Genomic DNA, 1,153,433 nt, shown 5'->3' on the forward strand with positions numbered 1-1,153,433 from the left:
CTGAACAGCAGACCTGTTTCTAAGTACCCAACCTCTGAGCCTTAAATATCTAGATGCATGTCATATTCATGGTGATTCATACATAAACCGTTTCTGTTTCTGATCCCTCCAGCTGCCTAGTGTCTGAATGAGTTGTCCCAGAGAAAAAATAATAAATGAAACATCAGGCAAAATGCTTTCCCACTCTCTTGGCTCATACCAATCTTTATTGCTCCAGATAGTCTCAATATATATTAACAGAATCAGGGGCGCCTGGGTGGCTCAGTTGGTTCAGCATCTGCCTTCAGCTCAGGTTATGATCCCAGGGTCCTGGGATGGAGTACCGCATCAAGTCCCACATCGGGGGGGGGGGGGGCCTTGCTCAGTGGGGAGTCTGCTTCTCCCTCTCCCTCTGCCGGCCACTCCTCCTGCTTGTGCTCTCTCTCTGTGTCAAATAAATAAATAAAATCTTAAAATATGTATCAGATTCAAGACACAGGGCTCTCCTTCATAATTTTAACCACAAAGAAGACTTGCTTGCTCCCTTTCACTATTTCTAAAAGTAACGTGTTTCCCCTCTAAGGTTCTTTTATTTATTGTTGGGGGAATCATAGACAAGTAATTGTCTTTTCCAAACCATGAAATGTGTATTGCCCAACAGCCTGAAAAACAAGAAGACAGAAATAAAGGTCACAAGATAAAAGGGGCACACAAAAAATCAATTCTAGGAACAAGGAGTGTGTTATTTTAATTATTCTACTTGACTCAGCTACTGACCAAAATTGCTGGATGTCTATCTTACTTACCAAGTTAAACAATCTTCCAAATGCCATTCTGAATGGGGAATGGCTGCTATATTCTTTTTTTAGCTGAAATAAGCTGTGGTTCAATTTAAAGAAAACAGTCATCGTAGAGCTGATACAGCTGCCAAAAGTAGAATGTTACATATAAAATTAACTTTTAGGAAAAGATTTAAGATCCTTTAAAGACAAATTTATCTGCCCAGATAGTAAGTTTAAGAAATTGATATTAGGAATAAAATTACTACCCATAAAAATAAAATGTTTTGGCCCCTCAATGGAAGATATACAATTATATGAATAGCATGCTGTGCCTGGAACAGAATCCAGTAAAATAAAGCTTTTTATACATTATCTGGAATATGAATGTCTATCATCACTCTGGTTTTTTTAAAAATAAAAAATAAAATCATATAAAATATAAAGTTATATAAAATCCAGGTGAAAATGAAAATAAGTATAGTTTCTTTCTATAAAATAAGTTCAACACAAACCAAGTTAGTTTACTGGACAATTGAATACCAGAGACAAAGCCAGATGAAATAAGCCAAAATTGAAATGAAATTGACAGCAATCTTTGATGTTCCCATGTTAGTGGTTCAGTTATTTTTTTAAATGCATTATATTGAATAACACATTACAGTAGTCCATGATTATTTTTCATTTTGAGCCTCAGAAACAAATAGAAATATTTGATTATACATTCATTCATAAATTCATTATACATCTCTTTCTCCTTTTACTCTTCTCTTGATATCTAGCAAAATCTTAGTAGCTCCTAGTATTAATGGTGTTTAATAAATATAATAAATAATAAATATATTGTATTTGCCCTCTAAATTAATTTCCAAATGCTGGGTATTTTCTATGAGAAAGTATAATTAATACAACCCTGTTTTTTTAAATTAAAACTGTAACAGTCATGACCAATTTCTTTTTTAGTGCCTACCACTTAATGAGCATTTACTATGGACAAGGCACCATGCTAATCACTTTACTAATATTTGTTGCATTTAATTCCCGTAGTAACCTTATGCCATAGATAGTACTATCAAGGATACTGAAGTCTAGAGAAGTTTAATGACTTAGAGGTAATAAGCCCCAGAACTAGGATTTATTTATTTTTCTTTTCTTTTTCTTTCTTTTTTTTTTAAAGATTTTATTTATTTATTTACTTATTTGACAGAGAGAGACAGCAAGAGCAGGAACACAAGCAGGGTGAGTGGGAGAGGGAGAAGCAGGCTTCCCGCGGAGCAGGGAGCCCGATGCGGGGCTCGATTCTAGGACCCTGGGACCATGACCTGAGCCGAAGGCAGACGCTTAACGCCTGAGCCACCCAGGTGCCCCTCTTTTTTTTTTTATTAACATATAATGTATTATTTGTTTCAGGGGTACAGGTCTGTGATTCAACAGTCTCACACAATTCACAGCGCTCACCACAGCACATACCCTCCCCAGTGTCCATCACCCAGCCACCCCATCCCTCCCACCCCCCTCCATTCCAGCAACCTTCAGTTTGTTTCCTGAGATTAAGAGTCTGTTATGGTTTGTCTCCCTCTCTGGTTTCGTCTTGTTTCATTTTTCCCTCCCTTCCCCTATGATCCTCAGTCTTGTTTCTCAAATTCCTCATATCAGTGAGATCATATGATACTTGTCTTTCTCTGATTGACTTATTTCCCTTAGCATAATACCTTCTAGTTCCATCCATGTCGTTGGAAATGGCAAGATTTCAATTTTTTGATGGTTGCATAATATTCCAGTGTGTGTGTGTGTGTGTGTGTGTGTGTGTGTGTATCACATCTTCTTTATCCATTCATCTGTTGATAGCTTGGCTATTGTGGACATTGCTGCTATAAACATTGGGGGGCACGTGCCCCTTCGGATCACTACATTTGTATCTTTGCGGTAAATACCCAGTAGTGCAATTGCTGGGTCGTATGGTAGCTCTATTTTCAACTGTTTGAGGAACCTCCATACTGTTTTCCAGAGGGGCTGCACCAGCTTGCATTCCCACCAACAGTGTAGGAAGGTTCCCCTTTCTCCACATCCCTGCCAACATCTGTCGTCTCCTGACTTGTTAACTTTAGCCATTCTGACTGGTGTGAGGTGGTATCTCATTGAGGTTTTGATTTGGATTTCCCTGATGCCCGGCGATGTTGAGCACTTTTTCATGTGTCTGTTTTCCATTTGGATGTCTGCTTTGTGGAAATGTCTGCAGAACTAAGATTTAAAACCCTTTATTTTTCCTGACTCTAGATGAAGTTCTAGCAACCAAGGTTAAGCAAACAAAAGCAGTACCTGGCAAAGGAGAGACTCTAGAGTGGTATGGAGAAGAAGGGGGGCAATGGATGATGACTTTCTTTGGTATCCTTATGCCTCCCTTTATTTAGCCCCAGTGACTCTATGCAACAAAACTAAGTACTCCCAGGGCCCCTGGGTGGCTCAGATGGTTAAGCGTCTGCCTTCGGCTCCAGTCATGATCTCAGGGTCCTGGAATCGAGTCCCACATCCGGCTCCTTGCTCGACAGGAAGCCTGCTTCTCCCTCTGCCTGCCACTCCCCCTGCTAGTACTCTCCCTCCCTCTCTCTCTCTCTCTCTCTCTCTCTCTGGCAAATAAATAAATAAAATCTTAAAAAAAAAAAAAAACTAACTACCCCTAAGGGACGCCTGGGTGGCTCAGTCAGTTAAGCATCTGCCTTCGGCTCAGGTCATGATCTCGGGGTCCTGAGATCCAGCATTGGACTCCCTGCTCAGTGGGGAGTCTGTTTCTCCCTCTCCCTCTACCCCTCCCTCCCCCTTCCCCTCTTCCCCTTCACCCCCACTCGTGCATACTCTCTCTCTCAGATAAATAAAATCTTTTAATAAATAAATAAGTAAAAATAAACTACCCCCAAAACTCATTGATTTAAAACAATAAGTATTTATTTAGCTTATGAGTTTACAAGATAACAGTTTGGGTGGGGTTGGGAAGAGCAGTTCTTCCCATGTTCACCGGGCTCATGCATGTGTTTGGTGGTCTGCCGAGGGTTAGCTGAAGCAGCGCGGTGATGGCGCCATATGTCTTCAGGAGGTAAACTGGTGAACACAGAGAAACAAGGGAGGGCACATTCAAATGCACAAGCACTCTTCAAGGCTGTCCTTTGTCCTATCCGCTAACATCCCCTTGGATCAAGTAGGTCACACGGCTGATAGAGAGTCACAGTGAAAGAGCCCAACAAAATTCCATGGCAAAGGGTCTGAATGCACAAGGTTGAAGAATTAGGTCCACTAGTGAAATCAATATGCCATAATCTGCAACTTTGAATCTTACTTTGGAGATTCTCTTTCACCTCTGGCATTCTAAGTCTATGATTCCACAAGAACAGCGATCTACGGTAAATAGAGATGACACAAGGGTATAAAAATGACCTTCAGTCCTGCCAGGGCTCTAGCGGTGAAGAAGCATTCATTACTTTGCTACTCAAAGGTGGTAACTGGACCAGCCGTATCCACATCTTGCAGCATCTTGTTAGAAATTCAGAATCTTGGGCCATACCCCAGGCCTAATAAATCATAATGTACATTTTAACAGGATATCCAGGTGACTTATATTAACATTAAAGTTGGGGAAAAAAGCACTGGCTATTAGATTTATGAATCTGCTCTTAAATTTGTTCTCAATTGTGTTTGCGATGGAAACAAAACTAATATAGTTGGAAGGATTTTTAACTGAAAGAATGGAAACCAAAAAAGGTGTTTGACTATCTAATAATAACCTAATTTTTAAAACAGGCAAGACTTGGCACTTCACCAAAGAATATATACAAATAACCTATAAACACATGCAAAGATTATTAGTACCATTAGTCATTAGGGAAATCCAAATTAAAACCATACTGAAACCCACCAGCATGGCTGAAATTAAAGAGGCTGAAAAAATTTTCAAGGATGGGGAGCACCGGGTGCTCTCATAAAACTATCTTTGAAAGTGGTTTAGCAGTTTCTTATGAAGGTAAACTTGTACCTACCCTATGACCTGTAAATTCTCCTTTGAGTACATGCCCAAAAGAAATAAAAGTATATATCCACAAAATTACATGTACAAGAATGTTCATAGTAGTTTTATTCATAATGCTAAAACTGGAAACAACCCAAATATCCATTAACAAGAGTATGGATACACAAAATGTGGTATATTCATGCAATGAACTACTCCTCCACAATAAAATGGAATGATAAACAAAATATAGATGTATCTTGCTGACATTACATTAGAGAAAGACATCAACTACAAGAAAACACAGAGTATAGGATGCCATTTATCTGGCATTCAAGGACAGGGAAAATGAATCTATGGTTATAGAAATCAGAATTATGCTTTCCTGCATGGCTGTGGAGGATGTGGTGTGGATTCATCATAAAAGAACGAGATCTGTCTATAGTAACAATCAGCTTTTGTATCTTGCTTTGGCGATTGGTTACACAGGTATGTATATTCGTCAAAATGTATTGAACTTCTCACATTTTATTATTTATAAGTCAAACACCAATAAAGAAGCTTGCATCCCTTCATAGTTTCAAATCACATATACCCATATATCATCTCATTTGCAAACCCCCCTGGGACCAATGGGGCAGGTATTATTAGGGAACAATAAAGCTCACAGAGGTGACTCGCTAAAGTCTCCTGAGTGACTGGAGGCCTCTGGCCACTGTTTCATTTCTGTATGCTGCATTTCCATTCCCCCCCCCCAGCAGCAAGTGGGAGCAGGGCCACAAGTCCTGAACTAGAATGAGTTCATGGATTCTAGAATGCTGAGAAGAACTTTTCTGCTGGAATAGCAGTATTTGAATACGAACCATAGTCTCTGCATATCAAATGTGCACTTCCGTCTCTTGCCGGCTGTTATAGAATATAGGAGAAGCTTTCCAAAGAGGGAACTGGAGAAGACCCTAGAGAAAGGAGACTACTGTTCTAGGGGAGTGGGCTTCCTTGTTTGGCTGGGAGCTGGTCTTTCCTGTGGTTCACCAGAAGCATGAGGGAGAGAGAAACATTTTGGACCAGTACTGAGAGACTCAAGGAAAACTGCGAAGTCCTGTATCACAGCCAACCCAAAAAGAGATCCTGAAGAAAAGCCATCATAGGAGACTTGGGTCAGGCTAGCCAGTGTGATTGGTGATTTCTATAGCCAAGGCTATGGAAAGAAATGCAACTGTGGCCTGGTTGCCAGAGGTCAGGACAAGACAGGTCGGCTTTGGATAGGACAGTTTCTCTAGGCTCACAGGCTGCTTCAGAACACCAGATCCACTTCTAGTCCCCTGGCTGAGCATCTAGACCCACAGCCTTGAAGCTAAGGGAATGGCCCATTGGCTGATGCTAATAAACTGTCCCCTGCAGGAGAGATCGCTGCATCCTTGAATACTTAGAACAAGGCGTCCTTGAATACTTACCACAATTAGATTTACGTAGTAAATCTGTATATTGTTCACCTATATTGTTGTTCTGATTCTTCTCAGTAAAATCCAAATTGGGGCTGGCTAGAGAAAACACATGTAGATACAGGGAAGGGAAAGGTGTGAAGAGATGTGTTTCCTGTGATAACTGAAGGGTGGAAATCAATAAGCTCAGTGGTTCTTTATCCTGGATTCATATTAGTGTCATATCTGGAGCTTTTAACAAAATCCCACCATGCCTAGATCCTATTTCCCAGAGATTATCATTTAATTGGTCTGAGGAGATGGAGAAGGGAGGGGAGCATGACTTGCAAAAGCTCCACAAGTGGGTCTAATGTGCAGTCCAGGGTTGAGAACAACTGAGTTAGGCAAAGGAGAGAGGATGGTTATTCAAAATGAGGCCCAAGTGCATAGACCGGCCCTCCAAAATGGGTTGGTGCCAACAACTCCTACAGAAAGAAGAAAAAGCACTCAAACAGGTTGTCCCACTTTCAGGCCAGATGGCCAAAGGGAGAGACACCAGAGAACCCAAGGCCAAGAAACTCTCCCACAGGAAAAGAAAACATGGCCCCATGAGGGCTTTCATTGCTACAGTCTTTGCTCCCAGCACATCTCATGGTGTTGCCATTTCTTATGGGAAATAAACATGGACACGAGCTGCTGGTATGGAATCTCTGAGTTCATTACTGCCATACATCCCACTTCATCTTACAAAATGTAAATCGTGACTTTCCCACTTGGAGTCACCTTGACCCAAGTTACCCAGAGAAGCCCTGAGTACCATACTAAATACATTCACTTTACTGATTCTTCTATACTGTGAAGTTGCATATTCATATCCTACTAGAAATCAGAGAAATATAAACTATAATAATAAGATGTTCTTAGAATCAGATTAGAAAAGATTAAAAATATAATACCCAACACTGGCAACAATAAGGGAAAGAGGCTTTTTCATACTCTGCTGTTAGAAATCTAAATTTGTAAAACTCTCCTGGAGGACATTTTTTTTTTTAATCTTGAGAGAAAACTTAAAAGTTCAGAAAACCCTTAATCCAACGTACCCCTCTGGAAATTTATCCTAAGGAACTAATTATGGATACATACACACATTTATGTATCAAGATGATCATAACATTAGAACAGCCTAAATATTAATAAAGGATTAAGTAATTAAATCACTAAGTCCATTCCATAAAAAATGTGAAATGATATATGAAAGAATATTCACAGAATTAATCTATGATCAGACAAACAGTAGGTCATAAAACAGAATGTACAATAGAATCCTATTTTTTGGCTCTTTCCACAGTTTGGCTATTGTGGACATTGCTGCTATAAACATTGGGGTGCACGTACCCCTTCGGGTCCCTACATTTGTATCTTTGGGGTAAATACCCAGTAGTGCAATTGCTGGATCGTATGGTAGCTCTATTTTCAACTGTTTGAGGAACCTCCATACTGTTTTCCAGAGGGGTTGCCCCAGCTTGCATTCCCACCAACAGTGTAGGAGGGTTCCCCTTTCTCCACATCCCCGCCAACATCTGTCGTTTCCTGACTTGTTAATTTTAGCCATTCTGACGGGTGTGAGGTGGTATCTCATTGAGGTTTTGATTTGGATTTCCCTGATGCCCAGCGATGTTGAGCACTTTTTATGTGTCTGTTGGCCATTTGGATGTCTTCTTTGGAAAAATGTCTGTTCATGTCTTCTGCCCATTTCTTGATTGGATTATTTGTTCTTTGGGTGTTGAGTTTGATAAGTTCTTTATAGATTTTGGATACTAGCCCTTTATCTGATATGTCATTTGCAAATATTTTCTCCCATTCTGTCGGTTGTCTTTTGGTTTTGTGGACTGTTTCTTTTGCTGTGCAAAAGCTTTTTATCTTGATGAAATCCCAATAGTTCATTTTTGCCCTTGCTTCCCTTGCCTTTGGCGATGTTTCTAGGAAGAAGTTGCTGTGGCTGAGGTCGAAGAGGTTGCTGCCTGTGTTCTCCTTTAGGATTTTGATGGACTCCTGTCTCATGTTTAGGTCTTTCAACCATTTGGAGTCTATTTTTGTGTGTGGTGTAAGGAAATGGTCCAGTTTCATTCTTCTGCATGTGGCTGTCCAATTTTCCCAACACCATTCATTGAAGAGACTGTCTTTTTTCCATTGGACATTCTTTCCTGCTTTCTGGAGGGTGTTATGCTGAGTGAAATAAGTCAATCAGAGAAAGACATGTATCATATGACCTCACTGATATGAGGAATTCTTAATCTCAGGAAACAAACTGAGGGTTGCTGGAGTGGTGGGGTGTGGGAAGGGATTGGGTGGCTGGGTGATAGACATTGGGGAGGGTATGTGCTATGGTGAGCACTGTGAATTGTACAAGACTGATGGATCTGTACTTCTGAAACAAATAATGTAATATATGTTAAGAAAAAAAAAGAAGAAGATAGCAGGAGGGGAAGAATGAAGGGGAGTAAGTCGGAGGGGGAGATGAACCATTAGAGACGATGGACTCTGAAAAACAAACTGAGGGTTCTAGAGGGGAGGGGGTGGGGGGGATGGGTTAGCCTGGTGATGGGTATTAAAGAGGGCACATTCTGCGTGGAGCACTGGGTGTTATGCACAAACAATGAATCATGGAACACTACATCAAAAACTAATGATGTAATGTATGGTGATTAACATGACAATAAAAAATTATTAAAAAAGAAAAAAAGAATCCTATTTTTTATAAATATGTATGCATAGAAAAACAAATGGAGCTTGACAGGAAACTCTTGGCAGTGATTATCTGGGTGAGGAAGTACTTTCTCCTTTTGTGTTATATCTTTCTGTTATATTTTATAACTTGAATTTAATTTTGTATTCCTTATATAATTAAGACAAATGCATGAAAACAAATAAAGAAAAAATACTAAAAGCCTATATGACAAAATACTAATAGTCAAGATGCAATCTTTGCATCTCTATAGTTTCAAGATTTATAGCAATGACTGTGTATTACTTTTATAATAAAAAAATGCCCCCAAGTAATTTTAACTGGACATTTACTGATCTCAGACATTTCAGATTCTTCAAATAATTCAACTGTTACAGCTATTGTATCTCCTTTTTTGAGCCCAAAATTATTTTTAAAAATAACTGCAAACTAAAGCACCAATCGTTAACACCAGCTTATTTCTGCTTACGAGAAGAATAATCTGACCTTCCACTACTGACAGTCTGTTTGGGTTTTGAGAACTGTCCTTGCCATTATGTATGGCTTTACAACTCCAGAGCAGAAGGCATTTGAACTTTTGTTCTGCTTAGATATCCCCCCCTTTTTTTGCATGTTTCATTGTTCATTTAGAAGCAATCCCAAATTTTGCTTATAAATTCAAAGTTGCTAACAACTTTGTTCACTATGCCTTTTTCATTCATATTTTTTATTGATTTTTTTCCCCACATCAAATTGCCCTAGTTCTTGATAACCCATACCCTATTAGGATCATGCAATATTCTAAATGCATTGCAGTCTGCAAATGTTCAGGTACCATTTAGTGCAGAAAATCGCATCAAAATATTCCCCTTCAAATTTCATATTCAGAAAAAGAGGAAGATATTTCAGGATTTCCAAACCTATCATCTTGAGGTGCCGAAGCCATGTCTGCTGAGAAAAGCGTTCATCAACTATAGTCTGAGAATATTGTTTATATAGAAAGTTAACACTCCTTCCTCACTTCCTTCTGTGGAAGAACAAGATATCATTTCCTGTAACAGTTACCTGAGATGTCTGCCTCTGAACTGGAAACATGTCTGCAGTCCTCAGACTCAGGTGCTCTTGTAAGAAGTGGCATTGTAATATTGGAACTTATTCTTAAGAAATAATCTGTCATGAATCTGTATGGTGGCCTTATTTTAATTTTTATTCCACCTCTAATCTTGTGCAAATTCTTATGTATAAAGGTTTATTCTCCCTAAAGAAGTCCATTAAAATTCATTCACTCATCCAGCCAGCCAGCCAGCCATCAATTTAGGTTTTTATTTACTTATCCTGCAAGTATTGTCAAACACTTCTGTATGCCCAGTGCTGAGGACATGATGGGAACAAGTTTTAGTGTCTGCTCTCAGGGAGCTTGCAGAGAGTGATGTCATTGCCTCTCTGGTCAGCTGTTGGGATTGGGTGGACCCAGAAGTTTCCTGAGATATCCTTTTATTTATCTGGATGATGCCTAGGTACCACTGTGAAATATTCCCAACTGGGAGTGTGATTTAAATGTAGACTAACATAGGTCCTAGTTTAGATGAAGGGCATCTAAAACTCTGACAGACAAACCACAATCTTTCTGGCCTAAAGAACTTGAGGACAGAGTTTGGGATAATCACAGCCACTGGAAAGTGTACATATATGTGTGGCAGGTGGGGGCGTGGGGAGGTATGAATCCTGAAAAGGGGAAAGCTAAAAAAAGAGAATCCCAAATTTTGCTTAAAAATCCTGCCCAAATCTCTAGCTGATCCCAGAAGCATTCATGCACAAAACAGTCAAACCAAAGATAAAATAACTAAACTGATACTAGAATTACTGCCTAAGATACAAAGTTTGCAGTTTTAGACCCTTCATTTAACTGTCTGCTAAAGCAATGAAATCAGCACCGTTCAGAAGAATACAACAGAATCCAGAAACTCCAACACAGTGTTCACCAAGTTTAGGACACAATCCAAAATTACTAGACATATAGAAAATAGCAAAATGTGACCCATTCTCAAGAGAATATATAATCAACAGAGATTGACTTCAAGATGACCCAGATGCTAAAATTAGCAAACAAGAATAGCTATTATAGCTCTGTTCAATAATGTGAAGGATGATGTAACTTGACACAAACTTGGCTTTCATAGGTATGTTAGGAAATAATCACTATCTTCTCTTAGTCTATTATCAGATACTGCGTAATAACCCACTCTTTTCTGGAAATTATATTTATTTGTGTGGGATATCATTTTCTTCTCTCACTAAAAGCAATTTCTGACCCCAATACTCCAGTCCTCTGGCCACAGGTAGGTCCATGGGTCATCATGTGATCCAGGCCAGGCCAACCTAAGTCTCTGCCTATGATTTTTTTTCATACTGAGCTTTGGAATAGAGATTCTGAGAGACTTAAAAACTGTTGGCAGCCAACTTCCATGCAATGGGGAGAAAGTCACTCTACAGTGGAAGCAGACTAGATGAAGCTTCCTCCAGACAAAAGCAGAGTCCATAAGCACATGAAGAGACTCTTGATAGCGTTTGAATCTTAGTCCCAACTGTCCCTGAGTCCAGCTGTACCCACTGGTTAGAGGACCCAACCAATTTCCACATTTTTGTTTCATTTAACTCAAACTTGGATTCTCATAACCAAAAACTAAATTTTTGTAAAATACAGACCTAAAAAGCAGAAGATAGGCAAAGAGAAGAAATCACGGTGTCGAGATCATTCGTGCCTGAGCACTTTCAGGACAAAGGGTAGCTTCAGAGACAAGCCAGAAAGCACAATGAAAAGACTTGCTTAGCCCTTGCAAATGACCTTTTCTTTCCACTTGCACTGCACTTGAGATAAAACAGGGGCAGGGCTGGGCAAGGAGCAGCAGTAGGAAGTGAAAAGTCTTTGGGAGGTTGCCAAGGAGACCACTCACTCATTCATAACTAATGACTTACCATAGTGGAAGGAGTATATAGGTTGCTGAGGATATAGCAATAAGCAAAATAGTGTCTCTTCTTATGGAGCTTCAGCCTAGTGTTGTGTTACTTTGGAGAAAGAATACAATTACCGTGGCACACCTTGAGCTAAGAAAGGTGTCAACACCAAAAATCACAAGATCCCTATGGCATGTGAAACCAGGCCATACACTAGACAAGAAGTTGCTGGTACAGTGTCCCCAAAAGAGAGATTTCCAGAAAGATCAGCAAATAGCGATATAAACACATTGAATCTTATGACACGTCTTGATAAGGGGGAAGAGATACGCCTCAATGAGCAGGAGCACAAGGGAGGGAAATTGGGAGGATTTTGATTGTGCTAGAAGACACGTTTCTCCAGGGATTCAACTATCAAAGAAGCCATCTCCACCCTCCTATCTGCCAGGATTGGAGAAGAGGGGTAGTCTACAGATGGGCACGCAACATCCTTAGGATCTGTCAAAGACACTGATACACTGCTGTGTTCACGGTCACAGAGAGCACATAATTAGAACTTAGAGGTCTGAAAGCAGAATTTCTAATGGTTTGAAAGATCCTTCCTTTAACAGGATAGTTAAAAGCACTGCCTCTCACAGCCAAACTGAGCACTTCTGTGGTCGCATTTTACAAATAAATGAAATTTCACTGCCATCCCATGGCGTCAGCTCTCACCCAGGCCATCACATTCTGCCTGGCACACTGGGAAATGGGGGGCAAAATGACACATTCGGCTTTCACCAATGAGCGCTGGCCCTTGGGCTCATCAGTCAGTCCCGGTGTGACTGCGAAGCATTCCTAGAGGGGCTTCCAGGACCAATGTGTTTTCTGAAGGCACAATTCTATACAGATGGTGGAGAAAGTATCTTGATTTTATTTATGTGTCAGATGGCTTAAGATCATCAGAATTGCCTGTGTTGCTAACAAGCCCTGTCTCCTGTCAAGGCCATCTCCCCGGGCATATCCTCAGCAGTCCTCAGAGTCTACAAACTCTAAGGTAAATTAACCTCAACCAAAAAAATAAATAAATAAAAACAAAAATTATCTATCTATCATCTATCTATATCATCCATCTTATCTACCCTAACTATCCATTATCTATCATCTATATATCATCAATCTCTGAAGGGAGAGAGAGAGAAAAGAAAAAGCAGCATTATATAGAAATGAAAGTAGGATACAGAGGAAATCATTAAACTTTGGGGCCATTGTTGTGAGTTTAATACCATCTTCAAAGAAGGCACTTCTAGAAATATGCTCCAGATACATGTAAGTACATGTATGGGTGGCTGAAAAACAGATCTGAGCTACACAGGTCTTACCGCTGCACAAACAGGATGTCATGGTTTATCCATAGGATGAATATTGTCCAGACATTAAATACCATGTTTTGAAAAACTTAATAGTAAAATAAGCTTCTTGTATAAAGTTAAGTTTAAAAAGCACTCATTTAAAAAAGCGTGTTAATTTTGAAAGTATACACACTCATACACACCCATATACACATGTGTATATACATTTTTCTATGTTTTCTATATTTAACAATGTGTAAATATTGGTTTTGAAGATTTATGCACCAAAATATTAATTCTGGGGGTTTTTTTCTTGGCAGATTTAGCAGTAATTGATTCTTCATTTCTTCTTAACAATCTTCTACATATTTAAAATTCCATGTAATGAACACATGTTATTTCATAATCAGAAAAATATTACCTGCTTTTACCATCCCTTGGCTTTCACTTGACAAGGAGTTTGAATTCATAATTAATTGGAGAAAGGGAAATGAAACTTCATAAAGCTTTCTGGTTCATGCAACTTTCAACGTGAATGAAAAATGAATACCTTCCAAAACATTTCTGAAATGCTGATCTCTCTACTTTAGATCCTCAGTTTGTTAAGATGAAGGTGAATACAGAGAAAAGTGAGGACAGACAATGAAGGGCTGGTTTGGCCACATCAGATATTTGGGGTTTTATTTTATTGAAGTGTTTTATGGACCCTGTGACTTGAGGTTTCTTTTTGGAGGGGAAGAAAAGTCACTATAGAGTCTAGAAACTGGAAGAGTACAGCTGACAGTAAGGAAAGTCTGTTAGGAAACTTACATAATCTAGGTGAGAGCTAGATTAGCATAAGCAAGGGCACAGGCAGTAGAGACAAACAAAAGGGGCAGGTTTGAAAAAGCACTGGGAGGAAAAAAAACAAAACAACACTCTTCCTAGTGGTAGATCAGATACTGAGGATAAAAGGAAGGGAAATATCAAGATTCACTCTTGGGGTTCTAGAACCACTGAGACAGGGACCACTGGAGGAAAAGAGTAGATTTGGCAGATTGAGCACGACTTTGAACCCAAATAAATTGAGTTAGAGATGACTTTCAATCCTTCAAGCAAAAATGTTAAGTAGGTAAGTTAGTTATATCTGGTTCTCAAGGAGATTGCAAGGCTGGAATAAATTATCAAATGCTATTGAGAAATCAACAAAGATTGACTACAAAATGTCCAGATTTAGCAACATGGAGGTCATTCCTGACCTTAGAAAGATTTTTTTCATTACATGTTGGTGATTGATTAAAACTAAATTGGAAAATGTTCATTATGGGGTGGGACAATGTAAAGGGATAAAAACATTATAGATGGAAATTTTGGGGAAAGGAAGGCTTTCTGGCTTTGTTTTAATGGAGAGGTTCAAAAATTGTTAAGAAAGAACTATTTGAGAGGAAGATGTTAAATATACAAAACAAAGTATAATCAATATCATAAGATTTCTAAGTAGTCAAATAAATGAATTAATCTTTTTTTTCAAAAAGTTCTACTTTTTTTTATTTTATTATGTTATGTTAATCACCATACATTACATCATTAGTTTTTGGTGTAGTGTTCCAGGATTCATTGTTTGCATATAACACCCAGTGCTCCACGCAGAATGTGCCCTCTTTAATACCCGTCACTAGGCTGACCCATCCCCCCACCCCCCTCCCCTCTGGAACCCTCAGTTTGTTTCTCAGAGTCCATAGTCTCTCATGGTTCGTCTCCCCCTCCGATTTCCCCCTCTTCATTTTTCCCTTCCTGCTATCTTCTTTTTTTTTTTTTTTTAACATATAATGTATTATTTGTTTCAGAGGTACAGGTCTGTGATTCAACAGTCTTACACAGTTCACAGTGCTCACCATAGCACATACCCTCCCCAGTTAATCTTAAAGAAAGGAGGAGAAGACCTTTATTGAAATCAAGAGAACAGGAGGATAAGATGGATCCAGATGTAGGCCCCTAGCATATTAGCCACTTCATGCTCATCCTACCCAGTCAGCTTATTAATGTGATGTTCTGTGGGCTACCCAAACCATCCAGATTTCTTCATATCCTATTATGAGAAGAGGATGAATTAACATAGCCATAGGTAGGGCAAACCAATTAAGTGTCCAATCCATGAGAATATGAACTACTGCTGATCCTCTTTTCTTCTTCTTCTTTTTTAAGATATATTTATTTATTTCAGAGAGAGAGTGCGAGCACACGGCAAGGAGGGGCAGAGGGAGAGTCTTAAGGAAACTCCATGCTGAGTGTGGAACCCCAACACAGGGCTGGATCTCACAACCCTAGGATCGTGACCTGAGCTGAAACCAACAGTCAGACCCTTAACCGACTGTGCCACCCAGGCACCCCCCCGCTTCTGGTCCTCTTTTCTTACCAGAATACTTTAAAATGCATTCACAAAATTAATGGCCCAGTGTCATGTAGCTGAGGCTTTACGTATCTCCTGTAACAACAATGAAACATCTGACACAGCATCTGCGAGAAGGGCTACCAGTGTTGGATCCTGCAATGACCGACAGTTATTCCAAAGGATCCACCAGTATCTGTAAAGGCCAGACTAGCAGACTAAGAGGAAATAAGGAAATGATAGGGACCACTGCCCCACAAATCTCTGCCACATTCTCACTACACCCTTTCCCCACAGTGCATTAGCTAGCATGGGTGCTTCCAGCATGGGGGCAATTTCAGAGATTTCTGTTTGGCCTCCCTCACTATACGACCTCTTTACCTAACAGGCAAGGACCCAGTGAAAGAATTATTCAACTATCAAGTATGTCTATCTCAGTTATGCAATCGGGAAATGACCCTGGACACAAGGGACCCATTGAAAACTGGATTTTAGTCAGAACTCCATTCATTTTCCGAACTTCATAAACCACCAATCTAGCAGGGAAGCCATGATGATGCTTTGGAGTGGGACCAGACAGATAAGGTTTCTGTCTTCAAGGGGTTTATATTCTTGTTTGGGGAGATATGTAGATTTATTTCTTTTAAATGTAAGAAAATTCATGGCAATTGAAAGATTGTGCCTTCAAGAGAGTATTTCTCTCAATAGAATGCTAGACATCAAATTATGTGTTTATGGAATCAGCAAGTTATTTAAAAATGGAGCTAGTGGACATAGAATGTTATTGCGAAGAAGTCACACAGAAAACAGAACTTTAAAGGGAAGATACAAGTGTGTTAATTGGAAGAAATAAATGGAAACAGTGCTTGAAGATGTAAAATAAAGGGAATAATTAATGGAGTGAGTCCTGCAAAAGGGATGGTATTGTGAGTGTAGAATAAACCACTAGCCTTGAGAAGAAAAATGGACCTTCTTTTTTCTTTATAAGAACTGAGAATTTATAAGAATTAAGAACAAGGTGAGAGGGGTTGCCTGGGTGGCTCAGTTGGTTCAGTGTCTGACTCTTGATGTCAGCTTGGGTCATGATTTCAGGGTCCTGGGATCAAGCCCTGCATCCGACTCTGCACTCAATGGGGAGTCTACTTGAGATTCTCTCCCTCTCCCTCTGCCTCTCCCCCACTGACACGCTCTCTCTCTCCTTTGCTCTTTCTCTCTCTCCCTCTCTCTAAAATAAATAAATGAATCTTTAAAAAAAAAAAGAATGAGGTGACAGGTGAAAATACAAAGAAAATGTAAGGTGGGAAATACCTGAGAGTTGAGCTTTCCTCAGATGGTGCTATTTATCTTGGTGAAGATGAAAGGGGCTATGGATGGGTATTTAGGTGTGAAGAGAGGGACAAAAATAATATTGGAATTGTACCTCTGAGGACCATGACTCCAAATCATAACAGCTTGCTCACGGGCTTTGCTGAGGGCTCATCAAAGGTTACGTGCCATGAATTTTTAGAGCACCTAATCAGCATGAGTTTCTCCAGCAACCCAAGAGCAGAGAACATAGAAAATTCAGGTTGTAAAGCAAACTGAAATAAAAGTAAGTAAATAAACACATAAAAAATAGATGGCAAATACGATGGAAAGTCAGGGCATTTGATATACAAAAGTGTTACTGAAATGGATGATGACAAGGTCCAATATAGACAGAGAATTCAGAATCTAGGAGAGAAGTCATGGTCAGTTCATGGGAACATGACAAGCCGATGCAGAATAAGGCAGTTGGAAAGGTAGGAAGTAAAAAGATTGTAGACAGAAAGGAATTGCAGACTCTGGATATGGGGTTACAGAAGTTCCTAGAAATAATATAGTCAGGATGAGGCATTGAGCCTTAATTAAAAGTATTGTGTACAGTGAGGGTTTCAAAATATACTTTTCGAATCTCAATCCACCATTTATTACAGATCTGTATGTGAAATCCTAAGGTGCTAATTAAAGCCTTTGTAAACATTTGCACATAGTAATTTCACAATTCTTTGAGGAGATATGAAGAAGCACTTCATCCTTTGAGCACAGTTTATTTTTGCAAGTGGTTGTTATCAATGTGAAGTTATAAAAAGGAAACTTCAGATGCCTTCTCTGTGCTGTTGGCAACAGTCTCTTTTTGGCCAGGAAAGGAGGAGGATGTGATTGGATTATAGACTAGAAAATTCCTAAATGTGCCTCATGCTATATTTATGATGATTGAATTAAATTTCGTTACCCCCAGGGTTTGGCGATCAACTTGGAGAACAAACAAAAAACTAAAGAAACTGAAAAGAACATTTTCTCCTAATGTTCTGCTTCTTAGTAGAGAAAATGAATCTTAGGAGCTGTATTATTTTGACTGGGAGAAACAACTCGGGCAAGGCAGCAGGTGGTTATCGTTTTGAAACAAAAAAATAAACGCAAATTCCCATACCTTAAAGTTCAAAATGTTCTTTTGAACTTAATCCAACTGAGTATTAATGTCTCCTGAGTATTGATGTCTGTGGGTGAGCTCTGAAATGCGAATACAATGAGTGACTTCATCACGCTGGATCACATATTCAAAGTCCTAAATACAGAAAAACCAGGGTAACTTAATCCCCCTCTTAGCCTATGAGAGTCACATTTCTGGAAGCAACATCCCCCGTCCCCACCCCCGCAGCCCCACTCGGAAATACTGAAGTGATCAAAGAACCAAAGCATTTGGTTATATCGATTCCCTGAGAGCAATGTTACCTCACCTGAGCAGCTCACACAGTACACTGAGTTCTCCCCAGAATCATCTGCCTGTTTTAAACGAATTGCAGAATATCAAACTGACTACATCCTCAGTCCAATTTGGTCACATCTCTACAGATAGAATACTTGTTTAATTTGTTTTCTTCTACAGTGGAACTTTTTTCCTCCCCTCTCCTTTTCCGGAATACAGAGAGGAAATTCAGGGTCTTAATATGGTTTGGAAGTTCTGCAGAATACTTGATGGACTGCTTTGATAGGTATAAAATGTAAGCAGACGGATTAAGTCCTCCGAATTACACAGCACCAGGACACAGCATTCTCGCAGAACGCCAGACTGTGTCCCAGGTGGTGTCATTCACATTACATTCTCTGTTGTGCAACATGGTGGCCCTGTGGAGAGCAGATGACAAGTGAGTTTGTCAGGTATGTGTGCCTGAGCAAATATTTGTGGGCAGAACAGGTTGTCTCTTCATCACACAGATAATAGTAGGCTAACACATAGCACTGACTTGTGCCTGGCACTCTTCTAACCCCGTGGGAAAGATAATTTTATTATCTCATTTTACACATGAGGAAGCTGAGTTAAAAAGAGATTAGGTGCCTTGCCCTTGGTCATAATGCTCATAAGTGGCAGAACCAAGATTTGAAAGCAGGTAGTCTGCCTCCAGAATCTGGGCTTGTCTGCTTTTCAGATTGAGGAAATAATAACCAGGACAACAACATAGTTCGTGAGATCTGCAATGATAGAAATATTTGGGAGAGCACTTGATTTATTATCCAGGCTGGGTCTTTCAAAAGCAAGCACTGGATATATTTTCTAGGAACTTGTAAAAAATATAAAACAAAAGGAATTGTCAGTGGCATCTGAGAGAGCAAATTCAATCATGGAGCAATTACTCCTTTCCTCTCAATATCATATCAAACCTGCACACACACAAAAAAAATAAAGAAACCAGCTTTCTTTAGAGAGGGTTATCACACTCTACTCTCCATTTTTCCTTTTTTTAATGGAATGCAATGAAAGAAGGGTATGAGCTTTCTTTTGCCATATGTTTCTTTACCTTTACTATAACAAAGTGAAAGTCAATAAATGATGGAAATGAAATGCACAAAAATCTATATTTATAAAAAACTAAGAAAATATCTTAAAAGGAAGGGTATCACTCTTGGAGTCATTTTTCTATTGCTTTTATTCAGGTGCTTCCTGATGGTGCTATTTTTTATTTTATTTTTTTATTTATATGATAATGTCCAATTAAAGTAAATTTCTCAGGAATATGAGAGAACGTTTCAAAGTGTGTTATACAGAATTTTTAAAACATCATTCAGTTTTATCAAACACAGAAACTATTATCCTGGAGTTAAAACAAGGCATTACTTATTTAAACATGCCAGGCAACTACATAATATAGCTTTTTTTTCTACAAGATTTATCTTCTACTTGACAGTGTTCATACATCATTCTCAGATCCTGACAGATAACCTGATTGTAAAGATTTTACAACCGAGCTACTAAAGTATGCCAAGGTTCACATAAAAGAAACTCCAGCAATTGGTAAAAGGCTTCTCAATAAAATGGAACACGCTTACACCTCAAATAGCTCTGTGAAAGATTGAAAGATAAAGACATTTGGATAGAAATTGCTTGGCAAAGTCAAAAGTAGCATGCAGCTTGGTTCTGCACCTGAAAATGAAAGTCACAAACATGAGTAAAGACATTATCTTTGGAGAGCAAAGATGAAAGTTCCCATCCTAAAAGCTTTTAAGAACCAAAAAAAAAGTGGTTCCCACCTCGGTTTGAAAGTGCCCAAAGCAAATCCATTAAAGAAAACTAAAACTGTTTCTAGAAAATGTCCTTATATTTTCTGGAGTTTGAACAGAGCCACCTTCTTGGAGAGCTGAAAATGCACATGACTGTTTCTATTGATCAGCAAGAAAAGCTGAGGCTGCTTGCAATTTAGTTTGCCATCTTCAGGAGGGCACAAGAATATTGCACTCGAGGGTATTGAAAATAATATGCAGATTCTTTAGGAGGGAGCGACAGCAGTCTCGCAGTCTCCAGTTGTGAGGAAGAGTCTACCCTGCACCTGCAGCTGGGCTCTCTACCCCAAATAGCTAGGAGAATTTTTAGTTAAGACTGGAGAGTCAATTTAAGAAGGAAAAAAAAAAAAGAGGAGTGTGTGTGTGTGTGTGTGTGTGTGTGTGTGTGTGTGTACTTACTCTGCTTATCTTTTTATTTGTCTAGCTGAGCCCAGGAGAATGAGAGAGATACATGACTTAATAAAGAGATGTAATATCAATAAGAGCTTGTCCTTCAAATCCAGGTCAGTGTGATTTGAAGGTCAGTGTGAACAAATGCTGCCTGTGAGAATCCATGGCAGAAAACAAAGATTAGCAACAAGGCACAAACAAAATGGGAAATGAAGGAGTGAGCAGCTCTCACTCCTTCTCCCTTGGCCCCCTTCCCACCTCCTAACCTTGAGCCTCCCTGCCTGAATCTTGTGGACAGACGGCCCACAGATGTTAGGGCTTTGTTCTTTTGTTTTCAAATAACAAAAAGCCAGCTGGGTTATCTCATCTAGGGAAGAGGGGCCTGGACTATAAGGTAGCTCATTTGAAAAACTGAAGCTGCGGTGCAGACTCTTCTTTCTCTTTCCTTCCGGCTCTCGTCATCCCTGGTCCACTAAGCACGTCAGTTCTCTTTGACGCCCTCCACCTATTTTAATCTTTTCTGCTCCTTTATAATTTCAGTTTGTTCATGGCTTTGGCTAGTTACAGTCCTCATCCATGACATCCTCTCAAAAGAGAAAACTCTTATTTTACTTTGATCTCAGATTTCCAAGATAGAGATTGTGGTTGGCTCCACTCATTCTTTTGTGTCTGGTCATGGTTCATAAATATTTGGTCACTGTTATGGCTTGAATTGTGTCCCCTCAAAAGATATATTGATGCCCTTACCCTCCTAGTACATGTGAATGTGACATTATTTGGAGATAAGGTCTCTGCAGATGTGATCAAATTAAGATGCAGTCATTGGGGTGGACCCCTAATCCATGATGACCGGTATCCTCAGAAGAAGAGGGGAATTTGGACACAGACACAGAGGGCAGATGGCCCATAAAGGTGGAGGCAAAGATTGGGGTAATCCTTCCATCAAAGAAGGAATGCTAGGACTACCAGAAGCAGGAAGAGACAAGGAAGGATTCCCCCTTACAAGCTCCCTGCTGACACCTTAATTTTGGACTTCCAGCCTCCAGAACTGTGAGAGAATATATTTCTGTTATTTGAATGTATTTCATTACAGCAGCCCTAGAAAATTAATGCAGTCTCCTTAGTCAGTTGTCCAACCCTGATCCAAATATTGGGAGGGTGTCATATGCCCAAAGTATGAAACTTTTGCACTTTAGCTGAGCTTGCAGGAAGTAAATAGCTGATGTCCATATCTCTTGTCAAGAACAAACCTGGTGACTATTACTAATAAAAATCTTCTCAAAAAGTGAGGGGAGGGTCTGTTCCTTTTCGTGAGAAGTGCATGGTTTATTTTCCAATTTCTGGGAAAGGAAAAATTTTCAAAAGGAAGAAAAATCAGTGCTTTCTTCTAAAACTGAAACTAATGAAGTTCCTTGAAAATGTATTGTTTTCTCCCCTCTAGCCAAGTTCTCGTATTTTTCAAGAGAGACTCTAAATATAGGAAAGATTCCATACTTAACATTGACCATCATTTTTTATTTTTTTTTAAATTCTTCTGTTCTCATTAGCATCATGGAAGGTACTATAACCTGAAATAAAGCCCAAGAAAGAAACAGCCACAATGTGCTATCCAATATATTTCAGTTAGTCCCTATTATTTTCTTGTATTGAAATGAAACTGATATATAACATTGTGTAAGTTTAAGGTATACAATGTGTCAATTTGATATATTTATACATTGCAATATGATTACCAGGGAAGCTTTAGCTAACACCTCCATCACACCACGTGGTTGCCCACATGGCAGTAGAGAAATCTGGAAAGTGAAGATGTGGGGCAATGGAGAAGAGAAACAGGGGGGACCCTGAAATAGCTCTGTGAAGGGCCCAATAGTAAAGGTTGTTGACTTTGCAGGCTGTGCAGTCTCTGCAACAAATTTTAGCACAAAAGCTATGCTAGGTAACAAGCAAATGAATGGGCATAGCCCCATTACAGTAAAACTTTACAAAAGTAGGGACGAGGAGGGGATCTGACCTGCAGGCCATGGTTTGCCAACTCTGTTCTAGAGGATCAGTGCAAACACCTGTGGTTTCTGATGAGGTTCTTCATTGGTCAGCATCCAGCATGGAAGCGTGTGACATCATATCCGGGAGGACAATGCCTCTAATGACCTCTTCCCTGTTTCTCCATAGATGGGTCTCAACTACAGTCAGTTACAAGGTATAGGAACACATGCAGCCAATGATAGCACTTGCAAGGCATTACCCAGAGCAGCCTGGTGCTCCTTGAAGATGTGTTAGGACCTTCCTCTGCCACTTGGGACAATTGAGAAGCCCTCAGAATCTCAGTGTCTGTCAAAGGTCACACTTTACCATTTGTTGACATATTGCCATACAAATATTCTTTCTCAGAAACAATAGTAGCATGTTAAGCAAAAGAAATCCTTACCACAAGTGTACCTAGATGCAGAAACCAGTCAGGTCTACAGCCCCACAGCAGCTAATAAATGCAGTCTGATGTTACCACTGAACAAATGCTTAATGACAGCAGAGTGCATATGAGTGCCCCCTCATGTCTTTAGAGGCAAAAATAAATTGGCACCCCATTCTATAAGGACAGGACACAATATATACTGTCGCTGGCCACGGAGAGACGTAACATGATGTCATCCTGGCCAATTCTCAGAACCATTCACACAATCCATAAGTATCACAATAGCCTTGAACCTACCAATACATGCTTAGAATGTTACTAATTGCCATAATTCCTGTATAAGGTCAAAACAGACCAGAAATGCCACAGTGTCCTCACCTCCCAATGTCCAAATGTCTCCAGGACCCTGTGCCATCAGGTTGCAGCTCAGACCTCAACCACTTCCATTTACAGTGGAGGAGTCCATCATAAAACAACAACAATAACAACAACAACAAACCCAGAAAACAAAAAACCTATTTTAGCCCCTATCCTGCGAATGATGTGATCTGCTAGATCTGGCTTATACCAGCTTGTCAGCGCTAAATGTCAGATTTTCAGAAATTTTGTGAGCCAATTGACATCACATTGTAGTTTAAAATCAGCCTTACTGGGAATATTTATTTCACAAACATCAGCAAATACTACAAATCAGGATGTTTCTTCTTCCACGGACTGATGTCAAACAGTTACCAGAACACCACTGACCCTGTTCCTGCCTTACTGCACCAGCAAAATGTCCTTATGTTTTAATCAGATGGTCCATCTTGGACTGTCCTGCCTCTTGAACACCAGCTTTCAGCATCTCAATGCCTTCCATTTCAGAATCTACCTGTTTAATCGTCCTCCCTTTGCCACAGAACGAGAGAGAAAGGAAATCAGCTGTTACTCCTCCTGGCGACAACACATCTGGCCCACACATCAGAGAATCCATCTCGTAATCACTCACGATACTCCTACAGCAGTAACAGCTGTTATCACCGCGATCATTCTGTGATCCGACCCCACCACCCATAAGTCCTCCAAAAGGATGGATAAAATACTTTTAAAAGATAAAATTTAAACGTGAGCAATTGATGAAACTAAGGTAGCATTGTGTGTCAACAATACTTCAATCAAAGAAATAAATAGAAGTGGGCATTTGAAAATATTGAGTGATAAATATTTTAATTTCAGACTAAGCCAAAAGGAGCACATCCCCCACAAGAAATACAGAGTAAGACTAATTCCTCAGACAAGCTGCTTCTGCAAAGTTGAGAAGAAAGAGCAGCTGTGCATTTTGGCTTCAGTCCAGCTTGATAAGTTAGAGATGGTCTGCGGCTGTTCATGGAAATTTTAATGTTCACAACTCCACTCTTTAAGATCTATAACAGGGATTGTTTATCCCTTGTGGTTTGCAATTGATTTCTCTCCCATAGAAGGGGAAATAAGCCTTGTTCTAACAGTAAACCCTTCTAGACTGCAATAATAACATAAGATGATAAATCCTATTCTTTCATTATTTTTATAACTGCCCTCTCCTACCCTCTCCCTTATGCTTTTTGTACCTGATGAGACAGAAAAAAATATTGATAAGAAAGGGCAAATTTATCAATAGATCATTCCTGAAATTTACACGTAAAATGCTATTCTGACTAAAAGAATCACCCTCAATAATCAGCCACATGTATACATTTCCACCATTAGAGAATCATTCCTTTGGTTTAAAAAATTACTGTATTAAACCATCCACATTTTAAAATGAGCCCAATTATTCCAAACTGGAAAAACTTACATTCTTCACACTATAGTCTTTGGGTGCCCTGAGTTAACGAGGCTCTGGATTGCATTAAAGGAATACATAAATGAGCTTAGACTTGCCCAAGAGAGATCTTGATGAAACAGTTCCCTTGAAGTGTGTCTTTTTTTAAAGAATTTAGTTATTTGTTTGTTTGTTTGTTTGTTTGTTTGTTTGAGGGGGGAAGAGAGAGAGCATGAGCAGAGGGAGGAACAGAGGGAGAGGGAGATAATCTCCAGCAGGCTCCGGGCTTTGAGCACCAACCCCAATGTGGGGCTCACTCTCATAACCCTGAGATCATGACTTGAGCTGAAACCAAGAGTCAGATGCTTGCTTAACTGGCTGTGCCACCCAGGCACCCCGACGTGTGTCTGAAGATAGTACCAGCACACGTTTATCTCCACGTCCCAAGGTAAGATATTAGGTAATATGCCCAAGATCACACCACTAGTAAATGGTAGAGCTAAGAGTTGAGCCAAGATCTAATTTCAAGACTCTAGTCTTTGTCATATAATGTGTTGCTCAGGGGGTAGAAAGGAGGGATCAGCCTCTGGTAATATGCAACAATCTCAGCATTATGGCATGTTTTTGTCCTGAATGACAGCTACCATAGTCTATGAAAGTGTTAACTAGTCTTTGGCAAAAATCTTTGGCCAAAGCATGATCTAAGGATTTCATTTTCTATTTCTTAAAATCCATGTATTAGGTATTAACAGAAAGGTGACATTGATGGTTTTCATTTACTAGGACTTGTATTAGTTTTCTGTGGCTGCTATAACAGCTTATCACAAACTGTGTGGCTTAAAACAACAGAAATTTATTTTCTCACAGCTCTGGGGACAGAAGTTCAAAATCAAGGTGGCAGCAGGGCCATGCTCCCTCTAGAGGCTCTAACAAGGAGTCCTTTCTTTGGCTCTTCCAGCTTCTGGCACCTGTGGGCATTCCTTGACTTATAGCCATATCTCCATCTCTGTGTAGCCTTCTCCTCTGTTTGTCTGTATTATTTTTCTTTGCCTCTCTATTATAAGGATATTTGTGATGACATTGAGGGACCACCAGATAATCCACAGGATTGGCTTCTCTCAAAATCCTTAACTTAAATGCATTTGCAAATACCCTTTTTTCCAATTAAGACCAATTATAAGTTCCAAGGATTGGTACTTATTCTCTTTGGGTAGTCATTATTCAACCTACTATAATATCATACTTGGTGAAACCTATTTTTCACTCCCATACAGGAGAACTACATGTAGTGGTAGTTAGATTGTCAATCTGTCTTTGCTTCTTTGAACAAAATAGACCAATTACTACTCTTTATTCCTTTCCCTCCCCATATCCCTACCACTCCCTGTTATCCCCCACACCAACCCCTGCTAATTGGACCACATTTAGAGGGATCTGTTTCTAGAATACAGGTGAGCCATAGGCTATAAGTAACACTGTCCTTAAACCTTGGCTACTAGGGTCCTGTACATTGGAGGCCCTCACTCTGGCCTCACTATGACTGTATCCCCCCCCCCCCCCGGGGAAAGAGTCCATGGTTCAAGGAGAAGTGCCAACCTAGAGCTCATGCCCTCCCTCTCCCATTGTAGATCACATTCTGGGAACCTGCAATCTCAAAATTCCCTGCGCAAAGAGCCCCTAAGTCTTTCCTCCCAAAGATGGACTGCACTGCCAGTATGGATACCCGCAGTCCAGAGAGATGCCCAAGATGAAGCTATTTCAGGTGTGGATTCACTTGGATGAAGAGACGGGGACATCTACACACATGCACTCCAGGCCAGAGCCAGGTGTGGGAAGTGAAGGTGGGAGGCCTATGGACTGAGAGCATCTATTCATTCTCTGACCCAAAGCCCTGAAAATGTCCAAGGTGGGCCTTGTGGTGAGGATGGGGATTGAGGCAAAACCAGGCATGGCTGAGAACTGCTCTTGGCTTCATCATGATGTGTTAGGAGACCAGAGAATCCCAGATCACTGGGAATAGCCAAGCAACTACTCTGCTGATTTAATATCCACCAAATGCTAAAAATATATAATGCTTGCTTTAATATGTTAATGGTCTTAATAATGTTCATACTTTTTGACTCAATAATTTTACTTCCTAAAATTTCGTCCTTGAAAATATTTCAAAATACAGAAAAGGTGTTATATACAGATGTTCATGCCCCCATGTTTTAAGATAATAAAAAGGAAGCATCCCAAATGCCCAGTGACAGACAGGTGGCTAAATAAACTGTGGTATATTGAAATCAATGTACCAGAGCTTATAAAAACAATGTTTACAAGTTGTTTTATGACATGGAAAATCTTTACGACTTGGAATAAAAAATAAAAGATATATGATACAAAAATTATAACTATAAAATGGTCCACCTGTGTAAAAACTAATTCCAGGAAAAAAAAATGACTTCAAGGAAATAACCAAAATATTAATTACACACAGAAAGGAGTGTTCTGGATTCTTTTAATTACACTTCATAATTTAATTAACAAATTGTTAATTTGTTGCAACAACACACATTACTTTTACAACCAGATTTTAAGAAGCAACACTAAAAATAAAACACTGAGACCACTTACACATGGTGTTAATCAGTTTCTTCCCACAACCACATGAGATGACAGTTGAGAGGTGTTTTTTTTTTTTTTAAGGATATAAAAAGAATAAGAAAGGGGACAACAGCAACACAATTTTGGAAAGTAGGAAGCTGGTGGATAAGAAGTCACTGACGATGTAAAGCTGAGGAAAATGACCTTACTACCAGCAGCATGGAGAAGTCAGACTGATCTATAGAAAAGCTCAGGAATTGGAAGAACCCGATTATGTAAAAGCAGGAATACAAATGGGCTGTAAAAACTAGAGGATCAATTGAAAATCTGCACATAATTTATTTAGAACCCGGGAAGTCTCTCCCACTCCAATAGAAGACAAGTTTACTCTCTACAGAAGAGTGAACCAGAGGGATTCAGAGCTGGAGGCATAGGCAGTACTGAGGGTCAGTCTGTTGTATTGAGAACGGGGGCATTAAGTCGATGGTGAGATCCTTGCTTGCTTCCTCCAAAATGCTGGTGGATAGGCTTACGCTTTTCAGATAGGAAACTGACCAAACCAAGAGAAAAGACACATGTACTGCAGGTGGGGGGGGAAGGGGGGTCCCTCAGTAAAAAAGCCATCCAGTGACAAGCCTTTCCCATATCCATAGTTACATGCCACCCTTTTATTTCCTTATTCTAAAAAACGAGTGGAAACCAAGGATTATAAGGCTTTTGAGGAAAAGTTTCCAACATGAAAGAGAGAAGTTAAGACATCTAAAAAGTAAAAAATAATTCAAGGGAAACAAAAATATTGCAGTAAACAGAAACTTTGAAAAAACCGTAATTGAAACCTTCAGAGGTAAGATAGTATCCTTAATCCACAAAATCAAAACACAAGGCTAGATTTCATTTTTCTGATGGCTGAGTAATATTCCACTGCATATCTACCACATCTTCTTCATCCATTCATCTGTCAATGGACATCTGGGCTCTTTCCGTAGTTTGGCTATTGTGGACATGGCTTCTATAAACACTGGGGTGCAGGGGCCCCTTTGGATCACTACATTTGTATCTTTGGGGTAAACACCTAGCAGTGCAACTCAACCATCAAAAAAAAAAAAATGAAATCTTGCCATTTACAACGACATGGATGGAACTAGAGGGTATTTTGCTAAGCGAAATAACTCAATCAGAGAAAGACAATTATCATATGATCTCACTCATATGTGAAATTTAAGAGACAACACAGAAGATCATAGGAGAAGGGAGGGAAAAATAAAACAAGACAAAATCAGAGAGGGAGACAAACCATAAGAGACTCTTAACTATAGGAAACAAACTGAGGGTTGCTGGAGTGGTGGGGGATAGAAGGGATGGGGGGCTGGGTGATGGACATCGGGGAGGGTACGTGATGTAATGAGCACTGGGTGTTATATGCAACTGATGAATCACTGAACTCTACCTCTGAAACTAATAATATGTTTATATGTTAATGAGTTGAATTTAAAATTTAAAAAAGAAAGGAAATAAAGTAAAATAAGTAAGTTTCACCCTTAAAAAAACAAAAACAAAACACAAGGCTATAAATCTAAGAATATTAAGGGGAAAAAAGATCTTTGCACTTTACAAATAGTATGATAGCAAAATGAAAATCTCAAACAAAAAGATTTGGAATCAAAGTTAACTGTTGGAGATTGAGTGGTAGAGGTGATCCTCAAACCTAACTTCCCACTATTCCTCTCCCTTCCTTCCATCGATGCCTGCCCCCTATGCATTCTCATGGATGGCGGCTGTGGTTTAAAGAATTCATCCGTAGCATTCTAAGCCTCCCTTAGAACTGTTACATAAAGCACTCTCACTTCATGAGCAATAAAACTTTATTGTCAGATTCTGCCATTTATCTGGAAGTAGAAGAATAGATTTCCCCTGCCCCCTGTTTCTCTCTTCATTCTTAAATGCATTCTATGCAATAATTTTATAATACCAATTGCCCACTGGGTGTTTTACTTTTCCAGGCAGCCCACACAAAATGGACTCTCCGTTATAGCCTTTGGAAATAGTAACTTGAATTAGAAAGAGGTATTGACATGCTCCCAGAGGCAATCCACAGCTCCAGCAGTAACTTCCACTAACACCAGCCAGCTCCATCTGAGGAAACTGCAGCCCCACCCTGCACCATCCTTCACTCAGCCCTCCAATCTCTGAGATCATTAATTACCCACTCCTTCAGCACATTTGCGCTGTACTTGTAGGTGCTGACAACACAAGCCTGTCTCCTTTCATGTGGTTGTTTGAAACTTTCACAGCAGCCAAGGCTCTGATTTAATCATTTGATTCTGATGCACTTTCTTTAACAAATTGTAGCAGCATTTAAGTACAGTATTACAGGTCTGGGACTGTGACAACCCTGTTGATCAGAGTTATTCCCATCATAAATTCCTGGCTTTACAAAACTTTTAGACTTCTAATTTGGTGGTGCTGAAGGCTTTTGCTTGTTTTTGTTGTCATCTGGTATGTCCTAGAGTTCTAGAAAGACCAAATGAACAATGATCAAACTTGTTTCTAGTTGCACTGAATCAGAAGCATTACAGAAAACAAAAGCCCAGTCAAATAGATGTGCTTTAAAAACTGCTATGAGAAAGTTCAATACCTAGACTCATAAAACAAATGTATTTGAGGAAGTCATTCATACCAGTAAGATGTCTAATCAATTAGAATTTGCCAAAAATGAAATCTTTTGGTCCATCCAAACTACACACACATACTTTGCAATTTATGACCTATGTACTTTGGAGCACATAAGTTTATCTTTACAAGAGCTATAATATTTATCAGACATAATTCCCAAAATAATTTTGCATATCATTATCTCATTTGATCCCATGTGTGACCCTGATGAATATGCCCAGCAGCTCTTATCGCCAACTTACAGAGGATGAAATCACTTGTTATAATGAATGAAAACAGGCTTGCTTCAAATAAATGTTCCTCCTTTGCATATACCAATGCTTCTAGCAGTAGCTAAAAGCTCGTAGGAGCTCAATAAATGTTCTGGGGGAAAAGAAACATAAAACTCAAGAAAATATTGATTTTCAAAGTTATATCTTAAGGGATTTCAGGGAGAAACGTTTGCAAGACTAGCACACATGGTGAGGTAGTGCCGCAGCAAAGGTGTTGAGTGCCCAGCTTCCTGAAAGAGATAAAAAGTCTCTTGACTCATCCTCTTTAACCTAAGTCTCTGTGGGATGACATGTCAGCCTGGCTTGCTGTATCTTTTACAATATCCCTGGCTCAGAAATCAACAAGGCAAATAAGGTAAAACCTAACTAACGTTGGGCCTCTTGGCAAATGGCTATTAAAGAAATAAAGTCAGTTCTGTTTTTGAATAACACAAAGCAACTCAAAGAATGCCAACACTATGGCTTTAGCGGAAAAATAAGTAAAATTTATTATTAGCAAATAAAATGGTCCTTATAAGGGTTGTAGTGTGTCTATGGCCCTGTGACAGAGGTGGCCCCATTGTTTGGTGATCATATGTTTCCATGTCTAATCACCTCCGCCTCCCACCCCCAGGGTAAGGTCTGGGTCCTATTCATCTTGGTACTGCCAGAACCTATCTGATCCAAGTATTACAGGGACTCAATGAATGTTCGATGAGTAAATTAATGAATGAATAAATAAACTGCTGTTGAATGGTTGTTGGATGCATCTTGGCAGAGAAAACAGCATAGACTGTAAACTCAAAAAAAACTTAGGTTCACATTCCAGCTCATCCAAAAAGAAGCTGCATGATCTTAATTTTCTCAACCACTCTCCTCTTGTCTCAACTATAAAAGGAACATAACAGTGGGAAACAATGCCTACCATGTAGGGCTGCTCTGACAAGGAAATGAGGGAATGAAGTAAGCATTTTACCTGTTTTCTCTGACACCTTGGATGCTCTATAAATTCACTTTAACTATGAATTTTTTTTTATCAAGCAAGCTAAACTTCAGATCTCAAAATACCATAACCCTAAATAATTAAGTTCTGAAACAGAGTTCAACTAAATTCACTGTCCTCTCTCAATACACAAGACAGGGAGTGATTAATTAAAAGTGTATGCCAGTGACCACCAATTAAAATAACAAAATGAATAGTGCATATGTTACCAGCCACCAAAACATCTCTGTGAATACGGCTTTGATGTTAGATTATTAATTTTATTGAGAGCGAATATTCACTTGACTGCTTTAAGATTAATAAATTTATCTCAGTAATTTGTTGGAATTTGGACTCCAATGTGATTTAGCGACAGCAATTTCTACATAGAAAAGGTTTGGCTCATGAAATAGCTGGGAAACCAAGATTAAGGCTAAACGTGATTGAAAGAAACAACAAAAACAAAAAATATTTCCAAAACCTCTGTGGGAATTCCCTACTCCTACTGCTGCAGAGGATCAAAACCTGGCCTGGTGTGTTTTCTAATTCCCTGTAAGGCTTTCCACAATGCAAATGTCACGGTGAAAAATTTGGCAATCGCTTTCAGGAAGGTAAGTTGCCCAGATCACTAGAAAATGTTTTGACATTTAAGTGACCCTTCCATTCTGTTTTATAAAAGAAGTTCCAATTAAGCTCAAAGCTCTCCTCTTATTTACTATCCTGGCCCTAAAAATGAAGGCCATGAAAAGTTGAATGCTAGTTTTGCTGTGGGAGCAAGGCTGAACGCTCTGTGAGATGGAACAAGAACTCTCAGCCACCTCCCAAGAAGACAAGAACTGATGAAAATTGCATTTTGTCTCGAAATTTATCACCATTTCCCCACAGCATTGTTTCTTTTCCCTTGGCTGTGGCCCAGTACAGATGCCCAGTGCAGCTGCTAGTGCTTGGGGAACAGTCTAATGTTGGAAAGCTCTGGTCTTGGTTTTGCTACAGATTTATCATATAATGTCAAATAAGCCTCTTCATCCCTCAGGACCTCTGTGTTAACACTGAGTGTTATATGAAAACAATGAATCGTGGATCACTACATCAAAAACTAATGATGTATTGTATGGTGACTAACATAATAAAATTAAATTAAATTTTAAAAAAAGAACCTCTGTTTTCTTATCTATTAAATGAGGGGGTTGCACCAGATCATTTCTGAGGCTCCTTCCAGCTCCTTCCAGTGTGTGCATTCCTGGTCAGGAGTGATGGAAGAAGGCAGAGCTTGTGTAATGAGGGGACTGCCCCAGGGCGGTCCGCCATCCCCAGCTTCCAGCAGAAACCCAAATGCTAAAGCGGAACCCCCAGAGTGAGCTGAGGCTGAAGGGGGAACTCCACAGTTACTCAACTGAAGAGGCCAGAAATGAGACACAGACCTCAGCAGGTGCAGGCGGGCTCTGGCAATCTAGGGAGTTTGGGTTCCAGACTTATTTGAAATAATACTGGACAAAAGACACTCATGTTTTCTCTCTAGTGCTAATTAGTATTCTCTCCTTGCAGGCTGTCATACCAAAGTAGTTTGAGGAAAAAGGTGGAAATGGTTATATGAATAAAATCTGGACCTAGGAAAAAACTGGAAAGGTGAATCCTTCAGGAACCTAGGAAGTAGTCTCTTGCTTACTGTCTCTTGTCACTGCTTCCTCCTCCGTATCTGGTCCTCCCCCATCCCCCCACAGCTCTCCTTTCCATCTTCCTTCCCCTCCCCCTTCTTCTTTTTCTCCTCCCCTTATCCCTCCCAGCAGGCTTTCTCTACTCTCCATCCACATAGAGAAATAGGATCCAGCGCTCCTGACTTTAGATGTTAAAGCTCTACTCATATCGAGAAAAAAAAAAACTAGATTTCCAATTTCCCTGGACAGAGGTGCAGAATGGACCAGGCATCTATGCCTTGTCCAACTGTGGCCAAAAACTGTTGGCAGGGATCAGTGTTGGGGGGTACACAGGGGGCCATGTGAATAGACAACAGTTCTAAAACTTCAACTGTAAAGTCTAATCTTGTTAAGCCCTCCTCAGATATAAAGCAAACTTCCATCACTGGATTCCTTTTGTTCATTTGAAATGGGTTATATGAATGTTCAACCTCACTCACCTTCATGATGTAGCTAATGACCAAAATAGTTTTTCAACTGTTGAGATTGATATTATTTTTTAAGTAGTGCTATGCAATTAACCATAATCATATTTAAAATGAGAGCTCTTTAAATGCCTTTCAAAAATCTCACTTAATTTAATTGCTGTTACTTTGTTCACATAATTCAGAATGTTTGACTCCAAAGATGATTTCCTCTGGAATTTCTTTTTGAAGTAATTTCCTTAGTCAATAAAAAACACTATGCTTCAGTTCCCTAATAGGTGATGTTTATAGCTTGCATTGTATGGAAATTCCAAATTGATGTGAGGACACTGAGGATAGCTTCAGGAATTGCAAGAAGGAAGAAAGAAATGGCCAGATATATTTGAACACTCCTCAAGGAGGATCAAAGAAATGATTGTTAGTTCCTATGAGAGATTTATAGAGCCTTTCCTTTCTTAGCTAACAAAACATATCAATTTATTTCTACTTACTCATTTATTCCCCCAGCAAGTAGTTATTTGCTGTCTACTCTGCAAAAATAACAATTTGCTAGATTCTTTTACCCACATGTAACCAGATTGGTCATTTGTTACCAAGAGAAAAATGTGTTCCACTATGCCCAATTATGAGTTGCTTAAGAGTTATTAAACATCTACCAGAAACACATTTTCACAGTTTTGTAAGTTTTTTATTCCTGGGTAAAGAAGCACATGTAAAAAAAAAAAAAAGAATTCAAATGATAGAGAAATAAATAAAGCAGAAGCTAAAATTCTCCTGTAATCACATCCATTCCTCTGTTAAACAGTTTGCTTGTAAATTCTGGTAGATTTTTTCCTATGCGTGCACTGATACAAATTATATATGCATGTAATTAACAAACATATAAATGCACATAAGACACATACACATTTTTATAATAAAATGTACATACTATTCTGCAATTAGCTTTGGTCACTTGCCAGTGTATTATAAATACTTGCTTTTAGCTACCTCAACCCTTTAAAAGGCAACAAAGTAATCCATTATTTGAATACAGCAAGTATCTTTCAAACTATCTCCTAATTATACTCATTGTAGGTCATTTCCAAGGTTATTTCCACTTTTTTTCTGTATGAACGTTGCTAAGACATTCTTATCTGCATATCTTTGTTCACTTGAGTCAGCATTTCCAAAGAATGAAATCCTAGAAATGGAATCACTACATCAAAGTATATACAGTTACCATTTAAGTAATAGCTGCCAAAGTGCTTTCCAGAAAGCTTTTACCAAATTATAACCTCACCTAGAATTCATGGCAATACCTGTTCTCTACACCCTGGCCAGTGTTAAGTGTCTAATAAATCACTGCTACTTGTCCAGATGAAGAAAGGTTATTTCAATGTTTTAATTTGCGTTTCTTAGCAACAAATATTTACCTATGTTTTTTGGATTTCTTCTGACACTACCGATTTATTTTTCCTTGCTCACTTTCTATTGGATTAGTCTTTTTATACTGATTTGAGTGTGCTTTTGACAGAGTTGCTGTGAACCCTGTGTTGTCTGCCCATTCATTGCCTCTTGTGTAACCTTTCTCCAGTTTCAATGGCCTTTCAGCGGGCCTATGATCTGAAACTAATACAAAAACTGAAATACCTGATGTAATCAAGAACATCCTTTTTTTTCCCCTTTGTTTCCTGGTTTCTACCTCGTATCTTCTTGTATTAGCTTTCTCTGCTGCTGTAACGAATCACCACAAACTTGTGGTTTAAGACAACACACAATTATTAGCGTGCAGTTCTAGAGCTCAGAAGGTGTTGGCGGGGCTGCATTCCTTCCACAGGTCCTCGGGGAGAATCCATTTCCTCTCCTTTTCCAGCTTCTAGAGAATGCCTGCAATTTTTGGCTCATCCCCCGATGCTCCTTCATCTTTGAAATCTAGTGGTGGAGCATTTTCAAATCTCTCTCTCCCTCATCTACTTCTTCCAGCATACCTCCCATCTCTGTCTCTGATGCTGACCCCCTGCCTCCCTCTGATTAAGACCCTTGTGATTACATTGCACCCACCAGATAACCCAGAATAATCTATGCATCTCAATTAATTAAACATCTACTTTAATCAATCTGCAAAATCCTCTAGTTAGTAAGGTAACATGTTAACAGGCTTCAAAAAGTGGGACATGGACAACTTTTACTGTGGGCTTTTATTCTGTCTACCATACATCTCCATCAAAGGATTACAAACATTACTCCCTGTATTATCTTCTACTGTGTTGTGATTTTGATTTTTACAATTAGAAAAATCTAGGCTTTATTTCAGTATAGTATGGTCATTTATTTAAACCTCATAAAACGGACGTCTGGCTGGCTTAGTCAGGAGAGCATGTGACTTGATCTCAGGGTGGTGAGTTTGAGCCCCACACTGGGCATACAGCCTACCTTTAAAAAATAAATAAACTTCATAAAAAATATACAAATAAACCCGCCTCTCTTTTATTTCTAGTGCTTTCCTTCTTTCTTCTATCTAACCTATAACCTTGCTGAAGTCCCACACATTGGACAAACAAACGAAAAGTGCTCTTGACCCTGCACCTTTCTAGTTACTGCCCCCCACCTTTGCTTCCCAACTGAGCTGCTCTGGGCTCTAGCCTCTGCTCCAGATAACACAACCTTAGTTTGCACTCCTTGGCCCATGGGAACGAGGCTTCTGTCATCTCACATCTTCTCTCCCTGGAGTTCCTAAGTGTTCTCCCGCCCCTCCCCCCCCGCCCCATCTCATTCTCCATCCTCCTTGAGGCTGCCAGAATGTTCTTCCCCAAATTCAAACCAACCATGTCACTTCCTCGCTGAAAACCTATCAGAATGTCCCCATTGCCTGCAGGATGCAATGCAAACTCTGTGGGGAGGTGTACGTGGCCCTACAGGTTTGGACCAGTGAGGACCTGTCCAGGTATCCCTCTGCCAACCCCTTGTGCTTCATCACACTGAGTGATGTGCGGTTCTGAAGATTCCTGATGTCTTCTTTTATTTCAGCCTTCTGAGCCTTGTGCTCCTCTACCTGAAATACCCCACCCTTCCCCATATGTGCCAACAAAGGGCCACCATCTCCCAAGACCCAATTCCAGAGTTGCATCCAGAGTCTTCCCTGATGAGCCTCCCTACCTCCCAATCTACATCTCATAGACCAGATTTATTATTACCTTATCAGTTTCTTTATTATTCTCTGTAGCTTACAGAGACTCGGGAGATAGCACAGGGATTGTTCGGGGTGGCTTTTATAGTCTCTCAAAGTTGATGTGCTTCTCCGCCTTAAGGCAATCGAAATAGACACACAATTACTAAATTACAAGGTGCTTGCCATGTAAATGACTTCTCCAGGTAAGTTCAGAGGAATGTGTTCAAAGGAAACAGCTCTTCTCCCTAAACCTCTTTATATCTGTCAGGCATGAGGGCAGGAAATAGATCCTTTTCTATGTGTATAAATGAGAAAGGGATTGATTACAAGAATTAAGTGCTCATAAAATTGTTGGGAGGGCTGTAGGAGGAGCCAGGGGGTGTCCTTGGAACTACTGGGTTCGAGAACACTCTACCATAGGAATCAGGCAGACACTGCCTTCAACCCCACTGCTGCAGGCATTACAACTGTCTTATGAATCCCACAAAGCAAGTGACAGATAGATTGATTTCAGCTGCTGTACCTGCCTCTCAACATTCACTACTCTGAGCCTTGCTGAGGGGTACGTGGCTTCTGCCTCTCCTTTCCAAGTCTCAATCGGCCGAACCTATTTAACATGGAGAATGTTAGCTGCAAGAGAGTCTGGGGAAATTAGACTTAAGCTTTCTAGCCTTTTGTAACATAAGACAGGACACAGAAAGAGGTGGAATGTTTCGAGGTGGGGATATTTAGAACCAACTGACCAACCCAAATTGCCCCTCTTCTATAAATATTTCACAGCCACCATGCTTCTGTTCACATCTATCTGAGTACATGGAATATTCTCCTGAGGTTGTTTAGTATCTGCCTCTCTTCACAAGACCTCGAGGATGGGGACGGTGTCAGCTTCATCTCTATCTCATAGCACCTCAAGACTGATCCCCAAGCAATGCACACAATGGCGAATTAATACATGTGCACAGAGGGCCAAACAATCTTGTGTACATATCCCTTCCTGCCTCACTACACACCCCTTGTCTTACTTACCTTTAAGATACATGCTCACAGCAACAGAAGGAATCAACCTATCTCAAGAGCACAGATTTTAGAGTTAGAAAGGTCTGTGTTGCAAGTCTAGATTGTGCGGGATTTTGAGAAATGTTTCCTCACTGAGTTCAGTTTCCTTACCTTTCCTTCTTTGAGGGGCTTATTAGAAATGTTGAAGAAGGTGGTGCAGGAAAAGCCCATGACAGATGCTGAGCAAGGGCGAGGTTTTTGCCCCCTGCTACTGAGTCCTACCCTATCTATGTCTCTTCGCCCACCTCACGTATCTGCAATCAGGAGGATAAGAACTAAAAATAACGTAATATGAAAGACACTACACAGAACATCAACTTCAACTTTTTTCTGCTGTAACTAATCATCTTAATTATCTTGTCCCCTTAGAGTCTTTTATCTGAATATTTCAAAGGATGTTACAGCATGATTTATGATATATAATTGATAACTAGAGTAGCTGAGGCTTAGGGACTGAGAGATTTGTCAGTTGTCTTGTGATCCTCATAAAACCAGCAGCCTACTGGGTTTTTGCTATGCTTTTTTTTTCCTCTTCTTCCTTCTTTTCTTCCTCTTCTTCTTTCCTCCCCCTTCCCCTACCCCTCCCCCTTCTTCTTCTTCTTCATAGTAGTAGTAGCAGAGTGTTCTGACCAAATTTACATGTTTAAGGGCAGAGAAGTGTAAGAACTGGGGAGACAGGAACCCAACTATAGGATCACTTTTCTGCTTCTAACCTGGTAAAATTTAGGGAACATTTGCATTTTATCATATAGTTTATTTTTTCCTCAGATTTCTGAAGCTTCTATCTTTAGCACATTAACATGGTGTTGGGGGGCCATAAAGTCAGTTTTATCCCCAACCCTTCCTCTAGTTCACTCTGGGACTGGATTGAGTAAGTAAGATTGACAGCCTCTGGCTTTTGAAGCCTCCTGTCTGAATTGATTGAGCTGAGCGATGTCCAGTCCAGCTCAGTGGCTCTGTGAGCCTTTGTGCATAACTCTGAGGCAGTGACAATGAGGAACAACAGCACTTTTCATCAGTGGTGTATAAGAAGCCAAAAATACAGTCTCTGTGCCTTCCTTTCAGAATAGAAGCAGCAGCAGGTAGCAAAGAAGAGTGAATCACGACTTGTCCTTGCCAGGGCCAGGGCAAAGAGTTGGGAGCTGAGAGTGCCATGCAGAGGCTGAGCGAAGCCGAGGAGGAAGCTGAGAAGGCAGCTGACAGCAGAGATGCTGAGGTGCTCACTCCCAGCCTGGCAGGCACCAAAACCACTGAGCTACTGGGGATTCTGTTTGGTGAGGCAATCTGCAGTTCTTCACTCTAATAAGATGCCAAATACTTGAAATGGGATTTTTATGCAGGAGTCTTCCATATAATGACTTGGGCCCTTCTATGAGTACATCTAAACTGTGTAGGCATGCAAACTAAAAAAAAAATGTAAAAAAAGAAAGAAAGAAAAGAAAGAAAGAAAGAAAGAAAGAAAGAAAGAAAGAAAGAAAGAAAGAAAGAAAGAAAGAAAGAAAGAAGGAAAGAAAGAAAGAAAAAGAAGAAGAAAGAAAGAAAGAAAGAAAGAAAGAAAGAAAGAAAGAAAGAAAGAAAGAAAGAAAGAAATCAGAACGTGATTACACTAAAAAAGAGACCTTTGAAAATGGGTAATCCAAACTCTTACCCACCCTTATCCCCCTTCCTTTTTAGGGATAATAAAAATGAGAATGAGAAGAGAAATTAATGATTTGCTCAAGGTCATCCAGCTTATCAGAATTTGAGTTAATTTAAGCCATCTGATTCCTAGATCAAATCCCACTAAAGTATAGGTTATATTTGTATATGCCTTTGTGAATTATACTTGGCTACTTCTGGACTCGATTGGAATCAGAAAAAAAAGGCAGGAAAAAAACAAAAATCAGTGTGCCACTCCAAAGTATATATATTCAGACTGGACTTAATCCAGTCTATCTGGTCTAAACTTGCCTCAGGAGGTCCGGGCTGAAAGCACCAGGGGTCTCAGGGACTCCTGTTGTGAAATCTTCATTGGTCCCTTTGTCTTCTTTGGTCTTTCGGTCAGCTGTTTTCTACAAGTGCCTCTTTCATTTCAAGCTCTGCCCATGGAGTTTCTGACCTCGTAGAGCAGTCCAGCTGGGGGAAAACAGACATTTCTAGCCAGATTTGGCTAAGTAATAATATATTTTTTAAGAAAGCCTGAAAATCCCAGTGGCTTACTCAAAAACAAGTATTTATTTTTCACTTATGAGTCTACAGGTCAGCTGGGACTCTGTTCTGTGTGTGTTCTCATTCTGAGACATGCCACAGGCTGAGAGGGTAGCCCCTATCAAGGTCCTGTTCTCATGGCAGCCTGCAAGGCTGAACCAAACCACACAGCATACATACATACATTGCTGTTTGCAAGGGCATAAATCATGTCTACCCACATTCCATCAGCCAAAGAGAGTCACATCGCTCATCCTGAGTATGGGACATAAAAGCACCATCTACTTGGAGTCATGGCAAGGGTGGAGATGTATGATATTCTTACAGACGGAGGAACAGGTAGTTGGAAACAACAGTGAAACATACCGCAGCATAAAAAGGCTGGTAGGTGAATGATGTTTTCTTGAAGCAAGAGGCAACCAGCTGTACCTGGGGCAGATCGGTTAAAGAAAGTGAAAAACATAAAAACTTGCTCCAGGGCCTTGGCAGGGTGAATAGGAGTTTTCCAGTCTTAAAAGATTTAAAAAGCATTCTACATAAGAAAAACACCATGAGCATTAACATGAACGCGTTAAATAATGTATTGTATTCAGAAAACTGTGAGTAATCTTGTAAGAATGAATCACATTTGTTTTCCTTTCATCCTAGATAGATAACAAGATTCTTCAGAGTATAAAACATACACACAGTTGAGATTCAAGAAGGATCACAAGAGAAAGGTAAGGTTTAGGAGATAGCGTTGCTCACCTAGATTCTCTAAAGCTTTCTGAAACTTTTGAGACATGACAAAGTGGCTAAGGATTCCAAACACCACAGAGTAATGGAAGGGCAGGTACAGCTTAGCCCAAACTTGGCACTAAAGGTTCTGAAAGAGAAACTGTTACTTACATGGGTCACTATGTTCAGAATATAAAAACAAACCACAAGAGGGTTCAGTTTTAGGTAAAATCAAGTAACTCTCACCACCCTGTCTCTCCCACTGAATGCAGCTATGAAATCTGGATGCAGCTATTTAAAGACTTTGAAAAGTAGAAGGTATATTAGGAAAGCAGACCAAAATCCAAAGTATTGCTAAAGTGGTAGTGAGTTTACCATTGTTTTTCTCCAGTAGCTCCAGCCAGGACTTGAAGGAAACACTGCAAGAGGCAGGTATCAATGAGGACAGAGACAGCCCCCAGAAGAGGCCACTAGTTCAGCTCAGTGAGCAGGAAGGAAGTTTACTGGTACCGACAGCAGCAGTATCCAGAAGAGCACACATCTAAAGCTCTGCAGAAGGAAATTTCTTCCCTGGTTGGAGGAGTTGGGGTCCCAAAAGAATGGAGTAAACCTCTCTTGCTTTTTTTTCGCTTCCTTTCCTTCCACCTCTTGGCCCCAGACACAAACACAGTCATGGGAGTGCGTGGCAGTGTGTGGTAAATAAAGTCCTAAGTTCCTGACTGAAAGATTGAAAAGAATATCTCTAGAGAAGTGGAAAGCACCAGGGAGGTCACTGAGACGGAAGAACTCAGGAAACTGATTCCATAAGGAAATTCATGATCACTGAGGCTCACCTTGAGCTGGACATGGGTGGGTCTAATCCTACACAGCATAGTAAAGACTTTAAGAACTGAATCAAGATATAGACCACCCCCCAGGACCCAGAATTAGCCACTGGGTGATACACATGTGAGACAGATATGAATAGCACTGAATAGGCTTTGAAAATGGAAGAATATTTAACCACGTCCAACAGAGGATTGGTGAAAATGGGCAGCCTAAAGCCAACTGGGCTGATTCCAGGCTAAAACAAAAATGCCAACACATTCCCTTAGATTCAAGCAATAGGTACAGTTTCACAATATTCAAAATGTCCAGAATACAATCCAAATCTACTCAGTAGATGAAGAACCAAGAAAATCTCAACTCACATGGGAACAAGAAATAAACAGATGTCACCACCAAGGTGGCGTACGTGCTGAAATTATCTGACAAAGACTTGAAAGCAGCTACTATAAAAACACACCAGTAAGAAACTGCAAACACAGTTGAAACAGAGAGTTAGAAAATTTTGGCAAAGAAATGGAAGATTGAAAGAAGAACCAGATAGAAATTTTAGGACTGAAAAAATATAGCACCCAAAAGAAAAAAGTTACTGTATGGGCTTAAGAGCAAAATGGAGATGACAGAGGGAAGATTCAATGAACTTGAAAATAGATCAGTAGAAATTATCCAGTTTGAACAACACAGAGGAAACCTGTTCTTTAAAAAATGAATAGAACCTAAAGGACCTATGGGACAATACCAAAAGGTCTAATATTTATGTCATAAGAAGTCCAGAATAAAAGGAAAGAACATAATGTAAAACAAAATATTTAAAATAGAACAATGGATGAAAACTTTCTAAATTTTATGAAATATATAAAGTACAGTGAACCCCATATAGGATAAATATAAATAAATTCATGCCCAGACACATTATAATCAAACTGCTGAACACTAAGCACAAAGAAGATATCTTGAAAGCATCCAGAGAAAAACGATGCATTGCTGAGAACAATGATTTTAATTACTATGTATTTCTCATTAGAAACCATGGAGGCCAAAAGATGGGAACACATTTATAGAATACTCCTCCTGGTAACAGCAGAATACACATTATTTTTAAATGCCCACAGATATAGTAAGATAGAACATATCCTGGATCATTATAAAATCTTCAACAAATTTAAAAGAATTTAGTTCATTCTAGAGTCCTCCAGAAAAATATCTCCAAGTTCATAGAGTTGCACGGGTGAATTCTATCAAACATTTAAAAAAGAAATAACATCAATTCTAAAGAATCTTTTCCAGATAACAGAAAAGAAAGAAACACTTACAAATCATTTCATAAAGCCAGCATTACTCTCATACCAGAAGCAAAAGACTGAACAAGAGAGACAACCACAGATGCAAAACTCCTCAACAAACTATCAGCAAATCAAATATAGCAATATATAAAAAGTATGACACATCACAACAAATGCAAAGCTGATTTAACATTTGAGAATCAGTCAATGTATTTACAATATTTTAACTCCCTATGGAAGAAAAAGCACACGTTCACATCAATTAATGCAGAGAAGACATTTGACAAAATTCAGCGCCCATGGTGATAAAAACTCTAAGCAACCTAGGAACAGAAGAGAACTACCTCAGACCGATAAAGGACATCAACAAGAAACCCACAGCTAACACCATACCAAACAGTGAAAGTCTAAATACTTCCCTCCTAAGATAAGGAACAACACAGAAAGTCCATCTTATCATTTCAATTCAAAATTGCACTGGCCTTCTTAGCACAATGAGACAAGAAAAAAAACTAAAATGCATATACCCTGGAAAGAGAGAGAGAATATTCTCTCTATTGATAGATGGCATGACTATCTGCATAGAAAATCCCAATGAATCTACAATAAATCTCCTAAGACAAATATATGAGTTTAGCAAGGATCTAGGATACAAAGTCAACACACTAAAATCAATCATATTTATATTAGTAATAAACAATTAGAAAATGAAATCTCTTAAAAATACCATTTGTAATAGCTCCACGAATATGAAATAGTTAGGCATAAATCTAACCAAACACATACAGAATTTGTATACCAAAAATTACAGAATGCTGATGAAATATAGCAAAGAAGACCTTGATAAATAGTCATATCATGTTTATGGACTTGAGAACACCACATCTTTAAGATGCCAATCCTCTCCAAACTAGATTTAACATAATTTTAATAAAAATTTTTGCAGGATTTTTGGTAGATACAGACAAGCTAATTCTAAAATTTATATGAAAAGCAAAGGAATTAAAATAGTTGGTGCAATATTGAAAACTAAGAATAAAGTTGGAGTAATCCCACCACTCTATTTTAAGCCTTACTATAAAGTTATAGTACCAAGACAGTGTACTGGGGAAAGGATGACATAGAGATCAATGGAACAGAATAGAGAGTTCATAAATAAAATCACACAAATATGGCCAGTTCATTTTTGACATATGCAAATGTTACTCAATGGAGGAATGATAGTCTTTTCAACAAATGGTACAGAGCAACTGGTCATTCATAGGAAAAAAAAAAAGAATCTCAATCAAAACTTTAACCCTTATGCAAAAATTAACTCAAAACAGATTTCAGACTCAAATATAGAGTCAAAACTGTAAAACTTTTAGACAAAAATGAGAAAATTTATGATTTTTATGGCAAAAGCAAAAAGGGGCAAAAATTCTTAGATATAATAGAAAAAAAATAGTAAACTGGACCAAATCAGAAATAAGAGTGTTTGCTCTGTGAAAGATGCTATTAACACAAGGAAAGACAACCCACAGACTGGGAGAAAATATTTGCAAATCACATTTTCAACAAAGAACTTTTATCCAAAATATGTCAAGAGCTTTCAGAACTCAACAGTAGGAAAATACACAATCCTAGGGTTTTTAAAATGAGCAGAAGATTTGAGCACCTCATAAAGGAGGATATACAGAAGGCAATCAGCACCTGAGAAGACCCCGGACATCGTTAGCCGTTAAGAGCCACCAATGAGGATGGTGATGAGATTTAGAACACATCTATTAGAATGTCCAGAACAAAACTTCCTGACAGTGTGAAGGCCTGGCAAGCATGCAGAGCAATGGGAACTCTCAGACATTGCTTGTGGGAATGCAAAACAGCGCAACCGTTCTAGAAAACACTTGGTCTGTTTATCAGGAAGGTAAACATACCCTTCCTATATGGTGCCCACATTCTCACTCCAAGCAATTTCCTCCAAGAAACAAAAACATGTCCAAATGCTACATCAATGGTCACAGCAGCTTTATTTCTCATAGCTAAAAACTGAAAACAACCCAGATGTCCTTCAGTGGGTGAGGAGATAAACAATGTTGCATCCATGTCATGGAATACTACTCAGCCAGAAGAAAGAAAGAAATTAGTGATGCACGCAACAACCTGGATGATCCCAAAGGCATGATGCTGATTGAAAGAAGCCAGTCTCAGAAAGTTCCATATTGTATGATTCTATTTATATGACATTGTCCAAAAGACAAAACTGTAATGACTGAGAACAGATCAGTGGTTGGGGATTAGGGAGATGGGAGAGAGGTATGACTATAAAATGAAAGCCTAAAGGAGTTGTGGGGGGTGATGGAAGTGTTCTGTATCCTATTGTGGTGATGCTTACCTTACTATGTATTAATTTTTTTTAAAATGTAAAAAAATACTGGTAAAATACCTCTACTTTTAGTACTGAGCCCTGTGTGGAATTTCCCTCATCATCTTAATAAATGTAGTGTAACGAACAGTAATGAATACCAAATATCCTGAGGATGAACCTATATAGTTACTCATTCACTAGTTTATTCATTCATTTATTCATTCCCTCGACAAATTCTTACTGAGCACCTACTACTTTTCTAAACACTACGAGTCACAGGATTTAGCAATGTGTATTATAAGACCTTAGTTTGACACATCTGCCAGTGCAGGCGGAGGGCACAAGGACAAAATACAATTGTAAAAGCAATCCTACATGAGCTGAAATAATACAGTCCAGGAACTCAGCTACCCTGTGCTCTGACTTGAATTGAGGATGGATTTTAGAAAATGTAGAGGAATAAATGGTTCGTAATATGTAAGCATTAGTTCTCTAAACTGAGCATTTAATAAACAGTAAGTGGCAGGGAGTTTGAGATAATATCCCTGCTAAGTACCTGGAGTGCATTATTCTCTATTTTCAGTTAAATCCAGAGCCACTTGATTTTTGAGTCAGCCCAGCTGGGGGTGGAACCCCTTACAAAAGCTGAGAAGTCTGATAAGTGCTCCAGCCCTGATAGAAAGCCGCTCTGCCTCAACCCGGAGAGGCTGAGGGAAGTAGAGATGGGAAAGGTCGTGAAAAATCTCCATTAGGGACTCAGAAAGTATAACCTTGAACCATATAAATTTTAGGTATACCCCACAGAACTTACTGTATCAAACATTGAACCATATTCCAGCTCAGTATTAGGAACTGACCACCAAAAATTATTATTTGGGTTTTGGGTTTTAAAATAGTTAATCTGTAATTCTTAAAAGGTAATGCTACTAGTATGAACTGAATTTTGTGCACCCCACACACAAAAAATTCATATGTTGAAGTCCTAACCCCCAGTGTGATGGTATTTAGAGATGAGCCTTTGGGAAGTAATTAGGCTTAGAGGAGGCTCTGAGGACAGGTCTGCCATGATGGGATTAGTGCCCTTATGAGAGAAGACACCAAAGTTTCCTCTCTCTCTCTGTCTCTCTCTCTTTCTGTCATTTGAGGACACAGTGAGAAAGAAGCCAGGAAGTGGGCTCTCACCAGAACCCGACTATGTTGGCATCTTGAGCTCAGACTTCTAGTCCCCAGAACTGTGAGATATAAATCTATTTAAACCACTCAATCTGTGGTATTTTGTTGAGGCAACCTGAGCTAACACACCACTCCTAGATCATGACAAGAGTAAAAATCATTATAATTGATAAAATATACTGAGTGCTTAAGACATGAAAGATCATTTCACTCAATCCTCACAACATCCTTATAAATTAAGTGACTATCATCATCTCCATTTCATAAACAGTGGAATATCTTTCCAAAGTCACCCAGCTAGTAATAGCAGGTGTGGGGTGTAGACTAGACACTAAAAAGAGCTCCAAGGTGTAGCTCTCATTTACTCACTGCAAACTGACATAAGAACCATCCGAGATCTTTACTATTGACCCTGAATTAAGGTGCAAGTTCTAAATAAGTGTCAATACCTGAGTGGGAGTGGTCTCTATGAAGATCATAGAGTTAATCCATAAACTATTCCTATCAACGACAGCAACAAATAACCTATGATTCCTGGAAGATTTCTCCCAAATAAAGTGCATAACTAAAAGAGGTTAATGGTGGAATACAGTGTACTTAAATCTTTCCTCTAGTCGAATAACTAAACCTTGTCAGTGCCCTCCAGCCAAAATCAATGAGGAACACATCTATATTTAAACACGTTAGACTTCTTGCTCACTGCAGTAAGGGAGACCACACACCACGAGGAACTAGTACATTTCAGTAAGAGGATGTCAAAAAGAACTTGTAACAGGTATGAGGCTTGGGTTAGGTGACTTTGGGGGAAGTTTCAGGGAGTAAAGCTTTGCTCAGGATTGGATACTTTTCGGAAGCAGGAGGAACTCTGTAATTCTAGAATCACGTCTTAGATAGGAGAGGAGTACAAAGTCAGGCTAGAGCTGTGACTGGTAAAAAAGCAGAGGTCGCTCATAGCAGGCGGGATAAGGGAGTGTTCGGTATCTTGTGGTTTGCAGTGACCTTGTTTTGTTTGTGGGCGGACAAGATTGCAGAGCGGTCTTGTTTTGTGTCTCCCTTCTGCATGGTCACAAAGCGCCCTGGTCTGATGGTACTCTGGGAGGTTCTTGTTCAATAGGACGGTCAGATTCAGGCCAGCTCCTGGCAACAGCAGCGCCCACCTGACAGCGCCAGGCCAGTTCTGAGCTAGCCGGGGCTGCTTTGCTCTTTCTCAACTTAAACCTTTTTTTCTGCACTCAAAAAATGTAGGCCTGGGAGAATGAAGTTTGCAATAGATCAGTTAGGAAATTGGCATTGAGTTGCCACTCAGATGTAGCGTCTAAGAAACTAATTAGCATATAGTTGTAAGGGAAGAGTGTTGTCCTTTAACAAAAATGAGATAGATCACTCCCTGAATCAACGAGCTATATATTATGTAACAGTGGGTGCCCTTTCAAAAAGAACAAAATCCCTTTTAGCCTTCTTCCTTGGCACAGAGATTACAAAATCATTTTTCATGTTATCCAAATGCATCTAAATGTTTCCTTAGCATCCACGGAGTCTTTCCAAGGCAAAAAAGGAAAGAGATCATGGAGGCCAAGGGAACATTTAGATTTTGGCTGCGGGGCTTTCCCAGTGGCAAATACAGTGGAAAGAGGATGGGTTTTGGAATTAGATTATCCTTGTCTAAGCAGTGGCTAGACCACATTGCTTGCATGACCTTGAGCTTGTTGCTTAAACCTGTAAAACAGACGTAATAATTATACCTGCCATCACAGGTTAAAGATAATTGAGATAAATAAGAAAACACTCTATAATCTCTAAAAGCATTCTAAATAACTGGTCATCTTGTTACTACATATATAAAATACTGTGCTATTGATTTTAAATGCATCACTGATGTCTTAGAAATAAGGATAATGAGTGGCGCCCGAGTGGCTCATTCAGTTAAGTGTCCGACTCTTGATTTCAGCTCGGTCATAATCTCAGGTTTGTAAGATGGAGCCCCATGTGGGGCTCTGTGGCTGGCAGGGAGTCTGCTGGAGATCTTCTCTCTCCTCCGTCTGCCCTCTCCCTCCCACTTGTGCGCACGCTCTCTCTAAAGTAAATAAATAAATCTTAAAAAAAAAAAAGAAAGAAAGAAGGATAATGATGTAAAAAATAAACTGATCATACTAGGGCATCCCTTTAAATTAGGCATAGAATGTTTTCAATTTCTAAAAATCTTCTAAAATTCATAGCAAGTTTATATAAGATGTTTATCTCAGGAAAGTTAAAAAGATTCTCTGAGAGTCATCTCATCTACTATCTAACTGGCTCAAAGCCATTAATGTAAAATAAATGACCCATGGTATCATATTGATTTATTATTTCATCTTGTAAAAAAGATTCTAGTCCTTAGGGCATGTAATTTTCAAAGAAGAATAAATAGTGAGACTAACTCGAAATTAAAGGTACAGAAAATGGCTACACTCCGTGAAAGCGGGTTAAATAAGTAGTTCAATCGATATGCACATATAAATGGAGAATTAGAAGTAGGAGTCTCTCCTTGGCTCTCAAGGTGCAAAATCTTTAGGAACAAAAGAAACAGCTCAATGAATAGACGATAGATTTGAAAGAACATGTGATGAGCAAGGATCTAAACGAAATTCACTGGGCTGTCTTAAGGAAGCAAAAATAGAACACATGGAGACAACACCCGGTGGAGCTTGGGACTAGAGGTCCCACTGTGAAGGGACCGTGCAGACTGAAGCCAAGTCAGGATGCAGAGATGGTCCAGCCTCCACCCAGCAATCCAGGCCATGGCTAACACCCAGAAGCACCATGGGTACAATTAGAGCCCATAAACCAGCCGGTCTCCTCATGCCTACTCCAAAGAGCTATACCAGCTATCCTCCCCGTTGGAGTTCAACAAGGACTTTCCTTTGACAGCAGCGTGCTTTGATCAATGGCCGTTAACCAGCCAGTGTAAGTGACATCCATCAGAGTCCCAAGACTCTGCTTGGTCTCTATCAACCTGACATCTGTGGAAAATCCCCTTGTCTCAAGGAATTCACAAGCCCCAGGTCTGTATGGGGATGTGAAGCATGACATCTGGTGAAGTGGTCAGAGTGCTAGAGAAACTCCTCCACATTAGCTGACACTGAACAGACCTGGGTGGCTCAGGTGGTTAAGCATCTGCCTTTGGCTCAGGTCATGATCCCAGGGCCCTGGGATCCAGCCCCTCGTTGGGCTCCCTGCTCAGTGGGCCTTCTCCCTCTGTCTGCCACTTCCCCTGCTTGTGCTCTTTCTCTCTCTCTGACAAATAAATAAATCAAATCTTAAAAAAAAAAAAGAATTAATGAGGGAGGAAAAAAAAGATTTCCCATTCTCCTCCAAATATCCTTGAGGATCCCAAACTTCCAAGATGACCATTAGACCAAAGAGATTACCACACCATTTTAGTCACTTATAATCCTTACTGAGCCCCTTGATTAAAAAGGTCAAGTGTTATTTGGAAAAAGTAGAGCATAATGGAGTAGCTTTCAACTGGCATTTGTAGATAATTAGTTTTTGTGGATGGATACACATTTAATGGACTGCCCCATGCTTACTCTACCATTCCTCACTGTGGATCATCAACACAGTTGAGAGACTTGCCCCTGCTCCAGAGTGAGCATTAAGTAGTCTAGACCAAGAATGGAAATCTCTTCACCCATACAAGCATTAGGAAGCCCTCCCAAGCCAACAGCTCATTTCCCAGGAAACAGCCATCAGCTCAGGAATAGGCATGTTACTCAAACCAGGACAAAGAGCCATCAGGGGCAAGTTTTCAGAGAGAGTCACAGGTAGAAATGCTTTCTCTCTCTTCTGCCAAAATTGTTGAGAAAACAGAGAGCTTCATTTGCTACTGGCAGGACTTTTATGACTGTCAGGGATCCAGCTTTAGTGTGGAGCCTACGCTGTGAATGGCAGACAAAATGAAAAAATCTGGATCTTTAATTGCACCCTAGGCTGCTGGATCAACCTCTCCCGATGCCAGCTAAATTCCCCTATACATTTCGTCAACATTTAAGCCAGTTAAGTTTCTGTTACTTGTGACCAAAAACAACTGAACTGATACATATGGCTATGATGCTAGTTTAAGGAAATACTATATCTGTGGCTCTAGAGGCCGAGATATTTCCTAAACATAGAGTCAATTTTTACCTGAAAATGTACCCTGTTCTGGCATTCTCCTAGGTGATGGCTTGTCCCTCAGATTAGAAACCAAAAAGAATTAGAAGGCTTTGGGAGAGGATCAGAGTTAAAACACACTTTTTTGACCTTGTAGCAAAGAGACCACATGAATAAAGGCATTTTCTGGAAACAGAAGTGAAATGTAATCGGGAAGCTGGGAAATGAGGAATCTGGCTAAGGTGTTCTTTCTGGAGCAATGATCAGGTCAGCCATAGCAAAATTAGGAAAACTAGGAAAATAAGGAAAAAATTAGGAAAACCTTAGGAAAAATTAGGAAAACTAGGAAAATTAGGAAAAAATTAGGAAAACCCTAATGCTGTATACACTGGCTGTAATTTTCTGCCTAAAACTTCTGTATTTTATACCTCTGTTTACTATTAGTACTTTAAAAAGTCCTTATTGAAAGCTCTTATCTCTGCTGTTCTACGAGAAAACCAAAGTCCCTCTAAGGGATTGAGTGTATCCCTAATTGTAATAGGAATTAAAGTGAGAAGACTCTAAGAGAAAAGTTAGAGCTCTGAATGCTGACTACTCCCCTTTGGAGATTCTCTTGGGTTTGGGCTTACCCAAGAGGTCCTAAGTTTTATTTTACTGATGAACATCACGTCCCTTTGTGGCATTGTGGTGACCTTGTGGCTATGTTGGATTATAAATGGACCAGACTCAGCATCTAGATGGTCTGAGCAGTCACATTGGTGACAGGTGCATAGTCCCTGTGTAGTGTTTTCTCACTTCAGGAATACCCAGGTTAACAAGAGTTGCTGTCCAGGGTGCTCTTAAATCCTCAAGCACCATGAACACCCAATCTGCAGGGTGAACTCGTTTCCTTCCATGAGGCACCCATGAGTCTCATATAGCTTGAAAACGGGAGATTCTCTGAATCGGTACCAGCACACCACTTTGTAGATGTTAAGACCCTGCCCATCCATTTTAGAGGACCTTGCAGATTCTCATTTCAACAGAAAATCAATATATGGAAAGTAATTCATGTATCAGCACAATCAGCAGTGCACAAAGCAGAGACTAGTAAAGTAAGCATTTTTTTTTTTTTTTTTTTTTTACTATTTGGACTAAAAAATAAGTTATGGCAATTTTTTTCTCCCAATTGCTCAGCAAAAGAAAATACCATTTTAGGATGTCCACCTTTACTGGCTGGTTGTAAATCTCTTTGACTTTAATTGCCTTTTTTGGAGCGATTTTAATCTATTACATGCACATACCAGGCTTACTTACTAAAAAAGCTGTAGAACCTTTTCATCAGGAAAACAACAAAGTTCCTGAAAGAACACAAACCTAAGAAACAAAATACCATGGAAATTACAATGTAATTAATGTTTTTTTAATTTGGTTGGGTTTTTCTGCATGTCTCCAAGCAATTGCACAAATTATCAGTTGCTTCTTAATTTTAATTCAGACTGACAAAACTATTTTTAAATTCTAAATCGACTTTAAAAATTAGCTTACTGTCTCACTTTTGCAATTTATTTCAATTCCAAATATATGTTTTATTTGAGCTCTTTAAAAAATTATGCCATGCTCTAAAATATTCAATCATTGCCCTCAAGTTTTAGTCTGTGGTTATATTTTTGTTGTTTTGAAGTTAGAAATCACTCAAGAGAGACACAGCAGCACTCTCCCTTCGAATGGCTCAGCTATGTACTGTATTTGAATGTTATCAATATTATATAATGTTTTTGAGTTCTTTTGAAAATAAAAAGTCCAAAACATCAAAAGGAAATCTCTTAGATATGCACCACATGCCACTCCTTTGGTTAAAAATGGAAAGCTAATCTTTGGAGCAGGAGTTTGTAGTGACACCAGATCTCTGCTTTTGGTTATTATTATTTTCATTATTGCTCAGTAATTGGTTCATAGGGCAGTAAAATATAGGACACCATGAGACCCATTTTCAGCACAGCAAGCAGTGACAGGGTTTCACCATGCAACTTGTCATAGCCTTACTGTGCAATGAGAAATACATTTCCACCTCCATGCTGAAATTCCTGCCAGTAGGACTGCACTCAGAATACAGTAAAACTGAGACCAACAGGCTACACCATCTCTGGTTGGACAGGTAAAGCACAAAGGGAGTTGAAGATTTGACAGCGATCAGTTAATTTGGATAAGAGATACCACCTAAGTGAAATCATTTAAGTCCTAGTGTGGGTCTAGGAACGACTCTTCTCAATGGTCAAATTAATTATATAATTGCCAGATATTGTTTACAAGAGTAAGCAGTGCTGTTTGCATAAGATGCAAATGAATGTGATTCAGATACCTGGTATTTCTGATTTACTAACATTGCCAAGATGGTCTGTGAATAGTGGATGAGGTAGTTTACTCCCCTGATACTTCAAAGGCCATTATATGACAACTAACAAATACAGCCAACAGAGTCATTGGTTACATCTCATTCCTTGAGGAAGGTACAGACTTGAGGTATGCATTCACACATCCATTTATTTTTCCCATGAACATATAGTGGGATGGAATGAACAAGGCACTGTTTTAGGAACTGAGGATGATCACGAGAAGAGGCAGACACTGAGGCTGCTGTCCTGTGGCTGTCCACAGGAAGAATGACACGAGCCAGACACCTGTCCATTCTGTTTCTATAGTAATCACAACACGACCTTCAGAGCCAGACAGACTTGGTGCATAATCTGGGCTCAACTCACAAATACCTACCACTTGTGTGCCTTTGGACAAGTCATTTAATTTCTCTGAGACTTTGTTCTCTTATATGTAAAAAAGGTTCTCTTATATGTAAAAAATATCTTCCTCACAGAGATTTTTAGGATTCAGATAATCTTGGAAAATACGAAGGCAAGTGCTCAGATAACAGTTCTTAATCAAATGATGACAATGACAACAAGGATAATGATGATGGCAGTGATGACAAAAGTCTTAGATGGGGAAGGAAGATAATTATTAGACCTTTAAACAGTTAGAGTTGACCACTATTTTCTATGTATAACTTGAAGGATATCAGAAAAATCTTAGCACGAATCACTAATGGAAATACGCTGCATCTTAAAAATCTGCCCATTAGGAATTCACGCCTGTGAATTAGGACCTTGTACCTGTTAAAATACAAAGGCAGGGAAGAAAAAACATGGAGAGATATTTTCAGTCATTAATATCTTAGGATGAATTATCTCATTATATCCCAAATGGAGGACCTACTTGACAGGGTTTTCATTTGTGGATAAGAGGAAGAGTAGGTCCAGAGTACAGGGCGTTGTTATCATACATAATGGGATCTGCACAGTCACGAGTATGAAGACATAGCACATGTGGTCAAGAAAGAGCAAGGGAAGGGGCACCTGGGTGGCTCAGTAGGTTAAGCATCTGCCTTCGGCTCAAGTCATGATCTCAGGGTCCACACTGGTCTCTCTGCTCAGCGGGGAGCCTGATTCTCCCTCTTCCTCTGCCTGCTGTTCCCCCTGCTTGTGCTCTCTCTCTCTGTGTCAAATAAATAAATAAAATCTTGAAAGAAGAGAAAGAAAGAAAGAAAGAAAGAAGAAAGAAAGAAAGAAAGAAAGAAAGAAGAAAGAAAGAAAGAAAGAAAGAAAGAAAGAAAGAAAGAAAGAAAGAAAGAGAAAGAAAGAAAGAAAAAGAAAGAAAGAAAGAAAGAAAGAAAGAAAGAAAGAAAGAAAGAAAGAAAGAAAGAAAGAAAGAAAGAGACAAGGAGAAATGGCAGCAGGTGGGAAGGTGGGAAATTTTTAAATAATGGCTAACATGTGACTATTCTAAGGACTATTCTAAAGACCTTGCATGCATGTCGCATGTGGTGCTCACAATAATCTTATTAGGTACAACTATTCATACTCCCAGTTTACAGCTGAGAAATTTGAAGCAAATCAATGTTAAGTAACTTCCCCAAGATGTACAAGTAATGTGAATGGCAAAGCCAAGATCCATACTCCATCAGCCTGACTCCAGAGCGTTCGCTTAATGACTGTCCCCAAAAGGCTCTTTCAGCTCTTCAGTCACATGACTGGTGACATTCAGCTCTTCAGTCACATGACTTTGTGACATTTAGCCAGTGTATTAGTTAGAGTTCTCCCAAGAAACAGAACCAATAGTGTATATTTAGGTATATTTAAAAGGATTTATTATAAAGGATTGGCTCACATGATTATGGAGGCTGAGAAGCCCCATGATCTGCCATCTGCAAGCTGGAGGTCCAGGAAAGTCAGGGGTGTAGTTACAGTGCAAACCTGAAGGCCTCAGAACCAAGGAGTCAGTGGTGTAAAGTGTCAGTCCAAATCAAAAGGCCCAAGAACCTGGAGCACTGATGCCTAGGAACAGGAGAAGCTTAAGCAGAGAGCAAATCTGCCCTTCCACTCTGCCTTTTTGTACTACTCAGGCACTCCCTAGATGGGTTAATGCCTGCCAGCATTGCCGAGGGCCATCTTCTTCACTTAGACAAATGCTAATCTACTACTGAAACACCCTCATGGACACTCATCCTCACTACGCCAATGCTAGCCTATTACTGAAACAGCCTCATAGACCCATCTAGAAATAATGTTTTACCAGTTATCTGGGCATCCCTGAGCCCAGTTAAGTTGACACATAAATTTAACCATCTCAGCCAAGATTCTCAAAGTTCTTGGGATGTTTAAGTCCACCCTCTGAATCAATGGGAAGGTCCATTTTGATATCAGGAACTTTCTGAGCATACAAAACAAGTGGGGAAAGTAGAAATAAAACCAAAGGATTCTTGTGTCCTAATGCTTTTATGGAGAATGTCTAAAGAGAGTACAATATGTGCTGACCTACAGGCAAGGCATTTTGGAAGCTCTTTATAAGGAAAGGACAATTGCTTCCCTTTGAGCACAGTTGTTAGAGTGTAGTAAAGAGAGCTTTTTTTTTTTTTTTTTTGAGACAAGGCCAGACATTGATACTTAACAAAACAGGGCTCCTAAATCAATCTCTTTGGTAATAGATGGAGTAGGGATACTACAACCCTTACTTTCTGGCATTAAGTGCAGCTGTGGTTGTATTTGGCATTGGCAGCCCAAACCTTGGCAGAAATTTCTGTGATGCAGGAGTTTGAGAACGTGGGCAGGGGGCTGAGGGACAGGGAGCATGTGAAATTTCTCTGCCGAAAACAGGGGCAGCTGAGGAGCATCTTGTGGGGACTGAATCTTTTGCTCCCAACTTACGATAGTTCTCAGGGGGCTGGCCTGAATTAAAAGTAAAATGAATTCCACACCCGGGAGACCAAGATGTCCTTTATGGTTTCCAGCATTAGCTTGGGACAACTTCTAAGTCTTATTACCAATGTTCCTCTTTGCCTTCTAAGCTCAGCTGGCAGAGATAGCATGTTAGCTCCCATACTGAGGAAGGTTATGGAATGAAAGACAGGGATCAAAACGTGGGAGAGGCCTTTTTCCTCCCCGTAGACCAATGTTATCTTTTAATTTTCATCAGTGTTATGACTGTGGAGGAGGGTAAAAAATCAAGAAAAAGAATGGAGGAAGCTGGCACTTCTAAAATGACTTCCAGACCTATTAAAACATCAAAGCCAAAATATTCCCCCAGGAATGATGACAGTTTAAAGGAAGACATTTCAAGAAATGTTTTTCTTCATATTCACAAAACCTAAGCTCCCCATCTCCATAGCATTCTGTGTTTTTATGTGTTTTAGCAGCTTGTAATGACTTCAAAGAAAAAGTAAAATTATGAGCATATATTGTTTTTAAATTGTATTTTAGATTTTATATATTTATTATAAGATTCTATATATTTAGATTTTACATACAATATATATTATATATTATATTACATATGTATAACATATATAATCTAAAACATAATCCTTAATCATTCATTATCACTCTAGTCTTATCCAGTAGGGACAGAATAAAATTTGAAGTTGTCATGCATATTAAAATAGATAAAGAACACTTCTACAGGACTATTCTTTACGGGAATATTTTTTATTGTCACAAAAATGTTTCTAACCACTGGAACACAAAAAGGTGCACAGATACAAAAAAGCTATAAAAGATTCTGAGGACCTTTTCTGAGTAAAGAGGAAATCTACCTCTAGAGAAACACACACCTCTTTTTAAGTGTATAGCTCTGTGTGAATTCCTTTCAAACAAAAAGAGAACAGTGATACAGTAAAAATCAAACAGAAAGAGCACAGTGATACAGTAAAAATCAAATTTTAATCAACTTCTCAATGCATAGTAAGGTTAATAGGATAAGCAGTTTTGAGCTCCTGGTAGACTTATGAATAATTTCCCGACGTTTTTACATTAGAAAACCCAGTCATCAAACATCTCAACTTTGTGGGGAGAGTTTGCTCTCCAAAGCATGCTGCAGTTTTCACAGGAATGGGGGAGTAAGTGTCTCTTCTCTGCCAGTACCCCCTAGCAAGAGTGGAAGGGTTTCATCCTCCCCAAGGATCCATTTGTGCCCTTGGCAGTGGGAGTACCTAAATAGATTCCTTCTTCTAAGGCCTGTGTGAGACTAGAAATCATGATGCAAGCCAAGTGGTCAGGAGTACAATATATTTGGCATTACTGTCCCCAGATAGACATATACAGGCCAGACCATGTGTACTGATAGGCCATGCAAGAAATATGGTCACCATATGTTCAGATTTCCATGTTTTCCTAATTCTATTTCCTCTCCACCTTTCTTTAGCAGTTTATGGTTGCTTTTCATTGACAAATTGCCAATTCTTAATTTATAAAACAAACTAAGTGTAAAGTCACCATAGTGAGGAAACCAAAACAAAGGAAAAAATAAAGCAAAAAGAAATACAAGATCAAAATATTTCCCATCACCGAGGCATGATCTGTTTTCAAGCTTTGAGCCACTAGGACACTCAAGGGGAGCAAACACTACTCAGAGGTGACCCGACTACGATATTCTATGTTCTCTATCCATGTGGCTGGGGTGGGGAATGTGGGAGGGATACTTGTTCAATTTACAAACAAGCCAGCTTTCTAAAACAAGTGCAAAGGAACTGATAGGTTACTGAGCATTTTTAGAGAGCACATTTTCTTACTCTGGCTTTATCAAAATAAAAAGAAAGCATCTTGTATTAGAAAACCCCAGGAAACTGCCCAGTCTGCTTTAGTATCTAAATGTCTAAATAGGATCTTATGAAAGTAGTAAGCAAGTACCTTTCATTTGAGGTTCTCTCAACTCCCCAGATACTTCGAGCTCTCTCCCAGACTGTCCTTTTAAATCTGCCATCAGCTAGAGGCCCCAGCCCCAAGGCCAAGTCACTGCCCTAATTGAGGATTATGAGATTCTCTGTTCAAGATTAAGTACTTGCCTATTCTGACTTGCTAAAACTTTATTTGTCCAAACCCCAACTCCCCTAATTGAAGATAGACTTGATTTTACAATAAAAGCAGTTAAAAGGCTTCCCGTATCATAAGGAATTTTCTCCTTTCCTGTAGCTTACCAATGATATTAATCTACCCAAGAATATTTGCTTAAAAGGAGATGACCAGAACAAGGATATGGAATAGAATTTGCAGAATTGATTGTCTTCCCAAGTGGCTTGGTGCTTGGGATAGTGTCCCCAGTAAGGGTCATAAGCACTGGAAAGGAATGCTTCCTTCTCCAGGCTTAATTTCTACCGCTAGTCCTCATGACTGGCTGATTGGGTGTTTTGATTGGTATCAGTCCATCCCTGAGAGTCTCTGGAAGTACTAGTAATGTCAAGGTCTTCGAGCTACAGAAATAAAGATCAGATCTGATTTCAATATCTTCACTAAGGCTGGGATACCGTGAATAAAAGAAGCCTACTGGTGAAGAGCCAGTTGGTCAATAACACACTTTGGCCTCACAGAACACTTTTGTTCAAAGGTCATTGAACTGTGTTCAATCAATATTTTATAATCTCTTCCCTCCTTGCTTCACCCTTTCTTCCTTTGCCCTCACCATTCCCCTAACATGCCAAGAATATTCATATCTCTATCTTTTCCTCAAATTGTTCTTTCTGTTTGAAAGAGTTCCTTATGACTAACTATATCTGAGAAGTAAGCAAAAGAGAGCTTTTCCCAATGGTGCCCAGTCCAGGTGGATAGAAGGAAAGCGGTGCCATTAACTGAATTGAGATGCAGGCACAGTGAGGAACAGATCTGGGAGGGAAGGAGATAGTGGAGATAATAAACTTGGGGACCTGTTGTGTCTTTTAAGTATCTATAAAACATTTCAAAAGAGAGCTATGTAGCAAATAATTCAGGCAGAGTTTGGGGACAGTGATAGATACACGAGAATCATTAAAGCAGTGACAGACGAAGAGATTTCCAAAGGAATGATAGTAGAGGGAGAAAATAAATAAGATGAATGAAGACAGCACCTTGGTAAATGTATGAAAATAGGGCACACACAAAAAATATAAACAGTATAATTAAATTCCCCCCAAATGAAGAGAGCAGGCAAGTAGGAGAACCAGAAGACTTCTTGGTCACAGAAACCAAGGAAGGATCAATAATGTCAAGTAATAACAAGATGCAAAGCAACAAAAGAACTGAAACAAAAATCATTAGATATGGTCATTAAAAGATTAAGTAAACCTTGAGTAGGAGGCAGCCCAGGTAACCCTGGAATGGGACTGCCTGGGTTTGCATCCTAGCTGAAACTCTGTGACCTTGGGCAGATTATTCTCGCCTCCATGTCCACATTTATAAAATGGAGATCACGATAGCACCTACTTTGGAGAGTTGACATGAAGATCACGTGAGCGACCATGTTTAAAGTGCTGAAACCACCGCCTGACACAAGCTCTACAAGGATGTTTGCCGCTATCATTGATTATTATAAGATTTCAAGGAGTCAGAAAGCAATACATAGATGGCCAAGCATATTAATCTTTGAAGAAGTGTGGCAATAAATCAAAAGGGAGAAATAGGGCACTATCTTCAGTAGGAAAAAGTACAGGCACTTTTCCTTTGACTTTCCCCTACAACAATACTAAAGGTAAAAGAAAAGAATATCAAATTCATGGATAGTTACATCAATACTAGTAACATGGAAACTGAAGTTCTTGTCAAATACTGGAAAACACCACCAAAGTTCTTATGGGTACTTCTAATCTGACATTTTTAAAACATGGAGGTCAACAACACCTACTGGTCTGATTTGCTTAAGGTATATTTTTATTTCCACCCACTCTGTGATTATTTACCTCGGTTAATCAAATAACTATCAAGTATAGTCCTTTCTCATTGTCTCTAATATGGTTTCAAGAAGTAATGGTTGCATTATAATAGATTTGTAAATAAAAAATTCACTCTTTCCAGAGAAACATTATAGAATAACTAATCTAAACAGCACGTGTTATTACATTAAGTAAGAACAAATTATGCTTCCCCAAATAATTTTACCTTAACTCTGGCCATAATCATCTCATAATTAGTAAACAAAATAATTCTTCTCTTTAATTATATAAATCCTTATATCTGTGAGTGAGAAGTAGGAAATAAAAATTTATTATAAGGAATGTAAGGCACTTTTTAAAAATTAAAAATGACTTTAGTTTTTAGTTTTCCCAGCATTTGGTGTCTTTCTGCTAATACAGTATTCTGTTGTATTCTTATTCCTTACCCTTACAAAGCTTCCATTCACATCAAAAGTATGTTCAAGACCCTGACCTTGACCATGAAAGTTCTCTTTGTCTGTATGATTACATCTGGTAGAACTTAGCTGGCCACCTGCTATCAATTATTTTATTTAGTATCATAGAATATTTTGGCCTGTTCCACAGAGCCTTTCAAGTAAAGTTTGGTTGGGATTTTTTTGTTTTGTTTCTTTCTTTTTTTTTTTTCTTTTTTCATTTTGAAGAATGAGAAACTAAGATAACAGGGAAAGATTTTTAATTTTTAAGCCCATTAATGACTCACATTTGGGAAAGGAAAACAACCAGGATTTTCACAAGCAAGTTACCAATTGACTATACTGGGACCAGCAGAGGCCTGGTAGGCATGGTAGGTCTTGTAAGTCACGGTTTGCCAATGTATCTATGTCATGTTCCGTCAATCATTCTATCAAAGAATCTTAGTCCAACAGTGAGCTCCCTTTTTAAAGGACATTTTTCAGTTTCCAAGAATGTGCAAGGACACAAGTTTAACTTGGGAAGCAAAACTAATAAACACGATTGATGAAATATCAGCCGAGTGTCCAACAGCACTGGGAAACTGTCCATAAGCGCAGTCAGAGTGGGGAAAAAGGACATCAACAGTAAGGAACAGAAGTGAACATCCACCTGACTGGAAAGGTATTAAGGGTGAGGAAACTCTCTTGGTAGCAAAATTCCATGCAAGAAAAATCCCAGCAGCCAGTTCTCCCCAGAGAGAGCAAAACCGGGTGCCTGGGAGGATCCCAGTCACTGGCTCAAGCACACACCTGCCTTTAGATGGGCCAATTTCAGTCCATACACTTCTCGTTTTATCTGGAACAGAAGACTTTTTTTTAATGACTTGACACCTTTTATAACTCTAGTAAATTTATAAGTTACAACAGAAATTTCTCATATGGCAACCTAATTACTGGACTCAAAAAAAAAAAAAAAAAAGAAAAAAGAAACATAAAAATGTGTGTCCTCCCTAGAAAGAAATTCCTGTTCTTCCATGGTTTATTATGTGTAGTTACAGACTATTTTCCAAAGATGTTTGTGCTTCCGGTCTTCTCTCCCCCAGAATTATGCTGCATGTAACACCGAGTCCTATGTGGCCCCAAAGAAAACTGCCCACAGTCTCCCTGGTGAGGGGTAACCGCAGCTGCTGCCTGCAGAGCCTGGCCTGGGGAACAGACCTGATTGGGGCCGTGTGTACTGGCTACACACCTGAAAGTGTCATCCACCTTCCTAGATACTGTTGTGGCTCACTGCAGGTGTTTAATTCTATTGATAAATTGACTTTAAAATGACATAGCTGATTAAGCCATTTCCAGGAAATTAAAAAAAAAAAAAGAGGATGGGTTTAGATTAGATTGAACATCATAGAAAAAAACCCTCTGCCCTGCATCACTGCCAATCTTGCCAATTGACTTGCTTTGTTGTGTGTGGAGGGGTGGGGGCTGGCCAGCCTGACGGCCACTCACCAGTTCTCTGGATCATTGACGTGGCTATAAAGAGTCCCCCCACGCTCCTCAAGCCTGTGACCGCTCACTCCACACCTAGACCTGCAAGGACCTTGAAGGACACTTCATAAACTCTATTCTATCCCCCATCACGTACCTGGGTTGATCCGAGCTGCTCCTTTTTGGTTACTGCTTATTCCAATTTTCTATTCAGCCTTTCATTCTATGACCCAACTGATGAGTCAGTAGAAACCGCACAAATAAATCCTTTAACGCTCGAATGTATGTGGCCAAATTCAGTGAAGAATATTGAACAAGTGCTTAATGTGTTTCCTATAGTTAGCTGCCACACAATGGTTGTCATTTTTAAAAGGTAAAAGGGAGAGGGAACGGTGGATTGAAATTCTGTTCCTTGATGCAGAACAGATACTAATAACTTACCAGAAAAGTATTCGGTTCTCACACAGGTAACTCAAATTCCTATAAATAAACAAGCGTGTCAACCTTGTTACCTTTTTATCTTAATAGTGGTACCAGGAAATAACCTTTCTAATCAAGGAACACCAGTCATTTGAACTATGCCAATGAAATCTAGATTTCTTATTAAATTTATTAATACGCCTCATGACCAGACTACAGCAAATCACAAGTGTTTTATATTACTGACTCATTAAGAAAACATTTTACATGTCCATTATGGAGGCGTGCTATAGTCATCAGTAAATGTGGGGTCAAAATGCCTCACAGTCAATGTATATAATATGTATATAATTACAGCTTCATTATACAAGAAAAATAACAGAAGACAAAGAATGTTTTTTCGTATCATTCTAATCTTGGCTCTTCCTCAATTTAATGTTAGCCTAATAATCTCTCAAGGCCACTTTCATATTCTGAAAATGGGGAGATTAGACTAGATGCTTGCTTAGACCTCTCATAGCTCTAAAATGTCAATGAGTTTAGATTAAAAAAGCATAAATATCTAAAGTCATGGGAATAAAAAGCAGAGCATAAAAAATAGTCAATAATATGGTAACAGTGATGTCATGGGAGAGATGGCAGAGAGAATGTTTCTTTTTTCACTCACTACCTGTGGTGAGCATAGCATAATGTATAAACTTGTCAAGTCACTACACTGTGCACCTGAAACTAATGTCACATTATGTGTCAACTATACTCAAATTAAAAAAAATTTTTTTTAAACATAAACTTCTAGACAAGGTAACTTAGGCTAAGTGTTGAATAACTATAGATATTAAGGAGGTTCAGAGTAGAAGTCAATCACGGCAGCTTGGCCAGGGGAAGACACCCAGAAGGAATGCAAAGCAGACCAGGCTCAAAGGATTGAAGTTGGATGGGGTGACTGGAGACTTGAACCTGCCTACTGAGGTGAGGTGATACAGAGCTACATCAGGTGCTGGAACCAGACTGCCTGTGCTGAGGGGACCGATGAGCCCAGCTGAAGGGAGAGAATTATAGAAGCTGAGATGAAGCTGTTATGAAGAAGCTGTTTCTTTCACATCATGCTAACTGCTTAAGTTACTGGTACATAATTTTTAACTGAATATAAATAAAAAGCCAAATCTTATTTCACAATAGAGCATATAACCTTCACTTTCTATTGAAACAGTTACACTGGATTCTTCCTATTTTTTTTAAAAAGTCATTTATTTTATTTTAGAGAGAGATAGAGCAGGGGGAGGGGCAGTGGGAAAGAATCCTCAAGCAAACTCCCTGCTGAGTGCAGAGCCTGTCACAGAGCCCTACTCGGGGCTCAACCCGGGGCTTGATACCAGGACCCTGAGATCATGACCTGAGCTGAAATGAAGAGTTGGACATTTAACCGACTGAGCCACCCAAGGAGCCCCGGATTCTTCCTATTAAGTAAAGGACAAAAATACATCATTCAGGGAAAATAGTAATTTTGAAATTAGATAAAGGATCTAAGAAAATAGGCATGCATGTATTCCTTTTCCAAGCCCAAATAATCCCCCAAGAAACTAAGAATATGAATATCAGATTCAACTCAAGAGTTCTGCACTGATAGGAGATTTCGTCCAGGATTTCTGGGTCTTTAACCACATAAGGTCAGCTCCCTGTGTCCAAGCTCCTCTCCAAAAGTGAAGATTGAAGATTTCTATGCTACTTGTTCAACCCTTGCTGACCTTTCAGTTAATAAGCAAGCCCTGACATCTGCAGGAGCTTTAGCCCCACCCTTAGTCTGGCTGCCCTGTGGATGTTATGCACTTTGTCCCAAGTGAACCGCTGGAGATCTGTTTGCCCTCAAGCTTCACGTTTATGTCTGAGCCCTACCGTGTGTGTGCACCATTCACATGATAGGGCTTCTTCTCTTATTCCTAGTCGCTACTCAAGTTTCCCTACTGATCCTTGAATTTTACGCGGAAATCCAATCTGCTTGTCTGGGGCTCTACTCACCTAACTTGTGGCAATCCCCTATTTCAAGAGTAATCATATAAAAGACTAGAAGTTTTCAATTGAAACAGTCTCCATTGCTTCCAGTGATAGCCCCATCAATGTTTATTCGGGCACTCCCAGGAAGCAACCCTCCGCCCGGCTCAACAATGGTTTCAGGTGCCCATTAACAGAACAAAAAGTTCTTTAATTGTCCCTTAGCTCCCAGCAGATTCCAGGATCTATTTCCACTGTTAGTCATAGTCTGTACCCCAAATTTGATTGTATCAATAGCTCTTTTAAGGTAGTGGGAACTTAATGTCATTTAAGAATGGCTCTGGATCTCAGTGTGACTCTCTTAGGAACTCTAAAACACTCTGTACCTTATGCATTTTTTTTACTGCTGTATAAAAATTACCATAAACTCAGCAACTGAAAACAGCATCCATGTATCTCACAGTTCTGTGGGTCATAAGTCCAGGTGGACTTAGTTCTTTCATAGAGCCAAAATCAAGAAGTTAACTGGACTGACTTTTATCAGAAGACTCAGAGGAAGAATTCACTTTCAAAACCATTCAGGTTGGTGGCAGACACTCCCTTCCCTGGAGCTTTCGGTCTGAGGTCCCTTTCCTTGCTGGCTGCCAACAAGAGTGCACCCTCAGATCCTAGAAGGAACCCACGTACCTTGATTCCTGGCCCTCTCCATCTTCAAGCCAGCAATGGCACATCAAATCCCACTCATGCTTCAAATCCCTCTGACTTCTGCCATCAAGCAAAGTTTCTGCTCTTAAAGCCTCATGTGATTACATTTAGGCCCACCTAGATAACCTTCCTTTGCTCAGGTCAACTATGTCTATGCTATGGGTTCAGTTGTGTTACCTCCCCCACACACACACCAAAAAAAGGTATGTTTAAGTGCTATCCCCCAGTACCATACAGTGTGACCTTATTTGGAAATAGTGTCTTTAAAGAGGTAATCAAGTGGGGCACCTGGGTGGCTCAGTCGGTTAAGCATCTGCCCTCGGCTTGGGTCATGGTCCCGGGGTCCTGGAATCAAGCCCCAAGTCGGGCCCCCTGCATGGAGGGGAGCTTGCTTCTTCCTCTCCCTCGGCCCCTCCCTCTGCTTGTTTGTGCTCTTGCTCCCTTTCTCTCTCAAATAGTTAAAATCTCTTTTAAAAAAATCTTTAAAGATCTAACTGGTGTTCTTATAGAAAGGGAAAAATTAGACATACAGACTGGCACAGAAGGAAGAGATGTAAGGATACATAGGGAGAATGTCCCGTAAAGACCGAGGCAGAGATTAGACTGTAGTCCAAGGATCATCAAGGATTGCCCTCCTCCACCAGAAACTAGGAAGAGACAAAGAAGGATTCTACCCAAAGTCTCAGAGGGAGCATGGCCCTGCCCACACCTTGATTCAGACATCTAGATTCCAGAACTGTGAGTTTCTATTGTTTTAAGCCATCTAGTTTGTGGTGCTTTGTGACAGCAGTCTTAGCAAACTGATATATCATGTTAACATAACACAATCCAAAGAAGTGATAATATTCAGAGGTTCCAGGGATTAGGGTGTGTGTGATGTTGAAGAACTTCCCAAGAAGCTCCCTACCATACTTACTCTATAGCTCTTCCACAGACTCTGAAGATCCTGTGTTCTGAGTTCCCCTGGCATCCCCTTCTCAGACCACACTCCTTTTCGCTCCCAAGGCAGACCACAGATCCACTGATTTTCTTCAACTCTTTATTGAGATGTAATTGAAACACAAAAAACTATACATTTTTAATGTATATACTTGATGACTTGGGACATATGCAAACACCTGTGAAATCATCATTACAATCAAGGTACTAGATATATCCATCACCTCCAAAATTTCCTGTGTCCCTTTGTTTTCTTTTGTGTGTGTTGTAGAAACATTTAACATGAGATCTACCTTCCTAACAAATTTTTAAGGGCACAATGCACTATTGTTAACTCTAGACACTCTGCTATATGGCCGAACTCTGGAACATACTCATCTTGCATAACCGAAATTTTATACCCATTAAATTCTTCCTTGGCTCAGAGTATTTTTTTAACTTCCTTAAACAGACTTCCTTTTAGTAGACTGAACTGGAACTATTACTCCCTCCTAGCAAAACCCAAGAGAAGACACAGGAAAGGCCCCTAAATTCTTTCTCAGGGGTTCCATCACCAGAAGTTGGAAAGACAGTTATGTAATTCAAATACCAGGAGCACTTTAGGTAGTTCCAAAGTGCTCAAAGTAGCTTTGTGAACAAAACCCTAAGGACGACTCTGGATTACACCAGAGGAACACATGCACAGCTAGTGCATTAGGGAACTACTCCTCTGTACATAGTCTACCAGAGGTACAGCTGCTGCAAAAGCTCAACACGATGTCTTCATGAAAGCAATTTGTTCTTACTGACCTTACTTGTTTAGAACAAAACCCCGAGGTCTGAGCATCGTCTTCCCAATTCCTAGCCCTCTCAGTACATCTCCTCTCCCTCTCAAAGAAGGAGTGATTTCCCTGCAGCCACTCAACCCCCTGCAGTGAATAACACAGACTTTGAGAAAGCTGGGATTCCCGAGGTTTCTCTTGATCTCCAGATACTCTGTCCTGTCATCTCCTATCTAAACACAGATTGCTCCTCTTTCTACACCTTTTCTCTCACTTTGCAACACTGCTCTCTCTTCCTTCCCCAGGAGAGTTTCTGCCAAACATTTTCCCCATATATAGACAACTCATCATACTTTCTGAGAGCCACAATATCCATTCATAAGCATGAAATACTGTAGGCTCAGGGCCCAGAGATCAGCCTTGACCCAAAAGCCTTCCTCAGTAGGCGAGAGGGGAGAGAGCCAACAGCCTCTGTCGAGTATCAGGCCCGAAAAGCCTGCCAAACACAGCCCATTCTGAACTGGTATGCGAGCAGAGAAACTGAGCAGGTCTTTCCAGCGACTCAGACTGTAAAACATACTGCAGGCAGGAGCAGAAACCGAAGGAGTCACCCGGGGCAGAGGTGATAAGCCTCAGTCATGACACAGAGGAAGGCAGGACTGAGTAGAAGCCACGGGAAAAGAAAAATAAATAAATAAAGGTAGTGTGAGAGTGGAAGGGAGGGAAACGCAGAGACAAAAGCGGAAACTGCAGAACGGTAAGGTACCCGGAAGAGGAAGTGATGGGTTCCACCTCTGAGGACAGAGACCACAGGGTCTTTGCCTCCCGGGTGATGACTGCAACAATCATGATGAGCAGTGCAACTGCCACGTAGGCATGCAGAACCAGTGTCCTTAGTTTCCTTAAGATCATTCCCCGCCATCTAAGGCTATGGAACATTTTACTTCATTTTTTAAATTGTATTTTCTTCCATGTCTTATACCCTCAAATGGACTTCGGCTCTATTACATAGTTTCAACTCAAGTTATTATGTGTCATATAAAGAACATATACATGCCACCATGACTTGTCCTCTTAAGAGAAACACTACTGATATTCTAAGGCAGACTTGGATTTTATGTGCAAAAGCCAAGTTACCTATGAGCAAGTTCAAAGCGTTTCACCAAAATGTTACAGTATATGAACGGAAAAAGTATCTTCCTACTGATCTCCAACTATTCTCTATGTTGTAGTTGGACTGAAATACTTTATCAGCCATACCAGAAGTGGAAATTCCAGGCAGATGAAACCTGCAGTGACTCTTTTTTAACCTCTTTCCACTCAGCCACAAAGAGCATGGGAATATATTCATGGCTTAGCATATAGACATAGAGTAGTGAACTTGACCCCAGTATTTTATCTTCTTTTATATTAGGCTACAGTCTTCTTCTAGACATAGTATATAACACTCTGACAGCATTTTAAATTTCAACTTACCTTCTAAACACTAACTGATTATTTAACTACTTAATTGAGGGATTCTAGTGCTTATCCATTCAACACTTGCCTAACCAAAATGCTGGTTTGTGCTCATTTATGCATTCATTCAAATATTTATTGATGGTTTCTATGTGCCAAACACTGTTCTAGGAACTAGAATAAGGCAGGCAAGAGCTCTGCTTAGGAGACATAGACAAAACAAATACTCGAATAAGTCAGAAAATTGACAAAGAATGGAATAAAAATGATTATGTATTAAGAAACATTATGTGAGGCGGAGCAAGATGGCAGAGGAGTAGGAGACCTGGATTTCGTCTGGTCTCAGGAATTCAGCTGAATAGGGATCAAACCATTCTGAACACCTAGGAACTCAACAGGAGATCGAAGATAAGAGTAACAACTATCTGAACAGAAAAGCGACCACTTTCTGGAAGGTAGGACGTGCAGAGAAGTGAATTCGAGGCGATATTCGGGAGGACAGACGGTGGGGGACAGGGCCTCCGGCGGCTGCTTCTGACAAGTGATAGAGTCGCGGAGCACAAAATCGGAACTTTTAGAAGCCGGCTCCGCGGAGGGACGTCGCTCCAGTGGCTAAGCGGGGGGTGGAACCCTCGCAGGACAGTGTGGTCTCAGGACCTTCGGGGTCACAGAAAGACCGGGGGTGCCTGAGTGCGGCAGAGCTCCCAGGTATCGGAGCGGGGAAGCCGGCTGCAGAGACGGAGAGGAGGCACAGGCTCTCACCTCGGGGTTGCCATAAACTGTGATCCGGGCCCAGTTGGGCCACTGCTCCTCCAGCAGGGACCCAACAAGCGGCAGAGCCGGGGAGACTCCCCTTCCTCCCCGGGGAGGAGCGGCGCGGAAGCGCACCGCAGGGATCTGCCAGGTTTGGAGACTCCGACGGGGTCGGGTGCCAGACATAGAAACGCTCGGTCACAAGCTGGGTGAGCACGGAGTGTGGCCGGAGACCGGGGACATGGGAACGACTGCTTTTCTCTGGGGGCGCACTGAGGAGCGGGGCCCGGAGTTCTCAGCTCCTTCGGGCGGAGATTGGGAGGCCGCCATTTTCACCCTGGTCCTCCAAAGCTGTACCAAGAGCTTGCAAGGAACAAAAGCTCCCGAGAGCAAACCCAAGCAGATTACTTAGCCCAGACCGGCAAGGGCGGAGCAATTCCGCCTCCGGCAAAGACATTTAGGAACCACGGCAACAGACCCCTCCCCCAGAAGATCAGCACGAACAGCCAGCAAGCCAAGACCAAGTTTACTGATCAAGGAGAATGGGAGAACTACAGCGCTAGGGGAATACTGCATATAGAATTCATGGCTTTTTTACCATAATTCATTAGTTTTTCAAAGTTAATTTTTTTAACTGTTTTTTTTTTATTTTTTCTTTTTCCCTTTTTCAAACAACATCTTATCAATCCCTTTTTTTAAAAAGAAAAACTTTTGGGACGCCTGGGTGGCTCAGTCGGTTAAGCGGCCGCCTTCGGCTCAGGTCATGATCCTGGAGTCCCGGGATCGAGTCCCACATCGGGCTCCCTGCTCAGCGGGGAGTCTGCTTCTCCCTCTGACCCTCCCCCCTCTCATATACTCTCTCTCTCTCATATTCTCGTTCTCTCAAATAAATAAATAAATAAATCTTAAAAAAATTTAAAAAAATAAAAATAAAAATAAAAAATAAACTTTTTATTTTTCATTTTTAGAGTCATATTTTTATCCTTTCATAGTAGTTACCCTTATTTTTGGCATATATATATAAATGGTTCTCTCTTTAAAATTTTGAGATACAATTTCTTCTAACAGATCAAAATATACCCTAAATCACTAGTGTATGGCTTTGTTCTATTCTCCTGCCTGATCACCTTCTCTCCCTTTTTTTTCTTTTTTCTTTTTCTTTTTAAATCTTCTTCTTTCTTTTTAAAAAACAACTTCTTATCAATTCCTTTTATAAAATTTTTTATAATTTTCATCTTTACAGTCATCTTCCATCCCTTCATTGTATCAACCCTTATTTTGTACATATATAAGCCTTTCTTCCTTTAAAATTTTAGCAGGCACTTTCTTCTAACAGACCAAATTATGCCCAAAAGCTAGTGTGTGGCACTGATCTATGCACTAGCCTGATCATATTTGATCATACTCTGGTTTTTTTTGTTTTGTTCTGTTTTTGTTTGTTTTTATCTTTTTCTTTTCCCTTTTTTTTTCTCTTCTTTCTTTCCCTTTCTTGTCCCCTGGTTTCAGATCTTTTCTGATTTGTATAGAGTATATTTGCTGGAGACGTTGTTAACCTGTTAGCATTCTGTTGTCTCATTCATCTATTCTCCTCTGGACAAAATGACAAGACGAAAAAAATCACCTCAGCAAAAAGAACAAGAGGTAGTACCGTCTGCCAGGGACCTACTCAATACTGACATTAGTATGATGATGGACCTAGAGTTCAGAATCATGACTTTAAAGATACTAGCTGGGCTTGAAAAAATCGTGGAAGTTATTAGAGAAACCCTTTCTGGAGAAATAAAAGAACGAAAATCTAACCAAGTAAAAATCAAAAAGGCTATTAATGAGGTGCAATCAAAAATGGGGGCACTAACTGCTAGGATAAATGAGACAGAAGAAAGAATCAGCAATATAGAAGACCAAATGATGGAAAATAAAGAGGCTGAGAAAAAGAGAGAGAAACAACTACAGGATCACGAGGGCAGAATTCGAGAGATAAGCGATACGATAAGATGAAACAACATTAGAATAACTGGGATTCCAGAAGAAGAAGAAAGAGAGAGAGGGGCAGAAGGCATATTGGAGCAAATAATAGCAGAGAACTTCCCTAATGTGGGGAAGGAAACAGGCATCAAAATCCAGGAGTCACAGAGAACCCCTCTCAAAGTCAATAAAAATAGGTCAACACCCCGACATCTAATAGTAAAACTTACGAGTCTCAGAGACAAAGAGAAAATCCTGAAAGCAGCTCGGTAGAAGAGATTTGTAACCTACAATGGTAGAAACATTAGATTGGCAACAGACCTATCCACAGAGACCTGGCAGGCCGGCCAGAAAGGACTGGCATGAGATCTTCAGAGCACTAAATGAGAAAAATATGCAGCCAAGAATACTATATCCAGCTAGGCTATCATTGAAAATAGAAGGAGAGATAAAAAGCTTCCAGGACAAACAAAAACTAAAGGAATTTGCAAACACAAAACCAGCCCTACAAGAAATATTGAAAGAGGTCCTCTAAGCAAAAAGAGAGCCTAAAAGCAGCATAGATCAGAAAGGAACACAGATAATATACAGTAACAGTCACCTTACAGGCAATACAATGGCACTAAATTCATACCTTTCAATAGTTACCCTGAATGTAAATGGGCTGAATGCCCCAATCAAAAGACACAGGCTATCAGATTGGATTAAAAAACAAGACCCATCGATATGCTGCCTGCAAGAGACTCATTTTAGACCCAAAGACACCCCCAGATTGAAAGTGAGGGGGTGGAAAACCATTTACCATGCTAATGGACACCAAAAGAAAGCTGGGGTGGCAATCCTTATATCACACAAATTAGATTTTAAAACAAAGACTGTAATAAGAGATGAGGAAGGACACTATATCTTACTTAAAGGGTCTATCCAACAAGAAGATCTAACAATTGTAAATATCTATGCCCCTAACATGAGAGCAGCCAATTATATAAGGCAATTAATAACAAAAGCAAAGAAACACATTGACAACAATATAATAATAGTGGGGGACTTTAACACCCCCCTAACTGAAATGGACAGATCATCTAAGCAAAAGATCAACAAGGAAATAAAGACTTTAAATGAAACACTGGACCAAATGGACTTTACAGACATATTCAGAACATGCCATCCCAAAGCAACGGAATACACATTCTTCTCTAGTGCCCATGGAACATTCTCCAGAATTGATCACATCCTAGGTCACAAATCAGGTCTCAACCAGTACCAAAAGATTGGGATTATTCCCTGCATATTTTCAGACCACAATGCTTTGAAACTAGAACTCAATCACAAGAGGAAAGTCAGAAAGAACTCAAATACATGGAGGCTAAAGAGCATCCTACTAAAGAATGAATGGGTCAACCAGGAAATTAAAGAAGAATTAAAAAGTTTCATGGAAACCAATGAAAATGAAAACACAACTGTTCAAAATCTTTGGGATAGAGCAAAGGCAGTCCTGAGAGGAAAGTATATAGCAATACAAGCCTTTCTCAAGAAACAAGAAAGGTCTCAAATACACAACCTAACCCTACACCTAAAGGAGCTAGAGAAAAAACAGCAAATAAAGCCTAAACCCAGCAGGAGAAGAGAAATAATAAAGATCAGAGCAGAAATCAATGAACTAGAAACCAAAAGAACAGTAGAACAGATCAATGAAACTAGGAGCTGGTTCTTTGAAAGAATTAACAAGATTGATAAACCCCTGGCCAGACTTATCAAAAAGAAAAGAGAAATGACCCAGGTCAACAAAATCATGAATGAAAGAGGAGAGATCACAACCAACACCAAAGAAATACAAACAATTATAAGAACATACTATGAGCAACTCTATGCCAGCAAATTAGATAACCTGGAAGAAATGGGTGCATTCCTAGAGATGTATCAACTACCAAAACTGAACCAGGAAGAAATAGAAAACCTGAACAGACCTATAACCACTAAGGAAATTGAAGCAGTCATCAAAAATCTCCAAAACAAAAAAAAGCCCAGGGCCAGAAGGCTTCCCAGGGGAATTCTATCAGACATTTAAAGAAGAATTAATACCTATTCTTCTGAAACTGTTCCAAAAAATAGAAATGGAAGGAAAACTTCCAAACTCATTTTATGAGGCCACCATTACCTTGATCCCAAAACCAGACAAAGACCCCATCAAAAAGGAGAATTGCGGACCAATATCCTTGATGAACATGGATGCAAAAATTCTCACCAAAATACTAGCCAATAGGATCCAACAGTACATTAAAAGGATTATTCACCACGACCAAGTGGGATTTATCCCTGGGCTGCAAGGCTGGTTCAACATCCGCAAATCAATCAACGTGATACAATACATTAACAAAAGAAAGAACAAGAATCATACGATCCTCTCAATAGATGCAGAAAAAGCATTTGACAAAGTACAGCATCCTTTCTTGATCAAAACTCTTCAGAGTATAGGGATAGAGGGTACATACCTCAATATCATAAAAGCCATCTATGAAAAACCCACAGAGAATATCATTCTCAATGGGGAAAAGCTGAGAGCTTTTCCCCTAAGGTCAGGAATGAGGCAGGGATGTCCACTCTCACCACTGCTATTCAACATAGTATTAGAAGTCCTAGCCACAGCAATCAGACAACAAAAAGAAATCAAAGGCATCCAAATTGGCAAAGAGGAAGTCAAACTCTCACTCTTTGCAGATGGTATGATACTGTATGTGGAAAACCCAAAAGATGCCACCCCAAAACTGCTAGAACTCATACAGGAATTCAGTAAGGTAGCAGGATATAAAATCAATGCACAGAAATCAGTGGCATTCCTATACACCAACAACAAGACAGAAGAGAGACAAATCAAGGAGTCGATCCCATTTACAATTGCACCCAAAACCATAAGATACCTAGGCATAAATTTAACCAAAGAGGCAAAGGATCTTACTCAGAAAACTATAAAATACTCATGAAAGAAATTGAAGAAGACACAAAGAAATGGAAAAACATTCCATGCTCATGGATTGGAACAACAAACATTGTGAAGATGTCAGTGCTACCTAGAGCAATCTACACATTCAATGCAATCCCCATCAAAATACCATCCACCTTTTTCAAAGAAATGGAACAAATAATCCTAAAATTTGTATGGAACCAGAAGAGACCCTGAATAGCCAGAGGAATATTGAAAAAGAAAAGCAAAGCTGGCGGCATCACAATTCCAGACTTCCAGCTCTATTACAAAGCTGTCATCATTAAGACAGTATGGTACTGGCACAAAAACAGACACATAGAACAATGGAACAGAATAGAGAGCCCAGAAATGGACCCTCAACTCTATGGTCAACTCATCTTTGACAAAGCAGGAAAGAATGTCCAATGGAAAAAAGACAGTCTCTTCAACAAATGGTGTTGGGAAAATTGGACAGCCACATGCAGAAGAATGAAACTGGACCATTTCCTTACACCACACACAAAAATAGACTCCAAATGGTTGAAAGACCTAAACGTGAGACAGGAGTCCATCCAAATCCTAAAGGAGAACACAGGCAGCAACCTCTTCGACCTCAGCCACAGCAACTTCTTCCTAGAAACATCACCAAAGGCATGGGAAGCCAGGGCAAAAATGAACTATTGGGATTTCATCAAGATAAAAAGCTTTTGCACAGCAAAAGAAACAGTCCACAAAACCAAAAGACAACCGACAGAATGGGAGAAAATATTCGCAAATGACATATCAGATAAAGGGCTAGTATCCAAAATCTATAAAGAACTTATCAAACTCAACACCCAAAGAACAAATAATCCAATCAAGAAATGGGCAGAAGACATGAACAGACATTTTTCCAAAGAAGACATCCAAATGGCCAACAGACACATGAAAAAGTGCTCAACATCGCTGGGCATCAGGGAAATCCAAATCAAAACTTCAATGAGATACCACATCACACCAGTCAGAATGGCTAAAATTAACAAGTCAGGAAACAACAGATGTTGGCGGGGATGTGGAGAAAGGGGAACCCTCCTACACTGTTGGTGGGAATGCAAGCTGGTGCAACCACTCTGGAAAACAGTATGGAGGTTCCTCAAACAGTTGAAAATAGAGCTACCATACGATCCAGCAGTTGCACTACTGGGTATTTACCCCAAAGATACAAATGCAGGGATCCGAAGGGGTATGTGCACCCCGATGTTTATAGCAGCAATGTCCACAATAGCCAAACTGTGGAAAGAGCCAAGATGTCCATCGACAGATGAATGGATAAAGAAGAAGTGGTATATATACACAATGGAATATTATGCAGCCATCAAAAGGAATGAGATCTTGCCATTTGCAACGACGTGGATGAAACTGGAGGGTGTTATGCTGAGTGAAATAAGTCAATCAGAGAAAGACATGTATCATATGACCTCACTGATATGAGGAATTCTTAATCTCAGGAAACAAACTGAGGGTTGCTGGAGTGGTGGGGGGTGGGAGGGATTGGGTGGCTGGGTGATCGACATTGGGGAGGGTATGTGCTATGGTGAGCACTGTGAATTGTACAAGACTGATGAATCACGGATCTGTACTTCTGGAACAAATAATGCAATATATGTTAAGAAAAAAAAAAGAAGAAGAAGATAGCAGGAGGGGAAGAATGAAGGGGAGTAAGTCGGAGGGGGAGACGAACCATTAGAGATGATGGACTCTGAAAAACAAACTGAGGGTTCTAGAGGGGAGGGGGGTGGGGGGATGGGTTAGCCTGGTGATGCGTATTAAAGAGGGTACATTCTGCGTGGAGCACTGGGTGTTATGCACAAACAATGAATCATGGAACACATCAAAAACTAATGATGTAATGTATGGTGATTAACATAACAATAAAAAAATTTTAAAAAAACAAGAAAATATGAACAAAATGCAGACTTTAGTTAAAAATAATATCAGATTTAATCATAAATAAATAAATAGGGGCTTTTTAATTCAAAAAAGGCACATAAAAAAAGAAACATTATGTGAATAATTAATATAGATTGATGTGAGAAAGTGAAGATGCGAATCATGAAAGGCTTTCCTAAGGAGTTGCTACTAAAGCTCAGATCTGAATGATAAGAAGGAGCCACAGTGTGAGGTCAGAGAGAAGAGCACTTTAGGTAAAGGGAAGTGTTTCTGCAAAAGCTCTGCAGTGAGAACAAGCCCGATTAATTTAAAAAACAGAACACAGGCCAGTATGGCTGAGTATAATGAGTGAAAGGGAAGGTAGTGTGAATGAGGTAAGAGTCACAAACTGGACCCAGATTAGGGTGGGCTTTGTCAGCCAGTATACGGAGTTGATATTTTATTCTCATTGTGATAAGTTTTGGGGAAGATTTTAAATGAGTTTAGGAAAGGAGAGGGAAGGTGGAGTTGACAGAATCTAAGTTACATTTTTAAAACAATTTCTCTGGCTGTCGTGTGGAGATTATGCTGTGTAGGTGTAAATTAACCAGTGTTAAATAAAGAAATGCTTTAAAAAATTACTTAGGCTCTTTTAAACAAAGGCTATTTAGTACTAGGAATTGGTTACAGGGGCGCCTGGGTGGCTCAGTCGGTCATGATCCCAGGGTCTGGGATGGAGCCCCTCAGCAAGGAGCCTGCTTCTCCCTCTGCCTGCCGCTTCCCCTGCTTGTGTTCTGTCTCTCTCTCTCTCTCTGTCAAATAAATAAATAAAATCTTAAAAAAAAAAGGAATTGGTTACAAAGCTGATAGAAGACCTAAGATTTCAAACAGGGTATGATGAAGCAACTTGAGATTCACCAAAGCCTCTACTACTTCCAGGAGTGAAGGAACCAAGAGAGGTAGTTTGACAATGACCCAGACCCTTGAGTCCTCCAACAACAGAACCATCGTCATCACCTCTTGTCCAGGTCAGATTGTCAAGCATGGAGGTATCAAGTGTGTGCTAAATGAAGGTATGCCAATTTATCATAGACCATATGAGAAAGGTCGCCTAATCATCGAATTTAAGGTAAACTTTCCTGAGAATGGCTTTCTCTCTCCTGATAAACTCTCTTTGCTGGAAAAACTCTACCTGAGAGGAAGGAAATAGAAGAGACTGATGAAATGGACCAAGTAGAACTGGTAGACTTTGATCCAAATCAGAAAAGACGGTGCCATTACACTGGGGAAGCATATGAAGATAGATGATGAACATTATCCTAGGGGTGGTGTGCAGTGTCACACCTCTTAAAGCAGCCAGTGAATAACACTGCTGGCAATGTTATTATACATATAATATGTATATTATGTATAATATATATGCATACATAATGTATACATATAATATGTATAAATGTAATGTATACATTACATATGTATACAAAAATGTAATTACATTTGTATTACAATGTACATATAATTACATATGTATTACTAATGTATATATATAATATGTATATATGTATAAGATGTATATTATATGGGGTAGTGAATAAGTGATGGACTATAATCATAGCTCACTACTTGCCATTGTTTTTGTTTTAATATTCAACTATAGTCATGTTTTAAAAGTTAAATGAAGAATAAACTCAAATATAAAAGCTCAAAAAAAAAAAGTCCATATGTTACCATGGCAGGATCCTCCTTTAGGTCTACAGAAGATGGGACTATCTCAAGCAGCTAGAGCTACAGAGAAGATGTGGTACAGGAGCCATGGCAGCAAGCCATCTTCTACCAATTCTCTCTCTATTAGGCAAATCTACCCACAAGTCAGAGGGCAAGGGAGGCTAGGAAATTTAGGTTGCTGAGGCACAGAGCTGAACAAGAGATCAAAGAACAAAAAGACAACTGACCAGCCCACAAGACAAAAGCAGAAACAAGGAGACCAAGAGGAGGCCGATGCAGTAGGTCAAATGAAAATTACAGTTGATTGGAGCAGGAAGGTGGAAGTGGAAATGACCACAAATAAATGGAGTCAATATATTTGAAATATGATCAATAAAACTCATTTGGAGAGCAGATGTAGCAAGTGAGAGATAAAGTGTAAACTTAGGGATAACTCCTAGATTTTTTACTTGAACAACTGAAGAGGTAATGATACCTCTATGAGGATGAGAAAGACTAAAAAAAAAAAAATTAGTGGGCTTTAGATGTGATAGAATTAAAAATTCTGTTTTGGCCATGTTAAATTCAAAGTGCCAATTAGACATCTATGTGGAGATTTCTGGTAGGCATTGGATATATGAATCTAGAATTCTGGGCAACTATCAAGACTCAAGATATAGACTTGGGAGTCATTGGTATATACATTGTTTTAAAAAAGAATGGGATGGATGAAATTACCAAAGGAACATCTATAGACCCAGAGAAGGATGCCCAGGAACATTCCAATGGTGAATGCTGTTGACAGGTCAGCAAAGGAAAAAACCAGAGAGAGGACAATTGTATTGGCAACCCAGTGATCATTTATGATTTTGACAGTAGCCACCCCAGTTTAGTTGAGGGTATAGAAGCCAAATTAGAATGGGTTGAGAAGAGGATATAAATATTACATGGAGGGGGTTCTACTTTGAAGAAATTTTGTTCCAAAGAGGAGCAGAAAAATAGAGCTATAGCCACAAAGGAATGAATTTTTCATCTTTTTACAGACAAGATATTTAAGATAGGAGGAAAATTTGATTAGATATTGATGGAAAATTATCCAGTGGAGGGATACAGAAGATGCAAGAGACAGAGGAAGAAAATTGATAGGGCCAAGACCTTAAAAAGTTAAGGAAAATATGATCCAAAGCACACAAGTTGAGGGGTTTGACCCTTGATAGGCATAGAGACACTCCATCCACAATCAGAGAGGACAAGTCAGAATTGGCTACAGAAGCAGGTAGGTTGGTGGCTGGGGATCTTGGAGGGTTTTGTTTGATTACTTCTGTTTCATGTGAAACATGAGACAAGGTCATCAGCTAAGAGTGAGGGAGTAGAGTACATAAGAGTTTGGGAGTTTGAGAGAGGGCTTGAAATTGTTTTGAAAAATGAAAAATAAATATGCAAGGGATGTATATTAGGGCTGCCCTCTATAATAGTGCCATTGGAGCAGATGACTAACAGAGCCTAACTAGGCAAGTGCAACAGAGCAAATGAAGGACGTTAGGGCAGTTATGGGTTTATGATGGTGAACTATGGAAACAACGTAGGGTCAGGTCAGAAATGAGTGGCTAACTCTCTCCTGAGTAGATATATAACACACCTAGCTAATCACCTACATGACAGCAGCAATGCAGCTTTCTTTCAGTATCACAAAATGTGTGTATGGCAGAGCCTCTGCTCAAAGCCAAGAATGACCAACCTGACCACACCAAGGAATCGAATCCAACCTGACCACACCAAGGAATCGAATCCAACCTGACCACACCAAGGAATCGAATCCAACCTGACCACACCAAGGAATCGAATCCAACCTGACCACACCAAGGAATCGAATCCAAGCTGACCACACCAAGGAATCGAATCCAAGAGTTTTCAATAAAAAACTATGAGTGTCTTCTACTCTGGGAGTTCGTTCTTAATTCCTTACAAAATAAATATTTGCATCATTCAATTATTTCTTCATACAGGGTAACTAGAGCAGGGATTGTATTAGTATTTTTAATTACTGACAGTATGTGCGCTTTTTTAAATTTTGGTCTTGAGATCCCTAAGTGAAGCTCTGTAAACCCTACTAAGCTTGGTCAAATGAAACAGACTCTGTCTTAAACAAAGATGTCCTTATTGTACAGACTAGTTTATTTTCATCAAAATATGAAGCAGCCATACATTAGGAACATTTTTAGTAACTAGATCATACTATTTATTATTTTAGTAAATAGATCATAATAAGAAGCCCTAGGGGAAAAATCATTTTAAATCCATTTTATAGACTGTTACAGATAGACAGCATATCCAAGTTGAAAGATTTAAGGACTAAATTAACTGGGTTATATAACATTATGTAGACCTAACCATCGTAATGGGAGTCTTCTTTTTTCTTTCGGCAATTTAAGCAACTGAAAAATTTTCCCAAGCTGCATAAATATGGGCAACATTCAACATTTTAGGGTCTTATTTTCCTCCTCTGTGAAATGAAGGGTTACTCTCATATAATCTCAAAAATTATCATATGGTTCCTATCCTTTCTTTTATTAACATGGTGTATCATGCTGACTGACTTGCAAATACTGAACCAAACTTGCAGCCCAGGAATAAATCCCACTTGATTGTGCTGAATGATTCTTTTAATGTACTGTTGGATTCGATTTGCTACTACCTTGTTGAGAATTTTTGCATCCATGTTCATCGGGGATATGGGCCCTTAATTCTCCTTTTTAATGAGGTCTTTGTCTGGTTTTGGAATCAAGGTAATGCTGGCCTCATAGAATGAGTTTGCACCCAAAAAACAAATAATCCAGTTAAGAAATGGGTAGAAGACATGAACAGACATTTTTCCAAAGAAGACATACAGATGACTAACAGACACATGAAAAGAGGCTCAACATCAGTCATCATCAGGGAAGTACAAATCAAAACTACAATGAGAGGCCACCTGACACTTGTCAGAATGGCTAAAATTAACAACACAGGAAACAACAGATGTTGGTGAGGATGCAGAGATAGAGGAACCCTCTTACACTATTGGTGGGAATGCAAACTGGTACAGCTACTCTGGAAAACAGTGTGTAATTTCCTCATAAAGTTAAAAATAGAACTACCCTACAATCCAGCAATTGTACTACTTGGTGAAATACTGATTGACAGGGGCACATGCACCCAGATGTTTATAGCAGCATTATCAACAATAGCCAAATTACAGAAAGAACCCATATGTCCATCAACTGATGAATGCATAAAGAAGATATGGTATACACACATATTATTATTTTAGTAAGTATACACACACACACAATGGAATATTACTCGGCCATCAAAAAGAATGAAATCTTGCCATTTGGAATTACATGGATTGAGCTAGATAGTATTATGCTAAGTGAAATAAGTCAGTTAGATAAGGACAAATACCATATGATTTCACCCATACGTGGTATTTAAGAAACAAAACAAGCAAAGAGAGAAAAAGAGAGAGAGCAAGAGGCAAACCAGAAAACAGACTCTTAACTATAGAAAATAAACTGATGGTTACCAGAAGGGAGATGGGTGGGGGGATGGGTTAAATAAGTGACTGGGATTAAGGAGTACACTTGTGACGAGCACCGGGTGATGTATGGAAGTGCTGATTCACTATACTGTACACCTGAAACTAATATTACACTGTATGTTAACTATCTTGGATTTTAAATAAAACTTTTTAAAAAAGTAAGCCCACTTAAAGGCCTTACCCTTATGCCTATGTCTTACCCTATGTCTTACCATATGTCTATGCCATTGTCAAGAGTGGCATTATTTGCAGGAGGTGGGCTTAACACTAGTGAAACCAAAATGCAAATAACTAACAGAATATAGTATCAGTGGGGAAAATAGATGCAAATGACTAGGAAAGGGGAAGCTTTTTTTTTTCATTTGATGGACAAAGCAGCAATCTCACTATTTCATCTATAACTAACCTAATATAATAAGCATAATGGACAACTTTCATATTCAGCGTTAACATATTTAAATAGTGCTGTGTTGTACACCATACCTAAGACCCAATGAAAGAGCAAAGGCTTTGTAGTCACAGAGCTGAGATCATCCTCTAGCTCCTCCTCTTACTGTGTAGCTTTGAACAAACTACATAAACTGCTGAATTTTGGCATCCATGTCCCTCAAAGGGCAATATTCTTCTAAATGTCATAAGAGTTTAATGATGTTGGATATTGTGAGTACATAGTACAGTGCCTGGAACTTATTAGAGTTGAATAGATGATAGCTATCATCAGACAATAATAAATAGGGCAGTGAACCCTGTCTGCTAAAGTGCTCCGAATTCTGTTAGTATAGAATATAGAAAGGGAGTCATGTAGGAAGAGAGTCAAGGAGTCATGTGAACAGATTGGAAACAGGTGCCACGCACATCAAAGACAAAGTTTAAACTATTCTTGGTTGTGGCATCCTACACCCAGGAATCCAAATTCCCAGGAAGCCTGTGGAAACATTTCATTTGAAGCCTTCTGATTCAAAAGGTGAGAGGCTATAAACACTTTTTCTCTAACATAGACAATTCTGCTTGGTAAACTGGCAGCATCAGTGATGACTCCATAACTCAGCCTGTATAAAACGTGCTCCAAAGAGTCCTAAAATACAAGATAGGATTTCTAGTGGATGTGAAGGTTATTGGCTCTAAGGGAATGATTTCTTGAACCAACGGAATACTATTGAAAGATTTGTCAGAAACCAGAAAAATAATTTCTTCTTCTGCAGTTTCCAAGATCACATTGCAAAACATTCCATCTAGGAATCAGTAATGTGACAAAATAGTTTTTGTTTTACTCTAGGTAGACAATAAATACAATGCAGTGATTTAACACAACTGCATGAATTTCTTTCTCCTTTACTGATATGACATATACATCTTATTTATCTACCATGCTGGCTGCTATTATAAATGTACTGATTTTGTAGTCCTTAAAATAACTCGTTTGACATCATTTGTGTGATATACACAGGAAAAACAAATTTGACATAAAAACCAAATAACTACATATAAATTTCTATTGCAGGAGTCCATTTGGAGACTGAAATTTCTAATGAAGAACTTTAATCAATTTATAATTCTGAGACACTGGAACTATAAAGGATCTCAGAGACTATCAAGACCAATCTCCTCATCTAAAAAATAAGGAAACTGAATCCCAAGAAGGACAAATGTTTCATACAGGATCACACAACTAGTTAGAAACAGAACAGGGACAAAAACCCAGAGCTTCTGACTCCACAGATGGTGCTCAAGACACTGGGCTTGTTATCAACTTAAAATAGATATTCACTCCAAGAAATAATAGATCCACTGAAAAACATCTTTATGTAAAGTATGAGGCAGCTCTGTAAGCAAACAGTCAGAATCTTAATGAAGTCAGGATGAGATTAATGAAAATTAAGAAGGCAGACTAATGAAGAAAGGCAAAAATTATTCAATAGTTAATATATTTAATTCCCCACACTTACTTTGTGTTGGCTTACTGGAGACTTAAACACTGTATGAGAGCTATATACAGATGTCTTATATCTTTTATTCTAGTCTTAAAAGATCTGGAGAGAAGCCACAAATGCCAAGAAGTAGGAGGAACAGAAGTAAATATAAATGGGCAACCATGTTAATTTGAGAAATTTCAGGCAAGAGTTCATGTACCAAAAATGAGTTTGAGGACTAGATGTTCTACAAACAGGAAGAATTTAGGCATCAAAATCCAATTTGATCAAACCACTTTGTACAAACGAAAGGAAACTGTATGCAAGACAGTTTGCAATGAGGTTGTCTGTCATTTCTGAGAAAAAGATTTTATATTCATACAAGATTCATAAGCAAAATCATGTCAAGTATGATGGTGTTGTTAAAGGATATAGCTGTAAAGTCAATGCATTCACCACAGTAAAAATTGTGTCTCATGTAAATATTGAGAAACATTTTAAAATGTGAATTTTAGTTACTAAATTTAAACATCCGCTGGGAAAATGGCTATAATAAAAGAAATTGAGCCTATGACTTCTGTATTCAGGCACCAAATGCCACCAGGAAAGCACCCCAACCCAGTCTCCTGGCTCAGTTGATTGTGGGGTGAACAACATATATCACTGAGAGGACCAGTAAGACCTTCTTAACATTGTAATGATCTGTATACATTTTAATCTCATGGTCACAACCTACAAAACCAAGACCTATACAAATACCTGAAAATTTAAAACTCAATATATGCTTTATCTCAAGAAAGAGAACTCTAAGATTGTATCCGATTCACCAAAATCTTGAAAATCAACATTGTTGACTATGAATATCAGTTCCCATATCCAGAGATCAGTAATTCCTATGTTTATAAATAATTTTTACATAAGAAATAATGCGTTATTATAGAAAAGTAGAAAATACATACATAAAGACAAAAAAAATTACAAATGATAGGCAGTGAGAACGAGGCAAGGATGTCTGCTCCCTCTATCTCTGTGTAATATATTGGAAGTCCTAGTCTGTCTTGCTGTAAATCAAGAAAAGGAGAAGGCATTCCAATTGGAAATAAAAAGTAAAACTTGCCTTGTTCATAGATGATGTAATTTTATATACAATAAGTCTTAATGACTCTACAAAATAAACTATCAGAACTAATAAATGAATACAACACAGTCACAGAATATAAGGTAAATGTGAAAAATCAACCATATTTCTATAAACCAACAATGTTTATGTTCCAATAAACAATTGGAAATTTAAAAAATTTTAAATGCCATTATAATAGTATTAACAAATGAAATACTGAGGATAAACTTAAAACACAAACGCAAGCTCTCTACACCGAAAACCATAAATATTGCTGAGAAAACTAATGGAGACCTAAGTAGGTGGAGAAACATACCATGTTCATGGAATGATTGATTCAAAGTTAAAATATCAATTCTCTCCATACTGACCTATAGATTCAATGCATTTTCAATAAAAATGCCATGAAGCTTTTTTGACTTGACAAACTGACTCTAAAAATCATCTGGAAATGGAAGAGACCTAAAATACCTGAAACAATTTTGAATATGAAGAACAAAGTTTGGAAATGTAAACTACCGGATTTGAAGAATTACTATATAAAGCTACAGTTGTCAAGACAGTGTGATAGTAGCACAAAAAGAGACATTTGAAAAAAATGGAACAAAATAGTGAATCCAAATATAGTTCCACAAATATCTGCTCAGTTTGGGGTCTTTAATTTTTTCTTGGTTTGGTTTGGCTTTTGGTTTTTGGCTTTTTAAAAATTTTATTAGAGTAATCTTTCCATCCAACATGGGGCTGGAACTCATGACACTGAGATCAAGAGTAGATGAGTGTGGAGCCTACTTTAAAAAAAGAGATGTTTGGCTAAAAAAAAAAAAGTCCCCAAGGTTATCTGGGGAGAAAAAAAATGTTTTTTCAACAAATGGAACTGAAGAGTTGGATTATCAGTGTGAAAAAAAAGATGAACTTTGACCCTTATTTCACATTGCAAACAAAAATCAACTCCAAATAGATCATTACCCTAAATATAAACTTTAAAACTATAAAACTTCTAAAAAATAATAAAACAAGAAATAGAAAAACCCTTTGAATTCTTGAGGGAGCCAAAAATTTAATAAATAGAATACACAAAAATGAGTCATTTTTAAGGAAATGATTATATAGATTTTAGAAAATTTGAAAACTTTTGCTTCTCAAAAAACACCACTAAGAAAGTTGGAAAGCCAAGTTAAAGACCAGGAAAGATTTTTGCAATACATATACCTGACAAAGGACATATGTCTAGAATAATAAAGAACTCTTACAACTCAAATGGATGATAGCCCAATTAAAAACACACTGCTCACAGTGTGAGCACTGTGGTGCCTGGATGGCTCAGTCAGTTAAGCATCTGCCTTCGGCTCAGGTCATGATCCCAGGGTCCTGGGATTGAGCCCCACATCGGGCTCTGCACTCAACGGGGAGTCTGTTGCTCCCTCTCCCTCTGCCCCTCCCCACCTTTTTCTCTCACTTTCTCTCTCTCTTTGTCTCAAATAAATAAATAAAATCTTTTAAAAAAATAATGTGAGGAAAAGATTTGGACACCACAAAAAAGACTTATGCATGGCTAATCTGTGCATGGAAGGGTGTTCAGCATTCTTAGTCATCAGGGAAATGCTGATTAAAACAAGATACTGCCACAACCCCACTACAATTGTTAACATTAAAAACACTGATATTACCAACTATTGACATGAATGTGGAGCAACTCATACATTCATTATTCATGGCAGTGTAAATGGTGCACTCGTATTGGAGAATATTTTGACCCAGCAATTGCACCCTTAGATATTTATCAGAGGGGCGCCTAGGTGGCTCAGTTAGTTAAGCATCATCTCTTGATTTTGGCTCAGGTCATGATCTCAGAGTTGTGAGATCAAGCCCCCACATAGGGCTCTGTGTTGGGCATGGAGCCTGCTTAAGATTCTCTCTCGCCCTTAGTCCATCCCCTCCCTAAAAAAAAATAAATAAATAAACCAAAGAGCAATGGAAACACATATTTATAAAAAGTCTTGACATAAATATTCACAGAAGCTTTATTAATAATAGCCATTAAATGGAACAACCCAAATGTCCATCAAAAGATAAAAGGATAAACAAACTATGGTTTAAGCATGCAGTTGGGTACTGCTCAGCAATAAAAAGGAATGAACTACTGATACATACAACAACATAGCTAAAATCTCAAAATCATCATGCTAAGCAAAAGAAACCAGAATCAAACAATATGTACTGCAGGAGTCTATTCATATAAAATTTTAGCGTATGCAAAACTAACCCATAGTGACAGAAAAAAAATAGTGGTTGCGTGGGGCAAGGAGTTAAATTTTTGACTGTAAAGGAGCGTGAGCAAAATATGGGGGGATGATGAAAATGTTGGTATTTGTATTGTGGTAGCAGTTACATAGGTTTATACATCTGTCAAAACTTGAAAGTATAATAGAACTTCCAGACTGACAAGCAAATAAAAAAGAAAGAAGGAAATTTTAACAAGTCAACAAAAGTAGGGAAATGGAGAGGGAAAAATAAATAGCAAATATCAAACAAGAAGACATAAAATCAAGTATATCACATGACCTGACCTATTTTTAAAGGACATTCTGGCCTCTGTTTTAAGAAGAGGCTGAGAAGGTATAAACAAGTTTTCTTCTAAATATTGCCTCTACAAAGGCAATTTTCTTCTAAAAATTGCCTCTTCCCTGGCTTCCTTCTCTAAAGCAGTCACACACATCCCATTTATGATTATAATACATAGAAAAATGCATAAATGATCAGAAAAATTACTAGAATTAATGTGATATTAGCAAGAGTCTTGGATACAAAAATCAATATATAAAAATCAATTTTGTTTCTATACAATAGACAAATAATTGTAAAATATTTTAAAATATCACAATAGCATCAAAATATCAAAAACCTAGGAATCAATACATTATGAAATATTACTGAAAGAAATTAAATAAGACCTAAATAAATGAAGGCATATAATCATTCTCATGAATTGGAAAACTCAATGTTATAAAGATGTCAACTCTTCTACCTCCTACACTGTTGGTGGGAATGCAAGCTGGTGCATCCACTCTGGAAAACAGTATGGAGGTTCTTCAAAAAGTTGAAAGTTAGAGCTACCCTATGACCCAGCAATTGCACTACTGGGTATTTACCCCAAAGATACAAATGTAGTGATCCAAAGGGGCACATGCACCCCACTGTTTATAGCAGCAATGTCCACAACAGCCAAATTATGGAAAGAGGCTACATATCCATCAACAGATGAATGGATAAAGAAGATGTTGTATATATACACAATGGAATATTATGCAGCCATCAAAGAAATGAAATCTTGCCATTTGCAATGACATGGATGGAACTAGAGGGTATTATGCGAAGCAAAATAAGTCAATCAGAGGAAGACAAGTATCATATGATCTCACTGATATGAGGAATTTGAGAAACAAGACAGAGGATCACAGGGGAAGGGAGGGAAAAATGAAACAAGATGAAACCAGAGAGGGAGACAAACCATAAGAGACTCTTAACTACAGGAAACAAACTGAGGGTTGCCGGAGTGGTGGGGGGTGGGAGGAATGGGGGGCTGGGTGATGGACACTGGGGAGGGTATGTGCTATGGTGAGCACTGCGAATTGTGTAAGACTGATGAATCACAGATCTGTACCCCTGAAACAAATAATACATTACATGTTAATAAAAAAAATTTTTTAAAAGATGTCAACTCTTCTAAAATTTATCTGTGGATTCAAAATTTGTTTATGGATGAGAATTTCTACAGCTTTTGGTAGAAGGTGGCAATCTAAACTCCATATTAAAATGCAAAAGACGAGGGCGCCTGGGTGGCCAAGTCCATTACGCATCTGCCTTCAGCTCAGGTCATGATCTCAGGGTCCTGGGATCAAGCCTGCTCAGTGGGGAGTCTTCTTCTCCCTCTCTCTCTTCCTCTGCCCTCAATTTGTGTTCTCTCTCTTTCTCTCAAATAAATAAATAAAATCTTAAAAAAAAATAAAGTAAAATGCAAAAGACCAAGAATAGCCAAGATGAAGAACAAAATGAGAGTACTTACTTAACTAGACATACAACTGCAGTAACTAAAACAGCAGGGTACTGCCTCAAGGATAGACAAATAGACCAATACAACTATTAAAGAGTCCAGAAAGAAACTTACACATATTTGGTGACCTGATTTATGATAAAGATAACACTGCAGAGCACTAGGGGGAAAGAGATTATTTCAATAAATGATTCTGGGTCAATTGGATATTCAGTTCTAAATAAATGAAATTATATCCCTACATTCTATTATATAGAAAAATGAATTTTTGGTGGATTGAAGACTTAAATGTGAAATGCCGAACAAAGTCCCTAGATTAAAATATTTGCATATATCTTTAGGATATTGAAGTCATTTCAACTGAATATAAAAGTCCTAATGATAGGGAATAAGATTGATTAATTAGATTATAGTGAAATTAAGAACCTCTACTGAAAGATCCAATACAAAAAAGTAAATAGGCAAGTTCTAGGATTGGAGATGATGTTTGCTACACTTATAACCAACAAAGGGCCCAAACACAGACTGCAGAGCTACTATAAGTCATCATTAAAGATACAAGTCTACTCACTTGAATAGGATAATCAAAAGGTCCAAAAAGGATAACCACATGGTCAACAAAGTTATGAAAACTGTCCAACCTCAGTAGTAACCAAGGAAACGCAACCTGAGATCATAAATCAGTATCACTATAAATGCACCAGAATGACAGAAATTTAAAATCCTGATAATATAGTGGTGCTAATTCACTAACCTATGTATTTATGATTTGCATGTATAGTGTACTCCACAATAAAAGTTACAACTAGTTAAAAAATAAATGGTGGGGGATCAATATTAGAAAGTCAATTAGAAGAGCAGACAAAAATATTCTAATGAATGCACAAATGTCTAAACAATACTTACAAAAAGTAGAAGCTTTTGTCAAATATTTAATTCAGCCAATATTAATTTCATGCAATTTTAGTTAGAATCCTAATTTTGACGATTCTGTTGGGACTTTGGTGGGGAGAGAAGATGCATAATTTTTTTTTAGGATTTATAAGATAAAAAAGTGTCAGTGATAGAAAAAAAGATTGTGAACAAAGAAAAATGATAAGGGGAATATATGCATTACCAGATATTTAAATTTATTATAAAGTCGCTATTAACTCTGGGGCTGACACAGAAATAGATAAATATATTTGTGGAACAAAATAGAGTCCAGAAATAAATCCACAAAAGTGACATTTTAACTTGGTGGGAAATAATTGGTTTATTAATAAATGATCCTGGCATAATTGGCTATCTGTCTACAAGAAAACAAGCTAGCTCTACCTCGCACCATATGCCAAAATGAATTCCAGATGGATAAAATTTTAATGCAAAAATATTTTTGAAGTTTTTAAAAATTAGAAAATTAAGAAATTTTCACAAACTTGAGGTAGAGAAAAACTTTTTATGCAAAACATAATTGTCTGAAGCCATAAATAAGAGACATATTTTGACTTCACAAAATTAAAACATATATATCTATGTCAAATCCACTGTAAACAAAGTCAAAATAAAAAATGATAAACTAGGAAAACATTTGCAGTTCATGTAACACAGGACTACTACATCCGACAAGCAAAAAGAATGCCTCTAATTTGAAAAATGATGAAGAAATGAAAGAAAAATGGACAGGGGTGTTGGGTGGCTCAGTCATTAAGGGTCTGCCTTTGGCTCAGGTCATGATCCCAGGACTCTGGGATCAAGCCCCATGTCGGGCTCCCTGCTCAGCTCTCCCACTCCCCCTGCTTGTGTTCCCTCTCTCGCTGTTGTCTCTCTCTGTCAAATAAATAAATAAATAAAAATCTTTTTAAAAAAAAGAAAGAAAAATAGACAGAAGCTATAAACAGGCAATTTATAGGAGATGAAACCCAGTTGGCCAATAAATGTGGAAAGATGCTTAGCTTCATGAGTATCTAGAGAAGTGGAAACTAAAGCACAATTAAAGTAGCACTTTTCACCCATATCAGTAAAAATAAGATGTATGGCATTCGGTGCTGATGAAGACGTGGGGAAAGGAGTACTCTCGCATTTTCTTGCTGGGACTGAAGCTCCTCACAGTAAGCTAACGTTAAGAGGCCTGGCAATTGCTATAAACATTCAAAATATACATACTTTTTGACCAAACAATTTTTCACTTTGGAAAACCTATTCTATAGAAACAAAAATACCAATGTGTGATGATAAATACAAAGATGATTGTTGCAACAATTTTTGTGGCAATAAAAAAGGAAAAATAGAAAACCCTGGAAACAAATGCATGTCATCAATATAGAAATAGTGAAATACATTGTGGAATATCCATTCTATAGATACAGCTTTTGAAACAAGAGAGAAGGGAAAGGGGAAATGGGGAGGTGCTAATCAATGGGTATAAAGTTGCGGTAAGATGAGTAAGTTCTAGAGATCTGCTGTACATTATGCCTCTAGATAACATTGTATTGTCATCTAAAAATCTGTTAAGAGGGCAGATCTCATGTTCGGTGTGCTTACTACAATAAAATAAAATTTTAAATTAAGAAAAGAAAGGTAAACATTTAGATCAGTACCTATTCACTTACAGATATCCAGGATGCAATTCTAATTGGTATGCAAATAAGTATAGTATGATAACTTCTTTGTAAAAGAGCAAATGAGATCCTGTAGATGTGTATACATTTCTATGAGCACTGAGAAAATCCTGGAACTTTAACATCCAACATGTATATCAGTTTGAAACACCTGGGGATAGAGGGAATGAGAAAAATTATCTCTTGATACATCTTTACATTGTTTCACTAATTTCAATGAGCACATATTTTGTAAATACAGATTTTTACCCAACACTTTTTATAGAATACTTGGTAACTAATTGAAAACGGACATTTGACCCTATTCTAGTATAAACTCACACATTCTAATTAAGATAAATCTTTTCTCTTCACGTCTCTGTCACTCTTCTTTCTTGACTTGGCTTTTGCCCCCTCTCTATCCCTTCCCTAGCTCCCTTGTTAGCACCTTTTGGGTGGCTCAGTCGTTAAGCGTCTGCCTTCGGCTCAGGTCATGATCCCAGGTTCCTGGAATCGAGCCCCGCATCGGGCTCCCCGCTCCGCGGGAAGCCTGCTTCTCCCTCTCCCACTCCCCCTGCTTGTGTTCCCTCTCTCACTGTGTCTCTCTCTGTCAAATAAATAAATAAAATCTTTAAAAAAAAAAGATTTTATTTATTTGAGAGAGCGAGAATGAGAAAGAGAGAGAGAGAGCACATGAGAGGGGGGAGGGTCAGAGGGAGAAACAGACTCCCTGCTGAGCGGGGAGCCCGATGTGGGACTCGATCCCGGGACTCCAGGATCACGACCTGAGCCGAAGGCAGTCGCTTAACCAACTGAGCCACCCAGGCACCCCTTTCTCACTCATTCTTGAAATAAATCATTTCTGATCATCCCTTCCCATAGCCATTCCTTGCCTGTGTGTTTATGGTCTTTATTTCATTCATTCATGTTCTCGAATCCCCACAGATTCAGAGAAATGTAAGAGACAGATAAGGAAATCGAAAAATTAAAATAGGCTGAGATAATCTCTTGATGTAACATACATTGAACTGCTAGAGGGAAGTACATGGAAGTCCGTTTTGAAACACCATAAAGGTACCAGCCACCTGGGGCTAAGCTTTTCGAGCAAAATCCTGGGGAAGGATAGGCCAACCTTCCTGACATCGCAAACGGTGGGTGTATGTTGCCATTCATTGATTCTCTTTTTCTCCAGCAACATTCAATGTTCAGATCAACCACATGAATTACAGAAGACTGCCTATTGGATGAAAATTGTGCTAAAAATACATTTCCTGTTCTGAAAAATGTAGAGAAATAAAGATGTTGCCAGGCTAGTAAAATAGGCCAACCAAAAGTATCAATTTGGAAATCAAATTCAGCAGGAGAAATAAGAAGCATGCAAATGCTACCCTACTCTCCTCTAAGTTTCCAGCATTTATATTTTTACTCCTACAAGACAAACGCAGTGCCTAGCTTCCCAGAGCCATGCAGGTATGATGAGTGCAAACAGAAAAGGAGCACAGGATGCTGTGGTAGTTCATACACTTGTCATCCTTTGGTTTGATTAATTAATTTTAAAATATTTTGTTATATATGTTGAGTCACATGATTTGTTGGGGGGTCATTTTTCTTTAAGGTGAAAGGACGATGTTTGAACTGAGGAGTGAAGTGGAAGGAGGCACTGGAACATGACTGCTACTTGCAAGGGCACTGTTGGAAAAAAAGAACCTGGAAGAATTCAGGTAGCTCTACTGCTGTCCCCCCTTCTCATCACACCACAGCGCATGACTGCTACCTGGATGGGAAGGACAGACATGGGAGGTTGTGTTCGAATTGGGCAAGCACACCTCTTCTGCTCTTTGGCTGGGTCATCTTCCAGAACACAGAAATATATTCCTTCATTAACATGGAAAAAAAGTTTACCATCTCGAGAAACTGCCTTGTATGGAGCAGAAGCATACACCTATGGAGAGGATAACTGGAAGCACTCTTAGAAACATCTGTCTCAGCTCTTTCTTTTTGTAGATTAAATCAGAGCAGAGCAGTTAAATAAGATGTTTAAGATCTCACAGCTACTAAGTAGTCTTTCCTCTCCATAATTCTACATCTCTATGGCAAGTCCTTTGAATGAGAAGCAAGCAAATATTTTTTGAATTTCCACAAGCATGAATTAAGATCTTTTTGAAAATTTCTACAGTAGGAATGCTACTTTAAATACACAAAGAAAAGGGACACCTGGGTGGCTCAGTCGGTTAAGCATCTGCCTTCGGCTCAGGTCATGATTCCAGGGCCCTGGGATCGAGCCCCACAGCGGGCTCCCTGCTCAGCGAGGAGTCTGCTTCTCCCTCTCCCTCTGCCTCTCTCCCTGCTCATGCTCTCTCTCTCTTGCTCACTCTTAAATAAATAAATTAAATCTTTAAAAAAATACACAAAGGAAATTTGCTATTAAAAGAAGTTGAACGTAGAGGACCACAGTAGAAGGGAGGGAAAACTGAACAGGAAGAAATCAGAGAGGGAGACAAACCATGGGAGACTCTGGACTCCGGGAACCAAACTGAGGGTTACACAGGGGAGGGGGGAGGGGGACAGGGTAACCAGGTAATGGGTATTAAGGAGGGCATGTATGGTGATGAGCACTGGGTGTTATATACAACTAATGAATCGTTGAACACCACATTAAAAACTAATGATGTACTATATGTTGGCTAATTGAACATAATAATAAAAAAATAAAATAAAAAAAATAATAAAAATCACAGACCTGTACCTCTAAAACAAATAATACATTATATGTTAAAAAAAAAAAAAGAAGAAGATAGTAGGAAGGGAAGAATGAAGGGGGGGAAATCGGAGGGAGAGATGAACCATGAGAGACTATGGACTCTGAGAAACAAACTGAGGGTTCTAGAGGGGAGGAGCGTGAGGGGATGGGTTAGCCTGGTGATGGGTATTAAGGAGGGCACGTTCTGCATGGAGCACTATGTGTTATACGCAAACAATGAATCATGGAACACTACATCAAAAACTAATGATGTAATGTATGGTGATTAACATAACACAATAATAAAAAAAAGGAGAAAAAAAGAAAAATAAATAAATAAAAGAAAGAAAAAATAAAAATAAGAAGAAGCTGAAATGTTTTCAGTGAAATAAATATCCTTTCATCAATATTAGGTTTCGGTTTTTAAATACTACTGTATTTTTCTGAGAGAAGGAAGTAGTGCATTATTTTCTTAAACCATATCAATGAAAAATCAATGCTCTTGTCACAATAGCTAGAGAAAAATCATTGCAATGATCCTATCAACTCCACCATTAGATAGTCACTGAGAAATGTCTTATGTTTCTATTCCACTACATAATGTGCCCAAGTGTGTGTGTTTTTTTTTTAAAGATTTCACTTATTTATTTGAGAGAGAGAGACAGAGATAGCGAGAGAGAGCACGAGCGGGGAGGAAAGGAAGAAGCAGGCTCCCGGCTGAACAAGGAGCCCAGATGCAGATGCGGGGCTCGATCCCAGGACCCTGGGACCATGACCTGAGCTGAAGGCAGACGCTCAACCTACTGAGCTACCCAGGTGCCCCATATGCCCAAGTGTTTTTAAAAATAAAGGAAATCTCAAGATTGTTCTGTTAGAATAAGGTCAGCACATTTATTCACTCCCCACCCCAGGAAGTTCTGTTAATTCTGACTTGCCTTTTGTTTCTCTGCCTCCCTCCTGTAGACCTTTTTTTTCCTGGCATTTTAATTTTTTTATTAAACGTTTTTTGTCAGCTGCAGGGCACCACCTGTTTCTAAGCACTTGGCATTCATGTCTAATAAATTGTTCTATAAATACTTTGGAGCCTTTCTTTATAGTCCTTGTCAACATTTCCCTACTACATTTTTCAATCTTCAGTGATTATATTTGCAATCATACCCCAAATAAGAGAAGAATATTTAGTCACAGTCTAAGAGAGGGCACAAAGTTTGTAAAGGATGGTAAGTGCAATCATGTCCATTTTGGAAAACGGATGTGATGTACCACAGCATATTCTCTTCTCCCTATCTTTATCCAAGTGTCGCTTTCCCTTTAGTGATTGTACCTCAACTATAACAACACCCTCACACCAATGCAACGTTTTAGTTCAACAAATATTTCAGTGCCCAGTGTGTGGCACGCACTGAACATCACAGACAAATGAAATGTGGCCGGTGCCCTGGGAGGGGAGGTTCCCACATGGAAGGAAGTCGGAGTTCAGTTACTACATTACAAGGAAGTTAGTGCTTCGTAATAGAGGTGTTATCATGCGATCGAAACTTTTAAGTTGTTCTTAAAATGCACATATGGAGTAAAGTATATGAATCATGTACACATGGGAAATTAGAACCTAAGCGACTAATGGAGGAAAATGTTGCTTTGAAGACTCTGGTGGTGGGTATCTTGGGTCACTGAAGATTAGCCTATTCTGGAATTATGTCCTCCCTCTCTGAATATCCCAAAGTGTTTGGATCCTCTTTCGAATTCCAACTTATTTCTGCCCCTTCCACAGGCCTGGCTTAGTCCACCTCCCCTGGGGGCTCTTTGAGGTATTTATGCATCTACCTAATCTAGCCTCCAACCTCTTCACCTGTCCCAAGACCTCTTCCCCTGGCTGGAAGTTCCCCCTAGAGAGCTTCTCCAGTTCCTACAGACTGTAATGCCTCACTCTCATCTCTAAATATTCACTCGGCGGCTGGAATTAACTTTAGAATCAGCACCAGAATCAATCACTACTCAGAGAAGACGAGAGCAACCCCCACTCCCACCCCAAAGGGTAACGGACATGAGCCCAGAGAAGACATCGGCCTTAAGAGATGGCAAACTCGGGGATATGAAACCAGACAAAAAATAAAGATGAAAGAGACCGAAAAAGAACCAAAACCTATCAACCCAGAGCAGAAACAAGATCTTAAATAGAATAGCAAAGTCTGGGAGTATTTTCAGGGGATTCTCCAAGGTCAACTTGGAGAATTGCTTCCCTTTCGCCTGATTTGCAGTTTGCGTTGGAGTTTTGTTTGGTTTTGTTTTGCATGCCTCCAATAGTTTCTTCCCACATCTTGATCGCGCAAAAGGAAAACTATAGTTTTCTCATCATCCAAATGCCACATTTAGCCACTTCAACCCACACTGAAAGCACCAAGAATTCTGTTTGGAAAATTGAGCGGGGAGAAAAAGGTAAGGGTTCTGGTTCATCTGGGTTCAATCAATCCCAGTCTTCCAGGGGGCACTTGAAAGAAGGAGGCTTTTAAGTCTCAAAATACTTGAAGAAATTCTTGCAACTTCAAAGGAGTGTCAATGGGAGCCTTCTCAGAGCATCTTTTCTAGCTTCTCTGTGATGTCCCAGTCGAAGCTCTGAGGTAGAACCTGGTGTCTCCAGGCTCCCGATTTTAGCCCAACCCAGGAAACACACAATCTGAGTTCTTTCTGTGGATGAAGCTAATCTTTCCTGTTTGGCTTGGACTTTTGTCTGGCTACCTCATGTCTTTTTTGAAACTATAACATCTTTGGGCAAAGAATTTCCACATGTTTTCTAAGCAAGGGCTTAAGCTTAGGTCTTATCTGAGGGCAAGATCTCTGGGCCTGCTTCTCACACAAGATGTGTTTTGTTTGAAACATCATCTGGTCTCTCCTTTAGTCTTATTCATCATGATAATATTTCCTGTGTAAACTGTACCATGAAAATACTACCTCATGAATATTAAATAATGAAGGTGGAAAGAGAAAACTATTCAGCATTTCCTCAGAAAACCTTAACATCTTGAATAATTTCAACATATTTAACTTGAGAATACTTATATGAGTCCTATGCATTTCAGACAAAATATAGACTGGCGTGGGCCTAAAAGATTCTTGTGAATTATTTAGAATGTAATGAATTTCCTCATAGAGACTATGATATAAATGATGCTTAAATGATGGTACCAATCCTCATTAGCACATCTGATTCCATTTGACACTAATTGCACCACCCACTGTAGCAAACCTCCACGCATACCAGAGAATCCCAGAACATATCACATACTCCACCATACCTCCTCCTCACACCCAGCCTCCCTTGGCCTACCTCCAGGAATGCACAAAAAGGGAGAACAAAACTAATGTTTGTCTAGCAACTACTAAGTGCTGAGATGGGGCAACATATTAAATCTTACTTAATTTCCCATCAACAAGACATTCGAAAAGCCAGCCTGATAGGAGCTATAATTATATAATCATATGTTAATGTTGCACAATTTCCAGTTGCAGACCTACAGCATCCCTTTCTGCACCAGGGGACTATGCTTGGTGATAGATGTAAAGAGGAATAAAATGCTGTTTCTATTCTCAGTGGAGTTTATAGAAGAATGGGCAAAGGAAACACCTAAACAGATAATGCCCTTACCACGATATTGTTTTCATCCTGCATCTTCATTAGTAGCGTGGGTCTAATAATACTGACCAAGAGGGAAAAAAAAAAAATACTGACCAAGAGGTTGGGAGTCAGAACTAGCTGTGCAAAACAGTTTTGTTAAGTATTATTAGCCCCAGCACTTTAACGCATCACGAAACCTAACTTCCACCATGGCCATGAGGTTTCACGGGAGACCGCATGGAAACCATGACTTGCCATGTCCTGCGTGAAATAAGAACTGTAAACAATGCTGGCGCTCTTCCCTCCCTTCCTTGATATTTCATATTACACGTAGAATTTTAAAACTCTTTTTAAAAAGATGAAATTCCAGATTTCTGAACCACAGAGGAAACTGTTCAAACTAGGAGCATAATTGCTACTGTGTGGGGCAGTCTACACAGTCAGTGGATCTTTCTGGTTTCTTACTTCTTCCACTGTAAACCGCTTTCCCTGTCCAAAGAGCAGTGAGAATGTGGGTCATCTCTACAGGATGGGTCTCTCATGATCACTTAACGCTGACCCCAGCTTGCTTCGCTATGGAATCCTGCATACGCTTGCAAAGCCTGTGTTGCTACAAAAGGACATACTTCAAAGCTGGTGCAGTGTCGTTATTTAGAAATAAACGTCTATTATCTCCCTTTATCTTCTTGTTCAGTAAGTGTCCCTTTGTTCAGAGTGACCTGGCAAAGTGTGACTAACGGGAACTTGCAGCCATTTTTTAAAAATCCATTCAGAAGTCTCCGTTGAAGGAGGGGAAAACTGAGAGCCTAAGAACATTTGAGAAAATGCCAGGGGCTTGTTCAGAACTTGCTTATTAAACCTCAGACCTAGTTAGCAATGAGTTCTTCTCTTTTAGGTGCATAAGGAATGATCTCTAAGGTGCCTGCCAGCTCTAAATTTCTATGATTTAAAGTGAGCAGGGTTTCCTTAAGAGAGCAATCTTTTTAATGATATGAGCAGTGGATCTGAACCCTTAAGCTCTTCTTCAGAAATTCATTTCAAGGGACTGATTTCTGCTTTCAGAATTCATCAAAGACCAAGCCTGTACTTACTCCATGGAGGCGAGTTTCTTTAGGGGAATGTGCCTTTATGTGATGTGCACCACCAAAGCAGCATGCATTTTTAACCTAGGTGCACAATATTGGGGGAAGTCCACAGAAATGTTTCCAGCTGATGAAACATCCTCTCTCCTCTTCGCTCCAGCCTAGGAACAAGGAATGAAATACAGTGTTCTATGCATTTTAGGTCGCAATTAAAATTCTTATTTGTCCTCGGTCTAAATTCTTAATCCAGGCTCATCTTAAATTCTTTCCAACACAGACTCCTGAACTGCTGGGGACAACTGAATACACACAAAAATCTCCATTCGTGTCTGGACAGTCTTCTCCAACAGGCCCCTTTAAGAGGAAGAAACTAAGCTAAGAGGGACTAATAAGAGCTCACATGCCCCCCCATTCATCTAAAGTCTTACACAAATTCATTTAATCTTCATAATTAACCTATAAGGAAGAACAATTAATGTCACCATATTACAGCTGGAGAATAATAATAAGTTTCCCCAAGTTACACAGACACTGAGTGATAGAGACAGGTTACAAATCCAGGAACGAAGCATTGTGTTACAAGGGCTCCGTATGAGGGCTTTCCTTGGATTGATCCTCAGAGATTCTGAATCATTTGTGGTGGGGTGGGATGTGAGAGGAGAGGAGGCAGTGGAGGCTGGGGTAGCTTCTCAGGAACCAGCACCCCCCCCAACAACCCCACCCCCACCGCCACACACACACACACACACACACACACACACAGCTGCTTGTTGAACACAGCAGCTCACCACTGGAGGGAGAGCAGGTACCAGTATTTTTTAAAACTCTGATAATTCTAATACATGGGTGGGATTGAAAACTACACCCTGTAGACTGTTAACTCTAGTCTCTTCAAGGAGTGAAATCAGAGGAGAGAGAAGGTGGCCTCGTTTTCAAGGTGGCCTCTGTCTCTTACTTACAGATATAGAAATAGCCGTTGGTGTCATGCTTTAGACTTGGCAGTGGGGGTGGAGACAGCAGGTAATGAAGAAAGGTTCTTACCACTGCCTATCCAGGAAAGTCAAGAGCAGCAGAGTCAGTGGTGTGAACAGCCAAGGGCCGATTCTCAGCAGACAGAGCACAGGTCCAGGGAAGAAACTCGGGGAGTTATCAGGTAGGAAGTAAAGGTCAAGGAAATCAGGCAGAGAGGTCTGACACCAAAGAGCTGGAGTCCAGTTGCGATGCCTGGGCTTCAGGGACAAGAGAAGAGTTCATACCTGACAAGATTGGCACAAACCAGGGAAAATTTTGGTCATGGAGGAGCTGGGATCCTAGGCAGGACGCCCAGTTGTAAAGACATTGTGGAGAAGTGACCCTGAGGTGCAGTCCCTGAAAGACCAGTTCACTAGGCCAAGGTTCTGAGAAGAACAGAAACCAAGCTGGCCTGACTATGAGACTCTTCCTGAGCTTGCTAAATGTCTGGGGTCTTGGCCATGTCCTTGCCATGTTCTTAGAAACAAAGATGATCTGACTCCTGGAACTGAAATTCCGCAGGTGTGCCAACAGATGTGATACACACAGTGTCACTTTAGCAGGCATGACACTGTGAATTTTTATAGTATTTCTGGCTATGCAACTTCAGTTACATAGACTGAAAATAAATAAATAATCAAATCAGAATGCCATTGCAATTGAGCAACACAATGAGGCCACTCCATCCCCATTGCAAAATTTCTTACATAACACGAATTCTCCATCTAGGTCTAATTTCCTGATTTTTAGCAAAAACCAAAGAGCATAGTAAAAGTGAAAAATAAGTAGAAAGAGTAAGTATCCACAGAGCAGCACAGATGTGAAACATAAGGGATATGTATCATATAAAACCCAAAATAGGAAACAGAGGACATGGCCCTATTATGTTCATATAATGATTCAGTTATCCTTAAATTTTTCAGTCAACACAAAAGAGGAAACTTTTGAGAATGAAAAATGGCTCCTCATGCTGCCACTAAGAAATATGTGGGTACCATACTGTATACCTTAAACTTATACAGTTCTATATGTTGATTATTTCTCAATAAAACTGGAAAAAAAGAAATATGTGCCTAGACAAGAAATCTATTGTATTGGCAAAACATTTTCAACAGCTTAATTCAGATGCAGTCTTTGAAAAAATATCATTCTTTCACTCTGACCCATTTGCTTAGAAGTGATGATGATAGACCACACACATACAGTTACTGTTCACAAAACCTCAGATTCATGGAGCTCCTTTGGGCAGAAACTCTAGTGGTGCCTAACACATAGTAGATATTCAAGGATATTTATTGAATTGAAAGGATGGTATACAATGATCTCAATATTGCCTATCACTGGGGTGGCAAGGGTAGAATTTTCAGAAGGAATTTAGATGATCCACCAGAATGCATTCCTGATGAAGGCTTTTTAGTCACTAGCTGGAGTAAAATAGGGGTCTTGTTGGTTACATTTACTAGGATGATATGTGCTACAGACATCTACAGTCTTTTAAATATTAGAATTACATCATACCACACATGGGAATATATGGACTCATTTCCTTTTTAATCTCTTTAATGGCACATTTACCTAAAATCCATTTTTATCGTAATTTATTATTTTATCTAAGCTAGATCAGCATAACTCCTCCTAAGATTTTTTTCCATCCCTTTAGTTTTCTATCTTGACAAACTAAACTTCAAAACCGTTTTTAACCAACCTGGAGACGTTCTGTTTTAATTTCTTATTTCGAAAAGAGTTCAATAGATTCACAGCACTTTGTGTATGCTAGCATGTTCTCAGCCTCTTTGACATTTCTGTCGTCCCTTCGAAGGTATTCTTATCTATTTTGCTCATGTTAAGGATTTGTTTTTGTCTAATTTATCTAAGACAACTTTCATTTTGTTTAAATTTTTCCTGAGCACTTAGTTATGTGGCTGTGCTAAGGTGCTCAACCTCGGAAACTTTGAAGCTACACAGCCAAAAAGACACGAATCACTCCTTTGTGCCTAATAATCTTGAATTAGTTGGCAGGCAAACTTGAAATGGATGCGTTGGCAAGGAGCTCAAGTTGTTCGACAGAGACAGAGAAGAAGAGCTCTCTGAGGTATTCTGCCCAAGGCTCTCCATTCGCCCCATGCTCCACTCCAGAGAGGGTTTCCTCTCTATAGGAAGCCTAAGGACACTCAGACCTCTTTTAAGGATGTCACCATGTACATTAGTTTCCTATGACTGCTGTCACAAAGTACCACACATTTGGTGGACTAAATAGTACCTACTTATTCTCACAATTCCAGAGACCAAAAGTCCAAAATGGTTTCATTAACCTGAAACCAAGGTATAGGCAGGACCACACGCTAGAGAAGAGTCCATTCCTTTGCCATCTCCCAGTTTCTACAGCTGTATTCCTTATATTGTGGCTTTGGCGCCATCTTTCATCTTCAAAACCAGCATCATAGAATCTTGCTCCAGTGGTCATTGCCTTCTTTGTCTGGATCAAATATCCCTTTGCCTCCCTTCTGTAAGAACGCTCATAATTGCATTTAAAGGCCCCCTAGGTGATCCAGAATAGCTCTGTCTCAAGATCCTTAATTTAATCACATCTGAAAAGTCTTTTTTATCATATAAGCTAACGTTCACAGATTCCAGGGATTAGGATCTAGATATCTTCTGGAGCCATTATTCAATCTATCATGGTCTGTTATCCTCCTTTCCGTATTTTAACTTGTTTTACTAAAACAAGTTATTTGTATATGTTTTTAAGCCTTTGTACCTCAATAATAGAACTTTCTGTTATCCTTATTTATTCTATTTTTCATTCACTTACTCTTTCCACTTAAAGTTGAGTACCTCCTTTTTGCCAGACAAAGCAATAATCAGAGCAGACAGATATGGCACAGATGTTGAAGTGATTAGACAGGAAATTTAAGATAACTATGACTAATATACGAAAAGCTCTAGCGGAATGAGTAAGCAACATGTGAAAATAAATGGGTAAAGTGAGTGGAAAGACAGAAAATATATTAAATAATCAAAAGGAAATACTACAAATCAAAAACACTAGCAGAAATGAAGAATGTCTTTGTTGGCCTCATTAGTAAGCTGGAACACAGTAAAGAAAGAATCAGTGAGCTTTCATATAGGTCAACAGAAATTTCCTAAAGTGAAATCAAAGAAAAATAAGTATTTTAAAAAATAGAGCAGAACATCCAAGAACTGTGAAACAATATGAAAAATATAAGTACACTTAATTGGAATACCAGAAGGAAATGAGAAAAAGAACAAAGCAGAAGAAATATTTTAAGTACTATTTACCAGGTAATTTCCAAAATTAGTGACAGACACCAAACCACAGATTCAGGAAGCTCAGAGAACACCAAGCAGAATTAAAAAAAAAAAGAAAGAAAGAAAGAAAGAAAGAAAGAAAGAAAGAAAGAAAGAAAGAAAGAAAAAGAAAGAAATCATCTTAAATGTACACATATCCTTCAAACTGCAGAACGCTAAACACAAGTAAAAAAATCTTGAAAGAAGCCAGAGGGAAGAAAACACCTGACCTCTAGAGGAGCAAACATAAGAGTTATAGTGCACGTGTTGCTAGAAACCATGCAAGCAAGAAGAGAATGGAGTGAAATCGGTGAAGTATGGAAAAAGAACCCCCAACCTAGAATTCTATACATAGCAAAATTATCTTTAAAAAGTGAAAGAGAAATAAAGGCATTCTAAGAGTTTTTGTCAGACAAATAAAAACATGGAACTTACCACCAGCAGAACTGTAGGCAGAAAGAAAAGGATATGGTCAGAAACTTGAGTCTACATTAAGAAAGGAAGAGTGTCAGAGAAGGAATAAATGAAAGCATGAAGGTCGGTTCTGTGTGTCCACTTGGCGGCGCTCTGGTCTTCAGTTAGTCAATCAAGCACTAATCTAGGTGTTGCTATGATAGTATCTTGTAGATGTGATTAAAGTCCATAATCAGTTGACTTTAAGTAAGTGCGATTATCCTAGATCATCTGAATGGGCTGATTCGATCAGTTCAAAGTTTTGAAGAGCAGAGCCTGTTTTCCTAAAGAAGAAACCTCACATGTGGACAGTGGCTTCAGCTTTAGGTAGACCAGAAATTCCAGCCTGTCTTTCAAGGCAGCCTGCCCTGTGGATTTTGGTCTCGCCCAGCCAGTATAAAATACATGTCTGTAATATGTATGTATGTATCTGTGCATATATATCGTTGGAATTTTAATTTGAATGTGTTTGTGAGTGAAACTGATTATTTTTTCATGTGTTTAATTCTTGGTTTACAAGGGTAGCTTTTCTTTGAAAATTGGTTCTTGGTGAAAGGAAGGGGAAAAAAGGAAGGGAAAAAAGGAAAGAAGGGAAGGAAGGAGGGAGGGATGGAGAAAGACAGGGATAAGGAACACTGAACAGAGAGTGGACTTCTCATTTTAACAGGTTTAATTGTATTTATATTATTCCTAAGTTTGCTTTAAAATTTTTAGTCTAGGGACACCTGAGTGGCTCAGTTGGTTAAGGGTCTGCCTTCAGCTCAGGTCATGACCCCGGGGTCCTGGGATCGAGCCCCAAGTCAGACTCCTTGCTCAGCGAGGAGCCTGCTTCTCCCTCTGCCTCCGTCCCTCCCCCAGCTCGTGCATGTGTGCACGCTCTCTCTCCCTCAAATAAATAAATAAAATCTTTTTAAAAAAAAAATCTTTGTATCTAGTTTTTTAAACTTCTACTTTTAATCTTTGTAGTTTTAATTAATATTAACGTTTTAACTGTTTTCAATCACTTCATTTTTTAAATTACCATTCTTAACCTTTTATTCCCCCCAGGGAACTCCATTTCAATTTCCTCTTCTTTTATACAAACTTTATCTATTGACTGTGTTTCCAAGGAAGCACGTTCTGACTGCAGCGGGAAAAGCCAGCAAACATGAGCGGTGGGGAAATTACCCTGCTGCCTGTATTATCTGCTGCTGCATAATAATCACCCAAAATTGCAGTGGGTTAAACACCATAGTCATTGCTTATCTCTCATGATTTCTGAGGGTCAGGAATTCACACAAGGCACCCCAGGGCAGCTTGCCTCTACTGCAGTATGTCTGGGGCTTCACCTGGAAAATTTAAAGGCTGGCACCTGGAATCATCTGAAGGCTTGCTCATTCGCAAGTCTGACATTTGATTCCAGCTGAGACCTGAGCTATGGCAGTTGGCTGGGACAGGTACACATGGCCTCACCATGTGGCCTGGGCTTCTGCACAACAAGGTGGCTGAGTTCTAAAAGTGAGCAAGCTGAGAGAGAAAGAAAGACAGCACGATAGAATCATACTCCCTAATTATAACCTAGACTTGAAAGTCACGCAGCATCACTTCTGCCACATTCTGTTGGTCAAGGCAGATGCAAACACACATCTAGTTTTAATGGAGAGAGAATACTGTCAATGTCATATTCTCTGAAGAGCATACCAAATGGGATATATATTGGTGAACCCATATTAGAAAATATAGTTTGCTAGAATGCCAGATGCATCGGAAACAATCCTTCAAGTTCTTCCTAAATGAAACTTCATGCCTTCCAAGTTTGGCTATAAAAATAAATAAATAAATGCAGGAATAAATGAATGAATGAATGAATGAATGAATGACTTCCCCTGGTTAACTTGGGAAGATTTGGGGTAATACAGTTCTCTGCCCTCCATTTGGTTCATTGATGATTATCAACCACTCACACATTCTACACATATTTGAGAGTGCCTGTCACATCTCAGTCACCATGCTAGGGTCTGGAGAAATAATGACAACATTACAGAATCTCTGTCCTTAATGAACTACAGTTTTGTAGGAATTACAAAGAGTAAACCAGAAATTATAACTCAAATATGTTTTGTATGAGAACAATGTGAAATAGTGTTCTATGGAAGTATCTGGGAGATACTCATTACCTAGCCCTAGGAATTGGGAACAACTTCCCAAGGGAAGTGACATCTAACCTAGAAAGAATGAATAAGTAGTAGGAGTTAGCCAGGAAATATGTATCCATGATGCAGGAAGGAGTGGGGGCAGAATTATTCAAAACAGAAGGAAGAACACATTCCACAGTTCCAGAGGCAAGAGAAAGTATGGCTTGATGGCAAACAAGCAAATAGTTAGTTTATTATGGCTGAAATGTTTGTTTTGAAAACAGTCATGGAAATAGTTGAGATTAAATTGTTAAGAGCTAGAGCGAGAAAGGTATTGTGGGGACACCTGGGTGGCTCAGTCGGTTAAGTGTCCGCCTTCGGCTCGGGTCGTGATCCCAGGGTCCTGGGATCAAGTCCCGTATTGGGCTCCTTGCTCAGGGGCTGCTTCTCCCTCTGCCTGTTGTTCCCCCGCTTGTGAGAGCACTCTCTCTCTTTCTCCCTGACAAATAAATAAATCTTTAAAAAAAAAAAAGGTATTATAAGTCTTGTTAAGGAATTTGGATGTACCCCATCAATCAGATCTTTTAATCCCAACCTGTTCTACCCAGGGCTTCAGATATTCTAGGCAAAGCAGCTGGGGCTATGTTCTCCAGTACAAATACTCCTTCAGGCTCTACTCCATCCTCTACTTTCCCCACAGAGGGCAGGAAGAGACCAAAGAAGGAGGCAAACCATCCCAGATTGGTAGGCCGCAGTTTTAACAAGCAAAGGAACTTACTTACAAGGCCTATCTTTGGCAGCCATAAGACAGGTAGACCTCTCGATCAGCCAATCAGAATCTTAAAAGTATACGATGGCCTTAAAAGTATACTTATAAAAGTATATAAAGCCACATATGTCATCCAGATAGTCGAAACAACACATTGCTCTCTCAAGGCTGTGTCCTTGAAAATCCCACCCACTTTGGAAGAGGTGGACAGAGCCTACACTCTAAGGGTGGGGGAGGGGATGAGGAGATCTGATTGCTTGGATCCAGCTCAGGGTCAACCAACAGTCACATTTACTTGATGACCTCCCCCAACATTTATCAAAATACAGGAGATAACAACTGTTGGCAAGGATGTAGAGAAAAGGCAACCCTAGAATACAGTTGGTGGGAATGTAAATTGGTACAACCATTATGGAAAACAGTATGGAGGTTCCACAAAACATTAGAAATAGAACTACCATATCATCCAGCAACCCTACTTCTGGGTATATATCTGAAGGAAATGAAATCAGGATCTCAAAGAGATATCTGTACTGCCATGTTCATTGCAGCACTATTCACAATGACCAAGATATGGAAACAACCTAAGTGTCCATCAACAGACAGAGGAATGGATAAAGAAAATGTTTTGTATATATATATATGTATATATATGTGTGTGTGTGTGTATATATATATATATATATATAGCCATAAAAAAGAAGGAAATCCTGCCATTTGCAAAAATATGGATGGACCTTGAGGGCATTATGCTAAGTGAAACAAGTCAGACACAGAAAGACAAAAAGACAGATACTCTATGGTCACACTTAACATGAGGAATCTAAAAAAAAAAAAAAAGCAGACCTCATAGAAAGAGAGTAGAGTGGTAGTTGCCAGCGGATGGGGAATGGAAGAAATGGGGAATTGTTGGTCAAAAGGAACCAACTTCTAATTATAAGAAAAATGAGTTCTGGGAATCTAATATTCAGCATGGTGACTCTAGTTAACAATACTATATTATACACTAAAATGTTGCTGAAAGAGTAGGACTTAAATGTTTTTACCAGACACAAAACATATTGTAATTATATGAGGTGATAAATGATCTAACCATCACATTGTGCACCTTAAATGTACATAATGTTATGTGTCAATTATATTTCAATAAAGCTGAAAAAAATTCTACTTTAAAAAATCCCCTATATGGGGGCACCTGGGTGGCTTAGTCAGTTAAGCGACCAACTCTTGATTTTGGGCTCCAGTCATGATCTCAGGGTCATGAGATTGAGCCCTAAGTCGGGGAGTCTGCTGGGGATTCTCTCTTTCCCTCTGCCCCTCCCCCACCCCCACTCATGCTCTCTCTCTTAAAAAAAAATTCCCTGTGCAGTCTTGGTGTGCAGTCGGAACTCAATGAATGTGGGAGGATTTCTGGATGAGAAGCAGCAGGTCGTACCAGAAAGAGTACTGAGTTCTACCATTAACTTACATAAGTCACTTTTCTTCTGAGTCTTAGCTTCTTTTTTATCAAATGAGAAGATTGGTCCTTTAATCAGAAACCCTAGTGTTAAATAATTTGGTGCTAGCCCTGTACCTTTAAATCCAGCACACTCATATTGTTTTTTTCTCAGAAGGAACATATTGCTTTGGAAGAGCCCAACCAGAGAGCTATAGAAAGAGAGAAATATTCTACTTATTCAACATATCAGTTTATATAAAAATAGAACAGACTCAGAAAACACTAAAGCATGATAATATTTTAAATGCCTAAGTGAAAATAGTATGTATATGTTAAAACCCTGAAAGCAAAGAATTAACTTCCTCTGATATCTGGCAGCCCCAGAAAAGGGTGCTAGATTATGTATTTGCTTGTTTGGAAAGCCATTTATATTCTATTCAGTGCTGGAAGATTTAGAACATCATGAAAATGTTTCAGCTCTTAAGGAAGAAGAAAAGGAAAGAAATAATAAAGTTAATCCTTGGATTAAATGAAAAAAATTAAAGGAAGAAGAAACAAATCTCAGAATATAATAAAAACAGGTATCTCCCAAGAGGAAAGGGGAGTATATCATGCAGGTAAATGCAAACTTAATAGGAAGAAAGATAAATTTATAGTAGATTTTCCACATTACCAAAACACACAACCAAACAAACACCAGAGCTTCGCTCTATAGATTTGAATACATAATTGTTTCACGGTCCTGCTAAATGAATTCAAACCTATAATTGTTTAAGTTCCTATTGTATGCGAAGTTTTGCAAACTCTCAAATACATTTGGGGAAAAAAAAAGCTACACTCAGCTGTGGCTTGAAAACAATCAAAAGACATTCAATAGCATTTCTCAAGTTATAAGAAAAATACTCAAGTATGGTTTATTCTAATTTAGACCAGCATCCACTTAAACCCAAATCTTGCACAGCTCTTCATTCGAACATTAAAACTTACTTTTATTAAAAACTTCAAAAAGCATTCTTTTTGCATTTTCAATATTCCCAGCGAGATGCATTATCTGTACTGAATTTATCATTCAATGTAGCAGTAGCAGGTGGTCCCAGAGGCTTAATGAGGATTTGCTTATAAGCGCAGGGGGAAAACTGCAAGGAAAATGCCTTCATTCTGGACACTTACCTTTCTAATCTGTCTCAGTATGCTACCTTTTAGCTAAAGTTTCATCTTTATCCCTGACAGAGATCAGGCTGAAATAGCGGGGCTTATCAACAATGACTGGAGAGAACGGTGTTCGAATCTTACTTTGGCCCCGTTTTCCCAGACCATATCCTCTATAAATGGAGAAGTTAGGGAGCTTCCGTCCAGAGGCGACTCTACAGATAAACAGGCAGGCGACATCCAAATGGTTCCAGATGGGTTACTATACCATGGAGTCAAGTTTTTAAGATAATTTTAAAGGGCGAAAGGCTATAAAAAGGAAAGAGGAAGGGATTTTTTTTTTTTTTTTTTTTTTTGCAGCTGATGTTCCAGAAAGGAGAGCTAATGTCGTCAAATATGACATACGTTTAATAAGTCACCCTCTGGCCAAAGGTGACTAGTTACTTTAGAAGGTAATCCTCTCTGAATTTGACTAGAAAAACTTTTGACCGGCTAGTATCACTTAAATAAATTTTGGTTTTAAAAAATACAAGCAGAGAAACACTGGTAGCCTGGTGATCTCCCATTCTCCCCTAGCTTCTCTATTCCTGTGTATATTTCTCTTTTCTGCTACGATCCCCAACTGCTATATAAGGAAGTGAAGCCTCCTTTGTTCTGCTGAGTACTTTTATGAGTTTAGGTTATGCAAGTTTTTTGGGGGGGGGATGGGGGTGAGGGATGAGAAATGCTTTGCAAAAAGCAGGAAAACGATTTTGAACTCTGTGGTCGATGTGGAATTAAAGAGAGGCAGAAAAATAGAGGACTATATGAGTAAAGGCTCCAAAAACTAACAGAAATCATGAGGCAACTTTTAGATGCTCAAATCCATGATTTTGGCAAGAGTCTTAGAAAACAATATTTGGATATCAGGAGCATGAGAAGCTTTATTTCATATCTGGGTTACACACCAAAATAAGCACTGGAGCATAGAGGGGTCTGAATGTAGAGACTGAAATCACTGGCACTGAACAAGGTCAGCTGGAATTCATTATGGGAAAAGGTCCTTGAGACTTTGGTCTCGAAGACGTCTCTAGAGTCATTTAGCCCATCCCTGCCATTGCACTGGGACCCATTCAAACCACCACAAGCAAACAGCATTCCTTAGGCACCCTTCCTCATGAGAGAAGAGTCCACCACCTTCCCCACAAACATCTCCCAATTCTCACCATGCAGGGCAATATCTACCAAGGATCTACACAACTGAATGACTCCCTAGTGCTTACAGATTTACCTACCATTTAAAATCAGTAGAACTTGTCAGCTTTAATGAATTAATCCGTTTTCCTAAGAAACGTTTTAATAATTTAGCTATGAGATTAATAATAGAAGGTATTGCTAAAACTACAGCTAATCTGTTTCCCAGAAGGAATTAGCAATTATTTCAGGACTTCCAAATACCTTTTCTCTTGACTTAAGGTATGATTTCAAATTTGGTTTCTCCTAGAGTGAAGAAATATTTTATGAAAATGTGCTGGCAGAAAAGTCTCTTGTCAGCGTCGTTTGCAGTGTATTGGGATAGAATCGCTGCCGACTGAAATGGGTCTGCTGTGCCCCTCCAGACCAAAACAGCCAAGAGGCTAACACAAGCCATTCAAGCACATCATTAACATTTAGTGACACTCAGGGTTGGAGGTGGCCTCAAACGGAGACAAGGCCAGGGTGACTAAACTGTATTTTGAACATGATTTCATTTAGCCATCACAGTTAGTTCACTCTTTTTTAATCTTTAACTTGTGAAGTGACAAAAATGAAGGCAGGTTTTAAGAGAGAGAAAGGAACTAAAATAATTCATGAGCTCAGCACACATATATTGAATAATGCAACATTTACCATAATTAGAAATAGTCCCCTTTTTTGTTTTAAAAATGCTTGCTTCTTTTTAAATTGAAAATAGACACACGAGTGCTACAACAAAAACAGTACTTCTGTACACTTCTGAGGCCCCAAATTTTTCTTTCATTCACCAAAATGAAAGAGATAACAAAGTTTGGTTTTTGTGTACAAATAGCATTCATAAAAACATAATTATACTACATGTTAAATAATGGTCTATTTTAATTAATAGCTGAAAAGAAACATTTTAATTCTCATTTTTTTTATTCACACATGACTGGGAAGTGTCCTACTCTGATTAATTTTATGTCACTGTTTTTCTTCCTATAAATTCGCGCAGATCACGCACTACAGAATAAAGACGTTTACTACCTAAAAAGCCTTTGCAGCAACTGTCCATGGAGATGAACTTGTTCACTTTAACTATAATCAAAGCATTGATAAAAACCAAAACAATTTTGGAATGAGAAAGAGTTTAAGGTGAAAATAGAAAAAAAAAAAAAAAGCTTACTTTTCCAAATGACTCCAAACAGGTAAATGTTGATACAAGGCCACATCTTCATCCATCCGGGTTTAGTTTCTAGATGTTACTTCCCCATCCTGGACCATTCGCTGAGGAATCCTCCCAACCAAGTCCACGGGTGGAGAAGGACCTACAGGTGTTTCCAATGGAGTCAGTGCAGTACCAGCCACAAATGGAGGCCATAAGAAAACTCAGTACCGTTTGATTTAATTCATTTAGAACATTACTCTTAGACTACAATAACATAATTTAATAGAAATAGATGTATTTATGACAGAAAGTGTTTGGTCTCAGATGTTAAACGATTAATGGTCATAGATTTTGTTGATGCTGATGCCATTATCTTATCCTGACTGCGTATATTACATTGACCCATCTCCAATTGATCGTGCCCTTCTCTCCTGGAAAAGCCCTACTTGGAAGCTGGTAATTCTGTTTGCCTCCAAGGAATGGTTTCTGGTTTTCTTTTTTGTTTGTTTTGGTTACAGTGGAGTTTGGCTTTGTTCGCGTCTGTCCTTGACTGACTTTATAATCTTCAGATTTTCTGGTATGTTAATGTCCTCGTGTCTTTAAAATACAGTCTCTTTTGTGAGAAATTCTATGGAGTAGCTACAAAAAGTCAAGAGGAAATTAACTTTTAATAAAAGTTAGCCTAAGGGGAATGTCACTTCCTTTGTTAGTGACTGCTTCATTAACAGGATTGTAACTCAGTTCAGACCAAAGCAAAGTATGAAGATGCCTTCTTGGGAGCTTCTGGGAACAGTGCGCCTGCCTAGGGGAGCTACTAGATGGAACAGCATCTCTTGCTCTGGACTTTGTCATGTCTGGAGACTGCTATGGCATATTACTATCTACACAGAGAGCCAACACTAAGAATTGCAGATCACAGATGGAAAGAATACGGATCTCTATAACCTCATTGAGGTGGGACACAACCATCCCTTAAGGGTGGTAACCAGTGTCCTACTGCTGGTGTTCCTGTTTTATAAGAAAGTGAACTTCATTAGTACTTAAGCCAGTTTGAGTCAGAGCTTCTATTACTTTCAGATGAAAGGACTCTAACTGATGTAACACACTTAACCACATTGATTTAGTTCTTATTATGAACAAGACCCCATGCTACTTCCCTCAGATTCTCATGAGCTTCCCCAAAAGATGTGAGAAATAATACAACTGACTTTGTGGAAAAACCAGTGGACTGTGTAATTTTTAATGAATAAGCTCTACTTAATGTTAAATCACAATTTTAGGGCGCCTGGGTGGCTCAGTTGGTTAAGCAACTGCCTTCGGCTCAGGTCATGATCCTGGAGTCCCGGGATCGAGTCCCACATCGGGCTCCCTGCTCAGCAGGGAGTCTGCTTCTCCCTCTGACCCTCCTCTCTCTCATGCTCTCTGTCTCTCATTCTCTCTCTCTCTCAAATAAATAAATAAAATCTTTTTCAAAATTTTTTAATAAATAAATAAATCACAATTTTAAAATGGAAATATAAACACTGCTATAATAGCACAGAATATCTGGAGCTCCTAACCAGAAAACAGGAGTCTTACACCTCTTTTGCTTAAAGAACACAGAAATGGTCAAACAGTATAAGACTCTTTTTCCTCTTGAAGGGACTGTTGATCTATCAGTCCTGTTGATGACCAAGTATTTGGGTGGGATCAGAATTGGATTCCCTGGGCTTGAATGGGAACAGGAGAGGCTGTGAATACTCACAGCCAGAGGGACAACCAGACCAAAGACCACTGGCGGGGCGGGGGGGGGGGGGGGGGCGTTTGAAGGTCCAAGAGACAGAAGCCAAGTGTCAAATCCAAGGGTAAAAGGCAAGAATCAATGCCAGGACCAAAAAGCTAAACAAACTTGAAAGTCAAAATTCAAACTAATTAGAATGAGCCCAACAAAACATGGTTTCCAGAACTGTCTCCACCACTTCTGGGTGTTCATACTTCCTTGACGGAGCCAGCAGGTGTAGGATGCTTGGAAAGATGAAAATGACTTCAAAGACTAAGGCTGGGCAGACGGCCAAGGGTCTCAAAATCAAAACCAAGTTTTAAGCACTTAAATGTGGATAACTATAACGGCATGAAGCAAAGTATCTGTTGCTGTGGAGAAAATCTGAAAGCAGAATTTCTCTCTTGGTGCAGCAGAGGATCTCTAGTGAGAAATAATGCAAGAAGACACATGTGTTACGGTAATTATAAAGGTAAATAACCCTCAAGTACGTTCAAGGATCCTAAAGTTCTAATAATGCTCGATCATTGAGAAAGAGCAGAGATCAAGTGTCTTTTGCATAATTCTTCCAACAAAAGACATCGAGATTAACTGAAATTCAAGTCTGGACTGGGGGACAGCCATCTGGAAAACACCACTGCAGATCTACTGCACGGCGCGTCAGTCAGCCTGCAGAGATGAAGGGAACTGTCGCTTGCCGGGGATGATGTTATGTATTGTGGGCCATATCTATCGGTGCATTCGAATGACTGTCAATATCCAAACTTGAAATAATTCCAGTGACAGGAATAAACATTAAATATTTACCAGCCAGTGCACCACTGGATCAATGGGCTCATCTTCCTCCCTTGAGTACACACAATAATAAATGAATAGGCTTGGACCAGCAAGAACGGTTTGCCATAAAATTGGAAATCAATGATACCACTACGGTTACATGACTAAAATAAGCAATAAATGGAGGCTGCTGTCATTTTTTTTAGAAAATACTACAATAACAAGGAAAGGAAAACAAGGGAAAGGGAAATTTTCCTTGTATTTGCTTTATTTATTTTGAATTTTTTAAATGAATTCTTACAGAAGTCCCAGGCTATGTGTACTTTTCAAAACGACATATTGTCCCAAACTAACAATGTCTCCTAATCCTAAATCAAGTTCTTGTCAATCTGTCCCTAAAAATATTTTAGGTTCAGATTCTCAGTTCTTGTCTCTGCCGAGAAAATGTCTGATGACTAAACATCTTGAGGAGGAATGGAAGACAGAGTTGCAATAAATAGTGTCATAGGAAGAAAAATATGTGTGTTTTCTTTTCATCTTTATTTTATTCTATCAAATCTCATGCCTTACAAGTTCTGCTGAACCAAAAAAAGTGCTCAAGTCATGACTTATACCGTGGAAAATTCTCGTGTCGATGCCTTCTCTCAGAAATAACGAGAGCGGGCTCTAGGAGCTGATCTAACTAGTCTTACAAGCTTACTTGAGCCAACGGTTAATAGTAAGATTGTGACTACAGTACTGCGTCCAGTCAGCAGACCGGGTGAGATCTTCCAGCTGCATGACAATAGCACCTTCAAGGCCCAAATCAAGTGGCTAAGTGATAAAACCAGATGGAAGACATACTGGAGAAAATGCCGCGGCGAATCAGCCAGAAGCTGCATCCGTGACCAGTGCGTTCTTCCTCCCCTGAACCAAAGAGTTGGTCCCAGCCAACTCCAAGGAGGAGACAACAATGGCAGATGAAACTAAGGGGACACATTGGTACAATCAGAAAATACGTCTCCTCTTCCAGAAGAGAATTGGCGCTAACTCAAGGGAAAGATAAGTTCCAATTTATTACAAGCCGGGAGCCCTACAAAGTTGAAAGCCAGTTCAGGGGCCTAAAAATACTTTGTTTCTTCTGTTGCTAATTTTGAATGTTGCTTTTCCCTGTGCGATTATATTCAGCAGGATTCAAAATATTTGAAATGAACAAAGGGACTTGTTAGCTCTTTTCTTTATCATAAAGCCCATTCTTTACCATTTTATGTAGTCTGTTTCTCTATTTTCTATTTTCTTATGTACAAAATTTCAGAAAGCCCTCTAAATGTTAGATTATTTTCCTATAGAATTTATCTTCTTGTGAAAGTTCCAAAGCCTGTAGAACATACTTCTGAAAAGATGTGAAAGCATACATATGTCAACAGTAGGAGTTATTCAGTTCACAATGCCCCTATGATTACTCACTGAAGTTGTCAATAGGTAGGTCCATTCAGTGTCAGGGTTTTTTTGGTTTTGGTTTTTCTCTTTTCTTTCTTTGTTCCTCCAGTCTATACAGATTCTGCAAACCCTCTGAGGAGAAGGCCCAGTCAGTGAGTGCTTCTTGTAGCTTCTATGTCAAGCCAAATTAACAGTGTAGATACCAATATGCCACCCCTTACAAAACTACTAACTTCATTTAATAAATCATCCATGTTCATTTATTGAGCCTCTAGTTTGTGCTACTACTACTGAGCCAGGAGCTGTGGAGACAAGTCACTAGTCTGGCAGCAAGTCGTGCAGTCCCCAGGGTTTTCAAGTCAAGTAGGTTCAAATGTGAAAATGTGCGTGTCAAGAAATGGAGGTAGAGAATTTTTCAGCTACCAAGATTCTGCTTGGTATAAGCATTGTACACTTTTGCAGAACGAAATGCTGTGGAGAGCCACTGTAGTGGGATTTGAGACACGAAAGTAAAAGGCTTTCATTAAAGAGCAGAGGTCAGTGAAATGTGGTCAGAAGCTCCTAGATCCCGTGATGGATGAGAAGCCAGGCCGGGGTAGAAGGAGAGAGAGAGCCGCATGGCACTATGCAATAGAGGGCAAAGGAGCTTGAAGACCTCTGGGGAAATCCGAAAGAGCAAAGAGCATCCAGAGAAGGGGGAGTAAGGAAAAAGAAAGTAACAGCCACAGAGACTTGGTAGAGGCAAGGCCAAGAAAGAAGTCCAAAGAACATAAATTATCTCATGTGATACTTTTTTTAAATGCTTTGTTACATAATGTAGGATTCCCACTCCTACTCATTTCTGGCCACCCTCCTCCTACCCGCACCCTCCTGCCAGGTCTCCCCACTCAATGTCTTCAGTAAACACTACCAAAAAAAAAAAAAAATACACATACAGAAATCCTTGATGTTTACTGGATCTCTCGACAAAACCACTGAATATACAATGTTGCAGATCTGGGTTGACATAGCCTGCAACAGAATCAGGATGTGGCTGAAGGGATAGCGGATGTTGGGCTGGTTTCATACACAGAATCCATTAGCAGGGCAGATCCAGGTTTTCTGGGGCCTAAAGTAATACTAGGAGGATTACATTTAAGAAAAAAAATTCCACAAAAATACAAATTTAGTCACAGGGGCTTGGAAGGAGTCCATACAAATGAGGGTTACCAAAACTAAAGCTTCATTTTCTTCAATGTCAACCTGCCTATGAGTCCGTCAAATTATGGGGACTTTTCCTAAAAGAAATACAAATATTGTGTGAGACTTTTCTTCATATAAGACAAGAAGCTCAGAACTCTGGATAGAGTGGAGAAAGGATGGGAATATATAAAAATAAAACTTTATAAAGTCAATGTTTATCATTAATTATCTAAATCATTTCCTATATGCCCATCATTGACACATTCTTTTAATTAAATGCATGTCTGATACAGAAACCATCTCATTATGTTACTATAATCAGATAGGAGCAGTTTATGTCATTACATTTAAATACACGTTAATTCCCAGTGTCAAAGTAAGTATATATAGAATGTTGATTGCATTGGTTTCCAGTTACTCTTATTAAGACCTCTGAATAATCTGCATGAATTATAGAGCATATTATTATTATAATTATGGGTATAAGATAAACAGAAAGTATACTGTTCTTGTTTTATAAAATCCCCCTGACAATGAGGAATGCATGTCTAAGAAAGAAGAAAGGGGTGTTATCGCCGCCAGCATGCTTTAACCACACAGCTACCCTAATCTGTGCCCTTCCTTCAACTCAGTGCCTTCCCTACCAGAATTTCCCACCGAGAATCCATACAAAAACATCAGGAGAGGAACAATAAAAGCATGTCAAAGATGCAGATTTTTAATCAGAATATTATCTTTCTACCTGCATTCATGCTGACTTTGCCCTAGATGATAAGGCTCAAAGGACAGCAGGAAATAAAATGCCATTTGACGGTTCTACTTTGGCACAGAACAGGGAATGCTGGGCCTAGTCTCCCTTTCCCCTTCTTGGCAACAACCTCGGCTTTGCCTTTTAAGGACTCTACTCCGTCCAGTTCTTGTGGTCCGTTGAGGCTCTCTCAAGGGTATTGAAGGGACAGCATGTGACCCAGGCCAGACCAATTGGTCTTGCTTTCCTGGGAGGCTGCATCTATTTGTAACAACATGAAAGGCAGATGGAAGCCATTGGGGCTGAGTTTTTCCAAGGGCACTGTCCAGAGAAGACACAGCAGTGAATAGCGAACAGTTCCCTGGAGCCGGTCCAGGTCCTGTCCTTCCACAGGCTTGGTGACTCAGCAATTCCTTAGCATCTGCAAGCTATCCAGAATCATTCCTACAAAGTCCTTCTATACTTAGGTCAGAATGAGCTGGTCTCTGGATTGCTAGCAACCAATGGGCCCTAACATGGGGAGAGAGGTGGTGACCTCCATGAACAGAGCAGTCTATCACTAAGTTAAGAGCAGCTCATTTTCTGATTTTCCAGTCATGTTCATTTCTCTCTATAATCTTGGAGCTACACTGGAAGGAAATCTGAACGCAGTCTTAAAAGCAAAAAATCCCCTCCCCTCCTGGGGAAAAAAAAAAAAAAAAACTTCCATGAAAAATTTAAAAACATTAGTTCCTTTCATACTTCACCAAATCTGCCATACCGGGTCTAAAACTACAGGCAAATGCAATATGAGAATTGTAGTGTCTTATATGGAAATTCCCAAAGGGAAATGTGGGGGGTTTTTTCCAAGAGCTTATAAGACTAAATGAATCTTGGGGGTTAAAAAATTATCTCTTGTGGTTTGAGGCCTCACTGAAACTTTTCTTTAAACTCTCTTCAAGGCCTATTTGCAAACTTACTTTCATTCTTCTCTCAAACTATTTAAAAATAGTTTAAAAATGTTTAATTTTTAAATGTGTCAAAAATATTTTCAACAGATTTGTATTTTGTGTTTGTTTGGATAATTCAAAAGAGATTAATTTTGACAAATTGAAATTAGAAAGCCAGTTACCTCTAAAGGCAGCCTAATTGATTTATCTACTTAAACAACAAAACAAGTAGATAAAGTGAATTTTCCAAGCACAGCATTCTCCTAATATGTTCACTACCAGCCGAAGAGGTTACCATAAGACACTCGAATATGCACAGAAGAAGTGAGCCCTCCGTGGAATCACTCAGAAGAGATCCCCAATTACGTTTCTGTATGGGATCCTGCTAGAGGTAGGCCTTTTCTCACAAGACAGGACTTAAATACAGCCAACTGCAGAGGTTTCTGCTCTAATGTCTTTGTGTAAATTTTCCAGAGGTGGACCAAATGTATTTCTAGACTTGTAAAACAGCACAGTAAATCTACTATGTCCAGCGTAGCAGTATGTTACATATTCATAAGTTGCTAATAATTACAAAATAACCTTTGGCTTTTTCTGCCTATATTCTGGATCATTCAAATTAGGACAAACTCAAGAAGCAGTCTATCTGATCTTACGGAGATTACTTACCAACCATATTTCAAGCCAGGGTGTGGCAGTGGATAGTTTACAGTTTTAGCAAGACCTATAAACCCCTAGATAACATTTGCTGATACTAAGATTATGGAGATAATGTGTACTGCGGTGTCAAAGAGAAATGCAAATGATAAAAATCTTGTTAACACCCATATTTTGGGTCCTTCTTAGAAATCAAAGTTGAAGTAGAACATTAATTGAGTTTCATTAAAAGAGCAACATGAATTATGGGGTAGGGAGTGGGCCACAGACAATGTGGTTTTGCGGCTCATATAACAGGGAGGGTACACATGGCCATGTTTCTACATGCCCCTTCTCTGGGAATGAATCTTAGGTTGTTTCTCCTCAGTTCTCCCCCAGTAAAGGTGTGAAGGTTTTGTTTTCTATGTCCCACATTGTCCTGGGTGTCAGAGACCTAAATTTTTGTTTTTGTATTCTGTAGATAGGGTTGGGAGTGACACTGGAATTTGTAGGCGCTCTGGGTCCCTATAAAGGGGGAGATCCATACCCAGGGGTTCAGACAGAGCTGAGCAAGCATCACTGTTGCCCAGCACATCAGCCCGTGATGGAAGTCCCCACTAGGTATCCACTAGAAAACCAGCTGCTGTGGCTCCGGGGTAGGGACTGCCCGGGCCACCATGACCTCAGTAGTGTTCACGTGGCAGAAGCCCCCAGAATCTCAGTGCTCCTCTGCTCTCCTTCCTGTGGTCCGTCCAAGCCTGTTCCTCTCATTGCGTGGCCCACTGACTGCCTCAAGTGTCACAGTCCATGTCTAATCCTCTGGCACGGCCTCCCAACGCTGACTCCCTAATCTAGTCTGCCGAGGCTCTTTATCTGTTTTCTTCCCTGGTAATGTGGTATGAGTGTGGGTGTGTGGGTGTGTGTCACCCTGCTTCATTTCTCTCTTAGCAAAGTTTTGGTTTCCTCTAAATGATGTATGGTGGCATCTCAGTGCACCCCACACAACCTGCTTTTCCCAGAAGGTGGCAATGAAGTTAACATCCGGGATTCCAGATGTACTGGGCTATCCAAGAGCACATAGGTTAGACCTAAATCCTGGTCAAGTGCTCATGTGTTTCCACTAGAGAATCACTTTGTTTTCTCAGGATGCTCTCCTTTCTCCCGGCATCGCTGCCCTCACCCACCCCACCCAACCCAGATTGCTCAGCCTCAGATGTGGTCATGGCTTCCCTTGACAGCTAGGTAAGTTTCGAGGAGTCTTTGCTCAATAAGGGCAAGCAGTTGTCCTTATCTAAGCACAGAGAACAGGTTTGGGTAGAATATCAACCCAATCTCCTGCATTCCCTCCCCTCCCCAGAGTCACTGCATCTGTGAGGTGTGGTCATCTCATTTGAGAGGTAGTTTTGGCCCCACTTTCTGGATCTTCTCTCACTTCCACCAAGGAGATCTCCCAATTCCTAGCCTTAAAATCTCTTCCTTGCCTAATTATGGAGGCATTCTCTCCCTTCAATGTGAAGATCCTCCAATATCCCCTAGGCCTCCATACTTCTCATCAAAGATGGTACAGCATTCCCTCCCCAAGAAGAGATTTGATACTTTTGGCACCTTGGTGTCTGAAGTTGGGGTCCTTCCAGGCCCAGCCTTTTCTATGATACACTCTCAGTCATGGGCTTATGGCAGCCTCTGTTCCAAAATCAGCAGAGATTTCTGAGCATTTACCCCTTTGCCACACGCCATTTTTCTCCTAGGGACACAACTCTGATTTCAAGCTGACTTGTTCCAATTCTCATGCAGGATTATATTAGTTTGTGGAACAGTGTGCTTCAAGCAAGGACTCTTCAGAATTCCAGACAAGTGTCCCCGTGTAAGGGATATGAATTTTAATAATCACAAAAGATGAGTGTGCACAAGTAGAGATTTCTTTCTATCTTCATAACTAAACACAGCTCATACACTCCTTCTTTTCTGCTGATGATAAAAACATAATCATTCCACATGGATATTAAAGAATGTCAGAACAGAATGTTTCAGTCTGAGTTATGGCTGAGGCCCCAAAATCATAGACACCAACCATGCTCACATTTCACTTCCTATCGTGGGGGTAGTGGAGAAAAACCAGTAATGTGATCACTGGCCCCTAACCCACTGGTGATTATAAAGGGGGGAGTATGGAGCCTTTCTTGTCATCTCTAGTCAAGTGAGAACAACTTCAATGGGACCATTGACAAAGCTTTCCAGGCACAATGGGATCAAAGAATTCAATTAAGTCATGTTCTTCTCTCATAACTTTCTTGGCGTGACCATTCAGCATGGTGAGAGGCTTCGTCTTACTGCTTTAGGTGAGCCCTAGGGCAGGCCCCATAGGTTGCCTGACTGTTCTCAGATAACATCTAAAGTAGACTTGTTTTAGTAATTAATGTGTGCTTGAATGTAATCACCAAAAACCCAGATTTCATCCAGGGTTAAAGCATCCACCTTCCCTAGCTCGAGCCCGTGGTGAGTGGGAAGCCAGCAGTGGGAAAAGAAGGAAGAAGGCAGATTCCCCCTTTTTCATTCTGTCAACGTCTCCAGAAACAAGCCCCCCACATTGGCTACAGCTTCTGATCCCTCAGGGCTTGGAGCATGGAGAGCAAGAGGAATTAAAGGCAGGACAAAATATTGCTCAAGTGGCACTAATCTGGAATTGGTTTCCACAGAGATTGGCAGGTGTTTAAAATGGATTTTTTCTCCCGTGGGTGTTTCTTCACGGGCTCCTTGGCAGCAGGGCTGATGCCTGTCCCACGTCTGTTTGCTCTCAGATCCAGCCTTTACTCCACCTGCTCTGCATTTCCACAGAGCTGGTTTCTTGGGGTTTGGCTAGTTGGAGGCACTGAATGGGGAATAGAAAGTGGGAAGGAAAGGAGAAGCCAGAGAACTTCTTTCCATCTCACTTCACCTCTAGCGGCCCCTCCAGCTGTGGCCGTGCTGCCTCAGAAGCTCAGCTCCCACTGAAGAGCCCCACTCAGAGTCCAGATCCCTCCCAGTGGTCCCAGTGCAAGGGCTCCAGTAACACCACCTCTCGCTTTGTCCTCCAACCTAAGGACGTAGTTGCTTCCTGCTCTTGCCAGTCTCTAGATTACCTCTCCATTCCCTGTCTAGTTCCCAGTTCCTCTGTCACCCATATAAACAATTCGCTGCAGTAAATTCCCACCACTGTAGACACTGGAAGGTGTCTCTGTTTCCCTAGTTAGACTAATGATGTCCTCCTACACACATACACACGGCTGCCCCATGAATCAGGACCTCCCCTTCCGTCCCCTGACATGGGAGAGTAGTCGGGCTGGCCACTTGCAGTTTACCGCTCAATCCCTGGTCACTGGGAACACTGGAGCATTTTTCAGTGGAGGACTCCTCTCACTGCCAATGGCCGTCCAGGCTAGAACCTAAGATGAACTAACTGCATATGTCCTAGATGTGGTCCTCAGGGGAAAGACCCACCATAGAAATGGTCAATGGAAATCTAATTATTCCCTGTCTTAGCCAGGGTTCCCTCAAAAGCAGACTCTGAGACAGAGGCTTCTGCACGAGCACTTAATTTGAGATTGTGGTCCCAAGGAACAGGACTGAGGGATGAGGGGGTAAAACAGGATGCTGTACTAATTCCCTATTACTGCTCTGTCTTATAACAGTACAAATGTATTATCTGATAGTCCTGAGGCCATAAGTTTGAAAGGGGTCTTACAGGCTGAAATCAAGGTGTTGGCAGAGCTGGTTTCTTTTGAAGTCTCTGAAAATAAAATCCATTCCCTTGGTTTTTTTCAGATTCTAGAGAATGCCAGGATTCCTGGGCCCATGAGCCCTTTCTCACATCACTCCAAACTCTTGCTTCAAACATCATACTTGCACTATCTCCAAGTCTACTGCCTCTTTCTTGTAAGACCCTTGTGATTACATTTGGCCCGTCCAGATAACCCAGTATAATCTACCCATCTCAAAATCCTTAACATCTGAAAAGTCCCTTTTGCCATATAAGATAACGTACTTACAGATTCCAGGGTAAGAACGTGCCCATCTTTGGGGTGTCATTATTCAGCCCACCACAGACACGCTGGCCACTGCTGTGGGGAGTTCACTCCCGCAGAACCTTCTAAGTGGTCTTACAAAATCCATCTTAGAACTAGCCACCTAGAGGAAGAAAGGGAGACAAAGTCACCAGCAGCACCCATCCCCTGTTGATCAAGGTTGTCTCCGGGGCATTAACTCCCACAGTCACATCTCATGAGGGTGGGGGGGGGGGGGAGGAGAGAGAAAACCCTTCAAAAGCCTAAAAAGGAAAAAATCAGAATTTATCTCTAATGGCTACTACAAGGAAGTGATACAAAAAGAAGCTCCAAAGATTGGACCAAAGCACAAGAAAGGCAGTTAAAGAAATTATTCTCTGCCTAGCTAGAGTTAGTTCTTACTGAGAGTTCAAACTCTTCTCAGAACACACAGGGGATAGAGCATCTGAGCCCTGACTGGGAGATTTCTAAAATGTCACCAGAGTGAGAGAATCAGAAGGTAAGCAACATAAGCTATTCGGGTCATTCATGTTCTCAAGAACCACCACCCTTTAACGAGCAGGCACTTGGACTTATAGAAAACATTAGGGCTGACTTCTCTCTTCCACCATTTATCAGAAATGGAAGAAAAGGATCTGTGTATGGAGACTGCCAGTAGCACAGAGAGTAACACCACCACACCGGGAATCACGAGTGTAAACTAAGACAATACTGTCTCACTTATCAGAGAGGCAAAAACTAAAGGAGGAAATAGATACAGTTTGGAGAGGGGATGAAAAAATGAGCATTCTGACAATTTCTCTGGAAGCGTGAATTGACAGTTTTTTGAAAGGCAGTCTAGCCTTATCTACCAAAATATAACAGGTGCAGCCCCTTTGACTCAGAATTCTGTTTCCGGGGGAAAAAAATATCTTACAGAAATACATAGACAAATAAGCAAAAAAATCATATGAAAGCATGACTGTTACAACATTGATTTGAATTAGAAATCGTCTGAGAAGTTGTTTTAGAAAAAAAAAGTAAGTTAATTCTTTATGTACTGATGTGGGAGGCTCATGATACATAAAGACAAATAAGCAAATTGCAAAATAGTGGGTGTGGTATGACCCAGTTTTATTTTACAAGATAGCATTTGCATGTGTGAAAGCTTAGTGTGATTTGACTAGCAGGTCGCAGCCCTGCCATGCTATGGAACAGCCTTCGCATAACATTGTCCCTCTCACCGCCAACATGGGCTTCACAGAACAGAAGCTGTAGCACCAGAGCTGCTTCCTTTGTGGACTTCCTCCTTTGTTTATGAGTAAAATGGGTGATTAAGATGACGAATGAACATGAAGTCTGTGTTAATGAGAATGCGGACAGCAGTAAGAAAAGAAAATCCATTCTCTCGAACAAAGCTGGATATAATCAATTATTAGATGTGCCCAGTGATGTTTAAGTTTTGTTGCTATTCTTAAAAGAGTTACTGAAACCCCTATAGGTAAAAAAATAATTTTGCTTTAAAATTCTAAACCCTGGGGTGCCTGGGTGGCTCAGTGGGTTAAGCGTCTGCCTTCGGCTCAGGTCATGATCTCAGGGTCCTGGGATCGAGCACCAGGTCGGGCTCCCCGCTCAGTGAGGGGAGTGCCCTCACCGCTGCTCATGTTCTGTCTCTCTCTCTCACATAAATAAATAAAATCTTAAAAAATAACAACAAAAAATAAAATAAAATTCTAAAATCTGTACTTCTAATCCCCTTTTCTATTAAAATAATTTAATACGTGATTATTTTTAAAGCAAGACAAAATGCCTGAAGAAGACAATTATTGAACTACAGCAGGACAAATTTATATATATTCCTAAAAACCTGGAACGTCTGACAACTTCAGGCTAAACATGGAGGATGGGATACAGATGCTGCTCTCTTGCAAAGCCCCACTGAAATAAGACTGGAGGAATAAAACCAAGATAGAAACCCACAAGGACCGAGAGAACATAAGAGGATACAGTAGTGAATGGAAAAGAGGTGTCGACACATTTTTGGAAGAGGGAAGAGTGTGAAGGAACTGAGAAAGCTGAACAACAAGGGTTGGTGGTGGCGGCAGGGGAGGAAGCTAACAGGAAGTAAGTCACTTCATTCAACAAAACCCAGAAAGTCTCAGGCAGGCACTGGAGGCACAGCTGCCTGAAAAAGTTAAGCAGGGAATTGCAAACAGGAGCATCTGCGAGCCTGTAGGAGGGAGTCAGATCTCTAGACCCTCATCCTCAACCAACACTATCAGGCCATTGCTGCTGAAGGGAGCTCAGAAACATATGGTAGCTTCCTTGATCACTTTCCTGATCACTTTCCTGTTCACTAGATATTGAGCTTCTCCTGTAAGGGAGTCAGGGGTAAGATATTCTCTGCAGGGAGCAGAGCAAAAAGCTTGGGACCGCCGAGGCTTCTTCGTGATCCTGGGAAAACTGCCACTATCTCAGTAGGAAGTAGGAGGAATCCAAGAGAATGGAAAGGGCAGAGGAAAGGCTTGAGATCTTCTACAGGGGAGGCCAAAACCTTCTCCAGGGGAGCAAGAATGTGGCTCCAAGACTGAGAAAGTAAAGCTGTTTAATGACATAATGTCCCTTTGCAAAGCACATACCACAATTTTGAGAGAGCTATAAAAAAAGAGAGAGAGAAAGAGAGAAGGGGAAAGAAAAAAAAAAAAAAGACCATTATCTACCCTGGCAGAGGGAAAAAAAGTATTTTGTATTAATCTAAGATGGCTGAACACATCAAATTTAAATTCCAGACTTATACCCACTGCAGTCAGCAGAAAGCCCTGCCAACACCGACAGCTCATTTGGGACATACCCAAAGCAGCAAAATGCTAGAGCAAGCATGCTAAGATTCCTCATCCTGGGAATTAGCAAGAAAGAAACTTAGAGACATCTGGTAGTGACCACAACTCCAGTCAATATTCACAAGCCACTGACAGCACAGGTTAGAAAAGCCCCCAGAATTGCTCAATGTCATAGGAGAAATGTTTTCCAGGTATGAATTTTCTATGCAAATCCACTCAGCTCAAGAGAGGTGGATCCTATAACAAGTACTCACTAAACCTAGATACAAAAGTCTAAGACGAGTCCCAAGAAGATCCACAATCTGAAAGAGTTAACAAATTTAACCGAGCTCATTAGTGACCATGAAACCTGAGTCACCAGATGGCCAACATCAGGATCTATCCTGATCCAGCTATATCAGTGACCTCTTGCCACCATATAGTTATATAAATACAACCACAAAACCTCAGTGGCTCACAATAATAAATATTTATTTTGCTCACAAATCTAGAGGCCATCTGGGTAGTCCTGTTGCTCTGGGACAGGCTTAGCCGATCTTGGCTGGACTCATCATGGATCTGCAGCTGGATGGGGCCTGATTGTCTAATGTGGCCTCGATATTCAGTTGGGATATCTCCCCTCTGATTCTTGCAGTTCCTCAACCCGGCAGGCTGGCTCAGCCTTGTTCTTATGAGGGAGGTTGGGCTCCAAGAGAGCAAGCAGCACCCTTTAAGGCCTCTTGTGGCCAAGGCTCAGAATGGGCTCATCTTCGTATCTGCGGCCTTTTATTGGCCAAAGCAATTCGCAGGCCAGCCCAATTTCAAGAGTGGAGAAGTAGACCACCTCTTTATAGGAGGTGCTAAAATTTTGCATTGCAGAGAGCATGGGAACAGAGAGGGGTGATAAATGAAGGCCATTAAGGTAATTAATCTACTCCACCCACATCTTGACATAAGAGAATTAGTTCCCCGAGTAAATCAAAAGAACTTGGTTAAAGGCAATGTGATATCCTAGAAGGAAATTAAAAAAAAAAAAAGATATCAGTGAGAAAACTGCTACAATCTGAATAAAGTCTGTATTTTAGTTAATTGTAATATTAATTTCCTAGGTCTGACAAATTCAGCATGGCTCTAAGGTATTAACAAGAGAAGACGCTAAGTGAAGGACATATGGAAACTGTACTGCCTTTGCAACTTTTCTATAGAACAAAAATTCATTCAAAATAAGTTTATTTTTAGAGTGCATTACAAAGAAGAACCTCGAGAGCAAGGCCATTTTGGCGTATGGCCCCCAAAACTGGGTGTACCACTGAGTCACGGAAAACGCTCCATCCTAGATTAGGAAACTCCTATGTGGCCTGGGAAAATTTGTCAGCATGCAGGGCACGAAAAGCCTGGGCAGGGGGCTTGGCCAAGGCCGTGTCTCTGCAGACCTCCCGGGCAACAGCGACGCTGAGCCTCCGGCTCCGCAGGGCAAGGGGCCGTGCCAGTGGCCTTTCTCAGGGTGTCCGAGGGGTGCTGACCCAGCTGGCTGTGGTGGCAGGAGCAAATGCCGCATGGCCACAAGCCTGCAATGCCTGGGGATTCTCTTTTTCTCCCTTTTCAAGTGAGTGAAATCTGGGCTCAGCCGTCTCCTTCTGACTTTGTTAGAGTGACAAGTTGCGATCTTCTTTGGCCTCCTTATCCCTGAGTCTAATGGGAGACCAAATGAGACATAGAAACACAGGATTACAGTACAATGGGATAAGGTCCATGGAGTACGCAGGTTCCCAGACCTGGTTACTCAGAGCAACCCTCCCTCTGGGCACTGCAACTGGTCAAGGGAGAGGCTTTGCCCAAGGTGTGCTATTCAGACCCTCTCTGCCATATTTGAGATAGGATCTCTGGGGGGAAAAGAGGGGTCTTTCTTTCTTTCTTCGATACTAGAAGCAGATTATAAAAATACAGACTGTCTAAAGCTAAAATTACCAGTGGGAAGAACCAGGCTATGGAAAGGGAAAATCATCACAATGTAGCTGGAACCCCTGGATACAGCCAAGCCTGAAGCCAGAGACACCTCTTGGACTTCCATACTTCTGGCCATAATCCACTTTTAGCTGGGTATTCTCTCACTTGTAGCCACAAAACCCTTACCTAATGCAGAGATCAGGACCTGCAAGTGGGGCTGGGAATTAACAGGCATCACAATGAGGATTTTGTTGAGAACAGGTGGGATGCCAGTCAGGGAAAGTGGCCTTTCAGGTTCTGGGAGGACAACAGAGCTTGGTAAGTGGAAACAAAGCAGCTGGGCAGATTTTTCCTATTTGTGTTTTGGGACTCAATGCAATTCATCTCTGTCTGGGGTGTCTGGGGAGTCAACTGTGACAAAGTTAAAGTCGGTTGACTCCCAGTTTCACAGACTTTGGGACAGTTCCTAAAAGTCTCAGACCAAGCTGGCTCTCTGACGGCGGCAGAAAGTGAAAGTTCCACAGAGCCTCACCAAAGAGATGACTTCTCCCCGCAATCCTTATGAAGATACAAAAACTGATTTTCCTATTTCCAAAGGAGGTCATATCAGGATGCAGGAAGAGCTAGAGCACAGGGGAAACCCAAGTTCCCAGGTCTTTATCAAACACCTCTACAAATACACTCCCTGCCTCCAAAAAAAGCTATCATTTCCCCCATTTTAAAAAGACATCCATGAGGATGAACCCCCATCATTATCCCAGCCCATGGTTCCAAGGAGAGGGACCAAGAGGCACGCAGGTAAAGACTTACTGCTAAGAGACAGGAACTGAGAAAGCAGGTAGGACTCCAGAACCGTGCCACAGTAGGACAGCTGGTCTTCATAGCCAGCCCACTGAATTTCCAGAAATTGAATAGGCTGGCCTCCCCCTGCGATTTCAAGGCACTGTTATTTCCACAGACTCCCCAAGCCCTGCAAACAGGCTTGTGATTGATTGTTCAACCCCTAAGGCAATCCCCAGGCCCCCAAACCTGCACTAAAAGAAAATGGGCTAGAGTTCCCCAGCTGTTCTTCCTGAACTTTATGGGTAAATTCGAGGAAAGGATTACAGGAAGTCACACTTGAGCCTGCCTCCGGCCCAAGCCCCAGTGCAGCATGACCGGCAACAAATCGGATACCACATTCTCATCCCCAGCTGGCTTGTGTCTAACCCACAACTGATTCAGAATTAGGAAGGAATAAGGGTAAGAAATTAAGCTCTGCCTCAAGCCCCAATACCAGGGGGTTGGTACTTTTATCCCTCAGGCTTTAGGGAACAGGAGGGACCTGTCACCAGTTTCAAGCAGGATTAAGGCAGGGGAAACTCATGGTGGGGTTTGTGAAGGTAACCGTGACCACACGGTGGATTGGTAGAAGAGTAAGACTGCAAAAATGAACCAAAACTGAGTAAGCGACAGCAATAGGAAAATGAATAATGGCTCGAACAACAGAGTTGCAACGAGTATGGAGAGGCACTGGGGGACACGGAGGTTGTGCAGAAGATGAAAATCTCACCAATAGAGGAAATACAGCAAAAGGGCAGGCACATCCTGTACGCCAGCACCCAGATGAAACTCTGTGGACTGTAAATGGAGACAAGCCACTCGTTTGGTTTTCGTTGGAGGGAAGGGAGCAGCAGATAGCTGGAATTCTATCTGGAGCAGAAGGAAAGACTTTAAAATCCCTGTTTGGTTTACACTTGAAAAGGATTTGTCCTGAAAATTGCCAAGCTGTACAGATGCTCTTAAGGGATCTTGGCAAGACATGCACAAAAGAACGTCTCGGTTGGCTCACCGAGGTGCAGCCCCCTGGGACCTGACACAGGCGCCTAGGTCCCACCAGCCCCACTAGGTTAGATAACGAGGTTAATTACATTCCTTCTGGGTTCCCTTTGACCTGGATGAGAGCACAGCGCTAAGCTAGCCTAAAGGATTCACCTGCCTGCAGAAATATGCAGACCAGAAAGATCTGAAACACACTTCCATGATTTATAAAAGCTGGCAGAGATTACCTGCCCAAAGGACTGTAGCATCCGTCCAGTTCCTTCAATATTCCTTCCCTGACGGGGATTCTATGAAACACTGCATTTCTTTCCATACTTAACCTTCCCTCCTCTGTCACAACTTGATGACAGTCCCTAAAGAGTTCTTTCTACCAAGGTGCTGACTAAACACCCACTGGTCTCTCAGGCAAATGCAGATTTGGTTTGGTAGTTATAGTTTGTCTGTCATACAGCATCAATGGGAGGATTAAATGAAATCTTGTGGGGTACGTGCTTAGCTTAACTCCTGGCATGTAATGAACAATCACATATGGTGGCTATCCCCAGTTACATATAACATTGAAAAGTCTGGCTTTAGCTACAAAAGGATTTAGCAAAAAGACACTTTGCTGTTCCAAGTATCCAGTAACCCACCCCTAATTTCACTCCAGTCTATACTTCTTCCTCTGTTGATGCTTCTCCAGAATTAATATATCAGAAGAATTCAGGCACATAGATCCTTAAATTTAATTTAAAAAAAAAAACTTAATGGTAATCCAAACACCACCCAAGCATTCTTTGGCTAAGTGCAAGATTATTATTCACTAGCACACTTAAGCTTCTCACCCTTTACCAAGAGTAAAAATTATTTCTCATCATCAGCAGGAAGACTTAAAGTTCTTTCCCAGAAACAGCTTAGAGTTCTTTCCCTGACTTGGCCAGCTGCACTTGAATGCAGGGTTTCCGCCCTAGAAAGAATGTGGTTGTGTCCAAGTGGGATGAGTCACTGAATTCTAAGCAGAGAAGTTTTCATCTTTTTAAGAGGAGCAGTGGAGAGTTCCATGTTTGTGGTGAAACAGTGTTTGAAGGGAACCCGGATGAGAGCCATCCCATGTCACATCCTCTCTTCCAAGCCTTGCAGCTAGGAGAGGAAGGGACGAACTGACCGGAAAGAAGAATAGAACTCTGGCAACAGGCCACTTGGCCTTGTGGATTTACCAACTAATCTTGGCCAAGAGAAAAAGGTCCGATAGAGGGAGAGCTGAGAAGGGAGGCTGATGCAGTCTCGATCCCAGGACCCTAGGATCATGACCTAAGCCGAAGGCAGGTGCTTAACAGACTGAGCCGCGCAAGCGTCCCTCTAGTAGCTTTTAATCAAGAGGAAAGACAAAGCAAAGTGAGCTATGAAAAGCTTTGGGTTATTTCCCATAAACTCATGGAAAAGCATGGAAGGATGGTAGGCAAGAGCATGACAATCCTAATGGCATTTTAGAGAGCTCCCCCTGCCGGCAGGATGGAGAACAGATTTAAGGGGAGCAAACAAGTCCGAAAGCATCAAGAGGCTACTGCAATGGTCTAGGCAAGATACAAAGGAGCCTCAACCTAGTGCTCGGAATCCAAAGAGAATGCAGAGAACGCATTAAAGGATTTTAGTCAGGGAAAATTAGTAGGACTGGTGGCAAATGATCGATTGATGGGGGCTGCTGAGGGAATGTGAAAAGGAACATCACACCCAAGCCTTCAGCAGCTGGGTGGGAAACAGTGCTGTGGCAGAGATGGAGAAGGGCGTTTAGGCCGGGCCAGGACAAAGGAGCTTGGGAAGGCTTCAAGGAACAATGAGCACAGCGGACAAGGCTGAGAAAGCAGGCTAGTGCCGTCAATGCCAAGCATGGAGTTTGGACTTCAATTCAGTGAGCAATGGAGGCTTTTAAGCAGTAGAACCACAAGATTGAAGCAGTTCTCTTGGAAAACTACCCTGATCAACAAAGAGACTGAGGTTCCAAAAGGTTAACTGGTAAGACAACAAGTTAGTGTCAGAGGGGAATCTAATATGCAGGTCTTTGGACTCCTGGCCCGATCCGTCAGAGGAGGAAACTTGCTGGCTTCTCAGAATTCTAAATATGCACTCCTGTCCCCAAGAAGTCTTCCGCCCTTACTGAATCCTGCAGGCTTTGTACTCAGCTTCGGCCTGACATTTAGCATACTAAGAGAATGGGTGGCTACTTGTACCTAGTATCAACCGAAAAAGGTTGTTCTAATCACAAATGTGCAAAAATTAACTATAACTGTCAAATGTAGATAATAAGACTCCTTCAAAGGTAGGAATCTAGTGGGAATTAAAAGGGTATGGAATACTGTAAAAATAACAAAATGGCCTGCAAACACAAGTTCTTATTATAAGACAACAAAAGTAAGAAATACATCTTACGGAAGTCTTATTCTGTGATAGCAATTACTTGAGCCATTATTTTGTCTTCACAAACAGCCATGTGGTAGGTGAGGAGGCTCAGGCAGGCTAAGTAATCTCCCGGCGGCCACATGGCGGAGCCATCATTTAAGCCCAGCCCTAACTCCACGCATGCAGCTTTTAAATAGTCTGCTATTCTGCCCTTCCCGATCGTTTGCTAGGGAAAGTTCGAAAGAAGCTAGAAAGAGCAAGAGAGCTCATTTTTGTCCAGGGGCACTGAGCAGTGATTTTCTTGGGGCTGGGTAGGCCACCGTAGCAGACAGCTGTCTTTTACCTGGAGCCACAGTGTGGAGCCACAGTGAGAACCGACCCACTCCAGTCACGTCCGCATTGCAATCTCCCCTACTATTTAGGAAGACCAAGATCCTGTTACACTGGAAATAAAGACTGGGGAGGAGAGTAGAATGAGAGGGGAGTGGGCTGCCATTGACGTCACTTATTTTAAATAAACACTGTGATGAACAAAAACAACCCGGAAATGAAAATAAACGAAATTCTAATGAGTGCGTGTGTATGCATGTGCTTGTGTGCATGTATGTGCGTGCACAGAACTAGAGGGAAAGCACTGGAAAACCAAGCAGCCAGAGTCAGCAGCAAGCAGTGGGCTTTCCTGTTCACTTCTCAGAGCTGTTATTTTCATGACATAAAATGCTGTGTGTTGGTGCTTCCATTTGATTAAGGCCCATGCTTAGATTATTTTTTTATGAATGCCATTATTTGCCAAAGTAAATTTAATAAAGAGGTTCCCATGGGAGCAAAATGATGAGTTTCTTAAGTGAACATTTTGTAATATAACTTTACCTCAACATCTCCCTTTACCATGTTTAATCATGACCAGGCAGTGAATTTTAAATCTGTTCCTTTCATAATCCATCTCTTGAGAAGAATGAAGGCTGGGCTTAATAAGAAGGAAGGTCTGAAGGAGATGAGCTCCTATGCTGGGTTAAACATTCATGCTGGCTGGGAAGGAATTATGGAAAAAAGGAGCCATAAGAAAATACCCAATCAAAGCAGCATGATAACAGCATGCAAAAATTAACTTTTTCCTAGAAATGATTCTTTAATTTTTGCCAATTATTGAGCTAATATTCTCAGTTTCATAGCACTGTCTATATTATATCAAAGTATTGGTCCATTGTAATATCAAACTAGGGATAATATGGTCAATGGGAGTCATACGGTCAATCCAATCAGTTGCAAAACAATTCATTATAAATTCATTATAAATTCATTTGAGCAGTTCATTCATTTGACGACTCCAAAATGAACAAGTGTCAATTCAGGGGCGGAGAGACAGAAGGGAAGGATAAGAATGAAAGAGTAAGGGCAAGGGCAGGGGAGGAAGTCACCCCTAAGGCCTAGACATGAGTCCTTATGGAACAAGGTACATGTTTCATTTTTATATTTAAGCTGTTAAAAACAGATAAAGCAATAAAGTAGTTTAAGAAAAAAGAAATGAGTAGTCAATCTCAAAGATGTTGTTCCTATAGCCATTTAAAACTAGAGTTTAAATAGATAGAATACAACAGTGAAATTAAATGCTTTAAAAAAAGAAATGGAAAAAAATCAAATAAAGCAACATGACAATCTCAATATGTGTTGATGTTTAAAATATTTTTTAAGAAGAGATGAAGACTTAAGGGTAGTTTATTCTAGGATACTCAAATCTAAAAGAAAAACTTTTTATTGACATAACAGACTTATCTAAGATCATATGAACATTGTTCATATTTTTTTAAGTGAAATATGGATCTTGAACAGAAAAATAAAAGAATTTTTATCATCAGTATGTCAAATGAGTTGTTAAAGAAAATAAAAACTCAGTCTAGGAATCACCAAAGAAATTACAAAAAAAATATTTACAATACCTCTTCCTTCCTGCCTTTTCTATAAATAGTAGTTTTACATTGGAAAGTTGGAAGGATTTACTATAGAATCACAGATCTGGAAAGAACCTGTCTAAAACTTCACATTCTTCTAAACAGGAATGATTTCAGACCAGGCAAAATTTTTTTCATTTAACTTTTTCTTAGGAGGCTCAGAAAAGGAGACACTACAGTCTTGAAAATGCCAATCAGTCTATTCCCAACAACCTTGAAAAGTATTTTTAACTCTAACATGAGACCAATAAAAACACAATAATCAGCTTTCAGAAAGGACATTTTTCCTAAATATTGTCTTTGGAAATTATATTTTTTCCTTCTTCTCCTGATTAAAAAAATACAAATCAAGGTATTTGTAACCTATTTTCCTAAAGCAAAAAAAAAAACTTTTTAGATAAGTAAAGGGGCCAGATGGTCCACGGAGGAGCCTGAGAAAGGCCCAGACAAGCATCAGTCTGGCTCCAAGGAGACCCTGTGTCTGCAGTAAGCAAATTATGAAGGGACTAACTCACCTGGTGAATCACCACAGCTAATCTGCATCTGGAAATGTCAATGCAGGAAAAATTAACACTCCTGTGCCTGATCTATAGTCGGGACCTTCAGCCCTAGACTTGAAAAAGGCCCTCCACAGCCCAGCCTCTTTGTGTCAGAGAAGAAGAAAAGCTAAGAGAGCTCTCCCTCTCTTCTTAATCAATGCTCTGGTGTGAGGTGATGGACGTTCATGAAACTCATTGTGATGGTCATTTTGCAATATAGACATATATCAAATCGTTATGTTGTACACATAAAATTAATGCAATGGTACATGTCAATTATATCTCCATGAATAAACAAACAAATAAATAAATAGAACTAGGCTTGAGCAAACTATGGATTTCAAGAATCTTAACAATAGAAAGATTCTAACACAAGTAATAATAAAAACCAGAGGATGGAAAAGCTGGAGGACATGTGCTAATTTTATAACTTACAGAGCCAGGAATCCATCATACTGTCTAAAATTTGAACCTGTAGTTTTAAAAAAAGGACTACCTTCTATTTTTTTAGCAAGGTGCCTTGAGAGCCAATTTCCCTCACAGTGAACATTTCTCTCCAGTTCCTGCAGCCTCTGCCTGTGCCAGCATCTCTGACTGGGGGATGGGAGGGCGGGGAGCTTGGCAGGCCAGGTTGCCCCAGGAGGAAACCTCAACGAATGGTGGGCAGGAGCACGTGGGTAATGCTGGTCAGAAGGAAGATTCTGAGGTGTGTTCTGTAGTCCTTCAGAAGCTGCCTGATTCCTCACAGCCCTGGTCCCCTCACTGGTTTTCCTCCCTCTTTGTCTCACCTCCCCCCATCTCACAGTGCTCCTGGGATCAGACCTCAAAGTATCGGCGCACTCAAATCCTTGTCTCAGACTCAGCTCTGGGGAGAAGCCAGCTGTATTAGTCTGCTCAGGTGGCTATAGCCAAATACTACAGACTGAGCGGCTTAAACAACAGAAATTTATTTTCTCACAGTTCTGGAGGCTAGAAGCCCAAGATCAAGGTGCCACAAGGGTTGGTTGGTTTCAGGTAAAGCTTTGTTCCTGGCTTGAAGACATCTGCCTTCCTTCTGTGTCCTCACACGGACTCTGCTCTGTGCACAGGCAGAGAAAGAAATCTCTTGTGTCTCTTCTTTCTCTTAAAAGGACACTAGTCCTCTTGGTTTAAGGTTTCACCCTTATGACCTCGTTCAACCTCCTCACAGACCCTCTTTCCAAATACAGTCGTATTGAGGGTTAGGGCTTCAATATACGAATTGGGCTTTGGAGAGGACACGACTCAGCCCCTAACAGCATTCTAAGATAGGACCTCGCTGGGAGGAGACATCAGCTCCACGCAGCTCCCACAGGGACTCTCCATCCCAAGAAAAAGAGCTGCTGAGCCAGAGTCGGTAGAGGGTTAGGTGAGATGTCCCACTGTCTGGCTGAAACGCTTAACTGAGCTTCCTCCGGTACCACGGTCCAGAGCCACAGGTGAAGACTCGGGATGGCAGGAACACCATGGTTTACAGATCTCCAGCCCTTCTTAGGCCCTCAGTGAGAGGAGAAGCATCCACACAGTGGCAATGGCAGGAAGTCGAGGGTTTCCGTGTACGCTCACAGAAGAGAGGAGGTGGCAATTCCTCAAAAGACAGCCAAGAATAGACACCTTAGGTTTGAATCCAAGTCCCAATACCCAACAAATGGAGGCTAGAGTTCAAAAACTTATGGTACATACATATTCTTTTTTCCTAAGTGATAAAACCATGTTTTCCTCTTTTGCCTAACACTAATAACAACACCTCATTTCAAGGTCATGGTGAATAAATGAAATTGCAGATACCACGCATTCAGTCCAGTGCCCAAGCCAGTTGCCCGCACTTGACAAGCATGACTTCTCTTTCCCCTTCCACAAATGTGAGCATCCTTCTCCCCCTGCACTGGAGACTGGGACGTAGACTGGTCTCTGGCTTAGCCTGAATATATCAGTCACAGCGGTTTTACTGTTGTTTACTGTTGTCAGTTTTTAAAAACTACCCCTAGGTTCTTATGTTTCAAATCAAATTTTGTTGAAATGAAAACAAAAAATTTCTCTTTTTCCATGGACCACTTAAGCTTTCAGATTTCTACTAAAATGAAATTTTGGGGACAAAGCTATCCTTTAACTGATTTGGGGGCAAAAAAATCAAGTCAACTTCAAGTATGTATCAGTGTGATTGATCTATCTGGTTCCTACACTGGAACAAGGGCCTACTTCCGGGAGCTTGGCTCGGGGGTTGGTCAGATAACACCTTTCACCAAAGGAAGCTCTGTTTCATAGGGAAGATGAGGCACAACAGGAAGAGAGGCTGACTCCTAGTTTAAACGAGACAGAACTATCTCCATTGCTTTTCCTCTTAGTTAATAGGGATCTCTGTTTCTATAAGTCAATCCCATTTTCCAGTTCTTTGATCTGTTAGCATCCAAAGAACATCTACTTTTCCTTTCAAACTATTTCCATGTTTTAAATTCTCATCCTGCAATGATTTCTCTCCTCCTCTCAATACATCCATGTATTTCTCATACATTTCTCTCCCTCTCCAAAGCCCACACTTGCCTTTTCTTTTCTTCCTCTTAGCTTGCTACACCAAAGCCATTCCAGGACCAGGCTGTCTCTATGATGCCTTCGTGACAATTCAGTGAAAATCTCCGTGACAGCTGGCTCCCTGGATGACACACAGATTTTAACCGATGTTTGGTATTCCGCTCACACTGTTTTCGGGGCCTCGCTGAGAGGGTCTGTATCTTTGATAAGAGCATTCCTTGACAATCTCCACAAACACTTCTACCTTCTACCCTCCTGACTTCTCTAAAATTAGCAAGAGGAAAACTGTTGTGATTCTAGTGGAAGAATAAAATAGGCCTGATAACAATAAACAAATTCCCGCATCGGTTGACCAAACAAAATATTCAACCCGGACTTGCTGGGAGCAGCCTGGTGCTCCTGGCAGGCTCCAGCAGCCCACTCTTCTGGTGCACAATGACCGGGGACCACAGCCTCACAGCGAACAGGAAGGAAGGGGAAACACCACATGAAATGGGATGAGCGCCCCAAGGCACCAGAAAAGCTCAACGCCAGACTTCCAACATCTGCCCCAATGACATCCTGTGCCTTTGTCAACTAAGCAATTTGAATTCTCTCCATTTCTTTTTTTTTTTATCTCAAACAATTTCTTTTTTTTTTATTAGCATATAATTTCAGGGGTACAGGTCTGTGGATTCATCAGTCTTACACAATACACAGCTCTCACCACAACAAATACCCTCCCCAATGTCCATCACCCAGGCACCCCATCCCTCCCGCCCCCCTCCACTCCAGAATTCTCTCCATTTCTAATGGATGGACCACAGATACCACCTGCCCCATGCTGTCACCCAGTGAGAGAATTCTGTTTGTAACATTCCTGAAGCTTAGTCACCCAACTTCTGCTAGACTATTTCTAGAAGGCCTTGAGGGACAATGGACAGTCTGCTGCCTTTTTCACATCTCATTTTGAGCTCTTCTTCTGCAAGCTGAACAGTCGCGGGTCCTTTCCTCACTCCCAGTTAGACATGTTTTGTGGGCCCTTCACTCTCTTAGTTGCTCTATTCTTATTATATTTGGGTTTCAAAGCTGGTTTCAGACTCAAAGGGGTTCACAACTCCAGCTGGTATTACTGACCATATCACTAATACGATATTATAGATAACATTATTATTGTCAGCATCATGGTAGGCAAATGGCCAGCAGCTTTAGAAGTGATTATTTAATATTCCTCATTACATCCTGGGACACATGTTAGCCTCTAGTTAGCTCCCACTTCCTGATTTTTCTCAAATAGCTGGGCAGGCACTGAAAAAAATCACATTCATTCTCTTGCAAAATCAAAACATGTCTTATAAATGTCAGATTATGTCTCAGGAATGTCTTGTTATCTAATATTACACCACTCCTGAAAAGAATCATCAGCAAGAACTAAGGAGCAATGAAATTTAATACAACAAGGACTGGAGGAAAATGCATGTTAAAATGTGTGGAAAATCTATGTGACAAAATGAATCATATACTACAGAGAATAGCCTTGAATGACGTAAACATGGAAACCAAACTTTTTTAAAAATCTGGTTATGTGTCCGTAAGCTAAAGCACAGCTCTGGAAGTTGGTATTAACAAAAGCAGCAGACCCACACCCATGTCCTGCTTCCTCTGTTAAGTGGGCAAATACTGGACACTGCAAGGTCATTATGCTTTAGAATCTCTGCATAGCAGGCTGAGAAGAAGGGGCAAAAAATAGAAAGAAGGCAAAAAGGAAGGAAAAGTAGGAAGGATGAAATCAGTAACAGAACTAACCAAGCCTACTTGCCTCATACAAAAGGCATTTCTGCCAAGAGAATAGAAAATGATGATAGAGCGTTTCCTTTTCAATAACCCATCTATCAACAACCTCTGCTGTGTAGCCGCTGTAATGATTCACACTGTAATTAGTAAAACCTTCCCTATCTATATTCTCTAATGTGAATGTGCAAGGAAGAACATCATGTAAATACCCTAAAATAAGACAGCTCTCCAAGACGTAAGCACACACCCAAAGCTACCGCTGGACAACAGAGAAATAGAAAGAAGTACTGCTCTTTTCTGACTTCAGAGTGTGCTGGTTTGGTACAGAGAGGGGGAGTGATCTGTGGTTTTGTGCTTTTTTGTTTCGTTTTGTTTTGTTTTCCAGAAGATAGCATCTGCTGAGAGCCTTTTAAAAATGGAAAGAGAAGCTCCTGCAGGTTTCGTGGAGACAATGTGAAGAGCCATCTTTCCTGAATCACAAACATTAACAGATAAAAACGAGACAGTAACTAAAGGTCATCACACACTCACGGCCTTCTGAGTTTGGAGCTTTCCTTTTTCCTCTGGCCACCACACTACAGTCCATTTACGTGTTGTTTTCTTTGTGGAATTGAGAAAAACAGGCAAGCCAAAAGCGATTATTTTCCAGAAGCTTTGCTTGTTTAGTGTCATGGGAATTTGACGTTGTTATCTGGTACATTTGGGAGTCAGAGCAAAGGTTCCACAATGTTTATGGATTTCTTTTCTAGTTTGATGTTTCTACCATCCTCACTCTTCCGGATGTATTTTGGTTGCACCTGCCCGCTTCCCCGTGGACCTGAAAGGACAGCTAATGTTCACTGTCCGAGGCTGCCCTGCCCTAATCCCAGAATCATATGAGCAGAAAAGTTTTAAAACATAAAGGAAGCAGGGCTTTTCTCAAAGCCTTATTAATCATATTTTGAAAGGGATAAAACACTTGACAAATGTTTCTTATTTTCTGGTCAAGTAAAAAAGAAGCATCAGATAAAATATATCCAATTTACATCCTACCATGTGCCCAGAACTATAACCAGGCACTGTAAGGGATGTGGCATTTTAAAAATACAAGACATGGCCCTTGCTCCTACATAGTTTAAAATTAAACTGAAAAAAAATTTAGAAGATAACGAAAAGGCCACAGGAAAAAGGAAAGTCTCAGGAGGGACAGAAAGTCCAGCAAGACCTTGAGCCAGCAGATTCGTGGTGAGCTAGAGAGAGAGGAGACTGCGGCCTGATAAGAGCATGATTAAAAGCAGGAGGGAGGGACCACTCTTGAGAATTTTCAGGCAGACCCAGCAAACCTTAGAGGAAGCAAGAGGAGAAACCAATTAACATGCTAAAAACAGGCTTCAATTATTTTAATTCTAGGAAGGGGTCATTTTTCTGCTCATTAGGGCATCAAATGCTTTGGAATAGATGTTTTATTTTCTTCTCATTTGTCTCAAGTTCTATTTCCTTTAATGTACAAATTCCTGGTTGGGGGGGGCGGGCGGTGGGGGCGTTGTTTGGCTGGTTGGTTGGTTTGGTTTTGGGTGGTAAATGGCTTGCAGGACCTGAAGTAGTGCTTCCTCATAAGCAAAGTACAACCTCTTTTTCTGCAGAAACCACATGTGAGCAGCCTGGGTTCCTCACACCACCTGCCCACCCATACTGCCCGGCCTAATAATAGCTGGGGGTTGGGGGGTGGGGAGGGGCTGTGGGTGGGGGAGGAGCACTAAGGGAGCAGGAGAGCCTGATAGACTGGGTTTGAATTGTTCTGTTTTCGGGATTTGGTGGGGAATCGCTTGTTAGTATTTTATAAAGGATAATGTTCTATTAATAACTTCAACTCCACTGGAAATGGAAATAGCACCAAAACCCATACCTGGAGAGAAGGACAATATGTATTTCACTAAGGTTTGATAACATCCACAAAAATAGCCCCTTCTAAGATAGTAGGAAGGGAAAAATGAAGGGGGGGACATCGGAGGGGGAGATGAACCATGAGAGACGATGGACTCTGAGAAACAAACTGAGGGTTCTAGAGGGGAAGGGGGTGGGGGGATGGGTTAGCCCAGTGATGGGTATTAAGGAGGGCACGTACTGCATGGAGCACTGGGTGTTATACGCAACCAATGAATCATGGAACACTACATCAAAAACTAATGATGTAATGTATGGTGACTAACATAACATAATAAAATTAAATTAAAAAAAACTAATGATGTAATGTATGGTGACTGACATAACAATAAAATAAAATTAATAAAAAAAAATTAGCCCCTTCTCTCTTAAGGCAGTGTATCTCTGAGGAGGCACCCTGTTTTACTGTGTTCAAGTAATATCCTGCAGGTTATTGCAAAACTGTTGGTTCTGTTGTTTAGCTTTGAAATTCCTTTTCAATTCTCCTCCTTCCATTGAGCCAATATTCAGGTAAAGCCGTGAAACAACCTGAAGACAAACAACAGGAAGGGATTTGTAAGTGACGGTAGATACCATTTACTATCCTTCATATGTCAGATCTCTGCCAAGAGTCTTACCTGCATTATCTCATTGAATCCTTCCCACCACCCTAATCAGGTAGGCGTTATAATCCCCATTTTATAAATGAGGAAACTGACACTCAGAGAGGTTGGGTAAGTTTTCCAAAGTCACATTTTAGCAAGTGGTAGAGCTAGGATTCAAGGTCTGCCCTTGACCATTATGCATATTTCAGTATGGAGTGTGGGGTAAGTGAAAGGGAGGAGGGGCCACAGGAGGTGTGAAATTAACCCTTCAGGGAGGAACTGAAAAGACGGTCCTGGTGTCAAAGTGGCTGATCGCTCATTCTGAGGCAAGAGGGTAGCTGAAGAACCAGGATCAGAGTTTAGAACAGACGAGAGATCCAGAGGAGATGAGCAACACCCAGAAAACTAAAAGCGTGGTCTTAGCCAGAAATCATCTGAGCCCCCACATTCTCTACTTTTATCGTGAGTTATCTGAGTGGGCTCTGCTCTGCGTGGTTATGGACAAGCTGGGGAGAGAAACCTTCTCAGAGATACCAAAGACTAGAAACCAGGGGCGTTGCCCGAGAAGGAGAAATGGTCTCTATTTTTACACGGGGGTGGTGACAACCTCCTATGTGGAAGTAGTAAGATCAGTAGAAGAACCAAGTAGTAGACCAATACACTCTCACAACAATATCTGCTCATCTTCAAAGCACATTAAATATCTAGAATATGTTGTCATTTTTTAGACCACCAGTGTTGAGAAGACACTATTTAGAAAGACGATAATTTAAATGTGACAGGATGCTTTTTTGTAGGCTGGGTCTTCTCCAAAACCCTAAGAAAAGGTGTCTTCCACCATCATAGGATGTTTGGGGACAAGCAAAAAGGCTCTAGTCACATTTCCATAAGAACGGATCTGAACGGTGACAATGATATTCAGGTACATTAAAAATATGTCTGCTGGAAAAGTCCAGAGAAAGCCAGATGTCAGGGAGGAAGAGCCTCAGAGGAAATCCCAGTAAATGGAGAGAGAATCTGGTATGGTGGGTGAGAAGTAGCGCAAGACCTGAGTGTCCAAAGGAAAAGTGCTGGTGGGTACAATGCAAGGCAGTACACTGATACCCACCCTTTGAAACTCAGTCTCCTGATGGCACCTAAGGCCTTAAACCCAAGCAAAAGGAATTCACTAAGGAACACTTGGGTATCTCTGTCTCTTGTGATCCAAGACTCAGAATTTCACACAATCCGTAATCTTAAGTATTCACCCTCATTACCAATGCCATTCAAACCCCAGGGAAACTCTTCACATTCTAGCCCTGTCTTTGAAGAAATGACAACTGGATCCAAATGCCATGAAGGTTTAGGAGCTATGCCACTGCCCATTTCAGTGACTGACAAGGCTTCAGAGTGCAGGGAGGATTCGAGCAGCCAAAAGGATTTAAGTAAGGGAAAAACAAATTAAATAATGTGTCATAAACCTGTCGAATATTATGAAATAATACATTCTTGCATAATGAAGAATATCATTTCCTATCACTACTGAGCATCCATTGTCTTCCTTCTCTTCATGTTCCAAATTGAGTTTCTGGCGGCACTCACAAATTAGCACCCCATTCACAACAGTTGCATGTGGAAAATGAGGAACAATCTTCCATATTAAGTAGTTCGTGTTACTCTCAAATTATACATATATAAGTTTATACTTTTAAACTATACATAGGATCTAGACATAACATGCATGAAGCAAAATATATTTTCTTTACATTGGCAACTAGATGGACATTGAACACTAGAAGTAGTAATAGTTTTATTTTTACAGACAAATTTAAATGATTTAATTTATAGTCAGAGAATTAAAATACCAGCTCTATTTTAAAAATTGATTGCAATTTGGGCGCCTGGGTGGCTCAGTTGTTAAGCGTCTACCTTCGGCTCAGGTCAAAATCCCAGGGTCCTGGGAATCGAGCTCCTCATCAGGCTTCTTGCTCGGAGGGAAGCCTGCTTCTCCCTCTCCCACTCCCCCTGCTTGTGTTCCCTCTCTCACTGTGTCTCTCTCTGTCAAATAAATTTTAAAAAATCTTTAAAAAAATTTGATTGCAATTTATGATATTCATTAATTATAATTTGAATTTTATCTCTTAATTTCAATATATCTTTTTAAATATTTTAGAAAAAAGTAGTCTTTGAAAATATAAAAAAAGATTTTATTTTTCAGGATTTGCATTTATTTTCATTTATTTTTTAAATGTGTTCAAATTTTGTACACTGTTAATAAAACTATATTTTATACTTTAGATCACTGAGATTGAAAACAAGCTAAAATCATGATAAAAAATATAAAATATGTTCAGAAAAATTAAAAGGCTGAAATTTTAAAAATAGAAAATTTGTTGTAATAAGAGATTTGTAAAAATCAAAGGATAAGCTATATTTTCTAGAACATCTTCGCTTAATTTATACTCTTAAGTCTTTAGACTTCAATATGTGGGCCTCCATTTTTACTCTTCTCCTGGGCCACAATAATGTTGGTTGCAGGACTGCTATGCTCCCTAAAGTGGAGAGAAATGTATAGAAAGACTTTTTTTAAATGTGCAAAGCTGTATTTCTAAGACCCTAAGCAAATTGTGCACTTTGCCCTTGGAGAGCTTGGTAATATAACCGAAACAGCCGTATGTCTTAGAGTCTCTCTTATGAGACAGCTCCCACACACCCACATGACCAGGAACGGGCTGGGCTCCAGAAGGAGAGTCATTTTACTTGTGGACAAAGGGTGAGATGAGCACCAGGGGTCAGGAGGCAGAATTCCAGGCCATGGCAACTCCAAGGATAAACACTCCAGGTCATCAGAGATCAAGGGCAAGTCATGCGTGCCAAGTGGTGACACAGCAGCCACTTTACTGGACCAGAGAGGCCAAGACAGATGGATTCCCTAAGGAGACCAGCAGCAGCCAGAGCACAAGGACAGCAGCCCCCTAGGCAGTGACTGTATTACAAGAGTCGCTCTCCTCCTCTGTATTCTGGAGGATTCCCTGCATAACACAGTAATCATGACACATCAGGGACTGCCTCTTGAAAGAAGTGGCTGTTGATCCATAGATCAACCAGAGGATTACTACCAGGAAAGTCACCTGGCCCAGGTGACTCCAACAAGCTGATGAAATCTGGGAGATAATCAGGTCCTAGAGATACAGATGAAAATATTTAGTGTGAATATTATTAATAAGCAATAATATCCCAAGGCTGGTCCTCAAGGAATGTAAACTTAGAAATAAAGACATTATTAAGCAAGATTAATCCATTAAAAATTTTTTCCTGAATAACATAAAATACTATTTTGAGATACACAGTTAAAAATCTGGGATTTTCAACTTTTTTGTCTCAAACCTGAAGTATGTAATATAATATATGAGGCACTTTAAGGAATCAAGACACTTCAAAAGACAATTTGGTTGGTTAGTTTTTTTAAGACATAACAGATATGTTTTACTCTTTCAGGCTGCAAATGTCATAGGCGCCACTTAACCAAAAGGAATAAACACACTTGAGATAGATGCTGCCTGTTCTAAATCAAACATAGCAAAGAAAATGCGTCGGGAAAGGATCCTTCCCAGAGAACCATAAAACGTATTATGCTTTTTCGGGGGGAATGAGTCCATTCTTTTGCAACAGTCAACATTCCCTTAAAAACAAATGGGAGTGACCCTCTCAGCCTGGAATTTTTGCCCTTGAAGGACAATTCTAGTTGAGAACTTATGTGTCCAGTCATGGGTGAAAGTGTGAGAACTTTCCAGAAGACTATGTTCTGTAATTTTCCTATCACGAGGAAACTTCAACTCCCACAGCCACATTCAGGGCTTCCCATTGACTCCAAAGGTCCATGCAGGAGGTGGCCTTTCCCAGATGGGTCCACCTCAGGCAGATGAGGGGAACCGAGGTAGACATCAGTGGAATTGTCTGAATGGTTACTATTTCTCCCCCCTGTTACAAAGAAAGATTTTCTTCAGGCCATTTAAATAGGCATAATATTTATCACCCATGTTAGCTCTTTTGGAACATTTTAAAAAGGATTCTTCCAACTGACCTCCTTTAAACAAATGATGCCTCTCTGTGTAATCCTTAAGAGACAGGAAGCAGAGATGCAGAGAAACTGTCATATACTCAGAGTAGGCTAATAAATCCCTCTCTGCAAAGATAAATAAGTCAGCTGTCACCCATGAGACTTGGAAGCCAAAGGGACACGAGCTACCACAATCCACTGAAGTCCAAACCACAGGGCAGCCTGGGTGAATTGGGGACTTGAGGTCACCCTGGAAGGGCAGCCACACTTGAAATCCCTGTGGCTGCCCTCAAGTCCAGGGAACATTTCTTCCAGCAGTCTGGAGAACACATGCTGAAGTCTCAAGCAAGGATCCAGTAGGCTCCTGTATGAATCAGAGCTCTCCAGAGAAATGGAACCAATAGGGTATAGACACATACAGGGAGAGAGCAATTGCTTTTAAGTAATTTGGCTCAAGTGACTGTAGGGACTGGGCAGGTCCAGGACAGACTGGCAGGCTGGAAATTCCAGCAGGAGTTGACTTTGCAGGCAGATTTCCTTCCTCTTTCAGGACCTCAATCTTTTCTCAAAAACCCTACAATTAACTGAAAGAGGCCCACCCATATCGTGGAGGTTAATCTGCTTGACTCAAAGGGTACTGATTTCAGTGTTAATCACATCTAAAAAATACCTTCACAGCCAGTATTTAGGCTTGTGTTTGGCTAAACAACTGGGCACCACGTAGCCAGGTTGACACATAAAATTAACCACCGCAGGTTCCAGAAAGCCTGGACTCCCCACCAAGGTGCTCCAAGCTCTAGAACCAGGTACTTAGCATGGGAGCTAATCCATCCTGCACAAGTACAAAGTCACCCACCATAGCCCCATCCCAAACACAGGTAAGGATCCCATAGCCCCAGATACTTCTCAGCCACCTCAAATCCTGAGGGCAGGTCTCTTGTCTCCAGAGCACCGCACCCTGTCTGAACATGCAAAATGGGCTCTCATTTTCTGTATCTGTGCACAGATCATAACAGAAGCCCCTCGTCTCATGATTGCCCCAAACACAAGCGTTGAACTGAACCATCAGTGCAGTCACAAAATCTACCTGTCACATACTTTTAGGCTGGGTCTCTCAGACATTCCGACAGTCTGAAATATTTATAAATCACTCAGAGATCCCCAGATTGCTATCACTTTGTGTAAAAACTGGGTGACTTTTAGCAGCTCAACACTTATACATACTAGGAAACAGGTTCCTTTAATCTCTGAGCTTACTCTTAGTTTTAGAAATAAAGCCTTTCCCTACTGCTTTTGATAACAGAAATTATAGCAGAGAGAAAACACTGATGTAAGAAGATCCATCTCAGGCTCAGGAGCCAACACATGAAATGGGTCCCTGATGCCACAGGGCTCGTCAGGAGGCAGAGAACAAAAAAACAAAACAAAACAAAAAACAAAAAAAACAAGAGGCAAGGCATGGAGCACTCATTTCCTTACAGTTGGAGTCACTTTTACACACACAGACGCTTTGTGGAGAGTTCTGGAGGCTAAGGGAGAGGAATGTCATACAGCAGAATGAAAACCAATGAATAACAGCATCACCACAAGGGATGAAATTTTCCAAATTCTTATTCATTCTCTAGTAAGACAATTGCAAGCAACTCTAGCATCATAAAATGAGTTACTGAAGATCCTGGTAGCTCTATAGAAATTAAATTAGTTCTTCCATCCTTAGTACAGTAGATGATTCACAAGGTAAGGGACGGCTGCATCGCCCAGGGAGCCTTGTTTTAAACAGGGAAGTGGCCTCCATTTCTGCTTCACGTGGGTCTGTCCCCTAAGAGGGAAGCTGAACAGCAGGGACAGCTGATTTTGTGTACTTGTTATCATCACTGGTAATTAACATTTACCAAGCATTAAGGAGACACTAAGTGCCTAGCAGACACAAAGGCTGCCAAGTGGGCCCTCGGCCTAATTTCGGCCCCCAAACATCAACAAAGACCAACCACTAAAATCAATAGCAAGAGGATGCAGACTTGCCTCATCACACCGAGAATTGCCTGATTACACAACAGGAAAAAGAAGTGGCCAGAAAAGAACTTGAAAGAGGAAAGCTGATTTTTAGAAATGTGTCATTTCTTTCCTTTACCCATGGACCTCTTCTGTAGGACTTTGTAACAAAGGGATAATTATTTACAAAAATGGCTCACAGCACGCTAGAGAAGAGACCTGAAAATTATTAAAGATTCCTTATGGATTAGAGGAGGTTTTGGTTTCGGACGAAGGAACAAGTTCTTCATCATTCAAGTTGTAGTTATTAGAGTCACCGGTAGAACCAAAAGCTTACAACAGCCCTGTTGCCACGTCTTGAATTGGACATACAAAGGAAATTTCCTTATAACAAATAGGAAATCTGCATTCCTGTTTTATACTAGATCATTTTTGGCCTCGGTCAAATCCCTGGAGGAAAGTAGGGCACAGAGGTAAAGGGCTTGCCCGATGCGTTCACATGAGAGACAGGAACCCAAGCCTCCCGTTGTCTTTCTGACCCGGGGCTCTTCCGCGGCTCCCCAGGTCCCTGACAAGTTGTGCAAACTCTGATCCAGGTTTAGGCAGCAGGGAAAGGCAGGCTCAGTGCTGAGCCTGACTCACTCACCGGGGGCTATCACAGTTGGATCTACCAGTAAACTGATGTGCTTCCCTTCTCTCCTTGTTTCCTTCTAGGGCAGTTCCTCTTTCCCTCCGAAGTCCCAGCCAGCCTTGCAAGAAGATGCAGCTCAGACAGGGCTTTTGCAATAAAACCCAGGGCCCAAGGTCAAAAGCTACTCCCACCCACCTCCTCTTTTCCTTACTCACCCACGGTTCCTCTCTGTTCTGGCCCTTACATCAGGGCTTTTTGACCACAAGCCCTACAGACGGACTCCCAAGGAGGCTTTACTTCCCTGCTTCTCTCCCCTTCCACCCTGTCATCTTTACTCTCACCTTCTGCATGAATATCTTCTTCCCTCCCTCTCCCTATCCTGGTCACCTGACTACCCCTCCCTCCTCCTGTACATCTCAATTCCAGCATCCCGAGCTTGGCATCCTTCTGAATCACTCCCACCCACTGCGCAGATGGGATTCAAGTGCCTCCCTTGCTGGTTCCCAAATGTGTGTTTCTATCCTTGCTTCCTTGCACTTACCACACTTTTTAGATTTCTGCTTGCACGCTCTTCGAGGGCAGTGACCATCTGCTTTCACATCCCTGGGACATAGCACAGCGCCTGGATTCTCAATAAATATTTGTTTGAATGAATGTAACACAAGTAAAAATATCCCAACTATTTCATTTAGCTAAAACTGCCGTTGTTTGCATGTTAGTGACTTAAAACCCTTTCACAGGTTCCTTAACTGATGAAATAAGCAACTGTCCTGTTTTCTCTTCTCCTGACTATGATGTCCATACCTCCCCTCATGAGGCAGCACCTCTTCTACTTTGTTCTTTCCTCCAAAATCTACAATTTCAAAGTCAACCTCTCCACTCAAAGGGTTAAGAGAGACTTGAGGTCCCAAGGGTTGCGTGATGCGGAATCACCGACTACTCGGGAAGTACAGTCCCTGCAATGACAGATACACAGAAATCAGAGGAGAAGAATCTCACCGTGAACAGAACACACGCTGCCGCCGAGCAAAGGTGCGCTTGAAAACGCCACTGCCACACTCCTTGTCTCTCACCCCAACGGGCAATTTGTGCTGCCCAAGGAGCACACGAGGTTCCCCTGGTGCTTCCTTCTTCTAGCTTTCCTTCCCACTTTCTCCTTTTTCCCCAAATCTCCATCCCCACGCACTCATTCTCACCCTCAGCTTGCCGTGACCTTCCACTGGAAAGAGTTCAGCCCAAAAGACCTCCCATGAACTGGCACCTCCACACCCTGCCCCTCCCATCTGCTCCGCACCTTCAGCCTCTCCTCTCCTGAGAAAGGCTGATGCTGCCCCCTGTGCACCAGATCCCAAGCTTTCCTGCCTCTTCTCGGACATTTCTCCAGCTCTTCTTTCCTCTCTTGTGCAGCATCCACTTTTCCTTCTTACACTGGATACTCCCATCAGATACAACATACTCTTTTCCTCCCATCTTAAAAAAAGGAAAAAAGAAAGAGAGAGAGAGAGAGAAGGAGAGAAAGAAAGAAAGAAAGAAGAAGAAAGAGAGAAAGAAAGAAAGAAAGAAAGAAAGAAAGAAAGAAAGAAAGAAAGAAAGAAAGAAAGAAAAGAGAGAGAGAAAGAAAGAAAGAGAGAAAGAGAGAAAGAAAAGAAAGAAAGAAAGGAAAGAAAGAAAGAAAGAAAGAAAGAAAGAAAGAAAGAAAGAAAGAAAGAAAGAAAGAAAGAAAGAAAGAGAAAAGAGAGAGAGAGAGAGAGAAAGAAAGAGAGAAAGAGAGAAAGAAAAGAAAGCAAGCAAGCAAGCCTCTACCCAGTTCCTTCCACATTTTCTCCTTCCCTTTCTAGCACATTTCCCAGGGAGCCGTCAGGAGCAGTGTTTGCAACTTAACCCTTTGTGTTGTGACTTGAATCTACACCAGTCACACTTTTACTCTCAGAAGTCCCCCATGCCCTCCACATTGCTAAAGCCATGGCCAAGTCTCTGGCTTCGTCCCATTGACATTTCAGCAGATTTTGCGAAGGCAGTAACTATCTTTTTCTAATTCCTCCTCACTGGCTTGGAGGACACCTCACACTCCTGGTTTGTCTCCTACTTGCCTGGACACTCCATCCTGATCTTCCTTCCTGGTTCCCCTTCATCTCCCAAATCTCTAAATGTTAGAGTACCCCAAACTCAGCCCTGAATTCTCTATACTCACTCCCTTGGTAATCTCATCTAGATTTCTCATTTGAAATACCATTTTATGCTAATGGTTTCCAAAGATATTGAATAGCATCTTAAATTTATCATATCTGGAACTAAACTCTCAATACAGACCCCCAAATTAGCTCCTTTATGGTTAATTGTAACTGAATTCTTCCAGTTGCTCAGGCCAAAACTCTTGGAGTCATCTTTAGATCCTTTTTCCATTTACCCTACATCAGCTCTGTCAGCCAATTCTGTTGACTCTGCTTACTTTTTGCCTTCATCAGCATCTTCTATTATTATTAAAGGGCTCTAAGCCTCACACAACTACATAAATTGAAAAGGAACCACAAATGCTATTAGGAATGCCAAAGAAGGCAGAAGATCCCAAGAAAAAGCCACAACACTGCTTAACCCTCAGAGCCCTGTTCATTCCCTGCTTCCCCTGATGTGTCTCCCCACATCTGCTAATATTATTTCATTTTTGTACCTCTCACCCAGTTTCCATCAATGTTGTGTCTTACATATAACTGTAGCACAATGTCAAAACCAGGAAATCAACACTGGTGCGCATGGATAGTAGTACCATATCATTTAACCATATATGGAGATTCCCATTAAGCACCACTGCAAGATACAGAGCTATTCTATGACCATGAAGATCTTCCTCGTGCCTCCCCTTTATAATCACGTTTACCTCCCCACATCCCCAACCCCTGCAAATCACTAATCTATTTTCCATCTCTTTAATTTTGTCATTTTGATAAAGTCAGATAAATGGAGCCATATAACATGTGATCCTTTGAGACTGGCTGTTTTTCACTCAGCATAATAACCATGAAGTCCTTAGAAGTTATTGTGTGTATCGATAATTTGTTCCTTTTTTTTTTAGAAAGACACACGTCTTTTTGTTGTTGTTGTTCCTTTTTCATTGCTGAGTAGTATTCTATGGTATGGCTGTTCCATGGTTGTTTAACCATTTACTTATCAAAGGACATTTTGGTTGTTTCCAGTTTTTCACTAGTATATATAACAGTGCTGTGAATAATCCTGTACAGGTTTTTGTGTAGGGGCACCTGGGTGGCTCAGTCGGTTAAGCGTCCAATTTTTGATTTCGGCTCAGGTCATGATCTCAGGGCTGTGAGTTCAAGCCCCATGTCGGGCTCTGTACTGAGCGTGAAGCCTGCTTGAGCTTGTCTCTCTCTCCCTCTGCCCCTCCCTCCTTCTCAATCTCTCTCTCTCCTCTCTAAAAAAAAAAAAAAAAAAAAACAAGATAAAACACATAAGTATTCATTTCTCCGAGATAACTGCCCAGGAGTGCAATTGCTAGGCTATGTGGTAAGTCTATGTTTAGGGTTTCATGTTTGTTGTTTTTGTTTTGTTTTAGAAACTGTCAAACTACTTTCCAGAGTGACTGTACCATTTTACATTCTGAGATATTTCCAGAATCCAATCACTTCTCACCACCAGGCCCGCACCCTGATCCAAGTCACAGGTTCTATTACTCCTCTGTCTGAGAGCATACACTAGCTTCCCACGCCAACCTGAGTAAAGCCAAATTCCTTACCATGATAGAATTTCGTTTTCCCTCTTCTCTGACTCTATTCCCAGTTATTCTCCCCATCAGTCACTCCTCTGCAGCTCAGACAATGGCCTCCTTGCTCTGCTGACACGTGGCAGGCACTCTCTTGTCAACTTCACATCCGCTGTTCCCTTTTCCTAAAAGGCTCTTCCACACAGTTCATTCCCAAACTCCTTCAAGTCTTTATTCAAACCCCCCTCCCAGTTAGGCTTTCCTGGCCATTCCACCTCCCCACCAACCTTCCCTGCTTTGTTTTTCTCCTTGGTGCATTATCACCACCACACACGGGACGTGCCTTGGTGACGGTCTCTGACCTTTCACTACAATGCAAGCACTTGGAAGGCAGGGATTTGAGTCTGTTTTGCTCCCTGCTGAATTCCCAGTGTCTGAAATAATTCTTGCCACACAATAGATGCTCAATAAATATGTCTTAGGTGAATGGATGAATAGATGAGTGAACAATCGTAACTAGAAAGCGGACTGCCAGCATTCCACATCTGTTCACAATGTCCCTATAAAGAATGCCATTCTAAGCACATAGAAATGGAGGTCAAAACAAAACACCAAAAGCATTTACAAATGTTCCCAGGAAATTACAACAAGTGCATATTTGTAAATGTCCACATCAATAATGCACTGGGCCACTGGGCTAGAGTCCTTGCATGTCTGCATCTCTAGAACAAAACTCTGGAGCTGCCCCGGTTCTGAAATGTCGTATCAGAACACACAGCTCAGGAGGCCACAAGCCCATTCCCTGATAACCAGGAGAAGAAGGACACGTACAGTTTACAGCCACCCTCTGGTTGTCAATCCAAACACAAAGATAGACTCCTTCACTCCTGTAATGACTGATTCTCAAAGCCTAAAAGAATAAAATCCTGCCTCATTACCCATTGCATTCCACCTTGAGCCACACTTAAGCTTGGTGAGACAGAGAATTTAACCAAAAACAACAGGCAAAGAGTTCACAGAGGGTGTAAGAAGGTTCAAAGCCAATAAGGAGAGCTTGCTAATAGGCTAGCAGGTACCATTGCATGGCATGCACTTGGCTAGAAAAAAATTTTAAGTAGGCTAATTTATACTTCGCTTACTGATGTCAACTGCTTTTTTTTTTTTTTTTTTTGAGTGCTTGCTGTGGAAATAGCCAGTAATTATATAGTACATATTATGTACCAAGGACTATCCTAAACACTTTACACATATTAACTCAACCAATCCCCCTCAATAGCATGAGAAGGTAGACACTGTAATGGGCCCCAGGTTACAGACAGCTTTAGCAACATATCCAAAGACACACAGCCAATGAGTGAGGCTCCGAGCCTCCTGAACCCCAGCAGCCTGGCTCTGGAGTTGTGTTCACACTTTGCCCCTTCACTTTGTGTTAACATCTGAGCTAAAATATGTTCCCCTCATTATCTTGTTAAATAGTTAAGACTACCCAAGAGGTAAAATAAGAGGGAACTGAAGAGCTGAAGTAAGTAGGCTGTTAAGTGGTAGGGAATGTTTCCAACTCAGGGGACCTGACTCTTAAAGGCCATCCACATGGCCTCTTCTGGCCTCTCCCTCTACCTTTTCCTACACCATACCCCTGAAGGGAGGGGAGGGTGCTCTCCGTGGGCTGCCCACCTTCACAGCCTTCATCCCAGCCTACAAGGCTACACACACACCAACCTAGCCTCCCCTTCCTCCTTCCTTCAAAACACCTTTCCCTCAGTCATGTTGGAAAGGAAATGGATTCGGCTATGACTGAGACTCCCTTTAAGAGAGTCTACTACTTACCTCAAATGAAATTTTTATCTGTCAGGCTTCAGATGCCAAGATAAGAATCTCAGAGAGCCTTATGGAAATACTTTTGACTGGTATGGGGGCGGGGAGGGGGGTCTCTTTCTGGTAGACCACAGATCACATCCTCTGAGCGCTTGTCTTTATCTCTTGTGGCAAAACCACAGTAGGCCACGCTGCCTGTGTGATCTCTGACAAGTCATGTCATCTCTCTGTACCTCAGTTTCCCACGCACGAAAGGAGATTAAAGACATAGCTACTCTGTGGGGGGTGCGAGAGGCTTCTTTGAGCTACATACAGAAAGCAGTGCTTGGAAAAGTTCTCAGCACAAAGTGAGTGCTATGTAAATATTTGCTATTATTACCACTTTTATTAAATGCCCTGCGTACTGTCCCAACACGGTGGCTGGGAGGAAGGAGGAACGGGACTTTCTCCACTCCTCCATTCCCAAACTCCTCTCATCCAGAAACACTTCCTGCCACTGGTTTTCAAGAAAGCTTGTTTTCTGCCTCGTGGAGTGGAGAATCGATTTGACTTAATATTACTTGCTATTCATATAGTGTTTTTCTTCCTTAAAAGACCTCTGTGCAACCAACATTACTTTGCATGACACTAAACAAAGAAAGATTCTTTTAAAAGGAAGTTTTTGAAAGACATGTTTTGAGCCTCGTTTTCAGGAGTGGCCAACCTGCTTAAAGTCTGCTTACTGGGAGAAATGTGACACAAACCCCCAAAACAGGAATTTCCAGGGGACAAGGAAATGGACTTTGTTCAAATGAAAAAAAAAAAGGCTATTTTACATTTATCAGCATTTGAGAGTAAATTTGCATTATTCTGAATGCTTTGCATGCTGCTCCTTCTGCTTCTTTTATAAGGAATTTAAAAGAAGGAAAAGAAAAGAGAACAGGGCAATAAAAGGAAGGCCTCCTTTGCTTATATAACTCCCGCCATGGAGATTTAGCGAAAACAGACGGCTAAGCAATGTTATCCAATCTCATTGCACAATCCACTGATAATCTTCACCTCACCTGATGGAAACTCCTATGCTTCCTCCTACTTTTGCATGGGATTGTTCATCTTCCTCATTCAGAATCTATTTCCCAAAGCACGAATTTTAAATTATTCTCATTTAACTCGTGCCTCACTGTGCTCTGAGAGAAGCTCTGAAACTTACAGACAGGAAACATGTCCTGTTCCCTATTCCCTAACTGAATATATGCTTCTGTAATAATTCATTGCAGTGACTCCCAACACCACAATACGTGTTGCAACTTCAAATGAAAGGATTTGCTCGGGTAAGTATGAAAGAAACCAGATCAACGGTTAAATATCTGCATGGTCAGAGATGAAGAGATTTTCCTAAACAAGATATCCTAAGACACTCTGCTTCCCGTGGGCTTGAGGACAAGGGCTCTTGCTCCCGGTGCCGAGGGATCAGTATCTGGCCAACAGGGACTCCCCTCAACTTACCAGCTTGATTAAAAGATTGGCTTTTGGACCAATACACCTTTCCGTTCCATATGTCTGGACTATATTTGACATAGAAGACACTGAACTACTAACTGTTGGGGCCCTATGATTCTGCCTCACAAGTAAGACATGCTCAGCTGATGTCCCCATCTCAGATGACAAGTCAGCAGGGTCTGATTGGAGCCACGGCCTCCTCTGGCAATGGCTCTCACACATGCCTTTGATGGTTCCTTCTGTCTGCTCTGAGGAGACTGCCCTCCTTCGGCAAACAGTGCAGCAATTGCTTTGACATCTTGTTATCACACATCCTGTTCACAAGCACAGATAAGAAGACCTGTGTCCAAATAAGCAGAGTGCTGTCGCATTTTCTTCATTAGATTGAGTGATTCAGTTGCCTAATTATACGTGTATCCGTAAGCCCATGGTGGCCAGATCTACACACTTGGGCAGGATTTGTGCTGCTGGTTGAATCCAGAGAACACATACACTAATGTTGAGTTCTGCATTTTATCCCTATAGCTCTCCTTGGTTCCAAGAGCTCTCTTTGAAGTCAGCGCTCTTGGGTTTAGATCATTAGCATGCTATCATAACAACGCCAGAGCCATTAACCGGTTCATTTGTCAATTAATGTCACTCAGTTCTGTGGCACAGACTGTACTCCTTCTACTCAATTTTCTCAGAAATAACTATAGGTTACCAAAAAGACCAACTTAAGAACAAGTGGCTAGATCAGCATAAATCCACCACCCCAAGAGATAAAGCAAAGTCACCATCCTACAAAAAAAAGGCGGGGGGGGGCTCATTTTTCTTATGTAAGCAGCTGCATTGCATACAGAATTGTTCCTTAAGAGCGCCATTCACCTAGTATTTATGTAAAAGCATAAACCAGCACCTGTACTAACACCTATTACATGTAATTAATATCTACAGTGTCAAAAGTTCAGAGTCTAATGTTCACACAAGTAATGACATCACCATAACCAAAGCTTTTGTGGATTTACTCTATGGTCTTGAAGCATAAAAGGCAATGAAACTGGTTCTGCCCCCAGAGTCATTGTGACAACGTTTAGCATTCCATCAGAATGTATTATATTAATAAACTAGGGATGAAGGCTGTTCACAAATATAGATCATTTTTAACATGAAAACATAGAGCCTGAAGTTGGTATTCCTCATATCAAAACAGCCAGAGGGGTGGATGTCCCTGCCCGAGTGCATGGCCCATCTTGTCCCAGAGGTGGCTATATCCATATCAGGAAAATGAATTAGTCCAGCTCCCTTTGGCAAACGCCATGGATTACTCAAATCATGCAACTAAATTCCCTGGTTCTAAGAATCTCTGTAGCTTGTCTATAGGGGTAAGATGCACTTGCTGCTGACACTAGCACTCATCTATTTATGGAATTCAACAAATAGGCATTCACTGTCTAATTCAGGCTTTTATCCTCCTGGAGCTTGAATTTTAGACAGACATTGATCAAAGAATTATATAAATACATATGAAATCCCACTAGTGACAAATGCTATGAATGCAAGGTGTCGACTCCTAAAAGAACAGAAAATAATCTGAACATATCAGTATTGTTATTATGGTGATCAGGTAGAAATCAATGTAATATTTAACTTTCAGAATTCTTGTGGAGATTAGTTTGATATACACAAAAGCATATTTTTAAACTCTACATACTTGCTGAACTCTACCTCTGAAACTAACAATGCACTATATGTTAATTAATTGAATTTAAATAAAATAAATTTTTTTAAAATTAAAAAAACTCTACATACTTAGATTAAAAAATAAGGATCGGTTTACTATAGTGGATAGGCTAAGCTATGTTGCAGAATAAGTAATAAATAAAATCTTGGAACTAAATACATCAAAGGCTTATTTCTCACTAAGGCAAAAGCACCAACAAATGTGGCAGCTCTCCAGGGCAGCTCCCTTCAAGCAGGGAATCATCTTAGAATTCCAGAGCATCTCAAGGTGTGGCTTCTAGATCACCATGGCAACAAAGACCCATAGGGCAAGGGACTGAAGGGTCATGCACTGGCTCTTGTATGTTCCATCTTACCACGAGGGCACTAGTAAATGTGGGGGAACATGGATGTTCGGTAAATATTTCTGCCATGAGTGGGAAAAGCATGGTTCTTGAATGAGTGATCTAACTCTTTTGAGACCATTTTCTCATGGATCAAATGGAAAGGGTCCCTCAAGCTATCTCGCCACGTTAAGAGGAGCTGTGAAGAAGACCTTATTTGCTGCAAAGAGCCAGAGAAAAGACTATTACTGCTATTTCTACCACAACCACCAATGACAGCAACACCAAAGGAAAGAAGAAATACTGAAGTGAAGCATGATGGGCCTGGACTAGTTTCTGCCAATGGAACAAGCCAGCCAGTCTGGCTGGGCACCCAGGGATCAGCAGCACCCTGCAACCATGTCACTTGGGGACAGACAGAGTAGGGTGGCTGGAAACAGCACTGGAGCAAACCGGTGCAGACCCTGGCCCATCCCCAACCTCTCGGAAAGCACAATTTGACTTCTGGGTCCCTGCACATTTACCTAGTGAGCTAGTCTAAAATTGCCTAATTGGGCTAACAGACCCAGTTACAAAAAAAGCTAAATATACCTAGTACTTTCTCATCCTGAATAATATTATCCTGGGTCAGAGATAAGGTATATTACTTGTTTAACTGCCATTATTGGTCTCTGTCTGACCATTATGGAGCCAACAGCCCTGATCTAAATTACAGACCCTTCTTTACCCAACTAAAAACCAAGAAACCCATAAAGAAGCAATTCCCGGTTCTCATTAGGGCTCCCAATTGTCTTTGGTAAGATGGAAACTCAGGTGGTGTTTATCTATTTGAGAAATATTGTATTTACTTAGACTCTCCTAAGCGTCCATCCTCAGCACCAATACATCTGCTTAATATGCTCCATTTATTGCTTTGGTGATGGATACCACCATTAGGCGCACAGCATGACAAATGTTTTTTGGACCTTGTGAAAATCATGAGTTTTAGTTGTCTGTCTCCCCGTGCAGCTATTCACAGCCAGAGCAAAGAAGCAACATGCAATAATATTAAAGGCAATACTAAAATAAGAAAAAGAACGTTTCTATAAAAACAAGTAGAAGTGAAAGAGAATGAACTGAAAGTAACTGATTGTAAGAAAAAGTCTCAGAGATTCCAAAGATCAAAGATTAAAAAAAATCCAAAGGCTTGGGAATTAATTTAACCACTACAGAAAGATAATTCTGAGGAAAAACAGCCTACAAGACCCGTTGAAAAATAAATGGCTGTCCCAGAAAATAGGATAAAATCGAGAATGTTGAGAAGATAGAAATGATATGGTAAACAAAACTGCATTTATGTACTTTTAAAAAGGTTTATAGCCACAATGTGTATCATTATTAAAAGGTACTACGATGACCCAAAGCAAATTAAAACGTGAAAAAAATGAAAAACAGAGACACTACATTCCTGTTGTCTGTTAAGAGAAGTTAAAGAATTTTGGAGGCTTTCCTACAACAATAAAGCTTAAGAAATCACACAAAGAAAAAAAGAGATTCACTACGTGACCTTTTCATTATTACTGGTAGAGATTCGTTTTTAACTAATAGTAGATTGTCTGCTTTTAGTCTATTTTATGAAAACTGTCTATTAATATTTTGTCGTATTATGAAACTAAATACGTTGAGATGTTTCCAAACGTGCCTGTGAGTGTGCTTCTATATGTATATGTGGTGGGAGGTGTGAGTAGTGTGTGTGACTACTGTGTGTGCACAGTGTGTTTATGCACAGCTGTGTAGTTCAAGTGTGTGCAGGTCTGTGGTTGTGCGAGAGGGTTATGTGTATGGGGTGGCATGTGGGTGAGCATGAATATGGGAGTCTGTGTGACTGCATGCGTTGAGCGTCTGTGGGGAGTGTGACTGTGAATATGTGCGAGCCTATTCAAGTCTGTGTGAGCGTATGTGCCAAGTATGTCTGTAAGTGGGGATGTGATGATGCATAGGGTGTGATCGGTTGTGTGCACCCGGGCACACGTGAGCATATGTGGGAGGCTGCTGCTCACGGCAGAACACTTCTAATAAACCCAAGGAGTGAGGCATTTCCATGGCCTAGAAGGACACAAAAGACAAGCGTTAAGGGGTAATTAGCATAGCAACTTGCTTCTTATTAGATCGCTCAGACCAGAACCACATTCACCACGAAAGTCATTTCCTGACTAGTCCCCTAGAAGCTGGGGCCTGTCTTCCTGTCTGTCCACTCACTGCTCTTTTTATCCTTAGCCCAAGAAGGCAAAAAGAACTCCAGGAGTGAACCTCACGAGCTCCCAACCAGGTAGCACCTTGCCACCTCTGTGAGGAAGATGCGCCCTCCACCTGTTCCTCCAGGCCCGTGACGTCTTCCAAGCCCTGATTAAAAACAGTGTCATCGGGGGGCGCCTGGGTGGCTCAGTCGTTAAGCGTCTGCCTTCAGCTCAGGTCATGGTCCCAGGGTCCCAGGGTCCTGGGATCGAGCCCCGCATTGGGCTCCCTGCTTGGTGGGAAGCCTGCTTCTCCCTCTCCCACTCCCTGTGCTTGTGTTCCCTCTCTTGCTGTGTCTCTCTGTCAAATAAGTAAATAAACTCTTTAAAAAAAAAATGTTCATTCAAGAAACCTTCCTTACCCAGCCTCCGCCAACACCAATCTCCCCCTCAGCCCTTAAGAATAACATTTACATTTTGAATGACGTATCGAATGAAATTAACTGTACAAAGAGATGAAATCACATGGCTACCTACACAGGATGATTTTAATAATTATAATAATTAACTTTTATTGAGAACCTACTATATTTGTGCCAGCCACTCTACTAAGCCTTTTATCTACATCTCAATTAATTGTCACCACATTCCTTTGATTTGACTGTAGTCACGACTTTCATTTTAAAGATAGGAGAGTGAAATTCAGACAGTTTAAGTAACTTGTCCGAGGTTTACTCTCTCTTTCTCTCTCTCTCTCTCTCTGTTCTGTTATTCATATTCAGTACATTCTACTGATACGTCCTCAAATTCACTGATTTTAGTCTGTCTTCTCTAGTCTACTACTGAGCCCACCCAATGAGTTTTTGCCTTGGTTATTGTATTTTTCAGTTCTATAATTTCCACTTGGTTCCTTTTTTATATAACTTCTGTTTTTTGGCTCAAATTTTCTAACTTTTCATTTGTTTCAAAAAATTCATTCCTTGTGAAGCATTTTTACAGGACTGCTGTAAGTTGTGAGATCATTTCAAAATGTGACTCATCTGAGCGTTGGCATCTGTTGATTGTCTTTTCTCATTCATGTTTTGATCTTTCCAATTCTTGGTATGAACACGTGACTTTCTATTGAATGCTGGGCATTTTGAATAGTTTATGATGAAACTCTGTATCCTATATTAACTTCTGTTTCTAGCAGGCTGGCCCTCCAGTGAGGTGCAGTGCAAGATGAGATGGGTGTGTATGTTCAAATGCCCTGTGGGCCCTGCCAATGCCGCCAGAGCAAGAAAAAAGGACCGACTCACACCGCCTCCTCACAGACAGGGGTATTCCTATTCAGCTCTCCTTCTACCTGATTGACACCTTCTTGGTGAAAGTGGGGCACTAACTCCTACACCCTGAGCTCAGCTGCCACCGGTGGTGGGGGGGAGGGGGGCTGACTGCAAGCCCTGCCTCCCAACATCTAATCCTGTCTTGTTGCTACTGGATGGAGTGGAGGCTCAGCTCCCCACTGGGGAAAGTAGAGTGCTGATTGGCCCCAGGGTGCACTGTCTCTGTCTCATTGTTAGTGAAGATGAAGACTCAGGTCAGCCCTGGGTCCTACTGACACGCCCCTAACCGATTTGCACTGCCTGGTTCCACTGGGCAGGACATGGGAGATCAGCGGCCCACTTGGTCCTGCCAACACAAGCCAGCGTGAGAATCGAGGCACTGCTTGCTTCCTCCAGGCACAGGACAGAAGGTTAGCTTCCTACTCGGCCCTGCTGAGGCCTCCCTGTGGGGTTACGGGAGCATGCTGCCTGCTTCCACACAGCAAGGGGGTAGAAGATAGAGGGGTCATTCCTCCATTGGTGTTTGACACTTGGCTAGAGTAGGGTAGATGTTTTCAAAATGCTTCCTGGTCCTTTGCCTCAGGGGAACAGAATCTTCTTGGAGCTTTTCATGCCTGTGCCTATAGGTGGTTCTGGTTTGGAGGCTTCTGAAGCACCTGTCCAAAGTATAGAGATAGCAGTCAGGTATCCCAGCAACTCACCATGTGTCATTCCTCAAGTCCTGTGGTCCCAGGCAGCCCTTTTTCATTTACCTTTCAGAGACTTCCTATGCTTGTTCGTTGTATTACATCCAGAGATGTTTAGTTGTAAGGGAGGGGAGGAGAAGGGGTAGAAACCTTATAGAAAGGAGGCTACCCCCTCTTGGTGGAATTGGAACATTCCAGGGTATTATAAACTCATAAATGGTGAGGCCAGAATTTGAATCAGGAAATCTAGTCATGAAATTATTATTTTAATTGTCATGGTAACACTAGTCATAATAGAAATTATACGGGTATTAGTTTGCTAGGGCTATCATACCAAAATACCAGAGACCGGGTGGCTTAAACAAGAGAAAATTTTATTTGCTCACAATTCCGAAGCCTAGAAGTCCAAGATCACGGTGTCAACAAGGTAGGTTTCTTCTGAGGCCTCTCTTCTTGCCTTACAGATGGCTGCTGACTTCTCCCCGCATCCTCACATGGTCTTCCCTGTGTGTGTGTGTGTCTGTGTCCAAATGTTCTCTTTTTTAAAACTTGTCATACTGGATTAAGGCCCACAGCAAGGACCTCACTTAAACTTAGTCACCTCTTTAAGACCCTATCTCCAAATACAGTAGCATGCTGAGGCACTGAGGATTAGGACTCAAACACATGAATTGGGGAGGGGGGGGGACTGAATTTAGTCCACAACAATATGCAATTGTGTATAAAGCAATATATTACATAAAGGTAAGATATTATAAATGTATATTATACATGAGAAAAGTAGCCTAAATGTATAGTAGGTTCTTGGCATCAGGGTGAATTCACCAATCTGTACATTAACTGTAATTAATACCCACTTGTCTGGTCATTCTCCTTGGTATTATGGCAGGCATAGATTATAGCTGATTGAAGTTGTGCAAAGGAAGGAGCTAGTGCCCTCTCTGAGACACTCTGGTTGAGGAACAGGAAATCCATTGGCTCAACCTGCCCTTTTCCTGAAAATACACCCCAGGGCTTGGCTTCTCACCCCCTGCCCTAGGAAGGGAAGGTTGCTGGAGACTGTCAATGCTTCTTCACAGCTTGTGGGGGTAATTGGCAAGCTCAGCCCAGATCCCGGTGCCCCATTCCCACAATTACTCCAAAAACTCCATCACCTGAACTACAGTGACACCCAACAACATGGAAGAATCTTAGCAATGTCATATTAAATTTAAAAAGTAAGTTCCAATACCATACTGTCTTGATGATTACAGCTTTGTAATAGAGTTTGAAGTCCAGAATTGTGATGCCACCAGATTTGCTTTTCACATAGATCAGTGGAACAGAATAGAGAGCCCAGAAATGGACCCTCAACTCTATGGTCAACTAATCTTTGACAAAGCAGGAAAGAATGTCCAATGGAAAAAAGACAGTCTCTTCAACAAATGGTGTTGGGAAAATTGGACAGCCACATGCAGAAGAATGAAACTGGACCATTTCCTTACACCACACACAAAAATAGACTCAAAATGGTTGAAAGACCTCAATGTGAGACAGGAATCATCAAAATCCTAGAGGAGAACACAGGCAGCAACCTCTTCGATCTCAGCCACAGCAACTTCTTCCTAGAAACATCGCCAAAGGCAAGGGAAGCAAGGGCAAAAATACACTATTGGGACTTCATCAAGATAAAAAGCTTTTGCACAGCGAAGGAAACAGTCAACAAAACCAAAAGACAACCGACAGAATGGGAGAAGATATTTGCAAATGACATATCAGATAAAGGGCTAGTATCCAAAATCTATAAAGAACTTATCAAACTCAACACCCAAAGAACAAATGATCCAATCAAGAAATGGGCAGAAGACATGAACAGACATTTTTCCAAAGAAGACATCCAAATGGCCAACAGACACATGAAAGAGTGCTCAACATCGCTCGGCATCAGGGAAATCCAAATCAAAACCTCAAAGAGACACCACCTCACACCAGTCAGAATGGCTAAAATTAACAAGTCAGGAAATGACAGATGTTGGCGAGGATGCAGAGAAAGGGGAACCCTCCTACACTGTTGGTGGGAATGCAAGCTGGTGTAGCCCCTCTGGAAAACAGTATGGAGGTTCCTCAAAAAGTTGAAAATAGAGCTACCCTATGACCCAGCAATTGCCTTACTGGGTATTTGCCCCAAAGATACAAATGTAGTGATCCGAAGGGGTATGTGCACCCCAATGTTTGTAGCAGCAATGCCCACCAATAGCCAAACTATGGAAAGAGCCAGATGTCCATCAACAGATGAATGGATAAAGAAAATGTGGTATATATATACAATGGAATATTATGCATCCATCAAAAAAAAAAAAAAAACGCTGAAATCTTGCCATTTGCAACAACGTGGATGGAACTAGAGGGTATTATGCTAAGTGAAATAAGTCAATCAGAGAAAGACAAGTATCATATGATCTCACTGATATGAGGAATTCTTAATCTCAGGAAACAAACTGAGGGTTTGGGGGGTGGGAGGGATGGGGTGGCTGGGTAATAGACATTGGGGAGGGTATGTGCTATGGTGAGCGCTGTGAATTGTGTAAGACTGTTGAATCACAGACCTGTACCTCTGAAACAAATAATACATTATATGTTAAAAAGAAGAAGAAGATAGTAGGAAGGGAAAAATGAAGGGGGGGAAATCAGAGGGGGAGATGAACCATGAGAGACTATGGACTCTGAGAAACAAACTGAGGGTTTTAGAGGGGAAGGGGGTGGAGGGATGGGTTAGCCCGGTGATACGTATTAAGGAGGGCATGTATTGCACGGAGCACTGGGTGTTATATGCAAACAATGAATCATGGAACACTACATCAAAAACTAATGATGTAATGAATGGTGACTAACATAACATAATAAAATTAAATTAAATTTAAAAAGTTCCAAATATTGCTTACAGCATGCTGCCTTTTTTACAAAGTCAAGAAAATTACAAACTGCATATGCCTTTTAGGAACACAACAATAACACATACAATCAACAGTAACACATACGATAAATTATATAAAGAAAACAGTGAACATAAGACTCAGGATGATGGTTACCTCTGGGAGGAAACATCCAGACAATGATGGGGATGGAAGAACAGGTTATATTCGACAACAACCAGGGTCTCAGCTTCTCCTCTGGATGGTGGACACATAGGTGATCATTATGTTCTTTTAAAATAATTACCAAAAAAATTACAAAAAAATAAAAGAAAAAGAAAAGAATTACAGAAATAACTTATTAAATGAATAAAAGCAGTAAGAAACTGGATCATTAAGAGCTGACCTTAGTCGGGGCACCTGGATGCCACAGTTGGTTAAGCATCCAACTGGTGGTTTCAACTCAGGTCTTAATGTCAGGGTCCTGGGATGGAGCTCCGTGTAGGGCTCTGCGTTCAGTGCAGAGTCTGCTTGAGATTCTCTCTTCCTTTCCCTCTGCCCCTCCCACTCATGCTCTCTCTCTAAAATAAATAAATAAATCTAAAAAAAAAAAGAGTTGACCTTAGTCTTAAATTAGCTAAGATTCCAGATTATTGATCGTTTTCCTCTTCTTTCCCATTCCTCCCATTCGTGAAGAATGAACTGTACTTCTCAAAGGATGATGTCATTTCCTACTTCAAAAAGTTTAGTTTCTCACCACCCAAACTGAAAAATCGCAGCACGGTAATCATTAAGGTATATCCTCAGCATTTGCTACCTGAGGAATTTTCCAAACATAGGGACTCCCAGGCCTCACCATAGAGATTCTGATTCAGTAGCAGGAATGAGGTCTGAGACTCTGTATTTTATGGTCTGTGTCCTAAGAAGCCGTCCTGCCTTCAGCGTCTTGGTCATCATGTCTGAAACACTCCTATCACCAGCACCCTCTAAAACTTCTCTTTTATCATATTACTCTTTCTTCAAAAACCTTTACTGTTCCGTTCTTGCTTGCCAAATCTAAATTCTCTGCCTACCGGCCAGGGCCCTCTACAATATGGTGCCACCCTAATGATCCAAATGTATCTTGCACATTTGCCGTAGGCAAATCTAAATACAATCAGGCCGGTGCTCCCTGCCACCAATGTGGAGCTTATTAGTGCCTCTGGCCTTTTTGTGTAGTCCTTGTCTGGAAAGCCTTCTCTCTCTTCTACCTCTCCAGATCCACATCCACATCCAGATCCTTCCAGGCCAGATTCAAATCTTTCCTTCCACATAAGCCATTTCTGATTTCATCTCACTTCTTCAACAGCACATGGTAGCCCTTAATGAATTCCTATGAAGTGACTAGTGTATTTCCTAATTTCTCTCTTTACAGATAGTAAACCTCCCTGTGACTAAAAGTTATTTTTTTCTTCTATATCACTTATAATTTGGATTATGTTGAAACTTGTGGACACTTAGGATACCATCAATCCAATGCTCCCGTCTACACACTATCTTTGTCCCAGGCTAATGCCTGAGCCTTCCTGTTGATAGCAAGACATCACACTACTGATCCTATTCAATGGAGCAAGACTGACTCTAATCTGAACTTGGCCAATGAGATCCTTCTGTGGGATTTTTAGACCCAGTGCCCAGAGGTTTGAGGCCTTAAAAAGAAAAGTTTGGATGCTGACATCTCAATATCAGTCATGTTTCTTACTATGGGTAAAAGAGAGGCAGAAAAATCTAATGTTCAAATAGAGGAAGGCACAGCTGAACAGAAGCAGAATCAAGGACTGGAGGGAATGGGTGATTGTTAAGCCTCTGCTTCTAGTTAATTCCAGAGTTTTAACTAAATTCCTGCCCCCGGGTTTAGCAAGACCCCCTCAGTAATTAATAAATTCCCTGTCTTTCAGTTCAGCTACTTTAAATAAACTTTCTACCGATTTCATCCAAAGAATCAATCTTCTTTATGATCCATTCTCCATGAGGCTGACGCATCGTACCTGCCCCTCATTGTCCACCTTCCTGAGCCCTTTCGGCCTGTTAGCCAAGAAGGAATAATATGTGACTGCTATTAACTAGTTTAGGCAGGATTTACTGAGTGCCCCGTGATGCTGGGTACTAGAGATATTAGACTCTAGCCCCCAGGAGTGGGGGCTACTCCCAAGGAGAAGTTGGCAGTCAACCATTGGTTAAGCTCACTTCAGCTCTGACCTCCCCCAGAATCTCCCTTTGTTTCTGGAATGAACACCCCTAACATCCCTGGAACAACATTTCTTGGTCTCAGAATTAACATTTATTAATTAAAAAAAGAAAAATGCAAGGTTATATAGATTTTAACACATTCTCTCAGGTTTGGCAAAATGGAAAAAGGACTAAACCCTCTTTTTATCTCCTTGCAAGGAATTCATACTCTCAAACTTCACAGAACAGACTATTTCCTTAATATCTGACTTTCAGAGAACAAATCATGAAAACAAATATCAGGTCACTAACGCTTTGACTGTTTTAACAAGTCTGCACATTTATATACATCCTTAAACTATGGATTTCATGAAGCAATGTGAATTCTGAGCGCATTTCCAATATCTAAAATAAATGAGTTATTTATTTGCTCTGTGACCAACACAAGGATTTTGCACTGCTATGAACCTGCTTTTCACAGATAACATTGTAGCTGGTGTCCCAAGCCATGCAGTAGCCATAAAGAAACGTTCCCTCTTACTTTGCGCTGAATCTACAAAGCACATATATTTTTGCCTGCCAAGCATTCGAGCCTTCCCCTCGCCCCCATGTCAGAATTATGAATTCTGTGGTACGGATGGTATTCTACCACACAAAATAAACAGTTAGTGGTGGTAAATGATTAGCAAGGGAATACTGCAGGTCCCACAGAAAAACTAGAACAATAAAAAAGTCAAAAACTGGTCTCTTGGACACTCCCGGGGTCTCTCCCCATGGACCAATTAACCAACACTCAGATGTTGGCAGTCCTTTTTATTTTCAGAACCACGGGCCCAATTACGGGGCTCCAAACAGCTACATTTTATAGCTGAAATGATTTAGAGCCAATGTTTTCATTGCACAGTACGTGTTCCTCTTTGTTAAAATGAAAGTTCCCAGAGCAGGCCGCAACTGAGGCGGGGAAGGGAGGCAGGCATGCAAAAAGATCCGACAAGCAAAAAGCCAAATGCAAATTAGGAAAAAAAAAAAAAAAAACCCCAGCAGTCTTTGGACTTCAGCCCTTATTCTTTGGGATTCAATGCCAAATGGGTATTTAAAGACACCCTGAAATATCACCAATTTAGAATTTATTTTTTGCCTTTGTTGAAAATGCTGCTCTGCCATAGGGTTTGTTGAACAATAAGCCTAATTCGATTACCAGAGGACAAGAAACTAGCCGTCCATCTATTTTTGCTTTGTTAATGACTAAGTCAGGTAGACGATCAGAGATTCTATTCATTGTTTAATGCTCAACCATTAAACATATTTGGAGTGAAGGGTTGGGAAATAGGCTTTGATTTTTTTTTTTTTTTTTAAAGTAGGCTCTAAGCCCAGTGTGGAGCCCACCCGGGGCTTGAACTCACAACCCTGAGATCAAGAGTCAGACGCTTAACTGACTGAGCCACCCAGTTGCCCTAGGCTTCAAATTTTAATACAGATGAGGACAAAGCCTCAAACCTGTGTCAAGCCATCTGCTGAGGAGGAGAGTTGACCCAGTCTCACAGGTTTGGCCTATGTGGTTTAAATAAAGGAGACATCTCCCTTTTTGATTTGATTGCATAAAATCATTCTTCCCTGACCATCATCTTATAAATGAATCTTCTGTTCACAGTTCTACCTTGGGTAATTAAGAAATGACATATGATAAAAAGGGACTCTAACTCTGAGAGTGGTATGGATTTAACTGCTGTAAAACCTTTGTACTCAGTGGTTCTCCATGAGGTGAGAGAGGGATAACGCCCTCCAGGGATCGTTCGACAATGACCGGAGACATTGTTGGTTGTTACTGTGAGGGTGAAGGGTGCCCCTGGCATCTAGTGGGAAGAAGCCAGAGATTCGGTTAAACATCCTACAATGCACAGGACAGCCCCCCGCCAGTCAAGAATTTTCCAGTCCATAATGTCAATAGCGCGAAGGTTGAGAAATGCCATTTTATACTTCCACACAAATTAACCATCAGATCTTTCAAAAGTTGAGCTAAGAGCAGGTTTCCATAAGATTTTATCTCATCTGAACAGGGTGTCTAGGGTGAGAAAGAATTAAGAAAAGGGTAGAAGGTAGCAGAGGGCAAGCAGAAAACTAAAAAGGGCTGTTACTGGAATTGAACACAAAACTTCCCTCCGTTTCACTTGGGCTTAAAAACTAACTACCTACTGGAGCCTTATTCATAATCAGCCTTGTTACCTCATCTCTGTTCTGAGAGATAACTCGGCTTCAATCCTCTTCCCACAAGTGTTCAAATTCTCCATTAACTTCTTTACATGAGGAAACAAACTTCCCTTCTTCCTCACTCTCTTGGGGCTTCTCTCTGGATGTTTACATCCTAGAATTCAGCTTTTGATATTCAAGACAGAAAATGGGTCTTGTTTCTAACAACCTTTGAGTACTATATTTCAAAGTCAATTTCATATTAAGCACCCAAAATTCTATATATTTTCTCTAGGAAACAATACTGGGAGAGAAATATCAGCCAACTTGGAGAATTCTCATGACATCATGGGTACCGGCTCCCTCAGTTCTTTAAAAGTATTAATACAGGTCTCAATCTATCAGATCAGCATTCCCCATCTGGTTTCCTTAGAAGAGTAGTCTCTCGTGTGTTGCCCCCAGAGTCATGCATTCAAATAAGATAATGATATTATACTAGAAACAAGCAACTGAGTTTGGACTCTGATCCTGGCACTCCACCAAATGTTCTACATAACATTATATTATTTGCCATACACAATAAGCCCTATGAGCTGAAACTCATTATTCCCACTGCTACAATGGGGTTGGAAGATTCCCATCAGGGGCGCCTGGGTGGCTCAGTTGGTTGAGGGTCCGACTCATGATTTTGGTTCAGGTCATTATCTCTGGGTTATGAGATCAAGCCCCACATCAGGCTCCGTGCCCAGCAGGGAGTCTGCTTGAGATTCTCTCTCCCCCTCTCCCTCTGCCCCTCCCCCCACTCACACACACACACACACACACTCTCTCTCAAAAATAAATAAAATCTTTAAAAAAGAAGAAGAAGAAGAAGAAGATTCCCATCGTACAGGGAAGCAATTTGCCCAAGTTTCATGGCTAATAGTGAGCCTGGGATTTCAGTCCAAGTCTGTGCTCAAAGTCGGCACTCTTAATTACTACATCCTACTAGTGGGTTAAAGAGAGTTTAAAGAAGAATTCTTTACTGCAGAATTTCTCAGACCCTTTAATATACCATCTCTAATCATAAGCTCTAAATTTGTTTCCCAGCCTGATTTGTCCCATGCCACCTTTTTCACCATAAAGCATCCTGCATGACCAATTCTCCACAGAACCTGTTGAGAACTACACCGTGTTCTCCATCCGGAAGAGCCTGGTCAGAAAAAAATCTGAAGGGAAGCTCGCACCAGTTAGTTGTTCTCTAAGTGACCTGAGCCAGTGACCACAGGACCACCACAGAAAAGCTCTGTGAAGCAGTACAAGTGTCACGGGGCTGATGAGAGAAGATCATTTCCCAAAAGCAGAGGCCAAAGAGAGTCGGGTTTTTTGTAGAGTCTCCTTTAGAATTTAAACCAAGCATGGTTTTCTCCCTATGAGCCTCCTGTTGAGGTCTTTACCAACGAACAGCTGGAGAGCATTAAAAGCTGTGTGAATATTTTCTTACCTTCTAGAGCAAAAGATATAAACTGCCAAGGGAGGTTTGGTGACTTATGAAGTGTCCTGCATCATGAGCAGTTTGGTCGGCTGCAAGATTGGTTCAAAAAGGCCAAAAATGAAGTGTTACTATTGAATGAATTGCCACATTTTCATAATAACATTGTTAGTTTGTTATGCTTTTCAAAACTTTCCGCTGTGTTCCTCACTTTTATAGTCAATATTTAAGTGGGATCATAATTCTAGGAGGATTCAGACCCTGGGGAACAAGGCAAAGTCAAGTAAAGAGCATTATATTCCATAAGTCACATATACTTTAGGGAAGCCAAGAGGAGAGACAGTCAGCAAAATAAAACCAGATGTGAATTTGATATGATTATACCAGCCCTTCCAATGGGACGAGCACTTTCAAATTCACATTTTTTTTTTCTTGGAATCCGTTGCATCACGGGATTCTTTCAAATAAGTGAAACACTGAGCATCTCTTGCCCAAAAAGAATTACATGAAACCCACACAGGGCTTTTGAGAATTCATTTGCATTTGAATGATGCAAATTATAATTTAGTATAATAAAGTCTGGAACTGAGAGCGAGAAATTATATGAACAACTCCACTTCCAGTCAAGTCTACTCCTAGTCCTCATTCCAACCTTTGGTCAACATGTCCCATCAGAGATGTTTTTCTGTAAAATAAGTCATATCCTTGCTAAAGGGGCTGCACCTGTCTGTGGCTGACAGGATCAAATGTGGTGTACACGTGTGGCTATTTCCACCTAATAATGTATTCTCAAAGATTCCCCATGAACAATGGACGTTTTTGTCCGAGTCTTCCTTCGTACGATAGCTAAGGGATGATGATGCCATAATAAGAGTGAACCTCTCTATGATACGTTCAAGTTCTGATGTGGAATTAGCATAGAAACAAGTCTGTATTATAAAAGATCATATCTTTGCTGGAAAAAAACAATATTCATCAACTGTACACTATTAGACTACAAACAACTGTAAATATACCTCCTTATTTTCAAATTCAAATCAGATAATAATGCAAGAAAGATTGTCTGATCTATCCTCGGAATGGTTAACTCATGGAATTTCGAAGCCTGTAATATTACAACGTGGGGAAGGGAGACTAAAGCATCACTATTTGGGGACAGCATGAAGGGGAAAGACCACTTTCCTTCACTGTGCATGCGTGCTCTGTCACCACAGCATAGTACTGTTCCCTTGAAGCTGAGCTTAAATTTGGCAAAAACACTTTCATAAAAAGTATGCATTTATAGTCTCTTTATCAACTCTCAGCCTTCAGAGAATCTTAGATGTCATCTAGCATACCCACCCAGCCCCCTCCAATCAGGACTGACATCTTAGCTGGTGCACCTTTAACAAAGAGGCAGCTGTGGATGCTTTGAGGTGATTACATCCCATGTTGTGTTTCTACTCTGAAAATACTTCCATAAACAAAGCAGAATTGACTTCCACAAAGTTCCTCGGGAACAGCACAAACTGAATCTAGTCCTTCTTTAAAAAGACTGAAAGGGGGACGCCTGAGTGGCTCAGTTGGTTATGCATCTGGTTTTAGCTCAGGTCATGATCCCAGGCTCGTGGAACTGAGCCCTGTGTCAGGCTCTCTGCTCAGCGGGGAGCCTGCTTCTCCTTCTGCCTCCCCCCAACCCCCTGCTCATGCTCTCTCTTTCTCTCTTAAATAAATAAATAAAATCTTTTAAAAAATAAAAAGACTGATGGGCGCCTGAGTGGCTCAGTTGGTTAAGCGACTGCCTTCGGCTCAGGTCATGATCCTGGAGTCCCGGGATCGAGTCCCGCATCAGACTCCCTGCTCAGCAGGGAGTCTGCTTCTCCCTCAGACCCTCTCCCCTCTCATGCTCTCTCTCTATCTCATTCTCTCTCTCAAATAAATAAATAAAATCTTAAAAAAAATTTTTAAAAAGAGGTTGAAGTTAAAAAAAAAAAAAGACTGAAAGGCACACTATTCCACCCTCGAAAGGATCTGCTCTCCCTAGAGCCAAAGTTGACCCAGTCACTTAACCATTCCTCATGCGATGGGTGTGGAGACTAAACACCCTTGCCTCCCTTCTCTGATACTTCCATCTCCCAACCTCCTCCTCCTTGACCCACCCTTTTGTTTTTGGGTTTTCTCATTTTCCTTCCTTCCCTTCCTTCTCTTCCCAAACCACACACTCGCTGCTGTCTCATAAATGAACACTACCCAGGCTGAATCTTCAGTGCAGATTTCCATTTCAAGCTCAAGTCCTAACTGAACCACAGGCATGGATCAGAGGCGTCTCAATCTCAACGTGCCAAAGTGACATCTTTCCTCTGCATCCCTGAGCTCACTGAATGGAATTGACCATCATCCAAGGAAGGCACTTTGAGCCATAAGAAAATCCTCTTTCCCCTCTCAATACCCCCTTCCAATAAATCCATTTCCTAGAACATCCTTGAGTTCTGTTCCCTCTTAGCCATTCTCCTCCTGTCACCTTCACTCACAAGGTCATTGCTCTTCCTCACCCATTTCCCTCACTCTGTCCCGAGTGATCTTCCCAAAACACAAGCATGTCACATCATTTTAATTACCACAAAAGAAACTAAATCTAACTAAACCCCCTCTCATATCATGTAAAAGTGCACTTACTGGCCATATTTTGTAGACAAAAGATGTGCATATAAATGGTATTCTTTTTTTAATTGAAGTATGATTGACATACAATGTTATATTAGTTTTGGGTATACAACATAGTGATTTGACATTTATATACAATACAAACGACCAACTTGATAAGTCTAGTTACCATCTGTCACCATGCAAAATTATTATTTTATTGGCTATATTCCTTATACTGTACTTTATATCTCTGTGACTTATTTTATTAACTGGAAGTTTGTACCTCTTAATCCCCTTCATCTATTTATTTCATCCATCCCCCACTCCCCGCCCCCCGGCAATCACCAGTTTGTTCTCTGTATTTATGAGTCTGTTTCAGTTTTGTTTTTCAAATTCCAAATATAAACACCATACAGTGTTTGTTTTTCTCTGACTTATTTCACTTAGCATAATACCCTCTATGTCCATCAATGCTGTCACCAAATTGTATTCCTTTTAAGAAGAGGTTTGAGTTAAAAGAAACAGTTGTCAGAAAGGAAGAGCGGCAGCTTTACAAAACATTTCCACACAGCTCATCAGGTCTAAGCTGTTAGTTGACAATAAACATATGGGAGGAAACAACAATGTAAGACAGATTTAGAAAATACCTGTAATTTCAATAAGACATTTTCTAGACCCTCATACCTGGGTAAAATCAAAGAACATGTTCTGTGGTGCCTTTCAGTTTTTAAGAAAGAAGTTAATCTTCCATTTCTCCCATCATTAATAACTCCGTCGTATTTTTATGCCTGTTTACCCACACAGATTACAGGGGGGCTCTGATAGCGCTCTCTAGTAGGAATAAATGCACTGGGCTGAAGAGTTTGAAAGGACTGTGGTTCAGTAACAGAAACAGAAAACTGCATTACATTTTTTTCATGAGGCAGGTTAATTTCTATATCATATGAATTGTCTCTATCATGAACAGCATCACATGAGAGATGGAAAGTGGATTCTGTTAGTCCTCAGTCACTTTTATGAACAAAGCAGAGTGATTTAATTATATATTCTTGGGCTCCTAAAATTGGCACTCCCTTTCTTGGCTCTTACAGTTTTCAATAAATACACACTAAGAGTCACAACTTTGGAGTTTCTTGACAATTCCCCAACAAAATATTTTAGATTCATTCACTTGTCTAAATTTATTTAGAAAAAAATAAAGAGTGATGATGGACTGGACCTAGCCACATTCCAGATGAGCAGGATGTCCTAGATTTTCAAATTTACTTATTTCTTTCTGAAAAAATCCACAGTACATTCTCAGTTAAGTAGTGCAAAATTAAAGGAAAAGCTCTTTTTTATTATTAGTCTTTGATCTCGAAGACTAATCAACTCTAAAAACAAACAAAAACAAAAACACTAAATCGTGAACAATAAATGATTTCAATTAGGTCCCAAGCCGAAAGTCTGACTTTTCTCATGTCAAAAGAACTGACATATACTCTAGAAACAGAACTGGTTTCCTTGCATGTTTGTAAGTGTTTATGTAAGTATAAAGCAATGAGTTCTCTTCTCCTCTTCCTTTAAAAACAGAAATATTTTGATTGAGATTTTTATTTTTCATTGTCCCTTTGGAATCTGACACAAATCTGCAGACCCAAGCAGTTAGGTGTTGCCAACAGCCCCTGGAGAAGTTAATCTTTATTTAGCATAATTTTAAAGAATTATTATTTAAATGGGTCCATTAACAGATATAATTTGAATTCAATTTTCATAGTCCTGTTGGTAACCAGAACACATGTTTTGGTGGCTGTATCTCAAGTTCGTCAACCTCCCCAGAGACTTGTCAGCGTGGATATGTTTATGGCCAAGTCACTGCCCTGTCTGGCTACACAAACAAGATGATTTGGGTCAAAATTATATAGAAAAAATGAGGTTTGGTTCTCTTTCAAACAAGGAAAAATAATTGCAATAGTTTTTGTTATGATTATGGCCATAAAATGATTTTTTTTTAACCCTCTCCAGGAAACATTTCAGATGCAACAGAAAACTTGAAAAAAAAATGGAATGGGAAAGCCACTCTTAAATATGACATTTGTACAACATCAATTCCCTACCTAAATGCAACCAAAAAGAGGAGGACAATCTCTCTCTACGGTGGATAAAAATGAATAAATAAAACTTGGGAGTGAAAAAGGAAAGCACTCTGAGAAGATACATTAACAGAGGATTAACCTCTGAAACGCTAATAAGATAGGGAAGGAAATGATAAGGAATTTCGACCACATTTCTCCCTGCTGAGCCAGAGATAACAGTTCATCATTGCCAAGAGTTTGTTTATGTATTGTCATCTATGAAAATCTATATACATTTCACCCTATTTTTATGTATGTAGAATATAAGCATTTTTAAACACCTCAAAACAGCACTAATTGAGGATATTTTCTTTAACTTTCACCTTTTAACAGGATCCATAACTCATTATGGATTCATCTCTATATTTCAGCTCTTGGTTTAAGGCCCCCAGTACCGGATATGTCAATCTACGGCTATCTAGAGCATTAACTGAAAATGTCAAAAGTGTAATTCTTCATCACAGAGGAAATAGAATTATAAAAATTAGATCTTTCAATTACGACTGACATTTACTACTCTAATCAAGGTTAGCCTTACATGTGGTTGGGGTCAGAGGTCGAAGGAGAATGATTCTGTACTCCAAAATAACTCAAGCACAGGTCTGCCATTAAGGTTTTGTTTCCACCATCAGTAAATTCTTCCATTATCTTGGTTCTCACTCATAATAGCCACAATAATAGCCATACTTTGTTGCCGATTTCCTATGCACCAAATACCGTGGTCAGCCCTTAATAATTGACATAAAGGAGTCCTGAAGTATGGACACTAAAGTCAGACTCCATGTACTTGAACCCTGGCTCTTGGGAAAATTACCTAACCTTGCTAAACTCCTGTTTTCTCAAGTATAAAATGGACTTGATTGTATCTATGTCATAAGGTTGCTATAAAAACAATGAAAGATGATGACCAAGAAAATTAAGCATTTTTCCTAAGATCACACTCAGCTAAAGAGATGGAAAAATGAGATTCAAACATAGTTCTTATAATTCCAAATTTCCGAGTTCCCAAAACCGTTCACTGTATCACACCACCTCTGAGGGTGACCAGAATGACATGCAGACAAAAGGTGTCAAAGAGGAACCAGCCACCAACACAAACAGTATTTCCATTCCTGGGAGGAAATCCAGACCTTTGAGGTCCCAGGATAACGTAAGCACACAGAGCCTGTTTGACACTCAGAATTTTAGAAAATTATGTTGGTGACATGTTGTTCCGGCTGGACATGATAGGGGCAGATACAGAGTTTCTGACCAACAGTGCCTGACACACCATAGAACACACACACACACACACACACACACAAAGCATTGAGGGTAAAGAATGAGTCAACTAAAGAATTCTAAGAAATTCTATATAAGGTAGAGAAAAACTCCTACTCCCAGTGAAACATTTTATACTCCTTTCCCAACTTCAGCACCCTTCAAACACCTTGATACCTACATTTTATGACAGATGAGGGTACAACTCAGGAAATTTGGGATGAGTTATGGTGCCTCTTGATTGTAAGCTCCATGAAGTTAGGATGAACATCGGCTTTTGTGACCACTGTACTCGTACTAGCTAGCACATGCTGTGTTAACACTCAGTAAGTACTCTTGAATTTAATTGAATCAAATTGCTACTGTGATCTTCCTCCATAGCGCACAGATATTTGACCCTCCTGTTTTGTCTTGAACTCTCAATATCTAGCAATATTCAATTTGACATACATTTGGATCCCTTCCACATTAAGCATCTGCAAGGCAAAGACCCAAAGCCACACAGATCAGACATATCAACTCAAGGAAAATGGAAATATTCCACATCAAAAGGAATGCACATTATTCTAAATGGTTCTGTTTAATATATAAGATAATGCAATTTGATAGAGGTCTGTAATATTACGTGATACTAATCTGGATTTAATATAGACTTTCCTCCTTCATGGTGGTTTTTCTTTGCAAGACATTAGAGTCATCTGAAGACCTAATTGGGACAAAAGAATCCATTTTCAAGGTGATTTACTCACAAGTTGGTTCTCATTGGAAGGCTCAGTTCCTCCCTAAAGAGGCCTCTCTGGAGGCTGCAGTGTTCCCTTAACATGACTCCTGGCTTCCTCTACAATATGTGGTCCAAAAGAGCAAGGTGGGAGCTGAGATTTGTATGACCTAGCCCCAAAACCACATGCCATCGCTTTGGATCTTTGATGCTGTCTTGCCGGCTGCCTACCACAGCTTTCCTCCACAAAGACAAGTTTAGGAAACCGAAATAACATTGTTCATAAGCCTATATAATTTCTGTAAAGCTTTTTGGAAATGTATGTCAAAGACCTTAAAAATGTTTATATCCTTTGACTGAATAATTCCGCTTCTCAGAATCTATCCCAAAGAAATAGTCACCAATGCAAAGAAACATTTGTATTATGAGAGAAAAAAGTTCGTTTTTTATAAATACATAACTTTTATAAATAAAAGACCCAGGATAACAAAATGATTAATTAAAATTCAGGTGCATCCATTGATGCTAAGATTCACCTTTATCCACATGTTAACCTCTCTGAACTTGAACTATGTCTTATAGTAGTCAGCCAGCATCTTACTATCCCCATCAGACACGCAGTAGGCAAAAAGTAGCTGTCAGTGCCAGGCAAGCATGAATATGGTCACAGATGTTCATCTTGTCATTACCTCAGCTGAATTATGTACATTGTTGGTACTACCCATGTTGATTTCACCACTACTTAAAATGTCTTCGAAGTAACACTGTGATTCAGCATTGTGATGAAAAGTTTTGTGTACACAGAAAGGCATGTAAACAGAACAGCAGTGGGTAAATTTTATATTGGTGAGGCAAATATTCATCACAGGAGGAATGATCACTATTCCACATTTTGTTACAAAGCAACAAATCATGTGAGTACTTTATGGAACATAAGTAGACGAAGAGATGTTACACTTTGTTTTCTGAGGCACATGCAAATATATATATATATATATATATATATATATATATATATAGCATATGCAAATATATATTTCTTTTACATGCCACATAATGCAACTAAAGGCAAAAGAATTGCCAAATCCCTGAACTAGAAAGAAATGTCAAAGAACTGAAAGGCTGGTATGACCAACAAATTTTTCATGGAAGGCGATCATTAAGGCTTTGTGTCACAGCTTAATTAGAAACATTTTTGTCCTTTCATAGCAGTATATAAAATAATAATGTGTCCTAAAGTCAATGGCATCTTAAAATCACATTTTTTCTTAAGATTTTATTTATTTATTTGAGAGAGAGAATGAGAGATAGAGAGCATGAGAGGGAAGAGGGTCAGAGGGAGAAGCAGACTCCCCGCTGAGCAGGGAGCCCGATGTGGGACTCGATCCTGGGACTCCAGGATCATGACCTGAGCCGAAGGCAGTCACCTAACCAACTGAGCCACCCAGGCGCCCTTAAAATCACATTTAAAAGACAGACTTCCTGGAGACTTGAGAAAACGTTGGGCTTAAATAAAAATATAAAAGCAACATACAAAACTGCAGTCACAGCCATGTTAAGATGATTTTAAAATAGTGTGGAAAAAGTGAAAGCAAATACATTAAAATGTTAAAAGTAAAATGAGATTATAGTTAATCTCTATTTTCTTCTTCCTTTTCATGTTCTCTAAATTTTTAAAAGAATGTGGGTTTTTTTTAATTAGTTACAAATAATATTTAGAATATTATAAACAGAGATGGGAATGTACCCTCCCAACACTTAAAACATCCTTTATAACCCATTATTGTTATCCACCTAAATCTTTTTTGAATCCATTTATATTTCATATCCTTCTTCTTCTGTGAGAAGTACATCCTATAGATTCAGAAGCTTCAAGTTTTACCTCCTGCCTGATGTTGCTGGCTTGGCCAGTGCAGGTCAACCCAATCTACATTCTTCACACTTCCATAATCTTCAGTAAAACTTTCACAGCTTTGCTATTCCAGCCACAAATGCTAGTTTATTAGTTTTTTTTTCCCCCCTCCAAATATTGGAGCTCTTTCAGAAAACTTTAGGACCTTTCCAACTCATCTTTCTCAGTACTTAATAATTATTCTGAGCTCACCACCCGAGGCCAGCCTGAGATCAGGTCTATAGCAGACCAAGTATATCCCCAATTTATTTATCCAATCGTGACATCTTTCCATTTCTTTCCTATGTGACAGAAACTAAGAGAACAAAAGAGGATACACATCTTTTCCTGGGCATACGAGTGATCAAAGGGCCTTTTAAATGGCATATTCTGCAACCATGGGCTTTTGGATAGCAACTTTAACATCAAACATGAGAATTTCTGAGATCATTGAGAAAATGAATGAGGAGAGCAGAAGGCGAAGATGGAACGGAAACAAGGAGATATGGAAGCTGAATTGAACCTCAGAACCAGGAGACTCTGAATGAGCTGGATTCACACTGGGGAATGTATCCCCAGGCCCATCTTCCTCTCTGCCCCGGATCTTTCTAAGTGTTATTGCATTTGCAAAATCTTTCTCTTTCTTCTTTTGTCTCTCTCATGCTTCTGTAGCCGAAATAAATTGTGACCCATTGCCACAGGCAGTCCTGGGTTGCAAACAAGAAGCAGGATGAACCTAACCTCCCACGCTTGGGCTCTTCACCCTCAACACTAACAGAATACCTCCCCCAAAGCAGCATCTCAATTTGTCTCTGCAGTTCCCAAGCTTCCATCCTTGGGCCTCATACACTCTTCTGTCACTTACCAAAGCTGATGTGGACCTGCTGCCGAGGTGGCAAGAATATCAGAGGACCACCCATCAATTCCACCAGCAAAGGCCACCATGCCCCAGACGACACTCTCCCACTGGCACCACCAATCAGCCAAGTCCCTAAATCCAAAGTTGATTACCAGAAGTCATTTCCCTTTAGTCCCTCCTACAAGCGTGTTCATTTCATGGTATAATGATCAACTCATTGGAGCATTTAAGCTGCAGCCCATAAGCATGTTCAACTCCCTATTTTTGCCCTATCCCATCCCCGACTGGTTAAAATAATAAATAAATAAAATCAGGCTTTAATGCTAGTCATTTACAACTAATAATAAATGTCTGAACTGGTCTGCGATTGAAGTTCAAGACTTACTTGGCTGGAGCTAGACTTTTCCCAGACTTGGACACAGAGGCACGGTGGAGGAAGATGGGATGCCGGGGCACCACAGCAATATAGAGCTCATTTCAAATCAGAGACTCAGCACATCTGCTCGTTGCAGGGAGAGGAGCAGCCAGCGCACAGATTTGGGGGAGGAGGAAGAAGGGTCTACTATAAGTGTCTTGTCACCATTACATTAAGACCTAAACTTTGTAAAGTCAGAATCTGCCAAAAATAGCAAAGGAAGGATATATCTCATTGCTCTGTCATGTGTGAGACGTTCATTAGCATTTCATGCAGGCAGAAAATTGCTCGAGAAAGGAAGAAATCACATTCCTAGCTCATTCCCCACCAAGCCCTGCAAATTTGGCATTCCTGCGCAGGAGGAAACCATACCCTGCTGGCAACAGACTCATCATCAACCCAACTCACAATGAAAACACAAAGAAAGCAAAACACCCCTGCATCTTTATTGCTCTCAGTAACTTGTGAGTATTTATCAGACTCAGGAACATTTCCTGGAATCATACATAAACTCTCTGTTCTCCCAAAGTACCATGCTCCCTACCTGAATTCCGTTTAATTCATTGGAACAGAGGTATAATTAGTTTCTTTAATGAGCAACATACTCTGAGCCATCTGAGGAAGTGGGGAAAGAGAGGAGGGACGGCATGATGGCGCCCCAAGCACCGGAGGGAGGCTGGGTGTCACCTGCGTCTCAGCCCCATCTGCTCCGCCCTCTTGAGAAGTGGGGTCCCCTCTGACCTACCAGGCTAAGCTGCTACCCAGCCCCAAGTGATCAATTGGCCGCGATGCTGAATTTGACTTGCATCTTTGAGGTTACGTTGGTGCTTCTAACTCTGCAAGTTTCTCAATTATCTATGGCAACGCAGAACTCACAGAACTCAGAAGCAGATGAAGGCAAGCGCTTCGATTACTTGACCCCATTTTTCATCGCACCTCTTAAGCAGAACTGATTGGTGAGGAACAAAGTGGACAGTTTTCAATTTTACCTCTTCCTCCTTTAATGGCCCTGCTTCTGGCGTAAGAGTAATAAACAGGGACGATCTAAACGCCGTGTGCCGAAGCGGGACAGGCGGGATAATGAGCGTCTGAATGCTCAAGCGTCGCTTCTGCCTCTGCGTCCACCCGGAAGTTGAGGGCTCTGTCTCGCGGCGGCCCGGGGGGACCAGTCTGTGGTCGGAACGGTGCTTTGCACTGTCAATTTATGCTGATAGAGAGGACAAAAAAAAAAAAAACCTATTACGCTGTCTTTAGTGTGTGTCTTTGAATTGACTTTCTGTCACCTGCCTCTCGACGACCTCTGCTGCTGCGGGCGGGAGACTGACAGAGCTCCGCTGCAGTTGTCAGCGAACGTTCCATGCTGACGTCGCAGATCACAGAACCAAACCTTGGCACCCTTTCTTTTCATTCCGTAGCAGGATTTATTCCACCTCATCCAGTCCTCGGGGCTCATCATTCAAAACGATAAAAACCAAAAAGAAAGACCTGAGAATATTAGCTAGTTAGCGATTTAAAAATCGAGTTCTTTGCAGAACATTGAGTGACATGGGGAAAGGCTCATCATGTAATACTAAGTGAAAAAAACCAGGATACAAAATTACAGATGCAACATGATCTGACTGGATTATGCGCATATGTATGTGTGTGTACTTCCAAAATATTAATCTTGATCATTTCTTGACAATGCAGTTAAGAGTAATTTTAATTTTCTTCTTTATGCTTCCAAAAATTTACTAAATTGAGCATGTATTACTTTTATAAGCAGAAGGAAAATAATCTTTTCAAACTGCTACACAGATGTAAAATATTCCTCTCTTTAGACCTGCATTTTATTGTTTATTTATACTACATGCTACTACACTAAATCCACACCCTGTCATCTGGATTCCCCAAGTCCCACCCACATGGTTCAACTCTGGTTCTAGCATCCAGAATGCAAATGAAGCGAGCAAGCTGACTTCTGGGTGACTCCTCAGTACATCATGTGTCAGGAAGCAGAACGAGCCAGGGGAACTAACTTCGGGTCCCCATCCTGCTCCTAATAGTTATGCAAGAAACTTGGAAATCCCTCTGAGCATCCTGGGCTAACTTCTCCCCATATATGAACTGAAAGGTTAGGCTGGATGACCCAAGGGCCCGTCTTGCCTGAAACTTCTACTTTTCCTGAGCTGCTGGATCTAACTGCACCAGAAAGTTCCAATCACCATGAGTGTGAGGTTACTGCAAAGTTCCATTCACAAGGCAAATGATTTTCATTCAACAGGAAATGGTGAAAGCCAAGAGTCATAAATACCCATAAATATGTGCTGTTTTATCTCGGAACAAATCTCTCAGGCAAAATAGTCATTGCGGATGTAAATACAGCCTAAACCTCTACAGTATTAAAAGGGGGGTGGTGTGAGGGGGTTCAAAGAAGAGATCAGTAAGGTGGTCTTTCAGAAACATTAAATTATATACTATCCCAAACATAAATAAGGAGTTTGCTGTGTACCCAACATTTAAGTTTAAGAGAGTCTGAATTCACCCGAATCATTAGGTGACTCAAGCATAAACACCTGGTATGATTAAAATAATCTGAATCTGAACAATTAGTCATAGAAAAATATAACCTTCAACTTGGATAAGATTATTGACATGTCAGTTAATTTCTTAAAATTATGCAAGTAATACATAAATTTGCCATCAAATAAAATTCAATCCATACAGATGTACTCTACATATACAGTAAAAACGTGGAAGTTTCCTCTCAAGTCTCCCCCCTGCCCACAGCTCTGCCCACAGGTGACCTATGTTGTAGACCCTTTTTGTTTTATTTTTTTAAGACTTTATTTATTTGAGAGAGAGAGACAGCACTAGGGAGAGTGAGCATGAGTGGTGAGGGTGGAGGCAGAGGGAGAGGGAGAAGCACGCTCCCCACTGACCAGGGAGCCTGACGTGGGGCTCGATCCCAGGACCCTGAGCTGAGATCATGACCTGAGCTGAAGGCAGAAGCCCAACCAACTGAGTCACCCAGGCACTCCGACCTTTTTTTTAAATGTGCTTATCTTCACATGGATCCTATCTCTCCCAAAGCACTACAGGAATATCTACAAATGTCAGATGTCTTTGTTCTGTCAAATATAACCAAAAACTTGACAAATTTCTTACTAAAATGGAATAGTTCCTTTCCAAAGAAAAATCCATTACTTAACCTCTTCTAGAATGGATTCCAACCATTATTCTCTATCTCTGCTAATCTTCTTTTTAAAATAATAAACAGATCAACATGGATCTTAAAGGAAGAAATGCTACTGGGACAGCACGAACAGCAGAGAAGCCTCTGTGTGTGTGTGTGTGTGTGTGTGTGTGTGTGTGTGTGTGTGTGTGTGTGCGCGCGCGCGCGCGCGCGCGCGCGCGTATCTTCTGACTTCCCAGACACGGGCACATGCAGACCTTTATTAGCTCAGACTCTCGGAGCTCAGCAGATGCCCCCAGTTAGTTAGCATGTGAAAACACGTCCAGTCTGTGGGAACTGCTGGCAAATAGGATCATAGCTCTTCCTTCTCCATCTTCTTTCCTCTCACTCTCAACTCTTCCTTCTCTGCAAAACTATTCCCAGACAGAGCTACAGTTCAAGAACAATCCGGTATTTTGGAGGTATGAGAAGTCCAGAGATGGCTCTTAGATTAGAGATCAGTCCCGAAGCTTTCATAATTTAAATGCTGACATGGACAATGTATTACTGGAAAACCCAATTTTCTGGAAAGTCTTAAATACAATGAAGGTTTTGCAGAGATCACTTAAGTGTGGAGTAGAAAAGAAAATAATTTTGGGCACCTGGGTGGCTCAGTCATTACGTGTCTGCCTTCAGCTCAGGTCATGATCTCAGCGTCCTGGGATCGAGCCCCGCATTGGGCTCCCTGCACAGGGGGAGGCCTGCTTCTCCCTCTCCCACTCTCCCGGCTTGTGTTCCCTCTCTCACTGTGTCTCTCTCCATCAAATAAATAAATAAAATCTTAAAAAAGAAAGAATTTATGAAATTAAATACAATTAACCAAACAGCTCAGGTCTAAAACATTATTGAGCTCAGGGAAGGGAAATGATTTTTTTTTTCCTTAAAATAGAGGAAATATACTATATCTACTAATAAGTATCATTTATTGGTGCTTACTATCCTAAACATCTTATATAAGTTAAACAATTTAATTTCGACAACAAACCTACAGGAAAGTACTATTATCATCTTCATTTTAAAGACGAGCAAACTAAAGAACAGAGAGCTAGAAGTTTCATCTCACAGGATCTGGGCTCTCCCTCCTTGTAGCAAAATGGCTGCAGCAGTGTCAGCCCTCACATCTCTTCCCCACACCAGCCAGAAGAAGAGAAGTTCTCTTCTGGAATTCACACTCTCATTGGCCAGATTGTGTCACATGCTCTTCCCATGGGGACAGGAAGACTGGGATGTGCCAATTAGACTAAACCAATCAGAGCCACCTAATCATATACCCGGAGGGAGGGTCAATGTCACCTAAACTTCCTGGCTGAGAATGGAGGTAGTAGGAGAAGGGAGATAATGTATCTTGGAGAGGTAGCCTTCTCTGAAATGTTTACCATAGTATCCATCAACCAGAAAAAGAAGAACAGAAAGTTTCTCCAGTGGTACAACGATAACCATCTTCCAGCTTGAAACTATTAAGTCTTATTGGCATTATTTGTTCTGAAACAATATGTCCTCCATGCAGTTACTTTTTCAAGAAAAGTCAAAGTTTTATTCTATCTTCTCTTTCCCAGAATCAATTTCTCCTGGGGACAATAGTAGGTTTGTAATACATGTTGGGCACTCTCAGGAACATATGTGATCATTTTTTATGAGGAAATTTGATAGTGCAGAACTAGGACTATTATATACTTTTTGATTAGATAAAAATAATGATTTCAAATAAGGGGTTTCTTTCTACCTACTCATCTTTTATGCATGTGTTATTTCACCCCTGAGTTATGGAGTTAATGCTTTGCTTACACACAAGCAAAGCACACAAATGAAATCAAGAACTGTATGAGTCCTTATGAAGTACTCAGAACTATTTCTCTGCTTTTATTCTAAACAGATAATTAGCTATCCAATTTAAAAGATGTTCTCAAATGAAGATGCCACAGTGTTCCTTGAGAACACATTTTAAAGTTTAATGACCTTTACTATCAGCAGGATGCCTGTATTGAAACTAACATTGAATTCAGTTTAATCCAATGAATATATGTTAAATATGGAGTACCCACTATGTGATCATCCTGAAGCTCATACCCGGGTCTCAATAGAAAACATCGTCCCCATTAGCCTTCGTAAACTAGAAGACCACAGTTGTACACAAGCCCTACACAAGTTAATCAACATGTATGTATTTGAGTAGCTGTGCGAGGGAAAGTGACATGCAAACAAGCGTAAACATTATCCTCAACCTCACCTCCCCAGGATACATGTTGCATTTCATTTTCCTGGTCCTCATCATTTCCATGGCTTTCCTCTGAACCTCCTGCTAATTTTCCACAGCTACAGTAAATTGATGTCTCACAATGGAACTCCACAAATAGAAACAACCAAATGGATCCTAGAAAAAAATAGTCACTGATTTGGGGAAACAGATTCCCAACTACAACCCTTTTACACTGAGTTGTGCTTAAATGGAAAAGAAAAATAAGTATAAAACTAAAAGAGTAAACATAACAGATCTCGACTAATAATCCAGGGGGAAACGCTTCATATCGTTGTTACTAGGGATGACTAATCTGACAAAGCCCTTAGCTAACACCAGCTGTCCATAATCAAAATAGACTCGCAACCATTCCCAGGCCCATGATGTGCACACATGCGGCCGAGAAGGACTGATTCTATCAAAGCCTAAGCAGCTCCAAAGTTCATTTAGTTCTGCTCCTCAACAAGCTTCAAAACCATTTTAGACCTCCCCAAGGGGGTGCAAAGCTCCAGAGCGGGCATATTAGGGAGTGATTGAAGTCATCTCATTTAATGCAAGAATCCCTCTACAACCACGGTTATCCATTGATGCAGCCCCAGGGGAGCTGGGCAGGGCTGCTCCAGCGACCTTTGTCAGGTTCCAAATATTGGGAAGCCATTCCTTACAGTAAGTCACACCCCTCCTCTGTCATTCCCACCACAAGGTGTCTAACCCTCCTTCTGAGGATAGGGCTTTAAAGAGAGGAAGACAGCTATCATGGTCCCTTAGTCATGTCTCCCACTGCCAACATCTGACGGCATGGGTATCGTTGGCATCTATCTTTCTCCCTGTCACTTTGGTTCAGCAAGCTACGTGATCTAAAATCTAGACTTTTTGCAAAAATTTACCTGCTTCCTTTTCTACTATATTTTTTTTTTGTTAGAGATGTTTATGTTTATTTTGTCCTCACTCAGAATTGAACAAGTAAGTGCACCAATGCATGTCATAATAAGCCTTTATCCTGAGGATGTCCTTTTCATCATGAGTCAACATTTATGCTGCTTTGTGCCCGTTTAAACTCTACTCTGCTGCTTTCCTCTGCCTTGCAGTCTCTCCGTATTCAGTCTTCTCCATGCAGTTAGTCTTGCCCTGTGGATTAAGGTCAGGTAGCAAATGCCTCTCTTCTACATCATCTAATTGATCATGCTGCTGTGACATTTCAATCTCTGCTGCATCGGGAGAAGTAGCCTCACGTTAGAGGGTAATGCTGTGGAGGGAAACACAGAGACAGAAAAAGCCTATTAACCTTCAGAAAATGATAGTATATTTTGTGCTTCTCTTAACACCTGATTATTTTCTATGCAGTAAAACTTTCAATTCATTAAGCCCTAGGTGGGTAGGGGATGCTTTATCAAACGGAGAACATGAGATACCACTTTTACATGATTTTGTGGCAATCACACAAACTGGGAGAGATTGGAGTAATGACCAATCTACGAAAGCCACAGACCTGAGTTCCGAACACTGAGGTGCTCTGTCTACACATTTCTACACTGAAATTTGTGCAGATAACACTAACGTGGAACTCCAAAAGGCAGAATTCAGAACTTGTCTGAAAGATCTGGGATTACGACCCAAAGTACCCAATACAGACCCAGCTTGTACTGTGTATAGCAGCTTTACCCATCTTAACTCACTTATCCTTCAAAACATCCTGTCAACAACTGGAAGATGGGCTCACTTTTATGGACGAGTTCACTGAGGTTTGGACACTTGTGACTTGGTGAAGCTCACGTGTCAAGTGGAGTTAAAATAGAAAACAAAATCAATCACTGAGTTAGTGTAGTACACGTGTCTCTCATAATTCCTCCTCTTTGAGAGCTAATATTACAAAATTAACCTCTACTTTTACTTGCTGTAGAGTTTGACTAGTAGTACAGACAAAAGAGATAATCAGAGGGGAATAAGGATCCCAAGAAGGCTGCCGACATATGTCCCGAAGCCTATGTCACCAGGACGCTGTCTGGCAGCCAACCCTGATCTCGGCCTCAGTGACTTGAGGGCGAGAGAGAAGCCATCCTACGCTGCTAATCATGCAGGAACACCACAAAGCTGTCTTGGCATCTGCTGCTGGCCATCCCCCCTTCTGCTGCTTGCTGCAGAAATCTGACCCCAAAGACCCAGCTCCACTGCGAATACAGGACCTTCCAAAATATGGAAACCCTGAGACAGTACCCAATTTTCCCGTCTCTGGGGTGAGGTATGAAAACCCATTTTTTAAAAATGCTCCAGGACAGGGAGAGACAATTTTTCTTTCTCGTTTTCTGAGAGAATTGAGAAGTTTCCCTCTGAAATGTTTGTAGGGGGAAAAAAAAGAGAAAAAAAAAATCCTTGGGGTGGGGATGCAATTTTCCTTCTGAAATTTTCCAGGTATTTCTGAACCTTCACACTACTTACTCCAGTACTAAGCATGTGAACATCGTGAACTTTTTTAGGTAACTAAGCAGAGAACAATCTCTGCTTTGCCATTTTCTTTATAATTGTAGGCTAGTGACATATGTTCCTTCATCTGTAAAATGATGATAACATTAGCCTACTCCAGGGAGATCTTGTAAGAATAATAGAGAAAAGCCTTTAAACCCAGTTATAGCAACCACCCCCAGACACAAAGGTTTTGAAGGGATTTGGGAGGAGTGGGAGGGAGCACAGAGGGGGTAGGATGATAGGAGGAAACTCAGAGAAAGAAGCACAGCCCACCTCTCCCCACGCGGTAGCATTCTAGCTTCTATTCCCCTAATACAAGCCCTCTTCTATGATCTAGTTCTTCTGACCCAGTAGGTTCTCCATCAGACTTCCTCGAGGTCCCAGAGAACTATTATTTCCACATTAAGGGCGCTTGCTTAAGATTTCGTTTGAGATTCTCCCATTTTTATATATGCCTTGCTGCTTTCCAGACTACACAAAATATGCTAATGCCATGGCTAAAGATTCTTGCATTAAAAAAATTATAGCAACGTGGAATCTGTTGATTTTTCGCCTTAGAGACCAATTACATTACCATCCACTTCCCGCTCTATTTTAACAACAGTTGACAAGCTCATGGAGCCTTGTATCAGTAGAGGCAAAGCGGGTTTACAGGGCCGACCATCCTGTGATGCTTACATACCCAGTCAGCCTCAGAGGTAATAAAATGTTACCCATTACTGGAGAGCTAAGGAAAATAAAAGAAACAAACTTCAACTGAACACCACCATGGCAGAATTATGAAAAAAATGAAGCCATTGCTTGATTGGATTTAAAAGAAACTTACATAAAGAAAAAAGAACATTTCTTTTGGTCCACCCAAATTCATAACATTTAACTCTACTGGAAGCACTCAATTGGCAGAGAATGTGTATCTGCGATTATAGGTCAAGCCACTAATAAAAACTCAGGATTCAAAATGTAATAACTTATAATTGGCCTTTTTTAAGTCACAAATGTCAGTATTTTCAAATTACTAGAATATGTTTCAATAGAAATCACTCTTTAAGCCCAGACGTCCATCGACAGATGAATGGATAAAGAAGATGTGATATATATATACAAAGGAATGTTACGCAGCCATCAGAAAAAATGAAATTTTGCCATTTGCAACGACGTGGATGGAACTAGAGGGTATTATGCTAAGCAGAATAAGTCAATCAGACAAAGATAAGTATCATATGATCTCACTGATAATGAAGAATTTGAAAAACAAGACAGAGGATCATAGGGGAAGAGGGAAAAATGAAACAAGACGAAACCAGAGATGGAGACAAACCATTAAGAGACTCTTAATCTCAGGAAACAAACTGAGGGTTGCTGGAGAGGAGGGGGTGGGAGGGATGGGGTGGCTGGGTGATGGACATTGTGGAGGGTCTGTGCTATGGTGAGCGCTGTGAATTGTGTAAGACTGATGAATCACAGACCTGTACCCCTGAAACAAATAATACATTATATGTTAATTTAAAAAATAAAGTAATTCTGGGGCAGCTGGCTGGCTCAGTCAGTATAGCATTTGCCTCTTGATCTTGGGGCCATGAGTTCAAGCCCCACACTGGATGTAAAAATTACTAAAAAATAAATTAAACATTAAAAAAAATCACTCTTTAAAAAGTTAGGCTTCTTGGGGCACCTGGGTGGCTCAGTCGTTAAGCATCTGCCTTCAGCTCAGGTCATAATCCCAGGGTCCTGGGATCGAGCCCCGCATCGGGCTCCCTGCTCAGTGGGAAGCCTGCTTCTCCCTCTCCCACTCCCCCTGCTTGTGCTCTCTCTCTCTCTCTCTCTCACTGTGTCTCTCTCTGTCAAATAAATAAATAAAATCTTAAAAAAAAAGTTAGGCTTCTTAATTGTATTTGGAGATGAATTGATTGTGATTTCCCCACTTTTTAATCAAATAAAATTTTAGTATCTATACTGAGTTTGGTCAAGATGTTTATCCACAAATATAGCTAAATAACAACAACTAACTCTTTTTAGAAACAAAGACAAGACAAAAGACATACTCATCAAGTATAAAATCTGATAATTTTTTAGTTTAGCTTCACAAGCCTCAAAATTACGTAGACTGGATGATTACATGTTCATTCCCTTCTTCCTTTCCAACTACCTGTTTTGCATCATAAGCCAGACTCTTCTATACTTGTGATCCTTTTCCTGAAAATGTCAAAAGGCCAGTGGTCCTGCTGTAATTTCAGTGCCTCTCTCTCTCTATGCATTTCCATCCACCTTTTCACTAAGTATCAGATTAATGATCTGTTCATCTTCAAGTCACTACTTAGGCACCCCATAAATCAAGAGATATGCTTTGATTCAATACATTACCCTCATTCCTTCTCTGCTAGACCCTAAAAAAGAAATCATTCAGATTAGGAAAAATTATTTCCTAGAAAAGAATCATCAAAAAAGTATTTCAAAGGGGCACCTCGGTGGCTCAGTCGGTTAAGCGTCCGACTCTTGATTTCAGCTCAGGTCATGATTTCACTGTCATGAGATCCAGCCTCACATCGGGCTTTGCACTCAGCGTGGAGTCCGCTTGAGTTTCTCTCTCCTTCTCCCTCTGTCCACCCCACCCCCCGCCACCGTCCTCTCTCTCTCTCTCAAATAAATAAATAAACCTTTTTTCTAAGTGTTTCATGGCCTTCAAAAATCTACATCAGACCTGCACTATCATTGCAAGGTACTATTTAAAAATAGCATAGGTCTATGTAATATAATATGCATTTGTGTATGCATGCACAATAATTTAAATCAAATGTAAAGACATACATATAAACTATTACAGTAGAGCTCTATGTGCATGTGTGTTTAATATTTTTGACAGCTCAATATTCACTTCTCCTTCCTATACGACACAAATTTTCTTTTGGTGAATTACTTCTTTCCCATTGTATTGCTTTGGTGGGACAGTAAATCCAGTCCCTGCATCCTACTAAGAATGTCGAATTAACCAGCCTTCTCCACACTTCTTCAGAAAAGCCAGAAGCCTGGGGAATCAGCTGCTGTCTTCCAGGATTTGCATCTTATGTGAGAGATACTGGGATGGAAGAAGCTGCTGGAATCCACACTTCCCACCTGTGGTGCCCAAACATGATCGTTCCTGGTCTGACAACATTCCCAGCCCCCAGAGCAGCCTTAAATAATGATTATTACTAAGTCTGATTCTCAGTTTTCCAAGGATTTGCTGAGTTCCTGGTAAATTTCCAGGAGATTCCCTTCTTCAATTGCCCAAAGTCATCTGTTGCCTGCAGTCCAAGGACCCTGATCATGACAGTTACTTATAAAATAAACACTGAGTAAGAATACACATTAAATATACTATTTACACTCCGGGTGACTAGTATATATGTGTAGATGCATTTTGTTGATCAATGAGTAGAGAGGAGAAAGGAAGTTGCCCTTTCAGGCAGGAAGGTTGCCATGAGCTCTCTCCAAGAAAATAAGAGCTGAGAAGACATCTTTTTCAGACTGTGTGTGTGTGTGTGTGTGTGTGTTGCAGATACTACACATATATATTAGTGGTATGTTCTAAAATTTTATTAATACCTTCAATGGAATATCAATTAAAATTGGCAGCAGGGATGTTCAGTGAGAACTCCCAACAGCAAAAAAAAAGTAAGCTGCCTTTCTGTGTTGGAAAATTTTGTATTTTATGCAACCAGTTAAAAGAACATCTCATCCAACTATTCAATATAAGAGTTTATTGTGCTCAAATAGCTATGGATATTTTACTGTTCACTCTTTGCGATCTTTTTTAATAGCTACTAACTATCCCAATGTGCCGGTATCACCCCGCCAGGAGGGGATTTCTTCCCTTTGTTGATGCAGAGCATTAACTTAATGTTGCAGAACTTAAGGTCTTCTCTTTTATAAACTTACCATATCCTTTCTCTCCCTGTGCAGTCTGATTTAATTATCTCCCAGAAATCAGTAAAGGTACTATTTTTGTCTTTGCTTGCCCTTAATCCTTATTTGATTAATTGGGTTGCGTTTACCTCCACCTCCTCCCTTCCACATATCATCGAATGTGGCCGTGGGACAGCTGGTTTTTTCACAGGCCCCTTGGCCTCCGCCGCAGGGGGCTCCGAGCTAACCAGCAGATGCGAGTAATGCGCAAAAGCCCCGTTCCTCTTCTCAGGGGGCGCTGCCCTGCACTCCCACACCCCCTGCACCTCTTCCTTTTCCCAGTTCCTGCCGGCAAGGGAAGAGGAGATATTTATAAGAATGAGGCGGGTGTGTGACACCAATTACTCTCTGTTCAACAGGCTGGGATCTTTTCAATCTCGCAGGTCTTTGAAAAGACTTCTAGTGCTATTTGATGGAAACCCTGCAGTATTGACCAGAAAGGGCTCACTAAAAACCTCAGCATCTGAAAACGAAATAGAAAAACATAAGCCCCTGTCAATACATATTTTTTAAGAAAGTATGAGTATTATGGGGGCGCTTTTACCAATGAGTGAACTTGGAAGGTGCCAGGAGGGGGGTGGGGGAGGGGAGAGAAAGAGGGAATGGGGGCAGGGAGAGAGAGACAATTTCTCTTGGCTCTAAGTGGAAGCAATTTTTCATCAAAGTCATTTTCCCACCAGTAGGCATCTCCGGGGTCGCCATGACACAAGGCACAACTGTAACAGAACAACATTGGTGGAGGAAATGACTGGTAATGTTTCGACATTACCCTCAGGGCCGGTTTCCTGTGTGGCTGCCATAACAAAGCACCACAAACTGGGGTGCTTAAAACAACAGACATTTTTTCTCTCACAGCTCCAGAGGCTGGGAGTCTGAAATCAAGGTGTTGGCAGGGTTGGTTCCTTCTGTAGGCTCTGAGGGAGAATCCCTTCCATGCCTTTCTTCTGGCTGGTGGTGCTTGCCAACAGTCCTTGGCATTGCTTGGCTTGCAGCTGATTCACTCCAATCTGTGCCTCTGTCATCACGTGGCCTTCTCCCTGTGTGTCTCTGGGCACAAATTTGCCTCTTCTTATAAGGACACCAGTGAATTAGGACCCACCATCATCCAGGATGACCTCAACTTAATTTGATTACATAAACAAAAAGCCTTATTTCCAAATAAAGTCATATTCATGGTATGGGGAGTTAGGTCCTCAACATACCTTTTTGGGAAACACAATTCAACCCATAATACCCTCCATAAATAAATTAGCCTTGTGCTATTTCCAAGCTCTTCAGTGTTCATCTTTGTATGTTCAACCCTTTCTAGAACTCACAATGGTCCACAGTCAGTGGCAACTACTCATGGTGTACCCTTGCATGAGTGTGTTGCCATAATTTCATTTAAATGTTATAAAGTAGAGGACAATGTGCTGCGAATAAGAGGTAAGGAACATAATTCATCTGGATACAAATAAAGGCTGTTTGTTCACTATAACCCACAAGAATTTTGCCTTATTGGTATATCAGAGAAGGAGTTTAGGGCAATCAATAGGTCTACCAAGATGGGCACCACTGAAACTGGTGAGCGGTGTGGGAGCAAGGAAGAATGTTCTACACACTGGGAGTCATGACCATACCGCGATGGCAGCCGCACTGTAATCATCGCTTACCTGTTACACTCTTCTGAGACTCTCAGTCTCTCCCAGTGTGCCATCAAATCTATTTATGCCGCATACATATTAAGAACCTCTGTTTTCAATTTTAAGTGTAGATCAAATGTTCCAACTCCAGTACCTCTCCCACTAAATAATACCTTCATAATTTACTGACTGCCTAACTCAGTGCATTGTCTAAAGATGAAAACCTCTGACCTATAAAGGAAATGATTTGTGGTGGCTGAGTGCTTTTTCTAATTTATCCAGTGATTCGATCTATGGATATAGGAAAATGGACTCCATTCAGGGCTTGAATAAAATCACCTAACTTCACCAGAAAAAACTTGGCCTCAAGAAGATGAATTTCAAGAATTCATCTATAGCTTCTGCGAGCACCTAGGAGGATTTGCCCAGGCTACGACGCCCAGAAATTATTGGGGAGCCAGAAATCCCATCAGCAAAGATTTATTCTGAAGATGATGGAAGAGCAGCCTGATACAGTGGAAATACCCAGCCCCGCACAAAAAGTGAAGATTTTATAGAGAACCCTTTATCAGGTATGTTTCCAACCAACAGAGCTAGAAGTAAACCCAGGAAAGGCCCTGCTGGAAAGACACAAAATAAAAAGCAAAGGTGCCTGATAATGTCACTGCCTTCGTAGCTGTCTTGGGGGCCAGTCCTGTGACTCTTCTCCCCATGGAGCTACTGGGTAGCATGTCCGCTGAAGACACTTTACACAACATGGATGATGGAGGGGTCCCATGAGGCAGGCGATCTGCCCAAATATGCTCTCAGAGAGGAAAGTCACATTCAATGAAGGGAAATGAGGGAAAGAATACAGATCTAGAGAAAAGAAAAAAAATGTGTTCTGCTTTTGCTCCAGTGGTCAGCTTCCTCACCCCTCAGCCACCCTCTTCTTCTCCAACCCGCTGACTGCTGAGTCCTCTATGTTTATCCCGAAGGCCAAGTGAACACTAGGTGGAAAAATGAGAGCCCAAGGCCCAGCGGCCTTCCACCACTCTCCACGGTCCAGGGCAGAGCTAAGGAGGAGATGCTCGCCCGCGCCCTGTGGGTCAGATGCAGAGACTGCACCAACTAAAAGCCAATGTAAGAGCCTCACAAGTTTACAGATGGGAGGAGGCCTCTGGAAATGTGAACAGTGCTGAAGCTCTCTCTCCTGACCACACCTTGACTTCTCTGTCCTTCAGAAACCTGCTCCTACTCTTCTCCACAAAATACTCTAGCCAGAACTTTCAGGCCACTTTGCTAGGGCTATAACTAAAAAACCTTCCCATTCACGGGACACCCTAGTGCTGCCAGGTTAGTTGTTTCAGTATGGAGGTGCAGCAAAACCACCACGGGGCCGAGACTGGGGGCCACATTCCTCGTCCTTCCTGGACACAGAGCTGGGCCTCACGCCCAGTTCCCTCAGAGTTAGGTATAGCCACAACACTGAACCCTAACAAGGGGACTGTAAGGGACATGCACCACTTGTCTGTCTGGTGCATGGAACTTCCATGCACAGCAGTCTGTATTCTTTCTCCACCCACTGGCCTGATGCAACAAACACAACCACTTTGGAAGCCACATGGGGAGGACGACAGAGCCACACGGCAGAGCCACAGGGTAGGTGCAGGTTGGGTCCCTGAATCACCACCAGGAAGCTCCAATTAAAGAACACCCTTCAGGGTATTATATAAGCAAGAAATAAACTATTATGTTTGAGCCATTGCACATTCTTGACTCCAATTTTTTCTTACTGCAATGAATCTACCTTAATTAATATGCACGTTCTTTCAGAGGGGCCCATCCTGGAGGCTCTGTGCTTTCCCACACTGGTTTTCACTAGAGCATTTCATTGGCAGTTATGCTTCTGAAAACACTGTAGATGATGTAAGAGAGCCTTCCCTATTGATGATAAAACTTTGCTAAGCAACAGGCCTCTGTTCTTGTGTGGAGGAAATAGGGCAAGCTAGAGAGTCAGGCTGGCTTTGATCTCTTTTCCACAATATTCTGCCCAGGTGATTAATATCAGCTCACTTTATCTTTCTGATCCTAAACCCTTCTCTGTAATTGGGACAACTAATTATCCCAATTAATTATTAAGATACATTTGCAAAGAGTAAGGTTTAAGGAGTAGAATCAGGGCACTTAATACAGTGCCTGGTACACAGAAGCTATTATTGTCATTATTATTTATATTTACTAATATTTACTCGATTGTACCCTTTAAGTACAGTATCTGATTCATCCTTTTAACTTCAGCATTAAACATGAGTTCCCAGAAGACATGGATTATGTCTGATTTATCTTTATATCCCTACATCTAGAACAGTGATGATTACTTCATGAAGGGAAACTATCCTTAGTATTAATATTATTACTAACTGTTGCCTCCAAAGCAAGGATTGTGTCTATAAATCTTTCTTTGGAATCTAGAAGGATGACCTGCATGTAATAGGCCCTCAACAATAGTAATTAGTAAACTAATTTCTCCAAAAAAATATAAATCGATTAAATCAATAAACCAATTTCTCTCTAGTAGGTAGTTGATGAGATTCTGGTCATGGGGATTGGTGGGAGGCAGTGGTCACCAGAGAGTAGGTGGGTCTGTGAGGGAATCTGGATTCCAAATCAATAGCAGCCTGGAGTTCCCAGACCCCCATACCACATAGGTGGCATTGCTCCCCACAACCACCAGAACATTCTTTCGAGGTGGAGCGTCCTCCAGTTCCCACTGTGTCATTAAAGGTAAACAATATAGCCTAACCAGCCTACCTCAAAAAGTTGTCATGAAATTCATCCAGTGCAAAAACAATTTACAGAATGCAAGTTTTTCTGGAAAATTGACTGGTACTGCTATATCACCAACGTACCTTGTATAACAACTGTCAAATAGTCATTTTTCCCCTAATTTCCAGAATCGTAAATAGAAATAGTGCCTCTATTTCTGATGCTGTAATTAAAAAATATTACACTATAAAACTTTAAATTTTTATTAAAAAGTGAAAATAGGGAGCGCCTGGGTGGCTCTGTTGGTTAAGCGACTGCCTTCGGCTCAGGTCATGATCCTGGAGTCCCGGGATCAAGTTCCGCATCAGGCTCCATGCTCAGCAAGGAGCCTGCTTCTCCCTCTAACCATTCCCCCTCTCATGTACTCTCTCTCTCTCTCTCTCTCTCATTCTCACTCTCTCAAAATAAATAAATAAATCTTTAAAAAAAAAAGTGAAAAAAGTACTAAAAAAAAGTTGACGTGAAGCGATACACACATACGGAGGGATGCTCTCACTGTTACGGGTGTTCTCACAAAAGTCACCTCCAGTCTTCTTTGTTGTCAGTACTCTTGTGTTCATCCTTTCCCTTCATCTGGCGGGAGATCCTGTGTCCCATTCTTTCCCTGTGTAAGGTACAACGACGTCTTACTTTAAAACATTATTATTAAGACAAATACTCTTCTACTATATATTACATAAAGACAAATATCTTACATAAAGACAAATATTTTTTATTATTAAATTGTCCGTTTCTTGGAAACACACCCAGAAATGACTCATTTCTTCAAAAATAAGGTAATAAAGTACTCCGCTTTGTCCAAGACAAGACTGTATCACACGTACGTCAGGCTAGCCGGTGATAAGTCACATTTCACTTTCTCAAGAGTGTTTCAACAATGAAAGTTTATGAGTGTTTCAACTCATAAACTGCTTTTGAAATGAAAAACAGGAATTGGGAGGAGAAGGCGGGGCAAGAGCTTAAATGAGAAAAATAGGTTGAGATTAAACTTGGTCATAGCTGGAGGAAATGTAGTTCGAGTACACTGTATATAAATAATTGCCCTGGTTACGTACGTTAAGTCTGAAAGAAGGTGCGGGTCACGTTAGAAGTGTCACCAGGAGGTCCTGCCAGGCTTACAGCCAAATGACCCTCAAAGTGACATTTAGCTTGGGGCTCTCTCCCTCAGGCAAGGCCAGTCCTCCCCTCTATAGGCTTTGATATTCCATGTTGTCAGCACACACAGTGAATTCACCTCTGGAGGATGTAAGCTCATGGGAGATTGAGGGAGAAACGAGAAAGCCAACACGTCCACTTACACTGAGCCTTGCAGCTTTCAGGACCCTCATGTGTGTGCCTCGCCTGGCCAGCCCGGAAATACAACCTGAAAGCACTTCACTTGGTGCGCCTGGCCTCAGGGCGGGTTATAGGATTCCAATTACAGGACTTTCAGTCCATTCTTCACCACCACAGAACACACCTGCCTCTAGGAGTCAGTACATCAAGTTGGGGAAAATGGGCTCCTTCTGCCTTCCTAGCGTGCCCACCTTGGCCTCTCTGTCCCTTGGTCTCCTGCCTCCCACATGTACTTGTCCTCACCCCCCACCCCACCTGGATGGCACAGTCTTTCTCATTCTTCATCATATTGATCAGGTCAAACAAGGGTCTCAAGCTTCCTGTTAAGAGCATGCGAAATGCTTTCTTTCTATGGTGACTCTTGCCACTATTTAATCTCAAGGACCACGTGATACTTTCATTCAAGTTGTCAACTCTCCTTATAAGAGGTCCCGTTACTTTTGCCCAGGGCAGAATATATTAGGCCTGCTTTTTGAGGCAGATGCTACTCATTTGATGGTGTCATCTGCAAATGCTTCGGTTTCAACTTCCATCGTAGGGACAGATATTCTTATTATTAAATAAATTGACTTCAGACGTACAAATTTCTTGTCAAAAGAAGTCTGAAAGAGCAAATATTAAATAAATTGACTTCAGACGTACAAATTTCTTGTCAAAAGAAGTCTGAAAGAGCAAATATCGTAAAAGAACAACTGGTACCTGAGGCACAAGAACGTTGTTGAAATAACAACAGGCTCGAATTTGGAGCGCCTGGGGTTCTCAAGCCGATTCAACCTTACAAGCTCTGTCCCTGGCTCTCCCTCTCCTTCCCCCACTCCCTCTGTGGGCCAGAAGGCAGCCAGCATCCGCAAGCCAGGCATCAAGCCCTCACCAGGAACCCGATCAGCCAGCATCATGATCTCGGATTCCCAGCCTCCAGAACTATGAGAGAGAAACGTTTGTTGTTTAAGCCACGTAGTCTATGATATTTTGTTTTAGCTCCCTAAGACACCCAAAGCCCTACAGTTACTACCAGGTTAGAACCCTGTGCTAAAAGAAATGACAAAAACATCTGAAGAAGTTGCCCCCAGGGCACAACAGTCCCAGATCTTGGGTGCTGCTATTCTGAGGGCAGAATTGGAAATTAATTTGTGTCAGTGCCAGCCCTACTCCCAAAAACGTGGCAAATGACCTAGATGGTCTAATTCAGAGGACGGGCACTCCAAAGGCCACCTTGTGCAACAGTATCTCCCTGGCCCGGAAGCCAGCAAGCTGGGCACTTGCCAAGCCACCATTCCAAGTCCATTCTTCTGGAATCAGTGCTACTCTCTTCTGGAGGCTCTCTTTCAAACTGCAAGTTTCACTGAGCTGGGAGGCAGAAGCTCATTGCTCCAAGCTGGTCCACCAGATGCAGCTGCCAAGCAAGAGAGAGCCCCAGAGGCCTGGAAAAAGAAAGGGTGGGGACCGGCAGGAGGGAACTGGGGGGAGGGAGGGAGGCAGATGAGGGGCCACCACTGCCTTTTCAGGGCACTGGCACGATTCCCCCATAGAGAATTCTGCCCCTGGCTTGAGCCGGGGTGCTAAAGCCATTATTTATAGCTTACAGCCTCTCAAATCAAGTGGCACTACATGCATGGGAAGGTAACCAGAAGAAGCAGGGAGCACATCACGGTGGGGACATTGCTACAGCAGATGGTGGCCATGGCTTGTTCAGAGGAGATTCTGTTCTGCTTTAATAGCATCTGATTCCAAGCGAGGCTGAGCCTCCAGATCTGCTGACACTGCCGCTCCTGGATCCAAGTCGGTCACCGGCTTGGCATCTGGACCCCTCAGCCTTCGGGCAGGCTGCACTGAGCTCAGGCAGAAAATGGAATTTCCCCTTCCTGCCTCATTAAAGGAACCATCCGAGTTCACTTCTCCAACAGGAGCAATCTGGGCTGAATTGAGTCTTGAGCAGTGATGAGCTGGGGCATCAAATTCCCTGAGCCTTCCTGTGTCTCAGTATGAAATACACTGGAGTCAGAAAGAAATTGCTGCACCCGTCCTCCCTCCCATGGGGCGTATGCAACTCCATCTGCTGCTTCACGTTCTAAGAGCTACGGATGGCAGTCATTTCTAAGAAACCACAAAAATAAATTTCTTTCCAGGCCGTACTTTGCATTTTTACCTCCACTGAGCATATCACTGGGCACCAGGCAGAGAATACTATGGGTCACAAAATCTCATTGGCTTTCGATGTATGTACATTTGGGAAGCGGGACATTCTGGAGGTTTCCTCTGGAATATCCAGAGGATGGAGGTGCCACATTGATGAGACGTTTCCTATCTCTCTTAATCCCCTCCTTCGTTTCTCCTGTGTGGACCCCGCTTTCCTTTCAGCTTCTTCAGCTCCATTCTCGGGCATGAGATTTGTTGTTCCAGCGTGGACTGTGAGGAGAAAAATGTAAGAATGAGATCCTAGGTCTCACTAAACCCCACTGCCCCAAAACACAATGAGCCACTTCTGGCAGCCTGGCCAGTTGGACAGGAAGGCCAGCGGCTGAGGAACGGCACCAAGCTTTAGCTAAGTGCTTGCTGTTGGAAGGTTTCATGAAAAAGTCCTGAAGCAGAGAAGTGAAATGTTCAGGGAGTAGAGCCCCCCAACTCCTGTCCTGGAAATAGTGTTTATTGGATGGTCTCTGGCTCCCAGCAACCCGGTCTCAATTTCCACAAAGCAAATAGAAATGAACACAAACTTTCAGCTGCCCCACCCTCCCCACCCTCCCCAAGCAACCCAGGCTCGCAGCAGGCTCTGACTTCTCTCACTTCCTTTCTAAGCGCAAGCCCTCAGCACCCTCTGCTTCACCCAGAAGGTAGGTGGCAAACAGCCAAGCTCTGGGGGCAGTCAGAGAAGCAGAGACCCAAAAAACAGAGCCCTGGGCACATGGGCCATTGTGGGGGGGAGGCGGGGAGAGGTGCGGGAAAGGTTCTGCCCGCCCTTGGAGTTTAAGGCCCAGGCATTGCAACTTGGAAGGACCTCTGTCCACTTTGGTCATTTACTGATAGAAAACCTAGCCCGGAGTGAGTAGTGGGAACCCAAGATTACACAGAACTTGAATTCAGGTCTCCTGGGCACTCTCTGCCCACTACTCCTCATTGTCTTCTTGTGCTCGGGGTAAGAGAAAGGAAGGGGCTCATGGAGCATGAACGTTTGAGAAGCTCTAGCCCCAGGGTTTTCTGAATCAGAAACTGTGCACTTCTCATCTGTTCTGCCCACACTCCTCATGAGGCGTCTGGTGGGCTGCTCTGAAGAGAGGTCCTCATCTCCTCGTGCCAACTCGGACTGCAGTGGGGCCGAGACAGAGCTACAGAGGAAACATGTGGAAACATAAAAAGGAAGCTGTGGCTCAGCATTAACAGGCAGTATAGAGAGCAGGGTGGAGGTCTTGAAGCTTACGCACGGCTTAGATGCCTGTCCCACCGACCATCTCCAAAGCCACTGTCCAGAAACGCAAGTGTGAAATAAGGTGGATTTCTCTGCCTCTCCCCACAGGGTTTGGAGAGCTTCAAAAAAAAAAAAAAAAAAAGTTTCATCTTCTTTAGATTGTGGATCTACTTATAGCACAAAAACCTAGATTTTAACCCAGGGCCATGCCGCCTTTAGGAAACACAGATTCATGGTGATATCCAACCCTCCAGAATTTTTCGTGTGGGCCCTGTGGACGTTGTTATTTGCCTTGACCCTTCTGTGTACCAAGATAGCAGTGATTGCTCTTTGTGATACAAGCCAGGGATCTCAGATACATCAGACAAAGCAGATGTTATTCCCATTTTACAGACAAATAAAACGAGGCTGAGAATTCCAGTTGCATGATTTGCCCCAGATCTTATAGCTGGTCACAGGGCTGTGATTCACACCCAGGTCTGAGTCTGAACCTGGTTTCTTTCTTAGGCACTGCTCCTTCAACCCACCTCCAATACCAGCAGTCAGAACTTAAGTCAATTCATGACTCCTCTCCATAAAACTGAGCACCAAGAACCTCGGAATACCCACCACCCCCACACTCTATTTGACCACTGAGACTCAGCAAAGGGGAGCTCTGCTGTCCCTGTTCCCCTGAAATACTAACCAGAGAAAGGCAAACTACTTCCTGTTCCTCAAGAGTCCCCGTTACCTGCATATCTCCTTCTGATATGCCAATCATGGTTCCACCCATGCTGGCTGCTACCAAGTTGGTTTCATCCCTCGGTCATATTTGCAAATTTGTGCCCATCCCTTCAGCGATGGTGTTTACCCTAAGTTATAATTCTACACAGAGGAAATCTAGGCTGTTTAATTTTTGATTCAGTATCAAACAGAAAATCACCCAGAATTGGGCACTTAATGAAGATGATGATGATGATGAGGGCCTGGGACGCTCTGTCCCAGTAAAGCATCACCAAAATTATCCATAAATATTTCCCAGAAAGCTGCTGCAGAGGACTCAGTAGACAAGGGCATCAGAGTCTCTGTGAACGGGTTTTCCCCAGTAGTACTGGATAAGGGTTTGGCATTCCCCACCCCCCCACCCAGGGCACTGAACTGGGTCGCGGGTGGAGGCTCAGAGGCAGCAGGAGGCTCAGAGCCAAGCTGACAGGCAGGAGGAAGAAGTCAACACACCTTCGCATGGGGTGCAAGGACTACTGGTTTCCCTCATAACATGCTGAGCGTGGCTCTAAGTAGGAGGAGCTGGAGCAGAGAGCCCAGTGCCCCTGGTGAGCTGGCCGCATTTCCCCGCCCTCCCGGAGAAGGCTCTGCGTCCCACCACCAGGCCCGCTGAGTGGGCTCAGTGCCATAGCACAGGGCCTCACCCCCTGGAAAGCAACAGTGATAGTTGTGGTCCTGTATGGAACACAGTAGCGATAATAAGGTAAAAACTGTGGAGACACTTTCACACAGGATGCAACTTCTTCCAGAAGGCACCCAGAGCCTAGCTGTGAATATCTTTTAAAATGCTCCGGGGGGCCTGGGGTCTCAGTCAGTCAAACGTCCAACCCTTGATTTCGGCTCAGGTCGTGATCTCAGGGTCCTGAGATCGAGCCCCACACTGGCTCCACATTAGGTGTGGAGCCTGCTTAAGATTCTCTCTCTCTCTCCCCCTGCCACCCCCCCCCCCAAAAAAAAAAAGATTAAAGTGCTCAGAAACTTTCCCCCCAGGTTTTCTGCATAAATCAAAAATTACCTTTTATCTTCTAAAGCAATTAGACTTAAGTGATCGTAAATAAAGAAAATAAATAGCTTACCTAATACACCGAGTCAATATATCACCTATATCAGACTAATAGCTGTTGCCCTGATTCCATCTTGCATTGAGGACGTTTGTTCCTTTATTTTTTTTAATTTTTTTTAAGATTTTATTTATTTATTCGACAGAGAGAGCGAGAAGAGTACAAGCAGGGGGAGCAGCAGAGGGAGAGGACGAAACAGGCCTCCCACCGAGCAGAGAGCCCGACATGGGGGCTCGATCCCGGGACCCCGAGACCATTACCCAAGCTGAGGGCAGATGCCCAACCGTCTGAGCCACCCAGTTCCATTTGTTCTTTGTTGCATTCGTGGTTTGCTGAGTGCTTTCAGGGAGAATAAATAAGACTTTGAAGGAATAGCCGAGGAAACTTATAAACTGGAAGTCTTCTTTACTTTTAAAATAATTGTATACCTCTAAGCAACTGTACGTCAATGGCTTATAGTCTTTTAAGAAGCTGTACATTTTTGGAAAGGAAATCTACTTTAATATGAACACTTTCTTGCTTGCTTTAGAAATAGGACACAGAAATCAATCCGCAGACATATTTCAACTTTCTCTTGTCATTTTTGTTATTTTATTCCACAGCTCATAGAGATGAGAACCGGAAAAGAATAAAAATGTACCATTTGACTCATATATCCTTATTCTGTTTTAATTGCAAGTAAAGATGACACATTATAGTGAGGACGTTTTATTACAATTCAGAAAGAAAAAGCTTGAGTTATGAGCGGTATGGGATGGGAGCACGGAAAGATTCATGAAGGTTCAGTTCAGGAATACCCATCATGTCTCTGCATGTGGTATTGCAACAGATAGATAACCCACATGTCAGTGATTGCATCTGCTTAAATAAATGGCATCGGCTTGCTATAAATATTAAATATTGTCTTTTCTATTAGAGTAAGCATTAGTAATGATACTACTATCTCTGCATTTGAGGTCAAATGAAAAAATTAGTGTACCAGATTCTAGAATGCTGAACTCTGACCATCTTTCTCTCTAGCACCCACAGCCAGTTCCCAGGCCTGCCTCATGGTGTTAGGAGTCGGGGAGAGAGGGGACGAACACACGGTCAGGAGCCAGCCTGAGTCCATATCCTGACTCTACCCCTCTCTGGTGCTAAGACCTTGACAAGCCACCCAGTTTCTCACTCTGTGCCTCATTCTCCTCCTCTGGAAAGTGGGGCAAGAAACATCGCCTGTTGTGTGGATTCATGGAGTTGCATGGAAAGCGCTTAGACCAGTGTACCTAATAAATGTGAAATAAGCATCAGGTCTTTTGATGACAGTGATCTTTTCTTCATATTGAGGCCTTTTTGAGTAGGGCTACTTCCACTCCTCTCCACACCTACTTCCCACCCCCTACCCCACCTCACCCCACCCCCTCTGGGCAACTGCAGCAAGTAGGATCCTACCTGGGCTTTCTGCTTTCTGCACACCCACCACCACCACCACCCCGGCCCCAGTTCAAGTCTAACATCCCCTCCTTCGTGGCTCACACTACCCAGTAGACAGATCAATCCCAACACCCACTACACTTCACTTTTCATTTTCTTCATCCATCTATATTCATGTGTAGTGGGGCTGAAAAACACATATTTTAAAGGCTGATGTCAGAAGAAGCCCACTTAGATAGGAAATTATCTTCATTTGGGATATACCTTAATAAGCAAACTTTGGCAAGAAAGATGAGTCCCAAAGATTCTGACTCTAAGGAGGGACTAACTCCTCCACACCAGAGGGACACATACACTTGGGTAAATGGTGGAAAATAAGTTCAGTGAATGGAGAAAGGCCAAAATGATTTCAACTTGCAGAAAAAGACGGCCAGCGAGAGATACCCGGTGGCAGGGGCCGAAGGATATTTAAGAAGGAATGAGTCCTCTTGAAGTTCAAATTGTTTGCATTTCTGGGATGTGAAAAAGACCCAAAACTTAAGTAAAGCCTTAAATAGGTTGGCTCAGGTCCTTCAAGAAACAGACAGGATTGGATGTTTAAGAGATTTACCATGGGAAACACCTGTGGAGAAGTAAGGGCAGAGAACTGGGAGAGATGCTGAGCTGACCAGTGCAAAAGAGGAGAGGGGAAGGGAGGAAAATTGAATAGAGCCTCAGATCACAGAACACTCTGAGAAAGGTCTGATCAGGCTGATGGAAAGGCCTTGAGTCAAAGTCACCATTGGAAGAATCCTGCATCTCACAGTGGGTGACAGTCCCCCCACCGTGCTACTAGCAGCCCACTCACTGAGGGTGTAGTACGCACAAACATGATGGTAGATCCAGAGCAGCGACTGGGGCTCTCAGCCAGCCATGCTCCCAGAGGAGGGGACTGGAGCTGCGCATCTGCCCTCGCCACCACCCAGGGTTACCTCAGCTGACAGGAATCATGTCTGATTCATCATTTGATACTCAACTGCTCAATAAGTTAATAAGTTGATCCACATTACACACCACATAATCATCCTAAACAACTATTGAAACCAAATGTGGTACACACGAGAATTCATTATACTCTTCTTTCTATTTTATTGCATTTCAATTTCCCTTAATAAGAAGGTTTATTACAAATACTATTTAGAGGGGTGCCTGGGTGGCTCAGTCAGTTAAGCATCTGTCTTCAGCTCAGATCATGATCCCAGGGTCCTGGGATCGAGCCCCACCTCAGGCTCCCTGCTCAGTGGGGAGTCTGCTTCTCGCTCCCCCCCCCATTCTCTCTCTCTCTCTCAAAGAAATAAATAAAAATCTTTAAAAATATATATTATTTAGAAACCCTCTGGTGGTTCCTCAACAAATTAAGTGTAAAAAAAATTAAATATAGAATTCCCACATGATCCAGCAATTCTACTTCTGGGTATATATCCCAAAAGAACTGAAAGCAGGGACCCAAACAGATATCTACATTCCCATGTTCGCAGCAGCACTATTTGTAATCACCAAAAAGTGGGAACAATCAAAATGTCCCATCGACAGAAGAATGGATAAACAAAACATGCTACACACATACAATAGAATATTATTCAGCCTTAAAAGAGAAGGACAATCTGCCACAGACTACAACATAGATGAACCTTGAGGATCGTTATGCTAAATAAAATCAGCCAGTTCCAAAAAGACAAATACTGCATGATTCCAGTTATGTGAGGTAACCACAGTGGTTTCAAACTCCTAGAGACAATGTTTATTCTTCCGATCCATGAGCATGGAATGTTTTTCCATCTTTTTGTGCCTTCTTCAATTTCTTTTCATTAGTGTTCTGTAGTTCCTAAAGTATAGATCCTTTACCCCTTTGGGTAGGTTTATTCTGAGGTATCTTATGGTTTTTGGTGCTCTCTTTCTACACTTGCATTGTTAGTGTATAAGAAAGCAACTGATTTCTGTGCATTGATTTTGTATCCTGCCACATTACTGAATTGCTGTATGAGTTCTAGTAATTTGGGGGTGGAGTCTTTCGGATTTTCCACAAAAAGTATCATGTCACCGGCGAAGAGAGAGAGTTTGACTTCTTCTTTGACAATCTGAATACCTTTTATTTCTTTTTGTTGTCTGATTGCTGTTGCTAGGACTTCTAGTACTATGTTGACCAATAGTGGCGAGAGTGGGCATCCTTGTCGTGTTCCTGATCTTAAGGGAAAGGCTCTCAGCTTTTCCCCATTGAGGACGATATTCTCTGTGGGTTTTTCATAGATGGATTTTATGAACTTGAGGAATGTTCCCTCTATCCGTATACTCTTAAGAGTTTTAATCAGGAAAGGGTGCTGTATTTTGTCAAATGCTTTTTCTGCATCAATTGAGAGGACCATACGGTTCTTCTCTCTCCTCTTATTAATGTGTTCTATCACACTGATTGATTTGTGAATGTTGAACCACCCTTGCATCCCAGGGATAAAGCAGAATGGTGGTTACCATACTGGGAGGAGGGGAGAATAGGGAGACAGGCTATCATGGGTAGAGTTTCGGTTTGGGGAGAAGAAAACATTCTGGCGATGAATGGTGGGGATGGTTGCACAGCTTAATGTCACTAACATGTACACCTAGAAATGGTAAAAATGGTAAACTATGTCTTATGCATATTTTACCACAATAAAAGTATATATTACTTAGAGATTATATCTGATAAGGAACAAAACTACAACTGGGATACTTTCTGCTACCACGTGCTCTTACGCTTCAGGCTCCGAGTCTCTGCCTCCAGATCCTCAGTGAAATCAGTACAGCTATGACTTCTCCCAGCCCAGCCATTTGGCTGTGGGCTGGTTCCAGGACTTTCTTTAACTGTCTTCCTCCCAAAGTCTGCTTAGGGCAATTTCTCCCAGGAGCCTCCTCTTAGAGCAGCCATTCGCACAAAAGGTCACAGAGCCCAGGTCTTGGTAGCTCGTTAAACCCCCGATGCTGGCCCTGTCCTCTGGCCCCCTTAACTGAGATTTCTCTGTTTAAAAATAAAAGTAGACTTGTTTTGGTAAAAGTAGCCAGATGATATTTCTTCCCCTGAAAGACTTCTGCTAGGATGATGGCATGAGAAAGAAAACCCTAGTGAGACACTAAATGAATCTTTGGCAAAAGAGCGCCTAGCAGTCTGCCCCCATCGCCCCCTACTGGGCCACGCCCTCTGGGTTAACAAAGAGGCTCAAAGGAGGACCACTGCAAGAGGCAGACCCTGGCCTGTCTTCACGGTGCCTGCTTCCTTTCTTTCTGCTTTTCTCGTGCTTCTGACCCTTCTCACTTTCCACCCTGCTTCAGGCGCTAAACAACTCCAGATACCCTGTCATTCTCTCCATCTTCCTTCCTGAATATCTGTCTCCTCTATTAGTTCTATCATATAAGATGTTGCAATCATCAGGGACCCCGAATTCAAAGTTTGGGCTCACATACTGTTGTTCAAGTCAGTGTGTCAAACAAGATAACATGAAATCAGTAGGAGCTGCGGGAGCACTGACCACCCAAGCTTATAAAGGTGACCAACACAGCTGACCCAAGCCACCGTAGGGCTTAGATCTATACACAGTTCAGAAGGTCAGGGGAAGGGGGACCAAGAGAGCATTGGATGTTTAAATAAAGGATGCAAAAAGTAGGGCTATTCCCTCACAGTAATGGCAAAATACTCCAAAAGCTACTCTTTCCCTGAGTAGCTTGCCATGTCAGTTTACTTTCAGGTGACCCAAAACCAATTCTAAATAGTTTAAGTGAATAAATAAATAAATAAATAAATAAATAAGACGAGTTCCCTCGTGGGACCCTTAGAACAGCCCATCAATAGGCTTGGGGACGAAGCAGCCAATAAAATGCCCAAATTGCATTGATCCAGCCCTGTGGTTCCAGACATCTTGGCCCACACAATCAGCACTGCCACGACGGTCTCCAGACACGGGATGCTCTTACCCCTGCACTAGCCAAGATGGCCCCACACCAGCCCCAGCTTCACTGGCTTCCAATGTGAAGTCTGATTGGTGGGACCGAGGTCACATGTCTGCACCCTAACTGGAGGGCTGCTGGGTAAGAATCTGGGGAACTGGTAGGTGTCTCAGTTGGGGGAGTCTCCGATCATGAGCACCAGCCCAGGACTGACCCCAGGCAAGCTGGCTCCAGAGACAGTGCTCTTCACCACCAGCTAGTGATGGAGATACTCTATGTATATGGCAAACTTAATCATGGTCTCGACAGAAAGAGCATATTCTAAGAACTTTAAAGTAAATTTTCACAAATCATTTAATTTTAACATGGAGAATGGCTTAACAGAAGAAAGCTTACCAATATTTCTGTCCCTAACTTTATTTGAGGGGATTTCAGATCACACACATTGTACTTTCTCTCGCCTCCCAAGTCAAGTCAGATAAGGCAGGTTAGAGAAACATCTGCCTCTTTGTGGCACAGAAATACACACAGAAACATCTCAGAAATGCAAAAGCTTCTGTGAAGAAACCAAACTTTCCCTCACCTCTTCAATTTAATGGTATGCTAATCATACTATCTGAGGCATGTCTGAGAATAAACTCTGAAAGCCGCAGTTCTCAAGAAGATACCAAGAGTCTAATATAGATGGGTACCTACATCCTAGAAATCAAATTCTCTTATTTAAATATTTATGACAAGAAGTTATATGCCAGGGTTAAAATTTTCCAGTGGCTCCAGTCAAAAAGCTCTTTTGCTTTCATGTTATTATGCTGTGTTCAACCCAGGGGAGGTATTTTTAGTACTCTATTGCTAGGTGCTCAACTTTCCTCTCTCATCAGAAATATAATTGACTTTATTTTTATCTACCTCAACATTTCCTTAATATGGGAAGCTTCTAAATATCGGCATCTGATAAATAGTCAGATTTCAGTATATATGTAATGTTTTCAGCTCTCAATGAGGAAACTATAAAACTATAGGAAATTCATCTTGGATGGATGTTCCTCTGGGCATTTTGTGCCCTCCATCTTCCAGTGCCTTTCCAGAAGCAGGTATCACCTGAGAAATTGCTTCTAAATTTATGTTCTAGAAAATGTTTGGTCTCTCCTGAAGCGTAGCAATTATTTGTCTTACCAAAAATGAAAACTAGTCTTGTTGCTCATCTTACTTTGGCCAGCAGGAAACTCGGTGCCAATTGGCAGGCCAATTATATTTGGATCCATTAGCTGCAACTGGAATTGAAGCTACTTAGAATTTTACGGCTCAGTAGTACGCTTACCCACTTATTGCCTCTCAGCTCCTAAGTCGTTCTTTTTGTCTGCTCTGGAAAAATGGATATGGTCCCTTTAAATGTTTTTACTCTGCTAGCTGGCGCTATGTTAACCTTTGGAGAGACATTGCAGGAGGAAAAGATTTTTGTTTCCTGGTTCTGGTGTTTAATCTCCAGGCTCCTGCCAGACTCCCAATGTCTTGAGGGTCCTCTCCCAGCACACGTGGCTTCCCCAAGGCCCAGCACCTGCAGCAGAACCAGCTTCTCCCTTGCTGGGCTCCGGCAGGGCGCAGTGGTCTGCATCCCGGAGCAGCCCACAGCTCTCCCAACATCCCTTTGGGCAGATCTGTAGCTGAGTTTCTGAGACACCTCCCTGTGAACAACTTCGTCCAGCACCCTAGAAGGCAGGTTTCCGGCAAATTCCTAAGGTCAACTTTCTAGATAATTCCAACAGCACAGCATCACACTGACTTCTCTGCTATTGTCAGCCACAGCTGCACACTCTCCAAGGTGTGGATCTCTGGGCCCCTGGGGGCGCTCTCCCCTGACCCTAGCTTAGCCGTAGGGATAATGGCTGTCCCAACTCTGAAGTTCTGATATTCTAGAGTTCTCTTTACTTCTTCCCAGGTAGCCCCTTATTGCTCCCCTTCCCTGTTAGTCAGTAATTCTTTGTATTAAACTTTCCGTGTTCAAATGACTGTGGTTTTTCTCTTCCAATCAGACCCAGACTGATATACTTAGCATATGTGCATTTTATATTTTCTTCCCATCCTGACATCTACTCAAACATATTTTACCCCTTGGTTCTATTATTTTTAAAATTCAGAGTTCACTAATATCTAATTGTGTATATACTTTCTTTACTCTAAAACTATCTGTGGAATGTCAAGGCCAAGAATTAATTGAAATGTCTATGCAAATGAGGGTCATGCCTATTTAACTTGCTGTGCACCTTTCCAGAAAAGAACCAATCTCCATGCAGTAAACCAATTATTTTTGACGAAGATAATGAGACTAATGATCCTAGATACTTCCATCCCACTTTAGACTTTCCTAACAGCTGAAATAGAACCCCTAGAAGTTTAGAAGTTCACACCAAAATAACAAACCAGTAGACCCACGATAATAATAGTTCGTCATTGGGCTTCTCAAATCAAAATTTTCTTTTCCTACACGGTTCCTGAAATTCATGTGACCTGTCCCAGGCTAGCAGCTGATTCAAGAGATCCTAAACACAGAGAGATGGATGGAGATGGATGTGGAAAATTGTATGAGATAGAAAAGAGATTTTCAAACTAGCGTGACAGAACAGAGGACAGCAATTTCACATGAACGTAAGAGAGACCAGTGAGCACTGTGACGTATAAAGAGTAAAATCTCAGACCAAATTCCCATGGTGGCCCCAAACTGCAAACCTCCCAGGTTAACCATCAATCCCCTCACCACGGCCCCAGGGACCGAGGGCTGTGGCAGAGCTGGCTTCTGTGAAACCCCAGGCTCCGCTGAGTACTCATTATATGCCCTCGAGCAATTCCTTAACCTCTAGAGTAACAATGCCTACCTTCCAGGGTTGCCAGGTGGATAAAAAGAAGCACTAATTATGAATACCCTCATCACGGTGCCTGGCGCATCCCAAGTCTTAACAAATGTGATTGCCTGCTCCCCTTCGATTAATCAGTTTCCTAGGGCTGCTGCAGCAAAGAACCACAAACTGGGTGACTTAGTGCAACAGAAATGTATTGTCTCCCAGTTCTGTAGGCAGGGAGTCCCAAAATCAAGGTGGCAGCTTGACCCTGCTTCCTCTGAAATCTATAGGGGAAGGATTCTTCCTTGCCCCTTCCAGCCTCCCATAACCCCAGACATTCCCTGGCCTGTGGCAACGCAATTCTGAGCTCTGTCTCCATCCTCACATGCCTTCTCCCTGTGTTTGTCCATCTAGTCTTCTCTGTGTGTGTCTATCTCTGTGGCCAAACTTCCCATCATACTGGATTAGGGCCCACCCTTAGGTGAGGGTCATTAGACCTCATTTTAACCTGATTAAGTCTCTGAAGACTCTTATTTCTAAATAAGGTCACATTCAGAGGTACTGGGGGTTCGGGCTTTAACGTGTCTTTTTTTGGGGGGGACAATTCACCCCTCCTTAGTTTTCTGCCTAGAGGTGACAGCCTAGTACCCTTCCTCCATGATGAACTATCGGCTGTTTAGAACACAAATTCTGCTTTATCACAGTTTCCTGACCGTGGGCTGTCTATAATACACCAGAGAGGCAAAGCATGGGTTCATTACTTAGAAACCTCCTCCTCTTCTCTGCCTCCCCCATTCTGGGAAGTGGCCATGATGGCCTCTCCAGCCTCCCCTGGGCTCTACCCCCTCTGGCCTCCAGTCCCCTGCCTCACTTTGCCAGCCCTGCACTCACCAGACACTGTCCCCTTTCCCTCCCTCTTAGTCTGACTCCTCACCTCAAATACCCATAACCACATCAGCTGCATTCAAATCTCTATACTCCGCCAAACAGACACAATCTATAAGAAACAGCAGAGATGGTAAGAAGCACATTTTAGTTGATCTGAAGGAAAACCCTTCACGTGCCTATGTTGAAACCCAAGTCCTAACCTGAAACGTAAGAACTTGTAGGAAGGGTACACATGTTGTCACTAACTCTTCCATCTGAGTTGCAGGGGGAGGGGTCCTACTAAGGCACCAGGCTCATCTGTGGAACAAGCAGACCATAAGGGCAGGAGCACAGACAGTGGGCACGTGTGAGTGGAGGCACCTCGAGGTACATTCAAACCGACCCACGCTAAGAAAACCCGGGGCACTGAGAGGAGTTCCTCAGCTTTGTTACAGGCCCAAAGCATCAGCAACAATGGATTCATAAGCACTGACTCTCTCTCCGTCCCCACGGTAAGCATGCCTGTATCTCCCACTCCAGAAATCCCAAGTAGAAAAGAAGAGATGGCTCCTGAGAGGCAGTCCCGTGCATAGTCTGCTTTAAGGGAAATTCCCTAGTCTAAGGTCACCTCCCCAACTACCCCCCCCCCACCAGGGTCTAAAAGTCCCATCATTAGGATCACTCTTAAGTTAAAGATATCTTATCCTCCCACGACATTTGATAAAAGCAGAACACTTCTGGGGAGGAACACACTGTCCTTAGTGCCCATGAATATTTCATGGACACCGGGAGACTGTATTCCCTGGTGGTCACCTCAGTCAGCTGTCCCCACGGGGGAATAAATCCAACTACGGGCATGCATTGGTTTTGTTCTCTGCTATATCCTCAGAGCTGTACAAATCCCTAGGTGTAAAATGTAATATAAATCTGCCTCTATAAAGTGGGACCAAATATTACCTAGCACATCACGCTGCTGTGAAGAGTTAATGATTAATACAGCTAAAATGCTGAGAACAATTCCTGGCATAGAGAGAGATCCCGGTAAATATTGACTATCATCATCATCATCATCATCATCATCATCGTTAATGACTGAGAAAACATACAAGTAAAGGAGAAACGTCTAGAGAATGGACACCGGAAAGCCCCCTTGAGGAGATGCGGGAGGGAGGGGTCTGAGAGGAAGTGGGTGGGGAGCCAGAAGGGACCGAGGGCAGAACCAGCTGCTTCCACCACACAAGCGTGCAGACAACAGGCCTGTGGACACGGCCTACGTCCCGGGCACGTGGCACTCACTGAGGCCCGCTGGGAGCCTGGCGCTGAACTGTGACCATCCCTTCCCTCCTGCACTGAGCCAGAAGCATTTGTCTAACTGCTTTGCCATAGCCAAGGAGGTGTGATAAAACGCAGCTGAGTGCAGCAGGGAGACGCCTCCATAAATTACAAAGGGACTGTGTCCCGGAATCTCTGACACCGAACCAGAGAAATAGGGAGCCCAGGGCACTAGAAATGAGGTGTCCTCGATACCCAGCCAGCACCCACGGGATCCCACAGAGCCTAAAGGGAAGGCAAAGTGCCCCAACACAGTTTCCCAAACTGTGTTCCAGGTGGCTCAGGAAAAGAAAAAGTATTCAAATAGGTTTCTGGGTTAAATGGAGTTTAACGTATTTCTTCAGAATAAGGTTTTCAGAGCTTCTGATAGGCCTAAATGCATTGTGAGCCTCCAGAGGTGGATCCCGTGCACAGTGCTCCCCTCATATGCTGGAGAAGAGAAGGCTGTTCTTAACAGTATCCGGAGACCGGGGTCCTGCCAGAAAACCCTGGGGCCGTCAATAAATGCCGGACAAAATGTCTCGGAGGGCAGGTCACCTAGAGTTTCTGAGCCCTCTGTTTCCTCATCTGAGAAATGAAGGGCCTCAATCGGCAGTTCTTGGCCGAGCAGCTGGTAAAAGCTGTGCATTTCCTCCCTGTGACTAGGTGCATATTATACACACGTCAGATTTCTTCCCATACAGTTTCAGGGAATCGTAAGTCTCTCAACTCTCTGATGTTCTAAGACCCCTCCCATCTCTAAAATGGTGAACACACTTGAATTAGAAGGCTATCACGATAGGGGCGCCTGGGTGGCTCAGTCGGTTAAGCGTTTGCCTTTGGCTCAGGTGGTGATCCCGGGGTGCTGGGATCAAGCCCCGCATCGGGCTCCCTGCTCAGTGGGGAGTCTGCTTCTCCCTCTGCTTCTCCCCCGCCCCCCCCCCAGCTTGTGCTCTCTCTCACTCACTCTCTCTCAAATAAATAAAATCTTAAAAAAAAAAAAAAAAAGGACATCATGATAGATATCCGTTGCTTTTGCCTTGCATCCCTTCCCTTTCATTTTGGGAACAGCAGGAGTCTCCCCTTGTGAAACCACCTCTTTCCCATTCTCCGTCCATATATTTCAAACAAAAGTGGACTAACATCCCCCCCTCCAACTCCAGAAGCTGGTATGTCACCCAAGCCCGCTGACCAGTCAGCATACCTCGTTCCCATGGCCACAAAGAACCACATGGGTGGCGCAATGTTGAGAGAGTTCTTGAGGACACAAGCAGTAGCTATCAGATAAGGAAGGGCGGGAGGGAGGAAAGTGTCCACACTCTGGGTACTGAATGAGCAGAATGAAAGCCTTCAGTCTCGGTAACCATCCTTATCTTTGAGAGGGAAAGCCATTCCTGATTATATTAGGTGAATCATCTCTGAAATCTACTTCATCCCCCCCCCACAATATCACATTTATGTGAGTCAATAAATATTTCTTCTGTTTAAACTAACTTGCAACTGAAAGAGCGCTGAATAATTCAGACATCAACCCTGGGAGTCCCAGGACTGCTGTGAGGCTCAATTAAGAGGCTCACAGTGCTACCGCTGAATCCACACTCAGCAGAGAACAACTGTGGAAGGACAGTGATGGATGACTGCATTGGTTGGTCCTGTGTCCCATGGGAGCTGTGTACAAGAAGACCCCAGAGACCTCAAATAATTTCTCCGCCCTGCTACTTGCAATGCCATCATGGAGCATCTGTGATGTTGGGGAGGGGGTGTAGGGAGAGGTGTGAAGGATGTCACAGAGACTTTTGAGAATCTAATGAATTTAATCAATCCTCTTCTTTAAAAAAATATGCAAAAATATTTGCCTGCAATTGCAGGGGTTTTTACACTCCCTGAAACCCCAAAGAGTCTTCCTTCCTCAAGGGTCTCAACTTTAGGTATGGAGAAATTGCTGAAAAATGGCAGCCTCTCAAAGGACTAGGGCTGGGAAGGAAGTAAAAAGGGAGCTCTCCGAGGACACAAGAAGGGAAAGGAGAGGGCCGAGATAATCCAATAATCAGCAAAGACTCTGGCATAGGGACAAACAGCATGAATTGGTCCCACAGCCTCCCCCCTGCCTTTTGAGGAGTTTCCATCTTATAGCAAAGGGGAGTCACCAGGGCGAGAGCCCCCAGAGTCAGATTTGGAATTGACCTGAGGTCAAGGTTGGACTCCTGTGAAAAGAGATCTCTGGAGAGAGGACCCTTAAAACTCCTATCAGTCAATCATACCTCATGCCGGTAACATATTTCCATAAGGAGAACGGGTGAGTCAATGAACGTAGAGGGCAGAGTCCTGACAATGGATGTCTTCCGCAGTCTGCCTTTGTCTGCACTTGCTCAGCAGAAGCACTGCTGTCTTAAACAGCAACTGATTCCAACCTCTGGAACGTTTCACTAAATAACTGTTAAATGGCTACGTTCTTCCCAATTGTGGGAGGGTTTCTTTAAAAAAAAAAAAAAAAAAAACAAGGCCTCATAAGCAAAGAACTACTGAGTTTATAGTCAGCCTGACATTTAGTAGTAAAGTCAGAAGCTGATGGTGTGACAAATCCTCCCCGTTTTTCTTCCCATCCTTAAATTTTTGATCAGAAGTGGCCTCCCTCACTGCAGCCTAACCGGTCCACTCCCAGCCTCCCACCCCGCCCCGAGCAAGCCCGTGCAGAAGGCAGCCAAGGCATGTGCACGGCCGCAGCTCCGCTCCTGGCCACGACCCTTCCACCAAACCAAAGTCTCGGGAAAAAAAATCCCTGTATGGGATTTTTCTCCTGCCCTACAAGATGTCAGCTTGAGGGTCCCACGTCAGGAGGGCTCAGACGACTGTCTGTGAAAAACACATTTTAGGAGCAGGAGCCTTTTGCCAAGAATAAGAATGGTCTCCCTGTGCTTATTTCAGTCTCAAACAGAGAGCAGATAATAATTTATGTTTGCCGCACTCCCCCATAGCCCAGAAAGTGCTTTTCTTTATCATTCTGCCTGTGTGTGATACTTGAGGGGAAGCACCGTGTCAAATCCACTCCCTAGCAATACTGTCCCTCTCATTTCAGCCGGGCCCTGGTCCTCACTGCAGATGCAGTCTGAGACTGGTGCCGGGTCCTCGACCTCACTTCAGGGGTATTGGTGCCAGCAAACATGAATATTTTTCAGTGTTTGCCATCATAAATCCTTGAAAAATAAGAAAAACTTATTCTTATATGAAATAAGATGTTTACGTCTAAAAAGCAAATTTCACTAAGGCATCTAGCATTTTGAAAGGCCTGATGTCTTCCAACAGGAAGCTCATTAAAACCTGAGAAATAATCGTGAGCCAAGGCCTGACACCATCAGCTCATATAGCAAGAATCTGGGCAGTAGGATCTGTGTTTTTATGAATGACCACATACAGGCATGGCCTGGGGCATCGAGTGTGGATTTCACCTCAGTGCCACCAAGGAAAGTCAGAAAGTATAAGAAGTTTGTATCGGGTTCTACTCCTCTCTGTTTTAGCACCCTCCTACACTGTGTAGAACCCCCTTGGAAACTTCTCTTTGTTCTCTGTCCTCAGACTCCACCTTCATGCTGCTTCTCCATGTCAAAGGGCTCTAGGCTTTAACGTACCAACATGGCGGGTGGGGGGGACACCTGGGTGGCTCAGTCGGTTAAGCATCTGACTCTTGATTTCAGCTCAGGTCACGGTCTCAGAGTCGTGAGATCGAGCCCCGCATCAGCTCCACACTGAGTGCAGAGACTGCTTAAGATTCTCTCCCCTCTCCTCTACTCTCCCCTCTGCCCCCTCCTGCTCACGCTCTCTCTCTCTCTCTCAATTAAAAAAAAAAAAAAAAAAAAAAAAGGAACCTCCCCGCGATGGCAGTTGTAAGACTGTTGCAAGAGCAAGTTTGGCCTGTTAAAAAACAGTTTCATAGAGATGTCAGGCACCATCTGGCAGGATGCTTTTGCCTCTCCCTAGCAACTGCTCCCACTCCCACATCCATGTCTTTGGTTACCTTGCCTGCTTCCCTAGTTACCAGTGCTCCCAATCTCCTGCACACCCCTGACACCACCCACCTCCGTTTGCAGCTTCCCTAGTGAACCCCCCTGGAGGTGGATCCCAGAGATTCTGCCTCCTGAGCCCAGACTGACTCTCAGAACCAACTCTGGTTTTCAGCCTGCCAAACCCACAGTATGTTAGTCAAAACCCCCCGTTCCAGCATTTTAATTCAGTGTTAGATAGTCTGATCAATTATCCCAGTGGATCTCAATCCTGAAGCTCATTTGAATCCCCCTCGGAAACCCTTAAAATTTACTAAGGCCCAGGGTTAATACACAGCCCCAGAGATTCTGATTTCACTGGTCTGGGGTAAAGCTGTGTTTTTTTAAGCTCTGCAATAGTTCAAAGGGCAGCCATGGTTATGATTGATCTAACCCAAGAAAATTACAAAGCAAGCTCCCTTTCACATGCAAAGAATAATTGATTAATAATGACTATGTGGGGCACCAGGTGGCTCAGTTGGTTAAGCGTCGAACTCTTGATTTCAGCTCAGGTCATGATCTCAGGGTGGTGAAATCAAGCCCCATGTTGTGCTCTGCGCTCAGCAGGAAGTCTGCTTGAGATTCTCTCTCTCCCTCTCCCCCTGCCACTCCCCCTGCTCTCTCAAATAAATACATAAATAAAATCTTTAAAAAAGCAAATGACTGGGGGCGCCTGGGTGGCTCAGTTGGTTGAGCATCTGCCTTTAGCTCAGGTCATGATCTCAGGGTCCCAGGATCGAGCCCCGCATCGGGCTCTCTGTTCAGCAGGGAGTCTGCTTCTCCCTCTCCGTCTGCTCCTCCCCCTGCTCGTGCTCTCTCTCTCACTTGCTCTCTCTCTCTCAAATAAATAAATAAGATCTGTAAAAAAAGAAAGAAAGAAAGAAAGAAAATAAAAATAAAAAACAAATGATTGGACAAATACTAAAGAAGTTATCGCAGTGTAAATTAAACAAGTAATTCCTCCAGATATTTTAATATGCCTAACATTCAGTAAAATACATATTTTATAATGATATTTTATAAAGACCAACCCAGTTTTTTAGCCTTGATGGAACTGCATCACTACCTGCTGACCGTAGACTCTGTCATGGGACTCCCCGGCTGACTATCACGCATCTTTGGCAACTATAAGTCCTTCTTCACATCACTGAAGTCTATGAGACCCTGAAACAGTCGGTTACATACTAAGAATGTCATTAAAACCATTTTCCCGATGAAATCTTTGCAGTGTTCCACCTCGTGCTCCAATCCCTTGCTACTCCCCGTGAGGTCCACAGATTAGCAACATGGAGAAAAGCAGATTCCATGGCCCCAGCCCAGACCAACTGAATCAGAGTCCGCATTTTAACCCAAGCCCTGGGAGAACATGCAGGCACATTCCAGTGTGAGAAGCACTACACAGTAAACTGCTTTTATCAGTCTTGGTGTTAAAATACTTCTTTCAAGACCCTCCCTCTGTGGCCTTAGCCCTCCATAAATCCTCTGTTCCCCCCACACACACCGGAACACCTCCAGCTTCCAGAACTTTGCTCTCCCAATCCCCTTCTCCACCATCTGCTAAGCCCTCCTCTCTCCTTTTTGCCTAAAAGCAGCATTCCCATTTCTCCAAGTCCTCACTGAGATTCTCCTCTCCAAAGTGTTCACAGATCTCCCCAGCCCTAGCCTTCTTGCCTTCCTCTAATTTCATAACATTTGTCTAGCTACACATTCATCCAACATCCTGGCTGTTCTTGCTTTACCATTCAACCTTTATTTTGCCCTTGACTTTCCAAGTACTTCTGCCTTGTCTGCCCCACTAGTCCATCACTTATTTGCCTTTGCACCTGCCGTGCGGCTTTGCACAACAGATTCAACAAATATTTGGTGTTTGGCTTTGACTTAGATCTCTGATGGCAAACTATATGATACATAAAACCTATCTGAGTCTAGAAACTAGTAAAAAATTTACAACATCCAAGCTTTCCTGGCATTAAAACTTCCAATATGCTCAACATAGGAGCTGCAGAATAACATGGTGTATAAATAGATACTGGACTATTTCAAATAACTAGAGAAGACAAATATCAAAAATGAAAGCAAGACAATATAAGATCAGGTATCCGCTAACAATGCAAGTAGAAATATTTCATATCATTACTGTTAAGGACATCTAATCAAATAAAATCCCTTAGCTACCAACAGCTACCATTGACCAAAATGCCAATCCCAGCCCCATGATGTGAAAATAAAAGCATATCAGGCTCCTGCATATAGGATTTCTATCAGAGTTCAGATAGTCCCGAAACTCATTTCATTCCACTCCTCCATAGAACAACCCCATACCTGGCAGCAGGAAAATTCAGGGGTGGGCTTCTTTCTATTTTTTCATAAAGTCCATAAATTGTATCGAGAATTAACAATGTATCCTCCCACAGAAACACAAAGATGACTAAGACATGTCCTTCCATTCAAGTTGGTCACAGTCTTAGTGGGAGCAGACACTGACAGATCATTTCAACCCAATGTGGAGCCTACAGTACCAGAGTATACATACAGAGGGTATTGCTGGAACACAGGGAAGGGTTGCCTAACTCAACCTGAAGCAATCAAGGAGAATCAAGGATGGTTCTTTGAAGGCAGTGATGCCTGAGCTGAGCCTCAGTTGGAAAAGACATTAATCAAATGAAAGAATAAGACAGATATTCCAGTTAAGGGAAAGCACACAAGGAGAGGGAAGAGGTAACTGATACCATGGTGTGTGGAAGGAGCTCAGATTGTTCTGCATGATAAGAGGAAGGAAGTGAGGAAGTTCCCTTTACAGAGGCAGTGACAACTTGCTAGCCGATAAGCTCGGGTTCAGAAGACCTTCAACTTTGTCCTCAAGGAAAATGGAGACTCCCTGCAGCTTCCAAGAGCTAATTTGACAACTAAGAACAGCTTAGATTCTACATGAACCGCCTACATTAAGTGCCATAGAGTCCTTGTCAACATGGCTACTGAGACACTGATTCAAAAATTTCTTGGATCATCTCTACAGGTGGATATTGTGGAACATGATCTCAGATAAATCCCTTCCAGCCCAGGTTCTACTTTCTGATCCCCAGTGGCCCACAAAACTATGGACCCATGATGTAGGCCTGCTCTCTGGAAGGCACTGAAGCATACCACAGGACAGTACCACAGTGTTACCAAGGTATGGTAATAAAATAAAAAGAGCCATAGAATTAAAGGACAACTAAGGACAAGAGCCTGTTTCTTCTCACCCCTAGCTAACGGCTCTCTTCAGCAATCCACGCCTTTTCTCCAATTACAGCTCATCATGTCAGGCATATGGTGTGTGTTTCGTATTTCTTTACCTCTAGTGTTTTAATTGAAAATGAAAATTAGTAGGGTTTTTTTTTCATTTGCAACCAACCAGTTCAGTTATTTGCTTTATACTTACACACACACATACACATTCACACTCACATACACACACTCACACACTCAGAGTTTTATCCAATTTTGATAGGTGAGAAGCTGGTTGATTTGAATGTTGGCATTTTGTGAAATTTTGCCTCTGTATAAAAAGTAAATTGTTTAGTCTAGATGTTCAAAACCATTAACACAGAAGAAAAACACCAGCAGGAAGTAATTGTTTAGTTCAGGCAGGTGACAAAATGAATTTTACCCAAAGTTACCCATAAGCTGGAATCATTCAACTGCCTGCCTTTAAAATATGTCATGTCTCCAACCTGAAACTTACATTCTGATTTCCCTAATGGCTCCTAATCTGGTCCAGACTTTTCAAAATCGGTGAAACTGGATTAACACAGCTCTCTCCTGCCAACCTCACAGTATCCGGATGCAACAGCCCATCCTTCCATCTTCTCACCTGTGCAGCTTTTGTTCTTCTGGCAGCGATTCTACTTTTTGGAGATGGGTGCATATTTACATTGTTTTTAATCTTTTCAGGACCAAGGAATTAAGTAATCTTTAGGAAAAATAATGATGATGATAAAACTTAGAATAATATTAAAGAGGTAGGTGTGATCCTTAAAAACATAAAAATTTAGGGGCATCTGGGTGGCTCATTCAGTTAAGTGGCTGCCTTTGGCTTGGGTCGTGACCCCAGGGTCCTGGGATCGAGCCCCGCACTGGGATCCCCGCTTGGCTGGGAGCCTGCTTCTCCCTCTGTCCTGCCCCCTGCTCATCATGCTCTCTCTGTCTCTTCCTCTAATAAATAAACACAATTTTTTAATTAAAAACCTAAAAATTTAAAAAGCACATGGTAAAGAGCATGAGCCCTGGGGCCAGACCGCAGGGTGTGACTGTTGGCTTCCCCACTTGCCAGCTAGGTGACTGAGAGTAGGCCCTTTAGTCACTCAAAGGCCCCAGTTACCCAATGTGTAAAATGGGAACAATACTACTAGTTTCCATCTCATAGTGTTGTAGACAAATTTTTTTAAAAAGCTTATTTACATACAACATTTGAATCAGAGCTTAGCACATAGGAAGCTGTATGCAGTAGCTATTATTAGTGCCACCACCACCACCACCACCACCATCATCATCATTATAAGGCACCATAATCTATTAATCTCGCTAATTCTCAGAAAATAGTGCCATGGAATATCACAGGATATTTTATATTCACACACCCTCTACTTTTCCAGAAAAAAAAAAACAACTCATCTCAAGAGATTGTATTATAAAGTTTAGTTAGCAGGAAAGTCTGATGAAGCAGACATTGTTGGTTAAATGATCAACCCCACTTCTTCCAGCCACTTCCCTGGGTCCTCTCCCAGCTTGGAATGTCCACATGACACAGTTCAGCAGGAAAAGCCTTCTCCCTTCTTCCTACTGATATGATGGCTGGGCTGCAGGAACCTTCCTTGGCCAGTGAGGGAAATCCCAAAAGAATCACAGACGTCAGGACTAACATTGCTGAGCCTTGGAACCAGAGCCAGCAAAAAACCCCCCTACAGATTTTTCTCCAGGGCACAAAGAACAAACTCCTTCACAAGTAAGACATCGTATTCAGGTTTTCCAATACACGCAGCCAAAAGTATCCCTGATGAAAACCTATACAAACCCTGCATTGCTCTGGAGACTAACGGAGAGGTACCAATCTGCCCCAGTCAGATTCAGCCATTGCCACGGATGGGTGGCAAATTCTTTTCCTAGAGTAAACCTAGGTCCTTGGCGCTGGTGCTCCCGGAGGTTCAGCCTTCCAACTTAGCCAGCATATGCCGAATCCTGGAAATGCCCAGGAAGCCCTTCCTTCCAGGTCTTCTCCATCCCATCCTCTGGCTCTTGGGTATGGGTCCCACTTCCGGCTGCACCCACTGTAGGCTGTCCACTTCCTGCCTCCCAGGAAGCCACATTCTGGATAACCAGTGCACCTGTTACTGGGGCACTCATTACCCTTGACACAAGCATCACAAGGTTTCTCTTCAGTGTTACCCAGGAGGGAGCACACCTCTCCCCATCACTTGTCTCTCTCCGCCCTATCAGTTTTATTCTGGTGGCCGGTTTTTCCAGGCTCCGGCGGTTTTCAAAAAGGCACTCCTGCCCAGTCAATCCTCAGCCCCTGCCTGCTCTCTGAAGCAGTCCGTTACAGTTGTAGACACAATCAAATTGGTAAAAGCTACGCAGCTTGTGAACAGTGTTGCGGAGGAATGTTTCCAGTCATCCTTTGTGTTATTGTTATTTAGACAATCAAACTGCTCACTGAAATTAATACATTATTACATGATCCTGGAGTCTGGGATCGAGTCCCACATCGGGCTCCCCGCTCAGCAGGGAGTCTGCTTCTCCCTCTGAACCTCCCCCCCTCATGCTCTGTCTCTCTATCTCATTCTCTCGCTCAAATAAATAAATAAAATCTTAAAAAAAAAAACTAGTTTTAAATTGTCTATGGACTTGTTTAAGGTGGTACTTCTTCAGCTCTAAAATTATTCCACCAGTTCAATAAAAAAAAAGAATGAAAAAACTGGAACCCAGACTAAGTAATTGATAAATTATTCTTCATAAAATTAGTTCATATTCTGGAAACAAAGGTTTGTCTGCTTAATATCATAGGAAAAATTATAGTCATCTTGGCTAAACAACAGTGTCAGTAAATAGCATCTAGATAAGACTGGGGGAAAAAAGGGACTATATTCTTGCTGCCAGCAGAAAGATAAATTTTGTTGGCCTTTGAAAGCCAGGGGATTAACTAGCGTTTGTGGGGAGATGCTTTGAAAGATACAGAACCTGTCATATTTTCTGCTTCATGAACTAAACATAAACACTGGGAAGGCTGTTATGAGTATGTTACAGCTGTCTGCCAACAGATGAGGCTTTTGAGGTTGTGAGCCCAAGGAATAGCAAACACCATTCTGTGTTTAGTAAGCCATGTACCCTCCAGTACTGAGATTACCCCTGATAGGGAGTTAAAATTTCGAAATAACTAGTTCTTCTAAGTCCTGGAGGTATAACATAAGATCCTGTGATTGCAAAGAAATTACATGGATTGTGAAAGGAGCAATTAGAAGAAATGTCATTTTTCTTTAAAATTCACTAGAACTTACAAATGGCAGGGGCGGGGGAGGCGCTGAGCTGATGAAGTATTCGAATTATCCAAACTACTATTTGAAAATGCTTTAGGCCACAGGGGACACAAAACAATATATTTGTTTTCTAGCAAAACATGCTTATGTGAATCGAGGTGAATCAGAAACTCTTCCCAGATAAGAAAACCTTTAAATCATCAAAATAATAAAGCTAAAAGTCACTTTCAGGCAATAACTCAATATTATACCAACAATAGAGCCATCACATATATAATTCAAGCATACTATAATCCTCAAGACACATATTCCTAAAATAAAGAGGCAGACAGCCTGTATGGGGATCTGGCTCTTGCTGTGTTACTCTATGCAAGTAACTTAACATCTCTGGGCCTCAGTATCCAGATCTATAAAGTGTGGGTAATAACTAAATTGTGGGGATGTTAAAATAAGTGAAACAGTTGATATTTGTACAGTGTTTTTAGAACAGTTCCAGATGCATCATAAGTGATATGTAAGTATAAATAACAAATAAGAACTGAGTAGCTGGGATGCCTGGGTGGCTCAGTCGGTTAAGCGTCTGCCTTCGGCTCAGGTCATGATCCCAGGGTCTTGGGATCAAGTCCCACATCAGGCTCCCTGCTCAGCAGGAGGCCTGCTTCTCCCTCTGCCTGCCGCTCCCCCTGCTTGTGCTCTCACTCTCTCTCTCTCTCTCTCTCTGGCAAATAAATAAATAAAATCTTAAAAAAAAAAAAAAGAACAACTGAGTAGCTTACCTGATGGGATAAATTTAAACAAAGAGGTCACTGAAAAGAGCCATGGAAGCCTCCAGACCAACCTCTTATCTCATTACCAAAATTGCCTAAAACACACCAACCAAGCTTTGACACACAGCGAGGAAGAGAAGACTGCCTCTCCGTAATGCCCACCTGGAATTCTAAATCTACAACAGCAGATAAAGCCAAGATGCCTTCCATATGGCAACACATCACAAATCTTTAAGGAGCCGTCACCACCCTTCCCTCCTTCTTTTCTTCAAGCTGAGCGTCCTTTATGTCTTCATCCTTTATGACTTGAATGCAGCTCCAGTTTCTCCACTGTCCCCGAGACCTGCCTTTACAGGCACTGAGCCTGTCAGGTTCCTCAGAAAAATGGGGCAGGAGGTCCCCAGCTGTGGTCTGTGTGGCATCTTTGACACTCTCTTCTGGATCTTGATTTCTAGTAACCTGAGGCTCAGATTGCATGAACAGTTTTTGACAACCATGTCACCCCATGGCTTTATACCTAGCTTCCAGTTAAGAAAACTAGCCTCTTGACCTGCTGAAAAGCCAGAGCACTGAGTTTTATCCTTACATTACCATTTTAAGCCTAAACTCAAAAATGCCTATTTATCCTTATTAATAAATCCTACTTTATTATTAATCAGGATAAATGGGTATGCAAATGGAATCTTAGTACACCAAATCAGATTTTAAATGCCTAGAGGAAATTAGGGGATTTTTTTACAGAAACTTAATAATGAAAATTTTGTAAAGCAGATAACTATCCTCTGATTGATTTTTTATGTAAATAGCTACTAACATATTATAGTTGCCTAAAGCACGATACAAATATATTAAGCTTTGGATAATACCATATTACATTATTACAGCAGATCTGCCCTCCTCTACTTTGATTAAGCTAATACTCAAATCAGTTTATTTTCCCTGAATATACTGAAACTGGAAGATTAGCGTGCAGAAGACAGAGTCAGGAAGCCACAGACCAGAAAGCTATGTCCAGGTCTAAAATGTCCATAAGGTGAAAAAAATCATCATAAATAAAGAAATAAAATATAAGGTATACTACCCTCACATGGCAAACCAAGAGTTGATTCTTTGGCTTAAAAGTCTCCTCCCATCCCTTTTATATGAATGAAATAATACTATGAATAAAGAAACATTATAGTTGACTCTTTCCTATTTGTTCAGTTTCCATCTCATTCATGTCTAATGACACTCCATCTGTCACCCCTAGAGTTTCACCAGCCCCACCCACCTGTACACTCAGCTCAACCCATTTCTCCAAACCACTCTTGACAAAGGAGGCAGTAAGATCTCAAATCAATCCCATGGTAAGACAGCCGGTTTCTGGTGTGCCTGGGTGGCTTCCTGGCTCTGTCTTCTGTACGCTAATCTTCCGGTTTCAGCATATTCAGGGAAAATAAACTGATTTGAGTATTAGTCTAATCAAAGTACAGGAGGGCAGACCTGCTGTAATAACATAATATGGTATAATCTGGGAACCACAGCTGGGATGTGCCCTTCTCTGATACTTACTCTCCCCCACCACGGAGCACACTGTGCATGGCCTTCTAACTCAGTTTCTGACTGGGCCTTCCTATCCCACTACTAAGGCTGAAGGTCTTGCCTGAGCCCAGACACTTAACTGAGGTCTCAGCCCACTTCCAGATGAGTTACCACCTGAGAACCTGTCATAAACCAGAAAGAACTCCAAGCACCATCACGCCACCTCCCACTAGACTTTCAGTATCAGTTCCTGCCCAAGGACCTCCCACCACATTGGAAAATTGGCCCAAATTTACCATGGGTCTTTCTATATCACCATTAGGGCTGCCAATGCTAAAGGGAAGCTTGAAGAAGAAATAGGCAAACTCATGGATAAAGAAAGCCTCAATTTCTTTTTCAAGGCATAAAAGGAGTCTCATATAAATGAAGATTCAGGCCATGTTCTTGGGGGTAACAAAGAGTCAAGGCCAAGAAGTACTGAGAACCCAGTTGAACCCATTCAACCTTCAGCAGGACCAATCTGCTCATGGGGAGATTTTCCAATCAGAAGACTACTCAGGTGTAGAAGACTGATGGTTGGATTCATCCAGGCTTGATATTTTGCCAAGCAGATGTGAGAGAAGACATGGGAACAGAAGAGTTGATCATGTCAAGAGAGAGTCTGAAGTGATGGAACAGAACATCTAAATGGGCTGGGGAATGAATTAACTATAGAATATAAGTGATGGAGAAAGAAAATATAGAGGAATCAAGAGCCTGGAAGGCCTAATGAAACAAAGAGTTCAAAGCTCTTTGTTGGAGGCTATGTCCAGAAAGAGGACATCTGGATATGAGATTTCAGTGATGACATATGGAGGATGACAGTGCAAATTATGGCTGTTGAAGGATTTGATGAACAGAGAGATGGGGGAAACTGTCAGAATAAGTAAGTCAAATCTCTGAGAAGCTGTTGTCATTCAAGTCAATCTGGAGTCACCCAGGATGTGGCACAAGGGTCCACAGAAGGACCAAAGTCACAGGGCAAAGTAGAACCTATTTTAGAATGGGTAGGGGATTAGCTCATTTAGGACAATCACTTAGAGGGGTACCCGGGTGGCTGAGTCGGTTAAGCATCTGCCTTCAGCTCAGGTCCTGATCTCAGGGTCCTGGGATCGGGATTGAGCCCGCATGGGGCTTCCTGCTCTGCAGGGAGTCTGCTTCTCCCTCTCCCTCTGCTTGCCCTCTCTCTCTCTCTCTCTCAAATAAATAAAATCTTTAAAAAAAAAAAAAAAAAGGACAATCACTTAGATACAGAACAGGAAAAAGAAACCTGAATTGTCTGTAATCATTCCATGTCTAAGATTGAGTATGGGGAGATAAAAGGAATTCTCAGTTTACATGTTCTGGTTAATTCTACAAATACAAATTTGACTTCACCAAGAAGAGTTATGAAGCATGTTCCCTGGTAGGAACAGTGCAGCTCAGGTGCTAGAGCACAGCATGAGTTTCCAGAGGTCTCTATTTCAACATCAACGAAATAGAACCCATCCTAAAGTTACCTTTAAGCATGGCAAGAAAATGAACTCAGGGGATAACTATTAAAACTTAAAATAGAAAAAAAATACACTTGACAAATATTTATTTCATTAGTTTAGAAAGTTATTTACAAATAATTAAAAGCCGTGACACCTCTAATAAAAAAGATTGGCAGAAGAAAAAAATGAAACTGGTTCTGAGCTGGGACAGTAGCTAGGACAACAGCAAAATTATAAAATGTTAAGTTCATGCCATAGAAAAATGCCAGTTACTGTAGCCTCCCCAGTACCACCCACTGATTTCCTTGGAACAGCATTCCATTTCCATATATCATTTCAAAGAAGTTGTACTTAGCCTGGAAGTTCTAATATCAAACCGAAAATAAAAACTCACGCACGTAAAAACAAAAGGTAAAGTTCTGTTGCTCCCACCTCCTTTGATAAATAAATAATAATAAATAAATAACAGTGATCCTGGAAGGCCAATTTCATTTTAAAAGTTCCAACTTGCTCCCATGAAAGTCCATGACCTAAAAATGACAAACTAAATGGCATTGCTTTGAGGCCCCATCACATTCATCCGAAGAATGACCCTTCACAGTTTGGGTTAAAGTAAAAGTTTCTCTACAAATAGCCCACAAGCATTTTTCTGATTAGTATTCATACACTAAGTTTATAAAACCCAGAGATGGACTCTTGGGTTGGGGGAAAAGAGATTGAGCAAACGATGCTTGAATTTTTGGCATTTAATTTCTTCCACAAAGTAAAATTCTACTCGTCTTGCTCATTCATATGTCAAACTTTCTAACATCCTAAAGTTCTGTACCATATATAACATCCAACTGAGAACACAGAAGAGTAACTGGTAATCCACCTCCTCTGCTAAAGCAGAGGAGTCCGTGTCTGCATCCACTAATTTACCACCACAAATATCAGTATCACCATCCACTAATTTACCACGGAGAGCACAAATCTTTATCAACAATCCAGCGAGAACCAGGATTCTTGGCAGGAGGTTAATTTTTAACTAAACCATTTTTTAATATTTGCCTTCCTATGCAGGTCCCTCTTTTAAACTTGTGGCTGGGTTTATTACTCTTTTGATAATCAATTTTTAATCATCCTTGCACATAGGAATTGAGAGCTTTAATTGAAACTACAAAAATCTCTTAAAAAAAATAAAAATAATGTAATCGTTGAGGGCTCATACACCTTAACAAGTAAGTCAACTTTTGATATTGATGTTTGAAATGAGTTTCAGTTTTAAAATTATAAGTAAAAATCATGCAAAATAATGAGAAAAAAGAAAGAAAACACACACATACACACACAAAACTTTTTGTTTCATTCTTCTAAATCCCAAAGTGACTCAGATGCAAGCGATCAATTTATTTCTGGGTAGCATAAAAGTATGCCAATACTTTTCTCACACTGAAATTTGGGCTGGGTGGAGAATGGGTATCTTTTCTATTAGCTTCAAAACTGGAGGAAAAAAAAAAGATTAAGTGAAAATACATCTTTTTCACAGAACAAAATACACTAAAGAAAAAGTTAACATGTGTGAGCTATAGGGAAAAAAATACCTCTTTACTTCCATGTTTCAGAGATTAATTCAATGTTTTTAAATTTTTCTATAAAAGATTATTCTCTCACCTTAAAATGAGAAAGCTGAGCATAAGCAAAACTGTAGTTTTCCCATGTTTCATTCTCTGAAATAAATACATTAACATAAAGCCACTTTTCAGCTTGACACAAGAACACTGAAACCATCTCAGACAAGTATTCCATAACCTCTCTGTCTTAATTTGACAACTTAATCTCCAAGACAGGCTCTGGAACACTTGCTGACCAAAATATTTTATGAACTATTCCTCATATTATTCAAAAATAATAATAAAACGTATCACACTAAGTCATTTTTCTTTTTAGAACACCGGGGTAAAGTCTTGCAAAGATTCAGTTGAACATCAGTGTCCCTCTGGCGATTAATTTAGCAAAGATGTTATGACTGGGAAAATCTTTTTCTGGTGAGATATGTAAGAAAAGATACAAAGCCATAAGTATTCATTTGTCCTTTTCTTCCCTGTGGTGACAATATAAAAAGGGTTTATCTACCTTTATTCTTGATTGCAGCATAAATTTAAGATAACCTGCTCCCTTGTAGACAATCCACTTGTAGATGCTTCGGTCTTGGCACCTGAGTTCCTGCAAGTTTGGGTTCTAAGAAGAAATTCTGCATGCTCAGAGAAAATGTGTCATAAAATAACGTATGCATGGAAAGTGTGAATATGAGTCAGCATTTTTTCCTTTAAAACTGGTCATTCCAGAGGAAGACAAACCATTAAAAACTGCCCTAAATATCAAAGGTTTTCTTTCAGCAACATATTTTGAGACTCATGACTGAACCAAAGTAGATAATGATTAGAGTTTAAATCAAGAGGACTATAGAGCCTTAACCAAAATGCTGACGGCCGAGGAAGAGCGAGGAGAAAAATGTCAGCAAAACTGTTCACAAACACGTTCTTTACTTGTAGGAAAGCTTTGAATACAATGTCATACTAATTAATTTTATTTTTTAAAATAACAGTTTCTCTACATGTCAGAGTAGAAATAATTAAATAGTTTTGCCTTTACACATTTTCCTTGTTGCCGAGAGGGTATCAATTTATCCTTTTAGCCTTGGAACAAGATTAGATTTTCAACCAAAATGTGACTAGCAGAGTCAGAAAATTTGAAAAGCAAGGTATCATACTCACTTTGAAAATATGCTGTTCGACATTCACCAGATTCCTAGCTTATTTTTGTTCTTGCCTCAACAAAGCCTTTAATCTTGCCTAACTTCCTTCAACAAAACCAGTGAAGCCATTATCTCAAACAGCAAGACTTTTTCTTTCTAAATGTGAAGCTTTGGTGTCAAATTTTAGCCAGAATGTGTGCTCCTGGGCCCTGCTGCAAATCTATGGTCAATAGGGTAGAATCATTCTATTGTAGCATCTCTTGCCCTTTTCCCAAGTTCCGAGCAAAAAGATCTCTGTGAGCCAAGTTGCCAAAATACAGGCTCAGGGTAAAGTGCAAATGCAGACTACTTTTTGTAGAACTGACTCTTTCTTTAAACTAGAAATAAACTTTGAATACAAAAATTAGAGAGGTTTTGTTTTTTTCTTTAATATACTTTTTACCCAAATTTTGAAGGAAATAGTGCTGGAATAAGACCTGTGAACTTAATATATTTAACAAGATAAAATCTGAAAAACATATTTTTTTTAAGATTTGTTTATTCATTGGGGGGGGCAGAGGGAGAGAGAGAGAGAGAGAGAGAGAGAGAATCTCAAGCAGACTTCCTACTGAGAGTGGAGCTCGATGGGGGGGCCTCAACGGGGGGGGGGGGGGGGCCTTGATCCCATGAGCCCAAGATCATGACCTGAGCTGAAATCAGGCGTGGGTAGCTAAACGGACGCAGCCACCCAGGTGCCCCTGAAAAGTGTTTTTAATACAACTAGTTTATATTTCCCAGGTATTACTTCCTCTCATTTTTCCACCCTCCTCTTTGTCAGTTTTCTACTTTTCTCCTTTTTCCCCCCTTTATCCCTATCCTTTGTTTGGGGCATTTTCCACGGTTCAAACTTCTTGCAATTTCTTTTCTCTCTCCACTTGATATTTCATAGTAGAACCACTTTTGTATGTCACTTTATATATTTTTCAACAGTTAGCACATTTGATTCTCATAAGCCTCCTATTATATAGTCCTAAAAGGCACCATTACCTTTCATTCTACACCTACCTGAAATCACGCACCTCATGAGTGGTAACACAGACACTCGCTAGAATCTCCTGATCGTCTTCACCCCCTCCAAGGGACCATGCAAGCAGGAACATCTCTTTTTCATCAGTGTGACCGCAGCAATTAGCACAGCATATGTTACACACACATAATTATATACAAACGATCACTGTAATATGCTCAAGGTTTTATTTATTTATTTATTTGAGAGAGAAAGAGAGTGGGCGAGAGAGAATAGGAGCGGGCATGGGAGGAGGGTAGGGACAGAGGGAGAAGCAGACTCCCAGCTGAGCAGAAAGCCTGAAGAGGGGCTGGATCCCAGGACCCTGAGATCATGTCCTGAGTTGAAGGCAGACGCTTAACCGACTGAGCCACCCAGCCACCCCTGTAATATGCTCAATATATTGAGTAAATAAATGAGTGAAAGCTAGCTCTATTTCTTATACATGTATGGGATCACAGACTTTTCAAAGTACTTTTTTAAATATGGACTCCCCGATGAACACATTTTATGAATTGGAAAGATCAACTTTGGTCCCTAACTCTACTGATGAAGAAATTGTGGTTCAGGGGTGCCTGGGTGGCTCAGTCGTTGGGCATCTGCCTTTGGCTCAGGTCATGATCCCAGGGTCCTGGGATCGAGCCCCACATCGGGCTCCCTGCTCGGTAAGGAAGCCTGCTTCTCCCTCTCCCACTCCCCCTGCTTGTGTTCCCTCTCTCACTGTATCTCTTGCTGTCAAATAAATAAATAAAATCTTAAAAAAAAAAAAAAAAGAAATTGTGGCTCAGAAAAACTGAAGAATTTATTCAGAAATAATAGTCAAGAGCAGTTCCAAGCTTAGAGACTAAAAAATATCAAGTTGAGAAGAATTTGGAATCCCATATGAACCTGTGAGCTATTCTTTACTATAAGGCTGCAGTTAGGTGAAATGAGTTATGGCTAATTATTTTCATCCTTCTGCATAGTCCTAATACCGTATATGTATCTGTGTATGTACCAGGGCAAAGCTTTTGGGATATGAGGGAAAAAATCTTATATATTTTTACTAGCCGATTGCCTCTACACAGTGCATTGAATTAAGCCCAATTAATCAGTTCCTTTTAAATTTTAAAACACATAATTAGAAGATCAAAGCTTTCTGATATTATTTAAGACACGATAGCAGTCCCTATACCACTGTTCTGTATTAACACTCCTTTAAATAAAAAACATCCATGACCTGAAACATTCCTCACACATTACATGTATGTTTACACATGTGTGGTGCATACACACTGTTTCTTGCAATTTTCATCACAATCCACCACCCTGCCCTTTGGCCCTCCAGATGGCCAACTGGTTCTATTCAAACTGAACCCCAAGATTCCTCTTTCCTAATTGCTGGTGCCAGAGGGAGCTGTCTGCAGCAGCTGTGCCCCATGGTCAACGGCAGCAATGCACTGCTTGGGCCTAGTCTCAATAGAGTCTTCAGGCGCTTCCTCTGCCTACCTACTTCATGGCCATAACCAGTCCTCAATTGTCTATGCAGAAAGGGGATTATCTATGCAAAAATTTAAATAGGTTATTTGAAATTCAAAAGGTTATTTGAAAGGACAAGAAGTATTATACCAGGTGAGACCCGCTGATCTCAGTTTTCTGGTCTCTGAAGGCAGCGAAGAGGCTTGTGGAAGAATTTGGTTCCCAAGATAAAGTATATTCTTTACTAGTTATTTGTTCATTTATTCAATAATTTTAATAAAGAGCGTAGGATATATAAGACCTCAATTAAGTAGCTGGGGGCTAAAGAGAATGGAGGGAGAAATTAAGAAATGCAAGCCACTATTCCAAGGAGCTGAAATCAAGATTTCCAGCTACCATTTCCATGATGCACTCTGTTTTCTCCGGGCCAGGTGCTTCTGTAGCTGCTAGTCCCCAGCCTGCAGTAGCCCTCCGCCCCAGGTCCACCTTCCTTATAGCACCCTTCACCCTCTGCTCCAAACTAGTTAATGCCAACGCATCCCTCACATCTGACATCCAGTGTCGCCTAGTGGGAACCTTCCCTAAACCCACCTCCCAACCACAGTACCTGTCCCTCCTCATTGTGCCTTCCACTCTCTTCTACCATCACATTAGCTCTAACTTTACATTTGAAATATTTTATTTTGGGGCGCCTGGGTGGCTCAGTCTGTTAAGCATCTGCCTTCAGCTCAGGTCATGATCCCGAAGTCTGAGATGGAGCCCCACATCGGGCTTCCTGCTCAGTGGGGAGTCTGCTTCTTCCTCTCCTGCTCCTTCCCCTGCTCGTGCTCTCTCTCTCTCTCTAATGAATAAATAAAATCTCTAAAAGATAAATAAAGAATAAAACATTTTATTTTATTTAAAATATATTTAATGTATTGTGTTATGTAAGAAATTGTTTTTATCATATTTAATTATTTCATTTAATATATAGTATTACATATTTTAATTATTTACTCTCTGTCTCTCCAGAACCTAATACCATGCCAACCATTTAGGAGGTCCCCAACTAATGTGCCTGAATAAAGAAATGAATTAGTAAATGATAGATGTAAGACAAAATGATGTAAGCTCTTGGTTAGAAATACAAGTTTTGAGTCAGATTGCTGGGCTCAGATCCTTCTTCAACATTTACGAGCTGAAAGAAACTCGAGGAAAATACAGAGATTAAAGTTGTCTCAAGCAAGAGGAGATTTTTAGTAAGGATTCTGTGATGGTTAATTTTATGCATCAGCCTTGCTAAGCTATGGTACCCAATTAGTAGGTCAAACACCAATCGAGATGTTGCTGTAAAGGTATTTTTAAGATTATCAGTAGACTCTGAGTAAAGCTCATTACCCTCCATGTGGGTGGGCCTCATCTAATCAGTTGAAGGCTTTACAAGAAAAAACCTGAGGTTTCCAAAAGAGGAAGAAATTCTCCTCAAAACTGCAACATAAAAACCATGCCCAAGTTTCCAACCTGCTGCCATATATGGAATTCAGACTCAAGACAGCAACCTCAATTTCAAGCCCTACAAATTTCAGATTTTCTGGTCCCCACAATCATGTGAACCAGTTCCTAAAAAATCTATCAGTATCTCCCCCATGATATAGCTACATACCTCTCTATACAATATATATAAGCATATATACACAGGTGTGTGTGTGTAATATTGATTCTGTTTCTCTGGAAAACCCTTCCTAATGCAGATCCATACTAGGGAACCCAGGGGAAGCCAACAGTCCTTCTTCACATGGAAAAGAAAAGATAGAATCAGACTCATGGAGACCAGGACCATTCAGATGCCCAGTTACTGAGGGCCTCAGCAGCAGGCACTGGTACTTCTCGTCCTAGGACTTAGCCATCAGTGTGGCTCTGCTGCCACCCCCTTGTCTCTGTTTGTCTCCAACAGCCAGAGACGGACTCCTCGTGTGCTGATCTGCTCATCTGTTCCCTGGCTCATATCTTCTGCTGACTCACAGTTTCTGCCTTTCCATCTTCCTCATCATTTCTGCCTCCTTCTGACCTTGGTCTGTCGTGGCCTCATAGCACCAGTATGACTCCCCGGCTTTCTCCTAAGCAACCTGTGTTTCAGCTCCCACGGCTGGCCTCTTCCCTACCATTACGATTCACAGATCCCGTTCCTGACAGGGAGTCTTGAGTTGGCACAACTCATCATTTGGGGCCAGATCATAGTATAGGCCTCTGGACAGCCTCTGAATTGGCTGCTTTTGTTTTTGTTTTTGTTTTTTAAAGATTTTATTTATTTATTGACACAGAGAGAGAGAGAGAGAGAGCACAAGTAGGCAGAGTGGCAGGCAGAGGGAGAGGGAGAAGCAGGCTTCCCGCCGAGCAGGGAGCCCGATGCGGGGCTTGACCCCAGGACCCTGGGACCATGATCTGAGCCGAAGGCAGAACCCAACCGACTGAGCCACCCAGGCGCCCCTGAATTGGCTGCTTTTGGAACAATGAACTACAACTGGGGACGAGTCAGGTGATGCCATGCATGGCCATCTGAGACCGTCTCTTCATGGAGAACTCTGACAAAGTTTCCCCTGGAAGGAGCTGTGAGTATACGATGACACGTCTCCAAAAGGGGACTGGGCACTGGCAGAGAAGGGGCAGCCACAGGCCGATAAGAGCAGGGTCTCTCTCCCACCCTCGTGGAGGGGGCGACCGGCACCATCAATGTCTACAGTACAGACCACTTCTGACCCGTGCTCTGTCACTATCAGGGACAAAGAAGCCTTGCTAGTTCCACTGGTTGTAATAATGGGGGGACTGTCAGGTAATGACAGTATTCAGTGTTGTTATGAATAATAGTTAACATAGTATTCGCAGTGTTCACAGCCCTGTCATGAGCTCTATGCTTTTATTCTGACATTAGATTGGAGAACCTTCAGGGACGCCTGGGTGGCTCAGCCAGTTAAGCACCTGCCTTCAGCTCAGGTCATGATCCCAGGGTCCTGGGATCGAGCCCTGCATCGGGCTTCCCGCTCGGCGGGAAGCCTGCTTCCCCCTCTCCCACTCCCCCTGCTTGAGTTCCCTCTCTCGCTGTGTCTCTCTCTGTCAAATAAATAAATAAAATCTCTTTAAAAAAAAAAAAAGATTGGAGAACCTTCAGAAATTCTTATTATCTTTGGGGGAGAAGGCGGTTGACCAGGAGCAGTCCAAATTCTGGCATAACGTTTACCTGCACCATAGACTAGCTGCCCCCTCTTGAATTCAGCTTTTTTTTTTTTTTTTTCAGATTTATTTATTTATCTTAGAGAGAGAGAAAGAGCACAAGCGGCAGGAGGGACACAGGGAGAGGGAGAGAGAGAATCTCAAGCAGATTCCCAGCTGAGTGCAGATCCAATGCGGGGCTCAATCCCACGACCCCGAGATCATGACCTGAGCTGAAACCAAGAGTCAGACGCTCACAGACTGAGCCACCCAGGCGCCCCTTGAATTCAGCTTCAAGATGTTGCAGAGAATTGCAGCAAGACTTTTAAATGACCTCAGTGGGATTACTGTGGACCCTTACAGATCACTCCTAGCTTGGGAAACATTGCTGAACTGTGGCCAGGGCATCACTGAGGAGCCACCAGGTGGGTGTGGAGCTGGACCATCCAACCCGGTGGCCTCTGATTATACATGGCTACGCACATTTAAGTAAATTTAAGTTGAATTAAATTCACAATGTACTTCTCAGTCATAGTAGCGAGTTTTCAAGTGCTCAGTAGACACATATGGCAAACAGCTATGATAGCAGACAGCACAGAAATAGGACATCTCTGTCATCACTGAAAGGCCTATTAAACAGTGCCTGAATGGCATGCTTGCTGTGATATTCAAAGTGAAAGGAACGGGAACACAGTCCACTAGACCTTTCCTTACAGAAGGATGATCTTAAAATTTCTAGGAAGGCACTTCTGACGAGACTTCCAGGAAAAAGAATTGTTGGTACCTTGCCTTAGATACTTGAATTTTTAAAGAAGCTGACCCATTTCCTAGAAAGTAAAATGAATACACTGTAAAATGTGGCCGAACACCAGAGCACGAAACCACCCTTGCAGTCCCAAGCCCCATGATATCGTAAGAAACGTATGCCCAGATACTGGAGTACAAGTGAGGTGCCTAATTCAGCAAGGCCCTTATAGCAGCAATAAAAATCAGAAAATTAGTGTTTCTCCAGAGAAATCCTGCATGAGTCTTTGAGAAAGACTTCTTTTTTTTTTCTCTTTGTGGTAAAATTTTTATTGTTGATACACTTTCTTTAAAAGATGCAGCACTATTGACATTTTCTATTTTTCATGTGTGTCAGTTTCTTTAAATTGGATCTTTTTTAAAAAAGTATCCATTTTATCTAAATTATCAAACTTAATGGCATAAAGTTCTTATTCCCCTTAATATTCTTTTGATTTCTGAAAGATGTGTCCTCATTTTCATTCTTAATACTGGTGATTTATTTCTTTTTAATGTATGTCTTAAAAGGGATTTATCAATTTGATTACTCTTTTTCCCCCTTTAATTTTTTATTGTTATGTTAATCACCATGCATTCTGAAAGCTGGCTAAAACTGTGTTTAGCTAAGATGAAGGATGGCAAATCTGAGGGAGGAAAACCCTGGAATTCAGTAGAGAGCTTGCAAGCCCTTCTCTTGAAGGCAACCATGTTCTCACGTGGTACTAAGGATTTCTACCCAGGGGTTGGGAGCTGTGAAAAATTTAACTGCTGAAGCAGAATAAAGAAAAAAGGCCAAAAGTAATACAGGAAACGGTATAAAGTAAAGGACTTGATAATTAACCAGAAGTTGGACAGCTTCTGAGCCTACAATTCTCAGCCTTGACAGTTACAGGGCAGGTAACGTAGATCCCACCAAGGTGAAGCAAGCCAAGACGACTGCTCTGTGATGACACGGTCCTCACGTATTTCTTGTTGTTTATTCAACAGTGTGATGAATCACCTCCCTTTACTCTTTTAACCTTCTCATAATGGGCAAACACCTACTTACATATAATTATAGCCTCTAGGAATATATATTTTAATCTTTTTCATCGTAAAATGTATCCGCCAAGTTCTTTTAACCTGTTGGATTGGAAAGCGGGTGGCCAGAGTGTAGCCTCGAATTCCTGTGTACACATAACCCGGTTTGCCTCAACGGCTCTGGTTTATGTTGCTATTCAGGTGTAATTATTAATAGAGCCCCCCTTCACTCACAGAAGTCTTAATTTGGACAATAAATATATGGCTACCTACCCATAATGCTCTTCTCTAAATGTGTTCCAAAATGCCAAGGGCAAATATGTTGTTTTCAAAGTCTGGTGGTTTTGGGGCCACTTTCCATCTCAGCAAATGTCACCTTGGATGGAAGACATTACTTCACCAAGTTGGCATTGTTGACCGTTTTCAAAACTATTTCATTCTGATGCCTTTTTTTTAACCTCTCTGTACTTTTCAAATTCAATTTTAGTGTCAATTTTGCTTGGCACAGTCTTCTTCCTGTCCTTCACTCTTCAAGATTTTTTTCCCTTTGGCTATTTTCTTTACCTCTGTTGTCTATTTTTCTACATTTACTGTAATATGTGTCTCCTATTTATGGTTCCCTTTCTTCCCACATTCAATTTGTCTGTCATGTTCTAAATGACTGGTTTTGAGTAAACGATAGCATTTCACAAACAACCACTGGTAGAATGTGCACTACCGGATAACTAACCTTTTTATTCCACCTCAAATATATTATATTGAACTTAGTCTGATAGGTTAAAAATTTTAGTGCCTTTAAAAATATCTGAAAAGCTGCAGGCTGCTGGGAAATATTTACTAACTGGCTTTGGGGACAGGGAACCCTGATTTGTAGTGTTTGCTTATTTCTGTGGTGTAATACTCCCACCATGGATGATTTCAACGTACCAACATGACCCCAACCGATTTGTGAAAATTTAACAACTAGCCCTGATGAGCCAATATGAGCTAGCTTCAGCAGAGCACCAAAACCCTTTGCCGAGACACAGAAGTAAAAGCTCTGAAAAACAAATCACATAATAATTATTCTAATTATTTAAATTTTCTATTTTATCATAAAAGGAAAATAAGCTTATATTGTAAAAAAATATATGGAAAATAGCTTATATGTGAAGCTTATTAAATAATAAAATAAGCAGATGTTGAAAATAAGCTTCTGTATGAAAAAAATAACATCAAAGATTCTATCTGGTAACTAGAAATTTCAGTAGAGGCTATTTCTGGTACTAACTTTGCTCTATTCCCCCAAAGATTATTCTCAAATCCTGAGAACATTATTATGCAAGGTTAGGACTCCAGGCTCCATGACTGCCACAGTAAAACAAATCCATGGGCCAGGAAACTTCCAAGCTCTGGATCTGAGCCTCAGGCAGAAAGTGAAAAAGTCAGACACTATCAGAGCTATAGATCACTCTACTAGCTATCAAAAAATCCTTTGGTATTCAGCAAATTTAAAAGACTGCCTTCTTTCTGTTCTGAGAGATTCCAGAAGACCTAAAGGTTACATTTGGGATCAGTGGTTTTTCACAGATCTAAGCATTATTTTTATTTAAAGCCAGTTTATAGCTTTGATTAGTCCTATGGCTTAATATATAATAGAAACTAAAGTAGCTTAGAGGTGGGGAGAGCCCTTTGAGAAATAAACAGTTTACCACTCACATCCATTCTAATGATTTAATCAAACATAAGAGATTCTAACAGAATGCACTAACCAGAGACACCCAGTGAAGGGCAAAATGAATATTTTCTAGAAAACATTCTGTGGCCAACACAACACTACCTCTGAACCTGAAATATTTGGCCTGAGGGGAAAAAAACTAAAGGCTTAAGATTTACTGACCCCAAATTTATTAAGATACATGTCTTTGAACACATCAGCCATAGATATTATTGTACATTTTTTTAAAACCCATAAGCCAAACTTCATAGATAATAAATTAAAAATAAAATAGACTCTACTTATAGTCATAAACTGATGCATCATTTCTAGAAATAGCTCACATTTGTTGTTAGACGCTGAGATAAAATCTCTGCGCAAATTATTTTATTTAACATATTAAGAACCCTAAGAGATAAATAGTATGATCTACATTTTACACATTAGGAAACTTGAGACTTGGGTCAGTGACTTACCCAAAGTTACACAGCTAGAAAATGGCAGGATCTGACTTGGAACTCAGGCCATGACCCAGAGCACCTAAATTTAACCAAAGGCTGCCTTGCCAAAAACCTTAAAATCAGTTTATACTCACTCTCTGACCACTCATCACTGCTACAAACTTATCCCAAAAACTATGTCACAGGCAGACACAAATATAGCAAAAGACTTGGAAACGATGTAGATGTTCAGCAAAGTTAAATGATCTATTCATACAATAGAGTATTTTTGTCAAAAATTTGTATTCATCAAAGACATCTGAGATGAGAAACTCACCATATAACATCCAAAAAAAAAAAGCAGACTGTAAAACCAAAAATACAGTATTTCACTGTGTAAAATAAATATATATGTGGATGGGGGCTCCAGGGTGGCTCAGTTGTTTGGGCGGCTGACTCTTGATTTTGCCTGGGATCATAATCTCGTGAGTTGGAGCCCTGCATCTGGCTCTGTGCTCCGTGGGGAGTCTGCTTGAGATTCTCTCTCTCTTCTCCCTCTGCCCCTCCTCCTGCTCGCACTTTCTCTCTCAAATAAATAAATAAATCTTAAGTGTATATATATTTGGATGGGGAGCAGCTAAAAGAAAAACACAGTAATATCTCTGATTATCTCTTGGATTAGGATTATATATTTTTTTTTTTACTTTCCTTCTGGATCTATTTTTTGTGTTTTTTGTGATGAAAATATTTTTATAATGAGAAAAGAGTCATTTTTAAATTCAACAAAAGTCTATTTAGAGGGCTCATCCCCACATCTCATGAAGGAAATGTTGGAAGGAAAAGGGTCAAAGAAAAGTAACTAGAAGGGTCAGAGGAATGGGCAATAAACTAATATTATCAGCTCTGGGAATTATTCAAAAAGTTCTGCAATACACAGGCAGGTAATGTCCCAGCTGATTCGGTCCTGGCTGGGGGACATAATGGGTAGAATGTGCAGTCAGAACAGGACAGAGGCCCAGGCCAGCCCCACGATCTCTCATCTCCCTGACGGCCAAGACCCTTGAACGAGTTGCCTTCCCTCCCTACCTCCACTCCCTCAACCCCATTTACTCTTTAACTCACCATAACCTGGTCTGCCCCCCCAACTTCCTCCCCTGCCCCACAGAAATTGCTGTTACCACTGCCACCAACGTTCTCTTTATTGTCAAATCCAACAGTCACATTCCATCCTTGTCTTCTGTGAATGACCTCAGCTGCCACTGAGCCAACGGACTCCTTCCTGGAGCATCTCTTTCTTTGAATCCCATAGCAGATCCACTGTTGCTTGGCTCCCCAGCTGTCATCCTCCTATGCCCAGGTGCCCACACGCCTACTTTCTGTCTACACAATACCCAGCTACGATCAGGTATAGAACAGCAGGAAGCTCTAAGGGAGTAGGCTTCTCCCCCAGCCCCAGGAGATGAACTGTGTTGGCCTAAACCAATCAAGGAAATCGCACTCTCCTTTGCTGTAATTGGTTTAGGAGTCAGTACTGGCCAAAGAGACCTGAGGATGAGCTCCTACTACGCACAATTCCTGTCTTTGAACGCAGTTTTTAACATTTGATACTGTGACAGCCTTTTTGTGATCATGAGAGGAAAGCCAGGAGAATTAGCAGAAGCTAATATAGAGCTTGGGACATGGAAGAAATGCTGTACCAATTCACCCTGAAACTACCCACCCCTGGACTATTATGGGAGATTATAAAAGCCTATTATTTAAGCCACTCTTAGTTACGTGTTCAGTTTCTTGCAGCCAAAGATATCCTAGTCAACGCTGATATACGCTCCTTTCTGGCGCCACTTCTCTATCCCATCTACTCTTCAGGCCCTGTCCTGAACTCTACTGCACCTTGCATGACAGTGTTCCGGAGAGTTTCACCTTTGGTCTCCTTATTATTCCATTCACTTTCTCTTTGCGCTTTCTCTCTTGCACTTGGATGATTTCAACTATGCATATTTATTTATAGTTCACATAAATATTTCCTGGAAGTCTTCTAGGAGCAAGATCCTGTTCGGTTTTCTAATGCTCTGGGAATATGCTGATGAATAAGACCACTGAGGGATAAGAGAGAGGGGGAAGACAGGGGGAGGGGGGAGGATTGAGGATCTTTTTATGAGTCTTTTTATGAGATTTATGGTACAACATGGTGTCTATGGTTAACAAATCAGTATTGTACATTTAAAAATTTGTGAAGAGGATAGGTCTCATGCCAAGTGTTCTTACACACACACACACACACACACACACACACACACACACACACAAATGAAGGGAGGGCTGAGCAGAAGGAAGAAACTTTTGGAGGTAGTAGATATTTTATTACTTTGACTGTGGTGATGGTTTCACAGGTTTCTGCATATCTCCAAATTCGCCAAATTGTATACATTAACTATGTTCAGGGATTTGTTTTTTTGTTTTGATACATCAACTATACATCAATAAAGCTATTTTTTAAAACATAAAAATACAAAAGAAAGTTCTCTTTTATAAAAATGAAAATGTTCAAAATGTTTTTGCCTCTTTTTCTATGGGATTATCTTTTTCATATTTCTTCTAAGAAGTGTTTTATTCTAGATACTACTCTTTCTATTCTCTAAGTCTGCATAGTATGGATAGTTGTTTCTTAAAGATTTTGTAAAACTTCTGGTAAATTTATCTGGACCTGAAATGTTCTCTGTAAAAGGACTTTTTATTTCTTCTTGAGTCAGTTTTGGGGAGTCATATTTTTCCAGGAATTCATCTATATCTTCAAATGCATTCGCTTAAATTCTCTAAAATATAAACTAAAAATTGCCCTGTTTTCAGCTTTGGTTGCTCCCAATAAGTTTTTACATACAGGAGAGGGCGCGGAGCCAGGAGAAAGATGGCGGCGCCCGCAGAGGCAGCTGAGTCGCAGGCTTCGGGGGGTCCTCGCCCCTCAGTTTGTCTAGGCTTACTGGACATCTACATAGCCAAGGCTCTCCACCTTATGTGATTAATCTGGACCCAGCTGTACATGAAGTACCCTTTCCTGCCAATATTGGTGATGAAATTTATTGAGAAGGCCCAGAACATGTCTAAATATGTCTTGATTGACACACCTGGACAGATTGAAGTGTTCACGTGGTCAGCTTCTGGGACAATCATCACTGAGGCCCTGGCATCCTCATTTCCAACAGTTGTCATTTATGTAATGGACACATCAAGAAGTACCAACCCAGTGACCTTCATGTCCAATATGCTCTATGCCTGCAGCATCTTGTACAAAACCAAGCTGCCTTTCATTGTGGTTATGAATAAAACTGACATCATTGATCACAGCTTTGCAGTGGAATGGATGCAAGATTTTGAGGCTTTCCAAGATGCCTTGAATCAAGAGACTACATACATCAGTAACCTGACTCGTTCAATGAGCCTGGTGTTAGATGAATTTTACAGCGCACTTAGGGTGGTGGGTGTGTCTGCTGTTCTGGGTACAGGCTTAGATGAATTCTTCATGCAAGTCACCAGTGCTGCAGAAGAATATGAAAGGGAGTATCGTCCTGAATATGAACGTCTGAAGAAGTCACTGGCCAGTGCACAGAGCCAGCAGCAGAAGGAACAACTGGAACGCCTTCGGAAAGATCTGGGCTCTGTAGCCTTGGACACAGGGACTGCCACAGACAGCTTATCTCCTGCACTTGACCCTTCTGACTTGATCCTGACTCGGGGAACTTTGGATGAAGAGGCTGAGGAAGCAGACAGTGATACTGATGATATTGACCACAGAGTTACAGAGGAAAGCCGTGAAGAGCCAGCATTCCAGAATTTTATGCAAGAATCAATGGCACAGTATTGGAAGAGAAACAAGTAGTTCCTAGAAGTCCAGAATTTTGGAACTCTGTGAAGGAACTATCCTAACCTCTGATTGGCGGCTACTATAAAGGACAATTTTGTTCAGAGTTAGCAGAGTTTCTCTTATAGGGAAATTTGACTTAGATGCAGCCAGGGATAGAAAACCACTGGACGTGGCAGGTAGATGCCAATTCCCCTTGGCCTATCCCTTGGATTTATGCAAGGAAGGATATTCTGACTATTCTTGGATGCTGATATCCCTTCAAGCCTAAAGCTTCAAGTTTTATCATTTGAACTGAAGTATTTTTGCTGCTGATGGATGGAACAGCGAGAACTTTTCACTTCAAATCTCTGTCAGGTTGGGTCTGTATTCTACTTTCCCAGCATCTTGCCCTTGACCCTGTACCATGAGTTCCCCTCTTTTTAGCCGAAAGGGAGAGGAAACATGAGCTTGCCCAGGGTGGCAGTGGAGTCTCCTTGGCAACCAGTCAATGTTGGGTACAAAGTATGCCTCACATGGGGGTAACTCATTATGGACAACAGGTACATTGCAGAAAGTGAGCAAAACATATGACTAATGAATAAGAATCCTGCTTTGGATGATGACTTGGATAATTTTAACTTTGTTGTAAGCCTGCCTGTCATAATTTCAAATAAGAAAATTATGTAATTGCAAGTAGGTTCGCTTCTATTCAACACAGAGGTTTAAAGCCACATGTCCAAACCTGTCTCAGTAAAGCAGGGATGTTTACTAAAAAAAAAAAAAAAAAAAAAAAGTTTTTACATACAGTATCTTTATTTAGGGGTGATTCTAATTGCCTTCTAATTTATATTACAACTTTTTCTTTGACCCATGGGTTACTTAGAACTTTTTTAGTTTTCACATATATTGATTTTTTTTTTCTAGACATCTTTTTGTTAGTGATTTCTAACTGAATTGCATTTGTGGTTAGAAGACATGCTCTGTATGATTTTACCATCTTAAATTTGTTTAGACTTCCATTATGATATGGAATATATCAATTTTTATAAACAACCCATCTGTTCCTAAAAAGAAATGCATTTTTTTAGTTCTTAGATGTCCTATGTGACCATTAGATCAAATCTGTTAATATATTGCTCAAAATTTTCTCTCTCCTTATTGATGTCTTTTTTTTTTTTTAAGTAAGCTCTGCACCCGATGTGGGGCTTAAACTCGGGACCCCTCAAGATCATGAGTCATATGCTCAACCGACTCAGCCAGCCAGGCGCCCTACCTTGTTGATTTTCTTGTTAACTAATTCCATTACTTACGGAGAAAGATGGGTTAAAATCTCCCACTATGATTATAGAATTGTTTATCTCCCTTCACAGTTCTGTAGATTTTGCTTTATGTATTTTGAAACTGTGTTATTTTGAGCATCCAAATTTGTTGCAACATTCAAGGGAATTAGACATGTTACCTTTATCTCTAGTAATGCTTTTTGGCCTTAAAACCTATTTTTTTTTTTAATTAATATAAGTGCATAAGCTTTCTTCTGGTGAGAATTTGCCTGATTTATCTTTTTCAATCCTTTAATCCAACCTTTCTTTATCAGATCCATTGTCTTTTAAATGATTCCATAAAACTATCACTGTAGTGTTCTAATTATAGTTTTGGCTTCCAAAATAAGATATTTACTTCTCAAAAGAAACAAGAAACAGAACTGGTATTTCTGGAATTATGGTTTGTGGTTTTGAATATCATTGGTTTGCCATGGTAAACCCTGTTCTTTCTCTGAAGACCAGTTCTTGTTTTTACTGAGCTCATGGGCTCTACTGGAAAAACATATGTGTGGGTGGATGCCAGGGCAGGAAGAGGGAAGATGTGGCCAGGAGAGGTGGTAGTGGGTATGCAATGCTAAGTGTAGGGTGGATGTGGCAAATCCAAATGCCTACGAGGGCCAAACAGCCAATTTAGGCAATTATACAAGGCAGGAGGGCACTGTCCAGACTGGGGATCACTTGCCCCTCTAAAGGCAGCTCTTTATTGTCTGTCAATCCTTACTCTGTTGGAATGTTGTCAGATCATTTTCAGAAGCACGGGAATTCTACACCAGTCAAACAAATCACATCTGTTACTTACATTTGCAAATCCTTGGCTCCACCTGCAAATCCTGGAAGAGACTGCACTTAGGAGAAAGAGAACAACTGGAGAAGGCTTTTTCCCATCCCTGCTCATCCTCCTAATTGGGCTAGCCACTCCTCTTTATGAAGAGAAATTCCTCTTAAGGAATGTAAACCTAATTCATGTCCTAGCTCTTGACAAATGGATTTTGAGGTTTTTGGCCTGGTCGGCTACCACAAGCAGCATGATATGCTGGTCATCCCTAGAGATACAAATGGGAGATGGTAAGAAGCAAGAGTGGGGCTCATGCATGAAGATGTACCAAAAAGTTGCTACCAAAACAAAATTTGAAACTTCTGGGGCCCATGCTGGCAGCCCTATGCCAACATCCAAATCTGAACTAATCTCACTAACCTCAGCCCAGGTTAGTCCAGTCTGAGAAAAAATATGGAAAAAAGAGGGAAGGAAAAGTTAAGATGTGCTCCCCAAAAAAGATATATATATGCAGGCATGTATATATACAAAATCCTTATACTTCTGCTTATTTGTTATTATTCCCAAGTAATAAAATATTAGTGAAGTATCTCCAGAAAACCTTTAGAATCTATCCTGCCACCCTGAGGAGGTGCTCTGATAACTGGACAAACAGGGTGTTCTTTACCAAAAAGAAGAAGGAGGAGAACAAGATTGAGCCCCTACTACTTACAAATCACTTTTAGCTATTTTTACGTACACTATGTTACGGAGCATCAAAACAAAACTGTGAGGTACTTCCATTTTATAGTGAGAAAACTGAAGCACAAAGAAGATAAATGACTTACGAAGGTCACAGATTTAATAAGTGTTAGTTGCCAGGACTGAAAACTAGGTTTCTTGTACGGAAATCCTGGGTTTTTCACTCTATCACACCTTCTCTGGCTGACAGTCAGATGAGAATCTCAGCTCCAGCAGCATGGTTCTTAGATAGCCTTGACTTCTGACAAAGTGTGGGAGCTGGGAGGTGCCAATGTCAAGAATTCAAAGCTGGGTGAAATCAGAAATGAACAGCAGGACTCAGCATGTAGCAAAGACAGGGCTACTGGACAGTTGCAAGGAAACAACACTTAAGTCTGATTTTTAAAACCCTGTGATTTCTCCCCTTCCCCATAACCAAATCCCCTTTTCCTCTCCTCCACACACAGACCTCACACCCACATTACTTCTCTGAACATAAAAGCCATTTTACCTCAAATTCAAAGAAACTACTTTTCTATTTCCCTTTTTAAAGTCTCCTTCCACAACCGAATCAACTATTTAATTACTTTAGCTTAGCAAACTTCAATTTTACATGAAATTATTTCACTATCCACCTTATATTTTTAGTATATTAAGATAGGTAAGTCAGTATGTATTGCCTCGGGTAAAGAGAACACACTCTCGATATAGATTAGAACATTTTGAGTAACAAAAAATTCCTTCTGCTTTAATCTAGTGTCCGCGAACAGAATCATATTTACACCTGTTTAGAAATACTGATCATATAAAGTACATATCTAGCACAGTATTCTGACACAATTTTTGACTCATCATATGGTAATTGTATTGAATTCATCATACAAGAAAACAGGGTGTTTTCTTTTAGACAGAAAATAAACAAACAACAGAGTGGATAATTAAATTAGTTCTCATTCTCTTCAACATGCACAATATAATTTTTCTCAGGGAATTGTGATAAAAGACATTTCACTAGAAAAGAAAATCCATAATTCATATGCCATCTCTGGTTAATTCTGACCGACCCTTCAGAGCAAAGCCTATAATTGTTCTTCAGCATTTTCATTATCAAAGGTTTATTTTACAAATAAAAATTATACATGTATAACCCATCTCCCAACATTGTGAAATTTAACTTATTCTTGGGATTTGTTAGAGATTTTAGGGATTCATTCTGAAGTGAACAGCTTCTCCCCATTCAAACTGATCTCAGGCCCACCTTCTTCACAATTGCTTTGTATCTCCGAAAATTCATAAAGGCTCTAATAAAACATTTAGTAGTAAAGACAGTGTCTTATTTACCTCAATCAGTATCTACCACAGTTCCTTGGAATAAATTGTGGAAGGAACAGAGAGAGCATATGAAATTGTAAGCAAGTAGGGTAGAAAAGAATTTAACTCTACCCTTCAACATTCTCCTAGGTGGTCTAAGAATCAAATTGACAGGAGACAGAAAAACAGGGAAAAAATCAAACAAAGTCTAATAATAATGTATACCTCCTGTACACATGAGAGAGACCAAGGAAAACTGAGTACCTCACTGAAATAGCTGAAGCCATCATCTTTTTTTTTTTGTTTTTTAAAGATTTTATTTATGTGACAGAGAGAGACACAGCGAGAGAGGGAACACAAGCAGGGGGAGTGGGAGAGGGAGAAGCAGGCTTCCCGCGGAGCAGGGAGCCCGATGCGGGGCTCGATCCCAGGACCCTGGGATCATGACCTGAGCCGAAAGCAGACACTTAACGACTGAGCCACCCAGGCGCCCCTGAAGCCATCATCTTAAATATCACCTCCAGCTAAAGGCAAAAGGAGGTATTGGAGTTGGGGAGTGAGTTACAGAAGCTTACCAGGAAAAGCACAGTAAAGAAGGGTAGAGTTGTTATGCAGATTTAAGCCCCCTGTCCTCTCTGTTGACAAATTTCTAATGACTTAAGAACGTCCCCTTCTTCCTGATACTAAGGAAGGAACTTACAAATGGAGATTTTTCTTACACATGTAAATGTCTCTTACTACGAGCTAACTTCTACTCAGTTTTCAGAGTTTCTCTTGCCTCTGCAGTTTCTTAAAAATAACCAGCTCAGAACAGTCAATATGCCAAAGAGGCATATCTTGGGGTGGCAAAATTTGCTCCTTTACACCCACAAACAAAATTAAGCTTTAAAAATAGATTTCCTGTACAAATGACTCACACCTATTTTGAAGAGTTCTCCCATTTCCATAGGGAAGGTACTTGGGAAAACATAATCATTTACATTTAACTGAAAATTTACTTTATAATTTTGCTATAAAATTATAAGTTTTCTAAAAACTCCTTGCTTATTGATACATTTTCACAAACACAAACACACAGCATGTATTGAAATTCTCTGCAAAAAGAAACCATTCAGTTTTCCAACTTGATTATGTCCTATCCCCTTTAAGAAGCAGTTATTGTCATATGAGAGGGTCAATGATTATAAAAAGAATTCTGTTTCTCTGGTTTTTAATAGAAAAATTCGTGAAGAGCTTTTATGAAGAGCATTTTAAAAATCTCTAGCAGTTTGTTTTATCCATTTCTAGGACCTTTAGCTAAAACCAAAAATCCATTACGTTTTCTTGAAACATTTCACTGGGCTTCACAACTTGTATAGAAATAGGTCCCCCAAGGGCCCACATTATCCTCAGTGACACCCATACTACAGTGTCCCATTAACTCCTGAGCCAGCCCAGTGAATCATAGTCAAATAACTGCAGAGGAAGTAAAGGTGAAGTCTGAGAATAGTCGAGTATAATTCCAATTCTATGGTATCTTATACAACACTATTCTATACTGATAAAATACAGTGGTTCTATCTATCTCATAGAAACTGGAATAGGAAGTAAAACAGTGAGATGATCAATGTTCAATATATAGCAGAGAATTGTTCTCTTTTCTGGAACACTGAGTCTTCTAGGTTACTTGTTCACAAATGCTTTGTCCCATGTTTGGGGATCTCTTCAAGAAGATCATTTGCCTAAACAGAAAGGACTCAGTAGAATAAATGGGTCATAGATGAGATACCAAATGAAAAATATCAAGAATGTTAATAATTTATTTCCAGAAATGAAACTCACTGACTTTGATATACCAGAATAAATAAGCAACCTGTCCAAGATCCATGGGATAGACTCTTACAGACCCTATTAGTTTCCTAAAACTGCTGTAACCAATCACCACATATGTGGTGGCTTAAAACAACAGCAATTTATTCTCTCATAGTCCAACAGCCAAATGTCCAAAATTGATTTCACTGGGCTGAAATTAAGGTGTTGGCAGGACCACATTCCTTCCAGAAGCTCTAGGAGAAAATCCTGTCCTTGCCTCTTCCAGCTTCCGGTGGCTGCACCATCCCCTGACTTGCGGCCACATCACTCCAACTTCAGCCTCACTGGTTGCATGGTTTACTCCTCTTCTGTCTGTGTTCAAATCTCCCTCTAACTCTCTCTTACAGGGACATTCGCAACGGCATTTAGGGGGACTCTGGCATAATCCAAGATAATGTCATCTCAAAATGCTTAACTCAACATCTGCAAAGACATCTTTTTCACAAGCACTGGTTCCAGAAATTAGGATGGAGATATCTCTGAGGGAAGGTGGGGAGACAATTTCAGTTTACCGTACAGACCAAGACCACAGTTCAAGAATTTAATTGTGAGTAAAGAAAATGATGGATCCTGAAACAAATAATACATTATATGTTAATAGAAATAATTTAAAAAGAAAATGATGGGGGGAAAAAACGTGAGCTTTGCAAGCCTCACATGACATCTTTCCCAAGTCCTGACTGGGTCATGTCAGCCATTTGGAGAATCGTTCAGGGGTCTCAGTCACAATGATGTTTATGAATTAATAGATTATCTGCCGTCAGACAATCATCAACCAATTGAGAAGCCAATTTCTCTGCCATTTATCGAATAATAAACATACATGTAATGGGGGGGAGCGATATTCTCCCCTGACCCTGAAGTAGGACAGAACATGTTCTCTGATTATCCCTCAATGCCTTCCAACAAAGCGTTTTAGTTTAAAAGCTGCCTGGAGACCAACAGTTTTTTGTCCACAGAATATTGTCACTGACACAGTTACAAATAAGGGAGGCAGAGTTTACTTCCAGAAAAGTCAGGTGAGGTGCTGGGAAAATGTCAGGCCAGCTTTGGTCGCTGGTGCTTACCTTTCAGCTGCTAATGTATGTAAATGATCCCATCCAGAGGCCCAGCTGTTGGATGTGGAAATGTGCTGATGAAACTAAATGGGGATTCTAGAGAATGCAAATCAAATTGTAGGCAAAATTACTGAAACACGCCAGCCCTCTTTTGAAGCATTATAGACCAACCCAAGAAAAATGACTAATGGGTAATAACACACAGTCCTGACAGGAATCATAAGCTAGGAAGGAAGTTGCATGTAAAATAATAATAAAGAATATTAAATTGCCACCAGGCCCCGCCAGAGACAGATGAAAACAGAGCAGATTCTAACCACCAGTCACTTACTCAATCCCTTTGAAAATGTCCCAGGAATCTGCAAAGAATGCTTTCACCCATATTCCCTTTCTGCTAGAAAGGCATGTTTTTTCAAGAATGTTTCCACACTGGAAAGGGCAGATAGGGGATGCCCCTCTGACAATTAGGCATCCTTCTGGCCAGTTCATCATCCTTCCTTGGGCACCGAGGTGAGATTAACAGGCTGCTTTTATCAGCTACCTGTAGAGAAAATTGTGCACTTTCCCCAAGATATCCACAGTTTAATGGATTTTCATTTCTTCTCTTATCATGTCATACCTCTCTGTCTTATATACATATAATATGAACTAATTGTTAATTGCCCATAAAACTTAAGATTATTTTTACTCCTAAGTGATTCCTTTTTATCAGAAGGCAATTTGAGGTCTTTCTGGAAGTTCAAATGCAAAGCTCTGTCACTGGTCACTAGTAAAAAGTGAGCCCCTGCCTGCCCGGCTCAACCTCCTACCAGCAAATTGCAAGTGAAACCCAGGCTCGAGGCCAGCAGCAACCCGCACAGGTTCCTGCAAAGGACAGGTAGCAAAACTCCAGGGCAGAGGACAGGCAGCCCCCAATCTCACACGGCAGCTTATTTCAGCCTTGTTCTAATCACCCTGTTTATTCCTCCTTGACTTTACTGACCTATGGGGACAGCAGTTCTTAACCCTAGCTGCACGTGAGACACATTCGGGAAATGTCTATAAACATAATTAAAGTCTCAAACCTTGCCCCAAACACGGATTGAATTGGTCTGAGGTGGGGCCCCGGCGTCAGTATTTTTTTAATTCCCTAAGTGACTCTAATGGAGCAAACAAGTTTGAGAACGCTTGTTCTACTTGCTGGCTTCCATTACTTTTGACCAGTCCTGTCTTCCCAGACTCTCTTCCACATTCACCTACCCAGGCCCACCATATTTATCCACTTCTTTTTCTAGGGCCATTTAAACTTCATTTTGCCGCCTGAAGCTGGGGTACCATCTTGCCCTTCTCCAGACTTGATACATTGCCTGGCAAGACTTCCCGTTCAATTCTATTCCATATCCTGGCTTCTCCCGGCTTGCTCCAATGGGACACCCACCAAGATCACAAAAATACCACCAGCCATCTCCCTTCTTCACTTTAGCCCATCCCAAATCTGACAAGTCACATAACCCTTTCCTCTTGGGACTCCCTAACATTCAATGCCTTGGTCCACATTTGAACCAAATGCCTTACCGTGGTATACCCTTGCCTACCTATGCATTCAGAATTATCACCATGTAGGGCCAAATAACTCTTTGTTGTGGGAGCCTATCCTGTATGTTAATAAGATGTTTAATAGTGTCCCTGGTCTCAAGACATGGCCCAATGATCCTGGGGAGGATGAAGAATTACCCCATCCCCACCCCACTGAGAACCACTCCTTGATCTGTATGTCTCATCTCCCAAACTACTTCAATCAAGTTGGTTCCTCTGCCATCTGGTATATATATTCTTCCCAGTATTAATTTTCACCCACGTTTATAATCCATTATTCTGAAGCACAGTCTTCCCCCTGAGTTGACAACCTTTAGCTCTGATTCATTTCCCAAATGATGCCAACCCCAAAGCAGCTAAGACAGATTCTCACATGCTCTGGTCATCCTTCACCCTCCTGTTGCAGATGAGCATTGGGAAAATTCTGTGGAACATATCCCAGTATAGAGTTCCAATCCATGCGATTATTCTGAAATCTTAAAACCACTACTGTGATTTTCCATTACATAGCTTTGTTGCATAAAGACCGGCCTTATGGGAGGCACCTCGGTGGCTCAGTAGGTTTAAGCATCTGACTTCAGCTCAGGTCATGATCTCAGGGTCCTGGGGTCCATCTGCATCAGAGTCCCCAGCTCAGCAGGGAATCTGCTTGTCTCTCTGCCCCTCCCCCTGCTCATTCTCTTTCTCTCTCTCTCAAATAAATAAATAATCTATTAAAAAAAAGATTGGCCTTATGTTTATAAGCCGTGCAAACACTAAATGAATTTATGTAGCAATGAGAATGTTAACAGGATATAGACCAGGACCTTTCTTTTCTTTTTTTTTTTTTTAGATCTTATTTTTAAGTAATCTCTACATCCAACATGGGGGTCAAACTTACAACCCTGAGATCAAGAGTTGCATGCTCTACCTACTGAACCAGCTAGGCATCCCAGACCAGGACCTTTCTTAACATTAGAAATGCTAAGTTAATTCCTGACTCTAAACACTCTTACCGTCCTGAACAATTATTTATTCCTGCCTCTGACTTGTGGAATGGGAATTGTAATGTTCTCGCAAAGCCCTTTGAAATTCCAAATGGGGTGGAATTTCATTTCGAGTACCAACTCTTAATTATTTGAGCTAATGGAGAGGGACAAAGCACCAAAAATAGAATATTCATATAATACAAATTTAAGCTCATACTGACACAAACATGTATTCTCAAATTTTCAGAAATTAAAAGGTTACCTAAAGTTATTGGGCAGATTTTATTGCATGATTCAGAACTCTTCCAACTGAAGAACTGCAAATATGTATGAGCATTATGTTACTGGCATAAGACAACCGGAAGAGCAACTTTCCATGGTTCTTCACTGTAATTAGAGGTGATTTCAATGTCAATGTTGGTTTGGTAGCTTTACAGTAAGAATTTTTATTCTCTTCATAATTTTCTATTTTTTTATATTATTTTCCTTAAACGCATATTATTTTTATTGTGATAAAATACGCATACAGAAAATGTACCATTTAACCGTATTTTTTAAAGATTTATTCATTTATTCGGGGGGGTGTGCACAGGTGCAATGGAGGGAGGGGCAGAGGGAGAGAACCCCCAAGCTGACTCCCTGCTCGGTGCAGGGCCCCGGGGGGCCCAGTGCCACAACCCATGAGATCATGACCTGAGCAGAAACCAAGAGTCAAAGGCTCAACCAACCCAGCCACCCAGGTGCGCACCCCTCCCCCATTTCACCATTTCTAAATATCCAGTTCTGTGGCATTAACTGCATTCACATTGATGTGCAGCCATCACCACCACCCATCTCCGGAACTTTTTTATCTTCTCCAACACCACAAATTTTTTAACAGATAGCCCCTCCCTTCTGTCTACTAATAAACTGCTAAATATCATTTCAAGTTAATTTCCAGTAGCTCTTATTGCAATAAAGGTAAGTCTACCTACAGGGTTTATACGGGTTTATTAATTTGACGTTCCTACATAAAAATAAAAAAAGAATTCTTGTCTTTTTGTAGTTATGCTTCGTACGTTCCTGCTACCCAATGCCTGACTAACCCTGTCCTCTCACCATTTCCCCTCCAGGGGAAATTAACATGCGCAAGAGCTTCCGGCTGCTTTCAACAGTACATACAGTACAGGGTGGTTGACTAGACAACTATGGTTTTGTATCTGCAAAATTAGAAAGTTATTTTTAACAAATATACTTCATTTTGCTTAAAAAATATTATGGACATTGCTTATAGGATACTAAAACAAAAGCATGCTCATTTGAGGTTCTTTGTTTTTCTTTTTAGGGTGTGTGTGTGTGTGTGTTTTAAGCCTTTGGCTTTTAGACTAAACCATTTTTGGTTTAACAGGCGCAAAGTGTTAATTACTAGGGAAGACAGAAGTTCCATAAAGCTTTACTAATAAAGTTTATTTTAGCTTCCCACAGCCCTAGCTTTATTAATAAAGTTTACTTTAGCTATACATCTCTTAAAAAGGCTATGGCAACTTCTTTGGAACATAACATACTACCCAACTATCACAAAACTCCAAACTTTGGATTGAGGAAAACATTTCTACATTGATTTTTATACTAGAACTGCAGACTCTCATTTTCTGAGAGACAAAGACTGAAGTGAATGGCACTGATAATCACTAAGCATGTCTCCAAGATCCATGTCTTTCACAGAACCACTAACAATGATCCTCATGGCACTGTAGCCCTCATTTTAAAACTTCTCGATAAGGAAACTGTGTATCACAATTAAAAAGGTGAGTTTCCCATAGTTTCTCACTACAGCAGGTGGCAATTTTAACTTCAACATTTTTAAAGAAATGACTTCCTTCTCTCTGCTCTTTCTTAATGATCATTTTTGTTTAATTTGCTGTAACTAAGTGAGAGTTAATACCGTGCTCTTAACCAGAAGTCAATGGCAGATTTATCACTTATGTCATAGAGTGGATCAAAGACAAATGTCAAAGGATTCAAGCCCCAAAGACTCTCTTCATCTGTTAGATCCAGAAACTAAAACAAAGCATTGATTTTCTTACTTATCCCCAAACTGACTCAAACCTAGAATTAAACTGTATGATGATAATCACATGAAACTTGTTTCGAGAATTGTTCTAAGATTCCGGGAAAAGGAACCTCTACATTCCAGAGGAGAAATACAACAATAAAGTTTCACTGTTATTTGTCAGAGTTCGGGCTGCTGTAACAAAATTACCATAGACTGGGGGAACTTAAGAACAAACATTTACTTCTCACTTCTGGAGGCGGGGAAGTCCAAGACCAAGGCGCTGCCAGATTTGGTGTCTGAAGAGAGGCCACTTTCTGGTTTATAGACAGCCAGCTTCCAGTTGTGTCCTCATATGGTGGAAAAGACAAGGCTGCTTTCTGGAGTCTCTTGTCTCCAGGCACCGCTCCCATTCTTGAGGGTTCCACCCTCACGAACTATTCACCCCCCAGAGGCCCCACCTCTGAACACCATCACATCAGGGATCAGGATTTCAACATGCGAATTTTGGGGGGATGCAAACATCCAGTCCATAGCACTGTTGTTGTTTCTTGCTTATATTTTAAAAGTAACACTCCCAGATGGAGCCGGCAACACTTTGACCAAATAGCAGTGACTCTGACATTAGCTCATGGAAAGTACTTAACACTTGGAACACACGTGGTTCTGAGCAGAATTGTAAGGTCGGAGCATCATGGCACACATTGATTGTTTTTAAGCTCTCGCAACTGTTGTTTTAAAAACCCACAACCCTTGCCAGCAGAACATTTGGAACCGTATACTCCAGTGTTCCAGGGAGGTCAAATTTCTTTCCTACAACTCTTAAGAGGCACCTCTTGAAACTTTCCAGTTAAGATTTTTGAAACTTTGTAATAAATACTAGCCCTGGATGAAAGCCTATAACATGGTTCTCAGTAAACTTGACTTACATCATAAAATGGAAACATTGTCAAGATGTGGGGTTTTGGAGCACCTGCCACCTAATAACTATTCAGAGAAAATACCCACATTACTTTAGGTCTTTTTGTAACCTTTGTGACTTTCAAATCATATAGAAGGGTAGTCATTTCTATTGATTTATGAAACTAGTTATAATTTCTCAAAAAATGTATATGTATAGAGGCATTATTGATTCTTAGTAGTATTACCAAAAAAAAAGTAAAGAGCAAATTTTAAGTTTGTTCTTTTTCTCCCTAATACCTAAAACAGGATGAATGAACATGAGCATTCATTCATTTATTCAACAAACTTTTATTGATGACCTATTATGGGCTAGGTACTGTGTTGAGCCCTGAGGCGAATATAAAGAAATAAATGTTCCCCCCATCCCCCATAAATGGGTAAATCAATGTCAAGGCTAAGTGAAGATTAAAACCACAGCATATAAAGTAGAAGCAAGCAGCCCAAGTCACCAGGGAGCCTAAACCCCCAGTCAATGTCCTTCACATTCCTCTCGCTCGAAACTGTGGTTTCATTCAGTGCTTTTCAAAGACAGATAAAGCCTGAACAAGAAGATACTTCTACTGCCCTTTTCCTTCTATATACAGAAATGAGGGCTTGTTCTAACCTTAGATTCTCTCCCTCACCCACTTGGAAAGTAGAATGGAGAGAGGGAATGAATTAATGAGGAACAATTTGTAAATCACTTGGGAAATGTTGACTGTTATAAAACAAAGGGGAAGTCCAAATAACTAACTTTAGAATCTGTCATTACTGTGGTTCATCTTTTTTTTTTCTTGTTCTTATGCTTTAATTTTGCTTGGACTTCAGTTTTGCACATAAATGAATAAAAACACAACATGTCCTCAGTCAGGTTAGAATGGTCATCGTTTCTCCATCACGACCAAGAGCAATAGTCCTCTTTAATCCTCTCTTCCCTTCACCCATGTCAAGGCAAGTCCAGGGGAGTGGGACCCCCACTTGATCCAGGAAGCCCCTTTGGGTGCTCTCCCCACCCCGCCTCCCACCCCACCTCCGGCTCCACAATCCTGTGCTCCATCTTTTTCCCTTTGAAAAACAGGGGGAGAAATCACTCTGAGTAGCTATCAAGGGTATTTAAAAGAACTGTGAGGGAAAGGTAGTGTTCATAAAACTCTAGACATGCAAAGTGTATAAGGCCCAACAGTGCTGTTTTCCATGATTTCTGGTAGTGTCAGAAGTAAAGGCCCTTCACCTGGCCAGTCTACCACTTTGCTCTCCACTGTTGAAGGTAAAGAAGACATACCTGAAAGGAGATTGTTGTGTCTCAAATATATTAGGGACTCAGGGAATGACCGTTGAAGCTGAAAGGATGCGTTGGTGTTTCCGAGTTCTTGATGTACTATAACAGGTGCTCAGTAAAGTGCCTACTAAATACTTAGGTCTCTCAAAGACTCCATAAAATGTCTCTCGATTCTCAGATCTAGGGATTAACAGAAGAATTCCTCATTCAAACATGGTGCTCCCAATACATTGCAAGCAAATCTCATAGAAAACTGCGTGGCCTGAGAGGTTCAAAGAGAGGAGAAAGGTGAACAAAACCCTACCCACCCTCGCAGCTGGGTGCTCTGCCATGTGGCTCAATGTACATAAACTTGACCCCATACACAGCTGCCTAACTGGTTTCCAACTCCCTAGGCTCATCAAGCCATCCCCCACGGAGCTCCCAGTGGTCTTTGAAAAAGTGGCACTATTTTTTATTATTTCATACCTTACTTAAAATTCTTAAAATTCTTCAGTAAACACTAACATCTATCTTTTAACACAGTCTATGAGGGTCACCCTGATCTGGCTCTTACTACCACTCCAGCTTTTTAGTTGGTTGGCTGGTTGTTTTTTTTGTTTTTGTTTTTGGGGGCAGAGGGCTTTTTTTTCCCCCATGAGGTTCTGGTTTTCGCTGTGTTCAGGTGTTAGAAGCAGCCCCCCGCCCTTCTCTCCTTTACCTTTAAGCCTCCGTGCTGGCACAACCTCCTCCCGGAAGCCTAAGGCTGAGTCAGGTATCCCCCTTTCTTTCCCCAGCAATTCCTCAGACTATCCTAACCCTGCACCTCCAAGTTATTTTGTTATTATTTGGCTCCCTTCTAATGCCCATTACTCACAGATTGGCACAGTCTGGCCCATAGTGGGTGCTCAAGAGATTTTGAATAAATGAATGAATCCCGGATGGCTGTGCCTGAGAAAAAGTTGCAGCAGCCAAGTTAAGAATTAATGGCCTAAAGTGGCCCCTGAGTGCCTCCTTTCTACCTCGCCCCACAGCCCACTCTTAGGGGGGGTCTGTGATTGGAAGAGAGGTGCATTCTGGCCCCAAAGGGAGACTGACCTTGAAACTTCTTATGTGAACAGAATAGAGCTGAGAACTTAAGAGGTTAACATTTCGGTTAACCTCTGAGCCTGGGTGGCTCAGATGGTTAAGCATCTGCCTTCCTCTCAGGTGGAATCTCCAGGTCCTGGGATTGAGCTCAGCAGGGAGTCAGCTTCTCCCTCTGCCCCTCCCTTGTTCTCTCTCTCTCTCTCTCCCCCTCCCTCCCTCTCCCTTGGTCTCTCTCTCTCTCAAATGAATAAATAAAATCTTTAAAAAAAAAGAGGTTAACATTTTCTCTAAACTATTCATCAAGAAACAAGCCCAGCATATACCTGCAGAAATTCTCAACCCCACCACCAAGTTGTTAATGACAGAGGAGGGTGAACTGTCCCTAAGATTTGACAAGTTCAAAATATCTTTTTTTTTTTTAAGTTCAGAGTATCTTTAATGTTTTGGGTTCTCTCTCTCTCTTTTTTTTTAAGATTTTATTTATTTATTTCACAGAGAGAGACACAGCGAGAGCAGGAACACAAGCAGGGAGAGTGGCAGAGGGAGAAGCAGGCTCCCCACTGAGCAGGGAGCCCGATGTGGGGCTCGATCCCAGGACCCTGGGATCATGACCTGAGCCGAAGGCAGTCGCTTAACGACTGAGCCACCCAGGCGCCCCTTGGGTTCTCTCTTTGAAGTTCTTGTAAATTTATCATTTTTTCCATAAGATAAAACAGATTTTTTGTAAATTGCCTGCCAATTAAATGACTTAATTTCCCAAATCAAATATACACATCTGTTAGTCCAACTGATATTCCAGAAAGGGCCCCGTATGTATTCTATAGCTTCCCATCCTTTTCCAACTCCCCCCAGAGAAAACATTATGACATTATGGCTCCTCTTTGTATATTATATCCCTAAAAACCAAGTGTCAGCCATACTTCATGGGGGAGGAAAAAAACCCTAGACTAAAAATGGAATAAGGATAACCTTCAGAAATAGAAAAATGGGGGGCCTGGGAGGGAGGACTTGTCCTCAGTATGAAGGCCACATAAAACTTCACACTTGTAGATCCAATGATTCTAGAGTTACTCCATCTACCACCATCCCCATTCCCTTGAGAGCTCCCAATGAATCCTTGCATTTCCGTAGACACTACAGGAGAAAACAGTGACTACAGGTGATGTATCTCTTGGCATCACTTCATACAAAAAAGAGTCATAAAGGGGGGCCTGGGTGGCTCAGTCCTGCTCGGCGGGAAGCCTGCTTCTCCCTCTCCCACTTCCGCTGCTTGTGTTCCCTCTCTCGCTGTCTCTCTCTGTCAAAGAAATAAAATAAAATCCTTAAAAAAAACCAAAAAAGAGTCATATATTTGCACATATGTGAAAAGATATTCAATACAGCACTCTTTGGAGTAGAAACAAAAAACCTGAAAACTTAAATGCCCATCAAGAAAGGACTGGTGAGATAAATGACACACTTCCAGACAATGACCCATCATGCACAGTATCCCGTAGCTAGCAAGCAGAATGAGGTCGATCCTTGCTACACGTTCACCCATGCACTGCATGAGCTCCAAAGAAGAAAGCAGGGCACAGGACAGGTATAATTCCTACTGAATCGAAAAAAAGGGAAGAATATATATATTCATTATATGTAGGATGTCTCTGTAAAAATATACAAATGGTTCCCCCTGGGGGGGAAAAAAACCCTCCAGGGGTTACTGAAGGAGGGAGATTGACTTGTTATCATATACAAAAATTATATTGCTTAAATTTTTCACATAAACTTTTCAAAAACCAAATTGTTTATGTGTATTTGTACATAAACACACACACTTTCAAAACAAAAGCTATCTAGAGGAAATACAGGCAAAAGCAAAGAGGAAGGGCGAAGCCTGGCTCACTCTGCACGCGCACTCCCGGCTTCCGGTACCACTGCCTTCAGCTTGGCTGGTTTCTCAGTCCAGAAGGCACTGTGCTCTCTTTCAAGAGGAGTGTCACCAATGATGGAGGGGATGCAGGAAAGAGACCCTATCATAAAAATGCAGATCTTCTCCCAACATTCTTTGGAAATTTAACTTCATGAATTGTACTTTTAATTAAGGCATGTCTCAAAGTTTCTATTTCTTTTTCCCTATGAACTTTTTCTTTGAGAGAGACAGAGAGAGAGCAAGTGTGAGCCAGGGAGGAGCAGCAGGAGAGAGAGAGGGACAGAATCTTAAGCAGGCTCCATGCCTAGCACAGAGCCCAACACAGGGCTCGATCTCAGGACCCAGAGATCATGTAACCTGAGCTGTAATCAGGAGTCAGACACTTACCCAAATAGCCACCCAGGCGCCCCACCCCCTCCACAAACTTTAAAAGGCATCTCTACCTTCATTCCCCACGTTCAAAACAATTTGCAATATGCTGCTAAGACTGAGGTCAAAGAAAATGTGAAGAACTCTTCCTCCACATTGAGTACCAATCCACCTTGACAATTCGCATTCTTGGCAAGAAACTCTGGGGGAAAAGCCTGTTCCCTCCTAGCCAAGCGGGCCAATTACACAGAGAGGAGGTCTTCTGATGGCGTAATGCTCATCATCAGCCCCACAACAACCTGGGAAGCATTCATTCCCACTCCTTAACCCCTTAAATGAAATCAGACCAGTGTTCAAGCCAATCCATACCCAGGAGCCAAAAGGAATAATTAAAGGAGTGAATGTTTTATTCTCTAGTGTTTAATAGAATACATAACAAGTCACATAATCAATGATTCATTACTTCACACACAGGGAGGAAAACAGTATCAAGTAGGTCTATTATACAACTGGTTGTGAACAGGGAGAACAAAAATCTCTAGAGCATTTGGATGGTTGAAGAAATTCTCACTTAAAGTTTGGGCTCGTCTGAATTGTCTTTTTTAAAATACAGAGGGGGGTTTTTTTTCTTGGCTTTCTGTTTCATTAGAAAAGTCTGATAATCGTTATGATTTTTTTCCCTTCCCCTTCTACTTTGAGAAAATGGTTCAGTGATACATATCACTTAGCATATAATGTTTTTAACAATTGCATAATCCTGGGGAGCTCTGTGGAAATCTTAGATTGTTTGGCAGATAAGAGTTTTTCATATGTAGGGAAAAATTTAAATAACATATAATTTATGTCTTTAAAATTAACATCCACAATGGACGTCTTAAACTTTCGTCATTAAATGTCACTAATGATGGGTAAGTGATCACAAACGAATTATCATTTGTACTCAATAATAATGGCAAAATTCACTTGCCTATAAAGTCACAAAGACAGTTGTATAATAGTTTACATTACAATTAATGCTCACATACCTCAAAATACATTTAAAATACAAAAAAACTTGGCCTGTGGGGAAATAAAACACAAAATGTGTAAGGTGACAAGGATTCTTGATCAACTATTCATCATCCTACCACACAAGATTAAACTCTAGTGTAAATTGTCTGCTTGGATTTCTTCCATCTAAGTTTCAAGGTCCCCAGTAGAGAATCTAAATCTTCAAATTCAAAGATCTTTAAGATTTTTATTGTCCAAAATTGTGACAAAGAAAAGTTAACTTCAACATAACTTGTTTCTGACTCTAGGAAACCCTGCATAAGGTACTATAGCCACTGAAAACCCAAGAGTATTTTATTTATTCTCAAAAGACAGACTTACGTCATCTAAGAAAACTAATTCAGTTTTTAAATGAGTTATCATAAGGAAAAAACAAAAGAAATTCCAAAGGATTTACTCTGCTAAGTTTACAATAAAAAATACTCAGTTTACTATTTTAGAAATTTAAGTCAATTGAGTAAAGTACTTATGATTGAGACTATAAAAGAAATTCTTACAGAATTCAACCCGTCCAGTCAATACTTTTCTAAAATCTTGCACCATAATTTAGCATTTTTCATGTGGAGTACAAAATGTTTTGAATATTAGATTAGAATTTACCATAATTTAAAAAGTAAAAAATTACCAAAGCTTCACCTTACATGGCTTCAATGTAGTAACACTCCATGGAAAAGTCCAATAAAAATTGAATATGTTATGAGCATTGCCAGTCGCCCATTTTTGTCTGAGAATTCAGATTATGCATTTCCTCAGAGAAATAACAGGCCCCATATATGGATCTGGTTTGAAAGAGAAGACAATTTTGGCTAGTATTACAAATTTTCACTTTGCTATCAATGCCAAAAAAAAAACAAAACAAAACAAAAAACCACCACCACCATCACCACAAAAAAAGAAACACAAGAATAAAAACAGTACTGAAAGGGAAAAAAAATGTCTAAGTCTCACACCTCCAAGGAGTATTTTCTACAACGTACAATTTGAAAAATTAGACTGACTATGGTTCATGGTCTACATGTATTAAAAAACAGGCGACTTATCCAATACCTGGTGCAAAAGCACTGAGCATGGTACCTGTGTTTTTAACCACCACTGTCAACAATTCTTTTTTTTTTTAATGAAATTTGTTAAATCTCATGTCACTCCCTGGTACTTATGAACAAAATAGTCATTAAAGCCATGGTAAATGCACACTACACTGGGTCAGCTTCCTGCAGTCATAATTATCTGAATCATTTATAACATTCTCCCAGGTTATTTGAATGGTATCTTTGGAGGGCTTACTCGTATGGACCCTCGATATCCCATCCAAGCTCAGAGGTGACCACCGACACTCCAGCCCACTTTGTAGACTACCAAGGGTCCTTCTGTGGCCCACGGCACATGGAAGAGAGGGAACCCCAAAGCACCTATGCTAAGTCACCTCACCACAGTTATAGGATCCACCCAGCATAGAATGAGTTTCCTACCCAGCCTTTACTTTGGGCTAAAAGTAGAGTATTTTCATTTTTCGACAGCCAACCTTAGAGTGGACAGTCATCCCTAGGAACAGAAGTCAGTTTAGGTCTCTAACCATTTAAATTCCCAGTCTTTGACGGGATGAAAGGGGTAGGGGAGCACTGCAGGGAAGCCAGGGTGTGTGGGGAAGTTAAGATCCGTATGCCCAATGAAGTGGAACAGCTCAACTCAAAGTTTTACGAGATAAAATTCATTAAGACTTGAATGGCACAAACAAAACTTCAGCAGTTTCCCATGACTCCCGGAGCGGTGCAGATTTAACAGGGAAAATCAGAATCCCAGAGTCTTGCCATCTGTCAGTGGATTTGATCTGTCCTAAAATGTTCTCAAGTATGTGTTTTTTGTCTCACAATCTAAGAGAACACCATATAGCATGGAGAAATCTCTGTGGCACTGTTTTGTCCAGAAAGCGACTTTGCTAAATCATTTCAGGCTTGGAACAGAGATAAGCTCTGTTGCATCACCTACTCTGAGAACACACCCAACTTCCTGGATTTCTGCTTCCATTTCTCTTACAATTACAGTCTTCATACATAAAGCTAACTTTACCTTTCTAAAAATGTAACTCCAATGAAAAGACTTCAAATCTTTGTTTACCAATTAAAAAAAAATAGAATTAGTGGGTTAAAAATACAGGTACCTCGATCTTAAGTGGACAGTTAATGGACACATTATTAGTACATAACTAATAGCCAGGAAAAAAGTATGGAGCAAACTCAGTTTTAAAACTATGTATTTTTTCCTAACCCGGTGTCCCCAGAGACAAAGATCTAAGAAACTCATGAAAACATGTTGCTTTAGTATATACACCATCTGATGCACGTTACTGGGGGTAAATATAGGAAATCTTTTCGCATTAGTAAATGAATTAAAAAACTAAATGATTCGTGTAAAATGTTTATATATGGTATATACAGATTGGATCACATGAATCTAAGAAAAAAACTGTTCCAATTCTTAGTATCTGTTATGGACATAGTAAGATACAGTACAAGATTCATTTTTAAAAAGAAGAAAAATAGCACTAATTTGAACACTGAAAACGACTCTTACAAAATCTTTAAAAACATACTTCAGAGAAACTACTAAACCAATGAAAAAGGAAAGGCTTCTCCGTCATCACAGAATATCCAAAGGAGCCACACAGCATGAAAGACAAGGATTTACTTCCCTTCACCTAAGGTGTAGACAGGATATGCAGTGGGAATTTATTCCATGTTAGAGTAAAGGTATAAGGCAACCAGGTCTCCTTCTGTTTCTCTTGCATTTACCTAAAACACTATTTTATTGCTCGGCCCACTTGTAAGTACTTTTTCACCTTCGTTTAAAAACATGTCATTGTACAACTACCTACAGATGGGCAGCCCTTGGTGCTTCTATGGCTCTGCAGCTGTCACCCAAAAAGATTCCACCTTCATTTTAAACCATCTGCAGGAAAGAAAGGGCATTTTCAGGATTTCGGGGTTTGCCCAGAAGTCAACACTGGCTGGGTTTGAAGAAAATACGGATTTTTAAGAAGAGATCTTAAGTTTAACCAAAATCAAACAGATTTTGCTTGTTAATACATCTTAAAATCAGGATTTATAATCAACAAGAAAATAAAGTTTAAAAAAAAACGAAACTAAAGTTCAAAAACTACTGGGTAACTCTTTGGTTATGTAAGTATCAGCAACTTCTAAGTTTCGACTCAAAACAGTTAGTTCATTAAACTGCCAGATAAGAGTGGATCTGTTATTAATCTTTATAAAATGCTTTGCATGTTTGTGTGTACTATTTTTTTAAATGTGCGTGTACTCGAACGGATGGCACAAACTTCCACCTTTCAAATAATAAATGAATGTGTCTGCTCCTCCCTTCCCACCCCTTCACCCCTCCTTCCTCCCTCCCCATCCCACCCCCCCAAGTCTTATGAGCTAAGGTCCTACTGCCATTCACTGCAAGAATATGGGCTTTCTTAATACCCACGACGTGCATTACTACTCCCCAGCTCCGTTTACAGTCACGGCCAGGTGACTTCCCGCAGTGCTTGGTGACCTGGGCTGTCTGGCCCTTCCGGCGTCAGCACTCTTGCTCCCTCCCGCCAGGAAGGGCGGCCATGTCGACCAGTCGAACTAAGCGCATCAAGCGCTGGAGCCAAGGAGAAAGGATGCCTCCTAACGCAGGAGAGTGACTTTATACAAGTTTAAGCCACAGGCGAAGATCTTTCATTGTGCACGGAAGAGATAGGATCCTTCATTGTGCCAGCACTAGATTCTTTTCCTACTTCTACCTGTAACTTGTCAAAACTTTAGTCATTTTGTAGTCACTGACCTGCCTCCACGGGATCCTAATTCCAGGTCCAGAGTCTTCCATCCAGCCCTCTAAAACTCTACCTTTAAAAAGGGTCAAAAGGTTACATAATGACCTTTTAAAACACTATTCCCAGTGTTCTCAATTCTGATCTCTTAAGCCTCGAATGAGTCAAAAGGGCTTGGGATTTCAATCTTCTACACACTGGACAGGGTCCAATCAGGTTCTGAACAATTCTGCCATCCCCAGGTACTTGGTAACTTTGTGGCCACACTGCCCCCATTAGATCCAGACTGAAGGACAATTCAAGGGAGGGGTGGTGTGAGTCAGGGGACAGAGGAAGCAATGGGGGGGGGGCATCTAGGCTCTCTCGGTTAGCGGGGTCCAAAGAAGACGAAGAAGCCGAGAGGATCTGCGGCTGCAGGTTCTCAAGTGGGGGGGCGGGGTGAGTGGGCCTGGCCCAGCTACTAAAGCTGGGAGGCAGGGGAATGGAAAGGCGTGGGATAGGAGGGGAGATCTATAATCCTCTCCTTGGCAGGAAGGAGGGGAATGGGAGAGCTGGAGCCGCGAGGGGGTCTGGGGAGCTCACTCCCTGCAGAAGACGTACTCCGTGTAGCTGGTCCAGATCTTGTCCTCGCTCTGGTCGGTGCTGCTGGCGAAGGCGCAGGTGCCCGTGGAACTGCACGCCACCATGTGAAAGCCCGACTCGGACAGCTTGTCGAAGGCCTGCTCCAGGAAGTTGAACTTGAGGTAATAGCGAGAAGTGTAGCGCTCGGGAGGCCGGTCCGGATCCCGGCTCTCATTCAGGGTGTCGCCGAACACCTCCTTGGCCAGCGACGTCTTGCCGCACACGGTGATGCGTGCCACTCGCCGGAACTTGGCGTCCGCCTGCGCGTCCCGCCCGATAGTGTAGGAGCCGCGGTAGCCGATGGTGATGTAGCCGGAGCGCCGGCTGCCGTCCAACGACTGGGACGGCGTGAGCAGCGGGCCCGCCGCACCCCCGGACGGGCTGCGGCTAGCCAGCTCCAGCGTGGGCGACGGCGCCCCGGCCGACGAGCCCTCTTGCTGCTCGGGCTCCGCGTAGCCGAGCGGCAGCAGCTCGTCGCCCAGCGAGCCCTCCTTCTGCACCCCGCGCCGCGAGTGCGGCGGCGGCGGCCCGGGGCCGGGCTGCTGGGGCGCCCCGAGGCGGCGCACGAGCTCGGGCAGCTCGAAGTACTCGGCCTCGCGCTGCAGCCGGCTACGCTCGGGGAAATAGTCGGGCAGCACAAGCTGCAAGTCCCGCAGGTAATCCAGGATGTAGCGGAAGAGGAAGCCGTCTCGGTCCAGAAAGAAGCGGCCTTTGCTGTCCCGGGCCAGCTCCTGCGGCTGCTGCTGCGTGAACATGCGCCAGAGCAGCGAGTCGGGCACCGACACCACCGTGCAGCGCCGGGTCACATACACCTGGCCCCCCACGTTCAGCTCCACGATATCGGGGAAGAGCGGCGGCTCTGCCGAGGAGGACGACGAGCCGCTGCCACCCCCGCCTCCGCCCCCGTTGGGTAATCCACGTGTGCTGTCCGCCAGAGCCATGGCAAAGAGGTGGCCGGTCTGGGGTGGTGGCAGGGAGCGGGGCCGCGCGCCGAAGCCGCCGCCGCCTTTGTCGGACGCTGGCTCAGCCCCGCGCTCCGGCCGCCGCCGCCGCCGCCGCGAGCCGCGCAGAGCCCCCGAGAACCCCGGTGCGCTCAGCCCGCCTCACCCGCGCGCTCCAGGCGAGTGTCGGGTCTCGGTCGGCGCGCGGCTTAAGTAGGGCCGCCAGCTCCGGCGCCGCGGCGCGCAGGAGGCGGGGGCGGCCACCGAGCGGCGGAGCCTTGCTCCCCCGGGCGGGGGGTGGGGGGGACGGCGGAGCGGGGAATCGATTTGCATCCTAAACGCTGACGCCGCGCCCGGCTGCTGGCTCCACCCCGGCTTGCGCGCGTCGGGGGCGACCCGACTCCCCAATCGCCCCACCTCCACCTCGCCGGGCCCGCGCTCGAACCCTTTCCGCTCCCGCCCAACTTTCTTCCCTTCCAAGATGGACAGAGCCTGGGACGGGCCGCTTCGGAAGACGAGCTTCCTTCGGAGGGGCAGTCACTGCACCCTCTCCCCTCCTAATCCCGCCTGGAAGGAGGACGTAAACTTTTCGGCTCCCCCCGCCCGGGCAGCAGAAAAGTGCGCGGCCGCCTCGGCCCGGTCGCCTCAGGAACTGGCCGCTTTAAACACTGGGGCTGTGGCGCTGCCCTGGTCGGTTGTGTTGTTGCTGAAAGTCCTCAACAGCCGGCAACAATCTGGAGGGAGGAAGGGGCCGCCCCAGTCCGGAGGCGGCCAGATAGTGTTGACGTTAACGAGTAGCCTCGAAAAAGCCCGAGAAACAAAAAACTCACCTCACTCTCCAGCCGTAGAACTGTCACCGATAGTTAATTTTCTGGGTGAAGAGGCAAACTCATTGGTTGAGAGACCTCAAGGTAGGAGGAAATGAGCTGCAGTGGCCACGGGAGAACTTGGGTGCGCTCGGTGGCGCGTTCCCCTGAGGATGGAGGCCGAAGTAACCAATCCGCCTCCCGCGCCCTTTCAGCCTTCGCTGAATCTCGCCGCAAAACAAGGAGGTTTTACGGATCTAACGTAATTTGGAAAAACCACCTTTCAGCCCCTGCGTGTTTCTCCTCCCGAAGGTCCAGGTGCGCCTGCTCTCTCGTGCACCGCGGTCATTCCAGGCCGTCCTCTGTCTCAGGGCCTTTGTACTTGGGAAGGCCTTCCCTACATCCCACCTGTGCTGTAACTCCTCCCTCCACGTTTGCATTCATGGGGCACGCGGCAGCCCAGAGCACTCCTTCTCCCGCACCGCCCCAAGCCTTCCCTGGCTTCCCAGGCCGAGGAGCCCTCTGGATCGCTCCCTCCACGTGCCAGCCTACCCAGGCCCAACACATTCTGAAATTTCTTATTTGTGGTGATTATCTGACCCTGACTTCGGAAAGTAAAATATAGCGCTACTGAGCACTACAGAACGAGGACAGAAGAGAGGGCGGTGAAGGATGTTAAGAAATCACCGTGTCAATGACTACGTGTTGTGCACCTCTATTTGCCAGCGCCAGATCGTGAAGAATGCAAGGTTGAATCTGATCCACAGCGCTTTCCGTGTAGCCCAGTAGGCAAAGGGTCAGAAGTCTGAGCAGTTGTCAGATCAGTTTGAAGTATGGACCGTCAGGATAAATCAGGGGAGATCTTTGTTCTCGATAAAAATGTTTACCCTTGTTGTAACTACCCAATGAGCTTTACAATCTTCTCATGGGTAAGTGTCATTTTTACTTTGAAATGTTTATGTCTGCTGAACAATTATCTCATTCATGTCAGAATGCTGAAATATGATCAAGCCCCAAACCAGCTCACTTAATTGCAAGTACAGACTTTGATACTGAATATATTTGACCGTTCTTTTTTTGTTTGTTCTTTGGGAGAAATAATAGATGACACAAAAAGTCCCAAGTTCCAATGTTGAATTTCTAGATGGTTGTGCTACTATTTGGCATATCAGTGTCACGAGACTGACAAAACCAGTCTCTTTTCTATATACCCCAGAAAAGCCTTCTTTCTGTACATATTTTTATATCATTACTTTGTTCATTGTACCAGCAGATCCTTTCAGTTCTGCCCTTAAAATACTTCCAGACTATTAACAAGTTCTTCCCCCCCACAGCTCCCCACCCACCACCCTGGACCAAGCCACCCATCATCTCTTACCTGGATTATTGCATTATTGTCTGCTAACTGCACCCCCCTTTGTCCCCTACAATATTTTATCACCAGAACAAAAGGAGGGATCCTCTTATAACCTAAATCAGATCATGTCTCTGTGCTCAAAGCCTCCCAGTGGCTTCCCATCTCACAAAAGAATAAAAAACAAACTCCTTTCATTGGCCTACAAGACTCTACAGGATTGGAGCTGCCCCCCACTCCCCAGCACCTCTCCACCCATCTGCTGCCACTCACCCAGCAGTTTGCTGGCTTTAGCCACTTCAGCCTCCCCACTGTTTGCTCAGGACCTTTGCACTCCCTATCTCTTTTGCTAAAAGGCTTACCCTCCCCCACCTTATCTTCCTCACCTTCTTCAGGTGCCTCCCTCCTCACCTTCTTCAAAACTGCAGCAAGACCTTAATCACTTTATTTAATATAGCGCAGCCCCACCCAAGCAGCTTCCCCTTCTGTTTTCTGTTTCCCTGCATTAGAATGCAAACTCCAGGAGTTCAGGGAGTTTGCCTGATTCATTAGCACATCCCCAGTGCCTAGAATAGGCATATTCAATAAGTATCTGTTGCTCACTTGCTCATTTGACCAATATACATTAAGTGCCTTCTACTCAGTGTGTTAAAACATAATCTCTGCCTTCTTGGAGCTTACAGTGTTGTGAGGAAGAGAGATAATAAGTATATAGATAGGTAAGTCCACTTTAGGTAGAGATAAATGCCATGAAGTAAATAGAATTGTGAAATGAGATAGAGGGACTGAGAGTGGAGATACTATGTATAGACTGGCTGGGAGGGCCTCTCCATGAAAGTGACATTTGAGCTGAATGACAAGAAAGAGAACCATGGGCAGTCCTGGAGGAAGAGCATTCCAGGCAGAGGGCAAAGCAAGTTAAAGGCATCTAGGTAAGGAATGAGCTTGGTACATTTCTTTTTTTTAAAGATTTTATTTATTTAATTGACAGAGAAAGAGAGAGACAGAGAGAGAGGGAACACAAGCAGGGGGAGTGGGAGGGGGAGAAGCAGGCTTCCCGCCGAGCAGGGAGCCCGATGCCGGCCTCGATCCCAGGACCCTGGGATCATGACCCGAGCCGAAGGCAGTTGCTTAACCAACTGAGCCACCCAGGCGCCCCTGAGCTTGGTACATTTCAACAGTATAAGTTTATCTGTGGTTATCATCTTCTTGTATTATCATCGGCTTGTATCTTGTGAATCTTCAAAGTACCCTTGAAGAGATCAGTATAAGCTCAAATGTGAGAGATACTGCATGCCTACACACCGGCAGCATACTACCTTCAGTCTCTACCAACTGACATAACCCGTTCATCCACCACAAGCTAGTCCTACTGCAGGAAGCCATTGGTATTTCTTCACAGAAGTCTAGGTTGTGCATGAGGGGCATAGTGATGAAGGACACAGGTGATCTGAGACTGGAGAAATACTTTTCTGGCCAATTTGGTATGTTCTATTTCTTGTCTGTTGGTTAGTATCATGAAATTCAAGAAGTGTAACTGGGGAGCTTTAATGCTGGGACTTAAGGGCCTGCGTGTTTATAAGCGAAGGGAGGGCCATAACTCTGGCTTGCGTATGTTAATATACTTAAGGTAAGGGAGGAGTTGGGAAATCGCCAGCTCTGTGTCTAGTCTCAATCCAGTTTCTGGTGACGGGTAGATGGATGGTCATTGTTCCTTTGCAAGTGACTCGTTGCACTTTCCTAAATAAGAGACGGTGCTTTGTCCTTTTGTCCTAAAGCGTTAGGGTATGGGAAACCTCTCTGACCCACGTTCTTATCCGATTTGTATCTCCCCGCACCTACCACCTTCTCTTCCAGTCAACTTCCCACCCCACTGCGCCCCCCATGCACTTGGCAAATATTCTGCACACTAAAGATCTGAGCAAAGAAATGAGGATGGTTATGAGAAATACAAAGTTAAAAGGGGAGGAAGAGCTGGGTGAAATGAAGTGAGCGCCTCGGAGGACTGAATAAACTCAACATGAACGATCAGTAAGCTGTAAGACACCACTCGAATGTCAGAACCCCGATTTTCCCCCGCCTGTCAGAGGGCCTGACAAGCCTCCGCAATAAATACCGAAGGAGTAAACGAATGGCAAAAACACTGAAATGAATGCTCTGAGGAAAGGGGAGAAGAGACAGAATCAGAAATTACCCCAAATAAATGTTTCGTTCATTTATCATCCTTCCAATGTGTGTGAATCCCTTCTGAACGCAGCCTTTAAAATTCATTGACTTGTTGCTTTCAGAAAAAGAAAAGAATTGGATGCTGAACTTGAAGTAAAGCAGGGAATAAAAGAGTCTCAATAAAGATCCAGCAAAATATACACCAATATCTAATCCTTAAAAAAGAGAGAGAAAATGTTAAATGAGGGACATAGCCAAAGTCTAGGACATGGCCTAGAAAATGAAGGAAATCCCAACATCACTATGATGTGACTTTTATAGTTAATAGAACCAAACACAGGAAAAAAATTAATAATGTTGGAAATTTTTTAATTTTTAATTTCCATATCCTTATAGTGTCTGAGACTTTTCCCAGAAACAATTAGTAATATAACAGCAGGCTCCATATAGCACTATGTGCTGACCCTGTTAGATCCATCCATGGCATTAGCACATTTCATCTTTGAGGCTAGTACTATAACTACCCAATTTTTAGAAGATCATATGAGCAAATGAGGGGTGGAGCTGGGATTTGAACCCAGGCAATCTATTTCAGAATTGATGCTTTTTTTTTTAAGATTTTATTTTTCCATTTGAGAGAGAGAGAAAGAGAGAGAGAGAGCATGAAAGGGGGAGGGTCAGAGGGAGAAGCAGACTCCCTGCTGAGCAGGGAGCCCCAAAGCAGGACTTGATTCCGGGACTCCAGCACCATGACCTGAGCCGAAGGCACATGCTTAACCAACTGAGCCACCCAGGCGCCCCAGAATTGATGCTTTTAAATGCTGTCTTTTCTAGCTTCTCACTTCTACAAAAGCTCTACATATATGAAGGAAATCGGTTCTATTATTTTCCCCACTTTACTGATGAGGTACCCAAGGCAAAGGGAGGTTAGGTAACTTGACCAACATAATGCAGCTGTTTATCCCTGCCACGGGCAGAAATGGTGCTCTAGTGTCCCTGTGCTTGTGAGCTCCTGGACTGGTGACTGAAAACTCCAAATAGTTGCTGTGAAAGAACTAGGATTAGGAAAGAGTGAAATCCTTGGCTCTCACTTCTGCCTTCTGTGGATAGCACAGTCTTGCCTCCAGGAGGCATCTCCAAGGACATGTTTGACCCCGCAGACAGAATAGACCCACTATTGCCCTACTCTTCGCCCAACCCGGTCCCACACGTGATAAATAAGATTTCATTCGTGGCCTTTGAAAATACCATAAAGGTTTGCAAAGCATCAGCTTCTTAGTATGTTTACTCTGATCTCATTACTCTAGACAAGGATAAAGTGAGTTGGTGAAAAGTGCTGAGATCCAGGCTCTCGCATTCCAGAGCAAGCAGTATCCACTGGTCTTCTGGGGCTTGTGAAATTGAACAAATGGATTCTACCGGTGGCTTTACATATCAAACCGAGCACAGAAGTAACTGGACCTCACACACACGGGTGACTCTGGGATTTCTCACCAAGGCTAATTATTAACACCACTGGTGTTTCCTAAGAACTTGAAGGCCTTGGTTTCAGACTGTGGGACTTCACCAGGAGGTTAACGATGAGTGAGTTACCACATTCTATTCCAGTGCCCCACTGTTTTGAGGGCTTTCGTACTGTCAGCTTCACTTGATTATTACCACAGTGTCGGCAAGTGTCATTCAACAGTGTCCCAAATGCGGAAGGAAGCTCAGAAAGGTTAGATGACTTCCCCTGCCCCTCACGCAGCAACAGAATGCAAACGGTGCCTCTCAGGGAGCTGGATGCAGGGCAGGGATGCCAACAGAGGCTTTGTGACTCGACATTCAGTGCTCTTCCAGCTTTTCAGCAGCCCTGTCAAATCTACTCAATTTCACGCCCCACATGAGGATTGTCATTCAAAATAATCACCTTGGAGACTATATGCTTATTTGGGAAATGTCAGAATCGCTCACCATTTTTGGCATATCTGTTAGGAATTTTCTTCAGAGCCAGTTTAGACAAGAACATCATTGCGTTACTGTATACGTATGCCAAATGTGGGGTCAATCTCTTTACAAGCCTATAAAACTAGGCACCTCACTGCAGGACAGACCCACGTGTCTGAGAATAAATTAGGACAAAACCAGTTTTCACGAGCATGAAACCAAGATGATGATTATCAGGTATTCACCTTTTGACACGGGGCTTTAAGGATCTCATCCCCGGAGTTCTCTATATGCTGAATAGTATTGAGGTTAGGTTTTGCAGAAGGAAGAAGGGCCGATTCAACCGCAGAGATTTTAATATGTGGTTCCAGAAAGTCTGCATTTTTCACTGTGAGGTTTGGACAAGAAGCCAAGCCACTGGCTAGACTGTAATGGGCGACTTCTTATGTAATTGTAAGATCATTTGTTTGATATAATTAAGTGAGGGGAGGGACGTTTCCCTAATTTGCTTTCCAGTTACTGCGGAAATATGCATGATATTTCACAGTAAGGAAATGGCCTCAAACTCTGCTAAACTTTAAACTGATATTGCCCATTATGATTTATGTTTAGAAAATAAGTTTCTTTTCCTCAAGTATATGAGAAAATCATACACTTTGGAGTTGGATGAACCTGTACGCTTCTCCTGGCTTTGTTATTTAAAATGTAAGATTTGGGGCAAAATTATTTAAATATCATGAACTTCAGCTCTTTATCTTAAAATAGAGCAAAAATGCCGGACTCTTGTGAGATTAAATACGATAGAAAGCACTGCATTTTACAGTGTCTGGCACATAATGGGCACATCATAAACATCAGTTTCTACTGCCACCTTCCTGTTCCTGTCTCTACCCCACTTCTGTAATCCCAACAGTTCCTTGCTAAATGTGCTTACCTTGAGAGTTTTATTACTCTGTCTCTTGGATGACCTCTCTAGTAGTATCAGTAGTGTCTAAAATGGGCAAGGTAAATGGCATTTCATCTGCTGTTCCCTCTTCTTCCCAGAAGTCAGTCATTTCCAAGATAAATTTGCTCTCTGGTTCAAGGATTTAGCCAAAATCTAGACAGTTTGGAAGTTTCAGTTTCAGGGCTTGTCATCCTAGACTTTGCAACTCAGGTGAACAATTAATAAAATAGCTTAGTTTTATTCCGAACTAGTTCAGCCACTGGCAACACCTGGGAGGAAGAGTCTAGGTAGCAGTGGGCAGAGGTAAGGCGGCATAAAGGGAGTCTAAGGAAACTCCGGGTGTCCTGAAAATCCAAAGATGGTGACTTCCTCTCTGTGCCCAACCCAGGAGCCTAAGCCTGGAAGTGATGAAGAACCAGGCCTGAAGAGGACAGGGCAGCAAGAGTACCAACTCAAGTGGCAACTGTGGTGTTTCCCTGCAGCGCCCATGGTACAGTGGACCCACAAGAGGCAAAACACGTGTGTACCCTGCAAAGGAAACAGAAGTTTTACATTGATTGTAGCAGACATTACTGGAAGAGATATTAACAATATAACAGAAGTTACATTGCATTCTTTACATTGCGTTCAACATCCCTTTAAATATTTATAAAGCACCTACTATGTGCCTGATTTTGTTGGAAGCCACAGTAGCTCCAGAGGTCAAAATGGCTCATGAGAATCTGCACAATATCAGAATGACTGGCCACCAGGGGGGGCCGTTGGGAGTTTCATGTATCACACAGGAACATTATAGGGAAGGAAGATACCTTCCTGTGTCAGGTTCTCCAAGAGAAAAGAATCAATAGGATGGATATCTAGATCTATGTCTAAATATCTATCATTCGAAAGATAAAGAAAACGATTAATTTTAAAGAATTAGCTCACATGATTGTGGGGGCTGGTAAGCCCAAAATTTTTGTAGAACCAGCAGCCTGGAGTCCCAAGCCTTGAGACGGAATTCCTTCTTCTTTGGGAAACCTCAGTGTTTGGTTCTCTTGACCTTCCATTTATTGGATGAGGCCCATCTACGTTATGGAAGATAATCTCCTTTACTTAAAACCGAATAATTGTACTTTTTTTTTTTAAGATTTTATTTCTTCGTTTGCCAGAGACAGAACACAAGCAGGGGGAGCGGCAGGCAGAGGGAGAAGCAGGCTCCCCACAGAGCAGGGAGCCCGATGCGGGACTCGATCCCAGGACCCCGGGATCATGACCTGAGCCGAAGGCAGACGCTTAATGACTGAGTCACCCAGGCGTCCCTGAATAATTGTACATGTTAAGCACATCTTCAAAATACCTTCACAGCAACACTGGACCGGCGTTTGACTAAACAATTGGACACCATAGGCTAGCCAAATTGACACAAAAAATTAACCACCACACCTTCCAAATAGTGTCATAGTACGTGAACCTGAGCTTCTTTTGAGGAAAGATGGCTGTCGACCAGCAAGAAGCCACAGCTTCATAAGCTATAAAGAACTGAAACTACATGCATGTTAGTGAAAGAGCATTTTTAGCCCCCTTAGTCACTTGTTCTTATGATCAGGTGCTCTTCAGACAGACTTGAGGAGTCCAAGCTGTTTGTGAAGAGACGAGCCCCAGTGGTCTCACCCTCGGCTGTGTAGCTTAGGGACAGGAGGAAACCCTCTACTGCATTTACAGGCCATAAACCCAGGTAAAGTATGTGTGTGGATACATTGCACTGTATCTAAATGCTCATTTCTTAATGAAGACATTCTTTATTATTAATTCCTCTATTATGTATCATTTATTTATGATTCTGTTAAGGAGGCATAACGAGATCACAGGGGAAGAAAGCATTTCATAACTAATATGACAATGCCCAGTCCCCTCCAAAAATCACTTTTCACACCCACCTGTGTACCTTTCTATGTCTTCAGTCTCTAGGCTGTATATGAACAGAGTGTTGAAGGATTGACCTTTTCTACCTATGAATGAGAGACAATGTTGTTCAGCTTTCCAAGGAAAGAAAAAAGATAGTTCCCAGAAAGTAAAGACTAGAAACTTGACCTCCTCCTCTAAAAAATTCCAGAATGGATTCTTAAATAGATTGTTCATGGACTTTTTAGAGAGAGAACTGACCTCTGGAAACAATAACAGCTCACTTTCACTAAGTCATCTCTAACAAAACACTTTTCCTTCTTGGGCTGCATTGCTAATCTCATGCAATGTAGTAAGACTGTATCACAGTATACTATATTTTTATAAGATATTTGACAGCTCAATCATAATATCTTTTTGGACAATTTAGGGAGAGAGGCTGGATTTTAATATCAATTACATGGGCCCATTGTTGGTAACACAGGTCTATCCAAGATTGATGATGAATGGAACAATGTCAAACTAAAGAGAAAGGAGTAGGAACAAGGTTCTGTTTTCTACTCAACTTTTATCAGCAAATTAAATGAATATGTGAGAATCATGTTAACAAAATTTTTAGATGACACATATCTTGCTGGGCTTACTAATCCAACAAATATGGAATTAACATTCAAAATCATCCACATAGGCTTCAGTAACAAAAAGAAACAAGAGATAAAGTAATAGGGATAAATGTATATCATACAGTTGTATAAGATGCAGCTTAGCAGAAGTTCATGTGAAAATTTATCTGGGACTCAGCATCAGTTGCAAGTTCAAGAAGCCAATAAGAAATAAATAAAATCTTAAAAAAAAAAAAAAGAAGCCAATAAGACGGAATATCTGTAACACACACACACAGACACACCAAATACAATAGCTTTTAAAATTTGGAAAGGACTCTAGAAATTATTCAAATCAAATCCTTCATTTTATAAAAAAAAGCTGAACATGCAATCATAGAAACACAATAACTGATAGTAAAACCGGTATTTATGTCTTACTGTAGACATCACCATCTTGAGTTGTTTTTATTGTCTTGATTTGCATTTCCCTGATGACTGGTGATGTTGAGCACCTTTCATATACCTTTTCATTGGCCATCTGGATGTCTTCTTTGGAAAAATATTCAATTCTTTTGCCCGCTTTGTAGTCGAGTTACTTGTTTTTTTGCTATTAGGGTATAGAAGTTTCTTACGTGTTTTGGATATTAAGCCCATATCAGATATATGATTTGCAAGTATTTTCACCCATTCCATAGGTTGCCTTTTCATTTTGTTGATTTTCCCTTTTCTGTGCAGAAGCTTTTTAGTTTGATATAGTCCCACCTGTCTGTTTTTTCTTGTATTATCTAAATATCCATTGATGGATGAATAAAGAAAATGTATATATATATAAAATGAAATATTACTCAGCTTTAGAAAAAGAAGGAAATCATGCCATTGGGACATGGATGAGCCTGGAGGACATTATGCTAAGCGAAATAAGCTAGACACAAAAGGACAAATACTACATGGTATCACTTACATAGTCAAACTCATAGAAACAGAGCAGAATAGTGGTTCCTAGGGGCTGGGAGTAGGGAGAAACAGAGAGGTGTTAGTCAAAGGGCACAAAGTTCAGTTATACAAGATAAATAAGTCCTTAGAGGTCTATGGTACTGTTTAGTGCCTAGTACTCAAAATTTTGCTAAGAGTGTAGGTTTTATGTTGTGTTATCACAAATAATAACAATAAATAAAGAAAAAGAGTTATTGCCATTGGCAAAGGTTATTTCAAAGAGTATAAGCAAGATTTTGAGGAATCCAAAAACAATAGAATGGCAAGACTTTTTTTAGTTTAGCCTAGAATATAGTAGAATCGCCTAGAAGGTAGTACTGTTTGAGGCAGCGTGGCAGCTGTAGTCTTCCCAATACCAAACAGCAAAACTAGGTTCTGCAGGTAGAAGTTAAAACGGAAAAGTTCAGGTTTAGCTCATGAAAACCTTTTGAACTGAAACCACCCATTGATGGGAAATGCCACTTCAACAAGAACTGTGTTCCCATTCCTGCGATAGATCTAAGCTGTAGGCCCACTGAAGACAAGTGACATAAAAGGGATTCATAATTTGGGTTAAGAAGCTGCACTAGATGATATACTTCCTTTATATTTCTTTCTTTTTTTTTTTTAGATTTATTTATTTGACACAGAGAAAGAGAGAGCACAAGTAGGCAGAGTGGCAGGCAGAGGGAGAAGGAGGCTTCCCGCCAAGCAGGGAGCCCGATGCAGGGCTCGATCCCAGGACCCCGGGACTGTGACCTGAGCCGAAGGCAGATGCTTAACCGACTGAGCCATCCAGCCGCTCCTTCCTTTCTATTTCTAAGATTCTATAATTTCAGAGAATTGCCTCACCAACTTCTTATGCAAAAGTAAACAGGTTTGTTTTTTTTCTAATCTCCTCTCCCATTTTCAGGGATCAACCCTGATTTAATACCTCTAATTTTAGAGAACTTACAATCATAATCAATAGCTAATATGTCTTACACATTCCCCATATGCCAGGATACATGGCAAACAGTAGACCAGTGATGCCTTATATGTCCACATACCCAGTGATTACCAGGTTGAAAGAAAAAAAAAAGGCAGAATTTTCTTCTTGTTAAATCTTTGACTAAATGTGAAGGCAATACTCTCATTATTATCAAATATTTCCAAAGTGTTTTATAATCATTTTTATTCATTTACTTAAATAAATCAAACCATACAAGTATAACAAGTGAACATTTACTAATAAATCTACTTTTATAAGTACATTACAGTGGAAGTAAAAACCTATTAAATAATATGGTGCCAATCCACATAATTTAAATCATTTTATTGCACAAATTGATTTTTTAATTATATTGGTTTCTCACCTGTTCATTCTACTAAAACCTTTTTTTTAAGATTTTATTTATTTATTTGATAGAGATAGAGAGAGGGAGAGCACAAGCAAGTGGACTGGCAAGCAGAGGGAGAGGGAAAAGCAGGCTCCCCGCTGAGGAAGGAGCCCGATGTGGGGCTCGATTCCAGAACTCTGGGATCATGACCTGAGCCAAAGGCAGCCACTTAACCAACTGAGCCACCCAGGTGCCCCTCATTCTACTAAAATCTTATATTATTGAGCCCTTATGCTGGATGAAAACTGAGGCAATCATTATGTATTTGGCAAAATCCATAGAATTATACAACTCAGAGTAAATCCTAATGTAAAATATGGACTTCAGTTTAAACTAATGTATCCATCGGCGTGCCTGGGTGGCTCAGTCGTTAGGCGTCTGCCTTCGGCTCAGGTCATGATCCCAGGGTCCTGGGATCGAGCCCCGCATTGGGCTCCCTGCTCCGAGGGAAGCCTGCTTCTCCCTCTTCCACTCCCTCTGCTTGTGTTCCCTCTCTTGCTATGTCTTTCTCTCAAATAAATAAAATCTTAAAAAAAAATAAACTAATGTATCCATCAATTGTCACATCAATTGTAACAAATACACTACACCAAAGGAAAACACAGAAGAAACTTCGGAGGTGGGAGTATATGGGAACTCTTTGTACTTTCTATTCATTTTTTCTATAAACCTAAAACTGCTCTAAGAAATGAAGTCCGGTAATTTAAATAAAAAAAAAAAATTGAAGCAGTCAGGGACACCTGGGTGGCTCAGTCGGTTGAGCCTCTGCCTTCGGCTCAGGTCATGATCCTGGAGTCCCAGGGTCAAGCCCCACATCGGGCTCCCACTCAGTGGGGAGTCTGCTTCTCCCTCTGACCCTTCCCTTTCTCATGCCCCCCCTCAAATAAATAAATAAAATCTTTAAAAAGTAAAATAAAAAAATGAAGCAGTTAAACTTTCATCAGCCCTTTGATTATTTACGCTTAAGTCATGCCCCCAAAGGGTCTATCACCCTACATTTATCACTGTTTGCAAATAACTCAGCCATAGAAATATAGAGATACTAAAGATAGAAAGAAGCAGCTTTCATTTATCTCAGGAATTGTCCCAGTGTGTGACGTCATCACAATCTGGAAGCTTAGCTTTCCCCTACCCAATTTAACACAGGACCAGGTGTTTTTAATATATCCCAAGGAGAGTGGGAGAGTTGTTCCATGAATTTTATACATATTTGGACTATCCAATCCCTTTTCCTGATAGAATCTCCATCATCCTTCCAATTCTTCTAGCCTTCTAGCTAGACGTTATATCAGCCCTTCCCAAACTGCCCCAAGTATCTGTGTTGTTTGGACAGTGGAAGTAGCGGGTCTCCAGGCATTACGCTTCTACCACGTGTAAGGCCCTGCGCTGTGTTCTGAGGATACAGCTGTGTGCAAGGCAGGCAGCCTTCTAGCCTCAGCAGAGAAGGCAAACATTACACAAATTTTACGATAAATAAACAACCCTCTGTTTATCACATTCACAGTGTCCATGCAAGAAATATCAATTGAATGAATGAATGAATTCAACTGATTAAGAACCTGGATTCAGTTTAACGTTTCCTTTCTACCTACTACGTAGAAAACGTTTTTCTAAGAAAAAATAATAGCATAGACAGAATAACGCATGCATATCCAAACCGCTTAAACTGAAGATGTTTAAAACATTGGTATAATCATTTAGTTGATGTCCTAAGTTTCAAATAAGCCTTATTTTTTTTAATTTAAGAGGAATATTTTTCCCTAGTTAGCAGCTTCAAGTAACCAGATGATTATCCTGCGTGTTTTCTCAGAGCACCCCAGGAAGGCTAACTATGTGTGTTAGGTATTTAAATGTTCTGATCAAACCTTCCGATGTTCAGTTCAGAGGAGGAGCGAGGGAACTCTGTTCTGTCAGCAGGATAAGGAAATAGCCATGCACCCTGTACAAGAACATCAAAAGGCATATGTGTTTGTTTGGTTTTTGTGCCAACTACTTTCAGCTACTCAGGTGAGGCTCAGAGTTGGACGTACCCAGGGAAGGAGTGGACGCATCCAAGTGGTGCAAGGAAGGAAATGGGGATGTGAGTGGGGCCTTCTCAAAATAGCACTTAAAGACATGGGATTACACTTCACTATTCTTTTCTCCTCAAAAGAGGAGTTCAGGGAGCCAATAGAGCATATAATGGGGTTTCTAACCAAGAGGGAATAATGGAAAGATCATTTCCCACCTCTCACTTTTGCTGTCTCTCAGTGTGTCTCTAGCCTCCTTTATTAACATGACACACCTGGATCCTGCCGCTTTGGGTCTACCTGAAGAACAGAGCCTTTTCAGCTTCCTCTGGATTAATCAATATTCCTTTCACTTCAATTCTCTTTCGACCTTCAAAAGTAACCTTTGTGGGTGACTTGTACTCTTGCTGGTGTGAAAGGGGCTGAATTGCTGGATTTGCTCATCATGTTATTTCTATTTCTGTCTGTCGAAACCCTAAAATCCTATCTCCAAAGTTAGAGCAAAAAGCAGGTCCTTATTCCTCTAATCAAAATAGTTCCTTGACAGGGAAACAAGACTCAAGAGATACGAGTAAAACAAAAACCAGTGTCGATTATATTTCCAATGATCCAATTACAATGAGATGGGCTGGTAACCCAGAGGAAGGCAGGCACCTGTCCAGGTGTCCTGCCCAACACTCCCACATCAATCTCTGGCCCAAACTCAGTCATGTGGCCACGTCCTGCCTGCAGGACTACCAGGCGATGGACAGCACAGCCACCGACAAGTTCAAGAACACATCTATCCAGACAGTGGAACATTTTTGTCCACTTAGTCTCAAGGCATGTGAAAGTCACCAAAGGATCCTTCTATTCATATTTGTCATCCTGCTCAAATGAAAGAGGATCCTGGGAGCTGTCACTATGCCAATTCTCTGCTTACAAATCTGACTCTCCTTCTCTTCCTTGCCAGCCCCGCTTCATCCTAAACTTCAAGCCTTCACAACATAGAGGCCATTCCATTTTATTTTTGTATCTGAAATACATAAGCTTGCTCAATAAAAGTTTGCGTGAGTGAGTCAGTGAGTGGATGGGTGAATCTGAGGGAAGACATGAAGAAATATGTTCCAAGTATCTAATCTGCCCAATTGGCTTATTTTGTGTTTTTTTAATCACAATTTATTTAGCTTTTAATTTTTTCCCACCTCAAATTTTTTATCCATTGGGAGGGAAATTTTTAAAATTTAATATTTAGAATTGCTGAATTTTCAATCCAATGCCTTGATAAAACTTTTCCTCAAAAAGGTCCAGTGGACATAAATAGGAGGGTGGTTTATGTCCTCTTTATCTTCAAAAATGTTTACGATGTGCTTATCCACAAGCACTGGGTGGGAGAAATCCTTCCAGAAAAGCTAAACAAACAGGGATCCTATCAGCTACTTATCATCTATCTCAAGACATTTAGCATGAGACTATAAACACATTCCATACATTTTCCTCCTTCACAAATACAGATCAATAATAAGGCCTTTGAGTGATTTGTAATATATAATAACTTCAAGTTTTGTGTTTTTTATTATCTCACATGTAAAATTGTTTAGATATTATAATATGCCACCTTTCTGGGGAGAAATCATGGTCATGTCAACTGTCTTTTTAATGAGATTATAACCCCATAGCTTCTTTTCATGAATATGAATTAATAGCAACTAGAGGTATTGATAGTCTAGTTTTCTGAAATGTGGTATGGGGTGATACTGCAGAAAGCGGGGATAAGCTTCACTTTCTACAAAATGTTGAATGCTTGGCCAACCATTTTCAAAATACTGTACTGTTACACTGATGAGTAAATATGCAAGGTGAAGTTTTAGCTTGTTTAAATAGCGGTCAGGAAACAAAGGACTCAGTTGGTTTTGCATCTATCTTGCTTTTGAGCCTGGAGATACGTATGTGATGGAGGAAGAGTAGCACCTAGTGGTAAAAAGTATCAGCTGCACCCACCAAGTAGCTGACTGGAAGTGTTGCAGAAAGTAGTTCAGCCACATTTTAGAAAAATGCATTTTGTATTTCAGGCATTTTAAATGCTGGCATCTTCAGTTACTCAGATGGGTGTTTATCATGTCAATTACAGATCTGAGTCAACTTTATATGCTTGAATATTTCCAGATAAAATGTAGAGATGATCAATATATCCAAGAATTTAGAAAAAGACACTAGGGGTACCTGCAAGACTCAGTCGGTTAGGTGTCAGACTCTTTCTTCATCTTGGCTCAATTCTTGATCTCAGGATTGTGAGTTCAGGTCCCATGCTGGGCATGGAGCTTACTTTGAAAAAAAAAAAAAAAAAGACCCTAAACTTTCCAAACATTTCATGGGTACCTAAAGTATGTATGGTAAAAGGTGCAGGTTAGATTTTTTTTTTTTTTTTTTTGACAGGGACACAGCGAGAGAGGGAACACAAGCAGGGGGAGTGAGAGAGGGAGAAGCAGGCCTACCACAGAGCAGGGAGCCCGATGTGGGGCTCGATCCCAGAACCCTGGGATCATGATCTGAGCCAAAGGCAGACGCTTAACAACTGAGCCACCCAGGCGCCCCAAAGGTGCAGGTTAAAATAGTATATTTCTTAGATGACCTCAGATTTTATTTAACAATTATCTAAGTCTACTAGTATATTTGAGCAAAAGAATATTGCTTTCTTAATCAATGAGTTAGTATTTCACTGAGATTATTTGAAGAACTTGAAAGTACATTTTTTTTTTAAGATTTATTTCTTTATTTGAGAGAAAGAGCAGGGAGAAGGGCAGGGGGAGAGGATCCTCAAGCAGACTCCCCCCTGTGCTCAATCCCAGGACCCTGAGATCATGATCTGAGCTGAAATCAAGAGTCAGACATTTAACCAACTAAGCCACCCAGGTGCCCCGAAAGTACATTTAAATAGCCATTCTGAAATTCTTTTTTCTTTCAGTGGTGGATAAGCATAACAGTATTTTACATCCTTTGGACATAAAATAAATTAATAATTGAGGATTAAAAACTTGTATAATGGAAACTAATTTTAATTATATAGCTTAGAGTTAGGTTGACTGACAGAGATAAGGAGAAACCGTTGGTGAAATTATGAATAATCATTTGTATATACCTTTATTCCTAAATTAAATATAAATTCAACTAAAATTTTATTCCCCTAGTGGCATATAATCATAAGAGTACATCATTTGTCCATGAGACCCTGATAGGAAAAGACAGAATCGTGAAATTCAAATTGCACTTACATAAACATTTTGTTTTGATTCCCCAGGCTCCTTTTTCTAGTAGCAGACACCACACACACACACACACACACACACACACACACACACACTCTCTCTCTCTCTCTCTCTCTCTCTCTCTCACACTCACACACACACACACACACACACACACACACACTCAGGCCAATCATCATATCCTGCCCATTGTCCTTCAGGATTATTCCAAGGTTGTCCATTCAAAGTGTAGCTTCCAGCAGAGATATCTTCAACCAAAGCTGGAAGGGAAGTCCCTTCTTTCCCCTTAGGTGGGCAACTGTAAGGGGCAATGCTCCAGCCACAAGAAGCTTCTTGCAGCAAAAAACAAAGTCAAATAACAAGACAAATAGCCCTTAAGGCATGAGTCTCTCTTTCTGGTTGCTGAGGTCTCTGGCTCCTGTTTTAAGTTCCTGTTTCTCTTCCCATAAATCTCTTTGAGGCAAAATCTACTTTGAGATATGTTTCTGCAAGCTGAAGAGAACTGACTCATACTGCATTTCTAAAATAAGGCGTAGCTCGGCTCATGCTACCGCCCTGGTCAGAAAATCTCCATTGCTCTCCATTGCTTGAAAAATAATCTCCAGGGCGCCTGGGTGGCTCAGTGGGTTAAGCGACTGCCTTCAGCTCAGGTCGTGATCCTGGAGTCCCAGGATCGAGTCCCGCATCGGGCTCCCTGCTCAGCAGGGAGTCTGCTTCTCCCTCTGACCCTCTTCCCTCTCATGCTCTCTCTATCTCATTCTCTCTCTCAAATAAATAAATAAAACCTTTAAAAAAAAAAAGAAAAAAAAGAAAAATAATCTCCAAGCACTTCTGGCTTTGTGATTCAGCTCTAATCTACCTTTCCAGCCTCATCTCATTCAATCTAGTGAAACTGAATTATTTCTTATTTCTTCAAAACACCTACAATTTATGTTTATTCACTCTGCCCCAGGAAAATCATTTTCTATCTCCAGACACCCCAGTTTCCACCTTCTGAATTTGTATCCACTTTTAAGATCAACCACAAATGACTCATCTTCTATAAACCCTTCCTCATTACTCCATGAATCAGTTAAGGTGAGGGTCTGCTGCCTATAAATGAAAATCTAAAATTATAATGGTTTAAAGAAGTGAGAAATTTAATTCTTGCTCACTTTGTAAAAGGAGCCTGGAGGTAGGCATTCCTGGGCTGTTACAGCAACAGCACGGACATCAATGTACTAGTGTTCTATGTGTTCTATGCTACATAACAAACTAGCACTAACTCAACAGCTTGAAACAACACACTTTTATTATCTCACAGTGTCTGTGAGTGAAGAGTCTGACTTTGGCTTAGCTGGGTGGCCTCACAAAGCTGAAATCAAGGTGTTGGCTGGGCTGCATCATCATCAGGAGACTGGGAGGACAATCCACTTCCAAGCTCCCTCAGAACTGAATTGTTGGCAGAGTTCATTTCTTTGTGGCTATAACCTTTGTGGAGCATTACTTTTTCAAGACCAGCAAGTGAGCAAAAAGAGTCTCTGCTGCTTGGAATCTCTGAATTCAGGGAAGGCATGGGCCCTCTTTTAAAGATTCCCCTGATTAGGGCAAGTCTACCCAGAATAATCTCCCTTCTGATGAACTGGAAGTCAACTGATTAGGGACCTTAATTACATCTACGAAATCTTTCACCCTTGCCATATAATGAAGTGTCACTGTGGGAGTGATAGCCCATCTCCTTTGCCATGTCCCATTGATTAGAAGAAGCAAGTCATGGGTTCCATCTTAACCCAATGGGAGGGGATTCTACAAGGTCATGACTCATCAGGGGCTACTTAGTATTGTCCACACAAGCAGGGACCTGGGTCCTCAAGTTTTCTACTCTACCCTATCACTAGCTTCCATCCTCAAGTTCCCCTCATGATGGAAGAAGGTGCTAAAGCTCTACCCATCATGTCCTCCTAACATACTGCAGAGATGAGGAAAGAAAGAGCAAGAAAGAGTATTCCTCCCACCTGAGTCAGTTGCCGGTAAGCAGAAGTCCCACATGTTCACTTAAATCTCTTTAGCCTCGGCTGCTGGCAATAAGAAGAGCATTATCTGTAAAGGAGTTATTAAGAAGCAATAAAACGGACTTAAAGTCAGCCTGCTTTTTATTGTTACCATCCACTAGCAAGTCTAAACAATCCAGTGATAGAACACTCCTTCCCAAAAAACATTCTGTTGGTGGTCTAAATTCTAAACAATCGGTGTGATTATGGTTGAGTTTTAAATAATATACGTGGGGCGCCTGGGTGGCTCAGTCAGTTATGTGTCTGCCTTCAGCTCAGGTCATGATCTCAGGGTCCTGGGATAGAGCCCCACCTCTGGATGGCTCCCTGCTTAGCAGAGAGTCTGCTTCTGCCCCCCCCCCACCCTCATGCTCTCTCTCTCAAATAAATAAAGTCTTTAAAAAAATAATAATATATGTGCAAGTTTCAAATTAACACAGTTTTATTACTTATCCTCCATTGAGTATTCTACTTGGAAATTAATTCAAAGAACTCCCCACTTACCTCCCTTCACACAAGAACTTGTCTATTTCAAGAGTACATTCATATGCTTTAGAATCTTCCAACTCCCGGGACGCCTGGGTGGCTCAGTTGGTTGAGCCTCTCTGCCTTCAGCTCAGGTCATGATCTCAGGGTCCTGGGATCAAGTCCCCACATCGGGCTCCCTGCTCAGAGGGAAGGCTGCTTCTCCCTCTCCTCCCCACCTGTGCTCTCTGTCACTCTGTCTCTCTCTCTCAAATAAATGATTAAAATCTTAAAAAAAGAAAAAAAAAGACTTTTCCAAGTCCCCTCCAGGCAGTTTGTGCCTTCAGCTCCAGTGGAACGACACATCCCTGCATTAAAACGGCAGATTCCAAGTAAACAATGATAGTACAGGAAAGAAATAGAAACGGAATTACTTCAAATTCTTTCATTCTGTGTAACTGCTCAGAGTTGTTATTTTGTGTTTAAATTTAAAACACAGAGAGTGCAAACTGAGAGGTGTACTGTTTTTGTTTGGTGACTGCAAATTTTAACTTATGTATGAAATGTATGAAATATTTCACTTCACGGTGATGATTTAAAATTAAAGTATTTTCTTTCTTTCCTTTTTTTTTTTTCCAAGTAGGCTCTACGCCCAATGTGGGGCTCGAACTCAAGGCCCGAGATAGAGTGGCATGCTTCACCCACTGAGCCAGCCAGGCACCCCTTTCTTTTCAATTGTTAGTTATTTCTAAACTAAAGAACAAATTCAAAAAATGAAACATCACGTCAGTGGTCAATTTAGTAGGTGCTTAATTTTTGCAGATGTTTTGGTTTTATTAAATTTTGTTTAACTTTTATTAACTTTATTAGTTACTATAATGTCATCCATGACTATGACAAACAATTATGAGATTAATGGGTTTTTTTCTTTCTATTTCATTATTCCTGACATATCTATGGAGCTCAGTGACCTTGACCTATCTTTCTAGAAAATAAAGAAGTATAATGAGTAACTACAGAACTAAAGTAGCATGCTTTGCTGAACCCAGTTTTGAGATGGAGAAATCTCAACTTCCTATACTTCTGAGTTGAAAAGAGAAAAAAACCTCACCCTGCTTTCTCCTCTCAGGTGCCCCAACGCCAGTATCAACATCAGGCTGTGGTTCTGGACTGAATAATCTGGCCATGACTGTACCATCTCCCCCAATACAGGTGAGCTTTCCTAGGTGTGAGTCAAAATCAAGCCATTATTCACTCAGTGATAAACTGGGTGAGTGAGGAAGAGAAACTGAAAAAATTTCTTGGAAGGCAGCTATGCTCACCACTATACCACCAATTCCTGAACATGGGAAATAAATTTTGTTATTTTTAATGGACAGGAAGATTGCTATGGTTTAAAAACTTGACTTTTTTCTTTTTTTTTTTTTTTTTCTTTTGCCTGTGCTCAACAGTGGTTTGGAGGCATTCAGGCTCGACCTTTTAGCGAAGTGCAAGTACTCCATCGATTCAGCGGAGACTTTTGAAGGACGAATTCTCACCTTCTTTGGAATAAGCAGGCTATGTTAACCAGGGACAAGGGGTGGGGGCCACACAAAAACCGCATCCTGGAAATTCTTTTCTCAGAATTACACAGGTTGGAACTGTATCCTGGAACCTCATTCTCAACAGATAGTTGCCCAGTAGAGCAAAACACACTGTCTTGAAAATCCAATAACAAAATGTTCATTCAGTGCGTTATCATACCTCCCGAGATAACAAAGGACATCAAATCATCACCAGCTCTTTCTGCCCAGGCAATTCGTATAGCTCCCTTCTCCTTCTGGGCCCGCAGAAGGAGACCACCCACTTCAAAGTCAGCACCACTGGGTTATTTCCAGAAGAGGGCAGAGGGATGTGGGTAGTAGTACTGGTTTGTGATTTTCTGTAATTCTGGCATTTGGTTTCCCCAAATGCCTCCTCAATTAATCTGGGGAGAGGGCTGGAACAGAAATTGCTCGAGCCCACTAGACTGTGGTTGGCCCCAGGGGGCGCAACCCTCTGTTCAGACGTTCACAATAAAAATCCAGGGACACACTGGCCATGACAAGGACAGGGTCAATGTATGGACATTCTCAAATGCAATACTTGGTTATTTCATTGTGCAAGAAAACATGATTATGCATTTCAAAATTAAGTCATTTCTATATTTTAAATTCGTATTAATAGAAATTGAATGCTATTTATTTAAATAACTTTTAATAAATGTTATTCTCAGTAATATTAATGTTATTTACTAAATAATAAATGTCATGTGTTAAATACTTATTTAATATGATATAAATAATATACACTGAATAAATGTTATTAAATGATAACACACTCAATTTTAAAATTAAGCATCAAATCTTCAATGTGCTAAATACAAATAGTTAAGTCAAATGCAAATGGAAAAAGAATAAAGCAGGCTGCATTCTGGAGTTAACCCAGTGAGGATATGTATCCCCACAACAGTGAGGATAAGATATGTATGTTCACTTCAAACCTCCTAACCTTTCCCCACAGCAGTGGGTCGGGGCGGGGGAAGAGGGTATTGGAGAAGCTGCATGGAAACCTCACAGGAGCACCTCCTCTGCTTTGCTGGGTTCTGATTCATTTTGTCGCTGACCTGCCTCCCAAGTTCTCTGGGTGAAGAGATACATAGTCCATGTTGAGCCAGCAGAGAAGAAGCAAGCCAGTCAATCGCTTCTCGGCCTTTTGGCTAAGATCAAGTGAAGCAAGCCAGTCAAACCAGAGGAAAATAAGTCTGGTGGCTCTGCCTCAGAGCCTACCCATTCCTTCCAGGATTTCTCAAAATGGTTCTCTCTGGCTCAGAAGAGATTCCCGGCTTCCGGACACTCCTGACAACTAACACTGTGGCAGATGCTCCCAAGACTGCAATTTGAGAAACTCTGACCTTTTAAACAAACTGAACGTGAGATTGTCTTAACACGATAGAGTAAAACAATGCTTTAATGGTGGGGTTTGGGTTATTGAATGTATTACGCCAATTTTTTCTATTACCTAGTGGAGAGAGTATAATGGAGTCCCTCATGTCAAGCAGGGGCCTGTGTCAAGCAATGACACAAGCAGGTAAGGTCCTGCAGCTACAAGACTTGGCAGGACCAGCGTCAGCCCACACCCCAGAACTGATAACGGGCAGAATCGGCAGACGTCTGCAGAGACCCAAAACTGATTAAATCCCTTTAAAAGGGGGAGGATTTGGGCAGCAAATTGTCAGACTCCTCAGACCTGAGCCCTCTATGTCTGACCACTTAAAAAAAGGCAACTGCCGCCCAAGGCTCTGCCGGATGGATCTCCGAACAGAACCGAGAGCCTTCCCTGCTTACACATCAGAAGCCGGCCATCGCTCGGAGCTGTGTCCCCATTTGCTCTTCTCCAGTTTCTGTAATCTCAGGTGTTCCTTATACTGACTTCTTCTATGGCCATAAAATATAGCCACCATCCCTTTAATAAAAAAATACCTTCAAACGCCCCTGCATCCCCCTTTATTCTGTTTCACAAAGAAGCCCCTCGGAATAGGAATAATCGTAAGCAGCCGGTCATGTCCACCACGCTCCCGCCGCTTCTCCCTGCCAGGTGCTTCCTGCCCCATCACTGCCCTGAAAATGCTTTGATGAAGATTCCTGAAGTCTTCCCGTTGCCAAATATAATTTCTTTTTTTCAATTCTCAGAGTCCCCCAAACTCTGACAAGTGACCCTGTTGATCACTCCGTGTCTTTAAAACATTTTTCTCCTTTGGGTTTTGAGAAAACACTCCTAATTCTGCTGCCTCGCTTACAGATTTTTTTGTTGGTTAAGTGTTGGTGTTCCCTAGGGCTCTGCACTCAGGCTAGTCTATACCTGTGGCTCCGACTGTGGTCTCCAGACCAGGAATGTCATCATCCCCGCGGCCCTTGTTGGAAATGCAAATTACGTTGCCAGATGGAATTCAGGACACCCAGTTCAACTGGAATTTCAGATAAGTAGTGAATAAATTTTTATGATAAAAAATATGTAGGGTATGTCTCATGTAACTTGAGGACATACTTATCCTTTAAAAATGTGTTTATCTGCAATTCAAATTTAATTAGGCATCTTGCATTTTTTTAATTTGCTAAATCTTACAATCCTAAATGCAAATTTACAGTCTCTGTCACAGTCCTACTGAAATTCTGGAGATGGGGCCCATAATCTGTGTTTTAATAAGCTCTCCAGGTGATTCTAAGTTCCCGAAAGTTTAAGGAGCACTGCTCTATCTCACACCCGTGAGTGACCTCATCTGCTTGACATGACAACACTTCCCCCAAGCGTGGAATGCTCCTGAACTGCTAACTGATGTGAGTTTTCCTGAATTTGATTAACCATGTGACCCACCTCTGTGTGGAAAAGCAGGAAAAATACAAAAATAAAGCGATCAAGGGTTTGGCTTTAGAGCAATTTTCCTTTTTTTTTTAAGATTTTATTTATTTATTTGAGAGAGAGAGAATGAGAGAGAAAGAGCAGGAGAGGAAAGAGAGTCAGAGGGAGAAGCAGACTCCCTGCTGAGCAGGGAGCCTGAAGAGGGACTTGATCCCAGGACTCCAGGATCATGACCTGAGCCAAAGGCAGTCGCTTAACCAACTGAACCACCCAGGTGCCCCTAGAGCAATTTCAACTTGTCTTGGTGTGAGACAGAAAGATTTCGGAGGAGGCAAAATGAGGGAGAATCTGTTTTTTTCTGCAATTCCCTGTAGAGAATTAAAAAAAAAAAAAAAAGTCCCTGGAAGCATGTTTGCTGCCCCCAGTCCCCTGTCCTTATCTCTGTAAGGGAAGGGGATGGAGGGATGAGGTCCCCCTGTAAGTGTGGGGGTCTGAGCCTAGAGGGGCCAGTGCCTCCCTCTGGAGTTTCTCTGAGCCCCCATGGCTTTTGAGTCTGTGGAAAGGCTCAGACAGTGAATTAAGTAAGTTGCGCAGCTGCAAGGTTCTTCCATCCGGAATAGTCTTAAGGACTTAACTCCGAAATTGTAGAGGAAGAAGTGGCCTTTAATCGAAATAGCACTGTTTATCAGTCTTACACAGTTAAAGAAGGCATGTACTGCATGGAGCACTGGGTGTTATATGCAAACAATGGAAAGAAAAGAAGAAAAGAGGGCGCCTGGGCGCCCGGGCGCTTCTCCCTCTCCCACTCCCCCTGCTTGTGTTCCCTCTCTCACTGTGCCTCTCTCTGTCAAATAAATAAATAAAATCTTAAAAAAGAGAGAGAGAGAGAGAAGAGAAGAGAAAGAAAGAAAGAAAAGAAAGAATGAACGAAAGAAAGAAATGGAAGGAAGAAAAAGAAACCGTTTGAAAATAAAAAAATTAAAATTAAAAAAAAAGAAATAGCACTGTTCAAACACCTGTGGGTCACAAGATCCCATCATTGAAAGCCCTGCTTGCCTTCTCCCCACTAGTTTATTGAGCACCCACTAGGCCCTGGGGACCACGTCAGATTGAAAGAGCTGGTGGTATAATTCTTGATATGTCGCTATTATATGGAAGTAAAAATCTCAACGGTGAATGGAGGCTATTAAAACGAGCTGCAGCAATTAAGCTTCAGATACTTATATAACTTTAGGATGAAAATATCAAGAAGGATAAAGGGAAAATCATGGAAGCAAGTAAGATACATTCCATAAAATAATAAAAGACAGGACCTTTATGTAAAGGCTTGATGGGAAGAAAATATCACGAGTTAGAATAATGCTCATTATGTGTTGACTGTGTTCCATATGTCACAGCGGAGATCTAATTCTATGAGAGATTTCAATTTACAACTCCCATTGTGATGACTAGGTCCAGAGCCACCTACTGGCTTCTTCCCACGCAAGGGCCTGGGAAACCAGTTTGGCACAGTAGGTGGCACTGTCCCCCCTGGCTTTCTGGGTCGGGGGCCTCGAGGCACGTGGAGCCTTCCTTAAGGAGGCACTGATGACACCGCCCCCTTGTCTTGCTGCTGCTGCCTCCCCGGCCACCCCTCCCCATGCAGGTGCAGCTCCACCTCACTGGCCGCTTCTCCCTGAAGTCTCCCTCCGCCAGAAATGCCCTTACCCCTTTGCTCCACCGGGAAAATTCTACTCGTCCTTTTTTCAACAGGCCTTAATGAAATGTCCCCTCCCCTGTGACATCTACTTGAGGCCTCCAGAATTTCCAGGATGGTATGCTAAGGATGGGCGAGCATGTGCCCAGGGGAGCCGCAAATGACTACGCCTGGAGAGGCGAGAGGGTGGTGATGCCTAAGGAGAGGGGCGGGATGCCTGGGATGGAAATGCAGGGAGCAGTCAACATAGCTAAGGGAGGAGAAGGCACTCTGGGCAGTGGGGACAGTGGAAAGACCGTGAGTTATGCGTGCTGGACTTGGGGAGAACCTACAAGCAGTTAGGTGTTTGGGGGAATTCAGAGAAATTGACAAGAGGTAAGCCTGGAGACAGGAGTAGAGATCAGAACATTCCTGTCCTTTTAGGATGCTTAGATCTCATTCAGGCAGCATGATAGACTCACCCAGGTAGCATGATAAAAGTACACACCCCCCTGGGGCGCCTGGGTGGCGCAGTCGGTTGAGTGGTGGACTCGATTTTGGCTGAGGCCTGAACTTGGGGTTGTGAGATGGGGCCGGCCATGTGGCTCGTGCTGAGCCTGGAATTTGCTTAAGGATTCTCTCTCCCTCTCCTTTTGCCCCTTCCCCCACCGCATTGCAGTTCTCTCTCTCTCTCTCTCAAAATAAAAATAAAATAAAAATATTTTTTGAAAAGTACACCCCCCCCCCAGAGGTGCTGATTCCATAGATCTGGGCAAGGGCCAGAAATCTTCCATTTAACAACCACTCCAGGTGGCTCTGATGCATTTGCCCAAGAATTGCATTTTTAAGAAACTTCTTTAAATGATGGGAAGCCCTTGAGGAACTTATACAAACACCTAACAAAGACTTGTGTTTTAGAGAGAACACTCTTGTGGTCTAAAGGAGGATGCAGTTAAGAGAATGAGGTTAGAAGCAGACAGTACACTTAGGCGGCCTTTTCTTTGGCCAAAGTAAGAAATGCTAAGGGCCTCAAGCACAGCAATAGTTTAGGGGACAATGAAATTCCCCCAACACCACCCAGGTGCTCCATTTCATGCTCTTTTTTGAGGAAAATATGGATCCTTCCCACAGAAGTGGGAACATCCACTTAAACAATGTCCCTGTGACTTTTGCAAAATCAGAGTTACTGCCCATTAAGTTGTGCAACATCCCTCGTGGAAGACCCAGACAATAAACTGCTTCTTGATTCAGGGCAAGAAAAACTTCAGTTCCTGAAAAAGCTGGCCTGTGTCCTACTGTCAAGCAATAAGAATCATATTACTCAAATATTTCCTCTTTTTGCCTCAGCTCCAGAGAAGTAGAAAATTATTGTGCCCTACTGCAGTAATTGCTTTGTCCCAAGGGCCCTGTAACATTGATTCCTCTGCTATATTAATGTATCTCTGGTCAAAATTGTGCATTGTGTTTGATTTTGTAATAGCCTCTGGCTTTTCTAGAAATAGGTGGGGTATCATTTTAAGGAAATGCATTTTAATTTTACCAAAAATTGGTTTCCTTCAAAACTTTTATCTCAGTTTTATTTTTTTTAAGGCTTTATTTATTTGAGAGAGAGAGAGAGAGGGAGAGCACAGAAGGAGCATGAGAGAGAGAAGCAGGCTCCCCGCTGAGCAGAGAGCGCTAAATGGGGCTCGATCCTCGGACCCTGAGATCATGACCTGAGCCAAAGGCAGTCACTTAACCCCCTAAGTCACCCAGGCGCCCCGCAGTTTTTTTTAATGTTAATTTTTCTATGTAGTTAATCTCTGTGTCCTGCATCAGAACCTAAATTCCATGAGGAGAAAGACTCCATTTAATCGGCTGACTGTTGCAGCTTCAGTACCTAGCATCATGCCTGAGGGTCTAGGGTACCTGTATCAGTCAAGATAGACCAATTGTACTCCCCCACCCCGTGGGTTAAAAGTACAAAGAGTTTTTTTTTTTCTTGCTCACTCTACATATCCATAGAAATCAGCTGTGGGTGTTCCCTGCCTCTGACCACTGGATGATCATCATGACAAAGAGAAGAGGAGAAGGCACAAATCACTTGTTGGCTCTTCCCTTTCAAGAGCCAAACCCCAGTCACAGGCCAAGAAGGGGAAATCGAAACCTACTGGGGAGGGTTCCTGCTCTAAGGGAATTTAGTGATCACCCATTAACACTACCATAGGAATCAAATCATCTAGACTTAAAATTACATTGTCTTCAATTAGGTGCTCTGTCATTATTCTTTCCCATGTATCTTTAGCCTTTGGTACATTCGAAACTTACTTGTTTTATAATAGCCTGATTTCAAAGTATCTCACTACACTGTTGACTTATATTTAGGTCAAAATATACTTCACCATGCATAATATCTCCCTCCTATGAACAGCTCCGAAAGTCTAGAGAGCTGAATACTAACTTTTCCTGACACCAATATAGTACCTGAGGCCTCGGTGTTACCGGATTTCTTTTCCTTTAGTGCCCCCAGTTCTTGGTCATGCTGCTTCGAGGAATGAAGAGGTAGACCAGATGAAGAGTGGTGGGCAGCAAAGCTGTTTACTGAGTGATAGTTACTGAGCAATAGTACAAAGCTCCCGAAGAGGCAGGGGACCCGAGAGGGTTGCCATTTGGCATTTAGATCTAGGGGTCTTAATGGGCTAGTTGGTGGGCTGTTTTAATCTGATTAACCCTCCAGGTGCCTGTCATTCAATCAGGTTTTTGTCATCTACCTATCACGTGGGGAAGGGTGGAGGGCTCCTTCCAGGGTGGTGTAAAATCCTTTAAAGGGTGATTTCCTCTTAGGGCGGGGCCCCTTGTCCCTGCCTGCCTGCCTTCCAACTATCCTTCATTACTAGTTGATTTTTACAGAGGGGTGGCAGTTTCAATGTTCTGTAATAGGACAGCCCAGGTAACCTGGAACCCTTTCACTTCAAAACACCTGAAAACCCTGGACAAAATATAACAAACATTCTCTTAAAGACATGCCTGAGCTTAGAAGAAAATAAGGGAACTCCAAGGGCCAAAAATGAGAATAAAACTGAAAACTACAACAGGAAGCCAGAGAGCCAAGAGTGTGTCAATCATGTGGTTGGTGGGGCTTTCAAGCTTGATGCCAGCCTCACAATCTCAGGGTTGAAATTTTATTTTTAGAGCATGTGTGTGTGCGCTCTCATGGGCACAAAGTGGGGGTGTAGCGCAGAGGGAGAGGGAAAGAGAATCTTAAGCAGGCTCCACACCCCGCACAGAGCCTGACATGACACAGGGTTCCATCTCAGGTCCCTGAGATCATGACCTGAGCGGAAATCAAGAGTCAGATGCTTAACCAACTGAGCCACCCAGGCACCCCTCAGAATTGAGTTTAAAGTCTTCATGGAAGGAGACCTCAGTCGAGAAGTTACAACCGAGACCCCAAATAAAGCTTGACTGCCCAAAAAAGACCTCGGCCCAAGTAAAAGATACGCCCAGAGTTGCCATATTTAGCAAATAACATAGCGTTAGAGGATTTTTTTCTCTGTCGATGCCCATGGCTCTTGGTCACACCACTTACTTCAAAGAATGAAGAGGTAGACCAGACAGAGTGTGGGCACCAAAGCAAGGTTTATTGAGCGACAGCAAAGTGATAATACAAAGATCCCGAAGAGGGCGGGGACCCGAGAGGGTTGCCACCCGAGTTTCTAGGTCTAGGGGTTTTTATGCACTTGTTGGCGGGCTGTTTTTATCTGATTAACCCTCCCAGCACCTGTCATCTAATCAGGTTTTTGTCATCTACCTATGACGTGGGAAAGGGTGGAGGGCTCCTTCCAGGGTGGTGTAAAATCCTTTTAAGAGTGTTGCCTCTTAGGGCGGCGGCCCCTTCTCCCTGCCTGCCTGCCTTCCAACTATCCTTCAATAGGACATCTAGTTAAATCAGTAATGCAAATGAACAGCAAATAAGTTTTTAATATAGTATGTCCAGTATTGTATTTGGGACATACTTATACTGGAAAAGTATTTGTTGCCAGTCTGAAATTCATATTTAACTGGGAGCCCTGTATTTCATCTGACAGCCCTAGATACACCAGAAAAATTATCCACCAGTATAGGGAGACAAGAATGCCTGCCTATCTCCATGTGGGCTCTGAGTAGGGGCAGGAAAGTATCCCCCACAAGAATTAACAATCATAGGTCTGCCCTTCCATGGTCTTATGATATGACTTTATACTACGCGCATGATCCTCATCTACCAAGCCAGAAATTAGCATAAGAAATGCTTTCCACCCTCCCCACTCCAAGACCATGAAATGCAGGGACTCCCAGCAGAAGGAAATAAAACCTGCTGTGAGTAAGGAAGGGCTGCGCCCTCAACTCAGGCCACTGTGGGGATCCACAGACAAAACTCTGATACGGAGAGCAAAGGCAGAAGGAAGTGGAGACGAAATGAAATGTCCTTATAAGCTGCAGCCCATCGTCAAGTACTTGAGGCAGGCAGAGTATAATGTTCCTCCAGGAAACCCAACTGTCTTAATGCTAATGCCTTGTTAGGGGGAAAAACAACCTTAGCTTGACAATAGCTAGGCCTCCAGGGTCTTGGGAGTCTTCTTTAGCAGATGAAAGTACTTTTGGAAATTTCCCTTTGCTTTTACCTCCCCCCAGCTCCAAAGTGTATAATCAGCCGTTCCTCACGGCCCCAGGGCAGCTCTTTCTGCCCACGGGTCCCTGTGTTTTAATAAAATTACCTTTTTGCACCAAAAATGTCTCAAGAATTCCTTCTTGCCCATGGGCTCCGAACCCCACCACTTCAAACCACATCAACCTCACTGAAGATGAGTTCACGAGCCAAAATAACAAAACAGGGGAGATTGCTGGTGTACAGCAAGGAAGGCTGGCCTTGTCACTTACCAGTTAAAAAAGTGAAAGGGCACACTGCCTTTGAAACACATCCAGGGTCGTTCAAAGCTGATCACTTCACCGTGTTCCTTTAGGTGGGGCAAATCACAGTATCCGGTTCCTAGACGTCAGACTATGATTCTCATCGGGCCCACCATCTCCTACAGATCCATCACCATGGCTGAGGGGAAACAAAGCCACCAAAAAAAAGCCAATTTTAGTGCCAGCAGGCTCAGCATTCACTAATCCATTAAGAATAGATCTTAAGGCACTAAAGGGCTTTTAGTCCCCTTTTCTCGCTAAGAAATGCTTGTTAACTAAAACTAGAGGGACACCTGGGTGGGTCAGTCAGTTAAGCGGCTGCCTTTGGCTCAGGTCATGATCCCAGGGTCCCTACTCAGCTGGGAGCCTGCTTCTCCCTCTGCCCCCCACGCTTGGTTTGTGCTCTCTCTCTCTCCCTCTCTCTCTGTCAAATACATAAAATCTTTAAAAATAAATAAATAAAAATAAAATCTTAAAAAAAAATAAAACTAGAGAAAAGCCGGAGCCCACCGCTTACAGAGCCTAAACTCCAAGGCTGCACTTCCCTGAATTTTCCAGAGACTAACCAACATCGCAGTGTGCCTGGGACTTTCCCGGCTTTGGCAATGAAATGCCTCAGTCCCAGGCACGGCAAGAGGATTGGTCATCGAAACATTCTTCATTTTAATAAAAGGCAAAGAAAGAAATATGTGAATGTTTTCCTCTGTATCCTCCTACCAGCAACATTCAGGCAAAATAAGCTAATAATTATTTCAAGAGGTTCTTGCAGAGAGTGTCCATAATGATGGCATGCGTATATAAAGACGCATACTCCTTGAGCTTTGGTTTCCTCATCTGCAAAATACAAGCAAACAAGGGAGCAGAAGGTTTGGGCAAGGATTAATGAGACTGTGTTGAATATAGATAAAGCTCTTAGCTCGGCTGCTGGCCCATCATAAACACTCAAGACAGATGGCTATTTTGACTATTAAGTTTCAGGCTTTTGTAGCATTTAGATCTTATATTTCAGAAACATTTACTAAATGCTTCCATTTTGCACATTTTGGGCTTGAAGTAGAGGTTTTGTTGGTATTGTTTGATTATTCTCACACAGCTTGTCAGAATTTATTGACAGATGCAAATTATTTTCTCTTACTGTGTTTGGACACTTATCTGATCATTCATCTTTAATTCTGATATCCAAAATCTTCATTGACACTTAGGGAAAATAACAAGAATCTCGATACTCTTTTTTTTTTCTTCCCACTTTTTAGAAAGCAAACTTGATGTACTTTATCTTGTCTGCCTATCTTTATTTTTTTCCAAAATGTAAGAGTAACTGTAAAAATTGCATTCTTTTTTTTTTTCTATCTCCTACCATCAGTGACCCAGAACTAACAGATGTACTTCTAACTGACTGATTTTCAAAGTATCCAAACTCTAAGTAACCTCTAAATTAAGTGTGTATGTTATGTCATCCATTGTTTTACTGGCAGAGAAGGGGCTAAAAAAGCTCATCTTTCCCGTCTGGCATTAGACTGCACTGAGCATATGAGTATTAACAATCTTTTAAATTGCTATCAATTTGAAGATATTACCTTCTCTCTGTTAGAAGGACATAATGTTGAGTCATTTGGAGTGAGTTGTGATAGATTTGCCCTAAGTCACCCATAAATTCTTATTTGGTCTCCTTTGTGGCCAGAATATAGTATAATGTACTGACTACTTTGGATATTGATAACCAATAAGGCTTATCTTTGTTTGACATTTAAAAGTCCTAAATGGGGTCAAAAATACGTGATCTAAACTAACACTTCTCATGCTTCAAGGTGCACACAGATCACATGTTGAGAAACTTAATGAACATAGATTCTGATTTAACAGGTCCGGGCTGGGCCTGGAATTCTGCATTTCCAGCAAGCCCCCTGCGGACGCTGGTGTGGACCACACTGCAGCACGGGTGTAAGGCAGTGGTTCCCAGAGCGTGGGTATGGCACCAGGAGCACAGACACCACCTGGGAACTTGTCAGAAATGTTCATTCTTGGACCTTCCCAGACTTTCTAAAAGAAACTCTAGGGGCGCCTGGGTGGCTCAGTTGGTTAAGCGACTGCCTTCGGCTCAGGTCATGATCCTGGAGTCCCGGGATTGAGTCCCACATCGGGCTCCCTGCTCAGCGGGGGGTCTGCTTCTCCCTCTGACCCTCCCCCCTCTCATGCTCCATCTCATTCTCTCTCTCAAATAAATAAATAAAAATCTTTAAAAAATAAAATAAAAGAAACTCTAGGGACAAGCCCTCCGGGTGACTCTGATACGCACAGTTTGAGAACCACTCTTCTTAACAAGTAAATCTGCTTGCCTGGATGAACTAAAACACATATTGGGTTATTTCCCAGGAGGAGGGGAGCCAAGGAGGAGGGGAGCCAAGGCTGTCTTGGGGCTAAGACAACCACGCCAGACAGGCCAATGCCCAGTTAACTGCCAGAAATGAGCCTTTAACAGATCCACCCACACTGCTGAGTGGGCTTTGGGGGAACAGACCCTGCCAGGTGCCGGCTGAAACTCTGTCAAGCAGGTATGTCCCCTGCCATCCAATGTACAGGCCGCACCGACGTCCCCGCTCAGCGTCAGGGAAATGTGACATGAGGTGACAGCAACGCTCAATTGCCCAACAAGGGAAACGGGCAAGTGCTTACAGCATCTTTTTTTCAGTGCTTAGGGTCTTTAAAGAAATAATTTGTTGCCCAGTGGAGCCTGACACAGCTTAGGAGAAATCAGACAAAAGTCAGAACTGTATGGAGACAAGAGATAGCATCTGGAGAGATCTGTGGGCCCCAGGGAAAGACTGAAGAAAGAGCCGGCTAGAACTGGAGAGACTGTAGGGCTCTGAACGAAGCCAGGTACGTATCTGGAGAAGGAGCAAGCCTTAAATCCCAGAGTGGGAGGTCAGAGACCAGTAAGTGCTGACTCGACGGAAGGAAGGGAACATCATCAGTAAATCTCAGAATCTTAGGCTCTCACCTTGGCTACAGATGGAATCATCTGGGTAACGTTAAAAAATACTGATGCCGGCCTGTCACCCCTAGAGAGTCTGTATCATTGGCCTGGGGCCTTACCTGAGGAAGAGATTTCTAAAATCTCCCCTACTTGAGTTTTTTAGATAGCAAGGGTTAAGCATCTTACACCAAGGTCAGCACTGATCTTAGAAGTTGTGAGGGGCCTCACTGTACATAGATGATCAATGAAATGGCTAGAAAAACCATCTCCGCTGCTTATCCCCACCTTCTCTCCTCTTTATATTTATGCTCTGGACTTAGCTCCTCTCTGGCTGCTGGTAGTTCATAGAGCACCTTTTTGCTATTCAGAAAAATGCTCCCCTTCTTCCAGACACCGTGTCAAGAACTGCGATATTACCCTACAAGCATGCTAACAATGTAGCCTACCACAGTTTCATGGATGGTGGCAGAAGACACGAGACTTCTGGGCCAGAAACAAGGGACTTTATTACTCACAGAAATAGCAGAGTATCAGCTTTTTCTTGCAACAAGAAAAGCCCCTTTGCCCACAACAATGGAAAGAGGTGACATCTACACATGCAGGGAATTTCATTACAGGAGAGAAACCTGAATTCAGGGAACCCAAATCTTCTACAGTAGGCAGTAAGCCTGCTTGCCCTTTCCTCCACAGAGATAATACTTCTACTTTCCAAGGCTGTTTACTACGCACATTTTTCAAAAGATAATCTGGAATAAACAGTCAGTGAGTCCGCTGGCAAAATGTGAAGAAACGTGTGAGACCCAGGCAGAATTGTCTTCCAGCATACTTTACTTTCCTCGTCAGAAAAATTGTTATAAAACAATGATTTCATCAGAATGAAAAACTTCATGTTTCTGCTATGCCGTTATTATCGCAGTCCTACAGAGCTACCAGGTCTATGATGTAGATGGAGCCCTCCTACATAGGAGCGGTTCACAACCTATGCAAGTGTACCGTGTGGCATTTCCTATTTTTCACTTACTCGCCTACTCTTTAACCTTCTTGGCCCTATTCAACCTTGCTTTTGGACTTACTGTATTTTTCAATCATGTCATTCCTAAGCATTTTCCTTCTTACACCCCAACTTCCCACTAATTATTTACCTTAAAATTTTAATACTTTTATTTTTTTTAAAGATTTTATTTATTTATTTGACAGAGAGAGAGACAGTGAGAGAGGGAACACAAGCAGGGGGAGTGGGAGAGGGAGAAGCAGGCTTCCCGCGGAGCAGGGAGCCCAATGCGGGGCTCGATCCCAGGACACCGGGATCCTGACCCGAGCCGAAGGCAGACACTCAACCGACTGAGCCACCCAGGCGCCCCCAAATTTTAATACTTTTAAACATGATCAGTCCCATTCATTCTTGGATCTATTCCTTGTGATTCATGCATTGGAGCAACATGAGGGACGCCCAGGATGGAGGCACACAGATTACCTCTGCAAATTAAACTAGCAAAATCCACAGATAATGACTGAGTTCTGTACAAATGACCCATGCTAAAGATGAGACGAGACAAGAGATGTCTAAGAGCAATGACAAGGTGTCAGGACCATGAAGATATTTCAGGAAGACATGATATGCCACAAGTAAGCAGACACCTTACCAGTTACAAGAACTCAATAATTTCTGAGAACTACACTGAAAACATGACCAAACAAGAATGTGCTGTCATGTATAGGAGTGTTGCAACAAGAGGAAGATGATCAGTATGGATTCTTAAAGGGGAATAAAGAAAAACAAGTAAACAGAGACCATCTAGGGTAACCTAAAAGGACTGCATCTGGTGAAGACCAACAGAGAAGTATCCACTCTGTGGGAGCAGGGACTTGTGACTGTCCTGGTGAATGTCCCTGAAATCCCTGTCACTGTTGTCTTCCAGTCCTACTCAGCAAGCAGTATCTCATTACTCACCTGACTTCCCAGCCACACTGCCCTAGGGAAAGACCCTACACGGTGAAAGTATCTAGCCTTGCAACGGAAAGGAACATCCAAAGTATAAAATGGCAGACTGGCATTCTGATCTATGCCTCAGCCTTTTTTTTTTTTAAGATTTTATTTATTTATTTGAGAGAGAGAGAGAGAAACAGCATGAGAGGGGAGGTCTCCGGGATCATGACCCAAGCCGAAGGCAGTCGCTTAACCAACTGAGCCACCCAGGCACCCAGCCTTTTTTTTTTTTTTTTTTTTAAGATTTTATTTATTTGACAGAGAGAGACACAGCGAGAGAGGGAACACAAGCAGGGGGAGTGGGAGGGAGGGAGAAGCAGGCTTCCCCTGGAGCAGGGAGCCCCATGAGGAGCTCGATCCCAGGACCCTGGGATTATGACCTGAGCCGAAGGCAGACGCTTAACGACTGAGCCACCCAGGTGTCCCTATGCCTCAGCCTTTTTAAAAGGTTGAGGCAGTCCCTCCCCAGTAGAGCTCAGCACTCAGGGCTGGATCCTGCAGGGTCACTCACGTGACCTCATGAAGGCATGTTCCTAGCAAAGCCCTGCTGGATTGTCCCATTGGTCTCTTTAAATTCCTCATTACTCCCTGACGCCAGCTGTTCCCACAGTCAGCTTTCATCCCTCCGCAGGATGAGCTCCTGAGCTGATACTGGTCCCCCAACATTCCAGAAGTCCATGGAGGCACAGCAGCTCCAGAGCCTTTCAGGAAAGCCCCTACTGTCCATTTTAGGACATGCAGGCAGAATGTTACCCCCCGGGGCAGAAGTGCAATTCCTCAACTGTCCAAAAACTAGAATAGGGGAGGGACTTGGAGCTACCATACTCACCTAGGGTCCACATTCATGCCCTCCCTCACACATTCATTCACACAGCACCCAGAATGGGGCAGAGATGATTAAACGTACTGGAGATACAAAGACAAATGATATGGAAGCTGGGGGCCTTGAGGGCATTTTGTATTAGGGTTCTCCAGAGAAACAAAACCAATAGAGTGGTGTGTGTGTGTGTGTGTGTGTGTGTGTGTGTGTGTGTGAGATTGGAATGAATTCAAATGGAGAGAGAGATTTCAGAGAATTGGCTCCTGTGATGGTGAAGGCTGGCTAGCATGAAATCTGCAGGGGAGGTTGGCAGCCTGAAGAGCCAGGGAAGAGTGGACACAGGAGTCGGGAATCTGAACAGCCATCTGGAGGCAGAATTCCTTCTTGGGGGATCTCAGTGTTTTCTCTTAAGGCCTTCTATTGATTGGATGAGACCCATTATAGATTATAATCTGCTTTACTCAAAGTCTATTGATTTAAATGTTAATCACATCTGAAAAACACCTTCAAAGCAACATCTAGACTGGTATTTGGCCCAACACATGGATACCATAGCCTAGCCAAATTGACATATTTAAAAAAAAAAAATAGTGGCAAAACTTGAGCCCAGAGAAGCTAAATGATGGCACTTTTCATTAAAGCTCATCAGGCTTACTAAAGCTCATCGTTCCTTTATTTTTTTTAAAGATTTTATTTACTTATTTATTTGACGGGGGGGGGGGGTGGAGACAGGACAAGCAGGAAGAGCAGCAAGCAGAGGGAGAGGGAGAAGCAGGCTCCATCCGAAGACCCTGGGATCATGACCTGAGAGCGAAGACAGATGCTCAACTGACTGAACCACCAGGCGCCCCTCATCATTCCTTTATAAAGCTTTTCCACGGTGAGATGGTTGAAGTCATCATAGCCTATTTTCATTTCATGTAAAAGTGGTCTTAGGAATTGCTCAGATGTTAAATAACCTGTTTTTTTTTTTTTTTTTTTTGGACCACTAGGAGTATAAACCAATTGTCTAAGACTAAGGAAACAGTAATTACCCAGAGAAGCAGAGCGAGATCCAGACTAGCCACACCAGAGTGATTGATTATAAGCAAAGAGGCCTGGACAGGCTGTGGGGCCAGTGCCATGGGCGAGAGCAGGGAGGCAGGCCATGTATCCCAGCAGCTGAGCAGAGGACCAGGAACCAGAGATCTGCATCTGCAGAAAGGCAGGGCAGGACCCAACAAGGGTCGAGCAGGAGAAAAGCATGATTAATTCCCAATGCCCTTCTAGGTTCTTAATGTCAAGCTACCAGGAACTCAGGCTGGCACATTTGTCCCCAGACAACAGTGACCAACAGGGGTGACATGAAGGGGGAGATGAGTGTGCCTTAAACACTGCCCATGCCCTATTTTACTTCAGCAACCCACTGTTTGGGGGTACTTGGTTGTTTTTAGTTTTTAATCTTATAAGCAAATCTGTGTTTTCTTTTCTTCCATACATCCATGCCGATTTCCTTAGCATAAACTTTTCGAAGCAGGAATACCTGGATAAAAGAGGGTGCATTTTTCTGCGTTTGATGTCTGGCATCTAAGCCCAGGATGCAATCCTACCTTTGCTGTGCACTTCCCTGATGTCTACGAGAAATCATTTGACCATCTCTCTGTTCCTTCCTGGCCTCGTTTAATTCCTCATCCCCTGTAGGTTAAACAACTCATCATGAGGAAGTTGAAATGAGCGTATGTATGTGGGAGGTGTTGAAATAGTGGAAACTTTAGGGTCACAACAAAGAGAAGGGGAATGGGCTGGGAAGAGTGAAAGGTATAAAGGGTGTCACCCAGCCAGTGAAGTCCTCCTCCAGTTCGCGCCTGAGATACGCCTCCAATTTTGACACGATGCTCAAGGTATTGTTACATCTTACGTGGCTTATTTAAATTGGTTTTCTAGCTTACCTCTCCTTTTCTCAATGTCCTTAGAGCTTCCTGCTTTCTTCAAAAACGGCATTTTAGCATTTCTCATAGCCTCTGAGCTATCTAATTACCTGCATCTGGTTTTTCATCGGTGTTTTACCAGTAAGAGATGTGATTCTGTTGCACAGAATTAGGAAGAAAATGAATTATTACAAGCTCATTGAATTTTAACCTCCCGGTTTTGTCTGTGTCCATTATGGCATGGCCAGATTGCCTTTTTAATGTCTGTTTACTGTCCTTAGTTCCCCGGAGAAGATAATCTTTTTGTAGCAGGAATCCTAACATCTTGGTTTGATATTCTAGAGAGCTTAGCACAGTGCCAGACACATGGCAAGAACTTGTGAAATATTTATCAAATGGCTGCATGTTTTGCCTTAATTTATACATTGATAACAGTATTTTACTAAAAAGAGTTGTAAATGCCATGAGAAAATCAGGAAGACCAAAAAAACATTTTAGAAATAGATGGATTCAATCCTACAGACAGCTGAGCAGTTGCATGTTTATGTTCTCATGTTCCTTCTTCCTCGGGAGCATTTCTTTGGGATGCAGGCACTTACCCAGGACTTGTCAGGAGATCCCCAGCGGGCCCTACCTTCGCAGGTCTCTAGCGCCATGGGATCATGCAAACGGATGCCATAATCCCCTTCCAGGCTCCATGTGGTTGCCCCCATGACACATGCTCCCCAGGCACACACGTGTCTGCATAAGCCTCTCCCAGGTCGGATCTAACCCCGGAGAGATGAACGACCAATCACTAAATGCCTTCAACTGTGGGAGCTGTGCGGATGGAAAGAGAGCTTGAAAAGAAGTCATTTTGCTTAGAACAAGGGATCCAACCAGTTCTGTTTACTTGGTGGATCATCAAGCCAGTGCTTTTCCCTCCTTCCCTGCCCCTGTCCCTAAATATGTTTACCCACATTTCTAGCAGCAGGACAATCCAAGTTATTATTCTCCATCCTGATTAGAAACATCCGTGCCAGCCCCCTCTCTCTGCCCCATCTGCCTTCTCTCCTGCTGTCTCCCACCCCAGGCTCCCCTCACCTTTCTACCAAAGTTTCAGAGACATACGACGTAGCCCATTCTTTTTCGAAAATGGCAAGGGTTCTGTGACTTGGTCATCTCAAGACTGAAAATAGGGAACCAGCTGGTGGGCAGGTTGAGGACTTTCAGATGGCCACTGGTTCCATCTCTGAACCCCTGCCCAGACACTGATCTTAGCATCAGGGAGCCCCACACACCCCAGATCCTCTGATTCAAAAACCCGTCGCCCTGTAGCCTATGTTTTAAAAAGCGGTATCTGATGCTCAGAGAGGCAAAGGAAGTTGTACAACAATGTAATAATCAGAACAGAAAAGGGAAACAAGCTGACATTTACTAAGTGGTGCTAAGTACTAGGCATGTCGTGAGACACAGTTGAAGAGTGGGTGTTTTTAGTGGTACATAATAGATGTTGTCTTGGGAAGACGTGTAGAAAACAAAATAACCACCTATACATTGAAGAACTTGATATTTAAAGGAATGGCAAAACACTCTGCTGCTTCTGAAATGCAAATAATCCCGCAGGTTTTTATGATCTGGTTTGTGGGTGGCAGCAGAATGGTCTTCTCCAGGGGCGCCTGGGTGGCTCATTCGTTAAGCATCTGCCTTCGGCTCCGGTCATGATCCCAGGGTCCTGGGATCGGGCCCCACATTGGGCTCCTTGCTCGGCGGGAGGCCTGCTTCTCCCTCTCCCACTCTCCCTGCTTGTGTTCCTTCTCTCACTGTGTCTCTCTCTGTCAAATAAATAAATAAAATCTTAAAAAAAAAAAAAGAATGGTCTTCTCCACTAGGATGAGCACGGGCATTTCATATTCAGCAAGTTCACAGCTAGCCCGTCGTCACTGTCCAGACAGCTGCCCCTCTTCCTGTGCTCCCTCTCGTGGCACATGGCACCGTCGTATCCCCACCCAGAACCTGGGCTATCACAGCAGTCTCTTACCTGCCCTTGTCTACCCCTCTCAATCCATTCTCTGCACGAGGGCTGATGGAGATCTTTGCAAAACACAGTTCTGATCATATGAACCTTTTAAAGACAGCACCATGGCTCCCCTTTAAGCCACAGTCTTTAGCCTGGTGGAACTTCCACCACTCAGTCTAGCCTGCAAACCCCTCTCACCTCTGCCCCCTGTGTGCAGCTCTGCAGCTGGGCTTGCCTAAATCACTGCATCCCTCACACCTCTAAGCCCCAGGCCACGCTGTCACCTCTGCCTTTAACCTCCATCCTTGTCCCGGGCACCTTCACCTGCTGACTCCCTTAAGTCTTCATAACCAGCTCAGGTATCGATGCCTCCAGGTAATCTCCACCACCAAGAATAGACAGGAAGTAGTTCTCAAGTGTAATTTTAAATTTTCTAGTGGCCATATTTTAAAAAGCAGCTGATAAAATTAGTTATAATACTACATTTCATTTACTGATATATCCTAAATATTATCATCTTAGCACATAATCAATATTTTACAATTATTACTGAGATGCTCTATATTCTTGTTTTCCTACTAAATCTTCAAAACCCAGTGTTTATTTTACTCTTATGACACATCCTAGTTTGGACTAGCCACATTTCAAATGCTCAATAGTCGATGTGGAGAGTAGCTACCACGTCGGACATGATAGCACTAGAACATTTAAGAATCACCTAAAGATCTTAATGAAAACACAGAATCCTGCGCTATGCTTCCAAAGCTTCTAGTTCATTTGCAGGTGGGGTGGTAGTCTAATTCTGGAAGTCTGGAGTAGGGACCAGAAATGTTCATTTTCAACAAGAACCCCACATGTTCCGATGTTTCTTTTCCTCCTCGAGAAACGTGGCTTAATAATTATATGCAGCAGTTTGGAGTTAGGCCTGTAGGAATGTGTCCAAACTCCACCATCTGAGAGTTGTGTAACTCAGGAACATCAAGTCTGGGTCTCCTCACCTGCAAAGCGAGATGATGCTCATAATACCTACCCAGAAACTTGGTGGCATTCAATGGATACTGTATTTACAACAGTCAGCATGACACCTGGCGCATATCTAATAATGGCAGCTCCTAGATGGATACACCGGTCCCAGCATGCCCACCTTATTTTTTTTTAAAGATTTTATTTATTTGAGAGAGAGAATGAGATAGAGAGAGAGAGCATGAGAGGGGGGAGGGTCAAAGGGAGAAGCAGACTCCCTGCCAAGCAGGGAGCCCGATGCGGGACTCGATTCCGGGGCTCCAGGATCATGACCTGAGCCGAAGGCAGTTGCTTAACCAACTGAGCCACCCAGGCGCCCCCCAGCATGCCCACCTTATGAGCAAGATGTCCCTCTCATGGTCTCCTAACTCTGTGCTTCCCTCCGCCATAGCCCACCCTCTCTGTGGCCATCACCTGCATGTTGGCCTGTGTCCTCAACTCGAGGACAGAAACTGGCTATTGGGCATTTCCACATCCCTTTGCCTCACACATAGCAGGGGCTCCGTGCTCATCATTTCTCAGGAATTCAACTTAGGTTGATTAACTGGCTTTCCCCTAGTGGAGCAAAACTCGTCACATAAAAGTACCTCAAGCTCCTGTATAGCGAGGAATAAGCAAATACAAATTGCATGTAGCATGTTCTAACACTCTTCTCTTTAAAGTCTGTCACAGAAAGCTTTGCCAGAGTGATCCATGGCTTGACAGTGGGGCACCTGACAGATAACGTTATTCAAAGAAGCAAGAGAATGATTCTGGATACTCTGGGCGTTGGCTTCCTGGGAACCAGTACAGAAGTGTTTCACAAAGCCAGCGAATATAGTAAGGTAAGAAGCTCGGTGTCTACTTTAGATAGAAAACCAAATGCCTGCTCATGAGGTATACCTGCCAATGTGCCCAGAGATATGTGTTTATGGTCTATTATTCTACTCTTTGTTTTAGAGATAGTACTTGGTGTGTGTAGCATCCATCGCTGTATATGGTTTTATGCTCTATTCATGAGTTTTAATATTCAACCATATTCTTTGCTAAGTTACTGTCTATAGACCAATCTTAGGAATAGCGTCTACCCCAATAGCATCTACCATTTATTCATGCAAAGACTTTAAGAGTCTCTGGAGAAAAAGCTGGTTCAGCACTCTGAGCAGAGTGGGTGTGTTATGTGGGAGATGGAGCACCCACCGTCCAAAGGATGTACTTGGTATAGACAATTGGTCCACCTTCCCTGGTATTTACCCTCAAGAAATAAATAAGAAATTCAGACTCCATTCCCTGGCACACCTGTGGATCTCAGTCTGGGACAGAGCCCCAACATCTCCTCTCCCTTCCATGGGGAAAGTTGTGTATTCCTCTACAAGGAAGAGAAAATTCCAATGGTTTAAGGCTGCAATCCAGCACAAAGTGTTCAAATAAGCACCATTATTGGGTGCCTGGGTGGCTCAGTCGTTAATCGTCTGCCTTCTGCTCAGGTCGTGATCCCAGGGTCCTGGGATCGAGTCCCACATCGGGCTCCCTCCTTGGCGGGAAGCCTGCTCTCCCTCTCCCATCCCCCTTCTTGTGTTCCTGCTCTCGCTATCTCTGTCTCTGTCAAATAAATAAATAAAATCTTTAAAAAAAAAAAAATAAGCACCATTATTGACTCCAAAGATGAGGAACGGCTCTTGAAGTGGTAACTTGGCATGTTGTGTTTTCACTCTGTATCTCTGATTGATATTCTTTGGTTCCAGATCTACAGTTCCAACATGTCCAGCAGTGTTTGGGGTCGACCAGACCTAAGGCTCCCGCCATCATATGCTGCTTTTGTGAACGGTGTGGCTGTAAGGAGACTTACGTATCTTTTCAACTGTGAGACAATAATAATTTCAGAGCCAGGAAATAGCTCAGAAATTGTTCGGTTTCCATATTTCATGGATGAGTTACTGAAGTTCAGAGAGATGAAGTGGTCTGTCCTCTCTTCTATGTAGTTACTTCACTTTTTGTGTTTGACAGTGAATTAATGCTTTTCAAATAAATTGTGAAGCACAGGAAATAAGATGGAGGACTTAGATAAAACACCCTAAGGTATCTAAACTTTGCATATAGATAGCAAAAAATATAAAACTTGGTATCTAGACTCAGTTCCTTTTGTTCTAACCAGTGCCAGTTTCTATTCAATAACCAGCTTTTCATCCATCCATTCATTCACTAGATATTTATTGAGAAAGAAACAATGGCCATATGGTGTCTACATTTTCTGAAGCAAAAATCAGCACTTTTCATCTGACGAGTTTTTTTGCTTTGTGTGTCAGCATCCGTCTGTATCTATATACAAGATATAATTTAGACGTGAATGTGTTGGGACTTCTGAGATATTTTTATGGTTTGGGACAGTAGCTCAGAATACTGAAAGTCAAATCCAGCAAGTTCATCCAGGAGTAGATGTCCAGCATCCAGACCAGCCACATCCAACAGACATGGAATTCTATTTTTTTAAGATTTTATTTATTTGAGAGAGAGAGAGAGAGAGAGAGCGCGCGCACGAGCACAAGAGGGAAGGAGAGGGAGAAGCAGGCTCCCCGCTGAGCAGGGAGCCCGATGCGGGGCTCGATCCCAGGACCCTGGGATCACGACCTGAGCTGAAGGCAGATGCTTAACCGACTGAGCCACCCAGGCACCCCTGGAATTCTATTTTTAAGTGAACTTCTGGTTATTACTATTTTTAAGTGAACTTCTGGTTATTACTATTTCGTATAAGGGATAAGCAGATGGCTAGGATGAAGAGGAATAAAACCTACAGCAGCAAATAATGATTTTAAAATATAGCTTAATAGTTAATCTGGGTTCAAGAGTCCTTGCAACTTCCCTGTTAATTTGAAATTATTTCGTAATGAAAAGGTACAAAAATATATGGCCTGATATGGAATAAATGGCATTAAACTTTTAGTGCAACTTATTTGAAGGGTGGGGGAGGGAGAGAGGAACCACCACCTAATTTCACAGCCTTATTTTTAAGGGGGATATAGCTCTTTCCAGGGGCTGTGCCAGAGATTTCTGGCCACCTGGGTAAGATCCAAGCCCACTGGGGGCTCTCTAGTTGCTCCCCAAAGTCCTGTCTGCTCTGGGCAGAGGACAGCAGGTCTCAGTGCCCAGCCATATGATTAAGAATTACAGCCAGCTTATAGGTTTTATTTTCTGATAATTAGATCTAAAAAATCTCATATCAAATAAAGTTATTATGAAACTAAACCCTTACTGGTCACTGCATTCAGAGAAATATTATTTTTTTTTTTTGGTTTTTGGTTGTTGTGTGTCTGTTTACATAGATTCACTCAATGGATTTTGATGACACATGGCATCCTGCCACCCACCCTTCTGGAGCTGTCCTTCCTGTCCTCATGGCTTTAGCAGAAGCTCTCCCTTCAAGTCGAACATTTTCTGGCCTTGATCTGCTGCTGGCTTTCAATGTTGGGATTGAAGTACAAGGCCAATTATTGCATTTCTCCAAAGAAGCCAGTGACATACCAAAGAGGTACGGAGAGAATCTGCCCCCACATGTCCCCTTCACCTGTCTATCGTTATCTCTGCGGAGCCTTCTGACATAGAGCTTAGCTCAGTTGAAAATATTAACATTAGTGCTGACAGCTAAGTCAATTTTCCAGTCACATATCAAACCATATATCCATATACAAAGGTGTGACTTCAGAAGTACTAATGAAAAGTCTCCTTTGGGTTTAGAGGGTCAAGCAACCATGAGCATAAAATTAATTGGGGCCTCTAGTCGAGGGTGATTCATGTCATTTTGGCATCCACGGGTACTGTGAATCTTCCCAATCCCATCTCAAAGTAGAATCTACTTTGATATTTGCTAAGGTCCTTCAGACTGAGAACATTCAGAAGATCTTGAAACTGACTGTTCAACCCACTAATCAAAAATGGTCCCATGTTGACTGTATCATGTAGTTCAATCTTATATTTACTTTTCCAATTGATCCCGCCTGCTAGGAGAGGAGTAAATTGGAATACTGAGTGGATTTTCACAGTTTCCACCAGGTTCTCCCTTTTTATAGCTACTTACGTGGGGTTTCAGCAAATAACAACTTTTGCTTTTCTGGCAACAATTAACAATTTACTGTGTCAGGCACTATTGTAAGCCTGTAGATTCATTCAAAACTCATGAAACCCTATGAGTAGATAGTATGATTAGCACCATTTTATGGGAGAGGAAAGAGGTGCAGAGAGGTTGAGTGACTTTGCTAAGATCACACAGCTAGTAAGTGGCAGAGCTGAGATTTGAACCCAGGCAGCAGGCCTGAGGCATCCACACGCCTGACCACTAACTATACTGCCTCCTGGTGACGGAGGTCTGTAAAGCTCCAACTCTTCGCTTTTTTTTTTACTTTTCAGATTCCATCCCCCCTCAGTTGTAGGAACTTTGGGTAGTGCGGCTGCCACATCCAAGTTTCTAGGGCTCAGCATGACAAAATGCCAAGAGGCCCTGGCTATTGCTGTTTCTCATGCCGGGGCACCCATGGCAAATGCTGCCACTCAGACCAAGCCTCTTCATATCGGCAATGCTGCCAGGCATGGGATGGAATCTGCTTTCCTGGCAATGCTGGGTCTCCAAGGAAACAAGCAGGTCTTGGACATGCAGACGGGCTTTGGGGCCTTCTATGCCAACTACTCCCCACAGGTTCTTCCAAACCTAGATTCCCATACGTGGCTGCTGGACCAGCAGGATGTGGCCTTCAAGAGGTTCCCTGCACATCTGGCCACCCATTGGGTGGCGGACGCAGCTGCGTCCGTCCGAAAGCACCTTGTAACAGACAGAGCCCTGCTTCCCACTGACCGCGTTGAGAGAATTGTGCTCAGAATTCCAGATGTCCAGTATGTCAACAGGCCCTTCCCAGACTCGGAGCATGAAGCTCGTCACTCGTTCCAGTATGTGGCCTGTACCACACTGCTCGATGGTGGCATCACCGTCCCATCCTTCCACAAATGCCAGATCGACAGGCCACAGGTGAGAGAGTTGCTCGGGAAAGTGGAGCTCGAGCACCCTCGGGACAACCTGCCAAGCTTCAACACACTATACTGTGAGGTAAGTGTCACTCTCAGTGATGGAGCCACCTTCACAGAGTGCTCGGATACCTTCTACGGCCACTGGAGGAAGCCACTGAGCCAGGAGGACCTGCGGGAGAAGTTCAGAGCCAATGCCTCCAGCATGCTGTCCTACGACACAGTAGAAAGGCTTCTCAAGATCGTAGAGAATCTAGAAGACCTAGAAGACTGTTCTGTGCTAACCACTCTGCTGAAAGGACCCTCTCCACCAGAGATGGTTTCAAAATCTATCCAGGATTTAACAATTCCATCGTACAATCTCTCCTGAGATTTATCAACATCTAAGTGACTTTATATTGGGGAGAATTCGGTTATTTGCTTTATAAAGCAAGGGTTTACGGTCGATCTGCCCAGGAATAAGGGAAGCAAGGTGGAGAGAGTCCAGAAAGAGAACTGGATTTTTATGGAAGGAGTAGTGTCCTATAAATTTTGCCAGACAGTTCCAGGTACCTAAAGCAAAATAATAAATATGCAAGGAACACAGAGAAATTGATTTTTATAAGCATTCATAAGGCTGAAATTCAAGTCACCTGTAATTTGCTTGTAAAGTTAATCTTTACAGAGGAGTTCTTTATGAACTTCATGAACCTCAAGATGTAGGAGGAATTTGAACCTACATGCAAATTTGCTGACAGTGGAGAAGGCCTCTGGCCTATTGTGCCACCAACAGATTTCTTAGACCACGGGTTTTTACAAACCCTCCACAGTGGAGGGGGTGCTATTGGTTTAAATATAAGGAGTTGGTGGGTCCAAATCCTGCCCCTACAACTTACTAAATGTGACCCTAGGCATGTTGCTGGGTAACCCTCTGCCTCGGTTTCCTTACTGATAAAGCAGAAATAAAAAGCAGTGTAAAAAGTAAAAAGAGTTTGGCTCTGGAAGCCACGCTGTTAACCTCTACAATATATTGCCATTTGTTACAAAAATTTCTTGGGAAAAATATCATGGATGAAGAGTCTGAGATATAATACAGGATGGCAACAAAAAAAAGTATATATGTGAGTAATTAAATATTGATTTTGTAAAATAACAGAAATGTCTTATGGGGTTAAAAATTACAACTTTAGCAATAGATATAAGCAGGGAGTTATTGTAGTTAATGTAGTCTAAATTCCTTGTGTCATTTAAGAAAAGGGTAAAGCTATTAACTCTAGACTTTGATTTGTAAGTATGCATGTTGACATTTCCAGGTAACCATTATAAGACAGCAGTAGAATGTATCACTTCCAGGTTAATAGAGGGAGAAATTTAAAAAAATAATAAAAAATTGGGCACCTGGGTGGCTCAGTTGGTTAAGTGACTGCCTTCGGCTCAGGTCATGATCCTGGAGTCCCGGGATTGAGTCCTGCATCGGGCTCCCTGCTCAGCGAGGAGCCTGCTTCTCCCTCTAACCCTCCCCCTCTCATGTACTTTTTCTCTCTCTCTCTCATTCTCGCTCTCTCAAATAAACAAATAAATCTTTTAAAAATAATAATAAAAAATTAAAAAATGGAGAAGTATGGAGTTAGGAAAAAAAAAATCCAAAGGAAGGCAAGAAGGGAGGAAAAAAAATGAGAAATGTAGAACATACAAAAAACACAATATAAAACAACAGGAAAAAATCCAAATATACCTATAATTACAAAAAGAATGGACTAAATACTCCAGTTAAAAAACACAAAGATTATGTATAATTAAAAACAATGTTTAATGTTTATTAGTTTCTAATTTACATATCATTAATTCATCTAGTTTGAGTGTATAGTTCAGTGAGTTTTAGTAAAGTTACAGAGTTGTGCAAACATTGCCACAATCCAGTTTTGGAGTACTTTTTTTTTAAGATTTTATTTTTAGTAATCTCTCCACCCAATGTGGGGCTCAAACTCACAGCCCGAGATCAAGAATTGCATGCTCCATCAACTGAGCCATCAGAATACCTGGAGTACCTCTGTCATGCCAAAAAAACAAAAAACAAAAACTCCTCATGCAGGCCTGTGATTAATCCTCATTCCCACCTCCAGCCCTTAGCAGCCAATGATCCATTTTCTATCTCTATAGTTGTGTCTTTTCCAGATATTTCATTTAAATGGAATCATACAGGGGTGCCTGGGTGGCTCAGTTGGTTAAGCGTCTGCCTTCAGCTCAGATCCTGATCTCAGGGTCCTGGGATCGAGCCCTCAGTCAGGCTCTCTGCTCAGCGGGCAGTCTGCTTCTCCCTCTCACTTTCCCTCTGTGCCCTCTCTCAAATAAATAAAATATTTTTAAAACAATGGAATCATACAATATGTAGTCTTACATGTCTGGCATCTTTCACTTAGCATAACAGGGCTTTTTTTTTCCCACATATGTATCAGTATTTTATTCCTTTTCATTGCTGAGTACTGTTCCATTGTATGAATATACATTTATTTACCCATTCAGTAGTCGATGGACAGTGGACTGTTTCCAGTTTGGGTCTACTACAAATTATGCTTCTATGATCATCCACATGTATGTCTTGGTGTGAACATATCTTTCTATTTCTCTTAGGTCGATACCTAGTTGCTGGAATGCTGGGTCATTTAGTTAGTACATGTTTAACTTTATAAAAAAAACCTCCAGGGGCGCCTGGGTGGCTCAGTCCGTCAAGTGTCTGCCTTCGGCTCAGGTCATGATCCCGGGACTCTGGGATCAAGTCCTGCATCGGGCTCTCTGCTCAGTGGGGAGCTTGCTTCTCCCTCTCCCTCTGCCTGCCACTCTGCCTACTTGTGTTCTCTCTGTCTCTGTCAAATAAATAAATAAAATCTTAAAAATAAAAACCAAAAAACGTCTCCAAAGTAGCTCTATCCCATTACATTTCTACCAGTAATATATGAGGGTCCCAGTTTCTCCATATCCTTACCAACCCTTGGAATTGTCAGTCTCTTTTATTTTAGCCTGTCTAATGAGTATGTAATGGTATCTCGTTTCAGTCTGCATTTTCCAAATGATGAATTCTTGCCTATTTTTGAGAAATATTTTAATTAGGTTGTCTTCTTATTCAGTTGTAGGAATTCTTTATATATCCTGGGTATAAGTTCTTTATCAGATGTATGTTTTACAAACATTTTCCCCCAAGTCTGTGGTTTGTCTTTTCATGTTTTTAGTGGTCTTTTTTAAAGATCAAAAATTTTAAATTTCAATCAACTCCATCTTACCATTTAAAAAAATTTTATTAAAAAAATATAGAAAATAAAAATAAAAATGTTATTGTTCCTGCTTTTGGTGTCATCAGAAGGCTTCTTAAAAATCCAGTTATATAAGTTATCCAAGACTCATAAGGATGCAGAAAAGTCGAAAGTAAAAAGATGGGAGAAATATGGATGGAATACTAACCAAAGCAAGCTGGAATAAATAAATGTTAATGTTAGACAAAAACAGAACTCAAGCAAAAAGCATTACTGGGAACAAGGAAGGTGACTACATAATGATAAAAAATTCAAATCAGTAGGTAATTAAAATAATTCTAAGTAATACTGAACTACAAGGAGAAATACATGAATCCAATACCATACTGAGAGAATTTTAACACTAATCTCTTAGTAACTGATATCTCAAGAAAACCAAAGATAAATAAACTGTATTAAGATTTAAACACAATTTACATGTTTTATCTAAAGGACCTACAGAGAATCTGCACCAAACAAGTAGAGATTTCACAATCTTTTAAATATCTCACAGAACATTTACAAAAAAGGACCATAAGCCATAAAGCAAGTTTTAACAACTTTTCAAAGGACTGGAAGATATAGATCATTTTCTCTAATCATAATGCAATTAAGTTTAAATTCAATATAAAAAAAAGATGATTAGAAAACTTGAAATGTTTGGAAATAAAAATTCCTTGAAGTAACTTTTGGGTCACAGAAGAAATTGTCATAAAAATTATAAAACATTTAGAACCAACCGATAACAAAAATAGCATATATCCAAATTTGTAGGATGTAGCTAAAACAGGACTTAGAAATGTGTAGAATTTTCTATGGCTGGCTCTCTACCACTTGGATTATGCTGTTCGATAAGACATATCATGTAGCTGTGATTAATTTGAACAGTAAATAAAACGGGAGATCAAAGTGGTGGTTTCTATTGTGGCCTTCAGATACAATTTAATTATCCTGTCTTTATACACTTCAGAAATTTCTAGGGGCAAGATCTAAGGGCTAGTAATAATATCCTCAGGTAACCCCTGTTATAAGCAAGACACAGACCCAAAATGGAGTCCTTATGCTAAGCCCCACATCACTAAAATGAGGTTTACTTACAGTTTCAGCACTCCCAGAAATGGAATCTCAAACCAATCATTCAGGAATTTCCAGAACAGCACTAGTTAGGCAATATGCCTGACAGACCCCCGCCATCCCCTAAAGGAAAGTAACCTTGAAATAAAAAATCTATTTGGTCTAATGTAACTTCCCTGTTCCTATTCCCTCCTACCTATAAGTCTCTCATCTTACACAGCAACTTGGAGCTCCTTTCTACCTGGCTAGGTTGGGTGCTATGTAATTCAAATCAATTTTTGCTCAAATAAACTTTTTTTTAATGTAATGTAATGTTATTTATTTATTTATTTATTTGAGAGAGAGAGCCAGAGGACGAGCAAGCAAGCACTAGCAGGAGGGGTCAAGGGAGAAGAAGAGGGAGCGAGAGAATCTCAGAGCCTGAAGCAGGGCTCGATCTCATGACCCTGAGATCACAGTCTGAGCCAAAACCAGGAGTCGGATGCTCAGCTGACTGTGCCACCCAGGCGCCTCTCAAGTAAACTCTTTAAAAAAATTTAACACAGGGACACTTGGGTGGCTCAGTCGGTTGAGCATCTGCCTTCAGTTCAGGTCATGATCCCAGGGTGCTGGAATCGAGTCCCGTGTCAGGCTCCCTGCTCAGTGGGGAGTCTGCTTCTCCTTCTCCCTCTACCCTTCCCCCTTCTTGTGCTCACTCTCTCTGTCAAATAAAATCTTTTATTTTTTAAAGTTTTTTTTTTTAAGATTTTATTTATTTATTTGAGAGAGAGAGAATGAGAGATAGAGAGCACGAGAGGGAAGAGGGTCAGAGGGAGAAGCAGACTCCCTGCTAAACAGGGAGTCCGATGTGGGACTCGATCCTGGGACTCCAGGATCATGACCTGAGCCAAAGGCAGTCGCTTAACCAACTGAGCCACCCAGGCGCCCCTAAATAAAATCTTTTAAAAAAAATTTAATACGCCTCAGTTTATCTTTTCACAGCTTTGATGGATGCTTCAGACAAACAGCAGAGGTTGGGGAAGATGTCCTGAGGGGACCACAGCACTCAAGGTGACCTTGATATTGGTTATTATGCACACCAAGTTAACTGGCAGGAAAAACTATGAGGGAATATGGGTCTGTAGAGAGAACATAAGGGTCCTCCTCACTGGCGGTCCTGCACACCATCCCCCACCCCCACTCCCCCACCATACCACATACAAAAAAAAAAAAAAAGCAGAGGTAAGAGAGGGAAAGATTGGCTCCCCACATTCCTTTCTAGATGATTCCTTTTTAGAAGGGTCAAAAGCTTGGGCATTTTTGAGCCAGAGTGCTGAAGGAGAGCTTTGATGGAATGGAAGAGTTAAATCAAGCCCACTTGTCTCTTGGGTCCATGGAGCTGGAGAACAAGGATGGCCTGTGGGCCACTCACCCTGAGAAAGCCCAAGGTGGGGGCTTGGGCCGCTCTGATCTGCTGTCTAGGCAGTGTGGAAAATGCTTGCTTTTCCCCTTCCATTCCCTTGGGGGTGGCAGCAAAGGATGCCACTGTGTTATAGGCTCTATGTGTCGGCGAATGAGTCCTCCACATGGATCAGGCCGGGCCATAAGGGAGAAAACCCACCTGAGACTGGGGCCAAAGCTCCAGCTCAGAGAGAGGCACATTCCAGCACCCTCCGTGTTTCTGCATCCTCTACACACGTTCAAGGCCTTAAGTCAAACTACCTGTCACTAGACACACCAAAGGAACCACGATGCTGGCTAGCATATGTGTTTTGGGGATCCCCAAGACCACACGCACATTCAGGGATCATTAGAAGAATATAGGGGACTCTCGTACCCATGGGTAAGGTTTGTTACAGTGAAAGGATACGTGACAAGTTCGACTAGAGAAAAAGCCACTGGCAGCATCTGGAGGCTTCAGATGCCCCCTCCCACCAGTTAGGAGATGCATGAATGTGTTCCTCTCTCCAGGAGTGAAAAATTCACTGAAGTGTGTACACTCTTTCTCCCCTGGGGAGAATTAGCACCCAAGGTTTTTAATAGTGTCTGGTCACGTAGGTCCCCTCTGCCCAGCAATGATCATAATCCCAAACTCAAAGAAGGAAAGCAGGTGTTTGGCATAATTGTCTGCTGAACAACTATGTCTGCACAGTCTCGGCAGAGCAAACTATTTTTATCAGTCAGGGAGTGGGTTAAGGGCCAAGCTCCCAGATGCCCGCCAAGGATGAACCTCATGAATGGGCCTTAATAAAGACAGCAGCTTGAGGCCTGCTACATTCTCTTTCCTGCACATTTCCCATCCCGAAATGCCTTTCTTTCCTATTTGTGTGGTTTTGTAGGCTATAAAGATACAACACAGGAAAATTGGATGTCACCTCCACTCCGGGAATTGTCTCTGCTGTGTAGCAGTGGGAGCTCTACAAGCCGTGGGTTCTATCACAGTGTTAACTAAAGCTGCTAGCCCCAGCAGCTCACAGCTGTCACAAAGAGCGGTAATGATTTTAGCCCAGGCACTGAAAATGAGACTATGTGAGTTTTCTTTCTTTTTAAGATTTTATTTATTTATTTGAGAGAAAAAGAGTAAGACAGAGAGAGCACGAGCAGGGTGAGGGGCAGAGAGAGAAGCAGGCTTCCCTCGGAGCACGGAGCCCGATGCGGGACTTGATCCTGGGACCCCGGGATCATGACCTGAGCCGAAGGCAGACGCTTAACAACTGAGCCACCCAAACGCCCCAAGAATATGTGACTTTAAAGGGAATTTTTATATGTTGTATTTTATAACAACTTTGCTCGGAAGCCTTTATCTAAAACAGATATCCCCGTCAGATGAATCTCCTATGACCCCACCTTTAGGCCTGTAATACCTTACGTAGGGGAACCTCTTTGGAGACGCTTTGTAAATGGTGGGCGTTCATTATCAACAAACTTATGTCAAGGGCTTCATATGCCAGAGGGTGTTCCTGGTGCAGGTCAACAAAATAGACAGACGCCTCTTACCATCATGAGCTTATAATCCATAAGCTGTGAGTAGAGAGACAAGCAAATCAGTACACAGGACAAGGAAAGTGCTCTGTACCTATTCGGGGCCAGCTGTGCTTCCTCACTCCTCCCCTGGTGGGAATGTGAACCTTCCAGAGGTAGAATTCGTAGCTTCCGGTTCTTCCTGGGCCGAGACAGAACCTGTGACAACAGAAGCTTCATGGCACTGGAGAAATGCAGGACTTCCCCGCACAGAGCAAAGCCACAGGGAACTGAAGGGAGCAGGGCAAGGTCACAGTAAGATCTGCTGCTCCTCCTTCCGGCAGAAGGATGCACCTGTGCGCATGCGCCCGTGTGTGTGTGGTCTCTTCCCATCCATATGAAATCTACCTGCGATGTTGCAGGTTTTTATCACCCGGTGAGATTGTTTTATTCCCCCCTCTTCCCCTACTCTATAATTAAAAAAAAAAGTATAGGGATAGTTCCTAGCAAGTGAAACACTCCAAAACAGATGAGCGTTCCACAGGCTACTCTGGTTCCTGCTAAACCCTGGGTGCCCAGGCACGGACAGCTGCAGAGGACATCAAAAGAATGTATGACACACAGTAACGTTAAAAAGTGTCATGGCTTTATCTGAGTCATAGCAAACAGAGAACCTTCACAGAAATCATGAAGATTAGTTTAGTCATCTAGTTGAGTTGTAAATGCAGAAATCAACATCCAGATGTCATCGTCTCACTTAAATTCCCCCTGCTTTCTATTGTCCTTCTTATTATGGACAATTCAACCCATCCCAGTTACAGTTGGTGTCCTTACAGGAGCCAACCTGGAGGTTCAGGAAAAAGCCTTTGGAACAGCCCAATGCCCGTCTGTTTGAAACACGGCTTGAGAGTCATTTCTGACTTTAAAAAATGAAAGAAGTGAAACTATGCTTGTCTAGAAACCATGTATTTCTGAATAATTCAGTGACAATTATTTAATCTTTGAGTCAGGATCACACTGAAAGTACCTCTCAGTAAGTGATAAAGTGTGTCCCTCATTTGGTTGGAGCTGTTTTTACTTGAACATGTTCTTCTAAATATTATAACTAAAGCATCACTTTTCAAATCCCTTCGAAAGCCTCCCCTGCCATCTTGCCGCTTTCTCCACACTGCTCCCATGGAGGGGCCGCCTCTGGGCCACTCTGTTGGCAGCATCCTAGCAGGACCCCCCTCCCTGCAGCCCTTTGCGCAGCCAGGCTCCTATTCGGCAGCAGCCCCAGCTGCATCATCGAACCTATCAGAAGAAAAGATACCTGAGAGGAAGAAAGTGTTTCTTAGGCAATTGACAGCATGACTGTGAAGAGAGTTAAAATGATCAGCTTGCACTGGCCTCTCAAATGCGGCAGTGTTTGGAACAGAAGCCCACAGGCACTGTGCATGGAAGAAATCTGTTCCAACATGAGGCTTCATTTAAATATTCCCTTAGTAAGAGAAAATGAAGGCTGTATGTACTCAGATCAATAGGAAATAATTAAAGCAAGGATAATTTGATCCATTCAGCTGAATGATATCATACAAGAGAACTGATATACTGAGAATTTTTTCTTATAGAGTAAGCCAGTGTATTTCGAATGAATATATTTTCCCTATGATTCAAAGCCAGCTGGTCTCATCACCTTAAAGCACTGTCCCTCACCGTGTCCGGCCCCCACCTGAGTGCCAATTACCAAATATGGCAGGCCCCACGTGGAAGATAATTCGTTAAGCTACCAGGAAAGCAGTCACATTGATACTCATTTGGAGGAAGGAAAATGGGAAAATGCTATAGAACCTACTTACCAGGCAGTAAGCTTTTCACCCTTTCCTCCCCCTGCATCCACATGAGTTTCCTGACCCACTGTGACTTCACAGCATGAAGGTGTCAGCTGCCAGGATGTGTGAAATGCAACAGAAGAGTCCTTTACCGAACTGCTCACGGGGTGGCTCTGGGCCACCCCAACACCACCTACAAAGAGAGGAAACCCAGGGCTACCTGGGGCAGCTGACAAGAAGAACCTATGAACAATTAATTCTTCAGCAAAGAATTAAGGCAGATGAGCACAATAACCCACCATTAGAATGCAAAAATAACATTTCTTTAAGTCTTCTGGGGTTGGCAATGATTTAATTAATTCATTAACTTCATTTTTAAAAGTCAGAACAGCAACCTGTATTTGTCAAAGTTGCTCAGAGATCCTTCTGTAAAAAGCTGGTGCCAAAGGCTGAAACACAAACCTGACCCTTAGGGAATTTACACGGCTTCAATGTAGCCCTTGTAGAAAGTGGATTTTACAGACACCAAATAATAATAATAATAAACGTTTTTCATCAACAGTAAAATTCTGAAGATACAAGGTGGGATACCCATCATGATGATAATTTTTGCTAAATATTTCAAGTGTGGTACAAAGTAGAAATATAATTTTTAAAAGAGCATTTGAGATAACTTCAGTCCTCCTAAAAACAAAACTGTATCTTCATGTATTAGAATAAAAGATTGTTTTAAAAACCACTGTAATTTGTGCTCGCTTCGGCAGCACATATACTAAAAACCACTGTAATTTTTTGATTGATTTACAAGTGACACCATTTGAGACGTGAAAACTAATTTTAACATCAGACCTCAAGGGCAATAATCTTTACAAAGTTGTCTCAGGGCATACCTTTTCGCAGTGAAAGAAAAAAAGACTAAATCTACAAGACACCAGCAGCTCAAATAAAATTAATAATTAATCTCCCTTATGTTCCCCCCAGGTTTTGTAAAGAGATATTTAAACTTATGTTGTATATATAATGTGTAGCAAGTCTCCAATGCCCGATAACCATGCCGCCTAGTATTCGTTGCCTTTTGTAGACTCCTCTCTTTGAACCTAAATCTCCCTTTTGATCAATGGAATGTGGCAGAGATGACACTGAGGGACATCTGGGGCTAGAGTGTAAGAGGAAAGCCTGGGTCTCTTGGAATGTTGTTCTGAGGGTTGCCAGCTCTCATGTGAGAAGCTCAAACACCCTGGGGTCTATAGGTTACCAGGAAGCCCAAGATCGCCACAGGGAATGGCCAGATGGCTGCTCAGGTGTTCCAGACAATCCCAGCTTAGGCACCAGAAAGACACCAGGGTGGTGACTTCCAGCCCAGTCATGCCTTCAGATGCCTGCAGCTCTAGCCACCATGCAGCTTGCCAGAGAGATCTCAAGCGAAGCTCAAGCTAAGCCTAGTCGACCAAAAGAACCAGGAAAGATAATAAATTATTGTTGAAGATGCTAAATTTTGGTGGTGCCTGTTACCCAGCAATAGATATCTGGAATACTTTGTATGTAAAATAGCAGTAAGCAACCTGTTCAGATAGACATGTAAGTATCCACAGCAACACACTCCTTATCTAAAACAATGATTTCTGATTCTCACGGTAGGACATCTCCAAACCACCTCCAAAGATTTCAAGAATATTGTGAACATTTCAAATAATCTTAAAATAGGGGCACCTGGGTGGCTCAGTCAGTTAAGCACCTGTCTTCAGCTTGGGTCATGATCCCGGGACCCTGGGACTGAGCCCTGAGTCGGGCTTCCTGCTCAGCAGGGGTGGGGGGACTGCTTCTCCCTCTCGCTCGTGCTCTCTCGTGTGCGCTCTCTCACTCAAATAAATAAAATCTTAAAAAAAGATTATTTTTTAAGATTTTATTTATTTATTTGAGAGAGAGAGAGCACAAGCAGAGGGAGCAGCAGAGGGAGAGGGAGAAGCAGACTCCCTGCTGAGCAAGGAGCCCGATGTGGGGGTTGATCCTAGGACCCTATGAAAATGACCTGAGCCAAAGGCAGATGCTTAACCAACTGAGCCACCCACGTGCCTCCCAAAATAAATAATCTTAAAATAACGGTGCATAGGTGGCACAGTCAGTTAAACATCCATCTGACTCTTGATTTTGGCTCAGGTCATGATCTCAGGGTCATGAGATTGAGCCCTGTGTCAGGCTCATGCTCAGGGAGGAGTCTCCTTGAGATTCTCTCTCCCTCTGCCCCCTCACCCCTGCTTGTGTGTGTGTGCACATGCGCCTGTGCGCATGCCCTCTCTCAAGAAAAATCTTAAAAAATAATCTTAAAACTGATTTTAAGTGTTTGAACAAACTAAAACTGTTTAGTCTGAAAAAGATCAATATATAACACACAGTTCCTTATGAGGGGATTAAATAAAAAGTAAAAAACATCTAAGACAATTATACTTGTAAATCAATTATTTATTTTAAAAGGTAGAGTCACCTATCTATAAGTGATTCCTGCACTGAAAAGGTCCAGAAACAGGCAACCCTCCACTGTGATTTCCAGTGTCTCAAGGTCTCAAAACGTGGGCTGCATGCCACCTGTCACCTGGGAGCTGAATCAGCACCTGCGGGCTGTAACAAGATCTCCAGGTGATTCACATACCTATTAAACTTAGAGACAGGCTTTTATAGAGCAGTGGTTCCCAAACTTGTCTGCATATGAGAATCATATGGGAATCTTAAAAAATTCCAAAATCCAGGCCATAGGGACACAGGCACTGGTGGTTTTAAAGTCCTCCAGGTGATTCCAGGCACAGCCAAGTCTGGGAACCACTGGTGACTCCTTTCATAAAGCACTGGTCCTCAAACTTGGCCGCACAGTGGGAGAACCTGTGGAGCATCAAAAAGCACTACCATCTGTTTCCAGCCCCAGGAAGTCTGATGCGACTGGTCTCAGGTGTGACCCAGGCACTGAGACTTTTTAAAGCCTTCCCAAGTGACTTTCATGTGCAGCAAAGTTTGAGAACCGTGATCTAGAGCCTGGCACAGAGGCTTCAAGATGGTAGCTAAGTCTGCACCACTCTTTCTGCAAAGGGGTTTAAAGTCAGTGAACATTAATTAAAATTAACAGTTGGTCTCACAGCTTTCAGCTAACTCACCGGCATAATGACAGCTTCAAGCTTGCTGGGGTTCAGGTCTGCCAAATCTTCTATGTCCTCATGGGCTCTCCTGGCACTTTCCTCCAGCACATTTCTCTTCTCTCCTGCTGGGCTCTCTTTCAAGTGATTAACAATGTACATCTGCTGAGCATTAGGAGCAAATAGCTTCACCTTCAAAAATAGAAATAAAAACAAATGATGTCATTGCCTCTATGAAAATAATCAAGCAAATCAATCTCAGAGCCTAAACCAGGAAGGAAAGTCAGAAAACCACTAAGTAATTCCGTATGCCTTCAGGGCCAACACCAACTACAAATAGCCACAAGGAAGAACTGCAGGGGACTTCTGCGGGGGTTGGGGGGGAGAGCTATAAATTAGCTTCCAGAAAGAAAGTAGAACAGAAAGAGACTGATTTCCAAATACATACATACACATATCTATCTATACACACACAGCCATATATGTGTGTATACATATGTATATAAATTACATAGCCCTTGAACGACACAACTCCATGCATCGAAAATTTGTGTAACTTTGACTACCCATAGCCTACTGTTGACCTAAAGCCTTACTGATAACATAAACTGTTAACGCACACATTTTGTATGTTACATATATTATATACTGCAGTCTTACAATGAAGTAAGCTAGGAGAAGAAAATGTTAAAGAAATCATAAAAGTACATTTACAGCTGTATTGTATTGATATTAAAAAAAATTCTGTGTATAAGGGGACCCACACAGTTCACACCCGTGTTGTTCAAGGGTCAACAGTACATGCTTTTTAAAGAGATGGAAGAGAGGATTTTATTTTAAAGATTTTATTTATTTATTTGTTAGAGCACAAGCAGGGGGAGCGGCAGGCAGAGGGCAAAGCAGGCTCTCCACTGAGCAAGGAGCCTGATGAGATGCAGGGCTCAATCCCAGGACCCTGGATCATGACCTAAGCCGAAGGCAGACGCTTAACCGACTGAGCCACCCAGGTGTCCCGAGAGGATTTGATTTTATAGATAGAAACAGAGGGCTCAAAACCATGGGAGAGTTGAATAAATCTATGTTTAAAGTCTTTCTAAAGCTGGGATTCTCAAGCCTGCTGCATATTAGAATCACCTGGAGAGGCTGAGGCCCTGTTCCATGAGAACCCCTGGGATGGAAGCACTAGCTTGGGCATTGGTATGTCTTAAAATCTACTGAGGTGATTCCATCATCTGTCAGGGTTGGCAATCACTGAACTAAAGCAAATGGGAAATAAAACTCATAAACTCAGGGCTCTAAGTTAAAATCTCACGGGTTTTATTTATTTTTTTTAAGATTTTATTTATTTATTTGAGAGGGAGCGCACGAGTTCGATCCCAGGACTCTGGGATCAGGGCCTGAGCTGAAGGCAAACGCTTAACCGGTTGACTGAGCCACCCAGGCGCCCCTAAAATCTCAGGCGTTTTAATGCCAAAAACCCAAAGCAGACCATTTGGAAGCTCTTGCTTGACCTACTTCCAGGCATCCAACCCAACCAAGCTCTGGATTATCACCCCCAGTCTGCCATCAGAAAGAGTTCCTCTTTCCCCAACAGCTGGATCCTGCAGGGGCAGTGATCTGGGGAGACATGAGGATTAGGAGGCAAGGAAGGAAGTGCAGGGCAGGCACCTATATACTGGGGCCCTAGGTGTCACACCTTATTCACTGACTTCTACTCCACCCCAAAACTTGCAGGTCCACTTCTCCGGGATTTAGATAAGGCTGGTCTGAGTCAAATGTCCCTTGACTTTGAGAAGGCATCATTAGGACTAGAAAGCATACGATCATGTTTCAGCCTCCTGTTATTAAACTTTGTATTTGATTAAAATATATATTAATATTCTAAACATTCTCTCTTCTCTGTATTTTTGGTTTTACAAAACTGAGTAATATCTCCTATCTGTGGGATAGATCTACGGGAGAGATTCTAAGCACATATATATCCCATTATTAGTAAAAAGAAAAAAAAAGCTGCAAACATTCTGAAGGGCAAGAAAGATGAAAAAAAAATGTGGACTGGTTTTTAAACCAGTAATTCTGGATACAGACTGGCTTGCAGTTGCTTCGTGAAATTAACCGGATCTACCTGCCCAAGGTGGAGGTGAAGATAAAAATTTAAATTTCACCTAAACTCTACCCTCCCCCAGAATCCTATAACTCTATTTTTTCCTTTGAGGAGATGCTATACAGTTCCACTGGTGGGCAACAGTTCAATGGTTGATAAACATGATTTTATCAGACTACAGTACTCTTCTGAGTGTTCTTAAGCTAACTGAGCAAGGACCCAAGGGAAACCAATTGGATTAAAATTCAAACTATTTTTTGATGGATCTTCCAAGATTTAAAAACCATGAACTAGAGAGAAGTCAGTACAATGAGGTATCAGGTAACAACAGTCTATAAGCATCTTCTGCCTGGGATGCTGGGGTCATAGCCAAAAGGAACAGAAGGCAGAACCAGACCCGAGCAGATGGGAGCTACTGAGAGGCTGAGTTAAGGCTAATATGAGGGACTGCTTTCTCACCATTAGAGCTCCCTGCACGTGGAATGAAGAGACTGCAGTCCCGAGAGAGAAGAGCCCCACCACTGACCATGGTCAACTCGAAACTTGTTTCTATAGCTCTCAGAAGTCCTGAGTAGGATGGGAAGCTCCATTAGCCCTCTAGCCTATGATCCCATTATTTGTATATTGTTACTTTGGAGAGCTGTTTCAGGGGTAAATCATGCTCAAGTAAATACCCTCTGGGAATCCTGTGGGTGCCCTGTCAAACTGAACATTACATTTCAGCCGTCATAGCTAGGATGTGTTGCGCCCTCCCTCCCCACCCCCAACTTGTGTGGGTCTTTGGAGAGGTCAGTTGGTGATTCAGAACTGAGCCATGGTATGCAGGAGAGCTAGGATTGCACCCACCTAAATAGTTAGGTAAGTGGGTGTTAAAAGGGTACCCTGCCTGAATCTCCACAGAATTTCCCAAGCTGGTGCAGCAAGTGGGAGAAGGGGAGGGAGGTTGGGTGCGGAAGGGACAAATTCCCATCGGCCCTCAGAAAGCCTAGCAGGCGTGGGGAAGCCAGTGCTGCTCCCTCCATGGGTCATGTGGTCGCCTCTGACCTCACTTACTCCACTATCCTTTACAAATACTATGATGGTTCACAAGTGTTGTGGGTGAAGTGAAGGTAAGCTGCTCTCTTGTAAAACAAGTAACTATAAGTTATAACGCTTTTAATGTACTATTTATAGACATAAGTTAATATCTTTGTATAAAAGTATGGCAGGCCTTGGATATCTCACCAGAAGCAGGGCGGTTGATCCCATTGTTTTCTTGAGCTGGATGAAGGGTCAAAGAAGGGTAATGTAGAATCTTCTCCCCCACTGAAGCGGGTGATCCCAACAAGGAAGAACATCTGGGGGGTTAGGGGTGGAGTGGATTAAATAGCGTAGTATCGTGGGCTGTGCACTGCGGTGGCCATTGGCTCAGGTTGGGTGAGGACCAGTCATTCCTCCAGGATTGTCTTCCTCACTGCACCACCACCGCCAAATAAAGATTCTTTAACTCTAATGTTTAATGTCACCTAGTCTGGACCCTGTGTGGAGGGGTGAGAGTTCCGTGCTAGAGAATCCAAAGGAGGGGCCCAAAGACGGACTCTTTTGTTGGTGGTGGTGGTTTGGTTTAGGTGGGAATTGTTGAGCGCAGGTCAGAAAAATAGCTCCAAAGAAGCGGTGAACTTTAAACTGAGACGCGGGGCCAGAAGCACTGGGCATTCTGTGTCTGTTTCAGAAAAAGGAGGCCCCGAGGCCCGGATGGAGCGCTCCAAGAAGCCGGACCCAGGCGCCTTCCCGGCCGGCAAAGTTTTGAAAGCCACCACCCTGCGGGCAGCTGCGGACAGGAAAAACGGTCCGCACGAAAGGGCTCCGCTCCCTCCCGCTCCGGAAGGCGTCGAGGCGTCCGGCGCGGCGGGGCCGAGGCTCCGGCCGGGGAGAGGGTGGGACCGGCCGGACCCAGGCGGCCGAGTCCGGGGTTGGTGCGGCGCGGAGGCCTGGCTCCGCGCATGCTCAGTCCGCGTCGCCGGGGTCGGGAGGCGCCGGAAGCACCGGGAGCCGCCACATGGCGCAGGCGGGGAGCGCCCACCGTGGGGTCGGTGGGCAGCGGAGCGCGGGCGCGGCCTCGGGGTGCGCTCTTTGGCGCTGGGCCCTGGCGCTGCTCTGGCTGCCGACAGCCGCGGCCGACCCCTCCCGGCGCCAGTGGCCCGTGCCCTACAAGTGAGTGCGCGCGGGCGCGGCGGGCGCGCGCACGGCCGGGGCTAGCGGGGCGGGGTGCCGGGGCCGAGAGGCGCTCCCCTCGCGGTGGGGGACCGGGTGGGGCGCGCCGCCCTGGGGCCTCCCTTCCTCTGGGGACACTTGCGCCAGTTTCTAGCTGACCTAGGCTCAGGACACTTCCTCATCATGAAAGAAACGGGAAGTAATGTCATTTTACTGAGTGAATTTTGGATGCAAGTAACCGACTGTTTGAATAGTTTGAGGAGACTGAATATCGCGTTTGTTTATTAACGTCTTGCACGTCGTTATCGTGAGCGCGTACCCATTGGCACAACTGACAGCGTGACCCACTGGTTGGGGTTTTCTGAGACTTTCCGTTTTTATCCCTAAAAGTCATGTGTCCTTAGACTCGCCCGCCCCCTTTGACTCGGGCACCCCGGGAAGGCTGGTGACCTCGTTTGTCCCGTTCCCAGTCTGGGTGTAGGATGTGGTCATAAGACCAGGACAGAGACTGCATGCAAACCTGTGAAGCTGATTGGAGCCTCTGACCTAGAAGAGTATTTACACAGCGGAAGATGGTCAGGTGGCTAAACACACGGAAAGAAAACAACGCTGTTAACACCAGGCAGGGCTTTTGAAAACGCACAGCTATTTCGGATGACAAAATAGTGAGTGGAGAGGCAGGTTAACCTAGTGGTCAGGCGAGAGTTCTGGGTTCCAGTCAAATCAGTCACCACCATCACTAGCTGTTCGATAGCCGATATCCGTATCTCTGTAACCACATGTCCTGAGTTAGCAGGAATAGTAGCATTTACCCGGTGTTTGTAGGGGGATTACATCTAGTAAATGCCAGCTCTTGTCAAGCCTGGATATTAGCGTATTCTGCTCACTGAATGCTTTGCACCACTTCCTTGTTTTGCTCGATATATATGGAAAGAGAAGTTTGGGTTTTCTTGAAAAAAATGTTAATACAATGTTCGCTCAAAAAAAACATAAAAAAGAAGTAAAAAATGTTCAATAAAATAAGAGATTGTAAATTCAAAACTACTTGATTTAAAATTAGGGAAATGTATGAACTATAACTTCGTGTTTCTATAAAAATTTCAAATATTGAGTTTAATCTTCTCTACTGAATAAAATTTAACTTTATTAAGTTCACACAAATTATGCTTTTGAAATTACCCTTGACCTACAAGAGATTTAGCTGTGGGCAAGTGAAAACTATGTATAGTTATGTATTTGTTTCAACCAGATGAGCACCTCTAAAACAGGTAAGTATACCTGAGTCTTATAAATGTTGTGTGTGTGGAGGGAAGGGGGGTGTTAATATTTTTGGCTAACTTCTTAAAATAGAAATTTTTGTTGATGTGGTAGCGTTATAAAAGAACAGATCTGTCTAAAACCTTAGAGGTCAGTATTCTTCAGGATAGATGGAGGCAGCGTCTTTCATCTGTATCTTCCACTGCCAAATATGGAAGGTGACCAGGGGTGTCTACTACTACAATCCGCCCCCTGGTCCTATTGCCAAGGCCTTCGGGGATTGGGGGGGGCTTCTCTTCTTGTTACATTATTACAGTAAACTAACTGACCGATGCCTTAACTTCCTCTCTCACCGCCCTCTTCTAACTCATAAAATAAGGTTTGTTTTGCAGCAAATCCAGTCAGACCAGGGCTGCTACTTAAAATCCGTGAAGCTCACTCTGGGGCTCATTCCTTGCCAGTTGTAGAGTCCAGGGGTTGCGGTTCGTGCTGCGTCAGTGCAAAAGGACAGTCCCTGCTGCCCTCTCCTGCCCTGAAGCCTGAATTCTTTATTTACAGTTTTATTTACCCGCTGTCTTAAAATACTTAATGTTTTCTCTACTTTTGTGTCCTGACCTTTGGAAGTATTTTAAAAACCTAAGCCAGGTCTTCATCTCTTTCTTTGTCCTCATCCCCACCCATTCCACATCTGGTAAAAGTGATTTCTCTCCTGTGTGCTCGCAGGACTCTATCTTTCTTTAGCACTTACCACACTGCACTTGGTTTACTTGTTTAATATATTCCCAGCCCCCACCCAAATGTTCTTGAGGAAGGGAACATCATTTTAATTTTGTTTTCCTCCTCCCTAGTATGGTGTCCTACACATAGTAGAGCTTTAATAAATATTGGCTGTAGGATCATTGGTTAATTTCATTATTTAAAATTGTTTACTTTAAAGATCTAATTAGCTTTATTAAACGATTCATGAATTGGGCCACATCCGGTCTAGCAAATAGAGGGGCACTCCTGTTGGTTAATTCTTAAGAAAACAGAAAATATATTCTAAAATATATATATATACTATTTAATCATAATTATTTTGGAATCATCTTAACATATGGATTGTTTAGGAAATTAAATGTCACTTGAAAATACTCCTTTATTCAGTGAATATTTGTCTACTAAATAAGATCTGATCTGTCAACATTTTAAGATACAGCCTCCGTTTTCAAGATTTTCACAATGGGAGCAGGAAACAGAGAAGCATGCATTTATCAAAGTGCTTTTAATGTATCATTTGCTATTAAAGACATCATTGGAGGGCGCCTGGGTGGCTTAGTCGGCTAAGCATCTGCCTTCAGCTCAGGTCATGATGCCAGGGTCCTGTCAAATACATAAAATCTTTAAAAATAAATAAGACGTCATTGAAGTTTGTTCACAGGATAACAGATCAAATGTTTAAACACTATGGGCTAAACTTTTGAATGTTTCCTCTGAAAATGTTGACAGTGGTACTAAAATCTGGATTCTAAAATGTTCAAGAAGAACCAAATTCCTATTAGAATCTAAGTTAGTGGTTTCTTTTTCTTTATTAGACGCTTTTCCTTCCGTCCAGAACCAGATCCTTATTGTCAAGCTAAATACACATTCTGTCCAACTGGCTCACCTATCCCAGTTATGAAAGGTGATGATGTTATTGAAGTCTTTCGGTTACAAGCCCCAGTATGGGAATTTAAATATGGGAACCTCCTGGGACACTTGGTAAGGCTGCATCTTGATCTTATAACTTCGGTTAATTAAATGATTTATTAAGTGGATTTGAGGGAATAATCGCTGTTCAAAGGGCTGATTTGAGACAATGTTTAATTGGTGTTCTTAGCATGTTTAAAATGAGTAGTCAGTGGGGCACCTGGGTGACTCAGCTGGTTAAACATCTGACTCTTGGTTTTGGCTCATCTCATCATGATCTTGGGGTCATGAGATCCAGCCCCGCCTGGGCTCTGTGCTTGCGGGCAGAGTCTGCTTGAGATTCTCTCCCTCTCCCTCTGCCCCGCACCCCCCTCTCGAGGGCACCCGTGTGCTCGCAAGCTTGTGCGTGCTCTCTCTCAAATAAATAATAAAATCTTTAAAATGGGTAGTCAAAAAAATATTACCGTATTTTATGATCCTGACAGTAACAAATGCAGTTGCTTTAATCCATTTTGATATTCTGTATCTGTACCCACCTCCTGTACCCAGCTCCTGGAAAGTAAGAAAGGAGAAGGCCTGGGGAAGGGGCAAGGTAGGCAGGAAACACTTCACCTCCAGTCCCTGCTGCACACACTTTTCCTAGGTTAGCTCACCATTTGAGCCTCTCATCCGCCTGTAAGTATATAGACTTCCTGAGACTGGCACAGAGCTTCTTGAACCCATTCTAAACTGTAAAGAAATGAAGAGCATGTCCGTATAGCAAACATCCTTACTGTCTGAGATAGGCAGCAGTCAAAACCAGAGTGGAGGAGGGCCTGAGCTTTGAGGAGCCACAGCATGGACGCAAGAATAGCAAATGGAGGAAGAATGGCTGAGCAGTTGCTGTAGTTGATAGACAGTCATGGTGTATTACATTTTCTCCCATTTGGTTCCTGGGCCAGTGGTTCCTTCACAGGTGCTTTTATACATGTATGATCTTTACACAGAAAATTATGCATGATGCCATTGGATTCAAGAGTACTTTAACTGGCAAGAACTACACAATGGAATGGTATGAACTTTTCCAACTTGGAAACTGTACATTTCCCCATCTCCGACCTGAAATGAACGCCCCTTTCTGGTGTAATCAAGGAGCTGCCTGCTTTTTTGAAGGAATTGATGATATTCACTGGAGGGAAAACGGGACGTTAGTTCTAGTAGCAACCATATCAGGTAAGTTTGAAAAATATGGCAATATTTGACAATTGCATCAGTATCCAAATGAAAAACAAAATTACTTTCATTGAGGCATTTCATTCATGTTCTGCTCTTTAGAGGTCAGTTTACAAAATGTACTTCTGGAAGCAATAATTTTTGACCCAAACTATTGCTCATGCCAAGCGTCACCTTTAAACTTTTTTTTTTTTTAATTCATGAGAGACAGAGAGAGAGAGGCAGAGGGAGAAGCAGGCTCCCAAGGAGCAGGGAGCCTGATGCAGGACTCGATCCCAGGACCCTGGGATCATGACCTGAGCCAAAGGCAGACGCTTAACCATCTGAGCCACCCAGGTGCCCAAGCGTCACCTTTAGATGATGAATAGTGTATCTCCTCTATTCCATGGTAAAAAATGAATGAAATGATAAAATGTTTTCTGCAATTAAATTGGACTTTCTAAATAAAACAGTAGAAGAACATCCACGAAACGTCCGATAAAATAACTGATTAAAGGTGCTGTTAACCGTATCTGGAAAAAGACTTTCAGTGATGATACCTTGTTTTTATGTCAAGAAGTAATAGCTACCACTCATGGGGACTTACTCTGGGCCCAGCAGCGGTTCCAGGTGCTTTATCTATATCATTTATCTGTACATCATTTATCATCACAACCACCCCTCCCCAAAATAGTTACTGTTATTCCCCACCACCACCATTTTACAGATGGGGAAACTGAAGCACAAAGTGCTTAAAGTCACACAGCTAATAAGTGGGACTCCAACCTTGGCACTGAAGCCCTGTTGACCATTTTCTTAACTACTTCACTACATTATTTCCCAAAATATTCACGATCTTATGGATTTGAGGCTCCTCAGGCAATTGAAATATTTTATCTCTTAAGATTTTCTGTTCTGGGCGCCTGGGTGGCTCTGTTGGTTAAGCGACTGCCTTCGGCTCAGGTCATGATCCTGGAGTCCCGGGATCGAGTCCCGCATCGGGCTCCCTGCTCAGCGAGGAGCCTGCTTCTCCCTCTAACCCTCCCCCCTTTCATGTACTCTCTCTCTCTCTCATTCTCACTCTCTCAAAATAAATTAAAAAAAAAAATTTCTGTTCTTTTGGTGTATTGGAAAGTTGATGAAACACTTGGAATTTTGCTGCATGTGTAGCGTTGTTGGGTAGTGATGAAGAAAGTTCAGAACTTTTACCAGAAACTGGTATGTGACCTTGGATGACATTTTACTTTATTGACTCATTACCCCATGTGTGTAGAATGGGGATGAGACTGCCATTGCATCCTAGAGATAGGGAGCTTGCCCATATGATTCATAGAGCTCCGCATTATACTTGTTCTCCAAGAAAATGGAGATCTGGAATGAAAGCCCTGTTTGTGATAATTCTTCAGTAAACCACAGGACTTGAGGATGTTATCATGCTTTCCACTTGGATAGCTCTTTGCACAGCATTTTGGAGCGTGTTATCTCATAGTTCAGTGAGGAGAAAACACTCTTCTTCCTTTTATAAGTAAGGAATTGAGGGTCAACCAGGTAGCATGACTTAACCAGTCTCTTCAAGTCACAAATCTGCTGGTAGAACCAGGAATAGAATGGTGTCTTAAATGTCATCTGGGGATCTTCTAACTGTACACCATGCTGTTACCTGATCTTCCTTCCTACTTTCTAATTGATGTGCCCCAAACCATTCCAACAATACCAAAGTCCATTTCTCTTTTAACCGTGCTCAGCATTCATACTCTTCATTCCAGGCCAGTTTACATTTCTCCTTTCTCTGTCCACCTATCTCATTATCTGAAAATTCTTCTTTCTGACATCGGTGTATGATATGAACAAGTGATCATTATTTCATGTAAAATAGTTTGTAATGTGCTAGTACCTAAATCTTTCAAGTTACCCATCTGCTTTGTGATTAATTCTGTTCATTGATATTTTCTCATGTTACAGAAGTGTTTTGAAGTATTCTCTCTTAATTACAGGAGTGACTTTTTAAAGTTGAAGAACACTAAGAACAGTATCCCCAGTTCTAAGAAAACAGGCTTTATATTATTCCACAATTTTAAGTCCATAAAGTTGATCAAAGCAGCCACTCTATTCATTTTATAGGACATGAAGTACTGATTTCATGGACTCAAGTTGGAGCACTTAAGAAAGGTTCACACAAGGTGAAAAAGTGAATTGTTGGGGCCAAGCTCTATTAGGCATTGTAAATGAGGTTGTAACCACACGAAGTATGGTGTTTTGTTAACTTTTCGAGAGATTCCTCTGGTCTGGTACAAGGTGGTGGAAGAGTGTGAGCCGTTCCAGAATCTGTATAGTGCACAAACGTGGCCAAAAACATTTCCCGTTTAGTTGCTTCATTGGAAGAATTTGTATGGTTAGTGGGAAGGTTGTAAGCAGAATCCCACCAGCTGCAAGTATAGAGAGAAAAGGGAAATATCAAATATTCAAGGAGGATAGGGTATATAAGTATTTTTCTCTTGTAACATGAGTAGGCCAGCTTTCTAGAGTAGCGGCTCCCCTGGCTGCCATTCATACTGTGTGGGCACCATGCTATGTGACGGGAAAGCTCTGCATTTCCCCTCCTCCATTCTTAACACGCCTTGGCCCCGCCCCATTCACTTTTACCTCTTCCAGAGTTTTTTCCTGGTTTTCTCTCTTTTGCCTCTGAATCCAGAATTTGTTGAGTGGGGTAAAGAAAGAGGGCTTCTGGGGTGCCTGGGTGGCTCAGTTGTTAAGCGTCTGCCTTCAGCTCAGGTCATGATCCCAGGGTCCTGGGATTGAGCCCTGCGTTGGGCTCCCTGCTCGGCGGGAAGCCTGCTTCTCCCTCTCCCACTCCCCCTGCTTGTGTTCCCTCTCTCGCTGTCTCTGTCAAAATATAAATAAACTCTTAAAAAAAAAAGGGGGGCTTCTGCATGTGTATAATTTTGCTTTTGACTATACCTTAAATGATTGTAGAATTGGTATGTAAGACTTTATACACCTGTTGTAGCTAATGTTTACAATTCAGAAATACCTTGTACCTTGAAAAATAGAATAAAAATTGGCTGAGCTTGGATACCTATCGTGAGATACAGGTTTGGAACTATTACTATAAATAGATAATTAAATAATAATAAAAACTATTATTTATTCATGGCCTTAATCATCAGGTTAGAACATTTTGCATAAAACTAGTATTAGCTTTGATGTTCACATAGGTGATTTTTTTCTTTTTTTTAACTAGGAAACACATTTAACGAAATGGCCAAGTGGGTAAAGCGGGACAATGAAACAGGGATTTATTACGAGACATGGACTGTCCAAGCCAGCCCAGCAAGAGGGGCGGAGACATGGTTTGAATCCTACGACTGTTCTAAATTCGTGTTAAGGACATATAAGAAGTTGGCTGAACTTGGAGCAGAATTCAAGAAGATAGAAACCAACTATACGAGAATATTTCTTTACAGTGGAGAACCTACCTATTTGGGAAATGAAACATCTGTTTTTGGGCCAACAGGAAATAAGACTCTTGCTTTAGCCATAAAAAAATTTTATTACCCCTTCAAACCACATTGGTCAACTAAGGAATTTCTCTTCAGTATCTTGCAAATTTTTGATGCAGTGATTATACACAGAGAGTTCTATTTGTTTTATAATTTTGAATATTGGTTTTTACCTATGAAATTCCCTTTTATTAAAGTAACTTATGAAGAAATCCCTTTACCTAACAGAAACAAAACACTCTCTGGTTTATAATATTTTAATTCTGCTCTTTCTTTCCTTTTATCACCAGCATATATGTTTTTCACGGGGTGATTTTACATTTGTGGATTTCTTAGGCCTTTCTACCTTGGACCAGAAATGCACCTGGGCAGAATTGCCCCATACCATCTCAGGACTATTTTTGGAGAGAAGCTGAAACTTACTGCATTGGTCAAAGTGGGCCCATTAGGTGATCTTGGTTTCAAACTCCAAGCCTTTCTTAATATGAATTACAGTTCATATCAGATATATAGGATCTTTGGGGACACCCTTTTTTTTTTAATTGTGGATATGGTGTACCAAGATTTTTTTAATACCCTCAGTGACATTTTCATGATGGTACTTTTTTCTGGTACAGTAGTTATGCATTTTCATTTAAGTACTTTTTGGTGGTTTAGACGGACTTCACAGCTTTTGTAACTTTTGGGACCAGGTCTAGTAGTTTGATTTTGTTCTGTTCACTTAGAGACCAATCTGGACACCATAGCTGCAGCACTCGTGCTTCTGGATGAGGTAAAAACAGTGTTAAAGAGCTCAAGTTTCTAGCTAGCATTTTAGAATTAGCCAGCAACTAGCATTTTGTGATTTAGGCAGCTTAGCATTTCTGAACTTTACTGTCCTTATGTCTAAGATGATTCATCTGTCAGGATTGTTGTAAAGACTGAAGCCATGTATGTTTGTCATAGGAAAGTTACAGTAAATGGTCGCTATAATGATGAGTCAAAGAACAAAGTGCCATCCTTGATCTGGCCTAATGTAGTTTAAATGCCAACCTTTCCTGGGGTTTATAGTAATTCCCTAGACTGAGCTGACAGTTGAATGCTTCTGCAATTCTTCAAACACAGGGGACACAAGTATCTGACTGCAGGTGCATCTGGGTGAACAGGCACCCTCTGACTCCTCTACTCTTCTTGAATTCCTTCCACCCAGTTGAGGTGCCAACTCAGAAGAGGGTACACTTCTCAGACAGGGGACAGGTTTTTGTCAAGGATCTCCAAGTAGCTGTGCTTCAAGGTCCTTTAAATGTTTGGTGATGTCTATTCATGGAAAAAACACCACTCAGTAAGATGATGAAGCAGAGACAATCGGTTAAATATGTAAACTGTTACTCAGTTTCTACTAACATTTGAGTGCCTCTTGAGAGGTTAGTTATCACTGAGTTCTCCTACAAAGCCCAAACAGAGGCATTATTTACCTGACCCAAATGAGTAAACTGGGGCTTAGGTTAAATGACCTTTCCCTGGCTACCCAGCTAATGGTAACCGAGCCACATTTTGAACCAGTTCTGTTGACTGCATGGCAAACACTATCAAGCGAGGTTTCACCGTTACTCAAATATGTAGTCCTCAGACCAGTGCCCGCACCACAGGTTACCAACACCATAGGTTACTGGTCAAGTACAGACACGGATAGGAAAGATTCAGAAACTTCTTTTAAAGCAATTTATTGGAGTAATTTTGTTTCTGTTGAATCTAATAAAAAAATTGCTTGTATTTTGTATGTCTTTATTTCATTTGTCTAGGAATTAATTTTTATTGTCTTTTTTAAAACTATAGGCACTACACCAGTCTGAAAATAAAAACCCAGCCCTTCACCACAGATAACTTAAGCACTGCATTACTCTGCTTACTGCAGCACAAAGGCAAAGTCTTGCTAAGATACATGGGGAGAACTTTGTTTTACTGCCTACCATTTAGCCTATGTACTCATGTTAATAGTGCCTAAACTCTCCTAATTAATTTTGCCTCTTTAACCTGCTAGTTATTTTCAGGTCACAAACGTGGATCTTTGCGTTATCACCACCTAGTGGCTGAAATAGGGCAGTGCCAACTTTTACTAGATAATTTAGGAAAATTGATCTGGAAAACAGAATTCTGGATTTTCTAGAACTGCACTGGGGAAACAAGGAAAAACTCTTGTGCCACATTTGTGTTAACTCTAAAGCACAGAACTTGGTTCTGTAGCAAAGACAAATGAGGACATCTGGATGTGGAACTTGAATTTTTATTCAGTATTTTTCAGTTCCTAAGAATATTTTAACAAATGAAGGAATTCTGTGAAAATAATTGGTAGACTCAGGTGACTATAGCATAGAGCATAAAAATCACATTAGTACTTACTTAAGAATTTATCAAACTTGTCAACTGTACTTATGAAGTAGGCCTTTTGGAGTAGAGATGGAATGAACATGCTTTCAAAATGGTAGTTTATGGCCAGGCAGGAATTTGCCAATTAAATCTTGCTGCCCTTTGATCTACTATATAACTTAAATGTGATTTCTATTTTTCTGTTATGAATGTATAAAATTTCCTCTATTTCTGTGAAAAACCATTTTGTTGAAGTCTGATATAGGGGCTTTAGAATAAATATATCCTCACTTATTCTGGCTCAGTATTCAGTAAGTATACCCACAAAGTGTCATCAAATGTATTTTAATACTTATAGGAAAACAGTCAAAAGATTAAAATACATATTTGGAACCCCTGATATTGGCTCCTTTGAAATCAGGGAAGAAAGTCTTAAACTTCATCTAGTTTTATAATCTGGTCTGGTGGTACTTGAAGTTTTTGGGGCTTTCAGTTCAAGATCTTTTTTTTAAGAAATTGTTGGTATGTTATACGAAGAACAGTGTTCCAAAACCATACACATGCTTTTCCCTGTTCACAGCCAAGACAAATGGGCTGGGCGAAGTTTATTTCCATCATCTTCCTATTTACCTTTCATTGTCCAAGTAGCTTCCTGTGCTCTCAAATTTGCCTATCTACATTTTCTCTCCCCTACTTCATATATTCTTTTACTGGACTGATTATTCTAAGGATAAGCTCTTGGTTGTCTTTTGGAATAAAGGGCTTTGTGTCTGTTTGTAAGTCATATGTCCTTGTGTTTAAAGGATAGTTGGGTGTCAGAAGCAGGTAAAATTCTTCTGGCTGCTTGATAACAGTAAAATCTCAGATAAACTGAAGCTGGAGTCTACAAATATTGTTCCCAGTTATGTATGGGGTACAGATTACAGCTTCTTAAAGGACCTAGTTCAGGCCTAAGCCTTCACACCAACCCCCCCCATTTATCTATTCTAAGCTTTTCTGTAAATAAAAAATTTTCTCTGAATGCAGTAAATTGATTTAATCTTTAGTTATGCCTGTTGTTTTTTTTCCTGATAGTATTGTTAAATAGCCCAGATTACCAAGGGAAATTGAAGTTATTTTCTAGAAGATGTGAAGAGAGGAAATGAAAATCATTTCAATAGTTTAGAAACTATTCTGGTTGGGACACCTGGGTGGTAAAGTCTGTTAAGCATCAGACTCAGGTTGTGATCTCAAGGTCATGAGGCGGAGCCCCAGGTCAAGCTGAGTGGGGCTTTGTGCACAGCAGAGACTGCTTAAGGCTCTTTCTCCCTGTGCCCCTCCCCTCAGCTCTCTCTCGAAAATAAATCTTAAAAAAACACAAACTATTGTGACTGTATGGATTTATAGAAGACATGTCTCTATGAAAAGGCTACCTGGGTTTAAGGACTTTTAAGAATTCTATTTCAAAATAATCTGTTTTATAATTCTTATTCTAAAAGCAGAGTCTATTCTTTTTAATTTAACCATTTTCTTTATAAAATTTGAAAAAGAAATGTGCATTTCACGGTCAGTTTTTATTTCCTATCACTTTAGTCATAAGAGTTTATTTCAAGGATAGATTCCATTTGCCTAATCTTACTACATCTTTCCATAAACTTATTTAATATTAAACACTGTATTTATCAATACAAATTTGAAACTAAAACCCTAAATTTGTATGCCTCACTTGTTGGAAAATCAAGTACATGTTAGGGTAGTTTTTAAAAATTAAATAATACAACAGCATTAGTAACTCTTTATTCTCAAATTGATAAAAGCATTTAACATACTTTACAGTATAAACAAAGTAAGTGCTATGCATTTTGCTTATAAAGTGACAAAGTATTTCAAGCATTATGTAATTCAATTTGTACAAAAAAGTAAATTTCCAAATAAAGCTTTGGTTAGTAGAACTGATTATGTACTGTCAAATCCATTTTCCAAAGTTGTTCAAGGAAGAAAAGCTTCATCCACTAACACAGGTATTTCTTGTACAAAGCTATTTACTATTGGTGAGAGGGGAAAATATTACAATAATTGCTTTTAATTTCCAAGTCTGGATCAGCCTTTTTTCTTCTCATTTATATGTGGCCAGAATACCATAACTTTTGAAAAATCACCTTTACTTTATTCTTAGGAAGGTAATCTATTTAAAAAATAGATTAGATCTGTAAGACTGTTAGTTTCCATAATTACCAAGATGCTTTCTAAAAGTTTCAAGCATTAATATATTAGTCCATTGGGGTAAATCACTTCTAATTTCCCTTAGGAAAGGTAATAGTCTACTAGCACTAGTGCTCAGAATCAAAGCTTATATAATACCTAAAAAAACTAAATATAACCCAAAACTTAATATTTTTACAGCAATGTGTGGATAACCTTTATTCATATGAAAGTAATAAAAATGCTACCTAACTTAAATAATATAAAATAGCATTTTAACCAAATTAAAATCACAAAACTTAAGACATTTTTCTATTAAATTTTTCCAGTCCACTGAGAATATTTACTCAAAAATATGATTATGAACTTAAATATATCCTCTTTTAAGTTTACTTGTTTATGCTGAACTGTACAATTGGTGCTCCTTTTATTTTTGAAAACTCTACTTATAGAACTATTTAATTCCAAAATGGAAAAATGAGCCATCACTAAAATTCACTGGAAATAATATTCTTTCATGGAAATAATTTATAAACATTTTAAAGTTCTACCTTTAATTACTTCAATTTGGCTTTTTTATATAGATAAGTTTTTCATTTCAATTATTGTATAATACTTCAAAACTAGCTTTAACAAAGATAAAACCAAGGAGAACTGGTAAAGCATTCCTTACTTTACACTGGATGCCTCAAAGTGTCACATACATAGTAACATCACAGAAAAGAATTTATATGGTTTAGCAGATTATAGAGCAAACCTGAAAGTTTATACAAAGTTAAACACTGCCTCCCTTCCTGTTTTTTTCTTTTAATTTGATCTTGGCTCTGTTTATTATCCTTCTATAATAACCACTGACACTTCCAGTTTTCTAAGAGATCCAATTACTTATACATACCTCTTTAAACAGCTCTGTAACATATTTCAGAACATTCAACCAATCTCTTTCATTTGATACGACATATCCTACACATTTTTTCTCACAAAATGCTCTGTCCTGAGCTATATTAAACACCTTATAACAGGTGTATGTATAACTGAAGACCCTAAAATGTCAAGTTTACATTTTTAAAAAAATGCATAGAGAACATAACTTTGGAAAACCTATTAGTACTCACTTCTCAGATACTAGTATAGGTTTTGTTTCTTTCAGACTGTTAATCTTCATAACTGGTTATTACTTTCAGATCTGAATGACATTTTAAAAGATTTTTTCTGAGCTTTGCTATCAGGCTAAAGAAAGATGAAGTTTTCTGACCGAAACTGGTCCATGGGTCTTCCAGTAACATCCTTACATATTCAATGCAGGTATCAAATTTCCATGCCACAAAACAGAATTACATCAGAACTACAGGAAATAAACTCTTATGATAATACAATATGCTTAATGTTAAGGTGCTATTCATCATGCCCTACACATCATTCGGTCTTTACCAAGTAGGCATCATGTCTGGAAACCACACCCTACCGAGATGCTTGGACACCTCCCAATGGATCTGCTCCAAACTATATTTTTGGTCAGGAATTAATACTTCTTCCATAATGGATAACTGAGACAGGCGGCCACCACACATCTTCACAAACTCAACAAAGGCACTACATGAGACTTCACATTCCCCTAGTCCAATAGCTGACAAATTTTTACAACGTTCTGCAATGCGAATTAACTCTTCATCAAGTGGCCGTAATCCATTAGCACATACTACTAGTTCAACTAGTCTAGGGCATGTCATTCCCACACGGCCAAGCACATCTTTGCTTACTGATCTCCCAAAGTAAAGATGGGTGGCAGGTATTTCATACCGGAAGAATGGATCAAATTCCTCTTCATATAAAAAAAAATACATCACTAAGTTCACTTTTGGTGAATGTCTGATGAAAGCATCCCAGCTGCTCTTCTGAATAGTATGGAAGTGTGTCTGTCCAGGATTTTCACTAACCACATCAATGCGCAAATGTTCTAATCGGACGTGTTTTTCAGAAGATAAAGCAAGCAGCAATTCATCACTTAACAAGTGGTAATTCAGGGCCAGTTCACGTAAGCCATGACATTGATCAGCCACACAAAGGATACCTTGAAAGAAAAAAGACCTAATTATTTCCAAATTTTTGTACAAATTCATCATCTGTTCAAAAAATTTCATCAAGTACATGTCTCACAATAAAGGTTTACCATATTTCCCTATCACAAAGCTATACAATTTAAAATTTAGTTATATTGTTGGACTACCAGAAAGTCACAGTTAAAAACCTATTACTAATTCTGTCTATAAGAAAATGAGACCAATTCTAAATATGATACCTTAAAAAGACATGAAGCTCACTTAACAACTTAGATCATAAATTATTAATAAATACAGTTGACCCTTGAACAACACCGGGGTTAGGGGCACTGACCCCTGTACAGTTAAAAATCTGCACATAACTTTTGACTCTTCAAACATTTAGCCACTAATAGCCTACTGTTGACCAGATGCCTTATTGATAACATAGTCAATTAATACATATTTTGTATATTAAATATATTTTGTGCTACATTCTTACAATAGTTAGAAAAAAGAAAATACTAAGAAAATCGTAAGAGGAAATATATATATAGTATAAATCTGTATTTATTGTAAAAAGTCCACGTGTGTGGACCCACAAAGTTCAAACCCATGTTGTTCAAGTGTTAGCTGTATGTTAATATTCCATAACTAAGTTTACCCCAGTAACAAATGGACAGTGTCATATTTTTTAAAAAAACTGATTATTAATACCAAACTTGCAGGTTAAGCCAAGAAAAATTATATGATCATTGCTATAGAGGCCAATGGACATTTTTTGAAATTGAAAACTTAATCCTAATTAAAAAGAAAAAAAAAGGTAAAGCCATACAAAAGAATCAATGTAACTAAATAAAACATTTGACAACTTTTTAAAAAAGATTTCTAACACGTGAGCAACAGAGTTTTAACTAATAGTATATAATAAACATCAAATTTCCAAGAAAAAAAATACCAAGATACCACTAGATAAATGAGTCAAAGATAAACAAATTCACATTCATGGAAATATTAAATATAACTAACATATTCTAACATATCCAGAAAACAGTTCTATTAAATGTTTCCCTATACTTAGGGCACTATGCTTCAGAACTGCACCAAACCCCTATCAGCAGCAGATCTTACCAAAGGTCAGTACCTGATCAGTGAAATGGCCTAGAATAAAAATTCTACCCCAACCAGATGGCCTATACTACTTGATAAATGATCCATTCAAACCATTTATTTCTTGTGTTTAGAAACAAGGATAGGAACAAAACACGTATCATATTATCTACTATTTATTGTATAAGTATGACATGTCAGGTACTAGATATGTTATCCCATGAATACTCAAAAAAATCTAGAAAAGTGTTATTTCTATTTTGAAGTCGATGCAGCTAAAGACAGCAAAGCTGGAATTCAAACAGACTGACTCTTAAGTTCATGTACTTAACTACTGGTTGAGAAGTGACAAGACAGGCATCAGTAAGACAAAGCTTAATAGCAGTGGAAGGAGAATATAGGCAATAGAATCAGTGAAGAGATAAATTGACTCATCAGTATAAGAGTCACAAAAGAGGGAATAAAAGACATCTGTGCTGGAGCGCCTGGGTGGCTCAGTTAAGTGTCTGATTCTTGGTTTCAGCTCAGGTCATGATCTCAGGGTCATGGGATTGAGCCCTGCACTGGGCTCCGTGCTCAGTGCAGAGTCTGCTTGTCTCTCTCCCTCTGCTCCTCCCCCTCCACTCTCTCTCTTTCTAAAATAAGTAAGATTTCATTTATTTTAGAGAGAGAGAGCACAAGCAGAGGGAGCGGGAGGCAGAGGGAGAAGCAGGCTCCCCGCGGGGCAAGGAGCCCGATGCGGGACTCGATCCTGGGACCCTAGCTAGGATCATGACCTGAGCCAAAGGAAGATGCTTAACCGAGTCACCCAGGCATCCCTAAAATAAATAAATCTTAAAAAAAAAAAAAAAGACATCTGTGCTTCACTCTTCAGCCACCTCAAAGTTTTTGTTCTCCATAAGGTGTGGATATACTTTGAAATAAATCATTACCCAGGATAACCTGATCTCTGTTCTTTACAATCTCATAAAGCCTGATAGAAAACAAATACATGGGGAATAGTAACCAAAGACGCAAATAAAAGAAACAGATACCATTTGATAACTATTAAAGCAGTTGTGGCAGGCATAATTCTAAAAATGGTTCCCAAGATCACACAACCTAACCCCCTGGAACTTGTAAATGTGATAAGATACCACTCCCATGATTATGTTACGTTATACAGCACAGTTGGCTTTAGGATTGTCCAGGTGGTTCTAATCTAATCACATGAACACTTCAAAAGCTGAGTCCAGTTGCAGAAAAGAAGTCAGACTCAGAACTTCTCTAGCTAAGCAGACAAGCTAGCTGAGCAAAGCCTATAGCTCTGACCTACAGAACTGTGATACTACTAAATCAGTGTTGGTTTAACCTGCTAAATTTGTAGTTGTTAGTTACGCAGCAATAGAAAACTCAAACAGGGGCGCCTGGGTGGATCAGTCGGTTAAGCAACTGCCTTCAGCTCAGGTCATGATCCTGGAGTCACGGGATCAAGTCCCGGGCTCCCTGCTCAGCAGGGAGTCTGCTTCTCCCTCTGACCCTCCCCCTTCTCATGTGCTTTCTCTCTCTCTCATTCTCTCTCAAATAAATAAAATCTTTAAAAAAAAAAAGAAAACTCAAACAGTTACTATATGATTCAGCAATTCCACTCATAGGTATATAACCAAAAGAAATTAAGCCTTATGTCCACACAAGATCTTACATGAGTTTTCATAGCAGCATTGTTCATAACAGTCAAAACGTGGAAACCCAAATATCCATCAAATGAACAAAAGGTAAACGTGGCATATATCCATACAAAGGAATATTATTTGGAAATAAAAAGAAATGAAACACTGATATATGCTATAACTTGCACAGAAATTCATTATTGGTGGTATTATAAATTCACACAACTCATTTAGAAGAAAAAACAGTAAAAAGCATAAAAAAGATCCAGAACCTCTGACCTAGTTCTTCTACTTAATCATCTGTCCTATGGAAGAAATTAGTAGAAGGAAACCACTATGTGCCAAAATAGTTCATTTTTTAAATCACAGCAAAAATGTAGAAATAAGTATCCAACCTTAAAAGAATTATAAGACAAAATGTTGGCTTATCAACAACACAGAATACTAACTAAATGTTTATTATTTCAGCTGATACTTAAAAGCGTCTTCATATCAAGCACTGGTGCTAGGGCAGTAAAATACAACATGAACAAGACAGCCTTATCCTAATAGAAGGCAGCAGATAATGAAACAAGAATGCTCTGGGAGTCATAACAAGGGAATCAAGGAAGATTTCCCAGAGCTAACACAGTGGGACAGAAAGAATTAGAAGGATCAAGTGAGGGCAAGAGGTGAGGGAGAAGGAAAGTGAATAGTATTTCCCGTATAAACACCCAGTCGTGGAAGAAACACAAGCCTTCTAAGAACTAAAAGGAACTCAACATATAGTAATGCAAGTAAGGTAACATCTTTATGGATGAAGCCCAAGAGACATGCAAGGGCTAGATTATATGGGACCTTGTAAGCCTCAGTAAGGAGTTGGGATCTTACCTAAAGCATAGTGTGAAGAAAACGAGAAATCAGATTTGTATTTTAGAAAGATTACCATCTGTAGCATGGAAATTACATTAAAGAAGAGCAGGCTGCAAGTTAGGAAATCAGTTTAAGAGGGTACTGCACAGGGGCGCCTGGGTGGCTCAGTTGGTTAAGTGTCCGATTCTTTATTTTATTTTATTTTATTTATTTATTTGACAGAGAGAGACACAGCGAGAGAGGGAACAGAAGCAGGGGGAGTGGGAGAGGGAGAAGCCGGCTCCCCGCCGAGCAGGGAGCCTGATGCGGGGCTCGATCCCAGAACCCGGGGATCATGACCCGAGCTGAAGGCAGACGCCCAACGACTGAGCCCCCAGGCGCCCCTAAGTGTCCGACTCTTGACTTCAGCTCAGGTCACAATCTCAGAGTGGTGAGATCGAGCCCCACAACGGGTTCCTCAATGAGCACAGAGTCTGCTTATCCCTCTCCCTCTGCTCCTCCTACCCACCCCACTCATGCTCACATCCTGTCACTCTCTTGCTCTCTTTTAATAAATCTCAAAAAAAAAAAAGAGGACACTACACAAAGATTATGGGGGCCTGTACTAGAGTAGTAAGGGTGGAGATGAAGAAAGGTGCAGTGTCAGTTCAGGTTGCTTAACAGAATACCACAGACAGGGTGGCTTACGCAATAAATACTTATTCCTCACAGTTCTGGAGCCTGGAAGTCCAACATCAGGATGTTAATAGCATGGTCAGGTTCTGGTGAGGACAATTCTTGCTGGCTTGTGGATAGCCACCTTCTTGCTGTGTCTTCACATGGTGAAAAGGAGATCCTCTCTCCTGTCTCTTCTTCTAAGGGCACTAATCCCATTTATGAGAGCTCTACCCTCATGACCTAACTCTTCCAACCCAATTCCAAACACCACCACACTGCAACTTAGGGCTTCAGCAATATGAACGGGGATTGGAGAGGGGATCGACACAGATCTTCAGTCCGCAGCATAGAGATTCAAGGCATACTTTAGGGATGGAGCCACCAGACCTTGGTGATTGAAGGGATGTAGAAAGGGTAGGAAGAATCAAGGATGTCTGTCAGGTCCCTGACAACTAGGATGGATGGTACCATTTATTGAGATAGCATAAAGGAAAAGGTGAGAGATTTGGATAGAGGGAAAAGAAAGTTCATTATTAGTCTGAATATCAATGAGACACTCCCAAGCAACTGGGCCATCGCAGCTTAACAAAGCTCTGGAGTTCCAGAGCAACTCTAAGTAGGAAGTGTTAACATATAGAATGAAACTGAAACCATAGATGACCATGACACAGCCCAGAGTCTGCACAGTAAAACAAAAAAAGGACCCAGCACAGAACAGTGAAACACCAAAATTTAAGGAATGAAAAGAGAAATCAGTAAAAGAAATGGTAGAACAATCAGAGAGGAAGGAGGAAAATCAAGAGTACAGTATCAGAGTCAAGTCACTAGTATCAAATGGTGCCTAGAAATCAAGCAAGTAGACAACTATAAGGACTGTATGAAATGGGAAAGAAGTTTGATAAAATATTCAGTGAAGAAAAATAGAAAATAGCCCTTAATTTCAACTTCAAGAAAGAATAGTCCCACTATGCAAAATATGGATAGAAAGAAAATATGCAAATTTGTTAAATTTTAAATTGAAATCCTCTATGGTTATACTCTTAAATTAAAAAGTATTACAAGTAACCCTCTTTCATTTCCCTTCCCTTCCTGAACAGCTTGCCCAAAAGCCATTAGGTAAGACCATGCAAGTTTAGACACACTATCAGAATTGATGTGTATGTTTAATAAAGTAAATGAACAGAAGATGGACCAGGATAAAGAGAATAATGAACTCATAGTCTCACAGAGAAACCAGAGACCCAAAGGCTCTCCTATATTATGGGAAGTGCTGTAAGTTATGTTCAGAGTGCTACAGAAACAACACATGGGGGATCTAAACCAGAGAGAAGGAGGAAATAAGAACAAAACTGGATCATCTGAGCTCAATTCTGAAGGCTGGCCTGGAGTTAGCTAGATGAAGAAGTGGGGCGGGGGGGAACGGTATTCCACAAAGTACAATGTACTAAAGCACACACACAGGGACTAAGAACTGTAGTTATGTAGGACTCAAGTAAAAGCGTCACGTGAATGAATAGCAAATAAGATTAAAGAGGCAGGTGGAGATCAGGATACAAAGGGCCTTGTACCCTATCAAGCTATGAAATATGAACCACACTCTCACAGCAAACCTATACTGTAGATAGAAAATGTAACCAAGGTCACATCAGAAGTGCCAAAGGTCCATTCTTCTTAAATTATATTTTATTTAGATAATCACTTTCAGTAATAATCTAGAAGTGGCAGAAGCAGCTAGGGAATACTGCAATAGACCTAGCCATTCCCATCACCAAGACCCTCCATGTAGGACACATGGACAACAAGTAAGTAATCTCCATCCAAGAGGAAATCATTTTCTTGGGGGAAGGCCAGGCTTTAGTTATGGCAAGGAGGTGGGAAGTATTTAAAGACACCAAGGATTTAACACTATGTCTTAAAAAGAGGTTTCTCAAATAACACAGCCAAAAGACTGGGAGGGATGTCAACAGTGGGAGGATGTGTCAGAAGTGAAGCATCAGAGAGCAGTTATACCAAGTGCGAGTTTATACTTACTTTACAATATGAACCATTTAGAATTTAAATGATTTCAAACTGAGTAATGTAGTAATGCTTAGAAAATTCTATAAAAGTTGGAAAGAGCTTTCATAATGCTATTCCCCATTCAATGGGCTCTCAGCTCCAAAATTCAACATAGGAATAGGGTTATCTTGCAAAATGTAAGATGGCAACTTTAGCACAACTCTCCTCCCTCTACACAGTGAGAAGAAAAACAATTACTAAATTGCTGATTCAAAACCTACCCTGCTGGCTCAACTACAATTAGAGAAAATTCTATCTAACCTGAAGGGACACCTCAGGCAGATCTAATACTGTCTTTTTTTTAAATTTATCCATTTTCTTGCACAGGTTGGACACAAGTTGCCAAATAAGAGTAGAAAATAAGTTGAAAGTAAGTGTCTAGGCTAGGAATGCTACAGAATTTATGCTATTGTATTATGACATTAAAAATATGTTTATGCAAAAGAGATGAAATAATCATATTAACCCATCCACAAGGTTAATGATCACAGTTTTTAATTTGATAAATACATCAATACATTTTACTAACAGGTCATCTGGCAAAAAGCACAACATACCTGCTGGAGAGACGTGAGGACAGCTGCTCATTTTCAGCAGCTTGAGTGTATCACTGTTGTTGGCCACTAGTACTTTGAGGGATGGATCATCTACTGGGGTATCATCTATTTTAAGCGAGGACAAGGATTTGGAGTTTACAAACACTACCGTCAGTGCAGAAATAAAGTGAGACTGAAAAGCAAAAAAATTAAAACAGTTGCAATTTTCACAAATGAGAAGGGGGGTGTTCATATAATTCACATATGGTTCATCTGAACCCTAATGATATATTACTAACTGTTTTAGGCGTAGCATCTCTGCACTCTGTAAAAAAGAGATGTGACTATTTGCGATCTTTGAGGAAAATCTTTTCAGCTGTAGAAGAAAGAGATTTCAAGCCTTAGGGTGAGTCCTAAATCACAATAATCACTGGTAAGAAGACAAATTATGGATTCCAGGATGAGAACACCTCTCCAAAACTTCATATCACATCTGGAAACCCTGCTCCGGTGTTTTCTAACACTCGACTGCATTCTTTTTTGGTCTGATAATGACTGTTAAAATAGTAATAATTATTGGCATAATCATTAAAAATTATAACAAAAATCAACTCAGAAGCTATGAAAGACTTACTTGGAATATAAAAGCTCACAGAGATTTTGATTCTAAAATAAGGAAAATCACACCTAAATAAAATTCCAAGTTTAAAACTCCTTTAAATATGTTAAATTATCTATAGTATTTTCAAGCCATGTTATTCTAATGTATTCTCCCACAAACGTACCAGTTATTATTATTGCATTTATTATATACATGTAATTATCTGCTGGACACAGAATCTGACCCTAAAGGAACCACTGTAGTACAGCAGGAATTAAAGCATGGTCAGAGTATGTAACTTGGAATCAGCTAAAACCAATGGACAAAGAATCCAGGAGTAGGAAAGAGAGGTAAACATATGCTCCAACATCTTCCTCTACATAACCAATCTCACCCTCCATTTTGCTTTATAAATTCACTACAGCAGTTAAAAGGAATGAGGGCAGGCTAACAGCCAAAAAAGTACAATGAAACACCATTTTCATGATCACATACCCTAACTTTCTTTTCCCCTACAATTAAATAACTGGTTAACTAATTAAATTTTGACCCATTTAAATGTTAATAGCTTTCTCCTACCACTTCGGCATCAAACTCAATTATATCTTGTACAGTCACATGTCATTAGTATACTCATGACTATCACTGCCTTTTCCTCATTTCCCTCAGATTTATCTCTGGTCAAATACACTTCTTTCATGTTCTCTTCAGTTCTCCCAAGATTTCCAAGATATAGCAATATCCTATTTCAATCTTCTACAAAGCCAAAAAGGGGATGGGGGGGTGGGGTGGGGGAACAATATAAGCATCTTAGACCCATTTAATTAAGGAAGGAAGCCATCCTACTAGATGCATCATAGTACCCAAAGAAAAAACTACTAAAGTATTAGTACTAGATATGTATAATGATAATCCTTAGTAGTAAGAAAAAAAGAAATTAAATTTGTTCAGCATACCTTTTAATATAGTATGTTTTATACTATATATTTGTTTTTTAGCTATGCTATGTACGTAGAAAATCAATTCAGAATATATCATTTCCCATATAAGTCAGTGCTCTTTTTTTTTTTTTAAGATTTATTTGAGAGAGAGAGACACAGCGAGAAAGGGAACACAAGCAGGGGGAGTGGGAGAGGGAGAAGAAGGCTTCCCACTGAGCAGAGAGCCCGATGCGGGGCTCGATCCCAGCACCCTGGGATCATGACCCGAGCCGAAGGCAGACACTTAACGACTGAGCCACCCAGGTGCCCAGTGCTCTAACTGACTTAATCAGAATCTCCTGGACTGCTCATAGGAGGGGGAAATTCAGAACAGGAAAAGTAATCCAAAATCTCAAAGTTTCTAAAGGTGATTTTCATGTACATTAAGTTTGAGAGAACCACAGTGCTCGGACTCACGTACTTACAATCTTAAAATGTTGAACAGAGTATCTTACCCATCTCCCTTACCTTACATGAGGAAAACATTTAATCTCAAATGTATGTAAGGAAACTTTTAAAAAATCAATTAAGGGGCTCAGGTCATGATCTTAGGGTCATGCGATCAAGCCCCATGTTGGGCTCCACATTAGGTGTGAAGCTTGCTTCGGATTCTCTCTCCCCCTCTCACTCTGCCCCCAACCCCAGCCACTCATGCTCGGTCTCTCTCAAAAAATAAAATCAATTAAGACTTTGTAATCAACTGGTGATACATTTGTTATTGATATTCCATTCCATTACCACCTGGGTTATAACACACACTCAATTTAATACTATTTCTTCCTGAATCACCCTAGTAAATTAAACTGTTAGATGTGTTATATGGGTATCTATATTTCAGTCTGCAGTGTACTCTGAAAAAAACCTTTCAAATTATTGCTGGATGCTAACCTACCCAACATCAGCTAACAACTCAGGGGGCCTTTAACAATTGCCTTTCTAAAAATGCACACTTGGGGTGTCTAAGTGGCTTAGTCGGTTGGGCGTCTGATTCTTGATTTCAGCTCAAGTCATGATCTCAGGGTCACGGGATCAAGCTCCACATTGGGCTCCATGCTGGGTGGGGATTCTTCTTGAGATTCTCTCCCTCTCCCCCTCCCTTTGCCCCTCCTTCACATTCGAGCGTGCTCTCTAAATTAAATAAATAGGGCTGCCTGGGTGGCTCAGTCGTTAAGCGTCTGCCTTTGGCTCAGGTCATGATCCCAGGGTCCTGGGAGCGAGCCCCGCACTGGGCTCCCTGCTCAGCGGGGAGTCTGCTTCTCCCTCTCCCTCTGCTGCTTCCCCTACTTGTGCTCTCTCTCCGTCAAATAAAATCTTTAAAAAATGTAAATAAAAAAATTAAATAAATCTTTAAAAATGCACACTTATTTTTCTCCTTTGAGACTAGTTATTAGAGACACCATATAATTACATGCAGGATTATGTTAGAACATATATATATGAATATAAATAGTTCACTCTTCACCAAAAAGAAAAGGTTTTCTTTAAATAAAATCTATGCATTAATCCAAGCTGCACTAATTTTTGCTCAAGAATAAATCTTTACACATTTACCAGAAGATTTTATAAGTAAGCTATATATGTTCTCACTACTGGCACTGTCTACTTTTCTTTGATTATAATTTCACCAATCTGCTCTGAAAGTCCAAAAAGGGGCTGCTATATGTCTTTTTTCTAATATGCTTGTTTCTCAGTTTTACTTAGTCTCTGTTAGTATGTCCCCTCTGCAAATTCAAACTTTTCCCATCAAGAAGTACAAGGTAATCAGAAAAAGGAAAAGCTTTTTTAAAAATCCTATTGCCTAACCATCTAAATAGTAACCAGTTTTCCACTGAGTATACTATTTTTCTTACACTTTTATTGTCACTACAAGAAATGGGCAGGGCTTCATTCAATTTCTCAGTAACTGCCAATAACAAAACCAGCAAATACCTTTGGTAAATCCATAAAGCTTGGCCGAGCCGTTGAAATAAGTCCAAGTGTTTTTAAAGAGCAATTTACCAGCTGCGATAATATATCACAAGCTGCTTCAGCTGATTCTTTGCTGCTGTCCACCTTAAAAAAGAACACATCATTTAGCCATGCATATATTTACATTTCTCTGTGTAATCTTTTTACAAAAGCACGAACAGTTATTAGTTTATTACATTACAAAGAGTATTTATTCTTTCAATCATATACCCTCACATACATGTCTCCCTGAAAAATTTTAAGTGCAATTGTCAAGACTTAAATTTTGTTATGATACAATATATACTTAATGTTGAAAGGACTTGGTTTTTAAGTTGATTTATTCCAAACTGACCGTATGATATATAACCTAATGGAACACATGAATTTATAACCTCTGAAAAATAATTATATATTTGGTAGTGGATCTGATTCTACATGCAAATACAGTGTCTATGGTACACATGTTTCAAGGAACCATAAAGTGAGCATTTACTCAAAAGGTTCAAATTAGTCACAACCTGGGATTCATCATTAATGATATTAATGGAAAGATGAATGTGAAATAAAATAAGGACATCTGACCAGTGAAGCATGAAAATCTGAACCAAATGAGAAGCAGCTGCTCCCACACATAAACATTTCCTGGAGGAAGAGTAATATGGACAGAAACTCCTGTAGGATATGAGAAGGAGCTCTTCTACCAAAGAGGAAGTTTTCCCTGGGCTAAAAAACATCTTAAGAGAGACTACTTAAAAGTAATATTACTTTCATTTCCAGATTGATGTACACTACCTTAACCCAAAAATGTTCTCAAGGGCTGGTTGTAAAACTGATGGACTATTTCAGAAGTGTTTGTAATACTTTTCATTGGCTAAGTATTTCTACACAAGTGGTTCCAATGTGTGCTCCCTAGACCAGCAGCATCAACAACACCTGGGAAGCAGTTAGAAATGCAAATTCTCATGCTCAACCCAGATCATCTCAATCAGAAACTCTGGGGGTGGGACCCAGCAATCTTTGTCTCAACAAGCACTCCAGGTGTTTATGACGCACATAAAGTTTGAGAACCACTGTTCTATACTCATAATTGACTACAAGCCTGTCTAGCCTAGTTAGTGATAAACTGAACACAAATATAATCAGGAGAGCTCAGGAGAATCTTAACAGTATGGTTCTTTTGGTAAATCAGAAATTGTATCTCAGGAAAATAAACAATCCCTAATAAAAATGTTTAAACTTAGCCATTCTGACTGGTGTGAGGTGAAATTAACAAGTCAGGAAACGACAGATGTTGGCGAGGATGTGGAGAAAGGGGAACCCTCCTACATCGTTGGTGGGAATGCAAGCTGGTGCAGACCCTCTGGAAAACAGTATGGAGGTTCCTCAAACAGTTGAAAATAGAGCTACCACATGACCCAGCAATTGCACTACTGGGTATTTACCGCAAAGATACAAATGTAGTGATCCGAAGGGGTACATGCACCCCAATGTTTATAGCAGCAATGTCCACAATAGCCAAACTATGGAAAGAGCCAAGATGTCCATCGACAGATGAATGGATAAAAAAGATGTGGTGTATATATACAAGGGAATATTATGCAGCCATCAAAAGGAATGAAATCTTGCCATTTGCAACGACGTGGATGGAACTGAAGGGTATTCTGCTGAGCGAAATAAGTCAGAGAAAGACATGTATCATATGATCTCACTGATATGAGGAATTCTTAATCTCAGGAAACAAACTGAGGGTTGCTGGAGTGGTGGGGGGTGGGAGGGATGGGCTGGGTGATAGACATTGGGGAGGGTATGTGCGCTATGGTGAGCGCTGTGAATTGTGTAAGACTGTTGAATCACTGACCTGTACTTCTGAAACAAATAATACATCATATGTTAAAAAAAAAAAAAGACAGTAGGAAGGGAAAAATGAAGGGGAGGAAATCAGAGAGGGAGACGAACCATGAGACATATGGACTCTGAGAAACAAACTGAAGATTCTAGAGGGGAGGGGGTGGGGGCATGGGTTAGCCTGGTGATGGGTATTAAAGAAGGCACGTACTGAATGGAGCACTGGGTGTTATATGCAAACAATGAATCATGGAACGCTACATCAAAAACTAATGATGTAATGTATGGTGATTAACATAATAAAGAAAAAGTTTAAACTTATAGGACAGATGGTTTTGTGAGGGTTATACAAGTTAGATACAGCTGAATTGTGTCACATGGCTGTAAAGGAGTTTAACACTGACCCAGCCAACCCCCTGGATGCAAGTGGTCTTAAACATATAAGATTAATGTATTACGCTCATCTTTTCTCAAATTTACCATTAGAATACTCTTAGACAACTCAAAGATGACTGAAACCAAGGAAGGCTCTTGAAGTTTCTTCATGGGGAGGTGGGGGGAGGGACAACACTCAAGGAGTTCTTGGATTTGTTTGATTCTCTCACCATTCCCTCACCCTTACCCTCAGTTAGGGTTGCCAGACAATATACAGGACATCCACTTAAGTATTATGTCCCAAATAATGAATGGAACATATTTATACCAAATTATTTGATTATCTAAAATCAAAATTCAATTAATAGACATCCTCTATTTTTACTTGCTAAACCTACCAATCCTACCCCCAGTGGGCTAAGTGCCTTTGTGCATTTTTCTGGTAAAATGGCCAAATGTACCCAACCATTCCCATCACCACCTCTCTCCTCCTCTTCAGACACATGTGGAAGAATAAGCAAGTAATCTTCATCTAAAAAGGAATGACACCCTTGAGAGAGTCAAGACTAGTTTCTGCAAAGAACTCTGGGTTAAGAACCATTGCTTTATCTAGGTTTAATCTGACCTATTTAACAACTGCTACCTATGGGTAATCAGATATTCCATATGTTACTTTGCAACAACTGTCAGGTATGTTAAAGGTTTAGTAAACACGTCTACATTCCATTACTCATCCTCAGAACAAAACATTATAAGCCTCTGTACTCCTATAAACCACTGTGATTCCTTAAACTATTCCAGACAGCTCAAAAAGCCACCCCACTTAATTTCTCTCATCACTGCATGAACTCCAATATGTCCCTTCTGGCAATGAAAAGAAACAAACAGTTCTCTTTGGCATTCTTCCACACACCTTCTCCTATTTCTCTCTAAAATATATTCATCTAAACCTTTTACATAATATTTCTGTATCTCCTTTTTCTTTGAAGACCCTATATCATAAAGCCATCAATAAGCAGAATTCAGTCCCTATTAAACAGTAACAGCAATTAAGTTTAGTCAATCATAATCTCCACATTTCATATTTTTTTCCTCAAATTAACAATAATTCAATGTGACTGTCAGCTTTGGTAAATGATTTATGCTTATTTAATAGTTGCTTCTGTTCTTTTAAAAAATTATCAGTAATTATGATTCAATGGAGTTATTTAGCTCAAATATATTTCTGACAGCTTCTAAGGTATGCAGTAATTCTCAACCTTTAAGAACTTTCTCTAAAAAGGCAGTATTTTAAAGACAGGGGAAGACATATTGGTTTAGGACAAAAAAGCCAAAACAAAATATGCTTTATTTTTTAAAAGGATTTAAAGTATTACCTTGAAGCTGACATATTGCAGATGGTTTGAATGTCTTTTAATAATCTGTTTGATCAGCTCTGGATGTGTAGCTTTCAAGTAAGATGTAGCTGGCTGATTCAGTTCAAATTCGAAACATCTCCACAAGTCAGGCATGTGAAATACCTGGTTCCAGTTGCGGCAAACTTGTGAAGCATGAGCCCGGTCAAGAAGAGGCAAATACTTAAATACTTGGAGAATAATGTCCTGAAGGAGATTACCCCAATCACAAGTCTGAGAATGCTCATTTGTAGTCCTCAGTTTCTTAGACTTCTCTGCAGTACCTTCCGATGAATTATGGTCACTATCTCTTCCTCCTCGTTTCATCCTATTCAGAAAAATGCATCATTTTTTTTCATACTTAACTTTTGAATAAAAATAAATTCAATACTCATTCTGTCACTGAGATGCATATGTCTGTTTATAAATAGAAACACAAACATGCAAAAAGAACTGGACCAGTAATTCAAGGAGAATATCAAAACAAAATATAATGAAAAATGCCAGTGGAGACCAACTGTTATTTTACAGGTGTTTTTAAACATGTTTTTATACTGTACTACTCGGGTGAGGGGAAGAATCATGATTTTGAAACTAAATCAAGAATTATATTTCAAAAACTGTAGTCAACTAAAAGGAATATAAAAAAGAATCTACGGTGATACTTTCCAAAGGTTCTTAACAGACCTGTACCTCTGAAACAAATAACACATTATATGTTTTAAAAAAAGAAGATAGTAGGAAGGGAAAAATGAAGAGGGGGAATTGGAGGGAGAGACGAACCACGAGACTATGAACTCTAGGAAACAAACTGAGGGTTCTAGAGGGGAGGGGCTGGGGGGATGGGTTAGCCTGGTGATGGGTATTAAGGAGGGCACGTACTGCATGGAGCACTGGGTGTTATATGCAAACAATTAATCATGGAACACTACATCAAAAACTAATGATGTAATGTATGGTGATTAACATTAAAATAAAATTAAAAAAAATCATCTAAGGATACCTGCTATATCTGACTTAAATTCAAGGACACCACAGTCCCAAGGACCTTTAGAAAGGATTTGAATTAAGTAGCCAACAGATCTTTCCACACTGAATAGTCTGTGATGTGCATTACTGCCAGATGCAATCTCTGCTTAAAATAAACAAATCCATCCCTACTATGCACAGGTCCAAAATGTGGTTTCTTCTTCCAACACATCAGTTACTATTGCAATGTTTACCCTAAACTGTACTTTTTTTTTTTTTTAAGATTTTATTTGACAGAGAGAGACACAGTGAGAGAGGGAACACAAGCAGGAGGAGTGGGAGAGGGAGAAGCAGGCCTCCCGCGGAGCAGGGAGCCCGATGCGGGGCTCGATCCCAGGACCCCGGGATCATGACCTGAGCTGAAGGCAGCCGCTTAACGACTGAGCCACCCAGGTGCCCCACTAAACTGTATTTCTGAACTAGGTATGTATTTACTCTGTATATATGTACTACCTTCATTCCATTTGTTTTTTTGTAATGGTCTTTGTTGCAAAATAGTAGCATGGTTAAGAGAATGGGCTCTGGGGAATCAAGCTCCCTGGGTTTGAACTGTGGCCCTACCTCTCTTCGTTATGTGGCCTTGAACAAATTACTTGACCTTCCTGTGCGCTTCAGTTTGTAAAGTGGGGATAATAACGCACAGGGTTCTTGTGAGGAATTAAATAGTATTAGGGCTTGAAAGGAGATAGAGAATGTTGAATTCAGGTACAGGAAAGCAGTCTAGCATTAAAGACATTACAATGTATGACACAAAAATGAAGTATGTGTGAGAAAGTGCAAGAACACGTTTATGTATAAGAAACACACACCGGAAGTAGATTCACCACAGTAACGTACTATAAGTGGGATTATACTGTATTATATATTAACAATGTAGTAATGAGATTATAATAGTGGCATTACAGTTGAATACTGTTTTGCCAATATTATATGCGTTTGTCTATATTATACGCATTTCTTTTAATGTCAATGAATTACATTTTAATCAGATAAAAAGGTCTTGTTTTGATTTGTTATTTGGAAAAGTAAGTACTGCAGGCTCCAAACTGAAGGGGGTAATTGCAGATCAATCACTAGTACCCCTGTTTAGTTTAGGCCTGCAACACTTTTATCTCTAGAGAATAGTTCTGGCAGGGTAGTGGTTTCGATTTGGAGTCACAGCTTTTGGAAAGAATGGCTTGTGGCTCCAACTCCCTTCTTCTGGCATATGAGTGTGTAAGAATTTCTGATTTCTGTGTGGGATGAAGGATGTGCATATGCATGACTCTTAACCAAATATGTCTCTGTAGACTCTCTCTATCCAACAGCTAGCAAAACTTGTAAAAGAGGACTGGCGGCTGGAAGGAAACAATGGCAAAGGCCCCTTGGCCTTCATGCCATTAGAATCCGCCCTGGAGGTCTTAGCACATGTGCAATAAATGAACTACATTCCTCACTGATCCTACTTCCAACTATGTGAGTTAAACAACTAGCAAGGGGAGAGTAAAGAAGAAAACAGAATGACAGAGGTGATGGCAAGAGGGTAGTTTTATGGAAGATTAAAACTTGGGTGTGAATCTAAGAATACATTTTTGAATGTGTTTGGAGAAAAGGTAATATAATCTACAATATAATCTTTAATATAAAAAAAAACCTTCTAGTAATAATATCCCACTAGAGGTTGAGGTAACACTGTCACTATGACCCATTTTTCGGCCCTACCTTATCCTGAAGGCTTAATTTTAGCATAGAAAATTTGGGTCAAAGAACAAAGAGTCTGCTGCCCACCAAACTCACAATTTGGCTTATAATTTCTCTTCTGACTGCCTAAAATCACTCATAATTTCGAGATGCACAGATTCAAAAAAGAATGAAACTGTCTTTATAATTTCTACTCCTTAATATACAATGCTGACTGCCTGTTTCTGGAGAAAATCTTCTAAAACGATAATTATTCAACTTACAGATGGAATGATTCATTTTACTTTAGAATATAGGGATATATAAACAATAAAATGACAGCCTTATTTACACAATTATCTTTGCTAATACTTTGCTGATGCTAACAATAGGTACTTTCCTTTGTCTATTACAGCCCTGTTTTAAATAAAAGTATGTTTCAATACCCTTCCAAGTTGAGGGGAGAAAAAAGGTGCCATATCGAAAAGACATATGCAACCCTGAGGAATAGTATCTCTTGGTCTAGATATAAGACTGTATGATCACCAAAGTATATTTTAAGCACTTACCTCTTATGAAAAGCTGAACAAAAGTCTACAAATTGTCATATGTAATATGACTGTAATATGTCAGTCAATAGTCTATGTCAGCAATAGAAAAATGCAAGGCCAAATGCTGATAAAAATGGTTCTCTGTATTATTTTCATTCATGCATGAAAATAAAAGAACACTGTAGGCGTCTAATAAAATTTTTAAATGTCAGTTTTTTCCAAGATGATCTCAAGTATTTTATTAAATCTATTTACACATGAAGCTTTGCTGTATAAACAATTCAGAGCATCCACCAGTCTGCAAAAAATTTACATCAATGGAGTTTTAAAACAGGAGTTCTCCTGTTTTAGTCAAAGTGAAAACACCTCTTATATTTGAACAGGAGTGCAGAGGAGGAAGCTGGACAATAAATGTCAATGAGACTGCAGAGCACGAAAATCAGGCTTCTTCAGGGCTCCAGCAGTTCCATTTCAAACTGCAACTTCTCCAGGCCCCAAATAATTCATGCAACTTAGGCCCCAAGAACATTTGGTAGGGACTGAAATTATCATGATGCACCAAAGGGGGGGGACACTAATAAGGAAAAACTACAGACTAGTTGAGCAGCACAGGGAGTTACTAAACTCTTAACATTTCCATACACTCTGAAAGAAGCAGTAAACTCGTTCATTAGAAGAAGCGCTGAGAACACTCAGCTGTGTGTCCACCATTTGTATTAAGCACTTTTAGTAAACTGTGCATGTAGTGATTGTAAAAGCCCATTTGTACTGAGCTCTAAAAAGCCTCTTTTGGCATCACATTCCCTTTCCGTTTGTGTTCTGCTTTGACTAACATCAAAATTAATCTGCATTCTTCGGCTGGAATACAAAGAAAAAAAAAGTGGGAAGAGATTAATTCTCAGAACTAGATGGTAGGAAGAGTGTGGTGATGAAAATATATGTAGCGGTTATTTGTAGAAAACTCAGAGTGGAGGGCATTATTATAAATATTTCAAAAGAAGGAGAAAAAAAGACTAATTAAGAGATCTGGGCCACTGGATTGGACATCATCAGCAACAAAATAATGGTAATCTACCCTCTTAGCTTGGAGATGCATGTCAGTCATTTAACAGGCTGCTTCCTGATCCCTATTTGCAACTCCACCTGAAACGCTGCCCACGCCTAAGGCAGGCGCGAAGCTGCTCATCGCAAGTTGACCAAGTTTTCTACTTGGCTACGGGGCCGAAGCGTCCCCTCCTCCTGCGCCACCTCCACGGATTGGCTCTCCGACATTTCGCACGCGCTCTACCCTGGGCAGTCTGTTTTGACATCTTAACGCCCCTCGTTTTTCAAGCTACACACACGGGCACAGCCCACGCCGGGAAGAGCGTGGCAGAGCGCAAGCTCTACGGTGCCTGTCACCAATCCCCGTCAAGGGTAATAAAACCCGGCGACAACCCCGAGCCCGCACACGCACCACGCCTTGTTGACATGTTTTGAAGCAGGCATCGCGGGGAAACGCCCCCAAGCAGGCTCCAAGGTCTGGGCGCCGCGCTCCGCCCGACGCTCCCGAGGGGCGGCCAGAACGCGCCCGGGACCCCGCGCTCCCGACCCGCCGTGCCGCCCGCGAAGGTCGGCGGACCCACCCCCGCCCCACCGTCACCGGGGGGCTCTGGCCCTGCCCCTCCGCCGTTACCTGCTGCCGCGGGCGGCTTCCCGCACACACCACCCCGGGCTCCGGGGACGGCGGCGGCGACCGGTCCCGCGGCTCTCATATGAGGCCCCCCGGGGGCCCCGCTTCGCGCTCCCGCCGCCGCGGCCCCCCGCGCTCCGCCCGCATCCGAGGCTCTGGTCCCGCGGCGGACGCCAACGCGGCTCCACCTTTGCGGCTCTGGCTGCCCCAGGAGAAAACTTCTTTTTCAGTCCCGCGCGGTCCGCGTCCTCCTTCCGAGACCCCTTGTCGCCGCAAAAGACTCCTTCAGCGAGTCGCGGCCACCGCGTAGGTCCCCGCCGCCTCGGCCCAGACAGCGGCTCCAAAATGGCGCCCGGGGCTCGCGGCCGCGCGCTTTCTCCGGCGCGTCTCCGCCCGAGAAGGCGGGCGCGTCTCCGCCCGAGGAGGCGGGCGCGTGTCCGCCGGGGCGCGCCCGCGGAGGGCTGGGGAAGGCGGGAGTGGGCCGCGCCCGCCGGGAGCGCGCACCGCCGGTGCCGACGGGGGCCTTCGCCTTCCGATTCCAGGAGAGTCGGCCGCCTTTCTCCCCGACGCGCTACTGCTCCTTTTAGGGGAGTTTTCGTTTCGAAGCCAGTGTGGGAGGGCTGGAACGAGCTAGATGGCTAAAAAGCTATCTGCTGTTGAAATTGGAAAGTTTAGGGAGATGGAGCAGGAAGGGAGGAAAGGAGGGACTGTCTCCGCAGCCAGCGGCAAACGCACAGCTGGTTCGCGGCAGAAAAATCAACTCAGCTGCTGACGGCAGACACACCTCCGCGCTGCCAGGCGGGGCTTCGGCTGGGCACGCCTGCGCCGCGGAACCCGAGGGGTTAAAATACAGGCTCTGAAAACTGACACACAGCCTAGGTACGTATAGGTGATTTTAAAAACTATGAGGAGTCAGGGAAGAATGGTGGCAGTGTTAACGATGGGATTACAAATGATTTTTATATTTAAAGTTTGTATTTTCCAATTTTTCTAAAACCATCTTTTTGTCATCAGAGTTACTACTTTTTAAAACTACCTTTATAAAGTAGATAGACTCCTGAAATTTGAGAACAGCTTTCTGAAACACAATGAGAAAGTGTAAAGGAGTAGATGGCTATTTAAAAGATAACCCCCAGGTGAAGCCTTGTGTCAAGTCCAGGAGTCTTTGTGTCTTAAGGGCTGCCTACTTAGCTTGTTTTAAAAGTTCGGATTTTTAGATCCTGGGTTTTCTTAAAAGTTAGAAATGTCCTTAGGTACAAAATCATAACTTGAATCATGCACCAAACCTCCGGCCTTCCTCCAAAATAAAAAGAAAGTTATTTTTCACCCCAAGAGGTCTTCTCCGTGATCTGCCCCATGTGTAAGAGCCTGGAAGCAGTGATGCCCAGCGAGTGCTCTACTCTTCTATCGCTCCCCAGAAATCAACCTTGGAAGCCATGTGTAAAATTACATTAAAATTCAGTGTGGGAAAATGCCATCGGTTCTTTGTTGAGGGCCTGGCTATCTGATCATCAGGTCAAATGGAACAGAGTCTCTCGCCACATAATAATGTGGATGGATCTGAACGGCAACATTTTTTTAGGTTGTTCAGTGACTGAATGATGAAGGACAATAGGAAGTTTAAGACAGGCAATGATAATTATTAGTGGAAGAAAAACAGGTAAATCAAATCAGGCCCATTTATTTAAAGCACGGTTAACAGTATAAATGATTGGCAAAGCATATTAAGCCAAATCAGCAAACGTAACTAGGATATATGGTATCACGTTAAAACTCTCACACTCCAGTCGCAGTCTCTTTTAAAATCCTCATCACAGTCTGTTCTCCCCCTAAAGAAGACAAGGATCTTGACACATTTCACCTATTGAATGTTCCCTCTCCTTACCTGCTACTGTTTTTAATGATTTTGTTTCACCTTTTTGTAACTTGTGTTTTGAAATTTGTGTTTATTTTTAAACCTGTCAGCACTTACTTACATTTGTCAGTTGTATTAGTCAAGATCCGTGCCACTGAAGGGGAAGGAAGAGGGTGGCTGTGGAGTAGTTTGGTCCAGCACAGAATCTTGTATTGCCAACCCTGTTTAGAATTGCCAATACATGTGATAATAAAAAGCAAACCAACATTTATCAGCATTATGACTGTTTTTAAATTCTCTACAGACAGTGTACCCTCTCTGCCAGGAACAAGCTCTTCCCATCTCCACGCCCACCTTGGCCCTCCACTGGTTAAGACAAATTAGGTTATGTTGAGTAGCTTCTAAGACACCATTGTAGTTACTCCTTGTTTCAGTGACTTTCACAGTTAGAAGTACTACTCCAGGATTCAGTATTTTGTATAATGTTCCTCCATTGGGGTTTGTATCTTGTTTTTCTCATGATTAGACTAAGAGTATGATTGTTTGGGAGAAAGATCACAAATGTATAAAGTACCATTCTTATCACATCATATCAAGGCTACCTGTTGTCAAAAGGACTTAATCTCTCTTGATGTTGACATTCGTCAGGGTGAGGTCAAGTTGCTCCACTACAAAATTACTTTTTTTCCTCTATTTCCATATTGTATTGTTTAGAAGGAAATCACAAAGCACAGATGACACTAAAGTGTTGGGGAGTTATACTCCATCTCCGTGAGGGAGGGGAATGTCTGCAGAAATTATTGGGAATTGTTCTGCATGAGAGGATTGCCTCCCTATCTCTTAATTTCATATTTTTATGTCTTTATTGCCCTGTACTGAAATCTTTGTGATTTCCTCAGATATGTCTTCCAACTCACTAATTCTTTCTTCAGATCAGTATAGCTTCCTTTAAGCCAATCTCTCCCTATATTTTTTATTTCTAAATGTTACGCTTGGTTCTTTTTCACATCTGTTTGATCTTTCTTGATGTTCTTTTCTCGTTTTTAATTTTTTTTCTTTAATCATTTTAATCACATGAAATAATTGGGGGCCTAATCTTGATTTTTGTAAATGTTCATGGTGGGTTTTTATTCATGTATTTTATGATTTTTGGATTGTGAATTCATCTTCTGTGAAGCTTTTGGTGTAGGAATCCTGTGCAGCCTGGTTGAGGGCGTGTCACTCTAGAGAGGCTTTTTGGGTTTGCTTCTGCTAAGTGCTGCAGGGTATTACTAGCCTGGAACAACTTTTTATCATAATTTCTTGACTCCTGGGTTCTTGGGTCATGACAGTATAATTTCAGGCTCTAGCCTGTGTGAGGGCAGGCCCATGGTTATGAATGCTCAGAAAGACTTTTTTTCTTTTTCCTAACCTAGAGCTCAAGCTAAGACAGGTTACCTGATTGTTTATCTCCCTGTGGCCTGGGCCAGCTATTCCTTGAAAAGGATAAAGATCTTCAAAATTCCCACCTTGTGGAGGGATCTGGGTTACAACTTCTCTTGCAAACTCATCTGCCGTCCCCATATAAGTCACTGTCTCTTCAGATAGTTCTTTCCCTGCAACCCTTCCATTTTGGTCTTATGCACTGCATGCTCACTCCTCTCAATTCATTTTCTATGTCTTTTAACTGCCCTTTTATATTTTTCTCTTTGTTTCTCTTTGCTACATTACATATCATCTTCTAACTCACTGATTTTCTCTTTGCCTCCAATATAGAGTTTATACCAACTATAAGCTGAAATTGAAAATCCCATTCCCCAAATTTCTCATTTGTTTTTCATATTCATCTAATTTTAAAATAACTATTCCTTAGGGCACCTGGGTGGCTCAGTCAGTTAAGCATCTGACTCTTGATCTTGGCTCAAGTCATGATCTTAGGGTCTTGAGACTGAGCCCTCCGTCAGGCTCTGAGCTGAGCATGAAGCCTGCTTTAGATTCTCTCTCTCTCTCTCTCTCTCTCTCTCTCTCAGGGTGCCTGGGTCACTCAGCCAGTCAAGTATCTGCCTTTGGCTCAGGTCATGTTTTTTTAAGATTTTATTTATTTATTTATTTGAGAGAGAGAGAGAGCAAGAGAGAGCAAGTGGCTAGCTCACTTGATTTCAGCTCAGGTCATGATCTCAGGGTTGTGAGATAGAACCCACTGTTGGGTTCTGTGTGGAGCCTGCTTAAGATTTTCTTTTTCCCTCTCCCCTGCCCTTCCCTCACCCCTCGCTGCCCTCTCACTGTCTCTCTTAAAAAAAAAAAGTAAAAAGGAACAGGTAAAATTAATTTTAATAATATATTTTATTTAACCCAGTATATCACAACTATTATATTTCAATATGTAAGGAATTCAAAAAAATAATTTAGGTATTTTCAATACTTTGTCTTTTAGTACAAAACCTTGGGCTACTTATTTAACCTCCATGAGATTCAGCTGCCTCATCTGCAAAAGGAAAACAATTGTGCACAGGTTTGTGGAAGATGAAAGTGTGATAACGCACATGAAGCCCCTTTTATTTATTTATATTTTTGTTTCCTATTGCTGCTATAAGAAATTGCCCCAGACTTAGTGGTTTAAAACAATACAGATTTATTAAAGCATATGGTTCTGGAGGTCAGAAGTCCAGGTCGGCTAAAATCACAGCTCTAGCAGAAAATGTTTCCTTACCTGTTCCAGCGTCTGAGGCTGCTTGCATTCCTTGGTTGCTGGCCCCTTCCTCCATCTTCAAAGCCAAACAGTGTAGGGTCTTCCACTCTCTATCTCTGAGCTCTGCTGCTATCACCACCTCTCCTTCTCTGGCTTTGATCTTCCTGCCTTTTTCCCATATTAGGATTCTTGAGATTACATTGGGCCTGCTGGATTAATCCCGGATAATTTCCCCATCTCCAGGTCTGTACCCTTAATCACATCTGCAAAGTCCCTTTTGCCACACGAGGCAACATATTCACATCTCCCGGGGGTTAGGACATGGGCATCTTTGGAGGACTGTTATTTGCCTACTACACCCTCCACTCTGGATTAGCAAAGTGTTTAGCTACTGTAAACTCTTGACAAATGTTCATTTTTTTTTTTAAGATTTTTATTTATTTACTTGCAAAAGAGACTGAGACAGAGAGGGCAGGAATGGGGGTGGGTGAGGGGCAGAGGGAGAGGGAGAAGCAGACTCCCCACTGAGCCTGACACAGGGCTCCTTGAGGGGCTCCACGTGGGGCTCCATCCCAGGACCCTGAGATCATGACCTGAGCTGAACTCAGATGCTGAACTGACTGAGGCACCCAGGTACCCCAACAAATGTTCTTATTGTTAGAAAACCTTGATTCTAGTTCTTAACAACATTATTTACACATTTTTGTAAGTGTTCTGTGAGTGTCTTATCCTTGGCATTTGGCACAGCACATCGCACGTATTTTACTCACCAACTCATGTTCATCAGGTACTTTCCGTGTGTAAATCATGGTTACTAAAGCAGTTGGGAACCCAGTTCCCACCCTCATGAGAATGTACTGTCAACTGTAGATACAGAATGGTGCTCAGATATTTATCAATGAATTAATAAAAACAGCTTACTTCCACTTCAGAGGAACACATCATTGCTTTAGCTCTTACCATACTCTCTCCCTGGGATGCTCTTTCCTACTTTTCCTTGACAAAATTTATCCATGCTTCAAGACTAGGCTCAATATCTGCACTTTGCTTTTTTTGAGGAAATGCACATTAAGTTGTACCTGAACATGTTCCCTGCCTTGCTTTGTTAGCTAAGAAATGTATCTCAAAGTTGATGGCCTGTTCTCTAGCCACTATGTAAGACTGTATGGTTACTTACTGGACACTCATCTCTAACCGGGGGATTTCTTTTCATAATTTTTCTTCACTTCAGTATTTATCTTTTATGGTCTTTGAATTTCCTCTAAGTTACCTTACATGGTTTGTGAAATGAAGACACCATAAGTAAGTCATTTAAAATGTGTTATCCTCCTGTGTCAGTCAGTCAGGTCCTCTGGGAAACAGAGGCCAAGATAAAGTTAGAAGTGCAGGAAGTCTGTTTGGGGTAGTGCCAATGAGAGATGAAGGGGTGAGGGGCAGCAGGCGGGGACGGCCATAAGACTGCACTGTGGGTTTGACATCTAGGAGAGGGTAGAGAGAAGGAAGGCTGGGTGGGAAAAGCTGCTCTGGGAAAGTCTCGGCTAGCCCCAGAGTCCTGGTGCAGATTGTCCAGAAAGCAGTGCTTGTTGGGCAGAGATGGCCAGGTCCTAGCACCCCATACTCCCGCCACTGGCTGGGGCTTCCCTGGGGAGAGTGTGGCTTTGGACTAAGTGCTGTGGCAGATCTCACAGGTGCTGCAGCTGGAGGCTGTCGATTAACAGCCTCCTTGACGTGGGGTCTCCCCGCAAGGAGATCCAAGCTGTGCACCTCCAGATCTAGCCTGCTTCTTGAGGCAAATACTGTCATGTTCCCTTCGTAACCTTACCCATACAGCAAGTGTCCAGTTACTTCTTTTCATTGAAGCTGTGGGTGATGTAATAGCAATAGCATGATATGGTAGAGCTTGGGTTTTAGAGACAAAAAGAACTGGATTCACATCTCAGGTTTTGTTTTGTTTTAAGATTTTATTTATTTTAGAGAAAGAGGGAGAGAGGGAGAGAGAGTGCTCAAGAACGAGAAGGGGGAGTAGCAGAGGGGGAAAGAATCTCAAGCAGACTCCACAAGCTGAGCCTGGAGCCTGACAAGGGGCTCAATCTCGCAACCCCAAGATCATGACTGAAACCATGATCATGACAGAAACCAAGAGGTGGACGCTTAACTGACTGAACCACCCAGGTGCCCCCACATCTCAGGTTTTGCTAGATTAGATTAGCTGGAATCCAGTGCAAGTCATTTAACTTCTCTAAACCTTTAAAGTCATAAAATGAGATTAATAATGTTATATCCTTCAGAATTGCTGGATTAAATGAAAGGCCTACAATTTGGTGTCTGCCATTGAGAAGGTGTTGAATAGCTTAATAGAAGGTGCTGAATAAATGTTTTCTCCTTTACTCTTCACTTTCAGATACTACTTTGTTGTGGGACGAAGTGCTTGTGTAAATTCTTTCTCATTTGACTTAGATTAGGTATTATTGTTTCTAAGACATTGTGACTGAAGAAGGGTAAGTGGGTTACTCAGTTCACACAGCCAAAACAGAGGCAGAAGCAGGACTCGAACTCAAGCCTACTGGCTTCAACTTCAGCATGCTTTAGGCACTGTTGGTGGTTTTCAGGAAAATGAACTGCCATGTCCCATCAGACAGGCACTCTCAGAAACACATGTTACTCTACACAGGTAGAATTCGGTGACAAAGTGGGGAGAGACGTGGGGGCTGAAAATCTGAAAAAGAAGGCGAATCAACACCTGTTGTGAATTAAAAGTGAACAGAGAATACTGCATGTATTTTTCAAGTAATCTTATCGATAGGAGAAGGAATTTTTTAGACCTAAACAGTCTGGCGGGAAAACTGCTTAAAAATGGCTTATTCCTAGGCCTGAAAATATAAGAGGAAAGCAGGTTTCTTTCCAGCTTCCCTAACACCTGCTATCGTGATTCTGTTGTTTCTTACCTTTTTCTTTGTGCAAGGTATGCTTGAGACAGATGCATGCAAAGCCCCTTCCTTTCTGTGCTTTGTCATAACTTGTTCCTGAAGTTATGTTCTCTGGTTTTGAGATGCTTGGGATATGATTAAAAATACCTTCCTCATAAATTATGGTAAGTTTTATCCTTTTGATTTCTAGAATATTAACTTGAGATGGCTCATTCTAGTCAAGCATCTCATTAGTTTCTTGTCTCCTTTTATATCCATCACAGTTTACACGCTGGAACCGATCAATTTGCCAGCAAAGTTAATGGATACAAAATGGTATTCTTTCCAGTTCTCAAGTGTCCGTGACGTCTCCCGTGTGGCATTCTGAAGGTTGGTCTCATTCCCATGGCCTGTGAGTTTACATCCATTCTAATTACCTTACCTCTACTCTTACCACTCTAATGGCCTTACCCCGTTCTCCCCTCCAGTCTCCTCGATATACCTAGGAACAGCTTCTGTCTCGTCTCTGCATCTATTTTGGGTTTTCTTTTTTAAGATTTTATTTGAGAGAGAGCGAGCGAGCTCACAAGTGGCAGAAGGGGCAGAGGGAGAAGCAGACTCCCCGCTGAGCAGAGAGCTGGATGTGGGGCTCAATCCCAATCCCGGGCCTCCAGGATCATGACCTGAGCTGAAGGCAGATGCTTAACCAGGCGCCCCTACTTTGGGTTTTCTGGAAAAATTTAAAGCCGGTCCTGAGCCTGTGCCCTCAGACTTCTCCCACAGGCCTAGGCCAGGCACCAGGTTACTGTCATAGCTGAGGGCTGGAAAAGGAGACACAGAGCTTCCTAAATCCTGAGAGGTAGACCCTGGGCCTGAGTGGTCATCCCTTCCTGATGCTGCCCAACATCATCACGGCAGAATGATATGTTCTGAAGGAAAAGACTGTGTTGCCCTGAAGGTTCTGGAATCTTTTTTGAACACAGGCAGCAAGTCTCAACTGGCCCTTTGAGGATATAAACATGTGAATACCTTCAGAACACTTCTCTGCTTAAGGCATCAAGATTTCTTCATGAAATATTAACCCAAGGTCTTCTGGAGGGTCAAATTGGATTAGTTCTGCCTGCAACTCTTTCACCTTGGCTTGGGACCACCAGTGGTGCCCTCAAGGACAACAGATTGCTCCTGCTTTCAAACACATTGAGGCAATTACAAATTGCTTGTCATTCTGGGGCACCATCACCCAACACAGAGTTTGTGTAATCTCCGATGGATCAGATGTATCTTATTTAGATGAAGGGGGACCTTCTGTACTACTTCAGATCCTTCCTTGCTCAGGAAGCCCATGAGTTTGCACGAACAGCGGATCCACAAACTGCATCATGAAGAGATCAGTCTTTGTGATCTTCAGGTTTTTGTTTTTGGTTTGTTTTTGGCAGTAGTCTCCAACATCAGGAATTAGACTACTCACGCTGTTCTATTACATTGTAGAATTTTCTATTTACGTATTTTTCCTAATGCCTTTCTCCACCCCTTCAAATACTACTTATTCTTCAAGATGGAGCTCAAATGGCCTCTTAGCTACTCCTCTGCCAACAACAGCAAAAATAAAAACCAGTAACAACAGTCTTTCCTAAATCCTGAAGCATAGGACTTGGACATGTTTATGAAATTTATTAAAAGATTCTCTGAATAGTTATCTGTGTCCAGATTTGATCTTTTCAAGTTTCTTCAAAGCAAACATTATATTGACAAATAGATGTATACATTTTCAACAGTGGGAATGTAGAACAAAACTTATCAAAACTTTTGCCATTCTCCTGAAATAAATATAACCTGACTTATGATGACTCATAAATCAATAGTTTATCAATTTCATGAGTTAACTGTAAAAAAGATCTACAGAAACACACTGTAGTCTGTAAAAAAAAAAAAGCCTAGTAATTTTGTTGATTACTTTATAAAAGTTTAATAAGGGGCTGGTTAGTAAGATGGGGTTGGTCAATTTCCTAAATGTTTTCTTTTCCTGTCTTTGGCATGTGTCTGTTTATTAACATACATATTTATATGTTTGTCCCAGTGTTTAAGATTCCAAAATGTACTGCATTACCACTCTTCCCTAAGAGTTAAGAAAGTCATCATTGTGCTGTGTTAGTGAATTTGGATGGATTTTTAGATCGTAAAATCTAAAAATTTCCATTTTGTTTCTGAAGCAATAGCTCACACAGTTGTCAGACTTTATCACTGTATAAAAATGTACAGTGGTTTATTGACATGTACATTCCAATATGTTTACAGCTGCAAGATAATGAGGCACACTCCGTATTGCACTTCATTAAAATTTCAGGCTCAACGTAACCTAGAAGTTTAAATGAAACTGCATTTGTAATTTAGTAATTCTTATACAGGACAAACATTGATATCTTTATATACAGTGTGATACTTATTACATTTATATGCCAGTCCTAACACAATTTTTTTTTTTTTAAATAACAGTCTAGGAAATAAACCAGAATATTCCTCTTTTCATCCTCACCCGTGATGCAATTATACAGGATTACAAAAAGGCAGTATACAATAAACAATGATTATTTTTCTTTTTTTGCTTGAAAGCCAGCATCATTCTTAGTCCATGGGCATGGCGATTCTTTTATATCAATTACCTATAAATGTTCAATGCTTCACAGGCCAATGACGGTAATGGCCACATGCAAACACCTCACAAGTTTGATGTCTTGGTTCAAAAGAAGATAAACCGAAAGAATGGGGAAACTTTCCATAGCAAGAATTATGTACATGGTATTTGGCATCCTTCTTGCACTGTGAATGGTTCATTTTCATGGATGTAAAAATGGTCCCGTCCTTATCCTGAGCAGAGTTTAAACTTTACCACATCCACTTGGGGGATGAAGGCAACTTCTTCTCTGTAGACAAAGGAATCTGAGTGTTCTAAAAAGTGTGAGCATTTCTGCACACTCCACAACCCAAAGCAAATTCTTCCCCAGTGGGTGGATGAACAACATGGAGTGGACATTCAGTTCCTTCTAATTGTTTGCCTTTGGGACCTATATAAATTTTGAAGGAGGCAAAAGAATATAATTAAAAATGACACATACATACAAACCTAATGTAAATATAAATCACCAATAAGTTATTCAAAGAAATTATATGGCTATGGTTACACAAATATAAAATTTAAAGATTATATTTCTTCTAGCTACAAAAGTAAAAATGTTCACCATAAAAAATTCAACATAGCAGGTATATACAACAGAGAAAGGACAGAATCCCTTACCTACAACATCCTGCCTAGAAATAACCCCTATGAGCTATAGATCTTATTTAATTAATGAATGAGACATATCACCTAAAAAAAAATTTTTTTTTTAATTGAAGCATAGTTGACACACAATGCTACATCAGCTCCAGGTGTATAACATAATGATTCCACAAAATCTATACATTATGTTATGCTCACCACAAGTGTAGCTACCATCTGTCACCATACAAAGCTATTCTAATACCACTGATTGTATTTTCTATGCTGTACCACCTTTCAGTCCCATGACTTATTCATTCCATAATTAGAAGCTTGTACCTCCCACTCCCTCTTTACCCATTTTGTATCCCCCCTTCCTCGAACTATCAGTTTGTTCTCTTTATTTATGGGTCTGTTTCTGCTTTTTTGTTTTTTAGATTCCACATGTAAGTGAAATCATACAGTATTTGTCTTTCTCTGACTTACTTCACTTAGCATAATACCTTCTAGGTCCATCCATGTTATCACAGATGGCAAGATCTCATTCTTTTTCCGGCTGCATAACAGTCGTGTGTGTGTGTGCGTGTACCACAGTTTCTTTATCCATTTGTCTATTGATGGGCACTTGGGTTGCTTCCATATCTTGGCTATTGTTAAATAATGCTAAAATAAACACAGGGGTGCATATATCTTTTTGAATTAGTGTTTTCATTTTCTTTGGGTAAATACCCAGTAGTGGTATTACTGGATCATATGATAGTTATATTTTCATTTATTTTTTTAAATAGGCTCCATGCCCAGCATGGAGTCCAACATGGGGCTTGAACTCATGACCCTGAGATCAAGAGGTGAGCTGAGATCAAGAGTCAGAGGCTTAACTGACTGAGCCACCGGGGCCCCTGGTATTTCTATTTTTAATTTCTGAGGACCCTTCATCTTGTTTTCCACAGTGGCTGCACTAGTTTCCATTCCCACCAACAGTGTACAAAGGTTCTTTTTAGTCCACATCCTTGCCAACATTTGTTATTTCTTGTCTTTTTGATTCTAGCCATCCTGACTGGTGTGAGGTGGTATCTCACTGTGGTTTTGATGGGCATTTCCCTGATGATGAGTGATGTTGAGCATTAGATACATCATTTTACGGCAAGGAATGATGAACAAAAATGATAATGAAAACCCATCAGTTCAGTTGAACAGAAAATTATTCTGGATGAGAGAATATGGAAACTTTTGTATAGAATGTTCTTCTCCAAGTAAGAACAAATTAAATGTAAATAAGCCTTGTTATCCTTCTACCTTCTCTGAAAAAGTACACACTGACGAATGGGAAGACTGATTATTAAAGTCTGTTATTTTTAAAAGTATCTGAAGGGAGATTAGTAGAAAAATGAAAACCGGCCTAAATATATGAATGGTAAAATAATACAAAATTTAACAATGTGGAAGAAGCACTTTGGGGAAGATATAAGCTTAATAATAATCAAATAGATGAGGCTTAAAAATGGACATTGAGGGCACGTGATGTAATGGTGTAAAAAGACTGATGAATCACTGAACTCTACCTCTGAAACTAATAATACATTATATGTTGATTAATGGAATTTAAATAAAAAATAAATAGAAAAAAATAAAAAATGTATAAAAACCTGTACTTTTCTATTTTAAAAAAGACCTGTTATGTTAATGTGCTTCACATCATGTGTTTCATATCATTTAAAAGGCATTTTTAGCTCCTTTATAAATGAGGAGCTTTACTGTGCAGGGAATACTGGCTGGGCTTATACTTGAATGCAGAGTCCCTAACAGCAGAGGAAGGGATAAAAGTATGCATTAGTTTCCTACAGCTAGTAACCAAAACAATAAATGTAAATTTTGACTCTATTTAAGAGAAAAGTATGCGATCGGATGGAATGAGCTTATCCAGATCAATGGAGAATGAGATCTTATTTATCTCTTCTACGTTTAAAAACTTCTGTGATGTAAAAGAAGGAAAACAGGAGGGGAAAAAAGGCTAGTGTTTATGAAGCTTAGGCTGTACATATACTCAGTAAATGTTAGTTGTTATTACTACTACTGAACAACAACAAACTGGCCTCATGTAAAGGAATGAAAATTAAGCTCCACAGAAGTGGAAGACCAAGGCATGAGGGTAATATCAAACTGAGGACAGATCATCTCAGAAGAAGTCAACTGCTGGTTTCAGCTAGCAGACACAAGAGCAGCAGTTAAAACCTAGAAAGGTAATTACTCCAGTTAAAATTATAAAGTATATCAGCACCTCCCACCCCAAATCACGCTGCACACTGATATTCCACCTGCCTCCCTGGTGGGAGGGGGAGAGCTGTCAGGAGGGAGGGACACTCAATGGCAGATCTAACTTAAGTGCCTGACACCATCAACGATGGCCCCTGCAAACTGCAGTCCTTTGTTTTTTTCTGGGAGAAAACAAAGGGTCATTTATTCAACAAATATTTACTTAGTGCCTAATGGGTGAACGGTGTTACATCAGGTGCTTGGGATGTAAAAATGAAGAGTACAAGGCCCCTATCTTCAAGGAGTTCATAATCTAATCATGATGGTGAAAAACAGTAACAAAAACACACCTGCAGACATTTGCGTGCTTACTACTGAGGCACTGTTCTAGTATATTAACTCAATCTTCTACCAGTCAGAGGCAGGAACTATTGTCCCCACTTTGCAGATAAGAAACCTGAGGCAAAGTTAACTTAATCTTTCTTGATTCTTAGGTCCCTCATCTTTAAAATAGGCACAGCAATATTTAACTCATAGGGAGCTATAAAGGTTAAGTATCCTGGCACAAAGAAGGTAGTCAGTAAATATTTTAGAAAGTAATAGAGGAACTATCTAATTTCTTAATCTGGACTCTTATCCTCACCCATATATTAATTGGAATTAATGGGCTGACAGTGGTTAGAGAATCAATCCTTCTGTCCTTCTAAGTAAAATGCATGGCCGTCTTCCCTGCTGATTTCACTGTGGGGCCTGCTTTAATTTTATTCCAGTTCTCTAAAGGAATGGATAAATTAGAGGAATGTGAGAGGCTGGGAGAGCACACCTCTGTCTGAGCGTTATGATCTTAGACCAGCTACCGTACCACTCGAGGCCTTAACTTTCCATCTGTGAAGGTGGGGATAACACCATCTACCTTATAGGCTGTAAAAACTACGTAAGAATATACATTTAAGGGATGCCTGGGTGGCCCAGTTGGTTAAATGTCTGCCTTTGGCTCAGGTCATGATCCCAGGGTCCTGGGAGCAAGTCCCGCATCGGGTTCCCTGCTCAGTGGGGAGCCTCCTTCTCCCTCTGCCTGCCGCTCTCCCTGCCTGTGCTCTCTCTCTCTGACAAATAAATAAATAAAATCTTAAAAAGAAAGAAAGAAAAGAAGGAAAAAGAGAGAGAGAAATTAAGAAAGAAAAGAAAACGGAAACAAAGAAAGAAAATACATGTGAAAATGCCCAGGATCGATGACTGTTCCTTCCTTCTGCAAACTCTCTAAATCCTCTCCTGTCTCATTTCTCTGGTTCACGGCTGTTTCCAGGGTGGGGCCCCTGTGTTGGCTGACCTAGGTGATCATGTGAATGTGCGAGGGGAGGCCTTGCCTTGGCCGGAACCTCTCAGCAACGACCCCACCACTATGTTCTCCACCATACTTGTCTTATTGCTAGCTAATCTGAATACTTTTAGTGTTTTGTTCTTTTGTCCTTGTTTCTGAACATAAAAGAAACTTTCTTCCATTAAGCAAAATGTGGATTTTCCCTGATGACATTGCTCGCCTCTAAGCTTTCTCAACTAGAAGCTGCTGATCTCCTGAGCTCCTCTATGTTATAAGGCCAGGAAGCAAGACTGACTCTCCTGGTTCCCATTTACCCAGACCACTGACTTACAACTTTCATTCAATAACCCCCTCTCCCTCCCCTTGAAGCTAACCTGATCCAAATGCTGCCCCCTTTTCACTCCCTTCATCTGCTCACCTCCAGCTCAGCATCCTCCTCCTGCTATTAGGTTTCACATCTTTATTCTGGCCATTATCCTAAACACCTAGCCTCACATTATTCTGATCTTGCTTCTTTCAAAGTCTATTATATCTACTTAAAAAAGTTTTTAGAGGGGGAACAGTGTAACAATTTCTTTTTGACATGAACAAACAGAAGTAGCCATACTAAAACAAAACAAAGCAAAACAAAAAAACCTTACATATTCTTTTTCTTTCTGGATAATTTATTTCTCATGGTTTAAAAATCAAAATGTTAAAAAAATTGTATATAATAAGTCACCTTCCCCCCTTCTCTACCCATCTTCCTGGGTTTTCCCAATAGTTAATTAATTTTGTTAATTTCTAGTGTACTGTTCCAGTATTTTTTAAGGTACATGTAAACAAATATGAGTATATATTTTCATTTCCCCCTTTCTTACAAGATCACATACCGTATACCCTGTTCTGTAACTTGATTTTTCATGTAACAGTCTCCTCTACATCTTTCCAGATCAGTACACAGAAACACCACCCTCATCATCATTTTATTTCTTTTTTTTTTTTTTGATGGTGCATAGTACTTAGTGTTTAACCACCCTCCTACTGGATACTTGGATTGTTTACAAATTTTTATTATTACAGGTGATATCCTTGCACATTTACTTTTTATTTACGTCACATATGTAGGTATATCCCCAGAAGTGGGACTATTGATGTGTTTGCAATTTTGAGAGGCACCGTCAAACGGCTTTTTCTATAGAGTTCTAGCATCTGCACTCTGATAAGCAGTGAATGAGAGTGTGTCTCCCAGCTTTAACAAAATCGTGTATTGTGCTCTAAGTACTTTTGTATGTATTTTCACCAATTCCAGATATATCTCATGTAAAATTCTCTTCTGCGGCCATGTTTACCTCACCTTCCACTTCTCTCCCTTCCCACCTCATTGGGACCACCACCCTCCTGATCTCTTCCAATTTTTTCAGTTTCTTTTTGGTTTCATATTCTTATTTTTCTCAGCCTGACCTCCATACACAATCATTTCTCCCATATTCTCAGTGGCTTAACTCCTTGGCTTTCTGATGTTCACTACACTGCCAATTCCCAGTCATTCTAGATCAAATCACTTGTCCATTTTATGGCACTGGTTCCAGGTGTCTCAAAAAAAAAAAAAAATCACAAGAATCCTTTAAAATGGTTCTATTATCAATTCGTAACTTCAAACTTCACATGGCCCTTTAGTGCTGAACAGTGATTCTTTTACTAATCTTTAAATGACTTCCTTCTCCTTCCCCAGGTAACTGTCTCCATTTTAACTCCTGACCCCTCATAACCACGGTGATCTTTCTACTTCATTCAGAATGTCAGAAGCTTACAAGGGCCAAAAAATTGCCTGATTCTTCAGGCGAGTCTGAACCGGGTTTCTGCCACTTGGAACAGAGTTCTTATGTGATCATTAAATTAAACCAGAAAGTATATACATCACAGTCATGTTTAAAAATATTAAAAGCATACCTGCAGGACAGTGTGGTAGTTCTTCCTTGGGAATGCTAGTCATTCTCTGAAAATCATCATGACAAGCATTACAAAAATGTGTTGTTCCAAAACAGAAAAAGACAGCCACTGAACAGCAGTAGCGACATTTATATTCCAAAAAGTCTGTGCCATGTTTTGGACACATCTATAGCAAAAGAAAATACACAGACACAAGATTATGGCAAGTCATTTCAATCACACTTAAGATAGTCATATATATAGCTCAGTGATTCATATTTTGTAAGTACACATAGCTCTCAAAACTGACTGAAGAACTGATGACAGATACATTAAAAATATTGATGAATAAATGTGTGGCTTTGCCCAAATGGTCTGGAGAAAGCCCTAAATTCTCATCTCATCTCATCCATCAGAACCAATCTGATTTAATAAATAAGACACATTTAATTTCCTGGTGAATTGTTCCTGGGCAGCCAAATTGAATAGTTAATATTTCATCTATCTCTCAGTCTCATAGCTGCACTGTGGAGATTTCATTGGAGGTGAGGTAAACCTAAAAGTGTGGCTGCAGGTTTAAGAAAATGAAATAAGTAAATTTATTACTTGTTGAAATATGGTGACCATTTCATGGAGGACAAAATTATAAAATGCAAATACCATTGGAGAGAATAATATCTATGAATTAATTTGGAAAATTATACACTGTGTATAAACAACAGAAAACACTGGGCAAAAAACCTGCTATACTATTCCCACCACATTAGTTATATTATTATTTTTGAAAACAACAGAGGTTTAACATTTCTAAACTGTCCTTTCTAATAAAATGTTCTGCCCACCTGAGCCCTGGACACATCAGAACAGGCACCGCAAATGAGCTCTCTGGGATCATAGTCATCCCCTTGTCCAGCCTCAGCATCGCAGCGAGCTTCGCCACCAAAATATGCCTATGCAGAGAACACAATTAGATTACGGCAGGAAAAAGAAAACCTTGCTATGGGAGATACAGTATGAGCACAGCGAAAGAAAGATCAAGAGGTCTTAGAAAATACTATTATCTATTCAACACTCCCTTGCAATGCCAAGTAGATGCCTATATGGGTGGATCAGGGTATGAAATAAATCTGCTTTAATTCTGCAATAAACTCATGCTTACAGTAGGAAGTTCAAACATTGTATTGTCAAAACAAAATAACGAAAGAATGTATATTATTCCAAATAAACATCAAGAATAAGATATTAAATAATGATGAGAAACTTTTTTCAGGGCAAAGTTTGAGTAATTTTTCTCATTTTGAAGTATTAAATGTTTCCTTCTACTGCTTCGAAAAATATGTTCAAGAAATTTCCAAATTTTGGGGCGCCTGGGTGGCTCAGGGGTTAAGCGTCTGCCTTCAGCTCAGGTCATGATCCCAGGGTCCTGGGATCGAGCCCCGCATCTGGCTCCCTGCTCCGTGGGAAGCCTGCTTCTCCCTCTCCCACTCCCCCTGCTTGTATTCCTGCTCTCACTATCTCTATCTGTTAAATCAATAAATAAAATCTTTAAGACAAAAAACAAAAAATATGCCTAAAATAAATATTAGTACACAATTAGAATCGTGGGGCTAATGGGACAGAAAAAAAATCAATTTTGATTATACAAATTTTTAAAAAGGAAAGGGAACGGGTGCCTGGCTGGCTTAGTAGAGCACACGACTCTTAATCTTGGGGTTGTGAGTTCAAGCCCCACGTTGGGTGTAGAGATTACTTAAAAAAAAAAAGAAAGAGAGAAAGAAAGGAAAGGGAAATTTGGTAATTCCTCAGAAGACTGCTCATACTTATAAAGCTACACTGTGTGCAGGAACTCAGCAGTATCCAATATACACACTTGAATAAATGAAATTATCTTGGTGGATGGTTTATCTGTATTTACTCTGGACACGAAATAAATGAGGCCAATTATAATTGGGGCAATCTGCATGCACAACATGTCCCACAGCCAAAAAGCTATGTCCATACTTGAGGATAAACAAGATAAGTCAATATAAATCTATTATCTGTACCAGAAAAACAGGTCAAAAGACAGGTTCCATTGATACAGAAGTTATAAATGGTTGTCCCCAGCTAAATCTGGCCTCAGAAGTACTTCATTTGCCCTGAGGTCTACTGTTTATTCTAGCTATTTCACTTTTCTAGATTCCCTGCTTGGCTTCCTAGACATTGGACTGTCATCCCTATGGTAACACAATATTCATTTACGATGTTTAACACATTGAACACACAGAAATACTATTTTGTTATTTGTAACAATACAAGTTTCACAAATGTACACTGTTAGTCTTGCCCTGAATGTATGTATGTTTATCTGCCTTTTTGGCTATCATCTACCTAGTTAGCCTTCCATTCATTAGCTATATTTTCTTTTTCTTATATTAGGAGACTATGCACTTTTCATTTACAGATTCCTTCATTCATTTATTCATTCTCTAATTAACTCAGTGTCTAATAAGTGCCAACCAAGTACTGGAGAAAGAGAAACGAAAAAACATTGTCTTTGTTCTCACAGAACTTATCAAGTGGCGCGGAGACAAGTGAATCAGTAATCATAATGCAAAATAAGGAGTGCTACAAAGACGGTATGTAAGATATCAAAATCATGTGGTAGTGGAGAGGAGGTGTGGGCACATTACAGAGAAGGTGAAACAGACAGATTTGGCTATGCATACAAGAACGTCAGTTTGGGCTGGGCGTCAGGTCAGAGTGAAATGCAGAGAAGGAGTAGGGAAGAGCATTCCATGAAGAGGAACAGCCTATGCAATGGCACGGAGGAGTCAGTGAGTGAGCAGACATGGCTGAATTTGGGGAATTGCAGGCTGTTCGGTATTTGGTAGCACGGGGTGCAAATGGTAGCATAATGGGAAATGAGACGGGAGATTTGGACAGGGTAAGCAGAAAAATGACACATCAGATCTGAGGTTGAGAAATATTAATCTACTAGCAGTGATGTAAGTGTAAAGGATGGAATGGAAGGACTAGGGGCTCCACACAACGGGCTCAGTAAGAAGGCTACTATAATTACCAAAGAAAATGATTAGGGTTGCTGAAGATGTAACAGAAAAAAAGAACTCAGAGAGATTTAGAGACAGAATTGAAAAGACTTTGTAAATAAAGACTGGAGAACGAGAGAGTCAAAGTCGATGATTAAATACTCCTCATGTGGACTTTGAAGTATGTGTGAGAAATTCAAATGTCTGGTAAGCACTTAAATATTTGTATCTAAATCTCAAAAATTTTGGAAGGTCAGGATGGTACAGATGTTTGGCAAAGACATGGATATACAGAAGCTCAGCAAAAGTAAGGAGGTTATTATTAGGCACGAATACAGTGCTGAGAAACTAAATATGTAAGGAGGAGGCGAATGAAAAGGAACCCTATATAAAGGAGTTAAAGACAAGAAACCAGAAAGAAAGGATATCCAGAGTATTGTCCTGGAAGCCAAGGAATTTTAATGAGGAAATGGTGAAAAGAGTTAAGTAGAAGACATTTATTTAAAAACCAACTGGAGGGGCGCCTGGGTGGCTCAGTCATTTAGCGTCTGCCTTCGGCTCGGGTCATGATCCCAGGGTCCTGGGATCGAGCCCCGCATTGGGCTCTCTGTTTGGCAGAAAGCCTGCTTCTCCCTCTCCCGCTCCCCCTGCTTGTGTTCCCTCTCTCGCTATGTCTCTCTCTGTCAAATAAATAAATAAAATCTTTAAAAAAAAAAATACCAACTGGATTTGGCAAACAGGAGATTACTGATGTGCAGTAACTTGTATACAGAAACGTAACATGCTTTGGAAATAGTCTGTATAGGTTAAAAAAAAAAATCCCCAAATTAAGTAAAAAAAATTCAACTTCAAATGTAGTATCAAGCTTTCTGATTTTTAACTTCAGACTTAAAGATATAAGAATTAGATATCATTATACAATTCAATTCTTAATCACATAGGTAATCTTTAGTTCTTAAAAATTCCTAGTATAATTCACAGCATACCTTTCTGCATTTGTAGCAGACATAATATGCATATCTGTTCATGGCATAGCCAGCTGGGTCATTATAAAATCTCACACCAGGAGTTGTGATAGCTTCACTCTTATGCAGACCTTCGTATTCCAATCTCATTAAGGCTTTTCTTCTGACATCCTCATAGAGTTCTTTTATTGGATCAAGCAGGTCTTTTAATACTATATGATTTATTTTGTTCTGAAATTTAAAAAATGAACATTCTTTAACAGAATCATTTATCTATGAATTCAACAAATACTGAAGTGTGCACCTAAGAACCAAGCACTGTGCCAGGAGATAAGCAGAGAGTGAACATTTTCTAAATAAAATGCCATTTAGGAATAATCCTGTAAAATCCTCACAAGCTCACATTTTCCCAAGATCAGGGACAACAGGGGCAAAGGAGATATAAAGCATGAAAATTCTGTTTTATTAGCTTCACATTTCCTGAGTCTGAAATTTTTCTCTGGCTGCCTTAGCTCTTCTGGGAATAAAAGGTTGCCTTATTACCACAAGTAAGACATACTCCCTCTGTGTGTGTGTGTTCTGGCTCCTTGGGGGTAGGGTAGAACGCCAGGTGACAGAAATGAGGAGGTAGTATTTTCTGTATCATCTTCATATATCATTTCCTAAATGTGATCTTTCTTTGTGGCACCATATGAGAAGAGAGGGCAAATTACTACAATCTTTTTGATTGTTCCTCAGTCTAACTAAGCAATAATTGTGCTAAGTCTTTCCATGTTATACCCTTCAAACCAGTCTGCACATCTGAAGGAAATAGGGAGAGCTTAACAGAACAAAAAGCAATGAAGAATGAACAGAGAAGGCATTGTTAATCACAATCTTAAAGGTTTTTTTTTTTTTTATTAATCATCACTGGCTTGCCAAAACAAGTTGCTACTTTGCTTACTATCCTTAAAGAGATGGGCAAAATGTCAGTATTTTCTCCTTATTTTACCTAAGATTCTAAAAGAATCTTGGTTTTTAGGCTTCATCTTTAATGAAGATGAAAACCCAGACTTCATTTTTAATGGCAGGTATCAGAGCCTACAAGCACCACAGGCTCATTCATTTTGGTAGTCACCCGTTGTCATGTCACATATCTGAACTCTGAAGGGTCTGAACGTGGTGACAAACACCCTTTAATGCATGATGATATCTAAATGAATTTTCTGATGCGATATGTTTAATTTCACTTAACCAGCTTTTAATTGACACTTACTGTTTTGAAATGCATTATAACAGATAGAGAGATCTTATAATATTCTTTGGCATCACCTGGATGAAAAGAGCAGAAACTGATGGGGGCTGGGGGTAAAAAGTAAACTGGGAAGGACACCAAGAGATGTGGACACATTTATTCTGGAAGATGAAGATAAAGATGAAAACAGATAGAAAGTAGATAATTTCTGATTCTCTCCATACCTTGCAAATGGGACAAGATATAAATCCAAATGTTATCCTTGGACCAAGCCATCTGTTTTCCAAAACTCGTCGGCAGCACTGTAAGTGGAATACGTGACTACAGTCCAGCTTAAATTAAAAAAAGAGAGGGATATAAGCAAATGTGATAATAATAAACACTTGAATAACTGGCAGATTATTCAATGAAGGTGCTAATTAAAGCAGATAAAAGAAAAATCAAGTTTAGGACAATGAAATTTCGGCACTTCTCTGTTATTCATGAATTATTAACTAGGTCTTCAGCTTCTTCCAATTTATTACCACTTGCATATTAATGCCACCTTATAAAGAGTAAGTCAGGTTAGGGAGCAATTTAAAATTATTCCCTTTTGTATCTCATAGAAAGAAGGAACTACTGATTTAAAGATTTAAGATTTATTTTGTGAGAATATTCATTTATCTTAGAATCATAAGAACTGAAAATATAAACAAGTGGTCAAATTTAAAAAAAACATTTAGCAAATAGTAACTTCAATAATATCACTAATATTATAGACATATGCATATATGTTTCATACAGCGGTGTGTACTACTACGTACACATCAATTACATAGTGCTACCATTTTGGGTTTTGGAAATTAAGGAGAGTAGTTACCAGATAATCTGATTATCTTTTCCTCCCTTATGAACATTTTATACATTCCATTGATTATATAGGCTCAGACAAATGACAAATGAAAGCTGAGTGCACAAAATGGAAACAGAACATAAAGAGTCGGAATACGCTCTTCGACAAACTGGGAGATACTAGGGGCACATTTTCTCCCAGTGAGGCAAGAAGTCCAGAGATCTCTTTATTTCACAGATATATTTCTATTTCCCATGTTAAATTCCAGGCACTTTATAAGCTGAGACAACCTGAATGGCTGGTGCTGCTGAGAGCGCCTCGGTGAAGCAGATCATGCACATGTCGTCGGCGTCCTGCTTCAGCGTTGTGGCACTTTTGTCACAGCCATGTAGACAGGGCAGACAGTGCTCTTCATTCTTGACACCTCCACACGGATGGCCACAGGGATGCGTCTTACTACAGGCTATCTTAGCATACTCCTATTAGACATAAATTATAATGGCATACAAAATATCAAAAAAGGCACACAGCCTGGTAATTATATCCATTATGTTAATTTTCCAAGATATTTCCCACAGGAAATACACATTAAGGCTATGTAGCAATAAAGTTATTTTTATTCTTTTTATTTTTTTAAAGATTTTATTTATATATTTGTCTGAGAGAGAGAGAGAGAGAGAGCACAAGCAGGGGGGGAGTGGCAGGCAGAGGGAGAAGCAGGCTCCCCACTGAGCAGGGAGCCCGATGTGGAACTCGATCCCAGGACCCTGGCATCATGACCTGGGCCAAAGGCAGATGCTTAGCCAACTGAGCCACCCAGGCATCCTATTTTTATTCTTTATTTGAATATAACTTATGGATTATTAGCAAATTTTTTTAGTGTGTAATTTTAAAATTTTAATTTAAAATTTTTCAGTGTGTAATTTCTCTTTTAATGTGATTTAAAAAAATTTCACTTCACATAATGGGAATGATGATAAAAAGTAAAATATAATTTTAATCTATTTATTTTTGTGCACAATCATGAAGCAAAAAAATTCTGGGTATACAATCTCCCAATCACCACCTATCCCCTCACTAAAATGGGTATAAAAAACATACAGGCAGGCGCCTGGGTGGCTCAGTCGGTTGAGTGTCTGCCTTCGGCTCAGGTCATGATCCCAGGGTCCTGGGATCGAGCCCCGCATTGAGCTCCCTGCTCTGCGGGAAGCCTGCTTCTCCCTCTCCCACTCCCACTCCCCCTGCTTGTGTTCCCTCTCTTGCTGTGTCTCTCTCTGTCAAATAAATAAATAAATAATCTTTAAAAAAACAAAACAAAACAAAAAACCATACAGGCATCTTTCACTAGCTGGGGCCTATCCAAGTTCTTGTCAACTGAATTGAGGAACTGAAAATATCTGGATAGCATGAAATATGTGTATGGATGTTGAGGACTAAAGAACTCTCAAATATTGAAAGTTGATTATAGGGAAATAAGTGAATAAAGTAGGTTAGAGGTCAAAGAAATGCAGTCCGTAGATTTTTACCTTTTTGTAGCAAAAAAGCAAACATTAAATATCTATTATGGTGATAGCTGATAAACACACACTGTCTGTGTGGGTTTGAGAAACTTATCCATTCTCTAGCTCTGATAAAGCATTTAGCTCTTGACATGGAGAATATATTAATTTAGAAAACTGAAGTGATGCTGAGCTCTAACTCTTAATTAATATGAAGTAAATACATCATGAGGGAATGTATGCTATTTCTTACTGGGACAGCCTGTCTAACTGTATACTCACCTGGCAGTCTGCATCAGAACACACACTGCCAACAGCAGATAACTCTGTTCCACTCCTGGAACCACAAAAGCGGCATGCTTCTGAGCTACTTGTGGTGGGCTTGCCTAGGTTCAAGCAGAAAAAGAAAAATTCTCCTTAAGGATATGTTTTCTACATATTTTAATACAACTAATAAAAAAAAAAAACAACAGGAAAATCAGGTTTGTATCAGTTGCTATCTCTGGGAAACCAGCCTGGCAGTTTTACAGTGGAAGGGTTGTAAAGCTGTTGTAATTATAAAGTAATCACAAAAAAAGGGACAAGAAACTAAAGACCTATCAGAAGCCAAACAGATAGCAGGTTGAGCAGATACGGCAAATCCCCAGCTCCAAAAGCACAGTTCCAGATTAAATATAATAATAAAAATTAAATAAGAATGCACAGAAGATAAACCTTTAAGAATTTATATAATGACAAAATTACAAGGCATAGAAGAAAACCTATTGTTAGAGAATATGAAACTTGAAAAAAGAAGAATTCCCATCTAAGGAACTAGCATTGACAGAGCAATATGTAAAGGAAAATGTTTGAAACAGTCAAAGAAGGAACACAATCCATAAAACAAGAACAGAACAATAGGAAAAAGAACAGGAAGATACAAAAATGCAGACCAAGCTCATTTTAAAACACAGATACAAAAATTCTAAATATAATAGTAATACACGGAATTCAGCAATATTTACAGGAAAAATAGGTTTTTAAAAAGGATAGTTTAATTCATGAATACAAGGATGGTTAAACATTAGATTTATTAATGTAATATATGACCTTGATAGATTATAGGAAAAAAAAAGTCAGCTATGAGAAAAAAAGACCACGCTCTTGTAGCATGAAAAATTACTCCTATGTGGAGTTAAATTTGTTCAGATTTGCACTTAACTCCAACAGCAAAAATTTATGTCAGTCAGACAAACGGCAAGCTACAGAGGTACTGAAAATTAAGAATTTGTAAGATTCAATATAACTTTAAGCTGAGAATATAACCAGACTTACTTTAGAAAAAAATAAAAAATGGAAAACCATGTGTTTTGGAGATAAAATGACTTGCTCAAGGGAACATAGCTAGTGAGTGACAAACCAGGTTCTAATGCCCTCTCTATTACAGGACATTGTCCAGTACATATAATAATACAGACAGCGATCAATGATGTCATAGTTATCAGAATATACTCAAAATAATCCACATTAAATAATTCACAGTAAGTAAATAATATCTAGTTAAATCCTAAGCAGCAGGCATGGTTCAATCTTAAATCTTCTGCTACCTGTGTGTTCTCGGAATTCCACCATTGCCTTCATTGTTTTAGAATCTGCTAGTGCCATCAACCAGAACAATTTGGTTCTACCACAACCTTCATGAAGGTCAACCTTGATAGCTTCTTCTTCTTCTTTGAAGACCTATTGTTTCGTTAAGAAAAGGGAAAAATATTTTTTCACTCTGAAGGAGGAAGTATAAAATTTAATTACTCAATAACAATAATGGTTTTTATTTACTAAGCACTCTAAGAAGCTTTGGACATTTCTAATCTTGTCCTGAATCTTGACAACAGCCCCATTTTTATAAATGTGGAAACTAAGTCTGAGAGAGGTTAGCCAACCATCTTGGTTTATACAGCGATAAATGAGACAGTTGGGAACTCCACTGAGGCTCTGATTGCAAAGTCCCTTTCTTCCCATCACAGCAAGCCTCCTTCCCACATTTATTTCAAAATTTACTGAACGTATTCTATGCTCCAGATACTGCTCCGCACATACAGACAGAAGCTGTCACCTGTCTTTGATGAGTCTTGGTTCGCCGATGAAGATGAAGGAATCTGTCACAGTCAGTGCACAGATTTCCACATACGTTGCATAAAATGATGGCTGCAGTTTCTCCATCGTCATGGTTGTCACACATAGGCTGAAACAAGGTGTTCCCACATGTCACATTACATTTACAAGAATGTCGCAGACGCTCATACAAATGGAATGTAATTTATTTACAACAATAACGTTATTGTTCTGAAGTCTATTAGGAATTTAGAAGCTGAACATTAAACAGAATTATGGCAAGTGTACTTAAGTACAAAAACACCTCAAAACCCTTAATTCAATAATTAATGTGCTGAGCAGGTTTAATGATTTAAAAAAATTTTTTTTTAAAGATTTTATTTATTTGAGAGAGAGAGCATGAGAAGGGGAGGGTCAGAGGGAGAAGCAGACTCCCTGCTGAGCAGGGAGCCCTATGCGGGACTCGATCCCAGGACTCCAGGATCATGACCTGAGCCAAAGGCAGTTGCTTAACCAACTAAGCCACCCAGGCGCCCGGTTTAATGACTAATAAAATAAACATGTATACTTTGATTAATGACTTAAGAAACTTTCTTTCCCCTAGGTTCAAACATCCTGTATGCTCAATGAATAAATGACTCATTTTGAAACTTGAACATTAGTGAGAAAATGTTGAAAGGACCTTTATAAAGTCTTCCCTTCCAGTGTACCTAGGGATACCTATTCAAACTACTTTAAGTAGTGTATTTGTGAATAAATGGTATGTCATGGTGCCTCTCTTACTGCTTTATTTCCTTCTAACCCTAAGACTGATAACCATTTAGAGTAAAATCTAGATATACAATGAGAGTGTGGCTAAAAACACATTTTAATATGATGCAAACATGACTCAGAGAAGAAGGGGAAAGCTCTTTTACATAATTAAAGCCCCTAACAAACTATGAAGAGGGGACCCTAAGTGAAACAGAGTTGTGAGATGACCGTGGGCAATGTGACACAATTTTCCGCTAATTGTGGAATTTTGATTTGCAGGTTCGTTTTCTTGTTTTTGTTTTTTGGTCTTTTTTTTTTTTTTTAGTGCTAAGCTAGAGCTTACTTATAAAAAAAAACAAGATACATTTTTATAAGACAATTCTGGTCTTACCATTTGTTTTTGCTGTCCATCCTTTCCCATCCATCTCCCCGAAGAGAGACGATCTACATGGTCCTGATCCAGCACGCACAGTGAAGCCAGAGCAAGCCAGAGCTGTTAAAAGGAAAGGCTGTTACAATACTGAATTTTTAGAAAGGCTTAGAAAACACTGACTGCCCGATACATGATAACAGCTCAACAAACGCTAGCTGAATTTGGAAATACATGGAGACCCAGTGGCACTCAGGTTTTCTGACATGGTACCAGGCACACGTGCTCACCGCTGTATGGACCACGCGCACAGTATGTTTACTGACTGCTGCTGGATGAACCATTCTGGTTTTTACCTGACATATAAGATTATCCTTTATTGGTCTACTGTGGAAGCAATGTATCAGTAAATTAATTTACATATTGAATATTTACTGTATCCATGCCTCTTGCAAATTTTCCCATCTAGTGTCATCTGCCTGAGGCACTACGTTCCAAGCAAGGTGGCACAATGACTGTTCAATTTTACACAGTCCCATGAGTAGGCGGGGTCATGTTAAATCCTTCTGCAGAGTAACAGCTCCTCAGAGGTCTCTGTATGGCCCTAAATGCCTAGCACTATCCTTGGTATACTTTGTCAGAAATAAATAAATGTCTAGCAAACTTTAGAAAATAGCCTCAGAAACAGTTTAAAACTTTCTGAAGGCTTAAAGGGTAAGCTTCAGTTTTACACATCATTACCGAAAAATAGTTAATTATTTAAGAAGTGCTTATGAGTGTCACTGGACATGAACAGGAAGATGGAAAAATAGCAAAAGGAAAAACAGAAACAGAAACCTAAAGTGTGCAAGGATAAAGGGGGAGTGCAGAAGGAAAGAAGTGTATGTGCGTGGTGCTAATAAGGCTCTGCTGTTAGAGGAACTGCTTCACTTGTCACATTCAATAACAGCACGGCATCAAGTGGCTTTTTCTGCCCCAGAGAAAGACAATTTGTCTTCCTTTCCAGACTTCTGAAGATTAAATCAAACGATTTCTGCCAGTGTTTCCTTCTTCCTAATGCTGCCACACTGCCCTGCTTCAAGAAAATCCCTAATCTCTTTTGGAAGTACACGGGACATGAAATTTGGTGGGTCAAAAATGACTATAGATGTCTCATCGGAAGAATGCAATCCTACTCTCTAGCTAAGAGATTTTGCCCCACTCTGCCCAGGGCTTATACTTTTTGCTTTTTTTTTTTTTTTTAAAGATTTTATTTGTTTATTTGAAAGAGAGAATGAGGGAGAGAGAGCACATGAGAGGGGGGAGGGTCAGAGGGAGAACCAGACTCCCTGCTGAGCAGGAAGCCTGATACAGGACTCGATCCCAGGACTCCAGGATCATGACCTGAACTGAAGGCAGTCGCTTAACCAACTGAGCCACCCAGGCGCCCGTATACTTTTTGCTTTTCTAAAAGTAAGGTCTGTAAATCCAATAGGTAGGCTCTACTTTAGAATAATTAGGCCATACCAAATGAGTAAGGGAGGGCCTTGTCTTTGAAGGACTCTCAGTCTAATGGAGCATAATGCTGACACTAAATTTACTATGTAAGCTATGATAAATACATTATTAGAAAGACAACATAAGGGAACTTAGCTTTTTCTAACCAGTTGATCCTTAGCTTCCCAAATAATAACAAAAACAAGGGATAAAGAACACATAACAATGAATGTTTATAACCACTATACTTGGTTCGTAATTCAAAAAAGCCTTTCACACCTTTTCCGTAAATACAGTATTTGGTAAAAAAAAATTGGATTAAGCTGACTTATTGATTTAAGTTTGTTCAAACCTATTACTGCAACGATACAGACCAAATGAAAAGAAACTCCTACCCTAGTTGTTGCAATACATCTCACTGGAGATCTAAATTCTTCCTCCATCTTGGTCAAGGCAATGATGGTTTCTGCAATGGCATTTTTTGTCACTCGGGACCATGCTTCAGACAGATGACCCTATTGAGCAGGAGAGAATAATTTAATAAGCAACCAGAAATGTATAATTGTAATAGTAAATTCTCTTCTCTTAAACAACATCTCATCAAAAAGGAAAGATCTGTTAGTGCAACTTTTTAAAAAAGATTTTATTTATTTGAGATAGAGAAGGAGAGAGTACGTGAGTGGGGGGAAGAGCAGAGGGAGAGGAAGAAGCAGACTCCATGTTGAGTGCGGAACCCACTGTGGGGCCCAATCCCATGACGCTGAGATCATGACCTGAGCCAGGAATCAAGAGTTGGACAATCAACCGAGTGAGCTACCCAGGTGCCCCTGTTAGTGCAGCTTTAGATTCAGGGGCATACTTTTGAAATAAAAATCCTTCACAACTCTATGAAAAATTCAACTTCTAATCACTATTCTAATGATTGGAAAGTAAATAAAAAGTTAGGTTCTCAATACTCAATCTATACAGCTCAAGAGTATTTCCTCTTAGGTTTAGATAAAAACAGAAGTACTAAATAAAGTACCTATGCTTCAGAAAAATTCTGATTATGAAGCTTTGTTATTTAACACAAAATTTATATAGCTAAGCTAATTGCTTTTAGATGAGTATTACTAGAACCCAAGAGGATAAATGGGTTCAAACTACAACTACTTTTATTTATTTTTAAAAAAAATTTTATTTATTTATTTATTTGAGAGATAGAGCAAGAGAGCACAAACAGGGGCAGTGGCAGAGGGAGAGGAAGAAGGCTCCGTGCTGAGCAGGAAGCCGGATATGGGACTCGATCCCAGGACCCAGGGATCATGACCTGAGCTGAAAGTAGATGCTTAACTGGCTGAGCCCCCCAGGTACCCCCACAACAACTTTTATTTGCTAACTTGATTTTTGCTGAACATAAATACCTGACTACCATAGAATTTAGGTGTTCCTAAATATTTTTCCTTAGTATTTTCATCCAGTGAACATCCTGAGAAAGACTTGTTGAAAGTGAGAAAGTTCTCCATTACTCCAACTGAGGAAATGTCCTTGCCGTTGGGAGCAGTGACCGAACTTCCTATCTCCCCAGAATATCCTCTCTTGCCTCTCCTCCATATGGTATCAGTCTCTTAAAGGGCAGTTCCAGTCCCTCCTCCTCCTCCAGAATGTTTTGTCTGCTCTACCTCTCAGAAGCCCACATTCCACAGCATCTTGCCCTCCTGAGCCTGAACATATAATGGAATGTGAGGAAACTAGCATTACGGAGCAACCAATAAGAGCCAGGTACTCTGAGAAGTAATTCCCTTTTCTCCACACACCTGGATCTCCCTGAAAAGAACATCTACAGACAATGACAGAGAATATTAATAAAGAAGAGTAGAAGTTTTATAAACCAGGAGAACTAGGGAGAATGAGAAACTTTCACTTTGGGGAGCCCTGTTTTTCCTTTAGGGTTTTGGACTCAGGCTGATTTGTAGGGCTCAAAAAAGTGTATTTTATTTTTTAAGTTTTAAAGTCTTAGAAGACTAATATAACAATTTGCAAGTAAATTAACTGGGAAGTTGGAAATGAACAGTTTACACAAAGGACAAATTAATCACTGACCGAAAAGACGAACAGCATGATAGTTAACCTACTAAACGAGGCTTTAAGTAAAGCAAAATAACATCAGTGTACTTCTACTATTGATGTAGCAGAATAAGCTGCTTGTTTTAATCAGATTTTGACTACACTTCAGTGACATAATGATCAGGAGGAGGGGAACTCACTGCCGCCATATCCTTGATAAGTTTGATGATGATCTCTGAGATCTGGGTAGGAGTTGAGCCCTTCATCCACCAATGACTTTCACCTCGACGGACGTAACTACAAAGAAAAGTCAGCATTTGCAAACTAATCAGTTACAGTTACAGATAAATATGATGAAAACTGCCATTTCAGCATGCATTTTAATTTTTTAAATGATTCAAACAATTTAAGAATTTTAAAAAGAAATTAATCAAGATATTACCCATAATTTATCTCTTCAACCCTGAGAGTAGCTATTCTGATACATGTTCCCTTCAGGCATTTGTTTATATACTATTTTTGTACCCTGCATCCTCTAGAACAGAGCTGTTCAAAGCATATCCAAGGACTACAAACTATTTGTTACCAATCCACATAGAGAGAGATATTAAGGGCTTGTGCCAGAATATGTCAACTACATCATTGAGTACAACTACATCATAGAGTATAATTACTTCAGCTGACATTTTTTTTTTTCTTTTGTTAAGACTATCTAGATGAAGAAAGCAACACACTGATTTACATTCTGGTGTTATTTAACATCATGAACTGGCTCTTTGAGTAGTACTTTCCAGATGTCTAATTTTCTGCTGTTACACACAATTCGGTAACAAACTTCCTTGCATATATCTTTGTGCACGTGTATAAACATTTCTGAGGGAAACAATTCTAGAAGTAGAACTGGTAGGTCAAAGGATAAGCATATTTTAAATACAGTGATATGTTATTAAACTGACATCCAAAAAGGCTGCAGTAATCTACATCAGATGCTATAAAAAATGCCTATTTCTTCATAATGCTGCCAAGACAAAGATATTTTCCTATCGTTTTAATCTATATTTCTCTGATTCCCAGCAAAGTGTCTTTTTGTTTGTCTCTGGCATTTGGAATTTTTCTTCTTGGAAGTAACTGCTCTTGTCATGTATTTTTCTATCAGTTGCCTTTTCCCATTAATCTGTGGTCATTTTTTAAATATTATGACTAATAATTCATTCCTACTATATAGGTGTTAAATATTTTCAAGTCAGTTTATATTTTAAAAACATTTTCATATAATTAACTTTCATTTTTATGTAGCCAAATCTGAGAATTTTTCCCCTGTGACATTTGGGTTCTGTGTTTTAAGGAGGTCTTCCTGGATTGAAGATTACAAAAATATTCTTCTAGAATTTGTCCTAGTAGATTTTTAAAAGAAATATACATAAAGCTTTAATTGATCTCAAGTTTATTTCTGTATATGGTGTGAGATAGGGGCCTACGATATTTTTTCTACATGAGAAGTATTCCAACGTCATATATTCGACACACTTTCCTTTCCCCACTAACTTGAAACTACACTTTTATTATAGACAGCATTTTTTTTTTATACATGGATTAGTCATTTATGGCTTCTCTTTGGTAAACAAACAAGGTGGAATTTGAAATCCTGTCTTAATTCTCTAAATAGTAGCTCCCTCTGTTCTATTTTAGTACTAAAACAGATGCAACAACCAACCTGGAATTGAAAATCATCGGAAGAGTAACTGTTGTAACACCTTTGCCCACAGTGGTACCAGCTGTTCCTGTGATGGTAGTTCCTTTGGCTTTGAGCTGCACTGTGAGTGCTTTGGCAATGCATCCCAGAAACATGTCCAAGATACCTAGTTTATTCCAATCTCCTTTTTCTGTTGAGTGAATGATATCACTGATATCTGCTGGGGGAAGGGATTTCACTCCTATGATGCTGGCCAGACGATTAGGGGTCACTTCAGGCAATACCCGTCTTAGTAAGGAGGTTACCTAACAAGAAAAATAAAAGGAAAGAATTCCTCTTAAAGATTGGTGTTCTAAAGTTCTTTTTTTAAATGAGCCTAGCTGCCATTCTATGACATCAAAAGCTTTCAGAAGAACAGAAGTATGACTTAAACACTATTTTGATTTCTGAAGTGGTAATTAGCCCTCCAGAGCAGCAAGAAAAAAACATGTCTTTATTTGGTCAGGAATAAAAAAACATTACACATTTCATGGTAATAAGACAATCAGTAGACAGGATATTCTTTATCGCAATAGCATAGTAATAAAATGGAACATACTTTGCTCTTCCATATTCTCAATACAATTAGTCCAAAATAAAAAGCATGGAGTTAAGATAAATTCAAAAAAACAAATAACAAAACAAAAAATAAAGATTAATAGTTAAGACCCTAAGGTGATTCTCTTTGATAGTGTAATTTTTAACAGTGTTTTGAGGAATAAAGTAAGCCAAAAGGTAGGTGGTATGACCAGTCACCTGTCTCTGGACTCGAGGAGAGGCCGTATGGAGCAGTGAAAAGAGATCCTGGAGCAGAGTTAGCTGCTGAGCCAGATACTGGCGGCCCACGTTAGAGCCACTCAGGGCTAAGACCATAGAGAGCAGCTCAAAGCAGTAAGCGTCAGAGGAGGCATCTTCATCATTGGGCTGAGAATTGGCATTTTCTTTGCTTGATATAGCATGTTCCCATTCTTCACGAACTCTGGTGGCCTCCATGCGAATAGCCTGGACGATGTGAGCACACACCTATTTAAAGCAACATAAAGAAAATGTAAAAACATATTTGTAAATCTGATTTACTACTTCTAGTAAAAAAAAAAAAGACAAGAATATTAGTTGATACTCAATTTAATACTCTTTCTCCCCATTAATTCTCCATCATACTATTTTCTTAACTCATCTTAAAAACAATTAAGGAAAACTAGCAGAACCATGAATAAAAATCATAATATTTAAGTCAACTACTATGTAGAAACTATTTATATACAAGTTACCAATACCCCTGGCTGTGGTTTAAGACATCAAATTAATCAAAGCAAATTACCATATTTTATCACTTCTAAGGCATATTTTCCTTCCACATTATTATTAATATTTCTATTCATAATGTGTTTTATAATTGATGGCATTCACAATGTAATTGGCAGCAAATTTTCTTTTTTTAGTGATACATGAGATAACAGCACATTTTATAACTGGTAGCATCTAAGATTCAATGAAACACTGTTAAAAAGATAAAGCACAGATAAATTTATTTATTTAAACAAGATTTAATGATGTTGAAAGTTAAAATGATGGGCTAATGTAAAGCCAGTGTTTTATTTGACTTCTGAAGGGCTAATTATTATGTTACGTAGGTACCTCATTATGTGAACAATCTAGCACTACTCCATCTCCTTATAATTAAAAATATTAACACTGATTTAGTTAACACTATAACTGCTCAGAAAAAAAAAATCAACTGACACACAAAAAAACAGTGGGAAAAGGAATACAGAAAATGCAAATGAAATTTGATGCAGCTGGATATTTGACACCAAAATGAAACAATCTACCTGAAAATGAGAAATAACAAAGAGCAGCAAGGTAAGAAAGTTAACATTCATAACAAAATCTTTAAAGTGATGCAGGTATGCCAATATACTCCTTCCTCTCTAGAAAAAGGCAGACACATTCTGCAGGACCTACGAAAGAGTCGGCATAAAGAAGCCTCCATAAATTTTGGAAAACACTTTACACCTTAAAAACAAAAACTGATGAAGACAATGAAATGGCTATTTACCAACCTGTTTTTGTAAATTAGTCAGCTTACTCCTGCTGAATATGATTCCAACCATATGTTCTTTCAGGTCGGCATCTGATGTTGCCTTTACATAGAAAAAGGGGGGAAAAAAAAACCCAGGCTCTTTGAATAAAATTTGTATATTTGATCTTAAAGTATCTTGAGAAATAACTATGCAGGTATTTTTATAAGGTGAATTTATTTTAAATTGAGGTCTGTAACACTAAGATAAAGGATAAAGTTTGAAGAAACCACTGTTGGTTAAGGTAAACCATAGAAAAAAAAAAAAGCAAAATTTCTGAATTTAAGAAATCCAGAGAAGCATACTTTCTTCTCATGAACTTCTTTAATCTGTCAATTTGGGCTACTTTGATTACATCTATTTCTAAATTTTGAGTATCCTACATTTAGTTTTTAGAACTCAGAAAATGGTATTTGGTTAAAAGGGAAATTTCCTAACAAAACTCTATGATAATGGTGTTCTTAGATTAGGCTAATCTACCACTAACAGGAGTCAAAGAAACATATCATAAGAAGAGACGTAAAGGCTGACATTTTGAAGTGCTTATTATGTGAATGGCACTCTCTTAAGGTATAGATACACAGCTATATAGTTATCACATACACATACTCTTAACCTTCACAACAAGCCCATTAGGTAAATATGATGTTTTATTTTCCAGGTAAGAAAAGTGAGGCAAAGCTACTCTTCTGAGAATAAAAAATGACTCTTAGCTTCACTTTCCTTAGGATAAAGAAAGCTACAAGAGAATGTAACGCCCACTTTAACAATGAGAAGAAGCTGATAGTCTACAAAACCATATAATTTTTGGTATCCATTGAACAGCTGAGGTTTGCAACCAGGTAAACTAAAATCCAAACAGACAAATCCAAATAGCTGGACACTTCAAAACTTTCTCTGCACGTGACAGAACAAGCAGATGAGCAAACAAAAATCAGTAAAGCTCTTGAAGACTTGAACAAAAGTATCAACCAATTTGAATTGATATTTATAGAAACCCCTCACAGAACAAAAGCAGAGTTCAAGCTCTTTTCAAGTGCATGTGGACATTCACTAAAATATGAGTCAGAATTCAAATCTTAACAATTTTAAAAGGACTGAAATTATACAAAGTGTATTCTTTGACTGCTACGAATTACACTAGAAATTAGTAATAGAAAGCTATTTGAAAAATCCCCAAATATTTAGAAATTAACAAGAAACCTCTACATTATCCAGGGGTCAAAGAAGAAACCGAAATAGAAGTAAAAAAGTATTCTGAACTAAATGAAATGAAAAAAAATATAACCAACACACCAAAATTTGTGACACTCAACTAAAGCAGTGCTAAGAAGAAAACTGTACCATTACTTGTATGAAAAAAAGAAAGATCTCAAGTCTTTGAAACTAGAAAGAGAACAAATCAAACACAAAGCGAACAAATGAAAAGAAGTAATAAAAGAAGACACATCACTACAGATACTATTGATATTAAAAGGATAATAAGCGTATATTATTAACTTACACCAAAAAATTTACAAAAATTCATCAAACAATACAGTTTAAAAGGATGAATTTTTTCCTTATCTAAATTCTACTTTAAAAACCTGATGTAAAAAATGATTCTCTTAACAATTATGCTACTTCATGGGCATCTTACCACCAGCATAAACTTTCCCAATCAACCTTAACATCTCAACCTACACACTCCTACTATTAGGCCAGCCTCTCAGTGAGCCCTGCTCCCATCCCCTCTGTCAATCTAACTCTGACCCATTCCCTTTCAGGTCCAAGTCATACCCAATACCTACCAAAAGCCTCTTTTGACCACTGCAGGGCACAATACTTCTAATGTACTCTGAAACCCTGTGACATGTGCAATGTTTTCACATACATGAAAAATTGATTATATGCTACATAGTATCCCTATTGATTTCTTTTTGGGGGTGTGTGTGAAAGGTTCATATCTAAGAATGGAACACAAACTTTCCGAGGGCTTGGTACCAATTGTCATAGTTATTTAGTACAGAACTGCCATTTGCTAAAATTCAGTTGATTTAATGAATAGTCACACACTCTTGCAGTCATTCAAATGATATCCCCACAGGATGCTAAAAGAAACAACCAGAATTTATAAAATCTTATTTTCTACAGACCACAAATAGAAAGATGTGGGTGGATGACTTAGACATTACTATATCAGAAGGCACAGGGCTAGACTAGATAAATCCTTGAAATTATCTTTCAAAAGGCTGCCAAGGTGATTATCTGTAATATCTAATGACTTAAGAATATTGAGACCAGTCAGGGTTGACCTCTTTTTGGAAAAAGATGAGGTTTTCCTCTTGCTTTAGAGTAGACCAAATAAGTAAAGGCAAACACAATTTAAAAGAAATTTCAAGAACAAGATGAAGAACAAGTTACTCCAATAAAACTATACTGAATGCATGTGTGTTTTATGCCATGGATATAAAGACAAATCAGATATGCACTTGGTCTTTAAGAAGCTATGATTCAGTAGAAGAGACAAATATGTGTATAAACAAACATATGAAAGAAATTGAGAAGAGACTCATAGAAACTACGATGAAGTTTAGCAGAAGGAAAACTGCATTTTGTTGGGGGAAACATAAAGAAGATTCCTGGAGAAGACAGTATTTTTGAACTGGACTGTGAAGGGCAGATTAAATGGAGGAAGAAGATCATCGATGGTGCACAGTAAACGACTAAGCTGATTTTACAAATCCTAACATTTGAACACAACAGCCTAAGATACAGAGCAAATTCTGTTACTTACAATACTAGCTAGATCATATGTAAACAAATAATTTCTTCTGATAGTTTCATCTTCTACTAATTAAAGTAAAAAACATTAACTGCATATAAACTAATATCATCTATCCATTAAAATACATGCCAATAGATGGATTATTTCACTGAACAAAAATAAGAAAATGAAAAAGGGAAATAAATATTTTTAGAATACAAATAAATACATTGTATACTTTTTCCTCTCCTTCAGGTGATGACAGTAGTGCTTTTTCCTCTTGTTCTGGTGTAGGTTCAGCATCTCCAGAGATGAGCTTTCCAAATACCTGATGAAGACAGGAACATGAGAAGGAATCAGTGTGTGAAAGCTAAAGGATGCATGAGCTAATTCTGCAGGTTTTATAATATTACTATGCTATTCTTGCTATATACCAATACTTTTAAGAGTTATGAGTGCAAAATGAAACACAGGCGTTTTGGGCTATGAGAAGAGGAGGAAATGGGTCACATCTGTTGCCAGCTATCTCTAACTTGTTTTACAAAGTATTTTGTTACTATTTTGGTGTTATTATTGAATAAGATTTTATTTCAGGGTATCCTGTACTAGATTATGTAGTGAGGACACTCACTTGAGATGTAATAAGTCTGAACACTCGCAGAGTCTCGGCTTCACAGTTCCTTTGCTGGGCCACGCTGGCTGAAATCTGGCCAGCAATTTTGGTGCTTTCGCCATCCTTCCAGCCCAGGACTTTTACTTGTCGAACTCTCAGCGTATTTTCTGGGCCCTTTAATTCAATCTTGATGATGTGATTATCCCCTCCTGGAAGTTCACTTGTTACCCAACCAATGTGCCTGGAATCCAGATCGACCTAGCACAACAGAAAAGGGACAGAAACCTGATACAGCTGTCTCACTCTCTTATCACTGTCCTAGACTTAGCGCTAATAACAGCAAGCTCAAATCACAAAGACTTGTGCAGGGACCAAGGTTTACTGTTACTTCATGCTGATTATCTTAAACCTTGTGAGGGTAAGTAATACTATAGTAGCTATTATACAGATGAAATGAGGTTAAAACAGGTTGAAGGATTCTCAGTACAAGATGGAGTTGAGAATTAAAATGTAGGTCTGAGTACTTTCCAGGGACAAGTTATATAAGTAACATCATCAATCAATTTATGTGACTGCCCTTTCCCTACACTGACTGTAAGTGGAAACACTCACAAGATCAGCATCGGGTCCTGTTTTGTGCATCTTCACATTAAAGCACCATTTAAAGATAAGCATTTTTTTTTTTAGAAGATGAGCATTTTTGATGTGCAATTTCTTAATATGTTTTACTTTTGAAGAAAAATTATATGTAACTTCACATTTGTGATTCCTTATTTCACTGCATTTCATTGAGAATATAACTTTTTTTCAAGGATTAAATTTCAATGCACTGTGAACTGGTTTTTGACACTATTCACTTGATAAAATGAAAACTGTTCTTATGGTATTTGATGTCAAAGAGAAATGACCTGGGACGTCTACATTATTTATATAGACATCTAAATTGATATTATTTTAATTGATAATGCCAATTTTCTAGAAAGAGCGTTGAGCATAAATAAATAGTATCTCACTGAATAGGATTATTTCCCTAAATTTTTTAGCCTTTAAAACAAAACTTACTATTTGTTTAATCCAAAATCTCAATTCATTCTTTCAATATGATTTGAAAAACAAAGCAAAACAAGCGGTCAACATTTATGGGATAAAGTAGCTAGAGAAGAACAGCTTTGATAAAGTTTCACCAACACAAGTCAGTTTATACAGAATCTCAGATACATGCCCAAATAAAACCTAACTTGTTTCTAGAGATGGTGTGTAAATCGACTTGCAGCCTGGATACAGTTTTAGTGTTTTAAGTGATAGATTTTCAGGTTAGAGGACAATAATCTACATTTTAACCTGAAGAGTAGGTGTTGATTGTGAATTGATCTATGATGCATTTAAGGCACTCTGACTCTTTTTAAGAGCCTAGGCAGAGTCGAAGACTGTAGGTACAGTATAATCGCTCATGACGGGAACATTTAGGGCACTGACAGATAAGATGTTTAGCACAGGGATGGTTGTAAATGTTCCTATATCTGGACTATTTGTCAGTTTAGTGTTTTGTAAACAGATGATTTTCTATAATACTTTGGTAGCACGCCAAAATTAGAATTTAACAGTAAAGGCTGAGAAGAATTTCTCCCTGGGTAGCAAAACATTTAATGACAAAATTTTAATTACCTGCTTGATTCTGCACAAATCTTCTACTGCTTTGCCAGTTAAGAAGGTCATTGAGGTAACTTTATTCTAAAATAGACAATCAACAATTATTATTCCATATTCCTGCTCCTGAATTTACAGAGACTTCTTACAGTGTACCAATGTCACATTAACTCTGTCATCGTTCTTCCTAACTGATCTCACTCCCTCTGCCCGACCAACCACATTCTTACAACCAACCCCAGTCTTGTCTTATTCTCACAAATTCTACCTTCATTCTCCATGGGCTCTGAAAGAGGAGCTTGGCATTCCCTCTTTTTATCCAAAGTCTATAGAGATTTATTTATTTTTATTAAAGATTTTATTTATTTGAAAGAGAGAGAGAGAGAGCATGAGCGGCGTAGGGGGGGCAGAGGGACAAGCAGACTCCCCGCTGAGCAGGGAGCCCAACGCGGGCTTAATCCCAGGAACCCCCGGGATCATGACCTGAGCCGAAGGCAGCTGCTTAACCAAGTGAGCCACACAGGTGCCCCCAAAGTCTAAAGATTTAAGTTCTATCTCTATCATGAGACCTTTCAACAACTCTGTCACTCTTGTCCCACTCTCTCTGCTATACTTTCCTTGCTTCTGGAGGTATAAGGAAGGCAGGTGGCTTAATCAACAAACACTTGTGAGTGTCACAATGTACCCAGACTGCCTTACAGACTTGGAGAAGGATATATGAGAATGATGGGTTCTATCCTCTGGAGATCCTTGCCACACTAGAGAAGGAACATTAACACATGAAAGAAATACAAACAGAAGTTCAGTATCTTTAAGTACTGAAAAGAATCATGCTGGTACTAGAGCCAAAGACCTTAAAGTTAAGTAACTTTTATGCAAGGCACATCAAGAAACAGATTAGCACATTAATTCCTTAGAGAACTGCATACTTAGCTATATATCAGCTCTAGGCTGATGCAATTCCAACAACTGCCATACATAAGGCACTGGTGGTGTTGGCAGATGGGGACGCAGAGGTATATTAGCCTCAAGGATGCATGTAACTTAGAGGTTTCTTAAAAGGAAAGCCGATGTTGGCTTACCTACTGAGGCTTTTAAAATCAAATATTGCTACAATTATCTCCCTAAAAGGGAAAAATGTCAAATTGATTGCAATCATTGTTCTGACAGAGAATATGTCCTAGCTTAAAATACACCATGAATCAAAGATAACTTTGTACTGAACAGTAAATTCTAGCTAGAAAAATGTTTTGATTTCTTACACTTGACTTTCTAGTAAGATAAAGTAGTTGTGCCAATTGAAACTCTTGGCTCCGAAAAGGAGATAAGCTTATGATATATTAGCTACGCTCCCTTTTCTTGTTTGCTGCCAGGAAACAGGAGTTGGGGGTGGCTGTGGATGGCAAGGAGTGTTCTGACAGCAGACTGGACTTCTGAGGTTGGCATTCCATCTGGGTTACCCAAGACCCAACCCCACCACTCTGGCTCTTTCTGGGAAAGGAAATACATGAATGGGATGGGAGAAGCTTGGCAACGGTCAAAGGGGATTTATTAATACTCTATCTGCTAGCAAGCCACACCCATTCTGAGGGAAAAATTCTAAGGAGTATCCTTCCCCAGGAATGGGGGGGTAGAAGCATGTGGGTTTGGCAGCTGGTGCCTTCTTCTTGGTTCTTAACACTCAAGTAAATAGGCCTCTTTTTCCTTTGTTGACTGCCTTTGTGAAGGAGTACTTAATTCAGTTGAAACATGTGAATAGAATAGTGCTAGGAAGAATATAAATTATGATTATTCAGGTTAGTCTAGATACCCCACCAACACTGCCATGACAGCTAAGGGTGAGGGTTGGAAACTGAGAGCTAATTACACAATAGGTCCAAGTGTATTAAGTGCCGTCAGAGTAATATAAAAAAGAACCTAGAGAAGGGAAAGAGTAATTTTTTAAAAAAGATTTTATTTATTTGAGAGAGACAGACAGAGATAGCAGCAGAGATAGTGAGAGAGATCATGAGCAGGGAGGAGAGGGAGAAGCAGGCTCCCCGCTGAGCAGGGAGCCTAATGCAGGGCTTGATCCCAGGACCCTGGGATCATGACCTGAGCTGAAGGCAGACACTCAACCGACTACATCACCCAGGTGCCCCGGAAAGAGTAATTTTTATAGAAGATGTACTGGGAGAGGATTTTTCTCCTGGTCTTTCGAGATTCTGGGAGGAATCTGATAGGCAGAGTTTAAGGGGAAGACTTCAGGCCAAGAGAAGAGCTGAAACAAGGGCACTCGGGTAGGCAGTTATAGGGCATTCATTTATTCTGCTTAGCTGGAGCCATGGTGTTATTTTTAAAATTGGTATTCCACAGTGCCCCACTGCTCTTCATCTGTTTTTAGATTTAAGATTTATTTGGGAAACATAAAAATGTTGTTTGGTTGGTGAAGTTCCACATGAAAATCTTTTTGCTAAGCTCCGAAATGATAGGGCATGGTCACTGAGGGTCTGAAAAGAACTAATGAGCCACAAATCAAGTTTCCTTTCTTACCCCAAGATCTCGGGAATTGTCCACATGGACAGATACGTAGCGGGCATTGATTCCTTTCACACAGTTGATGGTGATGTTCTTAGTTTTGTTTTTATCCTCATCTCCTGACTCCCAAAAGGTTTCTGTAGAACCATCTGTCAAACTGCCAATCATGGCAGGTCGGCTTGAAGTTTTTATGTCAACAATGCTGGTCAAGTCCTTTAAGCACATTACTATGCACAATTCCTACCAGAAACAAAGGTACATTACTACAATACTGAAATGGAAATCTTTCATGATAATAAAACAAACAAGACATGAGGTAAGAAACAAATGAATCAGATTGTTTAGGAGTAACTTGCAGTTTCTCCTTCTGTACACTGTTGAATGTTAGCAGGATAACACAGCACAGGTGGTAAATGACTGACCTGACTCATCGCTTCAAAGCCAGACTGAATACTGATGCTAAAACTTTCTTCACTGTCTCCATCATCTGATTTTGACAAAATATTGTTAATGTGATGAAAGACATTACTCTGATGGAGGAACTGGTGATCAGACTGCTTGAATTTCAGACTCCAGCACCTAAAAAGGTATAAGCAATATATTAAATAATTCCTAAGGAAATCCTGGAAAAGCACTCTGTAGTTAGTATTTCAAAAAATCTTAAATGTTCCAGGTGAAAAAGAGAAATGAAAAAAAAAATGAGGGAATAATATCACTACCTCTTTGGAACAAGGTAAGATCTAAAGAAAGTTCACTCATTTTACACATAGAAAAATACATCTACATATAAAGAAATTTGCTTCTGTAGCCACGAAGATCAAGGCTACAGAAACAAAAAAGATAATAAATCAATTTTGCAGATAGACAAGTGTTATCCCAACTGAAACAGCCTCTCAAATTTATTAGTCTTATAATTTTACACTAATTCATGAGAGTGTATATAACACATACTGCACTTCAAAAATCTTGTGAAGGGGAAACACAATCTCCCCTCTGCTGGTCTTATCATCAGGGCTGTGGGTAGCCCCAAATCACTCCATCACCTTACAGCTTATAAAAATCAGTGGAGGATAAATATCATTTATATGTGTGGTCCCATATGTGGCTCTGATAACAAGGTTCACAATGTAGAAGTAATGTTAAAATCTTAGCAGGCTGAGACTTAAAAGTAGGTGATGTTCCCCAACGTAGACTTAGGCTGCCTTGTATATAACTAAGGTTCCATTTTTCTCAAAATTCTTTTCAATTCAAAACCCTATTTTGATTTCTGCTTCTGAGACTTCATTCTCCCTCTCCCTTTTGTGACATTTAAGAGTCTACCCTTGGGTAGCACTGAGACAAGAGACTTGGGGTAGAAGAGGGCAGAAGTGAGGAAAACTGTTACAGACTGATAATTCAGAGCACTAAGAAGTGTATTAACCTCATTTTACAGAGCAGCAAATGGGTGCGAGCTAAGGAGGATGATTCTAGATTAGGACAGTAATGAGTGAAACACCATTCACATAATGTAGAGATTCTTTGTATCTTACTATTTAAAAAGGTCTTTTGAGCATTTTGAGTTGAACATTACATAAAATCTCTCCTCCACTGTACCTAGAACACTTAGATGTAAAATTACCTTAGGGCCATTTGCTGTAACGAACTGCCACTCGGAAGAGACATCATAAGATCGGAGATTGTTTGAAGTAAGCGGTGAAACGTGTGTGGTAAAGGATGAGCAGCTTCACCGGCAATCACTATATCTGAGAGAGGATGTTCGCATACCCTTGTGTCTTTCTCCTGAGACAGAAAGTGAAAGCAAGTTGATCAGTCTGTATGCTGAAAAGAACTTTCCCCACACACAAAAAAATTATGTATACTTATAAGGTTATGTATACTGTAAAGACAGTCATGTAACAGAGATGTAAATAAAACCAAAACCAAATCATACCCAAAACACACATTAACTAATTTTGTTTGTATTATCTTTTAGGGAAAAAGTGATGAGGTCACTCATAAATAAAATCACCAAACAAATGAATACTGTATCTGTATTGATCCTGGTGTGCTCACAAATCTGACTCTATATGTGTATGCAGAAATTGAAGCCTCACCCACAGATTTGTCAGAAAAAGGCAACTGTTTTCATCTGATGAGTTTTAGGGTGGTTCCTTATGCAGGAATATCTAGTTGTTAAAGGTGTGAAACAATCTTACACTGTAATTGTGGATTTTTTTTTCTATTTCTCCTTGCAGTTCTGTCAATTTTTACCTAATATTTTTAAGACTATATTATTGATACATACATGTTTAGAACTATTCATCATTTTGTAGAAAGCTTTTTTATCCCTATTATTAATTTTGTCTTAAAGCTTTCTTTTTTTCCTGATGTTAAAGAATCACACCAACTTTATTTTGTTTGGTGTTTGTCCAGTATATCCTTTTCTAAACTTCCACTTTTAATCTTCCTGGATTCTTATGTTTTAGATGTAATGCTCATGAACAGCAACTACCTTTTGTTTTTTTCATCTATTCTGACAATTTTTGTTTTTTATTTATTTTTTAAAAGATTTTATTTATTTGAGAGAGTGAGGGAGAGCGAGCATGAGCAGTGGGGAAGTGCAAAGGGAGAGGGAGAAGTAGACTCCTGATAAGCAGGGATGCAGAACTCAATCCCAGGACCCTCAGATCATGACCTGAGCTGAAGGCTCCAACCAACTGGGCCACGCAGGTGCCCCTTATTTATTTTTTAAAAAGATTTATTTATTTATTTGAGAGAGAGAGCGTGTGTGTGTGTGTGTGTATGTGTGTGTGTGTGTGTGCGTGCGTGCGTGCGCGCGCGCGCGCGCGCGCGCGCGCTCAGGGGCGGGGGGGGGGAGGGGCAGAGACAGAGAAGTAGACTCCCTGCGGAGCGTAGGGCTCCACACAGGGCTCTATCTCATGACCGGAGATCATGACCTGAGCCAAAATCACAAGTTGGGACGCTTAACTGACTGAGCCACCCCAGGCATCCCAATTTTTGTCTTTTAAATGGAAGATTTAGTCTTCTTTGTACTTATTTCTAATATGTTACTTTCTATTTGTACCACTTTTTCTATTTTGTTTTCCCTCTTGGGGAGGAGTTGAGTTTTTTTTTTTCATTTCTCTTATGAGTTTGGAAATTACACAGTCTATTTTTTTTTTTATAAAATTTTTTTAAAAGATTTTATTTTTAAGTCATCTCTACGCCTAATGTGGGGCTTGAACTCACAACCCCGAGATCAAGTGTCACACACTCCACTGAGCAAGCCAGCCAGGTGCCCTCTCCCTATACACTATTTCTATTCTTTGTGTAATGACACACACTCAACTTAATCTAAAGCTAATCAAAATCATTATCAACCCACTGAACACTAACACCAATCACTTGCCTCCTCATGTATATGGTACTGCTGTCTGTATTTTGGTACTAAGTTTTAAAAATCATTCCCATTACACATTGTCACTTTTTATACAGTCTTTGTTAAGAAGTAACACTTTCTTTTCTTTTCATTCTCAGATCTTCCATGTGAGATCTCCTTTTGTACCTGAAGCGTATTACAATTTTCCTTTCTAACAGTCTGTTTGTGGCAAATATCTATTTATCTGTTTATTTTCTGAAAATATCTTTATTTTGCCCTTCTTCTACAAAGACAGATTCACTGGATTGACAGTTATTTCCTCTCAGCACACTGAAAATATCAATTTTTAAATTGGTCATAAAGGTCATAAATATGACCTCATATTTTTCACTTTTTAAAGCAATTCATTTTTTTTTTTTGTTTTATTCTGGATGATTTCTTCAGGTCTCTTTTACAATTCACCAATTTTTTGACTAATCTGTTGTAAATTTCAGAACTGATTTTTTTTTGGTTCACTGCTTTTTTTCTAACATTAATTATTATACTAATATATAATTCTTACCTGTTATTTAGTTCTTTTTCAAATGTCTTTCTTACAGTTCTTACATTATTATATTTTAAAGTTGGTCTTTTATTTCCTTAAACACATTAAACACAGCCATACTACAAATAGATAAACTACCACCACGGAAATTGCTGGTCTGTTTCTGTTGCCTCCGTTTCTACTAGTTCTTACTCATGATACTTCGTTTCCTTGTGAGTTTTAAGAATTTGGCTGTAATAATGTTACTTGATATCCTTGGAAATTAATCATAAAATGTTAAGCATATAATTTTAGCATGCCTGCAAGGGAACTAAATGCTGTCTAGTCTTCCCTCTACAGATACGGAAACGAGGCCCACAGTTGCACCGTTACAGAGGTGGAAATGCGGCTGGCACCCAGGTTTCCAGGGTTCTAGTCAATGCCTTTCCATTATGCAGGTTGCTTCCCATAAAATCCAAGTCCTTTGCAGCCAAGCAGACATTTTTAAATTTCACGTCCCTACATGGTATATTTTTACTCTCTGCCAACTTACAGCCATGTTGTGAAGTAGACAGGTTTTCCGTAGGATAATGTCGCCCTGGTTATCTGTCTTGCATAGGCATTATGTTGTCACTGCTTCATGACAATAACGTTTAGCGAGAAATCAGAACTGAATGATCACATCTTTGCTGGAGCGAAAACTCACTAAAATTCACTAAACAGAGTGAATATACTGCCCACAGCATTGAAATTTTATTCTCGCCTTTAGGTTATACAATCTGTGAACGAGCTCACGTATACTATTGCGTTATCTGGAGATGGTTCTACTCTTCTATAAAAATACGGACAACTGAGAAGCCCCGAATCTCCCGTACTTGTTCTGCATTTTCTTTGCTTGTTTTACGTTCCTCATCCTCTTCTTCCTCTGGGTCCACTGGGGCAGGCGTCAGAGAGGCCACAAAATGCCACAGAATGTCATGCAGAGAAGTCGTCTGGATGACATTACACAGAAGCCAGTTGAACGCCTGGACAAATGATGGTTAAGTGAGTCACAGATAGAAGAAAACATGCGAGCAAACATTCTGAGTAAGAAACAGAGTACTCCACGGACCAAGTGTTCCAAGGGAAGATAATGAACACAGCTGGCCTTCATCTCATTGAAAACACACTGAACTTGAAATCGTCAATAATTTTGGTCCCGAGTAAAAAACATAATAGGGAAAATAATACGTATGAAATGTAACACAGAAATATTTTTTCAAACCACTTTTTATTTCAAAAATTCATCTTCATATTAATTTGCTGAAGCACATTTTTTTCCCCAATTTGCATTTAGGATAACACAAAATGTTTCTCGAGTCTGTACAAGCTATCATATACTTAAATGTATTTACACTGTTCCCATCATCAATGAAGTGGCAGGTTATTTATTATACTCATGACAAAAAAGATTAAAATATATATATATAATATATATATAAAAATATGACAGATAGTAATCCTATCATTTCCTGAGAATAGACACAGGAAAGTCATTATAGTTAAATTTATAACTCAAAAGGTCTACTTGTTATGTCTTTTTCATGATTCTTCTATCTGAAATGATATCCTTATTACAAAAAGCTTTTTTAAAAAAGATACTAACAGGATTCAAACAATAAAGCAGTGCAGAAATAAATTTCTTTAGAGTGCTTAAATATGGACCTCTATATTCATTTATATTCGTAAACAAAGAGTTTAATTTTGATGTGAACATTTAATATTTTTGATTGGCTAATGTTTCTTAATTTTTTGAAATTTCTGTTGGGTAGAAAAGGAACTAACATTAAAAAAAATCATCAAATGATTTGTATGATCAATGAATCAATAACCCCATTAATGTATTCATACCTCCATAGCAAAAACTCGGCAAGCAGATTTCCTTAGGGCCTGTTTCATTGCTATTTCAAGACCTTCTAGATCATGATGTTGTATAACAAAAGCTAAAACTGGCCATTGGAAATTTCGTTCTCCTTTGGAAAGAGAGCTGTGGGCTGAGATTAGCCGGGAAAGCTCAGGAGATGGATGTCTCAAGAGGGAAGAACCAACTTCTATTTATTAAAAAAAAAAAAAAAATTAACTTTCATAGATAATACATACAATTAATATAGTTAAGATGATATTAAAAATAACAGTATCTAGCTTATTCACTAGAGTCTTAGGGGGTTTTGTTTTTGCATGTGACACAAATCGTAACAATTTCAATTTTTACTGAGGCTGAGAAAGATTATAAATACTTTTTTTTAAAAGATTTTATTTGTCAGAGAGAGACAGAGAAAGAGAGCATGTGAGCATGAGCTGGAGGAGCAGCAGAGAGAGAGGGAGAAGCAGTCTCCCTATTGAGCAAGGAACCCGATGCAGGACTCCATCCCAGGACTCTGGGATCATGACCTGAGCTGAAGGCAGACGCTTAGCCAACTGAGCCACCCAGGCATCCCAAAAGATAAATTATCTTTTTTTTTTTAAGATTTTATTTATTTATTTGAGAGAGAGAGAATGAGAGAGAGCACGAGAGGGAAGAGGGTCAGGGGGAGAAGCAGACTCCCTGCTGAGCAGGGAGCCCGATGCGGGACTCGATCCTGGGACTCCAGGATCATGACCTGAGCCGAAGGCAGTAGCTTAACCAACTGAGCCACCCAGGCGCCCCAAAAGATAAATTATCTTACTTTCCTAAAATCATGTAGCTATTAAGTTGTCTCATTGTTTTTTGAATTCTGGGCTGAATCTAAAGTTCATGCTTTCTAAAACACTCTAAAAGCTAAGTATTGTATTTTTTCCCTAAATGGAATCTATATATGATATACAATTACCTATGTATAAATATTAGACCAAATCTTCATTTTAGTTAAGTGGGCTACCTGATAAATCACGGTATTATCCTTTTCTCTTGGATTTCTTTCTTTATTCTTGACATAGAACCAAGCAGCTCTACTTTGGGGCTATTGATACCAACTAGTCCAGATTATTTAACTTTTTTACTGATTAAGAGCTACTTATATCCCCACATTATTTATTCACAGTGGAAGTAGCCCCAAGAGTTAGAAGCTTCTATTAGGAATGAGAATATAATTGTGAAAGTGTAAGTCACTGGAACTACTAGTTCACTGAAACCTAGTAGAAGGGATAATGGTGGCAATGTTTGGCTTAGAACCTAACAGGTAAGATTTTAAAGGTAAACTTATTCTTGAGTTATCACTGGATGGTCTCTAGGTGTCTCTTCCAACCGAGATGCAAAATTTAGACAAGCATACTTTTGGGTGTGTCAAATGAAAGGAATGTCAACCACAATTTAAAATTAATCCATTTCCTTTCAAAAACTAGATTTTATTTATTTATTTTTAATACAAGCAGGGGGAGTGGGAGAAGAAGCAGGCTTCCCGCTGAGCAGGGAGCCCGATGTGGGGCTCAATCCCAGGACCCTGGGATCCTGACCTGAGCTGAAGGCAGACGCTTAACGACTGAGACACCCAGGCGCCCCTCAAAAACTAGATTTTAAAAAAAATATCTGCGAATAAAACCATTTGGACCACACAATCTTTCTTTTTATCTTTATACTTACCAGTGTCTCCACTGTTAACTCTTCTTCTAGGAATGGCTTTAACTCGTGCAGGTAAAATGGAGTGTTGTTTATCATATTCAGAAGCAACAACTGAGTATGATCTTTGGAAGACAGTTCTCTTTGCAAGATCAGTATCGGTTATGGGACTAGTTTCCAAACTGCAGATAGAACATGATGACAGATAAAAACTTAGGAGAAAAAGTGAATAAAGTGAAACTACATTTAATTTATAATAGTGTAGTCAAATATATGAACCTATACCTCCTGTAGAAAAAACACAAATTCAAAGCCAACTTGACAATCTCTCTTTAAGTCACAATTTGATTTCAGAAACTGCGTCCTAAAACTTCTGGTTTTCTTAAATCTACTTTGCATTTTTCAATGAAGAAGAAGAAAAGGCATTAAATGTTCTAAACTCCTTTCAGAATCAAAAGCATTGTGGTGGAAGTTATGTCATGATATTCAAGAAACCTAGACAGATATATTCGTAACAGCACAGAAGAGAAACAAAATAGGTATGTATACACACAATAAACTGGAAAGTGAAACAATTCAATCTTCTTTCTGTGCTTGAGTTTTCTATTAGGTTTCTCATTCTTGGGAAGTGCTGCCCACAGTCCTTTCTAGAGCACGGCCACACTAAGTGCAATGAGAGGTAACAAACTGATTTTTGGCACAGTTATATTATGCTGACATTCTAGAACTCAATGATTTTCATTCCAGTTTAATTAAACTAACAATTTTTCTATTTACTATAGCAACAATAAAAAATACTTGAAAAGCTATTAATATGGTTATATATTTTCTTTTACTGAGGCTTTTTATAAAAAAGAGAAATACCTTTCCTTACTTTCTCTCTAAGAAAGATTTACCAACTATTCTTTTCATGTGTTCTTTTTTCTGTTACCTCATTCCAAATGGGGACAGTTTTGCCCACTATGAGTTCTGGATTTCTTTTCCATCATTCAAGTCAGGTTTGAACTACTATGTCCGTCAGTCAAGCTTATGTTTTCTAGGAAGTAGTTAACTCCCTGGCTATTTTCTTTACTCACCACCTCTCTAAGGGTATAATCATTCTTGTTTGAATGGGCTGTAAATACTGTGCCTGGATGTCAGCACGGGCCAACAGGTTCCAGAATGACCAGAGAGTAGGGATACATTAATTTAATTCACTTTATAAATGGTGTTACTACAAAACTCAAGACATTTGTTGTGCTTTCAGAGGAAGCTTATCCAACAACGTGAAAAAAAAAAGTTATACAACCTAAAAAGATAATGACTTGTTCTTATAAAAATGGTCATGCTTATAATTCCTTGTTGTGGGGGGCTGTCTTGTGTACTGTACGTTGATTAGCAACATTCTTGACCTCTCCATACTAGGATGCCCATTGAACTAGCCTAGTTATGACAAACAAGGACGTTTTCAAACACTGCCAGATGTCACCTGCGAGGCAAAACCACCCTTCTATCCCCTACTGATTTAATGGAGTCATTATTATCTTTTGTAATAGCTTGAGTTTGTCAAGACTTTTTTAAAGAATAGCTCAAAGATGCTCTATTACCTGAATTACTATACGCTTGTGATGTTTCAACTTGGCTGAATATAAAAACGCTTGAGTCATAGTTTCTTTAAGATTTTATGAAAACTACCCTTATGTGTAAAGTCTATAGTGTTGTTTTTTAAAATTAATTTTTATTTTTTTATTTTTATATTTTATTTTATAATGTTATGTTAGTCACCATACATCATTAGTTTTTGATGTAGTGTTCCATGATTCATTGTTTGCGTATAACATCCAGTGCTCCATGCAATACATGCCCTCCTTAATACCCATCACCAGGCTAACCCATCCACCCACCCCCTCCCCTCTAAAAACCTCAGTTTATTTCTTAGAGTCCATAGTCTCTCATGGTTCGTCTCTCCCTCCGATTTCCCCCCCTTCATTTTTCCCTTCCTGCTATCCTTTTTTTTTTTTTTAACATATAATATATTATTTGTTTCAGAGGTACAGGTCTGTGATTCAACAGTCTTACACAATTCACAGCGCTAACCATAGCACATACCCTCCCCAATGTCTATCACCCAGCCACCCAATCCCTCCCACCCCCCACCACTCAGGCAACCCTCAGTTTGTTTCCTGAGATTAAGAATTCCTCATATCAGTGAGGTTGTATGATACATGTCTTTCTCTGATTGACATATTTTGCTCAGCATAATACCCTCTAGTTCCATCCACGTCATTCCAAATGGCAAGAATTTGGGTTTTTTTGATGGCTGCATAATATTCCATTGTGTATATAATACCACATCTTCTTTATCTATTCATCTGTCGATGGACATCTTGGCTCCTTCCATGGTTTGGCTACTGTGGACATTGCTGCTATAAACATTGCGGTGCACATACCCCTTCAGATCCCTACATTTGTATCTTTGGGGTAAATACCCAGTAGTACAATTGCTGGATCATAGGGTAGCTCTATTTTCAACTGTTTGAGGAACCTCTATACTGTTTTCCAGAGTGGCTGCACCAGCTTGCATTCCCACCAACAGTGTAGGAGGGTTCCCCTTTCTCCGCATCCTTGCCAACATCTGTTGTTTCCTGACTTGTTAATTTTAGCCATTCTGACTGGTGTGAGGTGGTATCTCATTGAGGTTTTGATTTGGATTTCCCTGATGCTGAGCAATGTTGAGCACTTTTTCATGTGTCTGTTGGCCATTTGGATGTCTTCTTTGGAAAATGTCTGTTCATGTCTTCTGCCACTTATGATTGGATCATTTGCTCTTTGGTTGTTGAGTTTGATAAGTTCTTTATAGATTTTGGATACTAGCCCTTTATCTGATATGTCATTTGCAAATATCTTCTCCCATTCTGTCGGTTGTCTTTTGGTTTTGTTGACTGTTTCCTTTGCTGTGCAAAAGCTTTTTATCTTGATGAAATCCCAATAGTTCATTTTTGCCCTTGCTTCCCTTGTCTTTGGCAATGTTTCTAGGAAGAGGTTGCTGCGGCTGAGGTCGAAGAGGTTGCTGCCTGTGTTCTCCTCTAGGATTTTGATGGATTCCTGTCTCACCCTGAGGTCTGTCATCCATTTTGAGTCTATTTTTGTGTGTGGTGTAAGGAAATGGTCCAATTTCATTCTTCTGCATGTGGCTGTCCAATTGTCCCAATACCATTACCATAAGATACCTAGGAATAAATCTAACCAAAGAGGCAAAGAATCTGTACTCAGAAAACTGTAAAATACTCATGAAAGAAATTGAGGAAGACACAAAGAAATGGAAAAATGTTCTATGCTCAAGGATTGGAAGAACAAATACTGTGAAGATGTCAGAGCTACCTACAGCAATCTACACATTTAATGCAATCCTTAACAAAATACCATCCACTTTTTTCAAAGAAATGGAACAAATAATCCTAAAATGTGTATGGAACCAGAAAAGACCCCGAATAGCCAGAGGAATGTTGAAAAAGCAAAGCAAAGCTGGTGGCATCACAATTCCGGACTTCAAGGTCTATTACAAAGCTGTCATCAAGACAGCATGGTACTGGCACAAAAACAGACACACAGATCAGTGGAACAGAATAGAGAGTCCAGAAATGGACCCTCAACTCTATGGTCAACTAATCTTTGACAAACCAGGAAAGAATGTCCGATGGAAAAAAAGTCTATAGTCTTTTATGCTTTCCATGCATTTTATTTATTTGATTAATCCATAATTTGGTTTTAAGATTCCCAAGATCTTTTATATTTCAGTATGTTTGATTGATTGGGTAAAACTTCCAAGGTAGTATCTTTCTTTTGAAGCTTTAGAGACATTGTTTCACTTGTTTTCTTTCACTCAAAGTTGTTCAACAGAAAACTTTTCCTTTTGTAAGTTGACTTCTTTTTTCGCTGCTCAGATACTTGAAAAATTCGTATTTTTTTTTTTCTTGGAATTTCAGTTTTAATCAATTTTTTTTATTTTTTATTATGTTAAACACCATACATTACATCATTAGTTTTTGATGTAGTGTTCCATGATTCATTGTTTACGTAACACCCAGGGCTCCATGCAGAACGTGCCCTCTTTAATACCCATCACCCGGCTAACCCATTCCCTCACCCCCCTCCCCTCTAGAACCCTCAGTTTGTTTTTCAGAGTCCACAGTCTCTCATGGTTCGTCTCCCCCTCCGATTTCCTCCCTTTATTCTTTCCCTCCTACTATCTTTTTTTTTTTTTTTTTAACCATATATTGTTTCAGAGGTACAGGTCTGTGATTCAACAGTCTTACACAATTCATAGCACTCACCATAGCACATACTCTCCCCAATGTCTATCACCCAGCCTCCCCATCCCTCCCACCCCCCACCACTCCAGCAACCCTCAGTTTGTTTCCTGAGATTAAGAATTCCTCATATCAGTGAGGGCATATGATACATGTCTTTCTCTGATTGACTTATTTCATTCAGCAGAATACACTCCAGTTCCATCCATGTTGTTGCAAATGGCAAGATTTCATTCCTTTTGATGGCTGCATAATATTCCATTGTATATATATACCACATCTTTATCTATTCATCTGTCGATGGACATCTTGGCTCTTTCCACAGTTTGGCTATTGTGGACACTGCTGCTATAAACATCGGGGTGCACATACCCCTTCGGATCCCTACATTTGTATCTTTGGGGTAAATACCCAGTAGTGCAATTGCTGGATCGTATGGTAGCTCTATTTTCAAATTTTTGAGGAACCTCCATACTGTTTTCCAGAGGGGCTGCACCAGCTTGCATTCCCACCAACAGTGTAGGAGGATTCCCCTTTCTCTGCATCCTCGCCAACATCTGTCATTTCCTGACTTGTTAATTTTAGCCATTCTGACTGGTGTGAGGTGGTATCTCATTGAGATTTTGATTTGGATTTCCCTGATGCCGAGCGATGTTGAGCACTTTTTCATGTGTCTGTTGGCCATTTGGATGTCTTCTTCGGAAAAATGTCTGTTCATGTCTTCTGCCCATTTCTTGATTGGATCATTTGTTCTTTGGTTGTTGAGTTTGATAAGTTCTTTATAGATTTTGGATACTAGCCCTTTATCTGATATGTCATTTGCAAATATCTTCTCCCATTCTGTTGGTTGTCTTTTGGTTTTGTTGACTTGTTTCTTTCGCTGTGCAAAAGCTTTTTATCTTGAGGAAGTCCCAATAGTTCATTTTTGCCCTTGCTTCCCTTGCCTTTGGCGATGTTTCTAGGAAGAAGTTGCTGCAGTTGAGGTCGAAGAGGTTGCTGCCTGTGTTCTCCTTTAGGATTCTGATGGACTCCTGTCTCACATTTAGGTCAGGAACATGGCAGGGATATCCACTATCACCAATGCTATTCAACATAGTATTAGAAGTCCTAGCCACAGCAATCAGACAACAAAAAGAAATCAAAGGCATCCAAATCAGCAAAAAAGTCAAACTCTCACTCTTTGCAAATGATATGATACTTGTTGTGGAAAACCCAAAAGACTCCACTCCAAAACTGCTAGAACTCATACAGGAATTCAGTACAGTGGCAGGGTATAAAAATCAATGCACAGAAATCAGTGGCATTCCTATACACCAACAAGAAGACAGAAGAAAGAGAAATTAAGGAGTCGATCCCATTTACAATTGCACCCAAACCCATAAGATATCTAGGAATAAATCTAACCAAAGAGGCAAAGAATCTGTACTCAGAAAACTATAAAATACTCATGAAAGAAATTGAGGAAGACACAAAGAAATGGAAAAATGTCCCATTATCATGGATTGGAAGAACAAATGTTGTGAAGATGTCAATGCTACCTATAGCAATCTACACATTCAATGCAATCCCCATCAAAATACCATCCACTTTTTTCAAAGAAATGGAACAAATAATCCTAAAATGTGTATGGAACTAGAAAAGACCCCGAATAGCCACAGGAATGTTGAAAAAGAAAAGCAAAGCTGGGGGCATCACAATTCCGGACTTCAAGGTCTATTACAAAGCTGTCATCATCAAGACAGCATGGTACTGGCACAAAAACAGACACATAGATCAATGGAACAGAATAGAGAGCCCAGAAATGGACACTCAACTCTATGGTCAACTAATCTTCGACAAAGCAGGAAAGAATGTCCAATGGAGAAAAGACAGTCTCTTCAACAAATGGTGTTAGGAAAATTGGACAGCCACATGCAGAAGAATGAAACTGGACCATTTCCTTACACCGCACACAAAAATAGACTCAAAATGGTTGGAAAACCAATTTTTTTTTTTTAAGTTCAGTTATTCCTCATAGTCACCTGGTACAAAAATTTCCTTTTAATCTAGAAATTCAATACTTCATCATTTGGGGGATTTTTTCTTATATTATAGCTTTAGATACATTTGCAATTATATTGGTTGGTTTTTCTAATTTAAAAATACTAGTCATTCTTTTTTTTAAAGATTTTATTTATTTATTTATTTATTTATTTATTTGAGAGACAAAGAGAGGGAGCAAACACGAGAAGGAGGGAGGGTCAGAGGGAGAGGGAGAAGCAGACTTCCCGCTGAGCAGGGAGCCCAACACGGGGCTCGATCCCAGCACCCTGAGATCATGACCTGAGCCAAAGGCAGATGCTTAACCCACTGAGCCACCCAGGTGCCCCAATACCAGTTATTCTTATGTTAGACTGTCCTGTTTCCATGCCTGTTATCTTCATTCTAACTGCTATAATTGTCTTATTACTCTTTACTTACTGTGATTATCTCAAATTTTTCCTTTATGTCAGTCATTCAATTTACTATTCTAAATGTTTCTAATTTATTAGTCTTTTAATGGTATTGATTTGGTCTTCAGTCTGTCCTCTTAGCTCTGTGATATAACCTTTTAATTCATTCTCCCACTGTTTCATTAAATATATGTCATTATCAAGTTTTCCAGTACAACAGAGTACTTATAAATGTTCTTTTTTTCTTTGAGAGATTTTTCTTTGAGATTGGGTTCTTCATCTGACTTTCATGACATACTATTTATTTTCCTTTTGATGATATTTTTAAAGTGGGCAGCTCTGTCTAGGTCTTGTGTTTGTTCTGATAAACTATCAGTGGATTTCCCTAGACTTCCTTTTCCACACTGACACCTGTTTTTTTTTTTTTCCTTCCAGAGATAACTTGAGATTTTATTGAATATTCTATACCATTCCACTGAATTGGGTGTGTATCCTGTCTCTGTGGCAGCATTCCCTGGCACCTTGGATTGCCGCTTTGCTTCAGCATGGCACTGTGGGAAATAGGATTCCCTAGATTTCCACTTTCTTCTGTGACACTAGTGATGATACTAGGGGCTTCTATGTTAGAGGATTTTACCCTGACTATGATATTCTACAATACACAGAATATTCTATGATATTCCAAGATATATGCAAACTTCTTTTCACTGTTTTTACCTAGAAGTTTATACCACTTAATTTTGATCCTAAAGGGTAATAACAGCCCAATGAATCACATTTATCAGACTAGTCTCAAAATGGCTTCTGACTCTTCCAGAAAATCTATCTCCTTTAGAGATACTTTATTACCTTTAAAGATGTAAAAGGCTACACTGTACTCTTTGGAGAAAATTTTAAAAGCAGCTCAAAAAAACTCTGAGGAATAATCCACACAGTTGGGGGGAAATGTTGCAAGTATTTTCAGTGGAAAAATACTCACTTGGATATATGAGTTCTACTGTGTGTATTAAAATCTGTTATATTAGTTATAATAATAACCACATAGTATTAACACAGTGGCATATCTGAAGAAGCACATTCTTTCTTCCTTCCCAATGATAATGTGTCTGCAATTACTCATGCCTGATATCTTGATGCTATCCTAAACTTATCCTTTTCATTATCTAGTTAGCCAACAAGCCACACTGATTTTTACTAGAAAATATTTCTATTATCCATCTTTTTTTTAATAATCATTCCCAACATAATCCAACTCCACACAGTTAGTGGAAATCTTTGACTAAATTTATAAGCTTCTCAATCGACACTAGTGAGACTATCTTTGAAATTTTATCATGCAGTTCCTCCTCCAAAAAGTCACAGTGGTACCCTAATTCCCTCTGCTTTATATTTATATGCTTCTATTCAGTTTTCAAGAAGGTCTTTACACTGATGTTACTACCATACCTAAGCAAGTGGGAGAAGACTGCATGCGGTAATCCAGTAAGTTCAAGATTTATTTTTGGTGCTACTTCTCTCACGGAACTTTCCCTAAGCACTGCCTCAAACTAATCTTTCTCTAGTCTGATTTACTACAGCACTCGATACAATATCATACAATGGAATCCTTCATTATTACTTCCATCAGTTGATCTCTTCTCTCCAACTAGTCTGCCTCTGCTATCAAGGACTTCGTCTTATTCATGTATGTATGTATGCTTTTTCTTACAGCTCTAATAGTTAGCAGAGCTGACTCAATGTCCTTCTTGAGATGGAAGGACATACAAAAGAACTTCTAAAGCATTCTTTTTTAGTTCAAAGTCTTTCTCCCACCAAACACTGGCTATCCAATAGAGAGGGGAGAAGTGAAATACCTTGGTGGCATAGACTTCATATTGCTCTCTGGCTCTTCAAAAACATTAGGACTTGCATCAGGTGTTACGGATATGTATGGGGCCGGTACAGATGTTGAACGTAGATATCTCATTTCATCCTGGAAGAGGTTGTCATCTTGATAGCCCACAAAATTTTCATGATGATGCCTGCATTAAATCAAATCCAGTGACTTCAAGTATGATGGCACCATAGATACTTTTCATTTTTAATTTCTTTCATAAAAGTAAAAGCAGCACATTTAACTGTAAGAGTGAAGTATTAAAATAATCATAGATGTAAGTAGGAGGAAATAGAAGTCTGACAATTTCACACATAAATATTCCAGGTACCACAAACATTTCAAATCCAAAACTGGACTCATTTTCTTTTCTTCTGAGAACCTTTCCATCCTCTAGTGTTTTGGTGAATGATCCCACCAACTATCCAGGTGCCTGGGCCAAAGTATCTTGGAGTTGTGGTAGGCCAGTCCTCAACTGTGACCAGCTGTGAACACTCAGCCCTATGAATACTAAGTGTCCTCTCTTCTGACTCCCTATCATCATTGCCTTGGTTCAGGCTCATGTTTCTTGCATGGACTATTGAAATACAGTCACCATTTTTGGTAGGAACATATGTAAGAATCAAATTTGAGAGAGATTAGACCCATGAAATGTTCCATGGGGTGGGGTGGGTGTGGGTGTCCATTCCCCAGGGGGCTAAAAATATAAAATCCATGATTATGGTACAGTGGCATATTTTTAAACATGTTTTACAATTTGATTCTTTCCTTTTCAAACTGGAACAGAGAGTTGTTAACCTAAGTCTCCTAAGTCGTCTGACTGAAGCTAAAGATTTGTTACATTTGGCATACCTAATGATCTCCACCTTGGTTTCAAATGCATTTATATGACATTCTCATTTTGTTTCCTGTTTATTTTATTAAAATAGTAAGTACAAAATTAAAAAAAAAACTATATAATTCTGCTATAGAGAGGACAACATCGCTAAAATGGAACTGTTGTTGGCAAGCCATTCCTGCAGGCAATTTCCAGAAATCTTCATTTGACAGCTGTTGAAAAAAGTCTGAATCTGGTATATGAAAGTGTGTTTACAATGCCAGTGTATAATGTACGGAAGTATAGGCTGTACAACTCAAGTCCAGTAAAGGACAACGGTATACTATGAACAGGCTTCCCCCACCTCTAGTTATAACCTTTATGGAATTTCCATGTTTGAAGCAGAGTGATCTAACTGCAAATCAGTTCATTTATTTCCCTGTTTAATATTCCTTAACCGTTCTCCCTGTGGGATAAAATCCAAACTTAGCATGGGCTACAGAGCCCCACATTACCTGGTCTTAGGTAGCTACTACTGGGGCATTTCTTATGTTTCTCCCAGTGGCCAATGCTTTAACCAGCCTCTGATTCCTTAAATGTGTAATGCTATTTCATGTCTGTCTTCACACATGTGCTTTACTGTGGGGAATTGCTTTCCTCCATCACCTACTTGACTGATTTCTATTTATCCTTCAAGATTGCTTTCCTTCCTTGGAAAGATTCAGGTACTCTCCATCCTTCATGCCCTAACAGCATCCTATGCATACTTCTATTAGAGAACTCTTCATAAAACATCTTAAATGTTTCCTTTACAGGTCTGTCTTCCCACCAGAGTGTGAGCACATGGAAGTCAGGATTTTATTACATTCATCTTGGTGTCTTCAAGGTCTAGAACAAAGTTGGTACCCAGCTAACTAACATTTAAATGCTAACAGAATGAATACTTCAAAAAAACAAAATGGAAGATTTCGATAGCAAATTGTTTCTTTCCCCTTCAGCACTTCCAACTATTAACAGACTGAAGTCAGCTTTCCAAAAAGTAAAAGATAGCTAGAGTCTTAGTTTCTATGACATATTTTGTATTAATAATACAAATTAATATAGTATTTACATGTTTTTAAAAAATCTTGACTCCCATAAAGTGTGTACCCTACCAGTCATATATTGGTCAAGGAACTCACAAAATAAATCCCTGGAGGTCTCTTTATTGTACACAAAAGGTAATGTAGTGTGGGTATTCAGAGCATGATATTAATCAACAATAGCTACTAATCCCAAGTGATTAAAAAAAACAACCACCAAGTTATATTACCTAGCTAATGTCTGCAGGTAGAGACAAGGCATTTTAACGGGAAGATCCTCAGAAATGCCCTCTTTCACGCTGGGAAGATGAGACTGAAATGGCTTTGTCGGATGGTAACACAGAATGCTTGGCTCCGCTGCACTGCTCAGGGACAGCAAGAAGAGTGCATTCGCCTTAATCACCTGGTGAGCTTCCATAGTGGGCAAGGCACGAGGAGTCTTGACTTGCATTGGTTTCCTCCTGGACTGTTTGACCTGGCAAAGAAAACTTTGCAGTGATCTTTTCCTACTTAGATTCAAATTTTAAATTTCTTAGCCTAAGTATTGTGAGTTTCTAATAAAAATTATTAAACACTTATAGAACTATTTTAAAATAATAATAGTGATTACCAAAAATAACATTCACTTTATGCTTTTCCTGAGCTGTCTGAAATTATTTTATTTTGAACACAAACTATTTCTTTTCTTTCCTTGGGAAAATCTAAATGTAATTATTTTTTTTAAAGGGTAAGCAGTGTGTGTGTGTGTGTGTGTGTGTGTGTGTGGTGTGCATTGTATGTTTGGCAAAATTTTTAGTTAGGTGTGCCTCTAGTTCCCATAGACCTACAACATAATTAAGGATTAAGACAAAGAGAGTAGATAAAGAGTAGAAAAGGAAAAGGAGAATGGAAAAGAGGGAGAGTTGAGAGAGATAAAGGTGAAGATGGAAAGCTATGTACATGTGTAGAGTAGTACACCATGAATAATAATTACACAGTAAACATTTGTCAGTAAGGCATATGTGCCACAGGTTAGTTGTCTTGTATTATCCCAAGATATAATTTATTTTTGTAATTAAAAATAACTAACAGTACAAATATTAAATTTGAATATTATTCTGATTATAAAAGCTGATCTTTAATATCAATTCTGTGGAGTTATCTGATATTGTATGAGGATAAAAAGGGATTTTTATAAGATTTATTCTTATCATGAACAGTATAGCCAGAACAGAATAAAAATACCTTCTCCCTTGCAGCAGCCTGTTTTTCACGGAGATATTTTTCTCTACAGCGATCACATACCAGATACCAAGTGCTTCCTCCTAGGCCACCATCACCACAGTTACCAGCCCATCCTCCACAAAAATGTCCAATGCTATTGTAACCTTGTCCACCGGCATACCGGCCACAACCTTGAAACAAGAGCAAAAATACACTTTAAGTGTCCTTAACAATCTGATCCTTGATGCTTACACATGAATGATGACTTACCTTTGCAAAGTAAGCAAAATACTGAAGAAAGTATCTGACTTTTTTTTTTTTCAGGCTATTAACTGCATCAGAAAAATAGCCCACTTGGCCAAAAAATAACCAATTAAATGATGCCTAAAATATTGGAGATACTCTCTATACAGGTAGAAAAAAATAAATTTAAGATGGGGGTACATTTAGGTTTACTGACATATGCCAGTAAGATTGGACAAAATATTCTGTAAGAATGATATATTTCAAGGAATCATGTATTTCATAAAACATTTCATGTATGGTATGTAGAAAGAAAAAAATTTTAACCAAAGTCATAATAGGTGAATTTGGGAATACTTATCAATTGTTATAGAATTCCTTATATTTATCTAAAATACAGTCTTCTGGGCGCCTGGGTGGCTCATTGGTTAAGCGACTGCCTTTGGCTCAGGTCATGATCCTGGAGTCCTAGGATCGAGTCCCATATTGGGCTCCCTGCTCAGCAGGGAGTCTGCTTATCCCTCTGACCCTTTCCCCTATCATACTCACTCTCTCATTCTCTCTCAAATAAATAAAATCTTTAAAAAAATACAGTCTTCTGATTAAATAGTTGAGATCAGTTCCATAGGAAAATGACCAAGGAAATCAGTGTAGTCTAATTTAATTTGCAACTTTTAACAGGAAAACACTAAAATCGAAGAAGACCTAATACTGGGATCTTTCCTATGTGTATGGACAGGTCATTATTTCTGTTGTGTTACACACTTTAACAGCACCCTTTGGGTAACACATAAAACATTTAAAAAATAAAGTGTTTCAGAATGTGATACATTAAGATACCATTGTACTGAATTGCCTTACCACCATACTATCAGAATTTCTTTACCTATTTTCCACAAAACTGATATTGATGCACTTTAAACAGTTTCCCTTTACTTTAACATAATTCATAGAGCAGCTCAAGTCAGAAGTGACTTAGTTCCTTTTTTTTTTTTTTTAACACAAAGTGCTTATAGATTCAGTAATATCATTTACCTGGGTGAGCCTGTCGCATGTGATAGGTCACTGGGTATGGATGGGATTCTCCACACAGCTCACAGATGGTGTCTTTCTCTGGTCCACCCACGGCCAGCTGGGCCATCTCACCAAACAAATTACCCCTGGGTCGAACTTCTGTCTTTTCCTTTTTCTTTTTGTCTTTTTTGGCCTTCTTATTCTCTTTTTCACACTCTTTCTTTTTAAGGACTGCACAAGAACCGGGACTTGGAAAAATCATATTCTGGGAAGCTGCTTTGATAGTAGCCAAAGAGATGTCTTCCCAAAAAGCCACTAAATGTTGTAAAGTTAAGGGAAGAGGAGATTTGGACTTCATTGGGTGGTGCATAGACATTTCGAAAGTGGCTTCGGTTTTCCCATCCTCACATTTTTCATGCAGAGGCGGTTCTTTAAGCATAGACAACACCTTATTTTTGTTGATACTACCCATTTTAGATATATCTGGTCCATGAGGTGCAATATTAAACATATTCAGTGCAGATGATATCTCCAATGAATGTCTATTTTTTAATTTGGTTTCTTTTTCTTCTGTAGGCTGTTGGCTGTTTAAACTATTTCTTATAGGAGCATGTTCTTTGGAAAGTTCAGGATTAAATTTTAAGAAAGAAGAACAGGCCATTGCATCATGTACTATGCCTTCATGCCACAGGAAAGAGGCAAAGACTGCTCTGGCACACTCAGCCACGGAAGGAGACATGGCTTGCTTGGCGGGCTCCAAAGGTTTGGATCCATCTCCTTTAAAGAGAAAGCTAGATTTTTCCTTTTTGGGCCTGCTGTGCCTATTAGCACATTTTCTACTTATTTTGGGGGATGCTCTCATTTCCTGTTCATCTTTCAGTGGTGCTTTTCCTATGCTGAAATGAACTTTATTGGAACTTTCATCGACACTCTTAAATTCACTGCTTTCGTCACAGGTGCTATCTGTTAGACTATTTGTTTTTAAAGTACTTGAAGTGCAGACCTCGACCACTTCACTGTGAAGGTTTTCTTGTACCACATGGGGAGAAGGAGCTCTATTTTCGGATCCAGGGGAATCTTTAGAATCCTTTGGTACTGGTTTTGGTTTTGGTGATGTTGATCGTCCCCTTAATGGTTCTGTGAGGGGCATTTTCTTCTTGCGTAGGGTATCTGGGTCAAGTGTGTAAGAGTCTGATTTGGAACGTTCCCGAGGAGGATCAAGTTTAGTTTTAACAGGAGCAGTGCTTTTTTGAGGTAGATTTTTATCATGTGGTGAGGAGGAGCGTGGAGAACTAGCACCAGATGGGCTAGACCTATTGGTTGGGAGAGTCTTTGGCTTAGGAGATGATGACCGAGAACCTGGTCCTGGGGATTCAGCTCTAAAGCTAGAAGACATCCTCCCATCAGATTTTAGCGTCTGCAAGGTATTATGGTTGGGGGACAAGGACCTACTATGAGAGTCTGACCTCAACTTTGCAGCATCAGATTTCAACATAAGGGATTCACTAGCTGATAAGCCTTCTGTACCCCTTGGCTTCTTCTGATCAGCAGTAGTCCGGCTCATACGTCCATCAGGTTTAAGAGATCTGCTGTGTTTAGAGGACAGTTCTGATTTTCCTGAAGTAGAAACTGGTCTAGAAGATGTTGAGATAGTTCCTCGGTCACCTGTATGGTCCATTTCATAGTGAAAATTGTTAATAAAACTATAACTTACTAACAATATAGCCACTAAATATTGAATAAAAACATAGCTAAAAAATTTATATTGTCATAGACAAAAATACTTGAAGAATAAGGGAAAAAAGGGTACTATTTCTTGTAAAATTTCTATTGCATCATTATACAACCATTTCCACCAAAAACTATTTTCATGGATGTACAACAGACTGAACAAATAATACCTATGCATCAGTATGAATTATCCATGATATCTGAATCTCAGCGCCAGTATAATTATTCATTAGAATTTAAATTCAGGGACAGACTAGAAAGAAAAACCATAACTATTACTTTTCTTGAATAAGAAATTAAAAACTGTGTGTTTTAAAATATAAAGTAGTTGAGCTAAATTTCCAGTAGAGTCATACCTCACATCCTTATTAGGATAATGGTACAGATCTTACTGAACTAGGAAACTGAATTTATATATAGATACATTTATTATTTTCAAGTACAGAAATACACACAATTAGGCTGATAAAGAGCTGCTTATTAGGAAACACAAATAATGATTGGATTAGAATTTATAATTAATATATGAATGCCTGAAAGTTATTATTTAATTACATGTAATTCAGGCAGTCTTATTGTTTATAAAGATTGTATTCTAAAAGTTTATTTAGTTCATTAAGTTTAGTTGGTTAGAACTTAGAGCTGTGTCTTCTTGGAAAAAAAAATGGTGGGATCCTCAGAATTAGGAGTATATGTCTGAATCATGGGGCCCTGAAAGAAGAAGTCAGGAAAATAACGGAAAAAAAGGATAAAAAAATGTCTCTCTTTCCCAGGCAGAGCACTAGGTATTTCCACAGGGACACCATTTGTTTTTGGCATCCTGGTCCTCATGCAGTGCCTCTCCTTCCTCAGGCTTTCCTTTGAGGCATTAGAGCCAGGCTGTCTCTGTCACCAGTAAGTGGTCAACCTAGAACATTACCTTTCTTCCCTAAAATAAAAATGTCTACCTTTAATGCACATAATATTAGTTGTCAGGAGAAAAGCAATACGATTAAAGTGATTCAAGTGGTATTAAAGACTGAAAACCCATAAACCTTGCTAGAAGTATTTATATGTTTTGAAAAAGGGTATGTGGTAAAGTGTGATGGCTCTCTTAACTGGTTATACTGCAGGTATCTCTTTTTTTGCAAAAGGGATACAAACAAATTTGGGTAATGTAGGGAAATGTTTTTTGGCTGGCTTGTGTGTGTGTGCATGGGCATATGCAAGTGCACACAGGTGTTTGCAGTCTACACTCTAGTTGTCTATAGGTCAAGACAGTATTGCCATAGAATCAGACAGTATTGCCATAGAATCTGCCCTCCTAATGGAAGGTCCATAAGGACTGGTATTTCTGTCTGCTACTCTTCACTGATACAATGTCAAGAATGGGTCCTGGAATATAGTACATGCTCAATAAATACTTTTTTCTTCTGCTAGTCCCAAATTTCAGATTCCCTGAAAATCCACTTTTTATAATTATGACTGACAAGGCCACAAGGAAAACTAACTGTAGCCACTATGATGTAAGGGTCAGATGCTTCAGAGTCTTGTAATTCTGTGGTAAAATAATGAAGTATGGCAAATGGTGTCTCTAGAGCACATTAATGAATGGAACAGTTATTTTAACTGCAACATAACAGTGTTCAGAATAATTATTCTCATTCTTTGAATGAGCAAAATATACTAAATATAATGCTCTTCAGTTTCTACAGTTCTTTATCATTCTATCACGAACTTCATTTATCATATGTAGTATGTGTTCTTTGTATAAAAATAGTGTAAGAGACCAGGCTAATTTGAGGGAAAAGCGGTGAAAAAAATCACAATATATAAAAAAATTTCTAGATACTGATGTTGCCTTGGTAGAGCACAGATAAAAAGATGTAAAATCCTGACAAATAAGTGCTCTCAAACTGTACAAAAGTAGTTTAGCAAACTGCTGCTCGTCTTATTGATCTAATAGTAGATCCACAGAGCAAATTTTATAAATAAACTGTATTTGGTAGAATTAAATACCAGTCTAGTCCTTTCCACTAATTTTCAATGTGTGATGTTTGGAGTACTAGTTTTTGTTACTAATTTGACAGCTGGAAGTGCTTTCACCATCACATTTATTTCAGAAGCTGAACGATACGTAACAGTAAAACTAGACAAATAAGTAAACAGTAAATCAGTTTGCCAGTCCTTTCTTTAAGAGATCAATTTGTGAATCGAAACAGGTTTGCTTTCTAAATCCATGGTGTGCAATTCCTCATAAAGGGAAATCTCTGTGGTTGGCTGAATAATGGAATCTTACAAATATCAGGAACACTACTTGTTATAAGTTAGCAAAAAATGTTTGCTATATAGAGAGGGTTGGAGGGCACAGGCACCTGTACACTTAATTTCTTTGCCTCTAGTATGGTGAATATTTTCTCAGGATCTGTAAGTGGTCATAGCTAAATATCTTTTGGGAGTCCAAGTATATAAATAATGCAGAGTTATTTCTACCTGAACTGTTAACTGCAAAATTATAAACAAATCCTTTTGAAAAATTTACTTTTCCAAAATGTATTTCATATATTTTTTAAAAAGAGTCTCATGTTTGTTAAGTATCGTAGACCCATGTGCTGCTAATTGATGTTTATTTTCTTCATTTGGGTTTAAAAAGTTTTGGAGCATGTAGCAAGTATTAGGAAAAACTGTCATGTTGTAGCTGCTTGAAATATCAATAAATATAAGAAATATCAATAAATATAAAATATTTAGAGCATATATAATACTTTCACATTCATCACTTAATTTAGCTTAATTTTTTATATTTATTGTATGTAAGTTTAAGTCATAGTAGGCAAAAATTGTCTAACCTCAATGGAATTCTGAAGAAAAAATAATACAGGGCAGGATGGAAATTTAGTAATTTCAAACAAATTGGTAAACATGTTAAATGTTACATATTTATTCACTAATGACCTGTATAATTTTTTTGTGCCAAAATCATAAATCATCAGGTTATGTAATACTACACTATAACTAACATACCATAATACTATATTGTGCTATGCCATGCTATGTATCAGGTTACACAACACTATATACTGTAGACATCAGGTTCTACAATACTATTTATTATCCTATAGGAATATATAGTATCACTGTCAACTGTGAAAAGGAGAAATGTAAAAACGTTTTATTGATTTCTCAGAAAAAGGAAAACTACTTGAAAAACTTCTGCAATACGTTACCCACTGGTGCAAAAATAACTTGATAAGATTGTCTTAAAATACAGGATTTCAAGTTTAATTAAATATTACTTTAAGACAAAAAAATGAGTAGGCATCTATAGTCTTGTAAAAGACCAAAAGCATATTTTTAAACTACCTGAAATTTTACCAGTTGTCATAGTAGTTTGAGTATTTCTAAATTTAAAATATTAAAACTAAGTAATTAAGAAAATGCTATAAGGAAGACTCAATGCCAGATGGGACATGTAGGTTTAGACCTATGTATCTACATATGTATATCTATCCTGATACCTAAGTTAAACTGAAAAATTTCAACTTAATTATCAAAGTGTTTTTCATAAGAAACTGAAACAGGAAAATGATTTAACATTCCGTAGCAGAAAAATAAGTTTAAGACTAACCCTGTCACATGACATACTATGTTCTTACAGATCACAATATGCTTTATGCCTTACACATATATACCACCTTGTTCTGATAATATTGACTTTACAACCCCCAAATCAGGCACTTCTTTCTATATACCTATTTTGTTTAAGACCTTATATAGGTCTGAAATTAAGTAAAAACAATATTTAACCTATAAATATAACAACCATGCATATCAATAGGTTAATTAATAATATAATATTGAATAGATACAACACAAATTACCCCAAAATATCAAATTTTAAATAAAATGATAAACTTTAATCCAAAAAAATGGAATGGGATGGAAATGACTGAGGTGAAATAATAAAACTTTACTGAAACCTCCTATGTTCACTACGAATGGCCCATCCATGAATGCACGCATACCCACCCTTGAGTTTGTGAGACAGAGATGAGAGAGCAGAGGCAGGCCCAGCTACACCATAAGTTTTGTAAATGCGCTCGCGAGAAGCAAGGTTGTGAGATGGAGATTCTATAGTGGAAAACATTGGCAAAGAAGCAGCACAGATTCAATGGAAAAAAAAATTCAGCAGAGAACACAAGCAGAAACAAAGCATTTCAAATGGTATGCACAATCACCTCAGTAAAAAGTTTATATTTTGCTAAATTTTCCAACAGGTTTATATTTCTCTAAAATTAAAACGGAAAACAAAGGTCAAATTGATTTAAATGGATAAAGATAGCTCCAAATGCATTAAAAGTTAAGTAAGGCTCATTGCTCTCATAAACCAAATATGAACATTCCTTTTTAGACTAATGTTTCTTTAACTCAGTTTTCTTTTCTTTGGTGCTCATTTACTTATAAATACAAGTTTATAAGTAAATTTTTTTCTTTTGTAAATAGTGGGAGATACAGAAATATTACTTACAGTTTAGCATAGCTACTGTCACCTAGTTTTCTATATGGACACATGACTATATGATTTTTCCAGTATGTATGGAAACACAGTTGACTACTTTTCTAAGTCCACCTTTGGTGGGAAACGTTAGTGCTACTGTTCTGTAGAGCCTATTACTGAGATACCAAATTTTGTTTATAAAAAGTTTTGTAACACAAACAAAGCAAAGCAAATTTATAAGTCACTGAAAAATGTTAGACACATTAATGATTTACCATGCAGAAAATGAAGTACTTAAAATTATCATTTTTCCAAATAATTAATAGAACTTCTAAATTGTAGTCTTTTAAAAGCAGTATCTTAAAAAAACCCTCTATCTAAATCTGAAAAAAAAATCCATTTTATTTAAAATTTTAACTCATAGCAATGAAAATAAATGTAATCAGTTGAGCTAAAATAAATTCAGGTAGTAAGGAGATAACTTTCTTGTTACTGAAATAAAAAATTGGATACAACATACACTTTTCTCAATGCAGAAAAAGTAATAGTTGACTGATTTATTAGTGTGGCCAAGATTAAATATGAACTACTCATAAGCCAAGAAGTCCTTCCATGCAAGGTACTATGTATTACGTGTCAGGCACTGTTCTAGAAACTGAAGATAAAATGATGAACAGAAATAAAGTCCATATTCTTATGGAGTTTATCTTCAGGTAAAAGGAGAGGCAACAAACAAATATATATTAGATCAAGTGGTGATGAACTTGGGAGCCACAAGCATGCAGATGCTAAGTGACATTCCATGCCTGGAGAGGGCCAATTAGGGAGTGAGGTCCAGAAGAGACAAAGCCCTGGGACATTCCTAGGAAGACAGAACAGAGGAGGATGCAGAAAAGAGAAATGAACAGTCAATGAGGTAGGAAATATCCAGCAGAAGGTATTTCAGGGAAAAAAAGAGGGATCAACTCTGTCATACACCACTGACAGATCAAGTACAATGAGATCTTAGCACTGACAAACAAAAGTGACTAATTTCTGTGAATAAGAATGACTGCAAGGACTCCTTGCAGTGGTTCAAGAGACAAAGGTAGGAGTGCGTGGAGAGATGGGGCATACACGCCCTCAAATCATCATCTAAGTTAAAAAAAAATCTTAAATTTTTAATGTTTTTGAGCAACGTTGTTTTTGAAATCTATAAGACCTCAAAGGTACCAAGCACTGCAAAAGGAATTCTTCTGCTATTTAAATCTCATATAATACAAAGTCTGCAACTGTCACTGAAAATATCTGTTAGGAGGGTACCAGCTTTCGAATGGAACAGTTAATTCAAGGGGAATTCAAACTGCAAATGTAAGGATACAGTCGTGGCTTGCTTGCTAAAGTCTGTGAAGACAGGGTTTTTAACAGGAGGACACAGGAGAAGGAATCAGAATACTATCTTAATTGGAAGCACCCGTAAGCATAAATGTGAAAAACAAGGCAATTTGCAGGGTAAGATGTTAGAGGTTTAAGGACAAACTCCTGGAAAAGGTTTTGAAGCCAGAACAGCTTTGAAGTCTTTTCAATATGTTACAAAGCCTAGAGAGATTGAATTCCTAGGTATGATTCACAGTGAATAAGAAACATTTTTTGAAAGTCTTAAATGCCTAAAGAAATTAAGCTGTGACTACACACACCACTTGTTTTATGCATTTAATTTTTACAAAATTTGCTCATATTTGAACATAATTTGATATAGTTAACTTTTTAAAAGATGTGTATTTTTCAATTTAAAAAGAGAAACAATCCTTAAGACATACACTGATATCTATGCACAAAAGAAAGTCAGTCAACTTTCAGGCAATTTGTTGGAAACGAAATAATCATGTTCTTTTTAAAATCTCACTTTATAGGAAAAACAACCAATTATTAAATTTGCCTCTGTGGAATTCTGATTATTTTGGGTGCAATATATAGTTCACTAAAGAGAGTATTAAAACAATATAAAAAAACGGGATTTTTCTCCAACATTTATTTGAAGTCAATGTTGTGTGTTTAGTATAAAATATCCCTTTATTAACAATACGGTTCTTTATGTGTCATTTATTCTTTGTTTTCTTTGTTTTGGATCCCGACTATTAAGTTCCCTGGGGAACTTAGTTCATTTTCTGATCACAGCAACTCTGAGTTCACTGTAAACTGTACTTAAAAAAATTACTCCTTAGGTACTGATAATAAAAAAGCAGTATAACTTTAATTTTTAATAAGGAAAACATTCTTGTTTCAGTTTAACAAGGACAAATTGTGGTTTTGCTGTAAATATTAGAACCTTGACCTTGTCACTGGGAACATACACTGGAAGAATCAAAGAATATGTCACCATCTGGTGGCAGCACACAAAACTGCAGTTCTGGGATTTAAAAAGTGGCATATACTCCTTTTCATTGTTAAATCAACAATTAAGCAATGATCAGAAATGTTAAACGGAATATTAGAAAGGACACTATGTTGGAAATACATTATATCTGAGAGGTCAGGTGTCTAATCACATCGCCTATGTACTAGCCTGATACTCAGACAGGGGAAGTAATATTGATGGACTTTTTCCCACAGAACATGCTATAGGAGACTACAAATAACTGGCAGAAATAGTCTTCAGCATCTATTTTTGCTTCTCGTCTAGTTCTCAATCTTAAGGAGATTTGGATTGGATTTTATAGTCTCAGTAAAATTACTACATGTAACCCTAACATAGATATTTGAAAGAATTTGAGGAAGTTTTATAAATAAACCTATGACAATGCTTAAATTTCACTGTATTCTGTCCATGCTTATACATACCTACATTGGTGCGTATATATATTTTTAAATTATAAGAAAGAAATCTAATTCTATATATCCTTCATAAGCAATGATCATAAAATTTCATTGAGCTTATGGTAGAACAACAGGGACAGTGTTCCTGACTTTCTTCACCTGATTTAAATCCCAGTACTGTACATTTGTATTCTGCTCTGAATAGAACTTCAGATATTTTTGACAGTATAGACACCTTCCATAGGCAGTAAATGGTTAAGTCTAACTTGATATTCTGGAAATTATTTTAAAATTATCTATTTTTAAAAATAGAAAAAAACTAGTTTATTGGTTCTTGAGATAATATATAAATTAAACATTCAACCTGGTCAAAAGATGTGAGTAACTGAACAATATGCAGATAAAACAATTAGTATAATTAAGTATAATAATTATTTCCACTTCTATTAATAGTTTGGAGGATTTAAAATAAGGTGATAGTAATAATTACAAACTCTTAGCTAGTAGCTATCTGGACAGACAGCTTTAGATGCAGTATCACTGCATGATCGGTAAAATCAAGAATCTTGGTAAATTTATCAGGAAAAAAGCTGAATTATGTGAATACTAAAGGAGCTTAAGAAATGGAATAGGAAATAAAATTTATTCACATAAAGGTTAGTATACTAAATGAATTATAAAATAATGAAAGCTAGAACAAAATTTCCAACTGAAAGATAAAACAGAAACAGGCTTTTCATTAGTATATAACATTAACCTACATGATAAAAAAGTTGGAAGGAAGATGGATGAAAATCTGTAAGGTGGATATAACCCCCAAAACACAATGGGTCTCTAAATAACTTCTAGACATAACTGCACCTGCATAAAACATACTCATAGCATATTACTGAATACATAGTAAATTCCAAGTAACTATGGTTAAGGGATATAACATTAGGGAAAAGTGTATCATTTCAGAGTTTTTGACAGCTGAGATAGGAAAATTCTGAGCAAAATCTGATGTGTGTGTATCCTGGGCCTTAGAAAGAATAACTTCAAAAAACTCCATGAAAAGGTTAAGTATTACTCCTTCAGCGATAATGTGAGGCACAAGAGAGCTGGGGATGCTCTAAAAAATAAAAATCTGGCTCTCCACAAACTTATTAGTTGCAAAGCAAAAAATGGTAACTATCGATCAGAGATATCAGACACTTTGGTCAGGTTCAGGATAACCATGTATTGTCTTAAGAAGGATACAACTTATGTAGCACAAAGACAGCTAAAACTGAAACCAACACAAAAAGGCTTTTAGAGAAGATAATAATGTTTGAAGGAAGAAGAGAGCAGGCACATAAATCCAAGTTTCCATCTGTGCCACACCTTCAAGGTAGGCAGGTAAACAAATGGACAAATTTTGTGGTATGATTACAATCCAGGATAGAAAGGACCTCTCAGTCTTGGAAACAAAGCTGGCTTTTATACACTAACATTCATAATATCTGAAAATAGTGTTACTATATGAAGAATCAATCTCAAGACAAATAATAAAGTTATGCTGTAAAATGTACACTGAGGAGTAGCTAGGAAACCTCAATTGTCCCTTTCCAAATTCTTTCTTGCCACTCCTTCCACACTGAGAATAAAACTGCTCTCTCTCTGGCTGTGATTTCTTCCAACCTTCCTTGGTGCATAAGAGATGTTAACTGCTTGCATCAGAAGGCAATAATAATAATACCCTCAGATAACATTTACTGGGCACCCCAGTTTATGGATGGGGTAAACAGGGCTCAGATGTGTCAAGTAACCCAACTAAATAAAGCTAGTAAGTGGCTGGAGAGGAAATTTAAGTCTTTCCATCACTTCACCTCTATAAGCTAAATAAACACAATGCTTTATATTAGTATCCTCAAATGTAAATAAATATGCATGCAGGTACTCAAGAGGACTTTTTTAGTTACATTTAGCAAATTTTGGTCTCATTTAAGAATGTGACATACAGGTGTAATAGAAAAACTCTTGTTGCAAGGTAACCTTGAGGTTTCCTATCTGGGCTTGAAAGTCCTGTCAAAATAACAGATAACATAACAAATAATAACAAAATAATATATGTTACATGTTACATGGTTAAAATGCCTGGGAGAATAGTAAATTGTCTTCATTATCATTTTTTCTACAAGAAAAATAAAAACAAACTATTTAGCATCCTGTACAGTAGATATAAAATGCCCATATTAAACACAGTCATTTGGAATAGTTTCTCAGTTGGAGGATCATGCTTAAGTATAAACTCAGAATTAACATAACAGTACATTAGACACCATATCATCATATTATAGCGGTTTTAATTAGTATTGAAATATTCTTCCTCTTCTTTTAAGCTGTACACTGAGTAAATACTGGAATATCTAGCATAAAATAACAAGAAATACATGACCTTAAATTCATGGTTTACACTGAAGAAAGGGATCATCTTAGGCATTTACAGTCAATAAATATTCCTTCAATGCCTATGATGTGTAAGAACTGGTCAGGGGCTATAGGACAGAAAATGATGTTTTCAAAAACGAATGTGTAGACAGTGAAAATAAGCAGTGTGATATTCTTACAGAAAGCAGGCAGAGATAGCATTCTCCACCTCAGTTCACTAGAACCTCATTGCAAAACTGCTTACCAACTCTAAAAATTACAAAAATTATTTGAAATAAAAAAGTAAATTATAGAACAGTAAAGAAAAAGCCTATATGCACACTTCTCTCTCTCTCATGCCTATCCACGCATAAGACAAGGGAAATTTGTAATTTTATTTCTGTAATTATTCTATTTCACTACAATAACAGTTGAAATAATTTGTGTATATATATAATTTTGTTAATTTCAAAAATTATCAAATTAATTTAATGTACCAGAATAAATATCAATTCCAAATATTAGTGAAAAATTATGCCTCAGGAACAAAACAACCTAAAGAATTATTGATAATAGCACTCACAGAAATTCTAGGTAAAGTTAACATGTGGGGCAGTTTACGTGTGTCTACGTAGAGCTTGTTTACTTAACTGGGAACTTGAGTTATGACATTTAGGAAATCTTTTTTTCCTTTCCAACTCTTTTGCATTCTTTTAAAATTAAACTATAAAGGAAAAAATAACGAATCTAAACAAAACTAATATTCTAGATGATAAAACAAATGTAGTCAGAAATTTTAAAAACACATATTGGGGCACCTGGGTGGCACAGTCGGTTAAAGTGTCTGACTCTTGGTTTCGGCTCAGGTTATGATCTTAGGGTTGTGAGACTGAGCTCTGCATCAGGCTCTGCACTCAGCATGGAGTCTGTCTGAGGTTCTCTCTCCATCAGCACCTCCCCCCACGCACTCCCACTTGCTCTCTCACAAATAAATGAATAAATCTTAAAAAAAAACAAAACCCACACATATTAAAGGCCAGTTTTGGTAGCATTACTTATCAGTACAAAAAGGTGAATATTTATTTATTTATTAAAAAAGAAAAGTTTTTTTTTTAAGATTTTATTTATTTATTTGACAGAGAGAAACAGTGAGGGAGGGAACACAGCAGGGGGAGTGGGAGAGGGAGAAGCAGGCTTCGCAGCAAGTAGGGAGCCTGATGCGGGCCTCAATCCCAGGACCCTGGGATCATGACCTGAGTCGAAGGCAGACGCTTAACAACTAAGCCACCCAGGCGCCCCCCAAAAAAGGTGAATATTTAAAACATGGTCTTTGTAGTCAGTAGGACTGGCCTCACATTCTGGCTCTACCATTTTACTGTAGGTGTTTCTAGGGAAAATCATTTATCGTAAGTTTCTGTTTCTTTATTTGTAAGATGGGGACATTATCTTAAATGATTAAATGAGGATGTATTAAAGTGCTTAAATACAGCGTTTAGTACATAACGGTGACTACCAGTATAAGCAAAAATTAGTAAATATAGTCTTCTATACATGTTTTAGAATCACAAAAGTATGAGAAATGATTCTCATTTTACTAATTAGTAATGGGAAATTCAATACATAGTCATCTTCTAAAGCAAGGTGAACTGCTGGTGTGATGATAGCAGTGACGTTCAGGAAAGAATACCCTACTCAGGTAGTCTTAACAATAAGGACTCTGCCATATTTAATTTTCTTAATATGATGTGATTAAGGCCATTCTAATTTATTTCCAAAACATTAAAACTATTTTTAGATTCCGTACTGTTTTTAGTCATGCTAAAAATTTAAGAATTCTGGTTTGTGGAATTTGGAAGTCAGACTTCAATGATATTCTGATGAGACTAAGAGGTTTAGAAGAAAGATTTAAGTAATTCCCATTGTTGGAGTACAGGCAAGCAATGATTCAGAAAACTGGTAACTGAGATATGTCTAGGCCATGATTTCAAATTTGCTCCAAGATGGTGAAGGAAGAAGTGGTACTGATAACACCCAGACACAAGATGCATAAAATTATTTTGATACAATGTCAGTTGGAAACCTACTATCCTTTGGGAGAGACAAATCTGATTTTATTAGGGTCTTTATATTTTGAAATATTTTATTAAATAATTTGGTAAAGCAAAAACAATAATTACAATTTTTTTTTTTTTTTTTTTTAGAAGACTTGCAATGACCCTTTGGGTGAACAAAAATATCCTTACTTCTTCTCTTGTCTGCTGTGGCTATGACATTATCAGGGTAATTTCTTGTTTATAATTTTATATCTAATATGGATTTTCTACCTAAACTGATCATGATTTTTTTCATTTTTGTTTTTTCCCTTGTCTTTACTTTTCAACCTTCTTGTAATCTGGGCACATATAAACATAAAAAAAGATGTTGCTCCATAAAATGAGTAAGCTAAGTTGTCACTTCTCTTTCCTTCTATAATGCTTACCAAGGAAGGAAAAAACTATTTCACACACATGACACTTATATTTCCTTGAAATTCTTCTTTTAAGAGACAATCAAGTGAATATTATACATATATAAAGAAAATGACTGGCTAGAAATTGATATTACTTATATTTCTAAATTACTTAATTTCATTAAACTTGCTTAATGTATATAGTGCAATCCTAGAAACGCTTATACTCCTATATACTCTAACATAGATAATAATATCATAACAAGTAACATTTGCATGAGCTGGGACTTTCATAAACTACCTCATTCAGTGAGTGTGTCAATATATTGTATGGCTGATATATGAACTGAAGGCCAAGAAGAACATATTGTTGTCATACTGCAAGAAGCTTTGAGATGTCTATGTGGAAGCCTCAGGAGGTTATTAAGAAAAAAGAACACTCTGTTAAGTATAATTTGTTTGGGTCTATTTTCCAGATCAATGTGAGTTACTATCCTGGATGAACGGCAAGAGCAATCCTAGAAGGCAGAGCTAAAATCAAATGATCACTTTAACATATTAGAAACAAAAAGAAGAAGAAGAACAAAAATAAAAAGCAAGAGAGGAAACAACAATTTGAGAAAATCTGGAAACCTAAAGTTGCTATACATTTCACAGATACCAAATTCATTTAAAAGAAACAAACTTGCCCAGTACCACCTCTCCTCCACCCACTTGTAGAGTGAAATAGGTTTATTCTCTTGGGGCATCGCTCAGTAATAAAGATCCAGTGTAAAACAATGAAAGTTATCTCTATAACTGATGCTTAGCATAGTCATGCATATTGTAGAAGAAAAACTTAAATAAAATAGGTTTTTCTTAACATGCTTTATTGTATGTATTTGCTTATGCTGGAATTAGAATAGAGAGCATAACAGTCATACTTCAAAAACTATACTTAATAAAAAAGGTGTGGTTAAAAAACTTATGTCTTAGCTGCAGAATGTCTTAGCTCAAAACAGCTTAAATTAAGCTTCAAAAATGTGGGAAGGGATAACATCCTCATTAAATAAAACCAGTCAAGTGAGTTGATAAATAATTAGTAACTGATAAACAACTCAGAACAAAGCTTCAGAAATGGCTTGATGAGGCAGGTAAGGCTGACAAACTTACTCTGAAGCTGAGGCTGCTGGAAGGAAAGGGGCTGTCCGAACACAAATGGGCTGTGGACTAGGGAAGAGGGAGGTTTTGCAGCTTGATCAAAGATGGAAGGAGCTGGGAGATTGGGCCGTGACTGAATGGAATTCAATATGGCACTCAGTTGGTCACCTGCAGTGGGCAAAACAGTCAAAACTACAACTTGTTATTAATTAACATCCAAAATGGCAAAGAATATGGTGTTTATGACATTCAGATAAAGTTAAACACTAAATAAAACTATGCCAATTCAGAAATGAGTGGAAGCTGGTGTTTGTTATCCTCAAGTTAGGGACCAAATGTTGCAAGTTGTTTTAATAATCTTATATAACAGCCCACCTACAAAAACAAATTCATGTAAATTCTTATACAACATTGAGCAGCAGCATGGGAGAATTCAGAGTCCATGAAGAATCTATGATAGATAAGTTGACTCAATATCATACAAGTGTAAATGAAGATCTAAGTAAACGATGTCTTCTACGTAATACCTAACAAATGACTAAATAACCCTGCCTCATATGCAGTACACTTCATGCAGAAAATAAGCAAATATGAAAAGGTTTTTAAGAAAATGTAGAATTGAAGGGAGGCAAAGCATATGTTATTAACTTAGTAATATATTTACATTTAGTTAATAAATTAATATTTTCTTTTTTTTAAGTGGTTCCTGCCAAGAAATTATACTTCTTAAAGCATGAACTCCTTTGCTTGGATGAATAATATAAAAATCTGTAAGACCTATAAGATAAAAAGGAGTATGAGCTATCTGATTTGAATAGTATCTAAAATATGAATTCAGGCATTTTTCCTTAAAATTAAATACAAAGGACTTTTATAGATAAATATTTTTAAAAATATGAAACAATATAATTAGATGGATGATCCTTAGCTCCTCCTTTATAAGATTATGCATATTAAATAGTTTATATGATGCTGAAAAAGAGCAGAAGAAAAAACATATCTAGACTAGCTGATGCAGAAACTGGAAAACAGTACCTTTCCAGTCCCTAAATATAAGTAAAGTTTTTTAAGTGAAAACTTTAAATGAAGCAGCAAGAAGGAAAAGACTTATATGGAAAGAACCGTGTACATAGCTACATGCCTACTGTTCAAAAACTTACGCTGTAGTTACAGAAAGGATTTTAGAGATTATGAAGAATTATTTAGAATTAAGAATACAGAATTTTTGCAAAAAACAATTTCTTGAACTTGGGACAGTATAAAAAGTTAAAGAAAATGGGAATTACTGTTAAAGGTTAAGTTCATAAACAAAGGTTAGATATATTTAATTAGATTTAAATTTCTTAATATTCCTTTGCACCATGTAAATATTTAAAAAGCCTACTAACAAGTACATGCCACTTCTGAACAGTATTAGCAGAATCACACTTTTAGAAAGTAATACTTTAATATTTCTACTTAATAACAAATGTTCTCAGCAATGTTTGGCTCTGAAAAGTTGGTTTATATTCCTATGATGTTTTAATAAATTATATTTTAAAGACTGATTTAAAGTGATAGCCACCAGTACAATTTAGACATTTTAGAGATTGACAGCATACAATTTGAATTAAACATGGCTTTAAAACGGATTATTAACAAAGCATAGTAGTGATAAGTAAATGCTGAGATTTTAATTTAGGAATCAATAATGGGAGAGAGAAAGGGACATGAAGAAAACACCACAAAGCATTTACCCTACTTAAGTATGAAGATCTAGCTCAACTTAGTTGAAATCTAACCTACCAAAAATAAACAAGCAGGTATCTCCAAGCCTGTAGGATAGACCAACATAACAAGAGTAGGAAAAGCCAAAAAGAAATCTTGTAGCTAGGCTTCCTTCATATGAATACTTTGTGGAAAGCAATAAAGGTATCGCACAAAGTGTGGTTTTGTTTTAAATTGAGTATTTCCTCTATACTGATGTCATTTTGCATCTTGTTGACTATTTCATTATTTCACTTGCTCTGCAAGTCAGGTCTAATGACACTGTCTTTGTTCCTTGAAATCAAATCCTATGAATTAGTGTAGATAACATTTTAAAGTAAAATTATTCCCCCATAGGCTATCTTGTCCCTTCTACCCGTCATCCAACTGTATGCTACTTGCTGATGATATGCTGATTTAGGAAAGGAGTCAGGATCAGGTACATAGAAAGGAACAGGAATGTGTCTGAATTTAGATACAAATACAATTTTAGATGAAATTCAGGTATAAATTATTCTGAAATAATTATTGTTTGGATTGTCCATGATATTGGTCTCTTCTAATATTGCAGCCCAAAACAGCTACACACATTTTATATTCTTTGGCTTAGGGCTTTTGTTTTTCTTTTCACAACTTTCTGATTTCATTATACATACCAAACCCAAAGATATCATTCGTTTCATGTAATTTTAAATTAACTAAGATAACTTGGTTAGACATTCAAAACCGCACATATGTAATAAGGCTGATGTGTAATATTACTTAAAACGTTTTGATTTTACATGATCATTTTGGAAGGTTCTTTTTTTGCTCATTAACACTACTCTTAATAATAAGTAGATGATAAAAACAATAGTTCTTTTACTAGATATAGTGTCACAGAATCTTTATGATGTGAATTCCAAGTGAATATCTTTAAGAGCAAATAATCAAGAACTCCTATAAAACGTTAAGCTGAAACTGTTAAAAATGGTAATGTAAAAACAATGCTTTTGCAAACATTTTGATTGTTAGTTTTCCAGGAAACTTAATAAAGTTTTGTGGGTGAACAGTAACAAAAATGGGTAAAAGAGAAGGTAATAAAAAATATTAAAGTTGAGTAGGTAAAAGACTCACTTTCGAAAACCTACCTTTATTATTTCCAAGTCCATAATCAAATCCTTGGGCGCTACAACTTGCCCCTTTATTAAAAGCTTGCACTGAGAAAGGGCTTGGAGGAGGAGTCTGAGAATTTTGATCCAGAAGAACTTGTTCTATAATAAAAGGCACAGCTATAACATTAGTTTCTTATGTGCTATTCCCTATTCACAGAATAAAGAGAGAGTGGCCAAGAAGGATTTTATAATGGTTAGATTTTAAAATAACCTCACATTTAGATTTAATAATAAGTCTAACAATTAGAGTCATTGACACTTGACAACGTAAATGGCAAATCTTTGTTTTCATTTATCAAATACACAGTGAAACTTAGAAACTGGATATGCTCTTATGGAGCCAATTTACTTTTACTGTGGCTGGATACATCACTGAATGTATACTAACATTTTTGGACCAGGAACTCAAATTTGTAACAAATTTATACAAGAGTATTTTATAAAATAAAAATGTGTATCCTATAAACCAGAAATTAAAATATTTTATATATTAGTACTCAAATAGTAAAGTCTTAAAAATGTCTAACTATATGGTACTTTTTTCTATTTGAGTACTAATATATAAAATAATTTAAATTCTGAATATAAAAATTGTGGAAAATTTAACTTTTAACTTATTTTTACTTATTATAGAAGGCCATTTTCCCCAAAACGAAAGGATGATAAACCAAGTCATGTAATCAGAGCTATTTGCACATGCTCAAGTCAATAAATATATCAGAATTCCTATTTCATGAAAAAAAGGCAAATATTTTATTTGTTTTACAACATAATTAATAAGCAAAGTTATTCTCTATTATCAATCAAGTGGCCATAAGATTCTGTATAATACTAAAAAACTAATGCCATAATTCAGTAGCTATATTAATGCCAGCTTAAAAAAAAAGGCAAAATAAAAGGTAAAAAAGGAGAAAAAAAGTATTCCATCAAAGTAACATAATGAATAATGAAAATTTTGAGTATATTTTTTAAAAGCTACGATCTCTTTAAAGAGAAAATGGAACTAGAAGAAGGTGGTGGAGTATTCTTCCTCCCTGTGAATCAGAATCCTGCTGTACCACTGGTACTGTATGTCTACCCCTTCACTTACATTTCTAGACTCTTTTCAAGAAATCAACCCCAGCACTTCCCTTAGGCAATACTCTTGAGTATGAGAGATCTCAGCAGTGGAATATCTCTTCTGGAAAATAACCCATGAACACTAATCTGAATGGGAAAGATGGCATCACTCTTAAAACCTCAGCATGGTCTCAGACTCAGGATGGTCTCAGCACCAAGTATGAACTCTGTTTTTAACCAAGCAGTAACTTTGCCTAGTAGCTTTACTTACAGATATAAAGAATTTTAACAAGAGGAAAATTTTGTTTTACTTATACTACACCTCATATAAATTGCTATAGTGCCAAATCCTCTTACTTCCATATTTTCCATATTAGATACAGTTACTAATACCAATGAGCAGACTATTCGGATACAATTATCAACTAATCTTAGTGATTTTAAGGCACCAACTTATCACTTTTTTCCTGATCACCCCAGGTCTTAATGTTAATTTAAGAATCACATTATGATCAAATATATATGTATTAAAAGAGCAAAGGACCATTAAGTGATGGCAGAGAGAAATTTCAACTTCTGCTTTTAGGGCAGAATATCTTTCTTAGCAGAAACAATATCCTAATTTAATTTAAGAAGCATTTTATCTAAGAAGAACCTTCTACCTTCTAAGAAGAACCTTCTACCTTCTAAGTATATAGAAATAAAATTCCCCATTTAAAAGTCAGTCTTTTTAGTATAGACGGCATTTTACATTTTAATAACAGCTAACCTTACCATCTGCTGGCTTTATGTTATTATTTGTTCATGTAGCTTTCATATCGAACTTACAAAGTATTTTCATTTTGTAAATGAGAAAACTCAAACACAGAGATGTTAGGTAATTCGGCCAAGGTCACACTACTGAAAAGCTGCAGAGCTGGTATTTGTATTCAAGCAGTCCAGCTCTGGAGTCCACTCTTACACATTAGGCTATATTGCCAGTTAAAATAATTATAAGCTAGGAAGGTCCTTTGCTAGTTACCTAAACTATTCTCATATTATTTAACTATGTCTTCTATAAAGCTGATCTCACTTTAGGTATTTTCATTTATATCTAAATATTCCTATATAGTGGAAATGTTTAAGAGTTTCTGAACTTGTAGTATGTACATAAGTATATTATAAATGGGAAGGTTATTTTGTAAAATGTCTGATTTACATCGTGAACCCTTTGTCATTCTCACAACAAATGAAGGATGGTTATGCCATTTCAGAACATTATTTTATAACCACATCATCTCTGACTATAAAAAGTGTGTGTAAAGACAAGGAAGGTAGTAGGTTCTCAAATTCTATTCACTGACTACTGACACAGGGTGGTATGGTGCAATGAGCACAGCATCTCAAATACAAATGAAGATTCTGGCTCAGGTCTTACATCTCCCATATATCCAGCTATATAACCATAGGGAAGTCATTTTAAATTCTGTGACCTTTAGTTTCCTTAGCTGTAAAATGAAGATTATATAAATTATCACACAGGCTTGTTGTGAGGAAAAAAAAAAAGGAGAATTGTTTAATGTATAATATTAATATATCTAGATGTACTCTGTCATTCATGAGGTTTCCAATTTAAAAAAATCTATACTTATGGCCATATTACCTCTTGGACAATAAATACTGTGAATTTATTCTCTTTTGGATAAATACGCGTGTTCTTTTATTTATCTGACCTTTTCCTGTAAGTTTTGGGATTTGGAATAAAATCTATGCTTGACTTACCCATTTATTCTGATGTCCTAATATTTTTGTGACTCAACTTGTATTTACAAAACTTAGTATGCAATTAATATGTACCAAAACTGTTTCAGAATGAGGAATACAAAGATTAAAAACCCTGTGCCTGTCCACATGGGACTCACAATCTAGTTTTAAAGATATAAAAATTAACTTCAGTATAATATCAGTTTTGTCTAGTGGTGAATATAGTTCTTTGGGAACACAGATTTCTTAGTCAGGAGCAGTTAAAGCTTCACCCAAGCGATGACATGGTCTGAACTTGGAAGAACCATGTTTTTGCCCACAGGAGAATGAAGAGAGGGGGACAATAAGGAAAGTCTTTTATTAAATGAGATCGTCACTGAAAAAGATAAAGTTGAAAGCTGAAACTGTAACAACAAAATAGGAATGCTCCAAAAGATGCTATGCATTCATCCAATGCTCCTATTCTGAGACAAAATTCAATCAAATGAAATTGCCTGGGAGAAGTACTATGATTGATGGTTTGAAAAGTGGACTTCCATTTAGTGGCAGAAAGGGTAAAACATTCAGCCCTGGACTGGCACAGAATAATGAGTCATATGAATCCACATCAATGAAATAAAAAGCATGGTTTTCAAAGATGGATTCATATGTTCCATATTTTCTTTTAATTCTCTTCTTACGGGGTGCATTCATTCACTATCCATTATTTTACAAACAAATGTTAACAATTTTAAGATTTTAACCTATAGTTTTGCTTTTTACCTAAAAAATAAACACACAAAAAAGCTGTTTACTTCTGCATTTCAAAGGTTAATCAGAATAAATCACAAATTTAAGCCAACTTGCCATCTTCATGTCGGAGGTACTGGTTTCCGCCTCTGTCTCTAGCTAAGGACCAGGCCTCTCCTTCATCACTCTCACAGAACTCTACCATGCTGTTCTTATCCAGCTGCACCCACGCACCTTCAGAATTGGTTACCTAGTACATAACAAAAAGCATGATTGATTCGCTTGATTCTTTCAGGGCACTCAGGCTGAAAACCAGCAACAAGTTTAAGTGTTTGAATAGGGTAATCATTCCGAAAGTTTTACCATGAAATTAGTTTCTGAAATTAAGACCACAGCCTGAGGTAAGACAGAAATCAATAAAAAGTTCTGTAAAATACTGCTTATTTATGACTTTGGTAAAAGTAATAATTTTTAAGGCACAGGATAATCCCTAAGTAACTTTAAACATTACCCCAAAACAGGTGGCACTCTCTCGTTTTTTCTTTTTGGCACCTAAAATGTCCTAACACGGCAAACTATTATTTAGATTGGTCATGTCTATAATACAACCCGAAAATGACCCTGACGCTGAGAAATAGCATGACACACTACATCTTCAAGCTCATTGGCTGAGGCAAATGCCGCAGTTGACTGAAAAGTAATTTTATTTGCTCAGGACTTCAGTGAGACACATAAATGGGAACAAAGAAATGAAACTCTTTGTATGTATTACATCTCCATACCAACTCATAGCAAATATTTTAAAGTGCTGTTAATCCATGATGTTACTGTACATTTGTAATAATGAAAAGATATATGCACATACCAAACATTCATATATACAATACAAATCATTTTGTTATTATAAATATTGTTTTCACAAGGATAATTATGAGAAAAAAATTACTTAAAAAAGAAACACAGAAAAATTATGTTAGTAATATTTGTAATACAAGTAAAGATAAAGAACATTAACATTTAAAAACCTGGGATGGAAATGGTAACCTTTGGAAGAAAGAGATGCTCTCGTTGTATTATATTAAAAAGGAATAATTTAGAAGTCATGAAGCTACAAGAATCCATACCTCTCCCACTGCTTTGACTTTGTTTCCCAGAACTAACATTCCAATTGGGATACCTCTAAGGTTAGGGCAGCTTCTGATGTTGTGACCGGAAGGTCCCGTCTTCACTACCTTGTACATGCCTGGCCCTCCTCGCAAGAACGGCATATCTTGTTCTTGCATTGTGGCTTCCTGTGGGCAGCAGTTTATATCTTTGAAAAAGTCATCAGTATTAGTTTTAGGTTCCTGAAAATTTGAATAGGAAAAAAAAAATAAACAAAATACAATCTATTATCACTTTTGCCATCCTCTTATTAATAGCTTTTACAGCAAGTCTATAATACTATCAAACAAGAGAATACATATCCAAAAATAACAGAAATATATACATTAATACCACTACTAAAGAATCTTTCAGTTTTTCAATGTTGAATAATACTTAAAATAGAGGTGAAGAAAAGAAAAGTTAGTGGGAGAGCAAATGAACCTCTGGTTTTGCCCACCACAGTTTAAGAAATATGGTAGTACTTGATTTTATTTTTATCTTCTAACGAAATATTAAACAGTAGGAACAACAAAAAAGTATACTCTGTGAACCACAACTGAATAATTTTGAATCATTATTACTGCATTGCTGTACGTTGGTATGGGTTAAAAAGTCTAGATTTTCATTTCTTTTCACTCTGTAATAATTATTTATAGAGAAAACAGGTGTGAAGACTCTGGAGACTTATTTATTAATAGCGATAGCAATGATGAAAAAAGTGTGCATAAAATATAACTGTATCTTAATATTTACTAGTTATGAATGAATTAAGAGTGCTTCTAAGATTTTAACAACTTATACTTTCTTAATACAAATAAAAATGTTTTGCTAGATTTGTTAGGCCATTACTAAACAGCATTATATTAATGCTATTAACAGAAAAAGATGATAATACTTTCAGTACAGAAAATAATATCAAAGATGCATTTTTACAGAAATACAATGCATTTGGACATAAAAGGGTTACTTCTTAAAATGAAAGAAAAGGATATGCCCTAAATTTTCTGTTGAATCTGAATGAAATTGTTTCCTATGTGAATGCAATGAAGAGAAATAATAACCTCCTCATATTTGCTCATCTTCCTTCCCATCAACATGTAAAGGAAAGTTCCATACTGCAGGTTCCTCCATTGTCATTACTACTCCTTCAAGACAGGTTTAAACTGTACTTTTAAATACAGTACTAGAGACTCTATAAATTGCTTTATGTTTAAATACAACAAAAGATGACCATACTGGGGCACTTATTCAAACATTAGGTTAAAATTAATATTTAGTAATGTCATATAAATGGAATAAAAATGAAAAAAAAACCACCACTAACATTTATGCAAGATAAAATAATACTGAATAGTTCTATCCCTCTATCACTACAAGTAGTCTCATACTAAAGAGTCTTTTCTATGGTAAAAAATTAAAAATAAAATCCTGAGGTTAAAAAAAAATGTGGATTCAAGAATTCTGTGTACCTGTAACTTTAATTCAACATATGGTCAGGGAAAATTTTAAACCCACTATTAACCTTCACATAATATTGTATAAATTTCATTATGGTGATTCACCAATTTAGAAATATACAAATAGGTACTAGGGATAATATTTATTTAGTTAATGTAATTGTCATGCTGTATTTATCCAACATTCTTTATACATTGGCAATTTAATGGAAATGAGAATTTTAAATACCTGAAAAATTTAGATTAGATTTACAATCTAAAATAAACTTAAAATATGCATCGTACTTACCCATGCATATGCATTTGTAAAAACTTACATATGAATACAAAGAGAATGCTCAAAATAAAAATGGAGAGTAAGGGTCTAAACTTTAAACTGCTACTATACTAACAAAGTTTTCAGTAAACATTTAAAAATGTCTAGTTGTGAATAATCAATTTTAATACATACATTATGCTATTTCATAGTTGGAAGAGGCATATCAGTCCTATTTACAACTCATTTTTTAAAAAATTACATGGTATGATGTCAAAAACAACAAGCAAATATATTTATATATATTTATATATTTATATATTTAGTGAAAAATCAATTTCACTGGTATTCAATGATATATTTACAGCTTTTAACTAAGTTATAACAATATTTCCAACTTTTGATCATTTAGTGTAACATTAAGAGGTAAATCTTGGCAAAAACTAATAACAATTGCAAGTTATTCAGTGAAAGGCGATATATGAGAACTTCTATTAAAATATTTAATAATTATTGAACAAAGAAACTATATAAATTAATAAATGTAAAACAAAGTCTATCCATTTTTTTATACTAAGCAGTATAAGAAGAGCTAATAGACAAAAAAAGGTCATAGAACTGTAGCTGTCATTCTCAAGCAACCCTAACATAAATGCTTCATTCAGTACAGAAATGGAAGACCTGGGGACCAGCATGTGAAACTGATGAAGTGCAGTGTTATTTTTTTCTCCTTGCATTCCCACCCCATTCTCAGATGAACATCCAAGGGGGCATTGTGAAAGGCTAAGGGAAGAAGAGAAGAGCCACAGAGTTGAGACTTTCCCACTGAAATAAGCAAGCTCTGAGAAAGCCAGATGTGGATGTCACTGTGGGAGAAGCTAGTCATAAATTACATACAGCAAATTTGAAGTCACATAAAAGTTTAACTTGAACTAATAATACATTCTTTGGCAAAAGTAGAGGGAAAAGGATTACCAGGGAAACTCAACTGTAGCACTTTTTTGGCAAAAATTCTTTTATTAACCGTAAGCAAAGGCTTCAAAAGGTAGAAGGTAAAATTTATTATACATGCTGAAATACCTGAATAATGTATGACTGTTCCTTACAGTTAACTCACCTGGGGAAAAAAAGCTTTGGAAGTCCATGAAAATACGTCCAAATCCCTGACTCCTTGGCTAGCATTAAAGATATTCTGAGCGACAAAGTTTAAGAAAGAAAAATATCAACAAAGAAAGGGAACAGGATATTATCTGCAGAAGATGCGTTCACAGTAACAACATTGTTCTGTACTCTAGCACCAGCACTGTGATACTATTTTACTAAAGGGAAACTGAAGCCACCTGAGTAAACGACACAGCAAAGAAAGATTGATAAATAAGTTTTTGTCAAAAGCTCTTCATGGATATAGTGTGTCATGCCATTTACTAAAATTAAGAGCCAGACATTGATTTAAAGCTTAAGACAGTCAATGCAAGTAGGAAACCTTAAAACTCTTTTAAGAGACGACATATCTGTTTCAATACAAGCCAGATTTGTTTTATGACAGAAAACAGTCTGCTGTTTTATAAAGAAAATGTAAATAATATAAATTGTATAGATAGTGCAATTATTATTATGAATAATAATGGCACGTAGTTATCTATAGTGGACATTTTCACTTTTAAAGTAAAAAAAGAAAAAAAATAAAAAAGCTAAAAAAAAGTCATTTTTCAATTTCCCTTTCTTCTCTAAATAAGAAAAAATCATCTGGAAATGTAATTGAAAGCTGTTAGCAAATATGTTAAGAAAAGCATACAGAAAACATACAACCTGGGGGAATCTTTTCTCAAAAGACAGGTCTAGTTTTCTCCATTTCAAAGTTTAGGAAATGCACAGAGCATTTTCATCTCTATGTTAGAATCTAAAAATATTTTGTTAAACAACCAACTTGCAGCAGCATGGTCCCAGAAAAATCAACATCTTCACAAAATGTCTTAAGGAAAATGTAAATGATATACATTTTACATAAAAATATGCTATTGAATATATTTGTGTCATCTGAAATTAAAATCTTTCCAGTGAATAGCAATTACACAATTTTACTGCTTATGTAAATGCTGTGATAAATGATTATTTTGGGGAAAAAAAAAAGGACACACTTAAAATGTTAATAAAAGCTGTCATCATCTAAAACTTCAACACAAAAGAAACATAATTTCCAACCAATTATAAGCCATTTTAGATAATGAAAATCTATTTGATATTCTCCAGTTCTGTATTTTCTTCATATATATGTATATATATATGGACAGACATAGATACACACCCATATACATACATATGTGTGTTAATTCAGAAATATGACATATAAAAGCCAGAAAAATGAGTTTCTAGTAATATGCCTATAAATAAATGTAAAACAAAACAAAAACCAAACCCCCCTCCACATTTAAAAATGTATAGCAAATAGGGTCCTTTATCTTTAGGTGAAGTAGAAACATGATGCAAAGCATTTTAAAATACTATTTTTTGGGGAAAAAGATGTCCTTACTGGTTCATCCATGTATATAAGAGTTTTTGGGCTATTGGCTCAATTGTTTTTCTCCTTCACAGAAAATAGTGGTGCAGACCTTTTGACATAAAACAATATCAATATTTTTTTTTTGCATTTTGCTTCTTTTTTTTAGCATAAACTTCTCTAGTGTTAAAAGGAACGTAAAAAGCATTGTGAAAAGCAAGGCAGAAGAAGTTAGTGATAAAGAAGCAAGGTGGTGATTAACAATATTTAAAGCTTGTACCTTTCTTTTATTTCAACGTGCAAACTTAAGTGTTTCCTGAGTCTGAGAACATGAGTTAACATGTACAGTGACACTTTAAAGTGACTTGACTGCTAACTATTGTAATAAATTGCTAATCAAATCAATTTTGTACATGTTAATCATGTGGATTCAAATTTCACACTTGTTTGCTTTTGTTCTGAATTTGTGGAAAACTATTAGCCACACTGGTTTACTATTATTATTTTCAGAATATGGTGTCCAAACAAAATTGCATTTATCACATATCAAAAATATACCAGATAGAAAGCTAGAGTTTAAAAATAAAATATACTTGCATGGTTTTCTTTGGAAAATTTAGAAAAGTTTAGTCTAAAGATATGAACATGCATGAAAATTTTAATTTCTCCAAAGTCTCAATTTCTTACTATTAAAATACATAAATTAGCTTTCATAGATTAATAGGAGTACCACTATGTATATATATATATAAGTATGTATGTATATACACATACAGAAATACACACATATCTATAATCATCTAAATCCTTTTATTCTCAAAGACTAAAGACAAAGATGTTCTCAAGAAAATTAAAAGTTAAAGCATACTAAAACCCTAACTAAATTAATGAGCACCAAACTGCAACTCTAAGCTGATAATCTTTCAAAGCACAGAAGATCAAGTAAGTGAGCAATTTTCACTGTGAAAATACATGACCAACATGACAAATGTTCATGCAAAAAAATGATAGTAATTCTTTCATTGTGCTGCTTAATGAGCAGAGTTAAGAATTGCCATTTTTAAAGAGAAAAAGATAAAATGTCTCAGGAAAATTAAGAACAGCATACGTATAACAATTAGTGTTATTTTAATTGCCTTAATTTCATTCCGTTACTGCTGTATTAAGTAAATATTTAGTATTTACTAAAGATTAAACAACAGGTTATGTATATATACATATACAAATCTATTAACATAACAAAACCAAGCAATTCAGGGTATGTTAAAGCTGTGGCTATCAGAAATCTTCAGGTAACCCATAAAAATGAAATTGGACATAAAATGTGAAAAACATTTGCTAATTTTACCAACTGCCCTGGGTAATGCTGTCAGAGAGGTTACCAAAAGACATTTTTCCTTCATCTCTCCTCCACATCTTTGGGGCCCTAAAATTTGGAAAAATCTACCTACTTTCTATATGTGAACACCAATCAGCCCATGTAGGTTTGTATAAATGCATGGAGATGTTTGGAGACACAAGTTGCTTCTGCAAGAACTCAGATAATATAGGCATTATAAAGGTATCTTAGAACACTTCCAATGAGGTATCATTTACTCTCCTGGATATAAGCTCTCTCTACCACTCAACCTTCACAAAGTTGGAAGCCTCATTTTTGGCAAAGTATCCAAAGAATCAGTTTCAAATCACTGATATGTCCTAGCCCTATCCTAGAAGTAAATTTGTTTTCCAAAAAAAATTTAAGCTCTACTCTAGGCAGTCAAATATCTCCCATGTCAGGTACATAATTGATTCTCTCTTTTTCTACTTATATTTTCCTCAATGATTGAAACGTCTTACTAGCCTGCTTACATTTTGTAGTTTCCAAATCTTCAGGATTTTAAGATCAACATGTTTTGCCTTATGCCTTCTCAGACTGACCTACATCAACTTCAGAGTCCAGAGTGCTAATCATTTCATGATGGGACCATGACCTGTGCCACCTTCAACATATATCACAGTATTCATCCTCAATTCAATCATTAAGGTTATGAATGTTCACATTCGTTTAATTTGGGAGTTTTACCCAAAGTAACATGATTATTTAAAGCTATATATTTACTTTATCCTTTTGTAACTGTATGTATTCTTCTCTCTCCACTACTTTCTACTTGTTGATCCTGGGAGAGCAGCTATTGTTGACACTAGAAAAATAAGACTGATAAAATACATAACATCACAGGTCACAATGAAATTAAATGAGAGACTAAATAAAAAATTTAAAAAAAAGGCATATATGTGATAGGAATTATTCTGAGCAGCACGATCACATCAAATGCCAAGATTTAAAATTTAGTATTCAACAAATGTTGAAAGCCTACCATGACAAAAATGTAACATTTAACACTTTGGAAGAAATGTGTATGAATAAGAAGGGATTCTTAATGAGTCTTTACCCTTAAGAAGCTTAACAACAGAAATAAGAGGTATACAAGTACAAATGGGCTGATGGCAAGAAAAACAAACTAAGCATTGTGGGTAAGAAGTAAGGCTTTTCTACTTCTAGAGACAAAATGCTGAGAAAAGAGAGAGAACCTAATTTCCCCAATACTTCTATGCTTTCTACCCCTACTCCTTTACTTCACCATATAACTAGTTTTCAGTTCCCAAACATAGGAGGCCTCCATAACTTTGGACACTTGATTCTCTGTCTAGAAATTCCTTCACTTTTTCTTGGCAACTTTTCTTCAAGACTTTTCTTCTCAAGTATGACTTCCTGAGTGAAGTCATTCTGTAACTTATCACAATGTAACCTAATCATTTGCGTATGGTATGTCTGTCAAATTATACAGGGAGTACCCCAAGAGGAAGAACTGCACTCCATCTTATTTATTTTGTATCCTTCCCCTTTCCTCTCCACTCAATGCCTATTTCCTATCTTGGTATTTGGTACATTAATAAGGACTCAGTAGTCCTCGAATGAACAACTAATAAATTACTAACTACAGCATTACTGGGAAGTACAGATAAGAAAAGAGGTCAACAGAAATTTTTGAGCTTGGTCAACTAGGAAAACAGTAAAAAAGCTAGAAAAGAAAGGAAGTGAAAGCATTTTAGACAAATGAAACAACATAAACAAAGACTCTTAGATGCAAAATTGAACAGTGTGTTCTAAAAAGGGCACATAGTTCTTTTTTTTTTTAAGGGTACAAAGTTCTACTAGCACATAAGCACCTCACAAAAAAGGGTCTGTATTCTTCATATTTATCCCTGTTCTTACCACTTATTAAAATGTATTTTTAAAAATAGTTATTCATAATAGGAAAGTCTAATGCTGCTTACTTTCTGAACTAGAGCATTACTAAAGTGCTAAAATAGAGTGAAAGTCACATTTGCAGTAAGTGAGGATGCCATCAATTCTTGGTAAAGTAATGAAGTATTGTTAGGAAGGCCAACAGTTAGTTACAGTACCTATTTGCAGTGACAAGAGTTCTATAAAATGGCCAAATACACAAGACAGTGTAACAAAAATCACTTTGAAGTTTATTCTAAATAGGATTATTTACTGTGATTTTTAAAAATAGTTCATGAAATGTTTAGTCAGTGTTCAAATTTCTAATCCCCACTCCCACTCTCCCCAGAGTTTGGGTCAGGATCTGGATAAAGTACACACACTGATGTGAATGCAAAATTGTTTTAACTAGAAAAGGTTGAAGAGGTAGATGTAAAGACTGCTAAAGACAACTTTTTGGTATTTTTGCATCTTCTTAAGGTAGTGACATCTGTCCTTGGTTATTTCTATATTATTTTTAAATCTCCCGGCTCTCTCCCTCTCTCTTTTTAATTGAGTAGTGTTTTACAATTATTAGGCCTAATTATACTTGATTTGTTTATAAGTGGACTGAAGTAGAAAGGGAGAGTAGGTGGAAAGTGAATGTGTTTTTCTAGCAATAAATGTAGTAGTAGATACAAATAAAGAAGTAGAAAGATACATTTATTTAGCTGTATTAGTTCCCTGAGAGGATGAAATAGAATCATTATTCCCTCTATTCCCTGTCATGTTTAGCCCTACAGAGTAACATACTCATTAAAAACACTGTGCAAGGGGCCTGCCCCCATCCCTACGTACAAAACCTTAAAAAACTAGTCCGTCTTTGCCTACATCAGGCTGACTGTGTGAGTCCTCATCTAACACCTGCACTGAAACAACTTTATACCAAATCTGTTTGGAGCCATAGGCCAGTTAGTTTTATCCCCTCTGTCATCACTGGTCACCACATAAAATATAAACCCTTCTGTCATCTACCTGTTCTCATACTTCTCCCTGATCCAGCATCAAACTATTGCCATCTGTCCCATGATTTTATATTGTATCGAATGGGACCCTTCCTTCAATGGCAAACATCTTTAACTTAACTGTGGGTCAGTGCTGCCATCCATCATCTGTGTGTCTTTGTGCTGATGCAGATGATCACCCAACTGCTGAGCCTTTTAGTTCTTAGACTGAGGCACTTAAAATGACTTTCACTCCCACTACACTTCAGCTACCTGCTCATGGCCCCATTAACAGGCCATATCATTCAGTAAAACACTCTATGAAATAAAATTCAAATACTTTACCTTATCACACAAACCATCTATCCTTCTCTCTCTTCAACTATAGCATACTTATAATATCATTCTAGGATTTAGTTATGCCTCCAAGTCCCTTGGATCCTCCACTTGTCCTTTCACATTTCTAACTCAGGCTAAATTCCACAGTTGGTGATCTCAAGTCCTCTTTCACAGCATCTGAAATTTTGTCCCTATTTTTCTGTCATAGCAGCCCCAAATTTCAGCCAGTGCTAAAACTGACTCTCTTGGCACTTTTGATTCTAGATACATAGGACTATGGGTGAGGAAGGGCATCCAGAATGGATCCATCCCTTGGTCTCACTGGGTCCTTAGTGGCCCACTAATCCAAAAACAAGTAGTTTTTCTTCAGATCCCTTTCCTATTTCTCTCAAACATTATTCTAAACCTTTACTGCATTTCTAAACCCTCTAACTTAACTCAATTGCTCCAATCTCAACTGACGTCTTTCCTCTTTTCTATCTTATAAAAATCATGGTCTCGGGGCGCCTGGGTGGCTCAGTTGTTAGGTGTCTGCCTTCGGCTCAGGTCATGATCCCAGGGTCCTGGGATCGAGCCCCGCATCGGGCTCCCTGCTCCGCGGGAAGCCTGCTTCTCCCTCTCCCACTCTCCCTGCTTGTGTTCCCTCTCTCACTGTGTCTCTCTGTCAAATAAATAAATAAAATCTTAAAAACAAACAAACAAACAAAAATCATGGTCTCCTTCAACCTCTGCCCTCTCTCCCTCCATCCCTAAAAACTTAGCTACTGCCATACCTATCCTCTCCCCTCCCTCACAAAACAACTCTCCAAATGTGCCCTGAATTTTTTCTTCCTTTTTCAGTCTTCAAATTTCTTATCTATATCTTTATTTCCCGCTTTTTACTGGCATCTTTCTTTTAATTTATAAGGTTCTCAAGTCAGTACTAAAATAAAGGAAGGGGAAAACCTCAGCTTTATCAATAATACCAGGCATTCTGAGTTACCTACATTAAAATAGAACTCATGTCATTCTTCAACATAAAGAAAGGCTAAAAAATACCATAAGTCACTTCATATCTTCAATATTCTGCCTCTGCCTCTAGATTTCTTCAAATAAATCAGTGACAACGTCTTTTACATTCCAGCAAAAACTCATCAAGAAATATTTGTACGGCTCACTCACTTAGCTTTCTTTCTTACCTTCGTTACTGCCCTTCTCTCTCCGACCTCAACAAGACTGTCTACTACGAACTGTCTCTTGAATGGAGTTTAAGAGCATCAAATAATGAAACACACTGTCCAAAATGAAACCATGGGATTTAAAACTTCAACACTCTTCTTGCTCTTCCTTTCTACCTTTGCTTATTCTCGTTTTATCTGTGTGAATATCTTCTTCTTCCAAAGGCATCTCCTCAAATGAGCAAACAACGGAATTAAGAAAATTTTGGAGTGGGGGAGATGGTAAAGATAATATAATTTAATATAATGCCTTATCAGAGATAATGGAAAATGGTTTCAAATCATTTAAGGCTAACTTTTTAGACACAGATGATAAAGAATTATTATTTATTTTCCAGACTAGTCCCTCTTTCTAGAGGGTCAAAATCCTTTTCATTTTTATTTTCAAAAGATTTTATTTATTTATTTGTCAGAGAGAGAGAGAGAGAGAGAGCGCACAAGCAGGGGAAGAGGCAGAAGGAGAAGCAGGCTCCCCACTGAACAAGGAGCCCGATGTGGGACTCGATCCCAGGGCCCTGGGATCATGACTGAGCGAAGGCAGATGCTTAACCAACTGAGCCACCCATGTGTCCCTCCTTTTCATTTTTAAGTGCAGATATAAATATGAGGAAAATTAAAGAAGATCTGGCTTATTTATTCAAAACTTTATATTTTAATTATATATTTAGCATTGTTTAGCTTAACCTCAGTAAAACAGCATGCCAACACTCTCCAAACTTTATCACACACCTATTAGCAAAAACTACAGATACACCTCTCCCTACTGTACTATTATAAAACATATATAAAAGAATGAGATCAATAAATATGAATAGAAGTTCAATTATTTCTTTCCCCAGAGAATCATCATTTATAACTGCCCCTTTGGAGCACATACTCCAGACTACCAAAGAGGAAAACAAATAATACATTGAATGGTTTGATATAATAAGCTAAATTTATACAGATTTTTAAGAAATTCAACTGTTTAAAATAAAATTTACCAGTGCTATTTATGAACAGTGTCATAAGGAGTACATACATTTGATGGTGATGAAAAGGAAGAAAAATCATGTATTTCTGTTTAAATTATAAACAGAGCTATGGGTTACTATTATATTTACAGCAATTTACGGACACTGGCTCTAAGTACTCTACTGCATTTGTCAACGAGGTTTGATGAGTTCTCTGACACTAGGATTTAGCTTCAACTAGAACGTTATAACACCACTAAAAAGACTAAAAAATCCTTCTTATTTTTACACAATAGTATTATAACATAATAGTATGATAAGCCAAGAAAGAAAAGAGTCAAACTTAGACAAAACACAGAGAACTAATTACAAAATGCCAACATACAAAAGAAATACATTATACGTGTTTTTGAATGTATAATAATAGTGAATTCACAATTTTTAGTTTTGAATTGATTCCAAACAGTCGTATGAATAAGAAAGGAAAAAAATAAAAAATATATAAAAACTTCTCTACCTCTTAGAAAGGAATTCCATAGGCCTAGTTTTATTTTACTATCTCCTGCCTGTGATGGATCATAATATGTACTAAAGTCCTTAGTCTTGCCAAACTCCACCTTCATTACACAGAAGAATTAAGACCTATGAATTCAAGCACTTTTAAAATAAAAGTTATTTAGTTGTGGTTTACCTCAGAACTGAAAAGCCTTAATTAAAGAAAGCCCTGTAGTGAGGACAGAGTGTACCTATTATGCTTTTTAAAACCACCTTTTACTTACGTCAACTGGGACTAGAAGACTCTTGCCGAGATGCTGATTAAAGGACAGGCACCAGGCTTCAGTGTAACCATTCATGTTAGGAACATACTTCTTTATTGTCTCATCATTCAGTCTCAGCCATACCCCATCATCATTGTGGATCTATGGAAATAAGCAGTGAAAACAAGCTATGCCCACCCGTAAGTCCTATGAGGCTAGCAAGGGCTAAAAGGCTACAGAGCAGGCAAACGGTGGACGTGAAGGTTAAGCATCTAGTTTTTGCAGGAGGTAAGTAAGAGAAAAACTTTAAGGAAAAAGCAGCTAAGAATGACAAGCAATGTGGTAATTCACAAGGTAAGATAGTAAAAACAATGTCACTTAGGAGTAAAAGCACAAAGAAATCACATATTAAGAGAGTTTAAACATAAAATGTTTGTTTCTCAAAAGAACATAAATTCTTCCCTCCCCTCAATTTAGATTTCAATAATCAGAAGTTACTTAGTGGGTATTAATAGAAAAATATGCTGTCCAAATATGTGTTTTAAACATATTTAAAAACAATACTTAAAATATTTAAGAACTGTACTCATTTTCAGCATTTGTACAGGTTCTGTTTTTTTTTTGTTTGTTTTCTTTTTTAAAGATTTTATTCATTGGTTTGAGAGAGAGAATGAACAGTGAGGAGTGGAAGAGGGAGAGGGACAAGCAGACTCCCCGCTGAGCAGGAAGCCCAATGGGGGGGCTCAATCCCAGGACCCCGAGGTTATGACCTGAGCCAAAGGCAGACGCTCAACGGACTGAGCCACCCAGGCGCCCCCAGGTTCTAGTTGTTAATTTTCTTTCAGGTTAAAAATATAATTTTATTTATTTGTTTTTAAATATAATTTTATTTTTATTGATAAAGAAAATAAAATGTTTGAAACTCAATGAACACATCCCACAAAACAATTTTCCAAACATTATCCAAACCAATTAAAACATACTAGCAGAAAATTTAGTAACCTTATTATCATGCAAACAATGCAAAAACTTTCAGTCCAAAATTTATTACCAAGTGTTTCTTTACAAATTACCTCATCAATGAAAGTGATAGTTCCATTGACTTTTACTATGCCTATCTGCTCACTTTGAAGGGAAGGGTGGCTACGGATACGGAGTCCTGCACTGTCCTTGGCCACAAATTTTCGAACCTGGGAAAGGCAAAGACAGCTGAGATGGAAAACCATAGAATAGAGATCTTATAAATAATAAGAAAATTGAACAGATTTGAGAGTATTATAATTCTGAGAAAGTTTCCAAAATTATTTGCAGTTGGTTTCCCTGTGCAAGTAACATTGGTTTATTTATAACAGAATTTTACAAGTATTAAAAGTACATATTTATAATTTCCTTTCTAAACTCTGAAGACATATGATAAAAAGGAGAAAAGACCCATTTTTTTTCTTTTTAGAAAGATATGACACAAATTCTATTACCAATATTTCCTTTTTAATAGTTTACCAAAATCCCTATACTTACTTTCTAGATGTTAGGAAATTATTTTTTCTTTTAACAGTATAGGATACTTTCCCTGCCAACTTTATGTACTTAATTTCAGTAAAATTTTTGTTAATTGTAAATTTTCAGTAACAGAAGTACACAAGGTCTATAAATTACTACAGCATTATACAAAGAAGCCTAAAAGTACAGGTTCTACAATTTAGAAATGATTAGAATTACCAAAAAATACTATTCAAATTTATTTTGGGATATTTAAAATTCAAATACTGAAATCAATTAACTAAAATATTAAATGTTCGATGACCACCTTGGAGCATCAGTGAATAAAATTAATAAATCTCTGACCAATTCAGATTCTTATTTCATTCTATCCTAACCTTATTTGGTTGAGGTTCAGTCTTTGGTTTGACCAACTGAGTTCCTGGTGGTATCATCCCTTTTGGTGGGTCTTTTACTTTAACTTCTAGGCCAGCATCTGTAAGAAAAGGAAGGGAACTGTAAAATTTAAGAATACAAGGGGGAAGGATTGTTAAACCTAACCTTATGTACATTCACAGACTATTTTAAACAAATAAAATGAATATTTAAATTCTTTTTAAGGTGATTAATATTTAAAAGCTAAAAAAACAGACTCCTAACTATAGAGAACACACTGATGATTACCAGAGGGGAGGTGGGTGTGGGGATGGGTTAAACGGGTGATGGGGATTAAGGAGTACACTTGTGATGAGCACTGGGGGATGTATGGAAGTGCTGAATCAACATATTGTACACCTGAAACTAATATTACACTACATGTTAACTAACTAGAATTTAAATAAAAACTTAAAACAACAAGAGCAAAAATCAAAACTATAATAAAACCTTATGTCTGTCAGAATGGCTAAAATTAACAACACAAGAAACAACAGGTGTTGGTGAGGATGTGGAGAAAGGGGAACCCTCTTGCCCTGCTGGTGGGAATACAAACTGGTGCAGCCACTCTGGAAAACAGTATGACGGTTCCTCAAGAAGTTAAAAATAGAGCTACCCTACGATCTAGCTATTACACTACTAGGTATTTACCCAAAAAATACAAAAATACTAATTCAAAGGGATACATGTACCCCAATGTTTATGGCAGCATTATCTACAATAGCCAAATTATGGAAACAGCACAAGTGTCTATCGACAGATGAATGGATAAAGAGGTGGTGCATATGCACAATGGAATATTACTCAGCCATCAAAAAGAATGAAATCCTGCCATTTGCAATAACATAGATGGAGCTCGAGTGTATTATGCTAACCAAAATAAGTCAGAGAAAGAAAAATACCATATGATTTCACTCATATGTGGAATTTAAGAAACAAAACAAACAAAAGCTAAACAAAAGAGAGAGAGGCAAACCAAGAAACAAGAGTGCACACTGATGGTTACCACAGGGGAGGTGGGTGGGTGAGGGTGATTAAGGAGTGCACTTGTTGTGATGAGCACTGAGTGGTGTATGGAAGTGCTGACTCACTATAATGTACACCTGAAACTAATATTACACTGTGTTAACTAACTGGAATTTAAATTAAAACTTAAAAAAAAAAAAGAAATATTTGAAAAATGGCCTTAGGATTCCAAATGAGTGTCTCAGAGGTTCAAGGAAAAGAGAAGGGGTCCCTATTCCCTATCTATGAAATGATACTGAAAAAATATATAAAGAAAACAAGAAACCCTTGTGAAGTTAAATGTTAGCTCACATCAGATGGCTGTGCCAGCTCACTGCTTCAGATTATAACTTGAGTGACACCAATCACCATTCTAGCCAGTAGGCAGCACAGCATGGTAGTTAAAAGCTGGGGGAGGGGGGGTTCTCATGTTAGACTGTTTTGGTTGTTCCCATATCTGCTGCTAATTGTCGGTCTCTCAGTACCTCAATGTTCTTATCTATAAAATGAGAATGAGAATAGCACCTACCTTGCTGAGCTATTGTGAGAATGAGACGATTTAACACATAAGGTGTGCATAAGACAATGTAGACATAATTAAGCGCTCAATAAATATTAGCTATTAATAGCATCGTTATTCTAATGAATTATTATCTGTCCTTGCCTAGGGTCAAGCAAGGTCCCAGCCTACTGACAGTTTGGTCACCCCGGGAAAAAGTTAAATTTGAAAGGTAGGACAGAAAATGATGCTAAGTTAATATGAATCATTTTCTTCAGTTTCATTTCAAAAAACAAATATAAGTGGATTTTTCTTATCTACCTTGTATCAGTTTTCTTCAGCCCATTATTAGTGAAAATTAAGCCATTCTTGACTACCTCTACTTTGAATTCTTATAATTTGTACTTTTCATGTATCACTACTTATATTCTACTTCATGTGATTTTGTTTGACCATTTTATCATGCAATCATCAGTAACTGTTAACACTTGAGGAACTGTCTTACCTAGAACAATGTTTTGCTCAGAACCAACTAAAGTTCGCTGAACTAAAGGCTTTATGGATACGTTGAAATAAAGAAGAGTGCAGCAAAGACTGAGGATAAAGGCCTCTGGAACAGGGGAATATGATATATCTATCTGATTATATACAGTTACATTAATGCATGTTCTATACAGTTACATAAAGTTCCTCTTTACCTTCACTGTAAAAACAAACTACTAAACCAGAGTTCTTCAAAGGGTATTTTGGTGGAATGTTAATCAGTATTGCTTTTATCTCTACCTTCACTCCCTCTTCCCTACAGCAAAAGGTCTCAGGATAAGGGTTAAACAAAGTTAGACAAGATTCTTAATTTCAGGGCTTTTAGAATCCCTTCTATGTTAATGTGAGTTGTATGAATGTCTAAGATGAGAGTTTTAGGTTTTCCGAATCTACCTCATCAAAGAAGCCCTTTCTCTTGAAAAGCATCAGGAATCAGTGTTACAAGGAATTTATATTGATAAACACTTACTAAAGCCTTCTTGTTTTATTGTTGTCTATTACATGAATAGTAAAGGAAAAGATTAACACCCAAAGGAAAAGCAATATACTTTTCAGAGTTAGTGGTGGATAAAGAAAATTCATTCATTCAATAGGTATTTATTGAGCAGCCATTATGTGCCAGGCACTGATCTAGATACAAGGATGAATGAGATGGTCTCTGCTCTATGCAAGGAAAGGCAGACAGACCATGAGGGGGAGATGAGGATGCCCATGGTTATAATTTAGCAACAGAGAGGAGATCATACTTGACCAGTCACATTAGAGAATGGAGGGAAGGAGTCATGAGCGCTATAATGATACCATAAATTATTACAAAATTTTGAGATGTTATGAATGCACTAATTAAGTACTCACTGTAAAGGAGGAAATGAAGACCCAAATAAGTAATGAAACCTGTCCATGTGTCAACAATATAAGTTAAGGAGAAAACTAGAACAGAAAGACAATTCTGATTCTGATTGTTTGCACTAAGTAACTCATAACTTAAAAAAGAATACCTATTTCAATGCCATCAATGGTCACATGAATAGTGTAGAGTCCAATAGCCCCTGGAGTCCAATTTGCACAGTAAGTGCCATCGTTATTGACACGGATCAGCATATTCTCACTGGGTCTGAAAAGAAACAAGATGAATATTGGAAAATTTACTTTTGGTTAAACAGCTGACAACATCATTAAGATAATTTCTACCTGTATTATTACAGTGGATGGCAATCCTATTGTCCTGCCACAGTATGTGTTCCTACCCTCCAAAATGACAATTTCATTTTTTTTTCCTCTCCTCAAACCTCCATCACCCTTCTTCCGCACTCTCAGAGGATCATGATCTTTTTTTCAGTGAGAAACAGAATTAGATACAAACCCAGAGTTGCAATCAGATTAATAAACCTACTTTCTATTTCTCTACCTCCTATCCTGTTATAATGCAAAAAGTGCCTTGGCACTCATTTAAAGCAAGCCCCCTCATTTGTGCTGTGAATCTCATTCCCTCAACACATCCATGCTGTAATTACCTTGCTCACTCTCATGCATCAATTTCTCCCACTTTACTGAATCATCTCTATTTCCATCTCGTTTCTATACAAACTTCAGAATCTCCCAACTTAAACACTCCTTGATGTGTCATAAGACCATCTCTAATAAGGTCTCATGTCCCCTTTCCCATTTATATCAAAACTTTAATCTAAAGAATGGTCTACAATCACCCTCTCCCATTTCTTCATTTCCAGTTCTCTTCCACAACTTATCCTAGTTAGGCCTATGTTCCCAGCACTTCATTGCAATTGCTTCTGTCGGTCACCAATGACCCCAAATTCAATGGTCATTCCTTCATCCTCAGCAATCTCTCAGTAGCATTTGATACTTGACAGCTCCTACTTTCTTGAAATAACTTCTTTTTGCTTCTGCAACATTCTCCTAGTTTTTCTCTTACCTCACTGGCCACTGTTTTTTAGTGTTTTGTTGGTTCTCCTTCTTCTGACCACCCCTTAATTTATGGACATTTCACAGGGTTTGGGTCTAGTTCTTTTTTCTTTCAATAGCATCTCTCTAGTTGATCATTTATCCATTCCTCAGTTTTAAATACCATCTCTATGTAGATGACTCCAAATTTCATTTCTCCCCTGTATTTCAAACTGAAATATCCCCACTTTGATAACCAGGAGACATCTTGGCATCTTTAACATATCCAGAGAAATCTTATTTCTCACCCCAGCACCCAACAAAACAGAAAAGACGCCCACTCATTTCTCAGACTTTTAGACCCCATAGAAATCATGATATTCTACATCAGAGGTCAGTAACATTTTCAGTAATGATATTTTAGTCTACTGTGCCAAATAGTCTCTGTCACACTACTTAACTACTCTACCACTGTGGGGCGAAAAGTAGCCACAGACAATACTTAGCTAATGAGTAAGCCTATGTTCTAACATCATTTTACTTACAAAAATGGGCCTGATATGGTCTGCACGTCTAAGGTGGCCAACCCCCATACTACTATCCTGCTCTCTGATCTCACCCTCACCCATTTGCCTTCTTGCTCACTACTCTCCTGCACCACTCTTTTGGTTCCTCAGAGACATCAAGCTCCATCCGCCCTAGAACAAACTTCTTTCTCTGCCTAGAACGAACTTCCTCCAAATCTTACCACAGCCAACTACCATCCAGCTTTCCAATCAGTAAACACCTCCTCACACAGGCCTCTCCTGTCACCCAATACTTTGGTGGCCTGTCCTATCCCCATCACTATCAAAAAAACCCTTACTTAATTATTCCTATTTTGTTTACTTATTTATAGTTTGTTTCTCTACAGGAATGTAAATATCATAAGAACCAGTACCTTGTCTATTTTGTTCATAAAAGTATCCCAGAGCCTGTATGTCTTTCACACAGCAAATGCTTAATAGTATTGCTGAATAAATAATGCATTTACTTAGATGAGACTATTTTAATTAGGTTTAAAATGCCTTATGTATATGAAAAACTATTTACTGGCAAATGGTCATTTTTTTCTTATTTAACATGTTATAAATGTATAGTTCATATTTATTTTATAAAAATCATATGCTTCCATTGTATGGACATTTTGTAACTAAAATTAAGCCTGAGACAGAATGTTAATTCCCTATTTCTAGATAAAGATACATTTTCAAAACTTGGCTATTTTTATAGAAAACTTTCTACATTATGCATTAAAACTCTATTTTGAATACATGTCAGAATAAATTCACAGTAACCTGCTAATTTCTAATAAATCATGTGATATGCGATACAATGAAATGTGTAAGAATTTTTTTTAGGTCCACTTTGGAGTTTTTTCTAAATTTTATGGAGGTAGTAGCCTCTCCAAGGTACAATCCATCTAATAATTTTTTCAAGGCTTCCAAAAGCACTTCTCCTAACAAGGAAATAAAATAGTAAGTCAAAAAATCAGCTCAAATCTGGAGTTAAAACTACCCAAGGGCTGAAAAGTTAAGACCTCAGAACTAAAAATACAAGTACAACATGTACTGAAATCGCTCCGTAACTCATTAGGTAAAGGTGAGAAGGAAAAAAATCCTGGAAAAACAAACTAAACAACTCTAAAGAAGCCAATATATATCTTTTTAGATACTAATTATCCTTTCTCTAGTATCTTAGTATTATATAACATATTGGCAGTATTGCAACTGAATATAATATATTCTATCTTTGCAACTGAATATAATATATTCTATCTGTAAATCTATGCATTATAAAATCTGTGGTAAATCTCTACTTGAACATAAAAAATGCTATAAAATATCTACTTATGGAAAATAAAGTTGGAATGCAGGGTGATGTTAGTTGCAAGCAGTTGACAATACATGTCTTGGCTATGTGTTGCAAAAATGGTCCTTACCTTTTAGGAGTTGGTGATGCAAAACGCAGTTCTTCAAATGAGTAATTTTCATAAACCTTTAAAGAGAGACCAGTAAGAATCCAGTAAAGTAAGAAATTCCATCAAGACCAGTAACTCATTAGAAACATTCCTAAGGCAGTGATAAGACATCAATAAATGGTCCTGAGACAACTGGTTCTCCACATAGGAGTAAAAGAAAAACTCAATTACCTGCATCATACCCTTTACAAAAATAAATTCTAGGTGTGTTAAAGACCCAAATGTAACAAACAAACCATCAACAAATTTAGAGGGAAAAAAAAATCTTCTGAGTACATTAAAATTTTAGATTTTTCCCAAAGACACTATAAATAAAGGGCAAGGATAAGCCTTCACCTGGGAGAAGAGGATTTGCAATTCACATAACCAAAACAGGATATGAATCCATTATATAAAGATTGCTGCAACTGGACCTGGAGAACAATCTGTTTCTTAATAAAAGGAACAAAAAAGTCTGGAAAAAATTATGGTGAAATGTAAAGACAAAAATGGACTGTAGGTCCCTGAAACTAGTTATTCCCAATATTTTTGTATTCTTGCAACACTGCCAAACTGATCATTATCTTTCAAAGTTCAGGTAAAGTTCTCCAACTGCTCATTCACTTCACTTCTAACTTCTACTCTGCTTAGAGTAAAGAGAGGCACACCCATACCACTCAGAAGCCTCCTTCCTTTCTCCCATACTTCTATTTTCATGAATGTGATTTAGAAGAGATCTAGCTGTCTTCACCTACTAAAAGTTACAAATGAGAAATATGCTGCTTAAGGTTAGGTCTAGCAGGAAAACCCAGGGTTCCAGATTCCCAGCACAATGTGTTTTCCACTCCACCATTTCCCCTCAAAACACATACTAAATTTACTCATGAAAGAATAGATATCTCATTTTCCCATCCTCCACAATATTTGGCTGACTGCTGAGTAGCACAGAGTAGGTGTGAATGGCTGATACAAGAAAATTCCTTTCCTGGAACATGCATTGGTATCTCAGAGACAGTGTGGGAATGGTATTCTGTAAATGCTCTAACCCTAGGCTACTCAGAATAGTCTTGAAAAACTGCATCCAGTTCTGGTAACCAGATTTTCAAAAGAAATTACACAAATTGAAGCATGTTCATAGGAAACTAAAAGAATGATTAGGGAGGTAAGGGGACCAAAAAGTAGATCCTTAAATAAAAATGGAAATGAATGAGAATGTTTATCTTCAAATTCTTTAAGTCAGTGGATGAGTCATCCAAAACTCCAGCTTTTCAGTTCCCTCAATTCTTCAACCTCAACAAACTTAACAAAAGTCATAGACCTGTGACATTCTGCAGAATTGTTCTTTCTTGGAATCACAACAAAAGGGCCTGCTTACAGTCTTCTGCCTCAGTGACTCCTACTGTATCTATTCTTAGATTACTAGTCCTTTTCATCCCAATTCCCCCTCTCTGGATCTTCATCGATCATCCTGTCCAAACCAATTAGGTTCTACTGTCCTTTCTTTAAGCACCATCTGCTGAATTCCCTTTTCACACTACTCATCTGTGGAGCTATCTGGCAAAACTTCAACGCTGAATCAATCCAAATGATTACCTTACCCATGTTCATACAACACACACTGCAATGTTAATAATACAGGATGTCCAATTTCATCCAATTCTTCAAGGATGGATGATAACTCTTTTCTCATCAGTTCTCTTTCATTCTCCATAATGAATATTTCTTTTTCCCCCTTTGTTTTAAAATCTTGACTCTGACATTCATCACTCCTAATCCAACTTAAAACGTGTAATTACTGGGATGCCTGGGTGGCTCAGTCGTTAAGCATCTGCCTTCGGCTCAGGTCATGATCCCAGGGTCCTGGGATCGAGCCCCGCATCGGGCTCCCTGCTCGGCGGGAAGCCTGCTTCTCCCTCTCCCACTCCCCCTGCTTGTGTTCCCTCTCTCACCGTGTCTTTCTGTCAAATAAATAAATAAAATCTTAAAAAAAAAAACCATGTAACTACTATCATAATAAATCTTTTGGCTGCACAAGTTACAAATTAACAAGTATCTGTATTAATTACTTTTCTTTTCCCTCTCCTGTAGGGTGAAAGAGGTGATCCTCCTACTTAAGGCCCACCCCTCCCTTATAAAGAGTCTGGAGCTCTAGACTCTATTTTCATTTCTCAGACTATCTTCCTGGTTTCCTTCCTCTGGACTGTCTCCTCATCAGTATTAAAACGTCTAAGTCCTTCTCTATTCATCCCAAACTTTAAAGCCTTCAGTCAATTCCATTTCTGCTGTTTCTTCTTAGAACCAAATATCTTGAAAGACTTAATCTACTCATTTTGTCTTTATTTTCACTTCTGCTCCATCTATAAATTCTTCCAATCTATGATGCCTTTAAAAATGCTACTGCCAAGATCACTGATGAATTCATTGTTGCTAGATCCTTCTGCAGCATAACTTTGTTAACCCCTCCCAAACTGCTCTTTCAAGATATGCTGTAAGGAAGTCGGCAGGAAAATCAAATATGGAGTCAGACTCCCTGCCACTTGTGTGAACAAGTTACTTAAGCTCTCTCTGTGCTTTAGTTTCCACGTACGTAAAATGGGAATAAAAACAGTAATTTATAGGGCTGTTGTGAGGATTACATGAGTTACTGTACATTAAGTGGGGGGAAAGTGGCAAAAAGTAAATGCTGGTCCTAGCTTAATGTCTTACTTCTTTGGCTAATATTCTTATCAACGTTTCTTTTTTTCTTTTTTTTCTTTTCTCTTACCTATTTTGTAAATCATTGTCTCTCAAAATGTAGGTTTTGAATTTGAATCATCACTCTGTATAGTTGCAAATTCTTGAACCTCTCTCCAGACCTACTGAATCTCAATCTTCAGATTATTGGAAAATCTCCTTTTTAAATAAGTGCTCCAGATGATTTTGATGTAGACAAAAGTTTGAGAATCACCAATATTGGTGTTTCTCAGGATCCTGCCCTGGAACTTCTCCCTTCACTCAAAATGGAAGATAGGTATCATCTGCTTCCATGATATCATGAGTAATCCAGTGCTAATTATTCTCAAATTCTTTTCTTCAGGTAAGGTCTGTGATCACTTCAGGTTTGTACAACCAACTTCCTTTTACATATCTTCGCGTGGATATTTCAGAGATATCTAAAACTCATCACACCCAAAAATATTATCTTCCTCAACCAAAACCTGCTCTTCCTCCACTATCAATCTTACTACTTAAGGTCAAACTGTGAATTTCACCTTTTAATTCTTACCTCTTTCTCTTTATCCTCTTCAACCACCAAGTCCTACTGATACTAAATATCTTTTGAATCTATTCTCATTAGTTCAAGGGATTAGCACATCTCACCGCATTAAGTCAACAGTCTCCTAAAGGGACTTAAACCTAACCATACCTCTTGATCATTTGTCCAATTATTCTCCATATTCCACTATGATCTTTATAAAACACAAATCTAACTGTGCCGTTCTTCTAACTGAAAGCCTTCAGTGGCTCACCACTGCTCTGTTACTGGCACAATTCCTAACTCCTGCTTTAGCTAATGCGCAACCTGCTAATTTAGTCCAGTGTTGCCTCTGAAGAGAACTAAAAATGCTGCACAAAATATTTTTAAAAATCTGTCTAAAGGCACTGGAGAGCAAAAAAAAAACCCAAAGAAGAAGAAAACCCAAAGACATGAGGCTGGCATGTGAGAGAACCCCAAAATCGAAGGGGGCCTAGGTAAACTGAATTCCTGAAGGGCTATGTCCTAGGTGGGAGAAATGGTAATTGAAGATAGACAAATACTTTTGCAGGAAATGAAACTGAGTTTTCAACCATCTCAATCTCTGATTGAATTAACTTGATCTATTACTGGAATCCCCCCTAGGCATCTGCCAAAAAAAAAAAAAATGAAAATCCTCTTTGGAGGAAAAGAAATCATCTAAAAAAAAAAAATTCCAAATTTGTATCTAACAATAGCTCTCTAGATCTGTAATTTTGTGTCTGTGTTTGGATCACTGAAATGTCTGTTAAGTTAATAAATGGTGGAAAATAAAACTTTTCTGATGAGTGAAATAAATTACCTTCATCATGGTAATGGCAATATACCGAGCCTCCTTCACTATCATCGGTTCATAGGAAACATCCAGCTTTGGTGATGCCAGCCCGCCAAAAGTCATATCAGTATTAGAAGGTGCAGCTGCTATTGCAGGGCTGCCAGGGATCCTTTGAGGTTTTTTCACTTGCTCTTGTTGTAAAGATGTTTTTTTCTGAGAAACAGGAACGGCTTTCACTTCCACCTAACCATATTATAAAAACCAAATACTATTACTATATAATTGTCCATGACACATTCAAAGAAACAATTAACAAGTACGGACCCACAACTCCATAAATTTTATGTGACCACTTGGTCTGTCTTGGGCATTCCTTTCAAAGGTGTGCAGAATGACTTCAAGATAGTTCCACAATGTGAATCTGGAATGCACCATGTAAAAAGAGGCCTTGATTTTTGGAACAAATAATCATAGATATCAAAACATAAAATAAAAATAAATGCCACTATTCATAAAGTACAGGACAGTAGAAGGAATCTACACCAAATTCTTGAATTCTTGCAGGGGATAACATTAAATTACCTTATTAGGTAATTCAAGTATACTTTCCCACAATCTCCACATATTTTAAAGCACTAATCTCAATTTTAGCTGTACTATTGTGCAGAAGAAAATGTACTCCATTGATAAGACTTAAAAAATAACACATAATAAAAGAAATTTGGACTGATATAATGCCCTGGGAATATTACAAATCCATCTTATATTTAAAACACAGGAGTTTAAAGGTATGAAGTAAAATTCTTCAGCTTATATGCATTGCCATCATTAAAAGCTTTAAACTTTGAATGTAATAAAAAGAAAAAAAGGGGAAAAGATAAAAAGTAAACACTTTCAAATTTAAAGACACTTGATTTTTTAAATTACAGCCATTATTTTTATACATATATTTTGATTTAATCTTTCTTTAAACAACTACATTTACTCTAAGTAAATTAGCATCAAAAGTACATTTGCCTATGTACTATGAACCTTGAAGTAAATCACTAAACAATTTTATACTCTAAGAATACCGAGATATTGTAGAATGATAGTTATTCCACTTTCTTTTTATAAACTCTGAGAGTGAACAGGATTTCGTGGCTCAATCAATTCTAAGCTTCAAACAACCAAATCACTTTGTAACAACACATCTTTGAGGGGGTGGGGGCAGCTGGGGAATCGCTTATAATAAATTTTAATTCCATATACATTTTTTTAGAAATATAATAAAAGTTTTAAATGAGATATTTACATTAATTATATCATAATGGATTCATTTTATGCATTACAGTATGCTCTAAAATGTCATTATTAATTAATGTCTCAGGAAAGATGTACCCAAATAACTATAGTCATTAATGTAGCGCATGACTATTTCCATTCCTCATTCTTTTACCATCCAAATTCATGTTTCTAATTTTTTTATTAAGTTTTTATTCTAATTCCAGTATAGCTAATATACAATGTTTGAGGGATACAATATAGTGATTCAACAATTCTATACCTTACTCAGTGCTTATCACACTGAAGACTTACTTCAGCCATCATCCCCCAACCCCCCTCCCCTCTAGTAACCATCAGTTTGTTCTCTACAGTTAAAGAGTCTTTTCTTGGTTTCTCTTTTTTTCCCCTTTGTTTTTTTACATTTCACATATAAGTGAAATCACTTAATATTTGTCTTTGTCTGACTTTACTCTCTAGCTCCATCCATGTTGTTGCAAATGGCAAGACTTCATTCTTTTTTGTGGCTGAATAATATTCCATTGTGTGTGTGTGTGTGTGTGTGTGTGTGTGTGTGTGTGTGTGTGTGTGTGTGTGTGTGTGTGTATTACCTTTTCTTTATCCATTCATCTACTGATGGACACTTGTGCTGCTTCCATAATTTCACTATTGTAAATAATACTGCAATAAACACAGAGGTGTACGTCCCTTTGAATGAATGTTTTTTATTTTGGGGTAAATAACCAGTAAAGTGTGATTACTGGATCACAGGGTAGTTCTATTTTTAACTTTTTGAGGATCTTCCACCACATATTTCTAATTTAATATGTATCAATATTGTATTTTAAATGTTGTTTCAACAGTACCAAGTGCAGAATGTATTTGAGTCTTTTTTAAAATTTAAATCCAATTAACATACAGTGTATTATGAGTTTCAGAGGTAGAGTTCAGTGATTCATCAGTCTTATAAAATACCCAGTGCTCATTACATCACGTGCCCTCCTTAATGTCTATCACCCAGTGTGTTTGTCTTTTAAAAAATACATACAAAATTTTAAAATGTGTTCTTTCATTGATTTATTCAACCACTATATACTACAGGCCTTCCCTCTATGTGCATATATGGACACTTTCTTATCCTTCCCTTGAATCACCATAGCTCTTAGCAAAATTTAAGACACAAACGATAAAACATATAACTTGGAAAAGTGTGTACTAATTAATATAAATAAATCATTTAAACAATTTTTTGGCTTCCCCTACTTACAAGTATGAAGACAGTACTGCAAATGGACTCTAACCACTTGTTTTTTCTAAAATTTTATTAGTTAAAATAGTCAGTCCTTTGATGACCATTAATTTAATTCTGATATAATTACCTTCATATTGGGAACATGTACCACATCCCCATATTGGTCTTTTGTTTGAACAGTTATGGTGGTAGGCCAACCACAACGAATATCATCCTTGTTCAGGATCAGAGATGTTTTCTGAGGATCAGCATAGGAGTCCGGCTGAAGCCACCTGGCAGTGATAAAAAAGCAAGCAAAAAACTAAATATTCATCAGTATCTTTAATGATTAACACGAAATTAAGCCAAATGAATAAAACCTGTATCAAACAAAATGCTAAAACAGTATCTTCATTTCCAATTCAGTGACAATCCAAGTGTCTCCTTTGCAAATTTGCTAATGACAAATTCGTTAAAAAATACACCAAAGTACAGGAGACTTCTGATGTTTTTATAAATAAAATAGAAATAATTTTAAAATCAGAAAAATTGACATTTTAACATGGCTGACATAAAATAACCGAGAAAATGAATTTAGGTTATACATATTTGAAGTCCTAAGTACATTCATTTATTTCACTGAGGGAGGTCTGCTTTAATCTGCCAGCCTGAAAACCTGGGAAAGAACAGCTCCTCTGTAAAATCAGTGACAGAAATGGCATTTTGCTTGCTTGAGAACAGCTAGGTTAAAGATACACTGTCCATCTTTTCTTCACACAATTTTCCAACTATCTTCCCTCATTACCTTCCATGAACATTTGTTAAATTTCTATACTTTGGGATATCCGTTCTTGAATTCATTGCATGACCTACATTCAAGTTGTCCTGGGAGATGAGTGATAAGTAATTCTGTTACATAAAGATGTCCACAAAGTTAGCAGTGAGGGCTGACTTAAAAGATTTTCTATTCTCCAATTACCATTTTGGTTTTTAAAAACCACAGAGGAATCTCTTTTTTTAAAATTAAAACTGGGAAGACGTTAGACTTCTATATTTACTAGTAAAATCAAACAAGCTAGCATATTTTTTCTTTTCATTAAAAAAAGAAAAGCAAATAGCAAAAAAATAAATGAGAACTCTACAACCTCAAATTTCATTTAAATTCTTAATTTATATTTATATTGGTAGATTTCAAGAGAAATCTTATTAAAATAAAATATAGTGATAAATTTAAGTTTAGTCTAGATATTAAATGTTACTATTGAATACATATACTTCTCAATTACACCACGTGCTCCACCTATTTTTTAAATAAAAGTTCACCAAGGAAACTTTAATCAACTAACAACTACCATGTATTTAAAAAATATATATATACTTTTTAAAGATTTTATTTATTTATTTGAGACAGAGAGAATGGGAGGGAGAGAGAGAGAGAGCACATGAGAGGGGGGAGGGTCAGAGGGAGAAGCAGACTCCCTGCCGAGCAGGGAGCCTGATGCGGGACTCGATCCAGGGACTCCAGGATCATGACCTGAGCCGAAGGCAGTTGCTTAACCAACTGAGCCACCTAGGCGCCCTTAAAAAATATTTTAAAATATTTACCATTTTATACTTCAGCAAGTTCAAAACACATACACCAGATTATTTCAGGCTGCATTTTAACATCCTAATGACTTTCCTTTTGTTTCTCTTCAGAAATGAAGACAGAGGTGAGCCCTGAAAGTCAGGAATTGTAGTGCTTAAAGCATATTACCTTGCAAGCCTGCCACCACTTGATCCTGGAACACAAGCAATAAAATCATCCAGAAACGACTGTTCATTGCTTTGGATTTGAAGTGGTAAGTTTCCTTCAAGTGCCTCTAATATAGTTGGTGAATGAGAAAGAGCTAAACCCTTTCCAAGAATACCAGCATGGGTTTTGCACACCTGATGGGTAAAAGAGAACAGTTATGTATTTAAAATGAAAAATTTCAATTACACGAGTTTCTTGAACGTGCACAATTTTAGGGAGGCCTTTTTGGGGAAAGTATCTTCTCTCTATGGCCCCAGGGCTCCTTTAGCCTAAAATATAGAAAACCTCCCCATGACGGAAAAATATGGGATAATACTTCCAGCCTCCTTCCTTCCACAAAATCAAGTAACACATCAGAGACCTGCAAGCTAGCTGAGATAGTGCATCTCTGCCCACTCTAGCCCTCCCTGTGCTGCATCCCCATCTGTCTGGACCAGGCTTCCCTTCTACAGGCAGCTGTGGAGGTCTTCCGCTTTTTGTGTTCCCATTATTGGGATCTTTCATGGTTGGACTATCTCTGCTCTCTTAGGTGGGTGGGTACCAAGGTCCTACCTTGGGCTAAAAGTGGACAGAAACTTGACTGTGGCTGCACATAAACTCTAGTAGCCTGTCTAAGCCTTAATTAAAATTAAGAAAAAAAAGCAGATAAAACTGAAATTTTAGTTCTCATTGATCTGACAAGCAAGCCTTATGTTTTGGAAAGACCTGCTTTAAATGCTGAAACTCTAGAAACTTTTTAATGACTATATTATAAATTTCAAAACAAAATACTTTTCATAGGAAAGGATTATATTTCCAAATACCATCACCTTTATATAACAGTACCTTCTGCATTCTACAAGATATGCCATTTTAAAAATAATGATCTTTAAAATCAAACTGACTTGAGTTCAAATCCTGACTTTGGACAAGCGCTGCTGTGTGCACTGGAGCTAACAAGTTACACACCATCCTGAATCTGCAAAATGTATAAACCGGTGATCAAATAAATATTTCTCTTCTGTGGTTATTATAAAATTTAAATTATATAACATATAAAGAGCACACTAGATTGCCTAACAAGTAGCAGGTCTTTTTTTTTTTTTTAAGATTTATTTACTTATTTGAGACAGAGCGAGAGCGAGAGCGAGGGGGGGGGGAAGGGGCATAAGGAGAGAATATCCAGACTCCCACTGAGCCTGGGGCCTGATGCAGGGTTCAATCTCACAACCCATGAGATCAGGACCTGAGCTGAAACAGAGTCAGACGCTTAACTGACTGAGCCACCCAAGCGCCCCAAGTAGCAGGTCTTTAATATATGTTAGACCACCACGACAACTACCTTATGTGCCAAAAACGTGGGCAATCTGAGACATCAGGTTTTTTTTAACAGAAGCACAATAAACATCTCTTTATATCTGGCCTAAGTGACATTTTATAAACCACAACAATCCCTGTAATAATGAATAACATATGAACTCCCTGATGGTTCTCTTTAAGTAGAATATTGTCTGATACATACTGTATTTATTAAATGTTTGTTGAATTTCTATTTTTGTATCTTAAAGTAAAAAAAATTTAACTTTTTTAAAAAACAAAAACAAAAGCTGGTAGATCTTTAAAGCCCAGAAGTTTCTTAACATTACTGAGGATACCAGGGCTCCCTACAATTAATTAGAGCATAGTGATCAAGATCATGGACTTTGTAACCCAATTGCCAGAAGTCAAATCCTAGCCTGGCTGCATGATTCTGGGCAAGTTACTTAAGTTCTCCATGCCTCAGTTTCCTTACTTATAAATGGAGATAAAAGTCTTTCATTCATGGGGCTGCTGTGAGGACTAATTGAGTTAAAAATCTGCAAAATGTTTGGAATAGTATTTGATAAGGTCAAGATCAAATAAATGTTTGTTTTTATTATTACTGCTGTGATCAATTCATCCCGGGAAATAAATAAGATTTAAACCACTAGCTGTAGGTATTAGACCTGGATACTAGCCTCTATCTCCCAATTAGTTGAATTCTTAGACAAATCACAGGAATTTTTTGAACTGCAGTTACTGTAACTGCAGTTACAATAACTGACCTCAAAAGATAATACTGACCTCAAAATGTAAATGCTAAAATAGATAATATTAAAGATACAATAAACTATAAAGTGCTCTATAGATATTATTTAAATTACTACTACTAATACCCTTTTTTCTCTTTTCCTAACTGGTAAATAAAACTTCTTTCGAGATCCAATTTAAATGTCAACAGCTCGGCAAAGCCCTCTCCTATGCCCCCAGCACTTGGTAACTCTTCTTTCTCCCGCAGGATTTATGTCTCACTCCAAATTTAACAACCACCATGCAGGACAGCAAGAGCTTCCTTGGGTTTCTCCCACCAAGAAATTATGAGTTATGTATCTTTATCTGCCAATGAATAGAATGAAGTACTTAATGAAAGTCCTATATTCAAGAAAAATAAGGTTATCTGAATGAAGATACTGCTTTTAAATTAATGTACAAAGTCTATCCTTACGATGTTTGGGACAATACCTGCAATGCAGCCTCTTCAAGAATTTCAAGATCTTCCTCTAATTCATTACCTGTTGTGTGAATGAAAAGTTTTATCAGTATATATCAATATTTAGTTTAACTTTCTAGTCCTTTGCATTTATTACACCTTTTTCACAATTCTGATATTCCAGATTGAAAGAACTATTATCATTCTGGATCGGTCTCAGTGCTTTACATCTTAAAATGTAATTTTCAGTGTGAATATAAGCCTTAATTCTCAAGACAATACTCAAAAAGTATCCATTGAGGGATTTTCACAAGATATATACTGTATTTAGGCATATAAATACGTACTTTTGAATTTAGCCTATTTATAATCCCTTCCTCCCCCAAATGAGGGAACTGATTATTCAGAATCTGAGGCTTTTTAACTTTGGTTATGTTACAGAAGAGCTACACCTTTAGTAAAAAGAGTAACTTACAGGAAAAAATGAGGTAGTGATTGTATCCTCTATCTCTTTTCTCCTTTATTGCTTAATATAAAACATATTTTATTTATTGAATTTCCTTTGATAGTTTAATTAATTTCTAAAATACTACTAAGGCAATACATCTTCAAAAGGAAATATTCAAATTATACAGAAGTGTAGAATGAAAAATTCTCCCATCACCTCCCTTCTGAAGATAAACAGTGTCAACAGTTTATATATTGTTCAAGAAACTGTGTGTAAATAAGTTTATGTATGTGTGTCAACATACATACTCGTGCACACATACACCTATATTCATACATATATATAACATAATGTTCACAAAAATGGGACCCTCTTCTGCAACGTGCTTTTCTCAGTTAATATAGTTTGGAATCTTTCTTGTTCAGGACATAGAGATCTTTCGTTGTTGGTTTTTGACAGCTGCACACATTTGCAATGTAGGGAGTGTACCTTGAGTTATTCAACCAGTTTCCAACTGATATTTTGGTTGCTTCCAGGTTTTACAATCATAAGCACTGCTATATTAATCTATCTTACAACATGTATTTTTTGAGCATTTGTGCAAGTATGTACAACAACTGCTATATCAAAAAGTAGAAGGCATATAAAATTTGAACAGGTACTAACATATTTTCTCCAAAGGTTGTACCCATTTTCTTCATATAAATGGAACACAAGATGTCTCATTTGTTCATACATGTAACAACATTCAGTAGGAGCAGGGGAACTGACAAGCATGGAAGGGAGCAGGAAAAGGGAAGGGAACAGAGAAGGAAGAGAAGAGAAGATAACAAGAAGGGAAGGGGGAGGATGAAGTTGGAAGCATGGTCTCAGAGGGAGGGGCTACAGACGGACTTCTTGGGGGGAGAATTGGGGAAATACAATAGTAATGCCTTTTATTCCCAAACACTGTGAAAATAAAAGTTAAACCATGTCCAAGCATCATAGAATCAGTAAAGATTTTTAACTTTAGTTTCATCTTTACCATCCTGATCTTAAATCAACTTACATATCATACCAATTTGTGTCATATAAAGAGGTACTATTCCTGCCAGTGCCTCATTTCTCTGCTGTGCTTCACATGAAAACTCTTCTAAAGAGCGATCTACCTATTCAACCTGCCCCGCCCTTTCTGACTACCTATTCTCTTACTCCAAGCTAAATGCCTTCAGTTTCTCTCATATTTCTTGTTGAGTACATAAGTAACCAACCAGTTTTTCCATCTGATGGTAGATTTTAATTGACTTCTCAACTGCATTCAAAAGTCCCACGAATGTCTCCTCTCCTGGATTTAATCCTGCCTCCTTGGCTGCTGCACCAGGGTGTTTTCTACACCCTCCTAGGCCTGTCCGTCCATTCTGGACACTCTGGCAAGCCCCACCTTTGATCCTGGGTGATCTTCTCGTTCTCATTTGTATTCTCTTCCTAGCTCATCTTTCACATGGTCCATGTCTTTAAATATCACCTGTGTTCAAATGACATGTCCACTGACTTGTCCTGAGTGCCAGACAATGAATATTCAATTGCCTACTTGATATGTCCACTAAGATATTTAAGAAATATCTCAAACTTTTGGTTTAAGAAAATATATCCAGTGCTTAACCCAGTGCCTGGCACCTAGCATGTATGTGCCTAAGGAGGGTTTGTGTGCATGTTTTTGTGTGAATAAAAAAGACTAGAGGATATTCCAGTAAAGAAAACCCAAACTACTAGTATATTTAACAGTTACTATTCATGAATGTATGTGACTATCAAATTCATTTTGCTCATTTATTTCAGAATATCCTAGATAAACATATTCTACTCTTGAAATTTTTTTAAAAAATCATAAACACCTAGTACTTGACCAGACTTACCAATAGGAAGTGCTAGATCCTTTTTCATCAAAGCTGCGGCACAAACTCCCCCAAGATTGGCTAATTCTTTTTCCAGTTGAATGACTCCCTGGATAATTATAAAAAAAAAAAAAAAAATCAGTTGCTTTAAAAAAAATGTTTGGAAGATAAGGTGGATTATCAGCATAATGTGATTTGCACCCAAGCATAACTTTTGAGACCAGAAGGAAGAACATGTCAGCTAGTGGTTAAATTAAGAGAGGAAGAGGGTCAATAATATGTCTTCTGCATGTTAATAAGGTCCAGGCCTACAGGCTCATTGTCCAAAGAATTTGTCATTCACTACTTTAAAGTAGCACGATCATTTTCTTCAACTCTTGTTTTATTGTATGATTTGAAACATTCAGAAGAGATATTAAGTTAGTCCCACTGCGAAATTAGGTTCTATTATTTACTCAGAAAGGTATAGCCACCTGAGTACATTTGAAGCCGGCACAATTATACTTTCTTTAAAGGCTATATCATGGTGCACAGACTCCATTCTCTTCATGTATTAAAAGTAGCAAAAAACCCAAAAATCAAAAAAACCACTACACAAAATTAAACTATAAGGTATTCTAAATTAGACACCCTAACTTAAAAGAAACTTCAGGCTTCCTGAATATAGGTAGCAAATACAACTTTAGTTAACAGCAGCCCTCAGAAACACAATCTTAACAGAAAGAAGGTAATTCATTCTTACTTCATCAGGTCCAGGGCTAAACTCGTATCCAATTGCAAAACATTTAAAACCATAGAAAGAAGCTTTGTCATCTTTCACATAATCTGATGCCGTTTCCAATGAAAAAAGGGCCTCATTTCCTAAGGAAAAAAACTAACATTGAGTTCAAAATCTGACACAATTGTATTAAAATTTCCCTATCTTTTATATATCTCAAGATAGGTAGCAATACGAATCAAATACTAAAAAGCCCAGGCCTGTTTCGGGGGTTGGGGGTGTTCCTGTACCTACTTGAGTAAGACTGCTAAAAACAACGCTAGCCAACAACAAAACCATCCCAAGTGAATTGTTATTATTTTTCTTTATGACCAACCTCTCCATATCAAATGTTCTACCCTTCTGTTACATGACCATTTTTCAATTACCTGTCGATCACTGGGCGACCTAGGTTAGTTAGCCTTTTCTGTTTCAGAATGAGCAATCCTCTAACCTGGCCCCTCACAAACAAGGCAGGTCAGACTAGAAGACAGAAGATTCTGAATTCAAATAGGCTGTGAATTTGAGGAATCACAAGAATATTTATGGTTAACTGGTTAAAAACACAACAGACCACATACAGTTTTAATAACTTACAAACTTTCTTTGAAAGGAAAATACCAGTAATAGCAATAACAAGAGTGTTGCCTGTCCCGTCTCAGATACACACACACACACACACACACACACACACACACACACACACACACACACACCCTTCAAGCCTGAAGAACTGAAAACAATAGCTTTTTTTTTTTTAGGTTTATTGATTGATTGATTGATGTAGTGTTCCAAGATTTATTTTTTGCGTGTAACACCCAGTGCTCCATGCAATACGTGCCCTCCTTAATACCCAACACCCAGTTAACCCATCCCCCCACCCCCTCCCCTCTAGAACCCTCAGTTTGTTTCTCAGAGTCCACAGTCTCTCATGGTTCGTCTTGGAAACAATAGCTTTAACATAACTCAGTAGGTTAGGGGGTTGACCAATTCTCTTGAATGGAAAAGAGTCCTGGTAAGTTCTCAAAATCTTTCACTTATTGGGAAAATAAAAGATCAAACCCACTTTTTCTATAGTTTGTTCCCAACTGTGCAGACAGCCACCCCTCAATATTAACTCGCTTTGGTCAAGCTAATCTTTTTTCACAAGATCCTCAAAACATTCTCTTCTAAAACTTAGTCGTGCTGTCCCCCGCCCCCCATACAGAGTCTTTTTCACTACTCATGTGCAATCGGATGCAGAGTAGGTCTTGAAGAAATCCTTCTAAAAGTTGTAAACATTTTTAATGACATATCCTCACTAAACATAATTATTATAAATGCATAGATTTTATCAAATAGAACAGAAGAGAAAAAATAACTTACCTGGCAACACTAAAACCATAGTAGGCCACCCAGAGGACCCTGAAAATTTCTTTAATTCTATCCAGGAATTAAGATTTTCATGAACAGATGTCAATTTTGGTCCATATCCTGAATTCTGAACAGTTCTGACAGGAATCAACAAACGAAGGACATCTTCTGACTGTGCAGTGCCACACTGGGGGTCAAACTCGATTGTCATCCACCGTACACATTCCGGGAACGTCACCTGAAATCAAAAGGCAGGAGGACACTTTGTTAAGAAGAATTTGATTTTTGTTTTTTTTTCCTATTTTAGAAACAAGACATACTGTAAAAATGATGCTTTCTCTCAACTAAATTTTAAATAGAAATTAATAGTTTCAGTATGATTAGAAATCAAGGTATTAATGTTCAGTATCAATTGTTCCAACTGCCCACTTGCAATACCTACCGGTTTCTACCTAATACTTCGTTGATACTACATTAATAATGTTTGTAAGTGCACACTGATAACATTTAAAAAATATTACAAGGCTGTTTAATTTCCATAAACATTAAACTATGTAATTTTCTTGTGGAAGTTTATTTATATAATAAATTTTCCATTTCAGTCAGAATGCATTTAAGGGATATAAGCAGGCAAATAAAAATATAATTTGATGGGTAAAATGTAAAGATATATTGATAGAAAGTGAATAAATCATTAAAATCTAAGGTTTTAGTCACTTTTGGGTATCTAATATTCATAGTATGTGCTACAAATGATACTTTTCATTAGCAAAATACTTCAGAACTTCATATATTATGAGAATAAATAAATATTAACACACGATGAGGGGTGTCGGAGTGGTCAGTCAGTTGAGCGTCTGACTCTTGGTTTTGGCTCACATCATGATCTCAGGGTTGTGAGATCAAACCATGCAACCAGCTCCACACTCAGTGGAGAGTCTGCTTCTCTCCCTCTACTCCCGACCATGTGCACCCACAACTTGTGCTCTCTCTCTCTCAAATAAATAAATCTTTAAAAAATATAAAAAAATAAACACATGATGAAAACCTAGGTTTTTTATATTTTCTTAACCTAAAGTTTTACTATAATATAAGTTTTTCATGACATATAATTACATGTATTTTTAAGCCCACTTTAAGCTTTTGTCACCATCATGGCAGAGAAAAATTCTGTCTCGATAGTCAAATTACAATTAAACAGGACCATGTCAAATAGTAAACTATGAAACAGTTATAGGATATGATATGAGCATTAAGAAATTTCCCAAGTATGATACTGGTCTAAAAAAAAATTACCTAGGACTAACGCAAACATTTTTAGTAGAGGATTAAAAAAAAAAAAATCTCCATTTAAATGAAACGCTCAACCTTGTTCATAATTACATAAATGCAAATTAAAACATAAGTAAAATACCATTTCTCCCATTTTATTAGAGATCCAAAATTTAACCATGTACTCTGTTGGGGAGGCTGTGAGAAAAGAAAACAAACACTCTCAAACATTGTTGGTTTGATGAATGGATGGATGTTTAAAAGTGGAGGGGATGGGAAAACTGTCTTTTACAATAGAACACCACATGGAAGGAATAACAGAACTAGAAAGCCACCATTTTTTAAAATTATTTTATTATGTTAGTCACCATACATTACATCATTAGTTTTGTGTGATGTAGTGTTCCATGATTCATTGTCTGCGTATAACACCCAGTACTCCATGCAATAGGTGCCCTCAATAATACCCATCACCAGGCTAACCCATCCCTCCACCCCCCCTCCCCTCTAAAACCCTCAGTTTGTATCTCAGAGTCCATAGTCTCTCATGGTTCGTCTCCCCCTCCAACTTCCCCCCCTTCATTTTTACCTTCCTACTATCTTTTTTTTTTTTTAAACATATAATGTATTATTTGTTTCAGGGTTACAGGTCTGTGATTCAACAGTCTTACACAATTCACAGCGCTCACCATAGCACATACCTCCCCAATGTCCATCACCCAGCCACCCCATCCCTCCCACCCCCCACCACTCCAGCAACCCTCAGTTTGTTTCCTGAGATAAGGAATTCCTCATATCAGTGAGGTCATATGATACATATCTTTCTCTGACTGACTTATTTCGCTCAGTATAATACCCTCCAATTCCAACCACATTGTTGCAAATGGCAAGATTTCATTCCTTTTGATGGCTGCATAATATTCCATTTTATATATATATCACATCTTCTTTATCTATTCATCTGTCGATGGACATCTTGGCTCTTTCCACAGTTTGGCTATTGTGGACACTGCTGCTATAAACCTCGGGGTGCACGTACCCCTTCGGATCCCTACATTTGTATCTTTGGGGTAAATACCCAGTAGTGCAATTGCTGGATCGTATGGTAGCTCTATTTTCAAATTTTTGAGGAACCTCCATACTGTTTTCCAGAGGGGCTGCACCAGCTTGCATTCCCACCAACAGTGTAGGAGGGTTCCCCTTTCTCTGCATCCTCGCCAACATCTGTCGTTTCCTGACTTGTTAATTTTAGCCATTCTGACTGGTGTGAGGTGGTATCTCATTGAGATTTTGATTTGGATTTCCCTGACGCCGAGCAATGTTGAGCACTTTTTCATGTGTCTGTTGGCCATTTGGATGTCTTCTTCGGAAAAATGTCTGTTCATGTCTTCTGCCCATTTCTTGATTGGATCATTTGTTCTTTGGGTGTTGAGTTTCATAAGTTCTTTATAGATTTTGGATACTAGCCCTTTATCTGATATGTCATTTGCAAATATCTTCTCCCATTCTGTTGGTTGTCTTTGGTTTTGTTGACTGTTTCTTTTGCTGTGCAAAAGCTTTTTATCTTGAGGAAGTCCCAATAGTTCATTTTTGCCCTTGCTTTCCTTGCCTTTGGTGATGTTTCTAGGAAGAAGTTGCTGCGGCTGAGGTCGAAGAGGTTGCTGCCTGTGTTCTCCTTTAGGATTCTGATGGACTCCTGTCTCACACTGAGGTCTTTCAACCATTTTGAGTCTATTTTTGTGTGTCATGTAAGGAAATGGTCCAGTTTCATTCTTCTGCATGTGGCTGCCCAATTTTCCCAACACCATTTGTTGAAGAGACTGTCTTTTTTCCATTGGACATTCTTTCCGGCTTTGTTGAAAATTAGTTGGCCATAGAGTTGAGGGTCCATTTCTGGGCTCTCTATTCTGTTCCATTGATCTATGTGTCTGTTTTTGTGCCAGTACCATACTGTCTTGATGATGACAGCTTTGTAATAGAGCTGGAAGTCCGGAATTGTGATGCCACCAGCTTTGCTTTGCTTTTTCAACATTCTTCTGGCTATTCGGGGTCTTTTCTGGTTCCATACACATTTTAGGATTATTTGTTCCATGTCTTTGAAAAAAGTGGATGGTGTTTTGATGGGGATTGCATTGAATGTGTAGATTGCTCTAGGCAGCATTGACATCTTCACAATATTTGTTCTTCCAATCCATGAGCATGGAACATTTTTCCATTTCTTTGTGTCTTCCTCAATTTCTTTCATGAGTATTTTATAGTTTTCTGAGTACAGATTCTTTGCCTCTTTGGTTAGATTTATTCCTAGGTATCTTATGGTTTTGGGTGCAGTTGTAAATGGGATCGACTCCTTAATTTCTCTTTCTTCTGTCTTGTTGTTGGTGTACAGGAATGCCACTCTTCAGAGTACAGGGATAGAGGGTACATACCTCAATATCATAAAAGCCATCTATGAAAAACCCACAGCGAATATCATTCTCAATGGGGAAAAACTGAGAATTTTCCCCCTAAGGTGAGGAACATGGCAGGGATGTCCACTATCACCACTGCTATTCAACATAGTATTAGAAGTCCTAGCCACAGCAATCAGACAACAAAAAGAAATACAAGGCATCCGAATCGGCAAAGAAGAAGTCAAACTCTCACTCTTTGCAGATGGTATGATACTTTTATGTGGAAAACCCAAAAGACTCCACCCCAAAACTGCTAGAACTCATACAGGAATTCAGTAAAGTGGCAGGATATAAAATCAGTGCACATAAAAATTCTATCTTAAACCCTTTTGTGTCTCTGACAGTGCCTAACCACCTGCTGATTTCTATATTTTAATACTATAAAAAAATTATACTTCTAACCAGAGGCAAAGTATCCTTTAAGATATCATTATAAAACATGAAATCAAGTTTTAAATTTAAACTCTGCCTAGGAATCGGTGCCTACCTTGTAGTGCATCACACATGCAGGCTTATAGGGGTGCTCACTCTCTATGACAGCATAGTGATTAGAGGTTGTACACGCAGAGAGGCCTTGCTCAGGCTGGTTTCCTGTGGTGCTATCTGTTGACTGATTAGGATTGAATGCAGGGGGTGCATACTTCTGATTCAAAATGGCAACTGAGGGAAGTAACTGTTGGACAAGACCAAAGACTTCTACAGCCACCTAGTATAAAAAGAAATGATTAAAAAGATAATAAATGTAAAAATTGTTTTAAAATGATTAATTAGTATAATTGTTGGCTACCCTTAATTACGAAGAACGTTACTGAGAGTTCTTTAGCTAAGTTTTCATTCAAAGAGAAATTTGTTCTTTGGATAAAAAACATTTACCTTAGAAGTCTTAGACGTCATATGAAAATAACCTCGTCTATACTTTTAAACACTTTGCCTTGTTGTAATCTGCTGTAAACTGGGTTTTACTCAATATTTAATTATGCCAAAGAATCAATAGTTTATGATTTCCTTCATGTCTTGACTATTTCACAATTATAAAAGACTCCTATCCTTCTACACTGCTCTTCTTACCCAAAAAGAAAGATTTGGCATCAACTTCATAAATTACAAAAATCCAAGTTAACATAAGCTTTCCTTACCTATCATAATTCTAAAATACATTTCTCATTCCCAAATTCTTCAAATGTAAAGCCAGTAAGTAAGCATAGTAATCCAATAAACAAAACGAAGAACAGTGAGATTTAACTGATAACTTTTACCATTTAACTTGTCTAACCTTACATGTTATACTTGTAACCCAGGTACCTCAAAGATCAAAGTGTTTATGAAGGATAGATAAAAATCTAAAAAAAAAAAGATATTTAAAAAAATATTCAAAATTACAGAATTAAATTACACACCTTGGGAATAGCAGCAGCAACTGGTCCTATGTAGGCTATAATAAGGGGAAGCAGCATGGAAAACAGACTGGAAGAGCTAAGCAGTTCTGGAATGTCATCAGCTAAAAAAGGCATTAAAACTATAGTTAGAAGGTAATTTCATTGTAATGTATATATGCTGTACTAAATCTATATTCCATTCTCTTGAGCAAAATAAAATTATAGTTGACATTGACTGAATGCTTACAAAGGACCTGGCCCTATTCTAAGGGTTTTATATACATGAAAAATTAATCCTCAAATTAATCCTCACAATAAGATACTTTTATTATTTCTGCTTTTTACAAGGGGAAACCAAGGCATACAATGTTAAGTAACTTATCCGAAATCATATACCTGTAAAGTGATAAAGCCAGGATTAGAACCTACAGTAACAGCCATGATTTTAAACCACTACAGCAGATACCACACATGGCTATATGTGTGACATTAGGCCAATTACTTAATTGGTATGTGCCTCAGGTTAGTCCTGTACAAAAGAATAATAACAGTACTTCCCTCACTGGATGTTATGAAGATTGAGTTAATATACATAAAACACTTAGAACAATGCCTGCACATATTAAGCACTACAAAAATGCTTACTGTTATTAAGCTATACCGCCTTCTTTTTTACCAGAGAAAGCATTTTGCTGATGGACATTTTAATCATTTATCTATGAGCATGGTGCTAGGAAGATAAGTTGAGTCTAGACTGAGATGATCTTTATATTAAAGGCCAATTATTCCCAAATACTTCTTTCTAGATCTGCTGTTGTCACAGTAGGATGCACTTATTTAAAAATACAGTTTCTCAGCCCAACCCAAACCTTTAGTTTGGATAGGCCAAATATCTTTTATTTTAGGAAGTTCCTCAGGTGATTCACTAGGTGATTCCCAGGTGTGCACTAGGCTTAGGAATAAATGTTATAGATAACAGTAAGACCGGGTGGGTAGCAATGAATCCTTTTGTAAATGAACTCCGCTGCCAGGGTGGAGGGTGAGCAGGTAACTAGAGAGGGAGCGGGAGAAAGGTGGCAGTGAGATTGCTGGGATGCTACCCACCCATGACGAAGAGGACACATGCCCTGCACCGTGGTGGCCTCAACTATGGAAGAAGGGGTAGGGGAATACCAACTGGACAGCTGCCAGTGGAAGAACTCACAGAACTCAAATCAGGTAAGTGAGTTTGGATTACCCAGATCTTTGGGTGAATGGTGATACTATTACTGGAAATAGGATATATAGGAAGAAAAACACACCTAAAAGAGAAAACAAAATGCTTTTTTGACTCCTAAAGGAAGGATAAAGCAAAGACTCAGCTTAATGGAGAGTTTTTGTCTTACTACGTTAAGTAAGAAAATAACAGGTATCAGGTAACTGCTTTTGAACATTCTAAAAAATCCTGCATATGGAGCGTATGGCTGATACAAAATGAATGTATATGTATGTACACATCTACAATGAATAAAACACTCTGGGATTCTATAAGATGGTTCGTCTCAGGAACTCTGTGTATAAGTTAGAGAATAAAGAATCTAAAATATGACTATTAAGAAAATAAAAGTCTTACCATCCACAGCAAGAGCTCTGTGCAAGAGGTCTTTTGCAGCTCGAACAACAGTGCTTACCACAGAGAGAGCTCTGCTACAGTTTTTATCTTCTTCATTGGCTTTACTTAGAAGCTGGGATTGTAAATCTCCATCAAATTCACTCCTGTAACAAGAGTCACGCATGAGATTTTACATGGTAGGTAAAACATGGTCTAAGTCCAGTTATCACATTTAGATCAGAGCTCCTCGCTTAAACTTATTTTAAATTAAGACCAAGGAGAGTGTACCTTAGGAACTGATATTTAAACAAAGGCCTGAATTATGTTAAAAAAAAAAAGTTGAGGGAAAAGTATTCAGGCAAAAGGAACAGTAAGAGAAAGGTTCAGACAAGAACAAGATCAGCAAGTTCAAGGAACAGAGTGACAAGTGCGACTGGAATGAAAGGACATGGAGGGTGACAGGAGTGAGATCACGTGAGCTTTGTATGCCTCTGTGAGACCTTACATTTCATGCTGGGATGGGAAGCTGTGAGAGACTCTGAGCAAGGGCAGACCTGACCGATGTACATTTCTGTAAGATCCCTCTGGCTGCACCGTGCAGAACTGACTGCAGCAGGCCCATGGCAAAAGGAGGGAGACTGGGTTAGAAGCTGTGAGAGTTACCCACGGAGTAGTGATGGCTTGGGCTGAACTGTTAATTATGGGAACTAGAAAAGTCAGATTTAGAACATTTTACTTTGATTAATTTATTCATTAGTTAATTTGAGTGAAAGAGAGAGAGAGAGAGTGCACGTGTGTGGGGGGGAAGAAGGGGCAGAGGTTGAGGGAGAGAGAGAATCTTAAGCAGGCTCCACGCCCAGCGCGGAGTCTGATGTGAGGCTTGATCGCACAATCCTGAGATTATAACCTGAGCTGAAATCAAGAGTTGGACGCTTAACTGACTGAGCCACCCAGATGCCCCTAAATTTAATTCATTTTAAATTTAAAGCTAAGGGTATGTAAAGCTTGGTGGGAAACAAAAATATCTAAAACACCGTATTTTGTGTAAGAAATAAAGTCTAGATAGCAGATGCTTCTAAGGGGCTCCCCAGCTTTTTGAAATTTATAACTTCTGTGCATGATATTGTTTTTTTAATGTATGGTTTGAGAAAGAGAATACTATTTATTGTGGTGCTGTGTAACAAAAAGTTTTTCATGATTCGGTAAAAGGACTAGAAAACTTGTATCTCAGCAGCAACACACTACCAGGAAGCTATTTAACACCTACCATTTCTATTTTATTTCACATGCAAAAAGGCAGGAGAAAAATCTACATTCAGGGCAACAGCTTTGTACAAATTGCCCAGGCAGTGTTCCCAGGTTGTTTATGAAGGAAAGAGAGAAAGCAGCAAGTCTCTGAAAGTGATACACAACCTTAGTGGGATCTGAGGCTAAGTCAGACTGAGGGTAGTAGATATGGTGAATGGTACTCACTACCTATGATTCCAGCTAATTCACTAAAAGAAAAACTGAGACAAAAGTACATTTAGAAGTTTTTTTTTAGCCCAAACTGTTATCTTTTTTTTTTTTTTTTGTACTGTTTATATAAGGAATGGTTAAGGAACACATCATTATATACTCTAGAATCCCCAGAACTAGATTCACAGACATCAAAATATACTGCAGACTGGATAATAGGATCAAGGCAACACTAGTACTTGGGTAGAGTTGATGTGATCATCAATTTTTGCTATTTTTAAAAAGAAATGAATAAATTCCACTTAAATTTGAAACTGTAGACCACAAACTATAAAAGTAACAACAAACAACACATATGTCCAAGACATAAAAATTTCAAAGATATTAAAGAAATAATGACAAAAACATTTTAAAGCATTCACTTTTACAATAAACACTAAATTTATGTATTAAAATGAGATCTTTTTACATGAATTAGCACAAGTATGCGCAAGGCAGTTACACTAGAATTATAACTATGCATTTACTAGCATTTTTTACCTTGGTAATAAACTGTATGTCTCCTGTCACTTTACAACAGTCTCCTTACCTCTATACACACACTTACCTGTAGTAGAGTATCTGTGGAATCTGTCCTCTGGTTTGGTTTGTGCCATTACTACTCAAGCTGCATGTGCTAAATGTGAATGTCACACCATCAGGGCACTGAACTGTGGTCATTCCTCCATCTCCATTGGCTGTACGGCTTCCATAGTTCCTCAAGCGCACAGCATATTTAACATTTTCCTTCACAATCAAGATGTAAAACATGTTTATAATGTACAGAGGATATAAAAAAACTGGTCAAATAAACTGAGTTTCTTTGTCATATTTATAGATGATTTGGTTAAACACATTTTTAATGTCAAACAGGAAGACAAGTAACACTGATGTTTATTATTTTAAAAGAACTATACTAAGTACTTCATGTGCTTTAATCAAATTAATCCTTAAAATGACCTCATGAGGTAAGTACCATTACTATTCCTATTTTATAGATGAGGAATCTGAGGCACAGAGAAGTTAAGTAACTCACTCAAAGTCACACAGCTAATACGTGATGGAACAAGTATTTGAATATAGTCTGACGATAGTTCCTGCTCTTAACCACAATGTAGAGTATTAACCACAACAAAAGATTTAAAATACATAATCTAATATTTTTCTTTGATGGGTTTAAATTTTGAAATAATTTCAAACGTGGGAAAAAATAATGGTGAGTCTACTATATTTTTTTAAGAGACACTCAAAGACAGAAATGGTTAGGTGGACAGAAATGGGAAAAGTATTCATAAGCAAAAGTTGTCCCAAATAAGATGCACTGTGCATAGAAAACATGAGATACAGGGCACCTGGGTGGCTCAGTTGGTTAAGCGACTGCCTTCGGCTCAGGTCATGATCCTGGAGTCCCAGGATCGAGTCCCGCATCGGGCTCCCTGCTCAGCAGGGAGTCTGCTTCTCCCTCTGACCCTCCCCCCTCTCGTGTGCTCTTTCTCTCTCATTCTTTTTCTCAAATAAATTAAAAAAAAAAAAAAAAGAAAACATGAGATACAGACATTGGTGCCTTATGATCTATGATATAAACTTCATAGTGAAGATTTTTTGTTTTTTGGTACCTGAACTCTCTTTGATAATGTCTCTGATAAACTTACCTTATTCAAAATTCTGCTCTATAATAAAAATAATAATATACAGTTGAATTCAGAATTACTCCATTTGTAATTAAGGTTAAGTAAAATTTCTGTTTTGCTAATTTGTTATTTACTGCTAGACAATAAAGTTATATGAATAAACAACTTTTATATAAAGTAATAGTAACTTTAATAGTTAATACTCTATTAAGCCCACTTTTTTTTTTAAAGATTTTATTTATTTATTTGACAGAAGAGAGAGCACAAGTAGGCAGAGTGACAGGCAGATGGAGAGGGAGAAGCAGGCTCCCCGCTGAGCAGGGAGCCCGATGCGGGACTCGATCCCAGGACCCTGGGATCATGACCTAAGCCAAAGGCAGATGCTTAACCAACTGAGCCACCCAGGTGCCCCAAGCCCATTTTTTTAAAACGTGAGTTTTGGCACAATGAGAGAAGGAAAGACAGGAACTGATATTTACTAAGCTTCTATACTGTGTTAGGCATGGAGCCAAGTACTTTATGCCATTATTTAATTTCCTCTGAACAACACTACAATGTAGGTACTATCCTTCCCAACCTACAGGTAAATCCCAGAGTAGCTAAATAATGATATCCAATGTCTTAGAGCTACTTTGTGGAAAAGCAGGCACCTGAAGCTACTTCTGCCTGACTCCAAAACCTAACAATACTTTCTACTATACCAGATTTTAAGAGATCTTTTGCAAAAACAGAATATAATACAGTACAGTATCAGGAGTATAGCAGTGACTCTATAAACGTTTAAAGCACCACTTAAAGGAATACTTTTCATGACTTTTTAAGTAAGCTACATAATAATACCTCTTATTTACAAAAGAAACATAATTGAAATTACCTTTAAAGGAACAACTTTGTCAAGTCTGATTTCAGCTATATCACTGGGTGAATCATCTGTTGTATAGGTTCCTTTGACTAATTCTAGAGATGTCCATCTATGAGAATGAGTCGAATCTCCCGCATGTTCACTCTAATTAAGACAAAACCCACCATATTCTTAATTTTGTTTTATTGTTTTTAAGCAGTTTATTTTCTTGCATATAAAACTATCCATTAGCATTCCCCTATACATATTGAAGAAAAAAATTTCTGGTATGCTGAACTATTCACTTTTATCGGATTTCCTGAGGACTCTAGAACCTAAATCATATAAATGGGATTTTTTCATTTGATGTTTTAAAATGATTCCCACTTCTTCAATCGGAGAGTGCAACTCTAATTGTAGAACCTAATGAAGTAGGGAAATAATTTAAGCAATTGCTAAAAAGAATCATGATACGGAAAGATTTCTATTTATTATGAAATGATTTACATGGTACCCTTCTGTCCCATTTTAATAAAACTTTGTGAAAACTCGGGTTCTTTAAATAATTTAGAGAATAGAGCAGGATAGAGCTTAATCGATCGATACTATCTTTACTAAGAATAATCCATTAACACTCTATGACAAAACTGCTTTAATCGCTGATAGAGATAATAGTATCGATCTGAATATTGTTCTTGTTTCTTAAAAAACTATAATAGCAAAAAAAATTATACAGAAGTTATCATCAGGGGCTTAGCTAAATAATTTCTAGTCTTTTCATTTAACATCTCTCCTGGAAGTGCAAAAAATATGAGGCAGAAGTGATCCAGAATGGCACACAAGCAATCATGCAGAATCACTCTCATTTTCTTTCATGTCTGCCATGACTAATGACTAATCAGCTAACCCCTCAAAGATTTAGGCAGTCTTACTATGATAATGGTAACCCATACAGCAAGATGAACACTGTAAGAGAGATACTTACATCATCAACCAATACCTCTAATTCATATTCATGAATTCCACCTCCTCCATAGACAGAAAAACCAACCACAACTATTCCAGGTTTGTCTACTGAAAAACAGATTGCATCAGGGGACCCATTCCCAGTGTTCCAACTTCTTCCTTGACTTGTTTTTGTGAATCGGTTAGCACTGGCTTTAACAGAGTGGAGAGAATTAAGTCCATCAACCTAGGAACAAACAAAAGCACAATTACACATCAGTAGTCTATACCCGAGTGTTAATAATATACCTTTAACAAAATCCCCAAATTTCCAAGAAGTTCAAAAAGATAACCTACATTTAACAATTGGCTGTAAACCTTCCTAAATGTACATTCTATAGCGATTACCTAGCAATAAAACAAGATTTTATCATTCTAAATTTACAAATCAGTATCACTTGACAGTTTTTTTTTCTTAGTCATGGGAAACTATACATTTCACTTAATTTATAATGTCAGAACTATATACCAATAAGTTATTACAGTCATAACATATGAATGAATTATATCACTCACTTTGAAAAGAGATACCAAAATTTCACCAACATTGTATGGACCAGCAGTTTTCAAACCATGTGACACAGAGCTCTAGGAATTCCACAGAGATGGGTAATCCAGAAAGAGGTGGATTCAAGTTTCCCTCCGTCAGTCAGACTATCCCCCCTCTTATCTGTGAGTTTTGAAGACTTCATTTGCAGAAAATGTGTTATGTCTTAAGTTTGAATACCACTAATGTATGTTATAACTTGGCATTCAATATTTGAATATATATATACACAAGTACAACCTCACTAATTATAGACTCGTTAGACAGGATCAGTAAACTTATTTTGGCTTGAAACTGCTCTTTTTATTACAGAGCCAGCTTTTGATCTAAGGTGGCTGCAGAAATTTGGAAGACCTATAAGAAGAAAAAAACTGAAGTTTATGATTCTAGCAAGAATTTCAAACTGCTCTGGGAAAGAAAGAAATATGAATGTCTAAGCAAGGACCTTTGGAAACTTCCAAGTTTGTATATTAGGCACCTGTAATTTGGGGCATTTTCATTAAAAAAAAAAAAGTTAAGTTCACAGGGGAAAACTAGATAGTAACCTTCTGAGGGGGAGCTATGCATCATAGACTTTCTCTTCCAGGATCTGGTACAGAAGGGAAGTATATTATAGGCTGAATGACTAAGTGAAAAACAAAAACAAAAACAAAAACAAAAATGAACTAAACAAATTAAAATTTTCTGACAAGGGTTCAGTGACCTCCTGTGCCAAAGTCAAAGCTAACAAAGAAATGATGGAAATGCTTCCCAGGGTGAAATACTAAAATATGTGCGGGTACATGTCATCATTCAGAAATCCTAAAGGCTAAACTGTCACTGTGAATCAGAAATGAGTATAGCCTGGATAGATTAATTCAGCACAGATCTAAAATAAATCTATAAGTAAGAAAAAGCAAAAGCTAGGAATTATAAAAGTAAAAGAGAGAAAAGATGTTATCTGACAGGCAACTGAATATATGCTAGCTAGTAAACATTCATTTGAGTGATACAAGGTATTTCACATGACGACATGATTTTCAAAACCAATCTTCTGTCTGCTTTTTTGGGAAAAAAATTAGAAAACTTCACTAAATTCAGTCAAAACATTTATATAAATTGTACAACAGAGTGAGCAGGGCAGTGAAATGGTTAAATGGTGAAATGGTTAAAAATACTGTTACTTTACAAAATGTAAAGTCCTTTCGAAGTCGTTTTCTCAAACACAATTAATATTTGATCCTTTAAAAATTTTGTGGTCATGGCCGTACAACAGTGTGAGTGTACTGAATGCCCATTTTACATATGTTCTTTGTCTAGTGTCAGTCAAGTGCGCAGAACTAAGGTTTAAACCTCTTTACCTTCTCCATACCATGTGTTCACTATTAGTAGCCCCATTTCTATGACTCATTACCCAGCAATGTGAACGATTTTTGTTTCCATTGGGACATGGCAGTGAGGTTGTACTATGGAGCATATAAGAGGAATACATACAGTTTGTATTACTGTGACATCCTGGGTAAATGTGAGGGGGAGGGGAGCAAGCAAGAGCAAAGAAGAGGTATAAGGAAGGGAAAACCAAACAATTTAGCTTGAAGGTTTTGTTCTGTTTTAAAGAAAAACAATACAAATGGGATTAAAATTAGTTTCTATAAAGCCAAAATATATAAAAAAAGAAACTATGTGGAAAGTTTAAACATGTGCTTATTATCCAATCTCAAAATATAACACTACCTCAGATCCCAGGGCTGATGCTGTCAGTTCACTGACAATACTAGCCAGCAATCCACAGGTGTTGGAAACCAGGTGGGAGGAGAAGAGCTCATTTTCTCTCCTCAGGCTATTCCTGACTGGGAGCACAACAATAACCAGCATTTTCTCCAGAACTTCACGGAAGCTTGTCATACCTGAGATATTCTCTTCACTCTAAGATACAGGAAAAGAGAAAAAAGTTCCAAGATACTACTGCTTTATTTTCCTACACCCTCAAAATTCAGGTTTGACTCTATGTCTATAAATCCATCCAGTTGTGTGTGGAACCACTGAATTTACTTTTCACTTAGAAGTTCTTTTTTCAATTATTCTCTCTGTATATCATAAAAGTACATCTTTACAAGATGTTTTTTATTAGCTTTGAGTCACTTTCACTTATTCTCTTATTTAACTTCTCAATAACAATCACATATGACAGAAAAACACTCCTATCTAAAAAGCTTTTTTTATAGGACAAGATTCCAATCTAAGATAATTATTTCTGGTGTATTTAGAGGTAAAGCAACTGAGTATATGTGCTGCCAAAGTGAACACGAGGTAAAGTAACTGAGAAATAGTCTGTACAAATCTATTTCCTAATAAAATTCTTTCTATACATGTAATAAAAACATGGAATTTTACTACAAATACTCCTATGCAGTTTTACATTTTCTACTGTACTTGATTTCCTAAGAAATTCCAACCCCTACCAATGGAAAAATTTCAAGAAATTATAAAGTCCCATTAAAGACCAAGGGGGAAAATACTTTTTTTCCAGAAATAAAGGGAAAAGATGATTAATTTAACTGATATCCAGCATGAACACTATTTATCTTTTTTACCATCCCTGATATCTTTTAGCCTGCTATGGACAGGGAGCAAAATGTATCTGGTTTTGTGAGGGAGCCAATTGTGAGCAATGACCCTTTCAATTTTACTGTAGACTAGCAAATCAAACAACCTGGGATTTAGTTCCAGTTTCTTCATAGTGCCTCAACTTCTGTAAAATCAGGGGAATTATATGCTATGATTCAGTTATCAAAATCACCTGGTTGACCCCTGAATAGGCAAGTTCTTCCACAATACTAACATTCCATACTGCATTATGAGATATAGCATATGTAACAAATTCAACAGATTTCATAAAGTCATAAAATCTCAAGGAAGTTAAGTCAGTCTTCCCAAGACAAATCAAATATGTAAATGGAGTATACATTCAACCCATGGCAGAAAATTAAGTAACTTTTCAGTTAAAATCATCACAAGCATTATTATACATCTTTCTTAATGTACAATCTTAGGCTGAACTAAAAGTCACTTAGAGATAATCTTCCATCTTTAAATTATTTCTATTATCATTTGAATAAGATTACCATAATACATCAGCTTCTTATGTAATTAGTTTTCCTGGCTTTAAAATCATCAATTCCTGATTTTGTTAAAATTGTAATTCTTCTATCCTTTACATCACTTTGATTCTCCAGAAACTTTACTTTTTGGAACTTCTCAGAAAATCAGCTTTGGATGAAACTCAATACCCAGCTGTACTCCATAATCAATAAAAGGGCTTTATTAGGGGGATGGGTGAAGTGTATTTATCTAGTTATACCCACTTAGTTTCTAATTAGTAACTAACAAGATTAATACAAGAAGCTTCCCCTATAATCTTAAAATGGAGTTAACAGTGTCAATGTTTTAGTTGAAGAATCAAAAAAATATACATATACTTATATGCACACCACTAGCCACTTAAACTTTAGAAAAAGGAATTCGTTCACCAGTGGTGGGGAATGCAAGCTGACACTAGCTTTCTGGAGGGCATTTTGACAATTTGTAGTAAAGTCTTGAGGTGTTTTCCTTTTACTTAAGAATTTTTCCACTCCTGATGATTTACTCTGGAAAAATCACCATGAATATGCATAAAAATGTAGTCAATGATACTTTTAGTAGCATGTTTAAAATACTAAAATATTGGGAATAATCTAAATATGTATATATATGTAGAGGGAAAACATTAACTAAATTATGCTACACCCAAATGATAGAATCCTGCAATATCTATTAAGAAAAGGATAGAAGGATGTGTACTGTCTTCATAGAATATTAATAAAGACACAGAAATATACAATTATTAATTATTAATAATTACCAAATGTTTGTGTGTGGTTCTGAAAACTTTTAAATATTTTTAAATTTTACTATACTTTTAAGGAAAAGATTGTAACACTAAAGAGAATTCTAAAAGAAAAACAGAGAATTACCCATAACTTTATCACCTAAGCATTATTTTCATTTCTCAGTATTCTTTCAAAATATGTACTACATACATATTAGAAAAATACATATGCCTTTTGCATACATAGTTTACAGTCATCATAGTATACCATAGTCATAAAGTATATATACTTTGGTTTCTGATTTTCTAATTTAAAAATGTAAAAATATCACCCCCCCCTTTTTTTTTAAGAGTTTACTTATTTGAGAGAGAGAAAACATGAGCAGGGTTGGGGGAAGGGAGGAGGGGCAGAGAGAGAAGCAGACTCCTCCCTGAGCAGGGAGCCCAACGTGGGGTTCAATCCCAGGACCTTGAGATCATGACCTAAGCAGAAGGCAGACACTTAACCGACTGAGCCACCCCAGGCGCCCCAACATCACCCTTATATTAAGTGTAAATATAGCTATTTTTAAAGGCCAAGCCCTCTTCTATCACACTGATACATCCAAATTAAACTATTTCACCTAGTGATGAACATAAAGGTTCTAATTCAGGTTTTCCATTTTTCCTTTTAATAAAATACACATAAAGCTTTAGTCTTTTAATTATTCCCTTGGGTAATTTCCTTTGCAAATACTCATCACACCTAATACTGAATTAGCAATCTATCTTGTAAGAATATCTTCCAGGTTATAGACACCCCCTGCCCCGCCAATTCAAGACCTGGTTTATCTTTTTCACTCCTGTCTCAATTAGTACCTAATCACAATCCCAGTAAATAGTAGGTATATAATAAACTTGCTGAAAGAAAAAGATTACTTAGACTAATTACATAATGCCAGAAACCATCCAAAAGTTTAGTAGGTTTCCTCATAGTCTCACCAGAGTAGGACTTAATAAGAGAAAAAAAAATCATTTTTCCTAATTTTTTACAAATAAACCAGTACAATTCGTTCACATTTAGTTTCTAGTAAGGCTGAAATTTTTCCCATGCTGGCTTGCTCTCTAAAGTCCCTCTTGTATTTACTCTTATTATTTCTACTGTAATTCTACAAAGGTATTATATTAACTGTAAGTTTTCTTTCCCATTCTATTGTCCTTCATTCTATATGTCACTTACAATTATCTCATAATTTTTCTGTTGCTTCAGTCAATAGAAAATTGCTATTGTACATTAACAATTATCTCATAATTTTTCTGTTGCTTCAGTCAATAGAAAATTGCTATTGTACATTAGGATACTATTCTATATTCTACTGCTTTTCTTGGCTTTCATTTTAAAGATTACTTCTCATTGACTTGATTTACATACGGTTTTCTTGTGTTTTTTTCTCTATAGTGCTTTCTAATAAACCAGAAATGGTTACTACTATGACTGTTTTAGAATGTTTATTTTAACATACCAAAATGTTATAGAAAAAATGTTTCAAAAATTTATTTCCCTCCAATTCTATCTTGGCAATCTAAAATATTAGAATCTAAAAGTTTGCTTATAGTATCTGCAACTTTCAAATGGTTTGGCAAATAACAAATACATGGGAATTCATTGCATAACCCTCACATTTTGTTTTTACAGGTTGGGTTTCATTCAGAATTTAAGAATTAGAGAAAAACTACTGCAGATTTATAGGTAAACATGAGGAAATTTTTCCCCCTGAATTTTAGCTCTTCTTGTGAAACATATACTTATTTGGTAAATACCAATATAGAAGAATAAGCACCAACTTAAATATGCCCTCATTTGTGGTTTTATTGCTTCAGTATAAAATATTTCAGAAAAAGACCTACCTGGCTGAGTTTTTCCATATGTGCTACCAAAAGGGGAAACCGGTGAGCGAGTGTTGAGTCATTCTCTGTGCTAACTTGTTTAACAATTGACCTTAGTAGTACTTCTCCATCGTACGCAATAGGGAAGATAGAAGTCAGCTTAACAGAAGTGTGGCACAGAGCTGACATAACAGCTGCAAGCAATCGGCTACTTGAGGTCTTGAAGTTTGCTTCTTGGATATCCTTTTAAAAACAGAAATAGGCACCCACCAAAGAAATATGGCATCAATATAATCCACATTTTTAGGTATACAAAAGGTAAACAACTTTTTAAATTATTCCAAAATTTTCTAGGATTCATTTTAATTGTTGTGTTATGGGATTTCATTCTATCAATACTTTTAAATACAACTGTTCAAGTTACTACCCAACGAAGATGAAAAATTATTAAATATGGTCAAGAAAAAGCAGCTTCCTATTTTCCAACCAATGACTTTATATATCCTCAGAATCATAGTCCTCTTTAGCACAACGCTCAAAGAATGACATCAAAAAGGCCCCAATCAGTATATACCCATGTCCAGTAAAACAAGCACTGAAACCACTTTCTTCCAATAACAAATGATTTAAATTGTAATTCAGTGCTACTATAACATTTCACTAATGGTAATGTAGCACAATGAATAGCTACTATAATAAACATTTTGCTAAGGTCACAAAATTATGTCATCACATTATGTAGTTTATTCAGAAAAATAAGTAGCATGCTGGTAAATTCTTTTTAAATTTTATTTATTTATTTGAGAGAGAGAGAGCAGAAGCGGGAGCAGCGGGAGGAGAGGAAGGAAAGGGAGTAGTAGACTTTCCACTGAGCAGGGAGCCCAAGACCCTGAGATCATAACCTGAGCTGAAGGCAGATGCTTAACCAACTGAGCCACGCAGGCACCCCAGATTTTTTAACAAAATATTAAAAACTTTCCAAGACAGGATATACTAATTCACAAAAACTGCATACACACTACTTAGTTCAGCAAACATCTGTGTTACAAATTCAGGCTAAATGCAACATCCTATCTGTTAAACCAACATTTGTTAAGGTTAGCCTGCCTGTAACCTGTTCAGTGGCAAAGAAAACAATCATATGAGACTGAACAGGCCGAAAGAGTAAGTTGTGCACTAATCCAGGCAATAATCTCGTCCCAGGAAACTGACTGGTAAAATACACTACTCTGCTATAGAACACGGATGAACCTGGAGGACACTACGATGAGTGAAATAAGCCAGTCACAGACAGACAAAATACTGCACGATTCCACTTATATGAAGTATCTAAAATAGTCAAACTCACAGAAGCAGAGAATAGAATGGCTGGGAGAAGGGGGAAGTGGGGAGTTGGTGTTAAATGGGTATAAAGTTTCAGTTATGAAAGATGAGTAAAAGCTAGTGATCTCCTGTACATCATACCTGTAGTTAACAATATCATGTTATATGCTCAAAGTGTATTAAGAGGTAGCTCTCATGTTAAGTATTCTTGCCACAATGGAATAGTTTTTTTTTTTTTAATACTAAGAATAAATTCAGTATGGAAACTGCTTAAAAAATAGTACTAATAAAATAAAAACAAAGTTGCCTACCCAGATGTCATCACTGGACTATCTTTCAAATAGGCTAGGATACCGTGGTGATGACAGTGACCTTTTTTAGGGAAGAAGGCACTAGAACTTCCACTACAATGTTAAATAGAAGTGGTGGGAACAGTTACCTCATGCCTTGTTCCTGAACTTAGGGCAGTATTCAGTATTTCACCATTAAGTATGATATTAACTGTAGATTCTTCTGTAGATATCCTTTATAATCCTAGATTGAAGAAGTTTCCTTAAATCCTAGTTTGATGAGAAGTTTTCATCACCGAATTAAGTGCTAATTTTGTCAAATCCTTTTTCATTACCTATTGAGAGGATTATACAATCTTCTCTATTTATTCAGTTAATATGGTGAATTACATTGATTTTTGAAAGTTACACTAACCTTGCATTTCTAAGAAAAACCCTACGGGGTGTGATGTATTTTTTATATTGCTGGATTTGATTTGATAATATTGTTAAGAGCTTTTGTTATCTATGTTTGAGTAATGTTTGTCTGTACTAATTTTTTCTTCTAATATCTTAGGTTTTGGTATCAGGATAAGGCTAACTTGACTAAATTAGTGGGAAATGTTGTCTCCTATATTTTCTGAAAGAGTTTGTAAAAGACTGATATCATTTCTTTCTTGTAAGTTTAATATAATTCACCAATGACAATTATCTGGGTATGGACTTTTCTTTGTGGGAAAGCTTTTGATAATAAATTCAATTTAATGGATATAAGGCAGTTCAGATTTTTCTATTTCTTATTGTGTCAGTTTTGGTTAAGTTGTATTTTTCAAGATATTTGTCTACTTTATCTAAAGTTACAACTTACTAATATAAAGTTGTTCATAGTATTCCCTTACCAGTTTGCTGGATCTACAGTGATATTCCCTGTTTCATTCCTGATCATGGTACTTTGTGTTTTTTCTTTATCTCTTGTTTCTCAGTCAGACTTGCTAGGAGTTTATTAATTTGGTTTTCATTTCAAAAAACCAACTTTCAACTTTGTCAGTTTTCTCTATTTTTACTTTACTGGTTTCTGCTCTTATCTTTATTATTTCCTTCATCTTTATTACTTTCTTCTTTCTTTGGTTTGCTAATTCTTTCTGACTTCTTTAGGTAGAAACTTAGATCACGGATTTTAAACCTTTCTTCTTTGCTAGTATTATCATTTAATGCTTTAGCTATATCTCACAAATTCTGATGTTATACTTTTATCTTTTTTTTTTTTTAAGATTTTATTTATTTATTTGACAGAGAGAGAGACAGTGAGAGCAGGAACACAAGCAGGGGGAGCAGGAGAGGAAGAAGCAGGCTTCCCGCTGAGCAGGGAGCCCGATGTGGGACTCAATCCCAGGACCCCGGGATCATGACCGGAGCCGAAGGCAGACACTTAACGACTGAGTCACCTAGGCGCCCTACTTTTATCTTTTAGTATGAAAGAGTTTCCAATTTCCTTTCCATTTCTACTTTGATTCACTGGTTACTTGTAAGTGTTGTCTATTTTCCACGTATTTAGGTGCCTTTCTCAATATATTTTGCAGTTGGTTTAGTTCTATTGTGGTCTGAAACTCTTTAATTTTAATCTTTTGAAATTTACTGTTTTATGGCCTAGCATATGATCTATCTTTGTGAACATGGTATGTATACATGAAAATAACATGTATTCTGCACTTGTACTTTCTGTTTTATAAATATCAATAAAACCAACGTGGTTGATAGCACTGTTCAGATCTTCTCTTTCTCTAATTATTTTCTGGCCTACTTGTTCTGTAAATTACTGAAAGAGGAGCACTGAAATCTCCAAGTATCATTGTGAATTCGTCTATTTTTCCCTTTAATTCTGTCAGTTTTTTGCCTCAGGTATTTTGAAACTGTGATTTGGGGCATACACATCTAGGAGGCTTGCCATTTCCCCATGAATGACCGTTATCAGCAAGCAAGTTGCCTCACAGCTTTCTCTCCTGACCATTCTGCAGGTATGCGGGCGGCAGATGCTGCCCTTCTAGCGCTATCCTTGCTCTGACACACACACTCACGATTGTTCTTGCTCTCTTACATGTGCACACTCATTCACAGATTCAAAGAGCAAATCAGCAGCTGCACCATGTGCCTGCCAATTTTATAACTAAAAATGATAAAGCACAGAAAAAAAAGCAAGTCCTTCAACTTGGATTATGTAAGTCACACATACCAAGCCAATGTCCTAATTTACCTTTTATAAAAGTTAGAAAGATTGAGGCAACAGAACTTTATTTTCTTGAAGAGTATTAAGTAATATTTAGTTTTTCAACCCACATTTTACAAACTTAAATTACCTGATCCAAACAATTCAGCAGATCACAAAGGCAAGCCCACTGTAAGGCAGGAGTTGGGTAGAAAGAATGAAAACAGGCAGTGAAGGTATTATGACACTCCTGAAGGACAGCTTCTAGGAGACTCAAGGGTTGACTGAGATATCCTTGAGGATCATTATCCAACTTCACCATGCAGTGGTCAACGCCTTCTGATAAAATTTTTCTTAACAAAGTTCTGGTTTTTCCAATACATTCTGCTAATTTACTAGTTTCTTCCACAACTGCTTTTCCTGTAGCTGTGAGGGAACAAAGCAGATTGCTAATTAAATAGAATAATAAATATGCATGGAGATATTCAATATAATTCAAGTAATTTCCTATACAGCGAAAGATTGCAAGGACTCATAACCAAGAAATGAAACAATTTAGAGATTAAATGTGGTCCAAAATAATTTCTTTTAAAAATCTAAGTAGGGCAAAAAACAAACAAACAAACAAAAAACAGAAACATTGGTTTCAGCATTTAAGTCCAAATGAGTTGTTCAAAAAATTTCTATTTGACCGAATCTGTTTAAAATAATACATTATCAGAGTATTATTTAGCTTAACATGACTTTTTGTTATCAACCCGTAATCTGTTTTATTCTTTGTAAGTAAATAAATAATAAGGCAAGCTTAATAAATAATAAAAAATAAATACGGCAAGCCGACTTTCTTCCCTCATTTTAGGAGAAGATTAAAGGCAGCTGGGGATCTTAAGCTCTTGGTTATCCCTATACAGACCTTCCGGATGTGTCAAATATTTTCTCCCTAAAGTAATTTAAAAACATGCTTCATACCTGATACTGGGTAAATTTCACAGGTATAGACACGCAATAACCTCAGACAACAGGTACCCACAAAGCGCAGTCTCTCTAGATCTAGGAGTGTAGCTGTGAACTGGAACCCTTTTAATCCTCGAAGTTCTTCAACTCCTAAGACTAAGGTGGTCCAGCTCCAGTGAAGAATACTTAACAAGGACTCAAAACATTCCTAATCCAGAATATAAAAAAACAGGTAACAATTAGTTCAAATGATACCATAGGTTGAATCAAATGGACAGATGACAGTGAACTTCAAAACTTTATTTGAACTTCTTTACTGAGTTTTGATTAGCCCAAATAATGGATATTTTATTAGTTCATTTATCAAATTGCCATTAGGAATATCTTTGAAGTTTGACAAAAAAGGTAAAGTAGTTAGGCATGTATAAAAACAACATTCTTCAATATGTGCCGATTTATTTATTTGTTTGAGGGAAGAGAGCATACAAGCAAGTGGGGGGATGGGCAGAGGGATAGAATCCCAAGCAGACTCTGCACTGAGCATGGAGCCAGACTTGGGGCTGGATCTGATGACCTATGAGATTATGACCTGAGCCAAAACCAAGAGCCAGAGGCTTAAGTGACTGAGCCACTCATGTGCTCCCATATTTGCCTATTTAAAAATACGTTGTTTCCCTGCTACCAACCTATCTAGTTTATCATATAAGGGAAAAAATTAAGAACATTTACAAATACATGATTACTTGAAAGCAAAATTAAACTCTACATGGTTACTATAGATTATATAAATAAGCCAAAAGTATTTAAAACACCTTAATAATTTTTTAATATAATAAAGTATTTTATTTAGTATTAGGTATTGGTGACAGCATCAAATAACTTATTTTATGTCTACATATTAAGTTTTACCACACAAACTACAGCTAACCCTTGATAAACAAGTTAATAGAAGATAAAATTTAACTAGAAAATACTAAAAAATTCTTACTAGATGTTTAAATTCTACAATATGGGTTTAGGGTAGTGAGCATCCCTTTCAGTTCTAGTTGTTCTGCAGGCTTCACCATACTTACATGATGACAAATACTAGATCATCTCAAAGCAAAGCACTTATTCCCTCATCCCCACCAAATTCCAGTCCTCTGGTATAGTAATACCAAGAATAAGAGTTTATAGTTTAGCTTTTTAAAGAAATAGTTGAGGGCGCCTGGGTGGCTCAGCTGGTTAAGCAACTGCCTCCGGCTCAGGTCATGATCCTGGAATCCTGGTATCGAGTCCTGCATCGGGCTCCCTGCTCAGTGGGGAGTCTGCTTCTCCCTCTGACCTTCCCCCTCTCATGTGCTCTCTCTCTCTCTCATTCTCTCTGTCTCAAATAAATAAATAAAATCTTTAAAAAAAATAAATAGTTGAATACATTTCTTATATAAAGATAACAATTACCTAATGACCACAAAACCACTTAGACATACATATCAAAAAATTACTAAGCACAGAAAAAGAGATCACTGAAAAAGACAAAGTCATGATATTTATTTTGATCAAAAGGTATCTAACTGATATTAATACTAAAAGGATGCCAAAATACCAAGGAGCCCAAGTTCTTGTAATCTCTTATTGCAAGCACTATCTCTATAACTACCATAGATCTTTTGCAAGGTCATTTGGCATGATATATCAAAATTTAAATCAGCATGCTTCCAGTAGAAATATTCACATAAGTATGTAAGTAATCAAAGGTGCATATGGAAGGACATAATAGTAAAAAACAAGAAACAAACAGTCCTTTGATAGGTACAGGGTTGAATAAATTAAGGGTACAACTATTCTATAGGATGTTATGCAAATACAAGAAAAGATTAACATAGAACCAAATATACTAACATGGATTATGTCCCTGATACTATGAAAATTTTGAAAAGGAAGATACAAACAAGGAGCTGTAGAGCATACTGTATATATAAACTAACAAGTTTGTGTATGTATAAAAATGGTCTGGAAGGATATACATCAAAATGTAAACAGGAACAGAGTGATTGGGAAAGAACTTTAGTATACTTTTAACATAGGTTTATCCCCACTCCACTCTCTTCCCAACCAGGAATGTATATTAATCTTGTGATTTAAAAAACTAATTAAAAAAGAGGGGGGGAAAAAAAGCATTCATCCTAACACAGTTCACAAACATGAAAGACTACCAACGATATTAATAAATCACATTCATATAGTGCCTTACAATTTAAGATGCATTTTTGCATCCCTTATCTCATTAGAAATTCATAATGATGCTATCACAAGGTTTATTTAGATAACTGGCATAAGAATGCTCAACTAATAAATGAAAGAACAAGAACTTAACTCAGACTTCCTGGGCAGCCATACCATGATCTCTCAATTACATCATGTTGGCTTTCCATTCTACACTGGCAACCCCAGTAATGTAGCATATCTTTAAATGTAGAATGTGGATGGTCAAGTAGTTCAACAGAGTCCTTAGTTAGATATACAACTCTTACATTTAGCTCCTCAAGCATCAGGTTACCACTTTTTGTCAATATCAGTTTTAACTTTTCTTTCACTTTTTAACTCCTTCAGCATATGTAGTCATACATGATTAACGAGAAAACCCACCAGTTATCAGTTCATGTTGAAGTTCATGTTAAAGTCAGCCAACATCTCTACCTTCCCATTATTGAAAGGGCATACTCTTTGGCCCAGGATCTCAGTGCTAATACAAAAACAAATCTGAGTTCATAAAACTGTGCTGAGATAAACTCTTAGAAGAGTGGCTAAATGCGAAACATCAAAATGAAACGGAGCACTGGACAAAAAACCTGAAATTTTAAAAAAATGGCTTACCACTGAGACAGTCCTTGCAAAAGATCTCTTTAAAATGTGTACAGGTTCGCTGGTTTGCTGTTTGCCTTTTGAGGCACTGCCATCACTGGTTGGAAGTCTGAAGGTAGGAGACACACATAAATTTATGTTGTAAAGTCCAATGACATTTTTCTTTTCAAAATATACATTTTGTAAGAGCAAAATATGCTACTATTAAATATTAAGTGCTATATTATTAAGAAGTTAGTCCACCAGTGTACCCAGGAGTAGTCCGAGGAACTTGCTATGTTCATAATGCTACATGTTACAAATACAAACTATAATAAATTGCATAAAAACAAACAAAAATCTCTTTTTGGGAAAAGTGAGGTTTATACCACCTAGATTCTTAAAGTGATTACTAGGGAAGGAAAACATGAGAGACAGTCACTGTTCTAGAGGTATTTCTTTAGATTTTTTTGCTACTCAAAGAATGACATATTTTAGTGGGGTTTATATCTATTCAAATTCTTCATTCTAAATATTACTGCAGTAGTTTACTAGAAATAGATGGATACATAGGCATACGCTTCCATGTCTCAAATACATGAAGTAATTAAAATTCTTAAATAATGTTAAAATATAATAAATATTATCACATGGACAAGTTATTATTTGATATTTCAAATAAAAGGAGGAAATTTTTCAGCAGTAAGGGATTTTTTTTTTTTTTTAAGATTTATTTAGAGAGAGAGAGAGAAAGAAAGAGAGAGAGTCGGGGGGAGGGGGACAGAAAGAGACAGTTACAAGTTACTGAGCATGGAGCCCAAAGTGGGGCTTGATCCCACCACCCTGAGATCACGACCTGAGCTGAAACCAAGAGTCAGTCAGACACCTAACCAACTGCACCACCCAGGCACCCCTCTGCAGTAAGGGATTTTCTATTCATTCCATCACAGTACAAACAGGAAACATAAGACAAAAGCAAATCAATCAGGCCTGTACCTGAAGTCCCCATCTAACACCCCAATATCATTTCTCTAAGACAAATTTTTATTACTCTATAATATTTTGAAATGGGTACGAAAATCCAGATTAAAAAATAAGTTATTAAAATACTGTTAATGGCGTAATACAGATAATCTGAGTCATGAGGCAAAGTTTAAAATTAAGCTTGATGTAGAAGATGTTTAAAAATATACAAAATAAATGCTTTGTTAAAAACAGCTGTATTTCTACTGGTATATTATAACTTGCTGAATGCTTCAAATAATTTCTTTCATCGTGTCACATATATTTTGTAGTATCCTAGATCATTATAACAAGGGACTAAATCTCTTAATTAACTATAAATATGCTAAATACCTGTATAATAATTGAGGTATCTGACCAGCATTAACATCTGTACCATTATTTGACTTCTTTGAACTCTTAAATTGGAAAACCACCCTAAGAAAGAGAAAAAATAACAATACCAAAAAACATGATTCAAGATCCATGAAAGAAAATAAGAAATTTGACAATAGTGTTTTCAAATTTTATGTTAATGAAGATAGATTCATTCTTTAAGGAAAAACACAAGTAAAAAGGAATTGTTTTTATTTTGGTTCAAGCTCTGAATGGCTTAATGAATAAAATGAAGGAATTAAACCTGATCAGGAACTCTTGGGTAAGCAGCTGTCCTCCCCCCTTTTAGTATCCCCCAGCTCAACTTTAACCAAAACAATAAGCTTTTAACAAAATATTTCAACTTACAAACAGTTTAAAATCTGCTCAACCACACACATAAGCTTTAGCTTCAAACTGCTGTGATATTCCATAGTTCAATAAACTGCATATGGAATCACACAGTCCAGGATTAAGGCAGTCTCCCCAGTGCTAGCTCACAATCTTAGAGTGAGTCTGAAAGGGATACTTTACAGCAGACTTACTTTTTCTATGGCATTCTACCTGAACATTCAGGAACAAAGAATTCTCCTCATTAATTAGTCTGCTCTGTTTTTGGTAAGCTCTGTTATGAATTGAACAAAACTATTTGAAATATACTATTACATAACTTCTATTCATTTCAAATAATTTATGCTCAAGAAGAGTAAGGAGTAAATTAAATTTCTCTTCTAAAATAATGGTCCTTCCAAACACACGAATACAGAGTACTGAGAATAAAGAAGATTAGAGTTAGAGTCAAGCAATTCCAGGTCCAGATTGGGTCCTGCCACACAGCAGTGATATGATGTGCAGCAAATCACTTCACCTCCTGTCTCTCTATTCCCGAGTGGAAAACAGAGCTAATAACAGCTTCACAAAATTGTTGAGAAAATCAAATGAGAATACAGATATGAAAGTGTTCTATAAACTAAAAAGCAGTCCATATATGAAATTTAAACAGTAAATCTCCCCCTACATCTTATTAAAACTGTACCATCTCATATTGCTAAAACTCTGAAATTTTTATAAACTGTTTTTATAAGCACTGTCAAATTTTATAGCAAGTATTTATTTCTTTTTTATGGTTTCCAAATTCCTCAATCTTCTTGTCACTTTATATAATTTCTAATTGGAAATAAGTTCTTAAGTGATATAACACCCAGAAATACATACAAATGACAAATGGCAAGAGCAAAGAGTAGCAGTCCTATTCTCTCCCTGTTCTGTCTAGACCTTAATCTGGCATGAGACTGCATAAATTTAATGTTTGGCAGTCACATTATGTTCTAGTCTTACTGACATTTTTATCCTCCTGGAAGACCTCTGAGCTGCTAAAACAATATTCCACTAACAAAAATGAGAGTTGCTTAAGTAATACTTAAACATTTTGCTTACCCATCATCTGTGGTAATAGAAGCTTGTCCATGTGATCCACAGTCACTGCTGGGTCCAGACACTCGAGCCCATGCTACATACCACCAACCAGCTTGCAAGAGAACTGGTTCATCAAACATCATTGCATATTTTTCTCTGAGAGAAAAATTAGTGAGTCAAAGACAATGCCTTTGCACTTCCCTGTTACATATATTTCTTTTAAATCCTTCATAACAAACCATGAAATTCATTGTGTAAGATTCTTGTTGAATATCATTAAAAACCTTCTATTTTAAAAAGTCTGAAAAAAATTAAAAATCAAAAAATCTGGACAGGAACATAGAAATAGTAGTCATTTGTGTCATGGTGATGAACTCCTCACCTTGAATTCTAAAACTTGCTTAAATGTTATAAAGGTCTCATATTAAAATACAATTTTTTTTAATTGGTAAAAAAAATGCCAGTTTAGTTGGAAAATGAAACTCTGAATTTTAATTTTAAAGTGTTTTGAGAGGAAGCATATTAAGAAAATGGTTCTGAAGTCAGATGGCCTGAGTTCGAGGCTCAGCTTCGTGATTTGCTAGCTGTGTAACTTTGAGCAAGTTATTACACCCTCTCTGTGACTCTGAAAATAGGGATGAAGATGATGTCTACATCAACAATCTCAGGATTGTTCTGAGGATTGAGGAAATTCAGATAAAGTATTTGGAACTGTGCCTGTCACATAGTAATCACACAAAAAAATTAACTAAAATAGAAGGAGAAAGCTTGTATATAAATAAGGAGATCTGATAAAGATATACGTAAGTTATAAAGTTTTAGGTAACAGAGTATAGTGCTTGTAGCTGGGGTAGAGAAAAGAATTAAGGGTATTTGAGGAAGGGAACAAATTCACGCACTGTAGAGGTATGAAAGTACAAAACAGGGCTTGAAAATGATAAGGGGTCCAGTTAGATTAAAGCATTAAGACAGATAAAAATGAGTAGTAGGTAGAAAGTTAAAAAAGATGTTGTAAAAGATAACTGAAGTTCTTTAATGCTAGCCTTAGGAACCTGGGCTTTGTTAGTAGGGGAATGAATAAAATCTAGATGATTCTCTATATGTGAAACAATATATTTTTGACTCATATCATATGCTCAAAAATAAACACTAAGTGACAATGGCATCTTAAGGCTTTGTTAAAAATTAATCAACTAATTTCCTAAAATTTTCCTAATCTTCACTTGTGTATCACATAAAAAAACAACTAAAAAATATCTCCTGATACTGGTGAATGCTTATAGTGAAAAAATAGTAAAAATTTTCTTTAGGTTTACTATTTTGTTCTCAAAAGTATTTATCAGTTAAAAGCAAACTTAATGCCTTACTACCATTTTTAGCAAACACACATTTTCACTAGCAAAAAGCTTATGTATAACACACAAGGTTTTAACACAGTTATTACTGGGAAGTGCAGTGTACTATTACTATTATGAGGTTCAATTTATTTTTTTTTCTCATCATTATATCCCGATTCAAATCACTAACTTGTCATAACACAGTGTTGGGAGATAATTCTCGGGATTACACAGAGAGGACTGGTAAAAGCTAATTCTCTTCATACTTCTAATGAAGCTTTATAAAGAAACATCCAGATTCTGGTAACAGGAAACCTACTATCCTAACAGGTTTCAGTAAAAACCGGGCCACGTCCCCGTGTGTTATAACCAAGCACATACTACGGGCATGGTGTCAGGGCACACAAGTGATCTGAATTATGGCCCTCTGACTGTTTGGTACTGTAGATACACTGCTACAGGTAGTAAATGACTGTAGGACATCATTTAGAAAGCTAGCACAGTAGGTGCTAAGTGATGCATGAAAACAAAAGTATGCAAAATATATGTATATTTTCATGTTATCTGCACTGGAGAAACAATTTGTCTGTCTTATAAAATACAAATATGGAAAATACTATTAGTTTTAGTGCAGCCCTGTTAAGTGCAACCCGTACCTTACATAATACACAACTTAAGTCCTCAAGCATCTGACCACAGATTATTTAAAAGAGCAATCGTACATTTCTTCAGTTACAATGAATTGCTCACAGCCCGTCTGTGAGCGTAGGTGAGGCTGAGACTGAGTAAGGAGGGCATCTTTACCTAGCAGCACAGTCATACGCCAACACGTCAGTCTCTGCAAGAAGGTCTCCGTCGGTTTCATGATCTCCTCCATCAGGACCCAACTCGAACAGCTAGGGAAAGGAGAAAAACACATTGTGTCCAGTCACTCAGTCATGCAAACCTGCTGAATAATATGTTTATCATTCTGGGTGTTTCCAATAATGTGCTGGACACTGCAGAATGTAAAAATCAGAATGCCTGCTTTTTTAATGTTAAATACACAAACCTACATATTTGAATTAAGAAACTTATGGTCTATATTAATCTCAGTTTTCCTTATTTATATATTCATCTATTTAGAGCAAATGCTCCAAGCTGTTCTGTACCAAATATAAACATGTGAAGGAGGTGAGAGAACTCAATCAATGCATTTTATCTAAGTGAGCTTTCAAATGAGGAAGAAGTTTGCTTCAACACTTACAATCTGTGAGATCTGGTATCCAGTTTCCTCATCCATAAAAGGAAGATGGATGCTAACAGTGCCTACTTTGTAGTAATTGTGAGAATTATGTGAATACTTATGGAACACTTAGAAAAATACCCAGAAAGAAAGGCTACAAAAGTGTTAGCTATGGAGGGACAGAGGAATAACAGGAGGTAAGGATCCTTAAAAACCCAGGTAACAAAAAGCAGTTCAAGGTAATATGGCATGGGAACAGAAGAGATGAAGGTATGAAAGAAAATGGTTATAAAATAAGGGGAGGACCAGACAGTGTGGGATAAGGATAAGACAGAAGATAGCAAAGACAAAAAGTGATGAAATTAAGTGAAAATAAAGGAGAATTATCAGGAAGAGCTCTTTTTTCTTTAAAAATGGACCAATACATTAAAAAAACCCTTATTTCTCTGGAGAATTATAACAGGTGAACTACAAAAAAGGCAGATAAAACACTATGGACGAAGAGAAGGGAGCGTTAAAACTTACTGGACAATTACCATGCTAGATGTCTCATTTTTTCAATTATATGCTAGTGATTTAAAAACCTGTCTCCAGCTCAGATCTCGTTCTCAACAGTCACTGCACTCCCCCCCCCCACCCACCGCCCACCACCAGCTGGATCTCACTAGCTCTAAAGGGACTCACTCCCCTCTCCCCTGCTTTCCCTGTTCTGATTAATGGCACTATCAGTCACCTACTCACTCAGATAAAAAACCTGTAATAATCCTTTTTTCCGTATTCTTCTGCCATCACTACATCTATTCTACTGCTGGTACCAAAGCTTGTCAGTTCAAGCATGCTCACTGTTACTAGCTAGAACGCATCAGTCTTCTTATCTCCATTCTCTCTTTGCTCTGGCCCATACTCCACAAAGCTGACCCCTAGTACTCCTTTTAAAATGAATATCTGATTAGAATACTTCTTTAATTTAAAATTCTTCAATGGTTTCTCATTTCCTTCTTTGTAGCATGACATACAGGATCCCCTGCTTATGTTCAACAAATACTTCTCAACACATACTGTGTACCAGGCACAATTCTAGACACTTGGCATACAGGTATGAACAATGCAAACAAAAAAATGGGGGCTATTGGAAAGAAGTTTGAGGGTGAGGGAGAGGATTTAGTTTTAAATAGGTTCACCATAGATTCAAGACCTGAAGATAATGAGGAAGTGATCACAGAGGTATTGAAGTAAAGAGCTGTAGTCAGAGGGAGTAGCCAATGCAAAGGTCCTGAGGTCTGACTACGCCTGGTTTGTCTAAGGAACAATGGCAGGCCAGTGTGGCTGGATTAGAGTGAGGCAGCTAGTATAACCTAAGGTCAGAATGATAATGGCACTCAGTTTTATGGTGTTTTGTGGGCTCTTCTAAAGGCCTGTGGCTTTTAATCTAATGTACGAAGACACTGCAGGAATCTGAACAGGGAGGAGTGGCAGAGTCTGGTGTACATATTAAAAAAATCTCTCTGCTGTACTGAGAATAGACCAAAGGGAACAAGGACAGAAGCAGGATACAAGCTGGGAGGCTACTGTCATAATCCAGGTGAGAATGGCTGTGGTTGAGAATGACTGGGTACTAGGGATAGTTTTTAGAAGTGGTTAGACCCTGGATTTATTTTCAGAGGGTAGCCAACAGTGTTTGCTGCTGAAGGGGCTGTGGGGTGTGACAGAGGGAAGGCAATGATGACTCCAAGATTTTTGGCCTAAGCAGCTGGAAGATTAAAGTTAACTGTATTCTAGGTCAGTTTGTTGGGATGGAGAAAATATGACAACAGCAGGTGTAGAGAGAGGACCAGAAGCCTAGTGTTGAAGATGTTATATCCGAAATGCCTATTAGTTATCCAAGTGGAGAAGTGAAGTAGGCAGCTGTATAGATGATTTTGGACGTTTAATAATAAGAGGAAAAACACTTAAAGCCATAAGGCTGGATCACTATGGGGATGAGTAGATTTAAAAAGTGTCCAAGACTGAATTCTGGCACTCTAACACATAGAGGTCGGAAGATGACGAGTAAGCAGCCTGAGACCTAGAAGAGCAGACCGTGAGACAGAAGGAAAACCAAGTGTGGCATTGTGGGAGCCAAGTGAAGACAGAATATAAAAGAAGGGGCTGACAGGATTAAATTAGGTTGACTGGTTAAAGAAGATGAGGACTGAGACTTGACCACTGGCTTCAGCAATCACAAATCACTCACATCCTTGACAAGAGCAGTTTTCGTAGAGTGGGTGGGGCAAAAACCTGATTAGAATAGGTTCAAGAAGGAACGGGAAGAGAGAGAATGGAAATAGAAAGTACAGAAAGTTAAGAATATGTCCAGAGTCCAGCTAGGTGGCTAGTCCAAGACAAGTCCACAAGTACCTTTGCCCAGAGTAGTTAGTAGTGGAAGAGTCTCCCAGCAGGAGGAAGGAGATGGAAGGGGACCTCCCCAATCAGAAGGATGTCTAGGTCTCTGCCTTAGGGTAACAAGCAGATGGTGGATGGTACTATTCAAGAGACGAACAGCTGGAAGAGAGCCACATCCTGGGGAAAGAGCATGAATTCAGTCGCAATATAAAGACCAACAACTGTCATGCTTTTAAAGTACTTACATGGAAATGGGTCAAAGAAGAAGTCTGAGCTGGAGATCTAAATTTGGGCATTATGGTATGCTGACAGCTATTTAAACTTTAGGCTTAGAAGAGAATGTTTAGGAGAAAATACAGAGTGAAGAAATAGGGGCTAGGGCTGGGCCTAGAAGAACTCCAACACTTAGTGGCCCGGTAGAAGAGGACAAACCTACAAAAGAGAAGAAACAACCAGAGATATGAAAACAAAACAACCAAAAAAGAGATTTACTGCCAGAAAAAAAAACGTATACCTGAAAGAGGTGAATGGAGGCAAGAAAAAAAGAGACTTCTGTTGGAAAACCTTCGTCTACTCATTAATAACTGAATCTTTTTTTTAAAGACTTTATTTATTTTTTGCGAGAGAGGGTGCATGAGCTGGGGGAGAGCAGGCTTCCAGCTGAGCAAGGAGCCCAATGCGGGGCTCGATCCCAGGACCCTGAGATCATAACTTGAGCCCAAGGCAGACATTGAACCAACTGAGCCACCCAGGTGCCCCAATAACTGAATTTCAAAGGCAAGTTCACTTTCAGGGAATGGAAGGAATAAAAGAGGATTTGAGACTTGGGGAAAAAAAAAATGACACCTAATTTAAAAATAGCATTATGGAAGGCCTATATACTTCTATACCACAACTATGGGAGATAAGGGCCACTATGGTATTCAATATTATCAAACAAAACAAAAAACCTTTCAGGAACAGAAAAAAAAATGTATCTTCTCGATAAACTTACTAGACATTGCCAACTAGCACTGTATCATTGAATTTGCTTCTCTATCTTGACTTCAAATCAAGACATCTTCAAGTAACCCTTTGAAAGCAGTTGCTCTGAAATAAGCCAAAAACCAAAACTGTTTTATATTCCCTTTTCTTTCTTTCCCTTCCTTCCTTTCTCTCTCTCTCTCTTTCTTTCTATATATGTACCTAGAAGCATATATTTTTTAAAAGTTTGTAGGTTCTGGTTGGGCCTCTATGGGAAGTGTCCTCAAAAATCATCACAGTAAGGGAGTTTTAACATATTAATATGTTTTAGATACAACTGAGAGAAGTAAGAAAAGATCTCCTAAACAGATAGCATTTATTTATTTTTATTTTTTAATTTTTTTTAAAGATTTTATTTATTTATTTAACAGAGAGAGACAGAGTGAGAGAGGGAACACAAGCAGGGGGAGTGGGAGAGGGAGAAGCAGGCTTCCCGCAGAGCAGGGAGTCCTATGTGGGGCTCGACCCCAGGACCCTGGGATCATGACCTGAGTCAAAGGCAGACGCTTAATGACTGAGCCACCCAGGAGCCCCAACAGATAGCATTTAATTAGAATTTTTAATGAAGTCTGCTACTGAAATTAAGGCACAAACTATAGTTTTCTCTCTTACCTTATTTAAAATTATTTTTATTTTTAATTTTCTTTTGGAGAGAGAGAGAGAGCATGAGCTTACACGTGTGAGCAGGGTGGGGGAGGTTGGGGAAGAGGGAGTGGGAGAGAGAGAATCTTAAGCAGGCTCCATCCCCAGTGCAGAGCCGAATTTGGGGCTCGATCTCAGGACCCTGAGATCATGACCTGAGCCAAAACCAAGAGTCAGAGAGACATTTAACCGAATGAGCCAGAGAGGTGCCCCTCTCTTTTACTTAAAGGTAAAATCAGATTAATTTGAGAAGTGGAACATTTAAGCTATTAGTGAATTTTCAAAGAATTAGCACATCCTTTGCTTGGAATAACTGCAGACCCTTTCTCAGATGAACAGGTATAATAAACTCAGGACTTCTGATTATTTTTATTTTGTCTACCCAATGAAATCCATAACCCCATATTCCATCTCTCACTTCATCCCTGGTCCGCATCTTAGGGTGATCATGTCTGTTTACACAGTATTTGGCATCAAAAATGCTAAAAACTTTTAAAGCTACATCAAAATGTCCCTGCATCAAAACAGCTGTGCCTCCATCATTAAAGTGGCTAACAGAAAGGAGGCATATCAAAATGTCCTGCTATTCCTAGACCACTAGGAAGCTCAGCATAAAGGATTGAGATGGACTAGTCTTTTTCAGCCTAAAATTATTAAGAAATAATTTTCTATTCATTTCCTCCCATCTTGACTTTTGATTTTCTAATGAGTCAATGATTTAGTATTATTGCATTACATTTTAGCAGTGTTTCCTCAAGTCCTTTTTTATTATACATTATATACATAAAATCATAAACTAAGTCAAAACCAACATCTTCAAACAAAAAAGGGCAACAGTGTCAACAAACTGCTTACCTTAATTTTAGCAGTATATTCTCCTCTACCTCCAAACAAACCAAGGCCACCAAGTAAAATATCAGTGTCAGCACTAAAACGTATAGCTTCTACTGAATGAGCAGAGTAACCCCAGCCCCCTCCATGACCTAAAAGATACAAATAATAATTTATGTTGTAAAATATATATATATATATATTTCACTTATATGACAATATTTCCTAGACATAAATATACATACTTTCAAACCTGTTTACTACACTATAATCTTCTTTGGAATAAACCTTCATTACTGCTTGAGTCTCCTCCTCTGTACTTGCAACACCCATTTTTAAATCCTGCATAGCTGCTAAGGTATCAAGGCAACCTAAAAACAAACAAACAAAAATTCAACTCCTTGAAATTAAAATTTCCCATTATATTGATGGTATGAGATGCTGTAGGGGATAAATTAAAATAATAAACTCTGAGTGTGCCAATAAATGTATTCCAAGCTTTAAACAATGCTTCACGAAAGAACACCTACAACCAATACGAATTCCCCTCTGTTTGGGTAATTATCATATTTAAACACATTCTATATGTCAATGTTTTGCAAAAACCTTTATCTTTGAAAAGTTGGAATCCCTCAATCTTTGAGCCTTTATGGGGTTCTTCCTTTTATGAAACCCTGAGTTACTTCTAGATTCTTAAAGTTCTATATGAGGAAGACATAGCAGCCTGAGAGAACCTTAATCAATGCGAGTTTTGGATGTTTACAATGATTACCAGATAAAATTTGAGAAAAAAGAAGCAAGGAATTATGTGTATGATCTAGTAATTATACTTAGGAACATGATTTCACAACTGCAAATTTTAGATAAGGATGAATGAGTTTTTTTAAGAATCCTTTTTAAAAGCAATAAAATAAGTAATTACGTGGACTGGTGTAAAATTTCTACAAACAGAATATATATATATTCTGAAAAAATGCTGTATTATAAATTAAATAGAAGTGATGTGCTGTGGAAAACTGTGTTATATAAGAGACAGAAGTAATATGTATAAAATTCATAATTACATAAATATATTTTACATAACTTATTTTAAAATAATGTATGTAAATTATAATTACACATTTAAATATTATAACTGCATCTCTAAAGTTTATATATTTACGCTGAACAAAAACATTATTAAGAAAAATCTGCCTGCTAGAATTATATTCAGGAATGCTTTATATTTGGGCATATATGAATTGTGTTGGTTAAAGTCTGATATATTGGTGTTTGTGGGATGGACAAACCTCTTAAAGTTAGAGGGTTTAACTTATATTGCACCTAGCATGTTGTTGTTTAACACACAAGAGAAAATGAAACACAAACCTAAATATTCTCTAAAAAAAGTTCTCAGCACATATTAATGAAAATTAGCTGATCATCAAAAGAGCAAGCCTACCTAGAATGTGCAAAGCTGCATGAGATCGGGTGGTGAGAGCCCTTGATCCTGCTGGTAAGGCAAGTTCAGGACTGAGAATACTACATCTGGATTGCATGTCTGCTGAAGAAGGAAGTCTGGCATCAGCAACCACTGCATTGTAACACCACAGTTCTCTAGTATTTGGTCGAAACCTTCAAGAAAGATAATCACAGCACTTCAACATACAGTTTCTAAATTTCTAAAGTACAATTGATACAAAGAAAATATAAGTCAGCTTAAAGAGGACAAAATGTAGTTCATTATATTCTCGGAGTTAAATATATAAATAAAATTATTTGTCACTAGAAGTGAAGTAATTTGAATGAAACAGTTCTACAGATCACGAAACGTTACGAGTAACAGAGCCACAGAAAACATGATGCATCCATATATGAAGTTTCTGTACAACAAAAACTCCATAAATAAGTTTAAAGACAAAGGGCAAGTTGAAAGAAAATAGGTGACACATACATTAGACAAAACAACAGTATCCACAATATATAAGAGCTCCTGCAAACCAGTAAGAGACAATCAATCCAGTATCAAAAATGGGCAAAAGTCCTGGAATGCGGTTTTCAGAAAGGAAGCACAAGTAAAGGGTACGTAGATATTCAAACACTCATAAACAGTAACCCATAAGGGACCCACAATACCCTTCAACCATTACCTCATTTCTCTTATCTCTTCCATAAATAATTCTCAAAAAGCTACCTCTACTTCTTTACTTTTTTTTTTTTTTTGCAATGAATTCTTCTTGGAAAAGTTGTTTTTATCAACTACAGAGTACATACAAAAGAATAGTAACAAAATATTTTCAAAATGAGGTATGAAGAATAATGGTATAATGTGCACTAGTAAAAAGAATATTACCATTATCTTTTAAGTACCCTGGCTCTCCTTCCCTACCCACTCACCTTCTCTACCTAATTTCTTCCCCTTTCCTTCAAAAGTAGCAATTAAAGTTTATCATTCTCTTGCTTTTATGATTTTTCATGTTTATATCAAAATTGTATGTTACTTAAATTTCACATTTTGAATTGTATATGAACAGGATACACCATGTATTCTTCTGTGGTTAGCTTTCTTCAAACAACAGAATATTCTTAACAATGTATTTTTACAGTGGTGTATGACTGTAAGTTCATTTATTCTTGTTGTAAAATAAAAATAGCTCATGTGACTACATTACAACTATTTGTCCATTCTATTACTGATAGCAAAAAAATCAAAACCACTCTATTTTCCATTACAAAAAAAGTACTGCTATGGATAATTTTATACACAGCTCCTAAAGCCTAAGTATGAGATTAGACAGGAAGGAAGAAAAAAATCCTCATTTTTTCATTAACTGGTATGTCTACACAGAAAACAATGATTATTTTGAAAATCTTATTTGTGTCAGATACAGCTAATATTCAGATTCATTTATTAAGGATGGTCTTCTCAATCAATGGTGCTTGATGATCCAAATTTACTAAATATAAGAGCCACTTAAATCCAAATCTTTGGTATATATCCAAAAGAACTGAAAGGAGAATCTTTCTTTTTTTTTTTAAAGATTTTATTTATTTATTTTGACAGAGAGAGAGAGACAGTGAGAGAGGGAACACAAGCAGGGAGAGTGGGAGAGGGAGAAGCAGGCTTCCCACTGAGCAGGGAACCTGATGTGGGGCTCGATCCCAGGACCCTGGGATCATGACCTGAGCTGAAGGCAGACACTTAATGACTGAGCCACCCAGGCGCCCCTGAAAGGAGAATCTTGAAGTGATATTTGCACACTCACAATCATAGCAGCATTATCCACAAGAGCCAAGAGGTGGAAGCAACTTAAGCATCCATGGATGGATGAATGGATAAATAAAGTACGGTAGAAACATGGAATGTTATTCAGCCTTAAAAAGCAAAGAATTCTGTCACAGGCTGCAATGTGAATGAATCTTGAGGACATGATGCTAAATGAAATAAGCTAGTCACAAAAAAGACAAGTACTGTATGATTGCACTTATATATCAAAAGTAGTCAAATTCATAGACAGTAGAATGGTGGCTGCTATGAGCTGGAGGGAGGGAGAAATGGGGAGTTGTTCTTTGGTACAGAGTTTCAGTTTTGCAAGATGAAAATACTTCTGGAGGTCTACTATACAACAATGTGAGTATACTTAACACTGCTGAATTGTACACTTAGAAATGGTTACATTTTATGTTTTTTAGCACAATTAAAATTAAAAAGTTATTTAAAATTTTTTTATTTTAAACAAAAATAATACTTGGCACAGAATAAATTCTATTAAAGTACGTGCTATAGTCAGTAGCATTAATATAATTGTACTATTACTTTTTAATTTAATCTAATTGGGTTTTTTGTGTGTGTTATTATTTATTTCTCTCTGGTTGCTTTTAAGATTTTTCTCTTGGGCTTTAGTGTTCTGTAATTTCACTATAATTCTCCTGATTGCAAATAATGGAAACACATAATTTCTAATATTTGTGAATTTAAATCTTTTTATTTTTGGTTCTGGAAAATTCTTAGGCATTATCTCCTCAAGTATTGTTTCTCCTCTATTTTCTTTAATCTCTAAAATTTCCTCCATCCAAGAAGGTGGATGTCTATTAGATCTTTTCATTATATTCTTCAAATCTCTTTCATATTTTTTATATTCTTGTCTCTGTGGCATTTTGTGTAATTTCCTCTCAACTCTTCAAATCTGGTCTACTCATGCATTTGTGTAAATAACTATTCTTCATTTATAAAAGTTTTGCTTGGTTGTTTTTCAAATATGGCTCATCATTTTGAGTCTCATTATGAGTTTCTTTTGCTTCCTCAATTTCACCTTTTATTTTTTAAACATTTCATACATACATAATTTATATTGTTTCTGCTAATTCTGAGATGAAACCGATCTTGTTGCTTGTCTGTAGCTGAATTTCACTAACAGTGATATAATTTATATGTTAAGCAATCTTAGACTTTGTGCTCATATTTGATGGAATCTTAACTCACTAAAAACCTATGGGCCTAAACGGAGGAGGGGTTTTCTCTAAAGATGATGTACACCTGCCTTCTGCCGGAGACACAGGGGTATTACCTATTTAATCCCAGTTTAGCATCATTCCAAGGCCAGAAGCTTAACAGAGTTTCAGGATCAGTTTCCATCTCCCTCACCTTGCAGCTGGCCCAACACTTGTTTTCCAAATTGCAGCACTGCTTATCAGCATTTGCCCTCAGCAAAATCCCAAGTTTAGAGTGCTGACTGCTTACTTCTCAAGGGTCACCTCATCAGGTATGATTTTTACTTTTATGCTGGCTTTCTTTCTTTGAGATGGGGGGGTGGAAGACAGGGGCAGTATATTAGCGACATCTTGGCTGAGTGCCAAGCCAATGTATAAACTTTTTTTTTTTTTTAAAGCATAGGGCCCCTGTCAAAGTATTTAGTTTACCAAATTGCCAGAAGCGGAAATCCCCATTCACTCTTCAAACCACACCAATCTAGTTTGCACATCTAACACTTCCATGAAATCATTCTCAAAGTTGCAAATAATTTCTAAGTAGCTAAACCTAATGGAATTTTTTGTCATCTACTTAGTTAAGCCCTCAGCAGTATCCAACATCATTGAACACTCCCCTTTTAACTTCTATGTCAGCACACCCTCTTGCTTTTTCCCATAGTTCATAAGCTGCTCCTTCTATTCTCCTGACTAGTTCCTCCCATCTCACCTAACTTCTAAATTTTGTAGTTCTCCTCAACCTACATTCCCTGTCTAGGTGATCTCGTTCAATACCGCAGCTTTAGATACACCTATAAACTAAAAATTATCAAATATATATCCCAGCCCAGACCGGTCCTTTGAACTACACTCCCATGAGTACAAACTGTGTGTGTATATACACACGTGTGTTTGTGTGTTCACTCTGGCAATATAGGTAATACCGAAACATTAAAAAGTAATCTAAAATGTTCATCAATAGGGAAATAGTTAAGTATATTTTAGTTTAACCAGACTACAGAATTCTATACAGTTTTAATTAACAAAGCAGTTCTTACTATATTGACTTGGGAAGATCTACTTTTTGCTTTGTCATTTAGCAAAAAAACCCCTTCCTATTAAAATGAATATATTCTTATATGTACTAAAAAAACACATGCATTTTAAAAAAGTGTCAAAACAATATAAACCAAACTTAATACCTGTGACCCATAAATAAGGTTAACAGGATTTTTATGGGGGAAGAAAAACATCTGAAGAAGGACCACACAACTCAAGTTTTGCTTTGCTGTTAAAAAAGTAACAACACATATTTATGTATAAATTTTGAAGTGGGAAATAAAATTGCTATTCTTAACATTTATCTGCTTTTTACAGATGCTAAGTTTCTAATTACTCAGGAAAAGTTAGGTGTTAAGAATACAAAAGGAAGCCGACTCCACCCAGAAGGAAAGTCAAAGTGAGCTACTACTGAATCTGCAGCATCTATGAGGGCTGTAAAATATTAGTACCTACTAAAAATACAAAGGACATAAAACAGCCAGAAGTCAGGATAATGGCATAAAACTCTGATCCTGATTACAAGAAAACACCTCCCAGCTGTTTAGTGAAACATTTGAGGAGACTGCCCTTCATCTTTTAATCTCTGTTTTGGAACAAGGGAGTAAGTACTCAAGGACCTGGCAAGGCATTTGAGATCATCTCTCCTACTGCTATCACCGTAGGTGAAAAAGGCAAGGCTCAACTAACTGCACACTACACCTCCGAGTTCTGGAGTTCTGTTAAGACTCCAGGGAAATAGCTCTAGTTATACTGTCAGAATCCAGTTCTGCTAGTAACTGATTTAAAGAATGCATTTCTAATTTAGTGACTGTATCCATAAAGTCTCCACTGTTGATTTTTATTTTGTTAATGTAAATTTCTTTCATTTGAAGATAAAACATATAACGATTATAGGAAATAAAACATCAACTTAAACCTAAGTCCAAACCAGAGCTTGCTCTTTGGTAACTAAGTCTCTTGTATACAGACTTGTAATCAGTAAATAACTAATGACTAGTCTATCTTTGTGCCTTCCTATCTCCTCCATGCTCTCCCACTGTGACCACTCCAATTTTGGTTCTTAGTACCTCATGTCTTCGTAAGAATTACTGTAAGACTACTCACCTCTAGTCTCTCATTACCTAATCTATCCTACGTAATGCTGCTAGGGAAATTGAAATTGACTGAAAACTCAATCAATTCTGGCTTCCAGGCCTTCTCACAAAATGCCCAACTAAGACAGTAGGCTGGTCAGCAACCTGGAAGCACTGTAATTCCTTCACTCTGAATGCAGCCTTAGGACTGATAGAAAACATGGCTTCTTAAGACCTGGCTGGCTGACAGAAATGAAAGTAGTCATGGGCAGAGGAAGAAGACAAAAAAGTCTTTTCCCTTTCCTCATTGGTGCCAGTTAAACCTTTCAATTTATCTAATTCCTGTCCACTGAGGTTGGCCAAATAAACAATACAAGAGGTGAAAAGAAAAAAAAAGAAAAAGGTAAGTCCTGTGATGAGTCAATCTGGTGATGCAGGGGACACCTCCTACTAGTATTCAAAGCTAGAAATGCTGAGGACAACAATTTTCTTTACTCATTATGTATACAAAGCACCATAATAAATTTTAAGCAAATACAATATAATTTGAGGCTCTAGTGTACCTGTATCCGTTCTCTACATTTTTATAGTTTCTAGAGTTTGGCAATCTTACACATTTCTACATTTCTCTACCAATATACGTATATTCATAAAGGGCATTTATCTTAATTATTCTGTATTGTCTTTGGCACAATTTCTTCTACACATTTGGTAGTAATTCAATATATGGAAACAAGAAAATAGAATGAGTTCTATACAATTCAGACAGGATTGCTGACAGATCAAAAATAATTAACAACTTGGGGTGCCTGGGTGGCTCAGTTGGTTAAGCCGCTGCCTTCAGCCCAGGTCAAGATTCGAGTCCTGGGATCGAGCCCCGCATTGGGCTCCTTGCTCTGTGGGGAGCCTTCTTCTCCCTCTCCCTCTGCCTGCGGCTCCCCCTGCTTGTCATCTCTCTCTCTCACTGTCTCTTTCTCTCTCTCTCTGTGTCAAATAAATAAATAAAATCTTAAAAAGAAGAAAAAGAACCACAATATACCCTCTTTGAGGGTATTTTGTTAAAAAAAATAATAAAAAAAATAATTAACTCATGAAAGTAAAACTGCTTAATATAATGAGAGCAGCAAACAGTTCTTTTTTTTTTTTTAAGATTTTATTTATTTATTTGACAGGGAGAGACAGCGAGAGAGGGAACACAAGCAGGGGGAGTGGGAGAGGGAGAAGCAGGCTCCCGGGGCTCAATCCCAGGACCCTGGGATCATGACCTGAGCCAAAGGTAGGCGCTTAACGACTGAGCCACCCAGGTGCCCCCAGCAGCACCTACCGTGTACCTCTGCTCTAAATTCTTCACTCTTCGTAACAATTTATGAGGTAGGTACTATTATTACCCCAAATTTATAAATGAGAGAAATAAAGCACACAGAGTCAAAGTAACCATTCCAAGGTGACACAGAAAGCACACTGTGGATCTGGGATAATCCGAGGCAGCCTGGCTCAGAACACATGCTTTTAACCATTGCACTACACTGCAAAGGTCCTGGGAAGCACAGTTAAAAAAGAGAGTTCTCATGTATAAAAGGTCTGCCTTATACATGAATTTTGTATCACCACAAGAGTATAATTTGATCAGAACTTATTTACTACTACATTTATAAACAGAGCTTACCTCCAAATGACATCATACACAGGATCAAGACACACACCAAATCCTTGCAGGTCCTCTTGTTCAGAGTCATTAAAAGTTTTACAACTCCCATCCACTTTATTTATCAGAAGGCATTTAAATGGAGGAGGTTCTGATATAGAAGCAGGTACCAAGCCTTGGGGAAAGATATTTATCCATCTTAAAAATGCATTATCTTTTTATAATGCCTCAGCTTAGAAGATAAGGATTATTTATAAGGGAAGTATTATTATTACATCCATTTTACAGATGAAGAAACTGAGACTTCAATAGATTAATTAAAAACTTTTAAGTAATAGAATTAGTCCCAAAACCTCAGGCTGTCTAAATCCACAACACAAGCTCTTAATTTCCATACTCTATCACTCCAGCATATAATTATTTATGATACCACAGACACAAGTATAGATTGATATCTATAGATAGAACTTCAAAGTTTGACTTACCTTTCACAAAAATTAATTTCTACCACTTATTTAACAAGAACAAATACAGAAAAATTCCTCCTTCCAATGCAGGTTTTATCCTACTACAATTTGGCTCATGTTTCCACCACTCTCTAGCTTATAAATACTCACATAAACACAGACATTTAGAAGCTTCTTTTAAATTTCTTCAAATAGAAAGAAAACAAAAAGCTCTAAGATTATCTATCTCATGATAGGTAAAGATGAACCATTTACTGTCAATCACAACAAAGATTTTGGGAAGAACATTTGTTTGTTTGGGGGTATTACCTATTATGTGTTTACTGGCAAAAATTTCTGATGTTGCCAGCACGTGAGAATTAATAAGTGCTTCATCAATGCGTAAGAAGGTCTGGTCCCCACTTGCACCTATCCAGGTAGCCTTTCTTCCATACTTTGATCCAATGTTAGGCATGGGAGCTGGTTTTGCATTCCAATATGGCACATCCAAAATCGGTCTACCCAGTTGTCCTTTCTAAAAGATTAAATAAACCATAGTAACAACATTACTAGATAAACAATCAATAATTTTTTATAAAGTTAAGAAGACAGGAGACAAAAACAGCTCTATGAGAAATTATTCTTTATCAACTGTTAGTACTTTTTTTTTTATTAACAAATTCATGTGACATTTAGACCAAAATTTGTAAAGGAATAAAATAATTTCTATTATTCTTAGGAACGCTCTTCCTAATAAACCACCAAGTATATTATTAAAAATAACAATAAAGCTGAAAAATTTTTCCATCCAAGAAATCGCCCTGAAATACTGTCTTCACCTACATTTAAAAGTATAATAAATACACAATATGTTAAAAAATTAGTATTACAAATTGTTCATTTAAAAAAATCACTTTGATATTTTAAGTTGATAGTACTTAAGATGATAGAAAGTCACTACTAAAATCACACAGTCTGAAAATATCTGGGTAAAGGCCAAAATAATGCATACTACAACTGTGAATACAATTAGAAAATTACATTTTTTACACATGATCATGTGTTACTAAGTTATTTATGTTTCAAGATAAACAGCATAACCAATGGTAAGGTATGATATCTTAAGCAAATAATTGTTAACTCACTTAAAAACTATGGCTGTCTATAGGTAGTAGGTTAGGTAAGAGTTTAATTTAAAAAACAACAGCAAGTCTCTCATTACTAAGCTAGTAGTAGCTATAAAAAAAGGCTGATGGTAGATGGGTAAACATACATCCACCCCTGGTTCAGGAGCTTGCCCTCCCACCAAAGCACTCCCCTTCCAAAAGCCCTCTGGAGGGTGGAAAATGCTGTCTCATGGCATCCAGGGTCATCTGCAAGTCCTAGGAATGAGAAATCATTAGCAAAAAACCTGAAGAACACTGGAGCACTGCAAATAGCCTGGTTAATTCTCACCCAACTATTGGGTTTCTAAGGCATTCTATCACTCCTTCAATACCACAGCAAGAAAATACAGCCACAAAGTGACTGCAAAAGCACAGAGCTTTAAGCACTGGGCTGAACCAGGGAGGAAAAATGTGGCAACCACACAGAGAAGAAACCCAAAATTTCGATGTTAATATGTTAATTCTCAGCTTCTTTCAACGTCTATCTTTATTTTTTGACCAAAAAAAAAAAAAAAGGCATAAAAAATGTGAACAGTGAGCAAAGTATGTCATATTCAAGGATATATTATGCTTTTAGAAGAAAAATAAGTCTATTTGTCACTGTCTACTGAAATAAATATCTATTCCCTATCAACCAACTAATGTACAGAAAAGCAGTACAAAAATACAACAGATGACTGGACAGCACCATGGGATTCAGAATGTAGTTATACATAAGCCATAGTTAAATTCATAGAAGTTCACAACTAGGACTTCTGCGGGTAGAGGACAAAAATGGTTGTCTGATTTCAAATATTACCATTCACATTCTTCCCCAAAACAACATAAAACCAACACATAGGGCAAAGAAAACCACGCATGACTCAAGCCTTCAGCAGTTTAGGAAACAGCAGATCCGATGACCTTTAAGTCACCTGTAAGCAGAGGAAGAAACCAAATTCCAACAGTCTTCACCCTGGACCTGCCACTGCAAGCTAGAGGGAGTGAAGAGTGCAAAAGGGTGGCTTATGAAGGAGAACAGTGGAGTATGGAGGACTTAGAAAAAGCACTGGTAAAATCGTCTCCCAAAGAGAAAATCTAACCCTTAATGTCAAAATATGAAATGAAGGTTCATAGCACCAGCTACAGGAAAAAGGCTTCAAAGTGTGCAGGACCATTGCTCACCCATGAGACTGACACAAATTAAAAGGTATGACAGCATGTTCTGTTGACAAGGCTGTGGAGAAACAGGCATTTTCAACCATTGCTGGTGAGAATGCAAAAATAAAGGGAATTGTTAATATCCCACAAAACTGCATAGGCACTAACCTTCAACCCAGACATCTTACTTCTAGAAATTTACCTCAAAGGTACACCTCTAACAGTATTTACTGCTTTCATTGCAAAATATTGTAAAGTACTTGCAAAATATTGGAAACTATGTCCACGCATAAGAAACTAAATAACCTATAGTATATATGCACAAGGGTACTATGCAGATATAAAAAAAAGAGTAAGGAAGATCTCTACGAACTCTCACAGAATGATTTCTAGGAGATACAGTAAAGTGATAAGGGCAAAATGCAGAAGAGCATATATAAAATGCTACCTTTTGAAAAATAAAGGGAAATAATTGTATGTGTGTACATCTATACAACACACACAGGAAGGATAAACTGGAAAACAACGAAGTTCATTACTTACAAGCATGGAGTAAAGGGGATATGGGAGGAGATGACACTTGACTGAGTACACTATTTTTGTGTAACTTTAACTTTTGGAAACATATTAATGTTCTACATATTCAAAGAAATAAAATTATATCTAAGGGCACGAAAGGAGGGATCCTAGAACTAAAAGCAAACTGAAACAGTGCACTGGACCAGAAGCCCCTTTCCTTAGAAGTCTGAGAGCTCAAAGAGGACACGACATGCCAGACGTCAGCATTTTAACCAGTGTCTTCCCCGGAATGGCTAGGAAGTCTGTTACCACAGGGAGAAGAGGAACACCACTGTGTAACAGTCCTCTGAATCTGCCCTCCCTTTGGCAACCCTAGGGAGCCTCATTCATCGTTCCAGGCCGAAGTAATCTCCGTGCCAAAAGGGCATCTCTCTCCCTTAACCCCTGACATTAGATCTTACTCACTTTACAGAGATGACCCCCTGACCCAGGACAGGGTGAGACAAACAGACCTGTAAAAGGGCTTGTTTTCAGGGACAAGGGGGAGAAGGGTGATCACTGGCTGTAGCTGTTCTTCACGAAGAATCTGTTATTTGTACCTATTCTTATGACTATTAACTAAAGTTTTTTTTTAATTAAAAAAAGGCAAACTGAAACAGATGAATCTAATTCTATTCCAAAGGAATAACATAATTCCACTGAAATGGGGTGGGGGAGAGCACCCAAGTAACTTATGAACACAGTATCTGACTATATGCCGTCAGCTGTGGGGAAGAACACAGGTGAGAGTGACAGACAAATCCTGAACTCCTTTTAGTGAGTTTGTTTTCATAGTGGTGTGGGAAAAGCAAATATAAAACTATTTTACGCATATTTCAGGACTGAGTGAATGAGAAATAAATGTACTCATATTGTTAGAAGCCAGAATTCTTATTGTGGAAGAAAGGAAACAAACACGGAATGGGTCAAGGTAAGAAAGACCCCTGTGGGGACAGATTGGAAGTAGAGGTACTGGTGTGGGCTTACGATTTCTAAAATACGTACAGGTATGCATACATATGTGTACTGCGGGTACAGAGACACCCCACTGCAATGAACACGCTTAGTGCTCCATCAGTGTCTAAAACTATTCCCCACTAAAAAGAACCCGTGTTCTTGGAGAAACGGCTGATTCTAGGACTGACACAGAGAAGCCTGGAAGAACTTGTTTTGCCAGGAAGTAAGGAAGTACCCCCAAAATGAAGGGGCATGTCATAAGAACACAGGAGCCAGCTCAAAGGGACTCTGATCCATGAAATCTGAGACAATCTACACACCCAAATAATTATGGACAGTAATGAGGAAAATAAAAATACATGGGTCTGTACCAAACAAACCAAATGAAAAAGAAGGGCTCCTGCTTACAATAAAATGCAAAGGGCCAACTGTTAAATGTGAGGGGGTGCTGGAGTTAGAAAATCATCATTTTGCAGTCGTTAATAGTAAAGACTGGTTTAGGCAAGAATGGGAACCTAAATCTAGGGGGAAATTGTATGAGAAGCAGGTACCTTAAAACTGTCTTATTAAAAGAGTCAACCCATAAACTGCTTATTAGTTTCAAGAGAAAAAATACTAATTATGCAGTAGAAAAATCAGACATTTTCCAGGTGGGCATTTTGTACCTTCAGATGTGATGCCTGAGGAGAACACAACATCACTTACATAGTATTTTGGCCTCAAATATACAACCTAAATCTAAACATGAGGAAATATCAGAGAAACAAAAATGAGGACCATTTTATTTAAAAAAACCCAAAGTACCATACTCTTCAAAAATGTCAATGTCATCATAATAGACAAAGAAAAGGTGTGGAAATGGTACAGATTAAAGGAGACTAAAGAGACATGACAATCAGATGCAATACCTGATCTTAGATTGGAGGAGACAAAAAATGCCAAAAAATAATTATTGGATCAATCAAAAAAATATAAACTGAAGTATTCAGGAATAAAGGATCATGATATATGCAAAGTTATTTTTAAAGGATTCAGGAAAAAATATGCTTTACACACACACACACACACACACACACACACACACACACACACAGTGCTTAAGAGAGAAGAAGAGCATGTGCAAGTGATAAAGCAAATCAAAATGTTACCAATAGGTGAAGCTGGTTCAAGAGTATATAGGTGGGGGGTGGGAGGGATGGGGTGGCTAGGTGATAGACTTTGGGGAGGGTATGTGCTATGGCGAGCACTGTGAATTGTGCAAGACTGTTGAATCACAGATCTGTACCTCTGAAACAAATAATACATTATATGTTAAAAAAAAAGAAGATAGCAGGAGGGGAAGATTGAAGGGCGGGAAATCGGAGGGGGAGATGAACCATGAGAGACGATGGACTCTGAAAAACAAACTGAGGGTTCTAGAAGTGGGGGGTGGGAGGATGGGTTAGCCTGGTGATGGGTATTAAGGAGGGCACGTTCTGCATGGAGCACTGGGTGTTATATGCAAACAATGAATCATGGAACACTGCATCAAAAACTAATGATGTAATGTATGGCGATTAACATAAACACAATAAAAAAATAAAATGAATTAAAAAAGAGTATATAGGTGTTCTATGTACTATTCTTACTTTTTGCAATCTTTCTGTGGTTTAAAAGCATTTCCAAATAAAAGATTTTTTCTTAAAGTTCACATTTACATTTTTTAAAAAATCAATAGTTGCAAATTACATCCCAGAGACTTAGGTTATGGAGTTCTGAGTAGTTACCCACATCAGAGATGGTATAGGCTTATTAGCACAGTCTTATGGGGCTTTTCCTTGATCTCTACCACGCCCAAACTATACAAAATTCTCAGAGCATTTTCAGTCTTTTCAAGCTTTGGCAGAAAGAGAACAAAACAGGCAAGCAGACAGAGACAAAGAGAGAGGGAGAGGAAAAAGGAAACTATAATTTTAAACAAATCTATAAGAAAACCAGGCTTTTAGGAAGTTCTAAATTAGAAACAGTTCTATATGTTAAAAATGAATCTTTGCAAGCTACTTGGGAAATATGTTTTTAAATGACAGAATAACTCTACTGAATGCTTAAAGGATTTTGACCTGGAATAAGCATGTCAAATTTTAACACTGCTGTTAAATTTAATAAATCCTAATACTACACTAGAGAAGATAATTATTTCACAGTAATGTCATTCAGGTCTTGTGCGTGCTGGATGATAGGAAATATGCATATGCAATAATTATAACACAAGAATTTCACTGAAACCAGGAAAAATAGCTGACACAGACAAATTGTAAGGCAATGGTACAGTGCAATACTATTAATGCTTAAAAAATTCCTTACAGAAAAACTTCCAAATGTGAAGACCTGTCCATCCATTAAAAGTACTGCCGTGTGGTTGCTGCCTGCAGTTACTTGTGTGCTAGGGCCTGGCAAAGCTTGAACAAGAGTGGGACATCCCCTAGGTTAAAAAAAAAAAAAAAAATTAAGTCAATTTCTTACAAGACTCAACCGAAATAAAAAGCAATAAATAAACATTGCAATAAGGAGTAGAAGAGATAAAAGGCACTACTAGTATATTTAGTAAATATTATTGAGATACTATATGCCTGCCTTCATCCTAGGTGCCCGATAATACAAAAATGAAAAAGACATTATCACTAACTTTAAAGAGATTATTAAAGATTTCCTGAATTTACTACCCTACTTGCGGACACATAATTTTTATTTTTTCTGAAAGACTGGTGCTACCTTTGTTTTAAAAGGAAAAAAATTTACCTTTTATAGCAATGGCATGTTAGAGATCTCTATAAATATTTATTAGATGAAATAAAAATCATACGCTGCTTTAACAGGAATTCAATCCAGGAGCTATACAAAACAATCAATTCTATATAATTTTTTCTAGCTTTTTAACTGAGCTATAATTCTAGATTTTAACATAGTGGTTAATGAAATCAGAATACAGTATGGCGAGCGGCACTAGAGCAGTGACTGGATGCTCAAACTCTAGAGCTAGACTGCCTGGGTGTAAACCCTGGCTCCACCACACAACAGCAGTGACCAAGACTGTGAGCAAGGTACTCATCCTTCTTGTATTTTAGTTTTCTCTTCTATAACATAGAGGATAATATTAAACAGTACCTACCCCGTAGGGTTCCTATGAACAATAGAGAAGTTCATATATGTCAAGTGCTTGGATCAACGTCTAGCACACATTTAACACTGAGTAAATGGTAACTATTACAATAAAGGACATCCTTACATTCATTGTATCCATCCTTGTATGACTTTATTAAGCATTTATTAACCACTTTTAATAATCATTATCTGTAATTAGAATAATCACTGTAGAAATAGTAGACACATAATAGGAGAGCTCTGTTTTAGAGACAATTCAGATACTTTAAACTTTTTAAAATTTAATTTTTTTTATTTAGAGAGAAAGAGAGACAGCACGAGCAGGCAGGAGGGGTAAAGGGAGAAGGAGACAGAATCCTAAGCAGGCTCCATGCTCAGTGCGGAGCCTGACGCAGGGCTTGATCTCATGACCCTGAGATCATGACCTGAGGTGAAATCAAGAGTCAGATCGACTGAGCCATCCAGGCGCCCCATAATTTAAATTTTTAAAAAATTACATAAAATATATTTTCTAATGGTTATTCAGGCTGCAATGAATAGTACCTGGAAACCTAGTTATGAAAATCTTGCAATAATCTGGGGAGTTATGATGAAGACCTGAACAAAAAACAGTATGAATTCAAAGAAATGAATGAATTTGATAGCTGTAAGGAACAGAACTGACTAGACTTGGCAGGTGACCGATATGGGGCAGGAAGGTATTTTGCTTAAGCAACAAGGTAGATGGTGGTAACATTCACTTAAGCCATGAAAATGAATGAGATCTAGGAAGACAATCAGAGCAAAGAAGAGATCTTAATTTTTATTATGTTTCTTCTAACACGTCAGGTATGGACAGAGGAAGAGCTCACAGCAATCCCAGACATAACAAAGAGGAAGAATGACCTCTGGGAAAAATGTGGTATGAAGACAGTTAGCAGAAGAGAAGGTTTCAAGAAGGGGGAAATACTGTACATGCTAAATACTCTAGATACACATACAAATGACCCCTCGATTTAATAAGAAAAAGGTCTCTTTGGTGGAAAACAGGCACAAAACTAGCAGATGAAGAGTTAACAGTGGGGTCAGAGACTATGCAAAAACCCCTTCAAGAATCTCCACACAAAAAAGAAAAATAAAGGAGAACCAACAGCTAAAGGGAAAATGAAGCTCAAGGAGGCTTTGTTCCTTTTAAGATGATAGAGATTTATATACGTTTAAAAGCATGAGTGGAGATAAAAAGGCTAAAGATACAGTTTAGAGAGGAGAAGAGAAACAGGGCAAGATCCCTAAGGAAAAGGTAGGTAGGCTTCATAACATGGATGAGAACAGGTCCCTCTTTCAAAGTAACATGAAAAAGGAGCAAAAGAAGTAGTATGGATGCAGATAGGTTTGTAGAGTTGGTGGGTTGAAGAATTTCCCACCTAATGGTTTTTATTTTTGCTGTGATGGAATAGAAGGAGGAAATGGGTAAAGCAGAGGATCTGAAGATTACAGAAAAGGGATGGTGGTGAATGGAACAAATAAATACGTAGACCAGGAGTTTTTAACTAAGATTCAAAGGCTTCTAGGAAGTCTATGAGTGAGCTTCAGGAGATCTGTGAACCTTCTAAATTTGTAAGCCAACCTTTACGCGTATATTCTTATATCTACTGTTCTGAAGACAGACCCCATCTTTCATCAAATTCTCAAGAAGTGTTAAACCAAATAGTTCAAAACCACAAAGCAGAACAATGATTGCCCATTATAGAAGCCCTGGTTGAATCTGGAAGTCAGGTAACAATCTGCACACATACAGTGATTTACTTTTTTCCAGAAGCCTAAGTTAGACATGGAAAACACAGATAGATTGATCCATGCTGGAAGTGCCATGCCCTAGCACTGAGATCAAGAGGGAAAGAAAACTGAGGTTACTGGTGAGAGTATAGGTGAAGAGAATAAATAACAATCTCTAACTTGGGAAGAAAATAAAGTAAAAAAAGGTAGAAGAGAGTAAAAATGTAAAGGGCAATGGGGAATGAAGCACTGATAAAGTTAAAGGCCAAGTAAAGTAAAGCTAAGTAACAGAAAAAGAAATTATCATCAGATTATGAGGTGTTTAAACTTAAGAATTCAGAGCTGGAGCTGTGCTGGATCGAAGATGGATCCAAGATAACTATCATGAATGTGGAAGTAAAATTTACTAGATAGAAGGTGTCAAGATAAGTATATTGTATGGGACCACTGACAAGGAGAAAAAAGTCACTCATGAGTGTGACAAGACTCTGAGTCAGAAAACACTGTGAAACAGATACGAAATTTTAGATCAATGAAAGGCAACTGAGTGAATGGTAAGTAAAAAAAGGGGAGTCAAGCCCAACGGCCCCGCCTCAAAAGAGCAGTAGTTTTTTAACTTGTGGATGGAGTAATATGACCAAGAATAGTAGTGAAAGGTAAACGGTTTTCAACTCTGAGCTACAGGAAGTTGTGACAAAAAAACAACTGCCCCAAGGGCTATATGGTGAACTACTGCTCTCTAAATGTCCAGTAGCAAAGAACAAAGGGAACATTCTTATAACAGTTCACTTGTCCCTAGTTTGCAAAGCACTTTCATGTAAACTATCACTGATTATTAAAATAACTCTATGGGTAGATCTGAAGAGCTTCAAGCACTTTCCCAAGAGCTGGTGGCAGACTTTCTAATACAGTCTTTGAACCCTTTCCATAATATTAGTGAGCCCATTTATTAAATTATTTTGACTACACAGGAAGAACGGGAAAGAAAAACTACATGTGTATGTTTGCACGCATGTGTGCACACTAGGCATTTTACATACACTGCATTAATTCTTCAACAATCCTATGGGATATTTAAAGTAAGGCCTAGTAAATTGCAGTTATATAGTTGGTAAGAGATGAAGCAAAGATTTCAACCTTCTCTAAATGGTTCCAGATACTATGATTAGGTAATATATTAATGCAGAATGAAGATAGTCTAGCAAGAAAAAGAAAAAACTCAAAAACACTATAAGAATGATAAAAATTCTACTGGATAACAGAGAATAAAAGCATCTAAACTATATAATCTCTTTGCCAACATCCAGGTTAAGGTTTACTGAAAATGGTAAAAAAAAAAAAAGTGGAATTCAGACATACAGAAGCATACTGAACAAAATAAACAAACCAAAAAGAGGGTTAGTAGACTCATGTCATAAGAATATACAGAAGCCCTCACAAGCTTTCTGACATTCACTTTAAAAAGCAGCAGCTAACATCACTGAGCACTTACTGTGGACTAGGCCCTGTGCTAAGTGACAGGCATGATCACCCTGAATTCTCACAAGAACCTTCAGAGGAAAATATACTTACTCCAGTTAAACAGAGGAAGAAACGGAGACAAAGAAAAGTTAAACAACTTGGCCAAGGTAATACACGGGCACCAGGTGATAGAATCAGGACCCAAACCAGAGAATGAACTCAGTCATTCTGCCAAGATGACACATTAAGTAAGGCGACCATCAGTTACATTTTGTTAATCTCTGCCACCATGCACACTTCAATACTGACCTTCCATTAACCACACATTAAATTCCAGTTAAAAGCACTTGATTACTACAAACTTTTAAAAATAGCCCCCAACCACCCCCTTTAACTAAATATCTATTAAATGTCTTTGTGGTAGTTAACATGTATGCTAGAGGGGCTCTGTTCCTCCTGGGGCTGTTCTTCCACATACATGGCCAATTCGTTTCTGAATTAGTACCACAGTTCCTGTGTCCTGCCTTCCAAGTCCCACATAGGTCAAGACAAAAAGGGTAACCAGAGTGGTTACAACAGAAACGGTTTTGGCTAATTTCTATTTAGCACACCAGGCATAGTGTGTAAGCATTATTTCACTGGGTTACCCAGTTTACTCTCCCCACACCACATGCTACAACCTTCCAGTTACAACTCAATGGAACCAGGAATGGAAATGTACCTGTGGGAAAAGAACAACTTTGAGCAGTTAAAGCAAACTCCACCAGAGTTTAATCTTCTTAAGAAACCCTGAAATCTTTTTAATAATTTAAACCAATTATATTTTTGTGAAGATGATAAATTCCAGCTATTCAAAATACTCACCATACTGTTATGATATCATCACCTGAGCAAGTTACTGCAAATTAAGGGATGGTGCTCACTGATATAATCAGGTCAACGAGACAGTGTTTTTAGGTAACCTCTTTATTTTAAAAGCTGACAAGAGCACTTCTCTTTCAACAGCCATTACACCTCAATGTAGTGTAGCAGAATCTTGTGCCTACGCTGATCGTTCTTCGTATTGCAGTTACCGCAGAGCTGTGACTTGATTATAATCATGATTTTCACTATTTCCCTCCCACTCAGGAGAGACCATGAAATATGGTGTTTTGCCAATTACTTTCTGTGGAATGGCATCTAAGTACAAAGTACGACTTGTGAAGAAGCGCCCCCTTGTTGCACACAATTGATGGTCCATCATGCCTAACCGTAATGCACTTTTCTCAGCTTATGCCATGACTACAAAGTAATCAATAACAGCAACAATGATGATGCTGATGATAATGAAGATGATGATAAACCCTCTTCTCCTGTGTCATGAGCCTCAGTGAAAAACAGAAAAGTTGCCAAATTCTTCCCCATACAAATTACAACCCTGACTCAGTCTCTGCATATCACCGATGTCATTCCACTATAAAGCAAAATATCTGTTGCCTTCTAACACCTGACTGTAACTGCTCAACCCTGCAAGACATTGATATTTTATCATGTCCAACATCCAATATCCAAATGTCATATCCAGTGATACTTGATAAACTAACTGCCAAAGACCTTTTGTTCTCTTTCCAAGCATAATATTTGTCATTAAGATTGTGATAGCTTTTGTTAACTAACTAGTATTAAAATAAAACACTTAAATAAAAGGAAAAAGATTGTGATAGCTTTACAAATCTCTTGACAAGAATATCAGATGTATGCTACACTATATTTTTAGTGAGAAATTCAACTTAATGGTTCCTTAGTCATCTCTTCTCATTAGCAATAACATTCATCAAAGTAACTAGGACATTCCATTTCATACCCATTTTGTATGCACTGCAAATGGGTCTGACCCTGCCCTCAAGGGACAGTGAGTGGTTCTTAATCCTGATGCACATTAGAGTATGGACAGCTTTTAGGAAAAACTCTTGAACCTATCCAGCACTGCCCTTGCTGCCTCCATCCACCTCCACCCCACCCCCACCTCCCAACATACACTTCTCAGAAATTCTAGAGGTAGAATCCAGGCATAGGATTTCTGAGGTTCCCTAGGTAATTCCAATATGCAGCCAGGATTAAGAATCACTGGTCTTTACCATATAAATGGCAATAACTGCATCCCTACCAGAGTAATGGGGTGGTTTCAGAACAAAGTGAAAATCCTGGATTTTATTTAATGACTAGAGTAATTCACTGTATGTAAAAGAGAAACCATATACACCCAGTTGATTCTGGTAGGTATCTTATGACTACAAGGGAGAATGAGGCAGAACAGAGATTCACAAAAGAAGGTTCTTATGGCGAAATGAATTAGTAAGTCAAGTCTGGCCTAAAGCTGCCGTACCTATCTCCAGACTTGATCAATAAGGCTGGTTTCAATGGTGAGGCAGCCATATATGTGGATCACTCAGATCTCTGACACACTACTTTAGGGAGCATAGCTGACTGACAGCCTTAGATGCTGTCCCTTTGGATCCATGCGGCCATTCTTCCTCTAGGTTGCTGCCAGCCTATGTCTGAGCTGGACCATCCTGCCCAATTTGGGGCTCCTCCAAAGGCAACCTCAGCTTGAGGACACCCCACTGCCTGCCTGAAACTCTCTCAGAACCACACTTCACTTTAGACACTTCCTACTCTAACCTTCTTCCTTCCTTCCTCTCTCAGGGGTCAGACCTGTGACCTGTGCATTGTGTCTGACAGTTTTCCCTGCTTATTCCTGCTCTTTTCGCTTTTAACTTCCACAGGAGCTTTCTCCCAATGAATCCTTTGCACATCACATCCTGTCTTAGAACTTCTTCTTCAAGTCCTGAACTAATAAAGATGGATTTTCTATACTTTTGGCCAAAAGCATTCTCACTACTACACTAAGCAGGAAATGGATTCAGCTGTTTTAGGAAAGCCAAAGTTAACAGGGACTTAAACAAGATAGAAGTTTATTTCTCTCTCAGCTAAGCGTCCACTTGTAAGGAGCCAATGTGGCAGTTCTACGGTGTCAGGGACTCAGACTATTTCTATCTTGTAGCTCTGCCAATCTCAATACATGGTTTCCAATTTATGATTGCTGTATCGACATGGATTCCAGGTAGCAAGCTGGGAAGGAAGGAGAGGAGCATGGTTCCAAAACACAAATCATTTTAATTCACATGGCCATACTCTGCAGCAATGGAGGCAGGAAAACGAAGTCTTTAGCTGCATGGTCATGTCACCAACTAAAACTCTACTCCTAAATGAAGTAGGGAAGAATGAGTATGAGGCGATGTCTGGTAGCCTCCACCACAATTAGTTCTTCACTATTCCGGATTAAGTCAAATAGTTTTCTCTGAGAGACCACAGGTTTTGTTTAAAAATTATTCAAATGCTTCCATGATTTCATGTTAATATTAGACCAAAATTTCAAAACAGACAACATCAAGGAATATGAATGAATCCATTGCTGACTTTAAAAAATGCAATTTGGGATATTCACTGTCTTTTCTATTGCCATGAACAGCCTTTAAAAAAACAGTAATTATTAAGAATATGGTAGGATTTTGTGATAATCATAGTTAATCTTATATTTTAAATGTATAAAATGTAAATCAACTTTTCTTCTGAAACCACAAAATAATCCATCCTCACAAAAGCACTCAACCACAAAATCAAGATCCACCAATAATTTATGGGCTACACTTTACAAAACAGTGGTATAAACACAATTTCAAGTGTAGAAATATATATTTAGAAAGAAAAAAGAAAAAGAAAGCAAAACAAAACAGTATCTTCAAGTCAGAGTACCTGGAATTGACATCTCCATGTCCTAGTTGCCCATGCTGCCCATATCCAAACGTATAGACATCTCCATTTTCCATTAAAACCACTGAAACCAAAATACACAGCTTTTTTAAATTATATGCATTTTATATTTCTATCGTAACAATTCTGAAAGCAGTATAATACTATTTAAAATTTAGAGCCATTAAAATGGGTAATTGACATCAATGGATAAAGAATATGTAGCATACATATATACAATGTAATATTATTCAGCCATAAAAAAGAATGAAATCTTGCCATTTGCAACAACATGGATGGATTTAGAGAATAAAAGAAAGTCAGAGAAAGACAAATACTATATGATTTCACTCATATGTAGAATTTAAGAAACAAAACAAATGAGCAAAGGGGAAAAAAAAGAGATTGAGAGAGACAAACCAAGAAACAGATTCTTAACCACAGAGAACCAACTGATGGTCACCAGAGGGGAGGTGGGTGGGAGGATGGGTGACGTAGGTGATGGAGGTTAAGGAGTGCACCAGTCATGTGAGCACCAGATGATTAAAATAAAAACTTAAAAAAAAAAAAGGGTAATTGAATCACAGGCAATTTATATTTAGTAAGATAATATAATTTTAGTTCATAATACATTAAAATTCTTATAAATACCCTTTAACAATATTAATATTTAATAAGATACCAGTTTGGGCCAACTGTAAAACCTTTTCAATAATGAGTAGAAAATTCCATAGAAAATAATGTTCTCTCATATCTAGGATAATCATATAGGTAGCACACGGGTTTGAGCTCTGTACAATTTATGCACAACTTCAGTGAATGTTAGAACCTTAATATCTGTCAATGCCTTATCAAAATAAGGAAATACATTTAGTACCAAAGAAAGAATTTAACATTTTTTATTTTTATAACAGTTGAATAGTACAACCTACACTATATAGGTCAAATGCCAATAATTTACTAAGAATTTAATTATTTTCTACATTTTAAGAAAAGAAATTTGTTGATACACATTTTTCATTGAACAGTAGCAAAATATGAGACCGGGTGATAAAAATCGCAGAATCCTAGAGTGCAAAGGGATTTTAGGGATTATTTCATCTTCAGGAGTTTCCTTAATTGAATTATAAAATAAGTCCATCAGAAGACAAATTAAAAACCAGATTTCCAGACAAATACCTATTCTATCATGCCACAGTTTTTAAAAAGAGATTCTGTAACAAATACAAAGCTTTTACAGATTGGAGAGAAATTGCCATACTACAGCTTTTAACACATACTTAATAGACTACATTTGTCAAAACTAAACAAATACGTTATTTAGCACAATTGTAAAAATGCAGTTATACCCTAAAGTTCCAGCTGCTACCTGAATGGTGAAATCCACAGCTGACTTGTACTGCCCGAAGCTCACAGTCAAATCGCACAGAGCCTGGAGGATATGTTGTGATTTTGCTGGCATCTTTTTCTCCTCGTTCTCCACTTCCATCTGTAAGTGTCATAATTTGTGATTAAGCCATTATTCATCTTCAAAATAAAACTTTAAATCAGTTTACTATGGAAGACCAAGAGAAAAATGTTAAGAGAAATAAGCAAGAAGAATCTGCAGCTGTTAGAAGTGATAGATCAAGAATCTACCTGCAAAGAAGCAATTTTGGAAAGATATACTATATATTTCTGTTTGCAAATATCACTAAATCAATAAAAACAGAGAAAGGATTTGGTTATGGATAAAAACTATTAAGCTAGTCAGTTATGTAATGTAAATGGGTCATTAAATTATACAAAAAACAAAATCCTAAATAGTTTACATGGGAAAATTTAGTTTGCATAAAAATAACTGCATGCAAAGTCATTTAACAATTATTTTTAACTCAGTGATAGTGTTAGTACCAGCCACTTAAAAAAAAAAATTCCCATTTGAGTTGCAAATGACTTAGATTTCCCATATACATCTCAGAAAGGCTACCCTATCCATCAGTATTGTTACACTCAATTGAACTTTAAAAAATGTATAAAGACCAAAGAGCTTTATCCAATATACTGTAATCCAATGGCTGGCTCTTGTTCACCTTTCCTGTCCCACCGTGCCCTCAGCCATTCTACTTTGTGGTCTTCTTCTGGCCCCCAAACACTACTCTCAACCAAACCTTTCTGTTTCAGTTCTTCTTTCTTCCCCCCTTCTTTTTATAATTTCCCCCCTTCAACTTGCTTCAAGCATTTTCCTCCACCCCTACTTTTTACATTTGACTTTGAATATTCTGGCATTCTGACCATAAAATAAAATCCACATTCCAGAATATAAAACTTTAGTTTGGAATGTGTAAATAAGGGAGACAACTCATTTTTCCTAATCTAAAACTATACATCACTAACATATGACCTCTGTATCATCAAGATTCAAATTCCTTGCACATGGAATAAATGTAAATCTGGAAGGAATTTTAAAAGGTCAACTAGTCTAAGCCACTCTCATGTGGTATAGCAACTCTAAACAAGTGTGTATAATATGCAGATACACATGTGGATCTACACATTTTAATTACATCTGAATTTTTATTGACCATTTTAGAATGCTAGACAGAAAAACATCAAATCCTTTTATGTTCAATGTTACCCTTTCTTTTTTATATAATATTTCTAACCTTTAGTAATAATCCAGGTAAGACAAGATGGCCTAAATTATGAGTTCCCTTTTTATAACTAACTTTCTATTATTTCAAAAATCTTTAAACTCTTTATAACACTAGGACAGTAAAACCTCACTAATTCGGAATAACATAGAATGGGTTGGCCCATATGACTTACTGAGAAAGTCTTAATCATAAAACATTTAGATAAAAATTCAGTTCTCATACCTTCACAAGCAGTACAGAGTATAGATTAAATGCTACAATAAATAAAATGTGGTTACCTACATTATAATTCAAAATAGGCCTATATTACATAAAAATGTACCATAAACATAAAAGTCCTTTAACATACAAGAATTAATTGCTGGACCCAGAGGTTGAAGGCACGTTGAAGGAATCCTTCATTTCTTGAGCCCTTGGTTTGAAAAGCTAGTGTTTTAGACAGGTTTCCCCTTATAAGTATGACCCTGAAAATTCAGAGGAAGAAATTACTTTGATTTTTTTACTCAAAAAAGATCACAAATACTGCATCTGAAGTATAATAAATTCTGAATTAGTGAGAGGTTTTACTATAATAGGATAAAGAACAGGATTCCTCTTTTGCTAAATTATCTAATGTGGGTTTGCCAAATTAAATCTGCAAGAATGAATGGCCTAAAAAGAAAAAAAATAACAACACTTTGTTTAACTCCATCCAAAATGAAATATAATCTTTCTTCAGAGACTCCTCATCTTGGAAAGACAGTGGAATGGTTAATATAAATAAGGGCCTATACAAAAAGGAATAAGTATTGTTTAAAAACTAAAGATGACAGATGTATAGAAATTTTATAGCTTTATCTCAATTGGTAAAAATATCTAATTATTAAAACCAAATCTAACAGAGAAAACAGTGTTCACATGATTTTGTCAGACTTAGCTAAATTCAATATTACAAGTATCATTCCACTTTATATAGATGTATTGATGCTTAATTAGAAGTTTTTACCTTTGAGTTTAGCATTTTGCCCTCTCCCATGAGTCAGAGATTAATATAGATACAAATCCCACAACAGAGGTATAGCATCAGGGAAGGAGAAAAAAACCAAAAACCTAGTAATTTACTAATTAAAATCATAGTGATTAAAAAAGTATTAGTTATTATTTAAAGGTAAAAATAATACTGGAAACATTTTGTTCAAGTTCATCTAAACAAACCTATATCTAATTATATAAAATAATCTCTCAATTATTACAGATGGTGAAAACATAACAAGTAAAAGAAAAAAAAACAGGGATAAAGTTCTTGATCATTATCAGCAGTAGTGGAAGAATTTTAAAAAATATGTATCTGTATCTAGTATTTGATGTCAGTTTAAAAGATCAAGTATACTTCTAACAGTTTAGAAATTTACAGGTTATCAAAGAAAAAAAAAAGGTACCTGATTCATAGCCAAAAATTCAGTGTCAATTCAAGAATCAGCAAGTGAAACTCAGCAGGATTAATTCTGCTCAAGCTCGTTATTCAGTAAAGTGATAATGAGCAGCAACAAAGTTAATCTCAGATTTGCAGGAAAAATAATTAGGTCTGAATATTCTTATAATTGGCCATTTAGGTATAAGCATATCTGCATTTTCCCCTAATATAAGTGTGTTCATACATATGTGATAATGAAACTATAATAGCTTTGACAGATACCTAAAATATTGTATATATATATATGCTACACTATTTATGCATATTTGTGTACACAGATAGAGAAAAGAAGATTCAATATCTAAAGGACTCTAACTTTTAATTTTAATCTTTACTTAAATTTACACTTTCCTGGGTAATCTTATAGTCATGCATATCACAAAATGTATCACAGAACACAGTGAGTACGTTGAGCAAAATGACTAAAAGAAAACAGCAAAGCACTTATCAAATACAATTAGCTATGCACTTACTTTATGCTAAACACTGTGAAAATTTAAATAGTACAGTGGAGAAGTGCTTTGGGGCATTGAAGACTAAGAGACTTGAATTGGAATTCTGGCTCTCCTATTTGCTAGCTGTAAGACAACTGGACACTGGACCTTCTTAAAGCTTTTGCTTTCCCATCTATAAAATAGCAATAATAGACATTACTTCACAAGGTCCTCATGAGGATTAAGTGAAATAATATATAAAAAGTGCTCAATCAATATTCACTATTGTTGCTTTTTAAAATCAATACAATAATCTGATGATACCAGTATTGTTACTCTGCTTTGCAGCTGGGAAAACCAAGGCTTAGAAGGGTTAAGTAACCAGCCCTAGTAATAAGTAGTAGGGCAACTTTGAAGTTTGATCAAAAACAAGGCTCAATGACGTAGATGGAACTGGAGGGTATTATGCTGAGTAAAATAAGTCAATAGAGAAAGACATGTATCATATGACCTCACTGATAGGAGGAATTCTTAATCTCAGGAAACAAACTGAGGGTTGCTGGAGTGGTGGGGGGTGGGAGGGATGGGGGGCTGGGTGACAGACACTGGGGAGGGTATGTGCTATGGTGAGCGCTGTGAATTGAGTAAGACTGTTGGATCACAGACCTGTACCTCTGAAACAAATAATACATTATATGTTAAAAAAAAAAAAAGAAGAAGATAGCAGGAAGGGAAGAATGAAGGGGGGAAATCGGAGGGGGAGACGAACCATGAGAGACTATGGACTCTGAGAAACAAACTGAGGGTTCTAGAGGGGAGGGGGGTGAGGGAATGGGTTAGCCTGGTGATGGGTATTAAAGAGGGCACGTTCTGCATGGAGCACTGGGTGTTATACGCAAACAATGGATCATGGAACGCTACACCAAAAACTAATGATGTAATGTATGGTGATTAACATAACATAATTAAAAAAACAAGGCTCATGTATTTTACAAACACCAAATGGCTGACATCTTAAACCTTTTGTAAAAATAAACTAATTACATATTTAACAAATCTCAAATTTTGTGCCTTTTGGATAATTCTAAAAGAGAAAGCAAAAATTCAAAGAATATATATGTATATACAAATACATATATATCTTAATTTAATCTTCATATCAACATAATCAGTTAGGAATTATCATTCTTATTTTTTAAAAAAAGGAAAACTGAAGCCTAAGAGATTATGAAATTTATGAACAGCCACATAGTTCTAAAAAATGACAAATTTGGGACTAAAACTGAGGCCTAATTCCAAAGGCTCTAATATTTCCATTACACCACACCATTTCTAAACAGAAAATAGGTGTAAAATACACACAGATCTTTATCAGTGAGCCTTCGGGCTTTCACATTAGTCACTCCAAGCCAGATTTCAGGACTGTCTCCAGAGCAATTCAGATGTTCCTAACCAGGAGTACTACATCAAAATCTTTTTCTATGTAAGGCACTGAACAGCTGAAACAAATGTTAATCCACTTATCTGTTTGAAATACAGTCTGTGGTTACATTTCTAAAAAACTTACTATATGTTTTATGGATTAGATGCTATACTTATTAACTGAGACTTATATAGTTTGCCTCTAGTCAGATTTTGCCTGTAACAGGATGGATTCTATGACCTCTGAATTCTCTCCAATTAGCCAGAAGCTTTCCAACTTTCCATCTTAGAACCCACTCCTGTGAACAATAAACCCACAGTTCTTACCCTCCACACACGCCCACAAAAAAGTTATAGTGGAGACAATTTTAACTATTACCATCCTACAATTTGTACCTCCAGTGTAATTAAATGTAAGACAGAACACAGCAATTAATATAGTAAATTTCTCAGTGGAAGACAACCAGGGTAAGAAAAAAAGAGAGAAACATACGTAGGAAAAATTTATTAAAGACCGTGATTATATATAGCAAGAGCAAAAGCAGTGCAAGGCAAGATGATTAAATGACAGGGACAGTGAATGCAAAGGGAACAGGGAGAGAGAATTTGTGGGTGTACAGCAATTAGTGAGTGGTAAGTTAATACTCTATATAAAATAGAGCACCATTTGATAAAATATTACTTACTTACACTTTAAATTCATTTTGGTGGTAAGGAGATGAAACTGTTTCCCTCTATAAAACCTGATAAAAACACATATACACACACACAACTGGCTGTATACTGTAATACCACAAGTAAGTCCTTCTAAAGAGGTTGCTACAAAAACGCAGTCTTGTTATAAGATAAACCTGTGGTAGATAAGATAGCAGTGAGGCTAGTTACTGTTGATTAACTTTTGCAGCTACTCAATGAAGACACTGTGAAAAGTCTGTTTTAAATTTGTAACCCTAGTCTTCATTTAGCATTTCATTTTCAAATTCTGCAAAAAATTAGGATATTTGGCCATAAGATACTAACATGGAGCTGAAAAAGTTTTAAACTGTTTCATGAAATGTGAACATTTAACCTCAGGTAAAGTACTGGAAAAATTCCACTTTCTATTAAATGGGAGTAAAAAAAGACACTGAGAAAATCTATCCTAATAGTGGCATAGTATAAAATATGAGATCAGAGATTCTGGCAATTAAATAATTTACATATAGTATACCCCAAATATCGTTCCTTAGATTTAAATATTTATAGCATTATTAGGGCACTCAGTAAATAAAGCAATCACAAATTTTTCCTATGGCTAATCACATTAGATTTAAAATATTCTCTATTTTTATTTCTGTGGAATGTATCTTAAATAGTGCCCCACCAGTGCTTTGACTAATAACAGGGGTTTTTGTTTTGTTTTGTGGCTTTGCTTTGAGTGGCAAACTGATAAGCTGATAGAGGCAAATGTAAATAAAGTTAATTTTAATACATTGCATATGAAAGTTTAAAAATAAAATTAGTCTGTAACAGTTCTGCAGCAAAAGAAAAGTAAGACACAAAACAGGTTAATTTGTCCATATGGAATGTATGTGTTTAAAACTATAGTCTATTTTGTGGGGTATATCCTGAGCATTTAAGAAAGCAGCAACTGAAAGTTATACTTGTCAAAGAGTCCCTGCTTCACATGCCAGGATTCAAGGCAGAATTTATATATAAATTTATAAATTTTCTGCATTAAATTCTTTCCCGATCTTAGTTTACTCATAGCTGTAGTTTAAAAGAAAATAAGCTTGCTTTAGGAATATTTCTAATTAATCCAGAGCTGTGAGATCTCAAAGAACTAGACAGAAATAGATTCTTAGTCAACTCACGGACTTGTCTAGACCTCTGACACTTTTCGAGGACTAGAACAGTCCTTGCTTACACCTATCAGCATTTAACCCTCAAATACCAAGTAATTTGTGTGTGTTGTGTATATAAACTTTAATATTAAAACAATGGAAAAGTATAATAGCAAACAACTCATTATCACTTTATACACTGAATTTAGTAATTTTGTTAATTCTAAAGCATTTTTTTAAAAAAGGACTATAAAATGTCAGATAGCAGACATCTAAGAGCAAATAATAAAGGATAAAGAACAGAAAGCAGTATTTTCTACCTTCCCTCAGCTTTATGAAATTTGAAAAGAAATGGAAAAGAAAAAGATACACTGCAAAATGCCTTCTTCGTTAAAGTTAACAAATAAAAAGAAATGAGACTGACAGTCACTGACAAACAGTACATCTTTCAGCATGTTCTTTCTCCTCAGGCTATATAATGATAGAAGCAAAGTAGAAGAATTAGGTTTGTGCATTTTCCCAGAGACAAAATTCAAATGAGTGGAAGAAACTGGGGAAGTATCCCACCTAATTGATAAGGAAGACCAAATACCTTTGTGCTTGTCCCGTTTATGCTTTAGCTGAGCTGGATGGGATCTGAGTCTGGCTAGAGCCTGTTCTCGATGGTTCATAAAAATAGGACCAGCAAATACAAGGGGGCCTGAGGAGAAACATTTTGTATGTGCATAGAAAAGCTCACAAAATGAAAACACTACAATGAATAAAAATAATTCAAACTAAAAAGCATGGAAATTTATTCTTTACTGTTTTAGACATTATACTTTTCTCCCAGTTCCCCCACGTTAATCCCCCACCCCCATTCCACACACAAGTTTTAATATCTGAACTATAGGTGATAAAGTAAAATTCCTTTTAACTCATAAAATTATCACATAGTTACTAACAGTCTCAAGAACATAATCAGAAAGTTCAATTAAAACAAATCATCTTACAAATATTTTTAATATCATATATATTCAAACTTAGTAAACCATTAATAGAAGACAATATATTTCCTATTAAAATAACAAAATAATTTTTAAATTAATAATTAAATTTTAAGGTCTTCAAGATTTAATATCCACATCAGTCTTGCTACAAAACCAAGATAAATGTTATTGACTCAACTACATTCTGCCATACAAGTAGGAAAACAAGACAGCAAAAAACAAAACAAAACCAAAAATTACTATGATATGATATAGACATATACACATATGGACACACATTCATGGACATGAATATATATAAAATCACTACTTTATGAGGACAGGACTATAGAAGTTATATTTAATTTTCTAAAAAGAATAAATCTAAGTTTAAATGTGATTTCTGTAACAACATATACAAAATCAGAAACAAGGTATTGATACTGAAGAGGGTAATCTAATCCAAGTAACATTTTTGGAACATTAACAATTCTCTGATAAAATAATTTCTTTCTGAAGCTCCACTATGTACATACACACACATATACAAATGCACATTCACATAGATTACAGTTATTTCCACTTATATTCAAGAAAAAATCAATAGCAAAATTAATTTCAATAAAAATTATAATTTGCTTTTCCCTACTATCACTTAGCTTAAAAAGGGAAACTTTAAGTTATATCTTAAAATTTCAGTTCTTTTCTTATAGAATTGAACTATCCCTTCCTTGAATTTGAGCAACATCAAAAATGCCTGCAAATTTCAAAACACTCTAAATTTGCCATTAAGAAGTTACCAAATTTGAAAAGGGAATTGACAGTACATAAGCACTGAATGTTTTTAATTAAAGCCAGTTTTTTCATGATTCTCTATACCACTTCAGCTATAATTAATTTTTCTAACAATGGAACAAAATAAAACTACTGCCTTATAATAAAATTTGACAAATGCAAATTCAACACCAAAGTACCCTTCATTAAATATTAAAAAATGGGTAGGAAAAACATATTTTAATTATGCCTTGAGATATAAATAAAAAATGCAGGCATCACCAATTCTATGAAAAACCAAGAATAACATAGTCTATGATTACTACAGATAGAAATATGCTAATTTAAAGTTAACAGAAAAATTAAATATTATTTCCTAGTAATGCAGTACCAATTATTTTCAAGCTAAGATTAGATAAATATGAACAAAATGTCTTATTTCAACATGCATTTTTTTTTCAATTAATATAAACCACTCTAAAAAGCATGAGACACTTTCCAACTACCCCCAAAGAACTGTAAATATCAAAATAACAGTAATATTAAGTTACAGTACTCTTTTCTGATTTCTATGGTCTGCTTGGGATATTATTTCTTCCTATAAAAATATTATACCCATAATATTCATAGTTATTTAGCTTCTCACTAAATTCAATCTTTTTAGGGTCTCTTGATATAAAAATTTAGAAGGCCCACAGGCAATCATGCCTAGAAAGTATACCATCTGAGCTCAATTTAAATCACCACTTATATCAGGCTATCAGGTTCTAAAATATTCAAGTCCCATGGACTAAAACAATTTTTCTTATAAACATAGTTCAGTCATTCACTTATTTGCCATTTTTTATCTTTAATGTAACACACACCAGGTACATGTATATTATGACAAAGACACAGATCTCATTAGAATTTAGTCCAATAGGGAAGACAGAAATAAAACAAGTAAGAGTTGCAATATGTTGTGATGAATGTTATAAAGGAAATCTGTACACACCCTGAAGGATGAAAAGTGATCATTCTACTTGGGTGAAAGAATAAGAAAAAGTTTGCCAAGAGAAAGAAGGAAAGAGAGGGCATTCCAGGCAAAAGAAACAGGATTTATGAAAGCAAGCAGAGATTAAACAATATTGTATAGTCATTAAAAACACACATAGCCGAAATGGATGGAATGCAGGGTTATGAAACAGAAAGTGGCAGGAAATGAGTCTGGAGCTACATATGAAAAACAGATAATTACAGTCCTTTTCTACCATGAAACTTTATTGTAGAGGTGTTGAGACGTCCGTGAAATGTTTTCAATTAGTCAACAAAGACGTATTAAGTACTGACCAATTTCAGGCACTACACTTGGTCCTGGGAACTCTTGGAAAAACAAGACACCATCTCTGCTTTCAGAAGCTCGCAGTCTAATGTGGGGAGGGGAGGGAGGGAGAGTTTACACACAACTCAACAAGAAATTATGACTGTGTGCTATGAGAAAATTAAGCACACCGAAGGGGCAGCCAGCAAACCTTAAGAGTGGGAATGTAGGGAGTTTTGGGGTACAAGAAGAGAAAATACCACATAAGCTAAGACTTAAAGAGGTAGTAGTACTACAAAGGTTCACAGATATGGGGGGAAAAACAGGCATAGGGAACAGGAAAAAGAGTAAAAAGAGATGAGGCAGTAGAGAAATTTTTTTTTAGATCTATTTATTTATTTGAGGGAGAGAGAGAGCATGAGCACATGAGCAGGGGGAGGGGCAGAGGGAGAGGGACAGGGAAAGAGACTCTCAAACAGACTTCCCAATGAGTGCTAGCCTGATGCAGGGCTCAATCCCACAACACTGAGATCATGACCTGGTCCGAAATCAAGAGTCAGATGCTTAACTGACTGAGCCACCCAAGCACCCCAAGAAATCTTTATGTAGGTTTTTTACACAGAAAATGCTTTTGTGCTCTTTAAATCAGCAATGAGGTAACACTTCATCATATTTTATAAAAATTAAGAAGAACAATACATATGATGCTAGAAGAAAACATCACTCTCAGATATTAGTCTGGAGAAGATAAACTCCTGTAACATTTCAAAAACAATTTGAAATATCTGTTAAAATTTAAAATATAAACACTCTCTGGCCCAGATATTCTATTTCTTGGAAGCTCTACTATATAAACAAAAACTCCAATATGGCTATAAGTTTAAAAATATTTATTGTAGAAAAACCCACAAAAACTTGAATAACCTAAATGTCCATCAACAAAATAATAGTTGAATAAACTGCAGTACAGCCACATTACAATATACTATATAGCTCTTAAATATAATGTAGTAGACCAATATTTACTAATTAAGTGTGTCTTCATGATGTAAAATGAGAAAAAGATGCTGCAAAGAACTGTATCTCTAATACAATGCCACTTTGTAAATAAACACTTGCCTATACATGTGTAGATATCAGCATAGTAGATATATGTGTAGATATATTATAATGGAGTAAGATATGGAAGTATACCAATTAGATTAAACCTCATTTGCTTGGTAGAAAGAATGGGAAGGTTAGGAAAAAAATTTAAGCAAGATAAAAAAAATGTATATACTATCACATTAACCAAATACGTGAAACAGAACTGTCAGTGATACAACTGGAAATGTGTAAAACGTGATTAGAAAATAAAGAGAATTCCCATATTACTTTAAAACGGCACTGCAATAAAGCACAAAAATTTTCTTCTGATATAATATCAAAGGGAAAAAAACAGGACACCAATATATATCACAGTATGAAATAAGATAACTCAACAAAAAGTATACAATAGAAAAAAATTGGAAGAAAGTACACCAAAATTCTACCAGTGGTTATCTTATTACATTGCATGTAATCCTCATTTTAAAGGTTAAGAAAAGCGAGGTTCAGAGTGGTTAAATTCCAGGATCATACATCCCCAGTAACAGTTAAGAAGCCAGGGTCTGAACCAAAGCCTAACTTCAGAAGTTGTGCTGACTGCCATGCCACATGGCTTCACTAACCACAGAACCTATTATCCAAGTGAAACTACTGAGAGGAAAAGGGCCTGGAGAGTCAATATAAAATGCGACTTCCCAAGCAAGCCAGGGCATAAGCTCACCGCATCTACAGCTCCCAATTATGAAAGTTTGATGACATTTAAGGGAAAAGAAAGAGAAGTAGCCAACATTATTTGACCTTAGTTCTCCTTACAAGAGAGCACTGAAAAGGAATACAAAGATAAGATTATTGATACAATCACCCAGTAGTTCTGAGGAGTTAAGAGAGTTCTACTTAAAAATTCCACTGAACAAGCATTTCACCTATAAAGTTAATATAAGACTCAGAGAATTTAAACATCAACCAACCTTGTATTACCTAAAAAGCTAAAATTGATCACAAATGTCACTGAAATAAAATATGTAAATGAATACACTGGTACCTAAGAATATACATTTAAGAAAAACATTACCTAAAAGAATAATATAAAAAATTTAAAGACTAAGTGCCAAATTAATAAAAATGCAGTAATAACACTGTTCTTTCAGTTTTCAACAGCACATTCCATTATATAAGTCTGTGTCATAAACAGCTGCAGCTAAATTACATAAGTAGGCCTGAGACTGAGCAAAGCTTTAATACAAGGACTAGGTCCTAAAATTCTGATCAACTTTGAAACAACACAAACTTGATAAATAGGATAAGACAGATAAATCAAGTAAAATAATTTGATATAATCTAATCCTGAAGTTCTGAAATTTCAACAGAGGTAAAAGCCAATTATTAATGAGTATAATTACTAACTTATCACTAAACTGTTAATATCTAAAAAGTACCAAGAAGAGGCTAAGAAAAAAAATACAGGTATGTGTGGCAGTTGGAATACTAAAAATTTATTTTATTTTGTTTTGTCTTCCTCATTAAGACAAAACAAGGCAAACAATTCTCCCTAGCTCTTTAACAGAATGCAGAAATTCGGACGCAAGCCCAGGTATTCTGCTGTAGAAGGTGCACAGAAGCAACTCTGAACATCCCTGACCGGGAGCAGCAGTTCTCACATTTTAGCACCACCAGAATTACCTGGTAGGCTTGTTCAAACAAGAGTTTGCTGGGCTCTGCTCACTGAATTTCTGATTCAGAGGGTCTGAGGTAGGGCCTGAGAACAGGCAACTGTAACAAGTGCTCAGTGATGCTGGTTCCCTTGAGACCACTTTGAGAACCACTGTCCTACCATAATGAAAAGTGCCCCACTTAAAAGGCATTCCTCCATCCAATTAACATAAAAATATTTTTTAAAAAGCAAAGGTAAAGTATAAATGCCTTAGAACTCGTCTTTATTTTTTCAAGAAACAATGACTTAAGTTTTAAAAACATAACTCTTATTTCGTTTATAAAGTAATACACATATTGGAGATTATTTAGAAACACATTATAAAGAACAAAATAAAAATCACCTATAAACTCACTTTTCAGGAAAAATCACTACTAGCATTTTGGTATTTACCTTTCTAGTTTTTTCCCTATGCAAGTGTGGATATATCTCTGTGTACATTTTATTGTGTTTTCTTATAAAATTGCTAGCAATGGAGTACTGGGAAAGAATATAAAGATAATATGATAAAAGTGTCATATCACCATACTGGTTTTCAATTATTTAACATGGTATAAGAATTTCCTAAAGTCACTGAATAAGAATCTACAGTCTGACTTTTAAAAATGGGTACATAGTTAAAATTCTTATTTAGAAGTATTTTTACAAAACAAAATGTACAAACAGGCTTCTCTTTGCATTGTACTGTGTTAAATGAAACATGCATATTGTAACATGTCCTCACTGCACAATTCCATAGTAATGATGGCAACTGTGCAAAGCAAGGACATGGTTCTAATATGCACAAATTTCAGTATCACATAAGGTAACGAATGCCATAATTATGATTCGTAATGAAGATCCTAACCCATCAAGACATTTACTACATATTTTACTATATACTGTGTTTGAACAAAAATGAAAAAATGTGTAATGAAAAAAATGTGTAAGAAAGAGCTCAACCAAAAAATAAAGACAAGACAAAATTTCTGTGCACCAATAATCCTTCTATATATTGAGGACAGAGGATGAAATGCACTTGTCAGAAAATATACAGCAATTGCCTAGAACATAAGTCTGTGTTTATAAAATCAGATACAGTAATAAAATCTCTGTAAATATTTAAATAATGGAGTTTTTTAAACCTTTGAAAGGCTAGAGTTTATATTTTTAAGGTCTATGACACATTTTAAAATAAATGGGAAAAGAATATTCTGCAATCACAAAATTTTGAACTAATGCATAATCAATGTTCTTTTACTTTTGATATGCAGAAACATACTACAGCTAGAGAAGAAAAGCTTTTTTACAGAGGGAGAAAAAAACTAACAAAACACGCAGAGCAAGCAATTACATGTCATCATAAGGATTTGCTATACTTTGCTTGAAACGTAAGAAATTGATGTTTTTTGTAGGTCAATTCATATGATTCAACCCAATATTTCCCAAAAGAGAAAAAACAGGTAGTAAAAAGATGCACCAATAATTATCCTTAAACAAATCATATTAAAAGAAATTGTCACTCAATTACCATATGTCATAAAGACCTAGAACTTAAATTTTACCCTATTTTCTATAAAACATTTAATATGCATTTTCCCTATATTTATATAATGTAAACAATGACAGTATCTACATTCTCATTAAAATAAACCGCTTTTAAAGGTAATGATTTTAAGTAAACATAGCCAAGCTAACAGCAAATATTCCTGTATCAATTAATCAGATTGTTTATCAGATCCTATAAAGAACAAGTTCCAAGCATGTTTTACAACTTAAGTTTAATAAAAATAGAATTTACCAAACATGATATGTATTTTATGACTTATTCCATTTTACATTAAAAAAAGTACCTAGAAAAAATTTGTAATGGTGGTTAAATGGATAATAGATTTTATTTCATTTATCAAGTCTCACGTCATTTCTAACAAGCATTTAAAATATGCAGTATCAGTAAATATTTCCAATCAAGATTTTGCCTGGCAGAGGAATAAAATCACAGATCTCTTTAACCATCTGTCTTAATCCTACAAAGAAAAGATTCTACTGGGCAACAACAGCTTTAGTAATATTTATATTTATCTCTGCCATTGGATGTATATTAAAATATCTATATTTTACTATCTGCATATAACTACAGTGAAATGTATTTTCAGGCTGAGAAATGGTCATAAACAATGAGGAAAAGAGAAACAATACACCTATCTTTGCAATTAAAACCTGCAAAACTCTCCAACTTACCCTTCTTGTACATAACCAGAATAAGCTTTTTTGGGGAAAAAAAAAAAGAAGACATATAAAAACATAATTATGCACTGGATTGAAAGAAGAATGCTGGGACCGTGCTCAGATGGAAATGATCATAGATGACTAAGAAAACAGAAATTAAAATACTATATTAAACTAATTTGTTGTTTATGGTTAAATAACAACCATGAGTCCAAAATGTGGGAGAAAGACCAGTTCTTAGAATTCATATATATCTTTTTTTAAAGTTGCCATTGCTAATAGCTTTTGATGCTGGCAGATGGCACAATTCTTAATATGCCTGACTTACTATATAAACACCCTATTCTACTAAATTAAGTCTATGTTAATAGCACAAATGTAAATACTCTGAATATTTTCACATGATTTTCATATGTTACTATAATGTTACTAATTTTAATTGCAATGTCTTACAAGTCAGCCTATTCTGTAAACTTTCAGTGGTCTCAGTATAGGATAAGAAAATGGATTTTCATATACTTTTTCTCTGCAGCTACATCTTACCTCTTCCTTCCTCTAATCTGTGTCTCCTGATTACACGTTGTCGTTTTTCTTCTTGTCGTAACTGAAGGTGTTCTTCAATGTTAACCCCAGGTACTGGGACAGCTAGATGATTGACCAAAAAAAAAAAAAACAAACAAACCACAAAGAAACACAAAAAAAAAACATATATAGATAGATACAATAATAGATATGAAAGAACTATATGAAATTCAAGAAAGTAAAAGCTAACAAAACACTGATGAAAACACAAATTATTTTTACTCGAAGAATCTTAGCAAAAAAGAGAAAAAGAGCCTTACCCTTCAGTTAGTGACACACTATTGGCTACTATATAAGCAGTACTGCATAGTTAACTATTAATTTTTTAGCACATACTAATATAAATTACTGAGCTGAGGACAAGATGTGTAGTACAATCCATCACATTACCTAACAGAAGATCTAAAGGTATCATCTCCTTCACTGCATCAAGAATTCCTCTTTGTCTTGCCTCCTGACCATCCAACTCTCTTGCACAAGCCTTGCAACACCCACACACGGCACAGCCAGATTCTCCGGAACCACAACCACAGATCCTTAAAAAATAAAAATAATTAACTGAAATGCTTCTATTCTTTCCCTAAAACTCTTTTCTATAATGTCTTTTCAGGATTTCTGAAATTAAGTTATATGAGTTAGCAATGAAATTACCCCTTCAGATCAGGATGTGCCAATTTTAAAGAACTGAATAGGTATGAATAGATGGAATCACTAAAAACAAGAGTTTATTAAGCTCCTCATAGGTATAATTGGTATATTTCTACAGAAAATACAAATGGATTCTGCCACCCACAAAACCACTATTAACAAATATTTTAAAAGTTATCACAATTAGTAAAGCACCAGCAGCTTACTATTAAATGGTCTGAGTGGGTTAGTCAATTACCAAACACTGTTCTCCACCAGCTAACTTAAAGAAGGTGTGCATAGCCATCAGTAAGTGAGCTCAGCTTGCCAGCTTCATGCGTTTAGCTCCTTCTCTCTCCCTCCTTTATATGCCATCATCTCTTATTCTCTCCTTCCACTGTGTCCAATTGCCTGTTCCTCTTCCTCTTCTTTGTCCTGTTCTTATCAGTTGTGAACTAAGTGTATGACATTGGATTACAACTGACAAGAACACTCCCAGAAGTTGCCTACAGGGTCAGTGAACAACTAACTTCCTAGTCACCTATTTCGTAGATATAGATAGAAGTCACAGCTTTAATGTTATTGCTGGATCGGAACTGAAAACCTTTAGACAGCTTCGCTGAGCCTGTGGTTATCCAGATTTGTGGTGGTACAAGAGAAAGGATCTACCTGGCAGCTGTTTTGAAAGACATAGCTAGGTGCCCTGTGAAACTCCTGGGTTTAAAATGCAAGCATTATTGACATTTTGGAAGATCACTAACTACAGGAGTAAAAACTGATAAACTAATATGCCCTACTACATTGTCTATATGCACTCTTTAAAAGATAATGTGGCATTCTAAATTATTCTAAGATATATAGCCACAATTCTATAATAATTGAAGTCATTTTTAATAGTGCAGAGTGTCCTGGCATACACTCTTATGTTAATTTTATTCATTTTTGCCTCATTAATAAATATGTCACTGTATTTGGTTAGGTACTGTCCATTTAGGTCTATAGGTTTAAGTTATAAATAATTACTGGAAACTGATAGTAGATCTCTGGGGAAAAGCACATAAAGAATAATTTTAGGAAGGAACAGAGAATTCAGAAATTCATTTATGATACTTACCAAATGCTTAAGTTCAGAGAAAACTTACTGTTAAAAAATCACAATATTTCAATAGCCTAAAAGAAAGGCCTGTTATAAATGATTTATTTTCGTATGTTAGGCCAAGTATAAAATTCTCCCCAACATTCAAGGGGAAAACTTGCATTCTGATTCTGCCAAACTCACATATAAAGTTTAAAATAGTGATAACATGGGACCCCAAGGGGGGGAAAAAAGGTCCAACAAAAGCAAAAGAGGATAAAATAAACAAGTATAATGCAACTTTAGAAGTAATAGTTCCTAGAACACCTAAAATTGTGAACATAAATTTAATTTAAAAGAAAATTATATGTCCTTAATCGAGTATTTTATATATTTGATAATTCCAACCAGAAAAGATTAATGTTCAACAAAAATGGATACATATTTGGCATTAAAACAGTCTTAGGAAAAAGAATATAAATTAAGGCAGAGCCCCAAGACTTTAAGAAATGTATGACTTGTTTTTATTTATTTTTTTAAAGATTTTATTTATTTATTTGAGAGACAGCAAGAGAGATCACAAGCGGGAGGGAGAAGCAGACTCCCTGCTGAGTAGGGAGCCTGATGCAGGGCTCAATCCCAGGACCTTGGGATCATGACCTGAGGCGAAGGCAGACGCTTGACTGAGCCGCCCAGGTGCCCCTATGACTTGTTTTTTTGTTTGTTTTCCATATTTTCTTTTATTATGTTAGTCACCATACATTACATCATTAGTTTTTGATGTAGTGTTCCATGATTCATTATCTGCGTTTAACACCCAGTGCTCCATGCAATACGTGCTCTCCTTAATACCCATCACCAGGCTAACCCATCCCCCCATCCCCCTCCCCTCTAAAACCCTATTTGTTTCTTGACTTGTTTTTAAATAATGGTTTAAATGAATCAAATGAAAGAAAAGCAACTTAAATAAAACTGACACTAAATTAGAAATTATTATAATAGAATACAATTATTAGAATTACACGTATATGCCAATATACCCTCAAGAAACAACAAAGTAGAATACACTCTGGAATAATTTTGAAAAGAAATGTGTTGTGCACCTTTTCTACTAATATCTTATTTCTTCAGTATTAATCATGTTCTTACCCTCCAGGGACTCTGTCCGGACGCCCACTACTGACACAACTGGCTCCATAACCCGTACAGTCTCCACAGACAGTACACACCATGCACTGCTCCAGCTTCCATTTATGCATGCCTGGAGGGCACATCATGGACTTCTCATCTTTTTCATCTAGTTCTTCTTCCAGGTCTTCATCCATTGCTGTTGCCATATTTTCAACTCCAAACCCTATTTGACAGATCAATTTATAACTTTTATGTAGATTATTCCCATGTCAAAAAAACTGATAAAATTATATAACATATACTAATCAAAATGAATATACAATGTAATGCTAAAATATAAGAGCAACAAAAATAAAATTTAATATAGGAACCACAAATAAATGCTCTCATTTCCCTTCTGCAAAAAGAGGGAAGGCAGGAACACCTCTTAGCTATTACTTTCTGCCAATCATACTTTTAATTTTTGTTGATTTTAGTCCTTCATTTCCATCCTCAGTGCCAACACTGTCATTCAACAGACCATAGAATGTCTCCCAACCATGCTCTAAGCCATGAGTCCCTCCCCTCTAGAACATCCTCCCATTACTAGCAATTGGCAAAAATTTATAAAGAAAAATAATGAAAAACTTGTCACCAAAGTTTAGAAATTATATACACAAATGAAATCATAAGTAAATGTAAAGGATAAGCTAGTGAGTCAAAGATATGTGTAACACATACAACGTAATATATCAAAAATTCCTATAAATCATTAAGGAGGCAAGAAAACTAAGAAGTTTGAAGAGATGCTCTAACATACTACTAATAGTCAGGGAATGCAAATTAAAAGAAAAATGAGGGACCCAGCCATTCTACTCCTAGTTATACGCCTAAAAGAAAAGCATACAACTTTTCACCAACGTTCACTAGAAATGTTCATAGCAACTCTATTTATAATAACCAAAACTAGAAACTACCCAAATGTCTGTAATACTTGAAAAGATTCCCAAACTGTGGTATATTCACACAACTGATTACTATACAATGAGAATGAATAATCTATAAATACTTGTAACAATATAAATGAATCTCAAAGTTGAGTGAAAAGAAACTAGACATATAAGAGTTCATGTGACATAATTCCATATATATAAAGTACAAAAGTATGTAAAACTAATTTATGGTGTTAAACTAGAAAGGTAGGTAATAACTGGAGAGGAACATAAAGGGGGTTTCCTGGGGTGCTGGTAATATACTGTTTCTTTATCAAGGTGCCAATTATAGGAATGTGTTCAGCTTGTGAAAACTGACCAAGATCTACACTTATGCTATGTGTATTTGGCCACATGTATGTTTTACTTCAATATGACAAATAAAAAATTATAATGAACTACAATGTCATTACCATCAAACTGACAAAAATCTGAGTGTTGATACTCCTGGATGATGTGGAAAGTCAAAGATACAACCTCTTCTAAGAAAAATCTAGCAAAGCTGCAATCTACAACACCAGAAATTATACTAGACAAGGTCTCACATGTTTGCCAGGAAACATGGGTAAAGGAGGTTTTGGAATTATTGATAAGAGTGAAAAATTGGAAATAAACTCAGCTATCAGCAGGAGAATGGATAAATGGTGGTATGTTAGTGGCATGGTTTTTTACACAGCAGTTACCATGAATCATTTAGATTTACATGTACCAACATGGACATATTTCAAGCACAATGGTGAGACAAAAAAAAAACACCTAATTTGCAGAAAAATACAGATTAGCACTTATAAAAGTATCTTATTTTTATGTATAACATATGAGTATGTAACATATTTTACATATAAAATATGTAAGACAAATAAAAAAAACCAGAAATATGACAGAGAATCAAACTCATGATTGTGTTGGATTTTGGAGAGAGAGGGAGTATAAATAATAACCCTTGGAAGGAGAATACAGGACACCTGCACCTTATCCACAATTTATTTTTACTGAAAAATAAGGCATGTGATACACAATTTTTTCATATTATAATTTAATTTTCTGTATTTTTCTTTGTTTTTCTAAAATTTAAAATTAAAAAATCCCTTTATGTTCTTTATGACTTTACAATCTGTATTCATTATATGTCTTACACTACTTATCTGTTTCCTAATTCATTACTTACTAACAGAGGAGGTATGATTTTTTTATTAAGTAAAAAATCTTTTAACAATTTTATTTTGGTTATTACAAAATTTACAGTAATAATCTAGAACATAGGTATAAATGTATGACAAATTTTCACAAGTTTTAGAATAATAAGGAAACAATTCTGTTGAGTTCAAAACTTTAATAAAACAATCTGAATATATATTTATATTATATATAGAAAACTAAATGGCTTCTCTCCTTTTGCCTAGTAGGCATTATCCAAAACTATGTTCACTAGTTTAGCAAGAAGAAAAAATATTTCCATTTTGGAGTAATCCATTTCTTTTCTTTCTTTTGTTCTTCCTTCTTTTTTAAAATCAATGTGCTCTAACACACTTGCTCTTTCAAAAACTAAAGTATCTTAAGTACATGCACATATAAATAAGGTACTAAAAACTCTTGATATCCAGATGAGTCTGCCATCAAAAAGATCCCAAAAGAGCTAAACTTGTTTTTGTTAATATATACAAATATTAATCCTCAAATTCTTTTGTACTTTTTTTAAAAAAAGATTTTATTTATTTATTTGAGAGAGAGAGCGTGCAAGCAGGGGGAAGGGCAGAAGGAGAGGGAGTGGGAGAGAGAACCTCAAGCAGACTCCACACTGAGCCTGACATGGGGCTTGATCTCACGACCCTGAGATCATGACCTGAACCAAAATTAAGAGTTGGACGCTTAACCAGCTGAGCTACCCAGGCGCCCCAAACCCCTTTTGTACTTTAAACACAGTTCATTGCTTAATTCTATCTATTTCCTATTCTCTAGCCCACACAAAATTAAAACAGAAAACCAGCAATTGGAATGAAGGGTATAGGATAGCAATGATAGCAGCAGAAGTAAAAACTGAGAGCAAGAATGAAGTGACCAAAACCAAAACAAAAAAACCCACAAACATGACAAAGGATAAACCCCTCTTCCTGTCAATAGCCTGAGCATTAGGACAAAGCAGTAAGGTGCATCTATAATTCAGCTCTTCGTAAAGGGCCAAGTATTCTTAAGAATCATTTTTAGTTGTCGGGAACGGATGAAATTACAGGTAGCGTGTGCTATTAAACAGGAAGATAATATTTCCCAGATAGGCTGCTGCCAAAAACAGTTAAAACTGGAAATGTGTGGTGTAAAAGGAACTAATAACGAAGTTTGAAAAATGCACTTTTCTAGAATAATTTAGTCACTCAAAATGCTGTATCAAAGAGGTGTTATTATATTTTATATAAAATTTTAAAAAATTGGGGTGCCTGGCTGGCTCAGTCAAGAGAGCATGTGACTCTGGATCTTGGGGTCATGAGTTCAAGCCCCACGTTGGATATAGAGATTACTTAAATAAATAAACTTTAAAAGAAAAAAAAGAAAGAAAAACATTCAAGTTCATTTGCTCAAAAATTAAACGTCTAAAGTATATTCAATTGTTTCAGTTATATCATGTCAAATAAATAAGAAATTCAGTGGTTTTCCTATTTTATAAGTATGATATTAAAGAGCCACTTGTTTTGAAAAGAGTTAAGATTTGTCCCCATGTTATTCTAAAAAACTTAATGAAAAAAAAGATGAAAAGAACAAACAAAATTTAATATCCACATGTCCAACACTTACCTTTCCCCCCTTGGCTCATGGCACCAGTGTCTCGTCCACACTGTCCTTTATTATTTACACCAAATGTCCAAACTTCTCCATTCTTCATTAAAACACAAGTATGAGCTTTGCCCATAGCTACCTGAGTTACAAAATGGCCCTTCAAATCTGTTACCAAACCTATAGGAAAGATACAAATTTGGTAAGGAACAACAATAAAACCTTCCTGAGTCTAGTAAATCTTCAGTATTTTAAAAGGACCACCTCAACGCAGAACTTTTTATTTCTGGGATAAAATAACCCACCAAAATGAGAAATACGTGGGCAAAAGACGGGCAACGTATCAGTAAATTAATTTTGTAAGTTTGTGATGAAGTCCCAAAATCTTAAAACATTATCATCCAGACTTGGGACAAATTTTTATTGTGGCCATTGGCTCAAGCCCACGTCTCCCAAATGTTTACTTTAAATGTCAACACTCTCAACAATTCTCAGAAGGGTCACTAATTCTCAAACTTTCCTGGTCCAAGCACAAAGGAGCCTATAAATCACGTACTTCACCTGCTTTGATTTGCCTTAAAAAGGAATGAAGGAGGGCACGTGATGTAATGAGCACTAGGTATAAGACTCATGAATCGCTGAACTCTACCTCTGAATCTAGTAATACACTGTATGTAAATTAAAATTAAAAAAATAAAAAGGATTGAGAAACACAACAAAATACTTCCTGGAGTATACTGAAATCCCATTGTTTCTGTAGAAGCCTGTGAGATGTTCCAAAGCAGCATTTTTCAATCCTTTTTAACCTACAGTGCTTTCTTCCACAATCCAATAGCTAACTAGGTTAGCCAGTTCCTAAATCACTTATTCACATATTACTTTCACTATATTTGCCATAACCAAGTGCCACCCATATAATCTTAATATTTTTGCATCAATTTTAAATTGACCAAAGCATTTTTAACCTTATCAAGTAGTAACAACGGTAAAAATCAAAGACTGTTGAGTATTTCCAAGATATACTAAAATAAAGACTTCTTGAAAAAACTAAAGTATTTGTTTTATTTTATTATATTATGTTAGCATACAGTACATCATTAGTTTTTGATGTAGTGTTCCATGATTCATTGTATTTGTTTTATTTAATTTACAAATAATATAATTCTTGTATCACACTTTGGGAAAAACCATTCCACATTATTTTCTCAGGTATCACTTTCCTAAGGTGACCTTCTCTTCCACCCTGTATTACTTAGGTCTTTTTAGCTTAAAAACTCCCATTTTTAGTACTTAGTTTATTTGAAAAAGACATGTATATTTAGCAGTATTATTTATTATTATTAATAGTACTACCTGACACATCTTGGGTCCTTACATATGTCAGGCTCTGTGCTAAGCATTTCATTAGCATTATCTTCTATAATCTTATAACAACCATATAAAGCAGGTACTGTCATAAGCTCCCCTTTTGAAGATGGAAAAAAAAATGAAAGTAATCTCTGAAAAGTTAAGGAATTTAAGCCAGTTATAAGCCAACTAAAAAGTGGCAGTCTTGGGATCTGTGTCTATATCCATAACCATTAAAACACACCTCTCTAATACTTAAGCTGTAAAATGCCCAATTGTCTCTCAGATCCTCAAAAAGAGAAGGACCATGTCTGCCTGGTCCACCAAGCTGTGACACACTGTCAGTTCTCAATAAACACATACTGAATAAATGCACAAGTTTTCTTCAGTGCTAGGCAACAAGATCTTAGCAAGCAACAGCTATACTGAACATTATTTTTAATGAGCCCACTCCCAAATTTTGATTGACAGTTGAGGCCAACTGAGGATCTAAATATTACCACATTAAGCCAATTCACATATCAACTGAGTACAGTTCAACTTAATAATTGCTAGAAATGTGTAATATATGTCATTTCCCCAGCAATGAGACAATCACTTAAACTTCCAATCAGAAATTTCATTAATTCTGTTTTCCTTTTCACAAGAAATTCACAGGCTTTACATATTTACCAAATATAAAATCCTACCAAGTGGGCTGTCACAATCATACTCATTTCTTAAGTGCTAGAAAGAAAATCTAGTAACCAAATATAACAAGTTTTTGAGATGAGAGCTTATAAACATAAAACTCTTCATTTGGCTAGTCCTATCCCACATACCCACTCATTATACTTTTGGTTTATCAGTCACTGAGTTGCTTAACAAGTAATTCTTACGACCCTACCATGTATAAGACACTGTGCTGGGAAATGGGGATCCAACAGTAAATAAGAGAGTCCCTCCCTAACTATCTAATGGGAGAGATGGATAATTCATCAGTTATCAATCAGTTATGTTATGAAAATCATTTCCCAAGGGTACTACCAAGAACATGTCACAAGAGCATCTGAACTGAGTCTAGGGAAAGCTTTCCAGGCAAAGTAATAGCTAAGGTAGAGCCACACTAGCCATGCTCTGTGATGAGCTCTGCATGGAACTAGTCACACTGTTCCCAGCAATAAGACAGGAAGGAATCACAAAATGTTGTATTTGGAAAGAATGTGAAAAATTTAGAGAAAGCATGCTACAACTGTTAATTTTCTACACCTATCTTTCCAATATATAATGTCTAGTACTAGACTTTCTTTGCATAAGTGAAATGTGTTTAAGTTGAACTTACTTGAACTGTCAGAGTAAATGGCATCTTTCCCAAACATGTATAGCTCTCCATCCTTAGAAATAACAGAACTACTTCCATTATTGCAGGCTGTATACACCACAATCTTTCCTTCCATCTTAATTATCTTTTTAGGTTTATAGGGTTTTGATTGCCGTCTGCTCTTAGCTTAAAAAATAACATAAAACAAATAAAATTAAGGCATCTATGTATAAATAAAAATAATGGTTTGTATAAAAAGCCCAAAGAAAAAATATATGCATTTATGATACACTTCATTTATTTTCACAAAGGCCTGGGCTTCCCAACATGTCAATTAAAATGAGTCAACCTGCAAGCCTCATCTGGTTAATTAATACTTAGGCTATCACTGTCAGATCCTTTTCTTTGTTACACACTGAAATTTCCAATGAGAAACACCAATTCTCTACCAAACTTCTGGCTTCTCGGGAGCCCAATCTCTAGATTTGCTATTTATATTATTAACACCATTCCTTTATCATATCTATGATTTTCTCTCAAACTCTACCTCACATGTATTCTTATGCTAGATCCTAGAAAGCTAAATTAGTTCCTCATCCATTCAACACATATTTAAGAGGCTACACCCGGTCAGTGAAATTGTCTAAGAAGGGGAAATATATATGGAGAAGGAGTAAATAAAGTTAAATGTGAATGATGATCCACATTGAGAGCCTCTGCTCTCAAAAACTAAATCCCTGATATGAGCAAAAGATGGGAAATATGAATCTTCTGTTCTTTCAGTCAATCCCAGTTCTTGATGCCTTTCAGAGTAAAAACACATTGTTGTGCTGGGCACAATTCTGGGACTTAAAAATATCATTATGTTTTTTCATATAACATGATCCATATACATGTATATGGTAACTACACTATTTGGTGCTCAAAGAAAGATCAATGTCCTCCAAATGCTAGAAGGAAAACTTGGCAGTGCTGAAGTTTCTCAAATACAGCAATACACTTTATGGGGATCTTTTTCCAGGTAACTTGTGTGTACACATGATTTTTACATTAGATGTTGACTTCAAACCTAATCCTCATAAGATGCTACCCCACTGTGCTAAAACAATATAAAGTATATGAGAAGTTACAAAAAGAAAAAAATGACACTTTGAGAAAAACTGAACAGAAGTATAGGAAAGATGAGGGACAAAATTGTTTATGTTTTCACTGCTTAGGAATGATTTCATTACAGAAAAATAATAAAAAGAATAGTGACCCATAACTAACACTATTACACAGGTTACATAAGGTTTACTGCCTTCTGAAATATATATTCCTTATAAAATTTTGGGTTACATAAAATAACATACTATAATAAATAAGTTTTTTAAAATAACACCAATGAACAGATGAACAGTAGTGTATCCATAAAGCATCAATTTTTTTTATTCATGAACTCTAGAACGAAATCAGCACTTACAATTCTTTAATGAATAGTACAGCACCACATAATCAGCTGATTATGCCCCAATGTAAAATCCTCTATGAATTTGAAGTTAGTGCTATTGAAATTGATATACCTCATGTTAATAAGTTCCACAATATTTTTACTGAATGTCCAGTTGATCAGTCAACTTACTTGACTCTCCATCTTCTCCTTTACTAGCAGATCCTGTAAAGAATATGCTTCCATCTTCTGCAACTAAAAGGGCATGAGAGCCATCGTGTCCAACTGAAAAGTGTACAATCTTTGGCGATTTTGTAATTGGTAGCTCAACCCATTTTCCTGCTGAAGGACCACCTTGCTTGATTCCAAGACTCTGGTACTTGCCAGTATAATATATCTTGTATATATATATAAAAAAAGAGAGACAGAAAGACAGAGAGAGAGAATTATTGTACCTTTTGGAATAGTGTACCATGCTTCACATGAGAAAAAAAAAAACTTCCATATCTTACTGAAAAACAAAAAGAACCTGAAACCAAACTGTTTTTACACTATTCAACTTCTGTGAGATCAGCAGGAGAGAAATATACATATTTTTCACAAAGATCCAGTTCTTAATAGCTTTTTCATATCTACTCAGGTATAATCTTTCATTATAAGTCTTCTGAATAGATATGAATAAATATACTTCACAAATATACTCTAATCTCACAACAGTAGGAACTTCGTAAAATTCTCAACTATTTTTCCCAATGTAAAAACACCCTACATACAAATATACTATAATTGCCTAGTAATTTTAATTTTCAAAATTCTTTTAATTACCTTACTTTAACCTCACACCCATTAGATAAAAAGCTCCTATCTCTATAGATTGACCTCTACAATCTGTGACTTAATTAATCTTGCCTCTACTTCCCTCAACTTGTAGTCTCTCTATTTCTGCACATTTACAGAAATTTGCAGTAAATGTGTTCATCAAAATGAACTCAAAATGTGAATTCATTCCAACTCAAAAAATTACAAAAAGCTCCGTAATTAAAATAAACATTTGTAGGAATGGAACATTTCAAAAAGTTTATAAAGTTTTACACTCTTATATGTCACAACTTTCTTTTATACTATTTCAACATGAATAAAAGTTCACCATATTAAAATAATAATTTAAAATAAAAAATTTAAATATTATGTTTAAACATGTGAACTATGTAAACTAATCAATTGATTATACCAATTGACTATCTCATAAAGCACAGAATGTTCATTTTTCATCCTAAAGAGTAATTTACCTTTCCACTTGCTGTTTTCATTAGTGCAAACTCTCGTCCTGCACCAAGAATTGCTGACTCCTCATCAAATCCTGTACCTGATAATACAAGACTAATAAATACTACTATATTTTTAATATGAATAATGTAAATCATAATTTCACACTATTTTGAGTGATTAAAAAGTCATCTCAATTAATACCCTTCAAAAACAAGGATAACAATCACTGTGTTGAATCACTATGTTGCACAACTGAAACTAATGTAATATTGTGTGCCAACTATACTTCAATAAAAAGAAAAAACAAGAATGATGAAATGTCATATGATGCCTACCTTTAAAAAAAAAAATTAACAATAGATACACTACTCCAAGGAAAAATAAGGTTACCATAAGCTTTTTAATTTGTTTCAAACTAGTGCCAAGTTAATTTTTTAAATATAAAAAAATTTTAAATCCATGTCAGCAATATTCCTTGAATGAATGAATGAATAAATAAATTTTTATTGAGTATTATTAGGTATCAGGCACTAGAGAGTGCATGAACCTTATCCTCTCTGATCTTCATAACCATACTGCCTGGTTTACAAATGAAGAAATATAAAGCTTGATGAAGTTAGTCCATACATAGATTCATCTGGACTTGGACAATACCATGCAGATATTTGAATTAAGGTATATCAGATTCCTTGCTCCATGTTTTTCCACAGAAGAACCTTTCATGTAGCTACTCCATGTATCTGAATACATATGTGTGCATAAACAGAAAGACCCTTATGCACGTTTTCAAACTGTAAAACTATGAGTAAATAATTATATATGACATATTTTATGACTGTCTAATTATACAAACTACTTATTAGTTTATGGGCTTTTTAAATTTAAAAACTAATTTCAGTACTTTTCTGTGAAGAATTACAAAAACACTACATAATTAAATAAAATATGCAAAATGAACCACTCATGTCAAGTTTATGAAATTTAATGAGGTAACAGTCAAAAAAGTGGGTCTTGCAAAGAATGCCACAAGCTAAAAATGGCACCATTAAACCTGGAACAGCATGGCAAACCAAAATTGAGAGCCTCACGGAAACTAAGGATCCTAATTACTACTATGACCCTGCAAGAGTACATATACTAAAACTGAGATATACTCTGTGTGGTCGTCTCTATTTCTGTATCCAAATGAAAGATTATTAATCAGTTTGTTAGGCTAATTACCATTTTCACAATCTATGAGAGCATTCTATGGCTATGTTGAAAATTTGTTCAAGTAACAAAGGTTTCAATGAGAGAACTATGTTTATTAATGTAGTAATATTTACAAGTTTTCAAAATTTTAAATAACTGAATATAGAACATAACAATTAATGATGTCCCTAAATGCTATCTATAATTCTTATCAGATTAAGTTTATTTTCATTTGCTCTACTCAAAATGAAAAAGGGAAAATTATTAGTCACTTCCTTAAAATGGTGTTCATATAGCACACTCTGTTTAAAGGTCTTATTTTCTAGCCACTTATACATATTAATTCATAAGTTGCTTTATAGTAATAGCAAAGTAACCACCAAAATACTACTGCTCAAAATACAATATGAGTTTTCAAAAGAATAAAGAATCTGAAAATTTAAATATGGGAGAAAGGCTTATTTGGCTATCTTACTTATAATATGCAAGTCCTTTTCCAGGTCAAATAGTGAGATACCACAGGCATGTAAACATTTTCTGGCCAGTTTAAGTTGTAATTCTTGTTGTAGCACAGGTTCAGTGCTTGTGGCAAATATTCTGACAACAAAGCCATCCTAAAAGAAATAAAACATTCAGAGTAATATGTTGTATAAATTGATCTTTCAAGGCTTTCTACTGTCTAATTAAGATCAAATAATTTATGAAAAAAGGCTTCCATTTACACCAGCTATTCATGATTCAGAGTACTTACATCTCTTGAAGCAGCTATCTGATTAATATATTCTCCATCAGTGAATAAAATATTTTGACCTTCAGTGTGGCAGTCTGTACAAAAAGAGGAAAAAGTAATTATATTACAATATAAATAAACAGCTCACAAAATGACTTTACACCTCTGTTGGAAGTCAGAATGAGAGTTCTCCACGCAATAAGGATAAATTTAAACTTAAAGGGATACTGTGCTTTTTAATAAAGAATTACAAATTAGCAGAAACTAAATAATTCAACTATTATTACTTATTACATTTTGTGCTTACACTTATAAATCTTCCATAATCAAGGACCTGAAAGCCCACCTAATTTCAAAATGAATTAGTATGAGATGTAGTCTGATAATAAACATGCATCATGATGAACAAACTATAATATTGGTTATAATCATTTCAATACAATCACATGCGATGTAGCAACACTCTACCCTCTGACATACATTACAGTCATTAGTGTCACAGAAAAATACAGATAGACCTAAAAGCTTCTGCATTTGAGGTCTATGGTATCCAATTACAGATATCCCTTGCTTTATTAAACAGAACTGAGAAGTTTAATAGTTATTCCCAGCATTTTTTGAATTTTGCATGCTATACATTTGTGTGTGTGTGTGTGTGTGTGTGTGTGTGTTTTAAGTAAGCTCAAGGCCCAACATGGGGCTTGAACTTACGACCCCAATATCAACAGTCACATGCTCTACCAGCCAGGAGCCCCATAGCATGCTATACATTTTTAAATGGTCATCTGCTTCATAGAACAAACACATCTAAGCTTATGTATTTCCTCTGTCTGAAAGCGCTCACATATTTTGGCTGGAATAATGTGCTTTGTCAATACTGTACGTATCTCTGTGGAACAGTGCATATATACTCTGATCAAAATAATGCACAAGTGCCATTCTAACAAGGGATACCAGTATTACAGAAGGACCGCTGGGATATGTGTTAGTGATTGCTACTAAATAACATGAAACTACAAGCAAAATCAACATCTAAGTATAAACCGTATCCTTTTGGAAAAACAAATGTTCAGCAAGCAAGTATAAGAGCACACACACTTCCCAAAATAACTGCAGAGAACTAGGATGAATCTCTCCATTAATTACAACACACACAAAAAATAATATTTCATTTCTATTTGCACCTGAATCAACAAAACATAAAATTCTGGTTTTGGAATGCAGTAATGGAGCCCACCCAAATAAGCTGGATTACTCCATATCTTTGCCCAGGAGCTTCATACTAGCATACCTCCTTATTATAAATATGCAAAACACAGGCAGACCCTTACCAAATAGAGAATTCAGTGATCACAAACTGGAAATAGAAACTGGGAGACAAGGCCCACTGGTAGCCCAAGAGACTTGGTAATCAAAGAGAGGAGAAATCGAAAGAAAGAGTTCCTAGTCCACTGTACAGAATACAAAGAGGCGCAAGAAAGATGCTTCTCAAGCTCTAAGCAGTAAGATTTTAAACTAAAAAGCAAAGAAGAAAAACTCATTATAATTTCAGATAAATGCAGGGGTGAGGAAGTGAAGCGGCGCAAGAAGATTGGCAAAAATTCTCATGATCTGAGGCAATCTGTCACCAGACACGGAGTGTAAATGACATAAGGGTACAATATAAAAGATATGCCAACATATAAAGGCTAAAATGACAACAGAAAAAAAGTGTTCTAAGTTCATCAATGCTAGGTTGAAAATAACTCATTTATAAGTTAGAATCTAAGACAGGTTAGAACATGAAGCTCAAGGAATTACCAGATTTGTGTCAATTTTAAATATGGCATATTCATTATCGTCTATGAACCTGACAATTTATTTCTGCTTCTTCTGGATGTGAAAACTAACAAGTTGCCCCCAGCTAGGGGAAAAAAGTGCTATTGAAGAAACTGCAGTCCAGATCAAAGAAATGGAAAAATGATGATAGGCTTCCTCAGGCTTGAGGGCAGGTCTTCCTGCTGCATGATTTCAGAAAGATCTTCTCCTTATCCTTTCTTTATCCAGCATGTAATAAGACATCATCTTCAGGAAAATATCTGCCAGTTAGGAAGACACACGGCACAGGACTGTCCTCCCAAAGTTTGGTTCATTCTTCACCTTGAATATGGTATGTATTTATGAAACAAAGAAAGCCACACTTGTACTGTTAAAAGTTGCATTTCAGGTTAAATGATGTAGACTGATTTAAACTGAACAAAAACATTAGCAAGTCATTTTTTATCATGTTGGAATAAATAAAACAGCTATAGGGAGGCCATTTTCAAATGATCTTCTCAGTCACAATCTTTATTAATTGATCAGCATTTCTGAGAAGTAAATTCTTTATATTAGTATTCATCTGTTGGGAGGGGTAGTATATTTAAGAATTTTTCTTCCAGGACATTATTCTAAAATAACATGCACAAAGAGTGATAGGGATGCTCATTACAGTGTAATTTATCTGGTAAAAAAATTGGAAGGAACTTCCATTCCAATATATTAATCAATGAAATATACTTTTTAATATTAAAATGATATTGTGAAGGACTATTTAATGGTCTGGAAATATATTCAGAATATTAAGTGAAAGGGATAGGTTAAAAAAGCATTAGATAGCATACGACCTCTTTTTTATAACACTGTCCATTCATACACAGAAAAAAGACAGGATATTTACCAATATGCTAACAGTGTTTATATATGGGAAGTGGAGTTACAATTAGTTTTGATTTTTTTTTTGCTTATATGATACTTATACAATAAATGTGATTTTTTTAATATAAGTATGTGTGTGTGTGTGTGTGTGTGTACACATATATATGGGGATGCAGGTAATTATTTTAAAATTATCATTATCATCACCATCATCACCAGAGACATGGTTCATCCAGGATTTGTGGTGATTAAAAAAAAGAAAAACAAAACAAAACAAAAACCTACAGGTGTATCTGAAAACAGTTATTTACAAAATGGCTTTAATAAGTTATCTGTTTTCCACAGTAGCCTTTTTTGTGAAACACACATGAAATGTGGCATTTACCTTAACACGGTGTCATGTACAGTAATTTGGATATATGTATGCATGGCAATGTTCAAATAAATGTTTGATGAAGTCATAAGAATATTTTAAAAATTAACAACCAGCTTGGGAGCAGTTATCCTTCCAAATGTATTCTTCAGAAGTAGTTCTCATTTTCAGATGGTCAAGTGCTTAGAAGTAATATTGCTGCTTTCCATGAAATTATTGATATACACATTAAACATTTAAGGTTTTAATATAAGCAAACTCCTTCATTATGCATTTAAGGTATTTCCAAATTCAAGGACCTTATAAGGGATAATGTATTATGCATCTGCCCAGTGGTCCACAAAATTTAAGATCCACTGCTCCAGCACTTAGACAGTGATTTAAGTGATAAATACAATGAATTAAGTGATAAATATGTATGTGCAACCTCAAAATTAAAGCAAGTGAATTGTGTCCAAAGTGTCTTATCAGAGTAGTATTAAAAAGTATAAATGATGGAATTAAAAAAAATTCCTAATCCATTTAAAATCTGTGTCTGAAAACTATAAAGAGGAAAACCTAAAGTGCACTGTTGTTAAAGTAAAAATAAAAATTAATAGAGGGTTCTTCATACCAAGTTATATGAGAGCCAGAGTCATCCTATTATTAGGAGCAACAAAGTAACCTCACACCCCCTAATTCAGCAGCTGAAACTACCTTGGTGGGGGTGAGGGTACGAATCAGGCTGTAGATGGGCAGTGATTGGAAAACAAATATTAAAACACTTTATACAATATTGCCAATGTCTGTTTTCCTCACATGCATTAACTTTATATAGACTATAAAATATTTTGTATGTCAAGATTTTTTTCAGCCTATTTGTAAGCAAGCACTATTCCTGGCTAATCACTTTTTATGTGTCTAAATGGCCTAACATGCACATCTCTTAAAATCACCTGTGAAGAAAACAAATGGCTAGTTGAATAACATACCTGGCAACATTACTGTACCATCTTGTTCCAGTGTTTCAGGGCTTATTCTTATGGCTGTCATGCTGTGGTTATTAACATCTCTATACAATAAATAACCCTGAAAACAAAAAATTTTGCTGTGTTATGTGTTAACATTTTTTTTCATTAGCTACTTAGCAGAAAAAGTAGTCATACAGGTCTGTCTGTATAGCTTTTTGAGGTATGGTAATATGTCAATATTGATATCTAAAACAGATTTAAGATGAAAAATATAAGAACATGGGTATGCTTTAGTAAGAGGAGGAACTGTACACTACTGGGTATCAAGTTAACCTATTACATTCTCAGATACCTACATTAGAGACACCACCCAGGACAGCATAGACATTTTGTTCAAATGATTTTATCACTCGCCAAGTAAATAAGAGAAATGACCATTGTTACTTTAACAAATATTTTAAGGAAAAATAGCTAAAATATTTTGGTTAATATTTAGAAACGAATAGGGTAGTGGTTTTAGATGGAATGATATGCCACTGAACATATTACCATGTCATTATTTCTTACATAAAATACTATAGTGGCAAATAAAAATTTGATGAGATGTTTTGAATCAGGTTAACTTTTAAGAGACAATCACTGAGTAATTAGACATATAAAATTTAATTTCAAAATCTCCCCAATAGTTGATATAGCAGAATTATTTTTCATAGCAACAATAATTTAATTTTCAAAATGCTTTCAAATATCTTTTATCATTTGATGATGACAATAAGCTGTGAGCTGGGCAATACAGGTATGCAGGGATATCTTTATTCCATATCCTTCCACAAGGGAGCTTGGACTTTACCTCTCAGGAAGGGACAGTATGGAACTAAACCTTCTAGCCCTTTGTCCATCCTTCATCTGCTTCTCTCCATGGGAGGTACAGTAAGGTATCTGATTGCTGACAGCCATTTGGTCACGTCAGTCAGGTGATGAGATCACAGCATTAAGAAAGCAACACAGGCCTAGCTCTTTTCTCTTTGGTGATACTTTGCATGATCCTCCATACAGGTAGTTGTTCACTGGGCAGACCACACACTGCTGCCCGGAGGTAATTTAGACTTAAAACGAAGGGTCTAGTGGCAAGAAGCTCTAATTTGGACTCAGGTCACACAGATACATTCCCAATTCATGTTTGCTAATGGTAGTGGTGGTCTTTGATTCTTATCTAGAGATCCACTTAAACAAGAATTCCAACGGAAGACATTTTTATGCCCATTTTATAGCTAAATAACAGAGGATCAAATAAGTTAACTAAGGTGTCCAAAGTCACACAGCTAGTAAGGATCGGGGCCAGAACTAAAAGTAAACCTCTTATGAATTCTAAGCCAATGTTCTTTATATTACACTGTATCATTGTTATTAGCCATAATATTAAAAATACACCATATCTGTTTAAACAGAAGTGACGTTATTTATTGATCAAACAAGTACAAGCCACATCTTCTAAAAGACAGGAAAGAAAAGTTTGGTTTATTATGGATATTCTCTTACCTGAGCATACCCTAACCAAGACTTTTTTTCTTTTCTGTTTCTGATACGAGATGTAGAATTATATATATGGCCCTGCAAAGTAACAAAAAAGTTAGCCGATCAACAGTTTCATAATTAATAATCAATGAAAAATAACACAGATGGATGACATTTAATACTTATGTTTCCATCATGACTTTCAAAGAAATATTATTACATCAAAATTAAACAGTACTCTAAAAATTCTGAAAACAAAACACAATTCTGGATAGACATAACTTCTGCTATAATGAAGAACTATAAGGAATCACATTACCCTAACTGTTCCACTGTATCCAGAGCCTATTTTGTATAATCCATCCTTGCATAACAGATAAAGAAAAAATCCATCATTCTGAAGTAGACATTGATCATCTTCATCAACGGATATTTCTTTTAATGGCCACTTGTGCATTAAAGCTGCTTTCTTAATGCCATTGCTAAACCAGTCCTGAATTTGGATTTTTCCCACCAATACTGCCTGTACACTTCTCTGTAGGGAATTTAGTATCATTGGCACCTATTTAAAAGACAAGAAATAAATAAATAGGTATTTTTAAATGTCACAAACACAAAACAGACAAAATAAAGATACTTCAGTGATACATCATCATTTATGAGAAAATCAACTGTTCGGAATGATCATGGTTTGGCACATCAGTAAAAACTACTAAGTACACATTTATCTATAAGAAACAAATCTCAAGCAGCCCAAGATAAAAATGTCAAATTCAAAGAATATTAACTTGCATTTCTGGCTGAAAACACTGAAATATGCATCCTTCTCCAAGACACCCAATAACCAGTATTGCCTATGATTTCAAGTTTTGTGGATGGAAACATACTAGATTAGTAAAAAGTATGAACACTGGATATAAATAAAATTATGTTGGATTAGAATACACACAAGCCAAAAAATCTTTTGTAGGATATGCATAATTATTAATACCCTTCCTGATAACAAAGCACAAATTTAAGAAGAGAATGGTGCGGTATAGCTTCTACAGATGAAACAAAATTTCCAATGTTTCTCTTCCACTTTGTTTCTCCATTATTACTAATGCCCATCAACATCAACAAGATTCCATGATATGAAAACTCATTTGTGTTAATTGTGTATTCATTCAACCTTCATTTATCATTGGATATCAGTATTTATCAAAGACCTGCCAAATACCTGGCACTGTAACTGAGTCGTCAACAGTCACCAGCACGGGACCAGCATTCTGCTAGCAGAGGAAATTCTGTTCCTCATCTTTTGTCTCTCTTTTACCACATCCAACAACACAGCCAGACCCCAGGGCATGACTCAGCCATTGTCCAACACGGCAGCCATTAGCCACATGCGACTACTGAGCTCTTGAAATGTGGTTAGTGCTCTAAATACAAAATACATACTAGATTTTGAAGACTTAGTATAAAAACAAGAATACAGAATCTTAATAATAATATTACACTGATTACACACTAAATGAATTTTTTGGATATACTGAGTGAAATATGTCATTAAAATACGTAATTAACCACACCTGTTTCATTTTACCTTGTTAATGTGGCTAATAAAAATTTTTAATTATACATGTAGACTACATTATATTTCTATTGGGCAGCATTCTGTAGAGGGAAGAGCTTTCACAGGGTAAGTGACCCACTGTTCACAGATACATTCTCCTCCCCTTCCAGTTCTAAAGCCTCTGACTCACCCAAAATAATTTATACTATATGTATAGATAGTATAAATACACATATAATAGAATTATACATATAACATATACATAGTTGAATACTACAAATTCTCTCCCTAGAAGCAGCTATATTAAACTTATAGGTGTTTTATCTAGAATCACTATCCACATTTCCATATAATATGCCAAAGCTTCCATTATTAATTTGTTTCAGATACTTTCTCTGTTGGTGTCTATTATGAAAGATGATGCCCCTACTCCCATCCCAAATCCTCAAAATTGAGCTATTATAATAATTTCTGGTTACATTAGTATTCAAAGGTCATTTACTATGACTGTGTAATCATGGTTCATGAACCAAATTGTATAACATATTACATTTCCCTCTTGTGTAATTTTTCTTTTTTTGGTTAAGTCAACAATTGCCCTATTTTTGCATTTGCTAAGTTTGCTCTATACCTACTCCTAAGTGTTCCCCATGCTCCTCTCAATAAAGTCACAAACACATCATTTCTTTTTTTAAAATTTTTTATTGTTATGTTAATCACCATACACTAACCATCAGTTCCCGATGCAGTGTTCCATGATCCATTGCCCACGCACAACACCCAGTGCTCCATGCAGAACGTGCCCTCCCCAACACCCATCACCAGGCCAACCCATCCCCCCACCCCCCCTCCAGAACCCCCAGTCCGCCCTTCAGAGTCCATCGTCTCCCATGGCCCGCCCCCCCCGACTTACCCCCCTACTCTTCCCCCCCTGCCATCCCCCCCTTCTTCTCTTTTCTTAACATACGCTGCACCACCTGCCCCAGAAGCACAGATCCGCGATCCAACAGTCCCGCACAACTCACAGCGCTCACCACAGCACACATCCCACCCAACGTACATCACCCAGCCACGCCATCCTTCCCATCCCCCACCACTACAGCAACACAGGCTGTTTCTTGAGATTAAGAATTCCTCATATCAGTGAGGTCATATGATACGTCTTTCCCTGATTGACTTATTTCACTCAGCATAACACCCTCCAGTTCCATCCACGTCGTTGCAAATGGCAAGATCTCATTCCTTTTGATGGCTGCATAATATTCCATTGTGTATATATACCACATCTTCTTTATCCATTCATCTGTCGATGGACATCTTGGCTCTTTCCACAGTTTGGCTATTGTGGACACTGCTGCTATAAACATTGGGGTGCACGTACCCCTTTGGATCCCTACATTTGTATCTTTGTGGTAAACACCCAGTAGTGCAATTGCTGGACCGTATGGTAGCTCTATTTTCAACTGTTTGAGGAACCTCCATACTGTTTTCCAGAGGGGCTGCACCAGCTTGCATTTCCACCAACATTGTAGGAGGGTTCCCCTTTCTCTACATCCCCGCCAACATCTGTCGACAAACACATAATTTCTGCTCTTCCCACTTGGCAACACCCCTCATGAAACCCTGCTCTGACCTAGACTAAGGAAGAGGCAGGAATAGAAGTTAAAATTATTCCATATCTTGCATGTTGCAAAGCATCTTCTTCATCCCTCAAACATGACTGCCAGCTGAGCTACGTGTAGTGAACATCATTTTCTCTCAGAACGTGGAACACACTGTTATCTTTTATGCCAGTGCTGCTTTTGAGAAGTCACCCGATGCCATTCTGCTTGACCTTTGTTACATAATCGGTCTTTGCTCTCTGGAAGCTTTATTGTCTGTTAATTAACAGTGTTCTGATTTGCAAAGCTCTAACTTGGTGTGGGTTTTTTTTCATAACGAATGCTGGGCACTCAGAGTGTGTTCTGTCAGTCTGAACATGTGTATCTTCAGGGGACAGGAATTTTCCTTGTAAGATTTTTAATTTCCTTCTCTCTGCTTGAATACCTATTAGGTATTAGATTTCCTGGTTAAATCCTCCAGTTTTATTTTACATCACCTGTTTTCTCTCTTTTCTATTTTCTGGACACTGCTTCAACCTGATCTTCTAACTCTTCTACTGATTTTATTGCTGCTATCTTAACTTATAAAAATTCTTTCCTGTTCTCTAAGTTTTTTTTCTAAAAATAGAATACTGATGTTTCTATTATCCTTCATCAAAATATTATTAGTTTTCTTAGAGCTTCTTTTGTTCTTTATATTCTTTTTATCCAAATTATTTATTATCTTTTACTATTACTATTCTTGATTTGGGGGATGTTTTTCACGTTAGCCTAGTGATTCTTGGTTGTACACTTTTTTTTGTTGCTGCACTATTTTATTTATTTTTTGTTATTTTTTTAGTATTTCAAGTTTTTATTTAAATTTTAGTTAGTTAAAATATAGAGTAATTTTAGTTTCAGGAGTAAATGTAGTGATTCATCACTTACAGATAACACCCAGTGCTCATCACAAGTGCCCTCCTTAATACCCATCACCCATTTAGCTCATCTTCCCCACCCACCTCCCCTCTAGCAACCCTCTGGTTTGTTCTCTATAGTTAAGAGTCTATTTAATGGTTTGCCTCCCTCCCTCTCTCCCTCTGTTTTTTTCTTTCCCCTATGTTCATCTGTTTTGTTTCTTAAATTCCACATGAGTGAAATTATATGATATTTGTCTTTGACCAGCTTATTTCACTTAGCATTATACACTCTAGATTCATCTATGTTGTTGCAAATGCAACATTTTATTCTTTTTGTTGGCTGAGTAATATTCCACTGTATTTTATGTGTAATATACCACATCTTCTTTATGCATTCATCAGTTGATGGACACTTGGGCTCTTTCCATAATTTGGTTATTGTTGATAATGCTGCTATAAACAGCAGGGTGCATGTGCCCCTCTGAATCAGTATTGGGTAATCACCTAGTAGTGCAATTGCTGGGTCATAGGGTAGTTCTGTTTTTAACTTTTTGAGAAACTGCCACACTGTTTTCCAGAGTGGCTGCACCAGCTTGCATTTCCACCAATAGTCTAAGAGGGTTCCGCTATCTCTGCACCCTTGCCAACATGTTATTTCCCGTGTTTTTAATTTTAGCCATTCTGACAAGTGTCAGGTGGTCTCTCACTGTAATTTTGATTTGTACTTCCCTGAGGATGAGTGATGTTGAGCCTCTTTTCATGTGTCTGTTAGCCATCTGTATGTCTTCTTTGGGAAAATGTCAATTCATGTCTTCTGCCATTTCTTACCTGGATTATTTGTGTTTTGAGTGCAAACTCATTCTACAAGGCCAGCATTACCTTGATTCCAAAACCTGACAAAACCTCATTAAATAGGAGAATTACAGGCCAACATTCCTGATGAACATGGATGCAAAAATTCTCAACAAGATACTAGCAAATCAAATCCAACAGTACGTTAAAAGAATCATTCACCACGATCAAGTAGGATTTATTCCTGTGCTGCAAGAGTGGTTCAATCTCCACAAATCAATGTGATACACCACATTAATAAAAGAAAGGATAAGAACTACATAATCCTCTCAATAGATCCATAAAAAGCATTTGACAAAATAACAGCATCCATTCTTGATAAAAATCCTCAAAAAGTAGGAATAGATGGAAAATACCTCAACATCATAAAGGCCACATACGAAAGACTCCCAGCTAATATAATCCTCAGTGGGGAAAAAACAGATTTTTCCTCTACAGTCAGGAACTAGACAGGGATGTCCACTCTTGCTACTATTACTTAACACAGAACTGGAAGTCCTAGCCTCAGAAATCAGACAACAAAAAGAAATAAAAGGCATCCAAATCGGCAAGGAAGAAGTCAAACTTTCACTATGCACAGATGACATGATACTGTGTAGAAAACCTGAAAGGCTCCACCAAAAAATTGCTAGAACTGATACATGAATTTAGTCAAGTCACAGAATACAAAATCAATGTACAGAAATCTGTTGCATTTCTATACAGCAATAATGAAGCAGCAGAAAAAGAAATCAAGGAATTGTCCCATTTATAATTGTACCAAAAACCATAAGACACCTAGGAATAAACCTAACCAAAGAGATAAAAGATCTGTACTGTGAAAACTACAGAACACATGAAATAAATTGAAGATGACACAAGGAAATGGAAAAACATTCCATGCTCATGGATTGGAACAACAAATATTGTTAAAATGTCTATACTGCCCAAAGCAATCTACACATTTAATGCAATCCCTATCAAAATACCTACTAGCATTTTTTACAGAACTAGAACAATCCTAAAATTTGTATGGAACCGCAAAAGACCCGAAATAGTCAAAGCAATCTTGAAAAAGCAAAGCAAAGCTAGAGGCATCCAATTCCAGACTTCAAGCTATATTACAAAGCTGTAGTCATCAAAACAGTATGGTACTGGCACAAAACAGACACACTGATCAATGGAACAGAACAGAAAACCCAGAAATGGACCCACAACTATATGGTCAACTAATCTTTGACAAAACAAGGAAGAATATCCAATGGAGAAAAGACAGTCTCTTCAACAAATGATTTGGGAAAAGTAGACAGCCACATGCAGAAGAATGAAACAACCTCTTTCTTACACCATACACAAAAATAAATTCAAAGGAGAGGAAAGACCTAAATGTGAGACAGGAAACCATCAAAATCCTAGAGGAGAACACAGGCAACAACCTCTTTGACATCAGCCATAGCAACTTCTTACTAGACATATCTCTGGAGGCAAGGGAAACAAAAGCAAAACGGGATTCATCATGATAAAAAACTTCTACACAGAAAAGGAATCAACAAAACTAAAAGGCAACCATCAGAATGGGAGAAGATATCTGCAAGTGACATATGTGATAATGGGTTAGTATCCAAAATCTATAAAGAACTTGCCAGACTCAACACCCAAAAAACATATAATCTGGTTGTACACTTAGTTTTAAGAGTAAGCTACTAAAAAAAATGGTAGGAAGCTCGGTATGAATGGACAGGATTTGACAGATCACCTGATTTGAGCTCACCTCAAAATGATCACACCAAGATTGAGTGTTTCATTGGAGGACCCCCCCCAAATGTCTGCATTTGTGGGTCTTTTCTCACTCTTTCTCCAGAGAAGAATCTGCCAGTCTTTTTCCTAGAAGCTATAATAAGTCTTATGGCCACTGTTCTGGAAACTTAGTGAGGATTAAGAAATTTCATCACCAATACAAAGACTTTCATTAAATCTCCATTTTCAGCCTAGCTCCTAATTCCACTCTCAATTGTGGCTAGTTTCCCCTGGCCTCTCTGGCTCTTTAGACAGCAAACCTATCTCTCTGGGGGATGAGAGGACAGCTGCTTGGCTACGAAGGGCAAAAAAAAAAAACCGGCTCTGGGGTTCTCTACTTTTCATTATACAGATTTCCAATCAATTTTCACCTCATGCCCTCACCACCACTTTCTAGGTACCTATTACTTCCAATTCCAAATCCTATCTGGAGTTTTAGGTGAAAATCAACTTACTTTCTATGGGCATTAGCCTCTTAAGGAACTTAAATTTAAGCTTTCCCCAATTTCTATTTTTCAAAAATATGTCCCATTCTTAAAAGTTTATACTTTTAAAAAAAATTTCTTTATTAGAACCTTAGTGGAGATTAGGGAGGAGCAGAAATTAACATGTTTCTTAAACATGACTCTATTTCTCTCATGCTTTCTAAAGAGTACTTAAGTTGTTTTTATTTTTTTTAAGATTTTATTTATTTATTTGACAGAGAGAGACATAGCGAGAGAGGGAACACAAGCAGGGGGAGTGGGAGAGGGAGAAGGAGGCTTCCCGCGGAGCAGGGAGCCCGATGCGGGGCTCGATCCTAGGACCCTGGGATCAGGGCCTGAACCGAAGGCAGCCGCTTAACAACTGAGCCACCCAGGCTCCCCTAAAGAGTACTTTGTTTCTACTAACTCCAAATGATGGTGCCTTTTTTTCTATGTGCTTTTTGTTTGTGAGCTCAGATGTGGTTTGTCTGTGGGAAGCCTCTGAAGCTTGGAGTTCATTCCTCCAAAAAGGATTTTAGTCTCCTTCAATAATAAGGTACTTCATAGTACTATCATCCCTGCCCTATTTTAAACTCTCAGCTTAAGCTTTCTGGAACAAGGTAAGTAATATGCATTTGAATCCCAAAAGAATTTGAGATGTTAGAGTTATACATTCTCGGGGAAGATTTTTCTCCCTCCACCCATAGCCTGGCCAAGACAGTTCTGTGACATGAAGTGGTGGTGGAATGGCACTAAATCATGAGGAACATTGTAAGCCATGTTAAGATAATAGGCATTATTTAATATGGTGTTTGGGCTGGAGACAGGGATGCAGGGACGGGGCAGGTCTATAGAGAACCTTAGCTTTTGATTCAGGGGATCTAGCCGTTGTGCACAGGCTAGTGCCTATTAAGCAAATACTACAGTCAGACAGATATGCACACAAGTCCTGTCTCTGTTAGCTGGAAGCTCTAAATACTGTAACTATACCAAACTTCTTTCAGTCTTCAGTATTCCACTCTTACTCTTATCTTCCTGCCTTAGCACATGGATACCAAGAACATTCTCCCTCCACATCCCCAACACTAACACCTCCTCTGGCCAATTCAACTCATCATTTAGACTCCACCTCGTATCCTCTGAGATGAGTCTACAGACAAAAATAAATCACACAATGCCTAATAAGCTCATGTGTTTATGGTCACTCTATTTTAAAAAATTTGGTGTATGATATGTAAATGTTTGTGTTATTTCACTAAAATTTAAGAATTATTTGTGTATTTTAAGCATGTGTTTAAATTAAAATTTTGCCAAACCTCAAAGCACAGCTGCAGAACAGTTTTGAAAACCACCGCGTTAGAGGAACTTCAAAATAATTAAGGATCATAAAAAGGGAAAAGAAGATTTCAGGCAGGGCAGAAAGGGAAAAGAGTAAGAATAGAAATCTAGAGTAAGGGGACTGCTCATGTTTGACAAGGAGAGTTCAATACTGCTGAATTAAGTCCAAGAAAATGACCCACATACCCCTTCTGCTATCTTTCGCCTGCTAATAACAGGATTGAAGCAGCCCTTCCATCTGTTCTGGAGGTTGTCCAAGGGGCCCGTGAAGAGCACATAATAGAGACTTAAAACTGTAACTTCTTACTCACTTTCCAGAACAATCCAAAGGAATTAAATCAAGTTTGCTTTTAGGAGAATTATATTTCCCACCACTAACAACAATAAAGAGCTTATTCCACAATCAAGATATTAAAAGCTTAAAATGTTCTATGTAAAGATGAAGCAGCTCAGAAACAAATCAACTCATTAAAAGACTACATTTGATCCTTGAACAATGCAGGGGTTAGGGGCACTGACAATACTTAAAAATTCTGGGAAAGATGGGAAGTGGGGGAGAGCACAGAACAAGACAATGCAAAGAGGTGGCTGGGGTGCTGACACAAAGACCAGCTTAAAGATTAAAGAGTTTTTGCCAAATTTCATTTTATTACCTTTATATATTGTGGATTACTTATATATCAACCTTGGATAGATCAAACCACTCTAATGAGTGAGAAAAAGCAGGGGACTCCTACTAACAGAAATTAAGGTGAAATTCCAACTTGGCATCTTATAACCCTCTCAGCAGCTATAAATGAAATACCTGTATTGTTTGGCAAGCGTGGCTGCCATTGTTGGTGAGGATAGCAGAGATGGCCTGAAGTGTCCTTCCTGTTTCTCCCCAAGAAGCCACCAGACTAAAGAGGCAAGCACAGGAAAGCGCTGTCAGAGACTGGCCTGTGCTGTCATTCATTCCAGTACTTCGAACAGTGATTTCCAAAAGGAGCTGGAAGAGAGACTCTGTGGATAAAATAAAATTCAATTATATTCATTCGACATACAAAACATTTCATGCGTCTGTTTATTTATTTATACCTTGCCTCATTATAAAATAAATATTTAAGGCACCTAGAACACTTACTTTGCATTAGTTCCTTTCTAGTTACCCTTTTCCCTGAAAAGTTAGAATATTTATAATAAAAAGCACCTTAGAGAACGTTTAGTTCAACCCCTTATTTTTGTAAATAAAAAAATGGAGTCTATCCCAGGTTGTTTAAAAGAAAGCTGTCTTGAGGCGTTCACGCATTCAAGAAATACCCTCTCGAGTAACAGGTTACTCACTGCACTTATGTTACCTTTTAGAGTGGGAAGAATACAAGCTTCTTAAAATGTTAATAAGTGCCCAGAAAATTATGTATTTGCAAAACAAAAAGAATACATAAAATACATGCTATAATTTGTTTTAATGTAAAGTTGCTTTATTGCTAACATAATAGCAGTTCACATTTTTATTATAAAGAGAGTATGTAATTCATTTTTTTTTTTAAAGATTTTATTTATTTATTTGACAGAGAGAGAGACAGCGAGAGAAGGAACACAAGCAGGGGGAATGGGAGAGGGAGAAGCAGGCTTCCCGCTGAGCAGGGAGCCCAATGCGGGGCTCGATCCCAGGACCCTGGGATCATGACCTGAGCCAAAGGCAGTCGCTTAACCAACAGCCACCCAGGCGCCCCCTGTAATTCATTTTATACCCTAGAAAAACCTCCTAGTCAATAGGACAGATGTCCTCCCCCTTTAACGGACAATGAAACTGAGACAGGGAGATAAAGAGATTTTCCCTAAATGATAAAGCCATTTAGTGGCAAAGATGGTAAAGTAACACCCGAATGTTCTATGGCCACAAGAAGTTTCCACACAAAATTCCCTAAACAACTCTGACCAAGACTGAATCAACAGACTTTCAGGTATTTCTTCAGCAGAAGGGAAGGGAAATTTGAAAATCCTTATAGAGAGTGAGCACTCAAGATAGAAAGAAACAGTCAGAAAAAGACTGCAAAATTGAGGAAGATGAAGAAAGGGAGAGGGAAAAAGAGAGCAAGAGAAAGAGAATTTGTGTACTGCAACCCTCTGAAAACTAAAAGGCCATGTGTGGTTTATTCGCTAACTCACAGAAAGTTAGCCTTCCTCTGTCTCTCCCTCATCTCCTGTGTCTCTCATCCCAGTTAAGCCTGTCACTTTCGCTTCCTAATGCCTCCCCCGCTTGCTCCATCTCACGACCATCTTCCCAATGCATGCTATCACCACCTTAGAATTGGACTACTACAAAGTGTTCCTAAATTAGCTCCTACCTTCACTTTTGCCCCTTTATAGCCAAACAGAATTTTTAAACCAAAAATCTGTTTTTTTATTTAAAATCTGTTCACTCCTGTTAGTTCGTTCCTGCTCCTCTTCCTTCTTTACGTTCTCCCTCCCTTTCTTCACTTGCCTGTACATCCTTCAGTCTTCCCTTCCCTTTGCCCTTCCCTTCCAACTATCCTTCTTTCCCCTCATCCTTTCATCTGTCCTATCTCCATCTGTCCATCCTTCCTTCCATCATTATCCTTCTGCCCCTTCATCTTTTAATTACTCAGGAAATATTTACTGAATTCTTCCTGTACATGAAAAACTATTCTAGGTTGTGGTAGTACTTCGGGAAACAAGACAAAGAATGCTTGTCATCAAAAAAGTTAGATTCAAGTGGAAGGAAACAGTGTAAGTGCTATAAAATAAAGAACTTTTTTAAGCATAAGGAAATAGTGACTTTCCATTTCTTCTGGACCAATAGCCACCGGGCTCCTTTAACATGGCCTATGAAGCTCCACATGGTCTAGTCCCTGCCTCCCTCCTCACCCATGGCAAAGCCCTGCCTCCCTTCACTCTCCACATTCTAGCCAGTCATTCTCCTTCCTGTCCCAGAGACTTCCTGCATGCTGTCCTTTCTGCCTAGAAAGGTAGTTAACGTCTTCCTACTCATCCTTCAAATCGCCAATGTCTCATCTTCAAGGAAGCATGTTAGATTCCCAGAACTCCTTCTACTGTCCCCCATACTATTTACCCAATCTGCAATCACACGTGTCTGACTGTCTGATGCTAAGTCCCATAATAACAGCAACGATGTCTGTACTGATCACCCCTGAATTATACGCTTTTGCACGGAACACAGGAGATACTTTTATTTACATGAATACTTAAGAACATATATTCCAACCTTAAAATGAACAGTAAAATAGATGTAAGAAGAATGATTTTTTTAACTAGACAATTTCTAAATCAAAATCTATCTGCTAAAAGAAGCTTGGTGTATAATAATCAAACTACCCTGACAGTAAGAGTGATACATATATACCTGTATTTTTATGAATAACATGAAAAAAAACCCGAAGTGTATTAATGTGATTATGCTATTACATCAAAGAAAAAACAGAGATAGATTTCGATAGAAATTTAAACAGCCAAACTACATCTTTGAGCTAATTTTTTTTTTTTTTTTTTTTTTTTTTTTACATAACCGAGCTGTGGCTCTGGGTTTGCTGCTGCTTTTTTTTTTTTTTTTAAGATTTTATTTATTTATTCATGAGAGACAGAGAGAGAGAGAGGCAGAGGGAGAAGCAGGCTCCCAAGGAGCAGGGAGCCTGATGCGGGACTCGATCCCAGGACCCGGGGATCATGACCTGAGCCGAAGGCAGACGCTTAACCATCTGAGCCACCCAGGCGCCCTCTTTGAGCTAATTTAACAAAATAAGAAATATAAAGTGATGGTAAATGCCTCAATAGAAAAATAAGTCAAAGCGGTAAAGACATCAGAAGTAAACCCTGAAAGGATAAAAGAGAGACGAAAGAAGTACAGCAGCATCTGAAACTGTTAACAAGAAAACAAAAACAAAAACAAAACCAGACAAATTAATCAGGTGAAAGTTTTGATAGCTAGAAGATGATTAAGCTAAAGCACACATTATAATTTCAAAAACAGATGAACAAGATCAGTTTTGAAAAGAATAAAGGAAAGGGAGTATTTATATATAGACTGGATACAAAATAAGATGTGTAACGACTGATAAAAGACAAGGGTATGCCAGAAGATCTAGGAAAAAGAAATGATCAGCATGTTATTCAAAGTAATAAATAGGATATACAGGTTTTAGTGGATATTTTAAATATTTCAATTATTGTTAATTGACAAACCAGAGTTAAGAACAGCAAAATATTTTTAAATCAATTAAATAAATAAAAGCTTTAGTAAGATGCTGTGATGTCAAGTAACATATCACAATAGTAATATAATCATTGGTGTTATCATAACAATAATCAACAACGTGCCATATGACAGCTTTTATTTAGTAGTATAGTAGTATTTAATAACACGGGGTGGGGGAGGGTATTATTTTTCTTAAATCTTCAGCTTGTTTTCCTGGCAAACACTCCCCTCCCCCACTAAACCAAACAAAAAAAATCAAACACAAAAACTGATTCCCTCCCCTCCAAAAAAACCATGACCAAAACAAAACCAGTATGACACGTAATTAGGTTCTTACATGTGGATCTAATAAACAGCAAATAACCAAGTTGGAAAAAAAGATCAAACTCTAGTCCAGACCAGCAGTGTGGTCCCCAGGTGAGCTGTGCTGGCACATTACCCAGAAATGTATTCTAAATGCAAATTCTTGGGCCCCATGTCAGAAACTCCACAGATAGGACCTACATGACTCAGATATGAACTAATGCTTGAGATTAGGAAAACTCTAGACTTTCAAGGCCCATGGTTAGCATCAGAGAAAAACAACAGCCAATTTCAAACTTATGGCCCATCTCTATTTCTATTCCTCAAGAGCTGCTAACTTGCTTACTGGATTATGTGTTGAACCTTTATCAGTAACACGAAAGGCATGCATTCAAAAAATCCAAATACATTTTACAAAAAGCAAACATATTTACTTATTGGAAGTTGCTACTAATTCAAAAGCATTGTCTATAAGAAAAATGGATTTTTATTTACAATGAATACAGAAGAAATGCCCTCTGTTGGGAAACTAGATGTGCTGTTTGGGTTGGTAGCATCGGGTTCCACTCTTCCCATTTTTTTAACTACCCAGAATAACACATAAAGTTAGAGAAAGTCAGTGTTCACTATTTTGGCCTAAGGTTTAACAAGAATGGTTTAAGTTAATAGTAACTATAAGGCTTGGGATTATTTCTGGGTTCCAACAATTAATGTTTCGCTTTTTCCCCATCATCACAATAATCAAGAAATGTCTGTTCATGAACTGTAAGTCTTAAACTGTAACTCTAGTGGAACATAGCAAAATACCTTAAAATTTATACCCCTGCTGTTTTAATACCATAATTAAAAAAACATAAACAAAAACAAAACTGCATTACAAGCTGCTACATGTATATGCTTCATAGGAGAAGCTATTTACATTTAAAGACTTCATTTAATGCCCTGAGCTCTTACCTAGGACCTCAGGTGGCTCTGACTGGAGGCCTTCTGGCTGCTGACCCTGAAGTACATTAAGCAGGGCCTGGAGACTCCTGAGGCATAGGGATGGATGAGAAAATCGCGTCTCCTTGATCAATTCAAAAACTTCACAAAGTCCAACCTCAATGATCTGTTTAAGATGAAAAATAATAATAATAATATATATGTACCTTATAACAGGTAAGCCAATTAACACTTTCCAGGCAGTTCAACCAGTACAGCTTATTTACACAGCAAATGATTAATGCTGCCATATTTACGAAGCAAAAACAGAAACACATAAAAAAAAAAAAACCACAACCACCCAAGATTCAGAAAACCATCTAGTCATATGGAAGGTTAAAAAATAATGGCACTACTTTATAAGTAGTTATAGCATAAGGAAGCCGTAAGAAAAATTATGAAAATTGTTAAGAGTGCACTAGATACTAGGTTACATTCACTCAGAAAAAATAAACTCTATTAATTTAAAAGTTCATTTGCCTGTACTCAAGTACAAATCAGCATTCTTTCATTAAAAGTCATGTCAATTGTTACTTATGGCCAGAAAAAGTCAACATAACTCATACAATGAAGAGATTTAAAAAGGAGTTTTTTCATCTTAGCCCTTCCTATGATGGTACAATCACTTTATTATTTACTGATGGTTTCCCCTTTTCTTGTAGGATTTATCACAAAAAGAATTAAAAACTGCATACTTAAAAGATCACTACTATTTAATTATCTTATCACCCTCATCAGGACCAAGGAAAAATCTGACTCACTATCTAGCAAAAGAGAGAAATCTGCAGCTAAAGATTGACAGAGAAATGTGATGACCTGGTATTGGGAGATACCTTCAGAGGACTGACAGAACAACAATGAAATCCCATTTCTCAGTCAGTGACAATATTCTGAGAAATAGATGTATAAGATCTTTTCAGAAGGTGTTTATTTGGAGAAGTAACAGAAAAAGTTAAAACAAGACTAATTAGTACAAATGCATCAAAGCATTAATTCTATTGGACATAACAGTAGAAGAATATTCTCTAGGCTGAGATCTGTGCATTAATCATGTATTACATAAATATTTCCTAAGCATTTATTTGGCAAACTCACTACAGGAGATATGAAGATACACATTACACTAGTCCCTGTCTTCTAAGAATTTATAGTCTAACAGAATAAATCAGCCTTGTACATGACTCTTACCCAGTTGAGAGACTTCTGTTATGGCATTTATTATATTATAGTTAGCTCACTATTTTTGTTTCCTTTTTTATAACTAAACTGTGGTCTCCTCATAGACAAGGAGCATGTGTGAACTAGCTTAATATCTCCCGTGGCTAGCCCAGTGCCTGACACATGATAGGCATATATAAATATTTAATTGCTCTCTCAGTTGTGTGCTAAAAACCACTGCAACTCAGAAATATATCTCCAGACAACGGTCAAATCAGTTGCAGGAAAGTCAGTTGCAGTTTTGATTATCATTTACATGGTTTCTGAAGAATACAGATATGACTGAAAAGTCAAAATAACTAGCAGGACTGTTTTTAGAGAAGTTATCTAAAATTCTAGCAGACTTAGTTGTAACTAAGATTACAGAAGTTGCCTGTATAAAGTTTCAACTGATTAAATGCACTAAGCAGTGGAAATTTTCCAGTTGATATAGTTTCTCTTCCTGGAATAGAGTAAAAAATAAAAACACACTGTTCAAGATTTCTATCTGCTTATGTACTTACAGGAAATGAATCTGAACTCAAAGATCTCCTAAACACAAAACGCGGAGCTCTATTCTCAGGCCAGTGGGAGACTACTATATTCTTTCAGTCTTCAAGAATGCTTACTCTACTGCTACCAATCATGACTTTTCAAAAGCCAAAGGAGAATCTTCACAGATAACATTCTTAGCTAGGGTTTATTTATATAAAATCCCTACAGTAACAGAGAAAGTATTGAACCTTACCAAAAAGAGTAAGGCTACTACTGAACAAGTTCCTGAGTTGTCTCTCTGGTAAGTTTAGGGTGTAAGAACAAATGTATGACAGTAAAGAACTCAGGTATGCTGCTTAGGAATAGAACACTGGCTGGTTTTGGTGAGACATACCCATAAAATGTTAGTCAAATGATAAGGAGAGAGAAATTACCCATCTGTCTAGGTTAACCACTGTAGATTCCCACTATTCATCTGTACCTTACTTCACAAAAAAATTTTTTAGTAAGGGGAAAACTACTTCGTTTCCAGAATAGCGATATCTTTTCAATATACAACAAAATAAAAATCAACCTCAAGTTCTCCAACATATCTAGCTTTGAATTATTGAGCTGAGAAATAAAAGATGCTGTGAAATAAGTGTTTTCCCCTGAGGTTTGGCTGAGCGTATTAACAGTATGTATGAACTTTGAAACTGCACTTTACACATTGAGGCCTTTTTATTTTATTTTATTTATTTATTTGAGAAAGAGTGAGAGCTAGAGAGAGCACACACAGAGGGAGAGGGAGAAGCAGACCCCCGCTAAGCAGGGAGCCCAAAGTGGGACTTGATCGCAGGACCCTGGGATCAGGACCTGAGCCAAAGGCAGATGCTTAACCGACTGAGCCACCCAGGTGCCCCTAGGCTTCAATATTTTCAATGATAAACCATAACCAACTACCCAACATATAATCTTCCACTTCTCTTCAGAAAATAGACTTTTGTAAATTTACCGAATTTTTCTTTTACAGTTGCTTTCAAATAATTAAATCCTGAAGGCTCTCTATTATACTTGAAGGAACACAAACCCAAATAACTATCTGATACAGCTAGTCCAATGTCACTGCTGGGAAAAGTAAGATAAAAACATGCTTGGCCAAAGAAAAATGAGTTTTTCAAGGTTTTATTTTTGCTCTCCTCAAATCATATTATTTCCCAAAGTGACTTTATTATTTCACTAACAAGTATGAACATAAAAGTTTAGTTACATTTAGATGGAATAATAAATTCTTTGCCATTAGAAATTGTATCTTGTTCCATTAAAATGTCCTAGAGGGAAGGGGTAGGGGATGGGCAAAATAGATGAAGGGGATTAGGAGGTACAAACTTCCAGTTAAAAAGTAAGTAAGTCCTGGAGATGAAAAGTACAGCATAGAGAATATAGTCAATAATATTGTAATAATGTTGTGTGGTGACAGATGATGACTACACTTATCATGGTGAGTATTCTGAAATGTACAGAATCATCTGTATGCTCTATACCTGAAACCAGTATAATACTGCATGTCAACTATAAGTTAAAAATTGTTTTTAAAGTCCTAGAATCCATTCTAATACTTCCAGAATACATTTAAAAAAAACTGGAGAGGAAACCAAAAGTAGATTTATATATTACCACAGAGGAAAGTATACTGACTTTCAGGATTTTTTATATAAAGCAAATATTTGGTAGAGATGACATTTACAAATAATAAAGAAGAAAAATCTAAGGGCAGCGAAAGAAAGGGTGGAGAAAGAGCGGCAGCAGAGGAGGGGGAGGGCAAAAAGAGGAAGAGGAAGAACTCTGCCTCTCAGAAGACCCGGCTGTGAGATGTCCAAGTTCCTGTCCTCTGACATACAAATCTATCGTCGACTACTACCACCTTCTTCCCTTCTCTTCATACCCAAAAGGAGTGTTCTTAGAACTTTCCAAAGCTAAAAATTTTTAAGCAATGTTCTTGATCCCACCCCCATCCTATCTCTAACAGAATTTCCTTTCACCTTCTTCCCCCACACCATAATAGCTCCCAAATCTCTGTTTTTAGCTGGGACGTTTCTCTGGAACTTCAGTCCTGTATAGTGTACTGTATAGTGTACACGGGACACCTCATCATTCCAGCAAAGTGGTGTTCCTCCTCCAGTACTCGTCTTGCAGTAAATGGCATTACCACCCAGAAACTTCAGAAATATGTTTAGATTTCACCTTCTGTCAGCCTTCATAATCAACTAATTACTAATTCCTGTCAATTCCGCTTCCTTAATATTTCCTCTATGCTGAACACTACCACTACCCTCATTCCAACAGTCAGTCACCCTTCGTGGACAACTGTAATAGCTGCCTAACTGGTCCCTCTGCTCTAATCTCACCACCCTCTAGTGATCTGTCTTACTAGCACCCATGTAACTTTACTAAAATACAAGTCTGATCAAAGTCTCTTGCTTAGAGGCATCTGGGTGGCTCAGTCAGTTGAGCATCTGCCTTCGGCTCAGGTCATGATCCCAGGGTCCTGGGATCAAGCCCCACGTGGGGCTCCCTGCTCAGGGGGGAGTCTGCTTCTCCCTCTCCTCCCCACCTGTGCTCTCTCTCCCTCTCTCTCTCTCTCTCAAATAAATAAATAAAATCTTTAAAAAAAAAAGTCTCTCACTCAAAATCCTCAATATTTCCAAATCACAAGACAAAATCTCAAAGTGGCTGTAGGACACAGAAGGCCCTTCCCAATCTAGATGCTGCTCTCTGCCCCTCACCCTACTCAGCTACTCCACTCTGGCCAAAAACAGAGCGCTTGTACTTTTACGACGATGCTGTTCCCTCTGCCTGCACATGCATCTGCAGTCAGCGCTGCAGTCTTACTCCACTATTGTTACACTACACCTACCATGCCCTAGAGTAGGCCTTAAGTCACTAGACATGCCTGCTATCCCTACCAGACATAACTTTCTTGAGGGTAGGGAATGTGACTCCTGATTTCATTTTCAGGGCCTAATATAAAGCTTGGTATAACTCAAAAAAGAATTTAGAAGTAAATAAAAGATAAAGACTTAGATAGACTTGTTTACTTCTTAAGTTTAACAAAATATGTGGCATGACTAGCATAAATGAGACTGAAAGCGAAGTATGAATCCTAAAAATAACTATTAAAAATTATGTAGTTATAAAGCTTGGAACACTTTAGAGGATCTGGAAATCAGATAAAGATGGTTTGAGCTGGGTAAAAACTGTTTTGTTTTGTTTTTAAGATTTTATTTATTTATTAGAGAAAGAGAGAGAGCATGAGTGGAGGGGAGAGGCAGAGGCAGAAGCAGGGAGAGAAGCAGGCTCCCCACCAAGCAGGGAGCCCAATGTGGGGCTCAATTCCAGAGTCCTGGAATCATGACTTGAGCTGAAGGCAGACGCTTAACCGACTGAGCCACCCAGGTGCCCCTAAAATCTGTGTTTTAGGTAGAAAACTTAATATGAAGCATTCAGGTGGCAGTAAGAAAGTTCTTTTAAAAATATCAATGATTGCTGACCTACAAAAAAGAAAAGGCAAAGAAACCTGACAAGCAAGGTCTATATAATAATCAAATTCAACTCAACTTTTAAAATTCAAGGAGAAAATAAAATTGCATCGAAGTGATACTTCAACGAATAAAAACTATCTTATTTATGCAAGAGAAAAGGAGTAGGAGAGGAAAAAACCACAGTGAAAAGAAGGAAAGTGAGAGCCACACATGCAGGAGGAGCAAGAGAGGAACAACTACAAAGAAAAGGAACTGATGGAAAAAAGTAGCATCTGGAGCAGAAATGGCCAAAAGGAAAAGAAAAATGCTAACATTTCTCACCTGCCCTCAAATTCCCATCACCTCAAATCCTGAAGGCCTCATCTCTTCTTCTGTGTCAATCCTTCATGTTATGCAAATGACTGCCAAACACATCACCTGGGAGTTCCAGTCCCCACCCACGCCGAAACCCCACAGCATTCTGAGTGCCTCTGCATAAAGACATCTCAGCACTTCTTCCCCCTCGCTTGTCACATGATCTCACAGACTGTCCAGAAGTTTGACTTCCTCCGACGTATTTATTAATAAATTGAAGAGTTCCTTGAAAAGTAACTCAAATTCATTTGTACCTACACAATTTCTTGTTTGCCCGTGTTTGCACCTAACCTGATACTTCTAACTACTTATAACTATGATATTTATTAACTCACTGAATCCTCACTACAACCCTGTGAGGTAGATGTTATCTCCATTTCATAGACAACAAAACTGAGGCACAGATAAGGCAAATAACTTTCCCAGCATCACAGAGCTAGTATTTTTAATGGTGAGTGTCTGAGCCCGGACAGTTTGACTCCACTGCCCAGGTTCTTAATCACTGTACTCTATTTCGTGACATGTCAGTACTTGATGGAAAATTCTCTACCTAGAGGAACTTACATGGAAAAGATGAGCCTGATTGTTTTAAGTAGAAGAAAGGAAGTAGTAGAGAAGGTACACCTAAGGATACCAGAGAGAAAGAGACTAAAGGAAGAAGAGTCCCAAGAGAAGGATAGTTGAAGACGGTTGACCAAAAGGCTGAGGAAGTTCACAAAACCTCTTTTACTCTATGAAACAGGAAGCAAGTCATCCGCTGAGCATAAGGTGAGAAGAACCTGACAGTAATGATTAAGGACAGTGGTGCACTTAGAAATAGCCACCATGAAATGCGCAACAACAACAAAAAAAATCAGATCAGGAACATACTTTCTATCTTGGCTGCTATTTTCAAGTAGCAAAATATTTGCATGATAGCTCCCCTGGGTGTGTATAAAAGAGTTTTCAAGGCATAGGTTTAAGGTATCAGTTTAGTAAAAACGCAATAGACCTGAATCATTTATGATACAAGAAATCATTTTAAAATGTCTATATTTAGAAAAAAGCAATATGCATAAATCATTTATGATAAAGGTACCCTTTTAAAAATGTCTATGTCTTTTGTTAGAAATACAAACTATACCTACAATATAGAAAAAATACTATATATAAAATAACATTACAGTCTTACAATATACTAATACTTAAATAGAAGGGAGTTCCTTAAGAATAGCTTGTTCTACTACCACACATATTTTTATAACACCAATTAGCTTACATGTCTCTGGTAAATAGGGAATGATATCAGAAAAATGTAGAAGTCTTATTGCTTCATATGTAATTTTTTCATAGGGCAAGGGGAGCCAAAGTGGCAAGAGTACAATTATATCCTCAGGCAGGAAAGGCAAAAGTTCTCAGCTCAGCAGCTGCACAGCCAGGAGCTCTTCTAGTTCTAGTTCAAGAAAAATAAAAATGCATACCTGTACCTCGGATTCCCTCCCCAGAAGGGAGCACTCCCAGCTTTCTATGGCTCTTGGCTTATGGTACTTTGCAGTTCTGCTTATGCCCACCTTAATGGCAGCCCACAGGCTCAGAGCTCCACTTCTATCTGCAATGGCTCAAGGCTTACAAGCCACCATTTCCACTTTACTGCTTTTGTACATTATTAAAAGCCCCTGATCTTTTTTCCTGGGCTGTCCAAGTACTCACCACTGAGTTACCAATTACTGACTTTGTTAGCACTCCAGTTACAAAGCTGCATAGTCTGGTCTGCCCCAAACCTGTTTTTACCCATAAGCCCTGTTAATTTTTAGTGCACAATTTTATAAAAAGCAAGGTATTTTAGCAATACAAATATTTGTACTATAGTTGAAACATCTCTAGGTTATCCATCCAAGTGGAACTTAGTGACTTACCTTTGGAAGCTTGATAGGGGGCTCTTTGGATTCCTCCTCTTCATCACTATCTGATTCTCCACTCTGCACAGAGTTCTTGGATGCGGCTGCCAATGATGTTTCCTTTTTCTGCCATTCCAGAACGCAATGGCGTACATTGCAATAAATATTGAATGCAGAAGGATTGCTATGTAGTTTAATATCTGGTATGATTACTGTATTCTCCAAGTTTTCAGACTGCAATATAAAATATAATATTTCAATTTCATATTCTTTTCCATCATCACCAATTCTCATTTCAAATAAAAAATTAAAGATTAGACATGCTAGATGACTTGCAGAAGTCAAATACGTGACACAGCAAAGATAATCTAAGTCTACTGACTCAACTTATAGTAACAACCCTTTCTTCCACACTTCACTACTTTCAATAACCAAACTGATAAGGGCTGGAGAGTGGCAAAGAATCTAACAGGAATGCCCTTTTATCCCATGGTAGGAATAGAGCCAACAAAGCTTAACGGTTGTAGTATCACAGAATATTAATTTGGTGTTTTTCTAAGGGACATGAGATGTATTAGAGTCTCAATGACCTACTACAACTGTTGAATTATATTTTGATTTCTTTAAAAAGTAGATTTAGGGACTTAAACAGAAATCAGAACTAAAAAAAAAAACAAAACTCTTAATTTTAGTCAATTTTTCTAATTTCATTCTCATTTATTTTTTTTAAGATTTTATTTATTTGAGAGAGAGAGAATGAGAGAGAGCACGAGAGGGAAGAGGGTCAGAGGGAGAAGCAGACTCCCTGCTGAGTAGGGAGCCCGATGTGGGACTTGATCCCAGGACTCCAGGATCATGACCTGAGCTGAAGGCAGTCACTTAACCAACTGAGCCACCCAGGTGCCCCTCATTCTCTTTTAAATAATGATAAAGTTAGGAAATTAGATTTCTGCAGATTATGGACATATGCTTTCCTGAAGCTCTCTCCTAGCTATCAGTCTTAATAAAAACTAAAAATCACATGCTTGGTAATTTAATTGTTAAAACTAAATAGTCAATTTCTGTTTTGTCCCAGTATTTTATTCATCAGACAACAATCACACTTTTGAGATCAACACTTACATGACAAATATACAGAACTGGTTTAATGCAAGTTCCAAAAATTAGAGTATGTCCAGGAAGTACACCTCAATTATCAAAAACACTGACCTCAAAATTCTACCCTTCTTCAATTAATAATTGGGGAAAAAGGGGAATATTCCTTGTTAGAAAAAATATATACCAAAGTTAATTGACAAATAACATGAAAGTCTCAAAATTCTACCCTTCTTCCATTAATAATTGGGGAAAAAGGGGAATATTCCTTGTTAGAAAAAATATATACCAAAGTTAATTGACAAATAACATGTAAGTCTCAAAATTCTACCCTTCTTCCATTAATAATTGGGGAAAAAGGGGAATATTCCTTGTTAGAAAAAATATATACCAAAGTTAATTGACAAATAACATGTAAGTATTAAAAACAAGCAATTATTACCAATCCAAATCCAAGAACGTATGAAAAAGATCTACCATCATCATCTACCAAAAAACCAGCTGGTACCAACACTGGAAGAGAAATCAGTATAATTCCCCATACCAACAAAAACAATAGAAAAAAACATATGGTACTCTAAATAAACATAGAAAAAGCATTTGACACAAATCAAATACTTATTCATGATAAAAAGTATAAGTAAACTAGGAATAAAAGAAAATTTCCAAAACTGGATAAAAGGCATCTTTGAAATACCCACATCTAACATAGTAAAAGACTGAATGCCTGCACCCTAAGATGCAAACAAGGAGAAGATACCTATTCTCAGCAATACGATTCAACATTGTACTAGATATGCTAGTGTAATAAGCCAAGAAAAAGGATAGGGGTGCTTGGGTGGCTCAGTTGTTAAGCATCTGCCTTCGGCTCAGGTCATGATCCCAGGGTCCTGGGATCGAGCCCTGCGTCGGGCTCCCTGCTCAGCAGGAAGCCTGCTTCTCCCTCTCCCACTCCCCCTGCTTGTGTTCCTGCTCTCGCTATCTCTCTCTGTCAAATAAATAAATAAAATTTAAAAAAAAAAGGAATACAATGTAAGTTAGAAAGGAAGAACTACCTACTAGAAAACAAATTTATTTGTGGAAGACATATAGAGAATCAAAATACCTGCAAAAAAGCCACTAGAAATATGTGTGGATTTAGCAAAGTCACAGGATACCAGATCATGTTAAAAAAAGTTAAGGTATTTACATACTAAGAATGAACATTTGGAAAATATAATTTAGAAAAATAATAGCATTTCAGTTACAGACTGGGAGAAAATATTTGCATAACTGACAAAAGACTAGCATGCAAAATATATGAAGAATTTTCAAAACTCAACAGTAAAAAACAAACAGATAAGCAATTCAATTTAGAAAATGGGCAAAAGACATGAACAGGCATGTCACTGAAGAAGATATACAGAAGGCAAATAATAAGTTCACTATGGTGAACCATTAGGAAAATGTAAATTAAAACAAAATAAGATATAATACAAACTTATCAGACTGGCTAGAATAAAAAAATAATGACAACACAAAATGCTGGTGAAGATGTAGAGAGACTGGATCTCTTATACATTGTTAATGGTAATGTAAAATGATCCAGCCACTCTAGAAAAAAGTATGGCAGTTTCTTGCAAAATTAAATATGCACCTTACAGTACAATCCAGCAACTGCACTGTTGGACATTAATACCAAAAAAATAAAAACATATATTCATTCAAAAACCAGCACATGAATATTCATAGCAGTTTTATTCAAAATAACCAAAAAAGAGAAACAACTCAGATGTCCTTTAATGGGTGAATAGTTAAACAAACCATGATATATCTTTACCATGGAATGCTTACTCAGCAATAAAAAGATACAAACCAGTGATATATGCAACAACTGAGATAAATCTCAAGGGAATTATGCTGCGTGGCAAAGGCCAATCCCCATGATTACATTTATATAACATTCTTGAAATGAAAAAATTATGGAAATGGAGAACAGATTGGTGAATGCCAGAGGCTAGGGAGAGGGTGAGTGTGGGGTAATGTCTGTGCTACTCTATTTAAGAGCAGGAAAAAGAATCCTTGTGATAGAACTCTTGTACGTATTCACTGTGGTAATGGTCCACAGATCCACACATGTGATAAAACTGCATAGAACTAAATATACATCCACATACAAACACAAATGAGTACATGTAAAACTGGTGAAATCTGAGTAACTTCAGTAGGTTGGATCAATATCGATTTCCTGGTTGTGATATTTACTACAGTAATGCAATACCTCAGTAATTGGAAAAAACAAGTGAAAGGTATATAGGATCTCTGTATTATTTCTTACAACTGCATTACTATGATCATCTCAAAATTTTTTAAAAAATTAAATAACTGCATTTATAACATCAAAAACACAAAATTACAGTTAAATTTAATAAAATTATGTGCAAGCTCTGTACACTGAAAACCAAAATAACACTGCTGAGAGAAATTAAGGAAAACTTAAAAGAGAATAGGGGGGGTGCCTGGGTGGCTCAGTCATTAAGCGTCTGCCTTCGGCTCAGGTCATGATCCCAGGGTCCTGGGATCGAGCCCCGCATCGGGCTCCCTGCTCGGCGGGAAGCCTGCTTCTCCCTCTCCCACTCCCCCTGCTTGTGTTCCCTCTCTCACTGTGTCTCTCTCTGTCAAATAAATAAATAAAATCTTAAAAAAAAAAGAGAATAGAGACAAACCATGTTCATTAATTAGAAGATTTAATATCATTAAAATGGCAACTCGTCCTCAAATCTACAAATTCAATGAAGCCCCAATAAAAATTCTAGAGACTTTTAAAAATAGAATTGGCAAGTTGATTCCAAAATTTATATAGAAATGTAAAGGACTTAAAGTAACTAAAGCAATTTTTTTAAAAAGACCAAAGTTGGAAGACATATGACCTGAATTCAAAACTAGTGTAAATAAAACAGTGTGGTACTGGTGTAAAGATAAATATATAAATCAATTAAACAAAAATAAATTCCAGAAATAGGTTCAAATGAATATGGTCAACTTATTTTTTATAAAGGTGCTAAGACAATTCAACAGAAAAAGAGAAGTCTTTGTAAAAATGATGCCAATCAACTGAATACCAATATGAAAAAAAATGAACATGAACCCTTATTTCATACCATACACAAAACTTAACTCTAAATGTACCACAGGCCTAAATACAGCAGCTAAAACTATAAAATCTCTAGAAGAAAATAAAGAAAAAAATCTATGTGACCTTGGGATAGACAAAGATTTCTTAAAACACAAGATACATGAATCATATATGTAAGAAAATAATCAATTACATTTATGAAACTTAAAAACTTTTGTTCTTCTAAAGCACTATACAAAAACAATAAAGCAAGCCACAGAACAGGAAGAATTATTTGTAATACAGATATCTGACAAAGGACTTGTATCTAGAGTACATAAAGAACACTGACAATTCAGTAATAAGACAATTATAAAAAGGTACGGCAAGATAGGAAAGACATTTCACAATAAAAAGATATGAATAGCTAAAGGCACATAAAAGGGTGTTCACATCATTAATCATTACAGAAAACCAAGTGAAAACCACAGTGAAATACCCCTATGTATTTAGAATGACTAAAATTTTAAATGCTAATGATACCATGTGTTTGCAAAGATGTAAGGCAACTGGATTTCTCATACACCACTGGTGGAACAGTAAAATGCAACAATTACACTGTGGAAAATAGTCTGAGTAGTTTTTTAACAGTTAAACATTCATCTACCATGCCACCGATGAGGAAAGAGTTAACAATGCAGGTATGACTGCTTATTCCTTGCATTTCCCCAAGGGAACCAGGACTGACTGTGGGCCAATCCTTAGGAATGTGGTCTTTAGACTTTTCTTTATGTTAGTTATTGATGGTTTTGTAAAATACACCCAGAGCCAGTAGACCATGCCTACTGGCTTGTTCAACAGCTTTGTACAAACATCAAGACTGATGATGTGCACCTGAGTTTCACGTATCATGGCTGATTGCAAAGCAGGACAAGTCTATGTATGACCAACCCCCCCACAAAAGTCTCATATCCTAAGACTCAAGTGGGCTTTCCTGGACAGAAATATTCCATACATATCCTTGTAGTTCACTGCCAGAGAGAAAGCATGTCCTGTGTGCTCAGACAAGGGAGGACTAGAAAGCCTATGCCATAACTCCCTAGACACCACTAATACTATTCATTTCTCTTTCCTGCTGCCTATTCTGTACCTTTGGCTGTAATAAATCCTAGTCATTAGTGTAAGTTGCTTTTGAGACTTATCAGTCTTCTGGCAAATCATGGAAGGAAACAGCATGTACTCATTCCACTTCTAGGTGTTTATCCTCCCAAAAAACAAAAACATATATCCACGCAAAGACTAATACACAAATATTCATAGCAGCTTCATTTGTGATAGCCAAAAACTGGAAACATCACAATGTCTATCAACAGGTAAATGGGTTAACAAATTAAGATATATCCAAATAATCGGATACTCATCAGCAAATAAAATAGAATGGACTGCTAATATATACAACTATATGGACACAACGCAAAATCATGCTGAGGGAAAGAAGCCAGATACAGAAGAGTACATGCTGCATGATCACATTTATATGAAATTCTAGAAAATAAAAACGAATTTATAATGACAGAAAGTACATCTGTGGTTGCCTAGAGCCACAGCGGTAGGGAGAGATGGAATGCAGCAAAGGATGAGGAAATGCTTGAGACTGATGGAAATTTTCTAAATCTTGATTATATCTTTCAAAATTCTGCTATTAAATATCCTAACCTAAGACCCAGGCATGTTTAGTAGCAGGATGCTGAAGAAGTTTCCTGTGTAATGGATTTGATTTCCTCTGTAAGAAAGTGAAGTCATTTGTTAGAGGCTAGGATTTATCATAACTTTGAGGAGAGTGACAAAGGTTTGAAATAGTCATAGAATATTTTATCAGGAAAAAATAAGACAGTCTAGCTATGTAAGGTACATTTGAGACTGGTGATCATGAATGTGTATTGGTATCAACTCCTTTAGCAGCACACAGGACTCACCTGCAGGCAAGGAGAAAACACCTGGATTTGTATAGGATTAAATTTTGTCAGATGAGTGCAACAAATATACACAGGAGAAAGGAAGATATGGTAAGCAGAATGCTGGCCTCCAAAATAATCTTCCCCCTGGTCCCTGGAACCTGGGAATGTGTCACCTTACATGATAAAAGGTACCCTGCAGATGTGAATAAATTACAGACCTTGAGATGGAGAGTTTATTCTGGATTATCTGGGTGGGCCCAATGTAACCAATCACAAGGGTCCTTAGGTATGAGAGAGGGTGGTGGGGCAGTCAAAGAAGAAGCTGTAACAACGGAAACATGTCGGAGTAATGCAACATGAGAGGACTCACCCAACCATTGCTGGTTTTGAAGGTGGAAAGGAGCACAACCCAAGGAATGCAGGCAGCCTCTAGAAGCTGGAAAAGGCAAGGAAATGAATCCTCTCCTAGAGTATCTAGAAGGAATGCAGATTTACTAACACCTTGATTTTAGCCCAGAGCCATTTTGGACTTCAGACTTCTAAAACTGTAGAATAATTTGTGTTGTTTTAAGCCATCAAGTCTGTGTAATTTGTTACAGCAGCCGTTGGGAACTAATACAGATTAAATACTTTTTTTTTTTTAAAGATTGTGCTTCCTACTCTGAATAAGAAGGAAATTGAATGAAGGAGATGGCTAATGGATGAGAAGAAATAGAGGGGCCAATAACAGCAATAAACAAGGAAATAAAGTGGTATAGCTAAATGGTATCTTATTTCATTTGCTGAAAAGAAATGCTCGTTCTTAAATATATGGGGGAAAAAAGCTCATTGGCATTTTTAAAATAACTTTTTTAAAAAAGATGAATGAAAAATAGTCCAGAAACAGTAATAGAGGGCAGGGAGACTAACAACACTATTTTATTATTCTATATGCCCATCATAAGCAGAAACCATTTCTTACTCATCTTTCTATTCCAAATACCCAGCATAAGGCCAGCACATGGTCAGTATGCAATTAATGCTTTAGGAAAAAATGAGTAACTTTTTATGTATCACTCTTATCACACGGTGCTCTTAAAAAGCAGATATAAAACCTGAGGCCAAGAGAAGAAAGATGAATTACTAAAGGCACAAAGTTAGAGACAGAATTGAAGGGGATGAAAGACCTTGAATTCCCACCTCTTCCTCGATATGCCACCACTTTTAGGAACATCACTAAATGAAACCTTAAAATAACTTAAAAAAGATTTTCAAGATTCCCATACTCTGCCTTTGCACATAACACCAAAAAGTGGAAAAGGGGTAGAGGTTGAAAATCGAAATGACTATATAACAAGTATATTAAGAATGTTCTCCATTTCCCTCTTTTATCCCAAAAGCAGAAGTAATAAAAAATGATATAGTGAACATAAATCATTTACCTGCCCACCCAGCAACATTTTCCGTAGGGTAACTATCCCCTCCCATTTCACATGGCCTGCTTATTAGGATGCTCACCTATCACCTATCACCTATCACAGGGTTATAAACATAACTCAGTCTAACCAATCAAAGTACTCCATCTCCAAGGCCAAAATGAATGATGAAGGTCAATCAAAAATCATACCCAAGACTTTCTGCTAGAACTAATAAAGGAGATGGCCCCTCACTCAAAGAAAATGAAGTTGGAGCCGCCAGCAGCCTTTGTTCTCAGCCACAGATAATAAACCCACAGAAGAAAGCAGAAGCAAGTGATGAAGACACAGATTTGCTGACATTACTGATGGATCCAGCTGTGTCTCAAGATAGAGCCGTGAAATAAATTTCATCCCCTATACTTTTATTTAATTTTTTGATTTACTACTTTAAAGTACATTTTTCTCAGTTACAAAATGGCAAGAACACTAATTAAAAAGGGCAGGAAACAATTGTCTTTAGAACTTAAATACGATATATAGGCCAAGCTAAACTATTGTTTCTTTAACCAAAAGTAGAGTTGTGCAGAAATCATAGTTATGACTCCCCTCTTTCTCCTGTCTAGGCTTCTTAGTACTGTTCAAAAGAAAAGACTCTGGTAGAAAGTGAAATGTTTAAGATTTAATAGAAAAGATTTCCGTTTTAGATAGGGAAAAAAAAACCTTGCTCTCTATGATCTCATCTAATTCAAATATTCCATATTGCCTTTTCTTTTGCACAGCCACCCATCACCAAAAGAAGCTCAGAACAATATAGATACACCAGGATTCTCCCTAACTCATGACATATGCATGGGCCAAATCCAAGTCCCAATTAACAAGCCAATTTACTCTGTTTCTAGAACATGTAGTTCGAATGGAAAAAAGAGAAGAGAAATGGATGTGTTCCCCCAAAGAAGTGATCAAAGATAACATGAATAAACAGTAAATAATTTTCAGCACCCAGATACTAACTTCCAGGCTAGTGGTCATGAAATGCTCCAAAGATGAAACTAAATAGTATAACCAAGTAATGAGGGGCTTTTAAAAAATTAAAATAAAAAAATAGAAATGAAATGGCTTGCTAGTTACACCTTTTTAATCTTGTAATTTTTATTCCAATTACAGTATGAAAAAGTCCTTACTCCCTATAAATTGTCAGCAGTTTTACCTTGCTTCTTGTCTTCACTTTTGATTTGCTCTTCTGTTTTCTTTTCAACTTCTTCTTATTTAAAATTTTCTTATTCCTAAAAATGGAAAAAAAGAATTATGAAAGTTCATTATTAGGGCATACAAAGCTACAAAAAGTAGGTGCTTCCAAAGTAGATATCTGAATAATTCTCCTACAAATTTTCTATGAAACAATATACTCTAGATGCACATATAAGATACTAACACACAGTGTAGCTATTAAGATAATAACACAACACTGGAATGCTAAGAAACATATATTAAGTGATCAAAAAATTGAATTTTACAACTATTTTTATAAAATTAAAAAAGGTAAATGGCATCAAATGACGTTTTTAAAATTTTATTCAACAGTAGGGATGCTAATAAATATCAGGTATATTCCCTTCCCAGAAAAATCTACTCTTTGTAGTTGCAACGGTTACAGTGTAAAAAGGGATAGGAAGCAATTTTTACTAAACTACTATAGAAAAAGCCCCAACTCATACTCTTCTCATATCCTGCAGCCAGTTTTTCACAACCTCAGGGGCCTAAGACCAAATTATTCTTTAAGCAGAAGGACGCCCCTGAATGACTTTGAGAAAGAGAGGGGAAAAATGTGGAAAAGAATAAGAATTATAGTGGAAGAAACAGAGTCAGGGAAAACAATATATTTTATTTAATATTTTTGTATGTCTCTAATACTGAAGTACACACGGGTACTAAAAATACAAGATGAAAAAGACCATTCTTGCCGTCAAGGAGCTCAAAGACTTGAATGAAAAACGTAATTTAATGATCTAGCAAGAGGATACTACTGTGGAGGAGGAAGAGGAGGGGGAGGAAGAAAGGAAAAGAGGAATAGGAGGAGGGGAAGGAAGAGACTCTAAATGCTAGAGGTCAAGTCCTTGACACTTGGTAACTAATTCAGTGGAAGTCGTGACCAAAACAAAAGTTGTACGCCTAGGCCACCTGGAGGTAGGGATGTCATTCACAAAAACAGGGAAGTCAAGGGGAAGAATTAGTTTCCAAAAGGAAAAAACAGGTTCTATTTTTTCTATTTATTTTTAATTTTTTTAAGATTTTATTAATTTATTTAGAGTGAGAGAGAGCAAGAGAGAGCAGATAGAGAAGGAGAAGCAGACTCCCTGCTGAGTAGGGAGTCCAACTCAGGGCTCGATCCCAGGACCCTGAGGTCATGACCTGAGCCGAAGGCAGATACTTAACCGAATGAGCCACCCAGGTGCCCCCATTTTTTAAAAATTTTTTTAGAGGGAGAAGGGACAAAGGGAGACAGAGCATCTTAAGCAGGCTCCAAGCCCAGCACGGAGCCCGATGTGGGGCTCCATCTCACAACCCTGAGATCGTAACCTGAGCCAAAATTAAGAGTCAATTGCTTAACCGACTTACCCACCCAGGTCCCCCAGTTCAATTTTAAAGATGTTTGAGTTCAAGATACTAAAATGTCAGCAAAATAGACATGAACAAGCATATGAAAATTTATCTTTGACAGTCCCTTCAGCTTTACTTCCTAAACCAAAATAATCACAAAATCTTGTCAATTATGTTTTGTAAATAGTTCTTGAATCTGTCTACATCCCTATTGCTGCAATTCTAATAATCTAAGTTACCACCACCTCTTGCTTGGTCTACTGCAAAAGCTTTTTAACTCATTTCTGTACATCCACGTTTGACCCACTTCAATCCATTCTTCACACAAGAACCCAAGTCAACTTTTAAAAATACAAATCTGAAGGGGCACCTGGGTGGCTCAGTTGGTTGAGCATCTGACTCTTGATTTCGGCTCAGGTCATGATCTTGCACTTGTGAAATACAGCCCCACATGGGGCTATGGGTTGAGCCTCACATTTGCTTGGGAGTCCCTCTGCCCCTCCCCCAGCTCACATGTGCTCATCTGCATGCGTGCTTTCTCAAATAAGTAAAATCTTAAAAACAATAAAAATAGAAACACAAACCTGAGTAGGTAATTACCCACTTAAAACCCTAATAACATCTTAATTCTCTTGGGTTAGAGTCCAAAAGCATTGGCATGGCTTAAAAGATCTTCTACCAAGATCTGACCTCTGCCAGCCTCCCTGCCTCATTTTGTATTCCCCTCCAACTTGTTCATCATACTCCAGCCACAAAGACATCCTTCTAGTTTATGAACCTGCTAAGCTACTTAGGGGCTTTCACAAAGGTTCTCCCTCTTCCTGGTATTCCTTCCCACAACTTTTGCTAACCACCATACATCTCTGAGGTCCCAGACTGGGTTAGTTTCCCTAATATACACTCTCATGTCATTTTACACTTGTTTCATTGTGTTATCTACAAGTGTGATTATGTATGTGTTCAATGCATGACTCCTTCACCAAGCTGTAAGTGCCAAGAGTACAGAGGCCATGTGTTTCTTGTGCAGTGCTCTGGCCTCTTTGTCTAAAAAGTATCTGGAACAAAGTACTCAATACTATTTTGAGAGAAAGAAAAAATAGGAGGAAGGAGACAGGAAAGAGAGAAAAGAAGGAAGTTCAGAGCTATAGCTTTAAGCATTACTCAGAGGGCCAAGGATAGATTCATAGATACACAGATACATTTAAAGGATATGTAAGCCAGACAAGTCCATTTAGGTGCTATGCATGAAATTATTTTATGCAGATTTTGGTGCAATGTAGGTAATGGAAAACCATGTACATGGATAAGATTTCCCCCAGATAGCATGCTACAAAAGTAAAAGAGAAAGACTGATCAATAGTATCATGTGCTATACATGAACAGAAATACATGTTTATATAGTCTATTCAACTATGAGCATTGTGACAGCATGAAGAATATCCATTTCAACTCTGTACTTTCAAGACCTGCATTACTGCCTGACATATTATGGATGCTCAAGAATTATCAAAAATGAACAAAAAGTTAATGAAAAGTAATGAGTATTTCTCGTTATGGTTTAGAAAAACAACTTCTCTTTTATATTAAACAAAATCAGTTGTTTGAGCAACAGGAATATGTAACTGCTAAAAGGTTAGCCCCTTCTATACAATTTAGAAAAACATCAAGGTTCACTCAAAACCAATCTTCAGAGGAGAACATATAAAGCCAAATAAAATGACTTTCCTGAAGGCTAGTCATCACAGACTAAAATATTCACAAATATACACCAATACTTGTGTTTCTTTTGTTTAATGAACATCTTTAAAGTTCAAATGGCTTTAATATATATTCCTAAAATACTTCTTCCTATGCATTTTAGTTTGGCATTTAATTAGTTATAACAATTTTAATGAACCTAAACCCACCAATTCCTGAATATACAGTTTAAGAATCAGCTTTTCCCAAATCCCCATGAATTGATTTTACTGTGGTTTTTGTTGTTGTTGTTGTTGTTAATTTGGCTTGTTTTATTAGAAGTAGATGGCTGTCAAAGAGAGCCAGTAATAAGTTAAAAGTTATATGAAGAGAGGGGGAGCAAGATGGTGGAGGAGTAGGAGACCTAAATTTCGCCTGGTCCCAGGAATTCAGCTAGATAGCTATCAAACCATTCTGAACACCTGCAAACTCAATAGGAGATCTAAGAAAAGAATAGCAGCAACTCTATGAACAGAAAAACAACCACTTTCTAGAAAGTAGGACTTGCGGAGAAGTGAATCCCAGGCGATATTCAGGATAGACCGTGGGGGGAGGGAGCGGGCTACCGGCAAGTGATAGAGCAGCAAAGCACAAAATCGAAACATTTAGAACTCAGCTCTGCTGAGGGACTTCACTCCACTGGCTAAGTGGGGGGTGGAACCCTCACTGGGACAGTGTGGTCTCAGAACTCTCGGGGGTCACAGGAAGACGGGGGTACCTGAGTGCGGCAGAGCTCCCAGGTACTGGAGCGGGGAAGCTGGCTGCAGAGAGGGAGCCGAGGAGTGGGCTCTCAGCTCGGGGCTGCCATAAACCCTGATCCACGGCACAGTGGGGCCACTCCTCTTCCAGCAGGGACCCAACAAGCGGCAGATCCGGGGAGACTCCCCTACCTCCCCCGGGAGAAGTGCACCGCAGGAATCTGCTGGGTTTGGAGACTCCAAAGGGGGTCGTGTGCCAGAGACAGAAACGCTCTGTCACAGGCCAGGTGAACACGGGGTGCGGCCAGAGACTAGGGACACAGGAGTGATTGACTACTTTTCTCTAGGGGCGCACTGAGGAGTGGGGTCCCGAGTTCTTGGCTCCTCTGGGGCAGAGACTGGGAGGCCGCCATTTTCGCTCTCGTCCTCCAAAGCTGTAGGGAAAGCTTGCAGGGAACAAAAGCTATGAGAGCAAACCCGAGAGGATTACTTAGCCCGGACCAGGCAAGGGCGGGGCAATTCCGCCTCCAGCAAAGACATTTGGGAACCACGGAAACAGGCCCCTCCCCCAGAAGATCAGCAAGAACAGCCAGCCAAGACCAAGTTTACCGATCAATGAGAACAGGAGAACTCCAGCCCTAGGGGAATGCAGCACATAGAATTCATGGCTTTTTTCCCCATGATTCTTTAGTATTTCAAAGTTAATTTTTTAAATTTTCTTAAATTTTTCTTTTTCTATTTTTTTAAAATTTTTCCCCTTTTTCAACCAAAATCTTATCTCATCAATCCTTTTAAATCTTATTTTTAATTTTTAGAGTCATATTCTATCCCTTAATTGTACTTAGTCTTATTTTTTGTATATTTGTATAAGTTCTCTCTTTTAAAATTTTGGGATACAGTTTCTTCTAACAGACCAAAATATACCCTAAATCTCTAGTGTATGGCTTTGTTCTAGTCTCCTGCCTGATCACACTCTCTCCCTTTTTTTTCTTTTTTAATTTTTCTTCTTTCTTTTTCCAACCAACTTCTTATCTTATGAATCCCTTTTACAAAATCTTTTATAATTTTCATCTTTACAGTCATATTCCATTCCCTCAGCATACTTACCCTTATTTTTGTACATAGGTAAGTTTTTCTTTCTTTAAAATTATGGGAGGAGGTTGCTTTTCTAACAGACCAAAATACACCCAAAATCTAGTGTTGCCACTGATCTATTCACCAGCCTGGTCATATTTGATAATATTCTTTTTTTTTCTTTCTTCCTTTCCCTTTCTTTTCCCCCCAGTTTCAGGTCTCTTCTAATTTGTTTAGTATATATTTTTCTGGGGTCATTGTTACTCCGTTAGCATTCTGTTCTCTCATTCATCTATTCTCTGGACAAAATGACAAGACGTAAAAACTCACCTCAAAAAAAAGAACAAGAGGCAGTACTGATTGCCAGGGACCTGATCAATATGGACATTAGTAAGATCTCGGAACCAGAGTTCAGAATGATGATTATAAAGATACTAGCTGGGCTTGAAAAAACCATGGAAGATACCAGAGAAACCCTTTCTGGAGAAATAAAAGAACTAAAAATCTAACCAACTTGAAATCAAAAAGGATATTAATGAGGTGCAGTCGAAAATGGAGGCTCTAACTGCTAGGATAAATGAGGCAGAAAAGAGAATTAGTGATATAGAAGACCAAATGATGGAAAATAAAGAACCTGAGAAAAAGAGAGACAAACAACTACTGGATCACGAGGGCAGATTTCGAGAGATAAGTAATACCATAAGATGAAACAATATTAGAATAATTGGGATCCCAGAAGAAGAAGAAAGAGAGAGAGGGGCAGAAGGTATATTGGAGCAAATTATAGCAGAGAACTTCCCTAAGGAAACAGGCATCAAAATCCAGGAGGCACAGAGAACACCCTCAAAATCAATAAAAATAGGTCAACACCCCAACATCTAACAGTAAAACTTACAAGTCTCAGAGACAAGGAGAAAATCCTAAAAGCATCTCGGGACAAGAGGTCTGTAACCTACAATGGTAGAAACATTAGATTGGAAGCAGACCTATCCACAGAGACCTGGCAGGCCAGAAAGGACTGACATGATATATTCAGAGCACTAAACGAGAAAAATATGCAGGCAAGAATACTATACCCAGCTAGGCTGTCACTGAAAATAGGAGAAATAAAAAGCTTCCATGACAAACAAAAACTAAAAGAATCTGCAAACAACAAACCAGCCCTACAAGAAATATTGAAAAGGGTCCTCTAAGCAAAGAGAGAGCCTAAAAGTAACATAGACCAGAAAGGAATAGAGACAACAATATACAGTAACCATCACCTTACAGGCCATACAATGGCACTAGATTCATATCTTTCAATAGTTACCCTGAATGTAAATGGGCTAAATGCCCCAATCAAAAGACATAGGGTATCAGATTGTATAAAAAAAACAGGACCCATCGATATGCTGCCTACAAGAGACTCATTTTAGACCAAAAGGCACCTCCAGATTGAAAGCAAGGGGGTGGAAAACCATTTACCATGCTAATGGACATCAAAAGAAAGCTGGGGTAGAAATCCATATGTCAGCAAATTAGATTTTAAAACAAAGACAATAATAAGAGTTGAGGAAAAACACTATATCATACTTTAAGGGCCTATCCAACAAGAAGATCTAACAATTGTAAATTATCTATGCCCCTAACCTGGGAGCAAATATATAAGCCAATTAATAACAAAATCAAAGAAACACATCGACAACAATAAAATAATAGTAGGGGGCTTTAACACCCGCCTCACTAAAATGGACAGATCATCTAAGCAAAAGATCAACAAGGAAATAAAGGCTTTAAATGTCACACTGGACCAAATGGACTTCACAGATATATTCAGAACATTCCATCCCAAAGAAACAGAATACACATTCTTCTCTAGTGCCCATAGAACATTCTCCAGAATTGATCACATCCTAGGTCACAAATCAGGTCTCAACTGGTACCAAAAGATTGGGATCATTCCCTGCATATTTTCGGACCACAATGCCCTGAAACTAGAACTCAATTACAAGACGAAAGTTGGAAAGAACTCAAATACATGGAGGCTAAAGAGCATCCTACTAAAGAATGAATGGGTCAACCAGGAAATTAAAGAAGAATTAAAAAAATTCATGGAAATAAATGAAAATGAAAACACAACTGTTCAAAATCTTTGGGATGCAGCAAAGGCGGTCCTAAGAGGAAAGTATATAGGAATACAAGCCTTTGTCAAGGAACAAGAAAGGTCTCAAATACACAACCTAACCCTACACCTAAAGGATCTGGAGAAAGAACAGCAAATAAAGCCTAAACCCAGCAGAAGAAGAGAAATTATAAAGATCAGAGCAGAAATCAATGAAATAGAAACCAAAAGAACAGTAGAACAGATCAACGGAACTAGGAGCTGGTTCTTTGAAAGAATTAATTAAGATTGATAAGCCCCTGGCCAGACTTATCAAAAAGAAAAGAGAAAGGACCCAAATAAATAAAATCATTAATGAAAGAGGAGAGATCACAACCAACACCAAAGAAAGACAAACAATTGTAAGAACATATTATGAGCAACTATATGCCAGCAAATTAGATAATCTGGAAGAAATGTATGCATTCCTAGAGATGTATCAGCTACCAAAACTGAACCAGGAAGAAATAGAAAACCTGAACAGACCTATAACCACTAAGGAAATGGAAGCAGTAATCAAAAATCTCCTAAGAAACAAGAGCCCAGGGCCAGATGGCTTCCCAGGAGAATTCTACCAAACATTTAAAGAAGAGTTAATACCTATTTTTCTGAAACTGTTCCAAAAAATAGAAATGGAAGGAAAACTTCCAAACTCATTTTATGAGGCCAGCATTACCTTGATCCCAAAATCAGACAAAGACCCCATCAAAAAGGAGAATTACAGACCAATATCTCTGATGAACATGGCTGCAAAAATTCTCACCAAAATACTAGCCAATAGGATCCAACAGTACATTAAAAGGATTATTCACCATGACCAAGACTGCGATTTATTCCAGGGCTGCAAGGTTGGTTCAACATCCTCAAATCAATTACTGTGATACAATACATTAATAAAAGAAAGAACAAGAACCGTATGATCCTCTCGATAAATGCAGAAAAAGCATTTGACAAAGTACAGCATCCTCTCTCGATTAAAACTCTTCAGAGTGTAGGGATAGAGGGTACATACCTCAATGTCATAAAAACCATCTATGCAAAACCCACAGCGAATATCATTCTCAATGGGGAAAAACTGAGAGCTTTCCCCCTAAGGTCAGGAACATGGCAGGGATGTCCACTATCACCAATGCTATTCAACATAGTACTAGAAGTCGTAGCCACAGCAATCAGACAACAAAAAGAAATAAAAGGCATCCAAATCAGCAAAGAAGTCAAACTCTCACTCTTTGCAGATGATATGATACTTTATGTGGAAAACCCAAAAGACGCCACCCCAAAACTGCTAGAACTCATACAGGAATTCAGTACAGTGGCAGGATATAAAATCAATGCACAGAAATCAGTGGCATTCCTATACACCAACAACAAGACAGAAGACAGAGAAATTAAGGAGTCGATCCCATTTACAATTGCACCCAAAACCATAAGATACCTAGGAATAAATCTAACCAAAGAGGCAAAGAATCTGTACTCAGAAAACTATAAAATACTCATGAAAGATATTGAGGAAGACACAAAGAAATGGAAAAATGTTCCATGCTCATGGATTGGAAGAACAAATATTGTGAAGATGTCAGTGCTACCTAGAGCAATCTACACATTCAATGCAATCCCTATCAAAATACCAACCACCTTTTTCAAAGAAATGGAACAAACAATCCTAAAATGTGTATGGAACCAGAAAAGACCCCGAATAGCCAGAGGAATGTTGAAAAAGAAAAGCAAAGCTGGTGGCATCACAATTCCGGACTTCAAGCTCTATTATAAAGCTGTCATCATCAAGACAGTATGGTACTGGCACAAGAACAGGCACAAAGATCAATGGAACAGAACAGAAAGCCCAGAAATGGACCCTCAACTCTATGGTCAACTAATCTTTGACAAAGCAGGAAATAATGTCCAATGGAAAAAAGACAGTCTCTTCAACAAATGGTGTTGGGAAAATTGGACAACCACATGCAGAAGAATGAAACTGTACCTTTTCCTTACACCACACACAAAAATAGACTCAAAATGGATGAAAGACCTCAATGTGAGATAGGATTCCATCAAAATCCTAGAGGAGAACACAGGCAACAACCTCTTCGACCTCAGCCACAGCAACTTCTTCCTAGACACATTGCCAAAGGCAAGGGAAGCAAGGGCACAAATGACCTATTGGACTTCCTCAAGATAAAAAGCTTTTGCACAGCAAAGAAAACAGTCAACAAAACCAAAAGACAACTGATAGAATGGGAGCAGATATTTGCAAATAACATATCAGATAAAGGGCTAGTATCCAAAATCTATAAAGAACTTATCAAACTCAACACCCAAAGAACAAATAACCAATCAAGAAATGGGGAGAAGGCGTGAACAGACATTTTTCCAAAGAAGACATCTAAATGGCCAACAGAACATGAAAAAGTGCTCAACATCGCTCGGCATCAGGGAAATCCAAATCAAAACCTCAATGAGATACCACCTCACACCAGTCAGAATGGCTAAAATTAACAAGTCAGGAGACAGATGTTGGCAAGGATGCAGAGAAAGGGGAACCTTCCTACACTGTTGGTGAGAATGCAGGCTGGTGCAGCCACTCTGGAAAAGTGTGGAGGTTCCTCAAAAAGTTGAAAATAGAGCCACCCTATGACCCCGCAATTGCACTACTGGGTATTTACCCCAGAGACACAAATGTAGTGATCCAAAGGGATACATGCACCCCAATGTTTATAGCAGCAGTGTCCACAATAGCCAAACTATGGAAAGAGCCAAAATGTCCATCAACAGATGAATGGATAAAGAAGATGTGGTATATATACACAATGGAATATTATGCAGCCATCAAAGAAAACAAAATCTTGCCATTTGCAATGACGTGGATGGAGCTAGAGGGTATTATGCTAAGTGAAATAAGTCAATCAGAGTAAGTATCATATGATCTCATTGATATTAGGAATTCTTAATCTCAGGAAAACAAACTGAGTGTTGCTGGAGTGGTGGGGGGTGGGAGGGATGGGGTGGCTGGGTGATAGACATAGGGGAGGGTATGTGCTATGGTGAGTGCTGTGAATTGTGTTAAGACTGATGAATCACAGACCTGTACCTCTGAAACAAGTAATACATTATATGTTAAAAAACAAAAAGAGAGTAGGAAGGGAAAAATGAAGGGGGGGAATCAGAGGGGGAGATGAATCATGAGAGACTATGGACTCTGAGAAACAAACTGAGGGTTCTAGAGGGGAGGGGGGTGAGGGGATGGGCTAGCCCAGTGATGGGTATTAAGGAGGGCACATACTGAATGGAGCACTGGGTGTTATACGAAACAATGAATCATGGAACACTACATCAAAAACTAATGATGTAATGTATGGTAACTAATATAACATAATAAAATAAAATTTAAAAAAATGTTACATGAAGAAAATCTATAGTCAACATTAGAAAACAAAAATGCTATTTGTTAGTAAGCTAACATCCCATTATATGACTAATGGAAAAGCTTGGCTGAAAACAAAGTTTAAATAAACTTTTCATGATATCTGAGGATGGACAGATAAAAGAAAAACTCTAGAAACCAGTCTTACACATTAACAATTCACCTTGGAATTTATGATGATTTACGACTTTAAATCCTAAATCAAATAGGAACTTAATGAAAAATGTCTGGAATTGATCCTGTAGGATTTTTAGTCATTTCACAAAAAGAACCTCATACCCATGAGATTTGAAAGAATTATGGGTGTTAATAAAAGGCAAAGTCTATTAACATTCTTTAAATATTTATTTTAAAAATATTTACTTTAAAAATTTCAAAGAAATTTTAATAGCTACCATGGTTTAAGGAAAACCCATTTTTTCCTGCAATGTAAGAACAAATGAATTTTTGCAAGTTGTTCCATGATACAGATCATTAGCTTCTCTATCAGCTTATTGCTGAGTCTGTTTTCTAAAAAACAAAACAAAACAAAAATTAGTCATAATTTAATTTAAAAATGTCTCTCACTCTGAATCTGTTTCTTCATTTGTAAAATAACAAGATGAAGGAGAGTATTTCTGAGATTCCTCTTAACTCTAAAATACTGGAGTTTTAATAAGTCCAAATTCAAAGAACTTCTGGAATAAGAAGATTTCAATCTTTTGTTTAACTTCCCTTAGTAATGAGAAATGAAAAATTTCTGAGTCTGTGGTCTAAAGCAGGAATAGGCAATTTTTTTTCTGTAAAGGGCTAGATTGTAAATACTTTTCACTTTGTAGGCTATAGGATCTCTGCTGCAACTACTTACCCATCATGGCATGAGAGCAAACACAGGCAACACATAAACAGACAAGTATGGTTATATTACAAACTATTTCTGGACACTGAAGTTTGAATTTCATATAATTTTTATCTGCCACAAAACACTTTTTTTTAACCTTTAAAAACATCAAAACCATGAGAGACTATGGACTCTGAGAAACAAACTGAGGGTTTTGAGGGGAGGGGGTTGGGGGGATGGGCTAGCCTGGTGATGGGTATTAAAGAGGGCATGTATTGAATGGAGCACTGGGTGTTATACGCAAACAATGAATCATGGCACAGTACAACAAAAACTAATAATGTAATGTATGGTGATTAACATAACATAATAAAATTTAAAAAAATAAAAAATAAAAAAATAAAAAAACAAAAACGTCAAAACCATTCTTAGCTCACAGGCCATACAAAACAGGCACTGAGCCAATTTGGTCTCTGTGCCATAGTTTGTCAACACCTGGTCTAGAGTGTACTTTAATAAACAGGCTCCATCAGGAAGAAAAAAGAATAACTATTAGTATGCAACACAGATAAAAACTGTTCAAAATATCACCATGCTTATACAAATAAGCATTCTTCAAATTATGTCTTTTCTTTTTGCAAAGATAAACTCCGGACTTCCACTTCCCTAAAATAAGATACTAGAGAGAAGCAAGCCATTGCTCTTCCTTCAAAAACTCGACTAGCATAAGGACCAGATAAACTAAAACTCCAGAGATGAAAGAGTACTTCCACACTGAGCTCAGGCCATTGCCATTTTCTTCCATGGGGGTATTTGCAAAGTTTGGATACACGTGAGGTCAAATTGAATCTAGTTTAAACAGAGGAACTCTACTAAAGAAAACCAGAAACTAGTGCGGCTTTAGCTGGAATGAGACTGGAAATCTAGAAAAGCCTCAATACATGGCCAGTTTCCCCAATAATATAAAGCTTAGTAATGGGATGCTGGAAGATAGGGAGGCTGGACCAACAGGGCAGAGTCAATTTCCCAGTCTCCCAATGTCTAGAAGACAGAACCCCAGTAGAGGGAGGAGTCTACTTAATCCATGATTGGATGGAGATTGTCAACACTTCATCCTACTTGTCTAACACAGCAAAGAGCAAAACTCTCTGAAAGAAAATAACTGTTAGGCACATAATAAACATATTAAGAGATCTACAAGAAGCAAAATAATCAGGCAGACTCAAGATAATTGATATTGAAGTTAAAATAGATGCAAAGATGGAAAAATAGGATGAAATGATGTAATTTTCAACAGAATCTATTTTTTAAAAAAGCCAAGTAGATTTTCTAAAAAATAAATATTTGAAATCAAGAGCTTGTCAGATGATTTTAGAGCAGAACAGACCAGAGGAAAACAGGATTCATGGACTTGCAGATAGGCCAAGGGAAAATATCCAAACTCAAACATAGAGAAAAGAACGAGATGAATAAAACAGAATATGAAACATGTAGCACATAGTCAAATGCTCTCATATTCATGTAAATGAAATACAAGACAGAGGAAAAAAATGGAACAAATGCAATATGTGAACAGATAATGACAATTTTACAAAAGTGAGAAAAGAAATCAACTCAGAGATTCAACAAATTCAGGGAAATGGAAGCAGGAAAATGCACAGAAAACCACATGCACACCAAATACTAGGCACAAACTGCTGAAACAAAGGATAAAGAGAAAATCTTAAAAGCAACAAGAGAAAAAAGATACACTAAAAAGAACAACAATAAGATTGATAGCTTCCATTCTCTGTGTTGAACAGTGCTGGGGAAAGAGGGATATAGACCTAGAATTATGTACCTACCACAAATATCCTTTAAAAATGAAGACAAAAATATATTTTAGACCCACAAAAGCTGACATAATTGTCAATATACCAATACTACAAGAAATACAAAAGGAAGGTCTTTAATAATTGCTATGGCAAAATTTTAAATAAAAGGACACAGATGTAAAGTAGAAGAAATGGAGAAGATATATCCTGAACACACTTACCGGTCTTGAAAAAAATGTTGGTATGGCTATATTAGTATTTGACAAAATTAATTTTTAAGGCTAGAAGTATTATTAGAGATGAACTGAGCACTTCATAATGCTAATAGGGTCGATTCAATAGGAAAACACAGCAATTCCAAATCTGAATGCATCTAATAATAACATAACTTCAAAACATATGAAGCAAAATTGAGCAAAGTAAAAGGAGAAAGACAAATTCACAATCAAAAGAGCAGATTTTAACATTCCTCTCTCTAACTGACAGAACAAGTAGAGGACAAAATAGCATGGATATAGAAAAGTTTAAAACATGATTAATCAACTTGACCTGACACACCTAGAAAATCACACCTAACAACTGCAGAATAGACGTTCTTTTCTAATGCAAATAGAATATTTACCAAAATAGACAACAGAATGCTGGACCACAGACTAAGTCTCAACAAATTTCCAAAGACTGTGACTGTGATCACAGAAAAATTAAACTAGAGACCAACAGAAAGAAAACTCAGATATTGCCAAATGTTTGGAAAAAAACAAAAACAAAAACAACAAAAAAACAGATTTTAAATAACCTATGAGTCAAAGAACTATAATAACATATAATATTATATAATAGCTATAATAGTTAAAATGGAAATCAGAAAATATTTTCAATTAAATAAAAATGGACAGATGACCAGACTTGTGAAATGTAGCTGAAGTAGTGCTTAGGAAAATGTATAGCTTTTTGCAAAGACATAAATGCAAATAATGAAAAAAGAAATTCTGAAAGTAAATGATCTAGGCATACAACTTTAGAAGCTAGAAAAACAACAGCAAGTAAACAATGTAAAAAGAGGGAAACAAAAGTAAGAACAGATATCAATAAAATAGAAAACAGACATTCAGTAGAGGAAATCAAGGAATCAAAACTGGTTCTCTGAAAAGATTAATAAGGAAAGACTGCTCTAACAAGATTGGTCAGGAAAAGAAATAAAAAGAAATAAAACCACAATCACCCATATGAGAAATAAGAAAGGGGACATCATTATAGATGCTGCCCATAAATTTCACAATTTAAATACAAGGGCATACCCCTGAAACAAGTAATACATTATATGTTAATAAAAAGAAAAAAAGTTAAAATATAAATAAATAAATACAAGGGCAAATTCCATTGAAAAATGTAACTTGTCAATATTAAACAAGGAAAAAATACAATATCTGAATAGTCTTATATTCTGTTAAAGATACTGAATCCCTAACCAAAACATTCCCACAAAGAAAACTGTAGATTCAGTGGCTTCACCAGAGAATTCCTCTAAATACTTAATTCACTGGTACATTCTTTCCAACAACTTCAATCTTAAACTAACTCTTTCTCTGAATATAAAAAAGAAGAAACTTCCCAACTCATTTTATGAGATAAGCATAATTTTGATACCAAAATCTAAAAAGAGTATTTCAAAATAAAATCTCAAGCCAACATCTCCCATGAACAAAGAAACAAAAATACTACCATAGCCAAAAAGTGGAAACAACCCAAATGTTCATCAATTGACAAATGGATAAATAAAATGTGGTACATCCATATAACAGAATTATTATTCAGCCATGAATGGAGTACTTTATGGATGCTACTTTATGGATGAAGCTTGAAAACATTACGCTAAGTGAAAGAAACCAAGGTCACCAATGATCATATATGGTATGATTCCATTTATATCAAATGTCCAGATTAAATAAATCCATAGAAACAGGAAGCTGATTAGTGGTTGCCAGGGGCTGATGGAAATGAGAAGCAGAGTGACTGCCACTGGGTATAGGATTACTTTTTCGAGTGAAGAAAAATATTGTTTGCACAACTTTGTTAATATACTAAAACTACTGATTTATATACTTTTACATGGTGTGTTTCATGATATGTGAATTATATCTCAACTAAAAAATAAGAGGAAAAAAAGCCACTGATCTAAACATAATTTCAATGTTCAGCAACCTATAAGAAGGATAGATAAATTGCAAAATCCAATCAATGTAACTCAACAGGATAAGAAAACAAGGAAAAAAAATATGATCCTTTCAATAGAAACAGAAAAAGTATTTTATAAAACTCAACAACTACTTGTGATGAAATGCTTCCATAAGGCAGGAAAAAAAATTTATCTGGTAATTACTTAATCTGGAAGTCAGTAAGTTAAACAAAAGAAATGAAAATCATAATGGCTGAAAAGAAAGCAGTAAAGCATTTTTACTTGTAGATAACCTAACTGTGTTTACAGAAAGTGCAAAGTAATCCATAAATAATAAGTGAATTATCCAGGTCAGTGGATGCAACACCAATTTTTTAAAAAATCAGCTAATTTATAAAACACTATATGTAAACTGAAGCTTTTCTATATAAACCAGTTATTTCTCCTGTGTAATTAATGTAATGACACTCTCATCATTGTGTTCAAGCATTACTGAATAAATTAGGGAGGAACAGTAGTCTGATTACTAAGTAGAAAACTTTTATTTACTTTCCTAGGCTGATAATTAGTAACAAGAGAAGAGATTTTAGCAGTTCAAACTGATCTAGGGGAGAGATGCAAACAGATTTCCTATATATAGCTTCAATCTCTTGATCTACTTAGAAGTCTTCATATGGCGGGTAGGGATGGGGGATAAAAACTCTGAAGCAACAGTAAAACTTTCTAAGGACAATCTGTTCACCCCAGGCCTCAGAGAGCTACCATAAGGGTAATGACAGCAGTCAAATAAACAGGCACACAAAAAGATACAAGGCACCCTGAGAACTACCAGAGATAAACAACAGACACCAAAAGAGAGTGCAAGTGGAATTTTCAGACACAACTATGCTTACCAAATTTAAAGAAATAAGAGATGGCTTTAAAATTTCTGCAGCATATGGGGAATAGAGCATATATGAAAGAGAATCAAATCAAATGTCTATGAAAATGAAAAATAACTGAAATTAAAGAACCACTAGGTAGGTTTGCAGCATCTCAGACAAAGATGAAGAAAGAATTTGAAGAAATTAGAAAAAAGTATCTACAATTCAGCATAGAAAGATAAAAAGGTTGAAAATGTATCCCTGAGACCTCCACTTCTGAAACCTCCTCCTTCAACTCCCATGACCCCAAAAGAGAGCCTTTACTCCACCCAAGTATACTTCTTATACCATGGACCCCATCTCATTCCCCATCCTCAGGATTTCACTCAACCACTTACATCGTCTCTTTGTTCACTCTTTAACCTCTTTTATCCAGGATTTCTAAACCTAGAAGCCTACTGGCCTCCTCCAAATGAAGAAAAAAAAAAAGTTAAATGATTCTCTATTTCTCTTCATCACTAAATTTCTTAGGGAAAAATGGTCTTGAACTTTTTCAATCCCTTAATATCAAATTCCTACAAGTTTATGACTTCTCAATGCCACCAACTTCCTTGTTGCCTACTGAATTCCCTAGCTTCTGTCTGTATCCTTCACATTCCTCCATATATGAGTATTGTCAAACAGTCTACTTCTTTAAATACCTTACCCCATCCCTTGGCTTCAACCTTATTTTAGTGTTCCTTCTACCTTTGATGATGATTCTTTCTCGGTCTTCTTTAACAGGTCCTTTTCTTGTCCTTTAATAGTTTGTATATATGTTACTTCTCATGAGAGTTATCTGTGCATATTCTATATTTGTATCTTACAAACTTTGTTTTTAATAATCCACAACAACTCTAAACAGTAACTACTGAGAGTTCATGAACATTATTGGAATACTGGTCTAGAGCCAGTTATGTTCTCTGACAATAAAGGTACATCTACTATAAAAACTGACAACCCTTCTAGCCACTTCAAAATCCTACCCCAACTCATTTAGTTCAGATTAGATCACCTAACCTTCTTCTTTGCTGCTTAAATGGGGACACCATTATGAAGATACTCCTTTTACTTTCCTTCCACCCAACATGAAATGTTCTCTACAGGCCTTATTCCATACATTATCCCCATTCTCTCTTTTTTATTCATTATTCCTGCCCTTCTCCTTCAGTCTACTAGGTTAAAAGTACAGAATTTACAGACAAATGAACTAGGTTGAAATGCAGGCTGTGTCATGTATTAGCCGTGATCTGGGAAAGTTACTTAACCTCTCTGCCTCAGCAGTCTCATCTGCAAAATAGGGTGAAAACAGTACCTCTCCCATTGGATTATAAAGCACTTAGAGTTACACCTGGTATTTAATAAGTACTAAACAAATTTTACTTCTTATTATCATGCTAAAGTGTCTACCTTGGTTTAGATTTCCCCAGAAGCAGACTTGATTCAAGGATTCGTGTAAAAGGAACTGTTTTGGGAAATGAGCCAGGAAAAACACTGGTGGGGGGATCAAAAGTAAGACAGGTAAGGGAAGGCAGTCAGTAAAGAGTGCATTAGTCAGTTACCGTGATGGGCAACTACAGCATGATTCTACTGGAAAACTTGGGTAGATGGTGTAGAACATGGCTCAGTTACCCCAACTGAAGGATGAGAAAAATGAGGTATTTATCCACCAAATCCTCATCCATCACTGGTTGAAAGCTTTTCTAAAGGCATTAACTCTGGCATTTCTGGCTTGCCCTGCCCATAAGCCAAGAATGTCTATATGGCCAATAAGAAAGCTTTCAGACAGAAAGTCACAGATTTAAGTAGAGAGCATGGAGATAAATGCCAAAGAGATAGGGCTAGGACACTAATAACATCTACTACAGCATCTCTTATCCAAAAGATAATTCTTTGTCTCCTTCCTCAAGCTACCATCTTCATTCTTTCCCTTTAAACACTGATTTTTTTTTTTTTTTTAAGATTTTTGAGAGAGAGAGCGCGTGAAAGCACAAGCCAGGGGTGGGGGAGGGGCAGAGGGAGAGGGAGAAGCAGACACCCTACTGAGTGGGGAGCCCAAAGCGGGTCTCAATCCTAGGACCCTGAGATCATAACCTGAGCTGAAGGCAGATGCTTAACTGACTAAGCCACCCAGGTGCCCCTAAACACTGATTTCTAAATACTCTCCTTTCTTCACCTAATCTCAATTTACTTTCCCATTGAAATGTCACTTCTCCTTGCCTTCTGGAAAATGTGGTGGGAGTGAGTGGGTGTAGGTCATTATGATCTCTTAATGCAAACTCGAAGATGATGTCTTCAGACTTCTATTTAGCCAACCTACAGGCAAAGAGGCAGTTTGTAAGTGATGGTATGTTTATGAGGAGCCTTTGAATATACTGAACATAATGTATTTGAGACAGGATTGACCAGCAGCAGACTTTTCAAATTACAGGTCTAGAGATCAAGGGAAAGGTTTTGGCTATAAACCACACACCAGGAAGTAAAAAACAATTAGGTAATAACTAAAATCACAGAACTGACTGAAATAACCAAGAAAGAAAATTTAGAGAGAAGGGTACCAAGAATGGACTCTTGAGAAACTAGCTCTTCCTCTCTTACTATCTAAAGAAAAGGCATTGTTATTTCTAGATTTGAAATGTAGTCACCTGCTATACCTATCATTCTTTCTTCATTCTTCTAACACCAAAACATTCTCAAATCCATTCTATTCCATCTATTCCCATTGCCTTTACTCAGGATTCATTACCACTTGTCAGAACTACTACAGTTGTTTCTTTAAAGGTAATCTTGCTTTGGAGATCTGCACCTTTTGTCCTCTATAATGCTAGCAAAGCTATTTTTGTAAGTCAGAAGTTTAACTCTACCATTACTGTTCTCAAATAAAGCAATACTTGGGACATAATAACCTGGTCCTAACATATGTGCCTAGTTTCTTCTATGCCCTTATTCTCATTCACCCAGTTTCCCACACTTCAGTTATTGCCAATATTTGTGTTTTGTACTTGTTTGATTTTATCCCTGAATTAATAATGTAGCTCTAACAACTGTGACAGTCTCCGTTAGGAAACTATGGCCCGCAGTCCAAATGTAGTCTGCCACTTATCTTTGTAAATACAGTTATACTGGAACACAGCGATGCTCATCAGTTTACATATTTATTGCTTATGGGCGCTTTCAAACTGTAACAAGAGTTGAATAGTTGCAACAGAGATTGTACTATCCCAAAGCCAAAATACTTAAGCGTATTTGGCCCTATACAGAATTATGTTTGCTGACCCTTCACCCATGAGACAATAAATATCAAGCAATCTCATATGTGTATAACTGGATTCCCAGAAGGAAATAAGATAGACTTGAGTTTGAAATAATATTTGAGGAAATAAAAGCCAAAATGTGCCCAATTAAACAAAAATTATCACACAGATCTCAGAAATTCAATGAATACCAAGCACAAGCTAAACACACACACACACACACACAAACTCTATTTAGGCACAGCATAGTCAGATTACTAAAAATCAAAGGTAAAGAGAAAAACCTTAAGAGCAGTCAAGAAAGAATTCTGGTTCCAGTGTGGAGGCATAAACTCAAATGCAGCCTATCTTTCCCACCATTTACAACTAAGAACTGTGGATAAAATACAAGAAGAAAAAAGAAAAAAATTACTTGAAGACTCTGAAAAGCAAACAAAAGCATATTGCAGAGTGGAGTTAAACTTGGAAAAATGACCCAGAGGAGAGTGAGCTTCCCAGTTCAATTATTTTTTCCTCTTTCTCTAACAGCTTTGCCCAAAGGCCAGGAAACAATCACTGCATCAGAGCAATAATTCAGAAGTTAAACCTCCAAGAGAAACCCTATCTTTCTGGCCAGCGGAATTGAGGAAGGAGTCTCCTGAGTGCTGGAGAATGTGGGGAAATCCTGAAAAGGAGAAAGATGAGAGAAAGGGATTCCCTAATTCTGTCTACAAACCCACACAGGTCTTGGGCTTACTCTGGAACTATACAGGTACGGGTCAGACCCTACCAGTAGAGCAATGACTCAGAACTGAACTGAGATTTGAAGTACCACCCACAGAGGGCAAGAGCAAATTTGCCATCTGAACCTAAATGGGTTGACAGTCTGCTAAAAGAAACAATAAAAATCAAAATTCCACCCCCAAATTATAATAAGCCCCAGAGTTTACAAAACATAACACTAACAATGTCCAAGGTACAATCCAAAAAAGCAAGAAAAATGTGATCAATTTCAAAGGAAGAAACAACAGGTGCCAACCCTGAGGTGATCCAGATGTTCTAATTATCCAACAAGAGTTTTAAAGCAACTACTATAAATATGCTCCCTCAAGTAAAGGCAAACACACTTGGGCAAAAAAAATTCCTCAGAAGACCAAGAGAAATTATTTTGAAAAAGAACCAAATGTAAAATTTAAATTTTTTTAAATATTTTATTTATTTATTTGACAGAGAGAGAGACAGATAGTGAGAGCAGGAACACAAGCAGGGGGAGTGGGAGAGGGAGAAGCAGGCTTCCCGCTGAGCAGGGAGCCCGATGAGGGGCTCGATCCCAGGATCCTGGGATCATGACCTGAGCCAAAGGCAGACGCTTAATGACTGAGCCACCCAGGCGCCCCCCAAATGTAGAATTTAAAACTCGACAATACAATGCGTAAAATAAAAAAATTCACTGGATGGGCTAAGAGAATGGAGATGACAGAGAAGAGTCTTGAACTTGAAAATGGATCATTAAAAAGTATGAAATCTGAAGAACAAAGAGAAAAAAACATTGACAAAAGGACAAATGAACAGTCAGAGACTTGTGGGACAATCTCAAAAGTTTTACTGTAATTGCCATTGAAATTTTTTTAATTTCTTTAGTTTTTTTTAAGATTTTATTTATTTATTTGACAAAGAGAGACAGCAAGAGAGGGAACACAAGCAGGGGGAGCGGGGGAGGAAGAAGCAGGCTTCCCGCTGAGCAGGAGCCCAACGTGGGGCTCGATCTCAGGACCCTGGGATCATGACCTGAGCCGTAGGCAGACGCTTAACGACTGAGCCACCCCGGCGCCCCCAAAAGTATTTTTAAATCAACATTTTCATTTTTATTTTTAAGCCTAATCACAAGATTTTCTCTTATCTTGAGCTAGGACAAATTTATTTCATTTCTACCTACCGATATGCCAACAGCAGTTTTTCCCTTAAAATGTGTTTATATAGGATTCCATATATAAAGAGCTATATGAAACAAATTATTACCTAGTCACAAATATAGATATACAAACTAATTCAATCCCACATCACTTACTAAAATACTCCTACAATAATGTCTCTTTATAGCTCAAAACCATCAGTGTCTACTGAATAAAATCTAATTTTTACCCTGCTGTTCAAGCTGCCTTACCCTCTGATCAAAGCCTCCATTTCTATAATAATTCCCACTACTCTCCCTCCTAACACCTACATGATCCCTCTAACAGAATTCTTACCATTACCTACACATAAACTGTGCTTTCTCACCTTTTGCTCATGCTTTCATGCCAGACCAGAATGCCATTTCCTTTAACACTTTTATAAGTACCTGCCTTTGTATTTTTCACCATTACCCAGAAAATAAACTCAAGTGTAGAAACTATGTCTTATAAGTCTTTATAGGGTCAATGGTTAGCACCAAGTAGTAATCCCTGAAACTTTGTTGGATTGACTACTTAACCTCTTAAAACCAAAATCCCATGCATCTGAGATAAAGCAGCTGAAGGAACTAAGTGGGTTTAGCTTAGAGAAGAAAAGTAATTCCCCATTTTAACCATAATCTCCTCTACTGTTTCCACTTTGTTCTTCTACCACTTCAACCCACATCCCCTGACTCCTCTTTATCCACCAGTCTACGAGTTCCTTCCTTGGCATCACTTTCCTTTTTACCAAATGGTCAATCAATGTCACCAAAAACTTTCACTTTCTTTTTTTCTTTGACCTCCAGTCACACTTTAAGCTTGAACTAACTCAACCAACAGTTTTTCCCATTTCTTTGTTGAGTGGAAAAACTTACAATATCACGCTAACTGGAATTTTAAATATATAATTTTAATAATAACAATAGCAGCAGCAGCTGACATTTAGTGGGTACTTACCCTGTACAGGCACAATGTCCTTTTAATAACCCTATAAGGTTACAGGTAAAGAAACAGACAAAGAAATGCTAATTAACCTGCCCAACCTAGATAGGAAAAGGTTGAACTAAAGCAGTCTGCCTGTAAGACTGATTTAGCCATTGAACCATAGTTCTTTCCAAATGCAATGCTAAATTGCCATTCACACAGAATTCATCAAACTTTCCTTTACTGATTTCCAGTCCAACCCCTTTCCCCAAGTGAATGTTCTAATTTTGATTGGTTCATTCATACAAAAATATATTTACTGAGTCACTGAATAAACGAAATCATTATTCTCACATTCATCACAGTCACTGAGACCAAAAATAAGAGTAAGACATGATCTTTGCCTTTTAAGTCCTCAAATGCCATCTGCCCCCTCACTCTCGGCAGAAATCAATAATATTTAATAGCACTTAATGTGCCAAACACTTTACATATAGGAATTCATTTAATCTACACAGCAATCCTCATTATCATTATCCCCATTCTACATATAAGGCATAAACAAAAGTAAAATAAAAAGTGGGACTACATCAAAATAAAAAGCTTCTGCACAACAAAGGAAACTATCAATAAAATGAAAAGGCAAACTACAAAATGCAAGAAAATATTTGCAAACCATGTATCTGATAAGAGGTTAATATCCAAAATATATAAGGAACTCATACAACAGCAAAAACAAATAATAATCATTCAATTAAAAATGGACAGAGGACCTGAAAAGACATTTTTCCAAAGAAGACATACAGATGGCCAACAGGCACATGAAAATATACTCAATACTAGTCATCAGGGAAATGCAGATCAAAACCACAATGAGATTACTCTCTCACACCTGTTAGAATGACTGTGATCAAAAAGACAAGGAATAACAAGTATTGGCAAAGATGTAGAGAAAAGGGAACCCTGTGCACTGTTGACGGAAATGTAAACTGGTACAGCTATTATGGAAAACAGTATGGAGGTTCCTCAAAAATTAAAAAAATAGAACTACCATATGATCCAGCAATTCTACTTCAGGGTATTTAACCAAAGGATATGAAAACACTAACTCAAAAAGATACCTGCATCCCATGCTCACTGCAGCATTATTTACAATAGCCAAGGCATGGAAGCAAACTAAGCGTCCATCAATGGAAGAATGGATAAAGAAAATGTGGTATGTATATATTTACATATATATACACAAATGTATACACACACACACACAAATGTACACACACACACACACACACACAGAATATTTGGCCATAAAAAAGGAAATCTTGCCATTTATAACACCATGGATGAATCTTGAAGACATTATGCTCAGTGAAATTAAGTCAGACAAAAACAAATACCATAAGATCTTACCTATATGTGAAATCTAAAACAAAACAAAAAACCTGAACTCATAGACACAGAGAACAGACTGGTAGCAGCTAGAGGCAGGAGGTGGGGGTGGATAAAATGGGTATAGGTGATCAAAAGGTAAGGTTATAAAATAAGTCATGGTGGTGTAATGTACAGCATGGTGACTATCAATAATACTGTATTGCTTATCTGAAAGTTGCTGAGAGTAAATCTTAAGAGTTCTCATCACAAGAAAAAAATAGTTGTAACTGTGGTGATGGATGTTTACGCTTATTATGGTGATCATTTCGCAATATATACAAAATGTAATTGTTATGTGATACACAAGAAACTAGCATAATGTTATATGCCAATTATATCACAATAAAAATTTTGTTTTAATTTGAAGCAAATAAGTCATATAATATACCCAAGGTCACACAGCTAAAAAGTGGTAGAGCCAGGACTGAAAACCAGTCTAGCTTCAGAGTCCAAGCTCTTACACTTCACTAAAATGCCATCAAAGTCACTGACTCCATTAGGTTTGCATCCTTCAACTACTCTACAGGACATGTAAAATATAATCCACAGTAAATTCATTCAACACTGACATAACTCATTTGCCTTGTTCTTGTTCCTTGAATGCAAGCTTGTTCCCACCTCAGAGCCTTTATAATTTTCTATAACACTCTTCCTCCAGATCTGCCTTCCCATCATTATGATTTAACTTAAATCTCGAGATCTGTCCTGACCACCCTACCTAAAATAGCTCTCCTGCTATAAATCGTCTATCACATATATTCGGTTTTATTTCTTTCATAGTTACTTATCACTACCTGAAACTATCAGTTCTCTATTTCTCCCACTAGAGTGAAAGTTCCAAGAGAGTAGAGCTCTTGTCTATTTTGCTCACTGGTACATCTTCAGCACATAAAACAGAGCCTGGCACACAGCAGACAGTTGTTATTTACAGAATGGATACCAAAAACTGTGCTGTATGTTGGGATTACTAAAAAGAATAGGATACGGTTCTTATCCTCAATAAACTCTAGTCTTTATAAATACTAACTCCTCCCTTTCTATATTAAAGGAAGACTAGCCCTTAATTTTTTTCAATGGCTAACCTCTCCACCTGACATCTTAAACATGTCTCTGAGATCTCTCTTTGACCTCTCTCCATCAATTATCCTCTCTCACTTCTTTAATTTCTCCTTCTCCATTCACTGAACATTTCCCACCCACTCACCCATATTTGAATATCCTTTCCTCAACCCTGCAACTCCCTGTTACCCCAACATCTCTCAATGACTCCTCACATCTCTCTATGACCACTTCCTCAAAATTTACCCAGTGACCTGGAAAATGTTCTCACTTTTTTAAGCATTTAACACTGCTGAGGATTTTCAATCCACTTTCTTAAGACCAGAGGTGCCACTGTCTCACAGCTGTCTTAATTCTTTATCTCTTTTTTTTTTCAGCTTCCTTCACTATCTCCTCTCTCTCACACTTTTAAATTTGAAGCTCACTAGAACTTCATCCTCTATTCTTGCTCTATTCTCTTTGAAAGATCTCATCTTCTCCTCTAACTCAACTAGTGCTCCTATTCAAATAATTGTACCGTTCATTCACAACCTAAATCCTAGCTCCACTTGCCCTGTCATATTTAACAAAAATGTGACTGAATTCTTAAGTAAATCCTCAATAAAGGATAGTTGCAGGCTCACTTAGATAAAATAATGTGAACTAAAATAAGCAATAATGTTCTGAACAAGCACTAGAAGGCAATATTACACACCTTAAGGTTGGTTTCCATGACTACTTCTTGAAATATTTGAACTAATTCTTCATTAATTGTAATTGACAGGTTGTACAAAAATGGATCAATGACCAAAAATCACTAATAAATGTTATATATCTGATTAATCTATATTAATTTTGTCTAAAACTGTAATATAGCTTGAGATACACAAACCTGTATTATTACACAAGTATACTAGAAGAAAGTTAAAATAGGAATACCAGTCACAAATTATGTCTGGAACAACATACAAAATAAATTCAAGTTCTTTGAGAGGGGTTTGTAAAGATGTACCTAAAGTGCCATAATTCAGAGACTCACAGCTCAAAATTATACCAATCAGAGCAAACTGTCTAATGACGTTTGGTGCTGTTTTCAAAAAACATGAGCAAGAAATAGGTTTGTGCCACTGTTTAGATAGCAAAAGGTAGTTACATACATTTATACCCATATGATAAACTGCCCAATCCTGTAAACAATTATAGACATGAGAAGACTGGTTTACCCAGAAAAAATGTGAACAAAGCTCCATCTTCACAACTCTGCAATGGGTAAGAGCCCCAGTACACAATGGTAAACTACAAATACCTGATGTAACAGCCTAGTCCCTTTCATAATTAAAGGACATCTTGTTATTGCCTAATACACTGCACATTCAATAAATGCAGTAAACTCTGGAACTTATTTGACAAAATACTACTATGCTTTCCCCATGTGTTGCAAGAAGCTGTGAGAAAAAAGATGAAGCCAACTCCCAATTACCACTGTCAAAGCCAAGCTGGTGAAACAAGTCAATCATCATCCTTCAGGGTATGTGGCATGTAAGGACATGGAAAAGAACACAATAGGAGAGCCCTCAGCAAAAAGACACCCACATTTTAAGAAAAAGAAAATGAAAGTGATTTAACATCTCCTACATCAAGGAATCTGAAGATACAGGGAGCCTAGGAAGAGATGTAGGAGGCACTCAAATTTTCTAGATGGTGGCAACTAAACACTGTATAAGCAGTCATATTTTGAAATTCTACAGCTTTCCCCCTTTCCCTACAAAACCCCCACACCCCCCTTTACTCTAAAGCCTATAAATGGGAGGAAATAGAACATAAGATGAAGGGAAATGGCTGATGGGACATCAGAACACAAGTGCAGCTGCAATCACATCTCTAGAATACCAAAAGGTCCAGTTACCAAAGTACAGCTCTAAAAATCTCTATCAGACATCCTTCACATCCACATAAATCTCCTTCTGCACCCCCTTTGCATAAATCTCTTAAATTTAAACTCCATGCCTTATCCAACAGCATGATTATCTAAAACTCATCCTATATATATGACACTATCCTTAACCTATACCATTGCTCCCCTTTAGTGAAAGGCAGATTTTTTTTTAAGGGAGGTGGAAAGTGGAGGATGGAATATCACGGGGGGGGGGTGGTAGAATACGTGCAAATACCATTGCGGCAGAGATACTGGAAACGCCACTTCCCTCACCACTCTTGCAAATTCTCTCCGTGCAATGCCCTCTTACCCTCTACCAATCCCTCCTCCCTCCTCAACAATACACACACACGTGTCATAACCGACCCGCACCATCACCTTTTCTAACATCACATGCTACCTCCCACTCTCACTAACCCCCCACAAAGACAGTCACACACACACGGCAGAAATTGTTGCCACCGCACCCTATCTCAGTAAGTGCTTCCACCACCCAGCATCATGCGCTTGCAGAAAGACAGCTCAGTAAACAGGTACGCAGACACACATACATGCATACATACATACACACGCACGCACACACATGGGGCATGTGGCCCAAGGAACAGCCCTGGAGACGCACCTGGAGGCTGGGTGTCCAGCGCCGCTGCCCCCCTGGTCCCTGTCACTGAGCGCAGCTGTGTAAATCCTCCGGTAGCGGTCGGCCAGGGCCCGGCCTGACAGCAGCAGCTGGTAGTGACCCCGGGAGTCCGCGGCCGGCAGCCCCAGCCCAAGCCCCGCGGCAGCCACGGAGCCCTCGGGAACCGGCATGAACAGCGCCCCCGGCGCCGGGGAGGAAGAGATGGTGGCGGCCGGGAAGAATCCGTCCCCGCCGGGCCCCGAGGAGGCGGCGGCGGGGGAGGCAGTCGCTGAGCACATCATCATCCTCGCCGCCGCCGCCGCCTCGTCCCTGCGGGCCGGGCAAGCAGACACGCGCGCGCACACACAGTCCTTTTCCAACTACGACGTCTCCGGCGGCGGCCTCTCGTTCTCGCAGCAGGAGACTACAAAGACAGCGTCCTCCTCCTCCGTCTTCTCCTTCTCCCCCCTGCGCCGCCCTCGCCGCTACTGGGACCGCTCATCTAACCCCGCCACCTCGGGAGTGTGAGGAGGAGGCGGTGCCGCCGCTGCCGCCGCCGCCACCGATGCCACCGCCGGGGCTACCCGCAATGGGAAGCTGCCGTCCGCACTGGGCATGCGCCACTCCTCGCACATGCTCAGTAACTCCTGCCCGTTACCCTCCCCACCCCCCCTCGCCACCACTCCCTCCGCCTCAGGGCTTTGGGTGTGGGGCGTTTGAGTTGTGCGGAATCTGAAAGAAATCCACTTCTCCGGGTTTTACTAGCAGCTTGAGGAAGAGTAAGGAAAGTGCTGGGAAGGCTGTCAGCTACAGGCTCTTGGCTTCAGGTAATGGGGTTCCTCTCCAGGTGGGAGAAGTTGGACCTGAAAGAGGGAATGTCCCCCCCCCACCGGAGAATGAGTGTTACGCACTCTTCTGCTACTTTTTCTCAAAGTGTGTGCTGCCAACATGAAGATTTACTGGGAACAGCGCTGGTTAATTCAGAATCAAAGGCAGGGAAGGCCAGCCAAACTGGAAGTATCTCTGGCGGTTTTATTTTGGATTTTTTTTATCATTAGGATTAAAATGGCTTTTATTTCGAAAAACAGGTAGTAAGCTAGTGCATTCTCTTTTCTATGAAAGTAGAATTCACAGATAATTGACATTCCTAAGTTCTATTCTCAACATTTACCACAGAGCTAAACCTTAATGCAGTAGTACTTTTCTGACATGTTGACCCCACACTCATCCTTAGAGTCCACTTTTATCTCTTGATAGTGGTCACTTAATGGCTTATCTTTTTCTGCCCAGACTTACATTAGTAGAGATAATTCTTGAATCTGACCTGAAGCTGTTAACTCTATGTGTAACATCTGAAAATGTCATATTTACCAAAGATCTTATCATTTTATCTCCTAAAACGTAACATTTGCTAAGTCCTTTGTGCCAAGGTCTTCTACTAACCCCTTGTAAGTAAGTGCTCTAGAAATGCGTGTGCCAATGAATTCTGATCCCTAAGTTTTTCCATTTAACTCTCAATTTGAAGAGTTCACCTAATTCATACTCCTGACAGAAATCATTTCCTAATCCTATCATTCCCAGTACTATTTTCTTTATCTACTTACTGGCTTTTCTTTTAAAAAAGATTTATTTATTTATTTATTTTGGGGGGGCTTGCATGCTTGTATGCACAGGAAAGGGGGGACACTCCTAGAAACCCAGGACCCCTGAGACTTTGGCCTGAGCAGAAACCATGAGTCCACTGCTCTACCCACTGAGCCACCCAAGCACCCCTTTACTTACTAGCTCTTAAGTCTATGCCCTTTCCACAAATGTGCTTCTCAAAAAACGAAACCCAAAACCTTGTTTAGTATTTTGAAAAGTATAAACAAGGAGTGGAGAAATAAATTAATTCTAGCTTTTGGGGGGAGAAAGTGCTAAAGTAGTGCATTTTACCTGGGGCTTTACCATATGGATGTCATTTTGATTTAAGAAAATGATAGTTACAAGTGGGATAATAAAAACATAGGGACAAAGGACTGGCATGGGAAGTGATGGTATTTTAGCACTGTGAGTAGCCCTGTTAAACAGGTTTTGTACTTGTGTCCTTGTCCTCAACTATGAGCTCATGAACAAGAGCTTCTTATTTATCTTTGTGTCTTCCTCAGCCCCTAGTCTAGAAACTGGCACGTAGTAGGTCACCAGTAATTATTTGTTAAACTAAATTCCCGTCCTGATGCTTCACAGTGTTAAACCTCAGCATTGCACAGGAAGCTCCCCCTCCCTCCCAACCCAAAGACAAGGTATTGAAGCAGTGAAGTGCTAGTACAGTTAAAGGCCTGAACAAGTAGGAGCTGCAAGGACTCATTACTGTTGATCAGCCAGCCAGGTAGCCAACAGGCTCTGACAAACCAGAATTTAGATCCTGACTCTGCTATTTGTATGTCTTTGGGTAAATTTCATCCTCTGAATAATGGTCAAACTAATGTTGCATGAGATGGTAGGAGGGCTTCAAACATCTAGGATATCCACCTTGGCACATGGCTTTTCACAAATTGTAACACACAGAACAAACCACTAGACTTTTCGGTGAGGACAGTAAAGGTGTCTGTGTCTGTTCCCCCATTACATTCTCAGCTCCTAGTTCAGGCTCTGGCCCTAAGCAGGAGAGAACCATGTATTGGCTGAATGAATGAATGAATGAATAAATGAATGAATGAATGAATGAATGAATGTCGCCTGCAAAGAGAAGCATTTCCAGTTCAGGTTTAGGTAGTGGCTTGCTCAGTCACAGCCCTTTTGGAGTTTCTAATGGGGATAGAACCCACGGGCTGCACGGTTCTCAGAGTTCTTCCCACCCCTTAGTTTCGCTTCAGTTTTTACCACACGCTTCTGTCCCAGGCAGGCCCCTTCCTGAGCCTTCTGGGTACACGCAAAAACCCGGTAACTGGATAATTTCCTGTGAAACCCGTTGTCATTGAGCGGTGCAACTAGGCGTGCGCGGAGTGGCACACATGCTCACTTAGGTGGCGGAGAGTGGCGTTTCTGTTGCGGTTGGCCGCATTTCCTTCCACGGCAGTGGCAACGGCCGTTCTACTCCAAATTGATAGCCAATGCAGTTTTTTCTCTTCCGCCGCCTCCTCTTTCCTGCCTGGGCACTGCGCGCTCCCTGGGCACTGCTGCAGCTACTGCCGTGGCAGCTGGGCACTTGGGAAGCTTCCCTTGGGTTGGCGGGGAGTGGGGCGCATGCCGGGAACGAAAGGGCATTTGGAGTCACCCTTAATTCCACTGCCAAGGGGATTTGAGGGGAGGGTGGTCCCCAAGGCAAGTCGCGAGAGCCACCTGAACCGTCGCTGCATACGGGAGCGAGCTGTGGGTTTCTCGCCGCATGCAAAGCGAGAGTCCCCTCCTGCCCATCCTGCGCGTACTACTGCTGAATGCCTCACGTTGCCTATGTGGTGGGCGTGGGGGTAGGGGGCTCTTGTTACTCAAAAAAATGCAGAATGAAAGAATATAGAGAGATTTGCTTTTGTTTTTCCAGCCCCACTGAGCGCGGCTCCAGTACTTTCCGCGCTGCCATCTTAGCTTTATCTTCTGGCCAGGCTGGGCGTGTGTGTGCCTTTGGTTCGGAGGGAGGGTGGAGGGAGCACTGGGCGGGTTGGGTGTCAGAATTGGCTAGACAAGACTTCTGGACACAATCGCACGCAAAGAATAACATTGAAGTAAGGCGAATCCTGACTTTACCCTTTTATAAATGAAACACATGTGTAGTGTTTTTTAGTCTTTGTGGTTGATAATCATGTTCATTTCTCAAAAGCATCTCTCCGCAATGATTGTGTAAGACTATGGCTTCATCTTTCATACGTATAATCACAGATTTTGTCTCTCTTTTCCACTTGAAATTGCAAACCTGGGAGTACAATTTTCTGAACTCTTCAGATTTGTCTTTTTTTATACTCTATATCTTTAAGGATATTTTTTGGGTTTTTTTTTTTAAAGGAAGCCATCAGCGCTGATGTAATAAATAACAGGCAGAAACCATAAAGTTTATGTAAGAGGACAATGATTGATGTTGTTAGTTTCATTTAAAAGGTTAATATTGTACTAAAGCTATAAGATTACAAACACAGGAAACACGTATGTTATGAGGAACACGGAGACTGCTGAAAATGCTGTGGTCAAGTCAAGAGTCGGGTTTGTTTCCCAAATTTGTACAACAGTGTTGGAACATTTAAAAACAAAATTGGTAGCTGAGACCATTTTAAAACAAACTTAGTAGCTGAGAACAATTTGGAAGGAAAAGAATGATCAAGCTTGAAGAGTGACGAAACATTTCACTCTTTGGTAACCTTCCCTTAGGGACCCTGATTCTACATTCTTGACAAAATGACCATATGCACTTAAAATGAAAATTATTTTATGTACTATATTTAAATACTCCAAAATGAACAGAAAAAATTCAACATGGTAATTTTAATTCTTTTAAACAAAAATTGCATATTGGATCCCCTAGATATCTTGACCTCTTGCTTTAAACAAATGTTATTTCTAGAGCCTTGGAAGATTCCGTAATTTGTAGGCATGAAGAGTTAATGCTTTTTTATTTTTATTCATATTAGCTTTTAAAGATACAGATTTTATGTTTTCCTATAAACAAAAAATTTAGATTCTAGGGGGCTTGAGGTAAATATGGATATTTTCAGCCCTGAAAAATTATTCGAAATGTGAGGATATTCTTTGAAGTATGTGAAATTCATTAACAAATATTTGAATGCAAATCATATTTAAAAAATCTTATTGTTGTGATGCATTTTAGTCCAAAAGAAGCTTTACAGATGATAAAGGCATATAAAGTATAACTCTTTGCAAGAGAAATGTAAGAATCTTGCATTTTAACCTTGAAAACTTCACTGTGGTTTATAAATTATTAGGTTGGTCATTATTACTAAGATTAAATAGTTTAATAATTAAATCATATCTTCCTAAACCCTAAAGGACTATTAAAATTCTTACATAATAGTAATTTTATCATATCAACATTTCCTTGAAATATATTCTTGTTGTTGTTTTTTATTTTATTATGTTATGTTAATCACCATACATTACATCATTAGTTTTTGATGCAGTGTTCTGTGATTCATCGTTGCTTATAACACCCAGTGCTCCATTCAATATGTTCCCTCTTTAATACCCATCACCCAGGCCAACCCATCTCCCCACCCCCACCCCTCCAGAACCCCCAGTTTGTTATTGTTTTTAAGATAGTTCTTGGCTAAGCCAGATATCGGGATATATCTAAATGGGTCTAAAATGATTACACTAAGCGTGATCTTATTTTAAAGACATGTACCCTCTTTCAGGCTATGTTTTCTCATCAATAAAATGAGGATAATAAGAGCAACTACTTCAATAGATTCTTTGAGGATTATGTTAAATAATATATATGAAGGACTTGCTTAGCACACTACCTGTCAGGCATAATTATTATTATTAATAGTATGTGTGGTCTCCCTTATTTGAGGTGTATCCCAGTCTTGTGCCAAAAGAAGAAAACAGTTATACACTTTGAGTTATATACACTTGGATTTGGAAGTATGTTTTTTTAACAGAGTCCTTTTCACAAACACAGATTTACTGTATCTTGACATGACAAGAATAATAGAATCCAAAGATTATTTGTTTCCCTAAAACACTCTGCTCTCGTATGATTTGTTAATTCACAAAACATATTGCTTACTTTCATTAAGTTCAGTGAGTTTTTGGAATTCCAACCGATGGTTATTGCATTTTGACACATAATAGTCAAAACAGATCATAGTTTCTTCTCAAATGGCTGGTGGCTGTGGTACACTTCTAGGGTCAAAAATTGTATACCATCCATGGCTCACATTCTCTGTTAATTTATCTGTCATTAACATGAAAGTTTTAGCACCACCTGGTTCAAATTCCTGTTTTGATCAATATTTTTACTAACAAACTGAGGGTTCCAGAGGGGAAGGGGGTGGGGGGGATGGGTTAGCCTAGTGATGGGTATTAAAGAGGGCACGTACTGAATGGAGCACTGGGTGTTATACGCAAACAATGAATCATGGAACACTACATCAGAAACTAATGATGTAATGTATGGTGATTAACATAACATAATAAAATTTAAAAAATTGAAAAAAAGTAAAAATAAATTGATTTATTAGTTCTTCATAATTAATTCTCTTAAAAAGATTTTGCCTCTTTTTATCATATCAGGTTTGCCTTCATACTGGGCCAGAAGCTGTTTAAAAGCTTTTTAAAACATATAATACATGAAAAATAGTTTATACTTACCTAAATTAATTTTTGGTGACAATATTTTCTTAGTTTAGACAGAATGCTCTTATCTGTATGATGTCACATGTTGGGACCTAAATTATTTATGTGGTAGAGCAAAGACAACATTGCTTCTGGAGAAAAACTGCGGTTTCCACACAAGTATTCCTAAAGTCCACCTCTACATGCAGGTGGGATGGAGTGGCAGTCATATGCTTATTTGTTCCTGAGTGCATTCCTCTCCCATTTCCCTGCTCTGCTCTGTACAGCAAGGGAGTGAGCCCTGCAAACTCCGTTTTCTGGGCTCCCTTGCCAGCTAGCTTCAAATTAGATTCAGCCAATGGAGTGAGACAGATGGTTGGGAAGTGGAAAGAGGGGAAAAAGTCATGCCTCCAGACCTCCTACTCCCACCTCTCTGCTTTGGGCAACATGTCCTTTGTGGTTCTACTCCTGCTGGGCAACTTCTCCTTCTGTGATCCAGTTCTAGCCAGGTAATGTCTGTTGTGGAACCAGTTCTCACTGGGCAGCCCCAGCTCCTAGAATCTGGTAATAGCATCTCCTCCTTTGGTCTCTTCAGCCCTAGACATTATAGTGGCTTCCTGCAGATATCAGTCCTTAGATGCCCTGTCCTTCATTGGGCTTTTCAGCTCCTTCACTACTGTTGCAATTAGTTCCTCATATTCAATTCCCTCTCTTAATGACCTGGCATGCGCCTTTCTGTTTTCCTGTTTGAACCTGAGTGGTACGGATAGTCTTCCATCCAAATAATAGACTTGATTTGGCTTCTCAGCCAAATGATGGCATTTTATCATCTCATATCTGGTCTTTAAAGCTTGTGCTTCTGAGCTCAGTCAGCCAAACAGAAACCTGGTTTGAAAACAAAATTGATTGTTTCACCACACCCAGTCCAAATGCACCTCCCCCACCACCTTCCTTGCCTGCCTCTACTTTAAAGACTGGAAAAAGTGAAATATGCTCTCTGTGAACCTCTCCTGCATTTAGGGTTGGCTTTAGGACACAATTCAGGCAGCAAGATAGAGGAAAATCTGTTCTTATTGCTTCTGTCTCTCTTTCCACTTTAAAAATGGGCAGAATGGCTGACATTTGTAGCCGTGAGACAAGAGGTATGAAATAAAGGCCAAGAACATCACTGACATTGGCCTTGACATTATAAAGTCATTGAACAAAGTTTCAAACTTGTTTTTATGCAAGAAAAAGAACTCTAAATTGTCTCAGCTACTGTTAATGAAGTATTTTTTACTTGTAGATAAAAATGTTCCTACTCAATACACCAGCTCCAACATCTTGTCAAAAAAGTGTGCTTCCTATCTAGTTTCTATGAGTAGTCTGCCTGAAAGAAGAAATATTTATGACAAAATAGTAAAAGCATAAAAATCCACTCATTACCCTGGGTCCCAAATTTTCTTGCTTTATTCAAGTCAAACATCAGAAAGTTCGCTGAACGATATTTTATATCATGCCATTGGATTTATTAAAGATTTCTGCAGTGATGTGCCTCCCAGATAACCTTCCAGATCTGAGGCACTTATTTCCCTAGCTTCTGCAGTGTTGACTGCTCACAGCTAAGTCCCTTTTCATAAGTTACTCTTGGCTTTAGGGAACTGTCTCACTCAAGGTTCTACTCCATCCCCAGAGGGAGTCTGCATCAAATAACGGGTAGATGTGGTGTACAAAGATCTGGACTTCTGACCTTAATTCAAGGTGATTCTGAAGAGCCAGCCCTGCTCCAGAATTCTCCATGGAATTAGCTAAGGCCTTTGTTGTAATTGCATTGCAGTTCCATTTCTTTCTCTCTCTTGACCCATCCTGCTTTCCTCACTCATTCATAAGCAGTATTGTTGAAAGCACTGATCAATAAACTTCCTGCATGCAAGTCTCCATTTTTAAGTCTATTTCCCAAGGAAACTGACTTAAGTCATTTGGTATGGGGAGTGGTCTGAAAAAGTGAACTCTAAAATGGGATGGATATTGGAGCTTGATCATCCACTGATTGGTTGGCAATGGGGATCCCATCTGTTGTGGACAGTTTCTAGGGTGGCCCCATGATCTCCATCTCCTAATATACCTACCCCTATATAAGCCTTTCCCCTTATGTGGGGTATGACCTGAAAATTTCTTCTAACCAATAGGATATGGCAAAAATGACAGGATGTACACGATTACACGTATGTGATTAAGTTAGTGTTATATTATCACTCCCATCTTGCTGGGTCCTCCTCTTCCTTGTTGGCTTGGAAACAGGCTGCCATGTGTGAGCCACCACATGGAGAGGTACACATGGCAAGGAGCTGTTGGTAGTAGCCTCTGGCCTATAGCCATTAAGGACTGAGTCCCACATTCCGGCAGCCTGCAAGGAGCTGAATTCTGCTAAAAAACATATGGCTTTGGAAATGATTCCTTTCTCAGCTGAGTCTCAGATGAGACTGTAGCCCCAGCTGACACCTTGATTGCAGCCTTGCAGAGGACAGAACTAAGCCATGCCCAGTCTTCTAATGTACAGAAACTGTCAGATAGTAAGTGTGTGATAAAGTCAACCACTAAGTTTGTGACGGTACTATTATGCAGCAACAAAAAACCTAACAGACCATCACTGGTCTACTGGTGGTAGGCTGAGTGTGATAGCCCTGAGATGGGTAGAACTGTGCAATTGCTGAAACTTTTACTGGAGGTGAACTAAGATGGGATAGTTGCAGATAGAATGCATTTGTAGGTGCAATAGCCTAAGCTCTTGAGAGGCTTAAGGAAAGTGTTCATTATAAAGACATTGGAACTAGATTACTCTTGCTGAGCACCATAGATATACTGGGAAGAGACAATGAAATGCTGGAAGTTAGGGTTCCAGTGGTCTGAGACATGTCAGAAATCTCCTGCAAAGTAAAGGGTAAGTTATCACATCTCACACTTCCTACCACAAAGAAGGAGGGACAACACTTGCTAGGCTTCTCTGAGTCTGCAGGCATAATATTTACTTGAGAATATTGCTCTGACACATTTCCTGAATGACACAGATGGCTGCCAACTTTAAGTACTGCCCAGAACAGTAAAGGGCTCTGCATTATCTCTATCTCTGTGGAGGGAGCAGTTTTGCTTCTTAGAGCATACAACATGACAGTGCCTATGATATTAGATGTATCAGTGGTGGGGAAAGATGCTATGGAGTGAATGGGAAATTTCCATGGGAAAATCACAAAGAAAAGTGTTCTGAAGCAAGGTAAAAAAACAAAACAACAACAACAAAAACCAACTTTTAGCAAACAAAATCATGAAGTATAGAAAAATGGCTTCTGGTAGGTTATTTGGGCCCTGATAGAGACAGAGCACCTCACCATGAGATGTCAAGTTGTTGAACTGCCTATAAGGAGCTAAGTTTTGTCAGACCCACTAATTCATAAGGTCCAGTGGGCCCAGTAAAACCTGTGGTCAGAGTAAGTAATATACCTAGGATTGGACATGAGCAGGGCCAGAGCACAAGTAAGCTGCATGGATGTGTGGCCAGACTCCTATGTCCATCAACCATTATTGCACAGGTACCAGTGCAATAATGGGGCCTGGAGCCTCTTCAATCAATATGGTTGCATGGGATTATGGAGTCCCTTAAGACTGGCTGGTGGAGGAGAAAAAAGGCTGAGTTTGGTTCAAGCATAGGTTGACTTGGTAAGTAGGTGTAAGCTGAAATGAACTGCTGTTACACTATGATCTGATAGTGATGAAGCAAAATCCTCCCAATGGTTCACACTTCATGCGTTGTCCATAACATCCATTTTGCACATTAAAAGCAATGGCCTGAAGTAAGACTCATAGGTAGAGGCAGATGGCTTTGGTAATTGGTAGGGGCCCGGAAGTAGAAAGATTGAAAGATTGGGGAGAAGGAGGGCTGCGGAAGAGACATGTGAATGGACCTTTGAGAGTGGGCACGAAGTGTGGCAGTCTTTGAATCAGATCACCTGGTGACGCCCTTCAGAGAACATCTCATCATGGTAGAGATAATAAATGACCACATAGACAGGATGATTCCACCAGTTGATATCTGCTAGGCTCTGCTTTTGTCCACCCACTGGGGGCACAGAGAGCATATGCACAGAGTAGCTATGGTGCAGAGGTTATACATGGAACTTACAGTTCTCTGCCTTAACAATGCTGATCTAGCTACTGCCACAGCCAAATGTACAACCTGCCAGCAAAAGAAACCAACACTAAGCCCTTAATACAGCATGGTCCCTGAAGAAGACCAACCAGCCACTTGCAAAAAAAAATTGATTATATTCCATTCTAGAAAGGCCAGTGATTCAACTTGGGTGGGAGTGATACATATTCTGCTATGGATTTGCCTTCCCTGCCCACATTGGCCAGAACCATTATCTGAAGTCTTAAAGAGTTCTGTTTCACAGATATGGGATCCTGAAAAGCATTGTCTGAGACCAGGGGGTTCACTTTATAGTAAATAATGTGTGGCAGTAGATATATGTCTGTGGTAGACTGAATTATGACCCCCCCCTCCAAAATTACCCAGGTTGTAATCCTTAGAAGCTGTGAATATGTTACCGTACATGGAAAAAGGGACTTCGCAGATGTGATTAAGTTAAAGATCTTAGATGATCTAAATTTATTTGATCATTTATTGGACTATCCAGGTGGGTCCAATGTAACCACAAGAGATTTTTTTTTTAAAAAATATTTATTTTAGATAAAGAGAGAGAGGGAGTGTTGGGGGGCAGAGAGGTTGGAAGCCCAGCAGACTTCCCGCTGAGTGCAGAGCCCCATGTGGGACTTGATCTCACAACCCCAAGATCATGACCTGAGCCTAAATCAACAGTCAGCCACTAAACCAACTGAGCCACCCAGGTGCCCCAACAAGACTCTTATAAGAAGGAGGAACGTTGGTCAGAGTGAGAGAAAGCAATGTGACAATGGAAACAGAGTCAGAGAAGATGTGATGATAAGGAGAGGAGAGAGAGAGAGAGAGATTTAAAGATGCTATGCTGCTGACTTTGACTATGGAGAGAAGGCCATAAGCCAAAGAATGCAGGTGGCCTCTAGAAGCTGGAAAAGACAAGGAAATGAAGTCTTCCCTGGAGCCTCTACAAGAAATATAGCCCTGCTAACATCTTGATTTTAGGACTTCTGACCATCAGAAATATAAGATAGTAAATTTGGTTTGTTTTAACCCAGTAAATTTGTTACAGCAGTAAGAAGAAATAAATACAATGTCCATTGGATCCCTTACCCTATCACATAAAGTGCCACCCAGAACTTGCTGTTGATCGAATTGAAGGTGCAATTGGGGCACTAGTTACACATAATACACCTTAAATTAACAGCTATTACATGGCCCTGTATCCCTAATAGGTAGAATATATGAATTCAAGAATCCAGAGTGAAAGCAGTAGTGGCCCTACTCCCAATGAACCCTTAGAGAATATGTGACTAGGGGCCCACGACTCTCAGGAATGAGTGTGGGTGATCCTACAATGTAGGCCACCTAGACTAGCAGAGGTTCTAGCTGAAGGGAAAGGAAATCTAGGACAAGTGGGGAGGAGGGTCATTATGAATTTCCATTGTAGCAGTGAGACTCTAGCAACAAGGACAGTTGTTTATCCCACTTATTTTCCTCTTTTAGGTTTCTGCAGAAAAAAAAGAACCTAGAATCCTGCATATGGGGTGAACTCTCTAGAGAAGCAAATAAAATTGAGCAACGTTAGGAGTGAACTGAAATGGATATAGGTTGTTGCCCTCATTGACTGCCCTTTGTGACTGAGTCACTTCCCAGTGGCCAGATGTGTTGGCTGCTGACAGCTCACAACTGAGCCCTTCCTTCTCTGAGCGTAGTCTTCAGTGCAGGGTTGCTACTTGGATCATGATTGTGTCCCCTCCCTGAGGTACATTTTGTTTCAGTGACTTAACATTGCAGTGGTACAAGAGCCTAACCTTAATCCTTAATTTGGGAACAACTCTACAGGTCATCCCAATTCCGTAGCTCTCTTTGTGTTTGGCTGATGCTTCTCAACTGATCCTCAGTTCAACATTTCCCTCTACCTAAACTTACTTTTTTCACTTCTTTACAGGTTTTATTCCTAAGTATACTGTCTAATAAACTTCCTGCATGCAAGTTCTTGTTTCAGATCTGATTTCCTGGGGAACTTAAACTAGGACAGTTACTGTGAGTAATATATACCAAATTTGTCATTGCATTTGCTTGAAATATTGATGGCATTATTCATGCCACACCATGTTCTAAATTTCATTTTATAAGTAAGAACTAAAAAATTGCTTTCCCTAAAACCTATACTTTTTCTTTTTATTAATAAAAATTTCATAATTGATCATGATTCCCTTTGCATTTGGCTACTGAGAAACAGTAAATTTGGTATGTGCTACAGTCCTTTTTCAGGATCTGATAAAAAAATTATAAAAATTTATAGCAAATGAAAGGAAAAACTTATCTTTATTACAGAAATGGCAAGCAAGAAGACAGAGCTTAATATAAAGCCAAAAAAGCCCTCTTTTCTGAAACCCAGTTTTTTTTTTTAAGATTTTATTTATTTGACAGAGAGACAGCGAGAGAGGGAACACAAGTAGGGGGGGAGTGGGAGAGGGAGAAGCAGGCTTCCCGCTGAGCAGGGAGCCCAATGTGGGGCTCGATCCCAGGACCCTGGGATCATGACCTGAGCCAAAGGCAGATGCTTAATGACTGAGCCACCCAGGTGCCCCTGAACCCCAGATATTAACAGTTTCAGCCATCCACTCACTTTAATACTGTCAGGGTAGTCCTCCTTACATGATATGGAAGAGATTGTGTGTTCTCTGAAGGATGAAAAGGAGGAAGGGGCTGGGGCTATACATGTCCAATTTCTGCTTCCTAACTCAACAATGAAATAAGGTACTTCTCCTCCCCTTTTCATCCATCTTCTATCATCATCATTCTCCTGATCGTTAGAACATATCAGGCACCATGAACCAAAGACATCAGTTAGGCACTTGTAGCTCAGCATGACCTGTTGAGGGCCTCAGCTAAGGCAGTCAGCATAGAGGGGAGAGGACTGTTCAAGAGGTAAGATGCACAGAAAAAAGTGATCTAATGTGAAGGGTAGGAGAAACAGAGGATCCTAATGTGACTCCCAGATTCTGGGTGGATAACGGTGTCATTCACTGAGATGGGAAGCCAGGAAAAGAGGCTCTTTGGGGACAGGAGATTAAGAGTGCTGTTTATCTTCTCTAACATATTTCTTGGTCTGTTAAGAGAATGCTTTTAGAGGATGTGATCACTCCCCAACTTACACACACTCCTCTGCCATTGACTTTTGGTTTGGTTCATCCTATTTTCTACACAGCTATCATTTTTGAAAACTGTACTATATGCAATGAAATATTATCCAGCAATAAAAATGGACACATGGTACAACATGCAATGAACCTTGTAGATGTTATACTAAATGAAAGAAGCCAGACACAGAGGCCAGATATTGTATGATTCCATTTATACGAAACATCCAAAATAGATAAATCCATCGAAACAAAGCAGATTGTGGTTGCTTGGGGCTTGGGGAAGAGGGGGGATAGGGAGGGACTCCTTAACAGGTATTGTATTTTGGGGGGGTGGGGAGGATATGAGGAAATTGTTCTAGAATTAGGTAGTGTGGATGATTGCACAACTGTGCAAATATACTAGAAACCACTGAATTGTACACTTTAAGAGGATGAATTTGATGGCATATGAATTATATTTCAATAGAACTTATTTTAAAGATCTGCTTCAAAGCCTTCAGTGATTTTGTATTGGAATCATTAAAGTTAGCTGCCACAACAAACAATCCCTGTGAACTGCTTATTCTCTTTGCCCTTCCGAGCCATTCTCCCCTCACTGAGCAGCTTTGTGCCCCAGGAGGCTAGAGCTCCATGCACTGCCTCACCTGGGCTCTCCCAAGGCTGCATTCTCATTGGGTTTGCCCAATGGGGAGACCCTCTCAGGAGACTGAAAGAAAGGAGAAAAGGCAGGTGAAGGTATTTTTCTGGCTCTCTTCCCTTCTTGTTGTAGTGGCAATGTCCCTTCGTGACTTGGGTTCCTGCTGGGCTGTTCCTCCTCTGTGACTCCAGCTCTCAGGGCTCTGATAACTCTATTTCCTCTCTGCCTTTTCAATTGTAGGAGTGGGAACAGCTTCCTGACTCCCATGTTTCTTCCTTACCCTGCCCATACCTCTGAAAGTTTCCTTAAAGTCTTTTCATTTGGGGGCTCCTGGGTGACTTAGTCGGTTGAGTGTCCAATTCTTGGTTTCAGTTCAAGTCATGATCTCAGGGTCGTGGGATCGAGCCCTGTATTGGACTCTGCACTGGGTGTGGAGCCTGCTTAAGATTCTTTCTCTTTCTCCTTCTCCCTCTGCCCACCCCCCCCCCCCCGCCACCCTGCTCTCTCTATCTCTCTAAAATAAATAAAATCTTTAAAAAGAAAGTCTCTTCATTTGAACCATCTGGGATGATTTGTTTTCTGGTAGAATTCTGATCTATAACCCCCAAACCTCAGTGGCTTAACACAATAAAAGTTGACTCCTCACACATTTGATACAAGTCAGATAGCCCTCTTTTGCTATCTGGACCTCGCGGCCTCCATCACAAGGCAGGAAAAGAGTGAATTAGAAGATTGCAGAGGATGCTCTCTAAGGCCAGGCTTTCCTCTCTCCTACCCACATCCAATGCCCAGAACAAGTCACAGGGTCCCAAGCTAACTGCTACCATCGTGGCATGGTGAACATATGGCATTATCTCTGACGAGTACTACAAAATTGTCTTCATGTTTAAATGAACTGTGTAGTAGGGCATAAAATATATGTCACCATCTGGCCCCAGCCTACCTTGTTACCTTTATGGCTGCTAGTGTCTGTTCCATGCCATGCCTTTGCACAAGCTGTTCCTTCTGCCGGAGTTTTCATCCTCTGTCTTTTCCACTTGGATCACTTCAGAACTCAGCTCAATAATTAACTTCTCCAGGAAACTTATTCTGATAAGTTTCCCAGGGCTGATTTAACTATTGGTCCTCCATGGCATAACCATAGTGCCAGGAAAACATCTCCATCATAACATTTATCACTCTATGTTATAATTTCATTCCTTTCTTCATTTTGGCAATTGAGCTGTGAATTTCTTGAAGGCGTGGATTATATTTCATTTCTACCTTTCCCAGTACCTACCACTATAGTCACTATACAGATAATCATTTTAGTTAGTGGTTCTTAGCAAAGTTAGTATTATCCCCCTCAAGAGAGCATTTTGGAAATTTGTGGACATGTTTTTCATTGTCATAATAACCAGGAAACCCCACTGACATTTAGGGTATGGTCTAGAGGTAATAAACATCCTGCATTATATAGGACAGTCCCTCACAATGAAGAACACTTCCCTGTCCTGCAAGACTTTCAATTGTACCATTGGATCTTCAAATAGAAGAGAATCTGTTTATATTGGCTTGAATCTGGACCCTAATTCAGTTTTACATATAAATGATGTTTCAGTTGTCTATTGCTATATAATCGAACAACCCAGAATTTAGAGACTTAAAACATCAAAAGTTCATTATCTCCTATGTTTCTGTGGGATAACTGGCTCAATTGGCAAGTTCTTCTGTTCCATGTGATGTTGAGTGTTGCTGCACTCAGATGGGCTCAGTGGGGCTTGAGCATCCAAGATGGCTCTCTCTCACTATTGGGAGTTGATCTGGAGCTGTCAGTTGGAGCACTTCAGACCTCCTTCATGTGGTCTCTCCTTGTGTCTTGGGCTTCTCCTACCATTGTAACTGGGTTAACATTGACAAAATATTTATAAAATAATAGATATTTATATTTTTAATTATTAAATATGTGTAGTAAGTATAATTATACATAACACCAAGATATTTGTAGATAGAAGGGTAGATAGAAACAAACTTTTGTTTTAGTTTTCCCTTAAATTAGGGCATTGTATTTTTTTATTATGTATAAAGATAAGTTATATTATTAATTTAATATCAGGATTGTAAAGAAGTTGTTATACAATATTTGCTCTAAGGAGGAGGTGGGGTAATAGAGTTGAAAAACTACTGATCTGTGTGAACTGAACTGATAACTCTGGCATTCGCTTTTGGTTTCTGTGTTTGTCTTCTCTGGACACAAATGAACTCAAATCTCTAAAAATAATATGGGGAATATGAATAAATGAATGAATAAGTAAATAGCTAATTCTGTGTTTTTCCAATTATTAAAATGTATAATTCTCATAGAATATACAATATTTATCTTCAAAACTTATTTTTGTCCCACAGAAATAGTTCTTTGTTATTTTCTAGTTTGAACCAGGTTAATATCTAAATAATGTGTCATAACAACACTGTTATATTTTATTGGTGTACCTTAATAAGAACAGCTTCTTGATTTATCTACTACATAATCTTATTTTTGGAATAAGATGGAAATTATACATAATGATTTTAGATTTCTGACATTGCAAATTGCTTCACCTCATAATAAGATTTCTCAAGAAAAAAATATCATTAGACTTTTTAGTGAAGCCAGCCTATATATAAATGTATTTATCCCATAGCTTTCCTGAAAATATTAAGTTGAATAAATATTATACTTAGAATATATTTACTATCTGAAACTAAATTCTGTAGAGCTATAAGTACTGATAATCTCTTCCTGTGATTTCCTACTGCTTATATAATACATTACTCTCTAATCAAGGGTTTGTTTTCTAATGCTTATATTTTCATACCAAATACATAAATGGGTCTTTGATTATTAAATCACTAGCATTTACCATAATATGATTTTTAAAACAAGTAGACAAATACAAAAATCAAATAAACTCATTTAATGTCCTTTGCTATGGGGTCTGAAAAATGCTACCTTCCTAGTCTGGTAAGCAGAGGATAACCTCCCAGTTACTGTTTTTTTAAAAATTTAATTTAATTTATTTATTTGAGAGAGAGAGAGAGAGAAACAGCATGAGAGGGGAGAGGGTCAGAGGGAGAAGCAGGCTCCCTGCTGAGCCGGGAGCCCGATGTGGGACTCGATCCCAGTACTCTGGGATCATGACCTGAGCTGAAGGCAGTCACTTAACCAACTTAGCCACCCCAGTGCCCTAACTTCCCAGTTTTTGGATAGATGTTAACCATTGGTTCTGGTAGACATATACTGCCTTGTTGATCTGGTAGACAGGTAATACCCTCCTGAACTGGTGCTACTCTCTTGATCTGGTAGACAGGTAATACCCTCCTGAACTGGTGCTACTCTCTTGATCTGGTAGACAGGTAATACCCTCCTGAACTGGTGCTACTCTCTTGGTCTGGTTGGCTGATTCTTCTCTCCTGGCTGGTGGACACATGCTACTTCCTTGTTTGATAGATGCTACTTTCCTGGTTTAGTAGACAGATGTCGCCCTTCTGATCTGGTAAGGCAGTAGAGAACCAAGCTCTCAAGCTAAAATAGTCCTATAAATCATCACTTAGCTTCTGCTCAGGAAACAGTGCAAATGATTCTGTTAGTTACCACTGGTATAAGGCACAAATGGTCCCTGAGAAGTATATCATGGGCAGGATATAAGAGATATAATTACTTAACTACTGTTGCTACAATAGGGTCAGATAAACACTGTCATTTTCCTTCTTAAACTATTTTAAGGAGGGGCAAGAGAAATCCAGATTCACATCAAGCTTTATCTTCATGCTTTATAAAACTGAATACTGTGTGGGAACCCCAAGAATATTTGACCACAGAGAGAAAATCCCCACCCTAAGCCAACCACTGTGTCTACATCAATTTTAGTTTGGGGAACTAGGCCCGCCTCAATTCTAATGTGGCAAGAGAAAAATTAGTCTGTCTCCTTATAAGTACAAATAGTGACTTATTTAATTGTTAATTTTTAAAACACTACCAACATGTAATATTGAAAGCTCTTACAAATATTTTTTGACCTGCTTTTTCTGTTACTCCCCCATCTTCCCCACACAAATCATAAAGTATTTTTTCAGTGTGTTAGAAAAGTTTACTTAATCTTTTTACCAAAGAAAATATAACAAAAAGCCAAATAATAGTAAATTTTAGAATCAACCCACCAATATTGCTTATAATATAGGGGCTAGTCTATTTGAGTTAATATCATGTCTCTGACATTTAAAAATTTATACTTATTTCAAAGCAATAGAAGTTCAATCTAAAAACGAACATTGGCCCACCCTAAGGATGTTTACAGAATGTGAAAGAGAAAATTAATTCTGTTGACAAACAAAGGTAGTGCCTTAAAGTGTATGTGTGTGTACAGTATCTTGCCTAATGAATCCATTTTATAGCCACAAGCACAGAACTAAGCACCACCCTTAAATTTCTTTCTTTACTCTGACATAAAAATACAAAATAGTACAAAGGAAAGAATCAACTTACTGTCCTATCCAAGAAAAACACATCCCCCAGTTCAAAACATAGCATGAGACAAACTTAAAAATTGTAAACTCATTAGTCAGTAGTAGTATTACAAATTCACTAGTCAAAAGATTAGAGTTATTTGATGGATTTTCACTTGTTAGAATTATACTTTTCATAATTGCACAGATGTGATAACTATTGATTAAACTATTATAAACTATATACATCCCACTGCTATGATTCCATACTTTATGTAATTGGTCATAGAACAATACAGTTTTAGAGTACTACAATAACTGTCTTGTATGAAGTGAATTTGTTATCATGTGTGTTTGTGGTATAGCACTACTAATAAATTTAAAAAGCCAAAATACTTCTGAGCCATTGTACTCTTTATTTGGCTACTTTAATATGGCTAACATTCAGCAAGAAAACAGCCCTAGTTCAGAAAGTAAAATAATTAAATTAGAGAGCTAAAATGTGAGAGGGTAAGTCATAAAGGTAACAAGAGATTTAGCAGAATTTTGCAGAATAAGTGAGAACATTCCATTCTTGTCCTTTCCCTTTTATTCTATACACAGAAATCATCACTATGGCATCTTATGCTTTATGAGTATGATAAATTATTTGTTAAAAAGAACCTCAATAAGCTGATTCATTGTCACTATTTTTTTCCCAAGAGGGTGAACTTGCAAAGTAGTGACATTTAAAGTTTGTTATTGGGGCGCCTGGGTGGCTCAGTCGTTAAGCATCTGCCTTCAGCTCAGGTCATGATCCCGGGGTCCTGGAATCGAGCCCTGCGTTGGGCTCCCTGCTCAGTGGGAAGCCTGCTTCTCCCACCTCCACTCTCCCTGCTGTGTTCCCTCTCTCACTGTCTCTGTCTCTCTCTCTGTCAAATAAATAAATAAAATCTTTAAAAAAATAAAAAATAAAAAAAATGAAGTTTGTTATTTATTACCAGCTCTGATAAAATGCATTATTTACTTATAAATCTTCAGGTATACACACATGCATACATACATGGGTAGATATATAGCTAAGGAAGAATGAAAATAATTGGCTTACATAAATTTTCAGTTAATATTTGGCTCTATTTATTACATGTCTCTATATTTAGAATTTTCTGAATTGTACTTTATAGATATTCTCTTTTTAAAAATTCAATTTCTGTAGCAGATGAGCTAAGATCAATATCTCATATTTTTATAGCATGCTATAGTTTTAAATATCATTTCCAAAATATAATTGTAAATAATGAAGTACCATCACTCTATTCTAGATGAGGCAACTATGTCCAGAATGGTTAAAAAATGTGTCCAAGGTCACAAAATAAAGATGTGGCTAAGTGCTATATTTCATTCTAGTATCATTTCCCATTATATTTTAAAATGGCATTTAGTATAATCTCTAAACCATGTATGTATATGACCTTTTTAACCGAACTTGAATGAATTCTTTTTAAACAACTTGGACACATTACTTATCTCTCTGACCCTCAACATCCTCATCTCTAATATGGAGATAGTAGTAGTATCTGTCTACAGGATTATTGTGAGCTAGTTCATGGAAACTCATACACCAGTTCTTAGCACATAGTAGGTGCTCAGTAAATGTTAACCATTGTGATTACCGAGACCACTGACATTTATAGTCTTTTCCTTCATCCATAAATAATTCTGCTTTTCAGAGCGGATATCCTTAATTTTCTGAATTCTCATTCCATTTTCTTTCCTTCAGTAGGTCTTCAGTTTCATGTATTTTGGATAGATTTCTTTCATTCTTCCTTCCATACTTTTATGTATGTGTGTGTGCTGTATGTGTCTGTTTGTGTATCTACTTTGAATTTCTTTTTTAATGAGTTGCCTGTTCAAATCTTTTGCTATTTTTTATTGGGTTGTCAGTTTGGATTCTCTAGGAAGCAGATGCGAAGGTGAACATATATAAAGACATTTATTATTAATTTTAATTGCATTTCAAACTTTATAGAAACAAGGATGACCTGCTAGTAGAATGTAATGGGGAAGGGAGGATTCTTTTCTTTTCTTTCTTTTTTTTTTTTTTCTTTTTACAGTGAAGCTTTGTGTTGCTATTGCTTTGACTGGCTGTGCTGTGTTCTCAGTCTGGGGTGGGAAAGATAGTGATATATCTGCCATTACTTTATGAGATCATCTGTTACATTATCTTTTAAGAGTAGCATCCATTTTAAGAGTTTAACTGTTTGTTAATGTTGAGATGTAAAGTTGCCACCTTTATATTTTCCTGCTTCTGATTTTATGTGAGGGAAACAATAATTGGTTACCTTCAAATTTTGAAATTAAAAAATGTAGTTTTTTTAAAAGAAAAAGGAGGATAAAAGTGCCTTGGAATAAATAGTGAAAGCCTCTGACCTTAATGCTGATTTGACATGTGCGAAAGGAGAGAAGGAAGAAAAGTTGACTGTGAGGAGTATCTCATTGCAATGCAGCTCTGAGAAAGCATCAGCTGGGCCAGTGGGGAGTCTCAGAGCAAAGAATGCCCGTCAGAGAAGTCCTATGGTGGGTGGGAATGGTTAGCCCCTAGTACCCTGCCTTGCTCAGTTATTGGCTAGGAGCCAACCTGGAGAGCCTGGCCTTGGTGTGAATACTGTGGTGGATCCAAAAATGTTGCAGCTATCTACCAACTACCCTTCTTATTTATTTATTTATTCATTCATTCTTTCATTCATTCATTTATAAGTTTCGATCTTAATTTTAATATAGTTAGCATGCAGTGTTATATTAGTTTCAGGTATACAATATAGTGATTTAGCAGTTCTATACCTTGTTCAGTACTCATCATGATGAGCGTATTCTTTAATTCTCATCACTTATTTCACCAACTACCCTTCTTGCCACAGTTTCTCTTGAAGGGGGATCTGAGTAACACATCTCCAAGGCCACCACAATTGCTCAGTGTTTTCTCACATATACTAAGGAATCCCTTACATATTTTAAATATTAATCCTTTGTTGGTTGCGATAAAGGGCTAATTGGTTGCAATGACTTGTCTGTTAACTTCAAGATGTCAGTCACAAAAAGGATATTACCATTTTGGAATCCAGTTCTAAGTCTTCTTCGCCTCTGAGGTTGCATAATATGATGTAGCATCTGGAATATTCTAAAAAGAACTTCTCCACCAAAGATTATTGAAAGCCTTGTTCATATGGCATCTGTTGCCAAATTCCATTACTACACATCTATGCTACACATAGAAATTTGTATGGCTGTGAGTTTTTTTTTAAATCAAATGTCTGCTACCAGCTTGCATTATTTCCATGGCAAGTCTACCATCTACCCACTGATTAAACAATACAGTCCATTTGTAATAGAGCAGGGACTTTCCGTGTTGCCTGAGAATTAGGCTAGGGATTGCTTAGGGGCCACAGAACTGGCTCTGAAATAACTGGTGTCTGCCATTCTTTTTCAGTCTATGTAAGAAGTCTGAGAGTCAGGACAATGAAAGACAGTTGGGGGAACGTCAGTAGAAGTGGTATGGAGGAGAGAGTGCCAAGAGAATTTCTTCCAACAATTGGGAATAACCAGCTAGAAGAAGAGACTGCCATTCTGTTTCCTGGTAGACATCTTTGTTGGGAGAAAATTCTTCCCATTCTTCATGAGTCTTTCACGTATCTGTATGTCTTACAAATTAAGTATGGACTACCTTTTGTTCTGGTTTATTTTTCTGGTTCCAAACAGTCTTGGAACATAGGGATAGTGTCTCCCTTTAAAGCAAAGGGCAAGAACACTTGCTGTCTAGTGTAATGAAGAGATCTTCTTTTGGAGAAAAGGTCAGGCTTACCAAGTGCCTATCTTAAAACATTTGGATTCCCTAAGTTTGAAGTTCTTCTCCTGAAATGCAACCCATTTCATGTGCAGGTGACCACTGGCCCTCTTTATGACTCCTTGTGGGAACTGGGGCTTGGAAAAACAGCAGAAAACTAGTGCTGTTGTCGCTACACTCTTGCCATAACAAACTACTCTTCTTGTCTGATGCAGGAGTCTTGTGTTTTCTACCAGCTTTCGTGAAACTGTGACAGACTTACTTGTTAGCTTGCAAATAATATATTCCCGGACTTTTCAAAATTCTTAACATTCTGCTTAGACAGTGGGTTTATGTTGCTTTTCCTCTGTGTTTATCTGAACATAAGAAAAGTGAATTGGAAAGAGATGGCAAGATAGAAAGAAGAAATTGAATAGACCAGCTTTTACATAATCACCATTGGATGGATACACAAGTTATCTATTGCCACAGTAATGCCACACAGCAAACAACAATGAAATTTTAGTGACTACAACAACAAAGATTTATTTCACTCAAAAGTCTGAGAGATTCAACTGATATGAGTTGGGATCAGTTATTTTTTTTGGTGGGGGGGCAGGGGTGGCTCCTTAATGAGTTAGGATGACTTCAGGCATCCTAATGATGGCTTAGGCATTTCTGATCCTGGGATCAGTTAGTTGGTCAACACAAACATGGCCTTCTCATAGTGATGGCAATCAGAAAGAGCATGGCAAACCCAATTATGCCAACATTTTCCAAGTTCCTGCTTATGTCATGTTTGCTAATAATCCATTGCCAAAGAACAACCCAGAAATAACATTGACTAAAGAAAATAAAACTATTTTGGGACAAAAATATTCCAACACAAGTCCAGGTTCAAGGAAAAAGGAAATAGACTCTATGTCTTAGTGAAAGAATCTACAAAGTCATGATAAAGGGCATGGATACTGGGAAGGTAAAGAACTGGGGCTCTAAACAACCAATGGATTAAAGAAGAAATTAAAAAAGGAAATAAAAGAGTTTCTTGAGATATTCAAAAATGGAAATATAACATACCAGAATTTATGGGATGCTGCAAAACAGTTCTAAGAGGGAAGTTCCTAGCAACAAATGCCTATGTTAAGAAGCAAGAAAGATCCCAAATATACAACCTAACTCTACACCTTAAGGAATGAGAAAAAAAAATTGAGCCCCAAGTTTGCAGAAGGAAGGAAATAATAAAGATTAGAACAGAAATAAATAAAACAAAACAGAAATACAATAGAAAAAATTAACCAAGTTATGATTTAGTTCTTTGAAAAGGTAAAACAAAATTGACAAACCCTTAGGTAGACTAACCAAGGAAAAAAGAGGACCCAAGTAAATAAAATTATAAATGAAAAGGAGATATTACAACTGAAACCACAGAAATACAAAGGATCATAAGAAGTTACTATGAATAACTATATGCCAACAAACTGGAAAGCCTAAAAGCAATAGGAAAATTATTAGAAACATACAACCCACCAAGACTGAATCAAGAAGAAATAGAATATCTGAACAGCCAATTAATACTAAGGAGATTGAATCAGTATTAAAAAAAAAAATCTCCCAATGAAGAAAAGCTCAGGACCAGATGGCTTCACTGGTGAATTTTACCAAACATTTAAAGAAGACTAAATATCAATCTTTCTTAAACTCTTCCAAAAAATCAAAGAGGAGAGGCACCTGGGTGGCTCAGTCAGTTGAGTGTCTGACCCTTGGTTTTGGCTCAGAACATGATCTCAGGGTTGTGAGATCAAGCCCTATGTCAGGCTCCACACCCAGAGGGGAATCTGCTTGGGATTCTCTCTTTCTCCTCTCTCTCTGCCCCTCCCCCTGCTATATCTCTCTCTAAAAATAAATAAATAAATCTTAAAAAAAAAACAACAACAAAGAGAAGGGAACACTCCCAAACTCATTTTAGAAGGCCAAAATCATCCTGATACCAAACCCAAGCAAGAACACTACTAGAGGGCGCCTGGGTGGCTCAGTTGGTTAAGCGACTGCCTTCGGCTCAGGTCATGATCCTGGAGTCCCGGGATCGAGTCCCACATTGGGCTCCCTGCTCGACGGGGAGTCTGCTTCTCCCCCTGACCCTCTTCCCTCTTGTGCTCTCTATCTCTCATTCTCTCTCTCTAATAAATAAATAAAATCTTTAAAAAAAAAAAAAGAACACTACTAGATAGAAAAGAAAACTGCATGCCAATATCCTTGATGAATATAGATGCAAAAATTCTCAATGAAATACTAGCAAACCAAATTCAACAGCACATTAAGATTGTTCACCATGGTCAGCTATTATCCCTGGTATGCCAGGAGGGTTCAATAAATGCAAATCAATCAATGTGATAATATCATATTAATAGAATGAAAGTTAAGAATTATATGATCATCTCAATAGACAAAGAAAAGGCATTTGACAAAATTCAACAGTCATTAATGATAAAAAACATTTCACAAATTAGGCATAGAAGGAATTTATCTCAACACAGTAAAGGCCATATATGACAATGGTGATACTCAATGGTGAAAAGTTGAAAGCTTTTTCTCTAAGATCGGGAAAAAGACAAGGCTGCCCACTCTCACTGCTCCTGTTCAGCCTAGTACTGGAAGTCCTAGCTAGAGCAATTGGCAAGAAAAAGAAAGAAAAGGCATCAGAATTGGAGAGGGAGAAGTAAAATTGTCTCTATTTATAGATGACGTGATCTTATATATAGAAAATCCTAAAGAGTAAACTACAAAACTGTTAGAACTAATCAATGAATTTAGTAAAGTTACAGGATACAAAATTAACATACAAAACTCCATAGCATTTCTATACACCAACAAGAGTTTCTGAAAAAGAAATTTAATTTAATTTAATTTAATTTTAATTTAACTGACAAGGTGAAAGATCTCTACTCTGAAAAAAATTGAAGACACACATAAGTGGAAAGGTATCTCATGTTCATGGGTTGAAAGAGTTAATAATGATTAATTAATAAAGGATTAATCAATAATAATAAAATGTCAATACTACCAAAAGCCATTTGTAGATTCATGGTAATCCCTATCAATATTCTAATGACATTTTTTACAGAAATAGAAAAAATACTTCTACAATTTATATGGAACTACAAAAGACCCCAAATAGCTAAAGAGATCCTGAGAAAGAAGAACAAAACAGAAGGCATCACACTTCCTAATTTTAAGCTATACTATAAAGCTATAGTAATTAAAATAGTGTGACACTAGCATAAAAACAAATAGACCAATGGAATAGAATTAAGAGCCCAAATATAAACCCAAGTGAATATGGTCAACTAATATTTGTCAAGGGAGCCAGAAATACTCAATGAGGAAGAGACAGTCTCTTCAGTAAATGGTGCTGGGAAAATTAAATATTCACAGGTAAAAGAATGAAACCTGATCCCTATCTTATACCACTCACAAAAATTAACTTGAAATGGATTAAATACTTAAATGTAAGGCCTGAAACTATGAAATTCCTAGAAGAAAACATAGGAAACAAACCCCTTGACATGGGTCTCAGTAATGATTTTTTGGAAATCACACCTAAAGCACAAGCAACAAAATGAAACACAAGTGGGACTACATTAAACAACAAAAAAAGCTCTGCACAGCAAAAGAAACCATCAACAAAGTGAAAAGACAAACTAAAGAATGAGAAAAAAATATTTGCAAACTATATATCTGATTAAGGGTTAATATTCAAAATATATAAAGAACTCATGGCAAAGAAAACAAATAATTCAATTAAAAAATTGATAAAGGACCTAAATAAACATTTTTCCAAAAACAGTGTATAAACGGCCAACAGGCATGAAAAGATGCTTGACATCGCTAGTCATCAGGGAAATGCAAATTAAAACCACAATAGATATCATCTTTTTTTTTCTTAACATATATTGCATTATTTGTTTCAGAGGTACAGATCTGTGCTTCAACATTCTTGCACAATTCACAGCGCTCACCATAGCACATACCCTCCCCAATGTCTATCACCCAGCCACCCCATCCCTCCCACCCCACCCCCACTCCAGCAACCCTCAGTTTGTTTCCTGAGATTAAGAACTCCTCATATCAATGTGGTCATATGATACATGTCTTTCTCTGATTGACTTATTTCACTCAGCATAACACCCTCCAGTTCTATCCACGTCGTTGCAAATGGCAAGATCTCATTCCTTTTGATGGCTGCATAATATTCCAGTGTGTGTGTGTGTGTGTGTGTGTGTGTGTGTGTGTGTGTATTCTTTATCCATTCATCTGTCGATGGACATCTTGGCTCTTTCCACAGTTTGGTTATTGTGGACATTGCTGCTATAAACATCGGGGTGCATGTACCCCTTCGGATCCCTACATTTGTATCTTTGGGGTAAATACCCAGTAGTGCAATTTCTGGATCGTATGGTAGCTCTATTTTCAACTTTTTGAGGAAGAAGAAGATAGCAGGAAGGGAAGAATGAAGGGGAGGAAATCGGAGGGGGAGACGAACCATGAGAGATGATGGACTCTGAAAAACAAACTGAGGGTTGTTGAGGGAAGGGGGGTGGGGGGATGGATTAGCCTGGTGATGGGTATTAAAGAGGGCACGTTCTGCGTGGAGCACTGGGTGTTATGCACAAACAATGAGTCATGGAACACTACATCAGAAACTAATGGTGTAATGTATGGTGATTAACATAACAATAAAAAATTTAAAGAAAAAAAGATATCCTCTCATACCTGTTAGATAGCCATCATCAAAAAGACAAGAGATAAGAAATGCTGGTGAGGATGTGGAGAAAAAGGAACTCTTGTGCACTGTTGGTGGGATTTTAAATTGGTATAGACACTATGGAAGACAGGGTAGGGTTCAAAAATTAAACATAGAACTACCACATGATCCAGAAATTCTACTTCTGGGAATATATCCAAAGGAAATAAAAACACTAACTTGAAAACATATCTGCACTCCCGTGTTTATAGCTGCATTTTTTACAACAGCCAGTACATGGAAACAATTTAAGTATCCATCAATGGATGAATGGAGGAAAAAATTGTGATACATATAATGTGATATATGTATATAATAGAATAGTATATATATAATGGAGTATATATATGATATATATATATATATATATATATATATCATGGAATATTATGGAATATAATGGAATTTTATTCATCCGTAAAAAAAACAGGGAATCCTACCATATGTGACAACATGAATGGACTTTGAAGGCATTATGCTAAGTGAAATAAGTCAGAAAAAGAAAGACAAATACCATATGATATCACTTATACATGAATCTTTAAAAACAAAACAAAACAATCAAAAGAAAAAACCCAAACAAAAACACACACCAAACTCATAGAAAAAGCGATCAGATTTGTGGTTACCAGAGGTGGGGGTTTGGGGATAGGGAGATCTGGAAGAAGGTGGATAAAAGGTACAAACTTCCAGTTATAAGATAAGTAACTGCTAGAGATTTCAGGTACAACATTATGACTGTAGTTACCACTGCTGTATGATATACAGGAAAGTTGTTAAGAGAGTAGATCGGAAGAGTTCTCATCACAAGCAGAAACTTTCTTTTCTTTTATTGTATCTATACGAGATGATGGATGTTAACCAAACCTACTGTGCTAATCATTTAACAATATATGTAAATTAAACCATCATACTCTATACCTTAGACTTATACAGTGATATATGTCAATTATTTCTCAATTAAACTGGAAAAAATCCTCGAAAAATAATTGGGGCTCTTAATGCAGTCAGTCTTTCACATAGGAGAGTATACATGAATTTCCATGAGTTAAGTAAGCAGGATGGAACAGAGCTGGACTTCAGCCATCTATTCAGAATGCCATTTAGGATCATTTCCTGTGAGAAACGGCATCCAGTAGCTGGAGACTATGGGTGTCCCACGGGTGGTAGGGACTGTGGGTCGTGGGTAGGTCAAAGAGATTATACCGGAGCCAGTCTTCCGCAGTTTAGGGATCTGTGTAGTAGTGAAGTCCTTCACAGGTTGCCAAAGAACTCACACAGGCTTTCTATGAGAGAACCAGTGTTTTGGGTGCCTGGGACAGAGGCCATCTATGATCCATCAATTAATGACAACCAATGTAGGAAGGACCGCCTTCTTACCTCTTCAGTCCCCCTCTCCTGCCCCAGTCCAATCAAACCTATACCTTGAAGAAGAATAGAAAAGAGGAGTACGTGCACAGAAAATACTCCTTTACACATTTTAGGCCCTTTAGCAAACCTGTAGATACAACTAATAGCTGGAGAGAGCCACTCGTGCTGGGGTTTGAGGAGGAGGGAAGGGGGGAAGGGGGGAAAGACGGATGGAGAAAAAAGTGACTGAATCTTATGGAATTTGCTTAAAATGATGTTAACAAAACATTGTTGATTAAAGAAGATAAAGCCATCTTATATTTATACCTCTCCTGAATTATTACTCCTCAATAAACCAGGTACATAATTAAATACGCTGTTCATTTTAGCTGAACAACCAGCATTTAAAAAATATACCTGTCTCCAAAATTTAGAGCCAAAAGAAATACAAAATGCTATTAGGGGGCAAATACATTTTAAAAGTAAATGAATCCAAGGACTGATACTGTGTTCTTTCATATGAAATATCACTGCCATTACATCAAAAAAAGATGAGTGAACCTTGCATTTAAAACATCAGGTTTATATTTTTACTATTAATTGATATGTACTCATTTATAGAAAGCTTTGGAAATGCAGTATAAAAATTCACCTATAATCACACAACTCAGAAACAACATGTTAATATTTTGGTGTATTTTTACTTAATATTTCTTATCTCTGTGTGTATATGTTTTAAAAGATATTTATGATTATACTGTATATCCAAAATTCTATCTTGCTTTTTTACTCAAAATTATGTTATCATTTTTAATAAAATTAATAATTGAGAAATTAATTTAATGGCTATTCAATAAAGAACATATGAAAGTACTGTTTTATTCAATAATTCCCTTTTGTTATTCTATTGTTTCTATTCTTTCACCCTTATAAATAATGTTGAGATACACATCCTTCTCCATAAAATTTTGTCATGATTTCCAATTTTATTTTGGTTGCGCTAGATTTCTAAGAGTGGAAATACCAGATGACAGGTTTTCTTTTAAGCTTTTGCATGCTGTACATTGCTTTTAAGAAAGATAATGTCAATTTTGACTCCCAAGAACAATTATGGAAACACCTATGACATAGCACTCTTGCTAGCATTAAAATAATTTTGCCAAGTCAATAGGCAAAATGGATATGATTGTTTTTGTCATTGTTTACTAGAGTGGTGTTTTATACATGTATATACAGATAAAGATTTAAAATATTTATGTGTGTGCATGTATTTATACTCTTCCTTCTGGGAACTGTTTGTTCTTTCCTTTTCTAACCATGATTGGCAATTTTAAAAAGCTCATTCTAGTAAGTTCTACTTTTTCAGATTTGATAAATTAGATAATAATCAAATTGTATAATTTTACATTTGTTAACAGATCAGAAATCCCATGTCTTATGAAGGTAGGCTTAACTTATGAACACATACCTAGGCTATTGTGGTGGTTTAGCCTACCAAAAATTAAAAGCATTAAGTTGGAACCTGAGCACAAAATTTATTTTTACCACCTACTAGTACAGTGATCTGTATCCATACTTCTCTGAGCCTCAGCTAATTCAGTTATAAAATGGCGAGGATGATCCTTGTCTTCTGGGATTGTGAAACTTAGAAGATATATAAAAGAATCCATAATTGGTGTACTACATACTGTCATTCTTCAAAGTCAAACCACAAGAGAGCATGTGGAGACCCAGTAGAAAACTGATTAATGGGAAAATATAATTACTTTATGCTTTAACAGTGTCTTCCCATAATGTATTGTCTTTTTTTTTTAATGGTGACTCATATGTTTCCTTCAAAAGAGGTAAAAACCTCAAGTTAATATACAAAAACCCTCGTCTATAACACACTTCCTTTTCTTATTTCCTCACTAACAGTACTCTAAAGTTTACTCAAGTCTTTTTTTCCTTTTATTATTTTTTAAATGCTTTCTCTTCTTAATTATTCGATGATTTGCGAGGTTCATTTCATTTATAACTAGAATTCTTTCTTCATCCTTGTCTAAGTGCTAGCAACTTAATTATCAAATGAGAAGAATATCAGTCTTCTGATTGTCATTCTTGCTTTCCACTAAACTGGTTTTCAGGACAGAGAACTAAGTTTCATACCTGTTTTGCAAACTCATTGCACGATAACAATGAATTAAACTGAATAAAGTACCAGAACAGTTTCTTCTGGTTATGCTAGTTATTAGATATATTCTGTATTTCAGGGGTGCCTGGGTGGCTCAGTCATTAAGCGGCTGCCGTCGGCTCAGGTAATGATCCCAGAGCCCTGGGATCGAGCCCCGCATCGGGCTCCCTGCTCTGAGGGAAGCCTGCTTCTCCCTCTCCCACTCCCCCTGCTTGTGTTCTCTCTCTCACTGTCTCTCTCTCTCTCTCTGTCAAATAAATAAATAAAAAAAATCTTTAAAAAAAAGATATATTCTGTATTTCATATTAAGCATTGATTTGATTTTGTATAGTAAGAAATACTGTATACAAAACAATGCTGCTTTTTGGAACTGATCCCAACCAAAGTAAGAATGTATGTTCATCCACAAAAAGGTTTAGAATTGCATTACGGATTTCTGCTTCTGATATTATTGGTCTAAATATCTCTGAGAGTATCATCCTTTACAGAATATTTAACTTCTGTAAAGCATACACCTTGGAGGAATTACTGGTTTTGCAAATGATAGGAGAGTTCTCTAAGGATAATACCTAAAATGCAAAACCAAAATTGCAATGCTGGGTCTAGATGTTTTATATGTATTTGAAAATTTCCAAACTAAAATTACAAATATTAAGATAGTTGGGGGATTTGAGGGTTAGGATGGGGAGGAGCATATATGTAGACATTTTTTTAAAGTTTATTTTTTTTAAAGAATTTTATTTATTTATTTGACAGAGAGAGAGAGCACAGGCGGGGGGCAGGGGAGAGAGAAGCAGGCTTCCCACTGAGCAGGGAGCCTGATGCAGGGCTCGATACCAGGACCCTGGGATCATGACCTGAGGCAAAGGCAGATGCTTAATGACTGAGCCAGCCAGGCATCCCTGTAGACATTTTTTAAATTAATTCCAGTATAATTAACATACAGTGTTATATTCATTTCGGCTGAACAGCATAGTGATTCAATAAATCTATACATTACTCATTGATCATCATGATAAGTGTACTCTTGATTCCCTTCACTTATTTCAGCAATCTTCCCACCCTCCTCCCCTCTGATAAGCACCAATTTGTTCTCTACTGTTAGGAGTCTTGTTTATTGGTCTGTCTCTTCTTTTTTTTAATTATTTTTTCATTATTATGTTCTTATTTGTTTTTTTTAAATTCCACATATGAGTAGTCATATATTATTCGTCTTTCTCTGCCAGACTTATTTCATTTAGCATTATACCCTCTAGATCCATCCATGTTGTTGCAAATGGAAAGGTTTCATTCTTTTCAGTGGCTGAATAATACTCCATTGTATATATATATACAACCTCTTCTTTATTCATTCATCTACCCATGGACACATGGGTTGCTTCCATAATTTGGCTATTATAAATAATGCTACAATAAATATGGGGGTCCATAGATCTTTTCAAATTACTGTTTTCATATTCTTGGGATAAATACCCAGTAGTGGAATTACTGGATCATATGATAATTCCATTTTAATTTTATGAGGAACCTCCATATTGTTTTCTACAATGGCTGCACCAGTTTGCATTCCCACCAACAGTGCATGAATGTTCTTTTTCCACATATCCTCACTAACACTTGTTTCTTGTGTTGTTGATTTTAGCCATTCTGACAGATGTGAGATGATATTTCATTGTGGTTTTGATTTGCATTTCCCTGATGATGAGTGATGTTGAGCATCTTTTCATATGTCTGTTGGCCATCTGGATGTCTTCTTTGGAGAAATGTCTGTTCAGGTCTTCTGCCCATTTTTAATGGGATTATTTGGTAGTGTGTGTGTGTGTGTGTGTGTGTGTGTGTGTGTGTGTGTGTGTGTTGAGTTGTATAAGTCCTTTATATAATTTGGATACTAACCCTTTATTGGATATGTCATTTGCATATATCTTTTCCCATTCAGGAGGTTGTCTTCTAGTTTTATTGATTGTTTTCTTTCCTGTGCAAAAGTTTTTGTTTTGATATAGTCCAAGTTTATTTTTGCTTTTGTTTCCTTTGCCACAGGAGACATATCTAGGAAAATGTTGCTATGGCAGATGTCAGAGAAATTACTGTCTGCGCTTTCTTCTAGGATTCTTATGGTTTCAGGTCTCACATATAGGTCTTTAATCCATTTTGAATTTATTTTTGTATCTGGTGTAAGAAAGTGGTCCTCTTTCATTCTTCTGAATGTAGCTGTTCTGCTTTCCCAACACCATTTGTTGAAGAGGCTGTCTTTTTCCCATTGCATATTCTTTTTTTTTTTTTTAAGATTTTATTTATTTGACAGAGAGATACACAGCAAGAGAGGGAACACAAGCAGGGGGAGTGGGAGAGGGAGAAGCAGGCTTCCCGCGGAGCGGGGAGCCTGATGCGGGGCTCGATGTGGGGCTCGATGTGGGGCTCAATCCCAGGACCCTGGGCTCATGACCTGAGCCAAAGGCAGATGCTTAACAACTGAGCCACCCAGGTGCCCCTTGTTCTTTTTTCAAGATTGCTTTAGCTATTCAAGGTCTCTTGTGGTTCCATACAAATTGTAGTATTAGTTGTTCTAGTTCTGTGAAAAATGTTGTTGGTATTTTGATAGGGATTGCATTAAATCTGTAGATTGCTCTATGTAGTATGGGCATTCTAACAATATTGATTCTCCCAATTCATGCATATGGAATATCTTTCTATTTTTTTGTATCATCTTCAATTTCTTTCATCAGTGTTTTATAGTTTTCAGAGTACAAGTCTTTAACCTCTTTTGTTAACTTTATTCCTAGGTATTTGATTATTTTTGGTATACAATTGTAAATTGGATTGTTTTAATTTTTATTTCTGCTGCTTTATAATTAGTGTGTAGAAATGCAACAGATTTCTGTTTATTGATTTTGTATCCTGTGACTTTATTGAATTCATTTATCTGTTCTAGTATTTTTTTGGTGGAGTCTTTAGGACTTCCTACATGTAGTATCATGTCATCTGCAAATAGTTAAAAGTTTTACCTCCTTTCCAATTTGGTTGCCTTTTTCATTTTGTTGTCTGATTGCTGTGACTGGGACTTCCAGTACTATGTTGAATAAAAGCGGTGAGAGTGGACATCATTGTCTTGTTCTTGACCTTAGGGGCAAAACTCTCAGTTTTTCACCATTGAGTATGATGTTTGCTGTGGGTTTTTGTTATATGGCCTTTATTACTTTGAGGTATGTTCTTTTAAACCTACTTTGTTGAGGATTTTATTGTGAATGGATCTTGTACTTCATTAAATGCTTTTTCTGTATCTATTGAAATTATCATATGATTTTATCTTTTCTCTTATTGATATGATGTATCACATTGATTGATTTGAGAATGAACCATCCTTGCACCCCAGGAATTAATACACTTGAGTGTGGTGAATGATTTTTTTGATGTTGAATTTGGTGTGCTAATATTTGTTGAGGATTTTTGCATCTATGTTCATCAGAGATATTGGCCTGTAGTTCTCTTTTTTTGTAGTGACTTTATCTGGTTTTGGTATCAGGATAATGCTGGCATCATAGAATGAATTTGGAAGATTTCCTTCCTCTTCTATTTTTTGGAACAGTTTGAGAAGAATAGGTATCAGCTCTTCTTTAAATATTTGGTTGAACTCACCTGTGAAGCCATGGTCCTGGATCATGTGGGGAGTATTTTGATACTGATATAATTTCACTGTTGTTAATGAGTCTATTCAATTTTTCTATTTCTTTCTTATTCAGTTTTGGGAGGTTATATGTGTCTAGAAATTATCTATTTCTTTTAGGTTGTCCAGTTTTTTGGTTTATAATTTTTCATAATATTCTCTTATAATCTTTGTATTTCTGTTGTGTCAGTTGTTATTTCTCCTCTTTCATTTCTGATTTTGTTTATTTGAGTCATTTCTCTCTTGTTTTTGATGAGTCTGGCTAAAGATTTATCAATTTTGTTGATCTTTTCAAAGAATCAGCTCTTGGTTTCATTGATCTGGCCTATTGTTTTTTGTTGTTGTTTGTTTTGTTTTTTTTTTTTTGTTTTTTTTTAGTTTCTATTTCATTTATTTCTGCTCTAATCTTTATTATTCCCTTCCTTCTACTGGTTTGGGGTTTTGTTTGTTGTTCTTTTTTAGCTCCTTTAAGTAAGGTTAGGTTGTTTATTTGAGATTTTTCTTGCTTCTTGAGGTAGGCCTATATTGCTATAAACTTTCATCCTAGAACTGCTTTTGCTGCATCCCAAAGCTTTTGGACCATTGTGTTTTGATTTTCATTTTTCCTCATGTGTTTTTTGATTTTCTCTTTGATTTCTTAGTTGACCCACTCATTGTTTGGTAGCATGTTATTTCACTTCCAGGTATTTATGGTCTTTCCAGATTTTTTCTTGTGGTTGATTTCTAGTTTCATAGTGTTATGATCAGAAAATATGCATGGTAAGACTTCAATCTTTTTTAATTTGTTGAGACTTGTTTTGTATCCTCACATGTGATCTGTTCTGGAGAATGTTCCATGTGTACTTGAAAAGAATGTGTACTCCACTGTTTTAGGATAGAGTGTTCTGAATATATTTATTAGATCTATCTGATCCAATGTGTCATTCAAAGCCACTGTTTCCATGGTGATTTTCTGCTTGGATAATCTATCCATTGATGTTTGTAGGGTGTTAAAGTCCTCTACTATTGTTGTATTATTATTGATTACTTTCTTTATGTTTTATTAACTGCTTTATGTATTGGGGTACTCCTATGTTGGGTGCAAAAATATTTACAATTGTTATATCTTCTGGTTGGATTGTCCCTTTCATTATTATATAGTGTCCATGTTTGTCTCTTGTTACAATCTTTGTTTTAAAGTCTATTTTGTCTGAAATAAGTATTGCTACCCAGCTTTCTCTTCACTTCCTTTTGCATGCTAAATGTTTTTCCATCCCTTCACTTTCAATCTGCATGTGCGTTTGGGTCTGAAATAAGTCTCGTGTAGGCAGTATATAAATTATATATACTGTATAGTATATATATAAGTATAGTATATAGTATATATAGGTCTTGCTTTTTTAATCCATTCTGTCATGCTGTGTTTTTTGATTGGAGTGTTTAGTTCATTTACATTCTAAGTATTTATTGCTAGGTATGTACTTATTACCATTTTGTTACTTGTTTTATGTTTGTTTTTGGAGTTCTTCTCTGTCCCTTTCTTCTCTTAATCTTTTCCCTCTTTGTTTGCTGGCTCTCTTTAGTGCTCTACTTTGATTCCTTTCTCTTTAATTTTGCATATCGATTACCAGTTTTTGATTTATGGTTACCATTAGGTTTATGTATAACATCTTATGCATGTAGAAGTCTATATTAGGTTGATGGTCACCTAAGCTTGAACTCATTCAAAAAGCACTAAATTGTTACACTCTCCCTCCCATGTTTCAGGTATATGGTGTCATACTTTACATCCTTTTACTTTGTGAATCTCTTGACTGATTTTTATAGATAATACTTTATTTTACTACATTTAGGCTTCTTACTTGTATTATTCTTGATTATGGTCTTTCTTCTCCACTCACAGAGTTGCTGTTAACATTTCTTATAAGGCTGATTTAGTGGTGATGAATTCCTTTACAACTTTTTTTTTCTGGGAAACTATCTCTCCTTCTATTTTGAATGACAGCCTTGCTGGGTAGGGTATTCTTGCTGGTAGGTTTTTTCTTTCAGCACTTTGAATATATCATGCTGCTCCCTCTGGCCTGCTAAGTTTTTGCTGAAAAATCAGCTGATAGCCTTATGGAGTTTCCTTTGTATTTAACTATTTTTTTTCCTCTTGCAGCTTTTAAAATTCTCTCTTTATCACTACCTCTTGCCGTTTTAATTTCTGTGTTCTTGGTGTTGTGTCAAGAGAGTCAACACACTCTCTTGTGTTGATTTTGCTGGCAGCTCTCTGTGCATCCTTGATCTGGATTTCTATTTTCTTCTCCAGATTTGGGAAGCTTTCAGCTATTATTTCTTCAAATGCATTTTCTCTCCCATTTTCTCTCTATTCTCCTTCTGGGATATAATGTGAATATTATTATACTTGATGGTGTTGCTGAGTTCCCTTAATCTATTTTCAGTTTCATTATTTGTTTTTCTTTTTTTTAAGCATTTTTTTAAAGATTTTATTTATTCATTTGAGACACTGAGATACAGAGAGAGAGAGAGCATGAGCAGGGGGAGAGGCAGAGGGAGCAGGAGAAGCAGGCTCCCCACTGAGCCAGGAGCCCAATGCGGGGCTTGATCCCAGGACCCTGGGATCATGACCTAAGCCAAAGGCAGATGCTTAACCATCTGAGCTACCCAGGCACCCCTATTATTTGTTTTTCTCTCTCATGTTCCGCTTAATTGCTTTCCATCACTCTGTTCTTCATGTTGCTGATCCATTCTTCTGTTTTCTCTTGTCAACTATTTCCACCCCCATCCCCCGCCTACTATTTATTCCCTCTAGTGTATTTTTAATTTCAGTTATTGAGTTCTTCATCTCTGATTGCGTCTTTTTTATGTTTTCTACCTCTTTGTTGAGGGTCTCACTGAGGCCATCCAGTCTTTTCTCAAGTCCAGTCAGGATCTTTATGATAATTACTAGAAATTCTCTATCAGGCATGTTACTTATTTCCATTTCTTTTAGCTCTCTTGCTATGATTTTGTACTGTCCTTTCATTTGGGGTCATATTCCTCTGTCTCCCCATTTTGTCTAACTCTCTGTATTTCTTCATGTGTTAGGAAAGTCAGCTACATCTCCTGATCTTGAAAGTAGTGGCCTTATGAATAAGAGGTCCTGTAATGCCCACTGTGCAGTGTCCCTTGTTCCCAGATTGTGGTAATTCAGGGGTATCTCCTATGTGTGTTGTGTGCACCCTGCTATTGTGGTTGAGTTGATTTTGCCTTCAGTCCAATCATCTGCAATGACTCTCTTTGCCTGTTGTATGCAGGGTTTGGTCCCTGTGTTTTTAGTGAGCCAGTCAGTCCTTGGACTTGAATTGAGTCATAGCAGGCATTTTTCAGAGCTGCAATGCCATCAAACTGCAGGGCACTTTCCCTATGTTGTCCCCTAAGAAGATTTTGTTGATGTGCAGGCCTGTAGTCAGACCAGATGTCTGCCTCAAGCCCACTGCTGGGACCTGAGTTTGGACAGATATATGTGGTTATCTTTAGGAAATTCCTGCCACTGGGATGGAGGCGACAGATCCACAGAATCATGCGGGGATGGGGCTCACTGTTAGCAAGTTAGGTGGAAAGTTTTGTCCCTGCACTGGTTCCCTACAGGTGTCTGTGTATCTAGACTGGGGGCAGGGGAGGGAAATGGCACCCACCAGCTCTTTTGTTCTTGAAATCTACCAACAATCCCTCCACTCCAGCACATGTTCTGAGATTAGGAAACAAATCTACCTCCTATTATACCCCAGGCATTTTCAAACTGCTGCTTCTATGCTGTATCTCTGCAGGGCTATTTGTTGTGCTGTCTCTTTAAGGTAAGGACTCAGCCCACTGAATTTTAAAGCTCCAGATGTTAAGCCCTGCTGATTGTAAAGACTCACAAAGCCAGGTCCCTCTGGACTTTAAAGCCAAATGTTATGGATATTTGTCTTCCCAGTGTGGGCCCCTCTGTGTCTGAGCTACCTAGTATGGGGTCCTCTCTTCTCCCCTCTCCAAACCTATAAAGTTCCTCCCTCCTGTGAACAGTACTGTGGGTCCATTTGGCTCCTGACCATGTTTCCACCCTCCCTACCCTCATCAATGTGGCCTCTTCTCTACATTTAGCTATTCTGTTGTTATTCAGGTCATTTTCTGGTTTATTTATACTGATGTGGATGTTATCTATTATCTGTGGGACAAGGTGAACCCAGGATCCTCCAACTTTGCCATCTTCCCAGAAAGTCCATATATGTCAATTTAATGGTACTGTTAGTGTTCTAGATCTTGGGATAGGTAGTATATTTACGAGTATTGATTATGTTATGATTTATTTATTACATCTTTATTACATATATTGTTTACTTAGCATTATTTATTTTTAAATGAAAAAAATTAATTTACCTTCCTGACAACTTTTTATTTTAAAATTTCAAACATAGGGAAAATACAACACAATAGATAATACAAAATGGATAATACAAAAAATTCATATACTCCCATTTAATTCAACAGTTATTATTTTTAAAGGTTTTATTTAATTATTAGAGAGAGAGAGAGTGAGAGAGAGCATGAGAGGGGAGAGGGTCACAGGGAGAAGCAGACTCCCTGCCGAGCAGGGAGCCTAATGTGGGACTCGATCGTGGGACTCCGGGATCATGACTCGAGCCAAGGGCAGTCGCTTAACCATTGAGCCACCCAGGCACCCTAATTCAACAATTATTAACATGTTGCCAAATTTTAAAATATTTCTGTCTATATACATGCATACATTAATTTTCTTGCTGAAATATTTAAAAGTCATTTGTAGACATATGAAACTCCACCTCTTAATAGTTCATCATACAACCTCTAAGAATAAGAATGTTCTACTTAATCTCAGTGCCATTATTACACCCAAGAAAATTAATAATAATTTTACGTTATTTAATACCGACTCCATATTTAAAGTTTTCCAATCGTCTCCAAAAGCCCTTTATAGATGCACATTTTAGAGTATTAAATTTGACATATTGATTTTGATGGTCATCTCTTTTAATTTAGAACAATTTGCAACCCATTTTTTTCATGAATTTTTGAGGAGTCCAGGACATTTGTCTTATACAGTATATTCTATATCCTGATTGTTTCCCATGATGTTATTTAACCTGTTCCTTTATTCCCTGTATTTCATGTAGACTGAAATTTAGGTCTAGACTTGATTAAATTCAGATTAAACCTATTTGTCAAGAGTCCTTCATTCACAACACATGTAATGTGACTTCATATCTAATCAAGAAGTATATAATGTTAGGTTGTCTCACTACTAAGGATACTTAGTGTGATTGTTAAGTTCAATGGCAACTTCCAGATCTTCACATTGTAAAGGTACATTTTACCCTTTGGAATTAATAATCTGAGAGGTTATACTTGAGCGTTGGGGAATATCCTGTTCTCCCAATAGCCTTCCATTCTGGTAATATTAGAAACCATTTCCTAGGTATTGCAAAATCTTGATTTTCTAATTCTGTCATACTAAACAGAATTTTCCCCAATATCTTAAAAGTCTCAATATTTTAAAGTCTCAGTATTTTAATGTTTTTTTAAAGAATTACATCCAGATGCTAGAGCTTTAGCTTATATGAATGAAATATAACATGATTATCATTTATTATTATTATTCTATAGTTAGATTGATCTAGAAACATTTTTTAATATTGTGCTGTCTATGGACTGAATAGTGTCACCTCAAAATTCATGTGTTGGAACCATAACATAATCCATAGCCCCCCAGCTAGTTTCACCCAGGGGATGTGAAGAGCTGGGCTGTATAGCTTGCAGCTCAGATGCCACTGATTCCACCAGATATTCCCAGATGCTGCTGGTGCTGGCACTGCTACCACTGTGGCACCTGGATACTGGAAGCTACTATAGCTTCCAATGTGCTTCATTGTCCTATCCCGATCCTGCCAAATGAATCCCTACCTCATCCTCTTTTCTGGTTCTTTATGTCACTAGCTCTACATTCAAAAACCTAGAGTTTAATCCTGATGATTGGCTGAGCCTTGTTAATGTACCCATTTCCGAACTAGCACATTTCTTGGGAAAACAAGTATCCATCCTTTTCAGCTTCTTTAGTGGAAAGTAGACACCATATGTGAAGATTTAAAAGGTAGGGAACTGTCCCAGACATGGAAGGTGTGGAGGCTCAGACAAATGCAGTACAAGTTGGAAAGTGCAGTGTATGTTCTGAGGTTGGAATGCATGGAGAAAAAGTGGGGAAAACACTCTGGAAGTTGGACCCAGAACAAGGGGAATGCTGACAATCAAATGAAGGCATTTAGACTTTATTTGGTAGGCAGAAAAAGTCACTAGAAATTTCTGCATGAAGAGATCAAAATGGGAATAGGAATAATAATCTGCAGCAGTTTGTGTAGAAGAACATTTGGAGAAAGGAGGTTTTGGAGGCAGAGAAAACAGTGAGCAGTCCAGGGAGTTATCTACACATAAAGTGATAGATGTCTGAACTTGGATAGTGTCTGTAGCAAAGGGGGTGAAAGAAAAGGTGAGAAAATTGGAAGGTTAAATTCTAGAGCTTACTTAAAGAATCCACTTCTCTCCAAAGCATTCTCATATTCATTGTTTTCTTTGGGAGGGTTCCTTTTTTTTATTTAAATTCAATTAATTAACATATAGTGTATTATTAGTTTCAGAGGATTCATCAGTTGCATAGAACACCCAGTGCTCATTCCATCACGTGCCCTTCTCCATGCCCATCACCCAGTTACCCCATCTTCCCCCTCCACCTCCCCTCCAGCAACCCTCAGTTTCTTTCCTATGCTTAAGAGTCTCTTATGGTTTGTCTCCCTCTCTGATTTCATCTTGTTTTATTCTTCCCAGTTTTTTTTGTTTTTTGTTTTTTTTTTTTTTTTACTAACCAGAATCATGCTGTATGTATTGTTCTTCGATGTGCTTGTTGGAGATGTTCTCAGCCTGGCACACTCCTTTTATCCATTCTATATTCTACAGAAGTAGTGTCACTGTTTGGGTTGCTTCATTCTGCTGTTATAATTATGCCCTCTTTTGTGCACAAACTTGAGCACAGGGGCTGGAATTTGAGGGGAATAGTGCCAGTTTGAGCCCTTGGCAATCTGAGGTGAAGGCATGTTGGCTTCCCTGCATGTTGACTCAGGCAGGAGGGCGGCTGGACTATGAATTTGGGACTCACAGGCAGATGGCATCATGTGTGACAGGGACGTGGCTGGTTTTGCTTTTAACTTTTGTATTTCTGGGAAACTCTCTCTCTCCTTCTATTCTAAATGAAAGCCTTGCTGGGTAGAGTATTCTTGGCTGTAGATTTTTTTCCTTTTTCCTTTAGTTGGAATTTATCATGCCACTCTCTTCTGGCCTGCATAGTTTCTGCTGAAAAACCCACTGATAGCTGTATGGGGTTTCCTTTGTATGTCACTGCTTTCCTTTCTCTTGCTGCTTTTAAAATTCTCTATTACTACTTTTGGCCATCTTATTTACTTTGTGTCTTGGTGCAGACCTCTTTGGGTTGATTTTGTTGGGGGCTGTCTGTGCCTCCTGGATCTGGATTTCTCTTTCCTTCCCCAGATTTAGGAAGTTTTTAGCTATTATTTCTTCAGACAAATCTTCTGCCTCCTTTTCTCTCTCTTCTCCTTCTGGGATCCCTATCATGCGACTCTTATGCTTGACAGTGTCACTGAGTTCCCTGGGTCTCTTCTCATTTTGCACATTTTTTCCCCCTCTCATCTGCTCAGCTTGATTACTTTCCATTACTCTGTCCTCCAGGTAACTGATCCATTCTTCTACTTCCTCTTGTTTGCTATTTATTCCAGGTGGTCTACTTTTATTTCCATTTAGTGAGTCCAATAGCTCTAATTGGTTCTTTTTTACATCTCCTATCTCTTGGTGGAGGGTCTCATGGAGGTTCTACACTCTTTTCTCAAGTCCAATGAGTATCTTTATGAGCATTACTTTGAATTCTCTATCAGACATATTACTTATCTTCATTTCACTTAGGTCTCCTGCTCTGATTTTTTTCCACTCTTTCATTTGGGACATATTCCTCTGTCTCCTCATTCTGTATATTGCCATCTCTGTTTCTCTGTGTTAGGAAAGTCAGCTATGTCTCCCACACTTGATAGTGGCTTTATGAAGAAGAGGTCTTGCAGCACATTGTCTCTTTTTCACCAGAACCTGGTGCTTCAGGGTGTGTCTCCTCTGTGTGTTGCTACAGGGGTGTCCTACCATTGTGCCTGGGATGTGTTTGCCTTCAGTCCAGCCTATGATGGCTCTCTGCCTGTTGTGGGCACAGTCTGGTGCCTGTGGTGTTAGTGGGCCAGTCTGGGGCTGCCTTGGACTTGAGTTGAGTCAGACCAGGTGTTTGCCAGAGATGAAGTAGCACTAAACTGCAGGCACTTTCCATTTGTTGTCCCCTGAAAAGGTTTGTTGGTGTGTGGGGCCTGTAGTCAGACCAGCTGCCTGCCCTCAGCCCACTGCTGGGGTCACAGTCCGACTGGTGTGTGGTTATCTTCCCCTCTCCCTGGAGCAGGACTCACTTTGGAGTGGTGCTGGCCCTTGTCTGGGCTGTGCATACTCTGCCAGGCTTGTGGAACTGCTTTGTTGGGATCTTGCCAAGAGCAATCGGAGGGGGTAGATCTGCTTCACTGTGGCATCTTGTCTATGCCGGGCTGTGGAGAGTCTGTTCTGCCAGTTTTTGGGATGCTTTCTGGATTATTTATGCCGATGTGGGTGCTCTCTAGGCGGCCACACAGCAAGAGGTGAGCCCAGGGTCCTCCTACTCCGCCATCTTCCCAGCAGCCTCTCTCAATGTTCTTGATAGCATAAATATCAATAGCTCATTAAGAATATTCTATTCCAAAGAGAACTCAATGGCTGCCTAGGGCAGCACTCCTTAGAGTGTGGACAACTGGGGTCCTTGAGATCCTTGCAGCTAAGTCTGCAAGGTTAAAACTATTTTCACAGTAATACTAAGATGTTTTTACCACAGTGACATTTGCACTGATGATACAAAAGTCATAATGGCTAACACTGCTCCTCAGCACAAATCAAGGCAGTGGCACTGAACTGTGTCAGGAGTACATAGTAATCATTGTATCCTTTACCCACATACTTGTAAAAAAAATGAAAGAAAGCTGTTTCATCTAAGAATATCTTTAGTGGTGCAGTAAGAATACTAAGTTTATTAAATCTTTATCCCCAAGTACATAGCTTTTAAGATTCAGTGTGAGGAAATGGGAAGTACAAAGAGTCTACTCTTTGTAGAGTAGTGCACATCAAAATGTGCAAAACACAAGCATAATTGTTTGAATTGGAAGCTGAACTAGCTATTCCTGCCTCCCCTCCCTACGCATCATTTTACTTGAAACAACAACTGACAAACTATGATTTTTGAGCTTTAACAAGTTGGCAGACACTATCTTGAAAGTGAATGAAGTGGATTTGTCCTTTAGGAAAGAACAGTTTTTGTTGCCAATGATAAAATTAGAATTTTGAAAAACCTGTATCTGTCAGCTCATCAACATCCTAACACTTAAATAAGATTTTTCTAATGAGATTATTGATGAAATTAATGGATGTGATTTAAAAAAGTTATACAATGAACTGTGTCAACATTTGGAAGATCTATATAGCTCAGTGAGCAAATATTTGCAAAATGACCAATGTAGGATATTATGAAATCATGGGGAAAAATCCATTCAAAGACCAAGACAAACCAATAGATTTTATGACAGAGAATGAAAAATTCACTGGTATGGGTTTAGATTCTATATTGCAACTAACTTCTGAAAACTAATCACTGACCAGTTTTGGTGTAGCTACCATTGAAGAATATCTACAATTATCTCAAAAGGCTATTTAAAAAATACTCTTCCCTTCTCTAACTGTATATCTAGTTGAGACTAGATTTATATTTCAACCACAACAACATATTACAACAGATTAAATATAGAAGCAGATATAAGAATCCAACTCTTATCTATTTAAGCCATATTTTAGAGATTTCCCAAAATATAAAACAATGCCATTCTTCTCATTTTTCAGTTTTGGAAAATACGTTTATTGATGTTAACATATAAAGCATTTGTTATTTATTTATTTATTTATTAGATTTTATTTATTTGAGAGAGAGAGCCAGCATGAGCAGGGAGGAAGGGCAGAGGGAGAAGTAGCCTCCCAGCTTAACAGGGAGCCCCATGTGGGGCTCGATCCTAGGACCCTGAGATCATGACCCTAGTTGAAGGCAGACACTTAACTGACTGAGCCACCCAGGCACCCGTTTTTCTTTCTTTTTTTTTTTACGCAAATAATACCTATTATTTTTTTCTAATCTCAGCAGTGGATAGACATCCAGACAGAGAATCAACCAGGAAACAGATGTTTTGAACAACACTATATAATTTTTATTATTATTATTTTTAAATGACCTCATTAGTCATTAGAGAATACAAATCAAAACCACTTCACAGCCACTAGAATGGCTATAATAATAATTTTTTTTAAGTAGTAAGTGTTGATGAGGATGTGAAGAAATTGGGACCCTCATACATTGCTGGTAGGAATGTAAAAAGGTGTAGACACTTCGGAAAACAGTCTGATAGTTTCTCAAAAAGTTAAACAGACAGTTATCATATGATCCAGCAATTCCATTTCTAGGTATATACCTCAGAGAATTGAAAACATGCTTATAAAAAAGCTTATACAAAAATGTTCATAGCAGCATTATTCATAATATCCAAGAAGTAGAAACAGCCCAGTTGTCTATCAACTGATGAATGTATAAACAAAAATTGTATATCCACACAATGGAATATTATTTGGCCATATAAAGGGATAAAGTACTGATTCATGCTACAACATGGATGAATCTTGAAAACATTATGCTAAGTGAAAGAAGTTAGACACAAAAGACCACATATTATATGATTTCATTTATATGAAATGTCCAGAATTGGCAAATCCATAGAAACAGAAAGTGGATTAGTGCTTGCCAGAGGCTCAGAAAAGGAGGGAATGGAGGATGACTGCTAATGGATATGGAGTTTTTTTTGGGGGGGGTAAAGAAAATGTTCTTGACTTGGATAGTGGTGATGGTTGTAAAACCTTGTAAATATACTAAAAATCACTGAATTATGTACTTTTAAAAAAAGATTTATTTATTTATTTGAGAGAGAAAGTGGGGGAGGGGCAATGGGAGATGGAGAGAAGCAGACTCCCTGCTGAATGTGGAGCCCGATGTGGGGGTCAGTCTTATGACCCTGAGGTCATGACCTGAGCCAGAGTCAAGAGTCAGATGCTTAACCTACTGAGCCACCCAAGTGCCCTGAATTATACACTTTTAAAATGGTCCATTTTATGGTATGTGAATTGTATCTCAGTAAAAAAAATTATATGCCAGGAAAAAAAAAAAAACTGTGATGTTAGGGGTTAGCAGCTAATACTAAAGTTATTCCCATTGCAAAAATGTTTTCAGTAGCAGGGTTTGAAGGGTTGAATATTTGGTATAAATCATACAAAGATACAAATGTTGGTGATTTTAGAAATATGCAACTTTTCTATAATTTTGCTTCAGGCCTGACTAGCCTTAGTGCTCTGCTTCATTTAGATGCTAGTGGTCATTACCATAACACAAAATCCCTTCGTTTTTCACTTTTAGCAATGGTGAGTGAGCTCAGTGACAGTGACTGAAGCCATCTGATTTCATGGGACTTGCTGACAGCTCATGGTACCTGCCATTAGGAAGAGAAGGAAGCCAGATGGAGGGTGGTTGGCAGTTGGAGTGGGGGTGGGGTGAGTGGTAGTCTTTGTGGGCATGGCAGCAGGATTGTCATGGCAGTGTTGATACACAGATTATCTGGCTAGAAGTGGCATCACGGTTTGCAAAGGTTTACCCATTATGGGGCAGAACTCTATTAATAGGTCCATTCCCCTGGTGGCCAGAGCAGCAACAATCTCACAACCCCAGTCCTAGCAGAAAGGGATTAAGGACCCTTGTCCCAAAGGCAGAAGACAGGAATTGGGGTGAAAGATCAGCCACAGAGACTAGATGATATTGTCAAGTGTGAAGAAAATGCTTCAGTTTTTGTGGTCACAGATTTCCAGATTTCCAGAGTTTGCCCTAAGTACCAAGCTGAGGTTACAGAACTAACTCTAGGGCGCCTGGGTGGCTCAGTTGGTTAAGCGACTGCCTTCGGTTGAGGTCATGATCCTGGAGTCCCAGGATCAAGTCCCACATCGGACTCCCTGCTCAGCAGGGAGTCTGCTTCTCCCTCTGATCCTCTTCCCTCTCATGCTCTCTATCTCCCATTCTCTCTCTCTCAAATAAATAAATAAAATCTTTTTTTAAAAAAAAAGAACTAACTCTAGATCAAATCAACCAGGATTTTTTTTTTTTTTAATCCTAGGCTTACATTTTGGCTTGGGAGGAATTTCTGATGGTGTTAAATGCTTACTCATCTTGCATGTGGACTTTTGTTTGCTTTTTTTGTACAAGTTTTAACCAATGATGAGAACTTACTATTACTGAAAGACAAAATTACTGAATCACTGAATATTACTGAATGACAAAAAAAATACAATACAAATTGTTGAGAACACTGTATACTGACAACAAAGAAAATGGGGTCATTGAAAATTGTTAATTATAGAAAAACATACTTTGCAATTTTGTTGAGGTTTATTGTATACTTTAAAATTGGTTTAATTTCCATTTTTAAAGATAAAACTTTTCTCCTCCTCTTTCATTGAGAACAAACCCCAATTAACAGAAATACAACAGTGATTTGCATAACAATAACTTCCTTGGCATTAGAAAAGATTGGCATTTGTTTCTCTCTAAATGAAGGGTTTGGTCTCTCAGGCCACAACAATATTTTTATCTTAATATTTTGTAATCTTTCCATTATTTTCTGAAATCTGAATTTCAGTACATAATATATCATCATGCTCCTTGTTGGCATGACTGAAAATGCCTCTTAAATTTTTATAGCTTGACCCAATCTCACTTTCTATTTGTACCACTTCCTCCTATGCTCTAGCCAACAGATTGGTCTTTTCCACATTCCCCAAATAATCCGTGGTCTTTAATGGCACCACACAGAATCAATTACTCCTAGCTCTGTATTCCCACCACACTTTTGGTTTTGCCAGGAATACTCAGGAAAAGCTATGTAGAGTTTATGTTTGAGTGAAGTCTTGAATAATAGGAATTTGCACAATGAGGAAGTGAAGAAAGCATTTCAGGTGGAGGGAATTGCCTTTACCAGTTGATGTTGGGTTTAGCTTTTATGTGATAGCCCTACAAATGTTGAAAATAAGTATTGTGTCTGTTTTTACTCTTTAGGTAAATGTACATATTAAAAGGGTGAAAAGAATAGGCAATTTTTCCTTTAGCCTCCTTTTCTCTTCTGGAACAAGTACCCTGCAAAATAGGCTGAACAACGTTCCAGGTTGTTACTAGAGTGTTTCTAAGGATGCTAGGTTAGTGTTACTACCAAAGAACATCTTTGTTCTACAATGTCCTTTTCCTGCATTATCTATAAAAATTGCAAAACCTGAAATTCATACACACTACCTTGTGAAAACTGCCTTAGAGGAGATTCTGGTCTTGTCTGAAGCCAAATCTTCAATCTTTTCATAATCTATAACTTGTTATATATATTATCCTGCTCCCATTTATGTCATAGGCTTTATCTTGGGGACAGAATCCATGTCTTATACTTCTTTATATTTTTCTATGAGTATAATATAGTGCTAGAATCTAGATAGAGCGTCCTAAATACCTCTTAGATTGCTTCTTGATTTGACCATTGTGGGAATGAGAGAAACTGCCGAAAAAATGTGTAAGGCTAGTCAAACTGCAGATATAATGGTAGAAGGGAATGTGTGTTGGATATTTACCATTGCCCCTCCAGATCCACCCTCCATCCTACTCTCACTGATCTTTATGGACTGTATCAATTTGTTCCCTTGCCCTTTGGCTTCCATTTGGGTTCAGCCAATAGGAGGAATTGGAAGGAAATCTGAAGGACAGAAGGAGGGAGGTCAGGGTATTTATTCACCCCGTTCCCACTCTGCAGGAATTCACGGCTGCTTTCCTCTACCTGAGTTCACAGCTGCTTGTCACTATCCTCCCACACATATAGCTATAACCCTCTTCAGGTTCTAATAATTGCTTGCTCCTCTTGCCCCTTCAGATCTAGCGATGATAATGACTCCCTATTATTTTAGCCTTGGTGCGCTTCACTCTCATTTGTTGATTTCCTTAACCCTGCCCACACCTTCTGAAGATCTTTCCATTCAACTCTCTCATTACGCATCTGTTCATATGTTGCTGGGATTCTAACTGATACAGGTGGTGGCCATAACATTCTGAGTAACTCTGGAAATCACAACTTGTATTTTATTGTTGTTATTGTAGAGCAAAAATTTTTTCTTATTTAATGTGAATATTTGCTTTCCAGGAAAAAAAAAAAAACCAGACAGAAATCCTGAGATGGATGCTTGAGGAGACTAGTATAATTTTAAATTATGACCTTCAGCGATTTGTGGAGAAAACCAAATTTCTTACTGTGCACTCCATTTTTATAAGCTTGTTTATGTAACAAAGATGTTTCCTGCCTAGTGATTCAATGATCCATTATTAACCAGCCTTGTTCATTCTAACACAGTGTTTTAGGAGCTTAATTGACTCCTTCCTCCCATACAAGATAAAACTTGCTCAGGAGACCCTTTGACTAGTAGTTACGTAGATAAGAATGTGAATTAAATGTTTGGACCAATAACAAATGATAGTCACAGTGGCTCCGTTTTTTTTTAATTGTTGAAAGAGTAATAAGAAAGATCAAAATACTATTAGAAATGACAGAGATATAGGATCTTTAAGTAATTCTTGATTTATGGAAGAATAAGTTATCCTAAAATATTACTGCTATTGTTTTTTTTTTTTTTTTTGTAAAAAACTTTGGCTATAATCTTAAGATTCTCTTTTAAGGTTTTCCTCTAGTACTAGGAAATATATACTTTTTGAAGCATATTGAGAAAAAATATTTCTCTAGAATGTTCTTTCTTCAGGATTCTTTTGGAGACAATTTATACTTGAATTAATGAAGAAATCTCTCAATGTAGCTGAAAACTATCATAGTGGGAGCTCTAAAGAAAGTAAATGAATGAATGAATTTATATAGCTTTAGAAATAGCTTAATAAAGTGTCTGAACAGCAATATAACAATTATGTACTCATTTGCTCTGTCAGACTCTATTTGAGTTCCTTCTCTGTTTCCAGTCCTGGACTGAGCACTAAGGATATCTTTCATTAAAGGCCAACGTCATGGAAATATTACATGTATCAGGGGTGATGTCCAAATATTTAACAACTCATGCATCATAGTTCTATACAATCAGAAGCGAAGCCAGCGTAAACAGTAGATTTAGCTGGACCCGTGTATCCTACCTGAGTGTCCCCAAGACTTAATTCTTCTTGGTTTCATCACCTGAAGCCTCTCGGCCATTAACTGAAGATTTGTATTTGCCCCTTATTTGAGATCAGGATAGCTGGGTCTCCCTTCTTTGTCTTGTGTCCTCTGTTTCTGATTCTAGACTGTGCTATGGGCTTTGACTTTCCATTGTTCCTTTAAGTACTTCAGTCCTTCAGTCCCAGGTGCTGATTTGAATTTTGGATCTTCCACTTCCTCAGCTTCTGGTTATCCTCTTGACTTTTTTTTGGTCACCTACTTGTTTCTGGGGTCTTGATCATATTGCAACATATATTTTACTTCTTTAGTCTCCATTATCATCCCTCCTCTGACCATCACATGATACTTCATCTCTACTTTTCTTAAGGTGTTCCTCCTTTCTCTTGGTTACTTAAGTAAAGGTCTTATCAATCCTTCTAGATTGTAAACTTTCGACAGCAGAGAGCAATTCTTATATATATTTTTTAAGATTTTTGTTTATTTATTTATTTTAGAGAGAGAGCAAGAGCATGAGTGGGAAGAGCAGAGAGGGAGGGGAAGAGAGAATCTGAAGCAGACTCTGCACTCTGTGCAGACCCTGAAATGGGGCTTGATCTCATGACCCTGAGATCATGACCTGAGCCAAAACCAAGAGTCAGATGCTTAACTGACTGCACCACCCAGGTGCCCTGAAAACAAGTCTTTTAGAACTGGATATACATTAATAGCACTGAATATTAAGTGATTACTGTTACCTTATTCAGAATGAAAATGCTATTATGGTTATGGTTTTAATATTCCTTACCTAAAAGATATATATACTGAAATACTTATAAGGTGAAATATGTATCTGGCATTTATTTAAAAATACCCTAGCAAATAAGTTTGGGGATACAGAGAAGATAAAATAAGGAAAATAAAATATTGGCAATTATTAAAGTTGAATTATGGGTAGATTGGGGGTCACTGTACTTTTTTCTCTACTTATATATTTGAAAATTTCCATAATAAAGGCTAAATTATGTATAAATATAAATTACACATCACTATAAATATAAATAAAAATAATGATAAATATAAATAAAAGTCTATATTAAAATATTTGTTCACAGAATTGACTCCCAAAATTGCCCCTTCCCTTGGTCTAGCATGATTGCTGGATACCATAAACGTCTTCCTTATTCTTATGTAAAGGGGATGTCATCTGCGGTGGCCACTGTGCTCACAATAGTTTCCTCTTTTCTGGGAATGGATCAAAACACAGGAGCAGGTCTCTAGTGGCCATACCTATGCTACGTGGCACTGCTATGCTCTAGCCAAGTTCATTGATCCAGATGTAGATGGACAAACCCTTGAGCCAGTCATACTCTCTCCTGACAATGTGAAACTTGTAAGAGAGAAGCACACAAACTGGTCTGATTGGAAGCCTGTTGTGTTAATGACAATGCCCAGAGATAAGGTCTATGAACTCTCACTGTAAGGTTTTCTAGTTGCCTTTGCCCCTGTCTTCCTGTGGTTTTATTGTCCACTTCTTCCACTGATCCTGTGAAATGCCTCAGTATTTGTGCAGTAAATCCCTCTCCCCACTGTTTTTTGTTGAAGTTATCCAGAATTTGTTTCTGTTACCTAGAATAATAAAGAAAAACTTACTTAATGTGTCAACTGAATGAAATGAACTCATTCACATAATAAGGAACAGAATGTCTGAATTCAGCACATTTCTGCATATGAAACATTTTTATATGTTATTGTGCAGAGGATTTCCTTTCTGCTTGTTTGCTTTCCTACCTTCAACAATAATTATTGAGTACCTACTATGTGCCTACACTGTGACAAGTGCCGAATATGATGAGAATAACAGAGAAAGTTCTTGCCCTCATGGAGGAGCTTACAATTTTATGGGGGAGATAGGTATTATTAACTAATGATACTTGCCACTGTGTTATTAGAAAGATGAGTATCCAAAAGGAAAAGAATATATTTCAAAGGTGAAGAACCAGAGAACCTGATTAAGAATGGGTGGTGGGAGTGGGGAGTGAACTTGATTTGAGGGCTAAAAGATAAGCAATATGTAATTATATGAGAGGACAGTGGAATGGAGATGGGAGTGAAAAGTCATTCTTGAAAAGATGACTTCCAGAATTCTGTCTGATCAACAAAATGGATGGAAACAGAACTGCATGCAAGAAGATGTTTGTCACTGTCTGATTAATAATTAAGACTAAATTGGAATCTGTTTAATGTTCACCATTAGGACAATAGTTAAACTGGTACATTCACTTTATTTTAAGAACAAAAGCCTCCCTGAGGTTTCACTGGCCAGAACTGTGACACGCCTGTCCTTTCTAAGCCAGGTACCAGTAAGAGCAATGGTGGTGAATTGCTTAGAGACTAATCTTGATTTCTGACCCTCAGGCTAGAGAAAGACCCACATCCCCTAAAGCACATGGTTGCTATATGAGCAAGACGTTGACAAAAAGAAATGGCTGTTGCCTGGACAACCAACAATGTGTGAGGCAGACAAGTCAAGTGACCTGGGCAGGAGCTGATCTACCGGAGCTGTGTGTGGGGAAATTTGATTGGAGAGGGTTTGAGAGAAAGTGAAAAGAGAATAATTACAGCAGTAAATATAGATAACTCTTTTGAGAATTTTTGCTATAAAAGCTAGAAGAGAAATGAAGTGGTAGTTGGACAGGGATGTAGGGGCTAAGAGAGATTTGTATCTAAGATTGGAGAAATTACTCATGTTTAGTGTTGATGGGTATGAATCTATAGAAAGGCAAAAGTTGAGATGCAGAAGAGAGGACGTGACATTGATTAAGAGGCAGGTGGTAGATATGAATGCACACATGGGAGGTTGGTTTCAGGAGGAAGACAATTCATCCGCAGTGATAGGAAGCAAGGAAGAATCCATGGGCCCAGATGTAGTAGATGTGTAGATAAGGTAGGAAGCTTGTGTAAATTCTCTTCTGATTGCTTTTGCAGAACGCTGACATGTAAAGTATTGAATAGGTTTCTCAGGCAGATTAAATTCTTGTTTGGCAGAGAATATTTCATTGTGTCCCCATGAATAATTTCCATGATGTTTTGATTCTTGATTTTAACTAGGCTGATTGTTAATACAGTAAAGTTATATCCTAAAGCTATATTTATAAATAGATCAGTGGGATCAGTGCTAGGATAGAAGGAAGTGTCTCTGTACTTTGAATAAAATTCAAACTACTTACTGGAGACTACAGATCCCTACATAATCTGATCTTTGTCCACCTCTCTAAACACATCAAGTATTATTCTTCCTTTGCTTATTCTGTTCCAGCCAAATCATCTGTCTGTCTTTTTTGCTGATGTCAAGCTCATTTCAGTTTTGTGACCTTTGCACTCCTGTTTCCCTCTTCTTGGAAGACTTTTCCATCGGGTGTGTATAGGGCAGTTTCACTGGCATCATTTAGGGCTCAGTGAAACTCCCTAGTCCCTTTACCTAAAGTTGTGATACCCTGACCAGCCACTAGTTTATTACAGTATTTTGTTTCTTTGTAGCATTTAGCACTAACCAAAATTCTATTACTTCTTTCTTAATTTCTGCATCCCCAGCAATTCATATAAAGCCTGGTATATATTAGGTGCCTAAATTCTTTTAAATGGTTGAGTACCAAAGGCTCTGTTCTTATCCTTAATTGCATGCATTCAACCTTTTTATCAGCAACTTAGAAAATGACAGAGAATAACATGCTTATCAAATCCATAGATGCTGCTAATTTAAATGAAACATATAAGTATCCCAATGTGTTGAAGTGAAATGCTGAAATAAAACTATTTTAACAGGGATGAAGGCAAAATGTCAAATTTAGGTTAAAAAATTTACTATAGAATCATAGCTCAGCAGTATTTCATGAGTAAAAAGGCCTGGGGATTTTAACTGTAGACTGCAGGGTGGCTAAAATAGTTAACCTGAACTAATAAAAGCACAATAGCCAGAAAACAGTGCCCTAGATTCTGCTGGGTTAAACCCACAGCTGGAGCAATGTGCTTGTTTAGGTTATTTGATTGTCTGAACATTTTTTTTACACTTACTTTTAAGTCATTATTTTTCAATGAACAGTATAAGTTGTTGTGTTAACTGGCCAGCAACTTCTGTTCTTGCAGGCAACATGAATGGAAAAATGAACTTGTAATCAGCTAGCTGATTATCGAACGAAAGTAATAGTTATCTTTGATGACATCAGACTCTTGAGTTACCTCCACACAAGGTGTGTCTGTAGAGGGTATGATCCTCTCCCAAGGCTCCGCCTCTCACTGGGCTCAGGTCTAGGGGTATAATGGCTCTCTTCCATTGCCAGTTCTTGGGGAATCAAAATGCCTTGTTGGGTCCCCTAGTCCTGCTCTTATCCCTGTTAGGGTCCGTCCATTCAATTCTACTCAACATCTCAATTTCCTTTAGGATACTGATTGATAGCATAGCTTTTGGGATTTCTCAGGCTGTAACATTTTAGAAGGGGCAAATTTTGTATTCCTTAATCATTATACACATAACCTCAGTTGAAGTATTTGTAATTATAACTTTTTGATTACTTGCGTGTGCCTGATATCTTATATGCCTTATTCCTAAGTCTTAAAGTTATAGAACAAGGTAGGCATTATTATTTGCATTTTACAGATGAGGAATTTGAAGCTCAGAGAAGTTAGGTAATTTGGCCAAGGTGATTGTTTATAAATGACAGAGACTTAATTTTGAGTTTGACTCCAAGGCTCACATTGCTATTTCCATTATACCTAGGACCTCTCTTATCTCCACCATGCACATTGGATTCTCTTTTGTTAGTCTGACTACTTAGCTGGAATCTCTTAAGTTTTTCAGAAGTAGATACTATATTGTATTCTTTTATCTCCACTGCCTAGCATAGTGTCAGGCACATGGGAGACATGCAAGATATTTTTTGAATGAGTGGATAGAGGAGAAATGTCACTTACCTGTTAACCTGTATTTCTATTCTTTGGGAATACACATCAGGTTTTTGATGTCATATTTACTTCCCCATTAAAGTCCTTCATGCTCCCTTTCCCTTTTTATCACTGGCCCTCACTTTCATGTACTTGATTTTCTTCTATATTCATTCCTTGCTGAACATTTGGACGTATCACATATCAGAGACAAACATGTGTCTGGCAACTTGGAAATGGTGAGAAAATAAAAATGCAAATAATGATCGTATCTATTTGGTGGGTCTGGGGTTGAGTAGCGGGAAGACATTGTTAAAAGCCACTTAAATCTTCCCATACTTTCTCTTAACATCTATTGTTTTATTTGGATACACTACGGGTGGTGTTGATTCTGTCCCTGCCAATCGTAAAATGAGGAGGTTCCACTTTGTGTATTTTAGCATGTATACAGTAGATACATTGAGTTAGTTGTTTGTCATAGGTTATTGTACACATTGAAGCATATATACTTGCTTTAGAGAATGGCTTGAGAAATACTAAGTGAAGGATGGCTAATAACACACCTGGACATTGTAATTCTCCTCATCTCCTTAGATATGGATCAGGTACGCTGATCTATTTTATAAAATGTTTAACAAAAATGCTGGCCAAACTTAAAAGCCACAGTGTTCACTTGCAGCAGGATGTTCTATGGTAGGGAAAATGCAATCCAAGTCTTTGTTTTTATTCATGTAGTAATGCTTTGGCTTCTGCCTTTGGGCCTCTAATAGGGAAGTAATCAACTCAGAAGTCCCAGAACACTGAAATGTTACAACTAAACAAGAAAGTATTAGATTAGAGAAGAAATCTGACTCCAATTTTTTTTTAATTTTCTGACTAGTTTATTCTTATTAAACTTTCCTTCAACGTCTTATTTTGAAAAATGTCAACTCAACAAAAAGATCAGAAGAGTAGTAAAATGAGTATCCATATACCCTCCTCCCAGATTAACTAATTGTTCACATTGTGCCACATATGTTTTATCCCCTTTTATAACTAATGATAATTACTTTTTTTAAGCATTTAGTGGAGATAACTAATAAAAATTTCACACTCATTTTATTGCCTTTAGTAGCAACTAGATTTATAAACTCTATGAGGGTAGGAACCAGGCCTGTCTTGCACATTGCTGCATCCCTGGCACCTAACATAATGTTTGGCATGTAGTAGGAGCTCAATAAATATTCATTGACTGATGGGCTGAGTTGTTCTTTATACATTTGGCCCTGACTAGCTGCACAAATCAATTGAAGTTTGAAAGAAATTAAGTCAATCTGATCTTAAAGCAAAATATCCAAAAGTGTACTCAAGTTTTAAGGGAAATGTGTCTAAATCCTCTTATTTCTCTGGGCACTTATTACAAAGCCTTTCATCACATAGGTACTTATTAAGTATTCCCTGAAGAAAACTTGGTTACAGTATTCACAATAGTCCTGACTATGATCAAACTTTGGAAAATAAGCCTCAATGATAAAAACTTAGAGAGTGAGTTTATTCAGCCTGGGACAATTCATGAATGGATCTGGTGTCTTAGCTGGTCCCTGTTGCAAGATTGAGTCCTAGAGCTGGAATTCAGGGGAGAGGAAGAACAATGAACACAGAACAGGAAAAAACAGCAAAATTAATTAAAACTACTATACAGGAATTCTTAGACATAAAGAATACCTTCTTAAGAGTGAAGGCTGTTAAGTTTTGAAATTGGAGGATTTATAGAGGTAATTCTCTTCTGTAGATCTTCTCTTCTGTGGAGGAATCCACTACAAAGTAGAGTTTCTAGTCTTTTACATGTTTCTTACTAAAATGACCACATCTAAACATACCAAATAGATAAAAAGAATGTCAACAGAATATTTCCTCTTTGCCTACTTAATAAAGTTCAAATATCTTAGCATATAATTCAAGATCCTCTGCAAAAATAACTCCCAACTATCTTAATACTTTCACTTTTCCTGTTTCATGCCTAGCTTGGGTTGGTCCAAGAGTGGTGGTCCAGAGTTTTCCTAACCATGTTCCATGAAACTCTAGTACCCCTAATAGAAAGCATCTAGCATCTCTAATAAGAACAACTGGTGTTAAAAATTTTGCATGATGAAAAAGTTTGGGAAATGTTTCATATTAGATCCCTGACCCACCTACTGTAGGTTCAATGATAAATGGACCTTATTAGCCCAATCAGAACTACATTAGCCCAATTAGAAGATCTGAAAAATTCTACAGTGAGAAACCAGTTTAATGTATAGTTTACAAAATGTACTTGACCAAGGAATTTTTTTTTTTTTTTGGATAGCAGGATACTTATTAATGTCATGAAAGATACTTGTGTTCTCCAGAATAGTTTGCAGAATGCTGCTTAACCATACTTGGAATTCCTTGAATGTTGCTCATGCCATCTGACTGGAATAACTTAGTTTATTTAGAAAAAGCCCCCATCCTTAAAAAGATATTCCAAGGGACTTACAAGAAGGAAGCCACAAAAGATAGGGAGTACTTGTGGAACTAATTCTGATTTAGATCCATGTCTAAATGCTCTCCAAGGTCTGTAATCAACTGTCTATTATAAAGTTGGAAGCACAGTCTTTAAGTACAGTTCTTCAGCATTCTCTCCTTATTTTGACTAATTTCAACCTCAGAAGTTGGTGTCATTTACATTTTAGTCTTTGGGATAAAGATTTTTAGAATCAAGGAATTTGTATAATAATCCTATGTGTGGAGTGGTGGAATGATATTTGAAGCAAATTGTTTCCATGAAGTTAATAGCATTTGGTAAGTTCTAAAGTGTCACCTGTTAAGTTTTGCAGGATTTATTGAAATGAGTGTCAATTATTGAAAGAATGACATACATCTTTGGGCATGAATCATGAAGGTTTGCAGCCAGCCCCAAAGGGTTTGTATATGAGGCAGAGTGCTATAAATACGTGCCTCACCATGCTTACCATCCAGCATTGCCTGGAGCAGCGAATGGTCAATTGGTGCCACTAACTGAGACCTCCTGGGATTCCATGATTGCAGAGGGAGGCCTGATGAAGTCTCCTGCTGCTGGTGGGGCTGCTGCTGACCTGGAAGAATGGATGGGTTCTGGGAGACAAGGCGGTCTACAAACACAGAGCTCCAGGAAATGTCTACCCAGGGGAGTAAGTACATTAATAAGGAAATTAAAAATGCTCTCAAGGGGGTAAAACAGATAAGCTCTAATAGAACAAATAAATGAAGAAGTGCAAATCACTACTCAGCAACTCAGAAGAAGCCAAGAAGAAGAAAGAGGATGTCCTAAATGATACCAAGGATTCTGAAATGAAGCTGCAGGCATCCCAGGGGGTGTGCAATGATACCATGGTAGCCCTCTGGGAGGAGTGTAAGCCCTGCTTGAAACAGACGTTTATGAAGTTCTGTACACATGTCTGTGTGTACACAGCAGTTCCCACCTGGCTGGCTGTCAGCTTAAGTTGTCCCTGAACCAGTTCTCCCATCTACTTCTGGGTTAATGGCAACCACATGGACTCCCTGCTGGAGAAGACCAGCAGCAGACCCATGCTCTGGACTCATGCAGGACAGCTTCTACTGGACATCCAGCATCATGGACAAGATTTTCCAGGACAGACTCTTCACCCGTGAGCTGCAGGATACTTCCACTACTCACCCTTCCGCTCATTCCAGGAGAGGCCTGTCTTCTTCAATCCCAAGTCCTGCATCACCCAGAACAGAATCTATTTCCCTGTATATTAACCCTTGAACTTCCACGACATGTTTCAGCCCTTCTTTGACATGACTCACCAGGCTCAAAAGGCCATGGATGTCAACCTTCATAGAATTCCCTACCACTTTCCAGTGGAATTCACAGAAGACAACCAAGACCATACTGTGTGCAAGGAGATCCGTCTCAACTCCACAGGGTGCCTGAGGATGAAGGACCAGTGTGACATGCCAGGAGATCTTGTCAGTGGACTGTTTGGCTGACAACCCCTCTCAGGTCCAGCTGTGACAGGAGCTTGACAGTTCCCTCCAGCTTGCTAAGAAGTTCACCAAGCTGTACCCTGAGCTGCTGCAGTCCTCCTAGGAGAAGATGTTCAACACATCCTCTCTGCTGAAGCAGCTGAATGAGCAATTTATCTAGGTGTCCCATCTGGCTAATCTCAATCAAAGTGAAGACCCATTCTATCTCCAGGTCACTATGATGAGTTCCCAGACTTCTGACTCCAATGTTCCCCCTGGCTTCACTCACTAAGGTGGTTGCAAAACTCTTTGATTCTGACTTCATCACTGTTATGGTCCCAAAGGTCTCCAGGTATAATCGTAAGTTTATGGAGACTGTGGCAGAGAAAGCTCTTCAGGAATACCACAAAAGGAACTGGGAGAATGAGATGTGAACATTACCTCTCCAAATATAGGGTCTGAATTCAGTTGCCCCCAAGATGAGCCATAGGCCCTTAGAGATTTCTGCATGTCACCAAGTGACCAGGCCTTGCCTTGAGGCCCTCCTGTCCCCTCACCCTGCCTTTCCTCCCTCTGGACACTTCACTGTAATGCCGGTGTTAATGAATCATGGGAAGAAATCCCACTAACTCAATAAAACTGCCAGTAATCTGAAAAAAAAAAAGAAGAATGACATACATTTAAATAAAATAAAATGAGAATCTTTCTTGGTGAACAGAAATGACCTTTATTGAGGTCATTATATGCTTGTGTGCTTATTTAGAGAAATAGAGAATGGATGAACTATTTGTTTTTTTTTTAAAGATTTTATTTTTTATTTATTTGACAGAGACACAGTGAGAGAGGTACACAAGTGGGGGGAGGTGGGAGAGGGAGAAGCAAGCTTCCTGCCAAGTGGGGAGCCCAATGTGGGGCTAGATAACAGGACCCTGGGATCATGACCCGAGCTGAAGGCAGACATCTAATGACTGAGCCACCCAGGCGCCCCGTGGATGAACTATTTGTATTGTATACTCATTACTTTGTGGGTTTCTCTTTTTCATGTTTCTGCACATCTTGTGAGCAGAAGTAGTGATAGCCCTTTGTTCTGGATGATCTTTTTTTAAAAATTTTTTATTGTTATGTTAATCACCATACATTACATCATTAGTTTTTCATGTAGTGTTCCATGATTCATTGTTTGTGCATAACACCCAGTGCTCCACGCAGAATGTGCCCTCTTTAATACCCATCACCAGGCTAACCCATCCCACCACCCTCTCCCCTCTAGAACCCTCAGTTTGTTTTTCAGAGTCCATCGTCTCTCATGGTTTGTCTCCCCCTCCGACTTACTCCCCTTCATTCTTCCCCTCCTGCTATCTTCTTTTTTCTTTTTCTTTTTAACATATGTTGCATTATTTGTTTCACAAGTACAGATCTGTGATTCAACAGTCTTGCACAATTCACAGCGCTCACCATAGCACATACCCTACCCTGGATGATCTTTGCAAAGATGTCTGAGAGTGAACAGAAGATAGAGATAATATCTCTCTCCGGAGCAGAGGGCCAATCTGTTTGCTGTCCAGTGATTATTTTCATTATTGTCCTCTTGAGCAGCTTTGGACAGGTTTTCTTGTAGCCCAATCTCTTGTAAGAAAAAGTTGGGATTTCTCAAGCTCAGGGTATCTCAGCTGTGATGCAAACCCATTGGGTAAGCAGCATTTGCCTAGGCTGCTCAGTGTAACCTATGGAACTTGAGGGATAAGAGGAACCAACACAAACATGAAGTTCAAGATGTTGACTGTGCCATGAATAACACAATCTTTTGTCTCCAGCCCAAAAGTCATGTGTCTTCTGCCACTATCCAGAAAACTATGGCAGACTAACTTGTCAGTTTGCAGAGCTTGGTAAAATCTCAGAGCTGTAACAATGTTGTTGTAGTAACAATTTTTTGACACTTGTAGGAAGCATCCTCTTCAGGGATATATGGGTTTGGAAGGTTTTTTTCCTGGATGTCATCAAGGCTTGACCTGAATCAGGATCCTGGTATGGATCATTACTAGATGATCAGGGTGGGGCAGAGTTCAATTTGGAGGGAAAAGCATTGCTGGCCTGAGGCAAATATCAAGTGAACTGGGTTATCTGTCTTATCCAAGAAAAGCCATCTAAGCTGGGTTTGAAGTAGACCTGAATGAGTGAACAGACTAGGAAGTGGGCAGCCCTCAAGAGTTAGGGATGGCTCACGTAAGCACATATCCCAGACAAAAGTGGTCAGAAGCATGATGGCAAAAAGTAACCACTTGTGATTCCTTTCTATTCCAGAGCATGACTTTTCGTACAGAATGGGCTCTTTTCCCTCCTCCAAAAGTGACCTTTAGGTAAGAGTTCAAGTTCTTAAATTGCTAAGTCCTTGGGTTGTTCTAACCCCAGATCTGGCAGGCCCTAGTCATTGTCATTATTAGTGTTTAAAACAAAATGATGTTCTTTCCCTGATCGAGAACATTGGCTGAGCCCTGAAAAGGATATTTTCCTTTTTAGGGTGTGTGGGTTCCTGGTGTCCTATTGTCCAGGCTTTTCTCCAGGATAGGCTTCTGCTCCTGGGACAAAGTAACCCTTCACTGTTGGGGTGAAAGTATGACAATTTGAGCCTTAAGAGATCACTCTGGACAAATAAAAACAAACAAACAACCAAACAAACAAAAAAGTTAATAGTGGCTTCAATAGTAACAAATTTCCAAACAATATGTCATTCATTGTGCTCTTTCTAAAGGGGAATGTGGTTAAAATAACAGCCGTCAGGGGTGCCTGGATGGCTCAGATGGTTAAGCATCTGCCTTTGGCTCAGGTCATGATCCCAGAGTCCTGGGATCAAGCCCCGCATCGGGCTCCCTGCTCAGTGGGGAGCCTGCCTCTCCCTCTCCCTCTGCCTCTCTCCCTGTTCATGCCTTCTCTCTATATCTCTGTGTCTCAAACAAATAAATAAAATCTTTAAAAAAAAAAAAATAACAGCTGTCAGTCCAAGCGGCAGACCAAAGCAGTGGTGGCTAAGCCTCTTTGTACTCATAAATAGACTTATAAAAATGGATATGCCATGAAATGCAATGGCCACGGCGTGATCATGTGAAAGTGTGTGGAGAAATTTCCCAAGTTATTTCAGATGCTTAATTTTGGCCCTAATTATTGTGACCCTCTGAATAGCTTATCAGTTATTCTACCAATGTTATTGGTAGGATCAACAAAAATACAAATTTTTATTACTTTTTTTTTGAGAGAGAGAATGGGAGAGAGAGTGGGGAGGGACAGAGGGAGAGAATCTTAAGCAGGCTCCATGCTGAGCGCAGAGCCTGATGTGGAGCTCCATCTCGAGACCCTGAGATCATGACCTGAGCCAAAATCAGGAGTCAGACACTTAGCTGACTGAGTCACCCAGCACCCCACAAATTTTCATTACTTTAAGGAGAACATTTAGGAGCAGTTTATCTTAGAAATGTATAGTCATATGTCGCCTTTCAGTTTGATTATTCTTATATAATACACTTATATAATCTTATATATAGGCAGTGGGGGACATGCTTCTGGAAGTTGAATTTGGAATAAAAAAGGCAACATGAGTGAAAAAAAAAACCCAAAATATAGGCCTTGGTCTCAAAGCTGGCCGTCATAAACCAAGTTCAAAAGCAACCCAAGAGAAGCAGGTAGAATGAGGTGACATTAGGAATTCTAGGCCACATTAGTTCTTAGGACAGCTAGTTAAGATGAAAGACCACCTGATTAGAAGCACAGGAAAGCAAAAGAAATGTTTAGCTTGGTGGCAGAGAATGGGAAAAGCAAATACAGGTAGGACTACTCAGGCTTATCTGTGGCTCAGGGTAAGTAGGACAACTATAAGCAAAACAAAGCACCAGACGAGTGCCTGACCAGACTGCTTTAACAGAACAAACTAGGTGGACAGGGAGCTATAAAGAACCTGCAAACTATAACCCAGTCTGTTCTGTGCCTGGTGATAGCAGTGTTGTTAGGAGCACCTGGAGCAAGACTGGCACCGTCTGTGTCTCCCTCCTTTGGCTAGAGAACAAAATTTCTCTAACAGGGAGGGTTCCCACCGGGCTGGGTTGGTTAAGAGCCTCTTAGCCAAGTCTGGGATGAGTATAAGCAAGAGTAGAGCTAAAGCTAAATGCAGTAATTCAGAGAGGAGATTTATATACACTATCAAACTGAGGGACTGGAAGGTATCAGAAGTTCTGGGAAGGAGTTGGGGTAAGCATTCCTTTTCATTCGGTGTATATTGTATGCCAGGCTCTATGCTAGGTTTTGGGAATACAAAGATAAGACAACACCTCTGATAATTTAGAATACCATAGCTGAACTAGACAAAGTGATTGCAATCAAGAGTGGTAAGAACTGTGGTATAAAGATTACTATATAGGACTCTCCAGGAGTACACAAGGTGGTAGTGAGGGGCACAGAATGTAAAAGATGGCTTCCTGGAGGAGGTGATCATCAAGTTGTGTCAAAAAAGATGAGTAGAGGGGAGGCAAATAAAGATGAAGATTTTCTAAATTGAGGTTTGTGCAAAGCCTGTGAATTGAGAGAAAGCATGATGCATCTGGAACCTTCAAGGTTTCAGGGTAAATGAGGCTGGAGAGCCATAGGAGCATCACATATTCTCAAGTGGTAGAGAAACTCAACCACTCAGTTTTAGGTTTCTCAGACCAGCTCCAATCATGGACAATAGTGGCTATCTTGATTATCTTTGTACCCTTCTCTAGACAAGCTGATCTTGTGAGGATTTCCTCATCATGGAACTAAGTCCAAACTCTGTCTTCAAGGGCTAGAGGGTGTAGAGGGAGTAGAAGTGGCCTCTTTATTTCATATATACCCACATTTTGAGATGTTAGCACTTTTCCCCTTTGACTTTAGAATGAGGCTACAAACCAGCATACCCAGGTAAACCCATGGTGACTTTTTTCCGTGAGTTCTCCCCTTAGCGGAGGGATATGAACCCATACATGTCAATAAATAGCAGACTCTGGGGCATGCGCTAATGACAATTTTTGGACATTTTCCCCTGAGGAGGACAGGTCTATTATATCTTTTAGGTCTTACAGTCTTTGGACTGAATTTATATTTACCGTCTTCCTTTCTGGTTTAAAGATGTTACAGAAAATGAAAATGTCATGTTTGTTTAGTACTGCTTAGATATTATCTAGGGTGATGGATTGTTGCTATGAATATTTGAGTTGCTATGAATGCTCAAAAAGGCAGAGTGTGCGTTAAAGTGAAAGTACAAGAACAATGTATTGACCACAAGATTCTGATGGTTCTGGTGCTAAAGACAAATTATAAAGCTTGCATTGCCTACCTTATGTGGCTATTTGTAAGATTAAATCACCAAATGTATATGAAAAGGAGGTGTCCCTAGGATACTGTATAAACATAAGATGTTATCATTTGACTTGCTCCCTGTCTAGCTTTCAAAAAAAAAAGAGCATTTTTTCTTTTGAAATATATCTTTTAGCTAAGAATGAGTTACCATGGTATTAGAGCTACTTTAATGAAACATTAACAAATAAATAAATAAATGATAAAACATTGTTGTTTATGAGTTTTTTAAAAAATTCCAATAAAGTTAACTTACAGTGTAAATGAGTTTCAGGTGTACAATATAGTGATTCAACACTTCCATACAATACTCAGTGCTCATCACAGCAAGTGCACTCCTTAATCCCCATCACCTATTTCACCCATCCACCCACACATCTCCCATCTGGTAACCATTCATTTGTTTTCTATGGTTAAGAGTCTGTTTGTTGGTTTTTCTCTCTCTCTCTCTCTCTTTTCCTTTGCTTGTTTGTTTTGTTTCTTAAATTCCACATATGAGTGAAATCATATGGCCTTTGTCTTTCTCTGACTTATTTTGCTAAACACAATACTCTCTAGCTCCATCCACATCATTGCAAATGGCAGGATTTCATTCTTTTTATGGCTGAGTAGTATTCCATTGTGTGTATGTGTATACCACATCTTCTTTATCCATTCATCAGTTGATGTATACTGGAGCTTTTTCCATAATTTGGCTATCACTGATAATGCTGCTATAAACATCATGGTACATGTGCCCCTTTGAATCAGCATTTTTGTATACTTTGGGTAAATACCTAGTACTGCAATTGCTGGGTCATAGGGTAGTTCTATTTTTAACTCTTTGAGACATCTCCATACCATTTCCACAGTGGCTGCACCCATTTTTGTTCCCACCAGTGGTGCAGGTGGGTTCCTTTCTCCACATCCTTGCCAATATCTGTTGTTTCCTGTGTTATTAATTTTAGTTGTTCTGACAGGTATGAGGTGATAGCTCATTGTAGTTTTGATTTGCATTTCCCTGATGATGAGTGATGTTGAGCATCTTTTCTTGTGTTTCTTGGCCATCTGTATGTCTTTGGAGAAATGTCTGCTCATGTATTCTGTCCATTTTTGAATTGGATTGTTCTTTTGGGTGTTGAGTTATATCAGTTCTTTTTATATTTTGGATATTAACCCTTTATTTGATATGTCATTTGCAAGTATCTTCTCCCATGCTGTAGGTTGCATTTTAGTTTTGTTGATTGTTTCCTTACCTATGCAGAAGTTTTTACTCTGATGTAGTCCCGATAGTTTAGTTTTGCTTTTATTTCCTTTAGCTCAGGAGACATATCTAGAAAAATGCTACTATGACCGATGTCAGAGAAATTACAGCTTGTGCTTGTCTTCAAGGATTTTTATGTTTCATGTCTCACATTTAGGTCTTTAATCCATTTTGAATTTATTTTTGTGTATGGTATAAGAAAGTGGTGCAGGGGCACCTGGGTGGCTCAGTCATTAAGCGTCTGCCTTCGGCTCAGGTCATGATGCCAGGGTCCTGGGATCGAGCCCCGCATCAGGTTCCCTGCTTGGCAGGAAGCCTGCTTCTCCCTCTCCTGCTCCCCCTGCTTGTGTTCCCTCTCTCACTGTGTCTCTCTCTGTCAAATAAATAAATAAAATCTTTTAAAAAAAAGTGGTACAGTTTTATTCTTTTGCATGTGGCTGTCCAGTTTTCCCAACACCATTTGTTGAAAGACTTTTTCCCATTGCATATTCTTGCTTCTTTTGTTGAAGATTAATTGACCATATAATTGTGGGTTTATTTCTGGGTTTTCTATTCTGTTTTATTGATCTTTCATTGATTTGTCTACTTTTTTGCCAGTACTATACTGTTTTGATTACTACAGCTTTGTGGTATAACTTGATGTCTGGGATTGTGATACTTCCAACTTTGCTTTTCTTTTTCAAAATTGCTTTGGTTATTATTTGGTTATTCTTTGTTGTTCCATATAAATTTTAGAATTGTTTATTTTAGTTCTGTGGAAAATGCTTTTGGTATTTTGATAAGGATTGCATTAAATCTACAGATTGCTTTGAGTAGTATAGGCATTTTAACAATATTTGTTGTTCCAATCCATGAGCATAGGAGGTCTTTTCATTTCTTTGTATCATCTTTAATTTCTTTCATCAGTGTTTTATAATTTTCAGGGTACAGGTCTTTCACCTCTTTCATTAGCTTTATTCCTACGTATTTGATTATTTTTGGTGCAATTATAAATGGGATTTTTTTTTAAATTTGTCTTTCTGCTGCTTTTTTATTAAGGTATAAAAATGCAACAGATTTCTGCACATTGATTTTGTATACTGTGACAAAATTTGTATCCTGCATTCATTTATCAGTTCTAGTAGTTTTTTGGTGGAGTCTTTAGGGTTTTCTATATATAGTATCATGTCATCTGCAGATAGTGAGAGTTTTACTTCTTCCTTACTAATTTGGATGCCTTTTATTTCCTTTGTTGTCTGATTGCTGTAGCTAGGACTTCCAGTGCTATGTTGAATAAAAGTAGTGAGACCGGACATCCTTGTCTAGTTCCTGACCTTAGGGGAAAAGCTCTGTTTTTCATCATTGAGTATGATGTTCACTATGATATTCACATATATGTGAAATATATTCACATATATTTCATATATGACCTTTATTATGTGGAGGTATGTTCCCTCTAAACCCATTTTGTTGAGGGTTTTCTTTTTTTTTTATCATGAATGAATGTTGTACTTCATCAAATGCTTTTTCTGCCTCTGTTGAAATGATCATATGGTTTTTATCCACTCTTGATGTGATGTATCTTGTTGATTGATTTACGAATATTGAACCACACTTGCTTCACAGGAATAAATCCCACTTGATCGTGGTGAATGATATTTTTAATGTACTGTTGGATTTAGTTTGCTGATATTTTGATGAGGATTTTTGCATCTATGTTCATCGGAGATAAGGGCCTGTAATTCTCTTTTTTTGTGGTGTCTTTATCTGGTTTTGGTATTAGGGTGATATTGGCCTCATAGAATGAATTTGGAAGTTTCCTGTTTTCTTCTATTTTTTTGGAATAGTTTGAGAAAAATAGTTATTAACTCTTCTTTAAATGTTTGGTAGAATTTGCCCATGAAACCGTTTGGTTCTGAACTTTTCCTTGTTGGGAGGTTTTTGATTACTGATTCAATTTCATTGCTGGCAATCAGTCTGTCCTAATTTTCTATTTCTTTCTGCTTCAGTTTTGGTAGATTATACATTTCTAGGAATTTATCCTTTTCTTCTAGCTCGTCTAATTTGTTGGCATGTATTTCATAATATTCTCTCACAATTGTTTGTATTTCTGTGGTGTTGGCTCTTATTTCTCCTCTTTCATTTCTGATTTTGTTTTTTGAATCATCTCTTGTTTTTGATGAGTCTGGCTAAAGGCTTATCAATTTTGTTGATCTTTCAAAGAACCAGCTTTGGGTTTCATTGATCTGTTATATTGTTTTCTTAGTTTCTGTATCATTTACTTCTGCTCTAATCTTTATTATTTCCTTTCCTCAGCTGGTTTTAGGTTTGGTTTGTTGTTATTTTTCTATGTCCTTTCGGTGTAATGTTACATTGTTTATTTGAGATTTTTCTTGCTTCTTGGGGTAGGCCTGTATTTATTATAAATTTCTCTCCTAGAACAGCTTTTGCTGCTTCCCAAAGGTTTTGGACCATTGTATTCTAATTTTCATTCATCTTCATGTACTTTTTGATTTTTTTTCTTTCATTTCTTGGTTGAGCCAGTCATCGTTTAGTAGCATGTTATTTAACACTTCATGTATTTGTGGTCTTTCCTGATTTTTTCTTGTGGTTGATTTCTAGTTTCATAGCAATATGGTCAGAAAATATTCATGGTATGACTGCAATCTTTTTGAATTTGTTGAAGCTTGTTTTGTGGCCTAATATGTGATCTATTGTAGAGAATGTTACATGTGCACTTGAAAAGAATGTGTATTCTGCTGTTTTAGGATGGAATGTTCTGATGAATATATCTGTTAGATCCATCTAGCCCAGTGTGTCCTTCAAAGGCACTGTTTCCTTGTTGGTTTTCTGTTTGGATGATCTGTTCAAAGATCTAAGTGGAGTGTTAAAGTCCCCTACTATTATTGTATTACTATCAATTAGTTGCTTTATGTTTGTCATTAACTATTTTATATGTTTGGGTGCTCCCATGTTAGATGCATAAATATTTACAATTGTTTTTATCTTCTTGTTGGATTATCCCTTGTATTATTATATAGTGTCTGTCTCTTTTTCCAGTCTTTGTTTTAAAGTCTATTTTATCCAATATAAGTATTGCTACTCAGGCTTTCTTTTGACATCCATTTGCATGATAAATGTTTCTTCATCCTCTTACTTTCAATCTGCATGTGTCTTTAGGTCTGAAATGAGTCTCTTGTAGGTAGCATATAAGTGGGTCTTGTTTTTTTATCCACTCTACAACAGTTTTTAAAATAGTTTCTTAAAGCATTGAATAACATTTAGGGCTTTTTATCTGTATTTTGGGCTCTACCTGCAAACTGCCAGATATTTGATTCCATAATTCAATCTATTTTGAGGAAGGAGCACAGAAATAAGTAGCACTTTTTTGAAAAATAATTGTTTTAAAAAAGAGTGTTAGCTTTGACAGAGAGAAAGGTATTGGTAATTTCCAAGGATGCATTAAAAAATGGGTAAAGAATTCAGACAGGAAGCAGTAGGAGTGTGCACACTGCCTCTTCTAAAAGTTTAGATGTGCAAGGGAGATGAGAGGTCAGGAAATATATGGAGGTGGGGAGATATTTGCTCTCAATAAAGGGTGATGCTTGATGCATAAGTATTGCAAAAAGAGCACAGATCTTCACTTGGGCAATCATCAATATCAGGGATTAAGTATCTGCCCCAAACTCCTCCTATCAGTCATCTGCCCTGCTTGCCAAGCTATGCAAACTTCCAGAGGGAATCCTTTGTGGGTTTTGTGGGCAGAAGGAGTATTTTCCATTGACAGTCCCTCATAAGGCCGTGGATATTGACTTGGGCCTTGCAAACCTCCCAAAAACAAATGTCTAGAGCAGAGCCTTTTTTTTTTTTTAAAGATTTTATTTATTCGACGGAGAGAGACACAGCGAGAGAGGGAACACAAGCAAGGGGAGAGGGAGAGGGAGAAGCAGGCTTCCCGCTGAGCAGGGAGCCCAACGCAGGGCTCGATCCCAGAACCCCGGGATCACGACCTGAGCCGAAGGCAGATGCTTACACGACTGAGTCACCCAGGCGCCCCTAGAGCAGAGCCTTTTTTTTCTGATTTTCTCCACTAGAGAAGGAGTCATGTTAATAACTGCAGAGGCAAACTGCTTCCACAAGAACATAGGTGCAGGACAGGGTGAGATTTCTTTGTCCCTCCTTGTTCAAGGAAGTACATTGCTTACACTCAATAGGGAGCATTGACTTCAGAGTTATCAAAAGTATTATTTCTAATGTTTCAACAAGTAGAAGACTATTCAAAATGAACTTGTTAATTTCAATGAAGAAGTAGTTACCTGCATTTTATGTAACAAAACTGCATAAATGGACCAGTGTCACACTAGTGTTTAAAAAGAAAGTGCAAAAAAAAAAAAAGTTAAAGCTCTTGAATATTTAGTATGGCTGAGAATTATATCATATTGATAATATGTTAATCCAATGTTTTCAATGAAGTCTTCCTAATGAGTGCTCACAGATAATCTAATTCTATTCATGGGGGAATAAATTTGAATACCTTTATAATATCACCCACAGTCAGAAGATTTTTTTAAACAAAAATTCATAAGTACCTTATGAAAATTCTCTTTCAGTGCATTAGTTATTAAATTCTAGAACCAAAACACTAACATTGTTCTCTCAAAACAATATTTAGTTTAATGAATAAAGTACAGTAGTCATGTCAAATGGGAGATTATAGTTAATGAAAAGCTGCTTCATTATTTTGAACCTGCAAGTAATGAGTTTTAACTTTGTATTTTATTATATTAAGAAAAGAGGTCAGAAACTTTTGAAGATAGTGCCTATGTAATTTCATACTTGGCAAACTTGTTTTGAGGCTAGGTGATAGTGCATATGCTGAGCAGATATTTCTTGAAGAATGGGTGTGGTGAGGTGAATATCTGCAGAGTAACTGGTTTTTTCTGTTGGCCCAGAGCCTGGCCCAGAAAAAACTGGTTTTTTTCTGTTGGCCCCGTGTCTGTGTGTGTCTGGAATGTTGAGCCTGACCCATGGAGTATTTGGGTATTCTTTCCTACTGCAGAGTGGTTGTAAAGAGACTAATCTTCAGTTTTTTGAGGAACCTCCATACTGTTTTCCAGACTGGCTGCACCAGCTTGCATTCCCACCAACAGTGTAGGAGGGTTCCCCTTTCTCTGCATCCCTGCCAACATCTGTCGTTTCCCGACTTATTAATTTTAGCCATTCTGACTGGTGTGAGGTGGTATCTCTTTGAGGTTTTGATTTGGATTTCCCTGATGCCGAGCAATGTTGAGAACTTTTTCATGTGTCTGTTGGCCATTTGGATGTCTTCTTTGGAAAAATGTCTGTTCATGTCTTCTGCCCATTTCTTGATTGGATCATTTGTTCTTTGGGTGTTGAGTTTCATAAGTTCTTTATAGATTTTGGATACTAGCCCTTTATCTGATATGTCATTTGCAAATATCTTCTCCCATTCTGTCGGTTGTCTTTTGGTTTTGTGGACTGTTTCTTTTGCTGTGCAAAAGCTTTTTATCTTGATTAAGTCCCAATAGTTCATTTCTGCCCTTGCTTTCCTTGCCTTTGGTGATGTTTTTAGGAAGAAGTTGCTGCAGCTGAGGTCGAAGAGGTTGCTGCCTGTGTTCTCCTTTAGGATTTTGATGGACTCCTGTCTCACATTTAGGTCTTTCAACCATTTGGAGTCTATTTTTGTGTGTGGTGTAAGAAAATGGTCCAGTTTCATTCTTTTGCATGTGGCTGTCCAATTTTCCCAACATCATTTGTTGAAGAGACTGTCTTTTTTCCACTGGACATTCTTTCCTGCTTTGTCAAAGATTAGTTGACCATAGAGTTGAGGGTCCATTTCTGGGCTCTCTATTCTGTTCCATTGATCTATGTGTCTGTTCTTGTGCCAGTACCATACTGTCTTGATGATGACAGCTTTGTAATAGAGCTTAAAGTCCAGAATTGTGATGCCCCCAGCTTTGCTTTTCTTTTTCAACATTCCTGTGGCTATTCGGGGTCTTTTCTGGTTCCATACACATTTTAGGATTATTTGTTCCATTTCTTTGAAAAAAGTGGGTGGTATTTTGGTAGGGATTGCATTAAATGTGTAGATTGCCCTAGGTAGCATTGACATCTTCACAGTATTTGTTCTTCAAATCCATGGGACGTTTTTCCATTTCTTTGTGTCTTCCTCAGTTTCTTTCATGAGTATTTTATAGTTTTCTGAGTACAGATTCTTTGCCTCTTTGGTTAGATTTATTCCTAGGTATCTTATGGTTTTGGGTGCAATTGTAAATGAGATCGACTCCTTAATTTTTCTGTCTTCTGTCTTGTTGTTGGTGTATAGAAATGCCACTGATTCCTGTGCATTGATTTTATATCCTGCCACTGTACTGAACTCCTGTATGAGTTCTAGTAGTTTTGGGGTGGAGTCTTTTGGGTTTTCCACATAAAGTATCATATCTGCAAAGAGTGAGAGTTTGACTTCTTCTTTGCCGATTCGGATGCCTTTTATTTCTTTTTGTTGTCTGATTGCTGTGGCTAGGACTTCTAGTACTATGTTGAATAGCAGTGGTGATAGTGGACATCCCTGCCGTGTTCCTGACCTTAGGGGGAAAGCTCTCAGTTATTCCCCACTGAGAATGACATGGCTTTTATTATATTGAGGTATGTACCCTCTATCCCTACACTCTGAAGAGTTTTGATCAAGAAAGAATGCTGTACTTTGTCAAATGCTTTTTCTGCATCTATCAAGAGGATCATATGGTTCTTGTTCTTTCTTTTATTAATGTATTGTATCACATTGATTGATTTGCCGATGTTGAACCAACCTGCAGCCCAGGGATAAATCCCACTTGGTCGTGGTGAATAATCCTTTTAATGTACTGTTCGATCCTATTGGCTAGTATTTTGGTGAGAATTTTTGCAGCCATGTTCATCAAGGATATTGGTCTGTAATTCTCCTTTTTGTTGGGGTCTTTGTCTGGTTTTGGGATCAAGGTAATGGTGGCCTCATAAAATGAGTTTGGAAGTTTTCCTTCCATTTCTATTTTTTGGAACAGTTTCAGAAGAATAGGTATTAATTCTTCTTTAAGTGTTTGGTAGAATCCCTCTGGGAAGCCATCTGGCCCTGGGCTTTTTTTGTTGGGAGATTTTTGATGACTGCTTCAATTCCTTAGTGGTTTTAGGTGTGTTCAGGTTTTCTATTTCTTCCTGGTTCAGTTTTGGTAGTTGATATATCTCTAGGAATGCATCCATTTCTTCCAGATTATCTAATTTGCTGGCATAGAGTTGCTCATAATATGTTCTTATAATTGTTTGTCTTTCTTTGGTGTTGGTTGTGATCTCTCCTCTTTCATTAATGATTTTGTTTATTTGGGTCATTTCTGTTTTCTTTTTGATAAGTCTGGCCAGGGGTTTATCAATCTTATTAATTCTTTCAAAGAACCAGCTCCTAGTTTCGTTGATCTATTTTACTGTTCTTTTGGTTTCTAGTTCATTGATTTCTGCTCTGATCTTTATTATTTCTCTTCTCCTGCTGGGTTTAGGCTTTATATGCTGTTCTTTCTCCAGCTCCTTTAGATGTAGGGTTAGGTTGTGTATTTGAGACCTTTCTTGTTTCTTGAGAAAGGCTTGTATTGCTGTATACTTTCCTCTTAGGTCTGCTTTGTTGCATCCCAAAGATTGAAAATACCATATGACCCAGCAATTGCACTACTGAGTATTTACCCCAAAGATATAAATGTAGGGATCCAAAGGTGTATGTGCACCCCGATATTTATAGCGGCAATGTCCACAATAGCCAAACTATGGAAAGAGCCAAGATGTCCATCGACAGATGAATGGATAAAGAAGAAGTGGTATATATATATATATATATATATATATATATATATATATATATATATATAAAATGGAATATTATGCAGCCATCAAAAGGAATGAAACTTGCCATTTGCAATGACGTGGATGGAACTGGAGGGTATTATGCTGAGCGAAATAAGTCAATCAGAGAAAGACATGCATCATATGATCTCACTGATATGAGGAATTCTTAATCTCAGGAAACAAACTGAGGTTTGCTGGAGTGGTGGGGGGTGGGAGGGATGGGGTGGCTGTGTGATAGACATTGGGGAGGGTATGTGCTATGGTGGGCACTGTGAATTGTGTAAGACTGTTGGATCACAGACCTGTACCTCTGAAACAAATAATACATCATATGTTAAAAAAAAAAAAAGATAACAGGAAGAGAAAAATGAAGAGGGGGAAATCAGAGGGGGAGACAAACCATGAGAGATGGACTCTGAGAAACAAACTGAGGGTTCTAGAGGGGATGGGAGTGGGCGGATGGGTTAACCTGGTGATGGGTATTAAAGAGGGCACGTACTGAATGGAGCACTGGGTGTTATATGCAAACAATGAATCATGAAACACTGCATCAAAAACTAATGATGTAATGTATGGTGATTAACATAACATAATAAAATAAAAAAAAAACCTTTTAAAAAAAAAGAGGCTAATCTGATCTTAGTTTGTATGTAAAATAGACCCCCCACCCCAAACCCTGGGAGATTAGGGTATGCATAGGATTTCAAATACATGCTAAGGTGGGGCTAGAACTGACTGGTTTATCAAGCACATTGACGGATGGGGAGATCCTTTGAGTACCTGTAGAACCAGAAACTGGACCTTATGGATTTTCTTTTTCTTAAAAAAAAAGTTGTTAAGGAAACTTAAAAAAATTGAAGTAGAATTTACATACTGTAAAGTGCACAAATTAAGGTATGTTCATTTATTGATCATTGAATTGTAGCTCCTTATTTCCCTCATATCAGCATTTAAGGCTCAAAATTTCACTCTGAGCACAGTTTTAATTACATCTCACAGATTTTGATACATCAGTTTCTGTTACAATTCAGTTCAAAAATTTTGTGAGTGATTCTTTGACCAATGGGTTATTTAGAGACAAACTACTTTTTATCAAATATTTGGGCCCTTTCTAGGTATTTTTTTAATTATTGATTTTCAGTCTTGTTTTATAAGATTAATAATTTAAATGCTTTGAAATTTGTTGAGACTTGATTGCTTGGTTAATTTTGGCAAATGGTTTATGTGCACTTGAAAAAATATGTATGCTATTGTATTGTATATAGCAGTTAAATGAGGCTCATTAATCATGTTCTTAAAATCTTCCAATCTGATGATTTTTTTCTTGCTTGTTTTTTCCTTTACTGAGAAAGGTGTAGTCAGATCTTCAAACCTAATTGTGATGCATCCATTTTTTCTTTGATTCCATCAATTTTTGCTTCTTTCAAGGCTGTTTTATTAGAAGCACACACACATTTATAAGTCAATCTGGTGGATTGACCCTTTTATCTTTATAAAATATTTTCTCCCTCTAGTACTGGTTCTTTTTTTTCCTGATATTAGTTAGCTCTAGCAACTTTTGTTGTGTTTTTGCATTGTATACATTTTCCCAATATTTTGTTTTTAACCCGTGTCCTTGTGTTTAAGGTGTGTCTCTTGTAAGAAATATATAGTTGAGTTTTATATTTTAATCCAGTCTGATGGTCTTTTCAATTGGAGAATTACATCCAAATTACTGATATTTTTGGTTTTAAATCTAGCATTTTATTATTTGTTTTCCATTTGTCCCTCTGTTTTTTCCTCTTTCTTGCCTCTTTTGAACTGATGAAATATTTTATCAGTCTATTTTCTCCTTTATGAATTGTTGATTATGCATGATTTTATAATGTTTCTATCAACATGACAGCATGCATTCTTGACTTAGTAGAGTCTACAAAACTTAGTGCTTTTATCACTCCCTTGTAATGTCAAGACTTTAGAACACTTTCACTCTATATAATACACTTCTGCATTTTTTCTTCTATTTCCATATATGTATATTTTAACTCCCTCTTGGAATATTATTATTGTTTTCTGCCATTACAGTTATTTATAGTTTCTTTCTGTTGCTTTTCATTCTGTCTTGCACTTCTGTGTTTCTACCTGGGATTATTTTTCTCATGTCTGAAGAAATATGTTTAATATTGCTTTTAATACTGGTCTGCTAATGATGCGTTCTCTCAGTTTTTGTTTGCTTTCAAGTGCATTTCTTCTTCATGTTTTTAAAAAAACAACTTTATTGAGGTACAATTTGTATACCAGAAAAGTCATCATCTTCTTTTACTTTTTTTCTCTCTTCTTCACTTAAAAAAATTGTGGTAAAATGCACAATATAAAATTTACCACATTAGCCATTTTTAAATGTATATTTCAGTAGTGTTAAGTATATTCACATTATCATGCAAAAAATCTCTTCTTCATCTTGCAGAACTCCTTCACTTTTTGGGGGTATAGGAATGTAGCTTGACAATTATCTTCTTTCAATATTTATGATATATCAGTGTCAGTATTATTGTTACCTATTTGAAGGAAATGTTTTTTGTTTCTTTGCCATAGATAATTCCATTATTTGGTTATCTGTGAATTCATTTTGTTGTCTACTTTGTTGTTGTTGTTTTGGCTTTTAGTTGTTGGTAATTTGGTCTTGTCTTCTGAGATGCCTAGTAACTGTTGAATGCTGGATATTAGGCATAAAAAATTATAGACATTTGGATGATTTTATATTCCTTCCAGAGAGGATTTACTTTTCTGTTAGTAGGCTTTTTATGTAAGGGTAGATTTTCTTGATTTAATCAACCATTAAGATGATTTGTGGTGGAATTTCAGTCCATGTAAACTTCATCATATTTTTGTTTGTCTCAATCCTGGGACATAGCCTTTCTGGGGTTTAATGCAAAGCTGAGTGTTTACCTTGATGGTTATTGAGCATCAGCTTTTATCTTTTCATCCCTGTGAACATGCTGAATACTCTGAGCTTGAAAGCTAATGCTCTGCTTGGCCACTAAGCGCTATGGTGCTTAAGTATTGGCAAGTTTCTCAAGGAGCAAATTTAGGAGAATGTTGAGCTTCTCTTCTATGAACTTCTCTTCTATGTGTTTCCCTCTGTGATGCTGGCCCTTTTAAAGCCATTGCTTTGTAGTACCTTCAAATAGCTGATTTTTTAAAAATGAGATTTTGTTTAGCTTCTTGGTGGGAGTGTCAGTCTGATATATAGCTGGAAATGGATATCCTCTGGAATTTCTTTAGGTCACGGTGAAGCTAAAGTATGCAGATTCTCTTAGCTGGAAATTCAGGTGTGACTAGAACTTGTATGTGGCTGTTCATCTCTCTGGGATGTGCCATCACCAGGTTTTATCTCAGTGGGAAAATGGGCTAAGAATATTAATTAATATTTCACAGAAATAATATAAATGTAGCAAGGAAATCTATAAACAAATGTTCAATCTCAGTTAGTATTAAGAAAATGGAAATTGAAATGAGGAGATGATTTTCCTCCATCAGATTAAAAAATTAATTTTCTTACTATTGGTGGGAATGTAAATCAACCAAATCTACATTAACAATAACTGACATTTATTGAACACTTCTTGTATGTGTCATGAGCTGTTTTAAAAGAAGGAAAAAATACTCTATCAACTATAGGAAAACTCTTTCCCTACTCATTACATTCACACAGAACATTTCTGTGACCGGGCATTTGTTTTTTTTTTCCCATACGAATCAATTCTAACACCAGCTGAGTGTTGTACAATTCAGTTGTACCTGAAGTAGGTACAATTCAAACTACCTGGAGTTAGTGTCAGATCCCACAAGTTAAGGGCTCAGTCCCACAAAACTTGCCCCATTTCAGACATCAATAGCAAATCCCAGGTTGCTAACCTCTACTTCTGACTGACCAGCTGTAAATTGAAAGTTCCCATGATCTCCTCCTTGGGTTCAATAATTTGCTAGCCTGGCCAACAGAACTCGGGGAAACACTTACTTATATTTACCAGTTTATTATAAAAGATGTAATAAAGGATACAGATGAATAACCAGATGAAGAGGTGCAAGGGTGAGGTCTGGAAAGGTCTTAGGTACAGAAACTTCTTTCCCCTTGGAGTTGGGGTGTGCCACCCTCATGGCATGGGATATATTCACCAATCCAGAAGCTCTCCACACCCTGTACTTTAGGGATTTTTATGCGGGTTTCATCACGTAGGCACGATTGATTATTAACTCATCTTCCAGTGTCTCTCCCCTCTCCAGAGAATGGGTAATGGGAGGGGAGTGGGACTGAAGGTTACAAGCTTTTAATCATGGCTTCATCTTGGCAGTGGCCAGCCTCCCTCCAGGAGCCCACAAAGAATCACCTCATTAGAACAAAAGATGCTTCTGTGACCTAGGAAATCCTGGAGGATTTAAGAGTTCTGGGTCAGACACTCCTATCACTCAGGAAATTACAAGAATTTTAGGAGCTTTGTGTCAGGAAACAGGGTCAAAGACCAAATATTAGCAGGAACTAGGAAGAGTTCACAGCTCTTCTAAACACTTCATGTGTATTATTTATTCTCACAATGTTATGAAATGAATATAATTATCATTAATCCTATTTGTAGAAGGAAAATCTGACATACAGAGAATTAAACAGATGCCCAAGATCACTCAGATCATCAGTGATAGTGCTGAGATTAGGACCCAGGGAACCTGCCTGGAGTGTTCCACACCCTTCTACACTAATTTAGATGGCCTCTCAATTCTAATTCTAAAACTTCATCCTATAGACATGGTCACACAAATGCACAAAGAGGCATGCACAAAGAAGTTCCTTGTAAATTTGCTAATAGTTAAAAACTAGGAACAGACTAAATATTCATCCATATGGAATTGTAAAAATAGTCTCCATGCAAAATATCCAAACAATGGAATACTCTGCATCAGTTACTAAGAACACAGATCTCAATTTCCCAACATGGAAAGATGTTCAAGATATAGTTTTAATAAAGGAAAGGTAAAAAGGCATTTCTGTGGAAAAATTATGTATCTCTATATAGGTATATGTTGAATATACATGTTGATATACACACCATGTTGATATACACACCCGATTAATAGTGGTTTCCTCTCGTGGGTGGTGGTGAGGGAGGATTTTTGCATTTTGACTTACACATGTCTTGTATTATTTGTATTTTACATATTGAATATATATTACTTTTGTATTATCTAAAAAATTTTTATGTTATGAAGATTTTAAGCATACACAAAAGTAGAAAATGCAATAATGAAACTCCACATATGTATTATTTAGAACAGTGAACAATTATCAGAGTTTTACTTTATTTACTTCATTTTCCCACGTCCCTTTTTTTCTTTGCTAAAAATGCATTACAGCAAATCTCAGACAGCATACCATTTCATTCCTAACTCAGTATGTGTCAATAGAATGATAGAAATTTTATTACACAATCACAGTGCCATTATCATACCTCACAAATTGACAATAACTCCTTGGCATCATGTAACACCCAGTCTGTAATTGAATTGCCCCAATTGTCTTAAAAACATTTCTTTACAGTTGGTTTGTTTAGAACAGGATTCAACCTAGTTTCTCACGTTATATTTAATTGTTAGATATTTTTTTGCCTCTTTTTACCTAAAATAGTCCCATCACTTATTTTTTTATGCACTGACTTGTAATTTAGCAATTATTATAAGAAATCAAACATGGATTCTCATAGCTACTTAAATTATACAGCAACCCATGTCACACATTAAATTCTATGGAAGTAAGACATATTTGTATTTCTTCCCTCCATCATCCATCAATACTGTACTTATCAATAGCCAGTATTTATTGAATGTCAAAGGTGGTTTAAGCAAAAGACATTTCTTCCTTTCCTCCCTCCCTTCTCCCGCCTTTCTTCCCTTTTCTTTCTTTTTTCCTTTCTTTCTTCTCTGGCTACAGTCAGGAGTCATTGGTGTGGAAACCAACTTTTTTTCTAAAAATTATAGTAAATTTTAAATACCTTAGCTTTGAAAACCTCAGAAACTTCAAGAACTTTCAAAGACGGGCCAGTCAACGTAATTACAATCTCACACAGAATTATTCAGGACAATTTAAAAGTATGCAATGCATAATAAATAAAGCTTTGCATCATTGTGTACAGCATTTGAGAGAGAATGCCAAGATGGCACAGAATTATTTTCTCTGATCCAAAGAGACCTAATTAGCACTAATGGGGGGAAAATAGCAAATGAAAGCAGAAGTGCAATATTATATCAGGGAAAATATCCTAATGGACAGATTGATTGGTTAATGGAAAATTCCCAAGAGAAGCAATGTTAAGGCAATTGAAATATGTAATTAAGAGGACAGAGAGCACTGGAGGAGAAATAAATGTGCTGTTTGTAATTCTCTACACAATCCTGCATAGATCAATTCCTGTTTAGAACATTTTGTCTTTATTTTGGAAAAAGATAAAAACTAGCATTGTTGTGTTCTTAGTGAAAATGTATCTAGAAAGAGAACAGAATGCTTATAACTAGATTTTGTTTTCATTCCTCTTGCTGATTTTAGAGTGTGCATTCTAGAAATTCCCAAAGGAAGCTCACATTTCAGTCTCATTCACTCACTTCAGTATCATAAAATTTGCTTAATTACAATATTATAATGATACTGTGAACATCCGTAGAGCAGTGACATGCATTCAGTTTATTGCAAGTTGGAAATAGAAAATTAAAGTCAAGTTTATGTCTGTTTATATGAAGAATGTATTCCAGTAAGCTAAATCAGTTTGTATTGACTTCACTTTGATTGTTGATGGTAGAAATAAGTTTTCACAGCATCACTGTGCTTGCTGTGATGGATGCTGACCAAGAAGGAGAGAAGTGAGACACACTCTTGGGAAGCTTTGTATCAGGAGTATGATAATTGAATTGCTAGCCCAACTAATCTGTCTTCAAAATAATAGGTTATTTTGTATTATGAAACTCGGAATATACTTTTTCTATTATATGTCTTTTTAACATTATTTGGTGGAAAATTTGAAATTATAGAATGACCTGAGACATCTCAAGAATTTCACCAAAGCCCTTTGAATTAAGCGTGGGCATATTAAACAGAGGTACAATGTATTAGTTGAATCAAATTTTTTTCACTTCTAGTGAAAGAGACCAATTTAGGACTGAATAGTGATTTAGCTTTCATTTAGCAATATACTGGAATATAAATCACTCAAATTTACTGTATCTAGCTTAACTTGCCTATCTATTCTTTGCTCTGTGTTGTGGCCAAAGCATTAAGATATGGCCAGAGGATTTAGAATTTAAATCAAATTTCAGGAGCGGGGGTAAGTGCAAAAAAATGTAATGGCTTGTTGATGGGAATAAGGGTTATTGTGAAAGTTTACAAACTAATTATAAGGAAGTGCCTACCTAATTATGCTCATTATACTTGCACTACACCCATTAGATGTATTTGTTTATTTAAACTTGCTGACCATAAACTAGGACACATCTATGTGAATGATGAGAAATGATCAGACAGGCAGTTAATCTTGATCCTGGAATTTGAAGAAAAAAAAAAGCCTGGAAATAGAATCTGAAGTCTATTACCAAGGTAATGAATCAACCTGAAAACATTCTACAGATGTCAAAGGAAAGTCTATATGGAAACAGCAATCTTCATATTTGGCAAAAATAAATTCAAATGAAAGGTAATTGAGCCTAATGAATAGATAATTTGCTACATGGTGTTATATTTTCCCTCGTTCTTTGTACCAGCTATACACTGTGCTTGATGATCTCTTTTGTGTCAGATTATCTGATTCACAGGGTGTTCACAAATCAAAACCATAATCCAGTAATCTTTATTCTTCCCTGGGCATAAAGCCATATTCCCTATAAAGTCACATCAATTATTTCTGTAATTATATGGTTGCATCTTATTCTTTAACAATATGTCTATTATATTCACGACACAATGGCATTGCTTGTTGATATCAAGATAATACTAAACTATGAGTCTCTGAAGGCAGAGACCTTATTAATCACTCTTATATGCCTAGTATACATGGTAGGCATGGCACAAAGTACAGTGAACGACCTCTAATATAGATGAGATAAAAGTGTTATCATCCTAGTTTTAAGGCAATGGATTTCTTTCCCCACTGACTGGCTAGAATCCTAGGTACCTAATGGCTGGTTAATACCTTCAGAGGTTGGGATTACTAACACAGCTCACTGAAATGCACTGTGTTCTATGTGTTTAAGTTAAAACTTCAGGGAGGCAGGACTCTTACTCCAGGATTCCTATGTATAGTCCTCAAATTGATTGAAGGCTTTCAAGTCAAAGGGTGGTAATTTAGAATTTCACTGCTTCAGAAAGAGTAGTAATTTAACATTTCACTGTTTCACTATGGTGCAAAATAAGACTATTAGTGATAAAGTATTGTAATTCCAAATCTCCATTTATTTCAGGCTTTGCAGACTTTTTAGAAGTTAGGAAGTTGTTATGAATGTTAGTAATTCTTAATATTGGTGCCAGGTTTGAAACTTCAAGTGATATTTCTCATTCTACAGGCTGTGGAAAGTATGTTTTGTATTTTGTTTTGTTTTTAATAGCATTATTGAAGTATAATTGACATAAAATAAGCTGCATATAATTAAAGTATAAAATGATGTTTTAACTTATTTATTTACCTGTGAAACTATCACCATAATCGTGATAGTGAGCACATCCATCACACCCAAAAGTTTTTTTGTGATCCCTCATTTCTCCCTGTCTTCTCTACCCCATGTCACCAAGAAATCTTTGATCTATTTTCTGTCACTATAGATTAGTTTTTATGTTTCAAATGTAGTATAAAAGGAATTGTGTAGTACGTACTCTTTTGTCTATCTTCTTTCACTTAGCATAATTATTTTGGATTCATCTATGTTACTGTGTGTATCAATCAATAGTTCATTCATTTTTATGCTGAGTAATATTCCATTATATGTATATGGTACAATTAATTTATCCATTTACCTATTAATGGACATTTGGGTTGTTTCAAGTTTAGGTCGTTATAATATGGCCGCTATGAACATTCTTATATAAATCTTTGTATGGACATGTATTTTCATTTTTGTAGACAAATATATAGGTATAAAATGGTGAGACCATATGCTAGGTCTATGCTTAACTTTTCAAAAACTGCCAACTTTTTTCCAAAGCAATTCTACTATTTTACATTCCCATTAGCAGTGGGTAAGAGTCGTAGGTACTCCATATTGTTGCCAATATTTGGTATAGTCTTTTTTTTTTTAAGTTTTTTCATCACTTAAAAAATTTTAAAAATTATTTATTTGTTTGTTTCAGGTTTTTTTTTTTTAATTCCAGTTAGTTAACATATAGTATAATATTAGTCTCAGGAGAATTTAGTGATTCATCACTCATATACAACACCCAATGCTCATCACAACAAGTGCCCTCCTTAATATCTCTCACCCATTTAGCCCATCCCCTGCCCACCTCCCTCAATCAACCCTCAGTTTATTCTCTATAGTTAAGAGTCTGTGTTTTGTGGTTTGCCTCTCTCTTTTTCCCCCCTATGTTCATCTGTTTCATTTCTTAAATTCCACATATGAGTGAAATCATATGGTATTTGTCTTTCTCTACCTGACATATTTGCTTAGCATAATACACTCTAGCTCCATCCACATCATTGCAGTATTTGAGCATATTTGACACACAATGTTACATTAGTGGTATAGTCAGTCTTCTTAATTTTAGCCATCCTAATAGCTGTGTAGTGGCATCTCATTGTGGTTTTAATCTGCACTTCTCTAATGACTAAAGATGTTGAGCATTTTTTCATATGCTTATTTGCTACACATGTATCTTCTTTAGTGAAGTATCAGTTCAAATATTCTGATCAATTTAAAATTATTATATTACTATTGAATTTTGAGGGTTTAAAAAAATACGTTCTTTATGTTTTCTCCAAGCATGAGGTTTTTCTTCTCTTAGCAGTGTCTAAGAGCAGAAGTTAAAAAATTTGACAAAGCCAATTTGTCAAAAAATTGACAAAGCCAATTTTTCTTTTATTAATTGTGTTTTTAGTGGTGTATATAAGAAATGTTTGCCTAACAAGGAATCAAGTATTTTCTCCTATGCTTTTGTCTAGATGTTTTATAGCTGTAGATTTTACATTTAGGTCTTTTAAAAGCATTTAAAAGTAATTTGTTTCAGTAAATATAGGGGTGCATATATGCCTTCAAATTAATGTTTTTGTTTTCTTTGGGTAAATACACAGTAGTGGAATTCCTGAATCGTATGGTAATTCTATTTTTAATTTTTTGAGGAACCTCCATACTGTCTTCCACAGTGGCTGCACCAGTTTGCTTTCCTACCAATGGTACATGAGGGCTCCTTTTTCTCCACTTCCTCACCAACACTTGTTGTTTCTTGAGTTTTTTATTTTAGCCCTTCTGCCAAGTGTGAGGTGATATCTTACCATGTTTATTGCAGCATTATTTACAATAGCCAAACTATGGAAGTGGACCAAGTGTCCATCAATAGATGAATAAAGGAGATATATACAATGGAATATTATTCAGTCATAAAAAAGAATGAAATCTTGCCATTTGCAACAACATGGATGGATCTAGAGAGTATAATACTAAGTGAAATAAGCCAGTCAGAGAAAGACAAATACCATATGATTTCACTCATATGTGGAATTTAAGAAATAAAACAGCAAAGGGGAAAAAAGGAGACAACCCAAAAAACAAACTCTTTAACTGTAGAGAACAGATAGTTACCAGAGGGGAGGTGATGGGGGGGGTTGGTGAAAGAAGTGAAGGGGATTAAGAGTATACTTATCTTGATTAGCACTGAGTAAAATATGGAACTTTTGAATCACTGTATTGTACACCTGAAACTAACATAACGCTGTGTGTTAACTAAACTGGAATTAAAACAAAAAAATTTTTTGGGTAATTTGTGTATATGGTATGAAATAGGGATCGAAGTTCAATTTTTTAATGTATTGATCCAATTATTCTAGCACCATTTATTGAAAAGACTATCCTTTCTTATTGACTTATCTGAGCACATCTGTTAAAAAAGTCACATGCCAGGGCGCTTGGGTGGCTCAGTCAGTTGAGCATCTGCTTTCAGCTCAGTTCATGATCCCAGGGTCCTGGGATCGAGCCCCATATTGGTGTCCCTGCTCAGCGGGAAGCCTGCTTCTCCCTCTCCCACTCCCCCTGCTTGTGTTCCCTCTCTCACTGTGTCTCTCTCTGTCAAATAAATAAATAAAATCTTTAAAAAATAAATAAATAAAATGTTTTATTAAAAAAGTTACATTCCCCTATATGTCTAGGTCTACTTTTGGAATCTTTATTCTGTACTATTGATCTATTTGTATCTTCACATCAGTATCACTGTCTTGATAACTGTAGCTTTATCAGAAGTATTAAAATATGATATTAGTCCTCCAACTTTTTCAAAGTTATTTTAGCTATTCTAAGTATTTTGGCTTTTCCATATGAATTTTAGAACCTTGTCAATTTCTACACAAAATCTCCTTTTTTTGACTGGAATTGTGTTGAATCTATAGATCAATCTGGGGGAAAACAGCAATCTTAACAATATTGAGTTTTTCAACCTATGAACATGTATAGCTCTCAATTTATTTAGGTCATACTTAATGTGTCTGTGTTCTATAGTTTTCAATATCCAAGTCTTGCACATCTTTTGCCAGATTTATCCCCCAAATATTTTTTATGTTTATGCTATTATAAATGGTATTGTTTTTTCAATTTTAATTTCTGATTGTTGCTGTAATATAGAAATAAAAGTGATTTTTTTAAAGATTTTATTTATTTGAGAGAGAGAGAGAGAGCGCGCACACACAGAGGGGGAGGGAGAGGGAGAAGCAGACTCCTTGCTGAGCAGAGAGCCTGATGTGGGGGCTTGACCCCAGGACCCTGGGATCATGACCTGAGCCTAAGGCAGACACTTAACTGACTGTGCCACCCAGATGCCCCTAAAAGTGATTTTTCTATGTCAATCTTATATCCACAAACTTGCCAAACTCGCTTATTAGTTTTAATAGCCTTTTTTGTGTTTTTGACTCCACAGGATTTTCTACATAATTGATTGACATCTCTGAATAAAGATAGTTTTTTTTCCAATATAGAGGATTTAAAATATCTTTTTCTTGCCCTTTTGCATGGGCTATATCCTCAATATAATGTTGGATAGAAGTGCTGAGAATGGGTATCCTTCCCTTGATCATGATCTTATAAGGAGAAAGCATTCTGTCTTTCACCGTTAGGTATGATGTTAGCAGTAGGTTTCTCATAGACGTCTCCTAGCAGTTTGAGAAAGTTCTCTCCTTATGTTAATGAAACTTGTATCAAGAATGGATTATCTCACATGCTACATCTATTTATAAGATTATACATTTTTTTTTAGTTTGTTAATATAGAGTGTAATCTTTGTATGTTTTCCCATCAGTGGGGGAAAGCATACGTCAAAAATCCAAAGTTACAAAGATTTCAGTATGAATTTTTCTAGCAGAAGAATAATAAATTTCTGGAAATAAAGAGACATATAGAATGTACTAGAGAAAAGATTGTCAGTATAAAGCCATCCAGTTTTGAAAAAAAGACAACTCTTGATTTCTGGTGATACAAAGAAAGAGGAAAAAGGAACAGTAAATATTTGTGCCATTCAAAGCAGTTCACTCCGTTTCTGTTTGAATATTGAACAATTATGTGTCATTTTGGCCTCTAATACTAATTTAGGTGATTTGGATTTTTGCATTATATGTAGCAATCCTCTCTTGAGGTCCATCTTTTAAGAGCGCATCTATAAATAGGTAAATATGCCTTGCCCTGATGTGCTAAATAATATAAGCAAAGGAATTTCTCTGAATGATTGTGAAAACTCATTTTATCTTCTATGATCTCAATTCACAAGACCATTTTTAGTCTTTTATCTTACACTGGGTATATAACAATAAGTAAGGATAGCTGCCATCCTTACAGCTACTTACAGTTTTTTTGTTTTGTTTTGTTTTGTTTTTGAGAATACTGGGGGAACCTCATTATAGTCTAAGCTGTATTTTCTTCTAGGATTCAGACATGTGTGGCTTGCTGGGTTGGGGTGTGGAGTGGGTGGAGTGGGGCATGGGCCTTCCAGTGATCTATTTCTATGACTAAATGAAGCCTTCTGGGAAAGAACTCATACCTAAGAAGGAAAAGTCAAGGAGGGAAGATTTGGCCTAACAGATGCCTCAGGCATCAAAAGGGGCCTTGATTTTATGTGTCTCACCTTGTCAGCCTCTCAGCTCTGGTCCAGTGCCACATAAGTCTTGCAGAAAGTAGGAATTGAGAGTAGGAGTGTCCACAGTCTCTATGACATGAGGACACCAAGCATCTCTACTTTGGTCTCTGGGCACAAAGTCAAAAAGAAAGAGATGCATTCTTCCTTTTTTGGAGGGAACACAGCATGGCTTTGGCACATGAAGTTTCCAGAAAGCTCTTCACATTTAGCATCATGAAAATTTAGCATCACCTAAGACTGGATCCTGCAGATACAGTGTCTGTGCAGATAGTGGAGGCAATGGATTTGCTCCTGGAGACTTCCAGGTAAAATTGGAGGGATTTTGAGAGAATCTGGGGATCCCATAATTGTGGTTGGGGGACAAAGTCAGTAGAAATATGAGTTGTTCCTATTAATGCGCCTTAATTCTATCCTCTAGGTGGGTGTAATATGGTGAAATATGGGCACCATATTCTGGTTAGGTTAATTTAAAATACTGTATTTTGAGTCCAATTTAATGAGATATAAGAAAGGAAAAAAATGATGATAAAATCAACTACCAATCGGGACGCCTGGGTGGCTCAGTTGGTTGGGCAGCTGCCTTCGGCTCAGGTCATGATCCTGGGATCCTGGAATCGAGCCCCACGTCTGGCTCCCTGCTCGGTGGAGAGCCTGCTTCTCCCTCTCCCTCTGCCTGGCACTCTGCCTACTTGTGCTCTCTCTCTATCTCTCTCTGTCAAATAAATAAATAAAATCTTGAAAAAAAATCAGCTACCAATCAACATATCTTTATTTTAAAAAAGTCCTCTTGTTTGACACAACAATTATTTTCCTGCTATTCTTGACTATTTTTAGATGATGAAAAATTTACTGTGATTTCTAAGTGCTAATTATTTCTAAAACTCACAGATCTGTAATGGTAAAAAGTGCAAAGGGTGTGATTTAGAAAAATAATGTCTACTTTAAGTTTATGTTGGAGTATAATGGATTATTTTTCTATTGCTATGACTTTGTCATTTGTTTTTGGGAAATAAGACATGGCCACTCACTCAAAAATGAAAAACTGAAGAGATTTTATATTAGAATATACCATTAGGGGTGATAGCCTGTAAATCCATTTCTTTGTGAATAGGTACAATTTGTTATAAACAGTGCTGGCAATGCTCCAAGCATGCGCCACCTGGATCAGGCATTGCTTCGGTGATACAGAAGTTGACTTTCACATATTTTTATTCTGGTGACTCTCATAGTTACCTCTACTGCTCAAAGCCTAATTAAAGAGGAAGGTGACTTTATACATCCTCAGGTTGACTAAGAGGGCACTCCTTCCAAATTATCATGAGCCTCTACAAAATAAGATTTTGTGTTGTTTAAAAACATGGATATTTCTAAAATGGGTATAGTATCATATCAAGATAATAAAATAATAATAATAACAGTAATAAATGTATCCTAGTCATACTTTCTTAGAACCATCATGCACTAATTTACCGAGGTGACTTTATTATTCTGCTATCAGCTGGTTTTCTGTAAAACAGGTTTTAAAAATAATTCCCTTATTTTTTTAACAGTCTTTGGATTTTTAAACTTTTCACTGGTATCTTAAACTTGATTTTCACTGTTGAAAAAGAAAGATATTGCTCTTTCCTTCTAAGCTATTATTTTTTCTCTGTCTTAATATTTCTGTCATTCTTTTGAAAATAGACTTTTTTGCTTGTGCCATGGAAGAGAAACAGAAGGAACTTGTTTGGAATTGAGAGACTATAAAGATTCTGACGAGTAGAAAAGGGGCTGGGGAAGGATTTAGCAACTAAAATCCTTGAAACTGCATTTAAGCAAAACAACACACTGAAATAAAGAGAAAAAAAATCCCTTTAGAGCCCTTTTTTGGCCTTTTTGTAAGCTATCATAAACTATTAGATTACTCTTTTAGATAAGAGTTATCAAGAAGTCTGGGGACCCAAGATTTTACCTTTTGACAGATGAACCAGTGAGCCTGCCACCGTTTGATGGAGGCTGGTGGAAGACACGAGACCCGTGGGACTGAGAGTAACATGAATCTAGCACAGCCAGCGGTCTGAGCATCACATGTTTGTGTCTGTTCCCTTTGCTTCCAAGTGCTGCTGAAGTGACACAGATGTAATGGCCCAGACAGATGTCTTCACAACAGTGGTTTCAGTTATAGGAAAGCAACCCTGAGCTTAGGGAACCTGATTTTTTTTAATAATGTACAACATGCATGTCTATAACTTTCAGGGCTGTGTGCTATACAAAAATCCTTGAAAAGATGGTTGAGAATGAATTAGGGTCAGTGCCTTGTTTCAGAAGAGGTATGGAAGCATGAGAGACTCTTAGAGAATGGTCTTCCAACAAAGATATAAAGACCTATCTCTTTCCCAGAGCCAGGAGTTAGAATTTAGGTCTTTTTTTTTTTAAGTTTTTTTTTTTTTTTTTTTTTTTTTAATTCATTTAAGAGAGAAAGAGCGCAAGAGCAGGGGCAGGGTCAGGGGGAGAAGAACAGAGAGAAGCAGACTCCCCGCTGAGCAGGGAGCCCGATGTGGGGCTCGATCCCAGGATCCCAGGATCATGACCTGAGCCAAAGGCAGACACTTAACCAACTGAGCCACCCAGGCGCCCTAGAATTTATGTCTTTCTAAAAGCAAAACAAACACCAATATTCAGTGTTGTGCTGGCAAATATTTAACAACTGCTTCTTTGAGGAAAGCAAAAAGAAGAAGAAAAAGCCCTAATTTGTGACACTTGCTGATTTCCATGGTGTAAATATTCCCATCATGGCTGATTTTAAGCTACCAGTAGGTTACCACTGAACATGGACTTAGAAAGAGATGCACGATAATATACAATTGTATAGTATTTCTACCATACAGATATGATAGACATAAATAATCTCAAGAGAATAGATAATACTAAAAATTTAGTAGAATAATTAGGAAGTGTTTGAGTAATTATTACTTTTCAATTTAATATAATTTAATTATAAGTTTATGTAATTTAATTTTTAATAATGGCCACCTTTAACAATTATCTTGCAAAATTCTTGAAAATTTAACAGTTGGCTCTTGCAAGCAAGTATGAACCAGCTCCAGCACCTGACTGCCAATACTCCTCTGTGTCTGATTAATAGAGTTCATAATCTCATTCTTCAAAATCAAGTCTCTTTTGTGTTTGTTCTTCTAGCTCATTTAAAAATCCTTTTTCTCCTTTTATTTAAAACTAAGATGATATTCACATCTCCTTTTTATTTCTCAACATGATCTGGTTAACATAAATAAATCTAATGTATTATATCCAATCTTGGATTATGTTAGAAATAATACAAAACAGGTCATTTTGGGGGTTCTCTTTAGATCAGTTGTCTTCAATAATATGGGTGGGTGTGAGTAGAAAACTCATTTTTACTTTTTTGGGGAGGATTGATATTTTTCCCATCTTTTTCTGAGGATTTTATAAATAGAACTTACCTCTGTAAAGTCTGTCACAAATTTTAGGGAGATTTCATAGGCTTTGAGTTGGACCGAAAGCAGTGCTCAGTTTCCTAAGGATGGCTAATTCAAAATCAGATACAACAAACACTTACTGAACACTTATTATGTGCCAAATACCAGGCTAACTAAATGATTTATGTGTGTGTTTCATTTAATAATTAAACAAATCTGTGAAGTAGGTATTCATACCATTTTATGGATGGGGAGCTGAGATTAGTTTTGAGTTCTTCGTTTATGTTTTGAGAAGGAAATGTGATTATGTGCCTCTCCCCACCTCGTGATCAGTATAGAGGTATTAAGCAAACTTTTCCATAGCATTTCTTAGTAGGGGACCTTGACAGGGTAAATAAGACTCTCCCTTAGAGCTCCCAGAGGGAAATTTTACTTTCTCTGTGGTTACAACAATAATCCAGAATGAAATTATGGGCCATACATTACAAGATATGTGAGAACATTTAAAAATGAAGTGATCAAATATTATGTTCATCAAACAGAAACTATAACTTAGTTTTGGGAAAAGCCACTATCAATATCATCATTAAAAATGTCACGTGAAGCTATATACATACACTGGTGAATTTTTTTCAGGTGATTTAAACTCATAGTATATAAAAAAATAAAAATTTTTGTAGGTAATTATTTATCTCAGTGACATATATTCTCTCTTAAGAGAAGTAAAGACCATAAACAAACTAATAAAGACTTTAGGTTGAGTAGAGTTGCAGTGAGTTCTTAAGAAAATAATACACTGACAACTTTATTTGATAAACCTCAAATAGATGGGAAAATCAATGTTATTCACATCATTTGGTTTGCTGTCCTATCACCTACCTTATCAAGCAGAAAATAAGTTGTTCTCTTTTCACAAGTAAGAAGAATGTTAACAGTTGCATAATATGAGTCTAGGCATATATCAGCAAGTTTTGTTTAATTTGTGGGTGTATAAAAATCGCCATTACAGTGGATTTATTTCATATCCACCATTTTAGTGGATATATAGTTGATGATTAAATGTTATCTGGGGATAGCAATTAAAAAAACATAGAAGGCAACTGAATATCTGGTGTGCACAACTGTTATTAATTATACTAATTAATATTTATTTTTAGTTTAATATGTGCTAAGTATAGTGCTGAGTATTTTAGATGCGTTATGTAAATTTAATTTGGATTTATATAGTCATTGTTCACTGTGTACATATATTGATAATTTGTTAAAGCTATGGACTGGCTTAGGGAAAGATACAAATATATACATGAACACAAATATTTGCAAATAATTTTAGGAATCGTAAATCCCCTGAAGCCTATTCCTGAATTCTCATCTTAAGAATCCCTGTTTTAGAATACTACTTATAGAATTCAATAGCAATAATATTGTTTCCAAACTGTAACTTGCTTATTTTTATCTGTGTTTGACAGCATAGAACTTCAAGAATAGAATTTTAATGAGCTTATTAGTAAGTTATATCATATGAACAGCATATTTTTGTAATTGAAAAACACAATTTATGCCAAGAGTACCAACTGAGGGATAATTTATATCAGGGCAAAATTGGAAACAATATCCAATATCCAGGGATAGAGTATAGGTTAAACAGTTTATGATACAACAAAATGTCATGAAGCCATTTGTAATGAATATGCACATCAATACAGCATATCACTGTGTCAAGAGCTGGCTTTAAGCAGTGTATATTTTTTTCCTTATGAAAAAATCTAGGAAAGCCCTTCATTTGGTTCTTAAAACATTCAAGGAAGCCTAAGAAGAGAGATCTCACTGATGGGCTCCATAAGAAATTTTAAAGGAAATCTCCTGGGTATGCAGGAGTCCAAGGCCTTCATTACACAGTTGATGTCATGATGGAATCTGGAGTGAGAGGTAGTTCTGGGTTTAAAAAGGCTCTAGGCAATCAGTTCAGAGCCTTCCTTCCATCTAATATTCCCCTTGAACATGACTCAGCCACACTGTGCCTCCCAGCTTCTTTCTGTTCCACTTTAAACTGGCATATTCATTATATCTGTTCCTTGTAAATTTAATTTGCTCATGGCACAGTATGGTCTCTAATTCACGACCTTTTGGTTTCAGATCCTACTGTTAACTGTTTATAGTTTAAATTCTCAAGATAGAACCTATTGCTTGGTTTATTTTATTGGACTAGATTTGTTTCTGGACAGCCTGTTGATTATTTCCTTTAGGGAGATATCTACCTGCAGCTGGAGTGATAAGCTGGGGTGGTAAATTTCATATGGTAGAAGGGTGTGGTAGGGTAATTTTATTTAGAATGACCTAGGGATATAAGCAGTGTAAAGTAATTCTAGTGAGGAAAGATTAGGCATCAAAAAATTAATAGTGGTTATCTCTGGGTAGTAGGATTATAAGTGATTTAAAATATGATCTGTACCTCTGAAACAAATAATGCAATATATGTTAAGAAAAAAAAAGATAGCAGAACGGGAAGAATGAGAGGGGTAAAATTGGAGGGGGAGACGAACCATGAGAGATGATGCACTCTGAAAAACAAACTGAGGGTTCTGGGGGGGGGATGGGTTAGCCTGGTGATGGGTATTAAAGAGGGCACGTTCTGCATGGAGCACTGGGTGTTATGCACAAACAATGAATCATGGAACACTACATCAAAAACTAATGATGTAATGTATGGTGATTAACATAACAATAAAATTAAAAAATATGTGTATATAAATATATTTTTTCTTTTTGTGTTTCTCCAATTTCTAATTTTTAAATAATGATTATGTCTGACTTGGAAGATAAGGAAATAATATCACTAGAATGTGATTTGTACTTTTTCCTCTGTAGTTCTATAGTTTTGGTCTAATTCCATTTATTAGAGAATTTCCAAATTCTAGCAATAATAGGGATCCAGTGGTGATAAGATATAGTCACTGCCTCCTCAAAGAGCTAGCAATCTAGTTAATTATAGGAACAGGAAAATAAAATTAATATTGCAAGAGTCCATGTGAAAGTTCCAATGACTGATGTGCGAGTTCAGAGGAGTGAGAAATCATTGCAAGCTGGGATGAATAAAACAGACCTCATGAGAGATGTGGGATTTGAGTTGGATGGGTAATGCTTGGGTAAATGGGGGTATGATAGAGGACATTATTGGATTGTGGGAAGAGCCAGCAAGAAGTATACAGGTAGGAGGAACACAAGGCATGTTTAGAAGATGTGAGTGTAGTGGACCCATGTTGCAGAGTGCTGGCAGATAAGACTGGGTTAAGCAGAAACAAGATTTTACTAAATGCTTTTTAAGTATGCTTTCATAAAATGATTTGGAACTAGTTTTTTTTTAATGTTTCAAGTTCAATAACTATTTAGACTATTTCAGAGCTGACTAGCTAGCCTGTGTCTGAAAAGGGGATGGTAATCTATTGTCTTACACCTGCCTCACAGCCATCTCTCACCTAGAATCCTTAGGCTTCGAATCCTCTGTAACAAATGAGAGTCCAAAGACCTTCTTAATAGAGCACTGGTTTTTTTATGTTGTTCTGGTATTCTGATCTAGAAATCATGTTATTATGAATGCTTGCTTGGACTTTTACTCCATTTTAGGCTCTGAATCTACTGTTGCTTTTCCTGTTTTCCTCACTATTTATATATACTCTTCATTCTGCTGGATATCCTGATTCAGGTTGCTGGCCTTGACCCAGGGTGTTGTACCATGACATTAATTTTTGATTCCCAATTCCAAGGTCTTTGTCCCAAATCCTAGTTTGTGGTACTCAGTTATGACACCCGATGGAAGGAAATTCGGTGTAAAATGGAATCCTCTCTATCCTGTCTCAGATAATTTCTTGAATGAAGTGTAAAAAGTGGTGTATGTGTGTTCCAATACAGTAGCTCACAGTAAACATAGTAGGTGAATTATATGAAGCATCAAATATTTTCTAGAATAGTATGATCTAGGTGTTCACTTTGTCCAATATGATTCATAGCATAGGCCCCAAGGGCAGTGTTATATTGATATCCATTCCATATGCTTGTTTAATAAATTTGATAGATATTAAAAACAATGAAATCAGTTTTACAGGTGTTTTTAAACATTTTTCTACTTCCATCTATTCTCCATGTTTATCCTCATCAACTCCTACCATCTTCAAAAGATGATGATGATAATGATGATTATCATTATTCAAAATAAATATTTTTAAAACAACATATTAAAATTCTGTTTACACAACACTGAATTATTCTGAGATGGTCAGTGGGTATGAGTGTGATAGTAGGGAGAGAACACTAGTCCATTAATGAATTCAATGTCTTGGTTCATTTCGAACTATCCCAGCCCCATTCAGCTGCAGGTACAGAGGATCTTTTCTGTAGCAGGCTTCTCTCCTTTGCAGTCTCGAACATATCCTGTCCAAGGCAACAGTATATCACTGGGCTCAAATGTAGCCAATAGTAGGGTCTGGAATGAGTCTAAATTGAGTAGCATATCCCTATGAAGCACATCCTCAACCATCATCCTGACCCCCAGCCCCCTTATTGTGTTTGCCCATGACTTATGACAAATTCTTGCCATGATTTCCTTTTCTGTACTCTAGTTTCACCTACAGAATGGTTGTTATGTTCTAACTCAGCCCTTTTGTCTAGTACCCTGTGTTCTTTTTAAATTTTGTCAACCCCTTTCCTGGGAATTCTCTCCAGAACCCTGCTAAAGCAAAAGGATGACTTGGAATCACAAAACTGGTTCTTAAGTGGACCAATTAGTATCTAAATCAGATTAATTGACCCGATTAATTTTTCAATTGTCTTTGAGGTGTTTGACATGCTGCTTCCTTCTTAATTCTGAGGGGCATTTAAAGAAATATGCATAAAAACACATCGACTATAGTAACCATTAAATCCTTAATGAGTAGCAGAATTAGCAAGGTAAATGTTTAAGTAGTTAGATGTCATCTCCTTCTTTTGATGTGTCATGCAGGAGTTGTTATCAATCCAAAAGAATCTGAGACTTAACTCATTCACAATGTATATCTACAAACTCTGTTTTTCTGTACAGTGGTTTTTAAGTATTGATGACTGTATCTTTATTTTTTTTAAAGATTTTTTATTTATTACTTAATTGAGTACTTTAATGGACAATAGGGATCCAGAGGTGATAAGATATAGTTATTGCCTCCTCAAAGAGCTGGCAATCCAGTTAATTATAGGAACAGGAAAATAAATTTAATAAAAAATAAATTAATTAATATTGCAAGACAATCTATGTGAAGGGTTCAATGACTGATGTGAGAGTTCAGAGGAGTGAGAAATCATTTCAAGTTGGGATGAATAAAAAAGAGAGAGAGAACACTCAAGTACTAGTCGGGGGCGGGGGGCGGTGGTGGCAGACAGGGAGAGGGAGAAGCAGGCTCCCCACCAAACAGGGAGCCCAATGCAGGACTTGATCCTAGGACCGTGGGATCATGATCTGAGACAAAGGCAGATACTTAACCGACTGAGCCACCCAGGTGCCCACAATGACTGTATTTCTAACTTTACAGTGAATATTCATTTTCAAATGAGTACTAGCTTTTTATGAATCATATTGGACAAAGTGAACACCTAGATCATACTATTCTAGAAAATATTTGATGCTTCATATAATTCACCTACTATGTTTACCGAATGCCTAGTATTTACAAGGCAATACACTATAAGGGATATCAACAGGAATATGGGATATGTAAGGGATATAAAAATGAGTTAAACATAGTCCTGGCCTTTGTGTGGAGGGATTAAGACAATTACATGTAGACATGGGCACAGAGCAGGATAGCCAATACAGTCCTTAAAAGACAAGAAAACAATTTTAATAATAATGGCATGATCTTAGTCCTTGGCTAAGATAAAGAATAATTACATACTCAAGATGCAAATTATGCCTGCCTTAATTATCTCTATCAATTTGAAGAAGCAGATGCTCAGATGTGCAGACAGATACTAATAACTCACTTGGGAGCACTTAATCTGTATCTTTTTTGGGGTGTGGGAGAGATGTTCACTGATTTCAATTGATGTTAAATTCTTTTTTCTTTTAAAATTTTATTTATTTATTTGAGGGAGAGAGTGTGAGCGAGAGAGCACAAGCAAGGGGAACAGCAGAGGGAGAGGGAGAAGCAGACTTCCCACTGAGCAGGAAGCCCAATGTGGGGCTTGATCTCAGGACCCTGAGATCATGACCTGAGCTGAAGGCAGCCGCTTAACCAACTGAGCCACCCAGGCACCCCTGATGTTACATTCTTTAAGAACAATATGGCAGATCTTTTCTCAAACTGTATTGTACTATGGATGACCTTTGCCTGTACATTCTTCAGTAGCTAAAAAGGCAGCCTAGTTGATGATAAAATCCAGTTTTTGGTGTCAAGCTAATTTAAGGAACATTTTATCACTTAACTTCACAGTGTGAAGAACATTAGTAATTCAGTGGTTTGTATACATTTCCATTCATTCTCCTTGTGAAGATGTTTATGCTGTGTAACAACGGTATAGAGATGGAGGAGTTGGGAAAGCCTCTTTGCTGCCCTGTTCTCATGCTTCCTTTCCTTTTAGAATATCTGGCTTCAGCAACAGTGGAATGAACTTTCGGTAGAGCTGAAGAAGTGCTAGAGTTTGTTAGTACTCTATGCCTTCTGCCGCTCCTCATTGGTGATATCCTTCATGCTAACTTTGTCTAGGTTATTAAATACTATACTTTTTAAAAATTTCTATAATTTGGTACTAGTAAGAATAAAGTTTAGCATAAAAATCCTTTCTTCTGTCTTGGAACAAAGATTTTTAAAAATGCAGACTCTGAAGGAAGATTCCAGAGACTTGGTCTCTTGAGAACTACCCATCTGTGAAAAAATTCTATTTCTATTGGAATGGAGATCTGGCAATGGCAAAATGGACTGCCACTGTGAGCCATTTATTCTGTCTCACTGGACAGAATAAATTGTTTCCTAATTGAAGCTATGTCATGACATGAACTGTAAAATGTGGTTGCAATAATTTACTCTCAGCTTAAAGAAATGACAGAAAATTGCTCTTTAAAGAAACATTTTTTTTAAACTGGACTGTGAGATAATATTGAAAAAAGGAATACTTTCTGAAATACTATTTTACACATTAATTTAAACTACGTATTTTGCCATATTTTTAAAGAACGAATTAAAAAGCATTATGTATATGTGTGCTTTTGAATAGCATCATTTGTTATAAGTAACTCAGAGTTTCTTGAGCATAATTTCATTTACCGTTTCATACCCTATAGACAGACATTTTGCTACCTTTCAGATGAAGTCTGTAATACAGGAAACTTGCCAACAGACATTAAAACATATTATACAGGCAACAACTACACACAAACACACACTATGTCTATATTAAAAGCATCCATGAACACACCTAAGAATTTAGTATCATAATTTCGAAATTTCAGAAATGATAGGCAAAAGGATTATTTCAAATGATGTTAAAATATTTGGCAATCTTGTTAGGTCTCTACACCACACCTAAATTTATACAACTAAATTCCAAATAGATTAAAGATCTAGACATTAGAAAAAGAAACTCAAGACTAAATGCTAGAAGAAAAGGGATTGAAACAAGTTTATAATTGTAGCATGAGAAAGAGCATTCTCAGCATAATATAAAACCTAGAAACCACAGAAAAAAAAATCAAGGCATTAGAAGTAAAACAACTTGGGGCGCCTGGGTGGCTCAGTCGGTTAAGCATCTGTTTTCAGCTCAAGTTGGGGAGCCTGCTTCTCCCTCTTCCTCTCCCTCTGCTGCTCCCCCTGCCTGTGCTCTCTCACTCTTTCTTTCTCAAATAAATAAATAAAATCTTAAAAAAAAATAAAACAACTTTTATTTGCAAAGATAAAAACAAAGTTAAAAGACAAGTGAGAGATTGGGAGAAAAATATATGCAACATACGTAAAGACAAAAGATTAATATCCAGAATATTTTACTAATATTATACTAATAAATAGAAAAAGACAATTAGCCAAATAGAAAATTGACAAAGAATACAAACAGGAAATTAATGAAAGAAAGAATATATGTGTCCCTCTTTCATTATCCATTTCAATAATTATTAAACATGAAAATTAAACAATAACTAGATATATTATTAGTCCACTTGATGGGCAACATCTCAAAAGATTCATAATGTCCACCATTGGTGAGAAAAGCAGGCACACTTGTATTGATGGTGGTGAATATGGGTATAGCTTTTTGTAAGGCAAATTGGAATTACCTATCAAAAAAAAATTTGCATGATCTTTGACCCAGCAATTTCACTGAGAAATTCCACTTGTAGGGGTCTAGTCTACAGAAATACTAGCTTAATTATATATATAAACACATATCCAAGAATGCTCATTGCAGTGTTCTTTACTCACCAAACACTGGGGGAGAACTGTCAATCAATAGGAATGGTTGAACCAATTATAGAATATTCATTAAAGGAAATTCATATACCAGTTAAAAAAAGAGTAGTAGATTCACATGTACTGACTTGGAAAAGTATTTATTATAAGCAAAGCAAAAAACACATTGCAAAACCATATTCATAGCCTGATTCTATTTTCATCTGTGGAGAAAACCCAACAAGAATATATGTTCCTACAAGCATAAAATAAAGCCTGGAAGAAGATAAAATGATCTCTTGATGGTGGCTATCAGGTCGGGGCTGAAGAGGCAGGAGAGGAGGAAAGGAGGAGTTTCACTTGTCATTTCATATCCATTAAAAAATAAAAGTGAAATTATGAGTGATTTTGACTTTTTTATATTGAACATGTTTTCTATTAAAGACATGTATTGCTTTTGTATTAAAAGAATAGATGTAACCTTGAAAAACTAATTTCTGAAGGATGGGTTGAAAAGATGAGAGACTGGAGTCAGGAAGATAATTTAGGAGGCTTTAAATGGGCAGGAACAAAGGGATTGAGGAGAGGCTGAGGGGGACCCTGGGAAGTGGTGACAACTAATATGAGGCTATATTCCCAAATCTCAGTCCACAGCTCTTTCCCAGAGTCTTCCCAAAGGCCCCATGAAAGGCACCATGATGCCATCACACAGGCCCCTGCAGATAACAAAACCCAGCTTGTCCAGTTCCTATGTAGGCAACCATTTCAGTTCTGATTCCACACTTAATGTGTTCCCACACGAGACCAGATAAAAGCAACAGCATCTTTGCCAACGGTCCCTTGGGCTATTCTCTGCAGCTCTGCAACCTGAAGGTTATAGCACCATGACATCAGCCTCCTCCTTGGGGACGGGCAAGCAGCTCTCAGGCTGCTTCCACGGAAGCTCGCTTTCCTTCTACTGTGCTTGATCCAGACTGTTGCGTGTAGTCTGCTTAGCCTCTACTAAAATCTTTTGCTTCCTGTTTACCAAGTCATGCTCATAAACATGAGACCTAACCCACCTGCAATCTGCTCTGCATACAGCATCGTCAGTGCCCCAAACAGTCATTGTGATCATTGCACATCTCACCTTTGAGCTCCTTCATGCCTACAGAGCACACCCTCTGACATACATAATGCCGTGCTCAATGCAGAGTAAGCAATGTCACATGATGGAAACGGATTTCACATGGGGCACCTCTCTGAAGGGCCTGCTCACTTTTTGCTTGTTTACTCAGAAACAGATGTTTAAACATCTGCTTAAATATTGTGAAATCTTTTCACAGATTGGACATTTAGTTCCTGCAGCATAACTGGAAAAGATCATCTTTACTAAACTAGAGGCAAATTGTATGATGAAAAGGGGAATTTGGTAGAATAGCTTGTATAGCATTTCAATGAGAGCAAGTGTAATGTTCACAAAAGCTTTCGTGTGTTTAATAGGAAGTACCTTTGGTTGTTTCTAGCTTTAAATCTCAGTAGTATATTATTACCTTGAATCTTTTTTTCATTTTATGGATATATTATATAGAATTGCTACACATAGAAATTTTATGGAAAACAATTTTGAATAAAATGTAGACTGTATCTGAGAGCTGAACTGGTATGGTAGAGAAGATACATAGAAAACATTGTCCCTTTCTCTTCTAAAAGATTGTAAACCTTTCTGATTTTAAAACTATTGTGTGTTCACATAACATCTCTAAGGAGCTACATATTGGCCTATGAACAGTCCTGCTGTTTTCCTTCTGTACTGCAATAGAAGAACATTTGGCTTATACAATTAAGATAATCCGTTTACCTCGGAGATGTAATGTCTTATTTTGAATTTGAGTGATTTCTGTCTGATGTCACATAGAAGAAAATATAATTTTGCTTGTATTTTAGCAGCAGATAATTTGTAGATTTTGTTGCTCAATGGCTTGTATTTAGAAGGAGTTTTGAAATTGCACCTTGAGACTTCTACCATTTTGCATATGAGATAATTGATACGATTTACTGGTAGCTTTTTCAAGCAAAACATGTGACTGGTTGGAAGTGGAAAATTCAATCAGTTTGTTGTTTGCCCTCTCTGATCTCAATCACCGGTTTTAACAGAAGTGTTTAGTTGCTTAGATATCATGTAGAGTAGTTTGGAAATGAAGAAATTACTTCTAATTAAATCTCTCTCTTACCTTGCTGGGCTCAATTTTCTCCAGTTACTGCACACACACACACTGAAATAATATAATAGAGCCATTTTAACCCATTTTAGAGAAAAATAAAAAGCAATCATAAAGTATTATTAGAACTTCTTTTTTGTTTAAGTAATGTGCTACGTTGAGAGTGATGCTTAACTGTTACCTTTTGGGGTGACCTCCACAATGACAATGCATTATTGCTCCTCTATGCTGAGGTCTAGTGACCGTGAGTCCTAGATCAGTTCTTCAGCACTCATAGAGGATAATCACTAGTTTCAATTAATTTAGAAACCTATTGATCTGCCCTTGGTTATAAACATAGACTAGCCATATTCAAGTGGCCTACCAAAATTTTAACCTTGAACCGTCTGCTACCCAATCATTTTCAAAAACTTTATTCAGAGGAACAAAATTAGTAAATGTAAATATCTAATATTTAAAACCCAGTTGAAAGAAATAATATTCCCATATATATGAGTATCTAATATTCATAAGTATGTGATTCCTTACATGAGATGCCATTTACCTCTCTTCTTAGATACTGTAAACCTCACCACTGGGGCGAGCCAGGCCATTAGAGAGCTATACCATGCAGTTTTGACTACTTCAGCCTACCCTCTGAGACCTAATATTCTGTGATACCACAAAACTTGGTGTTTCGGCAGCTTAGACTACTGCCTGTATCCAGTAGCTTATCTGAAACAGATTCTAAGGAGCTATGTTTGGGACTGATTGCTTGTGTTCTTTTGCTGTTATGTTCTCTAGCGTCCCTTGTAACTGGTATGCCAAGTCTAATGAAGGACACCTGTCCATTAGTAACTATGCCAGATTAGTCCCTGAGGTCAGTGACGAGGTGATGCGTAACAAGTCAGAAAAAAATAAATAAATAAAGGAATCAGGAAGGATATTTTGAGCTTAGTAGAGAATGTGGTTTTTCCTGAAAAACTGCATACTTCCTAATATGCCTTAGGGGAAATTACCTAATATCTGATTTGGAGAGGGAAAAAAAGTAAATATTGGTGGTCCAAGCAGCTAATGGATTGTGTCTTTGATAAAAATCTGGTAATTGCTTAAACTTTGCTTTCGTTTTATCTATTAAACTATTGTCTTCATAGGTCAAACTCTGTTCAGTGGTCAGGGGACTTTTTGTTTTTAAAAGCCTTTTAGTAGCATCCATGACCAAATTACTTTTATTTTAGACATTTTTTTTAGTGAAACAAAGATGCTTTACCCATCTCTAATCCCCAGTAACTCAGTTAATTAACTATGAAATCTAATGAAAGTCATTCACAGTTGATAGCAGAAAACTATAGATATTCTACTCATTTACTGGCTTTTTATAATCAAGAGGACTAAAGCATGTTGTTTCCAGTTATGCATGCAAAAGGGAAAGGATGATGTTTTTGCTTTGTCTGAACGGAGTGGTTCCTTCAGCTCCTTTTCTAAACCATTCTGTGAGAATAAGCTGTTTTTTCTGGGAATAAAGAACTGCCTACAGCCATATGCACTCATCTGTTCTTCTCTACAAATGTGCTTGGTCTTTTCCACACACAACCAGTGGGTGCTAGTGGACAGGACAGGCAGGACTTAGAAAGGTATTTATTATTAAATGTGTGATTATAAGGAAACCATTACAAAAAAATGTTTTGCAATGTTTGTTTGTCATAACAAAGTTATTTCTCTGCCCTTGCTAATGGGCCACAGTCTTCTGAGGGCTCTGGACTCTGAATGCTCCTTTATAAATGCTTTTTCTTGGCCTTTGTTGCACATTGTCAAAGTAGCTTGTTTGTGTGCTATTTGCAACGTAGAAATAAGATCACACCCTTATATAGTTCTTGAACACTTTTGTCAAGGACATCAACTAACAACCATTCCTCCATTTTTGCTTTCTTGCCTCACTTATATTTCAACAACTCTTTGTAGGAAAATACACCTGAATTCACAGAGCAACTATACATAGTTTGTAGCAAATTGGGCTGGGATGGAAGGGAAATGCTTTCCTTTGTAATTTAATTTTAATTTCCATTTTCTTGTCTCTTAACATATCTCTTTTGGATGCTTCATTACTAGGTTCAATGGGAGCAATATATGAACGCTAATATTGAATTCCTTTCTAGCATTTTATTTTGACTAAAAATTGTAAAGCTTGTATGCAACTCACCATAATGGAGTTTTACTGTGTAGGCAATGTAGAGGCTTGTAGGCAGCAGGCTTGAGCAATGGAAATCTGAGTAAGGTAAAAGGACCCACAGTGACCACCGGGCTGAAAGCAAAGAGGCCCATTAGGCGACCCACCTCAAAATATCCATAAGCCCTAGCTAACCATTGGGCTACTTAAAACGGGGCTCAGTTACCAAAAAAGGAAAATTCCAAATGTTCCTCACTTTCTCCCTTAACTGTGTGTAATTTACCATGGTTACACAGATGGTAAAGAGTTAAAATTGGGAAAAGCACTCCTATTAGCTACTCTATCCAATGATATAGAATATTCAAGTTGTCTATTTACTCATATAAATGATAGTGAGTATTTAAAAAAAGTTCTGATGGTTTTCGGTGTAAATGTTGTGTTTTAAGGGTTTCAAAATTATTCAGAAGCCTTTGTAAGTTGTGAATGTTTTTAAGGCATGACAAAAATGTGTGTATGTGTGTGTGTGTATGTATGAAACACGGCATAATTTTTAATAGGTTTAATATTTCCTGAGTCATAAATATATAAGATTAGTTTCTAGAAGCTAGTATGTATGCATAAATAACTATTGCTCCAGGTCACACACTGTATTAGTTTGCTAGGGTTGTCATAACAAAGTACCATAGACTGGGGAGCTTAAACAACAGAAATTTATTTTTCTCAGAATTCTGGAGGCTGCAGATCTGAAGTCAAGGTGTTGACAGAGTTGGTTTCTTTTGAGGCCTGTTGTCTTGGCTTGCAGATGGCCACCATCTCCTTGTGTCTTCCCATGGCCTTCCCTGTGTGCATGTTTATGATCTAATCTCCTCCACTTCTTTGTTTTTTTAAATTAAAAAAAATTTTTTTAATTAAAAAAATATATATAATTAATATACAGTGTTATATTAGTTTCAGGTGTACGATATAGTGATTCAACAATTTTGTGCATTGCTCAGTGCTCATCATAATAAGTGTACTCTTAATCCCCTTCACCCATTTCACCCCCCCTCCCCCCGCCCCGGGTAACCATCAGTTTGTTCTGTAGAGTTAAGAGGCTGGGGGTTTTTTGTTTGTTTTTTGGTTTTTGGGTTTTTTTGTTCGTCTCTTTTTCCTTTATTCATTTGTTTTGTTTCTTAAATTCCACATATGAGTGAAATCATATGGTATTCATCTTTCTTGACTGACTTATTTTGCTTAGCATTATACCCTCTAGATCCATGCATGTCATTGCAAATGGCAAAGATTTCATTCTTTTTTATGGGTGAGTAATATTCCATGATCTATCTATCTATCTATCTATCTATCTATCTATCTATCTATCTATATCTATATTTCACATCTTCGTTCATCTATCAGTGGACACTTGGGCTGCTTCCATATCTTGGCTATTGTAAATAATACTTTGATAAACATAGGGGTGCATATATCCTTTCACATATTAGTGTTTTTGTTTGAGTAAATACCCAGTAATAGAATTACTGGATCCTATGGTAATTCTATTTTTCATTATTTGAGGAACCACCATACTGTTTTTACAATGGCTGCACCAGCTTGCCTTCCCACCAACAGTGCACAAGTGTTACCTTTTCTCCATATCTTTGCCTATACTTGCTGTTTCTCGTATTTTTTATTTTAGCCATTCTGATAGGTGTGAAGTGATATCCCATTGTGGTTTTCATTTGCATTTCCCTGATGATTAATGATACGGAACATCTTTTGCTATGTCTGTTGGCCATCTGGATGTCTTCTGTCCATTTTTAATTGGATTTTTTTTTTTTTTTTGGTGTTGAGCTGTCTCAGTTCTTCATATACTTTGGATACTAACCCTTTATCAGATATGTTATTTACAAATATCTTCTCCCATTCAGTAGGTTGTCATTTAGTTTTGTTGATTGTTTCCTTTGCTGTGCAGAAGCTTTTTGTTTTGATGTAGTCCCAATAGTTTCTTTTTGCTTTCATTTCCCTTGCCTCAGGAGACATATCTAGAAAAATGCTGTTATGGCCAATGTCAGAGAAATCACCATCTGTTCTCTTTTCTAGGATTTTGATGGTTTCAGGTTTCACATTTAGGTCTTTAATCCACTTTGAGTCTATTTTTGTGTCTGGGGTAAAAAAAGTGGTCCTCTTTCATTCTTCTGAATGTAGCTGCCCAGTTTTCCCAACACCATTTGTTGAAGAGACTGTCTTTTTCCCATTGCATATTCTTGACTCCTTTGTCAAAGATTAATTGATCATATAATTGTGGGTTTATTTCTGGGGTTATGTTGTGTTTCATTTATCTATGTGTCTGTTTTTGTGCCAGTACCATACTGTTTTGATTACTATAGCTTTGTAGCATAGCTTGATACCTGGGATTTTGATACCTCTAGTTTCATTATTCTTTTTCAAGATTGCTTTGGCTATCCAGGGTCTTTTGTGGTTCCATCTAAATTTTAGGATTTTTTGTTCTAGTTCTGTGGAAAAAGCTGTTGGTATTTTGATTGGGATTGCATTAAATCTATAGATTGCTTTGGGTACTATGGACATTTTAATAATATTAGTTGGAAACTTTCCTTCCTCTTCCATTTTTTGGAATAGCTTGAGAAGAATAGGTATCAACTTTTCTTTAAATATTTGGTAGAATTCACTTGTGAAGCCATCTGGTCCTGGACTTTTGTTTGTTGGAAGTTTTTTGATTACTGATTCAATTTCATTGCTGGTAATTGTCTCTTCAAATTTTCTTTCTTACTCAGTTTTGGGAGGTTATATGTTTCTAGAAATTTATCAATTTCTTCTAGGTTGTCCAGTTTGTTGGCATATAATTTTTCATAATATTCTCTTAAAATTCTTTGTATTTCTCTGGTGTCAGTTATTATTTCTCTTCTTTCATTTCTGGTTTTGTTTATCTGAGTCCCCTCTGTTTTTTGTGGGTTTGTTTGTTTTGTTTTGTTTTTGTTGTTGTTGGTTGGTTGGTTTTGGTTAGTCTGGCTAAAAGTTTGTCAATTTTATTGATCTTTTCAAAGAACCAGTTCCTAGTTTCATTGATCTGTTCTATTGATTTTTAGTTACTATTACATTTATTTCTGCTCTAATCTTTATTATTTCCTTCTGTCTGCTGGTTTTCAGTTTTGTTTGTTCTTTTTCTAGTTCTTTTAGGTATAAGGTTATGTTGTTTATTTGAGATTTTTCTTGCTTCTTGAGATAGGCATGTATTACTATAGACTTCCATCTAGAATAGCTTTTGCTGCATCCCAAAGATTTTGGACCATTGTGTTTTCATTTTCATTTGTCTCCATGCATTTTTTGATTTCCTCTTTGATTTCTTGATTGACTCATTCATTGTTTAGTAGCATGTTATTTAACCTCCATATATTTGTGTTCTTTCCAGATTTTTTCTTGTGGTTGATTTCTAGTTTCATAGTGTTATAGTAGAAAAAAATGCACAGTATGATTTTGATCTTTTTAAATTTGTTGAGACTTATTTTGTGACCTATGTGGGATCTATTCTGGAGAATGTTCCATGTGCCCTTGAAAAGAAAGTATATTCTGCTCTTTTAGGATGGGATGTTCTGAATATATCTGTTAGATCCATCTAGTCCAATGTATCATCCAAAGCCACTGTTTCCTTATTGATTTTCTGTTTGGTTGATCTATCCATTGATATAAGTGCTAAAATCCCCTACTATTTTTGTATTAGTATCAATTACTTCTTTTATGTTTGTTGTTAGCTGCTTTGTGTATTGGGTGCTCCCATGTTGGATGCATAAATATTTACAATTATTATATCTTCTTGTTTAATTTTTTCCTTTATGATTATGTAGTATCCTTCTTTGTCTCTTGTAGCAGCCTTTGTTTTACAGTCTATTTTGTCCAAAATAAGTATTGCTACCCTGGCTTTCTTTTCACTTCCTTTTGCACGATAAATGCTTTTCCATCCCTTCACTTTCAATCTGCATGTGTCTTTAGGTCTGAAATTAGTCTCTTGTAGGCAGCATTTAGGTGGCTCTTGCTTTTTTATCCATTCCATCACCCTATGTTTTTGATTGGAGCATTTAGTCCATTTACATTCAAAGTAATTATTGTTAGGTGTATACTTACTGCCATTTTATTACTTGTTTTGTATTTGTTTTTGTAGTTCTTCTCTGTATCTTTCTTTTGCTTTCTTCTCTCATTGTTTGCCGGCTTTCTTTAGTGTTCTACCTGGATTCTTTTCTCTCTATTTTTTGCATATCTATTATCAGTTTTTGATCTGTGCTCATATTGGGTTTATATATAACATGAATATAGCAGTTGATATTAAGTTGAGTGTCACTTAAATTTGAACCCATTCCAAAAGCATTACATTTTTACTCTTCTTTCTCTCATGTTCTATGTATATGGCATCATAGTTTACATCCTTTTATTTTGGGAATCCCTTGACTGATTTTTATAGTTATATTTTATTTACTACTTTGTGCTTCCTACTTTTCTTACTGCTGCTTATGGTCTTTCTTTCCACTCACAAGAGTCCTTTTTAACATTTCTTATAAAGCTGGTTTATTGATGATGAGTTCCTTTCACTTTTGTTTGTCTGGAAAACATATTATCTTTCCTCCTATTCTGAATGATAACCTTGCTGGATAGAGTAGTCTTGTTTGCAGGATTTTTCTTCCAGCACTTTGAATATATCATGCCACTCTATTCTAACCTGCCAAGTTTCTGCTGAAAACTCAGCTGATAGACTTATGGGGTTTCCCTTGTATGTAACTATTTTCTTTTCTCTTGCTGCTTTTAAAATTCTCTCTTTATCAGTACTTTTTGCTATTTCAATTACTATGTGTCTTGGTGTGGACCTCCTTGAGTTGATTTTGTTGGTGGCTCTCTGTGCCTCTTGGACCTGGATTTCTGTTTTCTTCCTCAGATTTGGGAAGTTTTCAGCTATTATTTCTTCAAATACATTTTCTTGCTCTTCTCTTTCCATTTACATTTCCCTACAATGTAAATGTTATTACACCTGATGGTGTTGCTGTGTTCCCTTAATCTATTTTTATTTATTATTATTATTATTTTCTCTCTCCTGTTCAGCTTGATTGCTTTCCTCTTCTCTGTCCTCCAGGTCACTGATCTGTTCTTCTGCTTCATCTAGTTTACTATTTTTTCTCTCTATTGTATTTTTAATTTCAGTTATTGAGTTCTTCATCTCTGATTTTTAAAAATGTGTTTTCTATCTCTTTGTTGAGTATCTCACTGAGGACTCCCACTCTTTTCTCAAGTCCCGTGAGTATTCTTATGACCATTACTTTAAATTCTTTATCAGGCATATTACTTATCTCTGTTTTGTTTAGCTGTCTTGCTGTGATTTTGTCCTGTTCTTTTATTTCATGCATTTTGTCTAAACCTCTGTGTCTGTTTCTATGTGTTAGGAAAGTCAACTACATCTCCTAATCTTAAAAGTAGTGGTCTTATGAAGAAGAGGTCCTATAGTGGCCTACAGTGCAATTTTCTCTGTTTGCCAGAAACTTGCACTTCAGGGGTGTCTCCTCTGTGTGTTGTATGCACCCTACTGTTGTGGCTGAGCCATGTTTACCTTCAGTCCAGTCATCTGCAATGCCTTGTTTGCCTGTTGTGGGTAGGGTTTGGTCCCTGTGTTGTCCCTGGGCCAGTCTGAGGCCATTTTGGGCTTGCGTTGGTTTAGACCAGTCTTTTGCCAGGACTGCAGTCACTGAACTGCAAGGTGCTCTTCCTATGTTGGCCCCTAAGAAGCTTTCATTGGTGGATGGAGCCTGCAGTCAGACTGGCTGTCTCCCACCAGCTCACTGCTGGGCTGCAGTTAAACTAGTGTGTGGGTTATCTTTCCCTCTTCCTGGGACAGGAATCACTTTGGCCTGGCTCCTGTTGAGGCTGCTTGCACACTGCCATGTTTGTGGTGCTGCTTTGGAAAACTGGGAGGCCAAGTTGGAGAGATCACATCTGCAGAAGAAAGCAGGAGTGGGGGCACTATTACCAAGCTAGGTGGAGAGTGTTCATGCTGTGCTGGTTCCTGCAGCTCTCTGTGTAACTAGACTGGGGGTCAGGGGAGGGAAATGGCACCCACTAGCTTTTTTGTTCTTCTGGAAATCTCCTAAAGATCCCTGCCCTTCTAGCTCATATTCTGAGATTTAAATCTCCTTCCTGTATACCCCATGTTTTTTCAAACTGCTGCTTCAATGCTGTATCTCAGAGGGGATGTTTGTTATGCTATCTCTTTAAGGTTGGGGATTCAGTTTCCTTTGGCCACTGATTTTTAAAGTTCTAGGAGTTAAGCCCCACTGACTATAAGAACTCATGATGTTAAGTTCCTCTGGTTTTCAAAGCCAAGTGTTATGGAGATTCATCTTTCCAGTGAAGGCACCCCATGCCTGCAGTGGGGGGGCTGCTCTAATCCCTTCTCTGTGCCTGTGGTGTCCCTTTTTCCCATGGACAGTCTCAAGGGTCACTTTGTTTCCCGACTGCCTCTGCCCTTCCTACCCTTTCTGGTGTGGCTTCTTCTCTATGTTTAGCTGTAGAAAATTTGTTTTGCCAGTCTTTGGGTCATTTTCTGGGTTATCTACACTGATGCGGGTGTTATCTAGTTCTATCTGTGGAACAAGATGAGCCCAGAATCCTCCTTCTTTGCCATCTTCCCTGAAGTCTCTTTAATCTCCTCTTCTTTTTTTTTAAAGATTTTATTTATTTATTTGACAGAGAGAGAGAGAGAGCGTGCACAAGCAGGCAGAGCAGCAGGCAGAGGGAGAGGGAGAAGCGGGCTCCCCGCTGAGCAGGGAGCCTGATGTGGGGCTCGATCCCAGGAGCCTGGGATCATGACCTAAGGCGAAGGCAGATGCTTAACTGACTGAGCCACCCAGGTGCCCCTAATCTCCTCTTTTAATAAGGACACCGGTCATATTGGATTAGGGCCTACCCTAATGATTTCATTTTATCCTAATTACTTAAATTATTTAAATACCCTATCTCTAAATATGGCCACATTCTGAAGTACTGTGAGTTTGGACTTCAACAATGAATTTGTAGGGAACATAATTTAGCCCATCATACATACTAAGAGTCATATAAAAGATGCAAATAAATTGCTTTGGGAAAATTCAGAGAAGAGTGAGGTACTCCAGATATTGCATAGGGTAGAATTCACATAAAAATCAATTGATTAACAAGGAAATATTTGACATATATGATTACTTTAAGACAGAGCCATCCTTCCCAGAGCACACAGAGATAAAATGGGGCTATCTTGATGAAGTGATAAGGAAATAGTAAATAAAATGATGGAACACATTTGTGTCCTTTCATGAGAAACACTTAGAGGAGTAAAGAGGTCCTTTGGTGAGATTCTTCAATTCCATTCCTGGGAAACAAACAAAGCCAGCAGCTAATGAGTCTTCTGATGGATCTGCCCATGTGAAAGAGCCAAATTTGTTGCTATGCTCTTAGCAACTGTCATGCCTAGCATGCAGATATTAGTGCATCTTCTTTGAGACAAAAACAAACAACAAAACAAAACAAACAAAAAAAACCCACAATGCAATATTTTGAAAAGGTTATTTTTCTCAAAGAAGAATCTGTTACCATAGATGATGACATATTTTACATGTGAAGTAAACAAAACATGCTATATTCTTTAGGGTCCTAGTTGGTGTATTCTAGAAGAAAGGTTCACCCTAAAGTAGCAGTCTAATCAACTGGAGCCAAAATGTAATCCTTTTATGAAAGCAGACAATGTTCACAGCAATCCTTTCATTGCCTTATCAACAAAGATGAAACTGCTCAAGTTGGTAGGAACTTACTTGGGCTGGCAGTTTAATCAACCTAATTTGGCCCATCATTATTCTAGTGCTACAGGTGGAAATATATGGACCTGGGACAGGGAAAAAATTCCCTGGGAAGGAAGAAAGATGTGTAGACAAGATGACTCATTCACTAGAAGATAATGTAATGAAATGGCATGTAGAGTCTGAAAAAAAAAAAAATGGTTAGAAGCTCCCTTGAATTTCCAGACATAGAAAAATAAGAAATTCCACATTTAGGTTATTCATCTGTTGGCATAAGTATTTGCTAATTTCATGCCTTGTATGTTTCTCATTATCCTTTACCATTTCTTTTTTTTATCCTTTACCATTTCAGACAAATGTGCTACTAGAGAATTTTGAAAATAATTTAGTTCTCAAATTCCAAATAATAGCACTAGTGGGGCAAAATGAATGTTTTCATGAAAAGTAGTAAAACGGGAGAGTGGGAGGATGCTCAGTAATGACAGTTAAAATGCTGTGTTTTTTCTAACATAGTATTGTTTCAATTATAAAGTCACTGAATTCAATTATCTATGTGTGTTTAATTGTTAACAATATGTGAATTTATTTAATGATAGTGTACAATTTTTAGTAGGGCTTACTGGAAATTTACTAAGAATGTTGATTCTTTTCAAATCACATTGTTTTTCAGATGGGGTCTGTTGGGTTTTAACAAAACCCCATAGCTAATTACAGGTAGGAAATAATTATATCACATGACTATTTTCATTGCTGGTGTTGGTTTTTGTCTTAGATCCAGCACAACAATGTGCTGCTTAGCAACACACTTCCTGTAGTCAAGGAAACATTGTCACACAGTTAGAGGAAGAGATGGAAATGGATAATCGAAGGCGATCCTTGAGGTACTGAGAGGATACTTGCAGGAAGGAAGTAAATTCAAAGCAATTTTAATCACAACTTAAATGATTAAGGTTTGAAAAACATTTTTTTTTTACTTCACTGATGCCTAAACTTGGTTAGAGAGAGATTTTATAGATGGAGATGCCACCTTAAGTTTCAAGGCTCAAATGTGTGTGTGTGTGGGGGGGTGTGGTGTGGTTGTGTGTGTGTATGTGTGTTTAGGTGACAATTCAATTCTAAGATTCTATGCCAGGGAGATGGAGAAGCTTTCTAAAAAGGGTCTTAAAGGAAGTCAAGAGATATGAAAAGAAGTAAAGAGAAGCCTGAACGGCAAAGTTCTTTATTCTTTTACCCATGTGTCTCAGTAAATCACATAAAGGCACCCAACAAATGTTTGTGGATCTGCCCTGCTCTGTCCCAAGCCAATAGAAGAGCATATAAGACAACACTGACCGTGTGTGTTCATATAATTGCAGAGGAGCTTCAAGGAAAGCAACTCAATTCACATTTTTAAATATTTTGCAGTATTTAATTTAAAGGTGTTTGTTGTTGTTGATCTTGGTTTTAAATAGTTTTACTATAATGTACTTGAGTATTTTGTTGTTCTTGTTCTGCTTGAGATTCATAGAATTTCTTCAGTGTGTGACATGCTGTCTTTTATCAATTCTGAACATTTATCAGCCAGTTTCTCTTCATTATTATCTCTGCATCATTACTCCTCCTTCCCCTTCCCTCTTCTCTCTCTCTCTCTCCCTCTCTTTCATTATCTTGTCATTTTTTTCTGGAATACTTATAAATACATTAGATGTTTTTCACCATGTCCTATATATTTATACTCTGTACTGTTTTTTTTTAATAATTTTTTTCTTCAAGCTTCAGTGGATCCATTTTATTGAACTTGCTTCCAGTTTCCAATCCTTTCTTCTGCTGTATCTAATTGGTGTTAATCCCATCACTGAATTTTAAATTTTTATTATTGTACTATCCATTTATAGAATGTTTATTTATATTTAATTATTTCTTGAAGATTCTAGTTTTCTGATGAAATTACCCATCTTGTCATGTGTTTCCTTGGATATATTTATGATAATTTCAAAGGCTATATAACTCTGAAATCTGGATCACCTGTAACTCTTTCCATTGTCTGTTCTTTCTTTTATTTGCCAGATATTTGGTCCTTTCCAGGCATGCCTGAGAGTTTTTTATTGAGCACAAGGCACTGTGGTTGAAAAATTGTAGAGATAATTTGAGACTTTCACAGATGCTATTTCTTCCAAGGAGGAGTTTTCTTTTCCTTTTCTGATTAGCAGTTAGATTAAGGGAAGATCACTTGAATCTTATCTGGGGTTTATCTGATTCAAAGATGTGTTTCAGTCTTGGTAAGGTTTTGTTTCATATTTTTTCTTATAATATAGTCCTGGATTCTTAACTAGAAGTATGAGAGATTTTCTAGGGATTCTCCTCCTAGGAGGGCCCTAATTTTTCAATAGTAAGACTACTGAAATCCCAAATTAGGTAGGCAGACTTTTAGACACTGCTTTCTGCTTGGTTTCTTAATCTCTCCTTCCTGTGTAGCTCAGGAATCATCAAATTCCTCCAGGGGGAGAGTGCTGCAGAATGTTGGGTTGATATCAGCGAATTTTCCTTCTCTCTAAGATCTGGCACTTTAAATATTGACTGCTTGGTAGTTTCTTGATTTCTCCAAAGAGATTTTCTATTTAAATTTTGTCCAGATTTAGAATTATAGTCATATTCAAATTGGAATGCAGTAGTAAGTTCTTTTACTGTTATTGAAAATGACCTAATTTTCTTTTATCAGAACAATTAATTTTTCTCCTTGTGTTCATGATACTTTTTTGGTTCCCTTTTTAAAAAAACAACTTTTTTTTAAGATTTTATTTATTTATTTGACAGAGAGAGACACAACGAGAGAGGGAACACAAGCAGGGGGAGTGGGAGAGGGAGAGGGAGAGGCCCGCTTCCCGTGGAGCGGGGAGCCCGATGCGGGGCTCGATCCCAGGACCTAGGGATCATGACCTGAGCCGAAGGCAGACGCTTAACAACTGAGCCACCCAGGGACCCCTAAAAGGGCACCTTTTGCCATTCAACCATCAGCCCTCCCAGTTTCGTTACTTGACTTTCTTTGCCACTTTCTATTGCCATCATTTTGCTTCTATCCTAACATTGATTACTTCTTGTTGCATTAATAAAAAAGTTCGGTTTAAATTCATCTGCTACTCTCCAGCCACTGTTTATCTTTCCTTTTAATTTGCTGCAAATTTTAGTATCTATTGCTGTATAAGTAACCACTTTAAAAATAGTGGATTAAGGCAATGATTTATTATTTCTTTTATGGGTTGGTTGACAATTACTTCTGCTCCATGTAGTGTCTGTCAGCTGGGATCATATGGCTGCAATTAGTTGTGGCTGGACTGGGTCTGGAACACCAGAAATGGTCTTATATGTCTCTTGCCTTATCTGGGATGGGTAAATGGCTAGAGTACCTTGATTCTCCTCCATGTACATCCCTTTCTCCAACAGTCTAGACTGTCTTTCCTAAAGCATGACAACTGACTTTCCAGAAAGCAGGAGTGGATGCTGCCTTGTTTCTCAAATCCTCAGCCCAGAACTGTCACAAAGTCTATTACTTCTGCCACATCCTCCAGGTCAAAATAAGTCACAAGTCCAGGCCAGAACTGAGATGAGGGGAAATAGATTCCTGTTCTTAAAGGGAAGAGGGGAGGGACCTACACATACAGAGATAAGAGGACTTGGTGGCCATCTTTAAAAGCAATCTACCATAGAGCATATTTATATAAAAGCATATTCCTTTTTTCAGTACAATTTGCTGATAGTACTCTGTTTGTTTGGCTTCTGCCCCAGAATTTTTTCTCTACCAGCAGCTAAGTTCAGTTACTTTCCACCAGTAGGCTCAGGCAAAGCATAAGTGCTGGACTCAGTATTGATCTAAAACAGAAAATTTTACTTGGGCCTTTTCTAATTACTTCTCCCAGTTTTAATAATTCTGTTTCTGTCTTTCTCTCTCTCTTTTTCTGAACCAAACCTACCTATATTCTATTCCTATTACCTCTTTTTAAATTTCCTGAACCTCATTGCTTTCTGGGACTGCAATATCTTGTCTTTCTTGACCCTCTGCAGGTCATTTTTTTCTTGATTAGATTTCTCTTTATATCTTCAGAACATTGGCATCTTCTCAGCACTCTCTTCCTAGTATTGTGGGAAATGCTTGCCCTGCTTCCAATGGGAGGGTCTTTGTTCCAGGTACTGCTCTTTTTGTTTCTTTTTTTTTTTAATGTTATTATGTTATGTTAGTCACCATACATTACATCCTTAGTTTTTGATGTAGTGTTCCATGATTCACTGTTTGTGTATAACACCCAGTGCTCCATTTAGTACATGCCCTCTTTAATACCCATCACCAGGCTAACCCATCCCCCCATGCCCCTCCCATCTAGAACCCTCAGTTTTTTTCTCAGACTCCATAGTCTCTCCCGGTTCATCTCCCCCTCCGATTTCCCCCCCTTCACTTTTCCCTTCCTGCTATCTTCTTTTTTTAACATATAATGTATTACTGGTTTCAGAGGTACAGGTCTGTGATTCAACAGTCTTACACAATTCACAGCACTCACGATAGCACATACCCTCCCCAATGTCTATCATCCAGCTACACCATCCCTCCCACCCCCACCACTCCTGCAACCCTCAGTTTGTTTCCTGAGATTAAGAATTCCTCATATCATTGAGATCATATGATACATGTCTTTCTCTGATTGACTTATTTTGCTCAGCATAATACTCTCCAGTTCCATCCACGTCGTTGCAAATGGCAAGATTTCATTCCTTTTGATGGCTGCATAATATTCCATTATATATATATATATATATATATATATATATATATATATATATATATACATACCACATCTTCTTTATCATTCATCTGTCAATGGACATCTTGGCTCTTTCCATAGTTTGGCTATTGTGGACATTGCTGCTATAAACATTGGGGTACATGTACCCCTTCAGATCCCTACATTTGTATCTTTAGGGTAAATACCTAGTAGTGCAATTGCTGGGTCGTAGGGTAGCTCTATTTTCAACTTTTTGAGGAACCTCCATACTGTTTTCCAGAGTGGCTGCACAAACTTGCATTCCCACCAACAGTGTAGGAGTGTTCCACATCCCCGCCAACATCTGTCGTTTCCTGACTTGTTAATTTTAGCCATTCTGACTGGTGTGAGGTGGTATCTCTTTGAGGTTTTGATTTGGATTTCCCTGATGCCGAGCAATGTTGAGCACTTTTTCATGTGTTTGTTGGCCATTTGGATGTCTTCTTTGGAAAAATATCTGTTCATGTCTTCTGCCCATTTCTTGATTGGATCATTTGTTCTTTGGGTGTTGAGTTTCATAAGTTCTTTATAGATTTTGGATACTAGCCCTTTATCTGATATGTCATTTGCAAATATCTTCTCCCATTCTGTTGGTTGTCTTTTGGTTTTGTTGATTGTTTCTTTTGCTGTGCAAAAGCTTTTTATCTTGATGAAGTCCCAAAAGTTCATTTTTGCCCTTGCTTCCCTTGCCTTTGGCGATGTTTCTAGGAAGAAGTTGCTGTGGCTGCAGTCAAAGAGGTTGCTGCCTGTGTTCTCCTTTAGGATTTTGATGGACTCCTGTCTCACATTTAGGTCTTGCAACCATTTTGAGTCTATTTTTGTGTGTGGTATAAGGAAATGGTCCAGTTTCATTCTTCTGCATATGGCTGTCCAATTTTCCCAACACCAGTTGTTGAAGAGACTGTCTTTTTTCCATTGGACATTCTTTCCTGCTTTGTCAAAGATTAGTTGACCATAGAGCTGAGGGTCCATTTCTGGGCTCTCTATTGTTGCTTTTATTGTTTCTAATAGGATTAATCCCTTTATTTCCAAAATGAATTGATAACTCCAAATCTATTTTTATTATTATTTTTTGAAATAGCATAAAGCATGCAGTCATGGGGTACAATGGACTCTACAGGTTATAAAGGGCCTATGTGTATAGAAAGTTTTACTAATTTTGATAGTTGCCATTATATCTTTTGAAAATGAAAATTTGTTCTTGAATAGAATCAAATTTGGCCAGATTTTCTCAATTTAGCTGCAATATTAAGCTACTAGCATATGTGTTTTAATTTGTCACAAGTTTTTACAAAAATAGAGTAGGTATAGATTAAAGGCAAATCTATGTTTTTTTCCAATAATTTAAAAAAATTATTATTCTGTGAGATGCTTGAGACACTTTAAGTCTCACCTAATGTCTAAGTGGCTAAGCAGTTGTAAGACCATATTATAAAATATGAAATAAAATGTGAACATTCATCTCTAAACAATATCACTGAGCACATCAAATTTGTCTTTTGTAATTCAGAATTATTCTTGCTAATGAAAAATATTTAAAACTAGTGCATTTATTATTGTTCAGGTCTTTGGAAAAAAAGTATGTCATGACTGTATTATTTTACTATGTAAAAAAAGCATAAATATATATTATTGGGAATTCAGGACCTCTTTGAAAGGGCTTTGACATTTTTTTAGGTTTTTAGAATAGAAAAGTCTCTGTTGGCAGTGACAAAGCACTAAGAGCTGTCTTAAAAGCAGGTAACTCTTTGATAGTTGGTCACATTTTAGCCACTAGAATGAAGAAGTCTTTGTAAGATCATATATTAATTTATTTGTCAACAATACCTATCTCTCATAAAGACTAGGTGGAAATTGTCCTTTTAAGATTTATCATGCCTTTCAATTTAAAAACTCCGATAGCCAAAATGTCACTGAGAACTGAAATATAGAATTCTTGCACTCTCTGATTTGTCAATTACTCTCTGAACCTTGGCAGATTTCAACAATTAAGTCAATTTGCTGAATTGCCTGTATTTCTGAGTCCAGTTCTATTAATTTAAGTGGATGAAAAGTTCATTGTGAAGATGAAAAAATTATTTTCAGTAGACTTATGCAAATCATTATTAGTTATTGCTTTGTGTAATTTTATTAAAAGTAAAATTGAACAAAAAACTGAACTAAGAATTTTCTGGGTAGTCATAAATTATGTGAGTGCTAGTTTTTTGAAAATTTGCTCTTGGATTTTAGTTTGGACAAGTTCCATCACCATATCTATAGCATCACATTCTTTCCCCAAGTTTCAAAACAAATTAAAAAAAACTATTTAATGAATACTATGGGAAAACAATGTTTTAACAGTCTATCATGATTCAGCATAGGGGCTCCAAAGGTTGAAAAAAATGGAAGTTTTAAAACAATGATGATTTTGTTAATGGCAAATTTTAATTAAAGTCTCCAAATTTTGTTTTAAAATTTATACTTTGAGTTAACACAAAATGTTCATTTATCAATGAAGTTTTCAGTTTCAACTTAAATTTTGATTTTCTAGTATAAATTTTTTTTAATTTTATTTATTTGACAGAGAGAGACACAGCAAAAGGGGGAACACAAGCAGGGGGGAGTGGGAGAGGGAGAAGCAGGCTTCCCGTGGAGCAGGGAACCCGATGCGGGGCTTGATCCCAGGACCCTGGGATCATGACCTGAGCTGAAGGCAGATGCTCAACAACTGAGCCACCCAGGCGCCCCTCTAGTATAAATTTTTTACTGTACATTTTTTCAGGGTGGAGGGGTGTCTTCATTACCTTCCTTTTTCCTTTCTGATAAAATTCACTTGTATCTTTCACTTTAGGAATGTTTTTCCACACCACATTTCTCAGTCATGTTGTCTAATACCAGCCACACCTATTATTATCCCTTCCATTCCATTCATACCTCCTTCTTTTACTCCCTCTGACCCTCTGGCTTGGAACTCCTGTGTGTGTCTGTGTTCATAGCAGTCTTTTTGTAATATTAAGCAGTTCTTCCACTGATTCATCAAATATTTATTGAGCACCTGCTCTGTGCCAATTTGTATGCTAGATTTTGGAGATAAGATAATGATAGTCCCTCATTGAGCTCTTTGAGGTTGAGGTTTATGTCTTGTTCATCCTGGTATTCCTTGTGCTTGACACACACCTGATTCATAACTGACCTTTCATAAAACCATTTTTAAAGGAATCTACAAAAGCCCATCTGCCTATGAAGTGTTCCATTTGTATTGACTGTTTCCTCTTAGTTCCAATAACATTTATTCAAGTTTTGGAGACTATTCCACATACCAGTCAGTAAAATATGGGGGGTAAATATTATTCTTAGATTTTCAAATGAAATCCACTAATGTGGCAGCAAATTGCCTGAGGACAAGGAACACACACTGTGCAAACATTACTTCAAATACTTCATTGCTATATGAAGCTGGGTTTTAATGCAACATTTGGTTGAATTGCTGACTTTCTGGATAGGATGTCTGTTGTGGATAAAGCAATATGTGCAGCACTGGCTTCGTGAGGCTGCACCTGAAACATACCTTTTGTTTTGTGACCCAGAGACCAAAAGGTTGAGAAATATAGAATGTAAAAGGAAATTAAGTTGTCTATTTAAAAATCACATAGTATAATTATTTATATTCTTATCACAATGGAAGAGACTACCATGTGGCAAGGTATGTAATATCAAGACATTTATGAAATTAAATTAGTTTGATTTTTATTTCTGAGCAAAATATAATATTTTTCAACTGCAGAAATGCATTCCAGAAAAATCTTATAAATATTTCCTGATCCTTCTTCTGTGGGTAATCAAAATGAAATTGAACTGGGATGACATGTTCATATTCAGTTATTCAGTTATTCACTTCCTGACCTTGCAAACTTGGCTTAAAATAATTTCTTTTCAGTCACACTAGTTCCCAGAACTGTGAAACTACTATCAAATTTTTACTTGAAAGGGTCGATTCGTGTATTGCCTGGCATTGGATTACAGTCCTGAAATCTCTAAAATCTCATTCTTTGTTTTGCCCAAACTTCTTGTGAAGAGTGAGTGCTCATGCTGACTTTAATAGCCCTCATTTGTTTTTCTAGATAATGTATGAGTTAGTCTTCATGGTTTATAGAACTCAAGATCAGACTTGCTCAATGCCATTCCTTTCTTCCATTTGTTTTTGTTTTTTTTTAAGATTTTACTTATTTATTTGACAGAGAGAGAGAGGACAAGCAGGCGGAGCATCAGGCAGAGAGAGAGAGGGAGAAGCAGGCTCCCTCCTGAGCAGAGACTGATGTGGGGCTCAATCCCAGGAACCTGAGCTGAAGGTAGATGCTTAATTGACTGAGCCACTCATGCACTCCTTTTTGTTTTATTTGTGAGGAAATTACCCCTTTCAGGAGCAAAGAGGTTGATAAAAGATGACTGACAGAGCGCTGTGAATTGTGTAAGACTGTTGAATCACAGATCTATACCTCTGAAACAAATAATGCAATATATGTTAAGAAAAAAAAAGAAGATAGCAGGAGGGGAAGAATGAAGGGGGGGAAATCGGAGGGGGAGCCAAACCATGAGCGATGATGGGACTCTGAAAAACAGACTCAGGGTTCTAGAGGGGAGGGGGGTGGGGGGATGGGTTAGCCTGGTGATGGGTGTTAAAGAGGGCATGTTCTGCGTGGAGCACTGGGTGTTATGCACAAACAATGAATCATGGAACACTACATCAAAAAACTAATGATGTAATGTATGGTGATTAACATAACAATAAAAAATTTTAAAGAAAAAAAGATGACTCACAGAAAAGTTTGTTTTAGGTTGTTTACCAAAAGAGAGTATGAAAGGGGTCTACATCTAAGGTGAGGCTTAAGAGACAGAGAAGAGAAAGGAAGGAAAGGGAGATCTAACAAGCTAAGGAAAAAAGACTTGGAATTTGACATTAAAATATGTATCTTATCTGTCCATTCCGGACATATTTATTATAATTTCTATCAAAGTTCATGATCCATAGAATTTCATATAAATTCAAAATATTGTTCAGTTAATTTTGACTTCCACTGAAAATAAATTTTGTCAACCATCTTTTGTTGAATGTTTTAGAACTAAACTCATAACAATGACATCTATAAAAATGCCATTAGGTTTTCTAAAAGAACATCAATCTACTTGGAAGTATGAGCTCAACTCTTTAATGCATGTTTTTACATAGATGCTTTTTTCCCCTATGGGCAGCATGATGTACTGGAAGGAATATGAGAGTCTGGGATTAGAAGCACTTTAAGGGCATGAGTCCCAGACTCTGTACTACCAGCTGTGTGACCTTGGGGAAGTCACTTCATCCATCTGAGGCTTGTTTTTCTTGCCTGTCAAATGAAAAATAAAAGACACCGACCTTTCAAGGTAAGATATAGATTAAATGAGTAATATATGTGGAAGTGCTTTATAAATTGTAAAGTATCACACAAATGATAGTTATTTTATTTCAGATTAACTCAAATATTGCTCTAAATTGGTAAACTGCAAACAAAACAAATGACTGTTAATGCCCATAGTAGCCCTGGTTCTAGCTAGAAAAATGTTCTATAGAAAACTAGACGTTTAACTAGCAAACTTTCAATAGGTTTGGACTCTTTTTTAAAAAAGAATCATTATATATTTAAGTCATTCAATTAAGAAAAAATTAAAAGCCTCCTTTAAGAGAACCCCCTTAATGCTGAATCATTTACTCTTATCTCAAGTTTGATCCTATCCTCATATTCTGAAACCAAACCTATCTTTCAGAGAAGCCTCGTTGAGCTGTGGATTGCATGAATGAGAAAAATGTATAAGAGCACATGCACACAGGGAAAACTTCCTCATGAGATAGTGGACACAGTGCCAAGGTTCCACTCTACTAAACAGAAAAGGTTTACTTTCTTTTGAAATTGGAAAAAAGAAATGAACTTTTAGGTCAAAGTAAATGTTTTAGTGTATAATATTAATACATTCATCTTTATGCCAATGAGTTATAGATATGGCTTTTATATTTGTCATAACTCTGGTAATCTACGATGAATTCTTTGAGAAGCCCGGTTATCTGTTGTTCAAGGCACACCTGAGCACTGTTCCAACAGAGGTGATGTTGCCAGGAATCACAGATGTGGAGTGATTAGTTCTAACCTGAGAAATAGGGAAGGCTTTGCAGAGTTGATATTTAAATCAGTCTTTTGAGAATAAATATGCTTACCACAGGTGGAGGTGGTAGGAAGGGCATTTCTGAGAGGAAAAGCAGCATGAACCAAAGGATAAGGCTGTGGAGAGAGAACGTTGGAACTTGGCAGTAGTCAATAACTGAGAGCGGCCTCTTCAATATAAAATCATGGGGGGAAAGTCCGTTATTTACATGGTTAAATCTTACTCAAGTAGTTTTTGTCCATTATCGTGAATTGAAATATTTTACAGCTAAACCCACAAAATTACACGAACACCTGCAGAAATACCTAATGAGTAAGGAGTTGGTTGTTCAAAGAGCTAATGAGCTTAGATAGAATTAATAAGGATGTTGTGTCGATAATAAGGCAGATTATCTTATGTAATAGTTATTCTTTGATTGCAAGCAACAGAAACTGATTCTAGCTGATCCAGACAGAAAAGAAACAGAAAGAGGAAAGAAGAAAGGAAGCCAGCCCTGTTAACAAAAATGGTATTCTTTTCAAATGATATTCTTTTCGAAGTCCCAGTGTTTTTCTTCTTTCCCCACAGCTGAACCATGTAATCAATCTCCATTCTGGAGGTTCAGTTTAACCCTAGAGACCACTGAACTAATTCCATCCTTTGTAGGGAACTCTAGGTCAATACTCAGGTTATCTAGCACCAAATATGCAAACATCTGATCCGTGCTCACTCTTTCTAGCAACTCTTGTGCCTTGCTACAAGACTGATAAGCATTATATTGTTGAATTCTGGAAACTGTCTTCTATCCCATTCCTAAAAGCAGGTCCTCACATTTTAGCCTCTAGATCCTCTTTCCTGTTATCAATGTCCCTGCTCCTCATCAACCATGTCTCTGCTTCTCATCTCATCTCCAAAGACCTCTGAGCAGGGCTGACATTCATGCCCTACACTGTGCGTTGAACTGGTTATTTACTGTTATCTGTTCTGATGTATTGAGGTGTCCTTTTGTTGGGCCATGACATCTGTTCTGACTAGTTGGTACCTGTATGTAGCAGTGGTTAGATATGTTCCATGTCATTCCTGCCCAGAATCAACATTTAATTTGACGTCTAATAGCTTCATTGGAATCTCAGTATGAAGACAATAAATGTAGGTCTTTTGTGTGGTAAAACAGTTCTTTTCTTCCTTTTGTCCACTAGAAAATACAGAATTGTCCTCCTATTATTTACAAGGCTAGCCATGCATGCATGACTCTAGTCAGAACTGTTGACAGATTAGCCTTTCAGTACATGCATGTCAAATATGCTGGAGGATTGTAAATCTGGGTTTGAATTCTGGCTCTACTCTTACTAAAGTTATGGCTTTGAGTGAGTTATTTAACATCTCTATGTCTCAGCCTCCTCATCTATTGTATGTACAGAATGTCGCTTGTCTGACACATAATAGGTGCCCATCATGTTAGCCACCTTCTCTCTATTGACCTCCTTTTCTCTTTCATTCATCCAAACTTTGGTTTCCTTATCTCAAAAAAGGAAAGGCTTTAGTTTGATCTCTGAAATCTTTAAGAATCTAAAGTTCTGTGATCTGGAATGATCCTCTGATCTTGAAAGAAGTACATTCATTACTTATGGTCAAATATGCAGTATTTTGTAAACACAGTACAACTTCATGAATAACATTGATTAGTCTCAAACACACCTGGCTCTTTCTCACCTTCAGTTCTTGGTGCATCCTGTTCCTCTTGCTTGAAGATCTCTTTCCCCTATGCTTAACTGGTTAACTCCTGCTCATCCTCCAGACCTTATTCTAGAAGTCACTTTCCCAAGGATGAATTCCACAGATGATTTCCAGGAGGCTGATCTGCCAATTCTCTTTGGACTCTACTCCTCCTTTCAAAAGAGCCACCATACTACAGCAATCCCCCCACTTACATGTAAATGACAAAATTAGAATCTAATCTCTAATCTCCTAATGTGTTTCTCTTTAAAAAGGCAATGATAATGACTTCTTCTATAGACCCTTCTGGGGATAGGTTTTTGGTTTATTGCAGAGAATGAGGATCGATTTATATTTCATCCTCTCAATGCAAAATGTGGATACAGTTATTAATGGCTAACATGTATAAATCATTCATTACATGCCAGGCACTATGCCAGGCACCACGTATGTATTATTTCATTTACTTCTATCAACTTTAAGAAATAGGTTTATGAGTAAAATAGATTTACAAATGAAGAAATGGCAAATTAAGGAGTTTAAATAAATTTCTTACCATTACATAGATTACTGTGTTTCCTAAATGTCAAGATACCATAGGTTGTAAAAACAAAAACAAAGAACAACAAATGCTCAAAACACTACAGCCAACACACTGTTGGTTTAACGGTAGCTTTTCAGGGAGAGAAGGAAATAAGCCTTACATACACACATTGCTTCTAAGATGATCCTCTTGTCAGATGATCCTCATGTCAGATACATTTGGACTGAGGAGTGTCAGAAGTTGGTTTGAACTCAGGACTGTATAGTTTCAGAACCAATATTTTTACCATTATCTCTTCAGATCCAGAAAATCAGCCCTCAACTACCACAATGCTTGTGAAAGTCTCATGCGGTAAATACAAATTTTATTGGAATTGTGAAAATAGGCCAATGGAAAATAGAAGTGCAAAAACAAAAACAAAAAACCACTGATTAAATTCAAACTTGCCAACAATATTAGATTTACAAACTTTAAAATAAATGCAGGAAATAGAGAATATTTATTATGTACTAGTCACTTTATATAATTTAATTCATTTAATGCTCATAACAATTGTAGAATAAATGTAGTATTATGATCCATATTTAATGAGTCAGAAAATTTGGCATAGAACCTGCCCCAGTTTATATACTAACAAAGTTTGTATTAGATTTAGCTCAGAAATAGTGAAATTGGTAGGAAATTCTACAGTTTCCTAGATTACAGGGATGCAGCAATGTTTTCTGAATAATTGAGTGAAATTAGGTAAGAGAAATATTTGTTGTTGGAGCAGATTTTTAAAATGGAAGTATCTGGTTTGTTGTGGAAATGAGATCCTTTTACATCTATTTTCTACTACATCTTAATTTTGTCAGTTTCAAGTTTGATGGTCATGGTAATTTTAGGAACATGGCCACACAAGAGGCTAAAAGTAATTGCATTGTAATCTTTGGTTACTTGTCTCCATGTACCTAGACTGACAGCAACTTGTGGTCAGGTGCCTATGGTTTGTTCCTGGTTGTATTGGTGGCACATGCAGCCAAGGGGCTCAATAAATACTTGTTGAATGAATGAAGCATGTAAGAAATTGAGCACAAACAATTTTAGATTTAAACAAAGAAAAGGCATATCATGAAGAATGTGGTCTTTTCACTGGCCACACCCAGCCTCTACAGGGCCTTTCATAAATTAGAAAAAGTGCTCTCTCAGGGTGGATAAATTAGGACAAGCAATCCATTGGGCACATGAGCTCTCCCTGATGTGGCCTAGCCCTGCAAAGAAATTCTTCCAGAGAGCCATGGAGTCCAGCTACACAACTAGAGCATAGATTTCCAAACCCACTTGCTCCCTTAGTCAGGCATGTTTAAACAGTACACAAAATGTACAACTCTATTGGGTGTTCTGGTTTACCTCAACTTTCCCTTGATTTTTTGGGGGGTGGCGAGGTGGGCGGTAGGGCAGGTGTCCTTTTGTCTTTCTTAATCAAGAAAATCCTAGTCTGCCTAGTTTGAAAAGATGTAAAATGATTGCATTCTATTGATTTTTACCTTATTAAACTATGCCAGTCTTTATTTTTCAAAGAAAATGCATTAGGTAGATTAGTTCCTTCTCTCCTTATACTGTAATCTATAAATAATTTTTATAGGATCTTTTCAGATTTTGGAAACCAAAAATATGAGCCCTGAAACTGTATATTTTAGTATTGAAACATTCTTTGAATTTTCTACTCAGTTTCTTGTGCCATTTTTCTTATTTTATATTAGATGAGCCACTAGAAAAAAAATAGCTAAATCCAGACTCTAAAAAATATGAAATTGTTTTTTCTCTTTCAGATATGCGTGCGTGCGCGCGCACACACACGCGCGCGCACACACACACACACACACAGCCTTTCTGTGTTAAGTGGGAACTTAGGGGCAACCTGATTCATAGCAAGAGACATAGGAATTCTGTTGGAATTAGTGGCTTTCTGAACTTCTCTGATTAATTGCAAATGATAATGGTAGTGATAGTTTCTTTTTTTTATTATTTATTTTTTAACAGGGAGAGACACAGCGAGAGAGGGAACACAAGCAGGGAGAGTGGGAGAGGGAGAAACAGGCTCCCCGCTGAGCAGGGAGCCGGATGCGGGGCTGGATCCCAGGATGCTGGGATCGTGCCCTGAGCCGAAGGCAGACGCTTAACGACTGAGCCACCCAGGCGCCCTGTAGTGATAGTTTCTTAAGAAGAGTTTAGTAAAACTTAAATCTTAAAACTTCAGTTCATATCACTTAGACACACACACTGCAAAAATTAAGAAATTAAAACCAACATTCCTTTCTTGAACAATGGAAAGGCCAATTAAAATCCCTTTTTGCCTTGATTATAGCTCTGTCATAGTGTGCCTTTTAAGAGTGATATTTGTATTAATTTTAATAAGGACCACGGAACCGTTTTCAATTTCAGATATATGGGGGAAGAGAATATTTCAATTCAGCTAAAAGTCCTCAGGTTAGAACATTGGTTTCCTGTCCCCTAATGCATTTACAAATGTGGATGGATCTCAATATCTGCTGTAGCTCCCTTTAATCCTCATTTTTTTTTTTTTTAATAAGTAGGCTTCATGACCAACTTGGGATTTAAACTCAGGACCCTGAAATCAAGAGTTGCATGCTCTACTGACTGAGCCAGCCAGGTGCCTCCTTCATCTTTTCTTTTATACTGAAGTTTGTCATTCATTAAGCTAATGCAACAAAGTGGAAAGAAGTTTTATGATGGAGAAGAGAACTTGTTCTTTCACTAGCTCTGAGGGTGATTCACTCTGTGTGAGTAGTGTGTGTGAATATGAGCAGGTTCTCTTCTCTCCATTGGTAAACAGGTGCAAGGACAGCTCCGTCAGGTGAACCTTTGTGAGCAATAGTGAAATACAAAGCAACGTGTTTGGAAGAATGCTAATCGTAGTGTTAGGACTGCTAATGCCTACCAATATCAGTTGACCCCTGCCTTATTAGAAACATTAATTCATAGCACCTTTAAATGATGTGGTTTCCTAACGGCAAGGCATTTTCTTTTCTGGTTCATGTTGGTTTTACTATTGCCTTTACTGTTAAGTAGATGCAACCCTGGATTGGCCTCCAGGTGTAGTAAGAATAGATAACAGAGGATTTGGGTCATCTGGAAAACAGTATTGGGTGGTAATTAAAAGATAAGGGCTTTAGAAACAGGACTTTGAATCACAGCTTTGTATCTAACTGTATGAGCTTGGGCAAGTTGTTAACCTCTCAAAGGCTTTGTTTTCTTCTTTTGCAATAGCTCCTGCCTCCAATGGTTATTGTAAGGATTAAATTAAATTAGATAATTCATGTAAAGTATTTAGCATAATGCCTGACACATGTTCAGTTCTTGGTAAGTGGCAGCATTTTCTATTGTTGACATGTGATCCAGAAGAATCCTTCTTGGTCTGAAATGCCTTTCATATAGGTTGATTTATAAATCCTAGCAATACTACAATAAAATAAAACTCTGGAGATTTTTGAATTTGTGCAAAGCAGAATATACTGCCAAGAGTAGTTATCAAAGCAAAATATATTGCCAAGAGTAGTTATCAAGTCAGCCTTAATATACCCTAAATTGTTTCCAATGAACTGGACTAAATGTATACTATAAATAAAAATAATAATGAGAATGCTTATAAAATAATATTAATGTTTTCTATTCAATGCAAACTTTATTTGCCAGGCATTTTATATATAATTTTAAGTACTTATAACAAATGACACAAATTAAATGCAAATCAAAACCACAGTGAGATATCACCTTATACCTGTCAAAATGGCTAGATTCAAAAAGACAAGAAATAATAAATATTGGTGAGGATGTCAAGAAAAAGGAACCCTCCTGCACTGTTGCTGAGAATGCAGATTGGTGCAGCCACTGTATGGAAAACAGTATGGAGGTTCCTCAATAATTAAAAATGGAATTACCATATGACCTGGTAATTCCACTACTGGGTATTTACCCAAAGAAAACAAAAATACTAGTTAAAAAAGATATATGCATCCTGGTATTCACTGCAGCATTATTTACAATAGCCAAGATATGGGAGCAATCCAAATGTCTGTCGATAGATGAATGGATAAAGAAGATGTGGTGTATATACACAGTGAAATATTACTCAGCCATAAAAAGAATGAAATCTTTCCATTTGCAACAATTTGGGTGGACCTAGAAGATATAATGCTAAGTAAAATAAGTCAGACAAAGACAAATACCATATGATTTCACTCATATATGGAATTTAAGAAACAAAACAAAGAAAGAAAAAAGAGGCAAATGAAAAAACAGACTTTTAAATATAGAGAACAAACTGGTGGTTGCCAGAGAGGAGGTAGTTGGGAAGATGGGTGAAATAGATGAAGAGATTAAGAGTACACTTATCATGATGAGCATGGAGTAAACTAACATAACATTGAATATTAATTATACCTCAATAAAAATATATATATATATAATTTTAAGTATTTATAACAATGGCATAAATTAAGTATCAATTTTCATATTTTATAGATGAAGCAGAGTCTCAGAGAGATTAAGGAACATCTCAAAGACTGCACAGCTAGTGAATAGAAGATCAGGGATTCAAAACTAGGTTTATTTTACTTCAGAGCCTTTGTTCTTTCTGATATACCTGCTGAAGTTCAGAGACTATGCCAAGTGGTCTACTCAATTTATCCTTCTGGTGACATGCAGTGAAAATCAACAGGTGACTTTGTCTCCTTAGTGAATATCAAATATTTTGCTGCCGATTTCACAACCTCTGAGAGAATCCTACATTCTCTTTTTGCTAGAATCCAGAATCCCTTTAGCTGATTAAATTATTTCCATTGATGTGGATTTCAATTCAATCTAATAGCAACAAGGCACTGTCTTGACAAAGGATGTGCTATTGTTAGGTGTTTTTCTGAGAGGCAATTCTTTCATAACTTTTTCAGTCTGATGAAGCTAGAATAGCATTATTAACATCTGTCCAGTCCATGGCAAAGAAAAGTTTTAATAGGGAATGGTTTTCCTTCTAGTCGATCTTTTCATGAGATTTACAAAATGATTTCATGAGATTTACAAAAGAATCAGTACAGTATTAAGAGAACAAATCAGTGTTACAAAGACCAAAGATGAATAAAACATAGGTAACTAGGAGGGAGAGACAGGGCTATAACCTAATAATAAAGTTAAAGGTACCAGGAGAGATAAATGTGTACAATATAGTAGAGGAACCAAGGGGAGGAATGATCTGGTTCATATATGCGAATCCAGGAACTTCTTCAAATAATTGAAAATCATTGAACTGAATATTGAATGTTGGCTATGTGCTTCCAAATGATGAAGGAGAGGAAGGGAGTGTGCAGGGAAGCTAATGGTAAAGTAAAGCATCAGACAACTTGGTGATCTATAGAAATGATCCAAGAGGAACACAAACAGAAAGTAAGCAAAATGGTAGACCTATATCCAGCCATATCAGCAATTACCTTAAAAGTCAATGAACTAAACCTGTCTTGTCTAATATGACTGCTACTACCATATGTAGCTATTTAAATTTAAGTTAATTAAAATGAAATATAATTATAAATTCAGTTTCTCAGTTACACTGGCCACATTTCAAGGGCTTAATAGCCACATGTGAATAGTGGCTTTCATATTGGATGGTGTAGATGTGGAACATTTCCATCATCACAGAAAGTTCTACTAGACAATGTTGGACACAGGAAAGGTCAAATGGATTAAAAAAAGAAGCCAGATGCAATTATATATTGTCTGCAAGAGATACATTTTAAATATAAGGATATAGAAAGATATACCATACAAATGTCATATAAAACAGACTTCAGGATAAAGAGTATTATTAGAGATAAATAGGAATATTTCATAATTAGAAAAGAATCACTTCAACAGGAAACCATAGCAAATATAGATATTAATACCCCTGTGTAGTATTTTCCCTGACACCGACTAATTCTCCAATGTTCTGACACCAAGTGGGTGTCCTACAATTCAATTCAATTGAATTCTGATACTACTTGGACTGAGTTAAGGGCTGAGTCCCTCAATCCTATACTCACTTCAGACACCTGTCACAAATGCGATCCCCAGGAGACCTACACTCCTGCTATCCTGACTACAAGGTATGAGGTTTGTACAACCTTCCCTCTGATTCAATAATTCACTAAAATGAATTATGGTACTCAGGAAAGCACTTAACAATTATGGGTTTATTATACAGGATACATCTCAGGAAAGACAAATGGAAGCAATGTTTAGGGCAAGGTATAGGGGGAAGGTGTGCAAAGCTTAATGCCGTCTTTGGGCATGCCACCCTCCCAGCACCTTGATGTGTTCACCAACCCAGAAGTTCCCCAAACCCAGTTTTTTAATGAAAATTTTATTATGTAAGCACAATTGATTAGATCATTGGCCATTGGTGATTGACCCAATCTCCAGTTCCTCTCTCCGTCTAATCACTTGGTTGGCTATTCTGGTGGCCAGTCCCAATTCTGAAGCTACCTAGGTCCCTGCCACATCTATCTCATAAGCATACAAAAGATGGTGAATTCCAGACGTTTTAGGAGTTCTGTGCCAGGAACCAGAGACAAAGACCAAATATTTCTATTCTACTACACCACCATGGCTCATTATAGAACCTCCAAACCTGTGAAGCAAAATCGACAGAATTAAATGGAGAAACAGATTCCACAATCATATCTGGAGATTTCAGTACTTCTCTCTCACTAATTGAGAAGTGACTAGACAAAAGAGTCAGTAAAGACATAGACGATGTGAACAACACCACCAACCATCAGAACATAACTGATATTTATAGAATGCTACACCCAGCAGCTACAAACTATGTATTTTTTAAAAATGTACATGGTAATAATGGTAGGCTATAATAATGGTAGCCTCAATAAATCAGAAAGGATTAAAACTGTACAAAGTATGTTTTCCTAACCAGAACAATTAAACTGGAAATTGAAAACCTCAAATTTTAGAAATTAAACAAATTTTAAATAATCTGCAGATCAGAGAAGTAGTAAGATAAATTAGAAAATATTTCAAACTGATAACAAAATGACAACATATCACACTTTGTGAGATGCAGCAAAAGCAGCACTTAGAAATTTAATCTTTAAATGTTTTTTTTAGGAAAGAAGAAAGGTCTAAAATCAAAGTTCTAAGGTTTCATCTTAAGAAGGTTGAAAATGAAAAGCAAAGTGAGGTGGAAATAAATAGAGGGAAAGAAATGATAATAGAAATCAGTGAAATTAAAGAAAAACAACCGAGAAATTTAACAAAGCCAAGACTCGGAGCGGTAGAAGCTGAGTGGTCCAGGGATGCCATCGTGAGGGTGACTGGGCTGAGGGGACAGGGTGTCATTGGGTCATGTGGTCATGCGAAGGGTTTTGTCGCCACTCTTGTTTTACCGTAGTGTTTTGAGGCATGTATTATTTTTTTAACAGCATTTTGAAATTTAAAATTTGAGTATAATCTTATCTTGCTCAAAATAAAGTAAATGCCTGCCACTTTTCTATGCCTCCAATTTCTCTCTTTCCCCTTCAGCACTGTTGACAAAAACCTCTTCCTCATTTTTCATTGCCATTATCTTTGCTGGTTCACAGCAATATACAGATGCGTGTGGATTCCATTCAAGATGTAGGGCCTGGGGCACCTGAGTGGCTCAGTTGATTAAGCGTCTGAGTCTGACTTCAGCTCAGGCCACGATGTCATGGTCATGATGTCATGGTCCTGGGATTGAGCTCCACGCTCAGCCAGGATTCTGCTTCTCCCTTTCCCTCTCTCTCTGCCCCTCCCCCTGCTCCTACACACTCACTCACTCTCTCAAATAAATAAAATCTTAAAAAAAAAAAAAAGATGTAGTGCCGGCAAAGCTGCATTTGGTCTTAGTATAGGGTCTCCAGGAGAGTACTGTCTGGAAGAGAGGGCTACATGTTCTTTCTTCCATTTAACATGCTATTGAAATTTGCAAATGCTGTGTACTTTTGTAAGAATGTTAAGTTACAATTTGGGCTATGGAAAATGACAATTTGATCAATGAATATTTGGTGTTAGTTTTCATTAGAATTTGGATTTTTTTGTTTAGTTTCTTTTCTTAAGTGACAGTCATAAGACTCAATAAAAGTTTGAATAGTTTGGGGCACCTGGTTGGCTCGGGTTAAGCATAGGACTCTTGATTTCTGCTCAGGTTATGATCTCAGGGTCATGAGATCAAGCCCTGTGTTGGGCTCTGTGCTGGATGTGGAGCCTGCTTAAGATTCTCTCTCTCCCTCTCCCTTGGCAACCCCCTCCACCCACCTCCTGCTCGTGCTGGCTCACTCTCTCTCTCTCTCAAAAAAGTTTTGAATAGCTTATGCATAAGCAATTGCATTTTATTATATGATTTCACCATAACATACTTTTGCTTCATTGTGTCTTTTCTCCCTCCCTCCTTCCTTCCTTCCCTCCCTTCCTTCCTTCCTTTCTCTTTCTTCCCTTTCTTTCTTCCTTCCTTCCTCCCTCCCTCCCTTCCTCTTTCTTTCTTTCTTTCTTTCTTTCTTTCTTTCTTTCTTTCTTTCTTTTTCTTTCTTTCTTTCTTTCTTTTTCTTTCTTTCTTTCTTTCTTTCTTTCTTTCTTTCTTTCTTTCTTTCTTTCTTTCTTTCTTTCTTTCTTCCTTTCTTTCTTTCTCTCTTGTCAAATAAGAAACAAACACCCCTCCCCCAAAGTGTTTAAAGGAGATTTGTGACATCTACTGAAAAGTAGAAAATATAGAACTTGTTATCTGGAAATTTGTGATATATATGGATTTAGCTATGCCATAGGACTAATATTGTCCTCTGAAGCTAACTACAGTCAATAAAAAAAGCCTCATCTAAGATGATTTTTTGTTCAGTCCACAAATACCAGCATTATCGAAGGGCTCCACTTTGTAGAGGTGCATGGAGAGAGCCAAAAGAATATGTCTTTGAGTCAGACAGACGTGGTTTCAAATACAAGCTGTGCCACCTAGTATTTCTGTAATCTTGATTGTGTCCCTTGAGGGGTTTGAATGTCAATATTTTTAATGCCTACTTCACAAGGTTACACTGTGCTTTAGAGGAAATAATGCATGTAAAGTGCTGGCACATAGAGGTCTTCTGTGTTCTTCCCTCCTTGACCTGTAATACAATAAACTCTGAGTGACTAGTAGCGTTTGCATTTTCAGAGAGCCAGTGTGGCAGACTGGAAGGAGAAGGCTTTTGAAGCACAGACTAAGCCTTACTCTCCTTTGCCGTTCATTGGCCATGTGACTTGAAACTAATTACTTAACCTCTTTGAATTTCTGTTTCCCCTTGTATAAGAAAAGAAAAATAAGATTGTATCTGTAGACATGTGATGGTTAAAGGAGTTACATAAACATTTAGCACAGTGCCTGGCATAATTAATGCTCAATTAAGAGTAACTTCCAAAAAAAAGAGAGGACTTCACTTCTATCCTTTTTGTGCTATTACAATTCTTTTTTTTAATTAAGGTTTTCTTTCAAAACGTCTTCGATTTTCACTGCGTTCTAATGATCAAAACCCGCAGGGGGTGCCTGGCTGGCTCAGTCCATAAAGAATGCGACTCTTGATCTCAGGGTCATTAGTTCAAGCCCCACGTTGAGTGTAGAGACTACTTAAAAAAAAAAAAAACAACCCTCAGGGTTGCAATCAGCAATGTTAGAGCTCAGATCAATTTCTGGTTCAAATACTGGATATTTAATTTTATCTCTGCTTCTGTTTATGAGGGCTAGAGAAGCCAATCTCACTGTTCCACATGCTGCAGAGCAAAAAGATGCTCTTGAGCTCAGTGGAGGTTATTTTTCATAGCTCCAAGAACCTAATCTTTATGATTGATGACTGTTGTTTTAAGATAAATAAAAAGTCCCATCCGAAGAATTCATATCTCAGATTATTGATTTCTATTGAAATTGCCTACCTTTCAGTGCAACAGAGTATATATATGATCAGGGAGGTAAAGAGCAATACTTATTTGATTAAAATTTCTTCAGCTTGATTTTCTTGTTGCTAGTGGCAACCAACAAAAGAATAGATCTAAAATGATAGGTAACAACCACAATGATTACAGTCTATATTTTTGTCTTTACCCAGTTGTGATTTTAAAATAGCTTTTCTAGTGCTTATAGTCACAAAAATGATCACTATATATACCACCTTAGATCTATTGACAAATCACACCTACCTAAACAACCCTATTCACTAATGAACCTCTTGCCAGGGCTTGGAGAGTCAACCCCAGGCCACATGTGCCATTGCTACACTAACGCTGTAAGGAAGATGATACTATTTACATTACAGGAATTATTTCCCAAAGTGCATTTCCTATTAACCACTATGTTTGGATCAGCATAACATTATGTGTTGCAGCAGCATTTACACAGTTTGTATCTTTTTGGAAAATAGTATCACTTCCTAAAAACAAAACAAAACAACTTCATATAATGTATTTAAGAATTTGGAGATTCTGGTATAGAATATACTGGTCTCCAAAGGTGACTAAAAATATACCCTTGGCAGATCTGCTCATAATCCAGTGAAATTCTATTAGAATCCTTTCCAAGGACAAAAGGACATCTTTGTATGCAGGAAAACACTAACTTTACAAAAGCAAGGCACAGCTTAGGGATGTTTGTTGGACCTTCCAAAATTGAACCTCACATACAGGAAAAAAAAAACACTAGAGCAGTTCATGACATAATATAGTTTCACTCTTCCTCCAATCATTTTGTTCATTTGCAAGCCAATGGAGAGAATCTTCTAGTACATGATTTGATCTCAGCTTGCAATGATGCTATCTCTCTGACTCTTGGAGTGTCACATTCACATGGACAGGACTTGCAGGGGAGTGCCTTTATCAAACTTACAATAAGACTTCTGCTGGATGGGAAGCCTCTTTGGTGAAAATCTTGTGTGCTAAGTTATGTTTCTTGAGACCACGAAAGGTCCCCCATTCATTGCACGTTAAAGGGCAGGACACCCTGAGGAGGAACACTTTAGCCTGCTAACAGTTACAGCACAGTAGAGGATGGAGTTGGGGAGCAGAGCATTTTCTAATCAGCTGGGAATTAATGGAGCCCTTACTCCTGATGAGGGGTGACCCTTGGCAGCAAGACACAACACAGGAAGTATAATGCAGAGAGAGACTCTGAGCTGAGCAAGGCCAGAGGGCAGGGGAGGAAGCCAAGCAGTGGTGTGAGAGGATCAAAAACATTTTTTTTAAAGATTTTATTTATTTATTTGACAGAGAGAGACACAGCGAGAGAGGGAACACAAGCAGGGGGAGTGGGAGAGGGAGAAGCAGGCTTCCTGCGGAGCAGGGAGCCCGATGCAGGGCTTGATCCTAGGACCCTGGGATCATGACCTGAGCCAAAGGCAGACGCTTAACAACTGAGCTACCCAAGTGCCCCAAGAGGATCAAAAACATTTTGTCCACTTCAAAAAATCTCCTAAGCCTGGCACTCAAGATCATTTCTAATTGGAAAAAAAAAAAAAAAAACTACTCTTAAAAAAAGTTTGATCTAGCCAAAGTCATGAGATACAAGTGACAGTTCCCTGTTTGCCTTTCTTCTAAATCTGTACAGTGATGCAACACTGCTTATCTTCTTGCTTAAATTTGCTGCAGGCAATGAAGATCTGACCTTCCTGGCTCTAAGCCAGAGCTGGCTCTGAGTGAGTGTTGCCAGGGTGAAGGTTGGAGTACTGAAGAAGTGATGAGTAAGCTGTTAATCTTAACTCTGCTTGCCTTCCCCATGCTCACGCAAACTGGAATGGATTGGAGCCCTCCTTGTTTCTAGGGCTCACTGGGGGATACTATTTATTAAATTAGAAAACAGCTTTGTCTCTGGGAAGAAGAATTTGGCTGCAGTCCTGATCATCAGGCCTTCATCCACTCACTGAGTGTGTGCACTTCTGTGGCACCTCCGTGGCACTCCCCGCGGCACTGGTGGTGCCTTGTGCACACACCCAAGTCTCACTCCATGAAGGTCACATGAGAATATGCTCTCTAGTTTGGTAATTCCCAGCATCGGTGATGTTCAATCCCATTCAGTCACATTTGTATTCATTAATTTGAAGCTCTTTCCATTTTCTCTTTGTGCTTGGGAGATCCCACACTCACTGTTTTGCCTGAATTTTCTCAACTTGTCTGCTTCTGACATTTCTCTTCTCAGTAGCTCATTTCTACAAAATCCCCCGAATTTTGAATTTTTGAGAAACCCTAGTGTTTTTGTGAACTTGCTGTATTAGAATCCTCCTTCTTTTCTCCCTTCCTTCCTTCCCTCATTGTCTTCCTGTAGGTATAAATTGTGCAGTAATTCTTTCAATGTGAAAATTGCAATATTTGGACCAGAGTTCTTGTTGCTGCTACAATCACAAATTTAGTGACTTAATATAATTTTATTTTCTACATTTCTGGAGGTCAGAAGGCTGGAATGGCCTCATTGGGTTAAAACCAACGTGTCATCAGGGCTGTGTTACTTTTAGAAACTCTAGGAGAAACCTGCTCCTTGCTGGTTCCCCCTTCTACAGTCTGCTTGCATTCCTTCTGTGGTGGCCTCTTCCATCATCAAAGACAGCAGTGGCCAATCAAGTCTTTCACGCTCATCACTGACTTTATTTCCCTCCTCATAGCTCCTTCTCTGACTCTTACACTCTTGCCCCCCTCTTTTCATTTATAAGGGTCCTTTACATTGGGCTCACCCAGATAATCCAGGATAATCTCCCCATCTCAAAATCCTTGATTTAATCACATCTTCAAAATCTTTTTTTCCATGTAAAACAGTATATTCACAGATTCTAGGAATTAAGATATGAATATATTGGGTGGGGTGGGGGAAGGTTATTATTCTGCTTACTATAGCCCTAATGAGCTCTTAAAAATAAAATAAGGTTGTTTATTCCTTTCAGGTTGAAAGGATAGCTGCATCTAACCTAGATTCTGAATCTCCAAATCTTGGCCCAAATGCTTGCTCATCTTCTCTGCCTTAAGTCCAGTAGAACAGTATCAGATGTAATACTTTCATGGAAGAGTATATTCCATTTTAGACCAGAATGAATCCTTTATGTATGTAGGTAATACACATTTTAGTGAGCTGAAAATGAGCTTGACTCTGCAAAATGTCACCTTATAAATGAGCTTGACTCTGCAAAATGTCACCTTATATTTTGGCACTTTTACAACTAGTTTCAAACACTTGATCATTTTAGTAATAGTATATGAATACTATTTTGTGTGCTATAATATTTCCCAACTTTTGTCCTTATGTTTTTGTACTTCGTTTTCTTCTTTTTCCAAGAAAATTAGATGAAAATGCTATAATATTTTCTTGGAAATAAAAAGATATGACCTGTAATGACTGCAATGATATAATTACCATTATTCTATTGTAGTGAATTTTAGACCAGGATGATTTATAAGATATAGTAAAAGCATCAATAAACATCATTTAGTCTGCCAGTCCTGTGTGTTCATGGGAATTAAATGACACTCCTGTTCTTGAAGAATCCATAGTTTACTAGGAGAAAGAGATCATGCACAGAAGAGAGAACTGGCAACCTGTGGGAGCAAGACTCATACTAGAAAATTAAATAAGGTGATTCAAATTTTGTTAGTAGAGGACATTCAGACTATAAACATGCAAGCAAAGGTATTTCCTTGGAAATTGGAGGTAAATGTCACTTTCTTAAGTTTGTATTTGGAACAAAGGAGGTTAGCAATTACAATACATGTTGAAATAAAATTTCTAATTTGAAACATCTTTATATTTATTTACATATTTATTCTTGATGTTGTATTAAAAGATTTGATATTAATGAATAGGAAACAATGTACAGAACATTAAAATGGGTATTTCAGAGATTAGAAAAGAAAAGCAATTAAAATATGTATCTTTCTTGTTGGGATTTTTGTTTATAAAATACCATTGAGTATCTATCTCCCAAAGGAATACAGAGGACATAGGTTTGTGGAGGAAGAGTAAGAACAACATAGTTATTACTCCTGATGAATGGGGATGACAGGCAGGTCCATAACATTAATTTAATACAAAAATAATATAAATGATTAAATCTTAGAGACACATATACAATTACCTATGGTAGTGTGGAGATAATTACATTAAGAATTAGTTGTTAGGAAAGACGAAAGATTAAGAGACTAAGAGTTATTCTTGAGTAACTGCCAAAAATGCCCATATTAAGAAAAAAAATCTTCTTTAAAAGTATTTTGTACCCTTGAATCCCTTTGATGTAGCTTTAGTATATTCATTCAGGAGAAGATACAACTAGATTTGTGACAAGACCATGTGATCATCTTCTCTTGCTTTTGTCTACCTATCCTGAGTTGCCTTAGATTGTAGCTTTGGGAAAAATCTTATTTGATCAATGTAGCGTTGCATTTCCTAGTTCAAAGGATCAAAAATTTACTCTGCATGTATGTGGCTGCAATTGGGTTGAGGTCACATTAAATATGGTTATAATGACTGGGGCCGGTTGGCTGGCACAAATGAGGATGATTGAGAATCACTATCTTGTGTCATGAGATCTGCATCCACTTGCCACCGTTTGCCAAATGATGCTTTATCCCCCTTGGAATTGTGCTTGGTGGTTTTGGGTGAACAATATAATTCAATAATAGTAATTCTAATCTTGTTGGTAGATGGCTAATCAGCTTTTATGTCTACATGACACCACAATAACCCTATTGTTGTTTTAATTGCTTGAATTTGTTATTTTGGCTATATAACATCTTTAGAGTGAAAGTCACAATACATGCTGAATAGGACTGTAAGGAAATTTTAGGTGAAATTTCCTTTGGAAATGAAGACCACTGTGATGAACTGAAGGGACCATGGAATACTACTATGCTGTGGCTCTGAGGTCTGCAGGAGCCCTGTGGTGGCCTATAGAAGCAGGGAGAATGATGGCTCAGCATAACTAGGTCTCTGAGTATTTTAAGACATGAACGTCTGAATGACAGGAACCCAGTAATATCAAATACCATTCCCTAGGAAGAGAGGTGGGCTAAGTCTTTGCAGTTTGGGTAATATATAAACTGAGTCAGAGATGCCAAAAGATTTTTAAAAGATTTTAAAGATTATTTTTCAAATTAAAAAAAATCCAAAAAAGATTTTGTATACTTAAAAACATACATTGTATACAAAAAAAAAAAAAACATTTCCAAGTTAGAAACAATTTTTGCTTTAAAAAATAGGCTTGGGGCGCCTGGGTGGCTCAGTCAATTAAGCATCCGACTTGTGATTTTGGCTGAAGTCATGATCTCAGGGTTGTGAGATGGAGCCCTGCGTGGGACTCTGTGCTCTGCTTGGGATTCTCTCTCTCTCCCTTTCCCTTTGCCCCTCCCCCTGCTTTGTGGGTGGGCATTCTCTCTATCAATAAATAAATAAAATCTTTAAAAAAAAGACTTAAATAATAGCCTCAATTGTTTATTAAGTTGATCTTTCTCATTTCAGAAACTTATTTCCAAGGCAAGGTCCTGTATTTGATATTGTTTGTTCCCCAGAGAATTAAAGGCTTGAAGGACACTAGGGCCAAGAGCGTATGGCTGACACGAAGAGGCAGCTAAGGCCATTCGAAATTCCCTCTTGTGAGAAAGTGGTTTGGGCCTCCATTGTCCAGATTAGCTGTCTATTTACTAGAGTATCATTCAGTTTCCTCCTCCTTCTGCCTGGGTCCACTATCAGCATGACAGAACTAGAATGACTGTAAATCTGACCAGTGATTTATTGTGGCCAGTCCATAAACTTGAGGAGCGACAGGAGCATGGGAATGTCAGTGCCTTTGCCATGCAAGGTGAGCTCTGTGTTTTGCCATAACTGAGTTCTGTGAACTCTGGCCATATCACATTATTCTTCATGATAGAGAGCTACCCTTAGACACTGAACTTTCCTTGGAAGGGATTATATAGTCAAAACTGTGTGGAGCTTTTATGTGTGTGGTGTTAAAAATTTAGTGTATAAAACTATCCATTGTTAAGGGAAGACTGGCATGTTAGAAGCATAAACTGATGCTCATTTAGGCATATTGCTTTAAGTGTTGTAAGGCATTAATGCAAGCATTTTGTAGAAATGTTATGTTTTTGCTTAAAAGACTTGGGGCAATTGATGTGCTTCAGCAACCTTTGGTTTTATGTATCCCTCCCTTTTTTTTGAATTTTATTTTATTTTTTTATAATTTTTCTATTTAAATTCAATTAACATATAGTGTATTATCAGTTTCAGAGGCAGAGTTCAGTGATTCATCAGTCTTACATAACACCCAGTGCTCATTACATCACATGCCCTCCTTAATGTCCATCACTCAGTTACCTCATCCCCCAACCCACCCTCTCCTCTAGCAACCCTCAGTCTGTTTCCTATGATTAAGAGTCTCTTAAGGTTTGTCTCCCTCTCTGATTTCGTCTTGTTTTATTTTCCCCTCCTTTCCCCTCCTTTCCCCTAGGATCCTCTATTTTGTTTCTTAAGTTCCACATATGAGTGAGATCATATGGTAATTGTCCTTCCCTTTACCCGACTCTCCTGGCTACTTGGCTCTGCATCCTCTTCCAGCACTTCTGTACTAGAGTGAGCCTGTGGGTGCAGCACTTCCTCTGGGTTTCCATATAAACGGCAATTAGATTGGAGTTTGGGTTTTGTAAGATATACAATTTCTCCTTTTTATTTTATTGCATTGGAGAAATAAGGATAATATTTACCTTGCATATTTATTTTAATAATGATCATAAACATATGTAAAGTGCTCAGGAAACTAACTAGAAAGTATGTTCATCCAGGAAATGTCTGTGGTTTTTATTTGTTTCCCTTTAGTGTGGATATTCAAGAAATGTTGCCAAATAAGAGACTGCTCAGATACAAACACAAGAGCACATGCTGAAACTGCCTTTGAAAATGCACCCAGCTGGCTGCTCTAGACAAACTCTTAGGAAGAAAGCCTTCCTCATCTAATTCATAAATGGGAAGTGGGATTGCGAGGTCTAACTGGCTTGTTTATTTATTTATTTTTTGTTTGATTAAACTATGTATTGCTGAATAACTGTGACAACATTAAGAAGAAGGTGTACTAGGAAAGTGAGGGATGACCTTTCACGAAGCAGTGTTATAACCATCTCTATATGTGGAAGAACCTAGAGATGATTCCATACAGGAAACACTCTGTATGGGTGGCGTGGTCTCTGGCAAGCAGCTGATAATCGGCAAGTATGTGTGTGTGTACCAACTTGACTGGTGTGTGTGTGTGTGTGTGTGTGTGTGTGTGTGTGTGTGTGTGTGTCTGTCTGTCTGTCTCACATGAATATATCCTATATTATGGCTGTCTCTCTCCATATATACAGGGGAAAGCATGAAACAATGTGGAAGTAGGCAACCATCAGTTTGCTCTTTGTATTTATAAGACCTGATTCTGCTTTTTCTTTGTTTGCTTATTTGTGTGTTTTGTTTTTTAGATTCCACATGAGTGAAGTCACATGGTGTTTGTCTTTCTCAGGGGAGGAGGACGGGGGGATGGGCAAAAATGGGTGAAGAGGCCCTCTTCCGCGGCGGCGAGCAGAGCAATCCGGCAGTCCCCCGCGCTCGCGCGCTCAGGGACGGCAAGGGTCGCGGTGCGCCTGCGCCTGGGCGGGAGCGGAGGGGGCGGCCAGGGGGGCGCCTTAGACACCCGGCCTTTCCTTTAGTTTTTCCCTTTCTTGCCCCCGCGGAGGCTTTCTGGAAGGGGCCTGCGCGGGGGACCTGGAGCTGAAGTGGCCGAGCTGTCGGGAGGGTCCTGAGTGAGCGCTTCGAGGACCCAAGATCGTCTAAAACCACAGGGAAAATGGTGGAAAATTCACCGTCGCCATTGCCAGAAAGAGCGATTTATGGCTTTGTTCTTTTCTTAAGCTCCCAATTTGGCTTCATCCTGTATCTCATGTGGGCATTTATTCCTGAATCTTGGCTAAACTCCTTAGGATTAACCTATTGGCCTCAAAAATACTGGACAATTGCATTGCCCGTCTACTTCCTCATTACTATAGTAATTGGTTATGTACTCTTATTTGGAATAAACATGATGAGTACCTCTCCACTCAACTCCATTCATACAATCACAGATAACTATGCTAAAAATCAACAGCAGAAGAAATACCAAGAAGAGGCCATCCCAGCATTAAGAGATATTCCTATTAGTGAAGTAAACCAAATGTTCTTCCTGGCAACTAAATAACTTTATGCCAAAAACTAAATTGTATGGAGACTAACACCGAGCATTTACTATAATTTTTTATATAATAATTTTGACCATAATTATTTTGACTCTCTCTCGTACCCAATATTGAAATGTAAACAAAGTAAGTTGATTCTTTTAGATTAAGTTATATTAATATTATAAAAGTTCTTGAGTATTAGTTATTAATGAAGAGAATAAATAAAATACTGCATTACCATATAGCAGACTTGTTAAAAAAATAAGTATCAGTAAAAACAAGAAGTCCCTCCAAAAAAAAAAAATGGGTGAAGAGTAGTGGGCCTCCAGTTATGGAATAAATAAGTCATGGGAATAAAAGCCACAGCATAGAGGATATAGTCAATGATATTGTGATAGCGTTGTAATGGGCAGACATGGCGGCTGCACTTGTGGTGAGCACAGCATAACATATAGAGAAGTTGAATTACTGTGTTGTACACCTGAACCTAACATAACATTGTGTGTCAACTATACTCAAATTCAAAAAAAAACAAAAAGGAAAACAAAATAAAGAAAGATGTGAACATAAATGCTGATTTTTGTTTATCTATCTATCCATCTATTATCAACATTTAATTTCATGCTCTTTATGCTCTCCCCAGCATATCAGGGCTAGAAGCCTGAGAACCCTGTTTTCCAGACTCCTTTGCTTTTGGTTCTGCTTATAATTTATGTTCTGTCAATGAAATGATCTCATGCAAGATCCTGACGGTAAAATATAGGCTCAGTGAAACCATATATGAAAAAAATAAGAATTCCTTTGCAATTACAAATAATAATTTTCCTAGTTTATTGGTTTTGTAAGTTTGGAATTGTGATCAGAGAACTTTCCCCCTTTACAGCAAGAAAGAGCTATTCAGCTTTCACTGCAATGATTGAATCCTTTATTAGAAAAAAAAGGGGAATGAATTTTTTTTCTTTTAGCTGACTTTTAATGTGACATTGTTTGAGAGACTGAGCACAAAATTTTTAAACAGATGACAAGGCTGTCACCTTTGAGTGGCATAAATTTAGTGGCAACAGTAGAGTTTTTATTATGATTTCTTTAAAGTATGAACCCCCAAAGTTATTCCTCTATGCCTTCATGATGAAATTACATTGAGTGGCAACGTTTAAAACAGTGATTGGGAGAAAGGTGAGTATGAGGAAGGCAGTATAATTTTCATCTAAGGAAATAGCGCTAGACTTGTGGGAAGGTAATTGTATGTATTACTGAGCAATGTGATGATCCTCCCATGTGAAAAGTTCATCTCCAAGAAGCATTCAGTCAGGTGAGCTATCAACTAGATCTGGCCTTTGATAAACACATCCACTTTAATAGCAGTCCCTGAGATGAAAGGTTTGGATTCTTTCAAGGAATCACAAATTCATGGCATTCAATCTCGGCAGCCTGAAAATATGAAATAAAAACTCTAGCATGCTGCCTTGAAAACCCTCAAATTATACTGGAATCCTACTTTCAGACATAAAAGGAAGACATACGTAGGACATAGCATGTTATTAATTAATTCATCTCTCTTTCTTTTATATATCTTTTATTTATTTATTTGAAAGAGAAAGAGAGAAAGAATACAAGCAGGGGGAGCAGCAGAGGGAGAGGGAGAAGCAGGCTCTCCTCTGAGCAGGGAGCCCGTTGTGGGACTCGATGCCAGGACCCTGGGATCATGACCTGAGCAGAAGGCAGACGCTTAACCGACTGAGCCATCCAGGCATCCCAATTCATCTCTCTCCTTACCCCTAAAATGATTTTAAGCAACTGGCTATGATAGGAAAGTAATGCTTCTTGGCCTGGTGTAGAATGAGGAATTGCCCAAGATGATCCCTAAGGTTTCTTCCATACTACACCCTTTATGAGAAAATCTGGGGAGTCTGTCCTTCAAAACTTCATTACAAGGGACCATAAGGTGAAGTCTTAATAATAAACCTCCTTATGTGGTATTTAAGATAGACCTAACTTTATTTTAGAATCTACCTGGTATTTGGACTGTTGTGATTCTGAAGCTTACATGTATTCACAGTGTTGTTGTAAACTTAATTCCCTTGAAAGTTAGAAGACAAGGATTTATTCTCTGTTCTTGTTACTAGCTTGGTGAATTTGGCAAATGCTTGTTACCTTTCAGTGGTGCAAATTTAGTAACAGCAGGAGAATGTCTTATTACAATCCTTATATTACATGAATTCTAAAACTAAGTTTGGCGATTTGGAGGAAAGGTAGTTAGGAGGACATTTTACTTTTCATCTAATGAAACAACATTTAACTTGCGAAAGGTAATTGTAGTATTACTGGAAAAAGTGGAGTTTCTTCTCTGACTAAATAGACTTCCTTTTGAAGCAAAGGGTGTCAGTTTTATCCTGTTGGGAAATTTTTCTAGCCAATATTTTATGTGTTTTAAAAAAAGAGTTTAAGCAACATAATTCACAATAACCAAAAGGTAGAAGTAACTCAAGTGTCCATCAACAGCTGAATGAAGGAACAAATGTGATATATACATAAGTGGACTATTAGCCTTAGAAAGGAAGGAAATTCTGACACTTGCTGCAATGTGAGTGAAACTTGAGGACATTATGCTAAGTGAAAGAAGCCAGTCACAAAAGGACAAATATTGTATGATTTCACTTATGCAAAGTACCTGGAATAGTCCGATTCATAGAAACAGAAAGTAGAATGATGCCTGTCAACGGCTGGAGGAGAGGGACATGGGGAATTAGTGTTTAATGGGGACAGAGCATCAGTTTGGGAAGATGAAAAAGTTCTGGAGATGGATAGTGGTGAAGGTTGGGTAACAGTGTGAATGTACTGAAATCTATAATACTGTAAACTTAACAATGGTTAAAACGGTAAATTTTATATTATGACTCTTTTAACCCAATTAAAAAAATAAATTTAAAAAGAAAGTTTAAAATGACTTCAACTGCATCTTCCCGTTTATCCCTTTTCCTAATTTAAGAGGGAAATAAGTCCTGTTTCTCCAAAATTCTGTGTCCCAGCTGCTTTAAGGCTGAATAAAATGTCACCAGTGGTTTTTTGCCTCTTTTAAGATGTCTTGTTTGGTAGGCCATCAGCTTTGAGACACATCTTTGTGGCTTTGAATTCAGATAAAATAGAGTTGTCTCTAAGTTGCATCTTGTGGTTGTTTTACAATTAAAAACATGGAAGGTAAATTAAGAAAAATAATGTTACCATCTTGGAAAATTGCCTTTTGGGAGATTAAACACATGACAGTTTATATTAAAGATGAGATATTACCATGTCTTCTTACTGAATGTATTTTAAAATGCACATTTTGGCATCAAGTTAAAGATGCTTATAAAATATTTTCTTGTTTGTTAAAGGGAACCCCACTTATTGATGATATGCTTCTTGTTCCTCTATGAATATTTGACCAAATCTTTCTGTTATTTTACCTTTTTATGGTGCTTAAAGTAAGCTAATAATGCCCTGAAAAGTTGTTTATTTTTCTATTCATTTTCTGTTATAATAACTCTCATGAATACCTTTATGTGTCAAAGTTTCATGCCAATAATACTAAAGTGAGAATAATTTTTCCATTTTTTAAAGTAAAGTTACAATGATCTATTAAGTGTTTAAAATTCAGGTTCTCATCCAAAAACTTGCATAATATTTATTTTAGAATAGTACCTACTCCCACCCCAGATGGGTGGTGAAAGATAAGAGGAAAGAGGGCACCACGCACCTAGACATATTTTTGACAGAATATAAGGCACCTTGAATTTTTCCTCCTTAATAGTCCCTTTTTAAATGAGTTTGTTATTACTTATGTTTTGGCAGAAAATTTTCATAAATGCTTAATTCTTTTATAGATAAAATAATTTAGAATAAAATAACCATCACAAAGAAGAGCCAATAACTTGTAACATAGTCCTGAATTTAAAGATGAAAGCATTTATAATGTAAGCACAAAGACACTTGGAAGTTCAAGAAAGTTATTAGCAGAGAAGTCCTGTAAGTCATGAGTGTCTGCAGGGGCAGGGACGGGTGAGGCAGAACTTTTAAAGTTAAATACATCTTGGGCAGTAGGGACCATGGCTTTGGACAGAATTCCCTATATTTTTTCTTCTCCCAACTCTGTTGCAAAATGTAGAGTTTCAAGTGCTCCCAGATGGTTATGTCAGTGAGAGTGAATTTAATGGTGGAAAGGCTGTCTGTTGGAGTCCATGTGGAGTCAGTTATTTCCCCATGAATAGCTCAAATTTATTTTGGGTCAGTCTGAGTAAATGCTTTTTCACACGGTGAAAGTGAGCTCTTCTGTGGCACTTTCTATGAAAGCCAGATATCATGGCAAAGATAGGACAGCTCCTCAGTCCTTTATGGGCAATTCCTAAATCCAAACTCTTCTGAAAACTCAGACTTTGTTTTCACAACTTCATTGATGATGGAATTGGAGCTGACCTGATGTGACTATTCAGAGATTTAACTACTTCTACTTATTATAAATATTTGTACATTGAACTGTGGAAATATTAGTGTTTGATTACAGATGCTGCCCTAAAGTCTGCCAGGAGTGTTCTATAATGTGATATATGCACAAAAATCAGAACATTTCTGAATTCCCAAACATCTCTGGCTGTAAGGGACTCAGAAAAGGGATTTGGGTCTATACTACTAACATATTTGTGTTACTACTACTGAGTAATGATATTCTTTCACAAAACAAATATTTATTATATGCATATTGTGTCACGCACACTGCCAAGGGTGGGGTATACAATTATGAGGAAAACATATAATTCCTACTGTCTAGTTGGGGAAACAATCACATGTAGAGCTGTGTAATTACAGATATAACTCTATCTGTATATATTTATGTTATGTGTATTTAAATATACCAGATATAGAATTATATGTAATATTATATGCAGTATATCATATACATATTAAATATATGCTATATATAATTTTATATTGATATAGATAACCATATGTATAGGTATATAATTACAAATTGTGTTAGATTGTATGAAAGAAAAGAACAGAGTTCAGGAAAAAATAGGGGAAGGCCTAATGTAGATTAATGAATCAGGGAATATTTGAATGGAAACCTGAGGAATTACTGGAGTAGACAGGTGAAGGGGATGGGGAAGATATCTCAACTAGAGGAAACAGGTTGTGCATAGGTACAGGCAAATGTGAAGGGTAGAAAAAGACTATATGCTTAGTGCATGGCAAGGGATAAGAGACTAAAATGAGATGCACCTTTAGAAGCAACTGAGGCTAGATTATTCTGAATGGGCCATGGAAAAGACAAATGTTATTCTACTTGCTGCAGAGTGATATAATAAAATTTAATTTTTAAATTATCATTATAGGATATAATAGGAATTCTAGGAATGAATTGGAGTTGTGCAAAATTGAAAGAACATAAAAAGCCTTTCAGATGAGAGATGATGGAGGAAAGACCAGAGTGAAAGAAGTGGAGATGAAGAGAAAGAGATGGAGTTAAAATTTAATTTGGAGAGAAGACTGGCAAGGCTTAGTAATGGATTGTCCATAGCAGTTGAGGGAGAGGCTTGCTATTTTCTGGGTGAATGGTGGTGTCACTTCCTAAGACAAATAAGACTGGAAGAGGGTGGGTATTGGTTTGGGCTGGGGTGAGGGGAGAGCAAGAGTTCCATTTTAGACACATTAAGTTTGTGATGTCCAAGTGGACATCCAAGTGGACATGTCAAGTAGACATTTGGGTACACAGATCTGGAACTGAAATATAAATTTGGAGGCTATGAATTTGGGAGTTATAATACAGATGGATTTAAAGCATAGGAATGGATGAGGATACTTAAAGAATGAAGACAGAGAAGAAGGTCAGATGTTGACCTTCAGCCTTGTTGAGGAATTTCAACATTTAAAAATCAGGCAGAAGAGGAAAAATCCACAATGGGGCATGAGAAGGAGGGACCAGACTGGTAGGAGAGGAACCCGGTGAGTGTGATATCAAAAAATCCAGGAGAAAAGGGTTTTAAGAAGCAAGTGCTCAAGAATGTTGAATGCTGCAAAGAAGCAGGAGAGAAGGGGTCTGAATGGCTCATTGTTTTTGACAACTAGGGGGTAACTTGTGGCCTTAGTGAGACCAGTTTCTATAACTGGACTGTGGTAGGTCAATCAGTGATGGGGTGGGTTCGGTTTTTTGTTTGTTTGTTTGTCTTCCAGAAGCTTAGTTGTGAGGGGGAACAGAGAAACAAAGATAAATAGAGACAGATGCAAGGGCAAAGAGATTATTCAAAAGATAGGAACTATGAGCACATGTCTGAATGCTGACAGGGAATAATGAGGGGAGAGAAGATGCTGAAGATGCCCAGGAAAAAAGGGATCCAAGGAGTTGAGGTCACTGCTTACTCTGTATCATGGTACTATGGTATTACATACATGAACCCACTTTAATACTTACAACACCACTAGAAATAAGTATCACAGCTGAAACACCTCTTTCCATTCCAAATAGCTAGGAAGTCCAGTGAGAATAGTTCCCAGCTTACTCATGTCTACTAGGAATATCCTTGGAGTTCAAAGGAAAGTGCAGATGTTTCTGTCCTGCTCCCCTTGTTTGTCTCCTGTCCCTGCCAACTTTGCTCTCAGCAGGGGCTCACGGACTCCTTCCTCCCTTGGTCTCCTTCTTTCTCATCCTCATTTCCACATCATCCTCTGCCCTCTCCCTCAGTCCTGACTTTGTGTCACTGTACTACTTTTACTTACATTAGTAAGTTTTCTTTACATTATATCCCCCATTCTTGGGAAGCATCCATAAAGTTCACGTGGCGCATCTTGGATTTACTCAATTAAATGACTGTTGTGCACTCGGTACTGTACTATACAGTGGTGAACAAACAGATATGGGGCTTATGTTCTAATGTGTGTGTATGTATGGAGGAGTACAAATGCTTGGTGATTGAACCAATAAATTATTTTTAAAAGATAATTTCAGGTTATGATGAATTCTATGGACAAAATAAACCAGAGTAATGTGATGCGGAACTGAATGTTTCCTTTAGATTGAGAGGTCAGGAAAGTTCTGAATACTAAGCTAAAAGACCCCTCTCCACTGAGGGTGAGGATGGAAACAAAGGGAACCCACTGTGACCTACTGGGGAGAATGATAAAAATCAAAAGAGTGAAGGGGAAGGGAATGTGGTCTAGCAACCTACTCCCATTTCACAGACAAAGATGCAGAGGGCAGTTACCTCATCTGCTCAAGGCCTTCTGACTCAAAAGGGATAACATTATGATTCCAGGCTCTGTCTAGTTATTTCCTAAATAAAAGTACCAGTTCTAAGCCTACAGCATTTCCCAGGAAGCCTCGAACAGACTAATTTACCTGGCTCTACAAGTGAGGCTATTACCAACATAAGCATCTTTGGATGAAATTATGTATATGCAAAAGCACTGTGAACCTTTTGGAGACAGTGGACAATGTCAAATCAAGATTTTCACTGCCACACCATGTTATCATTGTGAAATGTCATTTTTTTAGATAGGTCTTAAAATTCTGCCAAAGGCCACTTAGTCTTTCCCTTCTCTTCTAGGAAGGAATGTGCCTAAATTTTCCCAGAAAGATGGGTGTTCCCTTCAGAGAAATAGATTGCTCAACCTTGCTCAGTGGCAGCCAACTACAGAAAATCATAATAATTAAGGCAGGAATTTTCTTTTTTTTTTTTATATCCTACCAAAAGTATTACATAGAAATCCAAGACTCTGTATGGTGGTCTGTTCTTCACCATTGCAGAAAAGGATCTAGAAATTGCTTTTTTTTTTAAAGATTTTATTTATTTATTTGAGAGAGAGAGAGAGAGAGAGAAACAGCATGAGAGGGAAGAAGGTCAGAGGGAGAAGCAGGCTCCCTGCTGAGCCAGGAGCCTGATGTGGGACTCCATCCCAGGACTCTGGGATCATGACCTGAACCGAAGGCAGTCGCTTAACCAACTGATCCACCCAGGTGCCCTAGAAATTGCTTTTGCTTGATTGGTTTGACAGTCCCTCCAAGATTCCCACCAGATACCTGGGGTGTACCATGAGGTATAACTATGGAGCATGGCTTTGTAAAGTATGGAGAGGTGCTTCATCTTTTATCTTGAATACAGTTTAGGGGACTATAATGGAAAGTTTATAAAGCCTAGAAATAGCCTACTTATTTTAAAAGAGCAAAGGGAATGAAATGATCATTACATGGTTAGAAAATAAGATTTATGAGGAAAGATTAAAGAAGATGGGAAGAATGAATAGAAGGCTGAAGGTATCAGATGTCAGATTGGTGCTTGTTACTATTTCTTCCCCATTCCTGGGCTGGACCTCAGGATCCCATAAAAATCTCCCAGAGTACCTCAAGGAATATCTCCAAGCTCTGCTTCCTACTTCCATTCTATACCTCCTTCTTCTGGTGTCCAACTCCCTCTCCCATTTCTTCATGCCTGGTTTATTTCCCCCCACCAAAGCCTTTAGTTAATTGTCTTATTAAGCTGTGTTGTTTTCTTGCTCTCTACCCTTTTCATAAGAACCATTTGCCACTCCCATCTAGTGGTTAACTAAAGATGACCCTTCATGTTGGTGTCTGGCACATAGTTTTGCTTACTAAATATTTTTTGAATTGAATATTTACAACAATGTCTTTGCCACAGCTATCTTATCTTAGTCTGGTGCTTTGTGAATGAATGACACAGAGAGAGAAAACAGCAGATCTCTATATTCACAGTAATTCCCAGTAGCTTGGTTTTCCCATTTCAGCTCCCATCCATGAAGATCTTTAGAATAACATAACATCAGTTTTCTCAGATTGGTATATTAGTTGGGACAGGCCAACTGCTATAACACAGAATGTCAAAACTGTAAAGTTTGAAATTTGGATTGGAAATCCAAAATAAAAGTTTGTCACTCATATTAGCCTGGCTGGCTGGCTTTACAGGTCAGCTGTCCTCCAAATAGCAGTGTAGGCTGTAGATCCTTTTTTTTTTTTGATCCTGAGACTTCTCCATTCAATTGGTACAAGGGGAAAAAAGAGAGAAATGTGTATGTGAGGCCTGGAAGTAGTATATGACTGTTCATATACTGTTCATGGTATTCATTCCATTGACCAACACCCAGTCACAGGCTACATCCAATTGGAAAAGTGGCTATGACATGCCACCCGGCAGGTACTTGGAAAGGAAGGAAAAATCATTTGGTGAACAACTAACTCATTGCTGGCGTAGATGTCATGAGTGAGCCTCTGTTTCTATTAATCAAATGACTATCACTAAAATGTTAAGATAAAGTATGGCCGCCATAAAGGGCAAAGTCTTCAAAGAATCTTACCTTTGGGAAACCATTACATTTTGACATACAGGGTTAAGGAAATGAAGTCAAACATATGAAATTATACTGAAGGTTAAAATATACATGATTGATATACCAGAATTGTGACCCTGCCAATATATTAAATGTTTCTCATGCAAAACAATTAGGAATATTATAGTATCCACTAAAGACAATTCAGTCACACTTCTGCCGTTTTTGCAGGATATCTGACCCCTTCCCATTTCTCTCATTTTTAATATGTTCAGAAGAAGAAAAGTCCCTTTGTTTGATCTGCTTACGTGTGTTATCACGAAAGAATGAATGAACAGATGAAAGAGTGAGAAAGAAAGGGGGGGAGGGAGGATAAATCATACTTAGTACATAAATACACCCACACTTATTTTTTATGGCCATTTTAGTGCTATTTTGTTAAACAATGGAGCTTATTAAATTTTGAGATTTTCCTCCCAACTGTGAAAAAAATAAACAGGCAGAATTTTATTTAAGTTTGTTTTGGCATCAGGTTTAATTATTTTTTCTTTTCTTTTGGTTATGCCAGTTTACTCCTCTATCAGTGTTAGCTCCTCGTACAGGAGTACTGTGGGCTTCTGGTGGAGCACATGTTAAAAATAATGAAGGAACAAGCAATTTACAAACACCAAAACCTGGAGGAGGTTTGGGAAGAAAAGCAGAGCCTGGAGAGAGTAAGTAGAAACAGAGCTACAAACCAGATTAAAGATCAAAGAACCCTACTTCTTCCTAAAACATTTAACTTTATAAAATACCATCCTGGGAGCGATATGACTCATTCAAATGGCATTATTGAGTGTGAGGATGGAAGGGACAGGAAGGGCTCAGAGGAGAACAAGTGGTCTACAGCAGCAGTCTGGCAGATTTGATTCTGAAAATTCTGTTGGTATTTAAGAAACTAGAGCTTAATATCTTTCCATATAATCATTCTTCCCTTCCTTCCTCTTGTACAGAGCACCTCCGATGTGAGAGATGCTACGCAAGACACGACCCAGTCAATCCATCCTTTTAAGGAATATCAATTAACGTTGTCCAGCAGTTCGAGAACCTCAAGGCTGACTAACCTTCGCAAAGGAGGCCGACTCCTGCATCTGGAGGGCATGGCTGAGGCAGCACGGACACCTGGGAACAAAGTAGAGAACCATCCATGGAAGCTCTGGGCCTTGCTTCTGGATGGAAGATTAAATCGCCTTACAAGGAAAGTAAGCACCCAGGGACATGTGTTGGGTGAGTCCCATCTCTTGCTTACCTTCTATCTTGCAATCTCATTCATCTGGTCAATATTTATGGAGTTACAATTGTGCCAGACAATCAGGCAATTGAGTGATGTGTGAGACACAACCCTGCTTTTTAGGAATGTACAGTAACTATAATATAAGATAGACAAGGGCCATCTGAAGGGTACAATTAGGAATTGTAGGGGTGCATATCTCTCCTGGTGAGACTAGGGTAACTTTTGGAGAGGAATCTGCATATTTGAACTTGGCTTAAAAATCTCAAACTTGCAGGCACGTTAGCATCTGAACTTTTACCTTTGTGTATGACTAATTTATTTTACAACCTGTCCTATAAGTTGCATAATTACAGGCTAGGTTCTTTGTAGTAGAGCCAGGTCTACAAAAACCCTTTGGTGCTCAGAATCACTACCACATATGAAAGCCTCTTAAGGAATTTAGGAATCACTAATTCAAATTCCCCTGTCTCTTACAGTAAGTAGAATAACTCCAGTGAACCCAAGGGGCCAAATAGTTAAGGCATGCCTGATTCTACTGCCCCAGTGCAAATCTGCTTTATGAAAGGAAAAGGAAAGGCAAACCCAGAGTCACATAAATGTTTAGAGAGGAGATTTGAATAAAACGTGGTCATAAGACTCATCGTAAGATGTCTTATGTTAGGCTAAATGATTTGTTTTTCTCTGCATTCATATGAAAAATAAGTATTTACTTACAAAAATGGAAGTAAATATGCTCAATAAATTAATCTCCGCTGTATTTCAGACAAAGGGTTGGAGATTTAAGTATCTGGGACATAAGTATCACCCTTGCTCCCTTTTACAGTCAACAAGTTAGATTAGTCTCTCACTCTGAAAGAACAAGGATGTAGTTATTTCCCATTGAGTCAGCTCAAAGTGCTTAGAGCCTTTTCCTCCAAGGAGCCAGAGTGCTGTTCACGGAAGTCCTAAAACCGACTGCCCAAGCTCTGCTTCAGGAAATCAAAATGTGTTGGCCCTGACTTCTGTCTTTATTCATCTCACTTACCCCTAGAAGGTTCTTTAATTCCCTTTGACATTTCCATGGTTAATTCAGCAGTAGCTGATTTGGAAAGCTTCTTGAATGTGATATCACAATATACAGATTTTTCTAATTTAAAATAGCTAAGAGAAAAATTATAGACTGGCAATAATGAAAAAAAAATCAGATGCCTACGACCTTAAAATACTTTTTAGCTTAAAGTCTGGGAATCTTCATAATGCATAGGATTAATTTTTCTTCATGCCTTCCTCACTCCTAGCCCAATACTCTTTTTGGAGAGATTTTTAAAGACTAAGAGCTGAGTACTTCAATGTCTGTCACCATTTTATCTGCATTTTCACAAGCGTTTTAGCAATCATGTGAGTCATCTCTTCCTCACCTCCCACAAATAGCGTGGGTTAAATGGAGCCATGGGAATTTTTTTAAAAAGTAACAATTCTGACTTTGGAATCTAAAAAGACATCGCTTACATTAAAAGCACATACACACCTACCATTGCAGCTGCCTGTGAATGTTCCATAAGGCAGATGCCAGTGATTTGTGTTTTGGGTGTTATCCTTGATCTTCTGCTGTTTTGGAAGCAGTGTTTGAAATCAAATGTGTTGGGGAACTGACCTCATTACGTCATATGTGCTGAATCACTGTCCTACAACTCTTGTCTCCAAGGCACGGGGCAGATATCATGCTGTGATTGTACTGTCCTGGAAATGTGTTCCAGTGAAAATCCTGGCACGCTTGTGGGACATTTTTACTGCTTTTTCTCATTGTTACAGTCATGTGATCAAGAAGATACTTTGTTCTTTATCTATCTCTGTCTCTGAATTTCTCTAACAATCTCTTTCTCTCTAAACATTGATCAAATGCTTTTTAAAATCCTTTCATTTGAAGTTACTTATCTAAGGACTTGCCTCACTACATCCCCAGTGTTTTGACTGTCCTCTAGTGGCTGTTTTGAATCATATTAGGTGTCAAAAAGGGAGTTGATCTTTTTGTTTCTTTACCATGTCTCAAATAAAAACCTGTGTGCTGGGAGTTGTCATTTAAGAATGTGATGCTTTCATGTTTGAAAAGAACAAGAAAATAATGATGAATTTTAATCTCTATTTTGCTTCATCTTTGCAGTTTGAAAACCCCAAACCTCTGAAATGCTAAATAAATTAACCCATGTCTGTGTAGCCTCCATCAATGAATGTGATAGTGTAAGAATACTCATTTTTTTGAAGAACAAACTGCCTTTGTCTGCACCACTCAATTTAAGGGAAAACTACTTCTGGAATCCTATCCAAGCTCTTCATACTCTGAATAATTTCTACTGCCACTCTAATTATCAGCCAGGACGCTTATTTGTAATCACCCGCTTTCAATAATTTAAATAGGTAGTTGTTCAGCCAACTATTTTTATTCAAAATGTGACAAAAGCTAAAATTACATGTTGAATTTTATCCAGATGCTGTCTTCTTTTAGGAGATGACTGCGAAGGCCAAGGGATTGTTCATTTTCTTATAAGTCAGAAGCACATCTTTACTTCATGAATCTAACCAGCAGTCTAAAACACAGCCTACAATTTATGTATCAGTTCAGTTGCTTACCAGAATCAGCAGGCAGGGCATTTTACGATTTAATTCGATGTGCTGAATCATCAAACATAACCACACCCAAGCTGTGTTATTCTTCAGATTTTAGAGATGAGCTTTTCACTGTCTGTCTGAATTTCAGCAAGGCTCATTTTGGCAGTTCCATTTTCCTCCAATAATAATGGCCACTTTGAATAGATTTGTCAATGTGACTGTCACTACTTAATATTTCTGTAAAGGCCCTTAACGTCTTTGGTCTAAATTTTTTTTTATACCTTTGTATACAAAGTGAACCAACTTTTTCATCTCAAAAAGAATGAATCAGACAGAATCCAGATTCCTTAAGAAAAGATTTCTATTGTTTCATACTTTTTTTTTTTTTTAGTCCAGTAATTACCACCTTCCGGACTGGCAAAGGAGGTCACTCTGAAAAGTCCCAGAGTTGCAAAACTACAAAATTGAGAAGTTAGGTTAAAGGTTTTTCTATTTTGTGAAATTTGCTAGATTTTGCCAAGCCCCTGTTTTTGCACCGAAAAAGTTTCAGGGAAAGCTTGTTATCCTTTGTCTGAGTCCTTGTTCAAAAACTCTCTATGGAGTAGTTAGTTGCTGTTAAGGGATGGAAATGCAAACAGTTGCCTCAAAGCACCTCAGTGGTCCTTTTGTCAGTTCCCACTACACCCCCCCTCTCCAGTTTCTCACCGTGGGTTTTCCAAATTTTCATCACTTTCTTCAAATCCACCCCACAACCCCCTGCAGTCACGATCACCAGATTACCTTGGCTCTTACCTCACAGAGGAAGTAGATTCTATTTACAAGAACTCCTTCAAGTTCCTTTCACTTTATAAACATACCTGCATTAGCGATCTCAGGAGCAGGGTTGGGGTTGGGGGCGAGGAGACTCTTCTGATTTTCCAGGACTAGTCCCTCTACCTCACTCCCATTTCCTCAGAGCCCTTACTCCACCCTTGTCTCTTCTCTTTCATACATCTTCAGTCTCCCACTGGTCACTGACTCAATTGGTTCAACATATAAACCTCCCAGAGTATTGATTTAGGGTCCATCAGAGTCCCTACTCCCAACTCCCTCCTGAATACAGAGGCCACAGGTGGCTCCTTTGACCAAAGCTGCCATGTTTTCAGTTATGTGGCTCTGCCACGCCGGCTTCAAGGGATTGCATTATAGAGAGGGGCTGTAGCCAAAGGCAGCAGATGTAAGCACCATAGCCAAAGGCAGCTCAGATGTGAGAGCCATAACAGCATGGTGTCTGAGTCCTGGTTGGATTCCTGTTTGCAAGCAATAGGAAATGATTTTGGCTAATTTAACCTCAACAGAATATTTGCTGGAAGGATGTCTGTGGCTTGGATCTCTATAGGGACCTAGAAGACCTGGCTTAGAGAAGAGGCAGAAACCAAGGTGCTCTGAAGAGGTCTGCAGTGGGGAACACAGCAAAAGTTATACAGGAGGAGCAGCATGTTCAACCTGCTGCCTCCACTGCTGCTCCTTTGATGGGGGTGGTCTTCAGCTGTCCTTATACTTGTCTGGCTAGCTGAGGCCAAGTGACATGCTTGCTCCATAGCCAGGCTAGGCATGGAGAGAGCGAGCACTGGCTCATTGGCTACTGTGTAGGATATGGGTTCCATGCCTGTATCTGTAGAAGATCCCCCAGAAGGGAGATTGGAGTGTTAACAGGAGTTGGACGCTAAACAGTCCAAGCCAACCAATGATGATTACAGACGTTTCTCTAACACAATGAAAGGCTCTCGTGGAGAACATGAATGTGAGACAGAGAGGACAGGAGAAGTGGAAAGCAGTAGAAATGGAGAAGCAATAGCAGAGAGAAGCAAAAATGAGAGACTCAGAGCGGGTGGGACAGACAGAAGTTGTGTCATGAAAATGGTAGAGTCACAAGAGTAGAGGGATGGATAGATGTTCACTCTTGGGGGTGGTGAGACAAATGGTGACCACAGGTGCTGAGTTGCTTGGGACACTTGAGCTAGCTCAATTCTGGAAGAGTAGATAGTGTTAACCTAGTTCATAGGCTTTGGAGTCAGAAAATGATGGAGGTCCCTGAGATTCATACCCCAGCCTAACACTCACCTGCTGGGTGATCTTGAACATATTTTTTAACTACATCCTCACTTTCCTAATCTGAAAAAATTATACTTACATTATTTGGTTGATGTAACAATAAAATGACAATACATATAAGTTCTTAGCATCGTTCTTGGCATATTGTATGTTAGCTATTATTATTATTATTTCATATCTTCCACGACTTTACCAATGCTATCCTATTTTTTAAAGATTTTATTTATTTATTTATTTATTTATTTATTTGAGAGAGAGAGCACAAGTGGGGGGAGGGGCAGAGGAAGTGGGAGAAGCAGACTCCCTGCTGAGCAGGGAGCTCGATGGCTGGATCCCAGGACCCTGAGATCATGACCTGAGCACCCACTCAGTGGGACTGGAGAACCCTTGGGGGCAGAGAGAGGTCAGTGGGACGGAAGCAGAACAAGGGAGAGAGCAGAGGCCAGAGAGGTGTTAGGGATGAGGGCGGAAGATTCCAATTATTCATTTGCTTGGGGGTTACATGAAACATTGGCATGACATGCATAACAAATGCTCAGGGAAGGTTGAATGAATTATCTAATTGTAATAAGGAGAGATGTTATGGTAATGTTAGAACAGTAGTCCCTGGGTGTCAGGTGGGAGAGTTATTGTTATCATCCCAGTTCCAGGTGAGCCAGGGTGAGTAAGACAGGAAGGGGATGAGGACCCAAGAAGTAGGGCTCAATCCAGATTGTGGCGTCTCTCTCCCATTCGAGCACTGTGTTATACCACTCAGTCCCCACAATGCATGTGGCTCGCCCAGTCACCCATGGGATCATTCACCCACAATTTTTAAATGTCATTTTCTCTGCTTTTGACTTGTTAGGTAAATTTTGTCAATGATGGTTTCCTTCATTTCTGGGTCTTTCATGTTTCCAATTATGATTTGTGTCGATTAATGGCTAAACACTGTTTGAAAATATAATAAAGCATTATGGAAATTCTGAGCAACTAGATTATTTTTTGCTTTCGTGACTCAGAATTGGTAACTTTACCATTTGTGTTTTATATCCTTTGGGTGATTACCTTGATCAATCAAGGTGAATGGAAATAAAACCTACTTTAGGTGGGGGTGGGGCATGGGCAAGTACACTTTGGCCAAGTAGAGCTGACAATCTTTCAGGGCTGGAAAGAATCTTGTCCAATTTCTTCATTTTGCAAATGTGGAAACTGAACTTAGTAAGGCCAAATGACTTGCCAAGGCTGTCCTGGGGGAACAGAAATAGGAGCCCATATTTCCTCCCCTTAGTCAAATCATTATGGAATCATTAATATTTGGTAGAGATGCAGAAAAACTTTGTTTTCTAAGTACTGGGTAAGTGGAGGTGGAATTTTTAAAAAAATTTAAATCAGGTTTTATTGACCTATTCATGTATAATCTCTATTCCACGGGTGTAGGGTCTATTTTGAGAATCTGTGACGAATTTGAGGAAAATAGTGAAATGGTCAGATTTATACTTTAGAAGTTAATCTAGCAAGAGTACTCCTCAGTACTGCAAAGAAATTTTTAAAAACTGTATGTATTTAAAAATATTTCTCGCTGCATTTTTATTAACTGAAATTAGTTTTATTGGTGTGACTCCTTTTTTTGACTGGTACAAGAAATATATTACCTTTTTGCTACTATCATATTATTTCTAGATACTGCCATGTGTTTCTCCTTGAATTGACTTGGTTCAGATGAAATTTTAGTTGAGTTGCTTATAATAGTGATTATCTATTAGTTATCTTTTATGCTCAGTGGGCCCTTATATCCAGTTATAATGCAGAATAAGACACCTGTGACCATGCAGTGATCAGTGGAGGCCCTCTAGGAACCCACTTCAAAGTCAGTGTGAAGACTCATACTCATGTATTCTTTGATTCACTGCTATAGGATGCAGCATTGCTATCTTTCATTTTGACTTATAAGATCTAGGATATTAGTTCATTTAGTGTGTTTGTGTGTGTGTGTGTGTGTACATGCATATGTATGTGTTTGTGTGTGTGTAATGCTAGGGGGGAATAAAAATAGTATAAATCATGGTCACTAAACTCAAGTTATCTCCCAATTGTGTCTCCTTAGCCCCTGCCGTTTCTTATACAACATGGGTAGTGGACCTTTATAAATTTTGTTTTTGTCCATCCAAGCATCAGAACCCATAGTCTATGTTTGGGGAATGTTTTCCCTTATGATGTCTTGCCAGAGCTCACTGTCGGAGTGCTGATAATAGTGACTCCATCTTTGGCTGTCCACCTTGCTCATGTTCACTCGATGACCTCTCTTGGGGCTGCATGTTATTCCCTTGGGGATTAATGTACAAACCTTAGAAATACCTGACAAAGCTGGGGTGGGGGGAGGCTTGCTTTGGCCTCCCACAAATCTATAGTTTTTCCCTTTCCTGATGCACAGGTGGCGCCACAAGATCTAATTAAAGGTTAGCTGTAAATTAGGTTCATACAAACCCTTTGATCTTACTATATATCCCACTCTCCTCAGCTCCAACCCCTGCTCTATAAAATTTGTAGACCAAGGTCTGGACTTTGCTGAGAATAGCTGTGCAGCCGCTGGATCATTGCCCGCCCGATCCCTGATCAGTAAGTTACCCTGAATAAAACTCTGTGTGAATTGTATGGAGTCACCTACTTTGTTTTCCAGTCTCAAACTGCATTATCAGTTTGTGGGATACTTTCCTGTCCCTCCCTTACCTTCTAACACTCTCCTTTCTTTCTAGGCTCCTTGCAGTTAGAGCATGGATCTAGGCTCTGTTAATCAGCTCCATCTGCCCTCCAGACTGTGAATCAGTAACTAGTGACACCAAGAAGCAAGGACCATCCAGAATATATTTGGACAACATATGGGGTTGGGGACAGCATAAACAACCACATTTGGTTCCCGAGGGGAACAGTGGGAGCTGCTCCCTAGGCAGCGTCCAGGGTCTGGTCATTGAGGCTCTTCAAGTGTGCTGTGGTGTTTGTGCCTGGTAGGAGCCTCAGAATGTTTTTACTTGACAAGTCCTGTGGTTTGCTTTTGGGAATTGTTTCTGGCTGTAAAATCCCTAAGTTTGCTTTGTTAGCCCTTCCAGAGAGTATGTGAGCTATCTAATATCTTTTAAATGATTTCCATTTCTGCTTTAATTAGCTGGGGTTGGGTTCTTTTATTTGCATCCAAAGCCCTGTTATTGAAATTTGTACCAGGAGAGACTGCAGCCCATAGACCTTCAGAAAAATTGTGGGGAACCTAGAGTTTATTACCTGTCCTTGGAGGGGGTAAGAGAAAGTGGAAATCAAGTTGATATTAAGAAAATGGATCCGAGAAGCCACTGAAATTAGTGAAAAAAAAAAAAAACCAACCAATCAAATTATCACTTGTTGTCCCCTTGAGTGACAGTCCCATTGAAGGCTGGTTTGTGAGACAAGGTAATTGCTCTAAGAGGGCAGTTGAGGGGTGTGAGGAATTCAAGGACAGGGGGTATAGCAGTGGACAGTTTAATAGAAGAAAATGACACTCAAAATCTTTATCTCTCAGCTCAAGATACCAACTGAAAACTAGTCACTTCCTAAGATAGAAATATGTAATCTCTTTCAGCCACAGGGCTGAGATGATTGGAACCTACACTCAAAGATTTATGCTCCAGGTTGCTTACATCAGTTTATACCTTTCCCTAGTCTCTTATATGGAAATTTCTATTTTAACTAACAGGGTGCTAAGCATTGGGTTGTGCAGTGTTCAAACCATCAAAGTCCACTACACTGTGCCCTATACCCCACTCCCAGCATAATCATGCCCCAGGGCCTATTGCAAAATCAACCCAATGGAATTGTAAGATTTTATTAACTTATATTTGCAAAACTCTGGATGATACATGAGGGAATGAATTCTGAGGATTGTTGACTAAGGATGGAAGAATGTGATTTAGATCAAGAAGAATATGTCAATATATGTACATGCACCTATATGCAATTCTATATTCAACTGGGGTTGAATTTTAGTTATTTTTTGTAGTCTGCTGATTAACTTGGACTCAACGGTGGCCTAGACATTACTTGTATAACATAGAGGAAGAAAGTGAGAGGGAATTTTTGTGTGTGTGTGTTCAATCCATTCCCTTAACACCTGGCTGTGGCCCCAAGGCCTCTCTGAGTCATGCACTGAGAAATTCATTGGTGAGGAGAATCCCAGCCTTTTAAAAGGTAATGTCTGTAGAGTCTCTTCTTTGTGGACCTAGGATTCAGTGAGAGGAGACATAGTCGAAGTGAACTCTGATTTCACTGGAATATTAGAATCCCAGGGTGGCAGAAGTCACATATCAGGATGTTAACATTGGAGACAGTTAGGGTTTGGGTAGTGGTGGGGAAAAAGAGATGAGTCAGTGGGTAATCACAATGGTCTGACCCCCAGAGATCTTCACTATTTGCTGATTAGTCATGAGTACTCTAGAAATAAAATATACGTACAGCCCAGCAAGAAGACATTTGATTTGTAAAACAACACCAACATCGACCAAAATCCCCAAATTCTAGGTATGTTAATCAAAGGGCCAATTTGGACCACGACTTAAAAAGTCTTGGCCTTTTATCCAATATCCAAACTTAAATTTTAGACATGAAAAGGAAGCTTAGGTACTCTTGAGAAAGAATTCAGTGATGATATGATAAGTGTGCATTTCTTCTAGCCTTTAAGCAAGGGACCTTCAGCTATGGGAATGGCTCTGCACTGGGAGAGGGAAATGCTTGCATCTTTCAGGTATAGCACAAAAGGTGCTCTGAGCTCACACTAGTTCCTGGGGATCCAGAACCCCATAGTGACCAGTCAGAGTGAGGGGGTCAGGTAATAAGAGGGATTTTGAACTGAATCTACCTCAAAGGAACCCGAGCTCATCTCTGTTACTTTATTCAGTTCCTGGTTTTGTGATTGGAATGAAAACTCTCAGCAACCACAAAATCCTTTTGTTGACTTTCCGACACATTGAGTAAGGGTTATTATGATAAGAATTGCCTAGTGGAAACCCCTAGGCTTCCTAGTGGTTTTTAAAATATCATGCATTCATTCACTTTTCAAGCAATTTTTTAAAGATTTATTTTTTTACTTATTTGAGAGAGAGAGAGAGAGAGAGCATGCACATGAGTGTGGGGAGGGGCAGAGGGAGGACTCTCAAGCAGACTCCCCACTGAGTGTGGAGCCTGACACGGGGCTTGATCTCATGACCAATGAGATCATGACCTGAGCTGAAACCAAGAGTTAGTCACTTAATCAGACTGAGCCACGGAGGTGCCCCTATTCAACAATTTTTATATATTGCCTGCTACAGGTCAGAGCCTATGCACTGGTAATTTGTTAGTAAACAAAACAAATAGAAATTTCTGCCTTAGTGGGGTAAAAATGTTAGAGGAAGAAGACAAATTGATAAGTGAAGTATATGGTATGTCACGTAGTGATTAGTGCCACAGAAAAACTAAATTAGGAACAGAGTGACGTGGAGGGATTGCTTCATTTCTCATAGAGCCAGTTGGGATTACAAGGGGATGGGGGTTGACGTGGGGGTCCTAGACTTCTTGCAATCACCAATATAAACATAGTTTGAAGGAATAATGAAATAATACGTAACACCAAATGGGTAAAATTATAAACAAAAACCCAATTTCACATGGTAGAAGAAATCAAAGAGTCACTTAAAAGGTGCAGGGGTGTTCACTCCCTCTTTGATCTCCATTAATTTGCCTGTGTGGCAGATGCAGGAGGCAGATGCATGTTGGAGAAAGAAGTGTTTGCATTTTGATATTAGAATTTAAGCTAAGTGTGCAACATAGAGAATCCAGCTCATTGGGGGTGATCAGTAGATACCACGTTATATCTTTGAGTCCTCATTCTAACTGACACTGAACCTTAAGCACTGATCATTTTGGCGTTAATTTTAAAGTGTTTAGCAGCTCAGCTGGTCTCCGCAGAGTGGTGCTAGAGAGTCAAGTACTAGATAGTGTTTGAATCTTATCTGCCGTAGGCTTGATTGATTGTTATATTGTTTGTTTCATAAATGGCTTCCCTTTCCACTTGGTTTTATCATCATTAATCAGTGGAATAGCCTGCTGGATGTTGATGTCTAAACTGAAATTAAAATCTGTTTGTTCAGGAGGGTTTCATGGAAGTTTAGTATAACAAGAGAAGAATGATTTATGCAAAGGTTTATCTTTCAGCACATTGTTTACAGAACCCACCAGTTTTGATTATATAAAGTGAATTAGCTTTTGTCCTTGAGCGGAGCAATTTTGGATTTGCTGCCAAGATTAAGGTACAAAGGGAAGATCTCCTCCTATTTAATGTAGTTCTTTGTTAACGACATTAAGAAAAATGATGGCAGTTCACCGTTCTTCAAAATAGGGCTCTGTTGACCTGACTTATCTACATTAATTTTGTAAAATTCTTATTCTGGGAAGTTTTTTTTCTTTTTTCATAAAATATACATATTTATTGCAGAAAATCTGGAAAATTCAGAAAAGTGGAAAGGAAATGTATCAACAATCTGCCAGTTCATTTGTGTAATGTAAACATTGTACATATGAATGCTCATCTGTAATTTTATAAATATTCATTTATCCATACAACCCTTCAGACTGAGTGTTTTCTTTCATACTTGGCAGAGATTAGCAAACATCAGGAGAGTATGTATGTTCTGACAAAAACAAAATAGGTGCTTTATTCTACAGTTTTTCTGAACAGGTCCCTGAGAAGCCCAAAGAAGGTTTTCAGCTATATTTTATATGGCAGTTGCTCTCAAAGAATATATTTATGAATTACTTTCTTTTCTTTTCTTTTTTCCCTTTTCTTTTCCTTTCTTTTTGTATTGCTAGTGCTTTTAGTTTGTATTTTTTAGCAACATGGTTCCTTGAATTCAGCCCAGGTGGAATTTCCCGGTTAGACAGGACCGAGATGTTATTTGTGCAGACACAGTGTTGCCAGCATTCTATTTTAGGGCAAAATCAATCTGCTTAAATTAACTGAAAACGTATATTTTCATTGATCTGTTTGCAATCACAAAAACCCCATGACACAACATGAATAGGTTGTCTGGTGGGGGTGCAGAAACCAGGGAGACATGAGCAAAGAATTTTTTTGTTTCATAAGACATTGTATAAACAACTCATCTAAAAAAACTTGTATGGGACTTTGAATTTTATAGATATGATCTCATTTCTAATGGAGAGATAACACTAACATTAATTTATTTAGTCTCTATGTATTTATTGAGTGCATGGTATGTACCAACACATAGGACTGCGAGAAAGACATAGTGTGGCCGGAAGACACCTAGCAAGGAGGCATTTGATTTCAAGATGCTTGATTATTTGGTTAAATGTCATTAAATGATAATTCAGTGATGGTTTTATGATCATAAAATGTGTTTGTTTTAAGTGCTTTAACTAAGGCATCAGCCAAAAATATACCAGATTGTTATAAGACCAGAGAAATTAATTACCTTGGTCTGGGCTCTTGTATAATTGTTCAACACCTGCCTCCATTTAAATTTTCTGTTTTATCTTTTTCTTTCCTCTACATTCCAAAAGCATGTGCTCATGTGACCACCCCCCCACACCCCCCGGCAACACATATACACACGGATTTTATTATCCAACCCTGCAATGTATTCAACAAATATATCCCTGCTTGTGCCTTATTTCTTCAGGAAAGCTTTAATGATTTATTACCGACAGTTTTGAGTTTATTCAGCTTACTTTAACTCCAATCTGCATCATACTCTCCTTGTACTCTTGAAATTATACACATTTCTTTTGCATGTATATATTTCTACCTTCTCTTCCACATCAGATCATACATCTTCAAGAGAGCCGATCTTTACCTCAAACAAGAAGTAACACAGTGATACCGCTTTTAGTGCCTTCAAGTACCGTATTTATGAAGTACCAGAAGGAGTTCTATTATTTTCCTTAGGGATCTGTCATTTGCAATGAACAGATGCACTAAGCTGTGCTGTATAAGGACATAATCAGATATTTCATGGGAATCTGAGAAGAGGAGCTGAAACAGATAGTTGGGAACTGGATGCCTCTTGTGTCTCTCTGCCTGTTGCTGAGTCTTTCTCTCTTGTGATTTTCTGTTTCTCTTACCATGTATGTTGTTATTTATTGTCTTCTTTGTGTCTGTACACTAAGTTGCCTTTATGGGAAATCAAATTTGGCAGCAAAGCCACATGGCCTGGATTTCAATCTTGCTCTTCCACTTACAGCTTGTGACGAGTTTCTTAATTCCTTTGTGCCTCAATATTTTCGTCAGTAAAAGGGTGGTGGTGGGAGTTGTTAATAACAGTAATTACTTGTTGGGTAAATACATTAACAAGGTGAAACACATAGTAAGTACCATATAAATGGTGGCTTTTGTTATTTATACATTTTATTTTCATTTCCTCATAACTTCAGTTGACTATGTACTATCATGGTTGCCATGATATTTTCTACAAGAGCTCTGATCCTCCTGGTACTCAGTCCGACACTCTCAAGAAAAGAATCTCTTTGGCTCAGGTCATCTTTTTAAACTGGGCCACGTTGGTATTGGTTCCTCGCAGGCCAATGGATTGTCTTGCCCTTTAGGCCAGGGCCTTGCTTTGGTCCAATCCTTAGTTAAGGGCTTGAGGGTAGAATCCCTTGTTCCATGGTATAGCTGCTGTCTCTCACCAGGTACAGTCAGTCAATTTCCCAGTTTCCAGTGGAAGAGAGGGTAGGCAACAGACACCATAAAACATGTATTGGCCAGAGATATAAGTGAATATGTTTTTGCAAATATCGATTGGATTTTTAGTGAGTTTTTTTAAATTGTATCATAATTTTCGTTGGTTTTCTAACCTCAAAGATATAGTTCATAGACTTTTTACTATTACTAAGGTGGACCCTTTAAATCCGGTAAAGACATGACAGTGTTATGGAAAGAGCACAACGTTTGGAGTCAGGTGATCTGGGTGAGTTCTGGTTTCTACCCTTACCCACTGGTTAATCCTGTGCAATGCACAATGCATGGTATCTCTCTGAACATCACTTTCTTCATCTGTAATCTAGAATGAAAAATCCATTTCACAGAATGTAAAATATCAGTTATTGTTATAAACATACTACTTTATAAGGAGTAGCTTCCCTCAATAGTGCCTTATTGAAAAACTCAGCATCAGAACTCAGAAGTAAAGAGTACAGCATGGTCACAATAGATAAAAAGTCTTTTTAATGTCTGTGTTTGCCAGACTCAAAAGGCTAGCAGCATAGAGAAAAAAAAAATCAATGGTAGAGTGAAGATAACAATGAAGCATAAGTGATAATGAAGAACAGCAGCTCAATACTAAGCTGGAAATAATAAAATTCCAGCAGTTTCTTTAGTTGAAGGACTTGAGCCTCATAAAAGAGAAAAGAGAACCATTTGGAAAATTTGAATATATTCTGCTCAGGTATATCGGGGCTCACTCTTACTAACCTCATTTTAAAAATTGCAACATCAGGGCACCTGGGTGGCTCAGATGGTTAAGCGTCTGCCTTCGGCTCAGGTCATGATCCCAGCTTCCTGGGATCGAGCCCCACATCGGGCTCCTGGCTCAGCAGGGACCTGCTTCTCCTTCTCCGTCTGCCTCTCCCCCAACTCATGCTCTCTCTCTCTCTCTGTATCTCTGTCTCAAATGAATAAATAAAATCTTTAAAAAGAATTGCAAAATTAACTTACTTTCTAATGTTCATATTGTTAGTAGCTCAAGCATGATGACACATAGGATTCTGTTGGACAACCAGCTTGTACCAGCTGGTTGAATGTCTACAGTGTGATTTGAGGGATATGCAAGGCCCCCTTCCCAAAGTACTCTTCCAATAGATTGCTGATTCTTCTTCTTTACTTCTTTACTTACTTATTTAAAAGATTATTTATTTATTTTAGAGAGAGGGAGCATACACACAAGCCAGCATTGCAGCAGGGGGAGAGGGAGAGGGAGAGAAGGAGACTCCCCACTGAGTGTGGAGCCTGACATGGGGCTCAATCTCAGGAACTTAAGATCATGACCTGAGCTGCAATCAAGAGTTGGATACTTAACTGACTGAGCCAACCAGGCATCCTGAGAAGACACATTTTAGCTAGGCTAAGGAGTTGTGTTTTGTGAAAAATGTGGTTATCTGATAAATAACACCAACTATATTTATTTCACAAATATTCCTGAGGGAATAGAATGTGTTTGTAGAACAGACTCACTTCAAGCCAGATTGCCTGTGTTTGGATTCTAACTCCACAATTTACTAGGTTTAATGGCTCACACTCTCATCTTTAAAATGGGATAATAAGGGTACCTCATAGTTATGTACGTCATAGGGTTGAATGAGCTATATTTAAGGACTATATAAGTATCAAGTCCTATTATATTAATGTAGATGAGAGGAAAATTCTGGAAAACAGAATCATGCCTTAATGAAAGGGGTGTGTGTGTGTGTGTGTGTGTGTGTGTGTGTTAAGTGTGTGTGTAGGGGGCAGCCAAGGAGCATCATAAAGAATGTTAGGGCTAAAAACAGTTGGTAGTGGAGCACCTGGGTGGCTCAGTCACTTAAGCCTCTAACTTGGTTTTGGCTTGGAGCATGATCTCAGGGTTATGAGATTGAGGCCCGCATCAGGCTGTGCGCTCAGTGTGGAGTCTGCTTGAGATTCTCTTCCTCTCCCTCTGCCTTTCCCTGCTATGAGCTTACTCTTTCTCTCTCAAATAAATAAATAAAATAAAATAAAAACAAAACAAACAAAAACAGTTGGGAGTGCTAGAAAATAATGTGAAGAGCCCACCCAGAAAGGCAGTGGGCATCAGTTATTAATTTTCCTTTTTTTCACAGCTTTGCAGAGAATCATCCATCCAGCTATAAAAAAAAACACCTTTACTACTGTGACTGCCAGAGAAAGATTAGTATAAAACCTTCTCTCTCATCTTATAGCCCACTAACCCTTTTGTTCATCATTCTCTAGTTAGTTATTTTTTTCCCTTCAGTTCCATTTATTTTAAATGGAGTAAGCTTTTTGTAGTAAGCAATAGGAGTAAGCAATGTTGCTCAAGGTAAATCTTATATTTATGTAAGAAAATTTGGTGACTGTGAAAATTTCTCAAGAAATAGTGATGGAAGTAAACATGTCTATTCTGGGAATGTTAATATCACTGCTCTGTTGTATGTTGCATTAAGTGGAATGTTAAATAAGCTAAGAACTGATAATCCTCATCTTACTACTTTGGACATTGATAGCCACTATGACCACTTAGCCTTGATGTGACTTTTGCAAAGAACATGGCTCTGTGAATTATTTAGAGTTGCATTTGTTTGTGAATTTCAGTAAAACTCAATGACAACACTTGAATCAACAAAATTCATTTCTCTCTCATTAATGCCTGGGTGTGGGCATTCTATTGCTCTAACAGCAGACAGCTCTGCTTCTTGAAGTGCTCAAGGATCCAAGCTTCTGTCTTTGTGCTCCTCCATCCCATGGCCTCCATTTCTCAAGTCAAGCCAGCATATCTCCATCCAGACATTGGGAATGAAGAAAGGGAGAAGGCATGTTCCCGCCATTTCAGGACCCATCATGGTGCTTCACCTAACACTCTACTCACATTTCATTGGCCAGAACTTAGTCACAGGGCTATGCCTAGCTGTAAAGGAATCCAAGAGCTGTACTCTTTATTCCATACAGTCACGTGCCCAGGAAGAAGGGAGATGAGCTCTTTTGTAAAAAATAGTAGCCTTTGCCATCCTGGGTCCAGGTAATTAACCTGTAAAATGAGAGACACTGCAAAATGCACTTAAATGTTTATCTAGGTATTTCAAAGCCATCTCCATTTGCTCAGTTTCTTTAAGATATAGTACTTATTTATCACAAAGGAGCTCATTTATTTCAAGTAGTGAATTAGAAGTTTGAGAAAAGAAGGTATAATTTTAGTGATCTGCTTGGCTTCCTAAACCCATATTTGTTAAATTCCCATAGCAGATTCCCCACAGGGTCAGGTGCATGCTTGACTGGAAGAGTAAGTCCATTCTGAGCTGGAAGAAATTTCAGGCAATTTACATCAATGGCTTGAAGGCTCACATGCCACGATTTCCCTCTCACTTTACTTGATTCTAAACTTTGATTTTTTTTTTTTTTAATGAATAAGCCCTTGTCTTGAACTTCATTAATAGGTCCTCCAGGACCCAAGTTCTTTTCATTCCTCTGAAGGACAAGTGCCTAACCCTTCCTCTGAGGTTCTGTAGCATCTGCCACTGATGTCAACCACATCCAACTTTACATTCACTGGAGTCTCCTGTTGCTTTGTCCCTGGTGTTGAGACACCCATTTGCTACCCACTGCTGAACGCTTATGCCATTCTGGGCTTCTGGGCACTGCCTGGGGCTTTTTGGAATTTCTCCTGAGGTGTCTTTATTTTCTGGGTTTCTGCTTCTCTATCCAGCCCATTCTAGAAGCCTATGACCTCATATGTCTGATGATCCAGATGAGAAATCTGGATTTGCATGATGAAAAAACAAACAAACAAAAACCAAAACAAACCCCTATGTACTTACATACTTAACCATTGTAGAGACACAGTCCAGAACGGACTAGTTAGCAGTGGGAGGACATTGCTTATGGTAGCTGCAGTTACATATTAAACTTGGAGCTGATAGATGCACGATGTAAAGGATTCCTCCCAAGAACAAACCAAAGAACCCCTGAAGAACAAACATGCCCACTGTCAGAATTCATCATGGTGTAAATCAAAATCAGGTACACTTGAGATTTTTGGTAATCCAGTCTAAAATGAGTAGCAGGACTTCTCCCAGTAAGCCAAAAATGCCTTCTTGGCTTGAAAATATTTTACTTGTAGAAAGGATCCTCAAACTTGCTCTTTGCAAATACTCAAAAGAAAATTTACTCCTTTCTTTCAGAAAAGGAACTAACAGGATAGTGGATAAAAGTTTTGGCTCTGGATTCTGGCAGATCTCAGGAAACCCCAACTCCCACTTCTCAGCTATGTAAGCTTGGGAAAACTGCATCATCTCCTTAAAACTCAGTTTCTTCATCTTTAAAATGGGTATAATAACAGCACTTATAAGAATATTGTGAAGAAGAGGGAAATAATTCACTTAAATACTTAGTCTGCTATCTACACATTGTATGTCCCTAATAAATACCATCATAAAAGCAAGAAAGATATTACTGTAACTATAACTTCTTTGCTATCTTTAAAATAAGCAGGTGGGGAAACACACATCAGATTTAAAAAAAAAAACCTAGTATGATCCTCCATAGTACTCTAAATGCTATGGAAAACTCATTATTATTTTTCTTCCCCCATTTCATTGAGATATAATTGACATACAGCACTGTGTAAGTTTAAGGTATAGAGCATAATGATTTGACTTAAATACACCACTAAATGATTACCACAGTAAATTTATTTAATATTTATCATCTTACATAGATATAAAAAAGAAAAAAGAAAAAATTTTCCTTGTAATGAGAACTTTTAGGATCTTCTTTCTTAACTTTTATATATATCCTACAGCAAAGTTAACTCTAGTCATCATGTGGTACATTACATCCCTAGTACTTATTTCTCTTATAACTAGGAGTTTGTACATTTTGACTACTTTCCTCCAATCCCCATTACCCCCACTCTCTGCTTCTGGGAGCCACAAATCTGATCTCTTGGAAAAAATCATGATTCTTAGCATGTTCTACCATTATGCTATATTAAACTCCATTACTGTGGTGTTTATATTCTAGTTTTATGAGTGATGAGAAGTTCAGGGAATACAACAAATTTAATAAGGAAACCAAAAGGGAGGTGTTCTAGACTCTTTGCATAATTATTACTCCACCTAAACCTTTTAATCTCCAAAATCTCACTTTAAGCTGTTGTGATTGCTATGATTTCTAGTACAACTGGCTATTACTATACCTGTTTCAAGCTGGTGGAACCTGAAAAGGTCTTGTTTCATTTGACAAAGCAGAGAGATGCGGTTCTCACCTTGTATTTCAAACAAATATCAGGTAAAAAGCTTCCCTACTTACAGAGCTGTCTGTGGATCAGTACATCAGTATCATCCAGGAACCTGTTAGAAATGCAGAATCTTGGGCCCCACCTCAAATCAGCTGAATCAGAATCTGCTCTCTAAGATGCTCAGAGAAGCACTGATGTGAAGAATATTTGACATCATGTATTTCATTTACAATTTAGACATAATTATACTGGAGTGATGGATCTTACTCTGTTTCAATCAATTTGTTAAAAATTTCATGTTCCCTAATTGTCTTTTCTTCCATCCACTAGTCATGACCTTTGGTCTTGGCGTGAGAAAGTAACATGGGTGATTACTATTTAAATTACTATACCCCATATTTTGTTCCTCACCTTGGCATTAATGTTCTTGAGCTAGAATTGTGGTAAAGTCCACAAGCTTTGAGTTCAGAGAGACAGAGATTGTTTCATCTCTGCCAGTTACCTCTATGAAAACTAGAGTAAATCAGTTTTTCTCATCTATAAAACGGGCATGAGAGTAATGGTTCTTTTCCCAGTTAATTTTTTAGTGCCCCCCACAGCTTATAGGGTCAGAGAAGAGGCTCTGTATGATCAGTCAATTTTCTTGGGAACCTTGATTGGTTAGCTCAGACTAACCAGTAAGTGAGTCAGAATATTTAGAATTTTTACAATTTAAACTCTCCTGTTGATTTTGTTTAGTTGTTAGTGGTGATTTCTGTCTCAAGGTGAGGACAAATTTTTCACCCCCATTGCTCAAGCCTTACATGCATTCAAGTAAGACTCCCTGTGCTCAGCACTATCCATTGTTGGGGACATCATACTGAGCAAGGCAAAGAAAGCTGCTTCTCTCGTGGGGCATACATTCTAGTAATAACTGTACAAACCTTAAATGTGTTTACAATATCTTATTACAACATTTACTTTCCCTTTCTGTTTCAGACAAAAATTTTTTAGAGCATGGCTTACCGCATTTCTAGAACTATTATCTGAGTATTGCAAATTCAAAACTAAAGATGAAAGTCAAAACAATGCGGCCATTATAATCGTCATTTTCATTATTGTCATTATTTTAGTTCTAATAACCTATAGGATTTATAAGAGCTGTTAAGTTTTGGAACTTAGGAATAAGTGAAAGACAGGTGTAATGTTACTTCTTCAGACTCATTATTATATGGAAAATTTAGAGGCATCAAGCAGCACTTAATTTATAAACCCCCAGATTTTAAGGACCAAGAAGAGATTAAGAACTAAATTTATACTCATTCATCCTTGCAAATAAAGACCAAACATACACCAGCACTCAAAATACATTTTTTTAAGATTCTTATTTCTCTGACAGAGAGAGACACAGCAAGAGGGAATACAACAGGGGGAGTGGGAGAGGGAGAAGCAGGCTTCCCATGGAGCAGGGAGTCCGATGCGGGGCTCGATCCCAGGACCCTGGGATCACGACCTGAGCCAAAGGCAGATGCTTAACAGCTGAGCCACCCAGGCACCCCTCAGAATACATATATTTTGATTTTACAAAGATTATTCCAATAAGTCAAATTGGCATTTGTCACTTTGCTAGTCTAACAATGGCTGGCTCTTAATAAAGTATAATATTGCATGTATATATTTTAAAATCAGGTACTACCTCACCAAATACTTTGAGTAAATGTACTAGGACACAATGGTTGTTTCTTGTTTTTTGGGTTTTTTTTTTTTCTCAATAAGAATAATCCCTAAATTTGAAGTATGTTTGTATGAGGCCAGTTAGAAGTTCAAGTTCAAACATTATCATCTCAATATGAAGATAATCCATATGTAAAATAAGATTAAATATAATCATGGGGTAGCACTTGGAAGATGAGGTTTCCTTCACCTGAAATTTTGATCCACTTGAAGGTGGAAATGGACAGCAGATAAGGGGTTAAAGACTAGGAACTCCCAGAAGGTTTTAATGACACTTGTTACCAACAACAAAAATTCCTGACATTTTCTTTATGGAAAAGTGGTGATGAAGTGTGTGCACTCAATTACAGTACTTCTTTTTCTTTTATTTCTGAAAGCCATGACCTTCCTACTGGTGTCCTTAAAAAGGAAGCTGAAGTCAGAAAGGGGTTGTTGCTTCCTGTTCATAATGACAGTGAAAAATGTGCTCCTACATGTAATTGGGAAAGTAATTTCCTAAAAAGAATTTAAATAGTCCTTGAATAATAGGCAAGTGTAAACCAAACCCTTCTCAAACCTGACTCACTGCTTCACTATTGTTTTCTGCCTCCATGGGAGATGATGATTCTCTGAGTTTCCAGCTATACATTTGTTCCTGAGAAGTGGGATTGAAGTATTGTGAAAAAAAATCCAAACTGGTATATTTTGAAACCAGCTACCATTTGAAAGCCTTTCCCCCTGTAAAGTAATAGAAGAATACATTAATGAAGTGAAAAGAATAGTATTCATCATCTTTCTTACTTTCTTGCTTTGTTTCCCTCTAATGCCCCAAAGTGAAATGTGCCTGGGTATTTTATATGGAGACATGTCCAACTCAAAGGAATTTGTTCATTAAAAAAAAATGGGAAGTTTACTCTTAGGGTTTCTTTTAGAACCTGGGCGCTGTTGCCATTTTAGAACCATGTGTGGCCCAGAGCTCTGATTCCCCTCTCCCTCCTGAACCCACCAGCATCATTGAACACCTCTTCTTTTGGATAATACTCAGATTTAAAGGAACAAAGCCCACTTTATGTTTGTTTCTATGTCTTCTGCCTGGACCTGGTATTTTCCTAAATTTAATAATTCTACAAGTGTGATGATGTGCAGATTTTAGGCTTAAGTTGGAGCCATTTTTAGCCAGTAGGTTAATACAACCAAATTAGCTTATAGGCTTAATACAATCAAACTTTAACTTTATGCTATAATACAGTAATTTTTTTTAAAGGGGGAATGGAACTAATAGTTGGATTTCAGGTATCAAGTGCTCCATTTGAACCAGAGACATCATCCTGGTCATATTTGTGGTCATTCTTGAGCATCTGAGGCAGTAAGTGTCTGTCTTTCCCCTCGTCTTAAAAAACGGAACAATAATTAAAGCTTGCTACCATAATAAGAGTTATTACTTTGGGAGAGAATTCATGTTGATACTCTACATGAGGAAGAAAATGCTCTGTGGTCATTCTGGGCTGGTGCTCTGGAAGTGTGATTCAGAGCCACTTAAAATTCCTTTTGGCAGGAGGCAGAGTATTTATGGCCAAATGATATTTTTAAGGCTTTTCTAGGGTTTGATGATCTCACAGTTCAGGCTGGACAATTTCCCACAATGACAGATCTATTAATCGGAGAATCTAGGTGTGACAACCAGTCAGAGATGCCTTTGTCCTCTTCTCAAAAAAATAAGGTACTGGACAGGCTAGCAAGGAAGCACATGGGTGCCCCATGAACTTGTCCAAGCCTGACCTTTTGTGATCTCAAATATATGGCCAGACACCTCAACTTCACACTCCTTGCCTATTCTCCATCAGATGATGATCAGGCGACACAATAAAAGCATTGCTTGGATTTCAGTCAGTTTCCTGATATGTTTTTAAAGCTCAAGATAGAACTGTTGAGCTGTAAGCAACATCCTGGGTACTTCAAATTAGAAAAGGGAAGGTGGAGATGAAGTAAACCTGGATGAGAAGTTTTCTTTGGCATGATTTTAAAGACGCTTGGCAGTAATCTTCAAAGGAGGGTGTGTGTTTATCTTTTTTGGCATGGCTTTTGTTTTACTCATTCTGGAGCCCCACCTTTTATTTAGGGTAATATTTTATCTGATATCCCTGGCAGCTGTGCTGAGGCTGCTCACAGTTTCAAATTATCTGGTCAACGTAGAGAAAAAGTGGAGTAATTTGCATTTATGGCATCAATTAGAAAAATATTATCCAAACTATCGCTTTGCAGTTTAGAATATTGGTCGTTATGTTGAGACAACCGTGAATCAATCTGAACACTGCAAAATTTTGGCAACTCATTTATACAGAACTCAGTGAAGTGAGACTATAAAAATAAAATATCAATGAACATTTTACTTCACTTAAAATATTTGTTTTAGTTCTCTTACCCATTATCAGCTGCTTCACTTTTTAATGGAAATAACAAGTGATAAAGGCAACATTTTAGGATCTTCAACTATCACTTGACTGTAGACCAAAATTTAAGATAGAGGTTTTCAAGAAGAGTTAATTATTTTTTCTTTCTTTTCCTTTTTTTTTTTTTAATTTATTCGAGTGGGAGAGAAAGAGAAAGCAAGAGAGCATGAGTGGAGGTGGGGGGGCAGAGGCAGAAGTAGAAGCAGATTCCCCACTGAGCAAGGAACCTGACATGGGGCTTGATCCCAGGACACTGGGATCGTGACCTGAGCTTAAGGCAGATGCTTAACCAACAGAGCAACCCAGGTACCCCTAAAGACTTAATTCTTAATGTGAAAATATAATGGCCAAGTGTGTGGATTTTGGAAGTATACAACCTTGAGGCTGAAAATACGTTCCATCACTTACTAGCTGGGAGAACTCTGAGGTTAAAGACTCCATAAAATTAAGAATTTTTTCTTTCTTTTATGCCATTCTGCGTTTCATGTCTAGCTAACTGCTTGACACATAGTGAAAGCTCAAGTATATTTGGTGACTACATGAGTGATAAGGGCTTTTTTTTCTATGCATAATTCTTTTTGAGTCACTGTTTTTATATAAAAAGACTCCTCTTTGCTCTTTTCTAGGATCAGTTGGGTTCTGCAGCATCTTATATGCTTAAGAAAATGAAATATCACTCAGCAATCCGGCATTCCTTGCTTCCTGTTTCCTATTATGTTGCATGCTAACAAAATTGTTTCTAAACCTACTTCCTTATTGATTGGTTAAATGAGATCAGAAATATATCTAATAATAAATGTTTTATAACATTTATGTTTTAAAATATTTAATAAATGAAGGACCACCCAGCATTTGGAGCCTATGAAGGCAGAAATCCTCAAAACTAAGGAAAAAATGATTGAATTTTACTGTTAAAATTTCAGTTGATTACTATCTTCTGTATTCTATGGCCTGTAATCACCAGCAAATTTTGTCAGCACCTGAGTCTTACAACCACATCAAACTTTAAGAACTGGGTCCTTAAGGAAAAATGAAGGGGGGGAAATCAGAGGGAGAGATGAACCATGAGAGACTATGGACTCTGAGAAACAATCTGAGTGTTTTAGAGGGGAGGGGGGTGGGGGGATGGGTTAGCCTGGTGATGGGTATTAAGGAGGGCACATACTGCATGGAGCACTGGGTGTTATACGAAAACAGTGAATCGTGGATCACTACATCAAAAATTAATGATGTATTGTATGGTGACTAACATAACATAATAAAATAAAAATTAAAAAAAAAAACGAACTGGTCCTTAAATTCTCTCCACAATGGCAGGTTAATCCTGTGGAATATCAAATATAGGTATCTTGAATATCTCAGATGGCTGTCCTATCAACTCATTAATTTCATGAACCTTATATAAGCAATGACTGTGGGGCTGGCTCTGAGCCAGGCATTGGGGCATTTAAAAGCCAACATAGATATTTCATATCCAAAAATTATATGCTATAGTTTAGGATAGTGACATAAATACAAACAAAATATGGTCTGATACAAGTAATAATAGAATATGTACAAAATAATGGCAGATTTCACAGCAGAATGATATTCAGAGACTGATAATTACCAATCCAATATTAATTTCACCCTCTTTCTTATAAAAGCACTCCAATTTTATACCAGGTGGCAAAATGCCCAGCTAAAGACTCCATTTTCTATCCTCCCTTGCAGGAGATGTAGCCATGGGACTAAGTTTTGGCTAATGTAATAATGCAAGTAGAAATTTGGAATTGAACTTCTGAGGTCTCATTAGTGTGGGGACAAATGGCTGGGGCTTGCGGGCTGGATTGTGGGTGTGATGGCTGGAGCTCCAGGGACAATACTGGAGGATAATGTGATCTTTTTTTTTTTAATTTTTTATTGTTATGTTAATCACCATACATTACATCATTAGTTTTTGATGTAGTGTTCCATGATTCATTGTTTGTGCATAACACCCAGTGCTCCATGCAGAGCGTGCCCTCTTTAATACCCATCACCAAGCTAACGCATCCTCCCACCCCCCTCCCCTCTAGAACCCTCAGTTTGTTTTTCAGAGTCCATCGTCTCTCATGGTTCATCTCCCCCTCCGATTTCCCCCGCTTCATCTTAACAATGGAAGCCATATATAAGAGATGACAAGTGGAGCGCCTGGGTGGCTCAGCCAGTTAAGTGTCTGACTCTCTTTCAGCTCAGGTCATGATCTCAGGGGATCGTGAGATTGAGCGCCACATTGGGCTCTGTGCTCAGCATGGAATTTGCTTGGGATTCTCTCCTTTCTCCCTCTCGTCCCCCGCCCCCCAACTCTCTCTCTCTAAAAAAAATGATGACAAGAAAGGAAGAGAGAAAGAGTCTGATCACTGATAACACAGCAGAATGAAATGTGGACTGCCTCTCCTTCAGTTTTGGGGTGGAAATGCTTTTCCATCTTATTTAAGCTACTTCTATTTTCACTGTGTTACTAGAATCTGAATGCAATTCTAGCTGATATGGAATGTGTAGTGTTTTGTTTTGTTTTGTTTTGAGACAAAGGTGTTGGGGAAGGTAACATAGAGAAAAATGCCATGGCAGATTATTTTAAAGGATGGATAGGAGTTTACAGGTGATAACAGATGAGGATTTCAGTAGAAAAATATTCATTGTCACTGTTTATTTCATTAGATACCTTCTCCTTAATGTTGTTGTTGGGTTTTAAAATAATTTCAAACTTACAAAAAAGTTGCAAGAACAAGAATACAAAGAACATCTCTATACCCTTTACTCATATTTATCTGTGGTTAACATTTGATTTGATTTGCTTATATTTGCTGCCTCCATCTATGTCTTTTGCATTGTATTACCAATATTAAATTGTATACATCATGACCCTTTGACCCAGTACCATTTTTCTAAGTGTTTCACTGTAAATTTCCTCAGAATATTCTCTTTCATAAACATAGTTCACTCATCAACTTTAGTAAATTTAACCTTAGTGCAATAGTTTTAGCTAAGTGATTGCCCTTATTCAATTGCCCCAATAATGTTCTTTACAGCATTTTCCCCTCCAATTTAGAATCCAATCTGGGGTCAGATATTGCATTTAGTTGTCTTGTGTCTTTAACCTGGAACATATTAATACAAATTGTCTTGCATCCTTAATCTGGAACATTTCTACAACTTTTCCTTATGTTTTATGCCAATAATATTTTTGAAGACTATAATCTTCCCCTCTTTTTAACAGAATATTCCTCATTGGTTTGATGTTTCCTCATGATTAGAGTCAGGTTACACATTCTCACCCACATACTTCATAGGTGATGTGTGTCTTTCTCAAGGTATCCCATCTGGAGGCACACAATGGCCATCTGCTCCTCACTGGTAACATTAATATTAATCATCCAGTGAAGGTGATACCTAGCTTCTACCCTGTATAATTAACTTTTTTTTTCACTTGAAACTAATTGGCAGTTTGTGATAAGGCACTTTAAATCCAGTTCAAGTTTCTTGTTTTTAGCCAAATTTTCTCTGGATTTAGTTATCATTCATTGGTGATTCTTGCCTGATCTAGTCTTTACTCTAATGCTGCAAATGATTCAACTCCTACCCCCTGCACATTAACAAGCCTGTCATTCAGCATTCTGCCTTAAAAGCATGAGACTCCGTCCTCTTTTAATTAATTAATTAATTAATTAATTAACTTATTTATATCAATAGCATATTCGTTAGTTCATATTTTTCAGTGTTTTTTAAGTCATTACTGTACTTAATATTTTGGTGCTCATATTATCCCCAGTTTGACTTGACAGTTGAAGGCCCTTTTCAAGTTGATTCCTTGTTCTTGTTTTAAGCCCCCATTGCTTTTTTTTTTTCTAAAGCACTTGTTCACTTTCTGGCATAACAATATATTCCTGATTCATTTTGTACTATACAGAATCTAGCTTGTGGGTGATTAGTGAATAGCACAACATATATATATCTTTGAACCCTCAGCCTAATTGATATTGCAAGCCTTTGTGCAGATAAATTTGATATTAATTTTCAAGTATTTGGCTCAACATATCTCCATAAAGTACTGCCTTGTTTCCTTTCCTTTAGTTGAAATAGTAGTAAAGGCCAAATTTTGGGATTAGGTATGCTTATGGTTACTTTGGTATGGTCTTTGCTTCTTGGCCCTTTCAGTATGCAAAGTTAGGAATATGTATGTATATGTATACATATATACATGCAAACATATAGATGCATATGCATATACACATGCACAAACACATGCATATACACATTCCGATATATTTTAGAAATTAAGAGTCCACATCAGTACTTCCAGTTCCAATCCACTCCCGTGAGGTTCTTTCTTGCCATTCACCATTGTGTATTTCTATATCCCTTCTTCCTTAGTGAGAACTCTGCTTCTCAATAGCATAAACACATTTGCGCATTGCTTAATCCTATAAAATATCTCAATTGTTTCAGAATCACTTCCCTCATTCCACTACAAAAATTACATCTATGAAAAAGACTTCAGAACTTGTTTGCAAATTCTCTATCCCCACTTTCCACCCCATAAATAGTATTTTAATGGGAGAACAAATTTTAATGTCACCAATGTGAGACTTCCATCTACTATTGACCCAAGACTATACATTGAATGTGGAAATAGTCTTTAAAGTTCTGTGGTTCCTGTACTTGGCACATTCATATTGTTGAGTGTAAATCCTAAATGACTGGGATGTGTGTGTGTGTGTGTGTGTGTGTGTGTGTGTGTGTGCATGCCCTGTGCACACTAAATATTGGTAAAGCGCTAAGAGTATTCTTCTAAAATTGCTTCTGTTTGCTTTATCCTTTTCTATCTTTCATCACTCCCTACAGAAAAATAGAAGTTGCACCTTAAATTCATACTGCTAAATGAAAGAAACCTGTTTGAAAACAACTATATATTATGATTCCAACTATATGTCACTTGGAAGAGGCAAATCTATAGAGATAGTAAAAAGATTAATGGTTGCCAGGAATTTGGAGAGGGAATAGGTGAAGCACTGGGAATTTTATTATGGACTTTAATAATAAAGTTAATAATAATCTATCAGTGTTGGCTCATTACAGAGCAAAATGTGTATACACTGGAGCTTTCAAAGGACATCCATGTATCATTGTCATGTGTTGTTAATGGCACCTATCCCAGGAACAGACCATTAGACCATACTAATGCAAGAGGTTAATAATGGAGGAAACTAGGGCGCCTGGGTGGCTCCATTGGTTAAGCGACTGCCTTCGGCTCAGGTCATGATCCTGGAGTCCCGGGATCGAGTCCCACATCGGGCTCCCTGCTCAGCAGGGAGTCTGCTTCTCCCTCTGACCCTCTATCCTCTCGTGCTCTCTGTCTCTCATTCTCTCTCTCTCAAATAAATAAATAAAATCTAAAAAAAAATAAATAATGGAGGAAACTAGAAAAGTGGGATGGTCAAGGGGGTATTTGGGATCTCTCTACTTTCACCCAATGTTTCTGTAAACCTAAAACCTCTCTAATAAATAGTCTATTTAAGAAATAGCAAATTTCAAATCTATAAAAAACTTAACAAGAGAAACAGAGAGCGTATATGTTATTGTGAGCTTTTAGAACATACCCAGCACAGTCATTAATTAATTTATCATCTATGAAGCTGACCTAAATATTGACAAAGGCTTTTTGTTATTGTTGGCTTTGATCAGTTTTTTTTCCTGCTTTTTAGGATTTATAATAAATTTGGAAAATTTTAAAGGTCAAAAATAATTGTATTTTATTTGGCTTTCAATGATCTTTAAGCCATCATTAAACTCTCAGAGATCTACTAAGGCAAATCCTTTTGGAATTACCTAGTTTCCTTCTGCATTGTGCACCCCCCCTGACAATTACAATGCTGTGAAGACTTTCTGGACTGTTCTCAGTGTCCAACCCCCTGAATCTGAGTTCAGATTAGCAGACTCCTAAATTGTTCTTTCATGGTGGTGCCTACCCTTTCTTGAGCCTCCTGGTTCTCTAACTGTGGAGGAGCAGACATCTGGGAAGACACACAGTCTTATTATCTTTCTGCAGCCATGGGAGACACTGCTCAGGGAGCACCGACAGATGGGTCATGCTTTGTATTAGGACCCATAGTAGTCAGGGCAAAAGATTCTCTTCCTTTGCATCTTCAGGATAGTGGTCTTTGATCACCTACGTTAAATAGAAGTCCATTTGCTCTGAGATCCTCAGCAAAATTTTGTGCTAGTTACTTATTACTTGGAAAATGGCTTCTCTTGTTCTGAGCACAGCTGTGCAGCTATGCCCTGGGACTGTGTGTCCTTGTTGCTTAGCTGCCTCGATGTTCTGCTCTGTTAGTTTCTCTTGGCTTTGAATGGAAGAGAGAGTAGCAGCCTGGAGCGGGCTGGCTTTGATGGGAAGTGTGGTTTTCAGATGGATTCCAGTGTCTCTCCCAGTCTTGTGATTCATGTCATTTCCCTGGTACCCATTTTGAGTAGCAGCACCATAACCTTTTCATGCCAGCTATTTGATAAATTTCATGGACATAAAGGAATTTTATTTAGCTATTAATAATGACAAGTGGGTTGGCTGTTGTCAGTATAATAAATGATTATATGTGATAATCACCAAAAAGAAGCAAAATGCAGGCTTGGTGCATACATTTGTGGCAATCATGTGAAATTTGATTTTATAATCAGGAGGTCAGAAGAAAATTTGGTGAGAGAGTTTGGAACCTAATAATGTTTATCAGTTTCCTTCTTCTTCCGTACTGATGCCAGCGTAGCTACACAGAAGTCATTCTGCAGAAGGTGTTAGTGTGTTCCAGGCTTTGCTGTACTCTCTTGTAAACTTGGAAATATGGAGGAGGAGTGACTATTAGAAATTCTGGCTTAGAGACCATATTAGTTAGCTAGCGCGGCCATAACAAAGTACCAAGGATTGGGCGGCTTAATACATACAACCCTGTTACCTATCGAAGTTAAATATTTGTGTGAATTTCCTTCTGTGGTATTTGTCCAATTAATCAATTAATCAATGTATCTATCCTTATACACCACTGTATTAATTACTACAGCTTTATAATAAGTTTTTATATCTGGTGAGACAAGTCCTGCACCCTACCACTCCCTTGTAATTCAGAAAGTCCTTGGGTATTCTCTCTTGTTGATGTAAGTTTTAGAATCAATGCATCAATTTCCATGAAGAGTTCTATTGATGTTTTGATTGGAACCTCATTACGTCTGTAGATTATTTTTGGGAAAATTACAGTCTTTATAATATTAAACCTTCCTATCCAAGAACACAAATTCTGTTTCCATTTTATTTAGGTATTACTTAATTTCCTTCTAGAAAGTTTCATAATTTTCTGCATATCATAATTTTCTTGCATATTATTTAGTAAGCATAGCTAATGAGGTACATCTTCTATTTTTATCTACATATTTTTGTGAGGTGTCTTCTTTTAGTTCTTATAGCTATTAAAGCTAAATGTTGAAATAAAATGATTTTAGAACCAGACATTTGAATTCTATGTTAATTGAAAAAATTAATTACAAACTAATATTTTTATTAATAAAAATTTTACTTATCAACTAAAATAATTAAATTAGTATTTGTTATTCTTTATAAATTTCTACTATGTATATTACACTTTATAAGGAATATGTGTCAGTCAAATTTCTGCTAAGGAAACAGAAAGGCCTCGAGGATGAAGGCCTAAACAAAGCTGCTGATGGCTTTCAGGAAATCAGGATTGCAATGCAGGAGTTGAAGGAAATAGTTGACCCTGATTCAGCTACATGTTCACCACTGAAATGAAATAATTCACAGGACGAATACCAGAAGCTTCTGGAAGCATCTTAAATCTACTGTTTGCCAAAGCATATGACATGCCTGCCAGTGGCAGGGAACAATATTATGGTTTCTGCTTCTCTCCCACTGTCCAAAGCTTGTGTGAGTCTCTCCTGTAGGCAGAATGTAACACAAAACCCTGCTGGCAGGGATTCTGAGAAATGTAGCTCCTAGTCTTCTAGCTTTAGTGAACAAGACATCTTGGAAGGTGGATAGTGCTGGGTTATCCATATTTAATCTGCTGAAACAAAATACACAAAAGTGCAAAAAAGGAAGTAAAATATTAGATAGTGGTATGTGCTCAAAGTTCTTTTATGCTGGTAAGGAGATGCAATCAATTCTTTGAGATAGTACTTCCCTCATGCCCGTGACTCTAAGGAGTATCTCATTCTCTTAACCCCACTTACTGTCTCTCCAATTCACAACCCTTTTCCCTGCCATCTTGCTCTTTGATCACTTTCTTCTTTACTGTGCAATAAACGTATAAGACACATCAATTTCCTTCTCCTCTGTCTTGGGCAGGACCTATGGCATGCAGGTGTTCTTTGCCTCTGAGCAGTTTCCTCCTGAAGACGTTCCTGGGAAATACAGGCATTAGAGGGTAATGTTGAGTGGGTAATTCTCAAATGCTCTAATAACGGCTGGGGAGAGGGGAAGTCTGTAAACCGCCATTCATGAATAATTTTTGCTTCAGCACACACAAACAGAAATGATTACAGACAGTACAGCTTTCTGTCCCTGAGGTAACTCTGGTCTTGTCCCAAAGGGTCTTGATAACATCCCACAGACATTTTGTATGACTTCTTTCTCCCAGCATCCTCTTGTCTTTCAGTTTTTGTCTTTCTGGCCTCCAGGAAACTGGCCTATTATTTCATCTAGCCCTACCCATGGACAAGTCAGTGTCTTCCTTAGTGCAAAAACCAAAATAACAACAACAAATATCCTTTAGTGCCCCACCCACTCAATGCTGGTATTCATAAGGGTCATGCCTAGTTCACAAATGATTCACAGGGCCATGACAATTGACTCCCACTGGGACAGCTCAGCTCACCGCTGCGGTCTCCCTAATTCTCTCACTCAGCATGAGACTCCTCCCCTCCAGTGGAGAAGTAGTTTTACCCCTTGCAGGCCAACAGAGTAACAGCACCTTTATCACCTGATACTGTATTCTGTCCAAAGTAAACCAGAACCACACATCCAAAGATAGAAAGATAGTGACATCAGTTTGGGTCTGGTAGGAACCCTTGAGATAAAACCATGGGGGCAGGAACCAAATTCCTCAGGCCTTTGACTTTTCCTGTGATTGATGTGGCCTGTGGAAACAAGGTTATGGTTAAAAGACATTAATATCTCTCTGCACACACAGTGCCCTTTAGGACTGAAAAAGAACCCTCTGGAGGGTCTGTTTTGGGTCCGAGGCCTCTCGTTCCCCCTGGGATGTAAGGGGTAGTGGAGTCCTCCTCCTTCCTGGGTTGTCAGAATGCACCAAGAATGTCAGGAGCTATTTCACCGGAGCACATGCAGGGAGGGAAGGAGGGAAGAAAAGAGAGAAGTAGAAATTGTATTTATGCAAAATGTCCTGTATGAGTTCCACTTGGTTCCTTGGTTCATAACAAGTAATATTAGCCAGTCTAAGTTTTGTTTTGTTATGATTTCCGTTTTAATATGTTAAAGAGATCAGTAGCAGAAGAAGTCTCCAGGCATTTTAATGTAAATGTGAATTTTTAGATAAAGACAATGTAATATTGATTTCCTCTAAAGAAGCTGTAAATAATCTTATGCCCCTGGCTGAGGAACTTGTTCTTTATGCCACACTTCATGAGGAAGGTGCAGCTGCCAAATTCCTTGCACAATCCCTAAGAATGTCTTTGGCTTGAAGGGCGGGTGAGCCCACAGGCCGGGCTGCATACCTTCCCTGGGAGACCCAGGAAGCTACCCAGCCACTCACAGGGCAATGGGAACTTCAGGTGCAAGAGTAGAATGTTTTTCTGTGGTTAGGCATTTGCCCAGAGGTACCTCAAGTGCCTCAGTCAGGTCCTCTCAATGGTCATTTTTTGTTGTTGGTTTTTAATGACTTTATTTACCTTCAGTAAATGCCTTCAATGACATAATTTTTAACATTTCTCAATTTGCCTCTGCTGTTGGAGCAAATCACTGTTATGTGAATTATGTTGGTTTTCCTTCCTTCTAATCTTTGCAGGCAACTCAGGAAGCCTCGAAAGGAGCCCTGCTCTGTTTCTCTGCTGTGGACTCTGCTGAAAGAGAGGGGAAAGTGCTCAATGAAGCTGTTTTATGATGTGACCCATTGCTTTGCTATCCCAGTCTCGTCTTACTATGGACCGCCTTACCCAATTTGACTCCAGACTTTTTTTTCTTACTGTTGGAGAAATAAAGATCTGGGTGAAAGAGTAAAGGACCATAGACCTTATCAAGTAGCTTCATTAGAAACCCACTAGGAATTATTCTTGCTGCAAGATAGAGTTTGCTCCCTTTTAGTTTTTCATTTGAACCTCTCTCTTTTTACAGAGGCAAAATGGGACTTGGTTGGGAAAGGAGAGCCAGAGAGGGAATATATGCCTATAGGTGTCAGTAATCTGAGGATAGTACAGTTTATATATGCTTTTTTGTACAATCTGAAATAGAAATAAGTGTGTAGACCATGTAACTTCTTAAGTAAATGACAAGTAACAGTGGCTTACATCCATGCATTGGCTACATGAAGAATAATATTTGATTCTGTAACATGAACACATTAACTTAGAAAAGTTTGTCTTCTGCTCATAGCTTGCCATTTAGCCTGTGATGGCTTATTCTTTTAACAGTGGAGGCTTTAGGTATGACTCACCAAACCTTCATAAGGAAACATGTTTATTCAGAAAAGAAGTGGTCACTGCACCTGTCTTCAACCCTTCCTCCATCTTCTACACCTATTTGTTTTACAGGGCTTATGGAGAAACAAAGCGGGGGAAGTGGGCAGAGGCTAATGTGGGGCACTGTTAGGTGCTGGGAACGCCCAACTTTCTAAAAAAGTCACACACTTCAGCTGTGAAATCAAAGTGAACTCCAATCCAGTTTTTCTGGGGGCCTTCTCTGGACTCCTGGTGGCTGTGGACACTGGAGCTGCTCCAGGAGTCTAAGAGAGGGCGGGAGCATGAAGTTGACTTCCTCATCAAGTCTCCTTGGGTTGGTCTTGTGCAAGCAAAGATCAAACACTTCACATTTCCCAGCCTTTCTACATGGGGTTGGCCATGGGTGTGTGAAGTCAGGGTCCACTCCCTGTTTCTGTGTTGCAGAATTACAGTTAGACTGGATAGGCGAGTCAGGTTACAGGAGTGCTTCTGAGGGGGAGAAAATCCTAACCATGGCATCTTGGATCCGATGTGACAATGGAAGTCTCGTATTGGCTTCCCAGAGGACATGGAATAGTATGCAATGGAAAGTGGAGTGGTGGGCATGTTGCTGCAGCAGCAGCAAGTAGCAGAGGGTGAGAAGCTCTGGCTCTTCTCTGGACCATTTCCCTGCTGTGAAACCCTATGCATATTGCTTAACCTCTCTGAATCTCAGTTTCTTCATCTTTGAAGTGAAGATAATAACAGTACTTTAGAAAGATGTTGTGAGGATGCAATCAGAGAAGGCTTAAGTGCTTTGAAGCTTACCTGAGAGAGTAGTGGTCAAGGAATGTTCCGTAATTTTGAATGGGCTCTGGTCTCACTTCCACAAAAATGGAGTTGGAGATTTAGCAAGTCACCTGACCATTCAGAACCTCGGTATTCTTGTCGGGAAAATGAGGTTTGCAGTAGATGTTTGTGATCTTTTTCTCATTTAGCTTTCCCCCTCCACGGGGAGGAGGAAAGGGAGGAGGCATGTTTTTCTCAGTAGGATTCAGTTAGCATGGACCGAAGATTGGCCCCATACTGCCAGCTCTGGATCCGGCAGACCACTCTGCCCATGCTCATTCCTTAACCAGACTGTCTCCAGCAATGTTCTGCTACAACAGCAGAGCTGAGTTTTGGGATATGACCCACAAAGCCTAAAATAAAGTATTTACTATCTGCCCCCCCCAAAAAAAAAGAAAAAAGAAAAAGATCTGACCTCTGGCCATAGAACAAAGAACAAAAAGGAGGATTGATTCTGAATTGCATCAATTATGTTAATAGTAAAAGCTATTGCAACATTTGTATTCTGCTTGATACTTTTCATAACGACCTTTGCCTCTATCTCTATTCAGAGCCAAGGGGTGTCATATTTTATTTGCTATTGAAAAATTTGTGAAAATTGGTCTCGATGGTTTCTTGGAGATCTTCCCTGATTAGGAAGAAATATTCTGTGAGAGGCACTTTTGTAACTGTCATATTTTAAACACTGGCTTTGGAATTACGGGTCAGTATTGTGCCTTTAATATATATACGGATTTAATCAAGTCTTTAGGGTTACCCTTGGTAATTTGATTGTTAGTTAGTTAGCTTTAAATTTCCTCACCTTCTTTACTCTTCTTTTTTAGGTATTAATATTAGAACTGGGAAAAGTCAAGATTTATTTTCATAGAAGACATCTGAATGTATAAACATATACAATTTTTTTCTTCCTGAAGGGACTGAATATTAAGTAGAAAGAATGGAAAATAAAAAACAAACCAACTGCAGAAAAAAAAGAAAAATTAAAAACATCAAAAATTTAAAAAGATTATGAGATGCATGACATAAAAAGCAAATTACCTCATGGTATTCCAAATGACCTCAGGCTTTTCTTTCTCTCTCCCATTCTCTCACACACACCCCACTCCCAAATTATTGAGGCCAACTATTTTTAAATAATTTTAAATGACTTGATGAGGAAAGGAACTGTTGTAAAATCAAAGCAAGTAATAAGGTATACCAATTCCAAGATACTTGCAGATCCCTCTTTTCTAGGGCCATCATTAAAACTTTTACAGATTTGCCTCAGCAAAGGATTATCCATTAGTTTACAATAATGTTTGGAAATTAAAAATTTTCTAGAATTCTCTGCTCTCTTCTGAGAATTTATCCTTTGATTGTATAAAGTAAAGGATGGGAGGCAATACAAAGATGAGTTGTGAGGAAAAACACAAGTGGGTAGAAGGAATAGTCCCGGGGAAGGTGAGTGGGAGGGGCTGAAGGTGCAGGAAGTGGGGGCTTTTCAGATATTGTGTGTGGAGAGGGAGCAAGGACACAATTTGGGAAAACCAAGTGGCTTGAGAGATTCACTCAGAATGTGTAGGAGGTAAAGAAAATAGCAGCACAAGAGTAAGCATGAACGCAGGGGACTGTTTGAACCCAGTTCTTTGGTCTAATCTTTTGAAGCCTGAGATATTGAGAAGGAGGACACAGAAGGAAGGGTCTGATGATTTCATTTTTTTGTCAAGTGGCTTCTATTCCGTTTTCCCATGTGCCACATGGTAATGCAAATGTATTCCATTAAGAAATAATCATTGAGAACTGGCTAAGTCAGGCCTAGTGTAAGCATTACGAATTTGAGGGAAAGTAAACCTGGGCTCATGCCCCGGAGACACTTACTTCCTGATAGGGAAGACAAACACAGGTAGAACTATTGACGTGTGTGTGTGTGTGTGTGTGTGTGTGTGTGTGTGTGTGTGTGTGTGTGTGTAGATGTTTAAATCTAATATATATGTGCTATATATATATAAATCTAATATGTGAGATATGTTTATAAATATAATATATGCAGGGCCTCCTCGGTGGCTCAGTCAGTTAAGCATCTGCCTTCATGATCCTGGGGTCCAGGGAGCACTCTCTGCTCAGCGGGGAGCCTGTTTCTCCCTCTCCCTCTGCTGCTCCCCCCTGCTTGTGCTCTCTCTCTGAAATAAATAAATAAAATTTTAAAAATATGCATTATGTATGTGTAAATATGAACATATAGAGGTATATATATGGAGATATATACATGTGTTTGGATAGCATAGGTAATATATACAACTTAGGTATGTTTCCCCCAAAATTCAGCTGGGAATAGATTTCACTTTATTACTGTAACCTGTATTCAAGCATCCAGGGACCATCTGAAAACATGCCTGTTAATATTGTTTATATAACTCATGAGTGGAATGGAGAGAATGTTTTAAAAATTGGGTGTGTTTCTAACATTTGTTCACAAGATTTTTAAGTATAAAACTTTAGATGCAATCCTAAGGATGTCAACTATTTTTAAGAGTATAGATTTTTAAAATTTATTTACTAAATCAAAGAACTGCATGCATTTTGAACTTTACTCAATGAAATGTTAAGTTTTTTAAATTGTAAAAATAGAAGAAACTAGAGAGAATGCCGAGAAATTGTAAAAATATGATAGGTGCAGTAGGCCGTATAATGTTTCCCCAAAGATGTCCACATCCTAATCCCCATAACCTGGGAATATGTCACCTTGCATGACAAAAGGGACTTGGCAGATATGATCAAATAAAGGGTTTTGAGATGAGATTATCCTGGATTATCTGGGTGGGTCCAATGTAGTCATAAGTGTCCTTCTGGGACAGAGGCAGAGGATCAGTCAGAAGGAGGGGATGTGATGACAGAGCAAGAGGTTGGAATGAGGCAAGGAGTCAGGAACCAAGGGAAATAGGCAGCGTCTAGATTCCTAAAAAGGCAGGAATGCATTTTTTTTCTTTGAACCTCCAAAAGGAACCAGCCTTGCTACCACAATGAAACCGACTTAGACATTAGCCCAATGAAACCGACTTAGACTGCTGATCTCCAGAACTGTAAGATAAAAAAGCCACTAAATTTGTGGTAATTGGTTATAGCAGTGATAAGAAACTAATAAAATAGTGAATTATTAGAGGAGAGAGAAAATAGATTTTTAAGAGAGAAATGAAACTCTACCGTGGTGGATGGATGTGGGAACACTGAGGAAGAAGAGAGAGATTGGGGCTGAGAAGAGAGAAGAGTCCAGCCAACCATAAAGAAGAGAATGTGCATAGTAACAGGCTGCCATCGAAGAGAAGGAATTGTGAAATGCTACGGTGGACACTGAACACACACAGGAACTTCTCATTCTATTGTTTGTAAATAATTCCTTCTCATTCAAAGTTTCCTGGATGATAAGCCTTTTATAAGTCCATCAATACTTTATCAATAAGTCCCAGGGACTGACTCTTGAAAGGATGGTCATACACCATCCAAAACCTATGTTTTGTCATAGATAGCTAATTATACTTGCTCATTAAAGAGTTGGACCATTGGACACAACAAATGTGTCTAGCTGAGTGAAATTGTTAAATGCACGTACATTCTTGTTCGTCTCAGATATATTTTATATGTAAATAAACAACATGCATTACTATTTTACTAATAGTTTATTTTTAGGTAGCACCCTGACTAAGTTCCAGGCCCCATTCTAAGTGCTTGTTAATAGGAACACAATTGATCATCACTATGACCCTATGTGGGAAGTATTATTTTATTATCCTCATTTCACAGATGAGGAAACTGAGACAAGAGTGTTGCAAGGTTATGCAGTTCGTCACTGGCAGAGGCATCGGGCGCCAGCCTTAAGTCCTAGCCGTATTGTTTCCACTATTAAAGTCTAGAATGTATGTGGTATGCTGAGTACAACTAGGTTACCAAATAACATAGTTAAGTACTACAATAGAGGCAAATACAGAGTTCTCTTGGAGCAGAGAGAAAAGGGGGTACCCGCCTGTGTTTAGGGAGTGGAATGGTAGGAATATCTTCACAGAGTAGGCTGTGTGTTTGTTGGGACTTTAAAGGTGAATAAGACATGTGCACCTGGCCATTGCTCCTAGAGAGAAAAGGAGGTACCCACCTGTGTTTGGGGAGTGGGATGGTAGGAATATCTTCACAGAGTAGGCTGTGTGTTTGCCAGGACTTTAAAGGTGAACAAGACATTGACAGGTGCACAAGAGGCAAGGATATTTCAGGTCACAGGTATGCTATAAAAACAAATATTAAAGGCCTAAACTGCTAGTAGTTTGGGCAACAGCAAGGATTTTAATGTGGTTAGAGCTTAGGGTGCACGGGTAAGTGGTGGGGGATGAGCCTGGAATAGTTTAAAGTGGCTTCAATAAGGCTGACCAACTTCCTGTTTATCTTATCTGTCCTGTCTAATATGGTATTTGAAAGGTGGCTAGTGCAACTGAAGAGCTGAATTTTTAAATTTATTTAATTTTGATTAATTTAAACTTAAATAGCCACAGATGGCTAGTGGCTGCTATGTTGGACAGCACAGTCCTATATGAATGTAAGGAGCTTGAATTTTATGGGACATGGGAACTTATGATATGTTTGAGGCTGGAGAATGATATGATTGCCTCTGTTTTGGAAAAATAATATTAAAGGGTGATGTGTCTTTATTGGGGAGAAAGTAATAAGTTGGTATGTGCTATGCATTTAGCCCACTTCTGAGCAGTTGCAAGGAACTGTGCTTTGAACCGTGCAGTGCTGGGGTTGGTCACAGCTGATTGAGATGGGGTGGGTGTCTGAGCAAAACTGTCCTCTATGACTCACCAGAAGCCCAGGAGATGGACTGGTGCAAGGGCTCTGTGTGTAGGAACTTGGGTGACTCCCCACCCCAACTCAAAGCAGTTCTCTCTCAGAGGATTTAAACTGATACATGCAGAGACTATGATAAACTGGTAACATAGTAGAAAGAAGAAGCAAGAAGAGAATAGGTGGGAGGGGAAGTGAGTAATGGTACAGAGTTCACAGATATACTATTGGGTACCAAAGGAACCAGTGTTGTTTTTGCAAAGTAACCAGCAGGAAATAGTGTATAATTTCTAAGAAGGCTGCTGACACTGTCCGTTTTCCTTTCAGCCTCCCAAATCTTTGTACTAAACCTCCTGTGCTGTGAGGGTTAATTCCAGCAAGGGTAGGATTAGCCTGAGTTACTCTACTACAATAAGAAATAAGCATGCACAGCACTCATCTGAAATGTATTAATTAATATCATTACTTCGTAACCATGTGCCCTAAAAGTTTCAGGATGGTTTGTACCAACTAGTCAGCATTATTTCTTGTTAACAGTAAAACTGATGATTTGTCTCCTGAGACCCCAGAAGACCTGGTCACATAGCAGGAATATGCCTACATGACTAGCAAGGGATAAGAAATTCCAGCTGAGACTCATTTGTATAATCCATTCACAAATCAGTGGTTCTCTATATGGGAGAGAAAGCAGATCTTGCAAAGACCCTTTCAGAGAGAGGATAACGGGAATTTGCAAGAGGCTTCTCTGACCCTTCAGCCTTTATGTATAATGCCTATCTATCTTTACTTCAATGAGGTTGTTACATTGAATCTTTTTCCTGTATTAAACTGTAGATTTCTGAACATCATTATTTGGGGGTACTGTGTCTCTTCCCTGTTTAATAGCCACTGTTAGTGTGTTCCCATTGACTGAGATTTCTGGAGCTTATCTCTGATCTTTATAACCTGAAAGAGCCTGAGTGACTCAGTAGGGGACAGGTCTGAACACCGAAGAGGCCAGTTAGCAAGTGATTGAAATGATGTTCCCTCAAGACGATGAGGTTCCCAACTCAAGCCTGGGTGGTGGGAGTCAAGTAGAAGGGAAAGGCTAGAGTGAAGTAGGTGGTAGACTTGACAGTGATGGGTCAGTGACCATTTCATTAGATGTGGATGAGGAGAGAGCAAGGGAGGAGACAATGGGCATGGAGGCTCCAACCTTGGGCAATAAGTTCAGTTCTGATAATTATTGTTTGAGCAATCTCTATAAAATGCAGAGAAATCTTTTCCTGCTTTAAGAGAACAATGAGTATTACCAATGAGTTGAAGAACTGATGCTATAGTCTTTAGTTCAGTCTATTATAATCTATAGTTCAGCCAGGGATAGAAAAATCTGATAAGAAAATCAGACTTATAAGACAGATAAACCAGATTTTTGGCAAATGGTGAATATCCCTTGTGTATGCCCACTTATTGTTTATGATCATTATTCATTCAGTCAAAATTTAGTGAGTGTTATTATGAGTCAGGAACTGTGCTACATGTTTAAAATATAGACACATTCAATCCCTACTCTCTGATCCCAAGGAGCTTGTGATGTAATAGCATGAGATAGTTGGCAATGGAGAGACTGGTGTAAAGTGGAAGCACTGACTATGAATTGAAAAAAATCAGACATGATGATCATGAAATTATGAAATAACAATCTAAAAGTAAAGAATTTAATTATAGAAGTTGATTTGCAAAAAAATAAAAATTAAAAAAAGCTGATTTGCCATTCTAGGTTTTTCAGTGGAAGGAAGAGCAATTCTTCCTTCTAATCCCTGAAGAATTGGTTATTTCAGCCTGTGGCAGGAGGCTTGCTCTGTGTTTGCAGTGTAGTTCACATTTGTCTACAGGAGACAGTATGACTGGGGAAATGTGGACTGACTTACACCACTTTGAGGAACTGTTTTTGCTGCTGCAGAAATGCTGCTTTAGGTGGGTGCGGGAATGAGCAAGAAAGTAGCAAAACTTTCAAGCAGGCTTTCTTGACTTTGGCACTATTGAGGAGAATCTGGCTGCAAATCCTTCTTACCCAATTAGATCTCTGCTCCTACTTCCCTCATTAATCGGGCCAGTCATGCCTCATACTGCCTCAGACTGCCAAATTCTGAACTATATTCATAAGCAGGAATCTGGAAGACCTTAAGAAGCAAATCAGGGAAGGTAGAGTGGATGAATGGCTCTTCTCCCCTTCCACCAGCTAATCAAAAACGTTCATTCAAACTTCGAAACTCAGTATCAACATTGGCCCCTTATGCCCAGGTAGGATTCTTCAGTCTCTCTACCATGTAACTATGCCCATAAGATTGCTGTGTATTACTTTATCCTGGTGTATTGTAGCTATTTAATTCAATGTCCATCTCTCCAAACATGGTGAATTCCTGGAGAGCAAGCACTGGATCTCATTAATTTTTCTGTCCTTTGGACTGAAATAGTCCTAGGAGCACTTACTTAATTAAGTGCTATTAAGCAGTACTTAATATTTGTTAAATGAGCAAATGATTGAAGTAGACAAATGAGAATAAGAGGGAACAGGGATAAATTTGTAAATCCATTACAGAGGACAATTTGCTAATATTTATCTACCAACATTAAAATGTATAAATTCTTGGAACCAGCAGTTACATCTATAAGCATTTATCCTACAGATATATACACACATGTGCCAAATATTTATGTACAAATGTTATTCGCTACAGCATTGTTTGTTAGCAGAAGCTTAGAAATGAGGGAAATGTCCATTAATAGTGGATTGATGAAATAGATTATGGCATATCCATAGGATGAAAGGCCAAGCAGCTACAAAAAACATAGTATGGAAAGATCTTTAGGATATAATGTTAAAGTACAAAAAAAAAAAAAAGGATTCTGAATAGTGTAATACGCAAACATTTCCGTAAAAAATGGAGGAAATATCTGTATCTTACATTTGCTCATATATATATAAATATCTATGGAAGGACCCAGAAGAAACTAAATAACTGCCCTTTTTTGGAGATCAAAATTTGGGGGGGTGGAAGACTTTTCATCGTGTTTCTTTCTATACTTTTAATTTCTGAAAAATGTAAATATATGGCTGGTTCAAAATATATTGTGTAAATATTTTTTAAAAAAGAAAACTGCCTGTGGATGGTTATAGCAAGTTTGTTCATAACTGCCAAAAGTTGGAAACAAATAAGATGTTTTTCATTAGGCAAATGGATAAATAAACTGTGGAATAGACAGTGGGATAGCTAAAAAGCAATGAGCTATCAAGCAATGAAGAGACATGGAAGAACCTTAAATGCATATTACTAAGTGAAAGAAGCCAATCTGAAAGGCTACATACTGTATGATTCCAACAAGATGACATTCTGGAAAGGTGGAACTATGTAGACAGTAATAAGGTCCGTCATTTCCAGGAGTTGTGGGGAGGGAAGGATGACTAGACAGAGCACAGAGGATTTTTAGGGCAGTGAAACTATTCTGTATGATACTATAATGGTAAATACATGTCATTATACATTCATCCAAATCCATAGAATATACAGTACCAAACGTGATGTCCTAATGTAAATTATGGACTTCAAGTGACAATGATGTGTCAGTGTAGATTCATTCATTTAACAAATATACGTGTCTGGTGGGGGTTGTTTATAATAGAGGAGGCTGTACATGTGTGGGGGGAGGGGGTGTATGGGATTTCACTGTACATGACTCTCAATTTTGCTATGAACCTAAAATTGCTCTAAAAATATTCTTAAACAGGGGCACCCGGGTGGCTCAGTCCATTAAGCCTTCGGCTCAGGTCATGATCCCAGGGTACTGGGATTGAGTCCCACATCGGCCTCCTTGCTCAGTGCTGAGTTGCTTCTCCCTCTCCCTCTGCTGCTCCCCCTGCTTGTGCTCTCTCTCTCTGTGTGTCAAATAAATAAAAATAAATAAAAATAGTCTTAAACAAATAAATAAATAGTCTTTAAATAAAGAAAAAAAGAAAACTGATGTGTTAGATTTACACTATCATTAAAGGACCCTGGCTTCTGAAGCCACTCAAGGCCATTCTCTGGTCTAACATTGCAATCTAACACATGTGGGCTATGATGATATAAGTGCATATATATATACATTTCCTGCTAAAAGCCGTTGTACTTTTCTGTCACCTATTAGTCAGGGCTCAGGCCTGTTACACATTTAGCTCATCCTGTGGTGTAGCCAGTCTCTTGGATTAAGGAGTGCCCATGCTCCTTTCTGGCATTTTGGAGAGACAGTGGAGCTTCATATCCAAGAATGTGGGCTCTGCAGTCAGTCTGCCTCATTTGGAATTAAGGACACATCTAATTCCTAGCTGTGTTTATTTTAGGCTTTTGTTTTCTTATCTCTGTCACAGATATAACGGCAGTTCCTATTGTGTAGGGTTTTTTGAAGATCAAATGAAATAATACATGTAAAGCACTTAGCAGTGATTTGCACATATTTAAACCGTTGGTGTTGCTATTGTTATTGTTATTTTCATCATCATCATTATAATCACCATCAACTATGCCTAATCTCTGCTGTTTTCTTTGGGCAGGGGAATTGCCTGTTTGTAGCATGAAGAGTCAGAAAGGACTCAGAGCTGGGTCTTCCTGGTTCTTCCTGATGTTTTCTATAGACCAAAGGTTTGGAGTCCTGGTTAAAAAAAACAACAACCTGACATCTTCATGGTGACCTTTACGCAGTTGGTAATGAGTAGATCTCATCAGTCTCACTGCACCAAGACATGGGCATCAGGGTTAAGTGATTTGCCCATAGTGAAGAGGGGGTCTGCGCAGACAAGGGCCCTCGGGCTCCCACGCACCCTCTGCTGAGCTCTCCACTGGTCCGCATGCTGCTGGCACCAGGAGGGTATATTAAGCAATGCACCAGCTCTTGCAGTGCTGACAGTAAGTCATTAATTCTGACATCTGTCTACTCCCAGCCAAAGAGAAATTGGCTCTGTAATTATCATCCTAATGATACATCTTTGTTTTAACATGCACATAACATTTTTTTCCATCTGGGAGGAAAAAGGGGAACCCTCTATCTTCCCACCCCAGAGTGCCTGTGTACTAGATTAGAGAACTTCAAAGATGATTTGTCCCATTTGCATTTTTTGCATTTTCCACATCACTTTTGGAATCTGTCTGGGTTGAGGAGGTAACTTAGTCTGTTCAGGCTGCTATAACAAAATACCACAGACTGGACAGCTTATAAACAACAGAAATTTAATTTTCACTGTTCTGGAGGCTGGGGGTCTGAGATGAAGGTGCCAGCATGGTTGGGGTGGGGGGGGAGCTTCTCTTCCTGGTTCATAGCCTGTGCCTTCCCTCTGTGTCCTCACCTGAAGGAAGAAGCTAGAAAATTCTGAGAGATCTCTTATAAAACACAATCCCATTCATGAGGGCTCCACCCCCAGCACCTCCCAAAGGCTCCAACATTACCCTTTTTGGGGGTTAGGATTGCCACATATGGATTTCAGGGGGATACAAACATTCAGACCATAGAAGAAGGTGACCATAATTTAATAACAATTATTAAATTAATGTATGAAAAGTACTTAGGACAATGCCTGACACATTAACAGAGCTATGTATTTGCTATTCTCATTATTATGTAGTAATAAGAGCTCATTTTGGCTGATTGTTTCATTCTATAATAGATAGAAAAAGCACTGCTTTAAAAAAAAAGGGAAAAACACAAACAAAAAAATACTCTTCTATTTTAGGAGATATATTCAGCAAAAAATCCCCCCTCTGAAACACGTGGCAGATATTGTTAATTAAAACTATGGCACTCTTCTGGGTAAGTCCAAAGTTGCTTTACAAAACTCTTCATATCCCTCCAGGCAGCCACTACCAAGCAATTGGCATTGGGCACCTGCAATAAAACATCCCAGCCTAGGAGCTCATGTTCTAAAGAGACCTCAAGAACTCAGACACTCACAGCGAAATAGGCAGGTGGAACCAAGTATTCCAAGCATGCTCAAGGCCTGAGTGAAACCAAGACCAAACCTATCTGGCCACCTCCACACCCAAACACATTCCTGACTGACCTCTTCAAACTTTGAGATTCTTAATTCTCAGCAGTCTTTTCACTGAATGTCTTCTCAGCCAGGAGGAGGTGTGAATTTTGCCCAAGTGTTTAGAATTAGCCCCTTCTTGAGTCAAACATTTGGTTCTAAAAGAAAAGACACTGGTGTGGCTTAGTGGTATGGATTCCTCCTGTATAAGAGGAACCATCAATTACATGCAGAAATAATTGTTTGGAAGCTCAAAAGCCTAAGATGTATCTTAGGCAGTATATTTTACTTCATTAAAATTTAAAAACTTATTTTTCTGGTTCTATATTTTATGAGGACAAAAATATACATTTAAACATTCTATAATGTAAGTTACCACCTGTCCCTAAAGCTGGCTCTGAAACTGTTTTAGCCTTTCATTTGGCTAAATGAATGCTGAATCATGCTGAATATAACTTCTAATTTATTTTACTGATTATAACTTCTTTATAATGCTGAATATAACTCCTAATTTATTTTTTGAAATGAGCCAAACATGTTTTTTCAACTTTCTCATCTGTAGTGTTAATATCCAACCTCAATCAAACCAGCATTTACAGGCATCACAGAAATTTAGAACACACTTCCAAAATATTTTTCATTTATAAAATTCTGTAGGAGGACTGAATAGACATGTATATGTATGTTAATTTTTATTTCTTTTAATTTAATTTTTTTAAAAGATTTTATTTATTTATTTGACAGAGAGAGAGAGAGCACAAGCAGGGGGAGCGGCAGAGAGAGAGGGAGAAGCAGGCTCCCTGCTGAGCAGAGTCTGATGCAGGACTCAATCCCAGGATCATGACCTGAGCCAAAGGCAGATGCTTAACCGACTGAGCTACCCAGGCAGTATGTTACATTTATTTATTTATTTATTTATTTATTTATTTATTTATTTATTTAAGATTTTATTTATTTATTTGACACAGACACAGCGAGAGAGGGAACACAAGCAGGGGGAGTGGGAGAGGGAGAAGCAGGCTTCCCGCAGAGCAGGGAGCCCCATGCAGGGGCTCGATCCCAGGACCCTGGGATCACGACCTGAGCTGAAGGCAGACACTAACGACTGAGCCACCCAGGTGCCCCAACGGTATGTTACTTTTAAAGAACATTTTCCATTTTAGATTTTCAAATTCTTCAGCCCAGAGAAAGGGCCCTTGAGGAAGTGATTTCCCAGAGAATAATGACTGCATACTACAATTGCCTGTGCCTTCCAGTCTGAACAGTTCTCTACTTGTTGTTATGGTCATTTCTGTGGCTACAGCTCAGCTGGACTATAGTTTTCAGGAGCTGTCTTGAAACTAGGAGGATCTGGTTAATTGTTGGTATGCTGGATGAGTAAAGATGACCCAGGAAGTTCTAATGACTCAGCTTCGCTCAGCAATGTTCCAGGTTTGCTGAGCTTTTTGTAAAGCCTCCCTGGCTACTATGGAAGGTACAGTGCAGAGGCTATAATGGGAGCCCCCACCAAGCATGGCTTTTCTGTGTTGTGGCTTCCTCCCCAGCGAAGGTGTTGACACTGGAGTCTACTTCCACCCTCAGATGTGAAAGCCGTTCCAAGCATCTCTTTCACGTTGTTATCTACATTGAAGTAATAAAAGGATCAGAATTTTTATATTTCATAATGCATGTTTCCTCTGATGGTTTTATAAAATATCCCCTGTGTAGAATTTGTGTCATTTCTTATTTTCTGATCTCCGAGTTTCAAAGGACTTTTCTCTCCTAGAGGACATGGTTCCCATGTGTAGTGAACGTCTTATGTTGCGCCTTGGTGCCCCAGCCTTCCAGCCACTATGGGTAGATAGAGAAAAACTCTTCCTACCTTAAGTTTTTGTTTTGTTTTTTTAAGAGACTCCAAAACGGGTTGGGTACTATGCCTCCTTGTCAGTGATATAGTTGTGTATATTGTTGATATCAATTAAAAGGGCGATAACAGGAGCACATTCTTGTTGGCTTAACGAGGCCATAACTTAGAACAAGAATTCACCAAACAGAGACAGTAGGTCCATGAGTGAGCCTGTTTTAATTGAATTGGTATTTATACAAGGTGACACCCTCTTTCATACCACCCACCTCCTCCCTGGGTGACTCAGCCACTGAAGGAGAAGCCTCTGAACTGTTCATTAACACAGTCAAGCAGAGGGGGAAAAGACACTCATTTAACTCCGGGGACACATTAGTTTCAGCAGGATCCACCTGGGGAATTGCTGCAGGCAGTTTAGACAAAAAAGTCCTGGTTTTTGGCTCAAGAGAGGTAAGTTGAATGATATTTGCAAACATAAATATATCTGCTTTACTTGCATAACTTTCCCTGTGTTCTTTGCAAATGGTTACAATGAGAACTTACTGTATTAACTTTGTCTTTTCTCCAGTTAAATTCCACAGCTTCCAAGGGGCTGTTCTGCTTGTCAATAGCTCTGCTGCTCCTTGTGATTTGAGATGGCATTGCCTTTTAACTTCTCTGCAACTTAACACAATTACGGGCAGCAGAGAAATGAGAGCCTCTTTGAGTTTCTGTGTGGGAGCTGTCAGCTGGTGAATCCGATCACCCATAAGGATAGTAAATTCTTCAGGGCAATTTTATTTCACAAGCGAATATAGAAACATTTTTTAAAAGGACCTCCCTGTTTTCACGGATGATGCTATTATGGTATACTCCATTATTTTATAGATTTGTTTTTCTTGACTGCTAAAAACGTTGCAAGCATTGAGCTGTTAAGGGGGAGATGCCAAGCCCATACCCCTCTACCCCATCTTCCCCAAATAAGAAAAATCATATTTCTTGCACTAGTATTTGTATAGCATTTGTGGATTATAAGTTTACCTTTCATGAAAGGTGAGCAAATTTAAAACTCGCTTTCGCTTTCACAGTTTATAAAGCAGATAAGGTCTTTCTGATATTTGTCCCACTCCAGTGTTTATTGGAACAATCAGTTTGAGAAAACTGAGATATGTTATCAGTAAAAATTTGAGCGGAATATTTGGTTGATTTTAAATGTCAGGTTAGACAGAACACAGATAAACAGGCCAGGGTTTTTATTAAAATTTTGGCTTCATGTAAATCTTTGATCCGACTGACATAAATTTCTCATTGGAATGGAGCATAACCTTATCTAGTCTAACCTGTAAGTTTTTTAGATGAGGACAACAAAACATATCAGTGTCGAACAACTTGCCAAGACATGGTTAACAGAGCCAGAACGAGAAGCCTGACTTTCGTCTTACTGAATTTTTCAAATTTCTTTCACATAAAATATGTAGGAGCAGTAAATTAACTTCCTCCCTCTGGCTTTATAAAAGAGCTAAAATGATACGGAGATAAGAATTTCCTTATTCAGGAATACTTGTGTGTGTGGTATGACTATGACTTATGAGATACATTTTTATTTGTGGTTTATGGGGTCAATCCTGTTATTCATTGTATTCCCAGGGTTTTAATCCAAGGAGTGGTCAGCCCCTCTGCAGGAAGGCAGTGTGGTATGTGTTTGGAGGTTGTGGTGCTCCTCATCAGTGACATCCTCACCTCAGCTACCATTCTGTAGTTGCAATGTCTTCCCTAACCACTGGAATTTTGACTGAAATACCTAAAAAAGTCATTTTTCTATAAACAAACAAAGAGGATATGTTTTGAATGACCAAACTCAGACTGTGGAATGAACTGCCTCTAATTCACTAAGCAGTCAACTTAAGTAAACATGATTTAACTGAGAGTATCCCTGTGATTCAGGCATTAACTTGAAGCATTCTTTACGAAGAAAGTAATAAAATCTTTGGCCAGCAGTCCGAGGGAAATCTTTGTTGTCCCACATAGTTTGTCTTCTGATATTATCTGCTTCCAGGCCATTGGTTGATCAGATTTCCTTTTCTCTTGCTGAGAATTTTAGAATAAGGGTTTTATGTATTAATTTCTGTGTACTGTCATTAATTTCTCAGGGTTTACTTTTTAATCACGAGTCTTCATCAAATATGTGTATGTGTTTCTAGTTTACCATTGTAAAAATCCGTGTGATTTTAGAATTTGGGAGAGTCTCTTCTTCAAATGGATGCTTTCTCAAATGACAGCTATATTTATTAGGTTGCAATTTATGTCAGTTGCTAAACTTATTAAGGATACAAGTCATCCTTTTATTGTGATTATTAATTGGAAGAGTGCCTTTTATGGCTCTCCATTAAGTGACAACTAGCTTACTTCTAGACATGAGAACCAATAGTGCTGGATCCTCATCGTAATTGTATACTTGAGAACTCTAAGCATCTAAATAATTTATTCTGCATTTCTAGACCTAAGTTTCCCTGGCCTAAAATGTGATTAAGTCTCCTTTTATGGAACCTCCTGGGGGGAAGTAGTGAACTGTAGACCATACTTTTCAAACTGGAACACACACATCCCGGGAGACTGGTGGTATTTGAAAAAATGCACAGAATGCCACATGGTACCTCTACACTGAGAACTAATTTTAGTTAAAAGGTTTTTCAGAAAAATGCCCTCCTATAACTCTGCCCTTTTCCCCATTCCTTCCCAGTGTTCTCGCTTTTGTCATTAGGTAAAAGTTTGAAAGGAATTCGTATAGAAAAAATGGCGGGAAGCTGGAATCCAGATAGACTTGGATTGAATCGTGATCCTACTTTGAACCAAGGGTAACTTGTATGATCATGCATATCTCACAGCACCAGTAGATAAAAAGAAAATTTAGAATTCTTTTTAATTTTTTTGAATTTTTTTTTTTTAAAGATTTTATTTATTTATTTGAGAGAGAGAGAGAGAAAGCAAGCACCAAGCAAGGGGAGTGGCAGGCAGAGGGAGAAGCAGACTCCCTGCTTAGCAGGGAGTCTGATGTGGGACTCCATCCCAGGACCCTGAGATCATGACCTGAGCGGAAGGCAGACGCTTAACTGACTGAGCCACCCACGTGCCCTGAAAATTTAGAATTCTTTTTTTTTTTTAAGATTTCATTTATTTATTTGACAGAGAGAGAGAGTGAGAGCAGGAACACAAGCAGGGGGAGTACGAGAGGGAGAAGCAGGCTTCCTGCCGAGCAGGGAGCCTGATGCGGGGCTCAATCCCAGGACCCTGGGATCATGACCTGAGACAAAGGCAAACGCTTAACGACTGAGCCACCCAGGTGCCCCTGAAAATTTATAATTCTTAATGACATATATATTGTATTATTATTTCTTTCACAATAGCACAAGAAATGTAAAACATCAAGAAAAAATCTCCACGAGAAAAATGTGGGACCCAAGTTAAAAAAAATCACAAAAATTTACTGTAAGACATGAAGAATTTCTTGAGTAAAAGCTTCTTTGAGTACTGTCCCTAGATGGACAGATTGAATATCGTAAATGTCAGCTCTTCTGAAATCATTTTATAGGATTCATGCAATTCTGATCAAAAGTTCCAGTAAAATATTTATTTTGGAACTAGAGGAAATAATTTTAAAGTTTATCTGAAAGAAATAAGTGGATGAGAATAGCTGATAGAATTTCTACAAAGGAAATTAATGAGGGGTGCTTGCACTGGTATTAAAATGTATTATAAAAAGACAGTAATTAAAAGTTTGTTTCTATTGCAAGAAACTAAAGACAGTTTTCTGGAACAAAACAGACAGCCATGAAGCCTTCTAGAATATGTAAGAATTTTATGTGACAAAAGAAGAATCATATCAACAGGAAAGGGATTCATTCCACCATTACCAGAGTAAATCCATATGTACTAGAATTTCCGTGTAACAGTAAAATATTTAAAAAAAAATTTTAAGAAAGCATGCGTAAACATTTAATTAATCTCACTTGTCTTATAAATATCCCTCTAGAACTGATTATGTGCCAGATACTCTAATAAGTTTCTGGAAACGCAACTGTAGAGAAGATGGTCTTGTTTATTCTCAAGATATACTGTGTGTGTGCGTGTGCGTGTGTGTGTGCGTGTGCATGTGCGTGTGCACGCCCTGGGGATAGAAGAATAGTCAATCACACAAATAGGCAGTCCGTTTGGTAAATGTTTTTATGGGGAGAGATACTCTTTGCTATTTGAGCACTTAGTAGGGCCCATAACTCATCCTGGGGAGGTTGGGGGGACCAGGTTGCAATGGTGTCACTGAATGCTTCTGGGAGGTTATGTGACCTGAAGAATGAATAGAAGTCTTTCCTGAAAAAAGAGTAAGGAGTGAGGAAAGGCTCAGAATGAAGACTGTTTGGGGCCTAGTGCATAGAGTAAGCAACAGCCTAAAGGTGAGAAAATGGTTGAAGCCTTCAGGGAATTAGGGTGATTTAGTGTGGCTGAAACTAGAGCTTGAGTGAGGAATGGGGAGTGGGGAGAGATGAGGCAGGAGCGTGTGGACTTGTAAGCCTTGTTAACAACTTGGCTTTTAGCCTGACGGAAATGGAACACCACTGAAAAGTTTTAAGCAAGATAGTAACTCTTTGGCAGAGAATGGGTTGGAAGAGATTAAGTCTAGAGACCGGGAATATATCTAGGAAGCTGTTAAAATAGTAAGCAGATTATGGCAGCTTGAATTGGTAGCTTGAATATGGAAAAAAATACTACAAGAGATATGTAGAACCAGAGTTGTAGGTCTTGGTGATTGCTTGGATTTTGAGGTCAGAAAGCAATTTCATGCATGGTCTACAGGAATTTTTAAAAAGAGTCTCAAGAATTCATAAGGGGAAAGATAATTAGAAAAGTGAATGCTGCTGATAAAAACAATCAGAATTAGAAGGCAAGTGAAAATTGGACAAGTAAAAATTAATATTACTGATATATGAAGAGAATAAGAAAGCAATAAGAAACATAATATAAATCAATGGAGAATTCACAAAATAAATAAAATAATGGATACAGTTATGAAAATATACAATTGAGGTAAAGTGATTCCACTTTCATTTATTAAATTATTAAAGGATTAATAAGTGACAATTCTAAATGCTGGTGAATGTATGGACATTTATATGCTGCTGGTACATTATAAGCAGATACAGGGTTTAAGGAAGGAGATTTGGCAATAGGGATCAAAAACATTTTAGAAGTTATTCCCTTTGGCAAGTAATTTCACTTCTAGGGATCCATCCAAAGAAAATAATCAGAGATGTGGTCAAAGATTTTTGCATGGTTTTGTTGGAAACACCAGAGGAATTACGTTATATTCATAGACACATAAGATGAAATATATTTTAGTTGCAGAAGAAATGATCATTTAATTGTTTTTAATGACATTGAAAAATGGCGATCAGTAGGATCTAATAGGCAAAGAAAACCCTGGAAGAAAATAAGGATATAGATGAAAGGTGTCTCATTTTTTCTTCTTTGTGCTTTCTTTGACTTTTCACGTTTTCTTTTGAGCATGTATTATTGATATAATAAAAATGATGGTACCGTGTAAGACTGGAATAAAGAATGACCTCATGACAGAGCTACTGTGAATATGAAATATGGTAAAGTACTTATGGTAACGAATGGGGTTTTGGCTCATAGTCCATGGTTAAGAATTTGGGTTTTCACTCATTTAACAAATGTTTTCAGCCAGAACTGAGAATAGCCCATAAAGGGCTCAGGTGATAGATAACTTTTGTTCCATAGCGTTTTTATTAATGAGTATTAGATTAGTGTCTTTTATAGAGTGAAACAGATCATTGTCCCAGAGAGTCGAATTCTTCCTGCTAGAATTCGATGCTGTCATTCTGTGGAAAAGATAGGTGGTGAGGGGCTCACACTAAAAATAGAACAAACAGAAAATGTTATGGTGGGTACCAGAAAACTGGTAGCATGTAGACGTCTTGCTGGCTGAAATATTTCACTCACACTATGTTCAGAACTGTTTCACTGCCAGTGAGCGACTTTCTCAGTGTTAAGCTCAGACTGTGAGATCACATGACTAAAGAAATAGCAAATTTCTAAACATCACAGCAGGCTAAATGAGTCTTTACCAGCCTGGTAATTATTGGATTTGCTTCTACACTGCGTACGAAGGCTAAACACAATCTGTTAATTTAAATGGACTTTTTAATGTTTGTGCTTCATGAAGACCTGTTTGTTTTCTTCTTACATAATATTTCATGTTCTTTTAGGTGGTAATCGGTTGTTTGGTGGTTTGTTTTTATTTATCTTCCAGAAGCAAAGGCTTCTGTTTATTGGTTTGTAATTACTAGGCTCCTCTTACTCTTCTATAGAAAATAGTTTGATGGCATTTGTCCTTTTCCAGTTTCTAGGGGTTTTCCCCGCTTACCAGTGATTTCTGGGAAACAGGGACTAGTGGGTATGGCACTATCATTGGGCCATGAAACCATCCAGACTTTCACACACAAAGGTGAATGCCACCAGGGCATGTACATCTGCAAGTTTTTAGCCATTTTTTTCTGCTGTATTTATTTCCTTATTCTACATTAGCTTTTTAATACTTTCCATCACTATAGTGATGTCCCCTAGGCGAGTATTCACGTTTGTTCTTTTTCATAAAGATAGAAGTTTACCTAAGTAGATTAGAAGCTTGGTAAATTGGAAGATTTTGGAGCAGTTAAAATAACCAATTATGACTCAGTGCTGATCTCATTATACTTTGGTAAAATGATCCAAGAAAGCCTACTCCAATCTCGCTCTCGGTTGAGATCCATCAGGGATCCACAGTGGCAGAAATGTCATTCTTCTCACCCCTTTCTTTTAGCCTGTCACTTTCCATCTGCCAGCCCTGTTTTGTTTCCTGGGCTTCCGGGGACCGGGACTTTGTTGCCAGGTCGAATCCCAACTGTGCGCCAGCTATGTAGCCTCAGGCAAATTATTCATCCTAAAACCTCTTTCCAGAAAAAACTAATTTCACTCACTGCCCACATTTCCAAGTCCTGTCCTACCTTCTGAAAAAAGATTCTGACTTCATTGAAGTCATTCATCACAAAGTGTCACTTAGGTGTAGAATGAGGTTGATGACAGCATCAACTTTAAAGCCTTGTGTGGGGGGGTCTTAAATGAGATAATATATATAAAATCGGAGCTCCATACAGCTAACACTATCACATGACCCAAATACCAGCAGTCAGATTGATTTTTCTTTATTTGTTTTTACTTCTTCTTTCATCGTCTATTTTGTCAGCCTATTTTCCTCTTTCCTGTCTCACTTTTCCTGTTCTCTTTCCTCTATGCAACACCCCATTCCAGTTTCTTTGCTCACCCAATCTTTCTGAAGAGAAAGTTAGCAGAGCGTTGTAAGGACCTTGTTAGGTAAGCCAAGAGGCATTTTGTCCTTGTGCGGGAAGGGAAGAGTGAGATCCAGGCTTTTTGTCAAGAAGACCCAAATGATGAAGGAAAAGACTGTAGCTTAGTTAGGAGGTGGGTCCAGGAAGTTTTTAGAGTTGGGACAGGAGGAGATGGAACTGAGATTGGGTATAACCTAATGGACCTAAGGGCCCCTAGGAAAGTGCTATTATTACAAATAGAAAACACTGAAGGAAATTGAGAAAGACTGTGAGGAGATGAAAAGAAACCGAAAAGAGGACGAATTTAAGAAATAGGAGATGTTTGACAGTTTCCAAATACACCAAAGAGAACTAAGAAACTTGATTGCTTTTGTGATTCAGAGCTTAAGCAGAGTGATTTCATCTAAAACCTAAAGACAGATGTCTTCGTGGGTAGGCTGTAGGCATGGGGTAAAAACCAGCTCTTTCTGGTGGAAACGAAAGATGGGCCAGAAGTTGAAAAGTTTTTTTTCTTCTATCTTTATTGATTTGATGTCATGATTTCACATCAGAATTTTCAACTTATGCATTCGATGCTTTAAAGGGAAAGACTTTTGTAGTTTTGTCCAGTATAATAGAGAAAGACAGCTTTCACACATCTTTTCCCATAAAAATTCCACATTTAATGGTTGGTTATCTGCCATTGTTAGGCATATGCACTGGTAACAGCTTTTTGAGAAGCTGATGTTAGAGTCTATCTTTCTTCTGAGAATTTAAAAACTTAATTGGAACGAAACTCAAGGGCAGCACTTAGAAATAAGTCTAATTGGCTGAACTGAAGCTACTAAGGTCTCATTATTAGACACTTTATAGACACATATAGACACAGAAGTGTCTGAGTAGGTTTGAACGTCAGGATAACCTCAGTCTCTGAAATAAGTAATTTCTTTTAAAAACGCCATAAAAATAAAATTTGGCTGCGTATATTTTTGACACTATCAATTTAAGAGGTTTATTATCTCTGGTTCACTCGACAAAAGGATACTTAATTAGTATTTAATTAATATTAATTATTAATAAGGGTTATTCACAAAGACATATGTTGTTGATCCATTTTAATAACAGTATAAGAAATATCCATATATAAAAAATATTGCTTTATATTCTGGGCAAGATGGAAAGAGTTCCATTGCAATAAACTTTCTGAGGTATGAAAAGCAGATGAGACAGGGGCTTGCACCCTAGAGGTTTTAGATTGGAGCTTCTAGGAATGGTTCTGGGCCACCAAATGGGCTGATGTGGGGAGATGGTTAGGGTGACATGGCCAATGGGTCCTAAGGAGGACAAGGAGAAGGTGGGAATGAGGGAGATTGTGTGGGAGGTATAAGAGGAACACATGCAGGGCACCAGGGTGGCTCAGTCAGTTGAGCGGCCAACTCTTGGTTTCTGCTCGGGTTGTGATTTGGGGTCATGGCATCAAGCTGCACTCAGCATGGAGTCTGCTTGTCTGTCCCTCTCCCTCTGCTCCTCCCCCCACCCCTGCTCTTACACACTCTTTCAAATAAATAAATAAATGAACAAACAAATGAGTAAAATCTTTAAAAAGAGGGACATGTGTAGATTTAATGAGAAAAATTTATTTTCTCCCAATATTAGTGACTTTCATAAGAAAAAAACTCTTGCATACTTATTAAACTATTATTACCTGAAAATGGAATATATTACATGTTCCTTTCTCATTACTTTGTGTCAATGGACAGCATGGGGCTAAGAAAGAGTATAAAACATTATCAAATTATCTAGCAAGGAGATTAGATCCAGGGAAGGAGTCTGGTCAGCAATAGTGCCAGGTTACTCACAGCTTCAAGTGTAGATGGAACAGGAGTGAGGCTTGAGGAGCTGTCCAGAGATGTTGGAGCAGCCCTTCGTTACTGCTTCTCCTCCCAGCTCCTCTTCCATTATCTTCCATTTTTCAGAACTCCAGGGCATTTCCTTGAGTGTCTGGTGTTGGTTATATCACATGGTACTTTGAGTGACATGTAGTACCATGTACTCAAAAGAGCCTCAGCATTGCTGTCATCTGGACCTAATTACAGTTCCTGGTTCCGCCACTTACTGTGTGACCTTGGGCAGGTTGTTTAACCTCTCTGAGTTTTGGATTCCTATAATGAGAGATAACAGTACTCATTTGGAAGGATTAAATAAAATAACATTCATAAAGCATGTGGCACAATCTGAAGCAATAATAGGTACTCAATAAGGGATCCTTCTTGCTAGGAACATTGAACACATAGACATATTGCAAGAAATAGTGTTTTACTAATAAAGAGTCACTGATGTCTTTTTAAAAGATTTTATTTATTTATTAGAAAGAGAGCACAAGCGGGGGAGGGGTGCAGAGGGAGAGGGAGAAGAAGACTCCTCACTGAGCAGGGAGCCTGATGCGAAACTCCAGCCCAGGACCCCGAGATCATGACCTGAGTCTAAGGCAGACACATAACTGACTGAGCCACCCAGGCGCCCCAAGAGTTACTGATAGCTTATATTCTGTAGACCACCATGGGCTTTTTACACCTTATACCTTCTATTTGCTCCACAATGGCCTCATAACAGGTGGTAGGAAGAGCATTAAGCTTGTGTAATAAAAATATGGAAAATAATCTTCTGAACAAACTAGGAGGTTTGTTTTTTTTTTTTCTTGCAAGGAGAAGTCAAGAGATAGATAATCCAGGGCTATCATGGCAGCTTTGTGATACTGTCAAGGCACCAGGCTCCTTCAACTTCCTGCTCTGCTATTCTTAGTATGTGACTTCAGTCTTCATGGTTAGTCCCTGGCCCCAAGATGGCTGTTCCTACCTTCTGCATGCATCCTAATTTGAGAGAAGAGGGAGGGTGAAGCACAAAAAGCTAAGTTCTTCCTGGGGATTTTCATGGAAGTGGCAACAAGATAGAACTGGGTGTCCTAGAGAAAGCAAGTGGGTTTGTTGGAAACTTTCCTAGAAAGTATTACAGAGACTCTGGGGTGGAGCCAGTGAGGTGTTTACAGGACAGCTGAGACTAGTCATTGTCAGAGAGAATGAGGTAAAGGGCCATGATCTTCATGGTTGTCTTATCTCACTTGACTCCATTTAACTAGGACTTCTGGAGAATGCCTAGCTACGGAAAGCATGAAAATGGCAGACCCTCTAGCAGAATGTTGGATCTGATTAGAGCCATTCTCTAAATATAAGGTAAAGAGGAGATACCTGCTTTTCTCTGTACAACTTTGCAGAAAGTGCTAATGGTGTGGGAGTCTCTGGCATAGAGAAAAAAATGATGAGCCTCCAGCTAGAAAGCCTCAGGTTGAGTCCCAGCTTTGCCACTCATTAGCTACTCGAGCTGAGTCTTTGTTTCTGTCTCTGCAAGGTAGGGATTGTATCACTCTAATTTTTTTTTTAACTGAGGTATAGTTGTCATACAATGTTATATTAGTTTCAGGCATAGAACATAGTGATTTTGACAATTCTTTGTATTAGGGCTCACTACAGTAAGTGCCATCACCATCTGTCATCATACAATGTTGTTACAACATTATGGACAAAATTCCTATGCTGTCTGCTGCAGACGCTGTCCGGGTTCTCATCTTGCCAGGCACTGGGGGCAGAGCTCATGGCAATTCCAAAGCCTGAGATGTCAGGAGTCAGGTGGGGACCGCTGGGGTCTCCCTTTCCTCTCACCCTAATGTCAGGGCCCAGTCTTGCAATGACTCAGGATGAGCTTTATTGCTGGTTGCCGTGGAAAGAGGTGGTTTTGGTTTAGAAGGCAGATTCTGCCTCTTCCCAACTTAGGGGTGTTGCATCCTCTCCCTGAGCTTCAGGTGTCTTGTCTGGGAGGTGGAGGTAATAATAGGTACCTCACAGAGTGTAGGACGAGGATGAGACAATGCCTGGGGGGCACCCCATTCCGAGCAGGTGCTATTGTGGCCCCGTGCAGTAGGACAGTTGAAGACACAGAGGGCACAAGTCAGAGACAGTGTGACACAGAGCCCTTTGAATGACCTAACTATTTTAGGAATATTTAAATCACTTTTCCCATAAGTACTCTATTTATTTGCTAGGGCTGCCATAACAAAATACCACACGCCAGTTGACTTAAACAACAGAAATATCTTGTTTCACAATTCTGGAGCCTAGAAGTACAAGACTGGGGTGCTGTCAGGTTCGCTTTCTCCTGTGGCCTCTGTGTCTTGCAGATGGCCCCTTTCTGTGTCCTCAAATGGCCTTTTCTCTGTGCACATATATCCCTGGTGTCTCTTTGTGTGTCCAAAATTCCTCCTCTTGTATGTTTATGAGACAGGTTGGATGAGGACCTACCTAATGGCCTCATTCTAATTTAATCATCTCTTTAAAGGCTCTGTCTCCAAATACGGTCATATCTTGAGGTACTGGGTACTGGGCTTTGACATATAAACTTTGGGGGAGATATATTCAGCCCATAATAAGCACCTAGGAGCATCTACTCTGTTCTAGGCATGGAAAATACAGAAGGGAAAGACTTAGGTCTTGCCCCTGGGACACTCAGTCTTTTGGGAGAGAGAGACAAATAGACAATTATAAAAATGCCTTTTCTCCATTTACCTTGCCCTGTGTCTTACATGTAATTTTCAGTCTTTGCAAATGAATCATCAAATATACATTCAGCATTTTGCCCACTGCAGAATCTCAGTTCAATCAGCTATGAACTTTCCAGGTCTTAACCAGCTCAGGAAGAGAATTTACCGGAGCCCACTGAGAAACAGGAGAAGGTTAACCAAGAGCCCAGATAAGCTGGGCCAGACTGAGGGGAAATGAACAAATAGTTGAGATTGAAATTTGTCTTCACATGCCTCTTTTCCACCCCTGTCTGCCAAATTTTAGTGACCTTCGAACACAGCCAGCCAGAGGCTGCCCACACTGCATTTCCAGTGTCCCAAATTAAGACTGTTCCATCCCCTCCCCACACGCAACCACCCCTGCCTTATGTCTTTGTTCTCTGATTTCCAAGATGATAGAGGCATGAGCCTAAAAACTGAGCACTTTCGTGGGGCACCTGGGTGGCTCAGTTGGTTAAGTGTCTGCCTTCAGCTCAGGTCATGATCCCGGGGTCCTGGGATGGAGTCCCACATTGGGGGAGCTCCCTTTCAGCAGGATGTGTACTTCTCCCTCTCCCTCCACCCCACCCCGCTCATGTTCTGTCTCAAATAATTAAAATATTTAAAAAATTTGAGTACTTTCAGTGTGTCGGGCAATAATCAGACACTTTACAAATGTCATCTAATTTGATCTTCAAAACAGCTGTTTCACCTCATTTGATAGATGAGGGAGCTGAACTACAACACACTCAAGATAACAGTAAATAGCATCCTTTAAATGCATATCTTTCTAACTTCACTAAGACCTTCAGACTCTCAGCTATTAGTGATGTGAACAGCTGTTGATCTCTGTGATGATAATGCCGTGATTGACTACATTGGTGGTTAGTCTTAGGTTGGGTTCCTAGAAGCAGTTCCTGAGAGGAATGTGGGTGCCTGTGACTTACTGAGGGTAAGCTCTCAGGAGGAAGGAGAAAGGGAAGCAGGGAGTAGAGGCAGGGGGAGAGGCTGAGCAAGGATATGCTCTCTGTTAGTCTAGCTTCGGCCTGATCCCACAGTGAGCTCTGAAGCATAAATCACCCGCAGAACTCGTTCTACCTTGAGGCAAGAGATCCACCTTTTGCCCTGGGTCATTCTACCATTGGCTGTAAGTTGTAGTGTGTGGGGTGGGTGTGTAACCAGGTAGCCCCATCAGGAATCATGAGCCCATACTGCCAACCCTGAGATAGGTAGAGGGGACCTGGTCTGGGCACCAGCACATTCCACTTCTTACCTACTCTAGGATCGGAGGATGGACATTCTAAAAGAAGGCCCCAAGGAAAACAATGATGTGATCCAAATGAATGTGTCTTTACCACTTCAGGTCCTACAGCAAGTTATTTTAGGAGATACTTTTGCATCAGAAGGTGAGAGACAGGGGTTTTTAGAACCCCTGAGTTAAACCTATGAACAGCTGCCTGATAGTATGGTCTTAAATCGGAATAGCACTTGTAGTTTAACGATTGATGTTTATGTACATTATTCATTTAATCATCACAAACCTATGATGGCAGGTTTCATTAGCCCATTTTACAGGGACATTTTGTGGTTCAATTACAGAACTTTTGTTTTTAAGATTTTATTTATTTATTTTTTTGAGAGAGAGAGAGAGAGAGAGAGTGCATGTGCACAAGCATGGGGGAGGGGCTGGGAGAGAGGGAGAAGCAGACGCCCCACTGAGCAGGGAGGCCCACCTCAGGATCATGACTTGAGCCCCTGGGCTGAAGGCAGATGCTTATCCTACTGAGCCACCCAGGTGCCCCTCAATTACACAATTTTGATGTGATAAGGCTGGGCCTACGACTTGCCTCTGACTTGAGATCTAATGTCCCTCCTTCATTTCATCCATTGTATGGTTGAATGGATTCTGCAAAACACCTCATGCCCCACCTAGGGGACCAGCCATCCCCATTTGCTCAGGACTTTTTCAGTTTTAAAACTGAAAATCCCACATTCAGGGAAACCCAGGGCCAACTTAACTGTTAAACAGAAAAAGTAGTGCCTAGGGCCTATGATACCTTTAGAGGCCTACAAAAAGGTTCTAATTTTAATTCCTTTTAACAATGGAAGAAAACATATGAATATTATAATAATAATGAAAGTATGCTAATTAAGCCAGCCTGGATAACTTTTCATCTTTATATTAACAACCGTAAAATATAATTTTTAACTGTGTGGGCATGTGCGTGTGTGTGTGTGTGTGTGTGTGTCTGTGTGTCTGTGTGTCTGTGTGAGTGTGAAGGAAGAAGCCTATGAAAGCAAAAGTGCCTAGGACTCACAAAGTCATAATGCAGCCCTGAGTTCACTTGGGCTTCCCCAGAGGCACTCTGCATATTGTGCTGTGAATTCCATATCTCTATCTCCCTACTGACCTGACTAGACATTTCTCTTACTCATCTTTTTGTCTCCAGCTCCTGGCTTAGTGCCCAGCACACTATACACACCCAATGCCTATTTATTGATTGAATAAATGAGTTAATTGATGGCCTCATTCAGCCGATTGCTTGATAACATTGGGGACATTCACTGCTCTTGGCCTCAATTTCTACATCTGTAAAATAAATACATTGGAATAGAAGAACTCTCAGGTTCTTAGGGGGCACTTGATGTCATATATTTGTGATACCAGGTCATGGGACTCTCTTAATGTCATTGAAAAATGTCAGTTATCAGATGGTTTCACTTATTTGTGGAACATAAGGAACAGCATGGAGGACATTAGAAGAAGGAAGAGAAAAATGAAGGGGGGGAGATCGGAGGGGGAGACGAACCATGAGAGACTATGGACTCTGAGAAACAAACTGAGGGTTTTAGGGGGGAGGGGGGTGGGGGGATGGGTTAGCCTGGTGATGGGTATTAAGGAGGGCACTCCTTACTGCGCGTGGAGCATGGGTGTTATACGAAAACAATGAATCGTGGATCACTACATCAAAAACTAATGATGTACTGTATGGTGACTAACATCACATAATAAAGTAAAATTAAATAAAAAAGAAAAATGTCATTACCAATGAAATAATCACTTGTAAATTCTTAGAGTCATTGTTGTGTTTTTTTCCCCCTCCTTATTTTTCTTTTAGATCCTTACTGGAAGGCAGGATGTCCAATTTTACCTCGCGAAAAATGTCTCCCACAGGAAATGGTAATGTAGATAATATTTTCATTACTCAGAAAATTTAAAAGTCTGAGAAAAACAACTCATAGCTCTTAATTCTTTTATATAGATATGGAATGCTTAGAAGCAACTGCCAACATTAGGCTTAAGGAAAAAGTAGGAGTGCGATAGGTTTTATTCATGTAATTGCAATGCAAAGATTTTTTAAAAAATCAATAAAAGTGTTCTTTTGTGTGTGGGACATTCTGTGCTTCTGACTCCCCTGAGATTAAAGAATTCAGTTACTTATAATCAAAAGCACCAGAACTTCTTGACTATCATTTATTAGGTACTTGTAAAGCAGTCTTGTGTGAACTTCTTTTTTTTTTCTCTTGTATGTACTTCTGAAGCATATATATATATTTTAATAAAATGGCCAACCACCAAACCATGGCTTGGTTTATCCCATGCCCATGGCTCTGTGTTCCCAGGTGCCACACAGGACCTCGTGAGCTGTCCCGGCAGTTTCAGTTGGCACCGGAGCAGTTTCATATGTTATCTCTGGTGCTGGGGTGTGGGATTTGTTCTCTCTTACCCGCGCATCCTATTTTGAAACCGTGCTGAACTTCTCAGCCTACAAGATGGATGCTGGCCAATCAGATGTGCCTCTCAAGACACCCAGGTTAACAACTCACACTTGACCCCATGAGATTGCATCTCCCAGTTTTTTTTTTTTTCATTTTTTCTGTTGATAGATATGAAGAGTACCACTCAGGGGACCACACTGAGGCAACAGGGTTTTCATGAGGTTAACAAAAGAAGGACTTTCTTACAAGACAACAGCTGGATAAAGAAACGTCCCGAAGAAGAAAAGTAAGAGGGTGTGGAGAGGGTGGGTGGGTGGATGAATAGAGAGAGCTATTCTCTAGCTGGGGAGCTAGTGGCCATCTAGAAGGCAGGTGCTTTCCTTAAAACATTTTGTTTCATGGCCTAGTGTTTGGTAAGATTTAGTAGGCATACATTGGTTTTAAGATTTTCAAGAATATTTCTACCATTTTTATTATCCACGTAATGAAGAGCATGTGAGTCATTAGGGAGAAAAAGCAGAGTTTCATTGTTACAACTAGAATGGACGTTTGTGTCTTTTTGATAAACTGAAAAGAACACGACTTAGCAGTTTCCCAAAAGGTAATATTTAATCCACAGTAGGAAGACTCCTCATGCATGTTCATCATGTCAGTTGAAACAAACAAATAATAGTATGATTCCTAATTTACAAATTTAATAATAATTTATCTAAAATTTCTATATGTGCAAGTGAAATCAATATATCCTCACCTCATTTTAGTCACAGTGGTATATATCTCTATCAGGTGGGTGCTAAATGTGGTATTACTTTGCAAAGGAAAACATTTACCCTCAAGAACGTTTTGTCTGTTTTGAGCATTGCTTCTACTAGCTCTATGTTATAGATCTGAAAACTACACTTGTAGGCATATTGCCTCATGGCCAATATAGATTTATAATAGACATTTGTCTAGCCCAGATATATTTATGATAAATTACATATATACATATGCATATGTTTTTTGATTCCCTCTTGTGTACAGGTACATACTTTACATATAAGGCATCTTTAATTCTCACAAATCACACAAGGTAGGTATTACATCCTCTATTTTATAGAAGAGAGATCTGAGGTTCAGAAAAGTTAAGTAACTTGTCCAATCCACACAGCTATTAAGTGATGGAGTTGAAATTTTAACATGACCTATTGTCTATTACACCAACGGTTCTCATTCAGGGGCAGTTTTATCCCCACGGGATGTTTGGTAAGATCTGGAGACATGCCCAGTTATCAAAATTAGGGAGTACTCCTGACATCTAGTGGGTAGAAACCATGGATGCTGCTAAACATCCTACAATGCACAGGGCACTCCCCACGATACAAAATTATCAAGCCCATAGTGTCATAGCGCTGAAGTTGAAAAGCTCTACATTACAGGATACTTACTCTCAACTAAGCAGGATACTTACTACTAAAGTGCCCATATATAGTTATTTGAGGAACATATTTATAACTGTTAAATGAAGATGTCTATTAATTTCTGTTATTAAATCTTATTATTTTAAGGGAATATAGAGGTATTTAGAGACTCACATTGACTTTTGGAGTTAACATTCTTGGACAATCATCATTTCCTTTAGTAACACACATTTACTACTTCTCTCAGAGCCCTTATATGGCACTTCTATTTTTCTATAGTGGTTGAGTGATGTCAAATGTGAATCACAAATTCTGTGTTGCAAATATTTGCACAGATGGGTGAGGATAGAGATGTCTAAGACAAATTATAATTGGGAGGAATGATGGTTTTATGCCAGGCACGCCTCCTTTATAAAGGCCCAGGGAAGCCAGTTTGGATGGCATGACAGCTGCTGAATGAAGGCAAAACGGGCTCCAATGTTTCCCCCACTCCTACTGGCCCAGGTCTGGACTGTGTGTTATGATTCTTCTTCAGGTCAGAATGCATCTGGTGTCTGCTACTCTCTCACAAGTTTAGGGAACTGGATACCAAGAGAGATGGAAAAGTTCTCTTGGGATTTTTGAGGGTGTATATTTGCTGGAATTGTTTCAGTTTCACTGTTCATCTTTCTTTTTAATTATCTACCTCAGTTTCTTGTATAGCTTTATTATAAATAGTTCCAGAGTGTTGCGTAACATTAGGGGAGCAGAACCAGGAGCAATGTGGTATTTCAGGTTTGGCTGGGTTGACATGAAAAAGGTTCGGGTACTTGGTTCAAGGCCAAAAGCTCTACTACATGTTTTGACATTTCCTAGTTACCTGTACTTTCAGGTCTGCTGTACAAAGTAAGAAAGACACTGTTTGGAATTTTATGTATGAAGGTCTATGTATGTAGGAAGGGTTATGTATGAAGGGTTAACTAGGAGGAAAAGCAAAAGTTTGAAATAAAAAGATCTGGGTCCTAGATCCATGCCTGTCACTTACTAACCTTTTGGTCTTAGGAAGTCTCTGATTTTTTCTCTGATCAATTTCAAAATCTCTGATCAGTTTCTTCTTCTGTGAATTGGGTATGACAAGGTCTTCTTTGCCTAAGTCATAGGATTATTTTAAGGACCAAACAGTTCTCATGGTTCAAAAATGGGCCAAATATCCTGTGAATGATCCACCTTCTTAACCATAAATTTTGGTACTTATTTTCCTGCTTTTTGTCAAGGAAAACTATCAAGTCCATCAGATGAAAATGTCTACATATAAAAGACTTAGTTATATTTAAGACATGTTTGTGAAAGCTTTTGCCTTCCTGCAGAAAAGGACTCTTACAACGTACACAAAGTAGATGTCCACATACATGTTCCCACACTCTGATAGAAAAAAAATAAATAACACTCATTCCATTGTTGAATCATATGGAAATCTCACGGGGTATATGAGAATAATGATCATTTGTACTGACAAACTTGTTTCTTTTCACCATGCTCTTTCAAGGGGAGACTGGTAAAAATAAATGTATTGTTGTGTTCTTACGCCTGCAATAAGATGAATTAATCTTGCTCTAAATTGTGAGCTCTTTCCTGTCTCCCTTATTTAGTGCTTACCAAATACTGTGGTAACTTTCCATGTGACTTAGTTTTGTTCTTTCTTTACAGAGATGAAAATTATGGTAGGGTGGTGCTCAACCGACATAACTCCCATGATGCCTTGGACAGGTGGGTGTTTCAGACAAGTTACATCATTAGCAGAAACACAAAGACAATAGTTTTGAGAGAAGACTTGTTCAAGACAGGCTGAATATTTGTGGCTAGCCTCAGGCTTTCTCTGGCATTCTGGAAGACTCTGTGATATCATTAGGAGTTTCCACAGAGCAAAGTCTGTGCTTCTCCAGCTTCATGCTTCTAGAACCACAGCTTGGAGGTATAGAATAACCAATCCATGGAGGTAGCCCTCTGGATGGGAAAAAGAAAGGGCTGCCGCAGAAATGTGACCAGATAAGATATCTCAGAACCTTAGGAAAAGTAACCCTAAAATATAGAAATAACAGCAGAGTTCACTTGCTTTATGGGCAGTACACTTCTTTTTAGAAACTCCTAGGTTTGTGAAAAACCGTTAAATGATATTGAGTGGCAAAAAGACTGAGGCAAATTAGTAGAAAAATTCAGACAAAACTCATAATCACAATAATATAAATAATCTAAGATTGATCAAACAAGTAGATAATACTCTTGTTAAAACACATTTATGTTCACACACATACAAACAACCACACCCATCAGAAGAACCTAAGTATTTATCAGACACAAGTTTTATCTGGTCTAGTAGCCTGTGTCTGTCTGTCACCAAGATGTATATAGTAAAGGAGTGTGATTATCTTTTATGGCATGGACTTTAAAAAGTAGACACCTTGAATATTTTAGAAACTTTTATTTATTAATTTTTCTAAACCCTTCTAAACCTGTTCATAATTTTGACCTGTTATAAAGGTACTGAGCTTAGAACTCTCTACACAAAGTATCTGTTTGGTTTTCTGGTTCGCAGCCTTAGTTCATCTGACTGATTGTTCTGTGATTACCTTTGCCCTCTCCTTGGTTGTCATGATTTTGAAGATTACAGCCTTGTTCTCAGGTGGCTCTCACCCCCAAAGGGAGTCTGATCATTTTAGTCTAGCCACACATGGAAATTGCTCCCTCCATTTTACTGGCTAACTCCCCTCCGTATACTGGCTGGAACAGTACATTGAACTTTTATCTTCAGTAACAAAATTGTGTGAGCCCGAGATGTTTTCCCCTTAACCCATAACTAGCGTCTCAAAATACATGTTCCTAGAAGGGTAGTGCAGATGATTTTCCTCCTTGCACTTGCTCAGATGGATGCCTACTTTGCCATTTTCTGCCCTTTCACAGAGGCTGTACCCACTTGGTGGACACTTAACACCATTTTGGAACATCTGCTATGTGCTGCCATAATGCTAGGTGCTGGGAATACGAAGATGCATAAGATACCACCCTTGACCTTAGGGAGCCTTTACATTCTGGAAAAACATGGATCCATAGACTACAAGACTAAAATTTACCACGGAGGTGCTATTGTAGAAGTGTGTGAGAGCGCCTTGGGAGTAGAGACGAGAGAGCCTAACTCTGCCTGAATTAACCACAGATGGCACCCAGAAAGTGGTCTTCCATGTTGGTGCTGCTGTTCGAAGGATGAGGAGGGGTTTCTGAGTTGGGAAGGGCAGCTGGCGGGCAGGAAGCAGGAGAGAAGTGCTTCCAGCACAAGTGGCTATGTGTGCAAAAACTCCATGTGAGCAGAGACTGAAAAGGCTACAGGAAAGGGAAGGTAAACAATATAGTCTCCTCACCTAGATAACAGCTTCATAGTAGGCATGAACTAAGAACTTTCGCTATGTACTTCTGCCAGATCATTTAAACCCGTCGAATAAGCCTGGCAGCAATACTTGTAGAGATGCCTACTGTGAACCAGACACTGGCCTGAGGACTGCGAATAAAACAAAGTCCCTGCTTCCATAGAACCTGCCTCCTAGTTGAAGGTGGAGGAGGGGAGAGACTGAAAATAAATAAACACAATATAATATGTTATGTTGCCATAAGTGCTAGGAAGAATAAAGCCAACTAATGAGACATAAAGTGATGCTGTCTGAGAAGGGGCTGTTTTACCGAAGGGAGTCAGATGGCCCTTCAGTGTCTGTTTGCATTCATGCATTCAATACAATGCTGGGCTAGACCATGATTTCACTCTGAGGTTCCTTTAAAACTGAGGGAATTGCATTAGGCAATTTTCATTACTTTTTTCTCCCATCAACGGACACTGTTCCCTCTGCTTCCGTTTGAAAATGTTCACGGCTATTTATCTTCCAAGGCCCAGCTCAAACTGTGCCTTATCCATGAAGCCCTTTTTGATTCTTTTACCTAGAAATAAACTTTCTCACCTTAGAACTTCCTTCCCTTTCCCTGAACCTCTTTTATGACAGTGGCCACTATTTGCCTTTGGGTGTACATATCTAATTTGTCTCTCTAGCTCTGTGTGAGTAGATTCCATAGTTTTTTATTCTTGACTTCCTCATAGTCATCAGCACAGTAAATTATATATTGTTTACCTTCAAATATTTGCTTAATAAAAGTATACTATATCAAGTTAAAAATTAAATTTTAAGTGCATATACTGTTTTAGTGCTTTTTCAGATTCAGTATCTTTGATCTGTCAGCTTCAAATGATGCTTTGAAATGCAAACACAGTAAATCATGGTATAATTCATCAAAGAGCTTGCTTTTCCTGTATCACAGGGTTATATAAGGCATTAAACAGCCTGTTTTTGCTGATTGAGCAGTCTGATCAAGATATTCCCATTTGCTTTGATGATCTTGATTCCTACTATTGAACCTCCTATCCTTTCTTCCCTTCTTTTCTTGTCTTCTTCCCTCTCCCCTTTGTTCTGCTCGCCTATCTTCCTCAACTTTCATTGCCTTCTGTCTCTTTTCTCCCTACTTCTCCTTACCTCCCCTTTCTTCTCCTCTCTTCCCCACAGCTCTCCTTTCTCTCTTCTCTCACTCTCTTTTCTTCATTTCTTTCTTTCTAGCTTTTCCTGTTTCCTTCTTTTCCTTTCTTCCCCCTCCCTTCAGTTCAGCAAGTTCTTTTTTTCAACCCTGTCCACGGTGCTGAACTTTAAATAAAGCTATTTGTATCCATTGTTGAGCTAGCTTACGGTGCTACTAAAGTTCTGCAAACAAAACATCTGATTTTAAGGGATTAAGTTCCTATGATGTAGAAGTCAACAATATTGATAAGAGTACACATTAATTGTTAACCACTTTGCATGCCATGTTGTTTGTTTTGCCTATCCTTTATCCCCAATTTGAATATGTTACATTGTAGTTAGAAATAATTGGACCTAGAGAAGAATTCCTTTATTAGCAGGGGGAGTTGTGTTAGCCATAATTTATTCTATCCAAGTCAAAATCTTGGAAGATTTAGATACTCTGAATCTGTCTTTCCTTGGTAACATGTACAACTCCTACCTAAATAGGCCAAAATTTTACTAAAGACATGATAGATTTTATAAACTTTTTTTCGTAATTTATTTGATCTTTCTGTAATTATTTTTTGCTACAGGAAAGCAAATGAGAGAGATGAGCCAAAAGCTATGATTAGTCGGTACAGATCTGATGACACTTTAGACAGGTAAGGTGTTTTTGAACCATGTAAGCAGGATGCAAAATGTATATGAAATCCCATTTTTTTAATCAACCATGAGGTATTTAAATGTTTGCCAAAGTAAGTTTTGAACCATGATATTTTATCCCCAGGGACAGAAGGGCTATTCAGATGGAATCATCTTCAAAATTCACAAAATCTTGACTCAACATGCTATTTTCCCAAAATCCTGCCAGTAGTAGATTGATAAGAACAATTTTGAAGAAACTGGTTTGAGTATAAGTAGGGTGGACACTACAGGGAATCTGTTCAGTTTAAAATGGAGAATCTAGTTATTTTTGTGAATGAGTAGTCAGTTCTTATTCTAACTTTTGGGCTTTCCATCCCATTGGTGGGAAAAACAGCAGTTTCTATTTTTATAGAGAAACTATAAGTTTTACTAATAACATAGTTTTGATCCACTGTAGTATAAAGGCTCTTTACTTTAGAAAGTGAAATTACTCTTGTGGGTGGCACTAGAGTAACCATATGGCCTATAGAATGGGTCCATGGGGCTGTGCCTGTTGTTAGTTCCTTCCTACACAGAGGAAAAGGGCTCCTCTTTATGGAGAAAATTGAGAAATGTCTATTTATTTTTTAAAGTAAGCTCCATACCCAGCATGGAGCCCAATGCAGGGCTTGAACTCACAACACTGAGATCAAGACCTGAGCTGAAATCAAGAGTCAGATGCTTAACTGACTGAGCCACCCAGGCACCCCGAGAAAGGTCTATTTGGATTGAAGTGTAAATGCTACAAATCACATTTTTATCTTATATTTGGTAGAGATACTTAGTAAGCATATATAAAGTGCAAAGTTAACATTTTTAGTTGGAGTCTAGACAATGGACACCTGAGGCCACTGACAGTTGAGGTCACTCCCTGTAGCTAAAGATATGCTGCTATTGTAGACAAAAATGCCACCTGCTGCCTTTTAAGTAGACATGCTGGAATTTATGTTATCTAGTGGATTCTATATTCAGTATTTGCCAGTATTAATTCATGTAGGAAATGTACACACTTCTGTACTATTCATAGGTTTTCAAGCCAGTCTCCCTTAATAGAGGCTAATCCTCACTGGTATGCCCAAGGAGTTAACTTCTCTCTTGTAATTAATAGCCTCACAAAAAATGAGTTTGTAGAAGTATATGTACAGGATCTCATCTCCACAGCACTGAGTGGAGGGAGGAGTCAAAATAAGTCCATTCATGTTGGCCTTGTGGGCTGTCCTGTTGCACCGTTAACTGAAGATGGAAACCCTATTTCTAGGAATGAATCTGAAAGTGAGATAATTATGCCTCAAGAAAGGTAAATGTGTGGGAGACCTAAGCCTTTGTAGGCTGTGGATCTGAAGGTCTATGTTGGGCCAGTCATGACAGAGCCTTGGAACATTAGTAATGAACTAGACCAGACTTCACAGGCTAACAAGGTGAGTCATTCTCAGCCTCGGCTGCAAATTAGAATCACTAAGAGAGCTTTTAAACTTTACCGATAACTTGGTCCCACCACCTCTCACCCTCAAAATTCTGATTTAATTAGTCTGAGGTGGGACTGGGACATTCTTAAAGCTTATGAAGTGATTCTAGTATGCATCCAAAGTTTAGAACCACCAATCTAGCCCAAATCCTTCTTCATTTTATATCCTAGAAAATGAGGCCAGAGGTGACCTGCTTTGTTTACACAGAGGTTTAGTGGCATGTTTGGTCAGCTCATTCCCGAGGCAGTCCTGAGTCCCAGCAGTATGCCACATCTCTCTAAGTGTGGAAATAGATGTGAGGGAGAGAACTCAGAAATCGGTAAAGAAAGGCAAGTCCTATCAGGAGTCAGACTTTTCATAATGCTGGTCACTCCAAATGTGAGATAGGAAATAATTTTAGGAGGAAGATGACCAAATATATCTGGTATGCACGTATGTATGTATTTCAATAATGCATTTATTTTATTTTTTATTTTTATTTTTTTAAAGATTTTATTTTTAAGTTATCTCTACACCCAACGTGGGCCTTGAACCCACAACCCTGAGATCAAGAGCAACATGCTCCACCAACTGAGCCAGCCAGGTGCCCCATAATAATGCATTTATTTTTAAATGAATATAAGAAAAGTACTGACTTTATATTTGGAGTTCTCTTTTTAAAATATATATGTAGGTAAAAGTGTGAGGTGTTCTAAAGAAACATAAGTAGATACTAATGTATGTAGCATGCAATAGGGCCCAAATCCTCCAGGCCGACGAATGACTTATTTGGAAAACCTAGGTTATGGTGCCCTCTTGTGTTCTCTTGTGGAAGTGTAACTTTTCCTCTAGTTCTTTTGATCATACTGCTAAATGACTATATTTGAGTATTTCCTGTCTCCAAGACTGACACTTATCAAAACAACCTATTTCACATCATAAGTTGGCAGAAACTTAATTTTCAAGGGAAATACAAAGTTAATCTCCCTAAGTAAAAAGAAATTGACATATGTATTGGAATGGTAAGTTAGAGTTCTCTCCATTATTACTCATAGACTGATGCCCCTAGTGGCACAGAAGAGATAGTGAAAGTGAAAACCAGTAAGCGTAGGAAGACCTGTTGACCTAAGGTGTGAGTGTTGAAACAATCACTCTACAGAATCAGATGTCTGACATTGGGCCCTACTGGAAAGAGTTTGGAGATACCCTACTTCTTGGCTGGATGGCCAAGAGAAAGTATTCTTGAGACTCCATTCACCATCTCTGAGACTCCACGTTTTCATCTATAAAATGAAGATAATTACGCCTCCCTTGTAAGGATATTTTAAAGAGTAGAGGAAAATGTATATAATAAGCAGCAAAGAGTAGGTAGCTATTTTTATTATTACATGCAGTATTGCCCACATAGGCTTACCCTGTAGAATTTTGATTAACTTCATTTAATTTTAACATCAGAACTTGCCTTGATATAAACCTTGAGAATGTTTGATATTAAGGTTCTGTTTGCTTTAGACAGATTGTTGTTTTCAGCAAACCAGAGTAGCAATTTCCCAAGATTATTTTTATCTCATGTTAGGGTCTCATGACAGCTATAAAGTCTGAGGAGAGTTTCCAAGGAACATTTAAGATTAAAGATTTAGGGTCACCTGACCTCTTACTTAAGGTACTCACAGTGGTTTACTGTAGAGCCTTTTAAATATAAACATTTCAGAGGCTCAGTAGCAGTTAACGCTGGTGATATAGTCACAGTCCTTGACCTGATCATCACCTTAGACATGAGTTTTTTATACATGGATTCTAGGAGCCTGTACAAGTTAATGCCTGGATTGTGAATGGTTTGTTGAGAATATGGAGTTCTGGAAGATTTCAACCTTCCTTCCTTTTTCCATTCAAGTGTTATCAGTTTGTGGCATTATGTGCTATAAACAAAAACGTGTTTGGAGTTGACTTATAGCCTTTTAATGTATTAGAGTTATTTACCCAATATTTTAGTTACACATATCAAGGAATTGAAATCATTTTAAACTCATGACAGTTAAGTCATATGTTTTTCCCACATTAATTTTTTTTTTAGAGTGAGGCAAAGTTAGTGCCCATCTTTCCAGGAATAGTTTATATAAAGCCATGTACTTAAGCTGATGGTAAAATTGAAAGTTTAGAGAAAGTTATAGTAGACCCATAGTGTCGGATCAACAGAAAGGTTTTTCTGACCTTTTGTTTTCCTGAGCCTAATTTTGCTACATCCTTGTGTTGTGCAAGCCTGCAGAATGCTCCAGGGGATAGTCTCATGTCTTAGGAAGAAACTTCTTCTCTGATGTGAGGGAAGGAGAGTCTGCAGTCATGAGAGCCCACCATTGGCATGGAGACCATGGGATTTGTCTTTTCTGACACAGGGGACAAATACACCTTTTCCAGATGTGACCTCCGTGAGGAGACCTGGTATTTGAGGGATTAAAACCTCTGATGGCCAGTAGAGGCTATTAACCAAATGTGTTAGTCAAAGTAAACTAATTCACCAGGGTAGAGAACTCTTTTCTAGTTCCCTCTCTTGCCCCCAAATCTATTGTAGTTTAGCACAATAAAAGATTACCGTTCACTCTCTTCAGGGTCCAGTGTGATAGGCTGGAAGACAGGGGATGTCTCAGCTCCATGAAGTGACTCAGGGACCTAAGTTCATGTTTGGATGCTACCACCTTCAACCCATGCACAACAAGACCATAGTGGGAAGAGGAAGAAAGAGCAAGGAGGATCACACAAGAGGTTTTATAATGGGTCTGATAGTAGCAAACAACATTTCTGCCCACATTCTTTAGTCTAGAATTCAATCACATGGTCCCAACTTAACTGCAATGAAGAATGGGAAATGTGGTCTTCCTGTGTGCTCAGAAGGAAAAGAAAACTAGTTTGGCAAACATATAACAATATCTGTGCCACAAAATATCTAAAAAATACTTGTCTTTCACTGATGTCTTTTACAGACTTGGTAAGCACACTGTCATTGACTGGATGTATAGTTGACAATACAGGGTTTATGGGTGCTATGCAATCGAAAATTCACATGTAACTTTTGACTCCCCAGTACTTAACTACTATAACCCACTATTGATTGGAAGCCTTCTGATAACATAAACAGTTGATTAACACATATTTTGTATGTTATACATAACTGAATTCTTACAATAAAGTAAGCTAGGAAAAAGAAAATGTTTTTAAGAAAATCCTAAAGAGAAAATATATTTACACTACCGTACTGTATTTATCGAAAAAATCTGCATGTAAGTGAACCTGTGCAGTTCAAATCCATGTGGTTCAAAGGTCAACTGTATTATTAAACAATAATGAATATAAAATAGTGGGTTAAATGCTCAATGAATCGGAGCATCTAGTAGAAAGGCATAAACCGTAAAAATTCCAAACTGTATTATAGCCTCATAAATAGATTTTGTCTTAAGTAGCTTTTTTTTAATTGCAAAATATTCTAAAATGTAACACCTGAAAACAAATCTCTTTACCAGCAAAAGGTTATATTGTGGAGTTATTCTTTCATGAAAGAGGTCTGAAAGGACTTTAATGATCTAAATGTTCATCCAAACTTGTGTCTTGTTTCTTTACAAAGGATCTCAGACAGAAATGATGCTGCTAAAACAGATAAGGCCAATACCTTGGATAACCGACTAACCAATAGGTACCAGTATCTATTGACTTTGGGAAAGACCCAAGTACAATATTTTTCTGAGCATAACTTATTTACTTACAATTCTCATGTCCTACTTGATATATTTCTGTAAATTCTTTTCCTCTATTTCTTAAACACAAAAATTCTGGAGTAAATACCTTTATTCCTCCTCATGGTTAGAGAAATAGAAAATCTTTGTTGCCTTGCTTAATTTTTTTAAAAGATTTTATTTATTTATTTGTCAGAGAGAGAGAGGGCACAAGCAGGGGGAGGGGCAGGTAGAGAGGGAAGCAGGCTCCCCACTGAGCAAGTAGCCCAATGTGATGCGGGACTCAATCCCAGGACCCTGAGATCATGATCTGAGCCCAAGGCAGATGCTTAACCAACTGAGCCACCCAGGCGTCCCTGTTGCCTTGCTTAAAAAATTGAGAGAGTTCATTGCTTCAGGTCATCTTTCTCACCACATTCATGTTTTTCTTTTAAGTTATCCTGGTGGCAAGAGTATGAAATACATGTAAATGCCCATTTTACATTCTTATTGCTAAAGAAAATTACTGAACTCAACAAATAAAAACGTTGAACTTAAACAATAACTGAATTTTCTGAAATAAAATGATTTCCTTTAGAAGCTAGTACAAGACAAAAAGATCATGAAATCACCTTATCAAATTTATTCAAATACTGATGCTTTCTTTCTCTTTCTCTCAAATAATGTCTAACTTTAAATAACAACTCTAAATTCATGGACAGTTGCATATTGATGCAAATATTCATTCTTTGTTGCTGCTCAAACTTTTGCCTTTTTTTCTTTTTAGCAGAAACATGTCCACGTTTAGATCACCAGAAGCAACAAAGATGTATGTATTTTTCTGACTGAAGTTACATTTTAAGAATAAAGTGTATTTCTTTGTATGAGTTCAAGAAAAGTTAGGGTATATGCCCCTCAGCCCAAAGTTTCATTATAATAAAGCCCCACTCCTGTTGCTTAGGCAGGGTTTAGTAGAAATAAGAAAATGGTCCATGAAGCTTTAAATATTTACTATCTGGATTTTAACAGAAAAAGTTTACCAACCTCTGCTCTAACCAAACACCTGAACTTAAGTCATTCTTTTCTTCTTTTCTTTCTTTCTTTTAACTTTTTGTCTTATTTTTTCCTTTTTATTTTTTCTTTCTCCAAATTTTTATTTAATTTCCAGTTAGTTAGGATACAGTATAATATTGGTTTCAGGAGTAGAATTTAGTGATTCATCACTTACATACAGCACTCAGGCTCATCATAACAAGTACTTTCCTTAATGCCCATCACCCATTTGATTTTTAATTTTTTTCCCCCAGAGACCTTTATTTTTCCTTGTTCTTACGGCCACTAACTTTCTTCCCCTATGTCACTTGTCTTTCAAAACCCCCATCACATTACAATTCAACTGAGTCATGAAATCATAGGTTTGCTAGCAATCAATTTAGATGAAGTACGTTTTCTCTGAAACGTACTACTGGTGATTATAAACAGCCAAACTAGGTGGATTTTTGAAAACAGAATTGGTTTTTAAATTTGTATTTACAAATAAAGTCATTTTCACCTTGGACCACACCTCTCAGTCGTTGAAACAGGCTTGGTCCTTTTTTTGGCGGGGGGGAGGTCTATGTATATTAATAAATGCTAAATAGAGATTTAAAATGGTGTGATTTTTTAAATGTTTTCTTAAACAATCTAATGCTCTTAATGCAAAAAAATTGCAATATAATTCTGTTAGTCATAATATACACAGGAATAAATATATAATATGAATCCAGAGCACATCAGAATTCATTGGTCCGGATTTCAGACACACGATGTCATATAATGAATGATTTCATTCAGTTCCTTCCATTCTAGTTACTCAGATGAAGGCCTGACGATTTATAAAACGGTAAACTAAGGAAGGACTTGTTTTCTGTTCTTCTTTTGTCCATTGAAATATGTTGTGGTGGGTAAAGAGCAGGTGGGAATGTGAATAGATGATAAGACCTTTCAAAGGTGGGACAGCATAAAAAAGTTTCAAGAATGTGATTTGTGGCTGTGATTAAACAGGCAACCTGGAGTTTCGTTCAGTGCCAACACCACCAGCACCCCAGCTCCCACCTCTGCTACAACTCCTGTAAAGAAAAAGAGGTATGATGGGCTGGTTGCATCTGTTTCTTGCTGACATTCTGTAGAGGATTGTCCTTTATTAATTTCTGGACCAAACAATCCACCAAGACCCCCGGTGGCATTCAGAAGTTGGTCTCTCATCTTGTTGCCTCCTCCCTTTCCAGGGATCCAGAGCCACTGGATTCTGCTGTCCTCAAACTTTGTTCCTTTTCCTCCTCACTTCCATTTCAAATGTGCAGTCTTGGGATGCCTGGGTGGCACAGTCAGTTAAGCGTCTGACTCTTAATTTCGGCTCAGGTCATGATCTCAGGGTTGTGAGATCCAGCCCCAAGTGGGGCTCTGCTCTCGCTCAGTGTAGAGTCTGCTTGTGGATACTCTCTCCCTCTGCCTCTGCTCCTCCCCCAGCTCACACTCAAATAAATAAATAAATAAATAAATAAATAAATAAATAAAATCTTAATAATTAACAAACAAACATTCAGTCTTTTCTCCAGGTCCCTTGGGGTCTAGAATATCTAAGTAATGTTTTCGATGAGGGAGCTCAGCAAAGAGTAAGCTACTTCAGGTAACATCTTTAGTAGAGTCCTACTACAGGGAATGCCTTACCCTGAAAGAATTATGACTGTGGGGTGGCCAAATATTGCCACACTCCTGAAATCTGCCTGCATCTTTGCGGCCTTCTCTGCTCTGTAGATTGGGTTGACCCTACTTCCAAGTACAGAGTCGAAGTCCCCATATTGACACTTCTATTTATCTAGTAGGCATGGAGAAGTAGCTAGACCTATGGTGGCAGAATATTCTTCATGAGACAGAATGTAGATGGTCGAAGCAATTTTTGCTTGTTGGAGAGAACACAGTGCTAGTGAATCATGATCAAATGGAAAACAAGCATTCATGAATCTTAGTGCTTTTAAAATGTTTTTATTTTCTTTGCCTGCACCGAGGACCGTGCCTAGTTTGGGTAGGTGCTCAATGTTTGTTGATTGCCTGGCTGATTGCCAAAACGCTCCTGCAGTGGGAATTCTGGTTGTATCTGTGAAAATGTGAGTCTGAGAAAATGTGATTACCTTTCTCTTGGACCCAAATTTCACATCTCCTACCCACAGCAAGAATCTTTCCTCTGACAGGCTAGGCATAATTCAGGATCATTGAAGCCAGCAATAAGACTCTACTTTTGTGATATACATTGGACTAGCTCTTGTGAGTAGAACTGACTACTTACATTGAGTTGAAATCTGCTTTGATTTATGCCCATCTCTTCTTAGTTCAGTCCTGTGGTACCTCAGAGAACAGACCTGCTTCAAGAATTTAAAGCCAGCTCTCCTGGCTTTTTTATCCTCGCCTTTCCTTCCCTGGACTTTCCTCTGACATGTCACTCTCTTCTAAACATCTTCGTTTTTGGTCCATATTTAAGTCTTTCTGACATAACCCCTAAGCTATCTCTATCAATTAAAATTAAGTCCTGGTAACGTGAAGACATCTTTCTAATTGGATATATATGTGTTTGTATATATGCATATACATATGTATGTATGTATACATAATTGAGGTTAGCATTAGTGGGATGTTCACTTATGTTTTCAATACTCTTACTTTCAGAGTTTTCTTTTTATCATGGAGCTTTTCTTAAAAAAAATTATTTATTTATTTGACAGAAAGAGAGACACAGCAAGAGGGAACACAAGCAGGGGGAGTGGGAGAGGGAGAAGCAGGCTCCCCACAGAGCAGGGAGCCCAACAGAGGGTTTAATCCCAGGGCCCTGGGATCATGACCCTGAGCCGAAGGCAGATGTTCAACAACTGAGCCACCCAGGTGCCCCATTATCATGGAGCTTTTTTAAAAACTCTAAATATAGAGTGAGCATGTAGTTGGTTTTGATTATAAAATATTTCAGGTGTGCAGAAAATAGAAAAAGAGGTATGTTGATGATAAACACCCATGAACTCACCAGCTAGATTTAACAAATATTATTTTGCAGATTCTCTTCATATTTCTTTCTAATGAAATGTCCACATTTTAGTGTCAAGAAAACGGGGAAAGGAGCTTACTTGGGGAGCAGAGAGCCTAGACCATAGTATAGTTATTTTAGTTATTTCCTGTTGAGTTTATGAAATAGTTTTCATTTTATTTCCAAGGCTTGTAGAAAAGTCATCTCAATTCCTTTTAGCTGTCAAATTACTTTCAGCTTTTCCTGGTAGACATGTGGGTGGGATCAGGTCTTTCAAGTGCCATGTTTATAACTGATGTCGTTTCTTAACAGACAGTCCTGGTTTCCACCACCTCCTCCAGGTTACAGCACCACCCCAAGCACAGGAGCAAGCAGAAGGTAAGGGAAATGTATCAGATGTAATTGCTATGTAACCTAATGGAAGAATGTGTGGGATATTGACAATGTATAATTGCAGGAGCTTTGGAATAAATTGGAGGAGAGCTTGTGAATTCTGAGAGCTGAACAAGACAGTGCTCAGTGGGAGTGAGGTCAGGCTACCAGTGCCTCCGAAAGGAAATCTGACAAGTTGCGAGGAGTAGGTAGTTGTGTTAGTTTGCTAAGGGCTGCCGTAACAAAGTCCCATAAACTGGGTGGTTTAACAAAAATGCTTCTCACAGTTCCAAAGGCTAGAAGTCCAAGATCAAGGTGTCAGCAGGGTTGGTTCTCTCTGAGGGTTGGGAGGGAGACTCTGTTCCACATTCTCTCCTGATTTCTGGTGGTTTCCAGACACCGTTTGGCATTCCCAGGTCTGTATAAGCATCATCCAGATCTCTCCCTTTATCTTGACGTGATGTCCTCCCTGAGTGCATGTCTGTGTCCACATTTGCCCTTCTTAAGGGGACACCAGTCATATTGGATATGCGGCCCATCCTACTTCATCCTATATGACCTCATCCTAACATATCTAATTACATCTGTAATGACCCTCTTTCCAAGTAAGGTCACATCTGAGGCCCTGTGGGTTAGGGTTTCAGCATTTGAGTTTTGGGGGCACACAGTTCAACCCACAAGTGGCAGAGGAGAGAATGGAACGAAGCACCAGGCAGGGCTCCACTGTGGGCTCCTGGTAAACCACCGCTTCCAGGCAGCAATGAACCCAGATGACTGGATGGGAATATGAGTTGCAAGTTCTTTGTAAACTTTAAGGAATAAGTGGGTGTTTTCTACTTTTATATTTTTGTTGTTGGGATCAATAATTATAACTAAAATTATAGACCATGTGCAGGGCACCTTGTTCTACCAAATCCATGCTGGGAATGTCAACAACCATTTAACTTAATATGTGATTATTGTGTGCCAGATATTGTTCTAATATCTTGGGGTGTATCAGTGAACAAAACATGGAGCCTACACTCTGACCGTCAAAGAAGCAGACACATGTGCAGAACTCCTATCATCTATGCCATCTTTAACACACAAAGAAAAATAAGTCTCTGATTTGGTTTTGCTTTAGGGTATCCAAAACTGTTGTTGTCTTCAATCCTCAGAATATCTTCACCAAATATTTCCATGTTCCAATGGGACTTATTTTCCCAATTTAACCATTGGGAAAAAGAGTTATTAAACTCTTTGTGCTTATTTAGCATTAGATTGTTTTATTTCCTAAAATTGTCATCTGTTGTGTAGGCTTTTAATGTCTCTTTTATTTCCAAATAATGGAAATATTTGGAAATAAATGTCCTTTATTACAATTTAGGTTGCCTCTATAAGGATGTAAATAAATTCAGTTGATCAATAGACACAAAGAGCTCAAGTTGCTTTTTTCACACATGTTGCATCTGTCTCTCTCTGTATATTTATATATCATATATTATTTATATATGTATAGTTATTAAACACATTGAACAATCACAACTTGGAATTACATCCACCTTCTCTTAAAATATTTTCTTTTTAAACCTCCTCATCTATAGATGACTTCCAACTATATGAACTGCCAAGTATGGATTATGTTTCTCGTTTAAAACCTTCTTTCCCCTCAGGCAGTATTTAGATATGTCTCTATGAGTGACACCTTTCATGGAGCTACCTATTGAGGAAAATATTATCTAGGAGTTTTGCTAGTTACCATTGTTTCCTGAGGATTTTAAGATCCATCCAATTTGTCTTGATAGATAATAACTTGTACTTAGGAATATTTATTACTTATTTCTAAAATCTTATGTTCATCTTCTATTTATTATTCCAATATTGATGTAAATTATCATTACAATAAACTGGTTATATAACTGTGTAAGAGTACAGAAGGATTATTCATGAGTTAATATCTCATGCTTTCAATGCCCATTGAGCTTGTGCATCTCTGTTTGCACAGAACTGGTAGAGCTTGGCTATATGCCGTTACAATTTATGCATTGCTGGATGTAATTTACATGGAAGATAAAATGAGTCACAGTGCTCCTATTTCTGGTTCCTGGATCAGATCCATAGCACCAGAACTAAAGGAAAGAGAAGATTATTGGACTAAGTTGATCAGTTTAGATATCCTTTCCTTTTTTAGAGGCACAGATTATTAATATAATGGCTAAACTGAAAGACTCCTCTTTGAGGATCAGCGCTAATGTCATGCCAAGCTTTGAGGGAAAGGAGGGAATAATAACAATATAGCAATGCCTTTGATTTCTAAAGTGCTTTTCTTTGGAAGAGCTCAGAGTAAAGCTTCTGTTTCTCACCTTTAATGCCAGTGCATTCCTAGGACTGAAAAAGAGACTTTTCAGTGAAAGCTGAAAAATAGAAGCAATTATTAAATGATAAAAGGAAGCAAAGGCTTCAAAAAGAGATCTTTGTTCCCAGAAGAACACAAAGAAAATGAAAATAGGTCAAAAAAATATAAAAATGGGGAGTATGATTTTTAATACTAGCTAATAGCTCAATGCTAAGAATATTTCCCCCATCCCTCACTTATACATTGGTCCTCATCTCTTTTCCCATGCTCCTGCAAGAGAATTTCCCCTTAATACTGATACTCTCGCTCTTCTTCCTGTTCTTCATTTTGTGAACCTTCATTTTTCCCATCACCTGATCTTTTCCAGAGATTCCATTCTCTCTCACACACCTGTCTGTACAACACATTTGAAAAGACCACCAGACTTCCCAGCCATTGTCAGAGTGGGTCCTTTTCTTCAACTTTCTTCCCCCTTGACCTCTCCATGGCCTTTGACACCATGGATCACACCATCCCTCAGTTGCTCCTTTCTTACAGAATATGGAAAAATCAAACTTAGTTGTGTTTGGATTGAAAACTTGTGTTGGCATCGTGTTTGGATTAAAATCTATTAGCGGCATGATGTAAGCGGCCTTACAAAGGGTCTCAAGCTCTTTTACCAGCAGAGGAAGCCATATGCTATCATAGCTTTATGTGTATTTATACGTAAACGTATACCTATACCTATGACTACATAGGACCGTGTTTACGTCTCTATCTCTTTTGTTTCTACACTTATAACTACACCTACGTGTAATTCTGTGTACAATTAACAGAAGGCTGGGGGTGCCTGGGTGGCTCAGTTGGTTAGGCGACTGCCTTCGGCTCAGGTCATGATCCTGGAGTCCCAGGATCGAGTCCCACATCAGGCTCCCTGCTCAGCAGGGAGTCTGCTTCTCCCTCTGATCCTACCCCCTCTCATGTGCTCTCTCTCTCTCTCTCTCATGCTCTCTCTCTCAAATAAATAAATAAAATTAAAAAAAAACAATTAACAGAAGGCTGGTGAGCTCAACTAGAGAGTAAATGAGAAAATCTAATTTTCTAAAATAACCATATATTATAGCCTAAAGAAAAAAAGCAATTTCTTAAAACAGTTATCCTTTTATGTATGATATACATTAGTCTTATGATGAGAGGTTAAGATATGGGTGATCTGGGCGCCTGGATGGCTCAGATGGTTAAGCGTCTGCCTTCGGCTCAGGTCATGATCCCGGGGTCCTGGGATCGAGTCCTGCATCGGGCTCCCTGCTCCTTGGGAGCCTGCTTCTCCCTTTGCTTCTCCCTCTCTCTCTCTCCTCCTCTGTCTCTCATGAATAAATAAATAAAATCTTTAAAAAAAAAAGATATGGGTGATCAAACAGAATTTTGGAGGTAAGAGTTAAATGTCTTTGAAAGCCTCTTGCCTTTTTTTTTTTTTTAATGAAACAAGATTAAAGAGAGAAGCTGTGATTTATGGTAACAAGACATAGCATGTAAAGTTTGAAACTTAAATAAAACCTTTTCTAGATGGTTTCTAAGGCAGTTCCTTGGTCATTGGAATGGAAATATTCTCCGACCTTCTCTTCCTTTTCTTGCTGATAAGGGAAACAACCAGCATAGTATTTTGAATGACCAACCTATGTCAACAAGGTTATATCTTTTGAAATCTTCTTATCAAATGCCCCAGAACCTATTTCTTTTCATTTTAATTAAGACTGAATCAAGATTTAACTTTTATAATTGCTGTTCCTTGTTACTGTCATCTGTCTCTCCTCCTACCTCTGTGATCAAATCCCTGCTTCACTGGTTTCCCCTCCTTTCCATGTTCAAACCCCTTTCATCTTAAAAAATAAGCTTCTTAAAAATTAATAGCCTAGGGGGGCCTGGGTGGCTCAGTTGGTTAAGTGTTGGACTCTTAATTTTGGCTGGGGTCATGATCTCAGAGTTGTGAGATCGAGCCTCGCGTAGGCTCTGCACTGAGTGAGGAGCCTGCTTAAGATTCTCTCTTTCCCTCTCCCCCTTCCCCCACCCTGCCATGTGCAATTGCTCTCTCGCTCTCTCTCTCTGAAAAAAAATGAATAGCCTAGGGGCGCCTGGGTAGCTCAGCTGGTGAAGCATCTGACTCTTGATCTCATGGTCCTGAGTTCAAGCCCTGCCTTGGGCTCCCTGCTGGGCACTGAGCCTACTTAAAAAAAAAAAAAAAAAAAACAGTTCATAGCCTAATCACACAAATCCATTCGACTGGCACCTTATCTCTCCACTGCAATCAAAGTTTTCAGAAAAGTTGATGATACTTGCCATCTTTATTTTCTGGTTCCCACCACCATTAATTCATAGAAACAGCTCTTCTCAAGGTCACAGATGACCTTGCTGATAAATTCTTGTTGACATTTCAGTCCCTATGATTGCTTGACCTTTCAAAAGACATCACTGGCTACTCATGCCTTTAGGAAATCTCTCTCCTTATCTTTTGAGAAACCCCCTGCCCCTCACCCTCCCCCACCCCAAACATACTCCTGGGTTTCCTTCCTCTAGCCATTCTTTATCAGACTCCTTTGCCACTTCATCATCCTATACCAGCCAGTAATTGTTGATGCTCCTAAAGCCTCAAAGTTCCTCCCCTCTTCTCATTCTGTATTCTGCCCCTCCACAGGTTATCCATGCCCAGGGCCTCAATGACCACGTGTGTGCTCTTGACTCCACTTATATCTAACTATACCTGTTCTCTGAGTGACTTTGGACAGCCAACTGCTTGCTCAACACCTTCCCTTATATTTCTCAAAAGCATTGCAAACCTAACATGTTCAGAATGAAATTCCTAACTTTCCACACTAACCTGATGCTCTATCACAATTAATAATACCAACCTTCCAAAGAAGATGTTACACGCGCATGCGCGCGCACACACACACACACACACAGGAATATTATGCAGCCATCAAAAAAATGGAATCTTGCCATTTGCAATGACATGGATGGAACTAGAGGGTATTATGCTAAGCAAAATAAGTCAATCAGAGAAAGACAAGTATCATATGATCTCACTGATATGAGGAATTTGAGAAACAAGACAGAGGATCATAGGGGAAGGGAGGGAAGAATGAAACAAGACAAAACCAGAGAGGGAGACAAACCATAAGAGACTCAATCTCAGGAAACAAACTGAGGGTTGCTGGAGTGGAGGGGGGTGGGAGGGATGGGGTGGCTGAATGATGGACATTGGGGAGGGTATGTGCTATGGTGAGTCTTGTGAATTGTATAAGACTGATGAATCACAGACCTGTACGCCTGAAACAAATAATACATTATATGCTAATAAAAAAATTAAATACCATCCTTCAGGCCATTGACACTTGAAAACTTGAATTTATTTTTTACACTTTTCTTTCCTTAATCACCAATATCCAATCCATTTAGCAAATTCTATCAATTTATCTGCAAGATGCCACTTGAATCCATATGCCTCCTTCCAATTCTATCATCATATCTTTCCTGGATTACGGTAGTAGTAGCTACCTAGATATTCTCCCTTCATCCACCCTGATGCCCACTCCCCAAACCTCTTCTCTACACAGCTGCTCAAGTGATATTTAGGAAAGGATAATTAGAACATATCACCCTCCTAAATAAAAATATGACTTTCCATTTTTCTTAGAATAAAGATCCAAATCCTTAGCACTGACTGCCTGCCCTTACCTGGCTTCCATCCCTTATAACTCCCCTTTGCTCTCTGCTCTGGTCATGTAATCTGTTTTAAATGCACCATATCCCACCTTCTATGGACCCTTAGTATATAAGGTCCTCTCTGCTTAGAATCCTGTCTTCTCCCAATTTGGAGGCCCTTACATTCTTGTGGCCATGTTTTCATCTGATTTCTCTTCAAAATATCACTTCTGACTCACGTCTGTTCTGTTCTCTCTGCTTCATACTCACTGAGGTATAGAAGATGGCAGCTTTACCCCCTTGATTTGTCCAAATACCACTTGCATAAGATTTTAATAAAGACATGGGATGATGAAAGTGCTAGCAATACATTGCAGAAGCCCAGCCCAAACAAGGTCAAATGTAATATTAGAAATTCCCGTTTGTTAGTTCTTTGGCCACACCTGTTGTTGGTTATTTCTTCTTGGCTGACATTTCTCCACAGGCCTGATCTTGTTGCTATTTTGCTCAGCAGCCCCTCACTCCTTCTTTCTTCCATCTCCCTTTTTCTCTACCCCACCCCTCCTTCTCCTCTCCCCTTTTCCCTCCACCCCTCAAATTTCTGTTAATTATTTATGTGGGCAGTTTAGTTCTCTCTTTGCTCTGCCAGGCTCTTTGCAGAAAATCTTATCCCTATAACCAAACATGATGATCTATTCTCTCTTTGGGAGGCACTCTATGCTACCTTTTAAAATAAAATTATTTTCTTGTGTCACAGTCATATAAACATCCAGTCACCCACACTTAAACAGCAAAATTGTCATTGACCTCTCTGTCTCCTTTTTCTTTTTCAATAGTCGTTGTAGTGAGTGTGAGAGACTTGGGTGCCACTCAAGAAAAAGGATATGACCACTGGGGGATAGTTGCACACTCTGAGCCTTATTTGGATGGTGCTTTGATAGGTTTGCCTGGGGAGGGAATCACTCCCACATAAGACTTTCCAAAAACAACTGCTCAGGAGCCACCACCCAGAATGGGAAGAGGACAAGGGAACTCCTGAAGGAAAGGGAGATTCATGGAGGGGGCTTTCATATCTAGGTGATACCACTAAGCAGCATGGCAGGCAGTTCCCTGGTCAGAGAACTCTGAGAGGCAGCAGTGGTTTGGGGTCTTTTATGACTCCCAAACTTGGGTAGTATGGATGCAGAAGAAATCCCAATGCAAGATCAGCTGTGGGATCATGAGAAAAGCATCAACATTCTCTGGGAACTCTGATGTGGTAGGGAGAGCTTCTAACGAGGGGTTCAGGGAAAAGGTCCTGAAAGAGGTGTGGCATTTGGGGGGAAGAGAGGGATTACATAATACTAGGTTTTCAAGCCCAGAGTGATTTTAAGCCTAGTGATGCCACCTATCAGTATAGGAAGAAACAGGAGCAGAATGGGGAATACAAAATTGGTTTTAAGAGGCTGTGCATTGATTTGAGCAGGTAGAGTCTGGCTTACTGAAAAGATATATTTGTGAAGGTAACTACCAAACAGTGGGAAATGGGGGAGCTGCTCAGGGAAGAGGTTGGTGCCACAGATCCAGGTTTTGGAATGATACCAGAGATTTAAATAGGTATCTTCAGAAACTGAGAAAATATTAAATGAGAAGAGAATGGAAGTTGAACCTTGATGTGTGTCTACACATCAGGTGGTGAAGGAGGCACCAGAAAATGAGACTGTAACTGGTACAATTGCATGGTAAAGGTGAAGTGTAATACGAGTTTGGTAGTGGGGAGGCAGAGTAAGTGGATGCATTCTACATCCCAAAGTCTAGTATGAATCTCACTTCCACCACAGCTTTCTCAGCCCAAGAGGTTGTTTTTGTCATCTGAACTCAAAAAAACTTATTGTCTATAATCCTCACTTGACAATTAATTGTCCATTACTGTAGAACATTACTTATTTTCATGGTACACTCGTTAACTAGATGGCATAATCTTATAATTCTTTGAATCATCCATATGACTTTATCCATAGTAATTTGTTAATAGGTACATATTTATATCAACATATCAATGAATTATAATATTTCTTAGTAACTACAAGATAGGGAATTCCCTCAGCCCATTATGATATTTGTCTTTTGTAGTTAGGCTTTATTCTGTGTGCTCAAGCTATGATGACTGTTTAAATAGCTCCCTCCCTCTCTCTCTCTTCCTCTGTCTGTGTCTGTCTCTCTGTCTTTCCAAACAATTACTGAGCTCTGACTATGTGCTAGGAAAGCACTTTGCTAGAAGCCAGGAATACAGAGATGTGTGAGACCCAGTCTGAATTGCAAGAAAGTCAAAGTGTATCAGGGAGTCAGTTTGAGCCAGGAGTGCTAAACACGAAGACTGGCCCCAGTTGAGAGCGAGTCATTGAGTGTATGATAAACACAAATGTTGCGATAGCCACAAAAATATGTGGAGGCATGGAGAGGGAGGCAATAGAGGACGTGTCTGAGGTACAGTGGGATAAGCAAGAGTAAGCCAGGTATAGAGACGAGGTAGGGATGGAGCCATTCCAAGAAGAAAGGAGTGGAGGAGCAAATGTTCTAATGCTAGAGAGCATGGTGTGGGTGTGGGTGTGTGTGGGTGTGTGCATGCGTGCACATGCACACACACACCATGCATCTACATGTGTGGAACTTTGGGACTTCTATCCAAGAGGCATTCTCTGCATTCATCCTCTATCCGTTATGCTTAGTGGTAGCAGGAAATCTAGTAATTGCAAATTCAGTGTCATATGGAAAAATGTCTAGATATCCATTTGTAGATAATCTGTTTATCATTTGTGATAAGTTTAGGTACTTTTCCGAATATCATGTTTCTTTTTGAAGAGTTAGTACTTTGCTGTTATGTGATTTGAGCTCTGGGTATGTGCTAGAGATTGTGAAATATATAAAAGAAAGCACAAATGTCATCACTATGGGTAATTGTTAGGTAAGAGACAGTGAAGTCTGCCTTTCCCACTTTTTTCGCTTTAAGATGTATCAGAAATTTTGATGCAAAACTGTTTGTCAGTGGCAACTAGTGTATGTCTTCAGTTTCCAACTTCTTAAGCTTTTCCTCATTTTTGAGTCCTTCAAAAGAATGATGACATTTGCCAAGCTTGAGACAGGGCATGGATAATAGGTGCCATTCATGAGAAATATTCAGTCACATCACAATGAAATGAGGACACAGCATTTCTAGGAAGTTGATGTTGAAGTTGTTTCTGATTTCAGAACTGACCATTCAATGTATTCTGTTTATGATACATTCAAGTGCTTGTAACTATGTGTTTAGGTGACTTAGAGATTCAGTGGTTCAATGGCATGTGGAGCTCATTTAAGAAACTCACAGAAACTGAAATAAGGTAGTTGCTTAACAGCCAATATAAATGTTTATGGTGTTACCATTATGGTGATTCAAGACCAGCAATGAAGCCATTTCCGCCACCACCACTACCAAAACACCAATGTGTTTTTTTCTGGAATCATTTCCGAAGACAGACAAGAAAATACACAGCTTTTGATAAAATTAAAATAGTGGAAACACACCTAAGAAATTTCCCTAGGAAATTACTGTATAGTTAAATGCTTGCTATGTACTTTTATAATTTCTCATCCATATTTGTTTCAACCTCTTCCTCTTCAGTGGTTTTCACTTTCAGTTAGCTGATTGGTAGAGTTGAAGGAAGAAAGAAAATCCTGATTGAAATGTGAGTTGCCATGGCAACTTTACACTAGTTATATTTTTCTGTCTGTAACTATAAATGGTAAAATGTAACCTTTCTAATTATACTGCTACATTTTTAACTCTATTGGTACCAAACACTCTGCGAAGTTTGTTGTCATGGTAAATTAAATCAATGTATTTTATTTTTATCTCAACCAAATTCTTTATATTAACTAGAATCTGTTTTATAAAAACTAAAGATTTTATAAAAATCTTAGTAAAATGTCAAAGTACAGTGACTTTAAAATTTTATCTGAATGCCTAGAAATACCCATTGTAGGGGCGCCTAGATGGCTCAGTCAGCTAAGCGTCCGCCTCTTGATTTTGGTTCAGGTCATGATCTCAGGGTCGTGAGATCCAGCCCCACCTTGGCTCCAGGCTGAGTGTGAAGCCTTCTTAGGATCCTCTGTCTCCCTCTGCCCCTTCTCCTGCTCGAACACGCACTCAAGTACTCTCTCTCTCTCTAAAAAAAAAAGGAAAGAAGGAAAAAAATACTTCTAGACATTCAAAATAATTAAAACGTTAACCTAAAATAAGGTTTTGAATAATGTTATTTTTGAATAGTGTTGTTTGAATAGAATGAGGAGAAAGCTTATTCAAAATGTGTCAATGAAGGACTTAACCTTTAGCATTGAGTTAGTTGCTTTTTCAGTCCTATGAGGTCAACATAGACAGTTTCTGATTTCATAACACTAGTTTTAAGTAATTCATACATTCAAACACAACCAACAAAGGCATCCCTGCTTCCCCCCAATCCAGATTCCACCAGCCCTACTCCCTTAGAGCTCCTGTTGCCTCTCCTGCTGCTGGGGGAGCCACTCAAAGTATGATGAAGTGGGGCATCTTCAGGTTCAGAAGCAGGGGGAAGGAAGAAGCTGTGAGAACCAGGATACCTGGGGGCAAGCGCCCTGCCAAGTTACAGCTCCATCTGCCCCAACCATAAAAAGCAAGCAGTTTGATTTTTTTTTTTAAATGTATTTCACCTTTTAGTAGTATTGTTTGAAGGTCTATCAACTAAAGATGATAAATCTCACCTCAGCAAAAAGCATGAAAATTCCAAGAGGTTAAAGGGGCTGTCTCTGGTCATCCAAATCTTAGTGTCAATGACCTAAATCATGTTTCTTTCCTGCTAGAACTGGGCAGAATTGGGACATGCTGAGGTATGGTGGCTTGAATTTCATGAATAGGGGATGGCTTTGGAGCAAGGAGACAGGGCATCCCGGGTATGGTGTAGTGTGGGTGAGAGGAGCATTCTGTGACATAGGAACTGAGCTTCTAAGAGCCTAGGAGGAGGGAAAAGTGGGTAGGGGGTGCAAGGACCCACATTGTACTTAGGAGTGTCTGCACACTTGGTGGCACTTCTTTGTCTTCTGATCTTTCTTCTTCCTCTGTCAGGAATATACAGAATATTAGATATGTGGAGTCACACAGTATATATAGCCTTTTGAATCTGGCTTCTTTCACTTAGCATAATTCATGTGGGATTCATCCATGCTCTTGTGTGCATGAATAGCTTATTCCTTTTCATTGCTGAGTAGTATTCTATTATATGGAGCTACATAGTTTATCCATTCACCTGGTGATGGAAATTTGGGTTGTTTGCATGGGCTTTAAATATTCACAGACAGGTTTTAGTGCATACATGTTTCTTGGTATGATCATTTCTCTTGAATAAATGCCTACAAGTGGGATTGCTAGGTCATATGGTAAGCATATGTTTAACTTTATAAGAAACTCCTGATTTGTAAAGTGGCTGTACTATTTTGTACCCCACCAGCAATGCATGAGAGTTCAACTTGTCCCACTTCCTTAACATCACTTAGTATTGTCAGCTTTTAAAAGAATTATTTTAACCATTCTAATAGGTGTGTAGTGTAGCTCATCCTGGTTTTAATTTGCATTTCCCTAGAGACTAATGATGTCAGGCATCTTTTCATATGCTTATTTTTTAATCTGTACATCTTCTCTGGTGAAGTATCTGTTCAAATCGTTGGCCTATTTTTTCACTTGTGGTTTATTTACTTACTGTTGACTTCTGAGTTTTAAATAATTATGTACTGCTTGAAAGTCCTTTGTCAGATATGTGATTTGCAAATATTTTTCTCCCAGTCTGGCTTATATTTTCATTCTCTTAACAATGCATTTTACAAAGCAAAGTTTTTAATTTAGTGAAGTCCAACTTACTAAGTTATTATTATTTTTTTTAGTGAATTGTACTGTTGGTGTCATATCTAAGAACCCTCTCCCTAACCCATGATCACAAAGATTTTTGTTCTAAAAGTTTTGTACTTGTATGTTTCATATATAAGTCTAGGGTAGACTCCTTTTTTTTTAAATTTTTAATTGTTATGTTAATCACCATATATTACATCATTTGTTTTGGTGTAGTGTTCCATGATTCATTGTTTGTTCATAACACCCAGTGCTCCATGCAGAATGTGCCCTCTTTAATACCCATCACCAGGCTAACCCATCCCCCTACCCTCCTCCCCTCTAGAAACCTCAGTTTGTTTTTCAGAGTCCATCATCTCTCCTGGTTCGTCTCCCCCTCTAACTTACTCCCCTTCATTCTTCCTCTCCTGCTCTCTTCTTCTTTTTCTTTTTTCTTAAAATATGTTGCGTTATTTGTTTCAGAAGTACAGATCTGTGATTCAACAGTCTTACACAATTCACAGCGCTCACCGTAGCACATACCCTCCCCAATGTCTGTCACCCAGCCACCCCATAGACTCCTTTTTAATGCTAAAAATTTCTACAACTTCACCTGATAATAATTGGACTGTTTTTATTATGTCTTTGAGAAAATATTTAAGGATCAAAAGCTTCTATGAATTCAGCAATACTTAAGATTTTGTGTCACTTTTTGTTTATTGACCAGAAAATGTTGACATATTTTCTTACAAAACTGACATGAATTATGCTAATTTAAATTGTATTAACCACAGTTGCATCTACATACATTTGGAAAGTGCAGTATATAACTGTGCAAGGTGCTTAGTATACAGCAAGTGCTCGGGGCTCTGTGAGTTGAAGATGCCTTGCAATAATGCTGCCTTCCCACAGTCATGTAATGGTTTGCCAGCCACAGACATGGACCAATCTTCTCCTTTTATAAAGAAGCGGAGGTTCAGAGAGTCAGCTGTCTTTCTAGTTGGTGGCAAAGCTAGTCTAGAACCTAGGTCTCTGGAATTTGGGTCCAGTGCATGCTCTATTGTTGTGTTATGGTTTATTGAAATGGCCACTATGAAGTGAGACTTCATTACAGTAATCATTCTTTTGAACATTTGCCTTGCATTCAATAAGCTCGTTGAGAGCAGAGACCACATCTTTTCTAGTTTTTGAACACCCAATTTTGCTCTGCATTGCTATGTGTCCTAACATTATACCTGGGGCCTTTGTGGTATAAGTGCCTGTTGGGCTAATGATGCTGTCCTTGGGCAAGGAAACAATCCAGGATAACCTATCATTATTAGATTTTCACTGGGAATACCGGGAAGAGTATTGGTTTGATGCAGTAGGATATAGGAGAAAGCACATGAGATTCAACATCAGAAAAACCAAGTTGAAACCCTGGCTGAGCTACTTACTAGCACCATGATGTAGGGAAAATTACTCAACCTTTTTGACTCATTGAAAAAAACATCTCCATGGGATAGATGTATGGATGGACTAAAATAATGTTTGTGAGAGCTTGGCAAAGTTAGCATGGTACTGAAACTAAAAAAATATAAGTTCCATCTCCTTTGTCGTTGTTGTTAAAAATTCTGCGTGTGGGAAACAAGGGCTAAGTGTGATGGAAAGTGAAAACAAAACTCAGAGTTAAATGTTAGAGTCAATTATTCTTGTTTCAACCTGGGCGTGTGCTGCAGTAATGAAATGCTCTTCACAAAGGCAGTCAAACAGAATTCACAGAGCCAGGCATGTTGTGCAAAAAAGCTATAATGGAAAGAAGTGATCTTTGTAGCAGCACGTGAGAATAAAGTAACATAAACCACTTCACAGGGTTATTTCTATTAGCTCTGGCCTTTGGGCTATTATCTGCAAGTTTTCCCATTTCTTGTGAAAGCTGCCTTTTTATTCCTGAAAGTTATTCTTTACAATCATAGCCACTAATGTGGTGGCGTCAATCCTGCAAAGGTCTTGGGGGCTTGAGGGAAAGACAGAGGGTAGAGCCAGGGGTCAACTTAGCCAGGCTTAAACATTGCATCTCAAAGTGGTATTCAAACAGGATCATTCCACATCCATGTCCCTTGTTTCCTTCTCTTCAAAACATTCCGGACCACAGCTTCCTGCCTCGCTCTTGCATTTTAATCCCCCTGCTTGGCATTTCATCAAGCTCCTGGCATGGCATGAATGACTTCTCTCATTGCCCCTAAGGGCTTGGGTTCTGTCATCTGTGGCTGTCATTGCAGAGATGCAAATGAAAGCTCCTTTGAGGTGAATTGAAGTCAATGTGGCATTGCCTAGCCCTGGCCCAGCGGGGGTCTAAATGCAGCACCCTCGGAAATAAATATGCTCCTCTGCTTCTCTTGGCCTGCGCAACTGCACGCCCATCTTTACTTTCTGGGTCATCCCAAACCATATCCACACTGTGTACCCAGATCTACTTCTCTACCTGTACCTCTTTCCCAGATACACCCAGTCAGTATTTACCCACCTCTCTGAGGGCTTAGCCATTGTAACATGGAAGAAATGTAGCTTTTCATCAGCGTGACTCTGGCATGAGCAAAGTTTGGCGCCATCCTATTTCTCATTTTTGTAATCCTCCTTTCCATCTTGTTACCTCTCTCCTGCCTATTCTCAGATATCCAGTGCCCTGTGCAGACTTACTAGCCAGGCCTGACCACCCTTTTACCCCTTTCCTCTATCCCTGGAAGAAAAGTGTATAATCAGCTAATCCACCCAGATACACGAAAGACACATTATCACTTGTGATTTCCCATTATCCCCAACACAGGGATATTTTTTGAGAAGAGAAGATGATGGTAGTTCCAATAAAATAATATTTAGTTGTAAAATCTAACACTAAACCAGAACAGGGAGACTGTTCTTATGTAAATTGTTTTCCAGGCATATCATATAACACCATAACTCATCTGAGCTCCTGGCACCTACTCAGTACTGTTAATAGTGGAATTAACAGTAAAGTTCTCCAGTGGGACAGCTAGATTTGAACAGATTTTATAAGTTTCAGGACCCTCTTCAGTACTCATTTCCTTCCCCACCAAGTAGAAATCCAGCCAATCACTCCCTCTTTCAACACATCTTTATTGGGCACCAAAATTATACACAGTCCTAGTACTTGGGATATAACTATCCTTCTAGGAGCTTTCAGCCCAATATGGAGACAGAAAATTATGTGTAATCCAGAACAGTGTGATATGGTCCATAAAGAGGGTGTGCTATGGGGAGACATAGGAATGTATGGAGCACAGCTTTGGATACCACCACAGACAGTAACACCCAAGCCAGGTCTGAGGGGCAGGGAGGAAGTAACCAAGGAGGAAGTATTCCAGGGGAAAGGGAGAAGCACGTAGGCCAGAGAGTAGAGAGCATATGGTGGTGAGGGTGGTTAGGAGTGCAAGTGTTTTGGCACAGCTCCAGTATTGGGGCTCATGTGGAGGAACACCAGCTGCAGCACTAGACATAGAGGGAGCACTTACTGTGAGCCAGGCAGAGGTTGAATGCTCTGCAGGCCCTTCTCCTGGCTTCGGTGCCACCGTCCACACAAGAGCCAGGAGACTCACCATGCTCTTTGCTCTGCTGCCTGCCCATCACCCAATCACTACCACACTCTGTGGAGAAAGATTTAGAACTAATTGCATCATGTCCTCCAACCCTATGGCCACGGATCTCCCAGGAGAAGCCCAGTCTGATCATTGCTTGTCATCTGGACTAGCCCCACAGAGTTCTGTCTATCAGAGCTTGACCCAACCTAACAGTAGCCTAACCACTCAAACCTTCCACAGTAACTCCCTGGATGTGTCATCTATTATCATCGCAACTAGCTGCTGTGCAGTCTCTTCTTTGACCCAATGGCACTCACCTCTGGTGGGCTCTCCCAGAGGACTCTGCTTCCACAGAGTCCAGAGGAGGAAGAAAGGTCCTGTTTGCTCCTCTTTGCTACCACTTACCAATATTAGCTTTCTCCTCCCTAAAACTTCCCCATCTTCCTTGAAATCGTGGCATCAGAAACTTCTCTTCCTCATTGCAGTCATCTGCAGGTCTCGGAGTCACTCGCTTGCACCCTTTGAAGACTCTGGCACCAGGCTCATTGTCTCACATGGGTCTCCTGCCATAATGCTTGGTGATTTCCAAATCCATGTGGAGGATCCTTCCCCACCCTGACTTTCTCACTTTCTTGATCTTCTCTCCAATGATCTCCTCCTTTGCCCTACCTCAGCCACCCATGGATCTTGCCCTTGTGAGTAACCATAAATTTTCAAAATTTCAAAATCTTCCCATTCTGCTTCCACTTTCTATCTACTGCGTTTAGCTGACTCTCTCCAGTACTCTGAACCCAGGAAGTTTCTCAGCCTTGCCCCTGCCAACCACCAAACCTCTGACTTTTCACATTCCCTCTCCCCTCACAGCCTCTGTTTCCTCCATATCCATCTCCGATCCCACGGTCCCTCCTTATCATCACTTCCTCACATCCCCCTTCCCCTCCTTCACCACCGTTCTCTTCGTTGCACTCACTTGTCTGAATTATAAACTTAGTTAAATACAACTCTCTGTTTTGCCTGTTTCTGCCCCCTAAGCAGCTGAATGTGGCAAGAGAAAACAATGGCAGCTAGCTTTATTTAAATTCCATGACCACAAACCTCAACTGAGCCACTGATGCTGCCCAAGAATTCCTAGCAAAACATGCGGGGGGTGGCTTATGGAGCCCAGATTATCCACTTTGTAGAGTGCCTTGTAGAGTGCCTCAGTTGGTTAAGCGGCTGCCTTTGGCTCAGGTCATGATCCCAGGGTTCTGGGTTCAAGACCCGCATCGGGGTCCCTGCTCAGCAGAGAGCCTGCTTCTCCCTTTCCCTCTGCCTGCCACTCTGCCTACTTGTGCTCTCTATCTCTCTGTCAAATAAATAAATTTAAAAAAATCTAAAAAAAAAAAGAAAAGCATGGTCTAATTCAGTCCTGACAACACCCCAGCAATCCTATGAGAAAGGTCATTACAGACGAAGAGATGGTATCAGGTTGATCCATTATCACACAGCACGCAGTTCAGACAGCTGGACTCCAGAGCTTCCATACTCACCTAGTGTGCTGCAGAAGCCAGAGGGGTACCTGGAGTCTAGACCACAAGTGTACTTTTATTAGGTATGGGGTTTAATAGGGAGCCACTGTAGTGATGGGGGTGGAGGGCTGACATGCCCCGGGTAAGGTGTTGACTCCATCCAAATGATGGACATCCAAATGATGCCTGTCTGTCATTCCTAGGTTATCAAATCATGCTGGCTCAGAGGCTGCCTTGGCTCTTGGTTGGAAAGTTTAGGCTGACAGCATATACATGCTTTGCAAGCAGCAAACTAGCCTGTGCTGCCAATATTTAAGTCAGATTTAGTTAAAAGCTTCAAATCAACTTTATCTTGAGGTCTATAAAACTGAAAACCTTTCTTGCTGTTTCCATAGCAGCCTGATGGTTGCCATAATTCTTAAAGAAGATTATATGTTAATGCCCAAGAACCATTTACTATGCTCACGTGCTGCTGACCCAAAATGCCACAGCTTGAGCTAGATAGTCTAGCAAAATATTAAGCTTTTAAAAGAACACATTATATTTCAAACTATAGTAAAAGAGGATAGGGTTTCCAAAAACCTGCTTAAGTAACTTTGAAAATACCAGTAATTTAAATATATGACTCCTCTAAAGTTTAGTGCTATATAGATTCTGGCCTTTCAGCTACCTCTTGCCAGGGGGGTGGGGTGCGGTGGGGGGGTGTAAGACGCATGAGTTATTTCCATATAGGCCATAAGTATATTCAGTTAATAGATGCTAAAATTTGCCATGTTTCCATGGTGAAATGAACTGATGTTTTCTGTTTTAAAGGGAACCAACTGTTCACCCTCCAATACCTCCAAAGCCCAGTTCTCCTGTTTCATCTCCTAACCGGCTGAGACGGGAGAATAGGTGAGAACTGGCATTCCAGAATCTCTTGCTCAAATGAAGAAGTTAAAGAAATGAAAGCAAATGAATTGTGACCTGTTTTGTGCAAAGCATGGGTATGTTTTGTGCACACATTCACAGAAGAAGCACTTTTAAAGCTTTTTTAATTCTAATTACCAACACAAATGCCTATTTATGTTTGCCTTTGAATACTTATGGCCATGTTCTGTCTTATGGAAATACACCTTCAAGATAGAAGCTGAACAGTATTCATGTCCGGGAAGTATTCACCCTCTGGTTTCTTCTAATTTATGTATTTCATGTCCAGGAAATATTCACCCTCTGGTTTCTTCTAATTTATGTATGAGCATTATATAAGGAATCTCTTTCTTTCTGTCCCTGTGTATATAAATACATAAATATATATGTATACATATATAGTATTTGACATATGTAATCTAGATAGAAACTATATACGTGTGTGTGTACACACACACACACACACACACATATGTATAAATACACACACACATTTGGTGTATATTTACTCCTAGTTAAGTTTCCCATTAAAAGCTACACTTTCTGATGAAAAATAGTCTTAAAACTTTGTGTTACTGCTCAAACTCTCCTTATGTTAGAAATACTTTTGGGTAGCTCTTTAGTCTTGTTTTAGCTAAGGAATTTGCAATTTATTTCAAAACTATTACAATTAAAAAATGTTCTAATTAATTTGTCTCTGAATCAAGAAAAAAAAGAGACTTGCTTTTTCATTTTGAATCTCTGATACTCTATAATTAATACTTAGAAACAAATTCAAAGGTCTGAAAAATTTTCCATGTGTTTCTGTTAAACTGTTTAATAATCTCGAGCTGTTTTTTGAGACGTACATTGCACATTTCCATTATTATTATGAGATTTAAAAAATGATATCTCATTAAAGACTGAATACATTAGATCCACTTGATAACCTCCCTTTGATTCTTTTGTATTTTTGTATTTTGATGGTGATTTTTGTTGACAACATGAAAGAAAACTCTAGAAATATTCTTCAGGAACAGGGTAACTTCAGCTAGAAAATGCTGACTGGGCAGCAGGGCTATGAAGCATTAGGTACTCAACCTATTAAGTTAAAAACCGAGGTCTGAATTTCTATTCAATGAAACTTTGCAGGATCTTTGAAATTTTGTCCTTAAGATGAGAAGATATTTTTTTCCCTTTAATGAGCCAAGAATATACTTCTTCCCTGAATTAATGAAAAATATAGACCAAAGTTATAACTTTTTATTTGTGCAAAGGTTATAATTACAGTCTTAAAATAATTTAAGCTTTCTATCTTACATTATTTTTCCTTTTATTGTATTGAGCAATTAAACCTTAATTTGAATAGGAATTTTTAGGGGGCTTAAAAAACTGGCTTTAGTATTATCTAAATTCTAGTCTAAAATCAGTGACTCTAGAGCCGTGAGCTTGTGTAGAGTCAAAAAAAAAAAAAGCTAAATTTCACGGGAATTGGTTTAATCCATTTTTACTACTTTAATTTCTTTCTTCTACCAGTGATCTTAAAAATAAAATTAGAACAACTTGCATGTTTTAAACACTGATTACTTTAATCACAGCAAGATGATTTTAATGAAAGAATATGAAAGGGAAGTGTTTCCTATGTAATTAACACATGTCCTCAGGAGGACAAAAAATAGTTGAATATAGTTTTTTGAGAACAAGCAAGAATATATAAATAGGTCAGTCAGATACTTAGGAAAATAACAGAGAAAACCCTCATACCATAAATTGTGACAGAATCTAACATCATAAACTTGTTCTGTCAACTCAGTGTGGTCATTCTCAATGTGGTGGGTGTGTTGGAAATTTAAAATATTTCCCATCTTATCTGAGTAAATATATTTCTGGATTGTATTCAAATGAGATAAGTCTTTAAGAAAAATAAAATCATCCATTTGATGCCTAATAACAAAAAAAGAGTCTTAAGAGATAAGTATGGAAATGCTTTATTGATGACTGGAGACTAAAATAAAATGAACATAAACACATTTGGGACAGATATTTCTAGATATATTTAGTAGTTAAAAATATATTTAAAGAGATTGGCCAAATTGCAAAATTATTACATTGGACTCCAGATTTTCAAATAAGAAATGGTTGAGGGGCGCCTGGGTGGCTCAGTTGTTGAGCATCTGCCTTCGGCTGGGGTCATGATCCCAGGATCCTAGTATCGAGCCCCGCATCAGGCTCCCTGCTCCTCCAGAAGCCTGTTTCTCTCTCTCCCACTCCCCCTGCTTCTGTTCCTGCTCTCACCACCTCTCTCTCTCTGTCAAATAAATAAAATCTTTTAAAAAAATAAATAAAAAGAAATGGTCGCGTTCTAGCCAACCAAAAGAGCTAAAGTAAAGTTTGTTATCTCAAGTAGTGCATTGATCCAACACACTGTGATCCTTTTGAACATGAATGTTTCCTTAAAAATTTATATTTAACAGAGAATTGTTTTCTTACCTAACAGACATTATCTTTAACTTTGAAAATATAGGCAGATATGTCCACCTAAACCACGTGTATATACAGAAACCAACAGATCTGCTGAAAGAAATATAAGGTACAATGATCTCTATTTATATCTATGTAATTGTAGAAATAATAATGTTTGCCTTACTAGAATACTTAAAAATACAAGACAGTTAATAATAAAATAGACAAAATCAGTTCTCCAGCTGGCTTCAATATAGTGGGTAATTAATATTTTTATATGTACCTACAGAATTTTATTCCTTTTATTTCTATTCTTAGCTTTACATTAAGAAACAACCAAAATTGTCTGAACATGATAACAGAATAAAATAAACCCCTTAAGAAAGGAAAATACCTCTTTATTCCCAGCACTTGTCCCAAGGTCTGTGACAGAGTTGTGTTGATGTTTAAATAAATAGGCGTAAATATAGTCATTTTATTGAACTTGTTCTGCAAAAGCTTTGCTAGAATTGGCTGTATAATAAGGCCATATCCAGCTCCACCCACATCATCAGAAAAAGGCTCACAAATACTATTGATCTTTGGGTAAGGTTTCCCCATAACGGTCCTGATTTATGCCTGTTGTCTTGCTCATCCCATCTGGTTTAGTATGTATTTTGGTTATATCTTGGTTTTATTATTTTTTAGAAAAAATCCCCTATCTTTGAAATTAGTTTTAAATGATGATATTCTATAGGTTTATCAATATGATAAACCAGTTTTTAATTATTATGGTAAAAACATAACATTAAATTTACCATCTTATCCATTTTGACCAACCGATTTTTTAAAGTTCAAAACTTACAAACTTTTTGGGTTTTCCCTTGACTCTCAGAAAAGTCTGAGTTTGAAACATACATCACATGGATATCTTACTTTGGGGAGAATTATCTTTCCCTTGTACTTAGTAACTTCAAGTGCCACCGTATCTCAGCATTTCCCAAGCTGCGTCCCATGTGCCACAGATTTCAATGCATGTTCTGTGAAAGAAGAGTTTGATGGCCAACCCATTTAGGAGACACAATAAAATAGAGTTCTCTACCACAGGACTTCTCAGAACCTTCAATGTGCTTATATACATTCAGAATCTCCAAAAGTTGGTTTTATTTCCCAAATTTACTTGACTGCAAATTTCTTTCTTCATGGAACCCTATTAACCTTCAATGAAACATTGTTTGTGAAACACAGGTGTTGATTACAGGGACACCAATAAGGATTTTCCCAATTATTCCTTTCCATGATCTAGGGGGATTAGTGTGGATTCAACCCTCTGTGTCAGGTGCTTCCACCTACCCTGTAGTTTAAAATGTACTTTCTTTCCCTTTGGAAGCCTAAGAAGACAAATGCTTTCACCACATGTGAGGGATGAATTAATCATCTGGACATGTTGCTTAATGCTCTTTGGCTCCAGTCAAAAAACCTCTGAACACATGTCTGTGTTTACTTGTGTAGTTAACTCTACTTTCTTTTCCATATCCTTTAAGTATAGAACTAGGGAGAAGCCAGTGTGTTTAGGAGAAACTGTATTATTTTAGTGAGCACTAGATGGCAGAGCCAATACCCAGTGAAATGACTGGTGTGTGTGTGTGTGTGTGTGTGTGCACGCATGCACACACATGCACACACACTCCCACCTACACACCCCATGAGCTGATACGATAGAACTATTTCATTATGCAGCTAAACTCAATAATTCCTGAACACATGGACTATTATTTTCTTTACTGAAAACATAAGAATTTCTAGCTACTTCAAAGATAGCTCTGCTGTCATTGACTTGTGTTTCTTTTTCATCCTTTGAAGGAGTCAGCATCTCAAGAACATTGTCAAAGTGGCCACTTCACTTCAGAAACCTAACAAGGGGTAAGAGCTTTTGAGCTTGCGTTTTTCCTTTCTTTATGTTTCACAAAAGCTTAACCAGTACTTTTAAAAGTTCCAGATATAAACAAAATCCCAATGCTGTTTACTATATATAATTTAAAAGAAGAAAGAATCAATCTCTCTAGATAAGTGTTCCTGAAAAATGGGTGAGACTGACATTTACCCATACTCTTCTTCCTCTGCTTTGTCTTTTAGTGATTGTACTCATCTTCGTCACCTCAGCTTTCTGTGGTTTTGACTTTGTTCCAAGTTCTTGTCCTGTATTTATGTTGCTGGCTCAGATCTCAACTTACCTGTCTTCCCAGAACCCTCATTTAGGATGTCCTCAGCCATATTTACTTTCCTTCCCAAATGCGCTATTTCCTCACTTCTTTCTGTTCTTTCCTTCAGCCAAGCTCACCTTTCTGGAATCATTCTTGATTCTTCCATGTCTTTCCCCTCAATGTAGTATCGGGCATATACACATAAAATGTCTAAAATTCTCCTCTTGCCCACACGGCCTCACCCCAGTTCAAACTCTCATCGGCTCCATCATAGGTTATTAGAGTAGCCATCCAGATTTACTTACATTCCCTCAGTCTCTCCTCCCCTAAACCATTACTACCCATCACTGCCAGAGCTTTCTTCCTAAAATTCTCCTTGAACAACTGCTTCACTGGCTCCCCATTGCCCGTTCAATTACATTTAACCTTTGTTAACTTGGCTCCAACCTAACATTCCAGAGTTATTTCTGACTTTACCCTTACATTTACCCTACATGCAATACCAAATTAAACCACTTTCTTCCTATAGTTTCCAGACACTTTGCCTTTGTTTATGCCATGCCACCCATATGGCAGCCTTTCCTAGCTTCAAGGCCACCGTATCAGTTCATTCAAGTCCTACCTATTTTTTCAAGATCTAGATCAGATATCACCTCCTCTGTGAAGTCTTCCCAGAATGATTCAGTGAGATGTGACTTCTTTTCTCTAAGCTCTTAGAGCCTCACTATTCATGTGTTATAACAATGAATCATATTTTTTTATTTCATGGTGTCTATGTAAATACCTCATTTTCTCTATCATCTCTTTAATCTCTTAGAGCAAATATTTTGTCCTATTGACCATAAGTCATTTGCAGAGTCTGACATGATGCTTTGTGCAAAGTAGGTGCTTATATAACAGATTATGGTAAAGAATGATGAACAGCGGGAAACCTGGAGTATAAACATTCCATAGTTTAAATCCAATTCCTACAAAAATAGTCCTGCTCAGTGGAATTCAGCAATGCTAAGTGTGATTAGGGATTGCAGTCTCAATCAAAAGAACTGAAGAGAAGAAACAGAAGCAATAGGTAGCTCTTTTGTACAAACGAAACCGATTGGAGCTCTGAATCTAGACGGGGACTCCAGAAAGTAGCCTGAATGTTTCATTTCCATTTCTCTTGTCTAAGTGCCTGGATCTCTAATTTTATCTATTTACTTTTTTTGAGGTAATATTTTGTTTTTGTTTTTGTTTTTGTTTTTAAGATTTTATTTATTTATTTGACAAAGAAAGACATAGTGAGAGAGGGAACACAAGCAGGGGGAGCGGGAGAGGGAGAAGCAGGCTTCCCTCGGAGCAGGGAGCCTGATGTGGGGCTCGATCCCAGGACCCTGGGATCATGACCTGAGCCGAAGGCAGACACTTAAGGAGTGAGCCTCCCAGGCGCCCCTAATATTTTGTTTTTAAGAGGGATTGAACAGTTTTTTGGTGAGTGATGGGGGTGTTTGAAGGAGAGACGGGTGAGTGATGCTGATGGGAAATTATGGTTTGGCACAAATCCAACAAAAACAATGAGAACTACAGTTACTCCTGTCCCCTCTCTGTAAGCATGATGCACAAATTCCACAACAAGATGTGTTCTTCACAGGGAAAAGTTACTGCTCTGGCTGTGGCCGGGGGAAATGTCTGTTGGATCTACATACCCAACTACCATTACTGTGGGCCTTGTGTGGGGACTAGAAATAGTTTTTTTCACCTGAGCTGCTCTTGGTGATATTCCAGTGTGAAGTGGACTCTTACCTGATTAAGAACATTTAATTTACTGCACATGCAATGGTGAAATTTAATATCCAAAGCTTTCCTCAATGTAAGGTCATTTTAAAAGTCCAACTTCTTTAGTCAGAATATTGTTTCCATTTTATTTAATTTACCACCGAGTGTCTTCTCATGATTTATGCCCATTTGTTTGTGATAAACATGAGCAACCCCAAATCCTGATCATCACATCACTGTGACTCACACTAGTCAGAAAGACCTGGGACTACAATTTTACAGGATTCTTAGGTTTGCTCTTTTCCTTGGAGACACAGACAGATTCATAATCTCAGAGCAGGACAGTGGAATTTCAAGCAAGAAACAACAATGGGGCATTGTGTCAAGGGACTAGGTAGTGCGTTAATCAATTTTTTGTCAGGGTCAGCAACATTTATATTTCAGTATTTATCCTACCACTGAATATGAAACATTACTTGAAAGGATTCATCTCTATGATGGCTGTTAATTTAACATGTTTTTGGGTCTCTAAGCTATTATGGCAGTGCATTGTGCCAGGCATCTTCAAAGCACATAAATGACTCAGCAACTATACCTGTCTAGCTGGAGCCAAAGTCTTGATGTCTCTAAAAGCATTTTAAAAATAAGCATAACAAGCATTTATGAAATGAAAGTTTTAGTAGACTGGGAACTGTTTCCTATAATGGGCAAAATTAATTGAGAGTTTATGGCTTGCCAGACATAATGCTACACACTTTATACTCACTAGCTTATTGATTCTTTTCTCAGATGGGTACAATTAGTATTCTTGTTGGACAGATGGAAAAGTTGAGGCGGCAAGAGGTTCAGTAACTCACCCAGAGTCACCAGATAATAAATGGTGAATCCTGGGTTGGGATCCATGTATCCCTGACCTGAGACACTGAATATGTAACTACTGAGCGACATGGCCTCATGGCCTCCTGGTCAGTTCCAGGGATGATGCAAAAGAAAGAGAAACATTGAGACGGTGTGGAAAATGTGTGATTCTAGAGCAGGAAGAAGGGAAAACCATGATTGGTGATCTAAAAACTGAACTAGGAAGGCAAGAGAAATGGGGGCAAAGGGATGGCAGAAATGTTGAAGAGAGACAATGCTATGAGGAGCAAACAGGAACCACAAACCCACTGAGGCTGCCTTTTTGGGGAAGAGACCCACACTCTGGTGACACTAAGGGATATTCTGGAACCCAGGGGTTTAGCCTAAACAGGTTGCTCCATGGGAAGCAGCCAGAAAGTTGCAGTTCTCAAATACAGACACAAGATCACAAATTTAACGTAGTTAGAATGAGGTAGGATCACAATTTAAGAAAGCAGCCAGACTTACTGATGAACAGGTGTTTTCCTATAGCTACTTTGTGCAGGTACATTGCATAAAGATAGAATCTACAATTAGTCAATGTACCTATATTTGTTGATTCAATTAAAAACCTATATTAAATATTTACTGTTTAAAGATTACGGTATTAAAGACTGAAGAGGATCCAATGTAAAACACAGTTCTAAATTTTAAGTGGTGTGTGTGTGTGTGTGTGTGTGTGTGTGTGTGTGTGTGTGTGTGTGTGTGTGTGTGTGAAGGAGAGAGATGTAGGAGTAGGGACATTAACATGAGACAAGTATGTAGTTGCTATATTACAGAATATAGTAGTGTTAGTGCCATAAAGGAGATGGAAAAAAACAAAATGCAGAAATGTTTCCAAAAATGTAGAGGACTCTATTCCGTTGAAGGACTGGGAACAATGTGTTGGAGAAAAAGGCTTTTGAAGAGAGCCTTGGAGGATAAGCAAGATTTTGGTGGCATGTGTTATATTCCAGGGAACTCAGAAACAATGGTTTAAGGTGGACCTGCCCTTTGACTCAGGGCAGGCTTTTAATGATGTGAGATTTTTTGTTTTGTTTTTTTCTTCCAAAAGTGAAGAATTGGATAATCTCATCAAAATGAACAAAAGCTTGAATAGGTAAGATTTGAAAACATCCATTTTTTTGCTTTATTATTGAGTTGCACATTGTGACTTCTTATGTCTTTTTAGTATTTGAGCATGAGGACCCACATACTGGGTGAGTTAAAAATAGCTTACAGGTCTTGAATAAAAAGCTTGCAGGAATCATCATCATTTCATCAGTGCTATAAATGGTTATTACAACCTAAAGATACTAATATTAAAGTATCTTTGATTTTCACACTCTATTTAGTAAGGCAGTTATATAAATAACCATAGTTCTCTTCCTGAAATATTAACATATTAGTATGTGGACAGAGTTGTTTGGTCACTGAATGCTTTCAGTTTTACACTTTACAAAAGCCGCTTACTATCTTAGTTAACCTTACCTCCTTAATTTTAATCATTTATAATTGCACAATTTAAAGATTATAGTAATTGAGGTCTGTGTTGGAAGTGTGTGCGGTTTTTGCTATCTCTTTGTTACTTTGCCTGCTAACATAATAAATGTGTAGGGACCAGAGAGACAGAGAAACAAGGCAAATATCAAATGAGCTCATTGCTCTGAGCATCCAGAAGTATGGTGTTCATACCCCGTTCTGACAAAGTGATCATATGATTGACTATCAACAACTCATTTAAATGTACTGCTTTTCAGTTTCTTCATCTATAAAGACAGAAGGTCAACATTGGCTCACATTAAAAACAAAACACTCTGTGAAATCCATACAATGCATCATGGACTTATTGGTTGTGTGTAGATCCCCAGTTTGTATTTTCTATCTTATTTTCTCTGAGGTCAGCTGCAATTTAAATTTTGAGTTTATGAAAATACCTATTTGGAATAAAGCAATTTCAAGAATTGTCGCTCATCTTTTCCACCCAGTTTCTATTTCCTCTCTATCTATAGAAATATAAACTGGTCTATATTTCTATAGAGTTAAGTATGTATTATTACCACTGATGAGGTTTTTTTGTTCAATGCATTTAAAGATATCAAGGTCTTGATGGTCTCTTCAGAGCAAATCCTAAGGCAGAGCAAACAGAGAAAAGGTAAGTGCATCTGTCCCTAACCTGAAAATCTGATCTCCCAGATTGCTTGCTTTATTCTTTCAGACGTTCGCTGGAAGGGGGTTGTATCCTCTGGCATGGAAATGTACTAGCAGATGGAGAAGTGCTCTCAGAATTGTACATTTAGCTCAGATATAATTGCCCGGAAGGATTTCTGCTCTTCCATTCAATAAGAGTAAATGAGCAATTCATGAAGAATGTTTATTATATCTGACCTCTCAAGATACCACACAATTTTATTTCAATATGTAGCCTTTTATTTGAATTTCTTTGTGTTTACAGAGCCAAAAGCCTTGAAAATCTCATTTTTATGAATACTCGGACAGAAAAAGACGGCAAAGGGTAGGATTTGACTATTACAGTCCTCTTTGATTGAGTCCTAGACTATATGCCATTTCCAGTGTGTGACCTCCTGCTCAGGACAAGGGGCAGGCAGGCTGGTGGAATAAGCCTTGGATGGGGGGTTGGGGTGGAGGTCAGGAAATAAGTGGATATCTTGGTGCTGGCTCTGCCACCCACATCAACCTGGATGACCTTGGGCAAGTCACTTAACCTCTGCAGACTGCTGTTTCCTCATCCCATAAAATGAAGAGCATGACCTAGATGATCTCCAGGTTCCCTTTTGTATTTAAATATGAAGGAACTCTAGCTGGCTGTTACAAGTAGTGGACAATAGCCTGGTTTATGAACTAAATATATTTACTCTAAGACATTTTGATGCTGGGAGCATAGTTTCTCCCCCCTGAAGTCTTTATAATGCTCTGAGGCACTTTTCAGTTAGAATCTTGGTTGAGTCACTTCATATGTATATCTCACATATATTTGTAAGTATCTCAGGGTCAAGAGTAATGCCTTTACTTATTTTATATCATAAGAAGGGTTAGTGAATGATTAGTAACTGAACTGATAACATTAAAGATGTTGATTTATAGTTCTAGACTGATACTGAAATCCTAGAAAATTGACTACATGACTGATATTATTTTTTATATGGAAAGAAATCAAATTCTTGACAGTTTTATTAAAGAAAATCCCAGAAAAGTGATGCCTGGGTAGCTCAGTTGGTTAAGCGTCTGCCTTCGGCTCAGGTCATGATCTCAGGATCCTGGGATCAAGCCCTGAGGCAGACTCCTTGTGCAGCAGGGAGCCTGCTTCTCCCTCTGCCTGCCACTCCCCCTGCTTGTGCTCTCTCTCTCTCTGACAAATAAATAAATAAAATCTTAAAAAAAAGAAAGGAAATCCCAGAATGGTCAAGAATGACAAAGGGTAAGGATTTCGGAGATCACTACTATTTTTCCCCCAGATTGGCTGTTTACCTTGTACTTGGTTAGTCATCAGATTTGCCTTTGTAATGTGATAATTATTTCTATTGTCTTATCTTTTAAAGCCATTCATCTGTGCCATTCTGTGCCCAGAATGGTATTCTAGCTTTCCAAGTCAATCTTGGCAGATGCATTCTCAACTGTCTCTGATGTAGAACACTTAAAGTCTATGTGATAATAATGTGAAAATAATTGGCAATAATAGTTTCACAGATACTGAATCCTTATTAACAATATATTATTATAAATGTCAATGTGCAAGTATTATTACAGGTAAAAGCTTTTCTTCTCATGGAGAACAGATGAAGTGGGAAAACTGTCAGTTCTCTGTGAGTGGTTATATGAGCTTTATAGGAAAAGTTGAGATTTCAGATATTTAAAAAATGAAATTGGGAAGAGTCCACCAAAGTGGTAAAAAATAGAAAAATTAGGATGAACTTCTCAAGTAAACCATTTCTGGGCTGGTAAGGAGGAGAAAAGACATGTGATTTGTAATGTGGGATAATTTGATAGCAACTGGCTTTCTGATGCAGGAATGACTGAACTCACTGGTGTGGTTGAATCAGTCCATAGTGCCTTGTCCTTCTTCCAGCCCTCCCTCTCTGCCTTCTTTCTTATATTGAAAGAAACTAAAATGTTAATAGTCTTATCACAGTAGAATCAGAGACAGATGAAAATGACAAAGGGCAACACCTGGACAATTGGGGGATTTAGAGGGATTAACTTTGATGTTCCCTAATAGCTTTAAACGATCTGCATGGAAAAGGTTTATTGTTTGTAGTCAGTTTATATAAAGAACTGGAGCCATCGTAGAGTTATTTCTACTTTTCCAAGGGTAATTCAGAACCTTGAACTTTTTGCTAAAAATAACATGTCTAAATCTCCAAAGGGTTGAGGCACCTGGGTGGCTCAGTTGGTTGAGCATCTGCCTTCGGCCCAGGTCATGATCTCAGGGTCCTGGGATGGAGCCCCGCGTCAGGCTCCCTGCTCAACGGGGAGTCTGCTTCTCCCTCTCCCTCTGTGCTCTCTCTCTCTCACTCTCACTCTCTCTCAAGTAAATAAATAAAATCTTTAAAAAAAAATTTCCGAAGGGTTTAGATTTAAAATGTTGACCATCTGATTTCTACACCCTATATGAATGATTTTCATGTTTAAAGAAGGCAGTATATCAACAAATATATTAAAGTTAGCTTCCCACCAACCATCCCTGAAAGGACAAAGAAAGCACAAACTGAGACCTGAAGGGAACTTTTATTTTTAAAATGGTTTAATGATAAAGAAAATGTGGTGTGTATTTATACACACACACACACACACACACACACACACACAGACACACACAGGAATATTACTTAGCCATAAAAAATGAGATCTTGCCATTTGTGACAACATCGATGGACCTAGAGGGAGTTATGCTGAGTGAAATAAATCAGACAGAGAAAGACAAATACCATATGATTTCACTTATATATGAAACCTAAAAAAAAAACAAAAACAAAGAAAAAGCAGAAATAGGCACATAAATACAGAGAACCAACTGATGGTTGCCAGAGGGGAGTGTGGTGTAGGGATGGACAAAATGGGTGAAGGAAAGCGGAGATACAGGCTTCTAGTTACGGAATGAGTAAGTCACGAGGATGAAAGGTACAGGATAGGGAATATAGTCAATGGTATTAAAATTAAAATAGCACTATATGGTGACAGATGGTAGCTACACTTGTAGTGAACATCGTATCATGTATAGAGTTGTTGAATCACTGTGTTGTACACCTGCAACTAATGTGAACATGTGTGTCAACTCTATTTCAAAGATTTTATTAATCTATTTGACAGAAAGAGAGCGCACAAGCAAGGGGACCGGCAGGCAGAGGGAGAGGGAGAAACAGGCTCCCCGTTCAGCGGGTAGCCTGTTGTGGGGCTCGATCCCAGAACCCTGGGATCATGACCTGAGCTAAAGGCAGATGCTTAACTGACAGCCACCCAGGCACCCCTCAACTCTATTTCAATTAAAAACATTAAATTTACTGGGGCGCCTGGGTGGCTTAGTTGGTTGAGTGTGGGACTCTTGGTTTCAGCTCATGTCATGATCTCAGGGTCATGGGATGGAGCCCCACATTGGGCTCCATGCTCAGCAAGGAGTCTGCTTGAGATTCTCTCCCTTTCCCTCTGCCCCTCCTCCCCACTTGCACACTTTCTCACTTGAGTGCTCTCTCTCTAAAATAAATAAATAAATCTTAAAATAAAACCGTTATATTTACTTTAAAAATAAAAAAATAAGGGATGCCTGAGTGGCTCAGTTGGTTAAGCATCTGCCTTCAGCTCAGGTCATGATCCCAGGGTCCTGGGATCAAGCCCCACGTCATGCTCCCTGCTCAGTGGGGAGTCTGCTTCTCACTCTCCCTCTGCCTGCCTCTCTCTCTTTCTCTGTCAAATAAATAAATAAAATCTTTACCAAAAAAAAAATAAATAAATAAAAGTAAAAAAATAAAGGGTTTGCACTAACTTGGCCTCAATCCATGGGTCAGGCTCTTTGACCATTAGGTCTTTTGAGAATATGAAGGATAAAATATTAAAGTGAAAAAGGACCTTAAGATAGCATAGTCTAATTCTCTTAAAGTGAGGAAACTTGGTGCAGAGAAGTGAAAGAACATTGTCACAAACCCCATTAAAATCAGAACTAAGATTTGAATCCAGATCTCCTTATACTGATACTGGGCTCTGGTGCTATGATGCATAGTTATAAAAGTAACCTGAAGATTATAACATTGTATAAACTGTCAACATAACAACTCAGTTCTAAATAGCAGGAATGTTTATTATTTTATTAAAAATTATTCCATTAAAGTGATTTAATCACAATGGAGTAATGACTGGGATCTTAATATTAGAATAGTTGGCATATCTCTTCAGCATTTTGCGTAAGAAGAGTCACTTGTATTAAACATTTTTAAAGACTTCTGAGGCTTTAGGTACTGGTAACATCTTTCTCTTGTGCTGAGAAGTCTGCTGTTGCCATAAGAGGTTGAATTACTCTCTCTCCTCTCTTTCTGTTGCTCTGCTGTCCTCCCTGCTCCAATGTTATGAAGAAACCAAGGCCTTGGAAGTCTTATTAAAGTTAACCAAAGGACTGACAAAAATGAGAAAGGGTAAGTGAAAGTCCTACCTTGCTGCGGCTCTCTTTTTTCAAGTTAGTTTTTCACACCTTGTTAGAAATGGGAGTGTTATGCTTTCCTTGGTCACAGATGAACTGTTGCACTTTATAGGCCTATCAGAGAGTAAGCAAAGGAATATGATGAATGCTGTTTCCATAGGACCACATGTTTGAGTTACATTGAAGTAAGTGCAGGAAATCTGCTACATAAGCTCTTATTCTGTATTTTCTTAAACAATTAAAACATGAGCCAAGTCTTATATTTAAACTAAGAAATATAGATGACAAAATTGCAAAGTGAGAGGTATGTTGGGAAGTTCTTCTAAACGGATTTAAACCAAGTACTGCTGGGAAAATTAACAGAGCTCAGTTGAGGATAATTACATCCAAGTTTTTCTGGCCATTTGGCCCGGAAACATCTGATATTCTTTCAGGGACATTCTTGTTTATACAAATTTCAGAGAAAACTGAATGTAACCTAAGTAACACAAGGTTTTCATGTTTTTTTTTTCCAAAGAAGCCAAGATCTCGAAACGGTTATCAAAGTGAATGCCAGGGCAGATAAAACTAGGAGAGGGTGGGAACTGTTTTGATGTTTCTGAATCTTGGTTTTTTCTACCAAATTTCACTGTGTGATATTCTCAGTGACATCGAGGGGATCACATCTTTGAGTTTCCCTTCTGTCTTCTGTGTCTGATTCCTACCACCCTGATTTTCACTTCGTAGGCTCTACAACAGATTCTATAAATTTACATTTGGCTAATATAAAATCGCAGAGATTAACTATGTTATTCGTAGTTAATTATAATAAATTATATATAATATATATAATAAATTATATATAAATAAATAATAGTTAAATATAATAAAATTAATATAATTCCTGTACAATAATTTTCTCCAAAAGCTTTTAATTAATCATCAATAATACGGAATGTCTATTTATATATAATACTGTGGGAATACTTTGGAACAGATCTAAACTTTTTTTTAAAGAGGTGAAGACCTTGATAATCTTATCAAAGCAAAGCCCAAAGGAAGTGAAAACACCACTGGGTAAGAATTATTAGTGTCTTTAAGTCTGATTTCTGTAAGTAACAATCAATAAGATAAAATGATTTGGCATTTTAACTTCATAACCATATTTTATTAGCATGGAGATAGATAATAACAGTGGGCCACATGACCTTCCCTTCTTATTCCTAATAAAATCACTTATTTTTTGAAGAACTGCCCTAGCATTTGATAGTAAGTTGCCTTTTATCCCAGATGAGTTTCTTTGTATCTAAAGAATGCATGGTCTTGACAACATTTTCAAGGTGGATCTCTAAAATAACAAAGTTACTGGGGCGCCTGGGTGGCTCAGTGGTTAAGCGTCTGCCTTAATGATCCCCAGGGTCCTGGGATTGAGCCCCACATCGGGCTCCCTGCCCTGTGGGAGGCTTGCTTCTCCCTCTCCCACTCCCCCTGCTTGTGTTCCTGCTTTTGCTATCTCTCTCTGTCAAATAAATAAATACAAAATGTTTTTTAAAAAAATAAAATAACAAAGATAGCCAAAAGTGAAGCTTGACTAAAACTCTTGTGAATCAGCTTCTCTAAGGATGCTGGCCTCAGAAAGCAGCCCAAGGGAGGGCTGGGCAGGTGTATCCACTGGGAGTAAGGAAATTCCGCCACTCTTTCTCCCCTTCAGGGCTCTGTCAACGTGGCGGGGGCGTGAAGTCATGATACTTCTGCCAACCTCACAGTATTCTCTTTTCTGGGTTCAGGTTATCCCCTTTAATACTACTCAGTGCATTTTAATGAGGGTGACATGACCCCCCCAAGAAATGAATCAATTTTCCTACCATGTAAGGTATTGTTTTCTTGCTCTTTGTAATTTATCATAATCTAATTATATTTTTAAAAAGCTTGGGTTAAGGAAATGGTTGACTTTATATGAAGACATATTCTTCTTTTAAAAATATGACTATTATTATTATTGACATTGTTCTTATGATTTAAAAAGAGAATAGGCAATTATATCTGATTTGTTGAGTAGAAATTTATATTCTGTCTGGATCCAGTACAGAACTTTATCTGACTCACATTACTTCTCCAATCATTGTTCACTTGATTAGTGTTTTACTTAATAACATTCATTAAAACTCACTTTTTTATTCAAAGCAAACAAGACCTCAATGGATTTGTTAAAGTGAATCCTGAAACAAATAAAAGTATCAAGAGGTAAGACATTTAAAGCTTCCCCCCTTCCCTTTGGCTTTCATAAGCATATTGGAATCCTGAGTGTTTGTATTCAGGAGAGTAAATTGAAATTCAAACCCAGTTGTCTTTTCCCCAAACATATCATATTAAGCAGTTTTATACAAGTGATACCCAGAAGTGATCTTTTACATTTTATTTTTGGGTGAAGTTTACTATCAGGTAGATTTTGAGAAATTAAATGGGAAATTGATTTTCTCTACTGAGTTAAATGATTTCTGTGTGTGTGTGTGTGTGTGTGTGTGTGTATAAGTGTATATATGTAAGCAGTGTGTGTTTTTATTATTGTATTTGTGTATATATAAATAGTGTGTATGTATAAGGGTTTGGGTATAAGAGTATGTACGTGTACTGATCAGGGTTTTCCAGAAAAACTGAAACAATAGGATATGTATGATGTATGTGTATATATATATATATATATATATATATATAAAGAGAGAGAGAGAGAAATTTATTGTAAGGAATTGGCTCATGCTCTTACAGAAGCTGAGAAGTCCCAAGATTTGTAGTTTGCAAGCTGGACACCTAGGAGAGCCAGTGATGCAGTTCCTGTCTAAATCCAAATGCCTAAGGATCAGGAGAGCTGATGGTTTAACTTCCAACACCAGAAGAAGATGTCTTAGATCAAGCAGTCAGGCAGGCAAACTCCCTTCAAACTTAGCCTTTTTGCTCTATTCCAATCCTCAACTGATTGGTTGTGGCCCACTATGTTTGGGAGGACCATCTACTTTACCCAGTCTATAGATTTAAATGTTAATCTCACCCCGAAACACCCTCCCAGACAAACCCAGAGCAAAGTTTGACCAAATGTAGGCACCCTGTGGCCCAGTCAAGTTAACATATGAAATTAACCATCAAAATGTGTGTGTATATATATATATATAGTGTATGTGTGTATTATACACAATATAAATATATTTAAGTGTATGTATGTGGATGTATAAGTAGTATATGTGTATATAGTGGATGTGTTCATGTGTGAATGATGTGTGCATGTCTAGTGTATTTGTGTGTAACATATGTATGTCTATATAGTATAGTGTATGTTTAAAGATGAGCTTAACAAAGTATACTTCATTAAAAGAGTTCTACTACCCATGAACTGTCAAGTAAATCTGGAAAGCTTATGTCCTCCTGCTTTTTATTTTTTAAAAAGCAGATGGAATATATTTGAAACTGAGCTTGTTGGTATGTTGCTGCAAACAGCGCACCAAATAATTCCATGTGGTTTCCTTTGAATTTCTTTTCATTCAGTTAACTCAGTACATGATATTATTAGTGGATTCTAAAATGTGTCACTGATGCCTATAGGCCCAGTCAGCAGAGCAAGGGCTCAGCTAGCTGAAAAGCTGGTGTGTACACAGTCAGGCTGTCCTGTTCTCAGCAGCATGACATGGTCAGAGGCTCAGCGACCCAGGGAGTTGAGTTAGAGACTCCCAACAGACTGAGCAGAAAGCGTGGATTTCCTTGGCTACTTGGGTGGTCCTGGAAGGTAACCGGAACAGGAAGTTCAAATTCTGTGTTCAAATTTTGGCTTGGTCACTTGCTAGCTGTGTCCTCATGCTTCAACTTACTCATCCACAAAATAGGGATCATAACACTCATGCCTGGCACAGAGTAGGTATCAGTAATTGTTAACAATAATAAAGATTTAGGTGAATTATAATCTGTTAATGATTTACATACTGTTCAAATATTTAATTTACTTTGATTCTTCAAGAAAAACCCATGTTTTCCTTTCTAATTTTTATTTAAAAGAGTAGTTTAAATCATCACCTATTGTTTTTCATATGTTGGTGTGTTTCTGTGTGCACGTCTATGTGTGTATATGTGTATACACGCAAATAAATGTTTTATGTGTGTGTGCCTGTGTTTGTATGAGTGTGTATATGTATAGGTGTGCCTTTCTGTGTATGTCAGTGTACATGCATATGGGTGTGCATGTTTTTGCAAATGTCCTGTGTGTGATGGCATAAAAGTGCACACATGCTTACATGTGCATAAATATATGTATATCTGTATGCTTTTGTATGTATATGAGTTCATGTGTACATGGATGTCTATGTGTGTGCATCTGCGTCCATGTATTTGGGAGTATGCACTGTGTGTGTGTGTGTGTGTATGTGTGTGTGGGTGCACACGCACGCTTCATGAGACCTTTTAGGGACAGTAGTTGTCTTTTTCTTTCACTACATGTAATTAAGTTTTGTTGATCTTTTAAAAGCAAAACAAAATCATCCTCCCTCTCTTATTAAAAAATTACAGTGTTTTTCCATTTCAGGTAGATTACAATTCTAACCCTCAGGAATGGTCTCTTACTTGTTCAATACAGTCCAGCCAAATTAATCTTTTTTTCTATTCCTGGCTCATTCTTACTTTATGAGTTCTGCATATGCTATTCCCACTTTGGGACTGGCTTTACCCCCATCTTGTCATTTCTGACCATTGACTGTAATTGTCACCACCCCCTCCTCCAACCCCAGCACCACAGGCGCCAGGCACTCCTTTTCTTCAGAGCATGTATTGTTATCTGGAATTGTGACATTCATTTATATGTTTGATGGTATGTTGCCTGCCTCTTTCCAAGTTAGGATAGAAGCCTCATGAGGGCAAAGCCTATGTCTATATTATTCACAGGTTTCCATAGCTACTTGTGGATTGAAAGAATGAATGAATACTGAGGATATATATACTATGAGGCATTAATTGACAGTTTAGCTCAAAATACTATTTTAAATGACTACATTAATTAGCATACTCCACTTTATTGATTTTATTTACTTTGAGATTTAAATAACCTTCCACTTATATATTCTTAATATGTTTAAAGAGATCAAGTTCTTGGCAATATAATCAAAGTGAACTCCAGAATCAACAAAAGTATTACGAGGGAGGGGTTACAATGCTTACTGTTGTGTTATTTTTTTTTAAGTACTCAAATCTGGAAACAGAATTCTGGGAATTTTTTTCTTAGACTCTGGCATTCAAATCTCACATACTTCATTTAGGCAAAAATTAACAAGAGGTAAAAAAACATCAACAAGGGGTATTCTGGGATAGAATACTTGCCTCTGTTGGGTTAATTGTTTCCTTTTGCTTGGAAAAGGTCTGCATTTTTTAATTGCTGCTTTTAGCCTGGGTATACACATTCTCAGACATGTGGATACAAGTAAAAACTTGGGTCAACATCTGGTTGCTTCCAAATATCTGTATCTTTGATGTTGTATAGATACAACCTCAGAGACTTTGTGATACGATCTTAGTAGGACCACAGGGCATGGAGAGACAGAGTGTACCTTTTGTGGATGTCCTTTACCCATGTGGCATCCTCTGTAGATCAGAGGGGCATTGGCTTGTGCTGTGTGTGTGGAAAACACATAGAAACAATATGAAAAACAAAATTCCATTAAGATCAGAAACAGAATATATTCAAGGGTAACAAGAAAATACTGACATGTTTTTAGTGACTACATGGAGTTTTTTATTATAGTAAATATAGCTTACATTTCAGAACTCTATAGACTTTAATCTTGCTATTGTTTGTTGCCAACACAACTAGTCCAAATTTGTAGTTTGAACACATAAGTACCAGACACAGATACTAGGTTGTATAACATGGACCTCAACAAATTGGTATCTTATTCTTAATCCGGTGTTGTGAATAGAAAACCTGCTAATGAATGTCAATTTTACAAAATATGGATTCTCCAAAGTTGATTTTAAATTCCCACAGCATGTTGGAGGTTGATATTAAGAGAGGATATGCTTTCTGGAATGTTCCATGATATGCGTATATCGACTATTACAAAATGTTCAGTGCACCTAGCAAAGGTTTAGAGCATAGCATTAAATGAATCATAATCGAGACAGAGTCCCAGTACAGTGTTTGCAACTGACCTAAAGGCTCTAAGATTAAAATACTGTCTCATTGAGTCTCAGAGATGTATAAATCCCTACATACTTCTGCATCATCACTTTTAACAATCTTCCATTCTTTGGCATAATCTCAGTAAGTGTTTATCCTGTTTCTGAGTTTTAATAAATAACTTTATTCATTTGGTATTAATCTATCATTAACCTCATCATTTTTCTTCAATGTTTTAAAGGGGCCAGAGCCTTGACAATCTCATTAAAGTGACTCCTGAAGTAAACAGAAGTAACGCAAGGTGAAGATTATGTCTTATCTTTCTTCCTTCCCTGCCTGCATCAATTTGTGACCCTCATCAGAAAAGCTGTGTGGAAAAAATCTTTGGGTTGGAATCAGAAAGTCTGAAATCCATTACTTCCCATTACTTGCCTTTGAGCAAGTCCCTAGAACACTCTGAGCTGAGGCTTCTTTAGTTATAAAATGAGGATCATTTATAACTGTCTGGTCTACCTTTGTCACTTGGTTGTTGTAAGGATCAAGTGAAATAATGGATATAAAATGGATATATAAAATCCCTTTAAAGCAAGAAGGCACTATAAATGGAAATTATTAACAAAATACAGTTTAGTAACAGCTACAGTGTTAGATGGAATACTTGTTGGGGGGCAGGTGAAAGTTTTTGGCAAATCATTACATAGTTGCTAATTGATTTTTTGAAAAACTCAATATTGCCCTAAAGTTATGGTTTTATTTTGAGGTTAAATAGGAATCTGAGCCATATATTGATGATTTGTATGGAGGTCAAAATTTGTACTTTAAAAATTAAGGACAAAGACTGGTATGATTTTTCTCAAAACGTAATAGTAAAATTCATCTTGAGCACATATATCTTTTAAATAAATACTTAGTTGATTTAATTCCATTTTTACTTATCATTTTTGTTTTTTGTTTTTAAGTTCCAAAGATCTTGATAACCTCATCAAAGTGGTTCCAAGAACAGGAAAAAGCATGCAAGGGTAAGATTTAATAAGCTTCTGGTTTTTTTGTTTCATACATACCAATGCTTAAAAATATAATTAAATTAACATTTCAGCAGATTGACAACTCAATAATAGTTCAAGAAAAGTCATGTGACCTCCATGACCTCATATCTAAAATGTTGAAGATTTTGGTCAACTAATTCTTAATGTAATGGAGATAACCTTTGATTAATTAGATGCACAGTTGATTTCCAAGAATGGACAAGACACATTATGTTCATTGATTTGTTTATTCTTCTTAAGCAGAGGATGGCACAGGAGTGGGGAAAGAGAACTAGATGGGAGACCATAGATGTGGGCCTAGGCCTTAGCTCTGCCCTCACTAACCGCAGAATGTGATTGGCCACTTCCCCTTTTTGGGCTTCTTTCCTTGTCCTCACAGTAAGGAAATTGGACCAGGTGCTGTCTAGTCACTTCAGTGCTAATGCAATTACTAAGTGCCAATACGATGGTTGGTATCATGGAAAGAGTCAAGTGCTCTTGAGTTAGAGTACTTTGCTTTCACATAATCTTTCTGTTTCAGTTTTTCCCTTTGAGAAAATGGGATGGTAATACTTCCCATATTGAATAATTGATGTGAGGATTCACTTATATAAATCATGTAAATCACTTGAACAGTGCCTGGCACATCATCAATTTTCTAAAACCGGTGGTTATTGTTTATTATTTCTATGCAGCAGTATGTAGGTCCAAAAATATATATTCACAACACTGGAAAATTCCAATCGTTTGAGATGATCTCTATATTCATAAATATTTTATAACAAAATATTTTTATAACAAAAAATGTTTCTTGGTTTTAATATTTGCAACCACATGATGTAAATCAACCACTGATCTGATCATTTCTTCCATGTTTTAAAGTGGCCAAAGTCTTGACAGCCTCATCAAAGTGTCTCCTGAAACAAACAGAACTAACCAAAGGTGAGGTTCATGAAACTCTTCTATTTAACTTTAAAAAAAAAAATGTAATTCACTGTTCTACCATTGAGACAACCAGTGATGGGACCCAAAACCAACAGCTTCGTGTCATAAACCTAATGTTCAAGTCCTTGCTCAGGGCTCTCGGGCTGTGGGCTTTAATGGAGGATAAAGAATTTCTTAAAATATCTCTTATCAGTCTGGGGTTTGTGTTCCATGCTTGGGATTTCAACATAATTCTATTTCAGCATAATAGTTCAACATAATAGCATGCAATAATTTACATGAAAGGATACGTACATGATAAAATTAGTTTACAAGTTAATTCTAAAGATTCCTTAAGTGATACAAACCTTTCTGGCCTTTTTTCCCTTCAGGATATATAACATAGTGCCCAATAATAATGTATATTAAATTAGGCAACTTGTTTAGGCCTTTGGGGTTAGTGCTGGTATGAGAGCCCATTGCGTGGTAATAGAAATGTCTCTTTAGAGCTATGATTGCCTATTTGGGTGTTTAGAATAAAAACAATTTATGTAAACCAAAAGTCTTCCTTGTTCTGATTTAGCCTTGCATGAAGTGCAATTCTGAAGTGATTTAATTAATACCTTAGAGTAGCCTCAATATTACACATTCACGTTATGTATATTACCTGTATACCTTGGAATCAGGAAATACTCTGTTTTTTGAAAGTCCCAGGTTTTGTTGTTTTGTTTGCTTGCTTTTGTTTTTGTTATTTTTTGGAGGGGAGAGAAGCAAGGAATACCTGGAAATGATAAACAATTTTATATTTTTCTCTTGTTTGTTACAACCTCCTAAAACATCCTAAATGCTACTTCTACTACAAAATGTGATATGGAGAATAAGAAGCTTAAGAGCAATTTAAACTTGAGGTTGTCTTGAAAGAAACAAGAATAAAACTAAATTAAATTCTCATATATACATAATTGTATAAGATATGAATTCATAGCCACCTGCTTTTACATAGGGCTAAAAAGAATTCAAGTAATGATGAAGTTTTTTTTTTAAAGATTTTATTTATTTATTTGTCAGAGAGAGAGAGAGAGAGAGAGTGAGCAAGCACAAGCAGGGGGAGCAGCAAGCAGAGGGAGAAGCAGGCTCTCCACTGAGCAGGAAACCCGATGCAGGGCTCGATCCCAGCACCCTGGGATCATGACCTAAGCTAAAGGCAGATGCTTAACTGATTGAGCCACCTAGGCATCCCTGATGAAGTTATGTCAGCAATAATTTCTTAATGTAATATTAAAGTTGAAAAAATGTACAGATTATTATTGATTTTAATTTATTTTACCAACTGTTGCAACTTGCATCATTTTTTAGGATCCAAACACATTCCCTCAGCAAACACAAGGTAGATTTATCAAGATTATTGAAGACTCCTGAGCAAGTCTCCAATTTCTGCCAAAAAATAAGACTAATCATTTAGCTAAGGGCATTCTGAAAGGGGACATGAGAAAAATGAGAACAAATTGATTTGTTGATGTGTAGTGATGCTGGATAGACTTTTCTTTTTTCATTGTTTCAATTTATTTCATTACAATATTGAAGCAAATTCTGTATAATTACTACTTGAGAAATCCATTTTGATACAATCATAGCGTAACTAGGTCATTACTGTAAATTTATAGTTAATAAATCATTAGTTCATAAAACTGAATAAAACAAAGAATATTGACTTTCTACTCCTTCACGAACCCAAGGATTAGTTTTTAAATGACTCGAGAAAATTGGTGACATAGCATTCTTATACTTGACCATAATATTTTCGCATGACATTGAATATATTTCTGTCTTCTTGAGTAGTTAAGACTCATTATACCTGGGGGTCAAAGGTCAGGAAAAGCATGAGAGAGTGACTCCAAGTTACCTCTCTCAGGATTACTGTGATGATGGTGGAAAGCATGGTGCAGATATAAGGGATTACTGTGAACACAGAGGGAGGATGATAGTGGGAAGGGGCGTGAGGGTTGGGGTCCAGTTGCTATGGTTCCAAACCTGGTTCATCCTCTGTTATTTCTTCCTACCTGCCCCCAAAGAGAGGCTTAACCTCCATGAAGCTCTATTTCTTATTTGTAAGGGGACGATGGTAATATCTACCTCAGTAGGTTGTTTTGAGGATTTTTAAAAACTTTGTAAAGTAGAAACTTGGTAAACATTACTTTTTATCTAGGATCCCATTGTATGATCCACATGTGTCAAAAGAAAAAAATGTCAGTCATAAAATTTGCAGATTACCAGCTGAATTTGAACTTTTATTTTATTTCGTTTTAGCAGGAAAGAAGGTCTTGATGAACTTATTAATGTGGGCCCCAAAGCTGTCAAAAACATGGCTGGGTAAGAGAAAGATGTTATTTGGGTTCTGTTTCATTTTTTTCCTCTTTAAGTACAATACAAACATAAATGGTTTACAGTCATTCTGTGGGCAAACTGAATACAGGTCTTGAAAAGCCGTCACAATTTTTATATGTTCCTGGAAATAAATGTCTGTTTGTTACTAGCAAGAAAAAGCAATAGCTGGAGAAAATAATTTGGTAGTGACTTCACTTCTTTTGGCCTCAAGTAAAGCAATTGAAGGGAGTGATTGGGGTAGGAACATAGCTGGTCTATGTGCTATATTTGTTTTTTCTTTGTAGTATTGATGTTAATACCTTTTCTCTGGAACTGATGAAAATGTATTAATAATAGTTAATTTTTAAAAAGACCTAGAATGCTTTATTAGATTCATCATCAGCAGTAACATGTACTTCATTTTTAAAGAGTGTTCTCTGGTAGTCAGTGGAAATTTTATGAGGTATATTATTTCTTAGATCTTTTGATGCTCCCAGCAAAGTTAGGGACCTAAAATTTGTTATTTCTTTAGGTAGTATCTGTAAGATGATAAAACTCACCTTTGCCTCTGGTTATACGAGGATTTTTATACTGTTACACACTACTCCCATTTATATGGGAATTATATATGTTATATATAAGGGATTATACACACACACACACACACACACACACACACACATCTCTTAAGAATGTTCTCATGATTTCCCTTGAGTTTAGTTGGTACATATAAAAGTGCAAAATTATAGAGATGAAGGAAGGAACCTGAGAGAACTCCCAGACCAGTTAGTTTGAATAGTTTTGAAAACCACTGTTCCAGTCAAACCCATTCCATTTCCAGGAGAGGAAACAGACTCAGAAAGATTGAGTGATCTGACCAGGATCACAGAGAAAACTGGTGGAAGACTGGTAGTAGTTCTTGATCTGCTAGGCAGTGAATAATTATTGAGCACCTACTGGGTTTGAAACTTACAACCAGGTATCTTTAGTTGCACATTAGGTATAATTATAGGCCATGGACACCAAAAAGAGAATTCAGTAGACATAATTTTATTAACAGCAGGCAATTATCATAGATTAAAGCTAATTATGTACTGGGGGTACAGAGATGTTACTCCAAGAGAATAATAGGTTGTCAATTTAATATATTACATTTTGGAACGCTCATGTTCTGCTTGCTGAATATAGAATGCATTGGCAGGACATTGCATTTAAAAAGAAAAAGAGACATTGACTAGCTAATTTAATAAACATGACAGGCAATCAAGTTCATATTCATAGATTCCTAGGAGTAGAAGATGTTAGCGATAGGCAGATTCTTAGAAATGGTCCAGTCTCCTCATTTTACAGATGAGAATATTGAGGCCGGGGCAAAAATCTCATAGTCTCCTGTGACTTTTTCTAACTCCCAGACCAACTCCTGATCTTGAAATCACAGCACACGAACTTTGATCTTAAATGAAAGTTATCCTGATGTCGTCTTTGGAAAAATAGACTTTTAGGTCCTCTGTTCATTTTTAATAAGATTATTACTTTGTATGGTGATAGATGGTAACTACACTTATTGTGGTGAGCATTTCATAATGTATAGAATTGTCAAATCACTGTTGTATACCTGAAACTAATAGGTCAACTATATACTTCAATAAAAAAATTTAAAAAAATAAAAGTAGATGAAAGTTAATTAAGTACTTCCGGAAATAGTGGAGGCTTATAAAGCTAGGATTGTTGCTCTTGCCATGGGACAGCCAGGAAGTTTCCTTTACTGCTCCACAGGGTCCCTTGAAATGTGACCTCATAGATGACAATGGCACAAATGTGCAAATGACTGCAAAACTTTATAGCTCTTCAACTACATGGAGGTAATAATAGCTAAATATTCTAATACATCTCTTTCCTACATCCTTAAAGCAAGAACAAATGAAAGCAGTCACTTGATCAGGAAGAGTTACATTTTTCCTGGATAAAATTCAGATACAAGATTCCTGTGTGTGCAGGGATCCAGGGCCTAAAAAAAAGGTGTATAAATTTGTTATTTTCAATTCACTGAGATAAACTGCATGATGCTATCAGTCAAGGCAATTCAGAACTGATACCGAGATCCTTGTTTTGTTAAAAACACTGTGCTGTTTTTTTTAAGAATAGTGGTAGAATATAGCATACATTTCTATATTTTCTAAGCTAGGATTTCTCAAACTGTGGGTCAAAACCCATGAAAGGGTCTTGTAATTAATGTAGTGAGTGGCAATCAGTATTTTTCCCAATTAAATAAAATTAATTAGAGTGGAAAAGATGAGAGTTCTTATGTAGTAAAGGTATTATTTAATGAAATTTGTGTTTGCTTATATATGTCTGTCTGGAAAGAGAGAATTGGGCTGTGATACAAAATGTATTTCTTAATGGGTTTTAAGAAACAGCAATTTGAATATCACTGTTCTAGGCTGTTGGATAAATCCGATTTTCTGTGCTCATCAGAACAGTGAAAAATGCAAGTTCTCATGGTTGTGTGTGCAGCTTACTCTAATTGTGCTGGTACACAAATATTATATGTAGTTACACTAAGAAATATTGTGATTAATTTATACGTTAAAAGACTGGCCTTTGAGTTTATCTCCTCTACAAAGTTTTATTCTTTGTATTTTTCTTCTAATATGTAAAATTAACCTCACTTTAATTTAATTTAATTTAATTTTAATTCCAGCGTAGTTAACATACAGTGTTACATTAGTTTAAGGTGTATAATAACCTCACTTTAGAGATTATTGTCTTTTAGGCACAGTTGAGCTTTATAACAGATTTGCAATCAGTTCATGCAAGGAAATTATATTTTGGATAGCTGTCATATGTTAATCATTCCTTTAATAGTATTGGAGACATCAATGGATTATCTTTAATTGCAAATACTATTATTGGAGATAATTCAAAACAGTGAAAATTCAATTAGTGGCTTTCTGTCTACCATGAAAATCTGAGAATGATGATGGAAAGAAGGAACTGAGTGAAGCCAGAAGCTGGGAAGCACATTCTATGGAAATATTAGGGCTGGGGGAGGGAAATGCAGACCTTTTCTTAGAACTTTTTGGTGATGAAGCTCTAAATGGCTCCCCTTCAGTCCTTAATCTTGTTTCAATCTTTTTGACAGTTAAAATGTCTCTTACTTTTCTATAAGGAAAAAGAATTGCTGTTGGGGTATAGGGAAGAAAGGCAGGTTGTTGTCCAAGATGGTAGTGAAAAGCAGGTGTTCTCAGTCTTGCAATTTCTTGCCATGACAGACTATTTTATTTCTCTGAATAAATATTAAAAAGGGGTTTAAAGGAACACTTTGAAGAATCATCATTCACTAGCCTTTAAAACAAGGTATTATACTGAGGCAGTGAATGGCAGCAAGCTATGTGGGAAGAAATATTTTTGTGACTGAGAAAAGAAACTGGTGGGGCTTCCAATAGGAAGAGGACAGTCTTCAGAGTCTGTAAGTCATTTGACCATGAACAGCTGCGTTTAATTCAGCTTTTTATTTATTATAAAGCAAAGAAAAGTCACCAATTTAATGGATTGCTGGAATTCTCCATGCCAAGCCTTAGGCTAAGTATAATTCCAATTTTAGAGCTTATTAAAAAAAATATCTTCAGTTGGTGAATATGATCTTAAAATAACAAGGAAAAGGACATGAAAATCAGAGTATATCTCCATAATGTTAAAACACTGCAGAGTGCAAAGTTGTTAATCACCAGATGTTTGCTGTGAACGCCTGCCAGTGTGCCCCCGTGGATGTGCTCTGGCTTTGAAGTATGTTAAGTCAGAGCAGCTTCTCTTCTAATCCAGCAAAATTTGTCCCCCCTAAAGCTAGGAAACTTATTTCAAGGCTGTTCTGTGCCAAACCAGTATGTATAAGTGATAAGATAGCTAATCCTTTCTTCTAATTTCAACCAACTTGAACCTGCATTATCTCTAACACAAGCTGCTTTAATTTTTTTTTTTTCACTTAAAGAAATCAAGATCTTGATAAGCTCATCAGAGTGAATCCTGAAACTCTCACCAACAACCAGAGGTAATAGAACTATATTCATTTTTGTGCTTTGGTCAGGGAGAATGTTTTGTCTTATTATTATTTCAAGCAGATTTGTAACCTGAATCCACCTGCCAAAAGAACTTTATCATTAACCTGCTCTCCTTTTATTTTTCTATTTAAAGAAATCAGGATCTGGATAACCTCATCAAAGTGAATCCTGCAGTGACCAGAAGCAGTCAGAGGTAATCAGATAAAAGCAGTCATTTCATGTTTTCATCTGCCTGTCGCCCCTGGGTGGAGTGGATTTATAATGTTGCTTTATTGACCTAGCCCAACCAAAAACCTATCCCTAATCTGAACTTTTTTTTTTCCTCTTTCGAACAGTGAAGGCTTGGACAACCTTGTTAAAGTGAAATCTTCAGCTCTCAGAAACCCTGAGCGGTAAATGACTTTGCCTAACTATCTTGATGTGGTCTCAAGATTCTAGTTAGGAATTTTACATTTTACATCTAATCCTTACAACTACCCCATACAAAATATATTCACACACCCTGTCTTATAGAAGAGGAAACTATAGCTCAAAGACATTCAATGACCTTATTAAGACAGAAAACCCATCCCGGATCTAAACTGAAGCCCTTCTGATGTCACTAAATTGAAGAAAAACAAAAAATCTGTGACTAAAACAATTCAGATTCTCCTCTTCTTCCCACCCTTCATACTCCCCACAGTCTCTTCCCTTCCAAGGCTCCCTCCCACCCTGCAGTCAAAGGACTACAATTAGAAACATTTATTCTAGAAAATCATCACTAAAGTGACAGGGAGGGGAGAAAAGTAGTTGTTTCCTAGAGGTTTCCTAATAGCTGAAATGACAACAGACTTTTGCTGTCGACCCTGCCACTGAGAATTGTATGGAAATATCTTTAAGTAAAACCATTTCTTCATAGTGGTTTTGGTGGGGACAGATTTTTCTTTTCATTAGTAGCAGTATGAGGAGTTTCCCCACCACGTAGGAAGTGGTTAGGTTTACGAACCACATGCGGAATCACTGACAGTCGTTACTGTGGCCACCTCTTCCCTCTGTGGCTGATTCCACAAAATGTACTTCTGTCTCTGTCTCTGTCTCTCTCACACATACACATGCCCACGTGAGTGTGCACACTCACACTTTCCTCTTTTTCTCACTTTCCCTTCCTTCCCTCCTTCTCTCTGGCAAATGTGCTTTGTTGACAGAAGATGGAAACTTTTCTGCCTTTTGGTTATTAGAAGACGCTAATTTTATAAAAAGGTAGTTTGTGTTTTGGCAACTTCTAAAACAATTTCTATAGAAAGAAGACATTTTCCTTATATGGATGAGATTCCTAAAAAAAGGAAATTTGAAAACATTGGCCATCATGTTTCTTTCAGATGGCAGCTTGATCCATGAATCTAAACCTAGGCAGTGTCTGATTGTTCTTTAGGGGTGACGCCAGATTTAATGATAATCAGCCAGGTTGTTCAAGAATTAGAGCAGAACAGACAAACAGGAAAGCTGCTTATTTGAAAAGAGTGACTTCATTCAATTGGTTCAGCCACCTGTAATATAATGTATCTACCCTGCTCACTTGATTTTAATGGGGGATAAGGAGGGGGCATTTTAAAGGATTTCCCAGAGGAATAACAGCCACAGGCTGTTTTACATTCAATTCAGTGTGACAGGAACACCGATTATTTAATAGTAGAACAGCAGTGAATCAGAATCCTTTTTATGTGACTTTGCTGACATTTCCAGCAGCTGTATATTTAATTCACAGTTAGAGGCAGAATAAACTTTGGTCATCGATCAGAATGTAAGCAGGTGTCCCTGAGCTCCTTCTAGGAACACAACAACCTGAACAAATGCAGATGTGCACAGAATTTTCATTTATTCAGGGAGAAACTGCATGGCTTTTAGCAGTGACAGTTTCACATTTTCACGAACCAACATAAAAGGAAGATGTTCAATTATCTGTAGCCCATAAACTGCTGTTCCCAATTGAAGATTGAAAAACAGCTAGTGCCACTTAGGCCTGTACAGTTAGAAAAGGCATCCTTCATCTGAAGTAGAAAAAATATTCTGAACTATTTACATTATTATACTTCCATAATTTTAAGGGCTTCCATTGGCTAAGACATACACCTCCAAGTTCTAGTATTCCAACAAGACAAGAGGTTCTTCCTATCTTCCTGATGCAGATTGCTCATATTTCTGCTCAAGAAAGAAAGCTGGGGGGGAGGGGTAACCTTGACTCTTTCCAGCGCTTCATTCCCCACATAATCAGTAGGTCATTTTGGAGGCTTCTATCTCAGGAACTAAGACATTTCATCTTCCACTATACTACTGTAACTGGATTATAATTGTCTTCTTTTTTTTTAAGATTTTATTTATTTATTTGACAGAGAGAGACACAGCGAGAGAGGGAACACAAGCACGGGGAGTGGGAGAGGGAGAAGCAGGCTTCCCGCGGAGCAGGGAGCCCAGTATGGGGCTCGATCCCAGGACCCTGGGATCATGACCTGAGCCGAAGGCAGATGCTTAACCACTGAGCCACCCAGGCGCTCCTATAATTCTGTCTTCTAATTGCTCCCTCTGCGCCAGTCTTGCCTCCTGTTCTTCAGTCCATCGGCCACAGTATAGAGTGACCTTCCTAAAACACAAATCTGATCACATCATTCTGATCAAATCTTCCTGTGGCTTTCCATTGCCATTGGACAATGACCATACTCCTTAACGTGGTTTCCAAAGCCTACCTTATCCTGCCTCCACAGGCTTCTCCTCCCACCTCCCATGATGCTCCCCCCACAAGCAAACCCACCCATCTTTCATCTGTATTGCATTGATAACTTCTACTTATCCCTTAGGTCTCAAAATAGCTGTCTCTTACTTAGCTCTGGGAGGTCCCCTGGACCCACCACATCTGCATCAGGTGCTTCTTCTAGACATTCTCAAGCTCTCTGACCCTGTCCCATAGCATTTGTCTCATAGGGGGAATTATTATTTAATCATCTCTCCCCAACTGTAAGATTTTTGAGGGTAAGAACTGGGTCTGTCTTATTCACTTCTTTATTTACGATGCAGAACATAATGCCTGGCCCATATTAGGTGCTTAACAAATACTTTGTGAATCAAAGGCTAAAATCTCAAACTAATCAAGGACCTTTGATCATCCAGCTAGTAAAGCTTACTGCTTTCCAGCTCTAACATTCTGAGCCCCCAGGAGTGAAACCAGATTGAAGAAATCTGGTATCTTATGACAGGTCTGCTTGCTTAAGCCATGACTATCTCTTGCTTGTGACAGAATCTCAATCAACCATGGTGAATTAGAGCCACTAAAATCCTTGGTTACATCTTATATTTAAAATACCTACATTGTCCAATTTCTCTATGGACCTGTTAATTTATTTAATAGAAAATATTTAAGACTCTCTCACTGAAAGGAACCATAAAGATATACAAATCTGGGCCCATTTTGCCACGTCAGCAGAGCTGAAGAATTATACAGTTATCTCACTGTATTCTGTACTTTCAGAGAGCCAAATATTCCTTTTGAACTAAAGCTTAATGCCTAAGATTTAGTTCTTGGCACAAAAGAAGTGCCATAGTAAACTTTTTATGTGGAGGCTCTTAATTTTGCAAATGTGTTTGATACTCTACAAAAACAATTTAAGTAAGCTGTAGAGAGAGAAACATATTGCAGCTTTTAATAAATACCACCCACACCCTCATGAGAGAGGAAGAGCACTGGTGAGTGAGCTGTTAACTTTCTCTCATGCAGCACTTATCTTGAGAAAAGTTATATAATAGCAGACATAGTAATACCTATTTTTTTTCCTTAATCTGCTCTGTAAGGGAGTGTTATATTCCTTAATGGGACAGTAGAAAATAAATTACATTTATTGGCTTAAATTACATTTATTGACTTATTGGATAAATGGCTTATATTCAAAAGTTGTACTATGACTCTACATAACAGATGACTCATTCCCCCTTCCCCAAATTTTGAAATCTACATATAAAAAAGCATTTTTAGTTGCAAAGGTTAAAATTTCTTTTTAGCATTTCTCACTGTGTCCATGGAGAACTTTCCTTGGAGCTAATTCCAACTACTCATAAATATACACAGGTCTTCCTTCCACTGCAACTGCCATGGTAAGTGTTGGGAATCAAGCCTTTGCTCCAACCTGCTGCACGGAGCCGGGCTTCTAGAAAAATCTACATGTCACACTTTGGCTCACAGTGTTTCATTTTCCGCCACAGTGCAGAAGACATGATGTAATAGATGTGTTCTTAATAAAGAGTGAAAATTTATTTTTATATCCTTCAATTTGGGAAGTTTATGGGCAATCTGAACTTCTTTTATTGGATCTTCAGATCTAGCTGATGACGTCAATCAGGGTGAACAACCAAAACAAATACACATTTTGTGCTCTTCATAATCTGGAACTTTTCATTTTGCTTTAAATATTAGTATAGATTATTCAGAATAAAATCATATAATCTACTCTATCAAACTTGATATGTGATGCTGTTTAATAAAAACACCAAAAATTCTAAAAAACCACTAATAATACGGCTTAGCCAATGATTCATAGTTCTATCACGTTGGGGGTAAGTTCCGTTGAAGGCATGTATAGGTTCCAGTTTTGAGTTACCTACTTGTAATTACTGGATTTGTTAGATTCGGGCTTCTCCTTCTTCCTCAGGCCAAAACTCATTCCTGTTCTCCCTCCTGATAGCTGGGATCCAAAAAGGCTTGGGTCCCGAGGCAAGGGTGGGAGGACATGCAAAGATCCAGTATCTGCAGCAGCCAGGATCGAATGGAAGGTACCAGCAGAAGTGAGGCAGTCCGGGATCAGACTCACAAACTAAGTGTAATTGTGTTGTGAGGGCAGAAGCAGATCTCTGTTAGTTTTCTAGGGCTGTCATAACACGTACCACAGACTGAATGGCTTAAAATAGAAATTTATTTTCTCACCGTGCTAGAGGCTAGAAGTCCAAGAATAAGACGTCTGTAAGGGTGGGTCCTTCTGAAGATCGAGAAAGAAGAATCTATTCCAAGGTTTCTCTCCTTGGCTTGTAAAGGGTTGCCTTCACCCTGTATCTTCACATTGTCTTACATCTGTGTGTGTCTTCATCCAAATTTCCTCTTCTTGTAAAGATACTAGTCATACTGGAGTAGGACCCACCCCAATGACCACATTTGAACTTGATGACCTGTGTGAAGACCCCATCTCTAAATAAGGTCTCATTCTGACCATACTAGCATTAGGACTTCAGCATATGAATTTGGTGGGGGAACACAATTTGACCCGTAACAACATCCCAGAACAAGGAAACAAAGCCAGAGTTGAGAGCTGTATAAAAAAAGAAATATATGTAATTCAGGGGTGAAGTAAGGCAGGCTCTGGGTGACTGACACCAAGGGAGATGAAATATCCATCACTGCCTTTACTGATCTTTTTCTACAAGGTCATGGTGAACACTGTGTACCTAGATGTGGGTAGAGCTGACTGCCTTAAGGGTTCACGGTCTAATGTCTTCCCCTTGGGGGTCCCTTTAATATCTTTTCCCAGAGCTAGGTAAGGTAGTTAAAGATTTCCCCTGGAGATGTAGAAAAAGAGAATTTGAACTTAATTTCCCAAATATGTTTGGAGCAGCTTCTATGTACAAGGTCATGTAAGGCCATGGTAATGAGACTCTACTCTCAAGTTGTAGTAAAAACCACCAGTGTCCTTAAATAATGGCACTCAGTTCATCCTAGGTTAACAGTGGAAGGAGAATCATTTGCTGGGACAAAATTTTAATTCCCTCAAGATTCACAGTTCTGGTGGTCTCTCACCATTTACTACTGCCAACCATCCTAGGAAGCTGGATTATGTAACATCATGATACATCTCTTCATTTTATTTCATTATCCCCAAGTATTTAGTGAAGTATTATTTTAAAATGATAAAAGGAGGATCACTTAATGCCAGGTTATTAAAATAGTACAGTGGCCCCTGCGGCCAAGAAGGTAGCTCTAATAATTAGCAAAGGACCATTAGGGGTTCAGCAAAAGCCTTCTGTCTCCATTTCTAAATTTGAACGATATGATCTGGGAGGTTCCCTTACGTAGTTCTAGCAGTTATGTCGTTGAAGGAGTCAGTTCTGAATTTTATATCATTCAGACTACAGAATCAAATGATTGCAACACTTCTGAGCTACTTCTGAAATCTTGTGCTTTTGACATGTATTAATTAGCATATTTTCCTGACTATAACTCACATTAAAAAATAATCTAATTTCTACATTTTCAAAATTATGCAGCTAGTTTTTTAAATGTGAAGTTTAAGTGTGGCTATGGAATGCTGCCTAATTTGCAGATTTACCAATTGTTGATGGTTTGGATGTTATATAAAAAGAGTGTTAAGTCTTGTTATACTACAAGAACTTTTTTATAGTATTTTCATCCTTATCGATATTAATTTCATGAGTAAGAGTCCATACTCTGATTCCATGTATAATAACCTTATTTAAATCTACTATTCACAATCACGAGAAGGGAGATTTATGAAAACTAGAGCTAATTCCCAAGGTGAAAAAAATTAGAGCAGAAATAAAAATGAAAAGGTAGTCCGTCAAAATATTGGAATCAATAGTGCCTACTGCTGTGTCACTGAACTTCTAGTAATTATCATTTACTTATGCCTATTCAGTTCACACATGACTGGGGGCATTGTGCCATGAATTTTATTTACATTAGCTCATTCATCCTCACTGCAACCTTATGAAATTAAATATGATTAGTCTAGTTTACAAAAGGAAGATTAGGAAGGTTAATTAACAAGGAAATAGGGAAAGAGATGACTTCATTGTTTTGACTCCTAAACAAGCCTCCCAATCAATCGGGTTCATGACAAAGCCTTTTCTAAACTCATGGGAAAAAAAAAATCAAGAACTACCAGTGTTATAACCAAATATATAAATAACTAATGTATGAATAACATACCAGGGGATATTGTATATCATGAAAGTGTATCTAATCATTGCTGCAGCTCGATTCAAGAATCTAATTGTCCCATTTATCCTCCACATTATGAATTGTTTATTCAAATTTTGGGTTTCGTGTTTCTGTGATCTACAAAGCTGGAATGAAGTCTCTAATTAAATATCCAAGAATTGATTTCAGATGGGCAGGTGGCTTGGCCTCAAATCTTGACTCTTTTACAATTTAGTTAATTGACCTTGGAAAATTCGCTTAGCCTTCCTGAGCCCTAGATGCTGTCCTACAGGATTTTGTGAGATCTGAATGAAATCATCCATGTGAAAATACATAGTTAGTACTTTGTGACACAAAGTTAGTAATCATTAAATGTTAACTTAAATGGACTATAAATCGGTTGTTTATTTTCAGATTTCTTAAAACTTCTAAAACATTAGTTCTTTCTCTCTCACACATAATCCACGCTCTTATATTTGAGTTGTATAGGTCAATTAGCTCAATGTCAGATTTCCAATGTCCCGTATTTATATTTATACATATTTATATTATACATATTATATATATTTTTCTCCTATAGAGACCAAGACCTGAAAAATGTAACTGAAGTAAATTCTAATGTGCCTAAAAACAAAAATGGAAGGTAAGACTTATTATAATTTACTTTTTTGTTATCAATCCCATATAAGCCTACATAAATTATATAACCTTAGAAGATTTGTTGAGGAGTTGAATTGTATTATGGTATAAATATAAATGCTACTGAAATACAAAAATCGATATACAGGGTACTTAATAGTTGATATGGAAAAAAGTGAACAAAATTCAAATTCTGTTGGAATTTCAGACAAAGGGGCTTCTATTCAATTGCTTCGTGTAAAAGGCATCATGGAAATTCAAAGCTCTGCATTTGGGCTGTGAAGATTTATTTTTACTTATTGTTGCTTGGTAGTTCTTCAGTGGTGCAGAAAGCACTCTGGGACTTTCTTCCTTGGATACATAGTTCTAAAAGAATGCACAAATTCATCACAGCTATAAGACAGGACCTAGTTTTGAAAGTTGTTTACACCACAGAGTATAACAGCATTAAAACGGTTGTACTTTGTTTTTTTGTTTGTTTGTTTGTTTACAAGGAAAGTATAGTTTATAGAAGCTATACTTCATTGTTGTTACAGACTGTTTAAGAAAGAATTATAATTCTTTTCCATGTTTTGCAATCCCCCCTCCCCACATATGGGAGACCCAAAACCAATAGGTTCCTAGTTTTTACCTTTGCAAGGTGCAGTTGTCTTTTCTATTAGTTTTTTTATGCAAAGAAATGATATTGTCAACATTGTGTGTGGAGAGTGGAAAAGCAGGAAGAGATCTGGGTCACTTCTTCCCCATAATGTCTACAAAAGATTTGCATCTAATGGGTAGTTTCTTTCTGTTCCCTTAATTCCTTAAATCATCTTCTGCCTTCTCTTCTTGTAATCACAAAAAACATTTGATAAAATGAGGGAGGGTAAATTTTCAATAGGATCTGTTTATCTTAGAAAAACATCCACTACTTTGGGGATAGGACCGGGCTTATGGTTAACCAGTCTTCCAGATAATTCAAGTATTATTTGGAAGTGATCAAGGTAAAAAAATTTTCAAGTCAATGATCGTGTATGATTAAGGAACTTTTCATTTAATATGATTTGACAGATGTTCCAATTTCAGTGTGGCTTTTTCACGAAATGGGTTTTATTGGAAGGATTAATGAAGAAATGAAATTTTATAGAAATTCAAGAGCAGGGATGGTAGCCTGGCCAGGCCTCATAGAGGCCTGAACTGGAAGATTGCTCCCTTTTGGCCAGAGAACATTCCATCAAGAATCCGTGAACATTAACCCTAGTTCTTTGTCATTACTATAACTCAGCTACTCCCTGAATTTTGGCTCCTCCCCATTTTCCTCCCACTCTTCCTTCTGCCTGTTGACCTCCTTATTCTCTACTCTATATCTCTTTGATAACCAAGATTCTTTGCTACCTCCCAGTTTCTGCCTCCTCATACCTGGAGTTTACTCTAGCTTTCCGTGGTCTGTCTGGCTTTCTAAAGCAAGGCAGTGTGGGTGTGGCCATCTGCATTGAAGATGGTGTGTAGATGGAAAACACCATGGTTGACAATAAAGTTAACACAGTCTCCTTCCCCTTCCTGCAATTCCATCTGTTTCTCCTGCCTGACATAATCCAACGATGACAGAAACATGCGCAAACACACCCACTCTCTCCCCAGGGAGACGGGAATCAGCACATTCAGTGACTACGTCTCGAGGTCTTAACTACCACTACTGCAAGACCGTTTGTTGATCTCTGAGTTCTGTTTTCAGGTGGTGTTTATTCTCCTTCAGTTCTATCACAATCCTGTAGATGTACGATTTCTCATGGTTCTGCTATCTAAAAATTAAATGGAAAATGTCACCACCACCCTGGCACTGACACAGCAACCATAGTAAAAATTTTCACCTGGAAAAGAGTGGAAAGAAGAAGTCTCTGGGCCCAACTTTTGTGCCCATGGATTCTGGCTGCAAAAAGGACTGTCAAAATGGGTGAATGGGTAAATCTGGAACAGAAAGAAAATAGAGAAAATTCACAGAGAGTAAGAGACTTGACCAAGTGCGGAAGGTTAGTAAGTTAGAGAGGTGGGATGAACCCATGTGTTCTGGCAGCAAATCCTCTCATTTTTTTACAGTAGGGTACTTTTTTTTAAGATTTTATTTATTTAATTGACAGAGAGAGACACAGCGAGAGAGAGGACACAAGCAGGGGGAGTGGGAGAGGGAGAAGCAGGCCTCCCGCGGAGCAGGGAGCCCGATGTGGGGCTCGATCCCAGGACCCCGGGATCACAACCCGAGCAGAAGGCAGATGCTTAACGACTGAGCCACCCAGGTGCCCCAACAGTAGAGTACTTTTTAAGAAATACTTAAAACTTGAAATTTTAAATTTTTCTTTTTTTTTAAAAGATTTATTTATTTATTTTGAGAGAGTGAGAATGAGAGAGAGAGAGAGAGTACATGAGAGGGGGTTAGAGGGAGACGCAGGCTCCTCACTGAGCAGGGAGCCCGATGCGGGACTCGATCCGGGACTCCAGGATCATGACCTGAGCCGAAGGCAGTCGCTTAACCAACTGAGCCACCCAGGCACCCTAAAATTTGAAATTTTTATAAGCGCTTAAGAACTTGACATTTTACAGAAGTAAACCCTAACACATATGATACAAAATAGTGGGCTCTTAATAAGATTTTATTCTTTTTGCAAAAGAGATTTATAAAGTTTGCAGGGGTATAGATATTTATCAGTTGAAATTGTTTTATGGTGTTTAATGTCAGGCTGCTAAGGCTAAGTTAGTAAGATGATGGAAATCCAGGTAAGAGTCCTGAGCCAATCTGCTAAACTGAAACTTGATTCACTTTATGAATGCATTCACTTTGTATAGTAACTGGATATCCAAGTAAATATATGTTCCTAATCAGTATATTCATGCAGTTGTGCAACCATCACCACAATCCATTTTAGAACATATTTATCACCTCAAAAACAAACCCCATACCATTAGCAGTCACACATTTTCTCCCCAACCCCTCGTCCTAGGCGACTGCTAATCTACTTTCTGTCTATGAATTGCCTATACTGAACATTTCATATAAATGGAATCATACAATATGTGGTCCTTTATGACTGGCTTCTTTCACTTTGTGTAATGTTTTCAAGATTCATCCATATTATAGCATGTATCAGTATTTTATTTCTTTTTATTCCCAAATAGTATTTTTTCCATTGTATGGCTAAACAGCATTTTGTTCATTCATTAATTGATGGGCGTTTGAATTGTTTTTGACTTTTGGATTGCATTTAACTATTGTGAACAATGCTGTATCTATAACTTTTTATTTGGGATATGTTTTCATTTCTCTTGGGTATATACCTAGGAGTAGAATTTCTGGATTGTGTAGTAACTCTACGTTTAACCATCTAAGGAACCAACACTGTTTTTCAGATCAGCTGTACCATTTTATACTTTGGCAATGTATGAGGGTTGCAGATAGGTAAATTTTCAAGGTGAATTTCTACTGCAGGAAACATTTTCTCAAGAGTAATTCCATTAGGAATTCTGTAAGGTCCTATATACAGTGTTTGAGTTTATATTTTGTAGAGTTGTTATTTAATTAAGAAACAAAACTATGACCATTAATTGGAAATTATAATTTAACAATTGTTTCAATGAAGAATAACTTCTTAACCATAAAACTTAAACAACAAACATTGTGAGTTATGAGTTCTCCTTTATGAGGATTGTTTAAGGCATTTGAGAGGAATACTTGGGCAGAGTTCCTTGATTGCACCAGTTCCCAAACTTTACTGTATATCACAACCACCTGCTGACCCAGGGATCATACTTTAAGAACCAGTGCTCTTTTGGGTAAGATGTTGGACTGCCCAACCTCTAAGGTGGTGGTTCTCAACCTTAAATTGCACGTGAGACTCACTGGAGAGGCTTAAAAGAAGCCCAGTGCCCAAGCTGTAATTCAAACTAATTAAACCAGAATATCTGGATGTGGGACCCTGTAGCATTATAAAAAGCACTACAGGTGATTTCACTGCCAAAGTATTTTCTAACTATTTCTATGGTTCTAAATAATAATAAAAAATAGATCACCACTTATTGGCATCAAGATAGAATTTCCTGTGTAACATCTATCACCATCTCATGAAGAGCAAAGAAAGACTTGGCAATGATCACAGACCCTAGGAAACTAAAGAGACATGATGATTTTGTGGAAGATATATCCTGATTCTGATTCTGGAACTGAGAAAGGATATCAGTGGAAAAACTGATGAAATACAAATGAAGTCTGTAGTTTAGTTAACAGTATTGTACCAACGTTGATTCTTTAGTTTTGACAAATGTACCATGGTTATATATGGTATTAGTATTAGGAGAGGCTGGGTGAAGGGTAGACACGGCTTGTCCACACTGTCTTTGCAATTTTTCCATATATTTAAAATTACTTGAAAATAAAAGGTCTAAAAGATCTCTATATATTTTTTTAGCAATTTATTTTTTTAAAAGATTTTATTTATTTATTTGAGAGAGAGAGAGAATGAGAGAGAGCACATGAAAGAGGGGAGGGTCAGAGGGTAAAGCAGATTCCCTGCTGAGCAGGGAGCCCGATGCGGGACTCGATCCAGGAAGGCCAGGATCATGACCTGAGCCGAAAGCCGTCGCTTAATCAACTGAGCCACCCAGGCGCCCTAAAAGATCTGTATTTTTTTAATCTGTCATCTTCCAAACCTACTGGTGGAGTAAAATCCATCAAAGAGTTTATTGTTCCACATTTCAAATTTGTTTACTAATATTTGGTTTTTATTCACAAGTTAAATCTTCATGAAGGCATAGTCATTAATCTCATTATAAACACAACGAGGAAATGCTACTCGTATTATCACTCCATCTGGGCTGCCATAGCAAAATACCACAGACCAAGTGGCTTAAACAACAGAAATTTTTTTTCCCACAACTCTGGAGGCTGCCAGTCCAAGATCAAGGTGTTGGCAGGTTTAGCTTCTCCTGGGGCCTTTCTCCTTGGCTTGCAGATGGCCATGTTCTCACTGTGGCCTTGCATGGCCTCTCTTTTGTATTTGCACGAACACATGCAGATCTCTCGTGTCACTTCCTCTTCTTAAAAAGACACAAGTCCTATGGCCCCACCCATGACCTCACTTAACCTTTTTCACCTTCTTATAGGCTCTGTCTGCAAATCACATTGAGGGTTAGGGTTTCAACATACGAATTTTGGGGGGAGACAATTGAGTCCATAACAGTACTGTTTGCAAATTATTTCCCTTTTCTATTTGCCGATTTTGCTAACTGGTGATAACTTGATTTTATACTGCTGAGGCTGGTGCAAGCACATTTCAGACTCACTGACAACCTTTGTTCTTTGAAGCTGTTTATCTGTTAAAATTGGGTTTTTGTATTGTATATGATATGATTTGAATATTTCCAAATAACTGCTAGCTAGGTTTATAATTCCTGGAATGACATATTCTAATAATCACGTTAGAGAATCTGATGTTAATTCTACTTTCTCATTACTTAGTATCATTTTAATGTAGCTGTATGTTTTGTGAAACATCTGTCTTAAAACTAGAAGATAATTTTCTGTATGCCAGAGATAATATGTGAACAAATGTTTTCCTCTTCTTTAAGAGCTATCAGGGAATGGAAGGAACAGCGTGTTTAAAAATGATAAGTCTTGATTAAGATCTCAACTGTCCTCTTGGTTTTCACATCTCTTCTATATCAGAGTTTACTAACCTGGAGGGAGAAATGTGGCTAAAATTTTTACAATTCCTGCATTAAAATTTTCCTTTGTTCCAGAGGAAAAAGAAAATATGCCTACACTTTGTTAAGCGTAGTGATATTTTTTTGAGTTAGCAGAAATCTAGGTCAGGAATCTGTAATCTTCAAAGTATTCCTTTCCATTAAAAATAAGATGGAAACTGTAATTTCCAAAAGCAACCCCTGGATAATTTTCATCAAATTGATAAACTCTCAAGATATATTATACATTATATATTATTATATATTATACATGAGAAGCTTTGTACAGTGGCACTGCTGTAGATAATATGACACATGCCTGTAGATTATTCTTAAAGGTAAGAGAGTGGTCGCTGTGGAGAGTGAAACAGTATATGTATTCTATTTGTGTATCTGCACAGAAACCAGACAAACATAAAGAGGTTCATGTATGTAAAGAATGTTAATTGAACAGAATTTTAATAAAACAAAAAACTTCTAAGTGGCCTTAGAAATGCCAAATATTTGTGTTCGCTTTCCCAGGCTAGATGGCCAAGTCGATGGATCCACAGATGCTTTAAACAACCAGCTCACTAGAACTCCTGCCCATTTGTATGAAGCCAGGAGAAATCTCAGGTACTGCAGCCAATTATAAAACAAATGACAGAACTATTCTCCTTCTGTTTTTAAAAATCATCTTATATAAAATCTGACCCCTCTTTTGAAATGCATAAATTTCTAATTTTATCCGTGACTATATGTAAACCGCACACAAAGACATTAAGTTAACAACTTAGTCATTGGGAAGTTTTGATACCTGCATAGGAAAGTGTAAATGTGATTTTTCCCTGAAAATTTTACTTTTTTTTTTACGAGCCTGTTTGTGACATTGGTGTTGATATTCTTTAGATAGATTTAAAGGTTTCATTAAATTACATGTTATCATGTTAGTTCATTAAGGTCAACTTTTTGAGATTTATGGGGAAAGTTATGGTTTGGAAATATGAATGAGACACCAGGGAAACAAACAGTAGAATGTATTACACAAATATTCCAAATAATCTTCATGCTCTACAGCAGATATTCTGAGTGACCAATTTTCATAGCAGCATTCTGGAAGTAGGCCAAGACAGTGGAAGCTAAGAACATACTGGGAGATATGAAGACATTTTGCAGAAGTGGTTTAATACCCCTTTAACAATTACATTTCAAAAGTTATAATTTAAAAGGAATATGTAAGCACTATTTGTTTGCATTGAATTGGATAATAGCCTTATTGTTTTCATTATCCTTATAACTAAATTTTAAACATTAAGTAAATGGTTTGCATTTCAGCTTCAATGCTGAAACCAGGCATGCAGGACCGAAGGATACCTTTGTGTATACAAGGACGTACGTGGAGAACAGGTACTGGAAATTTATTTAAAATATTTTGCTACATTTATTCTAATTTTGAAATAATCTGTGTGTAAGAAGAGATGCTATTATTTTGGAGTAAGCTTGGATTTTTTCAAATAGAAGACCACTTAGGAGTATGTTAAGTTCTAAGTATATAATTCTTTATAATGTTTCCAATATCAAGTAGTTGGCAAATAATCATAAGTAGTCATTGGATGAACTGAATACTTGAATATAACAAGTATATACATAATAGGATAACCATTTGTCAGTTCTCACATAATTGTATGTAGCTGAATGTTTATAACAAGCTTTATAAAATTACACAATACAAAATTACACAAAATTACTCAGATATTCCTATGCTGACTTCAAGTTCCACTTAAATAGTTCTATATACTACTCTGGTTCTATCTATTATCATTTGCCTTTATTCTGAAATAAGGGGTATTACCTTTAGTAGATACGCTCTGGCCCAAATTACAGAGAATTGATATCCCCAAAAATCTGCTGCTTGGAGTGATGGGTGTTGAGGAAAATGTCAAACAAGGTCATTAATTCACAACCCATTCCATTTCAGGGAGTACAAAAACAAGAATTAGCCTAACTGTGGAGTAATATACTGATGGGGAATACAAATGTGATCTTTGTGACATATGTGTTAATCAGAGCCCATTTCAAAGAAGGGAGAGCATCTCTGGAGAGGGTCCCTGAAAGGACTCTAGGAACATCATTATATGTCAGAAGGTAGACAATTTTCCAAAAAAGGTTTCTCAAAACCACACATCATTTTCCTTGTAAAATTCAGCTTCAAGTTCAATTTTTCTGCTGAATCTAATTCTTCCTAAACTGTATGCTGATGTTGCAGTATAGCGTAGAGATCCTGGTGTCAGATCTGGGATTGAATCTGTGTCATTTGCTAACCATGTGGTCTTGGCAAAAGCAACTTAAGTCTCTTCACATCTCAGTTTCCTCATCAATAAAATGGGAGTAATAATATATGTATCCTGCACAAATGTGTACACACTCTTACTTAGCATTATGCGTTACGTATTCCAAATAGATTCTGACAACAGTCTGCCAGTGGGCAGTTTGGAGGGAGAGAGAGATTTCCTATTTAAAAATCCCAGGTGAAGGTTGTGGAATTACCACTCACTGTATGAAATAATAGGAATGTATTGCTTCCAGCCTTAATATATTCCCAGGTAGCATAAGTCTTGGGAAGCAATTATGAGCTGCTAGCTGGTTAGTGCATTGCAGATTTCGTTTGTCTCCGGGAAAGACTGACATTTACAAACTGGAGCAGTCTGAGAAATAGAACAAAGAGGACCTAAAATTACCTTTTTTTTTTTTTTTTTTTTGCTTTCATGCTGGACTGTTCTTGGATGTTTTCAAATAAAAATAAACATTTCTACAGCTTTCTGTAGTTCAAGAATCTGCTTCTCTACCTGAATGGTGATTTTTGTATGTGCTTACACTGGCTCATGCTTTGCATATTTCCTTTTCTCTGTTAGATTACATGTGGCTTTCTCTTAGTAAATGAATGAGGGACGGGAAGTATAAATTTCATGAGAAATGGTAACTGCTTTACCTGTTCATACTTGTTCCTGTGCTCCTTGCCCTATTCTCTATTTACTTCAGTAGATATGTCAACTTATGTCACCTTGGAGGTGGCTTGTGTATTAGCTCTTCTCTATATTAAAAAAAAAAAAAGATGTTAGTTCCATGATGTTTGCAACATCACAGAGAAGAATAATAAGGCTGCATGAGGAGGTATGTGTGCTTTGTCACCTGCATATGGGTGTGTACAACAAGACTAGGGAAATAGTCAAATTCTCACACATCCATATGTGTTTGTTTCTAGTAAATCACTGAAGGATGGATATCAGAATATCTCTGGAAAATACATACAAACTGTTTATTCGACTTCAGATAGGTGAGTATGTCTATATTTCCACACCTAAAAGTATATATACTCACATACTTACATGTACACTTATATATACATATGTGTATACATACTTTCATTATAATATATTATGTATTTTAGTGTATATGTGTGTATGTGTGTATGCATATATATACTTTCACATATAATATATATTTTATATCCACATCTGATATATTTTTATTATATATGTAACATTGAAATATGTGATTCTTGTTGTCCATTGTACTTAGAGACGGCGTCCTGATGGTGATTGTCATATATGTGTATGAATGGAACAACGTACAACAACCTCTGCATCCAGGAATTAATTCTTTGGCTTCCTGTGTGTTGCTGCTCTCTGATTTTGATGTACTTGATGTACTTGATTCCAGTAGAGTTTTGCATGCTTTCCAGCTACCTCCCAGACCAGCCCCTCTGCTGTTGCTGATTCCCAGGAGTCCCTGTTAATGTCACATTTTTAGCATCTAGGCTCCATTGCATCACTTGACTGTGCCCTCAACCCTCCGTCCTTGTGGTTTTCCAGAACCAGCTCACCTTACAAACAGCTGCGTGGATATGCTGCTATGATGCGCTCTGGGCCCACACTCACTTCTCAAGACAGGGGTTATAATGCATATCAAGTTAGTTCTGGGAAACGGACACCAGGCTTTTGCTGTTGGTGATCCTTTTTTACCATTTAATGTTCAGTGAGGCACATAGGTGATGCTCATGAGAATATAACCTGCAGATTTCCAGTGGACAAAATGAAAATAATTAACATTTCAACCCAACCACCGGAAACAAGCTGTAATGCAAATGTACAACGTTTTATGGATGGTGTTTCTTTATAGCAGAGGCGGGACATATGACTTATTGAGGGTGAGGGCCTATCTTATTTTTATGCACAGCCTCAGCTTGTAATACAGTGTTGGGCAACTAACAGGTACTCAGTAAATGTTTTCAGAAAAAATAAACCAATGCTCTGTTGGCTAAGAAAAACACGGATGGGCCAGGCATCAAAATTATATCCTCTTTCTGTCACTTTTATAAGATCTTGTAGTACCAGCGATCTTCTGAGTGTCTTGCCTTTAAGTCACACTTCCTTAAGGGATAAAGTCATCTATGCAAGCATTAAAACTACAAATACTGCCTAGATAACTAAAACCAAACTAACAAATAAAAAACAGAGCTTTTTTTCATAATGCTTTTTAAAAGGTCTTTGATTAACAGTATGACCTTAATAAGGACAACACCAACATCAGAGCTGTCCCTGGGCTCTCGTTGTTACTGTTAACTTAAGGAAGGAAAACATTCTTCACAGAAGTATTGCTCTTAATATGAAGAATTTCAGTTCTGTTACTCAAGTGGTCCTTAAAATTTTTCTTAGTCATCAGAGCAAAAGTCAATTCTCTGTAAGACCAGTCAAGCAACTTTTTTTGATTATTGTGTGAAATTAACTAAATTCCCAGAGTTCTTATCTAAGCATTTCAATCCCATTTAAAGTGGCTTCCCACTTAACAGGATAAAGACTAATTCCTTTGCACAATTATTTATGGGCTTTAAAATCTGTTCCTGCTGAATATTGACTGGTGTTTAATCACTCCAGATACTCTCTTGGGTACATCCTGTTCACTCTGCGTGGAATTCCTCTCTCCTGCCCCTCTGCACCTCACCGAGCTCACCTTGAAAGCCCCTCTGTCTTCAAGCTTTAACTCATGTGGCACTTTTTCCAGCAAGGCCTCCCTGACTCCACGCCGGGGAAGAGTTGTTTCGTTGGCCATGCTCTCCTAATTCTCTCCATGTATCTGTAATATGCTGTGATTATCAAATCAAACACTTGGCTGCCCTCATGGAAGGAAGGAGACTGTCTCCCTCTATGTAATTCCCAGCTCTTCCCTCAGTGCCTCTACAATGGAAGTGGGATAGAGAGTGCCTGTTTTCTACTCTTGAAGCGCTTACAGTCTTCCATGGGAAATTTAAGTGTGTGTGCACACATGCATGTATATATATGAATTATCCATAGGAAAGTATTTGCCAGGAATATGTAAGGAAGTGCCTTTAGAGTTAATTGACAGAGGAAAATATTTATTGATATATATATAAGGACTTGGACGAGGGTGCTAGAATGACTGAAAGTATAAAACCAGACAGGTTTCATCTGCTTGAATCTCATCTCACCTCCTCCTTCCATCCGTTTTCTCTTCTCTCTGCTTCTAGTCCTGGGCTTGATCCTAGGATCAAGGCTCCCAGGCACGACTAGTTCACCTTCCCCCAGGGAGCCCGATAGTTTTCATGGGCAGGCCCAGGGTAGCCCAGGGACTCTGGGTCCACACTGCCTTACTCAAATCCTGCCACTGCCACTCAATTGTCTGCATGACCTGAGCAAATTTCTTACCCTTCTGAGCCTCAGTTTCTTCTTCTGTAAAATGATGTAAAAATAGTAGTACCTGCTTTTCAGACATGTTGTGAAAAATAAATGAGTTTATATGAACCACGTGCATGGAAAGCACACTGCCTGTATAAAGCATATTAGCACTATATAAGTATTGGCTATTTTTTTAAAAATATTTATTTATTTTAGAGAGAGCACACACGAGAGGGGGAGGTGTGAAGGGGAGGGACAGAGGGAGTCAGGCAGACTCCACGCTGAGAATGGAGCCGGATGTGGGGCTCAATCTCACGACCCTGAGATCATGGCATGAGCCAACACCAAGAGTCGGATGTTTAACCACCTGAGCCACCCAGGTGCCCCAGTATTGGGTATTTTTCTTTTCCCACCCCATTGTGTACCCTATTGTGGAAATTTCAGGCCTGCTGCTCACACCCTGAAACTAATAAACTTTGCAGGGTGCTACTTTAGACAGTTCTAATACCTTCCCAAAAGAAAAGAATCACAGAGCTGTTGGCCGTTCATGAGGTGATGGTGTGACTTTTTGGACTTGCTGATCATATCTGTGGTTCATTTGTTATTGAATATTATTTTTCCAAAATAAAAAACAAAACTCTCTTTTCCTCATCAAATTTGTGGACGGGTTATATCTTGTTGGAGAACATAAGTTTTGTCATGAAAGCTAGCCCTGTAATTCTGAGTCTTAAAAGACACCAAGAGATTATACACAGTTACAGGGGAGCATTTTGGGGACTCTAGACCCTAGAGTCTGGGGTACCATGGACCCATCATTTGTGAATTTACCAAAACACTTTTGAGTGGAATTGTATTTTTGTCCTATTGAATGTTTTGAGAGCTAAAATTTTATATTAATCTACAGTATAATTTTTCTATGATATATGCAAATTAATAATTCAAAACCCTCTTCTAGCTTCAGGGGGTACTCATGACCTAGTTCAATTAGGAAACTGTGAACATCTTTGCCCTGCCCAGATGCACCCTTGATTGCTAATGAATTAATAATTTGAGACTTTCCTTCATGTTAATTCTTTGATATTATTTTGAGGTAACTAGAAGAATCAATTCTATTAATAGAATAAGTAAGTCCCAAACTTTCCTTGATTTTCATACAATTTCCTAAAGTATCAACAAAATTAACATATCATTTCCACATGACTTTATGGGGAATACATCCATCACTTGCATGATGACAAATTTATTTGTAATTGCTTACATCCCTATAGGTCTGTCATTGAAAGAGATATGTGTACTTATTGCCGGAAACCTTTGGGCACAGAAACAAAAATGATTTTAGATGAATTACAAATTTGCTGCCATTCCACTTGCTTCAAGGTAAGGATATGTTTATTGCAGTTAATGAAATATAGACCTGCATAATGATGACTAGAATAAAAATAATTATTTGATGAAATACATGAGATGAAGTTAAAGCCTTCAAAAATAATCTAATCCACATTAATAATATACTACTTAAATATTTCTCAGAGTTCTGCAGCCTGAACCTCAAAGGTTTATAATTACTATCTTGGCTTTGGGCTTAGGGTTGATTACTGACACATTTATTGCTCTTACCCTAGAGATTTAAATCTGTAAAAATATAAATACTTGTTCTCTTTATAAAAGTTTTTGTAACATTTTAATAAATCATGCATTGCATAAAAAAATCATGAAATCCAAAAAGAAAAAGAAATTGTTGAGAAGAAAGCTAGGAGCTTTTTACATGAGGCATGAAATCAGGACTGAGAGGCTTAACAATAGTTGAAAGTCAGTCTGCTTTTGAGAACATGATTAGTTATAACTAACTGTGGCTGTAGCATAATAAAAATAAAGCTTCTGTAGCAGAATGCTTCAGTTTGTGGTCATACGCCATTTCTCTTACTTCTCACAGTAATATTGAACAGGTTAACATGATAGTTGTTGGTGTAACTGGTTGAGCACTGAATTGGGAATCTGAAGGCCTGAGTATGCGTTCTAACTTCCACTAACTGTGGCTCATTTTGAACCAGCACCTAATTAGTTTGGCTTCAGTTTCCTTCTCTGTAAAATAGGTAGCTGACTAGACTAGTGGTTCTCAACTCAGGCTGTACATTATAATTATCTGGGAGCAATTAGGAGAAAAATAGAATGCTTGGGACCGGCCCCGATTAAATAAAAAAATCTCAAAGATGATTCCTGGGCATTGGTATTTTTAAAAGCTCCTTAGATAGCTCTAAGGGCAACCAATTTAAGAATCATTTGCTTAAATCCAAGGATCCTTTCTATGCTGACATTCTGTGGTATAGATATAATTACCTAATGCAGTCAAATACGTGTAATACTTTGACAACTGATTGCTTCTCCTTCAATTAGCTTCAGACAGTGACACATAGCAATCAGATATATGATGCCTTGTTTTGAGAAAAAAATCCAATTTTAGGCCACATTTTATAGAATTCCATTTAAAATAATTGTGAAATTATTTTTTGTGAAAAATTTTTGTGAAATTATTCACAAAAAAGTTGTGAAAATTGCACAATTAATTATAAGAAAATGAAATTTCCTTTTAGTTATGAAAATTTACTCAATAAAACAAAAGTTAGCCTATAGCTCTTTATTTAAAGTTATTATGCAGAAAACTTTTTAAAATAAGATAATTCTCCCAATTATTTCTTTTGGTAAATAACAATAATTTCCATTTATTATATTTTGGATGATTTATTTCCATTTTCGATTTAATTATAAAATACTACTGAGAATAAAAATGTCCCCACACTCCTCAGAAAAGATGTATTACTCTTATAGCCATGATAATAGAGAACCACCTGGACTTGTTTAAACGTATTGAATTGATCAATGACAATTTGCTTCAATGAACTCACCTCTGAAAGCCATCCAATCAGTGACAGCCTTATGCTTGAAAGTCAGCCATTCAGCAGTGAACTTGTTTCCAAAGAACATAGGTCAACCCTTTTCTGCCTCCATAACCAACACAACACAAAACAAACTGTTCGCTAAAGCCTATGTAATAGCAGAGGTCTGTTTTGTCCAGTCAGGCTGTAATTGGACAACATAACTCCCCCTTAGTAAGCAAACAAATAGGCTTTGTGTTTTTGTTTGCGATATTGAGTAGTGATCTTATCCTTGGCATAACCAATTTTTGAAAATTTATATCTACTCTATTGTGAGTTAAGTAGAAGCTTCAGTGCTATATATGCCCTGAAATGCACATTTTCAGAGTAGAGAGATGTTGTGAGAATTTATTTGAAAAGTTCAACATTAGGGTCCTGGACAAGTACATTCTCGCTTTCCCGGTGGGTTCTCTTTCACCTGAGTGTTGCTATGTAGCATGGTAGTGAATGAATCGAAAAGGCTTTTCTATTACACTAAGAATCTAGACTTCACATATAATATGTGCAAACTTCATATATTGTTTTTTCCTTTAGTGTGAAATATGCAAACGGCCTTTGGAAAACCTACAAGCAGGTGACAGTATTTGGATTTACAGACAGACAATACACTGTGAACCTTGCTACTCTAAAGTAATGGGTAAGTGTTAAGCTCTTTAAGAAATGATCACTTTTACTAATATTAATGAGCACTTAATATTGTTGAAATGAAGGATTTCAATAAAGTTAAAAATATTTTATTAATTACATTTAGTTAAGAATTCAGCTGAAGGTAGTTATACAATCATAGTATTTTAAGGTATAAAATCAGTTAATATATATGATTGTCTCCTGATATCAGGCCAGGCATAATACAACTAAGTAAAGAGGTCACTTATTTTGGAAAGTTTTTTTTATTTTTTCCAAACAAAAATAAAGATCTTCTTTGCTCAAATAATTGTTTGAAGTCCATTTCTGTGAATGACCTTTTATATTTGCACTGAAGTATACTTTTGTATCTAATTTGGTTACTATGCTAAATGCTTTTCAATGTTATCTTTAAATGGAAAGTTTAGAGCTAGTTCTATATAATTCTATATTAAGTATAGCATCTAAGTATTTTTTATGAGCTCTTAATTGGCATAAATGATATGAGAAGAAAACACTAAGGACTTGCATTTTTAACTCATTTTCTTTAAGCAGTGTAAAAACTTTAAAAGTTGATCTGAAAGTTATGCATAAAGTACACTAAGTTAGCAAAATAAAATCCTATGATACTTGATTAGTTTTTAATAGCCAGTATCAGGATTTTATTTTAATTTAATGATACATAGGTAGAATAACCGAGATGATATTGGATAGCGGGTCAACAGAACTACATGAGGGCAAGTTCCCTGATGTCTTACTGGCCTGGCGAATAAAAGAGGAGCACGTGCAGTTCTTACATGGGATCCAAAATATGGAATTTAACAATAAATGTGTGACATTAATGAGGTACTGGGAGGCTGCATCTGGAAAATGCTCTGAGAAATACTCAGAAACCCACATTCCATCAGGCTGCAGTATCAATTACAAGAACAAACCTAATTATATTCATACTTGGCTTTCTATTTTCTGCTTTCCCCAGCCAGTTCCCATATTCCATTTTCTTCGTAATTTAGCAGCCTTATTATGATCCAGTATTATATCAAAGGCCTTGGTGTGCTTGGTGGCACTCTCAAACTTTCAGTTTTCTAGAAATCCATGAAACGGCTTAGGAGATATGATTACCAAAAGACTCAGAAATCTTTGTGTCTTCCTGTCTAGGTGCACTCCACATGCATTGCCTATTTTATAGTACATATTGGTTGTCAAGACTCGACTCTCAGGCATCTCATAAATACAAGTACCAGGGATTGGTAACTTTGTGTTTATGGTGTCTGACCAAAAGCCATAGTGATGAATGCAGTAGAAAGAAAAAATAAAATGCTTAATCCACCACTACCCCGTTGATGAATAGTTATTTAAAATTTTTTAATTACAGGCTTATGTTTGTACTGAAGTTGTATTTCTAACTGTTATTTTCTTTAAAATTTTCAGCTAAGTGGATTCAATAATCCTGGCACATGGAAATCAAGAGAAAAGCATTCATTAGGAAGTTAAATTTTATTTTAAGAATATGTCATCTAGAAAAGCTTTTACACTGAAGATTGACTCTTGTATACAACTAACAATTCTGCTATTGCATAAATAATCTAATTGCCTTCAATAAGGTCATATACATAAAGGAAGCCATCTGGTATCTGGTTAGATTTAGCCATGAAAAATTCAAGTGGTTCCAGTTACCAATGTCAAAGGAATGATGCTTCTGATGGCAGTGAGCTGTGTCAACCCTAACCAGGTCCATCTCTGCTCCGTAAGTGGGCTGCGCATCGTGGTTGCCATTATAGACAAGTTTATTTTTTTCCCATCTTTGTTTCCCTAAAGATTTGTATTTACAGACATTATTGACATCCTGACAAACTGTCAAAAAGGCAAGATATATTTCTCTTATGCTCAAAAGAAATGTTGATAGAAATTTTTTTATGAAGTTTGGCAGAAAGATGTTTCATATAAAGTTGTATGAACCTCAGAGAATCACTTGACCCTTCCATACAAAATGATTGGTCCCTTTCTGCTCCCCACATTTTCTGATTCTAAAGCAAGTGTTGTTTTCTCTTTAAAAGCATATTTGAATATGTGTTTGTTAAGCATATTGAACTAAATAGTACATCTAAACAATTTAATGTTATCCTTCAGTTTGCCACAGATATAATTTTTATAGAATGTTTTAAAAACAGAAACATGGATTTATGGGTAATGGGTAAAATTATACATGATGTGTATAGTTTACATATTATAAATTGTTAGATTTTCTTTGCATGCATTTCAAAATCCAAGTATATGAATAATCTCTGAGAAATAATGGTTGTGGATTACAAAGACATGTTCTTTTGCTTGTCGCATCTATTCATATTACATAGCACTTTACAGTTGCAGACAGCTTATAAATAAAAATAAAATGAACTACCAGTTACACAGAACCTTTTTGTGGAGTGTCTATAAATATCATTCGCTGATATCGATGTTGTCAATTACAGAGATCATAATTTTGTATATTCTATGCCATGCTGGTTAATGTAATTCTTTAACTACTTGAGCTATAGCTTTTATTTTACTATTATTATTTTTTTGAGAGCGAAGAGTAGTGGGGGAGAGGCAGGGGGGAGAGAGAATCCCAAGCAGGTTCCACGGCCGGTGCAGATCCCGACACAGAGCTCCATCTCAAGACTCTGAGATCATGACCTGAGCCAAAATCAAGAGTGGGTTGTTTAACTGACTGAGCCACCCAGGCACCATATAGCTTTTATTTTTAAAGAGCTTTTTCTTGATGAATTGAAAATTCAATAATCATATATGAGGAACTAGTATTATTGTGAGAAATTGAAAAACTATTTTATATGCACATAGCAACTGCTTTCTCAAAGGAAGACATACAGAATATTGAAGAGAGGGAGGAATTTTAGGGAAGCTTAAGGTAGTTGTGAAAAACTGACATCAACTAGGGAGATTAAATGATCATCATGTATTTTCCAAACGTTGATAAATTTAAAGAATTATTCTTCAGTGTAATGATTTCAAGAATCTGTTTCTTTTAGAGACTGGTCTGCAAAGCGTTAAGTACAAAACGCTTATAAAAATACAGCAATGTATAATTGTTGTCCTACGGAGGGGAAGCCAGAAAAAACAATTAATAATAATTGGATATTCATTAATTCATGCCTGATGAGAAGCAGTGGTAATTGAGCCATATGTTTTATTGTTCTTTTATTACAGGCTATCAGAGTGGATCAAAAGAAATAATTTTCTTAGGGTTGGAATTTGTGGCAGAAAAGGACTGATGGAAGAGTATCTCTCCCTTTTATATGAAGTGTATTAACATCTCAATGCATTTGTAGTAATTAAAAATCATTTGAATATCATTTTAGAAGTATTCTACTTTTTAATGCTTCATTTAAAAAATTTTAAAAGGAACATATTTCTCACTTTTCTGTAGCTGTTTAATGGACCCTTTCTTCTATAATAATGTATTAAAATAAACCAAAAGCTGTTGTAAAAATGGAATAAATACAGAGTGAGAAAGCAGGGCTTCCAATTCACTAAGACCACTTCATTATGTCTGGGTTTATTTGCATCATCAGAATACAGATTTCTAAGACAATTTGGAAGATCATGTTTTTTTTTTGTTGTTTTTTTGTTTTTTTTGCAGCCAATTAATTATGTTATTACTGGCATCCTTTTCCTGGACACAATCGCCTAAATCTCAGAATATCAGGTCCTGAATTCTATTGCTAATTAAGAGATACCTCTAAAAAGAATGGCTGCTAAAAAAGCAAAATGGAAGAAATATAATCATCTCAGAAATAGGATTTGTTAAGATAGTATTCTTTCTTTTAATAAGGCTAAGAAATAAAAATGTAGTCAAGAAATAATTTGTATACCCTAATTGTTTGATTGCACCCACTCCTGTCTTTAGATATGGGTGATGAGATATGGTCCAACGCTCACTGTCACTGCGATCTCTGACTTGTTTACTACCATAGAAAATCATGAGTGTTTGAAATGTTTTCCTATTCAGCTTGATTCAGAGCTCTACCAAAACAAGTGACTGTTTGGTCTACATTATGGCAAACTAACAATGCTGATGTTGGTTTTTATTTTTGTGTGTGTGTCCTACCGAATTTTGGTTATTTTAACAAAGTAAGTAAGTTGGTATTAGAGATCCACCTATTCTTAAGTACTCAGCATTCCCCAGGGGCACCCATAAATATCTTCGTTAACTTGGGGCATGCCCTTTCCCCCGTGGGCCTAGTCACTACTTAAAATGTGAGATTTAGGGGTGCCTGGCTGGCCGAGTCAGTGGATCATGAGATTCTTGATCTCAGGTTTGTGAGTTCAAGCCCTACATTGGGGATAGAGTTTACCTATTAAAAAAAATTTTTTTTAATAAAAATAAAATGTGAGATTTAGAACGCTTACAACATGTACCCACCAGCTCCAACATTGCACGGATCTGTGAATCTATTCCTGCTGCTTACCCCATTCTGAGATGATCTCTTTCTTTAGATGCCTAGGGGTTGTTGAATGTTTTATGTTTTTATTTTTGCCTTTTGACCCTCTACACACATATCTCCCACCCCTACCCCAACCCTTGCCTATGATAACCACCAATCTGGTCTCTGTATCTATGAACTTGTTTTTGTTGTTGTTGGTGGTGGTTTTGGGTGTTTTTTGTTAGTTTTTTGTTTGTTTGTTTGTTTTAGATTTTTTTTTTATTTATTTGAGAGAGAGGGCGGGTGAGAGGAAGAGGGAGAGAGAATCTGAAGCAGATTCCTCACCGAACACAGAGCCAATGTGGGGCTCGATCCCACAACCTTGAGATCATGACCTGAGCCAAAACCAAGGTTTGGACACTTAAGAGACTGAGCCACCCAGGCACCCCTTGTTCTTGTTTTTTTAAGACTCCATATATAAAAGAGATCATACTGTGTTTGTCATTCTCTGTCTGATTTACTACACTTAGCATGGACCTTAAGGTTCATCTGTGTTGTTGCAAATCGCATTTTCATTTTCTTTGAATAAACACCAAGAAGTGGAATTGCTGGATTATAGGGTAGTTCTATTTTTACTTATTTGTTTGTTTGTTTGTTCGTTTGTTTATTATTTTAGAGAGAGGGAGTGTGAGTAGGGGAGGGGCAAAGGGAGAGGGAGAGAGAATCTCAAGCAGACTCTCCACTGAGCACAGAGCCTGATGCAGGGCTCGATCTCCTGACCCTGAGATCATGACCTGAGCTGAAACCAAGAGTCAGATGCTTAACTGACTGAGCGACCCAGGTGCCCCTACAGGGTAGTTTTATTTTTATTATTTTAGAAGATTTTATTTATTTGAGAGAGAGAGAGAGCAGTGGGAGAGGGAGAGAGAAGGAGAGGGAGAAAGAAACTCAAGCAGACTCCATGCTGAGTGTGGAGCCTGCCACAGGGTTTGATCTCATTGCTGAGATCACAACCTGAGCTGAAACCAAGAGTTGGACACTTAACCAACTGCACCTTTCGGGTGCTCCTATTTTTAATTTTTTGAGGAGCGTCCATACTGTTTTCCACAGTGGCTGCCCCAATTTACATTCCCACCAACAGGGGTGTCCCTTTCTCCACAGCCTCACCAATACTCGTTATTTCTTTTCTTCTTGATAATAGTCATTCTACCAGGTGTGCGGTGATATCTCATTGTGGTTATCTGGTATATAGAAAAGCAGAAGATTTTTGTGTATCAATTCTGTATCCTATGACTTTACTGAATGAGTTTATTAGTTCTAACAGTTTTTTGGGCAGTTGTTTTGTTTGTTTTTTTAGTTCTAACATTTTTTTGGTGGAGTCTCTAGGGTTTTCTATATAAAATATGTCATCTGCAAATAGTGACACTTTTTTCCAATTTGGATGCCTGTTATTTCTTTTTCTTGCCGAATTGCTCTGGCTAGGACTTCCATTACTATGTTGAATGAAATTGGTAAGCGTGGGCATCCTTGTCCCATTCCTTATTTTAGAGGGAAAGCTCTCAGCTTTTACTGTTGAGTATGATGTTATCTGTGCACTCGTCATATATGGCCTTTATTACATTCCCTCTATAGACACTTTGTTGAAAGTTTTTATTATAAAATGGATGTTGAATGTGTCAAATGCTTTCCTGCATCTATTGAAATGATCATATGATTTTTATCTTTCATTTTGTTAAGGTGGTATAAATACATCAATTTGTGGATGTTGAACGATCCTTGTGTCCCTAGAATAGATCCCACTTGATCATGGTATGATCATGTATGATCCTTTTAATCTATTGTTGAATTCAGTTTGCTAGTATTTTGTTGAGGATTTTTGCATCTATGTCCAGCAGGGATATTGGCATATAATTTGTAGCATCCTTGTCTGGTTTGGTATCAGGATAATACTGGCCTCATAAATGAGTTTGGAAGAGTTCTCTCCTCTTCTGTTTTTTTGGAAGAGTTTGAGAATGATTGCTATTAATTCTTCAAATATTTGGTAGAATTCACCAGTGAAGTCATCTGGTCCTGGACTTTTGGTTCTTAGAGGGTTTTTGAATACTGATTTAATCTTCTTACTACTAATCAGTCTGTTCAGATTTTTTATTTCATCATGATTCAGTCTTTTTTTTATAAAGATTTTATTTATTTATTTGACAGAGAGAGCGAGAGAGCACAAGCAGGGGGAGCAGCAGAGGGAGAAGGAGAAGCAGGCTCCCCGCTGAATCATGATTCAGTCTTGTTAGGTTGTGTGTTTCTAGGAATTTATCCATTTCTTCTAGGTAGTGCAATTTGTTGGCATATTATTGTTCATAGTAGTCTCTTATGATTTTTTTGTATTCCTGTGGTATCAGTGCAACATATCCTCTTTCATTTCTGATTTAATTTATTTGAGTCCTCTTTCTTGGTGAGTCTAGCTAAAGGCTTTTCAATTTTGTTTATCTTTTCAAAGAATCAGCTCTTAATTTTATTGATTTTTTTTTCTATTGTCCTTTTAGTCCCATTTCATTTACTTTTGCTCTAATCCTTATTGTTTCCTTTCTTCTACTAACTTTGGACTTTGTTCTTTTTTCTAGTTCCTTGAACTGCAATATTGGGTTGTTTATTTAAGACTTTTCTTGTTTCTTAAGGTAGGCATTTGTCGCTATGAGCCTCCCTGTTAGAAATTTTTTGCTGCATCCCACAAATTTTGGTATGCTACATTTCTATTTTTGTTTGTCTCCAAATATTTTTTAATTTCTTTTGATTTCTCTTTGACCCATTTGTTGTTCAGTAGCATGTTGCTTAATCTCTACATATTTGTGAATTTTCCAGTTTTCTTCATGTAATTAATTTTTAGTTTCATATCATTGTGCTTGGAAAAAATGGTTGATATGATTTTCATCCTCTCAAACTTATAAGCCTTATTTTGTTGCCTAATATATAATCTCTACTAGAAAATGTTCCATGTACACTTAGAAAGAATGGGTATTCTATTGCTTTTGAATGAAATGCTCTGTATATATCTGTTAAGTCCTTCTGGTCTAACATGCCATTTAAGGCAGATGTTTCCTTATTGATTTTCTGTCTGGATGATCTATCCATCGATGTAAGTGGACTATTAAAGTCCTCTGCTGTTACCAAATTGCTTTCTATTTCTCACTGTAGGTCTGTTAATATTTGCTTTATATATTTTGGTGCTCTTATGTTGGTTGCATGAATATTTACACATGTTATATCTTCTTATACTTTAGAATTGCATGTTGGCTTTATCACAGTACAAATGTTTGGCACCATCTGAACCTTATTTACTGGATCTTTGTCCTGTCATTTGAGAAGTATGTCTCTGAGAGATATTACTGAAATGTTCAAATAAGTGAGTTGGGTAATGGTTTCAGTTTTTCACTAGAAGAGAGGAAACTAAATATCACGATTGCCTTATGAATGATACAAGAAGGATGTTTTAACATCATTGCCTCTGTAGTTTCTTTGATACATTCTTCTCCTTATAACATTGAATTGCTGAATTGTTCCAGGTGCTGTATAAAAAAAAATGCATGGTTTATAATCTACTACCATCCATCCATTCATTCAATTGTTCTGTTATTCAATAAACTTAAAAATCTTCATTTCAATCCTATGTTCCAGATCTTAGCGATGACCAATACAGCCAAAGGATCCTGCCCTCATGGTACTTATATTCTAATGGAGCAGTTTGGAAGATGGAAAATAAACACAGTAATTTCTGAAACCAATAAGACCCATGAAGGAAATAAAACACTGACTAGGTTTTAGTAGTGGCCAAAGTCAGAGCATTTTCCCCTTTTAAACATAGTAAGATGGAAGTTCAAAGATGCCAGGAGGCAAAGACCAGCCAAAACTTTTTAAGCTTCCTCTATTCCTCATGCAAAAGAATATTCAAATATTACTCAGATAGCTTTCAAAAAGTCTCTGCAAGGGGTGGATTACACCAAATGGCTCCTGAAATCCTGAACCTCAGGCTGAAGTGCTCACTTGGATAAAGGAGCCAACAGTCATGTTCTGGTGACTGTGCCCAAGGTGGTGATGGGAGAGAGGGAGGTCTGAACCAGCCCTCAAATGGGGTGGAAACCATGGGCTGGGTATGACCTTTCTTCACTTCATTTGAGGCACTACGGATTAAGTCCCTTTCTGTTTTCCAAGTGGAAACATGAAACAGCCAGCATCATTTCTGATCTAGGAGAGACTTCTCATAGAAATTTTATAAACATTACATGTTCTCTTCCCTTGTTGCGATATGAATAATGTATCTGGTGGAAAGAAACATTCAGATCTTTGTATAACTTTCTTGGCAGTCATGGTTTGTTAATTTTACCTCCTTTCCCAAGAGAAAAGGAATTCGTGAGCTTCAAGGGCCCTTCAGGCTCATAAAGCAGTGAACTATGAAATCTGCAGAAACATGGATACTTCTTAAATGCATGTTGGTAAATGAATAAAGTCAGTCTGACAATGGCTCCATGCCCTCTGATTCCACCTATATGACATTCTGGAAAAGACAAAACCATAGAAACTGTAAGCAGATCAGTGATTGCTGGAGGTTAAGGGAAATTGGGTCTGGGAAGCTGGAGAGTTGAATAAGTGGAACACAGGGAATTTTTTAGAGCAGACTGTTCCATGTGACACTGTAATGGTGAATAAATGACACTCTGCTTTTGTCAAAACCCACAGAACTTTACAGTACAAAGAATGAACCTTATTATATGCAGATTTAGAATCCCATTTAGGTGATCAGGGGCAGGGCATTTCAGGATAGGAGGCAGAATGTGTCAAAAGAATCTAACTGTATTAAAAATGTATGACACCGGGCGCCTGGGTGGCTCAGTTGGTTGGGAAACTGCCTTCGGCTCAGCTCATGATCCCGGAGTCCTGGGATCGAGTCCCGCATTGGGCTTCCTGCTCGGCGAGGAGCCTGCTTCTCCCTCTGACCCTCCCCCCCTCATGTACTCTCTCTCTCTCATTCTCACTCTCTCAAATGAATAAATCTTTAAAAAAAAAAAAACGTATGACACCATCTCACTAAAGGGGCTGAGTAGAAAAATGCTGCCCTAAGTAACTTTGGAAATGAGTGGCCTCTGTAAGACTATGGCAAAAGTAACTGTACATGAACACTGTACTCTAGCTGATAAAGTTGTTTTCTGTGGGGTCCAGGTTAACAATTCTGCAACCTCTATTAATATATGCTGGAATTGAACAATTAACTAAATAGTGGATAGTGGGGGTCAGATTTCTCACAGTCGGAGTGGGAGATTACAGATAAGCAAGGAGAGGAATCTAGAATGATCTGTGTGATAATGAGTACATCGATAAGGATTCAAGTTTAGTTTAATATAGATACAGATGATCACATATAGAAATATTTCTAGATATGTACATATACATGGATTGCTATACACACATATATTTTCTTGTTCTGTCAGCTGAGAGGGCCTAGAAGTAATGGAACTCCAATAGCAATGAATATAGCTGGTATCTAGATCTTGACTTCTAATGCCATTCTCCAATACAAGGGATTAAGGTTTCTTGGAGAAATGGCTGGTTCTAGGACTGGACTAGGATGTATGTAAGATGAATCTGGAGCATCTCACAGTGCTAGAAAATAAGGAAGTGTTCAAATACACACATGAACATACACATGCACCCCCCCACACACACACTAATGTGGATATGTTAAAGGCATATAGGATTCAAATGAAAGAGTTTCCAATGGCCAAAGCTGGAACAATTTGAGCAACTAAATAAATAATGTAGTATTGAATTATAATCCAAAGTATAAAATGAACATTTGTAGATAGATGCTGGTTTATTTATTTATTTTTTATTTACTTTTTTAAAGATCTTTTTTTTTTTTTTCAATTTGACAGAGACAGAGACAGTGAGAGCAGGAACACAAGCAGGGGGAGTGGGAGAGGGAGAAGTAGGCTTCCTGCCGAGCAGGGAGCCCGATGCGGGGCTCGATCCCAGGACCCGGGGATCATGACCTGAGCCGAAGGCAGACGCTTAATGACTGAGCTACCCAGGCGCCCCTCGATGCTGGTTTAAATAAGTGATTGAGTAAATAAATTCAATAAATGCAGGAGACTCAAATCTCCCATGCAGAAGAGTTCCAAATAATTTATATGACTACTCCATCTTCAAGGAGGTAGAGCATAATTGTCCACTTATGTGTGGGCTGTGCATAGTGACTGCCTTCCACAATACAGTGTGGGATGAGAGAAAAGAATAGCTTTGGAGGGACCTGATAAACACTTCCTCAGACAGATTATCAAGATGAACGTCAATGACAAGAAATCATATTGCTAACATGCATCCTTGATAGGATGTGATAAGTATGACACAGTTGCTCTCTGATTTTCTTCCCTAAAAACCTGTAACCGCAATCTAATCACGAGGAACACATGAGACACATCTTAATTGAAGAGCCACCACTCCTCAAAACTGTCAGTCATCAAATACGATAAAATCTAAGAAACCATCACAGCCAAGAAGAGCCTCAGGAGACCTGATGACTAAATGTAACGTGGTACATGGATGAGATCCTGGGACCAAAAAAAAAAAAAAAAAAAAGGAACTTAGGTTAAAACTGAAGAGTTCTGAAGAAAATGTCAGCTTTAGTCTTAGTTTCTTTCTTTCTGAATTTTTTCCATCCCTTCCCCGAGAATCACAGGCTCCGTAGCTAAGGTAAGAGAACTTTGCCGGACGTTTTGGCCATGGTGTAAGGAGGGTTCCCGGATTTCCAGCCTGCAAGACATAGTTCCTCCCTCCCTACTGCACGAGCGATCAGCTAACCCCACATGTTTCAGGCTTTTGTTTGAGAGCGCACTCGGTCTAGCCCCAGTTTCTAAACAAGTTAGGGCACAGCTAAATGGCTGTAACAAAGAACCTCTGAAGTCCAGAGGCTCTGCCGAGATGCTTTGTTCTCTTTCTCATAGTAAAACAGGAACAGGTCTGTCCACGACATTGTCGAGAGCATATTGTTGCCCTGCTGTCCCCTAGTATCTCACCATCAGAGCTGGGTCACCGGCCGCGGGACCGTGGCCCTGTCTGAGGGGAGGGAAGAAGAATGCGATGAAAAGCCGCCCTGTTCCTGTCGGTCACATCCAACTGGCCACTCATGTCGCATTGGCCACACCTCACTGCCAGGTGGCATGTAGTTCCTAGCCACGTGCCTGCTAAGATAATTTGAGATTTCTATTCCTAAAGGAAGATGGACCCATGGGTTGTGGGAGCAGGTGGTCATCTCGGCACAGAAGCCCATGAGCTGGGACTCCTCCTTCAGGCCCTGTGAGAGCTCATCAGTGGATCGTAGCAGAGTCTCCTATAATCACCTCTTTGTATACAAAGGCATTGTGATCAGATTCTCCCAGGCCATTGTTCATGATGTCTTTTCCTGACGGACAAAGGATTTCAGATTCGTGTAGCCATTTGAGAATGGTTCGGGCCTGATGACCTCAATTGACAGGATTTGTGGGTGAGGAGAATTGGGGGCCTGAGTTTGCCAGTGGCAAACTGGGATTGGAGACCAGCACGCTGAAGTCTCTTTTACAAACCGTGGGGTTGAAAAGTGAATACAATAATCTAAAAATGATCTCACCAGAATAGAACACAGTGGCAGACTAAGCCTCATGTGACACTCTCTTATTTAGAGAATTTGGTGTTTTATTAGCTTTTAGAATTACAGTGACACACTGCTAACTCCTACTGACCTTGCGGTTTTTATGATTCTAAATCAATGTATGTGATACATTTGCAAAATAAGTTCTGTCCTAGCCTTTGCGTTTTTATAGATTTCTTCTTCTGTGAGTTGCTTTTTGTACTCTCCATGTGTCATTATTGAATTAGTTAAATTGATGGTCCTTTGGATCCCATTTAATATGAGATGCTTTAAAGAGTCAAATCCTGGGACCAAATAAAAATTTAACTAAAATCCATATGTGTTATATCCATTATATGCCCCCAATTTACTATATTTATCCCTATCGTAGAAAGAAAGATTAGGATTTACTCCTTTAAAGGCCACATTATTTTCCACATTTTGCTCTTTTGAATATGTATTCTAGTATTTCTTCTAGCAGTATAGCTGATTGGTCTCCAATTCTAGACTTATTCCCTTCGAAATCTGATTTTCTTTTTCACTTTAAGGCTTTTCCATAAACACTTCACTTTACATTTGGTGTAGAGATATATTTTGCTTCTGCAAAGTGTGTGGGTTTCCAGGACCATCCTCACTTCTGGCACCTCCTGCAAGTTCAAGCCTTCTCCTAGACCACCGTTCATTTCTTTTTTTTTTTTTTTAAAGATTTTATTTATTTATTTGAGAGAGAGAGAGAGAGCATGAGAGGGGGGAGAGTCAGAGGGAGAAGCAGACTCCCTGCTGAGCAGGGAGCCCGATGCGGGACTTGATCCCGGCACTCCAGGATCATGACCTGAGCCGAAGGCAGTCGCTTAACCAACTGAGCCACCCAGGCGCCCGACCACCGTTCATTTCCATAATTCACAAGAAAGACTCCTAGAACTCAGAACAACTATTATACTCATGGTTGTAGTTTATTATAGTGAAAAGGTACCGGTTAAGTTCAGCCAGGGGAAGAGGCACGTAGCGCGGTGTCCAGGAAACAGCAAACACGGATCTTCAGTTGTCCTCCCCCGGTGGATTTGTGTGGACTGCTCTTATTTCTTCCAGCTATGATATGTGACGATACGCAATGAGTTGTGACGGCCAGGGAAGCCCACCCAGCCTTGGTGTCCAGAGTTTTCAGTGGGGTTCAGTCACGTAGACTTGGCTGACTGCTTGCGTCGTTGACCTTAATCTCCAGCCCCGCTAGAGGTAGAGCTGATACTGTGTGGCCCAAAGCCCCATCACTGTTAGCTGAGAATATCTGGAGTGGTCCAAGACCTCCAGGGAAACAAAGATACCCTCAGCAGGCAGAACATTCTAAAGACACCCCCCCACCCCCACCCCCGCCCAGGAACCAGGGGCAAAGGCCAAATCTCTCCTTGGGCAACGTCGATCTTTTACTGCGTACAACTTTCAAGTAAATAATAATATAAGCTTGTAAACCCAGAGACACTCGGGGTTCAGTCCCATCACAGTACTACAGTTAAGAAGGATAGTTCAATTCTTAGACATAATTAGAAGGAATTCTCTTTTACTGGTGACTCTCAAAGGACATTCAAGGGGATCCAATACATACTCCACATCCACTTTTATTAAAATCTCCTTCCCTCATTCCCACCCCTTCCTGCCCCCAAAACACTCTTATACCCCCACGAGTGTATCTTAATATCGCCCTCCTCCTTTTCCCTCTCTTTCCCCTCACAGTTATTAGAGTTTAGTCTTAAATTCAGCCCAAAATTATCCATCCCGTTTAGGAACTTGGATGAGGTGGAAAATTGGGCTCCCCAGTGCAAATTCTCTTTGACAGGCAGGAAAATGGGGAAAATCAAAGCATATGCCAATATTATTTTTTTCCTGATACAAAAATATTAACTTCCATTCACCGGATACCAACTGTTTCACTTTCCATACAAGTGTTTCTGGATCTAATATTTCACTATTTCAGAGATGATACAGCTTGGGAAAAGTGAAGGCAAAACCATAAGAAAATGCTACAGATGTATATTGAGGAAGAGCTTAATTCCATGATACTTTGATATGGAAAAAGAAATATGTACCATGGGAAGACAAAATATGTAAGTATCAAAATATTCAGCCTCAAAGATTCCTTTTTCTTTATTATTTCTTACTCTTATGATTGTCTTCTAGCTCAGTATTGGATGGTTAATTTAGGGAGAACAGTGGGAAATTTTTAAGATTCTACCAACTTCTAACAAACACAAAATTCTAAAATGCAGGCATATGTCTGTATATTTAACTCTCTCATCAAGTATTGACTTCTATTCTCCAATATATGTGGAAATGTTTGACTCTGTGACAAAGTTTCAATCCACTTTCTTTACTAGAGGAAAATGAGGCAGAGAGAAAACTTTTTCAACTATCTATGTGCTTTAACAGCATCGTGGATTCATTTGTTAAACTACTCATGTGCATGCTTCAGGGTGAACGAAAACCAAGCTTGAAACACATTATATACTTTATTCTTCTGGCAAAAGGAAATAGCAACCCTTCCTTTCTACCTCCGTGATCCTCCTTCCCCTTACTTCCGACCGCAGGAGACTGTTCAACGCTTGTTAAAATACCATGCTTGCTGTATTACCTTTACTATCCTTACACTTTTAAAACATGACAATATCACCAATATATCTCCCAAATCAGCTACAATTCCTTAATCCCCTCAAATATCCAAGCAGTGCTCCCATTTCCCAAATTATGCTATAAATGTTCTCTCTCTATTTGAGTTTGTTTGAATCATGATTCAGAAAGCTCTGTACATTGCATTTGGGTAACACGCACTTGTCTCCTTTAATCTATAGATTCTTTCTCCATCTCTTTTTTTTTCCATTTGGAATTTTGTACTTGTAGAAGAAGGAGTGGGGGGGGCGGTGGGAGAAAGAGAAGAAGCTGGGCCACTTGTCTCATAGTTTTCTGCAGTTTATATTTTCATTTTGTTGTGTTTTATACGTGTTTCCTGGCCTATATATTTCCATGTCTTGAGATATCAGGTTTGGTGGTGGTGGTGTGTGTGTATGTGAAGACTACCTAGGAAGTGGTATTGGGTCCTTTCATCAGAAGTGCAGAATATCTTTCATTTTGGGATATTAGCAGTTTGCCAGAGATTGCAAAAAGTGATGTTCTCCTTCTGTTGTTCCTTGTTCATTTGTTAGCCAGAACACAGCTATTAAAAGATACTTTCTCTCATCACTAATTTGGTTACGCATAATTTGTATAGAAAAGATAGAATAAAGGCTTTCTCCTTTATTTACCAGTTTTCAAAATAATAACTCAAAGCCCTGGTATGCTCCAAAGATGATCTAGGTATGTAAATATCATTAAACATATTTGATGTGCTTCACTTCATGGCAGTTACTGTCCTTATTGTCACTAGATTAGTGTAATCTTTGGAGAGTGGGAACTTATTGAAGTTGGGCTTCTGGGTCTTTTTGACACAATCTTACTGGCCCTTGATAAAAAATTTCAGGATCATCTAGCACATTTCCTACCTCTGACTTCCAACCAGCTCCTTTTTTCAAGAACCCTGATCTCTTTTTGTGGAAAAAAAAAATGGTATTTAAAGACCAAAATCTAGGCACTAAGATAACTCATTGCTATTGTGTTGGTCGGTATCTCTAAGTCATTTCAGTGGCTAGTGTTAAAAATAAATATTTTGTACTGCAAATGAGTTTGAACTGATACTCCAATTCAATTCAATTTAGAATTATAAAGTTAAACTCATAATCTTTGTACCATAGTACACACATCACAGTCTCTAAATAACTATATCAACACCATAATCAACAATATATTTCTAGAAATTTCTTCAACTCAAATAAGAGTATCTCTAGGAAAGGGATAGAATCTGAAAACTGACACCATGGATGACTCTTAAGCAAAGATGAATCGCACGGTTTAAGCATATTTACTTGGTGTTATTTAAGGTCAGTTGAAGTATTGCAGTATGTGTGGAAGTCCGGCTCAGGAGGATGGTAAAATTTGCTTCTCAGAATTAGCACCTCATATTTCAGATGATTCACAAGCATGTCTATAACTAATTCTTATCTCTGTTGTACGTTAACCAAGTGCTAACATATTTGCAGAAAAACTCTCTTGTAATGTGACAAGACTCACAATGAGCTGGTTTCCCTCCGTTAGAAAGGCACAGTAGGGGTCAAGCCATACCCGATTATACCATGCTTCTGTCTGGTCTCCCCGGACAGTTACCATAGCCACTTGGAAGCACTGAAGTTAACAGATGGTAAATTTAAAAGAACAGCTTTTGAAAATTTAAAACAAATCCAAATGTAAACCTCCCTCATCTTTTCCATCCCACTCTTTGCCAAGAAAGGGGAGAAAAACATCACAAGTATGATTCCGAGATGTTTATTTTAAACGTATCATTTATCCTAGCTTTCAAAATCCATTACAACTCATCTTAAACAGTGGGTTGCTTGCGGTTTCTTTGGCGAGCCAATGCTTGATTTTTATCAGTTTCCCTCACTCATGACCAAGAGGTAGGAGCACAAGAGTTACGAGGCTACAATTTCCAGGAGGCGCTAGTAGGGAGGAAGCTGCAGCCAATGCCCAGTTGATTCTCCTAGACTGACACAGGACAGCATATCACTATACCTAAATGCATGTGAAAATTTTGTACCTTTTTTTTTTTTTTGTGAGAGGATGTTTTGTGCAATTTACCTCCTGGTATTTTACAGCAGAGAGAGAAGTTTAAAATCACTGTAGCTTCCTCTCATTCTGTGATCAGGGATGACATACCGATTAAATGGCGAACCGTGTATGGCACGCTAGAGGCCAAGTGGGGCCGTGACCTGCAGAGAGAGCTAGTGCACAGACGTCTGCTGTGGAGTGGGGCTAGGATGCACTCACCAGTTTTTTTTTTTTAAAATCAGGTAATAAAAGAGTGTAGATTTCCTATCAAAATGGCAAAGTTCATACTTTGAGCTACCCACAGATTCCACAACCCAGTGAATAAAACTGGGAGAAAAAAAATCCTCTTTATGGATCAGGAATGGAAGAGAAGTGTGGGACAGAAGCCACAGGACTGCCACTCTCAGAACCACGTGTGGCCAAGACAGTGGGGGATACAAGTGCCCAGGACCAGGGAGAAGTGGGGTGGTGGGGCAAGTTACTCGCCCCCTCCTTCCTTTGTCCCCATCCTGGGAAGAGAGGCTGTGAAAAGGTGCTGCCATTTGCTGTCCAGAGCTACAGCTGATCAGAGCCTGAGTGCCAAGGCAGACATCAGGATGGACTCGACCTTCACGACCAAGTGTTGCCAACATATCTGACTTTACACTACTCCCAATATCATGGTGGAATAAGAACCCTGAGCATCAAGAGGAGATCTGGTGTTGGACTCTGGATCCTAGGGGCTGAGCCGAGGCCGCCACAAAACCTTTTAAATAGAGAAGAGAAAGAAAAAGAAAAGTAGCATCAACTCAAGGTGGATCTGAAATCCAAAATTTCGAAACATACAAAGAATATTAACACCAAGAACGACACCAAGTAAAATCAAATATTGGGAAATAAAATCATTCTGCACAAAATAAAAATAAGTGTGCTGTCTTAAGAAGACTTCAAGATATCTGGAGTTGTCAAAGAGATATCAAAAACACTAGCATCATTCCAAAGAAGTGAGAAATGATACAAAAAAAAAAAAAAAGATGGAGAAGGAAGGGAAAAATGAAGGGGGGGAAATTCAAGAGGGGATGAACCATGAGAGACGATGGACTCTGAGAAACAATCTGAGGGTTCTGGTGGGGGGATGGGTCAGCCTGGTGATGGGTATTAAAGAGGGCACGTACTGCGTGGAGCACTGGGTGTTATACGCAAACGATGAATCATGGAACACTACATCAGAAACTAATGATGTAATGTATGGTGACTAACATAACATAATAAAAAGAAAAGATGATTTTTAAAACTCAGTTGAGTGGATAAACACTAAACTGGAATAATCAAAATAATATGAATGAATTGGGAGGCAATTCAAAGGCCTTCACCAAGAATATAGCAGAGAGGCAAAGAGAAAAAAGCATATGAAAAATCAGTTAAAAGATATGGAGGTAGGGGCGCCTGGGTGGCTCAGTGGTTAAGCGTCTGCCTTCGGCTCAGGTCATGATCCCAGGGTCCTGGGATCGAGCCCCGCATCTGGCTCCCTGCTCGGCGGGGAGTCTGCTTCTCCCTCTCCCACTCCCCCTGCTTGTGTTCCCTCTCTCGCTGCGTCTCTCTCTGTCAAATAAATAAATAAAATCCTATAAAAAAAAGATATGGAGATAGATTGATATGGAGATAGTTATGAATGAATGAATGAGTGACTACACGGACAGGAGCATACAAGCACACGCACACACACGCTCGCACGCACACACGCGCACACGCACGCACACATGCACACGCACACACATGCTCACTTGCACACACACGGGATCCCAGAAGATAATGGGGGCAGAAGCAACAAGTGGAGAGATAAAAACTGAGACTTTTCCAAGCTGATGTAAAACATGGGCTGTCAGATGGAAAGAATACTCCTGATGAATAAAAGTAAATGCACAATTAGACACATTAACATAAAACAACAAAATGCAAATATATTCCTAAAATGTACGAGGAAGAAAAGACAGAGTCCCTACATACACCTGGGCTTCTCATGACCAGGAGACGCCAGAAGAGATAAAATCGTAGCTTTGAAGTTCATAGGGAAAATATCTATCTACTCAGAATTTTCATTCCAGTATAGTTAACATACAGTGTTAGTTATATAACTTTCAGTATACAATATAGTGATTCAGCAATTCTTTACATTACTTAGGGCTCTTTGTGATAGGTGTACCCTTAACCCCTTCACCTATTTCACCCATCCTCCCACCCACCTCCCCTCTGGAAACCATCAGTTTGTTCTCTATAGTTAAGAGTCTTTCTTGGGGCGCCTGGTTGCTTAAGCTTCTGACTCTTGATTTCAGCTCAGGTCATGATCTCAGGGTTGTGGGATCAAGCCCCACGTCGGGCTCTGTGCTCCTCAGGGAGTCTGCTTCTCTCCCTCAATCTCTCTCTTGGCCCCTACCCCTCCTCCCACTCTCTCTGAAATAAATCCATAAATCTTAAAAGAAAAAAAGAGTCTGTTTCTTGGTTTCTCTCTCTTCTATTTTCCTTTGTTCATTTGTGCTGTTTCTTAAATTCCACATATGAGTGAAATCATACGGTATTTGTCTTTCTCTGACTTATTTCACTTAGTGTTATACTCTGTAGCTCCATCCATGTCATTGCAAATGGCAAGCTTTCATTCTTTTTATGGCTGAATAATATTCCATTGTATATATATGTACCACCTCTTCTTGATCCATTCATCTGTTGATGGACACTTGGGCTGCTTCCATAATTTGGCAGTTGTAAATGATACTGCAATAAACATAGGGGTGCATATATCCTTTTGAAATAGTGTTTTTATATGCATGGGTAAATACCCAGTAGTGTCATTACTGGATCATAGGGTAGTTCTATATTTAATTTTGGGAGAAACCTCCATACTGTTTTCCTCAGTGGCTGCACCAGTTTGTATTCCCACCAACAGTACAAGAGGGTTGCTTTTTCTCCATTTCTTCACCAACTTATTGTTTCTTGTTTTTGATTTTAGCCATTCTGACAGGTGTGAGGTGATATGTCATTGTGGTTTTGATTTGCATTTCCCCGATGATAAGTGATGTCGAGCATCTTTTCGTGTGTCTGCTGGCCATCTGGATGTCTTCTTTGGAGATATGTTTGTTCATGTCTTCTGCCCATTTTTTTTTTTTTTTAAGTAGGCTCCATGTCCAGCATGGAGCCCAACAAGGGGCTTGAACTCAAGACCCTGAGATCAAGACCTGAGCTGAGATCAGGAGTTGAATGCTTGACCAACTGAGCCACCAGGCAACCCCCCTGCCCATTTTTTAATTGGTAAAATACATAATTTCTAAATCAATGGAGGGAAAAAAATGAACTATAAAAAATGCATAAATCCAAGAAAAAGCAGAAAAGGAAAAGGAAAAAGGTATGATAAACAAAAAAACACAAGCTATTATGATAGAAGTCCAGAAATACCAATAATCACAACAAATGAATTCACTTAATAAATAACAGAGGCCATCAGACTGGATAATAAAACAAAATTTGACTATATGTACCTTATGCAAATCACTTCTAAAACAAAGCAACATAGTAAGATGAGAAGATTAAAAATGCTAACTGAAAGAAAGCTGGTATAGCAATATTAATATTATGAACATTAAGTAAATTATATTTTAGGGCAAAAAACATTAAAAAGGATGGAGACATCACATAATAATAAATGGAATTATCCACAAATATATAAATCATGACCATGAATACATAAAATGTATAATACAACAAATATGTATTTATATATACATTATCACAATAGGATATTTAAACACTTTTCTGTCAGTAACTGATAAGTAAGTTAGACCATAGAAGATTTGAATAACATAAGCAACTTGATTTCAAATAAATACACATAAATTATATATTTTATAAATATAAGTTTAAATAAATGTTATAATTTATATGTGTACAAATTATATGTGTGTGTCTATGTATCCAACAAATTGAATGTATATATACTATTCAAATACTCATAGAATATTTCCAAATACTGGCAGTGTACCAGGGCGCAAAGGAAGTCTCATTAAATTTCAGTGAATCGGGGTGAAATAAATCAGACAGAGAAAAACAAATACCTTAAGATCTCCTTTATACGTGGAATCTAAAAACAAAACAAAGTAAAAACCTGTAGGCAGAGAAAACAGATTGGTGGATGCCGGAGGTGGTATGGGAGGAGGCAAAACGGGTGAAGGCAATCAAAAGGTACAGACTTCTGGTTATAAAATCAATAAGTCATGGGGATGTAACACGCAGCACGAGGTACATGATTGATACTACTGTATCATATATTTGAAAACTTCTAAGAAAGTAGCTCTTCAAAGTCCTCATCACAAGAAAAAAATTTTTGTAACTGTGTATGGTGATGGGTGTCAACCCGGCTTATTTTTCAATATATACAAACCATTTTTGCAATATATACAAATATCGAATCATTATGTTTTACACCAGAAATTAATATAATGCTGTATGTCAATTATACCTCAAGAAAAAAGTTTCAGTGAATCAGATTTATATAGGTCATAATCTCTAGTCACAATGCCATTAAATAGGAATCAATACTGTAAAAGATGGTAAAAAATATATATATACAAACAAAAATTGTCTCTAAAATTACAAATGAACCTAAGACACAATCACAATGAATTTACAGCCAAACAACCACAAAAACAGGAGATTCCAAAATTTATGGGAATCTGCCAAAATATTTTAGGTAAATCTTAGCCTTAAGTTTTTTTAGTAGCAGGAAACATTTACGTAAGAGTGTATTATAGTTCAATGCAGTACACTAAGTATTTCCAGTTCTTCTAGTCATATGGTATGATTGCATACTCGTGGTGCTTTGAAGTTACATGTAGCCATATGACTTGCTTAGGTCAATGAAATGTAAGTAGGAAGCGTTTTTGCCACGTTTTTGAACTTGTGTGCAGTTGGCCGGATCCTTTGTTCTTACCCTGGCAGTTAGAAAGCGTGGAGATGGAGCCTCCCTTAAGCCCAGGTACCTGGGTGAGGATGACACTCTTCTGAGTCCTCCTCTGACTCTCTTCCGGTCTGTCCACATGTGAAAAGCATCAAAGGGACAGACTACCACCATCACATTTCCAAGTTAGATTTCCAGTTACTCTCTGGATTTCTATCTTCTATAAGCTGAATTATTTTAGATTTTCTTCTTTGGAGCTGCATTTGCAATCTTTTGGCCTAATCACCTAATCAGCCTGACCTTTTAAAATTATCTTTCATTATTTCTTGTTTTCTCGGTCTCCAATTTTTTAGTAGTATCTGGGAGCTTTCAGATACTTTCCACAGACTAACAAAAAATGGTGGGGTGCCTGGATGGGCTCAGTCAGTTAAGCTTCGGACTCCTGATTTCGGCTCAGGTCATGATCTCAGGGTCTTGATCTCAGGGTCATGAAATCGAGCCTTGTGTTGGGCTCCATGCTGGACACCGAGCATGGAGCCTGCTTAAGATTTTCCCACTCCCTCTGGCCCCATCACTTCCCCCTTCTCTAAAAAAAAAAAAAAAAAAAAAAATGCAAGCTTAATATATCACCAAATAAAGCCCAGAGTCTGAAAACAAAGGCTTTAAGCTGGTTATAAATCCACAAAACTGCTCCATAGTTAATTCCTCCCTGTCCTACCCATTCAACTATTCTTTAGTTGCCAGAGTACATTCATCTTTGAGCTTTTTTGCATTCTGTTTTGGTGAAGGCCATCATACCTTTAATAAAGTATTTTCTACTAATTGACGTATCTTCCTTTCTGAAAACAAACAAACAATATCCCTAGAGATCAGAAATAAGAACATACCTATAATCATAATGGCACAATCCTCCAGTGACATGATTATAACCATAGGCTCCGTGAAGCATGTAGGATGAGGTTTTATAGTTGAAACACAGATAACCCTTTTCTGGTATAATTATTATTCTTTTCTGAAAATTAATTGTGCACAGACCATGATTAGACACTCACTGATTATTTATTTTGGATAAACTTGCAGCAACTTTTTTGAGACTGGCTTCTGACCTCTAGAATGTGATGACCTGCCCAAGAGAATGCTGCACTATTTTCTGTATGCTGCCTTCTCCCACCATTTACTTAGATTCCGACAGTCATGTCCTTGAAGCTGTGCTAGTCCCTTGAAGGAGGCCTAAAGAATCCGCTATCATAGGAGGGCTTGTTGCCCTGCCATGTCACACAGACTTTTAAATAATTTCTGACTTTGGTTTCTAACACTCCAGAGTGACTGCAATTTTTTTGCAAGGGAGTTTTTGCAAATGCTCTGGAAATTATCAAAGAAAAATAACTCTTTTGAATTAAAGAAAGAAAAAACTCTCTACCATATTGACTCTTTTGATGACAGAAACATTTGAGGAAAACAGGAAAATAGATTCTTCTACATTGAAATACTTTCAAAAGCTCTAGGGCAGATACCAGTGTGATGGTAGGTATACATAACGATTTTTGCCCGTGAGACTCAAGCCTATGAGATTCATTTTTCTCTTGTAAAGTTAACACATTTTGAAAAAAAAAAATTAAAGATGATTTTCAGTCTGATGTATCCTTCAAGGTTTAAGTTATCTTACACACTAATTTTCAAGAAGAGCAAAACTTCTGGTGGGTAAAAAAAGTCTCAAATTTTGAAAAAATTTTCTGAACTTTTTTTGTTTTCCTTTTTGAACTTTAAAATCATGATGGCATCTGCACAGATCGAACATAGGCTGTGACATTGTTTCTTTTGAGTATTCTTAACAGTGGTATGGACATATGAAGAAGCTAAAAGGCTAGAAACAGCAAGAAGCAGCAGGGACAATGAATGCTGTTTTGTCATCTGTGCAGAAATAAGCATTGAATGAATAGCCATTGTACTGTTGGAAATGTTGTACCAGCACTGGCAACTTTGTTGATCTTGGAAACCTACTGTTTTCTAATCTGTGCTGGGTGACAGAACTGAAAAATTGAGTTCCAGTAATATTTGCTTATTAATGAATCAGACTCCGTTCAAGACATTCCTTGCTATTGATTTTTGCATTAGTCAATAGTTTTTATTGATAAGCCACTGAGACCAGAGCAGGGTATTTTGGTCGGTGCTGCCTAAGACTGAAAGAGAAATACATCATTTTACAAGGCTGGACTCTGCAGCTAGACTGCCTGGCTTCAAATCCTGGTTCTGCTGCTTACTGGCTGGGTAAGAGTGTTGGACCTTTCTGGGCCTCAGTTTCCTCATTTATAAAACAGGAATAATAACAGAAACTATGTCAAAGGGCTGTTCGGTGATTAAATGAGCCAATGCCGGGAAAGGGTTTGGAACAGCTACTGGCAGTTAGTAAGCACCAATTGCTACTATTAAGGTAAATTATAAAAAGCTTCATTTTAATGGGAGTGGTAGATATGTGAGCTATTTACAAAAACAAAACAAAGTGACCACAAAGGAAACAAAGTTGACCAGAAATTAGAGATGGGCGCTCAACCCTAGTCCTACTAATTCTTTGATACATGCTATATCCTGTGTGATAAATGAAGGTCTCAATAGTTGCCCCAATGCCCCACAGCTTGATAAAGAGAACCAAATGAAATAATGTTCACTTTCCACAAAACCTCTTCCTAAATTTTTTAGCCAAAGTTAATTGCCCCTTCTTGGGCAATCCCTGTGCTGTTGACTTGTATTTTTGTCATGACCCTTAACTCACTAAGTCTTGTACCATAGTTAATTATTGATGTGCTTCTTTCTCCAACCAGATAAAGGTCTTGGTGGTGGAGACACTGTCTTTCTCACATCTCAAAATCATCTAGCATTGTGACTTGAACATAATAGACATGTAATAAGTGTTTATTAAAGAGGGCTCTGACAAATATAGCTTGACATATAAACAGAATTATTATCATTATTACTATTATGACTACTACTATATGTAACTTTAGAGGGTATAATTACATGGGTTATTGGCCTGAATTCGAATGGTAGAATTGGGTGGGGTTTGAATGGAGCAACCCACACAGGGATTATTTATATAAATTGTGGCTTCGTGTATTTTTGTTTTCTCTCTGCATTATCCCTGTGCATTAAAATGCACACATTAGTTGCAGCAAGTATGTTTCTAGCTTTTAATTGGGCCAGATGTGAAATAATCAATTATTACGGGGTTGCAAAAAGCCTTCTAATCCTTCCATGTTGTTACCACATGATAAATGAGGCTTATGGAAATAACTACTTAGGTTTTTGTCTAGATTCCAGCTAAAACTTGGGGATTTATTTATTCATTTATTCTTAAAAAAAATTTCAATGTGCCTTTGCTACATGCTAGACAGTGTGCGAGGTGCTGCATCAGAGCAGTGGGGACCCACAATATTCAAGTCTATTCTGTATGGACAAACAGGAATCTTCATTAAGAGGCAAACAAAATCAAACACTGTAGTCTGAATGGACTTGAAAACACAGTTGGGGATCTTTGATCTTAGTTGAACACATTAGATGATTTCCTTTTCTTGCCGTAATGGGATCTATCAACATGATAAATGTGTGCTCATATTAGGGTATGTCCATTGCACTGATGGAAAATCTACATTTAAAATGTATGGGGCTTACTCTTAGAGGACTTTTACCCTAAGACAAGGGTATAAGGAGAAGAGTGGTTGGGCCACTAGAAACTGTGCTGAGAACTGTCATCGTTTTCATGCCTGGATTTGGGCGAGTTGCCTAACCTTGTTAGGTCATCTATAAAACTAGGATAATAACAGGCTGTTCCTAGATTTCCTCAGAGAACTAGGTTTACAAACTCAAGAGGAAACTGCTGCCTTTTCAGTTCTGTGGCGAGGTCGTCAATTTGATGTCCATGGACACTATTACAGGTATATGTGAACATACAGATCAAATTAATTATTTTCTCTCTTAAAGTTCACTAGAGTGAACTAGTGTCCATAGTTCTGAAGTGTAAGGAATGGGAAGCAATAGAGAAATATGCATTTATTCATCTGGTTTGAATGTGTGATGTATGGATGTTTTTCATCATTTTATGCTATTTTAAATGCATTGTTAAAGCAAAGTTCTTAATGAGACATGTGCTTTCATATATCATAAACCTCTGAAATCATATTTTTAATTTAAAATAAAAATAATTTAAAATGGAGTAACTATGCATGCAATTTCTTTCAAAGCACAAAGCTTTGCAAATTTGCATCAAAATAAAAAATCAAGACTGCTTAATTAAAACCTTGACACCATCAACCTCTTTAATTACGTGTTAAAGTGACAAGCATCCTGGGGATACCAAGTTAAAATCTGTACATTCTGATCATCTCTGGTGTGTGTACATGAGTAGTTCGCAGAAGGGGAGAAAAAAGAGGTGCTTTAATAGAAAGGAAAAGAAATTATTGAAAATTTCTCTGGACATGAGTCATTTCATACTTTTTAAAACAGTTATGAAGAGGGCAAATTTGTCTTTTCAGAAGAAGAATGAAGAATAGAAATTTAGGGCAGAATGTGTCATCTCTATTCTATGTCTAAATTTCAATGCATGCTTTTTAAATACTAAATTTTTTATTTAATAATTGTGACTTAGAAGACACAGTTCTAAGACTTGACTACTGGTTGCTTGGATGTATTCTATAGACCATATTGAGTAAATGGGGGAGGAGTGAGCTGTTTATTTCACTGCTTCTCTAGAGTATATAAATTTTGTAGTAAAATGACTGCTTTTCTTTACATCTGAATTCTTGCTGTCTTCACTATTATGTGTCTCTTCCCAATTTCTTTTGCTAATAGGGAAGCCAGCAGCTCTTTGTTCTCATTGTGTCTGTTGTCTCCCTTTCTTTGTGTTGCAGGGATCCTGCTACCCGCATCTGCCACTGAGCATGCGGAAAAATCCTCAATAGATTCTTTACTTAGGACTTTCAGGAGTATTACTCCACTTCTCCAGGTTTTAGTAGTCACCAGAATATCCAGAAGATAGACCGAAACTTGGAAAGGTGATACAGGTGGTTAAGTGGTAGTCTAGCAAGGGGGACCTCCAGATAGGAAGGGTCCGGGTAATTGTCACACATACTTCTTTAATTTATGGAAGCTCTCACCATGCAAGTTAAATGCACATCACCCAACCTACAGGCAGAACCACAGATATTGATTGATAACTGAGAAGACACAAGTGTTTCAGAGCAGGAGGGCACAGAGCTGTATCTAAAACCAATGATACAATGTGCTAGCAGTTCCAGAGGCAGTGGAACATTGTCACAAGGATCGGTATGTAAAGTCCCTGAGCAGGAACTCTCACTAGATAGCCTATCATCTGAGGATGAGAACCAGTTGTGTGGACTTTTCTCATAATAAAATCTTAGACTTTTCTCTGATTGTGTTAAACACTTGCAATGCTGTCAATATTCGTTGAATGAAACCGGATTCAATTCTTCTGCCTAAAAGCCTCCCCCACTCCCCCCAAGGCAGATTGGCCAATGGTTTCCAAAAGATTTAAGAAGAGCAGGCTTGCAGGTGAGTTCAGGGACACTGGGATAGAGTTCTAAGGTTTTGTTTTTCTCTGGCCCCTTCCACCCCGTAAGTCTGACCTAATAGCTTGTAAATTATTAAAGAGATGGAGCACTATACAATTTTACTCATGTTTCGCCTATAATGATTTTTGCTTGTTCTGTTCACTGCTTGATGGCCAACTCAGAATCGTGTCCAGAACAGTTTAGTGCTCAAAGATCTTTTGTCTGATAAATATAAGAATATGCATAGTATGGAAAATGCTCTAGCTTTATTATCACAAACATTGGTGCTAACAGAATAATTTGAATTCGACTATTTTAGAATAAATAAACACTTGGCTCTTTGGTAGCTGGCCACTCTCAGGATTTCTTCTTTCTCCTCGGCCTCCTCTCTCCCACCATTTTGTTTCTGTATTACCAATTAGTGGATTAATAGTATTGTCTCAAAGTCTTTCAGTTCCACGTTTTCACTTTTCATCCCTTACGATAACGTCCCCTGGCCCTCTGGTTCTTTATAGGTTTCATTAGCCAGTGGTTAGTGGCTAAGGTCATTGAGCACAAGTGCTCTCGGACCCTAGCAAACCAGCGGGCGCCGGGTGCTCTCCTCTAGGGCAGACACCTGAGGCCGCTTTTGGGGAACCCCGGCTGAGAGATCCGCACAGTTGGCTTCTCTCCACAGCTGCGGAAGGGCCTGTGGCGGGAAAGCTCAGGCCAAGTCTAATCAGGCACCTAGGGCTAGGTGGCGGGGGCGGGGGGGCCCCCAGGACCCCCGGCCCCGCAGCCTGCCCCGCCCTCGCGAGCGCCTCTTCCCCCCCTCCGCAGGTCCTCCACCGGCCCCGCCCACCCGGCGTTCGCGCCCCGCCCCGCCCCGAGGCCGCGGCTAAAACCCGGAGCCGCCGCGGCGCCCAGGGGACTGGAGGGACGCTCTGAGCATGTGCAGAGCTGTTTGGCGGCGGCTGCCTCGGCCGGAGGCTGGGCCCCGGTGCTGATGCGAACAGCCGGCTCGGCCTCTGCACCAGCGTGGTCGGCGCCCCGGGCCCGGGTGGCAGGGAAGGAGCCGTAGCCTCCCCGCGGCCGGAGGAGCAGGCGCGGCGACGCGCACTCTCTGCCTCCGCTCCCGCCCCCGGCTGCCGCGGCGCCTTCGGGGCCCACGATGATGGCGGAGCAGGTGAAATGCGCCTCGGCAGGGGGCGGCTCCGGAGCGGGCTCCGGGCCGGTGGTGAACGCGGAGCTGGAGGTGAAGAAGCTGCAGGAGCTAGTGCGCAAGCTGGAGAAGCAGAACGAGCAGCTGCGGAGCCGGGCGGCTAGCGCGGCCGCCGCCCCGCACCTGCTGCTGCTGCCGCCGCCGCCGCCCGCCGCGCCGCCCCCCGCCGGGGCCTGCAGCCCGTTGGGTCCGCGGAGCCCCCCGGCCGCCGCCGCCTCGGGGGGCCTGGGGCTCGGGCTGGCGTTGGGCACCGGGGGCGGCGGCAGCGGCGGCTCCAGCCCCGCGTTCTCGGGGACCTACTGCCTGCCCAGCTCGGCGCCCTCCCTGCTCTGCAGCCTGGCGCAGCCCCCCGAGGCGCCTTTCGTCTACTTCAAGCCGGCGGCGGGCTTCTTCGGCGCGGGCGGCGGCGGGCCGGAGCCGGGGGGCGCGGGGACGCCGCCGGGGGGAGCCGCCGCGCCGCCCTCGCCGCCCCCCACGCTGCTGGACGAGGTGGAGCCGCTGGACCTGGAGAGCGTAGCCGCCTGGCGGGACGAGGACGACTACACCTGGTATTGCCGAGCTCCGCTCTCTCCCCCGGGACCCCGGCCTCGGAGGCCCGGGGACGGCGGGGAGGGCGTGGGCAGGGAGGGAGAGGGGGACCTCGCCATTGCCCCCGGACGTGGTGGCCTGGCAGGTGCCCAACTCGACGAGGAGCGGGGGCTTTTCGCGAGGGCGGAAACCTGTTTCTCATAGCTCAGGCTGAGCCAGCTGGGGATGAATTGGTCCCCTCCATCTCCCTATCTTCTGCTCTCGGCTGATGATTCGGTCCCAGGCTCCCTGTTAGCATTAAGTGAAAAATCCGTGCCGTCTTTTTGTTACTCAGCCCTGCTTTTTCTCCCGTCATTTTTGGGAGTAGCGGGGGTTGGGTAGGGGTTGGCCTCAGTCTGCGACCGTTCCCGGTCCTTCCTCCCAAACGAACGCTGGACAGGATTTGCGTGTTGTCTCCTCCCGTGGCATCCCAAGCCTCCTAGGGATGGATCTCTCCCCAGAGATTCGTGCTTGCAGTTTGAGTTGTGTAGTCGCATGTCCTCATTCGCCGCATTTTCGTTGATAGCTTCTCATTTCAAAGACAGACTTGCTTTTTTTGAAATCTGCTGCCCTCACTGGCTTTACTTGTCAGTAATGGTGTCAAAAATGAGGGCTTTTTCAGGGAGTGGAGTGGGCAACTTGAGAGCACTGTTACTTAGAAACCAAGGATCTTTCTTTAATTTTTAAAATCGAACCGTTGATTGAAGAAGAAAAGTGAGATTCAAGAAGCTTTATTATTATTATAGAAACTGTAAGTTGGTTATCAGAAAACTTGTAGCTGGCAGCATCTTTTCATTTGAAATCTGGCTAGCTCTTTTTGCTTTCCATCCATGAGCAGCTTTGGTGGGGATGTCTAATTCCCTTATTTTTCATGCTGTTTTCTCATGGAGCAAGTCCTTTCATAACTGACTTCTTTTGGTTGGTTCGTTTGCTTTCCTCCATCAGGAGAGGTAGTGGGACATGGTAAGATGAGTAGAAGCCTCAGAGAAGGTCAAACTTAAATTCCTGCAGGGAAAATGAACAGCATTCACCTTTCCATACCTGCGGCCCCATGAAGAACAGTTGTTGTTCTTTTTATCTTGGGTCCTTCTACTTAGGACCCTTCCTGTTTTTGCAAGCTGGGTTTTCCTCACTTTCTCTGTGGTCCTGTTGCATGATCGCACAGGGGGGAATGGGAGACGGAGAACCTTACTGGCTTTCTGTTGAGACCTGTGGTGTTCCCTTATACTCTTAGTGGGAACTCCGACTGTAAGGTACGTTAATTGGGTTGATTCAGAGCATCAAAATGTTAGGGCGCTACAAGAAAGCATACTCCTCCTCTTTAGTACTCCACCTGTGGGCAACTGTGCTGGTAGCTCGGGTTGTAACAAAGATCAGAACAACTCACCACTTTGGGGAGCTTTAAGCGTTTCTTCAGAAATGACACCTTTGTTTTTGTGAAGCCCAGGCTGTGTTATAAGCTGAGTTTCAACCTGAACATGGTACTAGAAAATGCTCTCAGGTCATTCTTAGGTTATAAAAACTATAAGCCCTTATGCTACTTTCAAATTATGTTACCTTGATTTAGTGCCCACTTAGCCTTTTCTGGAGATACACGTCTGTATTTTTGATGGGCATCAATCCTGTGCATTAAAAATGTTAGCATTTTTAAACATATACTTCCTATTTTGTAAGTGTATTCAGTTGGGGTAGTGTGTACATAGCTCATATAATTGTAATATTTTCTTGCATTGAATGGACTTCTACCTATTTAGTTTTCATCCAGCTACTGCTAGAATTTTGATATGTAGGCTTTTTGTAGTTTATTTTTTGTCAAAATAGTATTGGAATAACTTTGGGGAAAAAAATGACCTGCTTAGTGGGATTACTCTTAGCACTTCAGGTGGTTTGAAGTGAATGTAAAGTATAGCATGTTCTACTAATTTAACTCATCAGATATTTAGGGAAGTACATAAATCAGTGCCTTGACATTTTACAGATGTTCCCACAGACAAGGGGCACACTGTTTTGTGGCCTTTCTCAAAACAAATTTAGGATTAGAATCCCATGTGGAAAATGGAGGGATCATTACTCTTAGGTGGGATGTAATTTAAAAAAAATTAAGGTCATCTGATTTACAGAAAACTTTCCTGGCATCTTATACATTAAAATATTTTTGTATTGCAGTATTTTGGCTTATTGAACAAATAACAGGTCTAATTCTCAAAGTTTAACCCACTTGTTAATGCTTGCAGAGCTCTCTGATGTTCCTTCATCGCTGCAAACTATGTCCCTGTGCTGTAGTCTCACAAATAGGGTGTTTTTCATTTGGATTGCCTAGTAGGTTTGCAGGGAGGCAACTTATTTTAATTTCCCCTGTTAAGAAACAACTGTAGTGTTGTACCTGATTATTTTAAAAATACTTAAAAATAGTTTTACATTTTCACTGTGGAAGAAAAAAACCCACAGATGTGAGTATGAAGTCACAGGAGTCTTCCCTCTTGTCCTCAATCCACTACCATGATTCAGAGTTTAACCGTTAACATTCTGTAGATCATTCAAGATAAAAACATAATTATTCAAATCATTATGCAAATATATACACATCAGTTTTTTTACTTACCTTTTACTGAACATATCTTGGACATCTTTGTCTCCCTGTAAAGTTGCATCATTGTTAAACTAACCGTGTTTATTAAGGAATAGCTTACTGTCAACTGTCTCCCCTATAATTTTTCATGCATTTTAATCATGATTTCATCCTAATGGGTTAAACAAAATTGATATTTAGAATAGTACTTCCTGCTAAGATGTCTTGTCTTCAGGAAAGAAAGTTCACAAATGTAGATTAATATTTGAACATTTTAGAAGTTCTTTCATGTAAGTCCCATTTTTTTTCTAATAAAACCTTGGACTGTAACTCTTCACCTTTTATTAACAACCTGGCAACTCTTGGCTCAAGAATTATGTGTAGAAGGAAAACAGTGAATTGTAGAATCAGTATTTGCTCGATGACAGTTCATTAGTTAATGAACGGTCAATCAGGTCTCTTGGGTCTTTTTTCCAAACAATTATTTAATCTATAAGTATCTTCTGTTTACAAAAAAACAAAACTTTGTGAGGATAGCGTGTTCTGCTTTTCATTTTGATGAAAATCTTTGAAACAAAACAGTGTCTCATTTCTTCACATATTTCAGTTGAATTTAAATTGATTTTTCTTTAACCTTAGTACAGGGCTGCTAGAAGTAAATGTCTCAGGAAATTAGATTGTGGTTCCAGGACCTTAATTTTTTTTTTTAAAGATTTATTTTAAAAAGAGTGAGTGTGCATGAACAGGGAGAGGGGCAGAGGGAGAATCTCAAGCAGAGTCCCCACTGAGCATGGAGCCCCATGCAGGGCTTGATCCCACAACCCTGAGGTCATAACCTGAGCCAAAATCATAACTGACTGAGCCACCCAGGTGCCCCTTAGAGCCTTAATTCTTAAGTCCAATTTGTTATAATCCCATAATAAACTTCACATCCTGTCATGGATTTTTCAGTGACCGCTACTAATTTGACAGCCTTAGCTCTCCAGAGGACCATAGGCTAGAAAGTAAAGGGGTCAGTCTCTGAATATCAGGAGCAAATAAGCTCCAAGGATTGCAGTTTTGATGCATACCTGGGGGCATGTGACTGGATGATTTGCCAGTGTGTATGGAAGGACGTTTTCCAGATCACTGTCCCAGTGTCACTAGGCTGAGAAGCACCAGGGTATCAGGAAAAGAAAGCAGATTGGTGTGAAGTGGCAAGAGGAGCAGGAAGTTGTTAACTGCATACTAGACCTTTCCATGACCTGTTTCATTTCCCCTATTTCACGATTGAGGGACTGAAGCTCCGAGGTGAAATGACTTAAAAAAGCTCCTCTAGTTATTTATTGAAAGGTTAAAACCACAGTTCAGATTGTTTATCCAGATTTGGAAGTGTTTACACCACTGATATTTTTCCCGAGCTTGGTTATGACCATTAATGTGTCATAAAGTCAGTTTAGTGGATTGACCTGCATTTCTTTTTTAAAAAATGAAGAGCAGTAGAATATAAAATCAGAATGCATTATATCTTGCAATACAAATTTGTCTTCATTAAACTTATTTCAGTTTTGCATGTGTGTGCCCTGAGTTAAATAGTAAATGTATTTGTGCATTATGGTCACAGTTAGGAAAACTCCATTTGGAAGCAAAATGGTCTTGAGGAAAGCAAGTGGAAAAGCCCAGCTCTCTGAAGATAGGGTAGCACTGGGGAAAGTCAGGTCTTGCACACCTCAATCAGGAAGACAAGTCTATATTCAGAAAATGTCAAGATAATAATATGCTAGCTAACACAAAATACAGTCCTTTAGGGCCTTTATTTTAGTGGGGTGGCAATTAGAAGAATATTGAAACTTACGTAAAAGGGATGTGGCAGAGATTTTGAACTTGCCCAATGGGAAAGGACAGGAGAAGAGTTCATAATTATATAAGGGGAAAAGGGTGCAATGTACAAATTAAGGAAAATTTAATGAATGAGATATTCATCTTTCGAGTGTAACACCAAGACCCCGGACAGCTGGTTAAAATCCTTGCCAATTCCATCAAAGCTGCTGAACACCTTGTACTATACATATGGCACAGTTAAATTAGACCACCTGAACTGTTCTTTTTCCATAATTGATTTTCAGTGAAAAGACCAGAGGGTGCTTCACTTTGTGACAGTGCTAATTGAAAACCGCAGTGTATTCTAGAGGCAAATGGAGTTGAGTGAAGTATGTGCTGAGGTCTTCGAAACCTTGCAGTGAGACACCGGAACAGAATCCAGCCCTAACTGTTGAGGGATGGGGAGAGAGTCTGCTGTAGGACCATTGCATAACTCCAGTTTGGACTTCATGTGTCCTTTTAATAGCTTAGTGGTGGTAGGTTTGCTTTGCAGTGGCTGACCGATGTGACCCTAGCAGGTGCTAGTGAATCACACACTTTAGTTCAACTGAAGATTGATTGATTGTGCTTATCAGTGCTGGTGTTTTAGCTTTCCTTAAAATAGATCTTGTGATGATTGAAGGCTCTTAAATCACATGTCTGAAAATTGCCACATATTCCTTCTCAGTGATAGGTATGTAAAACATATATGTATATATTTTGTCGTATTACTTGTTTTTGTGTTATCAGAAGGATGACTTTAGAACCAAACATTTACTTGAGAATAATGGATTTTTTTTTTCTAGGTAGTTGTAATACTTCCTTTGAAGCACTCAGGTTATTATTATTATGGCGGGCTTTGTGTTATTCCTGTCCTCCCAGTGTTAACACGTGTTTTAAGTGAGGGCATCCAGAATGTGAAATGTATGGAAAAGAAGAGATTCTATGAGAAAGCTAATCGTTTCTAGTCCTGTGCCTTTGGAAGTTCTTGAAGCAAAGTTAAAGAAAATTAGAGTGTGACATTTTAAAAGATAGCTTTTCTAATATTTGAAGAATTCTCAAGTTGTAGATGGTTTTTCTTATATCTTGTCAGATTCTAATATAGTTTCATTGGTGGAACTATAGAAGTTGAAAGAGCAGTTTGTAAGTCAGTAGGAGGTATGTTGTATTAATGATGGCAAAATAGGATCTTGTAATGACAACAAACAAGGTGATTTTTTTATGACTTTTTGGAAGATTGGAACCATTTAGGAGAAATCCAAGTTTTACCTTGCTTATCTAATTTTGAGGTTATGTCATACTCAAGGAGTTTGTAGCTACATGATCGCCATCTGCCTTTTTCTTCTTTCTTTAGGTCCAGCTCTAGGCCTACCTATAGAAATAGGAGGCTCAAAGCTATCCTGGGTACGTTCGGAGACTGACTCTGAAAATGATCCCTTGTCTTAATACCATGCTTTGCACGGTGCTTCTAAAGTTTTATCAAAGTGATGTAATAAATAGAATGTAAATAGCAAGGCTTTTTACAGAAAGCAGCAGTCCTCTGTCATTCCTACCTTTGAGTCCTCCACTTAGGCATCATTTGATACTCATATAGTTGTTTCTTTTGCTCTTTATTTCTGAACCGTCATTTGTACTATATATTTGTACTATATGATCTTAGACATCTGTAGACTTGTTTTGGAAGGTGAAGACTAAGCCCTCTTCTCCTCACCCCCAAACCTTCTTTCCCTTCTCATAATGGTTTTCATAATTTTTGTGTTAAATCCTATGTAATGCCTGTATTATTATAATAGTTATTAACGAACGCTGTTAATTGTATGTTACATTTGTCCTGTAATCCCTTTGTTCCTCCAAGAGTTAGCAATGGCCTCTCTTTTCCCCCTTCAATTTCTTTAATCCCTATTACTAATTACTTTTTCAAATACTCTGCTGGAGCAATAAATTCCTTGATAAGGTCATCCATATTTGACAGTCTCTTAAATCTGTTATTAAAAATTTATTTTGTAATGCCATCCCTGCTGGAACTCTTAAGCCCATTGCTCCAGTCTTTACTGTTCGCTTCTTAGGCTGCATGCACGGTGCTGTGTTAATGGGAATTTCTTAGGTTTCTTGCTTATGTGGGACCTCCCATTTCTAAGATTCTTTGTCTTCATATTTCGATTATTCTAGTAGGGTGGGGCACAGCCTCCAATAGTTTTCTGAGAAAGGGCATATATATGAGAAGTACAGTGTGAAATCCTGCTTATTTAAAAATGTCTGTATTCTATCCTCATGAAAGATTCCTAGTGGGGCTGGGTATAAAAAGCCTAAGTCACTTTCTCTTATGTTTGAAGGCATTGTTCCATTTTGTTCTAATTTTTATCATGTTTTAGATATTGAAGTGCACTGTAATTTGGATACCTAATCTTTCTTGACTTCTTTTTTAGCCTCCTTTATCCCTGGTTTTCTAAAATGCCTTGTTGTACCTTGGTATGGGCCTCTCTATTTGTTGTACTGGACATTTTTCGGTGTTCTCACTTTAGAACTCAGTGGCCTGCCTTCAATTCTCAAAATTTTCTGCTCTTTTTGTTTAAATAACCTTCTCTCCGTGTGTGTGTGTGTTTTAGAACTTGTAATAATCAGATGTAGGCCCAACTAGTGCAATCATTTTAATTTTTTTATTTGTCTTTCATTGTAAATCTGTGTCTTTGTTTTGCATCTGGGAGACTTTTTTAACTTGATCTTTCAAACTCACTTTTGAATTTTTTGTTTCTGCTAAAATAGTTTCATTTTCCAAAAATGAAGAAACTGTTTCTTTTTCTTTCAAAGATTTTATTTATTTATTTGACAGAGAGAGAGACAGCGAGAGAGGGAACACAAGCAGGGGGAATGGGAGAGGGAGAAGCAGGCTTCCCGCTGAGCAGGGAGCCCAATGTGGGGCTCGATCCCAGGACTCTGGGATCATGACCTGAGCCGAAGGCAGACACCCAACGACTGAGCCACCCAGGCGCCCCGGGCCTAGGGTTTTAACCAGCCAACATGTAGATGTTCATTTCATCTCTCTGGTTCAGTAAAGTACTTGATCCCTCCTTCGGCTAAATTTGGTGTGCCTGAAGTCAGTGCCTCTGGGCCAGCCTCTGGCTGGTCTTAGGTTGTGACGTTCTCAGTGGTGGGAGTGAGCACTGCTTTTTGAATATGCCACGAGTGTGTGGTGTCAAATGAAAGAATTAAATGACATAGGCCCTACGGGATAAAGGTAATCTTCTTATAGAGTTCCCCTATAAGCAAAAGCACCCCACAAGAAACTACCAGAAAAAAATCCCGACTGGTGGGAGTACCTAAAATCCTGAGGCAACCTGGTTGGTGGAAGCTAATAGAAGATATGAGCAGTTCTTCTTACGATGCTAGAGGTAATGAGCAGAACAGTGCTTCACCCCATAGTTTCAGGAGGCAGTGAGAGGGATTTGAGAACAAGCAGAGACTCAGGCAGTGATGTGAATTTGTGTGTGTATCAGACAGTGGGGATAACTTATTAAAGAAGTCTAAAGTCCATTCTCTCCCTCTCTAAAAAAAGGAAGCTAAGTAAAAAATAAAAAAGGGGCACCTGGGGGCTCAGTCAGTTAAGCAGCCGACTCAATTTTGGCTCAGGTCATGATCTCAGGATTGTGAGATCAAGCCCTGTGTTGGGCTCCACGCTGGGTGTGGAGCCTGCTTAAGATTCTCTCTCTCTCTCTGCCTCTCCCTGCCATCTCTGTCTCTCCCCTCACCTCTAAGACAAATAAAATAAATAAAATCAGTAAATTTCCACGGTTGACTGATTTAGTGGCTCCTTTATGTCAGGGCTGGGGCACCTGCTTGTTTGTTTCACCTGAATCCATCTGATTCACCTGGAATGGCTACTCCAGTCTCAAGGACGTTGAAGGACAGAAGACAGTTCCTGTCTCGTGAAATTTTTTTTTAAAGCTTTATTGAGGTATAAGTGAAGTATAAGCTGCGTATATTAAAATGTACTATTTGCTAGGTTTTGACATATACACACACCCATAAAACCATCACTAGAGTCAAGAGAGTGAACATATCTTAATGCTCCAAGTTTCTTTGTGGCCCTTTGTATTCCTTCTCTCCTGCTCCTGCCTACTGCTCATCAAGGCGCCCAGCCACTGGTCTGCTTTCTGTCAGTCTAGATTAGTTTGCATTTTCCTATACTTTCATATCTATGAAATTATATAGTATGTACCATTTTTCATTTGTTTTTGGTCTGGCTTCTTACAATCAAGATAATTTGAAATTCTGTGTTACATGAATCAATAATTCATACCTTTTTATTGTGAGAACTATTAGACTGTATGGATGTAACAATGGTTTTTTTATCCATTCATCTTTTAATGAACATTTGGGCCGTTATCAAGTTTTGGCTGTTACAGATAAGCCTTTGTGCGGATGCATGCGTTCGTATCTTTTGGATAAATACTTAACTGCTGTTGAGAGGCTGGAACAGAGAGTAGGTGTATGTTAATGTCTTAGGAAGCTGCCAAAATCTTTCCCAAAGTGGTTAGGCTGTTTCATGCTTATGCCAGCACTGTATGAGAGTTTCAGTTGCACTCACCATACTGGCCATGGCCAAGTCTTTTTAATTTGAGCCATTCTGATAGGTGTGTAGTAGTACCTCATAGTGGTTCTACTTCGCATTTCCCTCATGACAAATGAGCATATTTTCTATGTGCTGTTTGCCGTTCAGATTTTCTTTGGTGAAATGTCTGTTCAAATCTTTTGTCCATTTTTAAAAATTGGGTTGCTTATTATTGAGTTTGCAGAGTTCTTATGTATATTCTACATACAAGTTTTTTTATCAGATATGTGATTTGCAAATATTTTTACCCAATCTGTGGTTTATCATTTATTCTATTAGTGTCTTTCAAGGAGGAAAGTTGTAATTTTCATTTTAGTGAAGTCCAATTGATAAAAATTTTTTTTCTTTTATGGATATTTTTCCATGTAAGAAATTCTGTCTAAGAAATAATTGCCAACCCAGGGACACAAGGACTTTGCCTATGGTTTCTTTTAAAAATTTTATAGTTTCAGGTTTGACATTTTTGTAAATCTGTTTTGAGTTAACTTTAGATGTTGTGTGAAGTATGGCTCAAATTTTATTTTTTGTATATAGACTTCCATGTGTTTCAGCATGATTTGCTCAAAAGGCTATCTTTTCTTCATTGAATTGTCTTTATACTTTGTCAAGACTCAGTTTTCCATATGTGTACGGTTCTGGGCCATCTTGTTTCTGCATTGATCTGTCTGTCCTCACGTCCTACTAAACTGTCCTCTCCGCTGTAACTTTGTAATGTGTCCCACTCAGTGGTAGCTCTCCAACTTCATTGTTTTTTCAAGGTGGTTTTGACTATTCTAGGATCTTTGCATTCATTTCCATATGAATTTTAGAATCAGCTTTCACATTTCTTCAAGAAGCTTACTGAAGTTTTGGGGTTTAGTTAAATGGGTACATTGAAGGATAATCGACATCTTAACAATATTTAGTCTTCTGATCCGTGAACATGGTCTGTCTTTGCATTTATATCTTTAATTTCTCTCAGAACGTTTTGTAGTTTTTAGTGTATAGAGCTTGATATCCTTTATCAGATTTATCCTTTATGGTTTTTGTGTAAATGAGAAGTGAAATTTCAAAAATACTGATTGTGGCTAGTATAGAAATGCACTTAACTCTTGTATGTTGATCTGGTATGCTACAGTCTTTTTCCTAAACTCCCTCATTAGTTTGAGTCTCTTTTTTGTAGGTTCCTCAGATTTTTTACATAGATAATCGTGTGATCTGTGAATAAACATAGACTATTTACTTCCAGTCTAAATGTTTTTATTTATTGCGTGATTGCACTAGCTAGAACCTCTAGTCCTGTTTTGTTCCTGATGTTAGGGGAAGCGCATTCAGTCTTTCACTATTAAGAATGCTGTTTTTGTAGATGCCTTTAATCAGATCAAATGTGTTTCCTTCTTAATTTGCTGAGAGTTTTTATCAGGGATGGATGTCAGATGCTTTGTTGTTGTTGAGATTATCATATGCCTTTTCTGTGGTAAGCTACACTGAATGTTAAGCCGACCTTTCATTCCTGGGATAAACCCCACTTCGTAATGATGAAGTATCCCTTTTATATATGGTTGGACTCAATTTGCTAAAATATCCAGATTTTTGCTTCTGTGTTTATGAGGAATATTGGTCTTCAATTTCTTTTCTCAGTGATGTTTGGTAGAATTCAGCAGTGAAACCTTCTGGGCCTAGGCTTTTCGTTGTGGGTATTTTACTTTTACATCCTTTTACTTTTCGCCTGTGTGCTTATATTTAAAGTGCATATGTTGTAGGCAGCATATACTTAGGTCTTTTGTGACTACTTTAAAAATGAGGAGAAACTTGCCCATCAGAATATTTCCCGTTAGTTTTTAGTGGCCAGAATTGTGTCCAGGGCTGTGCCTGAGCCAGTGATGGGGCAAACAGGGATGCTGGAATGACTCAGATCGGCTTAGCCCAGTGCGCCCGTCTCCGGGTGAGGTCTCCAAGGCCGCGGTGTCAGCATCACCTGGAAACTTGTGAGACATTCACGTTCTCGGACCACATTCCAAACCTTCTGAATCAGGTAGATTAGACCTGCCTGCAGTCGAGTGTTAGCAATTTGTGTTTTAACAAGCCCACTAAGAGATTTCGATGCACCAAAGATTGAGAACAGCTGACTTAGACTAGCCTTTACTTGGGGAACCGGAGTGAGGTACCCAGCACTGGGCTCTTCAGGGGTCTTTTAGCAAGGGAGGGTGGAAAGGTTGGATTTACATAGGTAGGTATTAATCTGGTCAGAGTAGACTGAGGTGGGCCCAGGAGTAATCCATATACTCTTGATGAAGGGAGGCCCATGGCCCACCCAGGGAAGAATGAGATATTAGGATTACTCCTGAATCGATTAAACGACATTTTAGAATCTGCACCTGTAACAGGAGTTAGCAAACTGTGTCTTAGGGGCAAGTTGGCCCTGCTGCATGGTGTGTATGGCTGGTCAGCGAGATTTTTACATTTTTAAATGACTGAAAAAAAAAAAACCAAAAGAATACTAATTCATGACATTGAAAATTATGGGAAATTCACGTTTCAGTGTCTGTAAATAGTTCATAGGAACACAGCCTACTTATTCACATTACATGTCATCTGTGATGCTTTGGGGCTGTCATATGGAATTGAGTGGTTGTGACAGAGACGATGTGTCCCACAAAGCCTAAATATTGACTAGCTGCCCCTTTATAGAAAAAGTTTGCCAACCTCTGATCTGTAAGAAGAATTTACTGAAGAATAGTACCATTCCTCAACCATCTTGGATAGCTGAGAAATTATCTTGACAGGTGGGGGCTCCTGACTGTAAGGGTATGAGAGTGAATAATGAAGTATGATATTTCAAGAATATGTACTCATTAGAATTCTGGTAACTTTGTTTAAAGGAGTGTTACTTTAATGCAATTTGTAATTACAATACAGCTTTGTAAATAAAGTTAATTACTAGAAGCAGGGATTATAATTTTTTCTCTTCCTTTTTTTAGTCAACTGAAAAGATTAACTTTTTTTGTATAACCCTGTGACTGAAAATATTCTGTAGTTTACCTTAGTACCATATGTCAGAGAGAAAATCTTTAACTTAAAGTGCCTCATGGTGGTTATTTTGAATTCTACCCATTACTATGTAATAGTATAGGTGCTGGAAAGCAATTTTTTCCTAAAACCTAGCTTTGGAAGCTATTTGGCTTTTGTGAGAAAGAAGCACATACCAAGTTTAGTACAGATTTGAGATGGGGGGTATCTGATTATTTAAGGGTTGAGAGAATCAATAGCCTTTCACTTACTTATAGACTTTTTTTTTTAAAGCACATAAAATGGGCCTTGTTTGCTATGCCATGTTTACATAAATTAGCCCAGTTAATGTAGCGTTCTGCTACCAAAGAGATGAAAGCGTTCATTTGTACAAGCACAAGTGAGGTAGTCAGATCATCACGGTGCCTGTTCAAGGCTAGTTCAATAACAAAAGCCTCCGATCTCGGACTCTGAGACCTAGGTTCTCATAGTTTTGTGAAGTCCTCCTTCCCACCAAGCTACAGAAAGCATCACATTTTATTTGGGGGTATTTGCCTGTTAAAAAATAATTTTGGTATTTGAAGTAATCCAATGTGAGTTTTGTTTCCATAGAAACTGTGAAATACATGTTGTTTTCCCTAGAAGGGAGGTCATCTCTATATACCTATATAATACCTATAATGTAGATTTCTTTTTTTAAGGTTATACGTTGGCTCTTCAAAGACATTCACATCATCAGAGAAATCCCTGAGCCCTTTGCAGTGGTGTAGACACGTCCTAGATAACCCGACTCCAGAGATGGAAGCAGCAAGGCGTTCCCTGTGCTTTAGACTGGAGCAAGGTAATCTCGAACCTGTACATTTACGTTCTGAAACTCTTGCCACTGTCAGCTCTGTTTTTGTTGCTGGTTTTGGAATTGACACTTAAATGGAAAAGCCTTACCCAAAGGGGCAGCTGTTGCATGCGATTTGCTTCACACTCATTCCCCATCAGGGTTTTTCAAGGTAGAATATAGTTTCATGCTTGTGTATAGCCACATTTTTAGCTTGTTTCAGTTTGTATTGAAAGGTTGGAATACATATTATTTTTGTTTTTTTTTCCTTTCTGTTTGCAGATATACCAATAAGTAAAATGGTTCAGCCTTAAATTCTCTGGGGACAGTAACAGGTGGTGTGGCTGAAATCCAGGATAGAAAACGAGTTTCAGGGGGACCTGAGTACTGACCTTTTTGAGTTCCATAAATATTTAATTGGTTGTATAACTGGAAATCCTAACCTTTATAAACTGGGAAATAATCTTCATATTGTATATAACATTAATTTATGGGGCCCAACATAAGTTTAAGGCAAAAAAAAAAAAAATTAGGACTGTTTTGGAAGTAAAAACAGCCAAAGGCATTAGCGGTCCTTTGTCCCTTGCCATTTTGTATTTAATTAAGGCTGTGATCACTTAGGCTTTTGCTCATCTCTTAACCTCTCGGTATCTTTTCCATTATCTAGGAGCACTGTTTCCATTCCCTGGACTACCTGTATCCAAATCACACTTGAGCTTGGAAATGCAGATATCTGCCTTTTCCAGATTAAATAATCAGAGTCACTGGGAGTGGGGCTGAGGGTATCTGCACTCACAAGTTCACCAGTGTGATTGTGACATACAGTGAAGTTTGAGAACACTACCTGTGAGGCTCTTCAGGGATAATGATGGGTATCAAAATCGGGACATGAGACAGTATAATAGGTAACATTTCTTGCGCTCTGAATTCTGTGACCGTCAGTACATTCGGTTCTTGACATCCTCCATTTTATTCAGTCTAACCACACTCCTGTGAGTTAGGTACGCACTCACTTTTAAGGAAGAAACAGGTGAAGTTGAGAGGTCAGATGATTATTGGGGCTAGAGCGATACCCCAGGGGCAGAGCCAGAAGCTGGGTCTCCCTGACCCTAAAGACTATCCTTCATCAGTGTTCTGTGCTGCTTTTTTGGCACAGTCATAAGTAAATATCAGCAGGAATTTGTTTTAAATATTTGGGAAACGTCAAAATAAAAGGCACATTTTATTAACATTTTAACTAAAACTAAGTGTTTGAGTAAGAAGTTGAAGGGTAGAGTAGGAACTAAGGAGTAGTATTAGGGTTAAAACTTCGGCTACAGATGCTTATCTAAGAGAGGAGCCATGAGATCAGACTCCAGCCTTGATTCTGTTCCCATTTACCTGACCGACTCTAAGCAAACCATTAAATCCCTCTGGACTTTTTTAAGGGTTGTGTAGACTGTCTCTAAGGTTCCTTTTTCAAACATCTCTTGATTCAAGGACTCTTTCTGTGCACATTTTTTTTTAAAGATTTTATTTATTTGACAGAGACACAGCAAGAGAGGGAACACAAGTAGGGGGAGTGGGAGAGGGAGAAGCAGGCTTCCCGCCGAGCAGGGAGCCCGATGCGTGGGACTCGATCCCAGGACCCTGGGATCACGACCTGAGCCGAAGGCAGACGCTTAACCGACTGAGACACCCAGGCACCCCTCTGCACATTTTTATGTATGAATTTGGCTCAGTTTCATTTCAAATGAAATTCAGAACTAGAATCCTTTAGTTCAGGGGTCAACAATTTTTTTCTGAAAGGGACCTGATAGCAAGGATTTTAGGCTTTGCAGGCCACACATTGTCTACCATCAGTAAAAAGCAGCCATAGATGCAAACATTAACAAACAAGGCTGTGTTCCAATAAACCTTTAGCTGTGGACACTGAGATTTGAATTCTCATGATTTTTTTTTTTCCATGTGTCACAAAATATATTCTTTTGGTTTTTCTGTTTTTTAACCATTAAAAAAAAAAACATAAAAACCATTCTTAGCTGGTAGGTATTACAGAGCTGGGGGTAGGTTGGATTGGGGCCTCCCCCACCTTAGTTTGTAACCCCTGCTTCATTTGCACACGAGGCAGATTTACATACAAGGCTGATTTATAAAATAGAGGCTTTGTTGAATTTAATGTAATTAATCCTTATCGGTGGCTGCTTTTGAGATTTGAGACTAAGTGCCTGATTATCTAATTTTCCCTTCATTGACAAGGGCTAGAGCAGAATGGTGAGGTCCTAAGGACATGCATTGATGTGCTGTAGTTTTATTCATAATGTAATGGATTTCAATTTCATGTAAGAGTTTAAGCAGAGAACTAGCTTTTCAAAACCTGCCTTAGTGTTTTGCAAAATTTGTATCTAAATCTAAATCCTCTCTTGCTGTGAGACAAAATGCTTTTGTTCCAAAGATCTATAATTCCTTCATGAGATAATAAGTCACTGTCTACAATAGGTTGTTCTTTGGATGAAATTTTTTTTTGAAATTTAACTTCTATTTTATAAGGCAATTTGTCTATAGTTTAGAAAGTATTAATCTTACGGGTATTATAAGGAAAATAGCAGATACCTACCCCGTCTCTCATGTCCATTGGATTACCCAGATGTGGTTACTTAACAAAAGCTATTTGTTTTGGTTTTGCTGTTTATCTCATTAAATTCCTATGCCTATAAGGCTGTGGCTTAAGTTGTCAATTTCTTACTTTGGATGGTGAAGTTTTAATTCTTTTAACACTCTTTTCCCCTTACACTTTTTCCTCTGCACATCTTCCCATGTAGCTTTTTACCAATTTGGGGATACATTATTATTGATTACAATAGACATAATCGTATCTCAGCCATGCCATATTTTATTGTTATGTTTCTTTTTTTCATCCAACCTTTTGTTTTTCCTAGAGTTAATTGTGAAAAGACACTCGCTGTTTTGGTTTTTGTCATTAATTTACCCCCCGACTCTCCAGATGAACCGACTTCGGTACAGTTAGATGTACAGACCCACCAAGGGTTTTATTTCCCTTTGTTTTGTTAACTGTTCCTGCTGGTAGCTCCCTCAGATCCCCTGCCGCCCTCTGACCTTCTTTGCAGACCCACGCACAGTTGTCTTGGGGGGGCCTTCCCTCTGCCCTCATCCTGGGAATTCTCCTGTCTGCTCCTCAGTGTAGCCCTGCCTGTGTCCTGGATGCCAAGACTCCCTTTTCCTTATGTTCCCTCTCGGGGTGGAATTCATTCTCCTGGTGCCTTTTCTCAGGAGCAGGAGAGGAAAGAGGCTAAACTTTGAGAACCTCCTGCGTCTGAAAATGTCTTCATTATATCTTCAGTCTTGATTGTTCTTTGAGCTAGGTATAGAATTCTAGGTTGGAAACCATGTCCAACAGTATAGAAGACATTATTTCATTATATTTCAGCTTTGGGATTGCTATGGAAGTCCTGTACCATTCTCATTTCTGATTCCTGTGAGCTTTCTCTAAAATACCTCTTAGATAGAATCTCAGAATCTTTTCATTCCTAGTCCATGACATTTTCATTTTTTGTGCTGGTGGGTATTTTAACCAGGAAACTTGAGTTCTGCAAAACATCCTGCATTCTTTCTCTGTAAATCCCTCCTGCCTTCCAGTTTTCTCTATTCTTTCATTCTAGATAGTCCTTTTAGTCAGATGTTGAATCTCCTGGATTGATGTTCAGATTTTTTTTTAAAGATTTATTTATTTGAGAGACAGAGTATGTGTGTGTGCGTGTGAGAGAGAGAGAGATCACAAGCAGAGGGGGGTGTAGAGGGAGAAGCAGACTCCCCGCTGAGCAGGGAGCCCAAAGTGGGACTTGATCCCAGGACTCTGGGATCATGACCTGAGCCAAAGGCAGACACTTAATCAACTGAGCCACCCAGGTGCCCATGATGTTCAGATTTTTATATTCTGTCATGTTTTCTATCCATGATATTGATCCGTTTTCTTGGAGATTGTAAAAATTCCTCTCTGAAACTCCTCTGCTGCATGTCTATTGAGTACACTCTGTGTGCTAGGCACCTTGTAGGGAATGGGGACGCAGCAGTGACCAAACAGATGGCAAGTCCGTGCCATCACTGAGTCTACCTTCTTATACACAGACCCTCACTTAATCCTCCTGTGTTTGTAAGGTACCCGTATTTGTGTAAGGTATCTTAAATCCAGTAGCTTTTAATTTCGGTTTATTTAAGCAATAGAATAAAGCGGGAGAGGAGCAGCTGCTTGGGGAGGGGAGGGATTTGAGGGTCTCAGTATTTTCCTAAACAGTCGTTCTGTTTTTGCTTCACTGTAAAGCTCCCTGCCCTCAGTGGTAGGCTGTACATCCAGTTCTAGAACATTTCAGGTTCTTGTTGGTTTGTCCCCCATTGTGGGTCTTTGGAGCAGAGAATGTCAAAACCCAAGTCTGTTACCTGATGTTTATCCATTTTACATTTCTAAATGAAGTGACCGCCTCGGACTGATAGTGACTCCTTCCTGTTCCATCTTCCTTGCAGGTTTAGAAGACTGAGTTTAGCTGTCATTCTTGTGTGTGTTTTTACATTTAATTTTATTGTTTGTTTAAGTATAATCAACAGTGTCAGGCATACAATATAGTGATTCGACAATTCTGTACATTTCTCAGGGCTCATCAAGTTAAGTGTACTCGTAATTCCCTTTGTCTGTTTCACAACCCCTCCCTCCCATCTTCTGTTATTCACCAGTTCCCTGTTTAAGAGTCTTGCTCTGTCTCTTTTTTTCTTTATTCTTTTTTTTGTTTGTTTCTTAAATTCCACATGAGTGAAATCATATGGTATTTGTCTTTCTCTGACTGAGTTATTTCACTTAGCATTATACTCTCTGGCCCTTTTCCATGTTGCTGCAAATGGTAAGATTTAATTCTTTTATGGCTGAATAATATTCCATTGTATATACACCATATCTTCTTTATCCATTCATTTGTAGATGGACACTTGGGTTGCTTCCATATATTGACTCTTGTAAATAATGCTGCATTAAACATAGGAGTGTGTATATGTTTTCAAATTAGTGTTTTCATATTTTTTGGGTAAATACCCAGTATTTACTGGAATTACTGGATCATAGGGTAAATTCTATTTTTAAAGTCCTAGCCACAGCAGTCAGACAAAGAATAAAAGGCATCCAAATTGGTAAGAAAGAAGTAGAACTTTCACTATTTGTAGATGACGTGATAGTATATATAGAAAACTCTGAAGACACTACCAAAAAACTACTAGAACTGATAAATGAATTCGGTAAAGTCACAGGACAGAAAATTAATATACAGCAATCTGTTGCATTTCTATACACTGATAATGAAGTAGTAGAAAGAGAAGAAAATCCCATTTATAATTGGCATAATTATAAAATACCTAGGAAAACACATAACCAAGGAAGTGGAAGACCTGTACACTTTGAAAACTATACAACCTTGATGAAAGACATTGAAAATGACACAAACAGGTAGAAAGATAGTCCATGCTCATGGACTGGCAGAACCAATGTTGTAAAAATATCCATACCACCCAAAGCAATCTACAGATATACTGCAATCTCCATCAAATTTTTTCACAGAACTAGAACTGAAGTTTGTATGGAACCACAGAAGACCTTGAATAGCCAAAGCAATCTTGAAAAAGAAGAATGAAGCTGGAGGTATCACAATTCCAGATTCAAGACATAGTACAAAGATACAGTAATTGAAACAGTACGGTACTGGCACAAAAATAGATCAACAGAACAGACTAGAGAGCCCAGAAATGAACCCATGCTTTATGGTCAATTTACGACAAAGGAGGCAAGAATATACAATGGAGAAAAGACAGTCTCTTCAACAAGTGGTGTTGGGAAAACTGGACAGCTACATGCAAAAGAATGAAATGGGCCACCTTCTTACACCATACATAAAAATAAACTCAAAATGGATTAAAGGCCTAACTGTGAGACCTGAAACTATAAGAATCCTAGAAGAAAACCTAGGCCGTAATTTCTTTGACATCAGCCATAGAAACATTTTTCTAGATATGTCTCCTCAGGCAAGAGAAACAAAAGCCAAAATAACCTGTTGGGACTACACCCAAATGAAAAGCTTTTGCACAGTGAAGGAAGCCATCAACCAAACAAAAAGGCAGCCTACTGAATGAGAGAAGATACCTCCAAATGACATATCCAGTAAGGGGTGAATACCCAAAATATAAAGAACTTATGCAACTCAACACCAAAGAAACTAATCCAATTAAAAATGGGCAGAGGACTGACCCCAGTAAACATTTTGCCAAAGACATATGGATGGCTGACCAGCAGACACGTGGAAGGGTGCTCAACATGACTCATCATTAGGGAAATGCAAATTAAAACTAGAGTGAGATATCACCTCACACCCATCAGAATGGCTAAAATCAAAAACACAAGAAACAAGTGTTGGTGAGGATGTGCAGAAAAAGGAACCCTTGTGTGCTGTTGGTGGGAATACAAACTGGTGTAGCCACTGTGGGAAACAGTATGGAGTCCTCAAAAGAATCCTGTGTGGTTTTGTAAGAGAATAGGGAGGAATTCATATTTAGTCTTCAGTATCAAAGAATTCTTACTGGCTTCCAATTAAGGGAGGCCTTGGTCCATGACAGCTAAGTAACAGATACCAGAAATTATGGTTTTAACTTTATTCATATTATAGCATAAATATTTAATTGGATAATGTGAGCATTCCGTATTTTAGAACTTTCAAGCAATTCTAATAAAACACTTTGTGTAGATCTCATGTCTCTCTTAATCAGCATTTCCAGGTAACAAATATTGAGCATTTTCTTTGAGATCAAGTCCTTCATTGAATAGAAATTGCCCAAGGACAGTGACTTTGTTTTGCTGGTCACGCGGGCTAGAAGGGAACCTGACATCTTATAGACGCTGTTGCTAAAATAAATGAATTTTTGTTTAATTCTTTTTGAATCTAATGTCACAGTTACTGCTGTTATATTTTTAGTTTTGGCTTTGAACATTTTAAGACAGGGTGGAGTATTTGCACTCTTTCCTTACCAGCCATCTCTCGCTTTTCAGCGTCCTGCAAAGCATTAGCTTTCAGCCTTGTTTTACTGTTCACAAGCATGTTTACTTTAAAATAGTCAGTTTTTACTTATCTTACTGTATTTTGTTGCAAAATGCTCCCGCCCCCTTCCCCCCACCCCGAATGTAAAGACCTTTCCGTAAGACCATCCACTGGCATGACAAGGACTGATGAGAGATTAGATTTTTTGAAAGGGTAGTATTATCATCCCCTTTGTCTTTCTTTTCCAGTCTCTCCTACTTGTTAACCGTGGGGTAGGGAAGTGTTCTCCACTGTTAACCGTGGGGTGGGAAAGTGTTCTCCACTGGTAGCCTGGGGCTTCGGATTAGATGCTGCCTTAATTAGAAAGCAAATAGGTTAAATACTTGGTTTCTATTTCTTGACCCTAATGCTTCTGGGAAGAAAATTACTTAAAGATTAATTCCCTGTAGAACATGTGGAGGCAGGGCCGTAATAATTAGGGGCCAAAGTGTGTCTAGTGGCGACCCTGTAGCCCTTCTTGTCCCATGGGCCTTCACACCCTTCCTTAGCCCCTCTTGCACCCTAGGGACTTGGCCGGTACTGTTTTCTTGGTTGCAAGTTAGCGGTCTTCCCTGCTTGAGAAGTAAACTTCCTTGGGAACACATCTGAAACCTCAGTTTCCGTGGGTCCATTGGGTAGCATTTCTCCCAAGGTTGTCCCTAATCGTGCAGTTGCTCCTGAGCTCATTCTGAGTTCATTTGGATTGTAACTTTGTGAACGGCCCGACTCTCTTCTCGCTGCCTGCCTTCTTGGGGATGGTCTTCACGCTCCAGCTGATAACCTCGGGACCCTGGATCTAGGTAACGAACCTTGGTAAATTATGGGAGAATGTATGGGAAGTCTTCACATTTTGTTGAGGTTGTGAGAAAAGGCTTATTAAAATCCCACCCTTTGAAGGTTTATTTTTATGAAGAAAACGAGGCACAGAAAGGAATGTTTCGTTATTTATTGAGGTAGCACCATCATTAAGAGCTTTTTAAAGATATTGCTGAAAGAAATGCTTTGTCTTCAGAGCTACAGTTTTGTAAATTGGTTAAATGTGTGTGTTTAAGATACAGTAAGACAGTTACTTTCGGTGTAAGGTAGGTGTATACACACACACTCTCTCTCTCTCTCTCTGCTAATATGTATCCAGTGCCCCGAAATTCTCAGTTGACTTGGTCAATTAATATTTTAATTGAAAATTAAATTGAAACTTTTATTGTAAATCCCAAAACTTATTTTCCCCTTTTCCAGAATGGTCTTTTAATACCCGAATTTCATAATTTATAAGGTCTTCTATATCAAGTAGTCAACACTGGAGAGTTACTTAAGCTTTCTCAGCCTCTTCTACATTTATATTTATTTTCTGCGGTTGTTGTCAGACAATAAATACGTTTGTAAAGCAGACATAGTGAAGGCTTAAACATTGGGTCTCCTAATACATTTGAAAATGTAAATGGCTTTTTGGGATAATGTACAGAAAGTAACGTTCAAAGAAAAATAACTCATTATTGAAAGTTAAATCTTTCAGTACCTCTTTTTTTAAAAAAAATGATTTATTTGAGAGAGAAAGAGTGAGAGAGACAAAGCATGAGAAGGGGGAGGGTCAGAGGGAGAAGCAGACTCCCCGCTGAGCAGGGAGCCCAATGTGGGACTCGATCTCGGGACTCTGGGATCATGATCTGAGCTGAAGGCAGACACTTAACTGACTGAGCAACCTAGGCACCCCCTTTCAGTACTTCTTAATCTGCAATCTATTGGTATAAAATTAAGAATTAGCCTAGAATAATATTCTCTTTTTTTTCCCCCAAAAAAACCATTGGGCCCTGATTTGAATATGCAATCTTAGACATACTGAGTATCTTGGTTGGTTTTTCTCTTTGAAAATGGTCCTAACAATGTTATTTCCCATTTGGAAGTGTCTTGTTTTGTGAGCATCTTTTTACTTACTTAATTTTTAATATGTATATGCCTTCTTTCAAGTAGATGAAGCATCTGATGATAGGGGCCTGTGCCTCAGTTTCCTTTTGAATTACCAATGCTTAATAAATTCTCAAACATGTTTTAAGTTCCGAACGTTTGGTTTTTTTATGATTTATTAATTTGAGTACATTTAAATTTCTTACATGGACAAAGAAACTAATTGACCATTGGTGTTGTAAATGGCATCCAACTAGCCAAGCCAAAAGAAATTTACTTGGTGGTGCTCGTTAAAATGTTAGTGTTGGAGGTAGATACTTAAGTCTGCTTTGTTCACTGCTGTTGACCCTCCCGGTGCCTAGAATAGTTCCGGTCCCATTGTCGGTACTGAATGCTAATTGTTGAGTGAATGAATATGGTGGGGATTTTGATTTAGTACTTAAGACAAAGTGCTCACTAGCGCCTTTGTGAGTCTTAACTGTGGTTAAGAGCAGGTCTCTGTCCCCTGACTGACTTTATAACTGGAAGTTTGTGCCTCTTAATCCCCTTACCTGTTTCCCCCATCCCCCCACTCTCTTTCCTGCTGACAACCAGCAGTGTGTTCTCTGTATTTGAGTCTGTTTCTGTTTTGTTGTTCGTTTTGCTTTTTAGGTTCCACACATAAGTGAAATCATACAGTATTTGTCTTTCTCTGTCTTACTTCACTTAGCATCATACCCTCCAGGTCCACCCATGTTGTCTCAGATGACAAGATTTCATTCTTTTCTTATTGCTGAGTAGCATCTGTGTGTGTGTGTGTGTGTGTGTGTGTGTGTGTACACGTGTGTACCATATCTCCTGTATCCGTCTATCAGTGGATGCTTAGATTGCTTCCATGTCTTGGACTATTGCAGATAATGCTGCAGTGAACATAGGGGTGCATATATTTTTTTGAATTAGTGTTTTTTTCTTTGGGTAACCTAGAAGTAGAATTGCTAGATTGCATGGTACTTCTATTTTTAATTTTTTGAGGAAGCTCCATGATATTTTCCATAGCAGCTACACCAATTTTCATGCCCACCATTAGTGCACAAGGGTTCCCTTTTTTCCACATCCTCACCAACACTTGTTTTTTCTTTTTTTTTTTTTTGTAACAGCCAGTCTGACAGGTGTGAAGTGATAGCTTGTTATTTTTTAGTTAAGAAAAAAAAAGAAAGCATGTCATTTGCTTCTAGTGTCTTGCCTAGTAAGTGGGGACATTTAACAGATTTCACAGGGCTATTAGAAAGATTTCAGGCAATGTTGAATGTAAAATTACTTTGATAAATGTGAAGTGCTATCTAAATATGTGGACACATTCCTACTGTGCAGTTCTTTATTCAGAATCTGAACCAAAACATACAGGGAATCCTCTTAGTTTGGCTATTTATACTTTATAGGAAACTAATAGCATTTTTTTCTTTGGGGTGGGGAGGTTTGTTTTCTCTAGCTATAAATCAACCCATCTGTTAGAGTTGGGATCTCAGATTGGAAAGTTTTTGAGTGTAATTTATTTAAGAATAGGAAGTTTAAGGCAACTTCATTAGCTGTTCCTTTTCTTCTTTCTCTTCTTAGATCGATATTTCTGACATGCTTTTTATTCTTCCCACTTCCCCCACCACTTTGCTTATTTTTTATTTTTTAAAGACTTATTAGAGATAGAACATGAGCAGTGGTGGGGTGGAGGCAGAGGGAGAAGCAGGCTCCAGACTCCTCACTGAGCAGGGAGCCCAATGAGGGGCTCGATCCCAGGACCCCAGGATCATGACCTGAGCTGAAGGCAGATGCTTAACTGACTGAGCCACCCAGGCGCCCCTTCCTCAACCCCTGTAGACTGTAAATAACAAACACCGATAGAACTTCCATGGGTAACATTAACTCATGTGATATCCTAAATTGAAATAAGGCTAATCTAGAACCTTTGGTGAGTCCTTGTTATGAGGCTGGGATGTTAAATAACCAAATAATGATTAAAAAAAAAAAAAGCTTATCTGAGTAATTGGAAACACCCGGTATGTGTCTCAGTTAATTTGGGGCCAGTTAATAGAAGCTTATCTTGCCTGAAGATACTTGAATATCCATAACTATTGAATCAGGACAGGTCACATTTGAGGAGTGTGGGTATAGCCTTCGTAAATAGTGTAGCCTTACACAATTACTATCTTGGGTCATGTTTCCTTATGAGCATCTTTCATTTCCTCTGTTATTATATGCTATGCACATGTAAATAGATGTTGCTTTTTTTTTTTTTAAAGATTTTATTTATTTGAGAGAGAATGAGAGAGAGAGTGCGCGTGTGCGCGCATGAGAGGGAGGAGGGTCAGAGGGAGAAGCAGACTCTCCGCTGAGCAGGGAGCCTGATGTGGGACTCGATCCCAGGACTCCAGGATCATGACCTGAGCCGAAGGCAGTTGCTTAACTGACTGAGCCACCCAGGCGCCCTAAATAGATATTGCTTCTTAATTGAGTTTTTCTTTTATCTTCCTATGATACCAGTTCCCGTGTTTGTCTTGGTTGTTATGATGTGGTATTCCTCTCTAAATTTAGCCAATGGAAAAGAAAGTTGTCAATCCAGTGCTCTGAAGGTGGCCTTTTCATGTGTTAAAAGCCGCACAGATTGAATGGAGACCTTAGGGAAGCTTCTCGAGTGTCTGTCTTCTGGACCCCGTCCAGCCTCTTGCCCTGGCCCAAGATGCTGTCTTCATCAGCTCGTGTTTCCAGTCTCGAGGTGCTTCCTCAAATTGGGAACACAAAATTAAAACTTAGTCTGTGCAGTTCATTTTAGGTAAGCTTTGTAAAGGAGTCCCTTTCTCATTGGAAGAATAATCTGGAATCATACTGAAATTTGCAGACATGGTCTCTTGACATTTGCTCTTATTCTTGTGTGCTAGAAATTGAAGACACACTGTCATGGCTGTGGCCTTTCATCACATCTTTGCTTTCCTCGTATGTTCAGAATAGTTCCAGCGTGTTTGCTTCAGTACTGGGAATGATGTTCAGTACAATAAATGGCAGATCAGTAGGGACTGTGCTCCTGGGAAATTTGCGGTTTCTAGCCCATTATATCCAGCAACATGGGAATGTGTTCACCGCATACTCCTGAACAGCCCTCCTGCTTTCCCTTCTTTTGCCAATTACATGTGTTTCTCTGTGGTTTTTTGTTTTTTTATTTTGCATTTCCACCACAAGACAGTTATTAAAATAAGCAAAGCTTATGACAGTGTGTAACGTTTGTTACAATGAATCTGTATCATTGACGTGCTATTTTCTTACCCTGGCGGAGGAGGAAATAAAACAGATATTCTCCCACAGTAGTTGTTTACTGCTTTCACAGTACTCTAATGATTGGTTGAATTGGCTTTTATGGCAGTGGAATTTTATTTTGGTAGATGTTCATACCTGTCTCGTGGGACCTCTACGTAGAGCGTCCATTTAGGCAAGAATTTGTAGACTCTCCTTTTCTGAAACACTGCGCCTTGATCAGAGAGATGATTCAGGTGCTTACTCGTGAAATAAGTGTATGGAGCGCTTGCTGCATGCAGGCACAGTGCTAGGAACGAGGGGTCGGGGCGAGATGAACCCGGGGCCTTGCCTTCGGAACATGCAGTCTGGTATGACCCACCGTGCAGACAGCCGCTCTTGTTCTTCTTTTCTTCCTTTCCCTTAAAACAAGCATGATGGTGCTAGTGGACCTGAGTCTGAGGAGTCTGAATGGCCAGGAAATGCTTTCCCAAGGATGTGTGTGACGTCAGCAAGAGTTAGGCTGTATTAAGAGTTAATGGGGGGGAGCGCAGAGGTGCGGGAGAGCGGCCCAGACTCCGGGAACAGCGTATGGAAAGGTCTCACACGGGCGTGGGACTCCTGACGGGAGAGGAAGTGGCAGACCGTTGTGGTGGGAGTGTAATAGAGGTGAAGGGAGAAAAAAGGAGCCCAGGGATTCTCCATGAAATGAGGGAGATATGCGGGGTATTCAGGGCGCTTAAGGATTTCGGACTTTGTCTTAAGATGGTTTGGAAGCCTTTGGGTAGTTCTCAGCAAAGGAGTGATGTGACCCTGAACAGGAAAGTGTCAGAGTGCTAATGGAATTGTTGATTGTTACTAGCCTTTCTTGAAGTCTGGCAAGACGCAGAGAATGAAATGGTGATTTTAGAAATTCTTAGCCATGTGAGTGAAGTTATGCTTGAGCATGTTTTGTTTTTGAAGGGATTCTTTAACTTATATAAACTTGGAAGTGTTTTCTGCTGCTTCTGTCATTAATATCCTGTATTTCTTGTGTGACTTCTTGTGAAAAGTGGTCGTTTAAAATATGGCCAAACTCTTCATGATACTTAATTTACTTGGAAAATATAAAACTTTGATCTTCTCAATTACTTAAAATACATGGAACTTTAAACTTTTACATAGTAACAGGTTTCGTACATTTGAGTTTTGGAGCTCTTAACGGTTTTTATTTGTGAGTTTAATTTTTTTTTTTCATTGTAGCTATAAAATTGTGTTTCGAGGAACAGGGTGTGTGTGTGAGTGTGAGTGCAATTCAGATACTGTCATCATCATCCGCGTGTCTGTATTCATGTGCACGTGTGTATGTATGTACAGTCTGATGCGCAGTCTGATCTTCCAGTCTGTGGCATTTTAGATAAGCCAAGTTAGATCAGTAAAAGGATATTCAGCAGTAGGAGTCGCTGGCATGCACTAAAAGAGGATGATGGCAAGTAGGTGGACATTTAGTCTCCCGGGTAAAACCAAATACCTATTCTTAAAGAAAATCCAGACATCTAAGCATGGGATCCCTACTCCTGACTGAGAAGCAGAGTTTGAGGGAACTTTAGTTGTGATGTCCACAGTAGACTGAGCAGGACTTGGGGGACTATTAGATGAACTTGTAAAGCATCCCAGTCCTAGCATAAAGACCACCCGACTTCCTCAGCCACTCTGTGGCTGCACATCTAGGCATCTCATGGGAAGTTTGCCTATGGAATAATCCAGGCATTTATGTAGTAGTGCCTGTTGTCCATCTTCTAAGTCGGAGGCCTGCAGGGGTAATACCTGTACTGGTGCAGAAGAAGCTCATTCCAATTACTTATTCAGATGAACATAGTCTGTGCTCATAAATACACACCAGTAACCAAGTCTCATTTGCTTTTTGGGGAAACTGATAGCATGAACAAAATAAACAGATCAGCTGACTTTGTAGGAAACAAGAACCTAAGGGAATAGAGAAGTCCATGTGCTTAGATTTAAGAGAATAATACACCTTTAAACAAGAACAGATTGCTGGAAAAAGCAGCAGTCAAATCATTATTTGTAGTCATTTTTTATTTGTTGGAAGTATGGAACGGGAATGGACAGGACTAAGAACCAAGCTGCTTACCCATATTTGTCAAAGGAAATCCCCCTCAAAAAGAGACAATATGAGAGAAGTTAGGGGACATGGAGGGCAGATCCCAAACCTCTAATCTTTAACAGTTCTAGAAGCAGGAACAGACAGTTGAGAGGAAGGAAGAATAAATAATAGAAGAAAATTTCTTTGAGCTCAAGAAAGAAAACTCCCTGGTATGAACTAAGGTAGATGAGAAAAGACCTAAACCTAGACATCCTGGTTGAATTTCCAGGGCTAAAACCCTACAACACCCTGAAGAAACAGGTTATCTGCAGTGTAATAGACTTCAGGCATTTCATAAGGAATGCTAGATGCTTAGCTGGGAAATGAATATTGTCTTTTTAGTTTTGAGGAAAGGTATTTTCAAACCATATGTCATGCCCAGGCAAATCATAGGTTGTGGAGACAAATGGAAGGGGGTTTTGGTTCTGCAAAGATTTAGAAAATTTACTGTCTGCACCCTATTTTAATGGTGGAGGCAGTACAAGGAAAGAAGATCCAAGAATCTGGAAAAGAGTGCTTGTGGAGGTGACCCAGGAGGGGCCAGGAATGAGGAAATGAGAAAATAGGTGGACTCTCAATGCTTGGGGCGTTCTTCGCCCAGTGGTTGGGATCTGGTGCCAGACAATTCCTTTCTTTTCCCTGGGTCCTCTGACGGTACTCAGCTCCCCGGTGGGCAGTGCTTCTGTGAGGCCACGGACATGCCACCTGTATGTGGCTTAGTATCTGATGTTCACCTTAAAGTTGTCCCGATCACAGCTATGCAACAGAATGGAGAACCAGTAGACCTTGACAGTGTCGAAACAGAACCTTGAGGTCTGGAGATGGGAGCGGAAGAGAGGAGAGACTTAGCACGGGCTCAATATCAGACAGCGAGGCAGAGGGCAACAAGGTGATGTTGGTGTATCTGCTTAAAGTTACATAGTAGTTAGAGAATTGTCCCCAAGCTCCCAAACAAAACTCAGAGAAAGTGGATCTGGGTGGGGAAGGGAAAGAGATTTTTGTTTTAGACCTTTGTATATATTTTAATGTTCTTCCATGTGCAGGCATTAAATTAATTAATTTTGGGGGGGCGGGGAAAGGGAGAGAGAATCTTAAGCAGGCTCCATGCCCAGTGCAGAGCCTGACACGGCTTGATCTCCCGACCCTGGGATCATGACCTAAGCCAAAATTAAGAGTTGGACCCTTAACTGACTGAGCCACCCAGGCATCCCCATGTGCTGGCATTTTAATAAAATCATGCAGTGGTTACTTTTAGGGCCAAGAAAATAGTTTTGTCCACCTCAAAGTTCTTAATTATATATGCTTACTTTCTACCACCTCTCAGTACTAGTGGGTCAGAGGCCTTTTCTGCCACAGGGCTATAAGCACATGTATTGTGTCCCTTATTGGAAGAAAAGTATTTTAGCCCAGGAGATACTGAAGAGGAGGGAATATCCAAATTCTGTTTCCATTACTCTTCCTATTCAGGAGTGCACAGAGCTTTCTAGTAGCCTGCTGGGCTTGCATTTTCTAACACACTGGACATGGTCAAGGGCAGGAAGGTTCTTATTGGTGATCTAGTCTATCCTTTCAGAAGAGGAACCACACTGTTTTCAGACATGAGATAATCGAGCCTGTTTCTTCTAGAACTGGACTGTAGCCTCTTCCTTGACTTACCTTGTTATTGCCATGTGGAGCTTGGAAGTCACTCTGGCTGGCTGTCATGGCCTGCGCGGTGGCTCTCGTCCAAATTAGATGCAGCTGTCTAGAATCTGCATGACAACATCGCATCATTGGCAGATGATTAGGTCATTCTTTTCCCTTGTTCTTTTCGGGTTAAATTAGGACTTTCGCAGAGGCCGACTTCTCACGTTTTGTGGCCATTTTCACTGTCCTTACGTTTGATTAAAGCCACAGTCGTCAGGTCTAAAGGAAAAATGGCTTCTCTAAAAGGGCATTTTTAGATATGCCTTTGAAGTGTAATTACTGCTGAAGTCAGATGTGTTTTTTTAATCTCCCCTGTTAATTAAATAGAGATGGGAAGTCTGATCATTTGTGCAGTTGCAGACAGAGCTCACTCCGGTCTTGGGCAACCCTGAATTTGGTCCATCTATGTTTGGAGTTGGCAGCTTTTCTTCTGTTTTGACCAGCAGTGAAATGGAAGCAAGTTGGCTGACAGTCCAGAGAATATCCCCTTTCCAACCCTCATTTTTCAGTTTTTAGACCATTGCCCTGGTTAGAGAAGACCCATGGAGAGAGAAGAGCAGAGAGAAGAGCATTCAGCATGTGGTCTTGGGACGGGTTAAGCTCTGAGAAGTAGAAAAAGTCTAATGCTTAAATGGTAACTGGACACTTGAACCAGCAAGTCTTACTTTACCTAGGAAACGTTTGACCTATTAAATTCAAGATCAAGAATAATTCTAAAAGTCAGATCCCTATGGCATAAATGTGGTTAAATAATACTCCTTCATGGTGAAACTTTGTAACTCTCATTCAAGTATTAAACATTTATCTGCCAGTCATTGCAGGTATATAATCCCTTAGTTACTTTTAAACCTCATATATTTTAAAACTTAATCCTAATGTTGAAAGTGACTTTCTTGATTAGCTCTAGGTACTATTTATATGGGTAAATGACCTCTTTTATTAGATGTTTCTTAAAGATGGTATGTAAGTCATGTTTTGTAAGTTTTACATTTTGAATACAACCGAAGTTTACATATTGAGTATTACAGTGTTCTGGGGCTATGTGTTTATATAAATATATATATATAAGATTTATTTATTTGAGAGAGCGAGAATGAGAGAGAGAGTGCATGGGGCGGGGGGAGGGTCAGTGGGAGAAGCAGGCTCCTCGCTGAGGAGGGAGCCCGATGCGGGACTCGATCCTGGGACTCCGGGATCATGACCTGAGCCGAAGGCAGTCACTTAACCAACTGAGTCACCCAGGCGCCCATATAAATATATATTTAAACACATAAATATGCATATTAGCATATAACACAAACACATTTATGAACATAAATATGTGTTAACGTGTAACAAACACATTATGTATATTGACATTTAACAAGTATACTTACGGTTACAATTAACTTATTCTGAATAAATAGTCACTAAGAATACAATTAGGGACATTTACTAGTTCTGTAGCCCCTCTCCTTATGTGAATACACTGGCAAATGCATAATAGTTGAATCTTCTTTACTTTGTGTATGTCTGGGAGAGAGTGCCAAGAACACCTGTTTCAAAGAAGTAGTAGGCCTTCCCAGCTCCATGTGCATATTCATTGGGTCATGGAAAGCGGTGGAGAAATTAATGCTATCAAGTTTACCCAATAAAAATAGGGAATCAGATAAGCTGCAGGCCATATGTTCCTACCCCTGGGGGCTTGCTCAAGCTGGGGCCAAGTCAGCAGTGCTTACTTAATGTGAACTTGAAGCCCTGATCTGGGCAGTCTGAGTTTATGAGAGTGAACCAGTAAAATACTGTCTTTGCCTAGGTTCCTTAATTCCTTTAAGTTTAGCGCGAACATTTGAGTACATCAGTGTGCAAGCCTTTCTGTAGGTTCTAACCTCTAGGTATGGACAAATATAATATCACCTGGGAAGTTTATAGCTGAGAGGATGGTTCATGAAAACAGAATCTTCTTGCCTGGTGGTGTGTGGGTTTAGGTCAAAGTGCTGTGGTCTGGATAAAACTTCCTTCCCACATAAGCGAATAGCAGGTATTAAAAGAGATGGTGTCTTCTGTCCCTTCCCTGATCTTAGACCACTTGGTCACTGGTGTGAGTGAAAGGCCATGTATGGAATTCCTCCAGTTGTTTGGCTTAGTACTGAGTCCTGCCCACCTATTATGTAAAGAAGGTATAAAAGCAGAGGATTGAAAGTTTATCTCCCCTTTCCTCCTCTGGCCTTACTTTCCAGGACTCTGTGGTAAAGAACACCATTATTTAAGTGTCAGAGACATGACCTTAGGAGCCTGTGGTTTTGAAGAAACCATATTTCTTAAAATGTGGCATTTGGGACATATGCTTCCTCTGAGATAGTCTTTGGATACGTAAGTGAGCACTGTTGACCTACCCTGATCAAATTGTGGAATGTTCAGGGTTTAGTACTTTGCCTCTGACTGAGTTGAGGAAAGATCAAGTCTATGACATTGTCTAGATAAGAAGGCGTAGTGTAGAAAGCATGCGCATCATTTTGAGAAGACAGGTTAAAATGCCTGCGAATTGGAGGAGTGAAAGGGCAGAACATTTCTGTACTCTCCTTTCTCCTAGTTAGCTTCTAGAACATTCCCCTCTGGGTTTAGAGTATGGTTTTCCTCCAACTAGCTATAACTTTTCAGTAGGCTTTTTTAAAAAAAAAAATGCTTTATAGTTTGTGAATGCATGCCACAAACTGCAAACTTTTGTCTTGTGCTTGCCACAGCCTTGCTTATTATCTTCCCACAAACATGCGTTTTCACATGGAAACCCTGCAAACACTAAGATGTTACATGACTTGCTCCACATGAGAACTAGCATGTGGCAGGATGGAGACTGGAATTCTGGTATCTGGATTCTTAGTCCAATCTCCTTAAAATCTTCTGTTGATCTTTAATATGTTATGAAAAATTGCAGTAAAGAAGTACCCTGTTGGCCTTCATTGCTATATTGCAACACCTGACTTACCTTACAGTACAGTTCCAATCCTGTGTGTTCTCCAGAGTGAATATTATAAAACTGGTACGTGTGTTAGCCCAGGGGTTGGCAAACTGGCCGTATCTGGCCTTCAGCCTGTTCTTGCATGGCCTGTGAGATAAGAATGCTGCTCACGTTTTCAAATAGTTGGAAAACATGAAAATTCATGACCCATAATTTTTACGAAATTCAACTCTCAGTGTATATAAATAAAGTTGTATTGGAGCATGGTCACATTCATTCATTCATGTGTTGCCTGGGGCTGCTGTATGGCTATGATGGCAGAGTCCGTAGTTACAGCTGAGACTGTATGGCCAGCAAAGCCTAAAATACTTACTGTCTGGCCCTTTACAGAAAACGCTGGTCAACCCTTGTGTTTAGTTAGCCTGTTGCTGTGATCTCTGATTTCACTGGCGGTGAATACAGCCATCTAGCCCTTCATTTAACTCCCTTTACCAAGATCCTACCAAAGATCTCTAAAATTTCCCAGCAGCAGATGACCTAGCAGTCGGTATCTAAACATAAACATCTTCAAATAATTTTTGAGCCTCACCTATTGTTACATACTCACCTGGGCAATCACTTGGGCTTCTCCCAGTGGGGGCCAGGCCATTACTACTACACTGGTTCTGTGTTCAAGCCTCTGCCTTGGGAGCACACTTACTGCCTTCTAGTTTACAGATAAAGGAGGTCATTGTTGCATTCTCTGTATTCTCACTAGCTTTGCCTCCCAGTTTCAGAGGAAGAAATAACCCTCCCTGTTCCCACGGCTGTCCCCTCTACCTTCTCTCTTTGCCCCCTGCCTCCTGATCTCCAGGACCTCACGTCAGTGCATTCCCCTTTTCTGTAGACTCTTGTTTTCTCCACTGGTTCTCTTCTGTTTTCATTCTATTAATAATGCTCGTCTTTTCCCTTATCCTAAAACTATCCTCCCTTGAGTTTCATGCTCTGCAAAATACAACCCTATTTCTTCTTACTTTTATAGGCAGATCTCTCTAGAAAGAGTTATTTCTTCTTCCTCATCTGATATCTGCTTGACCTCTTAACACAGATTTCTGCTTTAGCTCCTCTGTTGAACCTGCTCCCATCAGTGGCCCCGTTGCCCAGCCAGTTGCTTTTTCTGACTCATTATCCTATAGGACCTCTCTGCAGGAATTCCCATATTAACTGCTGCTTCCAGGTTGCAGGCCTTCGTTACCTTTAGTGGTTTGGGGCTCTACTGATCCTTGAGCTTCTGAATTCTCTCGGTGACCTCTCTTAGTCTCTGTTACTGAGTCTCCCTTTATCCACTCGTAAATGTTCCTTATGTACACTCTCCTTGGGTGATTTCATTCATGCCTGTGGCTTCATCTAACACCTACTTGTTTACGTGCCCCTAATTCTTCCTCTCTAGCTTCTTTGCCGAACTCTCAGCTCCTTAGTGGGCACCAGCACGTAGGCATGTCCTATAACTCTCTCAAATGCAGCTCATTTTCTCCTCTCACTAAGCATGCTTATCTCATGTTGCCTGTCTTAGTGGATGGCATCAGTGTCTTGGAAAGCATGGCCGCCTCCTTTCCTCCACTCCCTGTATTCATTGGGCCACCAGGTGACTCCTCTTTAGCTCAGATGTGGCTTAGTTAACATGTTCTCATCAAGTGTTCTGCTGATCCTTATGTACACTCTCCTTGGGTGATTTCATTCATGCCTGTGGCTTCATCTAACACCTACTTGTTTACGTGCCCCTAATTCTTCCTCTCTAGCTTCTTTGCCGAACTCTCAGCTCCTTAGTGGGCACCAGCACGTAGGCATGTCCTATAACTCTCTCAAATGCAGCTCATTTTCTCCTCTCACTAAGCATGCTTATCTCATGTTGCCTGTCTTAGTGGATGGCATCAGTGTCTTGGAAAGCATGGCCGCCTCCTTTCCTCCACTCCCTGTATTCATTGGGCCACCAGGTGACTCCTCTTTAGCTCAGATGTGGCTTAGTTAACATGTTCTCATCAAGTGTTCTGCTGATCCTTTAGTTTGATACCTTGTGATGTCTCACCGGCTCCCCTGTGAATCCTAACTGCTCTGGTCATCACTCTGCCCACATTGTCCATCATCTATATGACGATTTATGTCATCTTCACAAAACACGCATCTGGCCACGCCTTTCTCATTCTCAGTCAGAACACCGATTGAATATTAAAGTGCATCCTCCTAACAGTGCAGAACCTGCTGCTCCCGACCCACCAGCCCTGGCTTTTCTCCCACGTGCCTACGCCTCAGTCCCAAGGCCATTCGCCATTCCTTGAATGTGCACTGCTTTGTCTTCCATGGCTTCTGCCGAGTTATTTCTGCCTGGAATGGCATTGTACCCGCAGGGTAAACTCCTCAACCTTCAGGAGCCATGTTAAACATAATGTCTTCTGGTAAAGTCTTTGGTCTCTCTTGGAAAGTGAATCACCGTCTTCACTTTGTGAGTGTACTTCATGGTGCCTTATTCCACTTACTCTATCACATCAGATGCATATCTGACTTGCCTGCCTTCCACGCTAGCTGGTCTTTAGGAACTGGAGTGGGAAGGAGAGGAGAGCGATAATCATATTGTATTCATCTCCGTATCTGTAGCATCTGGTACTTTATAGCCCCGTGGTGGGTGCCTGCTCAAATGAATAGAGAAATGAATTTTAAAAAGCAGGTGGGAACATCCGGGCCAGATTTCTCAGAACGACTGTGAAGCAGGAAAATAACTATGCGCTGTGTGTGTCTTTGAAAGGTATTTGCATCACTACTGGAGACTGACCTTTCATATTTTTGGGTTTTGGTTTTTTTAATATTTGTGGGTAAATTTTGAATGAAGGAATGACTCTGGATGTGGTCTGTAAATGTTGGGTGTCTGCATCATTCTGGAGCACTTCACTTTTTTTTTTTTTTGCGCAGGTGCCCATAGGATCTTGCCTGTGAAGATTTAAATATTTGTTGGCCAGTTTCTCAAGGAAGATCCTGGGTTAGGGAATGAGGAAGGAGAATATAAATTTGGGTAGCTGAGAGGAGCCATGAGCAAGGAGATACAAAATTATGAGTTATTTAGAAAGCAGTTTTGTGAATTTTAATACAACAGATCTAAAATTTGTTTTTAATGAGTTTTCATCAGACTTATTAAAAACTGAAGAAGTAGAACATGTATAGGGCTGCTTTGGACTGATTTCTTCACACTTCCAGGATCATTCTGGCCTCCTGAAGGGATGACCCTGGGTCATTTGCTTTGCATGAGAGAAAGATAAGAGGATGTGGCAAAGTAGACTGAGCCATGGTCTCTACAAGTTGCAGTTTTGCCTTTTACAGCCTTACTCTTAGATGAGAAAGGGGGTAAGAGGATAGAAGTAGGGAAGATCAGGGCTTGTTTTCTAGAGAAACTTGCTCCTGTATCTTAGTCTGTTCTGGCCGCTATAACAAAATACCACAGAGGAGGCGGCTTATAAACGGCAGAAGTTTTATGGCTGGCAGTTCTGGAGGCTGGACGTCCACAATCAGGTGCCGGCGAGGTCGGGCTCGGAGGTCCCCATGCCAGGTTGCGGACTTCTTGTTGTGCCCTCATGTTTGGAAAGGGCTCAGGAGCTCTTTGGAACCTCTTCTATAATTATGGCACTAATCCAATTCACGAGGGTTCTATCCTTTTGATGTAAGCTTCTCCCAGAGGCCCCACCTGTAATACCTTCCTCTTTGGGGGTTAGCATTTCACCATGAATTTTGGGGGACACAAACATTCAGACCACAGGACCCTGATTAGAAATGCGGCTGTACCATTAGAAGCCAGTAGAAAGAGTAAGAGTGCTGCCCTCCAGGACTGACTTCTTCACCTTGAACTCAGATGCTACACCATTGGAAGCAGGACATACAGAAATTCCACGAAACGCTCTTAGCTGTTTTGTGAACAGTGTCTTTGATTGTAAGAAATGGTAGCATTTGAAGAATTTGAGGAAGCTTTGTTGCCTTCTTGCATGGTTTACTGCCAACTGGTATTCTTGGCACAGCCCTTCACTTTAACTGTGCAACGCAGCGTTGCTGGAATGAGCTCATCCTAAGACAGTGACCCCTGTTTAATCTTGATGTGACAGTGACCCAATCATAGCTCCTAGCCATAAGTGATATAAAATCATTTAGCTGGAAACCAGAAGATTCACACACACAAAGTTCAACAACTTAATAGTTATTAGGAAGTATTAAGAAATTGTGCTCCTACAGGTATATTTCTTCATGGAGCCTCTATCTAGCTGGGCTGAAAGGTCTAAACTAACTTTTGTCTTCAAAGATACTGTATATATTGAATTATAGTTAATAAGTTTAAGAAGTTGGGCAGAATCATTTAGGTGTTAAGGTAGGAATGGTAGAATGGTTTGAAGTAAGGAGATATTAGTGAACTCGGCCAAGATTTTGAACACACTGAGCTTTGACTGTTTACTGTATGCCAGACAGTGTATTAGGTACTGAAGGCTATCTCTGTAGGGAGAAGGAAGTGTGAAAAGGATTGTTTCTAGAATGTATTCTAGCACTGCCTTATTGAACTCTTGGTACCGATCTTTGAGGATTATCACTGAGCTTCTCATTAGATCAGTTTCTCTTTTTCCTTTTATGCAAATTAAGTCATACTCTTTCTTAAATTTGATTTTCATTATATGCAGAGACCTATATATTCAACGAAAATTTGAATATTTACTGTGTTTGCTGTGAATCTAGGCAAGGCATGGAAGGAATGTCATTGTTACTTTTTGATTAATAATTTTCAGTGTGGAGAATTAAAGAAATTTAGATTCTTTCTTAAACCTTTCCTGTCCTTTGTGATTTTTCTGGATATTATCATCACTGGAACAGTTGTCAAATTAAACTTTTTCTTGGGGGGGGCATTTATATTTAATGATGTACACAAATAGCTTCACAGATTTGTAATTTACTTTTTAAGTCTGGCAGTTTTGAAGATGTACCAAAAATAATTGCCCGTTAGACATTCTTTTGGCAGAAAGATGAAGGACCAGTCCACACCTTAGTACTTTATCAAATTTATTTCAATAGAAGATGCTTGTTAGGGGCGCCTGGGTGGCTCAGTCGTTAAGCGTCTGCCTTCGGCTCAGGTCGTGATCCCAGGGTCCTGGGATGGAGCCCCGCATCGGGCTCCCTGTCCGCGGGAAGCCTGCTTCTCCCTCTCCCACTCCCCCTGCTTGTGTTCCCTCTCCCGCTGTGTCTCTCTCTGTCAAATAAATAAAATCTTTAAAAAAAAAAAAAATGCTTGTTAGAGGAGGGAGGCAACGTAGAAGGTTTTGCTGTCCGAGTGTGTTAGCAAGGAAACCAGAAATGCCGGAGGTGGGCAGGGGGGCCCAGCGGTGGGGAGGAGTCCTGGCGAGATGATCCCGAGTGCCTTCCAGATCCCGTGTGCCATGAAGAGCCACTGCGGTACTTCAGTGGAGGAGAGTAATACAGTTTAAATAGTATCGGACAGACACAGCCATGGTCGTGATGTTCAGAGCAGGCTGGCCGGGGCAGTGGTGGTGGCTACAGGTTGGTTGAGGAGTAGATGGCGTTCATCTGGTGTGAGATGGCGAGCATCTCGATTCAGGAAGTTGCAGTAGGATGAGAGAGCATGCAGAAAAGAGTGTTCTGGGAGGCAGTCCAACTTAAGGTATTTGGGAATGAAAACCTTTAGTGTGTCCTGGTGTTTGGGCCCAGCTTTGCTATTTGAGGGCTTGAAATAGAACAAAAAGTTACGGAGTCCATGCCACCTCCAAGTTTGAGAAGCACCTGACTTACAGGTAGAACTTTGCAGCGGAGGGTAGGGAAATGTAACTGTTGTTCAGAACTTTATAATCCATTTTCTCTTTTTTTTAAAAGATTTTATTTATTTGAGAGAGAGAGAGAGAGCGAGCGCACGGGAGGGGGGAGGGTCCGAGGGAGAAGCAGACTCCCCGCTGAGCAGGCAGCCCGATGTGGGACTCGATCCCGGGACTCCAGGATCATGACCTGAGCCGAAGGCAGTCGCTTAACCAACTGAGCCACCCATTATCCATTTTCTCCATTAGCAACATTGTCTTACTCTGTTTTTAGGGTCATTACAATCATCACTGAGCCTCTCAAATAACATCTTCATATGAAAAGTCCATTAAATTAATTGACTGAAAAAGATAAAATTGCCCTTTAGAAGGTTCTTTTGTTTTATGCTCTGTAAGAATGCTTCCTGGGGGGCACCTGGCTGGCTCGCTCAGTAGAGCATGCGACTCTTGATCTTGGGGTCATGAGTTCAAGCGCCACAACACCCATAAAAATGCTTCCTGTTACAATTCATAGAATCCTTCGGCCACATAGTGAAGAAGTAGGATGTCATGGCTTCCGCTCTTTTCCTTCCCTTCTCCTCCGCCACAGCCTTGGGCGCTGGTCTAACGTTGTTGTTTTGTTAGCTTGCCCCCATGATAATTCTCCTCCCTCTTCTTAAAAACCTCCATGCTAAAGGACAATGTAGAGCATTCTTTCTTGCAATAGATGCTAATTGTGTTCTTAGTCTGGATCTTGCTGTCATAGCCACAATCACTGTGCCATTGTGCTGGGAGGCTGGGTCACAGTAGTTACTGTGCCGAGCGATGAATGCTGTTTACTTGGGATGCGTTGTCGCCTGCATCTGTGGGTGAGAACACGCAGTTACTGTAATTTGCCTGGCAAGTGATCAAACATCATCTGTTAAGCAAGTCAGCCATCACAAAGAGCTATTGATCTTTTTTTTTTTTAATATAGAATTTTAATGAGAAACTTTGAGTCCTAGAGTTTGAAGGTGTGAGAGCGGCTACCTCTCACATTAACCCCAATCTTTCAGTATATTTGGGGATCAGGTTTACATATCTAGAAGTTCTGGGACTAGTAATGCCAGCCCCGCGGGTCTCCGCTCTGGCTCAGCTTGAGAAGAGCTGCTCAACCACACGTAGTTACATACTGGGTAAGTGAGGTGACTGGTGTGAGTTAGGAACCAGGCTTCGCTGCAGCAGTGGCCCCTTGCAGACACTTGCGAGTTCCAAAAGAGGGGTCGTTGTGAATGCAGTTTCTTTGCCTAGCTTTTTCACCTACAGGAGGAAAAGGTATTTTTTTTTTTTTTTTGGAACGGGATGGTACTTCTCTCAAGAACTCTTGCTTGAAATAAGAGGAAACGTTTTGCTCTTTTAAATAACCTTGGTGATATTTGCAAGGGTGTTAAGAATCCCAGATTTGGAGCCAGTTAGTTCCTTGACCCCCCCACATCCCATGGTGTCTCTCTCTCTTCACCCCACCGCCCACTTTTAAACACTTTTCAGTTGTCCCACCGACTGCGCATTAGCAGTGCTCATTAAAAGTGGTCTGGGCCATGCATGTCACAGTGGCCCTTTGTATACTTGCTCCTCCAGGTTTTGTCACATTTCCAGCAAATACAGACCCAGTTATTGCTTTAAGTGAGGTTTAACCTCATCTATATTTCTTAGGTGTTCCCTCCTGTCCTGCTTATTAGTACATGTCGAAATGATTGCTTTTCAGAAAAATGGATTTTCCTAGCACAGTAATTTGCATCCCTTGAAGGGAGAGTACGTGGTATTTGGTGTGACTTAAGTTTTTACAGTTTGAGGTCCTTTTTCATGATCTCAAGAACTTAGAAATAGCAGGGGTTGGCAGTTTGGGAGGAGGGAAATACATTAATTAGGCCAGGTGAAATAATGTAAGAATTTGATCATTTGCCCATTGTAGGTAATGTTCCTTTTTGTTCCTTATTTTAAAGGATTAAAGTAATAGTATGTGTCATCCTACCTTTAAATGTTACACAAGTAACACATGTTCCATACAGAAAATTTGGAAGATATTTTTTATAAAAAAAATACCCAGCAAATCACCAGTTAATCTCTACGCCTGCCATCACAAATAGCTGTCATTAAATTTTGTAAGCTTCTCCTGTGGTTTTGGTATTGTTTTTCCATAAGGGCTTGTTTTGGACTCAGGGCGGCCATTCGGAAAGGCAGTCGTCCCGTTAAGTTTGTCCTGTAAGCCAAGAGCAGGTTTCCATGAGAATTTTTTGACCAACATTTTCTGATACTAAATGGGTTGAAAATTAATCTTAGGAAGAAAAAATATAGGACTGTGTATAGTTAATACTAACATTCCCCACAATTTCTAATTTTGAGGTTTTTTTGGACACTCACCTTTTATATTACTACAAAACACTTAAGTCCTTGTGCAGAAATACAGAGTAGGAAACAAACATTTCCAGTGTAGAAACTCAAAACGAGGTTTCCTTATTACCCAGGCATATTGACTTTAATCAAGCTGATTACTAATTCTTGAGGTATCAACAGGAATTCACAAATGACCTGTTTTTACATATTTCCGCCTTAGATAAATGGAAGTCATTTAAGATATCTTTATGAAACGTTGCTTTGTCTTTTCATTTTTTTTTTTTTTTTTAACCTCTGCCCTTTCTCCCTCTGACCAGTCAGCACATGCTCCCGGGTAGCTAACTGCTGTTGTTTATTTTCTGCTTCTGTGACAGTGAGCCGATGGCGGAGTCTCTTCTCTTCAAATGTCTCACTGGCTTTTCCTTACAGTCCTGTTGCAAGACTCAGCCCATATAGCAATGGCATTAATACTCCCAGCTTCTCTAAAACCTCAAATAAAGCAATACTAACACCTGAGAGAACAGGTAATCTTTCAACTTCTTGACTAGCTGCTTGCGTTGTCAGTAAGAACAGCTTAAGTTCCCTCTTTCCTGGAGACGTTGAGGGTGATCCTGCAATGGAGAGTGTGTGCTGCACACTTACCCTGGGTGCAGAGAGAAGGCCAGCCTTCATTTGTGCTCGAGCACCGGCAGCATGCTCTCCCTTGTGTGTCATAGGCAGGTTTTCTCTGGTTAGCAAGGACCCACGTGTCTGGTGACCTGTCCAGACACCTAATGTGCTTTCAACATTAAATGTCGAACTCAGTTCAGGTATTTTCATTATGATTCAGGAAGATAAACCTTTTGTGTCTTTGGTTTTCTCAGTTTCATTTTTCTGATAGCTTTTTGTTTTTAAAGCCAGGGCTACACAGAAGAAATAGCCACAGTACCTTTTTGGGAGATGAAGTTCCCTTCCTTTCCTTATTTGTGTCAGTGTTGGTGTGATTCCATTCCTACAGCTTTTCTCCCTTTGGTTCCCTTCTTCCTTCTTTCTCTTACCCAAGCCATTGCTTTTTTTACTTTCGTGGGTGACTCCGGGTCTCCTGTGACTACTGTACTCTCTCCTTTATTAAGGTTTTGGATATGCTTCTGTGTATATATGCGTGCCTTTTCTGTGTGATGTTCTTGTACCTGTTCGAAAAACGGACCAGAATATAATAATCAATTACTACCAGAGACAAGCATATCTGATTATTAACTGAAAGTGAACATGGATATGTGTTCTTATATAATGCCTTTAGATATATATTTATCTAATGGGATGCAGATTTCACCAGTGGTGAGATACATACATATATATATAGATGTAGATATATATATATATAGTTTTTTTAATGTGGTAAAAAAAAAATAACTCCGCCTACTCTCTTAACAGTTTTTTTTTTTTTTTTTTTGGTGTGTAGTACAGAGTGATTTTTAAATTGTGGAAATTGAATTTGAAAAAACAAATGGTTTTGTATATGTGAATTATGGACATGTGAAAGATATGCATATTGTCTCGCTGGTAAATGGTGATGTGTTGGTCACTTTTGGGTGACTTGGAACTAGGGAAAAAATTGCTGACTTGATACAGGAATTGTTAGGCATGATGCAAATATCAGTTCTTCAGGCTAAATAATAAACATATTTCCTTTGTGTTTTAGGTTACACCTCCCGGGGCTCCCCTCTCAGTCCCCAGTCCTCTATAGACAGTGAGCTGAGCACTTCGGAATTGGAAGATGATTCTATCTCCATGGGATATAAGTTACAGGATCTCACTGACGTTCAGATCATGGCTCGTCTCCAAGAAGAAAGTATGTTCTTTTTAAAGTAGAAAACTTCTTAAACTAGAGGCTTCTGCTTGAAATGTAAGGAGGTAGGGAGGCTCGGGCATTTCTCCCCAGGTAATGGGTAAACAGATGCTTGTTTTCATACTCCCCTAGCTTGTAGGTGGGCCAGTTAGTGCTTCTCAGGCTCTCGTGGGCATCGGAAGGTGTTAGAACATACATAATACATTATATATAAAGACATTGATCAGAATACATTAATATAAAGACATTGTGGTATAGCTACTGTGGAAACCGTTTGTCCGTTTCTTAAAAAACCAACCATGCGATTTCCGTAGGCCCCAGCAAGTTGCAGTCTTGGGCACTTCTTCCAGAATAGTGGAAATTTGTGTTCACGCAAATAGCTGTACGTTTGTGGTGCTTTATTCGTAATAGCCCCCGAACTGGCAGGAACTCAGATGCCCTTCAGGCGGTGCATGGTTCATGAGGCTGGGGCTCCCCGTACCCTGGAGTACCACTACTCAGCAGTAAGGAGGAGTGGACTGTTGATGCAGGCAGCATCTTGGATGACTTTCCCAGGAATGATGCTGAGCGAGAAAAGATGATTTCATACTGCCGTAATTCCATTTATATAACATTTGAGAATGAGAACGTTTTAGAAATGGGAGGACAGATGAGTGGGTGATGGGGATTAGAGACAGGATGTGGGATCTCGGGAGGGAGGTAGATTGGTGATGAAAGGGCAGCACAAGGGATTTTTGTTGTTTTGTGAGTTTTTGGAGTTGTTCAGTGTTTTGACACTGGTGGTAGATATTTGATCCTACAGGTGATAAAATGTATGGAACTTAATACTTAACATGTACCTGAGTAAAATTGGGAATATCTAAACAAGATGGGTTTATATCACAATATCCCAGTTGTCATATTATTCTGTAATTTTGCAAAATGCTACTGTTGCGGGAAACTGGGCAGAGTGCACAAGGAACCTCTGTATTAGTTCTTTGAACTGCATGTAAGTCTATAGTTATCTTTAATGTAGGCTCAGTTAAAATGCATTAATAAACTTCTCAGGATAAATAATGGTAGAAGAGAAGATAATTAGAACTGGAACAGCTTATCACTGGTTCTGCAGTAGAGTTAACCAGTCATCTAGGAGTGAACTGCTGCAAGGGTTTTACAAGGGCATCAAAATACACAGTGAGCTGCTGAGCACTGGATGGGGTTAGGCTTGTTCTGGAATTACCTTTTCAGGTCAGCATAAAGTAGAAACAGCCAACTGTCCTTCCATTGAAGCATGACCATTTCCTGCTTTCAGAATTAGGGGTATTATGAGAAACACTGTCATGCTTACGGAGAGTTTAATAAGATAACATTCTGAGGGGCAAAGTGATGGTTTTATGTTATTATTCAGTAGTAGTAAAATAACAGTGACTTGTTCTGAAAACATGGCTAAACGATTAATGTCCTTCTTTAAAAAAAATTGTGGTATTGGCAGTGACATGAATAGACACTTCCAGTCTGTTTTTAGATGGTTGTCATTTGGGATGACCCAAAACCATTGAAGTATTGAAGTGTCAGGATGCTTTGAAAAAGATAATATTAGTAACAAATAGAACAGAGAGGCGACCTTGTAAGAGAATATTTTGTACCCCAGCTTTTGAACTTTGACTTTGAAAGCTGGGGGTGAGGGACAGGAGGAGTTCCTCCCTGGAAGGAGATTTGATTGTTTTAACTGTCTAACCCATAACATACTCTTCATAATGATAATGGGTAGCTTCTCCTAAGTATCTCCAGATTTCAGAAGGGATCATTTGGGAGTATTGACAGACACTGACCGATGAACTGTGGCAGTATATTTAGTCTTCTCTGGAATCGGGGCAGTCTTTTTGTAGAACAGAACAGCCTAGTATTAGACACCTGTTTTGGTGGGTGAATGTATCTGTTTTCTTGGGATTTAATAAAGTGTGAACAGGATACGGGTCTTCATTTGAACTGTTAATCTGGAGCACATTTTCTTCCAATACTTGATTGCAACTTGATTTTTGCTAGACTGAAACGTCTCCTGAGGTAATACTGTTCCTTGTTGTCCTAGGTCTCAGGCAAGATTACGCTTCCACCTCAGCATCTGTGTCCAGACATAGCTCCAGTGTGTCACTCAATTCAGGAAAAAAAGGGACGTGTAGCGATCAAGAATATGATCGCTTCAGTCTGGAGGACGAGGAAGAATTTGATCATTTACCACCACCTCAGCCTCGTCTTCCAAGATGTTCACCTTTCCAAAGAGGCATTCCCCACTCACAGACTTTCTCCAGCATTCGGGAGTGTAGGAGGAGCCCCAGTTCCCACTATTTTCCTTCAAGTAATTACCAGCAGCAACAGTATTACTCACCTCAAGCCCAAACACCTGATCAGCAACCAAATCGGACCAATGGAGGTAGGTTATGTGTGCCCTTCGGTCTTTAATGTGCTTTGATCTTTCATGTGTGGTTGAGAAATGGTTTTAAGGTCAGTGTAAATAATTAGTAAATGTTTCCCAGATTTATGAAGTATATCTTCAAGACCTGATCAGTTTGGTCTAAGTTTAAATCTAAAATTGCCCAGCATCTGATGATATGTCCCAGATTTACAGACTTACGGCTTCAAAAAACCCCACCATGAAGTAGCCAACACAGAACGGGCTACGCATGGGGGGCGTCTTTGTGCGGCGGCTCGGTCAGGGCAGGATGGGCAGGTGGTGCTGGTGGCGTTCACAGGGGAGCCCCGTGGGGGCCGCCGCACTGAGCTGTGGCTCCTTATCTGGGCCTCACCTCAGTCTCTCCTGGCCCGTTCTTGGCATGGAGTGATGCAGGGGAAACATGCCCATCCAGATTTAGGGCACGTTTGGATGTGTCTTTCCTTGTGACATCTAGAAGAAAGGTCTGTGTAGCAGGAGGGATAAGGAGGCTGATACTTGGCTTGATAACGGGAAGCTGATCTTCCCCAGCGTCAACACGGAGGGTCAGAGAACGTGTCACCTCTTTTGTATTTTTTCCTTTCTCCCTCCTTGCCATCTGTCTTTCTTTCCCATTCCAGGACTTACAGTCCTTGACCTCCAACAAACTGTAGGGAGAACAATCATGTATTCTCCTAAGCCTGGTATGCTTTTATACTAATGACCAGCCAGACTTTTCACACACAGATCCCATATAATATGGAGGAAAAAACCAGATTTATAATTACAGCATCTAATTATCATATAGCACCATTTCTGGGCCCAGGAGTGATTAAGCAGCTCACTTAAAAGTACTGCAAGGCCAAATACAGATTGTATTTGTGATACCTGTCACCGTGTTTTTAGTTTTCACCTTTTCTTCTTCTGTACTTGTATCTTTCATGCTGAGAAATCATTTGAAAATACTGAACGTTTTAGTCATAATTTCCCTTTTAGGACCTTGAGGTTTCAGATTTGAAAGAAAAAAGTGGCAGCCAAGGAATGTCATAGTAACTCAACTTATTAAAGCTCGTCATATCAGAAAAGCGGTGTATTCCATGTGCTTAATGAAAGCCAGCCTTGTTTTAAAATTGAGGAAAAGGGCCCGTAGAACTGTTGCTCTAAAGGTTATTTGTCAGGTGTCTCAGGACACCCCAGCCTAGCTGCCCAGCAGATGCCAGCTCGGCATCTTGAGCCGTGTTCTCAGCAGGTCATTGTCTTAACCTTAGAAAAGTGGTTTTACCTTACACAAAACACCACGATGAAAAGGATTAGGTTTCCTGGGAGCTGTGCTATGATGGTTCCTATTAGTAAAGCAGAGACATAACACAGCTTCATGTCCCGACTGTGGTGGTTTTATTTTTCCTAAAAGCTCTGGTCTCCACGTACAAAGGACAACGGACTACAACGGCAGTCGTCTGGATTGGACTTGTGCCGCTTAACTTAGCGGTGAGCGCACAGGTCTGGAGTCCAGTCCCGTCCTCCCACTTCTGCCTTTTACAGGTTTCTCGGGTCTGTAAACTTTGATTTCTTTGACTATAAAATGTGGCCAAATAATACCTTTTACTTGGAAAACTTAGGTATAATTTCACATCAAACCATCTGGTGCGTATTCTCCCAACCTAAGGAAGAAATGAAACAATGACCATTATTTTGCCTAGAGTAAAATAGAAGTACTGAAAAAAGGGAATAAAGGTTGTCACTCTCCTTTCCCACATGCCTTTTTTTAAAAAATAGGACTCACTGGGGCACCTGGGTGGCTCATTCGGTTCTCTGCCCCTGCCCCCCCGGCCCCAGTATATAGATATAACTCAGATAGCTAAGCCTCCATTTGTTACCACAGAATATCATTTGAACAAAATTGTTTAATAAGAACGGTAACTTTGAAACTATCATATATCTTTCTAAATTACCAAAATGATAGAGATAGAAGAATTGTTAAATCATTGATTCGTTTAAAAATAATTAAAAAGAAACCAGAAATGCATATTTATGTTTATTGCTTCCATAGCTCCTACACTGCCTAGATTCAGAAGAGAGGGCCCTTAAAAGTTATGGGACTGTTTATAGGGGATATAGAATTAAAAGGAGCATATTTGGAATAATTTGCCAGATGTGAAAAATGACTAAATCTTGTAGGATCTTTAGTCAATGTCAAGGGAGTTGATTGGGCAGGGACTGTTGGTGGCATGATGTAAGCACTGTTAGCCCCAGGCCCTCCCTTGTACCCTGTATTGATTGTGGAAGGCCAGATCGGATTGGTGGGTAACCGAGTATCTCCTTTATAGCCAAAGATTCTTTAGTCTGTGTTTCCTAGAGTGGTAAGTCTTGCTGCTACTTTAATAATGGGAAAACTGATTTGAATTCTTTCCTTGGTCTATTCCTCCAGCTTCCCTGCTGAGTCTCAGTACTTGAGGATAAATTACTGGTTTCTTGGGAAGATAGAGTGTTATTTTTGATTCCTTGAATATTAAAGTATATATGGTCATTAATATGTTCCAGATTGTTTGACAGGAAGGTGTACCTCATTTCCAGATGGTCCCTGACACAGCTTGGAGATCACAGCTTAGCTCCCGGAGGAGTCATGTTCTAAATGTTTACACTTGGAAGCCTTTATTTTTAAGAGCATATTTCAGATTTAAAGCTTTGTGAAACTGACTTGATGCTCACATGAATAAAGATTGGTTTTGAAAGGCAGATGCATCTAGATGAACAGACTAGAAACCTATCCACCACAACTAAGGTGTGAACCTTGATTGATTGTGGTTTAGGGGGAAAAGCTTATGAAAGACCTTCTTTTTTTTTTTTTTTTTTTTTAACTAAAACAGTTGACAATTTTATTTTCACATTTCACAATACAAATGAAAATTGCTTTTTTTTTTTTTTTTTTTTTTTGGTCCCACTACTCCCCGGCAAAAACTATTCTCTCTTTGATAGGAAGGGGGAGCAAGTCTTCCTTGTCCTGCTGTGAGAAAACACCCAGAGTCACAACACCATGATCTCCTGGTGAAGTAAACAAGTAATATAAAATGAACATAAAGAGGTTCCTATCTCTTCTTATCTGTCTGGTCGAGTCATTCCTGGGCGAGTGGGCACCATCATGGGACGGGCAGGAGGTCTCCTCATTGGGGGCCCAGGCATCATTGGCATGTGGCCTCCCATAGGTGGCCTCATTCCAGGAGCAGGTCCCACTGGCATCATCCCAGGAGGAGGAGGGCCCATCATTGGCATCATGGGAGGGCCCCCCGTATGGGGCGCTGGCATCATACCAGGGCGAGGAGGACCCGGGAGACTGGGGGCAGGTGAGATCATTGCCCCTGCAGGAGGAGGAGCAGAGAATGGAGTAGGAGGTATCTTTCCTTGTTGAAATGCAGCAGTTGTTTTGTCGATCAGGCTCTGAGCCTGCTCTTCCATCCATTTCTGATAGTAGTCTTTCACATTCTCTTTGTGTTTCCTACCACTGCAGTGTGTCTTTCTCACAGATGGAGAGTCATGGGTGAGGTACGTGTCGCAGTAGTCACAATAAAACTTAGGCATGTTGCTCTGCAGGCCGTTGGCCACTCCCTTATGAAAGACATTCTTAATGTGTGCAAAATTTTGTGTATGGATTGTTAAAAACTTGTTAATTTGTTTACATGTCATGACAGTATTGTGATTCGATAGAATTTTCAGATTTAAAATTTAAAGGGAAATAGTGGCAGCTAAGGAATGTCATAGTGACTAATTTATTAAAGCTCAAACTATCAGGAAGAAAATGTATTCCGTGGGCTTAATGGAAGTCATGGCATCATACTAAAATTGAGGGGGAGAAGGCAGTTAGGGTTCAAGTGTCAACATGTCTGCAGCTTTTATGTGGCTTAACAACAGCAAACAAGTGTGTGTATATATGTATATGGAGGTGAATTAATTATGGCAGAATGAAAACAACTAGTATATCTAGGTGGAAAACGTACAGATGTTTATGATACTACTTTTCAACTAGATACATGAAAACTTTTATGGTAAATAGTTTGGAAACTTAGATGTACAAAAACACAATTCATATTCTAAATAATAGCATATCTTTCCCTGTGCCTCCCTTCAGCCTAAATATATATAGTCGAAGTAATTTAGTCTTGCACTGATAGAGGCTCACTTTTCATGCCAGTTATTTATTTATTTGATGGGGGGCGGGAAGAGAAATAGAGAATGCACACGCAGAGGGAGAAGCAGGCTCTCCGCTGAGCAGGGAGCCCAATGCGGGGCTCGATCCCAGGACCCCGGGATCGTGACCTGAGCCAAAGGCAGAGGCTTAACCGACTGAGCTACCCAGGCGCCCTTGAAGTTAGGAATTTTAACAAAAATTTGGGAATATGAGACCTGTGGTTGTTAAAAACAGGCCTCAAGGAGATAATGAGGAAAGTGGGCAAAAAATCTAACAGTCGCTGGCAGTAACTGAGCATGATTCCTCCAGAAGTGTGCACAGGGAGTGAGGACATGGTGTGGGGTGGTCGGATCTCACTGTGGAGCTCTGTGGAAGTCAGCTGGGTCGGATCTCACCCCGGAGCTCTGTGGAAGTCAGCTGGGTTGGATCTCACCCCGGAGCTCTGTGGAAGTCAGCTGGATCAGATCTCACCCCGGAGCTCTGTGGAAGTCAGCTAGGTCGGATCTCACCCCGGAGCTCTGTGGAAGTCAGCTGGGTTGGATCTCAACCCGGAGCTCTGTGGAAGTCAGCTGGGTCGGATCTCACCCTGGAGCTCTGTGGAAGTCAGCTGGACAGGGCTACAGCCCTGTACCTGTACAGCCAGGTATAAGTAATGTAGAATGAGCATTGCAAAGAGGGGGGGAAGGAAGAGATGAGTTTGGTTTTGGCCTTGGACACATTTTGGATTAGTGTTCAAGTACAGCATTTGTACTTGAAAGTGACCACAAACTCGTGTGTCCTGATATGTATCTCTTAGTGCTTCAGGGCATATACCAGTAAAATTGAAACTATCTTGGTGAGTGAGGCGCGAGTGAAAAGCATGAGATGTCACAATGGTTTGTGGTCCTCCGAAGTTCCCAGTGTTTCAGAGTTTCACAATGCTATTTTCAATATTTAATTTGTTCCATTTGGGAGAAACAAGATTGAACATTAAATTTATTTTAGGTTTTCTTCTTAGGCTCAATAACGGAAAAAATATTGCAAAACCATGGTCTAGACGATAAAACTCAGAGTCAGGGAGTGTACCTATAGTACACTCTGGTATCCCCCACATTTCCTAGGGTGCCTGGCACGGAGCATGTGCACAGTGAATTCTGGTGTCCCTGTTCGTTCACTCCGTAAAGTGGGGAAGCGTGGCCAAGGGCGGGGCGGGGGGGGCGCGGAATCAGCATGTCACAGGTGCAGGAGAATGTGGAGCGTTTGGGAACTCGGCTCATCTGCTGTGGTAGGAGGGTAGCCTGAGGGGTGGGAGTAGCAGGAGATACGGTTGGGAAGAAGGGAAGAAGGACGGGAGCTGATACCTTGAAGGGTCTCATGTGGGCCATGCCTGGGGGCTTTCAGATGAAGGTGGGAGAGTAATTGGAAGGTTTTAAGCGGGTGACTGGGTGTGTACTTGTGCTCGAGGAAGAGTGGAGCAGGCTGTGTGGAAGGTGGGTCAGAAGAGCAAGACAGGGTGCATGGAGACCGAGTAAGAGGATGCCGTGAAAACGTGGGTGATAATGTGGTCCGCACCGATGAAGTGGAAGAGTCATTAACTACTGACAGGACTTGGGGCTGAGGGTGTAGAAGGGAGGTGAATCTGAGGAGATGGCCCCGATTTCTGGATTAGAGGACTTGCTGGTCGAGGTGCAACCTGCAGGTCTGAGTAAGTGTAGGAGGAGCTGTGTGTAAAGGGGAGGAAGGCGTGAATCCAGTTTTGTACTTGAGCACGGAGTTTTTGGCTTAGCATCTAAATAGATCCTTTGTTTTCTGAGCTTGAGTGAGTGACCTGTTACACGTACTTTAGTTTGGAGCCACCACCCAACCCCCCACCCCGCATTGAAGTCACAGCGCTGCACTGAGATCTGTGGCTGGCTCTCTGCTGCCCCTTTGTGGCAGAAGACGGACTCAGCAAGGAGAGTGACAACAGAAGCCATCTCTTTTTCAGGTATCCAGAAGTTTAGAGGCGTACTCCTAGTTAAAACTTTCCAGAACTTAATGGGGTCATACTGATGTGATGAGTAGGTATCTCAAAACACATCAAGGTAGAATTTTAGTCATTCTTTCCATTTTGATGTGCTAGCAAAAGATAAAGTAAGTGTTGGATTTGACTGTTCTAGGGTTTTTTGTTAATATGTAACAATTTCTAACTAAGTGGCTGTCAGATGATTCTCTAACCTCACTTTGATCCAATTTTATCCACTTACTGTATATATAGAAACAAATAGCTAATTGATTAGCTAATCCCTACTTTTTATAGAACACTTAAAAAAAAAAAAAAACAATTTATTTGGTAGACCCTTTCTGGAGATAGCGAGTTTGTTCTCCAAACAGAAGGTTAATTCTGTGGTAGCTTGTTACCATTCATAACACACGTGATGATTTTTATCTGTTATTGAGCTTACTATCATTTAGTTTACTTTTGAAAGCTAGTAATTTAGTTGGCATAAGCCTTATGATTTTTAACTAGAATTTTTTTCTCTTCTAGACAAGCTCCGGAGAAGTATGCCTAATCTAGCTCGGATGCCAGGTACGACTGCTGTCCCTAGCAATGCTGGCTCACCAGTCACCGTGAGAAATAGTCAGAGTTTTGACTCGAGCTTGCATGGAGCCGGAAACGGGATTTCAAGAATACAGTCTTGCAGTAAGTATGACAATTTGTAATTTTTTTTAAGTAAGTTTTAGTTGTAACACAATTAGAAAAACAGCTTATTCCTTTTTTTTTTTTTTTTTTGAGGACATAGCAGGAAACTTTTCTCATGACTTTTTTTTTTAACTTCACCAGTACAGTTTAGTATTTTCATCAGTGCATATGTTAATGAATTAATAATTAGGAAGTTATATTTAATCTTCTCTATCCAAGGATAGCAGAAGTACTACATGGTGATTAATTTGCCCACTCAGCGTATAACAAAAATTACGTGTTTTCCTCGCAGATCTGCCTCTTTCTGGCTGTATCTGCCCGATGCCTTCACTCTGAAGAACGCATACTTACTCAGTCTCGCTGTCACTTTGCTCTTGTTGTTTACCAGTCCAGAGCTTTGTTCCTCCCAAAAGGAAGTTCTGTTTTAGTGTGCCGAGGAGTATCTATCTGCCCCCTTTTCAGCTTACCACACAGTCTGTCGTTCATTCTCTGTACGTTTTACCCAGCGGTGAGCAATGCGGTGAGCATGAAATCTCGTGTTCATGTGTTTTTATTTTGTGTGGGGATGTGGTGGTTCCAGTTGTCCCCGTCCCATTCCGACTCATGCTGTTTATGGGGGTAGTTGGGGTTAAGTCTGAGAACGACCCCTGGGAGGCGGACTGAGGGTCAGAGTCCCAGTAACGATGTGGCCCAAACGTAGGGGGCCCGGAGTGTGTTCAGAGCGGGCCGGTCAGCAGTCATCAACCGGATGTCTACATCTGCACCCAGACTGGTTTGAAGCCTTTCTCCCTCGGATTCCAGTTTGGGGCTCAAGTGGCATTTTCCCCACACGTGACAGTTTTTCATTTCAAAATGGCAGCATTTACTGAGCACGAGGAACCATGCTAACTGGCTTATATCTCTTGTCCGACTCAGTCCTGCCAGCAACCCTATGAGGTCGTTTCTGTCCTTGTTCCCATTTTGCAGATGAGGCAACAGATAACGTAACAGTTTGCACAGGGCCATACAGGGAAAGGAATAGAGCTAGAAAACTGTTCTGATGACCCCGGAGTTCATCTTTAACTACAAACATATTCTGACTCCTGTGTGCCATTCTTTCCCTTTCTTTATGCAGTTTTGTTGCTCTTTACCTTTATCCTACAGCCCAAACACCACACGCCCTTTGAAAAGGCTCCATTGATGACCCTGATAGACCTCCCCATAAACCCCCGAAGCAGATCTGGGATGGATTCAGTTTTTGGTGCTTACCTTTTTTTTCCCCCCAATGTGTCGCATTTCATGGTCTTTATATTTATCTTCCATACTAGCTCATCAGATCCCTCTGGGCTTGGGCCCTAGCTTAACTGATTTTCTGCACCCTGTACCTGGCACCCTGCCTGGTATTTAGTGAGTTTGAATGCATGAGTAAATGAATGCCACAGGGCCATATCTTAGGCCTTGATCTGTTAATATCGGAATTAATGACTTGTGTAAAGACACAGAAGACAACCTATGGAGTTTGCTAATGGTGGGAAAGGGAGAAATACTATTTCACATGAAGCAGCTGGGGAAACCGGCCAGATAGGTCATGATGAAATTTGACTTAAGTACACAGTTCTCTAGTTGAGTTCAAGAGTCAATAGTTTTCATGTAGAATGAGAAAGAATGGTTTTGACAGTAGCACATGTGGTAATGATTAGGAATTTTTGGTAACTCTGACTCCATTTGGCTTCATAGCATGATTTGAGTGCCAGAACAATGTATGGAACCCAAAATAGAATGTCCACAACAGAGAGTGGCCGGTTTTGATGGACATGCTCAAAGACTGATGGGGATGTGTCAGAAGTGCCCAGTAACCAAATCTTTGACCACTGAAGTCACCCAAAAAACAATTCGAAGGGATTCTAACCAGTAGAGCAAAATAAATAATTACAGTTCCACATTTAATAGACAAAATACATAAATGGAGAAGGGGAAATTTTTCTTTATAGGAGAATGCCAGTTCATCAATGTAAAAAAAAAAAATCAATGTTTGAAAGTCACATAGTGTAACAAGGAGAGAAGAAAAACCCTCCAGAGCACTGCTATGTAAGAGAAGTCAGTCAGACACTTCTCTCAGATCTAAGGATTCTCTCCGCATTTACTTTTATTCGAAAGCATTCCAAGCAATTCTTCTCTATACAATGTAAGTTTATATCCTGACGATCCCTGGTTCTGGGCCATCTCACTTCCTGGGAAACACAAAGGTAAGGTAACGTTGGAAAGGCAGCGTGATACAGAAGGAGAACCCCTGGGTTTGCAGTAAAAAAAAAAAAATCTGAGTTTGGGTCTTAATCATAAGTTCTTGGATAAGTTATGTATTCTTTCTGATTCTTGTTTTCTTATTTGTACAATTGGGATTTTGTCTGTTTCACTCTCATCTGTTTTTCCACTTGTTTTAAAATACTTGAGTGGTTAGAGTATAGACATTGTGTATAGGAGAATTCGTAGGATGCTTTTCTTGAGTAACTTGTGTAATTTCATTTCGAATGATACTGATTGGGACGTCAGTGAATCTGTAGATAAATTTTAGGAGAATGGAATCTTCATGATATTCTTCTAATTCATTAACATGGCACCTCTCTTCATTTAGATCTTCTTCCATGTCTCCCAGCAAAGTGTTTGTAGCTTCTTGTATGGAAGTTTTCTGCACCACAGTTAAATTTATTCCTAAGTATCTGATTTTTCAAATGTTTTTATAGGTAGTGTTCTTTTAAATTTTAGTTTCTGCTTTGCTGATATTTAGAAATAGTTGATTTTTATATTTTGATATTGCATCCAGTGACTTTGCTGACTTCATGTATGCTGATGGTTATAGAATTTGGAATATACCTTACATAATGAGTGCATATGAACACTGAAATATATTCAGGAATGTTCACAAAACCCCAAACTGGAAATAACCCAGCCTTTCATCATCGGGCAAGCAGATTGTGACATTCATACAACCAAATACTACATAGCAGTGCAAACAACATGGTTGAATCTCAAAAACACAATGTTGAGTGAAAGAAGCCCGAGAACGTACTGTGTAATTACATTTCTATGAAGTTCAGAGTAGGAATAACCAATCTGTGGTGATAAAGTGAGAATAACTGTTACCATTATGGGAACAGTGAGTGGGAAGGGGAATGGGAGCCTTCTGGGGTACAGGTAATGCTCTGTATCTTGGAGTGACTGGTGGTTCCACAGTGTGTTCACTTTGAAAATTGAGTGCTAGACTTAAGATTTAGATGCTTTATATGTGTTATATATATAAGATTTATATACTTTATATGTATTATGTTTTTCAAAAGAAATTGAAATCACATTGAATTTTTAAATTTAGACTTTTTTCTGAGCAGTTTTAGGCTTAGCAATGAAGAAGTACAGAGTGCCAAGATATCCCTACCTATCCCTTCCTTCCCTGGTTTCCCCTTTTAACTTCTTGCATTAGTGTGGTGCATTTGTTACACCTGATGAGCCAATGTATTGAAATATTCATGGTTGAAAGCTACCTCATTAAGGAATTGTAGAATTGGTTGGAAAGGAACTTAGAGATTATTATTTGTCAACTGACAAGTTTTACAGTGTCACAGAAACTCGATGGGACCAAAACTACGGCAGCATCTTGTGTAGACCTGAGTTTGCATCGAGTGTTGACTGCTGTACGTGTGCATCAGCATTCCCGTGTACGGATCTCATCTGACGCTTGGGCAAAACTAATTTTTTAAGAAAATAATTCGAGAGACACTAAACAACGGACATTTTTTTTTGTCTTTCCCCCTTCCTATTTTATGGTTAAGTATAAAATCAGTTAAACTGTTTTAGAAAATGTTGGGTGTGTAAGTATACTGATGCAGTTCTTAAGAGTTCTTATGCAGAGAGCTCCCTTTATCTTAGATTTTGCTATTCTCAAGGTAATAATAGCACTGGTTGAGTGGTTACTAAGTGTCAGGCCCCACTGTAAGGTTTTATGTGGATTAATACTCCTTTACTCTTCCCACCAACCCCAGGAGATCGGTCAGTGCCATGTTCGTAACCTACTGATGTCACCTCTGTCTTCCCATCATCCCAGTATTGTCCCCTGGTTTTATTTTCATGAAACCATCCCCAGCGCAACCATCAGGAACATCCTCATGTCTTCCAAGCAAGCAAGGAAGAAACTGTCCTGTGAGAACTCAGGGATGGTTCTGTTCATTAAAGGAAAGGAAGCTGTTGTTAGGTGTGGCTTCTAGATATTGTTAGGTACTCAGAAATGTTGCTGACTGACAGAACGGGAGACGTGTCAAGAATTAGAATTTTCTAGTACTCAGTGCTGTCTGGAACGCACATTTCATTTCTGTCTGTCTATTACCTTTCAGACCCTGCTGGTCTAGGGTTAAGGTCCACTTCCTCAGTTGGGTGGCAGTGTAAGTTTTCGCTCTCGTCCCTGTCTTCCTTTCTAGTTCCTTCCCCAGGACAGCTTCAGCACAGAATGCACAGCGTGGGGCATTTCCCAGTGTCCGTGCGGCAGCCTCTGAAAGCCACGGCCTACGTGAGTCCCACTGTTCAGGGCGGCGGCAGCAGCATGCCTTTGTCCAACGGCCTCCAGCCATATTCCAGCACAGGCATCCCCACACCAAACAAAGCGGCCGCCGCGTCGGGGACACTGGGCCGCAGTGCGCTTCCCAGACCTTCACTGGCAATAAACGGGAGTAACCTGCCTCGAAGCAAAATTGCACAGCCTGTTAGAAGGTAGGAACCTTCGTTCGCTCCACCGCCTCTTTTGTGGCTTGATATTGGAAACTGCTTGGGAACCAGCCTCCCTTTTGGGGTCTTTGGCACGCTGCCCTTCATGGCCTGACCTCTGACCACCTCCTTCTGGAAAGTGCTGGGGCGGGGGGTGTCCCTTCCTCCCTCCTCACTTCACTCCCGATGCTCCAGGGTTTGCTTGAATTTACCAGGTAAGCTCCCTCTGCAGAGCTTTTGTGTATTTTCCTTTCCCCAGGTTTTTCCCTCCAGGACTTCGCTCAGATGACCCCTCTGTGCACAAGTGCAGCTCCAGGGGCAGTTGTAGCTCCTTTTTCACCCCGTCCTCCTTCCCCCTTCTCCCCCAGAGCATTGATCACCGCCTGAGGGAGTAGAGTCTACTTCCTTACTAGTTTATGGTCTGACTGTCCTCTCTAGAATAGAAGCTTCATGGGGACGGAGGAAGGGAGTGTTCATGAATATAAAACCCCAAGGCTCAGGACTATGCCTAGCACAGGATCAAATGGTAAATATTTGTCGAAGCAATAATTTTATCAAAATAAGCAAACACGTTGGGCAGCTGTACACATGCACACCTGCTCACAGTCTTTTGGAGCTGGGCCTTTGTTAGTTTATGTTGGTAAGTTTAGTAAGGGTCCCGCTGGAATTTTTTTTCTTTAAAACTTCAGATTAGTTGCAAGGCACACACTAGACAAGTTCGTGGTCATGATGTACCCTTCTTGAACTGGAGATCTTGAAGTGTTCTAGGTCAGTAAGAATTCCATAGCACTGGCTCCAGGATAGTTTTGGAAGAGGAGACAGTGACCACAGACCACTCCCAACAAGGAACTAGGCTCTGGAGGAGGAGGGGGATGGACCATGGTGACAGTGTGCAAAGGGGTGATGCGCGAGCAAGTAGTTCTTCCTTCTTTATGTGTTAATATGTGTAAATATTTTCCGATTAGAAGTAATAAGTGCTCAGATAAAAAATTCAGAAACTATTAAACATAAAAGTAAACAAAAATGAGTGAATTCCTAGTCCTGTTAGGAGTGCTTCCAGATAGGAAGCACTTTGTTGCATGTTTAATAAATTCTGGCTTTTTCTCCCCTTATAAATACAGATGTGTGTTATATTCATGGCAAATAGAATCCCAGTATTTGATGGATGTCGGTTATTGTGACCCCTCTATTTGTCCTTGAATAGGTCTCCAAACTAATCTTCTCTAAAGGGAGGACGTTTCCCCAAACTTAGGCAAACACTGGGTATTATTCTTTGCCAGTGTCATAGGCACATCTTTATTTGTAAGGTTGCAAATTTCATGTGAATTTGCTGTTTGCATTCAAGGAAGTACCCATTTGTTTTTAGACAAGAGTTTATCTTTTTCTTTCTGGTTTTAAAATACCCTTTGTCCAGGAAGGATATGTTGCAGTACACACGTACACACACCCCCATCCACCCACCCACCCACGCATGGCTGTGTGCTGAGAATGGGGTTTCCAGCTGGTGAGCGCATGGCTCAGGGAAGTGCTAGTAGCTGCCGGCGCCCACCTGCGTGGAGGAGAGCAGATGGGAGTAAGGGCCGGGACCCCTGGGATTGTACTAACCGTCTCTTTCCGCCCCCTCAGTTTCCTTCAGCCTCCAAAGCCTCTGTCTTCACTCAGCGCTCTGAGGGACGGAAGCTGGAGAGACGGTTGCTACTGATGCGGTTCCTCGCGCCCTTGGAACACGGGAAAGGAGCGGAAATGAGGGTCGAGTTACCTAGCTGGCTAGGTAACCGTGAACGTCGGGATATTCTTTCCCTTCTGCGTTTTAACATATTTACTGCATTGTTTTTCAACAGACCAAGCGCCAGAGACTAATGATTGCACTTAAATATTTGCCTGAGAGAATACTGCACCAGTCTCAGATCCGTGGTTGCGGTATTGTGACATTTAGATCTAGGGGGTTTTTGTAGAACTGCTATATGTACCTGGACACTTTTTGAGAGGATTGAGATGTATCAATAATGCTTTCTTTGCCATGAGTTTTTTTTTTAAGTAACTGGTTCAATTTACTTACGTGTTCTAAACATCATCTTCCCATTACATGTTCTGTATCTTAATACATTGCATATTTACAACTAGGTTCTATAATTTATGCTTTGAAGTTTACTTTTTTATAGTTTACAGGAATTTTATTTTTTGTGCCTATTTCTTTTTACACCTCTGTGAACCACTATGGAACAACTTAAATTTTGTGCCATAAAAATATTTTTGTGGTAAGGTACTATTTTTTTAGCTCTAGGGATCTATCAGCAAAAATCCACCATACAGTTTGAAAGACCTAATTTTATGTTGAATGAGCACAACATAAGCTGAAGCATTGCAAGGAGGTAGCCAGATAGCAGTTAGATGGTCTTGTCTTTTTGTTAATTTATTGTCATACTTGGGTTTCCGATTTATAAAGGCATCACAGGCTCATTGCACTTAATACCTGCAATGTTTGCTACTGTACCACAATTGATTTTCAATACTTTATTACAGAGGATGAGAAACTGTAATGTTTTGTTAACAATGCTTCTGGAAATGGATGCATTTTAAAGCAAATAAATCTTTTTGATAGACCTTTTACAAAACCCATTTGCACTAATGAATGCTTTCTTATGGTATAGGACTTAATATTTGTTACTGTGTACACTGCTCTTTTGGAATGTTCGGAAATAAAGACTATTTCAGCAATATCAGGTCACGCATGAATGTGCAGCACGAGCAGTATAAACACCATTTCTCTGTTTCACTATCATTGTGAAAGCAGGATACTCACATTTGTGAAAACTATTTCTCTAGAATACTCCTGATACGAATGGGAGGTTTTGGTTTTGCAGTGAGGTTTAGGTCCCATTTAGAAAAGCCATCGAAACTCAGGTAGCCTCTTGCCCAGAAGTACTTACGGATGAACACTGTCCGTGATTAACAGTTCATGGGGGTCGAATTTGAAGTATTGTCACAATATCAGCAAAATATTATTCTACATTATGTCTGATATATGTTGAAAAAACTTTTCACCTGAAGGTCCTATGGAAAGGCTTTAATGTTAAATATTAAAATAGAAACACATCTAATTCCATCTGGAATGGCTTTTATAGTTAACTTGCTGTGTAAATGAAATGTGAGCTGGAGGAGGGGTGAGATACCAAAGGGGAAGTAATATTTTTTGAGCACTTCTTTAGTGAGGAGAACTGTCCTAGAGATTTCAGGTACATTTGTCTATTCCAAACCATCTGCTGTTCTCACCATTTACATAATAAAGATACTGAGTCCAAGGTAGCAGGTTAACCTTATATAAACATTTAGCTAGTACTGAAGCTGACTTAGGAATCCAGGTTTGGCCAATCTCAAATCTGTTTTCCCCACCGCTGTGCTCTTTTCCTATGAGCACATGTAATTAGTACATTTTTTTAAAAAATGGGTTTCTATTCTAAGAAAATTAAAGGATTAAATTCATTTTCAATTTAAATATTTCTACTTTAAAAAAGTCCGTTCAGCTCTTGGGATGATAAAGAGCTCTGTGCCTTGGATTTCACATTCTAGTTGGTGGGGGACACAGTAAACGAACAAGTGAATGAATCACGGTATAGATCCCTACTGCTCAGGGAGGGGACAAAAGGTGCTCAAAGTAAGGGCCAGGGGCTCAAAGCGAGAGAAAAATCGAGACCGGGAGAGATCACACTTTTAAGTCACCTGGCTAGATCTCATTAAGGACTTGACCCTTGCAGACTTGGGAGATGGAGAGTTAGTCCTAAAGTTACTTCATAGACTCTTTCCCCTGGAGTTCTCCAGAACACCAGCAGCTTTGGCATCTCATGGGAACTTATTAGAAATGCAAATTCTCAAGCCCCACCCCCCAGACTTAGTGGGTGATTTGAAGAACCTCCTCACAACTGTCCCTGCAAAGGCTCAGGACGGAGTAGGCCTGGCGTGCTGGAGGAAGAGCAGAAAGGCCGGTGCGGAGTTTCATGTTACTCGGCAAGGGGAGCCGGGCACTGTTCCGAGCGGCAGAGTTCATGATTTGACTTAGGTTTAAATAGCTCACCCTGGCATTTGGGGGAGAATAGACTAGAAGATGGCAGATGTAGATTAAACTATTTCAGTAATCCAAGCAAGAGAGGAAGAATTGGACCAGAAGGATTTCAGTGGGGGTAGTCAAAGTGGCCAGCTTTGGGGGTATATTCTGAAAGTGGAGCTGTCAGGATTTCTTTATGGACTGGATCTACTCTGATCAAAAAGGAAAACAAGCCCTTTGGGCCGGCAAGCAGAGGGACAGAGTTCCACGGGTAAAGATGGGGAGGGCCGTGACCGGCTGAGATCACCAGAGGGAGCCTAGATGGAGAAGAGGACTAAGGACTGGGAGCTGGGCACATGTGCCTTTGTGCTTACGTGAGTTCCTCGTCCCGGTAACGGGGCCGCGTGCAGGGAAAGACAGCCCAAGAGCTTCGTTTTCGCACATGGAGGGGAGCGATGGTATTGGGTTAACGCAGATCCGAGCAGGACTTCTCTTTGGATTAGCTGTCCCAGTGTAAGCAGCTACCACAAAACTTGGCGGCCTCACCCAACATCTCACAGTTGCCATGGGGCTGGAATCTGGCCACAGCCTAGCCGAGTCCTCTGGCCTAGGGTCCCTCCCCAGGCTGCGGTCATGGGGAGACTGGCCTGGGAAAGAATGCGCTTCCACGCTTACTCACAGGGCTGTTGGCAGGATTCATTTCCTTGTGTGCCATCCCCCGTTTCTTCCACACGGACCTCTCCTGGGGCAGCTTCCACACAGTGGCTGGCTTCATCAGGATGAACAAGCGCGAGGTGCAAGAGAGTGAACCAGAAATATGGAAGTTAGTCTCTTGTAACTCAATCTTGGAAGCAATATCCCATCACTTGGCCATATTCTATTTGTTGGAAGCCAGTCACTAGGTCCAGCCCTCATTCAGGGTGAGGGGATGACACGAGAATGTGAATACCTGGAGACAAGGATCTTACAAGCTGCCTGCCAGACACTGCCTCCAAAACCTCGCCAGCAGCCATACTGGATGATGCCCATGGAATTTCCAAAATGATTAACACTATCTGTATGCCGGCAGTATGAAAATTCCTGTTACTGTACACCCTCAGTATTGTTTGTAGTGTCTCTAACTTTGTGGGCGGGCAGTACTGTGTCACGGTTTCAATTTGCATTTCCTTTTCCTCTAGTTGGGATCGTATACCTTTTCATTGGTTAGATTGAACATCAGCTTATCTTCTGTGGATTCCTTTTCAGGTCTTTTGCCCATTTTTCTGTTGGGATTTTCTGACCGGTTTATAGGAGCTCTTTATAAAGCCTGCTTGGAGCCTTTTGTCAGTTAGATGTGTCACGTCTTCACGCTGTGTACCTTACCTTTTAACTCTATGGTGTATTTTGATAGACTTACTAACTTTAATAGGGTACCATTTACTCCCTTAAGATTAGCCATTTTGTGTCTTATTTAAAGAGTATTTTCCTACCCTAAAATCATGAATTTATTCTGTATTCTCAAAGCTTTATTATTTTGCTTTCCACCTATATTTTTTATTATCCATGTAGTTCTAATAACACTGAAAACTCCATCCTTGCCCCAGTTTTTCTGTCATAAAGCAAATGCCTTTGTGTCTGTGTGTCTATTTCAACTGTCTATTCTTGCAGAATTCCAGAATGGTACTGTTCTAAACACTGTAGCATTATAATTAGTTTTGCCAAACAGCAAAGCAATCTTGTCATCCTGTTTTCCCTTAGGAGTGTCTTGGTTATTCCTGTCACTTTAGCTTGTTCAAAAATAAAGACTTGCAGTCAGTGACATTCCAGAAAAACATCCTGTTGGAATTGCATAGAACTTACTCAGTTTGGGGGAAATTCTTTATAATATTGAATCTTATAATCCATGAGCATGGTCTATGTCTTTTATTGATTGAGGTATTCTTTAATCTCTCAATTGTGCCAAGTTCTCCATGGAGTGCTTATATAGTCTTTGCCAAATTAATTTCTAGATATTTGGAATTTTTTGCTATTGTAAGGGATATTTTTAAAAATTTCATTCCAGCATTTTGTTTTGAATGTTTTATTCAACAACCGTAAGTTTATGTCAGTTATATTTATCATTTGTTACTTACACAGTCAAATGTATGAGAGTGAGTTTTATCTCTTCCTTTCCTGTCCTTCTAACTTTGCTTTTTCTTGACTATGGTCTTCAATGCAATATTAAATACAAATGATAATATTTTTCTTTTTGCTAATTTCAAAAGGAAAGCTTTTTTTGCCATTAACTTTCAAATTTGCTAAGAGCATTTTTAATTGCAAAAGTGAATTTTAATAACCCTTTTCTGCATCTATTAGAATATCTCTTTTAGTCTTAATATGCCAACTTTATGAGAGCTTTTAAAATTGAATCAACCACGGATTAAAGGTAAATCCAAGTTGGTCTGGACATTTATTTCATTTTAAAGATAGATGGATTTGATTTACTAATGTTTAGGATTTTTGTCCAGTTTTTTGAATAAAAATGACCTGTAATCTTTCTTAAGCTATCTCTGTCAGGTTTTGGAATTAAGATAGTTTTAGACTCATAAGACGAGTTGGGAGGTACTTTCTGTTCTAGCTGGATAAATTCATATAATACTGCAATTATTTCTACTTTAAAAAACAGGTGATAAATCTCAGTTGTGAAGCCATTGAAGCCTGGAGTCCAGGTCGTGTTTTAAAAATCTGGTGGTGTATCTACTTATTGTACTTGGCAGAAGCATTAGGAGAAAACCTACCTTAGTGGTGGACATCTACATACTCCTCATGGTTCTGTCAAATTTTGCTTCATGTCTTTTGAGGACATAGGATTTGGTGTATACACATGTAGATACGTTTTATCTTCCTCGCAGACTTGAACCTGTTGTTGGAACTATTTTTTTTAATGTCTAGGAATCTGTTTTTCTCAGATTAGGTAGCTACATCAGATTTCTTTTAGTGTTTGTAGGATATATATTTCTTAAACCTTCACTGTCAAACTTATTATTGTTATGTTAAAACAACATATAGTTCAGTTCTTAACCAAGTATGAAAATCTTTGCCCTTCAGCTTGAGCATTTAAGCCAGTAGTATATAAAATGACTGACATATTTAAATATAAATTTATGAGCTGTTTGTTATATCTGTTCGCTTTCTCTCCTATTGGTTTGAAAATTATACCCTAATGCTCTTTTGCTGTTTGTGGCTACCCGAGGAATTGCAATTTTCATCCTTCACCTATCAAAGAATATTTAATCTTAACTTTTACCATCCTCCTAGGCAACACAAGGACATCCTTGCATCTCATCTAGTATCAGACTAGGCATTAGCCTCCTGACACACCTAATTTCTGTACACGCATTTTAAGTCTCAGCCAGGGATTGGGGAGAAATATCATATGTAGATTGTGGGGCTCTCTGAAGTTCAGAGAAAACAGAGTTAGCCATGTAGACAATGCAACGTTGTGAGATTAAAAAATATTTAGAGAAAGGTACACAGACTAATGATGGGACCAAGGGAACGATCAGCAGGTGAAGTCAGAAGTTTCCCAGGTAGTGTAATTATTTTGTCTTAAACCAGGCCCTTAGTTCACTTGCCCAGCAAATATTTATTGACAGCCTAGTATTTGTCAGGCTTTGTGCTCGATGCTGAGGACATCACAGTCAATAAATCAGATATGGTCCTTGCCTTTATCCAAGTTACATTTTTGATTCAAGTGCGAAAGAGCTTAAAATAAAATGCCATGTCCTTCCCATAAACAAACAAGTGAGGGGCGAAGATCCCGAATAAGGGGTCAGAAGAGGAGGACAAGAATCATTTACCTAAAAGGGATGCTCCAGAAAGGCGAGAGAGAGAATATTTAAGCTGCGGATGTAGAGGATCAAATGAAGAGAAGGGGAAAGATTATTTCAGGCAGGGATGGGGAAGAATTTGGTGTGTAAAGAACCAAAAGGAGGCTGGTGGGGCTGGACCTTAGGGTGCCAGTGACAGGATTAGCTACAGGAATTTGGGGTCCAGTACAAAATGAAAATGCAAAATAAAAATTGAAGACATTAAGAATTTCAAGATGGCAACAGTAGAAAATTAAACCAATCAAGGGGCCCTTCTGAGCATGGGGCCACATGCCACTACACAGGCCACAGGACCAGAAGCCAGCAGCCATGGCTAGAGGGAGAGTAGTGAGAGCTGAATTGAGGGAAGAGATGGGCCTGATCCTGTAGAACCTCTAGTAAGGACTTTGAAGTGTATTTGAAGTTCAATAGGAGGCTACTTACTGGTAATAATACTGACATAATGCTCTTCCTATGTACTAGACATTCTGCTACATTCTTTAGTTTTTATTAATGTAATCCTCACATAAACTTACTGTTTTAAAGTTAAACCTGTGGGATTTGTGGAGGTGGCTAAGTGATGACATGGAGAAGTCCATGCATTTGAAAGGAGATTTTTATTAGTGACATTTCCCAAGAGGAAGGGGCAGTCATTACCATGCAGGGCCACGTGAGAAGCATCAGGCTTTGTTCAGGAGGCAGAAGCAGGAGAGTGAGGGGCAAGTCTAGGCCGGAGATGTTAATGGGGTTTCTGCGGGAAAAGCACAGTGATCAGTTTAGGATTGGCCAGTTTGAATAATTCCAGTGGGTTTAGGGCTATCGAGGTGGTCTCTTGTTGCCTGGTACTTGGCCCTGGGATGAGTTAGGGCAGGGGAAATTTGTTTTGGTGTGTGAGAATTGCCTGAGAAAGCGGGTAGGGGGGCTCAGCCCAGGATCAGCAGGTCTGCACAGGTAAGCAGACTTGCAGGAGCGAGGTAAACCCGTTGGTAGTTTGGTCCTGTGATGAACAGATGCCAGAATAAATCTAAGCAAGCGCAGCTAGAATGCTTACTGAGGTAAGTACTCTTATCCCCATTTCATTTTTTTGTGGCAGCCTAGGACTTATTTTCCAACTGGAGATTTGGCCTTTCCACCCCTTTCACCAATTTGGGCCACTGCCCACCCTCTGCCTCTGGTAACTACCTTTCTGTGCTTGTCTCTGTGAGTTTTTTTTTTTTTTTTAACCAGAACCCTGGTAAGACTAACCACAAAGTGGGGGACACCACAAGCACAGAGAAGCAAGAGGATCAGACCCTATGCCAGGAACTCCAGGTTGGGGGGGGCAGGGAGACACACTGGGATACGAGTCCCCCCTAATAGCCAGCTTTGAAAACCAGTAGGGCTTAACTCCAGGTATATTTTTTTTAATTTTTAATTTTTTTAAACTTTAATTCCAGTTAACATATTATATAGTAATTCATAAGTATATGAATTACTTCATATATACTTCATGTCTTCTGAGGACATAGGATTTGGTATATACAATACAGTAATTGAACACTTCCATACATGACCCTGTACTCATCATAACAAATGCACTTATTAGAAATTAACAGGGCCTGGGGCACCTGGGTGGCTCAGTAGGTTAAGCAGCTGCCTTCGGCTCAGGTCATGATCCCAGGGTCCTGGGATCGAGCCCTGCATCGGGCTCCTTGCTCAGCGGGGAGCCTGCTTCTTCTCCCTCTACCCCTCCTCCAGCTGTCTGTCTTTTGCTTGCTCACGCTCAGTCTCTCAAATAAATAAAATCTTAAAAAAAAAAAAATTAACGGCTTAACTCCAAGAGAGCCTGGAGGGCAATAGGAAACAGAGTCCCCACTCTTAAAGGGTCACCAAATAGCTGCCCAAGACACAACACAGAATCAGCATTTTGAAAAGCACCTGTGGTATACATGAAGGAGATTTATTTACTAATCTCAGAACCTGTGCTGAAGGAGCAGGGATCTTCAGGAGACTTCTCCAAGAAGAAAAGTGCTATTTCTCTTCCCCTCCCCCAGCCTAGATAGCTGGACATTTGCGAGAACCAGTGCTAACAGTCTCCACGTTGCTAGTGCCCTGTGCCCAACTCATTGTTCCCCTGCAGACCCACCCATCCAACCCACCCACCTTGCTAGGCATCCCTACAAAGCAGCCCTGGCAGGAACTGGCCGCACTCCAAAATGACTCCTGCCCTGGGAAGAGAGGGAGATAGCCACACCAGCATGTCCACAGTGCAAGCAGTCAAGGCCTTAGTTGGCTGCACAGGGAGAAAGCCCAGCCATTCAGTGTACACACAACAGTGGCAGGGAGGCTAAGTGCAGACAGCTAACTTGACGGCTGACAATGCCCACGTGCAAGCCCATAGCAGCCTCATTCAGGCCCCTCAATGGCAAAGGGACCAAATCCTGACTGGTGTGCCAATAGCAGGCAAAGCAGGTCATTTTAGCCAAGTGGGCTAAAAACCAAATGTGGTTCAGCCACAAGAGTAGGGCACGTGCAACCCAAATAGACATTCATGGAGTGCCTAGTTCTGGTAACTGGGGGAATTGTACTACAGGGCACCCCAGGACCTCTTCTACACAAGGCCACTACTGTCAAGACCAGATGTAGCTGACTTCCCTAATATGTAGAAACAAACTCAGAGTTAGGTAAAATAAAAAGACAAAGGAAAATGTTCTAAATGAAAGAACAAGACAAAAATCACAGCAGAAGAGCTACCTGAAACAGAGATAAGCAATGTGTCTGATAAAGGACTCAAAGTAATGGACATAAAGATACTCACTGAACTTGAAAAAAGAGTGGAAAACCTCAATGAAAACTTCAACAAAGAGAAAACATTAAAAAAAAATGAATTCAGTAACTAAATTAAAAATACATTAGAGGATGCAGAAGAAAGGATCAGTGATCTGGAAAATAGCAACCAAGATGAGCAGCAAAGAAAAAAAATGCGAATAGGTTAAGGGGACTCAGTGACATCACCAAGCATCACGACATTTGCAATTTAGGGATCTTGAGAAGAGAGGGCAGAAAACTTATCTGAGGGAATAATAACTAAAAATTTCCCACTCTAAGGAAGAAAACACATCTAGGCCACAGAAGCACAGAGAGGCTCTAAGAGATTAACCGAAGAAGGTCCACACCAAGACACATAACAATTAAAATGGCAAAAAGTAGTGATAGAGAATTTTAAAGCAGCAAGAGAAAAGAAAAAACAGTTACATACAAAGGAAACCCTATAAAGCTAACACATGATTTTTCAGCAGAAACTTTGAAGGCCTGAAGGATGTGGCAAGATCTATTTAAAGTGCTGAAAGGAAAAAACCTGTAGCCGTGAGGATGAATACTCTATCCAGCAAGGCTATTATTCAGGATAGAAGGAGGGAGAAAGAGTTTCCCAGACAAACGGAAGTTAAAGGAGTTCATCACCACTGAATCAGCCTTACAAGAAATACTAAAGAAAAGTCTATAGAAAGGGAAGAACATAACCAGAGTAAGACAATTATGAAAGGAAAATATTTCACAGGTAAAAGCAGACATTAATAAAGGTAGTAAGATTAATCAGTCATAAAGCCAATAATGGAGGTTAAAACACGAAAGTAGTAAAATCAATTATATCTATAAAAATCGGGTGCCTGGGTGGCTCAGTCAGTTAAGCATCTGCCTTCAGCTCAGGTCATGATCTGAGGGATCGAGCCCCACCTCGAGCTCCTTGCTTAGCAGGGAGCCTGCTTCTCCCTCTCCCTCTGCCTGCCATTCCCCCTGCTTGTGCGTGCATGCTCTCTCTCTGTCAAATAAATACGTAAAAAAAAAGCCCATCACAGTTTTAAAAAAAATAAAAGTCAAGGGATACACAAAAAGATGTAAAACATGATATCATATACATAAAACATGGAGAGGGGAGTAAAAATTTAGTGGTTTTAGAATGTGTTCAAACTTTAACCATCCACTTAATAGTTATTGAACTTGAACATAAGACTGCTATAAACATAAGACACTATACATGAACTTAATGGTAACCACAAATCAAAAACCTCTAATGGATCCAAGCGTCACACTAAAGAAAGCAATCAAACCACAAGAACAGAGAAGAACTACAAAAACAATCAGAAAACAATTAACAAAATTGTAATAAATACATACCTAGCAATAATTACTTTAAATGTAAATGGACTACATGCTCCAATCAAAAGACACAAGGTGACTGAATGGATAAAACAAAAAACAAGACCCCTCTATACACTGCCCACAAGAGACTCAATTTTAGATCTAAAGACACATGCAGACTGAAAGTGAAGGGTTAGAAAAACATCTACCATACAAATGAAAGCAACAACAAAAAACAAAAAACTGGGGTAGCAATATTTATATTGGGAAAAAATACTTTAAAACAAAGACTATAACAACAAAGAAGGGCACTACATAATGATAAAAGTATAACAATTGTAAATATTGATGCATCTAATACATAAAGCAAATATTAACAGACGTAAAGAAAGAAACTGACAGTAATACAGTGATGGTAGGGCACTTTAACACCCAACTTGCAGCAATAGAAAGATCATCCAGAAAGAAAATCAAGAAAACAGTGGCTTTGAAGAACATGTTAGACCGGACAAACCTAACAGATATAGAACATTCCATCCAAATCAAAATACACATTCTTTCCAAGTGCACATTGAATGTTCTCTAGGACAGATCACATGTTAGGCCACAAAACACGTCTCAATAAATTTAAGAAGACTGAGTTCATATCATGCATCTTTTCAGACCACACCATAGGAAACTGGAAATCAGTTATAAGAAAAAATCTGGAAAGAACACAAATACACGGAGGTAAAACATGCTCCTAAACAATGAACAGATCAAACAAGAAGTCAAAGAGGAAATTTAAAAAAATATGGAGACAAATGAAAATGAAAACACAATGGTGCAAAATATTTGAAACAGCAAAAGCAGATCTAAGAGGTAGTAATAGCTATATAGGCCGACCTCAAGGAACGAAAAAAATCCTCAAATAAACAACATAACCTTAGACCTAAAAGAGCTAGAAAAAGAATAAACAAAGCCCAAAGCTAGCCAAAGGAAAAAATGACAAAGATGGGAGCAGAGATAAATGAAATAGAGGCTACAGAAGCACAAGAATAGACAAATGAAACAAGGAGCTAGTTCTCTAAAAAGATAAAATTAAATTTTAGATTCATCAAAAAAGGTTCAAATGAATAAAATCATAAAGAAATACCACCAAATAAATAAAATGGATAAGAGAATATTATGAAAAATTAAATGCCAACAAATTGGATCACCAAGTAGAGAGAAATTCTTAGAACATATATATAATCTTCCAAGACTGAATTTAAAAAATGCAAAATTTGAATAGACTCATTACTAGTAATCAGTAATCAAAACAACAACTAAATCTTCCAACAAACAAAAGTCCCGGACCAGATGGCTTCACAGGTGTATTCTACCAAACATGTAAAAAAGAGTTAATATCTATGCTAAAACTATTCCAAAAAATAGGATAACAAGGAAAATTTCCCATTATATGAGGCCAGCATTACCCTGTTACCAAAACCAGACAGAAACATTACAAAAAAAGAGAACTACAGGCCAATATCTCTGATGAACATAGAAGTAAAAAATTCTTAAAAATTTTTTTTTATTTACTTGAGAGATAGGAAGAGCAGAGGGAGAGGGAGAAGCAGACTCTGCACTGGCCATAGAGTGTGATACAGGGCTCCATCTCACAACTCTGAGATCATGACCTGAGCTGAAAACCAAGAGTTGGACGCTTAACCAACTGAACCACCTAGGCGCCCAGAGATGAAAAAATTCTTAACAAAACCTTACCAAACAGAATCCAAAGATATATTTAAAAAGCATTTACCATGGTCAATGAGGATCTATTCCAGGAATGCAAGAATGGTTCAATATTAATAAATCAGATGAACATAGATGCAAAAATTATGAACACATAGGCAAAAACAATTTAAAAAAACCTAAAATTCACTTACCACAATCAAGTAGGATTTATTACAGGGATGCAAGTGTGGTTCACTATTTGCAAATCAATCAATGTGATACATATATATCACATTGACAAAACAAAAGATAAAAACCACCTGAATTGAGACATAGAACTGGCTTCAGGGGGAAAAGATGGCAGAGAAGTAGGGGACCTTATTCCAACTGGTCCCCTGAATTGAGCTGGATATCTACCAGACCACTCTGAGCACCCATGAAATCAGCCTGAGATGTAAGAAGATATATCTGGATGTCTACAAACAGAATATCGCAGGCGGTTGGTTTCGAGGTATGAAGAGGGGAGCCGTGATTATGCGGGCAGATATCAGAGGATAAACAGAAGGGGGAGGGAGCCTTCGGGATCCTGCACTGCCGGTGAGCAATAGCCTCCTGTGCTGGGGATGGGGCACAGACTCACAGACCAGTAGCAGTGGGGAAAGGACTTCAGGGCAGTCCCCCCAGACAGAAACCGGAGCGGTGGGCCCGCGTGTATGTAGTGGGGGCAGCTGGCGGTTTTAGAAGCACAAAGGGCAGAGATGTGCCCTGACCTAGAGGCGAGGACTGGGAGCGCTGCTGAGGGGTGCACAACCCAGGACTGCAGTTTATAGCAGCACAGACAGAAACGGAGATAGTTTGGCCTGGAGAGCTCACTGAAGAACAGACTGCAATCTCTCTGCTCTGAGGTAGAGGGTTGGAAATGGTGTCTCTCCTGCTCTGACTCTCGGAAGAGACTCGGAAAGCTGCCAGGGAAAGCCTCCGGAGAACAAAAGCCCCAAAAAACTGGTTTTCACTGAGCCCATCCCCCCCCCCCATAGGGGGCAGGGCAACTCTACCCAAAGAGGGTTGCCTGCGTAACAGTGAGGCAGGCCCCTCCCCCAGAAGATAGGCTGGGAAACCAGAGGCCAGCAACCCTAAGGTCTCTATAAAACAGGTGCATCTTGCAATGGTCGATAATTTGGACTCTGTACATTCCCTCAACCACCCCTCAACAGAATGACTAGGAGGAGGAACCCCCAAAATAGGAAAGACTCAGAGACTGTGACGTCTGCCACAGATTTACAAATGGATACAGATATAAGCAAGATGTCAGAAACAGACTTCAGGGTAACAGTTATAAAGATAATAGCTAGAATGGAGAAATCCATTAATGGCAACATAGAATCTCTAAGGGCAGAAATGAGAGCTGAACTGGCAGAACTTAAAAATGCTATCAATGAGATCCAATCTAATCTAGATAATCTAACAGCTAGGTAAACAAGGCAGAAGAACGAATTAGCGATCTAGAAGACAAATTGATAGAAAAGAAGGAAAAAGAGGAGGCCTGGGAGAAACACCTTAAAATCCATGAAAACAGAATTCGAGAAATAAGTGACGCCATGAAATGTTCCAATGTCATAATTACTGGGATCCCTGAGGGGGTGGAGAGAGAGAGAGGACTAGAAGATATATTTGAGCAAATTGTAGCTGAGAACTTCCCTAATATGGGGAATGAAACAAACATTCGTGTCCTAGAGGCAGAGAGGACCCTTCCCAAGATCAAGGAAAACAGGCCAACACCCTGGCATGTAATAGTAAAACTCGCAAATCTTAGAACAAAGGAAAACATCTTAAGGGCAGTTGGGGGGAAGAGATTCCTTATGTGCAAAGGGAGGAACATCAGAATAACATCAGATCTATCCACAGAGACCTGGCAAGCCAGAAAAGGCTGGCAAGACAGACTCAGAGTACTAAATGAAAAGAACATACATTAAAGAATACTTTATCTGGCAAGGCTGTCATTTAGAATGGATGGAGAGATGCAGAGCTTCCACGACTGGCAGAAACTGAAAGACTATGTGACCACTAAACCAGCCCTGCAAGAAATATTAAGGGGGGTTCTATAAAAGGAGAAAGACCCCAAGAGTGATACAGAAAAGAAATTTACAGAGACAGTCTATAGAAACAAGGAACTTCACAGGCAACATGATGACAATAAATTCATATCTTTCAATAATCACTCTCAATGTGAACGGCCTAAATGCTCCCATAAAACGGCACAGGGTTGCAGATTGGATAAAAAGACAGGACCCATCCATACGCTGTCACAAGAGACTCATTTTGAACCTAAAGTTACATCCAGACTGAAAGTGAAGGGGTGGAGATCCATCTTCCATGACAATGGACCTCAAAAGAAAGCTGGGGTAGCAATTCTTAGACAAATTAGATTTTAAGGTAAAGACTGTAGTTAGAGACACAGAAAGACACTATATCATTCTTAAAGGGTCTATCCAACAAGAAGATCTAACAGTTGTAAGTATCTATGTCCCCAACACGAGAGCAGCCAACTACATAAACCAACTGTTAACCAAAATAAAGAGTCATATTGATAACAATACATTAATTGTAGGAGACCTCAATACTCCACTCTCAGCAACAGACAGATCATCTAAGCAGAAAAATCAACAAAGAAACAAGAGCTTTGAATGACACACTGGACAAGATGGACCTCACAGATATATACAGAACTTTCTACCCTAAAACAACAGAATACTCTTTCTTCTCGAGTGCACACGGAACTTTCTCCAGAACAGACCACATACTGGGTCACAAATCAGGTCTCAACTGATACCAAAAGATTGAGATTATTCTCTCCATATTTTCAGACCATAATGCTTTAAAACGAACTCAATCACAAGAAAAAATGTGGCAGAAATTCAAACACTTGGAAGCTAAAGACCACTCTGCTTAAGAATGTTTGGGTCAAAAAAAAAAAAAAAAGAATGTTTGGGTCAACCAGGAAATCAAAGAAGAACTTAAATAATTCATGGAAACCAATGAGAATGAAAACACATGAGTCCAAAACCTACGGGATACAGCAAAGGCGGTCCTAAGGGGGAAATACATAGCCATCCAAGCCTCACTCAAAAAAATAGAAAAATCCCAAATTCACTAACTAACTTTACACCTTAAAGAACTTGAGAAAAAGCAACAAATGATGCCTAAGCCACACATTAGAAGAGAAATAATTAAGATTAGAGCAGAGATCAATGAATTAGAAACCAGAAATACAGCAGATCTGATCAATGAAACTAGAAGCTGGTTCTTTGAAAGAATTAATAAGATTGATAAACCACTGGCCAGACTTCTCCAAAAGAAAAGAGAAAGGACCCAAATTAATAAAATTATGAATGAAAGGGGAGAGATCACAACTAACACCAAGGAAATAGAAACAATTATTAGAAATTATTGTCAACAACTATATGCCAATAAATTAAGCAACCTGGAAGAAATGGATGCCTTCCTGGAAACGTATAAACTACCAAGATTGAAACAGGAAGAAATTGACCACCTGAATAGGCCAATAACCAGTAATGAGATTGAAGCAGTGATCAAAAACCTCCCAAAAACACTGTTGGTGGGAATGCAAGTTGGTACAGCCACTTTGGAAAACAGTGTGGAGGTGCCTCAAAAAATTAAAAATAGAGCTACCCTATGACCCAGCAATTGCACTACTGGGTATTTACCCCAAAGACACAGATGTAGTGAAAAGAAGGGCCATATGCACCCCAATGTTCATGGCATCAATGTCCACAATAGCCAAACTGTGGAAAGAGCTGAGATGCCCTTCAACAGAGGAATGGATAAAGAAGATGTGGTCCATATATACAATGGAATATTACTCAGCCATCAGAAAGGATGAATACCCAGCTTTTACATCAACATGGATGGGACTGGAGGAGATTATGCTAAGTGAAATAAGTCAAGCAGAGAAAGTCAATTATCATATGGTTTCACTTATTTGTAGAACATAAGGAATAGCATGGAGGACATTAGGAGAAGGAAGGGAAAAATGAAAGGGGGGAGATCGGAGGGGGAGATGAACCATGAGAGACTATGGACTCTGAGAAACAAACTGAGGGTTCTAGAGGAGAGGGAGGTGGGGGGATGGGTTAGCCCGGTGACGGGTATTAAGGAGGACACGTACTGCATGGAGCACTGGGTGTTATACAAAAACAATGAATCATGGAACACTACATCAAAAACTAATGATGTACTGTATGGCGACTAACATAATAAAATAATATTAAATTTAAAAAAACCCCACCTGAATTGATGCAGAAAAAGCACTTGACACAATACATGCCTTCATGATAAAAACTCCCATGAAGTAGGTTTAGAGGCGACATACCTCAGCATAATAAAGACCATATGTGATGAACAGAAAGCTAAATCATATTTAATGGTGAAAAACTGAGAGCTTTTCCCGCAAAGAACAAGACAAAAAATTCATTATCATCACTTTAATTCAGCATAGTACTGGAAGTCCTAAATGCCCCAGTCATATGAGAAAAAGAAGTCAGTCATCAAAATTGGCAAAAAAAAAAAAAAAAAAAAGTTAAAATCGTCATTAAGCAGATGGCATGGTACAGTTTATAAACAAAATTCAAACTGCTTCAAAAACTATTAGAACCAATTAATAAATTCAGTAAAGCCAGAGGATACAGAATATACAGAAACATGTAATTTTTATACACTAATAACAGAGAAACAGAATTTTTGAAAAAAATCCCATTATCAATTACACAAACATAAAACACCTATGATTAAATACTAACCAGCAGGGGAAGACTCATGCTCTAAAAATGAAAAAAACATGGAGGAAGGGAATTGAGGACACCTACTGATGGAATGATGTAACATGTTCAAGGATTGCAAGAATGAATACTGTGAAAATGGTCATACTACCCAAAGCAAGCTACACATCTGATGAAACCCCTATAAAATACTGACAGTATTTTTCGGAGAACTAAAAAAAAAATCCTAAAATTGGTGCCAAGCCATAAAAATCCTCAAAGAAATCTTGAGAATAAAGAATATACCTGGAGGTATCACAGCCCCAGATTTCAAGATATACTCCAAAGTTATAGTTGTTGTGTGTGTGTGTAATGTTACTGACACCAAAAACAAACACATAGATCAATGGAAAGAAACAGCCACAGAATAAACCTAAGCTTATATGGTCAATGAATCTACAACATAGGTGGCAAGGATAGACTATGGGGAAAAGACAGTCTCTTCAACACACGGTGCTCGGAAAACTGGACATTACATGCACAACAATAAAACTGGACCACTTTCTGACCCCTTACACAAAAATAAACTTGAAATGCATTAGAGACCCACATGTGAGACCTGAGACCATAAAACTGCAAGAAGACATTGGCAGTAACTACTTGGACATTGGCCTTTGCAACACTTTTCTAGGTAGGTCTCCTTAGGCAAGGGAGCTAAGGGCAGAAATCAACTATTGGGACCACACCAAAATGTGATGCTCTTGTATGGCAAAGGAGACCCTCAACTAAATGCAAAGACAACTTACTGAATGGGAAAAGTCTTTTGCAAATGCTATATCCAATAATTGTTGAATATCCAAAGTACTGGGAGAACTTTCATAAGTCAACACAGACCACCACCAAATCATCAGATGAAAACATGGGCAGAGGCCCTGAATAGACATTTTCAGAGAAGGCATACAGATGGCCAATAGACACATGGAGAAGTGCTCAACAACACTAGTGATCCGGGAAAGGCAAATCAAATCCACAGTGTGATATCAGCTGACTGTCAGAATGGGTACAACTCAAAGGGTAGAAATACCAAGAGTTGCCAAGGGTATAAAGAAAACAGGAACCCTCATGCACTGCTGGGCGGAATGTAATTTGTTGCACCCATGGGGAAAACAGTCTGAATATTCCTTCAAAATTACAGAGAAATAACATGTGATCCATTATTTTCACGGCTGTGTATTCATGCAGAGAAAATAAAAAAAACATTAATTTGAAGAGGTATAATCACCTTGATTTTGGTTGCAGCCTTACCCACTATAGTCTAGATATGGAGGAGACCTAGGTATCCATTGACAGGTGAATGGATCAAGAACAAGTTATACACATATAGAATGGAATATTACTTGGCCTTGAAAAAAAGATGTTTCATTTGATGAAACATTAATGGCCCTAGGGAACCTTATGCTAAGTGAAATTAGTGAGACAGAATATGACAAATACCATAGGATTCTCCTTACATTTGGAATTTCAAAAACAAAGCAAACCAACCTACCAAGAAGACTCTAAGAAACAAAACAAAAGCAGACTACTAAATACAGAGAACAGAGTGGTGGTCAATAGTGTGGGCATGGTTTGTGGTAAAAATGTATAAATGGTATCAAGGGTTACAAACTTCAGTGATAAAATAAAGACCAGGTATGTGGAAATTATTGCATAGGGAATATAGGCAATAATCTTGTAATAACACTGTTTTGTAACAGCTGGTGACTATACTTATGATGAGCAGTTAGTTATGTTTAGCATTTTTACATCTTTAGCTGCACACTTGACACCAATATAACATTTTATGTCAATAATTCCATTTAAAAACTCATTTTATATTGGATTAAAGAGTGCAAGATTGGAAGCAAGCACACAGTGATATGTACATATCTTGTAAAGGGAGCTGGATGTACATAGAAACTTGGGCGAATTATAGAAGTGGCAATGCTTGGTGAGTCCAGGATTGTCTCAACTACATGGCAGGGTGCCAGGGAGTGTTAGAAGAAAGAAGCTCAGGAATGGGCAGGAGGTAGTTTTGGGACGTCCTTTTATCCTATCCAATGTATACATGGAGAATATCCTCTAAAACTCTGTTAGCTAGGGTTTAGTCCAGATAGAACAAACTACTCTAGCTGTTTTGAAGCAAAAAGTTTTTGATAGTAGAAATTAGTACCTACAAAATTATTGGAAGGATAGCTTAGCTCGGCCAGGCTGGGCTTCTGAGAATGGCTTTCCTAGCACTGCCAATCAGGAGACAGGGAGCTTGTGAGAGACGGATGAGGGGAACTGGAACCACTGGAACCACTGGCTTCACTAACACACTCTTTAACTTCGGCACATGGATCATGCTGCATGCAGGCTGTCATCATGCCTTCCAGATCGGCACTAACCAAAAATAGATGGCTATGGGTCTCGTGTGTCCCACCCGTGAAAACAGTGACCAGGTAGGGGGATCTCTGCTAATGTTGCCACAGAATAAAGCCAAGGTCTCTCTGGCTGTACTTGTTAACAAAAGCATCAGACTTTCCTGAATGCTCACATTTCACTACAAGTGCATCTGATTCATGGACTCTCAATTGCTTCTAGAATCCATCCAGCAAGGAAGTGTAAAAGAGGAGGTTGTTAGCTTTATTTCTCTGCACTGTAGGGAGAAATACCCAAAGAAGCCCCACATTCACCATGGAGATTATTGTACTCACCTAGTGGACGGTAGATAGACCGGGAGGAAAAGATTGGAGAGAACCAGAGAAAGTAACATAGACAGGATTTAGTGATTTATATAGGCTTTGGATTAAACAGAGCGAAGCCAATTTATCAGCTTGTGCTGGAAAGATTCATTTAGTGAACTCCACGTCCAGTGACTGACTGGAGGTGAGTGAGGGCTGTGAGGTGCTCTCCCCTACCTTCCCAGCAAGAAAAAGGAGGCTACAGCTGGACCAGATTTTTTGCCACAGCATAACAAGTATCTCCATTTTTCTAGCTCAGATGCCATTTCCCTAATCTCTCACTGCTTGACTGCTAAGCCAATGGCATACTGAGACAGGGAAACTGAAGGACTGCATAAAAATCTCCTTTTTGCTCCTTTTCCTGCTTCAAGTCTGGCTAGGACCTGCATCCCCAACCCACTTTACCCATGCCTCATTTTGCAAATAGTGTACATCCTCTTCATGAGGGATAGGGAGTTAATGATTTCTTTAGAATAGATAACATCTAAGGAAGACCAGGTGAGAATGGCTGGACAAAGCTATCAAATGCATATTCCAGACCATGAGCATAGACATCTTAAGGCCAAGATGCCCTGACTCCAAGGCATAACACTTAGCCCCTTGTCTTTGTTTTAACTGGTTCCTGGATGCCTGAGAGGACATGTACACCAGACCACCATCCTCAATAAAAAAAACCCCAGACTTCAAGCAAAGACAAGACTCATGCTCCTTTCTTTTCTGAGTCTCCCAGACACTCCATCTGTATCTGCTCTTTCTATATCATCAATAAACTCTGCTCTCACTTTCTGCTAGATTACATTTGATTTCCATCCTGTGCGAAGCCAAGGACCCTTTTGGCTGGTACTGCTAGACCCTTCCTGGGTCCTCAGACCTGGCCTTCCAGCATCAATACCTTTTAAATTTTAGTACAGTTAATGTCTCCAGGACATCTAAACCTTCTAATCAGCTAAATCCAGTGACATCTGTCTTCCAGTTTTCTGTTTCAAATCTTGTGATTTGCATTAGGTCTCCAAATTTCATTGCAAATGGAGTTTTTGTTGTTGTTGTTGTTTCTGTTCTCTTTTCAAGAATTGCCCAAGATCAACAGAGAAGTGTTAAAAATGTCTTTACTTAATTGTCTGAAAAATAAAGCCTTATTTTGTTAATTTTAATAATTTCTTCTCATAAAATATAATTCTTCTAAATAACAACTTATGTTTATATAATAGATTCTGTAGAACTCTGAATTCTAAATTTTTTTGACCTGGAATAGTTTTTATCACCACTCAGTAAACCTCTCCACACACATATTTAAATGAAACACAGTTAACAATATATGAAAAAAATTACTATAAAGGAAAAACAGTTGAAGGCAAATATAATTTTGATACATAAAAACAGGTAATGCAATAAAAACAACAAAAGCAACAAAAAAGCAACCAGGTTAAAAAGTGGTCAAAGGACTTGAATAGACATTTTTCCAAAGATCAAATGTCCAATAAGCACATGAAAAGTTGCTCAGTATCACTAATCATTAGAGAAATGCAAATCAAAGCCACAATGTGATAGCATCTCACACCCATTAGAATAGCTTTTATAAACAGAACAAGATTACACAAAAGAAGTTTTGGCAAGAATATAGAAAAACTGGAAATCTTGTGAACTGCTAGTAGTAATGTGCAGCTTCTATGGAAAATATTACGGTGGTTTCTCTAAAAAGTAGAATAGAATTACCATATGATCCCACCACTCCATCTCTGGTTATATACCCCAAAGAACTGAAAGTAGGGACTCAACCAGATATTTGTACACTGCTGTTTATGGCATCATTAGTCACAGGAGTCAAAAGTGGAAGTAACCCACGTGTTCATCTGCAGATGAATGGGTAAATTAAGTGTGGTATATACATATAATGGAATACTATTCAGCCTTAAAAAGAACGAAAATTCTGACACATGCTTCAACAGACATACGACTTGAGTACATTAAGCTAAGTGAAATAAACACAGTCACAAAAAGACAAATATATGATTCTACTTATATGAGGTACCTAAATTAGTGAAATATATAGTGGTTGCCAGTGGCTAGGGAGCTTAAAAATAGACACATAAACCATGGAACAGAAGAGAGCCAGAATTAAATCCCAGCCCATAGGGTCAACTATTAATTGACAAGGGAGCCAAGAACATCCAATGGGGAAATGAAAATGATATCTAGACAACAAACAGTGCTGGGAAAAATTGGAGAAATTCATGCAGAACAATGAAGTTGGACCCCTATCTCATACCACTTAAAGAGTTAACTGAAAATGTATCAAAAATTTAAACATAAGACCTAGTCTCATAAAACTCATACCAGTAGGAAAAAGCTCCTTGACATTGATCTAGGTGGCAATTTTTAGAAAATGATGCCAAAAGCACAGAGATCAAAAGCTAAAAAAAAAAAAAAAAAAAAAAAAAATCACCAAATGGGACTACATCGAACTCAAAGGCTTCTACACAGCAAAAGAAACTATTAAAATAAATAAAAAGATGACCTATAGGATGGAAGAAAAATTTTGTAAACTATCAGTTAAGGGGTTAATACCCATAATATCTTATATAACTTTATTATAAAAAGATGAACAGTCCAATTTAAAAATGGGCAGAAACACTAACTAGACATTTTTCCAAAGAGGACATCAAAATGGCCAGCAGGCACATAAAAATGCCCAATATCACTAATTATTTGGGAAATGCAAATTGAAAGCAGAATGAAATGTCACCTCACACCTGTTAGAATAGTTATCATCATGGGGCCCTGTGGCTCAGTAGATTAGGGGTCCAACTCTTGATTGACTTTGGCTCAGGACATGATCTCAGGGTCATGAGACTGAGCCCCACATCAGGCTCCACACTGGGCATGGAGCCTGTTTAAGATTCTCTCCCCCTGTCCTTCTGCCCTTTCCCCACCTGCTCACACTCTCTCTAAAAAATTAAAAATTAAAAAATATACATATAAAAAAAGAATAGTTATCAAGAAAACGAGACAACAGATGCTGACAAATGTGGTAAAAAGGGAACCCTTATATACTGTTAGTGGAAATGTAAATTGGTCCAACCATTATTGGAAATAATATGGAGATATGGCAAAAAAAAACTAAAAATAGATCTACCATATGATCCTGCAATACTATTTCTGGGTATATACCCAAAGGAAATGAAAACACTGAGATATTTATACTTCCATGTTTATTGTATGACTATTCACAATAGCCAAGATACTGAAACAACCTAAGTGCCCATCAATGGATAAATAAATTAAAAAGGTGTGATATAGATATGCAAAGGAATTTCATTAGCTATGAGAAAGGAGGATATCCTATCATTTGTGACATCATGGATGGGCCTTGAGCACATTATTCAATGTGAGACAAGTTAAAGAAAACAAGTATAGCATAATATCACCTATATGTAGAATCTTAAAAAAAGGGAATAAAAATCATAGCATAAGGAATATAGTCAATGCTATTGTAATAGTGTTGTAATTGGGTCAGATGGTAGCTACACTTGTGGTGAACATAACAGTGTATAAACTTGTCAAATCACTAGTTGTACACCTGAAACTAATGTAACATTGTGTCAACTAAAATAAAAAAGAATACATTTAAAAATTAATAAAAAAGTATAATCGTGATTATCATGGGTGGGGCATGAAGGGATAAGATAGATGTTAAGAGTAAAAAATTACAATGAGTAGTAAATAAATCATAAAGATCAAATGCATAGAATAACAATCAAACTTTCTTAGAGACTAAAACTTAACTATTTCAACCATTAAAAGAAATGGCTAATTATGTAGTGTGATAGAGGGGCTAAATATTGTTACAGTAGCAATCATACTGCAATGTGTAAGTGTATCAGATTAACATGTCGTATGCCTTAAATTTACATAATGGTATATATCAATTATATTCAATACAAATAAGTTACAAAATAAAACAAAGACTGTTAAAAAGAGACAAAAACAGCATTAATAAGGGGATCAATCGAATAAGAAAATATAATATTTGTAACTATTTATACACCCAACTTATAAATACCTAAATATTGGCATTAACAGATGTAAAGGGAGAGATAGACAGCAATACAATAATATTAGGGGACTTTAATACCCCACTTACACCAAAGGATAGATCAGATTATCCAGAGAGAAAAACCAATGCAGAAATATCCAACCTTAAATGACACATTAGACCAGACGGGTTTAACAGTTATATACAGACCTTCAATCCAAAGGAAGAGGATACACATTTTTTTTTTTAAAGATTTTATTTACTTATTTGACAGAGAGAGACACAGCGGAAGAGGGAACACAAGCAGGGGGAGTGGGAGAGGGAGAAGCAGGCTTTCCGCCGAGCAGAGAGCCCGATGCAGGGCTCGATCCCAGAACCCTGGGATCATGACCTGAGCCGAAGGCAGACGCTTAACGACTGAGCCACCCAGGCGCCCCGGGATACACATTCTTCAAGTGCACATGGAACATTCTCCAGGTTAGATGTTAGAACACAAGATAAATCTTAATAAATTTAAAAAGACTAATATTACATCAAGTATATTTTTGAACTACAATAGTATAAAAATAGAAATCAATTACAAGAAGAAACTTGGGAAATTTACAAATATGTTGACATCAAACAACATGTTACTGAACAACCAATAGGTCAGAGAAGAAATAATGAAGTAAAAAAACTTTGAGACAAATGAAAATGGAAATACAACAAACAAAAACTTATAGGATGAAACAAAAGCAGGTCTAAGAGCAAAGTTCATAGCAATAAAAGTCTTTATCAAGAATCAAGAAAAATCTCAAATAGACTTGATGGGAGGGTAGGAGGATCTTGAGCTCATCTTGACCCATGGATACATCAAGGCAACAACTACATCTATGCAAATAACTCTGAAAATGACCTAAAGACCAGCAGAACAAATCTTCCACAGCTAGCTATAGAGAGAAGGCTACATCTTAAATGGTAAGAGTGGCAGAAATATAGTTAGGAGCCAAACCCCTGGCATGACAAACCACAAACAGGAGGACATCATAAGCATGGATGAGCGAGGGGAATCAGATCCCACACCAGGCACCCCTGGCCCTGGGGCTTTAAATAAGTGTGGCTTAACTCTGGGAGAGCTGGAGGGATATAGGAAACTGAGTACCCACCCTTAAAGAGCCAGTACTCCAAATAATGGCCTGACACAGAACAGAAGCAAAGTTTGAAAAATGCCCAGGGTATATGTGAAGGAAATTTATTAACTAATCTTAGAACATGCACTAGAGGGGCAGGGATCTGCAGATTTCTTGAAGAAAAAAAGTGCTGGTGGGTGCCATTTTTCTTGCCCTCCCTCTGCCTAGATAGCCAGATGCTGGCAGGAGCCATTTCTAATACTCTATATCTACCTTGTTAGCTCTGTGTGCCCCACCCCAGCATTCCTTTGTGCACCTGCCCCACCAAACCTGCCCACTGTGGCATGCCTCCCTCCAAAGCAGCTCCTGCCCTGCCACACATGGCAAGCAGCTCTGGCTGGAGCCAGTGCCACCCCAAAGGACTCCTGCCCTATGGAGTGTGGGGAGATAATCCACACATGCAGTTCTTGCAGCCAGGCCTCTTAGCTGGTTGCATAGACAGCAAGCCCTGCCCTGTGGTGTGTATGCAGCTGTGGCAAAAGCTAACTGCAAAGAGACAGGCTGAATACCAGCCCCACCCACCAGCAAACCCAAATCAGCTGCAGCCAGGTTTCTCAACAGCAGAGGGAGAAAACCCTTCCTACTGCCCCAGGGCAGGCAAGGCAGGTCGTTTCAGCCAGCCCAACTCACCAACATGCCCACAGCAGTCATGCCTCAGCTACAGCAGGGCACATGCAGCCCCACAGGAGACACCTGTGGAGTGCCTGGTTCTGGTGACCAGGGAGGACTGAACTACAGGGCACCAAGAACCTCTTCGACACAAGGGCACTATTTTCAAGACCAGGAAACAGCTAACATCATTAACATAGAGTTAGACAAAATGAGGAGACAGAGGAATATGTTCCAAATGAAAGAAGACGACAAAAATCACGGCAGAAGAGCTAAATGAAATGGAGATAAGTAATATTTCAAATAAATAATTCAAAGTGATGGTCATAAACGGCACTGAACTTGAGGAAAGAGTGGATGAACTCGGTGAGAACTTCAACAAAGATAGAAAACACAAAAACAGAATACATTCTTCTTGAGTGCACATGGAACATTCTTCAGAATAGGTCACATATTTGGCCACAAAAAAGGCTCAACAAATTCAAAAAGATCAAAGTCATACCATGTATCTTCTCTGACCACAATGCTATGAAACTAGAAATTAACTACAAGAAAAAAAATCTGAAGACAGCACAAATACATGGAGGTCAAATAACATGCTACTAAACAGTGAATACGTTAACCAAGAAATCAAAGAGGAAATAAAAAATACATGGAGACAAATGAAAATGAAAACACAATGGTCCAATATCTTTGGGATGCAGCAAAAGCTATTCTAAGAGGGAAGTTTATGATAATTCAGGCCCACCACAAGAAAGAAAAATCTCAAATAAACAACCTGACCTTACACCTAAAGGAGCTAGAAAAAAATCAAACAAAACACAAAACCAATAGAGGGAAGGAAATAAAGATTAGAGCAGAAATAAGTGAAATAGAAACTAAAAAAACAATAGAACAGATCAGTGAAACAAGGAGCTGGTTCTCTGAGATCAATGAAATTCATAAACTTTTACCCAGACTCATTAAAAAACAAAACAAGAGAAAGGACTCAAACAAAATCAGAGATGAAAGAGGGGAAATAACAACTGATACCACAGAAATACAAATTATAAGAGCATATTATGAAAAATTATATGCCAACAAATCTGACAACCTATAAAAAAATGGATACATTCCTAGAAACATGCCATCTTCCAAAACTGAATCAGGAAAAAAAAGAAAATTCGAACAGACTTGTTAGTACTAATAAAAATGAAAGAGTAGTCAAAAACATACAAACAGAAGTCTAACACTGGATGGCTTTCAAGTGAATTCTACCAAATCTTTAAATAAAAATTAATACCTATTTTTATCAAACTATTCCAGTGATAGGAGAGAAAGAAAGACTTCGAAATTCATTTTATCAGGCCAACAGTACCTGGATAACAAAAACATTTACTCATTCATTCATTGAGCAAGTATTTACAAGAGCATAGTGATTAATTACACGGACTGAGTTTGGATCCCAGCTCTGCGGCTTTTTGGCCATGTGACTGCGCAAATTATTTAAAATCTTTGGGCCTTGGTTTCCTCTTGTGTAAAATGGGATGTTAAGGGGTTTCGCATAACGATGTTGTGATGATTAAATGAGTTAAAGTATGTGGGGGATAAAAAAGACACTACCAAAAAAAAAAAAAAAAGGAAAATACAGATAAATATTCCTAATGAACAGAGATGCAAAAATCCTCAAGAAAATATTAGCAAATCGAAATCAACCATTTATTAAAAGAATTGTTCACCATGATCAAGTGGGATTTATTCCAGGGATGTAAGGACAGTTCAATATATGCAAATCAAACAACATGATACATCACATTAACAGAATGAAAGATACAAACCATATTATCACCTCAATAGATGCAGAGAAAGCATTTGACAAAATTCAACATCAGTCCATGATAAAAAAACCAAAACTCTCAGTGAAGTGGGATTAGAATATATCTCAACATAATAAAGGCTATGTATGACAAATCTATAGCTAACATCATTGTCAATGGGTTAATCCTGAAAGCTTTTACTGTAGGAGAGGAACAAGGCAAGGATGTCCACTCTTGCCAGTTATAGTCAGCTTAGTACTGAAGTCCCAGCCGTAGCAATCAAACAGAAAAAAATAAAAGGCATTCAAATTGGTAAGAAAGATGTAAAATTGTTCCTATTTGTAGATGATACAATACCATGTATAGAAAACCCTAAAGACTCCACCCAAAAAATATTAGAATAAATAAATTCAGTAAAGTTGCATGATACAAAATATACAGAGGTTGATTGCACTTCTACATATTAATTCTATATATTAATAATGAAGTAGCAGAAAGAGAAATTAAGAACACAATTCCATTTACAATTGTACCAAAAATAATAAAATACCTACGAATAAACTTTTTTTTAAGATTTTATTTATTTGACAGAGAGAGACACAGTGAGAGAGGGAACATAAGCAGGCGGAGTGGGAGAGGGAGAAGCAGGCTACCTGCTGAGCAGGGATCCCGATGTGGGACTCGATCCCAGGACCCTGGGATCATGACCTGAGCTGAAGGCAGACGCTTAACAACTGAGCCACCCAGGTGCCCCCCCCAGGAATAAACTTAACTAAAAGAGGTGAAACACCTGTAACTCTGAAAACTATAAAACGTCAGTGAAAGAATTTGAAGACAATAGAGGCAAATAGAAAGCTATTCCATGCTGATGGATTGGAAGAATTAATATTGTTAAAATGATCTATAAAGCAAAGCAATCTATAGCTTCAGTGAAACCCTTATCAAAACACCACTAGTGGTTTTCGTAGAACTAGAACAAACAATCTTAAAATTGTCATGGAACCACAAAAGACCCTGAGTAGCCAAAGCAATCTTGAGAGAAAAGAACAAAGCTGGAGGTCTCACAATCCCAGATCTCAAGATATACCACAAAGCTGTAGTAATCAAAACACTAATGCACTGGCACAAAAACAGACATATAAATCAATGTGGAACAGAATAAAAAGCCCAGAAATAAACCCACACTTACATGGTCAATAAGTCTACAACAAAGGAGGTAAGAATATACCATGTGGAGAGACTGTCTTTTCAATAAATGGTGTTGGGAATCCTGGACTGCTACATGCAAAAGAATGAAACTGGACCACTTTTACACCATACACAAAATTAAACTCAAAATGAACTGAAGACTTAAATGTAAGTCCTGAAACCATAAAACTCCTAAAAGAAAACATAGGCAGTAATCACTTGGACATCAATCTTGGCAGCGTATTTATGGATATGTCTCCTCAGTCAGGGGGAAAAAAAAACAACCCAAAACTATGGAATTGCACCAAAAAAGAGAAAGAAAGAAAAAAAAAAAGGTTTTGCACAGCAAAGGAAACCACTGGCAAAATGAGGGGCAATCTACAAATGGGAGAAGATATTTGATAATCAGATAAATGATATATCTGATAAGGGGTTAATATCCAAAATACACAAAGAACTTCTACAACTCAGCCCACACACATAAAAACCAACAACCTGATTTAAAAAAATGGGCAGAGAACCTAAATGGACATCTTTCCAAAGAAGACATACAGATGGCCAATAGACACATGTAAAGACTCAACATCACTAATCACCAGGGAAAGTCAGATCAAAACTACTTCACACCAGTGAGAATGGCTAGTATGGAGAAGGTAAGAAATAACAAGTGTTGGCAAGGTTTGGAAGAAAAGGGAACCATCATGCAACTGTTGGTGGTTATGTAAATTTCACAACCACTGTGAAAAACAGGATGGAGTTTCCTCAAAAAGTAAAAATAGAAATATCATATGATCCAGTAATTCTACTGGTATTTATGCAAAGAAAACAGGAACACTATTTCAAAGAGATATATGCACCCCTATATTTATTGAGGCATTATTTGTGCTAACCAAGACATGGAAGCAACCCATGTCCATCAATAGATGAATGGAAAAATAAGATGTAGTATAAATATACAATGGAATATTACTCAGCCATAAAGAATGAAATCTTGGTATTTACGATAACATGGATGCACTTAGAGGATATGATGCTAAGTGAAATAAGTCAGACAGAGAAAAACAAATACCTTATGATTTCAATTAGATTTGGAATCTAAAAAACACAACAAACAAAAACAGACTCATAAATACAGAGAAAAGCTAGTGGTTATCAGAGGGGAGGTGGGAGGGAGAATCAGCTAAATAGGTGAAGGGGTTAAAGGGTATAAATTTCCAGTTCTAAAATAAATCATGCAAATTTTCATATTGCACAGGCAATATAGTCAATTATATGATAATATTATTGTGTGGTGACAGATATTGACTACACTTAACTGCGTGAGCACTGAGTCATGTGTGGAACTGTCAAATCACTATGTTGTACATCTAAAAGTAATATAACATTGTATGTTACCTATTCTTCAACAATAAAAACAAACTAAACAAAAACTTACCAAACTCTTTAAGAAAAATAAAAAAAGAAAAATCTCAAACAACCTAATTTTACATCTCAGGGAACTAGAAGAGAAAAAGAACAAATGAATCCCAGTTAACAGAAGGAAGGAAATAACAATCAAAGCAGAAATAAATGAAATAGAGACTGAAAGACAATAAAAAAGATCATTGCAGCTAAGAGCTGGGTCACTGAAAGGATAAAAAAATATTGAGAAACCCTTAGTTGTACTCACCAAGAAAAAAGAGGATTCAAATAAAATCAGAAATAAAAGGACACATTACAACTGATACCTCAGAAATGCAAAGGAACATAAGAGACTATTATGAAGAACTATTACCACAAACTGGACAACGTGGAAGAAATGGATAAATTCCTAGCTATATAAACCTACCACGACTAAAACATAAAAGAAAATTTGAATAGATCAAATACTCGTAAGGAGATTGAATCTGCAATTAAAAGCCTCCCAACAAACAAAAGTCCAGGACCAGCTGGCCTCACTGTGAATTCTACCAAAAATTTAAAGAATTAATATCAATCCTTCTGAAATTTTCCAAAAATTAGAAGTAGAGTAAGGACTTCTAAACTCATTTTTTTTTTCTATATCAGCATTACACTGATGTCAAAAATAGACAAATGACACAAGAAAGAGTATTGCAGGTCAATATCCCTGATGAACAGAGATGCAAAAATTCTCAATGAAATGTTAGCAAACTGAATTCAACAATACTTTAAAGGATCATGCAACATTGTCAAGCAGGATTTATTCTAGAGATGCAAAAATGGTCAACCTTCATAAATGAATCAATATGATACACCACATTCATAAAATGATGAAATCCTATGATCATTACAATAGGTGCGGAAAAAGCATGTAATAAAATTCAACATTTGTTAATGATAAAAACTCTCAAAGTGGGTATAGTGGGAACATATCTCAAAGTAATAAAGGCCATATATGATCAACCCATAGCCAAGATCTTACTCGATGGTGAAAAGCTAAAAGCTTTTCCTCTAAGATTAGGAACAAGGCAGGATGCCTACTTCCACAACTTTTACTTCAACATAATAATGCATATTCTAGCCAGAACAATTAGGCAAGAAAAAGTAGGGGCATTCAAATTGGAAAGAAAGGAGTAAAACTAATTAGTAAAACTAATTTCTACATTATATATAGAAAACTCTAAAGACTCCATCAAAAACTATCAGAACAAATAAATGAAGTTGTAGGATACAAAATCAATACATAAAAATCTGTTGCATTTTTACACACTAATAACAAACTACCAGAAAGAGAAATTAAGAAAACAATTCATTTACAATGGCATAAAAAAGAATAAAATATCTAGGAATAAGTTGAACCTAGGAGGTGAAAGGATTGTATGTGAAAAACGACAATAAAGAAAAAAGACAAATAAACGGAAAGATATTCCATGCTCATGGATTAGAAGAATATTGTTAAAATGTCCATATTACCCAAAGCAATCTACAGATTCAATGCAATCCCCATCAAAATACCAATAGTACTTTTCATGGACCTAGAACAAATCTAAAATTTGTATAGAACCACAAAAGACCCCAAATAGCCAAAGAAATATTGAGAAAGAACAAAGCTGGAGGCATCATGCTCCTTGATTTCAAACTACATTAAAAAAATTATGGAAATCAAAATTATATGGTATTGGTATAAAAACAGGCATAGCAATGTAACAGAATAAAGAGCCCAGAAATAAAGTCACATATATATGACTGAGTGGCCACATGCAAAAGAATGAAACTAGGATCATTATCTTACACTATCCACAAAAATAAAGACTTGAACATAAGACCAAAAACCATAAAACTCCTAGAAGAAAACCTAGGCACTAGACTGCTTGACATCATTCTTGGCATTTTTTTGTTTCGATTGGACCCTAAAAGGTAACAAAAGTAAAAAAATAAAAAAAAATGGAAGTATGGCAAACTTAAAATGTTCTGCACAGCAAAAGAAACCATCAACAAAATTATAAGCAACATATAGAATGGGAGAAAATGTTTACAATCATATATCTGATAAGGGGTTAATATCCAAAATATATAGAGAAATCATACAACAGCCAAAAAACCCAATCTGATTAGAAAGTGGCAGAGGGGGCCCCTGGGTGGTTCAGTTGGTTAAGCAACTGCCTTTGGCTCAGGTCATGATCCTGGAGTCCCGGGATCGAGTCCTGCATCGGGCTCCCTGCTCAGCGGGGAGTCTGCTTCTCCCTCTGACCCTCTTCCCTCTCGTGCTCTCTCTCATTCTCTTTCTCTCAGATAAATAATAAAATAAAATCTTTAAAAAAAAAAGAAAGTGGCAGAGGATCTGAACACTTTTTTCCAAAGAAGATATGCAGATGGCCACAGGTACATGAAAAGATGCTCACCATTACTAGTCATCAGGGAAATGCAAATCAGAATCAAAATGAGGTAACACCTCACACCTGTTAGAATGGCTATTATCAAAAGACAAGAAATAACAAGTGTTGGTGAGAATGTGGAGAAAGGGGAACCCTCATGCACTATTGGTGGTAATGCAAATTAGTGCAATCACTATGGAAAGCAGTATAGAGGTTTCTCAAAAAATTAAAAATAGAACTACCATATGATTCAGCTCTTCCATTTTGGCTATTTACTCAAAGAAAATTAGAACATTAATTTGAATAGATATATGCATCCCTATATTCTATATTCATTGCAGCATTACTTACAATACCCGAAATATGGAAACAACCTAACTATCCATTGATGGATGGATGAATGGATAAGGAAGATGTGGTACATATACACAACCGGATATTACTCAGCCATAAAATAGACATGGATGAACCTTGATGGTATTAAGTTAAATAAGTCAGCCAGAGAAAGACATGATCTTACTTATATGCACAATGTGGAAAAACAAAACAACAGCAACAAAAAAATCAAACTCATAGAAACAGACAACAGACTGGTGTTTATCAGAGGGGAAGATTGGGGTATGTTGAGACGAGTGAAGGGGGTCAACTGCATGGTAGCAGATGGTAACTAGACTAATTGTGGTGATCACTTTGTAGTGTATGTAAGTATCAGATTATTATGCTGTAATCTGAAACTAGTATGCTGTCATACAATAGGACCTCGATTAAAAAAAAGTTCTTCCCAACCTCCAGATTATAAATGCAACTGCTTAAGTTTTCTTCAAAAATTTTTACTTTATATCTTTAATCTATACAAAATTTACTTTCTATATGGTATGAAATAGAAGTTTAACTGTTTTTCTGCTTAAATAAAACATCGTAATCACATATTAAATGATCAAATATAATTTTTTTCTCTGGATTCTCTATTCTAGTGTCTTTCAAGCCACAGGTCAGGATTATTTGTTGCTTCTGATATCAATTTAGTAGGCTTTATTTGGCATTTTAGGAAGTATAAAATAGAAGAACAAAATATCAGTGTGCATAATATGTAATGGGGTAAATGTTTCATGCAACTTTTATTTCTGTTTTTAATACAAATAAACACATGCAGTAAGGGTCATTCTGTATATAAAATGTGTTTCTTATTGTGAATTATAATAAAGTTGGAAATTTTTTAAAAAGACACAGAAATAAACTAAATGTCCACTGATGGGTAAATGGATAAAGAAAAAGTGCTGTATATACAATGGAATATATATTACTCATCCATAAACAGTGAAATGTTGCCATTTGTGACAACATGGGTCTTGAGGGCATTACACTAAGTGAAATAAGTCAGAGAAAGATAAAAACCTATGATTTCACTTATATGTGGAATCTTAAAAAAAAAAAAAAAGAAAAGAAACAAAGCAAGAACTGGGCTTATAGGTACAGAGAACAGATTGGTGGTTGCCAGAAATGAGGGGTGGGCAAAATGAGTGAAGGGAGTCAAAAAGTACAAACTTCCAGTTATAAAATAAATAAGTCATGGGAATGTAGTGTGACATGGTGACTATAGTTAATACTGTACTGCATATTTGAAAGTTGCTAAGAGAGGCACGCCTGGGTGGCTGAGTCAGTCGAGCACAGACTCTTGATTTCCACTCAGGTCATGATCTCAGGGTGGTGGGGCTCTGCACTCAGCAGGGAGTTTGCTCAGGATTCTCTCTTCCTCTCCCCCTCCCTGCCCCGTACTTGCTTACGTGCACGCTAATTCTTTTTTTTTTTTTTAAAGAAAGTTGTTAGAGATTTTAAAAGTTCCTATCACAACAAAAAATGTGACTGTGTGGTGAGAAATGCTAACTAGACTTCTTGTGATTATTTCACAATTTATACAAATAGTAAATTATGTTGCACATCCGAAACTAATTTATGTCAATAATTTATGTCATTTATAAAAATGAATATCCAATATAAGAATAAAAATTAGGAGATGTTTGATGTAATAGGGAAGTAGGACTGTTTTAAAAATTTATTCCAATCCATTCATACTGAACTTGTTTATTAATCAGGTAACTGTAGTCTTTTGGAATTTAGCAGAACTTCTTATTCTTAACCTAAAATTATGATAAACTCACTGTTATAATAATTATGAGGTACATTTATTCAGTATAAATGAATAACCTACTGATTCCATGTAAATGAACAAATAAGTTGCAATGGTTTATTTTCTTCCTTGGGGAAACTTAAGTTTAAGTGAATAATTGATTTTAGATTTTGAAAAGTAAATGGATTTTTAGCTTAATATTAGATTTCTGTCCTGAAAAGTGATGATTAAAAGTTTGAGACTGAGAAGTGAGCTCAGACACTTTGTCATCTTAACTTCTCTTCATTAATAATGTTCTCATGATATGTTGCAATAGTGTTGAGAAATGGAGTAACTAGGGTAATTACTTGTCCTGGTTGACATAACAACAAAGTTTTCTGGAACCACCGAACATGTTAAATGTTTTTCTCTTCCAATTTCAAATTTTATTAAGAATGTTGAAAACACCAAATATGTCCATTTTTTCCCCCAAATATCTTGTTTTTCCATAAAAAATATGCATCATAAATTGAGTTCTTATGCTCTACTGTCCCTTATGATAACCAAAACCTGATAGGATCCAGTAAGTGGTTATGGTTAGTTCCAATCTCTGAAAAAAAAAAAAAAAGGGAGGAGGGCTATTCAGTGGATCTCTTTTAAAAAAATTAGCAAATTTCACTGGCTTTCAATAGACTATGACAATCAGCATTTTAGATGCTGAAGCAATGGTAACTGTACATAAAACAGTGACTCCAAATGGCACTCTTATTAATAGCTTAGAGCAATTAAACTGAAATCATAAATTAGTGCAGAAGTATCTACTACTCTATCAGTTTTGTAATTCTTTTAAAATTTCTGTTTAATTAAATTGACCAACAATACTCTCTTCCAACTCTATAAATACATTAAAATTCAGTTAAGTGTATAAACAACACAACAAATTCTAGCAAAATAATCTTGCCACACTTATCTGACATAAGCTCAAAGTTTTGCCCAGTTTTCAGTGAAAGCGTCAAGTTGGATCCCAAAAATCTAGACCAGACTGTAACAGCATAATAGGTTCTGATGATTATTATGCAAGAAGACAAACCAATTGTATTTTGTTACTAATAGAAGATATGGATTTCCACATATTAGCATGGGAAGTCATAGAAAACACATCCAAACATGTGAAAATAATTTTATTTTGCTAGCTGCTATGTCTTCCTTTGCTACATGGTAAATAGGAGGCTTTCTGATAGTTGTAACTAGGAAATAGTTCCAGAAGCTTCATTATTTTTCTTTTCTTAATATTTAAGAGCCTTAATAAATTCACATTTTGTGTTTCCAGGTGTCTCGTTAATTTTGAAGTGGGTAAGCTTTCAGTTTTAAGACTATTAAAGATTATACACCCTGATTTGTTATTTTCATTGCACAATGAAACAACATGAGAGATGAACAAAGAAAGAAAGAAACAGACTCCTAAATACGGAGAACAAGCTGATGGTTGTCAGAGGGAGGTGGTAGGAGGATGGGGGATGTAAAGGGGATTTAAGAGGTACAAACTTCCAGTTATAAAATAAATCACAGAGGTGAAAAGCACAGCTTAGGGAATATAGTCAATAATATTGTAGTAACATTGAATGGTGACAGATGGTGAATGCCCTTGTGGTGAGCGCTGAGCAATGCATAGAATTGTTGAATTACTATGTTGTCCACCTGAAACTAAGATAACGTTGAATGTTAATTATACTTCAATCACAAAACCAAACATTAGATATAAAATATTCCACTTTTTTTCTTTTTAGGAGACTCAGAAGAAATCAAAATTTGCTGATTAGAGTCAACATTTTTCTCGTAATACACTGTTTATACGTTCAGATCCAGCAATGATGCTTGAACTTGATCAGACCTCTATATTTTACACGTCATTGTTCTTTTTACCTCCTAATAAGAAATGATCAACTTAAACGACAATTGGACTATTTCATGACAAAGTTACAACTGTCAAGAACTTAGGACATGTAATAAGCAGGCCAAAGTACTAAAATAACCCTAACTCAATGGCAAGTCCCAACATTTTTGCAGGCGGAATAAAGTTAGGCTGCATTTTGCTTCACAATTAGTTATAATATATAAAATTAAGTTGGGGGACATTAACTGCATTAGTTTTCTACTGCTGCATAACAAATTGCCATAAACTTGGGGCCTTAGCAGAACACAAGTTTATTACCTTACTGCTTGGCCTGGGCAGAGTCCAGGTTGGGAGGAAGTGGGTTTTCCTCTCAGAGTTTCTCGAGGCTGAAATCACAGTGTTTGATGGTTTGCTTTCCTTTCTGAAGCTCAGGGTGTTCTTGCACCCTCATTCATGTTGTTGGCTGAATTCACTTCCTTACACTGGTAGAACTGAGGCCCCGTTCTGCTGGCTGTCAGCTTAGGGTTAGCCTCAAGTTCTCACCTGGTCGTATGGCTCCCTCCTTATGCCTCAAATCTTTCGGGAGAGGCCCAGGTTCTTTTAAGGGCTAACTTGATTAGATTTGGCCCACCTGAATAATCTTCCTTCTGATTAGTTCAAAAGTCAACAGGTTAGTAATCTAATTACTGTAGTGATGCTCCGCGTTCCTCACGTGTTTGGAATGCACTCAAGAAGGAATTATATATACTAAGCGTGTACATTAGGGGGCAGCAGAGTTCTGGAGGGCTACCTCGGAATTCTGCCTACCACCTTGGTTTATTATGTTGATGCTCAAATTAACCATTACGCGCCCGGAAAATCAAGTGAGAAACTAGTGAAGAAAAGATCAAATGACCTTCCCTGGCTAAGACATGAACTTATCACATTATTCTGTCATTTGAAACATACACCTCTTGCACTTCACAATTGACCATTTCTTAGTGTGCATGGGTCTTACTAAGGATCTGTGCAATCCTTTCTAATATTTTCTACTTATTCTTTTTGTTCTATTTTATGGCTTTTTTAGCAAAAGCGGAACATAACTCAAAAAACGGATTTCACAAAATAGATTTCATGATCCATGATTTGAAAAACATGGTCTTAATAGACACATTTTATTTTAATTAGTAATCTTCAAAGTTTTCTTTAGAGTAAGAAACACTCAAGTATATTTATGCAAAAATAATTGTTTCTGAATAAATAAATATGTACTAAATTATAGGTGCGGATGGGTAAACAAATGTATCATCTTCAAAATCTTATCACGAGACAATCTGCAATGCCAGTACAGTCCACAGGAGGGCAGCATGTGTTCTAGGTATATTTTAGGCTTCACTTAAATGTGCTGTTTTCTAGTTGAGTAGGAATTCTTAGTGAATTATTTATAGTGTAGTGGTATGAGCACTGGAAGAGCAGAGAGGACTCAGACTCTGCACCGTGGGAGCATGACCTGGACCCTGAGTAGAATTCGGAGGGGTGGAGCCTCATATTTTGAAAGAGATGGGGAGTAACACACTGCCTGGTGGAAAAAACCCCAGACTACAAGTTTGCTAGAGCTATGTGTTCTTGGTTTCAATTGTACTCTGAAATGCATGCTCCTTTTTTCTTTCTTTTCTTTTTAAAATATCATTATAAAACTTCACATCCTTCAAAAAAAAATAAGTAATTGTAACTCTTCGGCCTCACATCACTCCCTACACTCACACTCTCTCAGCTCTGGGAATCTAAAAAGGCATATACCCCAGACTCTCATCACACCCAGCCATGCAGGGGCTGGTTTCCGGGAACAGCCCAGCCAGACCCAGCCCATCTTTCCTTCTTTCTAGGAAGTGACCTGGCGACTAGGGTTTTTGAGCCCGGGTGTCTGAGCAACCCCTGCAACAAGACTGTTACTTGAGTGCTTGAAATGGAAATAGCTGATGTTTGGAGGAGAGCATTTCAGGACCTGCTACATGGGAACACAGAACGACGTGTATTTCCAGAGTTAGACTCAACCATTGTACTGTTGGAACCATAGCTTGAACCCCAGAATCAACCATTTTAAACCACAATTTAAATATGCCTTGGAAAAAAACCCTCTTATTACTAAAACCCAGAAATGAGCCATCTTCTGAAAATTGGATAAAATATCTCAAATACAGATATTCTCTATCCCTTTGGTCATGAGATAGCAAAGCCCTAGAAAATAACAACCATCATAAAGTTAATGAATAAATGCTGAGTTGCTTTGCTGCTATCACACGTGGTACTTCAGTTGATATAAACCAATGGAGTTTTTCTTAAGGCAGAGTAAGTGGGAAGGGACAGATTGTAATGGATGCATATGTGAGCATCAGGATGAAGGATGAGTTGAACATGTCTTCTTTATTTTTTAAAGATTTATTTATTTATTTGAGAGAGAGAGAGAAAGGGAGAATGTGTGCACACGTGGGGGAGGGGGTGGGAGAGAAGATGACTCCCTGGCTGAGTGTCAAGCCTAATGTGGGCTCCATCCCAGGACCGGAGCCCAGTCAAGAGTGGGCTGCCCAACCCACTGAGCCACCCAGATGCCCCAGAACATCTCCCCTTTAAATTTCTTTTGTATTTTGTTTTCCATAGCTATACCTAAAGGGAGGAGAATGATAAAATAAATATCTAAAAAAGCAAGGAATATGTATGATAGGTGATAAGATCCAAATATAAGAACACTCACTGGAGTATTTTTTATAATAGTAAGAAGCAGGAAATCATCTAGATGAGCATCATTAGGAATATGGGTAAAAAAACCCATGGGACACGGTGGAAGACTATATGGTGGTTAAACTGACTAAGCTGAAAATACGAAATAACATGGCAAAGTCTTGTAAACATAACATCTTTTCAGGTTTATTGCGATATCACTGACATATAATGAAAACAATATTGAATGAAGGAAGCAAGTGGCAAAGGACATGTGCAAAATGGGAACATTTATGTGAATGGTAATATAAAAAATTATAAATTGTACATATTTATCACACAACTTGAAAATACTTACAAGGAAGGATAAATCCCCAAATCAGGATATTGATTTTCTGGGGGTGGGAGGGGAAGGTGGTATAGCTGGAGTTCTAATGTCATATTTAAAAAAAATAGAATTCTGAAGCTAATATGGCAAAACGTTAAAATTCCTTAAAGTTTTGTGATTGACATAGAAAGATTTATTGTATTTTGTTCTTTTGGGTGGTTTTGAAATATAAAAATAAAATTAAGGAGACATGTAAAAGTAAGCATCTAAAAACAGTCTCAGATAATAATTGCTGCCAAGAGACTCAGCTTATCAGTTTTTAGCTCTTTCACATAGAAATTGTGTAAAATTGTGCCTGACTGACGTCGTGCCTCTTCTTCTTGGGGAAGAATCACGGGAGGAAAGGAAAGGGTGCAAGACGGTGCGGAAATGTGCGTCTTTGGCCGCCAGCAGGTTTTTTGTTTCCTCCCAAATGCGAACTCCTCGAACGGAAGGACAGCCTTTGATCTTCCTGTACCAATCCGGGGCACATCCAGCCAAGTGCTAGGAACACAAAGGTCACTAAAAGTATCAATAACAAAACTTGAGGTTGTTCTTCCGCATGGCTCTGAGGCGGGTTCACAGGGACTCCTGGTGTTGATTCACTGGGGTCCTGGGAATTGGATTCAGATCCTATGACCAGCGCCACTCTGTTGAATCACCGCAGTCTTATCCCGTTCAATGTGGAACCAGAAGGGCTTTGTTCTAAGAAAGATGACATGGGATGTCCTGCCGAGATCTATTAGTCCGGATTGCAGTTGGCTCATCTCATTACTGGATTGATAAACGCGGAGAACAATGACTGTGTGTTTCTCTGTTGGATTTTTTTTTTTTTAGTTTAAAATAGCATCTTTATTCTACTTTTTTTATTATTATTATGTTATGTTAATTACCATACATTACATTCTCTGTTGGATTTTATTGAAAGAAACTTGCACTGGATACTTCTGACTGTGACAGAGCCTTAACATATTTTCTCTCAGTGCCTGCCATAGAGTTTCTGAGGGTTTTCATGGTTTCATGGTCTATAAGCCAGGGTTTTGAGGGTTCTCTGTGTCAAGGATGTAGGGAGAGTTGCCTCAAGCTGATTCAGGAAAACTAGAAATCTCTGCTCATCAGGCCCACGTTACTCATTCTTTCTGGGCAAGAGAAGCACGGATCCAGTTTAGCACTGACTCCTTAGAGTTAATTATTGATATCACAGGTTAGCTATTAAATTAGAGAGCCAGAGAGGACCAGCATGCTGTTTGTTTTGCTTACTCTGCAGAGATATTTCTGTCATTCTCATCCTAATTTCTGGTAACTATCTTGATTCATAGCAAATGGTTTGATTTTTTCCAAAGGATAAAGAAAACACCCTGGATATTATAATGCAAGTTTTATAGTCTGTTTAGGCTGGTGATGGTGGTCAGGTGAATGTGGTTCCACTGTAGGCCCAGCTACCTCTCACTGAGAAAATAATGATTCTGAAGAGTGCAGAGAAATTAAGCTGAGCATTCTTTTTGTGGATGGCAGGTGACAAATTTTGATGTAAGTAATTCTCTGTGAGGACAGATTGGGGGCTAAGGAGGAAGAAATAAAGAGTGGAACCCCAGAGCCCTTATAGTGGCAGCACCATGTGAGCTTTCTGAGCTAAGGGATGGGGCCAGCTGGCCTGGTGGGCAGTGATTGGGAGGGAAGAAAATGGGAAACGTCCACTGTTGCTCATGCCTCCAGGTGGGACATTCAGTCAGACTTGTCTTCTGATAGTCATTGAAAGGAAAGAGAAAGAGACTTTGTTTGTGAGCTCTTGTTATCTCTAGGCATTTGACTGAGTGTTTAAAAATAAGTTTTAGGGGTGCCTGGGTGTCTCAGTCAGTTGAGAATCCGACTCTTGATTTCAGCTGGGGTCATGATCTTGGCTTGTGGGATTGAGCCACACCTGGGCTCCGTGCTCAACGGGGAGTCTGCTGGAGATTCTTTGACTCCTTCTCCCTCTGCCCTCACCCCACCCCCGTGCTCTCTTTCTCTCTCCAAAGTAAATAAATCTTAAAAAAAAAAAGTTTCAAATGAACTTGTCAGACATGTGATTGTATATTATTATGGTAATTTTTTCAAGGAGAAAACCAAACTTGGAGAGATTTACTTCCCTAAGGTCATATGTCTAGTGAATGGGGGAGGTAGAATTTAAATCTAGGTTTGTACTTGTGTTCGAAGCCATGTTTATTCTACTATTCAACATTTGGACCATAAAGTGGATTATAACACAGATGAGAGCATCCATGTGCACAAACAACATTCACTTATGTGCTTTCATTGTGTTTACACAAGAGATTTCCCAAATGGGCTGCATGTCCCCTATGGAGTACACAGGCTGATCAATTGAGAGTATGGGAAGAAAATACTAGAACTTCCATTTATATTTTTATCTCAGCTTTTTAAAATTACTACTTTGGATATATATTGTAGTAGATATACATTATATACATTAGTTATATCATATGTAATGCATGTATAGATATATAATTGTGTGTGTGTGTGTGTGTGTGTGCATATATGAGATATGTGCTTAAAATGTTTGGAGAGTGCTGATACAGGTTAGAGGTTGGGAATTACAGCCTGTGGATCAAATCTGACCTATCACATGATTTTGTAAATTTCAATGAAGCATAGCCATGCTCATTTGCTTTCATATTGTCTATAGTTGAGCTGAGTAGTTGCACCACAAACCATATGGCTCACAAAACCTAAAATGTTTCCCATGTGGCCTTTACAGAAAAGGTTTGCCAACCCCTGATTTAGACCATGAAGTAGAAGTAGACGATTAAGTTTTGAAACAAAACTTTGACCTTAAATATAAATTGGTATTTGATCACTGCTCTGCCTAGAAGTGGATAGAACCCACTGTCTCATCTCAATGATCATGAATTAATTTTTTAGTTAGTACTTGATATACCATTGCCTAAAATTCTGTACCTTAGCAACCTGTTTTTGTAAAATAGGTCATGATGAACAGGCTAAAGAACTAGCGGAGAAAAATTAAAGGGAAATGTACAATAATGAACAAAAAAGGATACTTTCTGTAAAAGCCAGCCTTGATCTACCAGCCTGAGATGCGGCTCTCTTGCACACCCCCTTCCAATCTACTGAGCAGCGGGACATTCAGAATTTCAGCTGTGAGCTCAGTCTTACTAGTTTCCCTTAGTCAGTCCTGACCAACGTGGCCTCAACTCCACCAACAGGAAGTTACTGGAGTAATTCTAGGATTTGGTCTGCCTGGGGTCCAGATTTGCTCTCTGTTCTCCCTTTGGGCTAAAGTTTCAACTACAATCTACTGAGCTAGGGTTGAGGCTACTTTTTAACCAGGACATGACCTTCTACGTGCAAGTATCCTGTTCGAATTGTATGGTGTCCCTCCCCCAACTTCCACACTCAGAACCATTCCAGCAAGACTTAGCCTCGTAGCTAGTTTAGCCTCTAGCACATTCTTTTCAGATCCACGCTCACTTCCCTTCCTCTGACAGCACATTTTGAGTCCCTAGCTTGCCTTGCAAATAAGAACATAAGGGTTTTGTCTGCGGTCTTCCTGAACAGTAAAGTATGAGCTACAAACTTTTGAAATAAGCAGGGTAACGGAACAAACCACTTACGAAGTAAATCAGTCACAGCTATGATCCTTCTCAAATAATTAAGCATCTCGCTGCTGGTATCCCCGTTCCTCAGGGGAGTTCCTAACAGGACAAAGGAGTTGCTAAGAGGTGTGGACGCTCTTAGCATATAGTGATCAGAGATTAATAATTCCCCACAGCGGTGACCCCTGTACTCAGTGGGAACTGTGGCCTTGCATTCCAACTCCAGACGTGATAGGCTCTCGTCAAGACCCTTAAATAGGGGAGTGCCCACTTGCACAGCTCAGTCAGTTCGGTGAAACACAGCAGTGATGCCCGATTCCTCTACGGTGCTACGTGGAGGTGGGGCTGACCCAGTAGCCACTCCCAAGGTGTTATCTTACTTTTGGTTTGAACAACCTTGAGGGAAAATGATCCTCTGGGATCTAGTTCTCTATAATTCTTGTAAAGATTCACCACATCATGAAGAATGGCTTCCAGAAGATGTCCGATTTTGTCCTTGGTCTCACTTCTTCCACTCTTGTCCCTCTAGCCAGACAGATCCTTCAACGCACAGGTCAGATTATATTTCTTCCCTGATTAAAATCTCTCAGGGTTCCCCAAAGCAATAACCAGAGCTCATTAGACCCTGCACAATCTGGCCTGTGCTGACTTCTCCATACTCTACACTTCCCGTGTTTTAGCCCCATTGGACTTTCATGTTCATTTCTACCTCAGGACCTTTGCAACTGCTGATCCTTTATAGTTCCTGATCCTTGGACTGCTCTTCCCCAAATCTTTGTGTGTCTGGCTTGATATCATCACCCATGTCTTAGCACAAATGACGCCTCCTCAGAGAAGTCTTCCTTGACCACCCTAGCTGATACAGGTATCCCCAAGGGCCACTCACTCTCTTCCCCCATTCCCCTATTTTATTGCTTCCATAGCACTAATTACTCTTTGAATTTATGTTATTTATATCATTTATGTCATTTTATTTGTTTGATTATTTATTATAATTGACTTATTAGTTTGTTCACATCCACATTCCAACGAGACAAAGTTCCATGCAAGTGGAACTTCATTTGTCTTGTTCACTACTTCATGTTCAGACAATAGAGATATGTTTTCAATAAATATTTCTGGGTAAAGCATTGAATGAATAATGAGGCAATGGCAAGTTTCCTCCACTACTTCTTCCATCACTTTTTCATCTCCATGAGCTCCTTAGGGATATCCTTACAGTCAAGCCTCAGATTTCACATTATACTTTCCAGAAAACCCCTCAATTGACTTTGACGTCAAGATCTACCACATCTCTACAGACAAACAGAAAAATCAACTCAATAGCCCTACTATTCTAAAATACTAACAGAAACTTCCATACCATACCATTAAGCTTGCCCACAATTATTGAGAAGCCTCTGAAATTTTCTTTGCTAAATGCTTATATATCCTTACAAATTTATCAAATTGAATAATGGAAGTGAACAGCCCATGAAAAGTTTCAAGTATTGTGCAAGTTAAGATGACATGTGGGTTTTAGAGACATCTTCTTGATTTTGAGAATTGTGCTACTTTAAAAGAAGTTAGGTAGATACAAAATGGTAGAAAGTAACAATTTTTCAAATGTGTCTAAACCATACATTTTTAATTGATTTCAGTGTAATTAGTCATGCAGGTGTGTCAGGAAGGGTGTGATCAGTGGAGAACCCCACTGAACGATAAAAAGGATTTCTTGTAGGGATTTGACGTTATGCAGTTATGGGAGCTGGGGAAGCTGTTGCATGAGTATGCTGCCCTTGTGGCTGAATGCTGGGTCCAAGTCAGCTGGGAAGTCAGAATGGGAAGAAGAGTAAGGGACGTGGAAGGCCACAGACTGAGCGAAACCCAGGAGGATGAACTGGAACTTTTGTTGTCTCTCACTGGGACTCGGGGTGGTCTCTGACTGTTTCTAAGCTTCCTGCTTTGATGCTATGGGTGACTGCAAAAGAGCTGGTGTGCTTGGCCATGGAGGAGCTGAAGGAAATCTGGAAGGAGCTGGAAGAATTAAAGCCTGGATATTGCTCCGTGCCAATGAGGCGACCTAGCGGACCCGTGACAATGTGCATGACGTGAGCCCCGACAATGCCTTACTCTCAACCAACCCTTCCTGTAAACACAGCTGCTGCCTCTCTTCCACCTTCTAAGTCTTGAGTAAATTTCTCTTTTGGCCAGTCCTAACTCAAACCATGCTGGGAAACAGTTCTGGCTTAGCCGATTTTATGCAATACTAAGTCACTGCTCTAGGTGGTAGATTTTACTAAACTCTACAATCCATACAGACAAACATATGTATTTCTTTGAAGCTCCTTGATTCCAGGTAAGAGCTGGGTACTAGTTGAGACTTCACCCCTGACCAGCACCTTCCCTTTCAGAGGTCACTCAAACACCTTGATCTTAAGATACTGCATTGGCTAATTAAGGGCATTGAGCTCATATCTCTAAATGGCTTTCCAACACCATGATACCCTGACTCTAAGATTTACCTTCCTTTTACTTTTTTTAATTTAAAAGAGGAGAGTATAGAAAATGCAACCAATAAACATGGTCTTTGATAAGTGTGACTATTTATATGCTGGTTCTTGGTCTGTGAAGTTTTAAAGTACATCTTATTTTTTAGAGACAGGCACTGAACTCTTTGTGGATGAAATGACATGATGTGTGGGATTTGCTTCAAAATAATAAGGGTAAGAAGGAAGCTCCAGGGAAGGAAGGGGGTAAACATGAAACAATAGGCCATAAGTTAATAATTGCTGAAGTTTGCTGTTCTTAAATGTGGGTAATGGCTTTATTATATTATTTTCTCTACTTTTGTACATGTTTGAATTTCTCCATAATAAAGTGTTTATTACAAAATTGTATGCTAAACAGTTTTGGATGTTACATTTTGGTTTTCTTCATCCTATTTTACTATTGGCTATAAAAAATGAGGTATAATTGCTTCATTTTACCATCTCCAGGAAGACAGAGCCCTCTGCCCATATGATTATTTATATCTACTGGTCTCTATAAATTATTCTCCTCCCACGCCCCCCCCCCTCCAGGTTGCAAGCTCAGGCCTGGGAACTTTTTCTTTCACTTACAGGGAAGAAATGAAAACATTCAATATACAAAATTAATACAATCCACTTTTTTTCAGTGAGGTGCTTCACCTTTGCCCCTGGCAGAGCCTTTCTGGTCCAACATTACCAGAGAATAAACCTTTGGTTTCATGTAGTGGTGGAGGAAATCGTCAGCCAGCTCTAAGAGCTGGGGAGTAGATTTGGAAGTCTGACCGTATCTTACCAGGATTTGAATGGATCCTGTTTGATCAGCCCCCTCCAGTATCCCTACCAGTCAGGTGGGGATTGACTTCAGTCAGACAGGAGTTTCTTATCTGGGCTCTGTGGAGTCCGTTGTAACTAGTCCTTGGAATTTCCACCTTCTAAAATGTTATTGACATATGTTGTTTCCTATCATTTCATCTACAATTCCTTTTGTTGTAATTAATTGACATCATTTTTATCCTTCATTCTCGATTGTAGGGCTTAGTAGGGCTAGAGATAAATGCGCTTGTTTAATCCTGTCCCTTCAGCTGGAAATCGCGGCTTGAGGGTGTTAGCCCAGATCACCATAGTCCTGGTTTTCCCAGAGCTCATTCCAGCTGTCTCACACGGATGGACCCTTCTTCCTTCCTCCCTCACATGTTAACTGTCTGCGTATCGTGAACCAGCCCCGCCTACTTGCGGTATCTGCCAGGCTCACCTGCTGAACTGGATTCCTACTTTTAGAATCTTTTGATCAGTCCCGTCTCTTCTGACACAAGTAATACTTCATTGGATGGAATTATTATTCTAGCCTAACCAAACCCTCAGAGTGATTATTACCATCAAAGCATCCAGACGCACTACGGAAGACGACGCTCATCTGTGTTTAAAAGCAGAAGCCAGGCTAACTCTACCTTCTGGAAGGTCACACTGCCAAATCCTGCTTAAGCAAAACAGGCAGCCACAGAGCTTGCTCTTGTGTACGTTTGCGGTTTGGTGAAAAGGGACTGTCCCTCACAGGGATCAAAATTTCCTTCTTGGTCGTTTTCTGAGTGGTGCGTAAAGCATCTTTGGAGTGAGTGACAGCCTTCCAGAGGTGGAGATGCTAGCTCCCTTCTATCACCTCGCAGGGGTTTGGTGGAGAGGGAAGGCCAGGAAATGATGCAGTCGAGGCACCGGCAGGGACCCTGGGAAGCCTGGCAGGGCCCAGCGGAACAGAGCATGTGTCCGATCTCCTACCTTTGCTTAGATCTTTCAGGCTCCAAGCCCAATCCCAATTCTGTTGAGATCTGGAAGGAATTGTGATCCTGCGCCAATTTGCAGAGCTGCTATACTTCAAAATCTCTGCTTTGGTTTAGACAGTTGTCTTCACTATAAAGAGAGTGGTTTTGATTTAGCAATTCAGGCAAAATACTGAAATGAAGAAATCTCTCAAATTCTGTGGATTCCTGCCTTTGTGTGTTTACTTCTTATGGCAAGATAGGGATAGGCCTGTGATAATAACACTTCCCTCTTTTCCTTCACTTTGCTTTGTTTCTTTTTCCTTCTCTGCTTCTGTTCCTTCATTATCAACATTCACTGAATTCCTGATATTTGAGATTTTAAAAAAAGTGGTAAGACATAGTTCCTGTCTTCAAGAAGCTTACAGTCAACACAATAACATTTAGCTTGGAGGTTGTTATTCAGGGTAAGAAGAGGAGAAAATGTTTCAAAAAGGGCCAGATTTTCATTTTCCATTTTCCTCCTCATTTAGAATTACACCCTCTGTGCTCTGCTCCACTTTGTTCCTGTGCAAAAATATTGTCATCCAGGCGCCTAGGTGGCTTGGTTGGTTATGTGTCTGCCTTCGGTTCAGGTCATGATCCCAGGGTCCTGGGATCGAGCCCCACATCCGGCTCCCTGCTCAGCCAGGAGTCTGCTTGTCCCTCTCTCTTTCCCTCTACCCCTTCCCTGGCTTGTGCTCTCTCTCTCTCTCAAATAAATAAATTTTAAAAATCTTAAAAAAAAGAACATTAGCATCATCATACACAAGTCTTCCAAATTTATTTTTTATAACTCACATGCCACCCACATTTGTTCAATCCCTCTTTAATTGTTCACAGAAGGATGTGTCATCTTTGGTTTGAGGTTCTTAGTCCTTAATTAGGAAGTCTGTTCCAAACCCACCCATTCTTTTTTTGTGGAGAGTGTTCCTTTTCCTTTCCCCTGGAATACAGCTGACTGCAAATGAGCTTCTCATCTGTTTCATATTTCTGTGTGCACGACTCCTGGGGTTAGAGTTGGTTTCTTCCATTATCTTCATTAAATCCACCTTCTGCATGTAAACATTTTGAAGAGAAATGTGAATTGTGCAAGGGAAGGCAAGGACTTTGAGTGTGAGGACTCTTTATTTATTTTTATTATTTTTAAAAGATATATTTATTTGAGGGCGGGAGGGGCAGAGGAAGAGGGAGAGGGAGAGAGAATCTTAAGCAGACACCCCACTTGGGCACGGATCCCAAGGTGGGGCTGCATCCCAGGACCCCGAGAACACGACCTGAGCCAAAAACCAAGAATCTGACACTTAACCGACTGAGCCACTCAGGCACCCCAGGCCTCTTTTTATTTTTAACTGGCTGGGTATCCCATGCTACTCAGGCATGCTTTTGCCTCAGTTTCCCAAGTTGGGGAATTGCCTTTCGAGTAACAGCTTTGTTTATTTCATGGATGTTGGAGATAAGAAAAGACTACACATCTAGGCATGTGATGCTGCCGTCTAGGTTTAATCTGCTTTTGAGGTTGTGCAATGTCATGAAATATAGTTCCCTATTGCCATGTTACAGAGTGGGAAGATGCGATGCTTCGTACTCTGTGTAGTTCAGTTTTGAGTTTATTCATCAGTTGCCTGCCTCTATTCTCATTCTGGAGGGAGGTTATATTGCTCTGATGAGATGAAATAAACTTAAACATGTCCAAGTTGTGCAGATAACTTCCTGTGTCTTATGGCTTCTTCTCTTGTTCCTTTCACACCAGGGCTTTGCTTCTGCACCCATATATATATATATATATTCCCTCCACCTGCTCATGGGGAAAGGAACTTTCCAAAGTTGACAGCGAAGTGAAGTTTTTTCCCCTTGTTCCAACAAACAATACAAAATATTTAGATCCCCAAGTTTCAGGGGATAAAAATGAGGGGTAACTCTTCCGTATTAAGACGTTTTCTTTTACATTACTTAGTTCATAGCTGGAATTGTTTCTGCTCTTATCCCACCTCCAGGGGAAAATCTGTGCCCATAAAGCAGGCAGCAGTCCCACTGCTCACAAGACTATTTTATGCAATCGGGGATTACTATAGTGCCTTAGGACTATTACTTGATTTACCGACTCTGATTTGCAAACAGATTTTTAAGAAATTGTGTGAAATCGTGCATACCATTCTCCACAAAGCAGACAGTCATCTTTTAAAACATTAATTAGCTGATTTTTGTCTCCGTTTAAGACCCTATGTACGTTTTCTACTGTATTTAGAAGAGAATCTAAACTACTTCCTGTGGGCTTTAAAACCCAGTAACATCTGACTCTAGCTCACCTCTGCAATGTTATCTCTCACCAATTTCTCTTTGCTTACTACGTTTTTTGACACTGACTCATTGATTTATTTATTCACTTGGCAGTATTTTCGGAGGACCTCATCTGTGCTAGGCATTGTTCTATACCCTGTAAATACCACTGAGAAAGGGTGCAGCAGTTTTTGCCCATATGGGATCAGTACTTCCGTGGAGGACAGGTAACACACCAAATAATATGTAATATATCAGAGATACATCCAGTGAAACCAGATACAACATGTACTGCAGGGCAAAGATGGAAGAAGATATCTTTGTCTTGGTGGCTAAGGGAGACCTCTTTCAGGAGATAGTATCTTAGAAAAGGCATCAATGAAATGAGAGAATGAGTCACGAGATTCGGTAGAAGAGCGTTTTGGGCAGAGGGAATAGCAAATGGAAATGTCCTGAGGTAGAAATGACTGTGTGAGTTTGACAGACAACGGGAAGAGGAATGTTATGGAGAGGAATGAGGGAGGGGATCACAGGGGATGAGATCATAGAGACAGGTAGGGCAAGATCATGTAGGAACTTGCAGGTTTGAGGTGGAATAGACTCTAAAAGTGTAAGAGAGGAAGCCTATGGGAGGGGAGACCTCTGGGGATTTTGCAGTTGTATAGGTGAGGGATAATGGGATCTAGAATTAGAAAAATAACTATAGATTCTGGAAAAGTATTTGAATTCTGGTAATAAATTTTAAAGGTTGAGTGAAAAGTATTACTGTTGGATTTGATATGGTGTGTAAAAGGAAAAAGAACTTAAAGATGACTCCTGAATTTTTAGCCAGAGCGACTGTGTAAATGAAAGTTCCATGTACTAAAATTGGGAAGACTGAGGGAGGGCCATGATTTGAAGACATGGCAGAGTTTCATTTCGGATATGTGGAGTTTGGGCTGCCTATTAGATGCTCATTGGAAGATGTCTTGGCAATTTAAAACGTAAATCTGGAGCTTATGGGAGAGTTTTTGAGTGGGCTATCTAGATGGTCTTTGAGCTGAGGCAGTGGATAAAATTGGTTAGAGAGTTGACATGGCTAGAGAAGAGGGCAGAAGAAGAGACATTGCCTGCACAAGAGACTGTAGAGGATCATCAGCTGAGGCAGAAGGAAAGCTGGACTATGTAATGCTCTAGAAACCAACTGAATAAAGACTTCCAAAATGGAAGAAATAATCAACAGTGTCAAATGCTGTCAACCATGTCAAGTGAGATGAAGACTGTCCTGACGACTGGAGTTGGCAAGATGGAGCCACCAGCTGTTCACCTTGACAAGAGTGACTGAGGTGTAGTGCTGGGGTTGTGTTGGGGTTGAATTGAGCCAACTGATATTATTTAGCAAGTTAGCAGCTGGCTAAGAAATACATTGAAAGATAAAGCCTCCACAAAACTCAATAGTCTTCTTAGGGTTAGCAATATGCTAATGTAAAGACTAGAACAGCCGAGGTTGCCAGAGTTCAAGGTCTTTGTTAGGATGAGTGAAACTCGAGTTCATAAAGTAAATGAACACAGGAGGAGGGTTCTTGGGATACGGGTGCTCAGGTGCACACACGGGATGGGATTAAAGAGATTGTATGCAGCTGTCAGAACCTCATGACCTGAATTCAAATCCTAGCTCTTCTAGCTGGACAACCTTCCCTCAATCAACCTCTTGAGTTTTGGGTTCTTTATACAAAGTAGGAATAATATTAACCAGATCAAGAAATGGCTGCTAGAATGAACTGGAATAACATATGCAAAGGGATTAGTAGCACAGTTACTTAGTTTTCTTCTCTAAGGACTTATTGAAAAGTCTCATGAACATTCTATATCATTGGATGCTGAAGCTCACACCAAAGGGCCTCTATTTCCTTGGATTTCTTTTATCCTAGAGAAATAAAAATAGTTCAATTAAAAAAAAGGCAGCTTTAGCTTCATCCAAGTGTGGGTAAAGTTGATCGTTACTATGCTCAAACTCCCTCCTGTAAGGAGCGATTCTATTGCTTTCCTTTGGAAGAGAAGCAACCTCTGCCTCTCTCCCTCCCTCCCTCTCTCTTTCTCTCATCTTTCTCTTAATCCTTCTGTACATTTCTTTTTTCTTCTTGTATTCTATTTACTTTAATTTTCTGATTTTATAAATAATATTTATTTTGGGGGAAAAGGAGATACGTTTTAATTCTTTCTTTTTAAAAGATTTTATTTATTTATTTGTCAGAGAGAGAGAGAGAGAGAGAGAGAGAGAGAGAGAAAGTGCATAAGCAGGGGGAGGGGCAGAGGGAGAAGCAGGCTCCCTGCTTAGCAAGGAGCCCGAGACTTGATCTGGGGACCCTGGGATCATGACCTGGGCTGAAGGCAGACGCTTAACTGACTGAGCCACCCAGGCCTCCCAGTACCTTTTAAGTCTTAAAGAGATGGTTTTAACCAGTGGTGGCCATGCCAGGTAATATTTCCCTAGGAATTTCCCACCAGGTGACTTCTTGACTCTCCTCTGGCTGCTCCTGCATTCATGACATTGAGGACAAGGGGAACTCATTCCCATTTTCACGTAGCAGACAGTGACTAGGTATGATGAAAGGCTGTTGTGGAAACTTCTATGGGTCTTAACTTCATGGTGTCTTTCAAACACCTCCCTTTTCCCTACCACCTTTTCCTTTCTGCATAGTATCTATGTAGTTGGGGAATCTGAGTCATCAGCTACTCGTGGAGTCCTGTCCTTCTTGCCTGATTGACCAGGGTGTCATTCAGCTGCGTTAGTCCTCCATTCCCAGCTCCCAGATGCTTCCCAGCAGCCAACCCTGCCGTCCAGTACTGCTCCTTCATAGTCCTTGCCCAGGGGGCAGAAAGAAGACTTCTGTGCCTGGTGACAAATGATGACATTTCAGGAAGCTGAGTCCTGGAGCACTTGGGGAAGCACTTCCTCTCCTGAGACAGTTGTGGGTTGGACGGCCTCTTTTGTTTATTGTTTCATGGAGGTAAGTGAATCTGAGAGACAAGATGTGCTACAAGATGTCCCTTGAACAAGTTTACAAGCCTGTTTTTGCCGAAGTTGTGTTTGTCACACTCAGCTGCTGCTCTGTGAAGCGGAAGGAGGCTGGCTTTGCTTAGGACTGATTCAGAGATGCAGGAGGAAAGGGGACGCATACATTGACCGGAGCTGGACTGCTTCTGGGAGCCAAGCAGGTTTTCTGTGCATGTGTTCCCGGAGAGCCTTCCAGTGCTTACATACACTTGACAGGCACCTGTGATTTATATTTTGAACCTTGCCCAAGTTTGTGCAGCACACTTTTGGTTTACTCTGTGGGAGAGGTTGTGAGTTTACTATGAGAAGGCTGCTTGAAGCCCACACGATGTAAGTGGATGTGCAGTTGCTCTGAGTTGTTTTTAAATGAAGGAAATACGAAGTTCTTGAAACAGATCCTCAGAGTTGGTGTTGGAATTCTTGGCTACGGAGCAGATTGGGCTGGGAGAAACTTGTGAACTCTGAAAAATCTTCATGTCATTTTCCATTTAGGCTTCAAAAAGAAGTATCTGTGATATCAACCATGGAAGCCCATCCATGTTACCAGATCCTGGAGCTCGCATCAGATTGAATGGTGGGGGAAATCCAAGTGGCAAATGTTAGACTTAATGATTTCCATCAAGTTCTATCAGAAAGCCCCATTTTTATGAAATGAGTTATATTTTTTGGAGGAAATAACTATTTTTTTATTCCCACAACAAATTAGGAAATATTTTGAATTTTTAAAAAGTTGCATCCTTTGACAAACATGATCCCGATGGTATCAGACTCTCAACATTTTGTAAGAGAGACAAATGTATTTATTGTTCTAGATGGATCGCTGGGTCACATGAAGTATGTGAAGCCTAGGTTTGGTGTTTTTAAGGTAATATCAGTAGTTTTAAAGATCCAAAGCAAATCCACCCAATTCTTTACAGAATGCTAATCAACAAAGGCTTGCCTGTTTTCCAAACTCCATGATAAATCAGCTTCATGTCCTCCATATGAAAGTCCTAAAGTTTTAAAGGAGAATGTTAAAAGCAAGATTTTTTTTTAAAGATTTTATTTATTTATTTATTTGACAGAGAGAGAGAGAGAGAGAGAGAGAGAGAGAGACAGCGAGAGAGGGAACACAAGCAGGGGGAGTGGGAGAGGGAGAAGCAGGCTTCCCGCCGAGCAGGGAGCCTGACGCGGGGCTCCATCCCAGGAGCCTGGGATCATGACCTGAGCCGAAGGCAGACGCTTAACGACTGAGCCACCCAGGCGCCCCTAAAAGCAAGATTTTAAGGGCCACTCTGGCTGCTATTTTTCTACATAAAATGAACTTCAGTAACAACAGAGAAATAAGACCAAAACCCCAAACCAGACTGTCCTACAGCTGCCAGATGGTTCTTATCTCATAAAAACTCACATAGATATCAAGAAGTCACATCAGCAGACAGGCCTGTTGGTTTTTGTTCTTTGTCCTGTTCCTATCACTTGTTATCTTAACTATAAATTTTCTCTAGAGTGGGAAATAAATAGGATCCTTCCACATTTGTCTACCCTAGGAATTGAGGGGAATCCTACCATCTTTTTCCCCAGAGACTGTGAAATGTGAAGGCTGATGAAAAGCACTCTGTTTCCGGGCTTCAGATTCTACTAAACACCAGCAGCAAATGCTGATTTTGGCCTCTGAGACACTGTTGAGGAAGTAGTGTTGGGAGTGTTCTCTACGATGAACTTCTTTGGGCTCTCAGGGAGATACAAGCTTCTATAGCTTGAGGCAGACTCATATGTGAGGAGCAACATTTTAATTGTTGCTTCATTTTTCTGGGTTGAGGTCAGAAATGTTCTGAAACAGAGCACATTCATCATTGGGAAAGCCCACCCTGTTGGATGGCAGAAAGGAAGAATCCAACATAATTCTAGATGCCTCTGATAGTTCACACACAGGTTTGGATACTGGACTTTTCTCATTTAACAACGAAAACCCTCTGGAGAGTTTGAGGTTATTCAGGACGCTGGCTATATTTTAAATAGTTTAATATGATCAAAAGCCTTCATAGCCTCCCAAAGCTCCCTTACAATTTTTAATTGATGGACTAAATAGCTATTGCTTTCCTAAAGGATTATTTTATATAGAGTTTTCCAGACATTTTTCCAGTATATCCCCAAAATTAGAGTGTTAGTAAAACATGGCATATGCTGCATATTATTATTCAGCTTTTGCAGAGTAGTAACTGTGCCTATTGTGCTGTAATAATTTCTCATTATTTTTCTTGTGCGTATATCTCGTCTTAGTAGTTATCAGGAAAAGCAGAGGCTGCATTATGGTTCTTTTTTTATTACCTTTTCCAGAAGGTGAAACAGAGCTTGGTTGGCTCCATACTGGGGATTTGGTTACTACTGAAGGCATGGGGCTAGGACGAACGCTCCTCAGCTCTCACTCCTAGTTCTGTACCCTTATCAAGATGCGGGACTTTGTGTGGACTCTGGGGTGATGCCTTTAGGCACATTTAGGACAGCTCCTGTTTTATGTTTGTGCCCGGAGAACCAACCCCGGCTGCATCTTTAGGAAGCTCACATCGCCCCACTTTATCTGTCACCTTTCTTCCTTTCTGCTTTATGTCTTGACTCCCAGCATATTTTTTTTTCTCTCAAGAGGGCAAAAATAACTTTAAATAACCACCGTTTTCCAGGATTTGCTTACAAATGTTGCAGTATGGTAATTAACAGCTGCCTTGTAAGAAGGCTGACTATATACCAAGCACAGAGCAAGTGCCATATATATCCTCTTTCCTTATTGACGCTTCTGTCCTCATACACTGTGCTCAGCCTTGAGACCTTCTTTCTGTTCTTTAATGGCAACAAGTGGGTTTCCATCTCACAGCCTTTAAATTTGTCCATGACCTTGCCTGGACCCCTCTGAAATGCTCTTCCCTCTGCTTCGCATAACTGATGCTACCCATCACTCAGGTCTCAGCTCAATGTTAACTTCTCAAGAAGACTTGGTCGATGAACTTCTCTGTCATGACACTGACAAGATCTGAAATGATCTTGTCTATTGGCTTACATGTCTATTTTCTGTCTCCCCTCATGAGACCATACACTTCCAAAGAGAAGGAAACTTGCCTATCTTGTTTTCTCCTGTGTCCCCAACATGGAGAGCAATTTGTAGTCCATGTGGTACTGTATCTATATACTGAATAGAGTATAGCAGTTGCTCTACTGCTTGAACAAATGAATGATCTCATCAAATATTTATAACAATTGTATGAACTATTATCTCCTTAAAACATAAAGAAATTGGGACTCAGACAAGTTAAGTAATTTCCTTGATGATGCAGAGCCAACAAATGGAATTTTCTACGTCACTGAATTTTTCAGATTTTCATGATCATCAATAATGGTATCTTTCTTCTCATCTTTGCCCTTGTCATATCATCACAAGAATCACCTTGGAGAGTGAATGACTGATGTGCTTAATCCTAGGATATTCATTCATTCATTTATTTATGCCCTGACATGCTTTAGTAAAATTTCAGGTGGCTCAGAAACACATGCCCTGAAGCTAGATACTATCCACGGTCAAATAAGTGAAAGAGGAAAAGCATCCCAAGAGTAGAGGAGATTAAAAATGTAAGGTGAAGCCAGGAATGAGATCAGTACCTAAAATGCTCATCAGAATCTGGTGCATGTTTAAGAGTCAGTTGCAACTTTGGCTTTACATTGTCCAGAAGAGAAAGAACAATTACATTCTTCAGTGTTCTTGTAAAGCAAAAATTAATGGTTGACTCAAAAGCAGAAGAATTTTGAGACCCCAGAGAAGTATCCTTGGTTTTTCTCATAATGATGACATTGTGTGATGTAAGGAATGATATTTTCTACAGCATCTATATGGTAAATATAACCAAAATTTTCATTTTCCCCCTTGTAATATGATAGCACATCAAAGCCTAAGTGAAGAAAAAAATATAATCCTTTGAGGACCCTAAAAGCAATTCTATAGGGGACTCAAAATAATGCTGTTGGGTTGTCCAGCTCAATGCTGTATGGCTCAACACAAAGGATATGTTTTAGGCCATTTTGGAAGTATCAGGTTTATGTCAGGTCATAAATACTGTTCTCTAATCAGGCTGATCAGTGATAATCAGCATTTGATGGAAGAAGGGTAGGACACACACACACACACACACACACACACACACAACTTCTGGCAACTACCTGGAGTTAAAAGACTCTGACTCTGATACTGGTTTTGTGTGTAATCATAAACTTTGACAGTTAATGGAACTCAGAAAGGGCTAGTAGCCCTGGTACATACATCATTGCATCTGGGGTAGGAAATCTTAGGAATTGTATTTGAATTTGAAGAGTTATTAATGTTAATGTATTATTAACTTGTGCGATGGGGACTATTTTACAGCAAATTTCTGTGTTATACTCTTTTTTACCACCTCCTGGCAGATCTGAGGCATTGGGGGCAACCACTTGGCATTCCATTTATGAATGGTTGCTTATTTCTGTCATAGTTTAGGGAAAGTGGAACATGTAACTGTGGGCCTGAACTGACACTTCAGCTAACCTCGTGTAAGCAGTGATTTAATTTTGGCTAAATTGATTGAATCACCTGGATGGCTCAAAATATTAAATAGCTCTCATGAGATTTCCACACCTAAGCAAGTCATTTTCAACAGTGGATTGATTATACAAGATGGAAAACCTTTGGTGTGTCAAGCATCCGTACAGTTGCTGGGAAATAAGTCAAGGAAACACTAATCAGTTCATTTAGGAACTAATAACATCAGCCCCAAGGCTACAAGAGCCATCGAGACTGGGCTTCCTCCGTGAGGGGCACATGGTCTCTCTGAACCGGTGGTAGAGTGGATTTCATCAGATAAGCTGTCAAATGCTTCATAGAACATGCCTTGGAGAATTAAGCTTCTACTGTTCATACAATTTTATCAGACACTAGCAAAGTAGATTTTCCAGTAAAACAGGAAATTGCCCTAAGGCCATGCTTTTGAACATTTATTCAAGATGTACTTTAAATGCTGTTTCAGCTGTCATTTATTGCTATGGGCAGAAATGTCTGCTTTTGTTGCAGATGAGCAGTTCTCTTTAATCATCAAAATCAACTAAAGTGTGGAGGAAATAAGAGCTATAAAATTAGAGTGTGTGCAAGAAGGGGTGAGGGTAGGTAAATTTTGACGCAAGAGCAGTTGAAGCTGGTTGGGAACATGATCGAGATCCCGAATTGACAACAGAGAAATTTATAAATTCCTTTCTTTTCATAAGGCTAATCAGATATACTATGTTACAATGTATATGAGGGCTGCATAGCGTAGTAAACGCATGAACTCTGGAGACAGACCGCCTGGTTTTAAATGCCAGTTCTGCAACTTCTAACTTTTGGACTTTGAACAAGTTACTTAACTTCTTTGTGCCTCAGTTTCATTAAGTAGCGAAGCCGTATCACTACATTGCACACCTGAAACTAATATAACAATGTGTGTCGGCTATACTCAAATACAATTTTTATAAATAAATAAATAAATAAATAATAAAATGGCAAGAAAAGTACAATACTTAGTAAGCACTATCTCATTATTTTCTATTGCTACTATAGCTCTCCGTAAAATTGGTAAGGAGTCATATGAAAATTTGAATATAAACATATTGGCTCTATGTAGCAATTCAAAGTATCAAAATTAGTAACTTCTGAAATGTATATCAATTAAAGATTTTAAGAACCACTATAAAATTTCCAGCTTTGTTTAGGAAGTACAGAATGTGTGTTTCAGAAATATGGAATGAATATACAGCAAAGGAAAGGCTCAGTTTTCAAAAAGTAAATTGTAGGATAATTATAAATGTCACATCTTCCAGTAGGAAATAACCTCCTGGTCAATATATGGTAAATTATACAAAATATATACACATGGCTTCATCATAGTCAATACATGAAAACATATAGTTATTTCCCATTTTATCATTTATGAATCTAAGCCAGCAGCTCAGGAAATGACCAGCTGATTTCATGTGGGATTCATGTGGTTCTCTACTTCCTTCTAATCTGAGAAGAGAAGAACATTAATGTCTTTTGCCTTGAGTCATTTTTGAGGAACATCAGGTCATTTCCTCAGTATAGTAAGAGAAAATGAAGTCACCTTTCTGACACTTGTCTTAAAAGGCAAATTTAATATATAAATGGTAGTCCAAATCTGTAAGTTCTTTTACTGTGAGAGCAGCAAACTGCTTCAGGTCACTTCAGGATCAGTGTGGATAACATAAGCAATGCTGACTCCTAAATGACCAAGGATTTGTCGTTCAACAACGCACCACCGCACCAGTACACTTTCTATGGAAATGTTGACACTCACTCGACTACCAGGCTTATTCTAGAGATTACAAAATATATCTGTGGACAAAGGTCACCCTTTGATATGTGAAGAATATAACTTTGTTTTGAAGTTCATAAGAGCTCATTCCTCAGTTTATCAGAATGACTTTCATCATGAGTGGTCTGTGGAATATTATGTAATCTTCACGCTGTACGTGCCTCGTAAGGAGACAAAATATTATCCCCATTTTAGAGAATGTAAAGGAAGGGCCGTGTGAACCTACGTGACTTGCCTACATTATATTGAGCAAGGAGATCATTACCTGTATTTCTGGCTCACAATCTCACACTATCATTTTACTCTAGCCTTCTTTGGAAACATTAAAGAATGTGTCTTCATGTAGAGTTTTCTGCCTATTTGCAAATATAAATTAATATTTCACACTGTATATATAATATAGAAGTCAATTCAGCTGTAACACTTACTTTGCAAATGTGAATTTGCTTCCAAAGTAATTAGTATATTAGAAAACAATTCGAACATGAATGAATTTCACATTCCTGTAGCATTAGACAAACACAGAAAACTGCACTCAGCTGGCCCTGGCAACAGAGAAATACACAGAACTCACCCCACACACCTCAAACGTCTACCAGTTGTCTGGTCCCTGAGTGCCTCCCTGGTCCCTCATGCTTTATGAGACTCCCATCTGCATCTGCTATTGTAACTTCCGCTCCGATTTTAGAAAACCCCTCTTCCACCACTCCGCAATTACTCACAAACTGCAGTCCTTCCACACATAACTCCTGCAAGCAAACTTCAGGTCCTTTTCAAGTAAAGTGCCATATTTATTGTAGTATTTACATATTCTAAAACCATTTAACATGCATAAACTGTTCAACTCTTTAATCTGTGCTACTGTTCGTACCAAGTTCCTTATCTTGCTTTTAAGTGTCTCTGATAAATGTTGTATACCTAACCCCATATTTTTCCATACAGTCTGTGGTTTATACTGCAGGATATTACATAGCACAGTGATTTTTAGGAAGGCATATATCACATTACAAAAGAACCCTATGTGGCATGCAGATTATCACACTCTTAAGCTCCACAGTTAGCTAGCACTTGTTACCGTTAGGCACTGCTCCATACATGGTGAAGGATACAAAGATGGCCATTTTGGTCCCTGCCTTCTAGGATTATGTGGTCTTTCAGAGACCATTACACACATAAACATCTTTAATGATAAGTCCCGTTGTGCTCACCAGTGAAGAGTTACAATGGGAGGGTGGAGGGAGAAAGTAATTCCACTCCAGAGGATCTATAAGATTTTCTTGGAAGACATGAGATTTGACTTGGCCCTGATGGGTAAAGGGTGAGTTTAGCAGGCAGGTGGGAAAGATATAGAAAGAAGGATTTTCTGGTGCTCCTTAATGACAGTTTAAAAATGTTTCCATTAACGGCCAATGTTGAGTCCATGGTGGTAGAATCTTTGAGGAACAAAATGCCTACCAAGGAAGGATCTCTATGCATCACAGTGTTGGCTTCCTTGAGGAGGAGATAGTCTGAATTAGACAAACCCTTCTTGGTATCTATCCACTGTCCCTCTGAAAGACCCTCTTCTCATTTTTGTTGTTGCTCTTCCTCTGACTCCTAAAGGATTTTTGTTTCTAGTGGTTTGTTCTTGCCTGAGTATTATTTGATAACGAAGCTGTCATTTTAAAAGAATGTGACCTCCTCCAGAAGACTGACGATTTTAGAGGGGAAATGGGAAGGGAAGTAGAAACTTAGAAAAAAGACATTTGTTGAGCACCTAACGTGCCCTGCCTTGTGCAAATGAGTTTTACGTACATAAACTTACTTGATTATTGCAAAAACTCCATGAACTCTTCTAGTTCATCATTCCCGCTGTGGAAAAGATAGAGATGCTTGCTGAGCCTACAGCAGTGGTTCTTAAACCCTTGGCTGCACATTAGAATCGCCTGGGGGTGGAGGGAACTTTTGAAATCCCTTTGCCTACACCACTCTTGGCACAATGGAATTGCAATCTGGTGGTGGTGGGGCAGGTATTTTCTCTCTTTTTTTTTAATGCTCCACAGGCGGGGCCAATGTGCAGCCCAGGTTGAGAACCACTGACCTAAAGGAAGATCTCATATCCCTGCTATACCTGCCTCACAGAGGGAAGTGTGAGAGCAAACTCATTTGTTTGATTTAAATGGTACTTTTTATAAACTCTAACCTTCATATTTTAATATGAAAGAAAAGGAATTCATAAAATTACTTTAACTTAGAAATTTTAGAAGGGTTGCATTTCAGAGTTCTGTGCAGATGAATTGCTAGGTTCCTGTCAAAATAGATACATAAGTGCTGAGGATGAACCTGTTATTGGACATTTGGATTGTTTCCAGGTTTTTGGTTCTATGAATAAAGCTGCAGAGAACATTTGTGTACAAGTCTTCCTGTAGACATGTGGTTTCATTTCTCTTGGGTAAATACCTAAGAATAGAATAGCACTGTTTTAGAGCAGGAATATGTTTAACTTTATAAGAAACAGTTTTCCAAAGTGGCTGTACAATGTTGCATTTCCACCAGCAACGTATGAGAGTTCCAGTCACTCCACATCCTTTCAAATACTTGGTATGATCAAGGCCCTTAATTTTACCGGTTCTAATGGCTATTCAGTGCTTTCATTGTGATTTCAACTCACTTTTCTCTGATGACTAATGATGTTGAGCAACTTCTCATGTTAATATTGACAACTCACATATCTTCTTTGATGAAATGTCTCTTAACTATTTTTAAATTAGGTTAAGTTTCTTCTTAATACTGAGTTGGCATTCTTTCTCAGTGGCATTTCTGTGAAATAATGAAACATTTATGCCCAAAGACATGTATTATATGTAACACATTAACAACTCTCGAATTCTTCTATAATGGTGCAAGTGATGCACAATTCTTGGGAGAATAGAGAAAATAGTCACACAAATAAGCTTCTGTCCTCTGTGTTTCAGATGAGAAATTGTGTTAAAACTCGTTTTCACATATAAGTAATGCATAATATTTTCTCCTAGTTGGTGTCTTGTCTTTTCAGTTTTCTGTTGGTCTCTTTCAGAAGGACATTTTGAATTTTGATGAGGCCTAATTTATCATTTTTAATGGTTCATGGTTTCTTTGTCATCTCTTAAAACTCTTACCTACTTCAAATTTAAAAATATTTTCACTTATATTTTCTTCTAGGAGTTTTATAATTTTAGCTTTACACAGAGGTTTATTGGTTGTTTTGAGTTTAAGAGCCAAGGCTCATGTGTTCTTTTTCCATGTGAATATCCAGTCATTTCAATACTATTTGTTAAAAGAGTCTGTCTTCCCCATTGAGTTACTTTGCTATTTATCTCTTTTAAAAAGTATTGACTTTATATGGATGGGTCTATTTGTGAACTTTCTTTTCAGTTCCATTGATATAAATTTCTATCCTTATGCTAATATCAAAATTGTCATGACTACTATAACTTTTTGAAGTCAGGCACTGTAAGCAGTCCAAGTTGGTTCTTTTTATCACAATTGTTTGGGCTATTTGTGAGAATAGACTTTAGAATCACCTTGTCAATTCCTAAAAAATAAACTGGTGGGATTTTTACTGCATCAAATCTACAGCTCATTTTTGGAGAGCCTTGGCATCTAACAGTACTGACTGTTCTGGTCAATGTGCATGGTAGCATTTCCATCTATTTAGGTCTTCCTTAATTTCTTTCAGCAATACTTTGCAATATTCATTGAATAGATTTTACACATATTTTAAAAATTTGCCCCTAAGCTGTTTATGTTTAGCGAAGCTATTGTAAGTGGTATTTTAAATAATTTTCCAAATGTTTGTTGTTTTCCAAAGTGGCTATATAATGTCATATTCTGCATATGTAGATGTACAATCGATTTTTTTTATGTTAACCTTCATCCTGCAGCTTTCTTAATTCTGTTTATTGGTTCTTATAACTCTCATTTATTAGTTGTTTTTTGTTGTTGTAGATTTTGTCTGTAGTTTTTAAAATAGTTTTTAAATGTAGTTTTTTTTTAAAGATTTTATTTATTTATTTGAGACAGAGAGAATGAGAGAGAGAGAGAGAGAGCGTGCACATGAGAGGGGGGAGGGTCAGAGGGAGAAGCAGACTCCCTGCCGAGCAGGGAGCCCGATGCGGGACTCGATCCAGGGACTCCAGGATCATGACCTGAGCCAAAGGCAGCTGCCCAACCAACTGAGCCACCTAGGCGCCCTTAAATGTAGTTTTTAAAATATAAAAATAGTCACGTTGTTTATGGAAACTCAACATTTTTATTTATTCCTTTTCAATGATTTTGTTTTCTTGTCTCATTTCTTTGGCTACAACATTGTGGAATACCATAAAGAGAGCAGAATCTTTGCCTTGTTCCTGATCGTAAGGGGAAAAAAATTCAGTCTTCTTTAAATATGACATTAGCTATAAGGTTTTCATAAATTACTTTTATCGTGTTGAAGAATTTTTTTTTATTCCTAGTTTGCTGAAAGTTTTTATCATTATGGGTGTCGAACTTTATCAAATTAATTTTCTCTGCAGCTTTTAAATGTCACATTTGCCCGTCTTCACTCATTAAAAAAACCCCACAAAACTCATGGAAAAACAAAACAAAAACTTGCCATCTAGTGTTAGTGTGGCTCATCTTCATATAGTTTTTATGCCCCTATACTCAGAATAAAAAACAGGCAAATCAAATTTTATTCAAACTATTTAAAATGCTAGGTTCTATCTTTTAAAATAATAATGAAACATACAAGGATGTCTACCTGATGATTCACAGATATTTGAAGACACCTGTAGTGGTTTGAATGTTGCCTCATGCCCACCCCTTCTACAAAAAAAATATGTTCCCTCAGAGTCTGTGAATTTGATCTTATTTGGGGCGGGGGGAGTATGTTCAGTTGTAGTTAAGTGAAGGATCTCAAGATGAGGTCATCTTGGATTAGCGTGAGCTCTAAATGCAATGACAAGTTTCTCATGAGGGAAGAAAGAGGGAGAAGATGTAGAGGACGAGGTAATGAGAAGGCAGAGGAAGGGGCTGAGGTGATGCTTCCACAAGTCAAAGAACACCCAGGATTGTTGGCAGCCACGAGAAAGCTAGGAGAGAGGAGTGCAATGGGTTCTCCCTCAGAGCCTCCAGAAGAGACCAACACTGCTGACACCTTGATTTTGGATTTCTGACCTACAAAAGTGTGAGAGCAGAAATACCTGTGTTTTTTGAGCCACTAAGTTTGTGATAATTTGTTACAGCAGTCCTAGGAATCTAATACAGTACCAGACATTTTTTGAAGGCATTGAGGCTACAACAATGACCAACAGATGGATACTATCCTGTTTTTTTTTTTTTTTTAAAGATTTTATTTATTTGAGAGAGAGAGAGTGAGAGAGAGAGAGCACATGAGAGGGGAGAGGGTCAGAGGGAGAAGCAGACTCCCTGCTGAGCAGGGAGCCCGATGCGGGACTCGATCCCGGGACTCCAGGATCATGACCTGAGCCGAAGGCAGTCGCTTAACCAACTGAGCCACCCAGGCGCCCTGATACTATCCTGTTTTTGCTACTCTGCAGAACTGATGATTTTATTTTTCTCTCTTTCATTAAAAAATATTTTGAAGTTTTATATGTGTCTTCTCTTGGAAAATTTGACTGTGGTGATATTTTAGAGAGAGAGCAGAAATTTGAATCTTCATACAGTATTCTTTTATCTTGGAAATGAGTCTAATATTTATGTAAAAACCCCTTCTTTAATTTATCAGTCTGCCTGCTTTGATCTATACCAATAGTCATTAAAAGAAAAAGAAAAAAAACTGACTTAGCATATCAATATCATTCTGATATGCTAAGGAGGAACAAGACCAGCGTTTGAGCTACAACTTCTAATGATAGTCCTTCTACGCTAACCTTTAAGCAAATAATACCCAAACATAGATTTCACTAACTCATTGGTGAATGTAGATTTCACAGTCATGGGGAAAAAAGACACAGACGTTTGCCTTATTTGTTCTGTTTAAGAGAAAAAACATTTTCAGTTTTAAACATTCATACTTCCCCAAATTAACTAATAGAATGTGTTACTGGCATAAGGTTGAAAAGAAAAGGACCAATGGAACTAGATACAGGGATCAGAAACAGACCTACTTACATATGGCCACCTGGTTTACGACAAAGGTGACACTGCCATATAATGGGCAAAGAATGATCTTTTGAATAAATGTTTCAGGATGGGAAACATAGTATCCACATGGGAAAAAATGAACCTTGATCCTACCTCACACCTACGCAAAAATCAATGTCCACACCAAGGTTTACATATGAAAGGAAAAATAATACAACTTTTAGAAGAAAACATAGGACTACATCTTTATGTCCTTGGAGCAGGTGCAAATGTCTTAAATAGGGACAAAACCCAAAAAACAAAAAACAAAACTCTAAGACATAAAGGGGAAACTGATTTTAGATGATATTAAAATTAACTTCTGTTCATCAGACGACACTGCTAAGGAAGTGAAAAGGCAACCTACAGAGTGGGAGAAAATATTTACAATCATGCATTAAGAACTCCTACAAATAAATAAGAAATAAGTATAAAAACCAATAGGAAAATGGACGAAATAGAACAAGCACTTCACAAAAGAAAATATCCAAATGGTCAATATGTATGTGAAACAGTGCTTAATTTTATTAGTCACTAGAAAAATGCAGATTAAAACCATAATGTGATACCACTATACATCTACCAGAATGGCTAAAATGAAAGCAGAGAACAAAAAAAATCCAGAAATACAAAGTACTGGTGAGGAAATAAAGCAACCAGAATGTTTTTACACTGCTGGTTAGACTGTCAATAGGAATAACCACTGGAATATTTTGGAAAAAAATATTTGGCATATCAATATGCATATCCTATGACCCAGCAATTCCACTCCTACTTATCTTCCCCCAAAGAAATGTAAATATGTATTCACAACATGACATGTACAAAATTGTTCCTAGTGGAATTATTTATATTAGCTCTGAACTAGAAATTTCCCCAATTGTTCAATAGTAGAATCGATAATAAGTTGAAGTATATTAATGTAATATAGTAGTATGCAGCGATGAGAATAAACATAGTATATCTATATGGAACAACATACATTAATTTAGGAAACAGTGTTCAAAGAAAGAAAACAGACACAAAAGAGTGAATACTCTTTTTCAACATGAATAAAGCTTGAGTTAGTTAAAGCTAATGTATGCTGATAGAAGTCTTGAGAGTGGTTATCCCTGAGGATGCCAATAGAGACTAGAAACGGGCACAAGGGTGACTCAAGGATGCTCATTATGTTCTGTTTCTTGATCTGGGTGTTGATAAATGGGTGAGTTCACTATGAAAAATCATCAAGCTGGACACTTATGATCTGTGCCTTTTTCTGTGTGTATGTTATTCTTGAATAAACATGATTTTTTAAAAAGTGTATCTTTTGAAGTATACAATGTTTTCAGTCAGGTTTTGGTTCTGAGTATATCTCTTGATGTTGCTTCCATTGGGATTGATAAAAGTATTAAATTCTTTGATGATGAACTGTATCTGAAGATAACTGGTGAGTTGAAATGCCCTTCAGACCAGAGGGTCTTACACTTCCTTAGAACTCATCACAGTACCATGAAGAGGCCATTCACATAATGCTGTCCAGTCTTCAAAAAAGAACAAGAGCTTTACAGTCTGATATTGACTGTAGTCTTGGTCCTAAATTGTGCAAGCTAATTAAACCATTCTGAGATTCAGTTTTCTGATATATAAAATGGGGGTATGAATATCAGTTGCTATTGTTATGGGGCCTAAATGAGGTGATGTTTGCAAAGTAGAAAGTGCACTTATTAAACATTTTTCTCCTCTAGATGTCATGGAATATATAAAATTGAATAACATCTACTTTTTAGCTCTTATGAACATAGGCTTGTGAGAAATATGAAATATGTAGTTACTATCATGTAAGCTAGAAAGTAACGAATTCTACAAGAGGAACATATAATGTCTTTTGTTCAGAGAGAAGAAAGTGGTAGAGGCTAGGGGACACTTACATTTATGGTCTACCATATGCCAGATACTTTAAACTTTATAAAATCTAAGGATAGCAGAGAATGTTTTGAAAAGGAAGTGGCATTGGAGCAAGGCTAGGAACGATGCCTTGGGATAAGGAAATAGAGTTAATTGGGCATATAAAGATAGTGGGATATTCATTATAGGAAAGAAAGTAGTATAAAGAAAGTCTTAAAAGCAGAAAGTACAGGGTGTATTTAAGAAATAAAGGGGAAATGAATTTGGCCGGAATATTTTGTGGATGAAAGAAAAGCAATAAAGAATAAAGCTGGAGAGGAAAGTAGAGGCCAGACCTTGACTACCATGTTAAGCAAATTTGTCTACAGTTTTTAGGAGGTGAGAAGACTTCAGAGATATTCGAGCAGATGGATTCAGTGTTCATAGCTGGGCTTCATTTTGGAAGATTTATACACCAGCACTATGATGTTAGATGATTGGATGCAGTCAGGAAAAGTAGTAGAGAATAGATTATTGCTTTTATCTAGAAATATAGCAACATAGTGTCGAAGAGTAATTAGTGAGAATACAGAAAAAATGGATAGAGTACTTGCAGACTCTATGGAATTTAGGAGTTAGTGGATGTGGAGGGCAGTTGTTCAGTTCTGCTTATCTGAACTTGGTGCAAATTCGGTGGAAGGACAGATCAAGCACGTTGATTGCTGGATCTGGCAGAATCAGGCAAGGTGTTTATTTCTATGAAGATGCTAGAAACAAAGAGTAGTCAGATGGCAGGTGTAAATGATCTCCTCAGTTGAGCCAAAGTCAGTGCCAAAGAACTAGGGTCTTACCTTAATGGATGCAGCACTGGCCATGGGATCCAGAAGGGATTATGAAGGAAATTTTTAGGTGAGAAGAACCAAACTTCATCAGGGACAATGGAGTGAGCAAAGCAGAGTGCAAGGTGCTAACTCTTGTTGGGTGCTCGTGTAGGGTCAGGCTGTCTCTCAGAAGTACTGGTTTCAAATTTAGTAGATAGGGAGGAATCCAGGATGTTGATGTGACAATACATTCCTCAGACTATAGTATTATAAAGTCCATTATTAGGAATGAGGAGGACAGAAAAAGAACAGGTGTTTGGTTGGTAGTACATGTGTGTAAATTTGGTGGTTGGCTTAGGTGAGGCATGTTGTGAGAGCATTTAGGTAGAGGAAAAAATTCTGCGTTTGTTTTTGGTACATGTTGAGTTTGAAATGCTGATGGTTCACCTCATGGAGGTGTTTGGAAGCAGAGAAAAATATAAATTGTAGTTCTGGGTTTCAGTTGGTCCCTGAAGTACACTGACCTGTATCTTCTTCTAGGTCCTTATTGGTAAGGGTTCCCTAAGAGTCTGAGCCCCAAGTTCCAGCCACCAGTAGACCAGATTTGTTGCTTGTTCCTGTTTGTCAGTCCTGGTTGACACCTCCAAGTACTCTGTCCACAGCGTGGGGCTGTTTTTTCCAGCCTGTACAAGCCAGAGCCATTTGGAACAGCCTGATGACTTTTCTATTGAAAACTGGAGGGATTTATAGTTTCCTTAGGAACTTATTCTGAAGTTTCTAAGAAGTTAGAGAAAACAAACTGGGAGACTCTAAAAAGTTTTTTGCCTTTTGTTGGGTTTTGTTGGTTCTTGGTGGTCATGCCAGTTGTCTCTGTTTGTCCTTCCAGCAACCTATTCTCTTCTCTGCCCTGCTTTGTGCTCCAGAAGGCTAATGCCTGAGGACTGCTTCCTTTCTGGATTCTGGTTGAGTTTGGCCAATGGAAAACACTGGCAAGAGATGAAAGGGTTGAAGGAGCTATAATCGGGGCATTTCATCTCCACTCCCTCCATTCTTTGGTAGCCTGTCTTTGGCAGTAGCTGAAATACAGCGCTTGCCCTACACGTCCTCCTCTGTTGCTCCAGCCTTTATTGTGCTTTGATAACACTATTTCCTCTCTTTGCTTCTTTAACCAAAAGGATAATGATGACTTCCTTTTGTTGCGAATATCTCAGTGCCTCAGTATCCCCTGTTGGCTCCCTTAACCCTGCCCTCATCCCTGTAATTATTTCCCTTATTAAATCACTTCATTTGAACAATCTGGGGAGTGAATTCTGTCCCTTGCTGGGACTCTGACTGATACGGTTGTCCCAAGAACAGATGGACACTGCCCCCAGTACACCCTTACCTCCAAATGAGATATCATGGCCCATTAGAGCCCAGGATTTGAACAGAAGACCACTCCCCTGCCATAAGTGGTTCTAAAATTTGATAATATAGGGTAGAGATCATCTAACAGAGTACCCAGATTTACTATTATATTTCCTACTTGTAGTAAGGTGAGAGTATCCTTGAGAACGACCTTGTGTCTGGGATCAAAGTTAATTACCTTATTTGACAATATAATCACTCTACAAACATCCAATCAGATGGTTAAAAATCTGAAAGGTCTTTCCAGTGACATATTTTTAATGACCCAGACATGGAAAAATTATTTTAACATATTTACTTTTAATGATGTACTAACACTTTGTTTGAACTGAAGTCTTAGATTCCCAACCAGGCATAGGCTTACCCAATATTTTTCCATAATGGTTATTGTAAACAAATTATTCATCTTATTTAATCTAATAAAGTGTTTCCCCTGTAGAATTAAAGACCAGAGACTAATTGAATGAATTTCTAGATTGGAACTCATTTGGGCTTTCCCAAAACATGATATAACTCAATGCATTAATCAATCAAGAATTATAAGTATATCAGACAAGAGCTAGGCCTTTATATTTCTGCTATAAAAATATGCTGTTATACAGTTTGAGTTGTATAGAAGACTTTAAAAAGGGTTTTTTTGTTGTTTTTTTTTTAACAAGGATGAAAAGTCACGCACTTAATTACACATACAGACTGTGTATGTACTGGCTAGCTCAGTTCAGTAAACATCATTTAGTAAACCTCTGAAAATGACTAAGAATCAATACCTTTAAAAGATTTAATGGTAATATACAAAAATGACTGGAAGTAGGGAAACTTCCTGGTGTCCTTAAAAGAATTAGGATAGTATAAAAGGAAAATAGCAGATCGAGGGGACAATAAATAAACACTTAATGGGGTGACAAGTACTGTTTATTCATTTCCACTTTGGGAATAACATGAGGTAAAACCTCTGTTATTTCAGCTCTTCCCTGATCCCTTGGTTGGAATTTCTCATATCCAAGGACTTCGTTTCTCTATCTCAATACATTTTCTGGGCCAGGCATGGCTGTGGGCTTGGATGGGGCTCATCCTGAGGGACAAACGTGACAGATAATCCAACATCAGTTAATAGGGGCTGGGCAGGGATGAGAAGTCTAGCCACCTGCCACAGGATAACACTGGGGTACCTTATGAGATTAGGAGTTCAGTACTGAGGGTAGCAAGTTCTGTTTATGACTGGTGTGTCCAACTTTCTGTGTTTGCTCTGCCTCTCTGACTCCACAGTACATTTCTTGAGGTCAGCAATTATGTGTTCATTTTAATTCCCCACAGCATCTCATAAGGAGCTTGTTGCTTGTATTTTTCATAAATGACTCATAATTAAGTCAAAATTACGCTATAGACATTAATGCTGACAGAAATAAATGGTATCAATTTTTTCTCTTTTTGAGCACAAAGCATCTTCCATTTTATGTAATCGAGGAGGATGGTACTTAAGGGATGAGGCTTAAATTAGATTATTTAAGATCCCTTCTGGGGGCACCTGTGTGGCTCAGTCATTAAGCGTCTGTCTTTGGCTCGGGTCATGATCCCGGGGTCCTGGGATCGAGCCCCACATTGAGCCCCGCATCGGGCTTCCTGCTCAGCGGGAAGCCTGCCTCTCCCTCTCCCACTCCCCCTGCTTGTGTTCCCTCTCTCGCGGTGTCTCTCTCTGTCAAATAAATAAATAAAATCTTAAAAAAAAAACAAAAAACGATCCCTTCTGGTTCTAGGATTCCAGAGCTACGTGGCAATTAAGATAGCCCTCTGATGCTGACTGCAAAAAGAACTGATGACTTGGATTTAAGGTACGTAGATGGGGTAGACTGATGCTGGATACTGAATCCAGGTCTAGAAGCCATTATTTTTCTAGAAGTCTCTTCAATAGTTTACACATGCGGTATTGGGTGAGATTGGGCTTTCAAATGGGCACAAGAGACAAAAAGTAAAGTCTTCGTTCCAGCATTTGTGTGATTGTTACTGACATTCAGGGCTCACAGCAAAAAGCAGGCTGTAGAGTTGATGAGCGAGCTGGTTGAAAAGCCCTATTAGAGGTGAACAGGGTCCTCTCCCTGTTCCTCATTTGCACTGCTGGTAGAGTTAATGTTTTGAGTCTGAAGGACACTATGACTGTTATCAGTTTTATTGGACAAGTGAATATAAAGGTAATTAAAGAGACCATGCCTAATAACCCAACTCTTACAATTTAAAAATAAGAAAGAGGCCTGATAGGGTACCAGGGATATACCTATCATCCTAATTAAGTGCTAACAAGACAGTTGTCCTCACTTTGGTAACTTCAGTGTATTCCCTCTGTTAACTGTCTCCATCCAGTGGACTCATCTACAATTCTTAATTCTTCTCCATGGTTACCCTTCTTCATTCTCCACATGAGCAATGTTTCTATAGGTTTCTGTGTTTAGCAGGTGGTGTCCCCAAAGCACTCATCCCAAATTGCCCATCCAGTTTATTCATTCACCACCTTTTCACACCTTCCCCTTGAAGTCGAGATTTGGCCAAATTGCCATGCAGTTTGAACTTGTCATCTCTCCTAGCCTTTCTACTTTATTAAGCAAGCACATCTCATAAATGAAAACAAGAGGAGATGTGTGGCTAGACCACTCTCGTTTTATCTAAATTTAAAAATCACCTCACCAACTTGCATTGCTTCAGGGAGGTGGGTGGAGATAGATCGAATATTTAAATGCATCAGGAGAGGATGGAAAAATGACCATGCATAATCAAGTGGCAGTTTTCCAAATCAGAGGAGTGTCTTGTGCTAGCTATATTCAAACTCCTCAACATTCTGGTTAAATGTGCCTAAAGACAGGAAATAACTCTTTTTAGAACTAGAGAACAATGGTTTCTGATGTTTGTCATGAAAAACTCTTGTTGCAGAATTACCTGAAACCTCCCGATTTTATTTGAGAGTTTGTTCAGCTTCCTTTTAATTCTAAGAAGTTTGAATTCTGGGAATGGACCTGCATTGATATTTTCTGTGAGTAGATTGAGAAGGTGAAACCCAACACAAGCTGATAGATCTATCGATATTTGCTATCGAATGTTAACTCTTAAGAGGAAAGGGACAACCACAGGCCCAGGTCCAGGAGTATTTTCATGGACATGACAGCTTAAATTGAGGAGTCAGTGGTGAAATCATGATGCTTTAGTCCTGGTCATAATTTACAAAGGATACTTTTTTAGACATAATAAACTACTGTTGTGTGCAACAATGTGTGCTGTTTCATAAGGCTTAGATCCCACAAGGATCTTTCTACTCTCTCTTTGTAATGCCATCTGTTACTTTTCCACTTATGGAGAGAAAGCATTTGAAGAAAAACGCTACTTTGATAACTGTTTTAACTAGTAAAATATTGAATTCATGCTAAAAAGTCATTTTCATTTTGGAATGAAGCTCTCCTTTGTGTAACTAATTTTGATTCCTATGAATTATCATTTCCTTTTTTTTTTAAAGGTGCATTTTATTTAAGGACTTAGTTAGGGCCCAGTAATTCCATTTCCCTAGTAAACTGTGACCGTACTCTTCCCTCTCCTGGTTGGGGGCTGTATGCAGAAGTGTTGGGGCGAATGAAGAGTTTGCCCTCCTTTTCTTCCCAATGATGGGCAGTTTGCACCCACCTCCTACCAGCCAGATTGCAAACAAAATATGCTCTTCGTAGCTTCAATCAAAATGTATGTTGTTTTAACCTGGAAATAATGTTTGGTAAAGTTCTTTAGCTTAAGGAAAAATATTTTGTGCTCTGTCACACTTAAAAATAGCTCCCATATGCTTGAGTCATGTTGATCACATTCAGGGATTTTTAAAAGAATTTGTTTGTCTGTGACCATAGTCAGTAACAAAATGCAGGAAGAGAACTGGACTCTTAATCTGTATTCTGCCATGAAGGCAAAATAAGATCTCAATGGGGGGAGGAAGAATATTCTATTTAAATTTAAATCATGTTAGAGCTGCTTGCATCTTGGTTTTATTTTGCTGTCTCCATGCCTCTTAGGGGTCTGTCTTTGTTGACTATCTCAGAGGAGAACTGCTGGAAGGCAGGGACCTGGTTGATGTCACTCTTGGTGTAAGAACAATGAAGCACTTGTTAAAGCTAGTGGATGTGATGTCTAGAATTTTCAGTCCAGAGCTCTCATTTGAGATGCTTCCGGCTGCTTGAGCAGAGAATCTTGGGGTTGTTTATTCTTTGGGGAGCAAGAGCTTAAGGGTACCCCTAAGTCCCAAACAAACATTTGCCTGATTTTAGAGATAATTTTTTAAAGTTTTTATTTAAATTCCAGTTAGTTAGCATAAATGTAATATTAGTTTCACGTGTACAGTATAATGATTCAGCGCTTCCACACAACACCCGGTGCTCATCACGAGTGTCCCCCTTAATCCCCTCCGAGGTAATTTTTGACTGACTTACCCTTACCAATCTCATATGATGCTGATATATAAGTCAGAATATCAACTCAATAATGGAAAAATATATTTAGTCTTTCCTTCCTAAACCATCTAGTAAATTCCTGCTATTTGAACCTTTACATAATCTCTCCTATGTGTGAATATCCCCATTTTATTGATGAAGAAATTGAAGCTAAAAAATACTGAACAAACCATCCATGTTCACACAGCTTATATATAACAGAGTCCAAGATATGAATTGAAGTCCACGTAGCTTCAAAATTACTACTATTGGTTTATGTATTTATATTTATCACACTGGAAAATGTAGTTTTCTGGTCCATTAACTGCCTCCTTTCCCTATGAGATAAGCTTCATAGAGATCTGTATTACAACCAGAACTATTTAAAATCAGAGTGAGAGATACTTTGAATGATCCAATACAGGGTACTATAATTGAGCAACTTAGCTGAATAATTTTATTTTGTCTGAAGAGAGATATTTACCAAGGGAATCCAGTGTTTAGTTTTGTAAGTCAGAGCACTCTTTCACCTGTACAGTATTTGAAATACCTTGAGATTTTTCCTCTTTGGGCTCCCGGCCCCCTTTTTGTTAAACCAATAGTCCTTCAGACTAGGTAACGAGAGACACCACTGAAAGTGGTAGAACAAAGGAACCTGAGTCCCCAGTAATACCATTGAACCACACCATCCATCTAAGGACTGCTTATTTCCAAATCACTTAAAAAGAAAAAAAAAAATTATATTTATGGCTTATGCCACCGTTAATTGAGGTTTGGTTTGGTTTGTTGTTGATTTCTTTTTGCCATTGTTAATTGAATTTTCTATGATTTGTGGCTCAAAGTTTTCCTAACACATGGAACTTCATGAAAGTGCAGAAGAGATATGCTTTGCCTGAAGGTGTTAAATACAAACACACAAAAAAATCACCTCTGTGATGGTTTTGCATTGCTTTTCCTTTTGCTTGGCTCAAAAAATCCAGTTTAGGCTGCAGGAGCAAGTTCCAAGTAGTAGATTTTTTCTAGTATCTGAAAACACTTGATTAGAGGTGTCCCTACTCTAGAATGTGCTGTTACATGAGAAATGGAAACTTTCAGAGGCGATGGATGTTTATGGCTTTGATTATGGTGATGGTTTCACATTTGATTATGGTGATGGTTTCACAGTGTATACGTATCTCTAAACTCATCAAGCTGTATACATTAAGTATCAACTTTTTGTATGTTAATTATATCTCAATAAAGTGGTTTAAAAAAAAAAGAAGAAGAAGAAGAGCTGCTCTGGCCCTGGATCCACTGGCCGGCCTGGAGTCCCTATAGCTTGCCTGTCACTTCACCCTTCTTTCAGCCCCTGTGCAACTGATGAGTCTGAAGACAGAGAAATTCGTTCTTAAATGTTACCAAGTTCTTTCTAATTGGAACCCTAGATGATTCCAAGACAGGCTGAGCACAGAATCTTAGCAGGAAGATCACAGAATTCACACTTACCTCGTGGAGGCAATCAGTATTGTTGCTTTTTTCTCCCTCTCATTGTTAATACTGAGCAGAGCTATTGTACCCAGTGACCCAAGAAAGTAAAGAAGTTTTTATCGGAGAGCCATTAAATACGTGAAGTCCTTTTGTTTACTTCTCAGGCCTTATCCAAATCTTGATATGTGGCTGCTGTGAATGGAAGTTTTCAGACTGTTCTGCCAAACTGCCCGTCTCTTTATAACTGTTCTAACGCAAAAGTGTTTGCCCGCTTTCCACATAATGAGGCTTTTTAGACCTGATATAAACGATGCTATTCTTACATTGGGGCAAAATAACCTGCTCACATCTCTTCTTTGTGTCTGACCTAGCACTTGCCCTCTTCCTGAATGTGGGCCTTGAAGCAAATATGTAAAGTAAAAATAGGAATTCCATTCCTGAAGAGATTTCTTTATGCTTGTTTTATATCAGTTTTTACTCCGCTCGCAAGTTAAAGTCATAAAATGAATAGACATGGCCTTTGAGGATCTGGTGTCCTTCTCTGCGAATCTCATTTCATCTGCAGCATTTGAATTGGGAAAATCCTTTGTGTGATTTCAACAACCTTTTGTCCAGATAGTTAAATGCACTGACAGAGTCTTTTGACAGAGCCACAGAAAATTCTCTGCTGAATACTCAATCAGTTCTTAAGTTGGCTTGCTTCCACTTTTCCTTTCTTCAAGACTATGTTGCTATATTACTAGCGTTTTTATTTGTGGTTGAGAGTTTAAGACTAAATAAATTTTGGGTATATGGTCTATATGTTATTTTCATCACACACATTCATTATTTTATATACACACACACACACACATTGGGGTGTATTGAAATTTATGCTTATACTATTTAAAAAATAGGTTTATGTTTTTATAAATGCATTCTTTTACATTCGATAGCTTGATTCTTAATTACTTTACAAATGAGGTATTTTGATATCTCGGAATATTAACACAGAAATCGAAATCAGATCAGATTCTATTTCTAGGGATCAAACAGAATAACACTGTTGAGTGAAGAAGAACTTATTGAAAATTGCTGTCAGACATGCTGAATGAAGAACAATGAGGAAAGACAGTGACATTCAAAATTCTCAATCTCTTTTTCTAGGGATTCATGGCAGAACCTGTTAATGGCAGATTTTGTGAGCCAAGAAAGGCAATAACCTTCTGCTGTGAGTCCTCATCCATTAGATGTCTGGAGTGTGTGGAGCAGACTCCATGGATTGACTGGTTCTGACTTTTCCATCTACTAAAGTAATCAAATCGACTGCATGTTTTACCACTGTGATCTCTATATAAATAGACTTCACTTGAGTATCGGAGGGTCTTTTTTTTTCTTTTTTAAAGATTTTATTTATTTATTTGACAGAGAGAGACACAGCGAGAGAGGGAACACAAGCAGGAGGAGTGGGAGAGGGAGAAGCAGGCTTCCCGCCGAGCAGGGAGCCCGATGCAGGGCTCGATCCCAGGATCCCGGGATCATGACCTGAGCCGAAGACAGACGCTTAACGGCTGAGCCATCCAGGCGCCCCTCGGAGGGTCTTTTGAAGAAGAAGCAAATCTTGCTGAGGTTCCTTACTTACAGACATGGGAAATGCTGGTGGCCATTATAATACTCCAAACTACTTCTTTGGATCTTAATTTTAATATGGAGAAAGAAAGTCACTTTCATTTAAACAGGGGTTTAATTTTGGAGAGACATTGCTTTGAGAGACACAACATACATTACAACATTATGATGTGTTCGGCCAGATGTATGCAAGACAGAAAATCACATGACTAAGCAAACCATGTGAGTGTTCTTGAAGAAGAAAAAAAAATAGAAAAGGAAAAAAAAACATGTGTCAGATATTTCCTTTTTTGCTGCACATTATTTCAAATCATATGGGTGCCTTATGTTTGTAATTTGTCAATTATGACTTTCCCCTCATGTGTACTAAACTCAGGGATCACTGTAATTTTGGTCTTGCATCACAGTCTTGCTCTATTTATTTATATCTAATTATGTGGGCACATGTGAATGAAGCATGGAGAGCTCCCTAGGTATCTGTTAGGGAAGTCGTGAGGATATAGTGAGAAATTATTCTTTGCCACTCACAACAACTGTATATAGATCACATTTACTCCCTTGGGATCCTGGCCCATATAAATGAAAACTGCATGCACTTGACAATCCTGAGCAACACTGGAATCATTGAATTAATTTATTTTATTTATTTATTTTTCCTGTGTTGGCAATCCCACTGTCAATGTGAGTAAGTATTCACTAAGTGACCACAGTGTAGATCACAGTTTCTCAGCTGTACAGGGATGGTGGGGTTCCTCCAGGGATGTCCTTACCTGAAGATAAGAGATCAGAGCACTTTTCAGGAAAGGGAAGGAAAATCCCAGGTGGGGGAAATGGTCATGGATTTACTGTCACTTCACTCTATTTTTAACAACCCAATCACTTCTCTGGTGGCTGTCCCCCACACAGCCTCTGGCACATGGGTAGATATCCAATGCATAATTGCTGAATGAAAGAATGAATTCAATCTCAAGGGCATCCATTTCATTTTCTCTGCAGCTACACCATCGGCATGGCAACAGCCCAGTCAGCATGTTATTTTAATAATTTTTTTCTTTTTTTCTTCTTATGCTAGTTTCCATGGGCAGTGGTCTATACAATTTGTAGTCCTACATCACTATTAATGAGGAAGTTTTGTGCATACATTCCCCAAATAGCTATTTTATAAATAAAACATTATCTTATGTTATAAAACATATTTAATAAGTGGAAGAAGGAGATTAAGTAAGTTAATAGAGGTTCTAATATTTTTATTCCTGTCTTCTAATAGTTCACCTCTCTTGTCTCCATTCCAGAGACTAGGCTACCAGGGGTAAAGGAAGAATAGGATGCAGTCCCTGCTTTGGGGGAGCTTAGATCTTATTTGCTAGGCCAGATGAATACAATGAAGTACAGTAATAGAGAAGGTAGTGTTATGGCATGGTGCGCTAGAAGAGAGTCCTGAAGAGACTTTTCCTGAAAACACAAAATTTAAAACGTAATACAGTCTCTACGACCTTTGATTTGTAATAGGATATTTCTTATTCTCTAGTAAGTTCAAGCACACTTAGGTCTTTTCAGTAGGTAGACTCTATTCTCTTGGAATCACCCACATTTAATATTAAACTTTTTTTCATGTTAAATTTTCCCTTTTTCTTCTATCCTGAAAAATTTGTGTACTTAAACTTGGCCTTTGAATCCCCTGGCTCAGTAAATTTTACTTTTTGATGGAAACATTTTTTACTTGAATTTTGACTCTGAGGTGTTTTATAAATTACATCCTGGAGGTCCATTTACTTCAGGCATGCAGGATGATGTGGCAATATATTTACAGATCACAAGCATAAACACAATGATTCTGTAAACAATACAATCATCTCAAGTTTCGTGGCTGCCTTAATGTGTACACCTCTCTTCAGGGGTCTTCATCTCTTACAACCTAATTGCTCAATTCTCTTTCTTCATTTCGACTTTTAGTCTGCTATGACGTTAGGTCATATGTATCTCTTGTTAGCTCAGTGTGGTCCCCAAAAGGGAGGATAAGGTCAATTATTTAGAATAAAACTAGAAAATACTCACCTAAAGCAGATTCACGTAGTCATTTGGAACAGCCTACCTTGAGAAATGGTTTCCACACAAATTCCTTCCAGGTGTTTACCAAGTGACTCAGATATATTTGTAGGGAGATAGTGATATAACATTTATCTACTCATTTGTGCTGTAACTTGACTACATAAAGTAATTATATTAACAGGATTGCGGTCTGCATTGAATCTAGGGGAGAAAGAACTGAAAAGCTAGGAGTGGTGATTATGTCTCTAGGAGTGGTTAGTTTCTAGGAGTAGTTATCCTGGGTAATCAAGATAATATTAGTTATAGGTGTCTTAGTAAATGAATATACTGGCACTCAGGCTTATAAATTCATCTCTTATGAGTTTGGCTAATGTGAGTTTGGTTATCTGAGCAAGTTAATTTTGCACCCACAATACAAAGGGCCAGAACCTGTATCATGATGAATCTACTAAAACACCACACAATGAGAAGCTCTGCTCGAGGTTCCAGCTGACCTCTTTGACATTGTTCTCTATTATTGGTAGTAATCCCATTTCTCTATCTGCTTTGGCTTCTATTATAAGTACATTGTATAATTTATTAGTTTTATAGATCAATTTCTCTCTTTGAATAATTATATCTCTCCCGTGTTAGGGTAATGCTAGCTGCTGTCAGGTACAAATCCCAAAATTCTAGTCATTTCACAGGATACATTATTTCTTTTTATTCACATAACACTTCAGTGCAGATGCTCCTGGTGGGAAGGTGGGGTGCCTTGCCCCATTCAATTATACAGGGTCCAAGTGGATGGGGGATCTGCCATCTTCCATACATGACTTCCCAGGTCTCCTTGCCTGTTGACATCTACCAGGGAAAGAGAATAGGTGCGAAAGACACGCACATTTCTTACTCACCTGAGCAGAGCAGTGACATACATCACTGGGGCAAGTCAGTCACATGCCCAGATGTAGAGGAAAGGGGGAGGGGAGTAGGGACTGTGGTCTCTGGTGGGGCAGCCAGTTTCCCAGCAACCGCTCCTCACTAAGGAAAGAGGGCGTGAAGCCTTGCAGAACAGCTAGCCTGCTCTGCCACAATCCATGGCATGGTGGAATGTCCAAAGGACAAGAAATGTAATCATTAAAAAAAATCCCTCGTTTTGTAAACTAAACTTCTGATGCAGTGTTTTATGCTTAAAAACAAGGCACGTATCTTACACCGACAGTGAACGTTTAAATTACAGAAACACAGTGTTTAGACTGCTTTTAAAATACAAAGTTATGTCCCAATCTGACAACTAACTGTTGAATTTCATCAGTGTAGACAACTGACTCAGATAAACCTAACATGATTTTTAATCTGATTATCTAACTTAGTTTACTACATTATAGATAAATAAAATAAATTCTTCCTTTGTTTTATATTACATAAATATAATACGAATGTGCTTAGTCTTCTTTCCAAAATTGTTTCTAATTGATTAAAAGAAAACAAGTTTAAATTTTTCCAGATGTGTAATAGAGCAGAAAGAAACCTCGAACATTTATTTTATAGTTGTTTCGGGGTTTGTTCACAGAGATATTTAACAGTGTGGAAAGACATTCTGTGGGATGTGTTAAGTTACAGAAAATATCACCCAAAGATAAATATATATATTCCTTAGCACGTGGGGCTTCAGAAACGCAGAACTATTTAATGGGCAAAAGATGGACTGAAGTAAATATTGAAGTTACTTTTCCATAAAAGGACATGAGTTCTGTTTTAATATATAATCTAGAGTGTGCCCAGTCTTCTTCTCAAAGCATTTTTTTCTTTGCAGTTTCTTTGACTATTAATTCTATATTCAATGAAACAGAAAGCAAACACGAAACTAAACAAAATATTTAAATATTTTGATTGCAATTGCCCTTTTCTATTTAATTTAATTTAATTAATTTTTAAAACAAGTTTTGTTCTAATAAACTGAATTTCCATCAGTCCTCTTAGATCTTGTGGTGAGACCTCAAGCCATAATGTGGCCAGTTTGGGCAGGGAAAAGAGACTTTCTCAAGGACAGACTGAGGTCACGTCTAATTAAACAAGCCATGTGAGTGCTGTAGGAGGGTTTGAGGCATGAGGATGGGTTATGCAGGAGTGTGAGAGGATATTCTATAAGAGACCGTTGGATTTTTTTAAAGTAACGATTAGCAAGGGGGCGGAGGTCTGGGCTACGACGGCGAACCTGAGTTCGTTAAGGCAATCGGGAAAGATTCTTGGCGTACTACTATTTTCCTCCTAAGCGACATGCGATGAACAACTAGGAGATGTAATGATACTAAGTGTCATGAATTATTAAGCACCTACTTTGTGCTAGGCACTGTGTTGGAAGATTAAGATACACTTTCACTAATTTCAGAACAACCCTACAGGGAAGGTTTCGTTATTTCCATTTTGTAGATGTGGACCCTGAAGTTCAAGGAGGTTGAGTGATTTGCTCAAGGCCATATAAGTATTAGTAGGAGAGGCAGGATTCTACCGACTTGTATATTACCCCAAAGCCCTAGCCCTTTTCCCTGGGCGAATCCTCTGCTCACAGTGAAGTATCCACAGCAAACTTCTTGGCTCCTTAGACAAGTTCATCATCACACTTTTGCGGACTTCGGTCTTCGCCTTGCTCGGACATTTCACGGGTACTAGCATTTCACTGCACACCGCAGCAATCATAAACAATGACTTGGAGATATGCAGCCTGGGGCTGGTTTACCGGAACTGTTTTGAACAAAACCAAAAGGAACTCTTTTCTTGGATGTGCCAGGATTCTTTGATTCTTTGATCCAAAGGAGCTCTGTCTTCTACAGGAGATGGGGAGGAAGAATACACACAGAAGAAAGGCCCTTCCAGGCCAGTGGCCTTGCTTGTTTTGTAGGAGTCTGACTTTCATACCAAATATCATCAACTTCAGCAGTTTCTTTATGATTACTTAAAAACTCCCTGTACAGTGTCCAGGCGGGTGAGGATAACTGAGCAGGGAATGGGATGGTCTCCGGGCCTTGGCAGGTGAAATATGCACATCTCCCAAGTGAATTTATATTAATATTAAATTAATTAATATTAATATAAAATTTATATTTATAAATTTTATTTTATTTTTATATAATTTTATTATGTTAATTTTATATATAAAATTCATATAAAATATGAATTTTATATTTATAAATTAATATAAAATTTATATTTATATTAAATCTTTGTTGCTGGAATGTTGAGAGAAATGACTGCCAGTCAGGCACAACCCCCCCCCATGCTGCTGCCCCATCTTCCTGTTGCTTTTCTAACTCTGACCCTTTCTTTAAGACTTAGCTTCACCTCATCAAAAATCTTTTCTCATCTTCTTATGTGCAGGGCCCGGTGGACAAACTCTGCTCCCCTGGCGCTCTTGTTGCATTTGCCAGGTTAGTATTACAATAAATATTTGTGCCTGATAATAATTTAAAATGTGGGACAGGGACTAGGTCTTATTCATGTTTGTACTACCAGTACACAAACAAACGTCCTGAAAATTCTCAGTATGTGTTTGAGAAGACCTGAATTGAGTTATATCTATTTATTCAATAAATATTCAGTGAGCACCTACTATGTGAAGATACAAAGAGGAAAATCAGATACCATCTGCCTGGCCTTTTTCTCTCCTGAGAACCATCAGTTAATGAAGATCCGGATGGTGACTTAGATAAAGTGTAACACACAAGTCTGGTGAACCCGAGGGAAAACCGAATCATTACAATGATATCAATAAGAATAACAATACAAGAATAATAACTCAATTACAATAGCAAGACATTCTTGTTTCATTTTGTACGTACTGGATTAAAAATCTGCTTTGGGATTAGACCCCTGAAGCCATTGAGACTTATCTACAGAGGTGGTGTCTTTCCTTTAGTTAAGGCACTTGCTTGTGTAAGTATCCCAGGTGTGGACAGCTGAGAAAGAAGATAACCCAGTAAGATATGATCCTTACTAAATAACTGAAGGACAGTAATCAACTAATCAGTTGTTACTGACATTTGTGTAGAAGATTAAATATGGAAGCACTCAGTAGGTATATAAACTTAGACACCAAGGTCCAAGGTCGAAGAAAAGCCTTCCTATGAGGTTTGGTTCTGACCAATTTCTTCCCCCAAGTCTAAGGAGAAAACGTACTGTGAAGTTTTTCTTACTTTCAAATTTGTCAGGGCATATATGAGACTTCAGTGTTAATCTGAATGGTTTTATTAATCTGCTTAAAATTAAATCACCATCAGAATACATTTAAAAATCCTTTTTTTTTGCATGGAATGAAAGGCCTCCCATCCAATCCTATTTGGGCCCCTCTTATCTCTGTCATTCTCTCCCTTCCACACTATGATCATACCATTCCAAATGTTTACAGTCCCCCAACCAGATGGCAATTCATTTCTATCCAGTTTTGACGCTTTGGTCCTTGGAGAACTCAGCTTATCCCTGTCCTTTTAAAAGCTTTCCCTGAGCTACCTTGCACTATACAAACCTGCTAATGTTACATTCAGCCCATGCCACTGTATTCTCTGCTTGGTTGCCATATTCTGAGATCTTAAGAAGGGAGGGATCATGTCTGTCTTACTTTTCTTTGAAATCTGAGTGGCCAGTGACAAGTACTTCATCAACCCTCAGTAACTGTTTAATAAATAAATGCATTTGGGCTTAGATTGTTCTACGGCAATCTTTTGAGAGAGAGAATATTATTTACCTTCCAATTGCTTTTCATTGAACTCACAGACTCCCACCTCAGAGCTCACTTTATTTCCTGTATCCTCTTTTGTTAGAAAAGGCATTCTGCTTTTTAAGCTGCAGTTAGGTAAGAAATAAAAAGAGAAGGTGACTGTTTTAGGCCCACCTCCCATTTGCCATCCCCCACCCCCTCAGACCTCCAGCCCCCCTGCCCTTTAGGAAAAAGTTTTCTTGGCAACAGAACTTCAGAATTCACTGTAATATGCTTGGATCCAGACAGACCTGATTCAGAATCTATACCACTTACCCTTTACTGTTATTCAAACTCTCTGAGCCTCAATTTCCTTGTCTATAAAATGGGAATAATAATGTCACCCTCATGGAGTCTTTTTTTTAAGTATTGAATAGCCAATGAATAGAAGACATCTGGACTAAAACCAGATTCCTAGACACATTTAACAAAATTCTTTTCTCTTTATCAGATTTTTGAATTTATCTTGATTAATTTTTGGTGTATTTACATTATAGTGTTTGAACTACAGGCTTTGGAATCAAAGTTACTGAGTACTCATCTCCTCTGGTATATCTAGTAGTAACTAAATAACTTAGCAAATGAAAACTCACTTTGCTTCTCTGTAAACTAGAAACGAGAAAACTATCCCTCTGTGGGGTTTTTGGGAAGATAAAATAAGATAATGTCGCCTTTTTTTTAAGGCCTTCTTTTTTTTTTTAAAGATTTTATTTATTTATTTGAGAGAGAAAGCGAGAGAGAGAGAGAGAGAGAGAGAGATAACATGAGTGGGGTGAGGGGCAGAGGGAGAAGCAGACTCCCTGCTGAACAAGGAGCCCCGTGTGGGGCTTGATTCCAGGCTTCTGAGATCATGACCTGAGCCGAAGGCAGCTGCTTAACTGACTGAGTGACCCAGAGACCCCATAATGTCTTCTTCTTTAAGGATTTGCTATTTCGTTATGAATTTTCACCCCTGGATTTCTGTTTTAACACACAGTTTAAAAGACCATAATGATATGTTTCTCTTTTTACAAATGTTGTTTTTTATATTACTGAGGACTCTCAGAAAGACTGTTTTCTGAAATTTCACTGTTTGAAGAGGTTTTCATTTGCCACAAGCATATTTTGTCTGCCCAGTACCCCTATTCTTTTGTGGAACAGGTATCTTGCAGAACTTTCCAGTAGCCACATTCCAAAAGTAAAAAGAAGCAGGTGAAATTAAGTTTCAGAATATGTAATTTAACTCAAACCATCCCAAAGATTGCCATTTCAACAAGTTACCAGCATCAACACTACAAATGAAACATTTTACATTCTTTTTTCATGCTAATATTTGAGATTGTGGATGTGTTTTATGCCAACAGCCCCTATCAATCTGGACCAAACACGTGATAAGTACTCAGTTGCCACACGTAGCTCGTGGCCCGTGTCGAACAACACAGGTCCGCAGTAAACCTGCAACCTTGGGAGCATGACAGGGAGGAAAAGGTGGACTAGAAACAAATCTTCAAGGTGAACCTAAGCCGTTCTGCAGGGCAAATGGGGGTGAATTTAGAGAGATTTCCGAAAGAGTGAAAACTCAACCTAGGCCAACTCTTTAGAGAGTCTCCATCTTGAGCTAGGAGTGAATGGTGGTGCCGAAGAGAGTGCCCGTCCTGATAGGACAGATCCGGAATCTTCCTATCCATTATGCCACTTTGGGGTAAACAAATAGAAAAAAATGATGTATTTTTAAAGCGGATTTTTTTTTTTTAATTTTGCATATACTTAGGTGTTTGGGGAAGTATCGTGGAAATGTGAAATGAAGTTTGAAAAGCTTGTTCTAAAAATGTGAAGGTATTTGAGAGAAAAATGGACCCTCTTTTTGTTTATTTAGGAAAGGATTTTGAACTGTTTATCAATAATAGAACACAGCACAATACTCTCTACGTATCCGTGGAGAAGCATAACAAAATATAAGGTTTGTTTACTTACCGTGCATCTAGAAGTTCACAAAAAACAGATCCAGAACTAAGAGAATACATGTATAGCTTTGTACTTATATAAGGTAACATCCAATGTTTTCAAGAAACAATGGTGATCAAATAGGATGTCATCAAACCTGAAGACTCTCAATGCTATAGTCTTTATAGTTTCTAGTTAGCAATCACCCATCCGCTTGGTAGAAAGGAATGAAAAGAGGTAAAGCAGATGTCTTCAGAAATACTAATGAAGAAACCGGAAGAGAAAAAACAGCGAAGACATGAAAAATAGCAGATTATACTGGCAACAATAGTGAGGCTAACAGAAGTGAATAGACCGAATCCTTTGCAGTTGCTGTGTAAAAAGCCTAAAGGCTTGAAGGAATTGGTACTAATAGGAAGATAAAGCACAAATCTGCTTATGGGAAAGTTTAAGAATCTAAAATAGCACATACCCAGCCATGGGCTCTTGTTTCAGAAACTTATAAAATAAAATTAGATTAGATTGAACCATATGAAATAGCTATTTTTGAGATCATACTAATCCTCCATTTCATGCAGTTACATATACAGTGTGTTGGAAACCTTATATTATCAGGAATATGGGAAAGTTTAGAAAATGCTCTGGATTGCATTAATCTAAACAATTCAGACGAAGTAATCAGGCTGGATGTTTTATTGGGAGACAGCATACGTGCCCTGCTTTACAGATGGGAATCCGAAGTCAGGCTGTTGGGTCCTGGCTCCCCTAGTTACTTACCGTATGCTGTCGGGCAAATAATTTAAGTCTTCTCTGATTCAGTTTCTTTATCCATAAAATGGGGATATTTTAAAATATCCTATTTATTTAATCTTCTCTAACATATTATGAATATTTAATTTATACCTCCACAATGTATAAACACTACACATTCATAATGTTTTGGAGAAGATTAAATAAGATCATTGATGCAAAGTAGTCATCCCAGCGCTTGGCACTTAGAAAGTGCTCCATAAATGTTAGTTATTTTTGAACAGCATCATGGAGGTATAATTCACACCATAACATTCTTTTATTTTAAGTGTACAATTCAGTAATTTTTCAGAAATTTAGAGAGTTGTGTAATAATCACTCCAATGTAGTCCTAGGACATTCTCCTTTTGTCTTTTTGCCGTCACGTCTCACCCCCATTCCCAGCCCCAGATCTGCTTTCTGCTTTCTGTCTCTCTGGACTTGTATTTGCCTAAACAATGTGCATAAATTGAATCACGCAATATGTAGTCTTCTGTGTCTGGCTTCTTTTACCTCGTTTAATATTTTTGAAATTCAACTATCTCATAGCAGGTATCAACAGGTTGTTCCTTTTTATTCCATTATATCATACATTGCATTTTTAAAAATCTATTCACCATTTAATGGTTGTTTCCAATTTGGGGATATGATGAGTAAGAATGCTGTGAGCGAACGTGTTATTTATGTGGGCACTTGTGTTCATTTCTCTTGAGAATTGCTAGGTTGAACGGTAAGTTTGTGTTTAACTTTTTAAGAAACTGTCAAGTTGTTTTCTAAAGTGCCCACACTGTTTTATGTACTCACCAGCACTGTCTGAAGGTTATAATTTCTCCACATTCTTGCTACCATGTGCTACTATCCCTTTTATTATAGCCATTCTGTATAAAATTGTGTCTCATTGTGGTTTTAAGTTACATTTCCCTAAAGACTAGTAATGTTGAATGTTTTTTCGTATATTTTTAGTTTTTTGTATGTCTTTTTTTGTGAAATATTCATTCAAAAAATTGTCCACTTTTAATTGGGTTCTTCACCTTTCAGTTATTGAGTTGTAAGTGTTCTTTATAGATTCCGTATACAAGATAGGTGTATATAAGACAGATGACTTGTAAATATTTTCTATGGCTTATCAGTTTCTTAATAGTGTCTTTCGGGGAGCAAAAAGATTTTAATTTAGATAAAGTTGAATTTATCAACATTTATTTATTTGTTTATTCATCTATTTATTTAAAAGATTTTATTTATTTATTTATTTGAGAGAGAGAGAGAGACAGAGATAGTGAGAGAGCACAAGCAGGGAGGAGAGGGAGAAGCAGGCTCCTGGCTGAGCAGGGAGCCCGATGCGGGGCTCGATCCCAGGACCCCGGGATCATGACCTGAACCGAAGGCAGATGCCTAACCGACTGAGCCCACCTAGGTGCCCTGAATTTATCAACTTTTAAGTAGATCTGTCTTTTTGTGTCATATCTAAGAAATTTTTATCTATTCTCATATCACAAAGACTTTTCTTTGTTCTTTTATTGAGATGTAATTGACATATAACATTATATGAGTTTCAGGTATACAACACGATTTGATAGTTGTATATATTGCAAAATGATCACCACAATAAGTCTAGATTTTTCTCTTATAGAAAGTCTCCTTTTTCCTAAGAGTTATATAGCTTCAGTTTTTACATTTGAATTTATGGTCTATTTTGAATTAATTTTTGTGTTATGGTGTGAAGAATCTGAATGCTTTTTTTCTTTTTTACGTATGTATATCTTGTTGTCTTAGTAGCATTTGTTGAAAACAGTATCCTTTCCCTCATTGAATTGTGTTGGCATCTTTATTGAAAGTAAATTAACCATAAATATTAGGATTTATTTCTGGACTTTCAATCCTGTTCCATTGATCTATATGTCTATTCTTATGCCTAAGAACACTGTCCTATTACTTTAGCCTTATAATGAAGTTTTGAAATAGAATAATCCCAATTTTTTCCATTTTGTCTTCTTTTGCAAAATAGTTTTGACTATTTTTGGAACTTTACATCACCATACGTTATTTTAGGATCAGTTTATCAACTTATACAAAAGAATCCTGCTGGGATTTTGATCAGGATTACATTGAATCTATAGATTAATTTGGGAAGAATTATAATTTTAACAATATTAAATCATCCAGTCCATGGACATGAAATATCTTTTAATTTGGATCTTCAAAAATTCTTTCAGTAATGTTTTATAGGTTAGTGCATATCTCTCACACTTTTCTATTTGATTTATTTTTAAGTATTTTATGCTTTTTGATTCTCCTGCCAATGAAGTTTTCTTAATTTTATTTTTGATTGTTTGTTGCTACTTTATAAAAACACAAGTGATTTGTGTAAGTCAATCTTTTAACTTGTGAATTTCCTGTATTTACTTATAAGTTCTACTTGTTTGGTGTATATGTATATATATATATATACACATACATACACACACACACACACATATATATATGATTTTGTAATTCAGGATGGTGTCATTCTCAAATAAAAACAGTTTTAGTTATTTATTTCCAATATGAATACCTTTAATTTGTTTTCTCACCCGATTGTCGTGGCTAGAACGTAGTACAGCATTGAATGGGAATGGTGACGATGGACATTTTACCTTGTTTCCAATCTTAGATGAAGCATTTCTCTTCTACCAGTAAGTCTGATGATAGGTTTTTTTTTTTTAACAGATGCCCTTTATTAGGTTGAGGAAGATCCTTTCTGCTCCCTTCTCATTTGTTAAGAATTTTTTTTAAAGATCTATTTATTTATTTTAAAGCAAGAGAGAGAGTGGGGGAAGGGGCAGAGAGAATCCACAAGCAGAGTGCCCGCTGAGCGCAGAGCCAGATGCAGACCTTGAGCCAAAACCAAGAGTCAGAGGCTCAACCGACTGAGCCCCCGGCACAACTTGTTAAGAGCTTATATCATGAATAAGTGTTGGACTTCGCCAAATACAATTTTATCCTTTATTCTATTAATATGGTATATTAATTGACTTTCAGGTTTTAAGCCAACCTCACATTAATATGGTATATTAATTGACTTCAGATTTTAAGCCAACCTCACATACTTGGGATAAATCTCACTCGGTCGTGTTGTACAGTTGTTTTTATATGTTGCTGTTTCTTTCCATTCTTTGGTGTCACAGGTATAACAATTGTGCAAAACCTCCTTAGAGTAAGTTGGGTAACAGTTGACTTCCAAGGAGCATTGATCTCTTGTCTCCGGTATATTCTACATCAATCTAGTTGGAAGATTTTGGGTACCCGGAATGGCTCCCTGATACCTTGTGCGATACATTAAAAAGGCCATAACTGCTTAAACGACTTCCACTGTATGACCCTGTGGTTCAGCTGCCTCTCTCTGTTACCTCTGTAAATAGGATGACCGTTGCTCATAGCACGTGAAACACCGGGAACAGGACACGGTCTGGCATACCCGCTTCTGTTCCCACCATCAGCAAGAGTCAGCTGTGCAAGTTCTTTAAACTGTTTATGCCGGATGTATTTGTTATTGTTGTTAGAGAATTTAATTAAACATTTAAGTTGATGAAATGTGAAAAGAAAAATTTTCTGTGGAAAGTAAATTTAGAATATTGGCAAGATAACACAGCGGAGAGGGATTTTTCAAGATTATATTGAATTAAAGTTGGATGAAATAGTTGTAAAATATTGAGAGAAAATGAAAAAGTACAATTCTGTATTAAATTTGCTCTTTGTAAGCACTGGTAAGTTCTAGTTTTACTTAAAAGAATTTAAAAAATGACCTTGAAATTCATGGTTAAGTCTTTATGGTAGTTTTGCAGAAAATAGGTCCAATTAGGACACGCAGTTTCAAAATTCACGAGTTCTTCATTAGAAGGCCAGAAAACAAGTGTACAACAATATTAAGCTAAAATGTAATGTTTTTGTATGTATACGTGTATTTCTTACATTAAATAACTTTTTCAATGAACAATGATCTATAAATCCCAACTGTGTCATTGTGTCAGGTAAGAGGTCTTGTACTAAGCCTCCAAACATCCCAGGGTTTGGATGTTGAGGTCATTATTTAGTTATTTTATGTCTACTTGTCTACTATGTATTGGCTATGTACTATGCCTTCAGATTGGAATGAGAGACAATAATTTAGAGAAGGTCAGCCGTGCTATTTTACTTTGCTTCTATATTTGAATGTAAGGAAAAATATGTTAGGACAAGTAAATAACTTCCAACTTACATGTAGCTGTGTCACTCTCAAGGGGGGAAGGGCTTTTGGGGATGTTGTTGAATGATGGAGGTTTCTTTGTGCTGTCAGTGGTTTTTGGAAAGTCAGGAGGAGAATGACATAGAATGAAGAGATCCGAGAGCATGACCAAATGATAATAGGGATGAGGTTAATTTTTAATTAGAAACAAGATTCCATGAAAGCAAATTGCAAACCTAAGTGAAAGAGTCAGGCTACGCGATGGTAATAAACACTCAAGTGAAAAGGAGAGTTGGTCTAAGAATTCATTCTTGTGTCGTTGCCCTATTATGTAGAGAAATACTCATCTGGAGCCGAAGTCCTATTTTCTGTGGCTTTGCGTATTCCTTTTCTGGCAGTAACTTGGCCAAAGGCTTTTTGGTAGGTGTACACACTTGAGAAAAAGACCATTTTGTTAGATGACTTCTTTCCATTTAATTAGGAATCAAGTCGTTAGTCTCATTGCAATCTGATTAGACGACTGTCTTAATATGATAACAACAGGCAATAATTGTTTTAAAAAAAGACAAATTGCTGCGGACAAGGAAAGACTCCCTTTGCCTCAGTTAAACTTCTGTTAATAACGTGTGAAGAAGCAATAACAAAGCCCCCAGTGTTCCCTTTAGAGGCTCCGTAAGAGCAAGTCTGTCTGTAAGAAGCTTTCTTTTGCTAATGTGGGCTGAGTCACTGACAAAGGCCAGTGTTAATGGTCAGCTTCAAAATCTAATCCCTGGAAGGGACGCTTTTCCTTGGCTGGTTTTGTAATGTGCTTGTCAAACATTTTAAACCATTTAACAGAAAGAAGCATTGTGATGACAAGACACAACACGGCCAGTTCTTTGGAGGCATCTGCCAACAGAGTAATGCAATGATCCTTTCGGGCTCCAGTGGCTCAAGCACAGAAGCAAACTTGTGTAGAGTTCATCTTGCAACTGGGTTTTGATGTTTCCCCTACAAATAATTAGTTTTGACGAGGCTTATTGGCTTCATTTGCATCTGTTTCCTCGAAGAATATATTATTAATGTTTTATCCTAAAGAATATCCCTCCTGGCTAATCTTAAACTTCTTTTAGAAGGCTAGTAAAGTGACGATTATAACAAGCTTGTCTTTTTGCAATCACAAAACAACATGGGTGGGACGTTGAAAAATAAAACCGGACGGAATCTCCCTTTCTCTTGCCCGTCGAAATACAGTAAATATCCTGTTAGTTCGTTTCCAGCTAGAATACTGAATCTAATACTAACTTACTCTGGGGATTAATGGGCCTATTGTTGTGTTTTAGCAATGCATTTGCTTTATGACAGCCAGCGATTGATCTATAGAAACACACTGACCACACCATCCATGATTGCTGGGCTCAAAGATACAACTTGCAGTATCAAATGTCACTCATTCTCAGGAACCAAAGATGATGAATACTTTTATTCATCTTTTAAATAAATAGAAAGAGAAGGGTGACAGAAAAAAAGGCTTTAGGTTTAACTCAGACCAGGAAAGAAGTTCATTAATATATTTATTAACTTGTTTATCCTCACACCATCTGCAAGAACTTGGAGAGGGAAGGTAGCATCTATAACTTCTTGCTGTTGGTTACAAAACGCATTATTAGTAGTGGAGGGAAGGGGTGGGGGCGGTGGGAAGTGGTAAACTCCGGAACCACGTTCTCAGAAAGGCTTGTGCATCTGCATCCCTTTCTTTTCTGTCTCTTTCCCCTTCTTCTCTTTCTCTTTTTTCTTCTTTTTCTCTTCCTTTCCTTTCCCTGTTTGTTTTCTTGCCTTTTCCTCTGACTTACTTGCATTCTCAATGAAACGTTTCTTGCCTATGGGTGGTGAGTATTGTGTGGGCCTTGGGAACACTTAAGACTCAGCTGGCTACCAACCTCCTTCTCTTGGGCTCGTAATCTGTCAAAATTCCTTTCTGACCTAACAGTTATCATTCTTGGAATTGAGAGCCGAAGGAAAAAGTGTTCAAGTGTCTGGTGTTGCTAATATGAACTTAATCCAGATGTTTGGAAATTATTAACAATTAAGAATTATTAATGCGGTATCACTCACTAACTTTCTCTTGTTTTTCTGAATGGGGAGAAAGAACTAGAGCTTGAGCACAATTCACAGTTGATCTTATCTATGCTTGCAAGCTTTAGAGAGCAAGTTACCAAGCCATGGCTTTGTGGATATCCCATATTTAAAAGAGAAGTCTGCAGATCTATTAGCTTTATTCTCTGAACTTCACAGGAATGTTTTCAAAATCATAGGAGAGTGTCAAGTAGGTATTCCCAGTATCTGGAATAAGCTTGTTTCACCTTGTGGGTACTCAATACACGTTAACTGTTGAAAGAACGCGAGAGGGTCATCATTCGTGTGTTCTGGGGTGAGAAGCGAGCATGGGGAACTGCTCTGTCCCGCATCCTAATCGTACTTGACTCACATTCATATCACCTTAATATTCCCACGCTGTACTGAAATTGCAGTTTTTCAGAATTGGAATTGATAGCTCAGTATAGGTGTCACTTGAGGATAATGTCCTCACCACCCACCAGTGTGTGTGTGTGTGTGTGTGTGTGTGTGTGTGTGCGCGCGCACATGTGCGTGTGTAGCTGTTTGCATGCCTGTTTCTTATGCACAGACCCGGGAACTGTATTCATCTCTGCCGTGAATCCTTTCATGTGTCTTTGTTGGTCTCTTTCGTGAGACTTGGCAGCAGCTTGGGGGGCAGGAGATGCGTTGTTCTTGTCTTCCCAAAGCCTACAAGGCTGAACAAGCTGACCTCAGTGGTTCATAAGCATTTTACTTTTGGAGTCACCTTGCCATGTCATTGCAAATGCATTTCAATGCACTCATATCCTACATCAACATAGTTATTTTTGTTATAAACGTTTTTATAGAATTTAAAATTACCTGACTATAAATAACACATTTAATTTATGATTGGCTGGTATTTCTCAGCAATCACTGTAAACTGTCAGAGAGCTCCATGAAGTAGTGAAGTGTGAAAACCTAACCTACAACTCTCTGCAACTACAGTGTCTTTTTGCATATCAATGTACTCGGACAATTAATGCTATTGAATCACAGTAGAAATTTGATAGAAATAGGCATTAACTTAAACATTTGTTACTTCATCTTTGGTTTTTCTTTTCTCTTTTGGAGCTCATAATTTTTTTTCAGCTCTCACACATTGCTGTGGGCCTGGGAGAGGCTCACGGGCATTAGACACGGAGCCCAGGGGCCTGACAGGATAGAACAGGCCTGCAGAGCAGGGCCCAACCAGCCGCTGACACCCAGTCAACCAAATGGCTGTCCACCAGGGCAGAGCACTTAGGTGTGCTTACTGCTTTTGAGGAGACCATTTGGTGTCGGGGCTTCTCTCCTTAGTGCCTTTGAAACCAGAAGTTTTCTAAGAGGAAACAATTAGGAATGAGGATAGAGAGAGACTTCTGTCCCAGGAGCCTGGTACAATTGCTGAGCATGGATAGAACGAAGAGGAAGGGGGTGGGGGCGAGGGCTTGGTTCCCATCAGGAAGAATTCCTATAATCTGTTTGGATGATTAAATGGAAAGAGTCATGTCACACACGGAAAGGCCTGTCACGGCTATCGTTGTTTATTTGAGCGGCATCTGGAGGTTCAAGATTGGGAGAACTGGATGAGACATTTACACGGACGCTTTGGTGTGCTTAGATTTTATTTTGTATAAACTCGATGACAAATATTAATTGGCTCGTTAGAAGAAATGCAACTCTGTGGTTGGAAGCTCTTTGCCTCCTATCTAGAGAGATGTCATTTTTCTGTTCTTTTTGTTCCGACTATAGATCTTTATCTACGTGGTGCAACACTAGTCATTTTAATAACTATCCAACACTTACTTGGGGCTAGGCATCACAACATGGATTTCACGTGCACTTATTTCATCATCACAGCAAACCTACGAGGTAAGCAATATTATTATTCCCATTTTACCGGCTGGTAAAAAGAGGCTCAGGGAGATTGGTGACTTGATAAGGTCACAAAACTAGCAGTAGGTTAATGCTGCATTTGCAATTCCTGTTCCTTTAGCTTGCCTGCAATAATACTCAGACACCCTTTGTTGAAGTGACTCCCATTTAAAAGACCTTAGTTACAAGGTCTGCAGAAAAACTTTCCTTTTCATTTCATGGTTTATTATTAGTCTGGTCTTGTGTTCACAAAACTCTCCTTTCTAAGATTCAAATATTTGAAGCTAAATTTTTGAAAAGACACAAATATGTGCAGTAGCTTCTAAAATATTTCTTTTTTTTTTATTATTATGTTATGTTAATCACCATACATGACATCATTAGTTTTTGGTGTAGTGTTCCATGATTCATTGGTTGCGTATAACACCCAGTGCTCCATGCAGAACGTGCCCTCTTTAATACCCATCACCAGGCTAACCCACCCCCCTATCCCCCTCTCCTCTAGAACCCTCAGTTTGTATTTCAAGTCTATATAAAAACAAAGGCTTTAATTTAATTGCACTATACTTTTTAATATATTAAAATAACAGAAAACCTTTTGAATTTGGAGCCTATTGATTTTAATTGCATGACATTTCATCCAGGTTGAGTTGGAGTTTCCCTTTGCATGGTCCTTAAAAAATAAATAAGTAAATAAAATAAATAATGTAATAGAAAATGCTGATAGAATCTTCTTAAAAGCATGAACTATTTTAGGTATATTCAGTATAATTTATTTGTATATTATTAAATGACCTATTAATAAAATTGTTCCTTCCAGAGTTGTAGAAACTCCAAATTTGTGGGCATTTAGTTTAATTGTTTAAATGAACAAAACAGAAGTGCATCCTTTAATTTGTTTAAATGAACAAAACAGAGGTGCATCCTTTAAAACAATTTATAATTCGGATTGATGTTATAAATTACTGTTAGTCATCAGATATAAATCAACTTCAAGACAATTTTCAATGAGAAGGCATATCTTTTATTCATATTACTATTTAGAAATTATCCTGAAGGGACGCCTGGGTGGCTCAGTCGGTTAAGCGTCTGCCTTCAGCTCAGGTCATGATCCCAGGGTCCTGGGATCGAGCCCCGCATCGGGTTCCCTGCTCGGGGGGTAAGCCTGCTTCTCTCTCTGCCTGCAGCTCCCGCTGCTTGTGCTCTCTCTCTCTCTGACAAACAAATAAATAAAATCTTAAAAAAAAAAGAAATTATCCTGGAAAAAAAAAGGTTTATTGATCTATTTCCTGAGAAATAACAGCCTCTACCTAATCTTAGATCATCCTTATTTATCCCTTCCCTATCCTCATTCTGCCAAGAAACAAGTGAAAGACTCCACAAGGGGTTTTAATTTAATGGATGTAAAATAATTCATGATTGTTTTAGCTCAGGGTTATTCTTACTCACTTGTTTCTTTGTCACTTCTTGTGGTATTTTCCTCTACTCTCCTTGCTCCATTCTCCTAGTGGTGCCATCTTGGTGAGTGACAGTCTGCCCGCATCCCCATTAGCCAAGAGATGGGCACTGATTTGAATGAGGTGGGTCAGACTCTCCAGCTCTAGGGTCTGCACCCAGGGCACAGTGATGAAAGGATAGGGCATTATTGGAACTGATTTTTCCCACCCAGAAGAATGTGGCCATTCATTTTGGCTCTTGTTCCTGTTCCTTACAAGTCTTGGATTCTAAGCTTTACTCACCATTCTGTGAATTACTCATATGCTGCCAGTAAGTCGCCTTTCTGCTTAGTTAGCTGAAGTCAGCTACTGCTGCTGACAACCAATGACCCCAACTGAGCTGCCGCTCATTGACTGCCTTTCTGTTTTGCTTCCCTTCCTATTTCTTCCCCTTTTAGCCTTCCTCTTCCATGCTTCCTAGTCTCATGTTTTTCTTTCTCTTACTTGGAGGCTTTCAAACATGAATGAAGAATGAAAAAAGCTGATACAAAGTAGAAAAACGAAAATGTTTTGAAAGTATTGAGTTATGACTGCTTTATTTTTCTTTTCCATTTAAAATGGAGCATTCCTTGACCATACAGTGTGGACAGTTCCAAGTCTTTTTTTTTTTTTTAAGATTTTATTTATTTATTTATTTATTTATTTATTTGACAGAGAGAGACACAGCGAGAAAGGGAACACAAGCAGGGGGAGTGGGGGAGGGAGAAGCAGGCTTCCCGCGGAGCAGGGAGCCTGATGCGGGGCTCGATGCGGGGCTCGATCCCAGGACCCTGGGATCATGACCTGAGCCGAAGGCAGACGCTTAACGACTGAGCCACCCAGGCGCCCCAGACGGTTCCAAGTCTTATTTGAATACATACAAGTACTATCAGTGATAACAAAAAAATAATACACAAAGCAACGTCACCCCTGCCCCTCCCCAGCACACACTAAAACTACGCAGCACCTCTAACAGTTTTAGTGTGGGCCCATTAAAACACATTTATCGCTTGTCTAAAATAATTAGATGATTTGACCCACGCAGTATTTATTTTCAAGGCATCTTCTGCCGATCTGTGTCTTACTAAAGCGCTTAATGGTTATTTTTGGAAGTAAGCATGTAATGTCTTCTCCGCAGCAGGTTGAAAGAATTTAAGTTTTGATGGCTGGTCTTCAGCTATAATTAAAGGTAAATTTAAATATTTAACACAGTAGTACAGGATAAACAGCTACAAAGTTTACTTGAAAATAAAGTGAGTCATTTCACTGAACCATTTATCTCTTCTGCTTGCAGCATGACCAACAGAAGTTTGTGTTTTGTCCTCAATTCTCTCCCCCGATAGTCAACAGCTGTTGCTTCCTTCAAACTGTAAACTCCATCTTCCTGTTTTACCTTAACTGTTTTGCCCAAACTGCCTTAGATATGATGGCAGTTTAAAATCTGAAAAGTTTTTGTAAATCACAGCAGTTACATTGTGAGTAATATTTGCTAGTTGATACTATGGATCAAAGTCAAATCTCCTAACATCCATAGTTAATTCAGGTAGTGTTTCCAACCATAAACCATTTAAAAAGGAAAAAACAACCCCCCCTCCCCCCGCAAGCCTAGCCTGGAAATAATGTTTTTTAGAGAGGAATCAAACATGATTTTTCTCGTCTGAGGACAATATAGCAAGCAGACTACTATCGCGGACATCTACCTGAATCTATAAAATTTCCCTTTTACGTTAGCAAACCTCATTTGTCTACATCAAGCATAACACAAGAGTTAACAAGTGCAGAGACTTTATTTCAGGTTTTTTTTTTAAATTATGAACATAATGTTTGTTCCCTCTGTAATTGTCTTAATATCTTATACATTTGTTGGTCATGTCCCAAATATTTTTGGCTTAGATTTTATGTCATCCATAAAATAATAATTTGATGCATATTTTCAAGTGGAATATATCATTTAGTTCCAACCTTGCACTTAGGATAAGGTCTTATACTTCCATGTACATAAACGTCTTCCTTTTCTGACAGAGGCATCCATTATCTTGGGGTGTATTGCAAACATTGCAGCAGAGATGACAAGAGAAAAGTAATAGTTGAGATTCATGACTTCAGTTTTAAAATAGTGATTTGAACTAAAAGCAAACAATTTTGAATGCCAAGGCTTTTGATTTGCAATAACTGGCTCTTTGCTAGACCCAAGGTTTTTGAGTAGGTGAAAGTCTGGTTTTGGGTCTCCAGAGCTAAGTCCTGGAGCAATCAGGAAATAAAGTTAATAGGTTCAGGACTATCTTTGGAAGAGAGCAGATGAAGAGCCAGATAATCTGTCTTAGAATTGTTTTGGGGAAGATAAGAGATAGGGAGGAATCCCAGATTTAGCCCTCACCCCTCACCCCTCCCCCCGGGCCAGAAAATACACTTAGCTAATACTGGTAGGGATGAATCCAGAGGAGATGTGGAGATCATGGTGATTTATAAAAAAAAAAAAAAAGTTCATATATATTTTTGGCACATCTTGTATTTTTTACTGTGAAATGTACATGCTAATGGGTGATAACACAGATTAAGAGGTAATAGTTTACTAGTTTTTTTCCATTAATAAGATAGGTCAAAGAACACTGTGGAAGGCTTTGAAATGTACAAAAAAGCTGCGCGTGGTATCCTGTCTAGTGCACTCTCCTGGATCATGTGTGCCTTTTGTTGTCTTTAAGCTAGTTTGCAATCTAAATTGTATACTGATGGAAATAGCGTTTGTCCATAGAGATACAAATGCATTTTATCAATGGAAATGCGATTTGTTTTTTTCCTGTGGCTATTAACCAATTTTGAATCTATTTATACATTCATTTCAGCATTTCTGATTGCCCATATATATGTGCATGTTTTTTGAATTCTTTTTTAAACTGGTTGTAACATCTTACTGGTTCTCTCATTTATTACTGAATTAAATTCTTTGATACATTTTTATCTTATATGTGTATGAGTCATGATTTTACCCTTTTAAAAAATATCATTTAACATATACTTTTTAGTGAACAGGACATTTCTGGAGATACATTAACTTATTTTACATCTGTGCGTGATGATGGAGATCTCAGGCATCTCCCCCAAACAGCAGGGGAAATAGTTGGTAGAACAATAAGTAGTAGTTACTTATCTATTGTCACCTGTCCAATCATAGGATATCTAGCTATTGTGTGCTTAGGGACAAACTCCTTTCCTCTCAGCTTGACTTTGTGTTTGCATAGGAAGGTTTTCCATTGGGAATAAACCCTCCTGTCTTCCCCACCCCTTTTACTCAGTACTGACTAAGGGAGATGATGTACTTTTCTGATTAGAAAGATTGGAAGAAAAAATTGGACAAAATTCAGAAGGAACATAGCTCAATCCCCTTTTCCTGGTATGCTTTAGGATTACTTTCATTTTAGAGATTTCATAGGGATAAGCACTAAAAATGAGAGGGCTACCATTTATCTGCCTTGCCAGTGAGGTCCACTGGATTAACAGACCTAAAGCTCCATTTTCCAAGAGCTTTATCAGTAATAAAGCTGATATTTTGAGTTCCATTGCTTGCATCTATCTCTCAAATGGTTTAGAGCATGGATGAGAAAAAGAGGAATTATTTATTAGTCTCCCAAACTCTAGATCCAAGAAAAGGAGCTGTTGCGTCAGTCTTCCATATATAAATACGTAAATTGATGTTGACATACTTTAACACCAATTAATAAGATATGTTCCAGGAATGCCTTAGTAGAAATCAAGGTGATTATAGAATAAAGTTACATGACAAAGCAACCTTGCAGAATAGAAATATCTAGTTAAGTCTTTGGCATTCAATTTTAGAAGACAAAAGACTTGCTTTATTTATATTATGTCAGAAAATGTCTAAAATTTTTCTAGGTTGTGACTTATGGGGTAAGTCCAATGCCCTGTATACTTTCTGAAAGCACAGGGATTTTGCTCATGAGGATAAGTTAATGAAGTTAAAGATGTTGCAGTTTACTTAATATAGTGGCAATAGAGGTGAGAAGAATATTAGAACAACCCAATGCCAAAACCATCAAAAGCCTCCAATGGTTTTATGACGATGGACTTTTTATCCCGTACAAAGTAATTAGATGAAGTTTTCATGCAGCATTTTTTAAGCTTCTATGTTAAACTTATCCATTTAGTCCAATAAACCATTTACTAGGGAGTTGTTATAATCATAAATGTAGTATGTAAATGAGAATGATAGACATAATTAGTATCGTTGGTTACATAATGTAAAGGAGGGTTATTTAAAGTTTACAGGGCCAATGACTGATTCCATGAATCCCAGAAAAGACAACCAAAATAACTTGTTCATAAAGCAAAGCCAAGTTATTACCTCAGTAAGAGAGACTCCTACCTTGAGATTCTTTGCACCCTCTCAGGAGAGGAAGGAGAGGTGGGATATTTATAAAATTTTGAGGGTTCTGGTTCAAGGCACGTCTTTCAACGTGGGCTAGGGAGCTGATTGAAACTGAGGGAAGTTTGTAACAAAATAGTTTAGAATCAGTGGACACAGGGAGGTGAAGATCTGAAAATAAGTTTTGAGGAGTAAACGGTTGATGAGCTTAGTGGAACAATCCTATGTCCTGAGAAGGGGTATTTACGCTGAAAAGGGCTATTTGAGTAGTCTGTTACTGGAACAAATGAAGTTTTGGAAAGTTCCTCCAAAAAAACAATTAAGTTATTTGCAACTTCATCTTCCTGGGCAAGAATTTACTGGAATAGTAAAGTCCCATGAGAACAGGCAGTTTAATTGTAAAGTCATTTTGATGTAAACAGTATACTATGTGGTGACAGATAGTTTAGGTTCTCTATAGCAAGTTTTTATAATGTAATCTTCAGTAACAGTTTTTTTTTTTGCCGTTTGTTGATTATCTCAGAATATAAATAAACAAAATTTATTGGAAGGGGCAATTTAGAAAATATTGTTTAGTATTTTAGAGCTGGAAGAAATGGAAGCAATAAAATATTTGGACTTATTAAACGCCGGAATAATCCTGAAAAGATGAAATGGAGACTTTTTTTTAGACAGAATTGTTTTGCTAATTATTTTCCTTGGAAGTAATTTATAGTCTGTCTGTAATTTGTGGTGCTTCCAAAATAGATATGTGACTTTCCTTGTACCTTGCTCACACCAAAAGTCTTTATAGACAACAAGCTTCCTTATATATTTTTATTTTTATTTTATTATTATTTTTTAAGTAGGCTCCATGCCGACTTGAACTCACAACCCTAAAATCAAGACCTGAGCTGAGATCAAGAGTCAGATGCTTAACCAACTGAGCCACCCAGGTGCCCCATGTATTTTTAAAATTCATGTTTTCTTATTAAACATTAACATTAACTGGTGATACTATTAATGCCAAATCATTTGTTTGTGGATATATGTCATCTAGTTCTGTCATATCCATGAATTTGACTGAAACTACAATAACCGACTATTTCAGTATCATGCAGATAGCTTTGATATCAGAGTAAAAGTCAGAACAACATAAAATATCTCAGAGAAGTGAAATAGAATTCATGGTCCTTTGGAAAGAGATTCCATTGGAATACTTTAGCTGTTATTTTGAAGCATCACTAAGAATTTCAGAGTTAGTGTGTCTGGTTTGTGATCTTTGCCTCTTCCCCTTTTTACAATTTAGCTTGAAAGTTTTCATTCCATTAAGTAGCTAGCATAGGAACCTAGAACTTCACTTTCTTTCTTTTTTTAATTGGGGAAAATCAACATTTTTAGAGGTGAACAAATTTAGTCGCTAAGGTAATCCTGAGAAAAAGAACATATGCAGAAGTATCATGCTTCTGGATTTCAAACTGCACCAGTATACTAGCCATAGTATAAAAGTAATTTTTAAAAAGCCATAGTAATAAAAACAACACAGTACTGGTACAAAAATACATACATCAACCAATGGAACGAAATGGAGAGCCCAGAATTAAACCCTGGCATATACAGTCAACTAGTATTTGACAAGGGAGCCATGAATACCCAATGGGGAAAGGATAGTCTCTTCAAGAAATGATGCTGGGAAAACTAGAGAACTAAGGAAGAGTATAGAACAATGAATTTGGACCTCTATCTCACATCACTCTTCAAAATTAACTGAAAATGTATCAAAGACTTAAACATTAAGATCTGATACCAAAAAACTTCTGGAAGAAAATGTAGGGAATAAACTCCTCATTATTGGTCCTGACAGTATTTTTGGGGGCATAATGCCAAAAGCACAGAAAACCAAAATAAAAATCAACAAATGGCACTACATCAAACTCAAAAGCTTTTGCACAGTAAAAGGAAACGACAAAATAAAGACAACCTACGGAATGGGAGAAAATTTTTGCAAACCATATATCAGAGAAGGGATTAATACCCAATACCCAAAATATATGAAGAACTCAGTCAACTGAATAACAGCAACAACAAAACCAAACGATCTGATTAAAAATGGGCAGAGGAAATAGATACACATTTCTCCAAAGAGGACATCAAGGTGGACAACAGACACATGAAAAGACACTCAACATCACTGATCATCAGGGAAATGCATATGAAAACCACAATAAGATATCACCTCACACCTGTTAAAATGGCTATCATCAAGAAGACAAGAGACAGCAGGTGCTGGAGAGGATGAAGTGACAAGGGAAACTTTATACATTGTTGGTGGGAATGTAAATTGGTGTAACTACTATGGAAAATGAAATGGAGACACCTCAAAAAATGAAAAATATACCTACCATATGATCCAGCAATTCCACTTCTGGTTATATACCCAAGAAAATGAAAACAGGATCTCAGTGAGATATGTGCACTCCTGTGTTTATTGCGGCATTATTCACAATAGCCAAGATATGAAAACAACCCAAATGCCTTTCAATGGATGAATGGATAAAAAAGATGTGGTACATATACACAATGCGGTATTATTCAGCCAGGAGAATATTCCTCAGGCCTATTTGCAACAACATGGATGGACCTTGTGCATGCTATGCTAAGTGAGATTAAGGCAGACAGAGAAAGATAAGCACTATATGATATAACTTACATGTGAAATCTAAAAAAGTTAAACTTGTAAAAAACAGAGTAAAATGGTGATTACCAGGGGATAGGGGATGGGGAGATAAGAGTGATGGTATCTAAGGGCACGAAATTGAAATGAGTAGTAAAGAAGCGAGAGAAATCTAATGCGCTGTTTAATGAATATAGACAATAATATTGTACCGTAATTATGTAATGTGATAAATATTGCTACATGGGCTATCATATTATAATATATAAATATATCAAAATAATATGCTGTACACCTTAAACTTATACAATGTTACATGTAAATTTATGCAATTGAAAAATTTTTTTAAAAGAGAAAGCTTATGATTGAAAAAAATTGATTCAGTCAGCCAATAGTTTATTTATTTATTTATTTATTTATTTATTTATTTATTATTTTTTTAAAGATTTTATTTATTTGACAGAGAGAGACACAGCGAGAGAGGGAACACAAGCAGGGGGAGTGGGAGAGGGAGAAGCCGGCTTCCCGCCGAGCAGGGAGCCCGATGCGGGGCTTGATCCCAGGACCCCGGGACCATGACCTGAGCTGAAGGCAGACGCTTCAACGACTGAGCCACCCAGGCGCCCCTCAGTCAGCCAATAGTTTAAAAACCGTTGTTTGTTAAATGTACAATTAATCTATAAGGTCCCTTATTGTCAAGGCAAATGGATAAGTGTTTTTGTTGTCTTCCTAGGCTTCTGTTATGGGATATTGTTTTCTTTTTCAAAACGAACTTTGATATTAATTGTAGCCTGATTTCACTTGAAGGAGAGAGGAGGAATGGAGGGGAAAGATAATGTAAAAATAGGGACATAAAAAGTCAGACTCCTCAAAGATATTATAGATTGCATTCATTCCTAAGGATGGCCTAATCTTTAAGCTACTTTCAAACTGAATGTTCCTTAAGAAGATTGTCAGTTTCTCCCCAAATATTCAAGTTTGTCAGTGTCCTAATACCAGTTTGTACTATCAACGCCTGTTCATTCAACTAATATCCATTAGGTATATACTATTTATAGTATTCTATGATCGGTACTAGAGACAAAGTTGTTCCTATCCCTATAGAGCTGACATTCTAGGTGGGAAGGCACATGAAACTGATGTAGTAGGTCTGATACAGTTGCGTGACTAATAATGCAGAACATGAAAAAAATTAAGCAAGAAATACTGTAGTTGAACTATTGACTGCCAGTTTTATGACTTGTGAAAATCTCAAATTCCTTCTTAAGTTTCTTTGTGACAAGGAGAATATAAATTTTTGGTCATATAGCTATACTGAGAACAGATACTGATTCTCCTGTGGGAAGGATAGAAAAATTTACTTTTGGCTTCACAAAGGCCATTTCTCTTCACAGTCTTGGCATTATAGTATCAAAGTATTGGGGATTTTCAGGCAGGTCTAAGAAACTTCATAGAAGAAAAAGGATGAGGAATCTCAGCCTTTCTCTTCTGAGAATCACTCCAGAACCTCTCTAATGAATCAAGGTGGTCCTAGAGGGAACTGTGTCCAGAGTAGCAGTATGAGGAACTTCATAGGCTTGTTCCCTGGGATACAACTATAACTGGCGAAACTCATTAGAAAACAAATTTTTAAAAGAAAAAAAGAAAGGAAGTCTGGACATCATCTTAAAATCATACAGAAAATGAAGAAAGGTTTATTTAAGAAACTCTACTATCTCAGGAAAAACAGTAGAAGTCTGTGTCACTTAAGCGACGACTTGTTCCCTCTCTCCCTTTCCCTTTAGCTATGACAGGAGCTCCACTCTGGATGGGTGTGGCCAAAAAGACAGGGCTTCTTCACTCCCCGTAACTTCTAGTCAAGGGCTAAAGATCTCCCTCAAGAGAGGGAGGTCTTAGCCTTTTTCATTACCCCCAGCTTTGGGCTTTGGGTAGGTGTGGCTGAGAGGTTGGAGGCTCACCTTCCTCCACCCAGCCTCCTCTGGAGGTGGAGACTCTACGCTAGGCATGACAAACTGAGAACGCAGGGTCTCTCATCACCCTGGCCTTGGCTTGCTCACAGGGTGGAAGACTCACACCTGGAATGAGAAGCTGAGAAGACCAGAGACTACAGTCATCTTTGCCTGCTGTGCTGGTCACAAAGCAGAGGTGTCACTCTGAGAGTAGCAGGACTCTTCTGACTCCCAGATCTGGGGCAGTGGCTCAAGGATTTTGCCTAGGATGAAGAATCAGGATGGCAAACAGGGCACTGACAATCTCCCTTAAAGAACTGATTTATTTCTAACAGAATATGGGGAGTGTAGCTACCTTATCAGAGAGAGAAAGAGAAAGATAAAAAGAGTTCTCTTGAGGCCAGAACAAACCTCAAAGACTAGACTCAAAAACTACCTTTGCAAAGGGGCCTAAATTTAATTGGATCAGGCTAGAGGGCATATATATTTATGCCCCAAGGCAGAGTCTAAACAATAGCGCAATCAGTCAGCAATTAGTGGAGAACAGATAGTTGTGATACTCCCAGAGGCAGACAGTTTAACGAAGAGATCAGGGAAAAAGACAGTAAAAAAGAGCCCTGCTAAAACTACTGTCATCCCGGGGTGGCTATGCCATGCCCAGGGCTTTGCCCTCTGAGGGGCAACATCGGAGGCTTCATACTGTGGGGGAAAGAGACTTCACTGAAGTAGTACAGCCACATCATTAAACAAATAAGCAAAAAACAACAATAATACTTCCTGGGGGAGATCAGTGCCTACATTTGTTATAGTTGTTATTATTATGCAATTATGATTATCTAAAATGCCCACAATATATTATCTAAAATGTCCATACACAGGGAAAAAGGCAGGCAACAGACATTGCCAGTGAAAGGCTCAGATATTGGACTTAAGAGACGAAAACTTCAAGGCAGCCATTATATAAATGGCCCAAGAACAAAAGGAAACCATGCTTAAAGACATGAAGAAAGATATGACGACTATGGCTCATATTCAAACAGAGAACACATAGAAAGAGATAGAAATTATTACTTAAAAGAAGGACCAAATGGAAATTTTGGAGTTGAAAAGTATAACTGGAACGAAAACTTCATTATAGTGGCTCAACAGTAGATTTGAAGTTGGTTTTTTGAAGAAAAACCAATAGAGATTATGCAAGCTGAAAAACACGGATTTTAAAAATGAAGAAAGATGATTGGGGTCTCAGAAAAATGTGAGACACTGTTAAGCATATCAACATACATGTAATGGAAGTACCAAAAGAAGAGGAGAGGGAAAAAGGAGCAGGGGGAATATACATACATATATATATGTATGTATGTATATAAACTAATGGTTGAGATATGAGGACTAGAATTTATTTTGAGGGAGTCATAGGTCTTCATTGATATTCTGGACCCCACACCAGGCTCTTTGTTGTCTTGAGAAGGCTATCTGTAGGCCCTGTGTAGTTAATGCAAACCTTCTGACTTAGTTACCCATGGTATGGGGAAATGACTCACTTCTTTGAGTAAATGACATTGGAAGGGAGATCTGAATGATAGCCATGGTATGGGGAAATGACTCACTTCTTTGAGTAAATGACATTGGAAAGGAGATCTGAATCATAACATGATAACATGAGCATCAGAGAGGGTAGTGCATTCGTGCTCCCATTTGGAGCAGAGGGAACATGTGCAATGTCTTTGAGACAGAATGGTGTCTTCAAGGACATTGTATGCATTGTGAAGGAAAACAGTAGCCCAGGTGAGGCTGGGGGTAAGCTGGTATTAGTCAGTGAGATTTGTAAGCCATATGAATGACTTTTTAAAATTTTTGGTTTGAGATATAGATTCACATGCATTTGTGAGAAATAATATGGAGAGAACTTGTGTACCCTTTATCCAGTTTCCCCCAATGATAACATCTTGCAAAACTGTAGTACAACATTGCAACCAGATGTTGACATTGATAAAATCAAGATACAGAACATTTCCATCAACAAAGAAATCTCCTCCATTGCTCTTTAATAGACCTATCCACTTTTCTCTTGCTTCTACCACCTTCTTATTCCCAGGCAAACACTAATCTGTGCTCCATTTCTATAAGGGCCATGACAAATAACTGCATAGGGAGATGGTAGAGTTTGAAGAGCAATTAATTGTCAAGATAGATGTTTTGCAGTGCTTAAAAATTTCAAAAAAATATTATGCAATTGGGTCAATACTAGTTTTGGAATGTCAAACAATATTGGTAATCTTAATATGAATTTGATATTCAGTTACAAATAAGTTAGAAATTTTGAGTAAAGAAGTCAGCAAATGAATTAAAAAGCAAAATTGATCAGCCAGTGAAAGCTCAGTTAGCTGGAAGACATGTCCAAGAACCTCTCCCAAAAGGTTTCAGGAGGGGTTACAATGGGGAAAAAATAAAAGGAAATTGAAAAGAAAGGGGAAGATGGAATACTTTGTTATTTTTTATTTGTTAGAATATGCAGGGTTTCTCCATATGTGGACATTCCTGCACTGAGCTAGTTGGATATTGACAGACTCAAGGCAGAGTTTCTGTTTGGAACACACTCAATGAGAAGGAAGGAGATTCAGGGTGAGGTAGGCAAGTGTCCATGAGGAGCAGGCTTCAAGTGCGTCAGGAAACATGACGCAGATGCTAGATGACTAGGAAAGAGGAAGGCCAAAAAAGCTGAAGTTGGAAACAAAACATAAACCTGATTTGTTTAATAATTTTGTCCACGAATAAAGCATGTTTTAAAACACAGATAAGGGTGAAGAGAGAGTATGGATCTATTATTTTCAAACTTTATGCACAGTGGAATCACATGAGGAGTTTTAAAAATGATCAGTAACTCAGTACCATAGTCAGAGATTATGTTTTTATTGGTTTGGGGTATGGTCTGGGCACCAGGATTTTTAGCAGCTTCCTAAGTGATACCAATGGACAGCCAAGGTTGAGAGACTGGTTAGTTGTAGACATGTTCAGTATGGTAAAATTGATGGTTTATGTATTTATGTATGATGATTCTTTTCTTCCAAAAGAACTTGAGTTAGGGTAAATAAGTGAGTTACAAGCAAGACAATTGGAATTAAAACAACAATAGCCCCAACAAATTTAGAGCATCCATAGAAATGGTCCTGAACTCTCCCTTCAACATGTGAATCAGCTCAGAGCGCATTCTGGTACCTGACCCCTACCCTTAGATCTGGGCTGGACTTTGTCCTGGACATACAGTATTTTTGAAACAGAAGATTCTAATATGCAGCAAGGCTTGAGAACTGCTCAAGCAAACTGCAATATCAAATAGATGCTACCAAGCACCTGAAATAAATGTTCTACCTCATTAAATCGTTGAGTTCAAATTTCCTGGCAACTGATTCAAAGGGGAGACATGTTACAGAGCTTCCATTTTCTGGATGAAGTATACAAAGCTCTTCTTTAAGGATGACATATTTTTGGAATAGAATTTAAAATAGAATTTTACTGGATTGATCCTCATGTAAGGTCTTGAGTAGTGATTTAGGGCTCTAACCAAATCCCCCCAAGAGACACTGGGATGTTGCTTAAACGAATACTTCTTGTAGAGAGCTGTTACGGTACAGAAGATATATCCTTAAAATGGGTCTGTGAAGAAAGTTTTGGTTAACTAAAGAAGCAAGGAAACCTGAGGTCCTTTATTATTTACCTAATTTAGATATTATCCAGCTATCCAATTAGAATTAAGTTGCTTATCTAGCTTGGGGAATCATAGACTGCCCATGAATATCCCTGAGATCTGACATGCACAAGTACCTCAGTGTTCCATGAAGAGATCATATAAAGGTCTATCTCATCTTTGGCCAAATTTCTTAGTTATTTAAAGTTAATCCATTGCCTTTGGGAGGTAGGGAAAGTGGGCTGATGAAAGTAGATCAGGTACTTAAGGGGAAAATGCTACCTCTAGGACACCAAAAAGGTGGAATCTGAAGGGACCTGAGTCCTGCCTTAGGACATAAGTAAAAGGGAGCTGAGGCTGAGTGGCCATCCAGAAGTGTGACACTATAGCTTACCATCACATGTGCCTCAGAGCATCTAGCTCTTATTGTAGCTACCATAGATTATCTACTCCACAGCTACCAGAAAGAGAATTCATTCACGAAATAACTTCCAATCATCACTTGATAAGGGTTCAAAATATGTGAGAGTTGAAAAAGAATCTAAGAGACAAGTTTATTTTGGCATTATTTAGTTCCTTGAGTTCTGTCCCTAAGTAGTCCTCTTGGTAATGTTGGTTGCCTCGTTATTGTTGGGTTGTCTCTGTTAAATGGTTTGAGTCCTCCTTGAAAGTCTGGGTACCTGGCCCCACTGGGATTCATGGTAATCAACTGTTAGTCCCTCTTCTTAGTGAAGAATAAGAAAAATAAATCAATAATTTCCACTACTGTGAGAGCTCATATTGTAAAACCTCAACTTTCTAGGTAAAAGTTTGTTAAGTGGCTAGTTATTTAATTCTTTTGTGCCTCGTCTGACTTCTTTACAAAATGAAGATAATAATTGTACTAACTGGTAAAGTTGTAAAAATTAAATGAGATGATTCTTGCCAAGGCACTCCCCAATTCCTGATATACAGTGATCTCTCAGTAAAAACTAGCTATTTCTGTGGTCATCATAGATGTCTTCATCATCATCATTATCATCATCATCATCATCAACATCCCTGGAGTGGAATGCAAATTTTTCCCAAGGTAGGAAAGACAATAAAATAGGAAGCTTATTTCTGGAGTATCAGTTTTACTAGAAGAATGAGTTAGGACAGGGTGAGAAACATTTTTCATTAAAAGAAACATAAATATATTATGAAGTAAGTTTCAAAAATTCCATGGATTTTTAGGCTAGAATGAGACATCAAAGAAATTTATAGTTGCAAAATTTCATAAATCTGTGCAACTTCATATTAAACCTCAAAACCTCAGAGGTCACACATCCTCTCTCTTCTGCTGTCAGTGGAATTTTTCTGGAAATTTTGGGAAATGATGGCTAAAAGAACTCTAGGATTAGTGCATCTGAAATAGTTCCTTTCTCGAGAAGAGATGTGTGCCACTGAAATTCCCACTGGAATGGATGCTGCACTCTGAGTTCCCAGTAATGGTGGTGTTGACATGGTACTTGAGGAATCAACTCAAGATAGCTGAACAAGCGAGGCACACACACAAAACCTGTGTGCTGGGGAGAGCTGCTGCAGGGAGATAGCTGCTGAAACTCTGTCTTCCTATGAACAGCTGGGAGGAGGGAGAAATCACCAAGGCCTGGTTCTCACTTTGAGGGCAGCAGCTGTGGACCTGTTGACCAGAACTGCCACGGGAAGCAGTAGATGGGGTTAATCCTGAGAGATGGTCCTTCCAGGATTCCCCCAAACTCTCCATTACCTCAGTATGAATCACTCGAAGGGAAAAGCGTGTGTGTGTGTTTATATGTGTGCGTGCGCACACGTGCAAGGGAGAGGACGGGGGAAAAGTTAAAATTAGATTGAGATTTGTGGGAACTAATGTTTTTTCTTAAGTATCATTGAGGAGAGGGATTAACAGTTTCTGTGGTGCATCCCAATGGGACTGGCTGCCTGGGAATTCAGAGGGGACCCTTGAACCAAATGAAAGCAAGCCAATAGTGAGTAGGCAACCAAAGCATTGGTGTCCAAAGCAAGAGAGCCTAAGGAAGAACTTGAAGGAGCTGAGTGATGCCAGAATTAGCTGTCTCTTGGATTCTTGCTCAACTCTCAGATATATGGAACATTTTCCAGACACTTGATAAAATTGAATTCTCTTTTTGATTTTTAGAGCAGGTGTTGTGTGGGCTTAAAAGAGTGCCACGTTGAGTGGGTGCCAAATTTAATCCTGTAGTTGTAACCCATAGGAGAATCTCTCATTTCTGCTGTATTTGGGTGGAAGTAGAACCTACCAGTGGAGCAGAGGTTTGTACTTCTTGAGTACTTGAACTCACGCGTGACGTGGTCTACTAAGAATATTGACAAATCCCTCTGGGATTTGTGCACTTCTTTTGAGCCCTGTGATTCTAACCAATTTACCTGTTAGTTGCCTATGGCCATCAGTATATGAATTACGCAAACATCTGTTATAAGCACATAATGTACATATATAACACATATATGTGTATAAGTACACATATTGAATATACATTGAATATACATACATATATTTATAAGTATTCAAGTTACATTTTCTACTTATATTTGCAATAAAGAGTGTAGTAACAAAGAGGTTAAAAACATGTTTTTCTCAAATGAAAATAAACTGGATTAAAGTTTTATAATTTTTCTAAAATTGAATAGAAAGGAAATTGAAGTCCACAAAATACCATGGAGATGAATTCTGATTTTCATTGAGCTTTTCTGTTTTGGCTCAAAAGAATCTGAATAATATCCTGTTATAAGAGGGGATTGAAATGAATGTCTGAAATGAAACAGGTAAATGATTTTGGCTCAAGTACACTTATGGTGGCTAGACAAAATATGAACTTCTATAGCCTAAAGATTAAAGCGTGGTCCTCTCAATACTAAACATATAACTCTTAATTTCATCCAAAATCAGAGTATAGTAAAACTTGACAGGAAAAAGATAAAAATCATTTTATAGTGAAGGGGAAATCACAAGGAAACCTGTGTTTTACCTCATTTTCAGCAACGTTGCTCACAGTCACTGCCGTGAACAGATTGTTGATGAGTTTTTCTGACATCATTCATCTATTTATATTTTATTTTGATAGAGATGAGTCAAAGGGATTACAATTTTATTTCTTTGAATGAGGCTGCTATGACAGCATAATTGCACTAAGTAAAAGGGTATGGATCCTTAAACCAATGACACTGATACTTCTCATTGCATATGACAAATTTCCATTAATTACTGGGTGAAGGATGGACTTAAAGTCATCATGTTGTAAAAGCAACTCATGTAAAATTTGTATCTAGTCAAAATACTTAAAACATTTTTTTGCAAATAGGATTTGAAGACATTTCCGTGTGAGTTTACATACTTCTCTTTTTTTAGGGGGGCTATATGTGATAGTTACCCTGTTTGTCTTTTTATTCAGAATAGTATAGTTCTTTGTTGGAATTGTTCTTTTACAAATATTGGAGGGTCATAATCTTTTTTTTTTGTTATTTATATATGTATGTATGTATGTACGTTATGTTAGTCATCATATAGTACATCATTAGTTTTTGATGTAGTGTTCCATGATTCACTGTTTGTGTATAACACCCAGTGCTCCATGCAATACGTGCCCTCCTTAATACCCATCACTGGGCTAACCGATCCCCCACCCCCCTCCCCTCTAGAACCCTGTTTGTTTCCCAATGTCCATAGTCTCTCATGGTTCATGTCTCCCTCTGATCCCCCCCCTTCATTTTTCCCTTCCTTCTCCTAATGTCCTCCATGCTGTTCCTTATGTTCCACAAATAAGTGAAACCGTGTGATAATTTCTCTGCTTGACTTATTTCACTTAGCATCATCTCCTCCAGTCCCATCCATGTTGATGTAAAAGTTGGGTATTCATCCTTTCTGATGGCTGAGTAATATTCCATTGTATATATCTTAAGGATCCATACATGAAATTTATTTATGAGCCCCCATTATGCCCTTACTTTTAGATTGTTTGTCCCCTATGTTAATCAATGTCTCCTGAATATGTTCCATATGAAAAATTGCCTGTAATTTAGGATCCATGAACACTTTCTTCCCCGATAAAACCTTTTGTTCCCTCATATTGAAAAATGATAGATCAGCATTTTAACTAGTTTTTAACCAATTATACCCATTCATTGAAAAGATAAAAATCTAGATTTATTTTTTGTTCATACTTTATAGATTTTTTTCTTTTATATATTCTTACTTCTAAATTATCACCTTTTTAAACTTACTTTCTTTGTTGTGGACTGACTTAAATCTCATGCAGAAATGAAGTTGGTGTATGTAGAATATCCATGACTGTTTCAGAATCTATGTACCAAGGCATAGCTGGGTCACCCCAAACATTTGATTTAGCTGACCAAGTCATAGTAAAGCTCTAAGGTTTGTACAAATACATGAGTATAAGCACCAACAAGGCCTTTTAATGTTTGCTGTCCTCAAAGAAGTTTTTAGGATAACCAGGCTGGGTGGGGCGTTGGTCTTTCAAAACTTGACTCTGTCACAAAGAAATTCAATTAACCCATGTATGCTAATTATTATATTCTTTCCATCCGACTGAGGTGCCTTATTTCAAGGAATTTGTGGAGACAGTATTACACCCAAAGTATGATGCCAGCATAAAAATCTCTAGCAATTTGCAGATTAATAAGGGGGATGTTTTAGGATTCAGGGACTTTGTTTTACTTCTCAAGTTATCTCCATAGGTAGTTTTCTCTCAGATCCTTTATTTAATGACTTAATTAAATGGGTCTTCAGAAGTCCATAACAATGCATATGATTCCTGTTTGTGGCAACACAAGTGAATTTTGTGTGGTGGAGGAAATAAATCTCTGTAAGTCTAATTCTCATCGGAATGGGTTTTAATGTCTTTAACTTCTACTGCTTCCTCTTTACTATTTGAAAGGCCTTCCATCCAGTCTCAACCCACAACTCCTGGAAACAATGTGAATGTTTGGATAGCTAGTCTGAAAGCGGTTAAGAACAGCTCCAAATCTACTGGGGGAGATTGGAAGGCATGATCAGTGGAGGAAGAGACAAACTTCTGAGACACATCCTATTGCCTATATGCTGCATCTATTTAGTCTCCTGCGACAGTGAGCACTCTGAAGAGCTAGTTTCTGAAAAAGGAGAGTGATGTTATCTCCCAGGCAAACTTGGAAAGAGAATAAACAATGCATTCCTCTCTGTTGATGTACGTCACACTGCTGATTTCTTGCATGTAAGAGTTTACCAAAGAAAATCTGGAACCACTAAATGCTACTTGCTCAACCAGTATCCTGTAACCATAACATTCAGCTCCTTGAAAGAAAGAAAGAAGCAAGATGAATATTTTAAATTATCCGAAGTCCCTCTAAATAGCAGATGCACCAGTCAGTCATGAAGGAAGTCAGTGATGTTTGTCAGTCCTTGTCTATAACTCAGTTTTAAATTTTACAAGCATGATAATGCTGTTTTTCCAGTTGTAGGAGAGAGGAGTTAAACTGGACTGCCTTAATATCATGATATGTTATCAAAGTCTCTTAGGATATAACAAAAACCCTGGGAAAGTGGGGATTATATTAAAAAAAAATCAATGCATTGTTAGGCTTTTTGTCAAAATCTGTTTAGTGATTACATTTCTGTTTTAGAATAAGAAAACAATAAAAAAAATAGAATAAGAAAACAATCAAAAAATACTTTCGAGAAAACTATTAGATACATAACCTTCAAGATTTCCAGGAAAATCAAAGGCAAATATTTCCAGGCTAGTTAGTTTGATCTCATGAAGTGTTTAGGGAAAAAGTTTTAGGGAAAGTGTACTCAAAAGTCCTGCTGATACGTGGTTCCATGTGGATATCTTCTTCCCCAGTAAATCATCAAGCATTTGCTCTGTTGTTTCAGGATTTAAAGATCCTTTTGATGGCAGGATACAATACACTGACACTTAAAAGAAAGGCAGAATTCCATTGCTTACAGTTCCAAAGGAGAACAGGCTGCTAGGTAGGACTGTATAAGGGGTTACACCTGGGGACGGGGTACCAGCTAGCTGGAGCTGTAGAGGGGAGCTAATTGTGGCAATGGGGTGGGTTATCTAGGTTTCTGGGCTCCCTGTGAATTGGCTAATTGGAATGGTTTCAGGTCCAGGATTATAGGGATTTTTCCTAGTTGGTGAGTACCTACCTGGCCTTGGGGTAATTAGGGCTCTTATAGGAGCCCAGAGTCTGAGAGCCCAACAAGGGGAATAGTTAGGGAATGAACTTAATCGGCTGTTCATGAAGGGGGACTGATTGGCCTCTAACTAGTTAGAACCTCAAAACTAGGTCAAGACAATATTTGAAAAATAAAGAAATGATATGACATCTGTGTCCAGCATTGTATACAGGATATAGCAGGTGTGTGAGAAGATGTGTTATTATTAAAGAAGCTCTGGAATAGAAAAACTGATTTCTGGCAGGACCAAATTCCCATTTATATACAAGGGTTCTGCAAGGTGCACAATAAAGAGAAACTAAGGTATCGAAATTACTTCAGATTCTGGTTCAAAAAGTCTGCATGCCTTTCTGCAGGCTATATCTCTCTATAGACTTTACTAATTCCCTGAGAATGTCTACTTCTTTCTTTAAAAACAACCGTATTGAGATATAATTATGTAGCACAATTTTTATCTGATTTAAGTGTATGATTTAATGATTTTTTAATAAGTTTACAGAATTTTATAACTGTTGCTACAATCCATTCTTAGAACATTCCCATGATCCCAGAGAGATTCCTGAGACCACTTGTGACCAGTTTTCTTCTCCAACTCCCATCCTAGACAACAATTAATCTCTTTTTGTCTGTATAGATTTGCCTTTTCTGGACATTTCATATAAATGAAATAGTACAATAAGTGGATTTTACATCTGGATTTTGTGTCTACCTTTGATTTAGCATAATGTTTTTGAGGTTCATCCATGGTGTGGCATATATCAGTACTTTGTTCCCTTTTCATTGATGAGTAGAATTCCACTGTATGGATATGCCACATTTTGTTTATTCATTCATCAGTTGGTGGACTTTTGGGTTATTTCCAATGGGAAGATATTGTGAACAAGACAGCTATGAACATTTGTATAGAAATCTTTATGTGAACATATGTGTTCATTTCTTTTGGATATGTACCTAGGAGTGGAATTACTTGGTCATATAAAACATTTTTTTCTAACAAGCAAATTTTTTAAATTAAAATGTGATTAAAGTACAAAATACAGAAAAGTATAAAGAAAGTAAAGACGTTACATAATCCCTACACCTTGAGATAATTATAGCTTGCATTTTGGAGTATATATAATTTTAGTCATTTCTCTTGTGTTATATGTACAGCTATATTTATATATTAACTTGGAATCATACAGTAAATGCAATTTTGTAGCATCATTTTTTAAATTTAAATTCAATTAACCAACATTATATATATATTATATATATGTGTGTGTGTGTGTATATATATATATATATAATTAGTTTCAGATGTAGTGTTCAATGATTCATCAGTTGCATATAACACCCAGTGCTCATCACATCCTGTGCCCTCCTTAATGCCCATCACCCAGTTACCGCATCCCCCAGCCCACCTCCCCTTCTGCAACACTCAGTTTGTTTCCCAGAGTCAAGAGTCTCTCCTGGTTTGTCTCTGATTTCTTCCCATTCAGTTTTCCCTCCCTTCCCCTATGATCCTCTGCACTATTTATTATATTCCACATATGAGTGAAACCATATGATAATTGTCTTTCTCTGATTGACTTATTTCACTTGACATAATACCCTCCAGTTCCATCCACGTCGATGTAAATGATAGGTATTCATCCTTTCTGATTGCTGAGTAATATTCCATTGTATATGTAAACCACATCTTCTTTACCCATTCATCCGTTGAAGGACATCTCAGCTCCTCCCACAGTTAGGCTATCGTGGACGTTGCTGCTATGAACATTGGGATGCAGGTGCCCCTTTGTTTCACTACATCTGTATCTTTGGGGTAAATACCCAGTAGTGCAATTTCTGGGTTGTAGGGTAGCTCTATTTTTAACTTCTTGAGGAAACTCCATAGTGTTTTCCAGAGTATCTGTACCAGCTTGCATTCCCACCAACAGTGTAAGAGTTCCTCTTTCTCCACATCCTTACCAACATTGGTTGTTTCCTGTCTTGTTAATTTTAACCATTCTAACTGGTGTAAGATGGTATCTCATTGTGGTTTTGATTCATATTTCCCTGATGACACCTCACTTGTCATCAGGGAAATACAAATATAATACATTTATGTACAACTTTTTGAGAAATTGTTGAAGTATTTTCCAAAGTGGCAGCACCATTTTACATTCCCAGCAGCAGTGTATGAGAGTTCTAATTTTTCCATATCTTTACCAACACTTGTTATTGTTTATCTTTTGGATTATATCCATTCTAGTGCTGTGTGTGAACATTTACTTCTTAGTATTGATTTGATAGTATGTTTGTAATATATCTTTACTCTAGAAGTGAATTCTGTTCCCTGAGATAAGAATTTTACCTTCTGTCTTGGAGCTTGTTCACCAAACTCAAGGAAAGCCATTTTGTTCTGGGAAATAGGATTGCACCTGTACACTAATCCTGGCAGGGCGCCAGAACATGTGAAGGACATTTCCCTATTGATTCCCTGGGTCTAACCAGAAGGTCATGAAAAGGTCATATGAAAGAGGGAAAAAATAAGTGCTTGTTTCAAGCTTCATCTTTGATAAATGATGCAATGGTGGTAAATACCTCAGAATTAATTACTTTTGCCTTGTTGTCCTTAGTTAATTGGCCACATGTAGCAGAAGTACTTGGGAGTGATAGATGGTAGATTTAGACGAGATTATTTGTGTTTCAAAATGGATTAGTTAATGGTGAAAGAAGTTGGTGTAATGAAGTTGAAATTAGGAGTCAGAATGCAGATCTCTATTCATTTTGGATCACTACTTACTGGACCCTTGAGTATGTTCTGGGCTTTAATTGCCTTATTTGTACAATGCAAATGGTAAAATAATCAGAGGATTTCATACTTGTGTTGCTGAAGAACTTTCTTACCTAGAATCCAAATATGTTAGAAATAAGAACACTCGCTCTGTTAGAAATGAGGTGAGAAGCCAAACTCCTACTAAAGTTTTGCTTCCTCTTGGTACAGTGACATTAGAGATCTGTAGAAATCTGCACTAAGGAAATCATTGACCATATCATCTGTAAAATCCCCACTCAGCAACTAGGAATCTATCAGTATACAGGTTTCCAATTTCAGGAAAAGTCTTCTTCTGTTACGTTGTGTGGACTTTACCACTTTAAGTAAACAGTTGGCATTAAGAAAGTTCAAAACAACTCATTCAAATTAAACAAAAAATTCATAAGCTCAAAATAACTTATTAATAATATTTTGCATAAAATTCAAAGTATATAATGCTACTAATAATCCAGATTATTTTGTAAGGCAGAAATTGTTCCATAAAAGGTTGAGAGATTTTTATCCAACTTAACTCAAAGGGTTAGAACAGAGGTAAGTGCTTACAGTTTTTGTAATAAAATCTCTTGAGAAGAACTACTCTTAACACATCATTCTCATAATGAGTGGACTTTCATAAAGTCACCAAACTAGTTTTGACAGCTAGTGCACACACATTACTGAGCCAGGTATTGGGGAGTCTCTTTAACTGATATGTGATTTCTTTTATGTAGGGAAAATTGTCTTGGAAGAATACTGTAGTGGGATTTATTGGAAAAGGTCTAGCCTTTATTAACAATAAATTCAGATTTTTCGAGTTGTGATGATTCTCCTTTATTTATGTGATGTTGACACTCAGCTACCCTGGGAACATTCTTTGGGAACCCAGAGCACCTGATAATATCACAGCTAAAGTAGGAATAAGAGGTGATTTGTGCTCCCTTGTGGGCAAATGGGTATTAAATGAAAAAAATGTTGAGATCAGGAAAAAAAAGTAAACAAACAGAAAACATGATTTCTAAAACATGATTAAACAGAGGATTTTACATGTGCTGGAAATTATCGTAAGTAAATTTTTAAGTTTCAAGAGAGAATTTAACTGTCCTTTCCATTAGTGCAGTTGGATTATCCATGGTGTACTAAAGTCCAAAAAATGTTAGAATGGCATTTTTACCCAAATTACATTTCTGTTTTCTTTGTAAGAGAATGGGGGACTTAGCTAAATTCTAGAGAAGGGATCTGAATTCTCTTTACTGTCTTCTGTATTCCCACCCTCATCTCTTGTGCCTCAAACTTTGTCAGGTACCTAGGAGTAGGGAATTCAAATAGTATTTTGAGGGTTCAATAAAATGTATATTTTTATTTATCCAATAAAATATATATAAAATGTGTGTGTCCCTGTTTCTTATAAATCTGGAATAATAAACTCTTCTTATCTCACCTACCTCATAAAGATGTCATTAGTTTTTTTTTTTAATTACTCACAGAAAAGACTGATTTGGGTAAAGCTTATTATTATTATTACCTTTAAGTTATGTCGCACATTACTAAGGCAACTAACTTCTTGGATCTGAAGTTATCCCATGGCTTAGAGTAGCCATAAAAAGATACCTATGTCTTTTGAAGTAGGCAGTTTTAAAGTTGAAATTATGGAATGTTAAGGAGGTAAACATACACATGTTTACTTGTTCAACTGAAAAACACTACCAGGAAAAAAAAAAAAATACCCTGTTTCCTGTCTCTGAGTTGTTGCTATCTTAAACCTTTCGAAGGGACCCGGTCAATTATCCATAATCCAATGTCTAAAATGCAAACAATGAAGTTCACTTTAATCATTTTGCACTTCTTTGATGCACTTTAAAATGTAGAATTGTTTTCACTATATAGTTTTTGGTTTCTTGGTTTTTAATTTAAAGAATCTAGAAGAATATGACATACGGTGCAGATGTTACCTCATGTCTTTTTAGGTACACAGGTTGTAGATACGTGTTCATTCATCTAAGTAATTACCAGGAACAGCAGTCCCAAAGCAGGAGACCTTATATCTACTGGAGAGAGCACAGGCCAAGGACTCGAGAGTCCTGAGCTCTCATTCTGGCTCTATGGCCAACCAGTCGCAGTTGATCCTGGGCAACAACACTCAGCGATTGGCCTGGAACACAAAGGTACACCATAAATACTTGGAGAGGGGATGGGTTAACTCAGCCAGTACTTATTACATGTCCACCATATTCCAGACACTGCTGTAGGTGTTAGGGTTATAGTGGTAAAGCAAAAATTCATAGTCCCTACTCTTATAGAGCAGAGATTCTAGCTGAAGAAGATAGACAACAACAAAAAAATAAAACTATAGTGTGGCAGATCTGATAAGCATTGCTATGGAGAAAAATAAAGCAGAGAAAGGAGGTGATACAGATTGAATGTTTGTGTTCCCAAATTCATAGGTTGAGACAATCTCTAAAGTGAATGGATTTGGAGGTGAGGACTTTCAGAGGCCCAAACACAGTCTACAGCCCAAACTAAAACAGGGGAATCAGAAATACCAGGCAAAGAGCAGTTACTATATCATATAGGGTGGTCTGGAAAAGTTAACATTTGAGTAGATGCCTCAAGGATATGAGAGAGAATACTGAGTCAGAGAGAACAGGTACACAGGCCCTGGGCAGGAGTAGTAAGGGCATGTTCAAAGAAGAGTAAGGAAGGGAGAGTAAAGAAGTAAGGAAGTCAGTGTGGCTACTGTACAATGAGTGAGAGGAGAGAGGAAGGAATTGAGAATATGTCGGTAGCAAGACATAGTGTCTGTAGAACAGAAAATTGACCTTCAGATTTTACAAGATGGTGGTCATGGGTGACCTTAATGGAAGTGGCTTTAATGAGATCATGGAGAGTAAAAATTATAGTTTGGCTTTATTATGAACTAGATGGAAAGTTTTTGGGGTTGGGGGCAAAGATCTAAGCAGAGAAGAATGATCTGATTTATCCCAAGAAATAGTTCTAGGGAAATAAGGACAGAAGCAGACAGGCTATTGCAGTGATGCAGTGGGGTGGGTGGGGCGGGGGGAGGCTGATAATGGTTTAGACCATGACACTAACATTGGATATGGAGAGAAATGGTCAGATTCTAGATGTATCTTGAAGGTAATTTCAATAGGGTTTGCTAATGGGTTAGAAGTTGATTATGCGAGAGAGAGAGAACTCAACAATGGCTTCAAAATTTTTGTTGTGAGAAACTAAAAGAATGGAGTTGTCATCAACCAAAATGGGGAAGCTGTGGGAAGGGGAGATTTTGGAGGGGAGCTGGCAATATCAGGACTCTAGTTTTGTTCATACTAATATGAGGGTACCCACTAAACATCCAAGTGGATTTATCAAGTAAGCAGTTGGCTATTCAAATCAAAAATTCATACAGGAAGTTGAGACAAGCAATGTAACTTTGGGAGTCATCAGCATATAGAGAAAATGTAAAGCCAGGAGACAAGGAGACGAGGTGGGATTACTTAAGAAGTGAGTATAGAGAGGAGACAAGAAGTCCAAGCACTGAGCCCTGGAGTACTCCAATGTTTAGAATTTAGAAGATGAAGAATATCCAACAAAGGGAACCGAAGAGGGGGAAAGGGAATAATAGCTCAAAAACCAAGGGAAGACAGTGTTTCAGGAAGGAAAGAGTGATCATCTGTGTCAAATACTGCTGACAGATTTAGAAAGGGCAGAACATTGACCATGAGATTTAACAACATGGTAACCACAGGTGACCTTGGTAAGAGTGTATTTAGTGAAGTTCTGGGGTGAGAAGTTCCAACTAATTGCTGCACACTGTACAAATGACATCTTCCAGAGGGCAGTGGTTCTTTACCTTCTTCCAGTAACACAGTAATGAATGCAACATGGTATTTCCATGTCAGGAGCTCATCATTTAATCAGGAACCACACACATAGGCAATTATGTGGTGGTATAATAGAAATACGTATAAAGTGCAATAGAAACATTGATGTTTTTGTTTTTATTGTATTATTTTGAACATATTGGTTTTTAATATATTTGATGTGCTGTGACCCATTGTAGTCATTATTTTCTTTGTTGTTCAAATGGCACTTCTTTGGTTAGAGGGAAACCCTTCAAGCAGGCTCTTAAGTCTTTGACAATTTCCTTGCCCTCTGGTATTACAAGAAGTACCAGACTCACCTTGTACATATCCTGCTTCAGAGCTGGGAGTCATCCATTTCTCCAGGAAGCCCTCATTCTTCCCAGTGGCTAATATTATTTAGAAATTATAAGCTGGGCACTTGAGATACATCTTGCCACCATGTTTGGTCATTTTTTCTAGGCCTTTTTAGTAGGAAAAAAAATAGAAAATACATATTTTAAGAGAAAATACATTGTGGGTTCATAAGTATATTTCCAATTCAATATAGGATTGTAGAGTTTCTACTTAATTTCTTTGCTTTAATATTTTTACCTGTTCTTTAACCAAAAAATCATGGTTTCCTATGACTTTGACATTAGGGAACAAGGTATTCAAGTTGCAAAGTGAAGCGGAAAGGGCCTTCTTCCTACAGATCACTGTGGGGCTTAAGTGATTTGAGGACTCTGGGGCACACGGCACTGTGTGGCATGTCAGATGAGATGCCTGTCGGAGGGGGGGCCAATCGGAATTTTAAATGACACCAATCCAGGTTAGTGTGGGGTTGTTGATAGGATTTGGAGCTAAATAAGTTCTTATGCAAGTTTAATTTTGAAATTCATGGATTATATCAGAAGGAAAGGCCTTACTTTGAATGAATGGAAAGAACAGAAAATTTGCCCCTTATCGAACACTGATGGTTTTATAGGATTTTCAAGGGTTTTTCTTCCCCAGAAAAATCAGATTTATGAACGTGTTGCAGCCTGCAGGATAAAGCTTGAGGCAGCTACTGAGGGGAGCAGTGTTTCCTCATCCAGGGCTGGGTTTTAAAAATTCTTCGAGGAGTTGGAGGTGGGGAGTCTGATTGTATGTGAATGTGTGTGCATGTGCATGTTTGTGTGTGTGTGTGTGTGTGTGTGTGTGTGTGTGTGTGTGTAGGGAGGCAGAAGCAGGATGGGAGAGGTGGTTAAAAATGTTCCTCTCAGTGTGTGTGTGTGTGTGTAGGGAGGCAGAAGCAGGATGGGAGAGGTGGTTAAAAATGTTCCTCTCAGTGCTCAGTTTACAAGCACCACAGTTTGAAAGGCATGATTATGTGCAGACCCTGGCTGGAGGTGGTAGTTAATAGCTTTATGTGTCCAACTTATTAATATTAGCTCATAGGACGGAAGGGACATATTTCTCACACCGACTTTTTTTTTTTTAGGATTTTATTTATATATTTGAGAGAGAGAGAGTAAGCAAGCACAAGCTGGAGGGGGGCAGGGCAGAGGGAGAGGGAATGGCAGACTCCCCGCTGAGAAGGGAGCCCGATCTTGGACTCAATCCCAGGACCCTGGGATCATGACCTGAGCCAAAGGCAGACGCTTAACCACCTGAGCCACCCACGCGGCCCTCTTCACATTCACTTTTTATCACCTCCCTTTGCACACCACATATTTATTACCAATCTCTAAAGAGGAAGAAAAAACATGCAGCATCCTGATTTTGTTTTCCTCTTTTGGTTTGATATTACATGTGGTCTGATTGCTCACCCCTATTTCTGGCACAGTTCATTTCTTAGGAATCATAGTATTTGCAAAAAGATAAACTCAAAATCCTTTTGATTAATTCATAACTCTTCTAATTAATAGAGTTGAAGGTTGTGGCTAGATAATTTCATGGAAGTGATTTGAAGAGATTCTGCAGTTTGGGGTGAACATTAAGGATAAGAAAAGCAGGCTATTTTACTTGTTGTCCTTAAGTGGGCAATGTGTTGGAGGGAAGTTATCATAACACACAGTGATGGGCTCTTTGGATTGACAATAGGCTGATTTATGTGTTCCCAACTGCTGTTGTGAGCTGAATAGCCTATGATTTGTTTCGGATGTATTGGGGTTTATCTGAATCTATTATTCTATTTGCTATGCCTTGACCTATTGACACTGGTTTACATCAGATTGAAAATTTAAACTTGACATTCAAACAATAATTTCTCGAGGAATAGTCTTGGAAACAAACCATCTAATGCTTTTCTCTAAAGTGATCTCTTGGCTCACACTTTTCTTGGTAAAGGCAAACTTAAAATGTTTTGTTAGAGCACATGCCTATTACACAAGATATCTGGCTGCGTAGTCGGCAAACAATGTTTTACAGAAGAAAATAGAAATATCTTGTTTCATTATAGAATCAGTCACTTTCCTTTTCCATTTATTCATGCAGGTGATCCGAGTTCAGGTCATGTTGCTCTACTTATGACAAGTAAGATGTGGTGTTTCCCTATACCACTGAGTTCAATAGACTCCAGGCTTGAGGAAAGATGAAAAGGTACACTACTGGAATATATCTTTTCATTGCTCTCACTGAATATAGTCTATGGATAAAAGAAAAGAAATCAATTCAGGAAAGAATTATAAGACCAAGCAATTTGTTAGAGGAAAAACAATTTGAAAGGTTTCAGGAAGTTGGATTATTTGTCCAGAACAAGAGAAAATTTAAGGCTGAATAAACAATTGCCCTAAAATTATTTTAGAGAGTATTTCTTATAGATGTTTCACTCATTCAATATATATTACTTGGCCACACACGCCAAGTATACACTGGTGAATAAGGTAGGCCCTTAAAAAGTTTTCTTGGGAGAGCCTGCCACCCCCAGATCAAGTAAGCAAACAATAAAGAAATTACAAATTGTGATAAAGGCTGTGAAGGAAGCATGTAAAAGGCTCAGATAGAAAATAGGAAAACGAGTCGGAGAGTCCTTTCTTTCTAGTCTCAGTTTAAATGTCCCCTTTAGACCAGACATCTCCTTTAGAGGAGGTAGCATTTAAACTGAGACCTGAAAGCAAAAGAAGGAGCTAGACTTGCAAAAAGTGGCAGGCAGTGGTGAGGAGGAAATGTTTGAATCTCTTTGTGCAAAGGCCCTGAGGCAGGAAAGTGATTGGCTTTGAGGACCCATAGGAAGACTACTGTGCTTAGATGATGCAAAGCAAAAGGAAAAGTGACTCAAGATATGGTTGGAATGGGGTGCCTGGGTGGCTCAGTTTTTGAGTATCTGCCTTTGGCTCAGGTCATGATCCCAGGGTCCTGGGATCGAGCCCCACATTAGGCTCCCTGCTCAGCAGGGAGCCTGCTTCTCCCTCTCCCACTCTCCCTGCTTGTGTTCCCTCTCTCACTGTCTCTCTCGGTCAAATAAATAAATAAAATCTTTTTTTTTTCAAGTTAAAATCTTTAAAAAAAAGATTTGGTTGGAAAGATAAGAGAAGTCTATATCATGTAGACATCATAGCTCATGTTAAAGACTTTGGATTTTATTTCAAGTATAATGAGAGTTTATTGAGGGGTTAAATTAAGGTAGTGACATGATTCAGTATACATATAAAATACTACAATTTTACAAATATGGAAGTGGGGAGACCAATAGACAGATCCAATATCCAGATGACAACAGTTCCCCCCGCCCCCCAAGGCAGAAGCTAGGGAAGGAGAAAAGTACATGGATTTGAGAGATATTTTGGGGTAGAACCCAGAGATAGAACTATTGCATTGGATGTGAGAAGTGAGGAAAAGGAAGGAATCAATGTTCTTTGAATTACTGGGTAGCTGGTAGTACTCTTTGCATAATGGAGCGTACTGAGAGTGGTGGGGGGAAAGCAGGTGTGATGAGAAAATGAAGAGTTTTATTTTAGATATGTCAGGGTTCCTATGTTCATGGGACACCCACGCGGAGATGTCAAAGAGGCTGTGGTAAAGAGAAATGTGGCAGGGGGAGGGGAGGCTAGGTTAATGATATAAACGTGGAAATCAGCAGCTGCTTCAGTGCTGTGGGAATGGATTTAATTAGCTACAAAGAGAAGGAGGGAGAGAAAAGAACATGCCAGGGACCGAGGCTCCACAAGCACGATAGAGCCTGGGTCAGGAGCCAGAAGAACCCAAGAAGGGATGGTCAATGAAGCAAGATGCGAACTGGGACATGGGGCACAGGGGTCACTGGCAGAGTGTTTAGAGGAGGGGGAGGATGGTCAGTCATGTTGATGATTGCTAGAAGTCTCAAGGACAGAGTAATGCCCATTGAATTTAACAACACCGAGCTTTGGGTGGTCTTGACGCAAGTGTTTCAGAGGAATGGTAGGGCTGGAAGACCATTTGCATTAAGTTGAAGAATTAATTGCGAAGGAAGGTCATAGTAGATACCCTTCTGTCCTACTTTCTTAAGACCAACATGTGTGATACATGGAATAATTTTAGGACAGTCAAAATCAATTTCCTCTTTAAAAGAAATGTAGACTCTCCCTCTTCAAAAGCATTTAAAGCTACTCAGCTCCTGATATATCTGGAATGCTTAATGGAAAACCCAATTACTAATATTTATTATGGTATGGGACCTAGAATTTAAAATTTGTCATCAGTCACTACTTACTGAGTTATCCAAGTCATCTACTAAAAAAATTTAAATCTATATTTGATGACTACAAGCTGGGGAGGTTACAAAAGAGGCAAAGGCATAATCACAAACTTCCAAGGAATTTACAATTTAAACTCAAGCTGCTACCCAATATTTATAGAAAGCAATTAGGTAATTCTTTCTAATGATATTCTCAGCAAACTCCTTGTTGTCCCTAACATGGTTTATTATGTATGAGGAAATGATTTTGCATAACTAACAAATTAAATATAAGGTATTTCAGCAGTCCAAAGTATATTTTGTAAATATATTATTACATGTGTCTTAATAACAACTCTTTTTTTAAGATTTTATTTATTTATTTGACAGAGAGAGACACAGCGAGAGAGGGAACACAAGCAGGGGGAGTGGGAGAGGGAGAAGCAGGCTTCCCGCTGAGCAGGGAGCCCGATGCGGGGCTCGATCCCAGGACCCCGGGATCATGACCTGAGTCGAAGGCAGCCGCTTAACGCCTGAGCCACCCAGGCGCCCCTAATAAAACTTTTTAGAGGCAACAAGATGAGAAAACAAAACCAGATGAGAAAACTCAAACCAAAATTAATCAAGAGTTGTCTCTTTCTTCCTGCTCCTCATCTGTCTCTCTCCCCTCCTGTCTAAACCCAAACTCTCCTTCCATGATTCCATTTCTTGACACTTTCTCAGAAGTTTCTTCTCTCAAATTATCTCCCTTCTTCTGTATCTCTGACCTCTCCCTCTGTAGCCTCTCTAATTTGCTTCCATCATTAATGTAAACTCTCTCAAGACTCTCGTGTATCCAAAAAAAAAAAAAAAAAAGAATGTTTTACAAGCCCCTCAAGTCTAAGAAGTGCCAAATCAAATTCATGTAAATACTTCTTCTCTCTTCACTTCTGGCACACATGCACACGCACACGTGCGCATCCTTTAAAGTAATTACAGGCTGTCCTCCAATACCCCTCAATTTGTGCTCTATAGTTAAGAATCTGGAGGGGAGGTAGGCGGGGGATGGGTTAAATGGGTGATGGGTATTACGGAGGGCACTTTGGATGAACACTGGGAGTTGTATGTAAGTGATGAACTAGTAAATTCTACACCTGAACTAATATTAGGCCATATGTCAACCAACTGGAATTCACCTAAAAATTTGGAGAAAGAAAAAAAATAATTAAATAATTACAGGCTGGGTTTTCCTTGTGAATGGCATCACCCAATGCTGAAAACCTAGGATGTATCACTGACTCTCTCCTCTCCCTTTGGTTCCTCACTAGGTCCAGTTTATTTGCCTTCTGTATATTTCTGTAGTTCAGCTACATCTTTCCAGGACAATTACCCCAGTCTAGGGTAGAATATCTCTTACTTAAATCACCTATGGCCTTTTAACTTGTTTTTGGAACTTCACCTATGTTCTCCTCCATTGTCCACAACATATCCATGGTGATCTTTCTAAATGCACGTCCCTGGATTAAAAGCCCTTAGTGTTTCCCCAGCGCTACCCAGGTCTTACTTCACTGTATAAACCCCTTTCTGAGAACTGGCTTTTTTTTTTCTCACCTGACATTTTCTCCTTACCCCTCTGATGCTGTGTATACACACACACACACACACACACACACACACACACATCCTCGGGGGTCATGTCTGCTTTCATCTCTAGGCCATGTGCATGCTGTCTTCTCTCCTGGAAGAATTTCCCTGTTCTTGTCCTCTTCTGGTGAACTCCTACTCACTCTCAGACTTCAGCTTACTTACATATCACTCGCCCTAGGAAGCCATCTCTAAGTACCATTGATTCTGCGTTCCTCTGTGCTTTCCTTTCAGAGTTCCTTACCAAACTCCATGTTGTGTGATTGACTTTCGGTTTGTTGACAGAAATAAATGAACAGCGGTGCTCATTTCAGATTTATTACTTGGCTTTCTCCACAATCTTTTAAAGAAGTGTTGAGACAATGAATTTCCATACTGGACTACAGTGTCAGTTTAAGCAATTGAATTAAAGCTTTCCTGGTCTGAAAGTGCACCAGGATTATGCTCATCCATAGATTGTCGGTTATACTACGTTTCAACCTCTTGAAAAAATAGTTTTTGTAGTACCACCTATAATGTATTGAAATGAAATTCACTTGGTAGTTACCCACCATGATTTCCTTCTACCATGTTTTCTTTGGTTTGCTAAAAAGTTTAAACTTGCGGGTGCCTGGGTGGCTCAGTTGGTTAAGTGACTGCCTTCGGCTCAGGTCATGATCCTGGAGTCCCAGCATCGAGTCCCACATCGGGCTCCCTGCTCAACGGGGAGTCTGCTTCTCCCTCTGACCCTCCCCCCTCTCATGCTCGCTCTCTCTCTCATTCTCTCTCTCAAATAAATAAATAAATAAAATCTTTAAAGAAAAATTTAAACTTGCAAGAATTAATTTAGGAAGGCATTTGAATTTGCCTGCTTATTATATTGAATGTATTGTAGTTTTAAAATCTGCTTTGGGATTTATTTGTTTAATAGTTCTTTAGTCAACATAAATGCTCCTATATCGCCTGTTTAGTAAAATAAGCTGTTTATACTTCTGCCAACCCCAAAGAATCCAGATATTCAGCGTATAGTAAACACCATTGTGATTAATAAGAAGCATAAAAAATCTAGCCAGCATGGCTACCAAGCTTCTGATCCAGAAATGCGTCCACCTGTTTCATTGTACTGCTATTCCAGTTTTTAAAATTAATTTTTATATTTATTAAACTAATACATGCACCTAGTTTGCTGTAAAAGTGCTTATAATGAATAATAGTAGCCTCCTGCCCCTACCTCAACTCCTTTGCTCTTGTGAATTCCATACCCCTAAAATAACTTCTTTCCCATTTTTTTCTTAGCTTTTTCATACTTTTCATATATTTTCATAGTTTTCCTTTTACATTTCTAAGGAACACACTTTTACTGATGTTTCTTGATTCTTTAAAGTTGAGTTTATTTTTATTTATTTATTTATTTTTATTTTTTATTAACATATACTATATTATTAGTTTCAGAGGTACAGGTCTGTAATTCATCGGTCTTAAATAATATCCAGTGCTCATTACATCACGTGCTGTCCTTAATGTCCAACACCCAGCCACTCCATACCCCTCCCCCAGCAATCCTCAGTTTGTTTCCTATGATTGAGAGTCTCTTATGGTTTGTCTCCCTCTCTGGTTTCATCTTGTTTTATTTTTCCTCTCTTCTCTTATCATCTTCTGTTTTGTTTCTTAAATTTCACATATCAGTGAGATCATATGATAATTGTCTGTGATTGACTTATTTCACTTAGCATAATACCCTCTTGTTCCATTCACATTGCTACAGACGGCAAGATTTTGTTCTTTTTTATGGCTGAGTAATATTCCACTATATATATATATATATATATATATATATATATATTCACATCTTCTTTATCCATTCATCTGTTGATGGACATCTGGGCTCTTTCCATAATTGCCTGTTGTGGACATTGCTTCTATAAACATTAGGGTGAACGTGCCCCTTTGGATTACTACATTTGTATCTTTGGGGTAAATACCCAGCTGTTTCTTGATTTTTCAATTGGATGTTATCTATAAACTTCCTGTTTCTCTTTGCTTTTTGAATTGTGAAATATAACACATATACAGAAAAGGGCATAAAACATGTATACTTAAAGAAATAATTATAATAAAGAAAAGAAATTTCTGGCCTGAAATGTCAATAACACTGAAGTTGAGAAGGCTGTTGTAGAGCATGCCATTGTATGGATATATCCCCAAATTTGGCTCTTTAAATGATCAGTGGTGGAGTTTGGGTTTTTCTATTTTTTGTGGAAACAAACAATACTTCTATGAATATTCTGGTATCTATTTACTGGTCATATAGCAGTTTCTCTACAGGCAGAAATTTTGGCCCTCCCCTAGAGTATCTTCAGCTTTCCTAGATGGTTCCCAATTGTTTTCCAAGTGGGGATTAGACTTTTGTCATAGAAAACTAAGACTTAGCTTTCTAAGATATAATGTATCATTTTCCTTTCCCCTTTTCTTCCAATTTATTTATATCACAATCTTGGTTAAAACAAACTTGCATGTTTATTTTGGCAAAGAAAATTTGCTTACATCCAAGTCACATTTCTATGATTTTATATATATTTTTTCTCTGAAAGAAAAAATTGGGGGGGGATTAATAATTGCCTAATTATTTTTTGTTAGCTTCCTTTCTATGGAACTATCATTCATTTATCCTTAGATGCTTTCATGAAGCTACAAACTCCTATACATGTGGTGAAAAATGACGGTCAATCTCTTCTATTTTTTTCTTAGAGATATCTTTTCTTAGCTCTTCAGCTCCTAACTAGATTGAGTGCATTGTAGACAGGTGGGTTGAACATAATCCACCCCTGCCCCTGCATCGTTTTTGAGTTTTTCCTGTTCTGGATTCACCTGTTTCCTGGATTTCTTGATTTCCTCCCTTACTTTGTGTAAGCATACTTTGGTAGAGTAGCTTTACATTCTATTTTCCTCAACTTCACTTCGAAATTCTTTTATTGTATTTTATTTCTGCAAACATATTTTCAATTTCCAGGAGCACTTTCTGGATCTTTGAATGCTTCTTTTGTTCATATAGCAGTCCATTTTTGCTTCATTTCTTATTGCCCTGGGAAAATTAATTTTTGTTTTCTTGAGTTTTATTTGGGCTCCCTGCACTTTTTCTGTTTCCTCAGTACCCCCCACCTGTTTGTTTGTTGGTTCCAGGTCTGTCTTTCACTTCAGAAGTTTTCCTAAAATGTCTGCTGGCCTTAGCTTGCTCATTCATATTTAAAAGTGTGGCACTAAGAGGGAAATTGGAAATTCTATTTCTGTGGGTAGAATGGAGCAGGCGTACAACCCATGTGGATGAGAACCTTCCTCACCCCAATATTGATATCTGTAGGTGTCTTCCTCTTGACCTGGTTATTTGCTTCAAACAGAATCTTCAACCCTTGGCTGGGACATCTAAGGCTGCTCCTTGCTCTTCTGGGTGCCTGGTGTGGGATGAGGGCTAAGCTCTCACAGTCTATGAGGCAGATCTTTGCTTAATCCTTTTGATTCCACTAAGGGCCCTCACATCCACCTTCCGCCTGTCCTTGTTGTGACCAAGTCCGTGGAAAATCTGGCACAACTCTCCAGAGAATAAGCCGTATGGCTTTTACCTGACTAGGGAATAATCACCCATTGTACAGGCTAGAGATGGATGCTGGAGTCTGCTCTTTTAGACTTTTAACCAATTCTTTTGTTTTTGCCCTCACTTTGGTCCCTAGCTTTCAAGGATACCTGCCACCTCCAATTCCTGAGTCGCTTCTGAGCTATGATCCAGTCACTGCTGGCTTCCCGGCAGACATTTAGTAAAGAAAACTGAAATCTGAATAAGTTGTCCTTTATCATCTGGTGTTCATCTTACACAAATTTGTTAACATTTCTAGTCAGCAGATGTCTGCCCTTTCATCTCTATCCTCGTGGGTTTATACCTTTTTATTTTTGTTTTTTTTTGTAATTTTAATGGAGTTTGGAAGGAGGGTGAGGAAAAAAGCTTATATGTTTAAAACACTATCTTTAATCAAAAGCTTTAGCCTTCTCTACTGCTATGGTGACATGATCTATGATCTATCTAGAAAATAGTACCCAGTGAATGGGGAGTTGAGGAGCTACAGATACATCGTCACGTTACATCACGCACATGTGCCCTGGCTGTTAGGGAGGTGGTCTCCCATGTGTCTGGAATTGCCAATTTCAAAAAGTCGCTTTTCATTCTCCTGTTGCTCTGATTCATAACCCATCCATGTTTCTGCTCTGCCTCCCCCTGACTTCCGTGGCCCTGATCATTCTTGCTCCCGGCAGCCTCTTCTGAATTTCTCGTCTCTGCCCACTCCTCCTGTCTTTGTGACCCCTGTTGTTTTATTCTACACCTCTTCTTTCCTTTTTCCCTTACTTTTTCTGATTCTTCTTGAACATTTCATTCATCCCCTTCTTTAATATCTTTAGTATCTTGAAACCGCTCTCAGCACATTTTTCTCTTTTGTTTTGTTTTCTCTCGGAAAACAAAGGAGTTAGGAGACACCCCCTAAGTGTCTCCGTGGATGCTCCAGGATAACTTTAAGCTCATTATATCCCAAACAGAATTCATTCCATTCTCAGAACTCTTTCCTTCTCTCCAGTTCAATTGCTGCCTCTCTTTTCCCTTATTATTATTTATCTAAGTCAAGGGTCAGCACATTTTTTCTGTAAAGTCCGGATAGTAAATATTTTAGCCTTTGTGGACCACAGGGTTTCTGCTACAACTACTCAGCTGTGCTGTTGTGAAAGGCAACTCTAGTCTATATGTAAACAAATGGGTGTGACTGTGTTCCAATAAAACTTTATTTACAAAAACAGGCCATGAGGCTGGATTTGGCCCTTGGGCCATGGTTTGCGGATCTCTGATCTAAGGTAATGGGTTTCAGCCAGAAACTTCTAAACTGAGCTTTACTTCCACATCAGTCGGTCAGCGTGTCATGATGGCTATCTTTTCAGCTGATCCGCCCTGTTTCTACTCTCCCTACACACTTTCCTCTCTCAGACCCTCAGCTCTGATCGGGTCAGTTGCAGGAGCTGTTTATCTCGTCTCACTGCTTTCTGCCTGTTGGCCCTCTGATCCATGCTCTGCTTCCAAAGTAGTCTTATGAAAACAGAACTCATCTTGTTACTCCTTGTTTAAAATGCTCAGTGCTTTGCAAATATCTACACTGCAGGGCTTCCCCAGTTTTAGATCCATAAGACCTCCTTGAAATCTATGTTAAATTAAATACTTCTGGTCCCCACCCCAGAGGTTTTGATGATATGAATCAGAGTCGGAGGCCAGGAGTCTGTGTTGTAAACAGACATTCCAGATGGGCCTGTGGTGTGCAGTCCTCAGACATTTGAGAAACACTGGCCATGGGGAAAGGCGAACCCTACTGCATGGAACACGAGGCCCCCCGGCTTGCCTATTTCTCCAGCCCCACTTCTCACAGCCCTCCCTCAGCATGCTGGGGTCAAGACCTCTCCCTGAACTGGCCATGCTTGTCCACCCCTTTCAGTTCTCCCACACGATAGTCATTTAACCACCTGAGCTATGGACTTTTTGCTTGGCAAATTTCCTTTAAGGCTCAACTCATGTACCAACTCCTCTGGTGAATTTCCTTAAACTCCCTAATTCTTACCATGTATGTGTCTCTATACCAGTACCTATAACATACGAGCTGCTTGATTTATTTGTCTATCTCTCCTATCAGACTGTAAATTTCTAATAGGCGGGGATTATGTCTTCTTCATTTGTATATGCCTATATTTTAGAGGGTACCCTGTTAAGTACACTAGAAATTTGTTGATTTGATTTAAGAATTAGGCCAGGGATATTAATATCTATGTTTTATAATATTGTAATTATAATATTAACCTGACATAATTAAATTGAGGCTCTGA

The 1,153,433-nt window shown here is 38.7% G+C and overlaps 9 protein-coding genes, 1 long non-coding RNA gene and 3 pseudogenes across 40 annotated transcripts; 7 read left to right on the forward strand and 6 right to left on the reverse strand.

Annotated features, from left to right (window-relative positions):
* Positions 1 to 3,679: 3,679 nt before the first annotated feature.
* On the reverse strand, positions 3,680 to 181,873 carry LOC114211496 (uncharacterized). Of its 4 annotated transcripts, XR_015767914.1 has the most exons (7): positions 179,481 to 181,873; positions 178,462 to 178,575; positions 121,644 to 121,782; positions 110,187 to 110,328; positions 97,570 to 97,721; positions 18,008 to 18,142; positions 3,680 to 4,321 (listed from the first exon to the last, which is right to left on the reverse strand). It is a non-coding gene; the product is annotated as an uncharacterized LOC114211496 (long non-coding RNA). The 4 variants fall into 4 exon arrangements; XR_015767912.1 differs by having other exon boundaries at positions 178,462 to 181,873; XR_015767913.1 differs by lacking the exon at positions 97,570 to 97,721 and having other exon boundaries at positions 178,462 to 181,873.
* A 2,257-nt stretch (positions 181,874 to 184,130) lies between these two features.
* On the reverse strand, positions 184,131 to 266,132 carry KCTD12 (potassium channel tetramerization domain containing 12). 15 transcript variants are annotated; one of them, XM_088021871.1, is made up of 4 exons: positions 264,328 to 266,127; positions 199,531 to 199,633; positions 199,183 to 199,434; positions 198,294 to 198,517 (listed from the first exon to the last, which is right to left on the reverse strand). In XM_088021871.1, the coding sequence occupies exon 1, from the start codon at positions 265,873 to 265,875 to the stop codon at positions 264,892 to 264,894; it is 984 nt and encodes a 327-aa protein (XP_087877997.1). In that variant the 5' UTR covers positions 265,876 to 266,127; the 3' UTR covers positions 198,294 to 198,517; positions 199,183 to 199,434; positions 199,531 to 199,633; positions 264,328 to 264,891. The 15 variants fall into 15 exon arrangements, with proteins under 15 accessions (XP_087877993.1, XP_087877992.1, XP_087878000.1 ...); XM_088021869.1 differs by having other exon boundaries at positions 199,527 to 199,633; XM_088021867.1 differs by lacking the exons at positions 198,294 to 198,517; positions 199,183 to 199,434; positions 199,531 to 199,633 and adding exons at positions 184,131 to 185,187; positions 195,257 to 195,380 and having other exon boundaries at positions 264,914 to 266,132.
* Positions 241,335 to 242,462, forward strand: LOC114211494 (GPN-loop GTPase 1 pseudogene; annotated as a pseudogene).
* A 2,886-nt stretch (positions 266,133 to 269,018) lies between the features above and the next one.
* On the reverse strand, positions 269,019 to 328,626 carry LOC114211495 (putative glutamine amidotransferase-like class 1 domain-containing protein 3B, mitochondrial). Its single transcript, XM_088021877.1, has 7 exons — positions 327,884 to 328,626; positions 324,577 to 324,747; positions 319,738 to 321,626; positions 296,614 to 296,782; positions 285,162 to 285,246; positions 282,125 to 282,226; positions 269,019 to 273,601 (listed from the first exon to the last, which is right to left on the reverse strand). The coding sequence occupies exons 1-3, from the start codon at positions 327,905 to 327,907 to the stop codon at positions 321,594 to 321,596; spliced, it is 228 nt and encodes a 75-aa protein (XP_087878003.1). The 5' UTR covers positions 327,908 to 328,626; the 3' UTR covers positions 269,019 to 273,601; positions 282,125 to 282,226; positions 285,162 to 285,246; positions 296,614 to 296,782; positions 319,738 to 321,593.
* Positions 304,168 to 316,989, forward strand: ACOD1 (aconitate decarboxylase 1). Of its 2 annotated transcripts, XM_028106062.2 has the most exons (5): positions 304,169 to 304,304; positions 308,016 to 308,177; positions 309,078 to 309,167; positions 310,653 to 310,858; positions 311,734 to 316,989. In XM_028106062.2, exons 1-5 carry the CDS (start codon positions 304,296 to 304,298, stop codon positions 312,710 to 312,712), a joined length of 1,446 nt encoding a protein of 481 aa, XP_027961863.1. In that variant the 5' UTR covers positions 304,169 to 304,295; the 3' UTR covers positions 312,713 to 316,989. The 2 variants fall into 2 exon arrangements, with proteins under 2 accessions (XP_027961864.1, XP_027961863.1); XM_028106063.2 differs by lacking the exon at positions 309,078 to 309,167 and having other exon boundaries at positions 304,168 to 304,304.
* A 6-nt stretch (positions 328,627 to 328,632) lies between the features above and the next one.
* Positions 328,633 to 339,108, forward strand: CLN5 (CLN5 lysosomal BMP synthase). Its single transcript, XM_028106064.2, has 4 exons — positions 328,633 to 328,852; positions 331,684 to 331,849; positions 332,764 to 332,989; positions 336,210 to 339,108. Exons 1-4 carry the CDS (start codon positions 328,698 to 328,700, stop codon positions 336,719 to 336,721), a joined length of 1,059 nt encoding a protein of 352 aa, XP_027961865.1. The 5' UTR covers positions 328,633 to 328,697; the 3' UTR covers positions 336,722 to 339,108.
* A 1,442-nt stretch (positions 339,109 to 340,550) lies between these two features.
* FBXL3 (F-box and leucine rich repeat protein 3) lies at positions 340,551 to 362,325 on the reverse strand. Its single transcript, XM_028106061.2, has 5 exons — positions 361,956 to 362,325; positions 357,024 to 357,369; positions 353,407 to 353,529; positions 349,918 to 350,089; positions 340,551 to 343,066 (listed from the first exon to the last, which is right to left on the reverse strand). Exons 2-5 carry the CDS (start codon positions 357,366 to 357,368, stop codon positions 342,423 to 342,425), a joined length of 1,284 nt encoding a protein of 427 aa, XP_027961862.1. The 5' UTR covers position 357,369; positions 361,956 to 362,325; the 3' UTR covers positions 340,551 to 342,422.
* A 9,281-nt stretch (positions 362,326 to 371,606) lies between these two features.
* Positions 371,607 to 633,728, reverse strand: MYCBP2 (MYC binding protein 2). Of its 11 annotated transcripts, XM_088021878.1 has the most exons (86): positions 633,159 to 633,728; positions 605,868 to 605,943; positions 597,135 to 597,350; positions 589,646 to 589,799; positions 584,978 to 585,174; positions 576,007 to 576,249; positions 575,712 to 575,783; positions 574,194 to 574,290; positions 570,195 to 570,268; positions 569,919 to 570,057; positions 568,273 to 568,349; positions 567,176 to 567,380; positions 565,576 to 565,740; positions 562,929 to 563,087; positions 559,189 to 559,393; positions 556,728 to 556,873; positions 556,299 to 556,400; positions 548,301 to 548,408; positions 541,310 to 541,429; positions 539,944 to 540,025; positions 532,135 to 532,252; positions 526,301 to 526,505; positions 525,546 to 525,699; positions 518,740 to 518,912; positions 517,544 to 517,669; positions 517,323 to 517,450; positions 512,000 to 512,091; positions 509,880 to 510,014; positions 508,422 to 508,505; positions 507,099 to 507,195; positions 504,258 to 504,450; positions 503,440 to 503,714; positions 499,515 to 499,736; positions 495,494 to 495,685; positions 493,214 to 493,420; positions 492,262 to 492,393; positions 490,325 to 490,503; positions 488,281 to 488,423; positions 486,690 to 486,790; positions 485,780 to 485,998; positions 481,583 to 481,808; positions 480,203 to 480,321; positions 479,482 to 479,569; positions 477,171 to 477,220; positions 474,612 to 474,784; positions 473,004 to 473,148; positions 470,389 to 470,604; positions 466,295 to 466,350; positions 463,410 to 463,525; positions 460,328 to 460,425; positions 459,524 to 459,640; positions 458,472 to 458,612; positions 449,550 to 449,624; positions 446,698 to 446,919; positions 445,691 to 445,823; positions 442,019 to 442,141; positions 439,155 to 439,334; positions 429,901 to 430,002; positions 424,183 to 425,826; positions 422,926 to 423,095; positions 421,932 to 422,176; positions 419,783 to 419,950; positions 411,233 to 411,390; positions 409,525 to 409,724; positions 408,510 to 408,659; positions 405,372 to 405,532; positions 404,176 to 404,332; positions 403,769 to 403,993; positions 401,255 to 401,320; positions 399,608 to 399,847; positions 399,206 to 399,304; positions 396,213 to 396,293; positions 394,906 to 395,172; positions 394,132 to 394,415; positions 392,618 to 392,714; positions 390,767 to 390,886; positions 388,917 to 389,018; positions 387,774 to 387,902; positions 387,268 to 387,400; positions 385,964 to 386,067; positions 384,473 to 384,661; positions 383,575 to 383,682; positions 382,138 to 382,347; positions 378,965 to 379,072; positions 378,144 to 378,309; positions 371,607 to 372,443 (listed from the first exon to the last, which is right to left on the reverse strand). In XM_088021878.1, the coding sequence occupies exons 1-86, from the start codon at positions 633,458 to 633,460 to the stop codon at positions 372,328 to 372,330; spliced, it is 14,391 nt and encodes a 4,796-aa protein (XP_087878004.1). In that variant the 5' UTR covers positions 633,461 to 633,728; the 3' UTR covers positions 371,607 to 372,327. The 11 variants fall into 11 exon arrangements, with proteins under 11 accessions (XP_087878004.1, XP_087878005.1, XP_027961918.1 ...); XM_088021879.1 differs by lacking the exon at positions 449,550 to 449,624; XM_028106117.2 differs by lacking the exon at positions 429,901 to 430,002 and having other exon boundaries at positions 399,215 to 399,304; positions 439,155 to 439,310.
* A 129-nt stretch (positions 633,729 to 633,857) lies between these two features.
* SCEL (sciellin) lies at positions 633,858 to 935,708 on the forward strand. Of its 2 annotated transcripts, XM_028106136.2 has the most exons (35): positions 633,858 to 633,982; positions 752,776 to 752,886; positions 753,788 to 753,955; positions 785,504 to 785,777; positions 847,890 to 847,951; positions 848,659 to 848,776; positions 851,577 to 851,636; positions 855,052 to 855,120; positions 860,204 to 860,272; positions 861,079 to 861,120; positions 862,335 to 862,415; positions 864,655 to 864,720; positions 882,502 to 882,582; positions 885,101 to 885,166; positions 886,882 to 886,941; positions 890,926 to 890,970; positions 891,946 to 892,005; positions 892,306 to 892,365; positions 896,432 to 896,491; positions 897,493 to 897,552; positions 898,660 to 898,719; positions 902,865 to 902,924; positions 903,583 to 903,642; positions 904,531 to 904,590; positions 906,880 to 906,942; positions 910,925 to 910,984; positions 911,128 to 911,187; positions 911,330 to 911,386; positions 918,524 to 918,586; positions 924,814 to 924,906; positions 925,606 to 925,677; positions 927,533 to 927,604; positions 931,232 to 931,340; positions 933,431 to 933,533; positions 934,952 to 935,708. In XM_028106136.2, the coding sequence occupies exons 4-35, from the start codon at positions 785,698 to 785,700 to the stop codon at positions 934,966 to 934,968; spliced, it is 2,148 nt and encodes a 715-aa protein (XP_027961937.1). In that variant the 5' UTR covers positions 633,858 to 633,982; positions 752,776 to 752,886; positions 753,788 to 753,955; positions 785,504 to 785,697; the 3' UTR covers positions 934,969 to 935,708. The 2 variants fall into 2 exon arrangements, with proteins under 2 accessions (XP_027961937.1, XP_087878339.1); XM_088022213.1 differs by lacking the exons at positions 752,776 to 752,886; positions 753,788 to 753,955.
* Positions 636,381 to 692,418, forward strand: LOC114211528 (clusterin pseudogene; annotated as a pseudogene).
* Positions 774,821 to 775,288, forward strand: LOC114211553 (phosphatidylinositol N-acetylglucosaminyltransferase subunit P). Its single transcript, XM_028106139.2, has one exon. The coding sequence runs from the start codon at positions 774,833 to 774,835 to the stop codon at positions 775,217 to 775,219; it is 387 nt and encodes a 128-aa protein (XP_027961940.1). The 5' UTR covers positions 774,821 to 774,832; the 3' UTR covers positions 775,220 to 775,288.
* A 26,011-nt stretch (positions 935,709 to 961,719) lies between the features above and the next one.
* On the forward strand, positions 961,720 to 1,021,349 carry SLAIN1 (SLAIN family member 1). 2 transcript variants are annotated; one of them, XM_088021880.1, is made up of 8 exons: positions 961,720 to 962,515; positions 975,241 to 975,380; positions 1,002,953 to 1,003,102; positions 1,004,260 to 1,004,409; positions 1,006,475 to 1,006,816; positions 1,013,503 to 1,013,658; positions 1,018,104 to 1,018,392; positions 1,020,013 to 1,021,349. In XM_088021880.1, the coding sequence occupies exons 1-8, from the start codon at positions 961,917 to 961,919 to the stop codon at positions 1,020,086 to 1,020,088; spliced, it is 1,902 nt and encodes a 633-aa protein (XP_087878006.1). In that variant the 5' UTR covers positions 961,720 to 961,916; the 3' UTR covers positions 1,020,089 to 1,021,349. The 2 variants fall into 2 exon arrangements, with proteins under 2 accessions (XP_087878006.1, XP_027961913.1); XM_028106112.1 differs by lacking the exon at positions 1,002,953 to 1,003,102.
* LOC114211542 (U1 small nuclear ribonucleoprotein C pseudogene) lies at positions 1,009,780 to 1,010,410 on the reverse strand (annotated as a pseudogene).
* Positions 1,021,350 to 1,153,433: the final 132,084 nt, after the last annotated feature.

The sequence above is a fragment of the Eumetopias jubatus genome, unplaced genomic scaffold (assembly GCF_037043125.1).
Source record: "Eumetopias jubatus isolate StellerSeaLion01/CBP00866 unplaced genomic scaffold, mEumJub1_p1.0 scaffold_3, whole genome shotgun sequence".
In the NCBI taxonomy this organism is placed as follows: domain Eukaryota; kingdom Metazoa; phylum Chordata; class Mammalia; order Carnivora; family Otariidae; genus Eumetopias; species Eumetopias jubatus.

Coding starts and splice junctions, on each gene's coding strand:
- KCTD12 (XM_088021867.1), bottom strand. CDS start 265,875: ATGGCTCTGGCGGACAGCACACGTGGATTACCCAACGGGGGCGGAGGC. Junction 195,381..264,913: donor ATCTGGACCAGCTACACGGA/GTACGTCTTCTG, acceptor TACCTTACACAG/GGAAAGAATGGGACACAGGA.
- ACOD1 (XM_028106062.2), top strand. Junction 308,178..309,077: donor AAGCCAGCGAATATAGTAAG/GTAAGAAGCTCG, acceptor CTTTGGTTCCAG/ATCTACAGTTCCAACATGTC. Junction 310,859..311,733: donor GCCAGTGACATACCAAAGAG/GTACGGAGAGAA, acceptor TTTACTTTTCAG/ATTCCATCCCCCCTCAGTTG.
- LOC114211495 (XM_088021877.1), bottom strand. CDS start 327,907: ATGGGATCAACCGCCCTGCTTCTG. Junction 324,748..327,883: donor GATCAACCGCCCTGCTTCTG/GTGAGATATCCA, acceptor CTATTTTTGAAG/GTGAAGCTATTTGCTCCTAA. Junction 321,627..324,576: donor TTGAAGCTGTCATTATGCCG/GTGAGTTAGCTG, acceptor CTCTCTTTGTAG/GTGGTGTTGGGGTGGCCCAG.
- CLN5 (XM_028106064.2), top strand. CDS start 328,698: ATGGCGCAGGCGGGGAGCGCCCACCGTGGGGTCGGTGGGCAGCGGAGC. Junction 331,850..332,763: donor GGAACCTCCTGGGACACTTG/GTAAGGCTGCAT, acceptor ATCTTTACACAG/AAAATTATGCATGATGCCAT. Junction 332,990..336,209: donor TCTAGTAGCAACCATATCAG/GTAAGTTTGAAA, acceptor TTTTTTAACTAG/GAAACACATTTAACGAAATG.
- FBXL3 (XM_028106061.2), bottom strand. CDS start 357,368: ATGAAACGAGGAGGAAGAGATAGTGACCATAATTCATCGGAAGGTACT. Junction 350,090..353,406: donor GCTTTATGGATTTACCAAAG/GTATTTGCTGGT, acceptor TTTGCTTTTCAG/TCTCACTTTATTTCTGCACT. Junction 343,067..349,917: donor TCCTCACGTCTCTCCAGCAG/GTATGTTGTGCT, acceptor TTTTCTTTCAAG/GTATCCTTTGTGTGGCTGAT.
- MYCBP2 (XM_088021878.1), bottom strand. CDS start 633,460: ATGATGATGTGCTCAGCGACTGCCTCCCCCGCCGCCGCCTCCTCGGGG. Junction 576,250..584,977: donor ACGCTTGCCAAACAATACAG/GTATTTCATTTA, acceptor TCTTTTAAATAG/GTGCCAATGATACTAAATTC. Junction 439,335..442,018: donor TGGACTTGGAAATAATAAAG/GTAGGTTTTCGA, acceptor AACAAGTTGTAG/TTTTGACTGTTTTGCCCACT.
- LOC114211553 (XM_028106139.2), top strand. CDS start 774,833: ATGGTGGAAAATTCACCGTCGCCATTGCCAGAAAGAGCGATTTATGGC.
- SCEL (XM_028106136.2), top strand. CDS start 785,698: ATGGAAGCTCTGGGCCTTGCTTCTGGATGGAAGATTAAATCGCCTTAC. Junction 892,366..896,431: donor ACAGAAAAAGACGGCAAAGG/GTAGGATTTGAC, acceptor AATGTTATGAAG/AAACCAAGGCCTTGGAAGTC. Junction 896,492..897,492: donor ACTGACAAAAATGAGAAAGG/GTAAGTGAAAGT, acceptor TTTTTTTTAAAG/AGGTGAAGACCTTGATAATC.
- SLAIN1 (XM_088021880.1), top strand. CDS start 961,917: ATGATGGCGGAGCAGGTGAAATGCGCCTCGGCAGGGGGCGGCTCCGGA. Junction 1,003,103..1,004,259: donor ACTAACACCTGAGAGAACAG/GTAATCTTTCAA, acceptor TTTGTGTTTTAG/GTTACACCTCCCGGGGCTCC. Junction 1,006,817..1,013,502: donor ACCAAATCGGACCAATGGAG/GTAGGTTATGTG, acceptor TTTCTCTTCTAG/ACAAGCTCCGGAGAAGTATG.